At 39.9% G+C, this 969,735-nt stretch overlaps 2 protein-coding genes across 5 annotated transcripts; one reads left to right on the top strand and one right to left on the bottom strand.

The window, feature by feature from the left end:
* Positions 1–287,180: 287,180 nt before the first annotated feature.
* On the bottom strand, positions 287,181–592,742 carry gpatch2 (G patch domain containing 2). 3 transcript variants are annotated; one of them, XM_072580767.1, is made up of 9 exons: positions 592,587–592,742; positions 574,593–575,297; positions 567,315–567,376; positions 541,469–541,651; positions 535,758–535,837; positions 366,153–366,220; positions 317,228–317,316; positions 301,723–301,847; positions 290,686–290,748 (listed from the first exon to the last, which is right to left on the bottom strand). In XM_072580767.1, the coding sequence occupies exons 1-8, from the start codon at positions 592,634–592,636 to the stop codon at positions 301,759–301,761; spliced, it is 1,326 nt and encodes a 441-aa protein (XP_072436868.1). In that variant the 5' UTR covers positions 592,637–592,742; the 3' UTR covers positions 290,686–290,748; positions 301,723–301,758. The 3 variants fall into 3 exon arrangements, with proteins under 3 accessions (XP_072436866.1, XP_072436867.1, XP_072436868.1); XM_072580765.1 differs by lacking the exon at positions 301,723–301,847 and having other exon boundaries at positions 287,181–290,748; XM_072580766.1 differs by lacking the exons at positions 301,723–301,847; positions 592,587–592,742 and adding an exon at positions 592,472–592,509 and having other exon boundaries at positions 287,181–290,748.
* Positions 592,743–592,944: 202 nt separating this feature from the next.
* spata17 (spermatogenesis associated 17) lies at positions 592,945–935,327 on the top strand. 2 transcript variants are annotated; one of them, XM_072580768.1, is made up of 10 exons: positions 592,945–593,055; positions 601,980–602,069; positions 609,481–609,562; positions 623,916–623,966; positions 640,438–640,541; positions 653,676–653,799; positions 670,750–670,950; positions 723,648–723,796; positions 778,794–778,926; positions 933,538–935,327. In XM_072580768.1, exons 1-10 carry the CDS (start codon positions 592,988–592,990, stop codon positions 933,616–933,618), a joined length of 1,083 nt encoding a protein of 360 aa, XP_072436869.1. In that variant the 5' UTR covers positions 592,945–592,987; the 3' UTR covers positions 933,619–935,327. The 2 variants fall into 2 exon arrangements, with proteins under 2 accessions (XP_072436869.1, XP_072436870.1); XM_072580769.1 differs by lacking the exons at positions 723,648–723,796; positions 778,794–778,926; positions 933,538–935,327 and adding an exon at positions 701,160–701,409.
* Positions 935,328–969,735: the final 34,408 nt, after the last annotated feature.

The following is a 969,735-nucleotide window of genomic DNA, read 5'->3' as shown; positions in this document are numbered from 1 at the left end:
TTATCAGTGAATAACTTACAACACTATTTATGATGTTGTCACCAGACTCCTAAACTAACAGTATGGAGAAATAAAACCCGCTTTACAGCATATGATGCCCTCACTGCCTTCAGTCCTTTGCCCATTAACTCTTCACTGACACACATTAGTCAGATACTGCTTCTGAAAGTACAATAAGGGATAGACAGCTGAAAGGCCAGCACAATGTATAAACAGACCAGCGTACTGTAAAAATGCTTGGCTGCAGGTATGAGAGTGATTAGATGCTCAAAAGTGTTGTTTTTGTCTTCGTTGACTTCAATGGTGGGAGTTCACCGCCAGATGCAAGAGCGATGTAGGAAAACAATGCACGTTGCTTGAAAGAAAGGGAAGCAACTAGGCTCACGAAGCGTCTTCTAACTGTACGGATCAGTGAGAAATAGAAAAACTCCAGATACTACGTACCTTTGAATTTTGCAAATAAGTTTGTTGGACACATCTATGACACGATAAGTGACCTTACAGTGAAATCTGGACACATTGTATGGTGCTGGTTTAGGGTTGTTGTTCCCTTCATCGGGCATTTGGTTCAAAGAAGATATTAATTAAGACAGATAAAATATTGATGTGAAGTACCTAGCTTGTTTGAACCATTAAGCTTGCAATAAACGCGTTTCAGAGATGAATCCATCGAAAACCTGTACCTTCGGCACACAGGCCAATGGTAATACCATCAATTCAGCAGTAATTATTTTCGAACAATATCCGTGATTTAGAAATCACATTTACAAAACTTGTAGTATCATAAAGATATTGGGGTCAGGAAAGATTTTTTTTACCCTTTCTCGGGTAGAAAACAGAAAAATGTATACCTTGAGGAACATAAAGCGGAAGCACTGATTTATTTTTGAAATTATACAGGGCTAGAACATCGCTTGATATTGGACGAAATGTACAGTCCTTGGCTGGAGAAGATGCGTTAGGCAAAATAGGAAGTATCATCTGAGAGCTTTTGAAATTTGGACGGAGCTTTGAAGGTAGACGACAGATAACAGCAAAGAACTTCAGTTGAAGCAGGAAATAGATATCCGGAGACGGGGAACATACTGAGAGGAAGACTTGGTGCATTAAGTTACAAATTACGATTTGTCAAAACATATCTCATACGGTACTTAACAGTAATGTAATGGGTGTGAGAATGCTAAGGGAGGCAGTGTGCGATTAATTATGATATATATTAATAATAATACGCTTAATGCAAAACTAGGTGAATATTTCTGCTTGGAGACAAGGTGGGAACTTTCCTGTTGACAGTCCTCTCCGTTAGAATTCAATCTGCATTGCTGAACATATGACAACAGTTTGCCAGACTTGTTTCTCTGCCAGAGTTAGTGGATTTGTGACATTTAAATGCATAAACATGTAGCAAAATGTGGAAAGTGTGCGAATTTCACTCCCAAAGTTTCGATCTTTATTTTATCGTTAAAGATTTATTAAAATCTAAAGTTCAGCCGTTGATCGCTGTGGTACAGCGTGGCACTACCCAAATATGAAAACTCACGTTCAGTCCTTCAAAGAGAGACATGGAGTTAATATTCAATCATTAACATGTTCTAACTTTAACTTTGGCTATATAAGTTCCTTTCTACATTGCTAGCATGAGATGGAATGTGTTCGCTTCCTGCAAGGCACGAAAGAAACATCGCATTAAAAAGTTTCAAATCAACAACTTGGTGTAATTCGCAGAGCCTGAAGCATTTGTTGTACCACCTCAAGTTAAGTAGACAAATGCAATATTTATACATGCCTTTCCCGGCACAGTAAAACACACCCCATAATGAAGGATGGGGCAAATCGTGATTATGAACCATCCCATGCAATAAATGCCAGTCTGCGGTATCTGAAATGTCACCTGATGTCCCAGTCTCGCAATGTTCGCCATTGACATTTTATGGATTTGTAGAAATTACCGAGTAGCTTTTACCTCTTATAGCGCAAAATCGGCAGAAAAGCGTTAATCTGAAGGACATTCCGTGTACATTATTCCCCCAAATCTACAGTGATCTCCAAACTTCTGTTCTTGGGTCTGGCAAACTAACTTACAACTTCTCAACGAAACGAACGTGCCCGAAAACGATGTAAAATTTCGGTTGAAAACATTTGCTTTTGAAGGTACCACGGTTCATTCAAACGACGTAAGATGTTTGGATGTTATAGGGACAGCAGAGATGGAGGGTTACCTATCGATGATTCCGCAATATTTTAAAAGATAAAGAACAGTGACCTCTAATTTCCTTGTAAAAGTATTGAAACTGTGTTAAGCATCCTGTTGGTTTAGAATGCTTAGATAAAATAAGGTTCTAAAGTTTTTGTTTTGTCTAATCAGTTTCCTGCCTTGTACTGTCAAAGGAGCTACAATGACAAGGGACCCCTGTAGTTGGGCTAGAAACTACACTTAGCGCCGCTGAAGGAAGTTGGAAACTGAGGCTCGGGAACTTCGAAAGAATTTTTAAAGAGAAGGACAGTGCAAAACGTGAAACGCTGACGGTTCAAGTAGAGTCTCGACATCACGTTCAATTGTAAAACACGATTTAAGGAAAATTCACCGCGCAATAGGAATAGTTCTCCAACAATGCTTGCTGCTGTGCTGCCATGCAAAGATACGAACAGTTATAATGAAGGATATTTTTGCAAGACATCCAAGCAGCGGCAGATTAGATAAACGCGCACTCAGACTGAGAGCTGATAGCAGGGAAGGGTAAATAACACTGATGGATAGATACACGGATACTGCAGCTCAGTGTGAGGAAATTGACACCAATAATATAATCACTTTCCAGTTGGTGTGAAAGTGCAACTATAACTCGAACCAGGATCAGCACCTGACGCTTTTTGTGCCGCGGTCAAGCGGTGCTGCTTCGAGCTGAATTGCAACTCGGTTCTTCAAGTAATCGCATCTTCGACATCAATGTCCCGATGCATCTGCAGTTGGTCAAATAACTAAATACACAGATTATATCCGAGAACACCATAAGTCTGTAGCTTATCTCGTCGGAAGCTTGCACAGGTCTTGATTTCTCTGGGCTTTACCGCGCTTTATAGAGTCTGGTACTTATTTAATGAATTTTTAAATATAACATGGTGTATATATCAATTATTTTATATCAGATGAGCGAATTAAGTATTGCCACCGTTACCAAGGCAACAGAGGCCAGAGGTTAAAAGTTGAATCAAAAGATGCACAAAGGAGTTTGATGCACGATTCAGTCACATTGGCACAAGGTGTCAACAAGTTGGAAGCACCTTTTTAAAATATATGTATACTGACATTCCACCTAACCGTCTCAAGCTGAAACATTACTGTGTCAGCACTCGAATAGCAACCCCCGGCTAACTTTGCCTTCCAGCCCCACAATGGTTACAAGAAGCCCAGATAGTATCGGGATAGTTTTCCTCTATTAACTTGGGAAATAACACTTGTGTGCTATTGTTATGAAGATCAGGAACAGAAAGGACCAAAAAGAAAGAAACAGGATCGAGCTGTTGGAGCAAATAAATAGCCGGGCCAAGTCGGTGGAGCCAGTATTGTTAATCATTACACAATGACAAAAAAGTAAGTTATATGGTAGTCAGATAAAACAGTGGTCTGAAACATTCTCCTTCAGATGTCGAGATTCATGTACAAGTCCAAATCAGTTATGCCAGTAAAGGACAATTCGCTGTCTGTAAAATGATTCATGTTAGTCTAGATTGGCATTAACCACTCAGTGGAGGACTGTACGTTCAATCGCTTCAGATGCTGTGGGGGCAATATAGAAAGGGACCGCTTTGGTTCGGTACCTTCATAGAAAAATATATTGATGCAAATTAAAGTAAAAACTCACTTCACCCATGGAACAATTATGTCCTGCTTGTTTAATGTCATCTTTGAAATATCTAGGTTGAGTGTTGGGAAGGTCATACCAATGTCTGTAATTTGCCTGCATTTTAGGTTGTTTCACGAAGACAAAATAGCAACCAATTAGAATTCTATATATCTAAAAAAACTATATCTAGCATAAAATTAAAGCAAGCACTTGTACAAATGTATTTGCTTACAATTTAACATTAATATTGTTGCATTATTTCCGAAGGTCAACTACAGGATTAGGGAAACAAATACCTGGCCGTACCCCCCCCCCCCCCCCCCTCCCTCCTCACCATAATCAGATCCTCCAGTTTCATCACTTTTTCATGCAAAAGTTCTGCAAGAAACAGGATTCTGGGTCCAGAGCTTTGAATATTGTCTAAGCCAAGGGAAACCTTAAAGCGTCAACAGTGCATTCTCTCAATAACACCACACAAAGATGGAGGGGGGTGGACATAGGCGAGCATGGGGTGTCTCCTCGGGCATAAAAATGTCACAGGTTTCTCAATGTCAGGTCTGCCAGAAGTAGAAGTTGATATGTGAATGTCAGAGTTTGGGGGCGGCGATTGGGGCTAGTGCCCCCTGTCGGTCCCAATGAATTAATCTGCCAGAACTAAACCTGTGCTGCCCAGTTTGACGGAAAAAAAACATTTGATCTGGGAAGCAGTGCTAGGTAGCTGCATTTTAGAATGTATTTATAATTTTGCCACTGTGCATCATATTAATGCTGGTCTATCGTGGAATAATTTAATTCACCCAGTCTGATTTGTCTGTACTTCTTACATTCCTCATCGACCTGTCTGCAGGTCTCTCCCTCTCTTTGAACAGTTCCTTCCCCATTTTGTCGTTACTTCATTATGGATTCTAACTTAACGGAATATCAGGACATTCTAATGACACAGCGCACATATTCCGCATTTCTCCTGAAAAACAGGCAATAATCCAAACCTGTTCATATTTAGCCAAAGCCTTCGCCTGCTAGCTTCAAAATATGGCAGCAACTATTTTTGATGTTGGTAGAGTACATAGTGTGGTAACTTAAAGGTTACCAGGTCTGAACAGCTTCTTTGCTCGATTGCATGGTCAACTTTCTCATTTCAGCCAGTCACAATTTTTCGTTTCAAAACTTGATCTCTCCAGGTTAATCCCATGTTGTAGTCTCTTAAATTGCCTGCAAAAACTGCTTCTTCAAATTGGTATCAAATAGGAAAGATATAAAACTTTTGTTGTGAGACAGGGTAAGAGAGAAAAGTAGGGGAAAAGAAGTGACAATAGCAAAACAAGTCAACAGAATAAAGTCGTGCAATATTTACTTTTCAAGGTATTTAATTCGGTAAAGTATACAGATACTATTACACTATGATTTTATTTTTACTGTGAAAGTATATGTATGATATTGTTTTCAAAGCCACAATAGTTGACCCAAGATAAAAGGATGTTTTCCAGAAACTGGCCCTGGATTAGGAGGTAGATTTAGCTCTACCTTTTAGGGCTATTAATATATTTTTTACTGTCCTCCATCTTTCTAATAAATTTAGAAGCCTGTTTATTTCTCTGACACTGATTTCCTAGGTCAGCCTTTCAATGGCTTCCAGATTTAGGTAAAAATGGTGTGGCTTCCAATCAGAAAATATTTAGATTTGTTAAACTGAATGAGTAAAAATCACATTCCTGCCTTAAGTGAATGTGATTGCCCAAGTGCCTTCCTCACCTTGAGTATTTTACAGCCTTTATTGCTAAGTGTTAAAATTTATATTCATTTGAATACTTCACTTGCATTATTGCTTGACCTTAGAGCAGTAAATGTGGACAATCATTATTTAGATCCCATTAACCCTTTCAGAACACAGCCTGTGGTAAGACATTATGTATCTTTGGCAGTTTCAGGATGCGCGCACTGTTGGCAATGCCAGGATTTATTGTTGTTCACTGGCTATCCTGAGAAGGTAATGATGGGCATCCTTTTTGAACCAAGCAATGCTTGAGGTGTAGGTGCTTCCACAATGTTGTTAGGTAGAAAATATAAATTTGACCCTAAAATAAAGACAGAATGGCGCTATTTATCAAAATCAGGGTGACGTGATGTCCTGGAGATCTTAAAGGTATTAGCTTACCCATCAATGTGTTTTTCCTGCTCTTCTAGGTGATGGATGTTGCTAGTTTTGAATGTATGCTGAAGATATCTTGCCAAGCTATCACAATGCATTCTACTGACAATATGTATAGTAGCCACAATATGCTGATGGTAGAGGAGCTTTATGTTCAGATTGGTGGATAAAACACTGATCAAATGGACTGGGTGGCATTGAATTTCCTGAATGTTGTACTGCTGCATCCATCCAAATCATTGGACAGTACTGCCTTATGCACCTGTCTTTTGTTTTTTTTAGGTGTTTGAAAGGATTTGATGAATCACTTGTTTCAGAAACTTTAACCTGACTTACATTGCTCGCCATGGCATTTGAGTTCAGTTCATGGTCGATTGAGACACCAAGATGTTGAAAGCAGATTTGATATTGGTAATTTCAATAAAACATCATGTGACATTTTTAGGTTCTCAGTTATTCGTCATTATCCAGCACTTACATGATGCAAATGTTGTTTGTTATTATTAGCCAGGTCTTGTTGCTTGTGAGCTGGTGCTGATAGGTTATAACATGAGGTATACATTTCCCTGTAATTTGTGAGCATCATCACTCCATACTTTATGACAGAGGAAAAGTAACTGATTAAATATCTGAAGACAGGTAGGCCTAGGCTGTTGTGCTAGGAAATACTACATCAACATCTAGGGCTGAAGTGATTAGCTTCCAACAAGCACAAACATCTTCCTTTTCTTCAGCCATCGGAAATGTTTCCCCAAATTACCATTAACTTTAAAATTACTAAGGAGTTTAGTGCCACATTGACTCATATATTGTCTTTTTTTACATCCTTGGCACATCTGTGAAATTCAGGCCTTGTTGGATTTGTCCTCTAGATTGTGGATAGAAATTGCCAAAGCAATTTTACACAGTGTTCGTATATATCAGTGTTGAAATTGTGCTGGAGCAGCTTGGAAATGAACATAAATATTGATGCACAACTGTAAAACCAAAATAAAGAGATGCATATTAGATTACTTGCAATGTGGAAACAGGCCCTTCGGCCCAACAGGTCCACACTGGCCTGCCAAAGTACAACCCACCCAGACCCATTCCCCTACACCTAACACTACAGGCAATTTAACTTGGCCAATTCACCTAACCTGCACATTTTTGGACTGTGGGAGGAAACCCATGCAGACACAGGGAGAATGTGCAAATTCTACTCAGAGAGTCACCTGAGGTAGGAATTGAACCTGGGTCTCTTATGCTGTGAGGCAGCAGTACTAACTACTGTGCCACCATACCACCCCAAGCACAATTGGTTAGCAGTCCACCGCCTTAACCTCTTGGCCACCTCCTCATACATATGTAAGATGATAACTAACAAATAAAATAAATAAGTTAGAAAGAATTTCTTTAAATAGAGAATGTTGAGACTGCAGAATTGGCCTGTCACTGGGTATGGTTAAAGGAGATTACAATATTGCATTTAAGGGGGATGCTTTCAGTGGTTATTTCACAATTATTTTTCGAGCTACATTGCTGAAGGTACCATCTTTTGGATGAGACATTAAACTGTGACCTTATCTAGACAGTTAGGTAGACGCAAAAGTACCTTACGTATGATATTATCAAGACCCAGATCCTTTACTGCACACTGCAATTTCTAGCATGGTTAACTGGCAAATGATGCATAGAATGCTACAAAAGTGTGGGAAGCAACTTTATGCTTGACTTTGGAAAAACTACCTGTATTCACTTGTTTTAATATCTAAAAGCAAGAAAATCAGGAAAACTAATGATGATATGTTGCAGAAACGGAATATACTTTTGTGCTTGAGAAAAGCTGTACTTATGTATGAATTATTAGAATCCTGTATATATTCGAAGAAGACTCCAGAAATGTTTTGAAATACTCCTTATTAAGCTCAGTAGCTCAGAAATGGAGAAAGCCACTGCTGAAAACATGTTCCCCTTGCCATAATGTAACTAGGTTTTCAGTGGCAATATCAATAATGTATGATTTGGCCATTGATATAATTGCCAATTGTAAAAAACTGAATCTGCCTAAATCATTGACACAGGAACAACCAATTTTCAGAAGGAGAATTGCTGAGCTCCTAATTCTATCCATTAACAATGTTTTTATCTACATTAAATTTGCAGTTAGAAATGGGCTATTCGGCCAAATTCTAGTATGTTGGTCTGCTCCCATGCCACTTATGCATCTGACTGGATTTCAAGGGACGACTACATTTTGTTGGGTCAGAATTTGGTAATGTCCCATGCTTTGGAACAGCATTTTAGTAATAGACATAAGAATATAAAAGTGGAAGAGGCTTTTTAACAAGAAATGTGCTAGATTCTTAGAACACTCACAAATTGGCATATCATAGATTTCAACCAATACAAGATTCTCTTGAGAGGTGTAGATAAAATATCAATGAAGATAAAACATTGTCAAGTTTCTCCTTGAAGAGAATTATCAAAATTGTAGGTCAGTCTTGTTCTATATGCTTACAATTTGAGGAAATTATTTTATAGTTGGCCCCTCTCTTGCACACATCAGTAAAGCAATTACCATAAACTGTCATGCTGTATTTATCATTACAACCATGAATTGCATTCTTTTGCAAAATGGTTATATACTCTTTACTTTCTGTATCCACAACTATATGAGGAAATTAATTTTAATTTCACTGAAGATTGTTACTGTTATTCTTGTGTTATCCTGTCCTGTGCTGACAACCTTCAGATTGCCTACTCTCTAACTCAAGTGAAAATAATTTATTTTTATAGTTCTCTGCTCAGAACTTAAGAGTACTAAATAGAAGATTGTGAGTACATATCCTACACCAGACGTTTTAACACATATTCCAGGTTGACCTTTCAGTGCAGTATTATAAAATCCCTACAGTGTGGAAGCAGCCCATTTGGCCCATTGAATCCAAACCGATCCTCCAAAGAGCAGTCCACCTAAACCCACCCCATCCGTATAACCCTGCATTTAGGTGGCTAATCCACCTAACCTGCTCATTTTTGGATTATGGGAAGAAATCTGAACAAACCCATCCGGATTCAGTGAGGATGTGCAAACTTCACATTGACAGTCGCCTGAGGGTTAAAGCGAACTAGGTCCTTGACCTTTATTCCTGATGAAGGGCTTTTGCCTGAAACATCGATTTCGCTGCTCGTTGGATGCTGCCTGAACTGCTGTGCTCTTCCAGCACCACTAATCCAGTCCTTGAAACTGTGAGGCAGCAGTCCTAATGACTGAGTTGCCATTCCACCCATAAGAGTCAACCACGTTGCTGTGTGTCTGGAGTCATGTGTAGGCCAGACCAGGCAATGATGGCAGATTTTCTTCCCTAAAGGACGTTAGTGAACCAGATGGGGTTTTCCAACGATTGGCAATTGTTTCCTGGTCATTAGAGCCACAATTCCTCTAATTTATTCAAATTCAAATTCCATCTTTTTTTAAAAAATTCAAATTCCACCATCTGCCATAAACAGACTGGATAAATAGTCTAACAATAATACAACTAGGTATTGCTCCACCCACTGAGGGAGTATTGCTCTGTTCGATGTGATGGGGAGTTAAACCGAGTCCTCGTTATTTAGCTCATTGTTATTTGTGGAATTTTATCATGTATGACCTCAGTACTTCAAAAGACATTCTTTCAAAGTAGAATATTTTTGAATGTCCTGAGTACATGACAAATGCTACATAAATACAATTTATTTCTTTTTTTCTAGATTCTAGAATTATTTGTGATGCTTTTTCTCTGAATTCTCACAAGCTGTTAATAATATTTTAAAGGTAGGATATCTAAAAGTCCACAGAATAAATGGAACATGTTCTAACTGAAGAGTAATGCAACTTTTAAATCACTTTGTACACCTCAGCTTCAGTAATTGTCTCATCTGTTTGCTGTTAGCTTCACATTCACTAAGCACTTTCAATCACTGGTCATTAACCACACCCAAATCGTTTTGTTCCCTGTGTCTTTTTCCTATCAATTCATTACGTATTTATATAGAAACCATAGAAAATAGGAGCAAGGGTAAACCAATCAATCCTTGAACCTGCTCTGCCAATCATTATGATCAAGGCTGGTCATCCAGCTCTGTTACATGTTCTGGCTTTCCTCCCATATGCTTTGATCCAAATACTATATCCAACTCCTTCGTTGGATATAGTATTCTTTCTCCCCCTGGCTCTACATCCTCTTTTCCTACAAGATATTTATTCTTTTTTTTTCCTTTACAGATCGAATGGTTTCTGTCTCAGCTGTTTCTTGTGTCAAATAATTCACGTTCCTCCCATTCTCTTGTCCAGAAATGTCTCCTCCATCTCCCGTCAGTTTCTGAATGACACTTTTAGTCAGAGAAAATATTATTTTCCTATTCACTCTATCAAACCCTTCACAGTTTTAAATGCCCTATTAAATCTCCTCTTGGATGTTCTCTGCTTCTGTGGAACTCTTCCCATAGCTCAAATATTTCATTGTAGTTATAGTTTCTCATCTTTGGGATCATCACAATGAATTCATGCTCAATGATAGCTCCAGCTTTAATTTCTGTGATCAGATGGTTTACAGTGAACAGCAAAATTTATTGAAATGTATCTGAGTTTGTGTTTTTGCATTGGTGTAAATTATATATGTAATTATTGGAAATTTTCATGATCAAAACATAGACTGGGATTTATGAAACTATTACTTGTAAGAAATTTACAATTTTCTTTCAGTTAATATGTTTTTACTCTAACAAAGAAATGCCACCAAAAAAATCTGAATAATGAAATAAGTCATGCTCGTAACTAAAAGAAGAAGATTTTGCAAAAAATGATCATGATTCATTCCAATTTGTTGCAACATAAAAACAAGCAAGGCAATAGTTTTGGGAAAAAATTAACTAAATTTATCAAATTGACAGAATAGGAAATGGAACTCTAAAAAGAAATGGTAAATATTCAAGCAAAAAATAAACAAGGAAGAGATTAAGCAAATCCTGGAAAAAAAACAAAAAACAAAAAACAAACACTGTTTTCATAATAAATACAGACAATAAAATTTTTAAAATCATTTCACACATGTGTGATAGATAATAAAAACAAAATCAGGACAAGTATAGAAACTGAAAGCAAAACTAGAATAAAACTTAGATAGTATTAAAACAAGATCAGGGGATGGCATGGTGGCTCAGTGGCTACCTCATGGTCCCAGGTTTGATTCCAGCCTTGGGCAACTGTCTCCCCATGTCTGCATGGGTTTCCTCTGGGTGCTCCAGGTTCCTCCCACAGTCCAAAGATGTGCAGGTTAGGTGAATTGGCTGTGCTAAGTTGCTCGTAGTGTTAGGTACATTAGTCAGAGGGATCTGCGTCAGTTACTCTTTAGAGGGTCAGTGTGGACTTGTTGGGCCAAAGGGCCTGTTTCCATATTGTAGGGAATCTAATCTAGTAGTGCACTGCTACAAAATCAAAGACTCTTTTTAGAATCATTGCCAGTAAAGTAAAAGTAAGATTGCTATAAAATAAAGGAGACAAGTTTTATGGTGAAGCAAAGTCAACAGCAAAAATATTAAATGAATAATTTAGGCTGAATGTTAGGTTTTCTTGGCAAAGTCAAGTTGCATTGGGTTTGTTTGGAGAGTTTTTCACCATGAGGCCCAATGATATTCCCCACTCTATTGTACTCGATTTGCCTCATTAATAATTTACCAGGTCCATTCAGTGCCTCTCACGTCAGAGTTCCATCTGACATAACCATACGCTGTTCCCATAACAACTTGCCACTCAGTGGGTGTCCTCCACCATCCATTGTACCTGTGTCACCTGTGCATCTGGAGAAGCATTTTCAGTCCAGAGTTTCCTCTCACTGGCAATATAATGGCATAGCTCAAAGACCTGCTGTCCATAGCTGACACTCCCTCCCACATACAAACCCATTCAGTTATCCTAGTCACTGTCCAATCATCATGTACACACTTTACCTGTCTGTAACTACATCTTGTCTGAATAACCTCTCTGAGTAAGTACTACCCTGTTCCAGCACTCACTGTAGAACAGAGTCTTATTATTGTCTAGCAGGGAGACATCACAAACTCACAAACAACTGGGCAAATACAATTATGGGACGGCACAGTGGCTTAGCAGTTAGTACTGCTGCCTCACAGCACCAGAGTGTCAGGTTCGATTCCAGCCTCAGGTGTCTGTGTGGAGTTTGTACATTCTCCCTGTGTCTGCGTGGGTTTCCTCTGGGTGCTCCGATTTCCTCCCACATTCCAAAGATGTGTAGGTCAGGTGAATTGCCCATAGTGTTAGGTGCATTGGTTAGAGTGAAATGGGTCTGGGTGGGTTACTCTTCAGAAGGTTGGTGTGGACTGGTTGGGCTGAAGGGCCTGTTTCCACACTGTAGGGAATCTAATCTTAAAATGGAAATTTTATTTTCAGAACCCAACCGAGTCTGTATGTTGCCTGCACAATGCCAATGAGATTTTGACAGCCTGACCAAAATATTTTAGTCAAAATAGGCTGCAACCAACTCTTTACTCTTGGAACCAGGTGTCATTGGGTTCTGTCTGATATGTGGCATTTGTAGCAGCTGAGTTCCATCATGAACAATATCAGATTCCTCATCCGGTCTCCTCATCCTTCACCTCAGAAGACTGGTGCTGCTCTCCAGGTTTTTCGACAACTATGACATTGTTTTATTGCCTGCTGTTATTGTACAAGGCACACTGTAGCAGGATGATGTGGCCCACTCAGTCTGGTCTAGTCTAGAGGGCTGTCCCAGACCTGACCAAGGAGATGAGCTACATTCTCCACAGCCTGATTCTCTGCTCCAGCAGATGCTAGATGAGGTAAGGGTGGCATCAATCTGTGTGTCAAATCAGTCAGGAAGTCACACAGTGGGGACATGATCCATGATTGAAGGGTGTGTTAGTGGAATCCCTTCTTGTTGATGAACTGCACAGTGTTATGATATGGGCCACTCAGTATGCGTGTAGTCAATGGTACCCTGTACTTGTGGGAACTAGCTATGTGACTGAATCCAACTGCCTGGGCTGCAACACTGACCTCGTCATTGGGAAAATGAAATAAGCTGGAGTGACCTCACACAGAAAGGATCGATCATTGTCCCGATACATTTGTGGGTGCATGACTGAGAAATCCCACACAGAGCTCCCTGGAAGGGGCCAACTGTACAGACATTCAGAGCCACAGTGACCTTCACAGCCACTGGGAGAGGATGGCTCCCCCAACTCCTGCAGCCATCAAGTCCCGCTCTAGCATCCAGCAAAGTCTGTCACTGTGTCGTGAGACATGGCGAGTCTGCGCTATCACTATGTCTCACTCGGAGCCAGGACGTAGGGTCGGGCTCAAGAAGCTCTGGACCTCTGAGCCTCCTGCACAACCCAGTCAGCTTGAAGGACCATGAAACTGCAGCCTACCCCTGAGTTCAATGCTCTTCATGCTCTGCTGCTGCTGCTCCTGGGCTTGCCATCGGCCCTGTTCCTTCTGCATCTGTCAACTGAAACAAAGAATTGTGGAGGCAGGAGATTGGAAACAAAAAAAAGCAGAAATTGCTGGAGAAACTGAGCAGGCCTGGCAGCCTCTGTGAAGAGAAAGCAGAATCAACGTTTCGTGTCCAGTGACCCTTCTGCAGAACTGAATAACCATCGTGCATCTCGATGCCTTCTTCGGCAGGCAGCCACAATGACCCAATTCCAGCAGCAGCAGGTGAAAAGGATTTGAATTAGATATAGGAGTGAAAGGTTGTCTTTGATCTCAGAACAGTTACAGGTGAGAACTGAGTACACTTCACCACACACTGAGACATACTCAGTGTTATGCATAACAGGGGACTTATCTGCATTACGTATCCACGTAAAACCTCAGCAGGTGCAGCAACTTGCTGAATGATTAGATTCCCTACAGCATGGAAACAGGCCGTTCGGCCCAACAAGTCCACACCGACTCTCTGAAGAGTAACCCACCCAGACCCGTTCCCTTACATTTACCTTGAACACTATGGGCAATTTAGTATGGCCAATTCACCTGTCCTGCACATCTTTGGATTGTGGGAGGAAACCGGAGCACCCGGAGGAAACCCATGTAGACACGGGGAGAATGTACAAACTCCACACAGACATTTCCCCAAGCCAGGAATCAAACCTGGGTCCCTGGTGCTGTGAGGCAGCAGTGCTAACCAGTGAGTCACCGTGCTGCCTCCAAATGTGCCCTGTCGGCTGATGGACCACTAAAAGTCATTGAAAAGTGTGTCGACAGCACAAAACCACCCTTCCAGCCAAACCCATCCACCCACCCCCCCTCCCACACCAACACTGAACTTCACATTACAATCAGCACAGACACATGTAGGTGATAAAGGAGACTAGTATGGCTCAATCAGAAACCTTGGAAACTGGACAAATAGTGACTCCCCTTCAGCCATTTTTGTGCCATCATTTCTGCTAACCTCCACATTTTATTGAAACGCCTGGGTACAATTTGCAAGCATCAGTGGAATGGAGCAAATCACCTTTAATCAGCATCTGACCAGGAAGCATTCTGACTGCATGCAGATCAAGAGGGTGATCACAGGGGCTGGGCGTGGGAAAGTGATGGCTGTGGGTAGGGGTGTGTGGGAAGCTATGGCTGTGAAGAGGGAAAGGGGGTGAGTGGCTGGATGGGAAAGGGGGGGTGGGCTTGCCAGGGTGAAGGGGTGGCTGTGTTCGACAGGTGGGCTAGTTTGTGGAGACAGATAAAGGGAGTAAGGACAGGGACGGGCAATGAGGATGGAGGGAGAATGGGAACAGGGGTAGTCAGGACGGGGCAATGTGGATGGAGGCAGTGAAGATGGGGTCAGTGAGGATAGGGTTGGAATGAAGCCAAGGGGGTAAAAATTGTCTCTGAAAGGTTGTTTGTGAAGGAAGGGAGTGTGAAGACAGATGGAATGAAGATGAGGAGAATAAGAACGGGTTGGGGGAGTGGAGGGGGGCGGAGGTGAGTTGAAGCGATGAGAGGGAACCACTGCATCCTCCACTACCCCTCTTCCAACGCCCATCTTCCCTCCAACCCCTACCATCCTCACTCCCCCGTTTCCAACCCCCCCCCAAAATCATCACTCTCCTCCCCTTCCCTCACAGAAAGTCTGTTTGCAGATAGAGTAAAACAATTAGGTTTGCAAACAGACATTTCCATTAAAATGGGTTGACGAGGACAATGAGCCCAAAGTGCACTTTAACTTCAGAAAGCACTTTTAGCAGTGCCCAGGATATTTGTGAGCACACTTGATGCAGCTGGGGGTAGACAGACATTGACTGTATCAGGAATGTAGGATAAACCACAAGACCATGTGGATGCGCGATAAGGTGGATAGTTAGCTTCAAATGTTACTGTGTTTCTGTTCATCTCAGCCTGTTGTACAGGTTTCTTACTGTCTGGACAGTGACTCTGTCTTTGCAAGCATAGAAACTGGTCCAAAAGGGGTCAAAAAGTGTGGTGCTGAAAAGGTACCGCAGGTCAGGCAACATCCATCTACTGTGAATATTGCTCTCAATGTGGTCTCCTCTACATTGGGGAGACAGGACACCAACTCACAGAATGCTTCAGAGAACATCTCTGGGATGCACACCAAACAATCCAACCAGCCTGTGGTCGGCCATTCAATTCCCTGTCTCACTCTGCCAAGGACATGTAAGTCATGGGTCTCCACCACTGCCAAATCCTAGCTACCTGACGCCTGGAGGAAAAATGCCTCATCTTCTGCCTTGGATCATTCAACCACATGGCATCAATTTCACCAGTTTCCTCATCTCCCCTCCCCCCACCTCATCCCAGATCCAACCCTCCAACTCGTCACTGCCCTATTGAACTGTCCTACCTATCCACATTCCTTCCCACCCATCCGCTCCACCCTCTGCTCCGAACTACCAGCATCACTGCCCACCTGCGTCTACCTATCGCCTTCCCAGCTACCTTTCCCCCAGCCCAATACCCCTCCTATTTATCTCTCAGCACCCCATCCCCCAACACCTTCCCCCCCCCACATTACTGATGAAGAGCTTATGCCTGAAACATCGATTCTCCAGCTCTTCGGATGCTGCCTGACCTGCTGTGCTTTCCCAGCACCACACTTTTCGACTCTGACTGCCAGCATCTGCAGTCCTCACTTTCTTCAGGTCCAAAAGAAAGGCAAGGGTTTGTGAGTGAGTGAAGGGATGGAGTTTAGAAAGCCAGATTGCTGGGTGAGTGATTGTGTGGGAGTGATGGTTGTGAAAACAGTCTTGTGTAGGCTCATGGGTATGTTTTTGACAGAGTTCCCTCTGAACTGGGCAGCTATGCTGCTGCTAGGAAAGCCTGCACATTCCAAGTATTGCATAGATACACTGACCTCCGGTTCCAGGAGTCTGTTCCTCAGTGATCTGTGTAGAAGCAGGAGAACTTAGAGGGAATGGAGGTTTGGATTGGCTGTAAGGTTGTGAAAGAGGCACTGATTACAGTGTTGATGTGGGCTTGGGGAGAGAGGACGTTACTGAGTTTTCTTCTCTCAGAGTGTGGAGAGCTTGATTGAAACCTAATACTTCTACAAAGTGCTTAAGAAACTCAGACATCCACACTTTTGTGTACTATAAATTGACCTATAAAACTCAAGCTTTGAATAATTATGCATTGAATGTGACTAAGCTGCATTTTTCAGTTTTTTACTCACATCCAAGGTCATTTTAGTTGTTTTATTTTAACTGGGTTCACACTGGAAAATAGTTTTGCCCATACTTCACCAAGGAAATTGAAGATGTAGAGATGGCATCAAAAGAAGGAGTTTTGGGTCAAGTTCAGAAATGATCTTGTTAAATGGGGAGCAGGCTTGAAGACCAAATGGTTTCCCTTAGCTGCTATTACTTATGTTATATTTAAAATGAAGTATTGCAAGTTATGTTGATGGTGCCCAACAGGGTCATTGGGATCAAATTAATTTACATAGACATGGATGATTTCGACTTAACATAAGCAAACATATTATTCACTCTAAATTTGATGAGAGCAAACCAGAATGAACTTTTGGATGAGTGATTTTGCAAGTGATTGCAGGAAAGTCCGCAGGGTAAACAGATCGGTGGCAGGTGCAGATCAGTATGGACAACTACAAAGTAACACATTTTGGATTAAAGAAGAAGAAAACAAAGTACAGCTTAAGTAATAAGGGTTTAATTTAGTATAGAAACTGAAGAACTTTGATTCATGGACATGCAAGTTATCAAAGGTGAAAATACAGGTAGATAGGATTGTTCAAAAAGGCAAATAGAAGGACAGTGTTGAACCAGTATATCACTTTAGACTACAGTTAGAATAAGAGATGTAGTTTTGGGCACCCATTTACAGGAAGGATATAAATACAATAGTAAAGGACATACCAGGATTGCGTGGAATCTGCCAAGGGATGATGAGTTACATAAGGAGAGAATTAAGAATTTAGGACTAAGAAAAGTAGAAAACTAATTATCTAGTTTCACCAGAAAACTAATTTGTGACCTAAATTAATTTTTTTTTAAGATTATGAAGGATTCCAATAGTTACACATTAGGTTTTGGTTGACAAGTAGGAAAAAAAAATGTGAGGATAAAAATGTAGGATGGTCATGAAAATAGATAACAATGGAGATCACAATGTGGGTGGTAGGAATGCAGCATTTTTTGTTGTTAGTCCATCATTAAAGTATAATTAATTATTTATTTTATTAGCCAATTAGTTGCTTGTGAAAAGAGAATTATTCAGGGCAGGGGTAATGAACAGAAGTATGGGATTGGAGTAGATAACCCATCTGGAAGAAAGGGTAGATTTGATGGACCAAGTCTCTTTTTCTGTACTGAAATATTCTATGATTCTACATTCTATATTGTCTCTTTAGCTAATCACTAAATGATGTAAATTACAATTGGCTCAGCACTGCCTTCGACAAAACTTCACTAGCCAGTGATTGTCAGATAGCATGTTCCATTTACTATTGCCTTTTGCTATCCAGTGTCAAGCTAGGTGGCTAGCTAATTTTCTGTTAACTCATTAGCTTGCTTAAAAACCGTACAAATGCCTTTTGGAAGTTTAAGTTAGTTATATCTATGATTCACATCTACTTATTTATCTACTTTTACAAAGAGTCTCATTAGATTTATGAGACATGACCTATTGGTTCAAAATTATCCTAGCTACTTATGATTTTTTGCCCTTTAGGTGAACACTGATAATATTTCCTAAAATGTTCTCAAGTAATTTCCTATTGTCTGCATTAGACTATTTCTCAATTCATGTATTTTCTTTTGAATTAGGTTACATTATCTATTTTTCAATAGTTCATACAGGTTATGTCTTTATAGAGCTGCTAAAAGTCTTTTTAGGCTCTACCTATTTCCTTACTTGTTTTGTTGCAGATTTGAAGAAGTACTTAATCGACTACAGGACATGTTGACACAGGGGAAATTTCCATTGCTGTTAAGTTAAATCTTGACTTAACCCATGCAAAACTGATAGTCAGACATTCAGATGGATCAACATAGTGTTTTGTTTCCAAATTTTGGTGTGAGTTTGACATCAGAATAAATATTTTCCTTTCGGAGAGTTCCATGTTAATTTGATCACATGTATTGAGGTGCATTCAATTGCCTTCAACCACATTGCAAATTCCAATTAGTTACATGGCATTCTGCATTGTGATTATAAATTACCCTTACCTAAGGCCTTATTCCACATGCACAAACTGAGTCTGCAGAATTCAATGCTCTTCCTGAGGAAAATTTGGAAGCATGGGACATTTAATCAGGCAGAATGGTGGCGAGTTGGAGGCCTGCTACATTCATGCACTTGCGTGATTAAGTTGGAGTGGAAAGGCATGTAGGTGACCTTCCTATCCCAAATCAAGCTCTTAAGTAAGCAATTAAGTCGACTTGCCTGGGAAGTCCTTATTCCAGGGAAAGCCTGCCGCTCTCCCTTAAGAGCCTGATAAGCTGTTAATTCAATGGATCTTCCAAAAGCAGGTGATACAGAGTTGTCAGCAGCCCTCCAGCTAATGGGTGAGAACTCTTTTGTCTGAGTTCAATACCGTCCATTAATTGAAGAGACAATGTGTCTTTTAATATACAGAGGAACCTCAATTATCCAGCATTCGATTATCTGAATTTTGGATTATCTGAAAAGTTCATAGGGTCCTGATGCTTGGCTAAACTGTGTTATCTGAACTTTCGATTATCCGAACATTCGATTATCCGAGCAAAATACTCCCCGCCCATTTCGTTCGGATCATTGAGGTTCCTCGGTATGTTGTATTTTGCTTAGGTACTTCGAGCAACCGCAATATAGTTGTGAATCTGTGGAATTCCCTGCCCAGTGAAGCAGTTGAAGCTACCTTGGTGAATGTTTTTAAGACAAAGCTCGATAGATTTTTGAACAGTAAAGGAATTATAGGTTATGGTGAGCAGGTGGGTCAGTGGAGCTGAATCCACGAAAAGATCAGCCACAATCTTATTGAATGGTGGAGCAGGCATGAGGGGCCAGATGGCCTACTCCTGCTCTTGTCTCTTATGTTCCTCTTTCAAAATGTGCCAATTTAATAGTAAAAACCAAAAGGAACATTGTAGTGTAGCCCAATAATGTTGACAGTTCATTTTAATCAGATCTTGTTTTTCATAATGCTACAATGAAAATAATGGACTTGGTGAAGTTAGTTTTAGATTTTGTGCAAAATTCTTTGGAAATGATTAAAAAGCATGTATTTTTAAGACAATAATGTCTTAATCCGGATAAGTAGCAGTTTTGAAATTTAGATTTGTCATTTGAAGTACATTAGTACAGACCCATGTGTTGCCCCACGTCATATGCCAATGCAAAATCCTAGATCTGTGGTTATCGCCAGGCTATTTGTCCTCTCCAGACGTCCCCAACAGTACCCTTCCACCGACACTCTCATTCGTTTGGCTGAACTGGTCCTCACCCGTAACAATTTCTCCTTTGAATCCTCCCACTTCCTCCAAACCAAGGGGGTAGCCATGGGCACACGTATGGGCCCCAGCTATGCCTGTCTCTTTGTTGGCTACATAGAGCAGTTGATCTTCCGTAATTACACCGGCACCACTCCCCACCTCTTCCTCCGCTACATTGATGACTGCATTGGCGCCACCTCGTGCTCCCGCGAGGAGGTTGAGCAATTCATCAACTTCACCAACACATTCCACCCTGACCTTAAATTTACCTGGACCATCTCTGACACCTCCCTCCCCTTCCTGGACCTCTCCATCTCCATTAATGACGACCAACTTGACACTGACATTTTTTACAAACCCACCGACTCCCACAGCTCCCTGGATTACACCTCTTCCCACCCGACCTCTTGCAAAAATGCCATCCTGTGTTCCCAATTCCTCCGCCTCCGCCGGATCTGTTCCCAGGAGGACCAGTTCCACCACAGAAGACACCAGATGGCCTCCTTCTTTAGAGACCGCAAATTCCCTTCCCACGTGGTTAAAGATGCCCTCCAATGCATCTCGTCCACATCCCGCACCTCCGCCCTCAGACCCCACCCCTCCAACCGTAACAAGGACAGAACGCCCCTGGTGCTCACCTTCCACCCTACAAACCTTCGCATAAACCAAATCATCCGCCGACATTTCCGCCACCTCCAAACAGACCCCACTACCAGGGATATATTTCCCTCCCCACCCCTTTCCGCCTTCCGCAAAGACCGTTCCCTCTGTGACTACCTGGTCAGGCCCATGCCCCCAAACAACCCACCCTCCAATCCTGGCACTTTCCCCTGCCACCGCAGGAACTGTAAAACCTGCACCCACACCTCCTCCCTCACCTCTATCCAAGGCCCTAAAGGAGCCTTCCACATCCATCAAAGTTTTACTTGCACATCCACTAATATCATTTATTGTATCCGTTGCTCCCGATGCGGTCTCCTCTACATTGGGGAGACTGGGCGCCTCCTAACAGAGCGCTTTAGGGAACATCTCCGGGACACCCGCACCAATCAACCACACCGCCCCGTGGCCCAACATTTCAACTCCCCCTCCGACTCTGTCGAGGACATGGAGGTCGTGGGCCTCCTTCACCGCCGCTCCATCACCACCAGACGCCTGGAGGAAGAACGCCTCATCTTCCGCCTCGGAACACTTCAACCCCAGGGCATCAAAGTGGACTTCAACAGCTTCCTCATTTCCCCTTCCCCCACCTCACCCTAGTTCTAAACTTCCAGCTCAGTAACTGTCCCCTTGACTTGCCCGGACTTGTCCTACCTGCCTATCTTCTTTTCCACCTATCCACTCCACCCTCTCCTCCTTGACCTATCACCTTCATCCCCTCCCCCACTCACCCATTGTACTCCATGCTACTTTCTCCCCACCCCCACCCTCCTCTAGCTTATCTCTCCATGCTTCAGGTTCACTGCCTTTATTCCTGATGAAGGGCTTTTGCCCGAAACGTCAATTTCGAAGCTACTTGGATGCTGCCTGAACTGCTGTGCTCTTCCAGCACCACTAATCCAGAATCTGGTTTCCAGCATCTGCAGTCATTGTTTTTACCTATTTGTTAAGTGTTGTTTGGCGATGAGTACCTTCATGTTATTTTACATACTTCTTTTAAGAAAGTCATCTTCACGCTTTTTGTATGGAGAGCTTTATACAAATATTAACATGCTCTCATGGACTGCTTTCAAACACTAACATATTCCACTGACTTCTGAAAGAAAATGTCAGCTACCCAAAGGAATAGTGTTACTATTGTCGATGACGTTTTTTTGCTAATTAACAGCGGCAGTAATCCCATTCTACTAGATCAAAAACACAACACAAATTAATATATAGAAATTTTGAGATGGTGTCTGCATGGTGTACGATATACTTAACCTGGGCTGGACAGAAACATGATGACCTCATGAACTCTCTGGGATCCTTGTGTAGAGTTATAAATAACATCAAAGTGCTGCATTGCATGAGGGAAAACTCACAATGGACTTAGTAAGCACTAAAATTATCTTTTACGTACTTCTCAGTAATTTACTCAATAAACAATTCAGTCAGGCTTTGGATGAGCTTTATTGATTTGCAAGTTAGTTTTACCAAGTTAAAACTTTTGCTTGCTTATCCATGGATATATTTTTTAAACGCAGAACAAAGCACTGCAGCTACAGGGCAGTGACTCACAGCCAAAGAGAAATGACATGAACTACACTATACCAAATCCTCAAATCTTCACACCATTCTTATAATATAACACCAACTGAAATGGACTAAACTTCTCTCATAACTAGTTCATTTAATATTATTCTGATATCCATTTCCCATTTTGCATATTCCTCTAATGCAGGTTGCCCTTTTATCTAATTGCCAGATATATTAGGACAAGCTCTTTCAGCTAATAATATGTATATCATTCTACACATTAAAACCAAGGGCAGCACAGTGACACAGTGGTTAGCACTGCCACCTCATAGCGCCAGAGACCTGGGTTCAATTCTTGCCTCAGGCAACTGTCTGTGTGGAATTTGCACATTCTCTGTGTGGGTTTCCTCTGGGTGCTCCGGTTTCCTCCCACAGTCCAAAGATATGCAGGTCAGGTGAGTTGGCCATGCTAAATTTCCTGTAGTGTTAGGTGAAGGGGTAAATGTAGGGGAATGGGTCTGGGTGGGTTGCTCTTCAGAGGGTCAATGTGGACTTGTTGGGCCGAAGGGCCTGTTTCCACACTGTAAGTAATCTAATCTAACCTGAATCCTAGTATAATATATTGAACAGAATACATGCATTCAACCCAGCACAACAGAACTATAAATTTGTTACCAGTATGGTAATTGCTTGGGTCCATTAATATAGATGTAATAGCTGATAGGAAGTTATGTTATTAATTGTTTCTCTCCTCATTTCCACATTATTATAATTTGTTAATAGGTTGTACTGGGTCAGCAAATGAACATGCCTATAAATGTTGTCAATGGCATTCTTTCATTTAGTTTGACAACACACTGTTGGGCAATTTGAGGGTTGATTCATTCTTGACCCACTTTTTTTCTGCCTTTCGCAGGTGAGTTGTCTGATTTATCCTGAGGAGAATCTGAAGAGAGGCTGATTGATATTTTAAAACATGGGACTTATGGCTGACGGTCAAGTGGTGTAGTAGTTTCGCTACCAGGCAGTATTTAAGTAACAAATCAAATTGTAGCATCTACTTCTCTGAGATTGGATTGTTACCTATTGTCCTCATCCTCCACTTTTGGAGGCTAATCTGTCACTTGCTATGTTGTTGTGTTGTTTGGAAATCTTTCTATAAATCATTGATACCCATCCTTCCTTTAAAATCTGTTTGATCACGTACTTTGTTCCATGCCCCTAAAACTTCCCTTTCAGCTGCTTGGCAATTATCTTATCATTTTGTAACATTCTTTAAGACGCTCTTTTGTATGAGGGCTGCAATGAAAACTGTGACATGTTGTTACCTCTTTTTTGTCATTTTAAATAAAAGAGAACTTGATTTCCATGAAAACTGCTGACTGTTTACCTGTGCATTATGAATTCTAATACTGCTACTTTGCATATAATTTTTAAGAACACCTTTTGCTTGTTCTCATTAGGTCTTCTTATGAGGTTTCAATAAAACACATTGTATGGTGACAGATCAATTAGCAGCTTTTAAAATACTTGAGAGAAACCTTAACTAATGTCAACCCTGACATAATGAAAAGTTTCTACCATCCATAAAATTTAATTAAATTAATAAAATATAAAAGAGAGACTAAAATTAATAAATAATGTGATGTGCATGAGAAACCATATAACTTGTAGAAATGAATAATGATTTTTTAATGTTGTCACAGCACTCATATGAAGCAATTGCTACAGTTACTGCTGTAAGGGATATAACTGAGTTTCGATGAATATTCTTAATTGAATTAGCTCCAGTTAAGAATGCATATTGTGGATAAGCTTCTATAACGTGTGTGTGTGTGTGTGTGTTAGAGGGGGAGAGAGAAGCAGGGTGGGTGACAGTTGAATCAGTAAATAGGATGAATGGTTGGCTATAAGCAACCAAAATTAATTTAATCTGGGTTGTGGGAAGGAAGCTATCGTAAGCCTAATGTAGTTTGTAGTGGTACTGTGCGGCAATAGTGGGCAAACCTACCTCTGAACCAGACATTTTGGATTTGAGCCACACTCCAGGATTTGGTGGCCAAGGACAGTGCATTGATTACGTAGCCAAACATGTTGAGTATCAACTTGTAAATTCTTCCAGCATACGATGATAGCAGGCAATAAGCATGGGAGACATTCTTGGTCAATCATGCGATGGAAAGAAATTGGAGCCTCCATCATCACTATTCATAGCTCCAGGATAGAGAATGTTGCCAGAGCATATCAGACTTCTTGATGGCGTGGTTGGCTCAGTTGGATGGACATCTAGTCTGGACCAGATTGGTGCTGGAGCATGGTGTTTAATTCCTGTTCTGGGCAGGTGTACTGAGGACCTGCCTCCATGCCCTACCCAAGGTGGAAATTATGGTGCTGTGTGCCTGATCTGCCATTGGGTAATAAAATGTTGATGGGCAAAACATTAGTTGGTAGCTTTCTACTTAATCATTCTCTCCTATTTTCATTACTGTGATTGTGGGTGGAGTTTAATGCCCTTTCCTGTTTGATGGCAGGGCACTTAATCAGGTGGGACAGTGGCAGATGGGGATCCTGCTACCTTCCTCGTTCCACCCCTTGGTGGGAAGGCAATTGATGCTTACTTAAGGACCTCATCCTACTACCACTGGTATTAACATAATGGCCATCAGGGTCCCCTGTCTCTCATTCAAATGCAACCTGAGCTAACCTTCTGTGCTTGCTGCTGACCCCCTGCCCCTACATCCCCTTTATCTATTTTTTGCAGCTCAACTCTGACCTGCCATTTCTCACCTGTGGCATAGGATACAACAAAGAAGCTGGGCTTCAGGTGGGTGTCAAATTGACAGCAAGCATACCCTCCCCAGTTGCACTGTTTTTCAATGCTCACTGTGTGCATCTTGGTAATCAGTACGTTTGCCGCTGGTAGGGCCCACTGATGTCCAGTTACGTGATTGAATGGTTCTTCATATGTCAGGCCTTTCCTAAAGTAAGTAACACAGGGCTCTAGGGAGAGACCCTCCCTTGCCTCCATTACATCCAGTGTTTTTGTGAAAGTCCTGTCTAGTCCTACTCTGGCCACCACACATGAGCTCTTGTAACATATAGCCAGCCTCCACAGCAGAAAGTAGTTAACTCAGTACAGGCCCAGGGTTGAATCTGGGATCTTGCTGATATATTTGGTTCTGTTCTTATCCCGGATCAGAGAAACTGGATTTATATTCTTAACGCAAATCAGATTAGGTGTGAAATTCAAATTTAGTGAGGAGATAAATTGGCTGGCTGTGGATCAGTTATACAACATGCTTATATTTCTTCTACTTTGAGGTTGAATTCACAATATGTCTTAATAAAATAAAAATAGATAGAAGTACAGTGAATGTTACATTTACAAAGCATTTGGGGATTGGTACCACTGTGGAATAATTGTACTCTATGTTTCAAGATCCATAATAAGTTAATTATTTTGCAATACCTTAGCAAATAAAATGCTTACCACTCTAGAGTACATTGTATTGCTTAATGCTTTTACAACAGTCCTAACCACACAATTCAGACCCATGTTTGTTGTTAGTTTACCTCATTTTGAAAACACTGTTAGTATAAACTATTAAAAGAAGAGCTGACTCTAGTTAGAACAGACTCTCTTCATCCTAATACTATTTCTGTCGTGTATAGTATTATTAGCATTTGTATTAGCTATGTATAGCTTCTGTACTGTTGCTGTAACTTCTATCAAGAAATGAAGTAGTCTCATTTGATTCAATTTAACTCTATCCTTTGTGAAGTTTAAGGAAGCTCGAAGTCTTAGTGACTACAAGAAGACATATTTTTATGGGCCATTATGCTAGAAGGGAAAATATTACCGAAAACCCTTTCTTCCCTTTATTCTGTTACATTCTTCTTCTTAAATTTGATATGTCAATTAGTGGGATTGTTATACTCTGGCAGGTTAAAGATTAAAAGAAAAGAAAAAGATGCTGTTACGAATATCATAATGTGGAGGCAATACCAAAATGAGGTCAATGCATTTCTTCTTAGAACTGATATCCTTACACCAGTCCTGGATGCTACACACATTTATTTTACTATATTAATTGTCATGGTTTACTCACTCCTTGTAGTGATGTCCTGTCACTTCTCAATATCCAGGTTTCACCTCATTCAAGGTGGATGTTTTTCAGCTGATAAAGGCTTGTGAAAGTCCTTTCTTTACCTCAAGGAATCTATTTTTTTTTAAATGCCATTGTGATACACAGAGTGAGAGAACTGATTAGGTGGTGCATCCCTCTGCTGTACAACAAATGGAATCATTTATTTACACCATAAATTGTATGTGGCATTGGCAGGGAGAATTAATTGAGTTGACAAGGTTCTGCATCAGCATTGTAGAAAATAAATTTACAGTTTTCATAAAGCTTCCATTTACTGTTTATTGCATGCAGCAAATCTACCAAAACTGTCAAATAAAGGGATATGAGTTTGTCTTTTCACAAATATGAAAATAATGGCAATTTGTGGTCAAATTTAATAACCAACATCGAACTGTTTTGTGTGTGTGTGTCGCTTTACTTCAAGGACCATTCATTTAAAAAAAAGTTGTCATCTTTCAGAACAATGGTACTATTCCTTCACTGTCACCATGTCAAACTCTGTCTTGCCAGCAGTGGTGCCGCTCTCACTACACTAGATACTGTGGCTTAAGAATGTAGCTCACTACCACCTCCATAAGGGGAATTAGCGATAAGCAATAATAAACAAACACAGAGAATACTGGAGAAACTTGATAGATCTGGTAGCATCTGTGGAAAGAAAAACACAGTTAATATTTTGAGTTTGGTATGACTCTTTTTCAGAGTCATGCTAGAGAAAGTGGTTGAGGCCAAACATTGAATGCTTTCAATAAAGAGTTAGATGTAGTTCTTAAGTGAAAGGGATCAATGAAGAGTGTGACACTTAGCTGTTGGAACAGAGAAGGTCATTGACCTTCTTGTGACATTGCTAACCATGCCTCCAGAACATGGCAACTACATTGTCTCTTGGACCTTGGACTGGGCTGTCAGGGTCTGGTGATGTGGCCTCCTCTGCCTGTCCCTGGGCAAAGGATGCCCTTCCTCTGTGGCACTCTGTCCATCTTGATGTCCAGGTCACTGTTGGAGAGTCATGGTGCCATTTCTCCTTCCCTGACAATCTTCTTAAGGAATGTCCGTTTTCAAGCAGGGAGCTTTGGAATGTCAATGCACACCCGCATGCATAGCAATTTTTAAAATACAGCACAAGTTGTAGGGATGCTGGTCATCTAGTGGATGTTCAGTGAGTGTCGAGTTCTTCTGGGAATGGCAAGTGGCGAGATGAGGCTACAATCAGGCATGAGGAATGCCATAAGGATGGGATAGGTCGTTAACGAGGTGAGTTTAATAAGATAAAGCAAAATGTCTTGTTAGACCTTACAGTGAGGAACCCTCTAAGAAACTCAATGGAACTGATATTTCACCACTTCACAATGAAACAAAGTTTTGAAAGATAATAAAGTTGGAAGAAATATGCATCAATTTTGCTTGCATATGGAGTTTATTGTTTTGTCATAAATTTGTTATATGAGTTAGAAAGGTTTTTCTTGCCTCTTCCCTAATTTTGAGAGAGCTTGCGAGTAAACATTCACCTTGACCCATTGAGTATTAAACATTGCTGGAGTGCAATACAGAAATATAATTCTGGCTGCAGAGTTGGACAAGACCTTCTGGACAGCCTGTCCTATAAAATTCATGGCAGAGAAGTTCAGGGTCTGAAAGCAGGTTCCCCTTGCCAAATCTTCCCTCCTGTGTTCTACGTATGTGATGTAACATAACTGGTGAAGGTAGAGATCTATCATCTTCTCTGCAGTTAACTTCCATTCTTTGTGAGAACAGTGACTTTAATTCAGTCCATGCTCAGCCAATGGGATACACACCGACTGTGAAGTGATGCAGTTCTTGTTTTTTATTTTTTTTCTGCCCTGGCTGCAGCCAAGAACTGACAACATTCATCAGAAATAGGCCTGACAGATTTGACTTGAACTTATGACCAGGGGCTGGAAGCAAACAGCTTAAAACTCGACATACTTGGCCAGCTGCATTTCTGTATCCTTTAATTAAGTCAAAAGTCAAGAGCAAAGTATATTTTCTGTTAGACAGTAATTACAGACTGTGTGGACATTAGCTTTACACTGCTGATGTAAAGATTTTTTTTATTCCTCTATATAAAATATATATAGTCAATTCAACACTTTCATTTCATATGATGGTTGAGTTCAACACTCTTTGGAAAGCAGTAACAATGTTGCAACAGAATTCATTTCTTTGGTATCTTTCATGTTTGCAAGTTTTGTTTAATAGCTGGTATTGTGAAAAAAAAAGTCAAAATTAATTATTATTGCATAATATTCCCCATTGTTTATATGAATGAAGAATCTTGAATCAAGGTTGGAAATGGTTCATGCTTAAAATACATTTAGTTAAGAGTATCATTAATTTTTCAAACTTTTTTTCCCCTTTTTACCCTCACACAGATACAGAGGTTGAAAGTATGTATCAAGAGTATGATAGAGAAAGTGTGGAAAGACTGCACCTTTCAAAACTGAGGGATAAATATTGACCAGGACACTGGGGGTAACTTCCTTGCTTTTCTTCAACAGGATCCTCATGACAGGGCAGCAGGGCTTTAATTTAAAATCTCATTTAAAAGACACCTTTGACAGTACAGAACTCCCTCTTACTTCTCTTGAGTACTATGCCTTGTCTTTTACCCTTGAGTGTTACTTGAACCCATAACCTTCCAACTCAGAAGTAAGAATGTGACTACCTGAACCACAGCTGATGTCAAAAACCATAATTATTGCATACTAGGATGTTGGAGAGATCTGTGAAATTTTGTTGCCGTAATGTTACATAGATAGCAACAAACGTGATTCTAAATTATGCTTGAGGGTTTTTTTTGTAGATTGTTGCACTATTGTTCTTAGGGTGTTAAAGATACCCAGTAAACAAAAAAACACATATTAGAGTTACTGTAAAGTGAAGACTTTTCATCAGAACTAGTTTTGCATTAAATTCACGTGTTTTTGTGCAAAGAATTTGACTATTAAAATGTGTTCAGTTAGATCAACATTTGTGGCCCTCTTGCTGTTTTTTTTTGTTGAAATACTGTGCCACTTTCAGTAAAACTTAGTTAACACACACAATGATGGCGATCAGGGAAAATTCATATTTCAGAAGTGATTGGAATTACAGCAAAATACCTTATAGGAGGCTGAATTTTACCGGAAATTGGTTAAGTGTCAGTTTTGGGGAGATTTGTGGAAAGTTCCCCTTTTATGATTGCTAATGAGTTTTCTCTTGTGATTTTCTGCAGCTCAACTCATTATGTATGCACCCCACCTCAAAGGTGTCCTGTCCACAGTATGGTGTGCTCATCAGCAATGAATGTACTTGTCACTGCTGGGACCTCCAGGGATCCTTGGTTCTGATGCCATATTTAAACTGCAGTTGTGCAGCAGATGAAGAGCCAGCTGTTAGGAACTACCTCACTCAGCACCTGAGTATGAAGAATTGCCCAAGAGACAGCTGATTGAACCAGGTTGGCTCCCCACTTCACCGACAGAGATGTGGAGATCCTGGTGAACAAGGAGAACCTGGTCCAGAGTAGTCATCCAAGACAATTTGGTATCCACTGTCTGGAGGAATGCTCAGCAGTTTAGCACTCCACAAAGGTCCATGTCACAATCTTCTGGTTATTGTCTCAGACTCTGCTTCTGCATCCACCTCCTACCATGGTTCAAAGTCAAGATTGCTCCTTACTGAATGCAACAAGATGGTGACGGTGGAGTAGGGAGCATGAGAGCGGCACGGTGGCACAGTGGTTAGCACTGCTGTCTCACAGTGCCAGAGACCCGGGTTCATTTCCTGCCTCAGGCGACTGTCTGTGTGGAGTTTGCACATTCTCCCTGTGTGTGCGTGCGTTTCCTCCAGGTGCTCCGGTTTCCTCCCACAGTCCAAAAATGTGCAGGTTAGGTGAACTGGCCACGCTAAATTGCCCGTTGTGTTAGATGTACGGGTAAATGTAGGGGAATGGGTATGGGTGGGTTGCGCTTCGGCGGGTTGGGTGTGGACTTGTTGGGCCGAAGGGCCTGTTTCCACACTGTAAGTAATCTAATCATTCAGGCTCCTGTGCCTGGGTTTGTTCTCCTCGTCTGTACTTTTCTTTTTTTTCTTTTTTCCTCTGCCTCTTTTTTCTTTTTCCTCCAACTTACCTGATAGAGTGAGCTTTTCAGCAGAGAGGTGGTTTTGATGGGCTCCAGAGTGGCAGTGGGGTTTTCAGATGTGGCATGACAGCAGGTATGGTCAGTCGGCCTGTGAAGCCTGGATGGGATGCTTGCTTCGATGTGGAATAGGCCCCTGATGGTGGCATGGTGTGGGCTAGTGTCGCCTGGAACAGGACACGCTCTCTGTGCCACAGAGCGGGTTGGTGTAACCTGGGGTGGGACACTCTCTCTGTGCCATGGTATGGGCTGGTGTGGTCCGGAGCAGGACACTTTCTCTGTGCCAAGGTGTGGGCTGGTGTAACCTGGGATGGGACACTCTCTCTGTGCCATGGAGTGGGCTGGTATAGCCTGGAGTGGGACACTCTCTCTGTGCCATAGAGTGGGCTGGTATAGCTTGGAGCGGGACACTCTCTCTGTGCCATGGAGTGGGCTTATGTAGTCTGGAGCAGGGCACTCTCCCTGTGCCATGGTGTGAGCTGGTGTAGTCTGGGGTGCGACACTCTCCCTGTGCCATGGAGTGGGCTGGTGTAGCCTGGAGTGGGACAGTCTCTCTCTGTGCCATGGTGTGGGCTGGTGTAGTCTGGGGTGGGACATGCTCTCTGTGCCATGGTGTGGGCTGGTGTAGTCTGGGGTGGGACACGCTCTCTGTGCCATAGTGTGGGCTGGTGTAGCCTGGAGCGGGACAGTCTCTCTGTGCCATGGTGTGGCCTGGGGTGGGATACTCTTTCTGTGCCATGATGTGAGCTGGTGTAGCCTGGGTTGGGATACTCTCTCTGTGCCATGGAGTGGGCTGGTGTGGCCTGGAGCAGGGCACTCTCTCTGTGCCATGGTGTAACCTGGTGTAGCCTTGCGTGGGATACTCTCTCTGTGCCATGGAGTGGGCTAGTGTAGCCTGGCATGGGATACTCTCTCAGTGCCATGGAGTGGGCTAGTGTAGCCTGGCGTGGGATACTCTCTCTATGCCATGGAGTAGGCTCCTGTAGCCCGGAGGGGGGACTCTGAGAGTTGTATGCTGTAGTAGCAGAGAAGGAAAAGTTGGACTCCCTTTAAGTTATTTTTTAATTTTACTCTGTGAATGGTGCTTAGGTATGAGCAACAGTACACACTTTTGACTGAGTTTTATATTGAATGCAGATGGCAATAAAAGGGTACTCACTCACCATCAGGTCAGGCAGCATCTTGACCTGCTGCGCTTTTCCAGCAACACATTTTTAAGCTCTGATCTCCAGCATCTGCAGTCCTCACTTTCTCCTACTCACTCATCATCGCCCAGCAAAGCCCCTGCACTACTGGTCCTACATGTCCTCTGTGCTACTTATTTATTGGAGTTATCTCACTACCTCTTCCTCATTAAAAGATACATCAGCCTCACCCAATCCATCCTTTTATCGCTTTGAGGCTAAATAATCCCATAACAGGGTGGAGAAGAGCAAAGGTAGGTGATGGGATTCCTGACATCCTTTTCTTCATTGCCGACAGAGAGAGGATCCTTGTCATGACTGCTCATATAGTGATGCTGAAGTACCCATATCCCTCTACCCAAATAAAATGCATTGTTAATTACTGTGCTGCATGCCCATTACTGCCACCGTGAATGTATTCTCGATAGCCAAAACTTCTACCCCTATTTGCAACTCATTCTCTCTCTTCTCTCCTTACCAGTAGTATCTGTACAGGCTCCACCCTGAAGACATCAGTACTTCTGGACATTATCTCCTAATCCATGCTGGAGGAAAAGAACTATGAATGCATCAGAGAAAGTACCACAAGGCTGTCTCGTGCACTATCTACCAAATGAGATACTCAAAACCTTGGTGAGCATATTAACTAGAGTAAAGTCAGGAGCACATTCTGGTGAGCACTCCGCTGCCATATGTCCACAGCCCATCAAAGAAGAAACACTGACATTCAGAGGACTGACAGAGGCCAGGCATCTGCTCAGTCCCAGGTAAGGTATTGACCATTCATAACTTCATCCAAATGCACAAGACACAGGAGCAGCAGGCAGCTTTGTCAGAGAGACTGGCCAAACTGAGGTTGGAGGTGTCCACTAATGCTTTCAACTCTATGATACCTTTGGTAAGTGAACATTTGGTAGCCTTTGTGGGCAGGTTGGTGTCTGTGATTTAGAAGGAGAAAGTGAGGACTACAGATGCTGGAGATCAGAGCTAAAAAATGTGTGGCCGGAAAAGCGCAGCAGGTCAGGCAGCATCCAAGGAGCAGGAGAATCGATGTTTTGGGCATAAGCCAATTTCATAGAGCCAATTTCAACACGCAGCACCTGCCAGATATACCACAGATGTGATGCTGAGCATAAGCTGCCAAGTGACAGGAGAATGAGGAGATATGACCACAGTCCATGTGCTGTTCTACACAGGGCGACAGTGTGGTGCCAATAGAAATGCAGCCAGAGGAGGAACCACATTCAGGCCCCTGCCCCCTTCCCACTGACCTTTCACCTCAGGATGTTCAAGAGGTACACAGGCTCTCCACCTCGACCCAGCTTGCCGCACCGGGAGTTCAAACTGAGGAGGATAACCACACATATGGGCAGACATACTCAGAGTAATTGGGGCCGTGAGCTATAAACTAAAATATCAAAGCAAACAGGCTCCATTATAAACCAGGATCCAAGCTATAATGCATGTTCTCTTCATCCTAGCTGTTGACATCAAGGCTACATGTTGACATAGTGGGAGGGAAAGGATGAAGAAGACCTGAGGGCACATAGATAGAATGGATGCCAATGCATTAAGATACATTATCATATTTGTAAAGATATGTTCACTTTTCATCATTAGCTCCGTGACTGAATGTGATTTTAGCTGCAACTACAAGATGAAAGTAGAGAGGCTAGCCATCCTTAGCACCCCATGATGTTCTAATCCTGTCTGAGTTAAAGATATCCTTTCCATAGTTCCCATGCTAGCATGAAACTTTGCTACAATTGAATGAGGGAGCATTGGACATGTGAAGTCTTCTATCCATTTGTAACCTTAACTTTTAATAAATAGCTTGAACCCCATAAAAAGATGAAAGTGTTAAGCTACATTTGCTCTAACGATTATCAGGTAATGCTAGCCTGGGCATCATCTGAACATTTACAGTCAATGAAAAATGACTTTATACAATTCCACTCCAATGGACAATATTCATGACGAAGTCCTCTCTGTGTTGTTTTGAGCAATGCTGCTGCACAGTAGGATGCTGAAAATGCTATTCTGTTTAAAGAATGTCCTCTTGTTCTCTTTTAGCACAATCTCTTGGATTCCCGTCGTCCACAACATGGCCTTGAAGCATCATCCAGTTGTTAGGAGCTGAAACCCTAAGGATCAAGTGATATCCTCTACCTGGAAGGTTGTGGTACAAAGACTTGATTTACATGGAAATGTGCTGTGGAGGAGCCAGCCAAGGCTTCAATATAGGGAGTGCATGATATGCTTGCCATGACTAAGCTATGCATCTGTGGATTAGCCTATTGTTTTAACTTGCTGAGCTTGTATGAATTTAAATGTGGTAGACATAATCAGCACTGCAAAACGTTTCCTTGCACATTAGTTTGATGACACACCTTGCAAATTAATTTGTTTGCAGTGTGATTTAACACATGTCAAGGCCATTGTAGATGTTCTTCTGGTTAATTGATGGTTTACAGTCTACTTCCACATCAATATTATAATATATGGACTTTCTTCAATTCCACTTTTTGTTCTGTTTTATATTATGTGCAGAGTAAGCAGTGATTTGGATTTGTGTGGTTCTCTTAAAATTGTTGCAATGGTGCAGTTGAAGTAAGTCCTCAGACAACCATTACTAATATCATTTTGTATGAGCCAGCAAGACTCTTTTCACCATAATGTGGATTTACTACCACCAAGCTCCTCTTAGGATGTGATCTCCAGGGCTTGCTTGGTCTAGTGATATAGTGGAAAACCGCTAGCTAGTCTTAAACAAGATGTAATCTATTGCGTGAGAGCAATCATATTGAAAGATACAGTAGTATGATCGACATTGTTATGTGAGGAGACCTAAATGATGAGTCTGTTTCCTTTAAGATCCAGTGTTATTTTACCTTTCCCCACCAAAGTCCTTATTGGGGAAATTGGGTGAAGGTAAAGGCAGTCTTTAGCATTAACCCTTTAAGTACCATTGACAAGATACATGGCCAAATAAATGTTTAGCTCCAGCATATAACTTTCAAATTCTGACCAAATCTCAGGTTGTAGCTTTAAATTTGTGCCTTCATGTTAGTCAGTGAAAATTTGATTATTTTACGTTGGCAGCTTTTTCTTGGTGATTGAGTTTCTTGATAATCTAATGAAAAGGCATTGTATTTTTTGTTGACATTCTCCATGGTCTAGGGGTGGTGGGCTGGTCGGGGAGGGGCTTTCTTACTTCCCAGATGTTCAGTGATTGGAATGGATCTGTTTCCTACTGGCCCAATGCTGGGAAGGTATCTTTTTTCCCTCATAGCCCAATGGGGTGGGATGTATTTACATTCCTCATGGCAAAATATTGAGGAATAGGTATACATTCCTCATGTCCAGTAATTGCAGGTGTGCAAAGTTCCTCGATCAAGTCATGAAAGATGTTTCATGTCAGACTATCCTTGTTGCCTAGTTCCCCAAGAATGGTGATGGTAGACTTGGGAATGGAGTTAAGGTTAATTGTTGCTTTTCTTGCTCCAATACTTTATAATCTAGGAAAGCTATGTTGTGTACTAGGCCAGAAATTTAGCCTGACATTCAAAAGGAAACATTCTCTAGTATTTGTTTTAACATTAACATGCTTTGCAAAACAAAGTACTAATGACTGTTGAACTGAGAACTGATGGCTATTGTAAATTTCTGAATGCATTTAAACAAATTCTTGATAAATTGATATTTCTTAATTGCTAACAAAAAAATCAGAAACATCTAACCACTTTTTAACTGCTCCCATCATCTCCGTGACTCCTGTTACATAAAACATGTTTTTTTCTCCTGCCAGGATTCAGTCCAGCATGTATGCAAACACCTTGCAGAAATCATTTGTGTCATTTCAACAATCTGTCAAATGAAAACAAGTTAAAGATCTTACAATAGTTCGTTGCAGTAATGGATACTTGGTGAATCACAAGGTGATTGGATATTGGTTCAAATCTGCAATTTTTCACATAGCAAGTCTTACTTTCCAATCTTGTCATCAGGGAGGATTAGCTACTTCCACAAAGGAAATGAAGGAGAAATAAAAGAGTCACCCTTCATTACTCCCATGCATCTCAGAATTACCACCTTAAAACTGGGAGAGGTCCTGAAGCTGATTTCTTGACAAAGCACTTGACATTCGACAATGTATGGCAGTGCAAGTGTTAAAGTTCAGGAGGAAAATCAATTTAAATGCATTGCAAAAGAAAGTTAATAACAGCACAAAGTACTTTGCCTTTCAAAAGCTCTTTCATTGTGATATTGTCATAAATTCTGCTCCAAGTAGTTTACAAAATAATTCACTGTGAATTCATGATAAACAGAATTCAATTTTGTAAGAAGTCAGGTATTCAGTTAACAGGAACTGACTGTACATCCTGTTGGTAATATTATTAGCTGTGATCATACTTAATATTCTGGATTTTATTTTCTATGCAACTATGTTTAGGAAATTATTGTGATATTTCCCATTAGTTTAAGCTATTTCAGTTGCCCACTCTTATCTGTTCTACATCATTCAACTTTTTTGAAAGGTCTCATAATTATCAGAAGTGAAAGAAAAAGTGGGGAAGTCATGTAATTTGATCATCATTAAATAATCATCAATCAAAAATTAAGATATGTTTATCAACTCACATGCAAATGTTATTTGGAGTAAGGATTTAGGATGTCATTGTATTTTGGTACTTTGTAATATATGGTGGCAGTAACCTTTCTTTATGATTGTAAACATGGGAGTACAAACAGCTGTTCTAAAGCAGGCATTTTAATGGAGCTGCCAGTCAGTGTATGAGCTGGTCTGTGGAGCCAGTCCAAACCACTCAATCCCTAAATTAATTGCCTTGTTTGGAATCCAGCGTGTTTAATGTGGGAACACAATGTTGCATGTTAAAAGAGAATGATCAAAACTAGTGTGTGATTTAGGTGTGAGTGGGTTCAACCAATTTAGTTTTCTCTGAAGCCAGTTTTCAGAAGTCTAACATTTCTGGGCCATAAATAGCATATTTGCATCGTCGTTCTTATGATTAGGATGTTGGAACAAGAGGTGTGCATTGAAAATGCTTCAACCCCTTTTCTGAGAAAGTCCTTAATCTGACATCTATCTCTGATATCTGTCACATACTCTAAAATTAAGACAGCAATGACATCCTGAAAACCACCCCTTTTAAAGTAATATTCCTTAAATCTCCGTATTTGACAGTCCCACCATTTGCACAGTTACTGTAATAGGCTTATTTTTCAGAAAATAATGGATAAAAAGTGACAAGCTATCCAGTGAATCTGAATGCATAATTGATTTAAAGGCATAAATTAATACAATAATGCCTTTATTGTGCACAATGGCTGCCAAACCTACAAAAGAGCTGTAGAATAAAACATGGTTACATTCTTTGTGCTGATAGCCATCAATATGTAATGCAGATTATCCCAATTCTTCTCATGTTTCCAGTATATGACTGAACTCAACTTAATTTGAATTTTCATCTCTCTATTGCATGCAGGCAATCTTCACTGTTTAAACTGCTGAATTAAAACGTTGTACATTTAAATAAGTATACATAAAAATGATACCAGAAGCAATTTTTGAAAATGTAGAAATCAATTTTGAACAATAAATTACAGGATAGAAAGGCTACACTTCTTGGACGGACTGCAGCAAATATGAAAGCACAGATATGCAAAAGGATTTGAAGGGAGATAAGTAAATAGTCACATTACAATGTATCAAACTCAATTCAGTGTGCGTTTTAAGTAGGGCAAAATCATCAAGCCAAGACACTTGCACAACAAATTTCTTAAACACTTGATGCTACTCGAAACCAAAAGGAATTGCAATGTAGCATATATTGCTTTATTAAAAGATATTGAAATGAAGTAATGTATTTAAAACAGTCTCGTAAATAAATCGGGAAAAATCATATTATTCTATTCACAAGATGATGATGCTGATCAGCGAGGAAACAAACCATGTTGGCACACAGAAATCAACTAGGCAGCTAGACACTTGTTACCAGAGAAATTATACAAAATAACAGTAATAAAAAGAGAAATGCTGCTTTTAGGTACAGTCAATTCCAGTTCAGTGCATACCTGATCCAAGCATAGAATTCCAGCATACCAAATCACTTCCAGTTCATTCTCATTATTTAGAATTCCTGATCCAAGCATAACACTTAAATCGTAATTCTGATTGAAGCATAAAACTTTCCCAATTATTTATGTTTTCACTGACAAGCATGCTGCATATTGTCAATCCATTGCCTAATTTCACATAAAGGCAGCAGTGCGTATTAGAATTCTAATCTTTTTTCACATTAACACCTTCTTGTAAAAGACAATTTGTGCTTTTTGATGTTTAAATTTATACCCCATTTACACAGCCTTGTAGGGATCATATTTGCAGTCTACTAATGCATACTCAGCCCTTTTACTGCGATTTACAGTGTACTGATGTGCAGAATGTGGACAACTACAACTTGACATGGGAGAAAGAAAATTGATGGGAAAGTTCTCAATAGTGCAGTATATAGAGTTCAGTGAGGGTAAATCTTGCCATTGGTGTGAGGAGGGAATTGGCTCCAGAGGCCTTTCTCTGAGGGTCAGTCTGCATTGCTGCCCCTTGCACAAATCCATTAGAGATAGCATCAATGGTGAGGCTTTTCTTCATTTCATTAATGTTGTTTACTTAGAGAAACCGCCTCAATTTAGAAAACAAGGTAAATGTAGAAAAAACAACTACTGCATTTGAAACATTTCACTAGAGTATAAAGGATGATTTGAGTCATTTTTCAAGAGAGATAATAATGCCCTCTCCCTGTCCACTCAATTGATTCAAAAATTACTTTAGGTTTCTGCCAGTACAACTTCATCTGAAAGCATATTCTACAGGGTAATCACGGTTTGCTTGAAGAAACAGTTCCTGTTATCTTTCCTAAAAGGACAAAGTTTTAATTTGAACTTGTGTTTCTCAGTTCCATTTTCATTTAAAGTAATGTTCAGTTTAACTTTTTCAAACCTTTTAATATTCTTATAAGACTGCCTTTTAGATTTCTCCATATTGAAAAACCTAAAACTCATATCTCTGACTCGAAGCCTGATTTGACTGTCTCCCAATAAATTCGTAACAAAGCCATGGAGCTTAACATTAACATCTAATAATGTGATCAGATTAGATGTTAATATTAACTATCTGCTGACTTCCAGGTTCAGTGATGATAGAATTAAAGTGGAAAAAGGGACACTCCCAAAAGGTGAATTTGTAATTTATATATTTTGATGAGGCTGGACTGCCCCTGGTCTTAACTTATTTTCTAATGGCCATCTGCATTTCCAAGGCCTCACGAAAGCTGATAGCTGACGATAGTTGAGGATAACTTTAGAAAAACTGAATGGCAGTGCTTTTGGGCTAGGGATAGCATGATGGCTTCCCGCCAGCCTTCCAAGTTCCTACTCCATCAGGTCTAAACTTCACCCATTGGAAGAGCCTAACAATTTAATAAACTTCCTGCCTCACCCCAAACTCCCAGGCTTCCAACCTTCTCAGGTGTTGAATATGACCTAACTGTTCCAATGGCCTACATCAGCGTCTTATGGCCTGACTTGAGTCCAAGCTTGACAGTCAAGATAATATCTAGATAGGCAACCTGTCAAGCACAAATGGTACATATTGTAGAGTCAAATCTCCTCAGCCTGTGGGAAAAACCTGGCTTCTCGCCAAAGCTCTGCTAACACCAGCTCCTGCAACACTCAGCACCTATGAAACCCACTACTGTTAATATCAAGGCCATTGACGTTACTTGGGATATCTTTGTTTGGAGAGGACACATTGCTCATATGTATCCACATAAACTATTGAAGGAGAAACACTCTCCACCTCAGCTGCAAGCTCATTTGCAATCTTCATGTCTTTCACTTCTTGTCTGTTGTCTTGCTGTATGACTTAACTGTTATGCCATTATTTTCTTTACCTCAACATTTTCCCATGCCCCTCTTTTCCTTAATCACCATTTTAACACGTTTCTGCAAATTACTTCTATTCTTCCTTTCTCCTATCAGAATTTATACGTGACATTATTTTTCCTTCGAATCTTCTGTTTGAATCATTGATGCATCACCTTTGTTTAGACGGAACTCGTTGATTTTGAGAATGTATTTACTTTAAAAAGTCTAGTGCTTTACCTGTAAAGATGTTCCATTTGTCTTTTATAGACCTGTTGTGAAATGATCACCCCCAATGTATTTGTTTTACCAGCTCCTTCATTTCAACAATTGTAGATATTTTAGAGTGATATGTAATGGATTTCATCATGTAAGATTTAAACCCCAGAACACACTAAATGTTATTATTGTACGGTTGCTTCCCTTCAAGGCTATAATGATGATGAGCATTATATTTACACTTGTTGTGTCACTAACAAATATCAGATTAAGAAAAGCATTGCCTCTCCTGGTTTCTTTGATACTGAATCAAGAAGGAGCCAGGCATTATATTTACCAGCTCTGACTCCAAGCTGCGAGAGTTTTCTGGTTTAAATGCTTTTCAATTGTTCAGTCAATATTTGCCACAGGTTTCTTTGTTCCTATTTGACCTTTCCTGTACCTATACAGGTTATTCTTAATGACCCCAAATATTTATGAAGCTGGATGCTACCATCCACTTGTATTCTAAATTCTGGGGATCCCCTATCTTTTCCTAAAATGTATTAAAGAATCTTATTTTACATCTTCGATTTATGAGGTTTTAGACAATCCTCAGCTATGTTGTGTATTACAAGGCCCTAACATATTTCCTTCCTGTGTTAATTAGGTTTACAGGCTTAATCCATCTACTATTAAAATGGCTTTATTTCCCTTGTCATGGCAACCCTGTTCATGGTTGCACTTTGCACCAGATCCAGATCCCTAGCTTGGTCATATCACTTAGCTCAGATTACTTACTCTCTAACTCTAATACTAATTACTTGCCCTTGAAAATCCCTTTGTTTCTGTTTGCCCTTGTAAATTCTTGTACCTTGATCTCCAACATCATAATTCTGTCTGTAAGCGTACTGATTAATACGCAGTTTTTACAATCCTTTGCCTTCTATTGTATTGCTATTGTAATGGCCTCAGTGGAAAGTAAAATGGTTGCTACTATCTTGAACTTCTATATCACTGACTAGATGCTGTTAGAAATCACACAACACCAAGTTATAGTCCAACAGGTTTATTTGGAAGTACTGACTTTCAGAGCACTGCTGCTTCATCAGGTGATAGCAACAGTGAAAGCACAGTAGCAACAAGAGTCTTCATCTCTCTTAATAATAAGATGCAATGAGATACGTGTCATGTTAAACATACAAGATTCTGAGGAGGCTTGACAGCGTGGATGTTCTATTAGTGGGGAATCCTTATTAGGTGGCATCAAGGGAACATGACTGTGAAATAAGAGGTCACTCACTTAAAACTGAGATGTGAAGGAATTTCTTCTTTCAGAGAATACTGAATATCTGAAATTCACAACCTCACAGTTGTGGAAGCTAGACTGATCCCTGGATGTATTTGAAAAGGAGATAGACAATTTTTGAAATATTGGGGGGTTCAGGTCTATCATGAGCTGGCAAAAAAGAGGAATTGAGGCCTGCAGAAGATCAGCTATGATCTTGACAAATGTGGGACAGGCCAGAGTGGCCGAGTGGTCTACTCCTGCTTCTATTTATTATATTGTTATGTCAAGGCCAGTGTGCTTACTGAGCAACATCTTAATTATTTAGGCTGTAAAGGTTTGAAGACAAAGCGGGGTAGAAGTTAGACAGAATGGCACTGGAATACAGAATTTCAAAGTACACATATAATTACTGATTATATAGGTAAAGGAGCAGGCAGGTCTTCTGAAAATGTCAAAATTGTTCTACTTATAATAATAGTATTGTTGCACTTTGCATTATGCTATTACATATTTAGATATTGGACCAACATTCATAATACTTGTCTATCTTTTTCGTTTAATGTATCTAATATTTGACACTTTGACACAAGTTAGAGGCCAGGAATAAATGTCAATGAACTTAAGAGGGTATCCAGACATATCACTAAAGAATGGTTTACAGAAGTGTACTGCAACCAGTTAAGGATCAGAAATGATAGCTATCAATGGAGGCAGGAACTGTGGAGTGCAAAATTAGTCTTTTGCATCAGGTTACCATGGAAGAGGACCTTTCCAAAACATGTGGTAAATTTTAGGTTGCCGGAATGCTGTATGTGATAAAAATAGAGAGGAATTCCTAGAAAGTTTGACCATTCTAAAAAAAATAAGTCTCTCAGTCTAGTCAGGATTCATCCTAGATTGCTGAAGGAAGTAAGGCTAAATAATCTTTGACTAACTTGATTTTTTTTTGATGAAATAATACTGAGACTGGATGAGGGCAGTGCAGTTGATATTGCTTATTAAAACATTCAAAAGGCATTAGATGTATCACATATCAGACTTATCAGTAAAATTGAAGCACATAGGCTTAAAAGGGAAATAACAGCTGCTGCTTCTTTTGACTTTTCCCATTTCACTTGTGTCACCATAATGATGGTTCATCACCTTTCTCCTGCTGTCACTCATCCATTCCTCTTTCCATCCCATATGTTTCTCTTATGGTGGCACCTTTCTTTCTGGATATAACCTTTCCTCTTCTTCTTGACCGTCCCACCTCCATCAATTGCTTCACTATGATTCGGCTTTCTCCATTGCAGATTTCAATCGCTTCTCACTAATTTCTTTGATTTTCCCATAATCTTCACTGACCCCTTGATGCACTGTTTCTTAATTTGCCCTTTCTAACTACTCAATGCGCCCATCTCAGCATCTGCATTTTATCAGTGTCGAGTCTCTTGTCCTTTCTTCTTGATGTTTCCCAAGTTTCTGTGAATACAATGAGACAGTCTCACAGCTGTCTTGTACATTCTTCCTTTCAGTGTCAATGATACTTTTATATTTTTCAACTCTTCCAATTACTCTAACCTAAGCTAACAAGTTTCTTGGTTTCTAGTTTTATACTTCCATTGCCTGCCACTAACAAGCCCACATATGTAAAATTGCCCACTTTCTCCAAGTTTCCACCATAAGTTTCATACCTTAACTCTGATCACCTTCCTAGGTTTTTAAAGGAGAGTAACATCCTGGGTATAAAATTGGTAACGGGACAGATAAGAGACTTGTGGTGATCATTGATTTATTGCACTGGATGAAAATATATAATGATGTTGTGAAAGTTCTGATTGTTGGTAGGGACAGATTTAATAGTATACTTCAATAGGGAATTGTTTAAATATTTGAAGGAAATAATATTGCTTGGCTGGGAGCCTAGACTCCAATGAAAGATTTTACTCTGTTGACACAATTAGAAAGGAAATAGAGAAAATGAACAAGGAAATTTTTACTTGATTGACAGATTTATGATGTTGTAACCAACTTTTTTTTGTGTCTTGTTTTATCAATGGCTCAATGTTTATATTCACAAGATAAAGAGGTATCAAATGCTTGTAGCTTCTGTGCTTGATAACTTAAAAGTCTGGTTGATTGAAACTTTGATAGGATTATAGCAATTTTTTAAAGAAAATCACAAATGAGTATATTTAAGCAATTTACATTATTTCTGTATGGTTTGTGGGTTCTGTACAGATTACATACTAGGTGAATCCCAAGAGTAGCTTGAGTTGGTATGGAATGGGTAAATGTGTGGGGAGGGGAGGTGACTGAGTTGGCAAGGCTGAACTTTCTAAAACAAATGTAAACAATGGGACCAAAAAGGCCTTTTTAAACAGCTTACTTCAACACTCAACTATGCTGTGGCCACTTTTGATCTTTTTCTGGGGTTTACTCCATCCCAAACCCAACTGCACCTCTCATCCCACCTCACCTTGATGACGTGGAGTATGGTGGAAATTGTTACCAAAGGATGTCTGCCAAGTTGAGAAATCTCTTGTTTTAAGGATGAAAATCCAGGCCCACTTTTTCACTATTCATAGATGTTAACATTATAGATCACTGCAGCGTGAAGTGTGAAGTTCATGTTATTATGGGCTCCAACTTAAAATAATCACTTTCATAGGCCAAAAATCTTTTAAAAATTGTTCACGTAGAACATAGAATGTTACAATGCAGTACAGGCCCTTTGGCCTGCGATGTTACGCTGACCTGTGAAATTAATCTGACACCCATCTAACCTACACCGTTTCATTATTATCCATATGTATGTCCAATGCCCATTTAAATGCCCTTAACATTGGCGAGTCTACTACTGTTGCAGGCAGGACATTCCACAGCCTAACTACTCTCTGAGTAAAGAAACTACTCCTTATATCTGTCCTAAATCTATCACTTCACTGTGATATATATTCACAGTGATATATTCAATGATACAGCCTCAATGTCTTCTGTAACTATTTTTGTCATTACAATCAAGTGCATAACTGTGATAATCGTTGCTAGCATGATTGATCTGAAAAAAAAATTATCAAACATATATCAAATACATTTCATTTTAAATAAAAAAAATTGGTTTCTAGTAATTTATATCTTGTCTATACATTTAATGGACATTTTGTGTGCAGCCCAAGTGTGAGGCATTCTAGATTATCAGCATATGTGGCATGGAAAGGGAACACTCAATTTTGTACCTGTGACCCCAATTTAAGTCTAAACATTGTGGCAAAGCTTCAGTACCTCTCTATAGGAAGAAAAATATCATAGAATGCAACATCCTGAGGCTGTTCTTGGCCGTTTGTTGGAACCTGGCTCGAAACTGAAGAGAAGTAGGTAAAGGATCAGGTCTCCTGTCTCTGTCGCTTCATTATTTATTCTGGGTGGCCTGGGAAGACTAAGGAATATGGTGAAAATGGAACAAAATTTCCTCCAAAAAATACACATTTTATAATGAAGAGATACACTTTATTCCATTAAAGGCTGAGTATGATGACTGAGGAGACAATTGATAGGGCTTGTTTTATTTTCCTATTTTTGAAATGGAATTCTTTTCTTACTAATACATTACTGAGTTATTTATTGAACTGCCAATGATTTATGCCTAAGGCTTAATGGCTGTAATAGAATAAATGTTTTAAATTCCTTGACTCAGACCGGCAATCCTGCTCCTTCAATAGTGATACCTGAAATGGGGAAACCTTTGGGTAAACACAACCTTTCTTTTAACTGTTACTTTCTTTGATACATTTACCATGCACTTGAAGTGTGCAATTTCTTGTCTACCAGACCTTGAATGATTTTGTACAAAGAATCAATAAAATTTCTAAGACTTTCATCATTACAGTTACAAAAACATTGATGCAGTTTGGTTAGTCAGTCCTATATTAATCAGTAACCAGATACGATAATTAATTTGCTTAATGCTGGAAAATGCATGGTGAAAGCCCAGCTAAAGGTAGAGAAGAAAAAGTTGTAACAATGGGAGAAATGAAAGAGACAGAGAGGAAATAATGGACAAAATTAATTGTTTTTAGACTTTGTGGTAGAATCGAATAAGTACTTGTCTTTGCTTCACATCAACAACTTATATTTACATACTATTTCTGATACAGAAAAATCTCTCTATATCATTCAGTTTTGACTGTTGGGCCACACATGCATTGAAGGGAACAAGCACAGAGAAAGGAAAGTCCTGTATGACCCTTCTGTTCTGAAGTTCTGTAGAAACGTTAACTCTGTTTTTCTCTCTCCACAGATGCTTCCACACCTTCTGAATTTCTCCAGCATTCTCTGTGTTTGTTTCAGAATTACAGCAATTTGAAGTATTTTGCTTTTATACATGTATTGAAGGGAAGTTAGGTAATATGGTCAAGAGTATGATGCAGGAGTTAGTTTTAAAAGATACATCTCAATGTCAGGAGAGGAATTGCAAGACAAAAGAGTTACAAATTGATGGACAAAATAACTGTTGGGGAAGAGCTTTCAGACCTCAGAAGAAACTTGTGATGATGTCACAGAGCTGTTGCTCGTTAGACATAAATAGTACAGTGTGCATGGATTTAGTTAGACCAATAAACAATGCAAGCTGGATAGAGTTTAGGGAATAGTCCCTTAACAATGTAGCAGTAAGCTAGAGCCTGACTTATTGCAGATTACCATTGTATAGTTGTATTCAGTATTAATATGCAATAAACAGACTTCTGAAGGTATTATGCCTGAAGGCAGTTCTTGACATTGCCTTATCCTTGACCAGTCCGGTTTGAACCCAAACTTTTAAATGTGGGCACAAAACAATGCAACAAAAGATAATAACACCAATGGAATCCATTCCCTAGAAAATTGGGACAAAGATCACATGGAGAAACATGGAAAATAGATGCAGGAATTGACCTTTCAGCCCTTTCACCCTGCTATGTCATTTAACACAATCATGGCAGTTTATCCAACAGTTGTCTGTTCCTGTCTTCCCCCATGTCCTTTGATCCCTTTAGCTGTAAGTACAATAACTGATTCCTTCTTGAAAATATTCTATCTTTTGGCCTCAAACAACTTCTATGGTAGAGAATTCCACAGGCTCACCACTCTCTAGGTGAGGAAGTCTTAAATGGCCTACCCCGTATCCTTAAACTGTCACCCCGGATCTGGACTTCCTGGTCATTGGGCACATTCTTACTGTGTTTATCCTATCTTGTTCTGTCAGAATTTTACAAGCTTCTATGAGATCCACCTCAACTTAAGCGATTCAATCTGTCTTCATATGTCAGGCCTGCCAGTCTTGGGATCAGTCTGGTCAATCTTTGTTGCAATTCCTCCAAAGCCAGAACATTCTTCCTCAGATAAGAGGAGGCTAAAGTGCGCACAATACTCCAGGTGTGGTCGCACCAAGGCCCTCCAGAATAGTGGAAAGATATCCCTGATACTGTACACAAATCCTCTTGTTACGAAGGCCAACATGCAATTTGCCTTCTTCACAGCCTGCTATACCTGCATGCTTACTTTCAGTGACTGGTGCAGAAAGATACCCTGGTCTCATTGCACCTCCCCTTTCCCAACCTATTACATTCAGATATGCCTTCCCTTTTTTGTTACTAGAGTGGACAACCTCACATTTATCCACGTTATACTTAATCTACCATGCATTTGTCAACTCATACAACTTGCCCAAATGACGCTTAAGCATCTCTGCATCCTCCTCATTGCTCACCCTCCTACCCAGCTTTATGTCATCTGCAAACCTGATGATATTATATTTAATTCTCTCAGCAAAATCATTATTATGTATAGTGAAAAGGTCCAAGTACTGATTCCTTGGTACCTCACTAGTTATTGCTTGCCACTCAGAACAAGTGGCACTATGAAGATTTCATATTGGCAAAGAAAAACTGAGCTTTACATTATAAACAGCATTTAGAACAGTTGAAACTTTAACAGCTTTTAGCTGCAACAAATATTCAACAACTTTAATGATCTGAAAATGTAACCGCAAAAAAAATGTGTAGTATAAACGGATAAAAATCTTAATCTTAATCCAAATCAAGAAAATAATCAAAAACTTTAAGTGCCTTTTAACAATCAGTCAGAAAACTAAATTTAGCAGTATTGATTTTTCCACCAAACTAATTCAAGCTTTTAAATCCATTTGGTAGATTAATAAATTGGCAAGTTGAAAAGTACATCTGGTAAAATTTTAAACAGCTTCAGCATTGAGCACAAAATGAAATTCAGAACAGGTTAGCATACTTCTCTGCTACTTGGGAAGAATGCCAGATCATGTTTATGTAGGTAAGAGATAATTGAGAAACAAATTACATTTGACAGCCTCATGGCAGCTTTTAATCAATATTTCATTTGAAAAATACTGGTGAGATCACACTTCAGTAGCAGGTACCAACTCTCAGAAGAGTATGTTCAAAGCTTCATTCATGACATGTATGTATTATTGTCAACCATACAACTATGGAAACATATACCAAAAGAGGGAACAACAATGCATTGATGAATAATATTATTTTTTCCTTAGAGAAATATTTTCATCACCTGATCCAGATACTATTCTTGAAGAAGAAGCAACATCCTAACTTCCCCATACATTCCTGTTGTTACATTAATGCAACTACTACCCATTCAGGGTATGTGGTCAGGCCATCAGATCAAATAAATCTCTGATCTCAAGTCAAAGACTTGGGGAAGACTGGGAGATATGAGGGGAAAATGTGGTGGAAGTGTTATGAAAATAAATAATTTCAGGAGCCCAATTGAAAATTCATACATATGTTCATCATTATTTGTGATAGGTGAGGAAAGCTTGAGTATGGTTAACATATAAGAGCTTTAGGACCCTGGAGCAATCTTGAGATGATGTCATGGAGATGCATCCTATACGTATTAGTAGCCATGTGAAACAGCGTTAGTTAGATGGATAGAAGATGGAAGATAGAGTTCAAGAAATAATCTCATAGCAATTTAACATTAGAACTGGGTACATTTCAGATTACAAGGTGTAGTTACAGCTGGTATTCATTTGCAGTTAAAAGATTTCAAGATAAACTTCATCTTGAATACAATTCTTGACCTTGCTTTTTGTTTGACTTTGCCTTTCATTTGACCAGCCTGTCTTAAACTCAAGCTCTTAGATGTGGCATAAAGCCATTGCAACACAATAATCGAAGACTGATGAAAGCATGGGAGAGAGGAATATATGTTAGGCTGAATTTGAAAGAGATGAAGTAGGAACTATAATGTTGTATAATTAAGTAGGTGCACCATCATAGATGAAAATGAGGAATTTGAACTGAGTTGCCTCAAAGCTCACCTGGGACCTTTTCTGTGAAAGGAATTGGCATTGCATTGTTCCTCAACCAAGAGATCTGGGGCCACAGTTAACACATACTCAGAGGAATCTCAGAATGATTGCCTTACCACAATGGCAGAATAGTTAAATCTAGAGATGGGGTGATGGGAGGGTGTTGGAATTGGCAACAGAGATAGTGGGAGTGGAAGGACCATTGTTTCAATCTTTCAATGCCTGGAATGCACCATACATGCTTCACTTAATTCTAATTAAAGTTGCAATTGGCATCCGTGAACAGGTAAGAAACCTTGCTTTGCATATTTAAACATTGCAGTGTCAGCTCAATGGAACTATGGAGTAAGCAGAATAGAAAGGAGGCAGAAGACCATCATGATCATATGATGATTTTGAATGTGAAGATTCTCATTAGATGCATTGGAGTGACCTTCTGGGCAGAATAACAACAAATTGTGGAGCTGTGCTGAGACTATTTGTGGCACCATGCAGATAGAGCCCAAGAACAAGAACATTGCGCAGGGGCAGTAATAGAAATGGTGTGACTGACGACTGAAAAGTTTGGTGTCAGGGGTTTCTGCAGGATAATAACGGATAATGCACTGTTGTGGCAGTCACCCTAAATGTCACTTGTGTCTGACTTGATTAGTTTGATGAAAGCGGGTTAGTCAAATGTTCAGAATAAAAAAATCTTTAGTGAGTTGGCAGGAATATTGGTATAGAAAAAGTGTTCTAAGACTTTAGACTGGAAGGGAGACTAGAAATGAAGGGTATAGAGAAATGTAAAGATTGAGGGCAGGCTTAATTTTGTTATGCATCAGAAGAAGGAGAAGTTGACAATGGTGGTAAGCAATGGCTTTCTTTAGAACTGCTCTTGTATGGATTAAACTGCACAGTGGTCCACACCCAGTAAAGGATAATTCATTTTAAAATTCATCCTGATGATCTGTGATTGTCTGTGATATACATCAATGTTATAGTCTGCATCTGTTTTATGGGTTTCTCATAATAATTGCATGAATTTGGCAATGACACACATTAGTGTTAAAATATGGGTAGAATGGGCAAGAGTCTAATACTGTAGGTTCAAAATTAGTCTTAAACCTATATCAGGCACAAATAAGAGCTGAAATTAAGCCTCATTTAAACTCTGAAGGTGACTTTCGCCAGTTCTTGTCCAACACATGTATTATAAAGGTGTTTCAGATCTCGAAACATAGCTGAGCCCTTCTCGCATGTTAATCATAGATTCTACAAAATACTGAGCATAGTGGACTTTAAAATAATTATACTAAAACAAAGCAATAGACATTTATATAGCTCCAAGTTCAGTTTGAGAGCATTGTGCTCAATTTTAGGCATTACATTTACAAAGGACATCAAGGAATTGGAGAGGAAATTTTCTAAAATGCTGAAAGAATGAAGGTTTCTGAAGAAACTGTGGTTGTCTTTTTTGGAGCAGAGAAGGATAAAGCTAAGAGAAAAGTTCAACATATTGAGCGTCTTTGATTGTGTAATATTAAGGGGGGGGATTGTTTTCATTGGCAGTCGGGTTGGTAACCTAAGGGTAGATTTTTAAAACAATTGACAAAGAAATGCCAAGTGTGGGATTTGGAGAACTCATTTATGCAGTGAGTTTCATGATAAGGAATGTATTGCCTGAAAATATATGGAAACAGATCTAAGAATAATGTTTTGAGGGGTTTCATATGTATACATGATTAAAAAGAAAAAATAAGTTCCAAATTATGGAGAAAAATCACACCACTCGAGCAAATCCATTTTGTTCAGAGTGTTGGCATAGGCAAGATAAGTTGATTGGTCTTGTTCTGTGCTGCCTGACTCCATGATCCATTGCAAAGGGAGAAATCCAAATAACATTTTACTCTGCCCTGCTTAGAACAGCTGAGCATAGCACACTCATTTTAGCTGAAGTCTGACAGCTACACCACATTAAAAGCAGGAAATATTCTACTTCCAATTGTATTTGTTTGAATATTTGCCTCATTAGACAAGTCTTTAATACTACTCGAAATTACATCAAACATAGAGCTGCAGCTGCTGGAGATCTGAAACAAAAACAGAAATTGTTGGAGAAACTCAGCCGCTCTGATAGCATCTGTGGTGAGACAGGAAAGTTAACACTTTGAGTCTTGTGACTCTTCATCAGAACTGATAGCAGCAAGGAGAAAAGTGTTATTTATGGTGAAGAGAGGGTTAGGATGGTGGAGGGAGAGATGAGGAGATAATTGGAGATGAACCCCAGAGAGAGAGAGATATGGAATTATATGGATTATAATAGTAGGCTAAGACAGAAGAGGAGCTGAATAAGTAATAATGAAGGCCAAGAGTAAGAACGAATTGGTGGAATGTGCTGGAAACAACCCATGTAATGTGTTAAAGTGATTAAGTGTGGGTGAGAATAGGTTAGTTGTACTGAAAATGACCAACGAATAGGGGGAATCAAAGTGGATATGTTAAGTGTCAGAGAATTGAGAGGTCTCGAATGTTGTGGTGGGAGGTCAGTACCTGGGGAAATGTTACACTACATCAGTGTTTGTGCAGGCATAAGGTGTGTGTGTGTGTGTGTGTGTGTATGTGTGTGTATGTGAAATTCATTGGAACAACCTTTTTCTTCTGACTGGCACCTCACCACATTTCGGGAGCTTTCTTCTTCAAATGCCTCATTTTGACTAACAGATTCAAATTTAAATACCTTGACCAAAAGGAATAGCTGGTTCTTTTGACTCACAATCTAACTTTTCATATGTTTTAACTTGAGTTTCTCCCTCCATAATGAATGCGTCACATAAGTTTGTTTCCTGGCACACCCCATTTTCCAAACAACTCCATTTCTCCTTAAATTATAGGGGACAGTTTAAGCATCGACTTTCAGTGAGCATGATGCATAAAATGTTAAACAATTCCACGAAAATTGAACTTATAAAATTAATGATTTCATGGTGGAAATGTTTGCTGTCACTCTAGTGGATGTCGGATATTGAGAGAAATTTAGTTGGGGATCCAGAGGTGCTGATCAGATATAAGTTAGAGGACAGCTTGATTGTTATGCAGGAATCAGAGTAGTTTTTTAATCCTTAAATTTTCCTTGGTAACTATTAAGCTTCAGTGAGTCAGAAACATTTGAATTCTTCAACTTTAATGGACTCTATCGATGTATTACAGAGACAGGGGAATTGCGCTTTGAAATTTAAATTTTCTGAGATTTATCTTTCTTTTTATTATTGTGATGTTTTGTAGCTGAGCAGCACCTAGATGTGACGTTCACACCCCAAAAAAATCAGAATGATATATCTGAATAATGTAATGTATATAATGTATGTCCACACTGTTTCTGAAAAAGCAGTGATGGAATTGACTGACATCTGGATACAGGTAGGAACTTTATGATCCATTGAACATATATGTCTAGTATTTTTGTCTGTGCTTTATCCTAGGATTGATTTGCCAGATCGGAGCTGCCCTGGATGTTTTGGAAAACTGCTGTCTGTTGGGTAAGACACACTTTGGCTTTTCAAAAGATACAGAGAGCAAGTATACTCACAACTGGTCTGCATCCATCAAGGTTGAGATGCTTCTGTCTTGGTTTTCTGATGTGAAGTTTACTCTGAACACAGGTAGATGATGGATGAAGGTTCACACAAAAACCACTTAACACCTCCTACTCTTGCTATTATATTTTCAGCCTTTAGTAATGACTAGCTCTTACCAGCTTCTGGTGTCCACTTGCTGCCATGATGATGGAGTTTCTTGAGTCAAATACATTTACCAGAATGATGTGGTTTGAGTATTTCCCTATATGTTAGCCAATGTAACATATATTTAGAATATTGAGTTCTTGCTGAGACAGATACCTTGAGGTTTATTAACAACCAAAGCTATATTCACTGTTATAAGTTCTCAGACTTAAACATGGTCTTGGTTCTGTGTTTACTGACTTTGTAGAACAAACCTCAGTAGCAACAATAATAATGGTATTAACAGCTATTGAGGGTGATCTAGGGTCAACCTTTTATACTGAAATTTTAAATGTTGTAATGTCATCTAACTTTCTGGTCTGGAATCTCTGCATTATTACAACGTATATAATTTAAGAATGCACTGTAAGAATTCAACAAGTCTCTTTCACTGCACCTTCCAAACACATAGCCTCTGCAACCTTGAAGGGCAATGAAAAGAGATACATGGATACAGCAGCAGCTGCAAGTTCCGCTCCAAGCCACTCACTGTCCTGACCTGGAAATACATTGCCGTTCCTTTGGTGTTGCTGAATCAAAGTCCTGGAACTCCCTCCCTACTGGGTGCACCTACACTAAATGGGCTGCAGCGGTTCAGGAAGGCAGCTCACCAGCTCAGTCTCAAGGACAAGTAATAATTGATGGCCTGGCCAGCGCTGGCCACATCCTGTGTATGATTAGGAAAAGTTACATCACTTGCAACTTTACTGCTAGCTTATGTGTGTGACCAATCAGCAATTCAGAAAGTACCACGTACATTTCATTCCATGCTAATTAACACATAGATGCCAGGACACAAAATGATTTTAAGAGACAGAGCAATTAAAATATATTGGCTGCAGCCAACAGCTCTTTCTTAACGGTAACTGTAGTGATTGGAATGAGGTTGGCCAGGTGAATCTCAATAAGTATGAGTTCCCTGATTGAGGCTGTTAACCTGGGCTATTCAGAGAGTTCGGGCTGACAGATATAAACAGGAGTGTCAGGGATTATCCTCATTCTAGGAACTAGCTCTGAGCTAGCTGGTCAGAGTCCATGTACTGTGCACATGTAAATAAAGGGTAACTTGCTAATGAGATACTGGTCTCTGTGGAATTATTTCAGTAACATTGATAGCTTGACAGCTACCCAATAAAGATCAGGGAATAATAGTTCCTGTTGGTAGATCCTATGTAGAAGAGACTGGAAGAGACAGTGAGTTAGATAGATACACAGACAGACAATTGCAATTCTACTTTGCATCTGGATAATGATTCACTCTGTGTAAAATAGACTCCTGCCGGATCGCACTGAAAAACTCATTGGTGATTTGCCAATAGGGAACCATTAGTGTCCTTTCAGATCATTAATTTAGGTGACTAATTAAAAAATAATTTTGTTAAAAAAACACCTTGTGGAGTCTGGAGAAGTACAGTCTGCTCAGGACTTTCACAGACTCCACCGGAGTCATGACTGCACCCACATCTCCCACCCCATTGATGTTCCATAGTAATTGGACTTACCTGAAGGCCCTTACCTGTGAGACTAGTAGCCTGATATTTATGTCTTCACTTGAACAATCTCTTATTGATTGTTATAGTTCCCTTCACAGACACAAACTGGATCAGCCTAGTCAAGTCTGGTCTTGAAAAGAAAGCCAAATTAATTTCTGGTAACAGTATGTTTATCTTGTCAGCAATTTATGTTTCATTGATAAGTTTACTGTATGATAGTTATAGGGGAGCCACCGTCAGACTTACAATGCAGCAGGCTTGCTTTAAATGTACTCAGATTCCAAACTATACAAGCATCTCCATGGTAGATCAATTAAAGTATTGAATCATTGAAATTGCTGAAAAGAATAACATGAAAAATATTAACAATTCATACTTATCATTAATAATGTTTGTCTGTAATAATACAATAATATCTAATAAATTGGTAACTTAGGGACAGGTAAGTCAATATAAGGCAAAAGCTTTTGATTATGGTATCACCTACAATTTTGCAACATAGATTAGAGTGAGTCCATCATTGCTTTTCAATTATATATTTAGTTAGTTAGTATTGTACATTTAGCTTTTGGATTTGCCATTCACTTTCATAATTTGTTGTTCTGGCTCAGATATTGATTGATTGACTCAGTGGTCAATAGCGTAAAATTCTCCACTTCCGTTTATGACATGTTAAAAGGAAACATCAGCTGATGACCCATGTTGTGCGAGAGTCTTCCAAGAGACATCCTCAATTAGTCCTGATTGTCTGTAATCGACCATGACAGCACTATGTCCAGTCAATCAGACTGTTGTATTTTCAAACAATGTACAGGCTTACAATGAGACACAATGAAAGTAACAGAAGATATCTTATCAGTAACATGGGATTATGGTAATTCTTTTATGAGTGTCATTGACTGAACCATTCTGCAGAAGGACTGAAAGCATGACAATCCTTCCCATGACAGTCCTCCACTTGGTCTTTTACAAGGTGTCAATAGTGAGATTTTGATTTATTCAACAGTAATGTGGTTCCTGCCAGAACCTTAAGTGCCCTTTTCACTGGTTTAAATTATAAACTCTGTGAACTGAAACACACACAAAATAATACTGTGAACAACAATATTTCAAATCAGGTATGTTAAAAAGTTTAAAAATCTGAGTTTGTTATATTGTTGAATATTTTATCATGGACAGAATGTATCTCTTGTCTTGATGTCTGTGATCAGTATCTTTTGTGCTGAAAGATGTATACTTAACTCTTACTCATGGTGTGTTTCCTGATTAAATAATTCCAGCAGCAAGCTTTTTGAAATTCAAAATAAAGACAGTTCTTTATTTGCAAACTTTTACTCCGAATTAAATAAAGCATCTCACACACTCTGGCACACCGCAAGGATACAGGTGAGGATAACTAACTGTTACAGTTTATAATTATTGCAGTCTCTGATATGCAATCTCTGATCTCCCACAACACAGGCAGATAGTTTCTTGGATGGATTTGATTATTCAAAGTGAGAGTTTTGAAAAACGAAGCATTCTCCGCAGACTGTGAGATTCTTGTAGTTGCATTTATAGGAGGTTGGTTTGCAGTTGAACTTGACGTTGGAACAGGTTAAGGGAATTCTTTCTGTTGGGATCCCCTGCTTTCAAGCTATTAATGTTAATTAACTTGGCTGTGTGCTGACTTGCAGTTCGTTCATGGTCTGGATTTCTGAACATTGAACTATTGGTTTGATGGTTTACTATCAGATGAAACTGTTGGCAAAACAGCTTTTAACAAAGAAAACAGGAGGGGGAGTAAACCATTAACCCCTTAAATGAGTTCTACCATTAAGCAAGATCATGGTTGATCTACCTCAGGCTTTAACTCCTCTGTTGTGCCAGCTCAGCACAGTCATCAACTGCTATATATTTTAAAAATCTGTCTATCTCCTCTGCCAATACTTTCAGTGATCTAGCCTCTACAACTCTCTTGGGTGGAGTATTTCAGACATTAACTATTGTCTGGGAGAAAAAAATCCCTTTGCATCTCAGTTTTAAATGAATGTCCCCACATTTTGAAACCATGTCCCCTCATTCAAAGTTCTCCTATAAATGGAAATATCTGCTCAACATTTACCCTGACAAGCCCCCTGAGAACCTTATAGATTTCAACTGCCACTCATTCTTCTATAATCAAATGAATAGAGGCCTAATGAGTTTAACTGTCCTTAATAAGTCAATCTCTTCTTACCAACAATGAGCTTTGTGAATCTCTTTTAAACTGCTTCCAATGTCCATTTGTCCTTTTGTAAATACAGGGACCAAAACGGTACTGTACAAGCACTCCAGGTGTAGCCTCACCAACACACTGTACAGATGAAACAAAACTTCCCTGTTTTTCAACTCCAAACCCCTCGCAATAAAAGTGAAAATTCCATTTGCCATCTTTTGCCAATGTTTAAAGACCAAACAAATGGCTGTCTCACCATGTGAATTTTCATAAGATCAAAGCTTTTCCAAAGAGGGGGTGGTATTTATGTTGATTCCAACATATTGAGTTCTGGCTTAGTAGATTTGCGATTCACCAAGTCTAGTTTAGATGAGGGAAGACATCATGATGTGTTGGAAAGTTGATAGTATCCATTCACTCTTATCTGCTGTCAATTCACTTTAGGATTCACCTTATTGGTCAGAAAAGCCTTGGAGATAAGTGGGCTGGAGATTTCATAGTCATTTTATCTTAACTCATCCTTAAACATAGATATAGCAAAGAGTCACAAGCAGCACTTGCTCAGCAATAACCTGCTTACTGACACTTAGTTCAGGTTCTGCCAGAGTCACTTGACATCTTATCTCCTTATACCTTTGGTTCACACATAGATGAAAGAGCAGAATTTCAGATATGGGGTAAAGTGATTGCCCTTGACATCAACGCAGCATTGGCTGAGTATGATGTCAAGGAACCTGAGGAAACTGGAATTGATGGGTCATTTCTGCTCCAGGACATCACTGGAGGAGTTCATCAGGATAGTGTCTTACGACTAACTAACTTCAGCTGCTTCATCAACATCATTCCCTCCATCATAATATTAGAAATAGGGATGTTCAGTAATGATTGACAACATTCAACATTATTTTTGACTCCTCAGATACTGAAGCAGTCCATCTCCAAGTGTAGCAAGATCTGGACAATATCCAGGCTTGGACTGACAAGTGGCAAGTAACATTCACACAAATACCAGGCAATCATCATCAATAACAAGACACAACTGAACAACCACTTTTTTTTCAATTACATTACTCACAACCATCAACACCTCAGGTTGACCAGAAATGGAATTGGACTAACCATATAAATACTGTTGTTACAAGAGCAGTTCAGAGACAAGGATTTCTATGATGAGTAACTCTTGACTCTTGACTCCCTAATGCCTATCCTCCTTCTATATGATGTACGTCTGGAGTATGATAGATTGATCTCCATTTGCTTGGTTACAGACAGCTCCTTCTTCCTAAAGAAACTTGACATCATCCAGGATAAAGCAGTCCATTTGATTGACACCATGTCTATGCACATTTAACTTGATGCTTAAATCTACATGTGAAGAATGAGGCCTGGGAAATTTTAACTTCTGGATACCATTTCAATGCCTTGAAATAGGCTCCTACTCCAAGCAATTGATGATTTTGTCAAAATTAGCAAATAGGAGTGAAACAATCTTATAAGTCAGACTCAATCTGAGGAGCAGGAAAGTCAATGTTTTGGGCTAAAACCCCTTGTCAGGATGTGAGGACTGATGGAGGGTATCAGCCCAAAACGTTGACTTTCCTGCTTCTCACCTGCTGTGCTTTTCCAGCTTCATATTTCTTGATTCTGACTTCCAGCACCTGCAGTCCTTACTATCTCCTAATCTAATGAGTCAGACAGAGAAGTCATTCCTAACAAGGCAATGGAGAAGTGGACAAGTATCTTTGAAGTTTGCTATTTGAAGTATGGGTTGGTAGTGCTGGTGGTTGGGGAGTCTTAATGTATGTTAACATGGCCAGATGGAGAGCTCGTGCTCTTTGACACAAAAGGAACCATTGAAAGTTAGAAAAAAATAAATTGTGTTTCTTGTGGCCAAGATGCTATTTTCTTAACTGCCTGTCTGTCCTTCATAGGATATAGTTGGCCCAAAGCCATAACATCATAGGCATCCTGAAGACCATTATTGGAATGTGATATCACCATCTAAATTAGGGCATTATTTCCCCAGATGGTGAGTTGCAATATTGCCTTCAGGTAAGTTAAAATGGCAAAGGCATGAATGGCTTGGACAGGAATGGAAATCCCTTACCATTTTTAATCCACTGCATGCAGAGCTTCTGCCAAGTAGAGAGATGTTAATATATCTCATCCTGTGCTGGAAGTGCTACACCTTAGGAAAATTGTTAATTTATTGCTTGTGAGGCCAATAACAACTTGTATTTATTTAGTGTTGTTAATGCAAAAAAAAATCCATAGCACATCATAGAAATGTAACTAGACAAGTTTTGAATACCAAGCCAAAGAAGGTGGTAAGAAGGTGGTAAGTCGGAGTGTGTATGAAACCTTGATCACACTAGGTAGGGTTTTCAGAGGGTCTTAAGTAAGAATGGCAGAGAGGCTTTTGCAGGGAGTTTCAAAGCATTGGGTTTGGACTATTCGAGGTAAATGGGTCACAAATGAAAACTGGAGGAATTCATTATTCTCAGAGAAGTGTCAGACTGGAAGACAATATAATGATAAAGAAGGGGTGAGGGCATAAAGGGATTTGAACACAATGCTATTGGAAATGTTGGGGAGCCAGGATCCAATGTAAGTTAATGAGCAGAAAAGCCATAGGTGTTCAGTACACATATTGGAACCTTTCCGGATTCGCAGAAGTGTGTTTGGAGGTAGGGGATGAAGCAAAGATCAGAAATCATCCATCAGTTTGGCTTCCTGTCATGTCCCCACATACATGTAATATCGCTAAATAGGGTATAAGCAATAGTGGCTTAGTTAAGGACACATTAATGCCAATGCAGTCAGCAGACTCCAAGGGTCAGTTATTCTTCATATCCTGGCCCCATTATGAAGCCATATTTATCCAAAGGCAATGACCTCAGCTATCCCTATTCACATGGAATGCCTTTCCCTCCATACCAGTGATTCTGAGATGTGGAGACCTTCATATTGTTTAAATCTTTAGCAGGTTTCTGAGGCACCTCCATCTTGAAGTGACCTCTCATAGTCTTGTTGCTTCATGGGACCCATTCCCCCAGAGGTACTTCCATCTATCAAATGATGTTCACTCCCTTCAGCTTGTTGACTTTGGAACCCAACCACTGCTCTTGATTGCACAACAAATGTGGAAGTGGCCACTGAACTGGTCTGCATGTGGTGGCAACCCAGAAAGGATCTCAATGACTGCAAATCTTCAAAGATCAGAAGATTCTTCCAATAATGTGTTTTAAGCTAAAGGAAGTAGAGATTACAAGTTTATGAGAAAGGAGGTTAAAAGACCATTTAGGAATGCCTTGGATTTGTGAAATATGAGGTGCCAAAGTCAGAGGTGAGCATTGTCAGCTGAAAGCCATAGCGAGAAGCAGAAAGGGCAGTTGTTGTAGAACTGGGACTTTGTGATTGAGTGGATACCAGGTAAAGGCTCAGCTTGGTGCCACAAGAACACTGAAGAGAATTTCTATCAGCTTCAACCTCAGACATAGGTCTGGGAGGGGGATTGAATCAGAAGTGAAAGTTTGGAGGCGATAGATAACTCAACATGATGACTTCATCCTTTGCAATATTAATTGAAGAAGATTGCAATTCATCCAGAAGTGGATGTTGGACTAGCAGGCTGATAACAGAGACAGAAGAAAGGTCAGATGAAGTGAAGGAGGAGTTGGATGCCTCTAGTGGGAATGAAGTCCTGTCTTCAATTGACATTGCTGAGGGGCAAATATTAAGGAAGAAGAGGAAGAGGCCATGGTAGATCCTTGGGAGATGGCATGAGTACTAACATGGGGTTAAGTCTGTAATTTTAAAAAAAGGTATTGGTAATCTAACATTCAACACTTAAAATATTATGAACGTAGATGTACCAATTATTTCGGTTTTGATGTAAGTGAAAAAAGAAAGTACACACCAGATTAAAAACAAAGCATATTCATAAATTAATGCAAAAGTCTTGACAACTGAAGTTAGCTTATTAATCGTGTGGAATTTTGTACAAAAATAAACTCAGATATTCACAATGTCACGTGTCCATAATGAGAATGAATAGCAACACCATTTCCTGTTCATGCCAAATTTATTTCTTCATTTTATATTGTCTCTAACTAAACCAAATGTGCAAGTATATATTAGTACAGCAGTCCATGTGCAGGATTAGAGATTTTGTTTTCATTAGGAATACCAGGATATGCACTGTTACTTTATGACTTAAAGCTTCACTGAGTGCTTTTGACCCACACAATGCTTCTTAGTGTTTGGTTTAACTTATAATAACTTGAAATTTAAATACAATAGATCTGCCACTAATGCCACCTAAATCTCTTGTAACTGTAAAACAACTCTACAAAATACTTCTAGATTCAATTATAAAACAACAAGACTGATAATTGTGAGAATTAAAAATAAGATCAAAAAAAGGAGTCAGCTCTTATTTGGCTGAAGTGTTCATTTAAAGAGCCAATTACTTAAAGTACATGTTCCAATCTTTCTACATGTTCCAATTTTCTTTCAACAATTCACATTTTGATTGTATAAATTAAGCAATGTTAGTTCAAGCAATTTCAAAATATGAATCATCTGAATTAATCCAGGTTGGCTTGATGCACATTTTGCTCAGATTTAGTCCCATTTACATCAAGTTTTACCCATGTGGCTAGAATAATTAAAAAAAAACAGTTCAAGCAGTTCATATCCATGAATAATACTAAAGTGGTCAGGAGAAAGAAGTGAGAAATTAATAGGCACCTACAAAAAGATTGAACTAAAATTGTAAATGGAAAGAACAATAACATAATTTGTTGTAGATATGCACAATTGGGGTATTATAAGCATTACACTGATGGAGCAAATATAGTTGTAGTTAGTGGAATGGAATTCAATAAAACCTGAAATTATAAGTTTACTGATGACTAGAATTAGAATTAGGTTCATTGCCACATGTACTCACATGAGTGCAGTGAAAAGTTTACAAATTTGCCACTGTGGCACCTTCTTAGATACAAAGGTACCAAGGTACTGGAGCCTAGAAATAAATTAGAATAATAAATAAATAAATAAGTTTAGCATCATAGTCCTTTGTACCATCTTATTTACAAAGGAACCAGGTACAAAATTCTAGTAATTAATCAGAAAAATAAAGAAATTTAAAAAATTCAGCATTACAATCCATTAAGCAGACCATGCTGGACCTCACCACCAGACCACGGTGGGACTTCATCTCCATGGCCCATCAAGTCTCTCATGTGGCCCTACCACAGCCCTGCTCCAGGCATCAATCTCTACCACAGCTATCAGTCGACTGAGTTCCTGAGTCCAGGCTCTGGGCCCAGTGAAGCCAGGAGTCTTCGATCCTGCCACCACTGCTGTCAACGACCCTCTGGCACCACTCTGACTTCCCATGACGTCAGAAGACAAAAACATAGAAAAAGGTGAAAAAGGAGAGAGGGAGAGAGAGAAAACAATGCAACTGGTTCAGGAGCCCTAACATTCCCTAGTGTGCCGGTGCCACCATCACTTATCTATGAAGTCATTCCTGATTTTCAGTAAAAACCCACTCGGTTCATAAATGTCCATTTAGGGAATGAAAACTGCCATATTTACCTGGTCTGGCCTACATGTGACTCCAGACTTAAAGTAATGCCTAAATGCTTAACTGCCCTTTGAAATAGCTTACCAAGCAAGTCAATTATATTAACTGTTAAATGTCTCAAAAAAGGAATGAACCCAGGTGGATCACGTGGCATAGATAGATACCAGAAAGAACAACAGCATTCCTGTTGACCCTGCAAAGTAGTCCATACCAACACATAGGGGCTTGTGCTAACTTGAGAGAGCTATCTCACAGATTAGTCAGCAGTATCCTCACAAATCATACTTATAAAATCATTAAGGAATCACAGGATGCCCCAACACCATCACCATTTCACAGTTGCCCTGGGGGTCCTTAACATTTTCTGTAGAGCCTGTGAAATCTCATAACTTCAGGTCAAATATGGACAAAGAAATCACCTTACCACATAACTTCCTCCCACGGCTGATGAATCAGTGCTCCTCCATGTTGAATGTCACTTGGAGGAGGCGCTGAGGGTGGGAAAAGTGCAGAATGTACTCAGGGTGGAATACTTCAATGTCTATAACCAAGATCAAATCAGCAACACCAATGTTGATTGAATTAATAGTCAAGACTGGGTCTGCGGCAGATGATAAGGGAGTCAAGAAGAAGGATAAACATACTTGACCTTATCCTCAATAATCTGCCTAACAGCATGACATTATCAACAGGAGTCATCACCACAAAGTCCTTGTGAAGTCAAACTCCCATCTTCATACTGAGTCTAGTTCCCATTGTGTTGTACGGCACTATCACGGCATCAAATGCGATATACTTTGAACAGATTTATCAACTCAAAGCTGGGCATCCATGAGGCATTGTGGGCCGCCAGCAGCAACTGAATTATACTGTAACACAATTTGTAACTTCTTGGCCTGGCATGTACCGAACTCCAGCATTACTATTAAGAGAGGGGATAAAACCTGGTTCGGTGATTAGTGCAGGAGCACATATCAGAGACAACACCCAAGCAAATCTAACAATTAGGTTTCAACCTGGTGAAGATAAACAGAAGACTACTTGATTGCATTAACAGCAAGCGATAGACAGGGCTAAGTGATTTCCCAATCAATGCATTCGAGCTAAACTCTGCAGCCCTGCCATATTCAGTTGTGAATGGTGGCAGACAATTAAACAACTCACTGGAGCGGGAGGCTCCACAAATATCCCCATCCTCAATGATAGAGTGTCCAGCATATCAGTCCAAAAGATAAGGCTGAAGCATTTGTCACAACCTTGAAGTAGAAGTAACGAGTGAATGAACCATCTCAGCCTCCTCGAGAGATGCATTGAAGCATAGATGCCAGTCTTTGGCAATTCACTTCACACAATATGAGATCAACAAATGCCTGGAGACACTGGATATCCCAGAGGTTACTATTGACCAGAAACTGAACCAAACTAGAGTTTTGATCCCAGTCAAACTCCCTGCACCCCCACAAGCCCCTCCACCCGAACCGCCTGTCCAGTGTAATGCAGAATATTGTGCTCCAGGCCAAGCTGTTCCAGTATATCTCCAACAGTGGCATTTAGAGTACATTGTGTATAGAAAATACAGGACAAATCCAACCCAGCCAATTATCAGTTTGGGTTTTGCCAGGGTCACTCAGCTTCTGACCTCACTACCACCTTGATTCAATTACGAATGAAGGAACTGAATTCCAGAGGTAAGGGGAAAAGAACTGCCCTTGACATGAAGGCTGTACTTTACTGATTAGACATCAAGGAACCTTAACAAAATGATACATTAGGAATCAGAGGGAAAGCTCTCCACTGTTTGGAGTCATACCTAGCACAAAGGAAGATGATTCTGGCCATTGAAAGTCAGTTATCTCAATTCCTGGACAACTTTGCAGGAGATCCTCAAGATAGTGTCTCAGCTCAACCATCTTCAGCTGCTTCATCAATGATCTTCCCTCCATCATAAGGTGCAAGTGAAGGTGTTCATTGTACAACGTTCAACAGCACTCATGACCCCTCAGTTACTGAAGCAGCCCATGTCCAAATGCAGAAAGATCTGAACAATATTGAGGCATGGGTTGACAAGACAAAGTTATGTTACTTGGTAAGTAACACTCGCATCACATTGCCAGACAATGACTAACAGCAATAAGACAGAATCTAACCATTACCCCTTGGTATTCAGTGGGATTACATCACTCAAAAGACACACTATCGATATCCCAGAGGTTACTATTGACCAGAAACTGAACCAAACTAGAGTTTTGATCCCAGTCAAATTCCCTGCACCCCCACAAACCCCTCCACCCGAACCCCCTGTCCAATGTAATAACATTCTTCTAGTTGTGTGGTGACAATGACCAGAACTGCATACAGTATTCCATCAGTGGACTAACTAATGCTCTATAAAATTAGAATAAACATTTCTTTCTTTTATATTCTACACCACATTTAGTGAAGGCAAGCACCCTATATGCCTTCTTTACCACGCTGTCTACCTGTTTTAACACCTTCAGGAATCTATGGACTTGTACACCAAAGGTCTCTTTGTTCCACGGTATTCCCATAGGGAACTACCATTCATTGTCTATATCCTTCCCTTTAGACCTCACCTCACACTCATCAGGATTAAATTCCATCTGCCATGCTCTGCCCAATGTGCCAGCTGACCAACAGCAGTCTGCAGCCTGAGACCATCATCCTCCCAATCAACATCATCAATTTTAAACTTACCAATTGTATCACCTTTAATCTAAAAATATGACTATTGGATATTCAGGAAAGAAATCATGTTTGACAAACCCGATGGAGATTTTCAAGGATGTTGCTTGGTAAACAATGAATGTAGAATATTAGGAATCTCAGAAGACTTTTTGATAAAGTTTCACACAAGTTAGAAAACAAAATTAAAGCACGTGCAATTAGGGGTAATAAATTAAAATTGATTGAGGATTTGTTAACAGACATAAAGCAGAGTAAAAATACATGAGCTTTCTGGCTGCCTGTGACCAGTAGGTCCCAACAGTTCACAATCTATCTCAATGATTTGGATCTAGGATCCAGCTGCAATATTTCCAAGCTTACAAAACTATAAAACTTGGTGGGAATGAGAGTCCTTTGGAGGATGTAAAGAAGCTTCATAGGGTTTTAGACATGCTGAGTGGCCAAGAACAGCAAATGGAATATAATGTGGCTACATTATGATATTGACTTTTGGACAAAGACAAAAACTGCAGAGTATTTCTTAATACTCTGCAGGATGTCCAAAGGTAGCTCTGTGGCCTTTTTCATAAATCACTGTAAGCGAGGATGCAGCCAACAATCCAGAAGGCAAAATGGAATTCAAGTGGATTTAAATATAAGAGCAAAGCTGTCTTGTTTCATTTGTATAGAGCACTGTTGAGATTGGTCCTGGAGTATTGTGTGCAATTCTGGTCTCCTTGCCATTGGAATAATATGCTTGGTATAGTTGGGATGCAGTGGAGGATTGCCAGACTGGGTGAAGACTTTATGGAACATTCAGTTCATTCTGTAAGAATGAGCTTCGTGTTCCAGTTATTTTGCTTTTCAAAACATCATCTTGGTCTCATACTAATATTTCTGTCTTATATCTGTTGCAGGGTTCCGGCAAAGCCCAAATTTAAATTAAGAAGTTCTAATCTTTTTCAAAGCTGGAAGAACAGCACCTTATTTTCTCATTACGCACTTCAGCCTTCAGGACTCAGCATTGAGTTCCAGAACTTCAGACCGTAAACATTGTCCTCCATTTTGTTTATATCCCTTTCTCTTGTATATTTTAGCATAGGCTTGCTTACAACAGATCTGACCTCTCTTTTGTAATTAACACCTAATTATTTACACCTATTCAATTATGTATCCATTAACCTTTTACTCTGGGCATTTCCACTAACTGTTCCACTTGGTCTTTCTCCCCTTATGTCAACAGTGTAAAAACAAAGATTTTCCAGCTCCTTCAGCTGTGAAGAATCATCTTTGGTTTTGAAACATTAATTACCTCTCTCTTCACAGATGCTGCCAGACCTGCTGAGTTTTTCCAGCACTTTGTGTTTCCTTTTTTATTTCAGTACTATCTTTTTACCAGGTAAAAACTGTGCTATTTGCAAGATTCATCAGGTTTTCATCCACCGATGCCACAAACTAGCTCAGGTAACTGACCTGCTTTCTTGGTGTAAGTTTTATATAGGCATCTGTTTTTATTTTTCTCTTTTCTTCACTTTGGCAAAAGCCATTTTTTGAAGACAAGAGCTAATGTCTCTTCCCATAGATTTTCAAACTCTACTCCTTAATTAGCTGCCAGAATGTTTGTGAAAGGTTGACCTGCCCTGTTATGGAATACATCAAAGTAATGTTTAGTATTCTGTTCGTTGCTTAGACACAGGTTTTGGCACAACTTAGCGCAATTCAAGCATTTCTAAATAAACTTAAAAGGACATCACAAAATCAATGTCGAATTTCCAAATAAAAATAGAAAATGCTGGGAAATGACAGATGTGCTATCAGAATCTAAAGAGAAAGATGAGTTAATACTTTGAGTGGAATCCTTCTTCAGAAATGTCTTTATTATCTAGCCACAGTGTTGTATCAGCAGCAGTTGTTATTTAGTTTCCACTTTGGGGGAAGTAATGTCAGTGAACTAGTAATTTAGAGACTCAGGCTAATGCTCTAGGGACATGGGATCAAGACCCATCACGCCAGCTGGTGGAATTTAAATTCACCTGACACCTGAGTAATTTAAAAACAAAATCCAGCCTCACAAATAGTGATCTTGAAACCGTTTTTGTTGTAAAACCCATTTGATCCACTTACATTTTTTGGGAAGGAAATATGCACTCTTTGCCTGATCCGGTCAATATGTGACTCCAGACCGTCAGAAATTTGTTTGTCTCTGAAATGCCTGTGCAATGTTCAGCAAGCCACTCAGTGGTATCAAAAATATATGAAGTCAAATAGGAATGAAACTGGACAAACCACCCAATATTAAACCTAGGCACACAAAATATACAATGGTACTCCAAGCCCTATTGATGCTGCAAAATCTTCCTTACCAAAGTGCTAAAATTATGAAAGCCCTCCCACAACAAAAGCCAAGATAGTCATAATCACAAGAGCATACCTTAGAACCAAGGTCCAGGACACCACCATTATCATTACAAGTTATGTTTTGGCCCACTGGCAGGGCAGATCAATCAGAGATTGCAGCACAGCACAGCTGGGAGTGAGTTGCACCAGGAATCTTCAACATAAATGCTGAACCCCATGAGGTCATAGAATCATATCACAGAGTTGTACAACAGGGACACAGACCCTTTAGTATAACTCAAGCATGCCACCACATACCTTAAAATAACCCAGTTCCATTTGCCAGTATTTGCCCATATCGTTCTGAACCCCTCTTGTGGTATCATGGGCAACATCAGCGAGGAAGCCTCCTGCAAATTACTGCCTACTGTCCCCCTCAACTGATGAAGTTTTACTTGCCTTTTAACTTAAGAGGAGAAATGAAAATGACTGCCCTAGATATTGAAGCAGCATTTGACCAAGTTGCACATCAAGGAGGCCTTCTAGAACTGACATCAATAGGAAACAGAGACAAACTCCCTGCTGGTTGGAGTCATACCCAGAACAAAGAAAGTAGTTCCTGGTTGTTGGAAGTAAAAGTCTGCCAAAGATGTTGCTCTAATTTCTCTGGTTGTGTCTTTGGCTCAACCACCTTTGCTTCAGTAATAGCCTTTGTTCCATCATGAGGTGGAAGTGGTGATATTCACTGATGATTGCACAATGTTCAATGTCTTTTGTACCTCTTCAGATATCGAAGCAGTCAGTGTTTAGACTTGGGCTAATACATGGCAAGTATCATTTCTGCCATACAAGTTTGAGGCAATGGCAATCTGCAACAAGAGAGGTTCTAAACATTACCCTTTAATTTTCAGTGGCATTACCATTAATGAATCCATCACTATTGACATTCTGAGAACGTCCATTGACCAGAAACTAACTGGACCATATAAGAGACTGGGGAATTCTACAGCAAGCAAATCACCTCCTTACTTCCCAAAAGTGATCCAACAGTCCTGTGTCACAAGTCAGGAGTATGAAGGCATAATCTCCACTTGGCTGGATGAGTGCAGCTCTGGGCGGCACGGTGGCACAATGGTTAGCACTGCTGCCTCACAGCACCTGAGACCCGGATTCAATTCCCGCCTCAGGCGACTGACTGTGTGGAGTTTACATGTTCTCCCTGTGTCTGCGTGGGTTTCCTCCGGGTGCTCCAGTTTCCTCCCACAGTCCAAAGATGTGCAGGTCAGGTGAATTGGCCATGCTAAATTGCCTGTAGTGTTAGGTAAGGGGTAAATGTAGGGGCATGGGTGGGTTGCGGGTCAGTGTGGACTTGTTGGGCCGAAGGGCCTGTTTCCACGCTGTAATGTAATGCAATGTAATCTAATAACATGCAAGAAGCTCAACACCACACCAGGTCAAGCTGTCACTTTAATTAGCATGTTAAACAACTATTTTCTCCATCAGTAATACACAGTGGCAGCAGTATGTACCTTTTACAAGTTGCACTGTAGGAATTCAACAAAACTCCTTTGACAGCCCCTGTAAACCACAATCAGTACCATCTTGAAGGATGGTAGCAGACAGACATCTGGGAGCACCACCACCACCTACAAATTCCCCTTCAAGCCACACATTATCTATCATGTATTAATACATCACTTTTGCTGAATGAAACTCCTGACACTCCCTCCCAAGCATCACTGTGGGTTTACATGCACCACGCGGTCTACAAAGGTTTAAGATGTCAGCTCACTACTCTCTTTTCATGGGTAGTTAATATGGGAAACAAATGCTGGTGAATTCAGTGACATCCACATCATGTGACTGAATAAAAGAAAATTTTCATTTTAAAATTCAGGATTGTCCCATTCTTATTATGTTAAGGGTTTCAACTTAAAACAGTACTGTACGCTACATTAAAAATGGATAATGTCACTCAAAGGGACATACGAACTGAATGAGTGCACCCTGAAAATTGAGAGGAAACGTATTCTTTTATTTAAAAAAGATATCAATCTGACAGCTTAAGTTATTTTAATACTGAAATAAATTATTTATAAGTATACAGTAGTTCCTTTTAAACAGAACTTCTTGAAATAGGATCAATGGAATTTTCTATTCTGTATATTCCAACTATGCTTTAAAAATCTTACACTGAAAAGAAATTGTGTTTTGAATGTGCTGGAAATGTTGCATTTATTGCTTAAACATCATTACTTAAAAGAAATGTCAGTAATGGGTCTTCTGCTTGCACTGTTAAAATCCTTGCAGTTAAAAAATCACACAACATCAGGTTATAATCCAACAGGTTTATTTGGAAGTACTAGCTTTCAGAGCACTGTTCCTTCATTAGGTAACTGGTTGTGTGATTTTTAACTTTGTCCATCCTAGTCCAGCACCAGCACCTCCACATCAATCCTTGCAAACTGTGGACATCATTTTGACTACCTTGAATTGATGGTACCTTTGACTCACTCTTCTCAGCTGTCACCTTCAGATCATAACAACAGCTCTACCTTGGATCTCAGATAAGAACCGAAGAAGAAACAGCAGTGAGAGCAGCAGAAACTTTCGCCTTAACCACCTCATGCTCTACAGATTAGAAGGAATGAACAAGAGATCTCCAGTTTGGAGAAGGCAATACTCAACACAGAGAATGTAAGCAGAGGATTTGTTTTCTGAATGTATCTGAACACTGGTGCCTCAGAAGACGCAGATTTTCATGTTAAGATTTTGTTGATATTTGCAGCTTCTTAACAGATCTCCCTTCTGGTGGACCAGGTAATCATACATGACCAACAGCAGTCAAAGATAGCACAATCCAGAATTTCTTCAACTCCATTAATGTTTATCTCATATGTAATTACTTAAGGATTATAATGTATGTCTATGCAGGATACCCAGGAATATACCATGATATTTTCATTCATTACCAGTCAAGTTTCCCAAAGATCTCTATAGATCCAAGATAGCTCTGTGAAGATAAGGGCCACCCTTCCATGGATGTGACTGCTGACACCTATGAGAATGCTTGTCACTGATGCCCAAGAAGGTTTCAGCAGAAACCATGTGAGCACAAGTGTGGCCATTAAGGATGCTAATAGAATGGAAAGGATGGAACTCTGGTGCCTAAGTAGATTTGTAGGCAACTTTCAATATTCAGCATTAAGAGTGTGTCTCGTGATAACGATGTGTTATGTTTTGTTTTTATTCTTGCCCTAGGATGTGGGTGTTTTGGAAAAGCTAACATTTATTGCCCATTGCTAATTGCCCATGAATGGAATGGTTTGCCAGGCTATTTCAGAAGGCATTGAAGAGTCAACCACATTATTGTGGGTCTGGAGTCTCATGTAGGCCCGACTAGGTAAGTTCAGAAGATCTCATTCGCTAATGGCCATCAATGAAGCAGTTGGGTTTTTCATTAACCATCAATTGTTGTGTGGTCATTATCAGACTATTTTAATTTCAAACATTTTGAAATAGAATTTTGCACAGCCTAAGATATCAGAGGAGACTGGAACTGCAGCAAGGAGAAAGTGTCATGACTTGAATAGGAAGAATGTGCTGACAATTGTGCTGCGCTGTTTCACAATCATTCCAAAATGTATAACATTTCAATGAAATCATCAAGGCAACCAATTTGCCTGACCGACTATTATTAAGTCAAAAGCAACTCACATCAGATTTTGTCAGTAACAGTAAAATAGCTAACTACATAAATTTATTTATAATAACTGCGATACACACTTAACAAAAAAGTAGGGAAAAGAAAAGATTTCTAATCTATACTATGCAACTTAATTGTATCCCTTTAAAATCCCAAATACCCATGCATAGTTAAGACAGTCAAAGGGCAGATAATTTGACAGACCTATCAAGAGTGGGAGAAATAGAACAAAATTCTGAAGATCACATGTCCAGATTACAAGGGTAGGTTAAATTGTCTCATCCAGTCTTTTGCTTTTATTTTTAGCACAGGTGACATGGTATTGTCTCTAACATGAGTGTCTCTCTTTGATTTAATAGTTGATTGTGCGGACCAGGTCTTGTTTCAATTCTTCATCGTAAGCTTTCTTGGTTTTCTGTATATTTTCCACAGTGAGAGATAGAGAGAAAGAAAGAGAGAGAAAAGAAAATAGAGAGAGATGGCTACTTTCTGTTTGCAAACTCTGATGATGTTTTCCTCCTGCTGTTCCACACTTCAACATTCTACAGCTCAATCAATTAACGGGTTGCCATCAGGCAGAATCTCCTTAACTCAAAAGACTCAAATTCTCCCTTTCACCCCTTCAAAAAGCAACATTGTATTGCACAGCCCAAGAATATATAGCACTTGAGTTTCAAGATGCCAAATTCATCTGGTATTTCAGTTCAATAGAAGTCTAAGTTTAATTTCAATTTATAGTCCCCCCCAAAAAATGGTCTCTTATAAAAGTGATGCTAACACTGGATCCTTGAAGCAAGAATAGAAAGAAGGAGCCGTCACAGGAGAAAAAGGAGACTGTTTGAGCCACGGAGTCAACAGGCTACAGGAAGTCTACTTCCCTTCTTGAACAAAGTCATCCAAGAAAGCTTCAGCTGATCTGAGGTAGGTCAACTATGTGACAACCACAACTGAACCCACTATGACCATCCCCATCCCTAACACGAACAATTCCCACAGTCACTAATTTATTCCTTTCGCTTAATTTGATTGCTTTTCTTCTCTTCTCTTGTGTCTGATACTCCATGCAATTGGCCATTCTCTACATGGAGGTAGACATAGCACAAAGACCTGAGTCATCATGGCTTTTGACTGAATAATAGTCAGTCAGGCAAATTGGTTATCTTGATGGTTTCTGCAGTCTCCAGTGGTGCTAAGTGACTCTGAAGGTGCTGCCAGAATCTCACACATTATCTTCTGCTGCAGCAAGATAATCCTCTACAATATTAACTCACTAGGTTTTACATCTATAACTGGCTGAACAGGTATTAGAGTGTCCTCTGCCTTCCTTTCCACTGCTGAATCTATCTCTGACACAGCTCTTCTGCTCACCATATGACAAGTTGTCCTAAAGAGCCAGACAAGATCTATTTGTCTGATGTTGGTGGGGTGTATGTAAGTCATATTACAATGCTTCGTCTGAGTGAACAACCTCTTCTGAGAAGTATTTATTCTCCTCTGGCACCAGCTCCTTGCACGATGCTTGAAGGATCTGTGGGAGACAGAAGATATAAATTAGAATTGACAAGGTGAAATGGTTCAAAGTCAACATTGTGCAGATCATCATATTACAGTGAATGCTGACATCAAGTCAACATCAATGAGTGTTGTGTTACCATTGTGAGGTTTGTAAGATTATTTTGGAAATTTACCTTTAAATTTAGGGTAAATGAAGTTGGTCTTGTGACCTGTTCTGAAGTCTGCCTCATAGCAAGCGTGGATGATTTCATTGTTAAGAGATCAAAGGAAGGCTTAGGTTATTTTACTGGAAGAAGGTGCAAGAGGCAATGACCACAGTCTATTAGTTCACAGTGAATAGATTCTGAGTCTCCCAAAGTCCCAAAAAGGTATTGGGTTGTAAACAATTATGCTGTAGATATTCTAATTAACCTATTCAAATGTGTTATAATACACACCTCTGGAACGGGTAGGACTTTGAACCAAGCCTTCAGACTCACAGATAGAGACACCATTACTGTACCACAAGATTCCTATTTTTAGTTAACCCTTTCATGGTTATGATTTATTTCTGGTCCCAATGTTTGAATTCAGCTCAATGATTTTCGTGCTTTTATATGAAATTTGTAGGTTTTGAAACACATTAATAAGGAGAATATAGGCTGAGGAGCAACATTTTGTCCCATAGTTTTTCCACATTCCAGCTGCAGGTCTACAGTTTATCATAGTACTGATTTCCCGGATATTTTTTAAAAATTAATTTATTCACGTGAGTCAGGGTCACTGGCTGGGTCAGCTAATTACACTGGAGAAAATGGACATATATTTCCAAGACAGCATAGTGTATGGCTTAGAGGAGAACTTGTAAGGCGGTAGTGTTCCCATGTATCTACTGCACTTGTCCTTCGAGATGGTAGCTGTTGCAGGTTTGGAAGGTGCTGTCTCAGAAACTTTGATGAGTTTTGTAACGTATTGTATAGATGGTATATACTGTTATTATTATTCATCTGTGGTGGATGGAATCTATGTTGAAGTTGTTAGATGGAGCGAAAATCAAGCAGGCTGCACTGTTGTGCATTATGTCAAGCTTCCTGATTTGGAGGTGCCAGTGGTCGACAAAGTTAAACATCACACAACACCAGGTTATAGTCCAACAGGTTTATTTGGAAGCACTAGCATTCGGAGCGCTGCAATGGATTTCTTCTGCTTTTTGTGGACAGGATGTACCTGGGCAATTTTCCACATTTCCAGCTAAATGCCAACTCACTGGAACAGCTTGACTAGTGTCATGGCTAGCTGAGGAGCACATGGCAGCAGTACTATTGCCAAAATACTGTCAGGGCCCATAGCATTTACAGTATCCAATGCCTTCAGCTGTTCCTTAATATCACATAGAGTCATAGAGTCACAGAGATGTACAGTATGGAAACAGAGCCGCCAGTCCAACTCGTCCATGCCGACCAGATATCCTAATCTAATCTAGTTCTATTTGCCAGCACTTGGCCTGTATCCCTCTAAACCCTTCCTATTAATATACCCATCCAGATTCCTTTAAAATGTTGTAATTGTACCAGCCTCCACATCTTCCTCTGGCAGCTCATTCCATACAAGCACCAGGATGTGAAAAATTGCCCATTAGGTCCCTTATAAATTTTTTCCCCTCTCACCCTAAACCTATGCCCTCGAGTTCTGTACTCCCTGACCCCAGGGAAAAGACTTTGCCTATTTACCTTATCCATGTCCCTCATGATTTTATAAACCTCTATGAGGTCACCCCTCAGCCTCCAATGCTTCAGGGAAAACAGCCCCAGAGTATTCAGCCTCTCCTTATAGCTCAAATCCTCCAACCCTGGCAACATCCTTGTAAATCTTTTCTGAACCCTTTCAAGTTTCACAATAAGCTTCCAATAGGAAGGCAATCAGAATTGCATGCAATATTCTAAAAGTGGCCTAACCAATATCCTGTACAGCCGCAACATGACCTCCAAATTCCTTTACTCAATGTGAATTGAAATCTGTGATGTTAAAGATCTCAGGTGTAGATCAAGATGGATGATCCTCTTGTCATGTCTGTTTGAAGATTACTGCAAATACTTCACTCTTGTCTTTTTTATTTATCTCCGAAGATTCCCATCTTTGAGGATGGGGATAGTTGTGGAGCCTCCTCTAGTGCATTGTTTAATTGTCCACTATCATTCACAACTGGATTTGGCAGCTAGATGTGTTCCAAAGGTTGTGGGACCACTCAGCTCAGTCAATTGCATGCTACCTACACTACCAACAATGCAGGTAGTCATGTGTAGCAACTTCATAGGTTGACACCAAATTTATAGGTATACCTGGTACTACTTTTGGCATTGCTCCTGGCACTCCTGCACTCTTCATTGCAGTTAAATATTACCTATGCAACATTATATTCTCTGCCCTCTCAGTTTAAAAAAGACAACACATTGCTGGATCCTGCTGTGCTTTTCCAGCACCACTCTAATCTAGAATCTGATTTCCAGCATCTGCAGTCCTTGTTTTTACTCAGGTGGCACTTGAACCAAGGCCTCTGTCCAAAACATAGGGACATTATCACAGTGCCATACCCAGTTAAATCCCTTGTGAATTTGCATCATCCAATGTCGATTGAGGTCCTGGCAATTTGAAACTCTGTAACTCAATCATTGGCCTTCTTTGCCATTAGGGAGAGACTGATTGCTAAATTAACATGGTTGTTAGTGAGAGAGATTCCTTCTAAGATTTGCTCTAATTCCCAATTCCATTGACTGATATTGAGTACGGGTATTTTAGAATTAGTGTTACCTCTTCCTCTGACAAAATGTATAAAACTTCAAGAGATTTTGATTGTTGGTGGGTTTGAGGAGAGAGTTCCATATCTTGGTTCTGAAGTGAGAATGTGACAGTGTACTGTAAGGAAAGAGTAATTAGACAGTTTATATGCAGCCAAAATTGGATTTGTGTTTCCAAATCCACTTTTGTTTCAACTTCTGAAATTACCAAGACAGGTGAACTTTGAGGAAATCTAAATTCTTATTCTTATTGTCAGGCATGATCTAAAATGTCCACTTATAATATGGAATTATGTATATTCCTTGGCCTGATTCTGGTTTTGTTTTATATCTTTCAAATCCTTATACATCATTTACCTCCCTTCACCATGCACCATCTGCACTAATTCACAAGCTCAGATGATATGTTGTGCCTTTCATTATAAAAGCCACCACTGTAAAGTGCAGCTGTGATCTGCACAGAAATCACCCAGATATGACTTCATTCTCTCATAATCTGTTAAAACTAGCTCAGTTAATTCCTCTGATCTGAGGAGCCTGAAACATACAAGTGTCAGGCACAAGCAATTCCTGCATGAGGGCTTTTGATACACCTGCTTTGCATTTTTCCATGCAAGTCATTGGAGGCATGCCTTAATCCTCAAATCATGACATGAAAAAGCAATAAGGTATTCAAAGCAGGACACACATACTAAATAAGTAATATGAGTGTGATTCGCTGGTAATGAAAATGCACATGCGGCTTTGCAAAAGCATTTCAATGTGAAATATATTGTTTTGAAACTATCGAATACAATGCACAACCTTTTATCATTTGTAGCTTGCAATAAAATGAACATTCACATATTCAATACATGTAGGCAGATAGGTGTGATGAAAAATCATAAAATTACTGATCATAATTGTTATCATGAAATATTTGTCTACAGTTTAAAATATAAGTGTTATATAATAGTATATAAAATATATAATATTACACAAAATATTAAATCTACTTATAAAGCCTCTGTCTGGACAAGCTATTGCACTGACCAGAAGTTAAATACCCTTTTTTCCCAAAATCTCCTTTAAAGTGAATGGGAAGGATTATAATTACCAATTTTCAGTTTGATTCCAGCCTGTTTGTGGCAGGATGAGATCATGGCGGTTTTAATTGCTCAGTCTCATTACTGTGCCGCCAACTACTTTGCAGATAGAAAAGGAAGTGGACAGGAAGTAGCTGTTGCATTGTGGAAATTTAGGCCACCTTTTGCCACCCAATACCACTCGAGACATTAGAACATAAGATGTAGGAGCAGAATTAGGCCATTCAGCCCATCGACTCTGCTCCACCATTCGATCATGGTTGATATGTTTCTAAACCCCATTAGCCTGTTTTCTCCCCGTAACTGTTGATCCTATTATTAATCATAAACCTATCTATCACTGTCTTAGAATCACTCATTGCTTTGGCCTCCACAGCTTTCTGTGGCAATGAGCTCTACCATCCTCTGACGGAAGAAATGCCCCCTCATCTCAGTTCATCCTTTCACTCTGACACTGTACCCTCGGGTTTTAATCTCTCCTACTAGTGGAAACATCATCTCCATGCCCTTTATCCAATCTTCTTGGTATTCTATGAGGTTTCAATGAGATCTCCCCTTTTCATTCTAAACTCTGGCCGAAGAAATTTCAGAATTGCATGGATTGGCTTCGGGAAGGTCTTATGGTACCAAATGAACCACAATGGAATTTAAGAATGTTCTAAATTTCAATGAGATCACCTTTTATTCTTCTGAAATCTGAAGAATATAAGCCCAATCTCCTTGATCTCTTCTCACAGAATCTCCTCAATCTCCTAAGAATTAGTCAGGTGAAGTTCTGCTGCATTTCTTCTCAGAAGAGTACATCTCATCCGTCATTGGGCAAGGGACCAAAAGTGAATGCAATGTGGTCTCACCAACGTTCAATACAATCGAAGTAGGACAGCTTTACTCCTGTACTCAAATCCTTTTGTGAGAAAGATCAACATGCTGTTTCCCTTTCTAGTTGTTTGCTGCACCTGTATATTTGCCTTCCAGTCTCTTATGAACAAGACACCCAGATCCATTTGAACATCAACTCTTCCCAATATAGCACCATTCAAAACAAAGTATTTGACATGTTTGTTCCTCCTAGCAGAGTGTACAGCCTCACATCTATCTCCATTGTATGCAATATTCTTGCCCATTTGTTCAGCCTGTCCAAGTACCCTTGAAGATTTTTTGCATCGTCCTCACAACACACATTCCCTTAGTTTTATGTCAACTACAAACTTTGAAATATTGTATTTGATCACTACATCCAAATCATTCATCTGATGTGCTTTCATTTTCTTTACTAAGCTCCTGTGTAGGACCTTATCAAAAGTCTTCTAGAATTCCAGATACACTACATTCACTGGTTCACTCTTATCTATTTGGCTCGTAAGGCCCTCAAAAAATTCCAACTAGTTTGTCAACGTGATTTCCCTTCCATAAATTCATTTTGACTCTGCTCAATCAAATTATTATTTTCTAACTGTACAGATATCACATGGTTAATAATAGATTTATTTTTGGGGGTTGCCATTCTGTAATACTGGAATGCCTCAAGGCATTCAGAGAAAACATAAACTACATTTAAGCTATCAGTTAGTTCATAAAGAGAGTTCTAAAACATATTTATCTGAATTTTGAGCCAAGAGGAGCTTCTTTTAACTCCACATTAAAATCATACAGCTTAGTTTTGTCAACATTTCCCCTATCCATTGAGACCTTGTGAATTTCAATCACGGTCACCAGCCTCATTGATTACCCTAACCCTCTCTAATCACCCTCATCCTGCTTTATCAGACTCACCTTTTCTGATTACCTTCATCCTCAGTGATGTCCCTCATCCTTTTTGGTCCTTCACCCTCCTGAATCACCCTCACCTTCCTTCTCTTGAATCTTCCTCACCTTCCATGTTCACCCTCATCTTCCCTAATTGCCCTCACTCTCTCTGATTACGCTTACTCTTCCCAAATCACCCTCATCTTTCCTGTCACTCTTGCTCTTCCTTATCTTTGTGACTAACCTCCCGAACTCTGATACCATTCAGTCTCTCAATCCCCCTGATATCACTCTCATGGTCCAGATTAATGTTACCTTTCTATCCCAGTGATCAAAATAAGGTTCCAGTCTCAATAATTAATATATCTCAAAGTTACAGAGTCAGGCACAGAAACTGTACTCTGTGCCCTCGCTTTTTTGAGTATTTTTGAATTTGCAGCTCCATCAGCTTGGTTCGCTACTTATAACTTGTAGCCAGCAGTGGCCAATTACATGGTTGTGAGTTGGAGATGAACTAAAGTACCAGAGTATAAAGGCCAGTCAGTTTTAATGGACCAATCATTAGCGTTATCCATTCCACTGTCAATGCAACTCTTAAAATATCTGCCAGAAAGCCTGAATGCAGTGCAGGTAATCCCATTATTCATTAGGATCTAACTAGATGAGGAATCACAATAAGAGATTAAGTAATCTACCTGTTCCAAAATTTAACAAAATTGTACAGAATTAATATATACAGCTTAATCATATTTGTTCACATTATTTCTGGCTTCACAACATTTTTGAATGGCATGAAAAAATAGAATACAGTCTGAATCAATATTTGCCGTTGTTATTATTGAGCAATGCTATTGGACTACAAGAATCAGAATACAGCAAATATGTCAAATTTGTTATACTAGTGGCTTGTGGAAAAATATTGGATTTATGGCATATGGATTTTTTTAATTTTGAGCTGAGTCTTCATTTACAAATCATGTTGCCATTTTACAAGCTGAAATTTAATACAAAGGTCTGCCATGTCTCCAAGAAGATCTCCACTTTTTAATACAAAAAACTCTGGCCTATTACTACCGATTGTGTATCTGTTAAAAGTATTTTCCTGATAAAAAGAGTCTTGAAACAGAGAAGCAGGTCTGTGTTAAAACAAGCTAAGAAGACTGATGAGCAACACATGTATCTGGTCTGAAGAGAGGGAAGACCATGTAATACAGGCTTCATTCAGTCACTAAAACCATCAGTCACATTCTAGTTAGACCACTGCAGAGATAGAGGGTCAGATTTATGAAGTAAGGATTGCCAAGATGTCTTCTGGCTCCAAAATTCATCTCTTCAGTGATGGATTGGAAGGAAATGTCCAAACAAGTATTGTGGCCTGTAGTGATAGAAAGGGGCTGGGTGATTTTCTTTTCAGCGCATTTATAAAAATTAAAAAGAAAACAGGGTACAAATAGTTCTAGCATTACAGGGAAAAACTCTTGCTATACCAATTAAATGGTTCAGATTTTCATTGAATTCCCAGAATTTGTGCTGGGAGTGAAATGTGATGCACTTGTTGGCTATGCTTCCCCAGAGGGAATAGTGAGACAGACTTACTCAAGCTTCACTTGAACACAGAAATGAAAATCAATAAACAATTTGAACTTCTCAGAAAAGATTTTTTTCTCCTCTAATGAATATACAAGCTTGGTTACAGCTTAATTCAAAGATTGAATTTACTGTTTTTCTTCTCTCTGTGCAGAGAGAGCTCACGACAAACACAAGCACAAAGTGACATGTCCCGAAGGGAGATTATGGACTGTGCAGAGAGAGAAAAAAACACAGATGGTGACTGGAAGAGGAACCATTGAAACAAAAATGTTCTCCGGGCTTTTTCATCTTTGGAGTGGTATTACAGCTTAATAAAACCTTAATTAAAAACGTAAATATAAACTGGCTTCCAGTCTTATAGAAAACTGCTCCCGTATGCATTGTTTTCAAATAAACTAAGACACTCGATGAAACTTTCTCTCATATGGTCATACAAAATGAAGAGTAATGCTTCGCACTCCCTTATACACCCTGCCCAGTGCAATGCCAGCTTTTATGCAGTACTATCAAAGCCTATTTCTATCTCATTAACCTATGAACAGAATTGTAACTGCCAAGGAGTGGTGGATCCAGATTCGGGTGTGGTGTTAAAAGGTGGAAAAGAGATGTCAGGTCAGAAAGTGAACATGATCCCGCCGGCACTAGCGGGTTCACCAGCTGACAGGTGAATAAGAAGCTGTCAAATCAATAGTTAAAGTAGTTAACTCCCAACTTAACTGAGGATTTAACCCAGCATTCTGGCTTTAACAACCAGTAGACTTATTTCTCAAGCTGAGTGGAACTCTCTGGGTCTGTGAGGTTGAAGGACAGCAAGGAGCATTGATCAACTAAGCTGCAAGCTGGAAGATGGCAGCTATGACAGCCCCCCAGTCCCCTGCCTGCTGTCACATGGTCTATGAGCAGAAGATGAGCCCTTACGGTTCGCATGAGAACCAATGCCTAAGGAGGGTCAGGCTTTCTAAGCAGCTTTGAATCCAAGAGGTAGAGAGCAGCCTTCCCTGCATTCTTCCTCCTTCCCATCCTTGTGGTGATCAAAATCTTAAAAACCAGTAACCAGTTTAACTGTCATTAGTTGGCAGAAGTTCCCTTTAACTCTCCCTTTAATAGATCTGGTGCATCATCATTCTGGCCCCGTCATCAGTAAGAAACTGAGTCAAACAGGCACAACATAAACGGCTTCTGTTACAAGCAGATTTCTTATCCACTGCTGTGCCACCATCCCCTCCCTCCATTCTGCATGTAGGTCTGTAAGTTCCATGGGCAGAATCTTCTTGAGGTAGCAGGGATCTTGCCTGCCAGTTGTAGAGTTAGTGATACCCCAGAGTTGCCTGCCAGCCACATGGTGATGAGGCCATTGCTGGGTCTTTCATTAAAATCAAGACTCTGGGTAGTACCTGACCCAGAGCTACCAACCAATTTGACAACAGCAGTACTGCATAAGAGGTCTTGGATGTCGGTGCAAGAGAAACGCTGGAGTCTCAATATTGTGGAGGACCTAGAATGAAAGTAATTGAAAAAAAGACCTGTCAATGCTGGAGAACAGAAACGAAAACAGAAATTGCTGGAGAAACTCAGCAGGTCTGGCAGCATCTGTGGGAAGAAAATATTAATTGTGGGAGTTAATATTTCAAGTCTAGTTACTTTTCAAAGTAATTGATGTGGTTGGAGGGAGCTCTTGGTTTGGTGGTGGTGGGGTGAGAGAATTGGAGGGCTCCCTGCCCAATGTCCAATTGCTCAATCAGGCATTGCTTACCATTGATTGAGGAGCTCTTTTTGCATGCCCAGGTAAGTAGCACCGATTGTGAACATTGCATGGTGAGAGGCCTGACTGCAGCTGGTTTGCTGCCAGTGGTGATAGGCTGAGGCCCTTACACAGTCATAATGAGCCATATAGAGGCTTCAGTGAGATGTGGGATGATTCACATTGAGCCTTTCTGTCCAGAAATTAATTCTGGCTGAGGCAGGAAGACAGCAAGTACTGGGCATGACACTACCCAAAAAAATTAAGGACCTTACCATCTTCAAGCTCAACATCTCAGGGAGCAGAAGTTTTGATTTAATTAGGTTCCCTACAGTATGGAAACAGGCCCTTCAGCCCAATAAGTCCACACCAACCCTCTGAAGAGTAACCCCACACAAACTCATTCCCCTCCCCTTTATTTACCCCTGACTAATGCACCTAACACTATGGGCAATTTAGCATGGCCAACTCACCTGACCTGCACATGTTTGGATTGTGGGAGGAAACCAAAGCACTCAGAGGCAACCCACGCAGATACAGGGAGAATGTGCAACTCCACACAGACAGTCACCCAAGGCAGGGATCGAATCCGGGTCCCTGGTGTTGTGAGGCAGCAGTGCTAACCACTAAGCCACCGTGTTGCCACCATGGTGAAGAGGCCATCACCAAGTTTCTGCTTGATCTTTTAGATGAGCATTATAGGTTTTATGATATTACCTAGTTGGAGACATTTACCTATATTGTTCTTTCTTTTTTCATTCGTCCTTTAAATGATGACTTACTGGATGATAATATACCTCATTTAAAATAGTGCCAAGACTCCAGAATGCTGTTTGCAGCACTATCTAATACTTCAATTTTCTTTTCAAAGAAGTATTTAGTGGAAACAATTATTAATTTGAACAATTATCAAGTTTCATTTTCCCACTTACGTCTTTTCACTAATTTAGTACTTTAGTAAATCATGAGCGTCTTCATGTGATGACATTTATCGTAATGAGTTATATCAGGCATAAATTAAAATGCTGTAAATGTCCTGGCAACAGTAGTGAGTGGCACCAGAATGTACAATTAACACCACATGGTTATATATGGCTAAGAAAAGCTGGCCAACTTTATTAGTACAATTATCTTGTAGATTAATTCTAGATGTATATTTAAAATCAGGGTTGTGTAATTGTATCCAACATGATGCCAGGCATTTTGTGTCAGAGCGTCTTTGAAAGCCATGATTTGTTCTAGGCTTACATTTTTGTGGATCTCCATTAGTTGGGGTCTGCCTATTGACAGCATTTATTATATGTTATATCTGATGGCTGCCGGTTTGCCCCCATGGTTAGAGTGTAGAATTATCCCCGAACTAATGGCTTTACCGGTTCCCAAGATAGTCCTTAACTCGGAGGCCCTTGTAGCACAGTGCATTATCCCTCTCTCTGGGCTCAATACTCAGGTCTGTGTCCTACCTGCTCCAGAGGTGTGTCAGAACCTTATTACAATAATGTATGATATGTCAGAGATTGTGTGCATCACATCATTACTGTGCTCCCTCATTCCTGATGAAGGGCTTATGCCCGAAATGTCGATTCTCCTGCTCCTCGGATGTTGCCTGACCTGCTGTGCTTTCCCAGCACCACACTCTCGACTCTGATCTTCAGGATCTGCAGTCCTCCTGTGCACTGAATTGGTTTGTGTATGTTAAACAATGTTTTCCAATGTTGTTTAATAGCAACACTTTTTCAGAAAAACAAGCTGGGGCGACCTTGGCCGTAATCCGATTACAAGGTTTTTGTTTTATCTTTTCTGCACCTTATAATTTTCTCCAACAAACGAAAAAATGAATTTATTTTTATTTATTCATGGGATATGGGTTTTGCTGACTGAGCCAGCATTTGTTGGCCATCCCTAACTGCTGTTGAGAAAGTGCATTCTTGAACCACTACAGTCCATTTAACTTGACTTAAAAAAATACTATTCCTAGCTAAAGCTTATTACGATCTTGTTTGAGCCTTTGGAGTAGGTTTTACCTCTGGGGACAATTTAAGTAATTGGTAGCTTACTGAGTTGGGGTTATTTAACCATAAGAAAGCAAAATGTTTTAAGAAGAATTTATTCAATATGAATCTTACTGTATTATTACATTAGTTAGTTTCAGTGTAATCATTCATGGGAGTACAGGGAGGCAGTGGTATTTTGGTAATTTTTCTGGATGAGTAATTCACAAATGCTGATAAATGTTCATATCCCACCATATCAGTCAATGAAATTGGAATTCAATGATCACATAACCAATGTCAAATGTCACAAAAACCCATCTAGGTCACGAATATCCTTCGGGTGAGGAAATCTGCCATCCTTACCTGGTGTGGCCTACGTGTGACTCCAGATCCACTCTTTGAGCAATTAAGAATGGGCAATAAATGGTGGCCGAGCCAGCAATAGAGTCATAGAGTCAAAGAGTTGTACAGCACAGAAACAGACCCTTCGGTCCAACTCATTTATGCTAAGCAGACATCCCAACCCAATCTAGTCCCATTTACCAGCACTTGGCCCACATCCCTCCAAACCCCACCCATTCACATACCCATTTGGATGCATGTTAAATGCTGTAAAATCTTTTCAAGTTTCACAACATCCTTCTGATAGGAAGGAGACCAGAATTGCATGCAATATTCCAAAAGTGGCCTAACCAATCAAATAATGAGACTGCTTACAGCATGGTGGTTGCACAGCAGATTTACTGGTTGGGGTTCCAGGAAATGGAGTAGATGCAAGTTTTGTAAAAAGCTGTCCAATAAAGAAAGGCCCACAAAATTCAGTTGGGGCAAATGAAATACCTTCCTTCACTCCTCTTGCAAGAGGGCATTCCAGGATCGTTGCCATGCTACCCCAGGAATTCCATCCAGTATAGAACACCCTCAGAATCTCTTAGGAGAATTGATGGCAGCTCAGAGCTATCATAAATTGCATGAGGACACGCAGAAAGCTTACAATAGTCAAAGGCAATTGGCTGTCTGAAACAGAAGAGCTTTTGCCCAAAACATCAATTTTCCTGCTCCTCAGATGCTGCCTGACTTGTTATGCTTTTTCAGTACTACTCTAATCTCCAGTATCTACAGTACCCACTTTTGCCTGTCTTAAACAGAATCCTAAATAGCTTAATTACCAAATTAAAACCTAAAGAACTGTGAATGACGTGAAGAAGTCTGAGGTAAGGTCACTGGACCCGAAACGTTAACTCTGATTTCTCTCCATAGATGCTGCCAGACCTACTGAGCCCTTCCAGCAATTTCCATTTTTGTTTCTGAGCTTAATTACCAGACCTTCCTTTGCCTTTGTCAGTGCGAGGTCTGATGATGTCTCCCGATTGTTCACTTTGTAAAGAATTTTATCAGACCCTGAATGACATGGACAATGGCAGAAAATCTGGGAGAATTGTACTTGAAGTCCATCAAGGCCTTTCTTGATGTCAAGAGCGATTAGTTGCATTTTCTAACAGAGTTCCAGATGTCAAGGTGAGGTTCTCACTTGGGAGCAGTGAGAGGCCTACTAATGGGGATTATTATTTGTTATTGCTCTGATTAACTGCAAACCTTGTCTCATTCATATATAGCTTCCTATCATACAACAGGATTGGAAGAAACTAGATTCCAATAATTCTCAAAATGGAAGTCAACACGGTGACCCCAGCTTGTTCTGCTAGGCTGCCATCTGGATGCTTGGTATCAGCATCAGAGGGAATGCTCCTGGATAGCTCTGGACACAACCCATGTCCATGAATGCTGGCATCTGACAAATACTAACCCCTTTGTGTCATCATGGCTCATCTCAGTGCACTTGCATAACATTACTGCACCTCAATGCTGCACTTTGGGACATATTGGCAACTATTATTGAAATATTGCTGCGAGAATGCTTTACACACATGGACAGGAGAAAGTGAGGATTGCAGATGCTGGAGATCAGAATCGAGAGTATGGTGCTGGAAAAGCACAGCAGGTCAGGCAGCATCCATGGAGCAGGAGAATTGATGTTTCAGGCATAAGCCTGAAGAAAGGGCTCATTCCTGATGAAGGGCTTATATCCGAACCGTTGATTCTCCTGCTCCTTAGATGCTGCCTGACCTGCTGTACTTTTCCAGCAGTACAGTCTTGACACACGGACAGGCACGCAGCACGTGGATGGGAGCACGCTGCATCTTAGGCTTCACATTTGCTCTCTTATCAGTCACTCACTTACTCCCTCCCTGCAAGTTCACAACAACATCCCTACCCTTGCCTTTTAGCAGGTTGGCACCTCAGCCAGAGCCTAAAGGTTCACAGTATTAACTTGACGTATAACACAAGTGCAGAGGCCAGGCTGCATATTATAATTCTCAATAGTAATTAATCCAGGGGTGGATATCATGTTGCTACATCATGGTGCTATGTCAATCTCACACTTACAACACATGCAGCTGCTCAAACCAAACATACTCCATGTACTGCACCCAAATGGTCATATCTGAAGGGCTGTGGGGAGTATGCCTCAGTTGACTCATGGGGTGGCTGCTGTCATCAGGGAATCCCAGTCAAGGGCAGCACCCACACAGAGAACAGGGGCTTGGGCACCATCAGTCGTCTGCTTAGGCCAGTCATTGTCGTGGACTCTAGCTCACTGGGGAGTGGGCCACAGTAAGTCATATAGGTCCAGTCCAAGCAGTCAGGGGATTCACAGTAATTCACAGGTCATCGATTGGACACTTGTAAGGAGTGCTCAGCACCTGGAGAGCCTTATTCAAGGTTGTATATTGAAGTCTGTCTAGGGTTGGAGAGCAATCAGTTCTGTAAATTGAGATGGGATGAGTTGGAATGGCTATTGAGGGCTAGTGGAGTCACTGTGGTGATAGAGAGGTGAGGTATACAATGCTGAGAGAGGGGAGACAGAAGCTTGTGTTGATGAGGGGACAAGGACAGTGACAAGGGAAACTTGATGTATAAAAGGAAGAGGGACATCAGTAGTGAATGGAAGGTCATGGGATGCTGTTGGTGGTGGGGGGGGGGTGGGGTTGGTGGTGTGCAGTGGTGCAAGGAACAGTCAATAGGCATTAGACACAGGGTGACACTGGAGATCAAAGATGGGTATTACTGAACTATTGTGGCCCAGGCTCAGACAGAGAGGAGAAAAATTGGAGTCATATCTTGGTGTGGCAGACATTAACATGTACTGCTTCAGTTGGAATAGGCTGCGCAGGGAGAACAAGCTAGAACAGGGGATGAAGGCCTTGGGGAGGTACCTGACAAGGCTGAGCCCACATGTGGCAATGTCCACTGCGATCTATGTTCCTGCCATGATGTTTTAATGGCTAAAAGTGTTCTGCAACTGGAAACTGTCTGGGACAATATCCAGAATGAGTACTGTCCATGCCAATTTGATGATCAAAAGTGCAGGTTTTGCTTCAGCTCAGTGGAAGTTCATATGAGTGGCAATTACATCAAATATGCACTTGTGAATACAGGTTCACATCACTTGCAATCACACTATTGTGCATGTAAAATGCGTACAGTGCAAAAATACAGGGAATGCCAATGCTGGTCATAAGCAATGCCCACTATATGGGGAACCAACCTGAGTTCCTGTAAGTGTTATACATTACGCGCTTCTCTACAATGATATCATGATCTGTGGCTGGTATGGGACTATGAAGGTTCAGCAAATGTGAAGCATTTCAGTTGTACTGTTACATATTTGCTCATGACATGTGGAGCAAATCTTCCAAATAAGTGCCTCACTTGAAGAGCCATGACAATCCAATACATGGCCATTCTTGTTGGGGTGATTCATGTCTTATGTTAGGGAGGAGTGTGTTCAGCTGACATCTGCAGGGTATGTGAGCATTACATTTTCTTATAGCTAAGCATGTGTTCTGTTCCTTATGTTCCCAGCACGAGTTCATTGTAACCATGAAGAATGAATCCAGCCACAGAAGGTGTGGTCATTACAGTGGCTGTCTTATGAAGGAGGCAAGTCAGGAGCAGCAGCAACCTGGCATTGAAGCTGAAAAGCAGAAAAGCCTTAAACACAGGAACACGTTACAGCTGCAGGACCCCTCAGGATGCATTGGTCATAGAGGAGGGCCAAGGTCCTACATCCCTGAAGCCATTTCCTTTGGATAAAGAAGGTGTACAGTTAATGTAGATTCTGTATGTCCTGGAACACAGTTAGCTTGCTAGCTGCTGGATTGGAACTTTAGACCTGAAAGACTGAGTGGCCATCCAATCCTGGTGGTTGTGAAAGTGATAGCTGCATTGAAGCTCGAAACAACGGACCTCTTCCATTTCTTCTTGATGAGTGCTCTGTAAAGGACCTTTCAGTCATGCACGCGCAAATGTGTCAAGACAGTGACACTTGTGTGAGATCATGCCGATTCAGTTCATTCCCCTGTATCGAAGTGGGTGCTGCAGCCTGGTCAGTATGATTCAGAATAAAACTGGCTTCTCTCAAGTGTAGGATGCTATCAATTGCATGCAATGCACTGAGAGGGTCATACCACAACACAGTGGAGTTCGTCAGTAGGATTGTGTTCCAATCCATTAATATGCAGGAGATCTGCAAACACCTGGTCCACTTCTTGGAGGTGGAGTACTCTCACGGTCCTGCTGTTTCAGGAGCAGGAGCCTTGCAATGCTAAATAGTGGGGGACATGGGCTAGTCACTGAATGTGGCTGAGGAGACTTTGAACAGCATGACTCTCGATATAATGCTTCGATGAAGGCCATGGTAGAGCAGACAGTGGGCCAGGTGAAAGTATGTTTCCACTGCTTGAAATGGTCTTGTTGGGCCCTGGAATATACTTCAGACAAAGTGTGCCGTGTAGTGCGAGTGTGATGTACCCTTTGCACTGGGATAGGCAAGATGGATGCTAAGGAAGTGGGAGAACATGAGCAGTCCTTTGAAAAGGAACATGAGGACATTGAGGAAGAGGAAGCTCACGTTGTGCATGACAGAGTTCAGCTGCACTGGGAGCTGGAAATTGACTGTCACCTGATTGCAGTAGATGATAGATCGGTACAACAACTCATCCTTGACAATAAATTTGTTGCTGCGAGTGATTCTATTCTTGGAGAGAAATGCAGCTTCCATTCATTTTCTTTCTGTTTGCTTTTGGAATTTATCATATAAAGTAATATTCAGATTTGTTTGACAGCTTCCCTTTGTGTGATGGCCCCCAGTTGAATGGAAATAAGATGTGGAGCCATAGTGGGTATTGGGAAAAAAGTTGAAGAATCGTGCCCAAAGAATCATAAGAATCAGTTTGCAGATGGTGCATCTTCAGAATTTTTTTAAATTCTTGAGGTCTTGATCTCCCTGGAAAGGCCAGCATGTGTTATCTGTCCCAGTTGCCCCATCAAACGTAGTCTGAAAAATGCAAGTGCTGCCCGTACAGTTGGGTAAGGAGCTTGAAGGTGAGTGTAAAGGAATGGCAGTGTTTCCAAATCAGGATGTTGTGTAAATTGGAGAGCAGCTTGAAGGTAATAATATTCACATGTGCCTGCAAGAAATCCTCATCCCAGGATGGTGAAGTATTGCCAGAGGAGCCTTGGTACATTACTGTTGTCCATCCTGTTATGGTGTCCCCTGAAGTTACTGTGAATTTTTAAGGTGATGGAATAGATTTTGATTAATTAGATTGCTTTGTCCTGGATGCTATCAAATATCTTGTGATACACCCATTTAGATATGTAGAAAGTACTACAGCAAAGTCTTATCTTTTGTCTTGCAACTATTAAAGAAACTTTAGAGTCAGGAGGTGAGTCGCTTGTAGAACTATCACACTCTGAGCAGTTCTTATGACCTTTGTGCAGCTAGTCCAGTAAAGTTTCCAGTCAATAGTGACCTCAAGATCTTGGTGAGAGTGGACCTAACAATGTGAATTCTGTTGCATGTTAGAAGGAATTAGTTAAGCTCTCTCTTGCTTCAGACTGCCATTGTCTGATTTCTGTGAGCCATAAATATTTCTTAGAATAAATCAGGTCAATCCTAAATGTTGTTAGTTGATGCAAACATAGACTACTTCATTGTCTGAGGAATTGAGAGGGCTGAACATTGTGAAATCATCACCAAACAATGTCAATACTGGCCTGATGATGGTGGAGGGTCCCTGATGATGTAGGTGAAGCTGATGGAGCCTAGGACACTGTCTTGAGGAAATATTGAAGCAATAACCTAAAACTGAGATGATTAGCCTCTAAAAGCCACACATTTTCATGAGCCACTGCCATTCACCTGATGGCAACTGCCTTTATTTCTTCAAGGCTCCTCCATGTGATACCTCATCAATGTTTTTCTTGGTGTCAGGGACAGTCAGTCCCATCTCACCTCATGTTTGATATTCAGCTCATTTACACCAAGGCTGTAATGAAATCTGCACCTAAACAGTCCTGGAGGAATCCAAAATGAACAGGGTGAGCAGTTGATTCTTGAACGTGTTGCTTAACAGCGCTTTGGATGAGTTCTTCCATCTTTCTTTTTGATATTTGGGAGTAGTTTAATAAAAGTAAATGGATAGTTGGATTTTTTTCCCATTATTTAGGATAGGATAGATTTGGGTAATTTTTCACATTGTCGAGTAAATACAAGGTTAAAAATTACTTTAACTGCTTGCTTAGTAGCCTTCATTGTGAGGGAATTTGAGTACTAGAGCAGGATGTCTTGTTCCAACTGTACAGGTCCTTGGGGAGACCACACCTGAAGTGTTACGTGGAAGTTTGGTCTCCTTATAGAGCCACAGAGTCATATAGGATGGAAACAGACAGATTCCTAATGAAGAGCTTATACTCAAAATGTCGATTCTCTTGCTCCTCGGATGCTGCCTGACCATCTGTGCTTTTCCAACACCACACTGTTTGACTCTGACCTCCAGCATCTGCAGTGTTCATTTTCTCCCCTTTGGTCCAACCAATCCATAATCCTTAACTAAACTAGTCCCACCTGTCTGCTCTTGGCCCATAGCTTTCCATTTCATTCTTTCCTATTTATGTATTTATTAACTGCCTCTCTATCTTTGAAGGGAGGGCAACAAATGTTTACCAGACTGAATTCCAGATGGATTGCAGGACTGACATGTGAAGAGAGATTGGATCAGTTAGTACCACATTTACTGGAGTTTAGAAGAGAGGGAATCTTATAGGAACCCATGGGATTCTAACAGGACGAGACAAGGTAAATGCAGGAAGGAAGCTCCCAATGCCTGCTCAGTCCAGGAGTGGGGTCCTAATTCCAAGGATATGGGACAGGCCAATTAGGACTGAGATAGGGAAAAATGTCTTCATCCAGAGAGTGGTGACCTTGTCACAGAAAACAGTTGAATCTAATATATCAAATGTTTTCAAGAAGGTATTAAATATAGTTCTCAGGGAAAGAGTGATCAAATAGTATGGGGAGAAAGTGGGAACAGGACACTGAGATGGATGATCAGGAGTGATCATTGTTGAGTTGCATAGCAGGCACAAAGGCCTGCTCAATAGCCTTCTCCTCCTCATATTTTTCTGTGTTTCTAATTACTTGAGTCCTGTCTTTGATTGCATTTTCTAACAAATGTGTCACAACTTGTCACTATAGAATCTAAAGCAATCTTATCTAAATGCAAGTCTTTAACATCCATTCAGAATAGGAATGCTGGTGATACTGGTGACAGTGGTGATACTGGTGATTTTAAAGATTTTTTAAAGTAACATATAGCATAATGAAAAGCACCATGATATGCATATGTAGTTTACAGTAAAATAGAAATATTCTAAAGCCTAAAAGAACCTTACAACAAATATAATTTCATAATGCTTTACAAAAGATATTTCACAATTACATGACATTAAAAGAATGACACAACAATTATACCTCTATAATTGCTGATAAAAGTTTCCTGGAATTCAAAGTTATAAAGATAAGTTTTTTTATTGATAACATTGGAATGCAATTGAAGAAAACTCATTGAACCCAGAGATAGGACTTTCAATTCTATGTCACATTATTAAAGGCATTTCAATCTCTGCAGTAATGTCTTGATGCTACTTCTATTGCAATGGATTGAACCATTTAATCTATAGCATAACTCAACATATTTTTCATTTTTGAAGAACGTTAGTGATACCATGCATAATATCTCTTTCCTTAGACATTTCTTTTATTCCTCAATATAAAAAAGACACACCCTCCAACTTCAAACTTAAGTTCAAAGTACCCTTGAAGAAAGCATTCTTCTTTAGGTGTGTCAGCGAATGTGCCCTTCTCAATGATCCTTACTGAAAATTTCATGTGGGGACAAGGCACCACAATGTCGTGTACTTATTTTGATGGCGAATTGAGATTTTCACCATTCCCAGATAAAAGACTTGAGGCTTCACTGATTAACACACCAAATTTATCCCAAATAATTCCTACAACAAGTCTGTCAAGTTTCCAGATTAATGCCAATAGATTTATTCCAGTAGATATTTGTGTCTTTAATTGCAATAGAGCAGTTTCCTGAATGGGTGCTTCAATTCTTGGATGACCTGGACTTCCTTTTATGGCACAAGATTAAAAGTTAACATTACAATCAGAATATTAAAAAAAACTCAATGATTTGTTCTCAAAGTTCTCACTATGGTTTTACAAAAAGGTTAATAGCAGAAACAATAGACTTACATAATGGAAGAGGAAATAATGGTATATCAGATCTTGAAAATACATTTTGCATATTTAAAATAAAAGTCAAAGCAGTTGTATCTTTACAAAAAACACTCTCCAGATTATGCAGTTTTCTCTTGACTGTTTCTTAATGTAAAGCTGTAACTGTCTGAATTCCAAATCACCTTCACTAATTGGTACAAAGTTGTGGTTTTTGTGAAGGACCAGATTTGTTGTAAAAATACAAATGTTCAAAATGGATGCATCAGAAAGCCCAATTGGACTGTCAAATCCAGCTCATCCTAAGACAAGTCCATTCCATATGATTACATATGACACAGAAAGCAATCAATACCAGTGTTTATGTTCCACTGAAGCTTCTCCTGTCTTTTCATATATAAATTGAACATCATAATCATCCATTCCCTCTGCATGATATACATGTTTATTAGTAACCACCTTCTTTCTTCACAACAATGTAATCTCCTGAGAGAGGCAAATAAAAAATGAAAGTATTCAGGGTAATAAGGGGAAAAAAAGCTTTGGAATAATCTTCTCCCACACAATCAGACCATCAAAACATGCCTCAGAGATGATACTAAACAAGTGTTTTCTGTTATGACATATAACCTTTACTGATGTGATCTTTGACCTAGTGAAGAACTAGCCCAATTCCCTCTTGAAGGCATACAGAGAGTTAACATACTGTACAACAGTAGGTAATATATTTCCAGAGGTTCACTACTTTCTGTTTCTATTGATACCCTTGGATCCTTCCCAACCTGTTAAACTAGTATAATGTTTTAATTACTTTATGGGTATATATCAGGTCACTTTTAAGCCTATGTCTCGAAAAACAAATATCAGCAAAATGTGTTTTGAGAAGTCATGACCTAAGAGACTCTTAAAAGGCAATGCAAAAATGGAATATTATGAAAATTTATGATTTGATCAATGCTGTCAATTTTAACTCATTTGTAATTTAGCTAAACCACAGCATGTTAAACAGCACATGTTAACATCCTTAAGTGGAAGCATTGGAACTTCATATTTGAGCGTTATGGGGAGGCAGAAGCTCTCAAATAACACAGACTATGTTGAAGGAAGTATAGTGCTTCATAAGGGTTTAATGGTCTGAAAGATTAAAACTGAGGAGTGTTTTATCCACCATCTCCAACAATGATGTCATATAGGCCTGGTGGAAGAGCAGCTTTGTACTTTGAAGGAGAAAGTCTTACCATTCATCTTCTCCTCATAATTTCTGTAATAATAGCTATTATATCAGTGTAACTTACATTTCATTACTAACATGCAATACACTGCAAATTGTTTAAACAGGAGCCTCTGCTTATCAGATTAGCAAGTGATTTCCCCCTTACCACATCAGATGAAGTGTACCCTGTAGATTCCTAAGCTAACAGAGGGTGGTGGAAGCAGATCTATTGCATGGTGAGCACTAATGAGGATCACCACTACATGGTGAGCAGCAGTTTGGATTCCATTTAGCTGCCTCATACCACAGACTGCCAGTGGTGGAGATCTGAAGATTTCCTCATACAGAGCTTTAAGAATCCTGTTCAGGCAAACTGTAATATGATGAACCTACAGAAGAAAGTTTTTCTCACAAGATTCAACAAGCAAGGATCCACAATCAATTGTAAAAATATTCCAGACTTGGTAAGGGGCATGCTGCATCCCTTCAATAACATTCAGAACTCCCTGGAGCTATATTTGCATCTTTTCAAGGTAGTTACAGGTGCCAATGATCTGTAGGAGTAGCCCTGAATCTGGGTTCAGCCGGATAGTGAAAGGATGCTGCCGATGTAGACCATTTTGTCAGGCATGGCAAGGAGTGTTTACAATGCATAGTATCCCTGTTGTAGTCATACTGGACAACTGATACAAGTTTGCTAATGAGTGTTTAAGCCAACTTGCAGACAGATCGTGAATGGCACATGTCACAAGCTCTCAGATACCCACAATTGGTGGGTGAAACTGAGCATCACTGAAGCCATATTTGAAGAAAAATGCTGACTTCCATATATCATTGTTAAATTACTGGTTCACCCTGCTTCACAGCTGATCACCATCAAAATTCTGATGAGTAGAAAGCTGAAGATTCAGGTCCTATCCTATTAAAGAGGTTGACTCCACATTTACACCCACATAGCGATCAAGGTGCATGTAAGAAGGAACAATCTCACTGTGCACAGTAGACCACACACTATAATAGGTGTCACTGTGCAAAACTGTTTACAGATTTAGGCCAAGGGCAACAGGTGTGGATATGGCATCTTAACAGGAAAAGTACAGTCATTCGAGGAGATCAACAGTGACACTATATTGTTCAAATAGCAGGAGTTGTACAAAGTATTTGCAGGAATCTTATCCCTTTGTGGACCAATCATTCAGTACTACTTGATTGGCATGAATTCAAAGAAAAATGTTGAAATAAAATGACTCACAGGCCTGACACTCTCTGAAATAGAATTGAGGTCAATGGTCTTCAACCCAAAAATCTGCCAGTCTTGCAAGTCGAAAGAGAATACATTTTTTGAGAATAGTGAAACCTGCAGATCATATGAATTTGTGAAGTCAGAGATTTGGGGATAGACGTGGTAATGGTAAATGTAATCATATGCACCGTCTTAGGATGAAATGGTCTGAAAACCATAATACTGTGTCGTGCCTAAAGCATCACTCACAATAAATGATATTGATCTAATGGAAGAACAGCTTAGGATCTCAATGAAGGAAGACTTATTATGCAGATCTTCCCCAAAGTTTCTGTAACAATGATTATTATATTGGTATAACTTGTACTTAATTGCTAACATGTATTAAACTACATCTTATTTCAGGTAAGAATCTCTTATCATAACACTAGTAAGTGGTTTTCCTCCAGACCATTCCATACCATATCAAATGGGTCCTGCAGATCCCAACACAAAACAGGACAATGGCAGCAAATCTACCCCACACTGATCAATAATGAGGATTGCTCATGCAACCACATCTGTAGCTATTTTTTCTAAAAATAAAGTTGTCTGTTTGCATAACTGTAGAAGGACTTCATGATACTGACTTGTATTCAAAAATACAAGTAACAGAACAGAAAACTGAAAAGTCTTAATGAATTAAAAGCAGATGCATTTTAATAAAAATGTAAGAAATGTTGGGAAATAAAGTGGCCACAAAACTTATGCATGTCGTTGGTAGCCATTATCTGAGCTCCACTGAGCAGAAAAAAAAGCATGTGCTCTAAGTATTGATGCCATGAAAATATTCATATTTTCCTGACCAGCAACATGAAACAAAAACATATACAATTCTAACTAGCTGTCATGTTTATTTATGCCAACCAGTAAAAATAGAATTAAATGATACTTTTTGTACTGTATATTTTGAAGTGCTCTAACAATAGACACTGACTTATACAAAGGCTCTGAGTAATATCTGTGTGACTTATATGCTGTGCTTAAGATTCTGTGACATGCACTCAGCTATCATTTAGATGCCAGGTTTTAAGCAGCACTGTGTTGTCCTCCAAATATTGAATTCTATTGGATACACATTGTTCCCTTGAGGAAAGGAGAGTTAATAATTTTCAAGTGTAGTAATTAAGTAATAATAGACAAGCAGGAATGTAATAGGTTATAAGTGAAAATAGCTTCATTGACTCAAGCTACCAATTCTCAATCACAACTGTTGCATCCTGTTACTACATGTCTATCATTATCATGTAGCACACATTTGTAAAGCTAAACTAAAATCTAATACAACAGAATATGTCTTGTTTAGTTAAGATTGACATTCTGGTGTGTGACAATAATGTAAAGGTCAGGTGTAATTTAATAATGGCAGTAATATCGTTCTTTCTTTCCTAAATGTTTGCTTGTACCAAAAATAGTTGCTTTTCTGGAATTATCATAAATCAAGGAACTCACAATAAACAAAATAAGCTTTTTACATTCAAAGCAAGTTGCATATTATATAAAGCTTTGTGTTTTCTGTAGTCTGTAATACAACATTTCAAACTGGTGGAACTACCTTTGTGATTTAACTAAATGCATCAGTTTAGTTGCATCCTTTTAACATATAGTGACAGTCTCTATTTTTATTCAATTAGACCTTATATGTGTTTTTTTGTCTCCTGTGATATATTTTCAATACTTACGTAAGTGTTATTAGCCCAGACTTAACATTCTCATTCATATGGAACATGATGGCATGCTACTTCCTATCTTTGAATCTGATGTAGAGTCACTGAATATCATCATAAGGTAAACTCAGTCATACTGTTTACCCTTCGATCAAAAATTAGAGGAAAGAAATTAGGTCAAGATTTAAATGAAGTGTGATTAAATTAATCATCAGCAGACATCCGGCAATAGTGTGGTACAGTACTGATGTTAGGCTGACTAAAGAACCAAAACTAAGTTGAGTTTTTCAGTCAGTCATGCAGCCCTTAAACCCATGCTATTGTCTTTTAGGGGTATTCCCAAATGTCCATTACTGCCATCTGATTACACCTTTTTCTGCTTCAGTTACACACAGAGATTCCTTGATTGAAATATACAGGCATTTCTTCCCTTTGTTGGCTAGAGTTGTCAAATTCTTTAGTGTTGACTTTGTGAAGCAAGGTAGTGAAAAATAGCTGTGAACGTTATTTGTACAGAAAGGATTTGGAGGCAACATTTCACTGATGTATATAAAACTCTTACTGGCTGATGTTGTCCCATGACTACGTCCTTACAATTTAATGGTAACAGCATCTGAGAGTAAACGGAAGAAAGGTTAATTTTTTATAGATTCTGTTTAAATTGTCGAGATAATAAAATTTATTACCTTCTGTGCAAACAACTGAGTCGAAAACTGAAACTCATTAGAGCCAATCTTTTATGTTTTTATTTAAGTTGGTGGAATGACTCACCAGTAGCTTAAGTAAAATACAAAGGACAGTTGGTGTTGCTACAGTTCTTTGGGAGTGGGGATGGAGAGGGAAGAGAAATAAAGGTGAAGGAATATCTTTATTTGATCGGATTAGCTATAGATCAGAGTTTACACCATCACCTCTGATTCAGAAGATTGTTGATTTTGCAGCTATTTCACAGACTTGAACACACCATCCTCTTGTTTGACATTCCAGTAAAACACTGAAAGGGTGTTACATTTTTAAGGTGCTATATTTCATTGAACTGTCTGTGCTCATGGGATGGTGTAAAAGATTCCTGAACATTACTTTTGAGGAAGTTCAGAGGAATTTCCCCTAGTATCAAGGTGTATTTACCACCAAAACATGATCTGATGTTCTTCATCATTATTTGCAAAACCTTGCTCTGCTATATTTCCTATATGGTGACTATATTTGCTTATGTCTCATTTGACTCAAAAGCAAAGTTATGAAAAGTGCTATATAAATGTGAGTCTTTCACATTACCGATAAAGGAATAACTCTGCTCTTCATTGATAAATTAATTTGAACTTAACTGGCTCAAAGATAGAAGACAGTGAGTGGTGGTGGAGGGTTGTTTTTCAGACTGGAGGCCTGTGACCAGTCGAGTGCCACACGGATCGGTGCTGGGCCCTCTACTTTTCATCATTTGTATAAATGATTTGGATGTGGGCATAAGAGGTACAGTTAGTAAGTTTGTTGATGACACCAAAATTGGAGGTGTAGTAGACAGCGAAGAAGGTTACCTCAGATTACAACGGGATCTTAATCAGAGGGCCAATGGGCTGAGAAGTGGTAGATGGTGTTTAATTCAGATAAATGTGAGGTGCTGCATTTTGGGAAAGCAAATCTTAGCAGGACTTATACACTTAATGGTAAGGTCCTAGGGAGTGTTGGTGAACAAGGAGACCTTGGAGTGCAGATTCATAGCTCCTTGAAAGTGGCGTCACAAGTAGATAGGATCGTGAAGAAGGCGTTTGGTATGCCTTCTTTTATTGGTCAGAGTATTGAGTACAGGAGTTGAGAGGTCATGTTGCGGCTGTACAGGACATTGATTAGGCCACAGTTGGAATATTGCGTGCAATTCTGGTCTCCTTCCTATCAGAAAGATATTGTAAAACTTGAAAGGGTTCAGAAGCGATTTACAAGAATGTTGCCAGAATTAGAGGATTTGAACTATAGGGAAAGGCTGAACAGGTGAGGCCTGTTTTCCCTGGATCATCGGAGGCTAAGGGGTGACCTTATAGAGGTTTATAAAATCATGAGGGGCAAGGATAGGATAAATAGGCAAAGTCTTTTCCCTGGGGTGGTGGAGTCCAGAACTAGAGGGCATAGGTTTCGAGTGAGGGGGGAAAGATATAAAAGAGACCTAAGGGGCAACGTTTTCACTCAGAGGGTGGTACGCGTATGGAATGAGCTGCCAGTGGAAGTGGTGGAGGATAGTACAATTGCAACATTTAAAAGGCATCTGAATGAGTATAGGAAGGGTTTGAAGGGATATGGGCCAGGTGCTGGCAAGTGTGACTAGATTGGGTTGGGATGTCTGGTTGACGTGGACAGGTTGGACGAAAGGATCTGTTTCCATGCTGTACATCTCTATAGCTCTATGACTCTATGAGAAATGTTAATTAACTACAATTGAGCTAAGTGCTTTGTAGTTATCAGCCATTAATAGCACATTGATTCTCAAAGTGAGTTTTATTATTGATGATGAGATGGGATCATAAGTATATTGGAACAAGAGATGGCCATTCTGTTTTGTCATTCAGTTGGACCATGTCTGATCTGTATCTTAATTCTATTAATTCTACTTAGGTTTGTAGACCTCAATGCCCTGGCCTAAGAAAATCGATCAATTACAATTTTTGAATGTACAATCAGCCTGATGTGAACAGCCTTTTGAGTGAGAAAGGTCTAAATTTCCTATACCCTAAACAAAAACAGCAGACCTTAACAATATTCTTACTTATGGTGATGAAATGGAATTTGCTTTCTTTCACTGAAAGCAAAGATCAACACAGATTCTTGACTGTAAATTCATCTAACTATGGTCCAGATGAAATACCAAGAGGAAATTCCGATCGGGAGGATCGTAAACACATAATTTCCCAACTTGATCTAATTTTTCTCTCTGGACCATTTTTGGGCATTAAGTTATATCTCAATGTCATTGACAAAAATCTCTTCTTAGGGATATAAAGCAAGAAGCAGTTAGGGGTTCATATTGAAAAAAAATTCCTCGAGAACTACTTCTTTGCAATGCAAATAGCGTTCATATGTATAATCAGTGATAATTTTTGGAATACTGAGTTGTGCCTGTGAAATAATACAATTTGTGCATCAAAGAATGAGAAACCTGAGCAAGTATTTGTTATTGTTTTCAAACCACCCATCCATTCTTGCAAAGAGCTCTCCCCATGCTGGATATGTAATCCATCATATAGAAGAGAAAATTCTCTTAAAATCAGTCTGTTTGTAACCTGTTTATTTTCTTTTCCACTAAAACTAACTTCTAAAAGTGGGGAATAATCAGGAAAGTAGATCATATCACGATCCACCTTCTACTTAATTTACGTGGGTGGGCTGGTGGAAAATAGGTTAAGTAAGCAAATGACAAAATACAACTGTAATCTCACCAACATATCAGACAGAGGAATCGCACAACTTAACTGGATTACCTCTTTAAAAATGTGCTGTATAAATGTTTCAAAAATTTCGCTTTCCATCTGTAAAGCAGAGCCTAGAATATCCTTTGGTGAACAAGTAGACTCCCACCCTATTTCTGAGGAATTTCCAGTCAACCCTCTTAAAGGATAGAATTTCTGCTGTGTTCCTTTTGAGACTGAAGAATAAGGAATTGATCCTAGTACCAGGACATCCGTATGCCATCTCAATCACTATCCAATACTCAGCCTGAAATCAGCTGTCTGAGAAGAGCTACCTCAAATTAGGTACAAATGGGTCTGCAGGAATGATTATTGTCCCAGAAATCTTTGACATATTTATAAATCAGCTTTCTTTCGTTGAGGCCAGGAAAATGGTCAGTTGGGTCTGGGGAACATTAAGTAACCTCTGTCTTTGGAGGCAGTCACCAGATATCTCAATTGCAAGAAGAGGCAAAGCTCAGATATGTGCCTATAGAATATAAATGCTTTGCTGCAGGATCTGCTTATTCTGATGGGGTCAGCACGTAAGTATACTGGCAAGCAGGAGTCCATGATTGCGGCCCACTGAATTTCTGGACCCCTATCTTACAATAAAAAGCAGCATTTACTAATAATTGACATTTTATTATTCTCTTTCTGTCACTGTAATAAATCAGGGGAATAATTATGTAAAATAAAGTGGAAAGTATTTTACTTCTTAAGTTATAGATTCTGGAATTATTGAAGCATTTTATTTAAATAGCAGTGCAAAATTGGTTTGAGATAATAAAAAAACTATGAAGGCCTCAGGCAACATTCCTCTTACACAAAAGCACATGACTAGACATAGCTGGTGTAATATTAACAAGAACAGTGAATTCAAGAAAGCACATGTCCCAGTCATGAATATTCATGCCACCCTCTAGCTTTAATGACATATAAAGAATAGTCATGATGCTAAAGCTGCAATATATTACATTTACAGTTTCTAATGATCTACAATTTACATATATCAGTATAATAAATTTTCAGGAGCTTTCGAGTGAGCTGAAGTTATAGCAAGATGTTGGGTAAAGAGAGAACTCTTTTCAAAAGCCAGATAATTCCACATACCTTCAGCTACTTCTTACTGTGCTAGATGTCTTAATTGTTAATAATCAGTGGGGATTACTGTGGACGTGAGCCAGAAATTGGTACTGGCTTAGACTGGATCAGTTTGGACTAACATACTGAAATCAAACTTTTGATTGAAAATTTGAGTAATTAACAGGGAAATTTGTGAGACACTAATATATTTTTTGTTTTCTTTCACAGTATATAATATTGCTGTTGAAATGTGTGATCAAATGTCAATTCCAACACTGAGAATTGGCAATTTGAAAATTGTGCATCAAAGGACAGAAAATAGTAGTTTTGCTCAATGCGACAGTGCAATACATTCAGGGAACAAAGTGAAGGTTATGTATGATAAAAATCATAGGACAGGAATACCCTCCTTTGTTTTCTCAGGACTGAGGATTGACTTACTGCCACACCAGTTTGATGAGTTCAGAGTGGCTGATACACAACAATCTGCATGTTCTGTAGTATGTGGGGGAGATGGTGCTTGAAGGATTAGGTAGATGAGCTATTTGGAGGGTTATGGTCTCTCCACAAGTCTTTGACATCATTTCCGCATGATCTTAATGAAATTTATTAACATTTTTAGTACCTTCCCAAATAAACCTTCTCTATTCTGATCGGTTCCAAACTGATGAATTGGAGGGATGTTTGATTTTTCTGGAGATGGTTTGGGGTCTTCCTGAAGCAATTCTGCTGTCGTCCTTTGAGTTTGCTGCTTTGACAGACTTCCAGCAATTTCTGTTTGTGTTCCAAAAAGAACGGTTGCTTCAGTAGTTTGATATTAGGTATATGATGCACCATATTTCTAATCAATAGGTGATGTTACCAGTCACTCTAAACTGACTCCGCTGGTTGGGGGAGATGTAACTTGCAGAAGAATATCTGAGAATAGCAGTCATTGGGAAAAAGTAGAGTGCCGCAGGAATCAGAGTGGACCAAGGCAAAACAGTTTACAAGCTATGGAAAATTCTGAAGGGAACATTGAATTATGCAGATATGCTGTGATTTGTAAGTGTGAAATCATTCAACTTGAACATAAGTAAGCTTAGTCATGGTGTTGTCTAAATGGTGAGAAGCTCATAACTTTGTTAGAAACAAGGAGATTAACAGGCTGAAAGACACTAAAAGCTCAGGGAAAATATGGCCTGTACACAGCTAAGGGAAAATATGGCCTGTATCTCAAAAGGGCTAGAACACCAATGTTTGAAAGTTTTATGTTGCAGTTTCACAAAGCCTTGGTCAGACTCCGTCCCGGTGGCACAGTGGCTCAGTGGTTAGCACTGTTATCTCACAGCGCCAGGGACCTGGGTTTGATTCTCAGCTCGGGTGACTGTCTGCGCATTCTCTCTGTGCCTGCGTGAGTTTCCTCTGGTGCTCCGGTTTCCTCCCACAATCCAAAGGTGTGCAGGTTAGGTGAATTGGCTATGCTAAATTGCCCATAGTGTTAGGTGCATTAGTCAGGGGCAAATATAGGGCTTCTCTTTGAATGGTCAGTGTGGACTTATTCGGCCGAAGGGCCTGTTTCGATACTGTAGGTAATCTAATCTAATATACTGTATTCAGTTCTGGAGACCATTAATCAGGAAAGCTAAATTTGAGGGTGTTAAAGTGCAGATTCACTAGAACGGTATAGAAGGGAAGAATGCAAGGACTAGGCTTGTATATAAGCTATTATTTCTGTTGCATATAGGAGATTGAGAGGTGTTTATCTGACCTGTCTGAAATGCTTTCTTTAATTGACTGGATAGAGATTGGAGAATCCAGAAGAAATGGTTTGGCCATTCAGTGGTGATATCAGCTCATTCCATCAAACAGATGATAGTGGAAAACTGGAATTCTTTCAACCAAAGTGTTGCTCAGTTGAACACTTTCAAAGTAAGGTTGTTAGATTGCTTTTGTTATGAAGTTTAGTCAAGATTATAGAGCCAAAGTGGATCAACACCTAGTGTAGAAACGGAGATCTACCAAGATCCAACTGTAGAGTGGAACAGGCTTATGGAGCTGCATGTCCCACACCAAGTCAGGGGTTCCAAAAAGAGTAGAAAGAATATTCAAGGAGGGTAGGAGATGATAATCAGCAAATCATTATAGGCATAAAAGCAAAATTCTGTGGATGCTGGATATCTGAAGCAAACTCAGAGAATATTGGAGAAACTCAGCAGGTCTGGCACTTCTGTGGACAGTGAAACAGAATTAATGTTTCAATTCTGTCATGACTTTTCTTCAGAGGACAGAATATGAAGCAGACTAATCAAAGTCACAAAGTCAATACACATAAGAAAGTCATTTTTCCCAACTTAATTAATATCGATAGAAGATGGAATCTTGGAGAGATGATGGGGGTCTCAGCCGCTGCCAGCTCCATATCACCTTTTTGGGGAGGCTGCCACATTTTGTGTCACACCCTGTCAGGGCAGTGGCAATCATTCTCCTGGGATAAAATATCCTGAGTGTGAGGAAGTCCCACCTGCCATGAGATGTTGACTAGTCAGAGATCAGAAGCTATTATTTACTCAGCAATGTCACTAGGAAGATAGTGACTGCTGCTGATTGTGCACTCAACTGAGGTGTTAGATGAAGGAGAGTCCTAACCAGAAAATGATAGTAGCAAGGGGTATAGTAGGTTGGGGGTAATGAGGAATAGGGCTAGCAACAAAAACAAAAGTGGCGACACATACACACACACACACACACACACACACACACAAAATGGTAGGTCCCTCAAGTAGGTCCCTCTTTGAAGCCAGCAAATACACAGAGCAGGATTTGTTTGTCTCACTCCTCGCATTGCAAGTGGGTTTATTCTACAGATGCAGGGTGAGCCATTATGTGAGGATGAATTAGACCTAATCTGGGTGGCGAGGGAAGGTGGCAGAGTCCCAACTTCCTGCCTGACTGACCAATTGCCCGCCCAACAAACTCACCACAAGGCATGGCTGATGATTCTGCCCATATACACTGCAATTCCTCACTTCAGGATATCAATGCAACCCAGGCGAGATTACCTCCTGATGTATGATTATTAACGGCAGATCAGAAATTTGCCAGATCAGCATTACAGTTAAAGAATTATTATCAATTGCAGATGTACGAATGGTTTCCACTGTTCAATATAATCAATCTATATCCAAAGACTGGAAAAATATGTACTCAATCCTTCTTGGGAAAATTTTTAGCTGCTCATTATCTGAAAGATGTACAACATGACAGAAGAAAATCTGATGGGACACGTATTTATGAATTTTCTGATTCAATTTTCAGGCATTCCTTTAGGGGACCTAACGGTTCTATCCAAAACAGGCCAGAGGTATTTAAATCTGTCTATGGGCACCTATAGTCCTTTCAAAATTACAACGTTAAGATATAAATGGATGGAGCATTCATCTTAATTATTCACTCCAGAATATTGAGCAGCCTAATTAGCAGTCATAAAAGTGCTGGGGAGGTTGCTTAGGACAAGCAAGATTTTAGTTTTTTCTTAACATTATTTTGGTCATTCTACCCAAGATTTAATTGGCCCTAGCATGTGAAAATTGGCCAAATTGGTGAAAGTAGTGAGCAATAGTGCAGAGCTTCTGATTGATGTCTGAAGATCGCCAGGAGTACTTAAATGAGATCCAGATTTGAACATGATTTGGGCCTTCTGACTTTGGACCTGGGTGATCTGAGTAGGTGTTGATTTTTCACTTTCTTCTGTCAAAATTAAAAATCACACAACAGTATCTCACATGTACACAAGACAAAAATGTAAAGCTAGTTTATATGATAGAGAAACAACTGAAAACAGAAAATATGGATAAACATTTTGGGTACTATCTTTCACATTGCAAACTCTAAGCAATTTATAGACAGGTTTGACATACACACTGAGCTAAGTATGATTTGTTCCACCTAATTAGAGGCTAGTTCATCGTGAACATCAATCTTTGTCTTTTCAGATGTTGCTGTATAATTCCAGATTTCCAGCGATTCCGGTTCTTTTGCCATTTGCTTGAACAAATGCATTACCTTGACATTTACAAGATAAATATTTATTTTTTAAAAACTTACACTAAAATGATTAAAACAATGACACTAATTGGTAACGAAAATGTAGGTTTTAAGAAAGTTTAAAAAATACTAATTTTTATTTGCAGGATATATTCATGAAACTTTATGATATACAAAGTAGTTTTTTTTCACTAATTCTAACACATTTCTAATAAAGAGTTTATTGTTGGTTTCTGCCCTTCAAATTAGCACCTATTTCTAACAAATCTAATGACTTTAGTCTTTGTGGAACACATATGGCTAATTCACAAAGTTTAAATGGATATTTTTTTTGCCTTGGTGAAGTACTGTGGAAAAAAAAGCTCTGCATTATTGAATGGGATTGTACAACGTATAGAACTATTTTACTTTCTCATCACATAGTTTTTCTTCTGCTTGTGACACTATTGAACAGTCTGCTGAAAACAAACATTGTTAAGTGGAAAGAAGAGCAGGGCTAGTCTAATTCCCCATTGCAACATTTTCAAATGACGAACGCTTGGTAAATGGATTTAGCTTTGAAAGAAAGTCGCACAGAAATTTGATGTGGCCCTGTGACCCTGAGTAAGCACATGTATCTTCAGCTGTCACATAACACACTACTGCTTGCTTACTTTTTCAGCAAAGACTATTGATTTTGCTCATTGGCTGCAGGCTAGTCCATAAAGAACAAATTACAAAGTCAGAGGTCTATTGCTACTGATAGCTTGCATGATAACAGGGGACCCATTTTCCCATTCCTTCTTACAGTACTTCAACTCATTTATACTCATGATAGAGGAAAGAAAATAACATAATAGCATAGCCAATGGAACTAAGTTCACCACATTAGCAAAAAGAAGCGTTTTACATTAGGGAGTTGGAAACATTTAATTAGCAATTGTTTCAGTAATGTAGAATCTTGGAGGAAAGGTTTCTGCTGGCTATAACACCAAAAGCTCTGAATCCCTGGATTAGATCCCAATCTTAACTGACATTTCCATTTAGGATTGCCCCAGAAGGTGTGTTTGTTAATCTTAAACTAGGTTGCCTGAGAAAAAGAAGGAGGAACTGTCTGAGTGTGCTCAAGCATTCCTTTCGGCAGAATATAGATGTTTATCTTCTTTTACCATCTCACAATTTAATTGTAACCACTACAGAATTCCTGGAAGATTGAAGCATAAACTTCTCTCTGATGAAGAAAGTGTTTATGATCAGCCCACAGGAGATACACTTCCTGCAAAAGCTGTCAGTTTTTCATACTCATTGCACGGTACTCCACCTAGCACCCTGGCTGAGTACAAGAATACTTCCCAGCAGTAGGAAGTGATTTTGATTGACAAGAATCCCTGTGGCTCAAATCTATGGTGATTTGGTTGACAGCTGAGGCTTTATTGTTCAGAATTCCCAAATAATGTTTGAATATGCTGACCCATTTGCCTACCAATGAAAACACACCAATTTACCTGTCTCCAATATTGAGGTACTGTAAGACTGCAAAGAAGAATGGTTGTGTTTTAGTACCTATTAATATGCTGAATTCAGTGATTGTAAATTAGAAGTGCTATTTAGAAGTACGCATATTTCATAGTGATTCACCACCATTACATACCTGAACTAGACTGATGGACAATTATATAGAATAGAAAACAAAATAAGTCTGAATATTCATAATAAGAATTTCTGACTTTTAATCTGTAAGTGTAACAAATCTGAATAATAAGGATATCAATGTCAAGCTCCTACTTATTGACTACATATTACCTTCATCACCATCATTCCAAATAAACTCGTCTCTAAACTCCGAGACCTAGGTCTTGGCTCCTCTCTCTGTAACTGGATGTTTGACTTTCTGACCCATAGACCACAATCAGCAAGAATAGGCAACAACACCTCCTCCACAAGAATCCTCAACACTGATGCCCCGCAACAGTGTGTACTCAGCCCCCTATTACAGTCCTTACACACTCATGACTGTGTGGCCAAATTCTACCCCAACTCCATTTACAACTTTGCTGACAATACCACAGTCGTAGGTTGGATCTCAAACAGCAACAAGACAGAATACAGGAAAGAGACTGAGTACTTAGTGGCATGGTAAAAAGACAGCAACCTCCCCATCAATGTCACCAAAACCAAGAAGTTGGTCATTGACTTCAGGAAGCGGAGTGGAGGGCAGAACCCTGTCTGCATCAATAGTGCTGGGGTAGAGGTGGTTGAGAGCATCAGGTTCCTGGGAGTGATGGCCATCAACAATCTGTCCTGGTGTAGTCATGTCAACGTGACAGTGAAGAAAGAACAATAATGTCTCTACTTCCTCAGGAGACTAAGGAAATTTGGCATGTCCACAATGACTCTTAACAATTTTTATAAATGTACCATAGACAGTACACTGTCTGGATGCATCTCAAGGTGGTTTGGCAACTGCTCTTCCCAAGACCAACAGAGAATCATGAACACAGCCCGGTCCATCACAATAACCAGCCTTCTATCCACTGAATCTCTCTCTCCTTCCTGCTGCCTTGGGATAGCAACCAACATCATCAAAGATCCTTCCTATCCCTGTTATACTCTCTTCCACTCTCTTCTGTCAGGCAGAAGATATAAAAGTTTGAATACACATACAACCAGATTCAAGAACAGCTTCTGCCCCATTGTTATCAGACTTTTGAACAGACCTCTCAAATGTTAATTCTGATTTCCCTGTCTGCACCTTCTCTTCAGCTATAATACTGTATTCTGCACTCTGTTCTACTACCCTGATGCACTGTATACCCTAGGCAAAAGTGAGGACTGCAGAAGCTGGAAACCAGAGTTTAGATCAGAGTGGTGCTGGAAAAGCACAGCAGATCAGGCAGCATCCGAGGAGCAGAAAAATCGATGTTTTGGGTAAAAGCCCTTCCTGATGAAGAAACACCAGATGCTACCAGCCTGAAAAGAGGTAAGCATGTGAGTCAGCACAGTGTCCTCATTGAGAAGAAAATACATCCAGCAATGTAGAAAGAAGATCAATTATCTCCTTCTATCAACAAGGGCAAGTGTCCACTATTTTTTCTCTGTTATTTCACTTCCACTCTAACTCTGCTATTGCAAATACCTCCCAACAAAGCTAATGGTCTCCCACTCTCACTACTGCATGCAGCACCTTCACTCAATGACGCTTACCTGCCTCATAGATGTACAAAGAATGTTTCCTATTGTGAGAGAGTCAGGAACTAGGGCTTTTAGTTCAAAAATAAGGTGTTACCCATTAAAGAGAGAGATGGGCGAGAAACATTTCTCAAATGGTTGTGATTTTTTGTAGTTCCTTTCTCAAAAGGCAGTGACTGCAGAATCTTGGAGTATTTTTTAAGGCAAAGGTAGGTTCTTGATTACCAAGGGGATGAAAGTTTATCATGGGTATGCAAGAACATAAAGTTGTGGTTAACATCAGGCCAGCCATAATTGTTTGAATGGCAGAGCAGGTTTGAAGGCTCCAGTGGCTTACTGTTGTTAATTCTTCATATATTCATATCCCCCAAGCCTTCCTGCCCTCTGCTCTGCCTACTCACACAGTCAGGACACCTCATCACCTTTCACACTCCTGCAAGGTCACTGACAGCTTTAGTCTCACAATTCCTCCTTTTGCCAGGGTGGTGTTGATTTGCAAAAGTACGCCATCCCTGAGTATCCCACACTACATCAAACTGGACCTTTATGTTTGAAACTGTACCTTCACAGTCATTTTCACTTCTCTGATTCAGTGTCCCAGCTCCAAACCTCACACTTGGGTTCCCACTCTCTTCCCACAGTCAGGTCTGGTACCTGATAACTCCCCTTGAAGTCTACTGCTTAAATTCACAGACTGTGGCCTATGAACACCTCTCCCCCACTCCCAATCCAAACAAGCCCACCCCAGGCTGACTGGCAAGGACATCCCAGACTGAGGACAGCCAAGACTCCCTGACTGATGTCTCTACAGCACTCTGACTGATGGACCTATAATCTCCGAACTGGTTGGATTTGGCCAGTCGGACTGGCCTAATCCTTACATTGGAAGGATGCAGGTGTCTGGACCCTGATCACACCAAGTGCACTACTGACAATGGCCAACCCACTGGATTGGGAGTAACAGTAACCTCAGACTGAACATAGTCAATCCCTGACTGGACAGAGGACTACTCCCCTGTGCAAAGTGAGTGAGCGCTAAAGTGGTGGTGAACTCGAAATTGTAATTTTGATGTGTTAAACTGCATTAAAAATTTGTCCAAGTTGTGCCATGATGGTGTGGTGAAGCCAGTATTTTGCTGCTGTTGATTTCCATGGATGTAGGATGCAGGGAGCGATTGCCATTGGAGTGTGCTCTGAAATGCTGCAGAATGATGGACAATCTAGAGAACATACTAGTGAGGTGATTACCCACCAGGTAATCACTCAGACTTGTAAGTCAGGAATTGATGCACTCTAGATTCTTAGCAGTACCTGGCAGAATTGCGAACTGCATAGAAATTAACTCAGATTAGCTATGAATGAAACCCTAAAACATGCAAATAGGGTCTTCCCTGTGTAAAGGTGAAATTTGCATTGATCTGTTAAAACCTTAAGGGGAAATTAAGACCTTTTTCTTGATGTTGATTCTTGATGCAATTCATCATTTTTTCCTGCTCATTACTTTCTCCCATGTCTCTATTACTCCACTGATCAAGAGCTGGGAAGATTCGGCCAACCATTTCAAGTCTCAGAATGTCTAGTTGGAGGTTTAACTATTGTATTTGATATCTAGGTTAAGCATGATGGTTGTGATTGAGTATTTAAAAGTTTAAGCTGATTCACATGATTCCAAGTCAGTGAATTGCAGCATATAGATCAGGGAGTTAGTGTATAACTGTATTACAACAGTATATGTTTCAGAACTGAAACATTTGGACCTTAGAAGCAAATTTTAAAAGGATTCTCAATGTCAACAATGTTTGTTCATCTGTTAGTAGAGTTTGGACTGCTTTCCTCTTGCTGATTTACTTTATGTTATTTAAGTTTTAGTATCCATAATTAACTACTCTCGGTAATGGACGCACCACTGTCTTTTGGATAACATGGCTAGTGACAGTGTTTGAAAGCTAAGATATGAAAAAGGAAAGTGTCCTTGTTCAAAAGTTTGAAAACAATGTCATTCAGCTAAAATGCTGCTAAAAGATTCAAAATAGATTTCTTCCCACCCTTGAAAATAATTGTCAGCAGGTTCATAAATTCAAGCATTTTTGTACAGAAGCAGTCAGATTAAGTATTAAAATCACACCATTTAGCAAAATCAGAAGTTGTTGAATCATTTGGATTGTACAAAAATGGATTTTAAAAATCGTGTATAGTAGAATTGCCAGGAAACAGAAAATGATAGAAACAGGAAAAGTAAGTTTTATATCCTGGAAAATAATACATTAATTATACCATGTTTTAATAAAATGAAAATATACTTTATAATGATATATTTTTTCTTTTGCAGCTTCTCTCAACTTCAATCAGTGTAACACTTTGTTCAGGTTTTGTTTTAATCCTTTGCAAGCTGTTCAAAATAATTCTGGGAAAGTTTGGCTTTTCTTCTGCTTGTTTACATTATTGGAACCTGCAAATACATCACATTCATGACAGACACATTTCATAAGCATAATTCCATTGTAAGCTCAATTTTTTTTAAAGGATTGTTGTAGAAAATAAGATTACACTCCATAGCAAACTATTTGAAATTGGAACCTAAATTGTGTCAACAGAATTGCCCTAACTCGGTGAAGGTATTTATATAGAAATTGAATAGATGCAAAATAGTTACAAAGTCATTAATTAATGTTTATTCTTGTTTTATTAGAATGTTATAAAGCTCTACCAAGAAAAGTTGAATTTTTGTTCTATAACAAGATATGACTCAATTTTAGTACCAAGTGTAGCTAATGAAATGACCATTAATTCACAAAATAAAATTAGTAATCAATATGTTCTCACTTTGGATACTGCACTGATACAATCTCCTTCTACACTTCATTTAAGGCTATGCATAATATAACTGTGCAGAAACGATGGCAAGTTGAGATTATTAACTTGTATTATGATGCATGTATTGGCTATGACGCAAAACAGGTTGGGAGATTGTCACTTGTTTATTTTGAAATACCTTTGTATGTTTGTCATGTTTTAAAATGTATCTGACAGAAGTTGATGCTTCAATGCAGACAACCAAGAGTGGTTGGACATGGGTTATTGGAATAAATTCCACACACATCAAATTGCAGATTCCAGGTGCACTGCCCAATGGGATCGAGAGTGAAAATTAAGAACTTAGCCCCAAAAAAAAGAGTGAACGACACTTGACTTTTTGCAGACATCCTCTCATTCATGTTTACGCACATGGAGAAGACAGATACATGAGAGAATTTAACTAGAAGAGGTTGCTGACTGGATTAGATGAAAAAGGCTAGAAGGAGCCTTATGTGGAGCATAAATACTACAACAGACCAATCGGGCCAAATAACCTATTAATCTGCACTATGTTTTGTGTAATACATAAATCAATGAGAATGGTAAATTTGAGCTCATCCAAAACTCTGTTACTTGTGTTCCATCTCTCACCAAGTCCCTTTCCCCTCTTATCTACATTTGGTGACCTACGTTGGCTCCTGTTCAAATAATGTCTCAGTTTTAAAAATCTGATCCATGTCTTTTTATTGCCTCTATGGCCACCCTATTGCTGTAATTTCTTCCATTCTAAAAATCCTCTCAGCTATCCAATTCTGAGCTCTGGATCCTTTCTAATTTTAATTCCTTCACCACTGGTAGCCAGTTTGCCAACTATCCAAACCCACTGCTCTGGAATTCCCTCCCAAATGTCTCCATCTCTCTACTTCTCCTTCCATCTTTAAACCCTCCTTAAAATCTACTTTGCTGTCCAGGTTTTATTATATGCCCTAATATTGACCAAAGTGTCAAATTTTGCCTTATAATGTTCTAGTGAATCATCTCGACATGTTTTATTAGATTAGAGGTGCTATATAAATCCAAATTGTTGCTGTATGTTATCAAGTAGATCAGAATGGAAGTGCAGCAAAGTAACATATTAAAAGAATGGAACAATTTCCAAAACACTGTTTATAACATTCATTTATGAAGTGAAATATATTGTTTCAATTTTGAACAAAATAAAGTGAGTGTCAAAATAAGGGCATATTTGACACAAAACTGTTAACATCAGTAGCTTTAAAAAGAAAAATCTTTACATTTGTAGTGCTGAACACTTTAACATTTATTTGACACTGCAAAAGTAAAGTAGAAACCACATGAAAAACATCAACTTACCATCTATAGATGATAGTGAAGTATGAGGCACATTTCTATAGCAGCTGAAGTCTTCAGAATTTACATCACTAATTTTACTAAGCAGAGGAATCCAGAGAGTATTCATACTTATCCTAAAATAGTCATGGAAATAGGACTGTACTGGTGAAAGTACTTAGATGGATAAATAAAATGTCCTCATTATAGAAAATGGATGGTGTCTGGCCTGCCATATTTACAGAAGACTGTTTCCATGTTTGCAAAATGAGCAAACCCTCAGCTGTGTGGGGGATGCCATGTCAATGAAACTTCCACGCTTCAAGATCAAACCACTTCAGAAACTACTGGGCATGAAACGGCTGGAAAGAATTGGTCACCCTGCAGAGCTGGTGTAGCCGAGTCCAAGTTTTTTTTTCACATGGATCATGAGTTAAGAGATCCACTGTAAGAATGCTATGCAGCAGCTGTGGAGGGAATTTAATCAAATATGGCCAGAAGCGCGCATACACTGTGGCTCAGCTTGTGATGTCAAAGCATTTTCCAGCTACAGACTAGTTGTGGGCACAGATCATATGACCAAAGCCACTGCCAGACCTCATCACTTTTCATAGGGTCAGAAAGCTGGTGATGGTAATGCGCTTTATATTGATGACACATTGATAAATGTGATAAATACATGCATAGGCAACTTATCCATCTGAAGAACACATATGAACTAAATTACACAGTCATAGCTGGCACAACTTTTTAATATTTTCTATGAAAATGTCTGGGTGTTTGGGATCACAGTGCTTTGTAGCAGGAATAGCATCATTAAATAACATTTTTGTTTGGTTGTAAAACTGTGCTGCAATGCTGGTTTGTTGAGAATCAGTGAAAGCACCCAAACAAAAGGAAACTCAAAGCAAGAACATGTGACAGGTGAGGATGCACTCCAGTGTTCACTCCTATATAAACAAAGATTATTATCTTCTGAGTATTTCAGTGATCAATTTTACATCAGAATGATCAATTGAAATTTTGACCAGTCAGCAGTGATTTGTTATCAAGTCTGCAAGTAAATGTAGCTATTAACTGATACAGAGCAGTGATAATAGAAAGAATTTATGCAGGTTTTACGCAGCTTTTACTAACAGAAAATGCTTCAAGTGCATAGCATGTTGGTTACCATCAGAAATAAAAATAAGCAGTTCATTCAGTTATAGCCATGAATCACTGGCTTATTTTTCTCTTTCTCATACTGATTGATATTTTATGAATTTCTTAAATTTTCTGCTTTTACTAACAATTTCAGTGTTTCTTTTGATAAATATCGATCATTCTTTCCATTGAGCTAACTCAAAACAATAAGCCAGCTTCATAGAGTGCAAGTTCTGTCAGCAACACATGGTTACAATGAATAAGGTAAACATTGTTTACAAAAAGATTTATGATAGGCTTTTGGACATGGGAGCATTGATGTAAATTAAAATCAAATCAGCTTATTTTGATTTTATTATTATCTGTGTCTCTTCCGTTTTGGAATCTTATGTATCATTGGGGGAGCCATGCAGAATTGGAACAGCAAATCATACTCCATTCTTCTGTCCAGAGATGTTTGACAACTGAGATGTTTGTTTTTGTCTATCTTTGCAGTCTTTAGTTATAGCAAAACTGTAAAACTCACAAAACTAAATAAAACGAAGCTACTCACATGGTTTTGGTTAGTTTATTTATTTTCCCTAAACCATCTCTAATTTCTTTCTCTAATTTGTTTTCTTGCCTGCTCTAACTTAGTTTCTCTGTCTTGCACAGGAACTTGGAGAAAATGTTCGATTGTTCATCTCTGAGTGTCTGCATGGATTCAGTTCTTCAATCCTACCATTTCCTTCTCTTACTCTGAGGTACATTTATCATGCATTTATAATGCATGGGTGCATTTGGTTTTTTGTTTGAAAATTACACCCACATCTTTGTATTGAGATCCCACCTTCGACAGCAGTTGTCTTGCATGTGTCTCTGTGGTGTCAAAGATGAAATTAGACATTAGTGGCTATGTAAGTTCATTTCATGGCCTGAACAACATAGCAGGAAAATAATGTATTCCTGAAAATCACTTAACAAAATGTACATTTTGTATAAACACAGAAATTGATTATCCATCTCTTCAGTGCATTTAATAATAATCTAACTGCACTTTCTGACTCTGGAAATTGTACATAGGTAGGAATTACTTTTTTTGATAATCAGTTGGCCCTTTAAAGGGAATAAGGGAGTTCGAAAATCTTTTGCTCTTACAATGAAGCCAATGACCAAGACCTCCACCACATTGCATACCATAAGTGTGCAATTTATATACACTTGCTTCATTGCCATAAACAGAAAGAATAACGATTGGCCAGAAAATTAAGCCAGAGCAGCCATTTTTCGTATCTGAATAATGGAGAAAGAAGGGGGATAGTTTCGCTATCAAATAGGCATTTATTTTATTTTCAAGATTGTACAAGATTCCTTTTGGGTCTCATCAGTTCTGAAGAGCTTGACAAATAATCATACAGTAACAATGACCTGTAACTGAACCTGCTTTCATCTGTCTGACTGGTTGATTTTTAAAATAATCTAAGCTTCTGAAAACAATGAGAAAGGCGAAGCTCAATTTAGAATCTCGATGCCATTGTAGCATGGAAGATATTTTCATATTTAGTGATTTGCAAAATTAATCCAGTTCTCTGCCAATGCCTGGAACTTTAAAGAAAATTGATTGTCTTCAGAACTTTAAGGGCGGACCAGTAGCTAAAGTGTTGTGAAGAGGTTGACTTCTGGGTAGGTTATGGTGATCTGCCTCCTATTTGTCAGCATTCAGGTAGATCAAGCAAGACACAATGTTTCAGATCAGGAGAGGGGAAGTGGACACTGAGCAATGCGGACTGCTTGAATTGCACTTGCTGCTGACCAGTCACAGCATGGCATTGGTAACAGCTGTAGATTTATGATCCATATAAAACCTTGGTTGGAAGAAGGTGTATAATGACAAGTTGCAGTAGTAGGCAAAAGAAAATGAGTCAGTAGATGTTATTATTACTCATGTTGTTTTCTTGCCTCAATGAAGCTTGCTCACCCCTTCACATCTGTGAGACACTGGTACCTGTGATTAAATGGCATGAGGGGTGCTTTTGTATTTGGAGTGAGGAATCAGGGCAGCTATTCTTCCTTACTTCCTGATATACTTCAGCATTAATGTAGGGTGCAGTTCTAGAAGAAGAGAAGGAGCCTGGGACCCCATTCACTGCTTCTGTGATTACAATTGGGTTGCAACCCACAATTTTGGAGCCACCGGATTACAGCAAGAGTAACGTTCTGTCTGTTCCATTCTAGAAATTATCCTTGCTCTAATTTCGGTAGCTACACATTGCATCAATATGGCATTTTCCATTGTCTCCACCAGCCAAATGTAACATTGTCTGCGTGAAGTTACAAATTTAATGTTAATTAACATCAGTGATTGTGCTGAGAGCTGGGGGGTTCTGGCAATTGCAAGCAAGCTGAAGTCTACTTGCTAGTTTTTAGAAAAGATATGATTGGGATGTGAGGATTCCACAAGAGAAAGGTGAGGGAGTTGGGTGTGAAACAGTGTACTGAATAAGGTAAAGGGAAGGTCAGCAAATATTAGAATCAGCAAAAAACCAGCCTTAAGGCAGATTTGCCTTACATTAGTGTTGTTTTGGAATGCAATTTTACAGTAATAAAGGGAACTCAGATTTTGCCCAGCTTTGGAGAGATGGTTCCAGTGAAAATGAAACTTTAGAAACACTCCCACAATGATATTTAAAGATAAACAAAGACTATTGACGTCAGACAAAGTGACGCATTACTGCCTGTGTGTTTTGTAAACGAATGTGGTATTGTACAAATTCATCTTGAAAAAAAAACAAAACGTTGGAGAGTTAATGTAGCGTGGAATGCTTGAATAAGGGTTTGCACTCATGATTCCCCACATGATAAGCTTCCTGAAGCCAGTTGTACCATGATGGGAAGCATTCAGAGGAATGCTGACATGATTTTACCTGATGGGGGGTGGGGGTGCACGGTGAGAAGGGGAAGGGGAGCAACAATATGGAGAGATATTGCAGGTCAAACTTTTTGATTCTGGTGAGTCTGTGGGCAAAGGACATGTTGTACCACTTCCTTAGCCCAGGACTCTGCTGACAAAAGGACGGGAAGGGAAGTAAACATGGAAGGAGCATTGGAATCCTGGGGCAAAAGGCTCCATTCTGAAGGGATGGCTTGCACCTCCACAAGACAGCAAACAAAAATCTGACAATCAGCATTGTTGAAAAGAGTTTAAACCAACTTAAAAGGGGGATTGACACCAGCAAATAGAAATAGATAAGAAGTATAATGTGTTCACAATTAGAATATTAGGCAGTGCTGGAGAAGAGAGTGGATCGAGAGCAGACCAAATGGAAGTAGTAAGTTATTAGTTAGGGTTAGAGTATGGGAGAAAGTAATAAAGTCTAAGGTTCTTGTGCAGGTGAATGCATTGAGTTTGTTAAATAAGAATTCAGGTTGGAACAGGGTGCCAAGGCAATATCAGAGACCTGGATCAACAAAGAGCAGATCTGGATATGAAATGTTCCTGAATCCAAGATATTCAGGAAAGTTATGACAGGAAAGAAGTGGGGAGGGGCTTGGCAGCAATGATTAAAGATAATATTGTGAAGCTGGAGAGAGAGGATGTCCTAACAGAGATAAGACCAGAATTTATTTGGTTATAGCTAAAGAACAAATAAGCTGCAAGGTTCAGTATAGTCCAACTGCCACCAATCAATGGAGAAGATGTGGATGAACACATTTTCAAAGAAATTATAGCAACGGAAAAAAGATAGAATAGTTAAAATAGGGGTCTTTATCTGAATATAAACTTGGATAGTTGTGTAAAAGACAAAGAGGATCAACAATTCATAGAGTGTGTTCAGGAAAACATTCTACAGCAACATGTTTTTCATCCAATACAAAAAAAACCACTAACTTACCTGGTTCTTGGGAATTAGGTGGGTCAAGTGGGTCAAATATCAGTAGGAGAATATTTAGGAGACAGTGATCAGTATATCAGAATGTTTAACATGACGAGAGAAAAGGGAACGCCAGTTTCCATGAAGTGAGAAGGAACTGGGCCCAGATCAATTGGAATCAAATGTTGGCAAGAAAATCAGTATCTGAGCAGAAAATCAGTATCAGAGATAGGTTGGGGATAGTCAGGTTTTATTATCACAGTAAGAAGGCAGGATAAACAAATCCAGCAGACTCCATATGAGAAATGAGATAGAGATGAAGGTAAAAAAAGAAAATAATGTTCTTTTTATGAATGTTAGGCAGCCGATACAATTGCAAAATTGGCTGAATATAGAAGATTCAGAGTGGAGGTGAGAAAGCAAAAACAAAGTATGAAAAGAGAATTCAGAAATCTTCTGTAGATATATAAATAGTAAATAGTGGTATCAGGAGTTAGAATGAGCTAGGCCTCATATTCTCAAGCCAGGGCAAGGTTAATGCTTCTCACATCACCACTGCACTCCACACTCACCCAGTCAGTCTGACATCCAGGACATGGAGGATCAAATGTGATCCCTCATGTTAGTCATCTCTAGCAAGACATAATACTGTTCAGGTCTAGTGAAGTTAGACAGCAGCTATCCAGAAATACATTTTGATAAACAACAACAAATTGCATTTATACAGTGCCTTTAACATTGTTAAAACATCTTAAGTACTTCAAAACATTGCCGGACAAAACTCGACACAGATCCATGTAAAGTAATATCAGGGTAAGTGACAAAAAGTTCAATCTATAAAGTAGCTAAGGAACAGCTTAAATGAAGAAACATAGAAAATTAATATCTTTGTTTTTATAGTAATTCAAGTGTCATAGTGGCCAAGTATTTTGAAAATACAAATCTCAAAATTGGCAAAATTGGCTAATAACATTCTTATTTCAGTGGAAAACTGTAGAAGATCTAATAAACATGGCTAAATAAATAATATGCCAAGTTGTGTAAAGTCTGTTAACTTTTCATGATGTCTGACTGCCAGCTGGCAATTACATGGTGCTGTTGACTTCAGGCTCAGCAAAATAGAGTAATGCACTCAATGACATTGCAGAAAGTTTCTTTTCTCTGTGACCATTTGTGAGTTAAGATGCATTAAATACAATGCGAATGGGTTAGATTAACACTGCATCAGTCGTAACCCATCTTTTCAATGTTATTAATGCCAATTATTACATCAATTAAAGTCTGTTGCTGTCAGTCGTGCTGGACAAAGTATTTTAGTCTCAACCATCCAGTGCTAATCCCTGGATGCAGCTGGTCTCAATAAAACCAAAGTTGTATAAAAGAACATAAGGAACATCAACAAGCCTTTGTATCACTGCATTACGGCTTTTGTGGTGCAGTGGTAGTGTCCCTATGGCTGGACCAAAAGTCTCACTTGTTCTAGAGGTGTATTATAACAGGCTGATTTTGAAAATATCTATATATCATAGCAATAGAAGAATGTAATTTGACTCATTTGGCAAAATTTGGAATGGTAAAGAAAAGGCAGAAGAATTTTATTGCGGAGATATTAAGTAACAGGTCCTTTCGTCAATGCAGTGTTTATTTTTCAAGCGGGATACAATAGCCTGAATTTTCACAGAGGCCGAAGGATTTAGCCAAACTGGTGCTATGGCCCTGAATCCAAAGGCCTCACCCCTGTATCCCACACTCACCATTTCTACTGAGTTGGGGATCAGGGCAGTATAGACTTTGCATATGCATGGCTCATGCATCTTTATTGAGGAGCAGTTTTTATCATTGAGCTTTCTCAAACATGACTTATGGGATCTACAAAGCTGAAGAAAAGGTCTAAACATATTGAAGTATTGAGAGATCTGATACCCTGTTGAAATTTTTAAGAGGAGACATGAATGAGCATAAAATGTGATAAGGTCTTTGGAACTTTCAAGCTGTAAAGTCATTTAAAGCCCCCACTCTATGTTTTGAAACAAATGCATCTTGTTTTATCTTCTATCTGAAAAAATTGGTGTTTACAATCTTGTTGACATAAGCTTGAGAGTGTTCAATACGGTATTAGCACTGCTTGAATGCTTCCACAACCTGCCTATGTCACCACAAGGGTTTGTAAATGCACAGCTCAGCAGAAGAGTCATATTGGATTCAAACATCAGCTCCGCTTTTTTCTCCACAAATGCTGCTAAACTTGCTGAGTTTTTCAAGCACTTTCTGTTTTTATTACCATAAATTCACAGTTTGATTGACAGGTCCAAAAGTTTATAAAGGGCCTAGTTGTTTTTGATGTGGGGCTATCAATACAAATGTTTATTTCAATATGGCACTCAGTGTTTGAAAGGAATTAAGTGTAATGAATGGGATTTTTATCAATAAGAGTGTTTTTAATCAAGGTAAGTCTGTCATAGATACTTAGAACTTTGTCTTATTTCATCTTAGCCTGGCTCATTTGGTCTGCACAAGGTGGTTACTGGATGAGTTGGAATGGCAGGTATAAGGGACAAAGGTGATGAGTGGGGGAGTCATGGGTTGGTACAAATTGCCACAAAGTTGATATAGGGGCTATAAAGGACTATGGAAATAAATGGGGAGATCATGTGGGGAGTACATACATGAGTTTGTACTTGGTTATCACTTCTGCTATGAAGGGCTTTGGGGATAATTAAGAGGTCATGGTTTGGCACAAATTGGCATTAAGTTGACATGGGGACAGTAAGGGGCAATGGATGGTAGGTAGAGAGACATACGTTAGCATGGAGTCAATAACTCTGTCAACCTTTAACCTTGTTTGATAAAAAAACCTTTAGAATAGGATCGGAAAGTCCAAATGGTTTCACTCACTACTCTCTCCATATCTTTATTATCTGTTCACTTTGAGATAGCAGACTAGTAAAATGTTTTCTCTTGAAAATGAATATTGATTTAGAAATTATACCTGGATTTTCAAGGATAATTGGACAACTGACAAAGGACTACTGATTGAAGTTCTTTGTAATGCCTTGAAGAGGTGCTTGTATCTGCAGCTTTTTTGTGGGCGGCACAGTGGCAGGGGCGGCACGGTGGCACAGTGGTTAGTACTGCTGCCTCACAGCGCCAGAGACCCGGGTTCAATTCCTGCCTCAGGCAACTGTCTGTGTGGAGTTTGCACATTCTCCCCATGTCTGTGTGGGTTTCCTCCCACAGTCCAAAAATGTGCAGGTTAGGTGAATTGGCCATGCTAAATTGCCCATGGTGTTAGGTGAAGGGGTAAATGTAGGGGAATGGATCTGGGTGGGTTGCTCTTTGGAGGGGTCGGTATGGACTTGAAGGGCCTGCTTCCCCACTGTAAGTAATCTAATATAATCAAACTCTTAACAGCAGAATAGTAATTTATAAGATGGTACTCCCAGATGTGAGAAATGAAACAAGGTTGTGACATGCTCACTTAAATGTAAATGCTCAATCCAGGGATTTCAGTGCTTCTGTTAGATTTTTAAAGTGTTATTTTTCAAAGGAGCTTACTTTGAATGCATAAGGTTTAGGAACATTGGAGTCTCCAGATGAATAAAGGCCACGGTCTATGGAATTGACATTCTACTGTCCTTAGAATCACCTAATGCAATGATAATGGAACTGTTGAGGAATCATAGCGATCAATTTTGATCAATTAGTCAGCAACAGATCTAGCAATGACACCAGAAAAATTACGTTGTTGCAGAGCATTGAGATTTATAGAGAGAAAATCACTTTTTTTCCTTGTCATGTAAGATCTTGACTGTGGGCAGAATTTTGGTTTCTAGTCAAAGCCAGGAAGGCCTGAAAGTTGGCTCTGAAGATGTGTTGTGAGCTGTTCCTGTTTCTAGGTCATTTTTATTCCAGACAGGAATGGGAAGTGCTAGGATGAAAACTGTCAGGAGCAAGAAAAAGGTGGCCATTTAAAAAGCTAATTGAGGTAACTCAGTAGTGACTGACTGTAATTTTCCAATCAGCCTCCATTTCCCACCACAATTCCCTAACAGTTGGAAATGAAACATGTCAAGGTATGGAGGCCACCTTCCAATGCCAGAATAGAGTGGACCAGGGCTCCATGCTGCTAGAGACATCCTGACACTACACTCATCATGGTCAAGGGCCAGAGCTATGGCAGATAGCCATCCAATCCACGAAGCACCTCCCCATTGATGTCCTGCTAAGAGTGGTCTGTTTTAATAAATGTTTTTTAACCTTTTCTTCAGAGTGTACTTCCACCATGTGGCACTGCTCTCTCTGTATCTTGTATGCATTGGCAGCTTCTGTCTTGCGTAGTGTGTTGTTAGAAAGCCTTCTGTTGGCTATCAAACCATGGGATCCCACTTTCCAACTTTAACTGGAATGAAAACATCTTCCCTGATTCCACATTGGTCATCCCTACAATTTAGCACTGGGATTATGTCACGAATGTAGTATGGGATCAGGACCTGGCATTTCATTTATCATTGCAGTCTTATTCTGAAACAAATATCCAGCACTTTGTGTCTGGCCTTAAATTACTCATACACTGTATTCTACAATGTATGGAGGCAAGATGGTGTTTCTAAGTGGCAACACAGTTCTGACAGTGATGGTGCGGGTTCCAGAAAATGGCTGGCCCTGGGGTACCTGGTGGCAGAGGCAGTAGCATTCTGGCTGTGGTGGCATGCAGGGACTCAGGTCACCTGAGTGTTTGCAGACTGAGGGATGGACTTTGTGGCTATAATTTTCTGGACTTGGGGACCCATGGCGGAGACAGGGAGTGAACTGAATGTTTTCTTCTCTTGCGGCTGTCTCTTTTACTTCTGTTCCTGTTTTTAAACCTGTCTTTTGTATGCTAAAGTGGCAGTAGAGAATGGTGACTTTGTATACTGTACACTATATTCCTGCACTCGAGTACATGTGACAATAAATCTAAATCTATCCAACTTGCACTCGAATGACTTACCTGGATAGTAAATCACAATAATTCCTGGTCAGGGTCATGAGAAAGTTGTCATAAATACAGACTTTTTAATCTGCATATCCTTGGCAATGGGTTAATCAACAGATTAATTCTCATCCCTTCACCACTATGGCTTGAATTCAGCCCAACTGGCAACATTTTTCAAGCTGGGAAGGCACTATAAAAAGATGAATTTCAAAATTCGAAACCAAAATCCCATGCATCATGTATCTCAAAGCCTAAGTTATGTAGTAGCACTCTTACCTCTAAGTTATGATTGCTTTTGGTTCAAACACATCCAGTGACTTGAGTATGTAATTTCAGTTAAACTTGACTTTGGCACTGAGGGAAGGCTGAAGAACTTGTCATGATCAATATTTATCTTTCAAAACAACAGCACTATGATAGACCAATTGATCTATTATCTCATTGTTGTTTTAGGGATCTTATTATGTGAGAAATAAATACTGTTTTCCTACTTTACAACAACAATTACACCTCAAAAGTATTGTATTGTCGATAAACATTGAAACATCTTGAAGATGTGAAAGGAACTATATGAATGCAAAACTGTTCTCTCTTGCAGAGATTTCTTGCATAAGGTACTTGAGAAGGATGTATATGAAGTAAAATTGTGATAATTCAGATAACTGAGGAAACACTCTCATTACTTTAGGAATTTTAAAATCAGCAGACACACATCCAGATAAAATTCAATCACTCGGTCTCTCCTGTTTTGGTGATTATGTCTTCTGTCAACCGTTGTCATATGTATTACCATCAGTTTAATTGACTTCCTATACACCTTGATTTACCTGTTACATTTGATTAGTTTGCATAGAATATTATCATCACAGTGTACACCCGACCAACATCTCGAAATTCATATCCTGTCTGAAACTACATCCAAGCTTTTTCTAAGATTGAAACAAATGGCAGGAAGTAAAAAGTTGAAACCAATGTGTTGCTAGCTTTCACAATCTGTTTTAATGACATTATTGGAAAAGGACTGCATGATAAGAATTTATTTTTATTTTCATGTTGTTGTTGTTGTAAAGTTATGTTTTGAATGAATTTTCCACAGTTCCAAAATGAAAGGAAATCTCAAAGTAACACCATAGCACAAAGAGGGCCAATGAGAGTATGTTGTCAGATAACCTATTTAAGTTAACTCATGATATCTTCATTTAGTGCAAGAGGAGATATTGAAGGACTGGATGAGTTCATAGTTGATAATGAGGGTAGCTGACTATACTTAAAGTTGACAAGTCACCTGGACCAGATGGAATGGACCCAAGGATGCTGAGGAGAATAAGGATGGAAATTGTGGAGGGATTATCTATAGTGTTTCAATGCTCCTTATAGCCAGGCCTGACCTCATCTCCATCTAGTTTATATCAGCAGTTGTCATTCAAACTGTGATATCACGTTAATATTTTTGATTCTTGTCATAAGTTTCCATAGACCAGTGAAATCCCATTAACTTTTGACATTGTAGCACCCTTTCTCTAGCTTCAGTGGCTTCAGCACTGTGACTTGAAATGTTTTAATAAAATTACAGTGCGAGATTTGCTTTATATTGAAACATGCCTTATATTAAAATGTCAATGGACTGAAAAGTTTCAAATCTTCTTGTTGAATGAAAACTCTAACAATAAACCTGACAACTAAAGACTGATCTATTTTACTTTGGTGGTGGGAAAGCTTTTAGAAAAGGTAAGTCAGAGCAAAATTAATCATTTCTTGGTCAGGTGTGGATCAATTAAGAAAAACCAGCATAGATTTTATAAAGACCAATCTGTTTAACTTATTTGATTGAAGTTTTTGCTGAAGTAACAGAGAGTTGACATGGTTTATGTAGATTTCCAAAAAGCATTTAATTGATCATCGCATAATCAAGTTGATGGCCATGACATGAAGGAGATTGTGGGGTCATGGATACAAAATAGGTTGATTGACTGGAAAGAGAGTGTTTATTGTTTGGACTGGAGAACATTGTCCTGGGGTAACCTAGGAGTAGGTATTACTTTTTTTTATATAAAAATGATTCAGATTTCGATGTACAGGTCACAGTTTCAAAATTTATGGAGGACACAAAACCTGGGGAAAATTCTCTATTTTACTTATCCTGCAAACATGAGAAAACTTACCAGGTCTGTGCATTTATGTTTATGCACTATAATGTGGCTAATGTGTCAAATTGGCAAACATGTCAGCACATCTCGCTCTGGGTTTTTGATTGAAACTGCTGGAAGAGGCTGAAAAGTTAAGTGCTTTCTTAATTTTATCTTAATCCCCTGTGCTGGAGAAAATATATACAGTTTTTCATTATATGCTAGTAATTCAGAACTGGCTGATCCAAATTTCAAACCTCTGAATCCTTACTAAAATCCAAACCCTCATCATGTATTATGATTTTCAGTTAGATACTGTTATTCACTATCTTATGTATATTACGATGGAATGTAAGAATTGGAGATGTACTAGACACATCTTATTATTCCTAATAAAATTTAATACTGACCGCTTGAAGCTGTTTGGCTGTAGACAGGTTTGAAAAAAAAATCCATACTGACCTCATCTCCATCCAGTTTATATCGGCAGTTGTCACTCAAACTGTGATATCACGTTAACATTTCTGATTCCTATCATAGGTTTCCATAGCACAGCGAAATCCTGTTAACTTCTGACATTGTCACCTCTATAGCACCCTTCCTCCAGCTTATGAACAGTGACTGAACACTTCAGTACTGTGACTTGAATTGTTGTAATAAAATTACAGTGTTAGGTTTACTTTATATTAAAGCGTGCCTGGGCAAAACTGACAATTAAAACATTGTGGTGTCTGTTAATGTTAGAAGTTCATTAAATGATTTGTTTTCAGGTGTGAGAAATGAAGACTACTGATTAAACAACAAAAATATGGTTTTTCTTTCTTTGCTTACAAATCTGTCTTATATTTCTAAAATCAGAATTTATTGCAATTTTTTTGAGGTTCAGTAGATGAGTAAAAGAAAAACAAAGCAATCATACGTATTGGTTTACTTAAAGATGCATCAATGAAACAGAACTTTATAACAACCAAAACTCTCACTGCAATAAAAAGTACATTAGTGCAATCACAAGAGAATGATGAAAGGGCTGAGGTCCCTGTGTGTTTTAGTGGAATAATTAACCTTTAAATCTTGTGTGAGATGCAAGAGAAAGTTTTGGATTTTACAATAAGTTGAGGGAAAGAATTATGGAGAAATCCTGATGAAATAATGCTGTGAGTTCTGTCTGGATTCATATACTTTTACTGCAGTGAAAGACAACTGGGGACAAACTCATACATGTTTCAGGGGTAAAACTGGTGCAATTCATGCCAAATTTACTTGTGTAAAACCATACAACTAAGCTGCACCAATGGTACAGATATCACCCATTTGATTCATGTTGTATTTGGATTTCCTGTCAGCCACTGGAATCAATGCTGAAGCAATTTCAATCTGCCAAAGGACCTTCTATCTGTTTTAAGAACTTGCAGCAAAACTTTGAAAACTAGGCAGATCATACAACAGGCATTTGTAGTCTGGAATTTTTTAAAAAATCTACAGACAAATGACTCATAATGAAGGTGACAAAAAGAGCCAAGAAAATTATAGGAACAGACTTGCATGTAGGAGCTGGCATTTATATATTACTTTTCACAAAGATCAGAGACTCAAAGCTCTTTACAGTCAATAAAATATTATTAGAAATATAGCCACTATTATAATGAAAGAATTGTTGGAGTCAAAATTTGTTCCACAAATCCCCTTGAACAACAATAATGAGAATGAGATAATGTTTTTGTGATGTTGTTTGAAGGATAAATATTAGCCATCTCACTGGGGATAACTCCACCGTTGGTCTTTAAATTAGTGCAATGGGATCTCTTACATATATATGAACAGTCAATTCAACAGTTAGTTCAACATTTAATATGATAACCAGTTTCTTGGACAGTGCAACAGTTGAGGGAGGAGGAGCAGAAAATCTCTTTACTGCCAAAGCGTTCCTGCAGTCTGTACATTGTCTGATCCCATGTTCCTCACCCCCTTCCCCTCAGGCCAAGCCACTGACAGCAGAGCAACCCACATTAATATGATTTTTGTTATTGTGAGCTGCCTTTGGTGAGCTGCTGAAAGACATTACTAAATGAAGCAGGATGTCCAATTTTGGGTGTGACTCAGGCCTGTAGTCCTGTTACCTTTTTTTGTCTCCTGCTTTCTATTTATATATTTGTCCTGGATGGGGTTCCTGGGGTTCGTGGTGATGTCATTTCTTGTTCCTGCACGAACAGGAAATGACATCATCACAAATTCCAGGAACCCCATCCAGGACTAACATATAAACAGAAAGCAGAAGATACCAGCTTCGCTTACTTAGAGGTCGCCTCCGATGATGTTACCTAGCCAGGTAATGAAACGTCTGGATATCAAACCTACAGCTCAGTGAGCAAACCTACACCCTAAACCTCAACCTGAGTCACAAACCTTGCAAAAACCAATGAGAATAAAATGGTAGGAACTTCAAAAATCTTTTTTTCATTCAGAGTGGTGCCCCAGTACGACCAGCATTTAATGCTTATTCATAGCTGCTCTTGAAAAATGGTAGTGAGTTGCCATCTTGAATTGCAGCAGTCTAGGTGGTGAAGGTACTTTTACAGGGCTGTGAGGAAGGAAGTTACAGGATTTTGGCCAAGTGATGTTATATTTCCAAGTCAAGATGAGAATGTACTTTGGCATGAAACTTAATGGTGGCCATGTGCCATTGGGCTGCAGCCTTTGTCCTTCTAGGTGGTGAAGGTTGTGAGTTTGGGAGTTGTTGAGCAGTTTTAGTAAGTTAGAGTTGAACATCTTGTAGACGGAACACTTTGCAGACATGGTAAGAGGAAATGAACTGTTAAAACAGTGAATGGGCTTCCAATCAAATGGGCTATTATAGGTTGGTGTTGGGCTTCCTAACTTTTTTAGGAGCTGCACTGATCCCAGCAAGAGAAGACTATTCTATCATTTTACAGCCTGATGCCTCATGGATAGTAGATTGACTTTGGAAAGTCAGCATACAGAGCTCATGGTAGAATACCTGACTCATTGACCTGCTTGAGTAACTAGTCGAGATTAGAGTGGTGCTGGAAAAGCACAGCAGCTCAGGCAGCTTCTGAGGAGCATGAGAATTGATGTTTTGGGCAAAAGCCATTCATCAGGAATGTGCTTTTCCAGCACCATCCTAATCTCGACTCTGATCTCCACCATCTGCAGTCCTCACTTTCACCTGCTTGAGTAACTACACTATTTATGTAACTGGTCCATTCATATTTCTGGTCATTAGCCACCTCCTCAAATTTGCTTGTGAAGGATTTGATGATGACGATGATGATGATGATGATGCCATTGGATATTAAGGGAAGTTGCTTGCATTCTGTCTAGTTGAGAAGGATAATTGTCTGGCATTTATGTGATGAGATGATTATCTAATTCATATTTATCAGGCAAAGTCTTGTGGTGTGGATTCATTCATTTTCTGATGAATTGCAAATGGAGATGAATATAGTCAGTTCTGCTATACGTGGTAGTTCCGTTCTCGTGAAATCCCATGTAATAAGAAAATTCCATAATAGCAGCACCATTTAAACTAAGGGGCCGGAATCACATTATAATCAATACACGCTTTAAAAGTTTGCACTATAGAAACAGTGACCCAAAGTTGTTAATCGCGTTATAGCTAATTTGCATTAACGAAATGTGCATTATTGCAGAACGACTTGTACTCTGCAATCACCAGCCGATGAAGCAACTAAAGATGGTTTGGCCTAGAACACTGCCCTTGGGAAATCCTGCAGCTAACTCCTGGGTCTAAGATGAGTGAACTCCAATAGTCGTAAGTAGCCTGCTTTATGCTCAGAGCATGTGCTGTTTCTATCTGCCTTCAGTTTTATTCAAGCTCCTCAGTATCACGTTCAGTTAATCCATATTTTAAGGAGAAGTGCAGTCACTCACACTTCTGGATTTCAAGTCCTCTGTTCTTCATAACTATTTTTTTTGTTAGCGCTATTGATAATATCTTATAACACTTAAAATTAACGTGCTTGATTGGCTGACAGTTCCCAGATTGGAATTTTAAAAGCAGTACACGCCTGAACAATTTCTCACTTTGTTGCCAGAATTGCAGCTATGCCGGGACAGCTTAAGTAGATGTGTGGCTCGTTCTAGGGTATGATTAAGTGCCCATAGCCTTCATTGTATCTAGTTTGCTCAAATATGCTTTGATGTTGTGGACTGATTTAAATTGACTGAAGATTATGATGGTTGGGCTCACAAGACCAAGGCTGAGATGGATTATCTGATTGAATATGGTTTCTATACTTGTTTTTTTTTGGTTTAGTCTCTTTTTTTTTGCACTGACAAGCGAAACGTCTCCTTCATTGTGGATGGGAATGTCCATTGAGCTACATCCCCTGTTTGTTGTCCAACAGGATTGGATTCACAATTGGATATAACACCATTGTAGGTATTTGATGTGATCTGTTTATTGTGGGGTTGCTAATCTTTGTCTATGATGAGATGTTCTGCTGTTATTTTAGCATCAGTGTGTTGGCACCTGACTTTTAAATATGGCCGACACTGCTGCTGGCATCTTCTTCTATGCCTTTTAATAAATTAAGGTTGGCCACTTCACTTTTTTGGATAATTCATTCACAGGATATGGATGATGCTAGTCCAATATTTATTGCCTATGTCCAGAGGGCAGTCGAGAGTCTGGAGTAACATGTAAGTAAGGAAAGATTAGCTTTCATGGTCATCATTAGACCCATTAATTCCAGATTTTTATTGAATTCAAATTCCACCATGGCCATAGTGGGACTCAAACCCATGTCCCCAGAACATTATGTGGGTCACTGCACCACTACACCATCAGCCCACCTCCCCCCACTCAATTGTAATAGCAGTTCATAGTAATAATAGTGAGATTCATGCCAGGCCATGAGGTTACATCATGTAGTTGAATTAAATTCTACTGCTACTGATGGTCCACTGCAGTTTTTGGATACCTAGTTTAGAGTTGCCAGATCTGTGCTGAATCTATCTTAGTCTGAGAAATGAATACAATGTGTGCATCATGTTGTCCTAGAATAAAAAACATTTCTTACCCCTTAATATGTTTGAATGTATCAATAGCCTTGTTGCTATCTTATCTAATTTTAAAGTCACTTCATTGCTCTAAACATACAATGATGGGAACTGTGAAACTGAGATACACATCAATAAAAATCCAGGAAATAAAATATCCAGCAGTTTCAAAGGTCTGTGACATGAAAGTATAGTTTCTTAATTTTTCACCTAAAATTTGTTTTTATCATAGTGTGCCTTCAGGTAATCAAATTCCATCTCATTTTCTGTTGCCCTTTGTGATCAGAGGGCATCTGAGGTCAGATTTAGTTACAACCATTATGAACCAAACATGTAACCTATCATATTACTGGTATGGAATACTCTACAATTTTGTATCACGGCAAGTTCTGTTTACTTTTGTAAAATTCTGAAATTTATCTTTAATGAAAAACAGACAATCTAAATTATAATCATATTGAAACAGCGTTCTGTCAGACACAATAGGCCACACAATAAGGTACTTAGAGCCTTTCTCAGCATTTGATATCAGTGTTGCATGCACGGGTATTGTTGCTGCTATTTATCTCATTTTGAAGTCTCTTCATTGCTCCTAAAATTCAATTAAATTAATTAACAATGTAGAAACAAACTCTTAACATGACACTGTTTTTGTTCTCCAGGATACAGCATTGTCTACAGATCAGCTTGTTAACTTTCACTTAATTTACCTGAATGACTGTGGATTCATGAGATGAATTTTCACATGAACTCAGAGGGAATGGGAATTTTCAGACTGTCAGGTATAAAAATACTTTGGACACTTTGCAGTTAAATCTATTCACTTTGCACAGAACCAGAACAGTCCATTTTAAAACAAAAATATTTTTGCAGTTAAATCTATTCATTTTGCATCGAACCAGTAGAGCCAAATTTTAAACAAAAACATTATGTTCTGGAGACACTCAACAAGTTTGGCAGCATCTGCGGAGGGAATACAGAGTTAATGTTTTGAATCCAGTGACTCTTTTTCAGAAAAATAGTCTATTTTGAATTCCCCTGAATTCTATCACGTACCAATCCAATTTTGACCTTCTGAATTTATGACCATATCAAGGATGAAAAGGTGTGTGTCATGGCTATAGACCCATACATTGAATGAGTTAAAGTCAACGAGAGGTGTCCTTCCATTTCTCAACCTTTGAACAATGGTGACATTGAGATCCTTCAGAATGTTAAACAGCTCAACATCACCATTTCTGATGACACACCAAGTGTTTGCAATATGAAGATTGTAATAAGTAATTACTTCACAACCAATTGAGGTGATCCAGGCAGCACACAAATTTCAGGTTGCCAGGTGGATGATTACAGTAGGTAGTGCAGTGCAAACAATATTGCTGTTTGGTCACATGTTCAGCAGTGGGTCCTGGTGGGTGTAGGATGAGCATGAAACAAGTCAGTCTGTTCTTCTAAAAAGGACATTAAGAACTGAAGTTGAAACATTTTCTGCAGCAGGTCAAAAGGCTTTCCTGAAATATTATGTAAAGGAAATGGAAGAAAGTATCAAGTTGGTGAGGTCAATGAATGCATCTTCAAATGTTATCTTCTATCCAATACACATTGTTCACTGCATCACACCTGCATTACTCACCTTTCCTATTGCCTATTATTTAGAACATGTGTAAAGTTCATAAGTTCCAACTCACCCGTACATAACTTTGATGCAAGCCACACATTCACATCTCACAACTTCCACATACCTTTGGGTTGTGAGAAGCACATTACAATAAACTCATTGCAGTCTTTTAACTCTCTTTCAGGAAAAGCTTACACATGGCAGGAGGGAGCAATGGAGAATCAGAAAGGGACAGGCATTGCTGTATCACCACAGCTCCTGAGAGGAAACATTACTCTGCAAAAAAAGCATGAAGGCGACTGAGGCCATTGCAACCCATGTCACTGACACCGTTCATAACAATGTTATGTTCAGTTCTTAAACATCCTTCTCAAATTCCCACCTCAATCTCATTTTGCAATTTGATAGGAGGTACAAGATGCAAACGCTATAACAGGCATTTTGGCCCTTCAACTGTACCCTTTCCCCACCCGTTAACTTCATTTCCTGTATCTAAGTATTTATGCATTCAGATACCCAAAAACTGACACCTGACCAGCCAGTGCATTCATATGTCAAAACATGAGAAGACCAGACGGTTGACAAAGAAAACTGCTTCTTAATGTAGCATTCAGAGTCACCAGCATTGCTGACAGTACTACGTGTATTTCAGAGGGTGATTGAATCTGAACAGCGTGATTCACTGAGTGAAGTACTTTACATAGGGGAGCTCACAGAAAGCTATTGTCATGCTTGTGTTCAGACAGGGAGGTCTCAAATGAGGACTGCAGTGGGGAAGGGGACAGAAAAATTGTTATGCACAATGATATATTAGTGCATTGGTCAAGCTGCCTTAGAAACTGTTGTTCCTGACAAGGAACACAGTTGCAGTCTGTCTCCATCTTGGTTCAGGGTTTTGCTCAGAGCTTGGAGCCCATTCTTCCGAACATGGAGGTGGTGATCAACACCATGGCAGCATTTGCTGCACCAGGCTCAATTCAGGATCTGATGGACAATGTCTCAGCTTCCATTGCAGCACAAGCAGAAACCACCTAGTGGCTGAGTGCTGAGGAAATACAGACTGCAATCTTAAAATCTATGTGTTTTGCCTTGCAAGGCCAGACTACTAACATCATCGCTGCAGATAGAGTTATAGAGTCATAAAGATGTACAGCTCGGAAACAGACCCTTCAGTTCAACTCGTCAATGCCGAACAGATATCCCAACCCAATCTCAACCCACCTGCCAGCATCTGGCTCATATCCCTCCAATCCCTTCCTATTCTTATACCCATTCAGATACCTTTTAAATGTTGCAATTGTACTAGCCTCCACCACTTTCTCTCTGCATGAAAAAGTTGCCTTTTAGGTCTCTTTTATATCTTTCCCCCCTCACCCTAAGATTATTGTGTTCAAAGCGGATTGAGGGTTGTCAAATCAGCCCAGCAATTTGCCCTCTAGCAGATTACTCTGCTTGCTAGGGTACCAGACGAGGGCAATGTCAGGGCTCCCCCAGAGCTTCTGTTCTCAGGCAACAGCCTTCATGCTTGTCACTCAGCAGTGCTCCTGTCAGCCAGCTATCCCAGTTTGCTGCTGGCAAGGTTTCAGTGTCCAAAGCCAGGCCATGGATGGCCCAGAGCTGCTTGAGGTCATTCTGCACCTTCCTTGATTGAAGATCAGTTGACTTATTCCAGTCAGAAGGTTCACCAGTCAGAGGGTTGACACTATTCAGGAGTACTGGGTGGACAAAAGCATCTTCAAGTCAGATAGCAAAGGGAAATAGGGACAAGGTTGCAGCGTTGAGCATTCTTACAGGGCATGACAGGATTGATCTAATGAGATGATTTCCATAAGACTACAAGACATAGGAGCAGAAATTAGGCCATTCAGCCCATCGAGTCTGCTCCACCATTCAATCATGGCTGATAGTTTTTCAACTCCATTCTCCTGTTTTCTCCCCATTACCCTCGATCCCTTTGAAAACCAAGAACCTATCTCAATCATAAATATAGTCAGTGGCCTGGCCTCCACAGCCACTCCACTGTGGCAGTGAATTCCATAGATTCACCACCCTCTGGCTGAAGAAATTTCTCCTTATCTCCATTCTGAAAGGGCTTCCTTTTACTCTCAGGCTATGCCCTCGAGTCCTCATCTCTCCTGCCAATGGAAACATCTTCCCAACATTCACTCTGTCCAGGCCATTCAGTATTCTGTATGTTTCAATTAGGTCCCCCCTTACTCTTCTAAACTGTTTTGAGTATAGACCCAGAGTCCTCAAACATTCCTGATCTGTTAAGCTTTTCATTCCTGGGACCATTCTCGTGAACCTCCTCTGAACCAGCTCCAGGGTCAATACATCCTTTCTGAAATATGTGGCCCCAAACAGCAGACAATACTCCAAATTTGGTCTGACTAGAGTCTTATAGAGCTTCAGAAGCACATCCCTTCTTTTATATTTCAGTCCTCTCAAAATAAATGCCAACATTACATTTGCCTTCCTAACTACTGATTCAACCTGCAACTTTACCTTGAGAGAATCTTGAACTAGAACTCCCAAGTCTCTGCACTGCAGACTTCTGAATTTTCTCCCCATTTAGAAAATATTCCATGCCTCTATTCTTCCTACCATAGTGCATGACTTCACACTTTCCCATGTTGTACTCCATCTGCCACTTCTTTGCCCACTCTCCTAACCTGTCCAAATCGTTTTGCAGCCCCCCCATCTCCTCAGTGCTACCTGTCCCTCTACCTATCTTTGTATCATCTGCAAACTTAGCCAGCATGTCCTCAGTTCCTTCATCGAATTCGTTAATGTATAAAGTGAAAAGGTGTGGTCCCAACCACTTACCCTTGCGGAACACCACCTGTCACTGGCAGCCATCCTGAGAAAGAAAGACTCTCTGCTTTCTGCCAGACAGCCAAGCTTCTATCCATGCTAGCACCCTGCCCTTAACACCATGAGCCCTTATCTTGCTTGCCTGGATGAGTCCAGAATAACAGGACACAGTTAATAGTAATAAACAGGCGATAGTGGGTGGCACAGTGCCACAGTGGTTAGCACTGCTGCCTCTCAGCTCCAGAGACCCAAGTTCAATTCCTGCCTCAGGCGACTGACTGTGTGGAGTTTGCACATTCTCCCCATGTCTGTGTGGGTTTCTTCCCACAGTCCAAAGATGGGCAGGTCAGGTGAATTGGCCATGCTAAATTGCCTGTAGTGTTAGGTGAAGGGGTAATTGTAGGGGCATGGGTCGGTGTGGGCTTGTTGGGCCGAAGGGCCTATTTCCACATTGTAAGTAATTGAATTTAAAATTGAAATGAGGAGCAACTTCTTTATTTCAGAGGTGGACAATCTTTGTAATTCTCTACCCCAGTGGTCTACGTGTGAAGTTCAATCATTAAACATGTTCAAAAACCATAATGTATAGGAACAGAATTAGGCCAAACGACCAGTTGAGTCTGCTGCACAATTTGATTATGGCTAATATGTTTCTCAACCTCATTCTCTTGTTTTCTCTCCATAACCATTGATCCCATTGCTAATCATGAACCTATGCAGCACTCTCTTAAAGTCACTCATTGGGACCACAACTATTCACATTATATATTAACAATATGGACAATAGAAAATAGACAGTATGTGCAGGAGTAGGCCATTCCGCCCTTCGAGACTGTACCACCATTCAATATGATCATGGATGATCATCCTTAACCTTAAACGAATCCTGAACCAGGACTCCTAAGTCCCCTTGTGCTTCAGATTTCTGTAAGCTTCAAGGAGATCTCCCTTTATTGTTTTGAACTCCATTGAGTACAGACCCAGAATCTGCAACTGCCCCTCATATGACAATTCCTTCATTGTCAGGATCATCCATCCTTAGTTATAGCACTCAAAACAGCTCACAATATTCCAAATGCAATCTGACCAGAGCCTTACACAGCTTCAGCAGTACCTCGCTGCTGTTGTATTCTAGCCCTCTTAAAATGAATGTGAACATTGCAACACTGACCTCTGTATTACACCACTATGCACCAGCTGCCATCCTGTAAAAGATTCCTTTATCTGCAGAAATCTATAGAATTATAGATACCAAAACACCAAGGAAGATGTGGACCATGGGAAAACATTGCTTCAAAGTAGATGATTGGCCATGATTAGTTTGAATGGCAGAGTAGGTTCCATAGGCAAAATGGCCTACTCATGTTTCTATTTCCTCCTTTCATTGTATGTACTACTTAAAGTTTTGCTGAATATGGAATGGCCAGTTTCAGGTGTCTTTTATATTAGGAATTTGGTCAATGCGATGCCATGATGATACTTAACAGAGGGGTGGAGACACGGGGAAAATATGGGGCAATGGTTATGTGGGACTTCTTTCAGTTAAGTAGTGTCTGATGAAGAACTCAAAGGTTGCCTGTCTGGGGCATAATGTCTCACTTGACATTTTCATTTCTTTCTTTTCCTCCTCTTCCCCTTCTTTCTCGTACTCTTCCTGTGGTACTTACTGATGGCCTGGCAGCAAGGCCCACACCCTCATGAGGACCTGGTTGTGTAGAATCCTTTAATCCACCTAGAATTTGGAGACAGAATCCAGAGATGATTGGTGGGGTCCAGGCAGGTGGAATTACTGTTTGGGAATTAAGTGAGCTTGTGTCAACATTTTCCTGGTCAAGGTGCTCGTCTTGCTGGGTAATCACCATTCACGTGTAGTTGGAAGACAAAGAGTCAAGACTCATGTAAAGCGGCTAGTTCTTGTGATGAAACAGCTGCCCTCAGGTTCGTCATGGTTCAAAACTGCTAAGAATTTTGACTGGTGAAGAATAAAGGCATGGGAGCATTTACAGACATGATATGTTGTGCATGGTCACATGCTGATTTCACATTCATGTAGAGAAGGCTAAGAAGTTCCATTTCTTTGTGTACGGTGTCTTGAGACCTCCCTAGAGCACCAATACACAGCAAAATTGTGTTACCAGCTCTGGCTTTATAATGGCTCACTATCAGAGAAACTGAGGTCTATAGGACCTGGACAGTTACTGACCATCAATCCTTGCTCCGCTCTGTGGCTGCGGGCTCAATTGGAGGAGGCAGCACTATTCAACGACCACCTCTTTGGCTTTTAGCCGGCACTGACACTGCTTTTGGCTACAGTCGAGGTGCTCTCTGCATTCCCTCTACAAGATTTATTTTCCAACGCTTTCCAATCTCTCCTCTCCTGTAAAGCCCAATATAATTTCCATCTAACTCCCACTGACTTGTGTGGTCATCTCCAATAGTACAGCACTTCAACTCTATCTGCAGCATGAAAAGTATGTCAGATCACCTCATCTGAAGTCCCATGCTAGTCCTTTTAAACAGATTCATTGGATTTTACTCATGCAGCTAGAGTGCAGTCTACTGCGAATGTTTAAGAGAGGATGATAACAGATGCCATGAGTTCCAAAATGAGGAATACCATGATGTATCCCCTCTAAGTGCTCCTTTCTCATGCACGTCTCGTGCAGGCCTGCACTACCACCTTTCCTCAAAATGCAATCAGCACAGGTTGTACCAGAAACAGATCTATTGTTATTTTTAGCCCATCTGGGGATCCATAATTCTGAAATCATCAGCAGCAAGAAGACCAATGTAGCAGTTGATGGACTTAAGTCTACAAATGGGGCAATTGACGTATTCATACAGATTATGTGATTGATCAAATGACCATAAATTCAAGAATGAGTTTCGAATGTTTCCCAAAGCACAGTGAGAGCTGTCACTCCTTAAAAGTCTGTCTGATAGACAGGTGTGTCTTTTGCTTACTGGATGAGTTCTGGAATGCCGAACCCATCCTTAGCAGCTTTTGTAATCCAGCCCTTCAGAATGATTTCCTCAAAGACCATCTGCAGAAATGGATTTCTGATCAACCTGGACTTAGGCACTTTCTTCAGAATTTAATTAAACATGTGCTAGCATGCAGCTGTTCTGGATATAGCACCTTACAGAGTACTTCCTCACTGTAACAGGGCATGGTATGATAACAGTTTCAATATTAATGTCTTACTGGCATTAGAGCTGAGATATTATTATTGTATTAATGCCTGATCGCTTGACACATTTGTATGATATTCCTATGTCAGTTGGCAAGAGTTTAATATTCTTTTCAAGCAGCATGTGGGTATTTGTCAAGATGAACAGCATCTTGGATTTTGGGATTCACAGAAGACTGCATTTTGGCAATAGTGGGTTAATGCCAAGGGGATTATAAGCAAAAAGAAAAAGAGTTTGCCATCTCTGGCATCATTACTCAGTGAAAGGTATTTGAAATCTGAATGATCAAATATCACCTAAATTCAAAATCAGAGCTGCTTTCATTTTTACAAATGATATGTCTGGAGAAAATAGTGTTTCATTTAGAGGTGGAATAATGTTCTAATGTAGAAATTCCAGTGCAGAAACTGATAAATTGGCAATCTCAATGGAGAGAACATTGATGCACATTTTACCATGGTAAAATGTTAAATATTAAATATTATCTGTCTAAATAAATATGTAGTACAGAGACTGCTTAGTAAAGATGGTATGGGGTGTTAAAACTTGACTGTGAAAGATAGGAACTAAGGCAATGCTCCAAATAAAGAGACGCCAGAAGTGGATTGAGTCCCAAAAGCCCCCAAATTACACTGGAAAATTCACCCACAAGGGTGACTAGTCAGAAGAAGGACCACTCCCTCCACTCCAGAAATAGACTGGGAAGAAATGTTAAGGAGCTGTTTCTCCAATCACAGGCCAGTTCTCTCCTGAGCTTTGCCAATAAGCTCACTTGGGAACCCATCAGCCGCAAGGTTAGTAGGGGAGCAACCTGTGATTGGAGGTGCTGCAAGGCTCAGGGAAAGTCAGTTCTGGCATTGAGAGAGTTGCTAGAGGAATGTCTTAAACCAGAGCTAGGAACTGAGGTCCAGGGTTGGGGACAGAAAGCTGGGGCTGGAGTGGCAAGAGCAGTCAGAGTGACAGCTGAGAGTCAGCAATGGTCAGGAGGTGGAGCCTTTTGTGTGAGTGATTTTTTTTTGCTGAGGCCAGAAGAGGTTTTTGGCAGACCTGGGAGTCCTGCCTACTGGGCCCTATGTGTAGGCCAGAAGTGGGAGGAGAGGTTGTAGGAGGCTTTGGTGAGAAAGAATGAGGCTTCCATCTTGGGGGTGGGGGGAGGGGGGGGAGGTGGGGTATGGTGGAAAGGGAGGAGGCTTCATAAGGAGAGTGGTGGGGTGGCTACCAAAGGAATGGATGATAGTAAGCAGGAGGCTGCAAGAGGGTTGTGAGAGGAAAACAAGGCAGCAGAGGAAGGTGTGTTATGCAGGCTGTGTGAGGCATAAGGGGATATGGAGTCTGTAAGAGGTGTGAGGGAAGAGAAGTAGAATGCAAGTGGGGTGGAAGGAGAGGGAGTTTGCAAATTTGTTGGAAGGAGAGAGGCTGCAAAGGAGGGAGAACAGTTTTAAATCATCAACAAAGAAATATCAAGCTAACTGGGATCCAAGGAACCTTCAAATCACTGAGGTGATGAATTTCTTACAATTGAATATGGGATATCAAGATTAGGTCTGTGCAAGTCATTGTGCTGGAAAGAATACAGTAGATCTTATTGTAATGAATACTGTCAATTGTTAAATTTAAATCTGAGACTGATAGCTAGAATGCAATAAATGGGATTGTATCTGTTTTCTTGAAATGTTCTAAGTCTGTGCATGTGCAATAGAATTACTATGATCTCAGTTAACCTAGAGAAAGTATGGTTGGGGTGTGCCAAAATTGTCAGTTACATTGAAAAAAAGCTGTGTGTGATGTGTCATCTAATAAATGAATTTGTGAGAATCAAAAAGTAGCCCTTGAGAAACATCCCAAGAGTGTTTTCAAAAACCAAAAATTATTGTGACCCCTGAGCTAAGGTTTTAACAAATAGACAAGTCACATCACATGGGCCAAATGGTTAATTATTATAGGGAATTGAAACATATGTTATAGACTACTTTACATTGAATTCAATGCCAGATTTTGTTTACATATAAATAGGCCTTGAATATATAGAATTAACAGAAAATTAATTTAAAAATTAAATTTTGTCTTAAGATTTTTCATGACCTTCATGCTGGGTCAATAGTTAATATTAAACCAGTATTCCCATTATTACTCATCTTGGTCTATAGAAGTTGCTTTCTCCAGTGAGCACTTATGTTCTGATGGTTCTCAATTGCTGTGTCTGGCCACTTTGTTCTCTTTTGTTCCAGTTGTCTCTTTCCTTCTGTTTGCAAAGCCAGATCTTTCAGAAGAGATGTCTGTCTGGCATTAGGAAAGTACATTCCATTCCGTTGCATCTTTAATAAAGATTACTGATTCAATATCTTTTAACCTTTTCTAAAATAATTTTTAAGATAATCGCTCTAACCCACAAGTTGTACAATCCTTTTCTCATTTGATAAAAATATATTTTACTTCCTGATCCGAGTTCAATCTTTAACCAGTGAATTCAATTTCAATATGAACTGAAGAAAATAAAAATCATAATTGATTAGCAAGGTATACATCGCTCATTGAATCTAAGATTCAACTTGGCACTCATTGAAGGAATAAAATTCTCTTTGCTCTGCTAAGAGTCTCTGTAAAATAACTTCAGCCAGTCTCAACCCACAATAGGGATCAGAGCATAAAATTCTCAATGCTATACAGATTGACACTAAATTGCCAGCCTCACTCAAGCAGATCATAAGGACAGTTAATGTGAGAAATGGAAAAACTCATGATGGTAGTCGGGTGTGCTCATCTGAGGTTGGGATTTTAGCAACAATTTAGGGATGGTGTACATTAGCTTCAGATGCATGCCAATTTGACCTTGAAGTTGATGCAGGTAAATCCTCCATTTGCCAATACTCACATTCCCCCACTTTAAAAATACAAAAAATCACCACCAGATTCAAAATCATTCTCACAGTGCTTATGCTTAACTCTGACCATATTATTAGAAGGTTGCACATTCAAGGGAGAGGCGAAAATGTTTACTATTTTCAATATTTTTGCCCACATCCTTCCCTTACCAAGACGGACACTAGAAGTATATGAAAATAATAAATAATTTCAAAAGATATGAGAAAACAGTTGATTTACCAGTTGTCAGATTGAATGACTGATCTTCCTTTAAAGGTTATTAGGAGCATATTCCTGTATATTTTACATTGGAAAGGTTAGTTAATGAAATTAAAAGAGTGTAATTTACAAAAACCTCAATTAGTTACATTCAGTTGTAATGGTGTTTGATGCTTTTTCAGTCTAGTAAAGGAAACAACTTATACTTTAAGACCTTCTTGTTTATATTGTGCTTGTACTGATTGTCTTACCTTTTTATTGGGTATTTATTTTCTCTAGTTATCAAATAGTTAAACGTATATGCAGTATAGCAGGATAGGATTCATATAAAATAGCATAAGCTATTCAGCTTCTTTCAATATTCAGCTGGAATCTTAATTTTTAATATCCAGTCTTAATGCCAAACATTTTATGGAGCAATAAAAATGACTGTGGCTGATATTTGCAGTATGCCCCATATTTTAATATGTCCTATTGCAGTAATGGACCCATATTCTACCATCTTCCAGAGTACACTAATGATTGCTGTATTTGTCATCTATAGGAGATGACACATTATTTGACTTAATGGAGCTTAATTTGTTGCTATTAATGCTAAAATTGCTGATTCTCAAGATTTCAGCATTCATCTGTAGAATACGTGACCAAAAAACAAAGTTTTGAAGTTAATTACTGGTAGACACTCAGACTTAATGCTGAATCAAAGTAGCCATCTTGGATATTGATAGGCTGTATGGAGTACAGCTACATGTTCCAGCTGATTTGCAGTCTGCCCCCAAGGATGCAGACAAGTGGAACCAATCAGATTGGAATTAAACTTCAGCATTTAAAGAAGAATCCCATTTTTAAGACTGAGGGGAAAGAAAAGCAGCATTTTCATTCAGTGACCAAACCAAACGATTGGCACCAGTCATCCATCCTCAGCCTCAATCACATTTGCTTTTCAACCTTGTAGAAATTATGCTTTGAATACAAGATCCTGGGCAGGTAAGAGGAAAAATGAAGGAAGAATATCCTCCATTATTTAATGTCTGGATGGGAGCAACTAAGTGTTAAGGTCAATTTCAAATTCCCCTTCATCTGCTTGTTAACTTGTTAACTTCTTGACCCATCCATACACACTAGCAGTTGAATTCTAAACATATTCACAATGCATTTTGATGCACAAGGCCTTATGATGTGACAATATGAGGTAGAGACATGATGTAATAATATGCAAACTATAAGTTGTACAATTTTGGAGGAAAGACAATGAAGAAGGTACACAATCAATACAGAAATGCTAATTGATGTGAATGAACAGAAACTCAGGTATTCTGATGTACAAGTGGAGTAAATTAAACCAAAAAAACATTGAATCAAATAGAACAGCCTAGAGAGGTAATAATACATTTCTAGAAAACTTTGGCTTGAGCACCATGAGAATTTGTTTTTTTGGGAGAATATATTCCAGACAATATATCAAAGCTATAGCCTAAATTCAATAGTATAATAAGAGAAATGGGAAAGTGGTCATAGGAAGAATTTAAGATACTGTAGTCAGCAACAAAGGCTGATATTTTATATTTGAAAATCAGGACTGTTGCTGTCCTTTGCATAAATGAAATCAGGAGGGGTGAAATTGGTTATAAGCATGATGTCAACAAGCTGGCTTCCCATAATGCAGTGGATGGGAAGGACCTGAAATCAGAGTCCACACTCCATTTCTAAGAAAAAAAAATCATAATTGGAAATTGAGCTGTTAACAAGCAAAGTAAGTTGAATATTACATTGCCAATGCTAAATAACAGTTCCCACAATTGCATAGGTGAAAGTGGAGAGTCTACATTTTCATGGCCTGTGGTAAAAATAGGAAGGGAGGGGGTGTTCATCTTTCAACAGCATGTATGCTGCATACATTAGGGGCATCAGTCCTCCAAGCTTATACTCTTTCTTTATGCTTTCCCTTCTGGTCTCCAAAACATGTCAACCCATCCACTTTACCCCTGTCCCAAAAGTGCTCGATCCTTCCCTGTCTGAAAATCTGGGACTTAGAGTTTAGGAATCATTGCACTCTACTATTTGGCACTTCTCGCATCCTAACAACACCCATTGCTGTGTTCTAGCACTGTCAAGGCTGCTAGAACTCCAAACCAAAGCTATTGACTGACATGTCCTTTCTCTGAGGAGCACATGTCCCACTCATTGCTTGTTTAGGCCATTGATTGAAAGTTACCTTTATGGGATGGCCCTACAGAGGAGTCACAAGAAATAGAGAGCACCCACACTCCCTGTCCCACCTCCTGTAAATTCCAACCCAAAATATTATCAACTTATCTAAGCCCCAATTTTAATGGAACTTTCCCAGTCCAAGTCAGGAAAGTCAAGTCAGATTTTACACTTCATTAACTTATTTTGGATTTTCTGCATCCACTGGTTGTGCACTGAAAAGGAATTGATTCAGTTAAGTTCTAATTAAAGGTCGCAGACCTAAAATGTTAACCCTATATTTCTTTCTCTACAGATGCCGGAAGACTTGCTGGGTGTTTCCAGCATTTTCTGTGCTTTTTTTAAGATGTGTTCAAGTTTCTGGTTTGAGCTTGAACTTTCTGATTCTGAACTGATAGAATCACCACTGAACCTATATAGCAGGGCTATCACTGATGACTTATCAACTGTCAATAAAAGATCCTTAATTACTGCAATAAAATAACTGTCCAGTGTTGCACATTTGGAGTTTCTCCAACCTCAAAAAGATTTCTTGAACACATTTCCATGTTGGCTGGCAGGGCAGAGAGAAATGTTTGGTGATATTTTTTTCAAGCATTCACCTACCATCTTGGACCCTTGGCCTCCTTTTTCACAGTTGAAAAGCAAGTGCAGCCAAGTTGCACACTCCTATTAGGAAGCCAGGATCAGCAAGAACATGAGCTCGAGATTGTGCTATAAGTTTTAGCACTAAATCTTTAGCTTAAGCTCCATTTGATTTCAGTACATTGTAGGAATATGGTTTCCATGAATGTAGCTTGCCGTGAGCAGTTGTGAGGCCTGTTCTGAAATGGCTTTGATATCCATTAAAAACAGGCTTATTGCAGTCATGGATGGTCTGGTATGTCTGTCCTTTAAAGCTGGAGAAAGAATCAAGTGAAGTAGGCAGGAGAGGTTGCCAGAAGAGAAAGGGAGTGGGCACTATGCAGAAGAGGAGAATCATAGTAGATCATCTCAGTGGATCACCATGCTTTTACTGTGTCACCTATACTGAGGAGTAGTGTATGAGATTCCTGCACTTCAGCAAGGAAGATGTCACTGAACTGTATCAACAACAGCAGCCAGTACTCGATACCAAAGACAATGTGCTTGTGACTGCAGACAGGTCTATGACCAGTTTCTTTGCAGCAGTTGTGGTTTTACTATGACCTTGTACCTATTTGGTTATATTTGCCTACTTTATACTCCATTCTATTTGCAATAAAATATTCCATTCACCTTTCTAATCACTTGATCTATTTTTGTGGTTCATGTACCAGGGCATCAACATCCCTCTGCACCTTTGAGTCTTCTTGCTTTCTTATTCTTGGTGTCAAAGTGGGTGAGTTCACATTTTTGCACATTACATTGCCAAAATCTTTGTCCAAATACCTAAAAAGAATCACTTTGTAGATCCTATGTCCTCTTGAGAATTGACTTTTCTATCTACTTTTGTGTCATCAACAAATTCAGATGCTGTGCATTTGGTCCTCTCCTTCAAGTCATTGATTTAGATTGTAAATAGTTGGTGTCTAAGCATTAATTCCTGTGGCACTCCACTTATTACAGCTTGTAACTTGAAAACAACTTAGTTATTTCCCTGTTAATACTGTGTTCTTACTTTATATTGCAATATTTGATATAAAAAATTATCAAATGTCTTTTGGAAATTGAAATACACCATATCTACATGAGTTTCACTAACCTTGTGTTTGGTTCTTGTGGTGCACAATCTGAGCTAGCCTGGGCAGAATACATACAACATGAAGGTTCAAAGTAGGTTGTCCTCCAGTTTGGTGTTTTCTCCATTGCCAGCCTGCTTTGTGGATAGGATTTTGGGGAGACAGAAGGAGGAAGAGGAAAGCAAGGGTTGGTGCGATCTGGTGCATTCTCAAACTTTGTGTTCAAACACTCTCACTTGCTTCCACTCAGGTGCAGACTTTCTCCCTCTCCCTCCACCTCTCCCACTCACACTATGTCTCTCCTTTTCTCCATTGCACTAACATGTGTATACCATCTCTCTCCCTTACACACACAGATGCACATGCTTTCTCCCTCATGCTCACACATTCCCTTACATACTCCCTTCCTCTCCTTCATTCACTCCCTCACTCACTCTCCTCCAAACTCTCACCTTCCCTCCCTCACTAATCTTTCTTTAAATCCCCTATCTCCATCACTCATCCACCCTCAATCAATCAGCCTCCTTCCATCACTGAATATCACTTGTGCATCTTCCTTTCCCACTCTTTTCCTCCATCACTCTGCCCCTCACTCAGTCACTTTGAATCACTCTTTCCCCTCCCACACTCCCTTCTTTATACCTCCATCCTCCTTCCCTCACACTCCCTTACTTATGCCTACACCCCCTCATCCTCCAACCCTTGCTCAATCTCTCTACCTCCCTTTCTTTTCCTTCTCTTCCCTCTCTCATTCCTCCCACTCTGACACCTTCTCATGCAATCACTTTTTACTTTATTCTTAAAAAGATCTCTTTGTGTGTGTATGTATATATATAAATGCAGTTTGGCTCTGTATAGTTGCACATCAACTAAACAAATAAAACATTGGACTTTGAATCTATCCAAGAAACAAAAGACTTATCATACATATAATACTCAAAGTTAAATATATCTGAGATACTGGGAGAGTCCAGTAACAGAACAGATCCTCATTTACCTTCAGCAGAAAGACCTCAGACAGTGGTCTTTCCCCAAATCTATTCATCAGCAGCTGCCCTGAGCTTTAGTGCGTTCCTCAACACATTGTCCTGGACTTTGAAATGTGCCAGTCCACAACACTCAGTCAGGGTCAACTCCTTGTTCTGTAAGATCAACAAGTTTCAGGCAGACCAAAGAGCATCTTTTACTGAATGGATGATGTTCCTTGTGCTGTTGATGTTTGCCTCAGTGTGTGTCCCAGGGAACAGACCATAGAGCAAAGAGTTCCACACTACAGAGCTACTCAGATCAAACCCTGACGCAAACCACTGCATCTTTCTCCAGAGTTCCTTTGCAAAAGCACATTCTGGAAGGAGATGTGTGACAGTATCATTCCTACCAACCTCCCTCCCGCCAGCTGCTTCGAGGACAGCGTGCAGAGACGCAGACTGAGCAGGTATACATAAAGCTAGTGCCCTTCTCACCACCAGCCAAGCGATGGCTTGGTGTTTGTTGAAAAGTTGTAGTGATGGGGTATTCTGCCAAATGACTTTGACAGTCTATTCAGGGAATGACCCTACAGGATCCACCCTCTCCTTTACCCTCAGGGTCTCAAGGACACTATGTGCTGATCACTTCCTGATGGTCTGGTGACCAAAGGTCAATCACTGTCCTTCGTTCACACCCTCCCTCACCTTTCCAACCTCTCTCATGGCACTTTGTCTTAAAAAGCTTGGTCCACCATTTTGACTGCTTCATTCAGGCATGGTGGCTCAGGAGCCTCACCTTCCCCTCTACTTGTTTCTTTACTGACAGTCTCTTTTGCCCCATTGGCCCAGCTGACATACTGTGTCTTGTAGCCTTACTGTCAGCCTATGAAAAAGGCCCATTGTCACTTACCCTGTGCAGGCCTCAATGTAAATGAAGTTACTCATGTTTGCACAGCTCACTGCTCCTCCAAAATCAGGCTGTTTCTTTCCTATGTTTGTTGCTGCTTGGTTCACTAGCGAAATTGCAAGAGAGAAACATTGGTTGGAGGGGGTGCTCCACATTGGGCTCCAGGGGATGTCTATTGGGCAAGTCTGGACTGTAGAAACTAAATATAGTTGCAGAAAAGTATGAAAGTACTAAAACCCACAACTAGTAAAGTACCTATGCTCCACCCCAAATTCTGTTGAGTCCACCTGTACAAGGAAATACAATTACTAAAGTCATAGCAGCTGCTGAATCTGATTTGTGTTAACCTTTCCTGTTCAGCAAGAAGGAACTCAAGCGATGAGTTCCAATGGTTTATTGCAGAGCATTATTAGGGCCTTCATTTTATCAGTGGTTTTTAAAAGAATTTTGTAATTATTTTAGTATTGGCATCCAAGTTTTTCGTTACAAAATGTATCTCTTTATCCTGAAAAAACTTTTGTCAATAGCTTGAAATAAGCTAACCTTTAATCTATTTGAACAAAATATTATATACTGGTATGCTTTAACTTGTATCATGCAAATTAAAAAGGAGCTATATTAGTCCACAGTTCAGTGACCATAATGAAGACCCACCTGTTGGTCGTTTCAAAGTCCTGCTATTACCTGCCTAATGGATTTTCACATTTTCGCGATGACGGATGTTAAGCTAAATGACCTAACAAACTGTCCAGTGCTGACTGCACATCGAAACCATACCAATGAAGCCCCAGCATCAATTTCACAGGGTCTCTGGGTCCACAGGAACAGATTCATCAAAAGGTGACCTATCCCCAGAGAATGTGCAATTTTTAGATGTAATTGAATTCTGATCTCAATAAATTTACCATTTTGTCTATTCCCTGCCCCATGTTACCTTGTCAGCTTATGAAACTAACACATCCATTATGACTCGCTGACAGCTTCAGTTTTCGACAGCTGGCAGAGATAAAGATAATTTTTTTAAGTGCCCAGTATTTTCAGTAAACATGTTTCCAAGTTTTTCTTTTGCAGGAGGGAAAGGTTCTGGAGGATTGTCATTGTGGCCATCACATCCAAGAGACACACGATCAGAGACTGCCAACAATGCTATGAAGAAGAGTGTAGCATGGGGGTTTGGGCCAAGGAATGCTGCAATCATAAAAGTGAAGTAGGTGGCCTCATTTCATGTGCCCATCTGCAAACTTTGAAAAAGGTGTTGCAAGTATCAAATCATGACCCTTGCATTGCAATAATTGGGTTCTCCAATTTCTAACTCAGGGTTTGTCACAATAACTTATCCCATTTCAGCCTTTAGCTAGAAAATTGTTGAAACTGCAAGTGAGACACTTAAAGTGTAATTTGTGAACTGTGTTAGACATTACTTAGCATAACAGAGGCTTGTTAATATCTTGCTTGTCTTCCACAGTCTTACAAAATTGATTTTTCTCATGTTATTCATTCTTTCAATTGCTCCTGGTTTACGCAAGGTTTTCAAAGTTAAAAGTAAAAACTTAGAAAACTCCAAACAAACGACAACCCAACTGTCAATAAAAAGTGTTTGGCCTTAACACGCAGCAGTAGACAGAGCATGGGATCAGCCTGAGCGATAATTTTCTGCTGGCTGGAGTCACACCTAACTCAAAGATCATCTCAATCGAAGGGCGCCAGCTCCTCAGAGCAGTGTCCTCAGCATTTCCCTCCATCAAAATGTTTGAAGTAGGGATAGAATCATAGAACCATAGAAATGATGCAGCATAGAAGGGGCACATTCTGTGTCAACCTGAAGGCACCCAGTGGTTTTTAAAAGAATTTTGTAATTATTTTAGTATTGGCATCCAAGTTTTTCGTTACAAAATGTATCTCTTTATCCTGAAAAAACTTTTGTCAATAGCTTGAAATAAGCTAACCTTTAATCTATTTGAACAAAAGATTATATACTGGTATGCTTTAACTTGTATCATGCAAATTAAAAAGGAGCTATATTAGTCCACAGTTCAGTGACCGTAATGAAGACCCACCTGTTGGTCGTTTCAAAGTCCTGCTATTACCTGCCTAATCCCATCTTTCTGCACGTGGACATAGCCCTACAGTTTACAGCATTTAAGATGCAGAATTAGGTACTTCTTAAAAGGGTTTAGGGTTTCTGATTACCAACTCAGGCTGCAGTTTTCAGTTCCATTTGCAAATCTTCACATTCTGGCCAGGATTTCATGGTGCACAATGTCTTGACATTGGTGCTAGTGGCAGGGGTATAATTCAAGGACATAATATTATGCTCAGTGTATGGTAAGCCATCTGCATCCTATTTTGAAATGTGCAATCAAGAGGCAATTGAAATTTATTAAGAAACCAATAAAAGCCAATTTTATGGGCCACTTTAAATTTTTCAGTAAATCTATGGGTGCCACAGATGAGAGTTACTAGCAATACTGCAATATTCACCTTCTGACTCCCCAAAGCCTGCCCATCATTTACAAGGCAAAAGTCAGAAATGTGATGGAATACTCCTCAGTTGCCTGATGGGTGCAGCTCTAACAACATTAAGAAGATTGATACCACTCAGGACAAAGCAGCCCTCTTGATTAGTATCACATCTCCAAACATCAACCACCAACTCTCAGTAGCAGCAGTGTGTACTATTTATGCATGCACCTCAGAAATTCATCAAAGATCCTGAGACACCTTTCAAAAGCACAACCACTTCCATCCAGAAGGTCAATGGCTGCAGATACATGGGAACACCACCATTTGCAAGTTTGCTTCACTCAACATCATGATATGTAAATATAAAGGTCAATGTGGTGGCACAATGATTAGCACTGCTACTCAGGACCTAGGTTTGAATCTGGCCTTGGACAACTGTCTGTGTTGAATTTGCACATTCTCCCTGTGCTTGCGTGAGTTTCCACTAGGCGCTTCTATTTCTTCCCGAATCCAAAAATAAGTGGGTTAGCTGTGGTAAATGCAGGGTTATGGGGATTAGGTGGGGGTGTGGGTCTGAGTGGGATGCTCTTTGGTGGGTCAGTGCAGACTCCATGGGCCAAATGGCCTCTATCAGCAGTGTGGGGATTGTGTATTACTGTTTTTTCACTGTTGCTGGATCAAAATCCTGGAATTCCCTCCCCATGGGTATTGTGGACTGCAGCACGTGGACTGTAGCAGTTCAAGAAGACAGATCACCACCACCTTCTCAAGGGCTACTATGGATGGGCAATAAATGCTTGCATTTTTTTAAACTTCAAAGATTTGAGGAAGTTTGACAGGGTAAATTCTGGTAGATGTTTGTTCTGGGAATCAACAACTAGAGGACACAGTTTTAGACTACACGTTTCTGCTTTAAGCCTGAGATAAGGATGAATTTCTTCCCTCAAAAGGTCATTTGTTTTTTAAATTCTCTTCCACAGAGAGCAGTGGAGGTTGGGTTATTGAATATGTTCAAGGTAAATTCAACATATTTTGGATTGATGAGTGAATTGAGAATTATGACAGGAAAGTAGACATAAGATCATATCAGATTAACATGGTCTACCAAATGGTGAGGTAGATTTGTTGGGCCAATTGGTCTACTTTTGCTTCTATTTCTTATAATTTTACTTGTGCCATGCCTTCAAGGCGTAACCTTTAGGTTCCCCACTAAACTGAGGCTCCTGTCTTTCTTTCTTTCCTCCTTTACAGGTTCCTTAAAACACTCTTTACTAACTATAGTTTTATTATCTATTTTAATTTCTCCTTATGTGGCTCAGTGTCAAATATTGTTTGATAATGCTCTGTTAATGCTTGACTATGTTAATTAAAGGCATTATATAGTTGCAGTATATTTGCAGTAGTAATTCAGATTGTCAGCATTCAAGATATTTTGTTTATGTCTGAGGCCTATTTGCTCCCAGAATATGTACAAATGTGGTTTGGTACATGCTAGTTTATTTTTCTTTCTTTCCAACCTCACATCACATCCCTGAGAGGATGAAAGTGAATCCTCTGCCAAGATTCAAGCAATGTGTTGCTTTGTAACTGACTGCTAGAAGGCATGTGAAACCTGTCCAGGTTGGCTAACCCTTCAACTTACCCTTCCATCTTTTTTAAAAGTGTCTGGCAGTGTGCAGTCCCTCCGCTAATGATGTAGCTCAGATAGTGAGTTCACAGTGTGGTAAGATACATGGCCAAAACATGTCCTTCTACCTTGGGCCAACACAAATATCAATATACCATCAAAAACCTGCAATCTCAAAAAGAAAGCCAAAATAGTTGGATGTACTGCCAGATGTACTACTCATGAAAGTTGAAAAATACAAGTTTAATCCCTACTAAGTTGAGCAGGAGTTAGGATGCTACAATTAGGTTTGGTGCTTTAGAATAGAAATAAACTAATCAGAGTTTCTGCTTATAAATTAGTCAAATAGTTTATTCTGGAATGAGGGAAGGGGAGTATTGCGTTTTGTTGTGATGGCCTTCCTAGATGTTTAGGCTCCCTCCATTCTAGGTTCACGCATGAAGAAGTCTCTGACATATTATTGAAGAGTTACTGAATGCTACAGAACAGCAGCTTAACAGGAATAAATATCTCTGGAAAAGAAGGAGCCTGAACTGTTTAAGAACTTCCAGGGCCCTTTTTTTGTTAAAGTTTAAAAGAAGATTGCAGCGAACAGGCACACAACTTCATTTTCAAATTTGACAGTATCTGGCAAAACATTTGAGTGAATGCTGTTAATATGATTATTGGAAAGCAAAATTGTAAGATTTTTATCACTTAAGATACTGATAATTTATCTTCCCCCAAAATATATTCTTGGGTTTTCTTTATAATCTGCTTTACAAAAATGATTATTTAATATATAAAAAATAGTATTGGAGTGGAAAAACTGAAAAGGTATATTTATCTTGACAGTTGAAAAAGTAATTTGATTCTCAAAATGATTAATTATGAAGTGAAGGCTCAAAAATACTTCTTCAAAATGTACATCTGGTTCATTCATTTTTGAACATGCTGCCAAATGTACTGTAGTGTTCAACAAAATACTTTAATTTGCTGCAAGTTTTGCTTCAGCTGTGATGTCTAGTACAGCAGTATTGTCACACAAAATTTGGTGAAAGATACAAAGCAGGGCTTTTAGTAAGCAATTCCCCTTAATCCAATTCTGGCATACTGCAAGCGATTCTGAGGTTTGAAAATAGTGACATTTGAAAAGAACAGTCCTGATGAGAACAGCTAAGATGCTCCTGTCCCTGCCAAGACTTGTGGAACCCTATTTTCCATTACCTTGTCAGAACTCATCTCCTGCTGTCATGATGAAGAGATAAGTGTGAAGTGATGGAAAGTGTTGATCAGCTGGTCAGAGAAAGAAGACAGCGGTAAATGGATCAAGGCCTTTTCAAGAAGGATACAGTTGTTCTCAAGCTCTTAATCCCAACTAGTGGGCTTTGGCAGCGTGAAGGTTTTACTGGTGCATTCAGAATACTACAATGGTTTTGCTGGAATTTTTAAAAAGTACTCCAGACAAATGGTGCATTAGATTGTAACTCTGTTAAATCAAATTCCTTCTAGATTATCTTTAATTTGTGATGAAAATTTCATACAAATTCAAAAAAATTAGGATCAATTATACATATTTGGATTCAAAAAGTTTTTATGGGCAGACGTCGTGGATCTTGTTTAAATCAGCATCAATAAAGTATACAGTAATTCGTTGCAATTCAGTACATTGCACAAATCTTAGTTTTGGAGCAGCTTTGACCTTCCTGCCATTGTGTAAATATCGGAATGGTCATAGTTTAAATCTGAAATAACATTAAGATACAGTTGATTGTGATTTCTTTAGTGTTTTCTGACCTATCCATTATGTTTAGTTACTTTTTCCTTCCTAATACTATACATTGTACGTATCCTTGTGATGTGAACTCTCACTGAATCATTCTTACTTTACAAGAGCAATAGAATTTTAAAAGTATTTGGCTTCAAAGTGTTCTCAAACATCCTAAAATTGTGAAAAACACTATAGAAATGCAAATGTTTAATCAAATAATGAAACATAATCAATGATTACTCCTTCCATCTGCAATCTGATATTATCCTTGTAAGCAGACCTTTTTTTAAATTGTGAAGAAGTTGTTTGGTGAACTAAGTCCACAAGTGAATAACTGGAACCAAGAAAGAAGCGTAGAGTCATTCATAGAAGAAATTAATGATTTGTCATGCATGCCTTTTTCAAAACCTTAAGATATAAGTATAGAATTAGGCCATTCAGCCCATCACATCTGCTCTGCCATTCAATAATGGCTGATATGATTCTCAACCCCTTTTTTTGCCTCTCCTGTAACCTTTGATCCCCTTACTAATAAAGAACTTACCTATCTCTGTCTTAAATTCACTCAAGGACTTAACCTCCACAGCCTTCTGTGGCAATGAGTTCCGATTTCACCATCATTTGGCTGAAGAAATTCTTCCTCAACTCAATTCTAAAGAGGCATCCCTTCACTCTGAGGCTGTGCCCTTGGGTCCCAATCTCTTATGACAAACTCTTCATCCTGGGGATCATGCTTGTAAACCTTCTCTGGACCTCTTCCAAAACCAACCATGGATACAGGGCCCAAAACTGCTCACTATATTCCAAATATAGTCTGACCAGAGCCTTATACAGTCTCAGCAGTACATCCCTGCTGTTGTATTCTAGTCCTCTCAAAAATGAATGATAACATTGCATTTGGTTTCCTGCCTGTCAACTGACCTACATGTTAACCTTAGGATAATCCTGAACTTGGAATCCTAAGTCCCTTTGTGCTTCAGGTTTTTGAAGCTTTTCCCCATTTAGAAAATAGTCTATGCCTCTATTCTTCCTATCAAATGCATAATCTCATTCTTGCTTACAGTGTATTCCTTCTGCCACTTCTTAGCCTAATCTCCTCGCCAGTCCAAGTCCTCCTGCAGCTTACACACTTCCTCAACACTACCATCTCTCCACCTATCTCTGTGCTATCTGCAAGCTTAGCAACAATGTCCTCAGTTCTGTTGTCCAGATCATTCATATATAATGTGAATCATCGTAGTCCTAGCACTGATCCCTGTGAAACTGTATAGTCACTGGCTGCCATCCTGAAAAAGACCCCTTCATACCCACAGTCTGTTTTTTGCCAGTCAGTCAATCCTGTAACCTTGCCTATACCTAGCCCCCAACATCATGGGCTCTTGTCTTATTTAGCAGACTTCTAGTGTGGCACATTGTCAAAGGCTTTCTGGAAATCCAAATAGATAACGTTGACTGGTTCACCTTTTTCTAATGTGCTCACTACCTACTCAAAGAATTCTAACATATTTGTGAATTTAGCCATCTTCAGACCTTTCAGCTTACCCAATACCTTCACCTTAGTAATGGCCAGCACACTCACCTCTGCCCCAAATCTTGAATCTCTGGTATATTACTGGTGTCTTCTACCACAAAGGCTGATATAAAGTACTTCATCAATCATTTCTTTGTTCCCGATTACAACTTCTGCAGCCTCATTTTCCAATGGTCTAATGTCCACTCTTGTCTCTCTCTTACCTTTTACATAACTATAAAAATCTTTTGCAACCCTCCTTTATATTACTAGCTAGCTTACGTACTTATACTTTTCCCCCCTTATTGCTTTTTTAGTTATCGTCTGCTGGTTTTTAAGGGCTTCCCAATCCTCTGGCTTCCCACTAATGTTCACCACACTGTATGTTTTTTCCTTTGCTTATATGCTGTTCCCAATTTTCCTTGTTAGCCATAGTTTCCTCATCCTCCCCTTAGAATGTTTCTTCTTCCTTAGAATGAACTTCTGTTGTGCTTTCCAAATTGCCCACAGAAACTCTTTGCTTCTGCCAGGCTTACCGACCAATCAACTCTAGCTCCTTCCACATGTCTTTGTAGTTACCTTTGATCAAATATAACACCATTACATCTGATTCCAGCTCTTCCTCTCAAAATGCAGGGTGAATTCTATCATATTATAGTCACTGCCTCCTCGGGGTTCTTTCACCTTAAGCTTCTGAATCAAATCACCAAACGGCTGGTTCCCTGATGGTCTGTACCCTAAGTTACTCTAAAAAAAAATCACTTCGTTATTCCACATTTCTTACCTTGGGATCCGTTACCAACCTGATTTTCCCAGTCAACCTGTGTATTGAAGTTGCTGTGATTATTGTAATTATTGTCTTTCTTACATGGCTTTTTCTATCTCCTGATTTATTTTCTGTCCCACATTCTAACTACTGCCTTGAGGCCTGTACATAACTCCCACCAGAGTCTGTAAAATATCTGCTTGATAACAAAACTTTACTTGAGTCTCTTGGATTTGCTTTGTCACACACAATATTTAACATAATTAAATCTCTTAATTTTTACAGGTAATTTTGAAAACAAAATTCAGTGATAAGAGCAAGATTGGCATGTTAATTTTCCTCATGCTTCTTGTGGGAGATTTCCAGGTTTCAATTGAGTGCCACCCTTGAGCTACAGGGCTGAGGTTAAAGATTCAGCATCTGGTGAATCACAAGCATGTATGGGAGATTCCTTTGTATCTGTGCAGATGTTCCCATCTGAGATGAATGACCATGAAGAACAACACAATTCTTTCCCCTGCTGTGTTGCATATGACAGTACCACATTGCTATGCTACTCTTTGAGAGGTTGCATTCCTCTGCATTCTTTCCCACAGTGTTGTGTTTTAGTGTTCTGTCAGCAACATCATGTCACAATATGCAGCTTTCCAGGCATTGCCTTGGTGTTTTGTTCTTCATGGGTTTAATGATATATTTTTCTTCACATTACAGTGTATCACATGAATTTACTGCATACGCACAGGCCATTTGGCCCAATCAGTCCACGTCACTCTTTATGCCTCATTCAAGCCTACTCTTATTTTCATAACCTTTTGTTCCCTTGTTTCACACAGTGGTGTATTAAAGTTCACTCAGAGATTTCCAGTTAATGTGGCAATGTATACTTTTAAATGCATGTTGCAGTCTGGAGCAATGGATAGTGACAGTTGTGTTTCCAACATTATTTCCAACACCAGGAATCTCTCCAGCTCTTACCGTCTGCTATTGCCGTATGTTGGAAGGATTTTCAAGTTGATACTCAACCTACTAGGCCATATATATTACTTGGCCATCAAAACCTAGGGTGGGGTTCAAACTAGAATCCTCTGACTCAGAGGCTTGGAGGCTACCCATTGCACAACAACACTTGCTTACATGCTTATTCAGTCTCCTCTAAAATGCATCAATATTATTTGACAGTATTTTTTAAAGACACTTTCATCTTCTGCTCTTCATGCTCTTATTTTGCTGGAGAACTTAAACACCAATATAGCTGTGCGTACTTTAGGGGTCAGAAGAATGAAGATGAGGAATGCAATATCATTAATAAATTTGAAAACAATTGTATTATTACATCTTTGTTATGACCTTTATTTTTATTTTTATGCACAGTCTCTGAGCAGTATTATTATCATTTCTGTAGGAAGTAATCACGAATGAGATTGGCCTGAACTCAATCTCCATTTGCCACTAAACTCTAAATTAACACTGGCATAATTACACCTCAGGCATAGGTGTTATGGCAGAATCAATTTGGACAGATGCAGATGCATTAGTAACATAAAATTCCAATAAATTCATGAGCTGAATTTCCACATGGCCCTATACATGCTTCTTTTTCCACTAAAGAAAGATTATTCACTACTTCATCCCTCCATGGCCACACACTAGCAGTTTAGCACCACACAAATTATTTATTGAAAATTATTCTACATATCCATATGCTGAATAATAAGGTGCCAGTTTTAAAGTGCAGATTTTTTTTCAAGCAGCTCCTTATAAGCATGTTGTGGAGTTCCACAACAGTCTAACCAGATACACTAATCTGCTCATGGATTACAAGAGTAGGTCTCAGCATAAATGAAGTATTATGGATCAGTACCAAATCAGATTTACGACCAGCACTGACCCAGTTGGATAATTTCTACTTTTCTTTCCATTCTGGATTACTGAGGCTTCCGTTTGGCCTGTCTGTTAAAACAAACTGAGAGGTTTGAGCAGAAGAGTTGAAAGAAAATTTGTTCTAGTCCTACTTAGGCCCCTTACCAACTCTTTCCCTGACAAATTAATGATTGCACTGATGCTGCTTTCTGTTCTGTACCTGAACTTGAAGATTTCATCGAAATTGTTTGCAATTTCCAGCCTTCTCTTATATTCAAATGGTCCATCGGCAAATCTTTGCCGTTCCTCAACTGTCTCTATTCCTGGGGATAGATTGTGAAGAAATTTTCACAATAAGCCTGCCATAACTACCCATTTCCTCACGCCTTGCTTCCAGTAAGGATGCCATTCCGTTGTTGCAGTTTCTCCATCTCTTTTGTATCTATTGTGATGATGCAACCTTAAAAAGCAGCACTTTTGATATTGCTTGCTTTTCCTTCAACAAAGAATTATTCCTCCATGGTTAACAGGGTCTCAACCATGTTAGTTCTATTTCGTATGCCTTTGCTGTCAATCATTCCTTTATCTCTCAGAACAATGTTAGGGGTCCCCTTTTCCTGACCTTTCACCTCAGCAACTTCCATATTGAACAGACCATCCTCCAAAATTTTAATCATCTCCCGCACAATATTACCAGAAAACATGACTCCTCTATTTGTCAGTGAACCCTGATATCCCTATCCATTTAAGCTGGGGTAAGGAAAAATTTCTTTTCTCAGAGTGTTGTTAATCTTTGGAATTGATTATCATAGATATCATGCTGCCTGGCTCACTGGATATATTCAAGGCTGAATAAGACTGATTCTTGATGCACAAGAGGGTAAAATGTTATGGAGTGCAGGCAGGAAAATCGAATTAAGACCACAATTGGACCAGTTATCATCTTATTGAATGGCAGGACAAGCTCACAACCTCCATTCATCAACCCCCTTACCTGCCCACATCGCCGAAAACTATTACACACAGCCATGTTGTAAAGTGGAAGAGGAAATGAGCCATTATGATGTTTACACATTGCATTAATAATAAAGTACATCATATAATGATATATTATGCTTAAATAAAACAGTTTATTTGCACAGGGCTCTTAGCTCAACATCGATCCCGAAAGCCATACATTAAACCACTTTGATTCCGAGCATGCACTGCATGATGCATTAGGAGAAAGTAGAATTCAGTTCTATTTATCTAGCATCAGCTTGAGACTTGCAACAAATCACACACAAACTTTTTCTTTCCTTTATATATCACTTTGTTCATTTAATATTTTATGTTAATATGTAATTGATTGCAAATGTACAAGCTGTTAGTTTTTCTATTAAAGTTCAATTCACAAACACTCAGAAGCGAGTGTCTAGTCTGATCAGAAATGGGTGATATTGCATTCCAATTTAGCAATACTGGCAATCCCTTATGCTACCTGTATATGTCTCCTGTTCTTTCTTTTGTTTTTGGGTAAGGTGATATGTTTCTATTTATAAATTGTTGTAGTGTATCTAAGCAATGAATGAAGCTTATAATGGGTATAAGTTTGCTTGTGGTTAGGATGTTCTGGACAGTTACCATGATTACGGTATTAGGACATTCTGCAGGAATTCCTCAGTGAATGCCCTTAGCCCGATTATTTTCAACTGCTTTATCAATGACCTTCCCTCCATCATAAGTACAGAAATGGGGATGTTCACTGATGATTTCACAGTGTTCTGCATTGTTCGCATATCATTTGGTCAATATACATTAAGTAACTCACCTCCTGACTCCCTAAATCCCACCTACCATCTACAAGGCACAAGTGTATGGAATATTCCCCACTTGCTTGAATGAGTGCAGCTCCAACAATACACAAGAATCTTGACACCATTCTGGACAATGTAATTTGTTTGACTGGCACCACATCTACAATTAATCACTCCTTTCAATATTAACATATGTACCATCTACAAGATGTACCATCTACATGACATAAATTCACTAAGGCTCTTTCGACAGCACCCTCCAAACCCATGACCAGCACCATTTAAAAGGACAAGGGCAGCAGACACATGGTAACACCACAACCTGCATATTCATAGAGTCATAGAATCATAGCGGTGTACACATGGAAACAGACCCTTCGGTCCAACCCATCCATACCGACCAGATATCCCAACCCAAACTAGTCCCACCTGCCAGCACCCGGCACATATCCCTCCAAACCCTTCCTATTCATATACCCATCCAAATGCCTTTTAAATGTTGCAGTTGTACCAGCCTCCACCACATCCTCTGGCAACTCATTCCATACATGTACCACCCTCTGTGTGAAAATGTTGCCCCTTCGTCTTTTTTACATCTTTCCCCTCTCACCCTAAACCTATGCCCTCTAATTCTGGACTCACCCACCTCAGGGAAAAGACTTCATCTATTTATCCAATCCATGCCCCTCTTAATTTTGTAAATCTATATAAGGTCACCCCTCAGCCACTCCCGATAGCTCAAATCCTCCAACCCTGGCAACACCCTTGTAAATATTTTCGGAACTCTTTCAAGTTTCACAGCATCTTTCCGATAGGAAGGAGACCAGAATTGCACGCAATATTCCAACAGTGGCCTAACCAATGTGCTGTACAGCTCAACATGCCCTCCCAAGTTCTGTACTCAATACTTTGACCAATAAAAGAAAGCATACCAAACGCCTTCTTCACTATCCTATCAACCTGCGACTCCACTTTCAAGGAGCTATGAACCTGCACTCTAAGGTCTCTTTGTTCAGCAACACTGCCTTGGATCTTACCATTAAGTGTATAAGTCCTGCTAAGATTAGCTTTCCCAAAATGCAGCACCTCGCATTTATCTTAATTAAACTCCATCTGCCACTTCTCAGCCCATTGGCCCATCTGATCAAGGTGTTATAATCTGAGGTAACCTTCATTGTCCACTACACCTCCAATTTTGGTGTCATCTGCAAATTTACTAACTGTACCTCTTATGCTCACATCCAAATCATTTATGTAAATGACAAAAGGTAGAGGATCCAGACCGATCCTTGTGGCACTCCACTGGTCACAGGCCTCCAGTCTGAAAAACAACCCTCCACCACTACCTTTGAGCCAGTTCTGTATGCAAATGGCTAGTTCTCCCTGTATTCCATGAGATCTAACCTTGCTAACTAATCTCCCACTGGGAACCTTTTCAAACACCGTACTGAGTCTATATAGATCACATCTACCACTCTGCCCTCATTAATCCTCTTTATTACTTCTTCAAAAAACTCAATCAAGTCTGTGAGACATGATTTCCCATGAACAAAGCCATGTTGACTATCCCTAATCAGTCCTTGCCTTTCCAAATACATGTACATCCTGTCCCTCAGGATTCCCTCCAACAACTTGCCCAAATTTATCACTCTTTCTTCAGTGTTGCTGAATCAAAATCCTGGAATTCCCTCCCTGACAGCATGTGGCTGTACTTACACTGAAAGGATTGTCATGATTCGAGAAGGTAACTTCCCACCATCTTCTTGAAGAAAACTAGGGACAGACACTAAATGCTGGTCCAAACAGAAAAGCTTACATTCCAAGAATGAATGAAAAGAAGAGTTTACTTAGAAAAGTTGACTCCATGCATTACACAAAGCTACAATTTTATTTTTCCAAAGACTAGGACAGCCATATAACATTTGTTAAAATTAGAATTCAATAATAGGGTACGTGTTTAGTGCTTTGTTTATTATAGTTCGTTATGATCTGTGGGATTAAGTCTTAAATTTGAATAAACCATGATATTGTTATTGTTGTATCAACATACGTTGATAGCAATGAAGTTATGTAAAAATAGGTTTACTGTTGGAACTTAGATTATTTCATTCATGAGAGAGATGTGTAAAATGAGAACATTATGGTGAGTTTCAATTAATGTAAATGATTAGTTGTTTATAAATGCTTGTACTTCCACAATTGTATTATTACATATTACATCTAAGGCAACTCCTTTATGCCACTTCACCCTGTACAAATGTATGTCCTGATCTTTCTTGTGGTGTCAGTAAATATGACATATCATTAAACCATAGCAAATTGGGACACAGCAGGACTCCTCACATAATTTTAAATGTTTAAAAAGCATTCAGAATGATGCTTCCTAGATTCAGGTTGTTCGTTTGTATCTTTGTTCACTTAATACTTGCTGAGGAATTGGGACTGAAAGTTGACATCCACCAAACATATCAGGATTAACAGCCAAAGAGCTATAAGATCCCCAAAAGACAAGGACCCTATTAGAAGAACAGTTTAGAGTCAGACTAAATTTCTCTATTCATTGACTAGAATTCATGCCGTTTAAACAGAAGCATACAGACTCCATGGATCATTTTGTTTACAATTTACATAGATGAGTTAGAGTTGGGGACCAAGTGTAGTGAATCAATGCTCACAAAGTTGACATTAAAATGAGTGGTAGAGCCAAGTGTGCAGAGGACGCTGCAAGTCTGCAGAGAGATTAACATAGGTTAAATGTATGTGGGGCAAGAGTCTGGCAGATGGAGAACAATGTTGGTAGATGTGAGGTCATTCATTTTGGAAGGAACAACAGCAAAGTGGACTATTTGAAACATTGCAGCATGCTGCTGTGCAGTGGGACTTGGGTGTCCTTGTGCATGAGCAATAAAAAGTTGGTTTGCAGGTGCAGCAGGCAATTAAGAAGGTAAATGGGACATTGTCCTTCTTTACTAGAGGGATGGAATGAAAAAATTGGGAGGTTATGCGGCAGATATACAGGGTACTGTTGAAGCTACACTTGGAACTTCAGAAAGGATGTGCTGGCACTAGAGGGGGTGCAGAGGAAGTTCCCTAGGTTAATTCCCTTACTAGGAGCTTGCCTTATTAGGAAGGGTTGAGTAGACTGGGACTATACTCATGAGAACTTAGAAGGATGAAGGGGGATCTCATAGAAACATATAAAATTATGAAGGGAATAGATAAAATAGAAGCAGCGAGGTTGTTTCCACTGGCAGGTGAAACTAGATCTAGAGGGCATAGTCTCAATATAAGGGGAAGCAGTCTAGGACTGAGTTGAGGAGAAATATCTTTACCCAAAGGGTTTTGAATCTGTGGCTGCCCTGAGACATGGTACATTGGTGAGACCGAGCAGAGGCTACGGCAATGGATGAATGGACACCGCACAGCAATCAACAGACAGGAATGTTCCCTCCCAGTCCAAGAACACTTCAGCGGTCTGGGACATTTGACCTCGGACCTTCGGGTGACCATCCTCCAAGGTGGACTTCGGGACAGGCAACAATGCAGAGGCTGATAGGCAAGTTCGGTACCCATGGGGATGTCCTCAACTGGGACCTTGAGTCCATGTCACATTGCAGCTGACCCCAATGCACTATATATACACACACAGACGTACACACACAGGCAGACACACACTCACTGACAGACACACACACACAGACACTCCTATACACACATTCCTACAAACACTCCTACACACAAACACACACTCATGCAGACCCTCTCTCATATTCAAGCTCTCTCTCATATGCTCACACATACGCTCCCACACTCACAAGCACACACTCACCCTCTCACAGACTTATACCCCTTTACATTCACACTCACACACATACACATACACACACTCTCTCACAGACACTCATACCCCCCACCAACCCCTACACACACACACACACACACCCACACATATAAGTTTGTGGAGTATATTTGTACTTGCAGAATTACATTTTGTTTTGATCAAAAACTGCATGAATCCTTGTAAGATACTGTAAATCCCTTTTTTAGATTAGAATCATTCTGAACATTGGGGCACAGACAGCCTCACACAGGGAACTCACACCTTCAATTCATTATTTGGGCCAACATGGCACCTATTGTTAAAGTTCACTTGAGAATGTAACTTTAAAAAAGTTCTGGGATTTATGTATGAAATTACTGAAACCAATATGGTCATTCCAAAAGATAAGCAACTTAACAAACAATCCAGGTCTTTTTCAATATATAATTTCAGTTATATCTCATTGTAAACTTTTGCTATAAATTCTGTGTCTTACAATCTTACACTCCACAGCCGTCTGATGAAGGAGCAGTGCTCCGAAAGCTAATCCCTCCAAATAAACCTATTGAACCAAAACCTGGTGTTGTGTGATTTTTAACTTTGGACATCGCAGTTGAACACGGGCACCTCCAAACCATGACCACCATCGAGCCCACTAACTGCTGGGTCAAAGTGGAGAGGATCTCCAAGCAGATTGCACATATCGACACAGACATCAAGTTTTGAGAGCAATGTAGCAAAGTAGGAAAGATCCCAAAAGGATCATGGATCACAAAACCATTCCAGTCAACCTACAACACAGACTACGCAGAGAGACTTTGCCACCGCACCACTTGCAAATTCCTCAATCATTTTGTGTCCCAACTCTACAGCAGGCACCACAATCTTGAAATTAAAATGGAGTCCACACTCTCAGCCTGCACTCAGGACATAGCAGTACAGTTACGGGACATTGCCAAACAGGAGAAACCGGAACATAGCATGACCACCAGCAGTAGCCAAGCCTACCCTGCCACCACAGTGGAAAACATTATCACCATGGGGAAATCGATTGTAAACTTATCGGACCCCACCCTTCAACCAAGATTGAAGTTCTTAGCAGGGGTCTCAATTTCTGCCCCAACACCAAAATGGACCCTATGGGTCTTGCAGCAGGCATGGTGGAATTCATCAGATGAACGAGACTCCGGGAATTCTTTCAAGATACTAGCAGTGAACCCAATGAGCTCACCAAGGAACTGGAACAGTCATCACAGGGATCCATAGAGGGGCGAACAACTTGGACCCCAACCGAGGGCCGCTGCCCTGGGCTTGAAATGTTTGCTCAAACTGTCAGGAAATATATAAATGCCAGATTCATTAGCCACACCCACAAGGTAGAGTATAACATCACCCGATCACAGCGCAATGCCATCCATGCTCTCAAAACCAATCACAACATTGTCAACAAACTAGCAGCTAAAGGAGGAGCCATTGTCATTCAGAATAGAACAGATTACTGCAAGGAAGTGTACTGACAATTGAACAACTAGGAACACTACAGGCAACTACTGGCCAATCCGACCAAAGAGCACACCCCTGAACTAAACACATTGATCAGGACTTTGGATCCAGTCCTTCAGAATTCCCTAAGTGCCTTCTTCCCATGTGCTTCTCGCATGGACAACTTCTACTGTCTTCCGAAGATACACAAAACCAATACTCCAGGGACGTCCCATTGGATAGGGCTTTTGGACCCTGTCTGAGAACCTTTCTGGCTGTGTTGAAGGTATCTTGAAATCCATTGTACCGGTGACCCCCAGCTTCTGTCGCGACACTACAGATTTCTTACAGAAACACAGTACCCATGGACAAGTTAAAACGGGAACATTCCTCGTCACAATGGCATTTCAGCACTCTACACGAGCATCCCTCACAATGATAGCCTCAGTATTCAACACCAATAACTACCAATCTCTGAGCACCGTCCTGCAATTCATCCGCTTCATCCTTGATCACAATGTCTTCACCTTTGATAACCAGTTCTTCATCCAGACACATGGAACAGCTTTGGGGACCCAAATTTACGCCCCAATATGCCGACATTTTCATGCACAGGTTTGAACAAGACTTCTCTACGCAGGACCTCCAACCAACACTATACACCAGGTATATTGACAACATTTTCTTCCTCTGGACCCATGGCAAGGAGTCACTGAATCAGCTACACAGTGATATCAATGAGTTTCGTCCTACTATCAAACTCGCCATGGGCTACTGTTTAGTATCTGTCTCATTCTTGGACACATGCATCTCCATCAAGGGTGGGCACCTCAGCACCTCACTCTGCGGCAAACTGAGATAACCTCACAATGCTACACTTTTCTAGTTTCCACCCTAAACATATTAAAACAGCCGTACCCTATGGACAAGCCCTGTGCATACACAGGATCTGTTCAGGTGAGGAGGAAAGTGACAGGCACCTGGAGGTACTCCAGGATGCCCTCATAAGAATAGGGTACAATGCTCAACTCATCGACCACCAGTTCCGACGTGCCACAGCGAGGAACTGTAATGACCTCCTCAGGAGACAAGCATGAGCTGCAACCGACAGGATACCCTTCATTGTCCAGTACATCCCAGGAGCTGAAAATCTATGCCATGTTCTTCGCAGCCTGCAACACATTATCAATGAGGATGAGCACCTCACCAAGACCTTCCCCATGCCTCCACTTCTTGCCTTTAAACAACCACCAAACCTCAAACAGATCATTGTTTGCAGCAAACTGCCTGGCCTTTAGGTCAACACCATACAACCTTGTCACAGCAGATGCTACGAGGCATGTCAGAGTGTTGACACTGATACCACCATTCCACTTGGAGACACCTCCCACCATATACGTGGCAGGTACTCATGTGACTCAGCCAACATTGTCTGTCTCATACACTGCAGGCAAGGATGCCCTGAGACATGGTACACTGGGGAGACTGAGCAGAGGCTATGGCAACTGCACAACAATCAGCAGACAGGAGTGTTCCCTCCCAGTCCGAGAACACTTCAGCAGTCCGGGACATTTGACCTCAGATGTTCAGGTGACTATCCTCCAAGGTGGACTTTGGGACAGGCAACAATGCAAAGTGGCTGAGCAGAGGCTGATAGCCAAGTTCTGTACCAATTGGGATGGCCCCAACCGGGACCTTGAGTTCATGTCACACTACAGATGACCACACAGACACACACAGACACACACACACACACACACACAGACACACACAGACACACACACACACACACACACACACACACACACACACACACACAGTCACACCTACAGACCCATATACTCATGCAGACCCTCTCTCATACACAAACTTTCTCGCATACGCTCACACATACGCTCCCACACTCACATGCACACACGACCCTCTCACAGACTTATTCCCCTTTACAATCACACTCACATGCATACACACACTCTCTAACAGACACTCATACCCCACTCCCCCCCCCCCCCCCACCCCCCCGCCACACACACACACATGCACACAACACATATGAGTTTGTGGGTAAATCGATACTTGCAGAATTGCATTTTATTTTGCTCAAAAACTACATGAATCCATGTAAGATTCTGTAAATCTCTTTATTAGACTAGAATCGTTCTGAACATTGGGGCACAAACAGCTTCACACAAGGAACTCACACCTTCAATACATTATCTGAGATGACATGGCACCTATTGTTAAAGTTCACTTGAGAATGTAACTTTAAAAAAGTTCTGGGATTTACATATGAAAGCACTGAAACCAACATGGTCATTCTAAAACATGAGAGACTTAACAAACAATCCAGGTATTTTTCAATATATAATTTCAGTTACATCACACTGCAAACTTTTGCTATAAATTCTGTGTCTTACAATATTATACTGCACAACCACCTGATGAAGGAGCAGTGCTCCAAAAGCTAGTGCTTCCAAATAAACCGGTTGGACCAAAACGTGGTGTTGTGTGATTTTTAATTTTGTCCACCCCAACCCAAAACTGGCACCTCTAAACATATCTAAACATTCTGAGACACGTGGAAAGTGTGGCCTTCTACATATAAAAAGGAAAGGCCCAAATTTTAATCAATCTTTGAAGGCATGTGGCAGGATAGGCCATTGGCAAAAGCAGTGCACTAGAGAAAAGGCTAATGCAGCTACAAACAGACCCACATCACATTGTCATCTGACTATCCATACTCAAAGTAACAGTTGATCCAAACTGACCGTGTATGAGGAGAAACTTCAAACCACAATGAAGACCATCCAAAATCTAGCCTGGGGTTTATTTCTGAAGTGACTGACAAATCAGATTCAAACCAAACCACTTATGGCAGAAGAAACCATATTTGGTCTAATGAAGTCAGTCAATAGTTTCTAAGGGTATGACTTTGAAGAGAAAAATAAGCCAGGTACCAGGTTTTTACAAATGATACGCTGAGCAGATAATTCAATCCATGCAAACACCAAGATATTCTACTAGATCTACATGCTGATGATCAAGATTATGATACTGAAGATGTTCTTAAGGTTGATTCATTGCATTTTGACTAAAATCAGTGTGAAGAATTGCAACTGACAACTGCCAAAGATTAGCAACTATGACAGTTACAAAAAATGATTATCCAGGGGTGGCCTGACAGTATTAAAGAAGTTCCTGAGAATATTTGTTCATTTTGGTCATGGGGATATAAACTTGGTATATTATGACATGTTATTTTCAAAGGCAAATAAGGTCTAATACCAAAAACATTCCGCCAAGAAATCATGTTCATGTTACACCAGAGACACATGGGCATTGAATTTGCAAGACAGCTAGCACATGGAAGTGTATCATTTCCTTGGAAGAATCCGGATCTTCAATGATTTGCAAAGACCTGTGATGCATGTCAAATATGCAGCAACCTGAGTAGCATAAGGAAACTTTACATCCACAGATAATTCCATTCACTCCCTGGATGAAAGTATCAACCAACCTAACCGCAATGCACAAGGAATATTACATCTTTGTGACAGACCAATTCTCTAAATTTTCCATTATTTGATGACTTAGTAACAAAATTGGCATGTTCAGTGCTGATGTGTCACACAGTTTGTTTGGTGTCCTAGAACAGATGGTGTCTGACAACAGACACCAGTTCACTGCTCACAGTTTCAAGATGTCTAGTAACGGGGGAGTGACCCACATCACGTTGTCATCTGACTATCCATACTCAAAGTAACAGTTGAGCAGAATGTATGGTATACCTGTATATTATTAAATCAATTATCATTCAGGATTGAGCAATATAGCATGATTCCATTTTGAATTGCTGTATTTTCGTGCAACACCAATGGAAAAGAAATTATCATCCCTGTACAACTAATGCTCTGAAGGCAAGAGTGAATAATCTTGCTGCGCAATTAATTGTCTAATCATTCTAAGTGACAAGACATATATTTACAGAGGAAAATGAAAGAAATATGAGGCAAGCAAGCTGGTAAAGAACTACCCAAAAAACTGTGTGCAGTACAGGATAAAGAATGTGAGTTAGAAATATTTGAAACCAGTGAAGGTTTATATAATATGCACCCAGCACAAATCATGAACAGTGACTACTGATCACAATACTACATTTTGAAAGTAAAGGTGCCAGCTCAGACCAACGCAGTGCAATCAAGCAAACATGAAGAGAGTGAGGAAAACAACTGCAGTGATGATGATTATGTGGTGATGTTGAGTGATGGCAACCGGTAACAAGACAACCAAGTTGTCAAAGATTCTGTTTTGGTCCTGATAAATCCCAGATACCCCACGCTTCTTAACATACCTTTTACTGCAATGCTATTTTTGACCTATGTATTCTCCGACTTGAAGTGTGAGATCAGTGAATTTACCTTGAAGAGTTGGACAAGGTAATAAAATGTCAGAGTGACTTATTACCTGACAGCAATGCAGAGAGACAGGAAGGAAAACAAAAACATTGAGTGATTCAGCTGGTTTCACTGGTGAACAATATTCTTAGGAAGTAATATTTGAAATTTATTCACAGGATGTGGACATCGCTGGCTAATAGCTCATCCCTAATTGCCCTGATGGCAGTTAAGAGTCAACCACATTGCTGTAGTTCTGGAGTCACATGTAGGCCAGAGCAGATAAAGAGGGCTGCTTCCTTCATTAAAAGACATTTGTGAACCAGATAGATTCTGACCTTGCCATCAACTTCCACACCTAATGAAAAAGAACATTTAAAAAATGTTCTGCAGTGATTCGTAATCCTATAACTGATCCACATTTGCTGAAAACTTGATTTGAATGAGATAATGGGGCAACGTTGATGAAAAATAACATGATCTTCAGCTAAAATATTAGTTATATTAGCCTGAGCAAAACATACAAATAAGCCTTGTTTATGTTATACTAATTGGGAAATAGCATTGATTTTGTTTTCTAATAATACATAGAATGTGTTGTGCCTATACACAGAAACATTAGGTCACTTTGTACTGTTAATATAAGTTTGTACTTTTTCACATTTTGGGATTTAATCATATTTATACATGAAGTTAATACTTGGAGAAAAAATTTCATTGTCAACATCTGGGCAGCAATCATGTGAAGTGAATTACCTGGCCGTTATAAAACCTAAAATCAATGAAATGAAAATCATCGATTCAATAAAAGGTGAGTGATTTGCTTTACCAGATAAGTACCAGGTGATGGAATCAAAATCCTACACCTTTATATCTCCGTCTCTAATCTTGGACACAAACATAAACATTGCAGACATGTCAGTCTGGTCATGTCTTACCGTCATTTTTTCCATAGTGGTTAGAAACCAATTTTTCACTTATTGAATCCTCATCGGAAAGTGAATTTTAAAAGATTTCAAATAATTTGTACTTTTGAGAACTTGCTGCATTTTTCATTATTTGGAAAGATAATGTGTTACATATAAACAATAAAACAAACTTTAAAAACAATTGTTGTTAGTATTAGAATTTTGATTAGGATTCCATTAATAACATTTAGTCACACTTAACTTTGGCTCTAGGCAGAGTTCTGCTGTTCACACTTAGTTGTGGTGGTGGGGTAGGACGATTTAAGAAATTACTTGCAATGCAGTTTAAAATAATGGACTGAATTTTGCCTTATAGTGTGGGACAAAATAGAGTCTTGAGCCTACATTTGTTGAAGTGAAAGCAATGGAGCAATCTTTCAGAAAGCTGCATCCGAGTTGGCTGCCTATCTTACTATCTACACTATCTTACTACATTGAGGGAAAGGCAGTACAGAGGAACCTAGATTATCTGACATTTGATTATCTGAATTTCAGATTAGCTGTCAAGATCGCAAGATCTCAATGGTTGGCTATACTATGTTTTCCAGCATTTGATTATCTGACAAAATACTCCCTATCCATGCCATTCAGATAATCGAGGTACCTCTGTATACATTCAAGGGAACTTGCAGATGGCAGAGTTCTCATGTATCTGCTGCCCATGTCCTTCTCGGGTGTAGTGTTTTCTAAGCTGCTGTCTAAGGAGCCTTGATGACTGCTGCAGTGTATCTTTTAAGGGGGTGGCATGGTGGCTCAGTGGTTAGCACTGCTGCCTCACACTGCAGGGACCCAGGTTCAATTCCCACCTCGGGTGACTGTGTGGAGTTTGCACATTCTCCCTATGTCTGCGTGGGTTTCCTCCCACAGTCCAAAGATGTGCAGGTTAGGTGAATTGGCCATGCTAAATTGACCATAGTGTTAGGTGCATTCATCAGGGGGAAGGGGTTTGGGTGGGTTACTCTTCGGAGGGTCAGTGTGTACTCATTGGGCCATAGGACCTGTTTCCACACTGTAACGAATCTAATCTAATGGTGCCAGCCCAACCAGAAGATCTACAGCTATCTGGCCTCAGCTATCCTATTTACAGCTGCTGAGATAGGTGAGGGCCCAGAAACGTATCTCAACATGGAGGCCTCTTCACAGCAGTCATAAAGTCATATAGCACCCTTCGGTCCAAACAATCCATACTCCTAAACTAATCTAGTGTCACCATTTCTTATTCATGTATTTATCTAAATGTCTTTTAAATGTTGTAACTGTACCTGCATCAACCACTTCCTCTCAAACTTCATTCCAGACATGAACCACTCTCTGTATAAAAAAATTACCCCTCATGTCTTTTTAAAATATTTCCCCTCTAGCCTTAAAAATATGCCCCGTAGTCTTGAAATACCCCACCCTAGGAAAAAGACACCTGCCATTCGCCTTACCTATACCCCTCATGATTTTATAAATCTCTATGAGGTTACTTCTCAATCTCCTACTCTGGAAGACAGTCCCAGCCTATCCAGCCTCTCCTTATAATTCAAACCCTCCTTTCCTGGCAACATTCTGGTAAATCTCTTCTGAACCCTCTCCAGCTTAGTCTTCAGGTAAGCTGAATCTAGCCTAGTAGTTACATTAGGATGGAGGGGACAATTCCTCTGCATGGTCAGTCTCGGCTACACATTTGAACTTTCTTGAACACTATCCCTGCTTTGCAGCATAAAAACCCTAGTCTGTCAACATTAGAAGTGCACGTCCCTTTAAGGGTCAACCAACACAACTCTTGAGTTGATTGAGTGTAGGTAATGCTCATTGGACTTTCGTTGTAACATGACTGAACAGGAAGGAGTCTTGTAGCGCAGTGTTATGTCCCCTCCTACATACGGTATGGGAAGGCATTTAATCGGTTGAGGGAAACTATACTACTATTAGATGGGAGCTGTGGAGTATAAATTGGGAACAATTGTTCTATGGGAAATGCAAAGCAGAAATGTGGAGGGTCTTTGTTGTGACTGTTGGATGACTTTGTCTCACTGAGACAGGCTAGGAATGGTAAGGTGAAGAACAGAGGAGCGTCTCTTCAAGAGGAAGAAGGAAGCTTACTAAACGTTGAGGAAGCAAGGATCTGGCACAGCTTTAAAGGATTACAGGGTAGCTGGGAAAGAACTCAAAAATGGAGTGAGGTGAGCTAGGAAGGGACACAAAAAAGCTTTGACGGGAAGGATTATGGAAAACTTGAAGGCGTTCTACATTTATGTGAGGAATAAAAGAGAGAGGGTAGGGCTGAACAGGGATAGGGCAGGGAACTTGTGAAAGGAGTCTGAAGAGTTAGGAGAGGCCCTAAATGAGGTTTTTGCTTCAGTATTCCCAAGAGAGAGGGACTTTGTTGATAGTGAGAAGACTGTGGACCAGTTTAATACACTTGAACAGATTGATATTAGGAAAGTGGATGTTCTGGAAATTCTGGGAAGTATCAAGATAGCTAGGTCTCCATGGCCAGACCAGATATATCCAAGGTTACTATGGGAAGTAAGGAATGAGATTGCTGTGTCTCTGCCAATGATCTTTGCATCCTCACTCTCCATGGGAATAGTACTGGATGGTTGTAGGGGGGTGAATGTTGTTCCTCTGTTCAAGAAAGGGAATAGGAAAATCCCTAGGAACTACAGACCAGTCAGTCTTACATCCGAGGTAGACAAGGTACTAGGAAGGATTCTGAGAGATAAGATTTATGATTATTTTGAAAAAAACATAGTTTAATTCAAGATAGTCAGCATGGCTTTGTGAGGGGCTGGCCATGCCTCACAAGCCTTATTGAGTTATTTGAGGATGTGACAAGTTGACAAAGGCTGAGCAATGGATGTGTCTATTTGGATTTCAACAAGGTATTTGATAAGGTTCCCCACAGTAGGCTCTTTCAAAAAGTTAGAAGGTATGGGATATAGGGAAATTCAGCTGTCTGGATACAGAATTGACTGGCCAAATGAAGACAGCGAGTGGTAGTGGATGGAAAGTATTCTGCTTGGAGGTCAGTGACCAATGGTGTCCTGCAGGGATCTTGGGCCTCTGCTCTTTGTAGTTTTTATAAATGACTTGGATGAAGAAGTGGAAGGGTGGGTTATTAAGTTTGCCAATGACACAAAAGTCGGTGATTTTGAAAACAGTGTCAAGGGCTGTTGCAAGCAACAACAAGACATTGATAGGATGCAGAGCTGGGCTGAAAAGTGGCAGATGGAGTTCAGCCTGGATAAATGTGAGATGATTCATTTTGGAAGGTCAAATTTGAGTGCTAAATAAGGGTTAAAGATAGGATTCTTGTGCAGGAACAGCAGGATCCATGTACACAGATCCCTTAACGTTGCCATCCAAGTTGATAGTGTTGTTAAGAAGGCACATAGTGTTTTGGCTTTCATTAACAGGGAGATAGAGTTTAAGAGCTGTTAGGTTTTGCTGCAGCTCTATAAAACTCTGGTTAGACCACACTTGGAATATTGTGTCCAGTTCTGGAAGGATGTAGATGCTTTCGAGAGGGTGCAGAGGAGCTTTACCAGGATGCTGCCTGAATTGGAGAGTTTGTCTTATGAAGAAAGGTTGAGGGAGCTAAGGCTTTTTAAGTTACTTGATAGAGGTGTACAAGGTAATGAGAGACATAGATAGAGTAGATAGCCAGAGACATTTCCCCCAGGGCAGAAATTACTGTTATGAGGAGTCATAATTTTAAGGTGGTTGGAGGAAGGTACAAGGGAGATGTCAGAGGTAGGTTCTTTATGCAGAGAGTGTTGGGTGTGTGGTTTGCAGTGCCAGTGATGGTAGTAGAGTCAGAGACATTAAGAATATTTAAGCAACTGCTGGACGAGCACATGGATGGCAGTAAATTGAGGGGTGTGTAGGTTAGGTTGATCTTGGATTAAAATAAATGCTCGGCACAACATTGTGGGCCAAATGGCCTGTACTGTGCTTGCTGTTCTATGTTCTATGTCTGGGTTAATGTCCCACCTGCTCCAGAATTCTGAACAAGTCTGACATTTCTGAACAAATTCATTTGAAAATTAGATTAAATTAACAAAGAATTCTCAAGGTTAGGATTGTTGTGTTGCATTTGTGGTATTTCTACCTCGAGATCAAATCCAAATCCCAACTGCTCCAGAATTGCATGAGAACATCTCCAAACAGGTTGATTAGGAAAATGAGTCAAATTAACTAAAACCATGTCTGAACATGAAGGCTATTGTGGTGCAGTGGGAGTGTCCAAACCTCTGAGCCAAGAGGCTTAGTTTCAATCCCACCTGCTCCAAAGGGATGTTCAAAAGATCTTATAAAAGGTCAATTAGGAAATATTTAGGAGACATTTATGGACAAACAGTTTGTCTTGCGTATAAATGTCTGTAGTTTTGTGTTGCTGTCAATGTTTCATGGGGTTCTCATGGTAGATTGATAATGTCCCTACCTCTGGTCAGAAGACCTGGGTTTAAGTCCCACCTGCTCCAGAGGAGTGTCATGAGATGTCTGAACAGGTTTTTCACAAAATAAAAGATCTGGGTTCTTTACCGGTAGGGGTTAGCTTATGGATAAGGAAAAGGGACAGAAGGGAATTGCGGAAAATGGTATTTCAGCTGAACAATGGACTTAAAATAAAACTCTTGTAAATCTCTGAAAATCTTTTGTTGCCTAATGTGATTCATGGATATTGGTCTGTTATGTTGGCTTGCCATAGAATACAGCATCTAAGGAGATGGTTGAATTTATATCTCGCAGAGGCCCACTCTATCAGTGGCAAAATGTTGCAAAATTACCCATTGTTGATGCCTCAGCTTCAGTAATTGGCTGCTTGTCCATATAAACTAGGCAGGCAATTCTTTAATCAGTCTGGGGAAGTTCCACATGTCAGGAATGAGTTAAGGAGCCACCTTGATGGGGGTCTGTGTAGTTTTATTGGCTCCCACTACATCTCCAATCGGATGACCCAGTGACATGGAAAATCCAGCCCAATTCCTGAGCTTGATTGCCTTGCTTTTAGGATTAAGGGAATGTGAAAATGGAAAGGACAAAAAAAAGTGATGGAAAATATTTTATGTTCCGTAAAGTATCATAAGTTCAGTAAAACAAGTTATTTTCTTAAATATTTAATCTTACTGCAATGACTTGTTTGCAATTGTTTGGACTGGATCTTCCAATGGCAATCGTCATTGAATGCTCAGATATTCACCAATGTTGCACATTGTTTTCTGAGGAAGTCCCAAGTGGATTTAGCTAGGAAGTTTAAACTTCCAATGGGCAGTATTGTACCGCTCAGGTCCCAACTAGAATATCTTTATAAAACAGAGAACTGTGGATGCTGAAAATCTAATACACAGAAACAGAAATTGCTGGAGAAACTCAGCAAGTCTGGCAGTGTCTGTGGAGAGAAGACAGAGTTAATGTTTTGATTCCTGAAGAAGGGTCACTGTACTTGAAATGTTAACTCTGTTTTCTCTCACAGACCTGCTGCATTTTTTCCAGCAATCGTTGTAGAATGTCGTTGATACTGAACTTAGCATCAGAGCACTTTGGCTTGACCTCCTGTATGTATTTCAGGAATTTCCTCCTGTTTTTTTTTGTTGTTATTACAGATGCATGATTGTGATGTTGCAACTCCTGTAAGAAGGTTACATTGCCCTTGGTTTTTTTTTCAAAGGGATCATAAAGTGATGGGTTCCAAGATGTTATAGAGGTTTATGAAATCATGAGGTGTATGAATAGGATAAATCAACAAAGTCTTTTCCCTGGAGTGGGGTAGTCTAGAACTAGAGGATATGGGTTTAGTGTGAGAGGAGAAAGATTTTAAAAAGACCTAAGGGGCAACTTTTTCATGCAGAGGGTGGTGCATGTATGGAATGAGCTGCCAAAGGAAGTGGTGGAGGCTGGTACAATTGCAACATTTAAAAGGCATCTGGATGGGTATATGAATAGGAAGGGTTTGGGGGGATATGAGCCAAGTGCTGGCAAATGGGACTAGATTAGATTTGGATATCTGGTCGGCATGGACGAGTTGAACCGAAGGATCTGCTTCCATGCTGTACATCTCTATGACCCTATGTCTGGGTTTATTTATTTGAAGAAGCTCTTAAGTTTAAAAAAATCTTGTACAATGAAAGGGGAGTGGCCAGTTCTCCCAGCTCAGCTTTTCTATGGTTTGTTTTGGTTTTAGCAGTCTGGCTGTTCAGGAGCTGCTGATCTAAAGGGACAGCTACAGTGGAAGGAGGTTACATGCTAAATCTCTCTGCCATCTCTCTCTCTCCTGTAAGAACCTGTGTCTAATTTTACCTTTTTCCCAAGGGAATGTTTACGGGCACTGTTGCAGACATTTGGAACACCATCATTAAGTTGAAATAGTCTGTTGGGTTTTCGGATAGGTTAAGTTATTCGGTATTCTGTTCTCTTTTGTTTGTGTTTTATTCAGTGCTCTGTAAATAAATTATGTTTTCTTTAAAACCGAGAGGTTTTGACCAGCTGCATCACTATTGAAATATCTATTTTACACCTGCTTAAAACAACTAGAAAAGTTAGGGTCTGGGCTTCCTTCTTGAAATGTTCTGAGGGGGTCTGGCCTGGTCCATAACATGATCTGGATTGACAGTGCTTAACAACAGATGCTGTTTCAGGAAGGCTTAAAATTTTATTTGAAACTAAACCTGAACATTCAATACAAATCCATGCAGTGGCATTGGTGCTGACCGAAGGGTCTGGGCCTATAGTTTTTACTTGTATTACTTCCTGCCCATTAACATTAATACTCATTAGCACAAAGTAATAATTGTTAATATACTCATCTGGCATGGTGCTTGTTAATGCCTCCTACTGGTGAATGCAGAGCTCACTCTATTGCGATTTAAATGTTTTTGGCCCAAAGACTGTTGTGGAGCCTTTGTTTGAGTACTGGTTTCATTAAATTATTTTATAATCCATTGGAGATGATCACAAACAGGAGAAAAGCAAAATGGAGCACTTGGGTTAAAATAACAGCCTTTAAATTGGCTGTTAGTTGCAGCTAGCTTTTCTGGGTGTTCTGCTGTCAACCAGTTGTTGTTAGCTTCCCCAAATATGCTTTGAAACACTTCAAAGACTTTATGGGGAAAAGAAAGCAAATGAATAAAAAGAGGCTGTTATTGACCACAGGGATGCAATGCAAAATCTAATCACAGCAGTGCCAGGAAACCTGAACTGTCTAAAGATATCTGCAGCTCTCAATGTTTAATTGCTGATGATGGCTACAGGTCAATCATGCATGACAATGTGAGTGTCGCATTGCTTTCTGTCCCTTCTTCTTCCTGTCAGCTTTCACTCCAGGTGATACTATTAGAGTCTCAGTTCTTTTTGAATCTAGGTTGTGTTGAAAAACTGAGGAAACATTGAAGCCACTTACTCTTTTAACAGCAAATATTCAAAGGAAAAGGGACCTAAGGAAATCACCAGAAATTGCAAAAAGTAATTCAGCAATTTTAGGTAGGTAATGCATGACCTTTTGTCAATATTTTGCAAGTGAAGTATAAACATGTTTGGCTTATCAGTCTACTACATTTTTCCTATTTTTAAATACCTTTATGATCATTAATCCAACTATGTATGCTCAAAGGAGATTTCAGAAAGTGCAAGCAATAAGAAGATAAACCAGAAGCTGAACAAAAACAACTCAGCAGGTCTACAGAGAAAAAGACTTTTTTCCCTACCTTTACGTGCAACTATTTAACTAACAGTGAAGTACATTAATTGTTTTTTTGGCTAAGACTTTCAATTTAAAAAGTTACCCTTTAGCAAATGTCTGCTGTCTCTGAGAGTTTATTGAATCAGCTGAAAGTCTGAATATAAGACTCTGTGATTCAGAGTGCAACCCAAATTATTATGGAACTCAAAGATCTGAAAGATGGAACTCACATTTCAGATTCCTTTGCAAAAAGAAAATGATTATTACTCAGAAGAGGATCAGCAGAAGTCATATATCCTGGCATTAAGTACTTGCCTTATTGTCCATGGCTGCCTTTTTCTGGTTTAGGTGCTTAATAAGGTTGAATATCAAATACCCTTAGCCAGCCTTACTCCGAAACAGCTTTCTGTGATTTCACATCAGTAACTTTATCTGAGAAATACAGAGCTTTGTCAATATTTCATTTTCTCTGCAAACTCTGTGGATTACTTTGATTTTGGCTGAATTTGCACGATGAATGCTGAGACATTCAAAGATGATATAAGAATTACATGGTTATTTGTTTAAAAATATTTTTCCCATACTAATGATTCCTCTGTCAAATTAATCATGTTATTCTCAAATTATTGTCAATATTAGCTTCACAAAAATATAAAAATTCAATGAAAACAAATTAACGTACACATCTAAAATTGCTTACAGAAGTGCAAATCATCTGAAACAGTCTGAATAATTTAAAGATTTTAATTACGTTTCAGAAAAAATACAGATGTTCCTACACTAGCTGAGAAGTCCTTTAGAACTCACTTGTGCATTCAAGGTCTTTCACATCTTCACAACACTCTATCGCTTGTACAATATTGTGCGTGCATTTCAATGTAGATTCATACAGTTAATCTTTTCAATTTCAGATGGTCAGAGACTGAGATCCCTTAAGCTACCAAACAGAAGATATATCTTCCCCATATGTTCAATCCACACCAGCAGATGCTGAACCTGGAGGCCTAGGAAACACCTCAAAGGGAACCACTGCAGCAGACAAGTCCAAAGGGTTTGGCATAGCAACCTGTTCACTGTAGGTCAATAGCTTTGTGCTAAGCTGTAACTCATTCAATATTGACCCATTTTAATGAAAAAAAAGTTTTGAGAATATCATAAATATTTCAAAGTACCACTGAGCTCAGAATGTCAAAAAAAGACAAGTTCAATGTAAGGATTTTTTTTCAAATGTGTTATCATTCATACAGCACAATATATTCTTGTTTATCCATCTGCCTTCAGTTTAGTCCTGAGGAATTCTTACTAAACTCAGAAGCAATTTATATAACTACAGCCTAAAAAGATCGAGAATGTTTAATTTCCGTTTCTTGATTGCTTTTTTTCCCCCATTGCTCATCGATGATTCAATCATTAAAGTCCGGAGTGGGCCTGTTTACTGATAATTGCACTGTTTAGTTCCATTCCTCAGATAATAAATTGTATGTGCCTGTATGCCACAAGACCTAAACAACATGCAGATTTGGGCTGATCATTTGCACCTTGCCAGTGAAGGCAATGACCAATGCCAAGAACAGAAGAGTGTAAACACCCCCCAAAGTATTCAGTGATATTCCCAATTCAGAATTCCCATTATCAACACCTCGGGGTTGGTGGAATGAGGTGGAGGGGTTGTTGGCACTGCTGATCAGAAACTCAATTTGTTAAGTGGCCATAGATATGGCAGTTACTAAAGCACCTCAGGGATTGAGTATTCTTTACCCTGCAATGCTTCTCCACCACCTCCAAGGCACAAGCCAGGAAGGCACAGCTGCAACAACCTTCAATGAGTTCAACACCATTCAGGACACAACAGTTTACTCAAACAGCAACCTATTCAGCACATTAATTATTCATGCCCCTCACCATGGCTGCAGTGTGCAATGTGTACAGGATGCACTGAAGCAGCTCACCAAGACGTTTTTCACCACTCCTCAAGTCCGCACCTTCCATCAACTAGAATGGCAAGGGTCATTGTTATGTAAAAATGTCATCACCTTAAAATTTCACAAACCATTGGAAGTGCATTGCCAGCTCTTTCATTGTGCTGCATCAATATCCTAGAGCTCCCTGCCTTACAATATAGTGGGAATACCTGAACTGCTGTGGTTCAGGAAAACAAGTTACATGTAGTGCCATCCTCTTAAGGCCAGCCAAGAATGGGCAATAAATGGTAGCATTGCCAATGTCTCAAGAATGAAGTAACCACATTCCCCATCCTAGCCTAATACTTCTATAGTGGCAAATACATTCAAGAGTTAAATAAAAACATGTGAAAGGTACAGATATTGATTGATTTTATACATGGGCATAGGGATTGTAATATAGAATTAATCTGGACTTATTCATTACAATGTATTCTGCTACTGCAACCAACACTACCACAATGATAATTCACATATAACCAGGATACCATATTGATGGTTATTGGTAACTTTTCCTTCAGGTGTCTAGTTCTTAAGCTCTTGAATTTCCTTCCAAATCTCTCCCCTTCACTTTCCTGCTTTCAGACATTTGTAAATCTTTGAGCAAGTGTTTTGGCATTAAGGCTAGTCATCTGATCTAATATCTCCCTTTGTGCCATGTTTTGTTTTGTAAACCTGTGAAGCACTTTGGGTTATATAGTTCAGGTTTTCTGATTGGAAGATAATCATTGTGGGCAGCAGTTGTTTGCAGGACCATGTGGAAGTCCTGATGCAGCTGCCTCCACAGGAATTCCCCAAGGAGTTGAGCCCTCCAAAAAGGCCCTCCAAAAGAGTCAGAGACTTCAGGTTGGTCAAACTCACTACTCTTAATCATTAGACAAGAAAGGTTAGAGGAAGTAAAACCTCCTCTAACTCTTGGCTAACCAGTAAACTTGTCCCCTTTAACTGAAGATCCCTGTTCCCATTATCAAACTACATAGATACTTGGCACTATTTTCCACCAACCCCCATGGACCCATCTCCCCTCCCTATGCTCCCACAATCCTCCCTTGGCCTGCTGATCTGAACCCTGACACTCCAAACCCTCCATGGACACCCAAGACATTTCCACATCCAAGAAAATACCTCATATACTCCTGACACAATTCCTTGCCAAACCTTCACAGACACTCTACCCTCTTACAGGAGTGACCCAAGCCCAACTCCTCATCCCTTATATCTAACTCAATCTGATCCACTCCCCCTGCTAATCCCCAAGATTCCTGTCCATGAATCTTTAACTTCCCTTAGACACATCTGCCCCAACCTACTCTGAACCTTAACTCACCTACTTAGCACATGTGCCCTCACTACCTTGTACCTGCACCACTTACCCACCTGACACCCAATCCCCTCACCTACTTTACATAGTACCTATTGTCAGTAGATGTTAAAGTGCGTTTAGGATCTTTAAACAACAGAGTATTGGCAGAAACTCTCTTAAAATAGGTGTAAGGTTTCAGCACCAATCTGTCCAGGTATTATTTGGGTGGGTTGCTTGAATGGATTACACTGGATGGCTTTTGCTCTGAAAATTTGGCTGGAAAACTCTTCTGAAGGTATGTGGTCAATATATTCATTTGAAGAAATGATTCCAACCCAGTTTGGATGATTGAGACCGTTATTACAATAAGACACATGTAATATAAACTTTCGTTGTTGTACTTAAAGACACCTAGCACATTTTATAGGAGAGGTATTTTGTGATGGCAAGGAGTGATTTGTGATTTTGAACTGTGCTATCATGGTGAATAGCACACGAGGAAGTGAGCGCCAATGTTTTCTTATAATGCACATATATTTCCATAAGGGGCAGCACAGTAGCTCAGTGGTTAGAACTGATGCTTCTCAGCGCCAGGGACCCAGGTTTGATTCTACTCTCAGGTGACTATATGTGGAATTTGCACATTTTCTCCGTGTCTGCGTGAGTTTCCTCCAGGTGCTCCTGTTTTCACCCACAGTCCAAAGATGTGCAGGTTAGATGCGTTGGCCTGCTAAATTGCCTATAGTGTCCTGAGATGTGCAGGCTAGGTAGAGATAGTGTAGGGGGGGTGGGTCTCGGTGTGATCTTCTTCAGAGGGTCAGTGTGGACTTGATCGAGCAAATGGTCTGCTTCCACACTTTTAGGATTCTGTACATTCAGAAAATAATGAGAACATGCAGTAGTGCAGATCAATGGCAAGAGTGTTGCTTTAAGAACACAGATACAGTGTTGCAATAAGTATAATGTCAAAGTGAGTGAACATCTTTCGCTGGCATATCCTGCCAACATACAGTTCAATTCGCTGCATGCCTATCAATATCTACCAGCAATTTCTAATCAACCAGGATTCAGTGTAACATTTATCGTAAAAAGCTGTAAGGGTCTGAACGTGTGAATGCCAAGGAATGCTTTAAGCACCAGCTACTACGATGATGCCATATAGGCCTGATAGAGGAACACTTCAGGATCTTGAAGGAGTCAGACTTTCCTCCTGTGACTTCCTCATAGATACTCTTTTACATATCTGTAACTTATGCATTGTTGTTCTCATCCAATAAATTACATCTTATTTGGACAAGAGCCTTTTCTCATTGGACAATGATTTTCCTCTGCCACTGTAGATTCCTAGGAGCAAGTGAGGACTGCAGATGCTGGAGACCAGAGTTGAAAAATGTGGTGCTGGAAAAACACAGCAGGCCAGGCAGCATCCGAGGAGCAGGAGAATTGATGTTTCAGGCATAAGGCCTTCTTCAGGAATGAGGCTGGTGTGCCAAGTGGGCTGAGATAAAAGGTAGGGGGGAGGGAATTTGGGGGAGGGGTGCTGGGAATACGGTGGGTGGAAGGAGGTGAGGGTGAGGGTGATGGGCCGGAGAGGGGGTGGGGGCGGACAGATCGGGAAGAAGATTGCAGGTCAAGAGGGTGGTGCTGAATCCGGGGGTTGGGACTGAGATAAGGTGGGGGCAGGGGAAATGAGGAAGCTGGAGAAATCTACATTCATCCTGTGTGGTTGGAGGGTTCCTAGGCGGAAGATGAGGCGCTCTTCCTCCAGGCGTCGTGTGGTAGGTCTGGTGATGGAGGAGGCCAAGGACCTGCATATCCTTGGCAGAGTGGGAGGGGGAGCTAAAGCGTTCACCCAGGCGGTTGGGTTGGTTGGCGCGGGTGTCCCAGAGGTGTTCCCTGAAACGTTCCACAAGTAGGCAGCCTGTCTCCCCAATGTAGAGGAGACTACATCGGGTGCAGCGGATACAGTAAATGATGTGTGTGGAAGTGCAGGTGAATTTGCGACGGATATGGAAGGATCCATTGGGGCCTTGAAGGGAGGTGAGGGGGGGAAGGTGTGAGCGCAAGTTTTGCACTTCTTGCGGTTGCAGGGGAAGGTGCTGGGAGTGGAGGTTGGGTTGGTGTGGCGTGTGGACCTGACGAGGGAGTCGCGGAGGGAGTGGTCTCTCCGGAATGCTGATAGGGGTGAGGAGGGAAATATATCCCTGGTGGTGGGGTCTGTCTGGAGGTGGCGGAAATAACGGAGGATGATACTATATATCTGGAGATTGGTGGGATGGAAGGTGAGGACCAGTGGGGTTCTGTCCTGGTGGCGATTGGAGGGGCTGGGCTCAAGGGTGGAGGTGCAGGAAGTGGAGGAGATGCGGTGAAGAGCATCGTCGACCACGTCAGAGGGGAAATTGCAGTCTTTGAAGAAGGAGGCCATTTGGGTAGTTCGGTAGTGGCCGAAACGACAATTCTCCTGCTCCTCGGATGCTGCCTGGCCTGCTGTGTTTTTCTAGCACCACACTGTAGATTCTTGTCAGGATACAGGATAGTAAGGTAGACAACCATAAGGTTGGAAGAACGTAACAAGCCAGGCAGCATCGGGAAGTGGAGAAGTCAATGTTTCAGGTGTAACCCTTCTTCAGGACCCTTCAGGACCCTTGGATTCCAGCATTTGTCATTTTTTTGTCTCGAAGGAATACAGGTTAATGGCAACAAATCTGCCTTAGGGTGAGCAATAGCACATCAAACTCATACAACATGATGAGAATTGAGTGCACAGATTTGGGCCCTCGTTTTGAACATTTGTTGAAAACATGTTATTTAAAAAGAGACCCCAATTTACCACCATATGAACATAGCACATGACAGGTTTATTTGGTAAAACTTAAAGCATTGAGTTAAATTAATGTCCTATACTATGAACACTTGTTTTTTTAACCTGGGATCCACGATGAGAAATGTGAAATTTTCTTCTGCACAAGTGTTTAATATAGATACAATCCCATGTACGCAAACTGTGAAATGGTTCCAATAAGGGAATGACTTTTCAGATAATGCAGAAACAAGATCTAATTAAGGCAAAAAGTATATGGTTAAGCATAAGCTTTGTGATTTTGTTTTATAAAGAACACGATTATCTGCTGACTTCCATACCACTGTAATTCCTCTAATTTACATTAAAAATTTCCTTTCAGGCATGTAATAACCTCAAGTCAAGTATCTTTATATCCTGAATTTTGGAAGGAAGAATCAGGGAATCCATTCTTGTTAAGCAATATAAAAAGCTTTCAAAAGCAGACACTCTCCTCTCCTCCCTGTCATGAATCAACAATATTTCATGAACCAGCCTCTTTGCTAGTAGTCACTATGGCAGCCAGGGTCTCTGAACTCACTACAGTTATAGTAAATGTTTGCTGTAAAAAGAAAGCAATCAAACCATACTGATGAAAGATCTGCATATCCTACAGTTGTTATTTAATCCACAAATAGATGAAAAACAATTTCAGTCAAACACAGTCTCTGTGGAAACATATGCTGCACAGATATTGGTTAGGTGGCTTTATAAAATGCAGTAGATTCACTGGTTCCTATTGATAATATCAAGGTGATGCCTTCTATTAAGGTAACTCATTTTACAGTAAACATGAGATTCCCAAACCTCAGACTTCTGTTCTTGAGGTGATAAAGTGGTTAAGATACCTTCTATTTCATGCATCAATGCTTAGCTATTTCTCATATAAATTACACCACACACTTTACTAAAGTTCAGGTCCCTCCTGCTAAAACAACACAAAAAGCTATGATTTGTGTGTTGGGGGCGACAATGAATGACAATGAGTGAAAAGGGGTTATTAGTAATTAAGTAGAGTCAGTGGTCAAGGAGGGAATTCAGCACAAACTAAACTCGAGCAAAGAATATACTGCTGCAGCTCTCTGTGCTGTGAACAGCTTATAAATATTAATTTAAAGACTACGAACAAGGACAGTAAACGGATTTGGGCATAAAACTTCTAACCAAGAGTGATTTATGCCCAATAAAAGTGATAGCAGGATGGAGATACTTTCTACTGCCAAGTTTATGACAGCCATTGAAGCATTGCTATCAAATAGATTGGCTAGAAAAAGGAAAATAAAGATTTTCTTATACCCTGTCTGCTTGTTGCTATATGAGTTGAGTTTTCAATTTTTCTGTGTAATTTCTTATTAGCTTTATAATTTTATACAGAAAATAGGTTCGTATATTTACAATATATAAAATTCAACACCTGTGTTACCCAATTCCTAATAAAAGTGTTCGAAAAGATACCTAAAATTGACTGACTCCACCTATAATAATTTACAGATTATTTTTCTTGGTTGAAATATGCAGCCGAATGAAAATCTTCCAAAGAAAATCAACAGATTAAAAAAAAAGTTCACTTAGAAGTGTATTTTCAGACAAGTGGATGAAATTTCTTTCTATAGCATTGTCAATCCTCAGTGAATCATCTGTTCTCACAAAAGCAATACAAATTATTTTCATCTTTGATTGTTCCCCTGTAAAAATCATCCACAGAAGGTAGCTGAGTTTGAAGGAAAATCAAAGCTGTATTCTTGAGTCTGAGTTCTCTGAAAGGTTTTCAAAGCAAATTCATATTTTTTTCAATTTTCTCCCTTCTTTTCTTGAAGTGCTGACCACATGCTGTTTTATGATTCCATAATCTCAGTTAATTTGTACAAACCAAGGATCAAATTCAGTCACCCTCTGGTAATTCAGCCTCATGACTATCCTCCTTGTTTTAATTTTTACAATGAATATTACTAAATGAGCATGGAAGCAACATGCTGAATCTAGTTCTAACTTCACCTGATATCCACACACTTATAATTTCCGTTAAACATCACTTGGTTAAGAGAGAAAGCCCCAGTTACACAGAGTTGAACTAAAGCACTCTTGAAGGATATTGCCATACTCTAACAAAACTGAGTAGCCTTCTTGTTGCTTTGCTTATGCTAAAATATATCACATACAAAAATATATAGCTTTTCAACAATAAGGAAGTTTAGTACCATATAGTAATCATTATAGTATAACAAATATGGCTTTTTACACAATTGGCACTTTGACCTATCTAGGACTCTGATTGTACAATTTTGCAGCTTAAATTATAGGTCTTATTTGAGACTTGCAGATTTGTGGTTCTGAGCGACCTGGGTGGAATTTCAAAATGTGGCTGCACCAGATCTGTTTTGTTCCTTGTTTTTAATGTTTTTGGAGCTTCTTAGAGGATCATAGGTTTATGCTTCTTTTGTGTTAATTTGAGCTTTTATGCACATTTGGCTGCATTTTGCTCCATGGAATTTTACATTGAATGGAACTTCATTCTTGAAGTTTTATGTGCATTTCATAATTTCTTGATTTTCATTGCCTTTAATGTGGAACCTAATGAAAGATGAGCAGGATAACAGTATTGTGGTTCTGAACAGACTGCATAACTAAAGTTAGATATAATAACAGAAGCTTGATGCTTAGGTATCTTGACATTACCAGTCAAGGTATGTGAGCATGACAAGGTAAGAAGAACGTATCTTACTCCAAACATGATCATTTACATACATTCCTGAATTAATTAACAATAACTAGCCACCACCTTAGAATCCACATCAGGACATATCAGCACATATACAAAATCATCAGCCTAAATGTTACCTGTTTCTCTTTTCACAGATGCTGTCTGACCTGCTGAGTGTTTCAACATTTTCTGTTTTTATTCAAGGCCTGTATTATCTTTGATGCCTCAACTCCATATGACCTGCTGTACAGACTATTGCCATTTCCTATCTAATGATCTGCACACATTTTTATCAGGGATTGGGTTATTAATAGAAAATCATTGTACATACAGCATAAAAAATCTTCTCTCCACATCTGTATAAGTCGTTCCAGAACACATCAGTAACATCAGTCAAACTGCAGGTGGTCCCTTCACTGGGTCAGGACAACACCGTTTCTGCCAAAATTGCAAATTCTTGACCTTTATCAATATTAATTAATACAAGCACCACAAGGGAATAGATGTTATGCTACAGATCTACAAATCCCTGGTTAGAGCCCACCTGCAGTACTGTGAGCAGCTCTGGGCACAGTACCATCGGAACGATATGGTGACCTTTGAAGTAGTGCAGTGTAGATTTACCAGAATGATACCTTGTCTCCAAGGGTTAAGTTATGAAGATAGATTATACCAAGTAGTGTTGTATTCCCTGGAATGTAGAAAATTAATGAGTGATTCAATCAAAACTTTCAAGGCATTAAGTGGACTTGAAAGGATGGATAGAGAGATACTATTTTTACTGGCTGAGGAGTCCAGGCCTAAATGGCTTTGTCTAAAATTTAGAGGCAGATTGTTCACTTCGACATGCAAAGGGTGTTAAAAGATTAGAAATCTATTTCACAAATAATTCTGTGATTACTAACTTCATTAGCCAAAGGTCACAGATCATATGAACTCATTGAATTGATAGATCGGGCTTGAGGGCTAATGACCCTCCTATGTTCTTATGTGAGCATGACAAGGCAAGAAGAATGTATCTTAGTCCAAACATGATCATTTACATACATTCATGAATTAATTAACAATAACTGGATCTCCTCACTATATGTGATATAGATGGAGCTCTTTAGCACGTTACAAAAGACCAGGTAGGTAGGCGCAGTATATTTGTGACCCAGTCCATGGTGACGTGACATACAGAGATTAACTCCAGGATTTCACAAATTCCAAGTCTTAGCTACACCAGAAATGGGAAGGAGGAAAATCATAGAGCAACTCTCTCATCATCACCCCTACTCAAACTTATGAAACAACACTGACAGAAATTTGGGATAAAGTTGCCCTCCTGTGAATGGAATTTCATGATTTATGAGATAAAAGAAACAATTTTGAAAGGTGTAGAATAATACATACCAACAAATATCACAAATCAGAGTATCTTTGTTGTGGAAATTCAACTGGAGCAGAAAATAATGAAGTAATAGGTGACCTAGGCTAATTTATCTTTTCATTATGACATTGTAGCGTGGGGATGTGTAGTCTACAGGGCTGCTCAGTGATCAGCTATACTTCAATTGATTGTCAGTCTGCTGATCAGTTTTCTTCCATTCAGAGTGGACAACGTTGCTATCTCAGAGAGATCAACTATCTTAAGACAGAAGAAATCCATACTTTCGCCAAGCCTTAAGATTCATGTAAAGCCATTCAAAAATCTGTACCGAATCATTAATGTAATTGGAACATCAAAAAAAAGAATTTTCTTTTGTACAATTATCTCCGCCAGCTATAATAGTGTTGTCTATATCATTTTTATCATTTGGACATCTTTATGAAAGTGTAAAGCACAAATTAGACCTAACTGTTATTCTAGGAATGTAGTAACCACAATGACACTTTATAAACAAGAGCAAACAAATTAAAAGTTGTGTAGTACTGGTTTACAGGCCCAGAAATCATTATGCCTGACAACTTCGCACTTGGTTGAAATGGAGCAGGCAGCACGCAAACATTACACTATCATTTCATCTTGATGACTGTTGCGTACAGTCCAATGCAAAGCATGCTGCTGACTGGTTGCATGTTCAGCGGTGAGTCCTGATGCAAGCGTGGCACATGAGGTGTAAAGCAGGCTTGCATTTCCTAAAGATAGCCTACATTTTTAAAGAGGAGTGCAGTTAGCAGCAGTTGGGAGATCCATCCCTGACAGTGTTTCAGTAAGTAAGAGTCCCAGTATGGCAGCAAGTCAGAGAGCGAGAGAGAGAGAGAGAGAGAGAGAGAGAGAGCTCCCAGGTTCTCTGATGCAACGTTTGAGATCTTAGTAATGCATCTGGAGAGAGGTCATGTTCCCACAGAGGCCAGGAAACTCTATCATGCAAACAACGCAACGGCAATGAGAGCAAGTATCCACAAAGGTCCACTTTAGGGGTTTCACACTGAGGGTCTAGCTGCAGTGTTGTACAAGGTTCAATGACTTAACCCAAGTGTACAAGGTCAATGAATATGCCTTCTGGTGTGAGTGTATTAGGGTATTTTGCCTGATATGGTGATAATTGTGTTATCCTTTGTAACATAAACTGGGCATGGGTATTGTTGTCTGGAAGAATCCAACAGATTTTTATTACAAACAATGATGTACAAATACTACATTCACATCCACATAAGTGTCTTGGCTAACATCAAACTCTTAGATTACAACAGAGCAGCATGCTTTCATTAGCTTGTTATCCTTAAAGTGATCAGAGGTTAAGTTGAAGTATGAGATCATTGTATCCTCAGGTTACATGCTGAGATACAATGATAATATTGTGAATGTCTCTAAAGATATGCTGACATAATGGTCTCTTAAAAGTATACTAGACCATGCACGATAAAAAGATCTGTTGCTAATTTTGTCAAAGGAATGGATGGGACATTGAATGAGTGTAGAAGCTCCCTCCATTGCTGGGTTGCTGCATTTGGTATGCCTCACATGCATTCACAAATTGTTGAATATCCTGTTTCATCCTTGGCCTGGGCCCTGGTTCACATGGTAGCCATCCTGTGTGTTCAATCAACTTGGTGTGACATAGACATGATTCCTTGGTGGAATGCTTTTGAGATTAGGGCTTCTTAAATGACATGTTGTGGGTATGTCAAATGCATCTCTGTATGGCCAAAGTGAATGACTCTTCTCAGATTTTGTTTATTGCTGTCTGACCATCGCAATTGTTCACACTGACGCTGGCCAAAGAATGACAGATCTACCTAGTGGACACGTTTAGTGTCATAGTCCAGAGCATCAACATATAGATCAACAGGAATATCTTAGACTTTGTGTTGTCTTTGGGTTGGAAATTTAGCAATGTATTTGAAATTTTATCAGGATTGAATAAGGGTTACCCAGATCAACACTGAGTCTATTTTCTCTCCACAGATGCTGCAGAACCTACTGAGTTTCTCCAGCAATTCCTGTTTTTGTTCAGATCATCGGCATCTTTAGTTCATCATTTTATTTTAATAATTATCCTGGCACCTAACTTGTGCCACTTCAATGTCACATCCTTGCACCTTGACAAGACAATGCCGGAAATGTGCTAGTGTACTCATTAGCGGCTCGTGCCATATTATCTCTAATGCCTAATGATCTGTGTCAATGGAGAATTTCTTGAAAAATAGCTATCAGAGAAACCATCTGATGCTGAATAACTGAGCTAAAATGTCATGCTGTATATTGGAATTGTTGGCCTGGGTAGATGACAGGGTTTTTGAAAAGTAAAACAATAGGTTCCTCATTTTGTAAACAGCTTTAGTTTTTTTTTGGCAATGCATCCATTTTGAGAACCAGGTTTTCTTCGTGTCATAATATTACAGTAGACAGGATTTTGCTGCAGAACCTGCTTCAGAGGATTGACATTCTGTTGGTGGTTGTCTTGCTGCAGAGAGGGGACATCCTTCTTGAGAAAATCTTTCAGCCAAAATACCTTGTCCACAAAGATGATAACATATGGTGTGAGAAAGTTGACAAATCAGAGACATTGTCATGGATCATCTTGACCTATGGGGTCAGTATTTTCTAAATAACTTCAATCTTACTTTGGAGCTGGAGGGATTAACTTCACTCCTGAATGATCACAACATCCACTTTGCCCAGAGACCACAAAGAGTAGTGAAGGACACCCACCAAGAGCTTTGAGTTGCACTGTAGCACCTCAGCAAGGACAGCAAGATCTGGGTTAACTGGCTGTCAGGCAACAACAATGACATTGACAGAGTGACAGTGGTCAGAATATAAATGCCCCCACCCTGAGAGAGAACAGCAAGCTCATGTTCCATGGAGTCAAGAGACACTGTCACTATCCCACATGATGCTGGAGAACAGCTTGCTGGATTGTTGTGAGAGCCCCTTTAAACACTGATGTTCAGTCATGATGCCTGCGGCATGAATTTCCTTATGGAGAGATAGGCAGCAATTTTAATGGAACTGTGATCTGATTAACCACTCATGAATTGCTCAGCTCACGGTGCTAGGTTCCAGAAACATCATCCCTTCCTCCTCCTGAAGTCCTCAACAAAAGCAAAGGGTGTGTTCACCTGACAGTCATATTGTCAAGCATACAGCAATCCACCACAAATCTGGTGACACTCTCTCCATGTATTGGAGGGCATCCTGAACACCCCTCCCAAATTTACTAAATATTCCAGCAATGGAACTATTGTTTTAGATGGCAGTGATTTGATCCAGAATGAGCCTGATACCAAAATGGTTCCTATTGCATGCATGCCACAACAAATTGATCTGGTGATTGAGGAGTGTCATTGCACAAGTGCAGAGTAAGTTACTCTTTAATGGATCTTGAAAATCCAATCATTTCATTACTGATGTGCAACACCCCAGAACCATATGCATGCAGCCAATAGAGGCCCGTATCTCAGGAAATCCCCAATACTGACAAAGGCACATGAATGCTCCTCCCAGTTCTTACTGGTCAGAGAAAAGATTTTGCAATGCTTTTTTTGCATTGCTGTTATCTACCTGATACATTGGTGCACACCTACTTATGAATAGTTGGCAATATAGCCTGTTGTAGTTTTGAAAGTTCCACTGGTATTAGAATCGACAGTGGCCACTGTCAGTACTGTCCTTACTCTCCTGCAACAGCAGATTAGTTGAAGGGGATGATATAGTTCAGTTGTCACCTCACTGTGAATTGTGTCTTCCTCAGACACTGCTATTGCTGAGGTGAAGGCAGACAAGATGCTCCTGAAAAATCTTAGGTCAGTATAACCTTCTATTGAGAATCCTCATTCCTCTGTGTACTCTCACTGCTGCATGTATTACATTTTTCTGTCATGTTGCATCCCAGGGAAGATACCTATTATAGCCCTCTGGCTTTGGGTAAGCTGTTGGGTTTTGAAGCAACATAGCATCTCTTTGGGAAAAATCAGCACCACTTCCTTCTGTCTCCAACATTATTTCAGAATTCTTTCCAACACAACATGCATATGTCTGCTAACTCTGCTCAGAAAACAACAACAACTTTTAGTTATTTGATGCTTTTAAAGTTATGAAATGTTCCAAGGTGCTTTGCAAATTCTTGGCTGAAATCCCAGGTCTCCATTAGACTGTTGAAACAATTGATCCCCATAAAAGAAGCTTGGCTTGATTGACAGCTCTGAGTCTCTGATCGCTTTTGCCAATTGTACCATATTTATTCACACAAGATAAAGAGTTTTGCAAATAGTCATTTGGTTATACAGAACTTGACTATTGTTGAAAAAGAGACATGTTGTGAAAACTTTTCATATTGCGCTCATCCAGACAATTTGCAAGAATATCAATTCAAGGAGAACAATAATATTTAGACAGTGTGAAAGGAATATGCTGATTAGCACATGGACAAGTGGACTCTGCTTGGGAGAGTCAGTGCCATGGAGAATGTACCAATAAATGATGTTAACAGATCACTACAACACTTTGCTTACATTTTAAGTCTGGCAGATTGACTGAGTAGTCAGAGCACTGTCTTGAGAAATGAACAAACAAATGGCTGTTACCTATTTTGTTGAGTTGAAATAGGCAATGTGTGTTGATGTTCTTTCTATCTATCAAGAATGAGGCCTTGTGTACTAATATGTATAGAATCTAGTACACAGAACTGTGTCATACTCCAAGCCCAACTGACAATCCTAAATCAGTTGTCGGTGTAATTCTTCACACAAGTTATCATAGTCAGTCAGGCTCACAATGTGACACTCTTTCACCTGCCACAGAGTCTGCTGTCTCTATGAAAATCCAGGCCATTGTGTCCAAATCTGTGAACCACATTTATGAGGAGAATGAAGGCAAAGGAGTAGAGTACAATGGGGCGGCACAGTGGCTCAGTGGTTAATACTGCCGCCTCACAGTGCCAGGGACCTGGGTTTGATTCCAGCCTCGGGACACTGTCTGTGTGGAGTTTGCATATTCTCCATGTGTCTATGTGGGTTCCCTCGGGGTGCTCCGGTTTCCTCCCACAATCCAAAGATGTGCAGATTAGGTGATTTGGCGATGCTAAGTTGCCCATAGTGTTCAGGATGTGTAAGTTAGGCATTTTAGTCAGGAGTAACTATAGGGTAGGGGGAATGGGTCTGGGTGGGATACTCTTTGGAGGGTTGGTGTGGACTTGTTGGGCCAAAAGGTCTGTTTCCACACTGTAGGGAATCTATAGATTTGGGAGAATTACTCCAGAATGAGATTCATCAGCTGTGTAGATGGGCTGGAGAAGATGATTCTATTTTCCTTAGAGAAGAGAAAGCTGAGATTAGATCTACTAGCTGTATGGAAAATGATGATGGCTTTTGGAAGATAGATAGGGTGAAACATTTCCCATTGATAGAAGGATTGATAAATGGAGGACACCATTTTAAAGTGAATGGCAGAAGAATAAATGGTAACAGGAGGGAAACCTCTTCACACATACAAGGTCCAAATAAATCAAAGGACGTGTCAGGATTAAGGGGCCCTGTTCTTTACTGTAACCATCTTTTTAATTCTAAAGAAGCCCTGCTAAGGCTTTGAAATAAAACAGGCAGGTTCTCATGAGGACATTGATAAAACATGTGTGATCCAAATGTCAAGTCCAGCACCAAATCAGAGTTGTATTCTGAGTGGTGTTACATCCTGTCACTCTGCATGTTCCCAGCATATACACGACACACATGCACTAATACCTTTCAACAGATGACCAACAGCAGATTGGTCACCATTTTTGGAACAGACTACTGAAATAGCACTTCTATTGTCTGGTGAGTTATTGAAATACAGCCCACCAATGTCCTGGATCTTGGTTGCCTGCTATACTCTGCAACTGTTGCATCATGGTACAGATTCCAGACCAGTCAGGCCTATACTTTTAAGATGGTTACATGACACCACAACATGTGATGTTCTGGTATAAATGTATCTGCTTCAACTTTAGACACACTCTATGTATCATGGAGTCAGTGTAATGTATTCAATTAGTCAGTTACATGTGTGTATAATATCCAGTAACACCAATAAACTTAGAAGGTGAAAGTGAGGACTACAGATGCTGGAGATTAGAGTCGAGAGTGTGGTGCTGGAAAAGCACAGCAGGTTGGGCAGCATCTGAGGAGCAGGAGAATCGACGTTTCGGGCAAACGCCCTTCATCAGAATTCTGGTAAGTTTTGCTTGAAACGTCGATTCTCCTGCTCCTTGGATGCTGCGTGACCTGGTGTGCTTTTCCAGCACCACACTCTCGACTCAATAAATTTAGAATCCAGATGATGTGTGTAAATCTGTGAAATAGGAGCCATGTAAGCATTTAGTGTTGTTAATAAACTTCAAGATATCTGTCTGAACAAGAACCTGACTGATATATAAAAGAACACAAATTATATCAGTCATGCTACTCTAAATGAAACTACCAGTAGTTGAAGGCCTTCAGCCTTGATCCAAATAACACAGTGCTATTAAAGACCATGCAAAAATGAAAGGCAACTAACATCAGTCTGTAACCAGAGCTCGTCAAAAACAGTTCAATGTCATTATTATGCCACTAACTAATATCATCTTCCCTGATATTGACTGACCAAAACAACATTCCTCCCAGCCCATCTATTCTCCAAAAAGGTAATTCTGGCAATGACTAATGTGGACAGTGACAACATTTGGTACTGCAGGATGCTGCAAAAATCTACTGCACACAAGTTGATAAATTCAAGCAGAATACAATATCAATGCTTCACATAAAAATCAAAAAACAGAATTATTTTGGGTGTAGATTCATCAGATCTGAAAACTGGGATGTAAATAACCCCCTTCATAATAACTGAACAAAATGAAATGGAAGGAAAGACAATTGTAAAAGCCAAGATCTGGAATCTTTGATTCACATCACACAGCTGACACTTTTAGGTTCCCTGGAAACATAGAACCAGAGAAAATATGAGTAAGCAATAGGTCACTTGGCCCTGCCATTTATTATGATCATCCATATCAAAAGCTGTTCCTACCTTTCCCCCAAATCCATTGACCCCTTGACTCTCACATGCTATATCCAATTCCTTCTTGAAAGCATACAATATTTTGGCCTTCATAAACAAAAACAGAAGTTTCTGGAAAAGCTCCGCAGATCTGGCAGCATCTGTGAAGATTCTGAGGAAGGGGCACTGGACCTGAAATGTTAACTCTCACTTTTCTGCACAGATGCTGCCTGGCCTGCTGAGCGTTTCCAGCAACTTCAGTTGTTGTTTCTGATTTACAGCATCCACAATTGTTTCAGTTAATATATTGGCCTTGACTGCTTGGCTGACTCACCACTCTGAGTAAAGCAATAGTTCCTCACCTCAGTCCTAAATGGTGTGCCCTGTATCCTTAAACTGTGACCTCTGGTTCTGGTCTCTACATCATCAAAAACATTCTTCCAGCAATAGGCCCTGTCTATGAGATACCACCCCTCATTCTTCTGAACTTTAGCAAATAAAATCCTAAATTGATTCAACCTCTCCCCATACATCAATCATACAATCCCAGGAATCAGTCTAGTAAATCTTCACTTCTATAGCAAGAACATGTTTCTTCAGAGAGGGAGACCAAAACCACACTCAATATTCCATGCCTGGTCTCGCCAATGCCCTCTGTACTTGCAACAAGACATCGCTGCTTCTGTACTTGGATCCTCTAACTGTGAAGGCCAGCATACTAGTTACCTTCTTTACCACCACAATGGCCTGTAAATAGGTTTTTTCAGAAACAAAAAGAGGGAGCTGATAATGCTGCATTATTTATAAAGATCATCCAAATGAAGTAATGTAAAAAAAAAGGAGTATGCACATATCTAAGTAAGCCAATGACAATGTTTTGGAAGATGCTTGAAAAGGAACTTACAAAGTGGAGTGAGGTAAGTTTGCTGCTGTCTAAAGCTCCTCAAGGCATCTTTCAGTCAGAGGCTATAGTGTGACCAAGAGAATTCATGATTCCTTCATGAACAGCGCATAAGACCAAAGACAGAAAAGCCAAGGTAGAAATGAGGTGTGGTGGAAGGTCGAGTGATGAGGGATGAGTAGCATGGTTTGAAGGTATGAGCCACAGGACAGTGAGGTGAGAAGAACATTTGTAGATGTAACAAATTTTAACATAGACATTTTTGAATAGTTCCCCTGATCTAGAATTAACAGGACTATAAGAAGACCAGTGTTTTGTCAAGAGATCATCTTAAAGCTAATAGAAATCACAGATCATCTGGAGGCCTGTGGGGATGGAAGATGAAAACAGGATGGGGGAGGCCTTGTCATTTCTAAATGGACCATTAAATGGAGAAGGTGAGAGCAGAATGGTATCTAGGTATGCTTATGGACCTTGATTAAATAGAATCAAAGAACTATCTAGACTGAAGAAGAGTGGAGAAAATGCAGTTTTTTCAGGCGAAGACGGAAAAATTGGTTGCATTGTATTAAAAGTTTGTGGGAGCATGAAGAGGAAGAAGCATAGTCTATGTATTTGTGGAGCCTGTAGCCTTGAGGCACATGTCCAGGAGAATGCCTTTGTAGAAATGCACAGATTAGCTTTAAGATGATCTCTTTGCAAAACACTAGTCCTCACTTCTTATAGTCCTGTTAATTCTAGATCAGGGAAACTATTCAAAAGTTTCTATGTTAAAATTTGTTCCGTCCACAAATGTTCTCCTCACTTCACTGTCCTGTGGCTCATGCCTTCAAACCATGCTACTCATCGCCTATCCCCTGACCCTCCACCACACCACATTTCCACCTTGGCTTTTCTGTCTTTGGTCTTACACGCTGCTCATGCAAGAACTCATGAATTCTCTTGGTCACACTATAGCCTCTCACTGAAGGTTTGATGGAGCTTCTTTTTAAGACAGAGATACAACAGTCGAGAACCATCATGTTGAAGTGGCATATTACTTCTGCAAAGATAATAATTAAGCTCAAAAACTGTTAATTGTTCATGTGCCAGGCAGCATCTAAACGATAAAAAATGCAGCTAAGTAATAATTTAATAAGAGGACAATTAAGATAGTCAAAATAAGGAAAGAGAAGTTTGGTGGGATTCAAACAGGATAAAGGTTGGCTCCTCGTGTATACAGGGATAAGGGGGAGAACTGGGCCAGATGGGGTTACAGAAGGATGGTTGAAGGTAAAGATGGGAAAAAAAAACTCACCAGAAGAGATAATATCAGGTGAAATTCTGAGAAACTAGAGTTTATTAGTTTGTAGCAGGATCACAGTGAAACTGATAAAATTGATGTAATTTCATGTCCAATTTTGCTTGGAAAGTGCAGAAAAAAGACAGTTATATCTTGTATGAAGACTATTCTGGTGCTATTTTACATTTCATCAGTTCCTGAGAGAAATAGTACAAACTTAGAGAATGCTAAGTGACTGGTTCAGTTTATATTTATAGTGAACTAACTTAGTCCTTAGAGCTGCAATTGATTAATTATTTTGTTCATTCAACAAGAGTAGATCACACCAAATGTAGTGAAGATAATGCATTGAATTGGAAGACATACACATAAATTGTTACTTCACACAGGGTTTTCTGGGGCCCTGGGCAATAATGTGCAATCTGATATAATATGAACGAGAAAACATCAGATAATAAAGCACCTGTCACAACCTTAGGATGTTACAAAGCACTTTATAGGCAATTAAATACTTTTTGAAAGGTAGTCACCATTGTAATGCAGGCAGCGTATGTCTTGGCTCACTGGTAACACAACGGATTTCTGGGTTTTGAAGCAGGATGCAAAAGTAAAAATCCTCTTCCAGTGTCTTGACATTATCTAGCACTGAGACCTGTCGGCATTTCCAATCTAAGGATAAAATGTTATAGAAAAGATGCATGTGCTGTCACAAGTTCATGGGAATGATTCCATGTCACTATTCCGAGGACAGCAGGATTTCTATAGTGCCCTGAATCAACATTTATCTTTGACCAGTATTATGAAGTAAAGCTTAACTTGTTATTTATCTCATTGCAGTTAGTAGCATCTGGCTGTGTGTGAATCGGTTGTGTTGTTTCCCTATTTTAGGATAAAAACTTATATCTGTGTCTGAAGTAACTGATTGATTGCATTGAGCATTACCCCACAATGATGATATCATAGAATTCTTACAGTGCAAAAAGAGCCATTCAGCCCATCTACTGTGCATTGATTCTCCAAAGAACATCCCACCCAAGCCCAGCTCCCTACCCTTTTCCCTGTAACCCTGCATTTCTAACACCTTATCCATCTAGCCTGCACATCTCTGTGACACTATGGGGAAATTTAGCATGACCAATCCACCTAACCTGCATATCTTTGACTGTGGGAGAAAACTGGAGTACCTGGTGGAAATACATGCAGACACGGGGACAACATGCAAACTCCACACAGTCACACAAAACTGGACTCAAACCTGGATCCATGGTGTTGTGAGATAGCAGTGCTAACCACTCAGCCACATGCTGCCCAATATGGGGACTTGACAAATAATGTAAGACTCTCTGAGACACAGACTTAATGCTTCATCCTCCTAACTATCTCTGTCATAAAGTAGATCTTATTACTTTAACTATGAACTTTTGCAGAGATGCAATAAATTACATATTGTTAACTCTACAAATCTCTTCTCTTAGATCAGAAAGTGGCTATCTCAAACATACACCAGACCTCATGAACCCCTAAAATCACTTACACTTAGAAGACATGGATGGCAATTCTTTCAACATGGTGATAAGCATGTGATCTACAGATTTATTTATTAGCACCTGTTCAAAAGAGGCAAATATACTGCTAACCCAATGACTTCAAGGAAAACGGGCACTGATGATTGCTGAAACCAATGAACTCTTTCAAAAACATCATGGCATACACAACACTGAGGGAAAATCTCAAAGAATGACAGGCAGCATTTCGTACCTGTGATAAAGTGGAAGAAATCTGCAGCTCCAAGTTGCATTGTGAGGTAGTGGTCTGTGGGAGCGGTCTTGATTCTGTTTTCAGCCAGTGACTAAAGATACACTGGCGATTGCAGTAGGTTAAACTAAAATTCACTGGGAAAGGGGAAACTAAATGATGCAGTAAATTTGAGTTGAAAGTGAGAGAATCTTAAAAATAACTTGCAGCTCAGATCAGGCATCACTAGCAGACCATTTGGATAACATGAGACATGCATGGTAATAAAAGTGATGAACAGGGGCATCAGAGGAACTCACAAATTCTGTTAGTGAAGTATTGTGAAATTGTACATTCAGTCAATTTAAGCAGGTGAGTATTGGGTAATTTAAAGAAGTGAGTGATTCGCTAGCACAGAATTCTTTTGGGAGACAGCATTACAGATGTGTAAGATGGGAATTCACCATTTCATCTATAAAAAAAAGTGAGAGGAAAACCAACATTGCAGCCACAAAAGTGGGAACCCTTCATTACGGCTGCAAATATGCAGAAATCCTTGATGAAAACCGGAAAAAACAAGAACTCCTTCAGAACAGCAACAAAACACTGGAAACTAAAAATCTTTCTAGAAGATAAAATACCTATTCATATTAGGAAGCCATGGCATAACAATTTGTAGACATTCCTGATGACTCCTTGTCAGATTTATTACAGTCCAAAGAAGACTTGACTCTATTGAACATCATTCTTGCAGTAACTGAAGCATGAGACTGGAAGCAAGACAAACTAATTATGAGGGGAGAAAATCAAACCTAACATATAAGGTTTTGGAATCTATTCATTTTTAAGACATAGAACCACAAAAGACACACATGATAACTTAATTAATTGGGCTAGACAGACACCAGACTCTACTCTTGTCAATGTCGCTGAGCAAAGAATCCCCAGACAGTGCTCAGCTAGTTAATTAAATCTAAATGCTTTAATTGTAAAACAGTAGTTCACTTTCAGAAAATATACCAAACAATATTCTGTAGGAGAGAAACAAAAGCAAAAATATCTAAATGATATAGGACAGCATTCAGTAGAAGACAAATAAAATAATCCTAAGGGAATCAGATCAAAAGTTTGGCAAGGTAATATTGATGTTAATGTGCATCTTACAAATTTCAAGTTAAACACAGAATGAAGTGTCACAATATGATCAGATAATGAGCTTTGGTTGTAACAATATTATGCACAGATTACAGATGTTCAATAACATGGGTACAGGAGGCAATGCACTTAATGTTAAAGGTTTGCGACAAACACCTTCCAACATAGGGGACACCAAATTTTAGAAAACTTGTAAGCACTGCACAACTCAGAATTCTCATCGCTGAATAGAAAGACATGTATCGAACTCAATTTCACTTAAAAAGATGGAAGAGGTTAAGCAACACAAGCTTCGGCATTCATTGGAAAAGAAACATCGCAATTTATTTGAAGGGTTAGAAAGGTTAAACACTTAATGTCATATTACAATGAAGAAAGACGTGAAACCCTTACATACTTATATTGCCAGGAAGGTTCTGCATCCCTGAGGTTGAGAAATTTCATACATGGGCATTATTTCCCTTATCAGAAAACTGCCAGCAGCGATTGAACATGGTTCCCAGGCTGAACAGTAGCATTAGAATATTTGTTGACCTTTCACAGCTCAACAAGATGGCAGTGAGAGAAACCTTACTTTTAAAATTGACAGGAGTCGAGATAAACTGTCCAAAAGCTGAGTATCATGAAACAAATAGTAGATTATGGCATGTGCCATTGGATGAATAATTAAGATTAGTTACCTCCTATAACTCCTTTTGAATAATTTTGTTTTATAGGATTATTGTTGGGAATTGCATCTGCCCCAGCAGTTTTCAATTAACTATATAAAATATTTTGCAAGGTCTTTGCGAGTCATTTACCAAAGGAATAATCCATGGGCAATGGTTGAACAGCATGATCAAAAACTGCACAAAGTACTATCGCATTTAAACGTAGAAGGCCATTAGCTCAATAGTAAGTATGAATGCTCCAAATAATCCATTCTATTATTGTCAATAGCAAAGGTATAATGGCTGATTCTCAAAAGACTAAAGCCATTATAGGGTTCGCCATTTCAATATCGATCAATACTCTTCACAGTTTTTGGTATAGTGAATTAGTTATCAAAATTTTTGACTAACCTGGCAACCATTACAGAACCCTTCAGAGAACTTCACAAGAGAATGGAATGATGATGAAGGAATCATCATCAAAAAAACACATTGGAGAAGGTTTTAAAAACTGTTGAGATCCCAGGAGGTTTTGACACATTAAATAGCAGCAATAATAGCAGCTGGCACTTCAGCTGTAGGTTCAGGAGCATTAATTTTCAATGAGAAGCATGCCTCCAAGAGTACAGATTTCAACTCTGTCTTGTGAGCTTTGCTTACAAAACAGTTTGCTTCCCGGAAAATGGCAGATGTTGCCAGGTGCACACTCTAGAGTGACAGTTAACAACCTTACCAGCCTATGGTGTCAAATTCACCCAAGAGGTTGAGTCACACAAATGAACTTTTTGATCCCATGTAACTTTGGTTATCCTCAAATCGCAGGCGGTAGCAAATTTGTTCAGAGCAGCCAAACTTCAGGAAGGGCTCCTGACTCCAGTGTCAAAGTTCCTGTTTACAAAAACCTATTATTCAAGTAGTTGCAGCTATCTCAACCCTCGCCTAATCTACATTGCACTGTTAATCTTCATTGACATTGTTAAAATCCAGTAGATATATGGTTAATGGTAGATATCTTTAACCTAGGATGGGGGATTTCAAGGCTAGGCAGCACATTTTTAAGGAGAGACAAGATATATCTTTAAAAAAGACATGAGGGGGAGATTGTTTACGCAGAGGGTAGTTCACATGTGCAAGAACTTCCTGAGGAATTGGTGGATCTGGGTACAATTACAATATTTAAAAGACATTTGAATAAGTACACGAATAGGAAAGGTTTGGAGGGATATTGGCCAGGTGGGATTAGTTTACTTTGGGATTATGTTTGGCATGGACTAGTTGGGCTGAAGGGTCTGTCTCTGGGCTGTATGATTCTATGACTCGATGGCTCATAAGCAATGTGGCATTCAATCCCATGTTGTCTGCAAAAACTGATCTACAAACTAGTTTTGGTCTTATCACATTATAGGCACATTTTTGATACAATAGCTTATCACAGTGAAGAACACAGCGAGGAACCATTTGGTCCCAAACATCATTACAAGCAAGCTCTGCATGCAGAGGTAAAGTTTTTTTTTGATTATGGGGCAAATTTAGACTTAATGGCTGCCAAACGGCATTTCAATAGAGCTATATTTTCATTTAATGTGCCTAATTTGCTCAGCATTTTGGAAATGCTAAGGCTAAAGTACTTTTTGCTTCAGTCATTCTTAGATCATAATTACTGTACAATTGAAGAGACAGGGCGATGATTTGGTGTGTTGTAATTCCATGCTTGGATTAGAATTCTGTTTGGTCAGGTGTCCATTTATTTGGAGTGGACTATATTTACAGGAAATATAAAAATACAGTAGACTTTCTTTGTGCCATAAAAGGCAAGGTGTGACATACTGCTCCTATCATTAAAAGTCACAGAATTACCTTTTATTGAAGAATAGTTCCACTGAAAGAGCCTGGACTCTTTTAATAAGTGAAGAGCTAATATTACTGAAGTGTACTTTCTTATTAAACTGTACAGCACTCATTTGCAAAGCACATAATAAAAAAATGTACTTCATGGAGGAAAAGTATAAAGCTTTCATTCCCAAGATCCCCAGTATCACTCATACAGAGTGTGTCAGTCAGTGGAGTGCAGTCAGAACATTAATGCAACAGCAATATTTCTGTTCCCAATGCAGCTTTACTGCACTTATGAGATTCAATGTTCTTTAAACCTTTCTCATGCTGCTGTCTGTTGAAACTTTATTGTTCCCACTGTGATAAAGACTGAAATCCAGGAGATGAGACAGTGATTAAGAAATTACATTAACCTCCTGGGACACGTTAACAATAGTAACAGTAAGATGATATCAAAAAAGAAAGAAAAACTTTTGCGAAGTACGAATGGAGTTACTTACAAAAACATTTCAGCATTGAAATCATACTCCTTATTTTTAAATAGTAAAAATTATTTGGTTTGCACCAACTTTAGGTTGAGTTGATTTTCGCTGATATCATTTACACATGATTTAACTATTGCAACAAATTTATAGTGCAAATAAATTAAATATTTTAATTGCTGAATACTTGTTTATTCTGTGGCTCTGTTCAGTGCACTGACGATACAATGTCAACTGGATAACGTCTCTTATGGGGCCAGTGTGAGTTACTTTATTAATTCATGATACCATCAGTTACATTGCTCTTCAAACTACAGCCTTCAAAGTCTGACATTTCATACCACTTCTGTCACTCTATCTCCTCTGTGGCCCAGTTGCCTTGTAATTATAGACACCCTTTAGCTCCTCAAAATGGTCCAGATCTTATGAAAAACCATCATCCTTCCAATTCCTTTGACTACCAACTATCACAGCAGTGACTTGCTTCAAGCTGCTTTTACAATTTTGTATAATAACGTAATAAATTTAAGTCCTCCACCAAACCCTTAATACAATTCTGTTCCAATTATAACTTTCAACAAACTCACACATCATTTTATGTCACTTACAGTGTGAAGCTTCCATTTCATTCCATAATTTATGTTTTTTATAATGACAGATTCCTTCAATGTCTAAGTCTGCTGCAGGAGACAACTACTTTTTTCACAACATTATACAGAAATTATGACCTCTTTAAGGTTGTTGGTGGTATAGTGGCAATGTCACTGGCCTAGCAACCCAAAGACCTTCACTAATGTTATGGGGACAGAAGCTCAAATCTCACCAGGCTATTATTGAAAACTAAAATTCAATGAGGATATTTGGAATTAAATTCTAGTCTCAGTAATGGTGAGAATGAAACCACTATTTACAAGGCATGACTCAGGAGTATAAAGGAATACTATCCTTGCCTGAATGAGTGCAGCTCCAACAACAGTCAAAAGGATCGACACCACTCAAGACCATGCAACCTCCTGATTATCATCCCACCTTCCATCGTTACCATTCAGTCTCTCTGATACACATGGCAGCAGACTATACCATCTATAAAATGCACTGCAAAAACACACCAAATCCCCTACAACAGTACTTTCCAAAATTGTAATCTCTTCTACCTAGAAGGGAGCAGAGGAGTGGAGCACCACCACTTTGAACGCTCCTTTTTAAATCACATACCTTTCTGACTTGGAACTTTATCACCACGCATTCGCTGACAATAGGTGAAACTCCTGGGAGTCCCATGCTAACAGCAATAGTGAGTGTGGCGACACTGGAAAGTTTAAGAAGACAGTTCACACCATCTCCTCAAAGAGACTTTGCAATGGCCAATAAATGCTGGCCCCAGTCGTGACGCCCATGTCCATGGGGGTCAGGAGAGGCAGAAGTATTCTTCCGAGGTCCGACAAGAAACCTTTGGGATTTCTCTGCCACTAGATTCCCTGTGCCCAAGATAATTTTCAATTACTCCATAACTTTGGTATCCTTAAGTCTCCAACAAGGCTGGGCAGCCACAACATTTTTCCTTTCCCATCCATCGGATTATCAAGTCTGATATTAGAAGGAGTAAAGTTCTCCCTTTAAAGTTTCCTCCACAATATGACCACCTTCCATACACTAAAGTCATTTGATAACTATTCCCACATGGAAGCATTTAATAAAAGTTAGAAGATGGTTAGAAGATGGTTCTGCATGATGAAACCTTGTATGGGATATAGAGCATAGAAACAGTGAATCCAACCAGTTCATATCAATAATAAACTTAACAGTTCAAAATAATCCTAACAAGAAAGTTTTGAAACCTTTTTAGTTTTGAATAATAGGATTGATTTGCCAAATTGAGAAGAAAATTTTTCCAATTTTCCTTTGGGTTAAGTGTACTTGCACTCTTATCCTAAAGTTGGTGTCTGTTTTCAAAGGAGATAATTCAATGGAGAATTATTTTAATTCATTCATGAGATATGGGTCTCATTCGCAAAAGCAGCATTTATTTCTCATCTGGGTTTGCCCTTGAGGTGTTGGTGATGAATCACTTTCTTAAACCACTGCAGTTAGTGATGAAGATACACCCACAGTGCTGCTCAGTATGGTGTTTCAGGCTTTTGACCCAGGGATGATGATATATTTCCAGATCATAATGGTGTATGACTAGGAGGGAAGATTGCTGATGGTGGTGTTCCCATGTGTTTGCTGTCCTTGTTCATCTAGACATTCAAAGTGGTGGTTTTCAAGGGAGATGTCTAAGGTTGAGGAGGCTGTATCCACTATGGAATGAATAAGAGTTCCACGATGATCCGAGAATGTGTCTTGAGGATTGAGAGTGGAAGGGAAGATGCAGGTTTGTTAGTCTGTACTATGTCTGCTGTCATTCAGATTTGGAGTCCAATCATTCAAGAGGCTAAAGAATTGGCTTGAGAGGATGATGATGAGACACTATACCCTCCATGGGCTCAAGGCTCTTTCCCACATCATACAAAGTAATCCATAATGGGCACCAAGTGACTTGGTGACAGAGGATGAAGAGGTCTAAATGAGGCACTTATATTGTTGGATGATGGCCTGTTTACTCAACTTTGCCCTTACAACTGCAGAAGTGTCAGATATTGAATACATGCATGAATGCTCAGGAATGGGTATCTGGTGGAAGAACAGATAATTGGTGACAAAGCTTAAAACTTGCTGCTGTGGTTGCTAACATCCCACTGCATCCGATAGGCTAGGCAGAGAAAAGGTACACTCACATTCATGTGTATACTGACTAATAACTGAAGGAATCATTGGTTGTTGAAGAGCTATTTCAGGTACTTGGATAAAGATCATAGCTCCTTGAAAGTGGAGTTGTAATTAGATAGGATAGTGAAGAAGGTGATTGGTATGCTTTCCTTTATTGGTCAGAATATTGAGTACAGGAGTTGGGAGGTCATGTTGTGGCTGTCCAGGACATTGCTTAGGCCACTTTTGGAATATTGCGTGCAATTCTGGTTTCCTTCCGATCGGAAAGATGTTATGAAACTTGAAAGAGTTCAGAAAAGATTTACAAGGATGTTGCCAGGGTTGGAGGATTTGAGATATAGGGAGAGGTTGAATAGACTGGGGCTGTTTTTCCTGGAGCATCGGAGGTTGAGGGTGACATTATAGAGGTTTATAAAATCATGAGGGGCATGGATAGGATAAATAGACAAAGTCTATTTCAAAACATCTGGTTGGCACAGATGAATTGGACTGAAGGATCTGTTTCCGTGCTGTACATCTCTATTACTCTATGACTCTAAGTCTGTGCTTTGCTTCAATATACTCCAGGAAAAAGTCTGACAAGAATTGCCATTGGACTAAATGCCGTATCCAACTTTTCTAAGTTGACACACTGAGGACAGGAGCCAGAAAAGGCAGAGGTTATGTAGTGTTGAAGCCCAAGTAAGGCACATTGAGGCATCTGTTTGAGTGGATGGCATCAAGTGGCCTGTTATACAGTCTTATAGGCAAAGAGCAGCCCCCCTCATAGTTTGCAACATGAAGACCCAACAGTGGATGCTTTATGCAGTTATGCTGTCAAATCTAAAACTGATACTTTTCAGTTTGTAGCCCTTTAAGAGTCTGGAGCTGCAGCTCTGCACCTGATGGAAATGGGGTGGTGGGAGAAGAAAGTATGTCGTTAGAAAAATGATTACCAGTCAGCTTCTTTCACCCAAATGGGATGCTTAAAGTGAGCAAGGGAAAATGTTATGGCATCGTTAGTTTTCTTACATTCCTTGCTCGAGCCTGGTGTTTGAGTATTTCTGCAACACTCCTCGGCCATCCTGGGAGTTGCTGATGTGTTACTCAGTGCCTTTGCCACCTCTGTCCAAAGCCACCTCCTGTGATCACATGAGTGCTGGGATAGGAAGAGAAGGTTGAGCTGGCTGTGCCTGTCCTCTTACCTTATCCACGAAGGCCTGCAGGTTCTCATCAGCAAAGTTAAATGCTCTCTTCCTGACCTTCTTTTGTGAATCAGTCATCTGTGAGAAGGGAGATGTTTGAGGCAGTTTAGACTCTCAAGAGAGTAATTTCAGTGAATTAATTTTATAATGTACAGGACAGAAAGCTATCTTGCTTACCTTGCATTCCCCAGCCTCACTCTGAAGGAAAACAGTTTTTTTCTTTGACTTTTCTATTTCTTTGCCGTAGCACCTTGAGGTTCTATTGGCTCTGTTCCAATTACCTCAGGCTCTTACATGGAAAACAACTGTTTTTACATTTGGGCAGATGTAATTTATGTTGCAATGATACTTTGGTGCAACTTGACATTGGAAAAATAGATCCAACATTTGGTGCAATTTCAGGTCTAACTGCTGGATTGTACTTGCAGGCCGACAAACCTGGTTCAAAGGAGCGTATCACACAGTTATATTGTCTAACTTGACTTGTAAACAAACAGCAAGATTGATGTTTCAGTCACCAATTAATAGGAGTCTCACTGAAAAACTCCACTAGTAGCTCCAGTGAACAGTTTTAACATGTCTTTCCAATAAGTGATCCCATTACCAAAAGTATTCTGCCGAATTGAAGCTGTCTTTCATTGCTATTAGCTCAAAATTTCATGCAACAATTCTGGAAATAAATCTACAATTAATTTGTGTTTAACTTGTTGCCCCAATCAGGCTCTGTGTCACTCCTTTACTTCTCGACATATTCTCCAGCCGAACAACTTTGTGGGTATGCCTATGCCCCAAGGAGTGCAGGGCTTCAAGTAGGGATCTCATCACTATCGTCTTAAAGCCAATTAGGGATGGCAATAAATGTTTGCCCAGCGGGTGAAACATACATCCCCAGGAATTTATAAAAACCCCCAGCCAAATAGAATAGGCACCCAATCACCTTTTGAATGCCAGTCTTCATTTCCCCTTACTCATCTGATATTGGTCCGCTGTAGATGCCTGGAAGGATTCACCCAAAGTTACTTCCACTTCCATTGTTATGGATCAGCAGCGTGAGGACAGGGGCTTTCAGTGATCATGGAGCAAATTATTTCTGCACTATAACACATTTGTGATTCAGTGATTCATCTTTGTAGGTGCAAATGTGGAGGAAACCCTCGGCCGGCATAAACAGGTCTCTACAGACATGACTGAGTAGCTGTTCTGGGTTTGCTAATGTGATTCCTGGGCCAATGCTGAGTGAGCGCCAGATGCCTGGAGAACAATTGCAGTTTCCTCTCTTCCATCTGCCTGAACTATTCCTCCTCCAAACCATAACAGTAATTGGGATGCCCAATCAAATACTCAAGCTGAGCAATCTGGTTAGAACGGTGTTTGGCAGCTGGTGAAACAACTTTGCTGCAGCTCGACATCTGTGCAAAATAAATCTGTATTGTAAAACTTCATCAGGAAATATTTTAGAAAAGAAATACAAAAGATATAATCCCTGACTGTCTGCAGATTAAATAAAAACCATACTTACACTGGGATCACATGTGTCAGTATTATCCAATCATGCTGGAGCTTGTGGAATCTGGAGAATGCATCAAATTTCTAACACTATAGGTGCATTTCTGGTTTCTACCTCTCACATACAACCTACAAAGCTTGGGTCTCACTTCCCATTCCCATTTAGCAAGTGTTTGCTTGCATATTTACCCCAACTCAGTTTGAAGGCACATACGCCTTATCTCAGCCCACTGTTCTCTATTAAGTTCTAAGGAGCTGGAAAGCAGTTTCTCCTGCACTATGAATATCCTGCCTTTGGGGGTAAGGGTGATCAACCTTTGATATCTGTGAGGTTGGCTAGAAAATGCAGGAAACATTGGGAAGTTGACGTAACTTGGTCTTCTCATTTTCCAGTACCTATAATCAACACATTTTGCAGATAGAGAATAATTATGCAGAAAAACCAATATGAAATAGTAAATAAAGATAATAAAATTAATGCTATCATTAAAAGACAGCCCTAGATTAAGAATAGAAATTTGTTAACTTAGATTCCAAAAACACATGTTTTCTACAGACAGGCAATGCACAAAGAGGAGCCAAGAAAACTCACATAATTTAATAGTGCCACCATTTACATTTAATTCAGATGAAACTTAAGCTGCATTAGAGCCAAGATATCCTCTCAGCCTCAATCTCAAAATCTGGTAAAGATTATGGACACAATCTGGTGTTAGTGTTCAAGCCATCATACCAGATTCTGTGACATGCATACATGCAAATTACCTGGGCATACTCTGTGAGGTCAGAAGTTAACTGAGGATTCCAAGGCCACACACACTAGAACATCAGAACAACATGATGGAATATCACTGTACTTGCTTCCTGTAGTGTTTGTCCAGGAGTGCTGGTCTTGGCACGACATGGTGCTCTTCTTTGGCAGAGGATTCCGGCCTAGTATCCAACAGCCCGGCCTGGCAGTCTGAGGGTATTCCATTGTTCCTAAATTTGCTTTCCCCAGGCCAGGAGCTGGTAACTGAATTGTGATGAACTTTGTCTTAATTTTACATTTTTTTGTATCATTATGTGTGACTTCTGTCATTGAGGTAGTGTGGTAGGGCAACTTACAAAACTTTTCACTGTATTTTTCATGTAAAACAACAGTAAATTTCTATTCTGTTCTATTCTGTTTCAGCCATGAGTCTGGATTTGGTCATTCAATTGAGACAGTCTAAAGTGAAAAAGAGAAGAGAGGTTGTTAGTAATGATTACAAGGCATCAATTTAATCAAGAGGTTCTGATGATATCATAAACTATGATAGTCACAACTGAATCTGAGCTAGCCCATTAATTAGATGACAGCCTCCTGAATCACTCCTGAAATGTTGTGTATGCGCATGTTTATATTTAATGTGTGTTGCTTGTTTTTATAATTTCTCCTTCTCTCCTGCAAGCATCTACTTAAGCTGTGTTATGCTTCTGTAAACACAAAATGCTCTCCGGTGTCTTGTTAAATAAAATATTTTCATATGTGTGCCTAGACAGTGAAATATTGTCAGGTTGTTTGATGCCAGGGATTATTAGTTAGACCTGAACCTACCTTTAACTGATGTTCACATATACACAGTTTCCAACAATAGTTATTGGATTACAATCAGGAATGGGAAACCTGGCTGATTTTTCCCCTCCCTAGCCAAAGCATACAGTGACCAATTTTCCCTTTCCTTTGCCATCCTTAATAAGAACAGTTAAGTTGGCACAGAGAAACCTGAGTCCTCCCGCTCTTTGTGCCTCACTTCTACTCTAGCCAGTGCATTTACTAAGTCTTTGGGGGAGCCCCTTGCTTGGATCTTTATTAATCACTCGGTTGGAAGAAATTATTTCATAGAGCAGCAGGCATCTCAACAGTTCAAAGGCAATTGCTGAGACAACTCTGAAAAGCTGGTGCCAAACATTGATTCGACCCTGATTGCCAAAATGTGCTCACTGTTACCGAGAATTTGGAAACTCTGAAAGCAGAGCTTGGCCAAAAGTATGGGTGGTGGAGCAGATGTTTCAGCTGCAGGATTGATACGTGCAATCCAGAACCCATCATAATGTCTCCAGGTTACAGAATAGCTGTAATGAAACCAGAACATTCCCATATAGCAGCCATTTGTAAGTCTGGCACACTCACACAATACTGTAATCACAGTAAGAATTCATGTGAGGGAACAAATAAATAGTTATTTATTTAGTAGAAATCAGCTCTGCTTTCTCAGGCCATGGGCTTATTATTGATCCAGAAAATGTGGCCCTCGGCCTCACTAGTTTGGCATCATGTGAAGAAACAGTGATAAGTTTGTGGATGATGGCAGCAACAGCTGCGGTATTCCTACCCCACGTCTGGGGTGAGCCTATCAGCGCAGCATGCCACTCTCATCTGCCGAGCAGCTTGCATCTCCCAGCATTGTGAAGCTATGATATGATTAATGAAGAGATGTCAGAAAGATAATTCTTTGTATCACGCAATGGTGGACAGAATTGTTTCCGAGGGTGAAAAAAGTCTGTCTTCCTAGAGCTGCACTGGTGGAGTAATCAGCTGTCTTCAGTCTTATAAATAGCAGCACAGATGTTGACAGAGAAATGCTCCCTTAATTATCATACAAACTGCTTTACTTGAGTGAACAGTTTAAACCGGCCTCCAAAGGAAATTCACTCAAGCAATTCCACAGATTACAGCTAATGAACAATATTTCTTTGTGCCTATTTAGTGCTCATTAAAATGTAAAAGCCTTTCATTTCAACAGGCCTGTAATAAATATTCCTTTCCGCTATGCGAGTTGAATGAAGTGGGGCAAATAAGTGGTTGAAGCAGCATCAGCCAATTCATTATCACTGCCTGTTGGGCAAATGGAGACCATTTGTATTCGGGCTGGTGGATGTGTGCTGCATCTGACTGCTAGAAAGTAAAGCAATGTGTGGCTTCAACCTTTGAACTCCTACCTCTTCCAAGGTAGCAAATCATAGGTTTCACAGTTGGCTGGGCAGAGAGTAATATTTAATTTAAAGCAGAGGGTCATATAAATTCAATGAAAACTCCAAATATATATTTGAAAACAATCCAAAAAGGGAAATAAATGTTTATTAAAACAAATTGCAGTAACTAGGTGTTTCACCTGGGAAAAAGTGGTTGTTATTCATGTTATTATTTTTTAGAATATTTATATGATTCCCTTGCACCTGTTATGTTTATATCAGTCTAACATTTTGTGACAAAAGGCAATGCAGGCAACCTGGATTTTTCATAGATAAGATCATTTGAAAATCTGAATCTTTAATAAATTGAATCTGAAATTTTAAAATTTACATTAGAACAAAGCATTTTTGATCTTCTTACACCTCATTCCAGGATAAAAATATTTTGATAACTTTGTGAAATCCATGTTTATGCAATTCCAAAATAATTGGAGTTCATTGTGTGCTAGCCATTTTTCTGTTGCAAAAGTTATATTCAGATTCAATGAAGAAAACAATGAATATGTAATGTCTGAGCATCTTCAAAATAAAATGATTAAAAGTCAACTGATATCATTTTTGAAACTTCAATCTAAATATCAAAATTGATAAATACCTACCTGTGCCTAAATAAGGGATCCCTATGGATAGTTGTTGTCCAATTCTGCACATATGTTAATCAAATGTACTTGTTGGTAGTGTGACCTACCAGCTGAAATGGGTCAATGCTTGATTCTGAAACAGAAGGTTGAGAGTTTAAGCCTCGGGACTATATGGTATTTGAACTCACTTGCCCTAAGTAGGTGACTTTTGCATTTCTTGGCCCAGATTCCAGATAGAGTACCATATGGACATAAAGTGTCCATCCAACTTATTTAAGTGCTGCTTTGTTTCATTTCTAGCAATCAGGCAAAAGTCTATGACACACACTGTCTTACTTCGTTTCCAGCTGGAACAGGATGCCAAATAATAAATGTAACAGGAAATGGAGGATGAGTATGCATATAGACCTTATTTCACATTTCATTTCTATTGGTAATAACATTCATACTTTCTGATTAACACAATGGTTTTGACAACCATTTACAGACAAATAACCATAATATTGCAAATATACATCATGATTTTATCAAGTTATTTGATTAAGTGTTTATCGTTACCATAAATATCAAGGTTATGTCAAAGCTATGTGGGTTTCATTTTTGACACTTGCAAAACACTGTCTTTGTTTATATCGTTTCTTTAATAACTTACTGGTTTATTTTTTGATCACTTCAGCACTTAATGGAAGATTCAGCAGTGACTGACAATTCCAACTCAATATCTCCATCATTGATAAGTGACCCTCTTGAGATGTGGGTTGATGTCTTTTTTTTCTCTGATGCTCTCAAAGGAAACAAAGATGAGAGGAGTATTGCTGAGTGCTGGAGAGCTTGCTAACGTTTGCGTGCCTGCAGTGGTTGGATGCCAATGATGGCAGTCTATCAGTGCACCCTGCCTGCATATGAACAACAGATTTGTCAGCCTGTGACAGGCTGACAGCCCAGCTCCCAGCCGCTTGTCCACTGTTATTAAATCAGTACCTCTTCGGAGCATGCAGGCAAGAGGCAATCTGCTTCCTCCATTTGCAGAGGCAAGTTGCCAGTCAAAACCAGATCAATGTCTTGAGGCTGTAGCCCCAATATTCCAGATAAAACTGAAATGCTCTCAACTTGCTTTATACTCCAGGATTAAACAAAAGTTTTAACTGACTGACAGAAGAGTATTTCAGCCAGAGCAGAATTTATTTTAATTTTGCTTAAATGTGAATTCTAAGGTAACACAAATGTTGCACGAATAAACTACAGCAAGTTTCTGCATTGGAGATTCGTCCCTGTGTGTAACATCTCAAGTACACTGCATAGTTGTGGAAATGATTTAAAACTGATCTGGCCTTAGGCATCTTAGCTAGTGTTTATTGCTAGAAAAAGAGGTCCAGTGATTATATAGGGATATATAAGTCATTTTTGTGCATGCTTTACAAACTAAGGTTAATTCCATCCACAGCTGCATATTAAAACAACTTGAAATATTTGCACAGACACGAAGGAGAATTTGGGGAAATAACTGATGCTGAATAGAACTCTATTAACTATTTACAAAAAACTAAAATTAGGTTATCATCTTCCTTTAAAAGCATAGTAGTCATTTCAGAAATAAGGAACTTGCACAAAACATCATGACAGAATTCTGGTAACTTTTGCTGAAGCCAGTAAATTCTATAAGTGGGATGCATTGAATAGAGAACTGTTTATTACTTGCAGCTGGGTTAAATTTTCACAAGCACTTGGAAAGTGCAAGAAGGAATACTGCCTTTTAATAATAATGCTACAGAACTCTTCAGTGTAAAATATAATGGAATTCTATGAGATTCACTATTCTCTATCCATTTTCTTAAAGTATCTTTCACATTTATTCAATTGAAATTGATACCTTAAGACTGATTAGAACAGATTTCAGTGTGGGTAAATACACTTTAATGTACTCCTTTCCACCTTTGTCAGTCTCAACAGGGAAGGGAATTGCAATCTGATGGTTCTGACATATAACAAAAATACAAGGCACCACTGCTGAACTTATGTAATGATTTCTGACGTTTCCGTTACCTTTATGAACTAAACAGGAAATTTCAAAAGGCTACTAGTTTGTAGGTGTTTACAGGTTTAGTTTTTGCATTCTCAAAATACCTGCATAGATAATTGTATGCTATTGTTGCAGTGCAAACTCTTATAATAATTAATCAGTGAAAGTTCAATCCAAATTATTATGTCAGGGCATCATAAAATGCCTTTATATTGATCTATACAGATTTAATTTTTAATTTTGTTTTAAATCTAGTCCAATTAATATCTTCTGGGGGATTTTGCCATTGATGGTAACTGAAAGCAGTGTTACCACAGCAGTTATCCAATTACATACCTACTGGTCGCAGCCAAATATTTTACAGTCAGCTAGTTGATATTTTCCTTCTCTGCAGTGACAGTTGTCATCATCAAAAATGAAGGAAGTTTGGATTAATGCACAAGAGAACAGAAAAATGATCATATTGACCCCACATTCAATTTTCCTCCTAGTGTGCTTGTATTGCAACTGGTTTGAGTAATGCCTATAAGATTTGATTTTTTAAAGCAGCATTATCTAATGGAAAATGTGGCTGCATTAGTAAAGTGTAGTGTTACTGGTACAGCATCAATCTTAACTTTACCAGGAAGAGTGGTCTACCAGATATGTTAGTCTTCTGATGGATTCATATTTGTGTTCAATTTAAGATCTTTCCCAGCACCAGCCATTATTCCTTGACCAAGGTAGCAAAAAAGCAATTGAGCTAAATCTCTCTGTAACCCACAGTGGACAGCCTATTTGTATGAGTCATAGAGTCACAAAGTGTGGCGCTGGAAAAAGCACAGCAGGTCTGGCATCATCCAAGGAGCCGGAGAGTCGACGCTTTGGGCATAAACCTTTCATGATGAAGGGTTTTTCCAGTGTCATAGTTTTCGACTCTGACTCTCCAGCATCTGTAGTCCTCATTTTCTACTTGTCGATACGTATGACTGAATATTTGGTTTTCCCTCTCTTCCTCTCCCTGTCTCGTTTAACTGCATTTAACTCTTTAAAAGTACATTTCCTCAATTGAACAGGTTATAATTAAGAACTCACTCTCAAACATGCAGAAGGAGAACTGCACCCCACCAATGTGGCACATCAAACTCCCTGTAACATGAACTGTCTAGGCCAAATTGTTGGTTCCAATTTCAATAAAATGTGAAGAATTAAACTATTTTATCATTAAAATAATCAATTACAGAATTCAACAGGCAACAACAAGTGACAAGTGGTTAAATAAGCTAATGTAAAAGAGCTTGTGTGAGCTACACCTGAGCTTTGCACTGTAACATCCCCTACCTGTGTTCAAAGATAGGTTACAGACTTAAACAACTTGACCTCTGATGTGTTTTAGTCAATTAATTATCTTTTCTACTTCCTCGAGCTTTATTTTATTAATTCATGGAATGTTAGCATTACTGGCATTTATTTCCCATGCTTCTGCCCTGGAGAATATCATGATGAGCTGCCTTTTTGAATTCTTGGAGCCCTTGGAGTTTACAGACACACAAAGTGCTGTTACAAAGGGAGTTCCAGAATTTTGACCGAGTGACAGTGAAGGAACAATGATGCCCTTCCAAATTAGGACAGCATCTGCCTTGGAGGATAACATGCAGAAAGGAGTGTTCCCATGCACCTGCTCCCCTTGACCTTCCAAGCAGAAGAGATCATTGGTGCAAAGGTACTTCTGAAGGAGGCTTGGTGAATTACTGCATTGTATCCACGGTGTATCAGTGGTGAAGGGAGTGAAAGTTGGAAGTGGTAATTGGGATGCCAAACAAACAGGTTGCTTTGCCCTGGATGGTGTCAGGTTTTGAATGTTGTTAGTGTTGCAATCATCCATGAAGATACAGCAATTGCCAAGACACCCCTGAGTTGTGCCTTGTAGATTATGTAGTCTGTGAGGAGTCAGGAGGTGAGTTAGTTAGCATAGAACTCCCAGCCTCTGGCTTGCCCGTGTCAGCACATTTTTGATATAGCTCATCCAGTTCTGTTCTGTTCAATAGTAATCCTTAGGATGTTAATAGTGGGGGACTCAGCAGTTGTAATGCTGTTAAATGTCAAAAGGCAATGGTTAGATTCTCTCTTATTGAAAATGGTCATTGTCAGGTACTTGTGTGAGGTAGATATTTTTTCTATTTATCAGCCCAAGCCTGGATGTTTTCATTTTTTGCTGCATGTATAGAGAGGCCATTTCAGTATCTGAAGAATGACAAATGACACTAAATATTGTGCAATCATCAGCGAACATCCCTACTTCTGACCTTGCAATGGAGGGAAGGTCATTTATGAAACAGCTGAAGATGGTTGGGGAACTCCTGCAGAAATGTCCTGGTGAAAAAGAAGGAAGGATAATTCCTTTAATGCACTTCACTATATAATGCAAACTCAGCAGACTGAAGCACTAAGAATATGGTATATTTTAAAATTACAAAATATTTAAATATTGGTAAATATAAAACTTGATCTCCTGCCAAACCACAACAATGCCTCAAAATTGTCCGCCAGTCTGCTGTCCCCACATACTCCCTGCCCTATTATTTGGGTCCAATCACACTGTGGAGGCAAGACTGATCGAGAGATATGGCATTGTACCACTTTCCTGAGACACACTTTTAAACAGCCACCACACCAGGTAGATATATTACTATCCACACATTTAAGTTGTTTCTCATTATCTGTAAAAGCATCTACAATTTTCTCCATTTGCTAACCGCCTCAACCAGAAATTAATGTGTCTACAATACAGTTGAATAAACACATACAGCACTCTGATATCTCATCCACATGCCTAGTCTTTATCTGTAAGTCTGATTTCAAATGGGCATTTTGACGATAGAGATAATCACAGCTGCACCTATTCCTGTTCCAACCTGACAACTACAGGAATGTTCTTTCCACAGAGGCTAACGAAAAGCAATCTGGAAATGGAAACTTCAACAGTTTTTGTCCTTACTAACTTCAAGAGACTAAAATGATAGCTTCCCAACTGTTGCTACAACTGTGCAAAGAAGAATTCTAAATGAGAAGACAATCGAACTCCCTCTCTCTCTGTCTCTGCATACCTTGAACAATAATTTTATTTTCTTCCCTCACAGATGCTGCCAGAAATACTGAGTATTTCCAGGATTTTTGTTTGTATTTCTTATCAGTGTTAATTGTAATTTTAAATATTATAGGTCGAAGTGAAGAAGAGGAATTGACTCCTTTAAATGTAATTGCTGCAAACATTTCTTGGGAAATCTGATACCACGCTTCTTCAAAAAAGTGACTAAGATAAATGTTTTAAGGATTCAGGAATGCTGTCAATGAACACAATATTTGATTGTATAGTAAGTAAGAGCAAATACGAGATCATGCAAATTTGTTTCAAAACAGCAATTATCATGTGTTTATTATAAAATAATTCTCAGTACAGACCTTAGTAACAGACAAGTCAGACTTCTAGGAGTCCAAAGCTGTCCTGACTGGCTCAGCCTAATTAAACCATTATAAGTATTGTTCACATCTTTAAGTATGAGTGCTATAGAATTTGTTTGAGTGAATGGGCAATTAATTTAGCGTTGAGTAATTAATTGAATAAATTAGTAATTGAGTGGATGAACAATTAAGTGATTGATTTTGTGAATGAGTGATTGGTTGAATGAGTGATGGATGATTTATTACTTGAATGAGAAGAGATTGAGAGAATTAGACATTGGATGAATTGAGTAAAACAGTAACTAATTGAGTGAAAGGGTGTTGAGTGAATGAATGATTAATTGAGTGATTAATTGAGTGAATGAGACATTGGTTGAGTGAGTGATTGAATGAGTATATGAGTAGCTGGTATTTTATACATTCCCATCATGAGTTTGGAGGCAGTGAGGGAAGTTTAATGATAGAAAGGCCCCAAGGCCTTCCTCTCCTACCACCAAGTGAGACCCTTAAGAGATGATTGATGCCCAATTAAGTGCTTTTTGCCACTGCCATTGGGTTTAACACAGCAGCAATGAGCCTGTCACCATGCAGGAACACAATAAGTAAATGTGTTTCGTTGTTTGTGATACTAGAAGAGATTGGTTTGGGAGATTGGTGTGGTCTCTCATTTGAAGATATTCAGTCCCAACATTGGGAAAGGCTGTGAGAAGTTCTTAACAGTCACTCATTTGCCCTTGCTGTTGATCCCCTGTCCCTAAAAATAACCTCTCCCAATATCACCTACGTCTGGCCTGGTCACATTGTGATCCTGAGTGTTTGGTGGGTATTGTTCCAACAGCAACCACAGCTTCACTGGTGGTGCAGTTGACCAAGCAAACTGTCTGCCTCTGAATAGTCCAGGAGCTCTTTGCGAATGGGAAGTTCCTACCAACAGGTTCCCAATACCATCACCTCCATAATATTCACTCCAGTGTCTGAGTGAGCATTTAAGTGACAGGCTGACGGTGATTAACACAAACAATGTGTGAATACCTGATTGTGTAAATGAGTGACCATTGAGTGAATTAGTTAAGATATTGATGAAAGTTTAATGAAGCTATTACTTGAGTGAATGTGTGATTAGTTGTGAATGAATCACTAATTGAGTGAATTGTGATTAATAGGATGAATGTGTGATTACTTGGGTGAATTAAACATTGATTGATTAAGTAAATGAGTTGAGTGATTGATTAACTGAGTGAAATAATTCAAAGGTGTGAGAATGAGTGAGTAAGTCAGGGGAAAAGGGATATATTGGTGTGTTCTTCAGTAAGGAGCCTCATTTCATCATACCTATATGCCATTGTACTGTCAAGTCCTTTCATTTCTAAGGTGGCACTTCCAAAATATTGCAAAGTTGAAGACCTTGATATGAAGTAACCATCAATATGGTTATTGGTGGTTCTCACAGCGCCAGAGACCCGGGTTCAATTCCCGCCTCAGGCGACTCTCTGTGTGGAGTTTGCACATTCTCCCCGTGTCTGCGTGGGTTTCCTCCGGGTGCTCCGGTTTCCTCCCACAATCCAAAAAGCTGTGCAGGTTAGGTGAATTGACCATGCTAAATTGCCCGTAGTGTTAGGTGAAGGGGTAAATATAGGAGAATGGGTCGAGGTGGGTTACGCTTCGGCGGGTCGGTGTGGACTTGTTGGGCCGAAGGGCCTGTTTCCACGCTGTAAGTAATCTGATAAAAATATGAAACAGTATGAGAACATTCTTTCTACCCTGCATACTTTACCCATTTATTTTGTATTGTGGACCACAGGCTGGTTAATGTCTTTACATCCATAAACTTCGCTCTCAATTTCTATGCCTCTACTGAATGATCAGTGCAGCATTGAGCTTGTAGTGCTACTTCCAACAAGACACTCTGAGATACTCCTCCATGGCGAAAGTCCATGGAAATATACCAACTTTATTGCAATACATGAGTATACTGTTCCACTAACATACTTGTGCTGTTTTGGTACTGTTCCAGTGTAATGAGCAGTTATATATCTGGAGGGGAAAAGTGTTTATTCCATATAATTTTTTTCTGTTCAAACATTAAACACTGTGGTACTGTTGGACTTGGTCATTTTGCAACATTAAGCTCATATGGTTAAATCTCTCCACATGTCCTGTCACATTTGCTGGAGCTGGTATTCTAATATGTCATTAAATTGAGTAAATGGTCTTTAGTTCTTGGTTTCAAATCCATAAGTGTTGATAATTTTGGTGCTGGGACATTCCACACTCAATTGTTCAAAATGAACATTAATGCCCCTGTTGGTTAAATGGAATCATGCTTCCAATTTAATCAGCAAGATTGGTAGTACAATAGTCACCCATTGTGGAAAACTATGTAAACTGTGCACAACTTCTCTAAATGCATTTGATGTAAGACTACCTGACTATAAAATAGATATGTTTAGTTATGTTATTTCAGTTTTTGTTTCAATGTTACAGCAATACTATATGGAGTGGAAAATTTTCAGTGCTCAATTTTTGCTTAGAATTAGTACTGCACAAACCCAAGTAGAAAGGTATGTGGTCAGTCCAAAATTGGATCTTAGACCTCAATAAGAACTCTGCATGATCTATTCGCAGCTGTCATGTATCCACTTGCTGGCCATGCACTTGTTTTAAGGATATCAGACCATTTGGTTCACTGGTGGCAGCCTGAAGTTAAATCCCAGGAGACATTCCACATAAGCAATTGGAAAGATTCAAAAGCTGTTTAGTTATTGAGTAGCTCTGCTTCTCCTTACTACACATGAGTTTCCTTTAAATTGACCTATAGCTGCTGATTAATGCTTAGACTTTACCTGATGAAAGAGCAATGCTCCAAAAGCTTGTGATTTCAAATAAACCAGTTAGACTATAACCTGGTGTTGTGACTTCTGACTTAGGCCATATTGGGCGTTGAAGAATCCTGTGCATGGCAGATGTGACTACTGCCTCTATACATTGCTCATTTACAATGTAAGCAATCTAACTGCTGTTATAGCGAGCTGGCTTTAGGCATAGCTAAAGAATGGTCAAGATTCAGATTGAACATTTTCTGGTGTCCTTAGGGTATTGGATTTTAGTTCTCAATATATAGCCAAATTGTGCCCACTTCATGTCTGTAAAATTGATGCAATATGGTCAGTTCCTATCTCTAATTTTTTTCATTTGACAATATATCAGGTTTGTTGAAATTAATACATATTAATGTCCCAAATCAGCTTTTACTAGAAATATCGCCATATCTAGGAGACAGTAAGGACTGCAAATGCTGGAAGTCAGAGTCAATAGATGTGAAGCTGGAAGAGCACAAAAAGTCAGATAGCATTTGAGTCCAAAATGTTGACATTCCAGCTCCTCAGATACTGACTGACCTGCTGTGCTTTTCCATCTGCATATCTATTGACAATAGGGGTGGCACGGTGGCTCAGTGGTTAGCATTGCTGCCTCACAGCATCGGGGTCCCAGGTTCAATTCTAGCCTTGGGCGACTGCGTGAAATTTGCACATTCTCCTGTGTCTGCGCGAGTTTCCTCTGGGTGCTCCGGTTTCCTCCCACAGTCCAAAGATGTGCCAGGCAGGTGAATTGCCCGTGGTGTTAGCAGCATTAGTCAGAGGGGAATTGGGTCTGGGTGGGTTACTCTTTGGAGGGTCGGTGTGGACTTGTTGGGTTGAAGGGCCTGTTTCCACACTGTAGGTAATCTAATTTAAATGTTTTGATACCTGTTGCCATCTTTAATGTCGCAGATTTCATGTTTTGGAAAGCTATAAGTATACAAACTGCACATGAGCTTCTATTTGTAGATTGTTATTTTGAAAGATTTACAGAAACATATTTTCAACATTGAGTTAATTCATAAATTTCAACTTAATTATAAGTAGATCAAATTTTGACTCATCTTTCTCATAATATGTGGCTTCTGTCAAATTTTTATTGTATTGTTGCATTAATTAGGAAAACCAACTCCTTTATTTATTTATATTTTCCTAAAAATCAGATAATTCCATTTAAATCTTAATGTTTTCAGGCCTGCTGTATGCTATGTTAATGTAATTCTATTTTCATTCCGATGTATTGTACTTATATACCAATCTTTCTTAACATTGATTGTTAACTTATAATATATCACCTACTAACTCCACACATCCCTCATTATCTCATACACCATTCTGTGATTCCATACCTCCCCACATCTATGACTTATTCTATTCATCATCCAATCTCATCTACCAGTAATTCCACTCTGCATTAATCAGTTTTAAATTCCAGCACTGTTTTCCTCTTACTTTGCAATATCAGAATCTCTACTTCTCTGCACCCTTCATTGTCTCAATGAATTTGTTTCTTTTCTCATTCACAGAACAGTGTTCATGCCCCTCACAAGTCAGGTCAACTACTAATATTTCTTATCTCTAGTTGTTTAATTTTCTGTCTTCATAAAACTACCTCCAATATGCTCAATTATCGTATTGTGGCAAACACTTCCTCTGCCTGCAGTTCTGAACCCTTTGCAAAGACCACAACTGTCCAGTTTAAATATTGTTCTTAATTGGGAGGGCTTTCCTAACTCTACCTTTTCATGTATTATAATAAAAATGACCATATCCATACATGATTCCCCTCTCACTTTCAGATCTTCTAAACTATGTTGAACATTTGGTATGTTTATCTCTATTTCATTCATACATCTATGTCCAGTACTAATTCGCTCTTATCTAATCTTAGCTCCAAATATGCATATTAAATCTGTTTCTTTCTCACCACACCCTGATCAATTTGAATCACTCTTTTGAATTAGTCAAAAATTCCTCATTGTTGTCAATATTTAAGGATTTTAAAACTAAGCCTTCCAGCACAGAATCACCATTTCTCAATTTGCTTATCTTCTCTTTACTCTTTTCAACCTTGGTGGTGTCTTGGCATCTTGTCTTGATTTCTTAATTAAAACAAAACACTTAACCCATAAACTGTGATTACTCCATAAATCTTTCTGTAATATTATATAGCCCCCTTTCACCCTATGCATGTTTCTTTCATACTATAAATTGTTATCTAAATCTATACACTCCTCTCTAACTTCATAAACCATAGCCTATCCCACACACCTCTCTTTAACCCCATGTAACTTTCTTTCTTCCCATATATCATTCTTCATTCTCATACAGCACTCTAAGCATATTAAACGTCTTGACATTGTATACTAATACAACTTTTATCACACATCACTAACTTAATACACCATTTCTTGGATCAATTTAAATCTATCACAGCAATCAGTTTCCCTATATTATCTGAGTTGAGTTTTCTAATGTATACAATTTCAGACTGGTAGAACCAGCATGCAAAGGGTTACATTTTTCTCAACAATCAATTTATAGTCACCCACGTCATAGACATTATTGTTTTGAAACAATAGGATTATCACAGGAGATTACTGAACTGAAATCTCCACATCACTAATGAGTATCTTAAGTCATCAGTGAAAATTGGCTTATAAATACTATGGCATCGTACTAGTTCTGGTTAGAATCAGTCAATTGGCCACAGGAGATATCAGCAATGGACACATGGGTACAGGATTGGGCTGGATGCTGGAGATTCCCTTGAGATCTGGGGAGACCACATTGCGGACTCTCAAGAACTCATCTGATCTGTCAACCACATCCACTATGGAAACATAGGAGCTCCCTGGGCAGTGGTAAAGGTATCGAAGAGTGTGGTGCTGGAAAAGCACAACAGGTCAGGTAGCATCCGAGGAGTTGATGTTTCGAACATAGGCTCTTTATCAGGAATGAGGGATGACTCAACATGGCTGAGAGATAGATGGGAGGAGGGTGGGGGAAGGTAGCTGGGAATGCAATAGGTAGATGAAGGTAGGGGTGAAGGTGATATGTTGAAGAGGAGGGTGGTGCGGATAGATGGGAAGGAAGATGGGCAGTTCAAGAGGACAGTGCCAAGTTAGAAGGTTGGATCTGGGATAAGGTGGGGGGAGGGGAAATGAGGAAACTGGTGAAATCCACATTACTTTGGATCGATGGTGAAATCCACCTCGATCCTGAGTAATATGGAATTCACCAGTTTCCCCGTTTCGCCTCCCCCACCCCAACCTTATCCCAGATGCAACCTTCCAGCCCGGCACTGCATTCTTGAACTGTCATAATAGTCCATCTTCCTTCCCACTTATCCACTCTACCCTCCTCTCCAACCTATCACCATCATCTTCACCTTTGTCTACTTATCACATTCCCAGCTGCCCAGTCCCACCCCACTCCCATCTATCTCTCTGCCCCCTTAGCCACCCCCTCTTTCCTGATGAAGAGCTTGTGCTCGAAATGTCGATTCTCCTGCTCCTGGAATGCTGCCTGACCTGCTGTGCTTTTCCTGCACCAAACCCTTCAACTCTGATCTCCAGCATCTGCAGTCCTCAGTTTCTCCTAGTGGCAAATATAGTGTCAACTTATGACTTATGCATTTTAAGTAGGCATGTTCTTGCTTGAGAACAAAATCTAAGCTGTCAATCCAGTGAAGTACTGAGGCACTACAATACTGTTGAAGGTGTTGTCTTGCAGATGAGACCTTAAACCAAGGTCCCATCAGACTTCTCAGAGGGACATTAAAAATCCCATAGCACTATCTTGAAGAGTAAAAGTAGAGTTCTCTCTGGTACACTGAAAAAAAGTTTATCTTTAAATTAAGGTCACAAAGGGATAGCTAAACTGATCACTTGAAAGTATTTGGGGGAGATATTGTTTTTCAATTCACTCATGGCACATAGGCGATGCTGTCTGGCCAGCACTTACTGCCCGTCCCTAGTTGCCCTTGAGAAGATGGTGGTGATCTGCCTTCTTGAACTGCTGTAGTCCACACATGATGGCCTTAAGGGAGGGGATTCCAGGATTTTGGCACAGCAACTTGAAGAAACAGCAGTTTATTTCCAAGTCAGGATGGTGAGTGGCTTGGAGGCAAACTTGCAGGTTGTGGTGTTCTATGTATCTGCTACCCTTGTCTTTCTAGATAGAAGTCAATTTGGAAGGTGCTGTCTAAGGATCTTTGGTGGATTTTGGTGAATCACTGTGTGCACATTGGCTGTCACATTTCCTACATTACAAGAGTGAGTACACTTTGTTCGCTGTGCAACAATTGGGGCATCCTGTGGCAATGGAAAATACTCCATAAATGCACATTCCCTTTCATATAGCTATAGTGTTATTGTTAGTCTGAATTGCCATGGCTAATACTATAGGCAATTTGGAGGTGAAATAATGGTTTTTGAGATTGTATCCTCTTCCCCATCCTTTCATAACTTGGAGGAAGTTAAGCCAAGTCCTAGGAATCCAAGGAATAGAAGAAGCTGCCAACATCCTCTTACAGATAAATGCTTGAAAGTTGAGGTCTTAGAAGTACATGGTATTGGTTTAATGTTACAAATTTGTCACAATTATTTTGGTCTGTTGATTGACTAATCTGTGGTACAGATCTCACAGTTTGGCTAAAATCTTCAGATTTGCAGAAGAAGATTTTGACGGTCAAATGAGCTGTAATTTCCTAAATCTTGGTCTGATATGATGTCTCAATTACTGTATTTCAGACAGATCGACCATATATATATCTCCATCTGTTTTATAGCAGTTATTGTATAAATATGCTCAATTGCATAATAATGAGAAAAATTAAATGCAGGTCAGGTTGGGTGGAGGTGGCAGGTACCATTACTTGAACTAAGGAAGGAAATCAAGCATCCCTGTCTGGTCTGGCCTATGTATGACTCCAGATCCACTGCAGTAAGGTTGACTCTTAATTACCATTTAAACAATTAGGGTTGGGAATAACCAAAAGCCTATCCATTGATGCCTACATCCCATGGACAAATATGAAAAAAAGACTTGATACAACTTTTAAAACCTTCATTTAATTCTATGGTTCTATATAGCAAACTCTGTCCTCACACATTCATCTTTAAATGACCTATCATTAATATGTCACTTATCTTACCTCATGTAACCATTGTAGCTCCATGCATCTTTCACTCACTCACTCAGTGGTCTTGATGTACTTCATGTATGCTGGTCAAAAAATGCTCATGAATTATCAACAAGCCAACAGGATTCTCTTTTATTATTGAATGCTAAATGAAAAAGGAGCTAATCTAGTTATTAGTACCATAAATTATTTCCAGTTTATATTAATTATGTGGAATGAGAAAATATATCAGAATTTTAATAATTGTACATGTTGAATCAAAGAAGGCTTAATTTTGGCATAGAATTTAAAAAGCCTGGCTGGCTAGTAAATATTTAGATTTAATAGCAGCTGGTTAGTAAATGTAGAAATTATCTTGGGGCCCTTTGAAATGCATAACTTCATTTTTATTTTTGTAATAAATTGTGTGATATGATGCTTCTGCAGGTTGATAAACTTTATTGTTCCCTCTGTAATTGACTAAATGAAGCCTGTGAAACGTGATGTTCTGCTAGACAATGCACTGAATCTCATTTTAGTATGTTAAAGACCTCTCACTTAAACTTAAATGGAATGAAGAATAAGGTGAAATTGTCATTGTGGGTGTTAGGAAGAAAATACATTGCAGACAATCATCATTTAATATCCAGTGCTGACTTTTTGAACATGTGCTTTCTCTAAATGATAAATCGGATGACTTACCTCCAACAATAATGTCTAGAATACAAATGAGGAAGCAAGTGTATTGTTAAGACACAAACCAGAGGCATTCTCGTTGTAAATTGTCTCTGTGCTAATTAAAACATTTTAAAACATAAAGCCTTAGCTATAAAAGCTAGAAAAGCTGTATTTAAAGGGATGGTATTAATTTAATTAGGCGGAGATGGGATACTTTTTAAAATAATCAGGAATCAAATCTGCAGACCCTTCTCTTTTACATATTCCAACCTTGTCATGAGGCGAAGGGTACTTTGAGCAGATTGTCAAAGAAGATAGCAGCTGTATCACATAGAATAACTCACATTATCATTTGAAGCCCAGCAAAACCTGCCTTTGCTGCATTAAACAGTTTTTTTTTAGTGTAGGGGAGCCTTGTGGCACTACTTGGAACACAAAAGACTTGTATTCAGAGGCTTGTCGGTTTTAATTCAACCTTCAGTAAGAATTGGGCATCAATTGAGCCTGTTGGGACAAGAAAGTTATCTCACTGTCCTTAGTCTTATTACCTCTAAGAACTGAATTAGAACCTAGTACAGGGATAGACTAAATAGATGTTGCTTACAAGGTGTAAAGTTCATGGGTGCAATATAACAAATGTTAGGGTGCTTTCCACAAAGCCATTGGCAACTTTTTTGAGTTGCTGAGTCCCAATGTGAAAAATATGGTGAAATCAACAATAAAGATATGAAACATAATCCAGAATGTGAAAATTCAAATACAGTTCTTCCCTAAATGTTTAGTTCCACTTCATATGTTGGTAAACTCTTTTGGAAATGTCTTCACTGTCAAGACATCAAAGATTCAGGTACACAGTTAGTTGTAAAATAACAGATGTGCACAAGCAAATGCCATACAAGCTTATAAAAACACCCATCTGAAGTCCATAGACAAGTTAGAACATTTAATTGAAAATAAAATTTGGAAGTATATAGGTAAAGAGAAAATGGTAGTTGTTGCATATGTGAATTTTCAGAAATTATTTGATGATGACATATTTGGTAGAAAAATTAAGGCAATATTGGGATAAAAAGTAAAGATAAAGTCACCATAGTCATACCAGTCCAGAGGCAGCTCTCTCATTAGAAAGAGAAACGACTGCTAGTGTTTTAACATGAGGGCTGCCATGTTGCAGGCAAAGAAAGCTCTTCATGGTAACATCAGCTGATGTAGGAATTGAACCCATGTTGTTGTGTCACTCTGGAGTACAAACCACTTGGCCAACCAATTGAGCTAACTAACTAACTTATTAGAAATGGCAAGGGGACTGAAATTGGTGTGCCCTGAACTACTTAAAATTTGTGTACTTATAATATTACAACATAACGTAAGAAATAGGGAGAGAAGTATCCAATTCAATCTCTCGAGCCTGCTCTACCATTCAATATGATTATGTTTGACTTAATTTTAGCCTCAACTCCATTTTCCTGTTTGGTCTCCATAACCCTTAGACGCATTACTAACTATCAGTCTATTGCTTCTTAAATTTACTTACACTCTGAGGTCAATAAATTCCATAGATGCACAATCCTTTCAGAAAATCAATTTCTCCTCCTTTCCGTTTTAAATCTGCTATCCTTATTCTAAAACTATGACCTCTGTGCCCAGGCTACCCACAAGAAGAAGCTTCCTCTCTACATCTACCTCTTATATACCCACAATAAATCTCCTCTCATTCTTCAAAACTTGAGAGAATAAAGACCTAAACTCCTCAATCTCTCTTCATAAGACAAACTCTCATCTCTGGAATCAATTTAGTAAAACTCCTCTGACTGCATTCAGTGCAACTACATCCCTCCTCAAGCATAAAAGACAAAATTATACCCAATACTCCAGATGCAGTCTCACTAATGCCTTATTCAGCTGCAGCAACACTTCTCTACCCATATACTGTATTCCTTTTTCAATCAATGTCAACATTCCACTTGCATTCCTTATTACCTGCTGCACCTATGGACTGGTTTTCTGTGATTCATGCAGAAGGATACCCAGATCTTCGACACCAATGTATTCTAAAGTTTCTCTCCATTTAGATAAAAAGTTGCCTTTCTATTCTTACAATCAAAATGGATAACCTCACACTTATCCATATTAAACCCCCTCTGCCAAACTTTCCCCTATTCATATCCACGTCTACATTTCTTGTTTCTTTATTCCAACTTACTTTCCAACTTAATTTAATGTCATCTGCAAATGTGGTTAGAGTACCTGCACCAAAGTCCTTAACATAGATTATAAATAGTTGCGACATGAGAACTGAACCCTGTGGTACCAAGTAGAGTCACAGAGATGTACAGCACCAAAACAGACCCTTTGGTCCAACTTGTCCATGCTGACCGGATATCCTAACCTAATCTAATCCCTGGATGTAGGTTTGCTCGCTGAGCTGAGAGGTTCATTTCCAGATGTTTTGTCACCCTACGAGGTAACATCTTCAATGGGACACAGGCAAAGCAGTGTACATGATTCCTGCTTTCTATTTATATGTTTGGGTTTCTTTGGGTTGGTGATGTCATTTCCTGTGATGATGTCATTTCCCGTTCTTTTTCTCTGGGGGTGATAGTCACAATAGACCGGATAGCCAAGGGGGCAATTTCAAACCAGCGTCTACAGGAAAACAACATATACAGACCAAATATTGAACTACAGAAGCAATCATCTTAACGTCTACAGACAAACAAAGCTGCATCAGAACATTATTTCAATGAGCTACGACACACTGCAGCACAGAGGAACTACACAGAGCAGAGGAAAATCACCTATACCGTGTATTCAAAAAGAATGGGTACCCAATGAACACAGTCCGCTGATTTCTCAGCAACAAACCCAAACAAGCAGACAAACATGTCCAGAAACCCTAGCCACTCTCCCCTACATCAAAGACATCTTGGAAATGACTGCCAAACTACTCAGACCCTTTGCCATCATGGTAGCCCACAAACCCACCAACACACTAAAACAGCAGCTAATAAACCTGAAAGACCCTATACAGACAACATGCAAAACTAATGTCATTTACAAAATACCATGCAAGAACTGTATTGAAAACTACATTGGACAAACAGGCAGAAATCTAGCCATCAGGATACATGACCACCAACTAGCCACAAAACGACATGACCCTCTCTCACTAGTATCCTTACATACAGGTAAGGAAGGACACCACTTCGACTGGGACAACACAATACATCTTAGGACAAGCCAAACAGAGACACACATGAGAATTCCTAGAAGCATGGTATTCCAACCAGAACTCTATCAACAACACACTGAGTTAGACCCCATCTACCACCCCCTGAGATAAAGAACAGGAAATGACATCACCACAGGAAATAACATCACCAACCCAAAGAAATCCAAACATATAAATAGAAAGCAGAAATCATGTACATTGCTTCACCTGAGGCCCACTGAAGATGTTACCTAGTAGGGTGATGAAACATCTGGAAATGAACCTTCCAGCTCAGCGAGCAAACCTACATCCAGAACCTCAACCTGAGCTACAAATCTTCTCAAAACCCACTAATCTAATCCCATTTGCTAGGTCTTGGCCCACGTTCCTCTAATCCTTCCTATTCATATATCCATCCAGTTACCTTTTAAATGTTGTAATTGTATCAGCCTCCACTATTTTATCTGGCAGCTCATTCCATACATGCACCACCCATTTGCATGAAAAAGTTGCACCTTAGGTCCCTTTTAAAACTTAGCCCTCTCACCCTAAACCTATGCCCTCTAGGTTTGGACTCCCCAACTCCAGGGAAAGGACCTTGTCTATTTACTCTACCCATGCCCCTCATGATTTTATAAACCATATCAAGGTCACTATCAGCCTCTGACACTCCTGGGAAAATAGCCCCAGCCTATTTAGCTTATCCCAATAGCTCAAACTCTACAACCCTGGCAACATCCTTGTATAACTTTTCTGAATAGTTGAGCCTTGCCAACAAGAAAAAGACCCATTTATCCCTACTCTCTACTTTGTTTTGGTTAGTTAATTGCCTGTCCAAACTAATAAATTAACCCTAACCCCATTTGGTCTTATCTTATGTATTAACTTTTTTGTGGCACCTTATCAAGTGCTTTCTGGAGATCCAGATATACTACATCTACTGGATCCCAATTATCCATTTTACTTGTTACATCTTCAAGCATTCTAACAATTTAGTCCAATGTGATTTATCCTTCGTAAAAGTGGGCTTACTGATGGATTGCACTTTGAATTTCCAAATGTCCTGCTATTATTTACCTAATAATGGATTCAAAAATTTCCCATTGACAAATGTTAAACTAGCTGCTCTGTAGTTTCCTACTTTCTGCCCTCCTCCCTTTTGGAATAAGTACATTACATCAGCTATTTAGCAATCCACGTACCTATCCAGTATCAAGAATATTTTGGTATATTAAAACCATTGGATCTACCATCTATGTTGCCACATCTTTTTAGACTGTAGGAAATAGGCCATCCGGCCCTGTTGACTGGTTTGCCTTCAATCCCAAAAGCTTGTTCACTACTTCTTCCCTAGTAATGATGATTGATGTAAATTCCTCTCTTTCTAAAACCTCTACATCACCTGTTTATACTGGGATGGTACTACTGTCTCCCACTGTTAAAAATATTGATTTAATGTCTCCACTATTATCTCCTAGTCTCATCCTCCAAGAGCCAACATTCCCTTCAGCTATTCTCATCACTTTTATATACTTATGGGTGCTTTTACTATACATTTCTAATATTTTGAGCTAGTTTTCTTTCATTATTTATTTTTGTTCTTTATAATACATTTTTGGGAACTTTGATCTTTAAAAGTCTCCCAAACTTCAAGACTGCTGCTGGCCTTTGCAAATAAAGGACAAATGATATCCAGATTACTGATTCAATAAGTTAATAGACAAAAACAAATTGAGGAAGACTGTTCAGTTAAGAAAATATATAGCGATATTGCATATGCAAATTAGTACAAATAATTGAGTGGCTTATATTTGACAAAGTTGCTAATTAGATTAAATTTTAAAAGTCTTAATGATCCAAGAAGAGGTAGTTCTGTACAAGAGATCCATAGATTAGAAATGTTATATGAAAGACAAAAGTAACTTTGAGTCATTGGATGTAAAGGAAGGAGCAAAATATTGGTTATTTCAGACTCTGATTACCTCCTTGCTGCTTTGAGCACCCTCTTATAGAAAATATGCTGAAACAATGGAGAGGATACAGCAAAGTTTCATTTGAAGAATATCTGAAATGAGAAATTCTATTCTTAAAGAATGGCTTGACAACTTACCTTCTACACCAGATTAGAACAGCTTCAGAGAGAAATCTAACAAAGGTTTAAGAATTACGGAAGGTTTTGAAACGGTAAAAAGTGCTAAATTGTATGACTCAGTATTCAGGGGTAGTCGACTCAGGAGAAGAACAATGGTGGGGGAGGTGGAATTAAGCAATTTTTAGTGTCTACATTTTCAGCAAAAAAAAATTTGCTACAAATGGGTATTGGAGAGAAAGTATTGTATGAATTGAAAAGGGATTGGATATGTATTTGAAGAAGATGAATATTAAAGGGAGTAGGAAAAATGAGTTAGAGTATATGGAGCCAGTTGAAGCCTAGAACCAGCGAATGTGTGGTAGGCTGCCTTTCTCTGATTCTATCAGCTGGTCACAGCTCAAATCAAATGGTCAAGTTTCTTTGTGCTTAAGTCACTCAAGGGTGTATGTGGGTGAAACATGGGAATGAAAATTAAATGCAGTACATTCTGTGATTTAATTTGCTGAGTTGGATAGGAATATCAAACTTGTTAATTCTATGCGCGCTGAGGGGTAACCTCTGTAGAATAATGGCAGTATGTTACATTCTGCACAACATAGAAAGTAACATATGCAAGGGATGTGTGTGAGTTAATGGGGTGATTTGAACATTTTCCTATTTCATACAGAAAAATTAAATATTTCTGAGTCAGTAAAGTAAAGCCAGATTCAGAGTAAAGATATCGTCTCACAGTGGACATTAGCACCAACCTCAGAAGATTGGTCCTCTACCACACCAGCATGAATCTTTCTGTTCCCCATAATTACCTCCAATGATTTCTCTGAGTAAGTTTTCCCGTTTTAATAATGGGGCTATTTTGTACTGGAGGTCTATACTTACTAAGAACTAGGATAAAATTGACCATATTTATTTTCGTTTGGATTCATTAGTGCCAGCTGATGGAAAAGCCTTTCATTCCATAGTCTGTGCTGGATTTGAACCTGATCTGAAAAGGTGAATGCACAGCATGGAGTATCCTACATGATCATTTTTTCTAAAAGCGGTCACCTGTGCTAACATTGTTGAAACCTGAGCAAAGATTTGACAACAGCAATAAAAAAGCAGGCACTAAACTTTTCACTGGGAGAGTAGGAAGCAAATCCTGGGGGAGGTTTAAAATTAACAAGCCTTGAATGAGATTAGGGATAAATTTTACTATTTAGTATTGATGGACTTTCACCTTGCCTAATGGGAGCATATATCCATGGTGCATGGAAAATAACGCATTCACCTCCCTGCCCCAATTCTTGATATATTCTGCTATCACATGAAGCGCTGTGTTGAGACCACTAAATCATACCATATACCCTCAGAGAGTTTGTCTTTCAGGGAACAGAAGATGTGTAGAACAGATTCAAAGCAAGAACAGATTAAATAGTAGATTTGTTGGGATAGCCAGATCATCTGCAGTTCAGTTCATTAGCCTTGACAATCAGATATTTCTCAGAGGAAATTAAATGATGATTTAGAAACTGTAATGGGATAGATTGCAAAATAAATGGACTTGCTGGGCCAAGTGGCATTTCCTACTTCATTGATTTTATTTATGCTGCATTGAATGGTCAGTGCTACAGAACACACAGCTAAGGACAGTGAATGCTGAGGCAGATAATGCTAAACCCATTTATGATCTCCGTCAAGACTGTGTTAATCTTTAAAAAGACAATTCAATTTCCAGTTGATAGTTGAAAGGAAGACAAAAACAATTAAGATTTTAAGACTTTCACTGTAACAAACAGATGAAAATCACAATTGACTAAACACTACTTTTTGTAGGCATATTTTAAAATTACATAGCAGAACGTTCCTCTTCTATTTTTAATACAACTAAAAAACATGTTTCACATATACACTTAATATTATTATTCCTAATTTACTGGATACAATCCAAAGTAATTCTGAACTCTCAATTGTTGACTTTGTTTTCTTTTCCTTCATAAAACCCAGTAACTCAACCCCAGAATTAAAAATCACACAACACCAGGTTATAGTCCAAAAGGTTTAATTGGCAGCACACTAGCTTGTGGAGAGCTGCTCCTTCATCAAGGGGATGAAGGAGCAGCGCTCCAAAAGCTAGTGTGCTTCCAATTAAACCTGTTGGACTATAACCTGGTGTTGTATGATTTTTAACTTTGTACATCCCAGTCCAACACCAGCATCTCCAAATCATAACCCCAAAGTTGACTTTCACAGAGAATGTTTATTTTTTGGAGCGCTTCCTTCTAACACAAGTAAGGAAAATTGTCTAGCCCTTGTTTCAAATCTTCATGAATGTACCTCTTCAAAGTGAGTACAATGTCATAATAGTAACAAGCCACTGAATGTAAATTCTTTACTGATTTTATTGGGTTCCAAGACGGGTGAATGGCTGGGCTTGAAGAAAATCTGTGATCTACTCTTCAGATTCACTTCCATTTTCAGGATTTTCTGCCAAAAAAAGAAAAAAGGAGCAGACTATATAGCTGGAGGAATATGCCATAACGGTGAGACAAAAACTTACCCCATTGCATTCCTGAAAATCTTCAAAAGCAAATTTAAGCTAAAACTTTGTGAGGAACTGATTAAAATTTGCATTAATGAGCAGAAAGTGAATCCAATGGTTTTCCTAACGGAGCTATGTAAAAGTATAAATAAACCTAAAAGTGACTGCTGATTCTTGGTAAAAAAAAGTCCTGCAGTACCATGCTTGTAAAGCATTTGCCCAATACTAAGCACACAAAAAAGTAAATGATCCTTATCATTTGAAGGAATTCCTTTTCCTACACATCTTTATGAATTATTGTATAACATTGCACACTAATCAATAAATACCCTCACAGTTATGCTCACAGTGGAATGAAAATAATGGGAGATAAAATGGCAATAGATGTTTAAATTAGAAAGCCCACCAAAGCCATTCTTTAACAGTAGTGCAAGGTGGCAGCTGTGATTGAAGGCAGCACTGATCTGGAAAACTCACAATCACCTTTAAAGGTGGAGTGGGGGAGGAGTGTTTTGTATGTTTGTGTGCATGTGAGCATCCATGGTTATGGAATTAATTGTTTCACTTTAATGATAGGAGGAAAGAATACAAAGGGAGATCAAAAGTTCCTGTAAATGATAGTGTGGTGTGAATCACTGAAAACATCATTTCCTGGTACTTTGGTGTCACCTAAAATATATTCTTAACTAATCTAATCCACGCTGTAACAGGACAGGAAGTACTCAACACAGTTTCTGAATGAAGCTGCCTATTCACTGCTCAGAACTACAGCACATCAATAACATTTGAACTAAGTTTCCAGAAATTTGGATGTCCACTACTATCCAAGGTAGAATAGAAGGATGAAATGTCTCACTGTAAAATTAGTCTAAAACCACAGTAAAAGCATTGTGAAATCTCTTTTTATTACCTGATTTTAAAGAAAACATGGACAGTTTCCATAAAGTAAACACATGTATTGATATACACATGCACCTTATTGTTGATTTGTGGAGATTTATTTCAAATTTATGACATTATTCACTGTCCCTCTTCAGGAGGTGGGCTCATGCTGGTACATTTCTAAGCAATGTTATTGTGAATTTATGGCTGAAAGTTGAAGGAGCTGTTTCATTCAATACTCAACTCTGAAATTGGATTCAAACCAATCTTCCTCAGTCACTATCCTTCAAAGATGAAATATTTTTAGAATAGAAAACCAAATAAACAGTAAAATATAAGATTACTATTTTCATTTTATAAACAGACTAACCAATTGAAAAGATCACGAGATAACAATGATAAAGGCAATTTAACCTACCTTAACTCATTCATCCTGAAGACTGTAGTCTTGCTATCATGGCATCCACCTGCTCTTACATTATTCCCTGGATTTTCCCTATCTGGAATTGTATTCTATCTGGAAACCTCTTTCCATCAACTGATCGTGCTTAATGTGAAGACATTTTTGAGTTGTAATGCTGTTACACATAGTTGATATAATAAATTTTGTCAAGACTTGTGGGCCAATTTTGAGGCTGTTTATGACAGTGCAAGTTTGTGTCTCCATTTACTAGGTCTAATATTGATTAGCAACAGTGCACAAAATAAATCTTAATTCTGCATCATGAATCAGCTCCAAAAAGATTACACTGCATTTGAAGTTATATGCAAGAATGTTCAGACAAACATTTCCTCTTTACCATAATTTAATGCTTTGGCAATCTGCAACCCATCAGTCTGCTTCCTAACTGTTGTAGCTTCATTGTTTGGAAGGCTTTTTTTTAATTGAAAAGAAAATTAATGTTAAAGATAATCTACAATTATAGCTGCATTTTAGACCTAATTGTGAGAACTTCCCACTGGACAATTTAGATTAGATTACTTACAATGTGGAAACAGGCCCTTCGGCCCAACAAGTATACACCAACCCGCCGAAGCGCACCCACCTAGATCCATTCCCCTACACCTAACACTACGGGCAATTTAGCATGGCCAATTCACCTAACCTGCACATCTTTGGACTGTGGGAGGAAACCAGAGCACCCGGAGGAAACTCACGCAGACACCGGGAGAATGTGCAAACTCCACACAGTCAGTCGCCTGAGGCAGGAATTGAACCCAGGTCTCTGGCACTGTGAGGCAGCAGTGCTAACCACTGTGCCACCGTATTCTCATGTAGTAAATGCATTATTAGGTGTGATAATAAGTTACATAATTAGCAAATTTTAAGCATATGCTGTGATAAGTTATCTCGGGTGCCTCAACTGATCTCATTGGGCCAAAGCTTGGGGAGGTGACAGTGATCTCACTTTCAACTCTGTCACCTCCTCTGGGGAAGGCTCTTCAAAACTGGGTAAATCAGTCAGGTAAAAGACTAGCAGTGGGCCTTTTGATGGGATCAGGAGCCCAAGACTGGAGGTCCCACTACTGAGAGCTATTGGTTAATCAGAGGCCAGCAGTGTCATTGGGGAGATGTATCTGCTGCCAGAATGATAACCTTCAGGGTTGTGCAAAGTGATTTGTGGAGTAGGTAGTGAAGGAGAGTTGGCAAGGGTCAGTAGCAAGTGAAGGTAGGATTGACTCTCCGTGGGGCCTCCTACCTTTCTAATGCTAGGTCCATTCATTGAGCACTGCTGGATTTTGAAAGGCAGATACACCTCTGTCCCTCTTGGGAGACAACATACAGCTTGCACTGGTTTACTTGCTGTGCACACCACATGGTCAGGGTCTCAATAGGTGGCAATGCAGGAAGGATGACCATGACCTTCTCACCCAGGATGTTATTGGGTGGAGGTTGGAAGAGTGGTGTCGGTGTGTACCCATTATGCTCAAAAGTGATTAAGTGCATTCGACATCTTCAAACAGGTCACAAGAGAGGGTGAAAGATTCTGCCTATCACCTTCAATGAGGAATTGCTATCCAGTAACTCCAAACTTGAGGCCATTAGGTCAAATTTATAATTGGCCTTAGCTGTGATGGCCTTCATCATCCAAGAGCCTGACATCAGTCATTAGCTAGGTTCACATAAAAAGAATGACAAGAGGATAGTAGAGAATTGATGGTTTCCATGTGTTCCTCAGAAAAACCGAAGAACATAAGAAATAGGAGCAGTAGGAAACCAGTTGTCTCATGCCTGTCCTGATATTCAACAGAATTGTGGTCAATCTGCCCCAACTCTCAACTTCTGTTTTGTGGCAGTTCATCATAGCCCCTAACTTTCACATATTTCAAAACTCTATCTATCTCCTTTTTAATTTTTTTTCAGCTGTCTAATCTTCACAACTCTCTGGGAGAAAGAATTCTACATACTCATTATCCTCTGGTAGAAGAAATTCCTTCCCATCTCAGTTTTAAATGAGTGCCTTATTCTATAACTATAACCCCTAGTTTGAGATTTCTTTGCTGGTAGAAACATGTACCCTGTCAGGAACCATCAGTATCGTGTATATTTCAATAAAATCACCCCTCATTCATTAAACTCTAATGACTAAAGGCCTAACCAGCTTAGCTGATTTTGATAAGCCCTTCACCCCTAGATGGAATCTCTTTTGAACTGCCTCTAATGCAGGTATCCTTTCTTTAATAAAGATGTGGCCTCACTAATACAATGTACACTTGTAACAAGATTTCCTTAGTTTTAAACTTCACCTCCCAAGCAATTAAGCCCAAAATTCCTTCTTACGGCTTTCTTAGTTACTTTTGTGTTTCTTGTGCAAGGACACTCAGATCCCTCTGTATTGCACTTTTTGGAATTTCTCTTTTTTAAGTGATAGTATGCTTTTTGCTTCTTCTAACCAAAGTGCACGTTTCACACTTTCTTATATTTAACTCCACTAACCAAGACTATTTCCACCTGCTGAACCTATCTATATCTCTATCCCCTTATAGTATCACAAAGCTAGTCCCTTTTTTTGTTAAACGCTGTTCCTTGGTTCAAGGAGACTTTGTCCTTGATTTTTTTTAGAGGGGCAATAAACCAGGCCGGGCTCTGATCAGTCTGGGTTTGGTACAGAGATGAAAAGGATTTTGAGAGGCCTTTTGTTTATGTGTAAACAGATGAGACTTCAGGCCAAAGTGGCCATGTTTTAGAAGTGACCTGTATAAAGAAAGGGGAGTGGTCAGCCCTCTAGCTGAGCTGAGCTGAGCGGAGCAGTTTAGTTTAGTCTTGGGCTGGTTGGAAATTTGACATGGAGCTATGTGAAAACTCTCTCTCTTTCTCTCTTTTCTGCCCTTCAACTTCAACCTGTAAGCGTGTGTTCCATTTATACTTTTTTTTAAAAGAGAGTTTGCTTATTGGGACTGTTGTGTATATTCGGAACAGCATAATTAAGTGTAGTTGGATAGGTGGAGTTCTGTAGGGGTTCTTTATTCTGTTCTTTGTGTTTCATTGTGTAATTTTGTGAATAAATTTTTGTCTGTTTTAAAATCGAGTGGTCCACCTAGCTAACGTACTCCAGGTAATTTTCACTGTACACTTATCGAAACAAATTGCAAAGTTATGGTCTGGGGCTGCCTGCTCAAGAATATTTTGAGTGGTCTAGCCTAGTCCATAACAGTAGCTTCTTTGCATTCTCATTGCCATATACCTTCCCACCTATATTTGCATTCTCACTAAGTTTGGATGCATTACACTCGCTCCCCTCCTTCAAGTCATTAGTCTAGATTAAAAATATTTGAGGCCCTAGAACTGATCCTTGTGGTACTCTACTAGTTACATATTTCCAACCTGGTTAGATTCTCACTTAGATCATAATACCATAAGAAATAGAAAGAGAAGTAAGCCATTCATCCTCTTGAAGCTGCTTCATCATTCAATAGGATCACAGATAATCTGACACTCCTTACAAAAACTTGCCTGCCTTCTCTCAATACCCCATTACTTCCCCTATGCTCAAGAATCTATATACCTCAGCCTTAAATTTATACAAGGACTCTTCCCCCATAGCTCTTTGTAGCAAGGAATTCCAAAGATTCAAAACTCTCTGAAAGAGGAAATCTCTGCCCATCTCAGTCTTCATATTATTCATTTTTTTGCTGGAGATGTTCATTTCCTGGCAATTGTGTGCCGCCAATATTACTTGCCATTTGTCAACCCAAGTCTAGATGTTGTCCAGATTATGGTCCAGTTGGTAAAGCCACAGATTGGCAAAATGGCAGACTGTCATAATTACAAAAGAGTATGATCACAGAATAGTACATTCATGGACTCATACAATGACAGATTGAACAATAACAGACTTGTACAATCACAAACTGGTACAGTTACAGATTGCATGCTTTATTCCTCAAATAGGAACTTCCCAATCTTTTGTATAATCTCTGTAAACGGTACAAATGGCATTGATATAGACTGAGAAAGAGGAAGAGGTCTTCTTGTACTTTACTTAATGCATTTAACTGGATGTTTGGAGATCAGCAAACATTCTGTGTTGAATTGCCATTTGATTTTGCAGCTCTTCTGTCCCCTTGGGATGTGCTATGTCTTCACTTGATCCCTGACTGATTAAATTTCACAGTTCTGCTTTTATTTATGCCCTGCCCCTAATGTATTTCAAACTATTTATTATTACTGTTTATTTTGGCAATATGTCTCCTTCCTAATAAGAGTAATTACAGTATCATTATAAAGAAATGCTATATTAATGGTTGTACTTGTTAGCTGAAAATTACTAGGAATAAGTCAAAACAGAGGCCACTGGGTTAATAGACCAATTCACATTTCCTTGACCCAATGTGACCTATGACATTGCAACAGCACATAAGGGAACAGCAAATAGACATCTTCTATTTATCTAAATTAGAAAAAAAAGGACATGTAAATTGCATGACAGTTATAAAAGATACTGTTTACCTTGGTCCAATCTTTGTAGAAAATATCAAGTTAGAATATATTAAGTCTTCAAATTTGTTGGCATCCTGCATATTATTTTACATATTAGTTTTTTGCAATTTTGATTTTAAACATCATATCTACTTGGGATAGCTACAGTATAAAGCAAAGCTATATAAGCACATTATATATTCTAATAAGAAACTACAAAAATACACATTTAAAGAACTTAGCTGAGTAGACAAATGGATATTTGCAACTTCATCAGGTCACACTGATGTTAAGGGCAACAAAATGGCAATTAGTATGAATGGGCTTTTGAAAATACTTAAGTGCTTCAGTCACGGTGTTAAAAACTTATGTTATACTTAAAACTTTCCTTTGTAATACACTGTTTAATTGAGCTTTGAAGTGCTAAACAAAAGAAAAAACCCGGTATATTACCTTGAAATGGCTGAGCAATAAAGTTTAGCATTTCTGTTCTATTTAAAAATTTAAACTCCCATTTCAAAATGTAGAACGGATGTCCAGAGGCAAGGTTCTGAATAGCCAATAACTGCAAACGAATACATTTTAATAGGGGTCATGCTTCACTCAATCTCAACAAATGCATTGGGCTATGCCACTGGTAAACTCTCCCTGTGTGATTTAAAAGCTTTGTTTACACAGGAGGAATAGCATCAGTTAAGAACAACTATATTTGAATTTACTAGTTCTGTTTTGATTCTCGTAGTTGCTCACATGCAGAGGTGGTTCAGTGCGGTAATATTATATGAGGATAGCCTTGAATGTTTCATTGGCCTGGATGCTGTTATCAGTGATGAAGTGATGATACTCATGACCAATCTTGAAGAAAGCTGTCCATAATGATTGAATGATTTCTTTGACATGAATTTTCCCTTTCTTATATTCATTTGAGTCCGGAACTAAGTCAAAACGATCACCAAGCATACTATGACAGTGCTATTATTTACACAGAGTAAACAGCCAATTGCTTGAAAGTGCATCCATTGACAGCAACCCAAGATGTAAAATGCACTGAATGTTCACTTTTAATGGAAATGTTACAAAGAATAAAATAAATGATTGAACTATAGCCATCAGATTATGGTAGGTGCTGGTATATCAAAACATTTTCTTAAAGAAATGTTATTTTTAAAATATATGTATTTCCCAAAAACGTTTTATGTTCCACAAACAAAAAGTATTTTTGTTCAGTACCAATGAGGCAGTTCAGTCGCAAGTCAGCAATTATTAGGCTGTTAAAGCACCGTTACACCTGATTCAGCAATGTAACTTGTCAAGTATTTTACTAAAAATGTCAAGAGCTGAAGTGTGAATATTGTCATTAGTTCAATGATTTCCAATTAACAGCAGTCTAGGCAGACCTGAACAATGAATCCTATGGAGAAGTGTAGAATCACCTTGCCTATCTATATTTTACCTATGGTAGAGTCAATGTCAGATGATGCACCCGTTGGCCAATTACGCCTGAATAATGGCTGCTTAAGAGCTTTGTCCCACCATTGCTGATGTGGGGTTTTACAGCACTATAGATGCACATACCATACAATGAGCAGGTAAATCCTGGTAACTTGATAGTGAACTTTGGATTGGTTTGGCGCCACCTCGTGCTCCCGCGAGGAGGTTGAGCAATTCATCAACTTCACCAACATATTCCACCCTGACCTTAAATTTACCTGGACCATCTCAGACACCTCGCTCCCCTTCCTGGACCTCTCCATCTCCATTAGTGACGACCGACTTGACACTGACATTTTTTACAAACCCACCGACTCCCACAGCTACCTGCATTACACCTCTTCCCACCCTATCTCTTGCAAAATTGCCATCCCATATTCCCAATTTCTCTGCTTCCGCCGTATCTGCTCCCAGGAGAACCAGTTCCACCATAGAACACACCAGATGGCCTCCTTCTTTAGAGACCGCAATTTCCTTTCCCACGTGGTTAAAGATGCCCTCCAACGCATCTCGTCCACATTCCGCACCTCTGCCCTCAAACCCCACCCCTCCAACCGTAACAAGGACAGAACGCCCCTGGTGCTCACCTTCCACCCTACAAACCTTCGCATAAACCAAATCATCCGCCGACATTTCTGCCACCTCCAAAAAGACGCCACCACCAGGGATATATTTCCCTCCCCACCCCTTTCCGCCTTCCGCAAAGACCGTTCCCTCCATGACTACCTGGTCAGGTCCACACCCCCCTACGACCCACCCTCCCATTCTGGCACCTTCCCCTGCCACCGCAGGAACTGTAAAACCTGTGCCCACACCTCCTCCCTTACCTCTATCCAAGGCCCTAAAGGAGCTTTCCACATCCATCAAAGTTATACCTGCACATCCACTAATATCATTTATTGTATCCGTTGCTCCCAATGTGGTCTCCTCTACATTGGGGAGACTGGGCGCCTCCTAGCAGAGCGCTTTAGGGAACATTTCCGAGACACCCGCACCAATCAACCAAACTGCCCCGTGGCCCAACATTTCAACTCCCCCTCCCACTCTGCCAAGGACATGGAGGTCCTGGGCCTCCTTCACCGCCGCTCCCTCACCACCAGACGCCTGGAGGAAGAACGCCTCATCTTCCGCCTTGGAACACTTCAACCCCAGGGCATCAAAGTGGACTTCAACAGCTTCCTCATTTCCCCTTCCCCCACCTCATCCTAGTTTCAAACTTCCAGCTCAGTTACTGCCTCCTTGACTTGTCCGACCTGCCTATCATCTTTTCCACCTATCCACTCCACCCTCTCCTCCTTTACCTATCACCTTCATCTCCTCCCCCACTCACCCATTGTACTCTATGCTACTCTCTCCCCACCCCCACCCTCCTCTAGCTTATCTCTCCATGCTTCAGGCTCACTGCCTTTATTCCTGATGAAGGGCTTTTGCCCGAAACATCGATTTCGCTGCTCGTTGGATGCTGCCTGAACTGCTGTGCTCTTCCAGCACCACTAATCCAGTATCCTCCTGTTTAGGACCAATGGAGACCTTCCTAATGTCCAGATAAATCTCAATGTGTTTGTTTCCCCCAGCTTGGTTATACTTATGAAAGAACCCTACTCCTCATCTGCCTGCATGGCATCAGTGAAATTGCTTCACTTAACTTGGCCTCCAGTAATGAACCTCATTGGCTACTGGCAGCATTTCTAACAGTCTCTTCCATTCCTATTGGTGTTGCTGGATCTGGAGAACAGCAACCATCTAATGGGTCAACAGCTTACAGAAGTCGGGCTTTGTCCCAGGCAGGGAAGTTGGCCAATTAACATGCTAATTCCTGGAATATTAGGTTAGGGATCCTCTGCTAGGCAGAGGTGAGCTCATAGCTTACTTTAATGGACCTTAGAAACAGCTTGGAAGTCTTGTGCAAGCATGCTTCTTTGCTTAATGTAAGAGTACTACAAATTTGCTTAATTGTGTTGGATGTCATTCAACAATTCTATGTTGAGGGAAGAGATTGAAAAAGAGGAATTGAAGATGAATGATCATTAAAATGCACATGGATCATTGGAACCAATTATCCTGAATGGAATCTTACCAGCAATTGGCCAATTAACATTTTTGTTGCGATTTATAGAGGAATTTTCTCTGCAAACCGTAATGTGTTTGCTTGTATGATCATTCTAAAATTGCCTCAATAATTATCTCCCATGCCCTTATGAGTCCTGGTCATTCAAGGTTAGCCCATTCTCTCACTTACCTGTGTGGGAGTAGTTGCCACATTTCCCAGGGTATTCTGGAAACTTTGGCACCAGCTCCATATTTAAGTAGCCATTACATAACAGAACAAGCACCAAACTTTCCTGTACAGGAGGAGATATTTGCTCCCATCATGGCAGGCAAGGGTAATTGATGCCCTACTTTGCAGACAAATACCTGGAGGTCCTGGTGAATGAGGTGCTGCAGAGGAAAGATGTCCTCTTCCTCCAGAAGCGGTAGAGGAGGCCAAGATACCAGACCCTTCCTATGTGGTCTGATGTTGCTTACTGGGTCAAAATGGTCTCAACTGTCCAGAGGAGTGCTCAACAATGTTGTGGCCTGGTGCCAAACAGCAACATGTGTTAAACGTGAACCACATGCCAACCATTTCCATGCCAAAGACATTGCATGTACTTCAAACAAACAGACATGTCTCAAAGTCAAAGAAGAATGGTCCTCACTCAAGTCAGAGGGTCGAGGCGCAGCAAGTCAAGGGCTACCTCATACCAAACCAGAGAAGTTAGGCTGTGGCTCAGCACAGTCAGGGCCAGAGGGTCCCACCTTCTACAATCCAGAATGGGCCACGCCGGTCTCGTGAGTCTAGCGCTACGTCTGTCACTTGAGCATCATCAGGGAGCTGTAAGTACATTAGACAGGGATCTAGTCACTCATCATTCAGGGTTTTCCTGCTCAGCTGCTCAAGGACGCTGTGAGGCAGCAGTACTAATCACTGAGTCACGATGTTGCCCCACAGTGGCTCAGAAAGTAAGGTGATTGTTTTGTCAGCCACATGCTGTATACTCAAGTAAACATAATAGTGGCATTTCCATACTTCCACTCAAAAAATAAGTGAATATATTAATACGAGTTGTAAATGATAGGGAAACTTCATTCATGACATTGGAACACTGGACGATAGGAGTGTTCAATGTTCTAGGCCCATTGTAGTTCTGACTTGGCACGGACAATTTTATTTCAACACCCTAAGGAGATGTAAATAATCATTAGCTGTTTGATTGCGCTCAGTGCGCCACATAAACTTGTAATTTGCAACATGATATGAAAGCATGCTGCAGCCCTTGGTGTTGTTATACTATGGTAGGTGAAGTCTGTTTGAGTAATTTATATCTCCCACAAAGGTGCTCTGTCCAGGGAGGGGGAAATTCTCCCAGCTGCTTGGCAAAAACAGCTTCAGTGATCCTGATCACAGGAATTCAGTTGGGACAAGTGGACAGAAATCCCACTGCACTCTGCTTTGGAGGAAGGACTATGGTGACTTTCACTTGTTACCCATCTCCAGTTTTCCTTGAGAAGCTAATAGTGAGTCATCTTGAACCACTGCAGCTAATTCTATGCAGGTACATTCACAGTGCTGCCAAAATGGGAGCTCTAGAATGTTGATGCTGTGATATTGAAGGAATGGCAATGTAGTTTCCAAGCCAGGACCGTCCCTATTCCCATGCATCTGTTGCGCTTATCCTTTTGGTTGCTCGAGGGTTTGGATTTGGAAGGTGCTGTTGGAGGATCCTTGGTCAGCTGCTGAAGTGTACTTTGTCGAAATTAAATACCAGTGTACATCAATGGTGGAGCAAGTGAATCGTTAAGGTGTTGAAAGAGATGCCCATCAAGTAGTCAGGTTTTTTTTCCTGAATGATGTGAATCCTCTGGAGTGCAGTTGGAGCTGCTCTCATCCATGCAAGTAGAGAATAGTCCATCACACTTGTGACTTGTACCTTGTAGATGATAGACAGGCATTGGAGCATCACAAGGTGTATTATTTACATCCGAATTCCCAGTCTCTGACATGCCCTTGTAGCCAAGTATATATTTATGGCCATTCTGTTTCAGTTTCTGGTTAATGGTAACACTCAGGATTTTGAATGTTAATACTATTAAATTTCATGGGGAGATGATTAGTTTATCTTTTATTGGAGATAGTTATTGCTTGGCATATAAGTGCCATGAATGGTGATTGCCATTTATAACCCTAAAAGGCTTCCAGATCTTGCTTTATATTACCAGGGACTACTTCAATATGTGAGAAGTTGTGAATGGTACTAAACAATGCGCAGATGTCCCTGAACATCCCCACTTCTGACTTTCTGATAGGAGGAAGGTCACAGATGTAATGGCTGAATTGGCCCTAGGGTAGGGCAATTAAGAACTCTTGTAGCGATGTTGTGGAACTGAGATGATTGCCCTTCACAGACTGCGACCATCTTCCCTTGTGCTCGGTATGATTCCAACCAGAATAGAGGTTTGTTCTGATTATCATTGACTCCAGTTTCATTTGGAGCGTGTCCAGTGCGGGGAGGGGGCAGAGCAGCCCCAGTGTGGGGGTGGGGGGAGAATGGGTCTAGCGTGGGGGGAGAGTGAGCCCAGAACGAGCGTGGGAGGGAGAGCGAGCGAGCCCAGCATTGGGGTGGGGGGGTAGAGTGAGCCAGCATGGGGGTGGAGGGGGGAGAGTAAGCCCAGCAGCGATGTCAGTGAGGTAATTCCAGCAGTGAAAGATGGTGCCTGAGGATTGGTGACTTCGTTGTTGGTTGGATCTGGTGCTGGCAGAGGCAAAAGGGCATCACGGCAATATCGCTGCAATGGGCCGTGGTGAGAGACACTGTTGTTGGTAGGTATGAGCAGGCTGTGGTGGAGGTGAATTGGCCCAGGGATGAAAGATGGTGTCTAAGGACCAGGGACCTCAACAATAGTTGGGTGTGGTGAGGCTTTGGTTGTGCTGAGCTGGAACTTGAACATAGATGGACTTCTTTTTACTTGTATCATTTCATTTTTCTCTTATTCTTAATCTAACAAAATGGCACTGTATTGTGGTGATGAAATGAAAGCTTTTCACTGTATTTTGTTGTATTTCTCACTATAAAGTACATGTGACAACAAGATCATTCATTCATTCATTAATGCCATGTTCAGTCAAAAGCTGGCTTGATGTCAGAGAAGCTGTTTCTGTTTTCACCTCTGGGGTTCGGCTCTTTTGTCCTTATTGAGGCCAAAGCAATGGCTTTAGGTGACTCTGGTGGACCTCAGGCTGAGCATCAGTGAGCAGGGTATTGTTGCGTGAGTGCTGCTTGCTATTACGTCACCTTTCATCATTTTGTTTATGATCCAGATAGGCGAATGGTAATTGGTCAAAATAGATTTGTTGTCTTTTTATTGATAGGTCAAAAGGAAGGACTTAAACTACTGGTGAGTAACAAAGATGGTCAGAGTATCCCGGTTAAAAATGAAGGTATGCAAAGCAGCAAAGATTTAATGTTTTTTTTAGGAACAAGAAGTGAACGACTAAAGAGGCAGATGAATGACGTTCGGGGCAGAAAATGGATTATGGAAGTAAGTTAGTAAAAGATATAGAAATAAACAGCAAGTGTTTTCATGTGTTTATAAAGCAAAAGCGAGTAGCTAAACTAAGCGTGGAATCCTTGGAAGATTCAATTGGGGAATTAATAACAAAGAACTGGGAAATGGCAGATAAGTTCAGCCAATCTTTTCCATTGCTCTTCATGCTAGAGAACGTTGTAAGTATTCCAAAGGTATCAGATAATCATGAGAAGTCTTGATCATGAGGGATAAAGTACTGGACAAATTCATGGGAGTGAAGGACGCTGTACCAATCCCTGTGGAACTGGTCACAGGTCTGAAAAATCACCCTCCACTACCGCCCTCTGCCTCGTACCATTAAGCCAATTTTACATCCAATTGGGAAGTTCATCCTGAATCCCATGTGATCTAACTTTACTGGTTAGTCTACCATGCAGAACCTTGTCAAAGGCTTTACTAAAGTCCAAGTAAATAATGTCTACCGCTTTGGTCTCAACAAATATTTTGGTTACCTTCTCAAAAACTCAATCAAGTTTCTGAGACAGGATTACTCCCACACAAAACCATACTGACTATCCTTCATCAGTTTTTGCCTCTTCAAATCTTTCAGAATCACCTCCAAGAACTTATCCTATCCTCTGGCACCTCACCCATGGTTATAGCTTATACAAATATTTCTGCTAGGAGCCCTGCAATTTCTTCCCTAACTTCCCATAATATCCTGAGATACACTTAATGAAGTCCCAGAGATTTATCCATCTTTACGTTTTCAAAATTTGGAGATGCCGGTGTTGGACTGGGGTGTACAAAGGTAAAAATCACACAACACCAGGTTATAGTCCAACAGGTTTAATTGGAAGCACACTAGCTTTCAGAGCGACGCTCCTTCATCTGATCACACAATCACCTGATGAAGGAGCGTCGCTCCGAAAGCTAGTGTGCTTCCAATTAAACCTGTTGGACTATAACCTGGTGTTGTGTGATTTTTAACTATGTTTTCAAAGACCTCTAGCACTTGCTCTTTCGTAATGTGAACTTTTTTCAAAACATCAATATTTATTTCCCTGAGTTCTCCTGCCTCGATTTCTTTCTCCAGTATAAAAACTGATGCAAACCATTCATTCAGTATCTCTCTTATTTCCTGATGTTCAACGCATTCAATGTTATTGATCTTTAAGGAACCTATTCTTTCTGTAGTTGTTCTTCTGCTTCTAATCTGCTTGGAGAATCTTTTTGGATTACCCATAACTTTTTCTGACAAGGTTATCTTATAATCCCTTTTTGCCCACCTGATTTCCCTCTTAACAACGCCCTTACATTCTTTTTACTCTCGAGATTCATTTCATCCTAGTTGTTTATATCAAAAAATGATTCTTTTTTATTCTTGATTAAAGTCTCAACATTTTTATTCATCCATTGTTCCCTATACCTTCCAGTCTTACATTCACTCTAACAGTAATGTAATGCCTCTGAACTCTCATTATCACACTTTGAAAGCTTCCCATTTTCAGTCATCCCTTTACTTGCAAATAGTCTATTCCGATAAACTTTTGGAAGTTCTTGTCTCATTCCATTCAAGTTTGCCTTATTCCAATTAAGAATTTTAACTTTTATTGAGGCTAATTCTTTTCAATAACTTATAGAATTATGATCACCCGTCCCAAAGTGTTCCCCTACTGACACTTCAGTCACTTGCCCTGCCTTATTTCCTAACAGAAGGTTAAATTTTGTTCCCTCCCTAGTCAGTACATTTGCATATTGATAAAGAAACTTCTCCTGTACACATTTAACAAATTCCTCACTATCCAAGCCATTAACATTATTTGAGTGCCAGGTAATGTTTGAAAAATTAAAATTCCATAATTTACAACCCTATTATTCTTACATGAATCTGAGATCTCTCTACATATTTGCTCCTCAATTTCCCTCTGACTATTGAGGAGCCTACAAGTTTTGCTTTTTTCTCATTTCTACCCATATAGTTTCACTGGACAATCCTCAGAAAAATCCTCTCTGATTATAGTATCAATGTTGTCCTTTTATCAAAACACCACTCCCCTTTCTCTCTTGCCTCCATTTCTACCCTTCATTTAGCATTTAAAACCTGGAATATGAAGCAGACAGTCCTGTCCTTCCCTTAGCCAAATGTCTCTAATAGCCATGATGTCCCAGTCCCATATTCCCATACATGCCCTGAGTTCATCAGCCTTACCTATAAGACCCCATAATATTGAAATAAATACAGTTTAATTCTACAGAGTTTTTCTGACTTGTTCTTATTTGCCATTTCTAATTAAGTTGCTGTTTTCTGATTCAGAACCATCCTCAGCTGCCTTCCTATTTTCACTGCTGCTTAGGATCCTTCCCACAACCCCTCTAATAGTTTTTAGGTTCCCGGAATAAAACTAGCAAATCTCCCTGCCAGGATAATGGTCCCCTTCCAGTTCAGGTGAAACCTATTCCTTTTGAACAGGTCTTTTCTGTCCCAAAAGAGTTCCCAGTGATCCAGAACTCTGAATTCTTGCACGTTGCACCATCTCTTTCGCCATTGATTTATCTGCTCTTTTTATTGCTACTCTCATTAGAACGTGACACCAGGAGTAAACCAGAAATTACTGCCTTTTGAGGTCCTGCTTTTTAATCTTCTCCCTAACCTCTTACGTTCGCTCTGTAAAGCCTTAACCCTTTCCCTAACTATATTGTTCCAACCAATGTGTACAACAAATTCCAGTTTCACACATTCCCCTTTAACAATGCAATTTGACCATTTTAAGATGCCCTTAACCCTGGCACCAGGAAAGCAACTTGCTATCTTGGATTTACAGTCTCGGCTGTAGAATATTCTATCTGTGCCCCTGATAGGAGAGCCCCTTATAACAAATGTTCTTTTAAATCTTGACAAACCCAGTTTAACACAAAATTCATTCTTAGTGCCCAAGATCTAAATGCAACTTCTATTTTCCTCTGAGAGATTATCCCTTTCAACAGTACCCAAACGGAATATCAGTTTGAGAGAGGAATAGCCACAGGAGACTTCTGAAATACCTTCTTACCTATTCCTGCAGTTACCCATCTATCTGACTGATTCTATTGTGTGATCACTTCCTTAAATCTATTAACCATTACATTCTGTGTCTCTTGAATGCCCCCAGACCTTTCGAGTATAGAAGTTGGATATCATGCTGAAGTTGTACTGGATGTTGGTGAGGCCTCTTCTGGAGTATGGTGTGCAATTCTGGTTGCCCTACTATAGGAAAGATATTAAATTGGAGATGGTTCAGAAAATATTTACCAAGATGTTGCTGGGAGTGGGGCTTTGAGTGATAAAAATAGGCTGGATAGGCTGGGACTTTTTTTCACTGGAGCATAGGAGGCTGAGGGGTGACCTTATGGAGGTTTATGAAATCATGAGGGCATAGATATGGTGAATAGCGAGGGCCTTTTCAGTAGTGGGGGGGTGGGGGGTGGTGATGGTTGGCGGAGATAGTTCAAAGCTACAGGACATATTTTTAAACTGAGAGGAGAAAGTTTTAAAAAGGACAAATGGAGTAACATTTTTACATAGTTATTCATGTGTGGAATGAATTGCCAGAGGAAGTGGTGGATGCAGATAATTACAACATTTAAAAGACTTTTGATAAGTACATGAATAGGAAAGGTTTGGAAGGATATGGTCCAAACGCAGGCAGGTGGGACTAGTTTGGTTTGGAAACATGGTCGGCATGGATTAGTTGGCCTGAAGGGTCTGTTTCCATGCTGTATGACTCTATGACTTGATGAAGGAAGACAAATCAAGTCATCAGGAGCTGATGGCCAGTATCCAAGGGCTTTTTTAAAAAGGAAATGGCTACAGAGATCGTGGAGGTAATATTCAAAATATTCCAGAACTCACTGGATTCTGAGAGGGTTCCAATAGTTTGAAAAACCACTAATGTTCAAGAGAGAGACAAAAAGCAAGAAACTGTAGGTCATTTAGCCTAACAACTGTCACTGAGGAAATGTTTAGAGTCCATTATTAATGAAGAAACAGCAAGACATTTAGAATAGCGTAATGCAAACAGAGTCAATACCATTTTGTGATAGGAAAAGCATGTTTGACAAATTTTCTAGAGGTTTTTGAGGACATAACAAGCACATTTGATAAAAGGAAACTAACAGTGTATATTTGGATTTCCAAAAGGCAGCTGATAAGATGCCATTTAAAATGTTATTGTTGCACATGTTAGGAACTCACAGTATTGGAGGTAATGTATTAGCATAGACTGAGGATTGGTAACACACAGAAGACAGAGTTGGGTTTAATGTGTCGTTTTCAGATAGGAAATACATAACTGGTCGAATGCCATAATATTCAGTCCAAGGACCTCAATAATTGCTTTCTATATGAATGACTAGGATTAGGGGGCAGAGTGCAATGTGTCCAAATTTGTTGTTGATACAAAAATAGGTCACACATCGTGTTCCAATGGCATAAAGGATCAGTAAAGGGGATATAATTGATTGAGGGAGTGGACAAAACTTTGGCAGATGAAGTTTAATATAAGAAAGTATAAGCTCACGCACATTGGTAGGAAGAATCAAAAGGCAATCTATTATTTAAACGTAGAGAGATTCCAGTAAAATGCAACACAAAGGGATGGAAGCACTGCAAGTAATTAATGAGGCAAAGGCAATTTTGGCCTTTTAATCTAGGGAATTAGATTTTAAAAGTATTGACATCTTATTACAATGGTATAAGTCCGTGTCTGAAGTACTGTGCACAATTTGGTCTCCATATAGGATATATTGGCATTGGACTTAAACAAAAAGAGATTCACTAGAGTGATTCACAGGATGAATGTCATGACTTTTGGGCTAAACAGGTCAGCCTATATTCATTAAAGTTTAGAAGAATGCGGTTGATCTAATTAAAACATATAAGATTTTGAGGTGGCCACACAGGGTGAGTGTTGAGAAGATGTTTCCACTAGTAGGAGATTCTCAAACCAGGGGTCATTCTTTCTTACAGAATAACAGGACATCCATTTAAAAGTGAGACGTGAAGGAACTTCTTCTCTCAGGAATTGTCTGGAACTCTCTACTTCATTGAACTGTGGATGCTAGATCACTGGAAATATTTAACGAGGAGGTAGACAGATCTTTGAAATATCACGAGCTGAGGGTTATGAGGAGCTGGAAAGAGGAAAGAGCTTATGAAAGAGGAATGAAGGCCTGGGCCAAACCAGTCATGATGTTATCGAATGATGAGGTAGGCTCGAGAGAACAAATGTTCTGCTCCTATTCCTTCTGTTCTAGGACATGCCTGGACAATTTTATACACTGTCAGGTTGAGCTGTTGGCCAAAGGCACAGCTAGTGCTGAAGCACTAGTCTCCAGCGCTATTTCAAGAATGTTGTCAGGACCTATAATCTTTGCAGTATCCAATGCTTTCTGTTGTTTCTTGATTTTATGTGGAATGTATTGAATTAGCTGAAAACTGCTTTCTGGGAAATGCTGGGAACCTCAGTGGGTGGCTGAGATGGATTGCCCTCTTGGCACAATAAGCTGAAGATGGCTGTAAAATAATCTCACCAATGAGCTAATGTTCATTGTGGATGAAACATTTGTGGAGCCTTTTCCTCCTCTTATTAATTGTTTAATTGTCCACCACTATTCACAACTGGACACGGCAGGATAGCAGAGCTTAGATCGATCCATTGGTTATGACATTGCTTTGATTTGACCATTGGATGCAGTTTGGAAGGCAAAAAAACCCCTATTTTGTCACTTTGTCAGGTGGACAGCTCATTTTTTCTCTTGGTATGCTTGATGCTGCTTCTCATGCTCTGCTGTTGAGACAAGCCTGATGGTAATGGTACAGTGGAGGAAATGCTGGGCTGTGAGGTTACAGATTGTGCTTGAATATAATTTTGCAGCTACTGATTGCCCACAGCACCTCACAGATGACCACTGTTGCACTGCTAGATCTGTCCTGAATCCATTTATTTAACAGGATGCTGCTAAATTCAGGCAGTCTTAGTTTTCATATTGTAATAGTACTAAGTTCTTTTGTTCTGAATTCTTGTCTAACTAATGTCAATTGTATTCATCAAAATCCCTCATTACTCCACTTAAATGCAAGTGAATTAATTTCAGTTTCTTTAATTCTCATATCTGCTATGGACTCTCAGTAAGAGAGACTCAAGGCAACGGCGAAGATTTCTAGCAGCACAAAGCCCTAAGAGAAATGAAACCAAGAGGTTAATGTTTTAAGACAATCACATTCCCGAGTAACAATTCTTCTATTTACAGCTGCTCTGCTATTCAAAATGAAAATTAATCTTTCAGGCACTAGTATTTTTAAATGGGTATTTGTCAGGATTAGAGGATTTTGCAGTCCATCTGAATATAAACCAAAATTTATTTTTCCCTGCCTGCTATGTAATTACCAAGCCACAATAACAAAAGTGACATGTTTGAGGAACAGATAAAAAGCTGTAAATTGGTCAGTAATGGTGATATTTCCTCATCTTCCCAAAAACCCATTTATACATCCTCTCAGCAAATCAAGCCACTGTCATCCTCCACTCATCTCCAGGCCAGAGGGGCCTTAACAATTTATATGTGTAAGTGAATAGAAGAATGCAGATGAGGTCTTGCATCTAAAGCTTTGAACACAAGCAGCTGGTACTTTGCTTGCCTGAATTTCTAAATCATCCGTAATGGGGCCAAGACCTCGAAGCACTAAAAAGAAGGAGATGACATGCTGGACAAACTGTTAATTTTTCCTGAAGAAGCTGCTATATTGCACATCTGTCACTGCTGTGCAGACAATCACTCACACAGTGGAAAAAAAATGTGCTTCTTCTGCTAGCGCAGTGGTTAACAAAGCAGCGCAGGAAACTAGAGAGTTCCAGCTCAAAGAAAGTGCCTTAAGTTGCATGCTGTTTCCTGCATGCTCCCAAATCCAGCTTTTAACCAAGTACATGTACGACAGCAATACTCCTGGGCTTAAGCCTTATAGGTCAGAACATCATTAAAAAGCAATAATCACCCTTCATGGGAATTTTTAAATCTTCTGTCCACTTGCCTGGAAGCAAAGCAATGCCTGTGTTATATTGTGTGGCTTAGATTCAGTTTCTTTCCCCATGAATTTGTATTAGAGTGAGGTGGAAGATTAATGAAATTGAAGCATTTGGCTGTGTCACGTGATGCTATCAAGACAAGACCTTGTAATTCCTCTCTCTTTTATTGTGTACATAATTATGTTTAAACAAAAGAATACTGGGACATACAGGGTATACAGTCAGACTAGAATGCTGGAAGCCAAATTTTCTATGTTGAGCCACCTTACAAGCTCTGATACTTTAAACCTGCAGAGACTGAAATTCTTTAGTATCATAAACATTGTACTAATCTAATGATCATAAGATAATTTGTATATAATGCACACGGATGTTTGCATTATCTCCTGCATCATCTAGTGAATTTAATCCTTCTGATTTACAGTGTAATATTTTTTGATGAATGTGAACAATTTACCAGTTGCATTTTCGCCTATAATGCCTTCACCATAACAAACCAGCCCAATTCTGTCCCATCATAGCATCATAATCAGGATAGGGAAAAAAAATGCATGGAACTCCCAGCTCCAAAATTTAGCTGAATATGTATCAAACACACTTCCTGTAACTAGTTCTTTGCATGAACTAACTCTTAATATTTCACCGTTCATCAGTATAAACAACATTTTCTACTTAAGTGAGAGCAGCCTTTGATTACAGTGGGGAGAGATCATTAGTAGCCTTTTGTCACCAAGTCATGATGACATACTGCGTGCTGCTGGCTGAAATTAAATGGAAATCTTCTTCTGTATGTTTTACATCCCATTTACCATCCAGAGCTGCCTTTGATGGTGAGCTTGCCATTTGAAACAACCCCTCTAGTGCAAACAATGGGGAATATGTGAACATGATGCACCAAAATCCTACTCCCCAGAGGATTTGCTGCCTGTCTTTGGAGGCAGAATTACCGTCAGAGGAAGGTGAGTGTCACTTCTGTCAAGTTTGCTGTGTTCTATTTAAAAAGGTTACATAATAATATTAATGAAACATTAATTTCAATCGGTTTATTATAGTGCAACATAGTTAATCATAAATAAAGACCTTCTTTTGTGACTAATGAATGTTAAAAGCTTGGTTTTGTGAAATCACAAAATTCAAATGCACTCTTTTACTGGCATTTATTGTTTCTTAATATATTTTTGTTAATAGTAGCAAATGGCGTGACATCATCAGCTTTTCACGGCAGAGTTAACGTAATACTGCTGGTGATCCATCATTTTCAGCCTGTTGGAGTACTTGTATATCTTTTCTCCTCAGTGCTCCAAACACTGAAAATATATCTGGATTGAATTTAATTGAATTTTGGTTTGCTTCATACAATGGGTTTACCTTCCTTTCTGATTAGCAGACTGAGTTCCATTGTTTAGGATTCAAAACGCAACCTGTTAAATGGCAGATTTAGATCTGCATCTTGTATGGTCACTCATGGCCTCTCTTTTGATACTAGCTTAGGATCTACTGTACCAGCATAAATCTTAAGTTCATAGAATCTAATTCACGAAATAAGAGAACTGAAAGAACTGCAGATGCTGTAAATCAGAAACAAAAACACAAGTTGCTGGAAAAGCTCAGCAGGTCTGGCAGCATCTGTGAAGAGAAATCAGAGTTTAGATTAGATTCCTTACAGTGTGGAAACAGGCCCTTCAGCCCAACCAGTCCACACCAACCGTCTGAAGAGTAACCCACCCAGAACCATTTCCCTCCTAACACTAACACGAGTGGGCAATTTAGCATGGTCAATTCACCTGACCTGCACGTCTTTGGATTGTGGGAGGAAACCGGAGAACACCCACGCAGACACGGGGAGAATGTGCAAACAGTCACCCAAGGCTGGAATTGAACCTGGGACCTTGGTGCTGTGAGGCAGCAGTGCTAACCACTGAGCCACCGTGCTGCCCTAATGTTTTGGGTCTGGTGACCCATCCTCAGAAAATGCTGCCACACCTGCTGAGCTTTTCAAGAAACAAGAGAGTCTGGGTGACAATCAACGTAATGGCATAACTTGTTACCTACAGAGTTTGTTGATGAGATGAATTGTACTAGTTTTGTGTATATTGGTAATCTACTGATATGATGAGGGGTGAGTGAACATCCCGGCATGATAATAATGTTAGGGAGTATAACTTTAAGAGATGAAGATCATTTTCACAACAATATTATTGCATAAGCTCTTCATCAAAAATGTGAAAATGTAAATTGGGTGCAAGTGTCTCTCAAATAGGCCAAACTCTTTACAACTTTACTGGTTTTGGCTTCTGCTTCATTTTTTGTGCTCTTAATATCTCACACATGAATATCATTCTGAGGTTAACATCTAGACCAGACCCTAGCTGAATAGATGTCCAAATCTTCCATTACTCCACAACTATAAAGATTTGTTATCAGCTTAAGAGGGGTAATTGATTTTTTTGGGGGTTTACTTCATTATTTTCCACGTGTTGGTCTGCATTTTGAGATTCTCAACTGCTAAGAGGCTGCCACTTTAGGTCCCAGATACAAATCAAAACACAATCCAGACTAGTCAGTATTTGAGATGCAAAAGCAATTGCACTTTGTGCCTGAACTATTTCTTTCTGAAATGAAAAAGAAACAGAAAATGTTGCAAGTGGACAACAGACCAATTGGTATCTGAAAGAGAAATCAGATTAATATTTCAATCTTCTTCATGATTGGCATGTTCAGTATAGCCAACTCCTCTTTGCAGAATTGGCAAGGACATCTGAATACACATCCAGGAGAACAAAGAATGGATAGGAGAACAACAGGTAGAGGTCAAAAGTTCAAATCTACTAACTACTTTTGCAGAGAGGCAGCTAATGGATTTTATAGCCTATTAACAGATTTTAAAATGCTGTACACTATCTGAAGGTCATCTCAAATGGGGGTTAGATACAGAGGCATTTGAAAGACAGAGCCAAGAACGACCATTTCTTTCTGCTTTCCCAGAGTTCTAGTTTCAACAAAATTGAATAATAATGTTGCCTTTTTAAGGATACAGTTTGATAAAATGTTTCCAGAGAGAATAATGGAGACTTATTTCACACTTCAGATGTGTTCATCATGTGTAAAATACAATAAACTGGGCCTCAGAACCTAACAAATCAAAAATCTAATGATCCAGATTATAACTAATCATCTGGCCTGAATACCTTATTCTCCCTTTAAAAATCAATTCAAATTTTTCCCGTGTATTACCGCCCAGAATGATATCTGCAGTTGCTCGTCTGACTTGCTTGACTTCAATCATTGCATGAAATTGCAAAAGAGACATCCAATGCCCGGTGATTGCTGTTTTGGGTCTGACATTGGATCTAATGAATACACTGGGGCTCAATACAAACACAAGGTACAAGATGCACAGAAAACACAGCACATTTAGTTCAACCTCACTTTTGGTGCTTCACTGTCGCTTTCAAAGTGAGTGATTGAAGAGCTCGATAACAAACAAATGTGACTAGATTTCATTCTATATGGCAACAATAAATTATTGTCCAAAATTTGAATGATCATCCCTTGACATTACGATGTAAATTAACAGACATGTACAGGTATGGCTGCTGTTTTCCATGCAAAGTGAACAGCTTTTGGTGTTGAAAGTTGCAAAGACAGATAATTTTGTCTTGTTTAATGTTGTAGATTTAAAAAAAATAATGACTGGGATTCTGTCTTACATTCGATAAAATCCCCTTATTGCAAATATTCGAATAAGAAGATGAGTAGGATCTTCAGCCCTGATTCTGATGGAAGGTTAGCAGGTGTGGGTGAAACCTTCTTCAAACTAGTTTTTATCTTTCATGGATGAGGGATGAAAAGCAGAGATTGATGTTTAGGTCTGCTAGAGGCTCCTCTTCATACCTTTCCAACTCTTCTTCAGATTCTGGTGTAAACGACTTATTACCAGAAGAAAGAAAGCTGAATTTTCTTGCTGCCAGACTTGTTTTACTGCTGACTGTTGCAACGTAAAGCCAGCAGTGAAATTCGGATAAAATAATAATAATAATAGAATTGATCAAATGGGGCAAAAAAAACCTATGGAAACATCAAGAGCTAACTAATCCAGTCTGTCCCAGTAGAACAGAAATTTGTGTAGGAAAATGTTTACTCTTATATATTGATGTGACCAATTTGTTGTGATGATATATTGACCAGAGAGTTTTCTTTTGCCCGGCTATACATTATTTTTGATAAACGTACAAATAAAGATACCATGAAGGTGATCTTGTGATGTGAAACTTAGCACTCACTGATAGCCACTGACGCTGCACCAAGGAAATTCAGCTCCATCTTGTATTTGTGGACTACTTAGATTGACAGTGACATTAAAGAGTGAGTCTGTGATTCAGGATTCACAGAGATTGTACACAATGAGACCTAGCAAAGTCTCACCCTGTAATATTCCATCCATTAAATTTTAGTGGACATTTTCTACACCTACTAATGTCCAACATGTCTTCTTATGAACGACACTGCCCTAGGATCATCTGATAATTGAATCAATTTTGAAAGCTTAAGACAACATTCAAATGAATTCACTTACATTTCACATGTCTGACATTAACATATCTCAGTCCGCTAAGCAAAGGACTACTGACATTTAATTAACTTGTGCTCCACTTGCCATATTGGATGCTTTGTTGCCGAGTTTGTGTCTGAAAACTGGACACAGAACTATCCAAATGATAAATGAATTAGTTTTTGAGCTGTTGCAGTCATAGCAGTAACCAGAAAAACATTTTAAAAATTCTTTAGTCAATTATACAATCCTTTCTTTGGTGTAAATACATAGAAGAATTTACATTGATATTTTCTTTTTTCATAAATATATAGAAAGTATCTTTATATGGTGTCAGGCATTACATGATTACATCAGGAATTAAATGGAAAACAGATAAGACTCCGTGAGAACACACGCAAATAAATTTTATTTTCTTCCCTATAGACAATCAGTATTTGTCAACATTTTAAGACTTGGCTCCATAAGAACTGTAATATTTTGCATTGCTATTTTCTGACAATAAAGCACATTTCTAATTATAGTTTTCAGTTTTGTTTGTGGTATGCCAATGCTAAATATATTTGGCAATATGAAATGGTTAAGATCTGCAAGTTGGGTAGGCAAAGATTGAACCTTGGACTTTTCCACTGTGTATACATCAGTTAGAAATAGTCATAGCAACTGAACCATGGACAAAGAATATTCTTTCTTCCTTTTATTATTATTTGAGTGCAGATGTCACTCCAAAGTCTCATCATTAGCAGTACTGGCATTCAAACTCACTTGTCTCAATGTTAGGATGAATGCGCAGAATTTGGTTTATCCTGGCATTCAAGGTTTTAAGATTTTCAGGCTCAGGCTTAACATTGTGTAATTCTCACTGAATTAATGGGAATTGGCCTTATCAGTCAGTGTATTTTGGATGAACTTCCAGTACTGCCTGAAACTCGAAAATTAACTTACCTGAGGAAAGGTATCAGAGTCAGCGTGTCTGTCTCCTGGCAACCATTCATATTTAAATGCACAGAGAGAGGGGAAGAGAAGCAAGAATGTTGGAGTGGGATATGGAGGTTGGATAGAATTGGGAATACTCTGGCTCCTCCTCACTCCACAGAAATGAATTATTTTAAGTTTATCAATTCAGAAACTCAACTTGAGGTGATTTGGCTACTTTACTACATTAAAAGCACTGTAAAAATGCAAGTCACTTTTTCCTAGGCACTGCAGAAGCTGTTGAATAGTCTTAAAGGCTGCATGTGTTAGTATTGTCTACCCAGGATACCAGAAGAAGACCCACACAAATTTAACCAAATGTGGTCACCCAAACAAAACAATTCACTGGAGGCAGAGGCTCCACAAATATCCCCATCCTCAATGACGGGAGATCCCAACACATCAGTACAAAAGATAAGGCTGACAAATTCATAACAACCTTTAGCCAGAAGTACCAGATGAATATCTTTTGGCCTCCTAAAGAAGGCCCCAAAATCATATGTGCCAGTCTTCGGTCCATTCAATTCATTCCACCTGATATTAAGAAATTGTGGCATTGGTAATTGCTAAGGCTATGGGCCTTAAATCTTTAGGACTATTGCTGGAATGCTTTTGTGCTCCCGAACCTTCCATGCTGATCCAGGCTCTTCCGGTATAGCTACAAAACTTGCTTTTACCAAGTGGGAAGTTGCCCAGGTATGCCCTTTACACAAAAAGCAGGACAAATCCAACCCACAATTACCACCCTCTCAGCCTACTCTCTATCATCAGTAAAGTGATGAAAGGTGTCATTAACAGTGCTGTCAAGCAGCGTTTGCTTAACAATGTCCTCTGAGTGAAGCCCAGTTTGGGTTCTGCCAGAGCCACTTGGCTCCTGATCTCATTGCAGCTTGGTTCAAACATGGACAAAAGAGCTGAATTCCAGAGTGACAACCCTTGACATCAAGGCTGCATTTGACTTAGTGTGGCATCAAAGAGCCCGAGCAAAACTGGAATCAATGATAATTTTGGGGTACACTCTCTGCTTGTTGGAGTCATACCTGGCACATAGGAAGATGGCTGTTGTTGTTGGTGGTCAGTCATTTCATCTTGAGGATATTTCTTCAGGAGTTCCTCAGGGTTGTGTCCTATGCCTAACTATCTTCAGCTGCTTCATCATGAGGTCAGAAGCAGGATATTTGCTGATTATTGTACAATGTTCAGCACTGCTAGTGACTCCTTAGGTACTGAAACGATCCATGTTCAACTGCGAAAAGGTCTGGACAATATCAGGCTTGAGTTGACAATTAGCAAGTAGCATTCATGTCAGATAAATGACAGACAATTACTGTCTCAAATAAGGGATAATCTAAACACCACCCCCTGACATTCCACAGCGTTATCATCACTGAATCTCCCACCATCAACATCCTTAGCGTTATCAGTGGCCAGAAATTCAACTTGACTCACCACATAAACACAATGGCTATCAGAGCAAGTCAGAATCTAGGAATACTGCAGCAAGTACTCTCCTCCTGACTCTGAAGGTTGTCCACCATCTACATAGTACAAGTCAGGAGTCTGTCTGCCTGCATAAGTGCAGCTCAATCAACACTAGAGAGGTTTGACAAAGTATTCTGCTTGATTGACCCCACGTCTACGAACAATAACTCTTTTCAACACTGTCACACAGTAACAACAGCATATACCATTTACAAGATGTACAACTGAAATTCATTAAGGCTCCTTAGGCAGTAATGTCCAAACCTATGATCACTTTCACCTTGAAGGACAGGGGCACCAGATACATTGAAACAACACCACTGGTAAGTTCCCTTCCAACACACTCATCATCCTGACTTAATAGTATCAATAGAGTCTTCTCTTGGTATTTCTTCATAGATGAAGATTTTAGAAAGTTTGGCTAGGAAGCAGAGTTAAGTCTTCTGGTAGTTTTAGACTATTTACTCCACGTCAAACAAACAAGTAGAAAATTCCTCAAAAACAGACAAAAATATTGAATTTAAGAATTGGAAATAAGAATCATTTTGTGGGTTTCGAATCTCTAACAGTGAAGTTAGATAAATCTTTAACAAAAACAGAAATTGCTGGAAAAGGTCAGCAGGTTTGGTAGCATCTGTGGAGAGAAATTAAAATTAATGTTTCGGGACAGGTGGCCCTTCAGGATTTCTCTCCACAGATGTTGTCAGACCTGCTGAGCTTTTCCAGAAATTTCTGTTTTTATTTCAGATTTAAGCATCCATAGTTTATTTTGGTTTTTATTTAGACAAATCTTTTTTGTTTTGATGTTTTGTCTGAGAAATGCAAGTTTTGTTGAGTAACTAACTTTTTAAATTAATTTTACTTATTAAAAATGGCACAGCAATCAAAGAAAATGAGCATAAATTTGATAATGTGTATCAAATTTTGTACAAAACTATTTCAAACCGAGAAAAAAATTGGTGTAAATAACATCACGGCAGACATCTTTCATACAATCAAAAAAATCTATGAATCTTATAAATTGAAGTAATTTGAAGTTTCTATCCACATACCTTTTGGAAGTCCTTCACCCACTTTGGAACTGAATATCTTCATTTATCTCTCAGGTTATACCACATTGGTAAAGGAATACTGAACTTCACATCAAAAACAATACTAGAGGAACAAAACTTTTATCAGCTTTCAGTTTTAGTACTAGTTAACAATCAGCAACAATCTTTACAACACAAAGATTCAAAAACAACTTTAACCAACAAAGGATACAACACGTGCACAAATGAGTGTGGTACAAGGAGACCAAAATCTCAACAATCATTATCCAAATCAAGAACATATTCAACACTATGGGTGGCATGGTAGCTCAGTGGTTAGCACTGCTGCCTCACAATGCTAGGGACCCGGATTCAATTCCAGCCTCAGGTGCCTGTCTGTGTGGAGTTTGCATGTTCTCCCTGTGTCTGCGTGGGTTTCCTCTGGGTGCTCCAGTTTCCTCCCACAATCTAAAGATGTGCAGGCCAGGTGAATTGGCCATGCTAAATTGCCCGTAGTGTTAGGTGCATTAGTCAGGGGTAAATTAGTTTGTGTGGGTTACTCTTTGGGCGGTGAGTATGGACTTGTTGGGCCAAAGGCCCTGTTTCCACACTGTAGGGAATCTATTCTAATATTCAAGTGCCTATCAACAAACAGCTAATACACCAAAATTCACTGATACCAATCCTTCCAATAGAGAAATTGAATCTTTCAGGTTTGTTGGATAGAATAGCAAGTTGGCACACGTGGAAAGTCCAAGATTTCAAGCAGTTTCAGAATTGAACACCAAATCAAATGCAGAACAGAGTAGCACATTTCCTGACTACATGGGAAAAAAACATCAGGTCATGTGTTACATAGACAACAGATTGATGAGAAAGAAATTACATTTGACAATCTTACAGCAACATGTGTTCAATATTTCATGAAATTTTACAGAAGCCAGCAGAGAAAAAGGAAGCTGATCAATTTCACCCCGAGTTTCCATATCTCACCCTTAACCACCCATCAACACAGATGAATGAAGTCCATGATCTGGAGAATAGTTGGAAATATAAGGAAAGGAAATGTACAGATGTTATTTAAGTCACTCATTTGAGATTGCATATAAACGTTATTCAACATTTATGATATGGGGAGCTGGGGAAAGCTTGGGACGGGATGTTATGTGAAGGCTTTAAGACCCTGGAGAAACCTTACAATATTAAGGGGAAGCTCACACTAGGCATAAATATCACAGTATAGTTGGAGACGGAGAGCGATTGGAAGAGTGAACAGAGAAGCACATTGAGAATAGTTTTTCAGTAATAATAGTCAGATGAGAGTGATGTATATTTCAGATTGCCACGTGGAGCAGTAGGTAATATTCATATGCAAATAACATATTTCTAAGCCTGAAGACAGTTCTTCACCTTGACTTCTCCTCAACCAATCTGTCTTGAACACAAACTCTCAGATGTGTGTATAAAGTCACACCCAAAAGGTGTATTGACAGTCAGCACTGGGCATGAATTTAAAACCTCTTGGTTATGAACAATTGGGGAGCACCAATTATAGGATTTTGGTTAATATTGCCATTTTTACTTCATATTTACCTCAATGATTTTCTCTCCATCAGTTCTGAAAGCATGACTTGTATCTGCCGCTAGAAAAGGCATCTAACCACGATCTGGCTTTAACTTCAATCTGCATTTCACCCACCTTTGAGTGTCTTCATTCCCAAGATCAATTATGTCATCAATCAATTTGTACTTCCAACAGGCTATGTTGGAAACTGATCAAAAAAAGAGAAAAATGGTTGATTTTTCTCTTCCTAACCCAGGGCCACTGAGGATAGGTATAGCACCCTATCTTGCTCAGTCCAATTATCTCAGCTGAGGCTATTGACTGAAAGTGAAAGTGGTAACTGATTGGAATGTGGAGCTGATGAGTACCTAATGAATAAACTTGTCAGGAATGAACTAAATACATTTTCCCTTTGTTACTTATCATTTGGTGAGCCTCCTTCCTAATTTTGAAAGCTAGGAGTTGAGGTATTAGTCCATGAAATGTTTTGAAATAAATTTGATAGGTAATTATGATTGTGTAGTGAACATAGGCTATCCATGAATTAAATTGAATACAACCTTCAAATTGAGAGCAAAATCGAAAGTTAATCAATGTAGCAATCATCAGTGGCTCTGCAAGAGTTAATGATATATATATAGTGAATTTATAAAGTGCATGAACTGCCAAAGGAATCACAACGTTTTCCCTGTTATGTTCAGGCCTAACCTGGTTGAGTATCAGTTTGTTCAGATGCATACTTACCATATTTTGGCAACAGTGTAGCTCTGTGGAATTTGATTATTTATGAAGGAACACCCCCCTCTTTATGATAGTTCACAGATAATTTATATCATGATGAGTTCCTTCACTGGAGTTCAAACACATACCCTTAATGTTCTCATAGTCCTGAACAGTTGTCCAGAGTGATCATACTGTAACTATCTTTAGCACCATTTGCTGGTCCTGTCATAAAGTTCATTATTTGTTTTGGAAACAAATTATAAATGCAGCAAATTTTCTGGAATATATCTGGCAGGGAACGCAACAGCTATACAACACAGCAGGCAGCTGACCCTTATACTTGTCACTGCTACTTGTCCATTAAAGGAAGGGTCCCATTTAAAGCATCTTTAAGATTTTGAATAGGATTATATACATAAGAGATACCTGACCTTTAATTAATTGTTCAGTTTGCATTCTACCCCCATACATTTCTACTGGGATCACATAGATGCTGAATTTAGGGATGCTTTCACAAGTAACCTAATATTATTGAGTCAATGGCATTCAGTTCACATTCTAGTCTGAATGATTATCAAGCTTGTTAGTATATATCTAGTTGTATTTATAAAAATAACTCCGCTTCCTCTGATCTAATCCTATCCCTGTAACAAAGGAGTTGTAATATACTGTTATCCATTACTGTCTTCTCACATCCGTATTGTCTTCCTTCACTGAGACTAATAGACAGTCAATCACGTAGGATTCTTCATGTTACCCTGCGAACTTTGGCAGATTTTAGAGTGCAGCCCAATAGGAGATTGTCCTGATTTTACACCTTCATCTCCTGTGACTGACTACATTCTGTAGCCTCAGTCAGATCTCTCACTAGGCCCATCCAAATTCCAATAACACTAAGATGATATTTTAGAATTCAATCGCCAGTATTCATCTATCACCCTTTCACCACAATTGTTTTTCCCTGCTAGGGCTATTTATACTTGTGTACTTCTATATATATAGAAATTTTATAACAACATATCCATATCACATTTATTTTCATAATTCAGGATATTTTTCCCATGAAATCATGAAAACAAAATATTACTACAAAATACCAGCTTCCTAAGATGAACTAAAACAATTGGGGCAGGATCTTGTAGAGGTCTGTGCAAAGTAAGCAGTGCTTAGATGTGTGACAAAATTGGGCAGGAATTTTACTGCGGCCCACATCAATTGCATGAGTAACTTGCATGATCTTCTAGCTTTCCACATGCAGCCTGGTGAGATTCTTGCTGGGCAGCAGCAGTGAGTGATTACTACTTGCTACACAGTACAACCCACCTCATTAATATTCACTCTCCCATCTTAGCAAACTTGCCAAGTAAGGTCAGGAAAATCAACATGGAAACCGGAGCATGTATCTGGCAGATTCAGCTTGCTGCTCGCCCTGAATGACCCTCATTTTGCCTACAGCAAAAATGAGGACTGCAAATGGTGGAGATCAGAGTCAAGATTAGAGGGGTGTTGGAAAAGCACAGCAGGTCAGGCAGCATCCAAGGAGCAGAAAAATCGACATTTTCGGGCAAAAGCCCTTCATCAGGAAGGATGTTTGCCTGAAACATCGATTTTCCTGCTCCTCGGATGCTGCCTGACCTACTGTGATTTTCCAGCACCACTCTAATCTTGCCTCATATTGCCTATGATTATGCTGCAGCCCAAGGGCGCAATGCACAGGCACCAAACATATGCAATCTTCATCCACAGACATTCGTCATCCCCTCACAATCATTCTGGCACTTCTTGGATGCATTGCCAGTGTACTCTGGAAGCACAGACTTGCATTGCATAGGTAGTTAGCATTGAAAGGCTACAGCAGGCACAGGTACCCAGCAGCTCATGAACTGGACCAAGCTGCACCTTAGGACTGCTTGCTCTCTTGCTCTACTCTCTAATTAATCTCTACTTGCATGCCAGCATCATCCATGCCCTGTCTTGCCTTGCCGTGCCAATTAGCACAGTCAGACAACCGGGCAGCTGATCTTGCTGTTAAGCTGTCCTCAGTGTAGGGGTGAACATCTTGTTGTACAGCAATGTACTATATCAAACACACAAATCCACCATGTACCAGCAGCTTATGTTACAAACACAACTGTAAATGCAGCAAGCAGGCAGCCATGTATCAAACTCTTAATGGAATAGTCATAAAGTCAGAGAGATGTACAGCACGGAAGCAGACCCTTCGATCCAATCCGTCCATGCCGACCAGATATCCCAACCCAACCTAGTCCCACCTGTCAGCACCCAGCCCATATCCCTCCAAACCCTTCCTATTCATATACCCATCCAAATGCCTCTTAAATGTTGCAATTGTACCAGCCTCCACCACTTCCTCTGGCAGTTCATTCCATACCCGTACCACCCTCTGTGTGAAAAAGTTGCCCCTTAGGTCTCTTTCCCCTCTCACCCTAAACCTATGCCCTCTAGTTCTGGACTCCCCCAACCCAGGGAAAAGACTTTGTCTATTTATCCTATCCATGCCCCTCATGATTTTATAAACCTTTATAATGTCACCCCTCAACTTCCGATGCTCCAGGGAAAACAGCCCCAGCGTGTTCAACCTCTCCCTATATCTCAAATCCTCCAACCCTGGCAACATCCTTGTAAATCTTTCAAGTTTCATAACATCTTTCTGATAGGAAGAAAACCAGAATTGCACACAATATTCCAGTGTCCTGTACAGCCGCAACATGACCTCCCAACCCATATAATTAATACTCTGACCAACAAAGGAAAGCATATCAAACGCCTTCTTCACTATCCTATCTACCTGCGACTCCACTTTCAAGGAGCATGAACCTGCACTCCAAGGTCTCTTTGTTCAGCGACATTATTCAGGACCTTACCATTAAGTGTATAAGTCCTGCTAAGATTTGCTTTCCTAAAATACAGCACCTCGCATTTATCTGAATTAAACACCATCTGCCACTCTTTAGCCCATTGGCCAATCTGATCAAGATCCATTTGTAATCTGAGGTAACCATCTTCATTGTCCACTATACCTCCAATTTTGGTGTCATCTGCAAACTTACCCACCATACCTCTTATGCTCACATCCAAATCATTCATATAAATTATGAAAAATAGTCGACCCTGCACCGATCCTTGTGGCACTCCACTGATCGCAGGCTTCCAGTCAGAAAAATAACCCTCCAGCACCATCCTCAGTCTTCTACCTTTGAGCTAGTTCTGTATCCAAATGGCAAATTCTCCCTTTATTCCATGAGATCTAACTTAGCTAACCAATCTCCTATGGGGAACCTTGTCGAACACCTTACTGAAGTCCATATAGATCACATCTAACTCTGCTGTCATCAATCCTCTTTGTTATTTCTTAAAAAAACTCAGTCAAGTTTTTGAGACATGATTTCCCATGCACAAAGCCATGTTGACTATTCCTAATTAATCCTTGCCTTTCCAAATACATGTACATCCTGTCCCTCAGGCTTCCCTCCAACAACTTGCTCACCATCAACATCAGGCTCACTGGTCTATGGTTCCCTGACTTGTCCTTACCACCTTTCTTAAATAGTGGCACCACATTATCCAACCCGCAGTCTTCCAGCACCTCACCTGTGATGATCGATGATACAAATATCTCAGCAAAGGCCCAGCAATCACTTCTCTAACTTCCCGAGAGCTCTAGGGTACACCTGATCAGGTGTTGGGGATTTATCCAGTTTTATATGTATCACAACATCTGCAATATGGACATTTTTAAAGATGTCACCATTTATTTCCTGCATTCTATATCTTCCATGTCCTTCTCCACAGTAAATACTGATGCAAAATAGTTGTTTAGTATCTTCCTCATCTCCTGTGGTTCCACACAAAGGCCGTCTTGCTGATCTTTGTGGGTCCCTATTCTCTCCCTAGTTACCTGTTTGTCCTTAAAGAACTTGTAAAAACCCTTTGGATTCTCCTTAATTCTATTTGCCAAAGCTATCTCATGTCCCCTTTTTGCCCTCCTGATTTCCCGCCTAAGTATACTCCTACTGCCTTTATACTCTTCGAAGGATTCACCCAATCTATCCTGTCTATACCTGACATACACTTTTTTCTTTTTCTTAACCAAACACTCAATTTCTCTGGTCATCCAGCATTCCCTATACCTACTAGCCTTTCCTTTCATCCTAAGAATACACTTTCTCTGGACTCTCATTATCTCGTTTCTGAAGACTTCCCATTTTCTAGCCGTTCCTTTACTGTGAACATTTGCCCCCAATCAGCTTTTGAAAGTTCTTGCCTAATATCATCAAAATTAGCCTTTCTCCAATTTAGAACTTCAACTTTTAGATCTGGTCTATCCTTTTCCATCACTATTTTAAACTAATAGAATTATGGTCGCTGGCCCCAAAGTGCTCCCCTACTGACATCTCAGTCACCTGCCCTGCCTTATTTCGCAAGAGTAGGTCAAGGTTTGCACCTTCTCTAGTAGGTACGTCCACATACTGAATCAGAAAATTCTCTTGCACACACTTAACAAATTCCTCTCCATCTAAACCCTTAATACTACGGCAGTCCCAGTCTATGTTTGGAAAGTTAAAATCTCCTATCATAACTACCCTTTATCCTCCAGATAACTGAGATCTCTCTACAAATTTTTTTCTCAATTTCCCATTGACTATTAGGGGATCGACAATACAATCCCAATAAGGTGATCATCCCTTTCTTATTTCTCAGCTCCATCCAAATAACTTCCCTGGATGTATTTCTGGGAATATCCTCCCTCTGTACAGCTATCATGCTATCCCTTATCAAAAAAGTCACTCTCCCTCCTCTCTTGCCTCCCTTTCTATCCTTCCTGTAGCATTTGTATCCTGGAACATTAAGCTGCCAGTCCTGTCTATCCATGAGCCACATTTCTGTAATTGCTATGATATCGCAGTCCCATGTTCCTAACCATGCCCTGAATTCATCTGTCTTCCCTGTTCGCCCTCTTGCATTGAAATAAATGCAGTTTAATTTATCAATCCTACCTTGTTCTCTGCTTTGTTCCTGCCTGCCCTGACTGTTTGACTCGCTTCTTTTCTCAACTGTACCAATCTCAGATTGATCACTTTCCTCACTATCTCCCTGGGACCCCCTCCACTCCACCTCACTAGTTTAAATCCTCCTGATCAGCTGTAGCAAATCTCCATGCCAGTTTATTAGTCCCCTTCTAACAAACCATCCTTCTTGTACAGGTCACTTCTACTCCAGAAGAGATTTTAATGATTCAAAAATGTGGATCTTTCTTCCATAGACCAGCTCCTCAGCCATGCATTCATCTGCTTTATCCTCCTATTCCTGCCCTCACTAGCTCATAGCACCGAGAGTAATCCAGGCATTATTAATCTCGAGGACGTCCTTTTTAAATTCCTGCCTAACTCTCTACATTGTCCCTTCAGAATCTCAATCTTTTCCTTTCTTATGTCGTTGGTTCCAATGTGTACAATGACCTCTTGCTGGCCCCTCTCCCCTGTGGGAACATTCTGCACCCTCTCTGAGACATCCTTGATCCTGGCACCAGGGAAGCAACACACCATTCTGATTTTTCGCTGCTGGCCACAGAAACATCTGTCTGTACCTCGGACTAGAGAGTCCCCGAACACAATCGATCTCTTGGAACCTGGCATTAGAGCCAGTCTTGATACCAGAAACTTGGCTGTTTGTGCTACACTCTCCTGAGAATCCATCACTCCCTATATTTTCCAAAACAGCATACTTTTTTGAAATGGGGATAGCCACAGAAAACTCCTACACTACCTGCCTACCTCTCTTACCTTTCCTGAAGTTAACCCATCTATGTGACTGTATCTGAGACTTTTCCCCTTTCCTTTAACTGCCATCCATCACATCTCCTTGCTCTTGTAAATTCCTCATTGCCTCTAACTGTCCTCACAGAAGTTAATTAAAATACAATTAAATTATCAGGCATATTAAAAAATTTAGTATCAAGTGCCTTTTTTTTATATTGACACAGTCCGTAAAAAAAAAGAATAAAAATGTTTAGAAATGGAATGAGTGCAGTATTTAATTCTCCCCTTGCTTCGGAAGAGTGTTTGGAAGTGGGAATAGCACTTGATCATGTGACAAAATACAAACAAGATATGGACTGGGACAGCTTGTGGACAGGCTCCCCGCCCAGACGTCACTTATCTGCTTCAGAGCCACATTCAATAAGCAGGGGATTTGTTAACTGGACAAACCAGAAACTGCAGCCTTCCAGAAGGAGTCATCCCTTGAAAATACCTGATGCCTGATTGAAGGACTCGGCATAGGGTAAGCGGGGGAAGAAAGCCGTAACTCCTGTCGCCTCCAGCCGGCAACCCCAGTCCATTATCCCCATCCCACCTTCACTCACCTGTGGCCTTGGCAACCCTCGGCCAATTTTGAGATGTTTTAGCAACTGCAGTCACTGCTCCTGGTGTTGCTGCCAGCAATGAAGACCTGCCAACCCCTGACTGGCTTGAATAAGTTCCACCTATATTCCAGCCGAATAAATGGCTTAACATTTCCTTGTTGGGAGAATAGGATGAAACACCAGGAATTATCAAGAAGAAGACTGTTGAACTAGTCTACTGAATTTATATGTAAAATATATTTAAAGGAAGCTCGGGGCTTGTGATGGTAGGAAATGCCTAGATTGGGAAGTATGAGTTCTCCTCTACATTGTTGACTATTACTGCACATGACACCATGACGAAAATCAAGGATAGGACTTTTATCCCTCTCTGGGACTGCAGACTGCAGCTGCTTAATTCTAAAAATTGCACTCAAGGCCATTTTCCCAAAATCAAGTTAAAGGCTCGGCTACTCACCCACAAGAAACTTATTGAAAGGGGACATTCCAGGTTACTTCCATGCCCTTGCAGGTTGCAAGGGACAGCTTACCGGTCTGGAACTTAAAAATCACACAAAACCAGATAATAGTCCAACAGGTTTATTTGGAAGCATTAGCTTTCTGAGTGCTGCTCCTTCCTCATAAATAAACCTGTTGGACTCTAAACTGGTGTTGTGTGATTTTTAACTTTGTCCGCCCCAGTCCAACATCCTGTCTAGAAGTGGCCTCCCAGGGGAAAACCCCTTTGGTATGATGGGGAAGGCAAGGCATGGAGGTACAATATTCCAGGCAAAGTAGGCATGCCCCCCCACTGCCTGCCTGAAGACAGTTTGGCCACTGCATCCTATTTTTACTTTAATTTGTAAAAGAAATTGGAGGGAGGTACCTCTATTTTGACTCTCCCTCCTTCTCTGACATACATTCTGGGGCGTTCTGCTTTCAAGTTTAAAGAAATTCTATTGGCTGCCCAGTTTTCACTGTCTATCCGCTGTCCCTGATTGGATGGTAAACCTGCCCTTTGAGGTTGGAACTCGAGCCAGTTACAGGTTGTATCGGGTGGTGATGATCTGTAGGAGTGCCCTCAAGTCAAGGTTCAGCTGGAGAGTGAACAGAAGTTAGAGGCTACGTGAGTAGAGGTGAAATCCCCGGTGGGAAGGGGCAATTTTCAAAGGGGTGTAGTTTTCAGGCCGCAAAGTCTAGAAATACATGGTCTGCTTATAACTCAGTCTGAGCATTCTTGCCTTGACAAGTGGGTGCCAGGAGGTACCATAAGACAATAAAGTATGGGTGCAGAAGATGGACATTTGACTCATCAAATCTACTCCGTCATTCAATGAAACATGGCTAATCTGATAATCTTCAACTCCACTTTTCTGTCTTATCCCCATAACCTCTGATTCCCTTACTCATTAAACATCTGTCTATTTCAGCCTTGAATATGCTTAATGACCCAGCCTCTACAGCCGTCATACAATTACAATAAAGGAGATCAAGGGTCACAGAAACAATTTAGAACATGGTCATCTAATTAGAAGCCTAAGGAGACAAAATCTAATGGAAGAAGAAAATTGGGAAATAATTGAAGTCACAGAAATTACAGGAGTGCTGTTAGTTAAATTGTGATAAAGAGGGGAAGAGTTTGTTCAAAGCACTGACTACAGCATTCATCCGGGAATAAAACAAAAATGAAGCAATACGGATTATAAGTAACACCATAGAAAGTGGGAATCATCCAGGTAAAAAAGCTTGGAAGAGCAGGTTTCATCCAGTAAAGCCTTTAAAAGCATGGAAATCATTTGGTAAAGCAACAGGTAATGGAATTAGTTCAGTTATGCTGTCAAGAAGGTGAGAAGCATTTATTAAGGACATGATTAGAGGAATTCATCAACAGAAGATATAGAAAGGATAGGAATCACCATTATGCTCATAAAAGGCAGGAATCAGCCATGTTGGCCACACAAGTGCATACATAAGTGTATACAGCATAAGCATTGCTCCATTGCAGAATTAATTTGACATCTTGGAGGAATAATTCTAAGACATGGAATTTCTTCCAAACTAGATACAGCTCGTTCTATTATAATGTGCATTGCATCAACATGAATTTGCTGTAACACAATTGATGAATTGGGGATGCTGTTTCTGAAGCACAAACTTTTCAAACATCTGTTGGCTCTAATGCAATTACAGTGACAATACTTTAAATGTTGTTTCTAAAGCATAGTTTTTCTGCAACATGGGGTTGCACAAGAACACAACCATTGCGTTATAGATGAACTGACTGTACTAAGCCAGAAGCTGAACATGTAAATACATGTTTGTATTTGCTTTGAAGTATAGTTGACATTAATACTTGCCAAGCTATTAAAGAAGCAACAGATACTTCAGTTCTCAGGATACAAAACTACTACACCAGGAGCAAATTATAGAATAAGATAGACACCAGTCACTAAAATCAGCATTGTGAAGCAAAGAAACTTCATGGACACAAGAAGTGCCCAGCTACAAATAAAAAATGTTATTACTGTAAAATAATATGAAACTTTGATAAAATGTGCTAAAGTAGGACATAAAGCAGCATGAAGACAAATAGCCAGTCACAAAGAAGTTCATAAGTGAGAACAGCCTACAATAGATATTAAGCCAAAGGCATTCCAAATGGAAACATATGAAGCAGATCCGGCTTTTTGGCAAAGAGGATATTTATGTTGATGGATATCTTATGATTTTAATTTTAATGTCAATACAGGGGTGAATGTCAGTATATTATCGGATTGTGTTTGAACAAATATAGTTTATAACCTATAGCAGTGCAATAACATTGTTCAGGATGTATAGCGCTTAAGTCTAAAGTTAAATTACAAGCATAACTTACATTTTTGAACATGGATTTGTGTTTTCACCTGAATCATATCCAAATGGCAGAAGGAAGAAATTACCAATTTTTTGATTAACTGGTCAAGGATGAGCCAATCAGGCAAAAATAGGTCAAAGAAATTTCCACTCCTGAACAATTGTAAAAGATTCATAGGGCTTCCTAGACGTGCAGCTACCCCCAACCAAAATGTAGAATCCATTGAGATTAACTATATTGGCAAAAGAACCTGTTTCATACTGTCAGAAAGACTGTATGTCAGTATATACTATGACTATGCGGGGTTGGCAGAAGAGTTTTACATTGCTAACAACACTGGAAAGAGTTTAGATCATAAGACTCAGAGTAAATGCTTGCATCAAACAGATAACTCCTGCACAGCAAACTCCACTTGAACCAATTAATGCATCTTTAATAGTTGTAATTCAGACTACAACAAGGTGAACAAATAATAATGAAAGACTTCCTGCCCTCCCCTTCACTGTTTGATCACACAGCATTGCCCTTTGTGAAGGGCACTGCTTGTCACTGACTACTCGGGTGTTTCCTTTCTTCCTGGTGGTGGAGATTTGAATAAAGATTCATGCACCTTGTGTCCTTCAAAAAGAAATAATGAAAGACTTGAGTTTGATGACCAGCATTGAGAAGACGTAAATTCAAGCAGAATATTTTATTCCTGTACATTCCCAGGAATCTTAAGAACCAATAATTGAGATCATGCCAAGGCAAAATAATCCTTAAGTAGGACAATTGAGGAAATGCGCTCTATTATATTTGATCAACAATGCGATCAGTGTGGGTGAATTAATGCATTCAACCAAGTGAATAAGTTGGAGTAAACCAGCTACACTTTTTGTATGGACTTGTTGGTAGATTGAGAATGAAAATCCGCTCATAAGCATGTCATACACAGAACACTGAGGAGGCCAGCACAGAGTTGGAACAACTGCTGTCCACAGATTCAGATCATGGTCAAAAAGAATTTACGGAGAGTAAGCAGAGTTAATGTTTCATATCCAGTGAACTTTCTTCAGAACCTTCTTCAGATTAATTTGCTTTCTCTCCACAGATGCTGCCAGATCTGCTGAGTTTCTCCAATAATTTCTGCATTTACTTAAAATTTCCAGCACCTGAAATTCTTCTTTGTTTTGTCAATGATCCAGCTGAAATTGATGAAGGTCGTGCCATTGAATATCAAGGAGAACATAACAACATAAAAAAATGGAGCAAAGGCAGGCCATCTGGTGCATTGAGCCTGCTCTGCCATTCATCTTTTCATGGACTCAGCTCCACATATCTATTTGCTTACCATAACCCTTCATTCCTTTACTGCTCAAAAGTCTATCTGTCTTTGCCTTAAAAACATTGAACAAAGTAGCCTCAACTGCTTCACAACCCTTTGGGTGAAGAGGTTCCTCCTCACTCAGTTCTAAATCTGCTTCCCTTTATTTTGAGGCTATGCTCTTTAGTTCTAGTTTTATCCACCAATGGAACCAACTCCTTGTTTTTATACTATTTATTGCCCTCATAATTTTATTGGTTTCTATATGATCTCGCCTCATTGTTCTAAATTCCAGTGAGTACAGTCCCAGTCTACTCAGTCTTTCCTCATAAGGCAACCTTCTCAATTCTGGAATCAACCGAGTGACCCTCCTCTGCACCCCCTCCAGTGCCAGTGCATCCCTTCTCAAGTAAGGAGATAAAAACTGTATGCAGTACTCCAGGTGTGGCCTCACTAGTTTCCTATACAGCTGCAGCATAACTTCCCTATTTTTAAACTGCATGAAGGACAATATTCCATTTAGCTTCTTAATTACCCACTGCACCTGCAAACAAACTTTTTATGATTCATGGGCAAGCATACCCAGGTCACTCTGTACAGCAGCATGCTGCAATTTTTCACCGTTTAAATAAGAGTCCATTTTGCTGCTATTCCTTCCAAAATGGATGACCTCACATTTACCAACATTGAACTCCATCTGCCAGATCCTTGCCCACTCACAAAACCTATTTATATCCCTCTGCAGACTTTCAGTGTCCTCTGCACACTTTGCTTTACTACTCATTTTAGTGTGATAACTATATTTGTATATTCATATATATTTAGCGATAACTATATTCTCACTTGTAAAAATGTCACTTGTTTGACATGAATGTGACTTGCCACCTCTCAGCTCACACTTGGATATTGTGCAGGTTTGCTGCATTTGGAAATGAACTGCTTCAGTACGTGAGGACTTGCAAATGATGTTAAACATTGTACAATCATCAGCGATTGTCCCGACTTCTGATTTAAATGACGGAGGGAAGATCATTGATGAGACAGCTGAAGATGATTGGGCCTCGGATATTACCTTGAGGAACTCCTGTAGAGATGTCCTGGATGGGATGACCGACTTTCAACAATTACACCCATCTTCCTTTGTGTCAGATATGACACCAACCAGTGGATAGTTTGCCCCTTGTTGCATAAATGACTTTGTCAGGCATCCTCAGGGGGCTCAGGGTGTGGAAGACTCCATCCTGCTGAGAGGATCATAAACAGGAGCAGATGCAACTTCCTTGAATTGATCTGCTAGAAGCAATGGAGTCTCTGGCAGAAGGAAAGTTGAGCCATAGAGCAACTGCACAATGTCCTGAGATGAATCTGTTAGGGTACCTGGCTGGCACTCCTTCTTCCTGTGAGTGATTGATGGCAGCTCCTGCACTCATTGTAATGAAGGGGCATCGGAAAGGTGATTGGAGTGCTTCATTCTCTGCTAACCATTAATTGACAGTGTGGCTACAATAGAGGAGAGCAGGTCTGAGTGCATATCTAGAAACAACTGAGTGTTCTGTTGGGCCAGGGTACAGAGGGCGTCTGCCAACCTTTCCCTGGAAACAACAAAACCCTCACATTCCTAAGCTACAACTGACCTTGGATGGACTCCTCTAACCTACTCTATAGTCTACACACAGCCTCTGGCAGCTCTGCCTGATGTTCCCATTGTCTGTCTTGCAACTCCAACATGTGCCTTCCGGTTGATCACAGAGGTTTGCCAGCAGCATGGGACAGAGCAAAGGCCTGATCTTCAGCAATCTTCCAAGGGTCAGACACTTTGGCTTCCTCCACCAGCCTTGGACTCCTGTCTGTGACATGCTCAGATCGTACCCAAAGACTAATCCAGAATGTGCAAGCCAGATTAAGAAGAGCTTTGTTATGTAACTAGTAGAACATTGAGAGCGTGGGGTGACTGTCATATGTTCAATGTATACATTACTTCTAGTATTGAGGCTTGCAATGAACACTGTGACCTGGTTCTGCACTGATACAGTTAGTGCTGTCCCAATGGAGTCAGCAGCTGGTGCTATTCCACTGTCTTCCCTGAACTCTCTCAGGGGGAAAGTGTTGTGACAATTGCTTGAAAAGCTGGCATTGACTTAGGTCAATCATTCTAACTGATCCTAGACAATTACACTGGGCCTAAGTTAGAAATCAGTTTAATGAATGCATCAGAAGTTGGGCCTGCTACTTTTCAAACCTGGAGCTATATGCAGTTCAACCAGAGGTTATTAAAGGAGTTACTGGAAGCTGCTATTGAAACATACATTTAAATGAAAACACCTTAAACTGGTGCCAGGAGAAACAGGCATATCATTACTAAGATTTAGAGCAGCTGCCTGTCTCTCCTAATTGTATGCCTTCCTCAAATCCTGGACCAAACACCTCAGTTCACCTCTTAGCCAGTGGATCTCGCTACCACACCTGTCACTGCAGTCACAGCTTGTGGTATTATCTGAATGAGATTGGTGGACCAAGTTGCATTGATCCTCCCACAAGCCTCATTGGGAACATGTGTTGTCCATTTTCTGAGATTGTGGATTCTTTCTGTAGATTCTTATTTCATTGAGATGGCAATAATTTCACAGCTAATATTGCCATTAGTCTACAGCCAGTCAGTCAGAATCCCAGATACATCTGTTGGTAAGGCTTTGACTACAATAAATAAGGCAAATGCAGTGAAACATCCTTTCTGTGCCAATGTGCTGAATGATAATAAAAATTCTCCATTTGCAAACATATGATCTGAATTGCAACCAGTCTTGGACTCCATGTCTGAAGAGTTCAATTATTTAAGTGACCCCCTCCTGTTCACACTGAACTCCAGAAGCTACATCTTCAAAAGCAGTCACATATGATACTCCCCTAATCCCTCTAGAAGGCATGAAAGAGTTGCTGGAATAGTCAGAGGACTGTGATTCCACGTGACTATATATTTTGCTCTGAGACAACAAGAACGATGCAAGGCATTGAAACTGCAGTATCATTAACAAGTCTGACAAAAAAAAGTCGCTGAAGCTGCTTTTAGAAATCGCAAATCGGGCATTAGTTACACTGGCACCATTTTTACTGCTGCTTTTCCACAGTGGGTGTCACTATCTAGGCCAGCATCCCTGACTGTCCTTGTAAAAGTGGTTATGAGTTTCCTTCTGGAACAGCTGCCATTCTTTGGGAGTAGAATCACACACAATGCTGTTAGGAAGTGACTTCCAGTATCTTGACTCAGTGACATGGTGAGGTAGTTCCGAGTCAGAATGATTTTGTGGCACAAAGTGGAATTTCAGGTGATGGTGTTCTCATGCACTTGCTTCCCTTGTCCATCTAGGTGGTAGAGGTCATGGGTTTGGAAGGTGCTGTTGGAGGACTCTTGATGAGATGGAGCACACTGCAGCTACTGTGCATAGGTGGTGAAAGGAGTGAATATTGAAGGTAGTAGATGGGGTGCCAATCAAATGGGCTACTTGTCCTGGTTTGTGTCAAGTGTTTTGAGTGTAGATGAAACTACACAAAGCTGTCCAGGCAAGTACAGAGCATTTCATTACACTCCATGTGCCTTGGAGATGATGGACAAGCATTGGAATCTCAGAAGGTGGTTACTTGTGACAGAGTTCCTTGCCTCTCACCTGCACTTGTCACCACAACATTTATAAGGCTGGTCCAAGTCTGTTTCCTATCAATGATGTGGGTAATGAGAGATTCAGTGATGGTAATGCCAGTGAACAAGGGGAGACGATTAGATTCTTTCTGGTTACCTGGCAGTTGAATATTACAAATGTTACTCGCCACTTATCGGCTGATAAGTGAGCAGTGCATCTGGGACTGCTGGATACCCTCAATCTTCAGACATTAGTGAAGTGAAACCTTTTTTTCAATGGGTAACTTTTATATATACATCATCTAATGATGTCATGTCATGTCCACAACAAAATATCAATAGAGGTGAAGTATGCCTTTTTAGTGTATATACAGATTTCTATGAAATTCTGTTTGAATCTTGAACCTTGTTTTTTGAAAAGCTGTGAAATGAACAGCAACAAGTAACTCTACTATGCTTGCAAGCTGTTCATTCTTTTTTAACTTTTTGCATAGAATATAAAAAGTTTGAGATGAACTATTGTTTACTGTGTGTATACTTATTCTGAATGGTATTTGTTGCTAGTGATTGCTGTTCAGTCGATTGGTAAATGTATTGGTGAGTGTAATGTATGTTGCACTGGGGCTGCTGTTGCTATGTGATGTAGAAGTGGAAGGTAAGGATAAATAAGTGTGTTATTTGCTCTCATAACCCGACACAATTTATTTTTGAATGTGATTAATCTAAATGATACCTGATGAGGCTGATAAAGTGCGGTGCAGAAAGCAATTATTATCCTCCTTTTTATGTTTATATTTTATGTTTAAAAAATGGGCTAAGAATGAGTGTTGACTATTTCCGAATGAATGTTTAATACTCCTAGCTGACATTCCTTTGGCTATTATTTTAATAAAAGAGCTCGCCCATTTATGTGATGTTCAATAATTCCTTTATATTGATTTGTCAGCACTCTACAAATGTCTTCCCCAAACTCCTTCAGTAATCCTCCTTCTGATTAAAAAGGTGAGAAATGTTGTCAATTTGTCTCGCAAATCTCCTGTGAAAATAACATTTCAAAGGTGGGGAGGCAATATGGACAAGAGCAAAATTATGGATGGGAGAATGTTATGGAGCAACTTACCATTTTTCCAGGGACTTCATCATTCTCATATCCTTTTAATTTATGAAAAGCCTCTACTGTTCCAGCATAGTCAAGATTGGGTCTTGAGTTAGTATATATGCTTCAGTGAATGATTCCAGAAAATATCCATTTAATCTCATGCAGTCTCATTTGGACAGAAAATCCAGCTGCAAACAACTCTGCCAATTTTGCTTTAAACTTGGTCAATAGGAAATGCTTTATATTGAAACGAGCTGCTTGTGACAGCTCACTCCTTGTAGATAGAGCATTCAGCCATAATAGGCCCCTGCTTTTGCCAACCAAGCAGAAAACTGACAAACCTAACTTTGACAAGTCACGGGGGCAGTGGGGGGGTGGGGGGAAGGCGCGGCTGGTGAACTCAAATGGCAGAACTCTTGGATTTGAACACTTGGCATTCTGTTTGGCAGAGATTCTCTACTGCCTACAGATGAGTGCCACTTGTTAGTGGTGTACTTGAGCTTCATCCGAGAAAGTGAACACAATCAATACTAAAACTTAGTGTTTCATTGTCAGCGGTGTTGCCACTCAGGCAAGAAATTAATCAAAAACCCCAACTGTTTCTTCACGTGCATGCTAAGTTTCCATGCTTTTGTTTCTAAAAAGAAAAGGGAGTTATCCTGTTCTCTAACCAGCACTATTTCCTGAATGAATGCTACAAAATTAACACCACCAAAAATAGTTTACAGCTAACTTTTTATGTCCCAGCATCATTTGTCAGGAATGGATGTGTTTGTATTTTATTAACAATCACTTCTATATGAAGTCAATATAAAAATGCCATGCTTTGAGATGTTTCAGAAAGCTGTGACAAGCTGCTGTACAATTGCAAGCCTTTCTTCCCATGCACTCTGGCACTCAACTTTATACAGTGTTGATGGACTGCCATGGGAGAGCAACTGGTGATAATTTAAAAGTTTAATTTTGACTGTTCTTGAACTCTAAACAATCTGAAATTCATTCTTGACTTTTTGTTTCTATTAATCTAACACTTCAGTGAATTTCATTGATGTAGCTGATATATTACTGCTGCTATTGATCACAATGACAGACAGTGATGCTCAAACTGATAGTCAAGGAGCAGCTTCCGCGTGACTGCTTTTAGAATTCTCCAAAAAACATACAGCACGCTCAGTATTTCTGTTATTGTTTCATCCCACTTATGATAATAATTTAACTCCAATTATAATTTAATTCTCCTTAATCATCTTAAAATTTGAGTGGTTGCTTAATTTCTCCTGAAAGAAGCTCACATAAAAGAAAGTTGCTTTAGATTCTATGTTTACTACAGGTGAAATATAAAGAGATGCTATAACTTTGGAATGGCACTTATGTAAAGTCTAACTTAAGATGCACCGCTGATAATATTAATAGAACACCAGTATGATTTATCTCATGTGGAAATTTAAAAATGGATGCAAAGACTCAGAGGAATGAGCTGCAAGTATGGAAAAGGCCAAGCGCTGCAATACTAGAGCATACAAATGGAGAACTGGCATTTAGTGTTGCTGACTGTGAAGAATGGAAGCCAGGACAACTCAAAATGTCAGGTGCGTCTGTGCTTGGTAGGAGACTAGCAGAAGGGGCCTTCATGGTCCAGTTGACAATTGCATATCAACTGCAGCAAAAAAAAACAGCAAAAGAAATGGGTATTTAAAATGAGATGCAGCTTCCAGCAGAACAGAAAGCACTTAAAGCAAACCATTTGGTCTTATGAGTCATCAGTGTGTAAATATATAGTATGATTCACAAGGCTCACAATTTGATATGTTTGTGACACACTGTGGCTCAAGCATGCTTTTAATGGTACTTGTTTGTCCAGTTAGAGGGTAAGAGGTGACAGGTAGGTGGTCTATATCTAGTTGTGAAAAACATCGTCCATCTTGAAGACGTAGATAATGTAATTAAATTGGCTGTCAGGCAGCCATTATTCAGACTTACATTCTAAGACTGTCATTTTAACAGTAATAGCCACTAAATTCCAGGAATTGACTCTGGATTCAAGCTGGCAGTGTGTGCATTGTAATAAATGTATCTACTAATTGCTATAGTGTCTGAATGAGCAAACTGATTAATTAGGCCTTTGTCACCTATTCCAGTAGAGAACTCTAGCTTTAGACATTCTAGATAAGTGAATGCTTTGTTTTAGATGTGCTTTTTAACTAGCACTCCAATCTTGCAAATAAAGCTATGCAGAATACTGGAGAGAAAAAAAATCTTTTCAAACAAAGCTTAAAAAAAGTTGAAGTGATGAATAAAATGTCCTGATTTTTGAGACACGGTTATGGAAAGATCAGAGTCTTGTTCCTTAAATTCAGGTATTACGTTGTTTGCCTATTTTGCACAAGGGCAGATTTTGTGAGTGCTGAGGAGGTTACACTATTAGTAAGTGTAAGCCTCAATTTCATGAAACACTTCTTTATATCAAGTATGCTATTATATTTCTTTATTTTAATCTGTACACCAGCCAAAATGGTCATTTTGCCTTTATAAAATGGGTGCATGACTGAACAACAGCTCTTACCTGTTTTAGAGTTGATCCTCTTAAAACTAGATAGTAGTTGTCTGTGAAATTGGTAACTGCTTCTTTTGTGACTTAATAGTTCAGTACCAATCCATTCTGTATTTGGTTCTTTTGTATGTATGTTTTGCAAATTTTGGAAAGCAAATTGTTTTGCATCCAGGCATTTTCCATTGTTGCTGCATATAATTTGCAGTATATAAAGCAAGGGAATTGTGAATCTTTTTGCGCTTTCTGCTGCATTAAGTAAATGAAGAGGACAATTCATTGAGTAATCATCTCATGTACGTATGATGACATTTCCGAGAATATGTGTACACATCTCGGCTCTGATAAATCATACCCGAGTGTGCTTTGGAAGATTTGTCCTCACCTTCAACTCATTAATAAAGCTCTGTGAGAGGAATGGGGCTAAATGTTTGATTCCTATTATTGACAGAACCAGGGAGAGAGTGTGATGAGCCTGTTTGTGGACATGTTACTGCCTTAAGTAGAAACTGATTCAGGTGGGTAGAAGCTACCTTCCTGCAGGCAAAGGGTAGTCTGTTAAAACAATTAAAGAACAAGTTGATGCCAGGATCTGAGGCATCTGGCTCAATGGCAGCAGAAGCCCAGCCAATGCATTAAGGAGGCTCCTGGGGGCAAACTGTGAGGGATAGAGGGAACAGGAGGGCAAATGACCTGGCAGCATTTAAAGCTCCAGTCCCTGCTCCTGACATATCGAGGTAACTGCAGCTACAGCGATAGGCAGCTCCGTAAGGCTGGGTAACATACTCCAGAGTGAGAATCAGGCAGCTCTGGCCAGTTCTCCCATTTTATGAAAGGTCTTCAGAGGGTGCCTCAAGATGGTGCTGTCCTCTTGTACATACATATATCAGTACCTCCCAACTTTCACAGTAGGGTGTGGCCAGTTTCTCAGGGTTGAAAGTGTCTTGTTGACCCTCCAGCCCCAGAACCTGCCTGCCATCCTTCATTGTGCCCACTCCCAGGCCACCAATTGCCAATTTGTAAAATAAACCGATGTTGGGTTATGGAAATGTGCTCAACATCAGGGTTACGTCCCCAGGACTAGAATCCAGCCCATCGCATTTATTTCAGACACACGTTCAAACAATCCAATAGCTGGGACAGTTCTTTGTTTGCTGTAAATGTCATCAGTGTATTCAGCTGCTGAAGTACTGCAATCTGCCAGACTACTGTGGAAGATATTAATGAAGATAGCCAGTTTACTATCCATCGATGTATAAAATGAGTGATAAGATACTAGGGCTGATTTCCCCAGCTATGGTTCTGAATAGCTCCTGAAAAATACTTGCCAATCTTTTGTTTGTATTTTATTTCTAAGTAGCACACAAACTTCTTCCAAGTTTTATTTAGTGTCTGTACCTGACTGTTCCTGAAGAGGGTGCAACAATAAAGATTACATGCAAATGAGTATCAGAGATCTTGCTCAGAAATTTCCTCGCCACTTGCAGATCATTATTATAAAATCTGACCCTATTGCTTACAGTGCTGACATTTAGTGCTAGCTGTATTAGTGGGGCAGCCTGTTAGACTCTAGCAATGCTGAAATTTGGTAAATTGTTTTCAATATCATTTAGCTGTATTTGAATGTGTCAGGAGTGGCTGCAACAGTGCATTTTGAATATAATGAGTTTAGTTTATCTTACAGCTCCCCAGGAATAAAAGTAAGGTAAACCATTTGGTGTTTTTTTTTAGACAACCCCTCAAGATCAAGAATGATTTGTTTTCAAATCATTGAAAGGACTGAGAGGTCCAGTTTGTGATCTGCAGACTCTGCTACATGTGGGGCAGATGGTACTGAAAGGCTTGGCTGGACAGGTTGTTTTAATGTTTGTGTGCTCCCTGTATCAACTTTCTCTATCAATTTATTCAATGTCTTCCCGAATGAGCATTCTCCATTTCGTTGGTTGCAAGTCAGAGTTTCCTATAAATTGGTAGCATGCTCAACATCTTGAGGATTCCTTTCAAGACATCCCAAAAATATTTCTGCTGTTTTTCCAGGAGACTTTGCCATGACTGAGTTCTGAGTTGAGCAATTGTCTAGGTCAAGTAAAATGTATGGCGAGGGCATCACATACATCCCAGCCATGTCTGCCCTGCCTGCCTGAGCTTGCTAACATTTTAAACTATTTCTCTTTAACTCATCCCACTTCATCCAAGTAAAAGATGTGGCCATGGGTACCTGAATGGATCCCAGTCATGCCTGTCACTCTGTGGGATTTATGGAACATTCCTTGCTTCAGTCCTACTTGGGCCCTCTAACACAACTCATTCTTTGGTACAATGACAACATCATTAATGCTGTGTCTAAATTCTCATCTGGGATTAGAAAAAAATAGTCAATTTTTTATCCAATTTCTGTCCTTTCTCATCTTCATCTGGTCCATGTCTAATTGTTCCCTTCCCTTTATTGACTTTTCCATTTCTGAAGACAGGTTGTCTACCAATATCCATTACCAGCTCACGGACTCCTTCAGTTACCTCAGCTATACTTTCTCATTGTCAGCTTCCAGAAAGGACTCCAATCCAGCCCTCAGTTTCTCCATCACATCTTCTACAGCGGTGTGTCTGACATGTTCTCAGTTTTTTTCTCAATGGAAGGTCCCCTCCACAGTGTTGGACAGGGTCATTAGCCATGACAAAGAAGAAAAGAAGTTATAGTTCTAAGTTGGGGTGGTGTGAAAGGATACTTGAAGATGGTAATCCTCCCATGCTGTTACTTTGTTTTTTCTTTCGGTGATATAAATTACTTGTTTGGAAAGCTATGCTGCCGATGATTTGGCAAATTGGTGCAGTGTATCATGTAGATGGTATACAAATAGCACTCTGAATGAAAAAGGGTGTGAACATTTAAGGCAGTGGATAGTATATCAATAAAGCAGGTTGCTTTCTCTTGGTGAGTGTTAAGCCTCTTTTGCATTGTTGGAGCTGTACTCATTTAGGAAGATAGAGATTGACTGTTAAATTCCTGAGTTTTTAGGTAGTAGAAAAGCTTTGAAGAACCACATGATGTAGAATTCTCTGTCACTGACCTGCTACTGAATCATTAGTTTTGGGGCGAATAGTCCAATTGTTTTATTTCTGGTCAATGATGACACCGCCGGGTGTTTGTGGGGGACAATTCAATGTTAGTAGTGGTATTGTTATGACATAGGGGTAGCAAGCCAAATCAAATCTGCCTTACTAGCACTGGATTCATAACACAATGGTCTTAGACCATTCAATGAGCCTCAAAATTGCTCATTTGTTCTTAACCAGACTTTGCAAATAACAAATCTTGGACACTAAGATTATAACTTACACAAAAATCAATACTTCATTTTTAATGATGTAACTGTAGCAGAATATAGGTGACAGCAAGACAATCTAATTAATATCTACAATCAAAAGCTGAATTTCCTTTGATTATAAACCTACACTCTCAAAACTTGACACAGTTCAGGAATGAGCTTTTGCAAAATGGGCAGCATTTTGTAATGGGTGACATGGTAGCTCATTGGTTAGCACTACTGCCTCACAGCACCAGAGTCCCAATTTCAATTCCAGCCTCGGGTGACTGCCTGTGTGGAAAGTTTTCACATTCTCCCAGTGTCTGCATAGGTTTCCTCCAGGTGCTCCAGTTTCCTCCCACAGTCCAAAGATGTGCAGTTCAGGTGAATTCGCCATGTTAGATTGCCCATAGTGTTAGGTGCATTAGTCAGAGGTAAATGGGTCTGGGTGGGTTAGTCTTCGGAGGGTCAGTGTGGAGCTGTTGGGCCAAAGGACCTGTAGGGAATCAAATCTAATAAAAAAAATTGTAATTTGGTAGTTTGATAACCAATTCAATGATAAATACTTTGGAGATTGTCTTACAGTCGTATAGGAATGAATATCTGCTTGAATTCCAACGTTTATGATCAATGCAAACAGCTTCTGCAGATTTTTCCTTGTAACTCCAAACTGGGGTTATTTTCTCAGAACTTTCAACAAGTTAATAACTGGAGAATAACTAGTGAGAGCAAAACCAAAAATTAGCCTGCCCAAAATCTAATGAGAGCTAGTTCATTCTTCATTTTCTCTTTCTTTTTCAAAGTTCTTTGTGTTTGGCTGCCCAGCACTAGTCCTCCCTGGATTGACCAATTCAACATCAGTAGCTAGTCCCTGAACATAACAACATCTTGGTGCCGAATTGTTTCCAATGTTCTTATAGCAGTAATTAACCTCCATTATCTTCCCAGGCCAGTTTCCAACAATATGTTTACTTTTTAAAAAATTCCTTCTTTTTTGAAAACAAGCTGTTGTTCAAAGTTCAATTCTCAACTGCGAACCAAACTGTTCCAAACCAAAATGCGAAAAAAAAGGAACAACAATAGTGAAAACCAAGGGAGAAGATGGTCTAACTGTTTCTTGTTGGAGATAGTCATTGCCTGGCCCTTATGTGGCATGAATCTTCCTGGCCATATCTTAGCCCAGAATTGAATATTGTCTAAATCTTACTATGTGTGAGCAAATGTTGCTTATTTTTCTGAGGAATTACAAATGGAACTGAACATTGCATTATTAACTTTCACCACCCATTCCAACATACCTTTCTTTCTTGCAAAAGAATTGCCCTGCAGATGCCTGTCATGTTCAAATAAGTGGGATTGCAAGATGAAAAAAAAACTGAGCATCAAACCAAGTGCTTGCAGTCTTTTGTAGCATAAACTTTGAGAGTCACAGGCCACCTGCACAATTAAAGAACAGAAACCTTTACTGCTGAAGTGTGGAATTAACGGTGTGAGTATCTCAACTTGGGTTCAGTCCATTGGGTTCAGCTGTGAAAGGTTGCAATAGCATAAAATCTTCAGTTTGAGGCCAGCTGTTTGCTTTTAGAGAAGTGAATGAATGTCTCAGCATTGCCAAATACATTATACAGAAGTGTCAGGCCAATTCTACTAGAAGTCATTCTGGTTTTCTGGAATGATTGCCCAGAACTGATTAATACTGTCAATTTCATAGTCAGAGGTAAAATAGGAACCCTTCACATCAGTTGTTACAACTTAACATAACTCAAGTTTTAACCTCCCTACTGCTTCTCTAATCTAACTAGGTTAAGTAAACAAAGTTGACATTCAAATTCAGAGGGAAATAGGATCTTTCTGGCTTTTTGACACTATTGCCATAGCATTCTTTCATCTAGCTGTTTCTTTAACACGACTAGGATGTAGATAAACATGAGCGAATCTGTCATCGACGCTGTTGAACTGACAACGTATGGACCAGTTAGAGCAGTTGAGTGTTATTTACTACCCAGATGGCCAAAAGTTAAAAGTTATGGTTTTGTGAAGGGCAGGTCGTGCCTCACAAACCTTATTGAATTCTTTGAGAAGGTGACTAAGGAGGTAGATGAGGGGAAAGCGGTAGATGTGGTATATATGGATTTTAGTAAGGCGTTTGATAAGGTCCCCCATGGTAGGCTACTGCAGAAAATACAGAGATATGGCATTGAGGGTGAGTTGGAGGTTTGGATTAGGAATTGGCTCTCTGGAAGAAGACAGAGGGTAGTAGTTGATGGCAAAGGTTCATCTTGGAGTGCCGTCACTAGCGGTGTTCCGCAAGGATCTGTTTTGGGACCATTGCTGTTTGTCATTTTTATAAATGACCTGGAGGAAGGGTTAGAAGGTTGGGTGAGCAAGTTTGCGGATGATACGAAAGTCGGAGGAGTTGTAGACAGTGAGGAAGGATATGGCAGGTTACAGCGGGATATAGAGAAGCTGCAGAGCTGGGCAGAAAGGTGGCAAATGGAGTTCAATGTAGCTAAGTGTGAAGTGATTCACTTTGGTAAGAGTAATAAAAAGATGGATTACTGGGCTAATGGTAGACTACTTGGTAGTGTGGAAGAGCAGAGGGATCTTGGTGTCCATGTACACAGATCTCTGAAAGTTGCCACCCAGGTAAATAGTGCAGTGAAGAAGGCATATGGCGTACTGACTTTTATTGGTAGAGGAATTGAGTTCCGGAGTCCTGAGGTCATGCTGCAGTTGTATAAGACTCTGGTGCGGCTGCATCTGGAATATTGTGTGCAGTTTTGGTCGCCATACTATAGGAAGGATGTGGAGGCACTGGAACGGGTGCAGAGGAAGTTTACCAGGATGTTGCCTGGTATGGTAGGAAAATCCTATGAGGAAAGGCTGAGGCACTTGGGGTTGTTTTCACTGGAGAAAAGAAGGTTTAGGGGTGATTTGATAGAGGTGGACAAGATGATTAGGGGGTTAGATAGGGTTGACAGTGAGAACCTTTTTCCACGTATGGAGTCAGCTATTACAAGGGGGCATAGCTTTAAATTAAGGGGGGGTAGATATAGGACTGATGTTAGGGGTAGGTTCTTCACTCAGCGAGTCGTAAGTTCATGGAATGCCCTGCCAGTAGCAGTAGTGGACTCTCCCTCTTTATGGGTATTTAAGCGGGCATTGGATAGGTATATGGAGGATAGTGGGTTAGTGTAGGTTAGGTGGGCTTTGATCGGCACAACATCGAGGGCTGAAGGGCCTGTACTGCGCTGTATTCTTCTATGTTCTAAAGTGAAATGGTACTATATCTCATTCCTTCATTATTTGCTCTAGAACTTGTAAATTTAGGTAACTGTATTGCTGGCAGTGGCCTGCAGATAGATTTTAGCTGGGAGGTGGTGGGGGGGATGGGAACAGGTGGTCAAGAAGGAGGGTTGACTGCAAGGAATTGGTCAGGAGTGAGGGGTGTGACTGGGAGAATGACAGAAAACAATTATAGGAGGTGCTGGCTAGGAGAGCACAGGCATGATTGGGAGGCAGCAACCAGGTAAATGGGAGATATGATCAACAGGGAGAGAGTGAAGTTGAAAGGGAGTGCCCTGGGAAGCAGGATGAATCATTTGGGAGGAAGGCAGTGTCCAGGACACAATATAAAGGTAATTGGGAATGAAGTGGCTAGGCAACTGGTGAGTATATTTGGGTGGGACAGACTAGAAGAGAAAGGTTAAGTGTTCAGGAAGGAATAGCCGACTGAACAGGGGTGAAAGCAATCATAAGGGCAAGGTTGCCTGGCACAGCAGGAGATTCCAGCCTGGGCAAAAGAGGAAGGAGACAGCAAAGGGCAGACTTCGAGGCAGCAATAGATTGCTTTCGCAGTCCGAACTTGCAAAATAGGGTCTCAAATGTTACCTTACAAACAGAATAGGCAGCAGGCTAATTAATGCTATGCCATGTAATGCTCACAACCTTGTCAAATTTAAAGATATTTAGAGGTAGAATATCTGCTTTGGCACAATTGGCAATCTGTAAGTAAATTGCACTCAAAATTGCAATAATTCTCAAAATGTGCTCTTTTTGCTCAGGTTTCTATCATGAGCCACCATAATTAGGCACTGTATTAGGACACCTCTTTGCAATGAAACAATATTCCTTTATATATTGTTACAATTGGGTGAGGAGGGTATGACGGCTCCCCTCTTAAAATGGCATTGGAATTTATGCTGTACAATTGTGCAAATATTCAGCCATCTTAGATGTTGACATTTCAAGTCACTGGAGTGCTACTTCTGTATTTTTATTAAGAAAAATGCATTTACTTTTCAATACAGCTTGGCTTTGCAACAATATTTAAGAGCAGTAAACTGGGGCATTTGTATTAATGCAGCTAAAAATATGCTTATCACAAATAAGCATGTTTAATCAGTGTTTAGTCTACCACTTGTCTGTGCGTAATCAGATCTTAAATAACTAAACATGATTTAAAATTATGTACAGAACCATTCAATGGTTACAAAGGGCTCCAGGAATCAATTTTCTATAAATTATCTTTTATTTAATTGAAATCTTTTTCAATATGTCTTTTAGTGATCACATGCCTCAGAAAAAAAACAATGTAGCATTAACATTTCTTAATGGCCCACTAATTGACACAATTGGTGGAAAGGCACCCGTGACTAACTTGGTCTGGGTGTGGGCTTGGTGGGCTAGGTCAGTTTCCACCATGGAGCTCTTTGAGCTAGACCCAAAACTGGTGGAAATTCAATTCACACTGTACACAATTAGTATTTAACTCTCTCTAGCATTTGCTCTGATTTGGTTAATTATGATTGAAATTTCTTAAAATAACAATGTAATTTAATGGAAACTCAAGACCAATGTTTTTACAGTGAGTTAGGAAAATAAATTAAGTAACTAATAGATGTTTAATGAAAAGAGTAGGAATACCAATTTATAAATGGGAATGATCACACAAATGGGAGGTGGGGTATTCTTTTATTTGTTTGTCTGCAAAATGCCAGATGAGAATTATTCCATCTCATTGGTTATTTGTACACTTTCAAATTATTGGGTAAATAATTAAATCTAAGAACAGCTACATTCTCTCAAACATTTCGTGCAGAGAAATAATGCTGATTCTTAACTGTTAAGTGAACATGATCTTCTTATGAAGAAATTTGAGGGTCTACACATCATATTGTAGTAAGCACAAGACATTTCACTAGGTGCACATTGAAAGCAAGAACAAGCACAAAATGCATAAAAAAGACAAATCAGGTTATACGCCATTATTATATCCAATTGAAACTGTTATTGGAATTTGGGGCAATAGTACAATGTGAGAGCAAACACCTAGAACTTCATTCCTGATTTTGATTATTCGATGCCACCACCAGAATTGTCAGACTGAAAAAAAAGAGCTCAAACTGCATGATTACAAGTTTTCTTTCTAATATAATGTTGTTAACAAAACAGGATTTGATTTTAAAGACTTATGCAACATAGGCTGGAAATTTGGCCTGTTGCTTTTTCATTCATAAGATGCTCCAATACTTCAAGAAATGAAAAATAAAATTAGTTATACCATTTCAACAATAGATAACTCTCTTGTTATGGGTAAATTACCTCAATCATCCTTCCAGATAATAGTTATTAACATAATACTGTTTTTTTCATATATTGGTTTTAAGCAGTTTTTGTCAATTCAGATCTATTGCACACCATAATGTCCCAATGTTGTGTCATTTCTTTGCATTAGAACTGCTTGTGATTTACTCCATTACTTCTCACCAAATGCAAAACTACTGCCTCTGGAGCAATAACAATATGCCTATAATTGGGCTCATTTATAACAGAGGGCAGATTTTCTTTTATCGCTCATATCACATGTTTCAGCCCAATGACCCTGTAGCTCTGTTTTTTTTAAGATATGTCATGAAGCAGAGTTGTCCAATTAAGGTGTTTGACACTGATATGCCTGCTCTGTTCTTAAGCTAACACTCTGTGGAATGTAAGATAATAAAAATCACCTTTCAAACAATAACTGCACATTCTAAAGAACATAACACTGGCTTTTCCCTTCTTGGTCCACTGAAGGACTCTCATATTGTTGTCTAATTGTGAATCAGAAAAATGTTAAACCATCAACAGAGTAGTGCAATTTAGATACAAACTGACAGAATTAAGAAACTGAGAAAAACTTCAAAACTAAACTAGCCCAGGAATAAAATGGAAAAAATATTGAAAATTAAAACAAAATTGTCAGTCCCTTTTACCGTAGTTCTTTCAACTGAGTTTAAATTCACTTCTACTTGAGAAATCAAAGAACGAGAACTTCAATTTAATTAACTACTGCATTAAGTAAATTCCAATCCCCACGTAAATTTCTATTTATACTTATGATCTCAGAAATCCCTGCAATTAACTGCATTTTTTTCTGAATCGACTCTCTTTGCTCAGACTGTGTACAGGGGTATTGATCTTACCTTTGTAATCCTTTCACCATTACGCACATTTTATATAGCTTCGCTTGACTTGCAACTGCACAGAATTTATACAAATTGCGATACTGCTAAAAGTATATCAGTTTTGATTGCAGAATATGTTTTTTGGGGCGACATCTGGAGTACCTCTCAGACAGATATTCAGGACATTGACTGTTACATGTTGGTACTTTGGCCTTTGCCATAGAACAAAATAACAAGAAAGCACTACAAAATCTGTGAAAGATTTATAACTCATGATCAAATGTTTAGAACTGTTTTCTGTTTAATTAAACTGAATTTGTTTTTTTAAATTTAATATCAATCACGATATTAAATAAGGTAATTTCTCACAAACTGTAGTACAAATTAATGGGCAGATTAGCTAAATCAAAACATCTAATTTGGGAGAGAATCCAGTAAACAGGTTATATTTCTAAAATGCATGGCACTGTTCAGAAACTGGACTGTGTAAGGATTTTAAAAAGGCTGTTAGCTGACGCGATCTGTGAAGAAATCTAAAACCAGTTCTATTTGCGAGAATTTAGTACGTTAAACTGATTAAAGAACAAGATATAGTCAAGTTCAGTAATCAGCTGTCTGCTGGCTCTCTTTTTCCGGAATAAAATACTCGAATGCTCAGTATAATCACAATAATCACTGTCCAATATGGCAGAGCAACTAGGACCTTACCAAAGTAGGTCATTGTAACACATGGTTTCAATTTGACATGTGTAAAAGTTTTAGCAAGATAGAATGCTCAATAGACAAAATGAAATCTAAAATTCAACTGAACTCGAAATAAACGTTCTGAAGTAAACAGCATATTTAACAATTAAGGCTCTCTTTATTCTTTTTGTCTTGCCAATAAAACCCTTTCATTCCCAATCAGTGTACATACTTTTGTTTGAGTGGAATGAAACACAACATTGAATTTGAAATAAACTTACTTAAACAAAATCAAAAAGGCTTCCAGATATTAAGGAGTCACTAAAATTATTTCTGAACTGCTTAGACAGGTTGCATTTAGTTCGAGTTCTCTTTGGAGCAGTGTTATTGCCATTCAAGACATCTATCTCGATCTTTTCAATACAGCAGTAGCAATATAATGACAAACTTGCAAATCATTCAGAGATATTCATGTTATGGGGATTGGAAGAGTCAGACTACTGCCATATTTCATAAAAAGTTCACATCTGCAGCCTCAGTCAACTTGCAATCACCACCTTTTGGATAGAATGGAATAATGGCTGCTAAAACCCTTGGCCTTGTGTATCAGTGTACAGCAATTAAATTCACTTCCTAATATCTAGAAACCTCCATAACAACTGATACAGTAAATCAGCATTGACAACTACTCAGAAATAAGCAGGTGTGCTGAATTCAAAACACAAATTAAGGATAACTTTTGAAGGACATAATTTTGTGACCACATATACCATTGTCTTCCTGTTCTTTTGAGTTATGGTTGGAGTTCTTTCCATTGAGCTAAGTATTTGCTGTCAGCAAAAGCCAAGTCCGACCCCTTTTGGTCGCCGTAAAGCTCTAATGGGTTCAGCGATCCCTTTGCCGTCTGGTCCGAGGCCAGTGCCTGGAATCCAACCCATGTTTTGCAGCATTTGACTGCCGATGTTGGTTTCTGGGATAGGCTGGGCATTTTCACCAACAACCCCTAGGATTAAGACAGAGACACTTAATCAGTATAGTCATGTGGAAGAGAGCAGAATAATCTGAATTATAGTCTAAAAATATTTAATTTTTAAAAAATTATTTGACAAATTGCTAAAACATTCAATCTTATCACATGATAACCCAATGATATCACACCGAGGTTCACAAAAGGTCAGTGAGGTTTCACACCGTTTAGAAGTTGATTTGGAACTGGTAAGAGATTGCACTGCATGTGAATTAAAAATAATGACATTAGTATCAGTTCTCACACTGTTGACTTCCTAGTCTCAAGTGCAGTCTTCTCTGAAAGAAGAAAAAAGCTTGAAGAATTGCCAATCTACCAGAACATGAAAGATCAAAACAGCAGCATTGAAACAAAGAAAGATTAAAAATACTTGCATTTATATATCATCTTTAACATCCTCATGATGATCCAAAGCAAACTATAGCCAATGAAATGCTTGTAAATTACAGCTATTGTTGTAACATAGACAACAGACATCACCATTATAGAATAAAAGATGGGAGGAACACCGCTGTTAAACCCTACAGGTTTGTCGATAATTAAGTGAACATGGAGTAAATGTAATTATCATCTGGCACTTCAGGAACATTTCACTTTCTCAAAATTAGATAGGTAAAATGCCAAACAATTCCAAATGACTTTGATTTCCAACAAAATGGTAATTAACAGGAGAGATAATAGAAAATATTAAGCAAATTCCTTCTGAACTTGGAATGGCTACAGAAAGTGGCCATTCAATTGGTTGCATCCAAACCAGCTCCCTGCAAAAGCAACCCATCCAGGCTTATTCCTGTCCCCTTCCATGCAGCACTGCAAATTTCTCTTCCCCCACCCAGATTTCCCCTTGCAATCCACAATCAAGTTTGCCTCCACACTATTCCCAAGCAATGACTTCTGGATCCTAAACGCCATGAAAAGTCTCTTCACACGTTGTTGTTGCTTCTTTCACCAAGCGCCATAAATCAATGTCCTCTGGCCCCAATTTACTCCGCTCAGACCCCTCACAATTCTAAACATTCTCAACACATATTTAGTAAAACAAGCCAGGGATTATTCACGTCTACATGATTTAGGGTCATCAAAGGAACCTCTCATGTTGTTACGTTATTTTAAATAACCATCTGCAGACAGTTTTGAATCTGGCATTCAAAAAGTACATTTTATGTATTAAGAAGTAAAAGTTAAAAATTTAGAAGACCAAATTTTAAACAATATCTGCAAGTACAAATAATTTCAATAATAAAACAAAGAACTGCAGATGCTGGAGATCTAACACAAAAACAGAATTTGCTGGTGAAATTTAGCAGGTCTGACAGTACCTGTGGCGAGAAAGCAGAGTTAACATTTGTGTCCAGTGACTTTTCATCAGAACAAGTAATTTCTAACACCCTCGTTTCCTTCCTTCCTACCAAATTGTGCTTATTCACATCCAGCCTCAGTAATGTTCAACAGAATGTGAAATTCCTAAGCAAAATTGGTTGCCAATATCTCCTTTGCTGAGTCTGGATGCTTCATTACTTGAAGTAGTGTCCAATTGACTTTGGTAGTCTGACCAATTGATGAAACTTCTCATCAAAGTAACTTATAACTTACAGTGTGATGCAGATATGAGTTTTGAATCTATGACTATGAGGCTTTGAAGCAGGTAACCCAGCATGTATTTTCCTAAATACTGTATATTAATATCAAAGCATTTCTAAAATTAATTTCTAAGCAGACTGGCAATAAACCTTCAAATAACAAATAGCTTTACAGCACAGTACTGTGGCATAAATATTATAACTGCCAGAATATTGTGACATTTAAGAGAAATATTAACAGCAAAACATCCATTTGAAACATTATATAGTTATGCAATATTTCAATTATATTTTACCAATTTATTTGAAATGCTGAATATCTGCTCAAAATTAAATCAGACCTGTATATATGCATAAAGCAGGCTTGTTAAAAATACACCTATACAGAGCCATTTAGCTATGTCTTCTAGACTACAGTACCACAGTTCATGTTTTTCTCCATCAGACTATAAACTGAATCCCAGATCATAGGTCTACAGCTTCCAGAAGCTAGACATCTGCTTAATCACCTTCTGATGTTATAACAGCTTAATGGACGGATGAAACACAGTTATTACACAATATCCTATCAGACGGAAAATTATTCTAATGGTTTTGTTTTTATCTCTGTCACCGTTACTGCTATGAAAACCTGTTTCAGGTAAGCCTGGATACCTGTCAGTCTATCATCAAATAGGCCATAAGATTTCTGGCAATGTTTTATAAAGATCTGTGACTGCAAGATGAAATGTATTCTGTCAAGGTTTTACATTGAATAAATACAAACTAGCCTTTAACCAAACTGCACCTTTAGGACAACTCTATATATTAAAATGCAGGTAGGGGCTTAGATATCAAATATAAATGACAGACTGTATCGATTTTCATTGAGCATTTCATCATGGATTTCCTTACAAGGTAGAAGAGTAAATTCCCAGAAAATCCATTTGAAAGTATAATACTGGTCATTCAACAAGCACTCTAGTTTCGAGGCAATAGGGGAAAATAAATGTTCATACAAGCGGCACACTAGATCCCTCATCCCCTGCGGTTGAAAAACAAATGAAGTTTGCTTCATCTCTAAAGGCATAGCCATATAAAGTAGATAATAATTGAAACAAAAACATTGATGATCTTCACACATATGCATATCGTACATTCTACTTAATGTAAAATTGGCTGAATTGTTTTTCATTTGTTGGTTTAACAGTCAACATTAATCAATACAAAAGCCCAATCTGAATAATCTCAGATGCCTTTATAGCTGGGATTAATAAAGTACTTTTTCTGTCTTCTGTATCAATCCTAGTTTGTTGGTTTATTTTGCTTCCAGACTTAACTAAATGGTCTTAAAGTGAAGTAACGTTCACTACTGCATGATAATGGAATTTCTTATAATTAGAGGTTTATGAGATATAGATAACTGTGTTTTAATTAAAATGGATGGTCTGGTATTAAGTTATGATGCAATTCATATCAGATTTTCCAAGCATAGATTACACATTAGCAGAAAAGGAAAGCTAAACATTTCCATTTGAAATTACCTATGTGCAGCTTTCAAATGAACAGTGTGTCAGGAGATAGCATTTATCCAGATCAGCATCTGATGACTGAAACAAACAAAAACAGGAGGTTATGATGTCTTTTGAGCAACTGAGCCGCAAATATGGGTTGCCCAGCAGAGATCTTTTCCTTTTTATTCAGGTTAGGGATTTCATCCAGAAGAAGACTACGCTTCTAACTAAGCCCTATAAGCCCGATACAGAGAGTTGTGGCTACGTTCCACAAGCACCCTTTCGGGAGCAGGCACTCTATTGCCTGCTGGGTGGCAGGGCCTGGCAGGATATTAACCGGTTATATGAGGTCTGGGAGCAAGAGCTAGGAGTGCAGATCTCCTCTGAAACATGGGAGAACATATGGGAAAATACTCGAAAGATCTCAATCTGTAACAAGACATGTGCTATGCAGTGAAGTTCTGCACAGGGCTCATCTAGCACCAGATCTTCTGGCGAAGTATAAAAAAGGGGCATCTTCAGTGTGCCCCAAATGTAAAATAAATGTAGGTACTCTTACCCATTGCTTCTGGACATGCCACAGTCTCTGTGTTTATTGAAGTGCTGTGGCGGGAGAGATAGGGAGGGTATTGAGGACTGAAGTCAAGGTAGACCCGATATCTCTCCTCTTAGGTCTACCGAATTTACCATCTTTAGACGGGCATGGGAAGAAACTATTTAATATTTTTGCATACTGTGCACCGAAGAATATTCTGATGAATTGGGTGTCTGAGATCCCGTCGGGCTTGCTGGGATGGCAGAAATTAATTATGGAACACATTCCCTTGGACGTTTTTTACAAACATGGTACACCACACAACAGACCATTTTTATAAAACATGGCAGCCCTACTTGAGTTAGTTGGATATAGACTTGTCAGTTACCTTAGCTAGGGCGTTTGTTCAACCAGGATGGTTAAATTTGTCAAGCCCTGGGCCCTGGAGGGAGTCTGCTGAGTTAATACAGGCATATGTAAAATCCTCCCGTTCCTTTATTCTGTATTTTGTGGTTTTTTTTGGTTTGCTTTTTTTTGGTGTTGCTTTGCACAGTGTTCGGGTTTGTTTTGTATTATAGGGTAGGTTAGTAGTTAGTAGTCAGTAATTGTATTGTAATTTGTTTTTTTTCTTTTTATTATACTGATATTTGTTACTGATTGTATTTTTCAATAATTTTATATGTTTGTAAAGTTAAAAAAAAATTGCTAATAAATATATTTACAAAAAAAAAAACAAAAACAGAATTGCTCAAGAAACTCAGCATGTTTGGCAACACCCCAGTGACCCTTCTTCACTTCTAAAGGGTCGGAGGGCTTGAACTGTTAATTGTTCTCTCTTCACAGATGCTCCCACACCTCCTAAGCTGCTCCAGCAATATCTGTCTTTGTTTGTTTCAGATCTCCAGCATCCACAGATCTTTATTTTATATCACCCAAAGATTAACACGGTCTATTTCAAGACGACCTACAGCCATCTCTTCCAGATGGCCGTTCTTTGCCTGTGTCTGTGAAAGCATTTGTTTATACCATCTGTTTATTTCAGGCTTCATTTGAGAACATATAACTGTGCATGTATCACCTGAGTGAACTTGCAATCAATGGTAGAACTGAATAGATCATGGATATCCTTTCCATCAAGATGCACAATTATGGATAGCTTTGGCCAGTGGGAAATGGGATTTTGTTGCAAGTGCAGAGGTCTACTAAGTACAGGCAGACACTGACATAGAAAGAGTGATGGTCATTCAAGCCTCTTTTGCCATCAAATCAAGGTTGTGGCTGATCTATACCTCAATGCCATTTACCACCTTTAATCCATATACCTTGATAAGCTTACCTTGTAAAACCATATATCTCAATGTGGGAAATTTAAAAGGATCCAGCAAAGCTAGTCTTTTGTTGGAAAGAGTCCAAATTTCAATTATGTTTTCGCTTCTCAATTTCAGTCTTAAATGGCTAATCTCTAATTTTAAGACAATGCCTTCATCAGGGGGAACAGTTTCTCTGAGCCTGCCCAAACAATCCATTTATCATTGTATGATGTGGAGGTGCTGGTGCCGTAGTAGGGTGGACAAAGTCAGATGTCACACAACACCAGGTTATAGTCCAACAGGTCTATTTGAAATCACAAGCTTTTGGAGCTTAGCAATTCAGCTGAAGGGACTACGCTCCAAAAGCTTGCTATTTCAAATAAACCTATCGGACAATAACCTGGTGTCCTGTGACTTCTGACTTTATCATTGTAAATACCTTGATTTGATAAATTCCCAACTGTCTAAACTTGAGAATAAAATTTATTGAATAAATTAATTATCTGGTAACAGAACTTGAATATTGCTGAACATAGAACGAGGAGCAGGACAAGGCAATTCAGCCCCTTGAGCCTGCTCCACTACTCAATACAATCCTGGCTGATCTCATCACACTCTCAACTCCACTTTTCTGCCTACTCCCAATAGCCCTTATCCCATTACTAATTAAAAATCTATCCCCTCTTTAAAGTTATTCACTGACTTGGCATCCAACACACTCTGGAATTTCACAGATTCACGACCATTTGAGAGAAGTAATTCCTCTCCATTTCTGTTTTAAATCTGCCACTTGCAGCCTAATACTATACTTCTCATTTTACACTGATCCACAAAGGGAAACATCCTTGTTAGAGAGGAATTTTAAGAAGAGTCTGAGTCCCGTGTTCAGTAGCACAAATCAATCTTTATTCAAAGTTTCTTACCACACAGTATAGGAGAGGGCTCTAGGATACTCCATCTTTCCAATAAAGTACAAGATATTTATATATTCCACATTACAACATTTACATGCAACATTGATATCAGCTCTTGCCACCAGATGATTGCCAGCAGCATCATACTAAGAGGATGATGTTTGTTATCTTCTGGAGCTGTGATTATTTTCCTGAGATCAAAATGGCTAAGTAATGTTTTATAATTGTCCCTCTATCAATGTTGTTTTCCAGTGCCCTTTCATGAGGTTATGTTTATACCCTTCATTATATATCAATCGTCATATATACTCTGGTCCTTGGTGTTTACACTATTTGTCCTTCAGCATCCTGCTGATGGGATAGAGAATTCTCTCCACTATCTACAGCCATTTGTCTCAAAGAATTTAGCTAAATTCCCTCAGGTTAATTTTCTTTTTAGTCTCTCTTATCCATTTGGATAAAGAACTGGCTTGAAGGTAGGATTCAGAGGTGGTGGAGGGTTGCTTTTCAGGCTGGAGGCCTGTGAGCAGCACTGTGCCGTAAGGATGGATGCTGGGATCCACTGCTTTTTGTCATTTATATAAATGATTTAGATGTGAACAATGGAGGATGGTTACAAATTTGCAGATTACACCAAAATTGGTGCTGTTGTGGACAACAAAGAAGGTTACCTCAAAGTAAGATCGGACCTTGATTGGATGGGCTGAGGGGTGGCAAATGGAGTTTAACTTAGATAAATATGAGATGTTTGCATTTTGGAAAGACAAATCAGGGCAGGACTTACACATATAATGGTAAAATACTCAGTATTGTTGCTGAACAAGGAGACTTGGAGTGCAGGTTCATAGTTTATTGCAAGTGGAGTCGCAGGTAGACAGGATAGAGAAAAAGGCATTTGATATGCTTGCCTTTATGAGCCACTGCATGAGTATGAGAGTTGGGAGGTCATGTTGTGGTTGTACAGGCCACCTTTGGAATACTGTACACAAGTTTGGTCTTCCTACTAATAGGAAGAATGTTGTGAAACTTTGAAGGGTTGGAGAATTTGAGCTATAGGAGAGGCTGAATAGGCTGGGGCTGTTTTCCCTGAAGCACCAAAAGGCTGAGGGCCGATCTTATAGAGATTTATAAAAGCATGAGGCACATGGATATGGTGAATTGCAATGGTCCTTTCCCGGAGTTGGTGGAGTCCAGAACTGGAGGGCAGAGGTTTAAGGTAAGAGGGGAAAGATTTAAAAGGGACAACCTTTTCACACAGAAGGTAGTGTGTGTATGGAATGAGCTGCCAGAGGAAGTGGTGGAGACTGTAGATTACAACATTTGAAATGAATAGAAAGGGTTTAGCGGGATATGGGCCAAACAGTACTAGATTAATTTAGGATATCTGGTTGACATGGATGAGTTGGACCAGAGGGTCTGTTTCCATGTTGTACATATCTATGACTCTGTTATAATTTCAGTATATTTACATGTATAATATGTAATAACAATTCCTTACAAAGCTTTTGATAATAGTGGAATCAGATTTTTCCTTCCACATTTTACCAAATATTAAGTTTTCTATTTCCCACTAAGATTTCTACGAGGCACTTCATTATCTTATCTGGTTACCATGAGCATGAAGGTGATGATTCTGACTGTGGAAACTGCTGCCTCAACTAACAATTCTCTTCAGCCATCAGCAACTCCAACAATCCTCTCTTCATCTACTTTGTCAATCCCCTTTTGCAGCTTATATATCTCAGCACAATTTCCCTTTATCATTTTAAACTTTGGGGAGTATAGACCTAAATTGCTCAATCTTTCCTTGTTAACAGTTTTACTTTGTGTTCCATGCGAAATGCAAGAATGAAATATTCCAAACCATCAGGGAGCGAGAATGGTGGTTGGGGCTGGTATAGACTTTGCAAATAAAACCTGGTTGAGTACAATCTGTATTGTACCTCTTATTAACAAATGAAGGAATATACCCAAAACAAAATTGTTGTTGTTAGGTATGATTCCACAATCAAACAGTGCTTGCAAAGTGTGTTAACAGCTGCGCTACAACCAATTTAAAATTACCAGTCATGCTCACAATGTTACAATAGAGATTGGAGTAGTGCACTCTCCCTCTCTAGTCCTAGTACTGGTCAAAACTACCCAGTTACCAAAATAACAAACTGTATACATCCCTTATGTTAGGTGCAGAATAAAAAAAATCCATCAACCCAGTTCCTTTAACCAACAACAAACTTATTGATTTATTATAAAGCAAAACCAATTTTGATAAGATGCAAGTCTGGTTAACACATACAGTTTGAGAATCTACATATTTTCTCTCAAAATAACAGAACAAAAATAAATATACATCAAATGGGGAAAAAAAATTCTCTGCAAAGACAGATTTCTTAGAAAACAATACTTTGACAAATAATTATTAGTTCCCAAAGGAGAAAAGGAGAATTTACAAAATATTCAAGATAACTTTTAATATGTATCCTCTCAAACAGTATTACTAAATACAGGCAGTTGTCTCTGGGACCTTTGCAGACACAGTTCACTCAGAAATTGTCAAAAAGAAACTCCTTCAGATGCTTAGCGGGAGAACAGTTTCATCAGGATTTTAATTATCACACTGAATTCATAACAAGGGCTTCATAAAAATGCCGAGGCTGAGCTGGGTAGCTTTGTTCTCTCAGTAGGTTGTTTGCCATTGCTCATGTAATTACAGAAGAAGGAAAAATTCCTGTAGCCTTTTCCTGCAACACCCCTATCTCCTTGGCCTTTCTGTGACTATTGGAGAAGCTTCTACCAAACCATTCCCCAGGAGTAGCGTAACTCTATCAATAGGCAAATTGTGGACATCTCCTATAGTTGCTGTCCCAGATATCAGATAACACTCAACTGCATCCGATACAACAGTGCAATATCATTATCATTCACTAAAACTTTGGCCTTCAAAGTAATTTCTGCTAGTAAAGTTATGCCTTTTCCCAGCAACAGAGTTACCCAGTATCCCTAAGGCTAATTATAGGTTTGCCTGCCTCATAATGGATAAGGAGTTGCTCTTCCTATTACCAAGAATTCCCTGTCAATCTCAGGTATCTTGTTTACCTCATCCATATTGACAGTGATGTTTGTACTTGGCCTTACAGGCACAAACCAAAAGGCAACGTGGGCTATTGTACGCTTTGCTGAGATACTTTTATCTGCATTGATATTGTGTAGTGATAAGTTCCATGGATATACTCCACAACAACGTGCAGGAAGATGTTCCACTTTGCGACAATGGAAACAGTTAAAGTTTTATACATTTCTTCTACCCTTAGCAACTTCCTTTCTGGCCTGAGGCGGCGATCCTGGGGCACTTCCACCTGTCCGTTCTCTTCACTACCTATTTGTCTTTCTTTCACCCTCCACACCTTCTAACATTCTTGAGTTTGCGGGGGTGACAGAAAGAGACCTTGGATTTGTAGACAAAATTGTGATCATTAGCCATCGTAGCTGCCTATACTGATGTTGAAACTTTTCAGTTCCCTATGTGGGTATTTACAAAAGGAGAGTGGATTTTAAAATTATTCCAAGAGAATTATTAAGTGCCTTTCTTTTCCTTTAAAGCCCTAAGTTATCTTGCTTTATTCTCATAAAATCTATACAAGTCTGCCTGACTATTTCTGAAGGTTCTGAAATTTCTGCCTGAGAGTCTCACGGACCAAACTGTAAGCACTAGAAGTATTTTTTTTTCCCCACCTTATAGACTATTGGGGCAGCCTCGGACTGCAAATTAGCACTGCTGGTAAGCCTACTTTGCATGAGTCATATCCATTTTCCTTTTAGGCACTTTATGAGTTTACTGACCTTTTCAAAATATGTTTTTTTTTAAACAGGCCTCTATATCCCTTTCAGCAAACTTTGGAAGGCTTTCAAAAATTTAAATAGTTCACCAATGGGTTTTGGGTTGGACTCAGATCCTTCCTACCAGAAGACTCCTAGGATCTAGAGACATCCTTTTCCTTCTGTTGTAACTTTTTAAGCTTGTATTCATTTACACACTATTTCTCCTTTCGCACTCTTCCTCCCTCCCTGTGGTTTTTACGTCTAACTTTATAAATAAGTTTTTCATTTTTTCATTTCCTCTCTCTGAAGTGCTTTTAAGATCAGGTGTTCTTCTCATTATCAATTGTTTTTCTTGTTCAATTTTAATAATTTTTCTCGTTTAAGCTTATTCGTTTGCAACTGAGTTCCAGCCAATTCCACTGAATTACTTCTGGATTGCATCCTTTATTTCCAAGTTGAAATGTGCTATTACCTCAATTACATCTGCTTTCTTTGCCCCTAGTTCTAAATTAAACTATAACTTTTCTGCCAATGCTATGAGCCCAATCTTGGTTTGCTGTCACTTAGGGAAAAAGCATCCGTCCCCAGAAAGTCTTAGTTAAGTGATAGATCCAGTTTGGTTCTATACGTTTTGGTTTCATAAGCATCACCCTAATGCACAGGAAACCTGACATCCTTTCTTTTATCCAGTTCAGTCATTACTACTATTCTTCCAAATACACATTTCCGACTTTGAACTATTCTGGATGAGTTCCCACTTGTGTATTATGACCAAGGTTGCTGAGTGCACTGCCTCTCTCTTTCTCTAGCCTACTACTCTACCAGTCAAAATATATATTGAAATGATTTACACAGTCACTGATATGATGAAATATACACTTACTCTGTATTAGATCTGGAATTTAAAAATCTATCAACCCAGTTCTTTTAACTGATAGCAAAATTATTGGTTATAAAACAAGATTTAGTTAGTAAATATGTACAGCTAGTTAGCACACAGTTTAAAATATGAAAATATAAATATTTACCTCTCTAACTAACACAACACACATCTGTACATAGGCACATACAAGAGGTAGAGGGAAAAAAAAGATTTTCCCCATAGAAATTGAGTCTGGAGAAATAATACTTTGGTAAATAATTGTTAGCTTTTGATGGAAAAATGAAGTATGAAATGTTTAAAATAGTTTTTGGTTAGCATACTGGCATACAAATAGACAGTTATCACCAACACTGGTAGTTATCTCTGAGACTTTTGCAGATTCAGTTCACTTAAGAGTTGTCAAGAAGAACTCTTACCAGGTGTTTTTTCAGTAGAATAAATTAATCAGGATTTTAATCCTCACATTGAACTCTCAAGGGTTTCTCAGAAAGGCAGGGGTTGAGCTGGGTAGCTGTTTTTCTCTCAAGAGGATGTGACCCAACTGAAATTCAAATCATTTCCAAAACAATGTTACATACTCAAGGCAGGTAATTTCCAGTAATACCAGAACTAACTAAAGATATGACTTCTAGTAAATCGAGGAGCTCCAAGCTGTTTGGCCAGCTCAAACCATGTAATTTCAAATAAGTGGTTTTGAAAAAGAAATCTCACTGTCCTTTCCATGATTGTTTAAAACAAAACACTACATTCAGGTTTGTAATTGCATACAGTCCACAATTTTTAAACAAGTCCTCAAAAATAAGAATTGATGAAAAGTCTTTATAATAGTATTGTTATTCATATATACTTGCTAAAATTGAGGTAGGTTTTGATGCAGGAAGCTGCTGATAAAAGGGATACATTCAAGCTTTGCACCTTTTTTGAATTGCGTAGGAGTTTGGGAAGCTTATAGTTCCCTATTGTTTACTCTATGACAATGCCTCAGCCAATCAGTCACCTTACCTGTCGATCAGTAATCCTTTCCCTGTTTATGATTGTTTGAGAGTTGACGTCCTTTTATTTGTAGGCTCGATGGGCTGAATGGCCTCTTTCTGCACAATAGGGATTCTATAATTACATCTCTCCTCAGGATTACAGCTCAAAGCAGTTCTGCAGAGGGGGTCTGACCAAGGCTATATACAATTAAAGAATTACTTCCTCATGTTTGGCCATCAAAATTATTTGGGCTAATTCTGAAACCTTGGGTAATCAGCTAGATTGGCTCACCTAGTAGTTGGCAAAACTTATCTAAAATCATCCAGTGGGTTCCTCTTTTGTAGTTTGTGATGCCTTTCCAAAAATTACCAGTCACAAAGAACTTCAACTATTTTAGTTATTTAGGTAACATGAAAAAAGATGCAGAAGCGGATTATTTGGCCCCTTGAGAGAGCACAGCAGTTCACTAAATCATGAGCTAACTCCACCTTCTCGTGGATGAAAGAATTTAGGACAGGGTGATAACTAACATCATAAATTGCGATTTAACATTGCTACTGATTTTTGATCAGCTTTGGAAGCTGTGGAGAATAGTTTAATCTACTTTACATTAAGATATATAGATTATATACATATTTGCAAAGCAGTACATAATTTTCAATTTCAGTTAATTTGAGATAAGGTTATTTTTTGCCCCATGGTACTCTAGTAGTAAGCTCAGTATTAAAGAAAAAACAGTGAGGATAATTGAGTATAATTAAGATAAAAAATTATAATACATTTATATATAAACACACAAAAAAAGAAATACTGGCATTCAAATGCACCATTCATTGTGCCTTTCACTCTTTCATGATCTTGGAAATATCAAAGCATGTCACAGATAGGGAAACTGTAATTCAGGGAAAATGGTATTTGTGCAAGAATGGTTACACAAATAGTAGTATGATAAATGACCAGATAATGTATTGTGTTGTATCATGTGAGGAATAAGTATTGACCTCTGATCACTAGCAGAACTTCTCTACTCATCTTCCAATGACGGTGTTGAGATCTTTTACACCCACTTGAGAGGGGAGAGTAGCTTTTTAGTTGTCACTTCTACCATATACAACTGATAGAGTAAAAATGAGACAGCGTTCCTCCAAGACCGAGGGTGCTACATGGACAGCACAAACTAAACAATTATACATGGCATGAAGTGCAAAACACGCAAGTTACAGCGTAACAGAATAATGATAAGTAATAGACATTTTTCTAGCAGCAATACAAAAGAATTTCAGATGGGAAATAGTCCGATTATACTGTGTTTAAGGAGCCCGATGGCTTGGGGGAAGAAACTGCTGCACTCCATACTATATACTCCAGTATCTTCTGCCAGATGGAAGGAGGGAAAAGAGTTTGAGTGAGGGGTGTGTGGGATCTTCCACAATGCCCTTAGCCTTTCGGATGCAACGTGAGGTGTGAATGTCAGAAATGGAGGGACCCCGATGATCTTCCGAGTCAGTCCTCACTATCCATTGTAGGGTCTAACGATCAGAGATGGTGCAAATCCCGAACCAGGCAGTGATGCAGCTGCTCAGGGTACTCTCAATGACCCCGCTGTAGAATCTGGTGAGGATGGGGGTGGGGGGGGGGGGGGGAGGAAGGTGGGCTTTCCTCAGCCTGCGCAGAAAGTAGAGATGCTGCTGGGTTTTCTTGGCTACGGAGCTGCTGTTAAGGCACCAGGTGAGATCCTCTGCCAGATGGACACCAAGAAATTTGGTGCTCTTCACGATCTCCACGGGGGGAGCTGTCAATGTCCAGTGGAGAGTGGTCTTTCCATGCCCTCCTGAAGTCAACAACCAACTACCAAGTCTTTTGGCTTGTCCACGTGGAGACACAGGTTGTTGGCTCGGCATCAATCAGTTAACTGCTGCACCTCCTCATTGTTTGCTGGCTTGTCAGTTGTGCTGATGAGACCCACCACAGTTGTTTTAACAGTGAACTTGATGATGTGATTTGACCTGTGCATCGCTGCACTGTTGTGTGTCAGCAAGGTGAATAGCACTGAACTGGGGGGCCCCTTGCTCAGTGTGATGGTGTTCAAGATGCTGTTCCCGATCCAGACAGACTGAGGTGTCCCAGTCAGTAAGTCTAGGGTTCAGTTACAGAGGAAGGTAGATAGGACCTCAGCTTGACACTACTCCCAAAAAATGGCATCTTTGACAGTGCAGTGTTGCCACAGTCCTGCCCCCTATAAGTGCTGGATTAAATTGGGGGCTTGAATCTCTGCAGTAGTGGAGACTCAAGCCAGGACTATCTAAATCCAAGTTGGGAGACAGAATGCTAATTTCTGTGCAGCTAATCAATTAAATAATTACAAACTAAAATAATCAAATCAATATGGGTTTTCTTCTTCTATTCCAAAATACTTCAGCCAAATAATGCTTAGAATTCTTCTAAATAGATTAGAATTCCTCAACATTCATGAGCATAGTCCCATCAAATAACTGGAGAGAATCACGGAGATCTGAGATGATGTGACAGATCAATTATTTTGGTGAGAGAGGAGCCTGTAAGATTTACTTAGTCATTAAAAGAATCATTCCATAAAACAAAAAATCCACTTAATATTAGTGTCAGAAACCGTGAGGAAAAGAAGATAGGATCTGTGTGCGTGGTGAATAAGCTACATTTGCAACAACCTCTCTAATTCCACAAAGGAAACTTCATACCACAAAATTGGGCTCTATACACCCAGAGTTTCAATGCCAATGGTGCTTTTCAAAGTAGAATCTGGACAATACACTTCTGCTGCCATGTACGCAGACAGCCATCTTGCTGAGAACATAGCATGGCAGATAGGAATGTGTGACAGAAGGATGCAGAATAGGGATGTTAATCATACCCACTTAGCCAATAAAACCAAATGTCAACAGCACTTTTTTTTAGCTCATTGTTCCAGCTGTTAAAAACAGACATCTGAACATTTGAGCAACAATAATAAATGAGCAGTTTAGCCCACCTGACTCTCATTGAGATCGTGGAACTGTCTGGTGGTTTGAAGGGGTTATTCAAAGTTGCTGAAGTCAACATTGCACATGGAGAAATCCATAGCTGTGAGTGGAAGTGTTCTGATCAGATCATTTGCTCCCAATCATGGGCGTTTTAGAAGCAAAAGCCTTTGGAGTACAAAATGAAGATGATGAAGCAGCAGCAGAAAAGATAACAGGCTGTTTATAAAGCAGACCACTGTGCTCATCGCGCCTCTGCACAGTACCAGTATCTGAATGAGAAGTGCAAGCATGAGTCAGAGTGCGGCATTTCTTCTTGAATATGTAGCATTTCTGGGTATTTCAAAGATTAAAAGCATAAGTTTGCATTAAGATGAGGAAAGCAGGGGGAAACAAGAAGAGAATGTTCACACCATTTGAAGCTTGTATATGACAGGATATAATGAACTGGGGAGGTGTGGGAAGTTATCTAGGATCGGACTTTATAAAGGTTTATAAAATTATGATAGGTGTGGATAGGGTGAATAGTCAAAATCTTTCCCCCAGGGTAGTGGAGTCTAAAACTAGTGGGAAAAAAGTTTAAGGTGAGAGGGGAAAGATTCAAAAGGAACCTAAGGGGAAACCTTTTTTACGCAGAGGGTGGTGTGTGTATGGAATGAACTGCCAGAGGAGTTGGTGGAGGCTGGTAAAATTACAACACTTTAAAGACCTCTGGATGGGTATATGAACAGGAAGGGTTGGAGGGATATGGTCCAATGCTGGCAAATGGGACCAGATTTATTTAGGATACCTATTCGGCATGGACAAGCTGGACCAAAGGATCTGTTACTTGTGCTGTACATCACTATGACTATGACTCTATGGGACATATGGTTAATCTCTACGATTTTACCTCTGACATTGACCACAATCTCAGTAAAATTTTCACCATGAGATTAAAACCTGCAATCATGCCTGTTCCCCTGTTGGTCAGATGCTGTTATCTCTGAATATGGCCATCTCATCTTGTGAGAGGGGGAGTGTCATAGCAAGTACAGCCTGCAATTTGAATAACTAGAAGAGCAAGTGATGAATAGAGGGATACATGGGGCCAGTGGTTAGGATATAGTAAGTAAAGGTGCACCTACTAATCTTGATTACTCCAGTAAGGTAATCAAACAATTTTGTGGCACTGTACGCATATTCTTAGAGTTGGACCGTCATTGGACCCCAATACTTATTTGCTCTCCTTGTCTTCATAATGCCTGTCGAGAGGGCCTTTTTGCCTCCTGACAGATGAGGAGCTTTCTCCTTCAACACCAGAACTTTTAATGCTATAAAAAGAATCTAAGGGCTTCCTTTAATGCCTATTGTACCATTTACACTTTGCTTTCTGTTCAAAGACATTTTTAAGTTTCTGTTCTGGCAGCTTCTCTAGACAACATGCACCTCTCTCTTCAGATGTTTGGGCTGCTTTTAAGATGTGCAAGCCAGTTTAAGTGGTGCTAGCATTGTAGGATGTTGGGGTCCAATGCTGTGTTGTACCCCAGATGCCACAGTAGGGCACGAAGGGGAAAAGACAGAATAATTTCTGAAAGGGGAGGGAAGTTGGTCAGCACTCATTGTACAGGTGGGAGCCAATGGCATAGGAAAGTGAGATGTGGAGGCTTAGAAGGAACAGATAATTACAGTACAAGGCATTAACAGTCTCAGATTCACTTTCACTAACATCTATTGGGCAAGTTACAGAGGTAAAGATCAGGAAATGACAGGTTCAAATTCTTCAAACTGCGGTGAGTTCTGGTAAAGGGGGAACGTCTGCAGATGGATACACTTTATCCATACTGAACTGATATGAAGGTCCTTGTAAATGCGGTGAATGGAGTTGTAGGGGAACATAGAAACTAACAAAAGCTAGTTTAAGAATAGGTAGAATAAAAAAGAAAAATACATCTGTTATGAAGTCCCATAACGAAGGGAAAGTAGGAATGGGACATGGAGAAAGATAGAGAAGGACTAAAGTATAGAAAGGAAAAAACATATACACATAAATTTAAATGGATCTGAGTGTTGCTTTTGTACATTAATTACTCAAAAATAAAGCTGGGAGCTACAGGCATTTGTCAGAATGGAGGAGCACAATGTTATAAATTTAATGGATTTCAGGCTTCAGTAATGTTATGATCCTAAATACCCCTGGTTATAAAAACAGATGCAAAGAATATTGCAGTAATGGTTTTATTAATTAAAGACTCAATTACAGACACAAAAAATAACATGTTTTAGGTTTCATAAATGGCACTGAGGTAAGTGACCAGATAATACTTTTTAGTTTTGTTGTCCCAGGGTAAATACTGATCAGAATATCAGAGTCACTGCAACCCACCCTGGCTTTTCTTTTAATGTTATGGAATCGGTTACATTTACCTGAGATGGCTGGTGAAATCTTGGGTTAAAATCTCAACAGAAAGATTGCATTTCCAACAGTGCAGAACTCAGTTCTGACTCAGTGGCAACAGTGTTAGCACTGATCCGAGACTGACATCGGAGATGATTTAAGGTTTGCATTATCTGTTGTAATGGATCTCTTTCACAATTCATTATACCATATTTTTATGCCATACAAATCCCCATTCGACCTAGAGCATTTCCAGCACCAGGTGGTAAGATCTACTTTAAACAATCTCATAAGGAATTGTGTGCTGAGTAACACAGCAAAAAGAATGTATCACTTTCATGAGTAGTTTAACTTTTATGGTCTAAACTATTCACTTTTATGATAAAAATAGGTAGCAAGTGAAACATTCATGCAAAGACTCAGAATGGCTCTTGCCACCTGTCCAAAAAGTATGAATTAATATTGCTGACAAATTGGGCCACTTTTGCTCTTTCCTAACAGAATAGCTGTACCTTATTAATGTTAAGAATTTTAATGATAAATGATGTTGTTAGAAGTTCATATTTCTGCAGTTGATATTGTCTAAACCACTAGGTTCTTGTGTATTATGGGACTTCCAAGGAATTTCTGATATATTAAAATTATAGTACAACATTGGATATATCCTATTACAGGGTAGGGTGACCAACTAAGTACTTTAAAATGCAGCACAAAAGTGTGAAATTTGCTCATATAGTGTAGGTTGAACCCAATGGGTGAAAATAGATTCAATGCAGTCTTAAATCAAAGACTAGGAGAAAGTGAGTATTGCAGATGCTGGAGACCAGAGTCGAAGAGTGTGGAGCTGGGAAAGCACACCCGGTCAGGCAGCATCCGAGGAGCAGGAAAGTCGACATTTCGAGTATAAGCTTTTCCTGATAAAGTGCTTATACTCAAAACTCTCCTGTTCCTCGGATGCTGCCTGACCGGCCGTGCTTTTCCAGCAGCATACTGTTTGACTTAAATCAAAGACTGTCTTTCTTTTGCAAAACAATGCAAATGCAATTTAACTGTAACAATTGGTGAAAACATTGGCTTCAAGTTGGGAATAGCTATCCCTAATGGCAGAATCTTCCCAGTACCTGCATAATATGGACTATGGTGAGAAATGTGGGAAAATCAGATGAGATATCCATTGACACCCTTCTTGATGTTGAGACCAAGATATCGCAATTTCCAACCAACTGTTGGACATTGAGGCAAGATTCTCACTAGTGAGTGGCGAGAGGTCAATTAGCAGGGAATATCGATCATTAGCTCCCTCAACATTACTTCATCTTTATTAATATGCAGTCTTCCATTCTACTACTTGCTGGATGGAAACTCAATGCAGAAAATTCCCCACAAGAAAATCAGTGTGATATCTGGTGACTCCTGTTTCTTTCTCTGACCTCCACCTTGGGCACCCAGCATCAGACTGATAGATCTAACCACAGCAGGGGCTATCGATACTATTGTTGCGAAGCAATGAAGGCACAGAGAACTGAAGAAGGGACAGATGCGCCTGCAAGCCTGGGACCAGTAGCAACCTCCAGTAAATGCTGAACAGCCTCTACATGAAAAGGTCACAGTTGAAATTTGCTCCAGGATGTGCAGGAGGTACAGGATGGCCAGAGATTGTCATCCTCAATGCCATTTTCTCCATATGAGCGAGGTAGTGTTAGCAAGGACAGAAGATCTATGGGACACTGTCATAAGACCAGTTGCTGAAATGGGTAGCAGGTGAAACATTCATGCATAGACTCAGAATGGCTCTTGCCACCTGTCCAAAAAGTATGAATTAATATTGCTGACAAATTGGGCCACTTTTGCTCTGTGAGCTGAAGGAGCGTCTGGTCATTCTATCCCTGTTGCTGTCAAGGTGATAGGGGCTTTGAACTTTTACATAACTGGATCCCTCTAAGGAAAGGTAAGAAAAGTAACCTGTGTGGCCTGATGCTTAAACAGCAATAGGTGTAAAAGTATGCACGTGCAATGAAATATCAGCCATTCCATTTATGTGCTATGGGAAATGTTGGTCTGTAGATGCTTGTCCCACACTTTGCACAATGAAGTATGCACAATGAAGGGTGCACAATTGAGATCCCCAGATAATGCTGATATCAGGGATCCCAGGATAGCCTGGCAGTGGGGAGTACATTTGACTGTGTGGAGAATCGGGCTAACATTGGACAAGAGGGGTGATAACTAAGTTAATTAGATGATCATGCAAGGAAACACGCTTGGCTGAGAGAAAACCTCAACAAAACTTGGTGAAAACGAAACTTTGCCAACTTATAGGAAAATTCAGTCCTTCGATTCTCTTTAGTATGCTGAATTACATATATTACAGTCAAGATTAATTAAAAGAAACAGAACTGCCACAAGTTCTGTGAGGCCACACAAAGCATGGATAAAATAGAGAAAGTTCTCAAATTGTATAATAAATATCTTAGAAATTTATATTGTTGTGGTCAGTGTTGTCCATGTGCTCTGAGAAAAAAAGGTTAAGGGGAGAAATTTGTTTGCATAGCACTACTTCTAATGGCACCACATAGGGGGCCAGGCAGCGCTGTAAGCCTTTATTTGTATGATGTTTTGCATTGACAGAATGCCACATGATCTAGGCAAGCAACATTCAATGGTATAATTGACTTTAATCTCACAAACAGGTTTTTCTTCCAGTAAATTCCTAAAGTATTAATATACAATATTCCTGCTGCTAAAGAAGGGTGTTTGTAACACACAAGTAGCGAATGCTCAAAGAGAACAGCTTTACATTCAGTGCAAATTAGCTAATATCCCCAAGTCCACCTACCTTTACCACCCAATTACATTTTTTAAGATATGTAGCATCTGTGAGTAATCATCTTACTAATAAAGTGATGCAATGAAAGACTAAAATGTGTTTTTTTCATGGATAATATCAACGGTTACTTTTAATTTTATATATATATATATATATATAGTATATGCATCATTTTTACAATAGAAAACTTCCAAATTATTTCAACAGAATGTAACCACACCAAAACTGACAGTATTCCCAAGACAACATTGTGAGGATGATTGAGACTTCTACAAATGGCTTTCCTGTGATTCATTTTAAACAACAGAATTTGCTAATTGTACTGAATTTTAATTTCTGTATGCTATTTTGACATTTGCTGATCATATTTAAACTTGGAAAAATTATAGTTTATGAACAAATTTTCAGTTATTAAATAATGTAGAATTTAAAGTAAATACACATTCCATTTTTCTTACTTAAAGATCTGTGTGATGAGGCTGTGATACAGCTGGAGCAGACATTTATGAAAAATGGTATTTGGCACAGCTGGGCAGCCATGTTTTCTTATGACAAATACAGGCAAGGATAGTCATTAAAGGTGAACATTTCATCATGGGAATTATCTTTGATAATGGTCTCATTTAAACACTGGGCTGAACTTAACACTGTCCTTCATGACGAGTTGATGGTGGGAATGTTGGATATTTAAACAGATGGAAGAGCAGCAAGTGGAAAGGCCACAGTCTTCCTGCCTCCACCTTGATTAAATCTGTGGAAATAATTCTGCCCCATCCTGAAGTGAGGAAGTTAGTAAGGGAGAAACTCCACCTGAAGGTTCATACCACCACAGCTGGTATTGATTCAGAAGTGGGTGGGATGCCTGCCATTGAAGAAGCATGGTAAGTAAACACATGCAGGAATGTTTGCAGGCTCTTGCAGTGGGGGAGAAAAGACAGCAAAAGGCACTCGGCATTCACATTCTTTCCTTATCTTTTCTTGTTGTCTACATCCCCTTCACACCTGAAACCTGCCCTCACTCCATCACCAACCGTTTTACAAAGGTGTCGGACTGGCAGCAGTCACCGTATCCTTGGTATCGCTAATGTTCAACAGTGCTATTGGCCTCTGATTGACTGGCAGCAATTGACAGACAGGACTTCTACCTCTCTTCATCCTTGATTACCAGGGAAGGCCTGACACTAAGCAGGCTAACGGCCTAAGTGGGACTTGATAGGGCAATCCTTCCCCAAAAGAGGTGACACAGGACACTCGCTGAGTCTCTAAATAGCAGACAAAACAGCCATCACATACTGCCTACTCACCAACAATAAACAAACTGGAAATGTAGCTCTGCAATTGTACTCTTAAGGGTTAAAGAAACAAAATTGTTATTTTTAATGACTTCTTCATTATTCATAAAATAAATTATTTACAAATTCTATCTGTAAGAGGTTCATATTAAACAATAAGTCCACCTTTACAGTTATATTAATTTTCATCTGTTGCAACCCCGTCTTCTTTTCCTTCAAATTGTCGAACATACAGTGGATGGTAATTCACTTGCATAATTGGCTCAAGAAGTGAAAATCTTGCATCAGCCTCTACAGCCACTAATCTATCCAACTGACTGCAAGCCTAATTGGCAGTTTGTTTCGTAATTTGGATTCTAAAGTGGCTGTATTGATGCTGAATAGGCAGCCATATTGTGGTGATACGAAATGCTTCAGTGCTTAAAACCAGAACTACTGTTTAATAAATAGTACGAGTTTTATGGTTATAGGGTTTTCTTTCTAGTCTCTTGCTTTGTAGGCAGTATTGCTCTAAATTTTGAATTGTGCACAATTAGGTTAGTATGATGAAACAAAATATTTTACAATTACATCACCGAATTCCAGACTAACTTTACAACTGAGTTGTGTACCTTTATAATCTATTTCATATACTCCAAATACATGTAAAACAATTTGCACTGTGACTTTTTTTGCTTAAGTCATAAAATTCATTTTTCATTTTACTGGGATAGTTGAATCAAAACATAATTCTGTCTCCCTTTTTTGTACAACAGTTATTTCAAATGAAATTATTTCACTAGCCAAACAAATGGCCAATGCAAGCTGCATGAGATACTTTCAAATCATTTATTAAGGTTACAAATGTAACGAGGGCTATTCATTACTTAACTAGCAATTTCAAACAGTGACACTGACTTTGATTCAGAGCTGAAAACTAGCTGCAAATTCAGAAATCAATATTTGCGTATATCAATATTAATTCTGTTGTTCAATATAGAGAAACATATTGAATACCAGCAATGAGAAAAATAGTATAAATCAAGTGTTGGTACAGCTTTTCAGATGGCTGAAAATTAACTGTGTTATCCCTGAATCACATCGTTTTTTGTTTAAGTTGAAGAGTATAACCAATTTGGAAGAAGATGTTACTAAGTTGTTAACAATTCTACTATATTCGTTAATGAACACAACTCTGAAAATTGCTCTTGTTGCAAAAGTCAGGGATGTTGATGGGTTCCTGTTAGTTGATTTCATTTGTCTCTCCATTAGGCCATGTGTTTAGCTGTCTAAACTCTTTCAGCATCTCTAAATCTCTACTTTGCTCTCTTTGTTTGCATCTCTCCTTAAAAACCTATTTTCCTTTGCTTTTGTTACTTGTCCTAATGGTTCCTCAAGTGGTTTGATGTGGAACTTTATTTGTGAATGCTCCATTGAGATTTTTACATAAAAGGTGCTAGATAAATGCAATTTACTGTTGCTTATGAAAGAGTTATCCCCGGTTATTTGTTGCTTTGAGTTGTATGCTTAAATTGTGAAAGCTTCTGCAGGCAAATCCATCTGGTCAATGGTGTTTTGACATTGCTTAGGGAGCTGAGTAACAGTTAAATAGATAAAATCCATTTGAACATTTGTACTTGTGCAGGCAAAAATAGGTTAGGTTAACTTTCAATATTGCCATTGAGCACAACATAGAACCTTTATAAGAGTAGTTGAAGTACCTGTTGCAGCTCCTCCTGAAAACATCATTAGCTAAAGATTGTGGGTTTGGTGAGGTAACACTGTTTCTGGCAGGTTACCATAATTGAGAGTGATGAAAATTCAAACTTGCAATGCTTAAAAAATACTGTTACTTAAACAGACGTGGACATAAAGGGTAAAATAGAATGATAGCCCTAAATATACTGTTGTTAGTGAATGAGAAACCCATTCAACACTCCACATATTACTGTTCAGAATAATTTCACCTCCACAGTATCTGAAAATACAATACCTAGTAGAGCCAACAGACTTTCAGGTTCATCAATGAAAATAGGTGGCTGAGGCAGTCATTCCAACATAGCCTTCACTACTCAAATTACTGGTGTACACTGCAGAAATAGGATCAATAACCTCACATGGAAAGGTGAGCAAATTCAGATATTTGAGTTCAAATACTGCTACTTAAAATTCATTCGTTTATTTCTTTATCCATTATTCTCCTCCTGTACCAGCACTTGGCTCTCATGGAAACTCATTCATGCATGATGCAATATTTCCAAAACTGAAGACCACTATTAACTATCGCTTTGTAAACACATGGCCTCCTGTAAGATATCCCAGCACATTTCTTTTAAAGGTTAATCACACCTGTGAATTTCATTGTCACAATGTTCATCGCATCAGGAATCACAACTATTTCATCACCAATGCCATTATGACACTCGACCAGTTCAAATGCCAGTGCAGTTATCCACTCAGGAGAAAACACCAATTTACTCATAATAGTTGTCTCTGGGGAAACATCAGAATACTAATGAGAATGAAGAACATCCTCAATTTTGGAGACTGCAAGACAGCTGCATTTGGGGAGCATTAATCTTCTGTAAAAACAGTGGGAGGTAGTTTATAGCTTGAAATAATATTTAAGTGGGAGGAGTCCGGTACCCTCAAATTGCAGGAAATGTCCCATGACTCTGACATACTGGGAAATGTCTACAGAATCATACAGTAGGAATAGCTCCTGAAGATATGCTGACTAGCAGTTAATGTTTGTTTAATAGATGGGTCAGCTGAGCACCATAGTTGCACACGGTTTTCAAGACCTGACTGCAATTATTTAATCTGTGGTGACCAGTAGCATCTTTGAACTTGTCCAGTACCAAAGGGCTGCAAATAGTGTGCAGATTATTTAAGCCCCAATCAGTGCTTGTATAAAATCAGCTAGAGTCAAGGGCAGGCACTTGTTACTAACCCTCCTGCTGCTTCTACCGATTTATTCCACTCACACTAAGCATGCTGCAATGTTAGGGTCGAAGTATGGAGCAAGCCACTAACTGGGTTTGTACAGTCATTGATCAAAATAATCTGCATCCCAAATTACCTTGAAGTAAATGGCAACTTGAGGTTCAGCTAATTTCCAATGCATATCCTAATTCCAAACAGAGACCTTCAGTTTATTTATAAGAGGTTCTATTTTCTGAGTTATTGTATTCAATTCTGTGGATCTACAAAGTGTGTTCACTGGTAAGAAATGCCATATTCAGCCTATCTATAACCTTTCAGCAATTATCAGTAAAGATTTTTTTTGAGAAGATTTGTAGCTCAGGTTGAGGATCTGGATGTAGGTTTGCTCGCTGAGCTGGAAGGTTCATTTCCAGATGTTTCATCACCCTACTAGGTAACATCTTCAGTGGGCCTCAGGCGAAGCACTGTACATGATTCCTGCTTTCTATTTATATGTTTGGGTTTCTTTGGGTTGGTGATGTCATTTCCTGTTATGTCATTTCCAGTTCTTTTTCTCAAGGGGTTGTAGATGGGGTCTAACTCGATGTATTTGTTGATAGAGTTTCGGTGACATTCCATGATGTCACCAACCTAAAGAAACCCAAACATATAAATAGAAAGCAGGAATCATGTACAGTTCTTCGCCTGAGGCCCACTGAAGATGTTACCGAGTAGGGTGACAAAATGTCTGGAAATGAACCTTCCAGCTCAGCGAGCAAACCTATATCCAGTATCAGTAAAGATGCTTGAACACAGGAAAAATTAACTAATCACAACAGTATGGCTGAGTTAGTTGCAAGACCATGGAGAGTGTGCAGAACTGATCAACATGACATTCTAATAAGAGTTTTATTTATTAGAAAAGTTCATTAGAATAGAAAATTAATGAAGAAATCTAACAGAGACTTTCAACATTCTGAAATATTTTGACAGGTAAAGAATATAGTTTTTGGCTGGAAAGGCAGTTATCATCATTTAAGACTATAAAGAAGGGAAAGTCATCATTGTGAGAAAGAGAAATCAGCCACAGAGAAGTTTTAATACCTAGAGGGCTGCTGGAGTGTGAAGTAGGTTACTATAAAGAGTGAGATGGAGACCATTGTATGTTTATTCACTTTTAGTAGTAGCATGAAATGGCTTGGTTTACTTGAGGCTATGTCAGTTGTGTTTTCTGGTTACAGGATACCTCTATCAGTCCAAAGAGATGTGCAACCAGACATATAACTGAGCAACACCTTGCATGAGTTTCAATGCTGCTGTGATGCCAGGTACTCAGGCTGCGCTTTCTAGTCAGTAGCTGATTGAATCAAACATCACCTTCCTTCAGTCGTTCATAATAGGCAGATTATAGAGAGTACTCTGCCCGTAGAGGCAAAACCAAAAAACAAAATCTCTACTGCTAGATGAGATCGTTGAGCAAGTACTGACCAATCCTGACTGTCCTAATCTCTACAACCAATTTAAGACAACCAATTAAACCCATAACATAGCTCACTTAGAAGCAACATGTGCCCTTATGCAGAGACTCAATCTATGCAAACAAAAAGGAATATGTTTAAGTTGTGTATCTATACGGACAGCTTATTGATTCTGCGTGCTTTCTCACAGTATCACCTCAGCCACAGTCAACTTGTGAATCAGCTTTTACCCTTTTCTTCTGTAGAATAAATTGTTGCAACTGTTTGAAATTTGGCATTGTTGTGTTTGTCCTGATGAGTGCTAAATGAAAAGCTTTGTGAATCTGTCCTCTTTTCAGCAATTTTCAAAAAGTTCAAAATGACCCTGACTGTTGCATGGGTTCAGATACCTCAGCATTCTGACCTATACTTGGATGCCGCAAGTATCTCATGAGGGTAATCTTTGCTCTCCAAATGGACAATCCTCCGGTTTGCTTTTCCCTTCAAATAAACTGGTATAGTTAACTGGCATAATATTAAAGTATTGCACTGGCTACATGATAACTGGGCATTAATCTTTGGACAAAATTAGCAGTAAGTGACCAGCTACATGTTGATATGATAACATTTCTTTCTGTACATGAAGGGCTTTGTACAATGCCTACACCAGATGGTTTATGTTCAACAATCAGCTCCTGTGCTTTCAGAAATCTGTCAGTTAAAGGAAATGTGTATGTTTAAGGACAAAACAATTAGTTAGTTTGCTTTAAACTAACATGACAGACCTCCATATTGTTTTGTAAAAATTTGATGAGGATCTGCCCTCTTTACTATAGACAGAGAAAAAGATACGTGTGAAACACTGGGGGTGAGGGGAGAAATGTGATGACAAATATATTCACAAATTATGCTGCAAACAAAATCAGTGTCATGATTGAATTTCCTTTACAAGGTGGCAAGACTTCAACAGAAGTTAACACATAGAAACTTCTGAGATTAACTTATTAAGACAAATAGTCCATTAAAATGTTGTATTATTTTACATCTCTAGCAAGTTTTAATATGCTGATTTTATTATACAGATGCACAGTACCTGCTGCTGAAGGTCCGGGGGGAGGTGCTGCTTTTCTTCTACGTTTGATATCTCCTGTACACAGAGATCCGAAATGAACGCTTGTTTGTCTGCAAGTAATTATCAAAGAAAGTTATTAACTGGGACAAAACACCACTGCCTGTCTCCATACAAATACAAAGCCTGTATGATCTAATGCTGAATCAAAACACCCACAATGAAGATGTAGCTGCATAATAAAGCTACCAATCTTGTTTATATCAAAACATAATTATGCTTTTGGACAACTACTCAGCAGCCAAGCTGCATCATAAATTGTTACCAGAATGAATAATATAAAAGGAATGCTTTTTAATTTTCAAAACTGGCAATCTTTCCAGCTCCACATAAAATCAAGCAGCACTGCTTTGACAGGCAAATGTTGGAGATTAATTATCTATAGGGATTACAATACAGTTGCTGAGATTTCAATTGGCCACTAATACTTCACTGTCAGCATCGCATTCATTAACGCACAAACGGGCAAAAATTGAAATGAATCTTTTAGATAGACCTCCAATTGAACCTGAAGACCCCATGAGCACCCAAGGTACAGGCTTAGCAGAGAGCTTTGCTTCAGTAATTTTGCAAAGAATTGATTATCTGTTATGCTGCATTGAGATATCTACACTATTGATCATGGAGATTAAGGTACTCAGGCATCTTTTATTTTCTCATAGAAAGACATGCTATACTTGCAACAAATAACACTAAGTAAGGACTACTTTGTTATTGTTGTCACTCTTCATGTAGAACACAGCAGTTACTTTTTAATTTAAAATCAATGACAGCCTGAAAGGCAGTCTTGTTCCATCAGCATAAATGAACCATTTATCTTTCCAAGGAATACTAGTTTGATCATCAGACAAGGTGAGAGCAAAAAATATATATTTAATAACAAGAAATGCTTCTGAATGACAATCGTCAACAATCATGATTTTGGTGAATTTGTTTTTCTTGTTTTTAAATAAATACCAGTACATTGTATATTTTAATTGGATACAGTGTTATAAAATGTTATACACAAACTTTATATAAGCACATTTCAAATGCTATTAATCTATAGTGTTTTTTTATCTATTAACTCATCCCAGTTTTGAAAGATACAACATAAATGTAAGTCTTACTTATACTAATGTTAACTGAAGGTTCCTTGGAAGTTTTTTCAACAATTTATTTTTACTTTGATATTTAACATCAATCCTTATGATCTGTGCACTGATAATTACAACATATAGCTTCAATAACAAAAGATCACACCACTTCTGGCTGGAAACCTATGCTTCACCTAACATGCATGAGATAAAATTTCAAAATAAATTTATAAAAGTAATCAATAAATCAATTTTTAATGATGAAAAATATTAGATTTCCAGCATCTCATTTTTATTCAGTTTTCTGAAATTACAGTTCACAAAGGACAGCTCTATTGCAATTTTGAAACTTTAAATATATGCAAGATAACAGCTTGGAAGTAGACGTATAAATTACACAAGGTACCAAATTCACCACAACTCCCTCCTTTACTAATGGGCTATTAATAGATTGGAGATGGAATTTCTGCCCTTCAAGGTCAGTATGTCTTGTCTCAGAAAGTAACAGCCAGTCGGAAGCCAGGAACTGTCCTGCACTTTGGGTGTGTGTTGACGGATCGTTCATACTTGGGGTCTCACTGAGGGGGACTAAGCTGGCAGGCAACAGTGAGGTGCAGGGCCCTTTGATGAGCTGAGGGGGCTTGTAAGGGAGGGACCCCAAACCCCTGCCAACCAGCAGCCTACTGAAGTGCCTCAATTAATCTACTGTCTGTCAGTACTGGTATAATTGAGGTGATGCAGGACAGGTGGGAAGACAGTGGGCAATACACCCACTGGATTTAATGAGTTGCCATGCCTTCAAATCCACTGGTGGCGGAAGATTGTTAAACCCAGTCTATTACTTTTGAGAATGACAAAAGGAGAGCTTGTGTGTAACATCATAATAATATACTGAGATACTTTTAAATTATTCAACACATAAACACAATACAATATTGCATTATGAAAAGACAGCATTTTGTAAATCATATATATTAAGAGCATCCAATTACTAAGCATGATAGCTCTGAACTTTATAAAACCTACAGAACACACTGAAAACATGTCCCTTTAAGTTTTAGGACAGTCTTCCTTCTAATGAAGAGGAAGCCTCTCTCTTTCTATTGTGTATTCCCCATCAATGGCAAAAGTAAAATTTCAATATTTATCATTGTACATATTTCAACTTCAACAACGAAGCAGAACTGGTATGTTAAGCATGAAGGGGTTCAAACATCTGTGGAGGGCTATACATGGAGAGGACGTATGCAGCAGTGAGTACCAATGGGCTACTTAAATGTGAGTTTTCTCCCTTCATAGGATAAAGAGAAAGAAGTTAGCAGATAGGTAAATTTTATTCAGAGAACTATTATTAAGAAGTCTACGCAAGCCGTAACATCACAGAGTAATATGGCATCAATGGAGACCTTTTGGCCCAACATACCTTTGTCAGTTTTTTTTTGTGTACTTACTGATGTAACTCTACTTCCATTATTTCCCCAGTGCCCTAGGACTGTACTGCATCTGCTTAACAACAATTTGCAGGCAGTACATTCCAGGTCACAACAAGTTGCTGTGTCAAGTAAAATGTTTTCTCATGTTGCCTTTGGCTTTCTCCATCATCACCTTAAATCCATTCACTCTGGCTACCAATCCTTCTGTAACCAGACAAAATTATTCCTATTTACTTTACACTCATCATAACTGTGAACACTTCTGACAAATTGTGTCTTAACTTTTCTGAACACAGGATATCACTTTCCACTTTTCCATGTTAATTACATTTGCTGTATGTTTGCCCAATTCTCTAGTTTGTCTATGCACTCTTGAAATCCCCTCAATGTTTAATACAATTGCATGTTATCTGCAGACTTTACAATCATGCCTTACACAACCAACCAAAGGTCATTAATATATATGGGCTCAACTGTTCTGTTAGAGATCGGAATTCCTATTTGCAACCTAGATCAGACAAAAGGTTGCCAAAACCCTGTCCAGGTTGATTCTGATCAGACTTTCGATACTTAATCCATCCCAACAGAGGCCAAGCATACCGTGCAGGGAGCACTGCAGTGGATTGTTGCAGAAACTATACACCTTTTTTACGGCAGTAATGGCAGCATTCCATATTTAGAGCCTCAAAGCCACTTTGACAGCTACTGAGATAATTAAGTGTGTGATGGGATAGTGCGCTGGTTGCAGGGAGGTGGGGTGGGAACTGATGATGAGGGTAGACTGGCAACTGAGTGGATTAGGGAATAGGGTGGCAAGTAGATGGATGAGAAGGTAGGTTGACTGATGGGTGGTTGAGGTGCAGCAGAGTTGATAAGGAGGTTAGGATGACAAGTGAGTGAGGGGTAGGTGCCAGCTGGGTGAGAAGTAGGTTGGCAGATGTTGTGTGAATGTGTAGGATGGAGCTCTGAGAGGTCCTGAGAATATCTTTCAGGGTAAGCCTGGTCTCTGCCTATTCAGAAACTGGAAGATTTGGGCTATGAATACAGCAGTGGGCTCAATACCAACCTCTAAGGACCATCACTGGTCCTCACTGCAGACTGGAAAGCAACACTGTTTACTGCTACTTTCCTGCCTTTTGCTTATTTATTAGCCAATTTTTGCACCCATGTTACCTCAATCACTGTATTTTTAATGTTAGCAAAATTAAAAGCTCTAACAGATCTAGCAAGCAATTCTTCCTTTTCCTTAACTTTAGGCTTCTCCACATGTTATTGATCAACATTCTGGAGGCAATATCTCTTGGGAGGTAGGATAATGTTATACCAGAATCTTCATTGTTTAGCTCACAAGAAAGCATTAGACAACAACAGGCTGTTCTGCTTATTAAAATCATTTATTTCCATAGGCCATCTTTCTTCCAATTCTATTTTGGACTTGATCCAATAATTTAAGGGGAAATACTTAAATTTATTGCATGGGAGTATTTAACAACATTTCCCTCTTATTTGGATGATGTAGAAAATCCTGTACAGAACAAACACATTTACCTTTGAATAACAAACTTGAATGTAACTAATTTACATCAGCGATAAAGTAAAAATCAATTTTATGTTTTAACTAATGGTTTTGAAAGGTATGACCTCTTCTCAGGGACTAATATGTGCTATATTGGCTTAGGTTCTAGTTATACTGTCAATTCTGATGCAGCTAATAAATTCCTATTTTGAACACTGATTGAAATCAGACTGGCTTCAGTAATAACAAAGCTCTATGGTCTGCACTTCTGATGCATTCACAAAGCTTTACACTTTCCAAATATTATAGCAAAGCAGTAAGAATGTCCGATTTTAGCCCATCATTAAAATCATGCTATAAAAAGTTTAAAATCAACAAAGCTGTCCAATGGAGCTTCACTGGACTTGTACTGCAGTAGATATCTACTAAGGTGCCAAATTTGACAACTATTTTGTTAACTTTTAAGTTGCACACCTGAAGCTACTTCTCATCAATGTAAGAGTGGCAGTTAAAGAAATGCCTTTGAATATATATTTTTCAATTATTTTAACCCAATCTGGAATTACTTATTATGACCAATGGAATTCTTAGAGGCAGAGAAAGGACAGTATTTTCCACAGTACACAAACAACTTTTGACATTTTGAATAGTCTAATGGCTCATCCTTAGAGCATTGGACATTCCAAGAGATTTCAGCATACCTGGATCAGTTTACTAACCAATAATAATAGGGTATTTGGTGCAGTCAGCGTAAGAAAGAATGTAGTAAGTTCTAAATTAGATTTACAATGCATGTTGGTGAACACATGGGGTGTGGTAAATAAGATTGGTGAGCTGCAAGCACAGTTAGCCAAGTGGAAATATGGGACTAGGGTTTATGCTCTCCTTCTGGCAGGTTTGAAGACAAGATACTTGTAAAATCAAGAAGATGGCCTGTTTTCCCATACCCAACATGTTAGACATTTTATAGGAGAGTCATCGGATCGCCCACGTCCTTGGTCCTTTTGAAGCCACTTATGGCCAATTAATAGAAAATGCAACAGACTACCACAATGTCCAAGACCTTGGCAGGCACGTATTACAGGGCATTATCTGACTGCTCCAGGCACCTTACCCAGTGCCATCTGAGTCTGTGATTTCTCCATTTAGTGTGATTCTGTTGTGTTGTCCGATATTGGTAAAGAAGACATCTATGACTTAAATGATGCCACAGACGTTCATTGCTGATCACGACACTTATGTCTGTAATAATCTGCCCAGAGTCACCGTCTGGTTCACTATTGGCTGTCAAAGCCTCTCAGCAGCTGGTCGAATTAAAGTCCAGTCTCATCTCTGAAAATGTGAAAAGTTCCTGGAAATGGGCCTTTAATGAACCTACAATGGCTTCAATTTCCTGTTTTAAAAGGAGCAGGCAAGTTCCAGGTCCTGCTCCCTGCATGTTTTCACAACTGGGGCTAGGAAATTATAACCCAAGATGTTCAGGAAAAATAGGGAAGGAAAAGAGGAAGTATGGCAGTTTTGATTAAGGAGAATATTATCCTGGAAAGTTCAGCTGGCCTAGAGGGGTTAAGGACTGAATCTGTTCAGTTGGAGGTAAAAAAAATCGAGGTTTTGTCACATTGCTCAGTGCATCTTATGGCTGAATAACTAGTGGGAAAGTAGAGGAGCAAATTTGCAAGGAAATTACAGAGATACAAAAAAAACTATGAAGTTGTTATAATAGCGGATGTTAATTATTTTATTGTCAGCTGCAATAGTAATTGTGAAAAGGGCAGAGAAGTGGGGAAAAGGTTCTGGTATGCATTCAGGAGAATTTTCTCAGTCAGTAATGTTTACAGACCAATAAGGAAGGAGGCACTGTTGGATTTGGGAAATTAGATTTTCCAAGTACCAGTAGAAAATATTTAGGGTACAGTGATCATAGTAAAAGGTTTAAGTTAGCTACTCAAAAGAACAAAGAGAACAAAGAACGGTTAACTGGAGTAAGAACAGATTACTTTCAGGTAAATTGGAATCAAAAGCAGGTAAGCAAAACTGTAAAAGAACAATGGGCTCTCTTTAAAGGAGTGAATATTCAGGTACAACTCGGGTAGATTGCTCTAGGGAGAAAGGTAGGACAACCTGAGCCACAGCTTTCTGGATGACGGGATGCCTGGATAACAATGCAAATGAGAACCAGCTGAAAATTCAGAGGGAAAGTGAAAAAAAGCAGCAAACAGAAAACAAGAAAAGAATTTGGCAGCTAACCTGAAAGCAAATATAACAGTCTTCTATATGCATATAAAAAGTAAAAAGGTAGCACAATGAGAATGGCATTGATTAGGGTCCAAAAAAGGGACATAAAAGCCAGAGAGCGTGGCTAAAATACTCAATGAATACTTCACACCTATTTTTAAGGAAGACGATACTGCTAAAGCCCCTGTAGTGAAAAAGAAAGTTCTTGATATATTTAATGGGCTAAAAGTTGACAAAGAGCAGATATCATAGATGCTAGATATACTTAAAATTGATAATTCACAGGATTCCATTCAAGGATACCGAAGTAAGGGGAGAAATTGTGCGGACACTAGTTAAAAGCTTTCGATCCTTGTTGGACACAATAATGCTACAACAGCACTGGAAATTTTCAAAAGTTATACTCTTGTTCAAAAAAAGGTAAGGCTAATTAGTCTACCCTCTGTGTGGAAATGCTTCCAGAGATGTCAATAAGAGAGAAAATTAATGGTCACTTGGACAAATATGGATTAATTAAACAAATTCAGGCTGGATTTATTAAAGGAAGATTGTGTCTAACCAACTTGATTAAAACAGTTGGAGATGTAACAGAGAGGGTTAGTGAGGGCAATGCAGTGGATGAAAGTGTTACAAACATATTTACAGAACAGGGAAATGTGGAAATGCTCGACCAGCAATGACATATTTTGAAATGCAAACCACTGTTGTAACGTAAGGAAATCTAACAATGAATCTGTATACAATTTGGCCGCACCACCTTGTTTTTAATGACATTGGTTTAGGGACGTATACACAAAGATACATTCGCCTGGTCTTTGCAACTGTGCTGAAACATTTAATGTTTCTTGAGAAGGGAGATGGAATTTCAGTTTAATGGCTCCTCTTCAAATGCACCTTTAATTATGTAGCATACCTTCAGTTAGTTACTTGCAAAAATTTTAAAAATACCTACTTCGCTATATTTTACTTGACTTTGGCTTCTAACTATTTAACAATATTTCTAACATCTTCACTTCAACAAAACAATAAACTTTACTAAAAGGAAAGTTAATATGTTGCAACAAAAATGAGAAAGAAAGCTGGAAAAACTCAGTGGGTCAGATAACATCTTGGGAAATAAAATCCAGTTAGTCATTGCTTCAGGTTTAAGATCTTTTCTCAGGACTTTTTCTGCTCACAGCAGAAGAACTGTAATCAAACCAACTGCTGCCTTCATCCAATGCAATTCCTGAACAGGAAGGAACATTCCAAACCCCATGTCATGTTTATTTTGAAACTTATGAAACAGGTGAGGGAGTGAAAGAAACAAAAGATGGGGCATTGCAATATAATTGGGAATTAGTTACAACAGTGAGGAGCGATAACATCTTAGAAGGCTCCTCAAATGGAACCAAGTGGGTAAAACATAAAAACCAAAATGGAGCAATTGCACTGCTGCAAGTGTACAAAAGCAAGCGCCCCCCCACCCCCCACCCCCCCCCCCCCAACCCCACCCCCCACCCCCACACACGCAACAGTCTGGGATAAACAGAAAAATAGACATGTAGGCACATTTCAGAGAAGTATAAAAGTAAAACACTAGTAATAGTATGGGATTTCAACTTCCCCAATAGTAACTGGTGTAGTTTTAGGGTGAAAGGTTTAGACAAGCAGAGTTCTTAATATGCACCCAGGAGAGCTTTATAAGCCACTATGTAGACAGCCCTACAAAAGACAGGGTGGTCCTGGACCTAATTTTAGGTGATGAAACTGGGCAAGTGGCTGAATTATCAGTGGAGAGGATTTTACAAATAGTAATTGTAACTCCATCAGATTCAAGGTTATAGTGAAAAAAGGACAAGGGTGGGCCTAAAATCAAGCTTCTATATTTGGGGGAGGAGGCTGATTTTATCAAGATCAGGTATGATTTGGCCAGAGTTGAATGGGAACAGAGCACAGGGACACATTCAAGAAGGAAATAGAGAGAGTATAGGGCCAATATATACCAATAAAGATAAAGAGTGGGATCAACAAATCCAATGAATCTTGGATATCAAAGGATATACAGGATTAGATAAAGACAAAAAGGCATGTTTATGGTCGATACAGAGGGCTCAAAATAGCAGGAGCCCTGGAGGAGTACAGAATATGCAAGGGGAAACTTAAAAAGGACATTAGGCGAGCTAAAAGGGAGCATGAAAGAATAACGGTAGGTAAAATCAAGGAAAATACTAAATTATTTTACATATACATTAAGGGTAAAAGCATGATGAAGGAAAGAATAGGGCCCATTATGAATCACAGTGGTAATTTGTGCATGGAGCCGGAGAACATAGGTAGGGTTGTTAATAAATACTTTGTGTCAGTGTTCACAAGTGAGAGAGACGATGTGAGTACAGAAATTACAGAGAAGGACTATGATATACCTTAAAAAATTAGCATAGAAGAGAGGAAGTTCTGAATTGTCTGACAGGCAAAGAAGTATATAAATCTCCAGGGCTAGATGAAATGTATCCCAGGCTGTTGAACGAGGCAAGGGAGGAAATAGCAAAGGCACGAGCAATAATTTTCAATTCCTCTCTGGCCACAGGAGACATGCCAGAGGACTGGAGGACAGCCAATGTGATACCATTATTTAAGAAAGGAGCAAGCGATAAAATTACAGGCCAGACAGTCTAACCTCAGCATTGGTGAAACCATTGGAGGCAATTCTGAGGCATGGAATTAATCTGGACTTGGAGGGGTAAGGAATAATTGAGAACCATCATGAAGGTTTTGTTAAAGAGAGGTCATGTCTGACCAAGTTGTTTAAACCTTTCAAAGAGGTGACCAAGTTTGTAGATGAGGTTAATGCATTCAACATAGTCTATTTGGATTTCAGCAAGGCTTTTGACAAAGTCACGCATGGAAGACTGATAGCAAAGAGCTGAAGGGATCCAAGAAAATTTGGCTAAAAGATCCAAAACTGGCTGAGTGGCAGGAAGCAGAGGGTGATGGTCAAGGATTGTTGGTGAGTCTGGAAGCCCGTACCTAATGGAGTTCCACAGGGATTAGTATTGGGGCACTGGCTATTTGTGGTTTATATAAAGGATTTGAGTCTTGAATGTAGGAGGGTTGATCAGTAAATTTGGGATTGAGATGCAAATTGGTGGAGTGGTAAATAGTGTGGATTACAAATTATAAAGGGGCTGGTCAGATTGGAATTCAGTCTGGATAAATGAGAGAGGCAGGGCAAACAAGGCAAGGGAATAGATTATGAATGGTAGAACACTGAGAAGCACAGAGGATCAGAGGAACCTTGATGTGCAAGTCCACTGGTCCTTAAATTAGCAGGACAACTAGATCAAGTGATTAAGACGATCTATGGCATATTTGCCTTTATCAGCCAAGGAACTGAGTTTAAGAGCAGGAGGTTATGTTGAAATTATATTAAAAACTGGTTAGGCCACAGTTTGACTATTGTGTGCAGTTCTGAAACCCATATTGTAGGAGAGACGAGATTCACTGGAGAGGTCGCAGAGGAGTTTGATTGGGGCATTGTCTAGCTGCAGAGTTTCAGTTATGAAGACATTGAGGTTGTTTTCCTTGGAACAGAGAGAGTGAGGGAGGGTCATCAGTGAGCTGTACAAAATATGAGAAGCATAAACAGGGTAGACAGGAAGGAACTTTTCCCCTTGGTAGAGGGATCAATGATTAAAGGCAATAGATTTAAGGTAAGTGGCAGGAGCTTTAGACGGGATGTGAGGAAAACTTTCTTCACTCAGAGGGTGGTGGGAATCTGGAACTCACTGTCTGTAATATGTGGTAGAGGCAGAAACCTTCATACTATTTAAGAAGTATTTAGTTGCACAATGCAATGCCAAGGCATACAAGACAATGGGCCAAGTGCTGGAAAATGGGATTAGAATAATCAGGTAGTTGTCTTCGGCTGGTGCAGACTCAAGAGGCTGAAGGATTTTTTTCTGTGCCATAGACCTCTGTGACTATGACTCTAGTATAATGACTCTCCCATTGTTCATGGTCATCCTGAAATAACAGTATCAATGCCTGGCCTCAATGCACAGTAAGCTACAGTATGTGCTTCTGGCCTTCCTTCTTAAATATGTTTAAATATACTTTGTTTGAATACTCAATGCCTTAAAACAAAATAGGATATTTCTGTGGTAACACTGTCTTCAATTATCTTGAAATATGAAGTACATTAAGAGTTAAAACACTCCCTCCACCATAGACACTCGGGAACAGCAGTGTGTAACATCTACAAGATGCACTGCAGAGATTCACCAAGACTCCTTAGACTGCACACTTAAAATAAATAACCTTTTTATTTAGAAGGACAGGACAGCAGAACCATGGAAATATATTGTTGTTCCTTCAGTGTCGCTGTGTCAAAATTCTGGAATTCCCTCCATAACTTGTGGGTCTACCTAAAACACGGATTGCTGTTCAAGAGGCACCTTCTCGAAGGCAGCTAGGAACAGGCAGTAAATGCTGGCCCAGCTAACAACACCCATATCCCATGAGTGAACAAAAAAAGAATTCAAGCATCAGTGGCCCTTTTGAGAAACCAAGATGTTATTTGTGGTTATGATGAATTAAACATTTTTCTTGTGAGTAGAGTCAACTTAATTAAACTTTTCCCATCAAAAGAAAACGGAGACTCAAATAATATCAGTATTATAGCTTACCTGACTAAAGACAGGGAAAAGGACATTAAACAACCACACTTAAGTGTGGTCAAAACTGAATCCTGTGGACCAAAAACACAAGCAAAAGTTTCAGATCTTGAGTTTGCATTGGTCCCAGCTTAATTTCAACTCCACAAGAAATCGTTAATGATGCCTCCTGCTGGTACCCTATACTTTCATGTACACAATTATGAGGGCATATGTAGGGTATATAGGAAGAAGCTTTACCACTGAGTTAAAGGGGTTAATAAGATGGATTTAAGGGAATTGAGGAAAAGATTTTTTACCACCATGTGAGGGTGTTCTGGAATTCACTGCCTGAAAGGGTAGGGGTAGGAAACCTCACAACATTTAAGAAGTATTTAGATGATCCCTTGAAGCACCACAGTATCTATTTTATGGGCCAAGTGCTGCAAAATGGGATTAGAGTAGGAGTAGTTACAGTGATAGCGTGACATATCAAAATGAAGTTGGTGACTAATCATAGCTATCAATTTTATAAATTAATCCACAAGAGCCACACCATCTCCTTAAATCCTGAAATGTTGATTGAACTAATGAGCTCCAAAATGGATGGAAGAGTGGCAAATCTAACATCTATAAATGGCACCACCAGGATAAATGTTTGATTCTGTTTGTCTGCATTGAAGGAATGGAATGATCAGAGAAACCACCTAACCCTAACACAATTCCCTGATGCATCTTAAAGCAGGACTGTCAGAGCATTTACTTGTGTCAGGCTAGGTTAAAGCAGGAACAGTAAACTTCAGAAAAATATTTCAAAAGGCTAAAGGAAAAGAAATTACAAAATTGAGTAAGCTGAACTTAAATGAATAAAGTGTCCAGGGTAATTGTGAAAGTGAATATGGAGTTTGAAAACTCTGCTGCAATAGCAGCTGACATCCAGACATTATGAATGGAATGCAGGCCATAATTGATTAAGTGCATCTGAAACAGTGTACTGTTTGAGTTTTATTCCAGAAATGCACACAATTGGCCAAAAGCCACTTCTACAATAAGGTTTTATTTTATTTCAATGTTCTAAAACAGTCCAGGTCTCTTAAGGAAATTATTTTGAATCTGGGCATTTCGATTTCCTTAAGCAGAATGGTCTTCAGTCCCTTGCTGCAACTTCTAATAAATAAGCTATATTAAATTTTATTGTAGACTAGTCTTTGATTTTGGGTTCATTCTCGGGTGAAGTATTGGAAATTAAATTATATATAAAATTCAATCCCAGTACATTCTTATCCTAATAAATCTGGACACAAGATACAGTTTAGAAGATCAAGGGCTAGATATTAGATGTTGTAATGCCTGTGTTATGTCTATACAATGGGTGCAATGAGGACCAATTTTAGGTCAAATTTACTTTTCAGGTTGCACTCCAATTGATCAAGTGTTTAGTCATTTACATGTGCAAATGAAAGACTGAATGCTTCCATTAGGAAACAGAACGTCAGAGAGCTTTTGAAAAAAGTTCATGATTTGTGGCAAAGCAGCATTTATTGGCGAGCTTTAATTGTTCTCAAGAAGGTGATGAGCTGTTTCCTTCAAGTACTGCAGTTTGTGTGGTAACTGTGCTCTCACTGTGACTTTTTCAGAATTGTTTGGTACAATAAGAGGTTTGCTAGGGCATTAAAAAGGGTAGTTAAAAATTAAATCACATTGTTTTTGAGTGGAATCATGTGGAGCTCAGACCTGATATAGACAGCAGATTTCCTAAGCTAAAGGAAAAAGTAAACTAGAGAGAATTTTATGTGATTGTACTGCTCCTTTAAGAAAGATGTGTTCTGTCTTTTGCAGAGAGGTGTTGCCATAGTGGTGCTGAAATATCTCCTTCAGACAGGCAGTTGGCATACAGCTTTTATATTCTCCCTGAGAGTTTTCTTCAAGACAAAAGAAACATGAGTGGAATGGGGTCAGGGCTCACACACACACAAGATGATGATTAGTTTTGCTTTTAGTGTGTTGGTCTGCTGGCTGTTGAGAGCTATCAGAGGAAAGTCTTAGATGGGAAACTTCCTCTTCAAAATCAAAAGGATCGAATTGTTTCTTTTGTCCGGACTGGAGAGAGACAGCATGTGAGAACCCTAATGAGAGACCGCATGTGAGACCCTAATTGTTTTGCTGAAGTGCATTTTTGCCCAAGGGCATGTTTATGGGATGCTGCCTATATTGTAAATGCTGGTTAATGTGGTTAAATAATACACTATCCTGTTAAGTATTTCAATAGAGGAGTTAAAGTTATGCCAATTTTTAAAAATGTATTTTAACTATATTTTAAGAAAAAACCACGTGCTTTGATAAATGCCTAGGGGTAGACCAATCAAATCACATCTAGAACATAGTGCCTTATATTTGCCTTTAAATAAATATACAAGTTAGGATCTAGGTTATCTCCTTACAATAGTTTGGGAGCAGGGGGTCTGGGTTGGTCCATAACATTTACAATAATCAGGTGGATGTGTTGTCACCTTTACTGAGAATAGATTCTGTTCCAGATTTCTTAAATTAATTGAATACTGCCACACAATGTGAAGGTGGGACTCATCCCCACAAGGACTGCGCAGTGGTCCCTCTTACATCTGTCCATGATAGTATTGGTATCGGCAGCAGGAAGATAGGTGAGGATATGCTTATCCTTCTTGTTGGTTCCCTCACCACCTGCTGCAGACCCAACTTATTAACTAAGGCCTTTAGGACCTGAACAGGTCAGTTAGTAGTGGCAAAGCTGAGCCACTTTTGGTGGTGGACATCGACGCCCCCACCCAGAATATATTATCTGTTCGTGCCACTCCAGTGCCTTCACCAACTGATGTTCAGCAGCCTTTTGGGGAGGCGGCACAGTGGTGGTATGTGGTATTAGGTTACCTCGCCTATGCTTGACCTGATACACATCAGGGGTCCAGATCAATGCTAAAGTAGCATAGGGAAACACCTTCCCACGTGTATGTCATTGTACTGCCACCTCTGCTGGATCTATCCAGCCAGCGGTTTTGAAATATCCAGGGATACTATTTGTGTTGTCTGGGACCATTATATAATTCCGTGAGTCTGACTACGTCGGGCTGTTGCTTGACTAGTCTGTGACATAGCTTCCCTAATTATGGCACAAACTCCCAGATACTAACAAGACTTTGCAAGTTCGACAGGGCTGAGTTTGCTGTTGTCATTTCTGCTTTGGTCAATGTAAGATGGCCAATCTGGTTTCATTCCTTTTTTTGAGACATTCTAGTGGTTGATACAATTAGATGATATTCCTCTCTAGTGAACCACAGCTGTCTATAGCTGTTCTGCTTCTCCTGCAACTTGGCAGATTTTCTATGAATGTGATATTTCAGGGATAACTTCTGGCTCTTGCACTCTCAAATATGAATCACATGGGCTTTCTAGCATGATAGGTAATCAACATTTCTATGTGTGAAATCTCAACATTCTTTTATCTTGAAAGTAAATGGCCAATTGAAACAACAGCTACTAATGACAAGACGCACAAGAGTGAATCTTAATTTTTTGTTCAATGTTTGTTCCAATGAGTTTCATGGAAGATTTTTGCCTTAGATCAATTGAGTTTTCTTGCAGTATCTTACCAAATTTACCTCATTAACTACCTGTCTTAAAGCACTCCCCTCACTCAATTGTAGCCGCATTCTACCTCTTTCCATACCAGGAACAACTTGTCACTGCTGGGATTGACCAGCATTCCTGGTGTCAGCACCAACTTTAAAAGGGACCTGGTAGACAGGGTAGTGCAATGGTGGGATGTTCTCTTCCACCAGGACCAGCAAAGGAGGCCAGGACACTAGACCATGATAGCCTGGTCTCAAAGTTGCCCTTGATGCTGTGCCAGGACCCCTGAACAAAGGCTAGCACCTCTTAACTTGACAGAGGACTGCTGACAACTAAGACAAGCTGCCTACTTTTGTGTCTGCACTACTAAAAGACACAGCAATACAGCAGGACTGTGAGCTTCACGCCTCTAGCTGATCGGCAAATTGCAAAATGGGAAGGCAAGTTGAGGCAGGAATGCTGTCACCGTTTAGGTAGGCTCAGAATGAGGGCTAACACAACATGCAAACAGCGCAGAAATGTGGCCTGGTCCAGCCCATGAGTTGGGTGCTTGTCCCTGAGGGCAAAGTGTCCTTGTTGAAGCATTACACTGACAGTTGCTGGTGCACTCTGAAGTGCAGCATTAACAATTCCAGAAACAATGACAGAGATGTACTGTGACGTTATTGGAGGCTGTCATGTCATATGCCAATGTTTATGGACATCAGATAAGTGTAACGTGTGCCCATAGAATACATCCTGAAAGTTTGAAGCCTGGTGTCCAAAATGGAGGTCCTTTGGAGCAAGTGGCAATCTGAAGTCACCAGGTACTTGCTCTGACTCCATTTCAATTAAGCTGCATAGTTTTGAGGCAAATAAGGTTGTTAAACAGTAATATTCTCCCTCAATAGGCAAAACCTGCCAATCCTGAGCAAGAATCTTGCATTGATGCTTAGACTTAGGTAAAAGATGCAGAAAGTTATTCTGGTGTAATTATTGCTTTTCTCACCATAGCCTACATTGTTCAGGTTCCTATGAGATTTCACTCACAGTCTATCCACTATTATCACACAGGCTACAGTCTCTGAAAGTAAACACCTTGCACCTTCTTCTCAAACTACTTGGATCTCCCTTAGTGTCTATCATTCAAACCAAACAGATTTGTGGTTGAGAAGACTCCAGAACATAAGACATGACCTCCCCTCCCCTTAATTTTTAGTTTAAAAACACAGTTAAAACATAACAATCTTTAAATCTCATATTTGTAATAATATGTGTCAATGCAGCCAGATTATAATTTCTCTGTAAGTAAAGCAGTCCGCTGCCATTTTCTACTGCTCTAAGTCCCATAGAGGACTGCTTGCTATACCTGGGGACATTTATTATCTGAAGCCCCTGTTGTAATGCATCTTTGTACGATACATTCTGTGCGACATGCAACAAAAATATTGAGTAATCCTCGTATGGGCCTCATCTTATTGTTGCTAATATTTTACCAGAAGTGATGCTCCAAGGCAAAAAAATGGTTAGGACAAAAATTGGGCCCTTGAAGACAGAAACAGGGGAATATATTACTGGGAACGAAGAAATGGCAGAGGAATTAAATGGGTACTTCAGATCTGTGTTCACTGGGGAAGACACAAGCAATCTCCCTGAGGTAACAGTGGCTGAAGGACCTGAACTTAAGGGAATTTATATTTGCCAGGATTTGGTGTTGGAGAGACTGTTAGGTCTGAAGGTTGATAAGTCTCCGGGACCTGATGGCCTGCATCCCAGGGTACTGAAGGAGGTGGCTCGGGAAATCGTGGATGCGCTGGTGATTATTTTCCAGAGTTCAATAGAATTGGGGTCGGTTCCTGAGGATTGGAGGGCGGCTAATGTTGTGCCACTTTTTAAGAAGGGTGGGCGGGAGAAAGCAGGAAATTATAGATCAGTTAGTCTGACCTCAGTGGTGGGAAAGATGCTGGAGTCTATTATAAAGGATGAAATTACGGCACATCTGGATAATAGTAACAGGATAGGACAGAGTCAGCATGGATTTATGAAGGGGAAATCATGCTTGACTAATCTTCTTGAATTTTTTGAGGATGTAACTCGGAAGATGGACGAGGGAAATCCAGTGGATGTAGTGTACCTGGACTTTCAGAAAGCTTTTGATAAAGTCCCACACAAGAGGTTAGTGAGTAAAATTAGGGCGCACGGTATTGGGGGCAAAGTACTAGATTGGATAGAGAATTGGTTGGCTAATAGGAAACAAAGGGTAGTGATTAACGGCTCCATTTCGGAATGGCAGGCAGTGACCAGTGGGGTACCGCAGGGATCCGTGCTGGGACCGCAGCTTTTTACAATATATGTAAATGATATAGAAGATGGTATCAGCAATAACATTAGCAAATTTGCTGATGATACAAAGCTGGGTGGTAGGGTGAAATGTGATGAGGATGTTAGGAGATTACACGGTGACCTGGACAAGTTAGGAGAGTGGGCAGATGCATGGCAGATGCAGTTTAATGTGGATAAAGGTCTGGTTATCCACTTTGGTGGCAAGAACAGGAAGGCAGATTACTACCTCAATGGTATCAAATTAGGTAAAGGGGCTGTTCAGAGAGATCTGGGTGTTCTTGTCCACCAGTCAATGAAGGCAAGCATGCAGGTACAGCAGGTCGTGAAGGCGGCTAATAGCATGCTGGCCTTCATAACAAGAGGAATTGAGTATAGAAGCAAAGAGGTGCTTCTGCAGCTGTACAGGGCCCTGGTGAGACCACACCTGGAGTACTATGTACAGTTCTGGTCTCCAAATTTGAGGAAAGACATTCTGGCTATTGAGGGAGTGCAGCAAAGGTTCACGAGGTCAATTCCTGGAATGGCAGGATTGCCTTACACGGAAAGACTGAAGCGACTGGGCTTGTATACCCTTGAGTTTAGAAGACTGAGAGGGGATCTGATTGAAACGTATAGGATTATGAAAGGATTGGACACTCTGGCAGGAGGAAACATATTTCCGCTGATGGGGGAGTGCCGAACCAGAGGACACAACTTAAAAATACGGGGTAGACCATTTAGGACAGAGATGAGGAGAAACTACTTCACCCAGAGAGTGGTGGCTGTGTGGAATGCTCTGCCCCAGAGGGCAGTGGAGGCCCAGTCTCTGGATTCATTTAAGAAAGAATTGGATAGAGCTCTTAAAGATAGTGGAGTCAAGGGTTATGGAGATAAGGCTGGATTGGGAATGATCAGCCATGATCATGTTGAATGGCGGTGCAGGCTCGAAGGGCTGAATGGCCTACTCCTGCAAGTATTGTCTATTGTCTATTGGGGATGGGCAGTGCCTCTTGTTTAGGCACTCAGTGGCTCCCAAGCAGGAAAGGGCTGCCCTCACTTGCTCACTCCTCCTTTCCAAACACAACACCATTCACTGGGGCTTCCCTTCGAATGCCATTTACTAGCTTCTCTGGCTTTCACTGCTGCTCCTGACTACGGTTGGCTGAAGTTCCAACAGTGCTTCGGGGGTAAAAATTACAACCCTAGGTAGCTAACTGTCTCTGCAGAGAGATAAAACAGAATCGGGTAGTGGTCATATGACTGGTCGACTGCCTTCAGATTAACTACTCAACCAAGCCGACGAGAAATATTGATCATGATGTTCCATACCCCCTAGAAAAGATTTGTCAAATGCTTCTGGTATAAACATTCTGCTACTTGACTTCAAAATTCCATTCACATCAATTAGTAAGCAAATGGCAACGATATCTAGAAAAGTATATGGGACAACACAACTTCAAACCTACCCATCAGTCATGACGTTTAATAGTTTAACTTGTAGCTCTATCTGTAATCTTGAAGCTTGGTTTTGCATGCTGCAGATAAAACATTTTTATGGATTCACTGTGGTCCAAAACTATGCTGCTGTTGCTGATTTACTCTAATCCAGATGGATATTGTCTGGCTGATAATTTGGGAGGAATTGCCAACACTTATACCAGTCAAGATGACTGCATAACAATCTAAAATCTGCATAACATACCAGTATCAAAGTTTCAGATTGCTTTCTTCTTGAGTGATTTGATAATGAGGAATGCGAGAAACTGAGCAACTGGGTCACATTTGTGAAAACTATTCTGTTTAAAGCTAAACATTCAGGCAAAAAAGTTCACTGGCTGTGATTGCAGTATAATTCTACTCTGTTTCATTGCGACCAATTCTTTGCTTGCACCGCAACACACCCCACACAAAAAACAAAAAGAAATTCAGTATTCCCTGTTCAGCAGGCCAAACCATAAATCAACAGTGCCAGTAATGACAATTGAAATGTTGCCCATTTGGAACTAGTTTTGGTCTTTAAAGAGATAAATAATTTTTTTCTGCATGAATTTTCTAATTGCCCGTTTATAACTTAGCAGGTCAAATTCAGTAGAGTGGAATAAGAAGGGAAAGAAAACATAGACAGCGTTGTGAAGATAATTTGAGGTAGCGATTAAGTGACATCATTTTCCATGTCCTATTCATTGTGCACTTAAGCAAATCCTAAGGACATAGAACTTAGAGACAATTGGCAACTATCCATATGACATATATATATTTAGAGCTAAGATTAGAGTGGTACTGGGAAAGCATAGCAGGTCAGGCAGCATCGGAGGAACAGGAAAATTGACGTTTTGGGCAGAAGCCCTTCATCAGGATTTTCTTGCTCCTCGGATGCTGCCTGACCTGCTGTGCTTTTCCAGCTCCACTGTAATCTTGACTCTGACCTCCAGCATCTGCAGTCCTCACTTTTGCTATATATATATTTAGATATACACAAGAAGAAATATGGTCACAAATTCAAATCATCAGACTGGGGACAGAAGATTTAGTAGAGTAATAGCTTGGTAGAAAGACGGTAAAATGAAAGTCTTATTTTATTCGATATCCAAATTAATATAACAGAAATCTTTACATAAATATGCCCCAAGAAACTTGTGAAGAAATTCAAACAGTGAAATGTTCATAAATACGTTGCAGTCTTACAAATATAGTCTGCGGAACCTTTTCAAAAATGGTACAAATGTGTTGACAATTCCATCAGAAAGGTTCTTAATTAACTTTAGAGATCCCCCACCCCTCCTGGTAGTTGGTAACGAGACAAAATATATTCTCATTAACCATGTATCTAACCATTGTTTAGTATTTGGCTTTCTTATAATCAGTGATTATTTCTGAAATTGTTTCTTGGTTTCTTGATTAAAGCAGTACAGCAAAATTTAAAAAAAATGTTAATATTGAAAGATGTTTGTACAAAAAAATGGATAGTTGTGGCTCAACACAAATATAATTCAGACACATTGCACTTAAAATTTGTGATGGTTCTCACACATTTTTGGGGACTAACATGGACACCTAGTGCAAGTATGATGTAATTTTGATGAGCACTCGATACGCAACAGTGCAACTAGCTGCAACAAATAAGAGAATTGTTTAAATATTATAAACATAAACACATAGAAGGTCTTTGTGAATTGCAGTAGTTGTCTTCTATTTGGTAGGTCTCTCATATCTCCATTTGCTAACTTTGCAAAAGGGGCAGTGGTAAATTCTCCCTCCAATGAATAAGTTCCTGGATCATCGTTACCCTTGCTCTTTTGCACTGGGTGAATCTCCACATAAAAACACTTCTAATCAACCCACTGAATTACAAGTAGTGTTAACCTGTGAGCTGCAGACTGCAAGCATATGGTCAAATGATTGGTTTATTTTAAAATTATCTTTTGGTCCATTTTCAAAATTCTGTCCTTTAACAGCCTGGACTACTCTGTGTTTTTTTTCATTTCCAGAAGATTCATGTGCTTACATTCATAAAGGAAACTTGTTATGTTGTAATTACACCTTACTGTCAGTGTTTCCCTAGGGGAAAGGGAGGAGACAGGGGAGAGGTGAGGGAACAAGAGTATGTAATTACTGTCCAACAACTTCACCTGATCCCTGGAATGGTAGGTCTAACATACGAGGAACGCCTGAGTATCCTGGGATTGTATTCATTGGAGTTTAGAAGATTAAGGGGAGATCTAATAGAAACTTACAAGGTAATACATGGCTTGGAAAGGGTAGACGCTAGGAAATTGTTTCCGTTAGGCGAGGAGACTAGGACCCGTGGACACAGCCTTAGAATTAGAGGGGGTAAATTCAGAACAGAAATGTGGAGACATTTCTTCAGCCAGAGAGTGGTGGGCCTGTGGAATTCATTGCCGCAGAGTGCAGTGGAGGCCGGGATGCTAAATGTCTTCAAGGCAGAGATTGATAAATTCTTGATGTCACAAGGAATTAAGGGCTACAGAGAGAATGCGGGTAGGTGGAGTTGAAATGCCCATCAGCCATGATTGAATGGCGGAGTGGACTCGATGGGCCGAATGGCCTTACTTCCACTCCTATGTCTTATGGTCTTATGGTTTCAGCAGGTATACACAAAGGAATTAAATAAAGGGACACGCTGATGGGAAATCTGCTCAGACACAATGTCTTCAGCTTGCAGAAGCCTTAAAAATTAGAGTTCTTGTGGCATTGTTTCCTGTAATTTTTTAAAAACTCTCTTGTGTGGCAAGGGCATTGTGTGGCTGGTCAGCATTTATTTCCCCTCCCTTGTTGCTGCTGAGAAGGCAGTGGTAAGCTGCCTTCTAAAATTTCTGCAGTCCATGTGCTGTAGGTGCACCCACAATGCTGTTCAGGAGGGAACCAGCAACAGTGAAGGAATGGTGAGAAATTTACAAGTCAGGATGGTGAGTGGCTTGGAGGGGCACCTGCAGGTACTGAGGTCCTACTGTCTTCATCCTTCTAGATGGGTTTGGAAGATGCTGTCTAAGGATGATTGATGAATTTCTGCAGTCCATCTTGTAGATAGTATGCATTGCTGTTACTGAGTATCTGTGGCAGAGGGAGTGGATACTTGTGGATGTGGTGTCAATCAAACACACTGGTTTGTCCTAGCTTTTGGTATCAAGCTTTTGAATGGTTATTGGGGTCATCCAGGCAAATGGGGAGTATTCCATCACACTCCTGACTGTACCTTGGAAAAGGTGGATAGGCTTTGGGGAGTCAGAAAGTGTAGCATTCCTAGCCTCTGATCGCTCTTATAGCCACTGTATTTATATTGCAAGTCCAGCTGAGTTTCTGGTCACTGTTAACCCCTGGCATACTGACTGTGAATGATCCAGTGATAGTGATGCCACTGAATGTCAAGGGGTGAAGGTTAGATTGTCTTTTATTGGAGATGATCATTACCTGGCATGAGTGATGCGACTATTCCCATCAATCTTCAGACACCACGAGCAGTGCATTGGAAAGTCTACGACATATATTCTGCACATGAACTTTTTAAGTTCACTTGATTATGAGCTGAGTTCAAATTCAAATTTGCCTGCTCAGGTCACCTGAAACAGTATTGAGGGCTGTCTTAATATCGTGTCTGTTTGGTGCCCGACCTGAAATTCTCTCCCAATGCTTTGTAGTTGTGTACCTGTGTCCAACAGCTAAGTGACTGGAGTGCTCACCCTTGACTATCAGGAGCACGGTGGAGGTAAAAGTGCTTGAAAGGGATGTGGAAATGTTTGAAGTAAAACAAAATGGAAAAGGGCTGGGGAATGGAACTAGTAGTTTGCTTACTGCTAGAACATTTCATGAGCTGAGGATACAATATGGCTTTTTTAATTTAAAAGACATTACTGAGACTATAGGAGAAATTGAATCTGTTGCAATGCTGGAGGATCTACCGGGGGCTATGCAATGCCTCCAGCAATGTTTGGGAAGGACACTTTCAGGGTCATTCCTGAAACCTCCAATCTATTGTTGTCATGATGCTTCTCAGGTCTATGGGCGAATTTGAAAACCGGGACCACACAGGCCCGTTCAAGATATTCTCTTGTCACTCACATACATGCATTCAGCTCTTCGGAGGACCCAGGAATAGTCTTGCTACAAAGTCAGGCACTCAACTTACAAGTATGTAATTTGAAATAACTTCTGCTGTTTTGCAGTCTCCATAAGTACTGTGGAGTCTTGCCGGAAACGTTATAGTGTTCCTGGATTTGGCAGGGCGTATTGTTGCATCCACGAACTCAGAAAACATTGATAATATGGCAACATTCAAGATTTTTGAAACCTACTAAAAGGCAAAACACTGTTCCAGTTGGAGTTGCAATCCTGGAGTTCGATAGTGACAGGAGGCTATTTGGCAGGCCAGTATATGAACTGGGCCTGTCAGTGTACATTCCCATCAGTATTTCACTGTATGCTGCTGTACCTAGTTCTTTAAAGGAATTTCTTATTGAGAAACTGATCTTGAACCTTAATTACTGGTGAGCTGGATGCAAACTATCCTTTTCCTCTAATTTGGCAGCAGCCAACTCATGCCTTGTATCTCATCACATGCAGATCCAAAATCTGCACTAGCCTCTGCAAATGTCGGTCAGTTGTTACGAGTGTAGAATCAAGTGACTGGGTCTCTGCGTCATAACTCGTGAGGTATTGCTCTCATCTCTTTTTTGGTGTGCTCTGCTGGGCAGATAGCAGTTCGGGGATGTCTGAAAGCCAATAGAAGAACATTGGCATGAGAGGTAAAGCAAGATACCTATCTTCAGCTTGCACATCAGTCAGGATGAAGCTGAGCTAGAAGTTGATAAAACACATAAGGCAGGAACATATTATTATTGTCAATGTCCTCTGTGATGTAAGATGCCAGACGCTTTCTTGCAGCTAGCCCCATCATGTGGAAAGTGATCTTGGTTAGGCTCAGGAGATACAGATGTTCTTGCCCCCGATCAATTCTACTGTGCTCTGATATTCTGTGGCAGCTTGTCTTACAACAGAGAGAACAGAAGCTCAGACCGAGAATGAACGCTCAGTGCACTAAGTGTGGTGGTGGGTCACTACCTAAGCTTGCTGGATCAAGCTTCACTGAGCCACTTAAGAGCTGACTGGCGCAATTGGTGGCAAATCCAGAGCCTCAACAATGGCATCCCATCCAACACTGGATATTAGCAATCAGCTTTGAAGACTTCAGGAGATCCAACAGTGAGAAGGTCAGTTCTTTTATGTTGGGTTTCACATGGTGGGGGTCACAGAGAAAGGGGAGTTAGCAAGTTGGAGGCAAGGGTAATGGCTCCCTTGCCCACTACACTTGCCCCTAAGTGAGGCAAATGGAGACGATTCAGTTCCACTAATCTAACAGGCAGAGCGCCTTGGTCAGAAAACCAAACACTTTTCTTGGCTGTTGGAAATGTTGGTAATTGGGGCAGTGGCAAACTGAGGACTTCAGCTTGGACTTAACTGATGGCTGACAGACCCTTAATTCACTACGAGTCAAGAGGTTACACAATGGATATTCTTGGCCAGCATTTAATGGTTGAAGAAGTGAAGAATGGACAAATATCCCTCAGTGCCAACAAGCCCATTTATTTGCACTTCTTGAAACCTCCCTTACAACACCCTTGGGAAGGGTTAATTGTACTTTCAGTCATTGTATTGCTTCGTGTGTTTGGGTGATATGCCTGTGGTAGCTAAATATATAGAAGCAGCAGCAGCTGAATGAGACTGTTGTTATTGGATTATGTGAGGTAGAGCACTTGGATGTCATGTGTGAACCCTGTGAGCCAGAGACTGCTGATACGTTCCATGGGAGCATGGTGCATTGAGCAATATGAAACATTGATGATTTTGTTGGTTAGAACTCTCATATGAAATTGCATTAACTGATAATGATCATGCATACGAAATCAATAGATTTGCTATGGCCTTTTGCTAGGTCCTGGATCCAATTCTTCAGAAATTAACACCCTGACGATCTGCTTCCAATCGCTTCTGGGGATGGTACTTAAGACCTCAAGGCCATGTGAAGTCACGACAACAGTTATTGAGCATCTCCACTGGGAATCCTTTCTCTGTTATTGCATTCCATAATCCTTCTTCAGAATTGTTACAAAGCATTCAGCTACACTGCAACTTCCCTCAATGGTCGCACATTAAGATGACTGAGCAGACTGCTCCATGCTGTATCCACACATGCTGCTTGGCCCCCCTGCTGAGTACTTAAGACAGCCAGTGACGTGGATCCTGTTTGGAGTAATACAGCGCCAGATAAAAGAGGATGCAGCCTCTCGTGACACGGAACGCGATAACCATATCCCCAAAAATGGCATGGACAAATTTTTACCCCTCTAACTCATGGCAGAACATAAACAGTGGAAGAACGGCAAACTCTGTACTTTCTAAAGAATGTCACTGGGAAAGATTCAATTGTAAGAACGTACCTACAATAGGCTACCCAAAGTGTGATAAATGACCCATTTTTGCTTCTGCTGTGATCTTTGCCAAATTCCAAGATCTTCATAAAGAAAAAGACAAGAATGAAGATTTACAACAGTTTGGGCAGATATTTGCTCTTCCTAACATGACTTGAACAATGGTGAGAAAACTGAGAAAATATGGTGAGTTTGAAAATGCCATCTCAGTGTTGAGAAAAATATTTCCAACTTACCTTCAAGCTTTAATTGACGACTTCAGGGTCTCACAATCCAAGGTTAGCTACCTCACGTCCATGCATTTGCATCTCGTTAAAGCCCCAACTCACCTTGTTTATATATCAATTCCAATTCTACTCTATTCCACTGAGAAATTAGATGGCATAAATTGGTGTAAATTAGCTGACAGCTGCAACTTACTGAAAGCTTGTCCTAGCCATCATCGAAATGCTCTTTTGTAACAATGTCTCTGCATGTGCTTTGGCCGCCATTCTCCTAGAACCTTTATCTATGTAAGGCGCATCACCAAACCACCATCAACATGGCTACTCTTGGACCAACCCGTAGACCACTTCAGCCTTCCAACACTGTGTCTGGGGATACCAATGATGCACATGTTTCTGCCAGGTCGCTTTGCATGCAGGGACGTACACACATCTCATGCATCTACACAGAACGCATCTGTGGCTCTTTACTTGTTTCCTTAGTGTTCACTCACTTTATGGTCACTTAGAGTCACAGAGATGTACAGCACAGAAACAGACCCTTTAGTCCAACTCATCTATGCCCACCAGATATCCTAGATTAGTGGTGCTGGAAGAGCACAGCAGTTCAGGCAGCATCCAACGAGCAGCGAAATCGACGTTTCGGGCAAAAGCCCTTCTGTGCTCTTCCAGCACCACTAATCCAGTATTTGCTTTCCAGCATCTGCAGTCATTGTTTTTACCTCACCAGATATCCTAACCTTATCTAGTTCCATTTGCCAGCACTTGGCCCATATCCCTCTAAACCCTTCTTATTCATATACCCATCCAGATGCCTTTAAAAAGTGTTGTAATTATACCAGCCTCCACCACTTCCTCTGGCAGCTTATTCCATACATGCACCACTGTCTGTATGAAAAGATTGCCCCTTATGTCCCTTTTATATCTTTCCCTTGTAACCCAAAAACTATGCCCTCTATTTCTGGACTCCTCCACCCCAGGGAAAAGACCTTGTCTATTTATTCTATCCATGCCCTTTATGATTTTATAAATCTCTATAAGGTCATCCCTCAGCCTCAAGCACTCAGGGGAAAAAAGCCCCAGCCTATTCATTTTCTTCCTGTAGCTCAAATTCTCCAACCTTGGCAACATCCTTCTAAATCTTTTCTGAGTCCTTTCAAGTTTTACAACACTGTTCTGATAGGAAGGAGACCAGAATTGCACACAACATTCCAAAAGTGGTCTAACCAATGTCCTGTAAAGCCGCAACATGACCTCCCAACTCCTATACTCAATGCTCTGACCAATAAAGGAACGCATACCAAATGCCTTTTTCACTATACTATCTACCTGCAACTCCACTTTCAAGGAACTATAAACCTGCAAGTTCTCTTTGCTAATCAACAGTCCCCAGGACCTTCCCATTAAGTATACAAGTCTTGCTCTGATTTGCCTTTCCAAAATGCAGCACCTCACATTTATTGAAATTAAATCCAACTGTCACTCTTCAGCCCATTGGCCCATCTGATCAAGATCCCATTGTACCTTGGGTCCTCTTTGCTGTCCACGACACCTCCAATTTTGGTGTCATCCGCAAACTTATTAACTATATCTCCTATGTTCGCATCCAAATCATTTATATATACATGATGAAAATCAGTGAACCCAGCACCAATCCTTGTGGCACACCACTGGTCACAGGCCTTCAGTCTGAAGGGCAACCCTCCATCACTATCCTCTGTCTTCTACCTTTGAGCCAGTTCTGTATCCAAATGGTTAGTTCTCCCTGTATTCCATGAGATCTAACCTTGTTAACCAGTCTCTTATGAGGAACCCTGTCGAATGGCTTACTGAAGTCCTTGGAAGCTGCCAGCCTCTGTATACTTCACATTGCATTCCTAGTGTACATGGGTTTTAGTGTTCAGTTATACGATGCGTCCCTGTAGCTTGCATTGCATTTTAGTGCTAAGGCAGAGGGTGGAAAGGAGGTGAAAGGCCTCAGGTGTTTCCATTGTAGTAAAGTGTGACACGTAAAGTCACAATGCTGGCTGTTAAAGAAAGGCACTGTGGGAAAAGACATGGTAGAAGAGGCTAAGCCAGCAGCATTCGTGAAAGTAGTGGAGGAAACCCCAAGAAGAGCTGAGGAGCTGCAGAAGAGTGCAGAGCCTAGGCAGGGGCTGGGTATGGAGTTACTGCCTGATCTCTCTGGGTAAAGTTTACTCAGAAAGAAGGGCGGAGGAGTGGTTGGCATGTTATAATTTTGAGAGACACAGGATCTAACCAGTCACTGAAAGTAAGTGATAAACATATTTTCACTCTTCCTGACCTGTTACCCGAGAGAGTGATAATTTGTGGGATAGATGGACAGAAATTTAGCATTCCTCTATCTAAGATCAGGTTGGAGTGCCAACTCAAAACTGGGGAAGTAACAGTGGGAGTGATTAACAGAGTGTCAGTTCCAATAATACAGTTTGTTCTTGGGAACGATTTAGCAGGATCCAAGGTGGGAGTGACACCCCTTCTTATGGAGAAGTCAAAGGAAGACCAGGGAACTGAGGAGTTAAACGAAAAATACCCTGGAATTTTTCCAGACTGTGTAGTAACAAGATCCCAATATCATAAGTCCCAGCAGGGAGCAAAAACTAAAGAGGAAGATGAAGGAGTTGAGGTTCAGTTAGTGGATACTCTGTTTGAGGTAATGGTGTCAGAAACACCTGAACAGGTAGATGGCTTGGCAGAAGTGTTTACTCCAAAAAGGCTAATGGAGGTAAAACAGAAAGACGAGACAATAAAAGATATATATGTTGATGCATATTCAGAAAAGGAGTCAAGTAATATTCCTGAAGGGTATTATCTGAAAGTTAGAATCCTAAGATGAAAAGGGAGACCACTGCAGATTAGTACAGAGGAGAAATGGACAGAGGTGCACCAGATTGTGTTGCTGGTAGCACACAGACAGGAAGTGATACGGTAGCACATGAATTACCAGTAGGAGGTCACCTAGGTGTAAGGAAGACCCAGGCTCAGGTACAAAAGCAATTCTATTGGTCTGGAAAGCACAAAAAGATGGTTAACTTTTGCCATATGCGGCATACATGCAAATGGTAGGTAAGCCACAGGTAGTAATAATACCAGCACTTTTGTTGCCAATTCCTGCAATCGAAGGACCTTCCACATGGGTTATGATTGTGTAGGTCCCCTCCTGAAAACTAAAAGTGGGAACCAGTACTTGCTAACCATAATGGATGTGTATACCACTTTCCAGAGGCAATTCCATTGCAAAGTATTAAGACAAAAAGCGTGGTAGAGGAGTTAGTAGCTTTCTTCACGTAGTAAGGGCTATCCAGAGAGATTCAATCAGACCCAGGGTCTACTTTCACTGCTAGGCTGTTTAAGGTAGTCATTAATAGCTTGGGTATACAGCACTTTAAAAATCAAGTACATATCATCCTGAATCCTAGGAGTTTTGGAAAGTTGGCATCAGGCCCTAAAGACCATGTTGAGAGCAAACTGTCAGGCTTATCTGAATGATTGGGAAAAAAGTATCCCATTTTTATTGTTTGCCATTAGAGGTCCCCAAATGAATCTACTCAATTTACTTGCTTGGAGTTAATACTCGGACATGAAGTGAGAAGGCGTTTGAAATTAATTAGAGAGAAATTGACAGGACCAAAGTCAGAGATCTCACACTTGGATTATATATCAGAAGTGAGTTAATTAAACAGCACCTGAAGAGGGCACAGCATAGAATGAAGCAAGTTGCAGATAAAAACTCTGAAATTCGGACGTTTTCCTATGGGGATGATGCATTAGTATTGTTAACAGTAGTAGGAGATCATTTCAAAGCCAGCTTTAGTGGTCCCTATCAAATTGAGAAAAAGTTGAGTCAGGTAAACTACTTGGTAAAGATGCTGGACAGGAAAAAACTGTATCGGGTAAGTCATGTAAATATGTTGAAACCTTATTATAAAGAGAGAAAGAACTGGAGAAACTGTTACTGACACTCAAAGTGAGGAATCAAATCCAGATGTCATGAAGTTTGATGTGCCTCAAAATACAGTAAACAATGAGGAAGTCCTTGAGGAGTAGAATAGGTTAGTGGACTCTGTCTCAGGAGCAAAGAACCCAGTTGAAAGGTTTGTTGCAGCAATATGAGCACATATGCAGGAATAAGATGGGGAGGAATAATATTATTATGCATAAGGTAGAAGTAAGGAATGCTGTTCCAATAAAGCAACACCCCTAAGGACTTAATTCTTTCAAAGCCAGATCGGTCCAGAAAGAAGTGGATGTGATGCTCAACGAAGATATTATCGAACTGGGTCAGAGCAAGTGGAGTTCGCTAATCGTGTTAGTTCCCAAACCTAAAGGGACTCAACAAGTTTGTGTGGACTATTGGAAGGTCAACGCTGGAAAAAAATCAGATTCATACCCAATACCAAGATTGGAGAACTGTATGGAGAAAGTTGGACTTACTGCGTGGTTATTGTCAGGTACCTTTATCAGAGAAAGCGAAATAAATCTCTGCAATTTTAATCTCAAATAGGCCATGTCATTTCAAAGTGATGCCCTTTGGAATGAAAAATGCACCAGCCATATTCCAAAGACTCATGATCAGAGCTGTGGCTGGGTTAACAAACTGTGTAGTCTATTTGGATGATGGAGGGATCTTTAGTGAGTCATGGAAAGATCATATGGTACAGTTGGCAGAGCTCTTTGAACGATTAAAAGATGTAAAACTGGTGATAAGCTTAAAGAAAACAGAATTCGTGAAGGCAGAGGTGATGTTCTTGGGACGTAACATTGGTCATGGAAGGTTTACCACAAGGAATGTCAAGACTAAGGCCATCGAGGAATTTCCACAAACAACTCTGAAGAAAGAGGTGCTTTGATTTTTGGGACCATGCAGATTCTATTGGAAGTTTGTTCCAAACTTCAGCAGTTTAGTGGCACCACTAACAGATTTACTGAAGATGGGCACAAAGTTTTGGTGGACAGAACAATGCCAGGAGGCATTTGACAACTTAAAAGCAGTATTAGCACTATCAGTTTTAGCTACACCACACTTTTGAAACCATGCAAAGCTGCGATTGATGCTAGTGATATAGGAGTTGAAACTGTACTGCACAGTAAGATGATGATGGAGTTGAATAGCCAATTGATTACTTTCAAAGAAACTCAACATCCACCAGAGAAAATACTCTACAATTGAAAAGGAATTATTGAGTTTGGTATTGGCCTTACAATATCTTAATGTTTATGTGATAAAAAATAGGGGGAGACAATTGTGTACATAGATCACATCCCCTTAAAGTCTTGGAATAATTTAAAGTCAAGAATATGAGACTATTTCATTGCAGTCTTATGTTACAGACTTCTAATTTACAATTGTACATGTTGCAAGTCGTAATTGTGGATTTAATGGATATAGATAAGATCAAACAGATACCTATGTTAAACTTGCCTGCAGAAATTAATATGAACTTAGATTAATGTCCTATGTATTTCATTGTAATGGGGTTATGAATTAGAAAAAGAAAACTAAGCCATCTTTTCATGATGGTTCATTTTTTTCTAAAGGGGGAAGGTGAAGACATGTATTAAACCTTTAAGAGAGAATGAAAGCTGTTTCGTACAGAGCTTGCAGGCACCTGTCATGTGTCTGACTAGCAGTCTCAAAGTATACTGGAAAATTGAAAATACGTAACGTTTGGCTGTGAAACAAATACCTGAGTTTCCGTGACAATTTTCACAACAATTCAAATTGAACCAATCAGTTTAAATTATGCCGCAGGATACTAAACACCAATCGATTTTGAATTTATTGGTTTGATAACATCAAACAATCCGTGCTGGGAGTATAAAGAAGCAGACATTTTGTCTATTAGACAGAGACCAACTGCCATTGCCAGAGTAACTGCCAGCATCACACTCTGCCAAAGGTACCTTTTTCATATGAAACACCTTTGCAGAAAAAGACCAAAGGCGACCCAAGGAAATCTTCAGCCAGAGACAGGCAGACACCAACAACAGCCGATGTGTTGTTTTGAAATTAAGTTGATGTAATTTTAATGCGGGCTTTCATCAGAACAGTATATTGTTATGGAGTGTGAGGTAGATAACAAGGAGTTGAGAGAAAGGAGGCTTAGAGTTGTAAATAGATGTTCTTGTAGTATTCATTTTCAGAGTTAAAGAATAAATTGATATTTTTTCTTTAAAGAGTGAAATTTGGAGGTTTTCTGTCACTTATACTTTAACAGATTACGAGGTGAGGTGAGCTATTCTGGGTGTTTAGTTTAATTAACAGAAGGGTTCACCACTGTATCATAACAATTCTTCATTGATAACAATAAAAGCAGTGCTATGCAAACAAATTTCTATCCTACAACGAATGGAAACATAAAGCTGTGTTTAAGAAAGTTCATCATCTTGGAGGATTCAAAGCTTATCATTACTTTATGTTAAAATAAATAATATCTAATTATCCTTTCTATGAAACCACCTAAAATTTCAGTTAATACACCATATATATTGATAGTGAACCATTCTTGATAATATTAGTAAAGGAGTTTGCAGATGAGATTTTATTCAGGGAGTAATTTCAGTAAAAGAATTAGATTAATTGATTTTTTTACTGGAAGAACTCCTAAGAGTTCCCTTTCACAAAGAAAACAAGATACGCCAATATGCATAAAAGCAAAACCACATTTTGTCTTTTTTCTCATTTGTTTGCAAACCACTAAATTTATTTGACCAAATGTAGTTGAAAAATTAATAGTTGAATTTAAAATTCAGGCAGTTAATGCAGATATTTTTTACTGTGGTGTTCCGTGCACAGAGTACAATCTGACCTTTAATTGGTCAGGTTATAATCAGTAATACATTTCTGCAAATAAGAAGCGTAAAATTATTCACTGTAATTTTTAACCTTTTCTTCCCAGATTTACTTGTCTGCTCCAAGGCATCATTTATAAATACTTTTCAAGCATGCCAAAAGAGGCAGTAGACAAGATTACACAAACAAAAATAAAAAAAACTTTCAACTACATTGCCTAAAACCTTGACTTTTGATGCACTGCTTACGGGACTGAACAAAATAACGCCAAATAGGATAACATTTAATGCAACACAAAGGTAACATGTCTTCCTCTTGTAAGGAATTTCAAATAGCAGTATGTCAGCATATCAAGTCTGGTTAAAAGGTATCCTCTGGTAAAAAGCTGTTCTCAAGTAGCCCCAGATGCAAGCTTATGCTTGGGAGACAAACAGATGTGACTATGGTTGCTGGGGTTTGGCATTAACACTCATTGTCAATATGGAATATATACACATGGACAGGACATCAGCTGCACAATAGCAAAACAGGCCTTGAAGTGTCAAAACAGGACCAAAGTTGTGAGCGAGGAAAAGATCCATGACAACCAGTTGGCTGTTAGAATGAAAAAGTCAGCCAGGATTACAGTCTGTCAAAAGGAGATAAAAAGTGCACAGCTGATTTAAAATGCACATTACCAAACTGGAAAAAAACACAGTAGAGGAGACTAGATATCATGACATTCTTTTAAAACAGTGTTGGTTTATACTTGTTACTGCTAAGATGACTATACAGTCATTATATGTACTGTGTAAATCACTGCACACACCTGGTTAATTGAAATAGACTACTGCATTTCAGAGACATTTATTGTTACACATCGATGAGCTTGCATCTTCAGCACATGCCAACTATCTTTAAGGTTGGGTAAGTTTAAAATTAAACAGTACTTTATTACATATTTAGATAACAATAAATTTTATTAATTGTTTCCTAAATTCTCCCATTGATAATTTTTAGGCTATAATCACTTGAATAATCTCTTTCCAAAGTACTAACATTTCTGAAAATAATCTGACTAATTAGGACCAGGAGTCAAGGCAACAGGAATCAAAATGCAAAGTGGCAAAAGTGATATTTAAAGCTACCAACTTCAAACATTTGAGAATTTTGCAGTTAAATTAAAATTGAAGTTTTAGAAGTCTAATATGCCAGCTAAACACAAGTATGGGTATCACTGAAAGGAGACATTTTGTCAAAGTTTTTCACATTACATCTATCAAGATAATTTGCAAGAAATACTAATGTAAAGGGAAAACAACATTTATTCTTTGAGAGGAGTGCTGATTGGTTGGCAAGTGGACTCTGATAGACGCTAACTCACTTGGTTTAAAAGTTAGACAAAACTTGGCAGTTCACTATCAAGCATCATCTAAATGAAGAAGTCTCCATGTTAGTCCTTCTACTAATCAGAGTCCTCTTTCCAACCATCAGCACCCTTCTCTCATATGGTACAAATATTGTTCTCCCCATTTCGGCATTTTATGCACTTCATTGTGGTAAGTGCAAGGCAAAAAGCTTTGGCAAAGTGTCTTTTTACAGCAATATGCAAATTCTGCACTACGAAATATAGATAAATATATTACATATCGAGAAAGATGAGCAAACAAATTTAAAAATGTAAGAAAGTCAAATAACAGAATTATCTAACAACTGGTAAGATTGGAGATAAGTATCTTCTGCTTAACATTAGAGCTAATAATTCATTGTCAGACTAACATTTTGGTAGTCCAAACTGTGAGAGACATTTACTTTACCTGTTTTTTTTAAAACCTTGGAAAAGAGTGGTGGATCTACAGAGCTACCATGGAATATTATTCAGAAGTCCTAATGTTGTTAGTTACTACATTGTCTTTTCTTGCCATATAAAAACCTGCCACATACAGTGTGTCAAGACCATAAGACATAGGAGTGGAAGTAAGGCCATTCGGCCCATCGAGTCCACTCCGCCATTCAATCATGGCTGATGGGCATTTCAACTCCACCTACCCGCATTCTCTCTGTAGCCCTTAATTCCTTGTGACATCAAGAATTTATCAATCTCTGCCTTGAAGACATTTAGCATCCCGGCCTCCACTGCACTCTGCGGCAATGAATTCCACAGGCCCACCACTCTCTGGCTGAAGAAATGTCTCCACATTTCTGTTCTGAATTTACCCCCTCTAATTCTAAGGCTGTGTCCACGGGTCCTAGTCTCCTCGCCTAACGGAAACAATTTCCTAGCGTCCACCCTTTCCAAGCCATGTATTACCTTGTAAGTTTCTATTAGATCTCCCCTTAATCTTCTAAACTCCAATGAATACAATCCCAGGATACTCAGGCGTTCCTCGTATGTTAGACCTACCATTCCAGGGATCACCCGTGTGAATCTCCGCTGGACATGCTCCAGTGCCAGTATGTCCTTCCTGAGGTGTGGGGACCAAAACTGGACACAGTACTCCAAATGGGGCCTAACCAGAGCTTTATAAAGTCTCAGTAGCACAGCGGTGCTTTTATATTCCAACCCTCTTGAGGCAAATGACAACATTGCATTCGCTTTCTTAATCAAGGACTCAACCTGCATGTTTACCTTTAGAGAATCCTTGACAAGCACTCCCAGATCCCTTTGTACTTCGGCTTTATGAATTTTCTCACCATTTAGAAAGTAGTCCATGCTTGTATTCTTTTTTCCAAAGTGCAAGACCTCGCATTTGCTCACATTGAATTCCATCAGCCATTTCCTGGACCATTCTCCCAAACTGTCTAGATCCTTCCGCAGCCTCCCCACTTCCTCAGTACTACCTGCCTGTCCACCTAACTTCGTATCATCGGCAAACTTCGCTAGAATACTAGAAAGTAATAGGATTGAGTAAACATAGATATTTTGAGTCCAAGGAGAGTTCATTTTACAAAAGGTACTCTCAACAGCAAATTAATATTGTAATGCATTAATATAAGTAAATATGTTTGAAACAGAACACACACTTGAGCCTTGAAATTTTTCTGGGGGCTAATAGTGAACAAACCATTTAGGCTTTCATCAGAAATTCCTATCCTGTTATTTAACATAGTCATTAACATAATCAAAATAAATAGCTTAAAATAAGGTAGTGGACAGAACAATTCATTTGCTAAGATTCTACCATTTAATTGCAAGCCATTAATGTTTTATTTCTATATAATGTCCCATTCATTTCTGATCTGTTTCACATACACATTCCCATTTCATATATATTTCATGAATATGATGGAATAGTTCCCACTTGCCTGGATGAGTGCAATTATAACTTAAGAAGCTCAACACCATCTAGGCCAAAGCAGTATGCTTGATTAGGACATCAACAAACACCCACTCCCTCCTCCACTGTGTTCAGTAGCACCAGCGTGCACCATGCACAAGATATATGCACAAATTTATTAAGGCTCCTTAGAATACATCATCCAAACTCACAATCAGCTCCACCTAGAAAGACTACAGCACCAAATACATGGGAATACCACCATTGACAAGTTGCCCTCCATGCCAATCACCATTCTGACCTTTACTGTTGCAGGGCTAAAATTCTGGAGTCTGCTCCCTAAAGACATTGTGGATCTCCCTATAGCAGAAGGACAGCAGTGCTTCAAGAAGGCAGTTTAGCACCATCTTCTCAAGGACAACTAAGGATGGGTAACAAATGATGGCCTAGCAACCGAAATCCACATTCCATGAGTGAATTTTTTTTAAAAATCACTAAGACCAGTATGGTGAACTTTCATTGAACTGCTCACAATTCATTTATGCCTTTCTTTAAATAAGGTACCTCACACATTACTCCCAATATGGTCTCATCAATTCGCTGTATAACTGAAGAATAAGCTCCCTACTTTGTATTAAATTCCTCTTACAATAAACAATAAATCTACTAGTTGTATTAATTACTTGCTGTGCTTGCATACAAACCTTTTGCACTCCTCAGACACACAGATTTCAGATATCTGCAATCTCTCACCATTTATATAAAACATATTTTTAAATGAAAAATTGACACTTTCACGTTTCCATAAATTTCAAACTACACTCTATTTGCCATATCTTTGCCATTCACTTAACCTGTCTACATCTTTTTATAGCTTCCTTATGTCCTCTTCACAATTTACAATTCTACCTATCATTGTGTCATCAGCAACTTTCCTACAAACATACCTACTGTCCTTTCGTCTAAGCCATTATATAAATTTTAAATAGTTGCGATCCCGGCATCAATCCCTATGACACCCATTTATTACAAACTGCTAACTTGAAAAACACACATTAATGCTTAAACTCCGCTTCCCATTAATCAGCAAAATCTTCTATCCATGCCAATATGCTATCCCTTACACCATGAGTTTTTACTTTTCACAATAACCACTAATGTGGGACCTCATCAAATGCATTCTGGAAGTTTGAGTACATCCATTGGTTTTCTTTGTCAGTTCCCTTTATCCGCAGCACAGTACGCATTGCTTCCTATGAATCCCAGCAGATTGGATAAAACATAATGTCCTTTCATAAAACCATGTTGACTGTGAAAATCGTGAACTTGGCTAAATTCTCTACTAAAACGCTTTAGTAATAGCTTCTAACATTTTCCCTATGACAGGTGTTAAGCTAAATAACTTGTAGTGTCGTCTTTTCGGTGTTCTTCCCTTTTAACATACTGGAGTTACATTTGATATCTTCTAATCTAATGGGACATTCCCCAAAGTTAGTGAGCTCTGGAAAACAAAAAGCAATGGATCAACTAACTCACTTGTCACTTCTCTTAAGATCCTAGGATGACATCCATGACTACTTGTCAACTCCCTGTTCCAACAATTTACTTAGTACCACTTTTCTTCTTCCCCAACTCTCTCAACTTCCTTCCTTCCATTTCCTAATTTTAGGGTGCTGCTAGGATGTTAGTTGTATCCTCCATTGCGAAGAATGATGCAAAGTATTTGTTCAATTCATCAGCCATACGTTTTGTTATTAATTCTCCACATTCACTTTCTGTAGGACCACTGTTTACTTTGTTAAATCTTGTCTTTTTAAAGATGTATCTAGAAACTCATTATTATTTCGCTTGTACTCCAATTTTTTTCTCTTTCTTCATGTTTTAGTGATTTTTTTGCTTGTTTTTAATATTCTGTGAATACCTCTGATGAGCAAGCTGTCTTGCACCATTTTATGAATTTTACTGTAAGTCTGATATTATGTTAAACCTTTCTAATTAAGCACAATAGTTGGCTCATTCCTTGAAAATTTTCTTACGCATTTAAATTTATCTATGTATTCTGACATATCCTGTTAAATGTCCACCACTACATCTCTGTCACTTTATTCTTCAACTTAATTTGCCAATTCACTTTGGTCAGCTCTATTTTCATGCCCTCATTTAAGTTTAAAAGCAATAGTCTGAAACCCAATTCCCATCCATCACGGTGAATGCAAAATTTAATCATATTATGGTCGCAGCTACTTGGGTAACCTACTCCAGTACAACCTTTCTCTGCTTGACTCCAGAAAATGCTGTTTTTATACACTGTCCAAAAACATTGGTCAATCATTAAGACCATTCTGTGCAACTATATATAAAGTCAAAAGAATAAATAAGGTCAAAAGAGGAAAAATAGGCCAATGACATGAACAGTCCTTTAATTGTTTAATGGTTCTTTATTTGAATGTGCACGTATTCAGAAAACAATTAATTAATTAACAGCACATTATTATAAGGAGATCAAAGTTGGGAAGAAAATATTCAGGGATATGTGTTTGAAACTATAGGCAGGAAGAGTGGTGGTAGTACAGGATGGAATAAGTACCAAGAAATGATGTTGGATAGGAACACATAGAATCATGCGGATGGAGGTAAGACAACACTGGTAGAAGTAGTCTATAGGCCCTCTAATAATAGCTATAAGGTTGGACAAAGAATAAATCAGAAGATAATGAGGGCATTATTTGCTTCATTTCTTTCTCGGCAGCAATCGAAGTGGGAGGAGTGACAGCGAGGACCAGAGGCCCGACAGGAAGGTAAGTTTAAAGTACATAAATTCACCTCGTGTACAGGCAGAGCTCATGCTGAGCAGGAGCGGACATGGAACTGCTGGGCAAATGAGGCTTTATATTTGGGTAGTTACTTTACCTGAAACACTACTCGGGTAGTGTCTCCCACCCATCCTCCTCCTTCTCTAACCAAAACAAAAGGTTCTATGCGCTGAATTGGTCAGTGGACTAATTTTTTTTAAGTTTACAGTAGTCTTGGGAATTTAGAATTGTGAGAATAGAGGTTAGGGCAGAATGTGGGAGGTAAGGGTCACCACTAGTGTCACTGCTGACTGCATCTGCAGGAAGTGCACCCAAGTCCAGCTCCTCAAAAATCGCATTAGGGAAGTGGAGCTGGACCTGGATGAACTTTGGATCATTCAGGAAGCAGAGGGGGTTATTGAGAGGAATTACAGGGAGGTAGTCACACCTCAGGTACAAGAAGGTAGATAAGTTACCATCAGGGGACAGAAAAGGAATTGGCAGGCAGTGCAGGGATTGCTTGTGGCTGTTCCTCTCAACAACAAGTATATTGTTTTGGATACTATTGAGGGGGATGACTTACCAGGGGTAAGCAATGGGGCACAGGTCTCTGGCACAGAGTCTTTCCCTGTTGGACAGAAGGGATGGGGGAAAAGGAGTAGAGCATTTGTCATTGAGGATTCCATAGTTAGGGGACAGATAAGAGGTTCTGTGAGAATGAGACACACTCACGGTTGGTGTGTTGCCTCCTATTTGCCAGGGTTCGCAATGTATCCGATTGTGTTTTCAGGATTCTTAAGGGGGAGGGGGAGCAGCCCCAAGTCGTGGTCCACATAGGGACCAATGACATAGGTAAGAAAAGAGATGTGGATTTAAGGCAGAAGTTCAGGGAGCTAGGGTAGATGCTGAGAGCTAGGACAAACTGAGAATTGTTATCTCTGATTTGTTGCCCGTGCCACGTGCTAATGAGGTGAGGAATTGGGAGAGGAAATGAACATGTGGCTACAGGGATGGTGCAGGAGGGAGGGTGGTACCTGGGATTTTCATGTTGTGGCCATTTTGGAGACATGGGTAGAGCAGGGAAAGGAATGGTTGTTGCAGATTCCGGGATCTAGATGTTTCAGTAATAACGCAGGAATGAAGCCCTTCCTGAAGAAGGGCTTATGCCCGAAACGTCGATTCTCCTATTCCTTGGATGCTGCCTGACCTGCTGCGCTTTTCCAGCAACACTTTTTCAGCCCACATTACGTTTGGTACTGGGTAATGAACTCGGCCAGGTATTAGACTTGGAGGTAGGTGATAGTGACCACAATACAGTTATGTTTACTTTAGTGATGGAAAGGGATAGGTATATACCACAGGGCAAGAGTTATAACTGGGGAAAAGGCAATTACGATACCATTAGCCAAGATTTAGGATGCATAGGATGGGGAAGGAAACTGCAGGGGATGGGCACAATTGAAATGTGGAGCTTATTCAAGGAACAACTACTGTGGGTCCTTGATATGTATGTACCTGTCAGACAGGGAGAACGTTGTCCAGCGCTGGAGCTGTGGTTTACTAAGGAAGTTGACTCTCTTGTCAAGAGGAGGAAGAAGGCTTATGTTAGGATGAGATGTGAAGGCTCAGCTAGGGCACTTGAGAGTTACAAGTTAGCCAGGGAAGGCCTAAAGAAAGAGTTAAGAAGAGCTAGGAGGGTACATGATAAGTCGCTGGCAGATAGGATCAAGGAAAACCCTAAAACTTTCTATAGGTGTATCAGGAATAAAAGAATGACTAGAATAAAATTAGGGCCAATCAAGGATAGTAGTGGGAAGTTGTGCGTGGAATCAGAGGAGATAGAGGAAGCGCTAAATGAATATCTTTCATCTGTATTCACACTGGAAAAAGACAATGTTGTCAAAGAGAATACTGAGATACAGGCTAGTAGACTGGATAGGATTGAGGTTCACAAGGAGGAGGTGTCAGTATTTCCCCAAAGTGTAAAACAGATAACTTCCCTGGGCTGGATGAGATTTATTCTAGGATTCTCTGGAAAGCGAGAGAGAAGATTGTCAAGTCTTTGGCTTTGATCTTTATGCCGTCATTGTCTACAGGAATAGTGCCAGAAGACTGGAGGATAGCAAATGTTATTCTCTTGTTCAAGAGGGGGAGTAGAAACAATCCTGGTAGTTACAGACCAGTGAGCCTTACTTCAGTTGTGGGTAAAGTGTTGGAAAAGGTTATAAGAGATAGGATTTACAATCATCTAGAAATGAATAATTTATTAGGGATAGTCAACACGGTTTTGAGAAGGGTAGGTTGTGCCTCTCAAATCTTACCGTGTTCTTTGAGATGGTGACCAAACAGGTGGATGAGGGTAAAGTGGTTGATGTGATATTTATGGATTTCAGTGAGGTGTTTGATAAAAGTCCCACAGTAGGTTATTGCATAAAATATGGTGGCATGGGATTGAGGGTGATTTAGCGGTTTGGATCAGAAATCGGCTAGCTGAATGAAGATAGAGGGTGGTGGTTGGTGGGAAATGTTCATTCTGGAGTTCAGTTACTGGTGGTGTACTGCAAGGATCTGTTTTGGGTCCACTGCTGCTTGTCATTTTTATAAATGACCTGGATGAGGGTGTAGAAGGATGGGTTAGTAAATTTGTGGATGACACCAGGTTTGGTAAAGTTGTTGATAGTGCAGAAGGATGTTGTAGGTTACAGAGTTACATAGATAAGTTGCAGAGCTGGGCTGAGAGGTGGCAAATGAAGTTTACTGCAGAAAAGTGTGAGGTGATTTACTTTGGAAGAAACACAGGAATAAAGAGTACTGGGCTAATGGTAAAATTCTTAGTAGTGTAGATGAGCAGAGATATCTCAGTGTCCAGGTACACAGATCCCTCAAAGTTGCTACCCAGGTTGATAGGGTTGTTAAGAAGGCATACGGGGTGTTAGCTTTTATTATCAGAGGGATTGATTTTCAAAACCATGAGATCATGCTGCAGCTGTACAGAACTCTGGTGCTGCCACACTTGGAATACTGTGTACAGTTTTGGTCACCTCATTATAGGAAGGATGAGGAAGCTTTGGAAAGCGTTCAGAGGAGATTTACTAGGATGTTGCCTGGTATGGAGGGAAAGTCTGACAGGGAATGGCTAAGGGACTTGAGGCTGTTTTCCTTGGAGAGAAGGTTAAGAGGTGACTTACTGAGACATACAGGATAATCAGAGGGTTAGATAGGGTGGATAGCGAGAGCCTTTTTCCTCAGATGGTGATCGCTAGCATGAGGGGGCATAGCTTTAAATTGAGGGGTAATAGATATAGGACATATGTCAGAGGTAGTTTCTTTACTCAGAGAGTAGTAGGGGTTTGGAACGCACTGCCTGCAACACTAGTAGACTCATTAACTTTAAGGGCATTTAAACAGCCATTGGATAGTCATATGGACGAAAATGGAATTGTGTACGTTAGATAGGCTTCAGATTGGTTTCACAGGTTGGCACAACATTGAGGCCGAAGCCTGTATTGCGCTGTAATGTTCTATGTACCAAAGGTATTATATTAATCATAGTTGATGTTAACCTCCATTTAGATTGGGATGGACAGATTGGCAAAGGAAGCCATAAGAAAGAATTCAGTGTCTATTTGGGATAGTTTCAAATAACAATATATTTTGTGGATCGAACCAGTGATTAGGCTATTTTGGATCTGGTTATGTGTAATGAGGCAGATGATGAGAGAGTAAAAGATACCCTTAGAAACTGTGACCATAAGATGATAGAATTTAGCTTTCAGTTTGAGAGGGAGGAAATTGAGTTGGAAACAACTGTGCGAAGCTTAAACTAGATCAATTACAAAGCAATGAATCAGAGTTAACTGGAGTGAACTTGGAAAGGATTTTAGCAGCAAAGATGGCTGAGGGACAGTGACAGACATTTCAGAAAATAATTTGCAGCTCACAGCAAAGATATATTTCAGCGAGGAAAAAAGATTCTAGGAAGGGCATAAGACACACATAGTTACTAAGGAAGTTAAGGATAGCATTAAATTGAAAGAAAAAACATACAAAGTGACAAAGATTAGTGATATGTCAGAGAATTGGGAACCAACAAAAACCAACAAAAGGTTCAAAAACCATCAAGAAAAGAGAAAATATGCTTCATGGGTACTCTTGCAAGTAATTTCAAGCTGGGAACCTTCTTTAAATATATATATAAAAAAAAAGCAAAAGTGAACATAGACTTCTGAGAGAATGAGACTCAGGAAATAATATGGGGAACCAGAAAATTACAGCGGCGTTAAATAAGTACTTTTGCAGCAGTCTTCATGGTAGAAGATAGTAATAGCATCCCAAAGTTACTCAATAATCAAGGGGCAAATGGGGGACAGGAAATACATACAATAATTAGCACTACAGAAAATGTACTCAGGAAAACTAATGGGGCTAAAGACTGATAAGTCCACTGGGCCTGATGGGATACAACCCTGGATATTAAACAAAGGAGCTTCAGAGATACTGGATGCACTGGTAGTCATTTTCCACAAATCCTTTTCAGAGGATTGTAACACCTTTACTTAAAAAGAGGAGGCCAAAAGCAGATAACTGTACCAAACAAAACAGAAACATCTGAGCGATCTCAGCAGGTCTGGCAGCATCTGTGGAAAGAAATCAGAAGTAACATTTCAGATCCAGTGACCTTTCTTCAGAGTTCTGGACTCGAAATGTGAATTCTGATTTGTCTCCAAGACACTGCCAAACCTGCTGAGATTTTTCAGCAATTTCTGTTTTTGTTTCAGATTTCCAACATCCGCAGTTCTTCCAGTTTTTTGTTTAGAGTAATAACTCTAGGCCGGTGGCTTAACGTTTGTCATTGCAAAAATGCTAGAGTTTATAATAAAGGATGTAATAGGAAAGCAATTATAAATACAGAAAATGAAGAAGTCAAGTCAGCATGGCTTTATGAAGGGGAAATCTTGCCTGACAAATTTACAGTAATTTTTTGAGGTAACAAGCAGGATAGTGGTGGATGTAATATATTTAGATATTCAGGTGGATCTTCATAAGACACTATACATTAGGCTACTTAATGAAAAAAGGAGCCCAAGGTGTTGGAAATAGTACATTAGTATAGATAGAGGATTGGCAAAGTAATAGAAGATGGGCAGTTGGTATAGGAATGCTTTCTTAGAATGGCAACCTATAACTAATAGTGTACCTCAGGGGTCAGGGCTGGAATCACCATGATTTACAATATATATTAATCTTATGCCCGAAACGTCGATTCTCCTGTTCCTTGGATGCTGCCTGACCTGCTGCGCTTTTCCAGGAACACATTTTCAGCAATATATATTAATGACTGGATGAGGAAAGTGAATATGTTATAACCAAGTGTACAGAGGACACAAAAATAGGTGGGACAGCAAATGGTGAGGATGAAGCCAGAAGGAAACAGTCTGGTTAAGCAAGTGGGCAAAAATTTAGCAGCTGGAATATGATGTGGTCAAATATGAGGTTTTGCACTTTGGCAAGAAGAATGTATGAGCTGAATATCATTTAAATGGAAAAAAAGACTGCAGAAAGCTCCACAACAGAGGGATTTGGGAGTCCTTGTGCATGAATCATAATAAGCTAGCAGCTAGGTTCAGCAGGTATAGAGAGGCAAATTGAATGCTGGCCTTCATTTCAAATGGAATGGAGTAGAAAATTAGGGAGGTTTTGCTAAAACTATACAAGTCACTAATCAGGCCACAGCTGGAATACTGCGAACAGTTTTGGGCCCCTTATCTAAGTAAAGATTTTTTGGCATTGGAGAAGTCCAGAGAAGGTTCAGAAAGCTGATTTCAGGTTTAGAGGCATTGTTTTATGAAGAGAGGCTGAGTAAATTGGGCTTGTACTTATTTAAAAGTAGGAGAATAAGCAATGACCCTCTTGAAACATATGAGGTTCTGTGGGACTTGACAGGATAGCTGCAAAAAGGTTGTTTCCCCTTTTGACAGAGTCTAGGACCAGACAGCATAATCTGAGAATAAGAGGTCGCTGACTTAAGGTAGAGTAATTTCTTCTGTATAGAGTAATATATTTGTGGAGTTCTTTCTCGCAGAGGGCTGTCAAGGCATGGTCATTAAGTATATTTCAGGCTAAGATAGTCAGATTTTTAGTCAGTATGGGAATTAAGAGTTAGAGAAAAAGGCAGAAAAATGGAGTTTAGAATTATCAGATCAACCATGATCTCACTGAATGGTGGAGCAAACTCGATAGATTGAATGGCCTGTTACAGGTTGTTCTGCTAATAACATGCTTTTCATTAACACAAATGTGCTCTTACACAATTGACGAATTGGGGACACTGTTTCTAAAGCGCTAAGTTTTAGAGCAAATATCGATTAAAATGTGATTCCGGCCCCTTTAGTTTAAATGATGCTGCTATTACACGATTTTCTTATAACATGGGATTGCACAAGAACAGAACTACTGTATTATAGCAGAACTGACTGTACATCTGCTCCTGTAATATGGTCTTAATACAGCTGTCAACAGCAGCTCCTAAGACTAAACAGTACATTGTCAAACAGAACAATTTTATTTCACAGCAGAAGGAGTGGCATATCAACATTGCAAAGACTTTTCATTGGTTAGAAGAGGAACAATATAAAATGCTAAAACTTGAGGCAAATGGTCAACAGGCTCCTATGAATCACAATTTTTCTTAAGTAGTCAAACTGTTGTTTGCCAGTCTTTAATTAACTAAAAATAGGATACTTGCATTTTTAAATGCCAAGCTGGTGTTGTCAAGATAGCTCAACTACAGTGGGGCAAATAGACAAGGAAGCTCCCAAACACCTCTGACAGTACAAGAATTATACCCACAAGATTGGATTTAAGAGCAGCACACACTATTCCAATTGAGCTAATACGCATTAATTAAAGCTTGATCAGAATTTATTTTTATAAAATTACTTTCCTCATGTTTACTTTACAAACCATTTAAACATAAGCACATTATATTAATACCATGCTGGAAGTAGAAAATAAAATATATTGCTTTTTACCAATCTACTTTCTAGCTTTTAAGAGTTCAATTTTATAAACATCCCAGGCAAACAATTTTAAGATCCAATCAAAGTAAGGGGAACTGGATTTTGAGTTACTTCACTATCGTATGTACAAATATGTTTTTAAAGTGAAAAAAAAAGTCTGTAAGCAAGCTAAGCAAAGTTTTGAAATTCAATTACAAAAGCTGTTCTGTTTTGTTAGATTGACTGAAAGCTGATTATAAATTGCTTTTATAGTTGATGAGAAGCCAAGGTGTACTGGACTGCTCAATTAATATCCTAACATTTGGTTTAAAACAAAAAGAACTACAGTCTTGCATATGCAGGGGCATGACACAAATAGTTCTTGGTCACAGTACTTTGTACCTGACTGCGGTCCTTCCAGGCTGCAGGGCAAAAGAAAAGGTTTTCGGAGTAAAGGGATAGATTTTAATAACACCATCTTTATGAACAAGTGCTATCACATGGCAGTCCAGTACGTGCATTTTGGCCATTAAATAACCACGACAACAGTGCAACCCCAGGCTATATTGTTGTTTTTGGTTATTTAATGGTACATTTTATGGGATATTTAAGAGTTCTCACTAACTCTTTTATGACTTTAATTTGAGTGCAAACAAGCATTCAGCTTGAAAATTTCCACTGCCAAGGTGGTTGTTCAAAAATGCATGATAAGTCGCTTCATGGAACACCGAAAGAGCTATTATTGTTTTTTAGTTGCCAGGAGAATGAATGCTCAAAAAAAAATTAGTAACAACTTAAAAATCATCATTAATGTTTCAGGGATTCTTCCTATTGATTTCTAAAACTTCAAAGTGGAACGGTGGAAAATCCAAAGATGTGGTTTTTCTTAGCATTATCTTAGGATGGAAGATTGGGGAACTCGAGTAGAAATTCTACTCCATATCACAAAATGCAACATTAAATGGTCATACCCAGTTGCCTCAATTTAATATAGGTTTTACATGCCTTAATCTGCCAGATTCAATAAAAATGGCAGGGTATAATTATCAATCCCATGATCATGAGGATTTGAGCTACATATGTGAGAGTCAACATGCATTCTCTTCGCTTCTCCATTGGAGTCTTGGGATAAGTGAATGTAACCAATTAATTCAATATTTAAGGGAGCCAGCACTGATTACACTGTATATGGTTTGAGCTGTTCATATACTTTTATAAAGAAACCTGCCTTCTTTGTTGATTGATTCACCATTAACATGTTCAATAAAGTCAGATGTTTGTAATTTGAAGCCAAACAACTATATCTAGGCAGCTAGGCAGGTGTTTCTTTTTCAGAGAGGTACCCTATGGCTTAAGCAAAACAGTCACACACTTATCCATGGTTCTCTGACACTTTGGCCTCAAAGCAGGAAGGATAGTGGGATAGAGTCACAGAGATATACAGCACGGGATCAGATCCTTCGGTCCAACTCGTCCATGCTGACCAGATATCCTAACCTAGCCTAGTCCCATTAGCCAGCACTTGGCCCATATCCTCTAAACCCTTCCTATTCATATACCCATCCAGATACTTTTTAAATACAGGAGTTGGGAGGTTACATTATAGCTGTACAGGACATTGGCTAGGCCACTTTTGGAACATTGCATGCAATTCTGGTCTCCTTCCTATCGGAAGATTGTTGTGAAAATTGAAAGGGTTCAGAAAAGATTTACAAGGATAATGCCAGGGTTGGAGGATTTGAGCTATAGGGAGAGGTTGAATAGGCTGGGGCTGTTTTCCCTGGAGCGTCGGAGGCTGAGGGGTGACCTTATAGAGGTTTATAAAATCATGAGGGGCATGGATAGGGTAAATAGATAAGGTGTTTTCCCTGAGGTGGGGGAGTCTAGAACTAGAGGGCATAGCTTTAGGATGAGAGGGGAAAGATAGAAAAGAAACTTAAGGAGCAATCTTTTCAGGCAGAGGGTGGTGTGTGTGGAATGGGCTGCCAGAGGGAGTGGGGTACAATTGCAACATTTAAAGGGCTCTGGAGGGGCATATGAATAGGAAGGGTTTGAAGGGATATGGGCCAGGTGTTGGCAGGTGGCACTTGATTGGGTTGGGATATCTGGTCGGCATGGACAAGTTGGACGTAGGGTCTATTTCCATGCTGTACATCTCTATGACTCTAAATACTAAAATTGTACCAGCCTCCACCACGTCCTCTGGCAGCTCATTCCACACACGCACCACTATCTCTGTGAAAAAGTTGCTCCTTAGGTCTCTCTTATATCCTTTCCCTCTCAACCTAAATCTATGTCCTCTAGTTATGGACTCCCCCACTCCATGGAAAGGACCTTGTCTATTTGTACTATCCATGCCCCACATGATTTTATAAACCTCTATAAGGTAACCCCTCAGCCTCCGACACTCCAGGGAAAAGAGCCGCAGCCTGTTCAGCCTCTCCCTAAAGCTCAAATCCTCCAACCCTGGTAATATCCTTGTAAATCTTTTCTGAACCCTTTCACGTTTCACACCATCCTTCCGATAGGAAGGAGACCAGAACTGCACACAATATTCCAAAAGTGGCCTAACCAATGTCCTGTACAGCCACAACATGACCTCCCAACTCCTATGCTCAATGCACTGACCAATAAAGGAAAGCATGCCTATCTACCTGTGACTCTACTTGCAAGGAACTATGAACTTGCTCTCCAAGGTTTCTTTGTTCAACAACACTCCCAGGACCTTCCCAGTAAGTGTACAAATCCTGCTCTGATTTACTTTTCCAAAATGCAGCACCTCACACTTACCTAAATTAAACTCTATCTGCCACTATTCTGCCCATTGGGCCATCTGGTCAAGATCCTGTATAATCTGAGGTAACCTTCTTTGATGTCCACTACACCTCCAATTTTGGTGTCATCTGCAAACTTACTAACTATAGCTCCTATGTTCACACCTAAATCATTTATATAAATGATGAGAAGAAGTGGACCCAGCACCAATCCTTGTGGCACATCACTGGTCACAGGCCTCCAGTCTGAAAAGCAACCCTCCAGCACCATCCTCTGTCTTCCACCTTCAAGCCAGTTCTGTATCCAAATGGCTAGTTCTTCCCGTCTTCCATGAGATCTAACCTTGCTAATCAGTTTCCCATGAGGAACCTTGTCAACCTCCTTACTGAAGTCCAAACAGATCACGTCCACCGTTCTGCCCTCATCAATCCTCTTTGTGACTTCTTCAAAAAACTCAATCAAGTGCATGAGACATGATTTCCCATGCACAAAATCATGCTGACTATCCCTAACCAGTCCTTGCCTTTCCAAATAAATGTAAATCCTACCCCTCAGGATTCCCTACAACAACTTGCTCACTCCTGATATCAGGCTCATCAGTCTATAGTTCCCTGGATTTTCCTTACCACCTTTCTTAAATAGTGGCACCACGTCACCAACCTCCAGTCTTTCGCCACTTCACCTGTGACTATCAATGATACAAATATCTCAGCAAGGGGCCCTGGTTTACCACAGAGTTTTAAGGTACACTTGATCAGATCCTGAGGAATTATCTACTTTTATACATTTCAAGACATCCAGCACCTCCTCCTCTGTAATATGGACATTTTTCAAGATGTCACCATCTATTTCCCCACATTCTATATCTTCCATGTCCTTCTCCACAGTAAACACTGATGCAAAATAGTCATGTAGAATCTCCTCTGGCGGCTCCACACATAGGCTGCCTTGCTGATCTTTGAGGGGCCCTATTCTTTCCTGAGCTACCCTTCTGTCCCAAATGTATTTATAAAATCCCTTTGGATTCTCCTTAACACTATTTGCCAGAGCCAACTCATATTCCCTTCTTGTCCTCCTGATTTCCCTCTTAAGTATACTTCTACTGCCTTATAGACATATAGACAGGAGAGATCGCATGAATCCTTAGAAGAGTATATGTTTCCTTCTTTTTCTTAACCAAAACCTCAATTTCTCTAGTCATCCAGTATTCCCCACACCCACCAGCCTAATAAATACATCAGAGCATTGGTAACAATGAAGAATTATTGATTTAAGTGATACTCACTCTTGGTTATGGGGATCCAGGGAAACATGGGCAAGTCTCTCATTACTACCGGGCCCATGAGTGTCAATCTGTAAAAGGAAAAACAATGCTTAGAAAAGTATGTGATACAAGTAGGGTTGTGAAAGCAAAAAGAGTGATTTTCTGTAGATAGTCTATACCCCACCAACAGAAGTGATTACTTTTCCTAGTAATGAAAAGGCCAGCAGTCAACCAAAATATAATATGTTAGCAGAGTTGAAAGAGTTGAGTCTTTTTTTTTAAAACTGCTGCCTGTTTTACCTTTTTGTAAAGAACAAATTTCTTAATTCTTTGCATGTTGGAAAGAAAATACAACATTTAAATTCAACATATTCATATTTAAAGAAATGGCTGGCAAGACAAACATTCCAATGGCTAGAAAGCTATTTGTCTTTTAGGTTTGAAGTGTTTATTTCAGTCAAAACTGTTAAATCTAAATATCTTGTTTTGGTATGCATCAGAAAATCTAAAATTTTCTGGTGCCACACAATTAAAGGAACAAAGTAAGGCCCAGTGTAAAGAGCAACATAGCAGGTCAGGCTGCATCCGAGGAGCAGGAAAAATGACGTTTCGGGCGGGAGCCCTTTATCAGGAATGAGGGCTGAAGGGCCCTCAGGAAGGGCTCCTACACGAAACATTGATTTTCCTGCTCCTTGGATGCTGCTTGACCTGCTGTGCATTTCCAGCACTATCTAATCTTGGCTCTAATCTCCAGCATCTGTAGTCCTCACTTTCGCCAAAAGCACAACAAAACAGATTATTAGGCAAATATTTTCCATTCCTGAAAAACATTTTATTAAATGCTTGGGAAATGATAACTTGTCACTGCTTAATCAAGGCATTGTACCATTTTAAATTAAATTTTCCAAACCTACTGTTTTAAAAACAAAACTAAATTAAATCTCACGCAGTTCATAAAAACTACCACTTGATTTCAAAATGATGCTTAATAATAATGTGACCCCTATATTTCACAAAATAGTGATTTAGAGCTGAAAAAAATGTCTTATGTAAGGATTTAATTGTATAATACTTGTTAAATATATTCTTTGTTTAAAATGTAATTTAATACACCAAGTGGCGCAGCTAACATTTGCTTGATGGGGGATGGGGCAGAGGTGAGGAAAAATTATGTTATAAATTAAAGTCTCATGTTGATAGTTTATATCCTGCAGTACCTGCAAACTAATTTCTATTTTAGATGTAAGCAATATTTTCTCTAGCCAAGAAACAAACAAACTTATGACCTTACTACAGATTTTTTTCCTTTAAAAATATCTGCAAAAGAGATTTTCATACGTATCACTGACTCATTTTAGTGGAATATACCAATACATTTTTTACACCATCGTGGCAAGGCGAGCAGTTCACACATGTTTCATGCTGAATTAAGGTTTCACAATCACATTACCTCATGGTGGACACAATGCTTTTCTTCAGTTGCATATTATAAAACACTTGGAGGGAGAGTGCTTTCCCTTGTTCTCACTGTTGACTAGCCCTTTCACAAAATATTAATCATGTTCACTGTCATACCATCATTAAAAGACATCATTCTAAAAAAAATCATTACATGCCAATTCTGATTTCTTACCATCAGTGAAATTTAAAAAAAAAAGCCATACAAATGCTGTATCATTTATTTATATTGTTTGAGTTTTACCTCAATAATCTTATGTGAATGCAACTTTTGTAGTTGGGGAGAAAACTGCATGGTATTCCCTTTACACCTATAATTCCATCTTAAAACTTTGCTTTTACCTTTTATAAGATTGTTTCAATTTGATTTTTTGATGACATACCATTGTTAACCAGTTTTATAAAGTTAATAAATTACAACTGTTACATTGGAGACTGTATTTCATTAAGCAACCATACATCAACTGAGAAGTTAACCTACTGCTGTAGACCCTGTATGGAATATAGCTTTAACTGAACGTTCTATTTTCTTCAGTGCTCCTGAGGTTTAGTTCCCACAGAAATTTAGATCTGCCATACCACCTTTCCAAATTGCAATTGTAAAACAAAAGTACACTGAAGGTAATCTTTGACATACTTGGTCTTATTACAAAGTTATATTGGATTACGAGCATCTGAATACTACAATTAAATCAGGTGTAGACTTCAGTGAACAAATCAAGACAACTAGAAATGAAACCATAACTTCCCTTTGAAGTATTGCATTCCGTCTCAATAAAGCAAGCTGGATAATTGAACAGTGTACTCTTTGCAAAAAAAAGGCAAATGCCATAATTGAAAATTATTCATTAATAAAAAAAGTTTAAAAAAAGTTTTGTTCCTTCAAATCAAGGCAATTTCTGGAAATTGTGCAATTTACCTCCCATATTCTTGACTTTATTCTACGTTAGCATTCACTTTCATAAATATAACCATTAAATTACATTTCTGACAATACATGAAATACATTTACTGTTGAGCATACTTACGGCTGTATCACATCACACCATTAATATAATTGCAAGTACTGCTGCAGTTACATAAATGACTATAAAATGTGTGATCAATTGCCTTTTGGGGATGTAAAATAGTTTTTATTTCTCTCAGTCATGTCAAGTTTTAAATACTAGCTTGTACTATATAGGTATATTAGTCTAATAAATGCCAGCATCTTGCCTGTAACTACTGTCCAATCGAAGTGGGTGTACTATTTCGCTTGGCTAAATTATTTCTAATCTAAATTCATAAAAATAGAAATTATTTTCTTAATCCATCATTCATGGCTCATTTCATTTTTAGATGACAGTAAAGCATTACATTTCTCACTGAATAACTGTATACAAATGTTTTGTGACCTATAAGATTATCAGTATGAATATAAAAATAGATATGATAATTCAAACCAAATATTAAAGAGTGCCTCTTTTTGCTGGCTAACCATGAATACGGCCAGTGAATGACAATTTTACTTAAAAACTATGGAGAGGAGGTGGAGTGATGAGAAGAGAAAAGTTGACTGAAATAGTATCAACAACTGGAGTCAGTCAAACTACAAATCTATTTTTAGAGCATTTCAATACTATTGTAGTGGGTGGGATAAGGATCAGCATTGAGTTGTGCAAATGTGGATAGAGACAAATTTCATGATGCCACACGGAGATAAATACATCTATATGAAGTGTAGAAAATGAATTAACATCCTAGGATGAGCTTGCTTTTGCCATGTTTACTTTAGTAAATAAAAAAAATGGTTTCCATGTATAATCAAATATGTTAGCACTGATTCTTTTTCCTCCAGAATTAATATGCAATAGCACAAGCTGAAGATATTCCACAATAGAAATAATATACTGGGAATCAGGAGTGCTCTTGTGTGAGTTAACCATCTCAACACTGTGAGGAACAATAAATTTCAATGAAAAGGGAAGCATGACTGCTTCTTTTATCATATAGTGGAGAGGAAATCATAATTGAGTTTCATCAGGGCTTTATGAGCTTATTTCAGATTCATGTTTCGAGGTGATTATTATACCCTTCAAATATAAAGACAGCAAAATAAGTTTGTTGCTTTTTATGTTGACAATACAGTTATAAATTTGCCTGTATCCAGAATATTAAGATAAGAAATGCTGCAAATCAGTCTCCCTAAAGTGGGTTGGCCATTATTCAGAGTTGCATGACTCAGTCAATTTCCAAACCAAGTGCTAATTAGCTGTGTTTTGTGTATGTGCATGTTGAAAATGGAAAGGGAGAGGGAAAATGTGCACTATAATCTACTGCGCAAAACAAAATACTGAACAGATACACAGACTAAAATATTTATTCAGTTGGTAGATTAGCAGTTAGCAGTTTTGGACAAAATCAGCGGCCATCTTACTTTATTCAACATTTATGGAGGATGTGTAGATTGAGCAAGTTATGGTATTTTGTATTTGTATTTAATATCATTTAACATTTCTTATTATAAATATGATGAGATTTCACTGTGGCGTGACTGTAAAGGATAACTAGGTTGATGGATAATGAGGCAATCTACATGTCATATTTCTTTATGCTCTTGACATGAGGTTGTACTGATGAACTCATTGTGTATTCTGGGAGTAAGGAAAGTCATATTGGGAAATCACTGTGGGAAAAGGTACTCTGTTGCATCATTGAAATAAAACAAGATTTACATTACAAAAAAATATATTATACTTGAATAATTTCCTTCACATAAATAGTAGCTCAAAGGGCAAAACTGATATTTAATGAAATCTTAATGAAGGTACGTATGCATCATTGTAAAATATTTGGAATGAACAATAATGAACATTTATTTCAAGATAATAATCACAAACTTCTTTTAGATTTGTAGCCCTCGAAAGTTAGTAAAAAAAAACTTTGCAAACTGCCTGTCCTCGCGGTTAATTAGTGTAGAAACACAGTTCAATTAGAATATCTAAAATTCATCAATACATTTAATTAAGTAAACTATTGTTTATATTCCAAATGAAACTGATTTTTAACCACTTATAAATTCACACAACTTCACATATATCAAAGGAGATCAATTGTCCAGGCTCCAGTAAATGTTTTTCATGCTGAAATCATTTATCTGCTTTCATTACTGTGTGAGATGATTTCCTCATCAATCTCCATGATCAATTTATCATTGTACCTGTAAATTAAAATTTGTCTCATAAATTCATTTCTACATAAATTATTTCCAGGTACAAAAAATATTGTATTTTCAATAAAGAACAGAACCATGATTTTTGTTACGGCGCAAGCAAAATATTTTTAAAGTATATTTTAGTGATCTCTTTTTATTGTTCAGGTTTTGGCATATACAATCCATGACAATACTTTAGAATTAAATGGCAAGCTTGTAATTTCCACTGAACGAAAAGATTTTCATAAAGGAAGTCTTCACAGTTATTACTTGTTTGGTACAGCCTTTACTGTTTCTTATACTATGGCGGGTTCCTTTTGTAATCTACAACTCTCCCATGTACTTTCTCAGAAAACATATGCAATGGATTCGCTGTTACCACAGTGCAATTACGTGCTTATTCCATGTTTTTCTACACTAAACAATCTACTGAATGTGGAGCCAAAAGGTAACTGGTCACAATACAAAAGGTAGATAATGACATATCACAAGAATCTGGATTGTATTCGAAATAATAAATTTTAAATTTGTGGATGGCATCAAATTATAGGGGGTAGGGGGTGGGAGGGGCTTGCCAATACTGAGAAAGATGGCAACAAATTGCAGGATGACATTAATAAACTTGCAGAATAGAGGAATAATTAGCAAATGACACTGATAAATGGGAGGTAATACACTTTTTTAGGAAGAATTCAGAAGCAATTTATTACTTGTTCAGTGTGAGTCTACTTGAGGTAGACAAAGAGACCCTGAAGTAAAAAGATACTAATCACTAAAAATTGCACTACAGTTTGATATGAAGCAGCAAACCAAAAAAGGCTTATTTCTCGAGAGATAGAACTGAAACGTAAGCAAATAATACCAAACTGGTGTTGAAACATGGGTTGGACACCACTTGAAATACTGGTTGCATTTCTAGTTGCCATATTCTAAAATGAGTGCACAGGCATTGGAAAAAGGGTAGAGAAGATTTACAAGAATGCTGCAGGATATGAGGTTATACGTATCGGAAAGGATGCATAGACCTGACTTTTTTTTTGGCAAAAAGGATGAGGGGGTGACCTAATGGAAGTTTAAAATTACAAATGGTTTTGAGAGAGTGGATATAGGGAGAATGCTTCAAATTATGGGTAACAGCATAATAAGTGGCCATTGATATGAAACAGTCATCAAAAATTTAGTCAGGAATTCAGAAGGAAATATCCTTACCTGAACAGTAAGGAGAATAGGGAGTTTTCTTGCACAGGGAATGGCTGAAGTGGAGGCACTTAGGGCAGTTAATAGATTTAGCTGAGGTGAGGCAGGAGAAGGCACATATGAAACAAAAAATGCCTGCATGGACTGGTTGGGCTGAATGGGCGATTCTGTACTGTATATCAATGCCAGCCTACACAAAATTAACAGATTTTGTAATTCAACTCACTGTAATGTGCTGCATTCAAATATGTTTTTCCCCAAAGTTCAAGTCAAAGTAAACGCTTATCTCTTACTTTGGATATTGGATTAAACTTTCATCTTGAATGTGAATGTAGAAAGGACAGCTGATTGCCTGAGCCTTATAAGCAGCTTTCTGAGCTGCAATTTATTTTTTAAAATGTTACAACTGAAAACTTTCATTTTGAGTGCTGTGAAACAAACTTGTTTACTCAAACATGAACTTCTATTAGGGCACTCATTTATTTCAGTAGAAGTCTAATTTGGAAGATGTGCTGGAATGTCACTCCAACATGTTACTGAATATGAAGTATACTGTAATCTGGCCAGACATCTGAATTTATGCTGTGATCCTGGATAAGACTACCAAATTATTTTATGATATAGTTAGGGATCAGCAACATTTTATTATTAAAGTGGACATACATTGAAATCCAGTGGGCGAAGAGAATAAAGCCACAATATTCCATAATTTTGAATGAAAAACAACATTTTATAGCACAAGTTAGAACTGTAGCATAATCTCTAACACACGTAAAACTTATTTCTAGCACCAAGAATTAACATGTAATAAACAAAGGTGATATACTGCGACTGGACACCTCATGGAACACCTGAGATATACAGATACCATGGATTTTTCAAAAGCCCCATCCCTAACATTAATTCCACAGTGAGTTATTAAATCTCAAATTTCACAAGGGATTATAATTCATCAGTTTTGTTGATATGGTTTGGAATACCCTCTCAGGAGCCTGTCTGACAAGGACTGCCTGAACAACTGCTCCTGTTCAAGTCCAACACCCTCTTGTTCTTGATCCAGACTCTCTCAGACTCTGAAAACTACACTCAAGTAGTTACTTACAGGCACAACTTCAGTTTTTCACCAACTGCTAGCATCACCAAGTTAAAACTTTCCTGTGCTTTCCCTGATTTCTAATATTGCCTATCTGAGTCAAGCAAATAATGATTATGCCCTTTCTCCCAGCTAACTGAGGTTAGATGGTTGGATTCCATGAGTCAATAAGCATGGTTTATTCCCTCTACATCTATGTGATAAATGAATACCATAAAACCGAAAGACATAGAAGCAGAAATCAGGACATTCAGCCCATCAAGTTTGCTTATTCTCCCGCTTGCTCCCCATTACCTTTGATCCCTTTGACAAACTAGAACCCATCTACCTCAGTCTTAAATATATTCAATGATCTAGCCTCCACAGCCTTCTGTGGCAGTAAATTCCTTAGATTCACCACTCTCTGGCTGAAGAAGTTCTTCCTTATCTCCATTCTAAAAGGGCTTCTCATTACTCCAGGGCTGTCCCCTTGGGTCCTCGTCTCTCCTACAGCTGAAATCATCTCCCCAACATTCACTTTGACTAGGCCATTCGGTATTAGAGATCTAAGTTTCAATTAGATCCCACCCCCAACCATCCTTCTAAACTCCATCAAGTAAAGATCCAGAGACCTCAAACGTTCCTCCTATATTAAGTTTTTCATTCCTGGGACCATTCTCATGAACCTCCTCAGAGATATTGGGCCCAAAACTGTGCAGAATATTCCAAATATGGTCTGACTTGAGTCTTATAGAGCCTCAGAAATACATCCCTACTTTTATATCCTCTCAAAATAAATGTAATAATTGCATTTGCTTTCCTAATTACTGACTCAACCTGCAAGTTTACCTTGACAAAATTCTGGACGAACTCCCAAGTCTCTTTGCATTTCAGACTTCTGAATTTTCTCCCCATTTCAAAAATTGTCCATGTCTTTATTCTCCCTATCAAAGTGCATGACCCCACATTTTCCCACCTTGTACTCCATCTGCCACTTCTGTGCACATTCTCCTACCCTGCCCAAATCCTTTTGAAGCCTCTCTGCCTCCTCAATGCTACCTGCCCCTCTACCTATCCTTGTATCATCTGCAAACTTAGCCAGCATGTCCTCAGTTCTTTCATCGAGACTGTTAATGTATAAAGTGAAGTAGTGGTCCCAACACAGCCTTGATCACCACCTGTCACCAGCTACCATCCTGAGAAAGACACTTTTATTCCCACTGTCTGCTTTCTGCAGGACAGTTGAGCTTCTATCCATGCCAACACCTTGCCTCTAACACCATGGCCCTTATCTTATGCAGTAGCGTCCAAAGCAGCACCTACTCAAAGGCCTTCTTGAAGTCCAGTTAAATAAGGTCCATTGGCTCTCCTTGGTCTAATGTGCTCATTACTTCCTCAAAAGTATTCTACCAGATTCATCAGGCATGACCTCCCCTTGATGAAACCATGCTGACTTTGCCCTATTTTACCATACACTTCCAATATTCAGAAATCTCATCCTTCACAATGGATTCTAGGATCTTACCCACGACCGGAGTCAGGCTAACTGGCTGTAATTTTCAATTTTTTTGCCTTACTACCATTTTAAACATGGGCGTCACATTCGTGATTTTCTAGTCCTCTGGGACTCTCCCCTATCTCTCGTGATTCCTGAAAGATTACCACTAACATCTCCACTATCTCTTTAGCTATCTCCCTTAGAACTCTGGGGTGGAGTCCATTTGGTCCAATGATCTATCCATCTTCAGGCCATTCGTTTTTCTAGCACCTTCTCCTTGGTGATAGCCACCATAATCTGCTCTGCCCCCTCACCCTCTTGAATTTTTGGGATATTATTCGTGTCTTCCACCATGAAGACTGATGCAAAGTAATTATTCAGTTCCTCAGCCATTTCCTCATTACCCACTACTATCTCTAGAGGATCAGTTTCCAGCAGTCCAATGCCCACTTTTGCCCTTTATATATCGAAATAAACTCCTACAATCTTCTTTTATATTACTGGCTGGCTGACTTCATACTTAACCTTTCCCTCCTTATTTCTTTTTTTGTTGCCCTCTATTGGTCTTTGTAAGCTTCTCAATCCTCTGGTTTCCCATTGTCCTTTGCAAAATTATATCTTTACTCTTTTGATTTGTATGTACAGTTCCATGTAATCTTGGATAACTCCATATTGATGGTCTGGCTAGAAAAGTGAGTGGGAGGTTGGTCATTGGTGCAAAGGGAACAGTTAAAACTTATGCCAAACAAAGTAACTTAATGATTTAAAGTTAAAAATCAAGGACTGCCTTGACGGCAGGTATGCCATTGCAACGAGTAGCTCATAATTCTGAATATCTTCGTTTGTCAATGCAAACTCAAATTTAACCCCTATCAAGTTCTCTCAGGACAGTCTGCTTCAATTCACAATGGCCCTTCCTGCCTCAGCATCCTCAATCAATTTTGGAACCTCAACATCTATTTCAGACTCCCTCCCTTCCTTGTCCAAGAGCTAGGTTGTACAGGATGCAGGAAACCTTGGATAACTCCATATTGATGACCCTACACTTATAGACCCTGTTCTGCAATTAGTGGAGTGTTCCTCTTGAGCGCTCCAGGCAACAGAAGTCTGTTGCCAGAAGATCAGTTGCTTGTTTGGTGATGATCTTAGGGGATGACCAGGAAACATTGTAAAACTGTTCAATCTCTGCCTGATGATTTTGTACCTGGGCCATCAGTCATGCCCCCTGGGAATAACCATTGGTGCAGGAGGGAAAATATTTGCTTGTGTAGGTTAGTGAGCCTGGTCAGTCCTTTACCTCTTGCACCATGAGTGTTTAATTAATACATACAAGACAAAGCATTACTGATATTTCTCACAATCTGTTAACATAGAGAGACTTCATCTCTTATGCTGTAAGCATTTAATTACAACAAGCAAGACCTTATATGACTGAAACTCCTCATGAACTGGTTGATTTGGTCAAGCTTCACAATTTATATTATAAACATTTCTACAAATAAATGACTTGGTTATGAAGGAGCCAAGTAATGGAAGGGATTTGTACTCATGGGACTTGGTGAAGAACACTACCCTACTAGACATAGCTTATGAATACATTTGTTTTCTACTTTTGGTAAACAAATTGCCTGTGAATCCATTTGAGGCAGGCTGGGATGTTAATGAGTATTCATGGCAGCCTAATGAATGCAAAAGTAGTGAAGGTCAGGAAAGCTGAGCTACCAGAAAGGTTCTGAGAACTTAATAGTAAAATCTTAAACCACCATTGGGAAATCACATTTTTATCTTTCCCCTCCATTTTACAAATTCTGGGTGAGCTTGGATGATTTGCTCTAATAAACCTTAACTGATTTATGAAACATATCCAGTCCACCTATCATGGTGAACTTCATGCATTGTCCATTGAAGCTGAACAATGTGTAGTATTCTTACCACAGACGGCTAAAGGGCTGTTTTAATACTAATGGAAGTCGTGGTGTATTGGTATTGTTGATAAGAATGAAATTGCTCCATGTTTTTAACATGGTTATAAACTGATTTCATTCTTGCTAACAATGATTAATAAGATTTTCTTTCAATAACTTAAAATTGATCGTCAATTTTTAGAGGAAATAGCTAAAATGCTGGTAAGGAAAACAAAATGAGGAGATAAAAAAATTGATATGAACAGTAAATACTATCACTGCAGTTTCTCCAAATCTAAGTGACAAATGTGATGGTACATGCATGCCTGTACCCTTCAGATTACAGATCACCTTCTACTACCTCTGTCAGATTAATTTACTATGGTTAATCAGGTGGAGTATATTAATAAATGGAAAGGGAACATTTTTTCACTCAGCTTGGAACCAGGACTGACTGCTTCAGAGGTAGGTTGACAATGAAGTAACTACTAATTTGAAGTAAAATTGAGAAAGATTTCTCTGCATACTGTGTATAGTGAAGTGAGATTTTTTTTAGTCCTAAAAGTTCTTAAGCTTTTATTAGAAATAGGCAGAAGAATTTTAAACAAATGTCAATTTTTGAGAAATTTGTTCTTCTGCATGGCGGAACATTTTTACTTGCAGTGTCCATGAATGTTGTGGACCAGGTTTGTAACAGAGTGCCAATTTAGTGCAGTAATTGACATTTTTTGTTTAGTGAAATTTGGTCTAATTGGAACTTGTTTAAGATTTTTAAAAATATGCTTTAAGCACGTGGTGTCATTTTCAAGGCCAGTATTTATTGCTGATCTGTAGCTGCCCTGAGAACGTGGTAATGGGTCCTTCAAATCATTGGTGTGCTATGACTGAGTGGCTTTCGTGGACACATAAGTCGTCAGAACGTTGACCATGCAGTTTGGGACTGCAGGTACATATAAGCCAGACTGGAAAGGATGGCAGGTTTCATTTACTAAGTAATATTAGTAAGTCAAGCTGAGCTTTGATAATCATTTTTACAGATATAATTTTCTGAAATTTCCAAACATTTAACACAAATGTTCAAATGACCTTGATAGTATTCAAATTCATGACCTCTGGATTATTATTTCAGATCCCTGCGTTACTAGTTTTTATGAAGATGCTTCATTTTCTTTTCAGACTTGTCTTAAAAGGGTTGTGAACCAGCTCATTTAGGAAGAGTGAAGAGGTACTTAGTCTTTTTTTCAGAAAAGGGGTCATAAAAAAAGATACATTTTGACCTTTTCTTCCCCCAGGATACTTTATGGGAGTCACATGGCTTAAGATAATTATCATCTTAGAATCAAAGAATCCCTACAGTGCACTGAGAGGCCATTTGTCACAGTGAGTTCGCACTGACCCTCTAAACAGCATCCCACCCAGACCCACCTCATCCCCATTTTTTACCATGGCAAACCTAAATAGCCTGTATATCTCTGGACACCACAGCACAATCCATCTAACCTGCGTATCTTTGGATTGTGGGAGGAAACTGGAGCATGCAGAAGAAACCCACATAGACACAGGAAGAATGTGCAAATTCCACACAGTCACCCAAGGCTGGAATCGAACCTGGGAACCTGATGTTGTGAGGCAGCACTGCCAACCAATGAGCCATCGTCCTGCCTATTCCCTGAACCTATTTGCTGAATATTACTTGGCTGGGTATATGGCTGCTCAAAATGTGGTCTCTTCTACACTGGAGAAACAAAGTGCAGATTGGGTGACTGCTTTGCAGAATAGCTACATTCTGTCTGCAAAAAAGACCCTGAGCTTCCAGTTGCCTACCACTTCAACACAGATAGTCACCTTACAGCCAAGTCCAATAAAATTAAGGTCTGAGCTCTCCCATGTCCTTACCCCAATCCCCACACCTTAGGCCTTAGATTAGATTCCATACAGTATAGAAACAGGCCTTTCATCCCAACAAGTCCACACCAACCCTCCGAACAGTAACCCACCCAGACCCATTCCCGTATTTTTACCCCTGACTAATGCACCCAAAACTATGGGCAATTTAGCATGACCAATTCACCTGATCTGCACATCTTTGGATTGTGGAAGGAAACCGGAGCACCCGGAGGAACCCACGTAGATACGGGGAGAATGCAAACTCCACACAGACGGTGGACCGAGAACAGAATTGAACCCAGGTCCCAGGTGCTGTGAGGCAGCAGTGCTAACCACTGAGCTACTGTGCCACCCATATCCTTGTTTCCTTGTTATCACATGGTCTGCTTTTACACACAATCCATTGTTAGCCACCAACAGTCCTCACTGATAGCTATTTATCCTCCTGGCCAGATCATTACCCACACCTTTCTCTGTCTAACTCACTCTTTGGGCTCTATCCCCATCTATCAATTACTCCCTACTTCGAGCCCCAAACCTGCATATAAACCAACATTTTCCTAGCTACCAGCAGTTCTGAGAAAGATTCATTTGACCGGAAACGTTATCGCCGATTTTTCTCCAGAGATGCTGTCTGAACTGCTGAGCTTTGAGTAATTTCTGTTTTTGTGGCTGTTAGGAGTTAGATTTTGATTTGGATATTGTTTGGGATCTGTTGGAGTACAGCCTGCTGAGAGTGAAGATAGCCAAACTTACCTTCTGTGTTTCTGAGAAAGGATTTTTGAGGGTTCAGTCTGATAACACAAATCCAGCTGTTCTCTTGAAAAGCTTCTGAAAGAGATTTTCCTTGGTGTTTCCTGAATTAAATGTATCCAGGGCCCAGAGACAGCTTCCTGCATTTACTGACACCCATCTGTGTGTGCCAGGTCACTGGCTAAATGCCATTTTTAACATTTCGTATCTATCCCTTTTTCATACAAGAACCAACAATTTTTTATCAATTGCTTTCCCCCAGACTTCATCTCTGCAGGAAAAAAACCTTGTTTTTCCCCCATTTCTGTTTTCCCTGATGTTGGTGTTATTTCAAAAGATAAATAATTATACTTTTACATTACAAATTGTGTATCATTCTGATTTTCGTGGTTGTCAAATGAATATTGTTTTATAATTAATAAGCAACATAATTATTAATTTTAGAAACTTGATGAATTGTTTTATTCTAAACAAAGTATAAAATTGAACAAACTGGTTCCAGGGTAAAGCATTTAAATTGGTGTTGTCACCAAAGAATGGTGGGACTAGGAATGACAGCACACTCCTTCAACCTTGATTATAACATTAACAAGAAATACAAGTACATTTCACTTGCCCTGGAGAGCAGGTTATCATGGGCTTGGTGTCAAGGAGTGTGTAAGGCACAAACATTACATCACTGCAGTCTCTCCCTACTTTCCTAACTAAAAGTAAATGTGGAGGAGTAGAGAAAATGCAGTTGGTAGGAGAGTAAGTAGTATTTCATTGGATTGAAAGGCTTCAGATAGCAGCAGCTCAGCAAAAAGTACAGGCAAGTTCAAATAAAGTCCTTTTAATTTAATATAAAAAGAGAAGCATTATAGGGCAGAGAGTGGGGTTGCATGGCTGAATGGCCTGTTCTTAAGTTTCATGTTACAATGTGAATTGCTCTCCTTTACTTAGGGCATGCTGAACAAACAGTGGAGGTTTTTCTTTGAAAAGTAATTTTGGTGAATATGATAAGGATTTTGAGGGTCACTCGCTTTTTATGAAAAAATGAGGAGGGAGTGGGACAATGTTAAAGAAAAAAAAAGTGGGTGACACGGTGGCACAGTGGTTAGCACTGCTGCCTCACAGCGCCAGAGACCCGGGTTCAATTCCTGCCTCAGGCGACTCTGTGTGCAGTTTACACATTCTCCCCGTGTCTACATGGGTTTCCTCTGGGTACTCTGTTTTCCTCCCACAGTCCAAAAATGTGCAGGTTAGGTGAATTGGCCATGCTAAATTGCCCGTAGTGTTAGGTGAAGGGGTAAATGTAGGGGAATGGGTCTTGGTGGGTCACGCTTCGGCGGGTCGGTGTGGACTTGTTGGGCCGATGGCCTGTTTCCACACTGTAAGTAATCTAATCTAATCTACCACAAGATGAGCTGGCAGTGAAAGAGACATTCATTCCAACAGTCTGAATGCAGGACACCAAGGAGAAATAGCAGAACTAATACTATTTTTCAACTACTCTGATCTACCAAATACTATTCTATGTATTCCTTTTTGATTTGACTTCTGGCAAATGCATTTCCTTCATTTTGTAATTTCACATTATTATACTGTGTGCAGAAAGATATCACGTGGGTGTGATCCCTGCCCCACAACTGCCTTGTGCATATGCTTTCAATGAATAAAGCTTCTACAAAGATTCTATATCATCCATTTTAAAAGAAAAATAAAATCATTATATTTTCCAATTTAAACTTCTAACCCACATGACAGATTTTGAATGCATCATGAGCAGTAAGCACTTTTCATTGGGACAGAAGACAAATGAATGGGGTAGTTCACTCTTCAACAAAATGATCTCAGGATTCTTCAACACATTTTATTCCATCATTTTGGAATACCTAAAGAGTACATTGTCTTAGTTCAAATTATGTTATCTTATTTTGTTGTTTAAGTATACATCTATAGGTGGAAATATTTTAGTTGACCATCTTCATCTAGTTTATTTTATACACTTTGATAAGTGTATAAATGTGATGATTTATTACCATTGATGATGTCACTTTTCAAAGCTAAGGATGCTAGGCATATTATAAACTTATTCCTTATAACTAAATATTGAACACTGGCTACATAATTAACTTTTAGGGGTTAATTCAGTTTTCATTTTAGATTGGTGAAACTCAGCAAGTCTGGCAGCATCAGTGGAGAAAGAAACAGTTAACATTTTGAGTCCACTGAGACTCTTCTTCAGTTAAGCTATATCGTATTTGAAATGTTAACATGGTTTCCCTCTCCATGAATGTTGCCAGGTCTGCTTTGTTTTTCCAGTGTTCCTGTGTATATTTCAGATTTCCAGCATTTGTAGTATTTTGCTTTAATTCATTTTAGACTGACCAGGGCATTTCAGAGCTTCAGCAATGGCTTCTGGGGGGGATCTGAAATTAATTTATTTGACATCATCCCAGTATGAGTTATTATCAGTTAAAGGCACAGGACTGGGAACAGGCTGCTGTCAACTTAGTGGTAAATGGGGTATAAGTGGAGGGCTATTTTGCACGAGCAAGTCAGTTTCTAAGAGAGAAGAAATTATCACTTGTCATTATATTATCTCCTAGCGAGATATTCTAGTGTAAAACATAGTCCCATACAGAAATATTTTCAGAATTATATAAAAGCTGCTCATCACTACAGAACTGTGGTCTGAGGCATCAATTGACAACAGACTCAAACTTGGGTTAATGGGTTATGAGGCAAGTGTCTTAACTGGTACACTGCTGCATTGCTGTCTTAAACAATTATCTGCAGAAGTTGCACTGTCAGACATCAAAGCCTATTTTGTGTCTTATGCCAGAGGTTACAATGTTACCAAACCAGAATGTCCTGCAGAATACTGATGTCATTTAACATTATTCAGATACTGATGAGGTTAGAAAAGAAATTCTGCTAAAATGGCACTCGTTCTTAATGAGTTTGTTGTTTGTCATTTGCTACCTACTTGACCTAATACTGTTCATAAAAATAATTGATAAGAGGATATAACATGTGTCTTTGCTATATAAAATGAGCTGACCTAACCCCACAACAAAGGAGTCAGTAAACGAGTGAATGGATCAAGGTTGTGAATTGCAAAAATACAGTCCTTGTGACATACGTATGAATTCTGTTTATGCAATGAAAATGCTGAAAAGTGTCAGTACAATTTCAGTGTCTATTTTTATGAATAGAATTAAATATGGATACATAATATTTCTGGGGTGCCACGGAGGCTCCGTGATTAGCACTGCGGTGTGACAGCACCAGGGACCCAGGTTCGATTCCAGCCTCGGGCAACTGTCAGTGTGGAGTTTGCACGTTTTCTGTGTGTACATGGGTTTCCTCTGAAGCTCTGGTTTCATGCCATAGTTCAAAGATGTGCAGGTTACGTGGATTGGCCATGTTAAATTGCTCTTAGTGTTCAGGCTAGGTTGACTAGCCATGGATAATGCGAGGTTACAGGGAAAAGATGAGGGGGTGGGTCTGGATGAGATCTCTCTGGAGGATTGGTGTGTACTTGATGAGCTTCCACACTGTAGACATTCTATGATGCCAAAGCATGAGCTACAGAATGCACTTTTCTGCCCACTCTTCATTTATATTATACCATCTGTAAATACAGGCATGAAGTTTACTATCAGCATTGTTGACAATATTTCACCAAAACATAGCAATTTTGGGATAAAACACAACTTGTTGGAGAAAAGCTTCTGGCCTATGAGTGTCTATGGAGAGAGAAAGAGTTAATATTTTGAGTCTAGTATGACTCTTTGGAAATGTGGATATTTTACCTTAAAATTGAAGGAATGTAGACTTCATCACCATAGGATCGTCCTGGAATGCAAGGTGACTCGAGGAATTTTTCGAATGAAAACCAATTATTTAAGCCCCTTTCCTATGTTGTCCACTCTAACCCACAGGGAGCATGAGAATCTCATGGATTGCTTTAATGACCAAGATTGAACTACCCAAACAGCTGCCTCTACCACTCCCCTCACTCAAAAAGCCCACAAGGCTGAGCTTCCTCCATGGCCTTCATCTGTCTTAACCCTAAACCCGATTCTTTATCTTCTTCCCCTCCATCTCCCCTCATGCTCTCTTCAAACTCATCATCCATTAGATCAATCTCCTGCTCTTTCAGTCCTATTCCTACTAATCAAGATCTCTTCCTGCCATCAGGCAAAATCAGAAGCCAGGTAAAAACAGCAAAAGCAGTGCACTGCCACATCAACGCTTCATCCATCCCTTTCTGTGACCACCTTCTACCCCAAGTATAACAGAGCCTGTGGAAGCCACATCGTCTGTACAGCCACCTACAGACTCATCCTTAGAGTGGAAGAGAGTCATCCTCATCTACAAGTGACTTCTAATGTTGATGAAAAGAAAATCAAGCAATCAAACAGACATTCCGAGGACACAAGAATAAAACAAACCCTACTCAACAGTATCCATGAAGACTTTTGAAAATATCCAAACGTTCATACAAATGTCAACAATTTCAAATAGCCAAATAGATGGCTGGGTTGTCCTGCAGTCAAACAGTGTGGTGCTGGAAAAGCCCAGCAAGTCAGGCAGCATTTGAGGAGCAGGAGAATCGATGTTTTGGGCATAAGTCCTTTATCAGGAATGTGTACAGGAAAGTCACACACACACACACACAGACCAGATCCTGAATTACAACAGCAACCACCCAAACGCACACAAGAGACATTGCAATAGGACTCTACTCAAAAGGGCTACAATGCACTGCAGGTCGGGTGTGCTGCTAAGGGAAGAGGAACACCCCTACAGAGTTTTCGCCAAGAACGGATATTCCCGGAATTTCATCTGCAGATGCCTAACAGACAAACAACATGACGAGGACCTGCCATGACCTAACTCACTAGCCATGCTACCTTCCAAAAATAACGTCTTGGAACTAACAGCCAGACATCTTCGACCACTGGGACTCATGACAGCCCATAAACTAACAGGCACGTTCAGACAGCAACTCACCAGGACAAAAGACCCTACACCCAACATGTGCAAGACTAATGTAATTTACAGGATTCCATGCAAAGATTGCTCAAAACAATGTATCGGGCAAACAACTAACAATCCGGAACCATGAACACGAACTAGCCACTAAACGCCATGACCAGCTGTCCCTAGTAGCCATACATACAGATGACTGGGACCACAAATTGAACTCGGACAACTCAACGATCATAGGACAAGCTAAACAGAGGACATCCAGAGAATTTCTAGAAGCATGGTACTCATCCACATACTCCATCAACAAGCACATAGACTTAGACCCAATATACAGACCAGTACAATGAACAACTGCAATCAGCAACCGGAAGCAGCAGGAATGGAACCAAATAAATTAGAGGACACAGTACAGCAGTGCTTCACAAGAGGCCCCAAAGCACTGAAAATGTCACCTAGAGAGGGAATGAAACATCTGCAAATCAACTTCCCATCTTGGCAAAGATACCCACAGCCACGACAACTGGCACCCAAGCTACAAATTGTTACACAAGCCTTGATCCAAATTTCCAACTGAAGGGGTGATGCAGGTGGTGAGGTGGATCATTGATAGTTACCTTCACTCCCAACCCTGGTTTTGTAGGGGTGATAGTGCACTGCTATGCCTGGCATGTTGAAGCAGTGTGCCTGAGGATCTGAGGTTGAAGTGGATTAACAGTTAAATAAATGCGATTGGGTGGGTGAGTGGGGAAAGCTGGATTGACAGGACAGCATCTAAGAAGAGAATATGAAAATTTGGGAGGGTGGGGTCACCTAAATGAAGAGACCAGGTCTATGCCTCACTCAATAAATACAACCACTGTCATCCAAATCGCAAGTGCACAATGGAGATGAAAATGGCTGTCACAACACTTGTATGGAGCAGAATAAATCCTTCAGTCTTTGAGGGAGGGGGCTCCTCTTTGGTATAATGAAAATGCTGGCCTAGCCAGTGATGCCCACAGCCTGTGAATGAATTTAATTCAGGGGGGGGGGGGAAGACTCAGCCTTTTGGCTCAGAATATGTGTAGTTCCTGAGGACCACAACCAACTGGAGGTTCGTTTGTTGTGCTGACCGGCTCTTGGTGGATCTTTTTGCTGGCTTTGGCCTAATGCCAATTCAGGTACCACCAACCTCAGAGCTATGGCCTCAGCAGCCGCTCGCAGCTCAGACCAGGGCATTTGCAACACAGTCAGGGTGATTGTGAAGAAGGTGGAGGAGCGTACACCGGTCGATCGGACGATGTTTGTCATGAAGATTTTGCTGGAGTGCTGCAGGTTTGAAGCAGCGGACGTGTACTGCCTGCGGGATTTCCCTGCAGCAGACTATTTTGACGTGATCTTCAGGAGCGTGAAGAATTGCGAACAGCTCCTGAAGGTCTTCAAGGAGAAGGAAGGGGAACCTCTGTTCTCCATCTTGTCGGCAGTCTCTTGTGTGTGCTTCCTGCGCAGAGGAGTCGGGTTGTTACAATCCATATGTACAACCCCCACGTCCCAGCAACGGAAGTCCTGACCTTCCTGCGAAGATATGTCCAGGTCGAGGGAGAAAGCACTGATGTGGTCTATCCTTTTGGGATCTGGACCAGCAAGCGGAAGGTCAGGGTAACCCGGAGGGTCGATGCCAGTGGGAACATCCTCCACTCACCCTCCAGCATTGCCATCGGAGGAAGCAGAGGTTACCTGACAAATGCAGGGCAGCCGAAAGTGTGTCGAACCTGCGGGAGGTCAGGCCACATGGCGGCAGATTGTAAGGTCTGTCAAAACTGCAAGCAGGAAGGCCACCCGACCAAGGAATTAAAGAGGCAAGAGCTGTAATCTGTGTAGAGAGGTGGGCCACATGTACAAGGTCTGCCCAAGATGAGGGGCCGCCACCTATGCACAGATGACCGGAGGTGGCAGCATGAGCCGTGGACTGCATAAGACCAGCAAGGTACCACAAAACACCATGGGAACAGTGTCTGGTGGTACCCAGAAGGAAGGTCAGGCTGGAACGGAGCAGACGGCGGACAGTGGGGAGGTGCAGCAGTCAATCCAAGCTCCTTCAAGACAGACGGAGGAAATAGAAGAGGAGGGAACAAAGGAGGCAGAGGATTGGATTACTGTCAAAAGCAGGAAGAGGAAACCTCGCCAGGCGCCCAAAGCCACCCAGGAAAGGGGGAAACGACACCTACATGACAAGGATACAGGCAGCTCTTCGGATGGTGAGGACAGGCGCAAGGAGGGTCGTCACCAGAGGAAGAGACAGAGCACCGCGGGGAAAAAGGAGGGCAGCACCGCCCAAACAGGAAAAGATGATTCCTCTGAGGGGATGGGTCAAGACCTCCCCCCACCCGGTGAGAACCACGAGGTACCCACCGCCCCACAGCTCCTGGTAACTGGGAGCAGTGGTCCTGTGACAGCCCCGCTGTTGGACAGAGAACTGGACAATTCGGGTCGGGCCCAGGGTCCACAGACACCAGAGTGGGGAAATGGCCCCAGCGTGGAGCCGGACAGCTACTTCAGCCCTGGAGGGTCCATCAGTTTGCCGTCACCACGGGAATGCACATAACTCCCCAGAGAGGCAAGACCAGCAGCAAATGGACACTGGTAACCTCGTAAACTGTTAAAATGGGGATAAAAATTACCAGCAATGTGCGTAGCATCAAATCGGCTACACGATGTGTTTCTACAATAGCCTTCCTGGCCAACATTAAAGCTGACATCCTGTTTCTGCAGGAGTGTGGGATACCACACCTCAGCTGCTACAGGAGATGGTCGAGCTTGTGGGCCCATGGGCCGTCAGTTTGGTCAGGGTCAACGATAGCCGTGCCTCCAGCCTGGGTATCCTGTTGCGAGGAGGCAACTTCACCATCTCCGAGGCTAAGGTGGTGGTGGGCGGGCGCCTCCTTGTCACTGACATCATGTACAGGAATGCTCCCCTGAGACTGATTAATTTACACACCCCAGTGGGCGAGATGAACATTTGGCCGTCCTGCAGCAGCTTCCACTGTTGCTGGCTACGTCCAGGCTGGTCATTCTGGCCGGAGACTTCAACTGTATCATTGATGCAGATGGACAATCCAGCAAGGGGGACAGTAAACTGGATGCCACGTCCAGAGCCCTGATGGAAATGGTAAAAGATGCCAAGCTGCATGACGTCTTCCCCATCAGGAGGCAAGAAAGAGGCGGGGAAAACTGTCCCATCTCCAGGAAAGTATGCAGAACCTGCTCCTGCTGCAGATGATGGGGGTCGATGTCACGGAGGACCTCAAAGAGGTGAAGGGCCAGCAAGCCTCGCTCTTTGCCTAAGAGGCCTCCAAGATAATCTTCTGGTCCAGGGTCCGCTTGGTGGAGCAGGACGCGACATGCTCATGTTTCTTCTTCCAGAAGGTGCACAAAGAGAGCTCCGTGCTCAGCAGCCTGAAGAAACAAGATGGCTCGATAACGTCATCTCAGGCTGACGTGATGAGGATCAGCAAATCCTTCTGAGCCAGACTGTATGATGCGAAGCCAACCGACAGCACGACCTCCCAGTCGTTCCTGTCCTCTATCACGGAGGTCTTAGACAACAGAACACGGGAGAGGCTGGACCAGCCGCTATCTCTGGACGAGCTGACCAAGGCCCTCGTGTCCTTCGAAAAGAATAAAACTCCCGGAAGCGATGGCTTACCGGTCGAGCTCTGTGGGACTTGATTGGCCAGGACCTGCTGGAGGTGTATGTCAGTATGCTTCGGGCAGGTACCATGAGTGAATCCATGAGGAAAGGCATCATCACCCTCATCTACAAGCGGAAGGGGGAGAGGGAGGAGGAACTCAGAAATTGGAGACCAATCTCACTATTGAATGTGGATTATAAAAAACTCTTTCAAAGGTTATCGCCAACCCGGTCAGGTCTGCTCTGGGGTCGGTGATTTACCCTGACCAAACCTGTGCTATACTGGGCAGGAAGATCGCTGAGAGTCTCGCACTTCTCAGGGACATGATCGCCTACGTGCAGGACAGAGGGTTGGACACTTGCCTCATCAGCCTGGACCAGGGGAAAGCCTTTGACAGGATATCACATATGAGAGATGTTCTCTCCAAAATGGGCTTTGGAGAGGGAATCTGAAATTGGATCAGACTGCTCTATAGCAACATTGTCAGTGCAGGGCTGCTCTCTCTCTCCTGCCTTGTTTGTGTGCTGCATAGAGGCATTTGCTGAGTCCATCAGGAAGGATGCGAGCCTGAGTGGGTGACTATTCCTGGCAGCGGGGTCTTGCAGGTTAAGGCCTCCCTGTACATGAATGATATCGCTGTTTTCTGGTTGAATCTGCTGTCCGTGCACAGACTCATGTGCATATGTGACCAGTTCGAACGGGCCTTGGGGGCCAAGGTAAACCAAGGCAAGAGCGATGCCATGCTCTTCAGGAACTGGGCCGACCAATCCTCGATCCGCTTCACCATCAGGACCGACCACCTGAAGGTGCTGGGTATTTGGTTCAGGGTGGCTGGGGCATGCACCAAGTCTTGGGAGGAGCATATCAGCAAAGTGAGGCAGAAACTGGGCAGATGAAAGCTACGGTCGCTCTCCATCGCGGGAAAAAACCTGGTCATCAGGTGTGAGGCACTGTCATTGCTGTTATACATGGCACAGGTCTGGCCTATTCCCAGTGGCCTATGTGCCACTGCAGTCACCTGGACCATCTTCCAATTTATATGGAGGTCAAAGATGGATCGGGTCCGAAGGGACTCGATGTATAAAGATCTGGGCAACGGGGGAAAAAATACACCCAATGCCACCCTCACCCTAATGGCCACCTTTGTGTGTGGCTGCATCAAGCTGTGCGTGGATCCCCGGTACGTAAACACCAAGTGTCACTACATACGGAGGTTCTACCTGTCCCCGGTGTTGAGAAGGATGGGCTTGGCCCCGCTGCCGCGGAACGCTCCGAGTAGTTGGACTGTTCCATATCACCTGTCCTTCGTGGAGAAGTTTATGAAGAAAAACACCTTTGACCATAAGTCCATCAGGAAGTGGTCAGCACGTAGTGTCCTTGAGACCCTTCGGGAAAAGGAGAGGGCGGATCCTATCGAGTGGTTCCCTGAGCAGACTGTCAAAGTCATTTGGCAGAATGCCTCATCGCCAGAACTTTCCAACAAGCACCAAGACATAGCTTGGCTGGTGGTGAGAAGGGCTCTGCCTGTGAGATCCTTTATGCACGCCCAGACTCTCAGCCGCACCGCATGCTGCCCTTGAAGTGGCTGCGAGTAGGACGATACTATAACACACCTCCTTCTGGAATATGCCTATGCAGAAGAAGTCTGGAGAGGAATGCAGTGGTGTTTGTCGAGTTTCGTCCCGAGCAGCGCCGTGACGTGGGACTCCGTGCTCTACGGTCTGTTCCCAGGGACGCACACCGAGACGAACATCAACCATGCCTAGAGGATCACCAACTCGGTGAAGGACGCTCTCTGGTACTGGACCAAAACCTGTTGATCTTCCAGCTGAAGGAGTTGACCCCGACTGAGTGTTGCAGACTGAAACGTCGATTTCGAAGCTACTTGGATGCTGCCTGAACTGCTGTGCTCTTCCAGCACCACTAATCCAGAATCTGGTTTCCAGCATCTGCAGTCATTGTTTTTACCCTGGCACATTCCAAGGTCCAGGACTATGTGCTGAAGGACACGCTGAAGCTTGGGGCAGCTGCCGCCAAGACGCGGTGGGGAAAGACCACCATGTAACATCTGCCTGCCTAAGAAGAACAGTCATTTGGGCTCTGCTGACGCCTCAGCTAAACATATGGATATATGATTGATAAACGTACAGACCTTTACATACAAACAATAAATTCTGATATTTGTATGCAAAGAAATGGAATGTTTACATATGTATGGCATGACCAACTGTAGAGACCATCAAAATATTTTATGAATAAAGTATATTTTGAAATAAAAAAACAGCATGAAAGAGACAGTGAAAGATATCTGTGACCATAAAGTACTGTACATGAACCTTATGCTGTGAGGCAAAAGCATTGGTTTGGGGTCTGGAAATATTAATTTTACTTGCCAAAGCCACAATCACTTTCCAATGTCCCATAGCTTGCATGTGGCTATTAAGCTGCTCACTTCATAGCTTGGACCATAAAACATCATGCAATGCCAAGGATGGCTAGTATCTTCAGTCTTGTAATTGAGACTAAAATGACATTTCCTCCCATTGGTGTTGAAAAGTGAAACATATCGACAAATCCGAGAAAGTACTTACAATGAAATATCCCCTGTGCCACTCACGTGCTCTCAGAAAATCTTCCTTTCCTTCCCACTATGTCTCAGTGCAGTTCCAGTCATAATCTTGAGACTCTTTCAAATACAGTCAAGAGTGTGGTGCTGGAAAAGCACAGCAAATCAGGCAGCATCCGAGGAGCAGGTAAATCGATGTTTTGGGCAAAAGCCCTTCATCAGGGATGAGGCTGTGAGGAGAGGTGAGATAAATGGGAGGGTGGTGGGGCTGCGGCAGGACGCGGTGTTGAGAGTGCGAAAGGAAGAAGCTGATGAACTCTTCCGCTATGAATCTGCCATGACAAGACCCTCCAAGCCCTCTGTTTCTTCCTCGCCTGATGACCCCACCAGTACCCTTCCACTGACACACACAATCGTTTGGCTGAACTGGCCCTCACTCTCAAAAATTTCTCCTTTGAATCCTTCCACTTCCTCCAGATGAAAGGGGTAGCCTGGACCCCAGCTATGCCCATCTCTTTGTCAGGTACGTGGAACAGTCCATTTTCTGCAGTTACACCAGGACTATTCCCCACCGTTTCCTCCACTACATTGATGACTGTATCGGCGTTCCCTCGTGCTTCCATGAGGAGGGTGAACAGTTCATCAACTTCACCAACACATTCCACCCTGACCTTTAGGTGACCTGGACCATCTCAGACACTTCCCTCCCCTTCCTGGACCTCTTCATCTCCAATGGTGACTTGACTCTACACTGATATTTTCTACAAACCCACCAACTCCCACAGCAAACTGGACTACACTTTCTCCCACCCTGCCTCTGTAAAAACGCTATCCCTTATTCCCAATTCCTTCACCTCTGCCGCATCTGCTCCCAGGAGCACCAGCTCCACCACAGAACACACCAGATGGGCTCCTTCTTTAGAGACCGCAATTTCCCCACCCACTTGATTAATGATGCACCCCTAGTGCATTTCATCCACTACCCGCACCTCTGTCCTCGAACTCCACCCCTCCAACTGCAACAAAGACAGAACCCCTCTGGACCTCACCTTCCACCCCACCCACCTCTGTATACATCGCATCATCCTCCCATTCTCCAATGACAGATTTCCCTCCCCACCCCTCTCCACTTTCCGTAAAAACCATTCCCTCTGCGACTCCCTTGTCAGGTCCACGCACCCCCACCAACATACCCTCCCCTCCCAGCACCTTCCTCTGCCACCGTAGTAATTGCAAAGTCTGCCCCAAAGAAGCCTTCCATATCCATCAAGTTACACCTGCACTTCCATACATCATTTACTGTATCCGTTGCTCCCGATGCAGTCTCCTCTACTTTGGGGAGATAGGACGTCTACTTGCAGAGCACTTCAGAGAATATCTCCGGGACACCGGTACTAACCAAACCCACCACCCCATGGCCAAACACTTTAACTCCCCCTCCCACTTCGCCAGGGACATGCAGGTCCTGGGACTCCTCCATCGCCTCTCCCTAACCACCCGACGCCTGGAGGAAGAACTCCTCATCTTCCGCCTCAGGACCCTCCAACCCTACGGCATCAATGTGGATTTCACCAGTTTCCTAATTTCCCCTCCCCCTATCTTATCCCAGTTCCAACCTTCCAACTCGCACCACCCTCATGACCACGGGCTTTTGCTCAAAACGTCGATTTTGAAGCTACTTAGATGCTGCCTGAACTGCTGTGCTCTTCCAGCACCACTAATCCAGAATCTGGTTTCCAGCATCTGCAGTCATTGTTTTTACCTCATGACCACCCTACCTGTCCATTTTCCTTCCCACCTATCTGCTCCACCCTCCTCTCTGATCTATCACCATTACCCCCACCTCCACCTACCTATCACACGCTCAGTTACCTTCCCCACAGCCCCATCCCCTTCCCATTTATTTCACCACCGCCTCGGTGCTCAGCCTCATTCCTGATGAAGGGCTTTTGCCCAAAACATCGATTCTCCTGCTCCCCGGATACTGCCTGACCTGTTGTGCTCATTGACTCTAATCTCCAGTATCCGCAGTCCTCACTTTCGCCTCTTTCTAATGCAGGCCTGACACTGCGCGAGAAGTGCAAGTTTACAAAACAGAGAACAAAAATTCTTAGACTCAATATTAATGAAAAATTAATAATATTAGATTCTCAGCAAGCTAGGCTATTAGAAAACTCTTAATGCCGAGGGACATCTCAGAACTTCAAAGATTCTTTGGGTAAGTGAATCAAAAAGGCAAGTACATACCAAACTTTGAAGAAGTTAGTGAACCTTTGATACGATCACTATGTGGCGTTTAATAATGGGGCTGGAATATCAACCAGGAAAACGTTTTTGACAAACTCAATCTTAGCACACTAAAATCTGCATTCACTGAGAACAGCAGCAGCTGATGCATGTTCAACAGAATTGGTCTGATAGTCATTTCCTAATGTAGGAAAATGTAAAGCAAAGACCTGTCTACCATGCCTTGAGATCACTCACTGAGATGGAACAATGTTACGCCAAATTTGAAAATGAAATTTTGACAATAATGTCAGCATGTGAGTCAATTTCATATTTATGTGCTGGGGTTACAGTTAACCTAGAAAGTGACCTTTCTGAAGATAAAGGAATCACTCACGATGTCAGCCAGAATTAAATGGGTCCAAATGACACTGACAAAGAATGACTCAACTACTGAATATGTACGGAGGGTTTACCAAATAACAGCAGTGACATTGTTAAGGAGAAGTAGAATAGAGCAAACAGATTGAAGGGTTGAAACCCACAAAGCAGATGCCACCAAACATTTGCTAGCTACAGGAAGGAAGTACAAAAATGAGAAGAAGAATGTAGCTGGATTGAGGTATGCTAATAGGAAAGAAAGACAAAAATGACAATGCATTTTAGAAGATTAAATGCAAGAGGCAAGTATATAGAAAATGGCAGGACCTTTAGGAGGTTTGATAAACAGAGGGTCTTGGAATGCAAGTCCATAGCTACCTGAAACTGGCAACGCAAGTGAGTAAGGTGTTAAAAAAGGTGTATGGCATCCTTGTCTTCATTGGTCAGGGCATTGAGTATAAAAGTTGGCAAATCATGTTGCAGCTGTGTCAAACTAGTTGGGCCACCTTTGGAGTATTGTCTGCAGTTCCAGTTGCCACATGATAAGAAGGATGTGCAGATTTTGGAGAGGGTGCAAAAGAGGTTTATCTGAAAGTTGCCTGGATTGAGCGTATTAACCCTAAGGAGAGGTTGAACAAACTTGGATTGCTTTTGGGGAACACTGGAGGCTGAGGGGCAACCTGATAAAAGTACATAAAATTATGAGAGGCATGGATAGAGTGGAGAGTTGGATTCCTTATCATAGGGTGGAAATGTCAAATACTAGGAGGCATAGGTTTAATGTAAGAGGGAGACCATTTAAAAGAGGTACGGGAGGCAAGTTCCTTACACACAGTAGTAGAGGTGCTTGGAACAAACTGGCAGAGGAGTAGAAACAAACACGATGGCAACATTTAATATATATTTAGATATACATGTGAACAGGTAGAGAATAGAGAGATGTGAATCATGTACAGGTAGATGGGATTAGTTTAGATTAGCTTCATGACTGGCACCAGCACGATGGGCCAAAGGGCCTGTTCCTGTGCTGTGGTCTATGTAAAGATAGTTGGAGTTTCTACCACGAGTGTTCATACATCCAAACTATCACATACTTGTTAAAACAAAAATGATGTCGCACAGCAACTTGGCCAAAGTGATCTGTGATGTGTCACCACAAATGCTTTAAGTACTGACTACCATACTAATCTATTTTAGCAAAGTTATTTTCACCAATATCCTCAATTCTTTATCATTTTACAATGAATTAACCAGCTTTGTTTTCCCAATTGTTTCTAACCATTTCTTTTTCATATTCTTCCTTCTTTTTTTGTCATTCTTAGATAAGTCTTCCTTTGACATGTACATTTTCTTGTTACATCTTTTCTTGACTGAGCCATTTCTAACGCAATACAATAATCTCTGACAGAAGAGAAAGGGGTGATGTCAGAAATCTGGACATAATTTTGGTGGTAGAAAACTATAATTGCCCACAAGAGGGATACCTAAGGTTCAACAATACTGGAATGCTCTTCCAGTTCTCCTATCTGGCTCTGGAGAGATTTTTTTTTCTCTGCTTTATAACTTGGCAAGTGGGTAAGTATGAATTCAGAATGTACAATGTATTGAAATATGATCATATTGTAAAAATGCTCCTCACTTCACTAGTTTTTTTGTAATATTCTTCTGCTTCCATTATGTTTTGCAAATGCTAAAAAAACAAAATTCATGCAAAACTGATACTTTTCATATTATAATACATGCACCAATGGACTCTTAAAGAAATGAAATAGTAAGCATAGCTTGCTATTAATAGATCACGTTTTGCTTAAAATCAATTCACAAACACTTCTGCTGCCTTTGTATTCTTTTCACTTGAAATCTGGAGGCTGAATATAGAGGTAGTATTTTACTAGGACCAGTCTGTAATCTACCTTTTTAGCCAATGTTTCTGTTTGATGAAGCACATCATGAGGTGTAAAGGTGAACAGATATGCTGTAATTGCTGTTGCCCTGTGATTATTAAAGTTTGCAATCTGTTACTGCAAATGGAGCTGTCTTGAATGGAGGGGGAACATTGTGTCTGGAGACAAAGTGCACATATTCTGGGATTAAAATGAGCTAGCTTCACTGATCAAAATAATTTGCTTTGTTATTCACAGCATTCATTAGTTATACTGATTATCATTACCTGGTTCATAATTTTTCAGTCTGTGTGTAAACCTGCAACATTTTAAAACTAAATGTAAATTTGGCTTTTATTTTTGCCCAACTCTTTAAATAGATCCATGTCAATTTCTTAAAATTAGTTAAGTGCAAAAACATTTGATATTGAAAAAGGGAGGTACAGGTGAAAAAGTAGAAGAAATCAATAGGGCTAAGAATTTTTTTTCCCAGCTGGCAGGAGACGTACCATTCATTACAAATCATTTACTTCAAAATTAGCTTCACTGAAACTGTGGCTGGAAAATGTACTGGAATAGAACAATATAACATTATATCAGAATAAAATTCAAGAGTTCACCATGCCATGATTATTTTAGAAATGTATAAGGATACCGTGGGTGAAATTTTGCAGAGGCGACACAAGTGTCAGCCACAAGCTGGAGAATCGGTGAGTGTCTTGCACCAAATCTTTGAAAGAAAGCCAACAGAAACATGGGTAGGACAACAGTGGGGCTTCCCCCAGGATCAAGGGCTATGAGGACAGAGGTTCTGCTGTCAGTCAGGGGTCTGCAGCTCTAATGACCAGCCACGCCACTGGGTAGGTGATGGTTGCTGTAAAGATTTAAATGAAGCTGGGATGAGGGGGTGTGGGCTTGTTTTCATGAAAGAAAGTATTGGCAGGTGTAGGGGGTAGGCTTTCAGTAAGTCTCCCTTTTCCACATGTCAGGTTGTCCTTTAGAAGTTTGCAAAGTAGGCAGTAATCGTTCAGCTAAGGGTATCAATTGCCGGTGGGGGAAGAAAGTTCATCTACACATCTCTGCACTGGAGACTTAAATCAGGGATAATTTGGAAACATGGCAGGGTCTCTAGCCAGAAACATCTCATTTGATTAAGTGCATTCCTGACTCCAAATTTGTAAGAGTCGCAACAGGAGGGTATAAGATTCCTTCCTGTGTTTTTTTTAATAGTAGAAGTCCCAGGTCAAATGATTTTTAGGACTACTAATATAGGGCTTGAATTTAATTTTTGCTGACAAACAAACTGTGAGTGGATTTTTGTCTCATCAGTCGGCATCCCAACCACCTGCAGTTTTAGTGGGGTAACACTGAATATTCATATCATTGGATTCACTCTCTCACTTTGATTCAAATTGGTTTTGCGAGTTGAGAAGAAAATATCTCATGGCAGTTTGGTTCTAAAAGAAGAATTTACACTTAACATGCAAAACAAAGGGCAAATCCAGGAATTGTTACATAATAGGTAGAAATAGAAATAATATGCGAGTAATCAGTAATGCTGTGGCCAAATACTTCTGAAACACAAGGAAAACCAATTAGTTGCAAAAAATTTAAAGAGGTCACAAATATAGTGTGTATGGTACGAAATGGATTCTTATTAGAAATTCTCGTGCATTATTAGAATTGTTACTAGTGAGTTTCAGCAATTTATGGTTTAGAAGACATAGTTAAATAATAATTATATACCTTCAAACAATGTTGCACTTTTTAAACAGTCAAAAATTTAACCAAGTATATTTCAGTTTAAAGCAATGTCCATATCGTGGTTCAACCCACATCATAGGTTCCTTAGCTGACATGCAAGTTAAACTCTCCTCTCACACATAATGACGGGGATATGACATCCCTGAACTAAAATAAGCACTCACTATTAGCCTAAAAAAGTGCCTTCATGAAAGCTACCAGTCATGGAAAATAATAGTGGAGATATCTGCATTCTTTTTTCAAAACAACACATAATAAGCAGCATATATTTTTACAGCTCCAATTAGCTCAAGAGAATTTCTGTCCTTAGACTAGCTTGATAACTTGTTATTCTGTCTCAAAAAACAGCTTGTAAAAGGTGTGAGGAATTACTGTTCAGCTAAAATTAATCTATAAGCTATTAAAAAAATCTTCAAAATGATCCAAAGTTACAGATTTCTTTTTTCAAAAACAAATTATACTGCACTGCCAAATGCACTGGGCAAAATAACATTTTTTGCATTAAATACAAGCACAATGTTACATTCCAACACTTCAAAACTAAGTACACAAAGTGCAACAACTTTAGCTCTGTAAAAGTAGTACTTATTATAGTTAAAATCTGCATTTAAAATGAGATTAAACAGAATAACACTGCGTTATCACATCATTTTGGATGTTCACAACTTATTATATACTAATATTAGATACATTTTAATGGTGAACCCTATATTTTATCTTAATACATGGTAAAAGCAATCTTTTAATTAAAAGCTTATGCTCTTGATTCCAGAAGACACCAAGGAATTGGTACTCCCAGCATAACGCGGAGATGAAGTGAGTCAGGCAGAAATTAAGAACGGTGGGCAGAACCCGATTCGAGGATACTTGGTGTCTTCCAATCCATGAATGGCTTCTGCTCAGCAGGTATTGTTGACACAGATGTCAATGGAACATGAGCTTTGTTATTTAATACAGATTCAGAAGCGGCTAAGAGGATTATTTTCAAGTAATATTTACTTATTTTGGCAGTCATATAAGCTTCTCAAAGACTTTTTGATCTCATTATGGGTCTTGTGCATTCTCTTTATAGTGGATACTGCATGATGCTGAGTGTTGTGGGGCTGAGAGTTAGAGAGCCTTGCACTCATCTCTGGAATGGAGCCAACATTTCAGTAAATTAAGCCAAGGTTTTAAATGGCCTCAGTACTGGCCTGCCTTTTTCATTACCTCAGACATGCTGGCTAACTTCAGCTTGTCCCATATTCCTCCACAGAAAATAGCATCAGTGGGTACTGCTAGTCAGGGAGCGAAATCGTGTCATTGGGAAATCTTCCAAACCCTACCTCCCAAGATGAAATCCGTCCCCAAATGTCGATCATTTTATAACGGAAAAAGTACAGATTATGTATGACTGAAAAAATGCTTGTTTTTTTAATGTTAAAATCCCAAATCATTCGGGGCAAAGAAACTGGATTAACTTCAGTAGATGCAGTCAAACAGCAAATGCAATATTTCATCTGCTAATATCAAATCATATGTTAATTTAGGTTCACTCACATATTTTGATACAAATTCTCATTTTTGTTGGTACAAGCATTTTTATTAGATTATTCAAAAGTAAAGTGACAAGAACTGTAATTGAATCAGAAACTTTGAAAGTAATCCCACAACTTTAAAACTTTCTCTATACCGCTTATTCTTGCTCACTCTTCTAAACTTATTGCTGTTAATCCTGCATCCACGAGCCTGTTCTAGAAATTTCTGCCAATATAAACATCCTTCTGCATACCATCCTCCCATTGTCTTAAACACTGATAATCACATCTTCTAGTAGTCCTTGTTCTAATTTCTAAAATTATTTCTTTGCATTTGCATAGCTGCAGAGCAGACAATGCCAGAGTGAATCTTCGCTGTATTCCCTCTAAAGGTTTTACTAGTGTTTCTGCTGTGTGGACAGTATCAAGTTGTATGCTGAAATGGTCCAGTTGTCTAGCTCAGTATCAACTGTTCCTGTGTCAACGTGTGTGTGTTCTGTGCCTGCTCGTACAGAAGAGCAAGTTTTTTGAGACCAGAACATATCACAGAGGTTATGAGGCACAACACAGTTCTGTCAGATCAGTACCCCTGCCCCCCTTCCATTCTGTGCAGCAGCAATGGAGCTGAAGGTCAGACACAACATCTAACAGCAGCCAATTCAGTACTGTGCTTTGCACCATTGCCGGAGATGAATTTCTATCCCAAGGTATCAAGAAGATATGATAACAGCATGATACTTCATGTGATAAGTGGCAAAAGAGGTTTCTAAAAATCTCATACATTTCTTTCTTAAACTTTTTCTTTTACGTTGTATTTTACATAACTGTATATACAAACTAGAGAGTAGAAAACCACATATTCTACTGCATAATACAAGCAGATAACAATATTTTAAATTTGAATTTTATTTATTTTTAAGAACTACAAGCCATAAATCGATTGGAACAAAAAGTAACAGATGAAATATCACAACAGAAAGCACCTTGATTGAAGGTTTACCTCAATTTCCATTGAAAATATTCAACAATTTCAGGCAGTTTGCATCCTACTGATAAGTAAAACATTAAGTAATCAGAACTTCACTGATCCTTTAAAGTCTGTGTTTAAACATGGTTCTTTACCAACTGTTTTGCAAGTTTGGTTGGTTTCTTAATACTGCCAGAAAATGAATCATGGACTATTATGGCATCAAAAATATAGAATGGAGCAGATGCCCAACCATTCCTTTTCAGCTGAGCTCACTCTTGGATATTCATGCCTGACTCATATGTCCCACCATTCTTACTGCTCCTTTCTAATAAATGGTCATTAGAAGCCTCCAAGAAAACGGTACATTTAATTGCATTAGCTTCAAAAATAAGAGAAAAAATTGAGAAAACTTAATGTTGATCTTGCCTCAAATCATGCAAATACTATGAGCTTGAAGCATCAAAGTCCATCAAGAATCTTTTAGGCGGCAATCAATTGCCAAAAAGTGTCTTTCAATTTAATTCATAAACTTGCTTTGCCAAAGGATGTACAGAATGGGGCCATCTCAGTACAGATGATTGGCAGTGTTCAATTCACTCTACTTTCTTTGAAGCAGACATTAGACCAACAGAACTATTTCAGGTGCATAGTAACTGATTATTGTAGCACCAGTAGCATCTCTGATTGATAATTTGGTAAAAGACTCACCTAAATGGTTATAAAAAATGGTATCCAAAAGTTCTTCACAAACTCATCACAGAATTTCCTCTCAGTTCATGGTTGTTATATGTAAAAATGTAAAGTTACAACAGACTCTGCAAAATCATGCTTCTTGCTTTTTTTGTCCAGTTGAAAAAAAGTCATGTTGAATCACATGAGGACATTGACACAAGTATCATTGGTAGTGAAACAACAAATGAAGAGTACTCCTTAATCTAGTCCTATGATAAAGGGATTATATAACACTGCACCCATCAGTGGCCCAGGAGTGTTTTGAGACTCCAAGTCAACGTTGGCTGTAGATGAGAAGGGTCATGGGTTGGGTGGAAGTCTGAGTTAAGGGGAGGGATGCGTAGCTTTCAGTGGCCATTGCCCTTCCCTATGTTGGATTCCTCAGTTGGGTACACTGTGGGTATCAGCTATTTCACAGGCACAGGAAAGTTGTGCAGTTCCCATTCAATCCAGAAACCATCACTCATTTGCAGTGGGGTCAGGCATAATGGTTGTCAATTGGCTCATTAATGAACTTAATTGATATCTTGCTGCCAATGGCCAGAAACCTCACATCAGCGTTGACTGCCATCCTACTTAATCAAGATTGACATTGGATCTCACCCACAATTAAGTGCACCTGGTTGTCATATTTCTCACTGTGTCAGGCTGAAATAATGGGTAGCATGAAGTTGCCCAATAAGTTAACTAGAGTAGGCCACTGAAGTGCATAGCAACTCTGGGGAAGGAATTGAGGGATTCGGTGAAAAGATAAATAGTTGAGACTGATTCTCAAAGTTGCAGAGTAACGGCTTACTGTTGCTCGCAAAGCAGCTGCAACAGTTCCAAAGTTCATTTCTAGAACTGGAGAGGATTCAAATATCCATCTTTGTGTTGCATTGCTTTCAAGCCATGTTGGGCTGCATTGGAGAGTCTTGTCTTTTCACCATGTAAATCTAAACCTTGGTGCAGTCCCAGTTTGGGATTTTTTTTTGACTACAGCACACAAAATGCACTGCAATTAAAAATTAGAACAGGATTCATTAACATCTTATGGTTTTAAATTCACAATTGTGCTGATGTGGCTTTAAAGTAAATCAACTTTAGAACAAAACAAATCGAATGTTGCGATATAAATCTATGTCTAGTTTATGCAGTGACTATAAAAATACAAAGTTAATGTTTGAAAATTTTAGTCTTAGATTTTATAAACAGCTTATGTAAGAAACAATGAAAGTATTCCATTACAAGTTACGGTTTCTGGAAATACAGAATTTACATAGAAAGCAAAGGATATCTGGGAATGAGATATAGGTTCCAGCTTATTTAAGAGGTTTAGATGATAAAATTGAGAGGACTGCACAACCTATTTTTGAGCTCTGGCAGAACCTTGAGATTACGTTACAATAATGTATATTTTGGTATTTTTCATTTTTAAAATACGTTTTAGCTTGTGGACCTTTATAGAGTTTGTGTGTGATCTTTACTGCTACCATGCCCTTGATGCACAAGACTGTTTATTGTGACATTGACAAAAGAGTGTTCATGATATAACAGCTTTCTTGAAATGCATTTTAGAACAGATCACATGCTACAGGCTGTTAACAACTAACATTTGTTACATTTATTTTCATCACCTTCCAAGTGAATGAAAATTTTAATACCCTTATAAATAAAAATGTTATTATATCTTTTAGAGGCTGAAGAGGGATGGCTTACAGAAGTTAAACTCCTCAAACACACTTCCCTCCTTTGCTCAACCTCACTTTATACATGAAGGACAAGAAGTCTGTTAGTGTGAAATTCACATCTATAATGTTAATGTCATCCAAATAAGGTATGCTGCCTCTTCCAGTTGTTTCTGGCATAGCCCATATAGTACTCAGTGCTCAGGTAGGCATGACAGAAGCCTCTAAAATGTGCACAATACCCATTATCAAGATGGAATGAAGCTCTTCCTGCTAAGTTTTGTTAATATAACCTATTTCGAACTAGCCTGTTCACAGATGTTATCTGGAGCAGGTGGGACATGAACCCAGGCCTCCTGGTCCACATGTGCCATGTAAGGGCTCTCTCCTACTTACTTCTTTTCCCTCAGCGCTGTTTCCTTTTTCTTAATTCATGCTATTTTTCTAATCAACATGTTCAGAGATGTTCTTACATACCTCTGGAACAGACAGAACTTGAATTTGAGCCTCCTGGTCCATGGGAAGGAACACTACCACTGTACCACAAGATGCCCCTCTCCTGTTCCCTTATTATTACAAGCATTCATTAAAAGCAGATGTAGGTCATTTGTCTTCTCAATCCAGATCCATCATTTAATAAAGATCATGGTTGATCTGATTGAGACTGCTGCTCCACATTTCCACCTAACCCTAATACCTGTTGATTCTCTTGTTAGCCAAGAACCTACAACTATAAATATCCAATAATCCTGTCTCCACTATTGCCGAGGGAAGAGAGTTCCAAAAACCCTTAACCTTACATGAGAAAGCAAATTCTCCTAATTTCCATTTTAAATCAGATAACCCTTATTTTTAAACTGGGTCTTTTAGTTCCAGTTTCACCCAGAAGGGGAAACATCCTTTCAGCACTCATTCCATTGAGTGTCTGCAGGATTTTATATACTTCGTTAAGATCAGTTCTTATTCTTTTAATCTTCAGTGGACATAGATGTAGCCTGTTCAACCCTTCCTCATAAAATTACCACTCCAACTATCAGTCAAGTAATCCCGCTGAACTGCTTCTAATATATTTATGTCCTTTACACTGTACACTGTACTCCAGATATTACTAACCAATATCCTGTACAACAGCAGCAAAATATTACTATTTTTACATTTCATTCGCCTTGCAATGAACAACAAGATTCCATTTATCTTGCTAATCACTTGCTGTCCCTGCATACTAATGATTTGAGATTCACATATCGTAGTCTCAGAGATTTACAGTACGGAAACAGACCATTTAGTCCAACTCATCAGTGCCGGCTCGATATCCTCAGTTAATCTAGTCCCATTTGCCAGCACTTAGCCCAAATCCCACTAAACCCTTTCTATTCATATATCCATCCAGATGCCTTTCAAATGCTGTAATTGTACCAATCTCCACTACTTCCTCTGGCAGCTCATTCCATACATCCATCACTATCTGCGTGAAAATGTTGCTTCTTAGATCCCTTCCCCACTCCCCCCTCACCTTAAATCCATGCCCTTTAATTCTGTAGTCACCCAATCCAGGGAAATGACTGACCATTTATCCTATCCATGCCCCTCATGATTTTATAAACCTCTATGGGGTCACCCCTCAGCCTCCAACGTTCCAGGGAAAACAACCCCAGCCTACTCGGCCTCTGTCCTGTATCTCAAACCCTCCAACCCTGGCAACATCCTTGGAAATCATTTCTGAACCCTTTTACAACACCCTTCCTATAAGGAGGAGACCAGAATTGCACGCAATATTGCAGAAGTGACCTAACCAAAGTCCTGTACAGCTGCAATGTCACCTCTCAACTCCATACTCAATGCTCTGATCAATAAAGGAAAGCATACCTTCTTCACTAAGGGGAGAAAGTGAGGACTGCAGATGCTGGAGATCAGAGCTGAAAATGTGTTGCTGGAAAAGCGCAGCAGGTCAGGCAGCATCCAAGGAACAGGAGAATCGACATTTCGGGCATCAGCCCTTCTTCAGGAATGAGGAAAGTGTGTCCAGCAGGCTAAGATAAAAGGTAGGGAGGAGGGACTTGGGGGAGAGGTGTTGGGAATGCGATAGGTGGAAGGAGGTCAAGGTGAGGGTGATAGGCTGGAGTTGGGTGGGGGCGGAGAGGTCAGGAAGAAGATTGCAGGTTAGGAAGGCGGTGCTGAGTTCGAGGGATTTGACTGAGACAAGGTGGGGGGAGGGGAAATGAGGAAACTGGAGAAATCTTCTTCACTATCCTATCTACCTGTGGCTCGACTTTCAAGGAATTATGAACATGCACACTAAGGTCTCTTTGTTCAGCAACACTTCCCAGGACCTTACCATCAAGTGTATAAGTCCTGTCCCAATTTTCCTTTCTTAAAGGTAGCACTTCACATTTATCTAAATTAAACTCCATTTGCCACTCCTCGACCCATTGGCCCATCTGATCAAGATCCTGTTGTACTTTGACGTAATCTTCTTTGACGTCCACTACACTTCCAACTTTGCTGCCATCTGCAAACTTACTAACTATACCTCCTATGTTCACATCCAAATCAATTATATACAAGATGAAAAGCAGTGGACCCAGCACCAATCCTTGTTTCACACTACTGATCACAGGCCTTCAGTATGAAAAGCAACCCTCCACCACCACCTTTGAGCCAGTTCTATATCTAAATAACTGGTTCTCCCTATATTCCACATGATATAACTTTGCGAACCAATCCACCATGAGGAACCTTGTTGAATGCCTTATTGAAGCCCATATACCTCTTCGTCAATCCCCTTTGTTACTTCTTCAAAAATCTCAATCAAGTTCATGAGACACGATTTCCCACACACAAAACCATGTTGACTATCCCTAATCAGTCCTTGCCTTTCCAAATATATGTAAATCCTGTCCCTCAGGGTTCCCTCCAACAACTTGCCCATTACTGTTCTATAGTTCCCTGATTGTTGTGGTTCTGTTCGCTGAGCTGGGAATTTGTCTTGCAAACGTTTCGTCCCCTGTCTAGGTGACATCCTCAGTGCTTGGGAGCCTCTTGTAAAGCGCTTCTGTGCTGTTTCCTCCGGCATTTATAGTGGCCTGCCTCTGCCGCTTCCGGTTGTCAGTTCGAGCTGTCCACTGTAGTGGCTGGTATATTGGGTCCAGGTCGATATGTTTGTTGATAGAGTCGGTGGATGAGTGCCATGCCTCTAGGAATTCCCTGGCTGTTCTCTGTTTGGCTTGCCCTATAATGGTAGTGTTGTCCCAGTCGAATTCATGTTGCTTGTCGTCTGTGTGTGTGGCTACTAAGGATAGCTGGTCGTGCCGTTTCGTGGCTAGTTGGTGTTCGTGTATACGGATCGTTAACTGTCTTCCTGTTTGTCCGATGTAGTGTTTTGTGCAGTCCTTGCATGGGATTTTGTACACTACATTAGTTTTGCTCATGTTGGGTATCTGGTCCTTTGTTCTGGTGAGTTGTTGTCTGAGCGTGGCTGTTGGTTTGTGTGCTGTTATGAGTCCTAGTGGTCGCAGTAGTCTGGCTGTCAGTTCAGAAATGCTCCTGATGTATGGTAGTGTGGCTAGTCCCTTGGGTTGCGGTGTGTCCTCGTTCCGTTGTCTCTCCCTTAGGCATCTGTTGATGAAATTGCGAGGGTATCCCACTCAGACCCATAGTATCACTACCAGGGACACCATCACACAAAGTGGCCAAAGAACTACAGCAGAAACAAACACCTGATCAGCGTATCCAGACAATCTATACAATCGACACAGGAATTCTTGGACATCATCAGAAATATACACATAGACAAGGAAGAAACTATGGTCTCATTCGATGTAACGGTACTGTTCACCTCCATCGACAAAACACTGGCCAAAGAAACAATAGCCAACCTGCTGGACAGACATAACAGACAACGGGACGTTGAACCTATCAACAAAGACGGCATACTTAAACTACTAGACTTGTGCCTCACAACACACTTCACATTCAACAACCAAATATACGAACAAATCAACGGAACACCCATGGGCTCACCGATCTCTGGACTCATAGCAGAAGCAGTAATGCAAAGGTTAGAACAAACAGTCTTACCACAACTTCAACCCAAACTCTGGATCAGATACGTGGATGACACCTTTGTAATAATTAAAAACACAGAAATAGAGAACACACACCAGATCATCAACGCCACACTCACAGGAATCCGATTCACTAGAGAGGAAGAAAAGGACAACCAACTCCCATTCCTAGACGTGATGGTACAGAGAACACCGAACAGAGAATTCACCACAAAGGTTTACAGGAAAGCCACACACACAGACCAAGTCCTAAACTATGAAAGCAACCACCCCAACACACACAAAAGAAGTTGCATCAGGAGGGCCACAACACACTGCAGCACACCAGAACTACAAAAAGAAGAAGAGGAACACCTATACAAAGTATTCGCCAAAAGCGGATACCCTCGCAATTTCACCAACAGATGCCTAAGGGAGAGACAACGGAACGAGGACATGCCGCAACCCAAGGGACTAGCCACACTACCATACATCAGGAGCATTTCTGAACTGACAGCCAGACTACTGCGACCACTAGGTCTCATAACAGCACACAAACCAACAGCCACGCTCAGACAACAACTCACCAGAACAAAGGACCCGATACCCAACATGAGCAAAACTAATGTAGTGTACAAAATCCCATGCAAGGACTGCACAAAACACTACATCGGACAAACAGGAAGACAGTTAACGATCCGTATACACGAACACCAACTAGCCACAAAACAACACGACCAGCTATCCTTAGCCACACACACAGACGACAAGCAACATGAATTCGACTGAGACAACACTACCATTATAGGGCAAGCCAAACAAAGAACAGCCAGGGAATTCCTAGAGGCATGGCACTCATCCACAGACTCTATCAACAAACACATCGACCTGGACCCAATATACCGGCCACTACAGTGGACAGCTCGAACTGACAACCGGAAGCGGCAGAGACAGGCCACTATAAATGCCGGAGGAAGCAGCACAGAAGCGCTTCACAGGAGGCTCCCAAGCACTGAGGATGTCACCTAGACAGGGGACGAAATGTTTGCAAGACAAATTCCCAGCTCGGCGAACAGAACCACAACAACGAGCACCCGAGCTACAAATCTTCTACCAACCTTTGAATAGTTCCCTGACTTTTCCTTACCACCTTTCTTAAATAGTGGCACCACGTTATCGACCCTCCAGTCTTCTGGCACCTCACCCGTGACTATTGATGATACAAATATTTCAGCAAGGGGTCCAGCACTCACTTCCCTAGCTTCCCCCAGAGTCAGGACACCCTATTCTCTCCGCATCTCAGAGGTCTGTAACTTCGCATAATTTAAATAAGAACTTAAAGAAAATCAATTTAAATAATCACTTGATAGTGACAGGACACTTTATATCAGCCCTGCCAATAAAGCAAGCATCTTGGTGAGTATTGTCAATGTTTACCTGTATGCCATCACATATCAACGTCCTTATCAGAACCTCTGGAGCAGAAATCATTTGTAAGTTCCCGCTCTGATGAGCTGGCATACAAACTCTCCTTTTCCCCTGGCTCTGCTGTGGTCTGTGGTTTCTGGTGACTTACTACATGCAGATCCCGAACTATGTACTTGTGTTCGAGGTATGAACAGTATCTGAACTTATGGCTGTGAATGTCAGCTGAAGGTTCTCATCCTAAGTTGTATACTGTAACCTGCTGTTTATTTTGGATATTCTGTGACTGGTCAGACAGCATGTTCCTGAGTGTCTGAAAGCTGGAAATCAGAAGGGGAAGATTTTGGGTGAAGTGGAAATCAAGTGTGTTTGGTCACTCTCGGCAGCTGGTTTATCATGCCAGATAACGGGATTAGGAAATGCTCGGATTTGAAAAGAGACATAAGGCAGGATCACTATCCTCAATGTTCTCAGCAATACGAATGCCATGGGCTCTGTTCTCTGGTCCCATAATGTAGAGAACTAATTCCTCCTTAAATTAATTCATGATGGCAGTGGAAGGGTAGGAAGTATTAAGGCTCTTTTGTATCAAAATTTACCTGTTCTTCTTTTCTGCAGTTACAGTGGAGGAAGGCTGTTGTGAGGGCCTACTGCAGTGGTGATAGTGTGGTGGATCCTTTCTTGTGCCATGGTGGCCACAGCTTAAGCGAAAGCTTCATTGTCGATGACTTGTTGGGTCTGGTATGTTCCTCCTGACTGCAGTGCATCGGTTTCTGCAGTGGGGGCATGGTGGTTCCAGTTTGTTCTTCATGGCTATGGCAGCGACGTGGTCGCTTCAATGATGACTAAGGTAGTGACGGTTTGAGTGATGGCTTCAGGGTAAATGGGACTAGCTTAACTGTGAAAACTGGGCAGCATGGACAGGTTGGGCTGTAGTGCCTGTTTCCATGCTGTAGACCATCAATGACTCTTTAGTAATATCAGGTCCACGAAGAAAATTGATAATCTCAGCAATCTGCTCCCAAGGATATTTCTTGACTATATACTGGCTACTTGTGGAACAATGGCATTTTTCCTCCAGAGCAATGTTACAATCCAGGGATCCAATGTCACATTTTGAATCTGAGTGCCCTGTCTATCTAGGGTTCCATTTTCCTTTTTCGAATTGCTGCAACAGTCTTCACACAAAAGTGCCCAGTGGTTCAACGCTAGCTTCATTTCACAGGGGAAACTGCCGTTAAAGAACAGCTGGTTGGCTGCACCACTGCTATAACTTACTGCACAGCAGCCCTCTGTTTAGCAGCCAAAACAGCCAATAGCGTGGGCTACGTTCAGGCCACTGCTTCAATCAGGTAAATGAGAAGGCAGAACCAAATTTGCATGCTGCCTACTCCTACAATAATTCAAGCCGACGGGTTGCAAAATGCAAACCAGTGCAGAACCGATTTGTAACCTGATGAATTTTTTTTGTCTCCAAGATGATGGCCATTCTGAAATGCCTTTTCGACTAGTTTCCAGCTTGCTGTCATAACCAACCTCTAACATAACCCACTTAATTTTAACCCTACACTTGTGTTTGGAAGCCTTTCTCCTACTGACTCCTCTGTAACTCGTACCTATTATGGTTTTGAATTCTTTATGTGTTTTTTCCTGCTCAAATAGTCAGCCAATTCTTCCTGGTACCACGATAGCCACAAGAAAACAGCCAAATGTTGACAGGGATACTTAGCAGGACAGGGGCAACTTTTCAGCTTCCTGTCAAGCACTAAGTATTCTGGAAGAGACCATAAGGATAGGAGTAGAAAAGGAAGCTACTACTCTGCTAGAAAGGACAGATTGACTGGTGTCTGGCAGGGGAATCTAGTGAAAATATTGTCTTTTTCAAACTTATGAATTACATTCTTTGTGACTACAACTGTTGTTGATTGATCTTTCTTAATATATTTACAGCAGTTGACATGTTAATTAGATTATCCAATTATAATTCCTTACCTTTGTTGTTCAGTTCTGTGAACAGTTAGGAATTTACATCGGCTAATCCATATGTGCAATCTATTCATCATAGCATAGTTAAAATTAATCAGCTCATCTTTAATGCCTTTAATGAAGTTGCCTCTCCCATAGGGATCAAATTTAGTGTTCTTTGAAGATGCAACATGTGCTCTGAATAAAGGAAAACAGGTAGATGTATTGTAATTAGATTTGCAGGTGCCACGTCAAAGGTTACTGTGGAAAATGAAATGTTATGGCGTTGGAGGTAACATATTAGCATGGACAGAAGACTGATGAGTTGACAGGAAAAATAGAAAATAGGCCATTTTCTGGTTGGCAAGATGTAATGAGTGGTGTGCCACAGGGATCAATCCTCAGGCCTCAACTTTTCAGAACTCATATAAATAACTTGGATGAAGGGACTGAAGGTGTATTTGTTAGTTTTACCAATGAGATAAAGATAGATGGATATGTAAACTTTGAAGATGACTTAAGCAGACAAAAAAATGGATACAGATATGTTTAGAATGTGGGCAAAGATCAGGCAAATGGAATGTAACGTGGGAAAATGTGAAATTGTTCATTCTAGCAGGAAGAGCTTTTAAAAAAAGGATATTATCCATATGGTGAGTAATTGCAGAATTTTAAAAAGACAGAGGATCTGGGTGTGATTGTGCATGAATCGCAAAACATCAGTATCAAATCAAATATGATTCTATTGGATAGTGGAACAGGCTGAAAAGGCCAGGTTGCTTACTGCTGCCCTTAAATTGTGGCTTTGTATGTCTTACTTGATACTATTATACACTTATCCAATCCTGACACTAATTTGTTTTGATCCTAGCTGGTGATGAGACTGGCCAAGTCAGATCCCCGAATGAAATTTGGCTTGATAGATCATGCTTTCTTCTCTTTAATTTACTATTAAAACATGCAAGGCTGCAGATTTGATTTTAATAATTAAACAAATTTAATTGCATGAAATAAATAAGAGTAAAACAAATACAACTCGGTTATCTTATACAGTTTAAATGATTTCAAATCACACAGTGAATCAAAATCCCCCTCTATCCCCAACACTAACAGTTAATTAAATTCCAGAGAATTTTTCCTGCTCTACCAAATCTGTCGGTTTGACTTAACTGATTCCTCTCCATTCCAGTTCTGAGCAATGAAGCCTTTTCCCCAACTACATTCACAGCTGGAAGTTTAGACATACACAGTTTTTTTAATAATCTGAGTTTTAACCAATAGTTCCACAAAATACACCTTTTCACTTAATCTTAATTCAGTAAATGGTCTGAACAATCTCCTTTTCTTGGAGAATATATGCTCGTTTCTAACTACAGTCAGTCCTCCTTTGAACTGAATCCATAAGCTCTTCAACTGAACTTTTAGAAAGCTTGCTCATCTTAAGTCTCGCTACAACTGTTGGTTTCATGTTTTTTCTTTCCTGGTGTAAACCCCATAATAAAAACAAACTTTCATCAAGAATCTAGTGGTCCTTGCAATCACCTGCTTGCTGACACATACAAATGTTTAAAATCGTGGCTCTCGAAAGACTAACCTAATTAATTTTTCAACGCCTTCACAAAAACAAACTTTCGCCCTCATGCCAATAGTTTGAAATCCAAACTCTTTAAAATAAATTATATACTGTATATACTCAAGTAAATATCAAATTTTTTAGACTTTTTTAGGTTAATTCATACTGCAGTCCAAAATACCGTAGCATTAGCAGAAGCCCAATTGATCTCTAAATGAATAAAGAGAAAAAAACAAATTATAATAATTCCACAGATGTTACAGGGGAACTGAGCTCAGCTGAGCTGCACACAAAGGGAGGCTGTCACTTGACTCTGAGCTGATTCGTCTTCAACCTTTGTGCCAAATTTCCCTCCGTTTTCTCTCATTTACTGTTGTTTTTATTTTTCAAACTAACTTATTAAGCTTTTATTTCTGATATAAAAAAAGTTATCAGACATTTGAACCTCATACAATCTCACTGATTATTGTAGCTGTGAGAAATAGTCAACAGCTACATGGTAATTATAGTGAAGTAAATGCAAATAGGCCTATCTTATAGAGGAACTGATGGTGTGATAAACTTTGCATCACGCTAATTATAGTGCTCTTTTGAAAATGAACTTAAGAAATCCGTAGCCTAACGTTGGTGTAAATTGTCACATCAAAACACATAATAGCATGAGAAAAAAAGATCGTTATCCTGACGTTTACGTACAGGATAATACCTTGACTCCCAAATGTTGATCTGTTAGTTATCAGCGAAGAACTAGGGTCAATGTTTACACAAGATATATGGAAAATCCCAGATTTTTGTCCAAAATAGTGGGTAGACTTTTACACAGGATCGAATTGTACTCATTATGTTTGGTTTTTCTCTATACTACTATATATAGTATAGAAAAAAGGCACACACCACCTTTTATCAAAAACTCCTTTGGCTTTGCAAGGTAGACTTTCATCAGCCTGCATGACAGAGAAATCATTATGCTATAACCAGGAACTGCACTTCTGCTTACCAATGTGTCACACATATTTACTTGACTCTCAACACAATCTTAAAATCTAAGCAACACTGCAAAATGACCAAAACACATTACTTTAAAAGGTGAAGTGAATTAGGATCGCGAGCCCTCATCTAATCATTCCTTTCTCTACTCCAATTAATACTCCTGTAGAAAGCCACAGTCACATGTATTACAAATGTACTTTTGACTGTGGTGATGCATTCTGATAAAATAATAGGTAAACTGTTTCATGCTATCACTTTGCCAAATGATGCTTGTCATTGTTCGGTCATATGACTCAATCAATAGCAAATCAAAATTTTCAGATTGCTGAAAAGGGACAAAAACAATTTAATTGCTACATAGTGAGATAAATTTATATGAACATTTCAAAATAAGTGATTTTGAAAATGTTAATAACAAAACATATGTTCTTAAAACGATTGAACACTGAAGTTCAATACCAATATTTGTGTCTTTGTGCCCATTTTTCATTACAAGTCTCTTGAAGATAAACTGAAGGATCAATTTTGTATTAAAAACATCTTTGTGAGAGTAAGAAGTGTTTTGCCAATATGGCACAATACAGTAACTGACTGAACTTTCAGGTTTTCTTGTCCTGCAAACAATTTTCAGGCACACGCTCAATAAATAAATTTGGTCTCTGCAATCCCAATCAAGTCTGCAAAATCCCTTCTGTAGCAGGCCTATGATAAATGGACTTATTTTCCCAAATCAAACACTTGAATTTAAATTTAGATGAGTTAATGCAAAGGTCAACATTGTAATCAGTTCTTTTGATCTTTATAGAATTTCTAGAGTAATACATAATAAATCTGAAACAAGGCAATTGTGCTGCTCTGTATGTGTGGCTGGTAATAAAAATCTTAACGATTAGAACCTTTATGTACTTAGAGAGCGTTTTATAGTAATAGCTACTGTGAGGGCTGTGATGTACAGGAATGACGACAACAGATTTAATATTGGGGCATGCAACCAATAAACAAGCATACCCCTTTTACATGGCCTTATCTTACCTGAATTATAATTAACACCAGATAATGTATACATCATTTGCTCAAAGCCATGTTTATAAACAAAACAAGATGGACTTCATCTAAAAAAAACATTCATTCACACATAAGACATATTAAAAGGCCTTTTTCCACACCAACATTCTCCCAAAATCCTATAAAATTGCTATTTCAATTGAGAATTTAGAGCTGGACAATGATGAAAAGTCTATATGTCACACAGTTCCCATAAATTATGTTAGAATGTATGGCTGGGCCACGGAGGGGCTCCAAAAATAGGCTGGAAACTGCTCTGGCTGTCTGGAAACAAATTGTCTAAATTTCAGCATGAGAAAACAGTATTCCTGACGTACATTTTTCAATGGCTACAGTAGTATTGAGTTGAAGCTACATAGATGATCAATGATTGCAAAACTTTTAATTTATCAGATGCTATTCCATCCAGAATACTTTGCTGAAGCGTATCTACATTTGCTAATAAAAGCAGTTCCAGGGAAGTGTAAGATTTATATTAAAATAAGGAGGAACTCACTTGAAAAATGGTATGCCATCGGTTCTGGCCAATAGCCAGGGAGAGGCCATTTATGAAACTAATTTGGAAGGCTCAATCATAAACACTCACCTTGGGGACGTCAGAGGTTCCAATTCATGGCATTTTAAAGCAAATATTCCACATAGCATTTCTTGCTTGGTGAAAATTCTAAAGCTAATACTTGAATGTATTAGAAGGAAAATACTCAGATTTATGTAATATCTTGTGTGAACTCAAACTACATTAAATATTTTACAGTCTCCAACAATTTAAAAGTAAAATTGCTGCTATAATGCAGGGATGTGGTTTAATATTTCACCTAAAAGATTGTATATCCAACAGTGCATCACTTCCTCAGTACGAAGATGAAGTATCAGCTTAGGTTAAATGTTCAAGACTCTACAGTGAAATGTGAACCAACAACCAGAAATAAAAGAAAAAAACATAGAAAAATGCCAAAGATAAGCACAGACCCTAGCAAATGAGAGAACTACTAAGAATAACAAGAGCTGATAAATAGATAGCATGAACGTTAAAAATGGAACATGGAAACAAATTGGAAGGGATACCAACAGCAACATAAAAAGATTTTTGCTTTTGCATTGCACACTAAAATATATCAAGAAACACAGTGGCTGTTCTTCACTAACCCTTGGGAAAACAGTGTATACCTTCTTCCAGTCTACGAAATAACCATTCAGCATTTGCTAAATGTTTCCTGTTGCTTAGCTAATTTAGTGTCTAAATTATTATTATGTTTGGTAACATTTAAGAACATAGTGTTAGAAAGCACAAAAATGTTAGAAATCTCAATTATTGTTTGTGCTTCTGGATTCCTTTAAGTAAACACACACAGGACTGATACATAAGTAGGTTCAACTTATTTGAAGACTCCAACTGATACATTCTGAGGTTCACCTTTACATGAAGTATTCTGCAATGAAACAGGGTCCTTCTGATCCTCCTTGAACAAACCTAAAGTACTGATTCAACCATTTCCATTAGTTACCTGTAATTTCATCACTTGTTTATTTAGGTCTGTGACAGATAAATGTAAAAAGCATAATTCCAGCTCTGACTGAAAGTTCTAAATAAGGAAATGACACGTGTGGACTTCCAAATCATGCTGGGGAATATTCTTCAGTCACTTCCTTAATATTCTCAATCTTTTTCAGATGCTTAGCTAATAGGGGATTTGTCACTTTTAGAATATATTAAATGTGATATAGATTTTTTTTTAAATTGCTCTCTTCCTTTATTTTTGACTACAGTTCAAATTTAGGCCATTTGCATCCCAATGGCTCAATTTCCTCATTTTGAACTTTTTGGTTTCTCTTACACAGGAATAGCACCTGAGGATGTCTCAATAAGCTTATGGCTTTTCTGCAATGCAAAACCAACTACACAACACAACTCTGAACTGCCATATTGTTCTCATTCACATTGATATCCCCTCCCTCTATGGTTTTTAAACTCTCATCACTGCGACCATATTATGATTTGAGGTTCATTAAAACAAATTTGCCAATCTCATGCACAGGACTGGTGAACTGTAAGCAGGTTTGATTTATTTAAAGATGTCAAAATATAAATATATATTACAGAATGGCTCAACAAACAGATCTAATCGAGAAATTCAGTAAACATTACTCTCAGCCACAGTAAAAGATACAACTTGTACACCGCTACGATATAACTCCTGGCTGCTGATTACGTGCTGCTTTACATCCTGGTTCCATAATAAATCCCATAGTCACTTAAAGTAATACATAAAATGCAGGATCAATGGGTTCCATTCTAGGGTTCTAAAGAAAAGTGAGAATATTATATTTTTCTGAAATTTCTGTTTGCTTGGTAATTGTTTCTGAAGGGTAAATGGAAATTTTGCAAAGGGATCATGATGAAATATTGATGCCGCCAAGTCTTGAGAATTGCCCAGGAAATTGGAAGTTCCTTGGAGTCAAGTTTTGAAAACTTATGACTTATCACATATATTCTAATCAACCTATTCACAATTGTTACTGTACACATCAGGAGGTGAACTTGAAATCAGCTCTTCTGACTCAAAGATAGTAACGTTACCATTGAGCCATATGAACCCTAATACAAATTGTCTAAACTTAACAGTCACTCAAGAATTATTAAAGGATTAACAACCTGCTCTAAATCCTGGGTAATTTAAATTGAACCCCTAATTAAGCACAGTACAAATGCCCACCGCCACTCCCGACACTGCCCAGACTGAATAGCTCTGACTCTGCCAGGTTCAATATTGCTGAACCCAACGCCCATCCCCCAATTTTACTCCTTAACTGACCCTCATATACCTGGCACCCTACCCCCTCCACTACCCCACACCCAAAATAAATCTGGCAACCTGGGTGATGGGGGTGAGGGGGTCAGGGCTGAGAACCATTCCTTTATAACAGAAAACTGAAATAAGGAGGTCCTTGAGTTTTTTTGAAGAGGTATTTCAAGTACTAGACAGGGGAATGTCTAAGAATATTATTTCTAAGGAATTCTCGCAGGCATTTGACAAAATTTTTAATCACTGAAGCTGAAGCTCATGGAATTCAAGTAAGTATTGAGTTGGTTAGGAAATTATAGTTTCTTCTCCTACCATTCAGACAATGAGCAGGCATTCCAATCAGCAGACAGTGTGGCAAGGATCTCCACTGGAATTCATCTAACCCATTGATAAAAATAAGGAAGAGTTAATAAGATAAAAAAAGCCACATATCCAGAATTTGTTGATGGCACAAACAAAGTTTGCACTGTAAGCAATACTGACAGAAAAAGAAAATTATTTAAAACTATTGATTAGATTAAGTGAATGAATAAAACTGTGGCAAATGGACTTCAAAACACATAAACATTAGGACATTCACTTTATGCCTAAACCTTATGGATCAGGTACCTAATGAATGGTGTAAATTCAGAAACAGTGGAGGGCAAATAAGACTCGGAATCCAGGAACATGGATCATTGAAACACCCTGAATAGGTACAGAAAATAATCAAATACACTTGTGGGCTTCTGGAGTTTATATGTAGCGGACTGGAACATGAGAGAAATTAGTTCAGAGGAGTTATAAGAACATCAGAATCTACTGTCTCCATGCCTGGGACCAGTTCTCATTGCACTTGCAGATTGTTAAATCTGCAATATTTCTAATCTGCATGGCTCAATTCTACAAATCTGTCAGTCCAACTGCAGTGGTGGGGAAACCATTGTAAGCAATTCTGAGGGACGGAATTAATCTAAACTTGGAGAGTCAGGGATTAATCAAGAATAGTCAGCAAGGTTTTGTTAAGGGGAGGTCATGTCTGACCAACTTGATTGAATTTTTTGAAGAGGCAGCCAGGTGTGTAGATGAGGGCAATGCATTCGACATACTCTACTTGGATTTCAGCATGGCTTTTGATAAAGTCTTGCTTGGGAAACTGATAGCAAAGGTAAGAGCCCATCGGATCCAAGGATATTTTGCTGAAGCAGAGGTTAATGGTTGCAGGTATTTCCGTCACTGGAGGCCTCTTTCCAGTGGGGTTCTGCAGGGATCAGTATTGGGGGTTATTTGTGGTATATGGAAAGGATTTGGACTTGAATGCACAAAGATGATCAGTAAGTTTATAGATGATATGAAAATTGGTGGGGTGGTAAATAGAAAGGAGATTGCCTGGTCAGATCGGCTGATCAGTGGCAATCCGGTAAAGTGATGCACTTGGGCAGGTCAAACAGCTAAAGGAAAATGTGATGAACGGTAGAATCCTGGGAAGCTTGGAGGATCAGAAGGCGTGCATGTCCAACTGTCCCTTAAGGTAGAAGGACAGGTAGATAACATAATTAAGAAGTCACATGAGGTATTTTATTAGCCAAGGTATAGAGCTTAAGAGCAGGCATGTTGGTTAACCCACAACTAAAGTTTTGTGTACAGTTCTGAATCCACATCATAGGAGGATGCAACAGCACTGGAGAGGGTGTAGAGAGATTTACCAGGATGGTGCCTTGGTTAAAGAGTTTTAGTTATGAAGAGAGATTGGATAGACTGGCATTGTTTTCCTTGAAGCAGAGAAGATTGAGGGGGTATGTGATTAAAATGGGTAAAATTATGAGGAGCATAGACAAGGTAGATAAGGCGGCCTTGGTGAAGGAATCAATGACCAGGGAGCATAGATTTGAGGTAAGGGTCAGTAATAAGGGGCAGTAGGTTTAAAGAGAATGCGAGGAAGGTTTATTTACCACAGAAAGCAGTAGGAATTGGAATTCACTGCCTCGAAGAGCAGTAGAGGCAGAAATCCTCACAACATTTTAGTAATATTGAGTTATACACTTGCATTGCCAAGGCATACAAAGCTATTGACAAAGTTCTGGAAAATAGTTAGGTGGTTGTTTTTAACAGGTGCAGACTGAATGGGCTAAAGGGCGTTTTCTTCTGTGCTGTAGGTCTCTAGAACTCTCCTGGATTATCATAAAAAAAACTCGTCTGGTCCATTAATATCCTTCGAGGAAGATACTTGCCATCATGACCTGATCTGGCCTTTAAAAGACATAAGAACCACGACAACATGGTTGACTCTAAACTGCCCTCCAGAAATGCTCAGTAAGCCACATAATGACTACAGAAAAATAAAAGCACTGTGGGTAAACCCACATGATCTACAGGGTCCATAAAAGTGACTCAGCATCACCTTCTCAAGGATAATTTGAGATGGGCAATACATGCTGGTCTTGCAAGTGATACTACGGCTAGAGAGAATGAATAAAAAAGCCTGGCAGCATCTGTGATAGGAGGAACAAGAGTTACTGCTTCAGGTCAATGAGTTCTGATGAAAGGTCATCAACCTAAGACATGAACGCCACTTGGCCCTCCATAAATGCTGACAAACTTGCTGAGTATTTCCAGCATTCTGTTTTATTTCTAAAGTCGGGAATATTTTTTCTTTTGTAAAAGAACTACTTGGTTTATTCCACCTATTTCATCCATTCATGACTGACAGGAAAAAAAAATCTTTGTTAGTTTAATTTTGTACTTCTTTCTCTGGGAAATACACTCAATCCAAATTAATCACCTTGCACCTTTCACTTTTCTACTTATCTGGATTGAGTTGCCTATTTCAAATTTATTTTCTTCAATGAAACTACAACGAACTCTGTACGTTAATCCACAGGACTCAGTACAAGATTCGGTGGGCTAGATTTAACAGAGGTGATAGGGCAGGAGACCTAGCAGGAATCCCTTGTTGCTTCTTTTAGGAATGGCCTGCTTGGGGACATCACTGAAAAGTGGCAGACTTTCCCCAGAATCGAAGATCTGGAAGCAGAAGTTCTATAAGACACAGGAGCAGAAATAGGCTGTTTGGTCCATCGAGTTTGCACTAATTTCAATGGGATTATTCCTCAGCCGATATTCATGACTCCACCTTTTCACCTTATTACCATAACCTGTGATTACCTTATTGATTAAAAACCTATTTCAAGTTTGACAGATCTCTGCAGTAGAGAATTTGACAGATTGACTGTTCTCCAAGAGAAAAATACCTCATCTCTGTCTCAAATGAGTGACCCCTAAGACTGCACCCTCTTATCATAAACACTCACACACAAAGAAGCAACCATTCAACATCTACCCTGTCAAGCCCCCAAGAATATGTTTCAAAAAAGTCACCTCTCATTCTCCAATGTGCCTAGGCTCAACTTATTCAACTTCTTGTCTTATAGAAATATCTCTTTGGATCAATTAAGTGAATTTACTTTGGACTGTCTCCAATGGCAGGATATCTTTACTTACACAAGGGAACCAAAGATATTCACAATATTCCAGCTGGGGTCTGACTACTGCCTTGTTCAGCATAATTCACTTATGTTTATACTCTATCCCCCTCTGAAATAAAGGCCATCATTCCGTTTGCCTTACTTATTACCCATGAACTTGGATGCAAGCTTCTTGTGATTCATGCATGAAGACTCTCAAATCCCCATGCTACAGATTTCTGCAGTCTTTATCCATTTAAATAATATTCAGCTTCTCTATTTTCCTGCCAGAGTGTAACTTCATATTTTCCCATATTATATGCTATCTGCTATAATTTGCCTTAACCCATCTGTAACCCTTTCCAAACTCTTTGTGCTAACCTTACCACTTGCCATTCCACCTATTTTTCTATCATCTGCAAATTTGGAAACTTTCCTCATCCAAAGTCATTAATAATAGTGGCACCACTGATCCCTCTCATATTCCACAAGTTATAGGTTGCGATTCTGAAAATAGCTCCTCTATCCCAATTCTCTGTCATCTACTAGTTAGCCAATCCTGTACTCATGCTAATATACTAACCCTAACACCATGGGCTCTTATTTATTGAGTAGGCCGACATGTAATACTTTATCAAATGTCTTTTGGAAATTCAAATACATTACATTTATTAGCTGTCCTTTATCTATGTTGCATGCTACCTCCTCAAACAATTCTTATAAATCTGTTAGGCATAATTTCCCATTCATAAAGCCACGCTGACTCTGCCTAGTCATATTATGCATTTCTAAACACTTTGCTACTAAATCCTTTATAACAGTATCAAACATTTTTCAAGTAACAGATGTTAAGCATACTGGCCTATTGTATCCTTCTCCCTTTCTGAATGAGGATGCTACATTGACAATTTTTCAAACCTCTGGGACATTTCCAGAATCTAAAGATACCTGGAAAATTATGACTAACGCATCCACTATCTCTTTCACTACTTCCTTTAGTATACTAGGACGCTGTGCATCAGGCCAGAGGTCTTATCAGCATTTAGCCCCATTCATACTTCTCCAATGATTGTTACTGTATTTATTTCCACTTTGATTTAGAAGTTTTAGAATGCTATTTACATCTTTTACCATGAAGACCGATGCAAAGTATTTATTCAACTCCTTGGCCATCTGTGTTCCCTAATATTGTTTCCCCACCCTGATTCTCTAAGGGGTATTTGATCATTTTGGCCTTTCTCTTCCTATTTTATAGATTTAAAGAAGCTCTTACTATTGGTTCTTATATTACTTGCTAGTTTACTCTCAGTTTATTTTCTTTTTTATTATGTTTTTATTATGGTTTTATGTAGGTTTTTTCATTCAATTTAATACACTGCCTGTACCCTGCCCACTAAAAGCTACAAACTAATTACAGGCCTGCGCACACTGTTTTGCATGTGTTGATCCCACATTGCACGTTCACTATCCTTTATGAGATTAATCACAGCAGCAGTAGAGTGAGGCCCTCCATGGACTTTGTTACTTTATCAAGTTGAAGGCAGAAAAGAAGCAGAGTCCTCACTTGCCTTCTCCCTGTCAGATAAAATGTGCTATTGGAAGTAAGTTGGAAGTAATGCGCTTTGATTTAAAACAAATGCATCTTTTGACCTTACTGAGTCTTTCCAATGTAGCATTACACTGAATGGAAACGCTTGGGTGAAGAAGTTCATCAGGGCTTCTCTAGCTTGTAACCGGAACTGTTACATGTACAACTGACATTTCTCCCAATGTCCACTGATGTTCTGAGAGTGGAGGAAATTAATCCCGTCACTACTTACTGTACACAAATAAATCCCTGTCATGATTCAGTATCATTAGGAAACATATAATGTAATCATCATTAAAATGATGTTGGCTTGGTTTAAATCAAATTTATGATTAAAATTAGAAATTTAATTCTCACATTTAAGAAACATTCATAGGACTAATTTAAAGGCTCAGAATCAGTCTGCAAGAGGGTGCATATATGGATAATTATAGTAGGAGGGAATGTCAAAAACAAGAAAGAGGAGAAACATAGGTGTGAAATAATTAGAAAAGGAAATACAGGGAAAACCTAATGCAGAAGGTTCTATATTGATACTTTGACTTCTTGAAAGGCTTTATAAAGGCAAATACAACAGAATAGCAATATATTTGGAACTTTGTGTAAGAAATATACATAAAGGGTGATTTTAAGATGTTTGAAATAATGGGTAAAGTATTTTAGTTTGACTAGTTCAGTTCATAACACAAAATTGGCAGAAATCTTTAAATCCTAAAGACTTATGCAATTCAACATTTTGACATCTTTCATTTTTAAATTCAGATTCATTTTCTGAAGGTAAAATTCAAAAGAGATATTTTTCATTAATTGTTCACAGTTCATCCTCATGGAATATGGATAAAACCTTTTGTTTAATTCAGTTTGGTGATTTATTTCTCAATGATGGATCAAAAAAGCTACAGCCAAGCCACATTCTAGTTCTTGAACAAAGGTAAATGTATTGTACATTTGGAAATTACCCTAGAAATAAAATAAATGCAGGCTTTCAATTCAGTTAGAAGATGCACATTTCTTAACTGTTTGCCAAAAGAAACAAATTGAAGCTTTTCATGATAGTTCTCAGTATAAAACCACAAAGATTCATTCAGTAATTTAAGAAAAGACCAATCAAAGTATTGTGTAATTTAAAACATCTAAAAAATAATTTCAAGTACATATACATATTTTCACTTTTAATTACAGTACAAAACATGCCTAAACATGAGGTGCCGACATGGTGAAGTTACAACAGCAGTTCCAAGTATATTATAGACAGAGCTGAGCAATCTACAAAGTTGCCAAATCAGAGCAAAGTATTACTGTCTTCCATATCTAGTCATGATGAAGAATTGAACGAGGCTCCACAAATGTCTAATCCTCAATGAGTGGGTAATCCAGGACAACTGTGTCTAAGACAAGACTGAACAATTTGTAATCAAGAGATAATCTTGGCCTGCTCCTGAAGTCTGAAACATCAGATACAAACTTTAAGCCAATTTGAATCAATCCATATAATATCAAGAAATGGATAAAGCCACTAGGTACATCAAAGACTCTGGGTCCTGATAAAACCCTAGCTGCATTATTGAAGTGCTGTGGTCCAGAACTAGCTACATGCTTGGCCAAACTTCTTCAATACAGCTACAATAATGGGATATACCAGACAATATGGAAGGTTGTCCAAGCACAGCTTATCATACAGTCACAGAGATGTACAGCACGTAACAGACTCTTTGGTCTAACTCATCAATTGCTGACCAGATATCCCAAATAAATCTGGTCCCATTTGCCAGCTTTGGCTCATATCCCTCTAAACCATTCCTATTCATAAAACATCCAGATACTTTTTTAATGTTGTAGTTGTATCAGCCTCCACCACTTCCTCTGGGAGCTCACTCCATACATGTACCATCCTCTGCATGAAAAAGTTGCCCCTTAGGTCCCTTTTAAGTCTTTCCCTTATCCATTAAATCCAGGACAAATACAATCCAGCCAATTATAATGCCATCAGCCTTAACTCTTGAACATTAGCAAGTGTTATTGAGTAGATATCAACAAAGTGTCATCTAGCAGCATTTACAAACAAAAGTCTACTTACCTATGTACAGTTTGGTTTTCACCAGAGCGATTTGGCTCCAGGCCTCATTACAGCAGATATGGATAAAAGAATACAAAAAATGGGAACAGAAGGTGGCCATTTTGTCCCTCAAGTCTGTTCCACCTGATGATGATGATGATAACTGAGCTGCTCCAGGCCTCAACTCCTTTTATTATGTCAGCTCAGCATAAGGGTCAATGTTTCAATACTTCAGAAGAACTATCTTGCCCCTCTTCCATAGATCAGAGTCAGCATGGATTTATGAAGGGGAAATCATGCTTGACTAATCTTCTGGAATTTTTGAGGATGTAACTCTGAAGATGGACGAGGGAGATCCAGTAGATGTAGTGTACTTTCAGAAAGCTTTTGATAAAGTCCCACATAGGAGGTTAGTGAGCAAAATTAGGGCGCATGGTATTGGGGGCAAAGTACTAACTTGGATTGGCTGATAGGAAACAAAGAGTAGTGATAAACGGCTCCATTTTGGAATGGCAGACAGTGACCAGTGGGGTACTGCAGGGATCAGTGCTGGGACCGCAGCATTTTACAATATATGTTAATGATATAGAAGATGGTATTAGTAATAACATTAGCAAATTTGCTGATGATACTAAGCTGGGTGGCAGGGTGAAATGTGAGAAGGATGTTAGGAGATCACAGGGTGACTTGGACAGGTTAGGTGAGTGGTCAGATGCATGGCAGATGCAGTTTAATGTGGATAAATGTATGGTTATCCACTTTGGTGGCAAGAACAGGAAGGCAGATTACTACCTAAATGGAATCAATTCAGGTAAAGGAGCAGTACAAAGAGATCTGGGTGTTCTTGTACACCAGGGAAGTAAAGAAACATATAAGGTTAAAAGAGAAAAAGTATAACTTAGCGAAGATAAGCGGGAAAACGGAGGACTGGGAAGCTTTTAAAGAACAACAGAGGATTAGTAAGAAGGAAATACGCAGAGAAAAAATGAGGTACGAAGGTAAACTGGCCAAGAATATAAAGGAGGATAGTAAAAGCTTTTTTAGGTATGTCCAAGGCAAAAAAATGGTTAGGACAAAAATTGGGCCCTTGAAGACAGAAGCAGGGGAATATATTACTGGGAACGAAGAAATGGCAGAGGAATTAAATGGGTACTTCAGATCTGTGTTCACTGGGGAAGACACAAGCAATCTCCCTGAGGTAACAGTGGCTGAAGGACCTGAACTTAAGGGAATTTCTATTTGCCAGGATTTGGTGTTGGAGAGACTGTTAGGTCTGAAGGTTGATAAGTCTCCGGGACCTGATGGCCTGCATCCCAGGGTACTGAAGGAGGTGGCTCGGGAAATCGTGGATGCGCTGGTGATTATTTTCCAGAGTTCAATAGAATCGGGGTTGGTTCCTGAGGATTGGAGGGCGGCTAATGTTGTGCCACTTTTTAAGAAGGGTGGGCGGGAGAAAGCAGGAAATTATAGACCAGTTAGTCTGACCTCAGTGGTGGGAAAGATGCTGGAGTCTATTATAAAGGATGAAATTACGGCACATCTGGATAATAGTAACAGGATAGGACAGAGTCAGCATGGATTTATGAAGGGGAAATCATGCTTGACTAATCTTCTTGAATTTTTTGAGGATGTAACTCGGAAGATGGACGAGGGAGATCCAGTGGATGTAGTGTACCTGGACTTTCAGAAAGCTTTTGATAAAGTCCCACACAAGAGGTTAGTGAGTAAAATTAGGGCGCACGGGATTGGGGGCAAAGTACTAGATTGGATAGAGAATTGGTTGGCTAACAGGAAACAAAGGGTAGTGATTAACGGCTCCATTTCGAAATGGCAGGCAGTGACCAGTGGGGTACCGCAGGGATCCGTGCTGGGACCGCAGCTTTTTACAATATATGTAAATGATATAGAAGATGGTATCAGCAATAACATTAGCAAATTTGCTGATGACACAAAGCTAGGTGGTAGGGTGAAATGTGATGAGGATGTTAGGGGATTACAGGGTGACCTGGACAAGTTAGGTGAGTGGGCAGATGCATGGCAGATGCAGTTTAATGTGGATAAATGTCTGGTTATCCACTTTGGTGGCAAGAACAGGAAGGCAGATTACTACCTCAATGGTATCAAATTAGGTAAAGGGGCTGTTCAGAGAGATCTGGGTGTTCTTGTCCACCAGTCAATGAAGGCAAGCATGCAGGTACAGCAGGTCGTGAAGAAGGCTAATAGCATGCTGGCCTTCATAACAAGAGGGATTGAGTATAGAAGCAAAGAGGTGCTTCTGCAGCTGTACAGGGCCCTGGTGAGACCACACCTGGAGTACTGTGTACAGTTCTGGTCTCCAAATTTGAGGAAAGACATTCTGGCTATTGAGGGAGTGCAGCGTAGGTTCACGAGGTCAATTCCTGGAATGGCAGGATTGCCTTACACGGAAAGACTGAAGCGACTGGGCTTGTATACCCTTGAGTTTAGAAGACTGAGAGGGGATCTGATTGAGACATAGAAGATTATTAAAGGATTGGACACTCTGGAGGCAGGAAACATGTTTTCGCTGATGGGTGAGTCCCGAACCAGAGGACACAGCTTAAAAATACGGGGTAGGCCATTTAGAACAGAGATGAGGAGAAACTTCGTCACCCAGAGAGTGGTGGCTGTGTGGAATGCTCTGTCCCAGAGGGCAGTGGAGGCCTAGTTTCTGGATTTAATTAAGAAAGCGTTGGATAGAGCTCTCAAGGATAGTGGAATCAAGGGTTATGGAGATAAAGCAGGAACAGGATACTGATTAAGGATGATCAGCCATGATCATTGAATGGTGATGCAGGCTCGAAGGGCAGAATGGCCTACTCCTGCACTTATTGTCTATTCATAGACTTTCAGTAATGCAGCCAATACAGCTTTCTGTGGTGGAGAATTAGAGACATCTGCTATTTTACAAAAAGAGTTGAATTCCTCACTGTCCTTTTCATCGAGGCAGCATTTGATTGAGTGTGGCATCAAGGGGTTCCAACAAAAGTAAAGTGAATGGAAATCAAGGGAAAAGTTTTTACTTATCGGACTCATACTTGGCACAAAAGATGATTAATTTTGGTTGTTGGAAAACAATTATCTCAAATCCAGCACATCACTGCAGGAGGTCCTCAGGTAGCAATCTACACCCAAACATCTTTAACTCCTTCTTAAATGAAATTTCTTCCATTAGAAAGCCAAAAGTGGACATGCATGCTGGTGACTGAATAATATTAAGTATTATTTACAACTGCTCAGATTGTAAAACAATTTACGCCCATATGCAGCAGGACTTTGACAATGTTCATAATCTAACCATTTCATCCTGACATTCAATGAAATTACATTGCGGAATCACCCATTATTGATATTATTGACCAAAAATTTAACTGGACAAGTCATATAAATATTGTGACTATACGAGTAGGTCAGAAGCTTGGAATTCTGCAGTGAATACTGCATTATTTGACTTTCCAAAGTTTGTCCACCATAAACACCAGGAGTGTGTAGGAGCACTTTTTGCTTTCCTGGCTGAGTAAAGCTCCAGGAACATTTAAGACGTTCAGCACAACTTAGGACAAAGCAGGTTACTCGAATAGCACCCATTGTCAACATAAATATGTACTTCCTTCACCACTCGCACAGTGGCAGCAGTCTGTATCCCATCTAAGACACTGCAGGCTCAGTAAGCCCAACTCAACAGCACATTTCAACTCACAGTTATTCCACCTCAACGTACAAGAGCAACAGATGCAGGAAATCCTCAGAATCTACAAGGTCCCTTCTAAGCCACGCAGCATCCTGAGTTACATCTATAATCATACTTTCTGCACTGTTGTTGAGTCAAAAACCTAGAATATCGTCCAAACAGCACTGTGGTCTATTTAAACCAGATGGACTGCAGTAGTTTAAGATGACAGCTCATTATCACCTTCCCAAGTGCAGTTAGAGATGGGCAACAAATGCTGATCTTGCCAGCGATACCCATATCATCCTGAAAGATTGAACAGATGTTCTGATGGAAACTGCTTTGCATTTACTTTAGCAAAAATAAAAAAAAACTATCAAATACTTTTTTATGGAACAGAAAAACACTGGTATTTTAAATTCAGTTACTATTCTCAATCAAACAATCTACCTAAAAGAAAATACTTTTGGGAAATAAAGGAGCACTAAATGAATAGCAAATATTTGAACTCCATTCTATAAATGCACAAGGTTAAAGCACCTGCTATTTTTTAACCTGCCATAAGGATTCCATAAATCATTTTATTTTAAATGTATCTCAGATACACTGATGTGTGCGTGACACTGGATTTTCTTTCTTCAAATATGATCACAGCTTGAACTGTACTACTGATGGCATTATGTTGGATGCCAAGTTTGTAATGTACAGCATGATGCCATATTGTCCCACAGTGAGGTGTGATCAGATACCTGCTAAAAATGATAGACAGCTTTGGCCCAGTGAACAGGCAAAAATCCCATTTACTAGCTGCCAGATGGGACCAGCTGGACAGTTCAGAGCAAACATCTCATTCTTCTTTGGGCTTGCTTGTCTGGCTTTTGAGCTAGACCTGGCTGATAATGATGGATATCAAGACTACAGTAAACTGGGTGACAACAGCAGCCTTGTTATAGCTGCCACTCTTCCTATCTTGTCATTACTACAGGTGAAGATTTATTTGAGTTTATTGTTCTGCACTGTGTGCCAGCTATTTGCAATTTATCACTTACTATGGAAGTTTCATGATAACGGCTGCAGCTATAATTGCCACCTACACCTGCTACTGGAAATTATGAGGGTCGCCAACCAGGGCAAGTCTGCTCTCCACCACTGCTTTTCCCATTCTCTTCCTAGTCAGAATTGCCATTTCCTATATTAAATCAATACTTTCTGTGCCACTGCGCATGAAAAGGATGGCTCATCTCTTGTTGCTTTTTGTTAAATATTAGCAAATAAATCTGCTTTATAATATAAATGGAACGTCTTGGCAACTGCACAAGGTTACAGCTACGCCAACCAATTAAGATGGAAACCAAATAGGCTGTTGACTGCTGAGCATATCTGAACTGAGCATATCCTCTACTCAGATAAGTCAAAGCATCACAAAAATGAGGAAGTATTCTGATTACATTCGCATTCGATCCCTTTTACAATAAAGTAATGCGTAATCATCCTGAGCAAACAGATTATGCAGACTGCATTTTTCAGAATATAAGCAGCAAAGCTAATAAAGATGAACTTGCAAGCAGTACGTGCAAAAGTATCACCTACAGAGTGTTAACAAATCAGAAAAGTGTACACACAGTGACAGTGCAGAATATAAATGCCCAGCTTTTGAAACAATGTATCACAACTTTCAGTATGTCAAAATTTAAATTTTCTGCTGTGCTTTCCCTCTTCACTATTTGGAAGGAGTATTTGGGGCTGTAAACACAGTCACATTTTTAAGATCCAGTCATCTCAACTATTTCTAACTATTCATGAAGAATAGATCACAGTGAAACACAGCATTGAAGAAATTTGTAGTACAGAGTTAGTGGGAAACCTGGACTATTCTGGTGTGCACGGAGCCTCTTGATCCAGACAGGAACTGATGAGAGGGCCACCTGCAAACCTTGCTTCACTGACAAGTGGTCTCTCCTGTTGTTTCCCATGTATGGCAGTGTGGAAAATGCTAGCTCACTGAGCCATCTTGTCGCAAATAGCAATGGTGTAGCAACAGCACAGTCAGAGATCACTGGATATTAATGTACTGCAGTCAGTCAAAACGAGTATAAAGACAGCTTTCCAAACTTCTTCAATGTGGAATCCATCGTAGCTCTGGGTACTCACTTTTTTATTTTAATGTCAGCTTGTGATGAATCAGAAGACAGTGAACCAAACAAATCATCTATCCAGTCATAGTCTTCCATATTTGTTGAGTGGAAATATGAATTTCTCTTGCAGTACTTTGAGATATTTGAATGTGAAGCTACCTCCAGACAGATGTGTCCGCCACTGACAATGCCAGTGGAAACATCTCAGGCTTTGACTTCTTGATATCTAACTTGCTTGGTTGATTTAGTCAGATAATTAGTTGAATATTGATGAGGCAGTCATAGTTGTGGGTATGTTTGCTGAGGTGAGAAGTTGATTTGGTGATGTTTCGTCCCCTATCTAGGTGACATTCAGTAGTTTGAAGCCCCCTGTGAAGCCAGGGAAGAGACAGTCTAAGTTGTTAACAAGATTTTAACAAAAATAACCCCCTTAGTTGCTAACTTATACTGCCTGATGAGAAGTTCATCTTATTGCTTGGCAAAAGCATAAAAGATGGAATGAGATGCTTGTGACATCGAAATGGGCCTTGCCAGATTTCTCGACTGATTCTACCATAAATCTTGCCACAGCTCATGTGGTTCAGGCTCCTACAAGATTCCATTGATAATATCTAACATTTAGTTAGGGCTGCCCACAGCAGTAACAGCATAAAATGGTCAAGGAAAGCCCCAACAAGCTTTGCAGTAACAGAAATTATAAAGTATGGGAAACATTTGCTTAATGTGATCTCAGCACAGATAACAATGGCTGTCTGTTTTCTCTGTAAGATAGGATAACAAAGAAGGTTGCATATCCAAAAGAACAATTCACACCAATTAGTTATTTCTCTTAAGCTTTTCTCATCAGTTATCATATAAGTAGGTTTTAATTAAGAATCTTCATGATAATTATAGATGTAGTTTCTGAATAAATTATAGATTTAACACACACAAATATATATAAAATCACTAAACAAAACATTAGAAAGAAAGGAATAAAATCTAATTACGAGTGATGGTGAGGGGACTCCCTATCTCTTATCAAGGGCAGCGGCTAAGAGAGCTGGAATGATGGGAAATCTCAAAGAAGACAGTTGGAGTCTTGTACAAGATAGCGGACAGACGCCATAGAGATGAAAAGTCACAAGTGACCATGGAGGGTTCAATTTCTCACATGCTAAAATGGCCCAATCAAATCACAGCAACAAACAATTACTAATATAGACTGATGTATTAAAAACCCAATCATAGTTGGGCAATCCAGCACTAGTTAACCAATAGTATCCGGGGGGGGGGGGGGGGGGGGGGGGGAGGAGGAGGAATGTGCTGCCATGTTAAGTTAAAAAGAAAAGATATAAAATAAAATGACAATGGTTTGTATTGAAATTAGTGCGTCATTAATGTTTATTCCAATCTGAGCCAGAAATTAAGAAGGTGACTGGGCCTCACATTAAGGCCAGATTCAGGGTAGTCTTTAGCCTCTCCCTGCATTGTACCGGTTAATGCATGAACAAATTAGCACGTGATTAGAACTCTGCTGTCTTCTGAAAAATTATTATCTTCGTAAACTTGTTCCTACACATATGAAGCATCAAAAGTACCAAAGTGCAACAAAATATTTAGGTTTTAGATTTATTTTTCAGAAGGCATTGATACTTTAGACTTTTTTTACTCTGTTTATTAGGGTGATGCCAACACATTATCAAGAACATATACATATAATACAGCATTATTTAATTTGCAATTGTATGTTCTATACAATATACATATAGAGATCTCTCATTGGAGTACATTTCATGAAATACATGAAAAAACACAACAGTAAGTGTTCCACAATCATTCTAGTCATTAGTCTACCCAAACTGAAACAATTCTCCATTGAACTAAGGTTCTAATTTTTTAGATTAGATTAGATTCCCTACAGTGTGGAAACAGGCCCTTCAGCCCAACAAGTCCACACTGACCCGCCGAAGCGTAACCCGCCCAGAACTACATTTACCCCTTCACCTAACATTACGGGCAATTTTGTCACCTAAAATGTTGGAATATTAATTAATATAAGGATTCTGTAATTAATAAGGATTCTGGGTAATCCAAGATGGAGGACAGAAAAAAATTCTGGCTGTAACAGCTGCTCCTATTTTGAGGTATTTTAGGTGCGGGAGGTGATTTCCTCAAATTCCAGGAGCAGCAATTACTGTTTTATGCGCTGTTGCATTGTTTTGGAACTTTGGGGAAAAAAGTCAAAACAACAGCAGTTTTAAAAGGGAGAAGAACAGACAAAGGAAGCAAATGGTGAGGTCAGTGCAGGAAAGAGAGAAAGAAAGAAAGAAACTGACACTGCCTTTGCTGTTTGAATTCATGTATCGCTGGACATCGGAGTGCGTCTAGGAAAACTAACAAACAGTGAAATTCACAACTGATCTTGGAGGAACTGTTGGGTGAAGTTCACAAGACAGAAGCAGATAAGTGAATTGTTGTTTTGCGTGTGACCTATAGAAAGTCTGCAGTAGTGAGCAGAGTGGGTTCTTTCTTGACTATGTGTTTTTGGAGATATGTCTCTTGATTAAACTTAAAATATAAGCCATAACTATTAATTTAACTTGGGGCAATGTTTGTAGAGGAATAAGATGGTGTTATTTTCTGGGTCTGTAGATTGGGAAGAAGCAAAAACAACCTTTAGTAGAGTGATATATGCTTCTTGTCAGATGTGGGAGTTCAAAGAGAGTTTAAGGATTGCAGCGGATTATATCTGTTGGTTGTTGGTTGCGAATGTTATCAGATCAAATGGATCGGGTGGAGAGACAGTTAGAAACAATGAGGAATTTGCAATAACAACAGTATGTGGTGGATTGCAGTTATAGGAATGGGGTAATGTCTCAGATACAGTCACATAGATGGGTTAACTCCAAGGTAAGAGAGGCAGGCAGCTAGTGCAAGAGTCTTTTGTGGCTATACCCATTTCAAACAAGTATGCTGTTTTGGAAAATGTGTGTGTGTGTGTGTGTGTGTGGGGGGGGGGTAGATTCTCAGGGGAACGTAGCACAAACAGCCAAGTTTCTGGTACTGATACTGGCTCTAATGCAACAAGGGGTATGTTGGGTTCCAAGAGATCAATTGTGTCAGGGGACTCTCTAGTCTGAAGTACAGACAACGTTTCTGTGGCCAGCAGAGAAAAAGCAGAATGGTGTATTGCTTCCCTGGTGCCAGGATCAACGATGTCTCACAAAGGGTGCAGAATGTTCTCACGGGGGAGAGGGGCCAGCAAGAAGACATTGTCCACATTGGAACCAATTACATAGGAAGGGAAAAGGTTGAGAGTCTGAAGGGAGATTACAGAGAGTTAGGCAGGAATTTAAAAAGGAGGTCCTCAAGAATAGTAATATCTGGATTACTCCCAGTGCTACGAGCTAGTAAGGTGGGAATAGGAGGATAGAGCAGATGAATGCATGGCTGAGGAGCTGGTGTATGGAAAAAGGATTCACATTTTTGGATCATTGGAATCTCTTTCAGGGTAGAAGTGACCGATAAAAAAAGGACAGATTGCATCTAAATTGGAAGGGGACTAATATACTGGCAGGGGAAGTTGCTGGAGATGCTCAGGAGGATTTAAACTAGTAAGGTGGGGGGGGGTGGGACCCAGGGAGATAGTGAGGGAAGAGGTCAGTCTGAGACTGATACAGTTGAGATCAGAAGCAAGTCAAACAATCAGGGCAGGCAGGGATAAGGTAGGACTAATAAATTAAACTGCATTTATTTCAATACAAGGAGCCTAACAGGGAAGGCAGATGAACTCAGGGCATGGCTAGCAACATGGGACTGGCATATCATAGCAATTACAGAAACATGGCTCAAGGATGGGCAGGGCTGGCAGCTTAATGTTCCAGGATACAAATGCTACAGAAAGGATAGAAAGGGAAGCAAGAGAGGAGGGGGAGTGGCATTTTTGATAAGGGATAGCATTACAGCTGTGCTGAGCGAGTGTCTTCCTGGAAATACATCCAGGGAAGTTATTTGGGTGGAACTGGGAAATAAGAAAGGGATTATCACCTTATTGGGATTGTATTATGGACCTCCTAATAGTCAGAGGGAAATTGAGAAATAAATTTGTAAGGAGATCTCAGCTATCTGCAAGAATAATAGGGTGATTATGGTAGTGGTTTTAACCTTCCAACCATAGACTGGGACTGCCATAGTATTAAGGGTTTAGATGGAGAAGAATTTGTTAAGTGTGTACAAGAAAATTTTCTGATTTGGTATGTGGATCTACTAGAGAAGGTGCAAAGCCTGACCTACTCTTGGGAAATAAGGCAGGGCAGGTGACTGAGGTGTCAGGGGGAGAGCACTTTGGGGCTAGCGACCATAATTCTGTTAAATTTAAAACAGTAATGGAAAAGGATAGACCAGATCTAAAAGTTTAAGTTTGAAATTGGAGAAAGGCCAATTTTGATGGTATTAGGCAAGAACTTTCGAAAGCTGATTGGAGGCAGATGTTCGCAGGTAAAGGTACGGCTGGAAAATGGGAAGCCTTCAGAAATGAGATAACGAGAATTCAGAGAAAGTATATTCCTGTTAGGGTGAAAGGAAAGGCTGGTAGGTATAGGGAATGCTGGATGACTAAAAAAATTAAGGGTTTGTTTAAGAAATAGAAGGAAGCATATGTAAGGTATAGACAGGATAGATCGAGTGAATCCTTAGAAGAGTATAAAGGCAGTAGGAGCATACTTAAGAGGGAAATCAGGAGGGCAAAAAGGGGTCATGAGATAGCTTTGGCTGGAGGTTGGCAAACGTGGTGCCACTGTTTAAAAAGGGTGGTAAGGACAAGTCAGGGAACTATAGACCAGTGAGACTGATGTCGGTGGTGGGCAAGTTGTTGGAGGGAATCCTGAGGGACAGGATGTACATGTATTTGAAAATGCAAGGACTGATTCGGGATAGTCATGCTTTGTGCATGGGAAACCATGTCTCACAAACTTGATTGAGTTTTTTGAGGAAGTAACAAAGAAGATAGATGACAGCAGAGTGGTAGATGTGATCTATATGGACTTCAGTAAGGGGTTCGACAATGGGAGATTGATTAGCAAGGTTAGATCTCATGGAATACAAGGAGAACTAGCCATTTGGTTACAGAACTGGCTCAAAGGTAGAAGACAGAGGGTAGTGGTGGAGGGTTGTTTTTCAGACTGGAGGCCTGTGATCAGTGGAATGCCACAAGGATTGGTGCTGGGCCCTCTATTTTTTGTCATTTACATAAATGATTTGGATGCGAGCATAAGAGGTACAGTTAGTAAGTTTGCAGATGATATCAAAATTGGAGATGTAGTGGACAGCAAAGAGGGTTACCTCAGATTACAACAGGATCTTGATCAGATGGGCCAAGGGGCTGAGAAGTGGCAGATCGAGTTTAATTCAGATAAATGTCACGTGCTGCATTTTGGGAAAGCAAATCTTAGGAGGAGGTATACACTTCATGGTAAGGTCCTAGGGAGTGTTGCTGAACAAAAAGACCTTGGAGTTCAGGTTCATAGCTCCTTGAAAGTGGAGTCGCAGGTAGATAGGATAGTGAAGAAGGCGTTTGGTATATTTTCCTTTATTGGTCAGAGTATTGAGTACAGGAGTTGGGAGGTCATGTTGTGGCTGTACAGGACATTGGTTCGGCCACTGTTGGAATACTGCATGCAATTCTGGTCTCCTTCCTATTGGAAAGATGTTGTGAAACTTGGAAGGGTCCAGAAAAGATTTACAAGGATGCTGCCAGTGTTGGAGGATTTGAGCTCTAGGGAGAGGCTGAACAGGCTGGGGTTGTTTTCCCTGGAATGTTGGAGGCTGAGGGGTGACCTTATAGAGGTTTACAAAATTATGAGGGGCACGGATAGGGTAAATAGACAAAGTCTCTTCTCTGGGGTTGGGGAGTCCAGATCTAGACGGCATAGGTTTAGGGTGAGAGGGGAAAGATATAAAAGAGACCTAAGGGGCAACTTTTTCACAGAGGGTGGTACATGTATGGAATGAGCTGCCAGAGGAAGTGGTGGAGGCTGGTATAATTGCAACATTTAAAAGGCATTTGGATGTGTATATGAATAGGAAGGGTTTGGAGGGATATGGGCCGGGTGCTGGCAGGTGGGACTAGATTGGGTTGGGATATCTGGTCGGATTGGTCCGAAGGGTCTGTTTCCAAGCTCTACATCTCTATGACTCTATAAGCCACTCAGCTGGAAGTGTAATCTGTAACACAATTTACAATGACAAAATACGATGAAATTAGCTATGTGGTACAAAGAAAAAAGTGATCGATTATCTATTCTATAAATACAGAATTGTCATAGAAAAATATAACCACATTTCTCTAATGTAACTTTATGGCAATGCCTCTAGCAATCAAAGTCCACATGCCAACTAAACAACACTCTTCACACACAATATGAAATGATGTTCCCCTTTACATTAACATGCTTGTGACTGTTCTGATAAGTGCATGAGTGCCAGATGAGAGCACAACAGCAAAGTACATCTTCTTTAGAAACACTCAATTTAATTTTAGGTTGAATCTTTGATCTATTTACTTAGCCTTCACAGTAATTGAGTCTAAGGTGTGTAAGTTAGTGTGCAGGATTTGTACTATACAATCTAACTGATTCCAGATTCTGCAATAAATTTCTAAGATTTGTTTTTCCTACATTTTTCTGGAAACTGGGTACAATAATATTGGTTTATTGAATTATTTCAATTTTATGAAGGATTGAATTTTCAAACTGCTCTTATGTAAACAAGTGAATAAGGAAATGATGTTCATAATTTTCTTTAAAAGTAGTTTCAAATAGAATCAGCCTTCATCATTATAGAAGAAAAGAAGAAATAAGATAAACAAGGAGTCTGCTTTGAGGTCTTTTGCCAGGAATGAATTATACAATGAAAGACTCAGCAACGAGTTATAACTATTTCCATCAGTGAGTCCCTACTAGGCCAGATAAGTCAACATTTGCCACATCGTGATGCTTATCCTGAGGCAAACATAAGCAACTAAGATTTTAGGTCAGAAAAGCACCCATTTGTCCACAGCAAGGAAATATTGACATTTATGAAAAGTATAATTTTGGTTCACTATTTAATGTTTATATATATCAAAAACCATCAGATACTTTACAGGAGAGGTTAATGATTCCTGGCATTTTTTCCAACCAGCTCTATTCTACCATTAGATTACATTATGTCCTAATCATGGTTTATGTTATTCATGTTGGCCAAATTACTGTAAGTGCCGACACAATGGTTTTGCCCAGACTAAAGATCATATTCTGAACATACAAGTTTGGTAGCAATTTCTTAATTCATTGCTCTTAGTTGAAGCAACTTAATCAAGCTCTATAGACAGAGGAGACCAAAGCTTTGTCTTCATGGAACATACAGGTGTATATCACATGTCTCAGATGCCACATTTAAAATTAGATTACATAATCCTACCGTTGTTGGTTATACCAAAGAACCTGATGTTTCAGCCTGAATGTATACATTTATGACCAGCAAGTCTATGAATCCACATAGCCAAGAAATTATTTTGTACAAACATGAACCTCTGGCTATTCATCCTCCCCACTAAAGAATGTCCTGCTGCTGGGCACTGACATAGAACTGAACCAAGGAAAAGACATGGCACACAAAGAGGCCATTTAGCCTGTTACATCTAAATTGGTTGAATAGACTACCCACCCATTCTAATCCTACTTTGTAGCACCTGGTCCACAGCACTTTAGGTTACAACACTTTCAGGTGCAAATCCAGCTTTCTTTTAAATGAATTGAGGACTTTTGCCTCAACCATCAAACTAGGCAGTGGATTTTCAGACATCCACCGTCTTCTGGGTGAAAAAGCTTCTTGCCAAGTCCCCTCTAATTCTTCTACAAATTACCTTAAATCTATGACCCCCGTAACTGATCTCTCTTGTACAGGAAAACTAGTCTTCCCTGTTCAGTCTGTCCAAGCCCCTTGTTATTGTGTACACTTCAATTAGGGCATCACCTAGCCTTGTGCTCCCACGAGGAGTTTGAACAGTTCATCCACTTTACCAATACCTTCCACCCCGACCTCAAATTCACCTGGACCGTCTCAGACTCCTCCCTCCCCTTCCTAGACCTTTCCATTTCTATCTCGGGCGACCGAATCAACACAGACATTTACTATAAACCAACCGACTTCCACAGCTACCTAGACTACACCTCCTCCCACCCTGCCCCTGTAAAAACGCCATCCCATATTCCCAATTCCTTCGTCTCCGCCGCATCTGCTCCCAGGAGGACCAGTTCCAATACTGTACAACCCAGATGGCCTCCTTCTTCAAAGACTGCAATTTCCCCCCAGACGTGGTCGACGATGCTCTCAACCGCATCTCCTCCACTTCCCGCTACTCCGCCCTTGAGCCCCGCCCCTCCAATCACCACCAGGACAGAACCCCACTGGTCCTCACCTACCACCCCACCAACCTCCATGTACAGCGTATCATCTGCCGTCATTTCCGCCACCTCCAAACGGACCCCACCACCAGGGATATATTTCCCTCTCTCCCCTATCAGTGTTCCGAAAAAAACACTCCCTCCATGACTCCCTCATCAGGTCCACACCCCCCACCAACTCAACTTCCACTCCCGGCACCTTCCCCTGCAACCGCAAGAAATGCAAAAATTGCGCCCACACCTCCCCCCCCCCCCCTTACTTCCCTCCAAGGCCCCAAGGGCGCAAATTCACCTGCACCTCCACACACATCATTTATTGCATCCGCTGTACCCGATGTGGCCTCCTCTATATTGGGGAGACAGGCCGCCTACTTGCGAAACGTTTCAGAGAACACCTCTGGGACACCCGGACCAACCAACCCAACCACCCTGTGGCTCAACACTTCAACTCCCCCTCCCACTCCACCAAGGGCATGCACGTCCTTGCTCTCCTCCATCGCCAGACCATAGCAACACGACAGGCGGAAGATGAGGCGCTCATCCTCCAACTAGGAACCCTCCAACCACAAGGGATGAACTCAGATTTCTCCAGTTTCCTCATTTCCCCTCTCCCCACCTTGTCTCAGTCAAATCCCTCGAACTCTAAACCGCCTTCCTAACCTGCAATCTTCTTCCTGACCTCTTCGCCCCCACCCCCACTCTGGCCTATCACCCTCACCTTGACCTCCTTCCACCTATCGCATTTCGAATGCCCCTCCCCCAAGTCCCTCCTCCCTACCTTTTATCTTAGCCTGCTGGACACACTTTCCTCATTCCTGAAGAAGGGCTTATGCCCGAAACGTCGATTCTCCTGCTCCTTGGATGCTGCCTGACCTGCTGCGCTTTTCCAGCAACACATTTTCAGCTCTGATCTCCAGCATCTGCAGTCCTGACTTTCTCCTCTAAGATAAACAACACCACTGTATCCAATCTATCCTCCCCTTTGATCTGGTCATGCAGTCTTGCAGTCATGCTTATGGCCATGGAAAATGCCTGTTTCCAGAAGAAATGAATCCCGTCTAACTGTTGCTCTCCCATTCAACTTTCTTCTCTCTATAGTAATTGGGCTACCTATTGTGGAATAGGTTTGGGTCGTGCTGCACTCCTCTGAGGAATCGCCACCATCAGAGTCCACATTGGAAAACTGATTAAGCAGCAGTACTTAAATTAGCCCTGCTCTCTTTGACTATCTGATGGTCACTCAATTCCGCTGTCTGCATGCTCCTAACCTGTGGTATGAACATGCCATCTACAGTTATCTGTCTCATGAATGCAGCGCAGGGACTATAACCACTGCATCAGCTCTGAAAACTTTAAACTGAACCTTGTACCTGTATTTTTGCCTCTCTGGGCAATGTAAAAATGTCCACAACTTCCTACATCCCAAAGGATTGGCACTGTGCTTAGTTGAGCTGCCATGCCATACCTTAATCTTACTTTTGTACTATTACATATAAACCAAAGGACTCTCTCTGTTTTGTATCACTCCAAAGTACTATGATGGTCTGCTCCTTACTGACTGCGTGGTTCAAAAACCCTTTCGGATATAGACTTTGATCAGGTGCTAGGTAGCTTAGTTCCCTGCTAAAATACACAGTATTAGATACAAAAGACTAAAGATGTAATCCAAAAGAAAGATTTGTTTTCCACTGGATATGCAATCTGATGCTTTGTATCCATCAATTGTTAAAAACTAAATCACATTAAGAAATTAAAATTTCAAACCTACTCCATTACCATCATTAAATGCAATGGGAAGAGTCAAATATAATGAAAAGGAAGGAGATATCAGGCAAGTAGTGAAAGATCTAGGAGACAATACTCACTATAGATTAAGCGTGGTCAGAAACAAAACAGTAGGAGATGTAACAGAAGAGACAATAAGTGAGAATAGAAAATAGATTAAAGGAATAAAATGCATATAGGGAAGGTAGAAGGCATAAAGAAGAGAGAAGGTAGAGAGAGAAAAGCTTAATAAGAAGGGTGGAGGAAATGACCAGTGATACACAAAATAAAGATTAAATAAAGAGATAATTACAGTGGACACACAACAGAGTGCATGCCTGTGCCCCACTGTGTTAACTCAACTATATGACAATTGCGCAGCCAGTCCTCAGCTTTTCCTTAGCTGTTTGATGTTATGTAACTACAAAGCTGAAATTAAAACGAAAAAAGGCTTAGGAGCTTCCATCTCATTGAGGTGCTATCATACTACACCTAAAACCTACTTTGGAAACACCATTCACATTTTGACAGTTGTGACGATTTTAACCATTTTCCCAATTTCTTCATGGTAATGGAACCTTCAAAAAAATCCAGGATCCGGATATCCATCGTCAAAAAAACTAATGAGTTTTTCATTGAGAACAAATTTTGTTGAAATTTTCCACTTGTTTTTGAAATGTATTGTTTGCAGGCAAACATTCTAACAAATACAGCTGCAAACATTGCAACTGCCACCATCAGTGGTTGCAGCAAAACAGGAAAGGCAGGACACAAAGTATGGAAGTGTGAAAGAAAAACAGAGCTGAGACTCAAAAACAATTAACTAATGTCAAACAAACAGAGAAAGTTTCAGATTGAGAGACAAAGATTTACTTTTTATTTTTCTTATGAGTAATGCAGTGGAACATCAACTGGAATGACTTTAATTGCTGCAGCTGATTATCTCTGCCACAATTAATTTTTATTCACCTGTACACATAATGAATGGTCTAGCACTTCTACAAAGGAAAACAATGAGCCAATTACTTAATTCCATACTGCTCAGAAAATTCTGACTTTTAATCTACTGGGTCATACATTCTAGGTATAATCATGTTTTGCTTTTCTCTGTGGTTCAGTTATCATCACATTGAAGCTGCAAACTGCAGAATGATGCTTCGACTTAAAAGTGTAAGATCCTGTGCAACATTATGCAATATAGAAATTATTTCATTGTGGTACAGTTATCTTTATAGCACTGTAATAAAATTAAACTATATCAGTAATCTTATTCCCAGGGGTCATTTTTTTATATGCATATAAAAAAGCAGCTTTAACATGTCAGGTTTGGTTTACTTGTGGATTGCAGAACAATTCATTTTTATAATCTTTTTACACTTTGCACACATATTAAGATTATAATTGACAAAACAAAACTTCTAAAAGTCCATGACATAATTATCCAATAATAATTTCATCCACTTTGGTAGAAAAATAAACTATGTTTATCTGCTTTTACGCTGCATAGGAATATTGTTCATAAAAGCTTTCTTCATCTGTAACATTGCCTCTTCACATTGCTTGCATTCTTATGGTGCTCTTCTTACAACCAAGTCCTGCCTTCTCTCTACATCACATGTTTCATCATGTTGTATCTTTGCTGCTGCCATTTTTCCTGTGCTCTATGAACTCTCTTCTACTCTCTGTGGCATTCACACATTACTGATCCTTTACTTATTTACTCCATTAAGTTGGATTAGCTTGGATGGCTAGTTCATTCAGCCAGTGCTGACAAAATAAGCTGAATGGCATCTTTCTGAGCTGTAACCTATCTAAGATTCTATGGTTTGTTAACAGCTGATAAGTTTATATAAAAATGGCAGGCAACATATCAGGCCAGAGATGGATAAGAGGGCTGAGGTGCAGTTGGAAGGGATAAAAAGCAGAGGCTAGGATTAACCTAGCAAAAGGCCAACTGGAAGCTCTTGTAACATAAAAAGATGAGTTTACATTCTCACTCCTTCTCCAAATTCAATTCCTTGTTCATCCCCTCTCTTTTGCATATGACATAACTTGGCTGTATAAACACCTTAATCATTAATGCTGACACAGACAGCAACAACGGTCATCGAATAGCATAGCAGAAAAGAAGGCCAATTGGCCCATTCAGTTTGTGCTGGTTATTTCAAAGAGCAACAGAATCATTAAAAAAAATCTACATTATACTTTAAACATAGTTTCCTAGCTCCAAAGTGCTTTAGAACAGCCTGAGGATGTGAACAGTACTATATAGATGTGTTTTTGTTTCTTTTTAAAAATGTACCAGCCACTTCTGGGAAATGTACCATATATTCCTGTCACACTTAGCTGTTTGGCTCAAACTCAAACTGCAGCAATTTGTAATTGAGATCATAAATCTGAAAGAAAAGTGATAAAATTGTCTTGAGAACAACTAGTGAGAAATTCCCAAGGACTGATGAAAATTCCCAATGTTCAGTAAGGCAGTGCTACTACTGAAAAAAAAACAAGAATAACCAAATTGCAATCACATAAAAAAAAATTACTTAGTCCTCAGAAAGTGAAACTTACAAATTACAAAATATATTCACTTAAGAAATGTAAAACAAATCACAACATGCTTAAAAATCATGATAATTTATTGTTTCTATTTGAGTGTATTCATACTTCTGCTGGGTTTGTACCCCTTCAAGACAGTCTTCACTTGCTGAGAGTACAGCTGCATTTCTGAATTCTAGATTGACATCCGATGTGATACTTGTAACTGTAGTTGTTCCTCTCTCAGCTTATGGGATGGGGCAGACTCTCCTCTGATTATCATCATCTGGTATAAAGATTATTCTATTCAATGAAAGAAACGTTTTATGTTGCAGGCGTTCAAACTGCATGTGAGCCTGAGAATTCTTCCGTCACTTCACAGCACCATCCAAAATAAAAATCAGAAGACACAAAAATAACAACCTTCATTCGCGTTACACTCAAAAGTAAAGGGCTCTCCAGTAGGAAAACAGCCTCAATGGGTTCTGGAATGGGCAGAGGCAGCATGGCTACAGAGTCAGGTGGCCTATAAAGCCTGGAGCAGGACTCTCGTTTCCATGTAGAGTGGGTTAGTGTAGCTTGGAGCACGATTATGGTGATGGTATGGCATGGGTTGGTAAAGCCCGGAGTGGGATTGTAGTGGAGGAGAAGGAAAAGTTGGACCCTCTTTAAGTTATATTTCTTTATTTTTTATTTTAAGGTTAATGTGAATGGTACCTATGCATGGTGACTGTACACTTTTCACTGTATTTTACGTTGAATACACGTGACAATAAATGATTCAATTCAATTCAATTTTTAAAAATGTCAGCTCTCACAAAAGCCTGATCTGAAAGCAGGGCAAACAGGCTTAGAGATAGCTGAACCTGAAGCTTGCAGTCAACACCACTTAAAAAAAATGTCTTTCAAGCCTCCAAATAGAGTCTTGATTTGAAAAAGACTGGTTGCAAAACATGTTCAAAACTATGATCATGGCTTTAAGTAACGATATGTTTATTTCAAAAGAAGCTGTCAATCAACTGCTGAACAGTACAATTCACACACAATGCTTGCATACTATTTAAAATAACTGCTCTGAGCTGTCGAACACTTCATTTTCAGGCAAACTAAATGATTATTATAGAAAATCTAACAAAATGAGCAGAAATAGTTTTCTCAGGCTGAACTGTTTTAGTCTCTTATATCCATCAACAAGACAGCCTCCTGATTTCCAATGGTACAGGAGAGAGGAACATCGTAACTATTAGGCATACATGTAAGACGGTATTTTATTAGTGGCATGCTGTTCCCAGTGGCAGTGGGTGACAATTCTGCTCCCATCTTGGAAGCTGCCTTCTACTCAATTTTAATGAAAAATTAAAATGTGGGCCCAAAAGACGTGCAATTAGATCGGGGAGGAAAGGTTTACTTTGATGAAAGCTATAACCAGTTGTTAATGCAGCAAAAGGTAGGCTGTAAAAAATCTTCCTGGACAAATATGGTGGTCTGCATCACTGCCAGAACTCTCCAGCCCAAACAAAATGCTACAGTTTTATACAGTCACACAAAGAGGTCATGGATGCTTTTCAGATTTTAACTTCATTTGTAAATACTTCAAATCACATTGGTTTCACTTTATTCATGTGTGCATCACTGTCATTTGATGTGAGTCACTTAGAGAGACAAATATACTGGCAGGCCTCATGAGTGGCATGTTAAGAACCATTTCCTGAAGAAGGGCTTATGCCCGAAACGTCGATTCTCCTGTTCCTTGGATGCTGCCTGACCTGCTGCACTTTTCCAGCAACACATTTTCAGCTCTGATCTCCAGCATCTGCAGTCCTCACTCTCTTCTCCATGTTAAGAACTGTTCTTTCATTGTGGAAGGAACAATATTGTGGTTTTGTGTTCACTCTATATTGGAAGTACATGTCCATCTCTAGGGTTGTACTGGCCATTCTGAGAGAGGAAGAACTTGCAGGCTCAGCTGACCTCCCAGCTATGACTTGTAAAGAAGGATGCCTGAGATCATTTAGTGGGCAAACTGATATGTTGTAAGCCATGTAAAGCTTGTGGGGGGGATCATATTTCCTGGTCATGATGGGCTTATATGTCCAAGTTCGATATTGCCAGGACTAGTATTAATTAGTGAATGTGAGAGACAATGCATTGTTCTACTTACTCTACTAGGTGGCAGAGGATGCAGGTTCAGAGGGAGCTCTGCCATGGAGGTTGGCAGAGATTAGTTTACCTTTTAAATAGGTAATGAGAGTTCTGGCAGAAATCGTGGTTATGCAGGTTCCACCCTTGGGTGTATCTGGTGTATATTAGGTTATCCCTCATATCGCATACACTTCTCTCCGCGGCCTTGTTGTATAATAAAGGCTCATACGCATTCATGACCCCTCTTCAGGCACACTGAATTCAATCTCACCCGAGCAGCAGTGCTGCTCCTCCTGCTTAAGTTGCAAAGGTTTCCTGTATCACATTGTCATGTTTTAAAGTAAACAGTAGACTCCCGTGGTTCAAACTGCATATTCACTCCAGACCAGTCAAGGTAGTAAAAGCACATCTACAACAAGCCAATGCTTTTTTAACAACAGTTCTGATGGTGGTGTGAGCTGAATTGTAGCATGCTTCTGCTGTAATATGGGGATATCTCACTGGTGTCATTCAATCAAGTCAGGAAAGGATGGCCCTTGTCACCCAGGATTCAACCACCAACATGTACACGAATAAAAGGGAGAGCTTTTGTGCGAACAAGAACTTCATTACAATCGCACTGGATATATCTGGTCTTGACTTTTACAACACAAAGAATGTTTTCTGAAATATTTCAACATCATGCAAAAAGTGATCAAGATTGGAAGCTTGGCTTACAAATTGCAAGTCCAATGTGATTAGTTAATTTTACTGTCAAATGCAATCTGAATTTACCTCAGAAGGGATTAGTTATTTCAATCCAATTTTTAATTCAAACAAATGTAATTATCTTGATCCCTGCTTTTACTTTGAACTACTAGGGAATAAATGCTTACACATAGAAAACTGGATGGTGAATACTCATTTCATTCAAAAGTGAAGGAACCATGAACTACATTTGAAACAAGTTTTGTGTAAAGATATGTAGCTTGGTTGCCTGTTGTAATAGCTGTGGGTGTATTTGTTGAGCTGGGAAGTTGATTTGCTGATGTTTTGTCCCCTATCTTCAGTGCTTTGGAGCCTCCTGTGTAGCGCTGCTGTACTGTCTCTTCTGGAATTTATTTGGTTCTGCTCCTGCTGCTTCTGGTTGCTGGGTCCGGTTTTCATTGTAGTGGCTGGTACATTGGATCTAGGTCTATGTACTTGTTGATGGAGTCTGTGGATGAGTGCCATGCTTCTAGAAATTCTCTGGCTATCCTATGATCGTTGTGTTGCTCCAGTCGAATGTATGGTCCTTGTCATCTGTGTGTGTGGCTACTAGAGACAGCTGGTCGTGGCATTTAGTGGCTAGTTGGTGTTAGTGGATGTGTATTGCTAGCTGTCTGCCTATTTGTCCTAAATAAATTTTTATGCAGTCTTTACATGGAATCTTTCAAAACCAACCAGTCAGAAGTGGACCACAACAATCGAACAGGCCATCACCACAGGACAGAACAGAACCACAGAGAAAGAGAACAGCACTACAAGTCAAAATGACTAAGCCAACCAAGAGCAGAGAAGACAACTCGACAGACACCTGGGTAAGAAACCTCCCCAACAGACAGCTAACAGACACATAAAAAGCTGTACTAGCCAAGGGACTCAACTACAACCAAAGGGACGCAAAAACAACAGATTTCCTAGCTGCACGAGAATGTATGCTCAGAACTAACAGACTAACCAAAGAGACACAGCAAGCAGTCAGGCAAACTATTGCATCCTTACTAACAAAAAGACAAGTGAATAACCTCAACACCGAAGAGAGTGAAGCCCTGAAAACACTCAATGACAAGAACATAATCATTGTACCAGCGGACAAGGGCAGAATGATGGTTATCACAGACAAGACTGAATATATTCAGAAAACAGAGATACTTGCAGATACTGACACCTACCTATAGAGGGAGTGTGACCACACGCTACAGCTAACCAATAGAATAAACACACTATGGATCCTACAGAAAAAATGGACTAATAGCCAGGATTGACTTACAAAGGATGAAACCAGAAAGCAACGCTCCAACATTTTCCAGATTACCCTAAGTACACAAACCAGACATACCATTCAGACCCATTGTGACAGTCCCTGGAACTCCATTGCATAAACTGGCAAAAGAACTCCAACAAAAACTAAAACATTTTATCAGCAGATCCAAAAACTTCATAGAATCATCACAGGAATTCCCAGACAACATCAAGAACATACACATAGACAAGGATGAAGCAATGGTCTCATTTGATGTAACAGCACTGTTCACCTCGAATGACCAAACTCGAGCCAGAGAGAGAGAGACAATAATCAACCTCTTGGACAGGCAGAACAAATGACACGATGGGGAACCTATCAACAAGGACTGCATACTCAAATTGCTAGAACTCTGCTTGAGGACATACTTCACATTAAACAACCAAAGATATGAAGAGATCAATGGAACACCTATGGGCTCATTCATCCCTAGGCTCATAGCAGAAGCAGCAATGCAAAGACTGAAACAAACAGCCCTCCCACAAATCCAACCCAAACTCTGAAATAGATAAATGGATGACACTTTTGTTATTAAGAGAACAGAAATTGAGAACACACACCGGATTATTAACACTAGGCTCACAAGGACCAGATTTACGCAAAAGAATTAAACCAGCCATCAACTCACATTCCTTGATGTGATGGTACAAAGAACACAGAACGCACCATGAAAATGTACAGGAAAACCACACAGAGTTCTGCACTACAACAGCAACCACCCAAACACACACAAAAGTTGCTACATTAGGATTCTGTTCAAAAGGACTACAACACACTGCAGCAGTCCCGACCTGCGAAGAGAAGAACATCTCCAGAATACTTGCCAAGAACAGATATCCCCGCAACTTCATCTGCAGATGCCTGACAAACAACGTGACAAGGACATGCCACAACCTAACTCACTAGCCACGCTACTTTACATTAAAAACAATCTCAGAACTGACAGTCAGCCTTCTCCAACTACTGGGATCCATGACAGCCCATAAACCGACAACCACATTCATACAACAACTCATCAGGACAAAAGACCCTATACCCATCACGTGTAAGACAAATGTAATTTACAAGATTCCATGCAAAGACCGCATGAAACACACTATCGGACAAACACGTAGACAACGAGCAATTCGCATTCACGAACACCAACTAACCACTAAACGCCATGACCAGCTGTCCCTAGTAGCCACACACACAGATGACAAGGGACCACAAATTCAACTGGGACAACACAACGATCATAGGACAAACTAAAGGACAGCCAGAGAATTTCTATCAGCATGGACTCCATCAACAAGCACACAGTCCTAGACTCAACATACCAGCCACTACAACAAACAACCAGAACCGACATCCGGAAGCAGCAGGAATGGAAACAAATAAATTACAGAAGACACAGTACAGCAGCGCTTCATAGGAGGCTCAAAAGCACTGAACAGATCACCTACACAGGGGACAAAACGTCTGCAAATCAACTTCCCAGTTTGGCGAACACACCCACTGTTATGAAGTTGAAGGCGTGTATTGTACCTTTAAGAGAGACCTATAAGAGAGCGCGAATACTATTTTGCACGGAGAGCTTACAAGCATCTGTTATATGAATAACTAGCAGTCTCAGAATGTACTGGAAAATTGAAAATGTGTAACATCTAACTGTGAAATAGGTACCTGAGTTTGACAACAATTCAAATTTAACCTGTTTAAATTATGCTCCAGGATACCAAAACCCAACAGAGTTTGAATTTATTGTTTTTTGCCAACATCAAACCAATGAGATGATGCACTGGTGGGGATATAAAAAAAGACAGGCAGTTTGTAAGTCAGAATGTGTAACTGCCATTGAAACACTTTCCACCAAAGGTACCTATTCACATGAAACATCTTCACAGTAAAAATAAAGATGACGACCCAGGGAGATCTTCAGCTGGAAGACGACCTACCGACAATGATAGCTTTTGAAATTAAGTTGATGTAATTTTAGTAAGTGTTTATTGGAACAATATATTGTAATAGAGCTGGAGGCAGATAATAAGCAGTTAAGAGAAAGGGGAGCTTAGAGTTGTGAATAGTTGTTGGTTAATATTCACTTTAGAGTTAAGAATAAATTGATGTTATTTTCTTTAATTAGTGGAATTTGGGAGTTCTCAGTCACTCATATTTTAATAGATTATGAGATGAGGTGAGTGTTTGATTTAATTAACAGAGGGGTTCACTGCCGTGTCGTAAGACCCACAACTACGATATTTGAAACAGATTGGATTTGTCAGTTTAAATACACTGCTGACAGTTGTTGAATAGTACTTTTTTCTGCATTTTTAAATGTTTTTATACATTAGTTATGTTGTACATTGTATTTCTTCTTGTGCAGTTGTCAAGTTGAGGAAAAGAGAGCAATCTCAATTGTTTAAGGAACTTTTATATTTTAGCTTTTTGAGCCAGATTGCTTACATCGTTTTGAATATGTAATTTTGACAATCAAATCTAATTTTAAATAAACTTGTCATTACATATATGAAAATATTTTGCTTAAAGTAAGGAGGAGTTTGAATAGTGGGATATGCTTTCGTAGCTAAAAGCACACTGAAGGGAAACCTTGCTTTTGGCAACATTCAGCAGGGGATTGTAGGGATTTGCAAGCACGAGAGTCTCGGGTCCTGGTAGCACTATCGTGATTTGAATTTCTTTCCAAGAAAGAAATTATATTTTCATGTGAAGCTTAAGTGCAAAGCAGCTTAATAAATGAACTTTATTTTTGTTGAATTTGGTAACAACAAACAGAAACAGTGCTAGTAGTTGATATTTTCACTCAAATATATTTCTGTAATCAATCCAAGTATAAAGGCAAAATGTGCAGGTGATACAATGACTCCATTATGCACTTCATCTTGTCTCACCTAACTCTGTTCAAACAGCAAAAAAAAATCATTCTATAGGTTTATATCTGAAACTTTAATTAAAATGGATGAATTACATTAATTGAATTTTAGGATTAATTCTGTCGCTTATTTCTGGTTTGCTGTAAATACAGTCTTCCTTTAATTGCCCAGCGTTATTCAAACATGGATCTAGTGTACCAAGTGTATCCATGTTCAAGTCATCAATGGATCTTTAGGATCTTCACAAGAATTATGAAACTGATTTGCACAACAGGATAATAATAATTTATCTCTCAGAAGAGTCCCACTATTTGTGGTTTATATTATTATATACACGATTACTTTTTACAAAAATAAATCCTCTATACTACCAATAGAAAAGGACATATCTTTAAATGGTATACTTCACAATCTTAGGAACCTTAGCGTTTTAAAACTGCTGGTAGTGAAGCAGTTTTGAAATATAGTTGCTACTGCAATAAATACAGGAGTCACTGTGCAAAATCAAACAAATAACATGAAGAAAATTACCAAATAATTCATTTTAGATGTAACAAATCATGGACAACACTTAGCCAGTACACTAGAAGACATTCTTGATCTTTTTCTTTTTCAAGAACTTTCACAGGCAACTGAAAGGGCAAATCTACCTCAGTTTATCATCTCTTTAGAAAGGCTCGAGTGGAGTCCTAAGTGTTTGCGCCGAGGAGGAGAACAAGAACTGTTCCGTCCTATAGAGTTTAACTGTAGAACTGATATAATTCTTCTCCCTGTGGGATTCTTGCCTTGAATTCTTTCAGGTAGGAAGTCAGTTTCACAAGGCCTAATCCTGCAGTAAATGTAAATGAACGGGGGAATGAGATAGGTGAGATAATGAGTTATTGGGGGTGTCCTTGGTAGGTGGGGTTCCAACCCTGGTTCTTCAATGTTAATCTGGAAGGACTGGATTATATGAGCAGGGTTACATGGTGTTTGGAGAGGAAATCTTGGGAATTTTTAGATGGAAGGTATGCGAGAGTGGGAGGACATTGGGTATTGTTTACTGGGTGGTTAACTCAGCTTTAAAAAAGCAACATGTAAATATAAAAAATGTATGCAACCCTTCTTGCTTCTTCTAAGTTGTAGGATTTCCCAATGTCTGGGAAACACAACCACCAGTTCTTTAAAATACAACGACTGTTAAAATGAAGGCACATAACCTCATTGCAATATTAAATGACCTGTTCCCCGTAAGTGGATTAGTTGCCCATCCCTTGTTCCAGCTCCATTAAGGCAAAACTGGATTGATTTAGGTAGGTTTTGTTCATGGTCCAATTTCAAAATACATTTTAATTTGCAATATCTGGAGCCACACATTTTTGGAAGTTGGGATTCCAGGTTTAGACTCCACAAATACTGAATAGCTATCACTCCTATTAATGTGGTCATGAACAGAAGGACCAGAGATAGGTGGATTTGATGAGGTTACTTTACTCAATTGTGAATGACATTTATTAGTAATGCCTTTTGCACCAGCTTAAAGTGGCGTAGTATCGATTTGTCAGCGATGGGTGATAATCAATAAGGAAAATTGATTTACTAGCTGAAGGAAGATGAGAGATGATAATTTGCACAACATTTCCTTGTCCCTTTTCATGTGTGACAATCCGTTCGAGGTCTTTCTTGGCAACTCAAATGGCCTCATGCTTATTGCACAAACTCACCTGGGCCCACAGAATGAGCTCTGCCCTCAAAACACAACAGCCCACTATATTTTAAAGACAGGATGCAGCACATGTGAAAAGTACACTGATATTTAGCGATGGTTAGTTGGCAACTTCATTAATTTTCCAGAACCAAAGAATATAAGAAATAAACAAATCTCATTGTTAAACCTGTAGACCATTTGGTTAATTATTTAGTATGAAATAAACATTTTGTTTAGCTTTATTATTTGCGTTTTGTTTTATGAGCAAAATGTAACTTTCCTTTATACTATACATGGTTCTTCAGTTCCTTCTCCATACAGAGAAGAATGCACACTGCAGGATTGCCACATTTCTGTAACTGATATTTGAAGCAACAAGACAACTACTAGCATTTGTATAGCACCTTTAATGATGAAAAGTGTCCTATGGCCATTTCACATAGCAGGAATTTAAATTACAAACACTGACCGTGGATTCTTTCAACTAAATGCACTAAGCAATTGAATTCCAATTCTTTTGGGGGGAAGAAAACAAATTTGACATTGCCCATTACCTAATCCTTTATCGGAGCAAAAATATCACAAGCCGGGTGGCATGATGACACAGCGGTTAGCACTGCTGCCTCACAGTGCCAGGGTCCCAGGTTCGGTTCCAGCCTCAGAAGTCTGTCTGTGTGGATTTTTGCACATTCTCCTTATGTCTGCGTGGATTTCCTCCAGGTGCTCCGGTTTCCTTCCACAGTCCATAGATGTGCAGGTCAGGTGAACTGGCCAGGTTAAATTGCCCCTAGTGTTAGGTATATTAGTCAGAGGGAAATGGGTCTGGGTGGGTTACTCTTCGGAGGGCCTGTTTACACACTGTAGGGAATCTATTCTAATCTTTTAGATTAACATTTAAGAATCATCTTTGGATAATTTAAGTACTAAATTAATGCATTTCATAACTTTAGTAACAACACTAGATTATTAAAAATAAACTTATACACTTCCATAAATGCCCAAAGTATTTTTGTCACGGATATTTTGTTAGTCACAAATGCAAAAATCTCATTTTTTTAAAGAAAAATTGCAGATTTATTTCTTGAACTATTATTGGATGCATTGATCACAATTTACAAAATTTACTGAACAGCAAATTTTTAAACCTTTTATAAGATAATTTTCTTGAAATTTCTCCTTTCTGCTAATCTTACAAACTTTTTTTTTAAACTTTGAACTCTTTCTTGTTTTATTTTAAACCTGCCTTTCTTTCCAAATCTCTTGTCACTTTTACTATTTCTCACTCCAAACATCCTCCATTGGCATATATGAACTGTCAAATCACCAAACTGCTGTTCGGATAACTGCATAAATATTCAGCTGGGGATGAACGTGAGACATCAGTGTACTGAAATAGTTAGGTTTTAGATTATTTAGGCTGGTGAAAGACTACGCAAACCTAATACATATTTAATTTAAACTTGCAACACTGTTGTGACAATGTAAATATTTAAGTCTTGTAACCAGTCGACTATAGATAATTTCCTGAATTTTGAAAATCAAGATCAATTAAGCTTTTAACTGAAACTGAAAAATGACAAAGCTTTGCAGATAATTCAAATTCAACAGATCTTTTAATCCTTCCATCTCATTTTTACTAATGATTTTCAAACTACAATTTGTGTAGCCAGCAATTAACATATATGGTTTATGTTTCTATTTATGAAAACATAAGTAATCATGCTCAGCTCAAATTGAAAACTAATTTTGCCCATTTAATTATTGAATAATATGAAAATTAGATAAAATAAATGAGAACAATTAAACTGTAAAAGTATATCATCAAACTATTTGTGTTTAAACATATGCATAATTGCTGCTTTGTAGAATAGTTTCATTCCACAAAACCAATAATTTTAAAAGGTAGAGATTCAGATATATAATACAATCTAGTTCTGATGCAAAATTCAGTTTTGTAACTTAATTTGTTACTTGGACTGAAAAAGCAAGATGTTCAATTATTAAAGTTAAGAAAATCATATTATGACACGAAAGCAAGAATCTTTCATTTGGTCCCACAGTAATTATAGTGTATGAATTGTCTAGCAAGATAAAAATCTTTAACCTGTACATTACAAAAGAGCCATTCTAGCGAAATCCTGCCTATAGTACCAGAGGAAGGTAATAAAAAAAGAATGATTGGCTCAGAGATTTGAATCAGGTCATTTGCTAAAGAAAATTAAGATTCTGAAGGAGGTGAAGCTTGCCTGAAGGTCATCAATTAAAAAAAAACTGCATGGAACCGAGGGTTAACTAGAAACTTAAGAAAAGAATTGTTTCTATAACTTCAGGCAGCACATTCTTTAATCAATAGCCTTCAAAAATGTTAACATTCTCTTGTTAAAGCTGGGAGCTAGCAGGAAATGATCGTTTTATAGTTATAAGAGCTTGGAAGCTCAGGTATTGCATTTCACATAGTTTTCAACATCACCCATACAATTTTATACAGATTGTGTTCTAAAACACATTTATTTGCTTAAATTAGGCCCAGGTGTACTTACATTTAATTATTATTTAAGGTTGTACTTTTACAGATTCCTTGTTGAAGCATTCAGTTGAATATGCCAGATTCTTATGCTTAGATGTACAGTGGAAATTTACTTTAATGTAGGACTAAATTTAATATCCACTCATAGTTTATAGATAGAAAATTGTGCATATATAGTGAAGCTAATACCTTTAATAGGGATTTACTTTGGTTTACTGAACTGACTATACTATAGAATGAATAGCAGGAAAATCTATTTCTGGAATTCCTCAGATGGTGAGATTACAGTATTAACCATGCAGCTAAGTAAAGTGCAACATGGATAGGTGACCTTTTGCGCAAGAGAGAGAATATTTTAATGGTAACTCAATAACAAAGATATACCTAAATATGACATATTAATTTTTAAATAAGTTGCCACTTGATGTTGGGCCCTGTTCTTCATTTCCATACACCAGAAGTAAGTTTGCTGAAAATTGAACTGCTACACCTCATGCAAGATGGCAGAAGTAATCATTGGATGATGGTTGAATGATCAGGCCTTGGTCTTAAGTGAAGGAATATGGATGTGTGTGGGGACGTAGTAAATAATTGGTCTTAGATACTGCCAATTCATATTGTCTGCAACAATTCAAAAATGCTGTTCAAAACTACCTTCTCAGGGGCAACTAGGAATGGGCAATAAATGCTAGCCCAGCAAGTGATGCCAACATCCAAGGAAGACATTTTTAAAAGGTAAAAGACAGAATTAACTGTTACTTGGACAAGTTAGGCAAAAGCCGACCAGCTTTGTTAAAGGCAAATAGTGTTTGATTAACTTGATTGATTTCCCTTGATCAGGTAACAAAGAGGATTGACAGCAGTAATAGAGTTGATGTTGAAAATATGGGCTTCCAGAAGGCATCTGGTAAAATGTCACTTTTAATAAGCGTGTCAACAGAGTTAAAGGCCTTAGAATAAAAATAGGATAGTGCCAGCATGGATATGGAGTTAGTTGAGTGTTAGGAAACAGAGTAGATGTGAATGGTTCATTTTGGAAATGTAGGAAGGTATAGTGAGATTCACAGGGGTTGGTAGCAGAACCACTACTTTTCTTGATATATACTGTACTAGTGGCCTAGATTTAATTGTGCAGGACACAATTTTATAATTTGCCAATGACACAGAACTTGAAAATATTGTGAACTGTGAGGAAGATAATAAGATTTCATATTGACAGGTTGGTGAAATTGGCAGGCAAATGGCAGACGAAATCTAATGCAGAGAAGTGTGAAGTGACATGTGTGTTAGGAAGAGTGATAAGACAGCTTATGAAAAAGGAGCACAATTCTACAGGCAATGCAGTAACAGGGAGGCCTGGGGTATATTTGCAGAAATCACTAAAGGTAGTGAGGGACTTCAAGAAAGTGGTTGGAAAGGCATACAGGCGATAGATTTTACAAACAGAAGCACAGCATACAAAAGCAGCCAAGCTATGATGAATCTTAATAAACACTAGTTTAATCTCAACTGGAGTATTGTGTCCAATTTGAGGCAACTCACTGTAGAAGGCATGTGAGAGCTTTAAATAGGGAAAGATTCACACAACTGATTTTAAGGATGAGGAACTTTAATTTAAGGAATGTTGGAGTTGTTCCCTTTGGAGAACAGAAGATCAAAAATGAAAGGACACCTATTTAATTGGCAAAAGAAAAATTGTCAACCTTTTACAATACAATAGTTGCTTCGGTTCTACAATACACTATCTCAGCTTATAGTAGAGGTAGATATAACTGAGCTTTCAAAAGAGGGACTGAATAAATACCTGGAGCAAAAATGTTTCAAGGTACAGTGAAAGGTTGTAAGAGTGGGACCAGTTGAATTACTCGTGCAGAGAGCTGGCATAGATACAAATGACCTCATCAAGACTTGCAACCATTTCATGCATGAAATATAAACTTGGATGATGTACATTGCCTATTTTCACTCTCTCCCCATATGTAGTACTTCTTGTAGCTCTATTGTCATTTCCCCAATTCAATCTTAACCCTAAATTTTATATCCATTTTCTGATCAGGTAGAGAAATCTTTTCACTCTTGTCAAAACACTGAAATTCATTATATAATGCACAAAATGAAGAAAACTTATAGTAATCGGTTTATGCAGCATCAAAACTGCTTAGCTTCTTTTCTCCAATGTCCGGGCAACACAATCTTGTTGAACACAGAAATTCTATTTGCACCTCATTAAAACGAGAGAGATTCGTTAATTTGGGTTTTAGCAAAAAATCTTATTTTGTTTTAAGTGGAACATTCTCTTCCCAATTTTCACTTGCAATGTTTTTTAATACAAAATGTTTATATTTTGCTACAGTAGAATGCCAATTCACTAACCAATAACTAACTTGTCAGATATCTCAAAACTGTGCACCGAGACTTAACCAAAAGTAGCCTGCATATTATGTCAACTCCTTCAAAAAAAAAGTAATTTGTTAGAAGAACTAGATATAAACTATGTCCCTGTTTTTAAACATCTGATTGACTTTAAAACCATTTTAATTGGAGATTGAATCAACACTTTAAATATCTCATATTATTTTACAAAAATGTGTGAACTTGTTTCTCTGTAAATAATTAAACTGAAATAATATCTATGTTAGGTAATCTACGTGATGGTGATATAGAGACCCGATGTCTAGATTGAATTGTTTGTAATTGTCAATAAATGTAAAGGGTAAACCTGCCATAGTCTTCCAAGACCACTGGGTTTTTTTCTTTCTCATTAGACGGAGATGATTGGTGGTGGTTTAGCGTAAAGGGTTGCTATGCCTAGGTAAGGGGAAAGGTTAAGTAGGAGAATCCTTCATGGTAACCTCAGCCAGTGCAGGAATTGAACCCATGCTGTTGGCATCACTCTGCAATGCAAACACCTGCCTAGCCAACTGAACTGAAATGGATTTTGCGTTGATGTGAAAGGTTTTAGTTTGTCATTTTTAAAATAAAGTGACAAAACATTGATATTACAGACCCTTTTTTGCAAACTATTGGTATAACTAGGACAACCACCTGATGAAGGAGCACCGCTAGGAAAACTAGTGCTTCCAAATAAACCTGTTGGACTATAACCTGTGTGTGTTGTGTGATTTTTACTTTGTACACCCCAGGTCAAGACCGGCACGTCCAAATCAAAATATAACTAGAAGTCTTTTCTACCCGAAAAATTATTACAGTCAAGATAATCTTGATGCCAAAAGGGAGGGATTTATTAGATGTGCAAGTTAACTTGCACACATAACCACTTTGTCCTTGTATTTTTACTTTGCATGCTCTACAAGTGATAGAGACCACATACTTAAAAAGTGAACATTATTTGCCAAAGGATAAAAGTCCTACTATCAGAATATATAACACGTTGTCACCTTGGAGCTCAATTAGCACTCATGTAAAAACCAGGCGTGTAAGGAGGAATGAGGTGCTGACATTATCTCTGCCAGCTAGATAATTACACCACCTTCATTTAGCAGTAGGGCAACACTACTGTAGCAACAAATTAACTCAGGCCCATTTGCAATTCATGGTGTGCTTCCTCATTTAAAGCCATTTGTCTTACCCCAAGTGAACAATTTTCATTTTTTTTTGCTCTAGAAATATAAGAGCGCAGTATGACTCCAAACATTACATCATCTTCTAGCTTCTCTACAAAAGACATTCCAGTACAATTAGATAACTTATTCCTGCTCACTTTAAATGGAAAGTGATGGCGCATTATCAGCCCCATCATGCTGAACCCTTATCCGCCAGATGTCCTCTCCTCTCACCCTCTGGCTATTCTTTGTGTGAAAGAGATTAGTGCAATAGCACACTGTTTCACTGTATTACATTGCCTGTTCTATTTGTAAAGCCCTTTGTTGACACAAACTATGGAAAGTTGCATTTGAAGCAATAAATAATCTTTGTCAGCTAAAAGGACATTGCAACAATATTCAGAACCTGAGTATTGAATGAGGCTTTGAATGCAGAGGCTAATGAAGTGACTGAAAAATACAGTTTTTTGAAAAGACAAGCTCAGGTGAAATCTACCCTTTCGTTGGTTTTGAAAAGAAACTCACAAATGCTCTGTTGAAAGTCACCTTTATCTTATGAGGCTAGATGACCTGTGATAATCCTTCGGCAACTTTGAGATGGCTTTTGCTTTTACTCACTGCCCTGACGCAAAAATTATCAAATTTCTTGCTAAGTTTTTAGAAATTTCTGTCCATTTAACAAATGATAAATTGATTGGATTCAAGAACTAGCCAACTTATAAAGCTTTATCTTATTGAAATAAACAATACAGCAATGCTAAAAAAGTTAAGAATATAATGTACATATTTAAGAGGGTATTATTAATAATAAAATCTTCAGCCAAACCGAAATGTCACGTTTACAAGGTATCACATTATTATTTTTAGTTATCATACAAGTGACTCAAACCTTCAGCAGTGATACTCACCTGTAAATCTGTTCAAATTGAGGCAGAAAACATTTACTAATCTGTAGGAATCACATTTTGCACTTACATGACAATGCTAATATGTCTCAGAGCCCCTTTAACAATTATACAAGGTAAGTGACATGACAAATTACATTAGCTTAGAATACCAAAAGCTATATACACTTGTTTAAGATAAAAGATCTTTGCCAAAGTGTAGATTGGTAATTTTACACTTGCAAATATTTCTGTAAATCTGTAATGAAGGTCACCCCCCTTCCAATATTGTAACAGCATCTAAATCAAACCTTTTTTCAGTTCAGTGCTGCTTAAATGCTAAACTTTGCCTCTAGACTACATTATTCCTTCACATCCAGGCCAACCAGCTACCTTCCATCTTCCATTCATTGGAACTCAAAATGCTATTGCTGATACCTTATGTTCTTTTCACACACCACCTTTAGCTTGGGAATGCACATTAACCTGCCTGAAATTTATGTGCTCCTCCAGTTCTAGACTACTCTGGCCTCCACTATTGATGGCTGTGGTTTCATTTGTCAAGCCCTAGGTTTTAAAATATTGTGCCTAAATCCTGCTATTTCTTTACAGAATCACAGAAATGATATGGTGGAGAAGGAGGCCATTTATCTCTTGTGTCTGCATTGGACATCTGAATGAAAATCATGATTTAGTGTCATTCACCTGCTCTTTGCCATGTGCATTATTTCTACTTAAATAATCACCTAATATCCTCTGACTTGTACCTGCTTCCACCACAGTACTAGGTAGTGCATTCAAAGCCTGAACCACTTGCATGAAAAAGTTCTCTCTTGTATCTGTATGATCCCAGCTGACATCATTACCAGACAAGTCAGATCTCAGACAGGAACCTCGCTTACAGATCATATTTTGATTTGTTTCGGTTTCATGAAGTGTTCTCTCACTGAAATGCAAGCATGTAATGCTTCAGATTTTGCTTTAACAATAAAATGGTTATTCTGAAATATATAAATAACATAATAAATTAAGCCATCTACATATACAAATTTGAAGATCACACAGTAAAAGTACATTCCCATTAATCCCAAAACACTTCCTTATAAATTAAAAGGAAACAAAGCAGCTTTTGTACAGTACCCAAAAAAACACACCAGGAGAGTATTCAAAAATACTACTTAAAGAATGGTCACAGAATCCTAGCATCTAACAAATGTCGAATTGACAATATGTCCATTCCTCTATTCCCAGCTGACTGTTTGGGGGTTTGTAATACACTCCCAGCAGGGTGATTGCTCCCTTTTCATTCTTAAACTCAGCCTACAAAATCTTATTAGCAGACCTTTCTAAGATATCATATTTCCTTACCTAATAATGTGACATCACCTCCTCTTTTACACTCTCACCCTTAATGCAGGAATATTTATCCTAGGATGTTGAGTTGCCAGTCCTCACCCACATCTCTTGTGATAGCAACAACATTGCAATTCCATGTGTCAATCCATATCCTTAACTCATATCTTACTCCTATCGTTAAGGTAGAGGCCATCCAGCTTCGCCTTACTCCCGATGCTCAATATGGCTGAGCTTCTTCTGCCATGGTTACTTTATTAAAATACGTTGTGTCCTTATTGTACTAATACTGTGTCCCTTTTTCTGCTGAACTAGTTTAAATTCCCTCCAGCAACATACGCAAACCCACTGAAAGATCCCATTCTGGTTCAGGTGCAGATTATCCCGCTTGCACAGGTCTAACCTTCCCAGAAATGAACCTAGTGATCCAGTGATTTAAAATTTTCCTCCTGCAACTTTTGAGCCATGCATTTATCTACCCTATTCTCTTACTGCTGTACTCACTAGCGCATGGCACTGGGACACATGGCATTGGAGTAATCCAAAGATTACAACCTATGGAGTCCTGCTCTTTCATTTACTGTCTAGCTCTCTAAATTCGTGAGACAAGCCTTATCCTTCATTGGGACCAGTGAGATAGATGCAATGTGTGCCAAAACCTGTGTCATCACCCTCTCCCTTCAGGATGCCTTGCTGCTGGTCAGTGACATCCCTGACCTTGGCACCAGGGAAGGAACACACCATCCTGGAGTCACATGTGCAGCTGCAGAAATACCTATCTGTTTGGTTGGTTCCCCTATTGCTGACACTCCTACTTTCTTCTTCCTCCCCTACATTCAGTCCAGCAACTCGTGGCACCATATGCTTTGATCTGTCTGCAATTCCTTTAGAAACAAGGTCCTCATCAGCTTCCAAAATATAAAAGCAATTTACGAGCTGGACCGTAGGGGGTTCTTGCATGATCTACATGATTCTCTTTGACTGCTTGCTGGATACCCATTCCCTTCTTTCCTCCAACTTTCTAAACATGCTATACATATAACTCTTAAACTTGTGGATGTGCCACATTTTCTCCAGCCATTGCTTGAACTTAAAAACACGGTGGTACAGTTAGGAGCACTTCCTGCATACGTGGTCATCTAGCACATTGATGGGGTCTATGGCGTCCCACATATGTGAGATCACGCTATCACTTGGTTGACCCCACTTACCGTGATTTAAACTTGAACTTACTTTGTCTTACTCGCTAACTTTTCTAATTACTTAATCTTAAAGATACTCCTTTTACCTTAAGTTTAGTCTCCTCTTATTGTCTAACTTTTACGCATCGCTGGTGTAGTAATCTTGTATCTCCAAGGTCTTGGCCTGTTCCTGTAGCCACTGATCTGTGTAAGTAGTTAGGAAAACAAGCCAGCACAGAAAAAAGAAAAAACCTTCTTCCTATTTAACCTAACTCTCACACACTGCCACACTCCACATCTTCAAAAAAACTTCAAGTTCATCAAACATGATATCCCATTCATAAATCCACGCTGATTATGTCCAATCAGTTCATTATCAACCACGCCTTTACTAATTCTGGTATTTTTCCTCTCAGGGGAAAACAGTTCCAACTTCTCCAATCTATTTTCACTGCTGCCTCACAGTGCTAAAGACCCGGGTTCAATTCCCACCTCAGGAAACAGTCTGTGTGGAGTTTGCACATTCTCCCAGTGTCTGTGTGGGTTTCCTCCTGGTGCTCAGGTTTCCTCCCACAGTCCAAAATATGTGCAGGTTATGCGAATTGGCCATGCTAAATTGCCCGTAGTGTTAGGTGAAGGGGTAAATGTAGGAGAATGGGTTTGGGTGGGTTGCTGTTTGGAGGGTCGGTGTGGACTTGTTGGGCCGAAGGGTCTGTTTCCACACTAAGTAATCAATCAATCAATCAACTGACATTTCTCAACCTTGAAACCATTGTTGTGTCTGTCTTTCTTTTTTATGCTCCCTTTTGACTAAACATTTCGTCAACTGTCTTAATATCTCTTTAAATGATTCAGTGTCAAATTTTATTTGATAGCACTCCCATCAAGCACTCCTGCTGGACATCCATGGTGCTATGGAAAGGCAAGTTGCTAGTGTTATATGAGGAAAACAAATTTAAATTTCAAAACATAAAATATAAAACAACCATTGCTATTGGTAAAATTGTGAATAAATAATTAATACTTTTCAATATATCCAAACATCACAGAGCTGGAACATTATTACTGACGTCAAAGAACCTATGAACATTTCTGAGCGATCTATGCCCAAATGTATGCCATCATGTTTTTGTCAGCCTGTGGACATTTGAGGAAGGTTGTTAGTACATTGAAGGAATAGATACAACCATTGACTGTCAATAAGGAGCTCCGAGGTGCTGTTCTGTGACAAGTTATAAGCTTCAAAGGATTAAATAATCAAGTCATCAGACTTTCAAGGTATTAAAGCAGCTGGTCTTTACTGTTCTTAGAGTCCAAATCATGCAAGCTGTTCATATGCAAACCCTCTGGCTAAAATAGCAATTGTGCTGTGAGGATACCAATAAATATTTCTTCTTTTCATAATTTGCAACAGATAGAGAATTCAATTATATTTTTATGAAGGAAAGGGTACCCCTAAGTTTACGCTGTGCATATTTCAATATCACAACTGGCAGAAATTTCTGTAATTTCACATTGTTAATAATATACTTCCCTTCAAAGATTCCAATATACTTTTATCATAAACTGATAGGACATCATTAGAATATAACTAGGAGCAGCAGTTAGTTACACGTTTGTCAAACTTTCTCCAACATGCAACAAGATCAAGGTTGATCTTCACGTTCAGCTCCACTTTCCTACCTGCTCAGCTTTAAATATATTCAGTCATGGAACATCCTCTGAATCCAAAGATTCAAAACTCTGAGTGAAGAAATCATTTCTCATCTCAGTCCTAAATGATCGGCCCCAATCCTGTGCTCTAGATTCCCCTATGAGGGGAAGGAACCTCTCAGTGTCCATTTTGTCAAGACTCAAGTCACTCTTCCTTTGGCTTCAGTCTTATGAGTTTAAAGGCAATCTTGTACTGAGTCAAAAGCTGGTAGTTGAAGTATTCCTCCAATACCATCCCATTGGATAAGTCTTTGCTTTATTCTGCTTTATGTGGCCCTTTTGTCTTGAAACATAAAAAAAGGTGCAAATATTAAATTTAGGAAAAGCCTTGCAAGTCAACTTGTATGACACATGAAACTTTTTTTGTGATTGTAGAATGCTTTATATAGGCACAGTAAGAAAGACTGGTGTGTGACTATGTGAGTAAATAACAACATGATAAATGTTTGAAAAAGCTGGAAGGTTCAAAAGTGAGACCTATTTGAATTGGTGAAATGAATTGTTTTACCTTGACAATCTTTGAGGGGTCCAAAATATATTTTCCTCATTTGCTTTGAATACGGAAGACTGAACCTAATTTATTTAGCTACTTCTGTAATTCCAGAGTCAGAAAACAAGTCATTTGCTTTTCCTCATTGAACAAAACATTTTAAGTGTGTCACTGGGATAGCATGCTGGAAATCAAGTCTAACTATTCCTAAAGTTTTTACAAAAATTAAAGACTTTCTATCAATTGCAAAATTCAACAATCTACCTTCTTCTTAGTTCAGATTGACAGAAAGCACAGAGCAGGTTTCTATAGTTAATAAGCATTACTATTTTTTGTAAATAAATAGTGTCTAGCTATAGGTAAACAATTCCAAACTGTCAGCTTATGCCTCTACAAGTTAGAAAGCTAACCTCCTTATCAAACTCCCCTACAAACATAGACACAAAATAAAGTGTATAGGTGGAGGGAAGAACTGGGAAAGCAGTTTAATGGTCCCTGTCCACAGGATGCACTTAGATGAAACTGTTAGCTTGCCAGGACCTCAATGTCGCTTCTCAAAATACTTTTACTTGCTTGCAGGAGACACAGAGCAACTGGTTCACAACTTAAAAAGCCTCCGACTGATTGGTTAAAAATCACTGTTTACAGCAACTAGAGAGGGAAAAAGTGAACTAGTTTTCTTCAGACTTTAGGTTTTTGCTCACCTCAAAGCCAGATACCACCTCCTTTTCTGGAAGTCTGAAGAATTCTGGTATCTTGTTTACATCCACAAACAGTTCAGCTACATGGGAGCCAACCATATAACTGTTGGCAGGTAGAAGGTTTCTGTCATCCAAATTGTCATGTTACACCCCTGACCAGTTCAACTGTGAGGGCAGTTTGACAATTGGGTTGGGAGACTTCTTGGTCAAAAGGCATGCAGTACCTGAATGAGAGCCTGGACAAAAGGGAGAGGTGGAGTCTGCTGAGACCAAAACCACTGCCCTTAGTCCCAATCCTCCTACCTCCCTCTGTCTGTGATCCTCAACCTGAGAAATCACACATACACACACACAAACACCAGAAGGTGCATACAATGTGAGGTTTTGTTGTCAATGAACAGCTAATTGGTCTGTGGAATTGTGACCAGTTGTGAACTGGAATGTTAGTGACTTGTCCAGAATGGAGGGCCGGAGGAGAAAGCGGCAAGCTCAAATCACCAGGTTACCACACTGACCTGTGTGTCTGGTATTTCTGCCATCTAGTTCCTATCTGGCAGGTGGAAGAATTTTCAGAATTAGAACTTTTCCAATAACTTGTCCACCACTGAGGTTATGTTGGGCTGTCATGACTCAGTGTATTCCAACCTTCCTTTTTAACTAACAGTTCAATGCTCGTAGTCCGCCAGAAGCAGACCAGTCAAAGGAAACTGGGAAAGATGTCTAGTGCTTTTTGCTATCTATTACTTTGCTTAGCAGCATGTGATAATTCTGTCTATACCTGATAATTTATCTAATTTCAAATGTGCTAAACCCCTTGATATTTCCCCTGTTACTCTATTTATCATATCAAATATTTCAGACTGCCCTACAGAATGTCTACATCATCCCACTCTTTTGCGAAGACAGATGCAAAGTATTCATTAAGAACCATATTAAAAACACAAGAAATACCAGAGGGAGTGCACAATATGGTCGTCAACCCTGCTCTGTTATTCAACATGATCCTGGCTGAATTTGGCCATCAATTCCATTTTATCATCCTTATGCATATTCCTTGACTCTATGACAGACCTAAAATCATTTATCTCAATGTTAAAAATATTCAATGATGAAGCATGTACAATCCTCTGTGGTAGACAATGCTGAAGAGTCACAATCCTGCGAGTGAAGAAATTTCTTCGCATCTCCACCCGAAATGATTGACCCCTTGTCCTGAGACTGTGTCCCCATGTTTTAATTTCAATTAGTCAAAACAATCTGCACTTACCATATCACAAATCAATTTGTACGCACTCTGTCAACTTGGTGTACTCTATTTGCTGCATTTAGTGCAGACAGTTCTATAGTGGGGAAAGCAAATGCAGATTGGATGATTATTTTGCAGAACACCTCCGAAGCCCCCAAGGCTGAACCTGGACCTGTGGTCACTTGCCACTTTTGAGCTTTGTCTACTAAATCCCCTTTTTAATTTCTCTCACTTCTAATAAAGGGTCATCAAACAGAAATACAACTCCCTCTCACCAAATATACAGCCAGACTTGTTGGGTATTTCCACCATTTCTTTTGCTTTTACTTCAGCTTTCCAGCATCTGGAATATCTCAACTTTGTTTTCTCCTCTAGATCTTCAAAAACACCTTAGAAACATACTGGGTGGCACTCACAAACCTTGAAAGTGAAGAATTCTTAATCTATATTCTGGAACCAAATGAATTGAGCTTGCCTCATCATAATTGACATGAACTTCAATCAATTGTGAAAAATTTACAGATAATAAAAAAAATCTGTCAGCAAAGCCCAACTAGATAATCCAAGATCCAGCAATTCCAGTTTGAGCTACAGGCTCTTACAAAGATCGTCATTACTGCCTTTCAACTATTGATAACAACAAAATGCCGAATCACTGAAGTAAAACAAGGAGCTACGGATGCTGTAGATCTGAAGTAAATACAGAAATCCTGCTGTTCTGAAATTTGAGGGGTTTGGGGAGGGCCTTCACTGACTCAAAAGATTAACTCTGCTTTCTCTCTACAGACCTGCCAGACCTGCTGTGGTGGCCCAGCAATTTGTTTTTGTTTCAAAATGCCAAATCACTCAAGTTTAAAAAAGTTAATACAACAAACAACTTCACACTTTTAAAAACATCGCCTGTAACTGATACGTCTTCCATAACTTCGGATATCATCAGCTTAGTCAGAAACTAAGTTTTCCTTAGAATCTATATAACCCCCTAGAAATCTAATTACATATTTCTCATTTGGTTTTCACTGTATAGTAAAGATGTTCTATAGTTTTTAAAATTGTTGTTTTCATTCACTGATACATAAATAAAACATGCATAGTCTCTTTAGCAGACTTTAATTTACTTTAACTGTATTTGCAGAACATCATGAATATTCTGACATGGCTCACACAAGGACTACTCCATAAAACTGCATATTCAAACTATTGGCGAGGCATTAGGCAATGCTCTTAAGATGCTACACTTAAAATGACTGAAACTTAGTGTCCTGTTTTATGCATTCAGAGTGGAATGTATTGTATTAACCCATCGCAAACAGGAAAAGGTTGGGGATATGGGGTTCAATCATTAAAATGTTAAGTTTATACCTAATCCATGAAAACCTCATCTACTTCCTATTTGATCAAACAATAATCACTGATTCCTATCAATCTCCCCAAATCTACGTGTGGGAATCTGAGAAACCTGCTATGGAGTGGCAGATCTATGATTATTACAAACAAGGGACAAGATTTTGGATGCCATGTGAATTTAATATCTGTAGCCAAGTTTCTCAGGCCTCAGGAAATTCAACTGCTAAAGGAAAGTAGGAACATTAGCAATGCCTACAGGTCAGAACCAGGGATTGGTTTTCCAATCACAGTCTTTTCATTTATCGAACAGCCTTCCTTGGCTCCAGCCCTCTGTATGATCTCACATCTTGTGATCTCACTTTCTCCGCTATGTCCTTTTTTTTTTGCTGCCATGCTCTAACAACTCCCCTGCCATCTACCTAACCTGGCCAGCTGTCATCAGCAAAGAGAGTACACAAATTGCTAATCGGTCCTGTTGCTTCAAGTTCCTGCCATTTCCAGACTGCAAAGACACATCGTTATTCCTTATCTACCTGCCCATAAATAACCGAGCACATTTACACATCTACTACACAATTAAATGGCTAGTCATCATATTAACTTACTGGAAATGCTTCTGATCATAATATGGAATAAATTGAATAGCAGAAAACACACTTCTAGAAAATATTTTTGGGAGCATGTTATCAGGAAAACATTAATAGCATGAAATAGCGAATGTAAATCCAGCTGAGAGGAGAATACTTGATAACACAAAGTGACCAGTGAAGTAACAAAAGTTGACTTCTGTATAACAGGAGAAAACTGACTGCACTAGGAGGGATAAGCCCAGTATGACTGAAAATCCAAACTCTAAGAAGGTAATGTAGTAAGAGCAAACTTAGGAAAGTACCCTATGAGGTGTCAAGAAGAAATGAACTTGCAACAATATAGCATCTTTCAATTTCACAGGCTCTCCCAAAGTACTTCAAAGACAAACAAATGTTATTTGGAATGACGAAGAAATGTTGCTTTGCAAGAAGTCATGGTCCACAACTAGAAATAAGATGAATAACCAGCTATTCAGAAAAAATGTTGGTGAAGATACTGGTAAGATTCCTCCTCTTATTTAAATAGTATAATATGACAGGATCCCTTCATCTTCACTTCAACAGATAGGTAGGGTTTTAGTATAATGTCTTGTATAAAAGATGGCACTTCCAATTGTTCAATCAGTACTGCCCTTAAGGAGGTTTGAGACTTGGGATTGCTACTGTTCAGCTAAAATTAGAATCAGGAATATCAGAATAAAAAAATTGATCAATGGAAATTAACTAGCAGAAGGAACATTGCAATATCTTATGTTCACGCTTGATTAAATCAGGTGTGCGAGACAGTCCAGTCACTATTTTGATTTCTTTTAGCCTAAAACATAGAATTCATGTTGTGTATCTCATGGCCAAAGTTATGTAGGTCCATTCTGATGACATTCTGTAGTTTTCTTTCCTCTTCTTCTTCTTCTTCCTTCTTTGCCTGCTGATGTAACATGCATATGAACATGTGAACAAGGAACAAGAGTAGGCCATTTGGTCATGCAAGCTTGCTCCACCATTCAATAAGATCATGGGAGATCTGATTTTAACCTCAAACCTACATTCCTGCGCATGCATTAAGGGGGAGGTGAAGGCCTAGTGTTAATCCAGAAACCCAATAATGTTCCAGGTTCAATTTTAACAAATTCTGGAATTAAGAATCTAATGATGACCATATCGATTGCCAGAAAACAAAACCATCTGTTTCACCAATGTCCTTTAAGGAAGGAAACTGCCACCTTGACCTTTTAAGGAAGGGCACTTTCTGAAAAATCAAAGCTCTCAGAGAAAAAAATACTTTCCTTACCAGTTTTAAATGGGTGCCCCATTATTTTAAACTATGATCCCTCGTTCCAATTCACATTCAATTTCATATACCTATCCTCTTTCTTCTGCATATCTCTAATCATGCTTATGGTCCCTTCCTGTCATTCTGACCTCACACATCCTTTACACTTTTAAAAGAAAACACAGCAAGGTGGCAGTCATCACAAATTAAATTTTAAATGGAACCAAAAATGAGAAAATACTGGAAAATCTCAGCCAGTCTAGCAGCATCTGTAAGGAGAGAAAAGAGCTGACGTTGAGTCTAATTGACCCTTTGTCAAAGCTAAAAAAAGAAATAGGGAGGTATTTATACTAGGCTGAGAGAAGGGGAGTCATGGCTCCAGAAGCAAAGGTAGCAATTAAGAGGTGATAATGACAGTGCAAAGAGAAATATAGGGAGATTAGGAGCTGTGAATGACCAAGGCTGAAGCCAGTGCTATGTGACAAAATATATGGAGGATGGGGGGGGATGGATGAAGCAGAGGCAAAATGGAAAACAGGGGAGAAGGGTAGCAAAGGGGGAAAAGGAGAGGGAAAAGGTGATGAGAGAATGGGGAGCGAGGGAAAGAGAGACAATCAAGAAATAAGAGGGACAGAACAGTGAAAGAAATATATAAAATAAAATGAAATAAAATTACGGAGCAGAATGAAAACAGAGGGGTCGAGATGGGATAATAATCTGAAGTTGTTGAATTCAATGTTGAGACCGGCAGGCTGTAACGTGTCTCGTCGGAAAATGAGATGCTGTTCCTCCAGTTTGCGTTGAGTTAAGTTTTAAATGGATATGAGAGGTGAGTAGACAGGGGCCAGATTTAGGTGCTGAGGAACCATTTAAGAACTGTTGCAACATTTCTCAACAACCACAAAATGAAAGATTGGCATATAAATGGGTGAAGCAAGAGGAATTGAAAAGGATGGACAGGCTTCAGTTTGGATGTAGTGGGTCCACAGGATCATAGCCTAGAAGTTATGACCTGAAAGAATGATAGTGGTAGCACGGCTTGGGATGTGCTTGTGCCTTTTGATGGTGGTTTCCCTGTTGATGTTAGGAAGGATCCAGTTGTAACCATGACCAGTACCAGAGTTCTGAAAAGTACTACTACATTAACAAACACTAGAAATTTGGATGGAAATGAAGCAATGGTGTACCAGGGTTAGGAATGGTCCTGAGGTTCAGATAAATGCAAGTGCAGCATGCTGTAAAGACTGAGATGGGACAAAGAAGAAACTGCTGGCATCAGTCTAATATGAACAAGCTCAATCAATGAACCTCTGACAGATTTCACTGTGTAGATTAGAGTGATGCTGGAAAAGTACAGCAGTTCAGGCAGCATCCGAGGAGCAGTAAAATCGACGTTTCGGGCAAAAGCCCTTCATCAGGAATACAGGCAGAGTGCCTGAAGGGTGGAGAGATAAATGATAGGAGGGTGGGGGTGGGGAGAAAGTAGCACAGAGTACAATAGGTGAGTGGGGGAGGGGATGAAGGTGATAGGTCAGGGAGGAGGGTGGAGTGGATAGGTGGAAAAGAAGATAGGCAGGTAGGACAAGTCATGAGGACAGTGCTGAGTTGGAAGTTTGGAAATGGGGTGAAGTGGGGGAAGGGGAAATGAGGAAACTGTTGAAGTCCACATTGATGCCCTGGCGTTGAAGTGTTCCAAGGCGGAAGATGAGGCGTTCTTCCTCCAGGCGTCTGGTGGTGAGGGAGTGGCGGTGAAGAAGGCCCAGGACCTCCATGTTAGTGTGGCCAAACCTTAGTGGTTTATCAGGTTACTGATTTTAGCTTTTGGGATAATGAGCATTGTATTTCAATATTACTTTACTTAAATCATAGTTCTATAATGGAATGCAGAATGGAAATTTAAACCGGGCAGAAAATTTTTGTTGAATAGTATTGATGAATGTCAGCAGTAGAAAGAAAATAAGAAGAAAATACGAAGTACCTTAACACTTGACTGAAAATTAAGAAATATATTGTTGATGATACAATACACACCAAGGGTGACTAAAAAAAGAATAACTTTGTGAAATCAGCCAAATGCTGCAAATATATTTTCAATTTTTAAATGCAAGTGGAAAGTACTGCTGCCTCACAGTGCCAGGAACCCAGGTTCGATTCAAGCCTCAGATGACTGTGTAGAGCTTGCATGCATTCCCTTATCTGCGTGGGTTTCTCCGGTTTCCTTGTAAAGTTCAAAGACGGACTGGCCATGCTAAATTGTCTGTAATGTCCAGTGATGTGTACACGAGGTGGATTAGCCTTGGTAAATGTGGGATTACAGGATGAGGGTTGGAGTCTGGGTGGGATGCTCTTCGGAGGGTTGGTGCAGACTTGATGGCCCAAATGGCCTCTTTTTATGCTATGGGGATCCTATGACTCTAGACTTGTTTGGAAATAACCTAAAATGACAAGTTAATTTAGCACCAATTAAAATAATACTACTCTGTTGGGGAACACAAAAGAGAAAAACTGAGAATCATTTACTTGTTGCTGTTGCACCTCCGCCCTCAAACTCAACCTCTCCAACCATAACAAGGACAGAACGCCCCTGATGCTCACCTTCCACCCTACCAACCTACACATAGATCAAATCATCCGCCGACATTTCCACCACCTGCAAACGGACCCCACCTCCAGGGATATATTTCCCTCCTCACCCCTTTCCGCCATCCGCAAAGACCGTTCCCTCCTTGACTACCTGGTCAGGTCCACGCCCCCCCTACAGCTCATCCTCCCGTTCTGGCACCTTCCCCTGTCACCGCAGGAATTGTAAAACCTGTGCCCACACCACCTCCCTCACCTCCATTCAAGGCCCCAAAGGAGCCTTCCACATCCATCAAAGTTTTACCTGCACATCCACCAATATCATTTATTGTATCCATTGCTCCCGATGCGGTCTCCTCTACATTGGGGAGACTGGATGCCTCCTAGCACAGCACTTTAGGGACACCTGCACCAATCAACCACACCACCCTGTGGGTCAACATTTCAACTCCCCCTCCCACTCTGCTGAGGACATGAAGGTCCTGGGCCTCCTTCACCGCCGCTCCCTCACCACCAGACACCTGGAGGAAGAACGCCTCATCTTCCACCCCGGAACACCTAAACACCAGGGCATCAATGTGGACCTCAACAGATTCCTAATTTCCCTTCCCCCCCCACCTCACCCCAGTTCCAAACTTCCAACTCAGCACTGTCCCCATGACTTGTCCTACCTGCCTATCTTCTTTTCCACCTATCCACTCCACCCTCCGCCCTGACCTATCACCTTCATCCCCTCCCCCATTCACCTATCGTACTCAATGTTACTTTCTCCCCACCCTCACCCTCCTGTCATTTATTTCTCCACCCTTCAGGCACTCTACCTGTATTCCTGATGAAGGGTTTGCCCAAAACGTCAATTTTACTGCTCCTCAGATGCTGCCTGAACTGCTGTGCTTTTCCAGCACCACTAATCCAGAATCTGGTTTTCAGCATCTGCAGTCATGGTTTTTCCTAGTTGATTTTAACCCTACTGCGAATCCTCTTGCAAGGATGCCTGCCTTGAAGAAGTTTTCGTGCTCTCTCTACAAGAATCTCAGGGAGTCCCTCTCTTACTGCAACTCCCAGGTCATTTCAATAGACAATAGACAATAGGTGAAGGAGTAGGCCATTCTGCCCTTCGAGCCTGCACCACCATTCATTCATTATGATCATGGCTGATCATCCTCAGTCAGTATCCTGTTCCTGCCTTATCTCCATAACCCTTGATTCCACCATCCTTGAGAGCTCTATCCAACTCTTTCTTAAACAAATCAAGAGACTGGGCCTCCACTGCCTTCTGGGGCAGAGCATTCTACATACCCACCACTCTCTGATTGAAGAAGATTCTCCTCATCTTGGTCTTAAATGGCCTACTCCTTATTTTTAAGCTGTGTCCTCTGGTTCGGGACTCATCCATCAGCGGAAACATGTTTCCTGCCTCCAGTGTGTCCAATCCTTTAATAATCTTATATGTCTCAATCAGATCCCCTCTCACTCTTCTAAACTCAAGGTTATACAAGCCCAGTCACACCAATCTTTCAACATAAGATAATCCCGCCATTCCAGGAATTGGCCTCATGAACCTACACTGCACTCCCTCAATAGCCAGAATGTCTTTCCTCAAACCTGGAGACCAGAACTGCACACAATATTCCAGGTGTGGTCTCACCAGGGCCCTGTACAGCTGCAGAAGAACCTCTTTGCTTCTATACTCAATCCCTCTTGTTATGAAGGCCAGCATGCTATTAGCCTTCTTCACTACCTGCTGTACCTGCATGCTTACCTTCATTGACTGGTGTACAAGAACACCCAGATCTCTTTGTACTGCCCCTTCACCTAACTTGACTCCATTTAGGTAATAATCTGCTTCCTGCTCTTGCCACCAAAGTGGATAACCATACATTTATCCACATTAAACTGCATCTGCCATGCATCTGTCCACTCACCTAACCTGTCCAGGTCACCCTGTAATCTCCTAACATCCTCCTCACCCTGCCACCCAGCTTTGTATCATCAGCAAATTTGCTAATGTTATATTAATGTTATATTGATTAATATTAATGAATTAATATCATCTTCTATATCATTAATATATATTGTAAAAAGCTGCGGTCCCAGCACTGATCCCTGCGGTACCCCACTGGTCACCGCCTGCCATTCCGAAAGGGAGCAGTTTATCACTACTCTTTGTTTCCTGTCAGTCAACCAATTTTCAATCCAAATCAGTACGTTACCCCCAATACCATGTGCCCTAATTTTGCTCACTAACCTCCTATGTGGGACTTTATCAAAGGTTTTCTGAAAGTCCAGGTACATTATATCCACTGGATCTCCCTTGTCCATCTTCAGAGTTACATCCTCAAAAAATTCCAGAAGATTAGTCAAGCATGATTTCCCCTTCATAAATCCATGCTGACTCTGACCTATCCTGTTACTGCTATCCAGATGTGTCGTAATTTCATCCTTTATAATTGACTCTAGTGTCTTTCCCACCACTGAAGTCAGACTAACTGGTCTATAATTTCCTGCTTTCTCTCTCGCTCCTTTCTTAAAAAGTGGTACAACATTAGCCACCTTCCAATCCGCAGGAAGTGATCCTGAATCTATCGAACTCTGGAAAATAATCACCAATGCATCCATGATTTCTAGAGCCACCTCCTTCAGAATCCTAGGATGTAGACCATCAGGCCCCGGGAACTTATTGGCCTTCAGACCTAACAGTCTCTCCAACACCAATTCCTGTCAAATATAAATTCCCTTCAGTTCAGGTCCTTCAGCCACTGTTACCTCTGGGAGATTGCTTGTATCTTCCCTAGTGAACACAGATCTAAAGTACCAATTTCCTCTGCCCTGAAGCTCTTCAACCATATCCTGAAACAGACAGGCTACTACAGCCACATTTGCTTCCTCAGTGCCTGCCTCCGTCACCAACTTATCCCACACAGACTCTGGACCACCTTTAAACCAGCAGAGTTCGGAACCGAACAGGACAAACAGTACAGACTACAGATTCAAAAACACCAGCAACGGTTCTCCTTCAAGATCCTTCGCTTCACACTCGCAGCCATGTGCCCGCACCTAACCTCTCTACAGTCAGCTCTGCCTCAGCTGAGGGCCACACTCTCTCAGAATTACAAAGAACCCCTCCTTTACTATATCCTCAGGAGAATTCATACTATCAACAAACAGGATTTCAACTCCATCTCAAACATCAAAAACTGTCAGTACAACAAACTTTTATCTACCCACCTCCATAACCAGCGCTCCTCAAACATTCCAGTAGATTCCCCTGGCCTCTGGAACTGCTCGGACTCCATTAGCCATGCGGCTGGTGCAGCCACCATTCCCACGGTGATTGATGACGTCACTTCTGCTCCCATCATGGCCACTTCCACAGCCACTTCTGCCCCTCACAATTCCTCATGCACCACACGTGACATCACTTCCGCCCTCACATCATCACTGATGTCACACACTCTGACATCTGCCCCCACCACCACTGCCGTGTTTGCCACCACTTCCGCCCCCACCAACGCCACTCACCTGCATTCTGCTGACACGCCCCCCACAGATCCCATTGTCACCATCCCCACCCCCCAGAACCCTGAGGGGAACACCACTCCTGCTCTTGACTCTACCAACATTCCCCCCACACCACACCCACTCCAGTTACCAGCTCCGCCCCCACTCCCAGCTCCACACCCACACCAGATCCCAGCTCCCAGCCCCCAGCCCTGCAGAGTTTTCACCATCCCTCCAGACCTCCCCCTCACTGAGGATGAACGATCAGTCCTCAGCAAAGGACTCCCCTTCATCCCCCTCCGCCCACGCATCAATGAATTTAATACACGCCGTGACTGCGAACACTTCTTCCACCGCCTCCGCGCTTACTTTCACAATCAGGACTCCTGCCCACCTTCCAAGGACCCCTTTGCCCACCTCCAACACACTGCATCCACCTGGACACCCCGTGCTGGCCTATTACCCGCCCTTGACCTCTTCATTTCCAACTGCCGCCGGGACATTACCCACCTCAACCTGTGTATCCCCCTCCCCCACTCCAACTCTCACCCTCACAATGCGCAGCCCTCCAATCCCAACCTCGCCATCAAGCCAGCAGATAAAGGGGGCGCACTGACCTCTACACCGCTGAAGCCAGACACCAACTCGAAGACACCTCTTTCTACTGCCCCCTCGATCATGACCCCACCCCCCCATCACCAAACCATCATCTCCCAGACCATACAGAACCTCATCACCTAAGGAGATCTCCCACCCACAGCTTCCGACCTTATAGTCCTGGAACCCCGCACTATCCGGTTCTACCTCCTTCCCAAGATCCACAAGCCTGACCACCCTGGCCGACCCATTGTCTCAGCATGCTACTGCCCCACTGAACTCATTTCTACCTACCTCGACACTGTCCTATCCCCCCTAGTCCAGGAACTCCCCACATACGTGCAAGACACCACCCATGCCCTCCACCTACTCCAAGACTTCCATTTCCCCGGCCCCCAACGCCTTAATCTTCACCATGGACATCACGAAATGACACGACCAGCTATCCTTAGTAGCCACACACGCAGATGACAAGCAACATGAGTTCAACTGGGACAACACTACTATTATAGGACAAGCCAAACAGAGAACAGCCAGGGAATTCCTAGAGGCATGGCACTCATCCACAGATTCAATCAATAAGCACATCGACCTGGACCCAATATACTGACCACTGCAACGGACAGCTGGAACTGACAACCGGAAGCGGCAGAGACAAACCACTATAAATGCTGGAGGAAACATCACAGAAGCGCTTCACAGGAGGCTCCCAAGCACTGAGGATGTCACCTAGACAGGGGATGAAACATCTGCAACACAAATTCCCAGCTTGGCGAACAGAACCACAACAATATCCAGTCCATCTACACCACCATCCGCTATGACCAGGGCCTCTAAGCCCTCCGTTTCTTCCTCTCCCAACGTCCCCAACAGTACCCTTCCACCGACACTCTCATTCGTTTGGCTGAATTGGTCCTCACCCTCAACAATTTCTCCTTTGAATCCTCCCACTTCCTTCAGACCAAAGGAGTAGCCATGGGCACCCTTATGAGCCCCAGCTATGCCTGTCTCTTTGTTGGCTACGTAGAACAGTCCATCTTCCATAATTACACTGGCACCACTCCCCACCTCTTCCTCTGCTACATTGATGACTGTACTGGCGCCACCTTGTGCTTCCGCGAGGAGGGTGAGCAATTTATCAACTTCATCAACACAATCCACCCTGACATTAAATTTATCTGAACCATCTCTGACACCTCCCTCCCCTTCCTGGACCTCTCCATCTCCATTAATGATGACTGACTTGACACTGACGTTTTTTACAAACCCACCAACTCCCATAGCTACCTGGATTACACCTCTTCCCACCTTACCTCTTGCAAAAATGCCATCCCGTATTCCCAATTCCTCCGCCTACGCCGTATCTACTCCCAGGAGGACCAGTTCCACCACAAAACACACCAGATGGCCTTCTTCTTTAGAGACCGCAATTTCCCTTCCCACGTGGTTAAAGATGCCCTTCAACGCATCTTGTCCACATACCGCACCTCCGCTCTCAGACTCCACCCCTCCAACCATAACAAGGACAGAAGGCCCCTGGTGCTCACCTTCCACCCTACCAACCTACGCATAGATCAAATCATCCGCCAACATTTCCGCCAACTCTAAACGGACCCCACCACAAGGGATATATTTCCCACCCCACCCCTTTCCGCCTTCTGCAAAGACCGTTCCATCTGTGACTACCCGGTCAGGTCCACGCCCCCCTACAGCCCACCCTCCCTTCCTGGCACCTTCCCCTGCCACAGCAGGAATTGCAAAACCTGCGCCCACACCTCCTACCTCACCTCCATCCAAGGCCCCAGAGGAGTCTTCCACATCCAAAGTTTTACCTGCACATCCACCAATATCATTTATTGTATCCATTGCTCCCAATGCGGTCTCCTTTACACTGGGGAGACTGGATGCCTCCTAGCAGAGCGCTTTAGGGAACATCTCTGGGACACCCGCACCAATCAACCACACTGCCCTGTGGCCCAACATTTCAACTCCCCCTCCCACTCTGCTGAGGACATGGAGGTCCTGGGCCTCCTTCACCGCCGCTCCCTCACCACCAGATGCCTGGAGGAAGAATGCCTCATCTTCCGCCTCGGAACACTTCAACACCAGGGCATCAATGTGGACTTCAACAGTTTCCTCAGTTCTCCTTCCCCCACCCCACCCCAGTTCCAAACTTACAGCTTAGCACTGTCCCCATAACTTGTCCTACCTGCCTGTCTTCTTTTCCACCTATCCACTCCACCCTCCTCCCTGACCTATCACCTTCATCCCCTCCCCCACTCACCTATTGTACTCTAGGCTACTTTCTTCCCACCCCCCCACCCTCCTCTCATTTATCTCTTCACTCTTCAAGCGCTCTGCCTATATTCCTGATGAAGCGCTTTTGCCCGAAATGTCGATTTTACTGCTCCTCAGATGCTGCCTGAATTGCTGTGCTTTTCCAGCACCACTAATCCATAATCTGGTTACCAGCATCTGCAGTCATTGTTTTTACCCCGCTGTTGTTATATATTCCTAGTTCCATAGCTGTTTTAAAGTGAAGCTTTATTGGTTTAGAAACTAAATTTTAAATTAAGATGAGTGGAGAAAATAAAAATTTGGTAAATATCTAGAGACTTGGTAAAACTTGGTAAACCACACAAATTTGCCATACAATTCAAAAGACAAAACTTACTTTTACTGGATAAAATCTGAGTAATAGGGTGGGTGTTGTAAAATGGCAAGTGGGTTTATTTCAGTAAAGAACAGGAGACAGTAAGCCTGCAGTTATTCAACAAAAAAAAAGATGATTTCCTAGAATTAAGGAAAGTTTTCGAATTAGAATATTGTTAATTTGTAAATCTACCCGAAAACAATCAGATTGTCACACTGACATGAAGATGGGTGGAGTATCATAAGATTCTTGGTTTCTAAGTTTATCTTTGTGAATTCAATCAGCGCGCAGCCAACAGGCAACACTGGATGACATTTGGAAAAGCAGCTGAGAGCTTGTGCCAGCTTTGGGTCTTATGAAGCTTGTAACTCCTAATAAGTCAAGAGAAGTAGCCAGCCCTATGTGTGAAGCAGAGTAAATGCCAGATGCATCGTCCACGACACAGCATGTGATTGGGAGCTAGTATTCAATAAAAGATTACGTTGCAAAGGGGAAAACTGATTGGAATATTTGTTTAGCTGGAATCTAAATGAAGGAATCCTCAACAATCCTCTCAATAATTGGCAGCTAACATTGCTGCAGTCGGAGTTAGGGAAGTAATAAACTTGGTTGCAGTTGAAAACCATTGCAATTGGTAACCAACAGTGTTTTTTGGTGTTGTAAGCTACCGAGCAGGAGTTGCACGTTGGTCAACATAGGAGTTGGGAGGTCATGTTGCGGCTGTACAGTATGTTGGTTAGGCCACTTTTGGAATATTGCGTGCAATTCTGGTTTCCTTCCTATCGGAAGGACGTTGTGAAACTTTAAAGGGTTCAGAAAAGATTTACAAGAATGTTGCCAGGGTTGGAGGATTTGAGCAATAGGGAGAGGCTGAATAGGCTGGGGCTGTTTTTGCTGGAGCATCGGAGGCCAAGGGGTGACCTTATAGAGGTTTATAAAATCATGAAGGGCATATGAAATCATATAGCTTTAAATTAAGGGATGGTAGGTATAGGACAGATGTTAGGGGTAGATTCTTTACTCAGCGAGTCGCGAGTTCATGGAATGCCCTGCCAGTAGCAGTGGTGGACTCTCCCTCTTTATGGGCATTTAAACGGGCATTGGATAGGCATATGGAGGATAGTGGGCTAGTGTAGGTTAGGTGGGCTTGGATCGGTGCAACATCGAGGGCCAAAGGGCCTGTACTGCGCTGTATTTTTCTATGTTCTATGTATAGGATAAATAGACAAGGTCTTTTCCCTGGAGGTGGGGGGAGTTCAGAACTAGACGGCATAGGTTTATGGTGAGAGGAGAAAGATATAAAAAGGACCCAAGGAGCAACATTTTCCTGCAGAGGGTGGTGTGTGTATGGAATGAGCTGCCAGAGGAAGTGGTGGAGGCTGATACAATTGCAACATTTAAAAGTCATCTGGATGGGTATATGAATAGGAAGGGTTTGGGCTGGGTGCTGGCAAGTGGGACTTGATTAAATTGGGACTTCCAGTGGGCAAGGACGAGTTGGACCGAAGGGTCTGTTTCTGTGCTGTACATCTCTATGACTATGACCAGTAGGAGCCATCGTCAAGAGTTTGACAAAATAATTGGAAAGTGCAAAAAAGCCAAAAGTTATTGGAAGGTCCACATGAACAGACAAACAAAACATGAGCCAAAGTAGGCCATTTGGCCCCTCTAGCATGCTGCTATGAAAAAAGATCATGACTGGTCTATTCTGTTTACCTGCAATCATTTTTAATTCTCTTGCCTGACAGGAATCTATTTTCTTCTATCTTTAAAACATTCAGACACCATGTTTCGACCACCTTCTGAAGCAGAGAGTTCCAAAGTTGCAAAAGTGTCTTTGTGGGAAAAATAAAGTAATTTCTGTCCTAAAAGAGAGACCATTAATTTTAAAACAGTGCCTCTATTTCTGGACTTACTCACAAGAGGAAATATCTTTCCCACTTGTCAAGAACATTCAGGATCTTATACATTTTAATCAATTCATTCCTAACTCTTCTAAACTCTTGGAGACATGAACTCTCAGTGTCTAGTCATAGAATACTTACAGTGTGGAAACAGCCATTCGACCTACCCAGTCCATACTGACCCTTCGAACAGCATCCTAATCAGACCCACACAACAAACCCTTCCCCATAATCCTGCATAACCCACTTAGCCTTCACATCTTGGACACTAACGGCAATTTAGCATCGCCAATCTATCTAAACGGGACATTTTTGGACTGTGGAAAGAAATCGAAGGATCCAGAGGAAACCCATGCAGACACAGGAAGAATATGCAAACTCCACACAGACAGTTGCCTGAAGCTGGAACTGGAAGAGATGATGACTTTCTTCCACCCTGGAATTGTGGTCTTTAAGTGTCTAAATAGTCCCAATGCTGATTCTTCACATGTCACATGTGGGACAGGTAATTTGCTGATGAGGCAGGTAGCTGGAATGCTTGGAGCTTTCACTCATTCCTTTCACTATTTGCACTTGGCATCCATCCAGGCTTTTCAGAGTTGCTGAAAGTGGGTGACAGTTTTGTACATGCTTCTTTTCCAGTTTGGGTGGTATTGGGAAAACAAATCTCATGAGTCCGTGAGGATGTTGCATTTTTTCCAGGGACGATTTGAGGATGTCCCCAAAGTATTTCCTCTGTCTTCCTGCTAACTGTTTGCTATGCTGAAAAAGGGAATAGGAGTGCCATCCTGTCACTTGGATTTGCAGGATTTTGTGGTGGCATCACTGGTGAAAATTCTCAAGGGATTGGAGACATCTGCTGCACACTGTCCATATCTCTGGTGCATACACCAGGACAGGTAACACTGTTGCCCTGTAGGCCATGAGCTTGGTGCCAGGTTTGAGGTCATTGGTATCATTCTACTACTCAGATAGTTAAAGCTGCCTTGGAATATTGGAGGCAGTAGTGGACCATCACTGATATCTGCCACTGCTGAAAGGAAGCTCCGAGAGTATGAGGATTGATCTACATTGTCCAGTGGCTTGCCATGGACATTGATGAACTGTATTGTGTGATGGGAGCAGGCTGGTAAAGGATCATTGTCTTCCAGATTTTAGCCAAGGTTCCTTCTCTCACACCCTTCTACGAATGAATCAACAATGGTTTGGAGCTCAGCTGGAGTGTGGCATATGCAATTTTCATCTGCACACATAGCTTAATGACAGAGGTTAGGATAGTATTGATTCCTGATTAGGATGGCATAGGTTGAAAAATTGGAGAAACTGCACTCTAGAGAAGCTCTGGGGTATGAGGTGGAGTTTTGCAGGTTATGAGGAAGCTGAAGAAGAAAGTGTTGGTGTAATGACACTGCCTTTTTAAAACCTTAGTTTATACTCACAGAGACGGTCTGGTATATCCACTGGTGATGATCATGGCCTGCATTTGGCATACCAGTGGAGGATGCTAACTTATTTGTGCTGGCAACCAAATGTGGAGGATGTTCTACAATCTGTCCTGGCTGATAGAGTTGAAGGCCTTTGGGAAATCAAAGAAGGCCATGTATAAGAAGTTGCATGCTCTCCACATTTTTCTTGGATTTGTCTTGCTGTGAAAATCATGTCTACTATGCTTCTTAATGAACAAATCTGCATTGTGAATCCCAAGAGGAGCTCTTCAACCACTAAGACTAGACAACTGAGGAAGTCTCTTGCAATTAACTTCTTAGTGGCTGGTGTCAAGGAAACCCTTCTATAGTTAACTGCAATTAGTCCCATCTCCTTTCTTAAAGATGGTCACAATTGTGACATCTTGGATCTCCTTGGCATGCTTTTCTCCCTTTAGATGAAGTCAACAATTAACAAGGTTGCCAATACAAATCCCCACTGAAATACAGTATGGGAGGCCACTCCTCGCAAATACATGATCTCATCTTTACAAGTTATACTATGAGTAGTACCTACTTTATTTACTTATTTTCAATATACACTAAAGTTTGTTAACAATTATGAAATTTTCTGTTGTAGTTCTGTTGGTTAATTCCTGGGTCTCCGGAATTCTTCTTTGGAAGATCACAGTGCAAAGATCATAATACTGTCCAATTCTGATCCAAAAGGAATGAATTCATAGTTCACAGACTGTTTCAATTCTGTCTATATACCAGGAGGGATTGCATTTTCTCCGAATGCGTTACTGGAGGTAGTACAACTAGCTGATAACAGGCTCCTGCTCAGCAGCTCATGCCACCTTTGAGGGCATATAGTTAGAACTTTATTCCATATACCACTGGAGCAAATAACTCCTCTTCATTTAAAATTGACCATCTGCTCCAATTAAGTAGCAAATTTGCAACAAATGTGAATTTGCAGCTGTAGTATAAATGGGCAATAGAATGACTTCATTTAACATTCGACTAATTGAAACTGGCACCAATCTGACCATCCAACTAGACACAAAGGGATCACTTTATGGCTGCCTGACCAAACTATACTGCTTTCAAGGTGAAAAAGAACAACCCACCATAGGCAAATTAATTTTTGCTGATGAAAAATTATGTTTTAAAGTGGATTCCTGGTACTCTCCAACTGAAAACAACTACTTAACCAAAATGTCTTCCCAATCATTGCAACATAAATCATGGTTAAAAGGGAGAAAAAATAACTCTTCATATTACAATTGATTGATACAAGTTCTTAGGTGATCTTAAAAAAAAAATTCACATCCTCCTGCTTCCTATGGTAGCCTGACATTTTAATATGTTAAATGTTAAGCTTTTCTAACAGCTTTGGGTTCGTGAAAACCCAGAACACTAATGTGCACTAATTATCATTCTGTACATAACTATTGCAACTCGATCTATTCGGGACCATCAATCAAAACAATTTAGAGTTTCAATTAATTCCATAAATGCGAATAAACATCATAAGATTTGTTTTTGTTCCCAGCGGATTTTATATCAGTCAAAAAAATTACAGTTCACAAAGTCTTCACTATAGACTGGTGCCCATTGAATGCTCGCAAATATAATTATTCACACACAGAATTGACTCCAACTGAATTAAATGAGTTCTGATATAACGGAATGAGTGCAAGACTCAAAAGAATTGCCTACAATTGCTCATACATGAAAAAGATAGCTAAGTCTAAATTAAGATGTTAGCTATGAAGTTTCCAATAGGACCTTGACATGACTGTTGACCTACTCATGACATGATCACACCAGCAAGGATTTGGAATTCTATTAGTATTACCAGAAGAAAAAGTCAAGGAGTCATCAGGAAAATAAATCTATACTTTCTACTCTATCAGCCAATTACTGTTGTTAAAGTGGAATTAGATGTGTATTGACAATGTGAGGGGGAGGGGAGTTAACAGTGAAGTGAAGATGATGTTAGAAAAAAATGTTTTGTAATCAAAGACAGTTCTAAAAGACAAAATCCATTTTTGGTTATCTGGATCCGTAAAAGGATACACTTAACTATAAAGAGCAAAAGATGAGCGAGAGTATTACAAGGCATCAACACAATCTGAAATTTCTGATGACAAGATGTGAGAATGAAGCTCAGATATGTTAAAAGATCATTAAAATCAAACATTGGCATTGTTATTGCATTTTCTATAGAAGTTTTACACCATAATATGCATGAACAATTACACAATAGATAATGGCTGCATGCTCCATCTTCCAAGTTTTTAACTCATTACAGATATGGAGGATGTACTTATTTGGTGATACGAGAGTAAAAACGTTTCAGAGGAAGTTTCTTCATAAACTAAAATGAAATTATGGTTAACCGACTCAGATATAAAAGCCTTTAGATGTGAATGTCTACTGCTAGCATATTTATTTTACAGCAAATAATCAATGATTTTTAGGAAGTTATGCATCAATTGAAATGTTAGATTAAAATTTGATGTAAGGTTCAATAACTATATATTTATTACAATTTTAAAACATGCAATTTTAAAGTAGCAATTATACTAAAACAAAACTGAAGACATTTCAATCCCTGTGCAAGGAATAAATTATGATGGTTGGAGTTACAGTGCAAATATTGATCTCAGATCAGTAGCGACAGAATCAATTTGTTATCGAAAATACACTGTTTATGCCTTAGTTACAAGTATAGAATTTTAAATGCTCACATACCCAGTAAACTTGGAGAGGGAACATAATTGTGAACATGTATTGTTTACAATGGGCAGAGTCTGAATAACATGGGCTATTTATAGATTTGTGGCAGAATCAGACCTGGTGAGGCCGATCTTGATGTTCAGTGCACCTCACTTCATTTTTTATGCTCTTTGCACGTCAAGTGGAAAGTTTCTTGTGAGGCAATAGGAAGTTGCCAACTGAGGGGAATTATCACAGATTAAACACCTTGATGACAGCCCAATATGTTTCAATAATATTCAGATTTGTATCTTATCAAAACTCTCCAAACAATCTAAATGTGAAGAGAATTTGATATAGGATACACAGTGAGTACCTGCCAAATTCAGCTCTGGACACCGGACACCAACATGTCAGGGCATGCTCCTTGGCACCAGTTATACACACCCAATGTCCACAGTCATTGGCGTCTGAGACACACCAGCCAAGAAGCCTCATCCCACATGTGCAATCCACTTAAAGGATGTCTCTATACTGCAATGCTCCATCAGCTACAATCATTGTAACGCTGCTGCAAAGACACTGCTTTCAGGGGCATGCAGCCAGCTCATGGACTGCAGCAGGCTGCATCTCCAGCTCTTAGTACACATTCACTTTGAGTCAGCCTGGATGCTGTCAGTATCCTTGCCTTGCATGGCTTTGCCTTGCCCTTTTTGCGCTTTGCTCCTTCAGCAAGGGACACTAAGCTCATATTACTTCCGATTGCTTTACCATATAGCACAGAGACAAAGACAGGAAGCATGTCATGGTCTTTAGCAGATCTCAGTCAAGTCAAGGGGGGATAGCTATCACTCAGGGGCTCCCAACACTGTAGGTCAAGGCCTCTGATGTCAGTCCAGGAGCTTGGAAAACAGCCAGTCAGCCTGTGCCCGAAATGTCGACTCTCCTACTCTTCGGATACTACCTAGACTGCTGTGCTTTCCCAGCGCCACATTTTTCCACTCTGACTCGGCAGCATCTGCAGTCCTCATTTTCTCTCAGTCAGCAATTCAGGGTACTAATAGTCAGGGAGCTTTCCATACAAGGGGTAGAGAGTTGAATGTTGGACCTATCAGAGGCTATTGCCTTTCAGGAATGAGACACAAGAATCATGGGAGATTAAAATGTGGAACATAGCACAGCTTCTTCTTTTGGTGCAAGTAAGGAGGTGTCCTGAGCAAGTGATCAGGCAGCGATGATGGCTTGAAGGGTTAGTGGTGTCAGTAGGTGAGATAGGTGACAAGTGTAGGGATGATGTTGCAGGCAATAGTCAGAATGATACAGCATGAGGCTTGCTGAGAGCTGGGCACAGTAGCGGAGATGGACTGAGAATGAGGTATTGAAGGAAAAACAGTTGCATTTATGCTGGCAGCGTGGAGGAGGTCATTAATCTTCTATACATTCTTTCAGAAAGCTGAGACTACTGTCATGATCTGGGGATGAGGAAGCACTACTTCTGTACAGTCTAATCCAGCAGAAGACCTGGGTGTCTGCTTGGACAGTGGAGTGCTGACTTTCCCCTGTCTGCTGTATCTGGGACAAATGTCAGGAACCATGCAGGCCAGCTCTGGACTGACAGTGCGTGACTGGGTGAATAATGGGCTTTTAAAGATGGCGCAATCACAAGGGAGTGCAGTCTTTTAGCAGATATCTTTAAGTGGGGAGTTTTTCTGGGAGAGGCATTTGATTAAATGGGGCTCGAATTGGACTTGATGAATGTCACAAGAATAGGGTAGTTGGTTAATGAGACAAATTTGGTAAGATACGGCGTGAAAACTCTTGAGGTCTTCTGGCAGAAAACCCTCCAAAAAACTAATTGCAACTCAGACTTAGCCAAAAAAAAATTCATTCCAATATGTTCAAATAAGCTTCTTGAACATAAGTAAAGTCAATTATATAGGTATGAGGGAGAACGAATATGGTTGATTCAGTAAATAGATTAAAAGCTACTGTAGTGAATAAGCAGTTGGAAATATTTAAATAAACAATCCAAAACGTTCAATAAAATACATGCCACTGAGAAACAAAAAGCTCAGTGAGAAGGATCTATTTGTGGCATATTAAGGAGTTGAGTATAGTATAGATTAAAAGGGGTTTATAGTGTTGCGAAGAATAAAAGTAAATCTGAGGATTGGGTGTACCTTAGAAACCAGCTAAAGGTGACTGCAAGTTGATAAAAAAAAGGGGAATAAAATGACAGAGTAAACTAGCCAGGAGTATGAAAGCTGTATAATATGTAGAAATGTTCTCTGATTTTCTGAGTGGATTCAGACATAGTCAACATGGTTTTATAAAAGTAAAATTGTGTTTGATAGATTTGTTTTTGAAAAGGTAACTAGTCAGGTTAACAAGGGGGAGCCAGTAAATGTAGTACACCTGTATTTCCAACAGGCATGAGCTATCATACAAAAGGTTAATAAACAAAACAAGTGCTCATTGAGTTAAAGAGATGCAATAACATGGAAAAAGACTGACCAATAGACAGGGACCAAAGTAGGACAAAAGGATCTATTTCATGTTGACAGGTAGTGACTGATGGAGTGCCACAAGAAACAAGTGCTGGTACCTCAGCTATTTACATTTTACATTACTATCTTTGATGAAGACATAGTGAGTAATTTATCCAGGGCCAATGATAAAATAAAGCGAGGTAAGAATGCAAGTTGTGAAAATACAAATAGGTTGTAAGCAGAAAAGTGACTTGTCAAATTGGCAAATGGATATAAGGTGGAGAATTGAGATTTTTTTTAAGAAAAGTCTCCTTTTCTATTCTCACTGCCAAAAAAAAGGCTTGAAACCTAGTAAAGTATTAACATTCAGAAGGCATTAGGTATAGTTGTACAAGAAATAAAAACTTAGCATGCAAACACAACAATAAGGAAGACAAACTGCATGCTGGCTTCTACTGCAAGGGAATTATGGTAGCCTCTATTGGAAGAGATTAGGAGTTAAGAATAAAGAAATCTTGCTACAATTGCACAGATATTTGGTGGGTTCACATCTGGAATACTGTGTGCAATTTTGTCCTCCATAATTAAGGGAGAACATGTTTATGTTGTGAAGCATTGCTAGACCAGTCCAAGAATCAAAGAATCCCTACAAAGCGGGAAGAGGCCATTTGTCCCCTTGAGTCTTCACCAACCCTCCAAATAGCATCCCACTTAGATCGTGCCCCCCACTCTATCCTCGTAATCCTGTATTAATCATGGCTAACCCACCTAACCTGGACAAGAAGAAGAAATTTGGCATGACTGACGAACGCATCAGAAAATTTGGCTGTATTACTTTCTATCCCTCCATCCAAGTCATTAATGTAGATTGTAAATAGTTTTCATAGAATCCCTATAGTGCAGAATAGAGGTCATTTGGCCCATCAACTCTGTGCTGACCCTCTGAAAAGCATCACACCTCCCTCATCCCTGTAACTTCACAGTTAGTATAGCTAATCACCCGACCTGTACATCTTTACATTGTGGGATGAAACCGAAGCACACACCAGAAACCTTTGCAGACACGGGGAGAACATGCATACTCCATACAGTCAACTAAGGCTGGAATCAAACCCAGGTCCTTGTTACTGTGAGGCTGCAATGCTAGCCATTGTATCACCATGTTACCATCCTGACATGAAAAGATTACTCTACGGAGAGAGAATGAGAAAGATGTGTCCATATTCTCTGGAATTTAACAAGAATGACAAGTTGAATCATTGAAATATATAACATCTATCAGGGGACTAACATGGTAGATGCTGAGAGATTATTTCCTCTAGCTAAGGAATCGAGAAAAGATGAGTCGAGTCTTATACCATACGTAACATACCTAGAGATGGTAAAGGAAATGTTAGGGTTTTGACTGTGAGGTATGAGTCAGTGTAATCAAAAAGGATTTGATTATTCTGTGGTACAGCTACCTTAATATTGGGACAAGCTCCCAGCTGTTAGTAAAAAAGAAAATCTGGGTTGACTGGACAATATTGCCCTTTGTCATGTATAGCACCCAGTCAATATGGGGTAATCTATCCTGTCTTATATTTATTTGATGTTTCTACAAGTTTCATGCTACATAATTGATAGTCCATTTCAGAGTTTTAAAAGACTCACAGCGCACGAGTCTGGAGTCATATATCAGCCATAACAAGCATCAATGGCAGATTTCTGTTCCGAAAAAAAAATAAGTGAACCAAATAGATTTTTACAACAATCCAACAGTTCACAGCCACCATTACTGACAGCACCTTTCAATTCGAAATACATTAATTGAAGCTAAGCTCCACCATCGTGATGATGGGATTTGAACCCATATTCCCAGAGCATTCACTAAGGAGTGGTAGATGGAGTTTAATTTAGATAAATGCGAGGTGCTGCACTTTGGGAAAGCAAATCTTAGCAGGACTTATACACTTAATGGTAAAGTCCTGGGGAGTGTTGCTGAACAAAGAGACCTAGGAGTGCAGGAGCATAGCTCCTTGAAAGTAGAGTCACAAGTAGATAGGATAGTCAAGGCATTTGGTATGCTTTCCTTTATTGATCACAGCATTGAGTATAGAAGTTGGGGGGTCATGTTGTGGCTGTTCAGGACATTGGTTAGGCCACTTTTGGAATATTGTGTGCAATTCTGGTCTCGTTCCTATCAGAAGGATGTTGTGAAACTTGAAAGGGTTCCGAAAGGATTTACAAGGATGTTGCCAGGGTTTGAGGATCTGAGCTATAGGGAGAGGCTGAACAGGCTGTCTGTTTACCCTGGAGCATTGAAGGTTGAGGGGTGACCTCAGAGGTTTATAAAAGCATGACAGGCATGGATAGGATAAATAGACAAAGTTTTTTTTCCCTGGGGTGGGGGCATCCAGAACTAAAGGGTATGGGTTTAGGGTGAGAGGGGAAAAATATAAAAGGGACCCAAGGGGCAACTTTTTCACTTCGAGGGTGGTGTGTGTATGGAATGAGCTGCCAGAGGAAGTGATGGAGGCTGGTATAACTGCAACATTTGAAAGGCATCTGGATGGGTATATGAATAGGAAGGGTTTAGAGGGATATGGGCCAAGTGCTGGCAAATGGGACTAGATTAGGTTAGGATATCTGGTCGGCACAAACGAATTGGACCAAAGGATCGGTTTCCATACTGTACATCTCTCTGACTCTATAAGCTCACAGTTTCTAAATTACTCATCCAGTAATGTTACCGCAACATCAACGACTTGTAAGGGGGAACATTTGGAGGTTTGCAGAGAAATGGCAGTGAGTAGAACTAGCTTGTTGGTCGATTATACTCCTTCTATGCTGTCAATGTTCTATGCTTCTTTGAATATCTGTTCCAGTTGTCCAAGCTGACAATTTACCTTTTTAAGAAACATCTGTCTCAGATTTTCAATCATTTCAAATCAAGTCCCTTGTCTGATTTCAGTCTTTACAAGGTCTAGACACATGCTGAGAGGGAAGTGATGTCGAAACTCTTGCACATGATGCAGGATAAGAACAAGTCCTTCTGTAGTGAACCTGAGCAACTAGGTACAAGTCACATCAACTCTCAGTCCAGCTACTACTGAAAGATGACTTCCATTTCATATTTCATTATTAACCTCAGTAAGAATAAACATGGTTCCATTTACAGTTGCATGATTTTCAACTCATTGCAATAAATTTATATATCTACATAACTGTGACTGACATAAAACACGAACTGTAGCACTCCTGCTCAATGGTTCCTAATTTGTGAGAACACTTCAGCTTCTAAAGTGCACTTTATGGCAAATTCTGTACTGCTAAACACAGAACAGGGTTTTCAATTGGCTTGTCTGGTTTAGGCATGCTTATTCAATAACATTTATGGCTAAAAATTGTAGCAGAACTGCAAAGACAGAAGCTTTTCTTTTTTAAAATAGTACACATAAAATCAGGTTATACCTTTTCCAATTTCCCTCATAACTGTAAACTATTCACAGTTTGACTTAAGGGTCAAGTTTTTTGGGGCCTTGTTTATGCACTGCTCCAAAATCAGCATTAGGGCCTGTCCAACTTGCTCGATGAAGCTAAAGGATTTGCCTCCTCTGCTTGGGAAAGCCAAATTGTTGGTCATACACAAAAGTAGGCTGCTGTGTGCTTTAGTGAATAAACAGTGTTTGGCAGAAATATGAACTATAAAATATGGCTTTGGCTGAACCTTGCAGCAGCAAAAGTAATACCAGAAAAAAAACCTTTCCACAAGTGGCTAGGATCTCAAATGCAATGCCCAAGTATGTTGTGGAGTTAGGACCATTTGAGGCTAACAAAAATGAGTTAGATAGTTAACTGAAAACGAAGATGTACAGACTTATGGCCAGAAGGCAAGGTATTAGCATGAGATGAGATACTCATTCAAAGAGCCAGAGCAGACATATTGAGTCAAGTGCTCTTTTTCTGCACTGTAAAAAATCCATGATTCTGAGTTGGGATGTTGTGGATCATTGATAATACTGATGCTAATAATCATGATAATAATAATAATAATAATAATAATAATAATAATAATAATAATAATAATAGATAAAAACTGCTGATAGCTCCAAAATTGTTAGTTTGAGCTGAGAGACGGGGACTGCATTCTGGAAAAAAAATGAAAGAAATCTATGCTTTCCAGTTCCAGAAATTAAAATCTTCATTCCAAACTCTTCACCGAAATTCTATTTGCTTTTCATTTTGACTGCAAAGGAAGCTGCAAAACAATGTTTGAACAACAAATACTGTTTTGCTGAAGGAGATATTTGAAGGAAGATTGGAGGGTTGTAGAAGAAGAAGAAAAAAATAGACAATTTGAAATTGAAAATGGAAGGCTCTTAGGAGCAAACGAAGTGGAGATACAAGGTGGAGAAATACAGAGAGAACATGCCCTCAGGCAGATCATTATTATCAGTCTTATTAATCCCAACACAATTAAATTTAGGCTTTTAGTTTTGTGCCAGTGTGAGGCTGCAATGAAATATGGGATAATGTAACACCATGATGCATTTGGAAGTGCTAAGGCCAAGACAATACCTGACAATTCAAATGGTGTCAGTTCCATCTCTTTGTATTTTGTTATGTAACTGTGCGTGTATTTGATATGCAGTCATACCATGTTAAGCTTAGAATTAAAAATTTCCACCTGCCAACATATTTTACAATCCTCCAGTCATACAAACCAAATGGTAACATCACGTTGTGGGAGGCGATGGCCTAGTAACCATTGCTAAATTGTTAATCCAGAGACCCGGTGGGCGGCACGGTGGCACAGTGGTTAGCACTGCTGCCTCACAGCGCCAGAGACCTGGGTTCAATTCCCACCTCAGGCGACTCTCTGTGTGGAGTTTGCACATTCTCCCCGTGTCTGCATGGGTTTCCTCCGGGTGCTCCGGTTTCCTCCCACAGTCCAAAGATGTGCAGGTCAGGTGAATTGGCCATGCTAAATTGCCCGTAGTGTTAGGTAAGGGGTAGATGTAGGGGTATGGGTGGGTTGCGCTTCGGTGGGGCGGTGTGGACTTGTTGGGCCGAAGGGCCTGTTCCCACACTGTAAGTAATCTAATCTAATCTAATCTAATCTCAAACCCAGGTGTGTTCTGCGAACCTGTGTTCAAATCCTGACACAGCTGATGGTGGAAATTTGAATTCAATAATTTTAAAAATCTGGAATTAAGAGTCTAATGATGACCATGAAACCATTGTTGATTGTCAAGCAAACCAACTTGGTTCACTAATGTGGTTTAGGCAAGGAAACTTCCCCGACCGATCTAGCCTGTGTCTGATTCTAGAGCCACAACAATGTGGTTGACTCTTAATTGTCCTCTGGGCAATTAGGAAGGGTCAATAAATGCTTGGCCTAGCCACCAACACCGTACTCCAGTGAATGAAGAAAAACATTTTTAAAAAAGAGAGACTACATGGTGATTAACATTTTAAAAAATGTTCAAATCCTGAAGAAACTTCATACAGTCAACAAACAAGAATTATTTCCTCCTCCTGAGCAGCAATTAAGAAAGATCATCAATTTAAATTCTCTACCAAGAATGAGAAGCTAAGGAAAATGATATTATGGAGAAAGGTGATTGCTTTCCACAAAGTATGGCCAAAAGTTCATCACTATTTTTAAGAAACAGTTGAATAATATCTGAAGCAGAGATAGATACCGAGCTATATGAGATAGGGCAAGGCAGTGGGATTAATTTTAGATTAATCTGGCAAAGAGCCAGCACTGTTAAAGTCAAATGGCCTTATTTCATCCTGTTATTTTATTGTGGTTCTCTGTTTACATGTCTAAATTTGGATTTTTTTTTCTCTGGAAAGTGGATTTTAGCTCCAATATTTGTGTAAGCGTAAATTAAAGATTCCCAGAGCTTATCTATATATCTGAAAAGAGAAGTGAATTCAGATTTTCTACCAATGGGCCAATTCATTTGATGTCTTTATGAAAGGCATCCTAAAGGATAGCCTCGTAGTGCCAGATTTGGGCATTTTTAACAATATCATTCAATAAATATATCTGGCCAATCTATCTTGGGATCTGATGCATTTCACATCACATTTGTCTTCACAAGCAAAATACATCAAAATCCAAATTCTTGGTGTTTCACAATGAAATAAATTCTACACTCTCTGATACTCACCCCGTTCAGTAATGACTAAAATACTACAAGTGGAAAATATATTTGTAGCTCTTTAATGTTTTTTCGACTGTTATTGTGTTCAATTACCCATATCTTAAATGAAGATAAACTCATGACCAATTATTTTTGGTGCGCTAGTGGTAATGTTGTTGGATTTCAGTTTTCAGTGGAAAAACCAACTAAATTGAACTAAGGATAACTAAAGTACAAATAAGAATCTTTAAATTAAAATGTAATTTAATAAAAGGAATTTGGCTTATTTTGTCACCTTGAAGCAGCAGCTAAGGTCACTTCACTGAATTCATTGTATATTGGGATTGTGTCACTTCTTTGAAATTGCTATTCAGGTCTTCTGAGAATGAGGTAAAAAGGATGTTACTTTATATGCACCAAATATAAATTATATTGTTTAAAAGACATTCTTAAGCCATGTCCTTACATAAACCATGATTCCCACTTACAGCATACTGACAGAAATTTGACAAAGCCAATGTAACCAGAAATTTACTGTAAAGTAATTTCAAGATGAAAGTGATTGTGTGTTTGGAACTAACATTGAAATCCAAAAAGTGCTTAATACTCCACATTTTCAATTTGTGTCATACATTATATTGTTGAACTAAAATAGAGTAATTCCTTGTTAAATCAACTGTCCTATTGGTCTGCAGACTATCTTGAGCTGAACAGATTATAGGAAGGATCATGAAGTGCTGGTAATTTATATCTCTTAACAATAGAAAAATGCACAAAGGGAAGCATTGAAAATTAATCTGTTTTTCCTATTAAGATGGAGAATATTTAAACAATTTGCCAATCTCGCTTCCATTGATGAAGGCATTCTATCAGCCTGTAACTCAAATTGAAAGTTTCTGATTATTTTTCTTTGACTAAAGAAAGTGATATGAACCAGGTTCTCCATTTACTGAAAGGGAAAAAAAAACACGGATAAGAGGGACTGTTCTAATAAATATAAATTATTCTAATGCAGATGTGTCCAACACAAAACAAAGGCTTTGGTAAAACAAGGAATTCAACAACCTCAAGCACTTTGCTTCAAAGAGCCTTGCCAATCCTACCCTGTAGTCATAATATAATACAGAAACTGTAGACAAAGTTTACATATTTTTTGATGGAACCATCATTTAAGGAAGACATCATTAATGCACCGTGGATTTGTTTTCATGAAAATCCCAGGAGGACAGTGAAAGAACGAATTAGAAGAGTTAAGGCAAGCTGGATAAAGCTCCATCTAAGATCAAGAAAGTCTAAGACAAGTTAATAACTTCTGGAGATTGGTATACATCTGAGGAGCATAAACAAAGGAGAATGAAAAACAGTAGACTCATAGTTTGAAATCTGTCACAACAACTGATGCATCAAATAGCCAACTTTCAAAAACTGAAAGAACTGTTGCTTTACAAATAGAGTTCAGAGAATCTTCTAATGTCAGTCCAAGAGGTAAACTGGGTTGAACTGGCATTGAATTTTCAGTTAGCTTTGTAATTGATAATAGAATTATAGGGATGAGAGAGGAAAAAGCAGATACTAGATTTTTGTTAAGAATGCATTTCCCCCATAATTCTTGATGACACAATGGATTTGTTAACACTCTGTATAAACAATTTTATTGTGTGCTAACAATTTTAAAAGGATTATTTTTAATTTATCCAAAGTTTGAATGGTCTGAATCAAAGCAAAAAATAAGTAAAACAATCCTGTAACTGACAGAATACGTTGTGGCAAAAAGCTTTGATAAGCAAGACTGGATTTGAATAACTGCCATGTCATAAGACACATAGCATGTAAAATTATTCATCTTACATTGAACAATCTCTATCTCTGTTGGAGATTGAAGTAATAGGGATTCTAATGGAAATGTTGCATCCTTTGCACTTTCCGATGGAAGTAGGAATAGAACAAATTGAAGAACTTACTTCCACAAAATTGGGAATTATCCCAATAGATGAAGTCTTCCATTCAATACTGTAATAAACTTAAAGAGAAAAGTTGTTGCAAGTATAAAATAACTGCAAAACATGATGTAACAAAAAAATAAGGTGGTGTAATGAGTCAGAACATACTTGTTGATCCTTGGTCAGATGGGCTATATAGCAATCACAGACTGATTAGGAAAAGGTAGAAGCAGGTATTCTGATTGAAGCTAGTTTGTGAAGTCTCAAACTAATTTATATCAAAGACATCAATTAAAAATTGACCATCTGACTTGGTCAAGTAATTATGGATAGCCATGAAGCTATCAGCAACCACACAGTTGAGAGATGCTGCATAACTGTACTTATAATAATAGCGGAAAATACAGAATTTCCAAACTTGTCCAATTTCTTCAAATATAATGTCCAAACAAGTCCACCAAAGGACATTGTGGAAAGCAAGCCTTCCTAGATGTGCATCGAGAGTGTGGTGCTGGAAAAGCACACCAGGTCAGGCAGCATCCAAGGAGCAGGAGAATTGACGTTTCGGACATAAGCCCTTCATCAGGAATGAAGCTTGAGGGTCGGGGCTGAGAGATAAATGGGAGGGGGTCGGGTTGGGGGAAGGTAGCTGGAAAAGCGATAGGTGGATGAAGGTGCGGAGAAGGTGACAGGTCAGAGGGGGCAGTGTTGGATGGGTCCAGAGGGTGGTGCCAAGTTGGAGGCTTGGGTCTGGGATAATGTGGGGGGAGGGGAAATGAGGAAGCTGTTGAAATCCACATTTATCCCGTGTGGTTACAGTCAAGCCTCCAACTCGGGACAGTCTTCCCCAAACCCATCCATCACTGCCCCCTCTGACCTATCACCTTCTCCCTCAACTGCATCCATCCATTGCTTTCTCAGATACCTCCCCCCAACCCTGGCCCCTCCCATTTAACTCTCAGCCCCGACCCACAAGCCTCATTCCTGATGAAGGGCTTTTGCCCGAAATATCGATTCTCCTGTTCCTTGGATGCTGCCTGACCTGCTGTGCTTTTCCAGCACCACACTCTCGACTCTGATCTCCAGCATCTACTGTCTTCACTTTCTCCTTCCTAGATTTGCGTGATAATGAAGACAATTTGTCATGAATTTAAGGAACAGGAGGAAAGTTCTCTCTTCCAGTTGTATTATTTGACTCTTTGCTGCAACAGCAAACGTGAGCACCCAGATATTATCTTGTCATACAAGGGGCACCTGCACAAAATCTGTCAACAGAATAACCTTACACCAAGTGCAATAACATAAGGACTGCAAAATGAAGAAAAAACAGAATAGATGGATTGAATAAAGGAAGCAAAAACAGAAAATTGCCAAAAAGAAAGGAAACCCAAGACAAAAAAAAAAGAACACTGACGATAACAGCAACTAATAAAATATGCTTTGGCATTTGAGAAATATACAATTACCAAACATCCCAACAATTTAAATAGTTTCACCAAAGTTGACAGTACCTGGCTGCTGCTAAAAACCAACAGTTCTGCCTCCAACAGCATTCTCTGAAATCAGGTCTAATTCAGTGAGGAGGAGTATCACTCTTATGGAGATACATTCAGTAGGCAAAGGAAAGTTGGCAAGCAACAACAGAAAAATAAAATGACGAAACCTTTAGGCAAACGCCACACATAACTTCAAGACTATACCTAAGTATGGGCACCTGCTGTTCAGGGTCACATAAAACACTACAATAGCAAAGTATGAATTACTAATTTACCAGGAAAGAGCAGATAAAGCAAAAATATAATCAAACCTGCAACTTATCAGACTATGTCAGGAACAAATTATGAGTTATTAAATGTTTGCAGATATATGCATCGCTACTGCAAGTGAACCAGTGGCATCTAGTGACAGAAAGTAGATTCTGCATTTTAAACATAACAGTTAATGAAACAAAAGACAAATGTTACATGTAACTCTAATGGAATTAAACTTTTTCTTTTGCAACGAAGAATTGAACTGAAGAAGGATCAATTTAATGAAATGTCTTACTATAATTTTTAATTACATTTCAGACATTTCTACAAATGAAGGGTAATTGTGTACAAAATCCACAAGTATCACAAGTCAGCTACAAATTATTTTCGTAAAAATGACAGTTTTGTCCACACAGCATCATATGTGGAATTCAATGGAATGATGAATCTTTGTAATTAAATTATATAACAATCACATTTATATCAAAATTCATTATAACAAGTACCTTTGCAAGTTCTTAAAAAGAGGCTTGTAAGAACGTCAAAATTTGAACTTAATAAGCCATCTAAACTCATTTAGAAAAGCACAACTAATTTATGATCTCTGATTGGTTTATCAGCTGATGAAATTGGCAACATGAATCTGAAACAATTCATGGCGGTAAAGTATTAGATTTAAAAATAACCTAAAATATTCTCATCTTCAAAATGCTCTTGCCAAAAATAAACTTCCCCTCCCTCCATCCCGCTATTCAAGATTAGCTGTCCTGCTCCATATACAAGGTCTAACATTAAGACATCAGCTAGAACTATAACATCTGAGCGTTACCCAACAAATGATAAAATCTACAGAAAGGCTCCAGAAATAGGAAAAATACTACTGAAACCACACACTGATGAAGTCAAGCCACACTGGCAGATCCTTATTAGTTATTGGAAAAATTGTTGGAGTTAATATTGACACAGCAATGTGTAAATCAATATATCTAGAAGGGGCAATACATTTTAATTTAAGAAATGTTCAAACTGTAACAGCAAATCCATGCACTTAGCACATATGCACCATCAAAAGGTTTGCTCACAGAGACATTAATTCTGCATAGATCAGAGGATGGTAGCCAGGGTCTATTCAGAAATGTGTGGCATGCCGCATTTGCTCAGATTCTCATTTTACAAAGAAAGCATCATAAATCACAAGTGAAGCTTATAATAATCTATTTTCAGTTATTTTATGAAGCATTTTACCCTTGATGCAAAGCGCTTGCATTTCAGTACCAGTGGCAAGTTTATCTATTGCTGAACATACTGTAGCTAAAAGGGTTTATACAAATATGCATTCATAAAATTTGAACATATAGCAAAAAGAAATACAAATGAAAGAAAAAAAAAAGAGCATTTGAATATTGCAAGTCAATTGTTTTGCTTTTTAAATAATTTTCTTACTGACTCAATTTTATTATTGTATTTTGCTTATAAAGGATTAAATTCAAAATATCTTTTGAAATGATTCCATCATTAAATCAATGTCTTGATAGTCTCATATTAACATTTTGGTAGGATTTCAGTATGACTGTACTAAGCAATTTTATGCCAAATATTATGGTAGTAGTGAAGTATAAAAAATGAAATTATATGACTTAGTATATTACAAAATGTCAAAAAAAAAGAACATATTGTAAACACATCACTTGCATCATAGCAACTAACCATATTTAGAACTAGTTTTGAAAAGTAATACGTATTTGACACATTAAGATAATAACTTGAATTATAGTTGTATATTTAATATTCAATATACATAAAACTTGTAATTTAACCCAAAAATTGACTTTTTAAACAGAAAAGCAAGTGTCTCATTGAGGGGTTGACAAAGATGTTCATTTCAGTAATGTATTAACTTTATTGAGGTTGAACTCCTCATAAGCTTTGATGGCACTTCCACCAAAATCAAGAGAGGGTGTTTGGGGAAGTTTTTCGTAATGAGAGGCTTGCAATAATGAGATTCCACTGGATTCACAGCACCTGTCAAAGCTAAAGCCTTTGGTATTGATTTCATTAAAGGAAACTCCTTGGATCTTTGTAAGATGATTATCAAGACAGATTGGGAGACAATTTTAACTCCTTGATTGTCAAAGGTTACTTTGATTAGAGAATAGCTATGTGAATAAAGTTCCTTTCCTGGTTTAGGGACATGGCTAACTGTTCTGTTAAGCTACGAAAAGTGACTTTTCAATTTCAGATATGCTTCCATAATTTCAGACTATTTTCAGAAATGCAATCTTAAAATCTAAAATACGTACATTTTTAACAACACAGCTACCTTTCACACATTGTTTCAGAAAGGGTCTTTAAAATAAATATGTATGTCTTCCAGAAATAACTATCATACTAATTAAGGTTGTTAAAATTAGGAGAAACTACATACTGGCATATCTGTTGTATAAATAAATGTTGGACCAGTGAGTGAACTGTGATGTCCATGTGCTTTCATTCAGCAATAAATCACTTTTGAAAATCAAAGTGTTTAAGTGAAGAGAAAAATGATCCGAAAGATCTGGCCTCAGCATGCAAACAGGAAGTTTATCTGTTAGGAGGTAATTTTAGCTGCATCGTAATAAAATGAAACAATGTCTGCTGACCCTCAGATGCCATTCCCATGTGGTTACTTGAATTCTCGCCATGTTACATAGAGAGCCAGCTCTGAAAGCTGATATGTTGTGGCACAGTGACAGTTGAGTCTCATGAAAAAAAAGTTTCCACTACCTCAAACCTCACAAAGCAGCTGTCAAATTAATTCTCACACATTACAGTTCTGTTAAAGATTGTAGATGCCACATTCTTTAATGTACAGTGATATTGCACATTTTATTTCTTCAATTGAATCAAGTTTTTATGCGTACACAAACCTAATCTAAGTGTTTATATATCAATCCCAATGAGTTTTTAGAACTCAACACACAAGCAATTGTGTTTCTTACCCTTTTCAGTATTTTAACAAATTATTTCAAATGCAGTCTTAATAATTTTGTGGTAAAATGCATTTTCCCAATTCTAGGTTTACGACCATGTGAAATGAAACAGAAAAAAAGACAAGGGGCAGAATTTTACCTCCCTTGAGATGATCAGAAAGGTGACAAGTGGAGAAATAATGGGTCAAGCTGGCCTTGGAAAGAGATGTAAACCCTTCTCACCACCTCAACAATTAATTTCTTGGCAAGAACATCCAATGGGTACTTTCTTGGCTTGCCAGCAATTAAGACATTTGAGTGGTCAACAAATGACTTCAGCTCATCACCTCCCTGATTAAAAGGCTCTGTGGTGGAAGAGAAAGGTGGCTAGTTTTCCACAGGGACAAGGACCAGTCTTCCAGCTGGGTGCGTGGGTGGGGGTGGAGGTAGAGCAGTTTCCAACTGCCACAACTGATAAATTAAGTTTACATATTTGAATTCAGTATACGTTTAAGATAACTTGTGAATTAGCTCAAGTATGGATTCGATAAATTAAAAAGCAACCATGCCTCAAAATAAATGAGTGTAAATTGAGGGGTTGACAAAAATGTTCCTCTCAATAAGAGATTCACTTTATTGATGATGAACTCATCAGCTTTGATAGCACTTCTAGCAAAATTGAGAGGGTTTGGAGAAGATTTTCATAATGAGCGACTTTAATGATGTAATTCCAATGGATTGGATGGCAGTGATGATTAAGTTGCCATCTAACCTGCTCATCCACTGCATTTATAAAACAAAAATTAAGTCAATTCCATCCAAGATGCAGGACCATAACTGCTGCAAAACAGAAGTTCATTTGTCCATCTTTCTTCTGCCAGCTCTTTGAAACAGGTTCTGGATTAATCTCTTTCCCTAAAGCCATGCAACATTCAGTCTATTCATTCATTTATCCAACATGCTTTTGGAAGCTACTACTGAATCTGCCTCCACTACCCTTTCAGGCAGTGATTTCCAGATTAAACAACTTGCTGCTTTAAAGAAAATCCTCTTATCTCACCTGTATCTCCTTTGCAAGATATATTAATTCTCACTCTGTGGTTACTGACCCTTCCACCAGTTGTCACAACTCACTGGGATAATTAGCTAGAAATAAAACTCCACTATTCCCAGAATCATCACAAATGTTAAAAGATTTAATCAAACTATCTAAAGCCCCAATTTACATGATTGACAAATCTCATCTGTACCTGACTGGAAAACCACTATTTATTGCAAACAGATAACTTTTAATTAATGGCAAATAGGAAACACAAATTACTTACTTATAATTCCCTATAGTTTATAGTTTAATAGGTATTCATCCTTAGCTAAACAGCCAAATTTCACTCTTCTTTAAAAAAATTCCCATACACGCACAAACAGATAGACAAAGAGAAATGACAACACAAATATTCTGAGTGGGTTGAGAACAAATAAACAAAGTAAATTCTGGCACCAGTCTGGATTATAAATGACAAGATTAATTTTCCTCCAATTTTCTTCTGGCTCCTCCCAACTTTTTGAGGAGGAGCAAGGTTTTGGACACACCAATTGTCAACTTTTCATTCACTGGTTGAGGATTTGCCCTTTTAATGTCCCTTTCACTGTAGAAGATTTTCTTTTTTCCCCTTTTCAAGAAGCGAGCTTCAAGAAAAAGAGAGAGAGAGAGAGATGCAGTTTCTTTACTTCCTCAAGCGGAAACTAGAGCTGTTTGCTTCTTCACAGGTTGGATATTTCTGCTGTTTTGTCTAAACAAAAACCTGTAGGACACTCAAGGAATCCGTTGATACAATGCTAATATATTGAGTACGCTTGACCATATACAAGTGATCCTGACTGGAAAAACAAAAGTTTGTCACTTGGCAGCCTGCCCTGACCCCAGAACCATGGAGCTGAGGAGCCTCTTGTCTTTTCCCACGACTTGAATAAAGCCAACTTGTACAGATGACATACAATGCATTCTGGTAACTTGTTCTTTTGAAAAATTGCAATATCTACTTCCAAAGTTCTTTGGTTTAAAATAGCATCTTTTTTTTCCCCCAAATTGTTCACAATTTAAAAATGTTAAAGTGATTGCTACACAGTAGAGAAAAAGTTTATCATTATGTACTCTTCATTTACTGATGGGGAGACAATGGTGTGGAAATGTTACCAGATTAGTAATCTGGAAAGCTAGAAGAATAATTTGAAGACATGCATTGGAGGAATTTAAATTCAATTAATAAATTTGGAATATCAGGCTAGTCCTAGTAATAGTAACAAGAACGTATCATTTTAAAACATCCACATGGTTCACTAACATCCCTCAAGAAAGAATTCTGCCAACCTTTTCTGGTCTGGCCTATGTAACTCCAGATCCACGGCAATGTAATTTACTGTTAGCTTCCCTCCAAACAAACCTGAACAAACCACTCAGTTCATTAAGAATGGGCAAAAGGTTGAGATACCCACATCCCATTAAAGAATTATGAACTCTCAAATTCTTCATGATTTTTAATGACACTACTAAATTTCACCTCTACTTTCTGAGCTAAGGAAAACAATCCCCGCTTACCTCCAGGTAGCCACATAATAAAATATACACACATTGTATTCTGACAGTTCTCTGCATCAAGTAAACTTACATTCTTAACCTCAGAGCAACATTCCTCCTGCCTCAACTCGTATGCAGCCAATGGCTCAAATTTTATGGTCGGCAGTGAATGCATAATGTGAGCTTTTTACACTTCCACTGAGAAAAGTTTGCTAGCTAACGTGTTTTTTTTCTGGTACTGGAGATACCAGGTTACCCAGGTATGTCCTGTATTCAAAAAACAGCAAAATCCAATCGAACCCATCAGTCGATTCTTAATTATCAGAGAAGTGATGGAAGGTATCATCAACAGTGCTATCAAGCAGCACTTGCTTAGCCCATTCTCATCGATGCCCAGTTTAATTTCCATGAGGACATCTCAGTTCGTGATCTCATTACAGCTTTGGTTCAAACATAGACAAAAGAACTCCATTCCAGAGGTGAGATGAAAGTGATCGCACTTGACATCAAGGGCACATTTGACTGAGTGCGGCATTGATGAGCCCAAAGAAAATTGGTGTCAATCAGATGCAGAAGGAATACTCTCTGTTGGTTGGAGTCATACATGGCACAAAGGTGGTGGTTGTGGTAGCTGGAGGTCAATTATCTCAGTTCTAGAACATTTCTGCAAGACTCCTTCAGGATAGTGCCCTAGGCCTAACCATCTTCAGCTGCTTCATCAATGACCTTCCCTCCAGCAAAAAGTTAGAAATGAAGACGTTTCCTGATGATTGCACAATGTTCACCATTTTACTACTACTCAGATAGTGAAGCAGTCCACATCCAAATTCACCAAAACCATGACAATATCAATATTTGGGCTGCCAAATGGCAAGTAACATTCATGCCTCACAGGCAAGGATCATCTCTGACAAAACAGAATCTAACCATCACCGCTTCACATTCAATGGCATTACTGTGATGTGGAGGTTCTTATCTGTCTTAATTAATTGGTTCATAGTTCATCCCTTCAATTGCTAATCAGTTGTTCCTTCAAACTGTTTGACACTTTTGATCACCTGCAAATACTTGTTATTCAGCCTATTGACATTTCACTTACATCATTTGTACTTAGCTGTTGACACTCTGAATTATCTGCAATTATCTCTCCACCTTTATATTCGGTGTCTGGGTACTTCCCTCCACCTGACCTGATGAAGAAGCAGTGTTCCAAAAGCTTGTGTTTTCAAATAAACATATTTGGACTGTAACTAGGTGTCATGTGACTTCTGACAATGTCATTATTGTAATTGAATTCCTGACTATCAATTTCCTTGGAGTTACCATTGACTAGAAAATGAACTTGACTAGATATATAGACATAGTTGCTTGTAAGAGCAAGTCAGACACTAGGCATTCTGTGGTGAGTTAAATCGCCTGACTCCCCAAAGCCTGTCCACCATCTAAAAGGCATCAATCAGGAGTGTGATGAAACATTCCCCACTTGCCTGGATGAATGTAGCTCCAACACCACTCTGGAAGTTTGAAACCATCCAGGACAAAGCAGCCTGCTTGATTGGTACCACATTCTTAAAAAATCACACATTCTGCCGCCAATTCTCAGCAGCAGCATTATGTACCAACCACAAGATGCACTGCAGAAATTCACCAAGATTTTTAGACAGCATCTTCCTAACCCACCACCACGACTATCTTAAAGGACAAGGGCAGAAAATACCAAAGAACAATAGCACCTGCAATTTCCCTTCCAAGCAATCCTGACTTGGAAATATATTGCCATTCCAACAGTATCACTGGGTCAAAATTCTGGAACTTCTTCCCTATCAGCATTGAGGAGTATCTACAATAAATGGACTGTAGTAGTTCAAGAAGGCAGCTTACATCCATCTTCTCAAGGGAAACTAGACATGGGAAATAAGTGCTGACCCAGCCAGCGATGCCTACATCCCATGAGGGAATTTTTAAAAATTCTTTACAGAGTCTAAAATAGCAGACATCAATTATTATACTTAATTCCATGTCAAAATAGGTAAAGCAAAATAAAGAAAAGAAAGATACCACTAAGACGGAGAGATAAAAAAAGACAGAAAAAAAAGGTTAAAAGGAAGTTTCAAAGTTAACAGCAATTAAAATCCAAGAATCAGACTTCAGACTTTTATAAGTTAGTATTCAATGTTAGATGTTGCTTGGCAATCATTTAAGTTTTTTGAACTTATTGGTCAGCGCATGGAGTAAAGAAGTTGGGAGGTCATGTTGCGGCTGTACATTGGTTCGGCCACTTTTGGAACACTGCATGCAATTCCAGCGTCCCTGCTATTGGAAGGATGTTGTGAAAATTGAGAGGGTTCAGAAAAGATTTACAAGGATGTTGCCAGAGTTTGAGCTATAGGGAGAGGCTTAATAGACTGTTTCCCCGGAGTGTCGGCGAATGTGGTGTTACCTCTTAGAGGCTTATAAAATCATGAGTTGCATGGAAATGTAAATAGACAAGGTCTTTCCTTGGGGTGGCGGAGTCCAAAACTAGAGGGCACAGGTTTAAGGTGAGAGGGGAAAGATTTAAAAAGAGACCTAAGGGGTAACATTCTCACACAGAGGGTGATGTGTATATGGAATGAGCTGCCAGAGGAAGTGGTGGTGGCTGGTACAATTACATAATTTAAAAGCCATATGGAAGGGTATACGAATAGAAAGGGTTTAGAGGGATATGGGCCAAATGCTGACAAATCGGACTAGATTTACTTAGGATATCTGGTCAGCATGGACGATTTGGACTGCAGGGTTTGTTTCCATGCTGAACATCTTTATGACTCTATGGCTGTTAAAAAATTACTTTCATTGAATGGATAAACCCTATTGTTTCCTGACATACTTAATGGATAGTTATCATGTTTTATTAAACAAGTTCACACCTTTCCATGGATTTGAAATCTCCTCTCATCTTGAAGTACCAGAGTGGCAAAGCTTGGGGAGGAACAATTCAAAGAGCAAAATTCTGATTTTCATGCTTATCTATGCAAGTACAAACATTAAATATGGGCCACCAGGTTATGTATAAAGCAGAATTGCATCATAGACAAAAGCCCTTTGAGAATTGGATTATCAAAGAGCAAACCTACCTTAATTAATAGAAATAGCAATGAGAGAAATAATAACAAGATAACAAAGTTTCCTACACAAGTGAGCTGTAACTGAATACAGTTCAAAGGTGAAAAGGAAACTCATGATTATTTTTAAAAAAAAAGACAAGTTCTTGCATTCTACACTATAAGAAATTCCCCTCTTAGTTTTATATTTCCACTTGAAGACAGATCTTTTTCATTACTAGTCATAAAATTAGCCAGTCAGAAAATTTATTAGCCAGATTTGAAGTTCATCAGTCAGCCCATTAAATACAATGATGCTGTGACACAGTACTTTTTCACCAGGTTATTAGCCAAATGAAAATATATTTCACCACATAAAGCCTGCATTAGTAACTAGAAAGTTGGCACGTTGCCAGGATGATCCCAGCTAATTTTTTTTTCTCCCTGAGATGCGTTTTATGAGTATATTCAACACTTTCAATTCAAAACAAAAATAGGAGATTTTAAAATTGAAAGAACTTACATATATACAATATCAATTATGAACTCAGCATGACTCAAAACACTATTTTTAAGTACTTTTGAAATGGAGTCAATATTGTGATGCATGAAAAACATATATGAGATATGGTGACTGTCACTGACTTAGAAAACCACAGACCTAGGCTAATGTTCCGAGGACACAGGTCAAATCCCACCAGGGCAGCTACTGAATCTAAATTCAATTATTACATCTGGCATTATAAAGTTTGTCACAGTTATAGTGACTGTATCATCCAATGCAAAAACCCATCTGGTTCACTAATGCCCTTCAGGGAAGGAAATCTGTCGTCCTTACTGGTTCCAACTACATGTGACTCCACAAGCAAAGCAATGTGGTTGATTCACAAAAAATAAATCAAACACGCACCCCAACACATTTAGCCTTGTCAGCAATGCTCATATCACATAAAAGAATAACAAAATAAAACTGCAAAATCCCACAAACAGCAATTAGATCAGATCAGCTATTTTGGATGTTGGTTGAATGATAAACATTAGTGTAAACACCAGAAAAGCAGCCCTGAATTTTTGAATACATAGGGGTCTCAGTTTAACATTGCATCTGAAAATTAGCAGCATCACCAACAGTGCAGTATGTCATCTCTTCTGCATTAATACAAGCCTAGATCATATGCTCAAGCCTCTGGAACTGAGCTTAAAATTCTGCCTTCTAGGTGAGAGAAAGACTGTTGTTACTACTAAAGCAAGGTTGACACTATGATTCACAGAAATATAAAACTCATCTGTTGGTGAGTATGTGGTTGTATGACTGAAATTCTATCAACTATAATACAGCCATTTTTACAATTTGTTCATGAGACATTAGCATTGCTGCAAAGGTCAGTATTTTCACTATTGATGATATTATGTCACTGCCTTGAACTGCCATGTGTTGTAGATACATTCAGACCCCTGTTCGTGAGGAAGTTCCAGGAATTTTTGATTTATTGATAGTGAAGGGGGTAGAGGTCATGAGTTTGGAAGACAAGTTTGAAGGAAGCCTGCTGAATTGTTACATGCATCTTTATCGACAGTGCACAGCCCTTAAACAATGGTGGTAAACATTTCAAGTGGTTTATAGGTTGTCAATCAAGAAAATTATTTTTTTCCTGGCAGATGTCTAGCCTCTTGAATGTTATTGCAGCTACATACGTCTTCCATCCTCCAGGTATAATGTTGTCATAACCCATGAACCACCTTGAAGTTCTGCATAGATGTGAAACAAAAATAGATGGAATGTAGCTGTACACTACAATTAAACCTTGTAATGGAGGGAAGGTCATTGATAAAGTAGCTGAAGATCAGTGGACTTTGAACATTACTGTCAGGGACCCCTAGCAAGGTGGTTAGGGACTGAGATGGTTGGCCTCCAACAACCACAAGCTTTGGGCTTCCAACAAGTGAAGAGTTTTCCCCAAATCACACTGTCTTCAATATTGTTTGGGCTGTTTGATGCCACATTGGGCTAAATGCATCCTTCATAACAAAGGCAGTCACTCTCACTTTGTCTCAGAGATTCAGCTTGGTGTCCATGTTCGGACGGTGGGTGCTACGAAATCGAAAGTTGAGTGACTCTGGTGAAACCAAAACACATACTGCTGGGCAAGTTATTGATTAGTGCTGTTTGATAGCACTGTCAATGCCACTATCCATCACCACTGGTGACTGCAACTAGAGTGTGACCAGATTGAATTTATCCTGCTTTTTATGTACAGGAAATACTTAAACAAATTTCGTTATTGTCAGGTAGATGCCAAAGTTGTATCTCAACTGGAACAGCTTGGCAAGGGGTGTTATTAGATCTAGAGTACAAGTCTTCAAAACTACAGACAGAATGTTGTCATAAGCCATGAACCACTACGCATTCAGTGCTTTGAGCTGATTCTTGACATATGAATATGGGACTTAGGAATAGGATCAGACCATTGGACTTTTGAACCTTCTCCCCTATTAGTAGGATCCTGGCTGATTTGGTTGTTTCGTAGCTCCACTTTCCTATCCTCACCTCATAAGCATTAATGCACTTGTCAATCAAAAATCTACCGAACGTAGTCTTGAATAGTTTTAAAGATAAAGCCTCCTCTATTTTCTGGGAAAGAGAATTCCAAATAGCAATAAGTCTCAGAGAAAAAAAGTTTCCTCATCTCTGCCTGAAAAGATTATGTCTTATTCTTAAACATTGCCCTCTAATTTTAGTTTCACCCACAAGTGGAAATGTCTTGAGTACCCTCCATATCCTAACCCCTCAAGACGCTACATGTTTTAAAGAGATCACCTCTCATTCTTTTAAACTCCAAAGGGGGTAGGCCTTACATGTTCAAGCTTGTTTCAAAGGATACCCTTTCACCTCAGGAATGAGTTGAGTGAACTTTCTCTGAACTGCTTAGAGAGCAATTATACTTTTTTTTTCTCAAATTTGACGGCTGAAACTAAATAGTACTCTAGACGTATTCTCAGCAGCCATGTACAGCTGCAGTAAAAAAATGTCACCTATTTTTATATTCCATTTCACTTGCATCTGCCTTCCTAATCACTTGCTGTACCTACATACTAAATTCTGTGATTCATGTACCAGGACGCTCAGAAACTTCTAGCCTGCGAGTTCTTCAATTTCGCTTGATTTAAATAGTCGACTGCTTCAGTACTTTTCCTGCCAACTGGACAAGTTCACACTCACCAACATTATAATCCATCTGCCCATTTTTTCTGCAGGCTCTCTATCACATATTGACAACTTTCCCAGCTATCGTGGTGTCATTGGCAAACTTAGTTGCCATACATTTGTTGATATTGAATGTAAATAGTTGAAGACCTAGAACTGATATTTGTGGCACTCCCCTGCTGACAGCTTGCCAGCCTGAAAAAGTCCATTTATCCCTACTTTCTGCATCCTATTAGTTAACCGATCCTTTATCCATGCTAATATGTCACCTCCGCACCCTGCCCCCACCCCATGTGCTCTTATCTTGTGCAGCAACCTTTGAGGTGACACGCAACCAAAAGCCTTTTTGAAATCCAAGGACACTATCTATCGACACCCCTTTCTCTCAAAGACCTTGTCAAAAAACTCTAATAGATTAATTAAACAAGATTTCCCTTTCATAAAACTATGTTGGCTCTGTCGTGATTTTCTAAGAATCCTGCTGTAACCTCAGTGCAGGATTCCAGTACCTTCTCTTAACAGATGACCTTCAGTTTCCTGCCTCTTTACTTTCTTAAATAATAGCTGTTTATTATTTTAAAATGTGATGGAATACTTTCAATATCTAAGGGCATTGTACAAATTTATAACTAGTGCACTTGCTATCTACACCATTAGTCCTTTTAAAACTCTAGAATGTAGGCTGTTTGATTCTGGGCATTTTCAACTTTCAGGTTCGGCAGTTTTACCAGCACCTTTTCCCTAGCAATGATCATTGTTTTATGTTTATCCTTCCTTATTACACTTTGATATTCAAATTTTTTGGGAAGGTTCTGAATGAAGTCTCTTTCTCTCAAGGATCAATGCGAGCTTTAGTTACTCTTTTCTGACTCAAATATGTGTCAAAACTCTTACTTTTTTAATTTTACAAGCTAACTTTCTTTTATACTCCACTTTTTGCCCTTTATTATCTTTTCAGTCATTATTTGCTGCTTTTTAAAGACTGTCCAATCTTCTGACATACTGCACAGCTTTGCAGATATGTATTGTGGTATTTTCAATTTAATACCAGCTTTCAACTTGTTTACGCATGGCACATTTCTCAAACAGCCTTTCTTTCTCCTGTGGTAATGTTTTGCTAAGGGTTGTTCAATATCTCTTTAAAAAAATTGCCATGTCAAGTCTACTACTCTCCCTTTTAACTGAGCTTCCCAGTTCTCCTTAGCCAGTTCTAACTACATAACCTGAGAGATACCTTCATTTGGGTTTAAAGCAAACTTAAATCTGTTTTTTTAAAACCATGTTTTGTAATCCCTCACTTTTTTTTGGTGCATTCTTACAATTAAATATTCTTGTCACCCTCTGGTAATCATTACCCAAATTGCAGCCCTTGTCTATGACTTGATGGTTTCCCTTTACTTTACCATACCTCCATAATATACAACCAATATCCCAGACCCCACTGTCTCTGTGTGGGTTTAATTCAATGTGTGAGAATTTCAGATTGTTACTTGACTAGTGTCCAAGACAGTTCTCCCAATTTTGACAGTTTCCAAGTGTTAGGAGGACAACTTTTGTAGGATCGACAGTGCCAAGTGTGCTTTTGTCTTCTGTGATGCCTCGGTTCAAACAGGGTGGTCTGTCCAGCATTATTCTTATTCAGTGCTTTGCCAGTTAACTTCAGAGGACATTTGAGAGTCAACCACATTGTTGTCAATCTAGAGTAACAGGTAAGAATGACATTCTTTTTCCTCAAGGACATTAATAAACCAAGTGGATTTTTGCAATAATTCAATAGTTCCAAGTTCATAATTGAGACTTGCTTTCGTTAAACAATCAGACATACTAATGTTAAATTCTTTTGGCTGCCTTGAATGGGTGTAAATACTTATGTTCAAAGCATTATTCCAGGCCTCTGGATTACTAGTCAAGTCGCATTACATTCTCCCACTTTTCCTTTTGAAGACAACTGTTATCAGTGCATATTTCAGGTTTGAATTTTGAAAAGCAAAGTTTTTTTTAAAGTTAAGATTTATTTCCCCTTCTCAAATAAGGTTATTGATCCTGGGACCTGGACTTATTATTATTTTCATCAATTTAGCAATTATATTTTCCCATCAACTGCAGCCTGCTCCAAGTCACAGTTTCCAGAAGGCCACTGTCAGTGCAAATGATTGTTATATCCTTAAATGACAACTAGTCACAAGTCTTAAACATAGAAAAATGACAATATTTCAGCCACATTTAAAAAATCTTATTATTGTGAAAAGCATTTTAAAAAGCATCACAGGGTTAATCTCAGACAGCCTATCCAATCTGTCTTCAATAAGCAATGGACACAGGAATCTTTATTACTTAGATTTAACAAAATAGGGCTTATGATGTATAAATAGCTGCCACATGGTCAATGGATCTGTTCACAGCCAAAGCCTGCAAATGGAGAAGTTGTAGCTGGTGGATTAAGTCATATCATATCAAAGAAAGGCAAGAACTGACAGCTGAAGAGGGAACTTCACAGCATGAGAATTGGGGTTTTTTTAATGCTCAGCCAGTAGGTTCCGTAGCCATGAGATATGAAGCCAGTGAATAGCTGGCTTTGGTTCCTGCATGTACTGCAGTATGCTAACACCAAACACTAGTCTACAACAGCACATGTTAAAACCACGACTAATGATTGGCTTTGCTGGGTTCCAAGATGGAGATCCGCCAGTACAAAAGAGATGCAGTTACAACAAAAGATGTACACTCCAGGCTTCAAAGACCAACAATCTACTGTCAATAAATAAAACAATGACCTCAACTGCTTGCCAAGCTGTGTTTAAAATCCATACCCTAATTTCTTTTTCACCAGTTGTTCAAATAATACAGGTCAAATGCATGTTTTTTTTTGAAAAGTGCAAAAATCAGTTGAGATTTTTATAATGGTAGAAAACAAGAGTGCTAAAATTGTACTTAAACAATCTTCATTTGGTATACGAACATTTTCAGAACAAAAGAAAATTAAAAACTGTTCCTTTTTTGCCTTCATTAATATTCCTCTCCAGTTCATGTCAAATACCATACTGTACAGGGTAGGCATACTCCTCACTGAACTGTATATCAGAACTCTTATCTGCACCAACCATCTGTAAAACATACAAAATAGCCTGTACAACACAGCACACAATATATTAAAATTATCCTCTGAAGCAAAACTGCAATGAAGAATTCCATACTGATACAATTCTTAGAGCTGGAACTTCAACATATGTTGTTTCCAAATTTTCCTGCTATAAATTCAAGTTAAATAGTCTAATTCAAGATATGTTACTAACTTTGGGAGCAAATGCCCTTTATGGCAATATGCAGTAAAACATCATCCAATTGTGTATTATTTGCAATGATTAAGTAATTGTACATCTATATCATTGATACTTTAATTGTTTAAACCAACCAAATTGTTAGATTCAAACATGACGCTTCTTACAACATATGAAAAATATACACACCATTGACCCTCGAGTGATGAGCACCAAGGGTTGCACAAAAATGGGTCATCCATAAAATTTCTATTTTATCTCAGCAATTATAGTTTTAAATCCAGATGGAACATAAATGCCAACATAACTATATATTACATTTGCACATTAGAATGTTAATTCCTCAGGGATAAAGGAATCAATTATGTTTCCTCACTCATTTTTCTGTTTTTTTCCTTACCTATTTCATTCCTTCTCCACTCCATATATCTGCTTGTGTGACTATGCTTGATTTGTGATGAGTTCCAATTCTCAGCTTGCCAAGGTTTTCAACATGCTACACCTATTCCTACGGTTCACCAATGTTGACATCAAAAATTAGCATTGCTCTCATTAGTGTTAAGAGAAAGGCAAAAATTTATATAGGAAATAAAGTTGCCCGAAAATCTACAAAAAGTGAGTTCTGCCACAACAATACATATCAGATTTTATTTTGAACTATGGATGCTAGTCAGACTTTTCAAAATGAAATACAAAAGTAATCTAAACCTCTGCACAAGCACGAAGGAGCCAGTTAAGTAACTGGAATGTTTCTGAAAATATTGGATACTAGGGCATGGAAGAAATATACGTACACCAAATACTTCCAGGTGTTGTAAAATCATCAGGGTGTGAGAAAGGAAAATCGAAAGAATAAGACCGTAAGACATAGGAGCAGAAGTAGGTCATTCAGGCCTTCAAGTCTGCACTGCACTTTCACTGAAATCAGGGTTAATCTGATAATACCCAACTCCACATTCTTGGCTTTTTGCTGTGACCTTTGATTTCCATACTGATTAAAAATCTGTTTATCTCAACCTTGAATATGCATACTGACCCAATGTCAACAATCCTCTCTGGTAAGAATTCCACAGATTCATTATCCTTTGAGAAGAAATTCTTCTGCATCTCTGTCCTAAATGTGTAACCACTCATTGTGAGATTACACTCTCTAGTCCTAGACTCTGCCACAAGAGGAAATAACCTTTTGATAGCTACCCTTTCAGGTCCCCTAAAAAACTTGTGTGTTTCAATAATGTTACCTCTCTTTCTCCTACATTTTCTTAAATCGAAGTGTGGGATGTGGGCATCACTGGCTGGCCAACATTTATTGCTCATCTCTAGTTGCCCTTGAGAAGGTGATGGTGAGCTGCCTTCTTGAACCGCTGCAGTCCACCTGCTGTGGGTTGACCCACAAAACCATTAGGGAGGCAATTCCAAGACCAGGACCCAGTGATAGTGAAGGAATGCCGATATATTTCCAATTCAGGATGGTGAATGGCTTGGAGGGGAACGTGAAAGAGGTAGTGTCTCATGTATCTTCTACTCTTGTCCTTTCAGACAGAAGTGGTCATAGATTTGGAAGGTGCTGTCTGACGATCTTTGGGTGAATTTCTGCAGTGCATCCTGTAGACAGTGCACACTGCTGATACTGAGTGTCAGTGATGGAGGGAGTGAATGCTTGTTGATTTGGTGCCAATCAAGTGGGCTGCTTTGCCCTGAATGGTGTCAAGCATCACGAGTGTTGTTGGAGCTGCATCCAACAAGCAGAGAGTATTCCGTCACACTCCCAACTTGTGCCTTGTAGATGATGGACAGCTTGGAAAGTCAGTAGGTGAATTACTTGCCACAGTATTCCTAGCCTCTGACCTGCTCTTGTAGCCACTGTGTTTATTTAGTGAGTCCAACTGAGTTTCTGGTCAATCATAACACCAAGGATGTTGACAATGGGGGATTATGTGATGATAACACTACTGGATATCAAGGGGTGGTGGTTGGATTGTCCCTTATTGGTGATGGTCACAGCCTAGCATTTCTGTGGTGCAAATGTTGCTTGTCAGTTGGCAGCCCAAGCTTGGATATTGTCCAGACTTGTTGCATTTGAACATCATCTGCTTCAGTATCTGAGGAGTTGTGAATGGTAGCGAATATTGTGCAATCATTGGCGAGCACCCCCACTTCTGACCTTATGATGGAGGAAAGGTCAATGATGAAGCAGCCAACCAATGATTGTTGGGCCAAGGACACTACCCTGAGGAACTCCTGCAGACATGTCCTAGAGCTGAGATGACGGACTTCCAACAAACACAACCATCTTTGTATACACCAGGTATGACACCAACCAATGAAAACTTTGCCTCCAATACTCATCGATTCCAGTTTTGCCAGGGTTCCTTGATACAATACTCAGTTGAACACAGCCTTGATGTTAAATGCTGTTACTCTCCCCTCACCTCTGGAACTCAGCTCTTTTGTCCAGGTCTGAAGCAAGGCTGTAATGAGGTCAGGAGCTGTGTTGTCAACAGAAACTGGGTGTCACTTAACAGATTATTGTTGAGCAGGTATAACTTGATAGTACGACTGATGTCACCTTCTATCACTTTATTAATGATGGAGAGTAGGCTGATGGGGTGGTAACAGGCTGGGTTAGATTTGTCTTTTTAGGTACAGGACATACCTGGGCAATCTTCTACATAGTTAGTTGGTACCATTGTTGTAACTGTACTGGAATAGCTTGGCTAGGGTAGCAGCAAGTTCTGCAGCACAAGTCTTCAGTACTATTGCTGTCAAAATTTTGGATCCCTAGGCTTTGCAGTATCAAGTATATCCAACCATTTCTTGATATCACGTGGAGTGAATATAATTGGTTGAAGATTGGCACTGGAGGCGGCTTTCTTTGAAAGCTTCTGCCTTATCTAAAACACTGATGTGCTGGGCTCTTCCATCATTGAGCAGAGCGATATCTGTGGAGCCTCCTCCTCCAGTGTTGTATAATTGTTCACCACTATTCACAACTGGATGTGGCAGATCGTAGATCTGATCCATTGGTTATGGGATCACTTGCTGTTTGGCATACAAGTAGTCCTGTTTGGTGGCTTCACAAGGTTGACATCTCATTTTCAGGTATGCCTGGTGCTGCTCCTAGCATGCCCTCCTATACTCTCCAATGAACCAGGGTTGATCACATGGCTTGATGGTAATGGTTGTGGGGGACTGCCAAACCATGAGGTTACAGATTGTGCTGGAGTACAATTCTGCTGCTGCTGATGGACTACAACATCTCATGGATGCCCAGGCTTGCGTTGCAAGATCTGTGTGAAGTCTGTCTGTGGTGATAGTGCCACACAACACGATGGAGATTACTTTCAGTGTGAAGGCAGGACTTTGTCTTGTCAAGGACAGTGTGGTGGTCGCCCTTACCAATCCTTTCATAGACAAATACATTTGCAGCTGGCAGATTGTTAAGGATGAGGTCAGGTATGATATTCCTCTCTTGTGGGTTCCCTCACCCCACTTGCTGCTAGCAGATATGTCCTTTATGAAGCAACCAGCTCAATCAGTAGTAATGCTGCCGAGCCAGTCTTGGTTGTGGATATTGACATCACCCATCCAGAGGGCATTCTGTGCCCTTGCTATCCTCTGTGCTTCCTCTAAGTGTTTCTCAACATGGAAGAGTACTAATTCATCAGCCAAGGGTGTTTAGTGTGAGGTAATCAGCACTGTAATCAAATTACAATAAGCACAGGCTCAAGCTCTTTAACCACTTCTCCAAGGATAGTCTGTCCACACCTATCATCCGGCTATTGAACCTTCTCTGGACTGCCTCGAGTGCCAGTAAACTTTCCCTTAGATAAGGGGCCTAAAACTTTTCACAGTCGTCCAGTTGCAGTCTAACTCATACCTTATATGGTTTCAGCAAAACCTCTCTTCTTTTATATCCATTCTATTTGAGATGAAGGCCAACATTCTATTTCTCTTCCATATTACCCACTGAACTTAGATGCTGGTTTTTTAGTAATTAATGGATGAGAATTCCTAAATCCATCTATTCTGTAGCTTTCTGCAGTCTTTCTCTATTTATATAATATTCAGCTCCTCTATTCTTCCTGCCAAAGTGTATAAACTCTCATTTTCTCACATTATATTCTGTCAGGTCTTTCCCACTCACTTAACCTCTCGATATCCCTTAGCAGGCTCTTTGTGTCATCCTCACCACTTGCTTTCCCACTGATATTTCTGTCATCCACAACTTGGCTATCATGCACTCACTTTCCTCTTCCAAGTGATTATTGTACATTACCTGTATAAGCTTTCTCATATTTTAAGATTTAACAGCAGTTTGTGTGATGTCAAATGAAAGCCTCCTTTTTTACATCTAAATGCTAAAGTCAGAGGCTCTCCAGATAAAAACTTCAGGCCTCATTAAAATGTTGCTGGCAAATGTAGAGACGCCGCTGATGTTGAAAACCCCAAGATTGGAAAATCAAAGACTATATCCAAGGCTATGATTTAGCTGGGTTAGTATCTGCACAAAAGGCTTGGTCCAGAAATCAGGTTTTACGAGAGATCAGGAAGAGTTTTGTAGACTGGAGATCCAGAGGAAAGGCTGGGGCATGTAGAAGTGGGGACAGAAGCTTTGGTGGTCAGAAGATGCTCAAAATTGGGGTCAGAAGGAGCAGGAAGCTTAACGTTACTTATCTTCTTTGCTGTGTCATAGTAACTATTTTTATCAAGTAAAACCCTCAGCAACATCAATCGGTTCAGATCAAACTAATCCTGGAAAGCAATCTCAGTAAGGTATTTGTAACCTTAAATGCAAAGAGTCCAATGCCTGTTTCAGGGAGGAGTGATCAGTATCTTTGTGGAAAGCGATGACCAAGCGGTATTATTGTTAGACAATTTGAATCCCGCCAAAGCAGATAGCGGAATTTGAATTCAATGAATATCTGGCATTAAGAATCTAATGATGACCCATGATACTACTGTTTTTGGTTGGATAAACCCACCTGGAATCATTCAGGGTAAGAAATCTACCATCTTCACCTGGTCTGGCCTACATATGACTCCAGACCCACAGGAATGTGGTTGACTCTCAACTGCCCTCTAAAATGGCCTTGTAAAACACTCAATTGTATTAACTGTGTGAAAGAAATGAAACCAGGTGAACCAGCTGACATCGTGCGAGGCATTAGAAACCACAACAGGAAAAAGAGCCCTGTGGACCCTGCTAACATTTGAGAGCAAATACCAAAATTAGGACAGCTGTCTCACACATTAGTAAAGCAACAGCTTGACACAGTCATACTCTCAGAGTCATACCTCACAAACAATGTCCCAGACACCACCATCATTATCCCTCATATGACCTGTCCCCCCGGCAGTGACAGATCTAGTAGAGGTGGCAACACAGTGGTATACAGTTAGGAGGGAGTTGCCCTGGGAGTCCTCAACATTGACTTGAACCAAATGAAATCTCATGGCATCAAGTCAAAGATGGGCAAAAAAACCTCCTGCTAATTACGACAAACTGTCCTCCCTCAGCTAATGAATCAATACTTTTCCCTGTTGAACATATAAGTGTACTGAGGATGGCATGGGCACAGAATGCACTCTGGGTGGCGGATTTCAATGGCAGTAGCACTATTGACTGGGTTGGTCAAGTCCTAAAAGACATAGTTGCTAGATTGAGTCTGCGGCAGGTGGTGGGAGAAACCAACCTGCCTGTTGCAGATGCACCTATCCATGACAGTATCAATAAAAGAAACCACTACACAGGCCTCATGGAAACTAAGTCCCTCCTTCACATTGAGAATACACTCCTTCATGTTGTGTGGTACTATCATTGTGTTGAACAAGACAGACTTCGACAGAATTAGTAACCAAGACTAGGCATCCATATGGCAAAACGGTAATTTATTTACACTTCACTCAATCTACCATATTCACTACTCATAAAGCAGTCTCCTCTACATTAGGGATTATCAACAGCAACGGAATTATACTCTGCAACCTCATGGCCTAATATATCCTCACTCTACCATTATCATCAAGCCAAAGGATTAATGTGTGTCTGATAGTTGCATCCTGCTGGAGGTGGCAAAAATGAGAGTTTATGATTCTATGGATGTGGAAGCTGGTAGAGTAGAAAGTGAGGACAAGGGGTCTCCATCATTGTTATGGCAGGGAAGGAAAGGGGTGTGAGTGGAAGTGTGGGAAATGGGTGAGACAGGGCTGAAGGCCTTGTCAACCATGATGGTGGGGAATCCTCAGTTGAGGGAAAAGGTGGCATTTCTGAGGTCCCCAAGGAAGGTGGCATTATCAGAACAGATGTAATGGAGACAGAGCAATTAGGAGAATAGGATGGAGTCTTTTCAGGAAGCAGTGTACAGGAAGCATATTCCCCACCCTTCCTATGTTAGTGTTTTACAGGGACTGTTCCTTTCAAAACACCCTGTTCCACTCCTAGCACTTTCCCATACCCCCAAGCAATCACACATGGTGCAACTTTTGCCCATTTATCTCCTCCCACTTCACCACCCATGGCTCCAGACACACGTTCCAGGTGAAGTGGTGATTTATTTACACCACTCAATCTAGTCTATCATATTCACTACTCACAAAGCAGTCTTATCTCCACTGGGGAGACAAAATGCAGACTGGGTGATTATGCTGACGAACAGCTATGTTCTGCCTGTAAAAATGACTCTGAGCTTCTCGTTGTCAGCCACTTCAACATACCATGTTCTCATTTCTGCCAAAATTTCTGTTGCAGGCTAACTGCAGACTTCAGTAAAGCTCAATGCAAACCGCAAGACCAATATCTTACCTTTCGCTTAAGTACCTTACAGACTTCAGTACCCAACACTGAGTTTTACAATGTCAGTGTTTGAATCCCTCCTTCCTTGCCTATTACCCATCCCCACAACCCCAGCCCCTATTGTGAAAAGGGTTTAATGAGTCAGTACCAATATCACCTACCTAGTTTCTCTTTTTACTTGACTTAATATTGACAATCCCTTTGCCTGCCTACCAACTTTCTTTCTCTGGTTTCCATCTCCGCCCCTCTACTCACTAACGCTCCCCAATCATCACCATAAATATTATTTTCCTAGCTGCTTTTGGTTCAAAATATTAACTCCGTTTTCTCTTCACAGACACTGACAGACCTGCTGAATTTCTCCAGCAATTTCAGTTTTTGTTTGTTTTAGATCTCCAGCAATTTCAGTTAATTGTTCTATTTTGTAAAACCAGTAGGATTAGTAAACAAGAACAGTCAGGTTCCACACGGGTCAATCATAATCATTGCTACAATAAATTATAAATAATGATCAAGTTAGGTTATGGTTAAAATAATTAAAAATCTGTTCTGCACTTGGTGTAAAAAGTAAGGACAAGATTCATAATGAATCTAAAGAAAGGCAATCAGATGGTGGTGTTAAAGATTGCAAATCTATTGTTGCATTAGTGATGGGTGTGATGGTTCAGGTGAAATGCTTTTCAATGAACTGCTCTGTTAGAGATCATCCAGTTCGGATATTAATGGTTAATATCACTCATATTCTTCTACTGCTTCTGGTACACTTCTTGTTGCCTTGGAGATGGTGGAGGGTAATTCCTTATGATAGTAACTGAATGGATCATAAAACAGATCATCACAAGTTTGGATACACACTCAGGTCTGCAGCATGTTTCTGGTAAAGCTTATTTTATGGTACATCAGATCCAGAAAGGAAAAAGACCCTTTAGCAAACATAAGACAATTATGCTAATATTTTAATTATTAATTTGAATTCTTCTGAAGTATGTCATATGTAGCCCAATCCAATATGGCAGTAGTACACCTTGTAAGAGTTGATGGTCAGACACACATTATTCCTCTGCTATCAGTTTTGTAGGCCAAGTGCTTGCAACCTGCACTACAGAGTACAAGCACAGGAGAATTGATCATTCTTTGCCAAATATACAAACAGTAAAATATGCCAGTAAAATGTGCTGAGGCAGATATTATTCATGTCATTTCTAAACAGACATAACGATATAAATCTCTGATTTATTTCAGAATGAGAAGATAATACTGCTGTTAACAAATAGTTGAATCTTTAAAGCTGCTTTAAGATATTTTATTTTCTTTAAAACAAAGCTAAATAAAATGGTCTCAATATTAAGTCGCCAGGATGGGAAGGAATGGTTCACGGGGCAATGGGGTGTTAAAAAGTGAACTAAGCAAAATACAATATTCAACCTGTCACAAATCTCCATTTTCTGGGGAAACTGGGGCAAACATTCAGCTTGTACCCAGCATATCAACTAGACCAGGCTACATCTCTGAGCTCTTCATTCTGTAACAGCATTCACTCAGTCTGCACCTACCCTGAATCTCAGAATATTTTTGCCTTGCATTGATTGTCTTTTTGCACCTTGCCTCTCAGCTAAAGCTATCAGGCTCATATTACTTCTGTCTAGCCTTGCTGTTTAGCGCACAATACAAAACCAGGAAGCTTGTCAGTGTCAGTCCATGTTAAGTCATATAAAGTGGGATAGCCTTTGTTCAGGGGATCATGACTAGCTTGATTGTGGCCTCAACCCCCACTTTCCCCATCTCCTTCGAGTCCTCTTTCAATCAAAAGTGTATCAGCTCAGCCTTGAAGACATTCAGGGAATTAAGAAAAAAAGGCAGAACGGAGTTGAGGGGCTAAATTTCCCATTCCTGCTTCTAATGCGTATCTATAGTCACGTTTCCTTGGTTAAAAAAAACTGGCAGTAAATGGAGGCAGGAGGTATTGGCTTTCCAGGTAAGGGTCTCTTTCAACACTCCTCTTGGCCAGGATGCAGGACTGCTTCCCACATAGCCCTCCAATGAAGCCTTTAGCAGCCCACACTCAACAATGCTCTTCTCCTTAAATAATAATGTTTCACATATTATATGGACGTGTTAAAATGTTACTGGTGCAAGTGCTAATATAAAATTGCTGGGAATTATATTGATCATCACTAGCCTCTTTTAAAGAAAGTTAATTCAGATTGCAGGTATTGCAGTGTAAGAAAAAATGGCCAACATTTGTTTGGTTTCTGCATCTCTTTCCTGTTGTGAAGGAAATCTTAATATTTTTGTTACTTGTCCCTGTACTTATAATGGGTCTTGTAACCAATTAGGACGAGAAAATTTTTACATTGGCTTTCTCAACACAGTCTTTAATTGTAATTGACTTAAGTCTTAAATTTAAAGTGATTCCCAAAACCCAAGAAAAGCACCCTTAATCAAAGTTGAACTTTACAAAAGAAAAGAAAACCTTTACTGAGAGATTACTGGAAATTTCTCTCCTCTGTTAAAGCATACTCTTCCAGCAGAACATCTTGGTCACTAAATCTAAATTTTTAGTTGCGTGGATTTTATAAACTAAAATATTAAACTTTAATCATTTAACATTTCAACCTCCAGTCCAGAAGATTGACCCAACATAGCAAGCCCAGTACTAAAATATTCAACTGATCTCCCATGCACACTATAAGTTTAAGCAATTAAGTTTTTCAAATTTATTTAATCTCTTTGGGATTTATGTCACATTAATAAAAATAATATAAGTTATGAACAAGATGACTACCAAATCAGATTTCAAAAATGATGGAAAAAGTTGAGAAATCAATAGTCTGGTTATTCAAACTTAACCTTAAAGCATCCTTAATGTGAGATTTTGTAAAAACACCAGTCTGCTTCTATGATTTAAGACAATGGATACTACAGTGAGAAGATCTTAAGACAGTTCCATTTTCTTTCAAAAACAACAGTTGTAAAAATAGTCAAGGATAACAGTAAATGGGAAACTTGGAAAGTACCTTTTTTTTTGTGCTAATTAGAAAAATACATTGAGGGGTCTACACAAATATTCTCAGGAGTATATAAAAGATTCCGAGCCACATTTTGAAGAAGTTTTCCCATTGGTATGGATCATCATCAAAACAGATTATTAAGTCCTCTATATCCATTGTTTACGGTCCCATACTGTAAACAAGGAAGCCACCACGTTTTTCCACAGTATAACAGTTACTAAACTTTAAGAGTAATCTATTGTTTTAGGATGTTACAAAGTCATTGAAAGTATGATTCAAAAGATTGTTATCTACGTGTATTTTACATTTTACGTGTATCTACGTGTGTCTACATTAACATAAAACTAAAATAAATTGTATCATCGATAGTCACAGGTGAGGTGCCAGAAGACTGGAGGTTGGCAAACATGGTGCCACTGTTTAAGAAGGGCGGTAAAGACAAGCCAAGGAACTACAGACCGGTGAGCCTGACCTCGGTGGTGTGCACGTTGTTGGAGGGAATCCTGAGGGACAGGATGTACATGTATTTGGAAAGGCAAGGGCTGATTCAGGATAGTCAACATGGCTTTGTGCATGGGAAATCATGTCTCACAAACTTGATTGAGTTTTTTGAAGAAGCAACAAAGAAGATTGATGAAAGCAGAGCAGTAGATGTGATCTATATGGACTTCAGTAAGGCGTTCGACAAGGTTCCCACGGGAGACTGATTAGCAAGGTTAGGTCTCATGGAATACAGGGAGAACTAGCCATTTGGATACAGAACTGGCTCAAAGGTAGAAGACAGAGTGTGGTGGTGGAGGGTTGTTTTTCAGACTGGAGGCCTGTGACTAGTGGAATGCCACAAGGATCAGTACTTGGCCCTCTACTTTTTGTCATTTACATAAATGATTTGGATGCGAGCATAAGAGGTACAATTAGTAAGTTTGCAGATGATACCAAAATTGGAGGTGTAGTGGACAGTGAAGAGGGTTCCCTCAGACTACTACAGGATCTGGATCAGATGGGCCAATGGACAGAGAAGTGGCAGATGGAGTTTAATTCAGATAAATGCCACGTGCTGCATTTTGGGAAAGCAAATCTTAGCAGGACTTATACACTTAATGGTAAGGTCCTAGGGAGTGTTGTTGAACAAAGAGACCTTGGAGTGCAAGTTCATAGCTCCTTGAAAGTAGAGTCGCAGGTAGATAGGATAGTGAAGGCTGCGTTTGGTATGCTTTCCTTTATTGGTGAGAGCATTGAGTACAGGAGTTGGAAGGTCATGTTGCGGCTGTACAGGACATTGGTTAGGCCACTGTTGGAATACTGCGTGCAATTCAGGTCTCCTTCCTGTCGGAAAGATATTGTGAAACTTGTAAGGGTTCAGAAAAGATTTACAAGGGTGTTGCCAGGGTTGGAGGATCTGAGCTACAGGGAGAGGCTGAACAGGCTGGGGCTGTTTTCCCTGGAACATCGGAGGCTGAGGGGTGACCTTACAGAGGTTTAGAAAATTATGAGGGGCATGGATAGGATAAATAGACAAAGTCTTTTCCCTGGGGTCGAGGAGTCCAGAACTAGAGGGCATTGGTTTAGGGTGAGAGGGGAAAGATACAAGAGAGACCTAAGGGGCAACTTTTCCATGCAGAGGGTGGTATATGTATGGAATGAACTGCCAGAGGATGTGGTGGAGGCTGGTACAATTGCAACATTTAAGAGGCATTTGGATGGGTATATGAATAGGAAGGGTTTGGAGGGATATGGGCCGGGTGCTGGCAGTTGGGACTAGATTGGGTTGGGATATCTGGTTGGCATGGACGGGTTGGACCGAAGGGTCCGTTTCCATGCTGTACATCTCTATGACTCTAAAATAAGTTGATGAAAATAACTTATGTTCTGGGGTATTAGTTCTTTTCATGGTCACACAAATCTTCCAAGAATCGCCAAAACAGTTTAGAAAATGCATCCCTAAGGAAATCTCAAAATATCCAAGTTGACCTCCCTTGAGGTACTCTGCATCATAAATACAAATCTTCAGCCAATTTGATTCACTCAATGGACTTCTAAGAAGTCACTTCCAAGACGATGGGTGTGACAAGTTTCTGGCAACAGCACTTAAAACATATGCTCCAGAAATAGCCATGTTCTGGCCAAGCTACTCCTGTTTCGGTAGAAAACTTATTTTTGGCCAGCAAGGTAGAAGATTCCCCAAGTATGGCCTGATCACAAAGAGGACAAATCTAACCCAGCCAATTATCAACACATCAGTCCACTGTCAATCATCCACAGAATGATGGAAGGTGTTATCAAGCAACACTTTGCAATAATATGATCACTGATACTCAGGTTAGGTTCTGTCACAGACAGCATTACAACCTTAGTCCACACACGGACAGAAAAGCTGAACTCAGCAGACGAACTGAAAGCAACTACTTTTGACATCTAGGCTGCATTAGATCAAACACGGCACCAAGGAGTCCTTGCAGAATTTAACTCAATGGGAATCAGAAGAAAACTCTCCACTGGTTAGCATAATGCTCAGCATAAAAGGAGCATACTTGTATTTGTTGGCGTTCCCAGGACATCACTCAGGAGTTCATCATGACAATGTTCTAGGTCAAACTATCATTAGCTACCAAACCCAAATAAATACTTCAGCTACAAGGGCAGGTTAGAGGCTGAGAATCTGGTGGCTTGAAGCTCACCATCTGATGTTTCAAAGCCCGCCCACCATCTACAAGGTATAAGTCAGGCATTTAATGAAATAATCTCCACTGGCCTGGATGGGTGCAACTCCAAGAAAACTCATGAATATCGACACTATGTAGGACAATGCAGCCTGCTTAATTGGCATCTTACCCATCATTAAACATTCAGTCTCTCTAAAGCCAATACACAGTGGCTGCAAAGTATACACCGCAGTGATTCATGAAGCTTTTTCCAGCAGCAGACACGTGGAACAACCTGCAAGGTGCTCTGTAGGTCACATGCCATCCTGACTTGGAACTACATTGTCACTGTTGTTGGATCAAAATCCTGGAACACTCTCCCTAACAGCATCTTGGGTGCATCTCCACCATAGAAACTGCAGCAACTTAAGAAAGTAGCTCACCATCACGACCTCAAAGGCAATTATGAATAGTCACCAAAGTCTGACTCAGCTAACAACAGCCAATCCTGTGGAAGAATATTGTTCAGTGTCCCGAAGTAGAAATGTACAGAAAACCCAAAGGCAGACAGACAATAAATAGTTTTGTTATATTTAAAATGGATCTGAAAACCATTTTTCTAAAGTTGTTTATATCTTAGATTCATTTTCTGGTAACTACATTGCCCTTTTCCCATACAATGTGGTGCAATGAACTCTGTCCAGTGAAAATGTTTCTTACCATCAAGCATAAATAGATATAGGTGCAATTAATGCATGAGAAAGCATTTAACTCAAAACCTAAAATGTGTTTCTGTGGTGTATTGTTTAAGTAGAACTGGTAGGATATTATTCAAACTTTTTAACCCATAATCCTTGCTCAGCCACAGCACACTGCAACTCTTTCCAGACTAATATGTTACCTCTATGTTTATTTAAATATTGGTTGAATCTCAATTCCTTTCTCTTTGTGAACCAGTTAGGATGAAATATATTTGTTGTCACAAAACTGTACGGCAAGTTTACAAATAAACCGATGGGCATCTTGAAGGCTGGGAAATATATCTATGTTGTCTCCATGGGTATGAAAGATCTTGTTGTCATGATTCAATATGTTGTAGTTACAACAGTGCAAAAGGTTAGTTTATTTTATTGTTTGCATTTCTATTTGCACAAACCTTTGGAAGCAAACCTGTAGGACATCTTTCCCACTTGCACAGGATCATGACAAGTAATCTTCTTTAAAACTAATTTGAAAGCAAACAGCAATATCTGGAAGCTCTCAAATCAAAATGCAGGGATTCTGTGTTAAAAATATATTTGATCCTGCAAGCTGCCGATGTACTCCTGATCAGGTTCATAACCAGAGCTGCATCTGCATCATGATGAAGCACCAAGGCATAGAAATAGTGCTATTTAAAGGTGGTGCAGCTGATACGGTTTGTTGAGTAATTTGATTGACTTTGTTTTGTTTTACAGTCCAATGCCAATCATATAGTTTTTTTTAAAATTACCATAAATAACTCTCCTGCACACAAATAAATGGCCTAGATCTTGTGTGGGAAGATAGGCACTGCAATTGTGTGGACAGTACTTCTGCATTGATGTGGAAGTCTTAATGTCGTTATATCATATTAGGAAACACCCCACAGGTTGAAACTTCTAATGGGCAGACACTATAGAATAGACCCAGACTTCGAATTTAGAATTAGAAACTTTGCATTGTTCTGACAGACTTGCCTTAATAGTTATCCAGAAAAACTTAGAGGAAATAAACCTACCTCCTGGGTAACTGTTATAATAGTAAACTATCAATTTTCAACTTTCATCATTAGATTTTAATTGCTGGAGCCTTTCATGGAATTAAGATTTTTTTAAATATAAAAGATAGCCAAAGTTAATAGCCAAGCTTCATGGAACCTTCCATAAACAAAAGCCAAACTGAACTGAAATTAACCGGTCAACAAAATGAGTGAAAAAAAAGCCAGATATGGGAATGCATAAATGAAGTGCATTTCAGACAACAGCTTTTGGGCAGAGCAGATAGGGAGAAAATGGATTTGTAACAGAAGAACTGCAAGTTTCTTTCTCTAACTCGCCTTGTTTTCTTTCAGACCTTCAAAAAATAACATCCAGTGGTAAAGTAACTGGAGAAACATCATTCACTGAACTCAAAGATATCTACAGATTTCACTTCTGGTGAGGATACAAGTCATCAACTAAACAACTGTGGTCTCAAGTTAAACTAAACACAAAGGACTCTCAGGACTTTTTTTCAGAAACTACATATTATTGATATTGCTTTTAAGTGAGACACTCTCACCTTTTTACTTCTGTTTGGAGGTTGTGTGTATTTGATGTCATGTTTTATGTTTCTCAACAGTAGCAAGCCATAAATTCCTTTCTTTGGCTTAAGAAAATTTTTTAAATGACACCCTACTCTCTCACCCATTTGGCATCTTACATTCTCAATCAACTACCACCTTGCCCGTTCAACCACCTGCCACCCTTCTGGTATTCAACCCTTCAGCCAACAATTATCCAAATCCTCACTAATTTGGCATCCTACCATCTCAACTATCTGGCACCCTTCAACCTCATTTGCTTTACTCATTTACCTTTTCTCAATCAATATAAAGAAGCCTCAGGATCTTGAAAACCTGGAATATAGTAGAGATCCAGTCTGCTGTTGGCTCACACACTCAGACTTCTTGACTGGTACAATTCAACTGTGGCTTGTCAGCCAGCGTAGGGTGAAGGGGGATTGGAACTTTATTTGCACAAATCCGTGTATGATCTATGGCACAGATGGGAGCAAGAACAAAATTACACTCCTGAAATGTTTTGCAACTTCGCTGATACCATCTCCATGTGACTCCCACCGCGCGATCAGCCTAAAAAGATACCTGCCATGCTCACTGTTCCTGGATTTATGGGTTGCTGTGCCACCAGCAGCCATGAAATCTTACACAGCATGACTGCTCATAGGGGCTGCCAATCTTGACTGATTGGCAGCTTCATGCAAAGCAAGCCAATACTCTTCCAGGAAGTCACCCGAGCAGAAAACCGACAGAGTGGCTACACAAGTGTCTGATGGTTATAATGTCTGGTGGGCTTTTCTGTTTATGGCAACTGCTTTGTCCTTTTTTATGTCTGTCATCATTAGATCAAAAAGCAGAAGATTCCATCTTGTATCAATAGATGAATATGATTAAGGTGCATCTAAGGAATAATTTACATGCTATAAATTAGTTTACCCAAATATCAAACAATAACTTACTCACTAGCACTAATGATTGTATATAAATTGACTCAGATTTCTGGATGGTGCTATTTTTTCAATATGTTACATAAACATATTCCAAATGTATGCTATACTACTGTGCAAATGTGCACTGTTTCAATTCACTGTGATCCATTTTTCCAACAATTGTCATTTATCAATTATAATTCTACTATCATCACTAGGATATATGAAGTCATTACACTAAAAATAAATTAACGGTTTGTTATTATTTTGGTACACTTCAAAAAACACTAGTGAATTTTAATGTCAAGGAAGTACTTATATATTTAGCTATGAATTCATAAGTACTTTACTGTCATGCAACAAGTGCTTCCCAGATGCCGAACTCAAAACCCAGTAATGTACCTCAGATATAATACTGAGGTTCGACATACAGTTCTATTTATAAACATTGTGCTGTTCTTTATCTTGAAGGCGAGAATTTTCCCATCTAATTTAAAAGTATGGGGGCAAATACACTAGGTGGTAACTAATGCTGCAAACTTCTAATGCCAAGAGAAACTGCATTGCCAGTCTGTCAGCTTATTAACAGCTGACTGGCCAGTTTGTCACTGAGTCACTGGAACGGGCGTTGTGGGTCATCAGAAGTTGCCAGCTAATCAGAGGCCAGAGCTTCTGGATCCTGAAGTTTGATAGACCAGACCTTCTACTCAGGGGAACCTACAGCTAGAAGTATTTGTATACTCGTCTCAGAAGGTGGGGGCATGGGAAGGATGTAGTGTTCAGAAATCAGCCCTTTTCCCCGTTCATGCCTCTAGTTGTTTCCAGATTGCACCAATTGGAGATCTCTCTAAACCTGGCAGACAGCTAGTCGGGAGACTGCCTCACCTGTTAGAGAGGCAGATGGTCAGGGAGATGGTATGTTGAAGTCCTCAAATTACCATGAGTTAACTCCTTTCATGGACCTTTTCGCCATAAACTTAATTAGTGATATGGTGAAAATGGGTTTAGTCTTTCTCAAGGGCCAATTTATTTCACTATTTCCCCCTCCTTGCCAAATCCAAGGTGGGGGAGAGCGTCAGTGGGGTGGGAGGTTGATATTGCACCAAAGTGAAGGTAATTTTTGCTCAAATTTACATGGGTGAAAACAGCTAAAATCAGAATGATTCTTTACTGAGTTAACTTATGTGTTGCTCAGTTCAGGAGATGCAGAGTCACACAAAAATGCTTGTACTTCAAGGGCCTAGAGTTGACAATTGGATGGCATTTCAAAGCGTGCCCAGTTGGCTGGATTTTTTTTCATTAACCTTTGCTGCATTAAGTTTTTGCCACAAATTGTTAAATATGTGAAGACAGAATAGTAGTAGAGACCTTGGTAAACGATAGCCCTTCGGTCAATGGAATTTAAGCAAAGAGACAGCAAAAATAGAGGAATGACAAAGAAAGAGTTTGAATCAAATTAAACTACATTACATGCAGAAACATAACCATATTTCCAAAGTTAAATATTTCAAAAAGTAATACACAATAATATGTTACTATTTTTAGTTAAATAAATAGGACTTGTAATTCATTTCTAGTCTTAGCTCTAAAAAACATCTGGTTGCTCACTAGATAATTAGCATAATTAATGAATACTAATCAATCCAAACAAATGATTTTTTAACTCCCAAAATAAATCATTTTGATATCACAGTAGCTATTGACTCAATAATTTACTTATAGGCAATATATCACTCCTCCATTTACCACATGCTAGAAAACTGCTATAACTCTTTTCTACAACTTCACTTCAGTGCAACGTGTCCACTCTCAACAGCGAAGCACTCGTACATTTGTTTACAAGACATCGACAAATTCATGATGTGTGGGTATCCCTTAGGGTAGGATAAATTTAGCAGGCTTGTCAATTGACTCGTTTGCAATGAAATCACACATTTTGCATTTTACTAACAGATAAAAGTTGGGTTAAACAGGATTATGCTTCGGTTGCCTGGAATATGACTACTGAGATCCTATACTTAGGGGTCAGCTCTTTTACTGGGAGCAGTGATACAAGAAGAAATGTAAAACATTAAGCCTGTATTTTAAAATGGCAAAGGAAAAAGTTCAATTTAATTTTAATACAAAACCAACTTCGCAATATTTAGGTGTGACCTACTCAATATGCGAACTTTCCAGCACGGCTATTTGTGGCATTTGCCCCATTTGATTACATCTTCATTTTCATCTTACCTACCACAACTTAGAAGCATTATTCAGAGTCATCACAAGGTCAAATCCCAATTAAATTCATGAAAAGTTGGCTGTATCAGGAATTTATTTACAATAGAAATATCATTCAGCCAATAAAGTTCACTCTCTTGGGATTTACATTTCTATGCATTATTGAGGTAATAACTCTCATCCCCGAAATCGGCCATCTTTCTAAACTATTGGTACGAAAATATTTACATGCAATTAGTATTTTGTTAGTATAACCTGCACTGTTATATTAATTTTTTCATTAAAACCTGATGAAATTTCAAAGTTCATGGGAAGTGAATATCCCAAGCAATTAATTTAAACAATTAGCAAATCAACATCATTGTTGACTGTTATCAATCAAAACTGTTGATACTGTTACACAATCCATAATTTGTTATTTGCAATGACCTTTTTGAATGGTAAATCTCTTGTTGCTTTCAAATGTTGAGTCTGCAGTGTTATTTAATTTTCCTCAATTCGAAAAATAATCACAATTCAACTTTCTAAAATATTCAAATCTTTAAACACTCTGAATACAGTACATGCTCTTACAAACAGCAAACAAATTTACGTTTCCTCAAAACCTCCTCAATTAATTGCCTCAAAATTCCAATTTGGGTTGAGATCTAATTCTAACTGCGACCAGATAAAATGCCACTGACCAAATACCAGAGGTGTGTGGAATGGGGCAGGCCAATGTGGAATATGGTGTCAGGTGTGTAAACGAATAGGGTATCAGGTGGTTAAACAGGTTATGCTGCCATGTAGGTGGCAGAGTAGGGTGTCAGGTGGGTGAGGGGGAATATGGTGCCAGTTGGTTGGGAGCGGGGAGGTAGAGAAGAGTTAAGTGAAGGGGGAGGGATTAGGGTCAAGTCAGTGCATTGGTGGGGGATTGAGGGTGTTGAATCCAGGTCACGATGGGTGAGTGGGGGGAGGGGGAGGGGGAGGTGTGTCAGCTCTGGTGGGTGTCAGAGGTCAGGACAGGAGTCATGAGCTCAGTTTCATAGCTACCCTGGAATTATAGGTGGTTTCAATCCTTTAACCTTTCCTGGCTAACCATTAAGTGCAAGTGAATTGGAACCTTCCAAATCTTTCAACATTAATGAGGTTTTCCAGGAGCATCTAGATCCAAGGGAAATGTCAATTGAAGTTTTCATTTTCCCTTGGAATTCCCTTGAACTCAATGTGTGGGGATTTTTCCAGGAACCCAGCGCACAACTCCAGTCTACAATGCAGAAACAACTAGCTTGTTTCAATACTGATCAAAACTGGTTTTTAGATAACAACAGAGCAACATAATCGTGGTTTTGTTAGTTCTGCTTTTACTAGAGTCTATAATGGGGCTTATCACATAATTATTACATATTATAGTATAGATACTTTCTAATCTACCTGTTCAGAGATGTTTGTACATACCTCTGGAGCAAGTCTGCCTGAACCCAGGCCTCCTGGCTTAAAGGGAGAGACACGACCACTGTGCGAGGAAAGCTTCCAGTCTGTATATACTTAGAATTCATTGCTGGTTTGATGAAAATTTTATTATTTCCCAGTCTGTACATAAGTATGTGCAGACTGGGTAATAACATTTTTATCAAACCAGCAATGAATCCTAGGAATATCTATCAAAAACATCCTTGTTCAGAGGTAAGAAACAGCTTTGGAAGCAGTCACTGGAAACGTGAAGGATGGAGAAACCACTTTCATCAGTCAGTGCAAGGAAATTATGATTATAACATAGGCTAAAAATAGTTATGGAAAAGGTCAACGAACAAACTATCAATAATATTCAAATGAATAACTATTTTAGTAAGGTTAAAAGAGTCTAATGGTCTAGAATTAAAAGTAGTAGACAAAACAGTGATTGAACAATGGGAACACTTCAAAGAGGAAATAGTTTGTTATAGAATACAGGATGGGTTAAGTGAGAGGGAGGGACCGAAGTAAAGCTCCCCGATGAATAAAAGGTTGGAAATTAAATGAAGCAGAAGGCGGCAAACGAAAGCAGATGAAATGCAAGGGCGAGGGGTACTGTAGTGGTAACATCACCAGACTAGTAATCTGGAATTCCAGACTCATTCGGAGGTCCAGGACAGAAATAACACTTGGCTAGAAATTGAAATTTCAATTCACGAAAAAAAAACTAGAATAAAAGGCTAACCTGATGGTACCATATAACCACTGCAGATTATTGTAAATATCTAATTGGTTCATTGATGCTCTTCAGAGAAGGAGATCTGCCATCTTTACCTGATCTGGCCTACACTGAATACAGACTCACAGCAATGTGATGGTCTCTTCACTCTTAAGCAATTAGAGAGGGGCAGTAACTGTTTGTCTAGCCAGAGACACCCATTTTCTGTGAATGAATGAAGAAAAAAAATATGAAGGTAGAACACCAAAATGACTGTTTAAAAAAAACAGACAAGTTCTGAAAGACGGAATAAAGAAGTATAGAGGCTCTAAGATTAGCCCGAAAACTAATATGAAAGGTAACATAAAATAAGGTGGAATCAATTGACGACCAAAAAAGAATTCTTGTGCAGATAGAAGCAAATATAGGAAATGGTTGTATTCTAGCTTCACCAGAGAAAGGGTTTTGTTAACGTAGCAGTGAAAGAGGAGGTTCTAAAAAATTTGTATAGGATAAAAATAATTAAAACAAGAGATACTCAAGTGATTGGCTTTAATCAAAAATAGAAAAACACCTGGTACAAATGGGATGTTGCTAGTTTACTGAGGTTGAGAATTGTGCCCAGGGTATTCTAGTCCTCCTCAGATGTATAGTTGTGATATAACAGAACTGGAATATTGCAAATGGTTAACCGCTGCTCAAGAACAGGAGAGAGGTAAACCTTGTACAACAGACCAGACAGTCTAATGTCAGTGGAAAGAATTTCAAAGACAAAATTAATTAGCACCTTGATTTACTAAAGACAAATTGTGTTTAACTAACATTATGTAAGTCTTTGATTAATATATGGAGAGGGCTGATTAGGGTAATGTGGTTGATGGTCTCTATATGTACCTGCAAAAGTCATTTATAGAAGTGCCACACAATAGATTTGTTGTCAAAATTAAAACTCATGGGATTAGATGAACTGTTGTAGAGTGGATACAAAATTGGCTAAGACAGAAACCCAAGAGCTGCAATGAAGGGTTGTTTCTTAGACTTAAATAAGGCATTGAGTGATATTTCCCACGAGTGTGCAGTAGGACTACAGTTCTTCTTGATAGATCTATAAACCACAATTTCAAAATCTGTAGATTACATAAAATTCAGAAATATAATAAACAAATGTGTGAGGCAATACCTCATTCCTCAAGGTCATAAGTAGATAAATGACAAAGACTGACACATGGCAGATGAAATATCATACAGAAACATCTGGGCGGCACGGTGGCACAGTGGTTAGCACTGCTGCCTCACAGCGCCTGAGACCCGGGTTCATTTCCCGCCTCAGGCGACTGACTGTGTGGAGTTTGCACGTTCTCCCTGTGTCTGCGTGGGTTTCCTCCGGGTGCTCCGGTTTCCTCCCACAGTCCAAAGATGTGCAGGCCAGGTGAATTGGCTATGCTAAATTGCCCATAGTGTTAGGTAAGGGGTAGATGTAGGGGTATGGGTGGGTTACGCTTCGGCGGGGCGGTGTGGACTTGTTGGGCCGAAGGGCCTGTTTCCACACTGTATCTAATCTAATCTAATCTTAAAGGATACCTTTTGGAGGATAGAGGAGGAGAGGTATTATGAACCAAATGGGCAATTCTAAAAGGGAAGCAAGATTGGAGACAGTTTAAGGGTGTATATACAAAATATTTTAATGTGGAGGACAAAGTTGATAAGGCTGTTAATAAATAAGATTGTTGCTTTTATTATAAGATCATAAAAATAAAAATTTTACAAAATCTTTATAACAGACAATGCAAAAGAGGTTTACTAGAACAATGCAATGGATGAGGATGTTTAGTTCTCTGGAGAGACTAGATTCATGGATTAAAGATGAGTGGAAAAAGGAAAAATATTGACAAATGGCTCCTCTGATCACCTGTCTAGGTTTAGCCAAATTCATGAACGCAAAAGTAAACAAAGATCAGTCTGAGCTAATATTATCATCATTATAAAAGATCCCCCATTAATTCACACCTTTCTGCAAGTTAGGCATTGAGGTGAAAAGTTTTCTGTGAAGTATTCAGCTTGGGAAATCAATGAGCAGATACAGGGATATATAGGAATATTGAGTTCTGAATGGCCAATGGAAATGTCAACTCGGCTTTCTCTCCACAGATGCCACCATACATTCAGAGGTCCTCCAGCAATTTGTTTTTGTTTCAAGAATATACAAATGGACCTTTACTAACAGCTAATTTTGATCAACAGATGACAGGCAAGACAAAAAATGGATTTGTAAACAAGAACATGAAGACTCTGCCTGTGTATGTCTCTCTCTCTCTGTTAACCTCAGAAACTATGCAAGGTAACATACTAAATATCACAACTCACTGAGAGCATCAGAACATCTGCAGTATCACCATTATGAAAGAAACCAGACGGAGCTAAACAATTGGACAAGCTTTTCATTTTCTCAACTCAAAGATTCTAAAAAACTAAATGAATCTCATTACTTGTGTCTGTGTGTATGTGCTTGTTGTTGTTTTTACTTTTTCTTGTCATGAAACTCCACTCTTTTTCATTCAAGATTGTTTTGGAATTTTGACCATTTTGAAAAATTGTTCATGGGATATGTGCATTACTGGCTAGACTAAATTTACTATCCTTCACTAATTGACCGGAGGGTGCGGTGGGAGTTGCCTTCTTGAAACATTGCAGTTCTTGGGGTGCGGGGACATCTATAGTGTTGCTAGCAAAGAACTTCCAGGATTTTGACTCAGCAATAGTGGAGGAATGATGATATAGTTCCATGTTAGGGTGCCATGTGGCTAGGAGGAGATCTTGTAGGTGTTATTGTTCCTATGCATCTGATGCCCCATCCTTCTAGGTGGTAGAGGTTGTAGCTTAAATGGTGCTGTCATAGGAACATTGACCAGTTTCTGCAGCGCATTTTGTAAATGGTGCACAGATCTGGCACTGTGCATTGATGGTGAAGGGAGTAAGTATTGAAAGTCTGAATGTTACTTGCCAACCCAAGCTTGGATATTGTCCATGTCTTTTTGCACATAGACATAAACTACTTCAGTATCTAAGTAGCTGTCAATGATGATGAATGTTGTATAATCATTAGCAAACATTGCAATTTTTCTTCTGGAGGCGAGATGACTTACTTCCAACAAGAACGATCTAACCAAGTTTAATTGGAATGCATTAGCTACATGATAATCAAGGATAAAATAGAAATAAATAATTGTTGTGACTGGGTAAGCGGGGGGGGGGGGGGGGGGGGGGGTTAAAAAAAAGGGAGCAATGATGCCTTTACACCTATATGTAAAATTCCAAATAGAGAAGCTTGAAATTATAAATGGTCAATATTGACTTGACAGCATAAAGAAGGAAGACTGATGCCAGTGGCAGAAGAATTGAAAAGATCATCAGAACAGATGGTGGGGTGGAGGAAAGATATGCATCGTATTTCTGTGCCCTGGAAGTTACAATTTGTAAGAAGAGTGGAAGCAAATTCAATGGCAACTTCTGATCGAAAATTATAAAGTACTTGAAGTAAATATTGTTTTAGGACCATGGATTGGTAGCAATTAGACAGCACTTTCAAAGAGCCAGCAGAGGCATGAGAGGCCATCATTTATGCTTTATTGTTCATAAAATCATACAATCTATCAGGCCATTCTGACAACACAATCAGCTGACTTGTGCTAGCTCTTTGAAAGAGATATGTAATGCATGGCATATCTTTATTTCCCATTGCCCTGTAATATTGTCCTCTTCAAACAAATATCAAATTTCTTTTTGTAGGACACTATTGAATCTAGTCTTTTAGGATGTGAATTCTAGGTCTTAGCAATTTATGGCATAAAAAAGGTTGATTGTAAATCTGTATCATCACAATACTGATCATCCTGACAATGGGAATGTTTTCCTTAAATGTGCTGTCAAAATCTCTCAATTTTATAAATTGCTGTGCTTTGTTTTACAAAAAATAAATATTGCAATGAACTCATCGATAAACTGGACATTCAGAATTTGCAAATTAAACTCACAAATCAGGTTAAATAAGAAAACAAATTTAAATCTCCCTAGGATCAGACTTTAAAAGCAAGAAATGCCAAATCAATGTAATAAGGAAACAATATATACAAAACAATGAAATCTGTGAAAAAGGTCAAAATGGTAGAAAAAAGCAACGAAACAGTAACAACCAAAGTCTAACAGCTTGAGTACTCAAGGTGTGCAAGAACTGCCTGTCAAAAAATTAGTTGATCTCACTAATGACACTAATTATTTACATATTGTGCTGTAACCTGGCAGTAAGTTTGTCAATGAACTAATAACTGTTAACTTCTACAGTCAACTCAAATCATAACACTCCAGCCAATCAGGGATGAATGAAACAATGATAATAGATGTTGTTCATAACCTAGTTATTGTCTACGGCTTGACTGTAGAATTACAGTCAGTTTCTGGGAGAATTGACCAGCTAACTAAAATATAAAATAAAGCTTGCTTAAAACACAAGACAAAATTCCAGGAAGACACAAAAAAGGGGAAAAAAAAACAGAAATGGAGTCAAAAGAAAATACAAATCAAAACACTGTACAATTACATATATGCAAGAAAATTAAATACATCAAAAGAAAAAGACAAAATGATATGCTAAATAGTCCGAGTAGCAAGCAAATGTTAGCTTCTGAAGGGCAGAAAAAAACAAGACTTCTATGTATTTCCATAGATTTAAAATGCAGGATTGCAGGCTTGAAAATAAAGTGTTGTAGATGTATCAAAAAGATGGATCAAACATTAGGTGAAGATTTATTGCAAGTAGTTTCATCTAATGCAAGAAAGATGAATTGATTTTGGTTAAATTAGATATAACTGACAATTCATTGGTAGAGAAGATGCATTATTTTCCAATTGTTATCCTCCCATGGTTTAAGTGATTTGTGCTCTATTGTATTTTACGAAAAGAACAGAGGAACTTTCAATGATTTAGATTGTATATATTAATCATACCCAGTGGCTGTGAACCATATATCTAAAACTGAAGAAGATTTTTGACATCTAATTCTGTGACAAGACTTTGGCGCTAGATACCCTACTCATACCCATAATCTCAAATCCATTTACTGACACAGTTGAACAATTTTCTGTTTTAATTCTATGAGGCTTAAGGTATCATTCCATTTTTTTGCAACCAAATAGAGCAAGAGTAGGATAGTCAGGATTCTTTTTTATATTTCAAAGAACAGTAAATAGAATTAAAAGTAAATTAATTAAATGTAGATTCAATCAGTTTTCATAAATTTGTGTCCTTGTTTCCCATGACTAAATGTGCTCTATAATATTGTCAAAATAAAATTGAATACATTAAAGAAAAATAGATAATTGAGAAAGCTCTTATGGTACTTAATATGTACTGCCAAATATCTATTTATTTTATGTGAACCTTTTGATAAAAGATTGTAATCAATCAAAGCCAGTATTATGCAACATAATTTCCATTGAAGAAATCAAAATGTAGTGCATGCCATGAAAGCATAGCAAAACAAAGAAAACACCTAATCCATATGCATTAATTACATATTCACAAGAAAACAATAGTTTCAAATTTACTAATTTACTTTTGTACTCCGCTAATAATCACACAAAACAAGAGTCACCTTTTAAAACAAAAATTGGTCAGTATACATGAATTAAAAATGAACATTTATTTTAATCCTATTCTCTTAAACAAAACTTGCACTGGAATCCAAGAATTTTTCATAAACCATGTGGAGTTATACGTAGCTGACGTAGTTCAATAACACCATTCCAGGTAGCCATGTATCTCTCTCACCAACAACAGTGCATATTAGCAGCCGATTTCTAGATACTTAGAACAATTTTAGAATAGATTTCTAGAGATCAAAAATTAAGACAAACACAGCACTGTATATCTACACACCTTTCACAAAATGATTTAAAGCTCAACACCCTTCAGGTTTTGGAGGTGGAATCAGTTGTTTTTTTTTCCTTTCTGCATGCCCTTTGCTGGTAACACCATGGGTACGTCATATGTCATAAATACCATGAGAACTAATCCATCAGTTGTAATGGCTCCTATAAAACACCACTGAGAGATTGCAATAAGACTGGAAAATAGGCTACAAATCCCAGCTATGCTCAGGCTCGCAATGAAGCGAAACAAAAAGGAGGTGGGAAAGGGATCAAGAGATAGATGACCACCTGAACCATGACCAGAGAGGGTAGAGGTCACAGGCCAAGGTCTTTGTAACATCTTCACTACCTAACTTCAGTAAGGTACCAGTCTAAACTATCACAGCAGCAACACAGGACAAAGAGAAAGAATAAATGTGCTTACCTTTGTGGATATCTTCCTGGGCTCCTTTCTGCCATTTCTATTTGCCATTCCAGACAGTCGAGTGAGTCTTGCTTGAAAACCTATCAAACCAGCAGTAGTTTAAGAGATTTTGATATGACCTATTCGACAGCTATTTCAGTTAGAAGGAGCAGGGGTACACTTTGATCTCAACCCTTTAAAACACTGCCAGTCAAACAAACAGTACTTGGCAAATCTAATTGTTAATTTTTATTGACAATAGTAATGTCTTAACTTGATCAAGGAAATGTATTAACCCTTTAAAAACTGCACTCACATTGTGACACTAAAATAAATGACCTGACAAATAATTTGAAAATTTATTCAGATAAATTTAAATTAATAAATCTTCCACTGCTCCACATTGTCCACAAATTTGAACATAAGATTCAGAACTATTTTTGAAGATGCTATTTCATAGAAATATAGATTTCAGTTACTTGATGACACAAATGTGGGTGGCATGTTGGCTCAGTGGTTAGCACTGCTGCTCACAGTGCCAGAGACCTGGGTTCAATTCCAGCTTTGGGCGTCTGTCTGAGTGGAGTTTGCACATTCTGCCTGGGTGCTCTGGTTTCCTCCCACAGTCCAAAGATATGCAGGTTAGGTGGACTGCCCTTGCTAAGTTGCCCATGGATGTCCAACGATGTGCTTGCTTGGTGGATGAACTGCGGAAAATGCAGGGTTACACGGACAGAGTAGGTGGTGTGGTGGGATGCTCTTTGGAGGGTTGGTGTGGACTGGATGAGCCAAATGGCCTTTTTCCATGCTGTTGGGATCCTATGATTTTTGCTCAGCGTCAATTTGCTCCTCACTTCAGTCCCTATTTCCAATACATGGATTTTCCAGGGTAAGAGAGTCCAAATCTAGAGGGCATAGGTTTAAGATGATAAGGACTAAATTAATTTAGAATATCTGGTTGTATAGATGAGTTGGGCCAAAGGGTCTGTTTCCATGCTATGCATCTCATGCATCAGATTAGATTAGATTAGATTAGATTACTTACAGTGTGGAAACAGGCCCTTCGGCCCAACAAGTCCACACCGCCCCGCCGAAGCGTAACCCACCCATACCCCTACATCTACATCTACATCTACCCCTTACCTAACACTACAGATAATTTAGCATGGCCAATTCACCTGACCTGCACATCTTTGGACTGTGGGAGGAAACCGGAGCACCCGGAGGAAACCCACGCAGACACGGGGAGAACGTGCAAACTCCACACAGTCAGTCTCTATGGACAAAGTCAGAAGTCACACAACACCAGGTTATAGTTTTCAAAAGCTTCTGTGATTTCAAATAAACCTGCTGAACTGTAACCAAGTGTGGTGAACCTTCTGACTTTGCTACCCTAGAACAACACCAACATCTCCACATCAAGTATACCTCTATGAGAAAATAATGCAATTCTTTCTTACATTTGAAGATTTACAGATTTCATTGAAAATTCCATTTTTTTTTCAGATCAGGAATTGGTTAATAACTGTATTAAGTAAGTTTAGTCATTTGTCATAATATATGCAAATTTGATTTTATAAAATGTGGCAGTTATGGGCCAATGTGAAACAATTACTTGAAAGGCAACAGATTGTGGATTTTTATATTCGTTTGCAGGACATGATGCCAAAGACTAGGCCAGTATTTATTGCCCACCCCTGAGAAGACAATGGCAAGTTACTTATTTGAATGCTACAGTTCGCATTGGTGCACCCATTTGTAACCCATAACTGGCACAGTCAAGGTGCTGTTAGGGAGGCATTTCCAGAAGTTTGATGAAGTGACAGCAATGGAATGCAATATATATATATATATATATATGTCCATGTCAGGATGGTGAATGTTTGGAAGGGAACTAGCAGTTAGTGATGTTCTCATTCATCTGCTGCCCTTCCCTCTAAATTAGTCTCGCAAGTCACTCATTTGTATCAGGCAACCACAAAAGCTAAAGCAAGGAAAGGACCCAGAAGATATGCCTGGCATCAATCTAAGCACACGAAACAATACCTTACCTCCATGTGGGAGCTAGTGCTGAAATTTGGACAAGTGTCTCATGGACTAATCAAGCAACAGTCTGTCATAGATGGTGGTGTCCCAGACACCACCATCACCATTCCATCTGTACTGTCTCATCAGCAAGTCAGATTGACCAGTGGTGCTGGCGCAGTGGTATACCCTTGAGAAGGACTTACCCTAGCTGTCCTGAACTTTGATCCCATGAAATTTCAAGGCACCTGGATGAATATGGGCAACGGAACATCCCACTGATTGGCACCTACTGCAACCGCCATCACCCCATTTCCTAATGAATCAGTACTTAAGGGAAACACTACTAAAGGGAAACATTGAGAGTGTTAAGAGCACAAAACATACTCTAGTCCTTTACCAAGATTGGCATATCAGCACTGTCCAAAGTGGCCAAATCCTAAACAACACTGCTGTAGACCCAGTCCAGTAGCCATGAAGAAGGATCCAGAGGGTAAAATCTACACGAGCTCATCCTTATCTAATCTACTTGTCACAGAGGGGCTTGTCCATGACAGTGTCAAGAGGAGCAACCATTGCACAGTCCTTCTCGAGACAAAGTATGGTGTCCACTTTGAGGATGCTCTCCAATAGTGCCACACAGCATATCACTGGCTAAATTGGGCAAATATTTAACAGAACTAGTAACTCAAAATGGGGCATCCATGAGGCACTGTGGGTAATTATCTAGAGTAGATAACCTACATGCAGAACTTCAACCTGAGCTACAAATCTTCTCAAAACTCATCTAGAGTAGAATTGTATTCAACCACAATCTGCAACCTCATCACCTGGCACACTCTTAACTCTACCACTATATCAAGCCACGAGATCAAAACTGGTTCAAAGAAGGCAGCAAGAGCAGCACCAGACATAGCTGAAAATGAGGTGTCAACCTGGTGACACTACAACTCCCTTGCCAAATAACAGCAGCAATAGAAAGGGTTAAGCAATCCCACAATCAACAAATCATATCTAAGCTCTGCAGTCTTGCCATATCCAGATGTGAATTGTGATAGTCAATTAGGTAAAAACAATGACTGCAGATGCTGGAAACCAGATTCTGGATTAGTGGTGCTGAAAGAGCACAGCAGTTCAGGCAGCATCCAAGTAGCTTCGAAATCGACGTTTCGGGCAAAAGCCCTTCATCAGGAATAAAGGGAGTAAGCCTGAAGCGTGGAGAGATAAGCTAGAGGAGGGTGGAGGTGGGGAGAAAGTAGCATAGAGTACAATGGGTGAGTGGGGGAGGGGATGAAGGTGATAGGTCAAGGAGGAGAGGGTGGAGTGGATAGGTGGAAAAGAAGATAGGCAGGTAGGACAAGTCCGGACAAGTCAAGGGGACAGTTACTGAGCTGGAAGTTTAGAATTAGGGTGAGGTGGGGGAAGGGGAAATGAGGAAACTGTTGAAGTCCACATTGATGCCCTGGGGTTGAAGTGTTCTGAGGCGGAAGATGAGGCGTTCTTCCTCCAGGCGTCTGGTGGTGAGGGAGCGGCGGTGAAGGAGGCCCAGGACCTCCATGTCTTCGGCAGAGTGGGAGGGGGAGTTTGATGGCTCCACAAATACCCAATTTTTAATGATAGGAGATCTGTAGCACATCACTGCAAAAGACAAGACTGAAGTATTTTCATCCATCTTCAGCCAGATAATGATAAATGGGCAATCCAACAAGGCCTTTTCCCGAAGTCCCCAGTATTCAACTAATTGGATCATTCTGTGCGTTATCAAGAAATGACTGAAAGCACTGGATACTGCAAAAACTCTGACAACAATCTGGCATTAGTACTGATGACTTATATTCCAGAACTGGATGCGCCCCTCGTTAAGCTGTTCCAGTACAGCTAGAACACTAGCATATAACTGGCATTGTGGAAGATTGTCCAGGTATGTCCTGTGCAAAGCAATCAGGATAACTTCAATCCAGATGATTACCATCACAGTCTATTCTCGATCATCAAAAGAGTCATGCAAGGGGTCATTGACAATGCTATCAAACAACACTTGGAAAGGAATAGCCCATTCACTGATATTCAGTTTGAATTCCACTTGGCCACACTGCTCCTGATCTCTTGACAGCCTTAGTCTAAACATCGACAATATAGCTGAACTCATGGTGAAACGAAAGGGAGTGGCGTAGACATCAAGGCAGCATTTGACCAAATGTACCAAAGAAATCTAGCAAAACTGAAGGCAATAGGAAATGGGGGGAGAAAGACGCTCTGCTATTGAAGGCATACCAGGCATAATAAGGATGACATACTTGTTTAAAGTCAATCACTTCAGTCTAGGACATTATCACCGAAGTTCGTCACAATAGTGTCACAGTTTTCAGCTGTTTCAATAATGACTCCCCTGCTCCTGCATAAAGTCAGAAGTGGGGATGTTCTCTGATATTTGCACAATGTTCAACACCATTCACGATGCCTCAGACACTGAAGCAGCCTATGTCCAAATGATAAAAGACCCAGACAACACTTTGGTTTGCCTTGGTAAATGGCAAGTGACATTCATCAATTAAATGGCAGGCCATGACCATACCCAGCAAGGAAAAATCTAACTATTGCCCTTTGATGTTCTACGACAGTATCACTGCTGAAATCCTCAAGCAAAATCTTGAGGGCTACCATTGACCATAAATAGACTAAAACAGCCATTTAAATGCTGTCATTCCAAGAGCAGGTCAGAGGCGAGGAATTCTACGATAAGTAACTCACTTCCAGTCTACCCATTGCCTACCCATTATCAACAAGGCACAAGTCATGGCTGTTATATAATACATTCCACTTGCCTGCATGATGATTCTCCAACAACACTCAAAACGCTTGACACCATCCAAGAAAAAAAACTTCCAATTTGACAGGCTCTCCATCCATCAACTTGAACATCCACTCCCTCCACCTGTGACCCAAAGTGGCAGCAGTGTGCACCATCTACAAGATGCACCCACAAAGTTTCCTCTGGTACCACTCTTCCAAGCCACAACCATCTGGAATGACGAGAGCAGTTGGTGCAAAGGAACACCATCACTTGAAAGCTCCCCTGCCAAGCTATCCTGGTTTGGAACTATATCAGGACAATATGGACGGAATAAATGCTGGCCTAGATTGTGACATCCATGCCCCATGAATGAGTGAAAAACCACACAAGTTTTTTTTTAATTTTGTATGTCAGTTTTGTTTGAGCAATTTTGGTCATTCACTGTTACGAAATGAATTCTATTACAGGTCAAAGACTCCAAAATGTACATATGTAACTGTTATGCGATAACATATGTTTAAAAGAAAGCTTTGAAAAGTATTGAAATGAAACTTGTGCATAAAGCATAAACCATGTTGATCAAACAATATAAATTCATTAAAAAAATTCAGTATTCTTATAAATTTTACAACTAATATGAAACAAAAGCATCTTTGTTTTCTCTTTGTTACAAATCATTTTTGTCTTGCTTCTTTTAATTTATTCAAACAAACTGATTCAACCCAATTTCTTCCTAATACAATTATACACTGGGCAAAGGCATGAAAAGAAATAAAATTCCCAAGTAAAAACAATTTCAGTGATGTAAAATTGGTAGTCTATGTTTTGAATATGGGCAACTGCCCTCTCAAACAAATATGTCAAATTATTTTATAGCCTCACACCTGCAACTGGAAACAAGATTGGTACTGACCTCTTTGAGCTGTTTTTGACATGAGGGGGAAGGTGCCAGTTAAGATGCTTTCAAATACCGGATCTGGCAATTCTGTCTCGAGTTCCAGGGCATCATCTTGTTCCCACCACGGAATGATCCCTGCGATACCACATGCACCACCAGGTTCACCCTCAAAAAACCAGTCACTTTGCTCATCGTCACCTTTTAGAAAAAAAAATCAAGTCTTAAAACAAGTAAATTTAAATAAAATTGTATAATAAAAATATTACTTAGTGAACAAATTAGCAATAACTTGACATGTGTCTGTTTTCTAAGATTTTCAAAACATCCATGAAATACTTGTTTTAATATGCTGAGAGAAATAAAATTTATGCTATTTAAATCTCTACATACAAGCCAAAATGACTGAAAAGAAAGGAGCAGTATGAATAAATTAAATGATAAAAACAGAAAATATTGGAAACACTGAGTGGATTAGACAACATCTTTGGAGAGAACCAAAGATAGAATCTCAGGTTTAATATTCTTCATCAGAACCCAGGAGGGACAGAAGTGTCATAGACTTTCAGCAAGTGAAAGGTGGGAAGAAAAATAAAAGACAAGGTCGTGAAAGAGTGTTGTTATGAAGCCAATTCATTCTTAATATGTTCCAATTGCCAGGTAATCAATGGAACACTGCAGACTGCATGTCAGGACCCAATGTAATCTTAGACACTGCTGACGCAGTGAGAACTGCCTGGGAAATTGAAGACTTCAACAGACATTTCCCCTGTCTCTTGGGCTAAAAAGGCAAAAGCACTAACATTGAGGCTGCCACTTCTGAAATAATTAATCAGGAAAGTTATTTATTAAAATCCTAGTCAAATCCTTAGTAACAATTAAACTGTAACCCACAACTCATTGCAGAAACCTCCAATCTTCAATTATACTTCCCCAATTTTTAGTTCCCAGACACTCAAAAATCACCCCCTTGACAAAACTAGCCCAGACCCTACACAACTCCACTTTCCCTTCCCCATACTGCTGCTTGCCTGAACTGCCACCAGCCATGACATCCTTTTCACCAGTTCCCTTACAACCCTAGGACACAGCATCATCCCTCCACCATCAGGCTTGATAACAAATTTGCCCACTCAGCCACCTCTCCCACTGCTGCAAGCTGCACACAATCTTACCACCATCCTCTACCTACCCCAAGCACTCCGACGCACTAACCTAGCACATTATCTACCAAGCATCCTAACTCATTAACTCACTGCCACGGTAACCCCATATTCATTTTACACACTCAGGCTTTCACAACAGCTGTGAAAATGTCTGGCTGCGTCACTGGACTTTTAAATCTCAAAATCTCAACAACTTGCTGCAGAAGAGTTTTGACTATCCTTTGTTATGAACAGCTACACTGATTTCAGCCATGCTTTCCATTTCTGAAGGAGCCAGGATAAAAATTTCCTAATGAAATGCAGACCTCATTATAAACATTGCAAAATATGAAGTGTGTAGTAATCTGACTGATTGCCACTCATCAGAATACCCAGGATAACTTTCTTTGAGGATTTATATTTAAAGAATTGTGGATAGTGATTCATTGGGAGCACTGAGACCATACCTGTTTATTTAACAGATCGCTGAGAAGGTAATGAATCACATTTTTAGTTAAGTAAAAAGTCAACATTGCTACCGGCTGGATTTACTAGAAGTTACATGTCTGAGCACCTTGTGGTCATCAGGCACTGTGGTATTTTTGGTATTCGTGGGAATTCAGTTGCGAGAGAGAGATACTACCTAGCTCATAGAGTCATACAGCATGCAAACAGACCCTTAGGTCCAATACATCCATGCTGACCACAATCCTAAACTATACAAGTCCCACCTGCCTGCACTTGGCCCATATCCTTCCAAAAAATTCTTACTAATATACTTATCCAAATGTATTTTAAACGTTATATTAGTACCTGCATCTATCTCTTCTGGAAGTTCATTCCACAACCTTTGCCTTTTTGAGAAAGCCCTTTTGGGCAGATAACTGAAACACTGATCTAGTTGATCACTGACCCAGGCCCGCTGTCAAGGAAAGACCGCCAGCATTCTCAAAGATCCATCCCACCCTGGCAATGTTCTTCTACAACCTCAACCATCAGGGAGATGGTACAGAAGCCTGAACATACATACCAGCCAGTTTCAAAACAATTTCTACCCTACTGTTATCAGAATACTGAATGGACTCACAAACTCTTAACATTCGCCTGTACCTGTGTTTTTGTTTTTGCTGCTATTTACCTATTATTTACTTATTTATGCCACTTAACTCTTTTCACTGTGCCTCGGTACACGTGACAATAAATTCAATTCAACTCAACTCAATTCAATTCAATTGTTCACCTGAAATGATTTTGAAACAGTCCTTTCTGACATTTCCTGAATGAACTGTCTGTGAGGATCTTAGTGACAACTGACTTTGCTGTGTGACATCCAACTACATAGAAGGGTGACTGAAAATTTCATACCTTATCTTTTTTCCTTCAAAAACTAATAATTGTTGGCTAAAATGCTTTTTTTTTCCACCAAAATTCATTCAATTGCAGAGAAAATGTTTATTTTGTTCGGCCACGTGTGTGCAGGTGTGCACACGTTGGGTTATTTAGAAGGGCAACTTCTTATAATTTCCAAATTTAAATTGTGTGTTAAACTGATTTTCATCTTAGTTGAATTTGTTTTATTTTATAGTAAATGAACAATTTTATTGATTAATAAAGATATCCTGATTGATGGATTTTTAAAATTTGGGAAACAGCTGTGAGGAAGTGTACTCATGGTAACTGTGGGTGAGAGAAGAGGCAGCTCTGATACAATTATCAATGTACCAGAAAATAGATAGAGTGGGCCCAAGTTGGAGTGGAACAAGGAATGCAATACGTGTCCAAAAAAAGGAAGGTACAATGAGGACACATGCAGGTTCCCCGAGCAACATGTTTTATTTAGAGGAAATGAATGGAGTTAAAGAATAGTTACTTACTATAAGAATATGCTCAGCCAAATATTCGAGGGTGGCATGGTGGCTCAGGGGTTAGAATGGCTGCCTTCCAGCACTAGAGTTTGCATGTACTCTCCACATCTGCGTGGGTCCTCTGGGTGCTCCAGTATCCTCCAACAATCTAAAGATGTGCAGGCTAGATGGATTGGCCATGCTAAATTGCCCGTAATGTCCATGGATATGCAGTTTAGGTGGATTAGCCATGGGAAATGCAGGGTGAAAGGGACAAATTGGGAGGTGTGGGACACTCTTCGGAGGGTCAGTGTGGACACGATGGGATGAATGGCCCACTCCTACACTGTAGGGTTCTATGATTCTATGATAATTGTAGCGTTGGATGAAATCTTGTTGGGCCTCCATTCGTGGAAAAAGCAGGGAACTCCTGGACTATCCTGATCGGAGATGAACATGTAGAGAGAGTGGACTCTTTCTTTGCACTTCCTGACATCCCTCTCTCTATTTTTGGTAACATGTTACCAATTATACTTCACTACAAATCTAAAGACTCACACTTATTTCCTCACACTCCGCTTCCTGTGAGGACATTATTCCATTCCCCAGTTCTTCCATCTGTATCATCTATTGAAATGATTCGATCTTTCAAACGAGCACTTTAGATACATTTTCATTTCTTTCTCAAACAAGAATGTTCCTCATTCAGCACACAAAAATCTCAATCCACATCCTGCAGTTTAATCATCTAAGACCTTCAAAACTCCTTCTAACAAACCAGCAATTTATTTATTCACCTTTTAAGTTAATCTAGTGTACTAACTGCTTACAATATAGTCTGCTCTATACAGGGGACACCAATTGCAAACTAAACAATGCTTTACAGAACACCTCCATCCTGTTCACAAGCATGACCAGGTTCCAGTCACTTGCCATTTTAGCTTGCCACCTTACACCTACTTTGCGCTTGTGCCATTGGTATTTCAATTCTCTACTGGCTTTTACCATGAGTTTCTTGCCTTTAGACATATGTGTTGTTCACCTTGCCCCCACTCCAATCATTCTACACTTGGCCTTTCAATGAATCTCAACAAAAGCTCGAGCAACAACACCCCATCTTTCAACTCAGCACTCAACATCCTTCTGAACTCAATGCTGAGTTCAACAACTTTTGAATCATTTCAGCTGTCTCCATTTTGTTCCCTTTTAACAGTTTCATTTTTTTTCTGGTTTCTTGATTTACTGACTTTCCATTCGGATTTAGCAATTCAGGTCAGACCTAGAAAATAATTTTTTTGGTTCACTCCCTTTGACTTTTGTACTTTTAAGACTTCTGTAATTTTATTTCTCCTGCTTCCCAACTATTCACATACCTTCCAATTTGTTCTACCTCCCTCCATTCGCAATTTCATTTGCTGAACAGCTATTACATTTCTATCTTTCTTGAGTTCCGATGAAAGTCATCAATCTGAAACATTGGGCAGAATTTTGCCAGTTCCCAAACAACATGGGCAGTGGTGAGTCATTTGGGAAAAATATTGGATGAACAAGAAAAAAATTCTTTAAATTGAGAAAAAGAAACCATTTTGCACATCTAGATGAGAACCTCACTGGTAAGTGGTGAGGAGCCTATTTACATGCATTAACGTCACATTATTACGTATTTGGGCTTCACTGGGAGGCAACTACACTGCGTCGATCCTCAACATGAAAGTCTGCATCGGTATTTGGCATCTACAACCTACCAAAATCTTCGCTAGCCATCTATTTTGATCAAAATTCCTCATCTTAGGGCACACTTCATATACAATAATCACTTGCACCCTCCATTCAAGGAGGCCGGCAATGGACAGACACCAGCATCACCACATCAGTGCAGCACATTTCTGACTTGCTAATATTACAGTTCACCACTTCAATATTGCAACTTGAAATGTAAGATGTCATTGAGCTCCAATGCTTCTGCCAGGTCACTGTGTGTGCAAGGACTGATATCTATCTTACAAATCAGAACAGAGTATATCACAGGATCATTGCTTGCATTTTTAGCACTCACTCACTTTGTGACTACTTGGAAACTCACAGCTTTGGTCTTGCCAAGCATTATTATGCACTGTTCTCTTATTCAGAAAAGGCTCACAGTACTTATTCCTTGCCTTGTCACACATGTTAGCACAGAATCAAAGCCAGGTAGCTTTTCATATGGGCCAATGATCATTCAAGGTGTGGACATGTTATTATACAACACTAGGCTACGTCAATGTCACATCCACAGCATGTGCCAGCAGCATATGTGACTAGCACACTGAATACACTTCAGCCAAATGGCCACGGCACAACGTCTAAGGGTAGTACAGGATGATGATCAGTGGGTTTCACCACAGCAATCAAAGTCTGATCTCAGTCCATGGGCTTATATATGGTCAGTTGGCTTTGGGTGTACATGTCAAAGACTGAGTATCATAACGGTGTGGAGTGTGCTCTTGACCTATAGATGCAGCACAACAAGATGGGAATTAAGAGTAAGTCAGTTGCGGAACTGCACGGAAATTAGTCACGAGTTGATCATTCGTCAGCCAGGCTGGCATTCAGCGCCAGTCAGAAGAAAAGTCCTATGCACTAAAAATCAAGGGGTGGTTATCAGGGCTACTGCTTTGATGGACATGTTTGGTAAGTTTTAATTGTGGGGATTACAGGCAACATGCTGGGATGCAGAAAGGACAATAATTATGGACAAGCGAAGGAGACGACAGCATACAGGAGGGCATCTGAGAGGGAATATGCACTATGATGGTTAGCAGATGGCTAGTATAACTGAGCTATAGACCTGTGTCTCAGAAGATAAAGTGAGGGGATGAAGACTTCAATGAAAGAGATGGGTAGGAATGTGTGGAAGCTCAGAACTAATGGGGTTAACAGGGAATGTAAAGAAGAAGGGAGCATGAAGGTTTTCATTTTTTATTGGGAGGGGACGGATACCTAGATTTTCAGAGTCATTCTGGCACTCACACTGGGATGAACAACCTGTGCTGCCTTACATCTTTATCTGAATGCAAATGTGTAGTGAAAATGAAGAATAGCTCCCATCATGGACTGCGCCAAGGTCTGGAGCTGCTTCTACCTCATATTGGACTGAAAATATTTGACAACATAGCCCATGTACAATGGTGCATTTTTTGGGGTAATGTGGGGATTGGGGTTGGAGTGGATGAAGAAGCAACAAGCTTTCAATAATCTTTCTGCAGTTACAATCTCCGATTGTAATTGCATGACAAGGTTTGTGCTACATACATCAGAATGAGATTTTATGTGAAAGGTTCACGTACATGCACTCCATGCTCCTCCACATCAGAGTTGCCATATTCCTCTGTTATTTATGTTTGTGGTGACTAAGGAGCAGTTTTGTTTTTCATATTCACCACACTGGTTTGTTGGAACAGTGATCAATGCTATTAGTCAGTGGAGGCTTTATCATCAATATGGCCACTGCACAATGAAGGCACAGAGACAGTGAGGAAGAATTCAAAGTTTGGGAGAAGATTTGTAGTTCAGGTGCTCGTTGTTGTGGTTCTGTTCGCAGAGCTGGGAATTTGTCTTGCAAACGTTTCGTCCCCTGTCTAGGTTACATCCTCAGTGCTTGGGAACTTCCTGTGAAGCGCTTCTGTGCTGCTTCCTCCGGCATTTATAGTGGCCTGTCTCTGCCGCTTCCGGTTGTCAGTTCGGAAGCGGCAGAGACAGGCCACTATAAATGCTGGAGGAAACAGCACAGAAGCGCTTCACAGGAGGCTCCCAAGCACTGAGGATGTCACCTAGACAGGGGACAAAACGTTTGCAAGACAAATTCCCAGCTCGGCAAACAGAACCACAACAACAAGCACCCGAGCTACAAATCTTCTCCCAAACTTTGAACACCTACGGGCGAGAGACACTAAGACAAGCCAGGAAATGGGAATCCTGTGCCAACCGCCTAAGCGCCACATACGAACAACTCCGGTTCCTGCATTAATGCCGAAAGAATCGAATCCTTCCACCATGTGTCAGATACAGACCACCAGTCAACAATCCACAAGCCAGGGACACAGCCAGGCAGAATGGATTCAGGATGATCCAGGTAATGATTACAGACGCTCACAACAGACTACACAAATACAGGCAAGAAATTGCGCGCCAAAAATCGTTAATTTCAAAAACCACCAATCAGGAATGGACCCGGACCATAGAATAGGCCGTCACCATAGGACAGAACAGGACCACACACTGCAAAAAAACGACACCAAAAGAAAAAATGGCCAAACTAACACACAAAGAAGAGGACACCACAACACACATCTGGGTTAAAAACCTCTCCCACAGACAGCTCACAGACACGGAAAGAACAATACTGGGCAAGGGACTCAACTACAACCACAGGGATGCCAAGACAGCAGACTTCCTAGCAGCACTAGAATGCAAACTCAGGAACAATGGACTGACAGAAGAGACACAATGAACTGTGAGACAAAGATAACAAGAAAAAAACAAACACATAACCTCAACACCAAGGAGAGGGAAGCACTAAAATCACTAAGAAACGATAAGAATAAATCATACTACCAGCAGACAAAGGCAGAATGACGGTCATCCTGGACAAAGCAGAGTACATCCAAAAAGCACAACAACTACTTGCAGATACCAACACCTACCAAAAGAGGGAGTTTGACCCCACCCCACAGCTCACCAATAGGATAAACAACACACTGAGGAATCTACAACAAAACGGACAGATAACCAGGTCTGACCTACACAGAATGAAACCTGAAAGCAACAACACCCCCAGATTCTATGGACTACCCAAAGTGCACAAACCAGACATCCCACTCAGACCCATAGTATCACTACCGTAACACCATCACATAAACTGGCCAAAGAACTACAGCAGAAACTGAAACACCTGATCAGCGGATCCAGACAATCTATACAATCGACACAGGAATTCTTGGACATCATCAGAAATATACACATAGACAAGGAAGAAACTATGGTCTCATTCGATGTAACGGCACTGTTCACCTCCATCAACAAAACCCTAGCCAAAGAAACAATAGCCAACCTGCTGGACATACATAACAGACAACAGGACATTGAACCTATCAACAAAGACGGCATACTTAAACTACTGGACTTGTGCCTCACAACACACTTCACATTCAACAACCAAATATATGAACAAATCAACGGAACACCCATGGGCTCACCGATCTCTGGACTCATAGCAGAAGCAGTAATGCAAAGGTTAGAACTAACAGTCTTACCACAAATTCAACCCAAACTCTGGGTCAGATATGTGGATGACACCTTTGTACTAATTAAAAACACAGAAATAGAGAACACACACCATATCATCAACGCCACACTCACAGGAATCCGATTCACTAGAGAGGAAGAAAAGGACAACCAACTCCCATTCCTCGACGTGATGGTACAGAGAACACTGAACGGAGAATTCACCACAAAGGTTTACAGGAAAGCCACACACACAGACCAAGTCCTAAACTATGAAAGCAACCACCCCAACACACACAAACAAAGTTGCATCAGGACACTATTCAAAAGGGCCACAACACACTGCAGCACACCAGAACTACAAAAAGAGGAAGAGGAACACCTATACAAGGTATTCGCCAAAAACGGATACCCTCGCAATTTCATCAACAGATGCCTAAGGGAGAGACAACGGAATGAGGACATGCCGCAACCCAAAGAACTAGCCACACTACCACACATCAGGAGCATTTCTGAACTGACAGCCAGACTACTGCGACCACTAGGACTCATAACAGCACACAAACCAACAGCCACGCTCAGACAACAACTCACCAGAACAAAGGACCCGATACCCAACATGAGCAAAACTAATGTAGTGTACAAAATCCCATGCAAGGACTGCACAAAACACTACATCGGACAAACAGGAAGACAGTTAACGAGCCGTATACACGAACACCAACGAGCCACGAAACGACACGACCAGCTATCCTTAGTAGCCACACACACAGACGACAAGCAACATGAATTCGACTGGGACAACACTACCATTATAGGGCAAGCCAAACAGAGAACAGCCAGGGAATTCCTAGAGGCATGGCACTCATCCACAGACTCTATCAACAAACACATCGACCTGGACCCAATATATCGGCCACTACAGTGGACAGCTCGAACTGACAACCGGAAGCGGCAGAGACAGGCCACTATAAATGCCGGAGGAAACAGCACAGAAGCGCTTCACAGGAGGCTCCCAAGCACTGAGGATGTCACCTAGACAGGGGACGAAACGTTTGCAAGACAAATTCCCAGCTCGGCGAACAGAACCACAACTTTGAGGAAGAATTGATGTCAGTAAACCCAGGATCAGTGAAACACCCCTGCAGCTGCCGAACAGCCTCCATGTGAAGAAGTCACAACATAAGGTCGTTTCAGGATGCAGAGAAGGTACAGATAGCACAGAGTCTATTGTTCTCAATGTCATTTCTTCTGGATGAGTGAGGCACGGTGCTATTGCCAAATCAGGATGACCAATGGTACAGTTACAGAACTGTGTCATCTGCTAGAATAGGATGACCAACATGAAGAGTTGAACAGCAATCCCATTGTGGTGACCATCAAGGTGAGAGTTGTGCTAATTTTTTTTATGGGACTGGTTGCTTCCATGAATCCAGTTGGGACCTATGTGGCATCTCTTGATCCTCAACCCACAAATTTATCGCAGTTATTACTGATGCAATTTGTACCTGTTCACACTGCTTCATGTCATTTCCACATAGCAAAGTCAATGCTGCAACTCAAACAGTAGGTTTTGCCAACATAGCTGCCTTACCCAGATTTAGGATGCTGTAGACTAGGCACACATTGCATTGAGCACCATTGACTAATTAGCAAAATTAGATTACATGGGATTCAAGGAAAGGTCGCCAGTTGGATACAAAACTGCCTTTACGATAAGAGACAATGGGTGCTGGTGGAGGGTTGTTTTTCTGACTGGAGGCCTGTGACCAGCGGTGTTCCACAGGGATCGGTACTGGGTCCACTTTTGTTTGCCATTTATAGAAATGATTTGGATGAGAATGTAGCAGCCATGGTTAGTAACTTTGCAGATGACACCAAATTTGGTGGTATAGTAGACAGTGAGGAAGGTTATCTCAGATTACAAAGAGATCTTTATCAACTGGGTCAATGGGTTGAGGAGTGGCAGATGAGAGTCTAATTTGGATAAATATGTGGTCGTACATTTTGGTAAAACAAACAAGGCAAGACTTACACAATCAATAGTAGGGCCCTGGTAGTGTTGCAGAACCGAGACACCGAGGAGTTCTAGTACATAACTATTTGAAATTTGCACCATATGTAGACAGAGTGGTGAAGGCAGCATTTAGCACACTTGCCTTCACTGCTAAGACATTTGAGTACAGGAGTTTGGACGTCATGTTACGGTTGACTCACAGAATCCCTACAGTGTGGAAGCAGGTCATTCAGTCCATCAACACTGTCCAACAGAAGAGCATCCCACCCTGACCCAATCCCCTACCCTATCCCTGTACCCTGTAGTTCCCACGGCTAATCCACCAAGCCTGCACATCCCTGGACACAATGGGGCAACTTAACATGGTTAATCTTTCAACTGTGGAAGGAAACCAAAGCACCTGGAGGAAAACCAAGCAAACATGGGGGAAATGTGCAGACTCCATACAGACTGTCACCTGAGAATAGAATTGAACCTGGGTCCCTGTTGCTGTGACGCAGCAGTGCGAACAACTGTATCACTGTGCCATCTGGCACAGGATGGCAGTGGAACTGCTTCTGGAGTACTGTGTACGGTTCTGGTCGCCCTGTTATAGAAAGAGTATTACTAAACTGGAGATGCTACCAAGATGTTGCTGCGAATGGAGGGTTTGAGTTATAAAGATTAGCTGGGATTTTGTTCACTGGATCATAAGAGGTTATAAACATTATAGAAGTTTATAAAATCATACGGGGCATAGATAAGGTGAATAGCAAAGGTCTTTTCCCTAAAGTGAGGGAGTTCAAAACTAGGGGATATATTTTCAAGGCGAGAGGAGAAAGGTTTCAAAATTACATGAGTGGCAACTTTTCCTTTTACAGAGTGGTGGATGCAGGTACAGTTACAACGTTTAAAAGAATTTGATAAGTATATGAATAGGAAAGTTTTGGAGGGATATGGGCCAAACCCAGTAGATGGGATTAGTTTGGGAACACGGCCAGCATGGATTAAATGGACTGAAGGGTCCATTTCCATACTGTACGACTGTATAAAATGGTTATGCTCGGTCAGTGTACAACTCATTGGTGATCATCAGTACCAATCTTAGAATTGCACACCACGTACCCTGGAAACTGCTATGATGCATATATCATTGACAATTCTCAAATTCCTGCTTCATTTTGGGGCCAAAAGCATTACAAAGATGACTGTTGGGAGTCAAGAACTATCCACTGTGATGCTGGTTGATCATTCTGGTATACAACCCCTGACTACTGACACCAAATGTAGATACAATGCTGCCCATTCTTCTACAAGGGCCATCATGGAGTAAATGACAGGCCTCCTCAAGACAAAGTTCCGATATTTGAATCGGTCTACAGTTGCCTTGAAGTACACTCCCAAGCAGTGCATGTTACATAATCTTTGGTGCTGTGCCCTGTACAACTGAAACAGGCAAAGAGAGGATGTGATGGAGTTGACAAGCTGGGACAGCAGCAGCAAACGTCCAAGAATGAAGATGAAGACATTGAGCAGGAGAAACATCACCTTCATTACGGCAGAGCAATGCAATATAGGTGCAACAACCAGACAGGACTTAACTGACACCAGCTTCCAACAGATGAGAGTTGGATGAAGTCATTGTTCATTGACTGTACATCTGTTGTTGCTCTAAAGGCAATCAGCCCTTGTTTACTCCCAGGAGCACATACAGTTTCTTTGTCTGTTCATTTTTCACTTGTGTTTTTTTATTAAAAGTTAATATTAATAATGTCAGACTCCCACATTCAACAGCAAAAAGATATTATGTTACATCAGCCTTTAAGGAAAGAGTGGCAGTACTAACAGTAGGCTAGCCTACATAGCTTCAATTTGCAGCTAAAACAATAGTCGAACAGACAGCTGCTGATATGAAGAGGCAATATTTTTAAAATGTGAAATCGTATTTGCAGTGAACTGTCACCTGTGGCACCAATGTACCATGAGACACTTTGCTGTGTCTCTCAAACTATGTCTACTGTGAAGAGTGACAACATTTGACTGGAGCATAACTGGGCATGATGTATAGTGTTAGGAGCAAAAAAACCCACAGGTCCTAGAATCAGTATGCATCTCCCCACTGGTGAGCACAAGATAGCATAAGTGTGGCAATGTAGAAGGTGGGCAGTGAGAATTGCCTGAGATAACTTGTTCCAGCTGACAGAGAGAAATCTTCAATGAAACTCCCCAAAATTGATACTTAGCTGATTTTTTCAGAAAAATCAACCCATTATCTCAGTTTCTCTCCACAGATGCTCCCTGACCTGCTATTATGTATATTTTCTTTTGCAAGATCAGCTTTCCATCATTTGCAGTATTTTTCTGTTAGTTGATAATTGAGTAATTATCAGTTTGCTAGTTATAATCATTTAATTTTAATTAGATTACTTACAGTGTGGAAACAGGCCCTTCGGCCCAACAAGTCCACACCGCACCCGCCGAAGCGCAACCCACCCATACCCCTACATCACCCCTTACCTAACACTACGGGCAATTTAGCATGGCCAATTCACCTGACCTGCACATCTTTGGAGCGTGGGAGGAAACCGGAGCACCCGGAGGAAACCCACGCAGACATGGGGAGAATGTGCAAACTCCACAAAGACAGTTGCCTGAGGCGGGAATTGAACCCGGGTCTCTGGCGCTGTGAGGCAGCAGTGCTAACCACTGTGCCACCGTGGTTTTCCTGCTTGTTTTAATTGATACCTTGTTTGGAAAAATGTACACAAATATTTATTATATATCACACCACTGCTGAGATAATTGGAAAGCTAAGATTTTCTGAACTTGAATCTTTGAGGAAGGTAAAATACTATCAATAGTCATTGAAGTGCTTGCAGTCACACTTTCAAGTGTACTTTACTGTTTTCTTCCAATTTTTTTTAAGATTAGATTCCCTACAGTATGGAAACAGGCCCTTTGGCCAAACAAGTCCACATCAACCCCCTCTCTGAAGGGGAACCCACCCAGACTCATTCCCCTACCCGATACTTACCCACTGACTAATGCACTTAACACTATGGGCAATTTGGCATGGCCAATTCACCTGACCTGCACATCTTTGGACTGTGGGAGGAAACCAGAGCACCCGGAGGAAACCCACGCAGACATAAGGAGAATGTACAAAAATCCACACAGACAGACTTCTGAGGCTGGAACTAGGAAAAAAAATATTGCCCTAATCATAACAGCACCTAGGAGGATACATAAAAGAGTGAATATCAATATGGACAGAAGCAAGGTGCAGAATTTTGTGGGCTTATTCCATGATAAAACAATAGGATTATTTGAGGGTCACAGTCCAATTTATTTATCGTTCAAGGAATGTGGATGCCACTGGCTAGACCAGCATTTATTACCCATCCCTAATTGCCTTGGAGAAGGTTGTGGTGAGGTGCCCTCTCAAACTGCTGCAGATGTTGGGGTATAGGTATACCCATAATGCGGTTTGGAAAGGAGTTCCAGGATTTTGATCCAGTGGCAGTGAAGGAATGGTGATAAACTTCCAAGTCAGGTTTGAATCCTGTGACAGTGAAAACCAGAGAGGCAGCTTGACATGAACAATCCAACATGATGTCACTTTTAGTAAATTAAACTCCTCTCACATGTATCCCCTTCCCTGGGAAAATTCCTCCTAAGATTTTACTTGCAACTGATACTCATGTACATCATACGAGCAATAATAAAGAACAATAGGGTATCTGTGAACCGTTCCCATCAAGTGGCAGTGCCTCCAGGAGGGAATAAAATTATGAGACAAAAGTGGTTGCAGAAGAACCAAGTTCATCCATTTCAACTATGGAATTTCACTGAATAAATTCACCGAGCCTGCTCTATCATTTCTTACAATCCTCTTGCCCTTTTACTTTGCTACTTATTTGGTCTGATCTGTACTTACATTGCTCCCTCATTGATGCCACATCTCCCCTGTTGATCTCCAAAGTTTCACTCCTTACACCTTTGTCCTAAGGCATTTCTTTTAAAGAGAGTTTCCATTTATCCTCTGGTTTAAAACATTTTCATTCTGCTTCTTGTCCTAGCTGTATTCAAATTTCTAAGCCAGTCAACATGCAGACTAGATACCAGGATGAAATTGCAAGCTGTGATGTCAACAATGAATCTTAGATTCAGCTAGATACATACACTTTATATGATATGTAATTGTAAAATATCAACAACGCTCAAGGTTTGAGAGAAGATTTGTAGCTCGGGTGCTCGTTGTTGTGGTTTTGTTTGCCGAACACAAATTCCCAGCTAGGCGAACAGAACCACAACAATATGAACAATGCAATGCCAATCCAGAATTCAGCATATCATAACACACTAACAAAAAAGATTGCAAGAAATGGAAACTGTTCAATCGGTGTAGCTACTAATGTCTGATGTTGTCATCAAAGGACATCGTTGGGAAAGTGGATAGCGACCTGCATTATGCATATGATCATGCTATGCCCGACCTGCAAATACATTAGATGATGCAGAAATTGACTTAAGGCCAGTCAGCTGCACCTCATAGAATGAGTTCTGATTGGGGCCATTAATGTGATCCAATCAGACAGCCCTGGCTGAAATATAAAAAGGTAATGACACTCTGGTGCCTGCCTCAATTTGAGGCAGTACTATAGGCAACAACTGTCTATGTGTAAATAAAAAGTTGAATTGGTGACAGGATACTGGCCTTTGTAGAGTAATTTCACACAGAGTCCCTGAAGTAGGAACATATTCCGATCACCCTGCTAATTCTCATCGCTGTTGCTGCTGAAAGAATATTTGAAGCAGAGAGCAAGTTGTAATGCAATATTTGAGTTTCTGCTCCTGAAGGGAAAAAATAAGTTTCTTCACTACAGTCAGAATAGACTACTTTCTGACTTTGCAATTTGAGACTCTTGCAATATTTATCCTAACTCCTCTAAACTGAAAAGCCAAAGCAGCTTAAATGTTTAAAGAAACATTTACTAAAGAAAGTGCATAAAAACTAAACTAGGTGGAAGCATACCTTGAAGGTAACAACCCAAGCGTGAGGTAACTCATTAATTAGCTGTAAGCTGTTCTACATGTTCCATATCGTAAAAATCAGCAAAGTTTTGAATCCCACATCAGAATTTAATATTGCTTAAGGTCAAAATTTATATGATGTTTGGAAATAGCTACACAACTACAGCATTAGAATAGTAAATTAAACTTTGAGAGAGTTAGACAAGTACCTGTTTGGTAGTACAAAACTTGAGTTTTTTTTTCCATTTTACTTTTTCATTTTTCACTCATCAGGACAATTCACAAGAATGCCAATTCATGGGGAAAACAACAATGTAAGTCAGGAGTGCTGATTGCTAGAGACAATGCCAGGAAAAATGCACCCGTTAATGCAATTGATTGTTAACTGACAAGGTTAATTTAAAATTTAAATCAGGCATGTTGACTCTTGATAATACTGGGCATGATTCTCAAATGAACAAGCTGAAAGAGACACACCACATGTACAAACACAAAGAAAAACAGAAAATGATAGAAAAACTCATTGGGGTCTGGAAGCATGTGGAGAGAAAGAAAAGTTAATGTTCTGGGTCCTGTGTATTAATATGGGTCACTTTAAGTGCATCCAAAGATATCACATTGCGAGTTTGACTGACAATCTTAAAATTAATTATCAGCATAATCCCTCACACACAGATTCAGAATTATCCAGCAAAAACTGTCTAATTGCAGAATTGGGCCCTACATTGCAAGTTGAGCAAGTGTGGGCTGGTTGGGTGTGGTTAGTACTTTGCTTGGGAAAACATTTTATCCTAAAAAGTACTAAGGTGGCCACTCTTAGCCTCAAAAATCATCTGCTTTAGATTGCAGTGGAAGGTTAATAAATTACAAATATTTGGGCAACAGGTGAAACTAGCCATTTCAAGTTCCTACTGTCCAGTAACAGAATAGTACTGTCAAGCCAAAAAGACATTCCACCTGTAATTCAAATGGGTAACAGGATATATGAAATTCAGTGTCAGGGTAATATCGAGGATATTGACTGCACATCTCAAAGACTGGTAAATCGACTTTATATGCAGACAGTAAGAGCAGGTACTCATGTTGAGCCTGCTTTAACTCAACAAAAGAGGTGACAGCCACTTTGATTCATTTCTCACCACAATGGCATGACTTATCAGAGTCAATTTACCTGATTTAATCAGAATTTTATGTTGCTTAACGTATAAGTTTATATGGTATTTATATGTGTAACGAAGCTGGCTTTGCATTTTCCCAAAGACGTGTTTTAATGACTACCTCAGGACATTATGAGCTACACCTATTGAATTTTTTCCATTTCTTATAATCTCGAGTTAATGTGTTATATTATGCTGAATTGGGGATTTTCATTGCATTGTTGATATTTTACAATTACATCACATATGAAGTCTTCGTATCTAGCTGAATCTAAGACTCATTGTTGACATCATAGCTTGCAGTTAACTATCAAATCAACATTAATGGGTGTATCCTCCACGACAATTCCTCTAGCATAGTTGACGTGCCAACAATTCAGCACTCATGTTGGTTTACCCCTTAAATTTGTATTCATGCAAATTGTCTTGATGAGCGCAAGATGAAAAGCTTTGATTCAATGCATTTCTTTTCAGTAAAAGATCTACAAATAATTTATGTCTTTAATAATATGTTTAAATGTTATTTTGGAGAATGATCAAAATAACAAATTAACCCAATGCAGACAAACAGAACTAGTTTGGATATTACCATTGGCAAATTATGAACTAGAACTGTTCAACCGTATTACTGTCTTTCAGTTTAAGACAATGCATCTATTATTACTGATTTGGTTTTCAAAACTTGAATTTGAATGTTAGTTATTAACTCCCAAATAGATATATTAAATAGAAAAGTTTTAAAAATTAAAAATTAACTATTGCAAATTTATGATTTGAAGATGCCAGTGTTGGACTGGGGTGTATAAAGTTAAAAATCACAACACCAGGTTAAACTCCAACAGGTTTATTTGGAAGCACTAGCTTTCAGAGCGCTGCTCCTTCATCAGGTGGTTGTGGAGTATAAGTAAAAAGGACTCTTAAGAATTTGCATCAACTGTAAAGGGAGAAATTGTTATTTTCTCCAATAACAATTGCTGTGCCACGATAACCTTGGAAGCAGTACCATCTAGAAGGAAGTTACCATACAAAGGGCACATAGTCAGCAGGCAAAATGGAGGTTTAAAGGAAAGATGTATCAGGGGATGGTTGAGAGAAGAACAGGAAAAGCAAATTCACAAGGAGCTAGGTGCATGCAAGAGCATTAATAAAACCGGGCTAAAATGTTGAAGGTAGAATTAGAACAGTGACGGTGAATTGGACAATTCTATGACTATCTGCCAGAGCCGGCCACAGCATTTAAGAAGGTTTATTAAAAGAATCAAATAAATGAATCTCCTTGGCATCTGCACTATTAAGAACACCGTGAATTTGGCTAAGAAAGTGCTGTAGCAGTGTGGTATTTACTGATGACTGTTTCTGGGGGATTTAGTTTGAGGCTTAGGATTGGGCTAATGGGGAGGGGGGGAAAAGAGGAAGCTGATGAAGTCCACATTTATCCTTTGTAGTTGCAGGGTCCCAAGGCAGAATATGAAGCGTTCCTCCTCCAGGCGTCAGATGGCAATGGTTTGGCAGTGGAGGCAGCCCAGGACCTGCATGTCCTTGATGGAGTGGGAGGGGGAGTTCAAGTGTTCAGCCACGGGGCGGTGGGGTTGGCGGGTGCAGGTGTCCCAGAGATGTTCTCTGAAACGATCGCAAGAAGGCGCCCTGTCTCCCCGATGTAGAAGAGACCACACTGGGTGCAATGGACAAAGCATCCTGTATGAAAAGTTGTCCCACAAGTCTCTTTTAAATCTTTCTCCTCTCATCTTAACAATACCTTTTAAGTCCCCCAAACTAGGGAAACGAGCTTTCTATTCACCTTATCTATGCCCCTCATGATTTTATAAACCTCTGTATTGCCATCCCTCAATCTCCTACGTTCCAGTGAAAAATGTCACAGCCTATCCAGCCTCACCCTACAACTCAAACCCTCTAGTCCCAGCGACATCCTGGTAAATCTTTTCTGCACCTTCCTCAACCTAACTACACTCTTCCAATAGAAGGACGACCAGAACTGCACACAATAATCCAGAAGAGGCCTCACCAACGTCTTCTACAATCTCAACATAAAATCCCAACTCCTGTACTCAATGGTTTGAGCAACAAAGACAAGCATGCTAAATGCCTTCTTAACTACCCTGTCTACCTTCATGTAATTTGTTAAGAACTATGTACCTGACCCCCTTGGTGCCTCTGCTCGACAACGCTACTCAGGGCCCTACCATTAACTGTATAAATCCTGTCTTTGTTCATTTTAACAAAATGCAATATTGCCTTTATCTAAATTAAACTCAACTTGCCACTCCTCAACACATTGGCCTAATTGATCAAGATCCCTTTGTTAAGTAAGATAGCTTTCTTCACGGTCAACTATAGCACTAATTTTGGCATCATCCAGAAACTTCAGTTGCCAACATGCCTCCTAAATTCTCATTTAAATCATTGATGTAAATGAAAATCAATACTGGACATAGCACCAAAGGGTGCAGTTTAATTTGCATCACTCGCTTTAGAACAAGTTTGCCTATAATAAGCATGTTACTTATGAGTTTATTAGAAGGCCTGGTGAATGTCTCTTCTGTTTTAGTTTTCAGTAATAAAGAGAAACAAATTTGCCATTTACCATGTGATTGAATAGGATTTTTAATCCACCTTGTGGAATAATTGGGCTCGATTTCTAGCAGTCATTCCATGAGTCATTACAGAGGTACATCTCAGCAGTCTCTCCGTCCCTGATCAGGTACTCAGCGCCATTAAATAATTCCGGAAACTTAGTAAACAACTCTGCTTAAGTTTTATTGTCATGCTTACCACATAGCAGCCACTCTCACACAGTTGGATTAATACCATTGGCAGAGGTAAAGTGGTAAAGAGTGCTTCCTGGCAGACGTAATTTTATGTCTCCTTGTTCTCAATTCTCTACCAGAGAAAATAGTGTGTCTTCATCTCTAACTCCATTCATCATCTTAAATGCCTCAATTAAATCACCACTAAATCTTGTATGCTCGAGAGAATACAAGACGAGTTTAGGTAACCTGTCCTCATAATTAAATATTTAACCTTGGCATTATTCTTGTGAATCTGTGCTCCGTTCAAATGCTTATATTCTTTTCTCAACTGCAGTGCCTAGAATTGAAGCACTCATGATGTAGTTGAGCCAAAGCTTTATACAACTACAGTGCAACTTCCATCCTTCTGTATTCTATCTGCTTCGGGGTAAGGTCAATGTTTGTTAGACCTTGGTGATCATTGGGGTGCTTTAAAAACTGAATTTTTCCTTTATTTACTGTGTACCATGAGATTTAATTTAAGAGCTATTACAGCAGTACACAGCTGAGCAAAATTTTAGCATATTAAAGTAAAGGGAAGCATTATGAGAACCAGAGGTCACAATGCACATTAAAAAGCAACAATTTATTTAGTGCCAAATGTACCGTATTAACAGAACATTGTTTCTGAAAATAAGAGTTATTTCTTTTCAGAAGAATGAGAACTAACCCTCAAATGAAGGCAGGCAAGAGAATGATGACTATCCGTTACCATGAATGGCTGTCCAATTGCCTTTGGCCAAAAGGTCAAACTACTGATTACAGGGGCAGGTAAAATGCGCCATGTCAAGTATGATATAAAAATAAGTGCCAGGCTGAAAGCAGAGTACGTAGGACAGGGAGCACTGGGAGAAGCTTCTAGGGATTAGGCCAATTCCATGCTGAAATAGCTGTGCTGGAGCCAGGAAGTTAGGGAAGCCAAATCTGCGTTGATAAAGCCACAGAAGGGTGAGGAGACGTCACGAACTACATTCCCTGCTGGAGTAAACATGCAAGAGTTAGGTCAGATCTGTGCTGGAGGATCTGCACAGGGATCAAGAATACAGCAGGCCACTTCCAGGCTGAAGTCACCATGCCATAGCAAAGGGAAGTTTTTTTTTTAAACAATCTTCATTGAGCAATCCTCACCAGACAGAAGGAAGATGGACCAGAAGGACAGGAGGAAGACCTCAGAAAGAATTCCCTAACTGTCCCCACAAATTTAACAAGACCAAAATATTTTGTACTGACAGCCTGTTTGCCCATTAGTATCAGTGAACCATCCCCAGTTGTCATGGTTGTATACTTTCTTTGTCTAACTAACTAAGATCATAACTAAACTGCTGTTTCTTAACAAACTCAATAAACTATCAGAAAATTAATTGCAAATCGATGGCCTATATAAGTAACCATGATCACAAACCCTTAAAATCAAGTCTTTTTATTAATTTATTACACCTGCCCAATAATTTTTGTAACTTCTATAAAAGGGCTCCCTGAATTCCAGCTGCTCTTCCAAAATCTTCAACCCTTCTAATAAATAAAATACCCTGATACATCTTCCTTAGACTCAAATGGTAACATCTTGTCCCACATTGTTCCTTATGCTGATTTTGCCCATTCATTAAATCTATCAGTATCCCTTTGCAACTTTCTCCTTCCATTTGTATATCTTCAAATGTCATTTAATGCCAATAAAAACTTGGATATAGACTCTCTTAAAGTCACTAATAAAGATAGTGAAAAGTTGAATACAGATCTTTGGTACATTTAACTAGTCGGCATGATGGCCCAGTGGTTAGCACTGTTGCCTCAGCACGAGGGACTTGGGTTTAATTTGTGCCTCGGCGACTGCTGGTGTGGAGTTTGCACATTCTCTCCGTGTTTGCATCAGTTTCCTCCAGGTGCTCCGGTTTCCTCCCACTATCTAAAAATGTGCAGGTTAGGTGAATTGGCCATGCTAAATTGCCCATATGTTCAGTATGTATAGGTTAAGTGCGTTAATCTGAGGTAAATGTAGGGGAATGGGTCTGGGCAGGTTACTCTTTGGAGAGTCGGTGTGGACTTCTTGGGCTGAAAGGCCGGTTTCCACACCTTAGGGATTCTACAATTCTAGTCACATGCCACCACATGCACATTATCACTTCTCTTGTGAGTACCATCTTCAAACTAATTTCCTACCTATGACAAAAGATTGCTTCTATTTCCAGCACTTTGTATGATCCCAGCTGATATAAGATCAAGCCTAATCCTGCACCGAAATCTAGTTTGATGGACAATATTTTGCTTTTTTTAAGCATTGAGAGAGATGGGCTTTTACTGAAACACAAGCACAAAATACTGTGGAGTTGGCTGTAAGAATAACAGAAATTTATTACACAAAGGAACAGAAGATAAAATAAACTAAGATATTTACATACTGCACATTTTCAAAGATTCCAAAGCACACCACAAAAAATACAATCTGATCTATCCAAATAACATCAAACAACCAGACAGAATTTGTTCTATATCACATCTATAGGTTTGACTTAACTATTTACTTCAATTCCTGTCTTGAAAGTTTGATAGCCACTTCCTTGATTAGTTACATAACTGAGCTTAGACATTGAAGAGAAAGTGAGGACTGCAGATGCTGGAGATCAGAGCTGAAAATGTGTTGCTGGAAAAGCGCAGCAGGTCAGTTAGCATCCAAGGAACAGGAAAATCGATGTTTCGGGCATAAGCCCTTCTTCAGGAATGAGGAAAGTGTGTCCAGCAGGCTAAGATAAAAGGTTGGGAGGAGAGTTGGAAATGCGATAGGTGGAAGGAGGTCAAGGTGAGGGTGATAGGCCGGAGTGGGGTGGGGGTGAAGAGGTCAGGAAGAAGATTGCAGGTTAGGAAGGCAGTGCTGAGTTCGAGGGATTTGACTGAGACAAGGTGGGGGAGGGGAAATGAGGAAACTGGAGAAATCTGAGTTCATCCCTTGTGGTTGGAGGGTTCCTAGGCGGAAGATGAGGCGCTCTTCCTCCAACCGTCGTGTTGCTATAGTCTGGCGATGGAGGAGTCCAAGGACCTGCAATCAGGAATGAGGAAAGTGTGTCCAGCAGGCTAAGATAAAAGGTAGGGAGTTCAGGAATGAGGAAAGTGTGTCCAGCAGGCTAAGATAAAAGGTAGGGAGTTCAGGAATGAGGAAAGTGTGTCCAGCAGGCTAAGATAAAAGGTAGGGAGCTCAGGAATGAGGAATGAGGAACTCCCCCTCCCACTCCACCAAGGACATGCAGGTCCTTGGACTCCTCCATCGTCAGACCATAGCAATACGTCGGTTGGAGGAAGAGCGCCTCATCTTCCGCCTAGGAACCCACCAACCACAAGGGATGAACTCAGATTTCTCCAGTTTCCTCATTTCCCCTCCCCCCCACCTTGTCTCAGTCAAATCCCTTGAACTCAGCACCGCCTTCCTAACCTGCAATCTTCTTCCTGACCTCTCCGCCCCCACCCTCAGTCCGGCCTATCACACTCACCTTGACCTCCTTCCACCTATCGCATTTCCAACGCCCCTCCCCCAAGTCCCTCCTCCCTACCTTTTATCTTAGCCTGCTGGACACACTTTCCTCATTCCTGAAGAAGGGCTTATGCCCGAAACGTCGATTTTCCTGTTCCTTGGATGCTGCCTGACCTGCTGCGCTTTTCCAGCAACACATTTTCAGCTCTGAGCTTAGACATTCTCAGCTTTAAATAACTTAAGAGTTCTAACCAAACACTTCTGGTCAGGAACTTTCACAATAAAACCCTTACACTAATTTACTTATTTCTTAAAAGTTCCAACTAACTCATTACATTATGCATCTAACTTCAACAACAACTTCTGAACTGAAGCCAAGAGCTATGTTTTTTTTCTCCTCTCCTAAGCAAAAGGAAATTCCAATCTTCTTAAAGTGAAGTAAGTTAATACTCCTCAATGTTTACTTGGGTTTACTCGTATAACTCTTCCAATACAAATAAATTTCCATCACCCCAGGAATTTACTCTCCCATACTGCTTTTTTTTAAAAAAAGGCATCAGTATTAATAAACTATTCATTAAACACACTCATACACACAGACCAAATTCACAAGCCACTAGTTCAATATCCAAACTCAAAAATATATGTAACAATCATACATCCTATATCTCAACTTCCACGTTTGCTAATAGTTGTTTTCAGTTCAAACATAAAAGTAATACAGTCACAGGCTTGTGCTCTCTATTGTACATCATGCTTGAATATAGTCTCTACCTGTATCTTAATTTGTATATACGCAAGAGTGTCACAATGTGTAAACATTACACATAAAAGTATAGATGGTACACAGGTTGTGGGGCATGAATGCAATATTCAAGATATAGTGGAGCGTATTCAAAACTTTTAATATCCTGTGTTGTTGTACACAGGGAGTCCAGTATTTTTCAGGTGAAATGAATATATAGAGGATGAAGAAAATACAATTAAAGTAAACAAATGTATTTGATATTGAAGAAATGGACTTCGATGTTCATTTCATATAATGCTTTGATTAGATGTACAATTAAATAGCAATTTGGAAAGCAAAGAAGTAGCGTTGTTCAAAACAGGAGTTATTTTGTAAACTGGGTTGACTGAGAGATGAAAAACTGGTAGCAGGGTAATAATTATGATGTGACATTTAAAAAAAAAATTTTCCATATGAAATGTGGAAATATAAGAATTTCATTGGAAAAATTGACAGTAAATACTTGCACATGATATGTATCTGAAATGTCTGTGAAGAAGGCATTGGATTACTCAGCAGGTATCAATATATTTGAGCATAAAAATAGAGATTTTGAACTATCCATTCAACACAGTTAATATGTTGCCATATGAAAACAGCTAATTAATATTTTTTACATCAAAACTTTGCAAGGTGATGAAGGATTATCATCTTCACAAGACAAACCGTCTTACAGAAAGATCTATCCAGGCATTAAATTGGGAGGGTATGAGGCAGTAAGTAGGCCTCACAATCACAGAGTTCAACAATATGATTGATCTGTAATTTGAACCTAATATTGGTCTATTGCAACTATGACATAGTGGATCAATTTACAGCAAAGAGTCCTCATGATATTACAGAAACAGCACCTGCATAATGGTATAAAGGTGAAAGTGCTTTAAAATCTCATCTGTCTTCTAATACGTGGTATGTAACCTTGGAAATATATGATGCAATTATAGGATACATAGAATTTCATTGTTTGCATCACAGAAACAGTCCATTCAGTGAAGCAAGACTAGCTTTATGTAAGCCCCCCCGCGCCTCCGCCCCACCACATTACTTCACCTCACACATATCCTTCTAAAGCAGCCAACCACACAAAGAAACTATGGGGTGAGAGAATTGCGATTAGTGTGGTCATTACATACGAAAGATACATTTTGTCCAGAAGCAATTTTCCATTTTGTGCAAACAGGATTCCACAATTTATCCTATGGTTACAGGTACATGAGAAAATCATCACAAAGTAGGCATGATCTTTCTTGGTGACTTGCTATTTATCTTCTATACAGTATTTTTGTTTTACAAAGAGAAAGGGGCATTTGTCTCATCTATTTCCTCTTAGGGAGTCTCTTCACACTAAGCACCTACCCCAGTCAATGCTGCCAAACGGTGATGAGGTGTGCCAAGAGTGGCCTGGGCGGCTGGCCCTCCGATTTCCCCTCTCCTAGAAAACAGTGGACTTCAATTAGTCCAGCTTTCCTCCATGACTACCCTGCCCTTTCTCATAATGTTTATATAGAAGTCATTTAAAAACCAGCCTTAAATGTATTTACCAACATTCTTTCACAATTGTGAAATAAAGGGAGGGGAGCAAACACACTGTAAAATGTTGCATCTTACATTATACAGCAGCTCGGTATCAGATGCAGAAACCTTTTTGGGCTGAGTCATTAGATCTAAATATCTTGCTTGTGTAACATCTAGCAGAATATTTCATTGCATCAGTGTGCATCCATGTCAGTAGACAAATATATTACCTGGCAAAATGATTCTGAATTTGGAAAAGATGGAAGACAGTGTCACAGTGCCAACTTCATGGAAGGAAAAAAAAAGTGGAGGGAGGGAGGGAGGCGTGGGAGAAAAAAAAATCTAATAATAAGATATTCTATGCCCAAGACTTGAATCTTTATTAAATTAGCTATTGCTGGTCACTGTTGAGAACGTTGGACAATCAAAAGATACACTCCAAAGAACTGCAAATGCTGTAAATCAGAAATAAAAACAAAAGTTACTGGAAAAACCCAGCAGATCTGCTTTCACAGATGCTGTCAGACCTGCTGAGCTTTTGCAACAACTTCTCTTTTTTTTTAAAAGAAAGGTATTTATTTGTAAACTTCTCTCCCAGTGGAAAGCAAGGAATAGAAAAACAAATAAAACAAGCAACACCCACACATTGAACCCAGGACACCAATTTGAATCCGACCACTTCATGCTCTTCTTCTCTCCTAGCCAGAATTTGAGGAAAATTATTTAATCCCAGATTATTTTAACAGGAAGGTTTAAAAGAAAAAGGTCAGTTCTTAGACTGGATATGATATTAGTAAATGCAAAATTGCAATTTCATGCTATTGCATTGAAGAGGGAAATAAAAGTATCAGTACCTTGTCTTCCTTCATCATTAGTAAACAAGCCAGCATCACTACTGCTGAGGCTGCTGGATTCACTGTAATATAAAAAAAGAATAGATCAAAAAAAACAATTGATCTCTGCATCGTAAAATTTTAAACAGACAAGGCAGCAGTCAGATGGAAGTTAAGCCTGACAAAGATCTAAGCAAAATAAGATTTTTTATTAAAACCAAACTGCAAATATCATGATTGCATTAATTACAGAGCATATTACTTTTGCCACATAAAACCACAGGAATCTAATGGGAGACTTGACAGTAAGCAAGATGTGGCTGCAGCAAAGCGCTGACACAATTGATGCATTTCATCTTTTGCTTCCATCAAACATTTCTCTCTTTTTCCTTTTGCTGTGCTATTCAGCTTGATCCAGGTAGAATGTTACTCAAAATCAGACAAAAACAAAATGCAAATTCTCAAAAGTAAACATTTCTTCAAGAAATATAATTATCTCTTAAACGTCATTACTTTTGGTAGCACACATAGGCAAAGGAAATCAATTTCATTGCAGAACTAAAGTTTCCTCAATTCAAGTTTTACAAAACATTGTCGACTGTCTCTTTAAAATTACCTTTAGGTATCCACACAAAGTACCTTTATTTTGCATCCACTTGTAAGGCAAAAAGACAATTAAGGATATGCCAGAGCAGACATAATCAACCGAAAGAGCCTTCTTCTGTACCTTAACAAGTTAGCGGTTCTCTAATGTTATACTGTTACAGAGGAAACTTGATGAATACTTTATCATCGTAATCAATTTAAACAACACCAACATTGTAGAACATGGATTGTGGGCACCTCAATTTTTAATGACATATTTAAGATATACATTCAAATTAATGTCTCTAAATGCTTGCATCCAGTAACAGAGCTCCCACTATCACCAAAGTTCATTCATGTGTAATTTAGACCTGCAGCAATGACATTTTGTTTTATAAAATGTCTAAACCACCAGACATTATTTCAGCCGAAGAGCATTAGCATGTATTAGACCTACATATTGAACGCACACTGTAGGCATCATGCTGCTTCACAAACAAATTGCCCAGCCAACTGAGCTAAACCGACCCCAGCCCACCAACTATCCAAAAGTCAAAATGATTCAGAGGTAGCTATGATTGTTGGCTTTTAGTCAGGGAATGTGTAGGCCACTGGAATATGAAGATAAATATTCAAAATACAGAAAAAAAAATGTATCTAGTGCAAAATATCTCCAAATGATGAGTATCCTAATTCTTAATATTTTGACAGGAACTGATCTAGTTCTACTTCAGCATTCATTGTAATCCATAATCGTACCCATGGAATCATATCAACTTGCAGTCTTATCCTGCAGCAATTTAAAATTGGAGGATAGCAATTTCCTTGTAGGATTTCTTTGAAGACTTTATTACAAAATTAACTTATTTAACTTTGAATATCATTTTCAAAATATCAGTGACATAAAAGATTAAATTAAAATAAAATACATTTTCAGCGCATTACTAAAAAAAAAAAGAGAATAAAAGTTTCTGATGGTCCAACCCTTAGAATGTGGATTTATTTTTTACTCCTGAAGTACCTGCAAGTAATTGTATCTCATATTTCTCGGACAAGTCTGGAATAGTTTAGTGTTAATTGGACTGCATAGGACTGAGGTTTCATTTCATTTGTACAAACATCAAGGAAATAAAATATATAAAACTAAACTAAGGTACATTCCAAAGTACTGGTATGTCTGTGAAAAGGCTAAGAATTGAGCCAAGTATTTGATATGCTTCCGTATTTCCCCCAACTATCACATCTAACATAGCTTAAATATTGTCCATCTACTTTTGAAATGTTTTTTTGCCTAAAAGTTAATGAAAAATCCTGTTGACTTCTGTGTTCTAAATCAAACTAGAATTAGGTCACATGCTGAACCATAAACACGATCATACTCCCAGCCCTCCAGGTGACATCTCATCTGTGCAGGGGGAAAATGATTACTTACACATATCTGTGTTGTCAAAATAGTACTTCTGAGGTAATTACCATTGTGGTGTGCCTCCTGCCTGGGCTGGATGGATGAGGCCTGCTGCCAAAGGGTCACTATTCACCCATATTTCTAACCACAAGCTCAGGTGTTTCAACACTGTAAATTGGTCCAAACATGTCAACATGTTATCTGTATTCCAAGCAACCTCCAGCCATCTTCTGCCATACCACACACAGAATATTTGACTGCTGCATAGAAAGGCTGATAACTTTTTGATGAAGAGTGATAACCAGTAAACATTACACACTGCAAGTTACTGAGTGGTAACGAATCAATTTCTAAGTATGTTAGCTCTACATGTTTCTGTGAACAGGTCAAATCTGCCAATCGTAATGATGACAGCTTATACTTTCTGATACAGTACCCTTCATTAGTCTTGTTTTTATAAATAGCTTAAATTTAACGTGCATTTTTGAGAGACCTGGTAAAATTGAGTCCAATTCAAAAAAGATCACTGTCCAGTTAAGGGATAACATCTATCGTAGAATGGTTATACTTTAAATTAACCATTGCAATTAAAAATAAACTAACTGGATTCTGTTTTTTTTCATGAAGATGAAATAATTAAGCTCCAATTCTCTTTGCCAAGTTCATCTTTAGGATATGTGGAATAAGTGAGTTAAAAAGGCAGTTCTGTCACACTATAAGCTGGATTGATATATGTAACTTCACTATAATAAAACAGAAGACTAACAAGTTTTTGAGATCTTTAAATTAAAAGACTGTCAGAGGTCAGATGCACACTCCATTCATGATTTAAAAAATTGATAGCCCCCAATTTGGGTGGATTATTACATTCACCACCCAATGTGGACATAGAGAACAGGAGCGTTCATGATCAAATTGCCTGTAGTGTTAGATGATGCGGTAAATGTAGGGGAGTGGGTCTAGGTGGGTTGCGCTTCGACGGGTCGGTGTGGACTTGTTGGGCTGAAGGGCCTGTTTCCACACTGTAAGTAATCTAATCTAATCTAAGTATACTTGGGTTGTATCTCAGTTGACACTGTAATAAGGATGCTATAATGGATGCCATTACTTCTGAGTTGCAAAATGGAGGAAAATACAGCAAATACTCCAAATTATCATCCAGTATCGCCTAGTAAGAAATATATGCATATGCACATCAGATGACCACAGTTAATTGTCTAAGTGATATCTGACCACGTAGGCAGAATGTGATAAATAAGAGGCACTCAGGAATTTGTGGAATAAGTGAACAGCAACTAGTGCAAGCTTAAAGCAGAGCAACAGCCCATTAGATGGCTATGGAAATCAGAAACAGGAAAGATGTTGTGAAACTTGAAAGGGTTCAGAAAAGATTTACAAGGATGTTGCCAGGGTTGGAGGATTTGAGCTATAGGGAGAGGCTGAACAGGCTGGGGCTGTTTTCCCTAGAGCGTCAGAGGCTGAGGGGTGACCTTACAGAGGTTTACAAAATTATGAGGGGCATGGATAGGGTAGATAGGCAAAGTCTTTTCCCTGGGGTCGAGGAATCCAGAACTAGAGGGCATAGGTTTAGGGTGAGAGGGGAAAGATATAAGAGAGACCTAAGGGCAACTTTTTCACACAGAGGGTGGTACGGGTATGGAATGAGCTGCCAGAGGAGACTGGTACAACTGCAACATTTAAGAGGCATTTGGATGGGTATAAGAATTGGAAGAGTTTGGAGGGACATAGGCTGGGTGCTGGCAAGTGGGACTAGATTGGGTTGGGATATCTGGTCGGCATGGATGGGTCGGAAGGATCTGTTTCCATGCTGTACATCTCTATGATTCTATGAGATAGTCTGACAATATAGTAGCACTAAAAGGCTCAAATGAGATGCTGAGGTAAATCTTGGTGTTGTCAGTATACACACAGCTCCATATTCTATTTTAGAATTATTTCCCAAGATACTGAGAAAGTGAATGTTGGAGACAGAGCAATAGTTAGCAATGATGAATGGCACCTGGGTGGATTATTTGAGGAGACAGGCGAAGATGGTCAATACAAAAGCAAGACAGATACACCAGATGAGATACAGATATTTAAGGCATCTGATGGGATTCAGAAGAAAAGATGGTCCACCTATTTAATGGATTGAGAGAGGAGGAGGCATGTCTCCTAAGATGAATAAAAGCTTAGGCTAAATGAGAGAGAAACGAGATAAAGGCAATTCCAACTCTAAGATGAGAAGAGGTGGGGTGCGGCTTGGTGAGCCAAAGGAAAATAGAGGGGCAGCATAGGCGGCTGAATGCATTGTTTCCACCTCAGTGACAAAGTCTATAAGCTTCTCATTCTTAGTGCTAGGGCTGAAACACGAACAGGGAAGCAAAAGTGATTTAAAGAGAATGCTGGAGGCAACGAAGTAGTTGGATGAGTTCTTATTATTCCAAGTTGAAACAATAAGAAATGAGGAGCAGTAACAAAGAACTTTGGCAGAGAATTATACTGGACATGGTCCAAAGGCGTTTGGTAATGAATGTGTTATTCCTTTCAAATCTGTGTCCCTTTGACTTAAGGTAGCAATGATGGGGTTGTGCTAAAGTGAACAATCAATGTGGAACAGTATATGTTTTATCATAGTTAAGAGCATTAAAAGATTGAGGTGAGGGTAAGATCGAGCAGACCAGTAACTGCATGGAAGAATGGTGAATGAAGGGCAAATAGCTAGGAAGTAAACAATTTTAAATCTTTGTTGTAAAGGTGACTTGGACAAAGAATTTTTCCCTAAGGCCATCACTGAAGGAAGCAGAAAATGGCTGTAAGTTCACAAGGCATTATCAGAGATGATCTTATCTAGCATTGAAGCAATGGGAATACACAAGAAAATATTGGTTTAGCAAAACCATATCAGGTCAAGGGATTGTTATGAATATGAGGAGGAGAATTTATATGGGAGAGATTTAGTGAACTCAGAAGAGAGAAAAACATGAGTTGAAATGGAGTGAAGTCACTTGTTCAAGTATCTGAGGAAGGAAAATAACTTACGCTGAAAAAACATAGCATGGAGCTGAGGGGAGCAATGAGAGAATAAAGACTTCAACTCAGAACTGGGAGAGGTGGAACAAGGTGATAGCTCAAAGAAGTGCCAGAAGAGTACGGAGACAGACAGGATAAGATTTAGTGATAAAGGCCACCACACTGCAATTCCATCAGCTTGAATTGAATAAAAGACACTGCCAGATGGTAATGCTTTAAAATGGAATTGCAATCACCAAATAGCTACATTTCCTTCATGGTCATGATGCCAACATAGATCTGTGGCAAGCGCAAAATATAGTAAAGTTGGTTCTCATTAAAGTTGAAAAAAAGTAGTACTAACCCACCAACTCTGACATTTTCGATCAGCGAGCCAAAAAGCACTACTGGTACATTTCTTAGTCAATAAATAGTATGTAGTGAATAGTGTGGGAGGAGTCAATGAAAAACAAAACTTATTTATAATCCAATATAATTACATTGGCCCAGACTTCATGCTCAGCCCTGACTTCAAAGATAATTGTCTATAAAAATCTAGTGGCCATTTGGGCATGAAGTCTTTCACGACATCAGTCTGAAATTGGGGTCATTTTCAAGGGAATCCACAGGCCTTCAGCAACAGTGAGATGCCACCAAACACGGCAAGCAGCCAATTACATTGAAGTATTCTCAAACAGCAAATCAGGAAGTAAAATGGACTGAATTTTAATTAAGATTTTACAGAGAGTGAAATAATAGTTGGGGCATACATATGGTGTTAAGGATGAAGTTGACATTTGTTTACTGTAAGAAATATGAATTTTAAAATAATTGGATAAATTTGATATGACATAAATATGAAGCTGCTATCTTTCAGGATGAATGAGATTATTTAGTAGCAATTATCAATGAAAAAACTGTTAGAAGGTCAATTACATCATTCAATATGGTGGCGGAAGATTTTCAAATATTTCTCCAGGAAGACTAATAGCATAAAAGGGCAACTTATCATTAGCTTTGTGATTTCTATATGATTGAAGTCGAGGAAAAGCTCTTTAACGGTATATGCTCTGGGGAATCAATTTTGGCAACTTTTGGATTTAGCTATACAAATGAGGATTCCAAATGATTACATTAACTTCAGAGCAGTAATGATGGTGATCACAGAGGTTTACTATCATTACAACTGCAAAATATGGGCCATTCAATCATGCAACATAATTATAATCCCTCCTCGCCCCAAATAACCAATTATATTCGCCTCCTGCAAGAATGAAAACAATGGCCTAGTTACTCCATATGGCCGGGAAATGAGTCTGTATAAATCACTCATAGGACAGCAGATCTTCTCTCCCTTGAATGTAAGTTGTACTTAGACAACTGTGATGCATAGCTGTTGTGGTATCAGGGTTTAACACTTTAAAAATTGTTCCACAAAACATTAATACTTTTTCAATATCCTGTTTTGTTACAGCCCTTCAATGCACCACAATAATGGAGCATAAATAATTTTGAACAATTGTAAGATTAGTTGGGCCACAGCAGCAGACAAAGACTGATCATCGCTTTCTATATGATTGGTTACCATGCTGGCATTGTGGATGGTGGACCTAACTTTAAATCTTTAATTTGTTAATCTTAATTCTATTTCATAAATGAGATAATTACATTGGTAAATTTGTTGTTTAGTTTTTAACATAGTAGATCAGCCATGAAAGATTGTAATTATTCCACAGCCCAGCACAATGTATTTCCCTCCTGAAAATCAAAACCAAAAACCATACTTATATTGATAAAGATTTACCGAAAACTCTGTATCATTTGAAATTACTAAGACAATTCTGCAAAGGATTCCCCTTTTATCACTAAAAAGAAATCATTGTAATTAGTACAGGTATTGAATGGCAGCTCCAGTAGTTTTGTATTAGTACACAAAATGTTATGTACAGGGATTGAAATACTTTATCCATGCAGATACATTCCTGCATACAGAAGTAGTGAATGTTTATGTATATTTATTGCCAAGTAGATTAAGTATATCTGACAAATACACATTAATATCTAAATCACTATATCCAAACGCCAAAATAAACAAAATGATTATTCAAGAGTAGTGGCCAGAAATTATTTGTAACTCCACAATTTTGTTGCAACTTGAGTGCTCCCTGCTGTGCAGATTTGAAATTTAATGTGAACAAGTACTAGCACTTCTGCTGAAAGTATTTCAAACCCTGCAGTTATATTTAAATACAACAACTTGTCTCAGCATAGATAACCTGCAACTTAATCTTAATAACCTGTCACTCATGTTATCATCTGAGCCCTTCTGTTCCTCATACTCCATTTTGTTCTTATTTGTATTGCACATTTCTTCACTTTCCACAACAACTCCATCATCTGGGACTTCTAGCCGTTTTCTCTTGATGATCTTGTCCTTACTGATCTCCTGGACTTGGAGTTGGAAGCAGAGTTGGTTTGGTTGTGCCTGGTGTCTGTTCAAGTCCAAGACTGGAGCTTTGCCCTGGGGCAGTGGGTGAAGTACATTACTGACCTCTGCTGGTGGATCTACAGCCATACGTTTGACCTTCCTTCTCCTTCGCAAAGATCTACCACCTAAGTTACTGTCGGTGACAGAATCAGACTCGTGCCATGAATGCCGCTTTCCCCTAATGGCTGTTACGTTCAGGGAAGACAGACGTTTGGCAACTATCAAGTGGTCATCTGAGTCACTGTAAGTGTTATTTTCTTTGTAGTCCCGGATTGCCTCATCAAAGCTAGATTCGGAGCCTTCACTCATGCAGTGGCCATGCTCCCAAATGTGATGTCCACTTTCTGACCTCCTCTTTTTGCCTCTCCTTTTCCTAGCCTGGCGCTTTAGAAGGGATGCAGCTGAATTCCGGGATGCTTCATCGCCAAACTCTGGACATCCCCTCATGTGTTCAGAGGTTTCTTCCAAAGCAGAGACCAGATCATGAACCAGCTCCTCCATTGCTCTGCAGGGCCTTAAAATAAATAGAAACAAAAAACAAATAAATTGATCAGCGATTAAATGGAGAAATGCTATTTAGTATCACTGCTTTAATTACAAATGAAAAAATTACAAGTACGGATTGGAAGATGATTTTTTTTACATAAAACATGAACAAGAACAGTGGATGAACTGCATTTTTTTGCACTATAAGGACAGCAAACCATTTCGGTATGTTTCTCTGGCAGTCTAAAAACAAAAAAAATCTTGCTGAAAACACACAAGATAGAAACAAAGCTGTTCTGTCTATCTGATTAATAAAGTTGTAAAACGCTTGTTACAAAGCACATTTCACTATAACAGTCTTGGTATTGCTCCCAGAGGAAGCATTATACCAGGGAGTTGCTAATCTGCAGAGCTTTGATTTCTACTAAAGGCCACCATACTTACAATTCTCTTTCACAGAAAAGTCCCCCCTAAATATCTTTCTTTTCAGAAACACATCATTCAGTCCATAGGCCTATGCCAGTGTTAATGCTCCTGTCACCCCATCTATCTCTGCCATATCTTTCTAAAGACAAAAGAATACATTTCAAAATTCCCAGTCTAACCACATTCAGAAAGAATGTTGGTTAGAGAAAGGGGATTATCATGTGGCAAGTCGCACCTGAAGCCTTGAAGTACAGATTTCCTGCTAGGAATTTGGCATTGCAGTTTATCCTGAGGCTCCACAGTATCAATGCCTTCTCTTATTGGCCTTATTTAAATAGAGCGTTACCTGACTGTGGAAGAAATCTATTCTGACACGAAGTTACAAACATTAACTTTTTGGTGCAATTGATGGATAGTGGAATGGTAACCAGTTGTGCTGTTCTATCCGATGCTAGACGAGGAAAATGAATCCAATCCTTATGCCCAGTCCTAGCAAATGTTTAATTCTTATTCACTCTCTGATCAATTTACAACGTCAAACACCACAGGTAGAAATTGGGTCTCGTTGCTATTTTATGCCCATAAAATTAGCATAATAATGTACATTATTAATGCCCTGTTAAAGGATGCCTACCAAATGTTAGACAAGGATATGAATTGTTCTTATGAATACTGTCCTAATAAATATTGTCCTAAATACTTCCTAGAGTTTCTCCCACTGTGTTTTTGATGTAAACATGTTTATCTGTTAACAGCGCAGTTCAATTCAACTTGTTAAACTTTTGTCTCCTTCTTCCGAAGTAAACCTTACTTAGGATTGAACTCTAGCTTTTGTAACTTTTCATAATGTGATAGAGTTTAATATCAGTTTATGGTCACTGTTTGCAAGACGCACCGTAATAGTCAGATTATTGACTAAATATTGCTCATTATGAAATATGGTATAGCTTGTTCAAACTACATTGCACCTAATGAGTATGATACGTGCAGGTTTCAAAGCAAGTGAATAAACTGCTAAGTCCGAAGTTCAGTCGATCTTAACAGCCATTTGATCTGAAGACACTTTCTCCACCTCTGCCTAAATCCACTAACAGTAAACAAACTCCCAAAACATGTGAAAATTAAAATTTCCCTTTTTTTTGAAAAAAAACATGTTTTCCTGGTGTCCAAAATTGTGTATCCTATTGTCCATGGTTGTTATGCCTTGAGATACCGCTTACAGAGTATTGCATCCTTTGCTAAGGATTTTAACCAAAACTAGAGCTCCTTACAATTAATAATGAAGGGATTAAAAATAGTTTGAGGACCCCTCTAACAAACTGGACCGGTTTCATTGGAGCAGGCATCAGGCTTCCATGCAGTTGCTACTTCCACCAAGAACTGAATTGCATCCCCAAGCTCCACAGCAATCCTGACAGTTGTTGAGAGTTAAAATCAACAAGGTAAAAACAATGACTGCAGATGCTGAAAATCAAATACTGGATTAGTGGTGCTGGAAGAGCACAGCAGTTCAGGCAGCATCCAACGAGCAGCGAAATCAACGTTTCGGGCAAAAGCCCTTCATCAGGAATAAAGGCAGTGAGCCTGAAGCATGGAGAGATAAGCTAGAGGAGGGTGGGGGTGGGGAGAGAGTAGCATAGAGTACAATGGGTGAGTGGGGGAGGAGATGAAGGTGATAGGTCAAGGAGGAGAGGGTGGAGTGGATAGGTGGAAAAGAAGATAGGCAGGTCGGACAAGTCAAGGAGGCAGTAACTGAGCTGGAAGTTTGAAACTAGGATGAGGTGGGGGAAGGGGAAATGAGGAAGCTGTTGAAGTCCACATTGATGCCCTGGGGTTGAAGTGTTCCGAGGCGGAAGATGAGGCGTTCTTCCTCCAGGCGTCTGGTGGTGAGGGAGCGGCGGTGAAGGAGGCCCAGGACCTCCATGTCCTCGGCAGAGTGGGAGGGGGAGTTGAAATGTTGGGCCACGGGGCGGTTTGGTTGATTGGTGCGGGTGTCTCGGAGATGTTCCCTAAAGCGCTCTGCTAGGAGGCGCCCAGTCTCCCAGTCTCCCCAATGTAGAGGAGACCGCATCGGGAGCAACGGATACAATAAATGATATTAGTGGATGTGCAGGTGAAACTTTGATGGATGTGGAAGGCTCCTTTAGGGCCTTGGATAGAGGTGAGGGAGGAGGTGTGGGCACAGGTTTTACAGTTCCTGCGGTGGCAGGGGAAAGTGCCAGAATGGGAGGGTGGGTCGTAGGGGGTTGTGGACCTGACCAGGTAGTCACGGAGGGAACGGTCTTTGCGGAAGGCGGAAAGGGGTGGGGTCTTTTTGGAGGTGGCGGAAATGTCGGTGGATGATTTGGTTGATGCGAAGGTTTGTAGGGTGGAAGGTGAGCACCAGGGGCGTTCTGTCCTTGTTACGGTTGGAGGGGTGGGGTCTGAGGGCGGAGGTGCGGGATGTGGACGAGATGCGTTGGAGGGCATCTTTAACCACGTGGGAAGGGAAATTGCGGTCTCTAAAGAAGGAGGCCATCTGGTGTGTCCTATGGTGGAACTGGTCCTCCTGGGAGCAGATACGGCGGAGGCGGAGAAATTGGGAATACGGGATGGCATTTTTGCAAGAGATAGGGTGGGAAGAGGTGTAATCCAGGTAGCTATGGGAGTCAGTGGGTTTGTAAACCCTCCAACGCATCTCGTCCACATCCCGCACCTCCGCCCTCAGACCCCACCCCTCCAACCGTAACAAGGACAGAACGCCTCCTTGACTTGTCCGACCTGCCTATCTTCTTTTCCACCTATCCACTCCACCCTCTCCTCCTTGACCTATCACCTTCATCTCCTCCCCCACTCACCCTGATGAAGGGCTTTTGCCCGAAACGTTGATTTCGCTGCTCGTTGGATGCTGCCTGAACTGCTGTGCTCCTCCAGCACCACTAATCCAGTTGTTGAGAGTTGCTAACATTTTGCTGTCCTTCCACCTCACTTGATTTACCCAAAGGCTGCTCTTGGTGTGGCAGTTAGTGTCGTCTGAAATGGAATTCTTCAATCCAATCATTGTCTTTTGGTACTTAAAACTGGCCTCAACTAATTTACAAGCTTTCTTTTTTTGTATCAATACTAATTCAAAATTTCATATATTCTCATCACTGCAGACAAACTAAATCAAATGGCTCTGTACAGCCATAATTTACAAGAAACCGGGTGTTATAAATTTTAACCATGTTGTCTGAAAACAGGTGAAACATTTTTATAATTTGTCCTGTTTACACTTCCATAATGTAACTAATATTTTAGCTTTGCTGATAGTAAATAACTGCAGTTAAATTAAGCATATGCAATTGATTAAACTTAACAATTTGAATCAAGTATTAAACCTCTAACTAAACACATTACTGGCAATTTAAGTGCCCTCCTTATTTAACTGCTTGCGAACATTTATATATTATTGTGGTTATACTCTAGTGTATCAACGGCAAATCTTCTGTGTCCTCTTACTCTGCTGTACTCGACCAATATGGATCATTGTACTACAGTCGACTTGGGTATATCAAAATACATTAAATAGGACTTAATTTCTTCCCCTCACCCTCTAAGATAATGACTTATGACAAAGCTTAATGTTATGCCTAAGATTAGCTGACTTGTATCTTACTGTAAATTTGTTTAACTACATTTCATACAAAGACAGACAGAACTAACTCTTAAGGAATTTGCTAGTGTGTATATATATATATTGACAAAAACCCTTAACTCTTTTAAAAGGAATCAAAATCTGCAGTTGAAATGCTGGAGTAAAAAATTCATCAAAGATCCTTGGGCAGCACCATCCGAACTGATGACTACTTCCATCAAGAAGGACAACAGCAGCAGCTGCAAGGGAATATCACAACTTGCAAGTTACCCTCCAAGCCAGTCCCATCCCGACTCGGAAATATATTTTTGTTCCTGCATTGTCACTGGGTCAAAATGCCGGGATTCCCTCTCTAAGTGCATTGTGGGTCTACCGACAGCACAGCAGTGGTCAAAGGCAGCAACTCACCACCAGCTTCTCCAGGGCGAAACATGCTGGCCAGCGAGTGAATTTAAATAACTATAGCACAGGTACTGGAAATCGAATTACACTGGTAGTTTCTTTATTCAGCCAGTGTAGATAGTGGACTGAATGGCCTCTTTCTAAGATCTAACTTTTCCACGTCTCCGTAGATCGACTCCTGATAATTCTAACACACTTCTTTAAGAGGTCACCTTCAAAACAGAGTCACAACTGTTGATTAAAACAGACGTTATTGAATCCACGTGTCAGATCTAATCAACTTCATAGTTTAAACTCAAGTACAACTACAAGTTTGCATAATGTTCAGAACTGTTAAACATAGCCAAGATTCCTTTTGTTAAATGGTAGGAGCAATCTTTTGTTTTATCAGCGGTTGCAAGCAATTGAGCAAGGAAGCCATTATAGGTATAATTCTATTTTGATGTTCAAAATATATTGTTTAGAGAAAATATGTTTATGCGATGGCTGCTTTTGAATCAAGATGAGTAGCACAGATCTGTCTGTGCACATATTTATTTGATATATACACGCAATATTAGCAAAAATCATTATAGAATTTTACCATCAACCCAGTCTACAATTTGACTGCACATTTACAGCTATTAAAAGACAATGTAGTAAGACTTATTCACATGAAGCAACGGTAATATTTCTAAACACAATGTAAGAAAAGTTCCTAATGCTAAAAAAACTTGTAATTTTGGCAGTCAAATAAATGAGCTATGCTATACTATTAAGTCAATGGCCACAGTTCCTGTTTCCCAATCTTCACATCTAAAATGTCAGTGGGCCGCCCACCTATGATCACGACAGTGGCCCCAAAGCAATTTAAAGCTGGAAGTATCACTAAGTGCTTTAAGGTAAGGCTTCTGTCTTTATTTTTGGAGAAAATTCTGCCTTAGAAGGCTGCTAACCAATCTAATTGGCTTGCAGCTCTCTAGCGGCTGCTACTGCTGGGACTACAAGTAATTCCACCACATGGGGAGCTTAGAGGTAAATCCGGTGTCAAGATGAGGAAGGTCGGTGGGATGCAATCGGAGGGTTCAAAAGGCCTGGAAGTGAAACATACCTGCACTTATATAAGCCAGTAATAATAAAATGAATTAACTTCATTCTTCAGGTGACTGGAGGATATACCAATTTAAAACAATTTAAATAGGATCCCTCAGAAACATATGCTGGTAGAATGAAGGGCAGTGTGGTCTTTATGATTCTACAAAGCTATATTAAGAGGGACACAATACCAAAGTGTATAATAACAAAAGGTAAACAATTGGGTAGACAAGCTTCTGCAACATTTTTGGCAGATCTCAAGTAAAACCAACAAGATATATATCACTTTATTCACACTTAGTCTGGATAGGACTAATGCTTTGACATTTGTATTTGTGTGTTTTCATTAATATCCAAAGAAAAGAAAATTCTACCAATTACAAGACAGTAAATACTTTGGGAAATAACTAAAATTTATTTCACTTTAAGCTACTGTTTCTTATTATTGGCCATCGTGGCCCCTAAATTTTCTGCTATTTGCATTCCTGGAACATTTGCTGCAGGTACTTGTGTTTGGTCTTGGCTTCCAGAATACAGAAAATATCAAAAACTAAAACTGAAGGTGTTTTATCTACTTGTTAACCTGAAAGATTTTCCAAAGCGTGACTATCTCATGCAGATTGCCATTTCATTTTTTTTTGAGAGAGCAGAGAACTAAGCATTTCTGTGATTAGATTTTGATCAGAGGTCCTTTAAAAATGTGAAGCAGTACTTCCATTCCAACAGTTCTTTTATGATGCAGAAGCTTGTATTTCACAGCAGTCAGCTGTAGTATTCTGAAATATGAGGTCCAGACAGCCACTTTGACAGCTGCTGTCAAGAGGCAAGCTAAAAAGCTATGTTGTTAGGGTGCTGGAAGTATAGGGTGTTAGATGGGTAGAGGTGGTAGGATGCCAGCTAGATAGAGTGCCAAGGGATAAGCTAGCAAATGGCACAACTTAGGTTGCCAGGTAGGTGGCGAGATGCTTAGGATACGACAGACTGAGTGGGAGAAATTGCATTCCGCATGGAGAGTGGGTGATGGGTTCAAGTGGGAAGCATGTCCAGCAGTAGAAGGGGAGTCAACTGAAGAATGGGGGAAGCAGGGAGCATGTCCAGTGGTAAGAGAAATGGGTGTCAGGTCTTGTGCATTGTTGGATAAGTGATCAAAGTGATTCGTGGGGAGGTGTAGTTGGGGATACGAAGTTAGACGATGTACTTAACACTCAGACTTTTCCTGAGTAACTATTTGTTTAGTTGCATCAGAACCCCCAGAGTTTTTTGACTTAAATGGAGGCTTTCAGGGTGGGGTGGGTCCAGGCATATAGAAACTTTCTTGAATTTTTTTGGCCAATTCCTTCACAATAAGTTACAACAGGCACTCCACAGGATCCCTAGGCCCAACTCCCACTTACACTGGAAAAATGACTGTCAGGCCATTGGAATATCTGAATTATGCTCGTACTAAATAGAAAAATAGTAAATTAAACACAGGACTCTGATCCTCACTTTCAGTATAATTTCACATTTGAGTTCTGATGACACTTTTTACGTTTTTCTTAGTAGCAGCTGCTGTTTTTTGCAATCACTTTTTTGTAAAACTCTAATACTGGGATTTTCATACAGTTTCAAACATAGTTGCTGCTCTCTGTCATAGCTCCTTTAAAATCCTTAATCCACAAAGTCTTTTTTTGGCTTCTCAGGAAAACCTCAAAGATCCCACAATACAATTATGAGATCTGCAGGAGAAGTAGGTGTAAACTGACAACTAGAAAGTGGAAAAGTGGGTGAAATGCTCCAACAGGCAATGGCACCCCAAGCTGATTTTGCAGATTTCCCATAAAGTACGTGCTTAATCCAAGGCAAATTACACTAATGACAGAAAAAAAGTGGCAAAGAAAACAATAACGTTAGTCAATTAGTTCCCTCCTCAATCACTTTCCACACCTTGTTCAAGGAATAATTAAGGCACTAGATAATCTCTTCATAGCCAATTAGTAGAAGTAGGGAATATGAAATGAAACTGAAGAAAAATAGATTATAAAATAGGAGAAAATAAATCACAATCTAAATTTAGAAGAACAATATAAATTCATGCGTATACTAGCTAATTTTAAACAATATTTCAAATGCATTATCAATGCAAGATAAATTAAAAACTAAAAGATTGTATCATATTATCAACATGATTAGATGTTTTATGGTGTTTCACGTAAGAGGCTGACTACAAGTCAAGATTTAAATGACTCAGCTTAGAATGAGTTAGGATAGGTTTGTATGTTCTTTAAAAGTTTAGTAGGCAGAGACATTCAGGAAATGAATTACAGCCTGTAGGACCCAAATAAGTCTTAGAAAATTATTAAATGATGGTTTAGCCAAAAGGCTGAAGGAAGCCTGCAGAGTTAGGTCAGATGAAACCACAAAGGGAGTTGCAAACAAGGACAAGAATTCTGAATTTGGTAATGGCCAGTAGAGGTCAGTGAGGAGAAAGACGATGAATGAATGAGATTTAATGCAGGGCAAAATGCAGATGGAAGAGTTTTCCACAAGCTGGTGTTTGTATAGAGGGGAAGTTAGAGGTCAATAAGGAAGGTATTCTGCTTAAAATAGTTAAATCATGAGGTAACAGAGATAAATGACAGATTTAGTAAGAAAAGCGAGTAGGAAAATAATATTGCCGAGACATTGTCGTGGCGATGGTAAGTTTAAAACCCAGCAGAGTTCCTGTTGCTTGTGCACTATCCAGTTTGCCCTGGAAGAGTAGGGGGCAAGGGGAGAGTTAGGAGCAAGAGATGTGGAAAATGATTCCTTTCTAATCAATGTTGGGTATGAGGTTTGCTTAACTTATACATCTTTGTTGAAAAATCGTGAATGAAGAAAAGAAAAAAATCTTTTCCAAGAATTTCTCATATAGTCTTTTAAAAAGGTGGTTGAACTTAGTCATTCACAGCAAGGTCATCTGGAATTGCCCATGCAAGATGTCGGCAAGACCCTTCTGGATCACCTCCAATTCATACAAATCACCTACCTCAGTACTGTCAGGTAGGTGATTCCAGGCATTTGGAACAACAATATATTTCCAAGTTAAGGTTGTGAGAGACTTGGAGTAGAGTTTGTACATAATCGTACTCCCATATATTGTTACTCTTGTCACTGGAGAGTTTGAGGTTACTGGTGGGAAATGCTACCAAAGAAGCATTTGGTGTGTCATGCAGTACAACTTACAAATAGCACACACTATAGTTATCTTGTAGAAGGAAAGAACATTTAAAATGGAAAATAGATTGCATGGAGAAGCAGACTCCTGTTTTTCTGAATGGCATCCAGCTTATTGAGAGTTCTTGGAGTGCGATCATTCTGGCAAATGGAGGGTATTCCTTCAAACTCAATGCCTTGTGGATGGTGGAAAGGTACTGGGGATTTAAGAAGTGAGTCATTCACCACAGAATATCCAGTGCCTGAACTGCTCTTATGGCTGCCATATTTAGTGGTCAATCCTGTTAAACTTCTGGTCAATAGTGCTAGGTATGAAGTCAACCTGCAGAGGTTTACCTCCGATTCCCATTCATCAATTTTGCTAGGCTCCTTGATGCAACACACTGTCAAAAGTTGCCTTGATGTCAAAAGAATTCACCCTCACTTCCTCTCCTGAGCTCAGCTCTTTTCTTCACATTTGGACCAAGGAGCTCGTTGGCCTGGGGGAAATCAAACCGAACATCGTGGAGCAGATTATAGTTGTACAAGTGCCACTTGATAGCACAATCTATCATTTTGCTCATGATTGAGAATAGACAATGAGTCAGCAAATGTTTTAGCTGGATTTGTCTTGTCTTTTGTGGGCAGGAAGTACCTGGGGAGTTTTCCATATTGGTAGGAGTGTGGTGCTAGAAAAGCACAGCAGGTCAGACAGCACCCGAGGAGCAGGAGAATCAACATTTCAGGCATAAGCCCTTCATCAGGAAGGCTTATGCCCGAAATCAGATAATTTAATCAGATAAAAGCCCATTCCTGATGAAGGGCTTATACCAGAAACATTGATTTTCCTGCTCCTCGGATGCTGCCTGACCTGCTGTGCTTTTCCAGCACCACACTCTTGAACTGATCTACAGCATCTGCAGTCCTCACTTTCTCCAAATTTTCCATATTGCCAAAAAGGTACCAGTGTAGTATCTGTACCAGAATAACAGGCGACACGGTGGCACAGTGCCAGAGACCCAGGTTCAATTCCTGCCTCAGGCGACTCTGTGTGGAGTTTGCACATTCTTCCCGTGTCTGCGTGGGTTTCCTCCGGGTGCTCCGGTTTCCTCCCACAGTCCAAAATGTGCAGGTCAGGTGAATTGGCCATGCTAAATTGCCCATAGTATTAGGTAAAGGGGTAAATGTAGGGGAATGGGTCTGGGTGGGTTGCTCTTCGGAGGATCGGTGTGGACTTGTTGGGCTGAAGGGCCTGTTTCCACATTGTAAGTAATCTAGTCTAATCTAAACTTGTCCTAGGGTGCAAGTAGTTATAGAGCACAAGTCTTCACTTCTTTTACTCTCTGTTGTCGGGGGCCATAGCCCTTGCAGTGTCCAATGCCATGGCCGAATTTTGGCATTGGTGATGCTGGGGCCTCAAGAGAAGGTTGAGATGGATCATCAACTTGGAAGCCCGACAGGTGTAATTGGAAGCACTAGCTTTCGGAGCGCTGCTCCTTCACCAAGTGTCTTACTCCACAACCACCTAATGAAGGAGCAGCACTCCGAAAGCCAGTGCTTCCAATTAAACCTGTTGGACTATAGCCTGGTGTTGTGTGATTTTTAACTCTGTACACCCCAGTCCAATGCCAGCTTCTCCAAATCCTGAAAAAGGATGTCATATTCGCCACTTCCAACCCTATGGCTCCTCTGTAATGGCAAGGAAAGTTGTGGCAAGGTTTTCTGTAATCTCCAACACACTTTCCTTATCAACGTTGGATGCAAGCCACCCGAGTCTGGCAACTTAACCGATCTAAGCAAAGCCAGCTTTTACAGTATAACCTACTTACCAATTTTCACTCCATCTGTAATTTCCATTTCTACAGATATTTTGCCTGCATCCTGTTCCATAGTTGTGATGAGAATTGGTTAACTCAATCGGTTAATAGCTATAGTGTGGAGCACAAATGGCGTAGGTTCAATCCTTGCAGCAGTTGTAGTCATTCATTAATGCCTCTCATGATACTTAACAGTTTAAATCTGTTTTTCTCCTTTACAATTAAAAGAATGATTCAAGTACAAATTGTACTATTTTAAAACTTTATGTCCAATTTTATTCAACAAAAAAATCTACAAAATTGTTGCCCAGAAAACAATTGCTTACATTCTAAAAATAAAACTGAACTCAGTTATCGACTGAAAGGATGACACGTCAAGGTTTTGGATTTTAAACAAATTTTAAGCGTAGAAGAATTGTTTTTAAAAAGCATGAATACTAAACTATCATATTTTGTAAACCCTTATTTTTTTAAACCTGAAAATATAAATTGGTCATTCACCTTTCTATTTTCAGTTTCACCCAAGAGCTCCCTATACTTGCTAAGATCTTGAACATTCCTTTGCTTTTCCTCAGACCAAACCAAAAGTGTGCTTATAACTTTTAGGAATCCACGTTTGAGTTTGCAGTGTTCTTGCTTTTGTCCAAGGTTTGAGACTTGTTGGGGTTCTTCCACAAACACTTGGTCAGGTGACGTTCTAACTCTCCTTAAACATTTCATAATTGAGAACACCCAAATACAAGCATGGGGCTCATTGCCTTCTTGCTCGTGGTCAACAGTTCTTGGTTATCTTTTTAATTCTCTGCTGATTTCCAAACTGCTCCAGCTCCAAACCTGCCTATAGCAGTGAAAATTCACACAAATAAACAAAATCAAAAGAGGACAACCCCTACAACCTGTCCCCCGATTATCTGGCACATTTGTGATGTTACAGATAAAGATTTCAACTCCCTGAGTACAAATCCAAAATTCATCCTTTGTTCTGAAAAATACATGGATACTTCTTGTTTACTTATTGTTTTTCAACTTTTCTTTGATCTGGGCAATTACATAAATAACTTAAAGCTGTAATGTGGGTAACTGCTATCTTATCAGCCTCCTTGACTCCATTACAAAGCTAAGAGAAAGCCATCTATTGGCGAGTTTTGAGAAGATTTGTAGCTCAGGCTGATGTTCTGGAAGTAGGTTTGCTCGCTGAACTGGAAGGTTCATTTTTAGACATTTCGTCAGCATACTAGGTAACATCTTCAGTGACCTCCAGACGAAGCACTGCTGATGATTTCTGCTTTCTATTTATATGTTTGGGTTTCTTTGGGTTGATGATGTCATTTCCTGTGGTGGTGTCATTTACTGTTCTTTTTCCTCAGGGTGTGGTAAATCGGGTCCAAGTCAATGTGTTTGTTGATAGAGTTCCAGCTGGAATGACATGCTTCTAGGAATTCTCGTGTCTCTCTCTCTCTCACTAATATCCTTACATACGGATGAGGAAGGACACCATTTCGACTGGGACAACACATCCATCCTAGGATAAGCCAAAGAGAGACACGCACGAGAATTCCTAGAAGCATGGCATTCCAACCGGAACTATCATCAAGCACATTGACTTTGACCCAATTTACCACCATCTGAGAAAAAGAACGGGAAATGACATCACCAACCCAAAGAAACCCAAACATATAAATCGAAAACAGGAATCATCGGCAACACTTCGTCTGGAGGTCAGTGAAAACTTCACCTAGTATGGTGACGAAACGTCTGAAAATGAACCTTCCAGCTCAGACAGCAAACCTACATCCAAATCCATCTATTGTTTATTGCTTTCATACCTTGAAGTTTAACCCCTATACATAAACATGGATCATCTTTTGGATGATAATTGCAATAAAAGTGCTTATCAGTCTCTCAGATTCAAAATTCTTCCCCCCAACTCATTCACCTGCATTAACATTACAATCCCCCACCAGATATGTTTTAGTCCTGTAACAAATTACATTAAACATTTTCACAACACACTGATACCAACTCATACCGAGACACATGAAAGTGCACTGACTGTAGAACACACACACACAAAATAAACTTACTCCTAATAGTGTCACCCAAAACCATGAATAATGCAATCCATAAAATGGGCATCTGAATGTCTTAAACTCTCACTATGCTTTGCACCAATTGCTTATCAATTTCTATTCATACAAACAACATCTCGTCAAAAATTCCCTGACATACATTGACCAGTTCCCCGGTGTTAGAATGCAGTTTGCATGCACACACAAACAATTAACTGGTTCCCAAAAGTTTAAAGACTTTCTAAGGCACCAGCAGTCCAACACCTTTCTTCTCACATGCTGCTTCCTAATGAGACAATTCCTAGCAGCCAGAGTGCAATTAAATTCAAACATCAATCAAACTATACGACTGAATTAATACTCTGGTTCGCATTACAGTTTTAGAACTGAACTAGTAACTTGATGAGTATGTGTGCATGTGCATGTGAGTTCAAACCCTATCAAGGAATGTTGTATCATGGCTTTCAATTATGATAACAGTATGCAGGCTAACATCATCATTATTATTATCAAATCATTCAATACTCTCTTAGAAATTCTGCCATACAGTTAACTAGCCTATCTGTCAGGGTCAAATATAAGGATTGAGTTTTGTTATTTCTGTGTGTCTAAAAAATTGTGGACTGCAATGAGAGACTGTTTTTAAAAATAGGTATTTATCAGGATAGCTGCATAATTTAATGGCAAGGAATTTGACATATGTTGTGAACTGTTTTTAAGAGTTGTGGATTCCTGCCATGTGCAGCTGATTGGTTTTCAGCTGAGAAGGGTGGAACCGCACAGAAAGTCATGCGTGCGACTATTCGCTTTAATCAAAGTCACCTGTTCTCTGCAGTAAATAACGGTGGTTAAACTTGAAGTCAACCAGTGACTTTTCCTGCAGAAGTTGCTGTGACTTTCAAATTAATAAATAAGATGCATTCTACTAGTGGACTATCCATTCTGAGCTTCTGACAAACCAGTTCATTCGAAAAAATCCAATAGCCTATCTAGCCCCAACATCAGAAACAGGAAGCAAAGATCACTGAACTGACTTTCTACCTCCAATAATAATCTATTTCCCCTATCTGTTTGTCTGTGTTTGTGTGTAATGGGGTGTTTAAGGCAATTAGAGTTTCAGTTAGTAATATTATATGGCAATGGCTTATATCTCTTTACCTGTAGCTATTGCCAAATTACTTCTAATTAATAGTAATTCTTAGTTATTACAAAAACCTGATAAATGCTGGCAATTGACTTTGGTCAGGAAACTAGCCAATTGGGTACCATGTATATTTTTATTATAAGAAACAATTGTTATGACTCCAGATTCAGCAGAGCTCAATTTACAGTGCGCTATTGCAGTGAGTCATAATAAATATAGCTATGATGTCTTTCTATCATCAGGTGGTTTAACAAGCCTTTCAACTATAAAAACAAAGTCATTAGATGTTCTGATATCATGTTCTCAGGACCTCAGAAGAAAAGGCAATTCTTGAATTATATTCCAATAACACCTCAGCAAGGCCAGCTGCAGAAAGATGTAGTGACAACATGAATGTTTACATATGCTGTTTTCATTATAAGTTTGGATACAAAAATTTATAATAGAAATACATAAAACATACAAGTTTATCTAAAGAGAGAACAGAACTAACATTACAGATTCTGATGAAAAGATAATTAAGCAATGGGAGCAGTAATACATCATTCAGTCCCTCATGCCTTTACAACCATTCCAAAAGATTATAGCTGACCTGCTCCAGGACTAATACCTCTTTTGCACCAGCTCCCATTAGATTAATGAAATATTAAGGAATTGAAAGCTATCTACCTTCCCTATAAATACTTTCTGTGGTAGACTCCACAGGTGTCTGCAGTAAAGAATTCCAGACATCACTATCCTTTAGAAGAAGAAACTCCTTTGTATTTAAGTATTAAATGAATTTCCTGTTATTCTCTATGTTGCTCAGTTTAAGATTTCCCCATCTGTGGAAACATCTTCTCCACATACCAGGTTCTGAGGGGTTGACAGGTCAAATGTTCCAATAAGATCACCCCTTATTCTTCTAAATTCTAATATCAAACCTGCTTAGCCATTCAAGATAAATTCAACTCCTTCTTCCCAAGTATCAGCCCAGTGAATTTCTTTTGAACTGCCACCAATGTATATCCTTTCTTTAGGTATCAGAAAACACTAATTCTGTTTCTCTCTCCACATATGTTGATACTTCCAACATTTTTTTTATTACCAGTTTAAAGCAACAAAATTGCATGAGGAACAAAATGACCACACTCCAACTGGGGAAGACACAAGCAATCTCCCTGAGTTAACAGTGGCTGAAGGACCTGAACTTAAGGGAATTTATATTTGCCAGGAATTGGTGTTGGAGAGACTGTTAGGTCTGAAGATTGATAAGTCCCCGGGGCCTGATGGTCTACATCTTAGGGTACTGAAGGAGGTGCCTCGAGAAATCGTGGATGCATTGGTGATTATTTTCCACAGTTCGATAGATTCGGGATCAGTTCCTGCAAATTGGAGGGTGGCTATTGTACCACTTTTTAAGAAAGGTGGGAGAGAGAAAACAGGAAATTATAGACCAGTTAGTCTGACTTCAGTGGTAGGAAAGATGCTCGAGTCTATTATAAAGGATGAAATTACGACACATCTGGATAGTAGTAACAGAATAGGTCAGAGTCAGCATGGTTTTATGAAGGGGAAATCGTGCTTGTCTAATCTTCTGGAATTTTTTTGAGGATGTAATTCTGAAGATGAATGAGGGAGATCCAGTAGATGTAGTGTACCTGGACTTTCAGAAAGCGTTTGATAAAGTCCCATATAGGAGGTTAGTGAGAAAAATTAGGGCGCATGGTATTGGGGACAAAGTACTAACTTGGATTGAAAGTTGGTTGGCTGACAGGAAACAAAGAGTAGTGATAAACGGCTCCATTTTAGAATGGCAGACAGTGACCAGTGGGGTACTGCAGGGATCAGTGCTGGGACCGCAGCATTTTACAATATATGTTAATGATATAGAAGAAGGTATTAGTAATAACTTTAGCAAATTTGCTGATGATACTAAGCTGGGTGGCAGGGTGAAATGTGAGGAGGATGTTAGGAGATCACAGGGTGACCTGGACAGGTTAGATGAGTGGTCAGATGCACGGCAGAGGCAGTTTAATGTGGATAAATGTATGGTTATCCACTTTGGTGGCAAGAACAGGAAGGCAGATTACTACCTAAATGGAATCAATTCAGGTAAAGGAGCAGTACAAAGAGATCTGGGTGTTCTTGTACACCAGATAATGAAAGTAAGGATGCAGGTACAGCAGGTAGTGAAAAAGGCTAATAGTATGCTGGCCTTCATAACAAGAGGGATTGAGTACAGAAGCAAAGAGGTTCTTCTGCAGCTGTACAGGGCCCTGGTGAGACCACACCTGGAGTACTGTGTCCAGTTCTGGTCTCCAAATTTGAGGAAAGACACTCTGGTTATTGACAGAGTGCAGCGTAGGTTCACTAGGTCAATTCCTGGAATGGTGGGACTACCTTATGCTGAAAGACTGGAGCGACCGGGCTTGTATACCCTTGAGTTGAGAAGACTGAGAGGGGATCTGATTGAGACATATAAGATTATTAAAGGATTGGACACTCTGGAGGCAGGAAACATGTTTCCGCTGATGGGTGAGCGCTGAACCAGAGGACACAGCTTAAAAATACGGGGTAGACCATTTAGGACAGAGATGAGGAGAAACTTAGTCACCCAGAGAGTGGTGGCTGTGTGGAAGTTCTGTCCCAGAGGGCAGTGGAGGCCCAGTCTCTGGATTCATTGAAGAAAGAGTTGGATAGAGCTCTCAAGGATGGTGGAAACAAGGGTTATGGAGATAAGGCAGCAACAGGATACTGATTAAGGATGATCAGCCATGATCATATTGAATGGTGGTGCAGGCTTGAAGGGCAGAATGGCCTACACCTGCACCTATTGTCTATTATAACTTTTGAAAACATTACACACAGTGTGCATTTCCTTTAATGAATGTTAGTGCTCTCGCAAAGATCTTACTCAACCAATTTTTTAACCCTACATTCTAAAGTGCACATAGTTATATCTTCATGCTTGCCCAAAATTTAACTTAAAATAAAGATTGATTTGAAAAACGTAATCTTGATTCAGGCTCATCAAAATCTGAATAGCCGACACTCCCCAAATGAAAACACTTTCTTTCCCCGATTGACATATGAATGTGATGAAAAACTAGTTTGTTTAATAATTTTTATCCTGTTTTCATACACATTACTGATTACAGTCTAAGGGTTCAAACATCCAAAACTGCTCAGAAATAGCTCCCACCTCTTGAGTTTTAATTAATAAACATAATTCGATAACCGTAAAGTCACTTAGGGAAGAGGATTAACTGATCCCTATTTCTTTTCAAATATCCGCGGCATCTTCTATTTTACCGAACTTCCTGAGGTTGGGCGCACAGTGCTTACAAATTGTGTGTTTATCCAGATCCACCCTAACTAGTGACCATGCTACAAGGCCTCCAAAGATTGTGAAATGGGGGCGGGGCAGGTGATGCAGAAGTGCAATATTACTTTCAACAAAATCCCTTCCAGATCATGTGAAGGATCGAAGTTACTTACGAGAAGCAGCAAAGCAGTCAGCAGGGGCCTCCCCGCTTGCCCCGGCTCTGCAGACTCATGTGAGCCAAAGCACCGCGTAGGATAGAAACGGACGCTTGAGGAGTCGGGTACTCACCAGCCACGAGCCGGATTACGCAAAGCTTGTTGGCTCGTCGCAGCGAACATCCACGGTGTTTCAAAGAGGAGCCTAGCTACTGCAACTGCGATAATACACAACTGTCAGACATTGGCCTCTAACGAACTCCAGGAGCCACCATGTCCAGCCCGAGGGACGACGGGAAGAGAAAAGCCAACGTCCGGAAGGAGGCCCAAACCATTCAACTGGGCCAACGTCGGCCTTTCCTCACGTTTCCAGACAACCCGGACGGCAGATTTAAAAGTGTCTGCCACCATTCCGAAACAAAACGAACACGACGATCAGATTTCAGTGTCTTGCATGCTCATTGCAGCCGCTGCTCGGAGTTGCGCGGGTGCAGTGGACTCGCCCAGTAACCATAGCAACAGCCACAACTAAAGATGGCGACTGCGTTGACGCTGAAGATGCAGCTGCAGGGACTGGAGGAGGAATTTTTCCGCAGAAACAGGTAAGGAAAGAAGAGAAAGCACTGTGCAAAAAAGGGTAGAAGAAGGACCTTCACTGCCGTTGAGGAATTATTTACAGTTGCACCCCTTCCCCTGTCAACTCAAAATGGTTTCAAAAGTAGTGTGCGTGAGAGATTAGCTGGTGTCCTGTGTTCTACTTTTTGTAAAATGTTGTCGGTGGCTAATGTCTTAGTAAAGATAGTCAAGAATGACATTAATGTTATACTTTCGTATGCTGCACCTGAAGGCTGCTCGGCTTTGACACTGGAACTTGAGTGGGAAGAGTAGGATAACAACATTCCTGTTGTTGCTTAATTGGAATTAACATACAGTACCTCACAGTTAATAATATATTTTGTTACATGCAGGCAGATCAGATTAGACAGTGAAATATGTGGGTGAGGGAGTGGTGTGAGAACTATGGATTTTGATTCGGGAAACATTAATTCGAGTATTGTGGAGATACGGAGCTGTTCCTTAGTAATGGGGTGGACAAATATGAACTAAGGATGCTGGAAATCTGAAACAAAAACAGAAACTCCAGTGGATCACTGAACCCGAGACGCTAAGTCTGCTTTCTCTCCACAGATACTGCCAGACCAGCTGAGTTTGTTTTCCCAGCGATTTCTGTGTTTTTGTTTGGGTAGAACTCGAAGTGAGCTGAGACCAGTGCCCTGATGACTAGAAAAACATGTGGTACATCGGGCTTTAGTCACCTAAAGAAAACGTATAGGAGTAGGAACTGAGGTGGGAGGATTCAATAAAACGTAAATTATAATAGAATAAGGAAACATATAAACGCAATAGATTAATATAACAAATTCGTTAAAATAAGCAGTATGAAATGGAGAGACAGAGCTGAACAAGGATATGATTCATTAGAGACTAACTAGCATCTGACAAAAAGGTAACCTTCAAAGATAAAGATATGTGTGAATAGATGAATTAGACAAAATAGATGAATTAAAAGCACCAAAATAAATGGGTTTGATCCAGTATTCTTTGCCCTTTTCATTCTGTTAAAGTCAAGCGACATCAGATTGTAGCAAGTTTATTTGAAATCACAAGCTTTCCGAGCGCTGTTCCTTCGTCAGCTTCGCTCTGCAACTACGCAAACTAAAAGTTCAAGGACATTTAACTTTTTTTTCTTCTTGTTTCACGGAATGACGCTGTTGTTATGAATGATTCAAGTACACCTACAATGCTGTTAGGAACAGTGTTCCAGGATTTGATCCAGTGACGGTGAAGCATTGGTAATTTAGTTGCAAGTCAGGATGGTGTGTAGCTTAGAAGGAAACTTGCATGTTATTTGCTGTACCCATATGGCTGCTGCTTTTGTTCTTCTCTGGTGCTGGAGGTCCCCCATCTTGCATATGGCATACGATGTTGCAATTATGCATTAATGGTGAAGGGAGTGAATGTTTAACAAAGAGTATGGGGTGCTGATATAGCAGTTTGCCTTTTCCTGGATAACATAGGAGATCCACTACTCCAGGCAATTGGAGTGTATTTCATCATACTCCTGAATTGTACTTGTAGATGGTGTGTAGGTGTTAAAGATGGAAGACAAGTTACTTATCTCCAAATTCCAAGTCACTGATCTGCTGTTTTATCCATGGTATTAGTATGGATTGTCCACTTTAGTTTCTTGGTAATGGAAGTTGGTAATCAAGGATTCAACAATGCTAATGTCATCGAAGTGGAGATGGTTTTTGTCATAATACATTGGAGTGGCAAGAATGGCTTGCCTAAATTTTTTTTTGCAGGTTTTTGAAAGCCTGGGAAGGAAATTGACAACTATCTCCAGGCAGTTCCCTTTCCATATTATGAGTAACCCTCAGCCTTCCATCTTTAGAGACATTGAAATCCAACCAATGTAATAAATCTAACTTATCTGAATCTGCAAACAATTGAGACCTTCACCCTGGGACTGACTGCAGTCCCAAAAGTACTAGGCGACATGGTTGGTCAGTAGTTAGCACAGTTGCCTCACAGCCAGGGACCCTGGTTCAAATCCAGCCTTGAGTAGCTGTGTGGAGTTTGTGTGTTCTCCTGGTGTCTGCGTGAGTTTCTGCATGCTCTGATTTCATTCCCACAGTACAAAAATCTGCAGATTAGGTGGATTGGCCGTTCTAAGTAATCCTTAGTGTCAAGGGATGTGCAGGTTAGGTGGATCAGCTATGGTAACTGGGTCCACTAGGTGGAATGGAACATAGAACATAGAAAAGTACAGCTCAGAACAGGCCCTTTGGCCCACGATGTTGTGCTGAGGTTTAATCCTAATGTAAAATATAGTAACTTAACCTACGCACCCCTCAACTCACTGCTATCCATATGCATGTCCAGCAGTCACTTCAATGTCCCCAGTGACTCTGCTTCCACTGGCAACTGCTTCCACTCTGGCAACGCATTCCATGCATTCACAACTCTCTGCGTAAAGAACCTACCTCTGACATCTCCTTTATACCTTCCTCCTAATATGACTTCTCATATGACTCCTCGTACCAGTCAATCCTGCTCTGGGGAAAAGTCTCTGGCTATTGACTCTATCTATTCCACTCATTATTTTGTACACCTCGATCCAGTCTCCTCTCTTCCTCCTTCTCTCCAGAGAGAAAATTCCAAGCTTATTTAACCTTTCTTCATAAGACAAGCCCTCTAGTCCAGGCAGCATCCTGGTAAACCTTCTTTGCACCCTCTCCAAAGCCGTTGTATCTTTCCTATAGTAGGGCGACCAGAACTGGACACAATATTCCAAGTGTGGTCTCACCAGGGACTTGTAGAGCTGCAGCAAAACCTCGCGGCTCTTAAACTCAATCCTCCTGTTAATGAAAGCCAAAACACCATATGCTTTCTTAACAACCCTAGCAACTTGGGTGGCAACTTTGAGGGATCTATGTACTTGCACACCCAGATCCCTCTGTTCCTCCACACTGCCAAGAATCCTGTCTTTAATCCCATATTCAGCATTCGAGTTCAACCTTCCAAACTGCATCACTTTTCATTTATCCAGGTTGACCTCCATGTGCCATTTCTCAGCGCAGCTCTGCATCTTGTCTGTCATGCTGCAGCCTGCAGTAGCCCTCTATACTATCGATGCTCCAACCTTTGTGTCATCTGCAAATTTACTAACCCACCCCTCAACCTCTTCATCCAAATCATTTATAAAAACTACAAAGAGCAGAGGCCCAAGAACAGAACCCTGCAGGACCCCAGTCAATACTGACCTCCAGGCAGAATACGTTCCATCTACAACCACTCTCTGCCTTCTGTCAGCCAACCAATTCTGAATCCAGATAGCCAAATCTCCATGTATCCCATACTTCCTGACTTTATGAATGAGCCTATCATGGGAACCTGATCAAATGTATTGCTGAAGTCCATATATACCACATCCAATGCTCGACCATCATCGACCTGTCTTGACACCACCTCAGAACTCAATAAGATTTGTGAGGCATAACCATTTAATCACACTATGCTTTGCCAAATAGTCATAAATCCTATCCCTCAGAATTATTTCCAAAACTTTGCTGACCACAGACGTAAGACTGACTGGTCTGTAATTGCCAGGGATTTCCCTTCTTGAAAAGAGGAACAACATTTTCCTCCTTCCAATCGTCCGGTACGACTCCTGTGGAGAGTGAGGAGGCAAATATCCTCACCAGCAGCTTAGCAACCTCCTTTCTCACTTCCTGGAGCAGCCTAGGATAAATCTGGTCTGGCCCTGAGGACTTATCAATCTTAATGTTTTCCAAAATTTCTAGTACATCAACTTCATCAATCTTGATCTGGTCAAGACTGTATCCCAGCTCCTCCAAGTTTTCATTTACAACAAGTTCCCTTTCCTTGGTGAAAACCGAAGCAAAAAACTCATTTAGGGCTTCCCCTATCTGCTTAGACTCCATGCACAAGTTCCCTCCACTATCCCTGATCGGCCCTACCTTCTCTCTGATCATTCTCTTATTCCTCACGTATGAGTAAAATACCTTTGGGTTCTCCCTAATCCTTCTTGTCAAGCTTTATTCGTGCCCCCTCCTGGCTCTCCTCACCCATTTCTGAGCTCCTTTCTAGCAAGCCTGTAATCCTCTTAAGCTGTGCCAGATCCTTGTTTCCTCCACCTTGCGTAAGCTGCCTTCTTCCTTTTGACGAGAAGTTCCTCTGTTCTCGTCCTCCAAGGTTCCTTAATCTTACCCCTTCTTACCTATCTCAGAGGAACAAATGTGTGCATCACTTGCAACAACTGCTCCTTAAATAGTCTCCACGTGTCTGCTGTGCCCTTTCTGTGGAACAATTGCTCCCAGTCTGTACTTCGCAACTCCTGTCTGATAGCGTCATAATTTGCTTTTCCCCAATTAAATATCTTCCCTCGGTAACTGCTCCTTTCACTCTCCAAGGCTATGCTAAATGTGAGGCAGTTGTGATTACTCACCGAAGTGCTCTACCAACGTGAGATCTGACACCTGTCTCAGCTTGTTGCCAAACACCAAATCCAAAATGGCCTCTCCCCTCATTGGTCTGTCTACATACCGAGTAAGGAAACCCTCCTGAACACACCTGACAAAAACAGCTCCATCCAAACCATCTGCACTTCGGAGGTTCCAGTCGATATTGGGAAAGTTGAAATCACCCATAACAACAACCCTGCTACTTCGGCATTTTTTCAGAATCTGCCCGCCTATGAGACCTTCAATCTCTGTACTGCTATTAGGTGGTCTGTAGAAAACCCCCAATGTGGTGGCTGTTCCCTTGCTGTTCCCAACTTCGACCCATACTGACTCCGTAGACAAACCTTCCTCAACAACCTTTGTTTCTGTAGCTGTGATGCACTCTCTGATTAGCAATGCTACACCCCCTCCTCTTTTTCCACCCTCCCTGTTCTTTTTAAATGTTGGAACATCAAGCAACCATTCCTGCCCCTATGAAACCCACGTCTCCGTTATGGCCACAACATCGTAGCCCCAAGTACTGATCCATTCTCTAAGTTTGTCAGTCTTATTTTGGACACTCCTTGCATTAAAGCAGACACACTTTAACCGATCCCTTTGTTTCATCACGTGAGAAACCTTCCTGATAGGTTCAATACATCCTGTTGCTGCCCAGTCAGCAACTGACCTCCTCGCAGACGTGTGGCTCTGATTCTCACCCCCCTGCCAAACTAGTTTAAACCCTCACGAATCACATGAGCAAATCTCCCACACAGGACATTTGTGCCCCTCCAGTTCAGGTGTAACCCGTCCTTCACGTACAGGTCCCACCTTCCCTAGTAGGTATCCCAATGACCTAGGTATCTGAATACACCTTTGTCATCACAAAACAAAACAAATTTGAGAAAACTGACAACATCATCAACAACATCCTTATTGGTATAAATTTCACAAAATAGGAGGAGAACAACAACAGATTAGATGTCACAGTGGAATGAACAGTTAATGGAGAATTGCAGACCAGTGTCTACAGGAAGGCAACACACACATCAAATACTTAACTACAGAAGCAATCATCCCAACACCCACAAACGGAGCTGCATCAGGATATTATTTCAATGGGTTACAATACACTGCAGCACCCAAGAACCACAGTCCACTGATACTTAAATAACAAATGAAACAAGTAGACAACATGCCCAGAAACTCTAGCCACACTACCATACAAAGACATCTCGGAGATGATTACCAGACTGCTCCAACCCCTAGGCATCATGGTAGCCCACAAACCTACCACCACTTTGAAACAGCTACTGATTAACCTAAAGGACTATATACAAACGTCATTTACAAAATACCATACAAGGACTGTAGCAAATATTACAATCGGACAGACAGGCAGAAAACTAGCCTCCAGGATACATGAGCACCAACTAGCCACCAAAAATCATGACCAACTATCACTAGTATCCATACACAGAGACAAAGAGAGAGACACCAGTTCAAATGGGGCAATACATCCATGTGGGACAGGCTAAACAAAGACACGCACAGGAATTTCTTGAGGCCTAGTATTCAAACCAGAACTCCATTAACAAACATATAGATTTGGACCCCATTTATCAACCTCTGAGAAAAAGAACCGGAGATGATACCACCCACCTTAAGAGATCATGATGCAAACAGAAAGTGGGACTGACCACCAGCGCTTCACCAGAGGCTCACTGATGATGTTACCTAGCATGGTGACGAAATGCCTGAAAATAAACCTGCCAGCTTAGTGAACAAGCGTAAAACCTGAACCTCAACCTGAGCAACAAATCTTCTCAAAAATCATAAATGTGAGGTGTTGCATTTTGGAAAAGCATATCAGGGCAGGACTTACATAGTCATATTCATCGTCATAGAGGTGCACAGCCTGGAACAGACCCTTCTGTCCATGCCAACCAGAATCCCAACCCAATCTAATCCCACCTGCCAACACCTGGCCCATATCGCTCCAAACCCTTCCTATTCATATACCCATCCAGATGCCTTTTAAATGTTGCAATTGTACCAGCCTTCACTACCTTTGGCAGCTCATTCCTTATACATATGATCCTCTGCATGAGAAAGTTGCCCCTTAGATCTCTTTTATATCTTTCCCTTCTCACCCTAAACCTATGCTCCCCCACCCCCAGAGAAAAGACTTTGTCTATTTATCCTATCTATGCCCCTCATGATTTTATAAACCTCTATAAGGTCACCCCTCAGCCTCCGATGCTCCAGGGAAAACAGCCCCAGCCTACTCAACCTCTCCCTATAGCTCAACTCCTCCAACACATAGTAAGGGCCTTGGCAGTGGTGCTGAACAAGGAGACTTTGGAGTGCAGATTCATCGTTCCTTGAAAGCGAAGTTCCAAGTAGACAGGATAGTGAAGAAGGCGTTAGGCATGTTTGCCTTTCTTGGTCAGTGCATTGAATATAGGAGTTGGGCGGTCTTGCTGCAACTACAGGACGTTGGTTAGGCCACCTTTGGAATAGTATGTTTAATTCTGGTCTCCCTCCTATCAAAAGGATGTTGTGAAACTTCAAAGGTTCAGAAAAGATTTACAAGGATGTTGTCAGAGGTTGAAGGAGTTGAACTATAGGGAATGGCTGAACGTGCTGGGGCTATTTCCCCTGGAGTGTCGGAGGCTAAGGGGTGATCTTATGGAGATTATAAAATCATGAGGGGCATGGAGAGGGTGAATAGCCAAGGTCTTTTCCCTGGGGCAGAGGTTTAAAAACTGGAGGACATAGGTTTAAGATGAGAGGGGAAAGATTTAAACAGGACCTAAAGGGCAACTTTTTCAGGCAGAGGGTGGTGCATGTATGGAATAGGCTGCAAGAGGAAGTGGTGGAGGCTGGTACACTTATGACATTTAAAAGGCATCTGAGTGGATATATGAATAAGAGGGGTTTAGAGAGATATGGGCCAATTGCTAGAAAATGGAACAAGATGATTTAGGATATCTGGTTGTTAAAGTACCTATTCAAGATGGCTCAGGGAATCCCTGATGGACTCTATCGGTAGCCTCTCTTGATTCGTCCCAGAGATCATACTCTGTGGTAATCTGGAACGTAAAACTCTTCCAGACTATTTAGTTTAAATTATTACCTTTATTTACCAATGGCATCAATGTTACACTGTAATAAAGATATCTATAAGCCAGGCTTGAGCTAAGGTTCTAAAACCTTTAGCAGAGTAGCAGCTCAGCTCTTTATCCCTAAGAGCTCTCTCTGGCTACTCCCCTTTTTGTTGCCAACGAGCTATTTTTATACTGAAGTTGGTATTAAAATTACAAAAACACATGTCATTAATCAGATAAGCAGCAATAAAATGGCAAAAGTTTGCAAAGGAAGTGAAACTCATTGACAGGTCTGAGTACACTTGACTAATTAAGCTACATGCACATCAAAGTGGGAACCCTAGGTTAAGCCAGGCCAGATGGTCAATTTTGGCTAGTACATAATAACGAGAGACTAGTCAAAATTATGCGGAAAAGGTCATGAGGTAATCTTGCTCAGTTAACATGTCCAGTTTCATTGTCCTACAAAATGGCTTTTTCTTTTACAATCATCTTAGATTCCCAGAATGCAAATTAAATTCATAACATTCCCGGATCTCGGCATCCAGGGAACAACACACAAACATTCAATCCATTACAAGCCAGTGTATACTCAAATCAGACTATAACTAGTTAAACTTTCCACCAGCTTTCGTCATAACACTCTCTCTCTCTCTCTTTGTGTCTCTGTGTCCTTTGAACCCTTCAGTCAGTGAATGTCATTTACATAAAACTGTTTTCTCTCTCACTCACACATGAACATCTTCCAATTTTCAGCCTTTGTGTTCTCCTAGCCTGTAAGGGTGATGAGACATTCACTTCCCAGAGCAGTCTGTTCAGTGTGGTATACATGAAAATGTATCAGGATTGTTCTATTATGTGCATATTCCACTCAGCTTATTAAATTATAAGTTATTTTCCTTCTGAGTATGTGTTTTGTTAAGGGTCTTTGATATCAACCAGCAATTTAGTTATCCGACACCCTGCTGTGAAATATGCACACCTCCAGCTTCTGGTGTGAGAAGGAAGTACTGCCACACATTCCACAAGTGAATAAATGTTATAACTGATTTACACTGATCCATTGACACTAAGAATACATGTCACCAGTTCTTTTGAACAAGCACTTTCTCGCATTCTCTGCAGCAAATGTGTCACATAGAAGGCTACACGCTTACTTATGGTTGACATGGACAAATTGAACTGTAGAATGTGTTTCCATGCTGTTTAACTTTATGACTCTATACTAACACCCGCTAAGAGTTTCCAGCAATTTCTAGCTTTAAAATAATGTTTCTTTTGTTATTTTGGGAGATTTTCTAAAAAAAAATGTTTTTTTTATTATATAAGCAAAGCAATTTGGTTCTTCCATCTTGCTATAATGTATCCATAACCAATATTATTTTTCAGCATTGCAGAAGAAAACCGATTACGAGAACATTGCGCTGCTGTGAAAATCCAAAGCTGTTTCAGAGGGTTTAAGATTCGAGCGCATATCAGGTACAGTCAACCTAATTAAACCTTAGTCAGTATTTCAGCAATCATAATCTATTAATGTACCTTTACCGTATCCAATACCTTGCTTCATGTTTATCAAGCTTTTGTCACACTTCATTTTAACATTTTTCTAATATAAATTTCCACAGCCACATTAATTATAAACACTGCACATCTATGCCATATGACGTGACTATAGCTGCCTCACATTTATCTGAAAGGATTCTAGTGCATAAAGCTCACTTAGAAACTCCTCAACCTATGACAGAGCCATCTATATTTTGGAATTGCTTTGCCCAGTCTAGCTGCAGGAACGTCAGTAACATTGTTGTGGCATCCTCTGGAATTTCATACATACAGGCAAAGTATAGAAGGCTGGTTTGAATGGAATTTCTAAGGTGCAAATGTACAAGTCTATCACCTCTGATCTTTGCTTTGCAGACCCTGGAATTCAAGGCAATCATAGCTGCATATAAATTAGATTATTAACAAATGCATCAGTATAAACAGACACGTGAAGAGCCATCATGTAGACCAACAAGGCAAAAATGACACTGGTACTGTGTGCTGCTAAAAAAGATGCAGCAGAAGTAGTTTTATCAACAATAATTTAAATAAAGAGAGCAATGCTTCTGTGCAGCCCATTCAAGTATACATATAGCGATTTGATGCTTAAATTAGAGTTCACGTTATGGAGATGTCTCATCATTAATGATCTGATTCATACACAAATAATTGAGACAGATATCCTAAACTATAAAAGATTTAGGACTAAATTTGGACCAGATATTAATTTTGAAAATTTTAAATTTTGGTATTTACAGTTATACTTTGGTCGTCTTATACCTTTTGCTCAAATCCAGTTTTAGTGACTTTTGCATCTGATTTATATAATACTTTAATTATAGACAGTAACACTACAATTTATGTGGAAGAAAGAATTGAGTGTCTTTTCTTGAGCAGGGTATTGATTAAATTGTGTATTTTGAACATTTGTCCTAAAATCTAATGTGAATTTAATTGGTATAAAAAACGATAAGTAGAAGTGGTTTAACACTGATTATCACTCTTTGGAAAACCATGATAGTCTGGTGCATTTGCACACTGTCCTAAGGAGTTACTTTCCTTTCAAATCTTGATGTTCAGATTTTTTTAATACTTGAAATTCATGTCTGGGGTCTAATAAAACAGACAATGGAAAGATAAGCAGGATTGATCAGCATCTACAAGGGTAAAATACAGACATAATACCACGTCTCAAAACTCATAAAGGTTATCCACACTATTACAGAGCTTCTTTTTTATTCTCCCTTCTCCTCCCACCCAGCCAGACATCATTTGTCATATTTCTAACTTTCGTCAGTTCCAATGAATTATTCCATAACTTAAACATGAAATAGTTTCTTTTCACCGATACTATCTAACCTTCTGACCATTTCCGGCATGTATAGTTTATTTTCTACTGCAACATTTGATGCAGTGCAACCTTTTCCCACCTCCCTTCTTACCATACACAACCCAAAATGCTTCTTCCAAGTGAAACAACAATTTACATAATCCTTTCAACTAGCATGCAATATTCGCTATCTGTTTGGTGGTCTGCTTTATTTTGGTGAAATCAAACTGTTTGCAAGCATGACCCCCAGCTTCCTGCCTGTTAACAGTTAAATTCTCCACTTTGCACCAACTCTATTTCAGTCCTTGACCTGCACAGTGTTCTACAGAAGCTTAGCTTAAGGTTGAGGACAGCATCACATTTTTCACTCTGTCTTTTGTACTCAATATTGAGTTCAGCAATTCTTAATCATTACGTCTACCTTCATTCTGCATTTTATTTTCTCTTGTTTCTTTGTTCCTTTACTTTGCATTCTGCAGGCTGTTATTCAGCCACTCATGTCTCATCCATACACTTTTGTCCCTTTAAATTTACTTGGGTATTCCAATTTCTTTGGCTTTTGTACAATATGACCTTTTGTCATTTAATCTCTCCTGCCCTCTAACCTATGCAGACCTTCTGTTTTGTTGTTGTTCTCACCCACCCCACCTTTCAATTAATCAAAAACTACTACTTTGTTCACTTTCCTCAATTATAATAAAAGGTCACAAATTTGAAATGTTAAGAGTGTACCTCCTCACAGGCGATCTGTTGGGTATTTCCAACACTTACTGTTCTTAAACTGAAAGATCATGAAAATAATTTGCAGTGTAGAGTCACAGAAGTTTGTCATTTTTGAATTTTTGGTGCAATCCAGAACTAATCTCATTAGTTTTTTTCCAAATTTCCTTGCATTCATATCCACTTCAAATATTTATTATTTTCTTTTAAAATATATGATGATCTCTGACATAAATGTTTGTTCTTGTAAAACCAACCTGCAGTGTAAAGAGAATTTTTCAAAGCATTCTTTTCCCTCTCATACTCACAATTTTAAATTGATTACACTCCACAACCAAAGCAAATTGTTCTTCCCTATTCACTTCATCAAGCCCTTCTTAATAGTTAAATAAAAAAAGCCAGCTTGGCCTCCTGTTTTGCAGCTTTCAACATTATTGATCTCACCATCTTCTTCAAAAACTCTGCATTGTTGTCCAGCTAGAAGAGACTGTTTGCTTTTTTTTTAGATTAGATTAGATTACTTACAGTGTGGAAACAGGCCCTTCGGCCCAACAAGTCCACACCGACCCGCCAAAGCGCAATCCACCCACATCCATTCCCCTACATTTACCCCTTCTCCTAACACTACGGACAATTTAGCTTGGCCAATTCACCTAACCTGCACATTTTTGGACTGTGGGAGGAAACTGGAGCAACCGGAGGAAACCCACGCAGACACTGGGAGAATGTGCAAACTCCACACAGTCAGTCACCTGAGGCGGGAATTGAACCCGTGTTTCTGACGCTGTGAGGCAGCAGTGCTAACCACTGTGCCACCGTGCCGCCCACTTTCTCATCTGCTTCCATGCTTTTTTAATCTAATAAACAGCCAAAGTTTTGTTTGAAATATCTTCTCCTTCCTGTTCCCGCAAAATTATCTTGTGTGCCCTCAATGATCTATCCTTCACCACCTCCTATTTCTCATCTACAAGTTGCCCCTTGGCAACAATATCCAAAAAGCCTTAGTTTTCCCAAATGCAGTGATGGCACCCAGTTCTATCTCATCACCATCACTTCCACCTCTAATGTTACTAAGTTATCAGACTGCTTATCTGACATCCACAACTGAATGAGCAAAAATTTTCTCTATTAAATAGTGGGAAGATTGGAACCATTCTTTTCAGTCCCCAATTAAAGCTCTATTTCCAAAGTACTAAGTCCGTCTCTGTTACTGACAAGAGTCTGAGGCTAAACCAGTCTATTTGCAACCTTGCTCAACCCATGTTTGACCCAAGACGAGCTTCTGGCCATATGTTCATACCATCATTAAGACCTTTTGTAACATCACCTGACGACATGTTTGTCCCAACTTATCTTTCTTGTTGCCTCAAGATTTGTCTATTCCAATATACTTTTGGCTGGCATCTCACATTTTGCTCTCTCCAAACTTGGGGCTATCCAAAACTCCACTGCCTATGTCATCCCTTAACCAGCACCCCAGCACCTTATTTTCAAATTCCTCCACAGCCTCCTTTTTCCTTTTGTCTTCCAGCACTGCTAAGCACTTATTTTGCACATCTCTGATTTTAACTGCTACACAATTCATAGAATCATAGAATCCCTACGCTGTGGGAACAGGCCATTCAAGCCCATCAAGTCCACAATGATCCTCTGAAGAGCATCCCACCTGGACCCAACCCCTAATCTATCCCTGTAACCCTGTATTTCCTAGGGCTAATCCACCTAGTACTATTGCCAGATATTGTCAGGGCATAAAGTCTTTATAGTATCGAGTGTATCCAGCTGTTTCTTGATTCAAAGTGGAGTGAACTGAATTGGCTGAAACCTGGCATCTGTGATGCCAGGGTGCTCTGGAGAAGGTCACGATAGGTCATCCAGGCGGAACTTCTAGATGAAGATTGTAGCAAATGCTTCAGCTTTACTTTTTGCACCGATGTGCTAAGCTGTCCCATTATTGAGGATGGCAATACTTGAGTTGTTTAGTTGTCCACAAACTTTCCTGCCCAATGTGGCAGGGCTATAGAACTTAGATCAGGCCCATGTGCTGTGGAACCGCTTAGATCTGTCCAGTACTTGCTGCATATGATATTTGGCACACAGATATGTTGTCGCTTCGAAGTTGATAGCTCATTTTTATGTCTGGCTATTTCTGTTTCTGGCATATCCTATCTTGTTCACTGAACAAAGTTGCTTCCCTACCTTGATGGTATTGGTAAAGTTGGGAATATGGGGGGTTTGAGAGTGTGGTGCTGGAAAAGTACAGCCAGTCAGGCAGCATCCGAGGAGCTGGAGAATTGACATTTTGAGCATAAGCTCTTCAACAGCTCTACTACATGCCAATATTTCTTTCCTTAGATAACGGGCCTGAAACCGTTCATGGTATGCCAGCTCTAGTTTGACGAGAGCCTTGAATTTTTTTGGCAAAACCTTCCAACATTTATATTCCATTCCCTTTGAAATACAGGCTAACATTCCATTTGTCTTCCTTATTTCCTGCTAAATTTAGAGGCAAGTTTTTTTTTTATTCATGAATGAGCACTCTGAAATCCTTCTGTTTTGTGACTTACTGCATTCTTTCTCAATTTTAAGCTGTTTACTGGTCCTCTAGTTTTCCTGCTAAAATGCAAAACCTCACATTTTCCCTTATATTCATCTGACTAGTTTGTTACTACTCACTTAACCTGTCTTTATCCCTCTGCAGACTCTTTATGTCATCCTCATTACTTGTCATCCCACCTATTTTGTGGCCTCCCCAAACTTGGCTTGAGTGCATTCACTTTCTTTACCTAGGTCATTGTTACAAATAATTGTGGCCTCAGCACTAATTCATGTGGCACTGTACTAATTGCAGGTTGCAGACATAAAAATGATTCCTTATCCCAACTCTCTATCTTCTATAAGGGTCCTGATATTGGTGATCCCATCGGCGTGCCATTGATTTGTTTACAGATCTTGTCATTGAAGGTGAAGTTGGTTGTGAGGCACAGATCTACTAGTTTGAGGATGCTGTCCTTGCTGATGGAGTTGGTGCTGTCAGGTGTTTGTGTCCTTGGTTCATCTAGCAGTGAGGCCAGTGTTTCTTTGACTAGAGTGATGTTTATTGATAAACATCGTATTCAGGAACAACAACCGATAAGCGCAGTCCACCGATTCCTGCACAACAGACCCAAACAAGAAGACATAACATGCCCAGACAGTTTATCCACCCTGCCATACATCAAAGACCTCTCTGAGATGATGACCAGACTACTCCGGTCCCTAGGCATCATGGTAGCACCACACTGAAACAGCTCGTGATGAATTTAAAAAGGACCCCACACCAACAACCAGTGGAATGAACGTCATATACAAAATACCCTGCAAGGACGACAACAAACATTACGTTGGACAAATAGGCAGGAAACCACCAGGATACATGAACACCCACTAGCCATCAAAAGCCACCAACTGTCACTGCTATCCATACATACAGACAAAGAGGGCCACTAGTTCAACTGGGACAACGCGTCCATCCTGGGACAACTAAACAAAGACACACAAGGGAATTCCTAGCATCCAAACTAGAACTCCATTAACAAACCTATTGACTTGGACCCCATTTACCAACCTCTCAGAAACAGAACTGCAATTGATATCAAATACCACAACAAGCCAAGATAGATAAATAGCAAGCAGGGCAGTTCACCAACGCTTCATTGGAGGCTCAGTGATGATGTTACCTAGCATGGTAAAGTTGGTGGCTCCAATCACAAACTGCCAGTGGTTGGGACCCAGAGACCAAAATGACAAGTGGTTGTTCTCTAACCTATCCTTTTAGCCAAGAAGGACGTGCAGTACAAAAAGAATACAAGGAGTAAAACTTGGGAAGAAAATAGTAGTTTAAAAGAAGTGTTTACCAAACTGAAAAGAAACACTTTACTGGTTATAAACTTAAAACACAATATATCAATCTACAAAATGGCATCAATTCATGACAATTACATTAGCAATCTTTCCACAATTAACTAGGACCACCTCACTAATCTGCTCCAGGCCTAGTCAAGGCGGCGACTGAGGAGTATGGTTAGTCTGACTGCCTGCCCTTCATTTGTGGTTGTGTACACTCCCAGTCATCCTTGGAGAGGCTTGCAGTATCCACGGGCACACTTGAGGACATGAATGGGCTAATTGTTACTTCAGGGGTTGCATTATTATTATCAATATCCAAAATGAAATATTTTCATTTTGAATGATTCGTTGGAGTGCTCCTTTAAAGGATCAGCAGTCTTTAGTTCAATTTAATTTTACACTCTTTTTAAAAGAGCTTCCATGTCTAATGGATAAATTTCTCTCCCTAAGTTTGCAGTCTTGTTATAGTAGAGGTAACATGGCATCTTGGAAAACTGCATCATTGACAGAGTAGAACAGGATTTTCCCCTGTGATGTAGGACCCAGATGTCAGTGTCAAATAGGGGTCATAACCTGCGCTGTGGGGGTAACAGTCACTTGGCATTGATTTTCCTAAAAGTGGGCCAATTAGTAGCCACAGGGCCGACTCACCATCCAATTAAGCAGGCTGGCTTTCAACTGGAGGGCCAAGAGGTTGCTCTTTACCTTGGAAGAAGGTTAAGCCTGCAGTTTAGAAAGATGGAGACAGAACACTTCTGTTTTGAGGTGCTGTCTCTGCATATTTTAAAACATAGAAGATGAAAGAAAGAGCTTAGCTGCCAGGCCATTGCCGTGAACAGAAAACCCCCACCACCAGTGATGACATGTAACTGAATCCAGGCAAATAGAGACCCTCAACTTAACCCATGCAAATTTTACCAATTCAACCACCCCATCCCCCAATGTCTTCTGACCTAGACCCAGACAGATCAGTGGGCCTGTAGGCCAAATAGAAAATTCTACTTACTTCTGACAATCAGCTGTAAAGGGACTTCTAATCCCTTTAATGGATTCCCTGTGCTTGCAGAAGTGGCTCTTCAGCTGCTGATCCTGTATCCAAAAAATAAAGCCAAGAAGCAATGGTGATAGTAAATTGACATGCTGGCTAGTGGCATAAATGTTCATACCCACCTATCTCTGTAGTGTTCTCATCTGCGGTCAGAAGTCCTACCACAGTGCCAACAAAGAAAGACATGCAATTGAGCGTAGCGCCTTGTTGAATTCTTGTAGGGAACTTCTGTTCTGATGTGATGTTGCTGCCCTATATTATGTAAGGTAGGTACCTTTGAAGAAAGCTACTTTTAATTGAAAATTTTCAGATTATAAAATTTATCAGAAAATTAATAACGTTAAAACTGTTTTCTTCAAAAGATATGTGCAGAAAATTGCAATCGTCATTCAGAAAACATGGAGAGGTTATCGTAGCAGAATGGAATTCAGAAGCATGGTTCAGGTAAAAATCTTGATTCTATGAGGCAATTCTAATTAACTTAGCTCTTGACAAAGATGCATTAAAAATGGAATGATGTTTTATGTTCATTTAAAGAACTTCAATCTTCATGTTAATTAATTTTAATTTTATGGACAAAATCTGGATTTATTACAACCTACTGGAATTTTAAATACAAATATTTGGATATTTAGCCAAGCTAACATACCTCTAGGTTTGGTAGTGCCCAATTTTCATGGACACATTCTGATCGAGAATCGTTTGAGCCATGCACATGTATTTGTGAGAAATAGTGCTATTGATGCTATCCTGGTTTTAAAAAAAGTATCATTTGTGCAGTTAGTATCATACTGGAAGGATGCAGTACAGGCAGATTGTGGCAGCAGTCAGTGTGCAAGGCTCATTTGATGACATAGCTGTAATTTATGGAGCTCCATGCTCCAGCCAACACTCTTAAGCTTGCAGAGGTGAACATGTTAAGCACCAAGCAGAATCCCACTTCTCTTCACCTTTCTTCCCAACACCTCATCCCCACTACCTAACTTAATAGAACTGTCAAGTATTTACAGTTTTATTATAAGATGTTTTCTTATCTAAATTACATAGAGTATACAGCACATAAACAGGCAATTCAATCCAAAAGGTAATTACACCCATTCTAACATTTTATGTTTCAACTCAATCTCCACCCCTTCTTCCTTATTTAATTCCATCAGCAAAACTTTCTATTTCCAACAGCAATTAAAAAGAGAGCCAATATTTAGACTGTTTGAGAGGAGAATGGTGATTGGCTGGCAAGTGGACACAAATTGATGGAAGTGATGCCATGAAGGATATATCAATTAATGATGATTGACAATTTTGATGTGATTTCTCAGGACAATGTCTTTACTAATGAACCAGTGATTGGCAGTCACCTGCTTGGTGAAAGTGAGGACTGCAAATCTGCAGATCAGAGTCAAGATTAGAGTGGGCTGGAAAAGCACAGCAGATCAGGCAGCATCTGAGGAGCAGGAAAATCAACGCTTCGGGCAAAAGCCCTTCATCAGGAATGAGGCTGGGAGCCTCCGGGGTGGAGAGAAAAATGGGAGGGGGTGGGTCTGGGGAGAAGGTAGGTTAGAGTGCAATAGGTGGATGGAGGTGGGGATGATAGTAATAGGTCAGAGAGGAGGGTGGAGCGGATAGCTGGGAAGGAAGATTGGCAGGTAGGACAGGTAATGAGGATGGTGCTGAGCTGGCAGGTTGGAACTGGGGTTTGGGGTTGGGGAGGTAGGAAAATGAGGAAACTGGTGAAGTCCACATTGATGCTCTGGGGTTGAAGTGTTCTGAGGTGGAAGATGAGGTGTTCTTCCTCCAGATGTCTGGTGGTGGGGGAGTGGCAGTGAAGGAGGCCCAGGACCTGCATGTCCTTGGCAGAGCAGGAGGGGGAGTTGAAATGTTCAGCCACGGGACGTTGGGTTTGATTGGTGCGGGTGTCCTGGAGATGTTCCGTAAAGCGCTCTGCGAGAAGGCGTCCGGTCTCCCCAATGTAAAGGAGACCGCATCAGGAACAACGGATATAATAAATGTCATTGGTGGATGCGCAAATGAAACTTTGGATGCGGAAGGCTCCTTTGGGGCCTTGGATGGAGGTGATGGGGAGGTGTGGGCGCATGTTTTGCAATTCCTGAGGTGGCTGGGGAAGGTGCCAGGAGGGAAGAGTGGGTTGTTGGGGGGCGTGGACCTAACCAGGTAGTCACAGGGGGAACGGTCTTTGCGGAAAGTGGATATGAGTGGGGAGGGATATATATCGCTGGTGGTGAGGTCCATTTGTAGGTGGTGGAAATGCAGTTTATGTGGAGGTTGGTGGGGTGGAAGGTGAGGGCCAGGGGTGTTCTGTCCTTGTTGCAATTGGCGGGATAGGGTTTGAGGGCAGAGGTGCGGGATGTGGATGAGATGCTTTGGAGGGCATCTTCAGCCACGTGGGAGGGGAAACTATGGTATTTAAAGAAGGAGGCCAATTGGTGTATTCTGTGGTGGAACTGGTCCTCCTGGAAGCAGATATGGCAGAGGCGGAGGAATTGGGAATACAGGATAGCATTAATACAGGAGGTAGAGTGGGAACAGATATAATCCAGGTAGCTGTGGGAGTCGGTGGGTTTGTTAAAAAAAAATATCAGTGTTGAGTTGGTCGTCATTGGAGATGGAGAGGTTCAGGAAGGGGAGGGAGGTGTCGGAGATGTTTCAGGTGAATTTAAGGTCAGGGTGGAATGTGTTGGTGAAGTTGATGAACTGCTCAATGTCTTCGCGACAGCATGAGGTGGCTCATCAATGTAGTGGAGGAAGAGATGGGGAGTGTTGCCAGTGTAACTACGGAAGATGGACTGTTCTACGTAGCTAACAAAGAGACAGGCATAGCTGGGGCCCATGTGGGTACCCATGGCTACCCCTTTAATCTGGAGGAAGTGGGAGGATTTGAAGGAGAAATTGCTAAGGGTGAGGACAAGTTCAGCCAAATTAATGAGCGTGTCAGTGGAAGGGTACTGGTGGGGACATCAGGAGAGGAAGAAACTGAGGGCTTGGAGGCCCTGGTCATAGCGGATGGAGGTGTTGAGGGATTGGATGTCACCTGCTTTGTTGAGCTGAAATATGTGCAGTAACTTCTGTCTGCAAAAAAAAACCTTGTTCATTAATACACAAGTGCATTTAACTGCAAGCCCAGTTGACAGTCCTAAATCAGTTAATGTAATTCTTTGCTCAGTCTATATTATACATCAAATGTTGTAAGATTGTGGATTAACATCTCATTTTGGACATTGTGTTGCAAACTTTGCAATGTACTTTGATCAGTATATTGCTTGTTCTGAACAGCCAAAGGTACGTGCTGTTTGTTAGGATCCTCCAATATTGGGGATGTTCAGTCTAGATACTTGGTATCATACCAACACTGAAATTCATACACCGCATTACTCACTTGTCTGCAGGTAGAATGTCTGTTTGGTTTGTCGCCAGCATCCTGTTAGTGGCAGACACCATTCACGTGCCTGTTGTATAGCTTATGTGTAGCTGCCTGCTCATTCTTGATGAAGGGCTTTTGCCCGAAATGTTGATTTTCCTGCTCCTCAGATGTTGCCTGACCTGCTGTGGTTTTACAGCACCACCCTAATCTTGACTTTTCTGTGTAGCTGCTGTTCACCTGTTGCTCAAACTTTTGAGATTCCATACTATTACAGAATAATGTGCAGTGGATTGGGCAGTAGCAAATTGATTTGTTTCCTTTACATCCATTCTGACTGCCTTTCTCTGTCTTCCTGCTCCAATGTACTTCTGCAAACTGCAGTATGGTTGTTGGAAGGCTACTAATTTTCATGACTAGAATGACTAGGGCTGAGAGACTAAAATCAGTAATGCTGAGAGAACAAGACAAGTTTCTGCTTAATGTGCCAGTGCCACTCAATCAGGGTGATGCCTCAGCTTCATGCCATCATGGTAATCTGATGGTGAACAAGACAGTCTGCAGCATTCACAACCATATTGGCAGTTGTTGGACCTTGCATAACAGTTTGAGCTTGCATCAAGTTTAGTTGACCTGACACACCAGGAATCTCAACTTTTGTAGCAAAACTTCTAGTGGCATCCACCATGATCTGCTTTGTCATGTTTGGGACCACCAAGTGGACAAAAGGATTTGATCATGCTTGAAAGGATGGAGTTCCAGTTCTGCTCAAAGTATTGTGCCAAGTTGGTACCGGAACCTTCCATTCCCTTGACTGCTTTCTGGCAGGCGTTCCATGCTTCAAGTGTTTCATTGTGTATACACATCAGCTTTTTTTCTATATCCTTGCCCATTGAAGTATTTCAGAGCACAATGTTAAGATCTCAACACCTTGGTGAGCTCACCTCTGCCTTATTCCAACCCCCAGCCCTGAGCACATTTGTGGGACACTGGGAATTGTTTAGGGAGAAGGTAGAAAGGCTACATTCTGCATAAATCTAGAATTAAGGAAAAAGATTGATCTCTAGTTTCTTACACTAACATTAGGCTTTGTATGTCTTGACAGATGCAATCTATTTGTGGCTGGTGTCGCACCAGATGCAGACCCTGCTTCTAAGCTATCCTCTTGATAATATGTGCAAATTTGAGCTGTGTTTACAAGTATTAAATGTGAAGTACAACATTATGCTCTTGTCCCAGTGCCTCGTGAGGTTGTGATTCTTGCATATTGGATAAGTAAAAAGTCATGGGGAAAGGTTGTGATGAAGAAGTAGGGATTAAAGTAAGAGAAATATGCTTATGCCATCTGCAACTTGTAGGCAGAAGAAATTCTGAGGTGAGGAAAAGTAGGATATGAGGAGAAGGATATCATTGTTTTGATTGGATTCAGCCAAGGCTACTTTGCAGTTGGTAATGTTTCCTGTGTTGTCTCCTGTGAATTACAGGATAAAAGGCTATCCCTCTCCAGCTGGTTAATGCCCGCTGCTCTTGTGTATAACCTGCTCTTGGCAAGGGAGAAAGAACTGTGTTATTGAGTGTGATTTGATGCGATTTGAGCAGTGACTGAGTCTGATTTAGTTGGAAGATATGGTATTTGAGGGGGCATTCACTGAGCTTGCCTGCTTATGTAAGATCATTAAACATCTTGCAACTCTACATTCGTTGCATTGACCTCCATATCTGTCTGTTTCCACTCCCTTCTCGATCTGTGATTGTATGCCATCTTGACTCCCTCTGGAAAAGGTAGACACTTCTCCTTTCCACCACCAATGTAACACTGGAAAACATCAGCTCCCATCCACTCCTATGTTCACCTGTTCTCTTTTTCAAAAGTCACTTAAAGCTTATAACCCTTTTAGCTTATAGTGAAATAACTCCATAGAGGCCAGCATCCTGTCACCAAGTCACTATTTACACTTGCATAGTATTTGACATTAGTCTCGCTTCCTCAGAGCCAGCTCTGAGCGAACAGAACCTCTGATGCTCCTGTTCATTTTTTTATATATCTGTCAAACACAAGAAAGAATACATTTGACAAAAATGCTTGACTAGTGAGCCTCCCAGCTTGAATCCTCTTGTGATGGGAGCAGAGATTAGCGAATCAAACATCCAGGTCAGCATGTGATCCGGGACACTATCAACAGCAATGTTAAAATAACTCCACAGAGGCCAGTATCCCATCACCAAGTCCCTCTTTATTTACACAAGTAACACTGATCCATCTCCCTCAGAGCCAGCTGTCAGAGTGAACAGAACCCCCAACATTCACGTTTTTTTTTTCCCCATGTCGTGTGTGTGCAGGTGTGAGACACAGTGAAAGACACAAGGTGTTCAAATCTTTATTCACTTTCCACCACCAGGAAGAAGAGAAACACCCAAGTGGCCAGTGACCAGCAGTGCCCTTGACATCAAAGGGCAATGCTGCATGATCAAATAGTGAGGGGGAGGGATGCTCTTGTTCATATCTCTAGGCGCTCTGGATCTAGTTAACAGCCCCACCCATGGAACTCATATTCCAAGATGTCCACCAGGCTGACCTTGTTACAATCACAACATTCCTCCCCCTCTAAGTCCAGGGAAGTAGGCCTTTTTTTTATATATAGCCTCTCCTGGGATGTTTTCACACTGGGTCTGGTTCCTCCAACTCTGCCTCAGATACAGGCCACTTGTACCATACTGTAGCCCACTTCTTGTGCCCAGAACGTTAGAAGAAATTCATCCTCTTCTTCAGCTGGTAAAAGTGTTGGGCTACGACATCCGCCATGGCCGTCTCAGTCCAAGGTTTCTTTAATGTTAGATGGAGGGAGAGAACCCACACTTTCTGACAGCCTCTAACTGTTCTGAGGGCCGGGTATATTTTGCTCCTACCTCATTCGTGAGTTTGCAGCTTTCCTGTGGTTGATGTGCTTGTTCAATAACTGCCTCACCTACCCAACTTTGTACGTTATGGAACAGCGACCATGCCTCTTGCCCATGCAGGATAATCCCCGAGGTTGCAATGGTAAAAACTGGATTAGTGGTGCTGGAAGAGCACAGCAGTTCAGGCAGCATCCAACGAGCAGCGAAATCAACGTTTCGGGCAAAAGCCCTTCATCAGGAATAAAGGCAGTGAGCCTGAAGCATGGAGAGATAAGCTAGAGGAGGGTGGGGGTGGGGAGAGAGTAGCATAGAGTACAATGGGTGAGTGGGGGAGGAGATGAAGGTGATAGGTCAAGGAGGAGAGGGTGGAGTGGATAGGTGGAAAAGAAGATAGGCAGGTCAGACAAGTCAAGGAGACAGTAACTGAGCTGGAAGTTTGAAACTAGGATGAGGTGGGGGAAGGGGAAATGAGGAAGCTGTTGAAGTCCACATTGATGCCCTGGGGTTGAAGTGTTCCGAGGCGGAAGATGAGGCGTTCTTCCTCCAGGCGTCTGGTGGTGAGGGAGCGGCGGTGAAGGAGGCCCAGGACCTCCATGTCCTCGGCAGAGTGGGAGGGGGAGTTGAAATGTTGGGCCACGGGGCGGTTTGGTTGATTGGTGCGGGTGTCTCGGAGATGTTCCCTAAAGCGCTCTGCCAGGAGGCGCCCAGTCTCCCCAATATAGAGGAGACCACATCGGGAGCAACGGATACAATAAATGATATTAGTGGATGTGCAGGTGAAACTTTGATGGATGTGGAAGGCTCCTTTAGGGCCTTGGATAGAGGTGAGGGAGGAGGTGTGGGCACAGGTTTTACAGTTCCTGCGGTGGCAGGGGAAAGTGCCAGAATGGGAGAGTGGGTCGTAGGGGGGTGTGGACCTGACCAGGTCGTCACGGAGGGAACGGTCTTTGTGGAAGGCGGAAAGGGGTGGGGAGGGAAATATATCCCTGGTGGTGGGGTCTTTTTGGAGGTGGCGGAAATGTCGGTGGATGATTTGGTTGATGCGAAGGTTTGTAGGGTGGAAGGTGAGCACCAGGGGCGTTCTGTCCTTGTTACGGTTGGAGGGGTGGGGTCTGAGGGCGGAGGTGCGGGATGTGGACGAGATGCGTTGGAGGGCATCTTTAACCACGTGGGAAGGGAAATTGCAGTCTCGAAAGAAGGAGGCCATCTGGTGTGTCCTATGGTGGAACTGGTCCTCTTGGGAGCAGATACGGCGGAGGCGGAGAAATTGGGAATACGGGATGGCATTTTTGCAAGAGATAGGGTGGGAAGAGGTGTAATCCAGGTAGCTATGGGAGTCAGTGGGTTTGTAAAAAATGTCAGTGTCAAGTCGGTCGTCACTAATGGAGATGGAGAGGTCCAGGAAGGGGAGCGAGGTGTCAGAGATGGTCCAGGTAAATTTAAGGTCAGGGTGGAATGTGTTGGTGAAGTTGATGAATTGCTCAACCTCCTCGCGGGAGCACGAGGTGGCGCCAATGCAGTCATCAATGTAGCGGAGGAAGAGGTGGGGAGTGGTGCCGGTGTAATTACGGAAGATCAACTGTTCTACATAGCAAACAAAGAGACAGGCATAGCTGGGGCCCATACGTGTGCCCATGGCTACGCCTTTGGTCTGGAGGAAGTGGGAGGATTCAAAGGAGAAATTGTTAAGGGTGAGGATCAGTTCGGCCAAACGAATGAGAGTGTCAGTGGAACGTTGGGGACGTCTGGAGAGGAAAAAACGGAGGGCTTGGAGGCCCTGGTCATGGCGAATGGAGGTGTAGAGGGATTGGATATCCATGGTGAAGATAAAGTGTTGGGGGCCAGGGAAACGGAAGTCTTGGAGGAGGTGGAGGGCATGGGTGGTGTCTCGAACGTATGTGGGGAGTTCCTGGACTAGGGGGGATAGGACAGTGTCAAGGTAGGTAGAGATGAGTTCAGTGGGGCAGGAGCATGCTGAGACAATGGGTCGGCCAGGGTGGTCAGGCTTGTGGATCTTGGGAAGGAGGTAGAACCGGGCAGTGCGGGGTTCCCGGACTATGAGGTTGGAAGCTGTGGGTGGGAGATCTCCTGAGGTGATGAGGTTCTGTATGGTCTGGGAGATGATGGTTTGGTGATGGGGGGTGGGGTCATGGTCAAGGGAGCAGTAGGAAGAGGTGTCCTCGAGTTGGCGTTTGGCTTCAGCGGTGTAGAGGTCAGTGCGCCAGACTACGACTGCGCCCCCTTTATCCGCTGGCTTGATGGTGAGGTTGGGATTGGAGAAGAGGGATTGGAGCGCTGCGCGTTGTGAGGGTGAGAGGTTGGAGTGGGGGAGGTTGCAATGCCAAGCTTTGACCCCTGAAGTAAACTGTCTCTCTTGCTGAGAGGAATCTTGTTTCCAGCATTGATGCTCCACCTCTTTCTCCCCCCCAACTCTACCCCATTGGGGTTCTGGAGAGATCAGATTTAACCTGGTGCAGAGTCTTTGCAAATTGGTAACTCTCCTGGAGCTGTTCCTGTAGTTGCATGAAGGGTGATTTGACAATCAGGACTGTTGGTGTCAAGTGAAGCTGTGAGCTATTTCTTTAAGTCTGGCTTCAAAGTTTGGACTGCGCTTTCCACCAGACCGTTGGATGATGGATAATATGGAGCTGTCCTTGTATGCCAAATATAATTTAGGCAATATATGAATTCTTTCATGGTAAATGAAGGCCTGTTGGCTGTGACACTTCCTGGAGTCAGATTATTGCAAAAGATATTCACTGCTTTTCTATCTTTGTCCTCATGTTTGACTAATAAGCCCTGCACACTGGGCGTCCACAATGCCTAAGAAGATTGATCCCATGAAAGAGCCGGCACAATCAACATGTAACCGAGTGCATGATTTGCCTGGCCGTTCCCATGAATGGGGTGGGGACTGGTTCTGCAGGCAGTAATATTTGTCCTTGTTGGCATTCTGGCCACCGTCCCACCAACATAGCTATGTCTGCATCCAATCCTGGTCACCAGACATAACTTCTCACCAATATCTTCATTTTGGACACTTCTGGGTGACCCTTAGTGGAGTTCAGCCAGTATCTGTTAGTGACCTTTGCTCGGGACTATCTTCCTCCCCATAATAAAATGCCATCCTCTACAGCGATCTATTCTTGCTGGCTCCTGAAAGATTTCAATTCTGGTTGTGATGACTCATTTGTTTCCCCCGTTACCATTTGTTTTTGTTTTGCTAGGACTGGATCTTTTTATGTCTACAGTATGATACTCTCAGTGGTGACTGGAAGGTTTAAAACCAGAACTGACTCTTCTAGTGGCAGCATCACCAGTGATGTGTCTGCCGTGGGAGGCAGTTCAAGGCACCCGAATTTGCTACTTTGCCTCTAATTTGTAATAGTATACACTTAGAATGAGAGCCCATCCCTGAATTCGACCTGAAGCTATGGGCCTTGTCTTCTTTGAGTAGCCATAGCAGAGGTTTGTGGTCTGTTTACGATTACAAATTTACATCCGTAAAACATTCTCTCACCAAAGATGACTGCTCTATGTGGGCATACTTGAGCACCGAATCAGCCAAAGTCCTGGATGCATATGCTGTTGGGTGTTCCTCTTCATTGGGCCATCTGTGAGCAAACACTATCCAATATCATAAGGAGAGACATTGCATGTCGCTACCAGATCCTGCTCTTTGGGTGCCACCATCTTAGATGATGATAGCTGCTTCTTCACTTCCCTAAAGACTACGTCTTGGCTGTGAAACCATTCCCAAGGCTGACCCTTTATCAATAGCAGATGGAAAGGTGCCAGGATGGAGATCAGTTTACATGTGAACTTTCTGTAATAATTCACCAGCCCAAGAAAGTAGTAAGCCACAGCATCTTTGGTCATCCTCACTTTATCTTTCAATGGGTGTAACTTGCTCTTGTTGGCTCTGTAGCTCAAGTGGGTCACTTGAGAGTGTCCGGAACACATTTTTCCCTCCTAAGGCATACACCCATTTTGGAGAAACATCTAAGGACTATTTCCAAATTCTCTAAATGCTCTTTATTAGTCTTTCCTATTATTAGCAAAGTCAGAAGTCACACGACACCAGGTTATAATCTAACAGGTTTACTTGAAATCGCAAGATTTGGCGAGCTGCTCCTTCAGGTGATTTCAGATAAACCTGTTGGACTATAACCTGGTGTCATGAGACTTCTGACTTTGTCCGGCACCGACGTTGCCACAACATGGCAATTATTTACATTTCATCCAGATAACGGCCAACCTGCGGTAGACCTTGTAAAATGTTCTCCATCATCTGCTAAGAATGGCACAGGCAGACAATACACCAAATGGCAGTCTCATATTGTTTTGAACCTTTTATGGGTATTAATTCTAACATACCTTTTGGGAATCCTCATCTAACTGCAATTGCGTGTGCGCATGGCTCATATCCAGCTTCATGAAGGAAACCCCCCCCCCCACCCACCCCAGTTTTGCATACAAGTCCTCTATGCCCAGGATTGGATATTTATCCAGCTGCAAGAAATGGTTTACTAATTAAAATCCCCACAAAGGCAAAACGACCAGTTGGTACAACTGGTGCTGACAATTTTGCAAACTGTACTGGCTTGATGATTCCTTCATTTTCCAGTCTCTTGATTTCTGTTCCTACTTTTACATTGCAAGGCAAATGGCACAGGGCAGGGCAGGCAAAATGGCGGAATTGCTTCCTGGTCAACTGTGGTAGTGCTTATTTTTCCCCAGCACCCATGCTGTGTGTGTGCAGGTGTGAGACACAGTGAAAGACACAAGGTGCACGAATCTTTATTCAAATTTCCACCACCAGGAAGAAAGGAAACACCCGAGTGGCCAGTGACAAGCAGTGCCCTTCACATCAAAGGGCAATGCTGTGTGATTAAACAGTGAAGGGGAGGGCAGGGATTAAATCAAGATCGAATTGGAGGGGGAAATAATGCACTCCACTCCCTGCAGCACCCACCTCTGCCTGAACAACTCCAGGGTGTTGGTGGAGACTGCGTGCTGCTCCTCCAAGGACACCGGGGCTCTAACGTAACCGCAGAAGATGGGCAGGCAGTCGGCCCTAACGATCCAGGATGTCTATCCTTTCCTTTTCTTACAGAACTTCTGACACTCCTTTTTTTTTATTATTAAACCCCCACACTACCACCTAACCGTGGTAGTGGTTATATTTTTCCACTGCACCCATATTGTGTGTGTGCAGGTGTGAGACACAGTGAAAGATACAAGGTGCACAAATCTTTATTCAAATTTCCACCACCAGGAAGAAAGGAAACACCCGAATGGCCAGTGACAAGCAGTGCCCTTCACATCAAAGGGCAATGCTGTGTGATCAAACAGTGAAGGGGAGGGCAGGGATTAAATCAAAATAGAGTTGGAGGGAGAAATGATGCACTCCACTCCCTGCGGCACCCACCTCTCCCTGAACAACTCCAGGGTGTTGGTGGAGACTGCGTGCTCCATCTCCAAGGATACCTGGGCTCTAACGTACACTGCTGTTTATTTACTTTTCTTTTTTGTTTTTTTTAACCCCCACACAACTGCCTAACTGCAGTAGTGCTTATTTTCTCCCCGGCACCCATGTTGTGTGCACGCAGGTGTGAGACACAGTGAGAGACGCAAAGTGTCCGAATCTTTATTCCATTTCCACCACCAGGAAGAAAGGAAACACCCGAGTGGCCAGTGACAAGCAGTGCCCTTCACATCAAAGGGCAATGCTGTGTGATCAGTGAAGGGAGGGCAGAGATTAAATCAAAATAGAGTTGGAGGGGGAAATAATGCACTCTACTCCCTGCTGCACCCACCTCTCCCTGAACAACTCCAGGGTGTTGGTGGATACCGCGTGCTCCTTCTCCAAGGACACCCGAGCTCTCAGGGTGTCTATTTTTTTTCTTTTTTTTTTCTTTTTTCTTTTTTCTTTTTTTTTCTTTTTTTTAAATTTAACCTCCACACTACCGCCTAACTGCGGTAGTGCTTATTTTTTCCCCAGCACCCATGGTGTGTGTGTGCAGATGTGAGACACAGTGAAAGACACAAAGTGCACAAATCTTTATTCAATTTCCATCACCAGGAAGATAGGAAAACACCCGAGTGGCCAGTGACAAGCACTGCCCTTCTCATCAAAGGGCAATGCTGTGTGAGCAAAACAGTGGAGGGGAGGGTAGGGACTAAATCAAAATAGAGTTGGAGGGGGAAATAATGCACTCTACTCCCTGCTGCACCCACCTCTCCCTGAACAACTCCAGGGTGTTGGTGGATACCACGTGCTCCTTCTCCAAGGACACCCGAGCTCTCAGGGTGTCTATATCTGTCAGTCAGGGGTCCCTGACTGGACCATGTTAACAGCGCCAATCAGGGAACTTATAATCACTAGGTCCAGCACCTCTGCAGCAACAATATACATCCTTTTTAGAGTTCTCGGCTAGTTTCAAATAATGTCAGTGACTTACCAGTTTTGACCATCTGCTAATGCATGCAACTAATCAACAGGATTTTTTGCATGGATTGCAAACATAACACAAAATGAGGAGGCTATATCAAGGTGCTGTAACAAATCATGCAGTATGATTCTCTGGCCTATTCAAGGGCATTTGCCAAATTAATTCCCTGCTATCTTGTGAAGCTTTTTCTGAATTCAGCCTCAGTAATTAAAGTAGGAATCTCTGGATATCATAAAGCACATCGTGCCAAAGGCAAATAGTTTTATTTTGTTGAACAGCCCAAATAAAAGGATATCAGTGTTAGAACATGGGTAATACGAGGTAGAATCATAGTACACTGCTTCAACAAACCCAAACTCAAATTTGCACCGACGTCCCAGCTCCAGACAATATCCTGACAATTTCTGCAGAAGTCCTGTTAATGATTCCTCTAATTGTAATTCTATAATTAATTAGTTTAGTTGGCAGTTTTCTCCTAACTTGTATTTGATTTATTCAGTATCAAAACCTGGAGTGCCGAAAATAAGTAACAACAGGGTGACAATATGTTCCATTGCAAAAGTCTTGAAATCATTTTGATTATTTATTTTCAAAATACTTTCTCAGCTAGCATATTTGGATTAACATTTTATAAAACTTAAGTGAAACAGACAATGCTATGAATGCATCTTAATTTGAACTTTTACACAGGAAAACATGGCAAACAAAGCACACATTCATTAAAAATAAATAAAGAAGCAGTCGATGTTCTTGAGCGTGAAATTTTTTTTTCTTTCATGGGATGGTGGGGATTGCTGGCAAAGGTCAGCGTTTGTAGCCCATCCCAAACTGTCCTTGAATTAATTGGCTTGCTAAATAATTTTAAAAGGCAGTGTTGTGAGTTTGGAATCAAGTGCAGGCAGGACCAAGTAAAGGGCTTTAGTGAATCAGATGGGCATTTTTTTTTAAAAAAACATCAATGGTAGTTCTCATGGATACCAAGACTAGCTTCATGATCTAGGATTATTGATAGTATTTAAATTTCACTAGCTGCCACGGTGGGGATTTCAACTCCTGTTTCCTGGGCATTGGCTTGGTCCTTTTGGACTACAAATTTAGTCACGTAACCACTCTTCCACCATCTCCCAAAATCCCTCAAATAGCATTAAACGAATTAACCCCTGCATTTGGAAAAAAATGAATACTCAGATTCTAACTGTTAGAACAATCAGATAACGAGGAACAGAATATATACAGAAAAGACATTAGAAATAAACATAAATCATATTGTTCTAAGATGCAACATTATTTCCATAAGTCACCTCAAAATGAAAAAGGAAGAAAGAACGATGCTTAATTCAAGTCAAAATACAAATTTTCTGCATCTTTAATTTATCATATCAAATACTAATGTATTTACCAACACTATATTCAATTATTTAAACATTGTCTTGCAACTTTCCAAATGACATGTTAATGTAGGCTGAGCAGTTGAATTGTTGTAAACTTAGTATACAAAAACATTGCGTCAAATGATATGAATTCATAGGACCCTCAAATTGTCGTTAGGAGGCTAAGTTTATGGCATTTTCCACAGATGGTTAGAAGGCATAATTTTCATTCTTAGGTACAGATATTCTTGAAGGGTGGAAGGTAAAAAGCATTGTTTCTTTGAAATTTTAATTCAACCAGACATTGTGAAATGTAAATTTTATGCTACAGTGCAACTCTCTCTTTAAAATACCTATGGCTCAAACTCTACAATACAGATTGCCATCAGCACTTGTGGATATTTTGTCTTTTGTAATTCTGGTCTTGGTAGAGTAACATTGATCATAAAACTCAATGCAGATCTTTTCATCATAATTTATCTCCAACAGCATATAATTTGAATATAGTATGTTTTAATGGTTACGTTTGCATTATACATAAAACGATAGCTGTCTTTTGAATGCACAATTGGAGTTTTTTCTGTCTGTCACTGCAATTCTTATTATGTATAATTTATAAAGATTTTTAACTTTTATATGTCAACTTTGAGCTATATCTTCCTGTAACTACAGTCTGTGCTATCTTCTTTAATTCACAGAGAGCATATTTTATTATGAAGATGAATTTCTACAATGAAATGGCTGTCAGGGTAAATAAATCTCCCTCATTATTCAACAAATGATGGCATCAAAATGTGCTCTAAATATGCTTTTATGCTATATTTGCTAATCTAAATCAGAAGCAAAGTGAGTATCCATTTGGAAAAGTGCCAACTTCTTTCATTTAATATAGTTCAGACAAAGGAATTCAATTTATAATATAAATTGTTCTTAGAAGTATATTTCTATATAGCAAGATGGTTTATAAATGTAACAGAATTTAACAAAGTGTATGGTTGAGTTTTAATAATGTACTGGTATATGTTATTTATTGATGCATTTCTTTGTCACCATTATGCCATCTTGTGGGTACCAAAAACAGTAGATATGGTTTGCATTTTGCAACTTTAGGAAAATATATACCGTTTATTGCTGGCAAAAGGGATTAGACTAGTTTAGGATATCTGGTTGATGCGGACAACTTGGACTGAAGGATCTGTTTCCGTGCTGTATAACTCTGATTCTATTATTACTAGACCACTTACCACATTATCATCATGTGCATCAGGAGATAAAACCAGATTGACATGAACATTAGTATTTACTCTGAAATATGGCACTGCTGAGACTTGTCAGAACAATATTAAATGGGTTTCAAAAAATCAGCTCAGATACAGGAATTGGTGTCTAAAGTGAAATTCAATACTTGGGAATCTTGATTATGAAACAACATATTAGCATACTAACATAGTATACAGTATAGCTGAATGTTAAAATGCCAGTTTTGACTCTCATTTCCTAATTTTGTGAGGCTTTGGTGTAACCTGAAATGACTGGGTTTAAGCATAGAGAATAGTTAAAACCAGGACAGAAGGTAAGTTAGAAATGAAATCATTTTGTCTAACAAGTGGACCTTAACTGAAGAGTATAATTGGTGGAAGCCTGGAAATCAGGTCTTCTGCCAAGTCTGAGTATGAGATCCCAGTACCATTTAAAAAGAATGGCATTGCATAGCCTTGGTTATGGAGAGAGATAGGTGCGCACAACAAGGAAGTTTTTACAATTGGGGGAAGGGAAATTACGATGCTGTAAGACAGGATTTGAGGAGCATACGTTGGGAGCATAGGCTGTCAGGGAAGCATGTCTTGGAAATGTGGGACTTTTTCAAGGAGCAGATACGACGTGTCCTTGATATGTATGTACCGATCAGGCAGGAAAGAAATGGTCGTGTGAGGGAGCCTTGGTTGACGAGGGAGGTTGAATGTCTAGTAAAGAGGAAGAAGGAGGCTTACATAAGGTTGAGGAAACAAGGTTCAGACAGAGCAGTGGAGGGATACAGGATAGCCAGAAGGGACCTGAAGAAAGGGATTAGGAGAGCTAAGAGAGGGCATGAAAAATCCCTGGCGGATAGGATCAAGGATAACCCCAAGGCATTCTATGCGTATGTGAGAAACCTGAGAATGACGAGAACGAGGTAGGTCCGATCAAGGACAGTGGTGGGAGACTGTGTATTGAGTCGGAAGAGATAGGAGAGGTCTTGAACAAGTACTTCTCTTCAGTATTTACGAACGAGAGGGACCGTATTGTTGAAGAGGAGAGTGTGAAACGGACTGATAAGCTAGAAGAGATACCTGTTAGGAAGGAAGATGTGTTGGACATTTTGAACAACTTGAGGATAGACAAGTCCCCCGGGCCTGACGGGATATATCCTAGGATTATGTGGGAAGCAAGAGAGGAAATTGCAGTACCGTTGGCAATGATCTTCTCGTCTTCACTGGCAACTGGGGTGGTACCAGGGGACTGGAGAGTAGCAAATGTTGTGCCCCTGTTCAAAAAAGGGAATAGGGATAACCCCGGGAATTACAGGCCAGTTAGTCTTACTTCTGTGGTAGGCAAAGTAATGGAAAGGGTACTGAGGGATAGGATTTACGAGTATCTGGAAAGACACTGCTTGATTAGGGACAGCCAGCACGGATTTGTGAAGGGTAGGTCTTGCCTTACAAGTCTTATTGAATTCTTCGAGGAGGTGACCAAGCATGTGGATGAGGGTAGAGCAGTGGATGTAGTGTACATGGATTTTAGTAAGGCATTTGATAAGGTTCCCCATGGTAGGCTTATGCGGAAAGTCAGGAGGCATGGGATAGAGGGAAATTTGGCCAATTGGATAGAAAACTGGCTAACCGGTCGAAGTCAGAGAGTGGTGGTAGATGGTAAATATTCAGCATGGAGTCCAGTTACAAGTGGAGTTCCGCAGGGATCAGTTCTGGGTCCTCTGCTGTTTGTAATTTTTATTAATGACTTAGAGGAGGGAGTCGAAGGGTGGGTCAGTAAATTTGCAGATGATACAAAGATAGGTGGAGTTGTGGACAGTGAGGAGGGCTGTTGTCGGCTGCAGAGGGACTTAGATATGATGCAGAGCTGGGCTGAGGAGTGGCAGATGGAGTTCAACCCTGCCAAGTGTGAGGTTGTCCATTTTGGAAGAACAAATAAGAATGCGGAATACAGGGTTAATGGTAGGGTTCTTGGTCAGGTGGAGGAACAGAGGGATCTTGGGGTCTATGTACATAGATCTTTGAAGGTTGCCACTCAGGTGGATAGAGTTTGTAAGAAGGCCTATGGAGTATTATCATTCATTAGCAGAGGGATTGAATTCAAGAGTCGTGAGGTGATGTTGCAGCTGTACAGGACTTTGGTTAGGCCACATTTGGAGTACTGTGTGCAGTTCTGGTCGCCTCACTTTAGGAAAGATGTGGAAGCTTTGGAGAGGGTGCAGAGAAGATTTACCAGGATGTTGCCTGGAATGGAGAGTAGGTCGTACGAGGATAGGTTGAGAGTTCTCGGCCTTTTCTCGTTGGAACGGCGAAGGATGAGGGGTGACTTGATAGAGGTTTATAAGATGATCAGAGGAATAGATAGAGTAGACAGTCAGAAACTTTTTCCCCGGGTACAACAGAGTGTTACAAGGGGACATAAATTTAAGGTGAAGGGTGGAAGGTATAGGGGAGATGTCAGGGGTGGGTTCTTTACCCAGAGAGTGGTGAGGGCATGGAATGCGCTGCCTGAGGGAGTGGTAGAGTCAGATTCATTGGCGACCTTTAAGCGGCATTTGGATAGGTACATGGATGGGTGCTTAATCTAGGATAGAAGTTCGGCACAACATCGTGGGCCGAAGGGCCTGTTCTGTGCTGTATTGTTCTATGTTCTATGTTCTATGTTCTATGTTCTATGTTCTATACACTGTCCATTAATACCAGCATGAAACAGCCTAACAAGCAGACCTTAGAAACTCCGTGAAGGCATTATTTTCCTCCGGGACATTTTTCTAAATTGGTTTTGAAATAGGAGGAGGATGAATGTTCTTCCTAAACCTTCAAGCCTACTGCTAACCTTTCAATAGCTGTTTCTAAATGTCTTCCATCTTCTTTTGGGCTTGACATTACTAGCATGGTTTCAAAGGTGAATTGAAGGATACCCCTCCTTCCCCGGTGCTGAGCTGTCAGTAATTTCGTTCCTTTCTGGGTGAAACTTAAAAATTGCCCCCATGTGGTTTACCTGAAATATGTGAATTGCTGTCATGTAAAAACTGATAAAGAAATTAATATAGTTCAACAAAATCAGTTGGGAACATATGCCATGAAACATGAAGTGTCATTTTCTATAGATTATAGAAATTATTGTTTATGTGCAGAGCATTCTGGGGAGCTTTAATGTGATTGTCTTGCAAGCAGCAACCAAGTTTCAAGGTAAAGCTGCAGTTAGCCACTACTTTGTCATCGATGGAACGTTTTGCCGAGACAACAATACAAGAATAGTTGTTGAAGTCAAAAATCAAATTAGAAGTTTGCCCCCCAAGTATAACAACGCAAGAGTTTGAGAATAGGCTGAACAGCTTGGCCTTCAATTTAATTTGGAATTTCTTTAATGTTCAGAGAAAGAAATTGTAAATAGTGGTTAGTTAATTATACTCTTATACTTGAAGAAATAAAGTTGTTAATTTTTACTTTTATATAATTCTTGGCTACTCAAGGTTTTACACATTACTGCACAGGATAAATCTTTTCTGTGTTGCTGGTGTTAAATTAAGCAGGAGAGTTTACCCCGTGTTCGTAACACTGTGAAAAATATTTTACTTGGTCTTGGCTGTGCCATGAAATATTTGATGTATATGTTGTTTTAAGAAGGATGGAGGGAAAGATGATAATGCTAAGTGGGAAAACTCATCCTTCAAATCACCCATCATATAAACATATGTTAAGCATGGATTTCTGCTGTTCTGTCTAATGCAAGAAAGTGTAACATCGTGATAAATACTCGGCAGAAATTGTTTGAGACAAACTGATAATGGAGACAAAGTTCTTTCCAAGTTCCTGCAATCTCCTGCCAAGACACTGGCAGATTCTAAGTTCCTTTGTAAAGGGTGACATTTCCAGTAGAAGAACTTTGTCTGACCAGTGGATTCTAGGCTAGGAAAATTGTAGCGGATATTGGTCACTTGTGTTTGAAGGTTCGTGAAGTAGAACCACAATGGATTTTCCTATCTGTTTAAGAATCTAGTACCTTCCTATTATATGCACATGAGGTGCCCTGAACACACGGTGATGGTCCAATGATGGTTCAATGTTAGCAGCAATCCTTGTGTAACTGCAAAACTTGCATCTTGAGAGTCAATATTTGACCCTCAATACCCTTTTAATTTTGGTGTTTTGCATATTGACTCAGCAACATTTTGTAATTCAATTTTTATTTCTACAATTTGAAATACCAGTTTCATAGATTAAATGTCATTACGGTTGTAAGGCATTGAGTTGGTTGGTTTTAGACTGACATTACTTAATGAACAATCTGCATAATTGATTGGATGATTCAAAAGATCACTTACAGCTGACCTTTGGAATAGGATATGCTTTGCTGTTGAGATGATGTTATCTGCTGAGTACACATTTGTTTCCATTGAAATTTTCCAACAAGTATTAATCAATGACAATAGTTTTGGCATACAAATAACAGCTCAAAACTAAATATCAATATGTGCCTAGAGTAATATTGGAACAAGTTGAAGTTTCAAACATCTGTGTTTGAAATAATTAAAAAAGCCTTTCTAATTAATTATATTTCATTTACAACTGTTATAATCCAGAAAAAGACTCTTCTACTCCCAGAAGCTGTTACAATCCAGTTAGGAACTAGTAATTTTAGTTGTATTAATATTTGATTAATTTCTATGATTTCATATTGCACTGAGAACAAAGCCTTAAGATTCACAGTTCTAAATGAACAAAACTTTAATCATTCAAGAGTTGTCAAAGCAAATAGTCAGCATTCATATCTCAGACTCTTAACGTATAGGACCAGCGCAAGGTTAGCATAAATGCACAGGTCATGTGTAATCAACTGCACATTAAATGAAAGTCCCTGGACTTTGTTGAGCCTGAAATCCTTTTTGCACTCAGTATGAACTGATCCTGGACTTTCCTCAGCCTCAACTCTCAAGCATTGCAGACGATCATTTGCTGCTTAATTTTTAAGGAACAGTTCTATGTATTTCTGGTGAACCCCAACTGCATGGAGTTGGCTTTATAAACTTTGCATTATTTTAATTGAATTCATTTAAATTCCACCAGCTGGCTTGCTGGAATTTGTACCCATGACCTCAAAGCATTAACGGGATTATTAGACCAGTGAAATTACCACTATGCCATTGACTCCCGATAATCATGTGGTACTTCAGCTATTTTATCTCTCTTGTTTCACTCTCATCGTCTTGGCTCTTCCCTTTTTTGAAATTGTTTTTACCCTTCCTAATAGCCAGGTAGAATTCATAACACATCAAGGATTTGAGCAGAAAGTTATTTTATAAATTATCTCATACCTGATTTGTCATCTGCAACAACTACATCTCTATAGTGGTTTTTAATATAATGAAATTTCGCAAGCTGCTTCACTGAAACATTATAATGTGTTTCAAAATGTCTCAGTGAGCCATATAAGAAAAATTGGGTCAAATAACCAAAAGTTTGGTCCAAGAGGAATGTTTTAAGCAGTGCCTTAGATAAGGAAAGTGAGATGTCGGGAGACTTTTTCAGAGCTTAGGCACCAGACACCACTGGTGGAAAGATTCATTCTGACCTTCTGCACCTGCCTGATTTTCGAGTGCAAATATCTCTGAAGACCAAAGACTATTACAAAGATACAGAGGTGTGAGGCTTTGGGTAAATTTTTAAATGAAGCTGAGAATTTTAAAATTACAATGTCACTTGACCAGTAGCCAATGTAGGTCAGCAGGAACAGTGGTGACAGGGGAACAGGACTTTCATATTAATGTCATTTGCAGCAAAATTTTGATGTTCTCAAGTTTATGGAGAATAGCATATAGAGGATAGCTAGTAATGTTTTGAAATAGTCAAGTCTAGAGATGGCAAAAGCATAAAAAGATTTCAACATAAGATGAGCTGAGTTGTGGTTGAAGTCAGACAATATTTCATAGGTGGAAACTGAAGATGTTGATGAAGGCAAGAATATGAGTTCCGAACTTTCAATCAAATGTGACAAAGGTTACAAACAGACTGGCTTTAATTCAAATAATCGACAGGGAGGAGGCAGGAGGCAGGAGTCATTACCTAAGGAGTGGATTTTGAAGTGGAGGCAGGAAAACAATGATGTCAATCTTTCTAAAATTTAATTGGAGAAAATTTCTGCTCATCCAGTAGTGGAAAACATAATTGAAAAGTCAATGAAATACTACTATACCTCTAGATTCAAACTGTAATTTATTGAACAACAATAAAACAACAAGAAAGTAGCAGTAATTAAGAATTAGCTCAATAATAGTAGTCTAGCCTCTGTCAGAAGCACAAGGTTCAAATTTTCATTTTATGTCTTCAACACATGTTCTAGTTTAAAGAAAAATATTCTCCAATCAACCTATTCAGAAATGTTATCATACACCTCTGAAATGGGTGGGATTTGAACCTCAGCTTCTTGATGCTTAGTTGTGGTAGTGAGAGAACACTGCATTGTTAGTAAAGTTATCATAACCAGTTCAGTTGGCGAGATGGCTGGTTTCCAATGCAGTGACATCAACAATGAAGGATCAACTCCTGCACTGGCAAGGTTAAACGTAGAAGAGCAGGAGCAGGTCATTCGGTCCTTTGAGCTTACTCATGGCTGATCATCTGATTCAATAGATTGTCTTTTGATCCCTTTAGTCCCAACTGCAATACGCAACTTTCTCTTTAAATCATACAATACTTTGTCCACAACTACTTACTGTGGTCACGATTTCCACAGACTCACCTTTATCTGGATGAAGAAATTTCTCCTCATCTCAGTCCTAAATAACTTACCCATTCTGTGATCCCTGGTTCTGGACTCCCCAACCGTTGGGAATACCATTCTTACTATACCATTGTTAGTGTTGCTCGAATCTTCTAGGTTTGCATGAAATCTTCCTACCCCTCCACCACTCTCCCTGCCTGACACTACCCTCCCCCCCACCACCCCCCCCCCCCCCCACCCCCATTCTTCTGAACTTCAGCAAAAACTAATCCTAAACCTTAGCTGCAATAACTGCATTCCCTCTATAACAATAGCAATAGACATGAAGCTCCCACCTTCTCAACTTCGTCCTTCGCCTAAGGCTTGGTAACCCTCAAGTTAAACTCACCACCAGTCATCTTCTTGAATGACAGTGGCCCTAGGATACTCTGGGACAATAGAAATTGCATTGTATTTATTCCATCCTTGCGTCCAGCAACAGGTGCAAAGATGTTAAATGCATAATGATTGAGACCATTCCCTCAGCTATCTCCACCTCTTACTTCCCTGTCTCTATTCTACCTCTTCGTCAAATCCCTCGTACTGAAGCACTGAACTCTCAATTTCTATTGTATCTCCAATTTCTCCACATGCCTTCTCTGAGCTCACCTTGTCTGAGATCCACCTTGAACCTGCAGAGAACCTAACATCCTTTCCCGACACTATACTACCTGATATAAGCTCCAAGATCTCCATATCGCGTTTCCTTTTATTAGACTTGTATCTATCCCACAGTGCTAAAATGCTGTTGTCAGTGTCACAAAGGACACTTCATGATTTATGACAAATATACCCTATCCCTTCTCAGCTTTCTTTGACCGATGTGCAGCCTTTGATGAAGTTAACTACACCAACCTTGTCCAAAACCTCTCCACTGTCATCCAGATGTGAGAGTTTACACTGGGGCTCACTTCCAGGACTTACCTCCCCATTACAGCCTCTGGTCCGGGATTTGCCTACCATTATGACCTCCGGTCTAGGACTTGCCTCCAGGATTTACCTCCCCATTATAGCCTCCAGTCCAGAGCTCACCTCCCGGCCTCCAGTCTGGGACCCACCTCCCCATTGCTGCGTCCAGTCCAGGACTCAACTCCTGGACTTCAAGTAAGTTTAAAAAGTTAAAAGTTTAAATTAAAAACTCAGAAAAGAGGAGGAAAAAGAAGATTAAAAGAATGGGCGGAGCAGAGGACCTCCGGGTGATGCGTACTACTTTGCTGCCATTTTTATTCTAATGGGAGAGCTTTTCCAAAGACCCTTAACTGCATTAGCACTTCGTCTCCAAGTTCCCTCACCAGTTAGGGAAAGCAGGCAGGATAACACATCATTCTATCAAGATTCTGTGTGGAAAAAGATTCAGTTAGAGGGACAATGACATGGGCTACAAGAGTTCACCACGTGCCTTTTGATACCCTTCCTACAGTTACAGGAATGGAGGAGTAACCTGGAAATGTTGTTTCTTGAATCTGTCACTGTTATTCTGACATACCTGGAGATCCTACTGAAGGATCTGATTATTGCAGTGAAGTGATTTTTTTCCAAGGATGAGAGAAAGTGTTGCCTTTCCAGCCAAGCAAGCATTAATTTAAGTGGCTAAGCAAATCTTAAGAAGTGTCCACCCTGCAGCCTTCAAGTAGTGCACCAAGAGGATCCAGAGCTTCAGAAAGTTTAAATAGTGAGTGGCACAATTCTTTCTGGTGTTTTGGGCTTGGAGAAAAAAAGTTGATACCCTTCAAGTCCCTATTTGTAAAAACAAACAAACTATTCTGTAATAATGTATTTTTAGATTGTCAATAAAACTATACAATTCACCTTTGAGATAGGTGCTTATGAATTTTTTAAAAAGTCAATCAAGTATTTGTAATTGGTTTACTTGTAATTGTAGGAAAATAAACATTTGTAACTGAAAGTAATAGAGATTCTTGAGAATAACCGTATAACCAGGCTTTTTCTCGGGTACATTAGATGTCCTCTCAATCAAATTAGTGCAGGAGCATCCAGCTTTTTTTAAATCTCTGAATAAAATGTTCAAGCCAATTTTCCTTTGTCAAATTTAAATCACTTCAAATCAGGACACCTGAGTTCCAAACTACTATATTCTTCAATTTTGAATACATTTTTTTTAAATGGGAAGAGTACTGTGGTGCATCTCAACACTTCTACAATGCTGATTAAAGTAATGGGGAGAAAGTGAGGACTACAGATGCTGGAGATGAAAGTCAAGAGTGTGGTGCTGGAAAAGCACAGCAGGTCAGGCAGCATCCAATGAGCAGGAGAATCAATGTTTCAGGCATAAGCCCTTCATCAGGAATTCATCAAAGTAATGGTCAAGCTAACTTTCCAGGACTGAGGTAAAAGACACCCAACATCTAAGACAATGATATTTGAAATTGTCAGAACACTTGAATGTTGGGAACATTCTGACTGACAAGGTTTTTTGTCCAAAGCTTTGAAACTCTCATTCATGGTAGGTTTTCAGGTATTTTCCAAAACCCATTTGTCTTGATGAAGACACACAGAGGACAGGAAATTGAAATTTCCCTTTAGGCTGTCAATGCCAAGCTGAATATCAGAGGGTATACATATGTGGTCTTAAACCTCTTAATGACTGTGAAAAGATTGTATGGGTATATTTTTATACAGGAAATTTAAATTCGTCATGAGGATGGAACAGTTTTTCAATGACTTCCAACTCTAGAAGGACACAAAAGTCTAACCCACAGCATGCAAAACCATGAACCTTTATAAAACGGCGGTATAACTTCAATTGGCGTCCAAACTTTAGAAAAGTAAAGCTTCAGAGATTTTACTGAAAAGATTTAGGAGATTTATTTCAGGAATGAGGATATCAGCTATAAGTTACAGAAATTAGCATTGTTCTTCCAAGAGAAGAGAAAATTGAGAGAGCATGTGGTTGAGGTTTTCGAAATCAGGAGGGTCCCAGATGAAGACATCGAGAAAAGCTGTTGGTAGAAGATTTGAGAACTAGATGAGATAGATTTACGGTAAATTGAAATAAGAAATATAAGCAAGTGTAGGCTCTTTGGCCACTCGAGGCAGGCCTATTATGGACTATACCAAACACCCCTCAAACACATCAAGGAGATAGATAGCCTAGACCCTAACATTTTCTTATTTAAGGGAAAGTATAAGGTGCTGTGTTGATTGGTTACACTGCTCGGTTTTAAGCAAAACAGATTTTAGTCTAACTCAATAGTTAAAATACACACAAAAGAAAGAAGAATTGGAATAACATAACTTTCATTGGTTATGTAATGACTACACAACAACTGTTCCAATATGGTAATATCCCATAAACACCACATTGGCAAAGGCAAATTCAGTAAAACAGATTGTCTCAGAGGCAGTTCTGGTAACAGAGAGAACTTCAGCTTTTACCTGTAGCAAAGCAAGAGAGCGATGTAGCACTTTTCACAATGAGCTTCCAAAAAAAACCCAACAAATGCTGAAAGCTAAAGTAAAACCCTCGTTTTAAAAAGAAAACAATGTCTCACAAGCTGTTTACTGTATTAGGTTGGAGGAGACTGCTCCACCTATGACTCAAAACCTCTCTTTAAAAAGATCAGAACAAAATACACCTCTTAAAGCTATAGTATCGTAATAAGCGCTTCGATTCATAAGATTGTGGCAAACCTGATTGTAGTCTTAATGCCGTCTTCCTGTCTGCCTTTCTCCTCCGTCCACACCCATAACCCTTGAGATTCATGTCAATCAGAAAATCTGTCTGACTCAGTTTGGATTATATTCAATAACCAAGTCTGCACAGCTTGCTATGAAGATAATTCCAAAGACTTTGGCTTTCTGTGAGAAAGATAAGTTCCTGTCATCTTTTTCTTAAATTGGAGATACGTTATCTTGAAACTTTGCCCACAGTCCTAGAATTCACCCAGAAGAACAAATTTCTTTTCAGTTTCTGCCCTTTCAAACCTACTCTGAATATTATGTTTCAATAATATCATCCCTCATTCTTCTAAACCTAAGTTAATTTAGGCCCAATTTATTTGGCAGTTTAATTGACCAAAAAATTAAGGAGGATGCAAAAGAGAGATGACCCCTAAGGAGGTAATTCTGACTTGTTATGTAACTGTAAGACCATAAGACGGTGAAAAAAATAGGAACAGAAGTATGCCATTCAGCCCATTGAGCCTACTCCACCATTCATTAGAATCAATCAGACATTCCTCGTGTTTACTTTCATGTGTTTTCTCTGCAACCCTTGATTTCCCTACTGATTAAGAATCTATCTCAACCTTAAAATATACATGGTACTCTGTCCCCATAGCTCTCTATGGCAAGGAGTTCTCAAACCTTTGAGAGAAGAAATTTCTACTCATCTCAGACATAAATTGCCAACCCTTAATTCTGAGACTATGCCTTCCAATCCTAAACACTCTGTGAGGGGAAACATCCTCGCAGCATTCCTGTGATCAAATAAAATCCCTGTTGAGCCCCATAAGAATCCTGTATGTTTCAATGAGATCACCTCTCATTCTTCTAAACTTCACTGAGTTGTCTCAACCTGTTTAACCTTTATTCATACGACAATTTCTTCATACCAGGATCATCCTAATGAGCCTTCTCTAAACTGCATTCAATGAAATGATATATTTCCTTAAATAAAGGGATTAAAAATACAGATAGTATTCCAGCATTTTGTCTAGTTGCAATAAGACTTCCATACTTTTATACACCAAACCCCTTGAAATAAGAGCTAACATACCCTTAGTCTTCCTGATTACCTTCTGCCCCTGTGTGTCAGTTTTGCATTTGATGCCCAAGCACCCCAAGTCTTTTTATGTTGCTGCTTTGAGGTTTTCTTCCTTTTAAATAATACTCTGCTCTTTTGTTCTCCCTTCCAAAATAAACAATGTCATTAGCGAATTTTGAGAAGATTTGTAGCTCAGCTTGATGACAAGTAACAAAATTTGCCACGTCCTCAGAAACAAACCCAAACAAGCAGACACAACACAACCAAAAACTAAAGCCACATTACCTTACATCAAAGACATATAGAAATGACTTTCAGACTATTCAGACCCCTTGGCATCATGATAGCCCACAAACCATATAACACACTTAAACAGCGACTAATTAACCTAAAGGATCCATTAGATACCACCAGCAAAACTAACGTCACTTACAAAATACCATGCAAGAACTGTAAAGAACACCACATTGGACAAACAAATAGGAAACTAGCCACCAGGATACATGAACACCAATTAGCCACCAAAAGACATGACACACTATCACTAGTTTCCATACTTATTGACAAAGAAGGACACCACTTTGACTGGGACAATACACACATCCTAGGATAGGCAAAACAAAGACACACACAAGAATTCATAGAGACATGGCATTCTAACCAGAACTCCATCAATAAACACATCGACTTAGATCCCACCTATCTTCCCTTGAAAAAAAAATGGAAATGACATCATTCACCTTAAGAAACCAAGACCTATAAATAGAGAGGTGAGGCATACCACCAGCACTTCACCAGAGACTCTCACTGATGATATTACCTAGTCATGGTGTCGAAACATCTGAAAGCAAACCTTCTAGCTAAGTGAGCTAACTTACTTACTAAACAATGTCATATTTTCCCACATTGTACTGTATTTGCCAACTTTTTGCTCACTTACGTAACCTATTAAAATGCCTTTGTAAACTGTTCCCTCTCACAACTTGCCTTCCCACTTACGTTGTGTTGGCTACAATTTTGTTTACAGTACATTTGTTTCCTTTCTCCAAGATATGAATACATATTGTAAGCAATTGTAGTACCAGCATTGAATATTCTGAAAAGATTGGTTAGATTTGGCAGAGAGATTCTTTCTGCTAGTCAAAATTTCTAAAAGTTGGGGGCATAATCTCTGGATAAGATGCTGATCATTTAGGACTGAGTTGAGGAGAAATTACTTCACCCAAAGGATTGTGAATTTTTGGAATCTTGTACACCAGAGGGTTATGGTTGATCCATCAATGAACATATTTTAAGGCAAAACAGACTTTTGCTTTCTTGGGGAATGAAAGCATAATGGGGAGCAGCTGGAAGAGTGCACTTTGAGTTCAAGGTCATCAATGAATGACAGTGCAAGTTCAATTGACTTTATGGCCTATACCTGCCACTAGTTCTTGTGAGTGGTTCAAATCTGAAATGAAGGTGCCTGAAAAGGAGGTAGAAACAGATTCAATCATGCCTTTCAGAAGAAAGCGGCCCTGTTTAATGTATTTAACAAAATACATAATGTATTTAACAAAATACATTGGGGAAACTGTTTGATGTTCTGTAATCTGTTCAGGTCCTGAGAAACGGTTGGTAAGAGCTGATTTCCAAAGTTTCGGTTGAGTCTTGAATACATTGCCATATTGACACTTATTCAGAGGTAGCTTTTGATGTAGAAAAAGGCCCAAACAATATTAAGAGTGTGCGGCTGATTGAAGATATGAAGAAGCCGTAATGGGTTGAAAGAGGTGTTTTAATTTAGTCTATCTTGTAATAGTGAAATGTACAACAAAAACAGTTTTATCAATGAATGAATGAAAACACGTCGTAGTAAACAGCAAGTTAGCAAAGAGTTATGAATGAATGATTAGGAATACAATATTAATAAATACAGCAAGCTGGTGAACTAGTTAGTAAATATCTCAGTGGGATCAACAAGGTTGCTCTTGCAGTGAGCCATTAACGTCTGAATGGCCTATTTCTGTGCTGAAATCTGTTCTCTAATTAGAGTGATAGAGTTATACAGCACAGAAACAGACTAGATATCCTAAACTGATCTAGTCCCATTTGCCAACATTTGGTCTATATCTAAACCCTTCCTGTTCATGTTCTCATCCAGATACCTTTTAATTGTTGTAATTGTACCTACCTTCATCACCTCCTGTGGCAGCCCATTTCATACACGCACCACCCTTTGCATGAAAATGTTGCCCCTTTTAAATCTTTCCCTTCTCACTTTACATTTTTGCCCTCTAGCTTTGGACTGCCTTCTCCTGAGAAAAAGACCGTGACCTTTCACTCTGCACATGCCCCTCTGATTTTATAAACATCTATAAGGTGTCCCCTTAGCTTCCACCTCTCCAGGGATAAAAAGCCCCAGTCTATTCAGTTTCTCCCTATAGCTTAAACCCTCTAATCTCCGCAGCATCCTTGTAAATCTCTTCTGCATCCTTTCAAGTTTAACATCTTTCCAACAGAATAAAATTAATACAGTATTCTAAAAATTCTGACATATGACTCCCCTTGTACCTCAGCCGATCAATTCAAAACCTTATTATACCCTTCTTTATAACTAGACAAGACTTTTCCACTGCATTTTTGACCAGCTTCTTATTTTCTACCCCTTGTAAACTTGAGGTCAATCTAATCTTTGTCTTGACTCAAATCAAGACTGGTCTCTCATCATTCTTCTATTTGTTGATCTACATTGGTGCTAGTAATGTACTGCCTCAATTTTAAAATTGTCAGCCTTGATTTTTCAAGTCCTTTCACAGCATCCCATATACTGACCTCTGCCAATGGCTCTAAAACAATGACCGTCCAAGATATCCACACTCCTTTAATTCTGACCTCTCATCATCACCAGTTTTAATCATTCTATCCATTGGTGGCCATGACTCCAGCTGCGAAGAATGAACGATTTGGAATTCCCTCATTAAGGCTTTCTGTCTCTTGCTTTCTTTTGTCCTTTTAAGCCTTCCTTAAAACATTGACCAAGTTATTGGTCATCTGCCCTAACAGCACCTTATGCGTAAAATTATGCTTTTAAATTTCCTGGTGACTTGCCTTGATCTAACTTAGTCGACTAAAAATGATTCATAAATTCAAACTGTGTGCTTTGAAATGATGTTTTCCAAAGAAAATGTGAAAATGAAGTTGCAATTTATTGCTTGAGCAGACATGGAAGAATCCTTAATACATGAAAACGAAGCACGAGTTCTCTCATCATTTTGGCCAATGTTTATCCAGCAATAGGTTATCCATTCACTTATTTCATTGCTGTTTGTGGAACCTTACACTTACCAGATTAGCTGACGTATTTACTTACATAATTACAGTGATTACACCTTAAAAATAGCTTCTTGGCTTATGAAGCTCTTTGGATATATTGAAGGATTGAAAGGTGTGTTTTATAGGCTGGTTCATTCTCTTCTCTTATGCACTTTTATTAGAGTCAAGTTTCTCCTTCTATAGTAAGAAAAAAAAATAGTTTGCAGTTCTTGACTAAACTATACTGCAATCACTTATCCTGTCTATCCACTGTACTCATTAATGTTATGGGGACACATTATGCGAGCTCCTCGAAAGTCTGTATTGAAAGGGGAGGACTTGGAAACATGCTAGCAATGAAAGCATATTGGTAATGCTTCTGAAATGGATCACCTCGCCCTTTTTGACACATAACTAATGGTGAAACCATGGACCCTTGGTCCAATACTGCACATCTTTTTGGTTAAATCCATCCATCCTTGGCAGCTGTTGCAATCTCTTTAAAACATACTAAAAATAAAATCATTCTCAAAGTCCAAGGTTAGAATCACCTTTCTAACTCATCAACTAGTAGTCATCATCATCATCCCAGAGGACTGCAGAGCTGCGCTCTCATTAGAGAGAAATGATTGGTGGTGAGCTTAAGGTGAGGGTCATCACGCCTCAGGTAACGGGCAAGTTCAAAGAGGTTGGACCTTCATGGTGACCTTAGCTGGTGCAGGAACCTACGTGCTACAGATTAGCAAATGCTCCTTTATCTCATCTATTCCATTTTTAAAAATTTTCTACCTTTTACTTTGGCATGTTTTCTACATTGAGTGTAGTATACTATATATAGATATAGCTGTTGTTCTGTTAATGGTATGGGATGGGACAGCATTTAAAGAGCCAACCCTAAGCTAAACCTTGGATCCAAAATGCTTAATTTTTGTCACAACTTTATCCCTGTGACTGATTTGAAAATCCTTACTCAATTTTGCCAGCAGTGGGAGGTTTGGTATATTCGTTTTGGGAGGAAAGGACAGAAAGATGTCAGAAAGTGATCACACTGAGTTCTGGAAGTTTATCCCAGTTTGTAAATGCTGCATGGCATACAAAGTAACAAACCTGTTTCTCTGTTGAAAGCCAGTAGTTGAATACTTAACATAGTAGGGCATTAATTCTGTCAATTTTAATTATATTGCCAGATCCAGAAAACGTGGCGTGGATATTATGTTCGAAAGTGCATCCATAATTACTATGACATGAAAAAGTATTTCAAAGGTCTTAGGATGAAAAATGAAATTGTAAGGTAAGCTCCTGCAGTTTAAAATGTATTTGTTTAGAAACATATTATTTAAAGATCTGAAGAATTGCAAAATAATACAATGGAATTGTAATTTTAAATATTTTATAAAACGATTATAACCAAATAAGATTTGAAAAAGTAATGACCTAAATCTTCCATCTTCAGAATTTAAGAGTGTGGATGAGTGTGAGGACCCTGCATGAATCCCAACCCAGTGATCTCCATGGAAACTGCCCAGTTTGACCTTCTGGGGGAATTCTCCTTCACCCTGGTACCCTCCACAGAAGTATCTGGCTGAGCTGTTCTCATGTACTTATTCAGAATGTTTCCTAGGAAAAATTATAGAGTAAGAATCTAGTCTAACTCTGAGGGAGTTGCACAACTAACTATCTAAGGTCCCTGCCTACCCATCTACTCCTTGCAACTACGCTATTTCTTTATCACTTGACTACCCTTGATTTATCTCCAACCTGACTGTCCTCCTGACCCGATCTGTTAACCACAAGTAATTTCTTAACATACTGTCAGTGAGCATCTTAAAAAAAAGGAGCATTGTCTTGTCTTTGCTCCAACTGTACAGTACATGACAGGGATCTCCAAAGGATGCCCTGTTCTTCATTTCTATGAATGTTTGACTGGGAATACTGGGCAAGAAATGCAGGACAGCATTTTGGTGGTTTAAAAATTGAGCAGTAGAAGTCAGATGATTGGCACTCCTCAGAAGATCCTGGCCAATGCATCAAAGTCAAACTTATGTACATTTAATGACATATTCACAACAAACAGGAAACAATTGTCTTCAGGAGTTTTGTCTATTTTTGGTTTCTTGTCCCATCTCATCTTGTCACAGATGAGATACAGTACCCAGCTCGCAGTTGAATTTGAGAGTAGTTGCACCAAAGGGTGTGATATTGAGTCACATAAATCAGAAAATTTCCTAAAGATTGAAAAAGGAAGTATCATACGATCGAAAATCACCTAATTTCAGCATAACAGATTTATCTGAAGTCTGCCAGGAATATTATGTGCTGCTTCATATGACCTGCCAATCTTTGGGACATTTGTGACCTTAAATAGTTGAAGCAGAGTATACCATAACCATCTTGCAGGATAATGCCTACCTTGATCAGATCATTTCTTGCTACCTTTACCACAAATTCATGAATGGCATTTGGTTTTTGAAAAGTGCCCAGCCTACCCCAGATTGCTCAAAAAGGATGAGGTACCTTAAAGGTTTGAACAACCGGTGAAGCTGGCCTTTTTTACACTGCTACTGTACAGTAACAACAAAAGTGATGGTTGCTGCTAACAAGATGCTGCCATCAAACCAAAAAGGTGTTCTACTTATCACATAAATATAAATATGCATTGCAGTTCCAGTGTAATGCAAGTATGTAGTCTGGCAGGTTGTATCAAACAGTGTAGTCCTTTGGCTGTATGTAGCAGGCAAGTTTGCAGCTGGACTATACCCAATAAGCCTATGCTTTAAACATTCACAATGCAATATCCAACATTAAACGTGATTCAGAAATTGAACATCATTTGCTGGATAATGTTGTACATGTGAATAATTACGCTGGCAACCAACTCAGAATGTGGCGCATGAGCATATACCAGAAGGTAACATATGTAAATACACTGGGTGCTATTCTGTCCAGGCAGAAGTTACTGCACCTGTTTCAACTCAACAAAATAGGTGAGGTATGACAAATTTAGACAAGACCTGGCAGTTAATTGTCAGACGTCATGTATTGTTTCATGCTTCATGGCAACACCTCAACCATTCAGAGTCTGCTTGTCAAACAATCAACAATCTTTTCTCGTACAGTAGAAATGTTGTTTTTCCTCTTAAATTATTGGTTCTGAATTGTGCTGATGAATACAAGATCATTTTTGACAAAATGAGTCTTTCTTTTTCAGCTACATCCAAACAATTACTAGTTAATTATGGTCCCAGTGTCATTAACTTATCATTCTGTATAGGGGAAATCTTATGGATTCCACTCCATCCCAATCATTTGTTGGAATAAATAGCTGAAATGCTTCTTCAAATGGACAAATCCTTGTTCTACATAATTTTGCAAGTGAAACACTTAAGACAAAATGTTCTGAGAATGTGTCATCATAGCAGCAGGCAGTAGCCCACTCACTATTGGATATATTGCAGTTGAGCTAGTTTTTGTTTTTTTTCATTCAAGGTGTAACAAATGAGCTCTGCAGGAAGTTTACCTACACATTCTATTGGAGCAAGACTGGCAGAACTAGTAACTTCTGTAAAAATTAAATTGAAGAAACTCCTAAACAGTGCGTTTACGAATGTTATGTTTGCACAATATAGACTTTATGGAGTGTAAATTTATATCAGGGATATTAATTTTAAGAAACAAATGAAAAATGTACATTCTGCTTTCAAAATAAAATGGAAAGGTCAGGTGGCTGTTCCTTTTCATGCCAATGTGCAGGGAGTTACTCAAGGCCCTGAGCTATTCTTCATGTCTGGACAAGGCATTAAAATGTGAACAAACTTTTAGGATATCCCATTTAGAAGACTTTAAAATGCAACAAACTTTCCTGTAGATTAATAGCTATCTTTATTCAAGTAATTACAGAAACTTGTTCATAGTGCCCTTGAGATTTTCAGCTTTAGACTGGAAATGCAAATAATGGATTTGGATAAGGCCCCATTCTGTCACATGGACATGTGATTGTGAAATCAATGAGTACCAATTTCAAAATCATCTGACACTATTTTTAAAGATAATGGAAGGCAAATACTATAGTCACATGTCAGAAACCAGGTTTTTGGTAAAAACGAAGGAGGACCAGCAAAGGGACCAGAACCTGCCTAAGATCCAATAGGTGGCAGAGAATTTGGGCTGTATTTACCCATGTAATTGAAGAGCAAATACAATTTTTTGCTGCAGGGTTTAAATGTACTTCAACTGGAGAAAAGCCAAGGAAACTTTGTCCTGCAGGTTGTTAACCATTGCGGACCCATCTTCTTCAACCTGAAAAATCTGTTTCTTCAGTGGGCCAAAAGGAAGTCACAAACCATCAATGTTCCAAAGCTGCTGCTTAGGAAAAGCAAATGATACAGTGATTTTTCTTTTGTGCAATTATAAGGCATATGTGCATGCTATCACTTTTGTAATCACATTTTCTTTAGCATGCATCCATTTATGAATGGGTGCTGTTTGTAATAAATTTAGGTATGAGGCAGTAAATATTTATACCGTTTAAAATCTGCATGAAGATCTGTTATTGTCACTTCTTGAGAATCAGATCAGTCAGAGGCTTTTAAAACAGAGGCTTTTAAACTTTTTCTCAATTGACTAGAAAAATGGGAAACGATTTTGCTATGTCTTCCCTGTCTATAACATATCATGGGCTCATTTGGATTACGTATGTGAATTGAAAGCAGAAAGTAAACAGATCACTGAAGAAATTAATCAGCAGGATTTCTTGTAGTTTCATTGTGATAAATACTTAAGCTGGCCAGGTTTAACACCAAATATTTTGTAGAACAGAAAGGCTTAGGGATAGTCAACATGGCTTTGTGCATGGGAAATCATGTCTCAGTTGATTGACGTTTTTGAAGAAATGGGCATTTTCATGTGGACTTCAGCAAGGTGTTTGACAAGGTTCCGCATGGTAACTGGTTCAAGGTTAGATCACATGGAATCCAGGGAGAGCAAGCCGTTTGGATACAAAATTGACTTGAAGGTAGGATACAGAGGTTGGTGGTGGAGGGTTGTTTTTTGGACTGGAGGACTGTGACCGGCAGTGTGCTGCAAAAATCAGTGCTGTGTCCATTCTTTTAGTAATTTATATAAATGATTTGTATGTGAATATAGGAGGTTAGTAAATTTTCAGATGACATCAAAATTAGTGGTGTAGTGGACAATGAAGAAAGTTATCTCAGGGTACAACAGGACCTTGATCAGATGCACCAAGGGCTCAAGGAATGGCAGATGGAGTTTAACTTGGTGAAATTTGAGGTTTTGCAGTTTGGTAAGGTAAATCAGGGCAGAGTTTGTACACTTAATGGTAGGGTCCTGGGGAATGTTGCCGAACGAAGAGTGCAGCTTCAAAGTTCCTTGAAATTGGAGTCGGAGGTAGACGGGATAGTGAAGAAGGCATTTGGTATGCTTGCCTTTATTGATCAGTTCATTGAGTAGAGGAGTTCGATATTATATTGTGACTGTACAGCACATTCATTAGGTTACGTTTGGAATACTGCATTCACTTCTGGTCTCCCTGCTGTTGGAAACATGTTGTCAAACTTGAAAGGGTTCAGAAAAGATTTCTAAGGATGTTGCCGGGGTCAGAGGGTTTGAGTTATAGGGAGAGGCTGAATAAGCTGGGGCTTTTTTCCCTGGAGTGTCAGAGACTGAGGGGTGAGTTTATAAAATCATGAGCAGCATGGTTAGGGTGAATAGCCACGGTCTTTTTCCCAGGGTAGGGGGAGACCAAAACTAGAGGGCAAAGTTTTAAGGTGAGAGGGGAAGGATTTAAAAGGTACCTCAGGAACAATGTTTTCGTACAGAAGGTTGTGTGGGAATAGAATGAGCTGCCAAAGGAAGTAGTGGAAGCTGGTACAATTACAACATTTAAAAGGCATCTAGGTAGGTATGTGAATAAGAAGGGTTCAGAGAGATATAGCTAAATGCTGGCAAATGGGATTAGATTAATTTAGGATATCTGATTGGCATGGATGAGTTGGATGCATTGATCTGTTTCTGTGCTCTACACCTCTATGACTTAGACTCTAAATAACTGGGGAGCATTAATTCCATTAACTTTTGGGGAACTAAAAGCTGTAGCAGATAGGAACAACTGTACAACCGAAAGGAATGATTCCTGATACTCTTAAAATATTAACTATCCATGATATTGTCCAAATGATACTCACTCACACACACAAAACTTAGATACAGATGAACGTAAAATGCTATTGCAGATTATAATTGTCTCTGTCTCTCTTGTGACAAGTGTGCAGTTTTTCAGTTGAAGTTGATGCTTTAAGGTTGAAGTGAAGGTCTAGCAAAGTGAAGAGTTCTCAGTAAACCATGAGTTTGTTGTAGCAGAATATCTAGGTGTTTTGCTTCCCCAGATGAGCTCTAGCAACAGATTGGGAAGAATTTTCCTCTGTGTTAGGACCATTTTCAAGGTATTGCTGTTAATTACTTTGCTGTTTCGTGGCTTGCAGATAGATCAACAGTTTTCAATGGAATTCTCTATCTGCAGATCACCATCTAGCTGATTTTAAAACAAAATGGCTTCACTATGACTTCCAGAAGTTCAAAATCATTTTTTTGTACTAAGGTTTGTATGTATAATGGCTCAAATAGTTCTGTGTTGTAGGTTAACACCTTATGGGTTTAAAACAGTCAAGATCCTTGGATTTTGATTCAATTTAATAATAGCCTTTTGAATTAGTTTCACTAAAAGGCGAGATGGAAGATCAAAACTGAAAGAACTGCGGATGCTGTAAATCAGAAACAAATACAGAAATTGTTGAAAAGCTCAGCTGGTCTGGCAGCATCTGCAAAGGATTAACATTTCTGGTCTGGTGACCTTACAGGACCCAAAACATAACTGATTTCTCTTCACAGATGCTGCCAGACCTGCTGAGCTTTTTCAGCAATGTCTGTGTGTTGTGTTAGATATATAATCATTCTGGAATGTTCCTTTTATTTCCTCTTGTGGCAGGATATTGTTTCAGTCTTCAAAAGTCAGGTGAATCTCTTAAAGCCATCTTTGCAGCTTTTAATATTCAGTTGTAAAATATAAATATTGACAAAGTTAAGAACTGGACCAGGACAATAACAATTTGAGCACTGATCCTAAGTGATCAAAAGAGGTTTGAACCCTCCTTTTAGCAGGCGTTTTAGACAAGAGAAGCTGTGAAGTTTATTCCATGTTATCTGAGGAAAGTTCATTGAACTATGAACCGACTAAATTACTATTAGCAAGTTGGGACCTGAGGCATATTATCAATTCGTCAGCAATATTTGTAAAAGGTCTACTGAAACCTATGTTGAATTTGGCAGAGTTACATTTTTGGCTTTTTATTGCTGGAAGTTTGGAAGATTGTTGGATCTTTGAAATTAGAACTCTCTTAGGAGAACTTATGAGAAGTACTTCTATTTGAAGAATTTAAAAATTATCCCAATTAACATGAAAACTCTGATATCAGACAATAACGAACTCTTAAGCAAACCCTTTAATCAGGAAAAATACTTTTCTGATTATCTCCAAAGGTCTGGAAAGGACCAATTGAGAAAGTAAGGTGACAGTAAAATCACATTGAAGTCCTTCTTGAGTGAAGACGCAATTGGTATGTATGATTACTGAAGACTTGTATTTTCGTTGTAATCAAGACATGTGAAAACCAGCTACCTGAAGTTGAAGGGTAAACCACAAAGCCAGTCCAGGAAAGGATGCCGTAATAAGTGGGCATCTTTGGTCCTAAGTATGGTGATTAGCACTTCCAAGAATGGATGCAGTAAGAATAGACAAAATCTTCAGGATTACCAGGTTTTTTTTCCTTCTGAAGAGGTAGAAGGACACCTTTCTGTCAACAAAGTAAACAATTCCATTATCCTGCTCACAGACACAGGGGCCAACCAACTTTTTAATGCTGGTTAAAGGCAATACTTCTCCTTTTAGAGAGTTTTGGTGAGTGAAGATGCTATAAAGACCATTGAACGTGGGTACATATCTATATGCTTATTGGAGTCACTAAGATGTTGACTGACTCTCTTGACTGGTTGAATAGGATTGTCCGCAGTTTGCCTGTGGCTGAGGTAGGTTGGCTTCTGGATATTTGACTGGAGATAAAGTGTTAGCCTCCACAGTGGCCTTTGCCAAGGCAAATGAAGTCAGGGACACAAAGCAGTCACAGAAAGAAGTCCCTGGAATATTCACTGACTGGGCCATTGATTGGATAACTTTCAAAGTAAGTTCGACCAGAAACAGGTGAGCCAGTACTTTGGATGGAAAGCCAGAGGTCTGCCTGGCCGAAAGTGTTTTTGGGAGATTTAAATAGGAAAAGGAGGCGTTCAGCATATATTCCTTGTTAAGACTTGACAAGAGGTTATGCATTGCCTGGGCATCAACAGTTGAAATCCTTAACATACCAGTAACAAAGGGCTCTGGAACAATGCTACCAATTCGTGAGAGCCGTAAATAGAGTCTCTTACCGTGAGGACCACCATGTTTAGGATGAGAAGTTCATGTTTTCTGTTACTTACAACTCGAGATCCTCAAGTTTTATTATGTTAAAATTGCATTAATATATAAGCATTAAGGAAATGGCTCCTTTAAATGGATCAAGGAAACATTCCTGGATCAGAGGGAGGAAATCTTATAGTTGAATTATGTCTCCCTTCAGCAAGGAACTCGCTAAATTGTATGCTGTGACCAAAGGACACCTTTAAAGCCTCCCAAAAGGTCATGAAACAACAGGTAGACAGACATGCTGAAGCACAAACATTCAAAACAAGGGATTTTACTCTTTTGCTGTTCACATGCAAACTTCTGAGCGTTTAGTTTAGTCTTGCATTCTGTAGAGGGAAAATAATGAGCAAGGTCATTTACCACCGCCTCTGACTGGAAAAAAAACAGCTGTGTGGCACAAACATATTAAAAAGATATTATCTTCAGAAATAGAAAGAAAAGGTCAACATGCCAAGACTTGAGAGTAGATTATGACACAAGGAATAGTAAGGAAAAACTAGGGGAAGAAGGAGATCTAGAAAATTCCCAGATTGAATTCCCTATTGTGAAGCTAACATAAATATTGGAAATACTGGATTAGTTGTGCTAGAAGAGCACAGCAGTTCAGACAGCATCCAACGAGCAGCGAAATCAACATTTCGGGCAAAAGCCCTTCATCAGGAATAAAGGCAGTGAGCCTGAAGCATGGAGAGATAAGCTAGAGGAGGGTGGGGGTGGGGAGAGAGTAGCATAGAGTACAATGGGTGAGTGGGGCAGGAGATGAAGGTGATAGGTCAAGGAGGAGAAGGTGGAGTGGATAGGTGGAAAAGGAGATAGGCAGGTTGGACAAGTCCGGACAAGTCAAGGAGACAGTGCTGAGCTGGAAGTTTGAAACTAGGATGAGGTGGGGGAAGGAGAAATGAGAAAGCTGTTGAAGTTCACATTGATGCCCTGGGGTTGAAGTGTTCTGAGGTGGAAGATGAGGCTTTCTTCCTCCAGGCGTCTGGTGGTGAGGGAGCGGCGGTGAAGGAGGCCGAAGGGCTTTTGCCCGAAACGTCGATTTCGCTGCTCGTTGGATGCTGCCTGAACTGCTGTGCTCTTCCAGCACCACTAATCCAGTATTTGGTTTCCAGCATCTGCAGTTATTGTTTTTACCTCATAAATATTGGAAAGGTCAGACTACACATCAGATTGTACAAATGCAGTGCAGAGGAAAAACGTAATAGGAACTACTGGGTGAATTGGTTGTATGTGGAGACAAACCAGATTGTACTTCCTTGACCCTTCATGATGTGGACAGTGAAGACCTGATCTATGAAGACAGAACCAATAATAGCTAAGCTGTGATAAATTAGCTTGTTGAAGAGGACGTTTGATAAAACGCAGACAATGACATAACCAAATCAGGTCAAAGCAACTGGCATTGCCCTATCATGTTAGTCCCCAAGCTGAACAGTTCCAAGAGACTTTATGCTGAAAATCAAAAAGTTAATGCTTGATCTGAACCCATATGTATTCATTTCTTCACAATGAAGATTGTGTGGAGAAAGTTGGCTACACCACTCTCATCAACAAAAGCGATTTTATCAAAAGAATACTGACATGTCCCCATGACCACCAAAAAAGACCATCTCAATATTTGTATCACTAGATAGCTTATTTTAATACGAAGTAATGTATTTAGTTTCAAGAATGCCCTGTCACCTTTTAAATGTTAATGAATCAAGTAGTGGCTGTGAATAACTCCACAAGGGCCAACATCCCGTCACCAAGTCACACTTTACTTACATGTGCATAGTATATGACACTGACCCTGCCAGAACAGAGCCAGTCCTGGAGTGAACAGAACCCCTGACACGCCTGTTTATGTCTGTCAGTCAGGGCTCCCTGACTAGACCAGATTAACAGCCCAATCAGGGAGTTCATATTCAATGAAACCAACCAGGCTAGCATCATTCTAATCAATACAGGCTGGTCTATGTAGCTGTGCTGTGTACTTTGGTGATTTGCTAGTTTATAGAGATATCTAGGAAGACCACCTAAACCCTTTAAGGGCATTATTAAAAAGCTAACAAAAGGCTAATCTAGTAATATATTTAGCCAAAAGTAAATTGCCAAGGCCACAGTGATGTACTGGAACATTTTTGGTCATGGATGGATTTTGTCAAAAAACATGAGGTGGATTTTTTTCCAGGCACTGAACATTGTTAGCAATGCAAGTCAGTTGGGAAAACTTACTCTCTTGCATGGGGTTCATACATGGTCCAGCCTTTATAGATTGATTTGTGTAGCTATCAGACAGGTAACAATGTAAATTGACAATACCTTTAGAATATGGCCTTCTATTTCAGCCCTCAAAAAAAAGACTTTTCTTTGTTTCCTTCCTATTACATGTACTGAGAAGGGTATTCATGACTTATAGACTTTTTGGCCTTGGAGTGGAGTTCTGAAGAATGGGTATGGAGATCACAATGGTATTTAAGTCAATTAGACTTGAAAAGCATAGCACCAGGACATCAGACACCAATTGTTAGGAAAAATTAAAATAGATAATGGACAAACCAGACAAAACAAGTTTCTCAATTAGGGAACATTTAATAAGGCAGAAAGAGAAGGAAAAGATATCAAGAGCTGCAAAGAATCAGGCCTTACCTAAGAGCCATCTATGAGTCGGCAGGAAGTTTGGCTTGCTTTTATCTCTCTATTTAAAGAACCAAACCTGTTTTATGAAGAAAAACCTGTTTCTGATGTACTTCAAGTGGACTCTAAGCAGAGAAACACAATAGTGCAAGCAGTAAATCATTGCACATCTGTCTTCATGAACCTTCCTAACTTCTCAATTTCTTTATGGACTGAAAAAGAATCACAGGCCTGCAACATTCCAAGGTTTCACCTCAAGACAAGCAAATGTGATGATGAACATTTGATCTTCAACTCCTAAATGTATGCTACCTATGTTGTACTCTGTGGGTACTGTTAAATGCATTTCAGGTATTGACTAATAAATCTTTAACCTTTTTAAAAAAAATTTCATTTGTCTGTCCATGAGAGTTACATCACTCAAGGTGAGGGTGTTGTTAAAATATTTTTCTTTCTTTTAAGCACATCTCTCTTCAGTCAAATGAGCAGTAAGAGAAGGGGAAATCATCCTAATATCCATTCTATGTGTAACAAAGAAATGACCAAAAAAAGTGGTAAAATTTCTTGATATGTACAAAGCTTACAAGAAAAGCATTTTGATTGCATCATAAGTATAATTAAAGAGAGCACAATTTTGCGAAATTTGAAATCCTTTATAGTAGTGTTAAATTATGCAACATTTATGGCATCATACAATATAAGATGAAATGGGCTGTATAATGGATGCAGAACAAGTTACCTTGGTGCATGACTGCACCTAGTGCTGTTTAGAAGAACATCACATTAGCGATAAACCGTGAAATTTAACAGACAATATAGTACAATTTTCAATGATATTCTATTGGGAGAAGGAAACTACTAATTTTCAATGTGAACTGTTTATATCAACTACTCTTACCTTAGCATTGTATTATTCTCCATGTACAATATTTAATATGTCTTCAAATTAAGACTTGTGTTGCTGCAGTGATAAATTGATCTGATTAATTTAAAGGCTGAGTATGCAGTTGGTAAGCTTGTACACTTCTAACCTCTAGCTAGATATGCAAAAATAGACTCCTGTTTGGATCAAACAAATGATATCATGAAATTAAAAATTAGCTGCCCTGGTGCTGAGTCATGACATTAATAAAACATTATTAGCTTGAAGCTCAGAAAGCTACTGTTATTTATTGCAAAAGTCAAAGCAAACATTTTATTCATGTGCACAATCTTGAAATACTCTTTCTTTTAAATTGCCCCTGATTTATTCTGGAGGGGACCTGACTTGGGAATACTAAAAGTAACATAGTAATTGCATCATACAAGACTGTTGCTCTTAGTCATTTCCATGGATGGATATATTGCAGTGTCCATCTTCTGATCATTCAACTTTCCTGGAAAATCACTTAATGAAGTTAGGAGACCCAAGTTCACTATCATAATTTTGTAATGCAGTTTTGCACAATATAACAATTTATCACTTGTCAAGCAGACAGTTTTAGTTTATACATTTAATAAGGGCATCCTTTAGTATGGGTAATTAGGACTGAACAGTTTGCATATTTACTAAATGCAGAATGTCATTGCCACCACGGCCTATTGCCTACATGAATTATTTCTCTATCTGTGTTAAACAGCTGTGCAATTATTACTGCCATAATCAGATAATTTCCCCTATGTAAGTTTTCTCTTGTGAGACAATTAATTTAACCCTCTAAAGCTAAACAGAATCTTTACATAAACACACATTTGTGATGAAAGAATCTCATGTAAATGTATGATAAATTGCATATTTTTATAGAGATAGTTTGGAGACCAATATGCATACATATTCAAGCAAAATTTGATTTTGGAAAATCGAATATTTACTGCTGTCTTTTAGTTTTAAAATTTAGTATATACTTAAGAAAATTTAATATTTTATAAATAAGAAATATTTACAAAATTCCAACTTTATTAAATTTAATCCAGATATTTTTGTAATATCATCTTAATTAGATTAAATTATATTAGAATAAGTCTAATACTTTTTAAGCAATGCAGATTGACATTCAAATATATTGAAGGAAACTCTGCAGAGTATTTGATTCTAAATATTAAACATTACAAAGAAATTGTATATTCTATATATTAAGAGAAAGTTGCACTTCATTTATTGTCTATACCTTTTTACTTGTATATATGATCTCATTTCTGATAATCAGAATTGGAATTTTCTGCATTTAAAAATTCTTTTTCATCCTTTTAAACAAATATCTTTTGTCCAATGTGAATATTTAAGTGATAGTTTAGAATAATTTTGTTTTAAAATGAATATGTATATGAATATGCGTTTTGTTGGATAGATTTATATAATGTCAATTATGATTTTTCACAGCAGCACTGAAGGACATGCAGAACATGAGTAATTAAAATTGTAATATTGGTTAAAATTGTCTTTAGTACACAGGGATGGAACGTTTAATTACTAAAATTTGATAAAATCTTAATAGCTATTATTAAGATTTTACTTAAAGTATTTCATCAGATATCCTCTGATCAATCTGCTGTTCTTTTGTTTAATTTTATGTTCTGGCACATGAGAAGGATTTTTTTAAATTTCCCTCATACCTCTTGATTTTGAAAAATCTTTTGCTAAAACATAATTAATTTTCCATTGTATTTCCTCTTACATAATAATTTAGTATAATTTAATCCATTTTCTGCAATAGACTATCTAATAAATTTTTCTTTAAGGACACAGAGGTCATTGATGTTACAAACACCTAAATCTAGCATTGGACAGATGTAGTAAGGTTTGTTGGGCACCACATAATGCAAATAGCACAAAGGGTTTTTCTTTGAAAATAATTTTGTTTAGCTTTAAAAATCTACTTAGCAGTTAACGATGGGTTTGAGATGTAGATCAGGAAAGGTCATCTTTCTACAGATTTTACTACAGTAGAAAAGGTGACTATAACTTTTTGATCTCTTGGGGCCAAAAAACTATCCACAAACCTAATAGGCTATTCTCTAATTTGTTTCATAATAAACAATTTCAGAAGTAAGATTTTAAAATGGGGTCATGTCACTGCAGGTAATTCGTCTCTTTTGCAGTTTAGCCTAATGTTAATTAAAAATTCACGCTGCAAAACCAAAGCAATGTAATTTTTTAAATGTCAAGATATTCACTGTTGTAACCTTGAATAATATAATATGCTTCAGAGTAATTGAGAACTATTGAAACTGAAGGAGTTACTTAAAAATTGTGCTTTGTTCAGTTCATCTGCATCGTAAATCTCTGCTTAACTGCAGGAAAGAACTGGAGGAGTATGAAGAGACAAAGAAGAAGGAACGGGAAAAGAAAGCGATAGAAGAGGAAGAGAGAAGAAAGCATTACCAAGCCCGAAAGATACATTACCTCCTCAGCACTGAGCAGGTCTGTGTACCTGTCCTGACAGCTTGTATAGTCGCCTGGGTCCCTGCCTGACAGAGATAAACTATCAGGCTGAATGGGACATGACTTGCTGAAATGATATCACAAAGACAATACTTCGAGTTCAATTTAGTGCCTTTCTATTGTGGAGTGCAAGCACCATGACTACTAGGTGACAGCATCTTCATACAGGCAGCATCAGCATTGTTGGCAGAAAGAGCCCAAGTCAGCAGTTTGATCTGCTGGCAGATAACACAACAGGAAGGGCATAACCTCAGCCTAACAACTCATTTTGACTGCCTCGTTTTGTGTTGTAGTATTGTCAAGCACAGCCAACAAGCTGTTAAACTAAGATGGTAAACCTTTTTTTTAATTGTCTTATCTTTTTTGCAACTGTTTCAGCAGGGTAGAGTTCCGAAGCGTAGGTTAATTGCATCTGACAGACTTGTTTTATGAAGGCTGCTTTAGGTTCATAAAGCAGCCGCTTTTCAAAATCAATGTGTCTAGGAATGTCTGGAAGAATTTTTTGATGAGTTGCTACAAGCAAACAAAGCATCCTCTGTTTACATAGTGTATTTAGCAGAATGGGTAGAAAACTCAAATAATAATAATAGCACAACAAAATCCTTTTTTGTTGTCTATCTGCTATTCTACTGATGCTTTGTCTTTGCCATATACGTGTTGTACAGAAGTCAATTCGTTGATAAGGACAGGAAGCTGAGCTCATATTTCAATTATCACATAAAAGTGTACATTTTGTGATTTTAAAAAAATCATAGTTTGAAATATAATGCACCAGTAATAGAAGCACAGATATTTATAGATAGTTTAATATTAATGTTCTAGGTTACATAACAAAACTATAATCTTGCAAGGGCTGGGATGTAAATCGGGTCACTTGTATGATTTGTCCATTCATGAATGTGTGCTGGCAAATATGTGCTGCATCAGAAATCGGTGAGCCAGACTATTGTTATGGTTAGAAAAGTAATGCAGTATGAAATTCTGACCCACTTATTATAGAAGCCATATTGAGCTAAAAAACTGACATTTTTTGTAAGATTGTTGAGACTTATTTTTTAAATGCAAGTAACTTGCATATATTTGCATCTGTTGTATCTTTATCCTTAAAATTCAGAAATTGCACAATGAAAGTCCTGAAAAGATGTTTCATAATTTTCAGTTTATACATGCATTTCAAAGCCATCATTTTATTATGCACATTATTTTCAAAATAAGGTTAGAAAGCAAGTCAGCAGAGCATGCGAATGACTGAATTAATAGCATACTGATAAGCAATAGGACTAAATTGGAAGAAAGTATGAACCATTTTGCCCTCCTGCAATAGAATGAAAAACCTCAAAGAAGCTGAAATACTGGAAGGGAGACTTCTCCAAATATACTAAACAATAAAACTAATAAGACACCAGGAGAAAGTGAGGACTGCAGATGCTGGAGATCAGAGCTGAAAAATGTGTTGCTGGTAAAGCACAGCAGGTCAGGCAGCATCCAAGGAGCAGGAGAATCGACGTTTCGGGCATAAGCCCTTCTTCAGGAAATGAAGAAGGACTTATGCCAGAAACGTTGATTCTCCTGCTCCTTGGATGCTGCCTAACCTGCTGCGCTTTTCAGCAACATATTTTCAGCTCTAATAAGACACAAGCACAAACATGCATTCAATGTAACAAAATGTAGGGATTTATTAAAGCTCAATTCAGTATATTTTTGACAGTTCTTAAAGTTTTGCACTCTTCAACCTAGCCACAAAAAGAAAGGAATCCAAATTATAATCCATATAATAGCTTGGTATAACTTATTCTCAGTAATTCCTATGGAAATGTGTTTTTATTAAAATAAATGTATTTTGCTACGTTACACAGTCATTGTGAAACAATCAGTCCTGACACCTGGGTGAAGGAAGATCATGTCCAAGGGCTATAACTTTCACATCAAAGACTCTCTCCCAAGGTCCCAATGCATTATGTCATTACAGCCCCTCAAGTGTGTTTGTGTCTGTTTTATATATATATATAGACTGATAAAACTTCTATTATCATTTCATGACAGTGTTCTAAAACCAGGAAAGGAACATATTTTATTCTTAATACTGGTTCCCAAAGGAGAGGTATCAGACTCATTTTTAAATATTAACGTGCTGAATAAGCTGCTCAGATATAAAATTCAGTATCATGTTGGCGTGTTTCAAAGTTTAAACGTTATTAAATTTAATAAAAATGAACTACTTCCACACAACCATGTGAGCTATCAAACAAAGTTTTATTTTCAAAGTATGACAAATGCAAATTTTTGTTAATTGCTATAACCTCTCTAACTGAACCCTCAAATACCAAAATATGGTGACAATGACATTTTAATTTGTGCACCTTTAACAAATGTTTTCAGGAGATAATCAGACAAAAAGATTTATGTGAGACAAACCCATTTTGGAAATTTGGTCAATAATTTAGATTTGCGGGGGCATCTGAAAGGTAGAAGGAGATGAAGGTGTATTGAGTGGGAATTTTAGAGCTTAGGATCTAGATGGCTGAAGGCAAATTCATCAATGGTAGTGCAACAAAAGTTAGGGATACGTGAGAGATAAAATTTGGTAGAATAAAGATGATCATTGGTAGGCTGTAAAGTGACTAAGACCATGAAGGATTTGGACGCAAGTATGTACATTTTTAATTCAAGGATTTTTCAGTTTGAGAATCATTTTAGAAAGACAAGTGTGATACATTATGTATGGGTATTTTTAGTTAGTGTACTTCAGTCTCCTGGAATAAAGAAGTTGTAATTATATAATTTGTCTCATAACCTTGAGACATTCCCAACATATATTAGAGCCAATTAAATATAGTAGTGGCTACAGATTTCTTGAATCTATTCTAGGTACCACTGATAACAATAATGAAATGATGCAAAAACAACTGAAGATAAATGGGTGAATTATAAATAGGAGTGGGCCATTTGGCCCTTCAAGGCAGCTATGCCATTCAGTTAGGTCACAGTTGATCCATATTCTCCAAAAGCCTTTTACCCCCTTGCTTCCACAAATTTTTAGTTCCCCTCTGGCCACAGGGGAAGTGCCAGAGGAATGGAAGATGGCAAATGTAGTTCTACCTTTTAAGAAGGATGCTAGAGATGAACCAGGAAATTACAGAATGGTGAGTCTCATGTCAGTGATAGGGAAACTAGTGGAGAAAATTCTGAAGAAGTGAATTAATACCCACTTGGAAAGGCATGGGGTTAATTAGGGGTAGTCAACATGGCTTTGTCAGAGGGAGTTTATGTCTAACAAATTTGTTTGAACCTTTGAAAATGTGATCATTTGTGCGGATGAGGGAAGTTCAGTTGTTGTAGTTTATGTGGATTTTAGCAAAGCTTTTAACAAGGTCACACATGGGAGACTAAATGAGAAGTTTAAAGCCGGATGGGATGGAGAAAAACTGGCTTAGGAATAGAACACAAGGGGTAGTGGTAAAAGGCTGTTCGAGTGACTGGAGGCTTGTGTCCAGTGGTATACCACTTGGCTCAGTACTGGAACCTTATTGTTTATTATATACATAAATGATATAGATAAAAATGTGGAGGGGCATATTAAGCAAATTTGCAGATGGCACCAAGATTGGTAGAGTGGTTAATAGCACAGAAGATGGTTGCGGTTATAGGAAGATATAGATGGGTTGATCAGATAGGCAGACCAGTAACAAATGGTATTTCAAGGCAGAACATTTAATGAATGACAGAACACTGCGTGGGCGAGGGCCGGGGGGGGGGGGGAAGGAGGGTGGTAAGGGGACATTCATAATGTTGCCTGGGATGGAGAAATTGAGCTGTAAGAAGAGACTAGATTGACTTGGATTATTTTCTTTAGAGCTGAGAAGACTGAGGGGGACATGATTGAGGTGTATTAAATTATGAGGGGATGGACATGATGAATAGAGAGCAGTTATTCCCCTTGGTTGAGGTGTCAATTATGAGAAGGCACAGTTTTGGGGTAAGGGGCAGGAGATTCCGAGGGGATTTGGGAAAAAGTTTTTTTTTCATTCAGCGGGTAGTGGGAATATGGAATGCACTACCTGGGAAGGTAGTGGAGGTAGGAAACCTTATAACCTTTTAACGAATATTTGAATTAGCTCTTCAAATATAATTCAAGGATGGGGGACAAGTGCAGGAAATTGGAATTAGCGCACTTTTAGTCTAGTTATATCAATGCAGATTCAAAGGACTGAAGGACGTTTTCTATGCTGTGTAAATCTATGGAAAAGTCTATTTATCTATTCCTTCAAATTTTTTGAATATATGGCTTCCATTGGCTTTTGAGGAAGAGTATTCTGAAAACTCTTAAACCTCTGTTAGAAAAAAAACTCCTCACGTGCATTGGATGGGTGACCTTTTATTTTTTAGAAATTGACCCCTTCGAATAAGTTATCTCACAAGAGAAAACATCCTTTTCACATGCACCATATCTAACTTCAACCAAGCCATGTCTTACTCTCTAAATGTTAACAAATAGATTAGATTACTTACAGTGTGGAAACAGGCCCTTTGGCCCAACAAGTCCACACCGCCCCACCGAAGCGCAACCCACCCATACCCCTACATTTACCTTTTACCTAACACTACGGGCAATTTAGCATGGCCAATTCACCTAACCTGCACATCTTTGGACTGTGGGAGGAAACCGGAGCACCCGGAGGAAACCCACGCAGACACTGGGAGAACGTGCAAACTCCACACAGTCAGTCGCCTGAGGCGGGAAATGAACCCGGGTCTCTGGCGCTGTGAGGCAGCAGTGCTAACCACTGTGCCACCGTGCCGCCCACAATAGAAGACAGGCTTGTCCAAACTTTCTCGTAAAACAACCCACCCTTTGCAGGAATTAGTCTAGTGGACATTCTCTGAACTGCCTCCAATGTATTTGCGTTCTTCCTTAAATAAAGCAACTAACACCATATATAAAGGTGGCCTCACTAATGTCTTATATCGCTAAAGCATAATTTCCTTACTCCTGTACTTCCTTTTTCCTTTATTCATCTACGGGCTGAAGGTGTCATTGGCTAGGCAGCATTTATTGCCCATTCCTAATTGCCCAGAGGGCAGGTGAGAGTCAACCATTTTTGCTGTGGGTCTGGAGTCGCATGTCGGCCAGACCAGATAAGGATGGCAGTTTCCCTCCCTAAAGACATTCATGAACCAGGTGGGTTTTTCCAACAATCAGGCAATGGATTCATGGTCATCATTCGATTCCCAATTCCAGATATTAATTTGAATTCAAATTCTACCATCTGCTATGGCAGGATTCAAGCCTAGGTCCCCAATTCATTTTGCAATAAACAATAACATTCTATTAGCTTTCTGAATTATTTGCTGTACTTAATTACTAACCGGGTTGGCAATCCATCCATTAAGACACTAAGATCCCTCTGCATCTTGCAGCTCTACACTGTCTTACCTTTTAGATACTATGCTTTTTAATTCTTCCTGACAAAATGGACAATCTCACATTTTTCACATTATACTCCCATTTACTCATTTTCTTAACCTCTCCATGTTCTTTTGTAACCTCCTTATGTTGTCTTCACTACTTTCTTGCCTACCTACATTTGTATCATCAGGAATTTTAGCAGTTAAGCCATCATCTTCATCCAAATCAGTGAGATAAATGTTAAAAAATTGAGAACCAGCACTGGTGGCATACCATTATGGTTGCTGAAAATTGGAAATAAAAACTCGAAGTGTCAGAGAAACGAAACCAGTCTGGCAGCATATGTGCACAGAGAAATAGAGTTAATGTTTTGAGTCCAGTATGATTTCTTTGAAAATGAGAGGAACTGGAAAATAATGGACTTTCTAAAAATAATTTCTAATGTCTTCCCATCCCCTTTCCTTTTTTTTTGAATAAAGCAGTTACCTCCACCATTTTCCAATCTAATGGAATCTTCCCAGAATCTATGGAGTTTTAGATAGTTTTTAAAAAATGCATCAACTGACCTTTCCGTTAATTCTGTGAGACAAAGTTCATGAGGATCCAGGCACTCATCAACTTACAGCTGCAACAATTTGTTCAATACCTCTTCCCTGGTTATTAAATTTCTTCCCTCCCTTCCATTTTCTATTTCTGAGATGTTAATTGTATCCTCTATAATGAAGACTGTGCAGCTATCTGCCATTGCTTTATTTTCTATTATTAATGCCCCTTACTCATATTCTGAAGAACCAATGCTCACTTTGTTACCTCTTTCCTTTTTAAATATAGTTTTTTGCTATCCGTTTTTATATTTCTAATGAGCAGTCAACCATACTCTAATTTTTCTCTTCTCATTAACTTTTTAGTCATTCTTTGCTTTTTAAAAAAAATGCTATCCAATCTTACGACTTATCCTATCATTGTGTAATTATTTGTTTTTACTTTAAGTCTGATATTACCTTTAACATTTTTATTTAAACCATCCATGGTAGATCCTCTTAAAAGTTTTTTTGCTTGTTCGAATGTTTCTATTTTTGCATGTTCTGAAATGTCTCCTTAAATGTATGCTGTTGCATCTCTATGGACCTAACCCTGAACCTAATTGGCCAGTTCACTTTGGCACTGCTTTCAAGGAGTCATAATTGCCCTTATTTAAGTTTCAAATACTTGTCTTGGACACATTAGTCTAAAAATAGATTTAATTATAATCAAACTTCTGAGCATGAAATTTCCTAAACCATCTACCTAAGATCAGTGCAAGTAGTCACAATCTGATATTGGGATTTTTACAGCGGTATTTTGGAAAATTTCTATAATTTAAATTGACAATGCCTCTCTTGCTGAGGTTGAGACAAGAAATTTTGATACCATTTCAATTCAGTTTCCATTTAGGTTGAAACTAGAAGCAGGTTTGGCCGCACTGCAATACTTCACTTCAGTCTCAAGCAGGTCAATGGCTGCTTTCTGCTTCATAAGTAATTTATCCTCCTTCTGATTCTGTGGCTACTATTATGATATAAATTGGCCTTGACTAGACAGTTAAGTAAATTTCACGCTCAGGTAGCTGTTCCACTTACCCAATCTGGCATAAAGGAAGGCAATACTTCACTTTCATCCAAAGGTGCTGGGATTTTTCTTTCTTTCTCTTTCTCATGGTCACAGGTCTTCAATCTACTCAATCTACTCAAGAGGAATGCTACCTCCACCACAAGGGATATTATTAGGATATCAAAAACATTTTTGATTATGGACACATGAATTCAGGCATGATTCCCACCACAATTTTGAAAATCTGTGTTTTGCACAGATTTTTTGTTGCCAGCTTGTATACATGAACACTTAACTGGATCAGATTGTTCTAGGTTAATAACTGTGTTGAACATTTTAATTTAGCTTGACAAACTGGTTTCCACAAACAGAATATGCAGGTTATAATTTTACTTCATGAATGAGGAATGCTTTTAAAAGTACTGCAGCATGATATTTTACTTGGAGATTTATTTTAAATCCAGATATTTCAGGTATCCACTCCAGTTTTTATATATGGATGTTCTTTGTACATAAACCAGCTAGAGTTTTAAAAATAGCAATGACACATAAGCATTGTATAGAATGTTGATTTCTAACTTAGACGAAAAAAAATCCAGTTATATATTTACAACGTTGATTTGACCAGTTCTATTAAAGCCTGAGTGCTCCTAAGAGAATTATCTGGAACAAGTTTGTACCTTCCACCTCAAGTGGAAAAATGAAATAGCTTCCTTACAAGTTCGAAAAAAGAGTTATAAAGGATTACAACATTAACTTTGTTTCTCTCTCCACAGATGCTGCCAGACCTGCTGAATTTCTCGAGCACTTTGTTTTTATTTCAGCTGCAGCTCATGCTGTTCTTCACTTCCAGCAGAAACCATAAAATAATGATTATGTGTGAATGCGAAGTGAAAACTGATTCAGCTTGTTTGCATAACTTGTAAAATCAAGTAGTTATATCTTTCTATTCTTCCCATGGAAAATAATATGGAAGAATGAAACAATTCACAAACTAATTAACAGCCTAAAAAATGCCAAGGTGAGCACAGCCATATGGCTGTAACATCAATATAACATTATTAGGATGACTATCATAAAATTATTACAGTTTTTTAGTGCACTGGCAGTCTTCACAATACAGAGTGGGTTGGGTGTGAATGCTAAGCTAGATTCCAGCGCTGAAACTCTTGTATACTGGCAAGTTTGATGACCTTCTGCATCACAAGTGGAAAAATGAATTTATCTGATAATGTAATTCAGTTAAGTCTTTACATGAGAAAGGACCATTTGCATTATGCACTATGGGGCTCCAGAATCAAGCAACTGTACATGTGAACCTTCCAGGAAGAAGAGGGATAAAAGAAACATTTTGAGAAAGGAGAATATTTGTCATTAATATAGCTTAAAAAGCATTAGAAAATAATGCAATCTTACAGTGGATTTTATTTTTGTATTTTACCACATTTGATTTCTGGAGTTAATTGCGAGGAAAGCTAAAATGAATGTGATGTTTCTGTGCTTTTCTCTTTTTAACATTATTATTGGAAATACTGATACTGTGTACAAATAAGCCATTATGCCTCCTGCCTTAATGAACCAGTTTTTTTCAACTGAATGGCCACTGTCGGATTGATTGTTGAAATCAGCATGCCTTGTTCAACAATCGATTTTTGGATTCTATTCACTCATTGGAAACAAGCTGGTTCTTCACTGAAACATATTTTATGTGTGTGCCATTTCATGCACATATGATCTGACTTTGAATTATAAATTCCTTAATGGGTCTTCATTATTATTCTGTCAATTGCTGGGCTTGAACTCATTTCAGTTATTCCCTTGTGAATGCAGTTGGATGATCTTTTCACAAATTTTTGACATTTTTCTTTGGGAGAGGAAAATAAGTTCATAAGACAGAATATGAAAGAGAAGTCAACTGTTTGCAACAAAGCAATTTAATATGGTTTGTGCATATCAAGAATATTTCTGCAATTTCATAACTGAAAAATGTTAATCTCCAACTCAGCCAGAGATAATTGCAACTAATTTAGAAATGTAATTCATTTTTTAAACAAAATTGTGCTCCATTTATGTTAATGAGCCAAGATATTGTTATACGATTCATAAAAACATAATCTCGGTTGTGGCACATGCCAAAACGTGAAATGTCATGAATGGCATTATTTGTACCTCTTTAGTTTGTTTTGCAGAACTCAGCTCATGGTATATTATGTAAATAAGTCTGATCATGTGATAATCAGTGTTTAAAGAAAGATTTTAAATTTCAATTCTGCATTGTGCTAAATTAGCTCATATTTGGTCTGGATCAGTGGGGAAAGGGATTGGAGGAAGGAACATACTGGAGTTATAGAGTCACAGTCATCGAGATGTACAGCACGGAAACAGACCTTCGGTCCAACCCATCCATGCTGACCAGATATCCCAACCCAATCTAGTTCCACCTGTCAGCAGCCAGTCCGTATCGCTCCAAACCCTTCCTATTCATATACCCATCCAAATGCCTTTTAAATGTTGCAATTGTACCAGCCTCCACCACCACCTCTGGCAGCTCATTCCATACACGTACCACCCTCTGTGTGAAAAAGTTGCCCCTTAGGGGTGGCTCAGTGGTTAGCACTGCTGCCTCACAGCGCCAGGGACCCGGATTCAATACCCGCAACTGTCTGTGTGGAGTTTGTACATTTTTCTCCGGGTGCTCCGGTTTTGTCCCACAGTCCAAAGATGTGCATGTTAGGTGAAATGGCCATGCTAAATTGCCCGTAGTGTTAGGTGCATTAGTCAGGAATAAATGTATGGGAATGGGTCCGGGTGGGTTGCTCTTCGGATGGTCGGTGTGGACTTGTTGGGCCGAAGGGCCTGTTTCCACGCTGTAGGGAATCGAATCGAATCGAATAGAGTCTCGTTTATATCTTTCCCCTCTCACTCTAAACCTATGCCCTTTGGTTCTGGACTCCCCGACCCCAGGGAAAAGACTTTGTCTATTTATCCTATCCATGCCCCTCATAATTTTGTAAACCTCTATAAGGTCACCCCTCAGCCTCCGATGCTCCAGGGAAAACAGCCCCAGCCTGTTCAGCCTCTCCCTATAGCTTAAATCCTCCAACCCTGGCAACATCCTTGTAAATTTTTTCTGAACCCTTTCAAGTTTCACAACATCTTTCCAATAGGAAGGAGACCAGAATTGCACGCAATCTTCCAACAGTGGGCTAACCAATGTCCGCAACATGACCTCCCAACTCCTGTACTCAGTACTCTGACCAATAAAGGAAAGCATACCAAACGCTTTCTTCACTACCCTATCTACCTGCGACTCCACTTTCAAGGAGCTATGAACCTGCACTCCAAGGTCTCTTTGTTCATCAACACTCCATAGGACTTTACACAGTTTAAAAGTCCTGCTAAGATTTGCTTTCCCAAAATGCAGCACCTCGCATTTATCTGAATTAAACTCCATCTGCTACTTCTCAGTCCATTGGCCTATCTGATCAAGATCCTGTTGTAATCTGAGGTAACCTTCTTTGCTGTCCACTACACCTCCAATTCTGGTATCAATAGCAAAGTCATTAACTGTACTTCTAATGCTCGCATCCTAATCATTTATAATCCTGTTTACTGTTGAATTATCACTGGTGGAAAGTGTATATTTGCAGTGCTAAACTAAATTGTGTTACAGGCCAACCATAGCAATGATCTAATGACACTTACTTGAAAAATTCTGTGAAATTAAACAAACCATGATTGCATCTGAAATCAGAAAAAAAAGAAGCAAAGTAGTTTAATTATGCACTTGAGAGTGCTTTTAAACTTAGTTAGAAGACAGGTCTGTCTGCTAGAAGTATTTCTTTAGGTTTAAAAAGACTCTATTGCTATCTCCAAACTGTTATCATTGACACAAGTGGATTTCTCATTCAATAACATGACTGTTGGAGTGAAATTTCACTTACATTGACTGCTTTCCTAACTTACTCAAGTGGTTTATTTCATATACACAGTCGGCATCTACAGTGATTGTCAACAGGTTATTCTGTCATATCCTCGTTGAAATTTATTCTGTATTTAACTGATGTCTTACCTTCCAGAGATGCTCAAATGTGAAATTCAAAAATGGCCAAGTTCAGGAATCAGAGTATCATGCAATATTCTAATGTAAATCAATTTTCAATTGAATAATTTATGGATTGCCAGTCTGAATCTACAAAAGAGGATCAGTATGTAGGTTGAAACAATTATGGCTGAAGACTTGGAGAAAGTTAACAGTTGAAAGTACCTATGGTCAGTGATGGTAGAAGATGGAATTCAGAGAAGTGGAAATTAAGTAAAGGATTAGCTGTGATTAGAGTAATTGGAATAAGTGTAGTGGAGTATCGTGTAATAGAAAAATATCACTGAAACTTACAACAGTAGTGATACCAACTTGTTTAATTGTGCAGAAATATGGGCAAAATCAAGAAGAAAGGAACAATGACTTGATGTGAATACTAAGATGGGTGTGTAAAGCATTGAGAAAGGGCAACATCATGAACCAACAGCTCAGGGACTCATAAAGACTGGGAGCATTAAAGAAAGGAGCTGAAGTGGTATGATCAGCTGTTATGGAGAGACAGCAGATGTGATGAGGTGTATAATCAGACTACCAGGAAGCAGAAGAGGAAGGCCAAAGACTAGCTTGAAAAGCACATGGTAATGAGCGATTTAAATATAGCAGGACTCTGAAAGAGAGTTGGGTGGTTGCAAGGAGGAGATGGAGAAGTGTGAATAACCAGTGGTGACCGCAAGTACAGTAGGAGAAGCCAAAAGAAGATGCTGCAAATTCTGCAAGATGGGCATAGTAATATATATATATAATATATAATGCCATCAGTTTAGAAAAGTAATTATGTTTGCATTCTGAAAGAGGTATATCTTTACATATAATTTCCTTATGAGATAGTAAAAATGATGGAGATTTAACGAAAATGTGATACTTCAAAGTATTTCTTGCTTAGACCTATAGTTATGTTTAGTGTAAAGCTTTGTTACTGCCTAACTACCACTGTATAAATGATCAAATCTTCATTGGCTTTGGTATAGGTTATATTAAAATATTTGAAGCTTCTAAAAATATCTCTTACAATACTTGGCAAGAGCTTTCCAGTTTGCAGACAGGAGTTTTACGTCTGATTGACATTGTGTGTCATCTACAATTATGATCAGTCTTGTTGATCTTTTGGTCAGATTCTTAACATTAGTGAATATCTAGGAACGTTGGCCTTAGATGTAAGCTAATGGCTTTTTGAGAATTCAGTAAAGTTCAGATCTTATTAACAGCTCAAATGCTTAGTATTTTGAATGTTTACAGCTTTTTAAGCAGCTGATTTCAATTTTGTAAAACCTTCCGTTTAGCTTATTAAAATGAACAGATAATCAATATTGACAGTGATGGATAGCAAAAACCTAATGTACGAGATACTTACACACTCTGTATTCTCAGTTTCACATTTGTAATTATTATGGTGATTTGATTGCGTTGTCTAAAGTAACATCAAATAGATATTCCACAATAGATTTGTGTTTGTGAATGTAGTTTTGTATTATGATTCAGTAAAAATGTTAATGTTTCCTTTTTTACCCAAACTTTCCAAATTGAGATGTAAACTAGCTTATTTAATTTCAATATCTCAAAGATTTACAAATATGTTGTGGAATATTTTGGGGCAGACAAAATTAACTAAGTTACTACTTCTTAACTCACACTCAGTACATTATAGTATCATGAGACCTGGACATGATATACTATGCAAAGAAAAGACTGAACAGTTAGCACCATTGCTGTCTCAGACATTCCTTCAGTAGGGCAAGTGATATAATAACCAAAATAATAGATACATATTAATTTCATTGGCTTAGATTCAATGCTATTGATGAGGTGGGTGATGGCTACATACCTAAAGACCTACTGGATGGTGAACTGGTCGGTGAACTGGTGTCCTGAATGCCCATGTTTCTGCGACAAGAACACCTACAAGTGAAATATGAAAATACAAGATATTGACATTGACAACTGCCAAGCAGAATGACCTGATAGTCATTCCTCTGATGTTCTTTTTGCAAGAAGTGGGAAGAACAAAAAGATCAGCTGGCCAAGAAGGCCCAGAGAAAATGGAGCCCAGTAAAAACTTCACCTTCCCTAGTGTCTTCTTCTGGAACAAATGCTGCAGAAAATGTGCGCCAAGGCACATTTTGTTTTACAGACAGTTGACCACCACTGCGCAATCATCTTGTGAGACAAGGCTGTAAAACATACTAATTTTTTGTATAACCTTGCATAAAGTCATGGTGGCGAATTATTTTGCCGAACACTAGTCTCCTTCACAGAAAACTTTATTCTGAACAAAATGGTGTACAAATTGCTTAACATTACTTGACATCAAATCAATGTGCCCCATTCAAATACATGTTCCTTACCAAATGATCCTCTAGACTTGGATCAAAAATATCTAACACCCTTCCCAGCTGATGCTAAAATCTACTAAAAGGTGCACATTGACTTCCACTCTGTCATTCCCAAATTGCGGCTATACTTAACACTTTGAGTGAGCATTAGAATAATTTGCAGATTCAAAATAGGGAAAAAAAAGTCATTAAATATATTCCTTTAAAGCCAACACACAAACTACTTAAAGGAGTGATGTATACAATCATTCTTTGTATAGGAACTGAATTATTTCACATGTAGTATAGAACTAAGATAATGTATTTACCCTTGTGCTATCATCTCGGGTATTCTTACAGCTTTTATTAAACCCATGCATCTCTTATGGAACAATTACTTTAATTGTATACACAGCAACAGCTGACCTGTAATATTTTGGACTTAGATGTGAAGTCAGGCGTGTCTGATGTACAACCACAGCAGCACGTGTCTTTATTTTACAGTGCCTTAAATTACACCAGCATGAATAGTGCTTTAAAAAGCCAAAAATCCTCATTTGCAAATTATCATCATATGACAAGCCAATTATCCTTTAAATGCATTCTTAGAGCTTCGAAAATTAGCACATAGAGTTGTTTGTTGAATTGCAGACTACAAGGTATTGTGTGCAATAGGTAGTATGTATTTGAACAGGTGTATTGTAAAGATAGGCACCTCAATCATATAGTCAGTTTTGAATGCTGCTCATTGAAGGCAATTAATTGTGTCTGTTAACAGTTTTCTCATTGAATTTCGAACAAGTTGTAATCAAGGCTAATTTGTTGTAGAATAAAAATTGTAATAACACAATAATTCCTGCTCGTCAACCTGTTAAAATAATTTGTGGCAGAATGCTTCCAAATATAACATTCAAATTTACAATATCCATTTTCTGTAGTTTAAGTTTAGTCAAATGTTAATTCTAAATCAGTTTATGATATAATTATTTTCACTGATAATTTTTAAAGTTCTCAAAAATAACTGATCATAGCGAAAATTAAATGGTTTTCAAGAAGATATTGCAATTAAATACAAATGACTGAAATTGCTCCTAATTTAAATTATTTCAGTATAATTAGATACTTTAATTCTTAGAATGTAATACTTTACATTTGCTATGTAAAGTCTTTGCTAGAAAATGCCCACAGTATAATTATTGGGAGTACTTCAACTTGTGTGAATTTACATTTAGTAATCTTCCAAAATTAACTATTTGTATTGTTTTGCCAATGTCATGAAGTTGTCCCTTTTATTTGTGTTATAATACATACTTTAAAGTTCAGAAAAAAACTACATAAATGTTGTATGTAATTTGAATCACTATAAAGAATTTGTGCACTCTCCAACAACAAAATATCATTAATGAAAACAAAGAATTAAATCTGAAACAGCAGTAAAGAAATGCAAAATTAAACATAAAAATGCATTAATGTTTAAATGAAAAATGTAACAGCAAAAAGAGCATATAGTTTATGATACTCAACTTACTGTTATTTATCTCAGAAAACAAAACAAAAGTTATGGTAGAAATGTTATACCTTTAGTTTAATTATTATTTAGCATATTGTAAAGGAATTGATGAAATGCTAAGAATAACTTTTTTATTATAGATTAAAGAGGATGACAAAAATGATGGCTATTAATTGAATCTTAATTAATGTTTTTTTAAATTTATAACTGAGATTGCACATTCAAATTCTGCTTCTCTGTAAATTGCACATTCAAACTAAAACGGTTTCGTTTTCATCAAAGATTAGCCAAAAGAATCAATTATAAAATGCTGCAGATTCTCCTGTTCTACTTAATTGTAATAATTCCAGATATTTGTTAAATATTTGTAATAAAACATTTAAGTATCATTTAGAAGTTTGACTAGTTCTAAAATTAATTTCCTCTTCCAGTATGCATACTTATGTTTAAAATACAAAAGTTACTTGTGATTGTTATGTTTTATATTTCAGTGCAAGTTTGGTTTAGTTTTCAGGTTTTTGGGGGAAATGTTTGGTTTATCTCTGTGTTTCAAACTGTGCCTTTAGTAGTCTGAAAAAGTAAGTCATAGTTAGTATTAGGTCATCTCTGCTTCTCAAGTGGCTTGTTTTGGTAATTACTTTCTGCATTAATTATTATATTTGTTTAATTAATCTTCGCAAAGCATTTGTGTGATGAAAGGATGTACGTGCATGGCAATGTATAATTTCAGTTCTCTCCGGAGTACCCATAAATGTGTTTACAACCATTCAGTTAAAAGTGTAATTGTGCACTTGGCAAGTCGAATGTTACCTTTTGAGCTTTCATTGAGAATAATTAAATCTTGAATATCTTATTGCATGTTGGATTTGGCAATGTGCTAACAATCCACCTTTTTCTTAACATCAGGTCAATTATTTGCTGAGTGCGATTTTTATAAATCTCGTGGCAGTTGCATGTCTTGATAATTATGATGAAGTATGTTGGTCAGTGTTGATTCAGCAATCCTATCTCAGGCAAATACTTCATTCACTGATCTCCTTCATGCTCTTCTTTACGGTCATTAAACTTCTTGTGCCTTTTCTTGCCATCCCCTGTGGCCCTAATTATAAAAGGCCTATATGAAAAACATCTAGATTGGGGAGGAAGCTGACTGATGGATTGATAGCTTTGCAAAAGGGTCCAGAATTTAAATGCTATTCAATGGATGACTGGCCAACAAAAGGCACGTTTGCAGATATGCTTGACCTGGTGCAATTAATATTCTAGTTCATGCATGAATTCCTCTGATGGAGGGGGACTTAAAGTGCCAAAAGTGTGTCGCCTGCATAACTTATTTTCTCTTTCACGACAACCAGAATTTTATACTTAAAAATATCAGTGTTTTCACAGCTCATTTGCCCCACTGTGTGATCAGTATACTAGCCAGAAGTAGAACTTGATGCAGAGAGGTCAGAAGGAAGCTATTAACAGGGTCACTCCTGAGAATTCAACAGCTTTATTGAGTTCAGTTTTAGCTTGAACGTACAGCATGAACCCAGGTGTGTTTTTTTTTAAAACAGCGAGTGCAGATTTCCCCAAAGTCTTTATCGGTTTAGAAAATTGCCAAAGAAAATGGATTCCCAGGCCACTGCTGGCAAAAGGCTGCTGAAGTTTATGACAAAACTTGAATGGTTAGGGAGAAGAAATATGTGACTTGCGCACAAGCATTTAGAATATGTTGCTTTATAATTTTGGCACAAATCTGTAATTTATTCTGACTGATTAAATTTGATACGAGATTGTCATTTCCATTTGGAGTTTGAACAAGTAATAGTTTAATGTCAAAAATAGTTGCATTTTCATTGCTGTCATATATTTATGGAACTATTTATTGGTACATTAGTGCACTAAATATATCTAACCATGGTTGGCCTAAGTTTGTTTTCATTTTCGGGTTGTTGCAAATTTAGAGTTTACATTTTTGTGCATTGCTTCATAGCTGAGAGTTAATACCTGTTACCTTTCTACCTAGCTTCCAGGTATTTATAACTCTCCATATTTGCTGTGCCCAAATGAGATGGAGTGCAGGTTGCAACAGGTCAGGCCATTGACTCCTAATTCATCTCGGAAAAAGGATACCACTGAGGGTCTTGTGGATCCATCAATACCTGAAATTCCATGCACCTCTCCTTCGTTAGGGCGACTGCCACGTTTAGGCTGGAAGAAACCACAGGTATGTTCTTTTATAGTCATGGAGCAGCCTTGGCATTTTTTGTTAAAAAGGGCTTGTTCTTGTTTTGTTTTTCTTCCAGTTAATGTTACAAATGGTTCTCAGTTATTCATAATGTACACAATCACAGATGTATGCAACATTAATAATTTGTAGAAAGCAGCACATCATCAATATTTCTATTTATATTAAACGTAAATCTAGGAACAAAATAGAGGTAAATTTGATATTAGGTATTCTATACTCTTACATGATAGTAGTAAGTCAAAGAAATATGAATTATTGACAGAAAACATGTTGCAATTTCTTCTTTGATTTTGCATCTCTGCCGACGATTCACTTTAAAGCTCATTCTATTGTTCTTCTTCATGTGTGGGTTTAGTCCAATATAAGCAAGGCATTCTTGGTTACAGTGTGGTGAAATCAATTCAGGAATTGGAAATGTTTTTCAGTGGTACGTTAAACCAGCTTATGTGCTTAGACCATAGACAAAATATGTAACTGGTGATTGATTTATTTTCAATCAATTAGTGCAAATGTTCTTAAGTAACACAATTAATATCATTTCTAAAATAAACTCCAAATCCTCTGGCTGATTAATGGTGCCAATTATTAACTCTGTACTTTTTTTTCCATTTGATAACATTGTAAGGCAAATTTTAAAAGGAATTCCAAATCAACTCTGTGTGAATTTTGGTCATTATAACTGGATAAGGAGAGCCGCTGATGTACTGGATAATTAATTCAATGGTCCAGGCTATGTGTTCAATGTCTACCACAACAGCTGGTAGAATTTAAATTCAATAAGTAAGCTGGAATATAAAGATAGTCTCAATACTAACGGCCATGGAACTATTGTTGATTCTTGTGAAAATCTATCTGGTTCACTAATATCCTTTAGAGAATGGAATCTGTAATTTTTATCTAGTCTGGCCGATATGTAAAGGAAAATGTGTCAGTTTGGACTCGATGTTAACTTTGTTTCTGTTTGCACATACTTACTGAATTTCTCCAGCATTTTCTGCTTTTACATCAGGTTCCCAGCATCCACGGTATATTGCTTTGATTACGCATCAAATCTGCTTTGTTACCTGTGTCACTGTCTGAATTATGTGCTCAAAGCTCTGGAGTACAAATTGAACCTGTATTGTTTTAACTTAGAGACAAGAATGCTATTTATGAACCACATAAATGAAGTGAGATTCTAGGTGTTGCAGCTCTGACCAAAAGGTATCTTGGCATTCTTCTTACCTCAACAAGTCTAGTAAAATAATTGATTGTTTCCCCTTGCTTTGTAGCATTCTACATGGCCATTCTTCTGGTCTTAACCAACTCTTTTCATTGCTTCACAAGTAGGTGCATGGAGGATTTTCTACCCCAAGTGTTGAAGAATATCTATTTTTCACTTCCTGCATTTTCTGCAGGACGTTTGGTGCAATATCTGAGACTCTTAATTGCAATTATTTCTTCATTTAGTCATCTTTTCTGACATTATTGCTGTTTATGCAGCCACACACAGCTCTCATTTAAGAGGTGGTGGTTGGCTTTGAAGTGGCACCCTGGATTCCCAATATAATCACTAATCCTGCCCTTATAGTCCCCTTTCCAAAAGTATGCAGACATTCTGAAGAAATGTCAAACTCAAAACATTAACTGTGTTCCTATCTCAGCTGATGCTGCCAGTCATGCTTTCTCCATTATTTTCTCTTTTGATTTCAGATATCCAGCATCAGCAGTATTATGCTTTTACTTAGCTGTTCCTTTAGATTTTGTTTTTAATTCTGGTCTCAGTTATGGTCTCCCTGTTTTTGAGGGATTTTATAAAATTGAAAGGGTTCAAAAAAGATTTACAAGGATGTTGCAAAGGTTGGAGGGAGAGGTTGAATAGGCTGGGGCTATTTTCCCTGGAGCATTGGAGGCTGAGGGGTGAGTTTATAGAAGTTTATAAAATCATGACCAAACCTAGAGGGCACAGGTTTAAGGCAAGAGGGGAAAGAATTAAAAGGGATCTAAGGGGCAATGTTTTCACGCAGAGGGTGGTATGTATATGGAATGAGCTGCCAGAGGAAGTGGTGATGGCTGGTTCAAATGCAACATTTAAAAGGAATCTGGATGGCTTTATGATTGGAAGGGTTTGAGCCTTTTGGACCAAATGCTGGCAAATGGGATTAGATTAATTCAGAATATCTGATCTGCATGGATGAGTTAAATTGAAGGGTCTGTTTCCATGCTGCTGTAACTCTTAAGACTCAAAAATGTTCAAATTATCTAATGTTCTAACAAGATAAAGACTGTTTGTTGATATGCAAACATAATGGCAAACCTGTCATTTAAAGTTACTTTTAAAACACACTTTTGCCTCACTCAAACGTAGTAAGAGATTATTTGCCTAACTTTATAGAGTAAGAGACAAAATCACTGCAGATGCTGGAATCCAAAGTAGACAAAGAGGAGGCTGGAAGAACACAGCAAGCTAGGCAGTACCAAGAAATGGAGAAGTCAACATTTCAGGTGGAACCTTTCTTCAGGACTTTATAGAGTGTTCATCCTTTAAACATTACTTCATGGGATGAAGGCATCCTGGCTGAGCCAGCATTTAAGGCCCATCCTTAATTGTCCAGAAGTATTTGTAAGACAATCCCATTACTATGTGCCTGGAGTCATAGAGATGTACAGTACGGAAACAGATCCTTTGGTCCAATTTATCCATGCCACCCACATATCCCAATCTAATCTAATCCCACCTGCCAGCACCCGGCCCATATCCTTCCAAACCCTTCCAATTCATATCCCCTTCCAGATGCCTTTTCAATGTTGTGATTGAACTAGCCTCCACCACATTTTCTGGCAGCCCATTCCACACACGCACCATCCTGTGTGAAAATGTTGCCCCTTTTATATCTTCCCCTTCACCCTAAACCTATGCCCACTGGTTCTGGACTTCCCCACCCAATGTCCTATCCACGCCCCTCATGATTTTATAAACTTCTGTAAGGTCACCCCTCAGCCTCCCACAGTCCAGGGAAGACAGCCCCAGCCTATTCAACCTCTCCCTGTAGCTCAAATCCTCCAACCCTGGCAACATCCTTGTAAATCTTTTCTGAATCCTTTCAAGTTTCACAACATCCGATAGGAAGGAGACCAGAATTGCACGCGATATTCCAAAACTGGCTTAATTAACGTCAGCAAGGCGTCCTTTGTGTAGAGCCGCAAGAGATGGGGAAGATACTAAGCAAGTATTTTGATCAGTGTTTACTGTGGAAAAGGACATGGAAGGTATAGAAAGTGGGAAATAGATGGTGACATCTTGCAAAATGTCCATATTACAGACAGGTGGAAGTGCTTTTGTCTTGAAACACATAAAAGCAGATGAATCCCTAGGACCTGATCAGGTGTACCCTAGAACTCTGTGGGAAGCTAGGGAAGTGCAGTTGCATCATGACCTCCCAACTCCTATACTCAATGCTCTGACCAGTAAAGGAAAGCATACAAAATGCTGCCTTCATTATCCTATCTACCTGTGACTCTACTTTCAAGGAGTTATGAATCTGCACTCCAAGGTGACTTTGTTCAGCAACACTCCCTTACCATTAGGTGTATAGGTCCTGCTAAGGTTTACTTTCCCAAAATGCAGCACCTTGCATTTATCTAAATTACTCAGTCCATTGGCCAATCTGACCAAGATCCTGTTGTAATCTGAGGTAAGCTTCTTCGCTGTCCACGACACCTCCAATTTTGGTGTCATCTGCAAACTTACTAACTATACCTATTATGCTCACATCCACATCATTTATATAAAAGACAAAAAGTAGTGGACCCAGCACCAATCCTTGTGGCACTCCACTGGTCACAGGCCTTCAGTATGAAAAACAATCCCCCCCCCCTTTCTATCTATGAGCCAGTTCTGTATCCCAATGGCTGGTTCTCCCCGTATTCTATGAGATCTAACCTTGCTAATCAGTCTCCCATGGGGAACCTTGATGAACGCCTGACTGAAGTCCATATAGATCATGTCTAATGCTCTACCCTCATTAATCCTCTTTGTTACTTCTTTAAAAAAAAACTCAATCAAGTTTCTTAGACATGATTACCCATGCACAAAGCCATGTTGTCTATCCCTAATCAGTCCTTGCTTTTCCAAATACATGTACATCCTGTACCTCAGGATTCCCTCCAACAACTTGTCCACCACCGACGTCAGGCTCACCAGTCTATAGTTCCCTGAGTTGTCCTTACCACCTTTCTTAAATAGTGGTACCACGTTATCCAACCCTCCAGTCTTCCGGCACCTCACCTGTGACTATCGATGATACAAATATCTCAGCAAGAGGCCCAGCAATCACTTCCCTAGCTTCCCACAGAGTTCTAGGGTACACCTGATCAGGTCCTAGGGATTCATCTGCTTTTATGTGTTTCAAGACAAGAGCACTTCCACCTGTCTGTAATATGGACATTTTGCAAGATGTCACCATCTATTTCCCACTTTCTATACCTTCCATGTCCTTTTCCACAGTAAACACTGATCAAAATACTTGCTTAGTATCTTCCCCATCTCTTGCGGCTCCACACAAAGGACGCCTTGCTGACGTTAATTAAGCCAGTTTTGGAATATCGCGTGCAATTCTGGTCTCCTTCCTATCGGATGTTGTGAAACTTGAAAGGATTCAGAAAAGATTTACAAGGATGTTGCAGCTCCACACAAAGGACGCCTTGCTGATCTTTGAGGGGCCCTATTCTCTCCCTGGTTACCCTTTTGTCCTTAATATATTTGTACAAACCCTTTGGATTCTCCTTAATTCTATTTGCCAAAGCTCACATCCCCTTTTTGCCCTCCTGATTTCCCTCTTAAGTATACACCTACTGCCTTTACACTCTTCTAAGAATTCACTTGATCTATCCTGTCTATACCTGACATATGCTTCCTTCTTAATTAAACCAGATCAGTTAAGAATGGTAAATTTCTCTCCTTAAGGACCTGAATGAATCAGATGGGTTTTTATGATGTGTTTTTCATATAGCCAGCTTTTTATTCCAGGTTAATATTGAATTCAAATTCCATTATCTGCTATCACATGATGTAAATCCATTTCCACAGAACATTAGCCTGTGATTCTGGCAAACTAGTCAAATGACATTGCCACTGTGCCACCACTTCCCCTCTTATTCATTTGCATTTCCTCTTGACAGTATCTGTAGCAATTGTAACAAGGTCAGTTAGCTGGACATCATAGAATATGAGTTCCCTGATTGGGGCTTTAATCCTGTCCAATCAGAGAGCTCTGGCTGATCAATGAAATGAGGAATATCAGAGATTTTGACACACTAGGTACTGACTTCTGATGAGGCTGTGCCAAAGTCAAGGAATTTATATCTGTATATAAAGAGTGATTTGATGATGGGATATTGGCCTCTGTGGAGTTATTTCAGTGGTGACGAGAGTAAAACACATTCCTGAAGAAACTCGCTTGCAACAGTCATCTTTTGAGTTGGTGTAAGCATTTCTTGCATTATGCCAAGATTTGGCAAGCTTGACTTGTTCAACCCTGCCGTCGAAGACTGGGCCCACTATCTGGAAAGAATGCATTCTTTTTTTCTGGGCAAATTACATTAGGGCAAATGAAAAGCAATGGGTGATTCTCCTGACAGCTTCTGCACCTGCTCCTTTTTCAGTTTTTAGGAGCCTAACTTTCCCTGATGCACCAAATACTAAAACCTTTCAAGAGTTGATGGATTCAGTTTGACTTCAAGGTTCCTTTAATTCTGAGATGCTATTGTTTCTACTCAGCGTTTTGAGAACGAGGTGAATTTGTGTCAGGATTTTTGACTAGATTAAAGCAACTGTCTGAGACATGTGATTTTGGTTTATCCCTTAGTGAGATGCTTAACTGGTTGGCATATGGGACTACTGATGTAACCATCCACCATCTGAACTCTAATTGGACTTCAAACAGGCACAGCAATTGGCTTTATCCTTGGAGAATGTGACAAATAAAGCATATGAGTTGCAGGATATTCCAATAGATGTAGAACCCCTCGCCAATCTGATTGAGCTTTGGGAACACTGCTTGAGTGCAAGCAAGTGCATAGCTTCACTCAAGACATATTCTGATTGGATGGACTCTAGGTTGGCCACAGTAAAACCCCAAAATAAAGCTAAGCCTCAGCCAGACAGTTAAAATTTTCTTCAGGATCTCGGCCAGCAAGCCATTGTAGTTACTGTGCAGATTTGAGACAGCAAAAGAGTCTTACAGTAATATAACGTACAAGCCATTATTCAATACAGTGCACGCCCTGGAAAGTCCTCCTACATCTGGATTGGAACAGTTAAATTGCTTAGCACATCCAAATCAGAACTAATCAAAATAAACTTCTGATTAAATGGTCATCCAGTCCTAATGGAGTTTGTAGCTGTATCAGTGATTGCAGTACCAGTTTTTAATAAAATTCACTCTGGACTCGAACCTCTGTTTGGGCAAGACCTTGGCTAGGCTGAAAACCTGTAACTGGGGAACCTTTACAGATTTAAGGGTAACGTTTCAATTTTATATGAAAAGCAGCTTGTTCAGTTACCACTGATTGTAGTAAAAGGCTTGGGTCCAAACTGGATGGGGCAGAATTGGATGAGAGATTCACCTGGATTGGCTCAACATTTTTTGATTCAAAAATAGCTGCCTGAGAGAAGTCCTAATGAAGTACCCAAAAGTCTTCCAGGAATGTCGAGGGGCTATCGGAGGAGCCAAGGCTATCTTGCATATTGACCAGGAAGCAATTCCACAATTCTGCAAGGGCCACCCAGTACCATTTGCCCTTCTGGCAAAAGTAAAGGCAGAAATCAATGGACTGAAAAGTGAAGGAATCATCAAAATCGGTCCAATTTGCTGAATGGAGCACCAGTCATAGTGATTTTGAAGTCCAACACGTCAGTTCGCCATTGTGGGGATTTTAAACAAACGGTAAACCACTTCTCATAGCTGGATAGATACCCAATCCCTCAGATGGAGGATTTATATGCAAAGCAGATAGGAGGGGCTTTCTTTCACAAATTGGACATGAGCCACACCTACTTGCAATTGTGTTTAGATGATGATTCCCAGTAGAATGTTACAATTAATACAATAAGAGTTTGTCAGCCCATTCAAATTTTCAGCAGATGATGTAGAACATTCTGCAAGGTCTACCTAAGGTCACCATTTATTTAGATGATGTGCTAATAACAGGGAATACTAATATGGAAGTTAGAGAAATTGGACATACAGACTGTACGGATAAATGTGATAGTTCTGTTCCTGTGCGTTCCTGCTTTATAAGAAAATTGTGTAATAGCAGCACCATTTAAACAAATGGCGCTGGAATTGTGTTATAGTCAATACATTAAAGGAAAGTTTGCATTATAAAAACAATGGTCTACATTCTTCATTTGCAATATAGCCAATTAGCATTGAAGAAAGAAGTGTTATTGCAGAACTAACAATAGTCCTAAGACGATTTTCTGGGGTGACCATATGCTAAGAAGGAAAAAATGTATGCTCCAGGCACCCCAAATGACCTACTTGGGCTGCAGAGTTTACAAGACCGGGTTATACCCATTGAAAGATAAAATGGGGTGATCAGGAGTGTCCTGGTTTTTGATCAAGAGTTTTGGTCATTTCTTAGGCTGGCAAATTATTATGGAAAGTTCAATCCAACCTGGCACCTTTACATCAACTCCTAAAAAAGGGTCAACTTTGGAAATGATCACAAAACCAAGCCAAAACCTGCAGGAAAGTGAAGAAACAGCTATCATCCTCTGAGGTGCTGGCACACTATGATCCTTAATGAGATCTGTTATTCACATGTGATGCCTCCAGTCTGGCATTGCAGTGGTATGATGCTATAGGTAGCCCAATGGAGAGGACTGCCTAATAGAGTATGTATCAATGACTTGGCGGTCATATTTTGAGTCAGGAAGTTCCATTAATATCTTTATAGATGCAAATTTATTTAATACGTAGGTTTGCTTAAAGGGGACAAGGCAGTGCTGGCCATAGCTTCAGGCCAAACTCAGTGATGGGTTATAACACTAAGTGCCCATAATTACAAGTTAGAATACCGTCCAGGAAGTCAAGTAGCAAATGCTTTGACTTGCCTCCCGTTGGCCGATAAATCACTGGTGGTACCAGCAACAGAAGAATCTGTAATGGTTTTAAACTTTCTGGACACGTTTTCAGTCACAACTGACAATATCAGACGTTGGACACAAGAGATCCAGATCTATCAAAACTGATGCAACTAATGATGATGGCGGAAACCAAAGAACCATCACACCCAGAATTGAAACTTTTTTGAACCCAATGAGATGAGCTCACAGTAGATGATGGCATATTGTTAGGGGAAACAAGAGTGATTATCCCAAGCAAAGGCCGCTGTCAGATACTAGCTGAACTTCACCAGTGTCATTCAATCATCTCCAAAATGAAGATCCTGGTGAGAAGTTATATCTGGTGGTCATGCTTGGATGCAGACATAGTCATGTTGGTGGGGTTGTGACCAGAGTGCCGACAAGGACAAACATTGCCACCAGAAGTTCCCCCACATTTGTGAGAATGGCTGGGTAAACCTTGGACTTGGTTACACATTGACTATGCAGGTTCTTTCATTGGATCAATGTTTTTAGTCATTATGGATGCCCACTCAAAGTGGCTGCACATGCTTGGAGTTCATTTGTCAAACATGGGGACAATAATAGAAAAGCTGCGCATATCTTTTTCAGTACATGGACTCATGAATGTATTGGTCACAGATAATAGGCATTGTCTAACCAGCAGGAAATTTAGGTATTTCCTAAAATTAATTGGAATTCAACCTATAAGGACAGCCCCATACCATGTATCATCCAATGGCCTGGCAAAGAGCGGTTCAAACTTTGAAGGCAGGCTGAAAGAAACAGCCTACATCCTCACTAGATACCAAACTGTCACAGTTCTTATTTGATTGTAGGACCACACCACATGCAACTACAGGGATAGCACAAGCAGAGTTGCTAATGGGTGGAAGACTCTACACAAGGTAAAATCTGATCTTCCCAGATGTGCGGGGGAGAGTGAAAAGGCATTAGGAATACCAATGCTGGACTTAAGACTCTGCCAAGCAACAGAGACAGTTTATTATGGGGGATGACGTTTGGTATAAGAACCGTGTCAATGGTCTTGCATGGGGAAGAGGCATGTTTGACATGAGGTCAGCACTGGGGATACATAAGTTTTGGGTTGGTGCAATGGTCCAGAGCAAGCACATGGACTATATGGAAGCCGCGAACTCACAAATGTTGCAGGAGCAAAATGTGTTCCTCTCCTTGAAATAGTCGGAGAGGCTGTCGGAACCCATGGGTTCACCCTCTCCATCAAGCATTGATGAGAATTCTGAATATAAGTTGGGGAAGACAGATGTAGCCAAATTGATGGAAGAAGAGTGTGAATTTCTACCAATGAATTGTTGGCACAAGAGGCAAGCTCCCATGTTGGATGCTGAGTCAGATCTGGTGCTAAAATGCACCAGGACACTCCCCAGGAGAAAGAAACAGCCTATGTCCTCAGACTCTGAGAGGGAGGGATTATAACAATTTAAGCAGGTGGACTTCATAGAAAATGAGTTCCCTGATTGAGGCTGTTAATCTAGTGCAAAGAGGAAGCCCTAGATGACAAATAGTGGAGTGTCAGACATTCTGGCACTGTGGTCCTAGAGGCTGTGCCAAAGTCAAGGGCTTTCCACATGCAAATAAAGGGTGACTTGGTGATGGGATACTGGCCTCTGTAGAGTTATTTCAGTATTGTTATTTCCTATATCACTTTCTTGTGCCAACATTTTCAGTGTCAAAATTCTATTTTCCTGCTATCTTTTACTTACCTAGTATTGCATCTCACAGGGGTGGCGCACTAGAAATCAAGTCCTGATTGTTCCTGGAGTCATCACAAAAGTTAAAGGTTTTGTAAAAGTACACAAAATTTCCCAATGTACCTGTCTTTTAGATTCAGTTTGACAGAAAACAGGGACCACGTTTCTATTCTTAACAAGAATGACTACTTGTTATAAATAAATAGATTCTAGCTACAGGTAAACAATTATAAACCATTGGCATACTTTTTACTGGTTAAAGCTCTAATCCCATTATAAATCTCATTCAATGCAGGTAAACAGACACCCATAAACACAAATAAATAAATGGGTATTATGAGCAGAGGAAGCAACTGGCAAGGCAGTTCAATAGTCCCTGTCCACAGCATTCACTGAGATGATCCTTGGCTTGTTGGGACTTGCTGCTCATTAATCTTCCTTCTCCAGGTACCTTCACTTACTTGTGGGAGCCACATTCTTTCTTATAAAGTCTCTTATAAATTCACAAATTACAACAACTGATTAGTGAAGATAAACTGGCTTTTTTCAGACTTGTGCTTATTACTGTACAGAAAATGATATTTCCTTCCTAAATCCGTCCAGTCATGAAATCCCCCAAGCGGATTAGCTATTCTGGAGTCAATTACATAGTTAGTAGTAGGCAGAAGGTGTTTGTGATTGACAACTGGTCACCACTTCACAGACTAATCAACTCTTTGTTGCCAGTTAAATCTCATTTTGTACTCACTCCCTCGTTCCAGCTCTCCTTCAACTAAACCTCCCAACTGCTTGAACTAAACAACAGCATAAACAACACTTATAATGCAAGTTGGTAACATGCTTTTATAGAGTACGATGATCCTTTCGATAATCCTTGGTTTTTAAAGCAATGCTTTTCCTATTTCAGTCCACAATCAAAAATACAGAAAAATAAAAACAGTCTTTATGTTGGAATCACCTGTCATTTTGATTAAGACCGTATTTGTTAAGTTACACAGTTCATTCCTGAACTTTGTTCTGCTTATACCTGATATGTTTTTTTCCTACTGTTATTTTTGCTTCTTGCCACTCTTTTGTTCAGTGTCCATTTTTGTATGACTTTTGCTAGTATTTAGTTTTTATTTCCTTGGACTTTTTGTTGCCCTGTACCGTTAAAGGTCTGGGAATGTATCTGTAAAGCTTGACGAGCTTCCTCCCTCATGAGAAAATGTTAGTTCTGGGTTTATTTTATTTTCAAAATTAGCTTAAAAACAGTCAGACAGTAAAATTTAACAGCTTTACTAAGACAAGGATTCAAATTCAAATTATTATCAACTCTTGAACATTTCTTCAAAGGTTGAGCCTGTAAAATTATTTCCTTGCTCTATAGTGATAAAGGTGAATTTTCTTTAATTCAATTAAGGTTGAATAGCATAAACTATTTAAAATTTTGATATGATCAAACTGCTAGAAAATTTCATACAAGGTTGGCCATTCAGTGCATACCAGAAATAAGATGCAAAGTGAAGTTACTTTCATCAGTAAAGAATACAATGACAAGTGTCATTTTGCCATCCATTTACATATAGCAATCATAATTAATGTTAGCAAAAAGAAAATGTGATGGTAGGTGCTTCTGTTCAATCTATAACTAACTTTCATTATGATTTTCCAAAATAAAGTGATTCACAAAGTTATTTTTGAATGTATATTTAATCCAAGAGCTATTTCCAACTTGTGGCTTTTCAGCTGACTTAAAGAATCTAGCTGTGGTAAGAACAAAACAAAAACATTTGATTAAAATAGTTGCTTACAGCTTTACTTTGCAATTTAAAAATATCAGCTGACTTTTGACATTGTTATAATTATGAGATTTATGCAATTGTTATCTTTTGAGACTTTTTGCCTTTAAATTAAGGGCCAATGAAGGGGTCATGTAACCAGTTCTGAATTCGGCCTTACAGCACTGTTTATTTGATGAGGAAAATTAGGATTCCTTCTCCTAGGGTGCAAGGCATTTATGCTTGGCAGTAACCCACATGTTAAGGGGAGACTAAGAGTCTCCAAAGTTCCAGAAAAGTATTGAGAATGTTGAGTTGTAAACACTTGTGCTTTAAGCACTCCATTTAGTTCCAAGATGGGCTCTGAAGGATACCTTATTAGCATTTCTACTGAAATTCACAGACCATATGATTCATGTTTTTATAAGGAAGGATTCAAAGAGAGCCATTGCAAAGATCAGGTTACAGGCTTTCCTGGAATATCACCATCACAGTGCATTTTAATCTGTCTGTTTCTGAGAGGGAGGTAACAACTAGAAAAAGCCTAAATGATTCACCATGCAGGATGTATTAGAAGCTCATGTGCACTGAAAAACAAAATTCATGAGGAAAGCCTAAGAATATACCTGCAGTCAAGACTGGATACTTCAAAGAAAGCAGAGAAAAACAAAAAGAAATAGTCGGTGCTTCTGATGTATTGTGATTGATTTTAATTTACATATAAACTGGAATATCAGATTGGTAATAGTAACCTTAATGATGTACATAGAAACCTTTCAAGATCATTTTTTAGAGCAGCACGTTCTGAGACTGACCAATGATCAGGCTATAATAGACTTGCTGTTGTGTAATTTGACAGGATTACTTAATAACTTCACACTAAAAGCACCTCTAGATATAGAAGTAAAGGACATAACTGTTGGACTGGATCTACGGCAAAAAGTGAGGGAACCAACAAGAGGGAAAACCATACTTGACCTCATTCTTAGATGTAGATGCAACTCTCCATGGCAATATCAGTAAGAGTGACCACAGCACACACTTTCTGAAGATGAAATCCTACCTTCGCATCAAGAATATTCTCCAATGTGTTATATTGCACTATCACCATGCTTAGTGGGACAGACTTCAAACAGATATGGCAGTTGAAAACCTCATCCATGAGATGCTGTGGACCATCAACAACAGCAAAATTGTTCTCTAGCAGATTGTACAATCTGCAACCTCATGGCCAGGCATATCTCCCAATCAACCATTACCATCAAGGCAGGGGATCAGTCCTGGTCCATGGAGTGTACAGAAGGGCTTGCCAAAAACAATATCAGGCATACCTAAAAAACCTGTGAAGTTAGCAAACAGGATTACTTGCATGCCAAACAGCATAAGCAATGAATGATAAACATAGCTAAACAAGCCCACAACCAATCCGATCTAATCTCTGCAATCCTGCCACATCCAGTCATGAATGTGGCCAATTAGACAATTAATTGGAAGAGGAGGCACATCAGTGCAAAAGTTAAGTTTGAAGCATTCGCTACAACCTTCAGACAGAAGTGCCAAGTGAAGGATCCATTTCGGCGTCCTCCAGTGGTTCCCAGTGTCACAGATACCAGTCTTCAGCCAATTTTATTCACTCCACATGATGTCAAAAAATGTTTGGAGGCTCTGGATATTGCAAAAGCTATGATTTCTGGCAAGATTCCAGCAAAAGTATTGAAGACCTGAGCTCCACAGCTTACTACTACCCTAGCCAAGCTATTCCAGTATGGTTTCAATGCTGGAATCTAGCAAACAATGTGAAAAACTGCCCAGGTATGTCCTGTACATAAAAAGCAAGAAAAATCCAACCTAATTACCATTTCATCAGTCTACTCTCAATTGTCAGTAAAGTGATGGATGATATCATCAACAGTGCTATCAAATTGCCCTTGCTCAGCAATAACCTGCTTGCTGATGCCCAGTTTTGGTTCCACCAGGGCCACACAGTTGCTGACATTGTTATAGCCTTGATTCAAACTTGGAAAAAAGCTCTGAATTCCAGAGGTGAGGTGAGACTGACAGCCCTTGATATCAAGGCTACATTCAAGCAAGTGTGACATCAAGGAGTTTTAGCAAAACTGGAATCCATTGGTATTGGGGGCAAACTATCTACTGGTTGGAGTCATACCTAGCATACAGGTTGTGTTTATTGGATATTAGTCATCTCAGCTTTAGGATATATCAGCAGGTGTTCCATCTAGGAGGTCTTCTAGGGCCAACCATTTTCAGCTGCTCCATTATAAGGTCAGAAGTAGGAATGTTTGCTGATAGCACAAACTGATGCAGGGAGCCTAGTGATGGGAGATAAGGAAATAGCAGGAGAACTTAACAAGTACTTTGCGTCAGTTTTCACAGTGGAAGACACGAGTAATATCCCAAAAATTAAAGGGTGTCACGGGGCTGAGTTGAGTATGGTTGCCATTACGAAAGAGATAGTGCTAGAAAAGTTAAAAAGTCTTAAAATTGATAAATCTCCTGGCCCCGATGGGATACACCCTAGAGTTCTGAGAGAGGTTGCTGAGGAAATAGCAGAGGCATTGGTTGAGATCTTTCAAGAGTCACTGGAGTCAGGAAAGGCCCCGGATGATTGGAAGATGGCTGTAGTACCCCCTTGTTCAAGAAAGGATCAAGGCAAAAGATGGAAAATTATAGGCCAATCAGCTTAACCTCGGTTGTTGGTAAAATTCCAGAATCCATCATTAAGGATGAGGTTTCTAAATTCTTGGAAGAGCAGAGTCTGATTAGAACAAGTCAACATGGATTTAGTAAAGGGAGGTCATGCCTGACAAACCTGTTGGAATTTTTTGAAGAGGTAACAAGTAGGTTAGACCAGGGAAACCCAGTGGATGTGGTCTATCTAGACTTTCAAAAGGCCTTTGATAAGGTGCCACACAGGAAGCTGCTGAGGTGAGCTGCTGGGATGGATTGAGGATTGGCTGTCTAACAGAAGGCAGAGAGTTGGGATAAAAGGTTCTTTTTCAGAATGGCAGCCGGTGATGAGCGGTGTCCCGCAGGGTTCGGTGCTGGGGCCACAGCTGTTCGCATTATATATTAATGATTTGGATGAGGGAACCGGGGGCATTCTAGCGAAGTTTGCCGATGATACGAAGTTAGGTGGACAGGCAGGTAGTACTGAGGAAGTGGGGAGGCTACAGAAGGATCTAGACAGGTTGGGAGAGTGGTCCAGGAAATGGCTGATGGAATTTAACGTGAGCAAGTGCGAGGTCTTGCACTTTGGCAAAAAGAATAAAAGCATGGACTACTTTCTAAATGGTGAGAAAATTAATAAAGCCAAAGCACAAAGGGATCTGGGAGTGCTAGTCGAGGATTCTCTAAAGGTAAACATGCAGGTTGAGTCTGTGATTAAGAAAGCGAATGCAATGTTGTCTCTTATCTCAAGAGGGTTGGAATATAAAAGCAGAGATGTACTACTAAGACTTTATAAAGCTCTGGTTAGGCCCCATTTGGAGTACTGTGTCTAGTTTTGGTCCCCACACCTCAGGAAGGACATACTGGCACTGGAACGTGTCCAGCGGAGATTCACACGGATGATCCCTGGAATGACAGGTCTAGCATATGAGGAACGGCTGAGGATACTGGGATTGTATTCGTTGGAGTTTAGAAGATTAAGGGGAGATCTAATAGAGACGTACAAAATAATACATGGCTTTGAAAAGGTGGATGCTAGGAAATTGTTTCTGTTAGGCGAGGAGACTAGGACCCGTGGACACAGCCTTAGAATTAGAGGGGGTCATTTCAGAACGGAAATGCGGAGACATTTCTTCAGCCAGAGAGTGGTGGGCCTGTGGAATTCATTGCCACGGAGTGCAGTGGAAGCCGGGACGCTAAATGTCTTCAAGGCCGAGATTGATAGGTTCTTGTTGTCTAGAGGAATTAAGGGCTACGGGGAGAATGCTGGTAAGTGGAGCTGAAATGCGCATCAGCCATGATTGAATGGCGGAGTGGACTTGATGGGCCGAATGGCCTTACTTCCACTCCTATGTCTTATGGTTATGGTCTTATGATCAGAACCATTTGCGGCTCTCTACTGAGGCAGTCCACATTCAAATGCAACATTGCATAATCAAAATGCAATATTCAAGAAGGATAAAGAAAGCAGAGTATCATTTAACTGGAGACTGATAGCAGAATTCTGGAGGTGCAGAAGGATCCAATTGTTCCTATGAATGAGTCACAAATGGTTAATATTCAGGTACCGCACATAATCAAGGAGGATATTCGGATGCTATCTTTTATTACAAGAGAATGGTGGTGGATTGTTTTTCAGACTGGAGGCCTGTGACCAATGTGCTGCAAGGATCAATGATGGGTGCACTGCATTTTGTAATTTATATATGTGTTTGGATGTGAAAACAGGAGGAATGGATAGTAAGTTTGCAGATGACACTAAACTTGGTATTGGTCAGTGAAGAAGATTATCTCAGATTACAATGGGACCTTGATCAAAGTTTAATTTATATAAATGTGAGGTGTAGCATTTTGGTAAGGCAAATCAGGGCACGATTTATACACTTAATGGTGAGGTCCTGAGGCTTATTGCCGAACAAAAACACCTTGGTTGCAAGTTTATAGTTCCTTGAAAATGGAGTCACATTTTGACAGGGTAATGAAGAAGTTGAAAGTGTGGTACTGGAAAAGCAAAGCAGGTCAGGTGGCATCTGAGGAGCAGGAGAATCGACATTTCCTGCTGCTTCCTGATGAAGGGCTCTTGCCCGAAATATCAATTCTCCTGCTCCTTGGATGCCACCTGATCGGCTGTGCTTTTCCAGCATCACACTCTCGACTCTGATCTCCAGCATCTGCAGTCCTAACTTTCTCCAGGGTAGTGAAGAAGATGTTTGATCCACTTGCCTTTATTGGTCAGTGCATTGAGTATAGGAGTTGGGATATCATGTTGCAGCTGTACAGGACATTGGTTAGGACACTTTTGGAATACTATGTTCAATTCTGGTCTCCCTGCTTTTGGAAAGATGTTGTTAAACTTGAAAAAGTTCAGAAAATATTTACAAGGATATTGCCGGGTTTAAGGGTTTGATTTCTAGGGAAAGGCTGAAGAGGCTGGGGCTATTTTTCTCAGAGTGCCAGAGTTCGAAGTGACCTTATAGAAAATCATGAGCGTCATGAATAAAATGAATAGCCAAGGTCGTTTTTCCAGGGAATTAGAGGACTACAAAATAAGAGGGGATAGGTTTAAGGTGAGGGAGGAAAGATATAAAAGGGACCTAAGGGCAACCGTATAGGATGAGTTGGCAGATGAAGTGGGGGAGGTGAGTATAATTATAACATTTAAAAGACATCTAGATGGATATATGAATAGGAAGGGTTTAGTGGGAATTAAATTAGAAGAATTGGAATTAGTCTTAATGTAACATGCACTCGAATGAGTGTAATGAAAAGTTTGCAATGTCGCCATTAATGGCACCATCTTTGGTACAAGATACCAATGTACAAGTACTTAAGTATTTAGTACAAAATTGAAAGAATAATAAATAAAAGTCCAGCATAAGAATAAAAAGGGGAAAAAAAGTCCTCAAATTACAGTCCTTTACATCTAAGTCCATGCCAGCAACTAGCTTCCAACCATACCAGGTCAACTCTCCAGACTACTCCGTGCCTCAAAACTTCAGCCTTTGCTTCCAATCCGCAAGGACCTCGCCTTGCCACAGCGGCCTGTGGTCGGGCACCTGCTTCCAGGATTCACCTCCCACGCTGGCATAATCTGGGACTCACCTCCGCGATTCGCCTCCCTGTGCCTATCTCTGGAATGGGATCTGCATCCCTTGCCAGCTTCCAGCCCTGGACTCACCATCACGACTCGCCTCCCACGCCAGCCTGGTCTAGGATTCACCTCTGGGATTTGCCTCCCACCCCAGCCTGGTATGGGACTGGCCTGTGATGGTCTCAGGTCTGGGAATCGCCTCGTCCTCTGTTCTCCTCTGAGCAAGTTTGAAAATAAAGGAGAAAAAGAAAAAAGAACGGGTGGAGCAAAGGAGTCCTGGCTACTCTGCAGCCATCTTTGACCTGATATGCGTCAAATGCTGGAAAATGGGACTAGATTAATTTAAGATATCTGGTCGGCATGGATGAGTTGGACTGAAGGATCTGTTTCCGTGCTGTACAACTCTATGAATTGAACAAAAATGGACAGATATTGTGCTGTAGTTTTACAAGGCATTCGTCTGTCCACATCTTTAATACTGTGTATTGTTTTGGCCTCCCGACTTAAGGGAGGATTTAAATACATTGGAGGTCGTTCAGCGATGGTTTTCTAGATTGACACCTGAAATACATGGATTGTCTTAGGTGAAAGTATTGAATAGGCTGTGCTTGTTTTCACAAGGGTGATTTGATTGAAATGTTTAAGATCCTGTGTGACCTTGACAATGTGGGTATGGATAGGATGTTTCCTCATATGGTGAATCCATAACCATGGGTCACCTTTATAAAATTAGGAGTCACACTTTAAGGATAGAAATGATTTTTTTTTCTCTTGAGGGTTGTGTAATATTTGGGACTATGCCTCAAAAGGTAGGGTAAGCTATGTCATTTAAAGTAAAGTGGAGGTAAGATTTTGGCCAATTAAATCAAAGGTTATTAGACATAGATGAGAACACATAAACAGTTCAGCCATGATTGTATCAAATGGTGAAGCAGAATTGAAAGGTTTAATTATTCACTTCTGCTCCTAATTTACAAATTTTCATGTTAGGCAGGAGGATTCTTTTATTTCGAGCTAGAGGGAGAGTATCTGGGAAAAGAAAATCTCATTGTGAAAGGCAGTTCTAAAATTTCTTGTTCTCATGCTGAGAAAAGATTAGAATGGGAATACTGTAAACCCTTTGGAGCTAGGAATCACTCTAGGTTGATTCTGGGAAAATTAAATGTCTGTGTAAGAAACAAGATAAAGAATACCTGTAAAGTGTGTGCTTTAGGTTGTATTTGTAATGAAAAAGGCACTATTATGACCTTTGATTTAAAGTATAAGTTGCCTATAAGTCTAGTGTTTAATTAAACAGTTTTTCAGTAATTTATTGCAGTAAGCATCTTAAAATGTGAAACATCGTAAGATGTTATTCTTTCAACTATTATACTAGAAATTTAAATTTCATTTTCAGAGTTACAAGTCCCTGTATAAGTTGTAAGAATTTTTGATAGTCATCAGTTGTCATTGTATAATGAAGTAGAATTGATGGTAGCCCTGGAATCCAGAAGCTCTGGCAGCGAGTAATGTATTTGGTAGTACTGAGATATAGTTGCCAGTCCCAGCAGTACTTTGAGGAGGAGTTCTGGTAAAGGGGTCCCAGCATTCTGGAAACACCAGAAAAATACAGGATGTGCAATTTTGATTAATGAGAGAGAAATACTGAGGTCTTGGAGTATTCAGGAAAGAGATATAACTCCATGTGCAGGTCAGGTGGATTGGCCATGCTAAATTGTCCCATAGTGTCCAGAATTTGCAGGCTAAGTAGGTTAGCCATGGGGAATGCAGGGTTACAGGAATAGGATAGGGCAGTAGGTCTGGGTGAACTGCTGTTCAGAGGGTCAGTGTAGACCCAATGGGCCCAGTTCCACATTATAGGAATTCTATCATATTCTATCATTTGGAGATGCTGGTATTGGACTGGGGTGTACAAAGTTAAAATTCACACAACACCAGGTTATAGTCCAACAGGTTTAACTGGAAACACACTAGCTTTCGGAGTGCCGCTCCTTCATCAGGTAATAGTGGAGGACACAATTCTAAGGCACAGAATTTATAGCAAAAATTTGCAGTGTGATGTAACTGAAATTAAACATTGAAAAATACCTTGATTGTCTGTTAAGTCTTTCATCTTTTGAATACCATGATAGTTTCACTTCTTTCATGTGTAAATCACAAAACCTTCCTCGTGCATCTTCCAAGTTCATTTTCAATCTTAAAAACAGCCTAACAGAAATGAGTTTTAAAACTTTCTTACTGTCTTTGTTGAGATGAGCCAATAGAGCATGAAACAAATATGTGGAAGATGACTAAATGCTATTTTTCATGGTTTGGAACTGTGGGAATACAAACAGGGCTACTCAATCGCTCTGGCACAAGTTACGTCAAAGTGCTTGAACACATGGAGGACGGGAAAAATTTCTGGCTGTAAGAGCTGTTCCTTTTTTTGAGGTATTTTAGGTGTTGGAGGTGATTTCCTCGAATTCCAGGAGCAGCAATTACTGTTTTATATGCTGTTGCATTGTTTTGGAACGTTGGAAAAAAAAAGTCAAAACAACAGCAGTTTAAAAGGGAGAAGAGCAGACAAAGGAAGCACATGGTGAGAATAGTGCAGGACAGGGAAAGAGAGAACCTGCACAGCTGCTACCTTTGCTGTTTGAATTTGTGTATCGCTGGACATCGGAGTGCATCTGGGAAAATTTAGAAACTGAAATTCACAACTAATCTTGGCGGAACTGTTAGACGAAGTTCACAGCTCAAAATCAGATAAATTAATTGTTGTTTTAAGTATGTCCAAGGGAAAGGTCTCTGTAGTGAGTGCAGTCGATTCTTTCTTGATTGTATGATTTTTGGAGATAAGTCTCTTGACTGAACTTAAAATATAAGCCATAACTATTAATTTAACCTGGGGCAGTATTTGTAGAGGAATAAGACGGTGTTATTTTCTGGGTCTGTAGATTGTGAAGGAGCAAAAATGGCCTTTGCAGTGATATGTACTTCTTGTCAGATGTGGGAGTTTAAAGAGAGTTTAAGGGTTACTGTGGATTATATCTGCCATAAATGCTGTTGGATGCGAATCTTATCAGATCGATTGGAGAGACAGATAGAAACGATGAGGAATTTGCAACAGCAACAGTATGTGATGGATGGCAGTTATAGGAAAGGGGGAAAGTCTCAGACACAGTCACATAGATGGGTTAACTCCAGGAAGGGTAAGAGAGGTAGGCAGGTAGTGCAGGAGTCTTTTGTGGATATACCCACTTCAAACAGGTATGCTGTTTTGGAAAATGTAGAGGGTGATGGATTCTCAGGGGAACGTAGCATGAACAGCCAAGTTTCTGGTATTGAGACTGACTCTAATACAATGAGGGGTATCTCGGCTTCCAAGAGATCAATGGTGTTAGGGGATTCTGTAGTCAGAGGTACAGACACGTTTCTGTGGCCAGCAGAGAAAAAGCAGAATGGTGTGTTGTTTCCCTGGTGCCAGGATCAAGGATGTCTCAGAGAGGGTGCAGAATGTTCTCACGGGGGAGAGGGGCCAGCAGGAGGTCATTGTCCACATTGGAACCAACGACATTGAAAGGAAAAAGATTGATTCTGAAGGGAGATTACAGAGAGTTAAGCAGAAATTTAAAAAGGAGGTCCTCAAGGGTAGTAATATCTGGATTACTCCCAGTGCTACGAGCTAGTGAGGGCAGGAATAGGAGGATAGAGCCGATGAATGCATGGCTGAGGAGCTGGTGTATGGGAGACGGATTCACATTTTTGGATCATTGGATTCTCTCTTTTGGGGTAGAAGTGACTTGTACAAGAAGGACGGCTTGCACATAAATTGGAAGGGGTCTAATCTACTGGCAGGGAGATTTGCTGGAACTGCTTGGGAGGATTTAAACTAGAAGGGTAGGGGGGGTGGGACCCAGGGAGAAAGTGAGGAAAGAGATCGATCTGAGACTGGTACAGCTGTGAACAGAAGTAAGTCAAACAGTCAGGGCAGGCAGGGACAAGGTAGGACTAATAAATTAAACTGCATTTATTTCAATGCAAGGGGCCTAACAGGGAAGGCAGATGATCTCAGGGCTTGGATAGCAACATGGGACTGGGATATCATAGCAATGACGGAAACATGGCTCAGGGATGGGCAGGACTGGCAGCTTAATATTCCAGAGTACAAATGCTACGGGAAGGATAGAAAGGGAGGCAAGAGAGGAGGGGAAGTGGCATTTTTGATAAGGGATAACATTACAGCTGTGCTGAGGGAGGATATTCCCGGAAATACATCCAGGGAAGTTATTTGGGTGGAAATGAGCAATAAGAAAGGGATGATCACCTTATTGGGATTGTATTATAAACCCCCCAATAGTCAGAGGGAAATTGAAAAACAAACTTATAAGGAGACCTCAGCTATCTGTAAGAATAATAGGGTAGTTATGGTAGGGGATTTTAACTTTCCAGACATAGACTGGGACTGCCATCGTGTTGAAGGTTTAGATGGAGAGGAATTTCTTAAGTGTGTACAAGACAATTATCTGATTCAGTATGTGGAAGTACCTGCGAGAGAAGGTGCAAAACTTGACCTACTCTTGGGAAATAAGGCAGGGCAGGTGACTGAGGTGTCAGTGGGGGAGCAATTTGGGGCCAGCGACCATAATTCTATTAGATTTAAAATAATGATGGAAAAGGATAGACCAGGTCTAAAAGTTGAAGTTCTAAATTGGAGAAAGGCCAATTTTGACGGTATTAGGCAAGAACCTTTGAAAGCTGATTGGAGGCAGATATTCGCAGGTAAAGGGATGGTTGGAAAATGGGAAGCCTTCAGAAAAGAGATAACGAGAGCCCAGAGAAAGTATATTCCTGTCAGGGTGAAAGGAAAGGCTGGTAGGTATAGGGAATGCTGGATGAGGGTTTGGTTAAGAAAAAGAAGGAAGCATATGTCAGGTATAGACAGGATAGATTGAGTGAATCCTTAGAAGAGTATAAAGGCTGTAGGAGTATACTTAAGAGGGAAATCAGGAGGGCAAAACGGGGACATGAGATAGCTTTGGCAAATAGAATTAAGGAGAATCCAAAGGGTTTTTACAAATATATTAAGGACAAAAGGGTAACTAGGGAGAGAATAGAGCCCCTCAAAGATCAGCAAGGTGGCCTTTGTGGGGAGGCACAGAAAATGGGGGAGATACTAAATGAATATTTTACATCAGTATTTACTGTGGAAAAGGATATGGAAGATATAGACTGTAGGGAAATAGGTGGTGATTCTTGCAAAATGTCCAGATTACAGAGGAGGAAGTGCTGGATATCTTGAAACGGTTAAAGGTGGATAAATCCCCAGGACCTGATCAGGTGTACCCGAGAACTCTTTGGGAAGCTAGAGAAGTGATTGCTGGCCTCTTGCTGAGATATTTATACCATCGATAGTCACAGGTGAGGTGTGAGAAGACTGGAGGTTGGCAAACGTGATGCCACTGTTTAAGAAGGGCAGTAGAGACAACTATAGACCGGTGAGACTGACGTCAGTGGAGGGCAAGTTGTTGGAGGGAATCCTGAGGGACAGGATGTACATATATTTGGAAAAGGAAGGACTGATTTAGGATAGTCAACATGGCTTTGTTCGTGGGAAATCATGTCTCACAAACTTGGTGTTTTTTGAGGAAGTAACAAATAAGATTGATGAGGACAGAGCAGTAGATGTGATCTATATGGACTTTAGTAAGGCTTTCAACAAGGTTCTCCATGGGAGACTGGTTAGCAAGATTAGATCTCATGGAATACAGGGAGAACTAGCCATTTGGATACAGAACTGGCTCAAAGGTAGAAGACAGAGAGTGGTGGTGGAGGAGGGTTGTTTTTCAGACTGGAGGCCTGTGACCAGTGGAGTGCCACAAGGATCAGTGCTGGGACCTCTACTTTTTATCATTTGCATAAATGATTTGGATGTGAGAATAAGAGGCATAGTTAGTAAGTTTGCAGATGACACCAACATTGGAGGTGTAATGGACAGCTAAGAGGGTTACCTCAGATTACAACAGGATCTTGACTAGATGGGCCAATGGGCTGAGAAGTGGCAGATGGAGTTTAATTCAGATAAATGCGAGATGCTGCATTTTGGGAACGCAAATCTTAGCAAGACTTATACACTTAATGGTAAGGTCCTAGGGAGTGTTGCTGAACAAAGAGACCTTGGAGTGCAGGTTCATAGCTCCTTGAAAGTAGAGTCACAGATAGGTAGGATAGTGAAGGCGGCGTGTAGTATGCTCTCCTTTATTGGTCAGAGTATTGAGTACAGGAGTTGGGAGGTCATGTTGCAGCTGTACAGGACATTGGTTAGGCCACTGTTGGAATATTGCATGCAATTCTGGTCTCCTTCCTATCGGAAAGGTGTTGTGAAACTTGAAAGGGTTCAGAAAAGATTTACAAGGATGTTGCCAGGGTTGGAGGATCTGAGCTACAGGGAGGGGCTGAACAAGTTGGGACTGTTTTCCCTGGATCATCGGAGGCTGAGGGGTGACCATATAGAGGTTTACAAAATTATGAGAGGCATGGATAGGATAAATAGGCAAAGTCTTTTCCCTGGGGTCGGGGAGTCTAGAACTAGAGGGCATAGGTTTAGGGTGAGAGGGGAAAGATATAAAAGAGACCTAAGGGGCAACTTTTTCACACAGAGGGTGGTGCGTGTATGGAATGAACTGCTAGAGGATATAGTGGAGGCTGGTACAATAGCAACATTTAAGAGGCATTTGAATGGGTATATGGGTAGGAAGGGTTTGGAGGGATTTGGGTCGTGTGCTGGCAGGTGGGACTAGATTAGATTGGAATATCTGGTTGGCATGGACGGGTTGGACCAAAGGGTCTGTTTCCATGCTGTACATCTCTATGACTCCCTAAGGAAACCCAGTTCAGAATAGATTGATCTACCTAGGAACTGTTCCATCATTAGCCTCAAGTACATCTGTAGAAAATCCTGTCAATGTTATAAAGGTTTGTAAAATCACGAGGAGCACAGATAAAGTGAATAGCAAAAGGTGTTTTTCCCTGGGGTGGGGGGAGTCAAAAATAGCTGGCATAGATTTAAGGTGAGAGGGGAAAAATGTAAAAGGGACCAGAGGAGCAACTTTTTCCACACAGAAGGTGGTGCATGTACAGAATGACCTGCCAGAGAAAGTGGTAGATGCTTCCTTTATTGGTCAGAGAATTGAGTACAGGAGTTGGGAGGTCATGTTGCGGCTGTACATGACATTGGTTAGGCCACTTTTGGAATATCACGTGCAATTCTGGTCTTGCTCCTATCAGAAGGATGCTGTGAGACTTGAAAGAGTTCAGAAAGAATTCACAAGGATGTTGCCAGGGTTGGAGAATTTGAGCTGTAGGGAGAGGCTGAATACGCTGGGCTGTTTTCCCTGGAGTGAAGGCTGAAGGGTGACCTCATCGAGGTTTATAAAATAATGAGGGGCATGGATAGGATAAATTGACAAGGTCTTTTCTCTGGGGTTGGGGAGTCCAGAACTAGAAGGATAGGTTTACGGTGAGAGGAGAAAGATATAAAAGGGACCTAAGAGGCAACCTTTTCATGCAAAGGGTGGTGAATGTATGGAATGAGCTGCTAGAGGAAGTGGTGGAGGCTTATGAATGGGTATATGAAGAGAAAGGGTTTGGAGGGATATGGGTCAGGTGCTGGCAGGTGAGACTGGATTGGGTTAGGATATCTGGTCATCATGGACTACTTGGACAGAAGGGTGTGAACCATACTGTACATTTCTATCACTCTAAGTGGTTCTGTTATCAAAAAGCATTGGGAATGGAGTCTATTGTTTTTTTGAGTCGGGGAGGCAGCAGAGTAAATCTTTCGAAAAAATTCTGCTGTCCAACATGACTGGGAAAACAGATCTAAGGAAGTAAAGGTTACTAATACTAATCAGCAGTTAGAAGTTGCTTGAATATGGCAGTATTGGAGATTGTTAGATTTAATATTCTTGTGCAGGAATAAGTTCGAGGAGTTGGACACAAGATCTATTTTAAGTCATCAGGTATCAACCTCCTCTCTGTTGTTCCCTGTCAGCCTCTATAACAAACATATCAATAACGTCTTTGAACTTCCAGAGAATCCAGGAAGCCCTTCCCCATCTTCAGCTGACTGCTATTTTTATACTGAATTACATATTGAGAAGGATCACTGAACTCAAAACATTATCTGGAAACTCTGCTTTCTCTGCACAGTTGTTGCCAAACCTGCTGAGTTTCTCCGGGAAGTTCTGTTTTGCTCCTAATTTTATGTATCTCTCTAAGAAAAGTCCAAAAATTACTTTATACGACCTTAACTGAATATATGGAACTTCACAGGCTAGAGATATACAATTTCCTGATAGACGCTGATCACATGTAGTTGAAGCAAATGATATTGCAAGCAGATATTACTTACGCAGATATGTAGAATCAGAAGCTCAGCTCAAGGTTAACTAGAGCATTTTGCTAATCCAATCCATGGCAGATATGTTCATGTGAGGATTTTGGCCAGGAAGGGTGATAGAATTAATGGAAAGGATATAGAGTTTTTTTTGCAGGTGTGAGACACAATGAAAGACACAAGGTACACGAATCTTTATTCAAATTTCCACCACCAGAAAGAAAGGAAACACCTGAGTGGCCTGTGATGAGCAGTGCCCTTCACATCAAAGGGCAATGCTACATGATCAACAGTGAAGGGGGAGGGCAGGGATCAAATCAAAATAGAGTTGGAGGGGGAAATAATGCACTCCACTCCCTGTGACGCCCACCTCTCCCTGAACAATTCCAGAGTGTTGGTGGACACCGTATGCTCCTTTTCCAGAGACACCTGGGCTCTAATGTAACCACGGAAGATGGGCAGGCAGTTGGCTCTAAGGACCCCCTCCACGGTCTGCTGCCTGGACCTATTTATGGCCAGTTTGGCCAGGCCCAGGAGCAGACCCATGAGGAGGTCTTCAGACTTGCCCTCCCCCCTCCCTACCGGGTGCCCGAAGATCAGGAGCGTGGGACTAAAGTGCAACCAAAAGCAGAGGAGGAGGTTTTTAAGAAAATCAAAAAGGGAGTGCAAATGCCCACACCCAATATATACATGGTTCACAGACTCCACAGCCCCCCAGGATAAACTACAATCTGCGGTTGCAGGGGACCACTGCGTGCAGCACCCTCCACCCCAGATCCCCGAGAGAAAGGGGGAGGACTCCTGCATAGAGAGCCCTCCACAGGGATCCCCACTGCCCGGTGGCAAATGCACGCCAAGGCATGTCCGGGCGGTGGATAAGGGAGAAGAGATGGATGGTGTGCAGCAGCAGTCGATATAGGACCCACCTTTTAACATCATTAAAAGGGACAAAACTAAAATTCCAGAGGCAGCTCAGGTTTTGGGGCACAGGTTGCCGGGGGAAGTACGGGACCTTGGGGCCAATGTGAAATTCCGTCCAGGCTGGGGTGAGCGCGGACAGGATTCCATCGCACACCTGAGCATCTTCCAACTAGGATATAGAGTTTATAGTGGACCCTGAAGATAATGACTTTGATCATGCCTATTGGAAAAAATTATCAACTCATAATTCTTTTTACAAAGAAAGATATGATAGAAGCATCCGATAGGCTTCCAAAAAATTGCAAAAAGACCTGGCATGGATGAACTGGACCGAAGGATCTGTTTCCATGCTGTACATCTCTATGACTTCATAGAGTAGATATAGAGAAAATGTTTCCACTTGTGGAGAAACCAAAAGTAGGAACCATATAAAAGAGTCATTAATCCAATCTAGGCATTTCAGATGAAATGTCTTTATTCAGAGAGGAGTTAATATGTTGAATTCACTACCCTAAGGAGTAGTGAAATAAATTTCATGAATTGTGCTGAAAGTAGGCTAGGTAGATACATATGGGAGAAAGGAATAGAAAGTTGTTGGCTTTAGGTGTAGAAGTGGTTACTGTACTGCAGCAACATTGACAGATGTCCATTAGATTGAATGGCCTATTTCTGTGCCATAGTTTCATGAAAAATTTGTAGTCCTCATACAAAAAGGAACAGAAGTGTGAAATCAAATATCAAACACATACTTTAAAATCCCAACATGCCATAAACACAAAAATGAACTTATACAGCCATTGTCAATCAGTGACACTGATAACCTATTACACATATCAAAACACATCAATTGTTACAAAACAATTAAATCTCTACAATGAAATCAAAACAATGTACTACGAGTAAAGAAATGGAAAACATGCAATTGAGTTGTATAAAAGGCATGTCCATGGACCTCCTTCCAAATGAACAACACCTGAAGCCATTAGAAACCAGTACCAGACTTTTAAATTTGTCTGAAAAAGTAGGAAAATACAAATCAAAATAAAAGAAACTCTAAAAATAAAGGTTGCACTTATTGAAACCCATGAGTGTGCATATTAACAGTGATACCTCTCATAAATATAATGTTAAAAACAGTGAAAAATACCTAACAAATTCCTGGAGTTGAAATGAAAGAGAGTATATGGTATAACAAAATGTTTGAAGTGTTAAACAAAGTAGAATTTTTAGTATTAAAAGTCAGTTTAATATTGCACACGTGTGTACATTTGCACAGTTGGAACTAATTGGCAGTGAGCATGTACAGTCAGCAACCATCATGAGATTATTGATGCCAGAGAATATATTACTAAAATTATCTGCCAACGAAAGGAAAGAAAGTCTTGAATTATAGTTCCATTTCAAGCCTCAGGATCCCCCAAAGCACCTTACAGCCAATAAGGTATTTTGAAATGCAGTCATTGACATAACAAAGGAATGTGAGAACAAATTTACACACAGCAAACTCCCACAAATAATGTAATGATTAGATCATCTGATTTTGTGATGCTGATTGAGAATAACTGTTGACCAAGGAACTGGGATTAACTCCCCCGCAAAATCTCTTCTAAAGACAAGGATTTCTAAAACAACCAATTCTGAATGACTAGTTAGCTGAATTGGCCATAAGAAGAAAGGAAGAACCGAACTGATGAAGCAATTTATAACAAAAGTATATCATTTCTTTTCTCACCATAACTGAAATTTCTATTACTTGAAATAAAGGTTTAAAGTGAAATTAGTTGTCTTTTGCTTCTTCAGTCATCCTCATTATTGTTTTCACTTCAAGGTATCATCATTTCTCAAAATCCTGAGCTTGGACATCAGCAACAAGTAGAAGTTGCAGCAGCTTGAGCATTTACAGTGTATGCACTTTCTGAAGCAGTAGCATTCACCAGCCCGATTTCTTATTTTCCTATTCAATTCCTTCGAACTATGTGGTTGGATGTCCATTTTATAAAAATTATTTAATGAAAATCCTGGGCAGAAATACCTTATTCAGGTAACATTTATTTGGCTATGTTTCTAAACAAGGAGATTGGCTACATATGTAAATATGTTTGTGTGTCAGAGACTGAGAGAAACAGTAGACAGGTGATTTTAACCCTACCTACCCCAGGTGTATAGAATCCAAATAAAATAAAGATGTACTTCTGTTGTGTCATTCCTACCACTCACTGGATTTTGACACAAAATCACTGATACTCTTCCAAACCTTACACCAGCTAATACGTCCTAGTGGAATTGGTGTTTAATATTAACTATTTAATATTAAAGGCAACAAAAACTGAAAGTGCTGGAGAATCTCAGCAAGTCTCGCAGTATCTGTAGAGAGGGAGAAGCATAGAGCTAATGTTCTCAGTCCAGCGATCCTTCATCATAACTCAATTAAAAGAATCACTATTCTTCCTGTCACATACCACTGTATTACACAATAGCTCTATTTTATAATGATAGCACACATGGATTTAACAACTTTTTAGCTGTTTACAGTTGCAATCTCTAGCCACTGGATGACTCTGTGGAGCAGTTTATATTCTGAACCTGTTTCCATGTCATCCATATTGCTTTTTGTTTGTTAAGCGCCATATTCTTCATGTTGTCATTTATTATTTTCACTTTTAAGTTTTATATTTATATTTTTATCTGTTTTCAAGTTATTTTATATCCTCAAAATATATCATGGGTGAGTCCTCTTTTCTTGATGGCACATCATTGTCCTTGGTACACCGTTTGGCTCTTGCACAAATTGTTTTCTGCCACCCATTGATATATATTTTCTGCTGTTATACCTACAACTCCACGCCAACCTAATGTAAACATAAGCAATTGACTGCCTCTGTGGGAGCATGTTTTGATCTCCTCTGTACCACAAATGGAATATGCACTCATTTTCTGCATTTGTTAGTATGTAGCATGTTCTGGAACCATTTTCTACTTCAGCCTTCTGATGCCCACCAATTTCCAGACAAGCTGTTGGAAACTGGGGTCCCCTTTATACCTCTGTTCACTCAGTGTTCCATAATCAGTATTTCCTATGTCGCATGAGACCACATTTAACTGTGTTACTCTAGGAACTAGCCTTCTGCTCATTTAAGTAAAGGATCTATCTGGCATCACACTACCTGTTATGAGTGCAATGATTTTGCAAATAAACAGGTTTTATTCTTGGAAGGAATGAAATATTACCTTCAAAGAAAGGATGTAAGAGGGAATTGATCATCTGATGTTATGAGTCCTTTCTTCATTGGCCAATTCAAATAATAGATTGGCATATAATAAATTACCTGCCCTTAGAATTAGGGTATATTCACAAGTGCTCAGGAGCAGAGGGCAATCCTTATCAGGCTGTCTTCATTAGACCATCCTTGTTTGCAGCAGTCATCATCAAACAGTTCTCATCAGGTGGTTCTTTTAGATAACAGTCCTCATCAGGTGATCCTCAGACTACTGTCTTCTCCAGATGGAAGATGGACCAGGGAAAAAGGAGAAAAAGCCAGAGAAGAGTCCTCTAACACTTCAGCAAGAGAAGAGGATGCTGTCTTAAGACCAACACCTTCCATACCAAGACCAACACCTTCTACACCAACAGGCTGTTTGTCTTCTGGTATCCACGAACCATCTCCAATTGTCTCATTGTATGCTTTCTTTATCTAATTAAATAATGTATCAGATCTAAACTGTTTCTTAACAAACTCAATAAACTCTCAAAAAATTGCTCACAAATTATTGACTGCCTATATTAGTTAACTGTTGGCATGAAGCCCCCAAGATTCACAAAGCTAATAGTCTGTTCTGCATCTCTTTCCCATGGTAAGTGCGCCATCTATTTCTTCAGTAGCAGCTGCCTCTGAATCACCAGCTAGTCATGGTTGACGTGACTAAGGGACGTTTATATAGTGGCAGTCAGCCACAAATTACTCTGTATTTTTATTTTTTCCTCTCCTACATATCTTTCGGTCTGTCTCTGTCTTTCTTCCTGTATTTTCTTTCAAACTATTAGTCGTATGCATGTATTCTCTTCTTCGCTCAAATGTTGCCTCCCATCTCACAGTCCTATCTAGTTAGTACCTCATCCCCTTTAAAATTCTGAGGGGCATAGAAAGAGTAGACAGGAAGGAACTTTCCCCCTTGGTGAAGGGATCAATGACTTGGGCATAAATTTCAGGCAAGGGGCAGGAGGTTTGGAGGGGATATGGGGAAAGCGTTTTTCACTCCGAGGATGGTGGGAATCCTGAGCTCTCCACCTGTAAAGGTGGTATATGCACAAACCCTCACAGCTCTTAAGAAATATTTAGATATACACTTGCAAAAAATCTAAGTGCTAGAAAATGGGATGAGAGTAGTTTGTTTTTTTTTACTAGTGTGGACTCACTTGATGGAAGGATCTTTCTCTGTGCTGTAAACCTCTTTCACTCTATCTGTTTTGTTCTACTTGATTGTTGTTCTGAGTAATCCTGTTTTCTTCTATTTTCACACATCCATACACTTTTCTCCATTCCCCTGTGCAATCTTCCCTATTATCATCCCAGACAAGGTTGAGGAAATCTGACTTTCCAGCACTGAGGGTTTTCCTTTTTAAGTTATTTGCATCAAGCTGAGAAAATATCTGTTTCTGCAAACTTGACTCGGAAGAAATTCCCTTGAATGGTTTGAATTTTTGGGGGTTTTGGGGTTCAGTATTAACTGGAATCGGGCCCACTCCCATGGAAACAGAGGTATGAAGCACCGAACAGGCTGTTTAAAAGATCCTCCTCGTATTCTAGGACTTTGGACCCAGTTATAATAAAAATAGTAAGGCCTTTTGAAATTCATACCTCATACCCTACACACTCCCCATGTCCCATACATGCCAACTCTTCCACCTGATGTCCTCATCAACATCCAATGGCTCTTCATATTCTCAATGGCAACCTTTGCTCCTTTCACACACCCAAAAGCCCTCATGAGTAATCATGAAGGTGGTATAAAACTTACACTCATAAAACAATGATAACACTTAACCGTATATCAGGAAAAATCTATTGAAATTGCAGGCACTGACTTGCTTTTGAACTGAAGGTCACCAAAGACTTATTTAGAAAATTTAAAAGACAAATAATTTAAAGTACATAATAACAATTTCTATTAGCCTTATCCATCTTGTATACTTATTGATGTCTACTGTTAACAATCCTAAAGGGGTACCTGGATCTCTCCAAATAATTCAGCAAAGTTTAAATTTTTTTTCAAATGCAAAAAGCCCAAGCATTGTGTTTAAAAACCTGAATGATGAAAATTGCTTCTGAGTCAAGGCAATTGTACTTTTAGATATACTACTGCTTCTATGACTGCAGATGTGTGAAATATATCCAGCCATTGTTCTACCCCCTCCCACCCAAGCTGAAACAGTGGATGCTGAATTTAGTTTGAAAACTCCATAAACTGGCGGTCTTCAGCAACTTCCAACTTGGCAAAAATGCAGGTCTAAGTCATAAATTCATAGAGTTGTACAGCATGGAAACAGACCCTTCGATCCAAATCATCCATGCTGACCGCATATTCTAAATTAATCTAGTCCCATTTGCCAGCGTTTGGTCCATATCCCTCTAATTGTACCAACCTCAACCAATTCCTCTAGCATCTCATTCCATACACATACCACCCTCTGCATGACAACATTGCCCTTTAGGTCCCTTTTACAATTTTCCCCTCTCACATGATACCAATGCCATCTAGTTTTGGACTCTCCTACCCTGGGAAAAATATCTTGGCTATTCTCCCTATCCACAACACTCATGATTTTATAAACATCCACAGGGTCACCCCTCAGCCTCCAATGCTCCAGAGAAAACAGCACCAGCCAATTCAGCCTCTCCCTGTCGCTCAAATCCTCCAACTCCAGCAATATCCTTGTAAATCTTTTCTGAACACTTCCAAGTTTAACAACATTTTCCTATAGCAAGGAGACTAGAACTGATCGCAGTATTCCAAAATTCTCCTAACCCATGTCCTGCATAGCTGCAACATGACATCCTAACTCCTATACTTAATTCACTGACCAATGAAGGCAAGTGTACTAAGTGTCTTTTTCACAACTCTGTCTACCTGCCTCTCCACCTTCAAGTGACAATTTGTACTTCTAACAATATAATTGAAATATTTTTCCAAATAAAAATTTATGCTTCCAAGCTTATTGATGGCAAGGTATTAGATGATGACCAAAACTGGGTATGGACAAATGAGCTTTCATCAGGAAGGGTCAAGTATAAATAGGAATGGGAATGATGACCAGGGTAATGAAACAAACATCGAGTGAAGAACAATGCTCTCTTTCTTTTACTGAGACTAATAATTAAAAAGGCCCCTTTAATTAAATTTATTTTGTGGCTTACATGGGAACTTTTTGGCTGATGTGTGACACTGCAGTTTCGAGGAAACATTGCTAAACAGTTAGCAAATGTGGGAGAGAAATGCAGGGTAGAGATCAGAATTGAGTGATTGGGGGCGGGCACAGACTTGAAAAGCTGGGGCTCCAGTATGGATAGACAAATGCCAGGTCTAAATTATGGTGCATAAACAGGAGGTTGGATCAGAAACTGTGGCCAAATAGTTTTTGGTTATACTTGGACTTAAGCTTTAAATGTAATAAATTTAAATGATTAATTATATAAATTTGGCTTCAGTGTAAATAAAACTGTCTAAATAGGGAGTTGGAAACATGGCTGTTTATGCCACAGGAATACCGAAGATTTGGATACCTATTCAGTAGTGACTAGTGTGGAAATGTATGCAAATCTTGCAGTTTATTTTGAGACATCATAGCCGGTGTGGCTGCCAGGAATGATAGGTTTAGAGCATAGGTAAGAAAATGTAACAAGTATCAAATGTAGATTCTATAAATAATTTTAGAGATAGATTCATTGATTTAAATGCACTATGCAAAGACAGCTACTAATTTGTAAAAATCTTGGTGATACTTTGATAAATAAATTATGATATTTAATGTTTTTTATTAAGATTTTAAAAATCTGCTATCGAATTATGTTTGACACTCACTAAGTAGACATCGGCTAAACAAAAATTAATCATATGAATTTTTGTAACTTCTCTGAAATGGTAATGACTCAAATCATTTTGCAGAAAGTCGTCGATCCAAGAGAGAATTTGCTACCTATTCTTATTGGATAAAAAGGAAATGGCAATTAAATTTGAAAGACATTCTCTTGGCTATATATTCACATTTTATTGGCAATTTTGTTTTGCAGAGGTTCATGGTGGGCAGTCTATCATGACCTGTGTTGACTTTTTTCATGCTATCTTCTGCTCTTCAGTCCATTGATCATGTAACCAGACTCTACGCATCTCACTCCTGGAATCGCATGGCGGATGTACTCACTACTGCCAGTTCACACAACTGGCGTCATATATAAACCCCAGCCCACAGCACCTCAATCATTATAAACCAGAAACTGCCCTTTATACACTGGTCCTGCACTCTTATCCCAAAGGACAGGGCAAGTTAGCTCCTTGGTTTACCATCAGAGATAGAGGTGCTCATGGACAGGATTGCCAAATGTAGACCATTGCTTTTTCCTGCTTTCTGGCAAAGGAGGCCATGGCACTAGAGACAGCCAGCCTGGATCAAAATAGCAGCCCAAGCCATTGTGATTTCTTGGGCTAAAAGAAATGTCCATCAGTGAAGGAAGAAGGTGAGTGATCTTCTGTGCTCTGTAAGAGTATTTGCCACCACCTTCTTCCTCCACTCTCACACACACATGGTCATTACTCATTCTAACTCGGCCATTGCAAATACCTTATACCAAGTCTCATGTACTGCAAATCATGCAATTACGTGTAGCATATCCACTTAATGGCTCTCACTCACCTGATCTTCTCAAACTACTAACTCTTCCTGTCCTATGCATTTCCTATTACTCACCACTTCTAACTCTGTATCTCCACTAATACCTTTTCCACGCACTTTCTTCACATTCAATCCTTCCCTCTGTATCATTGCAGAAAACATGTCTCCCAACTGGCCAGGGAGGATGAAGACCAACAGTGCTATGGCTGACATTAAGGTCCTCACCCATATGAAGAAAAACATGTTGGAAGGGTCAGAAGAAAAGGGTGATCATTCAGATGGAAATATGAAGACCTCTGAGAAATCAGTAAATGAGCTTCATTGTGCTGTCCTCTGCTGTGCCACTCTCGCATTAATGCCAGTGCTAATTCATTATTATCTCAAACCTTCTTTTAGCCCTTTTCCACAACTACTTCTCCCTCTCTTACGCATTCACAAGTGGAACCTAGCAAACCAAATATAAAGAGGTTAACACCAGAGACCTTTAGCTCCATCTCCACCTCTGAGGAAGGATCCACTCAGAAAATGCACCAACAAGGGTTTCACCAACATCCTGTACCAGCTCAGAGACTTACATTTCGGTGGTTCCCTTTTTGTATTAAACTCGGGAGAATGATCTCATGAGCACAACACTGATGCACCTCTACAACTACTTGCTGAAGAAATGGCCGAGTTCTTTGCCATTCAGAGACTGTCAGAGACCAGCCACATGCTCGGCCCTGGGTAGAAAATAATCTCCATGGTTTTAGCCATTAATTATCAAAATGCATAGAAAGGCTCATAAACATCAGACAGATTTATCAGAGGTAATCAGAAACCTGGATTAAAGGACACAGTCTTTCATTATCAATGCAGTGGGCATGCTGCTTCGACATGTGTGCATCTGACTTGCACCATGGACAAGTAAGTGGCCACCTTTGATACCCGGGTTCGGCAGAATTGTTCAGTGTGCACAGACATGAACTCCATCTCACCAGCTATACGTGCTCAGCATCAATGCAAGCCGAGGGGGGGGATGAGGGACCTCGACCTCAGTCCAGGTGACCCTTCTTGTCAGGAAGACAAGGTGGTATTCGCAGGCATTGTGGAGGCAATAGTGGTATTATCACTGGATTGTTAAAATCTGGAAATAAGAGTCTAATGATAACTGTGAATCCATTGTCAATGAGTGGAAAAAAAAACATTTGGTTCACTAATGTCCTTCCGGGAAAGAAACTGCCATCCTTACCTGGTCTGGCCTACATGTAACTCCAGACCCACAGCAATGTAGTTGATTTTCATCTGCCCTCTGAGCAATTAGGGATGGGCAATAAATGCTGGCTTGGCCCAGTGATGCCCTCATCCCATGAATTAATTTTTAAAAAATGCACCCGGGGGAGTGATGTCCCCGACAGGGCCCCTGAAGCTTCATCTGAGAACACTCCAGAGGTACTTAGCCCTTCCACCCCTGCCTCCCACCCCCCCTCCCCTCCCAAAACCCACCCCTGCCATGATTCCAAAATTAACAGAAATACAAGATGAGTAGAGTGACCTTGTGTCTGGGTAATTCACTCTCAATTATGCTGGGCCCTCTATCCAATCCTCCTTGAGATGAACTGCCAATTCTTCTAGACCAACAAGACCAACTACTGAGCAGGCTTCTCCCACTCTTGCTATAAAGGTAAGGACTCACTTCGACATAGTCAGAGGGAGAGGGAAAAAAAAAGCCTACTGCGTGCACATTGCTAGTACAGGTGACACTTAAGTAAATAATTCAGTACTTTTGTAAATATATGTTTGCTTACACTGTAAAATGCTCTAGTCTCCTTTCAGCTCTAGTGAAGTCACACCATTGTGAGAAATGAGCAGCCTCATTAGACCTCCAAAGGATGAAAAACATTTCAATGGGCAAACAAGCAACTTTCTCACAAGCAACTAATATATTGACTGCAGGTAGCTTCCAATGCCATGGATCCTTGATGACTGCAGCCAAGGCATTGCACTTTAATGTGGACAACAAAGAACAAAGAGAACAAAGAACAGATAACAGTACAGCACAGAAACAGGCCCTTTGTCCCACCAAGACTGTGCTAATGTATGCCTTTCTTAACTAAAAATCTTTTGCCTCTACGGTTCGTATCCCTCCTTTCCCTGCCTTTTCATATATCTGTCAAGATGCCTCTTCAATATGGCTATTGTATCCCCTTCCACCATCTCCTCTTGCAGTGTACGTCAGGCACTGTGTAACAAAACTCGCCTCTCACATTTCCTTTAAACTTACCTCCTTTTACTTTAAACCTATGTTTCCTAATAATTCACGTTTCTCCCCTGGGGCAAAGACTCTGACTCTCCATTCTATCCATGCCTCTTATAACTTTGTAAATTCCTAGCAGGTCCCCCATTCTTTCAAGATCAAGTGAAGACAAACCAAATCTGTCTAATATTTCTTCATAGTTAATACTTTCCAAACCAGGCGACATAGTGGTAAACCATTTCTTGTCTCTCTCAAAGCCTCCACAGTTTCTGGTGGTGTAGTGTTCAGAACTGTACACAGTATTCCAAATGTGGCCTAACAGAAGTTCTGTACAGCTGCAATATGACTTGGCAACTTTTAATCTCTATGCCCTGACTGATGAAGGCAAGCATGTCTTATGTTTTCTTGATCTTATCCACTTGCCAGTTTCAGGAAACTGTGGAACTGTACATCTAGATCCCTCTGTGTATTGATGCCATTTACTGAATATTTCTATCCTGTATTAGATCATGCAAAATGCATCACCTTGCATTTGTCTGGATTAAATTCCATCTACCATTTCTAAACCCAAGTCACCAGCCTATCAAAATCCTGCTGTATCCTCTGGCAATTTCACTATCCACAACTCCTCCAATCATTGTGTCATCCACAAAATTACTAATCAGGCCACCTACATTCTCCTCTAAATCATTTATATATATTACAAGCAACACTGATCACTGTGGAACACCACTGATCACAGATCTCCAGTCAGAAAAATAGCCTGCTGCTGCCAGCTCAATCTTCTGTGACTAAGGTAGTTCTGCATTCATCTTACCAGATCACCTCGGATGCCATGTGACTTCACATTTGGTATCTGCCTACCATGACGGACCTTGTCAAAGGCCTTGCTAGAGTCCGTATAAACATCATCTACCACCCTTTTCTCATTAATCATCTTTCTTCCTTCCTCAAAAAATGCAATTAGCTTTGTGTGACATAATCTTCCCTGTACAAAGCCATGCTGCCTATTGCTAATAAGTCCATTTTTTTTTCAAATGTGAGTAAATCCTATCCCTAAGGAACTTCTCCAGTAATTTCCCTACCACTGACATAAGGCTCACTGGCTTGTAATTTCCCAGATTATCCCTGTTGCCCATCTCATAACAATGCTGGATATTCTTCAATCCTCTGGGACCTTGTCTATGATTAAAGGGAATACAGAGATTTCATAAAAGGCTCCAGCAATTTCCTCCCTCATCTTCCTCAGTATTCTGGGATAGATAACATCAGGTCCTAGACACTTATCTATGTAATGCTTTTTGAAACATCCAACACCTCCTTTTTCAAATTGACATGCCCTAGAATATATCTCAAGACTCTTCATGTCCACCTTTGTGAACACCAATATAAGGTACTCGTTAAGGATCTCACCCACTTTCTCTAGCTCCATGCATAAATTATGCTGTTTATCCTTCAGTGGACCAACCCTTTTCTTAACTACCCTCTTGCTCCTTGTGTATATATAAAACATCTTGGGATTTTACTTAATTGAGTTTGCTAAAGTCATTACGTGGCCCTTTTAGCCCTCCTGATTCCTTGTTGAGTTCTGTCCTGCTATCTTTCTACTATTTGAGGGCTCTGTCTGTCTTCAGTTTCCTAGACTTTATGTATGCCTCACTTTTCTTTTAAACTAAGCTCTCAAAATCTCTTGTTATCTAAGATCCCTGAATCTTTTCATCCTAATCCTTTTTCACAGGAAAAGACTACAGCTGAATTCTCAAAAACTGCCCTTTAAAAGATTTCCACATGCCTGATGTAGATTAACAGTCACCCCCAATCTACATTCCGATCTGTATTGTGATAGTTAGCCTTTCTCCAGATTAGTACTGCCATGCAAGGACTACTTTTGTCCTTATCCATAAGTAACTTAAACTTACAGAATTATGGTCACTGTTCCTGAAATGCTCCCCCACTGAAACTTCCATCACCTGGTTGGGCTTATTCCCTGATATCATATATAGTATGGCCTAGTTAGACTATTTCAATGTCCTTTCAAAAATCATTCTGGACATACCTAACAAACTAATCAAGTCTCAGTCAATATAGGGAAGTTAAAATCGCCCACACAATAACCCTATTTTTTCATTTTTCTACAATCTGCCAACTAAACTGTTTCCTCTATCACATGGTGATGTAGTACATGTTGTACAATCCCATTAACATGATCACATCCTTCCTATTCCTAAGCTCTACCCACATGGTCCTGCTGGATGAACCTTCTAAGGTGGCCTCCCTCAGTACTTCCCTCAGATATTCTCCCTTATCAGTAATGCAACTCCTCTACCTCTTTTATATTCCTCTCTATCTCACCCAAAAATATCTAAGTCCTGGAACATTAAGCTGCCAGTCTTTTCCCTCTCCCAATCTCAAAGTATCAGGCTGACTCTTCTTGGTGACCTTGAGTTTTTCTTCTGCCTTCTTCAAGGGATGTATACTGTTACTTTAATCTCAGTGAGTTTAAAAGCATTGTGTAGGTCCTACCCTGCAAAGATAATCCATACTTATACCCACCTTGAGAGTAAGTGAATGGAATCAGTGATAATTCCAAACACCTCTGGGAACAATGTTTCATTCCATCTTCCAGCATTTCAATGGGGTATGCTATCATTCAATGCTAAGAGGTGTACAATGGGAAGTTCATACCTCTAATCTCCCTCTTAACACAGTGGCCTGCCGAGAAAAGCTGCACAAAGTGCTGTCTCAGTCAGGTTAAGTACTGTCCTGTAGGGTGTTCAAGCATTTTTGACAATTTAGCAATCTATGTGAATGCTGAAACATTGAAGGCTGAGCAAGTGAAAAGAAGGTACCTCAGGATTGTCTCCAATCTCCTGCCTATTATGGCAGTCTTCACAGCATAACAATTGGATACTATTTTCTGACTGAAACCTTAAAAGCAGCCTAACTTCAAACCCAATATGATGTAACTGCCCTGTCTCACTGCTGCTTTTTGCTGAACAGTGAAGAGGACCTAATACTTATAGGTGGGATCAGCTGAAGATACAACACGCGTATTCATATTGCAAAGTAAACATTGATCAGAGATTGTTTGTCACATAACCTACAGAAAGTGAAACAATAAAAACATGTCCAATCCAACTCATTCATTCTTAAAGCAGATTTCAATTAGCAATGTTCTGATCCTTGTCTTCAGAGGTTTGTTGTCAATCCCGCATTTCCTCTGCATTCAGGAAACCCCCTTTATTGGTTTCAGTTATGAAGAGCACAGCACACCATTATGATGCAGTGTGGTCCAGGCATCAGAACCTCATTTTAAGCTTTGTTCTACAATGGTCCTCATAGCATGGCAGTATTGTATCTCTATTCTGCCCCAATCTTGGTTTTGAAAGTGTGATGTCAGTGATGTTTGTAGTCTCCCAGCAGCCAACCATGTACTGGAAGGAGGCAAGAATGTGTGAGTCCATTAGTATGTACAAACTGTTATGAAGGTGTAAGGGGTACTGTACTTTTCAGAGATGTAAAAGCCAGCAGAACTACCTGACACAGCATCAAGTGTTCTGAATAAGGTACCAATGTAACATTTGGTTGAACTGCTAGATTAGCTCGGTTGCCTGGAGACAACAAAACAAGTTCAAAATTTAGCCAATCAGTTTAAATTATGCCCCAAAATACCAAACTCCAAGTTTGAATTTAGTATTTTGACAATATTAAGACAAATGAAATGATCCAATGCTTTGGGGTGTAAGAATGGGGAAAATTGGACAGTTGGAGGAAAACTGCCAAAATACCAACAGATGTAGGCTGCTAGTCGGAACTCTATGAGAGAAGGAGTTTGCACAGAGAAAAAAAAAGTCAACCCTAAACTGGAGAAAAAAATCTACAGAGGAAGATACAAAGAGAATATTTGATAGCTGGCTAGTTTTGAAATTTGAATTTTTCAGTAAATCTTAATTAGGGGTTTTACCGGACTAGTATTGTAAAGGGGAAGGTAAAAGGTAGGTTAGAGAAAGGAGTTATAAATATTTGTTAAGTAATTATTCTCTGTTAGACTTAACAGCACCAGAGAACTGGGTTCAATTCCCGCCTCAGGCAACTGTCTGTGTGGAGTTTGCACATTCTCACCGTGACTGTGTGGGTTTGCTCTGGTTTCCTCCTACAGTCCAAAAATGTGCAGGTCAGGTGAATTGGCCATGGTAAATTGCCGGTAGTGTTAGGTGAAGGGCTAAATGTAGAGGAATGGGTAAGGGTGGGTTGCTGTTCAGATGGTTGGTGTGGACTTGTTGGGCCGAAGGGCTTGTTTCCACACTATAAGTAATCTAATCTGTAATCTTTTACTTTAAATAGTGAGTTTTGGGAATAGTTCCTTGCCTCTCGAATTTTAACAGATTACAACACGGGTTGCTGGTTTAAATTGGTTGGGGGGTGGGGAGGGGGGAGCGGGTTTGCCCTCTGTCAGAAAGATACACATTAATTAGTAAAGGGATAAAAGGTTACAGACAGAGGGCAGGAGAATGGGATTGAGAAATCAGTGATAATCGAATTGTAAAGGATATTTGATGGGCTGAGTGGCCTAATTCTACACCTATATATTATGGTCTTATGGTATTGTGGCAGCTCCCAGAATTTCGGGTACACACCTCCAAAGTCTGGCACCAATGGTCACATGTAAACTGGCCAAGGATGGAGTGCAAGATTTTTCAATTGGTGAATCTGCAGCTTGCTGGTGAGATGTTCTCAAAGCAGTCTATAGCACCTGGGTGAAGGCAGTGATATTGGAGAATTCCACTGCCTGAGCTGCTTGAGTGTCCTCATCATGGGGAATCATATAAACTGCTGCAATCTGGAGAAAATGCAATCAGTGACATCCCAGATATATTTGTGGATCAAGGTTTGGGGAAGATGCCACTCAGGACCCCAGTTGTTCTCTGAAAGTGCTGCTGTCATAAACATTTCGGGCCGATATCATCTTAACAACACAGGGATAGCTACCCATTCCTTCTGTGCGCAAGTCCTGCTCCAACAGGTTACGCTGTTGTAATTATGGCTTCTGCCATTCTTTGCCTCCACCTTTTCTGGGTTTCTGACAGCTGTAGATGATAACATTGAGGTTGGTAGATTCAAGGTCTAGTCATTTTCCTCCACGTCCTTCGTGAATCTTCACTGTTGCCTCATCCGCAGGCCATACAGGATCCACAGGAGATTAGTGTCCTTACTGGGATAGGTAGCGGTGTTGTAATCTTCTCATCTTTCACACTGTAGTTACATGTCCAACATACCACAAGAAATCCTCAAAGTGAGAGTTACATGTCTAATGCACGAGACAGTTATCTGTGGGAAATGATGTAAGATTGCGAGAACACTCCCTCCCACAGCTTTCTGACTTTTCCTATGCTCTATGAGTCCCCACACTTCTGTTTTGATTTGCTCTTTCACTATAATTATTCCATCAGCAACCCAGTCCAATAAACTTCAAACCCAAACTTGAGCTTCCCACTTTTGCCAGGACTACATGAACCAGCTATGAGTAAGCCCTCTGCTGAAACTCTCAGGGCTGACCATGGCATAATCTATAGACTGATGTGATAGGACAGTCCTGACCTAGAATTGCCCTGCCCCTAGAAGGATGTCTCCATTGCACCTTGACTGATATACTTTGATCAACAAACTTTTCCACTTATAGGATTGACCACAGCGCAATTTTCTAGTCTCTGCATTGACACTTCTCTGTGGTCTCTGGTTTAACCAAGATCTGTCTGTCTGACTGTAGTCGCATTCCCTGACTAACCATAGTTCCCCTGCACTCTACTAAGGGCAGGTCCCCTTTCAGAAATGGCCATTTGCTGGAAGCACATGCAAAGAATTTGCCATGTAAGCTGTTAGAACCTGCCACAGATGTGGCATTGACTTAGCATGGTTTTCTACACTACATGTCTGCTCACTTGACTGTTCAATGATTTGAAGGTTACTTGATTATGAGTGACACTGTGGCTTAGTGGTTAGCACTGCTGCCTCACAGTGCCAGGGGCCTGGCTTCGATTCCATCTGCGGGTGACTGTCCGTGTGGAGTTTGCACATTCTCCCTGTGTTGCGTGGATTTCCTCCGGGTGCTCCGGTTTTCTCCCTTAGGTGAATTGGCCATGCTAAATTGCCCATCGTATTCAATGTGTAAGTTAGGAGCATTCGTCAGGGGAAGTGTAGAGTAATAGGGTAGGGGAACGGGTCTGAGTGGGAGACTCTTCGGGGAGTTAGGCCAAATAGCCTGTTTCCACACTGTAGGGATTCTATGATTCTATGAAGCAATAAAGACTGGCAGCCTCCAAGTCAACACAAAGTGAGTGACCACTAAGAAAGTAAGATAAGGAGCAATGAGACATATCCTTATGGGTGCATGAGATGCATGTATCCCTGTGCGCAAATATACTTAGCAGAAGCATGCAAGTCATAAGTGTCCCTGAGCTGCAAAGTGAACTCTTGAAGAGCTGAAGTGGTGTTGTGTGAACTAGTCTGAAAGCAGCCACAATAATGTAATGAGGCTGGTAGATTAGTAATGTCCACTTGAGCTGCTGGATGAATATCCAGTGAAGCTGTGACCATCAGGTAACCACTCTGACTTTCACAATGGGAATTGGTGTTGTCAAGTTTCTCAGGAAAGGAGAGGAGAATTGGGAGCTGTAAAGAAATGAGGCAAGATTAGCTATTGATGAGATTCAAATGCATGGAAATAAGGTGGATATTACTTATTGTGTGACTTAGAACTCACCATTCAAATCATAAGGGGAAAAGAGGAAAAGGAATCTCAGCATTAGATGTCTGATATTTTCATTTTTGTCCTGTTTACCTACCTTTCACCTATTACCCATGCTAGACAAGGCAGCAGAAAATTTGACCCTCTGTGTGAATTTTACAAGCTCACTCTCTGGACGCCGATTCCTACCAACCAGGGGCACATATTAGTTTTCAGAATACATAGCATTGAAACAAATTAACAGTGAAATATTTAATTCAACACAAACAAGTTTGTATTCGTGTACTTAAATTCCTGATATGCTATCAGAAGCTGAGGCTCTAGCTGTAATGCACATTTGCAAGGTCACCCCTTTAATTTGCTCCCTAAAATGTACATTCCTATTAAAAAAAAATCTAACTTTCACCCAAGAAAGTAAAGAAAAATGTTTCTCCACAGTAAGGTGTTCTATATCAGAAGTCATTTAACATGCCTTCTCCAACATTACTGATCATCCAACCAGTACTGTATTTAGTTCATTGCAACAGTGATTAAAGAATAGAGAAGGATTATTGGTTAATCAAAACCATGAAAGCTAATGGAGAATACATGAAAAATTAATCTGAACTGGGTTTAGGATAATATGAAGAGATTAATTTAAACAGACAGCATATTGCTATTAAACATCATATTAGTATTCGCATTTACACATTATGTAAAGCAATAATGAACGAGAACGTGGGCTGAAACCAAGATAAATGCACATCTTTGAGTTCACTGTAGGTTTTACTAATTTCTTGTTTTTTTTATCATAATCCAAACCAAATTATATATTCAGGATGAGATCTAACTCCAGTCTTTGCCATTTTGAGTCCTTGGCATCGAAATCTGTTTACTCTGGACTTAGGGCATAAATGAAATAGCAACTAAAGAATGTTACACTGAAATTGATGAGCAAGACGGTCACATGAAATTGGTCCTCTGTCAGAATGTGACCTGTTTTCTGGGAATGCCAGTCTTTCCTCAAGGCAATGTGTCAATCATAAAGAACATAAAAGGTTAGTATGCAGGTAGTAAATAATTAAGAAAGCTAATAGAATGTTATCATTTATTGCAAATGGGAATTGAATACAAAATTAGGGAGGTGCTGCTTCAATTGTGCAGGGAATTGCTAAGACACAATGTGGAGTGGTCTGCTTTTTTAAGCAAAGATATAAATGTTTGGAAGCAATTCAGAAGGTTTACTGGACCAATTTCTTTGGTATGTGGTCTCAGGAGAAAAGGATGGTCAGATTTGTCTGGTGTCTGATGAAGTTTAGAAGAACAAGAGATAACTTGCTTGAAACATGAACGATCCTCTGGAATCTTGACAGCATGATGTGAAAAGGACGTTTCCTTTTGTGGGAGAGTTTGGAACATGCAGGTGTCTGTTTAAAAATAAAGGTCATCCATTTAAAACCCATTTATAAGAGAGAAGCAGATTTTTTTTCTTCTCAGAGAGTACCATGAGTCTTTTGGAATTTTACTTCACAAAAGGTGGCAGAAGCAGAGTCATTTACTATTTTTAAGGCAGGGATAGATAGACTCTCAATGAGCAAAGGGATGAAAAGTTCTCAGAGCTGGACAGGAATGTGAAGCTACCAGATCAGCCATGATCTTATTGAATGGTGGAGCAAGCTTGAGGGTCTGGTGGCCTACTCTTGCTCCTAATTTGTTTTGATCATATATAAAAGCTGATGAGAATACTATCAGCTGGGTTATTTGAAAAAGGAAGGTGAGGAGGAAATTAAAGGGTGAACAGTGAGGTATAATGTTTAAGTGACACCAGGGGATGAACGTACTTTCTGATTCCACATTGAGATAACTGAATTGTATCTGTTACTTTGCTGATATCTTCCAGTGACCCCTTTAAAATGTATTGATTGGGCTCCTGTTTGCTTGAGAAAACTGCTGTCAATTTCACCAGCTTCCTCAGCTCCCCTATCTCCATCTTTTCCCAGGTTCAACCCTCCAACTCGGCACTGCCCCTTTGAACTATCCTATCGATCCATCTTCCTTCCCATCTATCACTATCACCCCCCAACCTCATATACCTATCACATTCCTAGCTACCTGCCCCCAGCCCCACCCCCCTCCCATTATCTCTCAAACCTCTTGGGCCCCGGCCACATTCCTGAGTAAGAGCTTTTGCTCGAAATGTCGACTTTTCTGCTCCTTAGATACTGCCTGACCAGCTGTGCTTTTCCAGCGCCCCACTTTCTGACCCACATTGCCTATTACATTCAGTCATGATCCAATATTGAAAGAGGACCTGAAAAAGACTTTTTGTCAATTCTATGCCTCAATCACTGTAGAAAATAGGCCAGTGTCTTTTTCTGGTTGGTATCTCTGGACAAACATAGTATGTTGTAACTAATGAGACTGGTAACATAAATTCAGTATGGAATGAGAATGTGCATTATACATATTATAGTCAACAATTTAAAAATCTTTATTTACTACTGTTCTTTATTTCAATATGGAAAATGATTTAGGAATTTTAACATTGTGCACATTACAATGGAATCCAAGGATTTCGGTTGCTTTACAGGAATGGAGAGGCGTAGATGCATATACTTTTACAGCCGACAGGGATTTCCCACTAAGTGCCACTTTGATGTTTTACAGGGATTGCCAGTTGCTGCCTGAATTTGCCAGTTGGATCAGATGGAGGTTTGAAGGCCATTTTAACATTTTGTAGGACTCTGGGCCTTTGTGTGTCATAGTCTCTGCTTTATGGTTCAAGGGGTCTGATGACGCAGATAACAAAGATGCAGCCATTTCCTCAGGTTCCTCTTGGAGGATTAATTCAGAAGTCAGAATTTAGAGATGTCACAGGTCCTATTTTAACACAAAGCGGTGTGAAAATTAGGGATTCCATGACCCAGGCATGGAACACAAAATAAAGCCATGTGACTGGATGATTGGGGGAGTGCAAATTGATGATACAGTTGAAAATGGTTAATTTAAAAGCTGGAGTTGAAAACAATAATAAACATATACAAGATTGTTGAAGCTATTTCTGTTATATTGAAATAATTTAAATTCAGAATTGACCACAAAGTGCATACAGACATTGTTAACAGTTTGGGTAAAACTGATTCTTGTGCATCCACACAACTAGGATCATTGGGAGCAGAAATGAGAATGCTCATGAGAGGTATGTCATTTAGTTGAAGATTGTACCTGTGGTTGCCCATTTAAGACAGATGTGATAACGTCTTTTTCATTGAGGATCCTGTGCCTGTGAACTTCTTCTTTGAAAGGTAATAGAAATAGTCTTTGAATATTTTTAAACAGAATTAGACAGATTCTTATAAACAAGGGTGTGAATGTTATTGCATTGATGATCAGATTAGCCACGCCTTATTTAATGGCACAGTAGGCTCACGGCCTACATCTGCTTCTAATTTATATGTTAGTAGATTGAATGTGATAAGAATTGGTTACTAAATTGTTGAAGGAATGGAGTTGAAATTCTACCAAATTAAGGTCAGAGGTTTGAAGGACAATGTAGCTGAAATTGTTGCTGAGTTAATAAGTCTAAGTGATCTATCTTTGTTGTGTTTAAAGACCATGTCTTTCAGTTTATCCTTTATTTTTAAAGGCAGACTGGAATAAAAAAAGATATATTTTAAAACCAAGGATTGCTGTATGTTTTAAAAGTTGAGTAACTTGACACTCATTGTAAACACTGTTTACATAACTGCTTGTTCGAGCAGTGGTTGCAGACAAGCTGGTGTCAAGGAATTGTGGTTAGTAGAAGTAGTTGATTGGTTTTTGGTCTAGTGACCAATTGTCAATGACAAAAGGCCTTCTACATGCCAACAACTATGTGATTGGTTCTCAGGTAGCTGAACACCTTAAATCCATGAACAAGGTAGGAGAACAATATCAAATGTACACCAGTTCAGGAGTTTTCTTTGTTCTCAGCTGTAAAAGTCCATTAAGCCTGAAGAAAACCAGCTTAATCTTTCTTTCAACAGTTGCTGAAAGCTGTGAAAGCATCCAGAGAAGGAAAACCAAGAATCAGCATTCTGACCAATACAAGAACCATTTCAGTAAATCCTACAATTAGAGACAACAGAACTGCTTTCCAGTTTTCCTTCCATTCATAGCATCCATTTTTTTCCCTGTCTGTGGCTACTTGTATGTGTGTAAGGGTGAATTATTTAAGGGAATTAAAGTTTTAATTAGAAGAGTTATATGCCAGTGGTCCTTTAACTGTAGCTAGAAACTAATTACTTGTAATAAATATTTTTTTTTAGTTGAGTACAGGAACCTGGTCTGTACTTTTTGTCAACCTGCGTTTAAAAGTTAGGTAAATTGGGGAACTCTGCATACTTTTAAAATCTTTAACTTTTGTGGTGACTGAGAATAGCTTTGTTTCTGGTATACTATACTGGTCTCTGCTATGTAATGAGTCATTTATAATTTGTATGGACAGTAATTTGCCTAATAATTTACACTAATTTTGGTTTGATTATTACAGTAAACGTTATGAGAGGAAGTGAGGACTGCAGATGCTGAAGAGTAAGAGTCGAAAAGTGTGGCACTGGAAAAGCACAGCAGGTCAGGTAGCATCCAATGAGAAGGAGAGTCTATGTTTCTTGCATAAGCCCTTCATCAGGAATGTTGATGAAGGGTTTATGCCCAAAACCTCGACACTCCTGCTCCTCAGATGGTGCCTGACTTGCTGTGCTTTTCCAGCACCACACTTTGACTTGAAAGTAAAAAGTTGTAACAAGGTGAAGTCTTATGGTTGTTTCTTTCATGGGATCATTTGGTAAATTCAGTTCTTTTGGTTTGTTGATCTCCATGGGGATCACAACAATATAAAATGTTTTTGTGACTTTCATTTCATGTTTCAAAATTGCTGCACAATTTTTGAAAATATTTAACACTATATATTTTATAGTTTTTTCTTTATTCTTCTTATGTACTTGTTCCCTAATAAACCTACTGAAATTTGCTAATGCTTTATCATGGTCAGTCAGCAGCAGCTTTATTTCCACCTTCACTCCCCATCCTATTTTGTTCAAGTTTGGTTCTAGCTTCCCAACTGAAGTAAGGAAATTAAAATGACATAGAGTCATAGTCATAGAGCTGTACAGCATGGAAACAGACCCTTCGGTCCAACCTGTCCACGCCGACCAGATATCCCAACCTAATCTAGTTCCACCTGCCAGCACCCAGCCCATATCCCTCCAAACCCTTCCTATTCATATACCCATCCAAATGCCTCTTAAATGTTGCAATTGTACCAGCCTCCACCACATCCTCTGGCAGCTCATTCCATACACGTACCACCCTCTGCGTGAAAAAGTTGCCCCTTAGGTCTCTTTTATATCTTTCCCCTCTCACCCTAAAACTATGCCCTCTAGTTCTGGACTCCCCGACCCCAGGGAAAAGACTTTGCCTATTTATCCTGTCCATGCCCCTCATAATTTTGTAAACCTCTATAAGGTCACCCCTCAGCCTCCGACCCTCCAGGGAAAACAGCCCCAGCCTGTTCAGCCTCTCCCTGTAGCTCAGATCCTCCAACCCTGGCAACAATATTACAAAGTTTGTAACAAACAACAGTTTTTTTTTTAACCTGTGTGTGTTTGGTATGTCAATTTATATAAAAGCCATTCAATTCAGTTCAGTAATTCAAATCTGTGAACAAAACATTAAACCTTTTTGCACTTGTAAGCTTGGGAATGAAATGTTTAGCTATTGGTTTATAGTGTTCGCAACGCTTTCTAACCTAGGGTCTGAGCAGTGATCAATTTCATTGAAAGCATTTTATTGTAGTTTTATTAGCACTAATTCCCTTCCTAGCAAAATATTATGATTAGCAAATATAAAGATCTATATTAGTCAAAGAGCATAGATAGAAAAAAAGACATAAAAAAGTTAAAGTAAAATGGAAAAGGGACACTTTGACAGATTCCAGAAGCAAAATTCATTTCATAATCTGGAAGATTTGGAAACAATAAAGGAATTTTACAAAAGACAAAAGGTCATAAGACAAAAAAGGCAATATTAAGTTGGATCCTTAAGTATTTTATAAATGTGTATGTAAATGTAGTTAAGCCTATTAAGGAGTCAAAAGGAAAACTTTATATTAAAAGTGGAGAGGGCAGTTATAGTTGGGATAATAATAGATAGGGAGAATTATCTAAAATGCTTAACTTCTACTGGAAATTGGCAAGTAACCGAGTTCAGATAGAATGCATCTAAAGTTGCTGAAGTAAACAAAAGTAGAGATGGCAGAGGTATTGATCACAATTTTTCAAACATTGTTAGATGTAGAAGTGATGGAAAAACTGGGAGAGTTGATATTACATCATTGCTCTACAAAAGGAGAAGGGAGAAGGGATATATTGGGAAACTAAGGCCAGTCAGCCTAACGTTGACGGTGAGGAAATTATTAGAAAGCATTAACTGAAATAAAATAAACTTACATTTGGAAAAACTAGCATGAAACTTTTAAAGTTAAATAATCTCTGACTGACATGTTTGAACTCTTTGATGACATAACAGAGAATGTTGATCTATGACTTGGAGGTGCCGTTGTTGGACTGGGGTGGACAAAGTTAAAACTCGCACAACACCAAGTTATAGTTCAACAGGTTTATTTGGAAGCACTAGCTCTCGGAGCACCATTCCTTCATCTAGGCAGGATAGAAATTATTGTATATGTGGGTTTTCATTAGGCATTTGACAAATGCCACATTGAAGGTTGAAGGGGATTGAAGCTGAAAATGTGTTGCTGGAAAAGCACAGCAGGTCAGGCAGCATCCGAGGAGCAGGAGAATCGACGTTTCCGGCATGAGCCCTTCTTCAGGAATCAGAAGGGGATTGAAGCCCAGGCAACTCAAGAGGAAGTAATGGTTTGGATACAAAATTAGCTCAGTGACAGGGAGCAAAGTGTGATAGTGGTGCTGGATGAATGGTTTTCCAATTAAGAGGTAGTTTGGTGTGGTGTTTCCCAAGGATCAGTTTTGAGTCCATTGACCTTTTGAAGGTTTATAAATGACCTAGACTTGGGTATAATACAATGCATTATAAAATTTGCAGATGTTGTGAAACTTTTCTACTTAGTATGTAGCCATGATAATAATTATAGGTTTCAAGGCGATATAGAGAAGATAGTGAAATGGTCAAAACCGTGGTGATTTGAATTGAGTGCAGAGAAGTGTGAAGTGAAGTTTGGAAGATGTAACTTGAAAAGGAATGTACCCCATAAATGGCACAAATTGAAAGTTCTTAATGATCAGGGATATCTTGGCGGTCATATGCACAAATCCTTAAAGGTAATAGGACAAGAAAATATGGTTTTAAAAGAATCATTGGGATTTATAAATAGAGAAATAGAATATAAAAGAAATTGTACTAGATCTTTATAATTCATTAATTGCACCTCGGCTAATGTAATGTGGTCAGTTTGAGAACCACATTTCAGGAAAGATGACAAGACCTCTGAATGAGTACAATGGAGTCTTTCCAAGATGTTTCCAGTGATGAGAAATTTTAATTATAAGAAAATCGTTGGAAACATTATGACTGTTGTCCTCTGTTTTGATTGAGCATATAGTGACAACACATCCATCTGTTGAGTGGATTAGTAGCTAAAGTCATTTGGTTGGTATTTAAAGAGGTGACGGAGATCTCATAGTTAGCTAAACAGGTGGCGAGAGAGCCCCATATTGCCTGAAATGGGATGCTTGGGTTATACTAAAGAACCAAGGACCAGGGCAACAAAGTGTCAATACGAATCTAAAGGCACATAGCAACAGCCATCAGACAGTGTTAAAGGTCTTTATTCAGTCTCCACTATCTTCTTTTGAGGAAGACTCATCACTTTTAGTACCACTCAGACACTTAACTGGACAGTGACTACCTTTTGCAGTGCACCAGGGAAACAGTCAGGATGACAGCCATCCAAAATCTATTATCTAGTACTAAATCTTAGGCCATAAGTGAGTGATGGTTGGAAGAAAATACAAAATGGGTTTACAAGGGAGTGGTAGGAGGATGTTTGACAGCAAGAACAGCTCTTAGTGGGCACCTCCTTATTTTCTAATGCCTGATCTCTTGATCATTCACTGAGTTCCTTTGAACAAGTAACTCTTTGGGAACACAGTAGTAATTATTCTCACAGACTTGCCCATTATCCCCTTGATTGGAAAGCCCTTGCCTTCCAGTACGTTAACTGTACTGGGCAATGTGATGAGGCCTTTAAGTGGCGTTATTCGTCCACAAGGATCTGAATTGATGAAAGGACAGCTAGGCCATCTGGCCTTCCCAACACAGACTTAGTTGGGGTGAAGGCAAAAGCCAACAGAGCAAGACACTAAATTTAACCCATGGATTGAACATTGTAGGCTAAAGGTCCAGAGGGAAGATGAGAATCATTTTTCACTGAGAGTTGTAAGAGTTTGGAATGCTGTAATTCCAAAATTGGTGTAAGTTAATTCCATGAATAATTTTGAAATAGGTTTGAACAGACAGTTGATCTTATGAAATTTACAGATTTAGGAACAGAAGGTCAGGCATGGAATTAAGCACAACTTCTTTTTGAAAGAGTTAGTGCAAATGCTGTTGGTTGAATGGTTTCTATATTTCTATGAAAATGACCAATGTGTTGTAAGTTGTGGTATGGAAGGCAATCTGACTTTGCCCTCTGATCCCCCTAGATTAGTGCATCCTATTGACTCATCATGATAAAGCATTAATGGTGACTCTGAAAATTATTGCTTAGTGATGAGAGACACATTGAACAACAATTAGGATGTAAATTATAAAGGGTTAACAATGTCTGAGTCCAATTTTTCATTCTGCAATATGCTGGGAAGCATTTATAACTCAAAATGATATTGATTAACAGTTTCAAAATCAAACTGCTTTTTCCAGCTCTGGACACTTTTGAATTCTCATCTATCAACAAAATGTTATCAACTTTCAATGTTCTTTGTAACTGTATATCAAAAGGTATTACTTTTATAAATAATTTACAATAGAGAAGCTGGCAGCACTTACACAGACGTGCAGGTTTCTCAGTCATCAATAATGTGTCAAAAAACATGACAATAAAACATTTACCTTATCCTGTACCTGTCAGGGTCCCTTCCGCGATACTGCTGAAGTATTGCAACTGCGCTACAAGCCTTTGGAGCCAACCTTGCGGGTGGCAACATCAATCATGTCAGAGAAGGAGGCCAGAGAGGAAATGAAAAGAGAAGAATGGAGAAATCGTATACATGATGATATGTAAGTCATTATCTTTAACACCTCTTGTATACAATTGTATGCAGTATATAGTTGTTGCTCTTCTTGAGCATTAATTGTAGTGTTATTATCAGTTCAGTAAAGTAATAATATAATGTCACATTTAAGTTTAAAAATAAAATACTTCAATTTTATGCAAATTATTACGTACAGTGGAAAATGAGAGTTAACAGTTCTACCAGGGCCACTTTGGAGTATATTCTGGATGTAGCACATGATGCATGTATCTAAAGACGGAATCATTTGTTATGATTGTAAATGCCAGTTGTAGCCACAGAGGCAACTTGGTGATGGACGTGCATTAATTTGGGCCTATGGGAATGTTGGCTAATGACCTAAGGCATTTTCATGGAGGAAGGAATCAGAGAGACTGGTTTCTTAAAGACACACTAGTTGACTACTGCTAGATCTGCTAATCATGAAGGAAGTAAATCCAAATATCTTTTTACTTGTGTCCTATAGTAGCAAATTGTTCTGGTGCACTCTATACAGGTTTTGAAGGTTGTCTCACTAGGTTGGACTTGTTTACTGCTGGTAAATATACATAATGGAGTCAGATTTTAAGGGTACAATATAGTTACCAGGCAAGTGAAGTACATACAGCCCACTAATGTCATCAGGACAGAAATATGACTGGACTTTAGAACTCCAAAATATGCCATTCTTTCTGAACCCAGCACATAATCATGAGAGTCGAGAGTGTGTTGCTAGGAAAGCACAGCAGGTCAGGCAGCGTCTGAGGAGCAGGAGAATCGACGTTTTGGGCATAAGCCCTCCATCATCCTGAATGTCCAAAATGTCAATTCTTCTGCTCCTCGGATGCTGCCTGACCTGCTATGCTTTCCCAGCAACACACTCTCAACTCTGATAAAGCTCTAGCATCTGCAGTCCTCACTTTCTCACACTAAAATTATGAGATAAGTTCTACTGTTTATACTTCTATCAGGAAAACCATTTATATGAACAATGCATTGCAAGAGATCAGGCTATACCAGTCTACTTGTTGGTATGCATATATATCATATGCATAGTAAATAATATCTTCTAAACAATGCAAGGGAAACATCCTTTTCCTAACTGAGCTGATGACTATTGTGGTGTATGTAAACCACAATTTGCCCTAGTCTAGTCTACTATGTGCAAACTTCAATTAGCACTTTTCTTTGAGGGCTGTATTTAAAAAAATACTTCTGCAATACTCTGGACCATCCAATGTTCATGAATCTAAAGTTGGGACTAATAATAGTTTATTCTCTTTGGATATGAAACTTGTCAGATTTACACATTTATTATGCTTTATTATGCAGCTTATAACTGCTTTGTTATGGCAGTTGCTTTATGCAGATACTTGCAAAACAACAAAAAGCTGATAGCTGTATCTGTAGAAAACTGATGACATAACTAAATATAGATCTTACTACTTGAGCTGAAAATAGGAAATCCAACCCAGATCAGCCGAAATATTGCCCACTTACCTTTTGAGGCATTTTCTGGGTGAAGATCCGAGACAGTCGAAGCAATTCTGTCCACTCCAGCAACCCTTGTAGGTTCATGGGGGTATCTGGTAAACGAGGGGTAGAAGTGAGTGAGCAATAATATGGCAGGTGGATATGGAGGAGGGATAGCTAGTAGTTGGATGATGGGGTACAACTGACAGATTGGTAAGGCTAGATGGAGGGATTAATGTGGAGTGTTTGGTGGGGGTAAGTAGGAAGCCATTCTGTGTAGGAAGTTGGGTTATTGCAGTGAAGTGGAGAGTAGGGGGAAGGTGTGGAAGTGGCAAGTTGTCAGTGTGTTTTTGGAGTGAGAGTCAATGGACAGGTCAGGGCTCAGATTGGGGTCTGTCTAGGATCTGTGGGAGATCTGGGGTCAGATGGGTGGGCCGTGCCGAGTGTTCATGGAATGAGGGTCAGATGTTTCTGGGATCATAATAAGGATCTTAGCTGTGAGTTACCGGGGGAAAAGGTTGAGTGTCATGAGTTGGGAAGGTCAGTTTTACAATTAGCAAATTAGAGCTATTCAGGAATGTCACAATCCTCTGAATATGAATCCAGACACATGGGAACACCACTACCTGCAAGTTCACTTCCAAGCAACTCACCAACCTGATCTGAAAATATATCACTGTTCCTAGGTTGAAATCCTATAACTCCCTACCTAATGGCATTGTGTGTCTACCTACTGCAAATGGACTGCAGTAGTTCAAGAAGGCAGTCACTACCTTCTCAAAGGCATCTAGGGACAGGTGATAAGTGCTGGCCAGCCAGCGATGCCCATGTCCCACAAGAAAATAAAAAAATTCTCAGCGTTGTGGCTTTTGTCAGTGTGTTCCAGAGACTAGGTAATTGCCCATTGGGAGTTTCTTTTTCCTGGGGAATTTCTGCAGAATCATCTGTGTCAGGACTTCTGCATGATGCTAACATACAACTCTATGCTTCAGCATTATCATCTCCCTATTGGAGGTTCTGAACCATTTTTTTTGCTGTGGCTGAGAAAGGTATAACCTATAGTATATTAAATGGTGTTGTTCAACCTCTCCACATCAGGGTCACAATTCAGTCTCTTTTGCTCGCGGAATCAAGAAGATCATTTCAGAAAAAGAAGGATTTCCACAACAGTAAACATGAATTTCAGGAGGAAAAAAACCAATAAATCGATAATTTAATCCAATAGTAGTTAATAAAAATGATGATTCAAAGTACCAAGCAGCGAAACAGTGGGGAGGTAGTTGTGTTGTGATATTGTCACTGGATGTGTAAGCCAGAGACCTAAGCTAATTCTCTGGGGACATGGGTACAAATCCCACTATGGTAGATGGTGACATTTGAGTTTAATAAATTTGAAATTTCAAAATAAACTAGACTAATAATTAACTAATGAAAGTATTTTTGTGTTTTTGTTGGTTAAAGAAACAGAGTTAGAGAGAGAATAAGACAAGGCCCGAATCTTGATCAGCAGGAAAGGGAATGAAGCTGGGGCCAAGCAAAAGAATTGGGTTTAGCTAGCATTGGCCTTGGTGCTGGTGAGGCACATTCCAATCTGGCCTCGGCAGAATTCACACTGAAGTAGAGATCACAATCTGGTTGTCATTCAGCCTGGGTACTCCTTCTCTATCAGCCTCCTTTGTATATGGTTTAATAGAATCGTAGAATCCCTACATTGCAGAAAGAGGCCATTCAGCCCATCAAGACTACACTGACCCTCTGAAGAGCATCCTACCCAGTCCAAGACCCCCCCCCCCCTACTGTAACATCACATTTACCCCGCCACATTTTTGAGCTAGTTTGTTAATGTCTTGCCAAGCAGTGGAAACTATCCACCACTGTTTGCTTAACAACATGATGTATTTCTATCTTAATTTTTGATTTGGAGATTTTTTTTTATAATTCAATCATTTATAATTAGTGAATCTAGCAACCAGGCAAAAGTGAGGACTGCAGATGCTGGAAACCAGTGTTTAGATTAGAGTGGTGCTGGAAAAGCACAGCAGGTCAGGCAGTATCTGAGGAGCAGGAAAATTGACGTTTTGGGCAAAAGCCCTTCATCAGGAATGGAGGCAGGGAGCCTCCAGAGTGGAGAGATAAGTGGTTGGGGGGGTGTGGGTTTGGGGGCTGGGGAGAAGGCAGCAAAGAGTACATTAGCTGAATGGGGGGGGGGGGGAAATGGAGGTGAGAGAACAGATGGGAGGGTGGAGCAGATAGGCAGGAAGGGAGATTGGCAGGTAGGACAGGTCATGAGAACAGTGCTGAGCTGGAAGGTTGGAACTGGGTTAGGTGGGGTGGGGGGGCGGAGAAATGAGGAAACTGGTGAAGTCCACATTGATGCCCTGGGTTTGCAGTGTTCTGAGGCGAAAGATGAGACATTCTTCCACCAGGTGTCGCGTGGTAAGGGAGCGGCGGTGGAGAAGGCCCAGGACCTGCATGTCCTCGGCAGAGTGGCAGGGGAAATTAAAATGTTGGGCCACTTAGTGGTGGGGTTGATTGGTGTGGGTATCCCGGAGATGTTCCCTAAAGCGCTCCAAATGGACCCCACCACCAGAGATATATTTCCCTCCTCACCCCTTTCCGCTTTCCGCAAAGACCGTTCCCTCCGTGACTACCTGGTCAGGTCCGTGCCCCCCAACAACGCACCCTCCGGCCCTGGCACTGCAGGGATTGCAAAACCTGTGCCCACACCTCCTCCTTCACTTCCATCCAAGGCCCCAGAGGAGCCTTTCACATCCATCAAAGTTTCACCTGCACATCCACCAATGTCATTTATTGTATCCATTGCTCCCGATGCAGTCTCCTCTACACTGGGGAGACTGGATGCCTCCTCGCAGAGCGCTTCAGGGAACATCTCCGGGACACCTGCACCAATCAACCCCACCATCCCTTGGCCCGACATTTCAACCCCCCCCCCACTCAGCCAAGGACATGCAGGTCCTGGGCCTCATCCACCGCCATTCCCTCATCACCCGATGCCTGGAGGAAGAACACCTCATCTTCTGCCTCGGAACACTTCAACCACAGAGCATCAATGAGGACTTCACCAGTTTCCTCATTTCCCCTCCCCTCACCTTACCCCAGTTCCAACCTTCCAGCTCAGCACTGTCCTCATGACCTGTCCTACCTGTCAATCTCCCTTCCCACCTATCTGCTCCAGCCTCCCTCTGACCTATCACCTCCACCCCCATTCACCTACTGTACTCTTTGCTACCTTCTCCCCAGCCCCACCCCCCAATTTACCTCTCCACCCTGGAGGCTCCTTGCCTGTATCCTGATGAAGGGTTTTGCCCAAAACATCAATTTTCCTGCTCCTTGGATGCTGCCTGACCTGCTGTGCTTTTCCAGAACCACCCTAATCTAGAATCTAGCAACCAGTCTGTCAGAACCATGGGTCAGTTTTATCTGGATGTAATATTGCAAAGCTTTTTGTTACGGATCCTTGTTTTAACAAAATTGAAAAAGGTTTACAGAACAGATTTTAAAATATATTCAGTCTTCACCATTAGTTGGTACTTGAATGGCAATTACATTTTGAAGAGCTCAGGAACTGAAAGACTGAAATAGGATCTTGGAGAATCACTGGGTCAAGTAGCTAAAAGTAATTACCGAGTAGGGTTACTGTTTGTTTACCAAAGAAAAGAGAAGGCATGAAACAAGATCCCAAAAAAGAGATAGGGATAAAGCAGAACTAACATGTTCAACTAGTAAGTACAATGCAAAAGCAATGGAATTTTAGTCAGTCCCCTAGAAGTGGAGGAAAGTGAATGATGAAGAAGCTAAAGAGTAATATTAAGAATGAAAAGACTGTCATGAATAGGAAGAAGAGAGAACAATGCAAAGTCAAGGTCTGTTTGAAGGAAAAATTAATATCTTAAAGTTTATTTGCACACAAAAACAGGTGTGCATGGGGACAGAGCACTCTCTGACGTGTTAATATTATCCTGAACTATCAAGTGGACATCTGTAATGTGGAAATATGACCGAAAACTGCATTTTTTATGGCATTCTGTGTACTGTATATTGTGCAAGAAAATACTATTTTGGATTAGGTATATTTATGTCATTGGTCACAAGTGGAATAGACTCCCTGAAATACTATGCTAAACCATCCTTTATGGTTTTTACAGTTCTTCAAAATCTTGCTTTTGTAAAAGGCTGTCTAGGCTTTGTTATTTAGTGAACTAAGGCCACAGCGCTGCATGTCCTTGTGAAGCCATATCATAGCAATTAAGTTGTGAAGTACTCAAAATAAGCAGAGGTGTAAGGATTAATTCTCAATGCTTTTTCTATCAGCTCAAAGTGCTCTCTGCTTCACTTGATTTTTATTTTGACCCACGACGTTTAAATCGTGTAGCTATTTATTTCTTAGAGATATTTAACAAGAGATGCACTAATCTACCAGGTCATAAATAGGGTTTGAACACTAAAGTATAAATTCATTAATCTGCATTCTGTTCGAGTAGAGTTCCTTACCCAGAATATGAGATTAGTGAATTTACCCTATGGAGTTTAACTATGTGATTTATAACGCTTTAACAAAAATGTCATTTGTGAATAAGGATGATTTATATACATATATATAGTTTGAAATACTGAGTAACTTTTATTTAATATTGTTCTATGTTATTTTACACTTGCTTTGTTCCATCCAGCATTTACAGTATTAAGGATTGGGAGGAAAAAATAGGACTTAATTGGTTTCACATTACTGTACATTTAGCAATGATCCCAGGTTTCTTTGTAATTGTTACACACTTAGAGTGAACTAACTTATCCTTTTATCTTTACTATTTTAATGAACATAATATACAGCTACACTTGTACTCAATATTTGAATTTCACTGTCAGTTGCCCTTTTTTTATGCTTTAGTAGAAAGCCAGTTATCTTTATTTCCAATTAAATAGGCTGGAGTAATATCAGTTTGAGTAGAAATGGTTTCTGCGTATTCATTTGTGCTTTCTTTTTGTAAGGTTTTCTTTACACTGTTTTGTCAAAACAGATCTGGGCAAAGGTCCAAAATGAAAAATCCATTCCAAAGAACTAATGATTTTGGTATTATTTATGTGACTGATGAAAATTAATTTTATATGAGAGCTTTACTCATTTCAAGATAATTTTTGTAGATGTCAAGCAGAAAATCCACACTCAATAGATAAATCATATCTGGTGGCAAAATACAAAGAATTTTAATACTGCCATTTAAAACATTTCCAAAAGTTTCGAATGGTTTCTAATGGAAAGCTTGATTTGAATACAAGCCACTTAAGAAATTTAAAATATCCTCTTTTGTGAAATAATTTACTTTAAAAATTTTGACGGCAAAGTTATTTTACTTTTGAACTATAACTTGCCATCATTAATGGATCTCTGCACTGTAAAGTATAGTTTGTCTTTTTTCCTTCCTATTTTAAAATGTTGTGAATTGAGACTGTGATTATAGATACTAAATCTATACACAACTTAATGTCCAAAATAAGTATTCCAGTTTTTATAATAACAGCAGCACTTTAAATCTGATTCATTTCTTATATTTCATAAGTCTTGGATAAATTACTAATGAGCTGAGGAGCAGGATATCTTTCTTAAAGGAATTAATGAAGTTGAATCACATGTATTGCCTTAGATATAGAGACAGCAATATGCAATATCAATATTGTTTTACTCTCCTACCATACTATTATCACTAATTTCAATGTTTCTATTCATTGTAGGTTGTATGATTTTATTGTCAACTTATTAAGGAACTGTGATACATTTTGAGTTGGCTATGGCCTGTCTCTTTATTTAAAACTGATAACCACTGGTTACTCATATTTAGATGTTAGTTATTTCCCTTTGTAAGAACACTCCCATACTGATTGAAAAAAAAATTAGCATTCTTGCTTTTGAATTCTGTGAATGTACAAGTATTTTATGCAGAGTTTATTAAAAATTATTAGAAGAGCAGCTTTGATATTTCTTTCATGAAAGTGTCCATAAAATTCACTGTGTATGAATATCCCAGATGTGCTTTAGTATAATGCATTGAAGAAAAGTTATTGAATAGGCGTGACTATGATTGTTGGCAAATTGACAGTTGCTTATGCAGTGGATCACAGACTTAAATGACAGACGTTTGCATCTAATTATATTTTGTGGATGTTTCATATGCCGATATATGTTGAAATTATCTTAAATGCAGCAGCAATTCCAACAGGCATATCTATTCTTAGCTCTAATGATGGAGTTGTGACTCTGATGGATTAAGAGCTGTCCTATATTTTATGCTTGGATCAGCAGTATTGAAGGCAAGATGTAGAAACAAATGCTTAAGCATTATGAAGAAAACTAAAGTTCTTTTTTAGCATTAGTTTATTATTCATTATCTCCTGCTATTTCCTATTCTCTTATGTATCTTAAAATGTTATCAGTTAAGTGAAGGAAGGAGTAATCAACAGTGTTATCAAGCAAAACCTGCTTAGCAATAATCCGCACACTGACACTAGGTTTGGGTTCTGCCAGGACCATTCAGCTCCTGACCTCATTGTAGCCTTGATTCAAACATGGACAAAAGACTCCTGAGATGAGGTCAGAGTAACTGCCCTTGACATCAAGGCCACATTTAACTGAGTGTAGTATCAAGGAGCTCTAGCGAAACTATGGTGGATGGGAATTAGAGGCAAACTATCCACCTGATCATGTCTTATCTAGCACAAAGGAAAATGGTTGAAGTTGGAGATCATGGATCCAAACTCCAGGGCATCATTGCAGGAGCTGTCAGGGTGGTATGCAAGCCCAATCATCTTTAGCAGCTACAATAATGATCTTTCCATTATAAGATTAGAATTGAGGAAATGCACCGATTATGCAATGTTAAGCAACTCCTTAGAATTTGTCTGTGTCCAAATGCAGCAAAACCTGGACAATAGCGAGACTTGAGTTAACAAAGGGCAACTGAGCCACACAAGTGCCAGCGATAACCACCTCCAACAGGAGAGAATTGAAGCATCTCCCCTATACATTCAATGATATTATAATTACTGAATACCTTACCATAAATATTCTAGGAGTTACAATTGACCAGAATCTGAACTGCAGTCGTCATAAAAATATAACAGCTACAAGATCAAGTTCGAGGCTAGGAATCCTGCAGTGAGTAACTCAACTTCTGACTCCTCAAAGCCAGCCATTTCAAACCCACAAACATTACCATCTAGGATGACAAGGGCAGCAGTTACATGGAAACACCACTACCTGTAAACTTCCCTCCAAACCATTCAGTACTTTGACATGGAAATATATCACGGTTCCTTCACTGTCATTGGATCAAAATCCTTGAACTCCCTCTGCAACAGCATGGTGGGTGCACTTGCACCAGATGGACTGCAGTTGTTCAAGAAGGGAGCTCACTGCCACCTTCTCAAGGGCAACTGGGAATGGTCAATAAATGCTGGATTAGCCAGCCACACCCTGAATGAACTTTTAAAAATTATCCTAACTGTTTAAGTTACCATTGAGAGCATATGCAATAAATCAAATAGAACCAACATGTATATATCCAATGTATCTTTTCATTGTGAATAATGATTCTGAAGAAGAGTCACACTGGATTCAAAACATTAACTCTGTATCTAACTCTATAAGTATTGCCAGACCTGTTGAGCTTCTCCAGCATTCCCTCTGTTTATCATTATATACTGTGTTCCCTTCATTATGGCAATTACTGGAGATGGTAGAGATTTGGAATGAAAATAGACAGTGCTAGAAATGCAACAGCTCTGACAGTATCTGTGGAGAAAAAATAAAGCCAATGTTTCAAATCCAAGTTTGGACCTGGGTATACATCAATTTGCTATTATATTCCTTCCACCCCAAAAATCATTTGATGAAATTTGTTCTTTCAATTGAAAAGGAAAAGAACAAGTGGCAAATATATTTGGCTAATTACATGCACTTTATTTACTAAGAACCAATCCACAAGATCATAAAATATAGGAACAGAATGAGTCCACTCTGCTGATCAAGTCTGCTTCACAATTTGATCATGGCTGATGTGGAGTTTTTCAACTCCATTCTGTTGCCTTCTCCCCATAACCTTTGAACCCCTTACTAATCAAGAACCTATCGATGTCTGTCTTAATCGTACTTAGTAATTTGGACTCCACAGCCTTTCTGTGGCAATGAGTTCCACAGATTTACCATCCTCTACCTGAAGAAATTCCTCCTTATCTGAGTTCAGAAGGATTATCCCTTTATTATGTGGTTGTGCTCTTGAGTCCTAGTGTCTTCTACGAGTTGAAACATCTTCTTTGCATCCACTCTATGTACATCTCTTGGTATTCTGTAAGTTTTAGAGAGATCCTCCCTTCTAAACTCCACTGAATACAGACCCAGAGTTCTCAACTGCAGCTTATATGACAAGCTCTTCATCCCCGGGATCATTCTTGTAAACCTCCTCTGGACTGCCTCCAAGGCCAGCACATCCTTCCTCAGATATGGGCCCAAAACTGCTCACAGTATTTCAATATTGCAGTCTGACTAGAACCTCATACAGTATTAGCAGTATGTCCTTGTTCTTGTATTCTAGACTTCTCAAAATGAATGCTAAAATGTCATTTGCCTTCCTAGCTTCCTACTGAACCTGCATGTTCTGAATCCTGAACTAGGACTCCTAATTCCCCTTGAGGTTCAGATTTGCAATGCCTTCCCCAAATAGTAAATAGTCTATTCTGCCAAAGTGCATAACCTCACAATTTGCAACATTGTATTCCATCTGCCACTTCTTTGCCCAATCTCCTAGCCTCTCTAAGTCATTCTGTAGCTTCCCTGCCTCCTCAATATGACCTGTCCCTCCACCTATCTTTGTCTCATCTGAAAACTGAGCAACAATGCCCTCAGTTCCTTTGTCCAAATTGTTAATGTGTGTAACGTGAATAGTTGTGTTCCCAACACTGACCTCTGCAGAGCTTCACCAGTCACCAGCTATCATCCTGAAAAAAAAATCCTTTAACCCCACTCTCTGTCATCTGCCAGTCAACCAATCCTCTATCTGTGCCAGTACCTTGCCAATAATACCATGGACTCATTTTATTTAGCAGTCTCCTATGTGGATTTTGTCAAAGGCTTTTTAGAAATCCAAATAAATCAGGCCACTGACTCTCTTTTTTTAAAATCTTCCTCATTACCTTCTCAAAGAATTCTAACTGATTTGTCAGGCATGACCAACCCTTGATGAAGCTATGCTGACTCAGCACTATTTTACCATGCATTCCAAGTACTCCTGCAATCTCATTCTTCATCATGAATTCTAAAATCTTACTAACAATCGAGGTCAGGCTAACTGGCCTATAATCTTCCATCTTCTGCCTCCCTCTCTTCTTAAATAAGGGTCTGACATTAGCCATATTTTAGTCCTCAGGGATCCTCCCTAACTCCAATATCTGAAAGATCACCATCATTGCCTCCACAATTTTCTCAGCTATCCTCTTCAGACCCTGGGTCATCCAATCCAGGTGAATCGTCCACTTTCAGACCTTTCAGCATCCCTGGCACCTTCTCCTTAGTGATAGCCACTGCACTCACTTCTGCCTCCTAAGTCTCTCAAAGTTCTGATATGTTACTGATGTCTTCCAAAATCTTCCACCTCTGCTTAATTACTCAAAAACTTTGCTTCTACTTGCTTTGCAGGAAGAGATTTCCAAATCCTCATGGCCCTCAGTGAATTTGTTTTTGTCTTCTGTCTGTTTTAAATGGATAACCCCTTATTTTTAAACAGTCATCCTTAATTCTAGATTCTCCCATGAGAGAAAATATACTTTCCACTTCTCCCTTATCAAGAACCCTAATGATCTTATATGTTTTGGTTAAGTTAACAGTAAGGTGACTCATACTGTACACTGTGCTCCACATGTAGTCTCAACAGTGTCTTGTATAGCTGAACAAAGACAAGTGAGACCTTGGTTTAATATTCTGAAACAGATCTCTGACTGTGCAGCAGTGAAGCTTTATTCTTGTTCTCATATCTCTGGAGTGGGACTTGAACCCACAACCTTCTGCCCACAATTTTAATGTGCAGCAGTAACCCCATCCATGAGCCAAAAAGCCAGGGAAACACAACCTTGACCATTTCTGAGAGTCCCTTTGGACTTTACATCTATCAGGCAATTAAGTATCTGAATTAGAGGCTTCCATTCCTTGAAGAGGCAAAATCTACCTCCCCAAGAGCTGCCAATCAACTAGAGGCCTGCAGATCCATTTCTGATAGTGCATCAGGGGTGGTAGCGGTTGCACCCAGTCCAAAGCAGCAATAAGGGCAATTCCATGGAAATATGGTTAGGGGTGGTGCGCTGAGTGAAGTGTCTGGAAGTGGAAGTGCATTTTGTTGCTGTCATCAGGAGAGCCCTATATGATGCCCAGTCAGGTTGACCCCCCCACTGAACCCCAGAAAAGTCAACTAGACATATATAGCTGAACTCCCTCCATGAGGGTGGCCATTTCTCACTTCCCCACTGCTGGTAAATACCAGCAAACTTGGGAGGATGAGCAGTAAGCCAGACTTGGCACTCTTTCTCTATTGTTTGGCCATCCCTTCCTCTCAGCCCACTGTCTGAATCTCTGCAAAATCCCACCCTTTGTATCAGAGGTGGGAGTGCTGCCAACTGAAGCACGACTGACAAGTTGGACATTGCATACAATGTTCTGTGGAATCTTAACAAACTATCGAACTTTTTTTAAAATTTGTAAACCGGGTGAATTGGAATGACTCTAAGTAGATTCTAGTTCAGACTGTCATTTCATGTATAAATCAAAAGATCTAAATCTGATTTGATTTGAGTTCAGACTCAAAGCACAATTTCATAATTGATCATTTTTATTTCTTCACTCATGGGACATGGACATCACTGGTTGGGCAGCATTTATCACCTGTCTCCAGTTGTCCTTGAGAAGGTGATGGTGAACTGCCTTCTTGAAATGCAGAAATCCACATGCTATAGGTTGACCCACAATGCCCTTAGGCAGGAATTTTGATCCAGCGACAGTGAAGGAATAGTGATGCAATTCCAAATTAAGATTGTGAGTGTCTTAGAGGGAACTGTAGGCGGTGGTGTTTCCATATAACTGCTGCCCTGTCTTTCTAGATGGAAGTGGTCATAGGATTGGAAGATGCAGCTACTCTGATGAAGTCCTGCAGAGACATTCTGGAGCTGGGGTGACTGACCTCCACAATATCTTCCTATATGCCAGATATTACTCTGTCCAGCGGAATGAGTTTTGCTAGGGTTCCTTGATGCCACGGTGGTTTAAATCTAAGCCAAATGCTGGGGTTACAAACATTAGAGTTATAATTTGGGATAAATATCTGGTCCACTAGGTTTCTGCCCAAGTTAAGTTTCATTTGTAATCCTAACCTGGTCAGGAGTGAAGATGGATGTTTGCTCAGTCTACAATCTCCTCATGTGTTGGCAGCACTTGGAGATCATTCCACAATCGTTGGGAGTTTCACTCAACTGAACTCAGTTAGGCCCCAGAAGATCCCATTCCTTCTGAAATTTTAATTATGGCCATTCTGAAAGCCTTAAATGCGTATGCACTAAAGATAATTCATCCTGCAGGAGAATTAAAATTAATTAAATATTTTAATCTTTGAACTAATGAGATCTCAGGTTCAATGTTACCTCCCATCTCTTTAAACTTTTGGTGGCAAAGTGGAGAGGGTGTCTCTGTTGTCCACCTTCAGGTACAAGTCACTGCTCCAATACTTAAGTGATCCAACAATTTGGGACAGGGTCAAGAGGAGGACTTTTAGTTTATCTACTATCAGGACTGTAATGCTCATTTGGATTTCCCTGATTCTTTACTTCAGGTTGTTAAATGCTTTCTTTCAACATATGACTCATCCAAGATGGCAGCAGTGTATTAAGGCTGCATGCGGGCACTTGCCTGGGGCTCATCTGCTTTCTTTATGTTTATTTTGTTTTACTTCTCTTTTTACTTTCGCCTCTTCCTTTCGTTTTTTTTATTTTCTTGGCAGGATAGTCGGCAGCATCAGAGTGGCAGCTACAGCAGGCCATGCACAGAGTGGCAGTAGCCTCCTCACAGTTGGAGGTAGTGATAGCAGCAGACACTGCACCTCCCAGCAAGAACGTCATCCCAGTATTCAAGGCTGGTAATGGCGGCAGCAATGGCAAAGCCCCTCCAACAATTGGAGGCGGTGGTAGCAGCGGACTCTTCAAGACAGCAATGTCAGCAAGGTGACATCTCAGAGGAGGGTGGCTGGAGCGGGATTCTTAGCAATGGAGCCTGGCCTGGCAATGAAGCCAGGGACTCCTGGTTGTAGTACGTCTAAGACAACGCTGTCCTGGCATTGAGAAGGTGATGGCTGCAGTGGCGGCAGCATGATATGTCCTGAGAGAGGATTCCTGGCATCATTTGAGGTGGCAGCAGAGCCAGAGAGTCCTGTTTGCAGTCATGATAGACATGTTCTAGGAGTAGGGACTCCTACTGGGAGGCAGCAGAAGCAGCGGAGCCCGGGACTCCTGGTTGCAGGGTGAGTATGGTATTCAGTGGCAGGGTGGGACCCCGTGGCGAGGTAGGCCCGGGGTGAAGGAATGGCGCCTAAAGTGTGATAAGTCCTATATTGGTGGGTCCAGTGCAGATGGTGGCGAGGTGGTAGAGGGCTGATGGCAGTGCCAATGTCGCTGGTGAGCAAGCTTATGACTCAGGACTTGTAGAGGTGGTGGAATGAAGATAGATTCTCTTTCAGTTATATCTTTTTATTCTTTTTATTCTTAAACTATTCAAAATGTTGGTGAATTGTGGTGACCCATTGAAGCTTTTCACTATATATTATTGTATTATTCACTGTAAAATGCAAGTGACAATAAACAAATCATTCAAGTTCCTCGTTAGTCCCTCGCTGGCTGTTGTTACTTACAGTGCTTCTAATAAAACCTCAACGCACAGTTTGTTTTTCAGCTTTATTGTGCTGTATGGATACTAGACAGAAATACATTTTCTCCAGTTTCCTCTGCCTTCATCATAACTTTTCCTATCAGAACCACTTTCCACTCTTTTGATCTCAATTCCACATAGCTGCTGAGCACACAAATTTATTTCCTGCTCCTACACTATAAACATTTTGAAAAGTTCCTTCCTACTGTCCTACTTTTTAAAAACTGCAGCTTCGCCTTCCTCCTTTCTGAAAAAAGAAATACCCTGTCTTGTTCTCTCTCCTCCTTGCTCTTGTACTTTATGTCTCCATTTATGAAACCCAGAATACTGCATGCTTAATTAACAGCTCTCTCTCTTTGTCCTGTCACCTTTAACGACTTATATACATGTACCCTTCAACCTTCCTTTGCTCTTGCACACCTTTGTTACCTTTATTTCACTTTATCGCTTTCATCTTTATTGCATACTTCACACATCTCCACACTTCATTATCCACTTATCTCCCCAGTCCACCTGAGATATTGCCATCTTCTCATGTCTTGCAATTAAATCTGCAATCAGATTTCTGCCCTTGCTACTGTATTCAAGTAATCCCCACTTTATATGAATTAGTAATTGTAGTGCACTATTCTTTCTTCTGACTTCTCGGAATAGTATTAACATCATTATTCTCATAGCATATACACTGTGAGCATGTCTATTGTTTCTCAAACCTATTATTAATTTTAGCTGCACTCTGGAAAACCTCCAGTCCATATTTTCTTTTTCTGCAGCCATGCCTCAGATATTTATATCATCGATTTCAACTGGTCAGTAATCCAAAAATTTGCAGAGGACACTGTGTCCCTGAATAACCCTCCTGCTGAGGGAACTCTAAGGCTTTTCTTGCTTTGAAGAAACTTTCAATGACTACCCTGTTCTGCTGTGACTCATATCCACAATATTCTCCTCCATGATTCTTTACCACTGCCCCACTTATTCATTATAATTTCCTAGAAACAGAGAATGGGTACAACACAGAAAAGGGTTGTTCAGCCCATCAAGCCCAAGTGAACAATCAGCAAGAGCAATTTAACAAGTCTCAACCACACCCTTCCTTGTACTCTAAAAATATTTTCCCATTCAGATGTTTGTATTTGAGAGCCATAATTGAATCAGCCTCCACCATCCTTTCAGCAGAGGATTCAAGATTGCAATCATCTGCTGTATAAAAATAGTTTTTGCTAATGTTGCATTTGATTTTTCTTACCAGTCCATTTAAACCTGTTCTCTAGATCCTCGTTCCTTCTTCCCCTCCACACCTATCTCATCTCCCTTCCTCCTCTTGCTCTCTTTCTTCTTTCCTTTCCTCTTCTCCCTTGTTAAAAAATTTGAATTATAGTATGGTTCCAGCACAGCTTGGATAGAAAACATTCAGCCTACCATCTTTCTGCTGGATCTCTGCAAGAGCAATTAACCAAGTGCCATTCCCCTGCATTTTCCCCATGGCTGTGTAATATTCTCCTGGTCTGATTATGATCCAGGTCTCTTTTGAAACCCATGGTTTAACCTACCTCTACCTGACTATCAAATAGCACTTTCCAGATCTTGTGTAAAAGGTTTTTCATCATTATCTTAATTTAGTATATAATGTCAAAGAATAGAAATAGAAATCATACTAAAATTCTCAAAATGCTGTACAAAGAGAACCACGGTATTTTTTTTAAAGTGTCATACATCCAAACAAACAAAATTTGTAATATTTGCATTAATTACCATCTCAGCATGGTGCTTTTATCATTTACTATTGCTTCTGAGTAAAGAATACTGATTCTTCTTTGCCTATTAGCACTAAACACCCTAAACAACTAATAATAAGAGAGGCAGTTACTGTGCAAATCACATTATGTATGTGAGGGCTCTGGGACATGGCTAGGCATGATTAAAGTTTCCTTTGATCCAGTGTTACGCTGCTTAATCCAGCTAATTTTCGATGGAAATTTTGAAAATAAATCTTTTACTTATTCCAGTTTGCTTATATTTTTCTAATAAAGGTTGTCATGTTATAATATTTTGATAAAGATAACACCCTGTGCATAACTGTTCCAGAAGTTGAGTGAAACTGAACCTTTATGAAAATTAAGAAGTAGTGTCATTTTCTTGGTATTGTGTAACCTTAGAAATGAATTTGATAATGTGCTCTTTCATCTATTATAAAGCAGAAAAGCTTTGAATAACCTATGAATTCTTCAACAGAAAGCAATTTTTATTGGAATCAGATTACAATTGATACATTTAATAAGTTATTTCTGTGTAAAATATTGTGATTAATATCACAAGATTACATGGCAGAAGTTGGTAGATTTAGTGATATACCATTTATAAACCATTTTTGAATGTACTACTCACAAAAAAGAAACAGATTTTTGAGATATGTGTGCACTAAAGTATGGTTTGCTTAATTCAAACATTCAATATTTTCTAATTGTTGCCTTACTCCTAACTGATGAAATAAAGTAGTTAAGATAATCACATAGATCCTGCAATTTCTCTTCATGAAAGTTTTAAGGTACTCTGTAAACATCAAATTGAAGACTTTTTTGACTGTGATTGCAATTTAGTGTTCAGTTTCTTTCTGGGGTGGTTTTATAGTTTGCAAAATCTCATTCCATTCCAACTGACGTTGAATTCCTCATGAACTGTAAACAGTACCTACAGGTCGAGCAACAACTTCTTGGTATTATCACTAGACTGTTAATCCACAAACAAAGTAATGTTCTGAGGACATGGATTTCAATCCTGCCATGGTAGATAGTGAAATTTGAAGTCAATAAACACCTGGAATAAAGAGAATTCATTTCATTGATAGAAAAATTCATCTGGTTCGCAAATGTCCTTTGGGGAAGGAAACTGCCATCATTGCCTGGTCTGATCTACATTTTACTCTAAATCCACAGCAATGTTAGCAAGTTTTGAGAAGATTTGTAGCTCAGGTTGAGGGTCTGGATGTAGTTTTGCTCACTGAGCTGGAAGGTTCGTTTTCAGATGTTTCGTCACCATACTAGTTAACATCTTCAGTGAGCCTCCGAATGAAGCCTTCATTGTGAGGCTCACTGAAGATATTACCTAGTATGGTGATGAAACATCTGAAACAAGCCTTTCGGCTCAGCGAGCAAACCTACATCCAGATTCACAGCAATGTGTTTGACTCTCACAGCCCTCTGATTACTAGAAAGAATCAAAAGAGAAATAAAACTGGAATGTCCACCTACCATTGACCTATGCACTGTAAATGGCAATAGCAAAAATTATCCTGCCACCCCTGCATGGACCTCCTGTATGAGCATTAATGCCAAAAATGGGAGAACTATCTTATAGACTACTGAAGCAACAGTCTGATATAGTCATACTCACAGAATCATACCTCACAGACAATATCCCAGGAACACCATCACCATCCCTGGATATGTCCTGTCCCACTGGCAGGACAGGCCCATCAGAGATGGTGGCACCATTGGATGCAATTGGGAGGGAGTTGCCCTTGGAGTCCTCAACATTGACACCAAACAACATGAAGTCTCATGGTTCTTGATCAAACATGGGCAAGAAAATGTCAGATACTGAAGAAGTTCATGCAACAAGATCTGGACAATATCTAGGCTTGGGCTGAAAAGTGGCAAGTAACATTCATGCCATACCGATTACAAACAATGACCATCTTCAATAAGAGACAATCTAACCATTGTCCATTCACATTAATTGGGACGATTATCATTTAATCCACCACTTCAATATCCTGGTATTACCATTGACCATAAACTGAACTGCACTAGCCATTTGAATACAATGGCTACAAGATCAAGTCAAAGGCTAGGAGTCCTGCAGGGAATAACTTACCTCCTGACTCCCCAAAGCCTATCCACCTTCTACAAGGCACAAGTCAGGTATGAGATGGAATACTCACTACTTTCTTGAATTAATCAGTTCCAACAATACTCAAGAAGCATGATACCATCCAGGCCAAAGCAGCACACTTGGTTAATCACCACATCCATAAATATCCACTTCACCTATCACCAATGGTCAGTAGCAGCAGTGTGTATTATCTACAAGATGCATTGCAGAAATTCACCAAAGATCCTTAGACAGAACCTTCCAAACTCACAACTACTTCCATGTTGAAAGACAAAGGCAGCAGTTAGATGGGAACACTGCAACCTGCAAATTCCCCTCCTAGCCACTCACCATCCTGGAAATATATCACAGTTCCCTCAGTGACGCAGGTTCAAAACACTGGAATCCCTCCTGAATACATTATGGGTCTACTAATAGCAAATGAAGTGCAGGTGTTCAAGAAGGCAGCTCACTGCCACCTTCCCAAAAGCAACTAAAAAATGGCAGTAAATGCTGGGCCATCCAACAATATCCAAGTTCCATTGTAGTAATCCGAGTACATTTTTTCTCATGTTGCTTTCTGCATAGATTGCTTCTTCACTATACTTTTCAGTATTTGAGTTGAAAGTGTGAAAGGTGAATTTATGCTCATAATGCAAAATTTTAAGAAATTAGTGGCATGGAATGTTTCCCCTGCTTCAAGCTTTCACTTTCACAATAGAATATTGAGTACTATTCTGATTTTTTAAAAATATTTGTTCTTTGTGTTTATAGTACAATTGAATGATGAATTGAATGTATTCAATTGTCAATTTGATAGAATGCACCAACACTTTTACCTCCAAAAGTATTCACCAAATCTGGAGCATTGGAATGCATGAATGTAGTATATTTTGATGCTCAATATGGTGGCCCAAAATTGATTGTGGCCAATAAATATACATGCCCTTAACTGATTGTTAGATTTACTCTTAATTACTTAACTTGCAGAAAATTTTGGATTTGGAGATAGAAATATTGAAGAACCTTCTGCAGGGCGTCTAATATCTGTGTAAACAGGGCAAGTAATCATGCATCTGTCTTAACAGTGTTCTACTTGAGAACTTATGAAAAAAATTAACTGCTCATTTTTAAAAGGCAAAGAAAATGGGTAATTTACCTTGAAACAAAATGGAACAGGTGATATCCCCATTCTCTGTTAGCATACATGAAACTGCCCAGACTGAAACAACCCTGAGTTAGGTACTCTGCTTTCTCTCCACAGATGCTGCTAGATCTGCTGAATTTCTCCAATAATTAATGTTTTTGTTTTAGATTTCTAGCATCCACAGTTCTTTGTTTTTAGGAAGATGCCTGCATGATTGGACAGTTAACAATGTTTTTGGATCATTCCAGTGAAGAGACAGTAAAAGCGCAAGTGATCCTACCTTTGGAATTAATAGCTGGTTTTGTCTAAATATCAGCAGAAACTGATGTACAGTGGTCACACGGACGTAGTGGCTGCAGATTGAAATTCCACAAATGGGTGTGAAAAGATACCATTCTCTCACAAGCAAATGCAAATAGCTAAAATTCAAAACTATCAAAGAACTGCAGATGCTGGAAATCAAAAACAAAAACAGTAATTGCTGCATAAAATCAACAGATCTGAGAACATCTGTGGAGAGAAAACAGAATTAATGTTTGGGGTGGCACAGTGACTCAGTGGTTAGTACTGCTGCCTCACAGCACCAAAGACCCAGGTTCAATGCTTCAGTCCACAACTCTTCTTCAGAACTCAAGTTCAGTGTTGTTTTTCTGAATTTTGGCTATTTGCATATACTTGTGAGAGAATGCTATTTTTCCCACACTCATTTGTGGAATTTCAATCTGAAACACAGTTCCGATGAAGGGTCACTGGACACTGTTCATTCTGCCTTTTCTTCACAGATGCTGCCATACCTGACATGTTGTTACAGCACAATCTGCTTTTGTCACCAAAATTCAAACGTCATTGTATGTCAATGGTAACTTCATCAGGGACCATCTGTACGGACAATGGGAACACCAATACTATGATCATCTAAAAGAGACCAACTTGTAATAAGAAACACTTTATTGAGCAATGTATCAGTTAGCCTGGGAGACAGTGACTCAAAGTGAAGAGATTCCTCAAAACTAAGGATAGGTTGAGTTCTGTAGATGTTCTTTATTCTGTTCTTTATGTTTCATTGTGTAATTTTGTGAATGATTTTTTGTCTATTTTAAACTCTAGTAATCAACCTTGGTAGCTTACTTGGGGTAATGTTCACTGTACACTTACCAAAACAATATGCAAAGTGATGATCTGGGGCTGCCTGCTTAAGAATGTTTTGAGTGGTCTGGCCTAGCCCATAACATTATGACATACTTTGCTTTAGTATACATGTTCTTACTCTTACTATCAATCATTAAACAGTCAGTCAGTTGGTTAGTTAGTCAATTGGTTAGTTATGTACATAATGTAACAATAATATGAGTAAATGTAGAACCCATATTATATGTTAGTCTAGGATATCATATCAGTGCATAATGTTAGAGTTGTTAATAAACTTCAAGACATCTTTCTCAACAAGCATCTAATTTTTTTGGCAAATGTTACATGGGCTACCATACAGGAAAATAGCCATATCATATGCAGATAGTGATGGTTTCGTCCTCATCATCGTGTCATCAGCCAAGCATTTTTCCATTATCAATGCCAAGAATAGATATTGTTCCAAATATCTTTCTCTAGAGCCATAGCAACTACACTGAAGCCCAGAAAGATCATCAGTGGGCATCCCAAACACATTCAACATGTCCCTGAGCAAGCTCATTTCTATTCATTCTGAGATGATTAGGAAGATTTAGGAATGTAGTTTTCAAAATGCAAACACAGGATTATTCCATAAATTCTACATCAAGATATGTTTACCCATATGCACACAGATCACATGATTGCAGACAAAATCAACTAGAGATTGGCACATGAATCTATCTATTGAATTGGCATCAAAAGAACTAGAAACAACTCATCACATTGTGGGAAAGGTGTTAATTCCATAAACCACAGTAATCAAGAGAATCTCTCATTCCACATACAATTCCTTCTGAGCTGTGATGGAAGATCAATACTTATATTTTTCATTTTCCAATGACACAGCTACTCTTTGGTGAAATATTTCATTAACTTCCCTTTTGTGAGACAAAGCAAAGATATCTGATATTGACACATTTATTGCTATATTCATCCTGTGTAGTATTCCTTGACAAATTATGTCCCATAACAGTCCATATTACTCTAGGGGACCCAGAATCACAGAACTATGGAAATCTTATGGCACAAAAGGCACATATTTGGCCCATCTCTCGTGCACTGGCTCTTGAAATGAATGTCATTAACTTGTGCCAATCTCCCGTTTATTCCTATTATCCTTGTATACTATTTCTTTCCAAATCATCTCCAATATCCTCTTGAATGTCTTTGTGAGAGAGAGAGAGGAAATTTTCATCTATCTGGGCAGATTCAGTTGGGGATAGTGTCAAAATCAGGAAGGGATGGGGTAGGGTCAGAATGGGTCTATGTGGGGCTGGGACTTAGAGACATTCTATACTCTGCTCTTACAATTGCATTGTAATTTAATAGGTTTTGGAACGAATTTCCTGTTTTATCCTCAATGAATCTCTCTCAAGTGACTGTCCTTTTGTTTAACAATAATTTTATGTAAACCTCATAGTGATTAATATGAGACTGACTTTTTTTTTTGGATCATTGTAACTGTCAAAATCATGGTTGGTTGAGGCTTTTTCTGGCCTAGCAAATCGAAGGCTGACACCAGCAAAATTTCTCGTCAACTTAGTTATTGTGGATGAGTTCCTACCAATGTCAGGCCGAAATCTTCTATTGGAGATGAGGTATGTCATCCAAGATCTACATCAGGACCCTAAGGAAGTCCCAACATGTTGACTCCAGGGGAATTTCTTGGGAATTTTGAACTTCCAATGGACATAGGTTAGGTAGATTGGCCTTGCTAAATTGTCTGTAGCATCCAGGACTGTGCAAGTTTGGTAGATTAGCTATTGTAAATGAGAGAGGTTACAGAGACAGGTGGGACCTAGATCTCAGTGGGATACTCTTCGGAGGGTTGGTGCAAACCTGATCGAGCAAATGACCTCTTTCCACACTGTAGGGATGCTATGATTCTATTAACTCCCATCTTCCTTGGAACCCTCCAAAACAATTTTTGTATCTGAGTTAGAGTTAGTGACTTCATTCAGTTCCAAAGTAATTACTTGAGTAGTTAACCAGGAAATGTTAGGAACATATTGGCTGAAGCCATCAAACGTTACTGGGGCAGGCAAGGGGTCGTAATTGAAAAGACTTTTGAAGTGAAAAGAAGGTCTCCTCTTCCAAGCAGGGAGACAACAGAAAAAGTTCTCAGAAAGATAGGTTCAGTGAAAAGAAACAGTAAGGTATGTAACTTAAAGGGCATGGTTGTTATGGACACTGGAATAATCCTGGAGAATGCAAAAAGCTTACTGGGTTGCAGAGGGGAGAGTCACAGTGATGGTAGCAATGGGGACAAGGAAGGGTGAGAACTATATATTAAATATGGTGAACACAATGAGCCAGTTAGGCTTGTGGGGAATTCACAAACAGTAGGTGAACTGAATAAAGAGAGTGTAAGAGTAAGAATGGACATGAATCCATATGAGATTAGGATTGGGAGAAGAGCAGGAATGTCAATGAGATAGTGAAAAAAATTTTAGTCATAATGGGAGTCTGAAGAAGGCTGAGTATACATCAAAGGAAAGGAGAAGACCATCTACACTTATTGTGTAGGAGAGTGTAGAAGATGAAATAAAATGGAAGAAGTGTTTAGAACATTTTGAAAGTTTAGGAAGTTTTGTTTCTCAAAATAGTTTCTTTTCAAAAATTTCAGAGACTGCACAGTGTAAATCAGAAGAGCCCCAGATGTGCTTGCATGTGTTCCTGTACAGTGCAAAAACAGATAATTGAAAGATTCAGAATAGAAAGTTGAAAATACTATTGTAAGAGCACTCAGTTAAAAGGCTTAGCTCTGACGGGAAACACTGAATGCAGAGTAAAGGTAATAAAGTTCTGTAAACTCCCTGCAAAAAGTATTGCATTCCATATCATTCATTAACATTTGCAAAGACCACATTATCTTATTTTTCTTTAGTTTTTGACAGGGGACTAAAATTTTTTAAAAGGCTATTTTTAAAACAAAGCACTGTGGAAGGAATTGCTGCAGTTTTTAAAACAAATAACTTGAACTTGTTGTGAGTTGTGTTTACGTTGTTGCTTTGCAAGCAGTGGAACAGTTGATATAAGACGGCATGGTTCTGTGGTGTGTGTGCAGAGTGAGAATAGGCTGGTAACAGATAGCTGATTGGTTTCTGCAATTGTAATTATTTATGATGTCAAAGTTCATCAGCCTGGTGGCAATTTTCTGATTGGCTCCTTAGCAACTTATGTGTGTGAATGATATAGGAGGAAATGTTTTCGGGCTGATGGAGAACAAGTTCTGTGGCTCCAAGGCTCTGTATTAAAAGCTCCTGAAACCATGAAGAAAACCAGTTATATTCTCTCCCCGCTGGGATAAAGCTGTTGCCTTTAACCAGTAACTTATAGACTTTGTAATTAGTATACCAAGTGCTCTATCCCTCCTGCAAAGAAGAGAAAGAACTTTGAGAAAAGAAATTGAAGAACATAAGATATTGGTAAGCAAAAGGAAAATCTCATCAATCCCTGTGGACTGATGCTATTGAACTGTGTTTGCCAGTTCTTTTCCCCTCCACTCATAGCACTATTATTTTTGTTTTGATTGCCTGCATCTGTCTGTTTTTGTATGCACGGGTTTAAAAGGGGGTTAAGAGTTTTAACTAGTAGACCGAGACCTTGAGAATTCATATCTGTTTGCTTGTAATTATAATTTATTTATTGGTAATAAACAGTAGTTATTTTTAAATTTGGGAATCTAGTCAGTGGTTTGTGTTAACATGATTGCAGCAGACAGTCAAGTTGTGGACTTTGCATATTTTGATTGAATCTTTAACTTTTGTGATGACCCCAGGAGTCATGGGACATAAGACTCTGAGGAAGGCTTTCTGAGGAAGGGTCACTCGACCCAAAACATTAACTCCGATTTCTCTCCACAGATTCTTCCAGGCTGCTGAGCTTTGCCAGCAATTTCTATTTTTGTTTCTTTTTCCCAAGTGGATCGATACACATTTGACAAAAAGGGCACCAAAGAGTGACCAGCAACACTGATGGTTCCGGGGGAGATTGACCTATGGAAAAGTATTCTTAGGCCCGCATACATGAAAATTAAAGGTGTGGAGAAGAAATCATTAAGCAGGCTTCACATACCAAGTCGGCAGAGTTACATTGCAATGTTTAAACAAGGCCACCAAGAATCAGAGTGTGCTGATTGCCATGATCTTTTAAAACAATGCAAAGGTCAAAGTTACAAAGGTCTTGCACATGGCAGCATCAGGAAGGTGCAAAGCAGTAATGGGTTATGGAGATTGCACCTCATCACGTTGGGACAACTGAACAGCAGGCATTCACCAGAAACATGAGCAGCTTCACAAGGACCCAAAAGATAGATTGATTATCGAGATCCCAAAAAAAAACTCATGTTTTATATTTGTTCATAGATCAGTACTTGCAAGTCAGATAGAGTCATAGACTCATACAGCACTGAGCCAGACCCTTCAGTCCAACTTGTCTGTGCCGAACCTAATCCCAAAATAAACTAATCCCACCTGCTTGCTCCTGGCCCATATCCCCCCTACCTTTCCTATTCATGTATCCATCCAAATGTCCTTTAAATTTTGTAATTACACGCACATTCACCACTTCCTCAGGAAGCTCATTCGACATGTGAACCATCTGCTGTGTAAAAATTTGCTCCTCATGTCTTTTTAAAATTTCTCTCCTCTCACCTTAAAAATGTGCCCCTTAGTCTTGAGATCCCCCTATCTTAGGCAAAAGACAACTACTATCAATTCTGTCCACCTCTCATTAATTTATACACTTCTGTAAGATCACCTCTCACCTCTCAACCTCCTATGCTACAGTGAAAAAAGCTTCAGCCTATCCAGCTTTTCTTTATAACTCAAACCTTCCATACCTGGCAACATCCTGGTAAATCTCTGCTGCACCCTCTCAGCTTGATGATATCATTCCTCGACACAGTATTCTAGATGAGGCCTCACTAATATCGTGCTCAACCTCAACATAACACCACAACTCCTATACTCAAACAATTGAGCAATGAAAGCAAACATGCCAAGCACCTTTTTAACCATCCTGTGTATATGTGATGCAAACTTTAAAAAATTATGGATCTGCACCCCTAGGTTCCTCTGTTCTACAACACCACCCAAGGCCATACCATTAATTGTAAAAGACCTACCCTTATTTCTGCAATAAATGCAATACCTCACATTTATCCAGATTGAACTCCATCTGCCATTTTCAGCCCATTGACCCATTTGATCAAGATTTTTTTAATCTTAGAAAACCTTCATCACTGTCTACTACGCCATCAATTTTGTATCATCTGCAAACTTACTAACCATGCTTTCTGTATTCTCATCCAAATCATTTGTATAAATGACAAACAAAAGAGGACCCAGAACTGATCCCTGGGGAGCACCACTGGTGACAGGCCTCCAGTCCAAAAAACAACCTTCTACCATTTCTCTCTGTCTTCTGCTGTTAAACCAATTATATATATAATTGGCAAGCACACCCTAAATCACAAGTGAACTAACTTTACTGTTTGACTGCTTAACCCAGGAGCTTTGTTAGTTTTATTAAGAGTTCTTGTTATTCTTTCATAGGATATGGGCATTGTTGTGAAAGCTAGCATTTGTTGCCCATCCTTAATTGTCTTTAAACTGATCTGTTTGCAAGGCTATTTGGTCTGGGGTCACATCTAAACGAGTCCAGATAAGAATGGTAGATTTCCTACTCTAAAGAACATTATTCAACCTTAATGCACCCATGGACTGGATGATGGACTGGTGCCACCCACACATAACCTACAGATATTTACTGTTCCTCTGGATCTGGCTGTCCCCAGTAGTTAGCACTCTGGTTGTGGAAACTTTGATATACTTTCATACCAGAGCCACAGGATCAAACACAACTTAGACTGACTTCTCTGTTCATCTCTCCAGTCTGCACATGATCACTGGCATCTCTGCTTAATGGTCCCCTGCTTGCTTCTTCACCTCCATCAGCTCAATAAAGGTCAAGGCCAGAAACTCATCATTTGTGCTAGAATCAGCAGGGGTCTGCATTCAAACAGTCTCTAAGTTTAAGAAACCTTGTTTGTTTCTTCCTTCTGTACCTATGGGACTGTGTCAGTGCGGTGGTAACAAGAACCTTTCATTGAGCCTACTTGAGGCAGATTATCCACCAAGATAAGTGTCTCTACATTGGTGAGGTTGGAAAGCAAAACCTTGCCCATATAAGGCTTGTGACTGTTCCTCTTTAGGGATGTGCTGCAAATTGCTGGCAGAGATTAACCTGGAATCCTGGAACTCCTAGACAATCTTCTGACAAACTTCTCAGAAAATGTTCCTAAATTATGGTGCTGTTTTTTGCTAGGTGTTTATAATCAGCAGGGATGGGTGGGGTGGTGAGCAAAGTTGAGTGATTCTCATGGGTTGCAGATAGTATAGTGCTGTTCGGGTGCCTTTTATAAATGGACCTTAGAGCTTAGAAGATCCCAGTGAGGAACGATAACTTCCTGCACAGAGCCTCAAAATACGTGATTTTGCACATGGTGATTGAGTGCCATAAGAAGTTGAATAATCATATCAGAGAAGATAAGAGTTATCATCTAAACCATCAAAAATGCACTGTGCTAAACACAACGTCCACTTACAATCATGTCCCCTGCTTAAGGGAATTTGAAGAACAACTTACCAATGGCAAATACATATTGTGATGGGATCCCGTATATTCCCCACCTTCAAATGTTCCTGCAGTCACAACATAACACAATTGTACCTCACTCATAGACTGGTATACATACAAATGTTTAATTCCTTGGGCTGTCATTCCCCTTCGATGTACACTTTTACCTGGGTTTGACTTTGTCTCATTGCTACATCATTCTCACTTTTTGCATTTTACTTAAAAGACCAGATAACTCTGACATGAAAGAGAGATAGGCTATAGTTATGAACATAAACATCCATTCTTTCAAACAATTCAGTAGGTGACAGATTATGGACAACTAATGAAGTGCCTTTTCCCTACTCAGTACTACATCAAGTTTCATTCTAGAGGCATTATGGATTGATGCATATAAAGCATATAACATGGACAGGGAAGAGAAGTTGGAAGTTGAAAAGTTGAAAATGAAAACATTGCTGACTTGAAGGGTCAGAAAACTACTGAATCCTAGTCTACAGGTTCTGCCTTTAAATGAAGAATTCCTGTAGAACATCAGAAATATGTGCAGGCATTGGGGATGTGTAGCAGATGGTGGGTCAATTGGAACGGTCCATTACCTACATCTGTGACACTATGATAGATGACTTCCCAGGTCTGTAGCCCCCCATGAGCTTGCGGCCAATCTGCAGCTGTGACCCCCATGATAGAGATCCTAAGGGCAATCTTAGTTTCTGCTTGAGTGCTCAAATTGCTGCTGTAGAGGCCTTCGGCATCAAAGTGGAGAAGGCGGCTTTATCTTGCAGCCTCAACAGGCCTAGCAAACAATTAGAGATAATCATCTTAAAGGACTTCACTAATCTGATTGCTCGCATTTTGTCTGTTTTCCTCCAGTTCAGTGGACATGCAGAGCTAGTGTCCGGTACCAGTGGCATAATAGGAATTAAATCAGTGTGTTACAGTTGCTCAGGGTATGAGCATTGAGTGCCCCTTTACCGATCTTCGTTACCTGTGCATATGGTGTAAAGGAAATGAGGTTAGGCCACCAATCCAACAATATATGAGATGTCATATGTTGCAGATCCATTTTTGATCTAGCTATTTTGCGAAAAGTTCAATTCAATCCCAAAAGATCCTGAGAAGCACTCAGCAGCCATTCACTTCCATCGCCACTGAGTACCTATTTGAAGATCAGGTTCAGTTTAAAATATCACACATAAGAAGCAAGAGAAATACTTGTATGGAAACACTTAAGCACATAGTGCAACTGATGTACAACATAATTAAATGCTGGGGAGGTTGTTATAAAGTAGGGCTAGTTTTTCCTTGAGGTATGCAGCAGGATTTGGGGAAGTACTGAATCTGGATGCACAAGCTTGGTTATGGTAGTGGTAGACACAAGCTGCAGCTAGGCTGGCAAAATTAAGCAAAAGTTTGGAGGTATCCTTGGATCAGCTGGGTCTGTTTAAAATTTCTTCTTCAGTGCAGTGGGACATTTTCTTAGCTGCATTGAAAACAGGCACTGTAACCCATCACATTCCATACCCCATTCGTGGAATCTCATTACCACCAAAAAAGCACCCATGATCCATTGTACCATCTTATGATTGCCCAAATAACCCACATAACCCCTCTAGCTCCTATCCCCCATCCCTATAATAATCATGGGTGATTTTGATCTTCATATAGATTGGATTAATAATTTTTGCAAAGGTACCTTGGAGGATAGTTCACTGAGTGTATTTGGGAAAATTTCTTAGAACAGGACATTCTGTAATAGTAATAATAAAACTGGATTAACTAATGTCCATGCAATAAGGGAAGTTTAGACAAGAGTGATCATGCATGACAGAATTTAAGATTCAGTCTGAGGATGAGAAATATGCTTCTCAAATTAGAGCCTTAAACTTATATGAAGGTAATTAGGGAATGAAGACAGAATTGGCTTTGGAGACTGGGAAAATAGGTTAGAAGATAAGCTGGTAGGGAAGTAGAATTGAGGGTGATATAAAATTGAAACAAATGGTGTAAAATTCTGTGAAGATTAGTGATAGGTCAGAGAAGTGGAAAATCTTTAGGAACCAACAAAATGTGACTGAATAGAAAGATGGAGAGTTTAGTGTGTGAAAAAAAAGCAGCAAAAATATAAAGACAGACAGTAAAAACTTCTAAATAAGTTTTAAAAGAAGAAAATAATACTTGAAGTGAGCAGTAGTCACCTAGAGGATGTAACTGGTGAAGTAGTAATCTCAGAAGAGAGAATTAGCATTTAAAGAGAGATTTAAATACTCCATGATTAATTGACATAAATTATGCTACAAAATTTCACATTTGTAAACAAAGGAAAACTTTACAATCTACACAAAAATAAGCATCACCATTAACAATCATTATAGTTTGTCAAGACTTAAAGCATAAATCCAGGTCTCATTTTACTTTGTAATTCCACCCAAGAGTTCCCATATATATTACGAGACTTTAAAGATACATTGACTTCTTTTAAAGAAATCCAAATTATGCCACAACTCTGCAGATTGAGAATTATTTCAGATTTCTTCCTCTAGTTCCAAGCTATGCAAAGCTTCACTTTTTTTCTGAGAACTCTGTCTTCAAATTGAGCATGAGCTTTCACATATTCCAGGCAGCGAACTAATAAATTAGTTTTTCTTTTTGCTTAAGGTGCAAGCCTGGTGAAAAAGTTAACTCTTATGCTCTCTTGACTCATTGAACTGCAACCTCCACCACAGGCAAGGTGCAACTGATTTTATCTGCTTCTGTGAGCACAGAATGGACATGGATAAAGCAAATTAAAATATATCCCATGGCCTAACTCCATGGGAATAAGGGCATATTTTGAATATTCCAAAGTGAAATAAAAATTAAGATATATTTTACGTGCAGAACAATTCCATTGATTCTGGTTCTTACATGAGTATTTTTTATTATTTATTTCCTTAATGGCCCTCTCTCTAAACTCCTTAGCTTCACACTGGATTCCTTTATTTACAAAGATTCTCTTAGTTTCTTTGATCTGGGAACTATATGAATAATCCAAAATCCTTTATTGAAATAAAATATTCCATACTGTCCTGAATCATGCACATGCACATTTCTGGATTAGCAGATATGCATTGTTGTATATAATTGTGGGTGTCAGCAAACACAAAATTGTAGCCCTATTGTCTCAACTAAAAGCTGAAAGGTAGGTTATTCATTGCTGAAGGTTTCTCCTTTCGAATTAAGATGGCATTATATAAACATAGATTACCCTTCAAATACTAATTACCCCACATCTGTTTGAATTGCACTTATTTCAGTGTTCCTTACTTTCTCAATCAGATGGTTTAATTTCTCTGACATTTAATACTTTAGTATTCAATCTAGAAAATATATTTCTGAAAACACATGAATTGTGGTATCAGATATTTGCAACAAATGATAAACAATAAAATGGCAGAGATTTTGAAGAATTATTTTGTATCTGTTTTAACAGTAGAAGATACAAAAAGAATCCCAAGAATATCAGAAAATCAACAGACAAAAGGGAAGTTGAGCTTAAAACAATAATGATCTCCACCAATAAAAAGTACAAGGAAATCTAATACTTCTTTTCTTGATGGCCTGCATCCTCATGTCAAAAAAGAACTGGCATTAGTTCCAAAATTCCTTCAACATTGAAAATTCCATTTGATTGGAAAACCATGAATATGACAACTTTATTCAAGGAAGAAGGGAAACAGAAAGAAAGAAAAATTGTCTAAAAACTGGCATTGTATTCTTAAAGACAGTCGTAGCAGATTATTTAGGAAATCTTAATATTATCAGGCAGAGTCAACATGGTTTTGAGGAAGAAAAGATTGGTTTAATAAAGTTATTAGAGTTCTTTTAAGAATGTAGCAAGCAGAGTGAATTAGAATTACAGTTAAATTTTATTATCACAGTAGTTGTATTTACAAGTACAAAAGGCACTTGATAAGGTACCACAAAAGATTATGCGACACAAGCTAAGAACTCATCATGTTGGGGCCATATAGTATCCTGCATTGAGGATTGCCAGGAAACAGAAAGTGGAATAAGTTGTTAGTTTCAGGTTGGAAAATTGTAACTAGTGAGTACCACAGAGTTCAGTGTTAGGACTTCAACTGTTAACAATCAAGATTAGTGACTTGGATGAAATGACTGAGTATATTGAAGCCAAATTTGATGATGTTACAAGGATTGATAGGAAAGCATGTTTCAAGAATGATACAAGTTGCGAGAAGGAGTCATAAAAGAATATTGATAGATTAAGTGAATAGGCAAAATTTGGCAATTGGAATATGTGGGAAACTGAGATTGTTGACTTAAAGAGCCATTAAGACAGCCAAGGACCAAAACCAACCCAAACTAGAGACCCAGACAGACACCCGGCGACTATGGCAAGGACTGAATTACATTACAGATTCTAAAAGAGACAGTGCAAGATAGCAGACAATGACATATCTCTCCCAGATCGTCTCAATGCCTTCTATGCTCGCTTTGAGCAGAATTTCGGCAGAGGTAACACCTATTCTGACAAGTCCTGACGAACCTCTCCTAACAGTCACTGCATCAGAGGTCAGATCAGTTTTCCTTCATGTGAATCCAAGGAAAGCGATTGGACCAGACAGAGTACCAGGCTGTGCATTCAGAGCATGTGCAGATCAACTGGCAGAGGTCTTCTCGGACATCTTCAACCTCTCCCTGCAGCAGGCCACTGTCCCTGCCAGTTTCAAGAGGGTCAACATCATCCCTGTGCCTAAGAAGACTCATGGAACATGTCTCAATGACTACCACCCAGTGGCCCTAACGTCAGTGGTCATGAAGTGCTTTGAAAGGCTGGTCATGGTATTTATCAACCCAGCCTCCCCACTACTCTTGACCCACTCCAATTTACCTATCAGACCAACAGATCCACATCAGATGCCATATCACTTGCCCTTCACTCTTCCCTAGACCATCTTGACACCAAGAACAGCTTTGTAAGAACCCTACTCATTGATTAAGGTTCAGCCTTCAACACTTATATCCCCTTGAAACTGATTACTAAACTTAGTGATCTTGGACTAAGCCCAACTCTCTGCAACTGGATCCTCAGTTTCCTGACCCACAGGCCACAATCAGTGAAGATTGGGGACAATATTTCATCATCACTAGCTATCAACACTGGAGCCCCAAATGGTGCATACTCAGCCCCCTACTGTACTCACTGTATACCCATGACTGAGTTACAAAATACCAGACTAATGCCATTTACAAGTTTGCTGATGACACCACCATAGTTGGTCGAATCTCAGATGGCGACGAAACAGACTACAGATGGGAGGTGGAAGACTTGGAAAAATGGTGCACTGGGAACAACCTAGCTCTCAATACCAGCAAAACCAAGGAACTCGTTATTGACTTTTGCTGGGATGTTACTTATGCACGCTACACATTAACAGCATGGAGGTGGAACGAGTGGAGAGTGTTACACTCCTAGGAGTGGTCATCCACAATGAGCTTTCTTGGACTCTTCATGAGAACGCATTGGTTACAAAGGCCCAACAATGTCTCTTCTTCCTCAGGCAGCTGAGGAAATATAGCATGACGGTGAATACCCTTGCCAACTTTCATAGGTGCGCCATCGCAAGCATTCTATCTGGATGTATCACTACTTGGTATGGCAACTGTACTATTTAAGATCAGAGACGGTTACAGAGTGGTGAGCTCGGCCCAGACAATCACAAAGGCCAACCTCCCATCTATAGAATCCATCCACCAGGCCCGCTGTCAAGGAAAGGCTGCCAGCATTCTTAAAGATCCGTCCTACCCTGAGAATGTTTTTCCACAACCTCTACCATCAGGGAGAAGTTACAGAAGCCTGAACATATGCACCAGCTGGTTTCACAATAGTTTCTGCCGTACGGTTGTTAGAGTACTGGATGGAGTCACAAACTCTTAACATTCGCCTGTACCTGTGTTTCTGTTTTTGCCGCTTATTATTTACTATCTATGCTACTTAACTATGATCTGCCCATATTGCTCGCAAGACTGGGATTTTCACTGTGCCTCAGTACACATGACAACAAATTCAATTCAATTCAATTCAATACAATTCAAATAAGAAGAAGATTTATTGCATCATAGCAAAAAGTACAACTACATTTGGTCAGGCATAATTATATGGGTCTTGGAGAGCTGGTTTAGAGATATATGTACTTCCTCTGAAAGCTAGAATAGAACTCCTGACCCAACAGTGTATACGCACAGAACATGAAGTCCTTCATGGTGAACTCTCTTAAAGGCAAGACAAAGTGCAGTCACACCAATGCCCAGTACATTTATAGCACTTTAATCATTTTACACTCCAGCCCTCCTGCAATAAATGCCAGCACACAATTTGCCTTCAAGGAACAATGGAAAGAAGAAAATTATTTAAATGGAGAATCTGCAAAGTGCTATAGTTGAGGGATCAGAATGTCCACGTACATGAATCACAAAACATCAGTATGTGAGTGCAACTGAGAATGAAGGCAAATTGCATGCTGGCATTTATTGCAGGAGGGCTGGAGTGTAAAATGATTAAAGTGTACCTGGCATTGGTGTGAGTCCAGTTTGTCTTGCCTTTAAGAGAGTTCACCATCAAGGACTTCATGTTCTGTGTGTATACACTGTTGGGACAAGGAGATCTATTCTAGCTTTCAGAGGGAGTACATGTATCTATAATCCAGCTCCCCAGAACCATATAATTATGCCTGACCAAATGTAGTTGTACTTTTTGCTATGATGCAATAAATCTTCTTTTTATTTAAGAATACTGCTTCTTCTGTAGATGCTGTATGGCGGTATGTATTCTATCAATAATCAATAGATAGGTCCAAGACAAAGCATAGACTAAGGACAAATGGTGGCAGCAACCTACCTCAAATAGCCCTTACTCAGAACTGCATAATAATAGAGGTGGCGAATGTGGCAAGGTACCATAAGTGGATATTTGAGAAAATACCACAACACTAATCCCAAGTTTCAAAAAGCAGATTGGATTCATTTACTTTTTGTAATTTTTATGTGTTTAGAAGCTTCCTAACCCCACAAAGATATCTGTGTCATGTCATCTGACCTTTCACAGCCCTTCTCCAAAATCATGTATCCACTTAAACATGACACAAAAAATTTGGCTTTGCTGAGGAGTGAGCAGATTTTCTATACTGTAGTCTCCTTGACCTCTGATCGGTACACTGCACCAGATGTTTAAGCAGGGCCTTGCGAAAATATTTATGAGGTTCAACCACCTAACTGAATCTGCTTTCCAACCATTTTCATTTGCATATATCAACCTGCCTTTCACCTGCACAAATGGGTCACCTCAAAATTTATCTATGATATCTCTGAATTTTGTAGTCCAATTTAATGACTTTATCTTCATAATCAAATGGTGCTTTTTAATGTGTTTTCTGACAAACTCAAAATTTAGATTGCAAGGTTTATTGTAAGCTGAAAATGTGTTGCTGGAAAAGTGCAGCAGGTCAACTTCTGCCTGACCTGCTGCGCTTTTCCAGCAACACATTTTCAGCTCTGATCTCCAGCATCTGCAGTCCTCACTTTCTCCTAGGTTTATTGTAATTCATGTTGCCGTCATGGTATCTACTAGCCATCACTAAAAATAATCTTTAGAAAGATTAGCAGAACTATAAATGACAGAATTGCTGCTTTAAGATAAAGAGCAAGCATGATTCCCATGATTTCTTTTTATGAAGTAACATATTCTATTGTTGTGGATCCTATGTATTAAATCATTGTAATAAATATGTGAAAATTGTTGCACTCTCTTTGACTAAATAGGTTATACTTAGTTTTCATTACATACAACCTGTTTCCCAAGTGTAATATCGATATTGAAAAAAAAATCAGGAAAACCAAAACAATTCTTCCAAGATCATATTTTTTGCTATAAATGAAATTTAGTTTCCAAATTCAGGTGAACTTCTGTTCACCCTGACTTTCAAATAGGTGAGGGAGAGTGTGAAAAACAACGGTTCACCTAGCTAACACTATCCTTTATTGATGACCTTTGATTTTGGATGTCACAAAGAACATTATTTCCCTCTGAGTTATGTCCCAGTTGAATGAACTTTGGCTTCTGATGTCAAAATAAATACTGTTGCTTTCTGAACTAACTGACAGTGTAGCTGAAGTACTGGTAAATGACTCAAGGCAAAGGGTATGATGAAATAAATATTGATAGGACTTATGGCCATAAAATTGTATAAATATTATCCCTTTGGTTATTGAAGTGACCTTGAGTATTTAATGCTCTTAGCTTTTTTCTTGCAGCAGGATAACACCTTTGCAATCAACTCATTAATCCTTGATGCTTGATTTAAATAATACAGCTTTCAGAAACATGAAATAGTTTTGTATTATCCTGAACTGAAGTGAGGAATTATATTGTTAAACTTGCAAATGTATTACAATGAATTTTCAGAATCTTAGAGAAAAAGGCAAAGGGAGTACAATGATTGCTGGTAAAGTGAGTATGTGACTTCACCAATTTACAGTCAGCTACCAAATAATTTTTACATAATCTGCACAAATTTTACTATTGCAGGGAACACTACAGTCACAGAGAATAGAGAGAGTAGCACGGTGGCACAGTGGTTAGCACTGCTGCCTCACAGCGCCAGAGACCTGGGTTCAATTCCTGCCTCAGGTGACTGACTGTGTGGAGTTTGCACGTTCTCCCCGTGTCTGCGTGGGTTTCCTCCGGGTGCTCCGGTTTCCTCCCACAGTCCAAAGATGTGCAGATAAGGTTAATTGGCCATGCTAAATTGCCCGTAGTATTAGGTAAGGGGTAAATGTAGGGGTATGGGTGGGTTGCGCTTCAGCGGGTCGGTGTGGACTTGTTGGGCCGAAGGGCCTGTTTCCACACTGCGATGTAATCTAATCTAAAAGGACTGCTTTGCCTTGATAGTGTTGAGTTTTTTTGAGTCATGTTGGTACTTCATTCCCCAGCTAAGTGATGAATATTCTATCACACTTTGGACCTATGCCTTGAAGGTGATGCTGTTAATCAACAGCTACAACATATTATTGGGAGAACAGACAAAGCTTTGCATTATGCTGAGAGACATAACAGGCCAAATGAGAGGAACATAAAGGAAAACAAGAAAATGTATTTGCAAAAGGGCCAGCAGAAAGAACAAATTGGAGAACAATATGTCATTGTTTTGGAAAGCAATAAAGAAAAAGCATTTCCAGCAGAGGGAAAGCAGTGCTTTCATTGCAAGAAGCTGAATCACTTTACATGCAACAGCTTAAGAAGAAAAGCAAGCCTATAAAGATAGGTGTTGGAGAGATGGCAGCCAATAATTCTGATGAATCACTCGAGACCATACAACAAGATGACATCATCAGATCTAAAGGTGATAAATGGTTTCTGACATTTAGAATGATGATTGTTGAAGGAGAGCAACAAATGATTGTGAGGTGTCAGATAGATAGTGGTGCTTTCTACACAGACCAGTGCAAACTGGGTAAAGCTGGTGGCGCTAGAAGGTTACAAAGCTGTTTTAAATGTTTTCCTAGTGACCATTATCTTAAAGTAGATTAGAGTGGGAGACCATCTCACCCCATGCCAGGGAGAGTTCCACCTGTTACTAGGTAAAGCCAAGAAAGACATGATAGAGAAATTGACAGCTTGGTTGACCCAAGTGGTCCAAAAAATGGAAAGAAAGGCCAGGAAATCAGAAAGTATGATAAGAAAAAAGAATGGAACAAGAAGAATAAGATGCCGTTGAATATGCCTGAAGTCAAGTTAAAGTCTATTAGCTTGAAGACAAAATAACAAAACTCAACAGTTACCAAAGGCAAGGCAAAAAGAATTAATAATTTCTTCTGATCTATGCCAAGTTTCCACTTGCAACAAATTTATGATTTTAACACCTTAGATTAGATAGCACTTTGTTCCTTGATCATGCTATCATTCACAGATCTGCTGTCAAAGGTCTACTCAACTTTATGGCAAATATTTCACTTTTCCCACCATTAATTTCATTCTGGCACAAAATATAAACAATCTCCTATTTCAAGCAATAGTGATATAGTCAAGCAGGAACAGAAACCAATCTCATTGAAGAATCTTCACAGACAGCAATCCTGGAAGTAACAAGCAAGGTTTTAATTTACCTTTATACTTTAATAAAGACATATAAATATAGTTAAGGTAGAATCTGAAATGTTGTAAACTAAAAAAAAGTTTAATTATTTTAAATATTGTAATATTGTTTTAAAGTATGAAGAAAGACTTGATACTGCACAGTTCAAGAATAATTATGATTCAATATACAGTACTGTTAAAACCCCAGTTATACTTCATTCAATAAGTTAAAACATTTTCAATTTTTTTACATTGAGAATGATACCGTTAAAAGTTCCAAATTCATATCAATTTTGCATCTTGTGCTTTATTTCTGCTATCACTGAAACCAGCTTCTTCATTTTATTGGCTTAAATATGCATTTTCAGAAGTTCTGAAGTTTTATAGTGCAATGATGATGAATGCTGATGGACAGTTTAGACATCCTTGCAACCCCAAAATCTAGCCCTACAACACTCTTTATAAAAGACATTTTATTTTAGATTTTAAGGGAATTTCTGGTCATATTTTCCATTTCAACTTCCTTTCATTCTTGTTCAAGATTTTCTCTTTCTTTTGCCAAAGCAGTAGCCCAACCCTTCTGATCCTGTGACTTATGAATATTTTCTCTCTTTGAGGCAAAATTATGCCCAAAACAGCAAATGTTATAGAATTTTGCACCTTCTGAGAAATGTGGAGCAGTATATGAGTTGGTTTGCCCATACAGTGAAATCTATTTCAATACTCCAATGGTATATCTGAATAAAGTGAAGGAATAACCATATTTTATTTTACTCTCTTATTAGAAGTTCTTCTCTAGTGTACATACCAAAGCTACAGAGAATAGTTGTCTAATCAGCCTCTTTTTGAAATTGCATTTTCACAATGGACCAGCACAGAAAGAAGGCGTTTTGACTGTTACCAAAAAACAGAATATACCAACGAGTCACTAAGATTCACGAAAGTGGTGGAAGTTATGCTAAGACACCAAGACAGGGTTTATGTGGAATATATTTTCCGTACTCATCCATATATTCTATTTGTACTGTCTGCTGACATCTATGCATTAGTTAGCTGAAAACTCTTCTTAAGTGTCATGTTAGTTAGTTAGTTGGCTTGTTGAGGAGTCCCCTTTGCTTGATGGCCTCATATCCAGGTGGTGACTTTAAGGGTTGCAAACCAAATTATTAGCAGGAACCTGAAGTGAGAATCATGAAACTAATTCAGCAATCACTTGAAACCATGTACTTTACATCAGTGTACTGTTAAGTCATTTTCCTTATTACTTCTGAGGCCATAGCAATGCTGGCTACCTAGTTTTCTAGTTGTATCTTGCTAGTGTTATCCTGCATGTCTGTCCTTTCAGCAGTGATGTATAATATGTATCCAAAGTACTTCAGATGGAAGCTTTTATCACCTATTCCAATAACAACCAAAAATAAAGAGTAATAGCTTATAACATTAATAGAACAGCTTTCATGACCTCATGATATCTTAAAGTGGTTTATAGTAAACTTAGTACTTTTGAAATATTTAACGGAGGACACACAGCACCTTATTCATGAGCATCAATATCCAACAAAACTAATGAGATAATAATCAGATTGTCTGTTTATTTTAGTTATGTGATTAAAGGAAAAATATTGGCTAGAAACAGGTGAGAACTCCCCTGTTCTTCTTCAAATTGTGCCTTTTCATCTTTTAGAACTATCCAAAAGGACAGATGGGGCATCTGTTTAACATCTCATTTGAAAGTTGACACCTCTGATAGTCCAGTGCTCCCTCAGTAGAACAATGAGTTGTCAGCTTAGATTATGTGCTAAAGCCTCCAGAAATCAGAAACTTGAACTGGGCAGAAAATAGGCGGAGATAGTTGGGACTGATGTCTGCCAAATTTCACAGATCATTACATCCCGTCGGCAACCATTTTCAGATGTAATGAGTCTAAAATTGGCCCCTATAATTCAACTAACAGTATGACCCATGATAACTGAACACAAAGACAGTAGTAATAGTAACACAATTATTTATCTGACAATCTAACAATTTTTCTTTACAGGTGATAGACTGAGGCACTTATGTTTCAATTCAGTGGAGGTTACATACTTCAGAGTCTACATAGATGCTTTTTGATGCTTACTGTGGTGAATTGCTTACACTATATGGAGTGTCAGAGACCAGAGTGATATATTTGGGATTTTTGACAGAGGTTGGCTGATCTCATTTCACTGGAAGCTCTTAACAGCTATTTGGAAGAGGTGACCTTTGTCACCAACTCCTGGGCTGGATTCAAATCTCTACCTTTATGTATGAAGAACAGTGTCAGACTGTGTTCCTGGGGTACCACACTAAGCAATCCACTAGAGGAAAAACATAATGTTTTAAATAGAGCTGAAAAGAAAGAAAGATGGACTGTTCCGATTTGAACAGGATGGCAACTGTTACTACAGCAGCCGGCTCACAGCATCAGTTCTATATATTCTGGGACATTGGGGCCACATTAATTTTTGGTGATGTCTGTCCCATGTGCAAATTAGCATTCCTAGCACTGTAATCTGTCTTGTGTGAATGCCGTTTTTCTCATGAGTATTTGTATACCTATACACCTCTCTGAATTTAAAAAGGCAATGCTCAACTTTCATTAGATTATGAATTTATTCTGCTTTATTTCAAAAATGGAATACTCAAACTGGAAATTCAGTTGAGAATATTAAAACAGCCTTCTATTCTCAAAGCATATTTATATGTTAACATTTGAATTATTCCACAATTACATAATCTGATGGGGTCCACAATACCTTCCTTACTTTGAACTACCTCACCATTCTTTCACTGTTGCTAGGGCAAATTGAAATTCCCGTCGTAACAACACTGCACTTAGAAATGAACTGCTGCAGTTCCAGTATGTGCTCACTTTTTCAAGGGCAATTAGGAATGGACAACAACTGCTAGCCTTGATAGCAATGTGCGCATCCATGGAGGAAAAGTTTGAAAGATATAGACATATATAGAATTTAAAGTATACAATCAAATTACCTTATATCAATGGCATTCTTCAAGACTAAGAGTTTTTGAAACTGACAATTAAACTTGGCTTTTTAAAAATATATATACTCAGCTATACTCGATAGTTAAAGTTGATTTGCAAAGGCAACATAACATCAGATTAGGTATAATCAGATATCGAGATGGATTTATTGCTTTAAAAACGATTCATTAATATTTATAATAGTTTCTTCTATGTATAAATAGTACTGCACAAATGTTAGTTGAAACACATTCATTTTCTTTATTGCTAAAGAGACAATAGGATTAAAGTCATAATAATAATATATAATTTTGAGGAAAAAAAACAAAGTAGAAATGGAAAATGATGCGGATTAGATATCTGATAAAAGTCAAAATCTACTTAATGCTAAAACAATGGTACACAGCAGTAGCTTGTGTTTTACATAAGGTATTACTTAGATTGGAAACATGCTGATATTGTAACCATGGAAGCAAACCAATTTTGTCTAGCTTACAGGTGGAAGCAGGAGGTAAAACACTACAATTTGCCAACTCCTGCTGGGGAGAGAAGAAAATATCCAAACATAAGAATCAATAGCATCTAATTCTAATAGATTCCATATTCTAATATATTTCTAAGTTCTGTTGATGACTTCTTTTAAGTGACATAGAGTGCTGACAAGCATTTTTTTTATCACAAAAGCTGATTTATTATCTAAAAAGGTAAATAATTATTCATTGTAAAGGAGAGCACTGATTCCGTTGAAGTATAGAAATACATTGCCCCCTGCAAGCTACTGTCTTTTTTAGATAATATTAACACAGTAATTTATTTTAAGATAATTAGATAATTTTTATCAGTCTTAAATGTTTTCATATTAATTGTCATAATAATATTTTATTGCTGAAGAGAAAAATGTATTGCTGAATCTTATTCTTTTTGCACTTACCAGAATATATGTAAGAATGCCAATTTTGAAATGATCACAACAGGTTATGCTGGAAGAAAAGAGAGGCAAGTAAACTCTAATTAGCTAAGGTTTTGCCATAGTGAAATCACAGCAAACTATCGGCTCCACAAGTTCAGCATTTGCAAAATCCAAAGTAAAACATCTTTTGTTATATATGGTTCTGCGATTAGGCTAAATAATCCAGCTTGTGCTAATACCAACACTAACAGCCAATATAAAATAATTGTTTGAGTTTGTAATATGGCTCATTTATACTTTCCTGGAAGTGGCATACATGCATTGAAAGGAATTTGCTGTTCTACAAATGAAAGGAATATAGGGAAAGCCGAGTGCTTTCCTTTAAATTATGCAGGAACTTGGGGAGCCTATAGTTGCTTGTCACTTTCTCCATGGAAATGCCTGAGCCAATTAGTTAATGCAGCAACCAATCATTGCCCTTTCCTCCTGTAGTTTAAGTTGTTGTGATCATTTGACATTCAATATTTTTGCATTTGTCCTGATGAATGCAAGATGGAAAGCTTTAACACGGTGGCTCTGTTTTCAGCAATATTATTCAAGTTTGGCTGTATCATACAACCATTATTAACATTTTGTTTACAAATATAGTTTAGAGGTTACTTTTTTGTAATCGGCATAGCAGAGTGTAACGTAAAACTGTAAAAAAAATAAATACAGCTAAAATACCTATTATCACTCAAACAAAATTGAGGCTTAGTCCCCATGAGTGGTATGACCATTGTTTGTTTGCCATTCATGACTACGTATTTTGTATGGTAGAAACTTACTTTTGTTAAAAGATACATTGTCCTTGCATTTGTATTGAGAATGTATTGTCATTTTCTCTAGTGTAGTGGTTATCACATGCACCTCATTCATGAAAGGTCCCTAATGTAAAGCCAGGCAGAAACAGAGGTGCTTCTTTACTGGTATGGCATGGTGGCTCAGTGTTAAACAGTGCTGCCTCACCACTGCTGGGTTCAATTCGAGCCTCAGGCAACTGTCAATGTGGAGTTTGCATATTCTCCCTGTGTCTGCTTGGGCTTCCAGGTGCTCAGGTTTCATGCAGATTAGGTGGATTGGTCATGCTAAATTTCCCACAGTGTCCAGGGATGTAAATTAGGTGGATTAGCCAGGGGACATTCAGGGGCTCAGTGTGAATCTAGGTGGGATGCTCTCCAGAGAGTCGATGTGGACTTGTTGGGCCAAATGGCCTGTTTTCACACTGCAGTAATTCTGCAAATTCAGAATGTCTTACTACTAATAGCATGATAGTTTTGTACACAGAATTATGTTTTTTTAATTTATAGTGATTCACAGTCATGATTCGTGAATGTCATTCAGAGAGTTTAGACATGGAGTGTGTGGTGTCTTTTGATCTTTCAGTGTACTTCAAAATATTTCCTTTTTACCCAAAATTTTCATTTCTCTGTTCTAAAAAGCAGAATAACCAGAAACATCTCAAAATCAATACCTTATTGTGGATTGTAGCAGTATAGAAATCATTTCAAGTCTAGTTTCCTTTGTTTATTGAGAAGTAAATTTTTGGAAGATGACCTGCCTCTGTTCTGCATTGCAGAAGCTGTTGCATGTGTTCTATTTCGAGTTCTAAAAGCTTGTTCCAGGTAAAGTGCATAAAGTAACATATTGCTGAGAACATGCAAATTGGTGACAATGATGGAGAACAGACATATATTTTCACAACTGAGGTTGTGATAAATCTGATTTTAGAAATTTCATTATTTAAATAACTTGGCCAGAAATACTCCATTTTGTTTACATTCCTTTTAAATGAGTTGTATCAGTAGCTTGCTGTTGTTCTTCTAAGCCACCTAGTCACACCAGTACAAGTCTGTAAGTAATAATGCTTAAATCTTACATGTACATTTTCATTTTATGTTGAATAACATATTATTAGTAACATTTATTAACAATTTAATATTTAAAATACTGAAAAATCAAGAACACCAGATTATGTTTCCTTCTTTTGAAAATATAAATATTGAATTGGATAATCTAATTGCCTTTATTAGAAGATTCCTAGCAAAATGCTTGAGAAGAACACAAACTTACAACAGATTAGTCCATCTGATGATTAATCTGATTGGTTTAGGAGTATTTAATAAGATATGATCACAGGTCAGTTTCATTTTAGCAAAATAAAAGCATTTGTAACATGCAAAGAAATAAATTCTTATTGAAAATCAATGCAAGACATAAACTGCATTTCGAAGGTAACCAACCAGTTTTAATTTTAAAATGTTAAACAAGTTTAGTTTTTCACTTGTGAACCTGTGAAATGTCTACTTCGAGCATCAACATCAGCATCAGCAAGCCCAATGGTATTTAGAACTCCTCTGACACTCCACCTTTTCATGTTGGTTAAATCTGTTTATAGAATACCCCCAGCTAAGTGTCTAGGGTGTAATTTGCAAAATCAACATACACTTTAATTAACATTTGGCAGTCTTCCTAGAAATCTATTGTTTACACAATACCACACCTTTATGTCATAACCCTTCTGTTAAAGTCTTCACTTAATTTAGAATTTTTTATTAAATAATTGCTGTCTGATTGTGGCTGTTGGACATGTTCTACATTGCTAGTCCTTCAAGATATTGCAATAGTTAATTAAGACATTTATATTTCTATTTGCATTTACTTAAACATCTATTCACCAAGTTTTACAGGTTTTTGTTTGAGATCATTATTTGTTCCAAGGAGTCGTTTTAACCTGAAATGTTAATAGTAATGCCAAGTATTCAGAATCTATCTCTGAAAAGTCATTTCTTTATGACTACATATTGATTGTCAAATAATCATTAATCTCAATGTTCTTTTGTCATTGAAATAATTTTCCAACTTTCTATTCTTTGTTTTTGCATTGTACAATTATGATTCTTTCTGCAGTCAAAATAAATAGAGAATACACAAGAGGGACAATGGAGTAGCTAGTTTATTTCATGAGTGAGAAAGACCTAATAACTCATGAATGACAAAGTTGCCAGTGAGTTATTAAAGGTCTTCTCATGGGCCCATTGCATTCGTCACTGTCGTATGGGCAGCCTGTGAAATGGGGTCAGGCTGTTGGTGGGTGTGAAAGTGCAACTGCAGTCACTCATCCCACCCACATAGAAATTGGCAACTCTGTAGGGTAGCAAAAATGGCATCCTGCTGGCAACAACAACTTATATTTATATAGAATCTTTAATGTAGTAAAATGTCTCAAATTGCCTCTATGAACACCTTCTATAAAATATGTTTTATATTGACAAGTTGTTGACTTCAGCATTTCAGTTTTGGTGATATTGTTATCACTGAAAGCTAAACAAGAATGCTTCCTTTCAAGCTTATCAGGAAATTTGTGCCCCATTACTTATTTAAAAGCATGAATAATAAGCGGTGCTACTCATCCTACATCCAAGAAATAACGGGATGAAAGTTAAATATAACATTTTAAAAATAAGGTAAAGAAAATGTTTTAAAGGAGTAATAAACTAAGATTTTAACTTTACAGTTATATACACTCCATATTCAAGAGTTTTCATCCAACAGAACATCTAATAGCCCTTACAAACAATTATTTAAATGAAAGAATTTAAGCTCATAAATATGAAACATAAATAGTTGCATTCACATAAAATTATTATAATTAAAATCATGATTTGATCAAATAACATCCCTGAATTTCCAATAGCCAGATACCTGTTTCTGAAGTGTAGATGGGAGTTGCACATGTGACCTTACAGAATCTCCAGTAGAGCAAACTTTGAAGTAATTATCAGAATATTGAAGGTTCAGCTAGACAATTTCCCAATACTTAGAACTCTCTGAATGTATCCATTTAAGTCAGAGAATTCTGAGGGTTTCACTGCAGTTAAATAATTACCCAGGAAAATTTAGACAATTGAACAAGTATTCTTAATTTTGGGCAACAGTTTGATTGACATCTCCAAATTACCTCACTCACCTTCAACTACATTTTGTCTCAAACCTCCAATGCTCCCAGAACCCGATCTGGCACCCCTTCTACCCTGGGACTGAGCATTCCCCAAAACCAAACCCAACATCATTCACTGACTGCTGGACGTGATGCCTCCTGACCTCAGCCTGACTTCAGTGATGGGCAAGTTGTTGGAGGGAATCCTGAGGGACAGGATGTACACGTATTTGGAAAGGCAAGGCATGATTGGGGATAGTCAACATGGCTTTTTGCGGGGGAAATCATGTCTCACAAACTTGATTGAGTTTTTTGAAGAAGTAACAAAGAAGATTGATGGGGGCAGAGCAGTAGATGTGATCTATATGGACTTCAGTAAGGCGTTCGACAAGGTTCCCCATGGGAGACTGGTTAGCAAGGTTAGATCTCATAGAATACAGGGAGAACTAGCCATTTGGATACAGAACTGGCTCAAAGGTAGAAGACAGAGGTTGGTGGTGGAGCGTTGTTTTTCAGACTGGAGGCCTGTGACCAGTGGAGTGCCACAAGGATCGGTGCTAGGTCCTCTACTTTTTGTCATTTACATAAATGATTTGGATGCGAGCATAAGAGGTACAGTTAGCAAGTTTGCAGATGACACCAAAATTGGAGGTGTAGTGGACAGTGAAGAAGGTTACCTCAGATTACAACAGGATCTGGACCAGATGGGCCAGTGGACTGAGAAGTGGCAGATGGAGTTAAATTCAGATAAATGCAAGGTGTTGCATTTTGGGAAAGCAAATCTTAGCAGGACTTATATACTTAATGGTAAGGTCCTAGGGAGTGTTGCTGAACAAAGAGACCTTGGAGTGCAGTTTCATAGCTCCTTGAAAGTGGAGTCGCAGATAGATAGGATAGTGAAGAAGGTGATTGGTATGCTTTCCTTTATTGGTCAGAGTATTGAGTACAGGAGTTGGGAGGTCATGTTGCGGCTGTACAGGATATTGGTTAGGCCATTATTGGAATTTTGCATGCAATTCTGGTCTCCTTCCTATCAGAAAGATGTTGTGAAACTTGAAAGGGTTCAGAAAAGATTTACAAGGATGTTGCCAGTGTTGGAGGATTTGAACTACAGGGAGAGGCTGAACAGGCTAGGACTGTTTTCCCAGGAGTGTCGGAGGCTTATAGAGGTTTACCAAATTATGAGAGGCATGGATAGGATAAATAGACAAAGTCTTTTTCCCTGGGGTGGGGGAGTCTAGAACTAGAGGACATAGGTTTAGGGTGAGAGGGGGATAGATATAAAAGAGACCTAAGGGGCAACTTTTTCACGCAGAGGGTGGTACGTGTATGGAATGAGCTCCCAGAGGATGTAGTGGAAGCTGGTACAATTACAACATTTAAGAGGCATTTGGATGGGTATATGAATAGAAAGGGTTTGGAGGGATATGGGCTGATTGCTGGCAGGTGGGACTAGATTTGGTTAGGATATCTGGTCGGCATGGACGGGTTAGACCAATGGGTCTGTTTCCATGCTGTACATCTCTATGACTCTATGACTCTAAGCTGTGATCTGTGATTGCCACTCAGCAGGAAATCTGGCTCTATATTTCTCTTTATATTTAGTTTTTGTTAATTTGCTTTGGTTACTTGACTCAGTATTAGTTAGAGTTGTAACTTTTCCCTATATGATTTCCATTAACCTCTACATCTCCAATGTCTCTCTTAAAATCTACTTCCACGCCTATTTCCTCAATAGTTTGTTAATACTCTGGGTACTTCATCATCCGTGTCAAAGACAACATGTGTGGAATTATACACAAAATTTCAGTCTGATTGTCTGCATTATCACTGTTTCTTGAGTCATTAAATATTTCATGATCAACCACATTAAAAGTTCTTCTGATCCAATAAAAATAAGTAGTTTGGAGATTCTACTCACTGTTTTATTTTCTGATATTTTTCAAGAAGAGTTTTAGTTTTGTTATTGTTCCAGTAAGAACATGCAAAAGCTCATTTTAGAATGGCAGTCATTTGTACAACACCTTGAAAATGGCTGTTTTTCCTGTACCTTTTAGTACCACAATATTGACATATTTCTGATTAACTTTCAAGATTATATTCTGATCAAAGTTCATAATTATGGGTGAGGATCAAATGCACCCTTAAGCAGTATTAGGCTTTTACTTGCATTTTCTGTCTCTGTCAACGTCCTTTGCTTTTGCTCTCGTCTTTTCATCTTCTCTGTCTCTGCATGCTGCCTGTCCTTTCCCCTTATGAAGAAATAATATTTAGTGCCTCAGAACATAATTTACAAGCAGTAAATAACAAATGAGAAAGAAACACAATGAACATATGAACAGACGTTGTGTATTTATGGCATAAGAACATAAGGACAAAGAGCAGGAGTCAGCAATTCAGCCTTTCAACGCGGCTCCAATGTTTAATATGATCATGCTGATCTCATCTCAGCCTCAACTCCACTTTCTGCCTGCTATCCACAACCCTTCAACCCGTTACTAATTAAAAATTTGTCTATCTTTTCCTTAAATTCATTGCAATGTATGTTATTACTTAAAGCATATTATATTATCAGGGACAAAAAAAACATAAGTAAATGTGCTTAGATGTCCACTCCCCTACAGCACGTCCTTTTGTCCAAGGTGTCACAACACAAAATTTGGTTCAGATTGACCCAAGGTGTTTAGATGTGTTTACCAACAAACTGTTGATTTTCTGAGAATTATCCATTGTTAGCAAAAGTGCAAATAAAGTGAGCCATTAAATATTTTGATGTTTATTTTATAAAGTGATAGCTGTAACACATCTCTCTTCATACAGAAAGAAAGCATTTCTATTTCTAAAGCTCTCTATTACAACTCAGGACATTCACAAATAAGTTATTTTTTTTGAAGCGTTATTATGTTGACGAGTGTATGTTGGTAAATAAGGCAGATTTATATACATTGTGAGCAAAATGAATGACCAATTAATTTGGCTTAGGGGAAGAAAGTTGGCCAAAAGATTCTCTGCACATTTTGCAATGGTGTTGTTGAATAGTCAATACAACCTAACCATAAGGAGGTGAAGTTTTGTGAAACCATAGTTTCATTTGATCATTCAAACCAAAAGGATGGCTGTTGACTGTAGGATAATGTCGATACTTTGGTTAAGTGTGTGGAGCAGTCTAGGGCAGTATGATGCTATGTGTTTGACGAAGGTAAACAAAGTGAGAGAATAGAAAATATCTGGAGAATATTGAAAAGAGCAGAGTAAGTAAGAATACATGTTCACAGATCTCTAAAGATGGCAGGACACATAAATAAGGTAGTAAAGAAGGCACATGACATACTTCCCTTCATTGAATGAGGTATTGAATGTAAATGCAAGGATATAATGCTGCACCTACATAAATACACTGGTTAGGCCACTGCTGGAGTTATATGTACAATTCTCATCATCACGTTATAAAAGGACATAATTGCGAAGAGAGAATGTACAAAGTAGGTTCACAAGAATGTTGCTAGGACTTGAAAATTCCAACAATGAAGAAATATTGGATAAGCTAATGTTGTTTTCCTTCGAATTGAAGAGGCTAGCAGGTAACCTAATTGAGGTATGCAAAATAATGGTGAAGATGTGCAATCAGCCTTGTTATCGTCAGTCAATAAAATTATCAAATGAGCCCAGTTGTGTTGGGCAAGGATGGACAATTAGCACAAGGTTAGCTAGAGTCAGTTACATTGCCAAGTAAACCCAGATTAGGAAGATGGTAGCCTATTGGCAATGTGACTAGATTGGTGATTCAGAGACTAGATTAGAGTAGTGCTGGAAAAGCACAGCAGGTCAGGCAGCATCCGATGAAGGGCTTTTGCCCGAAATGTCGATTTTCCCGCTCCTCGGATGCTGCCTGACCTGCTGTGCTTTTTCAGCACCCTCTAATCTAGACTCTGGTTTCCAACATCTGCAGTCATTGTTTTTACCTGGTAATTCTGACACACAGTCTCAGACTCTGGGATCCTACCACGGCATCTGGTGGAATTTCAGTTAATAAATCTGGAACACAAAGCTTGTTTCATTGATTGTGACCATGCCAACTATCATGAGTTGTCATAAAAATTCATTTGATTCATAAATGTCCTTTACAGAAGGAAGTCCATCATCATTACCTGATCTGGCCTACATGTAACTCCAGACCCACAGCAATGTGGTTGACTCTTAATTGCCCTCTGAATTTGTCAGCTCAAGGGCATATTAGTGATGGGCAACAAATTAAAAAAAGAGAAAAAAAAGGGGCATGTATAGAGTGGACAGGGAAGACCTATTTGTGGGGCCCCTTTCAGAAATATTTGTGTCATCTATAACTATGGGTGAGGTGCTGGATGACAGGTGAGTGGCTAATGTTATGTCTTTGTTTAAGAAGGGGTGTAAGGAGAAGCTTGGGAACTATAGCCCTGTGAATCTGACTTCAATGTGGGTAAGTTGTTGGAAATAATTCTGAAAGATAGGATTTATATGCATTTGGAGAGATAATGAATGATTAGGGATAGTCAGCATGGTTTTGTGTGGGGAAAATTGAGTCTCACAAACTTGATATGAGTTTTTTGAGAACGAGGGCAGTGCAGTAGACATTGTTTACTTGGACTTTAGTGAAGTCTTTGTCAAGGTTCTGCATGGTAGACTAATTAATAAAGTTAGATCACATGGAACTCAGGGTGAGCTTGCCAATTGTGTACAAAACTGGCTTAACAGAAGAAGTTAAAAATCACACAACACCAAGTTATAGTCCAACAAGTTTATTTGGAGGCACTAGCTTTCGAAGCGCTGCTTCTAACCACCTGATGAAGGAGCAGCACTCCGAAAGCTAGTGCATCCAAATAAACCTGTTAGACTATAACCTGGTGTTGTGTGATTTTTAACTTTGTCCACCCCCATCCAACACCGGCACCTCCAAATTGTAACAGCAGAAGAAAGAGAACGATGGTGGAGGGTTGCTTTTCGGACTGGACGCCTGTGACCAACGGTGTTCCGCGGGGTTGGTGTTGGGTACACTTTTGTTTGTCATTTATATAAATGATTTAAATGAGAATATAGAAGGCTTAGTTAGTAAGTTTGCGGATGTCACCAAAATTAATGGTTTTGCAGACAGTGAAGAGGTTATCTAAGATTACAAAGAGATCTTGATTAATTGGGTCAATGGGCTGCAGAGTGGCAGATGGAGTTTAATTTGGATAAAGGTGAGGTATTATATTTTGGTAAAACAAACAAACAGAGGACATATAATTAAAAGTAGGTCCTTGGTTAACATTGTAGAACAGAAAGACCTTGGAGTTTTCATCACACATAGATAGGGTGGTTAAGAAGGCATTTAGCACACTTTCCTTCATTGCTCAGTCCTTTGAGTATAGGAGTTGGGACATTATGTTGAGGTTGTACAGAATGTTGGTGAGGCTGCTTCCGGTGTACTGTGTCCAGGTCTTGTTGCCCTGTTATAGGAAGAACATTATTAGGCTGGAGAAGGTTCAGAACAGATTAACTAGGATGTTGCGTGGAAAGGAGGGTTTGAGTTATGGGGACAGGCTAGATAAGCTGGGTCTTTTTTTATTGGAGCGTAAAAGATTGAGGGATGACCTTATAAAATCATGAGAGTATGTATAAGGTGAATGGCAGGTATCTTTTCCATAAGGTGGGAAATTTCAAGACAAGGGGGCATATTTTTATGGTGAGAGGAGAAACATTGAAAAAAGACTTTAGGGACAATTTTTCTTTTACACAGAGAGTGGTTTGTGTGTGGAATAAACTTCCTGACATTCAGATAAGTACATGAATAAGAAATGATTGGAGGGATAATAGGCCAAGCGCAAACAAGTGGGACACGTTTAGTTTGGGATTATGGTCAGCATAGACTGGTTGGACCTGTTTCCATCTAGAATGACTCTATGACTCTATTAAAAGCAGATTGGAGCTGCACCTGAACTGTAACCTGGCAAGACAGTGGACCAGGTGCTAGGAAGTGGGAATAGAATGGGCAGCTAATTTCTTCAGCAATGGTCTCTTTGGGGCATAACATTTCCATAGTTCTAAATTGTCATCAGCAGCATTTCATTGAACTAAGGGATTCAGCTGTTTAAATATTTAATGGATCAGGGGATGGCATTTTAGCTTTACTAAAGGGGCTTGTAGGTGACAAGTGTACACCCGATTGTTCCACCATGAGTTTGGGGAAATAGATAGGATTTAGTAGAGGGATTTTCTCCTGAGACTGGAATTGTCAAACAGGCCTATTGACATACTCTGTCTGACTAGTAAGTGCCCAGTTGTTGATTTTCTCAATCCTAATATTCTTTCCCTTAAATCAATGAATTTTTGATTTTTAATTTTTATAGTTAAGGTAGAATTATTTGTTATTTTTCTTTTACGGGTATAAGTTAGTAGACAAGGTTTGCTACATTAGTTTGTGTCCATACCGTTATGTCTGGGCAAAATCAAAATGCAGTATCAATATGCCAACTCCTGTAGCCTGGAATGCATTGCTGCTCCCAGTCAGGACAGGACAGCTGGCAAATCTCTTCTTTCATTGTGTATTGTGGTGCTCAACAGCAAAGTAAATGAACTTCCAACGTGTGAGATTCCAGTTAGCATTCTATCAATTCCATTCAAATTCAATGAAGCAGAGGTCTAACTGAGTTTGGAATGTGTTTGATTAGATTCCCTACAGTGTGGGAACAGGTCCTTCGGCCCAACCAGTCCACACCAACCCTCTGAAGAGTAACCCACCCAGACACATTTCTGTCCGACTAATGCATTTAACACTATGGGCAATTTAGCATGGCCAATTCATCTGACCTGCACATCTTTGGATTGTGGGAGGAAGCTGGAGCACCCGGAGGAAACCCGCAGGGAGAATGTGCAATCTCCACACAGACAGTCACCCAAGGCTGGAATTGAACCTGGGACCCTGGTGCTGTGAGGCAGCAGTGCTAATCACTGAGCCACCGTGCACATAATCAATCCTAACTCCAAAAGAAATTGTATAAATAGTTTTGAAGAAGCTCATATGTCTGAGCATCATAATGCCTGGGTGATGCTTTGCTCCCAATAAGTCTACTTCACGTTTCTCTGATCTGCTGCTGGGAACCTGGATAACATTCAGATTTGGTGCACTATATCTCCAGCTAGAAAAAGCTCAACAGTTTCAACCACGCAGAGGACTAAGTATGTCCCAAAATATTTGTTGATCCTATCCTTTCACATTCAATTCACATTTTGCTCATGTGAATCATTCCATTTCTGACTGCTACTTCCTTTTTCAAACCTTTATGAAATCACAAGGGTTTTGTTGTTTTTTTCTCACATTTAGTGCAACACTATCTTCAGTGCTTATTTGTTTATATTACTAATTATAAATTATATTGATTTAACACCTCTGGGGAAAGTATTGCTCAGTGCTTGTTTTTGGCAGATCCTTGAAACCTGCTCATTTACTTCTGAGGAGCGATGAATCTCCAACTGAGTATTCCCTATTGTCGTGTGTGCTCTAAATTTTATTTGCGTTGGACAGATTATCTGAATATTGCATGTACAAGTTGCATATGCATGTGAGTTTGTTTGCTATAACAAACAATTAAAAGAAAGAATGTCTTTGAAAATTATGGTGACAGTTCCTCAGTTACTGCTGATGTGAGAAAATAACTATCAATCTAATTTTATTTATATATATGTACATATCCATATTTCCAATGGTAAAATTTGATGCAAATCTTGAGGAAAATAGGCACAGAAGTAAACCATTCAGTTCATCAAAATTTCCTCTCCATTTACCACAATTGTGACTGACTGAATACTTCAATGTCTTTTACCTACCCCATCTTCATAATTCTTCTAATTACGAATGTTGCACTCGTAATTAGAAAAAAGTGAGGACTGCAGATGCTAGAGAACAGAGTCAAGAAGTGTGATGCTAAAAAAGCACAGCATGGTCAGGCAGCATCTGAGACATCCCTGATGAAGAGCTTATGCTTGAAACATTGACTCATGCTTCTTGGATGCTGGAAAAGCACAGCCGGTTAGGCAGCATCTGAGACATTCCTGATGAAAAGGTTATGCTCAAAACATCAAGTCTCATTCTTCTCCAGCACTACACTTTTTGACTCATAATTAGAAATCTATCAATCTCTACAATGCACATACTCAAGTCTGAACTTTTGCAGCCGTCTGTGGTAGAGGATTTTTTAAAAATCACAACCTTCTGAGTAAAACAGTCCTTCTCATTTAGTAGCTAAATAGCATTCCCTTTATTCTTAAATTATGATCTCTGGTTGTGGACCACCAATCAAAAGAAACACCTTACTTGCATCTACACTATTCCTTTTAGTGTTTTGGAGGTTTTGATGAGGTCACCTCTCATTCTTCAAAGCGCCAAAATACAGGCCTGTTTTGCCTGTATTTATAGGACAGATCCATCATCCCAGGAACAGGTTTGACAAACCTATAATGCACTCTCCTTATGGCAATGATATTTTTGCTCAGATAAAGAGATCAAAGCTGCACAGAGTACTCCAGGTGCAATCTAACCAAGCTCCTATACAATTAAAGCAAAACTTTCTACTTTTGAAAGCAAATCCTCTTACAATGAATATTAAAATTGCATTAGCCTTCTGAACAGCTTGCTGCACCTGCATGTTAGCCTTCAGGGACTTATCGACAAGGACACCCAGGTCCCTATATACTCTTACATTTTCAAGAATCTATTGAATTCTGGAAGATAACCACCAATGCATCAACTGTTGTAGAACAATCTCTTTCCACTTCTAAGACATAGACTATCAGGTCCTCGAGATTTATCAACTTTCAGCACCCTGAATTTCCGAATGTCAATCTTCTTACTGATGCTAATTTCCTTCAATTCTTCATTCTCTCTAGCCACTTGGATCCATACTTCTGGGAATGTTTTAGTATCTTCTTCAGTAAAGCCTCCCTGCCATTTTTGTTTCCCATTATAAACTCTCCTGACTCTGCCAGTTATGAATCTGCATTCATTTTAGCCAAACATTTCCTTTTTACATATCTACAGAAATTCTTGCAGTCTTTTTTCCCTTCATCACAAGTTGTGGCAAAAAAAATGAGCATTGTAATCACATGTAACATACCCCTTATATTGAGATGAAATTGTATCCTTTAAAATAACATTTTCTGAACTGAATTTGTTCCTTAACTTCCAAGAATACATCTAAAATAATGATTATTCTCATGGGATGGGTGGGAGGGGATGGGGTAATGGTTTTGTTTGTAGTCATGCATATTGGATTTGGGATGCTTGTTTTGGAAATTAAAACATTAAACAATGATTTAAGAAAATAACTGAGGATATATTGTTATTTTTATCACTTTGAGTGGCTTCTATGAGCTAAATATCAGTTGAAACCAAGAGAATGGACAGGTGTAAAATCTGCTTCCAGGTTTTCATTATCCCCTGTCTGAATTAGTACCTGATCGGTATGAAGAGGGTATGATTTTCCATACTTGTTTGGACATAATTAATATTTTAAATAGCAGTAAAACCCACATCCCACCATTCATTGATGCATACATTGGTACTCCAAATTGTAACAGTTTCAGGAAGTAACATCTGTTATCTAACTTTGAAAATACAATGACAGTTTTCAACTCTGAATGTTTTACATATGTTCAATATTCCTTTTCTCACAAATCCTGTTTAGATTCCTGCCATTCAGCAATACAAATAGATACAGAACGTACGAACCACTTCTTCATACCAGCACCAAGTATGAACCTATCGCTTATGGAACTAAGCACTTTAGAGCAACTGAAGATATGCCAAGCAAGAAAAAGGTAGGCAAGCAATAAAACAGTATAATTGACGCTTCATGTTTCTCAATGATTTAATAGTAATTGCCTATTAGTTCTTCATAACCTATAATCAATGAAAATATAAAGCAATAGTTGTTTATACTCAATGTGAATGTAACGTTTCAAAATCTGCAAATGATTTTGTGCTATTTAAGATGTTCTTTGTTTATTAAGAATAGTTACCTATTTGCAATATGCATTGTTTTGAAACCATGAGAAAAGTGTTAAAGGCTGATATCCTGAAGGTGAGTTTATCCATCTCAGAACAACTCCAACATGAGCAAAATCAACAATGATAATGTTGACCAATTTTTGACTTGAGTACAACATTTGAACAAAATGTTTCCTTAAGGAATGAAAACAAAATGTGTGCATTCCATTTGAAGTCTCATTTAGTTTAATACCTGTTTTTGATATATTGAACAAATACAGCCAATTACAATGGATGTGCGTTCCTTTCACTCACTACATCTCCATTATTTAGTAGTGGGAATGATGTTTCTCAAACAGTTTGATTGATCCTAAATTAACATTCCTGACATATATCTGACTCATAAAATTAAAGGGTCCACAAAACCTTTAAAGAATAGCTGAAGAATTGTATGGAAAGATGAGGAGTGGACATTCAACCCACAAGTATTCATTTCCGAGCAGGAAAAATGAGCGTAGTTTTTGAATTTTGAATGAATATTTAAATAGCCAATATCTGCCAAAAACAACATTACTTCATTTGAGTTGCTATTTCTTTAGTAAACCTTGTTTCTCTATTTACTTGCACCTATTTTTCTTGTTATAAACTTACACATAGAATTATAAAATTGTTGTGGTACAATTGGAAGCCATTCAACCAATTGTGTCTATTCTAGTTCTACGAATGAATATGATGATTTGAGGCCATTCTTCTACCTTTTCCCTGTAACCAGCATATTGTTTCTTTCAAATCAATATCTAATACCCTGTTGATTACCTCAATAATGCCTGCCTCCGCCACACCAGCAGGTAATGCATTCCAGACCCCAACTAGTGACTATATGCAAAAATGTTTCTAAAATTGCATTTATTTCTTTTGAAAATTAAATTAAGTTTGTGCCCTCTTGTTCTTAATCCTTTTATAAGTGGGAACAATTTATCCACCTGCCCAGCCCCTAATGATTTTGAAAATCTTATCAATCTCTTCTAAGTTTTCTCTTCTCCAAGAAAAAATATCCAAACTTCTTGAATCTGTCTTCATAACCAAAGTTTCTCATCCCTGGAGCCATTGTTGCCAACATTTTCTGTACTATCTCCAATGCATTTACGTCCCTCCTGAAATGTAGTGGGGACAGGTTACACAATATTTCAGCAGACATGTAACTAGGATCTTACAGAAGTTGAGCATAATCACCTTGTTATTGTACTTGGCACAGATCAAAATACAAAGCCAAGTACATATTTTGCTATATCGTTCACAATTATGCTACACTGTTTTGAAGTTGCTTGGAATTTTACTATATATGACATACTTAAGTTGATCAAAGCTATCTTCTTATGTCAAATCCAAAATCTAATATATCTGTGATCCTCAATATTTGTATAAATAAGCAGCTGCTAGGAGTCTTTAGAGGTTAAAACAATAGAAGACTGCTATAATACATTGCATCTTAAAAAGTCTATTCCAGTGGGTACATTAAATAAACATCATAACTTCTAAGATTGATCAGCGTACATATAAAATGTTAATTCACAAACAATATTGAATATTTTTCATAGAATTCCATTAATTAATTTAAAGATTCAAACTAATTTTCTATAATCATTGTGTTAGATCTTGTCTGAAAGTTTCTTTTGTTAACATTATCCTATTTGTCATAAAATTAAAAAAAATGTAAAAGCAATAGATTTGTGACCACAACTGAATGATACAAAATATGACTAGAAACTTGTGCACTAAAACTATTGAATTAGTTGGAGTTAAACGCTTAATGTGACAATTAACTAATTTAAATTGCAGCACTCCCAGCAACATATTAATTTCATGTTTCCAAAAAAGATTCATTTTAGAATATTTAAATCAAATTGTATTCATTCTCTGTAGTTTATTTATTGCTGCTGTTAACTTTGCATCTTTCCTGATGCTCTGGCTTGTGAATGCCTAAAACTGGAATTAGCAAAGGACAGTGACATCAATAAATAAATTTGTAGTCATACAGTATAGTCTCCTCTGCAAAAATGCAAAGTTCTGAAAACAGTTTTATTTCAAAGGCAATATTACATTGTGAGCATATTTTCATACTAAACTCTAAAATTATGCTGTTAAAAAGTAATAGTGGAGCAAAGCAGATTTAAAGATTTCAGTTAATCATTCACTGAGGAAAAAGCATTAAAACAAATCAGTAGGAAACTATCTTAGTACATTATGTAGAACATAAAGTCAACTTTTCTTCCTCAATAGTTGTAAAATAGAGTGGGAAGTAGAACAGATCATGGATTTAATGTTGCAAAACCCTGGGTGCAGATACATAGGTGCAACTGCGACTGCTTGCCCATTGCAGCTGATGATTGAAACTGCTGTCAGTGGCATCCTGACAGTAATGAACATTCAGCTTAACGACCGTGATTATGATTATCATAATTGATGTGCAAGTGCAATGTGCAGGGATCATTACAGCTGAACTTTACAGCTGTGAAGCAAGCTTTGGTTATGGATAATTGTACTTCTACATGTTGATTGGGATGAAATATGCTTTCAACAGACAACTTTGCATTATTCCTCAAAGCTCCGTCCATCTTGTAATTGTTGGCATCGTCCAGGCAAAACCACTGCCATAAAACTCTGATTTTGACTGGCTATCTCTTATCACTTTAATGTGCTTCTTTGGAGTTTTGTGCATCTGGAAGATGAGTTAAAGTGTGAATGCAATCTTTTGTCCTTCAAGTAGTGCAGCAGAGTATCTACAATTTTAGATGCTGGTCTTATGCTGAAACTAGTGTATCTGACTTGCCATTAGCTCACATTAAATTGTACCTCATATGTGCTGAAAGTTTATAGTATCATGTATAGAATAGTTGCTTTTCCTGTCCTCTTTTACTCTTACCTTTGATACAGTTATTTAAAACAATGTATGAAAGAAATTGTCTCTGGATACAAACCAGTTCTTCTATTTCTAAGGGTTGTTTGTTACAATGGCCATGTGGGAACCATAAACCAAATTACTCCCAAATTAAGAAATTACCAATAATATTCCACTTACTTGGACATGACTCCGAGCCAACACATGAATTAATAGGCAAATAATAGTTGAAATCAACCAAGGTACATCTTGTACAACAACAACAATTTCCCTTCAGTTTGCATGGCATTAGATAGCTACACTTTTCTACATACCAATATGCTACTTTTTGTTCATTCAGAGTAGATTAGAAGTCCAGTCTGACAACAGCTTTCACCTCCATGTTTCATAGTTATGATTGTCATCATCAAAGCAAATTTCTATGAATCCTCTCTCCCTCAGATCACAGTAGGCCTGATGGTTTGGCTATCCATGTTTCCTTTTTAACTGACTAATTAATAACTACTTGAGTTATGATCTGGTCATTTCTGTGAAAACACACATTACTTTAGCATCTCCAAACTATTCCCCTAACTTTCCATGTTTTATAGATCACAGTTAACCAACTCACACGTTGCCTGTAAGAGCTGCCAATTCCTTTTCCTGTCAAATAGTAAACCTAGACAGCAGTTTGCTTCTTCTCCTCACAGATTTTGTTGGGTACTTGTCCTATGAGCTTGGTCTTGTAATTTGCACATTGTCCTTTGCTCTCTAACTCCTCTGCTTATTGCTCTCCTTTGTGTCTATCCATAACTTAACATCATTCTTATTAGTACTGCTTCCTGGTAAAGGGTAATAAGGATCATTTTTTTATTATTATCCAATAAAGGTACAATTAATTCCCTTACAATTAATGCAAATATTTGAAAAAAACTTTTCAAGCATTCTGTAAAATTATTTCAGATTCCACAAACCTTTTAAACAACTTACAAATTTTCTTTACTGTATACGGCATGGTGGCTTAGCAGTTAGCACTGCTGCCTCACAGTGCAAAAGACCCAGGTTCGATTTCAGCCTCAGGTGACTGTCTTTGTGGAGTTTGCATGTTCTCTCCATATCTGCATGGGTCATCTCTGGATGCTCCGATTTCTTTCCATTGTTCAAAGTTGTGGAGGTTAGTTGGATTGGTCATGCTAAATTGTCCATACTCCCCAGGATTATGCTGGCTTGGTGGATTAGCCATGGGATATTCAGGGATAGGGTGGAGGGAGTGGGTCTGGGTGGGATACTCTATGCAGGGGCAGTGTGATTCGATGGATCAAGAGGCCTGCTTCTACATTGTAGGGATTCTATGATACAGTTTTTGGGTCAAAATCTGTCAAACAATTTTATTGAATTGTTTTAATGGAAAATGCTGCAATGTAATTAAGAAATAGAAGCAGAAATAGGCCATCTATCACCTCTCACTATGCCCCCAATAAGTAATGATTGTGCCTCAATTTTGACATCAACTCAACCATTGCCAGTTTATCCCCATCTGTTCCTTCCATTCATTGAAAAGCAAAATACTGGAAATCTGAGATAAAGCAGAAAGTGTAAACAAAAACCAAGCATGGAAAGCAGTATCAGTGTAGAAAGACAAAAATAGAATTAATGATTTAATATTTCAGGTTTGTGACCTTGAAAGAAGCCTGAAACATTAATTCTTCCCTCTTTAGATAGCTCACTTCTGAGTGATTTTCCAGAAAGTGATTCCTTAGAGAAGATGAATGTCTATGCAGTGGTGATCGACAGGCTATTCAGTTGATTAAGTAGATAGGTGAGAAGTTGCTTGAGATAGCATTTCTACATTTTCAGACATGCAGAGTCCTTTGTCTGACTAAGCAGATGAGATGCTGCATTGTGGAGGCATTATCTTGTTATGAAAAGGGAAGTCAACAATCAGGACCTCATGTATATCCATTACCTTGCCATGGGTAATCTCTAGAGTCAGAACCATGACTTAGATTGTAAGACTTGCAAAACTGCACATTCATCAAGGTGCAAGGAAATTTTAGTATTTGAGGCCCTACTGACTGACGCTATATTTGAATGTTGGGACACCTACTTAAACCTAAGCAGTGGAGAAGAGCAGTGAATCCAGAAGCCTAGCAGTCACATTGTGCTGATGGATGTAGAGATGTGGGTCAAGGATGGCTTTGATTCCTGTGACAGTAGTTCTTTTGAGTAAAATTTTCCTTTGAGATACTTACTCCATTCATATCAGCTGCATATTGGCTGCATATAAAATTAAAAGTATCAATTACTCCCCTCCTTTATTTCAGCAGCTAATTCATCAGACATAATTCAACACAAACAGTTCCAAGGTGTATTTGGGAAATATTCATTAGACCTTCACACTCTCTGAAAGACACTAATCTCAAAGTTGCTGATTGATTGGACTATGATCATCTTTTCAAGAGAAAGGGTATTCCCCTCCCTGATGCTAATATTTCCAGGTTGGTCTTTCCACTCGCTGGACCACTCCTGTAACTATTGTATGCTTTTTTTTTGTTTTGTCCTGCAATGAATTATTCAACAACAGTTAACCATCATTGACCCATCACAATTCACACATTGGTTGACTAACACTAACATCCTCCCAAATTTCACGCTGCTGTCTTTGTAATGGTTGAAGGTTGACATTAGACACACATCCACTTGACTGTTTTGAGTCACTCCTGTTCAGAGTGTAGGAGCAAATGACTGCAGATGCTGGAATCAGTGGTGAAAACAAATGTTGGACATCACAAAGGGCCAGGCAGCTGATAAAGAGTCAACTAGATTTGAACCATTATCTTGTTCTCTCTCCATGGATGCTGCCTCACCCGCTGTGATGTCCACCATTTTTGTTTTCAGCACTCCCATTCAGAGGTGTGCTGTCCCTTTAAGATCTTCATGGCTGACAGCTTGGATTTTGATGGTACTTTTCTTGCACGAACTCAGAAGGTAACTAAGGTTCCCCTATATTGGAGCTGCTAACCACACTCCAGTTGCTGTAAGTATCTTTGGGTGATCAGTCATAACTTCTTCCTTTGCTGGATAGTCTTCATCCTGCCACTCTCTAGAAGTAAAATGTTCCAACCGACTTTTACTATTTCTGCAAGACCTTCAGGGAAATGTCACTGAACCCTACCATAACAAGTTGCCATGTTATTGAAATTGTGTTCCTTCTGGATTGACACTTGGAGTATGAATGGCAGTTCAAACATCTGCCTCATGATTACTCCAAAAGATCACACTTGGCCAGATATCACAGAGGCACCTTACAATTTTGTCGCCTCAAGCAAAAGGCAGACATGTGCCTCACTCCAATCTCTAACTGGCTCAGAAACTGAAAGTGATCCAATGTAGTGCTGGTAATTTCAGCACAATTTACCCCTATGAACACAAGTTCTAGACTGTCCAACCAGAAGTAACAGAGACATCCAGAAGTCATCAAACAAGAACGAACACTGACCATTCTCTGTGAGTGGCAAAAAAACCCCTAAAAATCTACAGACTCTAAAGAGAAAATTCTAATTCAAGAAAATACCTAGATCCACTCAATCAGCTACTAAATTGAAGATTGACCATTGTCCTGGTCACGTGTCACCATCACTGCAAGAAGTTTTAAAAACAGTTAAAAATAACTCTCAATTCTTATGGTCTATACTTTACATCTATAGAATTTGTTTTCCCTGTCTACACTTCTTCCATTCATAATATTTGTGTTGATTTTTTAATCTGTTTTATGTGTTGAATGGATGAATTTGTGTGTGTAAGTGTTTGTGTGTGTGTGAGAGAGAGAAAGAGTGATGTTTTTAAGAGAGTTTTGCTTAAGTCACATAGTGGTAAATTGCAAATGTTTTTTGCCATTTTTTAAAGGACAGGTTTGTTTGTAGTAAATAGTTAGTTTCCTATCAATGATAATTGATTGTGAATTACTTTAATCCTGAATAGCAGTCAGTCAGGCAAATTGATTATCTTGTTGCTTTCATTGTATTACATATCTGTGATGGCTTGTGGGACTGGAGAAGTTGATTGTAGTACCTACGTGGGCAATTATTAGCCACTTAAGTACTTTATTCCACTATATCGGATATGAGGCCAATGGCTAAATTAAACTAAATTAAATTATGAAGTCAGTGGCTGGCAGCAGGCTCAACAGGCATAGAGTATGACAAGAAAAACTTGTAGGCTTCCATGAGAGTGATTCACTTAGTGCTTGTGTAAGTCACCCAGCACTGGGGAGAGGAGGGCACTGAGAAACAACACCTGATCTTGTTGCTGACCATCATCTATCCCCCATGATCCCATTCTGTGATACCCTCTTACCGTCACTCAGCTGTGACCTGGCTCTCTCGTTCAATTCAACTGATGAAGGGCAACACTTCAAAAACTTGTGATTTCAAATAAACCTATTGGATTATAACCTGGTGTCTATAACTAACTTCTAACCTTATCCAATACTTCAGATGGGATTAATACCAGCAGCAGTCACCACCTCTCTGATGGCACTGCTGAATACAGCAAAGCTGTGGCTTCTGGTTGGCCAGCAATTCTCAGCAGGCAGACTTCTGATCCCAGGGCACCTTGATTCTGGAAAAACACCTTTTGCTGGCCTATTTAGTGCCTGGTGACACAAGATGTGGCCTTTTCCAAAAAAAGATGTCATAAGGGGATCTTGCTGGTTTTCCAACTGGTGGTCAAGATCTCCATTGGGACCTTGAAGATGAGTCATGTGTTACACTTGCAAAAAGCCTGCAATGAATATTAAACCATTGCTAAATGTGTGTATGAATCGAAAATATTTAGAATGATGGGCAAACCTGAAGGATTTCTTACAAAATGAGAAACAGGTTAATGGGGAAATGTAGCTGATATAAAGCACCTTTCAGAATACCTTTGATAACGTAATCAGGAATCTTCAGTGAAGAGGCTGAGTGAGGAGATTACGCTACAGTTGAAGAGGGTGAAGACATGACTGCCAGGCTGATTCAGTATGCTGCATACATGATGTGGGAGGTCAGGGACACTGATGGTCTCTCTGGCTCCTATAAATGTGGAAAGTGTGTACACATTCAGCTTCTGAATGAGCATGATGCAGCACTGAAGAAAGAACTAGGTGATCTCAGGCTCATCCGACAGAGCGAAAATTTTCTGCACAGGACCTTCAGCGAGGTCGTTACACCAAGCATAACAGAAAAGAGAAGAAGGGAGATGACAATAAGGAAGGAAGAGATGATTCAAGTACAAAAGACCCCGGGGGAAGTACCTCTGGTGAACAGGTTGAATCTCTTGGAAACTGTTGAGTTAGACAACAATGTCAATCCGAGAGGTGGACAGGTCTGCCAAAGGAAAATTGGCATGGAGGCAGAGCTGAGGAGTCAGACATCATGCAGAGCCATGGTAATACGGGACTCCATAGTGAGAGGGATTGAAAGGGGCTTTGGCGCCAACAGGCGAGATTTGAGGATGGTGTGTTGCCTACCTGGTGCCAGGATCCAGGATGTCACTGACAGAGTGCAGGGAATCCTCAAGGGTGAAGGTGAAGTGCATAGATGGTGATGCTTAGAGTCATAGAGTCATAGAGATGTGCAGCATGGAAATAGACCTTTCGGTCCAACCTGTCCACATCGACCAGATATCCCAACCCAATCTAGTCCCACCTGACAGCACCCGGCTCATATCCATCCAAACCCTTCCTATTCATATACCCATCCAAATGCCTCTTAAATGATGCAATTGTACCAGCCTCCACCACATCTCCGGCAGCTCATTCCATACACATGAAAGAGTTGCCCCTCAGGTCTCTTTTATATCTTTCCCCTCTCACCCTAAACCTATGCCCTCTAGTTCTGAACTCCCCGATCCCAGGGAAAAGACTTTGTCTATTTATCCTATCCATGCCCCTCATAATTAGGTAAACCTCTATAAGGTCACCCCCCAGCCTCTGATGCTCCAGGGAAAACAGCCCCAGCCTGTTCAGCCTCTCCCTATAGCTCAAATCCTCCAACCCTGGCAACATCCTTGTAAATCTTTTCTGAACCCTTTCAAGTTCCACAACATCTTTCCGGTAGGAAGGAGACCAGAATTGCTTGCAATATTCCAACAGTGGCCTAATCAAAGTCCTGCAATATGACCTCCCAACTCCTGTAATCAATGCTCTGACCAATAAAGGAAAGCATACCAATCGCCTTCTTCACTATCCTATCTATCTGCGACTCCACTTTCAAGGAGCTATGAACCTGCACTCCAAAGTCTCTTTGTTCAGCAACACTCCCTAGGACCTTACCATTAAGTGTATAAGCCCTGCTAAGATTTGCTTTCCTAAAATGCAGCACCTCGCATTTATCTGAATTAAACTCCATCTGCCATTTCTCAGCCCATTGGCCCATCTGGTCCAGATCCTGTTGTAATCTGAGGTAACCCTCTTAGCTGTCCACTACACCTCCAATTTTGGTGTCATCTGCAAACTTGCTAGCTGTACCTCTTATGCTCGCATCCAAATCATTTATGTAAATGACAAAAAGTAGAGGACCTAGCACCGATCCTTGTGGCACTCCACTGGTCACTGGCCTCCAGTATGAAAAACAACACTCCACCACCACCCTCTGTCTTCTACCTTTGAGCCAGTTCTGTATTCAAAAGGCTAGTTCTCCCTTATTCCATGAGATCTAACCTTGCTAATCAGTCTCCCATAGGGAACCTTGTCGACCGCCTTACTGAAGTCCATATAGATCACACCTACTGCTCTGCCCCCATCAGTCTTCTTTGTTACTTCTTCAAAAAACTCAATCAAGTTTGTGAGACATGATTTCCCATGCACAAACCCATGTTGACTAGCCCCAATCAGTCCTTGCCTTTCCAAATATATGTACATTCTGTCCTTCAGGATTCCCTCCAACACCTTGCCCACCACTGAGGTGAGGCTCGCTGGTCTGTAGTTCCCTGGCTTGTCTTTACCGCCCTTCTTAAACAGTGGCACCACATTTGCCAACCTCCAGTCTTCCGGCATCTCACCTGTGACTATCGATGATACAAATATCTCAGCTGGCACAAATGACGTTGGGAAGAAGAGGAAGGTCAACCTACGGTGGGACTTCAGAGAACTCAGAAGAAGGCTGAAAAGCAGGACTTCCAGGGTGGTTATCTCCAGTTTGCTTCTAGCTCCTAGGGCTGGAGAGTGCAGGAATAGGGAGATAATGGACTTGAATGTGTGGCTGAGGAACTGTTGCAGGAAGCAAAGATTTAAATTCTTGGATCACTGGGATATGATTTGCCATAAGGTTGAATTAGACAAGAGGGCCGGGTTGCACCTTAATAGGTGGGGAACCAACAGTCTGGCAGGCAGGTTTGCCACTGCAACACTGGTGTGTTTAAACTAAGTAGTGGGGAGAGGGGAGGGGACAAACTGGAAATTTAAGAAGGAAGTTAAAGGGAAAGTGGGAATAAGAGATGTTAAGAAAGACAACAGAATTAACGGAGCAGAAAACTCAAGAAGGGACCATACAGTATGGTCAAGTGAAATAGGGATTGATAGGAATGGTGAGGGGAGTAACAAATTAAGACTATTATATGTGAATGCATGAAGCATAAGAAATAAGGTGGATGAGCTTGAGGCTCAGTTGGAAATTGGCAGTTACGATGTTGTGGGGTTAACTGAGACATGGCTTCAAATGGGCAGGGCCTGGGAAATGAATATTCAAGGCTATATGTGCTATTGAAAGGACAGACTGATGGGCAGAGGGGGTGGAGTGGCCCTGTTGCTGAGGAATGATATTCAGTCCTTTGCGAGGGGGAACATAGAATCAGGAGATGTAGAGTCAGTATGGATAGAGCTGAGAAATTCTAAGGATAGAAAGACCCTAATGGGAGTTATCTACAGGCTCCCAAACAGTAGTCTGGTCCCCAAATATTGAATGAGAAGTTGAAATTGGCCTGTCACAAAGGAATTACTGCAGTTGTTATGGGGGATTTCAACATGCAGGTAGATTGGGAGAATCAATATTGGACCCCAAGAAATGGAGTTCATGGAGTGCTTCCAAGATGGATTCTTAGAATAGCTTGTACTGGAGCCTACCATAGAGAAGGCAATTCTGGATCTGGTGTTGTGCAATGAACCAGATTTGATCAGGGACCTCGAAGTAAAGGAGCCATTAGGAGGTAGTGACCATAATATGATAAGTTTTAATCTGCAATTTGAGAGGGAGAAGGGAGAATTGGAAGTGTCAGTATTGCAGTTGAACAAAGGGAACTATAGAGCTATGAGGGAGAAGCTGGCCAAAGTTCAATGGTGCAATACCCTAGCAGGGATGGCAGTGCAACAACAATGGCAGGTATTTCTGGATATAATGCAGAAGGTGCAGGATCAGTTCATTCCAAAGAGGAAGAAAGATCCTAAGGGGATGCAGGGGCGCCCGTGGCTGACGAGGGAAGTTAAGGACTGTATAAAGATGCAAGAGAAGTATAACATTGCAAAGATGATTGAGAATCCAGAGGACTGGGAAACTTTAAAGAGCAATGATGATAACTAAAAAGGCAATACACGGAGACAAAATGAGGTATGAAGGCAAACTGGCCAAAAATATAAAGGAGAATAGTAAAAGCTTTTTTAGGTATGTGAAAAGAAAAAAAAAAGTTTAAGACTAAAGTTGGGCCCTTGAAGACAGAAACAGGTGAATTTATTATGGGGAACAAGGAAATGGCAGAAGTGTTGAATAGGTACTTTGGATCTGTCTTCACTGGGGAAAACAGAAGCAATCTCCCAGATGTAATAGTGGCTGAAGGACCTAGGGTTCAAAGTTTGTGAGAAGACTTGTAGCTCGGGTGCTCGTTGTTGTGGTTCTGTTCGCTGAGTTGGGAATTTGTGTTGCAGATGTTTCATTCCCTGTCTAGGTGACATCCTCAGTGCTTGGGAGCCTCCTGTGAAGCGCTTCTGTGATGCTTCCTCCGGCATTTATAGTGGTTTGTCTCTGCCGCTTCTGGTAGTCAGTTCCAGCTGTCTGTTGCAGTGGTCAGTATATTGGGTCCAGGTCGATGTGCTTATTGATTGAATCTGTGGGATGAGTGCCATGCCTCTAGGAATTCCCTGGCTGTTCTCTGTTTGGCTTGTCCTATAATAGTAGTGTTGTCCCAGTCGAATTCATGTTACTTGTCATCTGCGTGTGTGGCTACTAAGGATAGCTGGTCATGTTGTTTCGTGGCTAATTGGTGTTCATGGATGCGGATCATTAGCTGTCCTCCTCTTTGTCCTATGTAGTGTTTTGTGCAGTCCTTGCATGGGATTTTGCTCATGGTTCGGAAATGCTCTTGATGTATGGTAGTGTGGCTAGTCCTTTGGGTTGCGGCATGTCCTCGTTCCGTTGTCTTTCCCTTAGGCATCTGTTGATGAAATTGTACGGGTATCCGAACTGACAGCCAGACTACTGCGACCACTAGGACTCATAACAGCACACAAACCAACAGCCACTCTCAGACAACAACTCACCAGAACGAAGGACCCGATACCCAGCATGAGCAAAACCAATGTAGTGTACAAAATCCCATGCAAGGACTGCCCAAAACACTACATAGGACAAACAGGAAGACAGCTAATGATCCGCATCCATAAACACCAACTAGCCACGAAACAACATGACCAGCTATCCTTAGTAGCCACACACTCAGATGACAAGCAACATGAGTTCGACTGGGATAACACTACTATTATAGGACAAGCCAAACAGAGAACAGCCAGGGAATTCCTAGAGGCATGGCACTCATCCACAGATTCAATCAATAAGCACATCGACCTGGACCCAATATACTGGCCACTGCAACGCACAGCTGGAACTGACAACCGGAAGCGGCAGAGACAAACCACTATAAATGCCGGAGGAAACATCACAGAAGTACTTCACAGGAGTCTCCCAAGCACTGAAGATGTCACCTAGACAGGGGATGAAACGTCTGCAACACAAATTCCCAGCTCGGCGAACAGAACCACAACAATGAGCACCCAAGCTACAAATCTTCTCACAAACTTTGAATAAAGTTTAACTTTTTTTCTGGCTGGATGAGTCAAATGATTTCTCTGTCCATGCAATGTTTCAGTTGGTGTGTTTAGAAAATCATTCGATTACACTTTAGATGACATATTTGAGCAGGTATCAAACAAAACCTTTAAACAAAAGCTATTCCACTAAACTATTAAATAAAAGCAATTAACATCTGAAGAAAGCAAGAGGCAGAAATATTATCCAAATGTTTGAACATAATCACTTTTAGAAAAAAGTTGTTTATACAGCTGCTATGATAGAATATTAATGATTTGTTGTCAACTGGAAATTACTGGAAATGTGGAAGGTATTCTATTTGTAAATTAATCTGCTAATTATAGAATACAGTTCTTTGTTCTCAAATATTTTTTCTTTTCAAATTCTTTGGGCCTCTTACCTCGGGCAAATAATGTGTTTGGAGCTGCATTTTGGAAGAGTTTTGGGTTGACATGGGAGCGATCCATATACCAAGCATGCTGATCAGACTGCTGAATCTCGCTACCACTTTCCAGGAAATGCAAAGGTGGCTGACTGAACATTGCTGTTTGAAAATAAGATGCATCTTATTAAAGTGACCATGGTTTATATTTTCTGGTCTCTGACTCCAGTATCCATAGATTGGGAATATTATGAAAGATGCATGTCAGGACCCTTTGGAAGTCTGATTCATTGGTAACGGGTTAGAAAGCTTAAACATCCAGTTTTGAACTCTCAGAAAAGGCTCCAAACTCTGCTTAAGTGGAGACTTTGGAGGATTCCAATTCACTTACCTGAACAATTAACCAGGGAAAGTTAGAAGAATTAAAACGGCCCAATTGCTCATGTTGACCCTTCCCTGACCCCCAGGGCAGCAGATCAACACCTGCAAATGCCTGTCTCTCTCCTGAGACTTGACCATTGCCTTTTCACTCGACCACTTCCCTAGATACTTGACGCCAAAGACACCCAACCACATCCGCAATACCCAACCTCAAAGACACCAGATCACTTACCCTGATACCTACCCACTTCCCTGGCTCCCAATCCACTCTGATATCTGACTACTCTGCCTGACAGCAGGCTGCCTTTCAATAGCTTCCCACTGCTGAGACACTCAATCACGCTTGCCCCAGGCTTCCAACCACCAGCTGCCTGAATAAACCCCATTTACATCAGGTAATAACCTCTTTCCTGTCTACCAGAACATCTGATCCTCAACACCCAGTTAACCCCAGGCATCACATATCCCACAGGCAACTGAACACATTCCCCCCATGACTTGAACACCTGCTGAGACATGACTCATTCTATCCTCTTACCTATTTACCTGCCACCCTACTCACTCGACCATCAGTCACCTTATCTGTTCACCCATTTACTTGCAACCCTATACCCTCAGTCACCTATCATCCTATCCCATGGGTCACTTTTCTTCCACTCTACTCTTTCACCTGCCTGCCAGTCCATCTTCTACCTACCTGTCACTCTATGCATCTTTCACCCGCCCTATCATTCACCCATCTAACACCCCATCTCCCCTTCCACTCTACCCCCTATTAGACCTGGTTCCCTACCACCTGACCACTTGACACTTTATCTCATCATCACCTGACACCTTACCACTTGACTCACTTCCCCCATCCCGACTCCCACCCTACACCATTACCCACCTGTGATCTCAACTGTTACCCACCATACTACCACACCTATTTAACTTAGACTCTTATCTTCTCCCAATGACTGTTAAAGAAACTCTGGGAGCTTTAAGCTATGTTTAGTTTCTGGAAGATATTAGTTATTGCTATAAAAGAGGGGTTTTTTTTGTGATAACTCCCTATAATGTTTCTGATATGGTTGTAAAGCTACATCTATTATAATGTATCCTGCATCAAAGAAAGGCTTGAAAATGCTGTGAGGTAAATAGGTAACTTGTCTGATCTGATTTTGAATCCCTATTTCCGATCCAGATCAGATAATTTGGGCCTATATACTAATTTACCTGTGCATAGAGGCAAAGGCACTAAAGGGTGATCTGAACATGGAGGGGATACAGTAATAACAGCTAAAAGTTCAAAACATCTCACACCTACCACACTAATTATAGTCCATGCTCGATGAACCTGTTGGTAGTTCCGTTCAATGCCATCCAACCTCCCTTACCCCACCACCAATCTTCACACTCCAGCCCCCTACCCATGATTGTCATTAGCATCAATGGTTTTCAGAAATTAATTTTGTTAAGTTCAATTTCAGTGATTTAGAGCTAAAGTAAGAAGGCTGAGTAATGCAATATAGTCTCCAGAATGGATTTTCCATAGTTTGAGTTATAAGGAGATGCTGTGACAATATTTCCCTGGAGTGTAGAAGGCTGAGAGGTGACCTTTATAGAGGTTTATAAAATCATGAGGGGCACACATAAGGTGGATAGCCAAGTTCTTTTCCTAAGGGTACGGAAGTCTAAAATTAGGTGGCATAGGTTCAAGGTGAGAGAGGCAAGATGTAAACTGGACCTGAGGGACAAATGTTTCACACAGAGGATGGTGCATATATGGAACGAGCTGCAGGAGGAAGTTGTACAGTTGGGTATAATTGCAACATTTAAAAGACATTTGGACAAGCACCTGGCTAGGAGAGGTTTAGCAAGATATGGGCCAAATGCAGGCAAATGAGACTACTTCAATTTAGGAAACCTGCTTGGACAAGTTGGGCTGAAGGTCCTGTTCCTGTTACAGAGAAACATATGGATCAGTTCTACTGGCCTGACAACCGTCTACACTCCCAGCACTTGACCCTCCCTGTGTGCTGTCAAACTGCTTTGCTTTCCCATTGTTCAGCTACTACTGACAAACCCCAGAAATCTACAAGGCAAAAAATCTCCACGAGGGCTGGATTGTAAAGTAGCTATGTTCCCTGTCCTCCCCTGAAATGCCAGTCTGGAGAAAATCTAGCTGCCTGCAGTCCTTTTGTGCTTGGTGGACCAGCAGGGATGGTTGTTTTAGCTCAGTTGACTGGACAGCTGGTTTGTGATGCAGGAACATGGATTTAATTCCCACTGCAACTGAAGTTACCGTGAAGGATTCTCTTTCTCAACCTCTCCCCTCACCTGAGGCTTGGTGACCTCAGGTTAAACCACCACCAGTCAACTCTCTCTAATGGGAGAGCAGCTCCATGGCCTGCTAAGACCTTGGTGACCTTATCATAGTGCAAGCAGAACGTCTCCCATTAATTAGCCATAAAAGGACCGCAAAAGACCCAAGCGAATTGGGCTACTTGACACTTCAATGGCACGCCATAAAATAGGAAACAGGTTTCAAAATGGCAGAATTTTGAGACCCCTAACAGAAATATTTGCATAATCTATAACTAAAGATGAGGTGCCTGGTGAGTGGAGGGTGGCTAATGTTGTACCTTAGTTGAAGAAAGGCTATAAGGAGAAACCAGGCAACTATAAATTTGAGTCTGACTTTGGTCGTGGATAAATTGATGGAGGGGATTATAAAATAAACGATTTATGGACATTTAGAGAGGTAAAAATTGATGAGGGATAGCCAGCATGGTTTTGTGTGAGGAAAATCATGTCTCACAAACTTGATTCAGTTTTTTGAGGAATTTATGAAAAGGGTGGTAAGGGCAGAACAGTAAACGTTACTTGCTTGAACGTTAGTAAAGCCTTCGACAAGGTTCCACATGGTAGTTTCATTAGTAAAGATAGGTCACATGAGACTGGTAGTGAAGGGTTGTTTTTCAGACTGGAGGCCTGTTACCAGCGGTGTTCCCCAGGGATCACTTCTGAGTCCACTTTTGTTGTTGTTTATATAAATGATTTGGATGATAGTAAATAAGGCATAGTTAGTAGGTTTGCAGTTGACACCAAAATAGGTGGCATCGTAGACAGTGATGAAGGTTTCCTAAGATTACAAAGAGATCTTCAACAAATGGGTCAATGGGCTGAAAAATGGAAGATGGAGTTCAATCTGGATAAATGTGAGGCATTTCATTTTGGTACAGTAAATAAGGGTAGGGCTTTTATAATTCATGGTAGGGCCTTGGGTAGTGCTGCAGAACAGAGGAACCTAGGGGTTCAGGTACATAAATCTGTGAAGTTTGCATCACATGTAGACAGGGTGGTTAAAAAGGTGTTTAGAATGCTTGCCTTCATTGCTCAGTCCTTTGAGTATAGGACTTGGGAATTGTTGTGCTGGAAAAGCACAACAGGTCAGGCAGCCTCCGAGGAGCAGGAAAATCGACGTTTCGGACAAAAGCCCTTCATCAGGAATTTTACCTGAAACGTTGATTTCCCTGCTCCTCGGATGCTACCTGACCTGCTGTGCTTCTTCAGCACCACACTCCCGACTCTAATCTCCAACATCTGCAGTACTCACTTGCGCCTATAGGAGTTGGGAAGTCATCTTCAGGTTGAGCAGGACATTGGTGAGGCCTCTTCAGGCATATTGTGTCCAGTTGTGGTCACCCAGTTATCGAAAGGATATTATTAAGCTAGAGAAGATTTAGAAGAGGTTTACCACGATGTTGCTGGGTATGGAAGGTTTGAGTTATAAAGAAAGACTGGATAAGCTAGGACTTGTTTCACTAGAGCATAGGAGGTTGAGAGATGATCTTATAGAAGTTTACAAAATAATGAGGGGTATAGATAGAGTTAATGGTAGTTGTCTTTTCCCTAGAATGGGGGATTTCAAAACAAGGGGGCATATTTTTAAAGTGAGAGGAGAGAGATTAAAAAAAATCATGAGGAGCAAATTTTTTACACTGCAGATAGTTCGTGTATGGAATGAATTTACTGAGGAAGTGGTGGATGTCATTTCAATGACAATGTTTAACAGTCATTTGGATAAGTACATGAATAGGAAAAGTTTGGAGGGATATTGGCCAGGAATAAACAGGTGAGACTGGTTTATTACGGGATTATGTTTAGCATAGACTGGTTGGACCGAAGGGGCTATTTCTGTACTATGACTTTTTGACTCTATAAAAGCAGTGCCTCTTGCTAGGTACTTTACAAGCCTGCTACCTTCAGAGAGACTGGTGGATGACCATTAAATCCATCCCCATGTTGCATGTCCAAGGTTCTGCCAAAATCCAAGCTCCACTTCTGTAGTCTTGCTCAACCACAGGACAATCATTGTTGAAATTTAGGAGTTCACCGCCCTTGCATTGCTAAATTCCAGAATAATTCCTATAGTGTAACTACAAACCAGAATTGTTTACCATGCTGGTAAACAAATGAGTTTCTCACCCTTCTCCTTGCACTACCCACCACAGTACTACTAAACACTATGTTCAGATTGTCATGGTCCCATCATGCTGAGTCAAATGTGTCTTGGTGGTAACCTCATCCAGCTTCATCCAGTGGGTGGCACGGTGGCACAGTGGTTAGCACTGCTGCCTCACAGCAACAGAGACCTGGGTTCGATTCCCGCCTCAGGCGACTGCCTGTGTGAAGTTTGCACGTTCTCCCCATGTCTGCGTGGGTTTCCTCCTGGTGCTCCGGTTTCCTCCCACAGTCTAAAGATGTGCAGGTCAGGTGAATTGGCTATGCTAAATTGCCCGTAGTGTTAGGTAAGGGGTATGGGTGGGTTACGCTTCAGCAGGTCGGTGTGGACTTGTTGGGCCGAAGGGCCTGTTTCCACACTGGAAAGTAATCTAATCTAATCTAATCTAATCTTTGCAGTGGATAAAGTCTTCATTCCAAATTGTAGCGACAGGATCAGAGTGGTAGGTGCAAGGCTAACAATAAATCTGTAGAGATCAGTCAGCCTCACCAAATGTTACAATATGTTAATACAAATTGCCTTTCAATTCAAATAAGAACTCACATTCTTGTAAATAAAGTAATTAATCTTCCCGGAGAGCAAGGCAGAAGGTCTACCCATCCTGTCCCTCCTCCACACCCCTATCAGAAAATGGCAGAACTTAGAGTCATAGAGTCATAGAGATGTAGAGCATGGAAACAGACCCTTCGGTCCAACCCGTCCACGCCAACCAGGTATCCCAACCCAATCTAGTCCCACCTGCCAGCACCCGGCCCATATCCCTCCAAACCCTTCCTATTCATATACCTATCCAAATACCTCTTAAATGTTGCAATTGTACCAGCCTCTACCACATACTCTGGCAGCTCATTCCATACATGTACCACCTTCTGCTGAAAAAGTTGCCCCTTAGGTCTCTTTTATATCTTTCCCCTCTCACCCTAAACCTATGCCCTCTAGTTCTGGACTCGCGACCCCAGGGAAAAGACTTTGTCTATTTGTCCTATCCATGCCCCTCATAATTTTGTAAACCTCTGTAAGGTCACCCCTCAGCCTCCGACGCTCCAGGGAAAACAGCCCCAGTCTGTTCAGCCTCACCCTGTAGCTCAAATCCTCCAACCCTGGCAACATCCTTGTAAATCTTTTCTGAACCCTTTCAAGTTTCACAACATCTTTCCAGTAGGAAGGAGACCAGAATTGCTTTCAATATTCCAACAGTGGCCTAACCAATGTCCTGTACAACCACAACATGACCTCCCAACTCCTGTACTCAATACTCTGTCCAATAAAGGGAAGCATACCAACCGCCTTCTTCACTATCCTATCTACCTGCGACTCCACTTTCAAGGAGCTATGAACCTGCACTCCAAGGTCTCTTTGCTCAGCAACACATCCTAGGACCTTACCATTAAGTGTATAAGTCCTGCTAAGATTTGCTTTCCCAAAATGAAGCACCTTGCATTTATCTGAATTAAACTCCATCTGCCACTTCTCAGCCCATTGGCCCATCTGATCCAGATCCTGTTGTAATCTGAGGTAACTCTCTTCGCTGTCCACTACACCTCCAATTTTGGTGTCATCTGCAAACTTACTAATCGTACCTCTTATGCTCGCATCCAAATCATTTATGTAAATGACAAAAAGTAGAGGGCCCAGTACCGATCCTTGTGGCACTCCACTGGTCACAGGCCTCCAGTCTTAAAAACAACGCTCCACCACCACCCTCTGTCTCCTACCATTGAGCCAGTTCTGTATCCAAAAGGCTAGTTCTCCCTGTATTCCATGAGATCTAACCTTGCTAAGCAGTCTCCCATGGGGAACCTTGTCGAACGCCTTACTGAAGTCCACATCTACTGCTCTGCCCTCATCAATCTTATTTGTTACTACTTCAAAAAACTCAGTCAAGTTTGTGAGACATGATTTCCCATGGCTTAAAGAAATAGAATCCTCGTGGAACCAGATTGTGCAATTCAGCAGTATATTCCAATACCTAATTCTCAGCTGTTAATTTATATATGAAAGCAACTAGTCTGTGTGCACAGATTTTCAGATATAAGGCTATTTGAGTGGAAGAGAAAGCAAAATGACATTTTTGTTAGGAAATGCCAGTTACTCGATTGCTACCTTGGGAACTTATGTCGATAGTTATTTTTCAAAGAGCTTAGAATAACCATTATTTTGCTATTAAACTTACCAAAAAGAAGCAAATAAAAAAAAACTTTGATACTTGGACATAATTTAAAATCATACACTTTGGTACAGAAGATAAATTGACAATATCTATAGTATAGATCATAATTATATAATATTAAATGATAGATATTTAACACTTGTAAATGCCAATTAAATACCAATAACAGCTATAGCAGATATTGCATATGCTTGGCATTTTTGACATGACGTTTAGATTCACAATCTTACTACAAGAATTTTCAACTCAATGTATTTTAATGTAACTTGATTTAAGGAAAGCTTGTTGTTGTAATCTGGATATTAAAATCAGTACCAGCAGTTTAAATTGGAGCTCCTACATTCTGTGACCTACATATGCTGAATACATTCACAAGTCCAAATGACGAATTTGCTTTTTGTGGCAATTAAAAAGCCAAGCCTGATTAGCAAGATAGTAGGTGTGTTGCCAAGAATAGTCCAACTCCAACATATCCCCCTGTAGAAATAGGCATCTACATATGCATTCTTTAAAGGACATTGGTAGCCCATCTAAAATGAGATGAATATCTGATAATTTCATTGAGAATCATCATGTTAGAATTTATAATACCATAATCTAGACAACAGGGAAAGATAATTCCCTTTCTTGACATTACTACTGGATTTGCGTTCATATGAGTTCTGTTCATTGCTACAGCATCATGATTTTCAGAGTTTTGTCATCTCTACAAAGTGATTCTCGAGAGGGACAGAATTTGATATTTTTTTTTAATGTACATCTTCCTGCAGGGAATAATGAGATGTTATCTGAAGAAAAAGAATTTTTGTGTGTGTTCTTAAGATTTTGCCTCAAAGTTGAATGTCTTTTTGATGGTTTTCTGCTCTTAGTGCACTCCACATTGGTATAATGTAGGCAGATGCTAACTTAGGAATTATATTAAAACAACTTAGGTGAAGCTGCTGGGATACAAACAGGTCATGTAATAATTGAAGTTATTGTCCCACTGTTATTTTGACCTATTTATTACAAAAGTACTTTGTCTTGAGAGATTTTAAAATTTTCACCTGTGAAAACATAACCTAACATCTACTGATCATGATTGTTGCATGTGACAGAAGTTGAAGCTGTCTGATTGGAACTCTTCCTTTCTTAAATTATTAAATGCTTTGAGAAAGAAATGACTTCTGGGCAATCCTTGGGTATCCTTGGTATTCTTCAGTTCGTAGTATAAAGAATTCATCTCAATCATAGAGTCATAGAGTCATACAGATGTACAGCATGGAAACAGACCCTTCAGTCCAATCTGTCCATGCCAACCAGATATCCCAACCCAATCTAGTCCCACCTGCCAGCACCTGGCTAATATCCCTCCAAACACTTCCTATTCATGTACCCATCCAAATGCCTTTTAAATGTTGCAATTGTACTAGCCTCCATCACTTCCTCTGGCAGCTCATTCCATACACGTGCCATCCTCTGTGTGAAAACGTTACCCCTTTGATCTCTTTTGTATCTTTCCCCTCTCACCCTAAACCTATGGCCTCTTGTTCTGGACTCCCTGACCCCAGGGAAAAGACTTTGTCTATTTATCCTATCTATGCCCTTCATGATTTTGTAAATCTCTATAAGGACACCCCTCAACCTCCGACACTCCAGGAAAAACAGCCCCAGCCTGTTAAGCCTCACCCTATACGTCAAATCCTCCAACCCTGGCAACATCCTTGTAAATCTTTTCTGAACCCTTTCAAGTTTCACAACATATTTCCGATAGGAAGGAGACCAGAATTGCACGCAATATTCTAACAGTGGCCTAACCAATGTCCTGTACAACTGCAGCATGACATCCCAACTCCTGTACTCAATACTCTGACCAATAAAAGAAAGCATACCAAATGCCTTCTTCACTATCCTATCTACCTGCGACTCCACTTTCAAGGAGCTATGAACCTGCACTCCAAGGTCTCTTTGTTTAGCAACACACCCGAGGAGCTTACCATTAAGTGTATAAGTCCTGCTAAGATTTGCTTTCCCAAAATACAGTACCTCGCATCTGAATTATCTGAATTAAACTCCGTCTGCCACTTCTCAGCCCATTGGCCCATCTAGTCAAGATCCTGTTGTAATCTGAGGTAACCTTCTCTGCTGTCCACTACACCTCCAATTTTGGTGTCATCTGCAAATTTACCAACTGTACCTCTTATGCTCACATCCAAATCATTTATGTAAATGACAAAAAGTAAAGGACCCAGCACCAATCCTTGTGGCACTCCACTGATCACTGGCCTCCAATCTGAAAAACAACGCTCCACCACCCCCACCCCCTCTGTCTTCTACCTTTGAGTCAGTTCTGTATCTAAATGGCTAGTTCTCCCTGTATTCCATGAGATCTAACCTTGCTAAGCAGTCTCCCATGGGGAACCTTGTCGAACCCCTTACTGAAGTCCATATAGATCACATCTACTGCTCTGCCCTCATCAATCTTATTTGTTACTTCTTCAAAAAACTCAATCAAGTTTGTGAGACATGATTTCCCCCATACAAAGCCTTGTTGACTATCCCTAGTCAGTCCTTGCATCCAATCAGAACTCGCATTTCTTTTGTCATTGGTCAATTACTTAGTGTCTTTTTTATTGGACAGATAGAATCAGAACCAATCTGCCTCAGTGTTCTAGTCAATGTAACCCTGCTGAACATTGGTATGACAATGTAACTGGTCTTATAAGCAGGTTAAAATGACTTAATTCCTGATATTGAGGATGCTAAATATTGTAACCCTGCTACTTCAAATAGTACCAAAATAATCATAGTGGACCTTTAAATATGCTGAAGACTTTTTTACATGTGGTTGAAGGATTTTACAGCATAAGAATGAAATGGTAACCAATACACCAACTCCTGTCCCCGAACATTAGTTTTACAATATTTGGAACATTTCATATTTTACACCCATGTCCCCAACCTGATGGTTCTTAAAATATTTTAATGACATCAGATATTTAAAATGTGTACAGTTGGAATATATTTATATTGCAGCAATAAATTATTTTAAAATAAATTAATTGTATTTCAATCTAAGATTGATCATAATATTAGCTTCACAATTTGTATCAGAGCAATAGCAAAAAAAACTTAAAAAAAACTAGTTCTCAATAAATTTGATGCATTTGTTGCAGATTTTGTTCAGTAGTCTTTCTTCTTTTTTTCTTTTTTGTTCAGCATTTTCTGTATCTGAATTTTAGAGACCAAGTCTCCCAATTCAAGCGCAAATGTCTTGCAATTACTGCTTAATTATCACTGACAGTCATTTAAATTGGGCTGGTCCCACTTGGGTTTTTGAAGGCAGTTACTTCACTATGTCATGAGAGTCTGTTCATAACTTTCAAAGATAAATAGACCTGATAGCTATTTTAGAAACTGAGTAAAGAAAAATAATTGCCATTAAAAATATTACTGATATAATGGTAAAGAACAGCAATTTAAATAACAATTACCTTTGAAACACTGATTTGGATATAGTAAGGACTGGCAAATCTTAAGAATTACTAAACTATAGATCATCTACAGCTACAATTTGTTTGTACTTTCCTGTTTAATACATTATTTGGCAGTTAAAGTCTAAGTCAGAATCTATTTGTCTTTTCTCCTTGCTGAGGCTTGGGTCTTGGACTCCCATTGTATTGGTCCATGTTTATTGGCAAAGTGCTGCAGAGGTGGCAGACCAAGAAACTCTCCCATTCACAGTCAGCTATGTAGAAAGGATTGACAGGCTGATAATCAATCTGTTTCGCCATGTTATAAACACACCCTCCATAGCCAATATGTTGGGTGTGGGAATTGAAACTGGAGCATCTGGCTTTGAGATAGGTAGGCAGACACCACACCACAAGATTTCTGGGCTGGGTTTGGTATTCCTGTTTTTCAAAGATAAGGTAACAGTAAAAGCAAATGGTAAAACAAATTTCTTTGTTTGTTTTCTGGGTATGCTACAAATGTGCCAGGGAGGGGAGGAAATACTAAGTAATGGAAGGTAAGGAAATCAGTGTTCAAATTGAAAACAGTCTCTGTGAGATTTTGGAAGCACAGACCCATCGGTAACAATAGATTTGTCTAAATATCAAAAATTAAAGAACAGTAAAAATGCCTACAAAAATGCCACAACAAAAGGATATTTTTTCCTTGTGTTGATTTGTTCAAGCTCAATATCCTTTTTTGACAATGATATGACATCTTACACATTGTGAACAATGCCATTAGTTATTTGGAAGTTTTTGAAGGTTAATTCCATATTTTGGAGTAGACTTTAATTAAGCTCAATAATACTAGTTTTGTGATCACAGTATATTATGATTATATTGGATTTTTTTTTCTTATGCTTTAAACCTACGCTGCTACCCGTACCTTGTAATATTGATCGGGAGTATTTTGGATTGTGGGTACATTCACTGTCCCTGAGGCTGTTTGCTCCTTATCTCTTGGTAAGGTTTCTCAACTTCTAATATACATTAACACTCCTTTATGTATGTCTGTATATAACAGGTTATCAAACGCATCTCTCAAGTGTAGCATCTAAGACTTCTCTCTTCAATTGCTCATTCTAAATATGTCTACTCTTTTATTGATGTCAATGTCACATCATCAGTTATAACATCATGATTTTCTTGGGTTTCATTATCCTACATCTAGCCCCAAGCTTCTCTTTATTTGGTCTACATTATTCCTGTAGTTTACTTCTACTTATGTATGTAGTCTTCATAATCATTAATCTCATGATTAACATCATTTCTATCATTATCACTTATTCTTCCAATCTTCTCTTTCTCCTTCTACACAACATACACATCCTGACCCACTCAAAGTCATTGAGTCATAGATTCTGAGTCATACAGCATGGAAACAGACCCTTCAGTCCAGCTCGCCTACACTGACCAGACATCCTACTCTTACTTGGATCCATTTACCAGCATTTTGCCCATATTATTCTAAATCCTTCCAATTCATATGCCATCCCGATGCTTTTTAAATGTTTTGTGCTACATCCCTCCACCACGTCCTCTGGCAGTTCATGCACCACCCTCTGCATGAAAAGGTTACCACTCAAGTCTTTTTTTAAATTGTTCGTCACTCACCTTAAACCTATGCCCTCTAGTTTTGGGCTCCCACACTCCTAGGAAGAGACCTTTGCTATTCATTTTATGTACGCTCCTCATGATTCTATAAATCTCTATAAGATCACCCTCAGCCTCTGACACTCCAGGAAAAAAAGCCCCGGCCTGTTCAGCTTCACCCTTTCACACTTTTCACAACATATGGACAACGTTTACTGCTCTACTTTCACCAATCTTCTTTGTCACCTCTTCAAAAAGCTCAGTCAAGTTAATGAGTCATGATAGCCCATGCATAAAGCCATGTTGAATATCCCAAATCAGTCCTTTCCAAATGCATGTAAAGTCTGAATCTCACAGGCTTAGACAGTCTGAAATTCTGACTGGACGTTCTGCTCCAGTTCGTTCAAGTACAGCATAGAAGTTATGGCATTTTACTGTGTTGAATAGTTGTATCACCCTGCACTTTGTCTGATGTAGTACAGCTTTGGCTGTTCCACATCCTGTGATAAAAATATTCAGTCAAACATCTTAGCTGGAATAAAATAAATGCATTTCTGTCCTTTCTGAATGTCCCTTCAGGTGTTTTGACAAGGTGTGATTTTGGTTAATATATTTGTCTGATGATTTCCTGTCCCTTAAACAAACTTTCTGCCCTGGCTTTAAGGTTGATACAGTTTTCACCCTGTGACTAAAATAGTACCATCTTTGCTGCTTTTTGCTGTAGTTTTTCTCCAGTTGTTTTACCTTCTTATGATATTGAGAGGTTACATTTGGCCTGAGGTTATGTTCTAAAACTGGTACATCTGTTTTTAATCTTCTTCCCATTAACAATTCTGCTGGCAAGTACCAATTATTCAATGGTCTTGTACTTAACTGAGTAGAGCTAATTCCAAGTCTTGAATGCTCTTTCAATCTCTCTGCTCAACTGTTTGATACAATCTTCAAAAATAAAGCTGCAACTTCCTAAAATCCTCATTCATGAATTGAGGTCCTTTGTCCAATTCTACTTCTTTTGGGAAACCATGCACTACAAACAATCACGGAGTATGCTGTGGTTGAATGAAATCTTGCCACTTCAGTTTATCTTGAATAATAGTTAGCTATGACTAAATATCTTCTGTCGAAAACTGAGTAAATCCATTGCTAGCCCTTCTCATGGCTTTCTGGAAATCTTGATGAAATCATTAACCCTTTAAGCACTTGGCTGTCGACGGCACATGTTTGACATGACAAGTTGTAATCCTGTATGTCTTTCAAAATGCCTGGTCATTACACTGATTGTTGAGCTCTTGCTCTGTACTTTGTGATACCTAGATATCTCTCGGAGTTTCTGCAGGATTTCTCTTTGCATCGTTTTTGATACTACCATCTTTGCTCATAAACCAATAACTCTTGTTCTATTTTTGAGTGCTGTCTCTGCTTGTAGTAACTTTTTAGTATTTAGTCAGCTGGTCTACATTTTGATCACTCTTACAGACAGACCTTTGTGCCCAACAGTTTGACAAACAGTTTGACAAAGAGTTTGATGTTTTTCTTGTCTCTTTCAGATTTTTGAGCTGCACAAATTTGTCAAAGTTTGCCTTCAGATGCTGGTGAAGTGTTAATTATGATCAGAGAATAAGACTCTCTTTCTTCAACATGAATAAGACCTTTTTGCTCAAACCACTGCTCCTTCAAGAGTGTATCAACCATTGCTTGCACCTTGCCTAGAATGTAGACTATTCTATTATCATTCTCCATCAGCCTAAGCCTGAATCTTTGAAGTCATAGTGGTGTTTTTGAGATTTCTTTAATCCCATTAATGTCACTAAAGGCTTGAGGTTTGTCTTGGCGGAATTTCAGTCACGTGAGGTAGCCTGCAAACTCTTCGCATCTCCATATAACTGCTAATGCTTTCCTACAGTTGTGAAATTCTAACTGTTCAGACTTTGTCAAAGCTCTCAGTGTAAAATAGACTGTTTTTTGTACTCTGTTAACTTACACTATGTAAAAATTGTACCGAATCCTGGAGATGATACATCTGTGCCTATTATAGTGAGTACAGGTATAGCACTGTGGTTGTGTTCCAATGAAACCTCGTTTAATAGATAATCATTTAATAGAAATTATGGGGACTGTGGGAAAAGTGGCCATGCTAACAAAAAATAACACTCAGGATCACTCAAAAATCGCCCAGAAGCCTAATAGAAAGTATCCAGCTTGAATGAAGGTTTAAATCATATTTATTAACAAAACACAATTTAACACTTAACATTAAATTTAACACATTATTGAAAAAACTATTGTAAATGCAAGGACAAAGGGTCATCATCATCATCACCACCTTCAGGTGCAGTCATAGTTGCAGAAGTAGATAACTGTGGTTGATTGTCTTCTGACTGTTTCTTGGGGGTTAGTTTGAAAAAGACATCCAGTTTTTGCTGCTTTGCACTTTTCCTTCTACCAAATGAAATTTTATTGAGAGAACTGCCAATCTGCTGCATTCTGCATTGTAATTGTTGTCCCCAAAGAGCTACAACTGCCTCTCGATTTCCCTCAGGATAGAAGACAAAAGAGAAGTGGAAAGCTCTCGTGGAGCTACATCCTGGATTTCACCTTCCTGATGAAGGGCTCCTGCCCGAAACGTCAATTTCCCTGCTCCTCGGATGCTGCCTGACCTGCTGTGCTTTTCCAGCACCAATCTAATCTTCATCTTTTTCATCTCTAGCTTCCACTTCCCCCTCATTGATAAACTGTTGTAGATCAGCTGTGGAGAGGTCTTTACAGTGGGTCTCAAGCACCTCTTCAATATCCTCACTTTCCACTCCTTCAAAGCCAACCTGTTTTGCTAGGGTAACACAATGCTCTTTGATTTTTGGGAGCTCCTCTGAAGGTCCACATGATTTAAAATCTTGAAAAAAATCCAGAAGAAGCTGCCGCCAAACTGCATGCAGGCAGTCCTTGTTGACATTGCCCCATGCTACCACAATAAAGTTAATAACATTCTTGACGTTAAAGTTCTTCCAAAATCAAAGAACACTATCATTATCCTCATCCATAGCTGCAATCACACTCTTGAATGTACATCTTAAATAATACGCTTTAAAAGGTGATATTGCACCCTGGTCCATGAGTTGAATGAGAGAGCTTGTGTTTGGAAGTAGAAATAACACCTTAATGTTTTCAGAAAGCTCACCAATGGTGGCCAGGATGGCTTGGTGTGTTATCCTGGATGAAGAGAGCCTTGAAATCCAAATTTGTTTTTGCCTGCAATACTACTTAAAACATTCCAAAACATCAATAATAAGGTCAGAAAACAATTGCCTTGTCTTCCAACCTTTTTTGCTTGACCTGAGGTAGACACCTAGAGTAGACTTAAGGTAGCCCTTCAAGGCTTGCGGATTGGCAGTGTGGTATACCATAACTGGCTTAAGCTTTAAGTCTCCACTGCTATTGGCACCCAAGCAGCACAGTCATATAATCCTTTGCCACCTTAAATTCAGGAGCACATTGCTTCATTCTCAGAAATGTAGGTCCTTGCTGGCATTCACTTCCAGTATAAACGTGTCACGTCCAAATTGAAGATTTGATCGAGGGTGTAGCCTTATTCGTCAATGTCTTTTTACTATGAGAGGAAATGCCTGGAAATGCTCCTCGTCTGCACAGGCAGATTCACCAATTAAAGTTACATGATTGTATGCATAACTGTTCTTAAAACCAGCAAACCACCTACTGCTAGCACTACTGGCAGGCATTCTGTGAAAGACATCGCGGACAGAGTGCAGGACATCCTCAAGGACGAGGGTGAAGAGCCCGAGGTGGTGGTACACGTCGGCACAAATGATGTCGGGAAGAAGAGGAGGAACATACTACAGCGAGACTTCGCAGAACTAGGAAGAAGGCTAAAAAGCAGGACGTCCAAGGTGGTTATCTCCAGTTTGCTTCCAGTTCCTCGGGCTAGTGTGGCCAGAAACCGGGAGATAATGGACTTGAACGTGTGGTTGGGGAACTGGTGCAGGAAGCAAGGTTTCAAGTTCTTGGATCACTGGGGTATATTTTATGGTAACCATAAATTCTACAAGAGAGATGGCTTGCACCTTAATAGAACAGGGATCGGCATTCTGGCAGGCAGGTTTTCTGCTGCAACACCGCTACATTTAAACTAAGTAGCGGGGGGGAGGGGACAAGCTGGATGTTTAAAAAGGAAATTGAAGGGGTAGTTAGAACAAGAGAAGTCAAGAAAGACAACTGTATCAAGGAGGCAGAAAACTGGAAAAGGCATCATGCTGTAAAGTTGAGTGAAATAAGGGTTGAGGGGAAGGGTGAGAGCAGTAACAAATTAAAAATTCTATATATGAATGCACGAAGCATTAGACACAAGGTGGATGAGCTTGAGGCTCTTTTGGAAATTGGCAGATACGATATTGTGGGGATAACTGAGACGTGGCTTCATGGGGACAGGGCCTGGGAAATGAATATTCAAGGCTACATGTGTTATCGTAAGGATAGACTGACGGGCAGAGGGGGTGGGGTGGCCTTGTTGGTAAGGGAGGATATTCAGTCCCTTGCGCGGGCGGACCTAGAGTCAGGGGATGTAGAGTCAGTGTGGATAGAGCTTCGAAACACTAAGGGTAAAAAGACCCTCATGGGAGTCATCTACCGGCCCCCAAACAGTAGTCTGGATGTTGGAGGTAAGTTGAATCAGGAGCTGAAATTGGCTTGTCGCAAAGATGTTACTACAGTTGTTATGGGGGATTTTAACATGCAGGTAGACTGGGAGAATCAGGATGGTATCGGGCCTCAAGAAAGAGACTTTGTGGAGTGCCTCAGAGATGGATTTTTAGTGCAGCTGGTGCTGGAGCCGACCAGGGATAAGGCGATTCTGGATCTGGTATTGTGTAACGAACCAGCATTGGTCAGTGACCTCGAAGTGAAGGAGCCATTGGGAAGTAGTGACCATAATACAATAAGCTTCAATCTGCAATTTGAGAGGGAGTGGGTACAATCTGAAGTGACAATATTTCAGTTGAATAAAGGGAAATATGGAGCTATGAGGGAGCAACTGGCCAAAGTTCAATGGTTTAATACCTTAACAGGGAAGACCGTGGAGGAACAATGGCAGATATTTCTGTGTATAATGCAGAAGATGCAGGATCAGTTCATTCCTAAAAGGAAGAAAGATCCCAGGAGGAGACATGGGCGGCCGTGGCTGACAAGGGAAGTAAAGAAACATATAAGGTTAAAAGAGAAAAAGTATAACTTAGCGAAGATAAGCGGGAAAACGGAGGACTGGGAAGCTTTGAAAGAACAACAGAGGATTAGTAAGAAGGAAATACGCAGAGAAAAAATGAGGTACGAAGGTAAACTGGCCAAGAATATAAAGGAGGATAGTAAAAGCTTTTTTAGGTATGTCCAAGGCAAAAAAAATGGTTAGGACAAAAATTGGGCCCTTGAAGACAGAAGCAGGGGAATATATTACTGGGAACGAAGAAATGGCAGAGGAATTAAATGGGTACTTCAGATCTGTGTTCACTGGGGAAGACACAAGCAATCTCCCTGAGGTAACAGTGGCTGAAGGACCTGAACTTAAGGGAATTTCTATTTGCCAGGATTTGGTGTTGGAGAGACTGTTAGGTCTGAAGGTTGATAAGTCTCCGGGACCTGATGGCCTGCATCCCAGGGTACTGAAGGAGGTGGCTCGGGAAATCGTGGATGCGCTGGTGATTATTTTCCAGAGTTCAATAGAATCGGGGTCGGTTCCTGAGGATTGGAGGGCGGCTAATGTTGTGCCACTTTTTAAGAAGGGTGGGCGGGAGAAAGCAGGAAATTATAGACCAGTTAGTCTGACCTCAGTGGTGGGAAAGATGCTGGAGTCTATTATAAAGGATGAAATTACGGCACATCTGGATAATAGTAACAGGATAGGACAGAGTCAGCATGGATTTATGAAGGGGAAATCATGCTTGACTAATCTTCTTGAATTTTTTGAGGATGTAACTCGGAAGATGGACGAGGGAGATCCAGTGGATGTAGTGTACCTGGACTTTCAGAAAGCTTTTGATAAAGTCCCACACAAGAGGTTAGTGAGTAAAATTAGGGCGCACGGGATTGGGGGCAAAGTACTAGATTGGATAGAGAATTGGTTGGCTAATAGGAAACAAAGGGTAGTGATTAACGGCTCCATTTCAAAATGGCAGGCAGTGACCAGTGGGGTACCGCAGGGATCCGTGCTGGGACCGCAGCTTTTTACAATATATGTAAATGATATAGAAGATGGTATCAGCAATAACATTAGCAAATTTGCTGATGACACAAAGCTGGGTGGTAGGGTGAAATGTGATGAGGATGTTAGGGGATTACAGGGTGACCTGGACAAGTTAGGTGAGTGGGCAGATGCATGGCAGATGCAGTTTAATGTGGATAAATGTCTGGTTATCCACTTTGGTGGCAAGAACAGGAAGGCAGATTACTACCTCAATGGTATCAAATTAGGTAAAGGGGCTGTTCAGAGAGATCTGGGTGTTCTTGTCCACCAGTCAATGAAGGCAAGCATGCAGGTACAGCAGGTCGTGAAGAAGGCTAATGGCATGCTGGCCTTCATAACAAGAGGGATTGAGTATAGAAGCAAAGAGGTGCTTCTGCAGCTGTACAGGGCCCTGGTGAGACCACACCTGGAGTACTGTGTACAGTTCTGGTCTCCAAATTTGAGGAAAGACATTCTGGCTATTGAGGGAGTGCAGCGTAGGTTCACGAGGTCAATTCCTGGAATGGCAGGATTGCCTTACACGGAAAGACTGAAGCGACTGGGCTTGTATACCCTTGAGTTTAGAAGACTGAGAGGGGATCTGATTGAAACGTATAGGCTTATGAAAGGACTGGACACTCTGGCAGGAGGGAACATATTTCCGTTGATGGGGGAGTGCCGAACCAGAGGACACAACTTAAAAATACGGGGTAGACCATTTAGGACAGAGATGAGGAGAAACTACTTCACCCAGAGAGTGGTGGCTGTGTGGAATGCTCTGCCCCAGAGGGCAGTGGAGGCCCAGTCTCTGGATTCTTTTAAGAAAGAATTGGATAGAGCTCTTAAAGATAGTGGAGTCAAGGGGTATGGAGATAAGGCTGGAACAGGATACTAATTAGGAATGATCAGCCATGATCATATTGAATGGCGGTGCAGGCTCGAAGGGCAGAATGGCCTACTCCTGCATCTATTGTCTATTGTCTATTGTCTATTGTCTTCTGCAGGATTTTGAGCATTTTTCTTTAGATCTTCGTAAATGGAAAAGGCTTTCTCTTTTATGGTGAGAAAGGTTGTCTCAGATCGCTTTTTTGTTTGTTCTTCTATCCAGACACTTAGAAAGCCTCTCCATTTCTTCAAGTTTCTTTGACCGTGACCTCACATTTGCTGGCACACAGACTTGTTCTAGCGATACAGCTTGCTTTAACCTTATTAACGTTGCCTCTAATGGTGCATAAGGTAGACTCCCTCATTCCTGTTAAGCAAGCTATATCACCTGTTCTCTCCTTATGCTCAAAACGCTTTATAAAATCTAGCTTCTCTTCCAATGTTATAGCCTTTCTTTTGCATTCACCAACTGCAATTTTATCACCAGGACACTTCTTGCTAAGACTCTTGTCACTATGCCTTTCCATTTTTGCAAAAAAAAATTATAATCTTGAAGTAGATTGTGTGATGTGCAGGTAGAAGAACAAATTAGAAAGACAGTCCTGTAGGAATTATACACGGCTTATCCAGGAATTATACAAGAATATTATTGTCTCAGAGAGAGAGCAATGACCACTCATTGGTTTAATTTTTGAGATGAAGTTGCTCAATGTATAGTAGTGTACCTCTCACATGCTCTGACAGCAGCTGACACCGGCACATATGCAGAACAAAGTGTGTGAAACGATCGCTGCTGGAATCCTGCTATTGTGAACAGAGGTAAGCGTTCTCAAAAATATCATTCCCTAATCCTTCAGTGACTTTATAGCCAAATTGCAGTGCCAAAACATGTTTTATATCAGAACTTCCTGTGGTCCTAGAATGTAATGTACCAAAACGTCAGTACAGAATAGCTTGTATTCGTCAGTACAGAATCCTTTCAAAACTGAAGTTTGTTCCAGTATCATTGCTGGGCTTGTTTCAAAAGTTTTTTTTTAGATTACTTACAATGAGGAAAAAGGCCCTTCAGCCCAACAAGTCCACACCGACCCGAAACCCACCCATACATTTACTCCTTCACCTAACGCTACGGGCAAGTTAGCATAGCTTGATTCACCTGACTTACACATCTTTGGACTGTGGGAGGAAACCAGAGCACCCAGAGGAAACCCACACAGACATGGGGAGAATGTGGAAGCTCCATACAGTCAGTCACCTGAGGCGGGAATTGAACTCAGGTCCCTGGCGATGTGAGGCAGCAGTGTTAACCACTGTGCCACTGTGCCACCCACAAGCTTAAATTCAAATTCACCATCTGCTATGGTAGGATTGTATGGTAGATCCCTGTATATTACCTGGGATTTTCTTATTTATTAAAACTGGGCAAATTGGGAATAAGCTTTCTCATTTTATTCACCATACCTAAAAAATGCTACATTTTAGTGCCAGAAATTCACTGATAGTGCTTTTCTTCCTTTGAACCACTGTAATGTCATTTTCTGCATTAATGTGTTCAAAGACTGTAATAATTATTCTAGATAATTGACATTTCTCATTTAACATAAGGCTTGTATTCTGTGGTGCCTTTAACATCTCCCTGACCCTTTGGTTATATACTGTCTTCATTTTGCCATATGATAAATAATACTTAGTTTCCCTTCCAGGATTCTAGTCATTGCCCTTTGGAATCCTTTGGTGGAGAAGGAAACCAAAATGGTAGAAAGGTAGAAATACTATCCCAGTGGTGTAATAAATCTACCAGAACTCACTGTTGACATACAGTTTTTTTAGAAAAACTTCCTTGTTGTCAATTTGGCAAGTTATCATTGATAGATGAAATGGGATTGATTTCCCCCCTACCTCAATTCCACCTTTCCCCAGTGTCCCTGTATCCCTTAATTTCCTTACTATCCAAGTATTTATCAATCTCTCTCTTGAACACATATAGCCTTATGGGGGAGGAAATTCACAATATTCACAATTTCTGAAAAATTCCCCTGAACTCAGTCCTAAATGTTTGACCCTTCTTCTTCGATTGTGGCGTCTAATTGTAAACCCCCCAGCCAGAGGACACATTCTACTAGTATCTGCCGTACCAAGCTGCCTAAGAATGCTTTGGGCTACAATGTGATCATCTTTCATTCAGTTGCTTCTCAATTTCACTTGTTCATTCTCATTCTCATTGTAATTCTCATCACACCTTTCAGCAAACCTTAAAGCAGCAATTGCAGATGCTTTGTGACTCTCTGACTATATTTTTCTGCAGTTATATTTGATCCCTTCCTAACGGGACCATGGCTGCCAGGGGCCCAAAAGTAAGTTTAAAATAAAGAGAGGATGTATTGAAAACATCAATATGATAATTGGTCAATCACAATCACAGTTGCTGCAAGCAGCAGTTGACATGCTTCATCTGTGAAGAGTGGCTGCTCACTGATTGATTGGAGACTGGGTTTTAACTTTGTTTACCAGGGTATTGGTTGACGTCAGGTGAGACAGACGGAAGGCAAGCAAGTCCATATGCGAAGCAGCAGTTAGTGTTTGGATGCAGCCATTGGAGAGAGACTCAGAAAGGAAGGAGAAGGGTAGGCTAAGGAAATAAAATTCCGCAGTTACACCAGCGCCACTGCCCAGCTTTTCCTCTGCTACATTAAAAGACTGACTCAACACAGACATTTTCTACAAACCCACCGACTCCCACAGCTAACTGGATTACACCTCCTCCCACCCTGCCTCCTGCAAAAATGCTATCCCTTATTCTTAATTTCTCCGCCTATGCCACTTCTGCTCCCAGGAGGACCAGTTCCATCACAGAACACACCAGATGGCCTCCTCCTTTAAAGACTGCAATTTCCCATCCCACATGATTAATGTTGCCACCAGTGCATCTCATCCACTTTCCATACCTCTGCCCCCAAACCCCACCCCTCCAACCGCAACAAGGACGAAACCCCCCGGTCCTCACCTTCCATCCCACCAACCTCCGTGTACATCGCATCATCCTACACCATTTCCACCACCTACAAATGGACCCTACCACCAGAGATATATTTCCCTCCCCACCCCTATCCACTTTCCATAAAGACCGTTCCCTCCGTGACTACCTCGTCAGGTCTATAGCCCCCAACCACCCACCCTGTCCTCCCTGTACCTTCCCCTGCCACCACAGGAATTGCAAAACCTGCACCCACACATCCCCCTTCACCTCCGTCCAAGGCCTCAAAGGAGCCTTCCACATCCATCAAAGTTTCACCTGCACTTTTGCACGTGTCATTTACTGCATCCGTTGCTCCCCATGTGGTGTCCTCTACATTGGGGAGACAGGATGCCTACTCGCAGAGCGTTTCAGAGAACATCTCCAAGACACCCGCACCAACCAACCCCACCACCCCGTGGCCGAACACTTTAACTCCACCTCCCCCCCCCCCACTCTGCTGAGAACATGGAGGTCCTGGGCCCCCTCCATTGCCACTCCCTTACCACCCATGCCAGGAGGAAGAATGACTCATTTTCCACTTCAGGACCCTCCACACCATGACATCAATGTGGATTTCACCAGTTTCCTCATTTTCCCTCCCCCCACCTTATCCCAGTTCCAACCTTCCAGCTCAGCACCGTCCTCATGACCTGTCCCATCTGTCCATCTTCCTTCCTACCTATCTGTGCCACCCTCCCCTCTGACCTATCACCTTTACCCCCACCTCCAGTCACCTATTGCACTCTCAGCAACCTTGCTCCCAGCCCCACCCCCCTCCCATTAATCTCTCCACGCCTGATGCTCCCAGCCTCATTCCTGAATGAAGGGCTTTTGGCCCGAAACATGGCTTTTCCTGCTCCTCAGATGCTGCCTGACCTGCTGTGCTTTTCCTGCACCATGCTCTTGACTCTAATCTCCAGCATCTGCAGTACTCACTTTCGCCTCAGGAAATAAAATGCTGAGCGAACAACATGTTGGATAGCAATGAGGATCACTGTCAGAGAGGGGATCTGACTTAAAGGTATATCTCTTGTTTGCTAAGTGATGAGTATGAGCATCAAATCAATTGATAACATTGCGTGTATGTTTTCTTCATGTTTCAGATTTCAGTCTCCATGCGCCCTCTCCCATTATTTGATTTTCCTTTCTCCCACTTGCATTATTTCTTGATAATTTCATGGAATTTCTTGGAATAATCATGCTGCTCAATTTCCAGTGGCTGCAATATTTGTGACCTAGTCTTGTTCCTGGAATACTATAGCTAGAAACTGAATTTCTTAGAAAACTGGTTACATCAACGTATTTGTAGCATTGGGAGAAGCAGAAAAGAATTGAGTATCACTGTCCCCCTAGATCATGATATTCTGTTTTGATTTGTTTAGTATTGTGAAATCATTAAGATTTTACAGTTTAAAGACGGCTGCATTTGATGTCAAACCTGTATGAGCACAATTCTCACTCCTTGTTTTTCTTCATTGTGGACTACATGTATTCTCTTGCAATCTGTTTCCAATTTTCCGTTTGCCTACTGGTGAAATCAGAGAATAAATTAATATGTTTACAGCTTTGTTAAAGGGCTTCACGTGGCACCTCATAAATCTGATTGATGTTGCTCACAATTCCCCACTTAATGCAGAATGGTAAAATAGCTTATTTTGCTTTATCACCATTCATGAAATCTAGGATGTGTGAGAATTGTTGGAATCCAGCATCATTAATGGTTTGTTATATTAGTTTTGCCAACTTTCAGGCTTCCATTAACTGCAAATATTTTGCCTCAGTATCAACCTATTCACCCTGGCTAATTGAGAAGTTATGACAATAAACTGTGTTTCGGAATCTCAGGTTACCAAAGGTATTTCACAATCAATATGGTACTTGAGAAGTTTTGTCACTGTTGTAATGTAGGTCATATGACAACCAATTTGCAGACAACAAAGTCCCAAGTTCAGCAATGAAATAAACGACCATATAATCTGTTTTGTGGCAGTGCAACACCAGAGATCATGTCTGCTCTTTCTTTGTTCTTTTTACCTTTGAGGATTAACTTAACATCATGGCTGAAAAATGGAATCTCTGACCCTTCAACAAATACTGTTTTGAAATGTGAGCCAAGATTGTGTGATTATCTCCAGAACATGATTTGTATGTAAGATTTGATCTTAAACATATTAAAGTGTTATTGGAGCTGTACTCACCCATGAAATGCCTGACTTGTGGACAATATTTGGGGAGTTATGTGAGTTACTGCAAAATCCACAGACACTGACCTTTTCTTGTGATGGTAATATGATTCTATGTTGGGTGACAATGATTAGATTCTCCATATTCTTGACATTTTTATTGTGTGAATGTTACTTGCCATTTATCAGCCCAAGCCTGAGACTTGCTACAAATGGATACGGACTGCTTCAGCATCTGAGGAGTCATAATTGGTGCTGAACATTGTGTAATCATCAGCAAACATCTCCACATCTGATCTCAAGTTGGAGGAAAGATCATTGATGTAGCCACTAAAAAATGCTTGGCCCAGGCTGCCCATTTCTACCACTTTGTTTATGCTTGAGAGCTGATAAATAGGTCGTTAATTAGCTAGGTTGGATTTGTCCCACTTTTTTATGACCAGGACATACCTGGATAATTTTCCATAGGTTCTATAAGATGCTAGTTTTGTAACCCTGCTGGGTACAGTTTGGCTAGCACCCACTTAGTTGTGGAATGCAAGTCATCAGTAGTGTTGAGTATTGGCAGCACCCATAATCTTTGCAGGATCCAGTGTCTTTGGTTATTTCTTGACATCACTTGAAATGAATTGAATTGACTGAAGACTGGTATCTGTGATGCTGGAAACTTTCAATATCAGCCAAAATGAATCATTTATTTGGCATATCTGGCTGCTGATTTATGCAAATGATTCACCCTTTTGTATTGCTGTGCTAAACTGTCCCATCATTGCGAGTGGGGATATTTGTGGAGCTGCCTCCTCATGTTAGTTGTTTTTAATTGTCTGCCACCATTCATGGCTGAATCATATAATCCCTACTATGTGGGAGCAGGCTGTTCAGCCCATCAAGTCAACACTGACCCTCTAAAGAGTATCCCACCCAGACCCACCCCACTACCCTATCCCTGCACTTCCCATGGCTAATCCACCTAGCCAGCACATCCCTGGACAATATGGGTAATTTAGCATGAACAATCCATCTAACCTACACATCTTTGGTCTGTAAGTGGAAACTGGATCAGTGAAAGGAAACTCACACAGTCACGGGGAGAACGTGCAAAATCCATACAGGAAAATGTGCAAAATGTGCAATCTATGCAAATGTGCATAGATAGTTGCCTGAGGATGGAATCAAACCCAGGTCCCTGGCGCTGTGGGGCAGCAGTGCTAACCACTGAGAGACCATGCCACCCATGGATATGGCAGAACTTCAGAGCTTAGGTATGTTCAAAAGTTATTTGTCTTTTTCGATCTAGATTGACAGAAAGCATGGACAAGGTTCTTAAATTTAACAAGAATTACAATGTGTTCCAAGTAAATAGATTCAGATGAATGGCAATGAACTGTTGAAGTACAAGTGTTTTCATATCTTTGCAGGAAGAACAAAACAACTGATTCACAACTTATAGAGTCTCTGATTTATCCATTGGTTGAGAAACACTTCTATACACAAATGGTGGTAAGGGTTTGGAACTCTCTTCCACAAACTGACTTGATGCTAGATCAGTTGTTAGTTTTAAATCTGAGGTAGTTGTTAAGCAAAGATAATAAGAGATATGGGCGAAAGATACATGGAGTTAAGCCACAGATCTGCAATAATCTCATTAAAACGTAAAAAGGCTCATGGGGCTGAATGGCCTACACCCATTCCTGTTTCTAAAAGCAACAACTTGTAGCAACTTCTGCGGGACAATAGACTAATTTTCCTTAAGCTTGAAATGTTCTTTCACTGCAGAGACAAAGTGTCGTGATTGGAACTAGATGGATGTTATTGACTGAGATTTTTGTTAACCTAGTCCAATCAGGGAGCCCTGGCTGACCAATATAAACAGGGGATTCAGAGTCTCCTCACTTCAGCGACTAACTCCAAGCTGGCTGGCTACAGCCAGTGTACTGTGCACATGTAAATAATGGATGACTTGGTGATGGGATACCGGACTCTGTGCAATTATTTCATAAAACCAACACCTTCCTTTCCAGAGGTCTGAACTCTTCTGCAGATCTCATTCACACTGACAAACTATTCAACTACCTGGGAGCAAATCACGCATATTAGCCTGAAGAACACCTTTGTCATCACTCCACAGACCAATCAGTTACTAGTTGCCAACTGAGTTTCTTTTAGTATATTCAGCTGGTACCAGTTTATTTGTTGGTTGAACAAACAAAAGTGTAAACAGCATGTAAAATAAGTGCTTGAAGCTCACTTTTTAAAGGCACAGGTCCTTTCCACAAACCTTGGTTTTTGAAACTGTCCTTTTCCCATTTCTGTCTACAATCAAAATACAGGAAAAATAAGAAAGATATGGTCTTTATGCAGTGTGAATCTCCTTTCTTGATGACAATAGGAGTGTGGGAGACGTTCCAGGGCATTTTGTATCTGCTTTGCTTTTTAATGATCACTGCGTCATCAACGATTCAATGTATGACTTTCATTTTAGATACATTGATTCTGAATCCCAGGTGTGCACAATTCTGTCATGAATTACAAATGGTTACATAGCAGTTTGTGCAACTCTTTTTTTACATCCTATCATGTCTAAATGTATGGTGAAATGATGTTAAAGTTTGTATTGCAACATTTGCTTTTTTTCCCACCTGTATTCATCAAGTATGAGCACCTTTGGGAGTTGCATGTTATGCAATGAAGCCGATGAATTTGTCCATCAAGCTTGAAGAAGAGCTCCCAATAGAGCCTAGGTTTGGGCATTGTGACATGTAATCTGATGGATTTTCAGTTCCTGTATCACACTGTACAATAATGTTGTGCATTTGCAAATACAAAAGCCATCTCTGGCTCCAGAGCAAAGGATTTGATGTAGGCTTTTCATAAAAATGTCCAAAGAGATTGTGGTCTTTACAGACGAGTGTTGATGTGTTACATGGTTGTACTTTATCTTGTTGCAAGTCTTTGTCATTCAGTTTAGCTAGACAGTTGCCTCTGAGTCAACTTGACTTAGTGGGTAGCATTTTGTTTCTCAATCAGAGGGTTTTTTAAATTCAAGTACAGTTCCAACTCTTGAAATCAAAGTTTTGCTGTTATTTACAATATAGTACTGACCATGTACTGTATTGTACAAGCACCATCTTTTGAACAAAATGTTTAACCTGAGCGCCTTCCACCTGTTCAGGCATCTATCAAAGAACCAGTGACACTGGTGGGGTAACATAGTGGCTCAGTGGTTAGCACTGCCACCTCATAGCGCCAGGAACCTGAGTTCGATTCCACCCTTAGTTGACTATCTGTGTGGAGTTTATATTCTCTCTGTGTGGATTTCCTGCTGGTGCTCTGGTTTCCTCCTATACTCCAAAGATGTGAAGCTATTTGGATTAGCCAAGGGAAATGCAGGATTTCAAGGATAGGGTAGGGAGGCTGGGATGTTCATCAGAGGTTCGAGGTGGACTCAATGGGCCGAATGGCCTGCTTCCATACTGTAGCAATCCTCTGATTCTATTCTATGATACTGTTCAGAGAGAAGAAAGGTGCTGTTCAAGTCTGGGTCAATATTCCTTCCTCAAATAAAGCTGAAAAATGGATCAGTTTGATAAACTCCACATTCATTTGCTTACTGGCTGTTAGATTATGTCTATAAACTAGCTGCAATATTTATCTGTCTAACAGTTGTCACTGTAAAGTTGCATCCTTAAGTGAATGCTCCTGGCAGGGAGCAGCATTTCCAGAGAATGCTGGCTAGGAGATCAAGGACCTATGTGTCTGCAATTCTTCAGCAGCGTCTCCTGACAACATTACAAATAAACAACAGCATCTCTGGAATCTAAATAATTATCTATACTCATTTATAATTTCCCACTGGTCTTTGGCATTGTTCACAGTTAATTTGTGAGTTACTGCAGTGAAGATAAGGATAAATGTTGTTATAATCACAGAGGGGATCCATAAACCACAAAAATCAAATTTACTGAATGATCCCCAGATGAAGAATTTGTCAGGTTTTTTTAAACTTAGTTTCTGTTTATGTTGAAGTAAATGGCTATCAAACTTAAATAACTGATGGATTCCGGTTTGTACAAACATAAATTGTATATGGAATAGTAGATGCAGCAAACACTATCTCATTGATTTTTTTTTAGGTAGTTTACTCTGCGTGTATGATCCTAGTTGCAGCCACAGAGTTCTTCCCAGCAGAGGTCCTGTCCTTCTCCTTAAAAGATGTAGCTGATTCCCTGCAGACACCAGTTTCTATGTAAATAGGGTTCCACCACTGCAAGTTCATACACAATGGCATACTGACTTTTGGAACTTTCTCAATCTTAGCCACAATGAATTATGGTAGCTTAACTATACTAGAGCCACCATTACGTTATGCTATGGTGGATCCTAGGCATTCAGTCATTGGGAAGTGAGAACGATCATGTCAACAGTCTGAAATTTGCTTTCTAGCTATTCAGAATTTATCTTTTTGAGTTAACTTGTTGACTGGTCTCCAGCTCTTTGTCCCTATCACAACTTCTGTACTTTAATTTTCTTTTTATTGCTGTTGCTTCCTGGTCCAAGGTCATATTTACCAGTATTTCTCATTATCCACCCATCATCATTAGTCCTTTTTTCCAGTGTTAAAACACCTTTTCAAATTTCTTTCTTTTAAACAATTAATTTTTTAAAGAAATTAAACTAATTACAATATTTTCTTACAATTACTGCCTTCAGGTCAAAGATTGCCATTGGGAGAACCATATGCGGATATCCATAATGATGTTCTCACCTCAGCTCTTCTATGAAGGGGATGCTTCTAGCTATTCTCTTGTTGTTTTAGGTTTAGAGATACTTTGGAGGGAAATACTAACCGCTGCCAAAACAAAGTGAATGTTGATTAGATTAATGTCTTAAAATCTGAATCCTGATCCCATACCTGCCTCCAACCTATTCATTTGTACTTCTTATTTAGGTATGGTATGGATGAACAATAACCTACTCCCAAAGCCTCTATTGGCAATTAAATTTACTAGTCAGTAAGTGGAGATTTTTATTTATTCATCGTTTCAAATTTAACTCTGACTGACTTTCCAATTCTGACTAAGGGCTTCCCAAGCCTTAAGATACAAAGCACCTAACAAAAGACCTAAATTGTTCAATCCAGCAGGCAACTTCCTTTAAAGATTTACTGAATCCGGTGTATCTGATTTGCTAACAGCTCCGTCACTCTCATCCCCACATTAAGATAAATTCCCTTCCAATATTTCTTATATCGTGTCCCCTGCCAACCCTACTATCCCTAACATCTCTATTAATATCCTTTGGCTGAGCCTCATATCTGTTTAATAAGGCCTCTGGTTAAACATCACAGCCTTTGACCACTCCCACCACTGCCACCTAACCACCCAGCCATCAATCCATAGATGATTACAGTAATGATTCATACAGATTAGTGGAACAATGTGATTGTGGAGTTTTAAACTTAGCGTTTTTAAACTTAGCCAAAATTGTTGAGTCTTTGTCGAATTTATTATAATCAAAAGAAGACCTGATTGAGAGAAAACCATTCAGATAATGAGTGAAGAAGAATTTCAGAAGCTTTAAAGATCAACTATAAGAACAGAAGATCAATCTTTGCACAGGAGATCAGCATAGTCTATTCAGTGCTTAAGGTTTAAGCCACAGGTACTGCATATGAGAAAGCAGTACAGTCATTATGACAGCACGAGGCACTGTGGAGCAAATAAGTGTCACTGACATTTTTCTTCTCCGGAAGAATATGCTATAACTGACAGAGATCATGCCAAACATGAAGCAAACCTCAATAGCTGAACTGATAAAGCAAATATGTTGGTTTCACTAATAATGCAATTGCTGTAAGTGAATCACAGTCCAAACAATCAATATGTTGAGATAAAAAGTTGACATACTTCAAAGCAAATGTCAAGCCAATTTGAGAATAAAAATCTGCTGATGCAGATGGAAGGTGTGACGCTGGCACCTCACTGGAGCCACCACTGAGAAAAGATCATCCATATCTAAGGGGGAGGTGATGGCCTAGTGATATTATAGCTAGACTGTTAATCCAGAGACCCTGATTCTTGGGAACTTGGTTCAAATCTTGCTATGGCAGATGGTGGAATTTGAATTCAGTGCTAATCTGGAGTTAGGAGTCTAAAGATAATCATGAAATGGCGACTGACTGTCAGGGAAAAGAAACATCTGGTTCACTAATATGCTTTTAGTGAAGAAAACTCCCATCCTTATTTGGTCTGGCTTACATGTGACTGTCGACCCACAGCAATGTAGGGTGACACTTAACTGCACTCTGGGGAATTAGGGCCAGGCGATAAATGCTGGCTTTGATCTATGCCCACATCTCATGATTTTTTTTAAAAATGTCCTATGATTCAAGATACTGCAAGGAAGAAATTGTCTGTTTCAGCCACGAAGACATCTTTTGTGAAGGAGATTCAAGAAATTGAAGATCGTCCAATTTAAAGAGAACATAAACCTCAGTTTATCTATTTCTCTTAACAATAGAAATTTAAACTTTAATGGCCTTTGCTAATGCACTTTCATATGTTGTTGATGTTTCAGTATGTGCTATTGATGGTGTCCCACTAATTAGTAATATTATTGGTTTTGCTGATGATCTTTTCTGCATTTCCAGCACAGGTATATATCAAATATGTTCCTTCATAATTATTTACTGGTTTCAGTCTTGAAGATTCATACCTTGGAGTTTTAGCTTTATAAGCAACTTTTGCTGGGTTCTCTTCTGCCCTAGCACTTGCAGCTTTATAACACTCTGCAACTCAAACAAACAGAAGGCTGTTTCAGGCAGAATTTCCTTAACTCTAAAACTCAAAGTGGCATTCAGTCCTGAAATCTCCCCCACACTTCAAAGATCAACATTGTATCGCACCACTGAAAAATATGCTGCAGTTGATTTTCAAGTTGCATAACCTCACTGATGTTTCAGTTGTGTTGCAGTCCAGCTTCCATTTCAGTTTATAATCACAAAAACAAAACCTGCATGGTTTCTTACAACAACTACATTGCAATCAGGCATAAGATTCTCTGGAACTGTACAGATTATATTTTCTGCCTACAAAGGCAGGTGTGGAATTCATTGTCACCATCCACAGATTGTTTCTGTGATATCATTGTAGAGCTCAATATAACACAAACATGAAATTTCTCTAAAGCACTGTGTTATACAACATTGCTCCCAATTTTTTACCTCATAGTTAGCTACTATACCAACATGTATATAACTATATTTCATTTACCACTACCCCATCTCTCCCAAGTCTTTGACCTTCCATACCAAGATGGTATTAGCATTTCACATTTCTTCAAGAAAATATTCTTTTCTGATTTAGATGATGAATATTTTTTGTTTGTTTGAGAACCATCAGTAATTCTGCTGGTGATAGCCATACTGGAGTGTGGTAGGCTGGTAACTTAACAAGACTGTATAAAAGTCAGCATTCTTCAGAAAGTATTTAGTTGTCTGTCCAAGCTCAGCTTCCCATTTCGTCTGTTGGTATCTTGGTGAACTTGTTACATGTTTAAACCTGGACTTGGCTACAAACTAGCTGAATGCCTTGTTAGCAAATCGTACTCTATTATCTGACACAACTGTATCTGCAACCTCATGTGAAATGAATATTTCATGTAAGATCCTGATAACTATGTGTGTAATGGTGGGCATATATATTTTGCCTCTATCTACTAAGAAAAAAAACATTGATAGCAAGAAGGTAAAACTTACCATGAAAAATACATAGCATGGTTCCAATGCCATAGTAAAGCAACTGCAGCTATGTTAATTGGAAAGGATTGGTGATAGTGGGCCAGGACACCTGTATATGTCAGTATACCCTTTATAAAAGTTTGTGTGAAGATTTGTAGTTCGAGTGCTCGTTGTTGTTGTTCTGTTCGCCGAGCTGGGAATTTGTGTTGCAGACATTTCGTCCCCTGTCTAGGTAATATCCTCAATGCTTGGGACCCTCCTGTGAAGCACTTCTGTGATGTTTCCTCTGGCATTTATAGTGATTTGTATCTGCCACTTCCAGTTGTCAGTTCCAGCTGTCCGCTGCAGTGGCTGGTATATTGGGTCCAGGTCGATGTGCTTATTGATTGAATCTGTGGATGAGTGCCTTGCCTCTAGGAATTCCCTGGCTGTTCTCTGTTTGGCTTGTTCTATAATAGTAGTGTGGTCCCAGTCGAACTTATGTTACTTGTCATCTGAGTGTGTGGCTACTAAGGATAGCTGGTCGTATCGTTTTGTGGCTAATTGGTGTTCATGGATGCAGATCGTTAGCTGTCTTCCTGTTTGTCCTATGTAGTGTTTTGTGCAGTCCTTCATGGGACTTTGTACACTGCATTGGTTTTGCTCATGCTGGGTATCAGGTCCTTCATCCTGGTGAGTTGTTGTCTGAGAGTGGCTGTTGGTTTGTGTGCTGTTATGAGTCCTAGTGGTCGCAGTAGTCTGTCTGTCAGTTCAGAAATGTTTTTGATGTATGGTAGTGTGGCTAGTGAGGAAACATCACAAAAGCGCTTCACAGGAGGCTCCCAAGTACTGAGGATGTCATCTAGAAAGGGGACAAAACGTCTGCAACACAAATTCCCAGCTCGGCGAACAGAACCACAACATACCCTTTATCCTTTGGAAAGTATCCTCCTGTTGTGAGACCCCTGTACCATGCTTGCATCTTCTAGAGAAGTTGCTTTAAGGATTTAGTTATCATTGAAAAGTATGGCCAAAATTTTGCCAATTAGTTTACCATGCCTAAAAATCTCTTGCGCCTTCATTTTTGTGAATCTGGCTTTATCCAATTCTTCTTTATCAACATAGCATCCCTGGAAGCAAATAGATTCTTTGGAAATTTCATACTTTACATTGAGGATAAGCCTGTTGGCCTGTAGATATTCTAAAATCACATGGACCTTGCCCATCTCTGTGTGTATCAATATCCATGTGATATGACCCCTTCCAAACTTTGTAGTAAGTTGGATATAATACTGTGGAGGCGTTCTAAGATGAGACAGAGAAAGAGAGAAAATCCATCCACACATTAAAAAAGGCATACCTACCACATTATAAGACAAGCATTATACTAGGACCTCCAGGAGTTGTAAAGAATATTTCTGCTCCCTGTGATGGCTAGTGCAGAACTCACTGGTGAGTGTTTGTGTGTGTGTGTGTGTGTGTGTGTGTCTGTGTGTGTGTGTGTGTGTGTGTGTGTGTGTGTGTGTGTGTGTGTGTGTGTGTTTTCGTGAACATTATCTTTTCTTCAGAACCATGAATTTTTTCAACATCTAGTTGTTTCCTTCTTCCCTGTAACCCCTTCCCAATAGCAAAGAATTGAGCCCAAGATGAGTGTCATGGATACATGTCCGTTGTGTACTGTGGCTTTTACATAATTTTGACGTACCCTATTTTTCTACTCTTTCTTTCCAACTTCCAGCTAGACTCACCCAATCCTTTACTTTTCTCTTTCTCTCATTGAAAGTTCCTCTAGTTTCCCTTGTTTGTGGCTTGTTTGTAACACTCCAAATTGCTGTGAGGCCATGCATCTGTACAGGTTAGAGGAAGTGTGACTCTTCTCCATTGACTCCTTTCTAAACAAGGGTTCAGTTACCACACCACTTTCTAACACATTTGATTCTCTCTCTGTACAGTGATACAGGAAATCCGCTCATTATATGTTGAAAATTTTTCTTATAAGATCCCTCACACAAAAGGTAGGCCTTCTCATTGAAATTTATGATTGTGCTTTGATGAATTCCCAAGGCTCTTAAATGAAAAGGCTCATGCAAATACAAGAGTTGTAGATCACATCAACGTCACTCTGCATGGGTACTTCCAGAATGCACCTGTGTCAGAGTCCAAAGAGTCCAAAATGAGACTTCTCCTTGCTCTGAAAGATATTATAGCAGTTTGCAACTAGAGCAGTCTATCTTGCACTCACTGTGAGCGGCCAGTCAGGCTGCGGAACATGTACTTTTACAAGTCTCTTTTCTTTTCTTCCACCAACTGATTATAAAACTCCACTTGCTGCAGTGTAATTTTATTTATTTATTCCAAATTCTGAAGCTCTCTGGACTATGTCTCTCATCATGAAAGCGAACAAGTAACTACCACAACTAGACTCTCAACCCCAGAATCCTCATGGATAATGCCACAAGAATTAGATAGCATCTTTATGAAGTTTAATCATCACCTCAACTTTAATGAAAAGCTTTCTATTTGGGTCAATGAATTACATAGTGTTCAAAAAAAATGTGGTTGTTGGAGAAGTTTCTCTTGAGTTCAGCAGAATGTAGTTTGCATTATTAAAAGTTAATGCAGCATAAAATATACATTAAACTATAAATCTCTATTTCAGATATTGAAGAGATTTATAGTAAGTACACAAGCAAAACTGGTGAATTATTAATAAAATAATTTGTTAGCAGCTACAATCCAAAAACAATCAACACTGTTAGCAATTACATACCACATGTCTATCAGGAACTAGTTGGAGATTTAAGAAAATCAAATTCTTGATTCTATAATTTCTCTGTGGGCAAACAAAATCCCTTGATGATGATCTACAGCTTTAGAAAATAAATTGATTTCTAAAGAGAAAATTAGATGGTACTTATTATACTGTCTAACTAGCAATCCAGTGTCATTTATCTGTCGCATGATGAATGTCTACCCTTTGTCTACATTCCTCATTTAACAATGAGTGCTGTGGATTTGTGGCACAGAAGGGATGTTTAGTTTTAATGAATGTGTTCTAGCCGTCTCTCAAACCTCCACTCACAATAAAAGAACAATGGATGAGCTTTGTGTAGCTGATTTTTAAAAGGAAAACCAACAGGCAATTTTTGAATGCATCTCAGATTAAGAGTACCTATACTGTTCTCTTCCCATCTTGTCATAACAATAAAGAACCTGCTGATGTTGATTATGCAGCTTTCATCGTTACCAAAGGGTGTCTGTCCATTATATATTTCTTTCAACAAAACACCAGCAGAGCCATTACATGGAAGGTCAATAGATAGTCAGTTTTTAATACATATTATAAATGGTTTCTCACAGATTTCAGAAGAAATATTAAAACTATTAACGTTCACTTTACTAGTTTTGGCATGATATCTTCTTGTAGTCAGAAAGAACCAAATTAAAATAGTTTAATTTATTTTCCAGTTCTGTTAATTTTAAAATCTGCTCACTGAATTTTATTTTAAATTGACTGATGCCCACATACAAACTGAAAATGAGTCAAGTATCTTCACAAAGCTTTATACGTATGAGTGAACATGTATCCAAGAACAGCTGTTTACTTTACCTTAATTTATAATAAAACTGGAAATCTGTAAATTCTGCAAATGATCTATGATATTTACTTTAAAACAAATTTAACCAAAATCTCGCATTGCTTGATCTTGGAATTGGTCTTAGCTTGAATTATAAGTTAAAATAGCCAAATGAGATTTTTGCTGAAAAGGTTAACCCAGATTGCATTTTAAGCAATAATATTTTCCAGCATAAGAATTCAAAGTAACCTTAGCTAAGCAACAATTTTCTTCCACTCTCTTGTGGTACATTTGGTAAAACTCCTCAAAGAAATGGCATCGTGGCTGTTTTTCAAGAGATTCTCTTGACCGCCACAAAAAAAATGCCATAGAAATTCTATATGATCCCATTTAGGATGGAAGATTCACTTGAAAAGGCAATAAAATAGACACTTCCGCATAATTGAAACTCAAAAGTTATATTCCCCATAGTTATAGGTAATACATGCAAAACAATGAGGAGACAGAGAGGGGAAGAGGTAAGTGGGACTTGTATACACATAATAACAACTATTTTGAACCAGTTAAAGTTGGAAGTTGAAGAATTGGAGCTAGGCCATTAATAAGGACATTAGAGAAATCAAAGGCTGAATTTTTGTAACTGAAGTGAGTTGCTTAGTGTGAAAAATTTCCCCTTGTGCCAAATATGCCTTGTTTTAAAATTTAGATACAAGGTTTACTCCAGGAATTTGAGGTGATATTGGTTCAGGTCTGCCAACACCTGAAGTAAATCCAAGGTGGCTTGGTAGAAAGCCCACCTCTATTTTCTAGGATTTGTTTTCCTAGTTGTTTTAATCTCTATTAAGCCCTTAGCCACAGCGATTCGTACACCCTCAACCTTCCACCCACTTAAATATTGCCTTATAGGTCCACAGCCACCCCCATACCCCTCGTAGCTCAAAGCAACCTTTGTAGACACTCCCCATGGGCAGACCTTAGGATACATGTGGAGATTTAAAAAGTAAACTTCTTAGAATCTAATACACCTCTCATTCACACACACATGATTAAAAATACATTCATTAATGAAATCTATTCAAAGCATTTTCATTTCATATAAAAAAACAAACTTGCTTTCAGATCCCAGAACTATTCCTCAGCAAACTTCTCGAATTGACAATAAAACAGTGCACTCCAAACCTCTGCTGCAATAATAAGTTTTGAAACACAGTCAAGCGACCATATCAAGAGATAATAACAGCCCTTCGGAAATATCATCAAAGACTTCAATTGAAACCAAATGATCTGATGTTAACAGTCCTTTTGAAATTACATCAAATGGCCTGTCAATCAAAATAGTTTAGGGGGTTATTTCAAAGTCTGATAGTTTAAACATGTTTAAAAAGCAGGCAATTTAAAAACTTCAGTTTATAGCACTTAAGTAGACATCATGTACCCTTCAAGAGTGTTTATGTTTACTCATCAATTTATGTCCATTACTCTGCAGGTTAAATCCATTGTAACTGTCAAAATAAGGTTTCTTTGAAGTCAGCACTAAGTGTGTAGGGTTGCCTTACATACACCTTTTTTTAAATGTGTAGAACCTTTCCAACTCCATGAAAATACCTCTTATAGAGAAATGTATACATATGATTTTCAATTACAGAGGGATTGTAAAAGTGAGTCAAGGTAAGAGACAAACATTACAGACTTAGGAGAACACTCTAGGGCGATGTGAGTGAGCGACTATAAAGAGTTTTGTGACTATAACAGACATCAAGAGCATGGTATTGTGATATGGGGTGGGTGGGGGTTGTCTGATGATGGGTGGTGGGTGGACATTGTCTCACAGGTGTGATAGTAACAAGGTAGCTTGTTGAGCCAGAGGAATACATCTGGATTCTCCTGACTCTCAACGGCAGTCCTGGAAAGCCTACCTGTTTCATCCAACAACCTTTACTTTGTTTCAGAGTGAAAATGGGCATGAGTTTTCCCACAGTGCTGAGCAACTGAGAGATATGGTGGTATAGGATTAACAAAATCAAGGGTTAATTAACAGTATTAGAGATATGAATGACATAAATTTAGAAGGACAAAATGAGATGATGCAGTATGGTTGGATTCACTTTAGTTCATTATAAAACACCTTATCCATACAATTGGAATTTACAACAAAGAAATTTTGTGTTTATGCAATTTCTCCTCGAATAGAAAATGTGTGAAGAAGGGGCAAGTTCAATTTGCTTGATGTGGGATAACTAAAATATCTATCTGTGCTGTTGTATTTTCAGAATATTGTGCAATGTTTGTCATACGAACATTGGAAAAAATGAACACCTAAGACTTTTTTAAAAGTGATGGCATACGAATCAAAAAGTTAACACTGTCAAAATGTCGAAATCTGTTGAACAAATAAATAGGTTCTCCCAGTGTTGCACCATTCAAATACGTTGCTGATGCTAATAAGGCTTGGGGAGTGAATGCTATTACTTTGAGTTAGATACTATAATGCTATATTACACTTCATGTATTTCACTCTTCATTGTTCATTTTAATTGGAAGTTCATGTTGATCCTTTATTTCCAGCCAGTTGGAATAAAATCTGCAGTGTTGGAAATACAAAATGATAGTTTCCAAAGTATCTAAAATTATGTATGAGCTATATTTGAACAATAATTTTACTATATTGTACTCAAATTGTATACATTCTAATTATAAGATCATTTGACCACTGTGATTCATTGTAGAGTCATAGAGTCATAGAGATGTACAGCATGGAAACAGACCCTTCGGCCAACCCGGCCATGCCGACCAGATATCCCAACCCAATCTAGTCCCACCTGCCAGCACCCGGCCCATATCCTTCCAAACCCTTCCTATTCATATACCCATCCAAATGCCTCTTAAATGTTGCAATTGTACCAGCTTCCACCACATCCTCTGGCAGCTCATTCCATATACATACCATCCTCTGTGTGAAAAAGTTGCCCCTTACGTCTCTTTTATATCTTTCCCCTCTCACCCTAAACCTATGCCCTCTAGTTCTGGACTCCCCGATCCCAGGGAAAAGACTTTGTCTATTTATCCTGTCCATGTCCCTCATAATTTGGTAAACCTCTATAAGGTCACCCCTCAGCCTCCGACACTCCTGGGAAAACAGCCCCAGCCAGTTCAGCCTCTCCCTGTAGCTCAAATCCTCCAACCCTGGCAATTTCCTTGTAATTTTTTTCTGTACCCTTTCAAGTTCCACAATATCTTTCCGATAGGAAGGAGACCAGAATTGCATGCAATATTCCAACAGTGGCCTAACCAATGTCCTGTACAGCCGCAACATGACCTCCCAACTCTTGTACTCAATACTCTGTCCAATAAAGGAAAGCATACCAATCACCTTCTTCACTATCCTATCTACCTGTGACTCCACTTTCAAGGAGCTATGAACCTGCACTCCAAGGTTTCTTTGTTCAGCAACACTCCCTACGACTTTACCATTAAGTGTATAAGTCCTGCTAAGATTTGAGTTCCCAAAATGCAGCACCTCGCATTTATCTGAATTAAACTCCATCTGCCACTTCTCAGCCCATTGGCCCATCTGGTCCAGATCCTGTTGTAATCGGGAGTTAACCTTCTTCAGTGTCCACTACACCTCCACTTTTGGTGTCATCTGCAAACTTACAAATTGTACCTCTTATGGATGCATCCAAATCATTTATGTAAACGACAAAAAGGAGAGGGCCCAGCACCGATCCTTGTGGCACTCCACTGGTCACAGGCCTCCAGTCTGAAAAACAACCCTCCACCACCACCCTCTGTCTTCTACTTTTGAGCCAGTTCTGTGTCCAAATGGCTAGTTCTCCCTGTATTCCATGAGATCTAACCTTGCTAACCAGTCTCCCATGGGACTTGTCGAATGCCTTACTGAAGTCCATATAGATCACATCTACTACTCTGCCCTCATCAATCTTCTTTGTTACTTCTTCAAAAAGCTCAGTCAAGTTTGTGAGACATGATTTCCTACACACAAAGTCATGTTGACTATCCCTAATCAGTGGCTTTGGATCTTGGAGGGGTGAGATTGAACATCCAGGTCTTCCTTATCGTGTCTGTAACAACATCTACCTTATTAAAGTAACCTTTGAAAATTACTTCTTGATCAATACAAGAGCATCTTCAACTTAAACCAATCCGTTATTTTCTTCCAGTTCACAAAACCAAGCAGTTCCTATAGATCCCTTCACGTATGGAACATGGTGGCAGCAAAGCAACCACATGATAAAGATAAATTGAAAATGCAACATGATAAGCAATGGTTTGGATTCTATTTAACTGCTTTATACAAGACGCCAGGCAGCATCCGAGGAGCAGGAGAATCAATGTTTCGGGCATAAGCCCTTCTTTTGGAATGATGCTGGTGTGCCAAGCAGGCTGAAATAAAAGGTAGGGGGTGAATTTGGGGGAGGGGCATTGGGAATACGATAGGTGGAAGGAGGTGAGGGTGAGGGTGATAGGCCGGAGAAGGGGTGGGGGCGGAGAGGTCGGGAAGAAGATTGCAGGTCAAGAGGGCGGTGCGGAATCGGGGGGTTGGTGCACATCTCCCCCCTCACCTCCCTCGAAAACCCCAATGGATCCTTCCATATCCGTCGCAAATTCACCTGCACCTCCACACACATCATTTACTGTATCCACTGCACTCGATGTGGTCTCCTCTACATTGGGGAGATAGGCGCCTACTTGCGGAACGTTTCAGGGTACACCTCTGGGACACCGGCACCAACCAACCCAACCACTTTAACTCCCCCTCCCACTCCACCAAGGACATGCAGGTCCTTGGCCTCCTTCATCGCCATACCCTGGCCTGGAGGAAGAGCGCCTCATCTTCCGCCTAGGAACCCTCCAACCACACGGGATGAATGCAGATTTCTCCAGCTTCCTCATTTCCCCTCCCCCCACCTTATCTCAGTCCCAACCCCCGGACTCAGCACCGCCCTCTTGACCTGCAAACTTCTTCCCGACCGCTCTGCCCCTACCCCCTCTCCGGCCTATCGCCCTCACCCTCACCTCCTTCCACCTATCGTATTCCCAATGCCCCTCCCCTAAATTCACCCCCTACCTTTTATCTCAGCCTGCTTGGCACACCAGCTTCATTCCTGAAGAAGGGCTTATGCCCAAAACATCATTTCTCCTGCTCCTCGGGTGCTGTCTGGCCTGCTGCGCTTTTCCAGCACCACACTTTTCAACTCTGGTCTCCAGCATCTGCAGTCCTCACTTTCTCCTGCTTTATACAAGATGCTGGTAGGCTTGAAGGTCAATCTGCAGTTTAAGTTACCTGTCCATACATACAGCCAATGGCAAGAAGGTCTGAAGACCTAAGAACTGTCCAGAGGAAATCCTTATGACAAAGTTCAACAAGAAAGTATTTATAGTCAATGTTTAAAGCTCTTCAGACCTGGGAAGAGATATACTGTGGCAGGAAAGTTGGAAATGCTCTGGAGAAACAGGATTAGTTACTCCAAAGTATTATGTGTCAGTGGTCTGTTGGAATAGCTTTAGACAGGCATCAAACTCTGATGGTCAAGTTTAAATACCTGCTGGCCGGGAAAGCCCTTCAAGAAATGCACTTTGTAGGCTGGAAAAGCAAGAGGTTCGGAAACTACTTCCAGCTTAGACCAAGTGTTAGCATCATTGCAAACAGGCATGATGAGGCATGCCTATAGCAAGGTACATCAAGGACTACAAAAGCAGTTCAAACATAGGTCGCAAATCCAGGCCTGAATTAATTAAAAAGTGCTGCTGTTTTGAAATCTAACTAAACCTGGCGTGATGGAGCAATAAAAAGGTACAACATCCTTCATTAAAATTGCATTGAAGTTGGGAAGCGTCCATTTAAAACACAAACAGTGGAAATTTTAAACTTACTAGTTCTACTAACTGTGAGAGTAAAACATTAAAGAAGTAGGATTCATCTCTTAAAGCACCAAGTAATGGGAATAATTTAGTAAAGCTGGAATTGTTTATTCAAGGTGCAGGTTGTGAAATTCATTCAGTTAAGTCTTTAAGGGAATGGTGGTCATTTATTAAGACCACGAACAATGAGATTCATCTACACAAGCTGCAAAAGAAAGGTGGGAATTTCCCAATTAAGCTGGAAAATACCTCCACATTAGTCACAAAAATATGGGAATGTGCCATTCTAACATCAAAGTGTAGGAAACTTTCAAAATAACAAGACAGATCAGCAGAACTGTTATCACATAAGTACAGCCTTTTAAGCAGGAAAACCATTCACAATGCAAAGACATGGCATGGAAATATATTGCCAGGAAGATTTAAACAAAGATGCGCAAAATAATGACCAGAATTGAACATCATGGAGAAAATTAATTCTTCAAAACACCTTCCAAATTAAATACTAAATCAGAAGCTGAACAAATAAATACACTTCTCTGTACAATTAAGAGTTTAATTGATAATATTGTAGCTCACCAAGCTGTAAAAGATGCAACAGATACTTTTGATGACAATTACTTTAATCTCAGAATAAATAAGTTTCTTGAAAGAGCAAAGTCTAATGGAAAAATAAAGGTTAAAGTCATCGCAGTAAATAAAAGTAAAGTGGACCATAGGCTGCTCTGCCATCGATTACCACAGCTTAGGCAAAGAGAAAGGTTAAGGAGAGTCCTTCACGGTAATCTCACCAATGCAGAAATTGAACCTACATTGCTAGCATTACTCTGCATTGCAGACCAGCCATCTAAGCTAACCATCCCTACAGACTATTGGGGAATATAATTATGGTGATTTAAAGTCAGAATTCATAAAAGAGAATTGTTGTCAGATTTACCAGAGTCAAAAAAAGATTTGATTCTCAAGAGAGGCATTCAGATGGTAAGTGAAGTAGAAGTTAGAAACAACTTAAAATAATGTTAAGGTGAGAAGTGAAATAACTCCACAAAGGCCGGTATCTCATCACCAAGTCACCCTTTATTTACACATGCATAGTACATGACACTGACCAGCTAGCTTAGAGTCAGTTCCTAGAATCAACAGAACCCTGACACTGCTGTTTATATCTGTCAACCAGGTTAATAGTCCCAATCAGGGAACTCATATTCTATGATGTAAATAGGTAAAAACAATGACTGCAGATGCTGGAAACCAGATTCTGGATTAGTGGTGCTGGAAGAGCACAGCAGTTCAGGCAGCATCCACGGAGCAGCAAAATCGACGCTTCGGGCAAAAGCCTTTCATTCCTGATGAAGGGCTTTGCCCGAAACGTTGATTTCGCTGCTCCTTGGATGCTGCCTCATATTCTATGATGTCTACCTGGCTGACCTCATTCCAGTCACTACAAGAAGATCAACCTGTGCATCACCAAGTGCAGAACCAGAACTCTGTCAACTGTGTAGTAGCTTGGTATATCTAAGAGGATTTGAAGATGTAAGCTGATTATGAAACATGTGCTATTGAGAGACCAGAGCATTGAATGTTGCTGTTATCCATTATTTTCCCCAGGAACCCTATTATTTTTGACAGCAATTCTTACATTTTTGCCATTGATTAATTTCTTATGATAGATGAAGGTTAGGAAGCTGCATGCCATATCTACAGATGTGGTTATCCAAGTCTTGCCTAAGTTGTTGCATCACCTAGTATCCCTAAAATGGTTGTGTCAGATAATGGACCACAGATTGCTCATGAATGCATCAGCCATTTTACCACCAGTTCTGAGTTTGAACATGTCACAAGCTATGGAGTTACTCACAGTTGAATGGGAAAGCTGAAAATAGAGCCAGGATAGTGAAGTCATGTCCGAGGAAAAAGGCTGACTTCTAAATTACAAATACACCTCACCCCAATGTGATCTATCACCATTACCACCACCTTAGCTGGAGGCCTCAGACACAGCTCCCATTCTACCAAGGAAGTTGACTCCACATTTATACCCATGGAACTATGAAGACGTATATCAGGAACAATCCTATAGTAGCAGGCCAAATGCAATAACAGATGTCACCATGTGAGTTGGCTGACACATTTGAGCAGGAGCATCAGTACGTTTAATGGATCTTAATGGGAAAGGCACAGTGATCCATTTAGCTTCAGGTCAGCAAAGATAGTTTATTATTCATACAGTCAAAGGAGTGAATCAAAGGAATCATAGGAATGCCATTCCACTGTAGATCAATTGAATTAATTTGGATTAACCAGATAAGTACCTTACTGATGCAAGGAACTTTCAGACTCCACACTCTAAAAAGAAGGATCAAAGTCAATAGTTTTTAACCATGAGATCTACCAGCTTTCCAAATCCAAACAGAATGCATTCTGAGAGAATACTAAAACCTCCAGACCACCTGAATTTGTGAAGTGCGGAAATATATAATATTAATAGAACCTATGACTCTATGATAAACATAAAAGAGTACAGTATAGGAACAGGATCTGTGCCTACTATGATACTCTTTTAAACTGATCCCATATGCCTGCATGTGGTCTGTATTCTTTTAATCTCTGCCCATTCATGTGTATGTCTAAATGCTCCTTAAACTGAACTATCGTATCTGCTTCTTCCATCTCGTTTAGCACTGTGTTCCAGGCCCCTACTGCCCTCTTTGTAAAAAAGCTTTCCTTGTACATCTCCTTTAAACTTGCCCCCTCTCATCTTAAACCTATGCCTTCTAGGACTTGACATTTCAACCCTGGGAAAAAGATGATCCACTGTACCTATGCCCTTCATAATCTTATGTACTTCTATCAGGTTGCCTTCAGCCTCTGATGCTTTAGCGAAATCGGTTAAAGTTTGTCGAACTTCTCTATATGTCTAACACAGCAATCCAGGTAACATCCTGGTAAACCTCTTTGTAGCCTCTCCAAAGCATCCACCTCCTTTCCATAGTGTGGCAACCAGAACTGCAGCCAGTGCTTCAAATGTGGTCTGGCCAAAGTTTTATAGTGACGGAAAGAAATGCTTACAAAAGCATGTATAAATATATAAAAGTCAGGAAGGGTGAAATCTGAGGAATACCATGAGCAATGCTCACTAAGAAGATATTAGAATAAAACAAAGAACTGCGAATGCTGAAAATGTGAAACAAAAAAATGCTGGAGAAACTCAGCAGGTCTGACAGCATCTATGTGGAGAACCAGAGTTAACATTTCAAGTCTGGTGTATCTTCATTAGAACTGATGTACTTATGGCGAGAACATCTTAAGACTGCAGAGGAGTAAGACCTAATATCCAGGTTCTCTTTGTATTTTCTCTAACAATGGCTATCACTTCAATGTAATCTGTAACTAATTGCTGTAATGGGATAAAAGCCTTCTTGTTCAATACAAAACCTCTTCTAATTAGAATAATAAGTGGTTTTCCTCTACCATATATTATCAAACAGGCTTGTAGATCCCCACACCCTTAAAGAGGATTGTGGCAGCACAACTCCCACATGGTGAGGTATGAACTCTTTTTAGTCACACATCCATCAGGACTGTGCATAAGACATAGGAGCAGAAATTAGGCCATTCAGCCCATCGAGTCTGCTCCACTATTTAATCATGGCTGATGAGGTTCTCAACCACATTCTCCCACATAACCCTGGATTCCCTTGATCTATCTCAGTCTTAAATATACTCAATGACTTGGCCTCCACAGCTTTCTGTGGCAGTGAATTCCATGGATTCACCATTCTCTGGCTGAAGACATTTCTCCTTATCTCTGTTCTAAAAGGTCTTCCCTTTACTCTAAGTCTATGCCCTCAAGTCCTAGTCTCTCCTACCAAAGGAAATATCTTCCTAACATCTACTCTATCCAGGCCATTCAGTATTCTGTATGTTTCAATTAGATCACCCTTCTTCCTTCTAAATTCCATCAAATATAAACCCAGAGACCTCAAACATTCTTCATATGTTCAGCTTTTCATTCCTGGCACCATTCTTGTGAACCTCCTCTGAACATGCTCCAGGGCCAATATATCCTTCCTGAGATATGGGGCTCAAAGTGCACAGTACTCAGAATGTAGTCTGACCAGAGCCTCAGAAGTACACCCCTGCTTTTATATTCAAGTCCTCTCAAAATAAATGCCATCATTGCATTTGCCTTCCTAATTGCTGACTCAACCTGCAAATTTACATTGAGAGAATCCTGGACTAGAACTCCCAAGTCTCTTTGCACTGCAGACTTCTGAATTTTCTTTCCATTTAGAAAATAGTCCATGCATCTATTCTTCCTACCAAAGTACATGATCTCACATTTTACCACATTGTATTCCATCTGCCACTTCTTTGCCCACTCTCCTAGCCTGTCCAAATCCTTCTGCAGCCTCCCCACCTCCTCAATGCTACCTGTCCCTCTGTATTGTCTGTAAACTTAGCCAGAATTCCCTCAGTTCCTTCATCTAGATCATTAATGTATAAAATGACAAGTTGTGGTCCCAATACTGAACCTTGAGGGACACAACTTGTCACCAGGTAACAGGTGAGAAAGACACTTTTATCCCCACTCTATGCTTTCTGCCAGTTATCCAAGCTTCTATCCATGCTAGCACCTTGCCTCTGACATCATGGGCCCTTGTCTTACTCAGTAGCCTGCTGTGTGGCACTTTGTCAAAGGCCTTCTTGAAGTCCAGGTAGATAACATCCATTAACTCTCCTTGGTTTTAACTCATCATTATTTCCTTAAAGAATTCTAGCAAATTTGTCAGGTGTGACTTCCCCTTGATCAAGCAAAGCTGGCTTTGTCCTATTTTACAATGCACTTTTAAGTGTTCAGAAATCTCATCCTTCACAATGGATTCCAGGATGTAACCTAATACCAAGGTTAGACTAATTGGCCTGTAATTTTCCATCTTTTCCTTACTCCCTTTTTAAACAGGGATGTCATGTTAATGATTTTCCAGTCCTATGGGACACTCCCTGGTTCTAACAGTTCCTGAAAGATCACCACTAACACTTCCACTATCTCTTCAGTTATCTCCCTTAGAATTCTGGGGTGGAGTCGATCTGGTCCAGGTGATTTATCCATCCTTTAGTCCATTCAGTTTGTTGAGCACCTTCTCCTTGGTGATGGCCACCATACTCTGCTCTGCCCCCACACTCTTTTGAATTTTTTAGAATATTACTTGTGACATGCACCATGAAAACTGATGCAATGTAATTATTCAGTTCCTCAGCCATTTCCTTTTTCCCCATTACTGTCTCTCCAGCATATTTCCAGCAGTCTAATGTCCACTTTTGCTTCTCCTTTGCCCTTTATATATCTAAAGAAATTCTTACAGTCTTCCTTTATATTATTGGCTAGCTTACTCTCCTATTTAATCTTCTCTCTCCTTATTTCTTACTTCTTTATTTCAGAGGCAAAAGTACTACCAAATGAAGCATAGCTGACACAGGGACTGAACACTGCACTTCCAACATAAGTTAGTTTTGTTTTAAGTGTACAAGTTGTTTTTTTTAGAAAATTATTCTCTGTTTTCTATTTTTCCATTTGTTTTATCCTATTTTTGGGATGTGGATAACTCTGACAATGCAGTCTTTGTTGTTCATTCCTAGTTAACCTGAAGATGAAAAGAGTTGGCTAATTGATATGTTGGTATGATTAGTTGCCTTTCTACAAATGTTATAAAAAACTTTCATTATCACTTGCTGTTATGCAAGCAAATACATTTTAATAGTCTTTGAATTCAATTTTGAGCTTTATGCTGGAATTATGAATCAAACTCTGTAATGCTAGTTGTTATACCATAACTACTTAAACTTTCTCAGGCTCTTTGTTATTTTGGGTGGATAAGTTTAGACAAAAAATATATGATTTTTATTGCTTTAATTCTCTCAACATTTTGCATGATATACTATTGGTGGACATTTTGGAATTAGCACAAAGCAATTTTCTACATTAAAATGCAAAAGTACTTGCAACTGATTAACAGTTGAATAATCAGATAATCATCATACCCCAGCCTGAAGACTCTTTTGCAACCATCACACTGTCTACCATGTCATTGTTCTAGTACTTTATGTAATGTAGGCAGACAGACTGACAATCACTTCGCAGGCTCACATCTACTGTAATTAGTCTTTTAGTTAATGTACACTAGATTAAAGCCGCTCATCATTGCTTTTCAGAAGTCTGAGGGCCTGCATTTTGATGTTTGTGTTCTAAGAGAATTGTCAGCACCAGTTCTAACAAATTGAAACACCAGGCTAATTATGGTACCTAATGAAGTGTGTGGAGTGGTTACAGCTCACTGCAAAACTGTTCCTTCAGCTTGGATTAGACTTTCATCAATCACTTTTTTTAACTGATCCAGAATTGCTTCTGCTGCACTTGGCATTTTAATGCTGTTTCTGTAATTGCTTTCAGAGCTTAGGCTATTTTGAAATATTATGTGTGCAGAACTGTATTTGGAGATTCTAATTTAAAATATCATTTCATTATTACTACTATCGGCTGATCAAGTAGTGAATGATTCATGAAAAAAGTATCAAAATTAAATAAAAAGTTTGATATATTGCCTTTTTACACGCTAAGTATATTTTTCTTATTTAAGCATTTTAGCTGCAACACTTAACAATTATTGTAAAGCAACCCCTTAAACTCATGTCACTTACTGCGCCTGTCAGTTATAGGAAGAATTGTGCATTTCAGATTTACAACAGTGGATTTGAAATGATTTATTTTTTTTGTGTGGAGTACCTCCAGTCTTAACATTGTATATATCAAAGGAAGATATCAATACTTTGTTTCTAAGAGACTTATGGATAACATGAAAGTTTTGTCATCATGTGTAAAGGAAATCTGTGATAAAGTTTTAAAGATATGAGTTTCACAATTCAATTTGCTATGTTTTATCCCTGTGTGATTCTCTTGATGACTGTTAATTTTGAAATTAGTTTGAAAGTATAATGTGTAAAAGTCAACAAGATTTGACATCACATTAACAACTGAATTGTACAGAACAGGGAAGTTGATTGCTGTGGCCTTGGTCTCTTGGTAAATTGAGACAGTTAGGTTGTGACATTACGTGACTTAACAACAGGGAGGTGATGCATTATTTAAAATCACTGATGTGACAGTTCACAAAAGTAACATTTATTAAATGAGCATATTTGTAGTATTTAATGGAAATATTAGATGTTTGTACATGAAGTACATTAAACTGTATTTCATGAAAGGGACTCTAAAATATCAAATCATAGAATTGTACAACACAGGCTTTTCAACTCATTCAGTCCATGCCAACTCTTTGAAAGAGCCTCCCCTGCTCTTGACTGATACTTCTGTAATTTTTCTACTTTAAATACTTGTCTAATTTGTTATGACCAAGATAGGATGAATGGACTGTCTTTCTCCAGTTCCATCATTCCACAGTCACAATACAAACTGTATTGTTGTATTTAACCATTTCGTGTCGAGAGAGTGGTGCTGGAAAAAACACAGCAGGTCAGGCAGCATTCAAGGAATGGGAGAATCGATATTTCAGGCATAAGCCCTTCATCAGGAAGGGCTTTCCTGATGAAGGGCTTATGCCTGAAATGTCGATTTTCGTGCTCCTTGGATGTTGCCTGACCTCCTATGCTCTTCCAGCATCACACTCTTGATCTGAGCTCTAGCATCTGCAGTTCTCACTTTCTCCTGGTTAAACATTTAGTTTGTAACATAAAAATGTAATATTCACCTTTTTAAATTATTCAAAACAAACAGACCAGGTAAAGGGCGATTTTAAAAAAACAATACCTTTTGGGGAAGAAATAATTTCTAGTAATAAACCTTAGTTCTTGGAGGCAAAAAAGGATATTTGCCCGGCATTCTGGTATGTATAGATGGATTTCACCAACATTGGGGATTGTTTCTGGGATCTATATCAACATAGTTGGCTCGGAAAACACGGTATTGGCCATTCTTCAGGAGGTCAATCAGGCATCAAACTGGATCAGGATTCTAGCTACCACACTGGACCCACTACACGAAGTTGTTAGAAACAGGAGTGCTACAATCTTTCCCTTCCCTAGGTTAGTCACAAACTGAAAAACCCTAGCAATCTTCAAAGTAAAAGCTGCGACCTGACAATCATAAACTGCAGTTAACAAATTGTAATTACCAAACATGTCATTTTCAAGGAATTGCGTTCTTATAAATAATGTTCAATGTGGATGTAGGTTTGCTCGTTGAGCTGGAAGCTCATTCGGAGGCTCACTGAAGATATTACCTAGTATGGTGACGAAACATCTGAAAACGAACCTTCCAGATCAACAAGAAAACCTATATCCAGAACCTCAACCTGAGCTACAAATCTTCTCAAAACTCACTAATGTTCAATGTCCTTTAATTGACATAAAAAACAAAACAATCCAGGCATCCAGAATCCTCCAAACTCAAGTTAAATATGAAGTGTCTTCATAACAAGTTCAGTTTTGGAGAATGCTGTTTAATATATATCTAATAGCCTATTAGGTAGAGGATTCCAAATGTTATTGTTTTTATCCTGTTATCACTGGTTCTGTTGCCATTCAGCTTCATTCTGTACCTTATGGTTACTGACCCTTCGGGAATGGAAACCGTTTCTGTTTATTTACTCTACAAAACCTTTAATGATTTTAAACATCTTTATCAAATTGCTGGAATTTATTGTACATACATTTGGTATTCAATCATTGAAAAATCTGTTTGGTAAATTATTTGCTCCATATTTTATTAAGATTAGTTGTCAGTTATCTGTAACAGTAACATCTTGAGAGAAAGGTTGACTTCCTTTGATTGAAGGACAGATTTATAAGTTTACTAACTCAAATCTCTTAATTGATTGAAGCTGGTAATTAAAGCAGTCTTGTTCACAACCACTGGTTACTAATGTTACTGTGTTATCCATCATGGATTCCAGCAACAGTCCCATGCAATGGCAGAATTTTACTTCATGATGTAATTATACATGATAAAGAAATAGATGACAATATGACAAAGTATGACAACAAGGATTATTTTTTGCTCCAACAATTTCCTCTCTTTTCTTCCCTTTTTAAAAGTATGGTGCAAGTCTGTTCTTAAACTATAGTTACATCAAAATCTTCCAGAAATTTCAGGGCCTTTGTCTTTTAAGAGTCGCCATTAAATAAAACAGTTACCAAAAGAATGAAATAGTAAAAGGCATTTTGTCCTTGCACAAATGCTGATTATTACTCTGTCATCATAAATTATGTGCTATTTAGTAATGGACTGTTTTACTAAAATAGTCCATTACTAAAGTGAGGGTGACACCACAGTTCAAACAATCCTATTCTACCTTAGCGGTCAGCCACTTGTACTTGCAATAGTGATTGTTAGACTATTATCAGGAGTGGGAATGCTGACTGATACTCCCTTCAGTTCAACCCAGAAATATTTAGCCCAATCTTAGTATTCTTACTTTCCCACCTTTTATCTATTACTTCACCTGGTGTAGATCAGCTAACACAACACAAATGGAACCTGAGAGACTTTTCATCAAGATAGCTAAGTTGTTTACTAGATAAATGAAATGAAACATTAGGACAACCCAACTTTAGGCTTTGTGTGACCAAAGTACATTAACTCTTTGCACCTTTAAACATTGATTAGATTCCCTACAGTGTGGAAACAGGCCGCTCGGCCCAACCAGTCCACATCAACTGTCCAAAGAGTAACCCACCCAGACCCATTTCCCTCGATTACTGCACCTAACACTATGAGCCAATTCACCTGACCCAGGAAGACACAGGGACAATACACAAACTCCACACAGACAATCACCAGAGGCTAGAATTGAACCTGGGACCTTACTGGTGTGAGGCAGCAATGCTAACCACTGAGCCACCGTGATCGCATACTGTGGAGCACACTGGAAATAAAGCCCTGCGATTTCTGGAGACATCACAAAAGTTAAAGCTTTTAAAAAGAAATGTGCAAAATTCTCAAACTACCTGATTTTCAGACCCAGATTGATGGAAAACGTGGATCAGGTTTTTGTTCTAAACAAGAATATCTAATTATTATGGCTCATTAGATTCTAGTTTCAGGTAAAGAATGAAACAAAATGAAGTAAACTCAATAAATTAAAACTCTAGACCACTTTTAAATTCTTCCCTAAAATTACACACACAGACAAATATAAACAGGGAAAAAAACATGAGGATGTAGGGGAAACTGTGCAAACAGCTCTGTAGTCTTTGTCCATGAGATCTGTTAGGTTGGTCCTTGCTGATCTGAAGATTTTTCCAAGATCTTCATTTTTCTGAATGATTTCATAGGTGTACAAGAGTACCCTCTGCATTGTACAGGGTGCTCTTGTACTTTTGAAAGATCTCAGACTTATCCAATTCAAAGTCGCAACTTGCAGCATCTAATGAAGGAAATTCAAACTTGTTTTCTTCAGGTTTAATGTGGCGTCCTGTTGCGGCTACCACACCTGCTGAGTTTTTCCAGCACTTCATTTTTGTTTTACATTATAGAACTGCTGTGCTTGGTGCATAAATTACAATTATATTTTTTGCAACATGCATTAAACTATTTGGTGCCTAAACGGCACATTACAGATTTAAATCAATTTGTACGTCTACTCAGTAAACACTTAAGCAACTTACTTGAAACATTGTTGTGTTTCTGTTCGTCGAGCTGGGAATTTGTGTTGCAGGCGTTTCATTCCCTGTCTAGGTGACATCTTCAGTGCTTGGGAGCCTCCTGTGAAGCGCTTCTGTGATGTTTCCTCCGGCATTTATAGTGATTTGTATCTGCCGCTTCCGGTTGTCAGTTCCAGCTGTCCGCTGCAGTGGCCGGTATATTGGGTCCAGGTCGATGAGCTTGTTGATTGAATCAGTGGATGAGTGCCATGCCTCTTGGAATTCCCTGGCTGTTCTCTATTTGGCTTGTCCTATAATAGTAGTGTTGTCCCAGTCGAACTCATGTTGCTTGTCATCTGAGTGTGTGGCTACTAAGGATAGCTGGTCATATCGTTTCGTGGCTAGTTGGTGTTCATGGATGCGGATTGTTAGCTGTCTTCCTGTTTGTCCTATGTAGTGTTTTGTGCAGTCTTTGCATGGGCTTTTTTAAACTGCATTGGTTTTGCTCATGCTGGGTATCGGATCCTTCATCCTGGTGAGTTGTTGTCTGAGAGTGACTGTTGGTTTGTATGCTGTTATGAGTCCAAGTGGTCGCAGTAGTCTGGCTGTCAGTTCAGAAATGTTTTTGATGTATGGTAGTGTGACTAGTCCTTTGGGTTGCGGCATGTCCTCGTTCCGTTGTCTTTCCCTTAGGCATCTGTTGATGAAATTGCGCGGGTATCCGTTTTTGGCGAATACATTGTATAGGTGTTCTTCTTCCTCTTTTTGCAGTTCTGGTGTACTACAGTGTGGTGTGGCCATTTTGAACAGTGTCTTGATGCAACTTCTTTTGTGTGGGTTGGGGTGGTTGCTTTCGTAGTTTAGGACTTGGTCTATGTGTGTGGCTTTCCTGTAAAACTTTGTGGTGAATTCTCCATTTGGCGTTCTCTGTATCATCGCGTCTAGGAATGGGAGTTGGTTGTCCTTTTCTTCCTCTCTAGTGAATCGGATTCCTATGAGTGTGGCGTTGATGATCAGGTGTGTGTTCTCTATTTCTGTGTTTTTAATGATTACAAAGGTATCATCTACATATCTGACCCAGAGTTTGGGTTGAATTTGCGGTAAGACTGTTTGCTCTAACCTTTGCATTACCACTTCTGCTATGAGTCCAGAGATGGGTGAGCCCATGGGGGTGCCGTTGATTTATTCATATATTTGGTTGTTGAATGTGAAGTGTGTTGTGAGGCACAGGTCCAGTAGTTTGAGTATGCAGCCTTTGTTGATTGGTTCCTGGTCTTGTTGTCTGTTCTGTATGTCCAGCAGGTTGGCTATTATTTTTCTGGCTAGGGTTTTGTCGATAGAGGTGAACAGTGCTATTACATCAAATGAGACCATAGTTTCTTCCTTGTCTATGTGTTTATTTTTGATGATGTCCAAGAATTCCTGTGTTGACTGTATAGGGTGTCTGGATCCACTGATCAGGTGTTTCAGTTTCTGCTGTAGTTCTTCAGCCAGTTTGTGTGATGGTGTCCCTGGTAGTGATACTATGGGTCTGAGTGGGATGTCTGGTTTGTGCACTTTCGGTCGTCCATAGTATCTGGGGGTGTTATTGCTTTCAGGTTTCATTCTCTGTAGGTCAAACCTGGTTATCTGTCCGTTTTTTTGTAGGTTCCTCAGTGTGTTGTTTATCCTATTGGTGAGCTGTGGGGTGGGGTCAAACTCCCTCTTTTAGTAGGTGTTGGTATCTGCAAGTAGTTGTTGTGCTTTTTGCATGTACTCTGCTTTGTCCAGGATGACCGTCATTCTGCCTTTGTCTGCTGGTAGTATGATTATGTTCTTATCGTTTCTTAGTGCTTTTAGTGCTTCCCTCTCCTTGGTGTTGAGGTTATGTGTTTGTCTTTTCCTTGTTATCAGGGGTACGATACTCTCACTGTTTGTTGTGTCTCTTCTGTCAGTCCATTGTATCTGAGTGTGCATTCTAGTGCTGCTAGGAAGTCTGCTGTCTTGGTGTCCCTGTGGTTGTAGTTGAGTCCCTTGGCCAGTATTGTTCCTTCCATGTCTGTGAGCTGTCTGTGGGAGAGGATTTTAAACAAACGAGTGTGTTGTGGTGTCCTCTCTGTCGTGTGTTAGTTTGGCCATTTTTTCTTTTAGTGCCATTTTTTGCGGTGTGTGGTCCTGTTCTATACTATGGTGATGGCCTGTTCTATGGTCCGGGTCCATTCCTGATTGGTGGTTTTTGAAATTAACGATTTTTGGCGCGCAATTTCTTGTCTGTATTTGTGTAGCCTGTTGTGAGCATCTATAATCATTACCTGGCTCATCCTGAATCCGTTCTGTCTGGCTGATTCCCTGGCTTGTGGATTGTTGACTGGTGGTCTGTATCTGACTCATGGTGGAAGGATTCGATTCTTTCGGCATTTGTGCAGGAACTGGAGTTTTTCGTATGTGGCGTTCAGACGGTTGGCACAGGATTCCCATTTCCTGGCTTGTCTTAGCGTCCCTCGCCCGTAGGTGTTCAAAGTTTGGGAGAAGATTTGGAGCTCGGGTGCTCATTGTTGTGGTTCTGTTCGTCGAGCTGGGAATGTGTGATGCAGACGTTTCATCCCCTGTCTAGATAACATCCTCAGTGCTTGGGAGCCTCCTGTGAAGCGCTTCTGTGATGTTTCCTCCGGCATTTATAGTGATTTGTATCTGTGCTTCCGGTTGTCAGTTCCAGCTGTCCGCTGCAGTGGCCGGTATATTGGGTCCAGGTCAATGTGCTTGTTGATTGAATCTGTGGATGAATGCCATGCCTCCAGGAATTCCCTGGCTGTTCTCTATTTGGCTTGTCCTATAATAGTAGTGTTGTCCCAGTCGAACTCATGTTGCTTGTCATCTGAGTGTGTGGCTACTAAGGATAGCTGGTCATGTCGTTTCGTGGCTAGTTGGTGTTCATGGATGCGGATTGTTAGCTGTCTTCCTGTTTGTCCTATGTAGTGTTTTGTGCAGTCTTTGCATGGGATCTTGTACACTGCATTGGTTTTGCTCATGCTGGGTATCGGGTCCTTCGTCCTGGTGAGTTGTTGTCTGAGAGTGGCTGTTGGTCTGTGTGCTGTTATGAGTCCTAGTGGTCGCAGTAGTCTGGCTGTCAGTTCAGAAATGTTTTTGATGTATGGTAGTGTGACTAGTCCTTTGGGTTGTGGCATATCCGTTAGGCATCTGTTGATGAAATTGCGCGGGTATCCGTTTTTGGAGAATACATTGTATAGGTGTTCTTCTTCCTCTTTCTGCAGTTCTGGTGTGCTGCAGTGTGTTGTGGCCGTTTTGAATAGTGTCTTGATGCAACTTCTTTTGTGTGGGTTGGGGTGGTTGCTTTCGTAGTTTAGGACTTGGTCTATGTGTGTGGCTTTCCTGTAAAACTTTGTGGTGAATTCTCCATTTGGCGTTCTCTGTATCATCGCGTCTAGGAATGGGAGTTGGTTGTCCTTTTCTTCCTCTCTAGTGAATCGGATTCCTATGAGTGTGGCGTTGATGATCAGGTGTGTGTTCTCTATTTCTGTGTTTTTAATGATTACAAAGGTATCATCTACATATCTGACCCAGAGTTTGGGTTGAATTTGCGGTAAGACTGTTTGCTCTAACCTTTGCATTACCGCTTCTGCTATGAGTCCAGAGATGGGTGAGCCCATGGGGGTGCCGTTGATTTATTCATATATTTGGTTGTTGAATGTGAAGTGTGTTGTGAGGCACAGGTCCAGTAGTTTGAGTATGCAGCCTTTGTTGATTGGTTCCCGGTCTTGTTGTCTGTTCTGTATGTCCAGCAGGTTGGCTATTATTTTTCTGGCTAGGGTTTTGTCAATAGAGGTGAACAGTGCTATTACATCAAATGAGACCATAGTTTCTTCCTTGTCTATGTGTTTATTTTTGATGATGTCCAAGAATTCCTGTGTTGACTGTATAGAGTGTCTGGATCCACTGATCAGGTGTTTCAGTTTCTGCTGTAGTTCTTCAGCCAGTTTGTGTGATGGTGTCCCTGGTAGTGATACTATGGGTCTGAGTGGGATGTCTGGTTTGTGCACTTTCGGTCGTCCATAGTATCTGGGGGTGTTGTTGCTTTCAGGTTTCATTCTCTGTAGGTCAAACCTGGTTATCTGTCCGTTTCTTTGTAGGTTCCTCAGTGTGTTGTTTATCCTATTGGTGAGCTGTGGGGTGGGGTCAAACTCCCTCTTTTGGTAGGTGTTGGTATCTGCAAGTAGTTTTTGCGCTTTTTGGATGTACTCTGCTTTGTCCAGGATGACCGTCATTCTGCCTTTGTCTGCTGGTAGTATGATTATGTTCTTATCGTTTCTTAGTGCTTTTAGTGCTTCCCTCTCCTTGGTGTTGAGGTTATGTGTTTGTCTTTTCCTTGTTATCAGGGGTACGATACTTTGTCTCACTGTTTGTTGTGTCTCTTCTGTCAGTCCATTGTATCTGAGTGTGCATTCTAGTGCTGCTAGGAAGTCTGCTGTCTTGGTGTCCCTGTGGTTGTAGTTGAGTCCCTTGGCCAGTATTGTTCCTTCCATGTCTGTGAGCTGTCTGTGGGAGAGGATTTTAAACAAACGAGTGTGTTGTGGTGTCCTCTCTGTCGTGTGTTAGTTTGGCCATTTTTTCTTTTAGTGCCGTTTTTTTGCTGTGTGTGGTCCTGTTCTGTACTATGTACCACTGGTTCAATCAACAAGCACATTGACCTGGACCCAATATACTGCCCACCGCAGCGGACAGCTGGAAATGACAACCGGAAGCGGCAGATACAAATCACTATAAATTTTTGGAAATTCCAGTTCACTCATTAAATACTTCAACATTTCATGAAAAGGACGAGAGAACACATATCTATTGTAATTGAAGCTTTTCTGAACTGAGAAATGTATGTCCAAGATTTCAGGTGAAGGAAGATGGACGATATTAATGGAATGTGGGCTTTGTTGGCAAGGAGAGCCACCTTCCTAAATTTAAATTCAGACCAGCATATATCATTTACACATTTTAGTGCTTTTGCTTTCGTGCTGGCTAGCTTAGGTTCAAATATACAAAGAACCATAGGAACAGGAGTAGTTCATTCAGCTACTTCAGCCTGTTCCACCATTCAATGAGTTCATGACTGATCTTTGGCCGAACTCCACATACCCACCTTTTGCTTACCAAGGCATTATTTATCTCAGATTTAAAAGTAACAACTGATACAGCATCAATTGCTGTTTGTGAAAAAGAGTTCCAAACCTCTTCTATCCTTCATATGTAGAAGTCCTTCCTAACATAGGTGTATTCAATGATCCAGCCTCAACTGTTCTATGGGGTAAGGTATTCCAAAGTTTAATTACACTGTGTGAGAACAAATTCTTCTTCATTCTGTCTGAAATGAGTGTCCTCTTATTTTTAACAAGTGGCCCTGAGTTCTAATGCTCCCACAAGGGGACACACCTTCTCAGCACCTACTTTGTCAACCAACACAAACCTCAACCCTGATGTCACCTCAGCACTTTTTTTGTTTCAATTAAGATAATTTCTCATTCATTTAAACTAACCAACTATCGATGCAAACATCCAATCCTTCCTCATAAAACAATCCCTTAATACCACAGTTCACTTGTAAATCTTCTCTAAATGCCCACAATGCCAGTGTATCCTTCCTTAAATAAGACAACCAAAACTGCATGTATTAATCCAAATGCACTCTCACCAGTGCCCAATAAAGTTGTAGAAAGAGTTCTCTACATTTATGCTCTGTCCCCCTTGCACTTAAGGTCAACATTCCAATCACCTTGCTAATTAAGATAGCAAAGAAGGCCCAGAACAGGAATGTTTTCAGAATAATTTCTTAAATCAATAGTAATGGAAGCAAGCAGAGAATTGGCTAAACTAGACTGTTGGACAAGTTATGCGTGAATTGCCTCTGTAAAAGTATGGTGCAAGGAATCTCAAGGCCTTAGTCTTTTAAGAATCAGTATTAAATAGAACAGCTGCTAAAAATATGAACAGGTAAAATGCTTGAGTATGAATTTTGGGGTTGTTGATATCCATGAGTTACTGGACCTTTTGTTCCTGAACATCTGAAAGAAGAGAATTTTTATTGTTACTGGAGTGCCAGATCAGATAGTTTATAGGATCACTTGTATAAATATGTAACTTAGGTGCATAACACCTATTAAAGAGGCTCATCCTGAAGATAATTACTGATAGCAAGGCAAACCTAGGGACTTCAGAATTCTACTCCACACCACAAGGGTGACTTACTATTGAATCTTCACATTATAAGAAGCTAGATACTTCTGTCATTGCTCTGTCATTAACAAACCCATGTGTGTACAATGTCAATTCCATCTGGTAGTATAACTCTGATCATGCTCACTGTGGTTTGGAGATTAGTAGAATAAAATAAATGCCGCATTGCGTTACATTTGCTCATACAAAATAAATTTAAACAGCGTGGTAATAATTGTATCATTGAGGTATTGGTTGTGAATGAATTACCAGCTTGGCCATGTTAAAGAGGTAAACAAATACACACAATTCAAATAAATGCATGCTGACTTAACAAGTGCATCTCAATTGATAACTAATTTTACAACACAAACGTAGTGGGCTCTGCAAATCCTCCTACTTAATGACTGTAGCAATGACATGAGCATTTACTATTTAAGAATAATTGGATACAAATCAAAAGAACAGGTAAAGATAAAGTGCACTAATGATTTTCTAAAAGAAATATTGTGATGCAAATGGGTGGTAAATGTTTAGCAAAGGGATTAACTATTTCTGGCACCTCTGTTTGATTCTAAACCTGATTGATGAGATGAATGTTCATTCTGTCTCACTATTTCTGCCATTTACAAGTGTACACTTCACAAGCTATACTTTTAAAACAGATAGCTCAAGCTTCCAATTGTAATTTTCATTATTTCCAGCAACACAGTATATTAAACCACAAGGTACAGGACCCACAATAGGTCATTTGGTCCATCGAGCCAGTTTTACCATTAAACCAGGGTTATATATTTCTCAGCCCTATTCTTCTGCCTTCTCCCTGTGACCTTTGATCCCCTTACTGATCAAGAACTTAACTTTCCCTTATCTTAAAGTTTTACAACATGGGGTAAACTCCCCCTGGATCGGAGAATGAATCGCTATTCATTTAAACCAGAAATGGTTTAACCCATGCTGTAATTTGGTAAAACGGGTTGGCCGAATTTGCATTTGTTTTTGTCTCCAGGCAACCCATCTACCCTAGCTGTTCAACCAAATGTTACCTTGTTACCTTGTTCAGAACACTTGGTGTTGTATCCGGTAGTTCTGCTAGCTTTTAACCCTCTTAAAAGGTACAGTACCCCTTACACCTTCATAACACCTCTCCCCTTTAGAAAAAATGAACCATTATAATGAAAAGATGGCTTCATTTTTTTTTCTATTCTTTAAACACATTACCCTAACATACAGATAACTTTAATCTAAGTTCACCTTAAGGTCTTCCCATATACCTTTAAAAATCTCATCTAAACCTTATCAGTTACATCTGTGATAACGCATCTGCAATTATGTTCTTATGACCTGCAACATTTACAGTTTTTAAATTAAAAGTCTGTAACATAAGACTCCAACAAAATAGTTCACATACTTGTCTTTAAAGCGTTCTAAGAATGTAAGAGGATTGTGATCTGTGGACACAACCGTCACCAACACATTGTTCATGGCATTAACATTAAAATATTGTAAGGCCAGGACCATACTCAGTAGTTCTTTTTCAGTCATGGAGTATTTTCTCTGGAGGATGTTGAGCTTCTTCAAAAGGTAACTAATTGGCAGTTCAATCCCATCCTCACCTTCCTGTAACAGTACAGCTCCAACTCCTGTGTCGCTAGCATTGATGGTGACTTTCAAAGGTTTTTAAAAGTTTGGTGTAGCTAAAACTGGTTAATAAAAAACTGGTTAACTGTTGATTAATATTGCTTTCAAATGGTCGAATGACTCCTGCTATTGTTCTGTCCATCGAAATGTGTGTTCTTCTTCAGCAAATCAGTTAACAGTGCCACTATACTGCTGAAGTTTGGAACAAGCTTCCAATAGAATCTGCTGAGTCCTAAGAATTGAAGCACCTCTTTCTTCGAGGTTGGTAGTGGAAATTTCTCAACGTCATTTCTGCTTTCGTGAATTCAGTTTTGTTTAATTTTATCACCAGTTTTGCTTCTCGTAGTCATTCAAAGAGCTCTGCCAACTGTACCATGTGATCGTTCCAGCACTTACTAAAGATCACTACAATGTCCAAATAGACTGTTCAGTTTGTTAACCCAGCCACAGCTATGTTTATGAGTCATTGGAATGTAGCGGGTACATTCTTCATTCCAAAGGGCATCGCTTTAAACTGATATAGCCCATTTGGGGTCACAAACCCAGAAATTTCTTGCGCCACCTCTGATAATGGTACCTGCGAGTAAGTCCAACTTAGTGATGTAACTGGCTTGTCGACTTTCTCGATACAGTCCTCCAATCTAGGAAGTGGATATGAGTCCGATTTTGTAACAGCATTGACCTTCCGATAATCCACGCAGAATCGTTGAGTCCCGTCTGATTTGGGAGCTAAGATAATCGGCGAACTCCACTCATTCTGACTTAGTTTGATGATTTCCTTGTCAAGCATGACCTCCGCCTCCTTCTGGACCTGTCTGGCTTTGAAAGCATTAAGCCGATAGTGGAGTTGTTTTATCAGAGCTGTATTCCCTACGTCTACTTGATGTGCAATAGCATTAGTCCTCCCCATCTGATTCTTACAAATATGTCCTTTACTGCAGTAACAAATCTTTCAACTGCATTCTATGCTCATGAGACAGATAGTTTACTAACCTATCCCATTCCTCAAGGGTTTCTTCATTTTTAAAATCTATTTTGAGGCACATCAAAATCCACATCATTTTGATTTGATTCCTTACTCTGCAGGGCAGTAACTAACACCTGTTTCTCCAGTTGTTTCTCGCTAGTATAACTGGGTTTTAACATGTTCATATGACATATCCAATACCTATTTTTTTCTATCTGGCATCTTTACTACATAGTTCACCTGACTCAACTTTTTCTCAATTTGGTAGGGACCACTAAACCTGGCTTTGAAGGGATCTCCTATCACTGGTAACAGTCCTAATACATCATCCCCTTGTGAAAACGTCTGTGTCTCAGAGCTTTTATCTGTCACCTGCTTCATTCTACACTGTGCCTTCTTTAGGTGCTGTTTGGCTAACATACCTACTCGATTTAATCTCTCCCTCACCTCCGATACATAGATTCATTTGGGGCATCTCTAATGGCAAACAATACGAATGGGATACCTTTATACCAATCACTCGGGTAATCCTGACAGTATGCTCTCAACATGGTCTTCAAGGTCTGATGCCACCTTTCTAAAGGATTCAGGATGATACCCACTGGATTTAAAGTATCCATAACCATAACTAGCTATTCATAACCTCCTTAAACAGCCTTGTAGTAAAATTTGACCCTTGGTCTGAATGAATCTCTCTGGGTTGCCCATACTGTGTGAAGAAAGTTACTAACTCCTCTACTACCCTTTTTGCCTTGATACTCCATAATGGAATTGCCTCCGGAAATCTTGTAGACACATCCATTATGGTTGGCAAATACTGATTCACACTTTTAGTTCTCAGGAGGGGACCTACACAATCAATTATAACCTGCACAAAAGGTTTTTCAAATGCAGGAATTGGCAACAAAGGTGTTAGTTTTATTACTGCCTGTGGCTTATCTACCATTTAGCATGTATGATGTTGACCAATAAAAATAGTTTTGTACTTTAGCCTGAGTCTTTTGTACCCCTAGGTGACCTCCTGCAGGTAGTTCATGTGCTACCCATAACACCTCCTGTCCATATGCTACCCACAATCTGTGGCCCATTTGGCCCATTTCTCCTCTGCTCTAACCTGCCGTGGTCTCCATTTCCATTTTAGGATTCTATCTTTCAGCTAATATAGATTAGATTAGATTAGATTACTTACAGTGTGGAAACAGGCCCTTCGGCCCAACAAGTCCACACCGCCCCGCCGAAGCGTAACCCACCCATACCCCTAACCTAACACTACGGGCAATTTAGCATGGCCAATTCACCTGACCTGCACATCTTTGGACTGTGGGAGGAAACCAGAGCACCCGGAGGAAACCCACGCAGACAGGGAGAATGTGCAAACTCCACACAGTCAGTCGCCTGAGTCAGGAATTGAACCCGGGTCTCTGGCGCTGTGAGGCAGCAGTGCTAACCACTGTGCCACCGTGCCGCCTTTTCAGAGTATGCATCCTCATATGTATCTTTTATTGTCTTATCTTGCTATTGTAAGTCCTTAGCCTTTCGGGACTAAACACTTCTGTCTGATGCTCTGCCTGTTCAGGTTTTTCCTGCAGCATTGTGTCAAACAGGGTGCCCACTTACTGAGCCTCAACTCCTTCATCTTTCTCTTTACTTTTTGCTTCGTGCTGTGACCTATGATACTGGGATCTGGTTACTACAAAGTCTGGGAAAATACCAGGATATTTCTGTTTTAACTCCTCAGTTTCTTGGTCTTTCTTGGGCTTCTCTACAACAAGGTCACTCCCACCTTGGATCCTGCCAAATCATTCCCAAGAACAAACTGAATTCCTGGAACTGACACTCTTATCAATCACTCCCACTATAACTTCCCCAGTCTTGAGTTAGCATTCCAACCTGACCTTATATAGGGGAATGCTAAATTTCTGTCCATCTATCCCACAAATTACCACATTCTCGTGTAACAGATTGAGAAAGTGTGCATATTCGCTCAATCCTTACAATAGGTGACTGGTTAGATCCTGTAACTCTCAAAATTATAACTCTTGTCTTTCTCCGCCTGTTCTTTCTGAGTAAACTTTACCCACAGAGGTGAATTCTTTATAGAGATCAGGTACTCGCTCCATACCCAGCCCCTGTCTAGGCTGTGCACTCTCCTGCAGCTCCTGAACTCTTCTTGGGGTCTCCTTTACTACTTTCACTAATGCTACTGGCTTAGCTTCTTTTACCACATCTTTTTCCACAGTGCCTTTCTTTAATGACCAGCATTGTGACTTTATGTGTCCCATTTTATCACAATGAAAATACCTGAGGCCTTTCACCACGTTTCCACCATCTCAGGCTCCTTTTTTATCCTGTGCTAAACTAGCATTACCCATGGATCCTCAGACCAGTCCATCTGCCTAGCCAATTTTTCAAATGAAATAAAGAAGGCTTCAACTTTCTCATCAAAATATGGCAGAGTTTTGACATATTTGTATACATCACTACCTTCTCTTTTAATCTCCATCCCGGTAACTTGATTTTGCTGACTAAGTTGTACCTTTTCCAGTTCAGATTCTCTCTCCTTTTGCTCAGCTTAGAACCTTCTCGCTTTCTTTTTCCTCTCTCTCTCTCTCTCTCTCTCTCTCCCTTGCTCTATCTTCTCTCTCTTTCTCTCTCCCTTTCTTCTCTCTCTCTCTTTCCTCAGCTGAGATCCTTCTCTCTCTCTATCTCTTTTTATCTTCTAACTCCATTTTCCTCAATTGTAATTTAAGTTTTTATACCTCTACTGCACTTATCTGTTTCTCTGATATACCTAAGTGTTTGAGTAACTCCCTTACAATTTCAGCTTTACCTTTGTCCATGGTTAAACCCAAATCTAACTTGTTTGCTAATTCTAAAAGTATGGCCTTTTTCTTTCCTTCTAAACTTTCTTGGCACATTTGAGAATCATCTTCAAATCCCAGAACCCCTTTAGCAATTTTAAGAGCCATTTCTCTCACTTCTAATTTAATCAACCACAAGTTACTGAAATCAAACAAATTGTCTCACCAATGTTTTATGTAAAGATCGAGGACATTAACTGCAAGTGTTTAAATTTGCTGGGATTTTTTGTACCCCCACATCTATTCAAATCTGTCTAAGTTAGTTCAAATTTCGAACGAAAGCCCCCAAACTGTTACAACACGGGGTAACCCCCACCACCCGCTAATTTATTCTGCAATGTAGAAATGATTTAACACATCTGTTAAAATTCGAGAGGCAAGGAACTATTCACAAAAGTCACTATTTAAAGTAAAAATTAACAACTTTATTTTTTGAAGTCTAACAGGGAATAATTAATTAACAAGTATTTACAACTCCTTTCTCTAACCTATCTTTTACCTTCCCCTCTACAATACTGGTCCGATTAAATCCCGGATTAAGATATACCAAAAAATTCAAATTTCAAAACCAGCCAGCTGTCGAATCTTTTCTTTGTATTTTCCTCTGTGGATTTGCTCTCCAGGTCAGTTTTAAAAGTTTTTTATTTTGTGCAGACTCCTTCTCTCGACAGGTACCTCTCAGAGAGTTCTCATGAGCAGCCCACATTTGTTGGTCTTTTAGCAGTTCTCCTCCAACTGTTCAATTTTTTAATGGTTTCATACCCCAAAGCATCAGATTGTTTCATTGGTGTTAATATTGTCAAAATACTAAATTCATCTTGATTGGAGTTAGGTATTTTGAGGCATAATTTAAACTGATTGGCCGAATTTGAATTTGTCCTTGTCTCTAGGCAACCCAGCTACTTTAGCTATTTGACCAAATGTTACATTGTTACCTTGTTCAGAACACTTGGTGCTGTATCAGGTAGCTCTGCTAACTTTTAACACTCTTAAAAGGTACAGTATCCCTTATACCTTCATAATGAAAGACACTTAGTGATTGGCCTCATCAGCCTTCTATGGCAGTGAGGTCCACTGATTAACCACCCTCTGGTTGAAGAAATTCCTCCTTGTCCTAGTTCTTAAGGGTTGCCCCTTCACTCTGAGGCTGTGCCCTCTGGCTCTAATCTCTCCTACTAGAGGAAATAACTTCTCCACATTCACTATATCCAGGCCTCTCAGCATTCTGTAAGTTTCAATGAGATTCCCCCCCATCCTTCTAATCTCTTCAATTGTAGAGCTAGAGATCTCAACTGCTCCTTATTTGACAAGCTGTTCATCTCTAGTATCATTCTTGTGAGCTTCCTTTGGGCCACCTCCAAGGCCAACACATCCTTCCTTAGATACAGGGCTTAAAACTGCTCACAATGTTCCAAATGCAGTCTGACCAGAACCTTATACAGCCTCAGCAGTACATGGTCCTGTAATCTAGCCCTCCTGAAATGAATACTGACATTTCAGTTGGCAAGTAGGAAGGCAAATCCACTTGTATTTAACCTTAAGAAAATTCTGAGTTGGGACTCCTAAGTCCTTTTGTGCTTCATATTTCTGAAGTCTTTCCCCATTTAGAAAATAGTCAGCATCTCGATTCTTCCCATCAAAGTGCAGAATGTCACACTTTCCACATTCTTCTGCCACTTCTTTGCCCACTCTCCTGACCTGACCAAGTACTTATGCAGCCTCCCCACTTCCTCAACACTACCTGTCCCTCCACATGTGTCATCTGCAAATTTAACAACAAAGCCCTCAATTCCTTCATCCAGATTATTGATGTGGAATATGAATAGTTGTGTTCCCAACATGGACTTCTGCAGAACTTCAATTGTCACCGGCTCCCTCCTGAAAAAGGTATCTTTATCCCAACTGGCTTTCTGCCTGTCAGCTAATCTAAATAAGGGTTATCCAATAAAGAGTGCATCTTCGTTGCTGCATTATTCTATTTCCAAAACTCTTAATAACTTCCTGGGATGTAGCTCTGAAGTAGCTCTGACCACTTCTTTTGTAGAGTATCTTTTAGACCTTTGTTCCTCCACCATTGGGAGCAGAGCTTTGACACACACTCATTAGTAAATACTCTTATCACAGACATCTTTTCCATACTTCGACATTATATGTTCCAGACCACCAAGACCAATTAGTCTGATTCCAGTTCCATCTTTAAAGTGCTCTGAGTGCGTCAAATCCTACCTTAGTTAAATGGGTTGAGAGTAATGGAGATCAATCTCTTTTAGTACATAAGGGGGAGGGGGACACCTAAGCTTCTATCATAAACCTTAATCGGGGAGGGTAGCCTCCATGATAAGAGCTGAAAATGTGTTGCTGGAAAAGCGCAGCAGGTCAGGCAGCATCCAAGGAACAGGAGAATCGATGTTTCGGGCATAAGCCCTTCTTCAGGAATGAGGAAGGTGTGTCCAGCAGTCTAAGATAAAAGGTAGGGAGGAGGGACTTGGGGGAGGAGCGTTGGAAATGCCATAGGTGGAAGGAGGTCAAGGTGAGGGTGATAGGCCAGAGTGGGGTGGGGGCGGAGAGGTCAGGAAGAAGATTTCAGGTTAGGAAGGCGATGCTGAGTTTGAGGGATTTGACTGAGACAAGGTGGGGGGAGGGGAAATGAGGAAACTGGAGAAATCTGAGTTCATCCCTTGTGGTTGGAGGGTTCCTAGGCGGAAGATGAGGTGCTCTTCCTCCAACCGTCGTCTTGCTATGGTCTGGCGATGGAGGAGTCTCAGGACCTGCATGTCCTTGGTGGAGTGGGAGGGGGAGTTGAAGTGTTGAGCTACGGGGTGGTTGGGTTGGTTTGTCCGGGTGTCCCAGAGGTGTTCTCTGAAACGTTCTGCAAGTAGGCGGCCTGTCTCCCCAATATAGAGGAGGCCACATCGGGTGCAGCGGATGCAATAGATGATATGTGTGGAGGTGCAGGTGAATTTGTGGCGGATATGGAAGGATCCCTTGGGGCCTTGGAGGGAAGCAAGGGGGGAGGTGTGAGCACAAGTTTTGCATTTCTTGCAGTTGCAGGGGAAGGTGCCGGGAGTGGAGGTTGGGTTGATGGGGGGTGTGGACCTGACGAGGGAGTCGCGGAGGGAGTGGTCTTTTCGGAACGCTGATCGGGGAGGGAAGGGAAATATATCCCTGGTGGTGGGGTCCGTTTGGAGGTGGCAGAAATGACGGCGGATGATACGCTGTACATGGAGGTTGGTGGGGTGGTAGGTGAGGACTAGTGGGGTTCTGTTCTGGTGGTGGTAGGAGGGGCAGGGCTCAAGGTCGGATGAGCAGGAAGTGGAAGAGATGCGGTGGAGGGCATCGTCGACCACGTCTGGGGGGAAATTGCAGTCCTTGAAGGAGGCCATCTGGGTTGTACGGTTTTGGAACTGGTCCTCCTGGGAGCAGATGCGGCGGAGACGAAGGAATTGGGAATATGAGATGGCGTTTTTACAGGGCGCAGGGTGGGAGGAGGTGTAGTCTAGGTAGCTGTGGGAGTCGGTCAGTTTTTAGTAAATGTCTGTGTTGATTTGGTCGCCAGAGATAGAAATGGAAAGGTCTAGGAAAGGGAGGAGCCTCAACTTCTCCGCCCCTCTCACCCACTCCAACCTCTCACCCTCACAACGTGCAGCCCTCCACTCCCTCCATTCCAACCCCAACCTCACTATCAAACCAGCAGACAAGGGAGGCGCGGCAGTAGTTTGGCGCACCGATCTTTACACCGCTGAGTCGAAACGCCAGCTCACGGACAACTCCTCCTACTGCCCCCTTGACCATGACCCCACCTCCCACCACCAAACCGTCATCTCCCAGACCATCCATAACCTCATCACCTCAGGGGATCTCCCAGCAACCGCCTCCAACCTCAGAGTCCCACAACCCCGCACCGCCCGTTTCTACCTCCTGCCCAAAATCCACAAACCTGACTGCCCCGGCCGACCCATTGTCTCAGCCTGCTCCTGCCCCACCGAACTCAGCTCTGCATAACTTGACACAGTCCTGTCCCCCTTAGTCCAAGAACTCCCCACCTATGTTCGGGACACCACCCACGCCCTCCACCTCCTCCATGATTTTCGCTTCCCCAGTCCCCAACGCCTTATCTTCACCATGGACATCCAGTCCCTGTACACCTCCATCCCCCATCACGAAGGACTCAATGCCCTCCGCTTCTTCCTTTCCCGCCGTACCAACCTGTACCCTTCCACTGACACCCTCCTTCAACTGACTGAACTAGTCCTCACCCTGAACAACTTCTCTTTCCAATCCTCCCACTTCCTCCAAATCAAAGGAGTAGCCATGGGCACCCACATGGGCCCCAGCTATGCCTGCCTCTTCGTAGGATATGTGGAACAGTCCATCTTCCGCAGCTACACTGGCACCACCCCCCACCTTTTCCTCCACTACATCCACGAGGAGGTTGAACAGTTCATCCACTTTACCAACACCTTCCACCCTGACCTCAAATTCACCTGGACCATCTCAGACTCCTCCCTCCCCTTCCTAGACCTTTCCATTTCTATCTCTGGCGACTGAATCAACACGGACATTTACTATAAACCGACCGACTTCCACAGCTACCTAGATGACACCTCCTCCCACCCTGCCCCCTGTAAAAACGCCATCCCATATTCCCAATTCCTTCGTCTCCGCTGCATCTGCTGCCAGGAGGACCAGTTCCAAAACCGTATAACCCAGATGGCCTCCTTCTTCAAGAACTGCAATTTCCCCCCAGACGTGATCGACGATGCCTTCCACCGCATCTCTTCCACTTCCCGCTCATCCGCCCTTGAGCCCCGCCCCTCCAACCGCCACCAGGACAGAACCCCACTCGTCCTCACCTACCACCCCACCAACCTCCATGTACAGCGTATCATCCGCCGTCATATCCGCCACCTCCAAACGGACCCCACCACCAGGGATATATTTCCCTTCCCTCCCCGATCAGCGTTCCGAAAAGACCACTCCCTCCGTGAATTCCTCGTCAGGTCCACACCCCCCACCAACCCAACCTCCACTCCCGGCACCTTCCCCTGCAACTGCAAGAAATGCAAAACTTGTGCTCACACCTCCCCCCTTGCTTCCCTCCAAGGCCCCAAGGGATCCTTCCATATCCGCCACAAATTCACCTGCACCTCCACACATATCATCTATTGCATCCGCTGCACCCGATTTGGCCTCCTCTATATTGGGGAGACAGGCCGCCTACTTGCGGAACGTTTCAGAGAACACCCCTGGGACACCCGGACCAACCAACCCAACCACCCTGTAGCTCAACACTTCAACTCCCCCTCCCACTCCACCAAGGACATGCAGGTCCTGAGACTCCTCCATCGCCAGACCATAGCAACACGACGGTTGGAGGAAGAGTGCCTCATCTTCCGCCTAGGAACCCTCCAACCACAAGGGATGAACTCAGATTTCTCCAGTTTCCTCATTTCCCCTCCCCCACCTTGTCTCAGTCAAATCCCTCGAACTCAGCACCGCCTTCCTAACCTGCAATCTTCTTCCTGACCTCTCCGCCCCCACCCCACTCTGGCCTATCACCCTCACCTTGACCTCCTTCCACCTATCGCATTTCCAATACCCCTCCCCCAAGTCCCTCCTCCCTACCTTTTATCTTAGCCCGCTGGACACACTTTCCTCATTCCTGAAGAAGGGCTTATGCCCGAAACGTCAATTCTCCTGTTCCTTGGATGCTGCCTGACCTGCTGTGCTTTTCCAGCAACACATTTTCAGCTCTGATCTCCAGCATCTGCAGTCCTCACTTTCTCCTTTTAGTCTCCATGATAAACCATGATCCATCAACAGATGACTACAAAACTGGAAACTCACAGAAACATTCAATAAGTATTACACATTATGGCTATGCATGCATAAGTATTTGAAAAAATGTATGTAATGAATGTATTTTTAAGATTAGATTAGATTACTTACAGTGTGGAAACAGGCCCTTCGGCCCAACAAGTCCACACCGCCCCGCCGAAGTGTAACCCACCCATACCCCTACATCTACCCCTTACCTATCACTACAGGCAATTTAGCATGGCCAATTCACCTGACCTGCACATCTTTGGACTGTGGGAGGAAACCGGAGCACCCGGAGGAAACCCCTGCAGACACGGGGAGAACGTGCAAACTCCACACAGTCAGTCGCCTGAGGCGGGAATTGAACCCAGGTCTCTGGCGCTGTGAGGCAGCAGCGCTAACCACTGTGCCACCGTGCCGCCCAAAGTTAAATGTATTTGTAAAAGTCACCTTGAAACCTTTGTGCTTATCACGACTTAAGGTTATGCTGCCTAGAATTTTGACACTGAGATCATCAGCTGAGGTGGAGCCAGTCTGCTTTGCAGCCATATTGTCTTGGGTGACTATTGTAGGTGTCCTCTGGAGATCAGAGGCCTTGAGCAATTGGATTTTGGGGTTCTCTAGTCCTGAGATAGGGAGGGAATGATGAATGGAATGAGGTTTGCAAACCTTGGGAATTTCCTGATGTGTAGGGTCTGAGGCAGCTGGATATCCTCTTCCTCCTGGTAGTGGCATGATGACAGCCCCTATCTCCCTGAGGGGAAGAGGCCTCTGAAAGAAAGTCCAGGTTCCTTATTCACCTTCTTCTATAATCAGTGCTGTATGGAGCCCTGGCTCGGGTGATGAAATGCAGGCCTGAGTATATTTGTGATGAAGTCAGCAGTGGTTACTCTCTCAATTTTCAAGTGTCTGAGACTTCGCAAAACTCCTGGCTAGCATGGAATTCTCTGTACTCTACACAAAGTAGTAAATAATCCCTGATATTTGTACCATGTTTTCCCTTAGCTTCTGCCACATGTTTGAGTCAAAAAATCTGCAGATGTTGGAATCCAAAATAGAGAAGCAGGAGGCTGGAAGAGCACAGCAAGCCAGGCAGCGTCAGGAGATGCAGATGTCCGATGTCTTGGGTATAATCTTTCTTCAGGAATGGGAGTGGGGGTAGGAGGAGTTGCAGATAAAGTACCAGGGGGAGGGTTATGGGTGGGGAGAGAGGTGGCGTGCTGAGGTGGAAATAGGTGAATACAGGTGGTAGGTATGACCTGGTAGTTCCAGAGGAGGAATGAATCCTTTTGGTTGCTGGAAGGAGGAGTCGTTTGGAGGGATGAAAGAGAGGAGGCAGGGCTCCTGATGCTGCCTGGCTTGCTGTGCTCTTCCAGCCTCCTGCTTGTCTGTTGTATGTTGTAATTTCTTATAACTTTGACCGTAAGCCAATCATAAGAATGACGCTTAGGAGGATTTAGCCCCCAGGATTCTTCCAGTTATCTGTGGACTCAGCTGTCACAGTCTCCCTTAGCTGCTGGGATGTTTCTGTGCTGTACTCCAAAATCTATATCTGAGCTCTCTGTAGACAAAGTGGGAGTAACTGTGCTGGCAGGGGTGCATCCTCTGAAATAATGGCTTCTCCATCCTCAAAGATGGAGTCTTCTAGCTTTTGGTATTGTGGAGCCTTGATCTTTTTTGGATATGACTTGAAGTGAAGTATAAAAGCATTCAGAACTCCTACCCTAGTCATTCTTTATATCTTATTGTGTGCTTGTTGTGCTTATAAAGCATTACCAGGATTGTTCTCAGAAAGAAAAACTGAAATTGCTGGAAAAGCTCAGCAGGTCGTGCAGCATTGTTGGAAAAAAAAATCAGAGTTAATGTTTCTCATATAGCAACCCTCTTCAGAACTGCTGGCAGCTAGGAAAATGTTGGCTTTATTCAGAAGATAGGGTTGGGAGGGGAGTTAAGGAGTAAACGATAGGTGGAGATAAATCCCAAAGAGAGAGAAGAACAGTTGGACAGATGAAGGAGTGGATAGGAGAATGAATAGCTACCATTAGGGACTATTAGTGGCTCACAAGGTTTGGCATATGGGTGTTGTGTAAGGACGTGGACGAAGATACCTCAAGCCTTAAAATTCTTACACTTGATATTGAGTCCAGAAGGTTTTAGAGTTCCCAAGCAGAAAATGAGATGCTGTTCTTCCAGTTTGAGATGAACTTCACTGGAGTACTGCAGCAAACCTGAGACAGAGATATTGGTCAAGGAACAGGGTGGTATGTTGAAGTGGAAGGCAACTGGAACTCAGAGTCTTTTTTTACGGAAAGAACATAGGTATTCAGCGAAGCGGTCATGCAGTCTTTGTTTCCCTAATGCAGAGGAGACAGCATTGTGAGCAGCTCAAATGATAGACTATATTAAGTGAAGTACAGGGAAAGTGCTGCTTCACCTGGAAAATGTGTTTGGGCCCTTGGATATTGAGGAGGGAGGAAGAAAACAGGACAGATGTTACAATGTCTTGAAACGGTTAAAGGTGGATAAACCCCCAGGACCTGATCGGGTGTACCCGAGAACTCTGTGGGAAGCTAGAGAAGTGATTGCTGCGCCTCTTGCTAAGATATTTGTATCATCGATAGTCACAGGTGAGGTGCCGGAAGAATGGAGGTTGGCAAACGTGGTGCCACTGTTTAAGAAGGGCAGTAAAGACAAGCCATGGAACCATAAACCGGTGAGCCTGACCTCAGTGGTGGGCAAGTTGTTGGAAAGAATCCTGAGGGACAGGATATACATGTATTTGGAAAGGCAAGGACTGATCCAGGATAGTCAACATGGCTTTGTGCATGGGAAATCATATCTCACAAACTTGATTGAGTTTTTTGAAGAAGTAACAAAGAAGATTGATGAGGGCAGAGTAGTAGATGTGATCTATATGGACTTAAGTAAGGCATTCAACAAGGTTCTCCATGGGAGACTGATTAGCAAGGTTAGGTCTCATGGAATACAGGGAGAACTAGCCATTTGGATACAGAACTGGCTCAAAGGTCGAAGACAGAGGGTGGTGGTGGAGTGTTGTTTTTCAGACTGGAGGCCTGTGACCAGTGGAGTGCCACAAGGATTGGTGCTGGGCCCTCTACATTTTGTCCATTTATGTAAATGATTTGGATGCGAGCATAAGAGGTACAGTTCATAAGTTTGCAGATGACACCAAAATTGGAGGTGTAGTGGACAGCGAAGAGGGTTACCTCAGATTACAATAGGATCTGGACCAGATGGGCCAATGGGCTGAGAAGTGGCAGATGGAGTTTAATTCAGATAAATGCGAGGTGCTGCATTTTGGGAAAGCAAATCTTAGCAGGACTTATACACTTAATGGTAAGGTCCTAGGGAGTGTTGCTGAACAAAGAGACCTTGAAGTGCAAGTTCATATCTCTTTGAAAGTGGAGTCGCAGATAGATAGGATAGTGAAGAAGGAGTATGGTATACTCTCGTTTATTGGTCAGAGTATTGAGTACAGGAGTTGGGAGGTCATGTTGCGGCTGTACAGGACATTGGTTAGGCCACTGTTGGAATATTGCGTGCAATTCTGGTCTCCTTCCTATCGGAAAGATGTTGTAAAACTTGAAAGGGTTCAGAAAAGATTTACAAGGATGTTGTCAGGGTTGGAGGATTTGAACTATAGGAAGAGGGTGAACAGGCTGGGGTTGTTTTCCCTGGAGCGTCGGAGGCTGAGGGGTGACCTTATAGAGGTTTACCAAATTATGAGGGGCATGGATAGGATAAATAGACAAAGTCTTTTCCCTGGGATCGAGGAGTCCAGAACTAGAGGAATAGGTTTTTGGGTGAGAGGGGAAAGATATAAAAGAAACATAAGGAGCAACTTTTTCACGCAGAGGGTGGTACATGTATGGAATAAGCTGCCAGAGGACGTGTTGGAGGCTGGTACAATTGCAACGTTTAAGAGGCATTTGGATGGGTATATGAATAGGAAGGGTTTGGAGAGATATGGGCCGGGTGCTGGTAGGTGGGACTAGATTGGATTGGGATATCTGGACAGGTTGGACCGAAGGGTCTGTTTCCATGCTGTACATCTCTATGACTCTATGACCTTCTCCAGTTTCAGGAGAAGGTGGCATGGGGCTGTAGGGAATGTTGCGAGTGAAGGAGGAGTGGACCAGAGTGTCCCAGAGGGAATGGTCCTTGCAAAAGGCTGACACGGCAGGGGAGGGGAATGTATGCCTGATGATGTCATTCCTGGAGTTGGCAGAAGTGGTGGCTAATGATGTGGATGCTGGTGGGATGGTAGGTGACGACAAGGGGACCCTATTGCTATTCTGGACGGGAAGAGAGGGGTGAGGGCTGAAGTGTAGGAAATGAATTGGACCCTGCTGAGGGCCCTGTCAACTGCGGTGCTCGGGAATCCTCAGTTGGAGAAGAAGGTGTACATTTCGGAGGCCCCCTTGTTGAAGTTGGCATCATCAGAACAGATTTGACAGAGATGGAGGAACTGGGAGAATGAAATACATTCTTCCCAGGAAGCAGGATGTGTGGATGTACAGTCAAGCTAACTGCGGGAGTCTATTGGTTTGTAGTGGATATTTGTGGCCAGCCTAACATCAGAAATGGAAATAGAGATGTCAAGGAAGGGAAGGAGAAGTCAGAGATGAACCAGGTGAAAATGAGAGCAGGGTGGAAATTAGAAGCAAAACTGATAAACTTTTCCAATTCTGGACAAGAAAGGGAAATAGCACAGATGATATCATCGATAAGCCAGAGAAAGGTTTGTGATTGAGGAGTAGGACTGGAACAAGGAATGTTCCATGTTACACACAAAGAGACAAGCATAACTGGGGCCCATGTAGATACCCATGGCCACTTCTCTGACTTAACGAAAAGTGAAAGCAGTTAAAAGACAAGTTGTTCAGGGTGAGGATGAGCTTGGCCAAGTGGAGGAAGGTGGTGGTGGATGGGGACAGTTCAGGCCTATTTTCCAGGAAGAAGCAGACAGCTCTGAGACCATCCTGGTGGAAAATGGACATGTAAAGGGATTGCACATCCATGGTAAAGAGGAAGCAGCTGGTGCCTGCAAACTGGAAATTCTGAAACTGATGTAAAGCATCAGAGAAATGTGGATGTTAATGGGAAGGGACTAGACAAGGGGAGAAAAAATTGAGTTGAGGTGGGAAGACTTAAGTTCTGTAGGGCAGGAACAGGCAGAAACAATGGATCTGCCAAGCAGTCCGGTTTGTATATTTTGGGAAGGAGGTATAAGTGGGCAGTCTGGGCTTGGGGGATAATCAGCTTGGAGACAGTGGGGGGAGATAACCGGATGAATGAGGTTAGTGACCATAATGGACACAAAGGCCTGATGTTCCATGGTGCAGTTATGGTCCAGGGGGAGATGGAGGAGGTATCTGAGAGCTGGCGCTCAGTTTCTTTAATGTACAGATCAGTCCACCAGACAATAACAGCATCACCTTTGTCAGTAGGCTTAACTACAAAGCTGGAATTGGATCCAACAGCAGGGACTGCAGTCAGTTCACAAGAAGATAGGTTGGAATGAGTGAATGGGAGAGAGAAATTGAGGTGACTAATGTCACGTTCACAGTTCTCAATGAACAGGTTGAATGCAGGTAAAAGGCCAGAGGGAGGGGTCCAGGTGGAGGGAGAGTGTTGAAGGTGGACGAAAGGATCTGGGGGATGGGGAGATGACTGTTGTTTCGAGAAATGAGATGACAGGTGAAAAGTTCAACGTCATGTCGTGCTGAAATTCATTAAAGTGGAGATGCAGACGGATAAAACTGAGAGCTTTGCTGAGTACAGAACATGCAGCATCAGAGAGCGGAAGGTCAAAAGGATAGTAAATACAATGATAGAAGGGTTGGAGGAAGGTGGAGTTAGAGGGAAGGGGAGGGAAGGGAGGTTCCAGAGGGCAGTAGTTATCTCTGAATGGTTGCATCTTGTGTTCCTTGATACCTGAAAGGAAAAAAAAAGTTTCTTGTTCGCATGTTGAATGAGACGGCCGATGAAGTGGAACAGGGAAGCAGTGCAGCTCTGAGCCAGCATGAAATAGTGCCATTGAAGAGAGTGTGCATTTGACAATGCATGACTAGGATTGTTCTGCTTACCTCCAAATGCCTGGCTAATCCAGCCTCAGCACGTGCAATGGACCTCAATTGTCCTCTCCTCTGCTCAGGTTCAGCACCTGAGACTGATCCTCTGATCTCCTGGCTATCTCTTCTCCCTCACTGAGTTAGTGACAAGTAATACCTTGTCTGCATGAATCATACTGACCTGTTACCCAAACTCTGCATCCAAGCACATTCAAAAGCCAAACCTTCCCATGTTTTATGTCTTAATTGTCACTAAGGCCAATCACATATTCACTGTTCCGGCATCGCTGGCCACTCACATATTTGCTTTTGATGAACTTACGAGAGACTCCTTCCAAAGGTATGACATTAGTACTTACACTGGCAGATCTGTGTATGTCATTGATCCATTTTCTGCATTGATCCAGTTCATAGCCCAAGTTTGTGTACTTCTGTGGCCTCTTTTAGAACTGGTCTTCCTCTGGTAAGAAGGCCTTCTGATGCCATTGTAGGAAAGAGCACCTCCTGCCTTTTGACAACAAACTGAACAAGAATCAATGGCGTATAGAGTTAAGGTTTTTAGATTCATGTGCATCCAGTGTTGAAGAGCAAACCACTAAGATTGGTTTAGCGATTCAGAACAAAGCTATACACAGGCTAAATACTTCAAGATTAACAGACAAAAAGCTAAAAGATTCCCAAAAGATATGGATTATATTAGAAGACCTATCATAGATCAGATTAACCTTCCATATTTTTTAACTAGAATTCATGTAATTTAGACAGAAGCCTACAGTACCCATGGACCACTGTGTGAGCGGATACAGAGAACACAGCTCATTATGTGGTTTTTCAGATGGGGAGCAAACAAGTGAAATTTTTGAGTTAGTGATCATATCCACCACTAGGAACAGAATAGTAAATACCAAGAACATTTGAACCATTCAGAACAGCTTTAGGAACAAGATGGGTCAGCGGCTAATCTGGAATAAAACTTAACTATAGTGCATCAGGAGAAGCAAATCCTGGAACAGCAACTGCGGTCCAGGAAAGAAAAAAATGACAATGGAATCTACTCCATTTATCTAACCTCCAAAATGAAAGCACAAATGTTGGCCAATTTTATGAAGGTTATCAAACAAACTTTAGATTATTCTTTATCATCAGATCTCCATTATTCAAGCAAAAGCAAGATGTTGCAGATGCAGTTTGAAATAGAAATGCAGGAAAGAGGTTGAGTAGAATCCATAGATTGAGCCAAATCATCCTCTCTCTGGATTGTCAGAGACCAGAGAAATAGGACTGAGACTGATGTAAAGACCTTGTGGAAATCCTGACTCATGTTCCTACATGGAAATTGCTCAAGAATTTTCAAGTTCCAATTGGTGATTTCCCTACCCCTCCAGGATTGCTTGCTAAAAGTTAATGATTCTGAGCTACAAGCAAAGCGTTCAGACAGTTCCAATGTACTTATCTAAATCAATACCCAGAAAAATTTCGACTTGGTAATTTCAGAACTGTCCACCCCCTAAAATAAGTCCCTGATCCCCCAACTCAAGAAGTTCCTTGTTTACTTATCTGACTCCCCTGAATATGACCCTGACCTGACCCTCCCAAAACCAAGCTACCTTCCATTCACACAATGACTCTAACTGGCCCTCCTGACTACCACAGTCCTTCTGATCTGACATTCCAATTCCCCAGGCCCTGATTATCCTCCCAATTACCCAACTACCCACTTATGTACCTCAACCACCTATCCATTCATTCACTGATCCATTCACTCATCCATTCACTAGTGCTCACATTGGACTTTAAAGCTTATCATTTAGCTGCTATTGTCATAAAGAGGGAATGTGTCCTGACTTCTTCTAATTCTATCTCGATCCCATGGAGTTCTCCAAGTGATGGTTTGCTATATATTTCTGTCAAAATTGGGTACAGAAGACCCAGCAAGAAATGTGTGTTCAGTCAGGAGAATTCATGGACATGTGTAAACAAAAACTGCTTTTTCTCAAAGGACTGCTAGCCATTTGTCCCTACTATCACAACAGATAGTATTTGCCACACAAATTTATTCTCAGCAATGTAAGAACTTATAGATTCTGTGATCATTTTAAGATATACCTGCATCTATAGTCTCCAACAATCTTATTTCTAAACAAACATAGTCTGAGGCTCAGATTAAAATACCTGCTGCTTTTACATAGAAATCATTCTCTTAATTCACCTAATGTAAGATAGTATTGATTTAATTACCTTTCTGTGCATATATTTTACTTTGTTTTTATGGTGGAATGTAGGTTGCTAATTAATCATCTATCTGTTAAGTCACCCTGTATTACTCAGAATAATGCGATTCTGTGACACATCTTGCTTTTCCTCAAAATGTTGTAATGTCAGCAAACTAAGCTATTCTGCTTCCCAAGGTCACTTATGAAGATTATGAATAGCAGAAGCCTCAGGACTGATTCCTGTGGGACCCTACTAGTTATAACCCTTTGATCATATGTTTGAATCCCATGCCTAGCTGATAACTTGAACCTGCTTGCCACAGTCTTGATGAGCTTCATCAGCCACAAAGTGTGGTTTTCTTGTGAAAAGGATTTTGAAGAGATATATTGTCTTTCCTTATAATAACAACAACTTTTAAGTCAAATATTGGTAGGTGAATATTGTTGGTTTAAAGACAACTATCATTTACCTGTCCCACTTAGAAAAGAAAGTTTTATATAGCTAGTGTAAAATGAAATATAATATGGAACATACAGGGAAAATTAAAGTTAAAAATATTGTCTTGAAACCTTTTCAGGAAAGATAATTATATTTCAATATATAATGAATTAAAAGGGTATATGCTGTTGAGATTTGTACTTGGGTTTGCCGAAGGGAAATTTGAGTCACTTGAATGATTTTATCCTGCTTGAGATTAAAAAAAATGCTAATAAGCTATCCGTGAGATGAGCCAATGGAAATCTGTATGTGCAGCTTGTCTCACTACATATTGGATATCTTTCTGCTGTCTCTCATGTAACATTTTGTTCATTAATGTAGCTTTGTGTCATTGGTATGATTCCAGCAGATCTTAATTCTGTACAAGTCAACTTCTAGAGTGAAAAATGGCTTGATAGACCATCAATTTCATGATTGCAATTTGGTTACCGTCAAAGTGAGTCACTGAACATATTCCCACAAAGTGAACAATGTACTTTTAACAAAAGTGCATGCACTTAAAAAAAAGAAAAATAAATATACATCTAAAGAAAATTTGTAAAAGTCTTATCCGAGACAGCAAAAACAAAAATTCAACTCCTTTTCACAGCAATATCCTTTCCAGACTCTTAACCCCAGGAAAGTATTACTCCTATCTTCATTTTAATACTTCTTATTGATCAGAAGAGGTAACAAGCATTTTCTTTCAGTGACTTTTCAAACATTCACCAGATATGATTGCTTCTTACTGTCTTTCCTCAAGACAGGTAGTCTAACTCACTAACCTTTCCACACCTGAACTCCAGGAAAGTAAACACAGGTTTTCTTTTAGCCTGATCCAACTGAACATCTAATACAGTTATTAAGACTTCTTTCCAATTGTGTTATACTTAAGAGGTAGATAGGATAGTGAAGAAGGCGCCTGGTATGCTTTCCTTTATTGGACAGAGCATTGAGTATAGGAGTTGGGAGGTCATGTTGCGGCTGTACAGGACATTGGTTAGGCCACTTTTGGAATATTGTGTGCAATTCTGGTTTCCTTCCTATCAGAAAAATGTTGTGAAACTTGAAAGAGTTCAGAAAAGATTTACAAGGATGTTGCCAGGATTGGAGGATTTGAGCTACAATGAGAGGCTGAATAGGCTGGGGCTGTTTTCTCTGGAGCATTGGAGGCTGAGGGGTGACCTTATAGAGGTTTATAAAATCATGGTAAATAGACAAGGTCTTTTCCCTGGGGTGGGGGAGTCCAGAACTAGAGGGCATAGGTTTAGGATGAGAGGGGAAAGATTTAAAAGGGACTTAAGAGGCAACTTTTTCACCCAGAGGGTGGTGCATGTATGTAATGAGCTGCCAGAGGAAGTGATAGAGGCTGGTACAATTACAACAATTAAAAGGCATCTGGATGGAAATATGAATAGAAAGGGTTTAGAGGCTGATACAGATACCATCCCCACGGTAATCGATGACATCACTTCCACCCCCATCATGGCCTTCCACAGCCACTTCTGCCCCTCACGATTCCTCATGCACCACATGTGACATCACTTCCACCCCCATGTCATCGCTGATGTCACATGTTCAGCGGCTTCTGCCCCCTCTACTGCCATGTTCACCACCACTTCTGCCCCCACCAACGCCACTCACCTGCATTCTGCTGACACGCCCCTCCCCTCCACAGATCTCTGCCCCCCAGAACCCTAAGGGGATCACCACCCCTGCTCATGACTCCACCCTCATTCCCCCACCACCACACCCACTCCAGTTACAGACTCCGGCTCCAGCTACACACCTACACCAGGTCCTAGCTCCCAGCCCTGCCGAGTTTTCACCATCCCCCCAGACCTTCCCCTCACTGAGGACGAACGATTAGTCCTCAGCAAAGGCCTTACCTTTATTCCCCTCTGTCCACGCATCAATGAATTTAATACACGCCGTTTCATCGAACACTTCTTCCGCTGCGTCCACCTCCGAGCTTACTTTTACAATCAGGATTCCCGCCCACCTTCTGAGGACCCCTTCACTCACCTCCAACACACTCCATCCACCTGGACACCCCGTGCTGGCCTATTACCTGCCCTTGACCTCTTCATTTCCAACTGCCGCCGAGACATTAACCGCCTCAAACTGTCTACCCCCTTCCCCCACTCCAACCTCTCACCCTCACAACACGCAGCCCTCTACTCCCTCTGCTCCAATTCCAACCTCACCATCAAACCAGCAGATAAAGGGGGTGCAGTGGTAGTTTGGCGCACTGACCTCTACACCGCTGAATCCAGACACCAACTCAAAGACACCTCCTCCTACCGCCCCCTCGACCATGACCCCACCTCCCCCATCACCAAACCGTCATCACCCAGACCATAGAGAACCTCATCACCTCAGGAGATCTCCCCCCACAGCTTCCAACCTCATAGTCCAGGAACCCCGCACTGCCTGGTTCTACCTCCTTCCCAAGGTCCACAAGCCTTACCACCCCGGCCGACCCATTGTCTCAGACTGCTCCTGCCCCACCGAACTCACCTACCTAGATACTATCCCATCCCCCTAGTCCAGAAATTCCCCACATATGTTCGAGACACCACCCACACCCTCCACCTCCTCCAAGACTTCTGTTTCCCTGGCCCCACCGCCTCATCTTCACCATGGACATCCAATCCCTCTACATCTCCATCCGCCATGACCAGGGCCTCCAAGCCCTCCATTTCCTCCTCTCCCTATGTCCCCGACAGTACCCTTCCACTGACACTCTCATTCGTTTGGCTGAACTGGTCCTCACCCTTGACAATTTCTCCTTCGAATCCTCCCACTTCCTCCAGACCAAAGGGGTAGCCATGGGCATCCGCATGGGCCCCAGCTATGCCTGTCTCTTTGTCAGCTATGTAGAACAGTACATCTTCTGTAGTTACACTGGCACCACTCCGCACTCTTCCTCCGCTACACTGATGACTGCATTGGCGCCACCTCATGCTCCCGCTAGGAGGGTGAGCAGTTCATCAACTTCACCAACACATTCCACCCTGACCTTAAACTCACCTGGACCATCTCTGACATCTCCCTCCTCTTCCTGGACCTCTCCATCTCCACTAATGACGACCGACTTGACACTGACATTTTTTACAAACCCACCAACTCCCACAGCTACCTGGATTACACCTCTTCCCACCCGACCTCCTGAAAAAATGCCATCCCGTATTCCCAATTCTTCCGCTTCTGCCGTATCTGCTCCCAGGAGGACCTGTTCCACCACAGAACATACCAGATGGCCTCCTCCTTAAGAGATCACAATTTCCCTTCTCACGTGGTTGAAGATGCCCTCCAACGCATCTCATCCACATCCCACACCTCCGGCCTCAAACCCCACCCCTCCAACCGCAACAAGGACAGAACCCCCCCCCCCCCCGTCCTCACTTTCCACCCTTCCAACCTTCGGATTAACCATATCATTCACCGACATTTTCACCACCTCCAAATGGACCTCACCACCAGAGATATATTTCCCTCCCACCACTTTCCGCTTTCCACAAAGACCATTCCCTCCATGACTACCTGGTCAGGTCCACACCCTCTAACAACCCACTCTCCCCTCCTGACACCCTCCCCTGCCACCGCAGGAATTGCAAAACCTGCACACACAGGTTCACCCTCACCACCTCCCCTCCTGGCACCCTCCCCTGCCACCGCAGGAATTGCAAAACCTGCATGCACAGCTCCTCCCTCACCACCATCCAAGTCCCCAAAGGAGCCTTCCACACCCATCAAAGTTTTACCTGCACATCCACCAATGTCATATATTGTATCCGTTGCTCCCGATGCGGTCTCCTCCACACTGGGGAGACTGGACACCTCCTCACAGAGCACTTCAGGGAACCTCTCTGGGATACCCGCACCAATCAACCCCACCGCCCCATGGCCCATCATTTCATCTCCCCCTCCCACTCTGCCAAGGACATGCAGGTCCTGTGCCTCCTCCATCAGCGCTCCCTCACCACCTGTTGCCTGGAGGAAGAACGCCTCATCTTCCGCCTCGGAACACTTCAACCCCAGGGCATCAATGTGGACTTCACCAGTTTCCTCATTTCCCCTCCCCCCACCTTACCCCAGTTCCACCCTTCCAGCTCAGCACTGTCCTCATGACCTGTCCTACCTGCCAATCTCCCTTCCCACCTATCTGCTCCACTCTCCTCTCTGACCCATCACCTCCATCCCCACCCCCATTCACCTATTGTACTCTTTGCTACCTTCTCCCCAGGCTTAACACCCCCCTCCCCTCCCCCCCCATTTATCTCTCCACCCTGCTTCTATTCCTGATGAAGGGCTTTTGCCTGAAACGTCAATCTTCCTGCTCCTCGGATGCAGCCTGACCTGCTGTGCTTTTCCAGCACCACTCTGACCCCAACTGAGGGATTTGGGTCAAGTGCTGGCAAATGGGACTAGATTAGGTTGGGATAGCTGGTCAGCATGGGCGAGTTAGACCAAAGGGTCTGTTTCCATGCTGTAAATCTCTATGACTCTATAATTCTGCAAATGAAAAAAAGCCCTTCTATTGGAATGAATCTTTTCTTCTGAACTTAACTTATGTGTATTTCCTATCTTTTTCTCTGAGTTATAATGACTCAAGGCAACAATAAGCAGCAGCTATTCTACTAAGCTTATTGAGTATTTGGTTTAGCTTACATGAATTCTTGGAAATGACGTCTTTAACCCATTGTTCCAAATGACTTTCTGACCCATGCTAAAAAAAGTCAGAATGTTATAGCACCAAAAATCAAAACTCTATTTACCTGTACTTTAAATCTAAGTTCCTAAAAATTCAAATGTATTATAAACTTTATTACGGTTGCACAGACTACAATGGTTTAAGAAGAGTCCCCAATATCATTGAATTAAAAGTACAAAGTTATACAGCTACTTCTACAGTTTTACTCAATTTCAATTGGCATTAGGAAAGATGGTCTTGTGATTAAGAAACAAATTTAGAAGACATAGCAGCATGTTCTTGATGTGCTTGGAGTCTTGAATGCTGGCTGGAAAACCAACGAAAGATCTATGCTACCTCTTCTGACAAACCACAAACTGTTGGTAAAGCCATCAGTGGATCTTCTCTTGGAATCAGGTCCACATGGACATAGGTCCAACCGACAAAGAGCTGGCTGCCAATCAAAAGCAAACAGCTTTTGCCCCAAGCAATTCCATTGCAGAAGTGGTAGTTGCTGCCAGGGCAATAATCCCAGATCACAGCAGATCCCAGACAAAGCTGAGTGATGTGACGAAGAGATTCTCTTGGCAGGGAGTCAAGAGGAAATAGGGAGCAGGGATGTTGGATGTAAATGCAGGGGGCTTTTACCCGAAATGTTGATTTTCCTACTTCTCAGATGTTGCCTGACCTGTTGTGCTTTTCCAGCACCACTTTAATCGTGGCTCTGAGTGGTTGCTCACCTGCCTGGCATTCAGATTCTCAATCTGATTGCCCTGATCAGGGACAATGTCTTTCCAAGGTGACAAATTGCTATAGATTAGCAGTGATTGTAAATCTGCATGATGACAGGGTTCATCTCAGGAATGGTAGGCTGAAGTCCAAGTGGTTCTTAATTGGTCACCTAAGGGCCTCAATGGATGGACGGGCAGAAAGGTCGATCATTGGTCTTCCAACCACATCATAATTCTGATGAAGGCTAGAAGACAGGTGTGCCACCTATATGTTATCTCAGTAATTGCCCTCTCGCCTTGAAGCTTACCATCTCCAGGAGCAGAAGATTCTAGTCAATGAATCAAATAAAAGAGACAAATTTAGAAGTGTGAATACAAGAATGAAAAGGTCAGAAATTTTTTTAAAAATACAAAAAAAGGTCCAAGAGCTAAGAGATGAATGAAACACCGGAGAATAAACATTTCATGGCATCACGTTCAAAATATATTTTCTCCTCCTTTGTTAAGATTGGTGGCAATAATGCTGCCCTTGCGAGTGAGAGAGAGGTTTTTGTCTGAAGCAGTATTGCATTAGTTTTCAGTCTCGGGAATTATTTTCAGGATAGTGAGTTTAATTTCACACTTAATATAATTCTCAAAACTCCAATTTATTTGAAGTTCTAAATTTTAAATCTGTCAATATCGAGAAGACTTTCTGTGCAACTGTGGTCACGATTGGTATCTTCCCACTAATCATTCTTTTTCAGTTTTTGAGTCTTGCTGGAAATGTCATGAACAGACCAAATCGGAAGGGCTTCCAGTGAGTTGAATAGTTGGTGACATCGGGAATAACTGAAACACTGAGAAGTCTGAGAATCGTACGACATTCTCTTTTGAATCAATTTTAGCAAAAAATGTTACAGTCAATACTATATGAACAAAATCATGAAAATAATTTACAACAATGCCATAATGCAAAGACAGATATGATAATGTATGGCACAGGATGCATAACTTAACAACAAAGTACTGACACCAATTGCTCCTGCTCTGGGGTGCATTTGGTGCAATGGCCAGAGAATCTCAGACCAGGGCACCCATATTAAATGGTACACAAATCATACATTTTGCTCAACATGCTTGGACTGCTTTAAACTAACCTTAAAACAAGGGTTTAGAAATTCACCCAAACAGTGCTATTTTTTTAAGCACTGATCTACTACGGTCTGGAAAGGAAACATTTCCAGGTGGCATATGCCACCTGCTATGTTGCTTGAGATAGCTACATTGATATCAGAAATGTGCATTAGGATTACTTAATGGGCAGGCTATTTTATTTATATTAGGATTTTCATTGAATCGAGATTCCAATGTTGGTGCTTTATTTGCCATGCAGTAAACTTATGCAGCGCAACTTGGTGCTAACTTGCCATAAGGTGGCGATAGCTTAAGAAATTCTGCAGTCGCACTTTATCCTTGTTTGCTGACTTTTGGATATTTTCTTATCATTTTGAAAAGTTCACTTTGATGAAATGAAACAGAACATTGCTGGCATTGTACTGTTGTTAGCTGCCTCAAAGATAGTTTGGTTGCGGTCATTTAGCACAGTCACCTTGGAAGTGAGAAGATGAGTAGAAACAATAAGGAAGATTAGAAAGGGTAAGACAGTTGCCAGAAGAAGGTGATGAATGACATTTCACTCAATGTGATGGCATGCTAGTCTTCTCTGGCATTACCCTTGCAGCAATGTCTCAAGCTTCTTTGCTTTGTATTAATAAAGGCTGTCACTGAGCTATTCACCGCATGCAGTTGTAACTCGATTCTTGAACTAGGATTCGGTTACATTATCTGTAAGTGTCCAGGTTGCTACAGCCCCCAACCTATCTGCCTGGGGCTCCTTTTGACCTGCAAAGATTAATTTCAGTGATATTTTCCAGAGTGCAATAGACTGATATATTGGATAGCTCGTTTAAGTTCTATATGCTACACCAACATCTTCATTCCCATGGATAGACAGATGGTGGAATCATTAGGTTTTCCCTACATTACAGGTTTTCCCAACATGCAAAAAGTGTGCACACATTGCTTTGCATGCAACTTGACACCAATCCACCAATCTTTATTTACCAAAAGGTATTTTACTGTCTGAACCTCTCACAACTGTTGGTTTGTGACTATAAACAGCACATCATACAGATCTGTGCCTGGCTTCCTGTTAGATGTCTTCCATTTTATTTCAATCCTGTGTGTTGCTTTTATTCCAACCATGCTGCTAAGCTACAGACTGGCATGTGGACAACAGAGACTAGGTACTCTGTACAAAGCTGATGGGTTTACTCAAAAGCTACATACCCTGCAAAGAAAATATAAATGAAAGAAATGCTGCCAAAGAAACACAATTTTGCATGGTCAAGCAACACTGCCTCTGCCTGGACTATTTGGAAAATGTTTACAATACTCCCAAGCAGGTATCCAAATTTGTGGTGTTTGTGTTACATGCTGCACAACTTTGCCATCATGATGGATGAGTCTTTAACATCATGAAGGCAGCAACATGGGCAGGAGTGCAGCAGGAAAGGGAAGAAGAAATGGAGCAGAGCAGAAGGAGTGGACAAAGAGAAGGAGCAATCCATAGTGCCACTCCATGCCAGACAGCTCTGAGACGATCTCATGGAAGACATCTTCAGTTAAATCAATATCCTCATTCCAAAGACACAAACAGTACGACAATCCTAATGACATCCCTGCAACCAGGATCCAATGCTTTCCTTCATTCCAGATAAATGGATCTTGCCCTCAGTTCACTGCAAGGTAAATGCCAAATCCAGAATAAAAAGCTCAATTTAGGTGTCTGCCGAATAGTTAACAGAAAACATTTAAGAATCATTTTTGTGCAAATCTTAGCACCTATCTTATGTGCTTTTTTTTTCTGGTACTTTTCCCCAATGGCTATTGCTGGAGAGCAGGAAATTGCTAAACTTCAATGAGGATACTTGTGGGTTTTGAGCAGAAGGCAGTGCCTTGGCAAGGGCTGAACAGTCAATGAATACAGAAATTTAATCTGATTCTGAATTAGCCTTCTAATGTGGTCCAAGTCTTTTCGGAATCTTTTAACTTTTCAGCTTTAATCCTGACGTTTTAAGTGCAAACTAGAGTCATTGGGAATAAGGGGAAACTCTCCACTGATTGGTCATATCTGGCATATAGGAAGATAATTGTTGTTGTAGGTCAGTTTTAATTCCTCTCTGGCCACAGGAGAAGTGCCAAGGACTGGAAGATAACTAATGGGGTTCCATTTTATAAGAAGGGTGGAAGTGATGAATCAGGCAATTACAGACTGATGAGTCTCATGCCAGTGGTAGGGAAACTATCAGAGAAAATTCTGAAGAAGTGAATTAATACTCATCTGGAAAGGCATGGGTTAATTAGGGATAGTAAGCATGGCTTTTTTCAGAGGGAGGTCATGCCTAACAAATTTGTTAGAACACCAAGATTGGTAGAATGGTTAATTGTAAAGAAGATGGTTGTAGTTTATAGAAGGATATAGACAGGTTGGTCAGATGGACAGACCAGTGGCAGATAGTATTTAACCATAATAATGGGAGGTGATGCACTTTGGAAAAAGAAACAAGATGAGGGAATATTTAATGAATGGCAGGACACTGGGTAACTTAAAGGAACAGGGGGATCTTGGGGTAATTATTCACAAATCTCTGAACTCTACAGAGCACATTAATTGTATAGTTAAGAAGGCATATAGAACATATTCATTCATCAGTCGTGATATAGACTATAACAGCAAGGAGATAATGTTGGAGTTGTACAGAGCATTGGGCAGGCCACAGTTGTAGTACTGTGTGCAGTGCTGGTCACCTCACAACAGGAAAGATGTGATAATACTAGAAGGGTTGCAGAGGAGGTTCACCAGGATGTTGCTTGGGTTGGAGAAATTGAGCTATAAGGAGAGACTGAATAGGCTTGGAGTTTTTTTTAAGAGAGTGAAGTCTGAATGGGGCATGATTGAGGTGTATAAGATTATGATGAGTATGGACAGGGTGACTAGAGAGCAGCTGTTTCCCATGGTTGAGGGGTTAGTCACAAGAGGGCACAGTTTTAGGGTAAGGGGCAGGAGATACTGAGGAGATTTGGAACAACACTTTTTCACTCAGCTGGTGGTGGAAATCTGGAATGCATTGCCTGGGCAGGTAGTGGAAGCAGGAAACCTTACAATCTTTAAAAAAAATTTGGATAAATACTTCAAATATCCTAACATTCAAGGATATGAAACAAGTGCAGGAAATTGGGATTAGTGCACTTTTAGTGGTAGTTATGTTGGTGCAGACTCAACGGGCTCAAGGGTTTTTTTCTGCGCTGTATAAATCTGTGAATCTCAGTTTCAGAATAGTTCCTCAGGGGTCGTGTCATAGATCCAACTATCTTCAAGTATTTTGTCAATAACTTTCCCTCCATCTTAAGCTCAGAAGCCAGTGTAGCCTGCAATGCAAGTCTCTTACCAGAGCACCTTGCCAGTGTACCAGAGAGGTGCTGTGATGGTCATGGAGAATTGGTCTCCAGTGTCCATGGCTGAGGGATGTGTGTTGCTCATCTCCATGGATCATACCTTGCAATTCAGGTTGGTTGTATGCAACAGAAGAAATGACAAGCTGAATTGACCAGGTACCCGTTCAAAGTCACATCTGGGCATTATACCAGCCAATATTTGTTAGGCCCCAGCGGGCAAACTGTTGCAGGGCACCTGATTAGCATCTGTTTATCAACTGAATTGTGATTCTGAGGCCTAAAGATTAGCTTAATTGTTCCTTGGGCATTCTGATACACAGTCATTATGTGTTGCCAGAAGAATGCACCTATTTGGTGGATTAACAAATTTCATAACCATAGCATCCAATCCAGAAACACATTATAATACATGAATTTACTGTTTCTTTGATTTAGCCGTTTAGTTTATGGTTGCTTACAAATCTAATTCTGTACACTGGAATAATCTTAGTTTATAACTGTCACAAAGCTAGTCCTTTTTTTTCTAAAAGCTGCTCCTTGGCTCAAGGATACTCTGTCCTTGATTTTTTTTCAGAGCGGTAATAAACCAGGCCGGGCTCCGATCAGATTGTTTGGTACAGAGATGAAAAGGATTTTGAGAGGTCTTCTGTTTATATATAAACAGATGAGACTTCAGGCTAAAGTGGTCATGTTTTAGAAATGACCATTAAAATTAAAGGGGAGTGGTCAGCTCTCTAGCTGAGCAGTTTAGTTCGGTCCAGAATTGGTTTGGAGTTCAACAGTGAGCTGTGTGGAAACTCTCTCTTCTGCCCTTCTAACTTCAACCTGTAAGCATCTGACCCTTACTTTGTACTGTATTTTAAAGAGGGTTTGTTTATTGGGACTGTTATGTATATTCAGAATAGCATACTTAAGTCTAGTTTGGATAGACTGAGTTTTTTAGGGGTTCTTTATTCTGTTCTTCGTGCTTCAATGTGTAATTTTGTGAATACATTTTTTTTGTCTGTTTTAAACCTGGTAGTCAACCTCGCTAACTTAATCCAGGTAATTTTCACTGTACACTTACCAAAACAAATTGCAAGGGTATGGTCTGGGCTGCCTACTTAAGCATATTTTGAGTGTCTGGCCTAGTCCATAACAATAACCAATCAGTTTTTTCAAATAACCTTTGTTCTCTTCAATTGAAGCTTAGCAGTGATAAATAAAAAGAAAACGGCTCACACCCCTTGGCAGGGTGAACAGACGTAAGCATCAGTTTCTGTCAATAGAACACAATCATTAGTCCAGCACTTTGCCTCACTGCACTCTTCTAAAAAGATTGATTTATCTGCTCTCACATTTCTTTGGGGCAAACTTTTTTTCACAACTGAAACCAATTAGTGGGCACGGCACTTGTAGAGCAGAATGTAGGTCAACATCAAGTAATAAAAAAGTATTGACTTTTTTCCATCTGTAAGCAGCATGAAAGGGGTGCCATGGCCTTGTCTTACATGAAAAGAGGTCCATTAATTTCACTTATTTCAAGAAAGCCTGTCAAATACTAATGCTTCCATTGCACTTTTCCCATAAAGTATATTGACACAAATCCCAGCCCCAGTAAAACAGGTTTACCATATTTCAGCTGGGAAAATGTCTGTGTAATGATTTTTAATTCCCACCAGCACAGAAATTGCCACTTAGATGGCTTTAAGCTGCTTTGCTTTGGAGACAAAATGTAACTTTATTAATACCAGATGACTCTGTAAAGAGAGACTGATCTCTTCATCATCGCTGCTAATGGAGTGAGTGGAAACTGCAGCACTTGTATGACTTTCATGGAGGTATTTGGATTCATAAGCAAAATGGTGGGTGCAATGAAAGGACTTGAGAATCCAGGCACAATCTAAAAAGAGAAACTTGCCTTCATTTAATTCTTCTTCCTGAATTGGCAATTCATGGAATATGCACAATAGGTGCATTATTCAGATTGTGTTCCACATGCTCTTCAATCTATAAAAAACTTGAAGGGCTGAGAAGTAAAGGAGACTTTAGTTTAGACAACTTTGGAAAATATTCCTTTCTACTTTATTTCTTCTTTACAAGTTTTCATAACAATGTTGTGTTAGCAGGTGGAGGTGTGCTCGGGTTCACATCATGCCTCTATCTAATCCAAATGTATGGCTTTGTTTTGTGTTTTAACAAGGAAGCCCAATGAAAGGACACTTTTCTGACCTACAGACAGAATGTTTGAATACAATTCAAAGTGTAAAGATTGATAAACGTTTGAACGATGGCTACCTGGTGTAGTTTCATGGCTACCTGGTGTAGTTGTATGTTAGTGACCTAAAAGTGATCCAAAAATGTTGGATATTATTACAATTGCATACCACACAAATCATAAAAAATGCTTTCATGTTTGACCAGTTCAGTTACATTTATGGAACCACTTCCTGTTTTCTATAGTATACGAACAACTCGTCTAATAAGTTGTATGTGAAAAGTAAACCTTAAAGTTTTGCACAGTTTTATTGGACAGCTTTTCTGTAAAGGTGGAGAGTTAATTATAATAACTGTAATTTACTGACCATCCTCCTCAAACATCAAATATTACAAAAATTATTTCCAGGATTGGAACTTCAGGTCATGTTTGGTAATTGTTTTAACACTCAAGATTTAAGGTTTGATTAGCAGTAGCTATAACCTTACAAGATGGCTTTATGTATCAAACAATAACATACAGTTTGATTTGACTCAGCTTATTTACATAATACTGTAACATGGAGTTGTCGGCGCATGTTAATTCTTACAGTCTGTCTTCTTTCCACATACGCAATTCTACAAGTTCCACGTTCTCACCATTGTGAGGAATAAAAATTCCTCTTTAAATCATTGATTTGATTTCTTAATAGTTCTCATATTTCTGTGTTCTTTCTTCCAAGATCTTATCCAGAAATAGAATCAGCATATCCAACTTGTGGGCGGCACGGTGGCACAGTGGTTAGCACTGCTGCCTCACAGCGCCTGAGACCCGGGTTCAATTCCCGCCTCAGGCGACTGACTGTGTGGAGTTTGCACGTTCTCCCCGTGTCTGCGTGGGTTTCCCCCGGGTGCTCCGGTTTCCTCCCACATCACAAAGATGTGCAGGTCAGGTGAATTGGCCATGCTAAATTGCCCATAGTGTTAGGTAAGGGGTAAATGTAGATGTAGTGGTATTGGTGGGTTACGCTTCGGCGGGGCGGTGTGGACTTGTTGGGCCGAAGGGCCTGTTTCCACACTGTAAGTAATCTAATCTAATCTAAAAAACTTAACTTAGTTGGAATGCTTTGCACTTCTAAACACTTTTCCTCCTAGTCTTCTCTTATCCAGAGAATAGAACCCCAGCTTGCAATACAACTTCTGAAATAGGAAATGGGTGTTAAAGTTTATAAAAATCAGGTCGCTGGAGAGCACTGAAATACCTTGAGTTTGAAGTTGCCCAATATGTGGATGAGCATTTTGGCTTTAGTGAAATGAGGTAGTGGTGAAAATAGGCAATACTGCCAAGGTGCAAGGTGACATTTTTATAATGAACTTAATATGGAACTTGGCCTCAGGTCACAATCAAACAGAATGCTAAGACAATTAGAAAGGAAGCATACTGTATGGGACAGCATTTTGACATGCATGTGTGTGTTTTTTTTATGGTTGGCATGTGAAATATGACATGTAGTTCATCCCACTGCCTTTCCCCCAACCTGACCTACCTCATAATGCGATATGTAGGAGAAATCATCAGCCCACCTCGCCTTTTTTTCAAAAATACAATAACAGGTAATTGAGTCATAGAGTCATGCAACACAGAAACAGACTGTTCAGTCCAACCAGTCCATGCTGAACGGAATCATGAACTAAACTAATTCCACTTGCCTGCTCATGGCCCATGTCCCTCCAAACGTTTCCTATTCGTACCTATCAAAATTTCATAATCCACCACTTTCTTAGGAGGTTCATTCCACACTTGCCCTCCCTAGGTGCCATGATTCCTTTTTGCTCTAATAACTTGGAACCTTTCTCACTTGCATCATATTTTTTCATGAGTTTCTTGCAGTCCAAGCAGTACACACTGCAAAATGATGATACTACTTAGACTGCGAGAATTGCCAACCAAAATGATTGATTAGCAGTTCTTGATGGCTGGAGCTCCTCTCATTAAGAGGCATATGTTCAGCTTAAGGTCATCCATAGTATGTTATGGCTGCATGACAATACAAACTTTTCATCTGGAAGGGTGAATAATATGTCACCCTCACAAAATTTATCCCTGTGTTCTGATTGGTCATTACAATATTTACTTGTGTTGCAATCCCAGCTTATAGTAATACTGGGCAAGTTAAATCCTAGAATGAAACCTGGCTTGGTAGATCATGTTCTTTTTCTTTAGCTAGTTAACCTGGAGGGTAGTCACTGACACATATTCACAAGAAGTTGCTGGGGTTCTTTAATAACAGAACATGAATTTATGACACAAAAAATGTCCAAATATTGAAGAGAGTTCAGAATAACCTTAACACACACAGCACAACAAAGTTTTAATCTGTTTCCAACACCATTCATCACAGAGACTCAATCCAGAGAAAGCATCCTTCTATTCGCAACTCTTTTTTTATTTGACTGACTCCTTCCAGTTTTGTTTTGTGGACCATGCAGATAATTTTAAGATTTCCTTTGAGTCCACCAGTATCAAGTTTTCATAATTCTGAGGTCCTAAAATTTCTGAATGCTAATAATTTGAAAACTTCTATATGAACTGTCCTGGCTTAGAAACACCAGAGATTAGAAAACACTTCTTCCTCTGTGGCAACTGTTTCCCTTGAACTGAACTGAGAAGGCTACTGAGAGAGAAAAAGAATCTCTGTTGAACTAAACTCCTGTTTCTTCTGAACTGAAGTCACAACAAAAATAATGGCTTTGTTCAGTTTGTTCTACCTGTCAAAAATTCAAATATAAAAGTCTTCTCTATTAACACTTAAGGGATTGTTTCACACAATTGATTGCAATCATGTGGTTTCTTAGCAAAGATGTATTTAGATCTGCATTCCAGAATACATTTCTGGCCTTTTAAAAGAAAACCTTCACAGAAGATTCTATTATAAAATCCAAATTCCAAAATTGACAATAATGCATCCATATATTTTATACTTTCATCACTTTTGACATTGTCAAAAGCTTCAGCTGATCTAATACTTTATGTTGGACAGACATTTGGGTAGCACAGCATAGTTGTGAAATCAAAGACAGAAGGAGGTGCTAGAATTGGATATCTCCAGCATATGTATGAAGCTGACCCCTTGCCTGTGGATAATTTCTTTAAAAAGTGGCATTTTGATGAGAAATAGCAGGGGTTGATGAATTGAAGGCAGAATTGTGATATACTGTATGTTGATAAATATATATCCTCATGTCATGTAGTTCTTAGTTAATTGCATAATTAGTGTTGCTTTCACATCAATATATTTCATCTGGCACATTTCTTTGGAGAGTACTGATTAAATGTACATTGCCTTATTCATGCTGGAACAAAAATCTGTTCGGGGAAAATAAGCAATTGATTAGGTCTGGTGAATAAAATATATGATAATTAACAATGGACAAAGTAAACATCATCAAATTAGCCACACAGCAGGAAATCTGCAGAAAATGTTTCTCTAATCTACGTTCTTTAAAGCATTACTATCTTTCAAGCACAAACCTATAATTACAATTTCATATATATGCAATTAAAATTTGCACATTTTAATTAACTTTGAAGAATCTGTAAAATAGGATCCCAGAGACTTTGATTAGTTCAATATATTTACAAAATAACAGCTACTAGACTAAATATTATTTACAGTGGCTGAATACCAATGATGTTTGAAAACTTTATTTGATTTACAAAAAAATAGACTTGAGATTTCAGTAGTAACAAGTTTTTTTTTAAAAGAGAAATTAGCATTGCAGTTAGATATTTTTTTCTAATGAAATAAATTATGTTTTAAAATGTGAATGTAGTGATATGAATTCTTTGAAATATTCACTCATCAAAATCTACAGCAATGTTTTGAACATTTACCATATGATGTTCTATGAATGTTTAACATGATCATGTTTACTAATGCATTACAAGGTCCAACTAGTCTAAATGAATTAAAGTCCAATTTTGATACGAGTATAGGAGCCTCATTTCAATATCAAAATTAAACTGTTGCTCATTTCAGAATTCCCATGCTGATTGGGCATAGATCTCTCCCCTGCTAAATTAGTTCTTATCACGCCTATTTAATGGCCAGTCATTCCCACTTATATAATTTGATATGCTGAAAATGGACATTTTTAACATGGAGATGAGGCTAACATTGAGATTGTACCCTTTGAGAGTTGATTTTATTAGTGTGTAAGATGCTATTTAACATTTTATTTACTTTAGCATGTCCACAGATTCACAAATGTGTTATGGTGCACAAGGTGACCGTCCAGCCAATTGTGTCTGCATCAGCTTTTTGAATGAGCATTATTACCTTCTGCCAATTGCCTGCTTTCCCCCCCATACCCTTGCACATTATTTCCATCTAAATCTGTCTAACTTTAACCTTAACCCCTAAAATGTCTCAACTCACCCTGCCTCTATCACACTTTGAAGTAATGCATTCAATATCCTAACCAATTGCTATGTAAGTTTATTTTGAACACATCTTGACTCTTTTGCAAATCACTTTAAATCTATGCCCTTGTATTCTTTTCCTTTTATGAGTGGGAACAAGTTTTTCACTGTCCGCTCATTCGTGAATTTGCAAACCTCTGTCAGATCACCTCTTAGCCTTCTTCTCTTCAAAGAGAAAAGTCTCAACTTCTTCAATCTATCCTAATACCTGAAGTTTGCATCCCTACAATCTTTCTTGTACTCTCTCCAATGCATGCATAATGATCCTAAAATGTTATTAAAATTTCTAAAAAAAAGGGAAATGTGATCATCGGATCTTTCCTCACACAGCTAAATGATGGCGGGCATAAATGATCCCACATGCCAGACATCTGTGCAATTATTGTGGACCTGTAGGAATGTTGTATTGAGATACCACAGATACAAGTTACTATTTATGTAATATTGTTTGTAAGAAATTGAGAGCAGAGATATGAAAGATAAATGTCTGGCTTTAGCTCTGCACAATGGCTTTTATCAATAGGTAACTTGATAATTTACTTTTTAAATGTGGTCACTGTTGTTTTATTGTTTTAAGAATGATGCCCCTTAAAGAAGCTCAGCATACAAATGAACTAGGTACCCAAATGTCAACAGATGACCAGAGGCCATGCCACACTGCATTTTAACATCATCAACAATAATCTGGCTAAAGATTACTCTGTACTGCCTAGTTCCAGCTATAAATGGACTCACCAGAAATATTTTCAAGTAAATGGAATCCACGTAACTAATATATGTCACATTTAGATAACATTTTCTACTGTCATCACTTGAAGGCTTCCTTAGGTAATTATCAGGTGTAGTTTATCTCCAGGAAATCAATTGCTTGCATGTTACTGTGGAAGCAATAATATGCCTGTGTCTTAATACAGCCAGTTAACTTAATTGAGTTATGTGAAAGGACAGTTAGATGAATTGCAAAAATCAGGAAATCAAGCTAAAAATGAAAAAAAATCTTATTTATAAAACAACCAAATGAATTTTTGCCATGATTTGAGTTTCAAAATTATTTATTTGAATATCAGGTGAAATGTTCTGAAGAAAATTCTGACTTGAAAAATAACTATATTAGTTTAATAAATACACATGTTGTTATTACAAAGAACCAATTTTGTAGGTTTGCAAACAACTGAAGTATTTTCTTATATTTCATAAGTCACTCCATTTCATTTCAGCAGATAAATGGCTCTACTGTGTTTTTTTCTGCTTATCCTGCATAGAAGCATTTATCCTAATTCCAGTAGTTGCACTGTTTCATATATTGTTTTTTCTCTTTCCTTTCATTGTCCATGTAACCTATGTTTAAACGTTAGAGTTTGCATTTCAATCACTAACTCTAATAGAGGGGAGTGAGACTGTAGAATGTACTAAGCAAAAATATTTCTCCTGTTCCCTGTCCTAAATTGGTTATATTTAATCTTCCATCATTGGTCCCTTTTCTCGGGTGGAGGTGGGGAAATTGGAGGAGGCTAGTAAATAGGCACAGAAGCCAGAGGCCATGATTATTCCATGACTGTCTGTGGTGTAGCACTGTAGATAATTTGATAATAGAAAAATCTGTGATGCAACTCAATGCAAAGCTGCATGTCTTAGCAGGAGCCTAAAGCTTGTTTGACCATTTAAAACTAACCCCCCTGCTGGAACAGGAGCTGGAACACGAAGATTATTTTATAAATAAAAGGAAAATTGGAAATTACACAACAGGGAACAGTAAGTATGCGGTTAGGTTCTCCAATATAACATTGAAGATCTTGGTGCAGAAGGTGGACTTGAGGAAAGTGGTCCCTTCCTTTAGAGTCCAGAAAGCCCTCCAAGCAGATATTACAAAGGTGGTGGGAGTAGATAGCCACACTCATCAAAAACAGCAGTATAGCTCTGAGGGCCTAGCAATAATGCCACGAAATGTTCGTTGACTTAACTCGTATGGTCAACATAAGTGAATACACCTTCACATGTAATAACCTTAGAAGTGAACCGCTAGCCTCATGCACTGCTCTTTAACACCTCCACATTCATTGCCTTGCTGAGCACACTTAACCTACCACAAGCCTCTCAACCCCATCTCACAGTTCACCCACATTGTCAAAGTTTTGAAATGTACCATGCACATTACCCAATTACTTGCCACCACATTCATTGACACAGTTCCCTGTCTCTTGGAGGACAAAATGGCCTACAATCGAAGGCCTTAACAGGATGAATGAGGATACATGCCTTCATCCCATTGCAGCTAAAGTGCTTGCAATTAATGTCCCACGGATCAACCACCCCCTTCCTATTCCTCTTCCTCCTGATTGCAGTGACTCCCTCAACCACCCTCCAACATCTTCCACCTGTTTCAGACTTAAATGCTCCTGTGGCCTTCACTGACTGGCTTGCTACCTGACTGGAACCTTAGTCTGCCAACCAAGTAGGTCTCCACATGAGATACAGATTAGTTCATACTATATGGAGTTAAATGTGTGCAAGATGTTAATAAAGCATGAATTCCAAATTCCCAATGACCTTTTGAATAACCCAGTCCTTTCGAATCACACAAGTTAATCTTTACCCTCTTCAAACCTTTATAAAACTCCACAAATCTAGCTATTTTCTTTTATTTTGCAAGTCCAATGATGCTCTTTTTGGCTCGTACATAGCTATTTCCTTCAAGTCAGTAATAGTGGTTGCTCATCCAAATGAAAATCATTTCCACCTATGCACCTGTTTACCAAATAGATTAGTGCCCATCATCTAGATAAGTATAATAAGATCGAGAGGGTTAAACATAGCTTTTTGCCTCTATTTTGCAACAATGAAGATCATATGCTCAGCAAAGACTGATTTCCTTTTTGTGTGATATCCCTTTAAGATCAAAGTGGGTTGGAAAATATTCTGAAAGAAGATTAATTACTTTCTTGGTTATGATATAATTAGGTTCCAAAGTGTCTGTTTGACCTGAAGATACATGTGAATGAAGGGAGAGAGAGAATAAACCTCGGAATACACCAACAAACAAGAAAAAAATCAAATTGTCAGGAGCATTCCGAATGAGGAATTCATAGAATGCTTTTCAGATAGTTTTGTAGTGCAGCACATACCTGGACCAACCATGGAACAAGTTATATTGAACTCGGTTTTCCATAATCTAACAGGATATTTAATTACCTCAGAGTTATAGCACACTTGCATGATACAAACCAAAATATAATTAAATTTTACATCCAGGTTAAAAGGAAGAAATTGACTCCAAGACTTGTGATTTAAACTTAAATTGGGGTGAGTATTTTGGCATGAGCTAGCTGAGGTGAACTGGCACACTATGCTGGGATAGATCAATAAAAATTGAAGTTTGGCTCATTTGGCATTTAGTGAAGATTGGCTAGCTAACAGGAAATGGAGAGTCAGCATAAAGAAGTCATTTCCTGGTTGGAGATGTAATAGTGTTGTGCCACAGAGTTGAGGGCTGAAGCTCAACTATTCATAGTTTATATAAATAACTTGGATGAAGAATCTAAAAGTTTTGTTAATAAATTTGCTGGTTAATAAATTTGGTAAGAAAGTAAATTATGGAAGAGGACACAAGGAAGCTGCAAATGGATATAGATAAGTTAAGCAAGTAGGCAAAACAATGGTAAATGGAATGGAATGTGGGAAAATGTGAAACCGTCCACTAAAACAAAAGCGAATAATCTAAATGGTGATAGAATGCAGAGCTCTGAACTGCAGAGGGATTGTTGGCCTTGTAAATGAATTATAAAAGGTCGTACAGGAGTTGGGAGGTCATGTTGCGGCTGTACAGGACATTGGTTAGGCTACTGTTGGAATATTGCATGCAATTCTGGTCTCCTTCCTATCGGAAAGATATTGTGAAACTTGAAAGGGTTCAGAAATGATTTACAAGGATGTTGCCAGAGTTGGAGGATCTGAGCTACAGGGAGAGGCTGAACAGGCTGGGGCTGTTTTCCCTGGAGCATCGGAGGCTGAGGGGTGACCTTACAGAGGTTTACAAAATTATGAGGGGCATGGATAGGATAAATAGGCAAAGTCTTTTCCTTGGAGTCGGGGAGTCCAGAACTAGAGGGCATAGGTTTAGGGTGAGAGGGGAAAGATATAAAAGAGACCTAAGGGGCAACTTTTTCATGCAGAGGGTGGTACATGTATGGAATGAGCTGTCAGAGGATGTGTTGGAGGCTGGTACAATTGCAACATTTAAAAGGCATTTGGATGGGTATATGAATAGGAAGGGTTTGGAGAGATATGGGCCGCGTGCTGGCAGGTGGGACTAGATTGGGTTGGGATATCTGGTCGGCATGGGCGGGTTGGACCGAAGGGTCTGTTTCCATGTTATACATCTCTGACTCTATGACTCTATATTATAACTAGACTGTCCCTACTGGACTACTCTCTTGTGGGAAGATCATGCCTTTTACTGGCAATGGGGTTTGGCTGGTCCCATATCCTTCAGTGTGATTAAAGGCTGGCTCACCTCAGCCTGAGGTAAAGATACCTATCTTCTGGATAAGCAATCCTGGTAACTGTCAGATATTTGTTTAACCTCTTCTGCACTCCCTTTGCAGAGATTTGCAGTGCAGTCAGAGCCATAGCTTGGTCTGCCGTGCTCTCTGACTGACTCCCATTCTCTGCGTAAGGTGCATGTGTCCCGAATAACTCCCACTGGTTTTTCTTGTAACTGCCAGTCATTGGTCCAGACATGTCCTATCTTTCAGTATTTAAAACACACAAGTTTCTTGGCTTCATTTTTCATCACAGAATAACTGTTTCTATCCTGAGAAGTGCTCTTAGTGTTTCTGTCTCTTTCATGGATGCTCAAATTTCTGTCAACCCTCTACCTCTATCCTTTTCATTTGGTTAGGCTATCTAGGGAAAGGTTCGTTCTGCAATAGGTGTTTCTGTCTCTCTCACTCTCTGTTACTCAAGGTGTGTTTTTATTGGGAACGTGTTTAAATTCTTCAAGGAGAATTGTTTCACAGACACTTTTTAAAGTAGCTTCTGCCCTAAATGCCCATACCCACTAGTCCAAAGCAAGCTGCTTAAGCCTTTCAAGTTCCAGGTATGTTTTGTCAGGTCATTTCCTGAGGGTAAAAATATGCTTCCCACACTAAACAGTGTGGATTATAGATGGCCTTTTTCACTGCACTATATCAGGTGCACTTTCCTCAGACAAGAGGGGTAAATGTCATGTGCTTCTCCACAATCCAAAGATGAGCAGGTTGGGTAGGTTGGCCATGCTTAAAAAGAATGCCCATAGTGTTCAGGGATGTGTCGGTTAAGTGCATTAGTCGGGGGTAAATATAGGGTAGGGGAACGGATCTGGTTGGGTTACTCTTTGGAGGGTTGGTGTCGACTTGCAGGGCCAAAGGGCCTGTTTCCACACTGTAGGGATTCTGTGGTTCTATGAAAGCCTTTTGGGTTTTTTTAAAAACTGATTTAAAGGTGATAATTTACTCACTCTGATTCTTTCATTTTATTTATGGGTTCAAACTGCAACTGTGAGCCTCTGATCTATTATGACTCGAACCAAGGCAAGGTTTCCAAGTTATGATGTTTCCAGGTGAGAAACCTCAAATTGTCATACTCCTGAGTGAGGAGAGGTGAATTGGCTCACCTTCTTTATTCACATGCCCCCATGGTGAGTCACAACAGGATTAATTTACAAAGGATCCCCTCCCTTGTCAATAACTTTTTCACAGACTAAATGAATTTATCTTCTAAATGAGCCAATTTAAGCAGCCTTTATTGAGTTTACAAAAGAGTTTATTCATTCTGAAACACAAAATGAAATTTTGACCAACACACATACTCACAGATTGGACTAAGAAGTGAGCCAAAATACTATGAAAGTTAGAAAAGGTATACAGGTCAGTCTCTGAATTATTCATGAAGAGTATTTGGAAGAATGTTGTGGTCATTGCCCACTCAGTAAGTGGGCTCCGCTGACGCCTCAGCTAAACATTTGGATGGTAAATGTACAGACCTGTATATATGAATGATTAATTCCGATCTCTGTAGATAAAGAAATGCAAGGTGTGCCTATGAATGGCACCACCAATTGTACAGATCATCAAAATATTTTATGAATAAAGTATATTTTTGAAATAAAAACAAAGTTGTGGCCATTGCAGTAGTTGTGACTGCTAGTATTAATTTTGGTTGTTCAACAATTGAGTTTGAGATTCTTGGCTTTGTTGGTTAATTTGAATTATTTTGTCTTGGTTCCTTACATCAGTTGACAACACAGAATGAGAGAGTGCTTTTTCCCTTTGTTCATCTATGTTACATGCCTGTTTAATAGCTGTTCTTAAAGCTGTGACCTTCATAGCACTCAAGTCCACAGATTTGGATGTTAAGCCACCAACACACATGCACTACACTTGACACTCGCTATTAATTCCTGCCTATATGTATTCTTGAAAGGGTAAAAAGAAGATTTATCTTTTGTCCAGACTGCTGTCTTTTTTTAACCATCCTATTCACAATCTGAAATATTCATAGGAGATTATAGTTCAATTAGTTGTGCTTTCCTTTCTTTGTAGCTTCTTTTGATACCTGCAGATGTGACGGCACAGAATTCCTCACCAAACAGCCACTGAATTTGCATCCACAGTCATTTTGATTGTTTGAGTCCACTTGAATAAACGCACATATTAAAATTTTAAAATTCACTGTGTCCTTAACTCTTCCAAGATTGGAATTTGTGATCATAGCAGTGAGTATGCAGTTACAAAAATAACTACAAAAGCTAATAGGATGTTATTGTTCATTGTGAGGAAAACTGAATGCCAAAGTCGAGAGCAAAAACAGAAATTACTGGAAAAACAGCAGGTCTAGCAGCATCATGGAAAGAAAGCAAAGTTTCAGATCTAGTGGCTTTTATCAGGTCCACTGGACCTGAAATGTTAACTCTGCTTTCTCCTTACAGATGCTGCCAGACCTACTGAGCTTTGCCAGCAACTTCTGTTGTGTTTCTGATTTCCAACATCTGCATGTTTACTTTTGTTTTACAAAGTAGGGAGATTGGGCTTCACTTACAGAGCATTAATGAGACAACATCTGGAAAAGTGTATGCAGCTCTAATCTCCTTATTTAAAGAATAATGTAAGTGCACCAGAAGCCATTCAAAGAAGGTTACCGGACCAATACGAGGATTGGGTGGGTAATCTTATAAGAAGATGTTGGTTAGGCTTAGCTTTTATCCTCTGGAGTTGAGAAGAGTAAGACAAAGCATGATTAAAATATAGTAAGTCTAACCATATGATCAAAGGGAGAAACAAGTTTTTTTTTCAGCTCAGTTTCCTTTTATCAGAACTGTATTGATCTGAAATTTAAAGGTTTGTTTTCTCTCCCTCACCTACTAGGTATAGCCAGCATTTTTTGTTTTTATTTCAGTTTTGAAGCATCCACAATATTTTTCTTTTATCTATTTTATGAGTCTCCAATTCAAACTTAAATTTAGTACACAAATTTATTAAGCATTAAACAGATTAAAAACACATTGAGTCCAAACTGTATTTTTACTGTGATTCCAAATTTCTCATAATCTTCTTGAAAAGTCAAAAATAAAACAACCACATGCACTAATCCTCAATATCTTTTAAACATAATTATTTACTTCTGACATGTACGTTCATTGCCATAGAGACCTCTGGCTTAGCTTATACTCCTGACTAATTCAGATTAATAAGTGACCTGAGGACAAGGAGCCACATTTAATCCTACAACATACTGCTACTGCCTATAGTGTTGTCTGTCAAAGTCCAGAAAAGATTGCAACCTTCTTTTGCTAAAAACACATATTCAAGGTTTCAATACAGTCAACAGCTGTCAATCAAATATATTTGTTGAATAAAATATCCCCAGGTGTCAATCATTTAGGAAGTTTGTATTGAATAGGATGGCGAAGTCCATTGATCAGTTCAAAATACTCAATGATCTGTGAGACAAGTCCCATTCAAGGACAATTGTAATAATCAACCTAGGTTCCAAAGCCTGGTCCTGAGGCATGTACAATCAGCCAGACTGAAAGGTATATAATTTGCAGCTTGAAAAGGCTGGTACTGGTGTCTGTTTTAAGGCTTGCAAGTTGTGACTAGCAAGAAGTAATGCAAAAAGTACCAAAAGTGCCCAATTTTTGCCACACACATTAAAAAAGAAATTAAATTTTGATAAACTAATTAAACATTTCCATCAGGCAGGCGGGGTGGGTGGGGGAGGGTGGAGAGAGACCATTCAGACATGATAGCCCACCTCATTTTATCTCTGTACATGTTGAGGACCAACTCAACTGATTTCTCATTGCAGAAAAAACTTACAGGGATGTTGATGGAGTTGGAGGGTTTGAGCTGCTAGGGAGAGGCTGAATAGGTTGGGACTATTTTCCCTGGAGCATCGGAGGTTGAGGGGGGACCTTATAGAGGTTCATAAAATCATGAGGGGCATGGGTAGGGTGAATAACCAGGATTTTTTTTCCTAGGGCACAAGAGTCAAAAACTAAGGGGGATAGGTTTAAGGTGAGAGGGAAAGATTTAAAATGGACCTCAAGGGCAACTTTTTCATATCTGGATGCATACCTGGAATGAGTTGTCAGAAGAAGTGGTGGAGGCTGGTACAATGACAACATTTAAAATGCATCTGGATGGGGACATGAATAGAAAGAGTTTAGAGGGATTTAGGCCAAATTGTGGCAAATGGGACTAGATGTATTTAGGATATCTGGCCAGCATGGATGAGTTGGACCAAAGGATCTGTTTTCATGCTGTACAACTTTATGACTCTCTGACTCTGTTCCCCCTTGTTATAGCAGCATAATCCAACACAGTGCTGAATTAGTTTTGAATGCCTCAATGCGTTACATGTTCACTAAGGTCCTCCACAATACTCAATGTCTTGTGATGTGTATGGAGTTCTTACATGATAAATAGCATGTGACCAGTTAATAAGTAGGCATGAACAATTTCAAAGGACAAATTTAGATGAGAATATTGGACCAACAGTGCAATGAGCTGGTTATATCAAAAGAGAGACAAAACATCTGACTTTCTGTTTCAAACCATTTAGATTTCATTTATCCTTAATCTTTAGAAGTTCCTGACAAAGTCTATAATCCATCCTTAGTTGGCCTGAGAAGTAATATTGAATTTTTCATCAATGTTTGGGGTCCTTGGAATGACAGTGCTTTAATAATGATGGAAACTAAGGAACTTCAAGACTGTGACCTAGCAATGATACATGAATGGCAATATTTGCCCATATCAGAACAGTGAAAGTTGGAAGGGATCTGTGGCTGAATGTGTTTCAATTCTGTTCTTCTTGCTGTGTATAATTGCCTTCATTAAAACCATTATGGTTTCTCATTCTGGCTGTTGTCCTGGTATAGCCATCATTTCTATTTCCTTAGGTTCAAGGGATGCTAATGTGAATAAATGTCTGGTCTAGCCAATCAGGTTGAATCACATTGTGCGTAGAATGCTGGCTTCTCCTGGCGATTGGAGACAGCAGCAGATGCAGCTGTTCACAGCAACTGGAGGCAGTGCTAGCCACAGGGGCAAGAATGTTGTCCCGGCTGATTGCTGTGGGCCCAGAGTGGGGACTGCTGATGTTGGTGAGCCAGCAGCTGCAGCAGCGGCAGTGTGGTAAGCTTGGAGCTGGGACTCCTGGCATCATCAAGGCAGCAGCACAGCCAGGGACTCCTGGTTGCAGGGCAAGTGTGGGTTCAACAGAAGACCTGACATGGGCATCGGCGGTGGTGTTGGTGAGGTGGGCACAGTGACGAAGAGATGGTGCCTGAAGAGTGGCAATGCTACTTTGTTGGATCTGGTGCAGGCAGTAGTGATACAGTGGAGGAGGGATGATGGCTCAGGGCTCAGGAGTCTCTTTCAATTATATCTTTTGTCCTTTTTATTCTTAAATATTCAAAATAGTGCTGGATTGTGGTGACTGTTGAAGGTTTTCACTGTATTTTACTGTATTATTCACTGTAAAATGCAAGTGACAGTAAATAAATAAATCATGATATGCTATTGGGTTTTGCTCTCATCTGCAAAAACTACTCACTATTTCAGGTCCATTGTATAATGAAAGATAATCTTTGGCTACGTTTTTCTATTCCAAGATTTCTTCTTAATCCCCTTTCCAACTTATCTACCTTCACCTCCAACAACAAGAGTGAAGAATTTATCCATTGTTTATCATGAATATTGAGACCATCTTCCTTCCCGTTGATAGTGTGCAACAGTAATCTTACACCAACATAGGTAATCTCACCAGATTCTTTCTTCTCTTTCAGTTCGGAAATTAATCTAGGAAGGCTAATAAAATCTCTGACGAGTTATGCCTTTACTGGTTGATTGACAATGAATTGCTTCTGGAGCAGTTGTTCTGACATTACTAGTTGAAGTCTTTCTGCTACCATAAAAATGTTGAATTCAAGGCATGCTTCAAAATGAAGTGTGTTGATTGTGAACTATACACATTTTCAACTTTTGAACACTTCGCGTTGTGGCATTGCTGTGTTAAACCTTTAATCATGGATGTTTTTCCACCTAGACCGTGGAGCATCTTGAAGTGGCTGTAACTGCTGTTTCTTTAGCCATAGCATCTGATCTGACAGGACAGTGACATTTACTCCTGTATCAAGTATATCAAGTCAGGGCAACATTACAATGGCTGTAAGGGTGACTATAGTCAAGAGGTTTTCATGTCAAGCTTATTCGAGACTGGTGCAGTGACATCTCCAACATCTTGCAATTTGCAGTCCAATGAAGCGTAGAGGTGGTGATTGATGGTCTCTGCACAAAGAAAGAGAAGTACATTGCATTGAATTTTTCCAAGGAGAAGCAGACAGAATGAGCATTCAGCTTTGCCAGGACAGCAGCTGTTCTGTGGTGTAGGGTGCCATTGACTACGCACATGTTACTTTGTCTTCTTTGCATGTAAATTCTAAGATGTGCTGCGATGCAAAAGATTACATTCCCGCAATACCAATCTTATGTGTGTGCATACTCAAGAGAATCATGCAGGTCAGTGTCCAATAACCTGGTCGCAAACACCGATTCCTTTACTATACTTCAGCAATATTTGATACCATCAACATTTGAACCACCAGGTGAACCAAGAGGCTGACTATTGGGTAACATGGGCAATCCTGGCTTATGAATTAAGCATGCGACCCATACACACACATGAAAAGGAAACATCCAACAATGCTGCTACGTGAAATGCTATCAAATCGGCCACTTTGCTGCTTAAGTAATACTTCTAATGCTTGGATTGCTCTGGAAGAGGCCTGCAGAATTCTCCACCTCAAAATTCCTCATGGTCTGCTGTATCATGATGACACAGCCCTCACCACTGGCTTTATGCCAAACAACTTATTAGAATGAGACAGTACCGAGAAAGGTCTTTGTGCCTGTGTCAGCATTTTGGACATCTTTCTAGATTCTTAACTTATTATTGCACTGTTTTAATTAGGCTTAAGTGGGTACTCCAATGATTTCTTCTAATATTAGAAAGAATAAAGTTCCCTAAAGTACCTCAGAAGTATGCATTCATGGAATGTTGCTTTCACTCCACTTTTGCCAGTCAAATCAAAATCACAGTTCAGTATAAGAATTTGGTGACTACATCCCAACTGACAGTAAAACTGGAGCATAAGCTAATGTTCCCATGACAATGCTATAGAAATGGTAGCAGTTACCCAAATCAGTAGTTAAAAATTATCAGTGTTTATGCCTTTAGTTAAATTAGTTAAATTAAATCCATTGTTTAAAGGTAAGAGTTTTTGATCTATAATTTTCTACTTCAGTCAAATAATGAGAAAAAAATGGTAATGATTAACGTGTTCTAATACTTCTGTATAATGGCTTGAAATGCTTCCTCTAAAATTACTGGATAGAGTATGTTAGAGAATGGGTTCTGCATGGTCTATGGAAAGAAATTACTTGATGATTCTTGTATTGTGTTCTTGTATTATTCTGTCTTGTGAGCTAAATTTCAATTTGCCTCCACTGCAATGTTTCAGTCTGCAGGGAAAATGGGAGTAGGATGAACAGCCCAGCAGCTTTGACTGCATTGCTAGCTGTTGGGTAGAAAGTGGGAAGCATCAGAGTTGCCCCCTTTTGGTAGGTCCTGCTGTGTCAATTAGGGGTCAGCCAGGTTGCTGACTTTTAGATCACTCTTTTTAAGCTGACGTTTTGACCACGCACCCACGTTCAGATCCTACCTACTAAATTATTTGCAGGAATAGTATTCAAGTCAGTGGCTGCAAGTGTGAGATCAAGTGATTGTGTTTCATTTTCATCACTGCTTTCATACTATTGTGACTCTTTCTCTTCTACCACTTGTCTAGCCACATGGCAATTCTTGTATATCTGAAAGAGGTTTGAATATATTCCTATCTATGTTGCTTTTACCCCTGCCGGGAGCCACGACTTCAGTCACAAATGATCCAATGAGATCGACAAATGTGTCTCTTCAACAGTAGGTGAAAAGAGGTTAAAAATTGGTGAGGCAGACATGGAAAACTAGTCAGGTCCAGCAAACACTTCAATGTCAGTCAGGTTTGTTAACAGAAGTTACAAGGGCAACCAGGCCCAGCACGGGTTATGATAAGGTTAGAATACAGGGTAATCATTTCAAGTTATTTTGTTTAAATCAAGCAAGGCAAACCACTGATGTGGAGAAACGTATTGCGTTCATTACTTGGTGTCATTACACCAAGCGAGTTGTACTGATTGAACTAAATGAATCTCTATGTTCATTTGCTGTGAAATAACATAGTTTAATGACTCATATCTAGCCTCATCTTACCAAATGTTCAGTCCACTGTCAGAGAGATTGAAGCAGTACCTGGGTATACTGCTGTACACCCCTGGGATATGTAATAGTATCGTCAGATATTACACAGTATGGGCACACACCCCAATGGACCACTGGGAGTGTGTAGCATCTACACACCTATGAGAATGTCTAAGGCATGATAGTAAACTTGTAACAAGTGGGCTATCTTGAATGAAAAAGGTTCTGGTAACAGGGTCTAATTTGTTTAAATATACAGAAATCCTACATTTTCTGGTGTTAACAATACCAAATGTTACTGGTAGTAGAATCACTTCAACCAATGAGGAATGGTCTATCATTAATTTTAGTCGCATTCAAAGTGTTGGAAGACCAAGACTTCTCTTTTAATGCTTTTGTTCTGAGTTCTTGAGAATTTGCATTGCTGCAATTTTTGCATGTCTTCTTTTTAAGTGTTCTCCCTTAAGGCAGGTCCTTGCTGATTATTCACCTAACCACAGTGAAGTGCCATGTTCTTTTTTTAGCCATGAGTTAGATGGTAAGGCAGGTCCTGAGTCCACCTCGGCTGGAATGAGGATCTGCTGTTAGCATCAATCTGGTCCAAATGCTAGTTGCCTAACCCACTAGCCATGTATTTATGCATTCAACAGGGAAAATAGTGAATTCTTGGCTTATGAAAATTGTTGAGTTTTCATATCCACAAATTTTAATCATCAAAACTTGTTATTGAATATTTTTTAAGCATCAAGCAACTACGGAGAATTCTTACCTTGTGCATTTCATTAAAATAATGCAGTATTTTTGAGGAAATGAAACAGCTTTTAAGCTGATAGTCATAAGGTTTTCAAATACCTGAAATATATTTCATGAGAATTGGAAAATGCACTGCAAGTTTGGCTTGGCATAAAGACATCTGTTTCACTGCTCCCAGAAGAGATAAAATAGCAGCCGCAGTCTGGAGTCCAACTTTCTGTGAATATGCTTGCAAAATTGATCCTTAGAATGTTATAGTGAGTGAAGAAGTATTCAGTAGCATAAAACAATTGGCTGATAGTCTCTTGCCTCATCATACCTGGCAGCTCTTTCGGACATACTGCTTCATTGTCAGTACCTGAAACTTGAGCCTGGTGGCTCTTAGGTGGGAGAGGGATGTAAATGTTTTTAAGGGTTTTATGTCACATCAGTGAAAGTGGCTCTCCAGCATGCCATTGCAAAATGTTATTGAGTACTTTTTGTCATTTATTTGTGCTTGAGATTTGAAATAAATGCTATAAGGACTTTGAAGGTAAACTGCATGAATTAAAACTCTCAGTACATGATGGAAGTGAGGCTCTATAGTTAGCAGGTTAACACAATTTGCCATTGATTAATTCTACTGGGGAGAAAATCATGTAGGATATTCTGACCCAAAATTTTGATATGCTGTCCTGTCATCTGAACTTTTGCAACTCAATACTAATTCTTACAATCTACTCTGGTGAGAAAATGGATGGATGGCAATGATCTATGAAAAAAAGAAGTGCTTGTTTGGCCTAGGGCCTTTTCATGTTTCTAAAAAAAAATCAATGTCAGCATTCATTCTGTAGTCTCAGTACTATCTTAAGCAATGATTTATTGATTGATTGGTCGACATGATATTACCCAGTGGGTTAATGATTTTGATGTATCGAATGATTAATCTAGCATTGCCCTATTGAATTAAATAGAATTATGTAGAATATACAGCACAAAAAGTCCATTTGTCACAACTGTGTGCTGGTGTTTAAAGTTACACTTGTGTCCTCTCTTTCTAATTACTTTTTACTCTGTACCAAAATCTCTTTATTCATTTGCCTCCCTGTATGCATAAAGCCTCCTCTTAAAACAGTCTGTGTTAACAATCTGAATGGCAGAGAATTTCATATGCTCACCATTGTGTGCAAATAATTTTTTCCTAAATTCATTCTTTTGTCTCTTAGTGGCGATCATATGTTGATATGTCATTGTTATTTGATCACCCAGAGGCAGAAATAATTTCTCCAAATGTTGAACTCCTTTGTAATTCTAAAGACCTTAACTGAACTCTTCTTAGCCTTCTCTTTTTCTAAGAATCCCAGCCTGTTCAATCTTTTCTGGTAGCTGCTTCTTCTCAGTTCTGGTAATATCCTCATAAATCTTTTCTGCACATTTTTGTAATATGAAAGCCAGAATTCCACATAATAGTCCCAAGTAGTCTAATCAAGATTCCATAAAAGTGTTACATTACCTCCTTGCTTTTGTATTCAATTCCCCTAGTTTGAACTCAGCACTTTGTTTGAACCCTTTATGGTGTTATCAATTTGTATTTCTGCTTTTAGCAATTTATGTATCTATATTCCAAGATCTCTTTGCTTCTCCATCCCATATAGTTTTTTTTAACCATTGAATAAATTATCCCTGTATTCTTCCTACCAAAATGAATCATATAACGCTTTGTTATATTGAATTTTATTTCCCATGTACCTTTCTGCTCTGCAAGATTGTTCATCTCTTAACATACTGTACAGTCATTTTATTATAATTATATTATTAGCTATGAGCCTCAATTTGTTACTATTTTCAAATTTTGGCACCATGGACTGAATCTTTGGCAAAAAGACAGGAAACAGGAGGTCTAATTTTGGGTCATGAACTTGCCTTCAGTGAGCAATTAATTAATGATTTGATTTTTGCATGGGCGAGATTTAATTATTATGGAGATGTGTTTCCTGTCCACTTAGAACCAGTAATGATTGAAACAGAGGTGGGTCGCTTGAATGTGTCATTTAAATAACTCCATGGCAGCCATCACTGAGGCTCCTGCTAAGGGATAGATCTGCCAATTGTGGCAAGGTTTTTCACAACAGAGGGAATTGAGATGTCACTGCAAAGCTGAAGCCCTAACATCTGGGAGAGGGTACACCCCAGGTTATTGATACCAACCTGGATCCAATGTTGGACCCTTTTGGGAGATATCTTCTTCCCAGAGGGGGGCAGGAGAAGATCACTTCACCCAGCATTGGCATCATCTCCCTCTGCCTCCAGTTCCTCCTCTTCTTTCACCTCCTGCCCCACCCTGGAAGGGTTGTCATTCTAAGGTCTCACCAATCTCATCACACATCTCTAGTCAAGTCATATAAGAACTAGGAGCAGGAGTAGGTCATCTGACCCTTCGAACCTGCTCCATCATTCAAGAAGATCATGGCAGACCTTTTTATGTACTCAGTGCTCTCACCATATCCCTTAATTCCTTTTTTTAAAAAGTCTACCTTTCCTTTAAAAATCATTTACTGAAGTAGCGTCAACTACTTCTCTGGGCAAGGAATTCCATAGAATAACAACCTTCTAAGTAAAGAAGTTCCTTCTCAACTCAGTCCTAAATCTGCTCCGTCTAATCTTGAGGCTATGCCCTCTTGTCCTAGCTTCATCTGCAAGTGGAAACATCCCCTCTACTTCTATCTTATCCATTCACTTCGTACTTTTATATGTCTCAATAATATCCCCACCTCATTGTTCTGAATCCAATAAATGTAATCCCAGTCTGCGCAGCCTCTCCTCATAAACCAGCCCCCTCAACTCCAGAATCAACCTAGTGAACCTCCTCTGTACCCCCTCAAATGCCAGTACATCCTTTCTCAAGTAAGGAGACCAAAACTATATACAGTACTCCAGGTGTGGCCTCACTAGCACCTTGTAAAGCTGCAACATTACCTCTCTGCTTTTAAACTCAATCGCTTTATCAACGAAGGACAAAATTCCATTTGCCTTCCTAATCAGTTGTTGTACCTGCAGATCAACTTTCTGTGATTCATGTACAAGGACACCCAGATCGCTCTGCATAGCAGCATGCTGCAACCTTTTACCATTCAAGTATAATCTTTTTTACTGTTACTTTTACCAAAATGTATGACTCCACATTTATTAAGATTGTATTCCATCTGCCAGATCTTTACCCACTCATTCAATGCATCTATGCTCCTCTGCAAAGTTTCACAGTCCTCTGCACACTTTGCTCTGCTACTCATCTTTGTGTCATCTGCAAACTTTGATACCTTACTGTGATCCCCAACTCCGAATCATCAATGTAAGTTGTAATTAATTGCGGTCCCAACACCAGTCCCTGAGGCACACCACTAGTTACTTAATGCCAACCAGAATAGCACCCATTTATCCCCACTCTTTGCTTCCTGTTAGCCAACCAAGCCTCTGTCCATACTAATACTTTACCCTCTTGTGTGACACCTTGTTGAAGTCCATTTGGAAATCAAGTTGCACCACATTCATTAAGTCCCCGTTGTCTGCCTTGCTCGAAGTGTTTTCACAAGGGTTGTCAAGCATGACTTGCCCTTCATGAACCCATGCTGCATCTGTCCAGTGAGACAATTTCTATCAAGATGACCTGCTATTTCTTCCTTGATAATAGTTTCAAGCATCTTCCCCACTTCAGATGTTAAGTTAACTGGTCCATAATTCCCATCTTTTGTCTCTCTCACTTTTTAAACAGTGGTGTCACATTTGCTGTTTTCCAATCTGCTGGGATTGCCCCAGAGTCTAGCGAATTTTGAAAAATTATCAACAGTGCACTTGCTATTTCTCCCGCCACCTCTTTTAGTACCCTGGGATGCATTCCATCAGGACCAGGAGACTTATCTATCCTTAGCTCCATTAGCTTGCCAAACACTAGCTCTTCCATAATGATGGTTTCCAGGTCCTCACCTACCTTTGTTTTTTTGTCAATTACTGGCATATTATTAGTGTCCTCCACTGTGAAGGCAGATGCAAAATACCTGTTCAATGCCTCAGCCACTTCATCATATACCATAACCTTCTCATCCTTTAAAGGACCAACGGTTACTTTGGTCAGTCTTTCTCATTTGCTACATGTCTTTATATTCTGTGCTAGTTTTTTTTTTGTCATGTTCTGTCTTGTGGCTCTTCTTGTGGCTTTCTGTTGGCCTTTAAAGTTTTCCAAATCTTCTAGATTCATTCTATTTTTGGTAAATTTGTACACTCTCTCTTTCAATTTGATCGCCTTAGACACCCATGGCAGATTTACCCCTTTTCTTCCAGTGCTTCCTTTTCACTGGAATATACTTTTGCTGAGCACTTTGAAAAATTGCGTTGAAAGACCTCCACTGTTCATCAACTGTACCACATAAAACCTTTGTTTCCAGACTACTTCAGCCAGGTCCTCCTTCATTCTGTTGTAGTCCCCTTTGTTTAAGCACAGGGCTCTGGTATTGGATTTTATCTTCACACTCTTCATCTGTATTCTAAAATCAACCATACTGTGATCACTCCTTCCAAGAGGATTGCTAACTATGAGGTCATTAATTATTCGTGTCTCATTACACAGGACCAGATCTAGGATAGCTTGCTCCCTCATCTGTTCCATTACATACTGTTCAAGAAAACTATCATGGATACCCTCAACAAACTCCTCCTCCAGGCTACCCTAACCAAGCTGGTTAAACCAATCTACATGTTAGATTAAAATCACCCATGATAATAGCCATTCAATTTTTACAGGCATTACTTATTTTTTTGTTTAATGCCCGCCCCAATGTGATATTATCATTTGGTGGCCTATAGACTACACCTATCAGTAACTTTTTCTTCTTAGAATTTCTAGTTTCCACCCAAATGGATTCAACTCATTCTCCTTAGAACCTATATCATCTCTCAGCACTGCCCTGATGTCGTCTTTGAATATCAGAATTACACCACCTCCCTTATTTTCCTGTCTGTTCTTTCGAATAGTCTGGTACCCCTGGATATTTAACTCCCAGTCATGACCATCCTATAACCATATCTCCATCATGGCTACCAAATCATATTCATTCGCGATGATTTGTGCCATTAATTCATGAATCTTGTTATGAGCATTCAGATAAAGTGACTTTAAGCTAGCTTTCATATTCTCATGATTTCCAACATCTCTAATATCTCTTGAGTAATCCTTCCTTTTTACTTCTTCCATAGTCTGCCTTGAACTTAAACCCTCGTGCACACATGCTAACATGCTACTTACCTTTTTATTTATCATCATGCTTCCAGTCATTTTTCCTTTCCCTTCCCCCCATCTCACTATTTTAAAGTCCTAGTGACAACCCTATTTATCCTTTTCGATAGAACACTGGTTCCAGATCGGTTCAAGTGGAGGCTGTCCCATTGGTACAGATCCCCCCAGTTCCAAAACTGATGCCAATGCCCCATGAAATGGAACCCCTCTTTCCCACACCACTCCCTTAGCCATGTCTTGCTTCCCTAATTTTCTTGACCCTAAACCAATTTGCACGTGTCTCGGGCGGTAATCCGGAGACTATGACTCTCGAGGACCTGCTCCTTAATTTCGTGCCTAGTGCTTGTTAATCCCCAAACAGGTCCTCCATCCTAGCCTTTCCTATGATGTTAGTCCCAGCATGGACCAAAAGAACTGGATCCTCCCACTCCATCTCCAATATCCTTTCAAGTCGGTCAGAGATGTCCTGGGGCCGTGCAGGCAACACACCATGCGGGACTCCCAATCTGGCTTGCAAAGGATACGATCTATCCCCCTAATTATAGAACCCCCTATAACTCCCCCCTCTTGAATGGCCTTGTGCGCCATGGTGCTGTAGTCAACTGGCTCATCCTCCCCACAGTCCTCTTCCTCACCCACACAGGGAGCAAGTATCTCGTACCTGTTGGATAATGTCGAAATGAGGCTCCTCCACTCCTGAATTTAGAATCCCCATATCTACCTCACTTGCAGGCACACTCTGTTGTCCCTGATCACGAACTGATCTTGATTTACTTAATCTACTGGGTGTGACTCCCTCCTGAAACAAAACATCCAGGTAACTGTCCCCCTTCCGGATGTGCCACAGTATTTGATGGTCAGATTCCAGATCATCAACTCTGAGCCAGAGTTTGGGATCAACCAGCTCCCACATCATACAGCTACAGCACATCACCAACCAGCCATCTCTACTTAGTTCATTTACTGTATTACTTATAAATTTATGAGTTAAATCATTTCTAGTACTTCTCTGCTATGGTCTTTCTAAAAAAAAAACACAATTAATAGATAAATAAAAAAGAAAGTAAATTGTTAACATTTTTAACATGATACAGAAGAAATAGAAATAGAAAAGCCTTACATTATCAACACACCACAGAGTCCTTTTGTTTTGGAGAGAGCAGAAAACCTCCACAATGAAGGATATTCTTTGTCTCCTCAGATTCATCTACACACTTTGGGAGGGTGAAGTGAAGATCTGAAGTAACTTGGTTGGGCAGAAAGTTACAGAATCATGGCAGCTGCATGTACATAGGGAGTTCTTATTGTGATTGTGGACCAATTGAATGTTGAAAGAGTAGAAGCCCTTCCTCTTGATAAATCTGACTGAGTGGTAACTGGGTGCCCTTATGACCAGAAAAATGTTATTGATGATCCTCTGCAACTCAGTGAATTCAGAAATGGTGGCAACACCCACTGCTAGAGCTGGCAAAGAGGGCATCTCTGAACTGTGAGATGCAACATTGTTTGAAAAATGTGGGCTCATAAGAGGAAGAGAAAGTTTCTGACAATTGAAAGTCCTTTGGAGTGCATGGAAGGCAGCAATTGGCGTTGGGACTACCACTTCTTAGATTTGGATCCAGTGGTGATACAAAACAACACAGGAAGGTAGAGCCCTGAGCACAAGGAAAACAGTATAGTGGGATGAGTAGGAAGGCAGTGGAGGCCATATCCCAAATCACAGTCACCTTGCCTGAGTGAAGGAAGTCAACAACTCTTTTGTGGCACTCATCTAGTTCCCTTTGAGCATATTTTGAGTGCTCACATTCTCAACCACCTCCATCCGTGTATTCTGTTTGGCTGTGAAATCTTCTCCTGCGACTCTCTGGAAAAACAGAGCCTCCCTCACTGTCTCAAGGAAGACATTTGTGAAATGTGCAGTAGGCCTGCCCATGTGTTAGCCATCTGTCTTTGTTTTAAGTTCTCGAATTTAAACAGCAACCACTTAAATCAGGCCTGTACTTTGGGTGGCTCCATTCCCAACCTTAATGGTCACTAAATGGCTTCCCAAACTGACTCCTAGCCAATTACTAAGTTGCTGTCAAACCCAGTCCGAGAATACTTTCTGGGTCAGTAAGTGGAGGAACGACCAGCAGGAACCCAGGAGGTCAGCTACCTTCATCACTCCACCAGGGTAAATGCCACCACTCTTCACTCAACCACCTCACACTTATTCTATCCCTGCTATTGCACCCACCTTCCACAGAGGCCCGTACTCTGCTACAGTCACTATTGCATGCAACATCTTTCCTCACTCCGTCTCACTTCTTCTTCATTATCGACGAGGCCCCAAACACCCTGATCCCCTTCCTGATTGATTTTCTTATAAGCATCACACCTCTGCAAGTCCCCACCCAACTGGTCTACATGAGTCTTCACCTTTTATCGTCTCTCTCTCTCTTCCCAGTGCTGACATATAAGATGAGCATGCCAGGTGCAGTCATACACTGTCCCTCCTTGAAGCCAAGGTACTTCTGACCATGGATGAACCCCCTCCCACATGACCATATTCCCATCTATGCTTTACCCCTTACAAATACAGCTCCCCACACACAGGATCCTCCCCCTCCCCCCAACTCTGCATACTTGTCACCTTCCCTCCAACTGCAGTGCCCAAAACTAAAGGATAGGTTCCAGACTCTCCTTCCTGGAGCAGTAGCCACCCTTGTCCTCCCCTACCCCATCCCCTACTTCCCGTAGTTTCTGTGGACAAACCCAACAGACTGACCATGCCTCACTTGTCTTAAGTAAGTTAATGGGACAACCATGTACAAGAAGTCTCCAGACACCTGACCTATACCTGTATATCCCTCTGACCATGTCAGTCCATCCCCTGGACTGTCTAGTATGCGAGTCACAGGACAGACTGTGACCCACTCCCGGAATTACAGAGGCACAGGAATCCCCAACAGAGGTTATACTGACTGGATACCTGACTGCAGCCAATCCCTTGGACTGGCATTGAAGGTTGCCACTGACTTACTGTCTCAAGACCCCCTGTCTGATGGATGCTTCCATGGGCTTCACTGAGGATTACTCTGTTAAGAAACTGAGACATAGTTGCTGCTTATTGCACATGCAGTTTGGTTACTGCACAACATGCTGGCACATGGTGGAGGTGTGAAAATGATGTAGCACAATTTTGTATCCCTTGACTGAGGACTGCCAAGGAGAAAGGTAAGCTGCCTGGTTATTTGACTGTGCCGATAGGCATGGATGACCCCAACATGCAAGTGGATGCTAAGTGAACAAGTGCGAAGAGAGCAAGCAAGCAAGCAAGGTGTAGCTTGGTCCAATCTGTGAGCTGGATGCCTGTCCATCTATCCAACAGTACTTGCTGCATCTTCTCAGTACTGTTTGCTCGTGTGCACTGCACTGCAAATCTATGCTTCCTAAACAGCTTGCAACTGGATCTGAGAGGCTCCAAGATGGTCGTGAGGGGTTGATGAATGTTGGACATCAGCATCCATGGATGAGGAAGTCATGGAGCAGGAAACCATGGATCATGTCCAGAGATGTTTTGTGCTGAGCAATATGGAAGCTGATTGCAGCCAGTGGCTGTGAGTTCCATGACAAGAATTCCTAACGTCTATCTTATTTGGTGGGTTTGTTAAGATTAGAAGCAGAATGTTAATGAGGTAAGTTGCTATTGTATTATGGTGTTTAATGAACTATGACCCCTTTTAATTGATGATTCACTGCTGCCTAGAGAGGAACTCTCCTTACCCACTCAGCAAAAGCATGAAAGTTATGTGAGATGTTCCTGACATTGACAGAGACTTTGCTAGACTTCTCATTTGATTCTGCCTCAAATAGCGCATATCACTCTGCCCCGTACAAGCCTCTATGCTTGGACAGTCAGGGAATCAAGAGGCATGAGTCAGACAGAAAGTGTGTTAAGTTCAAAGATCAGCATGATCTTATCAAATGTCAAAGGAGACTCAAGATCCCATTGTTCCCATTCCACCATCTACTCTGTTTCTTTCCTACGTTTCTTAACAAAATGTCATTAAATGCCGAATAATACATGCAGTTCACTTCAAGTAAAAATTAGAAATAGAGGTTTACAACAATTTTCCCACTCTGTACAATGCAGGAGTTCTTGTTTATGATTGGAAGACTATTAGTTATATTAAGGTATTAATTTAAACAGTATGGTTTGAAAAGTGAATAGTAGGCAAATCTGGGACCTAGTTTTGTCTGTAGTCAAGCTTTGAAACATTTGAAAAATTATTGCCACCTTGCTAATCAAACTTTTGCTCCAATTTGTGCTCTAACAGCTCATCAACATATGCCCTGACATACTACTAGCCTTGTAAGGGTTACAATTTTTTTTAAAAATCACTCTCAGGGGTGGCTATAATGTAATGCTGACACTAAGGGAACACCAGAAGGCCCACAGTTACCATAGCAACTGTAACAGTTATAAAGCCTGAATCCAGTAAAACTAAAAATATCTAGATTTTCAAACAGAGCTAGAAGGAGGTCATGATTGCTGTTGTGCTACTTGCATTTATCATTAATGGTCTGACTGCACCTTGTGATAAATGTATTACGGCTGTGATTAAAAGCCTCGTCAGTTCCAGAAGCAAGACCCTGATTTAAGCAGTCACGGGTTACAGAAACATTCCAAATACCTGGCACTAAGAACCTACAGATTTTTAACAAAATATACAATAATATTTAGTTTAAAGTTATGAACAAAATAATATGGCATCTCTTTCGTTAAACTATATTGGCAGACCCCTTTTTTTCCCATTCCTCTGCTTTGAGATCTTATAAGCAGACATCTGACAGAGCAAATGAACTAACCAGTCTCAGATCCTTCCACCTTTTCTGCTGTTCAGTTAACTGCATAAATGCAACCCCAGGGTGACTCATTTGCTGATTAACCAGCTCTAATGATGAAAGTTACCAACCTCTTTCTATCTTTTGCCCTAAAAGGCATAAGAAAGATTAGGAGTTCATATTGAGATCAGGCAAGAATGCCACCTCGCTCCAACATTGGGCAATCCAGTACAGTGTTTTATTAACTTTCTACTTTGACCTTCCTTTGGCGTACATGATTCTATGATTTGAATGTGTTTTCTGAACATAAATTATATACACTTCTAAACATACAGAGAATACTAAAGTCAAATACTGAATGCCTTTTAATCCCACTTTGGAAACAAACTTTACTCACAATCATATTGCTGCATCTTATGAAATCATCTTGCTCAATGAATTTCGCGTTCAACAAATTCTCTGACTGTAAAATTAGACATTGGCTGAAAATGGGCATGGGGATTATAATGCAGAATTACCATGTACCTGTTACTTCTGATGCAGGAAGCATGCAAATTTTGTATGACTGTATGAATTTATATGATTGTCGTTTGCAACCTAAGCATGCTGTTAAGTGACAGCAGCGAGTGCAGTTGTGAGAGGCTAGGATCAACTTAAACAAACCTGTGTTGTCTAAGGCTATCTGCACTCTTGCTCATCATGTGGTTTGTTTGCTGCCACTAGCCCCATTTAGGAAAGGGTTCGACAAGACCCACTTGAAATAATGTGAAGGAGGAAACCCATTTGCCGATCTAATGAGAAGAGGCCCTTGATACAGTTTATTGGATGTTTGCAACTATGAGAGATACTATTACAAAGACTACAAGGAGAACCAGACAGTAGCCTTTGTTCATTCAAGATCTTATGCTATTCTCCCATCAAGGCATCATCACAGTGGATAGTGCTTAATGTCCTCCCAAGTATTAATCCTTTCAGAGCCTAATAAACAGTCTGTGCAACATAAACTTAAAGGGGAGCTGCACTGTGATTGGAGCAAGTGCTGATTCTAACTTAGAAAACACTCAAGAATGATAGCCAAGCAGGCTGAAGTGATTTTGAAAGAACTGCAACATTTGGACTATCACGTTTCATGTCGCAGTTTATTTTCATTGTCAGCATGCCACCTATATGTGAGTTGCACATTAAAATCATGTGCCATGTCATCAAAGGACAGTCCTTGCCACCATCTGGTTTGTTGTGGTCACCCACATGCTCTTGGTACTGTGAAAACATGAAAAATGGCTACTTCCAGGTTATTACGTATAATCTCAGCATTATATTGTTACACACTAACTGGACATTGGAGGAGTGGAATTCATCTGGCTACGATATATTTGAAAGTTGCCACGTGGTATTCACAAAGCAATGTACATGTAGTTATTGACACCCGGCAGCATGAAGAGGACTGTAATCCATGCCAAGATGTGTACTCACTCTGTGATTTCTCTCTGGAAAGTGAATGCTGAACATATGACGAAAGGACAAGATTAGGCCACTCAGCCCTTCAAGCCTGCCATTAGTAGGTTCAGCTGACCTGATCCTGCATGCCCCCAATAATTTTGCAACCCTTTGGTAATTAAGAATTCATTTACCTCAGTTTTAAAAAACATTTAAAGGTTCTTGATCCACTGCCTTTGGAAAAAGTAAATTCCAAAGATGCATAACCATCAGAGAAAAAAAATCCTTACCTCTGTCTTAAATGGGTGACTCCTTGTTTTTAAACTATGATTTCTAGTTCAAGATTCTCCAAAAAAGAAAATATCCTTTTCACATCCACCCAGCCATGTCTACTCAGAATCTTGTATGTTTCAATTAAGTCACCTCTGACTGTTCTGCACTCCAGAGGCTACAGGTCTAGCCTGTCAACTCTCTCCTCATTAGGCAATCTGCTCCTTCCAATGATTTCCCTCATAGTCAATGGATGGCAAGCTGTGAGATATTCCTAACAGACTTTGTTTACTCCAGGAGGTTCACAAGCTGCTGTTCAACCATTGGCAGATAGGGAATGGCTACCCCTTCTGCCTGCTTTACAGTAGCCTGGATAATCACCTTTTTGCTACTAGTTAAAGGAAAAAGTATTTGCAACATGTTTTAAGTGGTCAGCATAATTCTAAATATCAATCAATTGCATAAACATTTTTAGCCTTTCAAATGATAAACTGCTTTAATCGACAGCAGATAAAGAGGTGCCTCTTCTGGTCAGTGTTGCGAGATGCAAATAATGGATAGTATTTCACATAATATGATTTCATAATTTCTTAATATACCTGTCCATTCTTGGAAACAAGTATTCTACTCATTGATTTGGCTTTGCTAGCAAATTCAGGAAGTAACAGAGCCAATGGTAAGAAGACAGACTAGCTCCAAAGAGATGTTCCATTACTTTGTGTTATATTGGCTCCCTGGCGTAACTCCAACAGAGAATCTAGGCCATTGTTTTGAAGCTTTATTTCTGATGTAGTCACAACTGTTGCTTCATTTTCCGCAGTGCAACACTGGAACGTCTGGATATGTCAGCTTATATGTTGGTGTTTATGTGTCACATCTAAGAGAATTCCATCATATAATTACAGTCATAGTATTGAATATAATGTCAAATGAGAGTCATATAGAAAATTTATTAATCTATTTTCTGGAAATGCTCAGTAGATCAGGCATCATCTATGAAAAATGAATAGAGTGTGCAATCTTGTAGGACCCGAATGATATGGGCCATGGCGAGAAATATGGTAGAATCATATGAGAAATCAAGAGAGGCCTAACTCGACATCAGGAACAACTTTCTGCATCTTCTAACTAAACTCCAGGCATCAAGGTGAATTCTCACTAAAGACCAGAGGGTTAAATTAACAATAGTCATAGATTAACAACGGTCTACAGCACAGAAGAAAGCCCTTCAGCCCATCAAGTTGGCGTTGGTCAAAAACAAGCACTAAACTATAGGTTAGCAATACCAGCCAAAGAAAATTGTTGCCTGCTAATGTTATTAACTACTCATCTCATTTCATTAATCTGCAGCTCCCTATCCTACCATCAGCCATTCAGAATTCTCAATAAATAAGTCAAAGTGGTTACCTGGCAATGTCAGATCACCACTGATTGCAAACGGCCTCCATCTCACAACAGCATCTCAGGGCATGATCCATGTGCACCAGCCATGGACACCTCTTGAATACAGACATTAGCATCTGATATTTGCTAACCTCGAGGATCCTCATGGCATCTGTCCAGTACACTTGCAGAATGCTAAGGAACTACAGACTTGCATTGCAGGATGCAACCAGCACCTATGTTGAAAGGCTGCTGCAGGGACACTTGATACACAAGAGCAGGTACCCAGCTCATGAGTTGGGCAAGGCTATATTTCAGGGCTTTTTGCTTGATTTTGTAGCTACATCGAGCATCTAACTGCATACTCATATCACCCCTCCCTTGCCTTGCTGTGCCTATTAGCACAGTCACACAATGAGGCAGCTTGCCTTGCTAGTCAGCAGTCCTCAGTCAAAGAGTATACATCTAGTTGTATGGCAGTGGGCAACATCAATCTCACACATGCACCACATGCCAGCTGCTTATATGCAACATGCAACAAGCAACAAGCAGGCAGCCATGACTCCTCAAAGTCTTAGTGGAGAAGTCCTTAGGGAAGTCGGTGATGGCAACCAGCCAGAGCATTCTGGTTCAGTAAGTCATAAACAGGACCCAATACCAGTCCAAGGGATTCGCTATGGTCAAGGCATCCAGTCAAGTTATTCTCAATCGGGGGTTCGCGTCTCTGTAGTTCAAGGAGTGCGTCACGGTCAATCATGAAGCTCTGTCCACTCAGGGTCAAAGGGTGTTAAGAGGGGGATGAGGGGGGGCAGGGAACTTAATTGTAGAGATTGGAGTCAGAGTGATGGGATGTAGAAATGATGACAATACTGTAGGGTGGGGGCATGGAGGGGGAGGTGGTGCAACTGAATATGTAATATGGGAAAACAATACAGTATGGGAGGGTAATAGGTTCATGTGATGGAAAGGGGATCATAGCACCCTAGCTTCCATGGGTGACAGTGCAGTACTATGTCTGGCATGCTTCCTTGATATACCTGGGTATGGGGTGGGGGGTTGTAAAATAGGCAAATGAAGACAGAGACCCATGGGCTGGGTGAGCACTTACAGATGTGCAAAGCCAAGGGGGTCGATGGGAGGGCTACCATTGAAGGGTGTGTTTACATTTTGCAATTTACCAAAACAGTGGGGCTGAATTTGAGACTTACCATTCCAGGAGCAGCCGCTATTTCCTTCTATTGCGCTGTTAGTAACAAGCGCACAATGGAGATGGAAATGGCGGTCACCAAACTTAAAGTGGGCTAGATAAGTGTTAGATTCTATGAGGGAGAGGTCTTCAATTTTAAATGATGCAAGGTTCTTCAAAGGCCATCATCACATAGCATCAATATAGTGAAGCTGAAACACTCCTGTACAGTCTGTGTGAACCTTAGACATTATATATACAGTGTGCAGTCCACTTCCTTATCCTAATCAATCCTCACCTTATCATGGAAGACAACCAATGAATCCCACTAATGAGGATGATGCAGTAACAATGTTTGCCTACCTGGGATGATGGAACCTCATTGTCAAAGTAGAAAAAACGTGCAATTCACCTTTTGTAGGAGCTGCTCACCTCACATTCTGAACAATTGAATGCTGTGTAATGCTAAGGAATGCTTGGGTCTTTACTGACAATGTTGCAGTAGTCAAAGATACACATGTGGCTCCTGATGGTGAAAAGTGAATATATTTTTACAGTGACATGTCACCCATACTACCTGCATGACCTCAGAAGATCCTCTTCCTCACCCACCCAACTCAGTGCAGTCCTAGGGACCACAGCTCAGGTGGAGGGAGGCCCGCCTTACTGTGGAGCACTTAGCCATGGACATTTGGCCAGGCAATCCTTGGATCTGGTTCTGTCTGGAGAATCCAGACATGCCCAGGGTGTGTTGCTCAGAGGCAAGTGCCACCTCCTCAGTTCAACCTCCCACAAGGCAGGCAGGGTGGAAATGGAAGGCTCAGCTACCTCTGAATTGACATGAGAGAAGACTACTGGAGACATCTATGTGGTTTCTGCAGCTGCTGGGTGTCTATTGGCTCCTTGTGAAGGGGGGGCACCTGGCATGAGCTCAAGGTCCCCTGTCCCCCTATTGTTTTGTGTTGGTTAGGAGCACCAGTGGCTAGACCAAATCTATGCACATATCTAACAGACTGTGAGACTGCTGGACCTGGCTCTCCATAGCATCTGTTAATCTCTCCATAGAGGCAGTCAGATGCTCGTATGCCTGAGGCAGCAGAGTATGATCACATTGCTGCAGACTTTGTGTCCAGTTTCCAGTGATCCCAGCAAACCCACCTCCTGTGTCACCTCATACATGTAGATGAAATTCCTGATTGTCATAACTATTTGTCCTCTCCTGGCTGGAACTGAGCAGATGCCTGTTCTCTGGTAGACCTTCAAGTGCCAGCGGCTAGGGGCATTTCTTTCTGCATACTAGCTGCATAGACATGAAAGTGATGTGCTCATCAGCAGATTGGCTTGATTCTAATCTAGATAAAATGTCCACTTACAGGTGGGGCAGGACGGGGGGGAGGGGGGGGGGGGAATGGGGAGTGCAAAAGGCAGCTTCGTCCGTGCTTTTTGCGAGGCCTCTGTGCTCACTTCCTCAAAGATGGAGGATGACACTTTTTATATGGCCAGCCTCTTGATGGCAGACAGCTTGAACATCCTGACTGTGCCTGCAGGAAACAAAGAGTGAATGTCACAATCAGAAAGTAGAAGTTAATGGCATGTTAAAAACAAACATACATTGGGGGTGAACGGGAGAGAAGCACAATATTGAACAATACTTCTTACTTGGTTACAGGGCCATGGAAATTTCAGCATCTCCACAGAACAGTCCCAATCCTCACCGGCCATTGTCAGAATTCTCTCTTCATAGGGGAATATCTGGCACCCCACTAACTGTACTGGCTTTTTGAGCCCTTTTCTACTTTAAAGAGAGAAAAGGAGGGATTGAGTAATAGGAAAATGGCTGGCAAGGCTGCTAGTGTTGGTGTTGGGACAGGTGGGATAATAAGGTGTCCCAAGTGAGTGAGTAAGCAGTGCAGAGGTCAAGCCTGCTAAGAGCAAGTAAAGGAAGATGTTGCATTCACCAGTGAGAGTGGTAGACCTTGGTGGGAAGTACCTGGCCTCTAGCCTTGTATTCCATGGCACTGCAAGTAGGAAATAGTGAAGACTGCAGATGCTGGAGAGTCAGTGTAGATAGGGTGTAGCAGTGGAAATAGAATGAGTATGATGTAGCAGAGAGGTACCCTCATGGAGCAGAGAAGATGATTGACTTTCTTCCTGTACTGCTGGGTATTCCTCTCGACCATTGACACCACACTGACCCAGTCAGCAATCTTGGACCCGACTGACTGGGTCTAGTATTATAGCCTCCCCTATCAGTTCTGTAGGAAAAGGGCATCCCTCCACTGTTCACACCCTGTTCACTAGAACCTCCAAGTCCTTATCCGCAAAATGGGGTATCAATTTGTCCATCTCAGCCACAGCCAGGACAAATGTCTGCAACTTTGCAGGTCAGCTCTAGACTGCTAGCGTTTGACCAGGTGCAAAAGAGCCTTTTAAATATGGCATGGCACCATGCTACCTGGACATGGGAGGCAGTGACAGAGTGGTAATGATACTGAATTAACAATCCAGAACCCCAGCTTCAGGCTCTAGGGACATGTGTTCAAATCTCACTATGGTATATCATGAAATTTGAATTTGTCAAAAAAGGAAATTGAAATTTTTGAAAAGGCGAGCTCATTAATGATCATGTAACCATTGTCAATTGTCATTTTAAAAAAAACATCTGTATCACTAATTTCTTTTAGGAAGGATGTTTGCTGTCTTTACCTGGTTTGGCCAACATGTGACTCCAGACCCACAGCAATGTAGTTAATTCTTACCTGTCTTCTCAGCAATTAGGGCTAGACAATAAATGCTGGCTGAGTCAATAATGCCTGTACCTTTTGAATGAATTTTTAACAATTTCTCTGCAGTGTTAATTTCTCTGCATCATTCCTCCATAATGTGTGGAAGGATCATAAAGTCATAGAAGCGTACTGCACAGAAGAAAGCCCTTCGGCCCAACTGTGACAGTCAAAAACAAGTGCCTAACTATTCCAATCTCATTATTCAGTACCTGGCCCATTGCGTTGTATGCTGTGGCACTGCAAGTAGGAGATAGTGAGGACTGCTAGAGAGTCAGTGTAGATAGAGTGTGGCATTAGAAAAAGCACAGCAGGTCAGGCAGCATCTGAGGAGCAGAGAGTCAACATTTTGGGCAGGCCTGATGAAGGGTCCTGCCCAAAACATCAACTCTCCTGCTCCTCAGATGCTGCCTGACCTGCTATGCTTTTTCCAGCGCCACTCTCTATGTACTGTGGCATTGCAAGCGCAAATCTAAATTCTTCTTCAATGTTCTGAAAGTTCCTACCTCTATCATCCTTACAGACAATAAGTTCCAGATTCTCACCATGTTTTGGGTGAAAAATGTTTTTGTCACATCACCTCTAAGCCTCCTGATTTGAATGATTGATTGATTTACTGTCACGTGTATTTGTTGAATATATTGGTTACGCATTCAGTGAAGTGTTGTATAACGTTGCCACCTTCCTGTATCATCTGAAAACACAGAAGTAAACCAGACATGGTGTATAAAGGTAGAAAAGTAAAGAAATAAAGTTAAAAGTTCAACAGTACAGTCCTTATTACGTGCTTACACATGGGCTTAGATATGGGGTCATCTACACTGAGCCAACATCAGCACGAAGCAATCAGCCAGCCTCGAGTCTCTTTGCCATGCCGCCACCACAAAAAAGTGTTGCCATTCTTTGGTGCCATCTTGCTTCTACTGAGACCACCATGAGACTGCAATTGTGCCGATCTCTGCAATTTGCCCCTTATGTTAAATCTATGACACCAGTCATTGCTCCCTACACCAAGGGGAAAGATTCCTTCCTGTTTACCCTGTCTTTGCACCAAATATTTTTATCCAGTCTACCAAAACTCTCTTCATAACTAAAACTCTCCTGCCCAGGCAACATCCTGATAAACCTCCTATGTACCTTCTCAAGTACATCATGTCCCTCCTATAATGTGGATGCCAGAACTGCACACAGTACTCAAGCTGCAGCCTAACCAATGTTTTATACACCTTTTCCAGCATAACCTGCCTTCCCCTAACCTCAGCCACCCAGTTTGCTGAAATATAATCAGACTAAAGTGCTGCACAAGGTCATGTCAGGAAGCTTATTCAGCCATGTTGGGACAATGGTGAAATGCCACAGATTTAAAACATTAATTCAGTTTTTTCATCACAAAAGATACTGTCTGACTTCCATATTTCCAATGTTTGTCATTTTTATTTCACTTTGTACAGTAGTTCTGTTTGTGAAGCTTCTTTCTAACTGACCTAATCATCATTACACAAATTTTTCAACACTGTAGACTGAATTGGAAAAGGTTAAAGTGCAGAAAATCTGAACCAGGAAGCAAAATTGATGTGATAAAACCCTTATTCATTTTTAATAGAGGTGAACCATGGGGTGAACAACCAGTCCATCACAGGATTTCTTGATGTTATTACTTTGTAATACTTTTCACTTCTAGGGCTTCCCTTTGGTGTCTATGAACAACCGTATCATGAAACAAGTAGTGGTGCATGTCAGCCTGACCTTTCTTTTCGTATGGCCTCTCCACACAAACTTCTCTTTGCCATTCTTATGGAAGGTAATTGTGACTGAGTAGCTAGGAATCTCATGAAAGTGAGAAATTTATGGTGCAGTAGAAGGCCATTAAGTCTATCACGTCTGTCCTGGCTGGAAAAAAAAGCTATCCAACATAATCCAAATCCCAGATTTTTATCCATATTCTTGTAGTTGCAGCATTTCCAAAGTATCCAAGGATTTGGATCCAGGGATAAAATCCAACTGGCAGCTAATAGAAAGGGAAATTCCAAAGTCTTCTATTGATACATTATTATTAAAAGAATGGTTTTAGGAGCAGTAGGGCCTATTTTAGACCGAAAAGGAAACTTATGCATGGAGGTGTGGGGCATGGCTGAGGTGTTAAATGAGCACTTTGCATCCAACTTTGCAAAAGAAGAGGATGCTATCCAGGGCCTGGTGACAAAGACGGCAACTCTATCACTTGGAGGGTTCGAAAGAAGGTAGATTGTTGGTACTTAAAGTTGACAACATGTCCTGGATATGGGAAGAAAATTAGAGAATTGCAAACATTACAGTTTTCTTTAAGAAAGGTTGTAAAGATTTTGCCAACAACTACAGATTGTCAATTTAACTTTGGTGGTGAAGCTGCTTTTAGAAATGATTATTAGGTATAGAATTAGTAGTCACATTGATAAAGGTGGGTTGATTAAGAAAGATCAGATTGGATTTCTAAAGGGGAAAGGATGTTTAACTAACTTGGAGTTCTTTGAAGAAGTAACAGAAAAGCCAAATTCAGGTTACACTGACATCGGATACATAGATTTCCAGAAGGCATTTGATACAATGCCACATAATAGACCTGTGTGGAAAGTTATAGGTCACGGTATAAAAGGGAAAGCAGCAGTGTGGATACAAAACTTGCGGAGTGATAGAATGGTCAATGGGTATTTTTCAAAATGGAGGACAGTTGAAAGTGGATTCTCCAAGAGTCTGTATTGGAATCCTTACTTTTCTTGATATATATTAATAACCTGGAATTTGATGTACAGTGGAAAATTTTAAGGCTTGCAGATGACGTGAAACATTGAAGATACGTGAACTGTGAGGACAGTGGGCAACTCCAAAAGGACATTGGTAAGTAAGATGACTGGGTGAATGAGGTTCAATGAGAGAAGTGTAAGGTGATGCACTTTGAAAGGAAGACCAATGGAAGACAATATCAAATAAGGGATACAAGACCAACAATTCTGTGATTCTGTAATTTTCTAACTATCATGAGAGGTTATTAATCTACCAGTTTTTCAGACAGTGAGTTCCAGACCCTAATCGTCCTCTGGGTGGAAAATAATTATCCTCAATTCACAGCAATCCTCGTATCAATTACTTTAAATGTGTGTTATTGGTCATTGACCTCTCTGCTACAGAATTAGACTCATTCTTATCTGGTCCAGCTGGGCCTATCATAATCCTTTCCACATTAACTAAACTTTCCCTCAGTCATCCCTGTAACTAAGAAAATAATCCTATTTATCCAATCTTTCCTCCTACTTAAAATTCTTTGCTCTTGGCAACATCCTCGTAAATTTCCTCTGCAGTCTGTCTAGTACAATCCATTCTTCCTGTAATTTGACAATCAAATATGTGTGTTGTGCTCTATCTGTAATCCAACGGGTATTTTATTTGATGCTCTTGCGCCTACTGCCTCAGCTAATAATAGAAAATATCACATATGTTTCCTTAATTAACTTACCTTCCTGTCCCGCTACCTTCAAGGATCTGAAGACATTTACTTCAAGGTCCCACTGTTTCTTGACACTTCTTAGTATCCAACCATTTAAAATGCATTGAAAGCCTTGACTGCCTTCCACAATTGTATTACCTCACACTTCTCCATTTTGAATTCTGTAGGCCGCTTTTCTACTCACCCAACCAGTCCAATTATACCTTCTTGTAGTTTGAAAGTTTCTTCTTCTTAATCCACCACATGGTCTTTTTCCATATCATCTGCAAACTTGTTAATCATGCCAGACACATTTAAGTCTAAATCATTGATCTATAACATGAACAGCTGGAGATTCAGTACTGAGCCCTGCAGAACACCATAGAAACAGCATTTCAGTGACAGAAACATCTGTTGGCCATTAGACTTTGCGTCCAGCCACTGAGCTAATTTTGGATCCAAATATGCACCTTGCCCTGGATTCTTTAAGTTTATAATTTTCTGACCCATCTGCTATGCGGGACCTTGTCAAAAATTGTTCTAAAGTGCAGACTAAATCAAAAGGGTTATCCTTATTGATTTTCTTTGTGACCTCCCCAAAATTTGCACAAGTTAGTCAGGTATGACTTTCTTTAACAAATACATGCTGACTGCCCTTGATTAATCCATGTGCTTACTGCTGATTTACATTGTACATCAGAATTGTTTCCAATAATGTACGCCCACCATTGAGGTTAGCTTGACTCGTCTACAATTATTTAGTTCATCTCTTCCAACAGTTTTAAATAATGATACAACATTAGAGTCCTCCAGTATGCCTGCAACATAACTGCAGCTAGAGAGGATTGAAAACAGTGATCAGACCCACTACTATTCCTTCAAGCAGCTTGGAATACAACATTGCAAAGCACCTTAAGATTTTCTCCCGAATCATGTTTGTTAGGAACCACATTCACGCCTTGAGTGCTTCTACACGCAAGTTATCTCTTGGCCTCTAGCTCTTCTGTTTCCTTAGTTATCCTTTTGTTCTTTATGTTCTTGTAAAATGTTATAGGTTTTCCTTGATTTTACTTGCTGATATTTTCTCAGGTCCTCCTTTTGCTTTCTGAATTTCATTTTTAATTTTACCTCAGCAATTTCTGTTCACCTTTGCACTATTGAGCTATTACCTATGGTATACGCTTCCCATGAAAAGTATAATATTATCCTTACAGAGTATAATAAAAAGTTACTAGGCTTTTCTGGAATGAAAAAAAAAGTGCTTTGGGGTCAGATTGAGTAGACAGGGTCTATATTCCCTAGAATGTAGAAGAATGAGTGCTGTTTTACAGGATTAATACCTGGAAAGGATAGATCACCAGATGAGGAAATGTCAGACAGACTTAGCTTGTATTCACTGGAGTTTACAGGAGCAAGAAGTGACATGATTGAAACATATAGGAATCTGAGGGGTCTTGACTGGTTGAATATGGAGAATCAGGAATTAAGAGTCACTATAAAAATAAGATGTTGCCCATTTAAAGCAGAGAAGAGATTGTTTTCACCGTGGGGGCAGGAGTCAGTGGGGTTGGCTGTAAATCTTTACATTCATTCGTGATGAAGGACTTTTGCCCGAAATGATGATTTTCCTGCTCCTCGGATGCTGCCTGACCTGCTGTGCTTTTCCAGCACCACTCTAATCTTGACTCTCATCTCCAGCATCCGCAGTCCTCATTTTCTCCCTGTAAATCTTTACTATCCTTTTCCTCAAGAAGATGATACAAGAAGAGTTCTTGTATGTTTTTACAGTAGAGATTGGTACATTCTTGTTAAACAAAAAGGTGAATGGTCATCAGGGTAGGTGGGAATGTACAGTAAACAGCTCACCCATGATCCTATATTAAATGGTGAAGCAGGCTCAATGGATCTAATGGCCTGCACTTGCTCCTAAATTCATAGATTCATACGTGTGTGTTATTTCATTAAAATATATGACATTCCTAAAGGGTTTGATAGGGTAGATGCTGGGAGGATGTAATTGATGAAGATTAGCCATTATCTATTTATGTGGATTGGACTTGAAAGGCTGAAAAGTTGAATGGCTCATTTCTGTTCCTTTTTGTCCTCATACTCTAATATGTAGAAGTGAAATCAGAAAGAAGTGAAAATTGCTTCACAGCCTGTACATTAACCTTCTGCGTTATATGTAGAATTTAAACTGGAACATTTATTTTTCCCAATTTTTACCAGAGGAGTTGCTTTATTATTGCCAAATATGATGAGTTCTACCTATTTTCCAGAGACAGAAGATTATAGTCAGCCCTCTGTATATATTACACTCAATACTGATGTAGCGATGATTATTGGAATAGTCAAATAGTTAATAAATGTCAAAATCCTTTACAGTAATAAATGTTGTGGCTTGGAAATCCCCATTGATTTTCATGTTTTTGTATCCCAATGTTGATAAAAGACAGCTGGAACTCAAAGGGAAATGATTTAATGATAGATGTTGCAGCAGGAGACCTGATGAACCTCCTTGTGATTTCCATAGCTACCATGAAATGATAAATGTAAGAAATGGACCATGGACTGGGAAGATCCTGCTGGTCTCTGGTGAAATATCAGCAGAAATCAAATGCAATTTCAGTGCCATAGTGTACATCAGAAGCAAAATATTAATATCCTAATGGTACTACCTGATGTTATACAATTTCACCATGAGTATTATGGCATACTGGAGAGGTGATGGCCTTGGGGCTTTATTGCTGGATTATTAATCCAGAGACTCAGGTAATGTTCTGAGGTCTGAAGTTCGAAACCCACAACTTGACTTCAATAAAAATCAGGAATTAAGAGCCTAATGATGGCAATGAAACCATGTCAATTGTTGAAAAAAACCCATCTGATTCACCAATGTCATTTAGGGAAGTAGCCTGTCATACTTACCTGGTCAGGATTGCATGTGACTCCAGACCCACAGCAATGACTCTTAACTGCCTTCTGAAATGGGTAATAAATGCTGGCCTAGCCAGTGAATGAATATACAAAAAGATACTGAAAGTTTACAATATGCAGTGCTGAGGTTGCTTTAAACTTGTTAGCAAAGTTTTCCGTCATTTTAGTTTAATTTTTCTAAGTAACTGTTTCACTTTGTGTGTGCTAAGAATCTTGAAAGCTACAGAGTGATGGTATTCATAACCCACTCAAGTATTACTTCTATGGTACACATTACTTGACACTGGCTGCCTGCAAGCTAAGTGTTTCATTTGTCCTTCAGCTCAGGTTCTCCTCAAATGTATTCCGTCACATACATGGTCGACTGGAAGATTTCAAATCAATTGTGTAACTCTCAAAGGTGCACTTGCAAGCTACAGCTCTCCTGTTGAATGTCCTACATTAATGAAAAATATTACATTTGTACAAAACAAAGATTTGGGGCAAAGAACTGCTATTTCACTCATTTACTTTTAACAAACTTCAGTGAAACAAGCGATTTTCTGGCACTTTAATTTTCAACTGCTGGATCAGTGTCTATGAAATATGCCAAATGATTTGGCAGTTATCAAAAAAAAGATGAGAGGAAGGGTGACCATCCCCTTGGTCCCCTCTTCTTAAAAACCTTGAACTCCGGCATTCTTGCAAACTACCCCTCATCTCCAACTTTCCTTTTCTCTCTGAAGCCTTGTAAATGTTTCTGCCACCCAAACCATGTTTATCTATTTCACAACTCCATGCTTGGATCCCTCCAGTTAGGTTCCTATTGCTGCCACAATATCAAAAATGCACTTAAGTGACATCCTATGACTGTGTCAAAGTTAACCATGCTCTCTCTGTCCTGTTTAATGTACCTGCAGTCTTTGACAAGGTTGGGCAGAACATCTTCCTCCATAGTTCTCCAACTGAGTGGGAATCTACTTGCCTGGTTTATTCTTATTTATCAAATCTTGATTTGGAATCATTTGCGAAGGCTTCCTCTCCTGGTATCGCTAACTCTGCACTCCCCTAGCAATCTATCCTTAGCCCCATTTATTTCTCATCTATATGCTGCCCCTTCAGAGTTCATTGAAAACCATGGTGTTAATTTTCACATGTACAGTGATGGCTCCAGCTTGATTGCTCCAACACATCTCTCAACTCCTCAGTTGCAAGATTTTGCCAGCCTTTGGGTGGCAGGACAGGATAGGGGACAGAGAAGCTGATAAAATCACAAGGATTGCTGCTGCATAATTCATCCCACCGTGCCCCCACCCCCTGATCACCATTCTTGCTTGACTCCAACAAAAATGTTATTTTCTTCCTTCCCTGTGAAGACATCTCAAAATGGAGACTCCACCTTATTTTCCACGCAGCCTCAGCAGCGGTCATCAGTGTCGAGAACCATTCTCTATACTTAATTGGATGGCTCATTGGCATCTATTTAGGAGCCAGCTCTTGGCAAAATTTAGTACTGATGTTTGGACCCACTTCCTGATAATTGTTTTCAACCAGACCATGGAGAATTTTAGTTTATGATGTTACCTGATCTTTTAGGATTGTTTCTCAAGCCAGGATATTTGCTCCACAGGTGGGTAGCACAAGTTGGGAAATTTCCTGGCTTGCCAAACCACCTCAGGAGAAGCTTCCCTGGTGTGACCTTCGTTTCGAGTAGGAGTGGGGTGTGTGTACGATGAAACTGAATGTGCTATCCTCTCGCATAGGTCAAGGGTTTGGCACACAGAGGCTGCCTAAGTGTTGAGACGGTCTGTTCAAAAAGCTTGCCTTGTTACTCTGGGGGTTTCATTCATGTTTTTTGCATAATTTTAGTTTCTTAAACCTTATCTTCAGGCCCCTTCACCTCTCAATCACTGTCCATTGCCCATTCATGCGAACTCATTCCACTGCTTGCTCCCCAACCATCTTCAGTAGTCCCTCATAACTTATACTAAAATGTATACCTCTCACCTACCCAGCATGCTCCTATCCTCCAGGTCTCCTAACCTTATTGCCCCATACCAATTTTTGACAACTCGCACTACTTTATCCATCACCCTTTAGCCTTATACCTTTCATGGCATTGTGACCAAGCACAGACCTCAAGAGTAATTCTGAATGAAATAAAATATATTTCTATCACATTTGTCATTTCATGGAACCCAATCCAAAACTTAAATCCCTTTAATTATTTACCATCTTATAGAAACAAACAGACTTGTATTCATAACCCCGTATCAACAATAACTAATTCTTTAATAAACTTTTTAAGGAATCAATCAGCTATGTAGTTTGGATGCTCGTTAAGCTAACAAAATAATTTATTGAAAACAGTCAACCAGTAATACTGTCAAAAAGAATGCCTTAGCGTAATATCAACAAACTATTATTGTCTGGTTTCTTTTTACCTTTCACAGGCACAGGCAGAATTTTTTTTGAAAACATTTAAAGGTTAGGGCTTTAAATAGCTTCACAGCTTGGCAGTTCAACAAACTTTCTTCACACTCAACAGTATTTACATCTACTTTTAAAAATTGTAATTCTGACACTGCAGGGACAGTTTCAGGCCCTCATTACAGAGGAACCTCAATTATCCGAATACCAATTATTCGAAAATTGGATTATCCGAAGGATATCTCGAGGTCCTGATAGAAACATTACATCAAAGACGTGTTTCCAACAGTGATCGTGTCTTTTGTTTACAGTGATTAAACAGGCACCGTCTCCAATTGACTGATCTCCCGCCCTCTCTCTCTCTCCCCACACTTTCCCTGGAGCTCTACAGAGGGGTGTACCCAAAACCCCCACCCTTCCCCAGATCATCTGACCAACATTGTCCTGTACAGCACAGAGTTGGAACCGTCAAAAAATTGCAGTAAAAAGTTGTGTGTGTGGCTGTGGTTTTGTGCGTGTGTGTGTGTGCTATTTGGAGACTTACCCCACAAAGGCAGCAGCAGTCTTGTTGTTGGTGTCCAGTCCAGCTGCCCTGGAGAACGGTGTGTGTATACGGGGTTGGGGTCGGGGGTGGGTGTTGTGCAGGGTTGGGATGGGGGGGCAGTGTTGCGGGGCATTGGGAACGGTGTTGCGCGGTGTTGGGAACGGTGTTACATGGCAGTGTTGCACGGGGTTGGGGGGGGGCGGTGTTGCACAGGGTTGGGGGCAAGGGGGAGGTGTTGCGTGGGGTTGGGGGCGGAAGTGGGAGGGGCAGTGTTGCGTGGGGCCTGGGGCAGGGAGCGGTGTTGCACGGGGTTCGGGCCGGGGGTGGGAGGGGCAATGTTGTGCGGGTTTGGAAGAGGCGGTGTTGCGCGGGGTTGGGGCCGGGGGCGGTGTTCCTGGGGTTGGGGGTGGGGGGGTGATGTTGCACGGGGTTGGGGGTGGGGGGGGTGGGGGGCGGTGTTGCTCGCTGTTGGAGCGGATGGCAATGTTGCTCGGGGTTGGGGGCAGGGGGTGGTGTTGCTCGGGGTTGGGGACAGGGGGCGGTGTTGCTCGGGGTTGGGGGCAGGGGCCGGTGTTGCTCAGGGTCAGGGTTGGGGACGGGGGGTGGTGTTGCTCGGGGTTGGGGGTGGGAGGTGGTGTTGCTCAGGGTTGGAGCGGAGGGCATTTTTCTCGGGGTTCGGGGTGGGGGACGGTGATGCTCGGGGTTGGGCGTGGGGGGGCGATGTTGCTCGGGGTTGGGGGCGAGGGGTAGTCTTGCTTGGGGTTTGGGGCGGGGGTGGGGGCGGTGTTGCTCGGGGTTGGAGCGGAGGGTAATGTTGCTTGGCGTTGGGGGCGGAGGGCAGTGTTGCTCGGTGTTGGAGACGGGGGCGGTGTTGCTCGGGGTTGGAGCGGAGGGCAGTGTTGCTCGGGGTTGGAGCGGAGGGCAGTGTTGCTTGGTGTTGGAGACAGGGGCGGTGTTGCTCGGGGTTGGAGCGGAGGGCAGTGTTGCTCGGGGTTGGGGGCAGGGGCGCGGTGTTGCTCGGTGTTGGAGACGGGGGCGGTGTTGCTCGGGGTTGGAGCGGAGGGCGGTGTTGCTTGGTGTTGGAGACAGGGGCGGTGTTGCTCGGGGTTGGAGCGGAGGGCAGTGTTGCTCGGGGTTGGGGGCGGGGGCGCGGTGTTGCTCGGGTTGGGGGCGAGAGGTGGTGTTGCTCAGGTTGGGGGTGGGGGGGCAGTATTGCTCGGGTTTGGAGCGGAGGGTAGTGGTACTCAGGGTTGGGGGGACAGGGCGGGGGGGCGATGGGGCGGTGGGGCTCGGGATTGGGGCGGGGGTGGTGTGGCTTGGGGTTGGGGACGGTGGGGCGGTGTTGCTCGGGGTTGGGGGCAGGGGGCAGTGTTGCTCAGGGTTGGGGATGGGGGGTGGTGTTGCTCGGGGTTGGAGCGGAGGGCAGTGGTGCTCGGGGTCCGGGGCGGGGGACGGTGTTGCTCGAGGTTGGGGGTGAGGGGTGGTCTTGCTCGGGGTTGGGGACGGGGGTGGGGGCGGTGTTGCTCGGGATTGGAGCGGAGGGTAATGTTGCTCGGGTTGGGGGCAGAGGGTAGTGGTGTTCAGGGTTGGGGGCGGGGGGGCGGTGGAGCAGTGGGGCTCAGGATTGGGGCGGGGGTGGTGTGGCTTGGGGTTGGGGACGGTGGAGCGATGTTGCTTGGGGTTGGGGGCGGGGGGGCAGTGTTGCTTGGGGTTGAGGGTGGGGTGGCGGTGGGACAATGTTGCTCAGGCTTGGGGGCGGGGGCAGTGTTGCTCGGGGTTGCGGGCGGGTAGGTGGTGGGGTGAGGTTGCTCGGGGTTGGAGCGGGGGGGCAGTGGAGCGATGTTGCTCGGGGTTGCGGTTGGGGGGCAGTGTTGCTCGGGGTTGGGGGTGGGGGGCGGTGTTGGACAGGGTTTGGGGTGGTGGGGTGATGTTGCTCGGGGTTGGGGGAGTGGGGGCGGTGGTGCTCGGGGTTGGGGTGGGCGGTGTTGGACAGGTTTGGGGGCACTGTTGGACAGGGTTGGGGCAGGGGGGTGTTGGACGGGTTGGGGCAGGTGGCGGAAGGCAGTGTTGGACGGGATTGGGTGTGGGGAGACGGTGTTGCTCGGGGGGGCGGTGTTGCTCGGGGTTGGTGGTGGGGGCAGTTTTGCTTGGGGTTGGGGCGGGGGGCGGTTTTGCTCGGGGTTGGGGGCTGGGGGCGGTGTTGGACAGGGTTGAGGACAGCGGTGTTGGACAGGGTTGGGGGGAGCAGTGTTGCTCAGGGTTGGGGGCGGGGTGACGGTGTTGCTCGGGGTTGGGGGCAGGGGTGCAGTGGTGGACAGGGTTGGGGAGAGCGGTGTTGTACCAGGTTGGGGGCGGGGGGTTGTTGCTCAGGGTTGGGTGCGGGGGGCAGTGTTGCTCGGGGTTGGTGGCGGGGCTGCGGTGTTGGACAGGTTTGGGGGAGCGGTGTTGGATGGGGTTGGGGGAGCGGTGTTGGATGGGGTTAAGGCGGGGAGTTGTTGTTCGGGGCAGGGGGGTGGTGTTGCTCGGGGTTGGTGGCGGGGCTGCGGTGTTGGACAGGGTTGGGGGAGCGGTGTTGGATGGGGTTGGGGCAGGGGGTTGTTGCTCGGGATTCGGGGCAGGGGCGGTGTTGCTCGGGATTGGGGACGGGGGGGTGGTGTTGCTTGGGGTTGGTGGCGGGGGTGCGGTGTAGGACAGGGTTGGGGGGAGCGGTGTTGGATGGGGTTGGGGCGGGGGGTTGTTGCTCAGGGTTGGTGGCGGGAGGCGGTGTTGCTCGTGGTTGGGGGTGGGGGGCAGTGTTGCTCAGGCTTGGTGGTGGGGGGGTGGTGTTGCTCATGGTTGGGGCGGGTGCGATGTTGCTCACGGTTGGTGATGGGGGGCAGTGTTGCACGTGGTTGGGACGAGGCGGCGGTGTTGCTTGGGGTTGGTGGTGGTGGGCGGTGTTGCTCGGGGTTGGTGGTGGTGGGCGGTGTTGCTAGGGGTTGGGGGTGGGGGGGCGGTGTTGCTCGGGGTTGGGGGCGGGGGGGGCGGTGTTGCTCATGGTTGGGGCGGAGGGCGGTTTTGCATGGGGTTGGGAAGCAGTGTTGCACATGGTTGGGGTGGGATTCAGTGTTGGACAGGGTTGGGGGGTGGTTTTGGACAGGGTTAGTGGCGGGGGGGTGGTGTTGGACAGGGTTGGGGTTGGTGTTGATGTTGGACGGGGTTGGTGCCAGAGGGTGGTGTTGCTCGGGGTTGGGGGTGGGGAGCGGTGTTGCTCGTGGCTGGGGCGGAGGGCAGTTTTGCATGGGGTTGGACATGGGGGTGCAGTTTTGCACAGGGTTGGGGAGCGGTGTTGGATGGGATTGGTGGCGGGGGGGTGGTGTTGCTCGGGGTTGGTGGCGGGGGGTGGTGTTGCTTGGGGTTGGTGGCGGGGGGCAGTGTTGCTCGTGGTTGGGGGCGGGGGGCGGTGTTGCTCGTGGTTGGGGGCGGGGGCAGTGTTGCTCGTGGTTGGGGGCAGGGGGTGGTGCTCGTGGTTAGGGGCGGGGGCAGTGTTGCTCGTGGTTGGGGGCGGGGGCAATGTTGCTCGTGGTTGGGGCGGGGAGCGGTGTTGCTCATGGTTGGGGCGGAGGGCGGTTTTGCATGGGGTTGGAGGCGGGGGTGCGGTTTTGCACAGGGTTGGGGAACGGTGTTGCACGGGGTTGGGGTGGGGGGTCAGTGTTGGACAGACAGGGTTGGGGGTGGTGTGGGATGGGGTTGGGGGCGGGGGGGTGGTGTTGGACAGGGTTGGGGGGGCGGTGTTGCACGGAGTTGGGGCGGAGTGGCAGTGTTGCTCGGAGTTGGCAGTATGGGGGTGTTGGGGGCAGGGGATATTGGGGCAGGTGGCGTGTTGTACGCGCCATGTGTGCTGCTGCTAGTCTCCTGAATGGGGAGCAGACTTTAAAAGCTCCATGCGCCAATGGAAAGGCATTTGATCAATTAACCGAATAATCGATTATCTGAACGAAATGGTGCCCGCCCATCCAGTTCAGGTAACCTAAGTTCCCCTGTACATTGAATTCAGCTGATGCTATTTGCAATGTTGATTTCATGGTCCCTACTGTTTCTCTCTAGTGTGGTTCATGCATCAACCCTGTACGCTTCTGGTGGAAAGGATATCTGTTGGAGATAGGAGCAGGATCTGAATCTGGGTCCTGTCTGCCATTTTTGAAGTTTCAATGACTACATGAGAATTCAGGCCTTTAAGTTTGACATAGAAGTTGATTTCTAGAGAACCAACAACATAATCATGTTCATATTAAGATTCTGATTAAGGTGTTTGAGCTTGCAAACTGTTGTATAGGGTCTGAAAGGATTAATAATGAGCAGTACCATATAGTAACTGAATTATTGAATTGTTCTGAAGAAGAGACGCACCAAACTTGAAATGTTAACTTTGTTTGTCTCTCCACAGGTACTGCCAAACCAGCTGAGTTTCTCCAGCATTCTCTGTTTCAGGTTTACAGCACTCAGAACTTTGCTTTTATTTATTTAAAAACATTTGGTTGTGTCAGAATACCCCTGGCTTCTGGTACTTCTGGTTTCTTCTGGAAAGTTCCCTTTTCTTTCTTGTTGATTTTAACAGATTTTCCTCAATTGGCTTTCCTGACATCAACACAACAGGACAGAATTTCCCTTTGCCCACAAGATCTGTCACTGACCCTGTAAAACCTCCAGTTTTAATGAATATTAAAAGTATTTCTCAAAATTGTGCAAGGTTGAGGAAATCCTATTCAAATTGTGCAATTTAGAAATAAGCAAATTGTAAACAAATGGGATACTATGTCGCTTCTTCACAAAAGAATAATGTAAAAATTAAATCAATTGCCTGGGAATATCAATGAAGTACATCATATAAATGACCTATTTCAGAACTTAAAACAAGGGGAGGATTTGTGACATGGCAGGAAGATGGATGTGAGGTCAATGTAAAAGAAGCTAACATTCTGTGGTAATTTTCCCAAGCAGTAATTTCTTTGTTCCCCATATCCTGATTCACCAAAGGATTCAAACTGCTCCCTTCACTAAATTCGGATGTACCCATCTTCACAGAGAGACCAGGAATAACCCAATCAGCTCCCACTCTGGCTAGGGCCACTGTATGGAGCCCCATTTTTATATAGTATTTTCTGTTTGGCATAGAGATCAGGAAGATTAGAGGAATGCAGTTCTAGATGTACTGCAGGTCAATTATCCTGACCCATAGGGTAGTGCAAAAGCAATTCTTGTGGGAAAATGCAAAACATTTGGAGTTGTAAGATACGTTTTCAGTCTGTCTGTTATCTTTTTCCTATATAACTGACTTAACCTTTGCCTTCATTGTAAGTCCAGATCTTGGCCAATTACCCAAACCATTTTAAATCTACTGTTAGCCATCAAGATGCAATTTAAGCCCTTAGTGTCTATGTGTAGAAAATGCTGTATAGAAGAACATCAAAAAACATTTTCTCTCTTTTTTCCCTTTCTCCCCAACTTCTTGTTCAGGAGTTTACGATGTGGGACTCATTTTACAACAAAAAGTATAAATTTTGAAAAGAATAATTTTAAAATGCACATGTACTCAAGTGAAAACTTATGAAACAAAATGTAATGTGAAGGTATTATACAGCAGAAAAAAAATTTCAAATTTATATCAATGAAAAACAAATATAGTGGCTTGTTTTATTGTAAAGATATTGTGAGAAATGTTACACTAATCTTTCAGATGTATGCTTATCTTTGTCAATGTTTTTTGTTTCATCCTATCACTAAATTAGTCAAGTAGATTCTGAACAATTATAAATGGAATTTCTATGTCCTTGCAGTTAACACCATCTTTAAAATAGACAGAGATGTTACCTTGATTAAAGTATTTTATTTTCTCTTTCTAGCCATTCAGAACTGTCTTTAAATCCATTCATCTCTTTGAGAAGTTACAAAAATCATATTCCAAAGCTGGTCAAGTATGTTAAGGACGATGGGGATTCCGTTACACTTCTTGCTATATAATGTGATAGGAAAAGCAATTGTTTAATTCATTTTTGATACATGAGCACCATTGGAGTAATGAAAAAAATTTAAACTCTCCAGTATTAATACTATCTTACAGAAAATGTACTAATCTATTAAAAGTATACTGGCAATGCACCTGTGATTCATGTAATAATATTTTGTTTTGAATGTGTTAATTTCGTGTATGGTTTATAAATGGTGAAATTCTTTTCCTTTTCAATTTTTCTTAGTATTTAAAGCCATTGAATCTCTCACCATAATACAATTAGTGTAAGAGTTGATTTAAGTGCAACTATTTTTGAATTTGTGGAATCTGTTGCAGAATTATTACATTTTTCTATCTATCTATTATCTTCAAAATTATTGCATATTTTAAATGATATTAACAAAACAAAATTGAAAATATTGTGTGCATGGCAATCTATTAATGGTATCTAAATTGCATCTACTCAAAATTTAATATTTTTACTGTTGGGAGAATTAAAACACTGTTACATTAATAATTTGATGAATATTATTGCAATTGATCTAGAATTAGTTGGATTTTGATGACAATGCGAGCATATAACTAATCTACAGTTCATTTTACAGCTTTTCTATCCTTGTAAAGGTGTTAATGGTCTCTATTGTAGCAGTTTAAATAATTTTTCTAAATGGTAGATCTTGCAGCAATATGTTTGCAGAAATAGATATGTTTAGCTCTTCTACTTGTGTGACATGCTTATGCATTAATGATTTACTTGTATGTTTTATCCTGAACTGTTAAAGAAATCAACAAGAAATAAACTGGTCTCTGACTGCTGCAGTACTGCTAGCATATCTTTGACCATCTTTGGGGAATCTCCTAAATGCTGGAAGATCTTTACAAATTTCATCAAATTATTTCTCACACATTATTTTTTCAAAAATAGGTTTTTTCATAAACTGTAGTGTTGTATATTTTAATCTTTGTCTGGGTATAGAAGTATTTTCTGGGTCAAAACAAAAATTATGACCTTAAATAAATATTTTAAGATGTTCGGGAATCAGAGGAGAAACAAGGAAATTAATATTTTGGATAGACGTGTTTGACAAAATTTGTAACAATTTTGTATAAATTGTTCTGGTTCACAAATACCATTGTAGCATGCAAAGGGTTAATACAAACTGACATTTGGAGCAAAATGAGTAAATTATGTGTTAGGTTGACCTTTGAATACTATGCCGACTATATATACATACGCCTGCTATTGCTAAAATTATATTGAGTCACTCTCCTTATCCGGGTCAAAGTTCTGAAAGATTATAGAATTTATTAACAGTAGACTAAATTTTTGAGAACAAAAGAAATTGCTTTTATCATTGATTAAAACCACACTTATTATTGGAATGTTACTTCAAAAAAAGTTCATTTTCAGAGCATGTGTTCCTTGGAGAAATGATTGTGAAATGGTTCTGCTGTACTTTTGTGGATTCTTTCTAAATTAAAGACTGGACCACTGTTGAGAATAAATGTACTTTAATTTCGGAGAGTGAAAAGGCGAACCCAAGCTGAACCCCTATTGAGATTTAATTTTAGAAAATAATTCTGAGTGCTTTATTCTGTATGGGAGCTGAGCAGCAGCCATACACAAAGCTGGACAGACTGTTGATGAATAAAAACGCCACAGTAATTTTGGATGTGAGTGCTATCTCTTTGATTACTCAAGCTCCAAGGTAGTCCATCACGCCACAATAATTCACCCGGCATTGACTCTCACCTTACTACTGCATTTTTCCCATCAGTCCGATTAGAAACAGCACTGCCCTTATCAGATTAATCTCTTACAATTCTAAATCTGACCTCTGAATAAAAAAAACCTTCTGATGCAGAATATCATTGCAGGCAAGAAAGCTTCAACAGCTGACAGCACTCGGCATGGATCATTCTAAAATGGATCGCCTAATACAGTTCTACCATCCCATAACATTGTCTGAGAACACCATTCTCCTCCATGGGTCTTTTTTGCTGTGCTGTCTTTGTACTCGTTTTTTCAAGCAGAAAAGAGGTGGTTAGGGTCAATAGTGAAGAGATCTTGCTCTGGATACAAGAGACTGCATTTTTAGAACTGATGTTGGGGGGAAGGGAATAAACACAAAATATTCCAGGGATATGCAATCAAAAATAAAAGAAAGGAATTCTGGTTTACAAAGTTTTGAGCCATATTTTCTGTTTTTCAAAACAAGGTAAAATGCCGTCTTTTTACAGATGTTAAAGACTTACAAAACAAATAATAAGCATGATGAATGTTCTTCAGGGAAATTTTTTTTAAAATGATTTTAGTGTTGGGAATAATAAAACAAAATCCAAAATACATCAATATAATGTTTCTACATGTTTTTTCAAGTAACTAGCTGAAACAATATAAATGCCAAAAATAAAGTTTGTTCATTCAGTGATGGTTTCTGCATAACATGTTGAGAAATGATTCTGCAGCCAATTTGTAAAGCAATTTTTAATTGCTTAGTGTCCATGGAATTGGGAATAGCTTACTGGTCCAGCAAGGTGGCACACAAAAACAGATGGAGTATAATGTGGGTAAATGTAAGGTTATTCAATTTGATAGTAAGAATAGGAAAGTTGAATATTTTTTAAAGGACACAAACCTTTTAAATGTTGATTTTCAGACCTGGATACATGTGTGTAGGGAAGAAAGGTTAGCACTCAAATATAGCAAGCAATGACAAAAGCAAATTGTATGTTGGCCTCAATTACAAGGAAACTGAAGTACAAGAAGAAAAATGTCTTGCTACAATTGAATAAGGCTGTGATGTGCCTAGGTCTGGAGTACAATATGCAGTTGTGGACTTCATATTTACAGAGGATAGTACTTGCACTGAAGGAGGTAAGATGAAAGTTCATTAGATTACCTGTCCTTTGATGCTTGGTTGAGTAAGTTAGGCCTACAGTGTTATTAAAGCACACAAGATACTGAAGGAGATTGACGGGTAGACAATGTGAGATTGCTTTCCCTGGCTGCAAAATCAGGAACACAATATCAGGTGTTGATCATTTCAAAATGAGATAAGGAGAAATTTCCTGACTCAGAGTTTTGTGCATCTTTGGAGTTGCCTATCCCTGATGACTGGGAAAGCTGAACCGACCATAAGGCTGGAAATGCTAATCTTTTGGTTTTAGTTTTATCAAGGTGTATGAGGAACGTACAGAAAGGCAGTTGAGGCAAAAGAGTAGTCATGAATGACAGAGTAGGCCTGAGGGCTTGTATGGTTTATCTCAGTTTCTGTTTCTTATGTTCTTATAACATGGCTTGGAGTCAAGGTGCAAAGCAATATAGTACAGAATATGTGAACTTGGACTAATGGAAAGGCAAGGAGAAGTTGAAAGAGAGCAGTAATTAACATAGGTCAAAATTACAACAGGAATTAGATGTGGAATCAAATTTAAATTAATATTGTTACAGTCATTGTTAATGAAACATTTTCTGTAGACAAAGAAATGTTCAGAGGAACTAGCAAGGGAAATAGTGCAAATGAAATTACAAGCTCATACAAATGACAATGCATATACTTTAAAGGGAAGAGAAAATACTACAGAAAGAATCATGAGCAGAATCACCCTGACTTAATCTATACTTATTTATGTTTAAAAGCAGAACTGACACACAATAGCAGGAGTGCCCAGTAGATTAGATAATTGGCCCTACCTGTGGTAACAGTACAGAATATGAAAGTAGAATTGTGAAATGAAAAGGATTGGTAGTTATTTAAAAGATTATGTCTGAGAAAATTGAATTGATGTGCAAAGCAAATGAAATGCGGTACTTTAATCAAATATTCTATGACTTGCATCATATGTTACATTGCGCATGAACACCCAATAGTTATTGTAGTTAAATAGATATGGTGGTCTTCTTGTCTGTTGTCTCTCTTCATAGAGTAGGGAGGTTCAGATGGACAGTCATCAGAATTCATTTAAAAAGGAATATCAATACAGCATCTTGCTTTATCATGTGCATTGGTATTTATTGGCAGCACATGTATAAACAATCGGTGAAAAATATGTATTGCTGGATAGGAGCAAGTCCAGGAAGGTGTAGCAGAGGTAAATGATAACAACATGACAGTTGCTACAGGTAAAGTTTCTCATGATATGGACCTTAATATTCAGGTTTTCCAATAGAGAACATACAACACAGGCTGAATAATTGCAATGATTCCAGTGAAAATTCATATTGTTTGTGTGGACAAGAGCTTGTGGGAATCACAGTTCCCTGTTATGTAAGGGAAAACCTAAAGGAGAAACTTGATGCCATCCAGGCACAGGCTAGCAAATGGCAGGTGAGCTAGACAATATCTATGTCTATTAAGGAACGGCTCAACCACTTCTCTGGACCTTCAGTGAAACTACCATTGATAAGATGCACACTGTTAACATCCCTGGGACCACCTTTAATGAGGTGTTTAACTGAACCAGCCATAACAAAGTAATGGTTATAAACGGAAGCTGGAGATGGACAAACTGGATTGGTTGGCTTCACTATCTCTGTTACATTCAAAGCACAATTCAAGGGTCTAATGGGATTCTTGATTGAGTGGGTGCAGATGTCAACCAGGAAATGTCCACTTAACTATTGGTCCTGTTACTGAACTGGTATTCATCCTGTCTGCCACTCATGCATTGCGCTAGGTTTGTGTACTATCTACACGACGTAGTGCAAAAAGAATCACCAGGCTTACTTTATGCTTGAATGACTTCCAGCTCCATGATCACCAAAAAAGGACAACTGCGGCAAGATCATTATATCATCTTCAAATTTAGCACCGAGATACACAATATTCAGACTGGTCCTTTATCACCTGTAGATTAAAATCCTTGAATTATCTAACATCATCTTCACAGGAGCACTATCTTCACAAAGACAGCAGAGGTTCAACAAGAAGCTAGTATTCCCTAGCTACAAGAGAGAGAGAGAAAGAGAGGCTATTTTCTCAAGTGGAGGAGTTCAGAACGGGGGGTCTAACTCCAAAATTAGAGCTAAACCATTCAGGTGAGTTGTGAAATTGTACTTCTTCAAATAAATAGTCAGCAGGAATATAGAACTTTCTCCCCAAAAAAAATGTTGAAGCTAGGTTAATGGATAATTTTGAAACTGAAATGATAAGACTGAACTTAAATTACAAATCTAAATTATGATACTGTGTAGAATGCACAGTATGAAAATGCTGTCCATAAAGATTATGCCAACAATGATTTTAAAGTAACTGATACCTCTTTGAGATTAAGTATGTAGTACTTTAATATTTTAAAATAAATCTTCTTCTGTCTTGAAGAAGGCTGAATTCACCTGACATCCATCACCATCCCTGTTAACTGTGCATTGAACTAGCAATCCTCCTGCTCACTCTCATGCAGGCTTCTTCAATGCAGACTCCTCTCTTAGTTGAAAAGTTAGCCGACTACATGCCATGCGTGGTAGCAGTCACACTCCATTCCTACCTGCCAGCACATAACTAGTCTACCTTAGTAAGCAATTCCAGATTATTTGACAAACATCACCTATCCACCCTTTCCCCAGCATGTCTATAAATATGTCCAGGTGAGTTTCACTGATCCAAGTGAATGGTGGAACAAGCTGAAAGCCAGAATGCCCCTCCTTCTGTTCCTTTGTTCTTATGGCATTCCACTGATTGTTCATAGCACAAAGAATTGATGATTCACGAGTGCCACCCACATGTCAAGAATATATTTTCTTACATTAAAAACCCTTTACATATTTTAATGTTTTAAGTTGAGCTAATTAATAAGTCTTTTTTATGCTACGGTCATTTCAAAAATTCACCTAAAACTTTGCAATAATGTTTGTTATTTAAAAGCTTTGTAGAATTAAGTACTCTCTTGTAACATGCACATCTTGCTGATAGAAATTTTAATATTGGCAGCCTTCCCACTCTCCAACGTGGTTATCATGTTCACATTGACATATCGCAGTCAGCCCAGAGGAGCAGCATTTTCCCACTGGGCAAAGGCAATTGGGAATCTATCTGTTCATTACGCACAGTTAGTTAAATTAGTTTTTTCTTCACTACTAACATCAGCAGCTATCGATGTCAAAAGTTTAGATGCATCAGTATCACTCTATTCTTCTTTCTCCAATTAAGATCATTAAAAAAAAAATTACCATGGAAGCAAGAAAGCAAAGTCCTGTAAAACTGACAGAATTTTCTCACAATCTGCGTACCTACTTGTGAAAATATAAACACTTGCATCGACCATTTGAGCCAAATGGCCTATTTCTAGGCTGTAAATATTATGCCATCCTAAATAGAATGTTTGTGAAAATCCTGGTATCAATAGTATAATGTAACCCTCTCAATGAAAAATGTGTGAATGCCCATACTCACAGAATCACAGTGCAAAAGGAAGCTATTCAGCCCATCTTGTCTGCACCTGCTCTCCAAACGAGCATCATGACTTAATGCTATTCTCCTGACTTTTCTCTGTACCCTGGCACATTATTTGAATAGAAGCAATCATTGAAACCCCTCATGGATACCTCATTTGAACCTGCCTCCACCCCACTTTCAGGCAGTGCATTCCAGACTCAAACTAATTATTTTCCTCACATTACACTTGCTTCCTTTGGAAATCACCTCAAATCGGTGATCTTTTGATCTTGACCCCTTAAAGAGAGGAAAATGTTCTTCCATATCTATTCTACCCAGCCCTACTCATGATTTTGAAAACTTATATCGCATATCCCCTCAGTCACCCTCTCTCCAACGACAATATTCCCAACCCCTCCAATCTGTTCCCCATAACGGAATTCTCTCATCCCTGCTACATTTTATGTAAATCTCTTCTGGACACTCTCAATCCATTCACATCATTCCTATATAGTGATGCCCAGGTCTAACACATGCCTTACACACTTTCAATATCATTTCCTTGCTTTTGTTCTTGATGAGTCAAGAGTGAGGTGCTGGAAAAACACAGCAAGTCAGGCAGCATCCGAGGAGCAGGAAAATCGATATTTTGGGCAAAGGCCCTTCATCAGGAATGAACTCATTCATTGAATGAAACATCGATTTTCCTGCTCCCCAGATGCTGCCTGACCTGCTGTGCTTTTCCAGCACCACGACTCTCGACTCTAATCTCCAGCATCTGCAGTCCTCACTTTCGCCTTTGTTCTCGATGAACCTATTAATGAAGCTAAGGATACTGTATGCATTACTTACTGTTCTTGCCACTTTCAATAATCTGTGCATATATACATGCAGGTCCCTCTGGTCCTGCACTCTTTTTAGAATTATGCCTCTAATTTTATATTGTCTGCCATTGTTTTTCCAAGCAAAATGCATCACCATATACTTGTCCACATTGAATTTCATCTTGCCACCTATCTGCCCATTCCACCAACTTGTCTATAGCCTCTTGAAGTTATGCACTGACTTCTTCACCAATTACCAATGTTCCAAAGTTTTGTATCATCTGCAAACTTGTCCACTATACACCAAGATCCAGTCGATCAATACATATCAGCAAAAGCAATTGTCCTGATGTCCATTTCTGGGATATTCCACTACAACCATTCTTCCAACCCAAAAAAAATTCATTCACCATTACATATTGTTTCCTATCACTAAACCAAATTCTATATCTATGTTGCTACTGTTCCTATAACACCTTGAGCTATAAAATTTCTTCCAAATCTGTTGTATGTCACTGTATCAAACAGCTGGAAGTCCATGAACATCATTATCCTCAACAACCCTTTCTGTTACATCATTGAAAAACTCTAACAAGTTTGTTAAATGCAATTTTCCCTTCAGGAATCCATGTTGGCTCTTCCAGATCAATCAAAATTTCCCGTGACTATTAATTTTCTCCTGAATAATTCTTTTTCGAAGGTTCCTCACAACTGAAGTTAAACTGAATGATCTGTAAATGTTGTACTTATCCTTAAAAACTTTTCATTTTCAACAAGGCCAGAAAGTATGCAATTTTTGTGTCTTCTGGCACCTCACCTGAGTCTAGCGAAGATTGAAAGATTATGGCGAATGTCCCACACTTTCCACTTTCACTCCCCATGGATCCCAGGGCCTTGTCAACTTTAAGTACGAGCATTCTATCCAATAATTCTTCCTTATTCAACTTATAATGAGTTTACACTCTGTCACCATGGTCTGGGTAGTATCTATCTCCCTGATTAAGACAGATGCAAAGTATTCATTTAACATTTCTGCTACAAATCTCCTCTCCCCCTTAACCTCCAGGCTGAAATCTCTTTCTGGGTCTTTAATCAATCCTACTCCACCTTTCACAACCCTTCTACTAATTGCATGCCTATGGAAGACTTTGCGAATCCCCCTTACTTTGGCTGCCAGTCTTTTCTTCTAATTCATCTTTATTTCTCTGATATCTTCTTTCTTCTCCCCCCTGAGCATACTTAGAGTCATAGCATCATGGATTCATTAAGCTGTACAGCACGGAAACAGACCCTTCAGTCAAACCCGCCCATGCCAACCAAATATCCTAAATTAATCGAGTCCCATTTTCCAGCATTTGGCCCTATCCCTCAAAACCCTTCATATAACCATCCAGAAGCCTTTGAAATGTTGTAACTGTACCAATCTCACCATCTCCTCTGGCAGCTCATTCCATACACACACCATCCTCTGCATGAAAAGGTTGTCCTTCAGGTCCCTTTTAAATCTTTCCCCTCTTACCTTAAACCTATGCCCTCTAGTTTTGGACTCCCTTATCCTAGGGAAAAGACTTTGGCTCTTCACTCTATTCATGCCCCTCATGATTTTATAAACCTCTATAAGATCACTCCTCAGCCTCTAATGTTCCAAGGAAAACAGTCCCAGCCTATTCAGCCTCTCCCTATACTCAAACCCTCCATCCCTGGCAACATCCTTGGAAATCTTTTCTGAACCATTTCAGGTTCCACAGCATCCTTCCTCTAGGAGGGAGACAAGAATTGCACACAATATTCCAAAAGTGGGTTAACCAATGTCCTGTACAGTGCAATATGACCTCCCAACTCCTATACTCAATGCACTGACCAATAAAGGCAAGCGTTCCCAATACGTGCTTCACTATCCTGTCTACCTGCGACTCCACTTTTGAGGAACTATGAATCTGCACTCCAAAGTCTCTTTGTTCAGCAACACTTCCCAGAACCTTACCATTAAGTGTATAAGTTCTGCCCTGATTTGCCTTTCCATTGCAGCACTTCATATTTATCTAAATTAAACTCCATCTGCATCTCCTCAGCCCATCAGCCCATCAGATCAAGGTCCCAATGTACCCTGAGGTAACTTTCTTGGCTGTCCATTACACCAGCAATTTTGGTGTTTTCTACAAATGTCCTAACCATATTTCCTATGTTCATGTCTAAATAATTTATATAAATGACTAAAAGCAGTGGAACAAGCACTGATCCCTATGGCACAATGCTCATCACATAATTCCAGTCCAAAAAGCAACCCTTCACCACCACCCTCTTTCTCCTACCTTCGAGTTAGTTCTGTTGATTCTCATTTGCTTCTCGGTTATATTCACTGCTTGACACTTGCCATAAACACAAATGTTCTTTTTTATCTTAATTTCTATCTCTTTGGTCATACTGGGAGCTCTGGTTTTGTTTGTCCTACCTCTCCCTTTTGAGAGAATATTCTTTGTTTGTATTGGAGCCAACTCTTCATTGCTCAGTTACAGTTTCTTTCCCACCAGTCATTCCATTATATCCTGCCCAACTCTAATCTTTACCCAATTGTTTTGTTTTAAACTGTATTTGCAATTGCTATCATTCCAAACTTTATGATACAATGATCATTGTTTCCTAAATATCTCCCTCTGACACTTAATCCACTTTGCCTATTTCATTTCTCAGAACCAGGTCCTCTCTTGCTTCACTGGACATTTACTCCTGCTGGAAATTCTCTTGAATACTATCTCAGATCACTGCCCATTACAGTTCCAGTATTCAAATCTAAATTTGGTAATTAAAGTCCCCCTATGCTACACTTGCAGCATCAGCCTTTAATTTCCCTACAAATTTGTTCCTCTAAATCCTTCTCACTAGTTGGTAGTCTATTGACTACAATCAAACATTCCCTTTCTCCAGCTTCAATGTACCCCTTAACCACTTCTGCCACCTCTCCTCCTTTCCTTCATTGTCTATCTTTTCTGGACACCTTGTACCCAGAGTCAGTCATGCTCTTCCTTGACTCACCTCACTGGTATTGCCACAACATCATATTCCTACAAGGCTATGTGTGCCTGTAACTCTCCAGTCTTAGGTACTATACCCTATGCATTCACATACTGCACAGTAACTCTATTTAGACTGAGTTACTTTCTCTATTATTCTAGCTTCAGCTATTAGCTTCCTCTATGCTTAGGCGATAGAGTTACACACTTACTCAATGCATATATTCTCTACGTTAGTGCTATCTGTCTCCAAGTATTTTGTAAGGCCTAGTATTCTTCCCTCTGCAAAGTTAGTTTAAAACTCTCTCAAATGATCCATTTCTTTTTACCTTTCCATTAGTCAGTTGTTAATTATGATAAAAATTATAATTTTCCCAATTTACAGTTTTTAAATATTAATAACAGTTATAGAGTCATAGAGATGTACAGCATGGAAACAGACCCTTCGGTCCAATCTGTCCATGCCAACCAGATATCCCAACCCAATCTAGTCCTACCTGCCAGCACCCGGCCCATATCCCTCCAAACCCTTCCTATTCATATACCTTTCCAAATGCCTCTTAAATGTTGCAATTGTACCAGCCTCCACCACATCTTGTGGCAGCTCATTCCAAACACGTACTACCCTTAATGAATGAACAATGTTTCTGTCTAGTCCATCTCATGTAACAGTGAGATTCAGTTATCATCACAGTCTACCTTCAGTGCCTCTTATATTTGTGGAGGATGTTAGGGCAGAATTGCTTGCTTCCTTGAGCAGCATTGGCAATGACGAAAAAGTTGGGAAAATACAGTTAGTGTGAAAAAAATTCTGAATCTCGACTTGAGAAAAACATTTCCCAAATTTCCCCTAATTGTTTAAATAGTAACTTTAGAATCTTGCTATTCAGTGGCAATGACTTTATTTCCAATCATTTGTGTTTCATTATTAGCTCATTTCGCCTCATTTCTATGCAGTGTCCATTTCTCCTCTTCCTGGGGAGAAGAGGAGAAACTAGACAATGCTAATTCCTGTCATGAAGTTAGAGCAGTTACCTGGCAGCTGTAACTTGCCACTTTCTTCTCCAGGCCTTCATCCAACTAGGTCTTCTCCAGAATCATGCTGCATGGACCCTGGCCTTCTCCAGCCTTCGTCCATGCAAGTCAGCATCAGCAAACCATCAACTTCAACACATCATGACAAGGATTGATTAGGGATAGTCAACATGTCTTTGTGCGTGGGAAATCATGTCTCACAAACTTGATTGAGTTTTTTTGAAGTAACAAAAAGGATTGATGAGAGCAGAGTGGTAGATGTGATCTATATGAGCTCCAGTAAAGCGTTCGGCAAGGATCCCCATGGGAGACAAGTTAGCAAGGTTAGATCTCATGGAATACAGGGAGAACTAGCCATTTGGATTCAGAATTGGCTGAAAGGTAGAAGACAGGGTTGTGGTTGAGGGTTGTTTTTCAGATTGGAGGCCTGTGACCAGTGGAGTGCCACAAGGATTGGTGCTGGGTCCACTACTTTTCATCATTTATATAAATGATTTGGATGTGAGCATAAGAGGTATAGTTAGTGAGTTTGTAGATGACACCAAAATTGGAGGTGTAGTGGACAGCAAAGAAGGTTACCTCAGATTACAATGGGATCTTGATCAGATGGGCCAATGGGCTGAGAGGTGGCAGATGGAGTTTAATTTAGATAAACGAGAGGTGCTGCATTTTAGGGAAGCAAATCTTAACAGGATTTATACACTTAATGGTAAGGTCCTAGGGAGTGTTGCTGGATGAAGAGACCTTAGAGTGCAGGTTCATAGCTCCTTGAAAGTGGAGTCGCAGATAGATAGGATAGTGAAGAAGGTGTTTGGTATGCTTTCCTTTATTGGTCAGGGTATTGAGTACAGGGGTTGGGAGGTCATATTGCAGCTGTACAAGACATTGGTTAGGCCACTGTTGGAATATTGCATGCAATTCTGATCTCCTTCTTATCGGAAAGATGTTGTGAAACTTGAAAGGGTTCAGAAAAGAGTTACAAGGATGTTGCCAGGGTTGGAGGATTTGAGCTATAGGGAGAGTTTGAATAGGCTAGGGCTGTTTTCCCTGGAGCATCGGAGGCTGAGGGGTGACCTTAAAGAGGTTTATAAAATCATGAGAGGCATGGATAGGATAAATAGACAAAGACTTTCCCCTGGGGTGGGGGAGTCCAGAACTAGAGGGCATAGGTTTAGGGTGAGAGGGGAAAGATATAAAAGAGACCTAAGGGGCAACTTTTTCATGCAGAGGGTGGTATTGGTATGGAATGAGCTGCCAGAGGAAGTGGTGGAGGCTGGTACAATTGCAACATTTAAAAGGCGTCTGGATGGGTATATGGATAGGAAGGGTTTGGAGGGATATGGGCCAGGTGCTGGCAGGTAGTACTAGATTGGGTTGGGATATCTGGATGAGTTGGGCCGAAGGGACTGTTTCCATGCTGTACATCTCTATGACTCTATCTATGGCACCTGCTCTCAATCCTACTTTCACACCACATCAGCCCTTCAGCACTTCACATTGGAGCTCAAGGTCATCTATGATATGCAAAGGTCACTTTTTGTACAGCGACACACTTGCATTTACATTGACATCTTTTATAACTCAGCTTCATTTCTTAGCACTCCCTCACTTCATGTTTACTTGGAGACTGCCAAACTCTGTGGCTTGCATTGCTTTTTAGCAGAGAGAGAGACGCAGACTTTTTGTCAAACTTGTTAGCACTGGACAGTCACGGAGGTGGACCTATTGCTGTGCAGCATGTTTCACTGGCACTGTTACATCTGCAGCACGTGCCAGCCACTTACACAGCAAACACGCTGCATATGTTTCTAACAAATGGCCATGTCTAAAAGTGGAGGGGGACCAGTCCTTAGAAGAGTTGGAGGAGACTACATACAGCCTCCATCTTTAGTCAAGGAGTTAATCCTGATTCCAATCCAGGATTTGGCAACAGTCAGTCAAGTGTTTGATCCTAGCCGAGTCTAGAGATCCACCTCTTTCCAGTCCAGGGATTGAGCCATCATTGTCCTGCAGCTCCACTGCAACCTTCCAGGGATCACAGCTGCATCAGCCAGGGTACTGTGGAGACATTCTTGGGGTTGGATCCTTTTTTCACTGCAATGAGATAAAGACAGGGATGACTGTGATGGAAGAGGATGGGAAAGCAATTACTGGCAATGCAGGAGCAGGAGAGTTGGTGAGGAGAGGTGTCCTAATGATTGAGTAGAAAGCACAGAGGGCAGGAAGGACTAGTAATTTGGGGAGGAGGTGGTTGCGGTGGATGAAAGCCATTGACTGGACAGGGTGAATACAACAATAAGTTGTAATTCACAAGATTTAGTTAGTGATATTTGCATTGGCAGAATTAGAGTGAATAGTGACCCTGTGAGTGTGAGGTAACAAAGAGAAAATGATGAGATTTTCCCTTGCTGAGCGCAGAAAATCAATTATCTTTCTCATGCGCTGCTGTGCATTGTGTTTTACCTTGGAAACAACAGTGACCTAAGCAGCTACCTGGGTCAGCCTAGCGGGTCTGGTGGAATGGCCTGCTTTACTGTTCAGCAAAGTGTTAACACTTCTCTCCTTCCCACCACTCCATCCACCAGTACCTCCAGATTCCTAATGGTGAAATAAGGTGTTGACTTGCTTTTCGAGGCCAAGTCCTCACTGATAATCGACGAACACCACAGAGTTTCTGATGTCATGTGTAGCCGGACTTGAAAGGTGGCACAGATAGCCTGAACACCAGAAGGTCCCAGCAGTGGCAGCTGCTTAAACCTCCCTACCATGTAATTCAATGGGAAAGGCACTGTACAGCAGGAATGCATAATCAATAGTTGAAGAGTGGATGATTGTATGAAAAACTCATTGTTAACCATAGCAGACTAGGTGCCATAGATCTTACTCAAGAAAAAACACTTTGCCTGAAAATGAGAAATTCGGCCCATAGAATTGCAGGTTTTTCCAGAGTGGCTATTCAACTTATTCTTTCTCGCCAACACCTGCGTCTCAGTGGCTATTGTTCTGCATTTGTAAAACTGGTGCAGATGTAAAGTGATCTTCAGTGAAGCACTGACAGCTCAGAATGCAAGGAGAGTGGTTTAATTCCATTACTTGAAAGATTAGGATCTTGCAAAATTTAACCTGCACTATTAAAAGCCTTATGGAGTGATGGAAAGACAGAGATAGGATGTCAACTAAATACATGTCTTTTAACTAACTTGCTAGGATGTCACAGGATGGGTAAAGATTGTGGTCCTGCCATCTTTAGTTCCACTTGCATGTTTTTAAAAATTCAGAGGGGTAAAAGTCACAGAGCTAGAAATTTAAACTAGCACTGAGACAAATTGGTCAATTATAATGCTATTAAGGCTGTATTTGCCCCGATGCTTTTTTAAAACTGAACTCCACACTGGGGGGATTCTCGAGATGGCAACCAGTCACCTCTAGAGATGTGAGAGACCACTCAAATAATTTAGTGCAAGGTATTAAAGGGCCCTCACCCTCATAATAGGCTCCATTAACATTAATATAATCATATACTTGTGGGATACAATCTTTGTAATGGTCAGCAAAGTGATACAATAAAAATGTCCTCTGGTGAGACTGGCCATAACTCATCCAATACTTGTCACTGGAGAGTTATTTGGTTACCTTCACATGGCAAATATAATTATTACATTTCACTATCATTTCTGACTGCAACTTTTACTATACATTTTTAAAAAATATTTCCTGATCGGACATATCACAATCATTTGTTACCCATTTATTTTACAATTTCCACTGCTGTCTTCTGATGCTTGGCTGTATTGTTCCACAAACATTGCATAATCCTTTTTTAAAATCATTAATAAATCACACATACTCCTATGTGCAAATTAGCCAGATATTCCACAGCATTGTCTTAGTAATTCAGCCAATGTGACCTGATCTTATTTCTTTTTACCTCTATTTTAGTTGCATTTTACTTGAACTAATTGTCCTCACTAATGCACTTCAGAGTAAAATACCAGTTAACTTACATATGCAGCCTCATATGTAATGGAACTGTGAATAAAATGTATGGATATATATAAATTGCTACTATATATTCATTCCTGTTCCCTGCCCCCACCAGCTGGCTTCAGGACAGGTTTAATATGCCTGCAACTGAGCAGTTAACAGTAACTGATGAATTTACCAGATTTAAATCATTTGGCACTTAACTTCTTTTTGTCTTATTCACTGCTCTCCTCTGCTTTTAACCCAAGCTACTTAGTGCACAGCCAGGTTACAAAAGCCTAATGACCACTGACACCAACTCAAGTAAATTTTCCATTATTACCAAACTCCACCATGTAGGTGTCATTGGAAGCCTGCACTCCCTTAATGTTTTCTGGCCCAGACAGTGATAAATGGACTCCAGTGGAGCTCTCACTACATTTATCATAGCCTGTAAAAAAAACATGCAAAAAATCTAAGCAAAATGAAGGGTTTCTTTTAACGGGCTGGAGTCATACAGCACTGAGCTGACCTGCTAATCTGTACTAGCTAAATTGGTTCTGCCTCACAGTCACAATATCTCTACAGAAGTAATTATTATCCCATTGACAGTGGATTGTACTTATGGATCACAGAAAGCATTGTCATTTAAAGATCATAAAAATTCCCCCTCCTGCTGTGTTTTCTCTTGCCTGCTTGGTGTCATTTAGAGATCAATTTGTGATGGGCCATCCAGTGAGAATTCACCTTGGCTCAGGTTCTGAAACGGCCCACTGCCAAGCAAGAGGAAGTGCAATAGGTGGGACAGTGGGACGCCAGCAGTTTACTCACTAACAGACTGACAGCCGTATGCAGAGGAAGTTAATGTTGGATTGAGATGGACCTGTTCACTGAAAGACCTTTGTCCGCAAAGAGGCCTGGAAAGAATTGTATGTAAATGTATTTTTGAGCAGAGATCAAATGACAAATCAGTCCTACTTGTACAGTCATCTAGGGAGAAATAACACGAATTCAAGGAGCAATCAATAGCATTGTGGCTGCTAAGTAAGAGATATAGAACTATTTGAATCAGGGATTTTTTTATGTCTGTGTCTATACAAAGTATCTGATTCCCATTAAAACAGAGTTAAGGAGAAAGTTAGCATTACATATATTCTCCCATCTTGGCTTTGTTTGAAATAAATATAGATTGAATCTTTACCCATGTATTTCAGCTTGATGGAGGAAAAGAATTGCAGTATAGTGAAGGTTTTAAAACAGTTCCGAAGTATGAATTAGAACACACTTCAGAGTAAAATACCAGTTAACTTTCAAAACTTTGATGTCTCTTCATCAGGCCTGAATGAAAACCGACAGCTAGCACTAGAATATCAACATTATTAAATATGAACTGACATCAGAGGAGGTTTTTCAGTAGATATGGAGACTGCAAAATCAAATGTGACTTCAAAGTCATTCTTTAAAATCTATAGTGAAGTAAAATCTGTCATTTAACTATATAACCTCATGAAGAGGTAGCTGTCTATTGTGACTTTAATGCACCGAAACTTATTTTGTGAACAACTACCCATGCTGCATCAAAGAAAAGCACAAATTTTAGGAACCAAACCAAGTCAATTTTCACAACAACATTTTTATAATTTAGTTTTAATTGTAATTTACTTTCAAACAAAACATGTGGGGGACTTACTATGACCAAAGGGTGAAAACAGAAGCTAAATGGGTGCAGTGCTGCTAAAGCTAATCTGCTTGAAAGTGCTGATTTAGCACACAATTTTGAGATTAATTGCTGATTACCATAATGTGAAATTGCCTGGAGGTGCTAGATGGACACCTGCAGGTTTTGTAGTTAAATACTGTAATTTTCAAGGAACAGTACATGTGGGTTCTTCACACATATTTCCACTGATAGTGTAGAGTGTCCTGGCTGATGCAAAACAGCATATTTCAAGATATTTCAGGAAATAAGTGAATGGTGCACATGTTTTTGGTTATGACCATATTGGGACTGGGTTAAAAAGTGTGGTGCTGGAAAAGCACAGCAGGTCAGGCAGCCCGAAATGAAGATTCTCCTGCTCCTCGGATGCTGCCTGACTTGTGCTTTACCAGTGCCACACTTTTTGACTCTGACTCTCCAGTATCTGCAGTCCTCACCTTCTCCTAGCGTACTGGGTTGTCAATTATCGCTCAATGAGTAGCACTCTCAGTTCTGAATTAGAAGGTCATGGGGTTAAGTCCCATTACTCCAGATACTTAAGGACATAAATCTAAACTGATGCTTCAGTGCAGCATTGAGAGAATACTGTATAGTCAAAGATGTCATTTTAGGTAAGAACTTAAATTGAGCCCCCCCCCCCCCCCCCCCCCACTACTTGGTGGAGTTAAAAGCTTCATGATACTACTTTAATGAAGAGAAGAGGATCCTAGTCAATATTTACCCCTGAATTAGCATCAGTAAAACATTGTTGCTTGTGGGAGCTTGTTTTTTGCATAGTGGCTGTCATGCTTAGATTACAACAGTGTCTATACTTCAAAAGTACTTCATTGCTCAGTGCTGAGGGATTTCCTGAGATAGCGAGAGGTACTATAGGAATGCAAGTCTTTCTTTTGTTAAGGTGGAGAAGTAAAACACTCAGATATTTAGTGAAGGGCTCAAAGAATTTCAAGAATGAACATCACTGAGTGTTGATAGAGACTTGACAAAGCATCTCATTGTGTTTTAAAGGTCATCTTCACATCCCCTGCTGCAATGTTGATGAAGTGGTGAGTATCATGTCAAGTAGTGACTATCCCTTTAAGTAAGGCTGAAAGTTACCATGTTTGCTTCCAGCTGGTTAAAGCATAATCCAGCAAAATGCTGTGTAATTTCTTTAATGAGTGTAAATGTTTTAAATGTGACAATTAGGTATTTCACCAGCTTTTGACCAGCCATTCTTAGTACTGGCTTCAACTTTTTGCCATGTTTCAACTTGGGCAAAACATGGATTAAACTGATGATTAGATGATTTACAGTCTGGAAACAGGCCCTTCAGCCCAACAAGTCCACACCAACCTCAGAAGAGCAACCCACCCAGAACCATTCCCCCCTAGTCAGCGCCTGAAGTGCTCTTTGAAACTCGCCATCACTTTTTTTCTATATGATGTTTCTTTATCTTTCTTCCATTTTTTAATAAAAACTTTTAAAGTTTTTAACTTTCAAAGGTTCTGAATTTAATAATTAATTCACTTAATATTGAAATCTGAGTCAGAACTAGTTTCACTCAATTAGTCAAAGAAAAACTTTATATTGTGCTTACATTAGCTCCAAAGTAGTATACTGAGCCAATTTTGTGGTTCTGAAATGCACAGCTGCAGTATTGCGGGGAAAAACTGAGCCAACTTATTCACAGCAAGGTACCTTAAACAGCACTGAGATATGACCAGATATTCTAGCTGTTCTTAGTATTGCTAAGTGCTGGTCTTCTTAGAATCTTTTATGACTACCTGAGAAAACAGGCAAGCCCTTGGTTTAATGTTTCACCCTAAGCATAGCACCTCTGACAGTACAACACTCACTCCAATACTGCATTCTATGCTCGTTTCGAACAGAAGATCAATGAAATGATGCCACTTGCCCTGACAGCCTTGTATGTACCTGTACCCACAGTCATCAACACTGCAGACGTCAGATCAGCTTTCTTGAGAATGAGCCCATGGAGAGCAATTGGCCCACGTGAAGTCCTGGGCTGTGCACTCCGATCTTGTGTGAACCAGCTGGTGGAAGTATTTATAGACATCTTTAATCTCCCCTTACTATGATGTGAGTTTCCCACCTGCTTCAAGAAGATCACTATTATTCCAGTGCCAAATAAAAATCAGGGAACATGCCTCAATGACAACTGCCTGGTGGCTCTGACATCCATCGTGAAATGTTTCAAGAGGTTAACAATGGCACACATCAACTCCAGCCTACCAGATTGCATTGATCCACAAGGATTCATCCACTGTCACAATTGATCCACAGCAGGTGCCATCTCCCAGACCTTACACTCATCCCTCGAACATCTGGACAAAGCCAGCTATGTCAGACCACTGTTTATTGACTTTAACTCCATATTCAAAACTATAATTCCAACCAAACTCATTTCCAAAATCTGAGACCTAGGACTCTAATCCCCCCCTCTGCAACTGGATCCTTGACTTTCTGACCTGCAGACAGCAATCTGTAAGGCTTAGCTACAACGCCTCCTCCACAATAATCCTCAACACTGGTCCCTCACAAGGCTCTATACTCAACCCCTTACTATATTCCTCTACACTCATGACTGTATGATCAAATTCAGCTGTAAATTCATTTACATATTTTCTGATGACACCACTGTAGTGGGTTGGATTTCAAAAAAAGATGAGACAGAAAAAAGATAGAGAGCTTTGTGGGCATGGTGTAAAGACAACAATCTCACTCTCCATGTCAGCAAAATGAAGGAGCTGGTCATTAACTTCAGGAAGTAAGGTGGAGGACATGCCCCGTCTGTATCAATGGTGCTGAGGTGGAGATGATCAAAAGCTTCAAGGTCCTAGGAGTAAATATCAACAACAATCTGTCCCAGTCAATTCAGTCAACACTGCAATCAAGAAAGCATACCAATGCCGCCAAATCCTCAGGCTAAGAAATTTTGGCATGTCCATAATGACATTTACCAATTTTTATAGATGCGCCATAGATAGTATCGTATCCGCATGCATCACAAAATGGTAAGGCAATTGTTCTGCCAAGGGCTACAAGAAATTACAGAGCTGTCAACGCAGCCCAGGTCATCACAAAAACCAGCCTTTCTTCCATTGACTCTCTTTTGTACTTCCGACTGCCTTGGGAAGCAGTCAACATAATCAAAGACCCATCCTACCCCGGTTGTACTCTCTTCCACTCTCTTTCATTGGGCAGAATATACAGAAGTTTGAACATATGTACTAACAGATTCAATAACAGATTCTTGCCCACTGTTATCAGACTTATGAACAGACCTCCCATATCAGAGTTGATCTTTCTCTGTACCTTCTCTGCAGCTGTAGCACTATAATTCTGCATTCAGTTCCATTTTCATTACACAAGGTATGATTTGTCTGTTTAGCACACAAAACAATACTGTTCACTATATTTCGGTACATATGACAATAATTAGTCAAATCAAACCAAATCACTGAAATGTTAATCATTTATATGTGTAAGAGTATACAGTAGGACTTGGATTCATAGTCTTCTGACACAGAGGCAAGAGCAGTACTGCTGGCCAATGCAATTGGCACAACCTGACATTTAATCGCATTCTACTTAATCTGATAAACATTTATAATGTGCAAGTCTCCTCATCTTATTCTCTGCTGGAATTGTAGGATGATTTTCAAATTGAGAATCTAACTCCCTGATTTCTGTGCTCTGCCATAGCTCTTTCTCAAGACAAACTAACATTCATCCTAGATCCAGGCTCCCCGATTGGAATATAACCATTCTATTAAAGGAAGGCTTTCCAATTAAAGTGAATTCAGCATGGGTTTCAAGGCTTACAAGCACTTGGATATTTGAGACTTCAACCACAGGAATAGAGGGGGACTCTGGAAAGGTACTACTCAGGCCCTTTGCTATTACTCTGAGGTCTTGTAAAGGGATCTGAAGTACTGCAGAGGACTGAGTACTCTCAATCCTAAGTGTGAGCAGACATGAATGGAAGTCGCTGATGAAGACAACAGCAGAAGAGTAGTCCCTCCAGCTTCAAGACAACAAAGTGAGGTTCCAGGACCTCAAGAGATTGGCAAATCTGTTTGAATTATTTTGAGGACGTAACAAGAAAATTAGATAAATGAGAGATAATTGGATTTCCGGAAAAACTTTTCATGGCAGGCTGCTAAATAATATGGTGTTGGAAACAAGGTATCGGCATTGAAGGCAGGTATAAACCGCCCCGTGTTTACCGTGGAGGATACCGCCCCATATTTACCGTGGAGCAAGGCCCACATCGGGAGAACCAGCAGTATCCATTTTAAGCCAGCAGTATCCATTTTAAAGCAAACAGTATTCATTTTAAGACAGCAGCTGCCAGCCCGACCACGTGATCGGGAGAAGGGGGCCCAAAGACAGATCCGAATACACACCAGACCAGACACTAGTCATGACTCCAGACAAAGGTCATGACTCACAGATCGAAACCCACCTTATAATCTCATCAAGGTTCCAACTGACACACACCCATAACCTGATCATGCAAACAGTCCTGCACAAAAGGCAAACACCAAACAAACAGGATGAACCGAACAGACACTTTGGAAGTAACAAAGAGGGGGGTGCTAGCCTCCAGCCCTCACGGAGAGACAAGCAGAAAGCACCCGGAGCCATTTACATAAAGATAAACAGCACACCTTTTGTGTATGCTGCCGACTCTCCGAGGACGGCAGGAAGCTTGACATTCACACATACTCCAGCCATGATTGCCACCATTAACACTCATTCATACCCAATCTCCTACATCCTGACTCATGAAGTATATAACTTGTAACACCTCGCGGGAAAGGGGAGAGCGATCGAGATTCGGACCTCGGTTGGTCTCCGCCGGCGTTAAATACTTCAATAAAGTTACCGATTGTCGAACCGCACGCTGGGCTCGGACTGAGATCATTTCATCCGCGCTAACAGGCATGGTCAAAGAATTGGCTGACTGGCAGAGAGTACGGATAAAGGGGTCTTTTTCACAAAGGCAGCCAGTGACTAATGGAGTTTCACATTGGACTGTGTTGGGGCCATAAGTGTTCACATTATCTGTTATCTATCTGGACAAAGGCACTGAGGGCGCTGTTGTTAAGTTCGCTGATGACACAAAGATAGATGGAGGGACAGGTAGTGTTGAGGAAGCAGGAAGGCTGCAGAAGGACTTGCACAACTTGGAGAGTTGGCAATGAAGTGGCAGATGGAATACAGTGTGGGAAAGTATAAGGTTATCACTTTGATAAGAAGAAAATAGAATAAACTATTTTCTAAACTAGGAAAGGCTTCAGAAATCTGAAACACAAAGGGACTTCGGAGTATTAGTTCAGGACTGGTGCTCTTCACTGTAACTAATCAAATAGAGTCATAGAGATGTACAGTATGGATGTTCCAACCCATCCATGCTGACCAGATATCCCAACCCAATCTAGTCCCACCTGCCAGCACCTGGCCCATATCCCTCCAAACTCTTCCTATTCATATACCCATCCAAATGCCTTTTAAATGTTGCAATTGTACCAGTCGCCACCACTTCCTCTGGCAGCTCATTCCATACACGAAACACCCTCTGCATGAAAAGGTTGCCCCTTAGGTCTCTTTTATATCTTACCCCTCTCACCCTAAACCTATGCCCTCTAGTTCGGGACTCCCCCACCCCAGGGAAGCGACTTTGTCTATTTATCCTATCCATGCCCCTCATGATTTTATTAAACTCATTAAGGTCATTCCTCAGCCTCCGATGCTCCAGGGAAAACAGTCCCAGCCTATACATCCTCTCCCTATAGCTCAAATCCTCCAACCCTGGTAACATTCCTGTAAATCTTTTCTGAACCCTTTCAAGTTTCACAACATCCTTCCGATAAGAAGGAGATCAGAATTGCACGCAATATTCCTAAAGTGGCTTAACCAATGTCCTGTACAGCTGCAATATGACCTCCCAATTGGATAAGCCATGATCATCTTGAATGGTGAAGAGCATCAAATCTGCATTCTCATATATCCCTGTCAGTACCTTTAAACCATTCATTCTGCCTCCACCATAGAGTCATATTTTCAGGAACAGAGTTCCAAAAACACTCAACCCTCTGAATGAAAAGGTTTTGCCCAATCTTTCTTTTAAATAGGCAATCTCAGATTCTTAAACAGTGACATCTAGTTCTGGATTCTCCCAAAAAATGAAACATCCTTCCCACACCTACCCTGTCAAGATCCCTCAGGGGAGGCTCAGTGGTTAGCACTGCTGCCTCATAGCACCAGGGACCCAGGTTCAATTCCCACCTTGGGTGACTGTCTGCGTGGGGTTTCCTCCCACAGTCCAAAATGAGCAGGTTAGGTGAATTGGCCAAGCTAAATTGCCCATAATGTTAGGTACATTAGTCAGGGATAGATGTAGGGGAATAGGTCTGGGTGGGTTGCTCTTCGGAGGGTTGGGCCGAAGGGCCTGTTGGGCCGAAGGGCCTGTTTCCACACTGTAAGTAATCTAATCTAATTTCAGTCATGTTCCCTCTTATTCTTCTAAACTCCAGCATCTACAAGCCTAGTCTGTCCAGTCTTTACTTAAGACAATCCACCCATTCCAGACATTAGGCTGATAGATCTTCTCTGAATTGCTTCCAATGCTTTTACACCCAGCCTTAAATAAGCTGACAATACTGTGCACAGTACTCCAGACATGGTCTCACCAGTACCCTGCATAACTGAGCCTTAGCCTCCCTATTTTTGTACTCTTCTCACAGTAAATAATAACATTATATTGGTTTTCCTAATGACTTGATGTACCTGCCTTTAATCTTTTGTGATTTCTACACTAGGACGTCCAGATCCCTCAGTGTTTCAGAGTTCTACAATCTCTCACCATCCGGAATTTATGCTCCTTCTGTGTTCTTCCTGCTAAAATGAGCAATATCACATCATTTGCTGAATCTTTGTCTGCTCACGTGAACTATCTACAGCTTTCTGTGGCTTCCTTATATCCTCTTCACCATGTTCAAGAAGGCTCTTAATTGCCTATTTAATCACATCAACTGTTTTCCCATCAGACCCATGGTGGTTCCCCACTGGTTATCAACTCTTCCAGGAAGAGGCTAGAATCACATTGGAATCTGTTACTTTCCAGAACTCGGTCATCCCAAATGCTCACAAAACTGTCCACACCATGCTGGGAAAATTCTGCCTTCAAAAGTTTCGTTGTTTTGCAGGATTTACTCTTCTCATTGTCCACTGCCAAGCTTCCATGAAAACATAGTAGAAATATGTTTATCTTAGTGGGCGACACGGTGGTTAGCACTGCTGCCTCACAGCACCAGAGACCCGGGTTCAATTCCCGCCTCAGGCGACTGACTGTGTGGAGTTTGCATGTTCTCCCCGTGTCTGCATGGGTTTCCTCCGGGAGCTCCGGTTTCCTCCCACAGTCCAAAAATGTGCAGGTCAGGTGAATTGGCCATGCTAAATTGCCCGTAGTGTTAGGTAAGGGGCAAATGTAGGGGTTTGGGTGGGTTGCGGGTCCGTGTGGACTTGTTGGGCCGAAGGGCCAGTTTCCATACTGTAATGTAATCTAATCTAACAAGGCATATGATTTAGGGAAATAGAAGCTCTTAAATTGAGCATGTGATCATGCTCAGCACTGCCTTCCAGGGCTTACTCTGATATTTTTCAGTCCATGTGAGGATACCTCATTAAAATGGAGTAATGGTGCCTTCTAGGAGCCTGACTGCCTCGTGCAGCAGGCACTTTCAATGCTCAGCCATCATTGCATAAGCAGAGATGCTCTTCCCACCTTCAAAGATGTTAGTTAGAGCTTGGCCTGCCGTGGGCTGGGAAAATGATAACTTCAGCAGAGGGGAACCTGACCTCACCTCCACTTGCTCTGTCATGGCTGGTTTTGTTAAAATGTAATAGAAACTCCATCCTCTTACATGACAAATTGGAATTTCCTAATTAAGGTCAGTCTTGGTCTAATTCCATTCCATCAAGCAATTCTGCTAGATACCTATTATAGTTGTGGGGGGAGTCAGTGAAAATTCACCTCTGCAATGAATATCTTTCATTATGAGACTGAACAAGTCTCAGGAAATCAGAATATCAGGTGATTTGTGATGAGTCTTCTAAGTAGAGATAGTGATTTTAAACAATGGAAAATGCATTATATGAATTGTAGAAAATGGTTTGGCACAAAAACAAATCAGACCTCAATTGTACATTCCATTGGGTATCATCTTGAGGTAGTGAACATTGAAATAACTCTGATAAAAATGAAAGTACAGCTAGTTCTGCTATAGCGCGTCTTTTGTTAATGCAAATTGGCTGTAATGTGATTAAGTAAATTGGAAACACTTTTTCTAAAGCGCAAAATTTTAAAGTGTATATTGGCTATAAGACAATTATATCGCCAATATTTTAAGTGTTTTTATTACATAATTTTTGTTTAGCGTGGGGTCACATAAGAACGTAACTACGAGGTAGTAGCAGGACTATCTATATTCATAGAATCAAAGCATACCTTTTCATATGCAGCTGAAACACTGGTATTTCTTAGCATCATATACATTGTATAAATAAAATATTTCTTTTCTTAAATCTGTGGACAGAACTAGGGAGGAACATGCGTCTTTTCCACATGTGAATTATGTAGATTAAGATTATTTCAGAAATTTGGTAATACCTGGATCGTTCTTGTTTCCTCAGATTATCTCATGTCATACATTTACATTCAAAGGCGCACACACAATATTTTATTGTATTTATTGCAACCAAGTGGGAAGAGGTGAACCAGATTCCTTCTTGGCAACCTCCTTGATGAGTTCCAACAAAGATTTAAGTTCTTTTCAGCATGAGGCTATACCATTCTCCGATTGAATGTAGTTAGCTACTTTTACTATAATCCAAAAGAAGCCATTCACAACATTTTCCTATGTGAAAGAACAGTTTTATTGCATGTTCACCCGAAAAAGATGATAAAGCCCTAAAATCAAGCATACTGTTTTCATGAATTCACTTGGATCCTTACACACATGTATAAAGTTAAAAGAAGTATACAGTTGTGAACCCTTTGGACCTCCTTGAAGATTTAACCTGAGACCACAGTGATTAGTTGTCTTCAGCAGAAATCCTTATCCTTTAACTTCTCCCTTCCCCACTGTTTCTTTCCAGTCAGTCCTGTTGACAGACAGCCTGCTTAGCTCATCTTCAGTTCTGCAGAATTAATTTCATTTCTTTCTGGTCTGTCAAAATGAGCTGCTTGAAGTAACAGCTTATTTGTATGTTGGTGTCTGCTAAGATTGTGTGTTCTGGCTTCATAATTGCAGTTGAGGTTTGATCTCTAAAATATAAAGATTCTCATAACAGTGTAAATCAAACAGAAGATGCGGACCTGGTTCTTTTCAGTTTATGAAAGGCCGAAGTACTAGATCAGCTGATGGGATTCAAAGATCAATAGCCTGTCTTTATATATTGTTGTGATATGTTACAAAACTGGAGTTAAGAATAATTCCCAAATGCATAGTCACTATTAGATGATACATTAAGCATTCACATAAATGTCGAAGTAATCTCTATTAGGTGGACTAAATTTGACTAGTCAGTATTAACCTTATCTTGGGTAAATCATTTTAAACCATAGAATTATTTTAGGACATTAAGATACACAGTAGTTTTCTAACAATAAAGTAGTAACATAACAACTAAATTACTAACCAATGGTCACTTTTCTTGGCAGGCCTATAATTCTAGGTACTGTAATTAGAAAGCTGACATTGAGGGAGTGTAGAGGTCAATTCCCAGAATGGCGGGACTATCTTACACTGAAAGATTGGAGCAACTGGGCTTTTATAGGCTTGAGTTTAGAAGGCTGACAGGGGATCTGATTGAGACATATAAGATTATTAAAGAATTGGACACTCTGGAGGAGGGAAACATGTTTCCGCTGATGGGTGAGTCCCGAACCAGAGGACACAGTTTAAAAATAAGGTGTAGGCCACTTAGTACAGAGTTGAGGAGAAACTTCTTCATCCAGAGAGTGGTGGGTGTATGGAATGCTCTGCCCCAGAAGGCTGTAGAGGCCAAGTCTCTGGATACTTTCAAGAAAGAGTTGAATAGAGCTCTTAAGGATAGTGGAATCAAGGGTTATGGGGATAAGGCAGGAACAGGATACTAATTGAGGATGATCAGCCATGATCATAATGAATGGTGGTGCTGGCTCGAAGGGCAGAATGGCCTACTCCTGCACCTATTGTCTATAAACTGTCTACACATTTGGTTTTCTAATAGATTTGATTTTTAAAAATTATTTGAATAGGCATTATGTTTTCTTATGAACTCATTTTGAATTTTTACTATCTGCTTATGATCACCATGAACAATCAACCACCTGAGATAAACCCAGAAAATACTGGAAAGACTCACCAAGTCTAGTCACCATCTAGAGGGGGGAGCAGGATGAGTGCTTAGTGTTTATGGTCTTTCATTAAAGCTGGAAGAAGTTAGAGATGTAACAATTTATAAACACATATGGGATAGGTAGGGAATAAACACAAAATCCGAGAACAAAAGAGGTCTGGGGTGGAAGGCCAGAGTGATGAAAAGAGATGATGGTGTAAGGCAATAAAGGGTGTCTTTGGGATCAATAAAAAAAATAGTGTCGAACAAATGTAAATGGCAACTGCGCAAGTTGTCCAAGAAAATAGGGATAGAGATTATGATCTTAAATTTTTGAATTCCATTTTTGAATCTGTAAGGTTGTAAAGTGCCTGATTGAAAGATGAGGTACAGTCCCTCAAGTTTTGATTGCATTTCATTGGAACAGTGCAGTCAGCTGCGAGGACAGTGTGGTTAGGTTGGGAATAAAATTGAAAATTAAAAAGGCAAATGACTGAAATATCAGGGTCATGCTTCAAGAATGAACTGAGATGTATATCAATGATTACAGAATATGGGATTGGGCATCTCCATTGCAGTGGAGGCCCCATTGTGAGCAGTAAGTACCCAATTGGAAAAGTATAAATAAAATCAATTTTTGACCTGGAAAGGCTGTTCAGTTGAAGGGAGGAATTAAAAGGAAGCTCTTGTCCTTTTGGGCACTAATTAAATACATTATACTATTTTAACAAAAGAATTGTCAAAACATATTTTTCAGTTGTCGAGAGAAGGGTGCTGGAAAAGCACAGCAGGTCAGGCAGCATCCGAGAAGCAGGAGAATTGATGTTTTGGCATAAACCCTTCATCAAGAATCCAATCCACCCTTAACAACTTCTCCTTCCAATCCCACTAACCATCCACTGACAGCCTCATCCGCCTGGCTGAACTGGTCCTTACCCTTAACAACTTCCCCTTCCAATCTCATCATCTCCCAGACCATCCACAACCTCATCACCTCTGGGGATCTCCCACCCGCAGCTTCCAACCACACCGTCCGTTTCTACCTCCTACCAAAGATTTACAAGCCTGACTTTACCAGGCGACACATTGTCTCAGCCTGCTCCTGTCCCACCGACCTCACCTCTGCAACCCTCAACACCATTCTGTCCCCCTAAGTCCAGGAACCCCCTATCTATGTTCAGGGCACCACCCATGCCCTTCACCTCCAAGATTTTCGTTTCCACAGCCCCAATGCTTCATCTTTACCATGGACATCTAGTCCCTGTGCACATCCATCTGCCATGACAAAGACCTCCAAACCCTCCGATTCTTCCCCTCACACTGTTCCAACCAGTACCCTTCCACCCTCATCCGCCTGGATGAAATGGTCCTCACCCTTAACAACTTATCTTTCCAATCCTCCCACTACCTCCAATTCAAAGGGGTAGCCACGGGCACCCACATGGACCCAGATATGCCTGTCTCTTTGTCGGGTACGTGGAACAGTCCTTCACCAAGGATGACTATTTTTCAGTTGGCCTTTCCCTAAACTCAAAAACATAAAACTTTTAAAACCTGTAAATAACCCTTTAGTCTGATTATCCTTTATGTTATGCTTGGACGATCAGGCTGATACATTGTAAATGGCCTCGGAGACCAGCAAAGTAGTTCTTCTCATCAGACTTCATATTAACAAGTTCCTTTGGGATTATAATCAGAAAATTGGAGACTAAATTGGTTAATGGTCATGGTGGCAAAGTGTAAGCTTTCAGGACTGTTTGAAACTGGCCTGTAACATGTTCAAAAATAATCTGAGAATATTCCATTTTCAGGTGATACAACAGTGCAGAGTGCAGAAAATGTTGTTATTTTGTTTTACAACATGCACTACAGAGGAACCTCGATTATCTGAAGGACATGGACAGGGAGTAATTCATTCGGTTAATAGAATGCCAGATAACATAGTTTAGCTAAGCATCCGACAAGATCGCAAGGTCCCGATAATCCAATATTTGGATAATCGAATGCCAGATAATCAAGGTTCCTCTGTATAGACAGTAATCAGCAAAACAAATGTTTGATGAAAAATGGAAAACAATATTTTTGTTTATCTTCTTTCAATGATGTTAATCCTTGCCCCTAAAAGATATCTTATGTTTGTTTTCAAAATGATCAAAGATCTTGTTCAAATGAAAATACCAAAGTTTTTAAAATTTTTTCTAGAACAAGTATGGAATGCAATGCTAAAACATTGCTCTGGAAAATAAATTACTATGGTACAAAATGTTGGGTCAGATTTTATTTTCTGTCTTTAGCTTCTCCTTCATCCTGTGCAATGTGTTGCACTATGGCTGACAATCGCATAGGTAAGTTCTCCCTGAATATCTGTTAAAGGCCATCATATGGGCTACAAAGAGATCTGTCAGACTGCTTTTGGAAGTGTCTGGTCTCAGCTCAGAGCCCCGTTTTGACAAATTGAGTTAGATTGGGATCAGGAATTATAGGAACACATATGTATCCTGCCATTTGATGACAGTGTGCATTGTGTACCAGCTTGCCGTAGGTAAAACTTCCTGAGCATATGTCAACAAATATGAATACATTACAGTTGGCACTGGTTTGTACTGTTAAGAGGAGATGAAGTACACAGAAATTAGCAACTTCAAAAATATAAAACAAACAACTGTGGAGCTGGAAATCTGAAACAAAAACAAAGGTTTCTGGTGAAACTCAGCAGGTCTGGCAGCATGAGGGAAGAAAGCAGAGTTTCTCCAATTCTGTTTTTGTTTTAGCAACTTCAACGGCTGACTATGAAACAATAACATATTTTACAATAAGTGAAATCAATAAGAATCCCCCAAAAAAGTATGTTTCCCATCAATTCACAAAAATTCTTAAAATCAGAAAATATTAAAAGTGAACAAACAACATAAAACGAAGTATAAATGAACCATGCCTGTCTGGCTGCTGAGTTTGAGAGATCAGGCAAGCGCCATTCAGCTAACCAGATGACTTAAGGTGGAATCAAGAGGTTGGAGAGCCTCAGCTGATGTCAGTTCATCCAGTGATATTGAAGGAAACGAACCTATCTCAATACTACTTTGAAATGAGGTGACAATTGGCTCCACAGTGATGCACTGTATAGCTTAAATAGCCAAAGACACGTGTGCACTGGCTCACAATGATGAACGATTGCTTTAGCACAGGACTGTGCAACTGTCAGCGGCTGCTATCAAGATATACCAGGAAAATAAAGGTGAGATGAGGACCAAATGTTGTTTCTTACACTGTGTTTCCATCCCCATCTCCCCAAGCCCCTCACCAAGAAAAGGATGCCCTATCCTCAAAAATAAGTTACAGTGGCTTGTGTTTTTTGCTTTTTCCAACCAATACAGAGCTTCATGTGCACAGAAAAGGCTTGATGTGATCAATACAACGGAAGATAAATAAAGAACATTAAAATCTTGAACCAAATTTCAAAGCATCGCCCAATTTACTAAAATATTGGACTAGAGGTATGCATTTAAATTCAATAAGCTTTATTGGTGTCTTACCAAAAATCCTAACAATGGGTCCTTCCAAATTATTTTCCAAAATTATTCATCAAAATTCATTGTTTATTTTTGGAAGAAATTAGTTACTATCAGAGGACAGAATATCGATATTCTGACAAAGGTTTCCACTGGTCAATATTTAAAGCAAAATCATAAATCTATGCAAAAAATGGCAAGTCCCTGAATACACTTACAACACAATAACATAGAGCACAAGAGTAATATTGGCCCTCTATCTCCTTTTTTTTAAGTTCTTCTGCATGACAAAACTTTGTGGTTATGAGTTACTATGTTGGGACACCAAAATTAAAATGCTTCACTTTGATAGTTGATCAAAGATGGAAAAGTAAACATTAGAAAAATAACATTTCATTCGAACCCCTTTTAATTAGGCCTCATTACTGTTAAAAACTTTTTCACAGAGTAGATGATTATAAAATATTTTATTGTCATTGAGGTTTTATTTCAAGCTTGTCAGGAGTGGTTTAACACTCTATTTAAATACAGAGAAAGGATCACTTCCTAATAATGCCTTCTGCCAGAAAGTTGTCACAAAAGAGAGTCTTGCATTGTTAACACAAATCGTTACTGGTATTTTCACTTTGAGAATTCCCAGGTGCCAGTTGTGTTTGACTGACATCAAGGACGGACTTCCAAAGCAGTAAGCAGCCCATGTAAAGCACAGCAATTCTTTCCACATCATTTTGATCTGTGTCTGCTAAAGTTCAAAGATCAACAGCCGAATGACAAGCCTTCTTCAATCTCTGCGGTGTCACAGCAGGAAGTATGTCAGAAAATTCTGAGCAAGTCCTCTGTGAATTCTTACCTGTCTGCCTCTCTCTTATCTTCTAGTTGAGAACAGATTGGTGGGCCTGTTAGAAAATGCTCAATGAAGAAATACTTCAGAACCTTTTTTTCTTTGTAATTTCACACTTCAACAGACAAAAGTCAAAAGAATTATCAGCACTATTAGTTATAATGGTACTAACAGTATTATCTGTCCATTTGTTTATAACTGGCTTCCTTAGTAATAAAACATTACAGGAATCATTTGGAAGAAACTTACATGATTATTTCAACAGCACTGCTCTAACTGGGAAAACTGCTACACTGTAACAAAAGATAAAGAGAAGTCCATCATAAAACACTTGTGTTAAAACAGTGGCCCTTTGCTGAATCATTTGCAACTTGTACAGTGCTCTGCGACATTTACATTTTGTAGAAGAACAGAGAAAGATTCCCAAAATGGCATGGTTGTCTGGTGTTAGTAAATTATATTAAAATGTATGTTATTATATCATGTTTTAGTAGGAAAAATTCCTGTTCAACCTATATTCAAAATCTGCACATAATCTGATAGAGAATATCAATGTAATGTATGCTATTTTTCAGGAATTTTAATAAGTTAGGAAGAAAATCTCATTTAATGTAATTTATCATTGTAGCCTGGAACTCAGTTTTGGTCATTAGGCACATGGATGCACGGAGCTTTCCATCCTGATATAAACAACCATTTGTAAACATTAACATACAAGCAAACACAGAGAATTATGTGCCTGTTCTTTATTTAACTCCAAAACAAAATAGTCGATTTATGAACTGTAAATATTATTTTAACTTTTGCATTAAAGTAGACTAATTTTAAAAATAGACTTGAAAGTTTTGAAGTTAATTTTCCTCCCCCCTCCAAGGCATTAAATTTCAAATTCTGATATTATAAAATTAATACAACAGATTTTGGAAGAGTGTCTCACTTTAAAAAGGAAATAAATCGTAAACTTCTGTACATTAAATGCTTGCTGTATTCTTACCTAATTATTTTCACTCTAAGACAAAGAAAGGAAACATTGAAAATTCCCATTAGTCCGGTTGGTTTAGATTGCCATGTTGCTGGATAGATATATTTTAAACATTTGGTTCACATCAACTGTTGGTAGTTTTTTTTTGAAATTATAACAATTTTGTTTTGATATTGAATATAAAACCATAGTCAGGAAAAAAAAAATGCTGAAAGAGAGATCTGTGGTCCTGTGATGAGATATCTTAGGCTGTTATCTAATTTCAAAAGTAAGTAGCCGAGCACATTAACAACAATAAGTAAGGAGGAGAAATTCCAATTGGCTAAAATTGTAAATGATTACCAGAAGAGGGAATGGAGGCATTTGGATCAAAGCTTCCTTCTACGTGAATGACGTCTTCATCATCTGTTTGGATCCAATGTTGATGCACAGACTGGTTAGTATCTGTGACCAGTTTGGACTGTCATGAAGAACCATGGTAAATCAAGGCAAGTGTGAGGTCAGTACTTTTGGAACTCGCCTGACTAATCATTCCCCCACCCCACCCCCCGCCCTTTACTGTCAGATCAGATTACCTGAAGGTGTTGGTGATTTGGTTCAGAGGAAGCATACACTACAAACTGGAAAGACTAACTAGCTATGGTGAAACAAATATAAAAGCAAATTACGGCGGATGCTGGAATCTGAAACCAAAAGAGAAAATGCTGGAAAATCTCAGCAGGTCTGGCAGCATCTGTAAGGAGAGAAAAGAGCTGACGTTTCGAGTCTAACTGATCCTTTGTCAAAGCTAAAAAAAAGGGAGAAATAGGGAGGTATTTATACTAGGCTGAGAGAAGGTGAGTCATGGCACCAGAAGCAAAGGTAGCAATAAAGAGGTGATAATGACAGTGCATAGAGAGAGTGCATAAGAAGTACCTCTTATTTCTTGTTTGTCTCTCTTTCTCTCGCTCCCCATTCTCTCATCACCTTTTTCCTCTCCTTTTCCCCCTTTGCTACCCTTCTCCCCTGTTTTCCATTTTGCCTCTGCTTCACCCATCCCCCACATACTTTGTCACATAGCACTGACTTCAGCCTTGGTCATTCACAGATCCTAATCTCCCTATAATGAGACTGAGGGAATCCTGTTTGTTCCCTGAGTAGATTGCCAAAGCCTTTGTGAGAATGCCTCATTGCCAGAAATCTCAATTACCAAGACGTAGTTTGACTCCTGCTGAGAAAGGCCTACAGATGCTTCCTACATCCTGGATTCTCATTATCTCCCCAAATTGCTGTCGAGGTAGCTGTGATGCCAAAGAGCCTTTGCCCACCAGCTTATGGAATATTCCCTTGTAAAGAAGGTTTGATGAGAGATACAATTATTTTGTTGTTTGAATCATCCCAACCAGTTCTTTGATTCAATACTCAATGCTCTATGGACTTTATCCAGAGATGCATGCTCAGACAACACTTTAATTGTCTTAGACCACTGCCTCAGTGAAAGATATTCTTTGGTCTACCAAACCATGCTGGACTTTATGAGCAAGGAGTTTTCCTTGACCAAATGTTGCAGTTGCATTATGTCTAATAATTATAATCCAACATACATTTAAGATAAATGTTCATGCCATCACTCCACTTCACCTGATGGAGGAGCAACACTCTGAAAGCTTGGGACTTCAGATAAACCTGTTGGACTATAACCTGCTGTCATGTGACATTTATTGTCACAGGATATATAAATACTCAGGATAAAAAGTTAAAAATCACACCACACTGCCTGATGAAGACTAGTGCTTCCAAATAAACCTATTGGATTTATAACCTGGTGTGGTGTGATTTTTAACTTTGTCCACCCCAGTCCAACACCAGCAACTCCAAATCAGAATAAAAAGCCCATCACTGGAACAACACTAGACCTCAAGGGCAGAACAAATCAAAGACCACATTATGAGGGACACACTAAAACTTGCAGTAACCACTGCACATTTGTAATGGGGAAAGGTCACCACCAAGGCACAGTGTACCGAAAGGGTGGAAACTGGGAAACTCCTCAGGTTCTATGCCTTACAGAAATAGTACATTGTAAAATAAAAATAATTGAACATTTTTTTGGAGGCACACAGTGGCATGATAGCATGGTGTCCAGAGGAAAATTCAACATATTTTGCATTTGCTGTAATTTGAAATTCAGCCTTGAGCTGAGATCTGATATGGAATATGTTTTGTAAATCAAGCCTATTATACTGTAATCAGATTGATGGAACATGCTGTAGTGTGACAAGTTAAATATTATTACAAATTATGTAAGATTGAAGTTGAAATGTTCTTGTAATATTTTTGACAAACTTTATGAATAAAGTATTCCTTTTAAGAAATAGGTGTTGGTACCACACCATATTCAAGCATGCCAATACTCATTCAGAAGAAGTAAATTTCATCAGTCACACACATTATTACTTTGCCTTAGATTTCATTTCTGGCCAATATAGAAACACATCACTTAATCATTATCATTTGCTTCTTGTGGAAGTCTGCTTAGCTCAAGTTAGCTACTGCATTTTTTTGCATGACAAAAATGACTACATTAGACACCAAAAGAATTGTACCAAGACAGAATTCAAACAGCTTGCATGAAAGTTTTACTTTAGTTAGCTATATTCTATCAAACTCACAACCACTACATGCTCCTCATATTTGCACAATCAATTCAACTCCAATTCGCGTTTGATCATGATATCACCTGTTCCTTCATTCCATTTGGTCTCAGTCATTCCTAAAGACCATATTAGATGATGAACAGATTCCTCTTTTTCTTATTTTTAGATAAATGTTTATAAAAAAAAACAAAATGACTGATTATATTCTGATCATTTTCTTTGCTCATTTAAGTTCCAGTGTCATTTTTCTAGGACAACAAAGATTTTTTCAGAACATGCAGCTTTCTTTTTTAAAAACAATCAGATAACTGATTGCTGCTATCCATTCATTGGAGACCACCCCATTCTCCAACTGTTGTAAAAAGCAAAATTAAAAATCAGACATTTTTCATTCCCCATTTTGTTGAGCATATGTTATCCCATAATGAATTATTGATGTAGCATTGAATGATTATTGCTGCTCAATCCCTTCTTTGAAGTACATCTATAATAGTGCTAGTTGTCATATCTTTGGCACCTCCATATCCACCCCAAATTCTCTCCAGGTTTGTAGTCCTTGTTATTTGACATCTTTTATTAACTTGTCTCATAGTTTGTTCATGTCTACTAAGGTCACATAGGCTTCTTCTCCTGGTTTGTAGAATTTCTTTTGTCCTAGTTAAATTGCACCCTCTGACTTGCCTTCTCTCTTTTCTTGGATTGCTACTATTTCAACATCCCTTAATATTTTTAGGATTTCTTTCACTGGTTTATGATCTCATTTCAGGGCATCCTCATTTCCAGATCCACTGTTTGATTTTACAC

This window comes from Chiloscyllium punctatum, chromosome 11 (genome assembly GCF_047496795.1).
Source record: "Chiloscyllium punctatum isolate Juve2018m chromosome 11, sChiPun1.3, whole genome shotgun sequence".
In the NCBI taxonomy this organism is placed as follows: domain Eukaryota; kingdom Metazoa; phylum Chordata; class Chondrichthyes; order Orectolobiformes; family Hemiscylliidae; genus Chiloscyllium; species Chiloscyllium punctatum.
The sequence above is the reverse complement of the archived record's forward strand: the minus strand, read 5'-3'. Positions and strand labels throughout refer to the sequence as shown.

What these genes read in the sequence shown, in the direction of transcription:
- gpatch2 (XM_072580765.1), bottom strand. Translation starts at nt 592,636, where the DNA reads ATGTTCGCTGCGACGAGCCAACAAGCTTTGCGTAATCCGGCTCGTGGC. An exon ending in GATGATAACATGAGTGACAG is followed by an intron (nt 567,377 to 574,592) that starts GTTATTAAGATT and finishes TTTATATTACAG; the next exon opens with TGAATCCAGCAGCCTCAGCA. An exon ending in TAATGATGAAGGAAGACAAG is followed by an intron (nt 541,652 to 567,314) that starts GTACTGATACTT and finishes TTTTTCTAAAAG; the next exon opens with GTGACGATGAGCAAAGTGAC.
- spata17 (XM_072580768.1), top strand. Translation starts at nt 592,988, where the DNA reads ATGGCGACTGCGTTGACGCTGAAGATGCAGCTGCAGGGACTGGAGGAG. An exon ending in AAGATTCGAGCGCATATCAG is followed by an intron (nt 602,070 to 609,480) that starts GTACAGTCAACC and finishes TTTCTTCAAAAG; the next exon opens with ATATGTGCAGAAAATTGCAA. An exon ending in ACAATGAAATGGCTGTCAGG is followed by an intron (nt 623,967 to 640,437) that starts GTAAATAAATCT and finishes TTATATTGCCAG; the next exon opens with ATCCAGAAAACGTGGCGTGG.